The sequence below is a fragment of the Chlorocebus sabaeus genome, chromosome 15, assembly GCF_047675955.1.
Source record: "Chlorocebus sabaeus isolate Y175 chromosome 15, mChlSab1.0.hap1, whole genome shotgun sequence".
Lineage (NCBI taxonomy): Eukaryota > Metazoa > Chordata > Mammalia > Primates > Cercopithecidae > Chlorocebus > Chlorocebus sabaeus.
The window spans coordinates 15405541-16558973 of NC_132918.1; the positions used below are offsets into that span (position 1 = coordinate 15405541).

The 1153433-nt window shown below is 35.6% G+C and overlaps 2 protein-coding genes and 1 pseudogene across 12 annotated transcripts; all 3 read right to left on the bottom strand.

Annotated features, from left to right (window-relative positions):
• Positions 1–13764: 13764 nt before the first annotated feature.
• Positions 13765–14300, bottom strand: LOC103221232 (thioredoxin). The gene has a single exon (XM_007972071.3). It carries the CDS (start codon positions 14226–14228, stop codon positions 13911–13913), a length of 318 nt encoding a protein of 105 aa, XP_007970262.1. The 5' UTR covers positions 14229–14300; the 3' UTR covers positions 13765–13910.
• A 19292-nt stretch (positions 14301–33592) lies between these two features.
• Positions 33593–930222, bottom strand: NLGN1 (neuroligin 1). 11 transcript variants are annotated; one of them, XM_073023455.1, is made up of 9 exons: positions 927611–928347; positions 892707–892775; positions 824938–824976; positions 735066–735878; positions 533592–533651; positions 525665–525817; positions 41214–41426; positions 37018–37807; positions 33593–36201 (listed from the first exon to the last, which is right to left on the bottom strand). In XM_073023455.1, exons 4-9 carry the CDS (start codon positions 735556–735558, stop codon positions 35379–35381), a joined length of 2532 nt encoding a protein of 843 aa, XP_072879556.1. In that variant the 5' UTR covers positions 735559–735878; positions 824938–824976; positions 892707–892775; positions 927611–928347; the 3' UTR covers positions 33593–35378. The 11 variants fall into 11 exon arrangements, with proteins under 11 accessions (XP_072879556.1, XP_037844600.1, XP_037844591.1 ...); XM_037988672.2 differs by lacking the exon at positions 824938–824976 and having other exon boundaries at positions 41241–41426; positions 927611–928348; XM_037988663.2 differs by lacking the exon at positions 824938–824976.
• Positions 930223–1053832: 123610 nt separating this feature from the next.
• On the bottom strand, positions 1053833–1096371 carry LOC140713569 (transcription factor NF-E4-like; annotated as a pseudogene).
• Between the last annotated feature and the right edge of the window lie 57062 nt (positions 1096372–1153433).

Genomic DNA, 1153433 nt, shown 5'->3' on the forward strand with positions numbered 1-1153433 from the left:
TACTGAACAAAGTTAGGAGTTAGAATAAAATTGTCCTGGGCATGAAAATGGAAAAGTACAGGGAAGTTGACTAAATGAGAAGGGGTGGGATGTAGGGACGCTTAGCCTGAGGAGGCAGTCGGAAGCTTGAAGATGATATAAACAGTGTCTAAGCTAGACGTTTGGGAGATGATGTTAAGATATTTAGTAGTAAGTTGTAACTTGTGTCTCTGAGTTTAGTTCAGTCCTATACTAAAACAAAACACATCTTTAATTTCATTTGACTAACTTTCAACCACAACTCCAAATGTAGTATTCTTCATAAAATACAAAGTTTTTTCACTCCTGCTTTCATCTTTATTCCTTATTTATTGCAATGTTGATGGGATAAAGACTTACCTGTAATATCTAGGCTAAAGTTAAGACTGTTAAGAGTTCTCATAATTCTGTTGAACTTAGTTTACGGATACAGATTATTAGCAACAGCTAAAGCCTTGAATTAAATGAATTAGCTGGATATTCAAATAAGATTTATTTTAGGTTGCATTATGGTACAAGCACCGCTCTTGGTTTAAGAAAAACTATCTCGTAGCTTTGTAGTCATGTGTATGTCACTGATATCATCTGCACTTTAGTTAGGGCTCTACTTTGGCCTGAAGCAGGGCATGCCTGAGGAAGCTATTGGAAGTGGTATTATCTCACATTTGGTGAGAGAGTACTAAGTTTCCTTGGTAATTTGATTGGGAGACCTTACAGAAGGCAGGTTAGAGGAGCTGATTAGGAAATGTAAAATTATATTGTGAAAAAAAAAAAAAAGAGGAAAATATATACAGTATAATTGTAATCAAACCGAGGAGTTCAGGTGGAAATCCTCCTAGCTGAAACTGTGCTTCTTTACATTTATCCAGGTGTTAGAAATGTTGCTTCAATTACAACATCTTTACTGAAGCAGCAAAATAATGTGGAAAAATGTATCTGTGCATACTGTTTCTATATGTATGGTGCTTTTTAACAGTGGAAAAACTTCCCTTGGAAATACCTGTTTGGCTTTAGCCCCTGTTTCATATTGGTCAGAGCCATGGTTAGCCAACCAGATATTAATCATAGTCTCTTGAGCAGTTCTTTTATTAAATTTTAAAAATCTTTTTATTTAAATATTTAGTTATTATTTTTTTAACTTTATTTTTAGACTAGGTTTAGTTGTATAGCAAAATTGCAAGTACAGATATTATGTTTTTAAGAAGTATAAAATATACATTCAAAAAGACATAAAACATCAATGTATAGCTTAAGCAACCATTATGAATATAACACCCGTGTAGCCACCTCTCAGTTTAAGAAAAGAGAATGTGGACCTTCCCAGTTATAATTCTGCCTCTCTCTTACAAGTGACTGTGAACCCAGCCTCTGGATTGATTACATCTTTGTTTTGCTTTATAATTTTAATACCAAAACTTGCATTCCTAAACAATAGAATTTAGTTATGCCTGTTTATGAAGACAATATTATTTTGGTTAAAAAAGATGTAGCATATGTAGAAGCAGAAGCCATCGCCACTGAAATTGATCAAGCACACTCAAAATGATCCAAAGATATCCCGAGAGACAAAATGTGTTCCCTCAAACAGCCTAGCTATTTTTTTTTAATTAACAAGACGTTAACTTATTTTAAAATAATATTTTTCCTCCATTCTTAAGTTACTATCCTCTTGGTTTTTCTTTTTCGTCTCTCTGCCTTTTTAAAAATGTCACTGGAAATAAGTGTTAAAACAGATTCATCATAATAATGCCTTTTCTTTTTAAAGTCTTGGACTATTTCTATATTTACAGCTACAGACTATTCCAACTATGATTTTGATTAAACTAACCAACTGCCGTTTGTCTATATAACAGTGTGATTAGCAGAAGCTAGGAGGTATTGATTAGTTCAATTTTACTGATATCTATAAAGACTGTTGAGCTGTTCGAAAGAAAGCTGTGGCTTGGACAGTTCTTAGAACCATTCTGCCATCTCCTGTGTAGACCAGTCTATTGATTTCATAAACCTTATGGATGTACTTCGAATTGTTTTACTTGTACAAACCAATCTAAGGAGAGTTTAGCCCTTTAAAAAGGATCTGCCAGGCATAGAGAGGCTAAGAGTTCAATGCCTCAGAGTATTTGGGGCTGGTAGAAAAAAGTGAAGTTATTTTTCTTCAGATCAAAAAAAGACTAAAGGGACAAAGACTGAAACACATTAATAAATGAGACATGACCCTTTCCACTGATCCCAGATATTAAAGTTGCTTTTCTAAAATAAGAGTTTTATTTTTCAAGGGAGACAGGATCATGTAGAAAAGACAAAGATCAGAAAATGAAAGGTGATGTTATATCAGAGTAGCTATAATTAATAACTGCTATTGGCAACATTGAGAAATGTCATGAAGGTAAAAAAAGTAATTTTAAATGACTATTATAAGTAGAATGTTGATTTCAAAAGAAAAAATACTTTCAAATATAAACTTGTATGTTTATATTATCAGATATACCTCAGACACAATTAGATTAAATATCAGACACATACCGAATGATTTCAGGGCATGTTGGATTAGCTTTCTAAGTTCATCATGTGGAAAAAGATAAGCCACTCTATGACCAATGTCTCTTTCTGATTTTCGGAATATTATGTAACAACATGTTGAAAGACTTTGAAGTATGGGAAACTTAAGTATATATAAAAATAGAATAATATAACGATCCCATGTTTATATCATTCAACTTCAACATTAATGAATTCAAGACCAATGGTACCCTGTGTAGACGCTATACCATTTCATCAGCAAATGAAGTTTTAGCATGTGTCTCCAAATACAGAAATGTTTATGGTTTTTTCTTTTTACTTATCTTTGATATTTTATGTTTGTAAAATTATTTCTTTCAAATAATTATTCCACTTTTTCTTCTCCTTCATAATCGTTCTCAAACATTAGTCTGGGTGAGAATCACCAGGCATCCATCCGGAGTAGGAATCAGGTGTTATAAATACACATAATGGAAATATTGATATTGTTGATCTGTGGTGCACACTTTGAGAAACAGGACTGTAGAAATTCATACCAGAGTTTCAAAGTAATTCAGTAAAGTTAAGGAAATGTGTTTCATGTGAAGTCCAATTTTAAAGTTTTTTTCCATGTCCATAATATGTATTTTGAACTCAGCAATATGACTTAATTTATCATTTTCCCTTATGCGGATTCTACATTTCTTCTGTGTTTAATCATTTTTAAGTTTGATTTATGTGAAATCTAGAATGTTTTATATAACTTGTGGTTTTACCATCTCGTTAAGGAGGTGACAGTTTTAGAAAGCCGTCGTTTTGGATCTTGTGTATAGTAGTTGCTATAGGAATTATTCCATGTACATTAAGTTGGTAAAATGCACAGCTAATGTGCTCTTTGGAAAGGAAAGAGTAAATTTGGGTTTCTCTTGGAAAAAAGTAAGCAGGAGCTAAATATAGAAAGTCATTTCTCTTCTTGATAAAAAACAGTTAGAAAAATCATTCTTCTGGTGGAGAAATGCTTGGGATGCTCTAGTTCCTCTTGCTGCTTATGGAGAGAGAGGTAGGAAAATAAAAGATGACTGGGAAAACTGAAAAGCCAAGCTAACTTTTGGTCAAAATTCTTGGAGTAGAAGGATCATTGTGAAAGAGAGCTAATGACGGCTCCTTTTACAAGTCGTCAGTAAGCTCTTATGGATTCTCCCTTGAGATACAATCAAAAGCTTTCTTTGTTCAAGGAAGGTTAAATAGACATTAAAAACACACTAAGCATGCACTGTTATAAATGACTTGGATTTTTATTGGCCAAATGAAAAGATATATGGTTAACAAACATCCAAAAGGAAAACAAAAATCAAAGATCAACCTTCCTGCCCATAAAATACTCAAGATTTTGCCCTCATCCTGGCTGTCTATGCTAGACTCCAAATGAAAGGGCCTTCTCACCAGAGACCTAATTTTTCAGACTTACTTTACTAAATATCCCAGCAATGCACATTCCATCTCTTGTTCTTCACTTGATCCCTCATCTGGCCTCTGATCAGATCCAGGTAAGTCCTTGCTTCATGCCTTCAACTGAGGATAAACTTGAGGGTCTCAGGAGCATGATTCTATAAGTCTCCTCCCCTGCCTCAAATCCTGAGTAGATGGGGAAAGGAGGATAGAGGAGACATCTGGATTGCCTGCCCTAGGAAACTCAGGATTTTTAGGCTGACTCGTATACTACTTCCCACATCCTTTCCCAAATATGGGGAGATGCTTTAGTCTTCATGGAATGACGACTAAACCAGTCTTCTAAGAGACATTCCAAATTTCACAAAAAGGAGGACTTTTTCTACTGGTCCCTCTACAAGTTTGGATAAAGCACCATTTTCTGTGCAACATATGGTGTTTTCCCATCTTGCATTACTCAAGAGGGCCTCTGGAGTCTGAAGTATAATATATTTATGAATGATGACATGGAGATGCTTGAAGGGAGACAATTAGAATTAGAAAGAAAAAGGTTGATAGCTGCCATTATGCTCAGTTTCTTCTGCTTTTAGCATGAAGGTAAGTGTGGATATCACACAGGAAGGCCCAAAGAATATTTAACAGCCAAGGCTTGGTGCTGCTTAATACAATTCTTGTACACTTGAAAGTATATTTGAGGTCCTTCCAGTTCACTGGTTAAAGAAATCACCTGGAAGTTATTAATAGATGTAAAATATATGTATGTGGCACCAGGGTTGAAGGAAAGCGGTGAAAATGAAGCTCATTATTTCTATAGGAGAGAATATCACAATGGAATGTAAGGAAGTATATTCAAATTCTATGGTATCAAAGTAGATGGGCCAAAAATGAACTATTATGCACTATAGGAATATAGATCCTCTGTGATCAGCAGATACATTCCACTAGGACATTGTTTTATGATTTATGAGTTGGGGCTTATTAATGTAGTCTGTGTCATCAAAAGCCATGAGATATTACAGAGAAGAAATCCCTTATTTTAGTGGATATACACTCAAGCATTTTACTGTAAAATGTCATAATATTTGCAACTTACATCTACAAAGGTCATTGAAAAGAGAAACAAGTGTGACAAAATGTTAACAACTGGTGAATCTCAGGGAAAGATACAATTCTTTCAGTTCTTCTATGGGTTTGAAAATTTTGAAAATAAAAATTGGAGAGTAAAAGAGACAATACAAGCATATTTATAAATATGAAGGTAAACGCCACATAAAATAATAGAAAAGTAGAAATTGATTGTCTCTGGTGATAAAAATCTGATAATAGTGACTGACTACTGTTTATACTTATATGACTTTTAGTACTATGTGAGTCTTTAAAGCTTGTGAATGTATAACTTTGACAAAAACTAGACACTGACTTCAAAAGGAGAAAAAAAGCAAAAAGACTCACTGGGAGATTAGATTGCCAGATGCTTCATGAAGTCGGAAAAGCTCATTGATAACATGCTGGAACAGTTTTATCTACATGCATAAGGGAAAAAAATGTGCATCATCTAGATGAAGAACACAATCACTGCAAGAAAAGAGTGATGTCTATATCAGGGAGCAAGTCAGAAATAAAATACAGGGAATCAAGGGGTCAGGAGAGTAAGCAACCATCTATACAGTCACTGATTTCAGCCTTTCTTAAGAAGTACTACAAGATAATTTATACATGAAGAATTACGTGACCTTGGGCATTTCACAGATCAAATGGCATCATTATATGCTTTTACTGACTTGCCGCATCTTGAAGATTATTGTCTATTCCTTAGTTTCCTGGATAGGCTGTAGGTGCCCTAGCAAACTAGTTTAATAGTTAGTGGTTCTGGTTTAAGGGATTAGAGATCAACAAGATATCTGAGGAAGAATTCCTTACGGATAAAGAGATGCAGGAGCCTACCGTGTTGATAGTGGAAGAGCTCACCATTCTGGTGTTTATATTTTTAACTGTTGTTTGTTTAACAAAAAACATCAGGTGCCCTGAGATGGAGGGAGATCCTCTGATGATGCTTCTTTGTGTCTCAAAGATTCTGTCAATATACTGACCTCGTCCTTCATCTCGAATAAGCAGTAAACTCTCTGGTTAGAACAAGAACTCAGGCATTGATTGACTATGTGATAGTGTTATTCACTATAGGACACAGCTGTTTGATTTTTTTGTCTGAAAACTCTTCCTTGCAGAGAGAGTATATGTCTGGAGACTTGGCACAAATTTAGCAAGTGATATGATTATGGTGATTGGTTGGGCAGGATATCTAGGCAATAATGGTGACAGGTGGCAGAGATGGCACCAGTACGTGCTAGTAAGGCACGTTTCCACCCTATAGGAGCTAGTGTGGTCATAGGTCAGGGCACAGGGCCATTGAGTAGTTGGGGTAGTGGCCAAGTGGCAGGACTAAGTACGGGGTAATCAACAGGCTTAACTGACCAAGGTTTGGACCATGATGCTGCCAGATATTTCCAAATCTTTGGGCCAGTGAATCTGGGTTTCCAGTCCTCTTTCTCTGCTCTTTTATTCCATTCTTGCTTCTGGGTGAGGTGCCAGAACTGCACAGTTTTCTTGATCACTGATCTTGCCTCCTGTCAAAGTTGATAAATGGCCTAAATGACCATTTTATTATAGATTTTTGGGTATAGAGCCAAAACTGGGTAAGACAATAATTGGGGATGAATCTTTAGGTGTAAGAGAAAAGACATTGCTGAGCTACTGCACAGGCCATGTGACCCAAATGGTTTTGCTTCAACGTGGAGGGAAGATCCTGACCCACACTAGACTGTGCAAGTGAGGAATAAGCCTCTATTATGTTAGGCCACTGAGAATCTGGTGTATCTTTATGGTGGCAGCCAGAGATGGTTATCCTGACCAAATGCAATATGATTTGGAGAACTGGAATATCTCCAGGTCCATTGTACAAATACAATGGCATCAGGGACTTCGTATGCATTGGTGGGATACGAGTTCTTGCTAACTTCTAAAGTCAGGGTGTAGACTCCACAACTGTGATTAGATTGTGGTTCCTGGCTGGCAGCATTAGGTGGAGGAACTCTTCAGCAGCTGCCACATGTTAGGCTCTGCAGCAAATCTCAATTGATGTTTGGGGAGAAAAATGTTACTCACTCAAGAAGATATAGATTCATAAAAGCTGTTATTCTAGGGTATTCTTGTGTGTGGGCCTCAGATGTCTTTCTGAAGGACCTGTGGGGGAAGGATGTGAAATAAATGTCTGATCTCTAGTCCTGGGTAAAAACAAGACTAGGTCAGTTATTTAGTGTTTGCTCAGATCCATCTTCACACTTCTGCTCTACCCTCTATCACAAGGAGTTGGCTCTGGTGGTTTCTAATTTATTCAGCCTATGCATGAAATTGGCAGAATAATTGAAGGTAGAGAAGTAAAAAAGCCAGAATTTTCTTTCCCTTCTTGCTCTCTGACTTGGGAGATATTTATGATTGTGCTTCTTTTTGCAGAACCAGCTTACCAATCAGTACTTCTTTCTGTGGTTCAGGTTCTACTGGCCATCCCTGGCTCCTGCATTCTAGTAATTCCACGTTCCTTTTTTTTATTCCTGAAACCCCAGGGGTGGTAGTGACTTTCTGCTGCTGCAAACAGGTATTTTCTCATCACTGCTTCTGGTTTTGCATCTCTTCCAAGAATTTTGTAATTAGTTCTTTGTAATTAAGTCATCTTTTGAACTCCCTTGGGATGGTTAATATTGAGTGTCAATTTGATTGGATTGAAGGACACAAAGTACTGTTTCTGGGTGTGTCTGTGAGGTGTTGAAGATTAACATTCGAGTCAGTGGACTAGGAGAGGCAGACCCACCCTCAATCTGTGTGGGCACTATCAATTCAGCTGCCAGCACGGCTAGAATAAAGCAGGCAGAAGAACATGGAAGTACTTGACTTGCTGAGTCTTCCGGCTCTCATCTTTCTCCTGTGCTGGATGCTTCCAGCCTTTGAACATCAGATTCCAAAGCTGTTCAGCTTTTGGACTTTTGGACTTATACCAGAGGTTTGCCAGGGGCTCTCGGGCCTTTGGCCACAGACTGAAGGCTGCACTGTCGGCTTTCCTGCTTTTGAGATGTTGGCAATCAGACTGATCCACCACTGACTCCCTCGCTCCTCAACTTTGTAGGACTTTACCTTGTGATTGTGTGAGTCAATTCTCCCTGATGAACTCCCTTTCATATATACATATATCCTATTAGTTCTCTCCCTCTAGAAAACCTTGACTAGTACATCCCTGGAGAGAATTCTGTTTTTCTGATTAAATCTGACTTACTTGGGCTGCAGACCTTGCTGAGGTCTCAGGAGCCAGGATTGAGAAAATAATGCATGGGGATGAATCTTAGATGTGGAGATAAGACAGAGGGTGATGCTGTTTGGTTTGTTGAGAGATCTGAAAAAGATTCTTGGAAGAATGGAATGTTGAGAGAGGAAGATATTTTTTACTGGTTGTCCACATTTGAACCATTAGGCAAGGAGTGTGCATATTCTATACTCCATTAATTACATTTTGGCCTCTCAATTTTGAGTAGGCATATTTGGGAAATCCTCAGAGTATCTAACTTTTCTCCACCTGGCTTAGTAGCAGGACCTGAGTATGGGTTGCTCTCCTAATGAACAACATACTCACTCTCCATCCTGGCGTCTAGGAGAAGACCTAGACCTCAGTAACACAGGAAAGTTATTTCTAGGATGTCTAACTTTAAAGGAAAAGCAGGTTTTCTAAGGTCAGCTTTCTTTTCCATCCAGATGGTTTGCTTTTTGCAGATGGTAAGGCCCATATGCAGATTCTGACCCACTTGCTAATAAAGGGATTGGTCTGTGCCAGGGCCTAAAAAACTTGGATTCAGGTTCACAGATGCAATTATTGAGGTGAAAAACAGAGACTTAAAAATAATAGAGCTAGTAAAATTCTCATTATTTTTCTGAACGAGTGAAACATTATTTAAAAGGTAAATGTAAAAAGCACTGCCTATTGATATAATCGACTTAATTTTTGATGAAACATGAAAATGCACTAGGTTCTGCTTGTAGTGTTTAACATAGACTTTTCCAATGTTCATTTATATTTTGGATCCTTTCATTATTGTTCCAGCATGATCTTTAAGCAGTCACTTAGGAACCGATTTACTATTTTTTTTTTATTTAAGTGCACGTATGTATTTGTAAAAAACTAACGATGCAATAACAATATCCTTTTAAAAATTCAAATATAAGTATCCAGAGTTTCTACTCTTAGGAGTTCCACTGTTCACACTGAAATGTGAGAGGTAAAGGAAAGAAAGAGGTGAACTTAAGTGCCATGAACTTAAATTTGTTCTAAGCTTTTGGAGAGAAGATAGAAATTGCTAAGGAGGAACTTTAAAGACCAGACTAAAAAACACTCGATTTCTTTGTAGCATGCTTCATTTCATGCGTTTTTAAACTTAACCAAGGCAATATATACTCATGGTGGCAGAGATGTTCCAGGATTGTTTGCACAATTCCACTCAGGCAAACTGGGTCAGACAAAAAGACATGATTGACATGACAAATCATTTTAGTTCTCTTTCTATTTTCTCTCCTCTCTATCTGGTTATCAGTTATCTATAATTTAAGGTCAACTCAAATCTCCTATGTGCCATTTATGTTCTGGGGAAACTTCTGCCTTTCTAGCCTCCAGTTTTACTGTTGGTACCTGTAATTAGCACATGATACAATGAAAAATTTTTTTCCCATTGCTCAAACTAACACATTGTTTTCCTTCAGATATGACATTATTTAAATTGAAGAAAAATCAGAAGGGCATTAAATGCAGATGGGAAAAAACTCAGTAATACCAAATAGTTATAGTTAAACTGGCAAGTCGTCCCATTTTTTCTTTCCGGGGACTTTTCCTTCCCAGATGTAACCACCGCCACTCCACAGTTTTTCACATGTGCACCTTCAAGCTTCGATGCCTTTACCTGCCATTTTTTTTTTCTCAACCAGGAATACATTCTCACATTCTCTGCCCATCTATTAAGACTCATAAAAGATACATACTCTGTACACTCTTCCTTGATACCCTCTGTCAGAATTCAGGGTTTTGTTCTTTGTATTTCCTCAATATGCTGCTTGTACCAGTATTTAACACCCATTTCATTCTGTCTTGTTTTACAGCAAGGTCTTTACCTATCAACTTCATCAAAATGCACTTTCTTGAGAGAAGGAGCCCATTTTCTTCCTCTTTGCATCTCCAATAAAATCCAAGCCAGTGTTATCACATGTTTAAGTCATTGGATGGAACATACACAATATGGTTTATTCATTTTCTGTTTCATGAAGAGTTGTCACAACCAGACTATGAGCGTCTTTGGGTCATTTACAGAAATCTGTGACTTTTTGATTATGTAATTCCATAAAAATATACATTAATTAAAATATTGCAACCAGTCCTGCTGTGACCTGAATGTCTCCTGAATTCATGCGTTGACACTTAATTCCCATTGTGGCAGTATTAAGAGGTAAATTCTTTTGGAAAGTGATTAACTCATGAAAGCTCAGCCATCATGAATGGACTAAATCCTTATAAAAGGTCTGGAGGGAGTGAGTTTCCTCTCTTCTGCTCTTCCACCATTGGAGAATATGTGTTTGTGCTCCTTTTCCCCCTTCCATCCTTTCTTCCATGTGAGGACACCTAGATAGTGCCATCTGTGAGAAACAGGCCCTCATCAGACACTAATCTGTCAGTGCCTTGATCTTGGACTTCCCATTCCTCCAGAACGATGAGAAATACATTTTTATTCTTTATAAATTACCTAGTCTGTGGTATTTTATCATAACAGCACAAACATAACAATTACTTTTGACTAAGACAAATATTAATGCCAGAGCTGGATGTGGTGGCTCACACCTGTAATCCCAGCACTTCAGGAGGCCAAGGCGGGCAGATGACCTGAGGTCAGGAGTTTGAGACCAGCTTGGTCAATGTGGCAAAACCCTGTCTCTACTGAATATAGAAAATTTAGCCTGGCATGGTGGCATGTGCCTGTAATCCCAGCTACTTGGGAGGCTGAGGCAGGAGAATCACCTGAACCCAGGAGGCAGAGGTTGCAGTAAGCTGAGATCATGCCACTGCACTCTAGCCTGGGCCACAGAGTGAGACTTCTTCTCAAAAGAAGAAGAATAATAATAATAACAGAGAAGAAGGTGTTGCTATAACAAATACCTGAAAATGTGGAAGGACATTTCCAGAGGCTGGAAGAGTTTGGAAGTGCATGCTAGAAAAAGCCTAGATTACTGTAAATGGAGCATTAAGGGTGATTCTGGTGAGGGCTTAGAAGAAGAGGAGAAATATAGAGAAAGTCTAAATCTTCCAAATAATTATCTAAGTAGTTGTAAACAGAATGCTGACAGTAATATGAATAATAAAGGCCATTCTGATGAGGTCTTAGATGGAAATGAGAACTATCTTGGAAACTGGAGGAAAGGTAATTCTTGTTACAAAGTGACAAGAACTTGGCTGAATTTTGTCCATGCCTGTCTTACAGCCTTACGGAAGGCAGAACGTAAAAGTAGTGAACTAGGATACTCGCAGAAGAAATCTGTAAGCAAAGTGTTCAGGGTGCTATGTGGCTTCTTTTTACTGCTTATAGTGAAATGAGAGAGGAGAGAATCAAATTAAAGACATAATTTATAATCAGACAGCTGAATGTAAAGATTTGGAAAATTCTCAGCCTTGACATTTGAAAAATAAAAAAGCTGTTTGGTAGAGAAAGCCAAGGGTGTGGCCAAGCAAGCATTTAATCAATAGATTAGTATGAATAGAGAGAGGTCAGATGCTATTCATCAAGAAAATGAAAAAATGACCCCAAATATTCAGAGATATTTGAGACTTTCACTCCCATCACAGGCCCAGACTGGTAGGGCCTTGAGAGCAGAACAATTTTAAAGGAGGTGTACCTCAGGCTACCTTAAAATCTTAGCACTCACTGCCCTGGGCCATCTCAAGTCTCTTCTCCCTGCATGCCAGAGCAACACTCATTGGCTGCCTCAGCCATGGTTCAAGCAGGCTCAGGTTTGGCTCAGACTGTGTCTCTTGAGGACACATGCTAGAAGTGTTATAACAGCACAAAGAGGCGAAAACAAGTGTTTTGCTTTTATCGACAGTTATTTTACATTCATTTATTCCTTGGAACTTTACAACATTCAGTACGCAGCAGACTGCATTAGTCTGGAGGAAAAACGAGTAAAAGTACTTTGGAGTCAGACAGACCTGACTTTGCATTCTTACTCAACGACTTGCAGGTTATGAGATCTTAGGAAACTTTTTTTAACCTCTATAAGCACCAATTTTCTCATTATTATAAACTAAATGTTAGTCCTATAAAATTGTTGGGAGGAATGTCTGATATAAACATGTAAAGGTATGTATATTAGTTCATTTTCATACTGCTATAAACAACTGCCTGAGACTGGGTAAATTACAAAGGAAAGAAGTTTAATTGACTCACAGTTCAGCATGACTGGGTATGCCTCAGGAAACTTACAATCATGGCAGAAGGCAAAGAGGAAGCAAGGCACCTTCTTCCCAAGGCGGCAGAAAGGAAAAGTGCTGAGCCAAGCGGGGAAGAGCCCTTTATAAAACCATCAGACCTTGTGAGAACTCTCTCACTATCACAAGAACAGCATGGGGGAAACAACCCCCAAGGTTCAGTTACCTGCACCTGGTCTTTCCCTTGACATGTAGGGATTATGGGAATTATAATTCACGGTGAGATTTGGGTAGGGACACAAAGCCTAACCATATCAATATGTGATACATATTAGACATTGAATATAAGTGAAGATTCCCTTCTCACCTAGGAGATAGAGGCTTAGGTAAGCTAAATGATCATCTAAAAACGTGTATGGCAAAGGGTTGCAAATGGTAGTAAAGCCAGGACTGGAAATGAGGTTCCCTAAATATTTCTATATATACACACCTGTTCCCTTGTGCCTAACATCTAGTCTGAGAGTGAATATCCTTGCAGGAAACTGAAAACAACTCATTCCTATTATCGTCCTGCTACCATGCATACTCCATAGCCTAAGATTTTACTGCAAACTGCTGCCTCCTGGCACTATGATGAAACTCAGGTTTGGCGAGGTTAAGTGACTTGGCCAGGTTCAATCAGCAATCTAGAAGCCATGTGCACCTTGTTCCCCTCACTCCTGCCGCAGAAGTGACTGATACATTGTGATTTAAATCTATATTGACCCTGTGTGGAGGAGACAGAGCTGCAGCAGTAGGAAGGTCAGGAGCCTCACAGAGAAAGACAACAACCTGTTGCCTAAGCCAGGTTCAAAGCACTATGAGGGTGAGGGGGAGGAGTATGAAAATGAGGAGGATAGTAAAGAACGGAGGATGAGCACATGCGGGACATAGATGACATAAATGATTTCAATGAGTAACCTGGTAATGGAGAGGTCAATGATGTGGACGTGGGAGGCCACAAACAGGATCAGGACAAGTGAACAATCTAGGTAGACAGGGCGGGATGGTCTCAGGGAGCTTCCATTCCAGCTCCAACTTTCCTACACTCCCTGAAGAGCAAACTGATGGCTTTTTTTTTTTTTTTTTTTTTTTTAAGAAACATCGCTACAGAAGAGATTTCTGCTTCTCTGCTCTACTTGTAAGGAAATACTATACCAAAGTCATCTCTGAGTAAGAAAATTCAGAAAGTAAAATTGAAAGTGATTTATTAAATTGCATAGTTTATCTGTTTTCCATGAATGAATCTCTCTCTCTTTTTTTTTTTAGTGTTAGAATCAATGTTTTATTGTCACGCAGATGGCAACTGGGTTTATGTCTTCATATTTTATATTTTTTTGTAAATTAAAAAAATTACAAGTTTTAAATAGCCAATGACTGGTTATGTTTTCAGAAAACATGATTAGACTAATTCATTAATGGTGGCTTCAAGCTTTTCCTTATTGGCTCCAGAAAATTCACCCACCTTTTGTCCCTTCTTAAAAAACTGGAATGTTGGCATGCATTTGACTTCACACTCTGAAGCAACATCCTGACAGTCATCCACATCTACTTCAAGGAATACCACGTTGGAATACTTTTCAGAGAGGGAATGAAAGAAAGGCTTGATCATTTTGCAAGGCCCACACCACGTGGCTGAGAAGTCAACTACTACAAGTTTATCACCTGCGGTGTTCAAGGCTTCCTGAAAAGCAGCCTTGCTCTCGATCTGCTTCACCATCTTTGCTGCTGGGGTCTGAGGAGCGGCTGTAAGGACCGATGGAAACGGATCCAAAGCACCAGACCGAGCTTCCCATGAATGAATCTCTAGTTAACATAAATTGGTTAAAATCATACACACAGTAATTGAAATTATTACCCATGAGGTGGAACCAGAGAGAAATAGATACTCAGCTGTAACGCATTTCACTCATCCCAACTCATTCTTTCTGTCAACTGTGCACCCTCTGCCTTCCTTTTTAAGATTTGTACAAATTTAAACAAAGTCAAACTAAGCTGGAATAAAGGCAATGTGGCATGTGTATAGTCAAGCAGGAAGTTTGTTTTGTGAGAAGAATAAGCCTTCACATGTATTCAATCACTGTGCTCCAGCATGAGGAGCCTGAAAACCCTTCAGATGATTGGCTATTTAGGATAGTGAAAACTGATCGAAGAGAGAAAATAAACAAGAAATTTGGAGAGGCTTGGAGCTCTTATGATGTCAAAGAAATGTTGGCTGGGAGAGTTTTGAGGAAGTAAAATTAAAGCAATTTCTGAAGTGTTCATAATTCAGATCCAAGCTTCTCAAGTTGCAATGTGCATCTGGGGATCTTGTGAAAATGCAGATTCTGATTTAGCAGGTTCATGGGAGGTCTCTACATTCTTCTTCTCCAACAAGCTTTCAGTTTGCTGACACTGCTGGTCCACAAATCATGCTTTTAGCAATAAGGTTTTAGTTCATATTGGCCATTTCTGGGTTACTGAACTACTGAGATCCCCTAAATAATGGCTAATATTTATATTTTGAAAAAAATACATTACCAGTAATAAACATGTCTAAAATAATAGTGTTCTTACCTGGATTAATGATTTAGAAAACCAAATACTAAGTCAAAAGTGAACCCCAAGATGAGCTTGAAATCAGTGAAATTAGCTGTAGAACCAGTTTTAATCTATATAAAGATCGACCTACATTGTATCTCCTGTCTCTAAGTGTTGAATTATTCACATAAATGCTTCAGAGCAGCCTCCCATAAATCAAAGGGAGAGAATTAAATTGGGAATAGTATGGTGAACAATGGTGAGAAATCTTGAGCTCCTAACCTGATTTACCTGATTATTCTCCCAGTTATCTTTCTCTTGTTCTGACCAAATCATTCCTGGTGATTTGCTGGCCCCTAAATTTAGCCCCAGGGACTCTTTCATCATGGTATGTGATTTTTAAGCTCTGTGATTTTAAAGGCTTTTCAGATTGATATTAGATTCAATATTGAAGTGTCACAAGTTCTTTGTGAGAGAACTTCTGCAGAAGGTTGGCAGTGGTTTATCCAAATGCCTTTTATTGGTTAATAAGTTTGTACAAATGTGGCTCCATCATAACAATGATTATTTCTGATGAAAGTATCTGATCAAACTCAATTTACAGAAATAATGTTTTATTCCATTTAAAAATAATAAAATATTCCTTTTCCCTTCTCAGGACAGTTTGGTTATGTAAGGATTGAATTATTTGTATAAATAAATTCCATTTATTTTCTTCATTTCTCCTGATTTTCTTTTAATAAATGATCCCTGAACACTAGAGGCAAGAAAGTTGACCAAGCATCTTAATACACTGATTCGAACAGTAAAAAGTTAAGTCCATTACAAATTGTATGTAATGCTTTAAATGTAGAGTGAACTAGTCATCAATATGCTACAAGTGGAATTATGATGATACAAAAATAGGCTTTGATAATGCTTTGTCTTACCTGCCTCACGAGATTGCTGTGAGGATCAAATGAGATAGTCTTTGAAAGTAATCACTAAAGCCTAAATGGTATTTCTGGCTTTGTCCTCCTTTTTACCAATCCATTATATTTAAGGTTGCCAGATTAATCTTAAAGCATCAGCTTGATTACATTTTTTCCAGCTCAAATGCCTTCAATTTTCCTCTCAACCACTTTCTGAAGCATTGGGTTTGGTTTCCCTTGGCATTTAAGAAACATCACACTGCCTTTCTAGTCTTATCTCTAGCTATTTTCTATTCTAACCTCATATATCAAGGCTACTGGGTTACATTATATATCCCCTAATTTCCTGAGTCAAAATTTTTATTGTCTCCTACACATTGTCTCTACCCAGTTTTTCCATAGGGACCCTATTATCAAACACGTCCAAAATTAGGAGCATGTAAGTATATTCTTTATATATTTCCTATTATCCATTCCAGAAAAATCCATTCCTATTATCTAAGCCAGAAAATTGGAGTTGCTGTCTTTCTCTTTCTCTCTCTTTCATCTTCTCTATCTGTGTGTGTGTGTGTTTCCTACACATTTTTTTCAGGCCCACCTTCACGTAGGAAATATGTAATTTTTCTTTATCTGTTCTTCTCCCTCAGGATCACCCTCAATAGTTAAATGCAACCATTAATTCTATCAGATATTTTTCAGGCCGAATATCTAATGGTTCTTTAATTGGACAGATATTTATGGAGCACATGCCCTGTGTTGATGGTTGTGTCAGTTTCCTGTTGCTGGTATATTACCACAAGCTTAAAACAACATATTTATTATCTTACACTTCTGGAGGTCAGAAGTCCAAAATGAATCTCACTGGTTAAAATCAAGGTGCTGGCAGAGCTGCTTTCCTTCTGGAGGCTCAAGAGGGAACTCCATTTTCTTGCCTTTTCCACTGTCTAGGTGTTACTCACATTCATTGACTTGTAGCCCTCTTCCATCTTATTTATTTATTTATTTATTTATTTATTTATTTATTTAAAGACAGAATCTTGCCCTGTCACCCAGCCTGGAGTGCAATGGCGCAATCTCGACTCACTGCAACCTCTGTCTCCCGCATTCAAGTGATTCTCCTGCCTCAGCCTCCCGAGTAGTCGGGATTACAGGTGCGCACCACCATGCCCAGCTAATTTTTTGTATCATTAGTAGAAACGGGGTTTCAGCATTGTTAGCCAGGCTAGTCTTGAACTCCTGACCTCATGATCCACCCAATTTGGCCTCCCAAAGTGCTGAGATTATAGGCATGAGCCACTGCGCCCAGTCCCCTTCCATTTTTAAAACTAGCAACACATTCTTCCAACCTGGGCTTCTGTAGTTATATATCCTTCTTCAACTCTAACTCTCTTTCCTCTCTTTCACGTATAAGACTCCTTGTGATTACATTTAGGGCCCATCTGGATAGTCCAGGGTAGTTTCTCCATTTCAGTATTCTTAACAATGACATCTGAAGTCACTTTTTCTATGTTTGATAATATATGCACAGGTTCCAGGGTTTAGAATGTGGACATCTTTGAAGGGCAGTGGTGGAATTATTCTGTCTACTATAGCTGTCTTCCTAAGTAGTGTAAACACAGAAAAATATTATGATGTAGTCCATGCCCTCAAGGAAATCAAAGATAAAGCAGTCAAATGAGTGAGTAGCTACAATATGCTGTAATTATGGCTCTGGAATTATGATGAAAACTATATAAAATCTTGGGGGATCAGGGGAGTCTTTGGGAAGGAGGGTTATCTAAAACATAGAGCCAAAATTCTATTTGAGCCTTTTGTTACATTTTAGGAGGGAGGATAATGGTACTAAAATAAGTTGGTACAATAACCTAGTTTCTAATAGCATCAATCAATCAATCTCATGTTATCACTTTTACAGTGGAACAGACTGGCTTAATATAGATACTAGTTCCACTCCAAAGATATAAATAGGGGTACTACGTGTATATATCATATTCATATACATATTCTCTCTTTTTGCCTTTAGAGACAAGGTCTCATTCTGCTGCCCAAGTTGGCATGCAGTGCCCTGATTATAGCTCACAGTAACATCAGACTCCTGGGTTGAAGCAATCCTGTTGCCTCAAAGAGCTAGGATTGAACTACAGGCGCACATCAGCATACCCAGCTAATTAAAAAAAATTTTGTTTGTAGAAGGGTCTTTCTAGATTACCCAGGCTAGTCTTGAACCCCTGACCTCAAACAATCCTCCCTCCTCAGCCTCCCAAAGCACTGGGGTTACAGACAAGAGCCACAGCACCCAGACAACATATTCTTTATGTATATGTTGTATACCATTTAACATATATGTGAGAGAACACATATGTACATAGAAAAGGATGTACTTTTCTACAGGTAATTTTTCTCAACAAATTTTGCCCTCTGAGAACTTATACTCTAGAAGGGGAATAAGACTTGGGCATAAATGTTTACTGAAATATAAGGCTGAGAGAGTTGACTGTCATAGAGATATAGATATAGTACTAGGTGTATGCAGGGCTGGAAGTGAGTGTTTTCAGCTTAGAGAAAGTAGAGAAGATTTCACAAATAATGTCTTACTTGAGCTAAGGTCTCTAGGGATGGGAGGCTGGGTTTTGGTCATGTTGGTGATGAGAGAAAATCATATAAAAAATGACATATATCTCCACATTGCTATTAGGTAGAGGAGAAAAGAGTTCCTCCTGGAGATCGCTGGGTCTTTGAAACAGCAGTAGAAGAGATGTGAATTCCAATTACAATTTCACCTATACCAAACAGAATTATTCACACATCTCTACTGCTCCCACCACATCTTCAGAAAGATTTCTGCTGCAGTGCTCTAAGGGAAACATGTAGAAATAGATCATATACTTCCTTATTGGAATAGAAAAGATGAAGGGATTCACAAGGGGGAAAATGTGCTGTGATTGAACATTTTCTAGATAAAACACAGAGAAGTTTATGGCTTTGAGAAATTATTTCACAATAATTCATTCAGTATATATTAAGCACCAGCTCTGCAAAACACTGTGATAGATAACATGAGGAATACAAAGATTTTAAAACATCGTTTCTACTTTTCAATCCATCTAGTGTGGGAGTAAAAACAGAGACTGAGCATATTACAAAGCAGTGTGTGATTCATGCTGCATGATTAGGATACAGAAGAGTGGGAATTCAGATCAGTTCTAGTGGGTATCATGAGGGAATTCTCATAGAAGAGACAACACCTGAATCTGGCTGGAAAAATAAGTAGGATTTAATAGACCAACACATGCACATAGGACTGGGGAGAGAATAAATTGGAAAGGATAAAATTTAGGCAAAAAGAATAGTATGAGAAAAATCACGGGGGTAGCAAAGACAAGATATATTTAGAAACTGTACATGCCCCTTTTTTCCCAAATATGAACTGAGCAGTGGGCACAAGGAGAATAACAGCAAGTGAGATAGTTCCTGACTTCAAGGAGTTTGTAGCCTTGAGGGGGTACTGAGAAGCAGATAATTAAAATAAAATGTGATTTATATTGTGGCAGAAAAAAAGAAAGTCAAGATTTTACCTAGCCTAGGAGTCACCAAGCAGAGAAGCCTACCTAAGCAGAGCTGTCATCTTAACCGAGTCCTGTCCTGAGGGGTTACTGTGAGTTGGCCAAGGAAAGAGAGGGAAAATAGAGAAATCCATGCAAAGATTCAGAACAGGAAGATCAAGATCACAATGTGTTTGAGCAACTCTAGGCAGTTTCTTTGTGGTTGGAGTCCAGGCTACATAGGAAGAGAATAAGGAATTGGATGCAAACAGCAGCTGGGTCATACAGGACTTTTTGAGACCTGCTAGGAGGCTATTTTAACATCTAGGTAAGAGTGGATGAGGGTTTCAAAGTATAAAATGGCAGTGACAATTAATGAAGAGAAGAATCCATATGAAATGATACGGGGCACATGGGAAGGAAATTCCTCAAATCTAGTCTCATTGAGAGAGATTTTATCACAAGAAATTTTCGTGAGTGTATTGCTACAGAGAACAGTGATGAAAACACACTCAGGAGTAAAGCTAAAGGCTACACCTTAAGAAAGGCAAGGTGGTAAATGCAAAGACAACGGACAGGAAGTTTGTAAGTAAGAAAAGAAAGGTTGGGGGCTGTGGAGAGCAGAAGTGACAAAGGAAAACAGGAAACACTGGATTTGCAGTGAAATGTTATTTTTGCATAGAGGCTAGTGTAGACAAAACTAGGTGGAAGGTTGCCTTTGTAATCAAGTCACCTTAGTTGGGCAAATGCAACTTGATAGATCTTCTTATCTGATGTACAAAAGTATGATTATTTGATTTGGCCAAGATCTTTAAGGCTGAATTATCATAACAAATTAAAAAATCTCAGGAGCCTCAAATCGCCACTCCACTTTACTGTACTGCTGGTCTACATAGCAAAGAACGAAGTGTATATTTCCTGGTAGGAGAGCAGAGTTACCCACATGCTACATGTATATAAATCTACAGTTTTATATTTCTTGGTTTTTTGGTGAGAAGAAAATGTAGTTTAACATGGGATTCGGACTGTGAAAAATTCCAGAGGACGTTGTCAAGATTTACTTGCTGCCAATATTATCTTCAGGACTCCTTCTTCCCTCCTAAGGTTTTTTTCTGCAAATAATAATTCTTTCAGCTTCAGCCCTAATTACTAGGGCCCTTAATCTTTTCCATGGTTTTATAGTCCTTGAAACAAACATATGTGCTTATTATTGAAGGCAGCTTTTGTTTGCCAGAAGCAAAAATACTTAGAGATCGTCTTCTTTAACACATCTTTTCACGTCTGCTACACGGCTCAGTTCTCTCCTTCTAACTCATCCTTCACCCAACTCCCCCCAAATTTTTTATTGAAAACTGTTCACACATTGCTAAGCTCTTTTGTTTTGTTTCTAAATACACTGTGTAGTATTCGTGTAGAACGGCAACTTAGTATAGACATAAGATATGAACATTTGTTAAATATACTTGACCACCAACTAAAGGGTTTCTTCGTATACACTCTTGCTTACATGGTACCCAATTAACCTTTTATCACTTTTCAAAACATGCATAGCTTTATGGCATAAGCTCATTTATCTTTGCTAAAAGCCTTCATAGGAATCTGAACAAAAATAGTTTCTGTTAAATAGTCAACTCTAATGTGGAGCTTTTTATTGCATTTTTAACATTTTTTTCTTGTTCCTAAGCTCTTTAATGATTAGAGTAAAAATGTAGATAAATAATTCATATAGCAGAGTATAAGATCCAAGAGATAGTCTCAAAAAATGATGACCAGAAAACCACAGATGCAGTAGCAATCTTGGACAATGGATGAAGAAATGATGCAAAAAACTTAAATTAGAACTTTCTAAGCAACCAAAAAAAACCAAAAAAACCAAAAAAAATGATTCAGAGGACTGCTTATTCTATTACTCTACAAGCTGGGAAGAAACCCCAAACCACCAAGTAGGGTATTTTTAAAACGCCAAGACAACTACTGTAGTCTTTAATAGTACGTTACTTGGTGGAAATCACTGGCAATCTTACAGCAGCATCTATGAGACATTTGGTTTAGGTCTGTGACTCCAGGTGCAGGTGAAGGTATACCTCTGTTGTTGCGCATTTCTGACTCCAACCTAGATCAACACACTTACCCATCATAGTTCTTTCATTTCCATTGATTTTCTTTTGATCATAGGGCTGAGAAAATTCTTAAGCTATTTTAGTGTTGAGTTTTTAAAATATGGTCTGTTGATGTAAATGTATGTACAGATTGTTATTGTTTAAGTGAGAGAGCCTTCCTTTCACTGGTTGGGTCAGTTTCCTTTTTGGGATAGTGTTTGAAATTGGGTGTCACATACTAGGAGGGCAGGTCTTAGTTGTAAGCATGTAAGAAGACACTTAGAAGTAGTAATAAACCTTGTGTGGCTTGACTAGCATCTTGCTCTTCTACAGTCTTACAGATTTCAGTAGCTGAAAATAAAAAGCCCTCAACTTTACAATAAAACACAAACCACTTAACTCAGGTCTGAATTGCATTGAAACCTTATCTGGGAAAAAATAAACCTAAATCCCTTTCTTACTGGTTATGTCAATATACATTTTAGATGGATCAAAGATTTAACTATAAACAATGAGGCTGTCCATACAGAAAAAAAAATGAATGAATTAAAATAAACGTTGAAACGGGGAAGGTCTTTGTATGCAAGAAACAAAACTCAGAAAACACAAAACAAACACTGATATATTTCAATAATTGAACACAAGAACAAATTTTCTGCCTAGCACAAAATAACATAAAATTCAAAGAAAAGTTGAGCAAAATTATTTACAACACACATGACCAAAAGTACTGATTTTATTTATCTATAGAGAACTCTTACAATTTCATAAGAAGAGATTAATAAACAAATAGAAAAAATATACAAAGTAAAGGAATACATCTAATATAAAAAAGAAATACAATGACTTATAAGCATAAGAAAAGATGTTTTACCTCAGTTTAAACATGCAAATTAACACAATAATGATATTACATTTATATTGAAAGGGAAAATATAAAAAATTGATAACCACAGTTTTGATTAGAGAGTAGGGAAATAGATACTTTAATATACTGTTTGTGGAATGTAAATTTGAATAACACCTTTTTAAATCAATTAGGAAATCAGTAGAAAAAAAACCTTAAAATATGCTTTTTCCAAACTTTCTGTTTGTAAGAATTATCTGTACTTACATTCGTGTGCACAAATATATATTCAAAGATTACATTCCATTTCTTGTAGTACTTTCTGTTTTTCTCTGCATTAATAATTTTGATGTTGTGGTGTAGTTTCTACATTCTTTCCAAATTTAACAAAAAAAAATGTAAAATCTATACAAATAACACTTTTTTCACACGATGAAACATGTCAGTTTTAATTTTGTTGTATAGATATTCTTTCTACAACTCCCCAGCTTCACAGTCTGAGCTGTTCTCCAGTCTCTTGAGCAGTGATCCTGGTTTTTTATTTCCTCTCTCCCCTGAATGTATGCCTTTGTGGACTGATACAGTGAACTTACATTTTGTTTGAATATAAAATTCTATATGTTGATCATAATTCTTTCTCGAAAATATTATGCAATGTCTTCTAGCTTCCAGAGCCGACATTGAGAATTCCTTTTGTTCCTCTGAGGAAGCTTTGAAATTTTTCCTTTTGTCTGATGCCGTGACATTTTGTGATGGTGTGCTTTCACGGGTGGTTTTTCCATCCATTATACTGGGCAGTTTGTAGGCCCTTTCAATTAGTAAACTCATGTTCTTTAAGTCTGAAACATTTTCATGTATTATTTATTTTATTACAATCCTATTTATTTTATTGTAAAATATAATCCAGGTACAGAAAAACATCATGAAATAAATGTTTGGTTTAAAACATCATTATAAGGAAAATGCTCAGGTAAAAAACACCCAGATTAAGAAATAGCACTTTGCAAGCCACTGCAAAAAAAAATCCCTCCACATGGACCATCTCAATCACAGTTTATTTCCTTTGTTATCAATCAACACTATTTTAGATTACTGCATCTTGCTGTCCTTTATAATTTTATCACGGAGTCGTACTTCCTGAAGCAGAAATTGTTTTAAAAGTATTTGCAAGTTTTTAAAAATCTACGTATTTTCTCTGTATTTTTTTTTTTTTTTTGGCAATTTATTTACTGAGGAAACAAGAAAATTTAATTGGGAAAATTTTAAATAGTGTGAATTTTTCTGATTTTATATCTATGGTATAATTTAGCATGCTTCTTTGATGTACTTCCTGAACCTATATATTTTCTGACAGTTGAATCTAGAGACTTCATCATATACAGGTTTGGTTTTGACTGCAAGCCTTTTCAAAGGTAATCTTGTGTCTATCTATCCAGGAGGCACATGATGACTCATTATTTCTAATTTTGTGATGCTTAATACCTAGATCCACTGATTCATTGGAAGCAATTAAACAAGTGACAACTGAAATTCTAATACAACAATTCCTTCCTTTATTAGTTGAAATACTTTTACGAAGAGTGAATTCTCATCTACCATTTGGCTACCTTGATGTATAGTTGGTGGAGGAATGGCAGGACAAAATATTTAACTGTTCTTTTTACTTATGAGTTTTCAAAACAATGAATTATATTCCAGTTATCTGCCATAGGTGGTAGATGTTTTCTTTTTAATTATTATTCACTTTAGAATTTAAACTCGATTTGTTTTCAATTAATTGAAATTATCCTTATTGATGTTCAAATTGTCTTATCTTTAGATAGTGAGATCATCTTTGTATTGGTTCCGATGTCCGTTAGACATATTCCTAGAAGTCTTTGACAAGATATTCCAGGTTCACCTTCTACAGTTTGTTCCCCAGACCTCTCTTTCTATGTGTGTTTGTGTGCGTGGTGAATTTTTTAAAGTAGGAAATGTTCTTTTAAGAGCACAATCTGGTCCTTAGGGATGCTCATTGCTACTAGCTTGATCATAGTTTGCATAACATTTTTTTAAAGTGTTCATTCTGACAGTTGCACTTTAAAATCGAAACCACAGGTGGGTTTTTGCTTAACCTCTTCTACTGTATTCAGAATATCCTTTCTTCCACATTATGACTGCTGGTTCTCAAAGACAGTGCAGTTGATAGAATATCCGTCTGCTGTATTCTGTTACACAGAAAGCAGTTTCAGAGTAGCAAGAGCACTGCTACCACTGTAAATATGATTATTGAAAATAATGAAGATTTTTACCCATGAGTTTTCTATTATCTTTATATTTCTTATAGCTGTACTGTGTCTTCATTGTCAGAGCATGCAACCAGCTTACCCTGTACTCTCATTGTCAGAGCATGCAACCAGCTTACCCTGTACTCCACCATATAGCCCTCATTTAGTCTTAGCTCTCTGGTATTTAGTGCCCATTATCGGTCCTTATGTCCATGTCACCCTTCTGTTTGTCTACAGGTCTTTTTCTGGTAAACTTCTCAGGAGGTGTTCATGGTAACAGTATTCCCTAAGTTCTTGAATGCCAGTAACAGTTTGTCCATGCCCTTCATACTTGTAGGAAAGTTAGTTTATGACTGAATATAAAAATAACTTGTTTACATTCTAACTTCTTATCTTTCGTATGTTACTTTAATTTTTACTGGTATAAAGCATTGTTTCTGAAGTCTGATGATGATCTAATTATATAACAAAAGAGTCTTCATTTTAAGAGATTTGGTGATTTTAGCTAAATGTGAATGCTTGTATTATTTCTTTGATAGTCAATAATCTTATTAACATATGTCTTGATGTTGGTCATTTTTGATCAGTTATTGCAGATATTCAATGTGCCTTTTGAAAATGTGACATCAAATCTTCTTCTGTTGTATTATAAAAGTGTCTTTGACTATAGCTTTCATTGTATTTGTTGTGTTCTCCTTGTTTTGGTTTTCTTTTTTGAAGGTTTCATATACATGTATATTGAATCTCCTTTTTCTATCTTCATATCACTTATGCTTGATTTTTTCTTATTTCTCCCTTCCTCTCCCTCTCAGCTCACATCCTCCATTCCTTCCTTTTTGAAACTTTTTAGATTTTTTGACTGGTTACTATTTATTCCTATTTCTTTTTGAATATTTTTCTGTCTCTTAAAGCATTCTTTGGTCTGCATTTCTTTTAATTTAGTCTTGATTTTAAAAATTATTTTTTCTTTTATTTATAATTCTTTCTTGAGTTATATTAAAGCATCTCTTAACTTTTCTAATTCTGACTTATGTTGTTATTCCATAGGTTGTATTATATTCTTAATGTTTTCAGTTTATCTAATTTCTATCTCTCAAAAACTTATTAGAATTTCTTACCTGCTATCTCTTTTTCTATTCCTTTTTGTTCTGATAAATTTATATATTTTTTAGTCCTCTCCTTATATTTTGTGAAAATTAGCAACAGGGAAAAAAACACACATGTCTTTTATTCCCAGTATTTAATCAGCTCTATTTTCCCTGTGAATTTGTCCTTTCCTTATTTAAACTACAGGAATTTTCTATCCACTCATATTAATTAATCTTTCATTGCTGATATGTGTTGCAAATACTTACTTTCAATATGTGCTTATCATCAGTTTTTTAAAAATCTTGTTATCTGATGTTTTGACATTTTAATTTTAACTTGTTATTCTTTTTCTTTATTGTTTATGTTGTTTTATGTCTTGTTAATAAATTCTTCCCTACTTCAAGGACATGACAATGTTTTCCTACGCTTTCTGAAACATTTAAAATGTGCTTTTATGTTTATATTTTTAATTTGTCTGGGATTGATTTTTGTGTGTAGTATGACATAGGGATGTTTTCTCTATGGGTAGGGATAGCCATTGTTAGCTGAGTCATCTCTCCTTTCTCTTGATTTGTATTTCCTTTTACATGCCATGTTCCTCTTTCTTCATAGATCTGTTTACGGGTTCACTGTTATCCTACACTGGACTGTCTCTGAACTGATGTAACACTCTTTTGATTACAATAGTTTTATAGTAAATAATGAAATATGGTAGACTAAGTATTTGCTGCTTATTCTTTCGATTCAAAACAATCTTGGCTATTCCTGACCCTTACTCACCTAAAGTGTGTAAACAAACAGTGTTGAAATTTTGATTAGAATAGCCTTGAATGTAAGGAGAAATTTGAAACCTATTTTTATTTTCTTCTGTTTTGTCCTTAGAGCTGACATATAGTGTCCTCACATGGAACATTTCCAGATAAATTTTTAAAAAAGAATGTGTGTGTGTGTGTGTGTGTTTGTGTGTATATATATGTGAATATATGTGTGTGTATATATATGTGAATATATATATAAAATGCCCCCCACATACATACACATAAAATATACCTTTACACGTTTACGCATGAATGACATATTTGTAGAGATTTATATACAAATTGGTGATAGTCAATGTCTTTGGAGAAAAAGACTAAGGGATTAGAATCTGTAGTAAGAGAGATGTCTACTTTTCACTTTAAAATATTTTGTTTTATCTTATGTATGTATTACTTTTTCATACAAGGAATCCCACTTTAAGACCACACTTGACTGGCCTAAATCCACATCTTAATTATGATAGGTGATTGGTGTGAGAATGATTTTTCTACATCTTCTAACATTTAATACAACGCACCAGGAACCCAGAAGTTCCCAAATGGAAAGTTTAGAGTAATTATCCAAGTTTTCTTACTAAAGATGACTAAGATGTCAGGCAAATATTTCACATGGAAAAAAATATATCCTGCAAATGTATCTGATAGCATCTTTTGTGTGTAGAAGAGAGGAAGAGTAATCAGTTGACTGTTAGTAATGTGAGAACAGGGACCACATTTTATTCACTTTTCTATCATTGACAACTAGCTCAGTAATATACATAATAGATGCTTAATAATAATCTTTTAAACAATGAATTAGTGAATAAGCACATCAACAGATATTAAAGATATTTTGAGAGTGGTATGTAGGAGTTTGTTGTGGGGTGCGATACAGAACCTGGAACATAAAAGGGCTTAGTAATTGTCACCTGTTGCTTTTGTCAGTACTTTACACACTATCTCTATTACTATTATTCCAGAGATTTATCCTCAACCTGATTCTGCTGGTATTTTTTTGTTAGTGATTGGTTGAAGATAGAAGTTTATCACCTTTGTTGATTTCATTACTCTGAGGTGGAGAGATAGGTCTCCATAGGCTGTAGTGCTGTACCTAATGAGGTAGAATTTAATAGTGTTTAATATCTTGAACATACAATAAAACTCAAATGATCAAGGGCAGTAGAAAGATCGAATTTGCTTAACAATAGTGCATGTAGAATTTTTAAAGTTTTAGTAGAAAGTACATCTCAATCTGAATTATCAGTATGCTATGGCCAACAAAGAATGTAATAGTATTGCAAGTTAAATTAAAATAAATATAGTTTGTGTAATGAGGAAGTTGATAGTGGAACTCTATTAGGCAGTGATGAACTATACGTAAGTGTTTATTATGGTCAATCCTAGACATTAAACTTTCCAAGAAACTTAGGCTTGGGAGCAAATTTGGAGAACAGTGATTAGAATTGTGAAAAGACTGAACTATTTTGTATTGCAAGTGGGATTTTTTGCTTTGAGGAGAAAATAACTCATGGAAGATATGAAAGCTATCTTTAAATATTTGAGAGCAATTCAGGCGATGAAGACTGTATGATCATAAAAAGAAAACAATGGAGCAATAAATCAATATAAAAAGATATCTCAAATAGTCCAAAATGTAGCCAGCTGTTTTAGAATTCAGACCCATGGCAGTGTTCAATGGCAGACTTCACAATTAAATGTTGAGGTTGTGGCAAAGGGTTAAGGAACCACTTATGGGGCTGGATCAGATGAGATTTATGCTGGAAATTTCATATTCCGTGAAATTTGAATTGGCATACTGTAGCATGACTTCAGATAGGGCTGTATTTATTATTTGGAAAGATGGCTGCCAAATACCTTAACTGGTGAACTGGCTCAATAGAATTCAACTAACATCTTTTTGAACTCAAGAAATGTTGATTTGTGTTTACTGCTTTGAGACATGTAAAATAGACAAAACGAGGAATTGTACAATGATTTACTACAGAGTATAGCATAGAAAGTGGTCTAAAGCAGTCCAAATGTTTGAACCTATTCCAAACTTGACAATAGTTGTATGTTAGTAAGTCATAGAATTGGCCACGTGTTTAATACCCATTATGTTGCCTGACACATAGTAGACACCATTTGTTGAAAGAAGAAATGACTAATTTCTTTCACTGCTTGATTGATGTTGACTAGTTTCTAACCTGCCTGAGGAACAGAGGAAGCCAATTCCCAAGGCTCCAGTTAGTTAGATCCCCTTTTAAGACTTTCAGCACAACTTTACCTCCTTGGAGAAGAGGCCATAACTAGTAATAGGATAGGCCATGGAAATAGGAGCCACAGTAACTGGTAAGAAGATCTCCTGTAGTGCAGAAGAAGGCAGCTCTGAGAACAAAGTTGAGTATTTTCAGGGGAGATAGAAATGTTTTGACTAGATAGTCAATCAACTCTCCAAAATTGAGACAGTACTTCAAATTAGAGCATTCCATTAAAAAATATTGCTTTCACATGAACATTCACAGAGTATATTTGAAACTTTTTTTGAACTCAGAAATAACATCCTGCAAACCATAAGGAAATATAAAACTAATGAAAATGTAATCATATCAAACAACATCAAATTTTACAAAACATCAAAACCTGTTTATGGAAAGTGAAATTGTTAGAATATGTTTTTTAACTGTTTAATTTATGTGGTGCCCATGGCCATATGTGGCCACAGAGACTTGTAAAGCAATGCTAATTCTTTTATTTAGCCATTGGAAACATTTTTCTTTAGGCTATGTATGAGGAAATTCTATGATGTCCTCTTTGCTGTATTCTTAACTTGGGCTATACACAGATGAGAGATGATCTTACTTCACACAGTCTTCCTACCAAGATCATTACTGATTAGATAGTATAGAACCATAAACATTTCAGTATAGGTTTTATTTTTTTTTTGTTTCTAGTGACACGATTTGGTCAAAACTTGGATCAATAATTAAATTTATGATATCTTCCTAGATATTATTAATTTTGTACTCTAAGAATAATAGATTTATGATTTAAAGAGATTTATTTAAATTCCTTTTCTCTTCTTTTTAAAAAACTGTCACACATCTCTATTTAAAACACTGTTTGGATGCAAAAAGTCATTAATTCAAAATTGAGAAGTTTTTCTTCTTTTTTTTCTCTCTCACTTCCTCCTTTTTTCCATTCTTTTCTTTCTCCTTCTCCCAATTTCCCTCTCTCTTTTCTGAAAAATTGTGTCCAAGCTCCCCAAATCTATTCTCTAAATTCTTGCCCTGCATTCACCAAGAGGTGAAAAGATCATAAAATATCATTGTTTCTATCAAGTGAGAACTGTCAGCAGTGTGTAAGCAATATAAATATTTGTGTAAGAAAACACTTATCTTCGCAATGTTTTTCTGTGAGGCAAACAGAGAAGAAATTATTTCTGAGTTTAAAAATAGTCAACACAACTTGGAAAACATGGTAATATTTATTCATGATAATAAACATGTTTTTAATGAAAGCCATAGATGTCCAAACACAAACTGAATCATGATAACCCAATGGTCTTTTTCACAAAAACCATGACATATGTCCCATTAATTTGCTAAATGATATGAATGCAGAGAAAGGATGAATCAAAACCACTAAAATCCTTTTAAACACACCGTCTAGTTTAGATGTCAACTCTGAAAATGGCATTCAAAAATGGTCCCTCTGTTTTACATTTATCCGCTGAGTTTTTGTTACTCTACCCTTACCAATTTCTTAAAAGCTTTAATTGTTATCATTCATTTCAACTTAAAACTGCTAGCAATTTGGTTTGACTTTCCATAGAGGACTAAATTCTGTCACATTAATATATAGGTAGGTAGTTATACAATGTCATTTGTAAGTATATGGGTCTGAAAGGGCCATTATAAATGTTATATAAACCATATAGTATATAGGGTATATATACTATGTGGTGTATGTAATAGCTGACTAGAAAAAATATATACCTACCTACTATATGATTATCTCTAATAGCTTCAGACTTCTTTTAAATTAAACTTAATATCTGGAATATTTTTAAAGTTTGTTAGAGATCTAAATTTTTATTCTTAAGTACCATCAAGCCAGATGCTTATATAATTGTCACTTTCAAAACTTTACCTCAATCTTTCCCAGAAGCCATTTAGATCCATCTGATATTATTTAAAAAATCTAATTAAATGTAAAAATGTCTAAATACACTTGTCTTATTGGTAATTTATAATATAGTCTTCCTATTGTACTCCTTAAATTGAATTATCAGAATCTGAAAATTTAAAAAAAAGCTAAGTTTTATAAATAAAATCTCAGGAGGAAAAGGCACTTAAACCCTGCACGTGGTTATTCCTGTCTGTGTTCTCCACAACCCGTATCAAATGGAATTGATTTCTGGCCTGCATACAAATACAGCAAAGTGCCAGAATAAAGTCAAATCAGAATGCTTATGAAAAAGAATCAAGTTGGTCACCAAATGTTTCACATCAGTAGGAAATTTCTTTAGAGACTTCTGATGGCAATTTGAAGGGTATGTTGCTATCAGATCAAGTGCAGGAGAGGTATAAGGCTACTGGAGAAATTCCCTTAGTTTATTGAGCAGAAAGCTAAAACATTTGTCTCAACAGGAAAGCTTGACAAGATAATTAAATGAATGATAACAAAATCTCAGCAGGGAAGTGCCCATTAATTGAATGTATTTGGAAGCATGTTTTCACAAGTATAACCAAATTATCTAATTTCCACTCACATTAAAAAGTGATAGTCTATACCAACTAATTACTGGAAATGAAGGAAAAGGCCAGTACTTTGAACCAATAACACAGAAGAAAACAAAATTACTAACATCAAAAGGCTGCCATATTTGATAGCTTCTTAAGAATTCAATTCATCATTTCACCCTTTGAAAGTATCTCAGTGAAACTCGCCAAAGAAAAGAATCCCAGTAACTTCTATGTGGTAGTGTCTTTAAAGCTGGAACACATTTCTCACATTCTTTGTATCCTTTTTTGATATTAATATGTGTGTCAGGATGAGTGTGCCAAGAGGTGAAAAAACTGTTGTTATAGATATAACAATTTAGTTTCAGCACTTCACTTCTGTAAGAAAATTAGTGCCATCTGTTTTCCTTTTTAGTGCTACATATAGTTGATAATTTTTTTAAAATGTTGTTGCTGTTTTCATGTACAGATCAGGAAGTCTGAAATAAAGCATCATTTTGGTCAACTTTTATATTTGAAATAAGGAATAAAATAATATATATTCAGATTTTCTGCTTTGAGTTGCCAGCAAGATGTCTCCAAATTGGATATTTTTAATGCTTTAGCAAATTATTTTCCAATTTGCATAAAGTTAGTAATAAACTTTGTTATATATCTGTGGTAGCCAATTAGATTCTGTTCATAGTCAACATGATCAATAAAGATTTAAAACTATAAAATCTGTCACTTTTATTTTTCTAAACCCAAACTCTAAAACATTAATCTGTTGGTAAACATTTGGCAAAAATTTTATATAACAGCAAAACAATGAAATGAAGTTCACTTTAGTGTAATTTTTATAGAAATTATGAGCAGCTTTGCCTAATTTTTAATCGGAGCCAGGAAAATCTGAATTAACAAATAATGACAAAAATATTATTTTACTTTTTTACTTACATTGTTTTTCAAAGAAAATTATTATCTAAATAAACACATTTTCAACATACTTTCTAAAATTTAATAACAGTATTTATTTTCCTTGCATATAAAAATTATGTTTCAGCTTTAAAAACAGTTCTTAATGTTCTGTGTAATTGTGGAACATCCTTTATCATTCAGAAAACTAGAGACTGGAAATTATAAAAGTAGCAACTAACACTCATTCACAATGACTTTATCACGTGACTGGTGAACAGCTATTAAACCTAGGCTGCTTTATCTTCCATAAAGTTATTCTACCCTAATTTAGAGAAAATAATAGGGCTGTATTTTGTTTTCCTAAATCATTTTCCTAAATTAATATAAAGAGGATGACAGTTATGCTACATATAGGTAGATTGATAAATGCAGAGCAATAGATTGGTAGATAGCTATAAATATGGCCATCGTTAAAACACAATATTTAATAGAATGTTTGGTTTTGCCAGATGAAGCAATGCATACAAAAGTATTCATTCATACCTTATTTTGCTGTCATTTCTATTCTGTTCTAGTGTTTTGTTTAATTAATACAGTAAAATACAGTGTTCCAATTGAACAATACTTCAGATGCTAAACAATTGTTTCTATTTGTGTACACTGGCAGTTCACAATTTAAAAGCATAACCACCTCAGTCAAAAACTGCATGTAGATCACTCTGGATTTTGAAGGCTTTTGCTTCTAACAGAGATTTTTTTTTTTAATTATGGAAGAATACATACATTTCATTGATAGATAATAATTGGGAGGGGGATTATAATCAAATAAATTCCTTGAAATAGATTTTTATCTTTTAGTGTCAGTTTAGTATCTTGCTCAGCACGTTTACATTCTCTTAGCATGGCAACTTTCTATTCATTACTTTATGGTAGTTTAATCACCCCCATTTTATGATCCTAGTTATTTGTATTCCATGAAATATTGCAAATTTATTTTCAATAGACCTTTTCCTTGATGACCAGAAGTGGAACTTATGTTTCTAACTGAAAACAATTGACACTTTATTTCTACAACATCTGTACCTGAGAGATATTTAACAACACACAGCTAATCTTTCTTTTTTTCATGAATTTCTGGAGCTTTTAAATTTATAACATTAAAGTTTTATGAGTTTCATCTTAGATGAGACTTGCCTTTAAATACATGTTTGTGTTTTCTGTGGAAGTTACCTATATGTCTTCAAAAACCCGACTGATCTAATCTAGAAAAATTACTCTTTGAGACAGTCATGTTTCTTTGTTTTTCTTTTCCTTTTTTTCTTTTTCTTTTCTTTTTTTTTTTTAGAAAAAAGAAAGACAAAACAGCAATAAACATTTTAGCTCTTTAATGAGCAAAGATCATGTTTCTTAGCATTGGACTAATAGTCATTATCCAGATTATCTTTATTTCACACAATGACCAGTGACATGGCCAAGATGTACAAAGTTGGTTCCATCAAGTAGTATACAATTTTTTTTGTATAATAATCTTTCATTCTTGAAAAAGAGTAACTGAAAAGAAAGGTTTCTGTTACTGCAGTTAGTTTGTCAGAGAAAGTTCTTTGCATTATCTTATAAACTATCAAAATTGCTAGTCATCTGAAAAAATGTAAAAAAAAAATCACATAACTTTAGTCTAATAGAAATATAGTACAGGTAAGAGAGAAAGTATTTATCAGGATGTGCTCTTTAAGTCCATCTCATTTTTTTTTTAAATATAAATGTACATCTGATTACATATACAAACATTTGGAAAGGTCTGTGATATACTGTTACTGGTAAACAACAGGGGGATGAAGAGTTTCCTGTGGTCTGAGAATATTCATTTAAAATCACACATATGTGTAAGACTAAAATCCTCCAGGTGTTGACTCTCCTAGGTTCTGTATCTACGTTGTACTCTACTGAGATTGCGTGAGTAAATTCCAGTGAATGAACCTCAGTGAGAAAGATAAGTGATGTAAAGAGGGACATAACTTTATAATGAATTGTTATTAGTAAACGTTTTGTCATGCAGCATGAGTAAATCAATGAACTCAGAACTATAATCAGAGTGTTAATACTGGGGCATCCTCATATCATGAAAGACTGTTGCAAGTAACTCTTTGGACACACTTCACCTTACCAAAAGGAACAAAATACAGAGTAACAAAAAAACACAGCAACTTATAGATCCTGTACCACATGTCCAATTAGGGTTATAGTTCTATAAATTATCTAGATGAGAATGAAAAGAACATTGAAAACAGGGAATTTTTTTTCTGGGATTCATATCAGCGAGTATTCACCACTATACCTATAGTTTCTTCAAATACCTTTAATAACTAATTCCTTTTATATTGAAACTACTGTGAATTATTTTATTGTAATTACTTTTGCCCCTTAAAATCTTTAGGTTCTGCCAATTGATGGAGGAAGCTTCTATTAAAAACTCCAATGGGATGAGAAGAATTTTAATTACGGCTTAATCAGCAGCACAGCCACCAAGCATATAAATTATCATGCACATCGTGCTAAAAATATCCAGTTTCCTTTATCCCCACAACTTTATACTGACAGCACTTATGTGATAATGTTGTACCTGCCAGTCTTTAAACTTCTTTGTTTTACTGGCAAATTTCAGCATGAGCCTTTGCTAAGGCCATTAACAGCATTGACGCTTTGTGTACTTATCCAAATGTGTAAATATGGTCTACACAATAAAACGGCTCCAAATAAAAACTGGTGAAAATTATCTGACATTCCATTGGTGTGTCCCTTGTGCATATTCATAGTTTTTTTATTTTTATTTTTTATATTTCAGACATAGTTCTTTCCTGTTTGGTGTTCCACATGCCTAATTCCATTATGTAACTTAAATCTTCAAAAAATTAATTCTTGAATGTGAATGAAAAAGTATCATTCGGCACAATTGCTTCAAGCAATTGAAATTTGTTTTTAAAGTTGATTTGTATATACACAATTCATTTTTTTCAAAACCCCCAAAGTTCTTGATATGTATATTCACATAACATTCCTCCTTATTTAAATAGTAAGTCTTGTAGGTTGAAAGCCAAGGAATCTTCAGTAATCGTTTACTGCAATCCACCAAAAAAATAGTTTGTTTCTGTTATCTGGCTATACCCTGGTTGTTGAATGTGAATGGGGGTGGGGATGGGGATGGGGCAGAGTATTGTTCTGTCCTCCAGTAAATGTGTTGAATGTGTGTAAGGGCTGAATCCCTGGTATGGTGTTGGGAATCATTGTAATGGTGTTGGGTGTCATTAAGGGAACATCATCAGGTGACCTCCTCATAGCTAGTGTGTAATCTGGGGGACAGGCGGTCCGAAGAACCACCTCATGTGGATGGATGGACTCACATTCATGATCCAAATCAGTGTGCTTCATTTGGAGGGACATGATTTCTTCTTCTTGTGCATGGGTTAGATCATTGGTAGTAGTGCGCTGAGGGCTGCATCTCCTGTGAACATCATGTCTCCTCTTATCCTTTTTGTAGTACAGGGCTGCAAAGGCCAAGATGTTCAGAAACAGCAGTGATGCTCCAACTGCAATAGTGACACTCAGCTCTGTTGAGTAGTCCCTTTGATCCACTGAAAATGGACTTGGTTGTTGTTTGGGATCATCCTGCTTGGCAGTGGGAAAGGCTGACGTGACAGGTACAGAATTTTTTCTCGTAGGTCTGAAAGTGATGTCAGTTGATGGCACTTTAGTTGTTGTAGAGGTATACTGAGAAATGTCATTGAGATTATGCAGATGAGGTACCAACTCCAACCAGAGGTTCACCTTATTGGCTCTGTAATGCTCTTTAACTCTTGGTTTTAATCCAATATGGAGATAAAGTTGGTCTTTCTGGGAATATCTGGTCCATGCTACTTCTTCAAAACGGTTGGGTTTGGTATGAATGAATTTCGTGTCTTGAGGGACTGGTTGATTTGGGTCACTAAAAAGGAAAAGATAAAGTTATTTTGTTTTTTACTTAAAATCACACTACTTTAACATATAATAATTAAAGAGATGACTCAGCAATGCTTTAGATTTTTTTTTTTAATTAACTTGGGTCAATTTAGAAATATAAATCTCCTACCAGGCAGATTGTTCGATGAGTAATAATGTAAGGCAATAAGTCTCACATTCTTGTTCTCTCTGCCTATCCTGAGATGGGCTACTATCTACCCAAAGATTTTAAAGAATTATTTAAATACTCACATACATATGAGTTGTCTCATAGGCAAACTAGCAGAGATGACATGGAATAGTGGAAAGGATTTTTGATTTTAAATTAGTAGATAAAGGGTTGAGACTAGGTTCTGCTATATACCAGACATGTGACCATCTCTATGACACTCCCAGAACCTCAGGTCTCTTTTTTATAAAGTGGGATTAATAGTACCTGATCTGCCAGATTCAGAAAGGTAGTTGGAAGGATGAAAGAGTGTTGTGAATTACAAAGCACTATAAAATAATATTTTGTACTGCTGAACAATAGTAAATCTTGTATAATTCAAAAACCAAAAGCATATGCAATTAAGTAATGCAATTGAGATATGTACTTTCTTAACAAGCTTCTAAAACACCAGAAATAATAAAGCAATGACTTTAAAAAACACCATAATGTAGAATTAATTTTGAATAAGGGATTGTAATATATTGCAGGCATTAATCCAATATGAGATTATCTGGGCATAAATATCTATTATTTTAAAATGGTTAAAATAACATTTTTATTAAAAATAAACTTCATTCCTTAGGTACATACCCAGTTTTAGCAAAATTTGTCCAGTATGTCATTACAACTGCACTCAGCATCACATCATTTTTGGAGAAATTGCAAGGAAATAACTCTGTAGGACCAATCATGGGGATTCCCAGGACATAGGGAACCTCGTCTCCGTGGGCTGCATCAGCCCAAGCTGGAACCTGATCTGTTTGGCAATGATGGTAAAAGGCATAGAAGTATGTAGGTGAACCAAAGTTTGAGTGAAGATCTGCTGTGGCTACAGCTGGTGCCACCCACTGATGGTCCGTAAACAAAGCCAATAATGTCTTTCTTCTGGTTTCAGGGTTATGACGGTCAGCCCAGTCAGTATACATGAACTTAATGGTTTCTCTCAAAACATCTTTGCCTTCAGGATATCCATATAAATTATCAACAAAATTTGAAACAGCGAAGTCAAAATCACTAGCTGATATACCATCATCGCTATCTACTATATTTTCAACAAATTTTAACCCTTCACCTTGGTTCACTCCTAACATTATATCGTAGTTGAGAAACTCTCCTTGCTCCATCAATATCTGAGGGTCATCTGGTATTACATCACCATCAATCACAGGTCCAAAGGCTATGTGGTATCGAGCTGGTTGAATATCTTGGTCAACAAGTTCTTTGTAAGGCTTCTTCTGTAGGCATTCCACTAACTCTACTGTATCTGAAACATTGCAACCAACTTTTGTGGCCAACATTCTAGCATATTTTGCAGGTTGAAAACTAACAGCCCAGCTGGAAAGGGCTGTTCCACTTTGAGCTATTGCTCGTTGAAAAAGTCCTATGGGAAAATCAACAAAGAATTTTAGATGATCTTTGAGTAATGTTGTGATAAAACAGTAACATCTGATATTTTAGACATGTATATAAAAACCCAGATACAACTCAAGAAACAGGGAGATAGAGACATTTTTGCTTAAGGGAATTACACAAAGCCAACTGCAGGGTATAGTGGATTAGAGAGGTGGATCTAATTCTTCTGCTTTGAGTGGCACCTGCTTTAGGGATCAAGAAGCCTCAAAGAGGTAGCAGGCAAGAAGAAAAGGAGAAGATGTCGTGGTACAAAGTCCCAAATATGTTCTTCAATGAGTGTGTAAATACTTATCATCAACATTAACCAGATGGGGCCAATCTTCTCCTATTCAAGTCCTCAACAGACTCTACATTGTCTGTTTGGAATATTTCCTCTAGCTTGACTGTGTCTATCTTCCTTCAAAATAGTTCTATATATTTGTTTTAACCAGATGTTATTTGAAAAGGAATTCTTGAAGGCTCACACAATGACTGGGGCTGGCTGTTTGTTTATACCCTGGGGTTGGCCCTGAATTCACACAAAACAGAATATTACTTTAGACGTACTCTTTCCAATCTTCATGTCAGACATAGTATGCTGAATATTCATCTTTCAGAAGAAGACATAACATTTGAAGTGTTTTCACTAGGCTAAAGAAAAAACCATCAGCAGACAGATTTAGTGTGGTGTGATTTAACTTTTGCCACTGTTGAATGTACACTACTACTTTTATCATAAAAGATGAAAAGCACATGGTCCACTGCTTTTTACTTAATTGCATTTAAGAATTGTAAATGATGGTTCCATATGCAGTTTGTTAAGTGCTGCATGTCATTAAAATTTACAAACGCACTTTATCTTCTCATTAAGGTATTTTTCTGATAAAATTCCCGTTTTAAAAATATAGTTTATCTATTTGCTTTTAAATATTTAAATTTATTATCAATTTCCAAATACAGTTTTGTGCTTCAGTTATTTAAAAACATGCTTAATTATTCATATGTGTTAATGAGATAAAAACTCTTTTCACAAAGATGTTGAAGCACTGTCTGAATTAGAAGGAAAGTTTTAGATTTTTTTAACCTAATACGCCTATACATTCAACATGTCTGTAACATGTTCCCATATAATTCTAAAGATATTTTAAAAATCTAACAGTATTAATATACATTTATTTTGGTTTTCTGACATCTTTATAAACATTTTTTAGTTTACTAGAACAAAGTATGCTAGAGCAAATGATACAAATGCAGATAATTTTAAAAATTATGTAGCTGTTTATTAACAGTTGCTCAGGAAAATATATTAATAAATAGAAATTATATAACTAAAATAGATCTGGTGATTTCTATAATATTCTTTCCCATTTCAGGGACTCAACATTAACTAAATATACTGAAAGAGATTTGGAAGGAAAGGCACATCATGTTCAATATATCCTAAAATATACCACCTAGATGGTATTGGGAACACCATATGTTTTATCATTAGTGAAAGTGCCTCTTCTGTGGATGCAAGATGGGGTTTACTTACGGTATATCCAGGCCTGAGCATTGGTGCAGCCCTTTGTGGGGTTTATTGCCTTTAAAGTTTACATCTACATTGGAGGCAGAATCAGCTTGATGATTTCAAGAGATTTTTTTTGAGCATCTCCTGATAAAATCAGGCAGCTCAGTCTGGAGATAGGTTTAGGCCAAACCTAAGTTCATGTCTTTTTCCAGAGATAGACAGACTTCCCTGAAGTGTATAATAAAATGTTGTATTTTCAACAGTTTGCATAACCATTTCCCACTGTTCACCACACCATCAGCTGATGACTAGCAGTGTTAGCTGATGAACTAACTGACTCATCTCTTAAACCAATGCTAATTTTATACTAGCTAAAGGTGGCTTTTATGTCAATTTTTGATCAAGTGGCCCTGAGAAACCTATATAGGTGGCTTAGTGTTGCTTTAGTCACATAGTGGCATTACGAAAAATACTGAGATTAGAACAATCTAATCTGTATATAGGTGGCTTAGTGTTGCTCTAGCTACATAGTAGCATTAGGAAAAATACTGAGGTTAGAACAATCTAATCTGTTTAATTAAAAACCACTAAATTTATTATTTCAAAAGAAGCCATTTCTTTACAGATGAAATCTCTCTTGGAAATGTTCATCTGTGTTATTTTGTCATCTTGAATCAGAATTGTACTAATATAAATGAAATCTTATAGAAACTGTGTTAATAAATTGAGTCTATATATGATTCTCCAAATACACAGATTCATTTAAGGACTGGCTATTCTTTTGAAATTCAACACTCATGTGTTTTTGATACCAAAAACAAATATCGTATGTCTGGTGTTCCTATCACAAAACTCAACCTTACAAATTAAGATGCTTCATGAATTATATTTGACAGTATATACTTTCTTCTTGGATATAAAATGACAATAAAAGATCAGAAATTAAAAGATGGTCTGCGTTTTTATATATTCTCTGTCTTCCTCTCTATTATACATAAATAATGCAGAAAAAGTATTTGCTTTGCAAATTTCTCCAGCAATACTCTTCTGTTCTTGTGAAATTTCAAATTAATAATGCAGTCAGAATGGGTGATTCTATGCATGGTAAAATGGAGATGGAATTCATAAAGAACAACATGGTAAGCCTTGGACAGGCACTTTGGAAAAAATATGTCAAAGCCAGAAGATGGAAATGAGAAAAATATTTCATGGATTTCAGCAGCCTCAGTACTCCATGCTGCCTTGCCAAATTTAGGGAGGAAAATAATGCTTTTGGAGTTAAAAATAGAAAAAACACTGAATCAAATGTATTTTTCTTTTTAATCAAAAGCTCTACCAGTGACCTTGATGCTTTGACAATTTTGGATCATGCATGCAAAATAATCAACAGTCCATTCTGTACTCAGACAACAAGCGAAATCACATGTTTTCAGACAAACTAGCTCACGACTGCTTCGTTAGCTTCATACTAATAAAGGGTTTAAAATGTCTATTGTCTTGAAAATAGATGATATACAATCCCTGCATTTAAAAAGTCTCATCTTTGATTTTGATCACTGAATAAACAAAGATGACAGAACTGTAGAATGTCTTTGTCTGATTTTTTCCTCAAATCACCCTTTAAAGGAAAGAAGAGTAACTGTAATGCTAACTATTCTGAAGTGTGCTTGAAAGGGCATCCTTACCAAGCTCCACAGGAGACAAAGAAAAGAGTTTGACGAAAATTTAAACATGCACAGAAAAGCTGAAGAAACAAAGCTTTAAACAGATATTGAGTTCAACCTAACACTCAGTTTGAACAGAGAAATATACAGAGCATCACATACTATTGATGGTGGTGGCATGCAGACACCAAAATTGTCAAAATTTGCAACCTGCATAATACCTTTGGTTGAATTGCTCCAACGGTTACCTTCAGAATAATGGGATAAAGTCAGCAGATTGACACATGAACCCCCAGCACCAGATCCAAAAACAGTGATTCTTAAGGGGTCACCACCAAAGAATCCAATGTTTTCACTAGTCCATCTTAAAGCTTGTATGAGATCAAGGAGTCCATAGTTCCCCTTTGCAGCCTGATCCCCTGTACTCAAGAAACCTGAAAAATATAAATTTGAAAAACACCTTTTGAGCTGACATGAACCAAATAGACATCAAATTTAAATACAAACGAAGCCTATATTAATCAAGGTAAGGACAGTCCAAGTTCATTAGTAAAGATTATTTCCTACCATAATAAAAGAATTTACTTTAGCAAGAATAGCAGTGACTGAAATCTGAAAAATGACATTTATCTTCTCCAAATGCTTCCCAACGTATCCAGGTAACAGATAACAGGGGCAGATAAAGGGAATGCAAACATTCTGAAAACCTGAGGAAAGACATTCCAGGGGCCAAGTTACTCAGTGGAGACATTTGGATAGTATCATGGGGCTTATGTAAATGTGCATTTTGCAGAAAACACCATGTCTGTCCTCAAGTTGCTTGTCATCGAACGTGGTTGAAATGTTAGGCATGTGTGGCAGAGTAGCAGGATGGAAATGTGTAGAGCAGGCGGGTATTTCTCTAAGACTTGTAGAGAAAGGTTTGGTAAACTCCATAAAATTATATAGAACTCTGCATGTATATGACTATGTACATTTTTATCAATGATGATCAATGATTAAGAAAGAATTACTGTGCCAGAGATGACTTGAGGACACGGTTAGGACTACTTTAAATGCCAAACTGAGGGGAGCTACTCAATTAGCAAATGGTGTAGAATAATTGAAGGTTTTTGAAAAGTTCAGACATATATTTCTGGAATGTTCAAAGCTCTGCTTTGTAGTAAATCTGAAAATGAGTGGAAAATGAGGTGAATCTGAAAATGAGCGGGAGAGAAAACGGAGGCAGGGGAGAGAATTTAAGGATCTGAACTGACAGAATGGCAAAGGCAATTGAAAAAAAGAAGACAGATAGAAAAAATATTGTGGCACTAAGATCTGAGTAACTGTTTTACCTATGAAAGTTGTAGAAGGGAGAGTCAAACATATTACTTAACAATATCTTAAACATATTCACTCATTTAGCTGACCTAATAGCTTTTATAGTGTGTTTATTATAACTTGTAAAATAAACATCTATTCTCTAATATATTTCTGCATTTAGTATAAATGAAAATGTAGAAAGTGTTTCATAAAATACTCAATCTTATGTATGTAGAAAATATTTACAGTCCTATTAGATATAAATTGATTATATTCAGGGATATAATTTCCAATCTCAACAAATTTATAGAACCAATTTTTAAAAAATTAATTCTGTTACTGGAGACTTATTATAGAAATTCAATATAATGGGTCAATGTTTGTGATAAAAATTATTTTATTCGATTTGAAATATATCTTTTTGTCAAATAAGCTAAGACATCGATTACATTTATGAAAACAAAACCATGATAACACTACCTATCAGGTTAGCAAATAAATCCATAATCAAACTGAATATATGGATAAGAAATTCTTTAGGATCATTGTAGAAAGGAATAGATGAAGACAAATCCTCCTGAATAATTTTGAAAACTTTGAAGAAATGAAAGAGCTTAGTTATTCTTTTCCTACAAGATCAAAAATTCTAAGAAATAAAACTGCAGTCTCTAACTCATTGTGTATGTATGTGTCTCTGTGTTTGTGGAATCCTGAAAATGCTAACTTTCCTTAAGACTAAAATTGTAAAAAATACAGTTCAAATAAACAAATTTTTCTGGTCATACCCATTCTCTTTTATTGAATTTGCATAATAATTTAAAGAAATTTTTATGATGTCTTCTTAGATAGAAGTATGTGCAAATACTCAATATGCATATAAATTAGAGGACAAGAAAATACAAAAGAGAAGCATGCCAGGGAACTCTTTTAACACTATTTACTATCACATCAACTTTGGTATAAGACAGAATTATTAGTTTACATTTCTGAAAGACACCCTTACAAATGTTTTGGTCTATAAAGACAGACTATTGGCAAGAACTCTGAAAACAATATTATGGAAGGATTACTCTACATTAGATAGAGAAACTCTTGAAGGAAAAAGGATGTGTGTGTGTCAGTGTGTGTGTGTAAGAAAGAGAGAGAGTGAGTGAAAGAATAAGAACATAATACTCTTGTTATTAGGTTGGTGCAAAAATAATTGCAGTTACGTTCAAATTACTCCACTTACTTTCAAATGAATCTTTACATCCATACAGAATTGACTTACTCATAAAATAATCATCATCCAATGTGTAGCATGTAGAGAACCATGGTAATAAGACAATTATTTCTACATTAACTAAATTATATCCCCTCTATAATTCCAGTTATAGATGCACTCTTTAGTCAAATAGCTTTGTGTTTATATAAGTGCTGTAAAAAAAAAAAAAAAGTTCCTCTGAAGAGTAACTTCTACTTGATACATAGTCTAAAGAAGTCTTGTAATATATTCAAGAAAGAGTTTTAAACAAAATAAATTCAGTTCAAAAATGTCATTATTAAACCACAGCATAGAAAATGGAGTAAACCATTGGGTAGAAGTTATTGTGTTGTAGCCTCAAAATGTCCAAGATTACTCAGTCAAGCTCCATTTTTACCCTTCAGTACTGAATTTATCTTACTCCTGATTCTAGTGTATTTCATGTGTATGTCATCTATCTATCTATCTATCTATCTATCTATCTATCTATCTATCTATCTATTTATCCGTCTATCCATTCATCCATCCATATCATCTATCTGAAACTAACTGATCATTAGAGTGAATTTAGAAGACCACGTTGGGTTTTATTTTATGAAAAACTGATAGCAGCTGTCTTTATTAAGGCCGCTGACCAAGCAAATAACATGTCTTCAGACCTGGTAGAGAGATATATACTTGCACAGATTTTTTGATTACTGATGGTATAACATCCTGTGGCTAAGTTAAAGGCACAAAATGAGGAAAGTTAAATTGCTGTCTCAAAAGAGATACAGTTTGCTAATTACCCAAGTGATGTACACTGGCAGCATTCTTTATACCTTGCTATCTAGTGAAGCAGTCATTTAAAGTTCTTTTTAAATTGACTTAGCTGTTATGTCCTTAACAGCATCACTATTTCAGATCACTCTAGCTGAAACTTTACATTGAAGTGCTCAACTATAGTCCAGTCATTGGGGAACTCAATTTTGCAGAGTCCTCACTTCGTGATTACTTTGGAGAAGAAGGCTTTTCCTTTAATGTCACTTAAATAATTCTCAACAGATAGTCACTACTTTATCTCACTTTTCTTGACACTCATTTTAAGTTTCTGGGATGTGTGACTAATTATTGTAGTAACACATTGACATATTATTGTTTTTGTAAAATAGAGTAATAATGACTATAAAACAAACTCTTTTCCTTTTCAGAAAAATGCACAAAATTATCCCCCCCAAAATTCAACTACTTAATTTACTTGACTCAGGAATATAAAACTTTAACAATTAGTAATTTTAAACTTAAGGCTAACTCCCAAATTCATAATTGCAATTATGCTAAAAATTATTTGACTGATTCATATATCTACTACAATTGTCATTCACCTATTTATTCAAACAGAATTTATTTAATACCAGTCTTCCCACCTAAAAACTCAGTGTATCAAAAAACATTTCCATTTGTGGTTCCTACATGAAACTACTAGTTCTACTGAGTTGATTACATCTACTGAGCAGGCTTAGTTTGAGTTTTCTGTTTACCTGATCTGGCAACAAGAGTTAGTTTCAAGTGCTAGAGAGAAACCAGGTAATTGCACATGGGTGCGCAGGCTCTTGTAATGGAAAAATAAGACCAGGCCTGAAATAAATTGGACAAGAGGAAAATAAATAAAAACAGATAATTACTGTGACCAAGGTATTGGCTTAGGTTACTGTTGTCTATGGAACTCAGATAACTTTCTGATAGGCAGACCCTAAGGAGTGTGAAAGGAGCTAATTTAAATTGTCTGGCAGTAGCCCTGCGGTTTATTGGTTGACCCAATTTATACTTAGGTCTTTTACAATACAATCAAACAACCATGTACAAATATCTTTAGAATGCTAAAAGCAAAAAAAAAGAATGCAGACTATTTACATTTGAGATGACAACTAGAATGTCAGAAATGTAAGATGACAGTGATTCTATACTGTAGCCGTGCTTCCTTCTTTTTTAAGGTAGGAACATATTTGAGTGTCTATGTTTATAGTTGTTAATTTCTAGAAACACTGAATAGAATACAGTATTATTTTTAGCCCACATTATGTAGCTCAAGCTATAAGGTAGAAAAGAAATTTGCAGTGTTTATCAATGCTGTTGCCTGGATACAGATGACTGTGGTTTGTTCTTCGAGTCACATTGCTAAGTATTTCAAAATAGAGACCGTACTGAGTATTAAAGACCCAGCCTTGCAGACATGAGACTCTGAATGATAGTGAGATGTCCTTCTAGGGACTTGGGAATACGGATCAAAAAAATAACTCTTTAAGGACTTTGTATCTCAAACATAAAAGGATTTAAAACTGTGGAAACAAAACCTTGAATTCATCCAGCTAAAAATCCAACTAGAAATCCTATGTGCTAACTCTCCTTATCTTTTCAGTTGCCACGTTCAGTCATGTCTTCCTCTGCATTCTGCCTCTGTCTCGTGCTTTAAACTTTATGTCACGGACTTATTCCAGGTCCTCCTCCTTTCTTCTTAGACCCTTGAAATCATTATAACTGGTCAATTAACCTCCAAACTTTCAGCAAGTAAGTATTCCTTCTATCTGTCACTACTCACGTTTGAAAAATATTCTCTTCTAATGGGGTGACATGGCTATATGGAAATAAAATCCTCATGCTAGAATGTGATTAGTTTCCCTTTATTTCTGTTTGAGTCAAAATTGTTTAAAATATAATGTATTAAAATCCCTACAATTAGGCATATATGGCCAAATGATTCTTGACAAAGGTGCCAAGACTATACAATGGCAAAAGAACAGTTTCTTCAACAAATGATACTGGGTAAACTGGATATCCAGATACAGATCAATAAAGTTGGACTCTCAGCATACACCATACAAAAATTAACTCAAAATGAAAAAATCCAAAACTATTGAACTCCTAAAATAAAACATGTATTAAAAATTTCAGGAAATTAGATTAGGCAATGATTTCTTGGATATTAAACCAAAAGCACAAGAAACAAAATAAAAAATAAATAAGACTACACCAAACTTCAAAACATCTGCGCATCAAAAAAACAACAGAATGAAAGGAAACCAACAGAATGGGAAAAAACAATTGCAAATTATGTATCTGATACAGCATTAATATCCAGAAATTTTTACAAGTAAACAACAACAACAAAAAACCCAAATAACCTAATTAAAAAATGGGCAAAGAACTTAAATAGACATTTCTTCAAAGAGATATACAAATGGACAATAAACACATGAAAAGATATTCAACATTACAAGTCATTAAAAAATGCAAATCAAACCCACACTGTAGTATCCGCTCACACCTATAGGATGACTACTATCAAAAACTAGGAAATATTTAGTGTTGGCAAGGATGTAGGAGATTTGCAACCCTTGTTTTGGTAAGAATGTAAAACATGTAGCCTTTATCAAAAATAGTTTGGAGATTACTCAAAAAATTAAGCATAGGATTAATATATGATTCAGCATCTTTCTTCTATGTGTGTGTGTGTATATATATATATACACACACACATATATATGTATATATACAAAAGAATTCAAAGTAGGATTCCAACACGAAATGTGTAAGTCCATGTTCATCTAAGTACTATTTATAATGGCCAAGGGGAAGCAACCCAAGTGTTCATTGACAGATGAACACATAAAGAAAACACAGATAAAGAAGATATACATATGATGCGATATCGTGTAACTTTAAAAAAGAAGCAAATCTTGTTACATGCTACAACATGGATGAGCCTCTAAAGACAATGTGCTATGTGAAATAAGCCAGTCACAAAAAAAGCAAATACTGTCGGATTCTACTCATATGAAATATCTAAGGTAGTCACAATCATAGAAAGAGAAATTAGAAAGGTGGCTACCAAGAGCTGTGGAGAGAGGGGAAGGGGGAATTAGTATTTAATGAGTATAGAGTTTCAGTGCTGTATGAGAAAGTTCTAGAGATCTATTGCTAAACAATGTGAATATACTTAATATATTAATATAGTTATTGCACTGTATATTTACAAATGGTAACAATGATAAACTTAATGTTAATTTTTTTTTTACCATAATAATAAAAAAATTCTCCAAATTGGACAAGTTGGGGTCTGTGTGAGGGAAAAGAACACACACACAGCATTTAATTATTCGCCATATACAGCTAGCTTCCTTGCTATTGTGTTCCCTTGAAGGTTACTGTCTAAATTCTTCTTAGAAAGCAATGAAGGACAAAGTAAAAACAATTTCCATTTTGTGTGTATCTTTTGGAAAAAAAAAAAACCTGGCTCTGAAATGAGGTCAATATCTTAACATCAAACAACTTCGTGGTATTTCCAAAATTTTATGTTTTGGTGAATCTACTTATTAATTTGTTCTAAGATAATCTGCTCTTTAATGACTTGCCTTAGAAATAACACACTGTGTTGCTGCTCATGGCTTCTGATCACTGACAGCTGGACATGGGGGAGTACAGTGGGAAATAAGAAGATGACTGTAAATAGATGCCTGGAAAGAAAATACCTATAGCTATTTCTTTGGTTTTCAGTTTCCAAATTCCAAAGTGTTACCATCTCCAGGGTAAAGAGGTGAGATTATTCCTTCTATATTACACTCAATTTTAACTTCCTGTGACTTCTTCCCCCAAATAAGACCAAAGTATTTATTTTAACCAGATTTCTTCCCAATTTAGGTTGTAATAGTTAGAAAAAAGGGTCCTGATTTACTTAGCTCTGCATCACATACACCATTCGCATTTCAAGAATGTGAAATAGCAAAGACTTGGAATCAACCCAAATGTCCATCAGTGACAGACTGGATGAAGAAAATGTGGCACATATACACCATGGAATACTATGCAGCCATAAAAAAGGATGAGTTTGTGTCGTTTGTAGGGACATGGATACGGCTGGAAACCATCATTCTCAGCAGACTATCACAAGAACAGAAAACCAAACACCGCATGTTCTCACTCATAGGTGGGAACTGAACAATGAGATCACTTGGACTCAGGAAGGGGAACATCACACACGGGGGCCTATGACGGGGAGGGGGGAGGGGGGAGGGATTGCATTGGGAGTTATACCTGATGTAAATGACGAGTTGATGGGTGCTGACGAGTTGATGGGTGCAGCACACCAACATGGCACAAGTATACATATGTAACAAACCTGCACAGTATGCACATGTACCCTAGAACGTAAAGTATAATAATAAAAATAAATAAATAAATAAATAAATAAAAATTAAAAAAAAAAAAAAAGAATGCCCCAAGATACTAGGGAAAATGTAATCCCCAGTTCCAGCTCGCATCACCAAGCCCATATTCTTCGCCACAATTTAAGGCTGTTAGTGTTTTCTGGGTCTGCATCTTAAGGATCCTTTCCTTACTCCTTATACGAAAATTAATTCAAGATGGATTAGAGACTTAAATGTTAGACCTAACACCATAAAAATCCTAGAGGAAAACCTAGGTAGTACCATTCAGGACATAGGCATGGGCAAAGACTTCATGTCTAAAACACCAAAAGCAACGGCAGCAAAAGCCAAAATTGACAAATGGGATCTCATTAAACTAAAGAGCTTCTGCACAGCAAAAGAAACTACCATCAGAGTGAACAGGCAACCTACAGAATGGGAGAAAATGTTTGCAATCTACTCACCTGACAAAGGGCTAATATCCAGAACCTACAAAGAACTCAAACAAATTTACAAGAAAAAAACAAACAACCCCATCAAAAAGTGGGCAAAGGATATGAACAGACATTTCTCAAAAGAAGACATTCATACAGCCAACAGACACATGAAAAAATGCTCATCATCACTGGCCATCAGAGAAATGCAAATCAAAACCACAATGAGATACCATCTCACACCAGTTAGAATGGCGATCATTAAAAAGTCAGGAAACAACAGGTGCTGGAGAGGATGTGGAGAAATAGGAACACTTTTACACTGTTGGTGGGATTGTAAACTAGTTCAACCATTATGGAAAACAGTATGGCGATTCCTCAAGGATCTAGAACTACATGTACCATATGACCCAGCCATCCCATTACTAGGTATATACCCAAAGGATTATAAATTATGCTGCTATAAAGACACATGCACACGTATGTTTATTGCAGCACTATTCACAATAGCAAAGACTTGGAATCAACCCAAATGTCCATCAGTGACAGACTGGATTAAGAAAATGTGGCACATATACACCATGGAATACTATGCAGCCATAAAAAAGGATGAGTTTGTGTCCTTTGTAGGGACATGGATGCAGCTGGAAACCATCATTCTCAGCAAACTATCACAAGAACAGAAAACCAAACACCGCATGTTCTCACTCATAGGTGGGAACTGAACAATGAGATCACTTGGACTCGGGAAGGGGAACATCACACACCGGGGCCTATCATGGGGAGGGGGGAGGGGGGAGGGATTGCATTGGGAGTTATACCTGATGTAAATGACGAGTTGATGGGTGCAGCACACCAACATGGCACAAGTATACATATGTAGCAAACCTGCACGTTGTGCACATGTACCCTACAACTTGAAGTTTAATCATAATAAATAAATTTAAAAAAAAAAAAAAAAGAAAAGCTTATCCAGCACTCCCTTCTTTAGGCTATTGTGTACTTCCTGTCTATGTGTATCTGGACAACAAACCTGGTATCAAAGTTCACAAAGTTCCTGTGCATTTTGAATAACTGCTCTCACAAAGAAGTGAAGAAAGAAGAAATATCCCTTCTAAAAGGACTTTTGAGTCAAAAGAAATCACATTCTTCATTTCTAATCGCTCTGATTGTGTGGGAATATGTCTAGTGATTTAAAGACACAGTGCACTTCAAAGCATGACATTAAAGAAACAACAATGTCTATCATATGAGAAAGGTCCTCAGGAAATATATACTTCAGAATTATACTATGTAGCTTCAGGAACAATAAAAACTAAACCTATTTTGCAATTTTCTAACTGTTCAATATTTATTTTTATCTCTCTTAAGTGTTTCCGTTGTAACCTGTGTGTATGTATGTGTGCTTTGTAATGTAGTATTTATAAGTCATTCATATTCTTTATTTTTTTTCTGGACTACAATTTCTATCCACTGCAATTGTCCCCAAATAGTCATTATATACATGTTTGCTGAATGAAGGACAGTATTAATGTTATAATTTTCTATTAACACATGAAGACTAACAATTAAACTTTCCAAATGAAGTAAGTCTATTATCTTTCTTAGATGGCAGCAGTGAAGTGAGAACTTAAGAAAAATCCCTCTCAGCAGCCAATCTTGAGGGAAAGTACTCTAAGATGCAGTGTGGGTGGCATTAGCTTTGAAGAGAGAAAAATAGGACAATCCTGGATGGGGCTTATCCGAGATGAGATAAGAGGACACGTGGCCCAGTAGGCTATCCCAGAATATTGGTCTAGAATACAGGTCAAGGTCCTAAAGTTTGAGAGACTGTTGAGACTCCTTCAACATTTAGTGTGGCAAAAAGACAGCCAGACTTAGTGGAATAACCAGGATGTTGGTATAGTTTGGATATCCGTCTCCTCCAAATCTCATGTTGAAATTTGATCCCCAGTGTAGGAGGTGGGGCCTATTAGGAGGAGTTTGGGTCATGGGAGCAGATCCTTTATGAATGGCTTGTTCCCCTCCTCATATGACATTACAATATATTTCTTTTTTTTTTTACAAAAAAAAGTGGTTCCTCTTTGCCTCCCGCCCTGAGTGGAAGCCAGAGGCTCTCACCAGAAGTAGATGCTAGTGTGATGTTTCTCGTACAGAACTGCAGAATCATGAGCCAAATAAATCTCTTTTCTTTATAGATTATCCAGCCTTAGGTATTCCTTTATAGCAACACAAACAGACTAACATAGGTTTGTGAGCAAATTACTGTGTCAATTAGCTAGTCCCTCTGAGTTTTGGTTTTCTAATAGACAATATTAATAATAGTATCCATCCCATAAAATTATCATTATTAAAAGAGATAATGTGGCTGGGCATGGTGGGCTCACGCCTGTAATCCCAGCACTTTAGGAGGTGGAGGCGGGTGGATCACGAGGTCAGGAGATCGAGACCATCCTGGCTAACACGGTGAAACCCTGTCTCTACGAAAAATACAAAAAATTAGCCGGGTGTGGTGGCAGGCGCCTATAGTCCCAGCTACTCAGGAGACTGAGGCAGGAGAATGGCGTGAACCTAGAAGGTGGAGCTTGCAGTGAGCCAAGATTGTGCCACTGCACTCCAGCATGAGTGACAGAGACTTTGTCTCAAAAAAAAAATAAATAAATAAAATAAAAGAGAGAATGTTTTTAGTATGCAAGGAGCTTAATATATGTTGTATAAAATACTTTGGCTATAATTAACTAACTGAATTTGACATTTTCTTTATTATCACCTATTTCATTAAATAGAATAAACCACTCATCCATTTGTACTGAAAAAAAATATGAAGTCAAGAAGAATTAAAAGAAAAAAGCTTTTAAGAATTACAAAAAGTTAAATATTTATAATATACAAAATAGGGTAAAATTTACCACATTTTTAAACTATTCCATGGAAAGGAGTTGGCAAGACATCTCAAAATACATATGTTCAAAAAATAATATGCTGGCAAGGTTGTGAAGCACAGGGAATGCTTATACACTCCCGGTAGAAAGTATACTCGTTCAGCTACTGTAGAAAGCAGTTTGGAGATTTCTTGAAGAACTTAAAATAGAAATACTGTTCAACCTAGTAATCGCACTACTAGGTATATACTCAAAGGAATATAAATAGTTTTGCCATAAAGACACATGCACATGTATGTTCATTGCAGCACTATTCAAATAGCAAAGACATGGAATCAACATAGATACCCATCAGTGGTGAATTGAATAAACAAAATGTAGTATATATACACTGTGGAAATATGTGCAGCCATAGAAAAGAACAAAATCATGACTTGACATGCGATTTATCCATGTAACAAATCTGCACATACACCCACTGAACCTAAAATAAAAGTTGGAAAGAAAAAAAAACAATATATATATGTATATATATACACACACACATACACACACACACATGTATGCACTGAGGGCAACATATATATACACACACACACACACATATATTTAACATATATGTATGTTGCCCTCTTAGTTTCAGGTAGAGTAAGAGTATTTTGTTAAACAATAAACAAATTTAAGGAATTCTATTAAGGGTAAGGAACATGTTTGTATTCACTGTAGATAGTTTCTTAGAATTGAAACCAAACATTTAATTGGATTGTATTGTAATAAAAACAGTTTCGTGAACCAGAATACTATGATGATATGAAATAGAGGACATTGTGTCTTGATTTGCTGACAATTCATTACTTTAGGATAGTTTTTTAAAAATTGCTAATACACAAAAATGATGCAATTTTTAGGCTATCGGAAAAAGAGAGTAGAAAAAAAGCCATCTCCTTCAAAAACAGTGTGAGAATGAGGGAGAATGAGGGAGAGAGAGAATGAGAGAGAGAGAGAGAGAGAGAGAGAGAGAGAGAGAAGTGATATGTGAGAAATCTGATCATCGTAAAAGAGGTAGCAAGGGTCAACTGCAAATAGCTGGGTCTGAGTGGGAAAGAGGGATGCTATGGTCTTTAATTTCACACTAGCTGATCCCTGAGACAGACACAAATAATAGAAAGATACAAGATAAGGTCTGGGTAATGTATAAAAATGACAAGATAATTTAGTAAGAATGTTGACTAGACTAGATTATTTTCCATATTTTATTTCTAGTATCTCAAATTTTTTTGAGAGAATAAATATCACCCTAATGAATGACTAGGAAAACCTGGTATTTATTATATGCTGCTAATATTATAGTCTTCTCCATTAAAAGCTATTCTGACAGATTTAGTGATTTTAAAACTTTTGAATACTTTCAGTATTTTGAAACGTAAAACATAGTAGAAAGAACTACTGTCTACACTTCAACCATATCTCCAACATAATACCTTTTACTCTCCCCTCTTTAACCCTCTCCTTCTTTCCCTTTCCTCCCTTCCCTTTCTTTTCTCTCCCTCTCCTATCAAACCTGAACTCACATGTGGAATTTAGTTTTCTCTTTGGTCCCTTTAACTTTGAACAGTTTGTTGGTCTTTATTTTTCTTGACTTTGACATTTTTTGAGGAATGTAGGTTAGTTATTGCATATAATGTCTTTCTATTAGGGTTTATCGGATGTTTCTTCATAATTATATTCAGGTTATGCATTTCTGGTAAAAGATTAGTGAAGGGATGTTGTATCATCTCCATGCACTACAACAGGAGGCACATGATGTTGCTTTGCCCATTGACCATTTGGTTAGGGTGGTGATTTTGCCATTTCTCCATTACAAAGTTACTGTCTTCCCTTTGCAGGGGATAAGTATAAAGTATACAGATATATTGAAACTATAAACATTTTCTTTTACATCACTTTTACATATTAATCTTAACATCTGTTGACGATCCTTATCTAAGAAAATTTAATGTTATCATTTATTTTACTATTAGTTGGAATTGGCTGTTAAAAAAAGCTTTTTCTTCTTTTCAACTTTTATTCACTTATTCATTTGTTTATATCATTATGGATTCAAGGGTTCTTATTTTATTCTAGTGGTTATAATCTTTTACTGCCATATTTTGAGGCTACAATTGTCCCACATATGGCTAGTGGGAGCCCCTCAAAGCTGGTTCCTATGTCATTTTGACAGGTACCTATTACCTTTGAACACATCTTTTCTTTGGCACAATAAATACAGCAATTTTACAAGAAACCTCTAACTAGTAGTTAGGGGACTTTGGCTTTCCTTTATTTGTCTGGTTAAAATTTTTGAATGGTCTTCTCATATATAATTCCTAAATATTTAGTAATTATCAAATTAATTAAATTTACAAAAAAATTAATAAATGAGAATTAATTAAAATTACAAAAGCTAATTATAAAAATTATTACTATTTTTTCCAACTTTTAGTTTAAGTTTGGAGGTACATGTGCAGGATGTGCAGGTTTGTTACATAGGTAAACATGTGCCATGGTGATTTGCTACACAGATCATCCCAGGATCAATACTTTGTACCCTTCAATCCAATCAAGTTGACACCCAGTATTAACCATCACACACGCATTTTGATTTATATATAGCTAATCCCGATGCTCTCCCTTTTCCCACCTCCACTCTCTGACAAGCCCCAGTGTGTGTTGTTCCCCAACATGAGTCCATGTATTCTCATCATTCACCTCCCACATATAAATCAAAACACGTGTGTGATGGTTAATACTGAGTGTCAGCTTGATTGGACTGAAGGATACAAAGTATTGATCCTGGATGTGTCTGTAAGAGTGCTGCCAAAAGAGATTAACATTTGAGCCAGTGGGCTGGGAAAGGCAGACCCACCCTTAATCTGAGTGGGCACAATCTAATCAGTTGCCAGCATGGCTAGAATATAAGCAGGCAGAAAAATGTGAAAAGAGAGACTGGTCTCACCTTCCAGTCTATGTCTTTCTCCCATGCTGGATGCTTCCCGCCATCAAATGTCAGACTCCAAGTTCTTCAGTTTGGGAACTTGGACTGGCTCTCCTTGCTCCTCAGTCTGCAGATGGCCTATAGTGTGACCTTGTGATAGTGTGAGTTAATACTTAATAAAGTCCCCTTTATATAATATATACATATATATCCATGTCCCTGTGCAGGACATACCTCATTCCTTTTATTGGCTGCATAGTATTCAATGGCCTATATGGACCCCATTTTCTTTATCCAGTCTATCATTGATGAGCACTTAGGTTGATTTCATGTTTTTGCTATTTGTGAATAGTGCTGCAATGAACACATGTGTGCATGTATCTTTATAATAGAACAATTAATATTCCTTCGGATATATAGCCAGTAATGGGATTGCTGGGTCACATGGCATTTCTGCCTCTAGGTTTTTGAGAAATTGCCACATTCTCTTTCACAATGATTAAACTAATTTACACTCCCATCAACAGTGTAAAAGCATTCTTTTTTCTTCACAACCTCACCAGCATCTGTTGTTTTTTGAGTTTTTAATAATAGTCATTCTGACTGATGTGAAATGGTATCTCATTGTGATTTTGATTTGCATTTCTCTAATGACCCGTGATGATGAGCTTTTTTATATATGTTTGTTGGCTGCATGTATATTTTCTTTTGAGAAATGTCTGTTCATGTCTTTTGCCTACTTTTTAATGGGGTAGTTTTTTTTTCTTACAAATTGGTTTAAGTTCCTTAGAGATGTTGGATATTAGACCTTTGTCAGATGGATAGATTACAAAAATTTTCTTCCATTTGATAGATTGTCTGACTCTGTTGATAATTTCTTTGCTGTGCAGAAGCTCTTTAGTTTAATTAGATCCCATTTGTCAATTTTTGCTTTTTTAGTAATTGCTTTTGGTGTGTTTGTCATGAAATCTTTGTCTGTGCCTATGTCCTGAATTGTATTGCCTAGGTTTTCTTCTAGGGTTTCTGCAGTTTTGGGTTTTACATTTAAGTCTTTAATCCACCTTGAGTTGATTTTTGCATATGAAAATTACTTAAAAATTCTAGTAATTACAAGGAACAGAAACTGAAGCTTATTCCTAAGTTTTGGAGTATAGTGGTATTTCATTTCCAAAAAAGAGGCATAAAATGGGGTAAAACCACAATCTAGAACAATACTAAATAATCTCACATACATTGCATATAGAAGTACCAACACACCGCCACACACATACAAACACACATGCACACACCAAGTAAAAATTGAAAGCACTAATGTCTATAATTCATCCTAGCTAAAAAAATACTATTAATGGCTTAAATTTCATAGATTATGGAAATAGCATGGTAATATGAGTTATGTAGATTATGTCATTAGAAAAAATAAAGGTAATGAGGAGGGAAAGAAATCAGCTTTCTTTGAACATTTCAAATGTTGTCTGAGAAGTGGGACAGCATTTTGGAGAGATGTAGAGATGATTAAGCAACCAATCTCTGGATTTACCTCCACTGGCACTCTTGACATGTTGTTGTCACTGGCGTATTGGCCTACGTCCCCTGAATAAACACAGTATACCTTTGTGTTCCTGACACCTAGCTTAATTTCCATGGAATAAATATTTCATGAAATAATAAATAAAAAACAAATTAATGAATCTCCTAGTAAGACTTCTATTATTATACTCTCTTGCCTGATGGAGCATGTAGCTTCACGAACTTGGCCTTTGACTTGATTATCATGACACCCTGGGAATGGGAGAACATTAACATACACTATGCTCAATATATTTAAAACTTCCTATATAATTTTTGAATAAAAATTTTCTGTTCAAGAAGGCCAGGAGCAGTGGCTCAAGCCTGTAATCTCAACACTTTGGGAGGCTGAGGTGGGCAGATCACTTGAGCCTAGGAGTCTGAGACCAGCCTGGGTAACATGGCAAAACATCATCTATATAAAAACTGCAAAAATTAGCTGGGCATGGTGGTACATGACTGCAGTTCCAGCTACTTAGAAGGCTGAAATGGGAGGATCGTTTGAACCCAGGAATCAGAGGTTGCAGTAAACTGAGATTACACTATTGCACTCCAGCCTGGGCGACAGAGTGAGACCCTATCTCAAAATAAATAAATAAATAAATAAATAAATAAATAAATAAATAAATAAAATAAAATAAGAAAAGAAAGAAAAAGACTTAGTTCTATAATAACCTAAATATTCTCTCTAAATCTCAAAAGACATCAAAATATTCTAGTCTTTGCAGTGAGAGGGAGTTTGGCTGATTTTATCACTGTCACTCTCATTCACAGATTCCTCTCTGCAAAGTTCCGCTGCTCTTTGACATGTTTCAATGGTCAACTCCTTCTGTCTCTGAGGCTTGGCTTAAATGTTTTTGGAACTACTTTAAACACAGTTTTCCTACTTTCCTCTAAACACCCAGTTTAATCTAGACATTCATTTGTAAGTGTGTACCAACACTGACTTGGAATTATTTGTTTAACACCATCCCCATATCTGGCAAAGTGTCACACATATAGTAGGTGTATCATAAATCTTATGAAGTTAAAGGTGGCTATTTCTAAGCACTTTTGATTCTGGAAAAAAAAGTAATTAAAATATATATAACAAGGGAGAATTAGTTAATGATTTCTTTTTATACATAGCCTAAATACAAATATAGTTACAAAAACGAGAAATGAGTATGTGAGGCCTGTTTTATATATCTTTATTACTTTTTTTGCAGTTAAAAATGCTGATTTTGTTTAGAAATCCTAATATTTCTAAAGGAAAGGAAAAACTGGACACAATATTTTTTTGTATTGGTAGACATAACAGTAGATTGTATCTGCCATTCCCGACATTATGTAGATAAAATCACTAAGGAAAACCTAAATATCTATAAGATTAACTAAGTGAAGGTAATATGTTTATTTTCACCTAACACAACTATTCATGCTTATGGACATAATAATTAGACTAAAATGTGAGAACCAAAATTGGTGTAAGTATTTTACAACACATGATCTAGAAACACATGTAGAGAGAAAAGTCTCAAGTTAGATGTAGTGAAAGCTATAGAGGAAAGAAAATTACATTAAGCTACTTTTCAGTAATCAGGTCTCTGATAGAACTTGAAAGATAATTCAAGTTTCTCACTACCCCAAATTTTAAATTACAAAAAAAAAAAAAATTAAAAATGACTTTTCCTAAGAAATTACAATTAGCAGTTTTTAAGAGACAAGCTTGCGAACCCTAAATTAGGGCCATATGGTATGTATTTTGGTGCATCTGCTAAGTGCACATGAAAGCACTAGAACAAGGAACTGAAATATCCTGAGGCAAACTCCTGATTCCATCAGCCAGTGTAGCAGTATCAGCAGCTAGCTTCAAGGCATCTTGTTTACTAATGCCAAGAGGATATATAATAGTTCTGAGTTAGCTGTTTACAATTAATCCACCTAATATTGAAAACTGGAATAATTTTTGGCTTTTGGATTCCACTCAAGTTTAAGCAACATGGTGATATTGGCTTCCGCAATCCTCTGGAGGTGCTGTCTGAAGCCCCAAATCTATTGCTGTGTTAGCCAGTGAAGGCTCACCAAGGAGAAAATTATTCATGCAACTTGGCCTTCAGTTAGAGAAATTTTTCAAAAGTTTTCCCAGGGTTGGAATTACTACAGTAGCTAATATGGATCTTCAGCTCAGAGGGTCATGGAACGCTGTTCAGCAGAGAAGGAAATATTGAAACAAGTAGAAGGTCAATTTAGAAGAGGCAGTGATCTGAATCTCCCCCAGGGTGCCCTCACATTAAGCTCAGGTTTGTAATTGAAAATAAATCTTTCATGTCCGGGTGACAAGTCTGAGGTCCTGTTCTGGGTGCAGTTTTCACTAAGCATTATATTTTCCTGCTTGAAGTCACTGTCCTTTTCAGCTGATTTGACCTGTAATGCCACAGTTGGATGTTGGCTGCCAAGTGATTAGCTATTCAAGAAAAAAAGTGAAACTAATCTTTGTATTAATATACATGAGGTGAAATGAGAAGGAATCTGAGACTGGAAGGCACGGAGACTGATATTACAAACTATGCAGTGAGGCATACTCCCCCAGACACAGTAGCAGAATCAAACCCGAGAGGAAGGGTAACATTTGACAGAGATGGTGCAAGACACAGCTGCTGTGGGTTGAATTGACGGCTTGATTTTCCAGTACTTTACTGTAAAGAGTGAGTCCTTTTTCAGAATAAAATGAGCATATTGTTATTACACCACTTACCAAAAAGTGTACAAGTACAGAATTCATTTTTTTTCTTTTACATTGAAGATTGGAGGGCAGCTATGTTGAAAAAAAGAAATAAATTTTTAAAACATTTGCTAATTTTACAAAGCACTTCTACATCAATTTGTAGCTACTGAGCAACCTAGACTATTTTCCCTCTATTAGAAATAACTGGTCAGTTGGCTGTATGAATGTCTGGAATACTATGCAGCCATAAAAAAGGATGAGTTTGTGTCCTTTGTAGGGACATGGATGCAGCTGGAAACCATCATTCTTAGCAAACTATCACAAGAACAGAAAACCAAACACCGCATGTTCTCACTCATAGGTGGGAACTGAACAATGAGATCACTTGGACTTGGGAAGGGGAACATCACACACCGGGGCCTATCATGGGGAGGGGGGAGGGGGGAGGGATTGCACTGGGAGTTATACCTGATGTACATGACGAGTTGATGGGTGCTGACGAGTTGATGGGTGCAGCACACCAACATGGCACAAGTATACATATGTAACAAACCTGCACGTTATGCACATGTACCCTAGAACTCAAAGTATAATAAAAAAAAAAAAAAAAAAAAGAAAACAGTTTGGCAGTTCCTCAAACAGTTAAACATAGAGTTACCATATGACCTAACAATTCCACTCCTAAATATATATTCAGGAGAAATGAAAACATATGTCCACATAAATGTTTGTATACAAGTGTTCATAGCAGCATTATTCATAATAGCCAAAATGTGGAAACAACCTAAATGTTAGCCAGAAAATGAAGTGATAAACAAAATGCAGTGTATATATACAGATTGCCTAGGACTGGGGCCAGCAGAGGCAGGGAAATGGAGAGTGACTGCTAATGGCATTGGGTTTCTTTTTGGAGTAATGAAAATGTTCTAAAATGAGATTGTGGTAATGCTTACCCCATTTTGTGTTTGTGTTTTGTTTTTGTTTTAATTTTTGTGGGTACATAGTAGGTGTACGTATTTATGGGGTACATGAGACGCTTTGATACAGGCATGCTGTGTGAAATCAGCACATCATGGAGAATGGGGTATCCACCTTCTCAAGCATTTATTCTTTGAGTTACAAACAATCCAATTACACTATTTTAAAATGTACAATTAAGTTATTGTTAACTATAACCACCCTATTGTGCTATCAAATAGTAGGTCTTATTCTTTCTATTTATTTTGTACCTATTAACTATCCCTCCGTTTTGTGTCTACAATAAAAACCACTGAACTGTAAAAAAAAAAAAAAAAAAAAAAAAGAAAGAAAGAAAGAAAGAAATAACTGGTCAGGCGCGGTGGCTCAAGCCTGTAATCCCAGCACTTTGGGAGGCCGAGACGGGCGGATCACGAGGTCAGGAGATGGAGACCATCCTGGCTAACACGGTGAAACCCCGTCTCTACTAAAAAAATACAAAAAACTAGCCGGGCGAGGTGGTGGGAGCCTGTAGTCCCAGCTACTCGGGAGGCTGAGGCAGGAGAATGGCGTGAACCCGGGAGGCGGAGCTTGCAGTGAGCTGAGATCCGGCCACTGCACTCTAGCCTGGGCAACAGAGCAAGACTCCATCTCAGGAAAAAAAAAGAAATAACCCCTCCTTCTCTTAGAGAATCAGATAATGATGAAAATCAATTAAGTTCATGAACATGAAAGAATCTTTTAATGAAAAATAATTCATTAAGTCAACATTTGTTGGGCATCTATTCTTTGCCAGACACTCTGCTAGTTACTCAGTTTATAGTTTTAATAAGACATGTCTCCTGTTCTCCCTTATTCCTGCGATCTCACCATGGAGACAGTATGTGGAAAATGATGCTTTGGAGCTTATGTACTGAATCAGAGTTTCTGGAGAGGGGCCTAGAATCTCTAGGGTGGAATCTGCCTTCTTATCAAATTCCCAGGTGATTTTGATATCCTAAAATTTGAGAACTCTAATGTCTTAAAGAATGTAAAGAATTCTGACAAAAATATTGGGCTGGAAGAGCCTTTAGTAACTAGTGTGACCATATAATTTTTCAAATGAGAAAACTGAGGATCAGAGAGGGAATGTAAATTGCCTGATTTCACACAGCTGGTTAGGATCCTAGTTTTTCTGTTTTCTAGTCCAATGCTAGTCAAGGAAAAAAAAATAGGTTGTGGATTTCTTTACTCAAACAACTCACTGTATTGTGTATGTTCCCTCTCTTTTTTGCTTTACCAGTAAATTCTTTCTATATAACAATATTTTGTTATATACGAGTTTTACACATTTCCTCTCCTTTTTACTTTACTAATCTACTATTTTTATGTAATGGTGTTTTTTGTTATAGAAACATGATGGCAAAAATCTAGTCATTGAAACTACCTACTCTGTTGACCTTTCCACCAGACTACATGTTATCCACACTTAACTATTCTAGACAAGTAGGGATATTTTTCCATGCAAAAATCCATTTCTCTATGACAAGAAATGAGTATGTGAGGCCTGCTTTATATACTTTTATTATTTTTTCTTGCAGTTAAGAATGTTATTGTATCTAGAAATTATCCTTATATTTCTAAAGGAAAGGAAAAACTGGGTTTTAAAATGGGCCAATAAAATGCTTATTCTTGCCTTTAAAATTCTATCTACCTTGAGAAAAAAAAGTTTTGTTATAAACTAATTTTATTATTCTCTTTGCCAGGAAACTTTTCCCAGAGCTGAAATATCTATGTAGCTTAAGCCAGTTTTCTTTTTTTTTTCTGTACTCAGAAAAGATGGAAAACATCTGGCAGGTTCCTCTGGCAGGATATTCAAAGAAAATACTTTCTTTACTCTTCAGGAAAAGCAATCTAATTCTTTTTTGTCTGTGTTGTATGGAACTAGTCTCCAACTTTTGTATAAGTGTATAAATACATAATGTAGATGGATATTTGTTGATCAGAGCCAAATTATAGTAGCTTAATTTGCAATTTATTGCAATAAAGTTAATTATAACAAAATCAATGTTATAAATTCTACAGAAAATAATGTGCTCTTTAGGGTTTTCACCTGTTATCCATGCCAAAAGAAATATCATCATGCAACGAGCTAACTTTTTTTCAAGCGTATTTTAGAGGAAAGGCTTGCTGGTATATTGCAATGGCCCAGCTTTGCCCAGGTGCCACAAGGTAGCCCATGTAACAGAGCCACCTCCTGGTTGAGGAGATTGTAATGGCACAAGAAAGGCTGTCTCCAGGAGGTATGTTTTTCTAATTTGCACAGAGTTACTGTATGAATTAGTGGCAGCTCACCAAAAGGTCTACAACAAGCTCTGGCCAGGTGTTCAGCATTAGATTTGAATATAAACAGGCTTAGAGTTTTTTCCCTTTATAGTAAGGAAGGTTATCCAACCATTTCTTGCAAAGAATTTTCTTACATCATTACTCATGACATACTGTGAACTGAAAATCTAATATTAAATAATAAATCAACATGATTTGAAAAATGTTCATTTTGTATTAACCATTTCTGTGAATATTTTAGAGTTATAAATATAGCATTTTCCTATTTTTGTACATAGTTTCCTTTTGGTTTTTAAAATTAGAGTTGATGGATATTGCTGTGATGGAAGATGGATTCCACCAGAGCACATGTGATGCACTGACTGATAAAAAATCATCAGCATCACTTACAGGTGCAAGTTTGACAATCAGAGGAAACCTTATTCCCTATTAGGCTAAGCTGGTATACTCATATTGTGCTCAACAGTAAAACAAAACAAAACAAAAAAGCCTTTTCCTTATTGAAAGCAGCATGTCAGATTCTGCCCAGAGAAACCCCACTCAGAGGAACAAGCAAGGTGCTAAGGGTAGAAAGGGTGATCAGTATTTGATTATCTATATATCCTGGGTCACAGCTTCTTCTTTCCCCCGAGATGGGCTGTAGTTTTTAAATTATTTATGATCAGAAGTAAAGAATGTTAACTTCTCAAACTCAGCTTCAAGGTCCAGCACCAACTCCGCTTCAATACTAAGACCTCCTTCTCCCTCCTTTTTTCCTCTGCCTCTTTGACTCAGGCAGTGCAGACTTTTGTTTCTTCCTTTTCCAGACCTCAGGGTCTTCCTCTAGGCTTTCAGTGATGCCAGTGTCCTTCTAGTTGTGTTTCCTTTGCCATCTTAAAGCTCCCCTGCAACAGATCCTCACTCTTCAAGCAATAATTTTGTTTTTTGCAATGCTTTCCCTCGAGACAAATAAACCCCTTAACTGAAATCAAATAAATACAATTCAAATAAAAAACTGATTTGAATACATATATTTATCTGGTCTTTCCAGAATATGAAGTAATTATATTTTAGTAATGCCCATTCTATCATATAGCAATTAATAATAATGGTGACTATTCCTATGTTCTATCACTAGAATTTATTGAGACCATTACTCTGTGCTAGGCACTTGGCTAAGTACTTGCATACCATGTTTCATGTAATTGACACAATAGCCCTGATCAGAAGATAAGAGTTTAGGTTCCCTAATAAGTTAATGACAGAGTAAGACTTAAGGGCTTTGTCCTGAAAAAAAGTGTGCACTTAATATTTTAATAACGAAGTGTGGCTTTATGCATGATCTTTTTTTTTTTTGAACAAAATAGTCCTCTGCTGTAACGACCTAAAAGATTTCCTACTCTTCTCAGTATCTCTCTGCTGAACACTTAACTTTTTCTTCCTTAACGAATCATCCAGCTACAACCTTCTATTCCTTGATAATATAATCTTCTCCTTTCCAGAGGTCACACATTGGAACAAATGCATGACCCATTTGTGACAATGAAACACAGCAGCCTCCTTCTTATAACACAAAGGCACAATCAAAGAAGAGAAAAATAACTAAGCAAAAAAGGAAAGTGAGAGAAAACTCCCCTGGTTTTAAACATAACTCAATAGAAAATTGGTCTTTCATCAAAAGTATTTCCAGGCTAATGACTTGTGGTTTCTTTAGCTTTCATTTAAGTAGAATAGGACTCACTTTTCACAAAGTAGGTAAGTGGATAAAGTACTCATTCAATTTTACATTAATTTTAAAGGGAATGTGAACTAGCTTCAGTTGATATGAGCACTCATCTCAAAGAAAGCGTTCTGTCAGAGCTCCTGGGGACAGAACTGTCTAGCCTTGTTTCAAGGAAGGACCATATTCACTTGTCATGCAATGTGAAGAGACTGACATTGGATCTTCGCCCTGAGAGCTCCATTCTTTACATCTCCTGTTTAGTACTATATGATTCTAAAAGGGAGAAAAAACTATCTTAATTACATTCATAACATATCTTATAGTTCAGTTCAAAAGAAAAGTTATCGGCAGCATGTGACAGGTACCACAGAAGGCACCAAGTGTAGAGAGGCATGGCAAATAAGTAACTTGTGAATTACGGCAATCATGTTAAAATGAAAATAAAGGAATAAAGGCAGTTCTCAACTTATGGCTGCACATAAATGAAGCAGTGACATAATAGAAAACATGGGTGAAGGATAGAACCTATAAAAGGTATGTTTTTAATATCTACAAAATAGGACTTGAGATATGCATCATTGTATTCAGTCTAAGGCTGTACCATCAAGAGACAAATACGTGGTCACTAATGTAATTGTTACATCCCCTTTAGGGTTCCTAGCAAATCTTATCTGAAACTTTTAATTAAATATAGCACCATCACAAATTTCCTGGATGTGGAGAGGCCACAGAGTAGGAAGCAAAGGAGCAGGAGTGGAGAGGATGACAGGATGGAAGTAGTGTAAAAACCTCTAATATGAAAATTGTATATTGGATTATAGTGCCCACTTTTGTTCTGATCTCCTACACTATATAGTCTTTATTTCAAGTTCTTTATTATAGAGCTGTAGCTCCAACATACAGTCTTTTATTTTTATTTTTTTGAGACAGAGTTTCACTCTGTTGCCCAGGCTATAGTGCAGTGGTCCGATCTCAGCCCACTGCAACCTCTGCCTCCCGGGGTCAAGCGATTCTCGTGTCTCAGCCTCATGAGCAGCTGGGACTACAGGCACGTGCCACCACACCCAGCTAATTTTTTATATTTTTAGTAGAGATGGGGTTTCCCTGTTTTGGTCAGTCTGGTCTCGAACTCCCAACCTCAGGTGATCTGCCTGCCTCGGCCTTCCAAAGTGCTGAGATTATAGGTGTGAGCCACTGTGGCCAGCCTATACAGTCTATATTTAGCGCTCTTTATTATGCAATGTGTCCCTAGCACACTTTCTACACATATTACGTGCTCAATAAATGTTTGTTGAATTGGTGACTATGCATATTAATGGTGGATATTCTTTATAAACAACTGTCTATGTGCCTGACCCTGTTCCCTATTACACTATAAACATTTGAGAAGGTTGAGGGGAAAGAAATCATCCTTATATCCCTTACCAATCTCTAGCACACAGCATGCCATATGTACAAATTTATAGAATTTAAAAAAATGTAAATGAATCTATCATTTTTCCCAAGATAAAATGGGGTCTTAGCACTGTAATCCTCTCTACATGTCCCCTTACTTGCCTATCAGCTAGTTGAGTTCCACTTGCAAATCTGAAGTTGGAGCTAGAAATCTGGTGCCTATCAGTGCCAAAGCTAAACTCATTCTGCAGTGATCCATGTCAATTGCTAACATAGCCAATATGAATGAATTAGTCATGTCTGGTCTGCTTATTTTTTGAGTACAGACACCGGCTAAAAACATGTCCTGTGGATTAGTATCTTTTTCAAGAATCTAATTAATATACATCACACATCTGCAAACTTTCAGGCGGATTTATAGACCCTTTCAGTTCTTGTTCAGATGAGGTCAGACATTGGAGCAAAGCAGAGCGGGAACCATCACTGTGGAGCCTGAAAATATCTTGTCTTTCACAGCCAGGGTGGTTTCCAGCTGAGAAGGCTGTTATTGGCTTCCTGGGATAGCTTTAATGGACTGTTGGCTTGGGCTCTTTATCTCATCTCCAGGCTGGGTCCTTTGATGAGTGAATAATGAATGCAGGTTGGTCCAGCTGACAGTTGTCAACTACCAAGAGGCTATAGATAACTGTAAGTAAAGTTAAAGGATTGGAGAGACTTCTGGCTGAACTGATAAAATCATTTAGATGAGAGGTCTGAATACAATGTAGAGAGAGAGTGAGAGACAGCAGGAACGAGAAAGACCTGTTAAAAGGCTCTTTGGAAGAGTTTTGAGAGACAGACTCTTAACAGAAAAATGTAGGTGGGTTTATCTTTCAAAGCCATCCACACTACCTTTAGCCAGATCATAATGAAGAACCTGTGTTAAATGGAAGCTCAATGAGTGGTGAGCCTGTTAAGGTCAGGGACTAGTTTTACAGCTTCCAGATGACATGTATCCTCAGGACCTGACACATAATAATCATTCAATGAATGTACATTGCCTTCAACTGAAAATGGACACAGTTCTGTCAAAACTGGGGAACAACCTTTGATATCGATCTCCAAGTAACACCGACAAACAATAATACCTCAAAAATGTTGTTGGCATTGTGAAGAGGCGTGCATAATCTTTCCTAAGATAGGTTGAAATGAGTCACAGTAATTTAGAGAATGCTTAAGGTGTATCAACCTTAAGATCTGGAAATATTCCAATTATATAGGCTCTATGCTATTGGTTCTTAGGAATTATTTTGCTCTGTATGTCTACATGGACCATAGCATAATGAAGCTAAAGATCAATGAGATCAATGGGTGTTTGGGTTGGATTAGTTTAACTTACTTGTCAAATTCCTAGAGTGGACCAGCTATGCTTTCTTTGGTTTCTGCTGATCCAGTCCATCAATGTGATCATCAGTAGACTATCAAGACCAAGTTTTCCCCAGTGCAAACCATTTAACCATCCATTCATTCATGAGTGTATTTCCTCTAAGCTTCAAAAACATAGCTTTATTAAAAATGCCATTAGGAGCTAAAAACAGTGGCTCACATATGTAATCACAACGCTTTGAGAGGTGGAAGCAGGAGGATCACTTGAGACCAGGAATTTGAGACTAGCCTGGGCAACATTTCTAGAAAAAATTGAAAAACTAATCAGGTGTTGTGGCATATGCTTGCAGTCCTAGCTCCTTGGGAGTCTGAAGCCAAAGGATCACTTAAGCCCAAGAGTTTGAGTTTGCAGTGAGCTGTGATCAGGCCACTGCATTCCAGCCTAAGTGACAGAATGAGAACCTGTCTCTGTTTTTTAAAAAATGGAACTAGGGCCATCCTAGTAAGTTTTTCCTCAAGAAGAATGGCCTTGTCTATTCTTCTCAAAAATCTTGCATGTGTATAGAAAGCTGGTTTTAGAATAATAAACAGTTGGCTTTAAAGATAAGATCATATACAGAGCAACCAATATACTGAAAGATTAATTATTTCATTTTCATTTAATTTGACTGACTCAAAATAGGTAAGTAAAAATGGAGTGGGGATGTTGCCATTTCTAAATTTCTTTCAAGTCTTTCTGCTTTCTTCTAGCCTCAGCAAGTATCCAGTGATGTCTAGAAACAGTACTACAATTCTCATTCCTAGAATATTTGTTTGAGATTAGCTAAATAATCTGTTAAATGAACTTATGCTAAATTATATTGGATGAATAAGGATCATGTAATGTGTCTCCCTAGGGCTTGTCACATAATAGAAACTCAATAAATGTACATGGAATCAAATTGACAATGGGCACAATTCTATCAAAGCTAGAGAAAATCACCTTTGATGTCAGTCTCCAAGTAATGCCAATTAACTTCCACAATATGTTATTAGGTTACCACATTAGGTAACATTTCCATGTAATAGGAGACTTTCAGAGACAACATTCAAGGCTTTTCATACACTTAAGAATGTGTAAGTAAGTGGGCAGAAATATTTGAGGTAAATTGATCAATTTGTTATTATGGAGACCTCATAAAATTTACTTTTGGAAAACACCTCTAGTTATATATAATCTGTGATATCGATAATATTTATTAGTAATGTTGAGAATTGGGAAGTAATTTTATCAGCACATTATAGTCTTTGTAGAGATAATTTACATGTATCTATTTGGTTACTGTGTAATTAGACACTGGGTTTATTTTCTTCATGGTTTTTAATTCCAGGCGAAAACAAACATACCAAGAATATTTACCCAACTGATACTCATTAGGAAAAAACAGAAGAAGATATTTTAATTCAGTTACTTGTTAATGTTAAACAGCTATTGGTAAAATATTTTTCCAATAGTTTTTAGGATTGTTAAAGTAGGATACACAGTAGAGTTCACTCATGTCGCCCTTCCCCACAATCTAGAAAGAAAGCCTAAATAATGTTTTGTATATTAAACAAAAATAGCTATGTAGGAGACTTAGTTTAAAAAATTAATAGGGTAATTGCCTTTTGAACTAAAAATTACAAAGACTGTAAATGCCACTTTAAAAAAAAAATATGAGTGCTATTAATTTCCACTTCCCAAATGGAATCTAGGGAGATTAAGCCTCTGCCAGCAGCACATCTGTTACAAAACAGCAGCGTACAATGGGTATAGATTAAAATAGAAATAGATTGCAGAGATGCTCTTTTGGCTCCAGAACATCCTTATAAAACACCTAGTCACACACAGTCTCCCTCTAATTTCTAGCAACAGTTTAAATAAATACAAGATGTCAGACAATAATCCCAGTTCAGGGAAAAAAGGGCTTCAATTCCTCCCAAGTTAATCGAGGCTAGAATCATTCCTGCGACATCTATGGCAATTTCACATTGGTGCACTTCAATTAAGGAATAATAAGAGTGCAAAGTAATTTATACTCATAGATTAGATGTCGTCCGTGAAAAATTACCGATTAACTCAAAGGCGGCCTCTGGAGTGCTCACCAAGCATTTTAATGGGGGTCTCTCTGTCACCTCTTGTCCTAATATCTGGTCAGAAACTAGCAACACTTTAAATTTGCCTTTTAAAAAACTCAATATACCTATTTTACACATCCATGACTTCCCCTTTTTAAATTTCCGCTAACCACAATTGTTTGTAGTAAGAGTCAATTTTAATCATCTCCTTTAAAAAATTATTTTACCTACACTGTTTCCTTTTATTTTAATTCTTCTCTTATACTTAGTATTAAAGGGCATTTTCTTCAATAAAGTAATAATTAAAAGACATTTATTTGAAAAACACTGTTCTGTATGGTATTTCCATCTCAGTGAGCATATGTAACTCTCAACAATAAGAAAATGCAGTGTTTATAGTAAAGAGAGGAAAGATTCTTAATTACGGTTTTCCCAAATTAAAATTTCATCTTAGTAGATGATAAGCATAATGCAGAAAATTTTGTGCATCATATTTGACCTTTTAAAACTTCCCACAAATTAAACAGGAAGATTATCACTTGATTATCTGTTCTTAAATCAATACTTTCTTCTTTCAGAATCTAGAACATATGACTAAGAACACAAACTTTTTAATAAATAAAAATAGCTTTATTGGAACTATTCTTTTCCCTTCTTTAGCCATTAGCTAAATTAAAAAGCACACTGAAATATAAAGAAATCCACATTTATTTTATTAGGAAAGAAAAGAGTCTACTTTCAGTTATGAGTTATGTATTCTTAGAGATGAAACACAAAAATGAAACAGAAGTAAAGCAAATTCAGCTTTTTTTCTTTCCCTGTAATGAGGGAAGTGTCAGAGGCCCTGGACCTAAAAAAATCAGAAGATCTGAGTCCAAATGAGAGTTCTGTCACCCAAAAGTGGTATGAATTTTGGGTGAGCTCTTTGACTTCTGTGAAACAGTGTTCTCTGTAGAATGAGGCAACATCTCAGTAAGTTGTAAGGACTAAATGTGTTAACATGTGTTGATTGTGTATACTCAGGATAGCTGTCGTTTTTGTAGAGTACTTACTATTCAAATATAATGTCAGAAGAACTACTAAAATGTTTTATCTCTCTGTAGCAAGTATTCTCCAGCCCTTTTCTTAAGAGTAAGGAATTACGTATACTGTAATTGATGAGAAACTGCAATATAACCAACCTCATGGGATTTCCAGAAAAAAAATATTAGAAATGTATAAAAAGAAACTAGAATAGAAACGGAATTACATAGGGGAATTTTTAAGATTTTGTAAGAAAGAGAAAGCCCAAGCATAGAGACCTAGTTAAGTTAATATTAACTAACATTTTCTAAGCTTACAGTCATTAAAATGTGGTTCTGTGTTTGGTTTAAAAGTGTTGCTTTGTGGCAGAAGTTTATTTATATTACTAGCACTGTTTATTTAAACCTGTCATTGCCATAGTGACTAAATCTCCAGCCTGCCCACCCACGAGCCTAACAAGCCACATTAAGTCATTTTGTGAGCCCTGGATCTGGGAAGTTAGACATGTTTGAAAGGAGGAATTTCAATATAATCTCCTTCCTTAGAGCAAAGGGTTATCAAAGCAATAGGCAAAGGGCATAGTTTCTTTTTGGGTATTAGAAATGTCTGTATGTGAACATTTAAATACACCAGTGACTTGGGCCTGCTCAGATAATCTATTCAGTTTTCCAAGACTTGTGATTAAAAATGGTGTCTGACTGAATAACTCCAACATACCATTTCTCATCTTTGCTTCAAATTCAGAAAAAGGACATAGAAAAAATTAAAAGTTTGAAATGACAATGAAAATCAAAGCAGGGAGTTAAGCTATGGCAAAAATCTTTTTTTTTTTTTTTCTAGAAGTCATTATAAAGTTTATCATGCTGGATTTCATTTAATACCTTTAGATCATTTATGGCAGTGGTCACCAACCTTTTTGGCACTGGAGACCAGTTTTGTAGAAGTCAATTTTTCCATGGATGGGGGTGGGAATGGTTTCAGGGTGATTCAAGTGCATTGCATTTATCATGCACTTTATTTCTATTATTACTACATTGTAATACATAATAATTATATAATTCACCATAACATAGAATCAGTGCATCCCTCAACTTGTTTTCTTGCAACTAGGTGGTCCCATCTGGAGAAGATTGGAGACAGTGACAGATTATCAGGCATTAGATTCTCATAAGAAGCACACAACCTAGATCCTTTGCATGCACAGTTCACGATAGGGTTCAGGTTCCTATGAGACTCTAATGCTGTCACTGAATTGACAGGAGATGGAGCGCAGGCAGTAATGTGAGCCCTGGGGGGAAGTTGTAAATACAGATGAAGCTTCACGTGCTTGCCTGCAGCTAACCTCTTGTTATGCCACCTGATTTTTTTTTTTTAATTTTTATTTATTTTTATTTTTTTTGAGACATTGTCTCCCTCTGTCGCCCAGACTGGAGTGCAGTGTCGCAATCTTGGCTCACTGCAACCTCCACCTCCCAGGTTCAAGCGATTCTCCTGTGCCGCCTGATTCTTAACAGGCCATAGACTGGCACGGTCCATGGCCTGGGGGATGGGGACCCCTGATTTATGGTGTACCAAGCAGTCTAATCAATTTACAACTGTTGACTCAGTCAATCCCGATGCACTCTAGTAGGCCAGTATTATCATCACCACATTAAAATCACACTGCTGGTAAGTAGCAGAGTCTTAATTCGAACCCAGATTCTCTGACTACAGAGTCCATACTCAAAATCATTATGCTCCGTTGCTGTGAGAAAATAGGTTAAGAACTGCTTCATGAAACAGAGAGGCAGTGCTCTCTTGGCACACATCCACATTGATGAAGACATGTTGAGGCCAGGCGCAGTGGCTCACGCCTGTAATCCCAGTACTTTGGGAGGCCGAGGCAGGCAGATCACGAGGTCAGGAGATTGAGACCATCCTGGCTAACACGGTGAAACCCCGTCTCTACTAAAAATACAAAAAATTAGCCCGGCATGGTGGTGGCTCCAGTAGTCCCAGCTACTCGGGAGGCTGAGGCAGGAGAATGGTGTGAACCCGGGAGGCGGAGCTTGCGTTGAGCCGAGATCGCACCACTGCACTCCAGCCTGGGCGACAGAGCGAGATTCCATCTCAAAAAAAAAAAAAACAAAAAAACCAAAAACCAAAAAATATATGTTGGGGGTTAGGGGTTTATCAATTCACTATCTGTGTGCCCAAAAGATTGTAATATCCTTGAGAATGAAGACTGTGTTGATTTTATTCTTTTATATATACGGAGTATTAGGAAGGTGCTCTTTTTTTTTTTTTTTTTTTTTTTTTTAATTGGTGGATAAGTGCAGGTCTAAATGATGGCTAGAAAACTCCGCTTTAAGAATCCTGGTTCAAAAGTCCAAAGTCAACACACCTAACTGGGCATCCATATCTCTACTGTGGGAAAGCTATTATTAAAAATTTTAATCAAGTATATTTTTACTATAAAAGCAGTACACTTAATAAAATTTAAAACCTGGAAAAGAAAAGATATATAAAACAGGCAAAAATAAACTACCTGTTTCATATGAGAAAAAAATGACACTGGTTATGAATTAGAAGTTTAAAATGTCATAGAGAGTGATAATAAAATTTCCTAGCAGTTAAAATGAGTATAAAGGGACTTTATCTTCCCTGTTTTTCTAGGAGGGAAATAAATAAAAATGTAGGGTTCAAAGCTGTTTCAAACTCTTGAAACTAAGTTTTGTCATTGTTAGAAGGGGTTGGATGAGGATGACACCTGTTATGTTAAGTAGTCATTAAGTAAATTACCAGAGGCCATCTCAATGGTAAAGTAGAAGACTTGGCACAAGGAACAGATTTTGGAAATTTGTAGAAATGTGGAAGCAGAAAAGAAACAGCAAAGGAATACGGTAGAGCCATGTATATCCCCTGGGTCGCAAAATTCCCCTGACAGGAAGCAGTCCACCTGGATTCCTGAGTTGGAATCAAACAAAGAATGAAAAGACCCACAAATTCTCTTACATATAACCTGTGCTTGAACCACTACTTTGCTTTCAAAATGAATGCAGGGTGGTACATATTCTGAGTCCTTGAATATTCCAGATTAGAAATTTTCTTATGTGTAATATCCATGGGTCATGATGTTTTCTCCCAAAACTCTATAGTTGCTGCTGTATCACACTCTGCAATACAGTGGCAGAGAGACTGGGTGTGTGATTTTTTTGTTACTTTCTAGATATTCTATTGTTGGTATTGTTTTTTTTTAACGGACTTTTTTTCCTGTCCGGCCTGGGTAATGACAGCGTTCTTGGTAATTTAAAAATTTTTCAGAATTTATCTAAATGTAAACTTTTTTTTAATCCTCGCTTATTATAAGGAGGACTCTTTCAATTTGGATATTTGAGCCAATTTTTCAACTCAAGAAAATTCTTCCATATTACATTTCATTATACTTATATTCCAATTTTTATATCTTTCTTTAGAAAATTCTAAAGTTAGATCTCCATATGGTTAATATCATATGTATTATGTTCTTTCTCTTCATTTCAACTTTGTTTTCTTTTTTTCTATATTACAAGTGAACTTTTTAAGTATGACCTGCATGCAATGAATCAGTTTTCTATTGTATTGATTCCACTCTTTATTAGCATCAATTTTTTTGAATTTAAAATCTGTCATTACTGTTTAATTCTCTTGATATCCTTCCTTATTATACACACCCACTGTTGAATATTAGCCTCATGTCTTTTTATTTAAATCTATTTTCTCTGATTTATGCCTCTGTTTCAGAGTTAATGTAGTGTACATTCTATAAAGAGTGTCAATTACTAAAAATTCTATTCTGGGGTTCCTGTATTATTTTCAGAGTTCTGCTTTACTTTTACTATGATAATCCATTTTTTTTTGCTTGATAATATTTTTAAAAGGAAAAATATTATTTTATTTTTAATGTTTTCTTTTTCTTTATTTTCCTTGAGCAAGGTATCCGTCCCTGCAGTTTGTCAAAATATGAGTTTGACTTGTTCTTGGTCCTACTCAGTCAGCTTGTCAACTAGCCAAACCCTCTTCTTAGAGCTAAGGCTGGATGTCTGATCAATGTACACTCTTGCTGACTCAGTTTTTAGCACTTACAATTATATCGACTACCCTTCTTTCTGCCATGCTAAAACACATAAAGAAATAATAACTATTGTTTTATCCAGGATTTAAAAAATTAATACAAAAGGAAACATTAAAAATGAATCAAGCAAAAAAGAGTAACAAAAGAAACTTATTGCATTACATGATGTAATAACTAAAATGCAATCAGGAATAGCTGAATCCAAATGTTTAACCCCTACTAACAGGACCTTCTCTTGCATAAATTCTAGATGAAAAGGGGCCAAGAGAAATACAGTACAAGTATGCTAGATGCATACATGTAACTTCTTAGAACTAGGCAATATAGGCCAGGCTGGGTGGCTTATGTCTGTAATCCTAGCACTTTGGGAGGCCAAGGCAGGCGTGTCATTTGAGGTCAGGAGTTTGAGACCAGCTTGGCCAACATGGTGAAGGTCCACCTCTACTAAAAACACAAAAGTTAGCTGGGTGTGGTGGTACATGCTTGTAATACCAACTACTTGGGATGCTGAGGGAGGAGACTCACTTGAGCCTGGGAGGCGGAGGTTGCAGTGAGCCGATATCTCCACTGCACTCCAGCCTGGGTGACAAGAGTAAAACGCCGTCAAAAAAAGAAAAAAAAAAAAAAAAGGAAAAGAAAGAATGGACTAGACAATATATCATTCTGCATTTTAGCTGTAGGTAAGAAACGGATGCCTAATGAGCTCCCAGTTAGTCAATAATGAAAGTCAAGACATTCCACCAACCCCATTGAGTAGGGAACATATAATCAGTATAGATGACCTTTTATTTAAGTATAGAAAATGAAAGAAAGAGACAGAGAGTTGATATTATCTTATTATCTGTACAAATAAGAGTGAGTTTTTATCTTTAAAACTGATTTACTACAAGGATTGGAAAACAAATAGAGACATACTATTTTGCATCCTCTGTCTATGAAATTGGGTTCAAAGTCATAAGGATAAATTAAAGCCTTAACTGAAAATGGAAACTGTAAGAGGGAGAAAAAAACATAAGAAGTACTTCATAGGCTGGGCGCAGTGTCTCACGCCTTTAATCCCAGCACTTTGGGAGGCCGAGGTGGGCGGATCATAAAGTCAAGAGATTGAGACCATCCTGGCTAACATGGTAAAACCCTGTTTCCACTAAAACTACAAAAATTAGCTGGGCATGGTGGCACACACCTGTAGTCCCAACTACTCAGAAGGCTGAGGCAGGAGAATTGCTTGGACTCGAAGGTGGAGGTTGCAGTGAGCCGAGATCATGCCACTGCATTCCAGCCTGGCAACAGAGGGAGACTCTGTCTCAGAAAAAAGAAAGAAAGAAAAAAAAACGAACTTCATATAGAGAAGAAATGATAAAAAATGTATATATATAAAAAGAAAAAAACAGAAATAACCTTAAGAGTTTAGATACAGATTCCAGAGGAACACATTAGGGCAGCTGCAAAGGAGGCAATTAGCAAGGAAAAAAAGAAAGTACATGGATGACACTTACCTGAGTTTGAAGACAAAACAAAACAAAAACAAATGAGTATAGAGGTGAAAAGAACTGTCCTTATTCCAGTGGCCTAGTATATATAGATACCTACGAGAACAAAATATTTGATTCATGAGGATATTTAGCATATCCTACTGTCAACTATATAGGTAAAAATGTTGTCCACAAAGGAATTAAAAGTCTTACTAGCAACTGACTTCTTTGACACATGGAATATCTGGAGGCAACAGAAAAGGTGCTACAGAGTTTTCAGGGAAGGATATCAACTTACAACCTAAAAATTTTATCCTGGCCAGGCGCCGTGGCTCACAACTGTAATCTCAACACTTTGGGAGGCCGAGGTAGGCAGATCACTTGAGGTCAGGAATTCGAGACCAGCCTGGCCAACATGGTGAAACCCCATCTCTACTAAAAATACAAAAATTAGCCAGACATTGTGGTGGGTGCCTGTAATTCTAGCTACTTGGGAGGCTGAGATAGGAGAATCGCTTGAACTCATACGGCAGAGGTTGCAGTGAGCAGAGATTGTGTTACTACACTCCAGCTGGGTGACAGAGTAAGACTCTGTCTCAAGACGAAAAAGAAGTATCCCAACCAAATGTTTATTTACATATAAAAACAATAGAATACTAACTTCAGATATGCTTGGCTCAGATAGTTATGTTCATTTTGCAAATATTACTTGAAGGTGAATTTCAGCTGACCGAATGATGAATCAAAAGCAAGAATTTTAACATAGGAAAATTATGTCATTAAAGGATTGGTGTGATATAAAATTGTTAAACATAATTAACAGTATCAGTAATTGTAGTTTTGGATAGACAAATGAATAAAACATAATGAAATATTGGAATAGAATCTGTATAAACTATGAATAAATATTAATGTAAGCTTTCAGGTCTAAACATGTAGATTGTATTGACAATAACTTTAAATTGGGATGGCAGGGAATAAAAATGAAGACAAAGAATCTGAAATTCCTTACACTAAACTAGAAAAGCAAAAAAGACTTTATTTAATTTTTGACTTTATCAATAAATTAATTATAAGATAATTATTTCTAATTTCTTTAAAGCAACTCACTAGAACACAAGTTCCATGTGTTGTGTATTTTGTTCACTGATGTATTTCAACTGCCTAGAATATTTTCTAGTACACAATAGGTGCTCAATAAATAGTAGATTAATGAACTGATGAACTTAACTTTAGGCTTAGAAGCAGAGTGTGTATAGATGGACTTACTTTTATAGATTTGAAAATTGTTGTACTAACTGGGTAACTAAAAGTAAGCCCATAGAAACTATATAATAAAAACAAGGAAAATAAAGTTAACTACCAACAATGATAAATAATAAAATAACAAAAGTTAAAATAAGACTAAACACAGTACAGTTATAATAAATGTAACTGTTATAAATTTTAGTGTTAAATGGCGAAGAATTTGTGACTGGTTAAGAAACAAAATCCAAATACATATTGATTGAAAGTAAAATATTAAAGACATGTAAAAATCAATGAATGGACAAAACTTCACAAGTAAACACAGACTTAAAGCCAGTACTAAGAATAGCATTAAATCTAGAAAAAGTAAAATTCAAGAAAGACAATATAAAACAACTTAATTTTTTTAAAAAAGAGGGACTTTTTGGATCAGAGTTACAATCTACAATGAAAATAGTTGTCACCAATCTTTACATGTCTCTGATGTTACATTAAAACACGTAACATAAGACTCTTAGAAATATAGTAACTTTAAATATTAATAAAAGGGAAACATCTGGAAAAACAATTACAGGAATTTCAGCTAATGCTTTGAGCATTTAACAGACTAGGTAGGAAAATAAATATATAGGCATGGAGAATTTGGATTTCATGATTTGAATTACATGTTTGGATAACAGGTTGAAGTAACATACTGGTATTGAACCACATGTATCCTATAGAGAACACAGTTCTTTCCAAGCACCGGAGGTATATTTATCAAAACTGATTGTACGGTAGGCCTCAAATCTTTATAGATCCCAAATAAGCATACTAGTAACATTCATTTGATCATGACTTATTGATATTTATTGAGGACCCACTCCTTGCCAGCACAATCTAAGTATTGAAGAGCAGTGAATAAGAGTCCAACTCCCTGACTACTTGGAATTTACATTTTAGGTGGAGGAAGACAGGAGTAAATAAACAAGCCAGCAAATATATTTTATAGCAGATAGTAGACTATGCTATAGAGATAATAAGGAAGCATAAGGGGAATTGCAGTTGTGGAGTTTTAAAGAGTTAAATTCTATTTCTTGCCTTTTTTAGGTCACATTCCTGAAACTTACTGGGAATTTGGTCTGTTCTTAGTTCTACTCTTTTAGAAGACACTAGTCTACTTATATTTAAGCCTTTTATGATTTTACATAATCTGTAACACAGAAAATATGTTAACAAATCCACAGTTTTAAAAGGAAAGTAGCAACTCTATGTCCCATTTGTAATCATAAAGAACATAAATAGATAAAATAATATCAAGCCAGTTGAGAAGGTTGTTCTATTAAAACAGATCCTCTGTTTTCCTTTTTCTGTATCTTAGGAATTTGAACTTATGATGCATCTGCCCAGGGTATTATAGGGAAATCATTGGATGACATGTTCTAAAAATGGTTTGTTAAATCACTAAGCTAGAATCACATTATCTCACACAGATGTAGAGTAGAACTGGAGTGTGAACAAGTAACTGTATTAAGAATGATATGCTCTCTGTTGTTCCTTTTTCCTCACACCAGGCTTGCTGAAATTAATTATTACTCCCTAGGACTGAGGTCTTAGCCAAGAGGAAAAGTTCAGGAGAAGAGATGGTAAGAGTGGGAGTTACATACTTGGTGTAAATGAAGGAGTTTTTATTTAATCTCCTGTGTAATTGGGTTAAACATTATCAAGAGTAGATTTCTAAATAAATTTGGAAGAGACAACTACAAACTTCCGGACATATGAAATCTGATTTCTCAGCCCAAGTCAGCAGCAAAGTTGAGAGAATGCAGGTCAGATGCTCCACATGTTGGTTTGATGCTGTGGTAACACTAAAAAAAAACTGGCTGTCACTAGAATGGTGAGAGCAATGATTCTCTTATTTTACAGAGCCCAGAAAGATGAAATATATATATAAAAATACATCAAAGGGAATATAAAAAAAAATCAAACTAAAATATTGGAAAAAGAGGATTTTCTTATATATTTTAAAATTGAGCTTATAAACTATATAATTTTGTTTTATATTAATTTGGTGCTAAAAGCATAACTGAATGATTTAGTGTGGAATGACAAAATTTCATATGCTTTTGTTTCAGTAGGTAGCTAGTCAGACATGAACAGAGCAGGAGAGGGCTCCCCCGACTCCCACCAGGAATGTCAGGCAACCATCAGGTGATAGGCAGTTGTTACATTGTTTCTCTAAAATGATTACTTGCAGTCAGCTCCAAGAAAAGACAGTCTCCCAAAAGAAAAAAATCTAAAACTAGTGCTCATCAACTTCATAGTAAGATCTCAGGAGTTTGGAAAGTGGGCTCAAGCACTTGCATTAAGAGGTAAAATCATGGAGTTTAACCGGTACACGACCTTCTTGGAACATCTGGATGGTAAGGAAAGAATGCCTCAAGTGAGCATGCATACAACTCCAGTAAATACACTGCACATGCTTCCCTCCCAGGTGCTAGAAAGATGCTGTGAATGCAGACAGCCCAACCCAAGGGAAGAATCAGGGGAGAAGGGATGTAAGACTCCAAAAGCATGCCAACATGTAAAACCCCAAGTCAAAGGTCAAACAGTGCACTTGATCTCTCAAGTCACCTGCTTGGCCAAGTGTACCCTACTTCCAAGTGTACCCTACTTCCAAGTGTACCCTACTTCCCAGTATATCCTACTTCCAAGTGTACCCTACTTCCACGTATATCCTACTTCCATGTGTACCCTGCTTCCACATATATCCTACTTCCAAGTGTACCCTACTTCCAAGTGTACCCTACTTCCAAGTATATCCTACTTCCAAGTGTACCCTACTTCCAAGCATATCCTACTTCCTTTTGTTCCTCCTCCAAAACTCTTTAATAAACTTTCACTCCTACTCTAAAACTTGCCTCAGTTTCTTACTCTGCCTTATGCCCCTTGGTTGAATTCTTTTTCTGAGGAGGTAAGAATTGAGGTTGCTGCAGACTCAAATGGATTCACTGCCGAAGCACCTCTATTCACATGGAACTTAAAGTAGGTTAATGAAAAGAGCTATAGAAAACTAAAGTTTAAATGCTCATTGAAAGAATAAAAGAAAAAGAAGCTGTATGTCAACATGTAATAGGCACAACAAAAAATAAGTTAGAAATTAGCATGTAATAAATACCGCATTTTTATCACTACTAGAGAATTAAATGGCAACGGTGGTAATATTTTGTGTCAATACCTACATTTGTGGACTTAACAATACTGGTAAATTACATGTCACCTTCAGTGAACTAGTTCTGTTGAAGTTCCCACATCTTTAAGTCAATTCTTTGACCCAAAAAAGATGCTGTGGAGACAAAAGTGACTCCATCTTGGATGCTAATCCACCATGGTGACTTCTGATTAACCTCAGTCCCCAGAATGCCTCCTGATTACAACTTTATGGATGACTGTCCCTAATGTAAGACTATGTCAACCTTGATGTTATCACACAAATTATATATTACACATATAACATTCTTGTCTGTTCAACAGGTTTGCCTTTAACTGTTTATTTATTACTATTATTAGTAGTGTTGTTATTTTGAGACAGAGTTCTGCTCTTGTTGCCCAGGCGGGAGTGCAACGGCATGATCTCAGCTCACTGCAACCTCCCCCTCCTGAGTTCAAGTGATTCTCCTGCCTCAGCCTCCCGAGCAGCTGGGATTAGAGGCATGCGCCACCACTCCCAGCTAATTTTTTAATATTTTTAATAGAGACGAGGTTTACTCCATGTTGGTCAGGCTGGTCTTGAACTCCCAACCTCAGGTCAAACTCCTCCCGCCTCAGCCTCCCAAAGTGCTGGGATACTGGTGTGAGTCACCGCATCCAGCGCCTTGAATTTTTTTACTGGAGCACATAAACCCTTTCCTTAAGGTACATAAGCCCAGAATCTGGGAATAACAGTGCAAAGATCTTCCTATCTTGCTGCCACCCAAGAGCACCCTTCTGTCTGTAAGTCCCCTCAATAAAACATCCTTTACTGAGAAACTGGATTTGTCTGCCTTGTTCTTTGGTTTTGAAGGAAATTAAAGCATTTTATCCCAAAATACATTTCTTTGTCATATTTTGAAATGGCTGCCTCTTGGCCAGCCTGACAGAAGTGGTCTTGCAAAGCTGTCTTAAGTTGGGGAAATTTGCATTTGCAGAGAATCTCCATTAAGGCAGCCTTGTTCCTTTCTCCTTTGAGAGTCTGAACCATTTAAAATCTGAAAGGAAACATTTACGATCTATTCTCCCTGAGGGAAGCTTCATCTACATGACAAGGCCACTTTTTGATAGCCAAAATCGTCTTTTCTCTCTCTCTTAATCTGTCTTGCCATTAAACTTAATTTACCTGTTTCCCGCTTTTCTCTCTCTCTTAACCTGTCTTGATGTTAAACTTGATTTACCTGTTTCCGGCCATGTTCTGTGCCTGCATTATTTACTGTGGCCTTAGGATGGCATATTCATTTCTGTAACTATTTGGGAAGTTGAGTCTTCATTCTGAAGGCTCCTATGTATATATGTTAAATAAATTTGTATGCATTTTCTCCTATTAATCAATCTACTTCATGTCAGTAATTTTTAGCAAACCCAGTTTCTTGGCTTCTTCGATATCTGGGGGCTGCTTTGCATATATAGTCCTTTCACAGAAGAGATGACTATTTAAATGGTTAGCAATCACTATCCCAAAAGTTAAGGGATATGTAACTTCACAGAGAAGAAAACCTAGACTTAGAAAGGTAAAATAATTCCTCTAAACAACCACCCAGAAGAGGAACCTTGCAGAGTAGAGCCAATACGAAAAGGGAAGCAAATGTGAAAGCGTGTCAACACCCGCTAGGCTGGCTTGACTTGGGAGCAACATGCCAGGCTAAGATTCTGGGCTGGGAGAACAGCATGAGAGCCCTGGAAATCAGGAATCATGAGCCCAGAGACATTTAGATTTGGAAAAGGGCTGCTATGCAGAGAATTAGGAATTACCAAATCCTATCCACATTGAAACCGCAAACTAAATAGGGCCTGAGAAGGACTCCATACTTCTATATTTGAGTCCTTGTGGATGAACTGTACTCTAGCTTAATAGTCAGACAAAATTGAAAACCTAGCTTAGTAGCATGCACCTGTAACAACAGCTGAGTGTTGGCCAATCCCAGTGACCATACTTCAACCACTCATAGACTGCTGAATGTTCAAACTGCGTTCAAATAAGTCCAACGGTGAGCTGTAACCAATCTCACTGTTTCTGTACCTCGCTTCCGATTGCTGTATGTCACTTTACCTTTTTTGTGTATAAATGTGTTCTGACCACCAGGCACCCCTGGAGTCTCAGTGAATTTGCTGTGATTCTGGGGCTGTCCGATTCTCAAATCATTCATTACTCACTTAACTTCTTAAATTTAATTCGGTTGAAGTTTTTCTCTTATTACTGACCTTTCAAAAATTTTAACTGAGAAAATTATGACGGTAAAAGAGATCTAACCTAACTGACTCCATCTTACTTGTAACCTCCAAGCTGTCCTTGTTCATTCCTGGATGTAGGCAGAACCCACTTTGGGAGGAATTTAGTTTACAGCTTAACTTTGAAACAAGGACAGTAACAGCCCTTTCTCAAAAAAAATCCCTTCCTGCCTGGGGACTAGGTTGCCTTTGCAGGACTAACAAATTAGTCACAAGATTCAAAATTCAAAATCATTGTTTTGAACAAAACAAGAAAACAATTCCCTACACCATTAAAGCCATTTACAATATACAATATCGTATGTAATGAGAGGATCATATTTTATCTTATAAATGTACTATAACTTGTTAATTTATTTCTCTACTTTTTTAAAAAAAATATTTATCCATTTAGAAAGGAGGATCTTGCTATATTGCTCAGGCTGGTCTCAGACTTCTGGGCACAAACGATCCTCTTGCCTTCCCCTCCACCCCCTCAGTAGCTAGAACTACAGGCTTGTGTCACCATGCCGGGCTAGTTCTCTATTTTTGTGTGTTAGACCAATGCTGATACTTCACTAAAACACATAAGGCCAAGGTGAATAATTTTGTAGATAATTTTTTTTTCTATTCTCATTTTTTAATTGTTGATAATGAAAACACTGAATGAAAATCTATTCATACTTTAAGATAGATAAATATTACAACTTTTTTTCTCAGAAAGTTTACACACCAGTAATAGTGAATGTTAGATATATACCATTGTACTACTCTTGGCACTGGGAATTATGCATTTTGTATTCGTCTTTAATAGTTTCATTGGGGAAAATGACATCTCATTTTAATTTGTATATCTTTGATTTCTTAGTGAAATTACATGTTTTTCACAAATAAGTTTAAGAGTTCATGATTAAAATTTTCCTAGGAAAATATTCATCTCAATTCTCAGTCACCCTTTAAAGTTTCATGTTGTGCTTTTTCAATTTTGTAATTCCTCTCTCGGGTCAGGTCTCATAGGGCACCTGTCTCTGCATATAGTGGGTGCTCAATAAATCAGTGTGAGAGTCTTATTGCACTTCACCAAACGGCCATGTATGGACCTGTGAGACCTTCACTTGTAGGAGATTTCCCTTTAGAAATGTAGCTGAAGACAACAATGAAATGGGGGAAAAAAATAGTTTTGGTTGAGAAGGAATGTAAGGATTTCTCTAAATGTTTAATTAATCATTTTGAGATGAGTGTATTTCCTGTCAGATTAGCAGCACATAAGAACTGGAGGCTTAAGTATATTTCATTCACACAGAAGTGGATAGAGTCCATACACCGTCAATAAAAAGGAAGAGGCTCATGTAAAACAAGGCTAAGAAATTACAGTTACCTTCCCACCAAAAGAAATTATTTCAAAAGCAACATCACATAATCACAATTACACTAAAATGGAATCTTGTTATATTCTCTTGCTTTATTCTGAATTAAAACTTCCTTAAATTAATTCACTGAAATTCCAATCATGTTTTAAGGAAGTTGAGCAAATCCTAGAAATACATTTATCTGCTAGTTTTTTTCTTTTACTTTTTAGTATTCATTAGAAAGAAAATTTTGCCTAAGACAAAGATATGAAAGCAAATGATGTTCAAATTAAGTAAATGAAATTAAGTAAATTAAGTAAATTCAAATTAAGTAAATGAAAACAAATCTAACATTTCACTTTTATTAATTTGGGGAGGGCATAATTTGACATTGGCATAAGCAGTAATATTCGTAAATAGACTTTATGGAGATGGGGAAAGAGAAGAGGATGAATGTGTATTATATAAGTGAGGTTTGATGTGTACCAGTCCTCATTTTTATATGAGGAAACTCAGATTGCACATTTTAGAAAATTTGCACAAGATCACACCACTAGTAAATGACAGATTCATAACCCAAATCTACTTCTGCCTGTCACCAAAGTTCACATTCTTTCTTTTTCACTTTTGGCATACTTGACCTTGTTATAAGTACTTCAGAAATAGTAGTGCATTTAGTTATCTTAATAATTCTATATAACGAAAACTGTAATTACCATTGTTTTACAGTGAAGAAGTTAAAAGACTGAGAGGTGAAAAATTTGTCCAGGTTTACACAGCCAGGAAGTAGCAGAGCTGGAAATTAAACCCAGGCAATTTGAGATGTAAGTGTGTACGTTGAAATACAACACGGTGGCATCTCTTGACGTGCTTTGGAAATAAATGGAATCCATACTGTCTTCAGTGGGAATATGATACTGTAGCCTAGTTTCTACAAGGTAATACTCTCCAGGAAGTAATCAATGTCTATATTATAATAAATATAATAGTCTACTTACATGATCAATATTTGTACTATTTCTTGGTTCCCACAGAAACCTAATAGAATAGAAACACCATTTTCTTTGTCCTGTCACTAGATTTGTATAAAAGGGCTTGTTTGTGGGCAGGGAATACTCTGAAGAAGAGTTGTGAAAAGGAAGGGCACATTTATTGCTGTAGTTTGAAATAAAACTTTTTTTCGCCCAATTTAGATAAAGAGCAAATGGAATTTTATTTGCAGGGGCATATTAACATGGAATTAAAATGACAAGTATATAGTTACCTAGTGCTGAATAGCATCTATATCTAACCTATTTTCTAAAATACATTTTATGACCCTCTACCCTTGTATGCACAATACAGAAAATACATTGATGTCTCTAGTTCTGTTTCTGTAGCCCTACCACTTAGTAGGTATTCTGCAAATACATGCCTTTGGGGATGAAGGAAAATGATTTATGCTAACAGAACTATGATCGAACCCATAATTGAGCCAAATCTCTTTTATGTGAAGTTGCATGCCATTTGATTTGCAAAAGTTGTTCTATCTTACTCTACAGGAAGATCCACTGATGATGTATCATTTTAATTTCTTTCATGAGCAGTCACTGGAAAAAAAGTGGCAAATAACGAGGTTGTTTATTTGTTATAGCAGTGCTCCTCCAAAATCAAATGAACAAAAGGTAATCTTAATTTCATGAATCAATTATCTTAATACATAATTAACTGAAGGATTCTCTTTGGAAGAACCAATTGAGAAACAATTTCAATGTAAAAAAAAAAATGGAGAGAGAAAAACACTATAACCCTGAGCTAATAACAATATGTCTCAGTATCAGATATACAAATTTTTCTAAGAATATGTACAAATATATATTAAAAGTCATTTAAGCATATATAATATACAAATAATATCAGATTTGATTCTATTATTTACGCTCATACAGTGAGCCAAATTTAAAGGCAATTAGCCAAATTACATATTTAACACACTTCATATATTTGCATAAGTTAAATAGATATTAGATGATGCTAACATTAACTTCCTTCTTTCTTGTTTGTACTTGAAATATACATCTACTTGAATTAATTAAGTAATGCTATTTCATAAACATTTTTGAAAGATTGTTGGAAATCTACGTGACACATTTGCCACCAGACATTTATGAATCTTTAGGAAATTTTCTTTGACTCTTTTGGTCACAGTTTTCTCATCTGTAAAATAAAAGGTCTAAAGTAGATAAATTGAGGGCCTTTTTCTGTTATAAAAACTACATTTACCTAAAATTATAGCTTTCCTGATAAATTATGAAATAATTTGAAGTAAAACCAAAATAGTTATATTATGTGACATGACTATTTGGGTACTAAAGAAAAATAAAAAGATATTAATAAATTGAAGAGAATTGTGTTTGAATCCTGCTGTAACTTTTACAACCTCTGTGGCCTTCTCTTTAACCTTTCTGAGTCTCAGATCCCTCATGTGTGAAATGGAAAAGGCAGTAAAATTTTAAATATTTTTTCCCCACTATGTAGCAAGGGTGAATATTCCCTTGGATTGCTTTCTTTTCAGTCTTATATTTCACAGGAATTTGGATTAACTTAATGAATTCATAGTATTTTAAGTTGACTTAGATGTTCAATTAGCTAATTGTACAGGTAATAAACATGGCTTTGTGTTTTACACCTGAAGACTGTGTGAACCTGGCAGGTAAGTACAGTGATTTCTCCATTTATCAATTCATGCAAAGCTTATGCAATTAGTCCTCATTACTCTTAAAAACTCACCTATTATTATAAACCTTACTAGACCAGGCCTAAAATTATTTTTACTATTAGAATCACTAAAAGGCAACAATCTTATGCATTCTTGCTTTCAGTTTTTGTATACCAGGAATAAACAACCAGGTCTTTATATATGACTTCATTAAAACACATGTACTCCTTTGTAGCTGGGGCAAATGGAAAAAGTCATCAACTCCAGAAATGAGTAATTCCCAGAACTGCCAATTTGGATAGAATGGTCATAATAAGGCAGCCCAAGGAATAGGGAGAGTATTCACAAAGGAACACCTCAGCAAGTCATTTTTTAAAAAAGTTTAGTGTTATTTTAAATTTTAGTGGATGGTATATAACCCTTTTTAATTAAGTAACAGACATATAGCACCTGGTTCTTATGTTGTAAAATACTTAAAAAGTAGAGGAAGTAACAATAAAATTCAGTGCATCACGAGTCTTTTAAAAGCTGAGCTTGACAAAAACTAGCCTAAGAGCATCTTATATATAGTCTTTAATAGTTCCCCAACGTTTCAGCAATATGGAAAGGCATATCCAGACTAGAACTTAAAATCATGACTTCTGTGTTATGCTACTTGTACCAGAAAAATGCAATAATGCCACCAAGCAAACAAACAACCCCCAAAACTACTGGAAAAATCCCTCTCAACCTATGACCTGTTTAGCTCACTCTTTATACTGAGCTAGTCCAGTCTTTGGCACTGTGTAAGAAATGGATGGTGAAAGCAAACCTAGATAACCGGGGGTGGTGAGTAAGGGGGTGGGGGGAGTAGATAATTGTCTACCTCTTGTTCCTAGGACTATTATCTGCCTTCAATTAGAAACCATGTACTTTTTTGGCACTCATAATTATTTCATAGCTGTGCTCATAAAGAACTTCCATGCTTTCTTCATAGATGAGGCACTTCCAGCCATATGTTTCCTAATCATCTCTTTGAATACATTTTGATGACCTGAGGCATAACTGAGTCTTGGTGGCCATTAGTGAGTTTCAATTTTGGTTCATAAAGAGAACATCACCTTCAGTACAGAAGGGAAAACTATGGAAATCTGTGATCATGACCACACAACTCCTAATAAAATTAGATATTTCTGCTATTTTACTTGATGTTATACGGGTATTTCTGCTCTAGAATTTTTTCCTTGACTTGTTTAGTAAACCTTGCTACACTAGATTTTAATTGTAATGATGCAAAACCAAAACAAAACCCCCCAAGTACTCCAGAGAGTAAAGGTGCTTCATGGTCTTAATTATAAATCATATTTTTCTTCCCCCTTAGCATTTCTCTGACTTGCAAGAATAATCTAATATTACGGGAATAAAGCCATAGTACAAGACTTGTTATATCACTTTGGATATTCATATTACAGGTTGGCTGGACCAGATACTGGTTGTTGAATTTTCTTTTTTCTTTTTCTACCACACAAAGTAAATGCCCATTAAGCCCTTAGGGCAGAGATTCTTTACATGAGATCCCTGGAAGGGTTTAGTGGGATCTGAGAAACTTTAAGGTTTCAGGTATATTTTTGTCTGAAAAAAGTGGCCATATGTTTTATTGATATTTTAAACAACATTAAAAACTTTGGTATTGGGATTTCTTGAGAATATTACGCTATGACTAATATTTCAGGCCTCATAGGTAGCCCTTCCCAACCAAAGTACAGGATTACTGAGACACTTAAGATACTTGTATTTTTCCATTCTAGTGGTGGGAGGGAAGAGTAGGAGAGAAAGGAAAGAGTGTACATAAAGTCCAAGATAAAAACTTGGACTGTCTCTTGGAAGGTTTGAGTTTTCCTTTTGACTAAACCCCTAACAAGCTTCTAAATTTAGACAGATCAATTGACCTCTTTGGCTTGTTTCTAAACTGAGTGTGTTGGACTACATCAGCATTACACAAAGCTTGTTTATTGAAATCCTTGGGATTCTGGAAAAGTATTTCAGTGACCATCTCAAGATGAAAGCCTAGTGCAAAAAAGTTTGGTTAGCTTGATGCACCTCCTAGCAGGAAAGGTAGATGTGGTGATGGCAGGTGAGTGCATAAATTTCCTCTTTTTTTTTTTTTTTTTTTTGAGACTGAGTCTCACTCTTTCACCCAGGCTAGAGTGCAATGGCATAATCTTGGCTCACTGCAACCTCTGACTCCTGGGTTCAAGTGATTCTCCTGCCTCAGCCTCCCAAGTAGTTGGGATTACAGGTGCCTGCCACTACACCCAGCTAATTTTTGTGTTTTTGGTAGAGATGGGGTTTCACCATGTTGGTCAGGCTGGTCTTGAACTCCTGACCTCAGGTGATCTGCCCGCCTTGGCCTCCCAAAGTTCTGAGATTACAGGCATGGGCCACCACGCTCGGCCAGATTTCCATTTTTAAGTGAGAAAATTAAAGCCATGTTAGGTGCTTCTTTTTGATTCCCATGTCATTCCTTTCTTGAAATGTTGAAATTGCTCAACAATTTGAGAACATTTGACAACTGCACTTGAATATCTTATGCTCAACAAAATAAGAACATTTTCTGTATGATATAGTAATTAGTTTATAATTATGTTTCCTCTACTGGATTGTAAGTAACTCAGAAGAAGCATTCTTTATTGGCCATTTCTAGAACCCTGAAAGTGGTTGCTCTATGGAATGAGAAAGATAAGCAAACAGAAGGTGATGAAAAATAATTTGTATACCAGTATAAAAGATGGACTAAATGTTCACGAGATAGAAAAGAGATAAGCAGAACTATCAGGGTTATCATGCAAAATAGTTCGTGAAGCAGTATGCAAAGTTTCGGTTAAACTAGGAGACATTTAGGAAGCAGAATGTTTAGGACTTTGTGGCTCTTTATGAGAAATACAAGAGGGAGGAGTCTAAAATAACTTTCAGATTCCTACATTGGAGTCTCCTTGGGGAGGAAATGCAGAAGGAGGAGCAATTGGAAGGTAATGATTTGGTAAATTTTGGTCTTGCTACTGTAGGCACCAAGTCATGTGGTGATTTGGGGCCTTTGGGTATACTTGGTGATTTGAGATGCTAATATGCATTTATTTCTGTGAGCACCAGGTGACAAAGCTTGAAAAACATTTGTTAAAAAGGTATATATAAAATATTCAAGTGCAGTTGTCAACAAAGTAGTTGTTCTGGATCTAGGATACATATTTAGAAGTCAGGTAAAGACATTCAGCTGCACACACTGATTTGAGAGCTGCCAGGGGCAGGTGTTAGTTGAAGGCAGGTGAGTGGGTGAGATTAGGTAAAGAAAAAGTGAGAAGGAAAGAAATGCTAGAGGAATACCAATACTAAGCAACAGACAGAGTAAAAGAGGTAGAAAAACAAATGAAAAAGGTGTACTGAAATCCAAAGGAGAAGACCAAGCTTGTCAGAAACTTAATTGTGTTTAGTACTTTGCTTGCTTTCATACCAAAAAAATTATAAAGATTCGAGCTTTCCCTGTAGGGACTTCTTATGCAGGACCAAAAAGACCTGTTTGGTCTCACGAAGGATCAAAAAGACATTAATCAGAGTAAGAATAAACATAAAAAGCAGAATTGGCACGGTAATTGAGCACAAAGAGGTAGTGAGCTGGATAAAGCACATATTTAGGTAAAGAAGGCAAGGACGTGAGGTGAAGTGGGAGGTGCAACAAGGGATAACAAAATGAAGTTGTCAGCTCTCCTCTGATCATTGTGAGAACTCTGCTAGGAGATTAAAGTATCCTCAGTGATTTACAGAAGAAATAAATAAAATCCCTGAAGGAGTTGAGATGATCTGCCCTCCTCTCTGGTGGCACAAAGCATGTAAGCATCCAGGGAAATAAATTAGATAAAGTGAGATGATTGATTTTCAAAATGTTAAAAAAAATATTAGTAGCACACTTTAAAATGTAAAGTACAACCTCAGAAGAGTAGAAGTAGAAAGAAAAAAAAAGTTATATTTTCAAATAAACACTTCCATTTATAACAATTGAACAACTCTATACTGTAAAATAGCAACTGGAGTGGTCTAATCAACACCTGGGAAGAAACGAATGAAATAAATGAGCCAGTGGTGTGCAGAAGGGAGATTACATTTATATGCGCCTTATGAACCTGAAAACTGGAAGAGAATTGCAAATTCAGAGAAAAGAAAACTTTGCTTGCCCAAACAGGAATGTTATTTTGCCAGATATATTGACTGAGCTGAATCTAATGAGTTTTTGTGTTAATGCAAAATAAACCCCAAACCTAACCTAGGAGTCTTTCATTCTAAAAATGATTAGCTCAGAGAACCATGTTGATTGTGAAATAAGAGATTATTTGATTTGTGCGACATATAAAACACCCATTTACTATATAAAATAAAGTGTGCATTGATTTGTGGTGGGGATAAAAGTTTAGAAAACTAATGTTTAGTTCCTAATTTTTCTAACCAAGATTAACATTTGCCTACCAAATATCTATATAAAGTTAAAAAAAAAAAAACTCTTAATTCTAGAATTATTTTGTTAGTTGAAGTATTTGCAAAACAAACTTAGGGAAATAAATATGCAACATGCTTTTACTATAACTAAGAGGTTTCAGGTAACATAAATGCTTGTGGAATAAATTAACATACCATGAAATCACAGACTGCATGAGTGTGTATAACACATACATGTAATAACTCATTAATAGACTCATGATTTAAGTTATTTGAATGCTCACAACTACTTATCTCAAAATACTCAAAGATTTAGGGCTATGTAGGCTATGTGATTTCCCACTGAAGTTGGTTGAATAGAATCCCCCCAAAATTTATATGTGCAAGGAAACTGAGAATGTGAACTTATTTGTAAATAGGATCTTCTCAGACATTAGTGAAATTCAGATGGGATTATACTGGATTAGAAGAGGGCCAAAATCTAAGGATAGATGTCTCCATAAAATGAAAAACGCAACAAAAAACATGAGCAACATTCAGATCCAACACAGAGACACAGAGAAGTCCAGGTTATAATGGAGGAAGAGATTGGAATGACGCAGCTACACATCAAGGAACAGCAGAGATTACTAGAAGCCACTCAAAGCTATGAAGAAGCAAGAAAGGATTCTTTCCGCGAAGCTTAAAAGGGTGCATGGCCCTGCAAGCAACTTCACTTTGGACTTCAGCCTCAGAACTTTGAGAGAATAAATTTCTCTTGTTTAAGCAACCCAATTTGTTATAGCAGCCCTAGGAAACTCATATGCCCCACTTTTTAGAAAAAAAAATTAACGTATGTTTATTTAAGTACCATTTATCTAAGAATCTGGTTTTTAATAAACTTACTGCTCATGATGCCAAAAATTGAGTGCTCAAGGTCATCTGGTAAGTCTGTGTCATAACTGGAATCCAAGACCAAGACCTATTTGGAGTCTTTGCTGTAGTCACTGTCTCCAGATGCCTCTAACTTTATGAGGATAATTCTATAGAAAAATGACTCCATAAATTTTGCTGTCGGTCAGTAGAAGCTGGCAAAGTGCTGGTGCTGATGGTTTTTGTGATTAGAATGCAGGGCAAACAGCCTTACACTCTGGCTTATAAAACAAGCTAAAGTGTCGCCTGCTTCCTCACCTCATCATTTCTAGAATGGTACTTATCTTTCAAGCCACAAAACAGTGCTGTTGCCAAGGCCATAAAAAGTATTATATGGTTCTGCCCGCCATCTTTTCAAGGTGGGCTGGCAAAACAGAGGACCACAGACAGAAAAATGGAGTAATAAAGTTTAAATAGTAGGCAATAATATTAATCTGCTGTGCTGCAGTGCCGATTAAGAGATTGAACCAACTCCCTGCAGTCTTAATTGGATTTTCCTGTGTTTTCTTCAACCCTTAGGGCTTTACCCTGATAAATCCTATTTTTTCTTGCCATTTATTCTCCATGAATGACTCTATGTAATGGAATTATCTGTAAAAACATACAAATGCTTGTATTGCTATAGAATTCCTTTTGTGGCTCTCTTTGCAGATTGCAGACATGTTGCTTTCTAAAAGGCAAGTAATTAATACACTGAATTGCTGGGCTAATTGCTGTCTACATATTTCATATGCATAATAAGATATAAGGCTATAATTCAGGTACAGGGAAAGCACAACCATTTGTTAAGTAATGCCCTAGAAAACTATATTATGTTAGGATTCAAAAAATGGATCTACACACTGTTCAGCATAATGTCTGAGGTAACCAATGTAAAAATGAAAGAAGAATAAAGTTTTATACATGAACACATCAGGTGTATTTCGCAAATATGTAAGGTAATTTTCATATGCTCAATTCACTATTATTTTTGAAATAATGTCACCTTGATCTATATTTGTCTTCAAGTATGTGTGTGTAGCCAAAGTATACCTTTGTTAGGAAATGTTGCACATAAGGATGTAATTGCTGTTTGTTTATGATTCCAATAACAACCATGTTAGCTCTAGTTATAAAATGTTAATTATGTATCTCTAGGCCTATACCAGAGTGTATGAAACAGTCCTAATAGGTTCACTTCTGTAGGAGATCTCCATATTGATTTAGAACCAAAATTTTGATTTTGTTGGTCTACTCAGTTTGTCTGATTTCATCACAGAACTAGTGATTCTGCCACTTTCCTTTGTTATGTTTTAGTTTTGCCTTTGTCTAGTGCCATCCTTGAAACTATCTAGACTTTCCTACGAGAATCTGCTCACACAGTCCCAAACTCATCCAGGTGCTCAAACTTTCTGCTTTGGACTCTCAGGGCAAGGTCTCTGTTTTCCAGTTTTTGTTGTCTTGCTCTTTAGACTTTGTGGACACTTTTGTCCTGATTGCCAGAGCCTTACATCACCTCCCTGCCTAGTCCCTTCCCACTGCAGTGTTCATTATATTGTCTAACTTATTTTTTCTGCTGCCTTCCCAACAGCTTCTCTCTGTCTGACACCTGCTGGTTGCTCTTCTGTACTAATGCTGACATCTGGAAAAACTGAACTGCAGCCAGCAATCTTGCTTATTTTCTGATGGCATATCTCGCTTCTGTTTCCTATTTTACTTGAAGCAAACATTCCCTGACCATTTTGGTCTTTGCTTTCAGCTCTGACTAGTGATTTCTAACCATTCACATCAAAGAACGTTTATGGAACATCTGATTTGTGCCAAGGCATTGGACTATTGGGGATACAACCGTGAATACACACCAACCTGCTTTCAAGGAACTGATTATCTGTCCAGCGATAGATCTATTTTGTTGTACTCCTACTATGTACCAAGCAGTTTACACTTGTTTCATAGCTGCAGTTCTCTAAGCTTAGCAGGTAATCATCTGGAATGTATGCTAATATGTCAGAGGTCTAGGCCTCATTCCAGATTTATCAATCAGATCTTTAGCTCTGGGGTCTAGTAATCTGCCTTAGCAAGCAACCCCTGTGATTATGTCATTGATGGCCTGAGGACCATGCCTTGAAGAATACTGTCTAACAGCAACTCAGTGGAGCAGATTTAATAAACCACAATTTCCAGATTAAGATACTGAGGACTGGAATGTTATATAACTTTCCCCACTGAAGAGTGGAAGAAGCAGGATTCAAACCCAGTCTATGTGGCTTGAAAATCCTTGCCATCCCCACTTTACTGCTTCAGAGAACCTTTTCACTGTATCCATGGGTTCCTGGTTCCCACTCCAGGGTGGTCTCCCAGATAAACTGTACATACTTATGGTACCAGCTGGTGCTATTGACATCATTTGCCAGAATTTCAGAAAACAGGAAACCATTTTTTGGATATCTTGACAAGTTGCCTGAAATATACTTGGATATTTTGTCCTTATTTTAAAATGAGGAAAGATTGAATATGAACAAATATGGTAGAAAGTGATCTAGGTCATAATGAATCACCAGCTGAACAGAAACCAGGACTGTTCTGTCAGAACTAGAGCATCATCCCAATCTCAATAAATGGCAATAACAGCCCTGAGGCAATCCTCCCACTTTAGGAAACTCAAGTAATGCTCCCAAACAATAGAAAATGGGCTACTGTCAGCTGGATCCCGGAACAGAGTGGGAAACATGGAGAATGTCAAGAGCCAAGAAAGCAAAATTATAATGACGCTCATGAAGGGAAAGATAGCTTCACAAATATAGCTTGCTTATCTGATATTAGGCTTAACAAACAAGGCCTCAATTATGCTGTCCTGATGCAATTTTCCAGAGAGGGGTCTCACTTTAAAGGGTCACTTTAGCCCTCATATAAGAGAGTCCCAAAGAAGAGGATTCCTTGTCTTGAAAGGGGTCTGCTGCACGGACCTTAACTATAATACCATTATGAGGTGAGGTTCCTAAGGTTGTAAGAGCTATTTATTGAAAAAGCAACTATCAGTTTGTGCTGAGAAGCAAAGAATAAGAATATTTGTGGAGGGAAGGATTATTGGGTAAATCAAGAAATATTTATGACTGAGTGAAGTAAGGCATCATTTTACTTCAACCCTTTCTGATAATCTCCTTCCAATTCCTTAACCTCACTGAAGAAAAGATGATGCAGCAATACTAGAAAAAAAAACTGTACTGGGAACATTTTATTGTCTGCCTTAAATCCTCCCTACTGCAATTTTACCATATTACTCTTGGGAAGGTAAAGGGTAGTCAATGAATGGTATTAGTCATAGTTTTCTTAGTAAGCTATAATCCCCTGGTGGCAAATTCTATTACCATGAATACTTTCATTTTAACCTTGCTTGATTATTTAAAGGGAACTTAAGTGGTATGGATTCAACTTGTCTAAAGCATTAATTTTTCCCATGAAAAAGCTGGTATAAGCCATAAAAGAGCTGTGACTGGGCCAAAGACAATTTTCCAAGGAAATTATTCATCGACTTAATTTACTTTAAACTGCAAAACTCTACTTCTAAAGTTCATTTATTTTCTGGCTTAAGCAAGCTTATGAATTAGGTGAAGTTTGTCTTCTTTATCCCCCTCACTACTTTTTCTGGCATATTCTTTTGGTGCTTACCTCCAATGCCTAATGTATGTATATAGTCCCCTGTTTGACCAAGGATTATCTGTTTTCACACCTTACTTAAGCCTGCCATATTGACTTCATTCTAGGTGCCTTCACCCTACTCTCTGTCTCTCTCATCCTGCTCCTACACTTCATCAAAACCGTTTCCCTCCAAAAGATAAGTTGAAGTTCTAACATTCACATTAGGGACTGAATTTCATGTCCCCCACAAAGTGGAGCTTTTGGGAGGTAATTATGTCATGAAAGTGGGCCTTCGTGAAGGGGATTAGAGCTCTTATAAAAGGGATCGCACAGAGAGGTCTAATGGGATTTTTCTGCCATGTGAGGATACAATAAGTCAGTAGTCTGCAACCTGATAGAGGGTTCTCACCAGAACCCGATCATGTTGGGTCCCTTATCTTGGACTTTCAGTCTCTAGCACTGTGAGAAATAAATTTCTGTCATTTATGAGCTGCCCAGTCTATGGTATTTTGTTAGGGCAGGCTGGCCGATTAGGACAGTTCATTACTATAGATTATGTTTTCATTTGGAAATACGGTCTTTGCAGATGCAATCAGTTAACATGAGATCAGACTGGATTAGAATGGGCAATAAATGTAGCATGACAATGTAGCATGTGGTCCTTATAAAAAGAGAAGATTTACTGATGCATAAGGGAAGAACCCCATGTGACATCAGAGGCAGAGATTGGAGTTATGCTGTTACAAGCTGAAAAACACCTGCAACTACCAGAACTGGAAAAGGGAAGAAAGAGCCTTATCTAGGGGTTTTGGAAGAAACCTGACCTGCCAACACCTTATTTTTAGATGTCTAACTTCTAGACCTATGATATATGAAATTTTCATTGTTTAGCAAAGTTTGTGGTACTTTGTTGCAGCAGCCCTAGGAAACTAGCACAGAGACTAACTTGTTAAGTGTTATTTCTGAGTAACTTACATATGTCTACTATAATAAGGCCTTCAGTAGACAATGACATGGCAGAAGCAATACCACTAATGATGTGACTCAGGTAATTGACAGGTCAATGAGAAAGGTGTTTTGAGATGGAAAGGGATCTGAGGCAGTCATCTGGGGCAATTTCACATGACAGGTCCTGATTCCAGGGTTTTCTGAGCTGACCTAGCATTACAACCTGACATCTAAACTATCCTGTTTGGAACTTCACTTCCTAAGTAATGCAAACACAGAAAGGAACATGGCAAAGGAGGTAGTTATTGGTTGAGAGTCGAGGGTATCTCTCACTCTGGTAGATACTTGCTCTTGTCCTGCATTTTTGCTCCTCATACAGTCTTTTCTATTTCAGAAAGGGTCATGTCTATCTACTCAGTTGCCCAAGACCAACACAACTGAAAGGTGGGAAGAACTGAGTTTCTTCCCCTTGAATCTTCAGCACCTTGCATAGTTCATAGTACATAGTATGTGTTCAAAAGCTGTTTGAAAGAAAGAGTGAAATAGTAATTGATCCATAAATCCTGAACTGACTTATCCTCATGACAAGAAGTCACCATACATTGTAATTTCATGGGTTCTTTTCTAGGGAGTCCTATGTCCCTCTACTTGTCTCTCTCACCCATTCTGTGAAGTCATCTTTGCTTTTACAATGAAAACCCATTTGTGAGGACAAGATGTACAGAGGGTGATGCTAAAGAGTCAATGGAAGGAGTCCAGACCCTGGCCTCAGGTTAGCTACTAATATGACACCCAAATAATTATTAAAGAACACAGTAATGCAATTGAAAGTGGATTGGAAATCCAGTAAAATTGGATTTCTAATCTCTGTACTGCCAATAACCTACCCCTTGGGTTGTCATGAAGCTCTTTTGGGTCACATTTTCCTCCTCTGAATATTAAGAAGATTTGACTGTTGAAAAGGGAGCAAGTATAAAGCCATTTGGCTCTGTGGGGAGAGGAGGTTTAGGAGGTAAAAGGAATGGAGAGAGGAAGGTTGTCCCACTGGGAGGCTGCTGTAGAAAAGATAAAATCACCATTTTATTTGGAGCCAGTGATGAGTGTAGAAATAGTTTTCTCTTACTGTCCTCAAATATATTCATTGGCAACACACTGCCCTTCTGTTAGATTTCCACAGTTTTCTGCGACCTACATTTGCTGTGATGTTTTACTGACTCGTTCATTTGAATTAGCTGCTTTTTTTTGCATGCTTCCAAATGCCATTATGAATCACTGAAGCTCAAGACCATCTATCACAGTTACAAGGCATATAAAAGATGACAATCATCACTCGAATATCTTCTCTCCGCCTGAAACAAAATTTTCTCAATACGAAATAAATACTTTCCCTCCTGCTGGATTAGTTAAGATTTACACTCCTAATATGCAAATAGTCCCTAAAGTTTCAGAAGAAGGGAAGCATTCAGTGTCTCAGCTCAATAATAGGCAGGAGGGATAATTTTAAATAGATATTTCTGCTTTGAGGCTTACCCACAGGCTTTTGAAAGTGTCACATTTTTGTTAGTGAGACAGCAAGTGGCACTCTGTGTGCTCAAATATTTCTCCAAGAAGTTCTCAATTTATGTCTTGAGCATACCAGAGGCCTATATGATAGTAGTTAAATCTAAACACCATTTGTGTCTTAGATTAAATATAAATTGCAGTATGAGATTATTGAATTTCTGAACTGAATGAAACCCAAGAAATAATTAAGTCAGAGGGGGTGATCTGAAAATCGAAGTTTAGGTAACTCAACCGAGAAAAGCTCCTAGTTAATAGTAGGTGGACTTGATATTCAGAAATTTTGACTTTGACTTCCCTGTCAATTCCCTGACAGTTTCTAATTATTTAAATGATTAAATAAGTGTGGTAGAAACTGTTCATTGTCACTGAATACCCATTTTTCCCCTCTTTTACAGATTTTATTCTGGGTAGCAATAATGTAACTAACCAAACAAATTACATTGTTTCAGATAAATTTTAGACAGTTACCTATAAGTGTAACTTTTTGGTGGAATGTCCTAAGAACCAGCATCTTGGACAATAAGATAGCCTTGAAGAAGGAACTCAGGGTAGGGGTATGGAATGCTGGGTCCCTAATAACCACCAATACTGACCATTTGTGAACTCCTTTTACTTTAGAGACTATGATTAGCTATTTTAAAAGTCACTTTTACTCAGCTTTCTATACTATAATATGGAGAATTTTAACTGCACACAGGTTATTGCCATAGTTAAAAACAAACAAACAAAGCCCAAAAGTCTCACTAAAAACTAAGTAACTGAATATTTTGATACCTACCATCATGGATAACCAAAAAAAGGCCTAAAGGACTTGTGAGTATGGGCCATTCTTAAAGGTATAAGCATTATTTCAGAAGACAACACTAAAATATGTGCCTATAAATAGGTACTTATTAACATATTTAATAGGGAACACTGTTGTTGCATGAGCAAAGAAGTCTAAGAATTCACTAGTAATTGCTTCTATAAGCTAGTTTCACTATAATTTACTAAGCATTTCAGAAAAGCTAATGAAAATCCAGGAAAATGACTGAATAATTCAGAAACTCAATAAACGGCAAATATGATTCTGAAGAAACAATAAAAATAGTGGAAAAATTTAAATTCTGAGAACATAACAGATATTGCTTAATTTCATTTCTGATAATCGCTGATTTCTGTTGCAAAATTGCAACACAATTTATAGTATTGGCTGTAGTTTTGTATCTTTTAAAATTCCAGACATTAAAAAGAAACAAAACTACAGCTAATACCCTCAGAGTAACATTTTAAAAACCCTTGCAGTAAGTCAAAATTCTTTGAGTAACATTATCATAAGTGATTTATTTTTAAAGTACTAAAAAAGCATGTCACATATATTATTATGTTAATATTTGGGAGAAAAAAGCCCTTTAAGACAAACAATTATAAATTAAATATGGTAAAATAGCATCATGAAACCAGTGTTTTATCCCTAATCTTAAATCCAAGGAAGACGAACGCTATGAATCATCATCTACAAGTGTAATGGTTTTCAAAAGTAAATTATAATGTTAAAATAATTCAGTAATTTAAATTTTTCTTTTAATCCAGTAATTCTTTTAGAATTTATTCTAAAATATTAAGAAAAATTATTCAAAACTTGGAAAGCAAGAGAATGAATGCAGTTCTCTTCAATATAATTGTTTTTACAGGTTTTTCTATGGATTAGAAAATTGTCTAAAAGAATGCAAAATGTAGACACTGTAATGTTACATCTTAACTAGTAGATTTCTGCCTGGTAGAAAAGAATAACCCAAAGGTTATTGTTTTATGATTATATGGGATATTAAACAGTTTTGCTTCTTATTACTTATTATTATTACTTATTGCTTACTATTATTATTTCGACATTGGTTGCTTGATTATACATCTCTGTTCCTCATATATTTCTTTGAAGCAGTGTTAGAATCATGGTTTATTTAATAATTAATAAGTTGAATGAAACATTTGACATGTGTTTATCTTAAATTTCAAAGAAAGTCCTATTTTTAATTTTCAGAAAATTACACTCTAACAAAACAATTGACAATGGATATGGACAACTATTATAGCAGAATTTATTAGTACCCAAAATTGCCCACAACTCAAATGGTACCATGTGCTCCAAAATTTAAACCATAGTTATTTTGAAAGAGAGAAACATAGTAATTATTTTCATAATGCTTCTTGTGATAGGCAGAACAAAGGCCTCTGATGATGTCCACATCCTAATCCTCAGATTTTGTGAATATGCTACCATATGTGGCAAAGGGGAATTAAAGTTGCATATAGAATTAAGATGGTTAATTAACTGACTTTTAAATAAGGATATTATCCTGGATTATCCAGGTGGGTCTAATGTAATCGCAGGGGCCTTTTAAGTGTCAAAGAGAAAGGCAGAAGAGAAGGTCAGAGCGGTATGATATGAAAAGGACCGGACCAGCCTTGCGGCATTTAAAGATGGAAGAAGAGGTCATAAACCAAGGATTGTAGGTAGCTCCTAGAAGATGCAGGAGGCAAAGAAATGGATTCCCCTTCAGGAAGGAACACAGCTCTGCTGATGCCTCATTTTAATCTAATGGAACCAGTGTCAGACTTCTGACATGTGCAATTGTAATAAAATAACTTTGTCTTGTTTTAATCCATTATACTTGCAGTAACTTACTGTAGCAGCTATAGAAAACTAATAAACATCTCTGTATGTTGATAATGACAGGGCTACATTCTGAGAGATGCATCCTTAGGTGATTTGATCATTGTGCAAACATCATGGGATACACTTACACAAACCTAAACGATACAGTCTAGCATGTTACTGTACTGAATACTGCAGGCAACTGTAATATACTGGTAAGTATTTGTGTATCTAAACCTCAAAAAAGTACAGTAAAAAGAATGTGTTATAATCTTATGGGACCACCCTCATATACATCCTCTGTCCTGTTGCTCTGGCGTTGATAAAATGTCATTATGTGGCATGTAATTGTATGTTTTTAACTGCTACTTGATATAAAGCTAGGAAGAAAGTACAGTTTAGAGTCCCAAGCACTGAAGTTGAGAGCTGGTAGGGAGAAGAAAAACAGTAGAAAGACTTTGGATCTATCTCTGTTCTGCCAGTTATTAATAAAGAGATAGAAGATCTTGTTTTATTTGGGCCTCAAGCTTTTTGCAGCTTTTAAATTCTGTGACATTCCAGGGCTTCAGAAAATCTAGTCATCATGGAAAATATGCAGTCCTGTTCCACCCCCTGCCACCATTACCAACACCAGTTGCCTCCATTAATCTGGCCTACTATACTCTTTGAAGGGAATATCCATTTATTCAAAAATACTTGTTGTACAAATATTGTGTACCAGATACACCTGAAAGTGCTGGAACTACATCAGAGAATAATATAGTCAACAGCCTTCATCCCATGTATCTTTCGCAATGGGGAGACACAAATACGCTGACAACAAATAAGAAAGTAAATGTGCTAAATTCAGATAGTGATAAGTGATATGAAAACTTTCAAACAAGGGGATGTGACAAATGAAAACTGACGCTCGAGAGTGAGGATGGAGTTGGAGGATATAGATGATGTGAATTTTATGGAAAAGGTATGTGAACTCAGACTTACATGTTAAGGGGAACCTATAATGTGATGATTTGGGGTAAGAACTTTCCAGGAAAGGGCATCAAAACATCTATAAGATAAAAATGATCTTGGTGTGCCTTGAAAGAAAGATAATGCCAAGGTGCTCAGGACATTGTGGTTTGGATGAGGGTGATAGAAGATGCAGGTAGGCAGGTAGATAGACAGCCAGGCATGGTGGCTTATGCCTGTAATTGCAGCACCTTTGGAGGTCGAGGTGGGAGAGTCACAAGGCCAGGAGTTTGAGACCAGCCTAGCCAACACGGCGAAACCAGGTCCCTACCAAAAATACAAAAATTAGCCGGGTGTGGTGGCGGGCACCTGTAACCTCAGGTACTTGGGAGGCTTGCTTGAAAGCAGGAGAATTGCTTGAAACCGGTAGGTGGAGGTTGCAGTGAGCCGAGATCGCACCACTACACCACTCCAACCTGTGTGAGAAGAGCAAGACTCCATCTTAAAAAAAAAGAAAGGTGGATAGACGCAGTGGGCATGTACCAGTGTGGTGAACATCATCCTTTCTCAAGTGACAATATAAGTCTACTCCAATAAATATATATTCTCATCTGACCTAACAACTTTGTTAGGCATTTACTTGCAGGGATTTGTTTGCCACTGTGTGATGGAGATATCCACTGGAAAATATGGGATGAATATTATTTTTATGCTAATGAGTACTGACAAACAACAAACCCTGTGATGCTCTATATACTGATCTAAAGTGTATATAAAGCATAGTGATCAAGTACAATAAGGAAGAAATAGAGTTATGGTGCAGTCAGAAGGAAGGCTGGAGGTATGTTTTAACAAATCAAAACAAAAGTAGCAATACTTAAGTGGAAAACACAGAATTAGGCCAGGCACGGTGGTTCACACTTGTAATCTCAGCACTTTGGGAGGCTGAAGTGGGTGAATTGTTCAAGTTCAGCAGGTTGAGACCAGCTGGGCAACATGGCAAAACTCTGTTTCTATTTAAAAAATACAAAAATTAACTGGGCCCAGTGGCATGTTGCTATAGTCCCAGCTACTCGGGAGGCTGAGGTGGGAGGATGTTGAGCCTGGGAGGCAGAGGTTGCAGTGAGCCTAGACCATGTCACTATACTTCAGCCTGGGCGACAGAGCCAGACCGTGTCTAAAAAAGAAAAACAACAACAAAAAAGGAAAACAAAGAAAATAAAATACAGAATTACCACCTGCCTATATCACCACATTACACACATTGCTCCCTGCAACATATAATACTAAACACCCTCACAAAGGAATAAAAAGATAAACATTCAGTTCTTTCAGATCTGCTGATGATATCCTTTGGACCTTTGCTGATTGAATTGAGGTTCTAGACATTGTGTTTACCTTCTGGGCCTCATGATTGATAAATTATTGTTCTCCTTTCCTCCCCACCCCCATAATGGCGTTATCTTGCAATAATCGTGCCTCTTTGAAGGCAACATATAAGTAGGCTGTCAGATTTATAAATACAAGCTACTTAGGCCAGCTATGTACCAGTAATATTAGACAGCATTAGAAAATTCCAGTGAGAACCTGCCCTATATCTGACCCTAGACTTAGCTTTCTAAAGTAATGGTGATCAGATCTAAATTGGGTGTTTGGAAGGGGGTCATGTCGGCTGCGATAATGGTGAGTCATTTACCTTCACCTACCATTTGAGTGACCACCTGCTGTTTTATCTTCTTATCTGAATAAACTTATTATTAAGTTACAGTAACAAATCAGATTATCCTCACCCCTGCTCTTTGCTTTGCAGATTTGGTATGTCCTTTCTTAAGTGAAATAAAAGTTTGACCTAATCTAATTCAACCATATCTCCCTACCTCCCACAGATGATTCTCTGTTTGAATTGAGAATATAAAGTCAGACTGCTGCTTTCCTTTGGGTGGTCATGCAGGAAGCATAGAATTGGAAATGAATGATATTTTCATGACCTGGAAATAATGGGGAGCAGATGCCTATTGTGTATCATTCACTTATGTCCCCAAAAGGCATTCTTAAGGAGTCTCTGTTAAAATAAATTGATTTGCTTTTTGCTAAAGCTTTGTTTTATAATGTGTCAAGGGGTTTGAAAAATACAGGCAGTAGTCAAAGAAAGCAAACCAAATACATGCAGTGTTTGTATTATTTACCAATTAGAACTTGGCAAGCAGTTCTAGTTTGCATGTATTTCAATTAAGAGAAATTCATTTGTACATCTCTAACAAGAATATTAATTCAAGTTTTACTGAAGGCCTAGAATGTGCAAATCTCTGTGCTTGACACCATGAGGGGTTGAAAGAGGAATAAGAGATTGTTGTTTGTTGAGACAGCAAGACACACAAACAAAAAATTATTAATAGCTATGAAAAGGTACAAGCAAATATCTTTGGGGACAATTGTCTCTGACTGTCTTACTTGAAGAATGAGGTAAGGAAAATATCCTAGAGTACAAAATATTACTATAGTGGAAATGTCTCGTAGCCTGTGGCCTCTGTATATAGAAGCCACATACATTTTGACTATCATAAAGTCCATTCAGTTCACACATTTGGTTTGGCAATATAACATGAATCAATTTCTTTGTAAAGAAAAATATTCATTTTATTTTGAATTGAGCTGAGAATAAATCTGCAATCTGTCTGTATCTTAGTATGGGTGCATTCATCTGGTAGAAATGTATTGAGTGCCTACTTTATGCCAAGTCCTGCGCCTGTGGCTAAAGAACCTGTTAGGGTCTTATTCTGTGCAGGATCTGGGCAGGGCCATTACACCAGAAGATATAATGGGGAGAGAGCGGTACACCAGCCAAGCATGTTATCATTACTCATTTTTGCACTTTTTGTTTCCAATGCTTGCCATTCTTTTTTTCTTTTTTTTTCCATGAATGAGCTAAACAAAAAAACATGGTATAAAACACCTCCAAACGTAAGTACCATTCAGTTTCAAAATCTCACCACTCTGGTAGAAGAAGAACAAGAAAGAGAACTTTGAACATTCTTTCACTTCTCCTACAAGTCAGCTATCAGTCTTTGTGGCTGGGCGGGGTTGTTTTATTCATTGTGGATCTTTGATTGATGTGTGTGTTTCCATGGTAATCCTCAGACCAGTCCAGGGGGAATAAGGCAAGTATGCAGGATATTATACTTCAAACTTGCAGCCAGAAGTACCTACTCTTGAACCCAAGAGGCTCACTCCAGTTGAGAGCCTTGTCTATATTTTGCCTGACCCTGTGCTGGGGTTTTGCTGGGCAAACAAAGGCACACCCTTGCTTCCAAGAGCCTATCAGTTTCACAATGACAGGAACACGTGGTGCTCCCTAGGTAATAATGCTCTTTTCCCCGTTCCACACAGGTCTTCAGAATACCAGTTATGCTGGGAAGCACGGCAAACTGTTCTCATCAGAGAAGAACTTATCATACATTATTTTACTGGTAGCTGAAAAGTAAGCCCAGGGAGACTCCGAGAGGTAACTTCTATAGAGCACTGATAGGTTTGCAAAGCAGTTTAAAATGAACAGCAGTGGGGGCTGAGTGTAAGACACAGGCCCTCGTTCCTTGTCTTGATTGGGGGCCTTGGCGGACAGCAGGGATGAGAGGTCTTGAGCAAATGAGGGGGGAGGCCTATGAACCCACTAGTGTACTATGAGGTAAAAGATAAAAAGGTGCTCTAGCTAAAACAAAATTCAGTTTTGCCAAGGATCGATCTGCTTCCGAGGTGCCTGATGTTGCCTCCTTGACCTTGGTGGCTTGAAGTTGGTGTGATCCTTGAGCCCAGTATCTGATTTCTCCCCTGTCACTGCACGCAGAGGAGATCAAGTGAAGAAAGGAACACAATGCCCCCTCAGGGATTTTGGAGGTACCTGCTTAGGAGATTATCTGTGATTATTTTGAAAATACATGCTGCATTTTGATGATCTAAAATCAGAGTCCATGTTCTTATTTGCTGGTTTGAAACAAATGCTGTCATCTTACCAGGAGATTTTTGCCAGATTCATCTGGACTTTAATATTAATAATTGAAGGATTTTCTCAGTTGCTAAGTTTGATTTTGGGTTCTACAGTGAACAAATTAATCACATCATTTTCATGTCTACTTCATCTATGTTGATTAAAATATTTAATACAAATAATCGTGGCCATTGCCTACTGAGTTCTGGTTGCTGGGCACTGAATTGAAGCACTTAACATGTAGTTATTTCAGTGATACTCATGAGAATCCTATAAGGTTGAACTTAGCAGTTCTGGGACATGTGCTTAAAAATAGGCTTTCTCTAGTATATATTGTGGAAACATATTAAAATAAAAAAGGTATACATTGTCTAATCAGAATGTAAGTGCCACTGCATTTCCTATTTAATATATACAAATCAGTCATCTGTCTAGGTATTTTCTTTTCAAATGCAAAAACACAGAAATTAGATAAGGGACATATTTACAGGTGATTTAGTTCATTTTTACTATTGTAAAGCTTCACTTACAAACGCCTATGTTAACACAATTTAAAAATATATACAAAAGACCAACACATATACAGATACTATGACAGCAACATCATTGGAAAGTCCTGAAGAGTGGAAAACCTTAAAAATTACTACCATAATATGCATATTCTTTTCAGTAATAACAATAATTACTTTATTTTTAAATGTCAACTAAAATTAAAACTTTTATATTACATTTGGAGAGTTTTATGTACTAATTATAAAAGAAGTGCTGAAGTAAGAGTGAGTAATGAAAATCTAAACATCTCCATTTTCTTTTTGAAAATTGCAGTGTTATAATATTTAACTTTAACCTCAAGCAATTGTATTCTAAAAACAGAATATGATATAATCAATGCTAAATCTTCAAGTGTTTTGTTTTGACTATCTTAACTTTCTTAAGAGGAAACTTCAGTGGATTCCCAAGAGTAGAAAAACCACAATGTATTTTCATGTTACTCGAGATATTAGTTGAACATATAAAAATATATATTTTTTAATTTTGAATCATATTCAAATTAATAAAAGTGCCACAATAGTTTGCTAACTATTTTGTGTTCAGTACTGTTACATAATTTCTGGATCAAGAGACTTCATGATCCTGTGATCATGTGACTAGTTTTCTATGTTCTATTTCTGCCAAATCATTGGTGCCTATTACATTTAAATCCTTCTTTAATAAGCCCCTGCAAACTAGGATATGATAACTGGAAATGAGCAATCCAAAAGGATTTTCAGGTGACATCTAAAAAAAAAACCTGTTTGAAGTTTAGTTAATATGCATTTTAATATTTTACTTGCCTAGAAATTCAAAAGTTGAAAAGTTGTGGTAGGTAATATACTAAGCTGTTTTAGAGATGAAAGAGTATCCATGTTAACGATCAAACTTTTCATTTGTAAAGTTTTTCTAGTGCATTAGTCATGGAAAGACCACAATCTTCTATAATTTACCATGCATAGATACAAATCCTGCTAATCAGATTACATTTTTACTTCTTCATGAGCTTATGCTGTCTCAAGACTTTCACCCCAAACTTTATTATCAAAAAACCCCAACCCTATGTTTAGTGGAGCAAATACCAACAGAATCTGACACACTTTACTGAGAACACATAGGACTTCAGTTAACATCCGTGGATGAGTTTATCCTATGCACTAATCCAGGGGCTGATCTGCTGGAACATTCAATGAAGATTTCTTTACATCAGTGGAAGCACAATTAATCCATGCTTTTGCTTAATCACATTTTAGGTTAAATTTTTTTTGATATACAAAGAATATTTCTTCCTCTGGAAACAAGTTTAGAGTGTTGTACAATGTTAAAATCTATTCTGATTAATTGTCCTTAAAGAACAACAAAATTGCTCTGGAATTAGAAGTTATCAAGAAAATACTTGAGGTAATAATAGGTCAATGTTGTAAAATTAAAACAAAACAAAACAAAACAAAAAGCCCTACTGCTCTAAAAGAAACATTAGAGATTTGGAGAAAAACACATATTTCATTAAAAATCACCATCTGATTTAATTTTACTTATGTAGATACAAGTCTATTGTCTCTTATGTTTAATAGAAAGATATAAAATTATATTTTTGGCATGAATTCATTATAAAAGTGTTAATATTAATGCTATGATAAAAATGTCTGTATAATAATTATAATTTTAAAATAATGACTCCAATAGAAGCTCTATATTATCTGAAACAAATTATAGTATCTACCCAGGAAATTTGTTTTGTGTCTGTGTTGCTATGGAAATCTTTTTTTTAATAAAGAACGATTGGATTAAGTTTCTAATAATAACAGAATAGCCACAGCTATATCATTCAAATCTAGAAATTCTGTAGAAATATACCTTATGAAAAATATGTATCTATCCAAAAGATCCTGCTTTATGAGCTACAATTACACAAGTCCCAGTCAATATTCATGTAAGATGGCATCCTGGGTTGGTGATGCTGAAAGAGTGGTGATGGGATGGTGTTCTTTGATCTTTCATCCATTTTATTCTTATATGTGGGTACCCTGGATGTATCAGATCTCTATCTGCCTTCTGCAGCTGTAGCACCATGCTGGATGATGGACTATCACTGCCCTGGGCAGCAGAGGAAAGTCCTGAGACAGAACACCCAGGACAGCATACTTACCACGGCTTCCCTGTCTCACAAGATTCATCCACATCGAACTGCCCAAGAACAAATGTACCACAGGCTAATCTGGAGGGGTGAGTGCTTATATTTCACAGAGGGAATGAATACACTTCCTCTGTTCATGGTGAAGTAGATCTTCCAATAAGGATTTTAAACATCTCTTTTTGAAGGAAATCCTTAGTAGCAATTAGAATTTTTAACCTTTGAGACACTGCACAGGACAGAAAATTATTGCTCTTGTCTAGGTCATTGAAGCATCAGTGAACTTCTGCTGGTGTCAGCAATGTGAGCTGGTGGGTAGAAATAGCCAAGAACTCTCATAATCATAGGAGGAGAGATCTTAAGTTTGGCTTCAGTAAGCAGGCACATTACACAGACTCATCTTTTTGGGTCAGTTACCTTTCAATGACACGCTCTACCCCCAAAATAATCAATCAATCAATCAATCAATCAGTCAATAAAGTGTTTCCCTTTTAAGAAAAATAGTCTACAACCTCTAACAGAAAAATGAGGGCAATTCACTTGACCAACAAGATTCACCACTCACTGAGGACTAACAGCCTGTCCTCAACCACCTGTGTGTATCTCTCATTGATTTGCATGGGTGAGATGGGAGCGTTGACCTTTATTATTATTGCTGCGATATTTCTTCTTGAATAACAGATTTTTTTGTATGAGTCACACACAAGTTCTTCTTTTCTTCCCCACAGTAACAACACCAGAATTATTCATTTGCATCTCTGTTGCCATGGGAAAATGAACATTCTGAAAAGCAGTCAGGATTATGAGTTTAAGGCAAAATCTAATAGTAAGGAACAAAGAAAACTCAGACTGAAAATATACACACAGCACAACTAATATTACAGAAAAATGACAACTTAAAAATAACAAGAAAAAGAAAATAGAATTCCAGTGAATCTTTGACCTTTTGGGTAAAATACTCTGAGTCTCAAAACTATTTTTCAGGGTTTTATTTTATTTTATTTTTCTAGTAGAAAAACACCCTCATGCTTAGGAATAAAGTAGACATGCTATTTTCACCACCTGGTGCATGGCTGGCAGACACAAAGGCCATTGTGTGCCAAATAGCAGATAATTGGATCCTATCGACACTGGGAACCTGCTAGGTCATTAGCAGACTTTTCATTTGGAAATAGACATGGCTATTTAAGAGGAGCAGGGAACAAGAATAAAATACCAACTCCTCTGTGTTTAGCTTAGTTGGGCAAGAGGGTTTGTATTTGGATCCAGGTCATTTTATTCCCAATTCCTCAAGTACCATAGTACTGTGCACAGAAAACACATTTCAAGGGAGAGAGATAAGATGAAACGTAGAGAGACATAAAGACTTAGAGAGATGGGGACATGTTGAGATATAAAGAAGTGAATTGAGAGCATAAAAGGAGATAAAAAGAAAGAAGGAGGAAGAAATGGGAAGAGAGGAAAGCATAAGAAAAAGAAAGAATGATTAAAGAATAAAAAGCACAGAGAGAAATGAATGAAAGAAAATTTGAATGATAAAGAGAACATAAGGGAAAAAAATCTGCCTTCAATAAGAAACTTCATCTAAAAGGTCAGGACAAATTAGGGAAAGGAGAACCATGGTGAGAGGGAAAGAAGTGCTATGGAACACTATCATGGATTCTTAGATTCATTATATTGTCCATATAAATGAGGTTTCCTTACCTAGACACAAGCTTTATTTGGGAGCAGATGGAAATGCTGCTGGGTGACATTTATACGCAAGAAATTTGTTTCAGTATTGCCCTCTCCTTTTACCTTTAAGCTCAATGAACTTGAGGATTTTCTGACATTTTGATCTTTGCTTCTCAGTGGACCTCATTCATTTGAATTTGCAATTTCTAGATCACTAGGCTGTAATTTTTAATTTGCCTGTCCATGGAGTGAGAACATTGTAAGTGACCTGTTATTGCTGAGAGGGGGTGATGCTGTACAGGAAAGAGAAGGCAGAGCTGGAAGGTGGGAGACCCAGAATCAATCCCAGCAGTACCTCTAAGTAAGTAGGACATTAGGAGAGGCCAAGAGCAAACGGGGTCCAATTTCTTTTCTCTTTCTCTCTTTCTCTCTCCTTCCCTCCCTCCCTCCCTCCCACCTTCCTTCCTTCCTTCCTTCCTTCCTTCCTTCCTTCCTTCCTTCCTTCCTTCCTTCCTTCCTTCCTTCCTCCCTCCCTCCCTCCCTCCCTCGTCCCTTCCCTTCCCTTCCATTCCTTCCCTTCCCTTCCCTTCCCTTCCCTTCCCTTCCCTTCCCTTCCCTTCCCTTCCCTTCCCTTCCCTTCCCTTCCCTTTCTGTTCCATTCCTGTTCCTCTTCCTGTTCTTGTTCTTATTCCTGTTCTTTTTGAAATAGGGTTTTACTCTGTAGCTCAGGCTGGAGTGCAGTGGTGCAATCACAGTTCACTGCAGCCTCAGCCTCCCCTCCTGGGCTCATGCTCTCCTTCTACCTCAGCCTCCCCAGTAGCTGGGACTACAGGTGTGTGCCACCATAGCCAGCTACTGTTTTGTAATTTTTGTAGAAAGGAGGTTTCATTATGTTGTCTAGGCTGGTCTCCAACTCCTGGGCCCAAGCAATTCACCTACCTCAGCATTCTAAAGTGCTGGGGTTATGGGGGTGAACCACCATGCCCTGACAGGGTTCAGTTTCTACCCCCAGGCTATACACACTTGTATAGTCTGTGGACACTACTGCTCTAGGGTCAGAGAAAAAGACTAGCAGTGGTTTTTGTTCCATGTAATTAGAATATTTTTGCCTGATGGATAAGGAAAACATATAGTGGAGGAGGAATAACTGGTCTGTTTAGGGTCAAGTAAGATAAAGTTGCCCCGTTCAATAGCTGAGAGGGAGGTTGAAGTGAAATTTTGATCTTAGGTAAAAGTACATATAAAATAAAAAGTTTGTTAATATTATTGCTTTATGATGTTTATTAGTTGAAATTAATATTACTGCAACATATAGCACTTTCCATGAAATCTATCCTATTGAAGCATTTACCACTTTCTACTCTGGGTACTAGTTATTGATGGTCATGCTTAATCTTGTCTTCTAGACTGTAGGGACCTTCAGTGAAGAATCTGTGTCTGATGAATCTTTTGTCTCTCAAAGCGTTTAAAACGAGCTTCATATGCAGTAACAACTCAGTTTGCTTTTGGTGTATAAATGACAGGAACAATGAAGGAAGTCTTTCTAGGTCAGAGTGTGAAGACTCAAGCTTTGGGTTTTTCTCTGTGTTAATATTAAGGTTATAGAGTTGAGAACACAGTGTTCAAGTCTTAGAAGTTGAATAGCTAGTATTCTGAGCCATTATTTATAATGACTGTTAATTATTCATTGCCTATTATGTGCTAGGAACTTTACAGCAGTTACCTTTTCTTCTTGCATGAGCACTGCAAGGTAACAGTCATTACCTGCATTTTACAGATGAGGAAACAGGAAATTAAGTAATTTTTCCAAAGTGATCAAATGAGTAAAGGGCAGAGGCAAAGGAGCTGAAATCAAACTCAGGGTTCCTGGTCCATTATTGTTAGACCCCAGCACCCCACTGTGGATCACACCAGGAGCTATAAAACTTTCCTGTTAAATCTAGTCCCCAAGGAGAGCTCTCCAGGCCTAGATGTCCAGAAAAGGCCATTGGCAGGAAAAAAAATGACAGACTAACTTGACTATAACTGTGGGCTTTGGGTAAATTACTAAGCTCCTATGGTATTTATTTCCTCCTCTGCAAATAATACTGCTCTGTAAATAACATTACTTCTTTCACATCCATTGGGTGTCTTTTTATATAAGGTTAAGATGAGATGTTTGAAAATCTTGTAGAACTGTGCTTACCACATGATAGGCACCTAATAAATGCCATTCCAACCTGAATTTCTGCAAAAGTAAAATGGAATTTATGGCACCAAAATGATAATGAGGAGAAAGTTTCTTTCCAGGAGCCTTTCAGAGCATGTATTTGACTGTTCCTCCGCCTCTGTCCTTACTGCAGGCAAACCTTATCTAATCATTGTATTTATTTACCGATGCAGATATCTCTCCATTGAGAGGATCCTCTTGAAAAGGACCCTCAAAGGTTGTGAGCTCTAGGTCAACTCTTCCACACTGTTCAGACTTACTCCTCTCTGTAAGGCAGTCCACATCCCCAAGAATTAGAAAATAGTGCTTTTTAGAAAAGATCACCTTGGCCACATATCCACCCTCACTCTTACTACTATTACCATTACTACGACTGACAGTAGCTAACATGGACCAAACACTTAAAATGAATTGAACATTGTTTCAAATCCTTTATGTTTTATTAAATCATAACAAACCTATGGGGTATGTGCTATTCTTGTCATTATCATTTTACAAATAAGGAACCTGAGGTTTACATCCTTTGTGAAATCATTGCATACTCTCAGTGTAGCAAGGTTAGATTGACTCCTGGAAAAGCTGCTCGTAAAATGAATATAAGAATATGCAGGACAGGCGCAGTGGCTCACACCTGTAATCCCAGCACTTTGGGAGGCCGAGGTGGGCAGATCACTTGAAGTTGGGAGTTTGAGACCAGCCTGGCCAGCATGAAGAAACCGCATCTCTACAAAAAATACAAAATTAGCCAGGCGTGGTGGCGCATGGCTGTAATTCCAGCTACTCGGGAGGCTGAGGCAGGAGAATTGCTTGAACCGGGGAGGTGGAGGCTGCAGTGAGGTGAGATAGTGCCATTGCACTCCAGCCTAGGAAACAGAGCGAGATTTCATCTCAAAAAAAAAAAAAAAAAAAAGAATATGAAATCCAGTCATGAGGCCAAATCAAAGTAGATTCATGCACATTACCTTCGCCATTAAATAATACCCCAGGGAAGAGAAGTGTGGGCACTCAGATAAATATGGTTCAGTGAATGTCACTTTACCATAGAGGAAAAAGTAATGAATTGAAACATAGTGAGTCTCATTATCAATTGACAAAAAAAGAATAAAAATAAGATCACCTTACTTTTTTTTTTCAAATTTGAAAATTTAAATAATTTTATCCAATGATGGGACTACTATTATGAAATAAGCATCCTCATATTCTGCCAGAAAAAGTAGAAATTTATATATTTGTACAGGCAAAATGTATCAAGGGCTTTGTAAATGTTTAGACTTCGATTCAGCAATCTCCCGTCTTGGAATTTATCTAAAGTAAAGAAGCCCTGCAAATATTTATATGTAAGGATGTACACCACAATATATTTAGTAATAACACAGAGATACAACTACCAAGAACACAGGCTATCCAGAGTATCTGGGCTCAGATCCCAACTGTATAGTCACTAGCTCTTTGACCTTGGGGAAATTTATCTCACTGAACTTTAGTTTCTGCTTTAGTAAAATAAAACTTCATGTAAAGGATGCCACAGAGTATCTGACCCACATATGTACCTGATAAATATTAGCTGTTTTATTTTCTTCTCTGTTACTACTATTATTACTTACCAACCTAAATGTACAACAATGTAGAATGGTTACATATAGATGATTATCTATTTCATGGAATCATGTTCTTAGAGATTAAGAATATAAACATAATAACAATCAACTAAGTGGCAAATGTACAATATAAAATTACAGGAACTATCTCAAATTTTAGTATACAGTGCATAGATATATGTGTATGTATAACTACTTGTAGAAAGAAAAAAAGAAAAACATCAAAATGATAATACTAGACAGTTCTTGGGATTATAAGTGACTTTTTATATTTAGTTTCCAAATGTTCTACAGTGAATATGTGTTACTTTTATAATCAGAAATAAATCTTAACGAAATGATTTTAAAGCAGTTTTTATGACAGATTAACTTACCTACACACACACACCCACAAACACACACACACACCCACACACACACATACACATACACACACACAAGATGGTGGGAATTATTTTGAAAGTCACAACCATGGATGTCTGTGGATTTTTGACTGCCTGTACCTATTTTTACTTCCTAAGAGCAGCCTCGGTTGCATTTAGAAAAGTATTGTCCTCATTGAACATAGACTGACAGGGCTGTGTTCCAATCCCCTCCCTCTCTTAGTCAAGGAAGAGTTATGTTACCCAAGCCAGGTTAATGGGATTCTCCTTTTATAGAGTTTAAGTCTTGAGTAGAGCAGCAAATAGACTGAAAATATTTGGAATTTATTTATCCTAATATGGCTCACTCAATCACTCTGTATCTGATATAAACTATACCTATAGTTATTTTTCCTCTTCCACCAAGATGGCTTGGTTCCTGTTAGTTTTTAAGCTTGGTTCTGTAGGCTTCCTATAATTCTGTGGCTTTCCACTATTGTACTAAAACATTTTCTTTTGCTTAAGGTAGTCAGAGTTGTCTTCTGTTGCTCCTTAGAAGACAACATATACACTACATTGTTGAAATTTACCCTTGTCTTTTTAAATCCTATGTTCTATTTGTTAAAAATAAGCATATAAAACTTTCTGTCCTGTGGGCATGGGCCACCCAACATTTCAGCAAAGGTGATAGCTAAAAGATAAAGATATTTTTGCCATCCATGCATCCCCAGCAACAGGAGATGCTCCAAGTGACTTTGTTATAAATTGACAAAATTAAATATTTATTAAAAGCACAGACTCCAGAGCTTGACCATCTGGGGTTAAGCCCTACTTCTACCACCGCAAGCTGAAAGGTCTTGGGAATGTTACTACTGGGGATAACAATGGTTCTTACAGAGTTGGTGTAAATATGAATAAAGTCAATAAATGTAAAGCACTTCAAATATAATCCTGGCGTATGCAAAGTTCTACTTGTGTAAGCTATTTTTTTCTATACATTGTAGATCATGACAGCATTGATTGTTGGCAATTATTTAAAATGTAACTGATTTTTCAAATAGTTAAGTGCCATATGAGTGCTTGCTATAGAAAATAAATCTAGAAATATTTGTTGGTGCTTTTTGATCTAAGATCACTAAAAATGCTACAGAAACAAGGTTCACTCTGTAAGAATGCACCAAATTTCCAGTGAAATAACATTTTTGTGCATTAAAGTTAAGATTATTAGCCATGGTAGATGGTTATAAAGATTTTCTAAGCATATTCTCATTTTAATTGGTGGCATTACATGCAGAGTGTATACAAGATGAATAAAACTCAAAATGAGAACTTTTGAAAATAGATTTTAACATAAGTTTACAAATGAATGTAATAGAAAATCTAAGTAAGTATAATTTTGCCTGACTTTTGGGAGAGCCTGGGAAATTTGATCTTCAGATTATCAACGCAGCCAAAAAAAAAAAAAAAAGAAACACAGATTTATCAATAACTATTAATTTATGCTAGTTTCTGAGGCTAAAAACTGAGTATGACAAAGTTCTGGATTATGAAGAATTCAGACCCTATTGCCAGGCACATAATAGGCAGTTGTGAATAAAATTATGCTTGTTAAGTGAATGTACTAAACTAATAAAAACATTTCTAAAAATCAAAGTTTAAAGTGTGCCAGATTCTGCCTTCTAAAATATAGTCTATCTGAGAGTATAGGCTTACCTAAGAATCAATTTATAGGCTTAAATCTGTTCCCCTCCTGGTTTATCCTCATCAATCTTGACAGAGCGTTAAGGAACCCAGGGAATCCCGGTGACTGATGCCTAAGAGTTATGTTTACTCTCCAGGTGTGGTATTTGGTGAAACGAGTGATCCTACACCCTAATCCATGTAAATGGTTGACCAATCTATGATAGTACATTTCTGCCTTGACCTCTGATTATACTTAATTTCCCCTGAAAAAGGCATTTTTTCCCCCCAAACTTCACACACTTCTCTAATGGTTTCCAAAAGTCGAATCAGGTTTCCTGTGCCCCTTGCTCTTTAGCAGCATCTCTTTCAACCTAGGTGAAATATGTAGCATCATGATACTGCAATTTAGGCAAGAATATTGTTTGTGCACAGACACTTTGGCTGCATTGGCTGCCATGGATTATGAATTTGGCCCCTAGAGAGATTTCTCTAATCCCTCACTAAGTCCAAGTCCAAGTTCAGAGTGGATTTGGCTTGAGGAGCAATCTCATACACAGATTAACTTCCTAATCTAATTATTTTTCTGATTTATTAGTCTGTTTTTCAGATTGTCTTTTTGAGTGTAGTTAATAAACTCTTCATTCTTCATAAGTCTGCTTACTGGACTTTTTAAATGTAAGTTTTATTAATAATTGATGTTAAGAATAATGCCTCTGAAATATCATCAAACATATTTTTTAAATATTCAATTTTCTAAAAAAGAGAGATCTTAAATTTGTTTGTATAGTCTATTTTGAACATAACTTTTCAAAAATTATTATATATGATGAGAAGGGAACTAGTTTAAAGGTCAAGACTTCCGTGTTTGGATCTAGCTATGACTGTGAATAAAAAACATGATCTTTGGCTGGGCACAGTGGCTCATGCCTGTAATCCCAGCACTTTGGGAGGACGAGGTAGGAGGAATCAACTGAGGTCGGGAGTTTGAGACCAGCCTAGCCAACATGGAGAAACCCCATCTCTACTAAAAATACAAAATTAGCCGGATGTGGTGGTGCATGCCTGTAATCCCAGCTACTCAGGAGGCTGAGACAGGAGAATTGCTTGAACCCAGGAAGTGGAGGTTGTGGTGAGCTGAGATCACGCCATTGCACTCCAGCCTGGGAAACAAGTATGAAACTCTATCTCAAAAAAAAAAAAAAAAAAAGATCTTGAGTTGGGTCACTGAAACTTTCTTCCTGGGTCTCATTTCCTTTCTTTTCTTTTCTTTTTTTTTTTTTTAATAGTGAATAGGCTGTATTTTCTTTATCCCAACATTCCTTATGGGTCTAAAAGATAATGTTGTATCTGTAACTATCGATGTCTATTATACATATATATATACACACACATACACACACAAATATTTATTTACTTCTTAAACATATCCTCATTTTTTGCTAATTTTTTTGAGATAACTATATTTATCAAAACAATATTTTCTCTACAAATAGCCTGATGATTTTTGTACATCTGGGTTTAACTTAGACTGTAATCTAAATATTTTGATTTAGTTAGAAGTGTATATAGGTGGATTATGTCATAAAAGAATGATGGAGATTGTTTCTTTTTTTTTTTTTCTTTAAGATGGAGTCTTGCTTTGTCTCCAGGCTGGAGTGCAGTGGCACGTGATCTCGGCTCACTGCAACCTCCGTTTCCCGGGTTAAGTGATTCTCCTGCCTCAGCCTTCCGAGTAGTTGGAACTACAGGTGCACTACCACGCCCAGCTAATTTTTGTATTCTTAGTAGAAATGGGGTTTCACTATATTGGCCAGGATGGTCTCAATCTCTTGACTTCATTATCCACCTGCCTTGGCCTCCCAAAGTGATGGGATTACAGGTGTGAACAATTGCGCCTGGCCAGAAGACTGTTTCTTAAATTTTGATTAAAATTTTGGTCTTTTGGAAAATATGTGGGAAGTAAATATTATATCAAATATTGCAGTTTCTTTAGTAGTAAAATAACAGAAGTGGAGAAAGATGGTCATCTAGTGAATGAAAACACCATTCAGCAATGGTATGCTATGGTGTTCCCTTGGTAAATGTAGATAAAGAAAAATGATGAAATTTATTCTAAGCTCTTCAGTAACTATTGGTTTTTAAATTAATTTTTAAAAATAAAATTTATAAAACAAATAGAAAATGTTATGATGATGTCAGAGAAGAATTTGTAATGAAAATATTCTAAACCAAGCCTTAAAAATGTAATCTTACACAAAATAGCACAGTGATGCTACTTTTAGGAATGACAGATGGATACTTTAGTTTTCTCTTTATAAAATAATTATTTATTCAGCTTTCCCATGTGGCCATCCACACTACTTTGCCATGGTAGAATGGAATAATCTTACTAATAGCTTATTTCTTATGTAGTAGCAATTCCTCCATCTTTCATGAAAACATCAAGAGGCACAGGACGATCAATGGAGTTGTAAGAAGATTTTGGACTTGTAAGTGTGGCCTCTGACAAAACTATTTCCCTTGTTTCTGTTACTGCTTGAAACCTCACAGTTCAAAACCTACTTTTTTGGTTTAAGGTAATTTATTTCTTGTTTGGATTCAAATACTCCCAGAAAAAGTACCATCACTACACCAATAATCCCTTTCCCAACTTTGGCAGGAGGGTTTTCAGTGAAAAGCTTTTGAGGTAGAGAGTGTATGGAAAAGGTACTCTTGAAAAGTTGAAGGGCAGAGAGTTCAGAGAAAGAGGGATTTAGAAGCAATCGTAAGGTAGAGTTATCCTGCTCAATAGTAAGCAATGACTAATTGTTGGACAAAGCTGTAGCAAACTTTTTTAAACTACTGCATGCCATTTTATTTTGTTCCTTTGTACCAACTTGTATGTCACCTTATAAATGGTCTTACATGGCACTACAGATACAAAGAGGAAAATAAAATCATACCAAACTTTTAGTAGTTTAGTGACAGGAGTTGACAATTAGTTATACACCAATGTAATAAGTACTTTAATAGTGGTACATTTAAAGGAGAACTACTTCTGCTTGGTTTGAAGGAAGAGTTAAGTTTATGGATAAAGGACATTAAAAAACAAAACAAAACACACAGGTGTTTAGTAATAGCAATGGCCCAGATAAATGGAAATGCAAATCACTCCAAGGAATAATGAACAGTTCTGTGTGGACAGAGTGGAAGTTGCTGGGGAGGGAAACTGGGAAAAAAATGAGGGAAGGAAAGTAAGTTATAACAGATGCTTTTCTTAGGCAAATAAAACTATGTATTAATTGAGCTCTTTGTGGGAAGTACTTTGGGGAACTCATGATGCTATACAACTAGTCCCAAGAGCTTATAGGCTGGTAGAAAAGACAAGACAAAAACACACACAAACTAAGCAGCAGTAAATTATGACAGAACCTACATTGTTTTCATTACATATACATTTCTCTAGGAGCCAGTCCAATGATAAGCACAAAGTGGAAACGTACTGAATGAATACTGAATGCAGATTATCTCATTTGGAGATAGATCTTTGAAACTGACAGCAACAACAACAAAAAACCAAAACAAAACAAAACAAAAACCAAAAACCTCAAAATCTGAAGCACATGTTTAAGCCATGAAGCCTGGGATACAGCATCTGGGTATTCTTAATGATCCCAATTCGTGGTGCTTTGTGGAAACTGTGATTTTACAAAGCAGACGACACCTGTTAGCAGCTTCTTCAAAGCTTGAATGAAGTGGCCTGTTCACACAAGCATAGGAACACCATCAAAGAGCATGTGATTTGTAGTTTCATTTTTGGCGAGAGATACTTTTCACAGAATGACAGGTCACAGAGTTGCAAACCAGCTTCATTCTTTGATCTTGGTTAAGAGACAAACTGTGTAGCAAATACAGCTTTGCTCATTTGTCTTTTGCTTATTAGCTGTATAATTTGACTAACAGCTTAAAAGAAAGTTTAGTTGTACCACTCTACTATGTACTAAAAAAAATTATCTACTATACTTTGATTACTGTACTTTGATTCTCTTGCCTGCATAATAGAACAGTAGTTGTGACATTAACTGCTACTTTCTAACAGCAAGTTGAACCTTGATAGAGCAAAAATATGTTAGGGAGATCATTACACAGGTCTGTTATTTGCATATGAAAATCTTGCAATAAACTTGTGGAATCTTGAAAGTAGATTTTGAAGGAAGACTTGATCCTTGAATGGGCCTAACAAGCCTGGGAACTTTGAATGTCTTTTATAATGCTTGTCATTTTTATCATATGGAAAGGCTTCTGCTAACTGAAAAAAATAAATTTAATACATTGGGTGCAAGTAGGAAAATGGAAGTCACACATACACACAAACACACACAAGCTACTGTCATTAGAAAGACGAGACGGGTGGCGTGCCCAAGATGGCCGAATAGGAACAGCTCCAGTCTCCAGCTTCCAGCATGAGTGACACAGAAGATGGGTGATTTCTGCATTTTCAGCTGAGGTACCGGGTTCATGTCACTGGGGCGTGTTGGACAGTTGATGCTGGTCTGCGGGCATAGCGCGACCAGTGACAGCTGAAGCAGGGCAAGGTATTGCCTCACCTGGGAAGTGCAAGGGGGAAGGGAATTCCTTTTCCTAGCCAAAGGAAATTGAGACACACAATACCTGGAAAATCAGGTAACTCCCACCCTAATACTGTGCTTTACCAAGGGCCTTTGCAAACGGCACACCAGGAGATTATATCCCACACCTGGCCCAGAGGGTCCCATGCCCAACGAGCCTCCCTCATTGCTAGCACAGCAGTCTGAGATGTAACTGCAAGTCAGCATCGAGGCTGGGGGAGGGACACCTACCATTGCTGAGGCTTAAGTAGGTAAACAAAGCTGCCGGGAGGCTCGAATTGGATGGAGCCCACCACAGCTCAAGGAGGCGGGCATGCCTCTGTAGATGCCTCCTCCGGGGACAGGGTATAACTAAACAAAAAGCAGCAGAAATCTCGGCAGAGGTAAATGCCCCTGTCTGACAGCTTTGAAGAGAGCAGTGGGTCTCCCAGCACAGAGGCTGAGATCTGAGAGTGGACAGACTGCCTGCTTAAGTGGGTCCCTGACCCCTGAGTAGCCTAACTGGGAGACATCCCCCACTAGGTGCAAACCAACACCTCACACCTCACATGGTGGGGTACACCCCTGAGACGAAGCTTCCAGAGCAAAAATCAGACAGCAACACTCGCTGTCCAGCAATATTCTATCTTCTGCAGCCTCTGCTGCTCATACCCAGGCAAACAGGGACTGGAGTGGACCTCAAGCAATCTCCAACAGACCTACAGCTGAGGGTCCTGACTGTGAGAAGGAAAACTAAAAAACAGAAAGGACATCCACACCAAAACCCCATCAGTACATCACCATCATCAAAGACCAAAGGCAGATAAAACCACAAGGATGGGGAAAAAGCAGTGCAGAAAAGCTGGAAATTCAAAAAATCAGAGTGCATCTCCCCCTCCAAAGGAACGCCGCTCATCGCCAGCAATGGAACAAAGCCAGATGGAGAATGACTTTGATGAGTTGAGAGACGAAGGCTTCAGTTGATCAAACTTCTCAGAGCTAAAGGAGGAACAACGTAACCAGCACAAAGAAACTAAAAACACTGAAAAAAGAATGGATGAATGGATAACTAGAATAATCAATGCAGAGAAAACCTTAAAAGAACTGATAGAGATGAAAATCATAACACGAGAACTACTTGACAAATGCACAAGCTTCAGTAACCAACTGGAAGAAAGAGTATCAGTGATTGAAGATCAAATGAATGAAATGAAGTGAGAAGAGAAGTGTGGAGAAAAAGGAGTAAAAAGAAATGAATGAAGTCTCCAAGAAATATGGGATTATGTGAAAAGACCAAATCTACATCTGATTGGTGTGCCTGAAAATGATGGGGAAAATGGAAGGAAGTGAGAAAACACTCTGCAGGATATCATCCAGGAAACCTTCCCCAACCTAGTAAGCAGGCCAACATTCAAATTCAGGAAATACAGAGAACACCACAAAGATACTCCTCGAAAAGAGCAACTCCAAGACACATAATTTTCAGATTCACCAAAGTTGAAATGAAGGAAAAAATGTTAAGGGCAGCCAGAGAGAAAGATCAGGTCACACACAAAGGGAAGCCCATCAGACTAACAGCAGATCTCTCGGCAGAAACTCTCCAAGCCAGAAGAGCGTGGGGGCCAATATTCAACATTTTTAAAGAAAAGAATTTTCAACCCAGAATTTCATACCCAGCCAAACTAAGTTTCATAAGTGAAGGAGAAATAAAATCCTTTACAGATAAGCAAATGCTTAGAGATTTTGTCACCACCAGGCCTGCCCTACAAGAGGTCCTGAAGGAAGCACTAAACATGGAAAGGAACAGCAGGTACCAGCCATTACAAAAACATGTCAAAATGTAAAGTCCATTGATGCTAGGAAGAAACTGCATCAGCCAGTGAGCAAAATAACCAGCTAATATCATAATGACAGGCTCAAGTTCACACATAATAATATTAACCTTAAGTGTAAATGGACTAAATGGTCCCATTAAAAGACACAGACTGGCAAATTGGATAAAGAGTCAAGACCCATCAGTTTGCTGTATTCAGGAGACCCATCTCACATGCAGAGACACAACATAGGCTCAAAATAAAGGGATGCTGGAAGATCTACCAAACAAATGGAAAACAAAAAAAAGCAGGGGTTGCAATCCTAGTCTTTGATAAAACAGACTTTAAACCATAAAACATCAAAAGAGACAAACAAGGCCATTACATAATGGTAAAGGGATCAATTCATCAGGAAGAGCTAACTATCCTAAATATAAATGCACCCAATACAAGAGCTCCCAGATTCATAAAGCAAGTCCTTAGAGACTTACAAAGAGACTTAGACTCCCATACAATAATAATGGGAGACTTTAACACCCACTGTCAACATTAGACAGATCAACAAGACAGAAAGTTAACAAGGATATCCAGGAATTGAGCTCAACTCTGCACCAAGCGGACCTAATCGACATCTACAGAACTCTCCAACTCAAATCAACAGAATATACATTCTTCTCAGCATCACATAACACTTATTCCAAAATTGACCACATAGTTGGAAGTAAAGCACTCCTCAGCAAATGTAAAAGAACAGATATTACAACAAACTGTCTCTCAGACCACATGGCAAGCAAATTATAACTGAGGACTAAGAAACTCAATCAAAACTGCTCAACTACATGGGAACTGAACAACTGCTCCTGAATGACTACTGGGTACATAATGAAATGAAGGTAGAAATAAAGATGTTCTTTGAAACCATGAGAACAAAGATACAACATACCAAAATCTCTGGGACACATTTAAAGCAATGCCTACAGGGAAATTCATAGCCCACAAGAGAAAGCAGGAAAGATCTAAAATTGACACTTTAACATCACAATTAAAAGAACTAGAGAAGCAAGAGCAAACACAGACAAAAGCTAGCAGAAGGCAAGAAATAACTAAGATCAGAGCAGAACTGAACGAGATAGAGACACAAAAAACCCTCCAAAAAATCAATGAATCCAGGAGCTAGTTTTTTGAAATGATCAAGAAAATTGATAGTCCACTAGCAAGACTAATAAAGGAGAAAAGAGAGAAGAATCAAATAGATGCAATAACAAATGATAAAGGGGATATCACCACCGACCCCACAGAAATACAAACTACCATCAGAGAATACTATAAACACCTCTACGCAAATAAACTAGAAAACCTACAAGAAATGGATAATTTCCTGGACACTTACACTCTCCCAAGACTAAATAAGTAAGAAGTTGAATCCCTGAATAGACCAATAGTAGGCTCTGAAATTTAGGCAATAATTAATAGCCTACCAACAAAAAAAGTCCAGGACCAGAGGATTCACAGCCGAATTCTACCAGAGGTACAAGGAGGAGTTGGTACCATTCCTTCTGAAACTATTCCAATCAACAGGAAAAGAGGGAATCCTCCCTAACTCATTTTATGAGGTCAACATCATCCTGATACCAAAGCCTGGCAGAGATACAACAAAAAAAGAGAATTTTAGACCAATATCCCTGATGAACATCGATGCAAAAATTCTCAATACAATACTGGCAAACAGAATCCAGCAGCACATCAAAAAGCTTATTCCCCATGATCAAGTGGGCTTCATCCCTGGGATGCAAGGCTGGTTCAACATACGCAAATCAATAAACGTAATCCAGCATATAAATAGAACCAAAGACAAAAACCACGTGATTATCTCAATAGATGCAGAAAAGGCCTTTGACAAAATTCAACAGCTCTTCATGCTAAAAACTCTTAATAAATTCAGTACTGATGGAATGTATCTCAAAATAATAAGAGCTATTTATGACAAACCCACAGCCAATATCATACTGAATGGGCAAAAACTGGAAAAATTCCCTTTGAAAACTGGCACAAGACAGGGATGCCCTCTCTCACCACTCCTATTCAACACAGTGTTGGAAGTTCTGGCTAGGGCAATCAGGCAAGAGAAAGAAATCAAGGGTATTCAGTTACGAAAAGAAGAAGTCAAATTTTCCTTGTTTGCAGATGACATGATTGTATATTTAGAAAACCCCATCATCTCAGCCCAAAATCTCCTTAAGCTGACAAGCAACCTCAGCAAAGTCTCAGGATACAAAATCAGTGTGCAAAAATCACAAGCATTCTTATACATCAGTAACAGACAAACAGAGAGCCAAATCATGAATGAACTCCCATTCACAATTGCTTCAAAGAGAATAAAATACCTAGGAATCCATCTTACAAGGAATGTAAAGGACCTCTTCAAGGAGAACTACAAACCACTGCTCAGTGAAATCAAAGAGGACACAAACAAATGGAAGAACATACCATGCTCATGGATAGGAGGAATTAATATTGTGAAAATGGCCATACTGCCCAAGGTAATTTACAGATTCAATGCCATCCCCATCAAGCTACCAATGACTTTCTCCACAGAATTGGAAAAAACTGCTTTAAAGTTCATATGGAACCAAGAAAGAGCCCGCATTGCCAAGACAATCCTAAGCCAAAAGAACAAAGCTGGAGTCATCATGCTACCTGGCTTCAAACTATACTACAAGGCTACAGTAACTAAAACAGCATGGTACTGGTACCGAAACAGAGATATGGACCAATGGACCAGAACAGAGCCCTCAGAAATAATACCACACATCTACAGCCATCTGATCTTTGACAAACCTGACAAAAACAAGAAATGGGGAAAGGATTCCCTATTTAATAAATGGTGCTGGGAAAATTGGCTAGCCATAAGTAGAAAGCTGAAACTGGACTTGGAATCCACCCAAATGTGCATCAGTGACAGACTGGATTAAGAAAATGTGGCACATTTACACCATGGAATACAATGCAGCCGTAAAAAAGGATGAGTTTGTGTCCTTTGTAGGGACATGGATGCAGCTGGAAACCATCATTCTCAGTAAACTATCACAAGAACAGAAAACCAAACACCACATGTTCTCACTCATAGGTGGGAACTGAACAATGAGATCACTTGGACACAGGAAGGGGAACATCACGCACCAGGTCCTATTGTGGGGAGGGGGTGGGGGGAGGCATAGCATTAGGAGATACATCTAATGTAAATGATGAGTTAATGGGTGCAGCACACCAACATGGCACATGTATACATATGTAACAAACCTGCACGTTGTGCACATGTACCCTAGAGCTTAAATTATAATAATAATAATAATAAAAAGACAAGAGAATAGTATAAAATCTCAGCTATAAGAGATCTCTGCCCCCAGTCACATCCTTAATATTTGCCTTTGGAAAGACAGATTTCTTGCAGGGTTTTTGTTGGCTATATGAAGGGTCAAACATGACATTCCTTGATAACAGCATATGGAGAAAAACCCATTTAGAAACAAAAAGTTCTAAAAGTATGTAGGTAATATTAAAGTGACGAGAAGTTATTCAGTTAAGTTATATACAGCTAATAAGTAAATCATGTATAAGTATAAAGCAGCGTGCATGTAAACATAAAGAACTTTCCCTCTTAAATGTATACATACGCATATGTTAATATAGTAATTTTTGAATAAAGTGATTTTGATGAACATAGTTATATAACTAAGTCTAATATTTTTACAATAAGTCTATTAAGTTTAATTTTTTAAATATTTAAAAATATTTTATTTTTAATTTTAAGCAGATTTCATAGATACATCCCAAAGGATAAATGTAATTCTCTGAGTACCTTCAAAAATTGCATGTTTTTTTTTTTTCACCTTTCCTAATACTGTTTTGCGATACAATAGGTGTCAGCTCATCAGCAGGTTCATGTTCTTTGCTTTTCAAATTATCTAAACCGCCAGTAGGTGCTATTTCTACACTTGGTATTTTGCTTTAAAAAAATATGGAGCAAATACTACATTTGAAACCACAAACAAAATAGTCTAAAACTCTTATTCACTACACTACTTAAATACAACTCAACAAGTGATGAAATGCGCTTTCTAAGTCATATAATAATTTCCTTTTAAAAACTGAATTGTAGCACAGTGCTCAAGTGTTGTACCTTTTCCACCTTATGTCCTAAGTGATATCATGTTCTCATTTATTGAATGCCCCTGATATTCAAGTCACTTAGCTGTAAATTGACTTCCCTCCCAGCCTAATAACTTGGAGACTTTTTGTAAAACAATTGTAATATTAAAATTCAGACAAGTGGCCCCAAAATGGCCCTAGAGGGCAGGCCTGCAATTTCCTGATTCTCACTTCCTTTATACCCTCATTTGTTAAGTTTTGCAACATCAATTTTTATACTGTTGCTGTTTTATCCTGACCAAACATTTGTTGAATTTTAATGAACTGTCTCCCTTTGAAAAATGAGTTATTATTTGATATATTACATTAGGGATATAGAAAACAAACTACTTATGGATACTAGATATTTGGATAAAATACATTTACATAATACTAGACTATTAGTGTAATGAGTTCTATTAGTTGCAAAAAATACAATACACTGCAGATTTGGAAACATGCTGAAGAATGATGGACATATACATAATTTAAATCCCAATAGCTCAAGTAAAATGGCAAATATTTTCACATTATATAACTTAAGTTTTTTTCCTCTGTTATGGTGCTAGGGAAATTTTCATGTCCATGAAATAGATTTGAAGGTTGGGGAAAAGTTCTCTGATTACTGACAATTACTCAAATTGGGTGGTGGGTGAATTCATAATGAAATGAAATAGATATTGATGAGTAACTTAAGATGCAGAAAACACTGGAGCTGTGCTCATCTTCTTCCATAATTCTTCTATCCAGTGAAGAAAGATGGGTTTATTTCTCTCATCTGAGGAAATAGGGGTTGGGTTAAGAGTACTCTTTGCTCTGTGTCTTTCATTCAGACCTGATTTCCAGATAATTTAGCTAGAAATTGTTTAGTAAAATAAAACATTAAAAACAAACTCCCACATGTCCAGAAGCTAAATGGTCCAAAGGTTCAAACACCCACACTTTAAAAATATTATTATATGCTAATTATGTGCATGATAATGAGGTACTTCCAGATTCTGAAGTGCCTTTCTAATCATTGTGAAAAGAGGAAATTATATTTGGTGTGACTTTAATGTTAAGTGTAAGTACATTATTTCATTTTAACTATAGTAAGAACTAAATACAATGATTTTTTTTCCTAACCAAAATACTTAATTACCATTGATAGAAGATAGTGATTAAGGACCCTGTTGTCTCTTAAATAAATTTGGGTCCATTCTCTGTTCTACCATGGCTAGTTCTGTAAACATGGGCAAGCAGCCAAGATTCTTTAAGCTTCAGTTTTCTCATCTGGAAAATAGAATATCAAAACCTATATTATTCTAGTATTATTTTGAGGATAAATGATTCACTAAAGGTCTAATACCTGGGGAAAAAAAAAGGATGAGTTCATAAATAGTCTTTGTTGTCATTATTTAGGAGTGGGTAGCAGTTTAGTAGGAGGGTGTGAAGAGCCTGGACTTTGGGAGAAGACAAACTTGGGTTTCAATCCTAGTCTTGCTATTTATTTGCTTTATGATCTTTGTCATTCTTTCTAAGATTTATAACTCTGGGTTTCCTTCACTGTAGCAGGGAACTTGCAGTAGTTCCTGTTAAGTAGGATTGTTGTGAGGATTAAATAAGAGGACACCTGTAAAGCACTGGTAGTGGCTCTGAAACATAGCAACTGCTCAGTGAATGGAAGCTCATGGTTTTGTCATCATTGTTATTATTTTAACTATTATTGGTTATTATTTTACACTTTTTCATTTCTCTAAACATTCTAGGTGAGCAGATTTTACTCAAATTTAAACATATCGCATTTCATAAACGTACAAATTACAAAACATACCACATTTCATAAACATACAAATTACAAAACCAAAAACCAGGAAAATTATCCAAAAGATGTTTTTAGAACGGTATAAAGTGTTATACAGACGTGGTAATATTATCATGAATGTTATTTCATCTTTAAAATCATTCAGCAGTTGTTAATTTTGCCTTTGAAATGTTACACCCTTTGATAAACATCATTTAGGTAATAACACTATAGAACTCAAGTAGCTATTTTTAAGAATTATTATAAAAGTCTTAATTTTCCTACTGAGTAAGCACTAGAACATATTCATGCAAAATATGTTCATTGATTCATTCAATACACACGTAATGAGTACTTACTATGTGCTAAGAGTTGTGCTTAACGTGGAGGCAAAGTTAACTAAAACACAGTCCCTGACATCTAGCAGTCCACCCTCCCAACAAACCCACAGTATTACCTCTACCAATCAGAAAAACATGCTGTAGGTTAAAGATGGCATGAGGGAACCTCTACTAGTTCAAAGACTCCTGTGAGAGTAGAGACCATTTATTTTGTGTCATTCTTCCCTAAGGCACCTAGCCTGGTACTTCGTAAATTTTAGACAATGTTTCGATAAAGATAATTGTGAAGAAAAATAACAATTTCCGATCTCCTGGCCTTGTGAACTATTGTGGATAGTTGATGCCCTTCTTTTCAGATTTTGACTTTGTACTTTCTATGCCTAAATCCAACAATCTTTCAGTTTCAGACAGAATCCACGTCATCCATACAGCAAAAGCATTATCTCTCTAAACTCTGAAAGCATTTTGCTTATAATCAGGCATTGGCTAAGCAATTTTATATGTGTGCCAGGGACAAAACAATATTAAGGTATCAACATGCTTGGTCTCTGTCATCCTCCACCAGGGGATTTGGGTTCATCCAGATTATAAGTCAATAATCCAGAGACAAAACCTGGTATCATTTTGCAAAAGAGGAAAGTAAAGCACAGAAAGGTTCATGTATTTTGTTTAATGTCACATAACTCCTAATATGGGAGTCAAAATACAAATCCAAGGCTGCTCTAAACCATTATGCTCTACAGTAGGCCCCCATGTCTGAGGGTTCTTCATCTGTGAATTCTACCAACCATGATTGAAAATTTCCAAAAAATGAATAAATAAAAAATAATAATACAACAATAAAAAAACACAAATAAAAAATAATGAAGTATAACAATTATTTACATAGTACTCACACTGTATTTGGTAGTATAAATAATCTAGAGACAATGTAAAGTATACAGGATGTGTATAGGGTATATGCAAATAATATGCCATTTTAAAGGGATTTGAACATCATGGCAATGTAGTATCTGGAGGGAGTTCTAGAACTAATCCCACTCAGATATGGAGGGATAATTGTACTTAGCAATTGCTACTTCGTATCTATTACACCGGTATCTTATCTTTCAGTGATGACCATATTCTTGGAGGTCAGGTTCATGCATGATTCATCTCAATTTCCCTTAAAGCACTTAGAACACAGTTTTGCATAGTAAGTATGCAATAAATATCTTTAGAATGACAGCTACAATTTAAGCATCAGCAATCATAAACCTGCTCTTTTATTGATTTCTGAGCTACCTAGTGAAAGGGTAAAAGATATAGATGGTGGCCAAACTTGGCATTTCTTAAGGGAGATATCAAAGAAACCCGTTCTGACTCAGAGTAAAAATTAATGCTCTGAGAAGTGACACTGGCTGACAAATATAAACCAGACTCTGATGTATCAGAATGATAAATCTGATATGCTAATCTACATGGTAGGTCTGAAGCAGAGACATTAGGAAAAACTCTTGCAATTTGTTCTGATTAGTCTGGGGTGACATTTTCATACTTCTATACTGTTAACCTGCTACCACGAGAAAGTAAAGACAACTGTATTCACTCTCTTAAGGTAAAGGAAATACTAAAAGAAAAGAGTCAAAGAGTCAAAGAGGCTGAAACCAAATTTAAAACTAAAAGCAATGGGACTTTATAGAATGGCAGGTAGAAGACAGGGAGAATAAGACAGTCATGATTTTGTTTTAGGAAAAAGTTATTTGAAATAACACAGATTTCTCAAATACAAGGCATAAATGCACACATAAAGTAGATGTTGCAGAATGCTTTATTGTTCACAGTCTTAGGATGTTTTCCAATAGCAATCTTTTCTTTCTGAACATCAACTCTGCTAGTTTTATTAAAATAGTTTATTTCCTGTCTTATTACTCACTTCACTCTCCCAGTAAAATTTACTGGGTATCTATTGTGTTCTAAGCTTATATTTGGAACTGGGTATACAGTGGGAATAAAAGTCCCTGTTTCAAGGAGGTCACAGTCTAGTGTTTGAAGACTTAGATATAATTAAGACAGTATAAAATAATGCAAAAAGGCAGTATAAAACATAAACATACAAAGAAGATAGAGTATCAGCATTTCAACAGGTTTTTTTTTTTTTTTTTTTTTTTTTTTTTTTTTTTTTTTTGGTTAATTTCTATTCTAGGGTACCTTTACTAACATTTTTTAAAAAAGCAAACTACATTCAAGTCACACTATTTCTCTTTCTCATCTTTCAATAATTATCTTTAGGCACCATCAAATTTGTTGCTTTTTCATATGTCTGATCTTTATATTCATTACTTTGTCAACTACATACTATGATTCATTCAGATTTGGCCATTTATTCAACAAAACTTTATTGAGTACATACTATGATTGACTATACTAAAGTATATGGATGATAATACATCACTCTTGCCTTCAGGAAGTTCATAGTATAAAACCATATGTCCAGTACAGTAGCCACTACCCAGATGCTGTTATTTAAATTTTAATTTAAATCTAAAATAAATAAAATTGAATTCCCTGTCACATCAGCCACATTTTAAGTGCTCAGTGGCCACATTTGGCTAGAGGATCTTGTTTAGGACAGTGCAGATATATTTCTATAATCACAGAAAGTTCTGTTGGTCAGTGCTGATTTAGACAATGTGTGGGATGAGGAGGAGTGAACTGATAGGATAAAGATTATATGCAATGATTGATATATAATTATGGAATATGGATACATTGTTAATACATGCAGAATGTGATGGAAGGTTGGGGAAAGGGAAAGGCTTCACAGAGGCAATAACATTTGAGTCTCAAAGGATGGAATCAAGTGGGTTCAAGGAAGCCAAAAACAGCACAACAAGTTGAAAGAGCTGTATAGCAGAGTTTTTGCATACTGTGCAGGTTGTGCAGTTGCAGCTCTACAGGGTCCTATTCCTATATTAGTTGTGTTACCAGGGCCTGGCTGTGCACTATTATTCCTGCCCCTGGATCTGTGGTCATGTTTTTTTCCTGAATCTCAAGACTGCAACATCTCCTCAGATCTGTTCACTCTGGACTTCACTCCATGTCTGTTCCTTTGGAAATCTTTTTAATAATTCCATCTCCAATTCATAAGACCATGTCTGAGTAGAATTTTCTACTCTGAATCCTATACAGCAATTTTATCATGAACTACAGGATAATGACTTATGAACTGGCTTCCACAGCTTCTCACTGATCCCACTGTTAGCATTTAGCATTGTCTCCTGACTACACCTTAATGCCCAGGAAAGAAGACCAACTTCAGGCTCCCTGTTTCTTCTATTTGTCTCAGAGCAGTGCTGAGCATGTAGGCAGATGCTCTGGAAAATATGGCTGACTGATTGATACAGTGGCTGATGATAACTCACTTTTATTCAGCTTCAACACATATTGAACCTACAACCTGGTAAGCACTCACTTTTTATCTGGAGATTAAAAATATGGACACAAAAGATGAGAAGAAAAAAGTATTAAAATTTTGGGAGCATCAAATGACATTTAACACAAATAGCTTTAGAAGAATGACTTGATATAATACTGAAGTTAATCCTTATGTGACATTATTCTTTATGAGTAATTGTTTATTGATATTTCTATTTACATTAATATTTGGCTTAGTGTTTTCTGACACACTGAATAATTTTTAATTATTTTACTCATTGCCAAGTTTCTTTTATATTAAGAGTGTGAGATTTCCGAGTAACAATAATGCTGATAGTCTGATTTTTTTCAGTATAAATGACAGTCTTTTAAATATTTCATTTGTTTTATTGCATATTATTTTGTCTAGTGTTTTTGATTGTTCTATTTTTTTATTGAGCAATGTTCTAAAGAAAATTCTAAAGATATCCTTCTCTTTTACCAATATGACCATTTAGGTGGCTTTCTTACGAGTTGTGTGGCATGATTTATTTACATTCAGTATTATCTTTTACTTGCTCCCTGAAATTCATGGTTGAGTTTTGCTTTCAACTGAAAAATAATAATTCACATACATTATCCATAAGCACAGCCATGCCATCTGTAAATAGGAGGAACATTGACTGCTCTCATCAAGAGACCCTCTTTCAGTTCAGTTCAATCCAATATCTGAGACACAACTTCCAGTATCTAGGTGAATAATGACTGGAAAAGAAGGAGTATTAACACACTTTCCTGTCTTTTCTACTGCTTTCTGGGAATGAGCTAAAATTCGGTTGGACTTTTTAGGGCAGTTTAAATTATGAATGTTGTGTGTGCTCAGAAAAGACTTAACATGTGAGTAGTACATGTCTATTTTCCTCATTGCAGTGTTTCTTAGAATTTTCTTCCTCTGTCTTCTCTTTCTCCTTCCCCTTCAACCTAACATTTACTTCTGTAGTGTACTGAAATCTCATCACAGAACACGTTGATTTTGTTTATTAGCGCCATCATAAATTATTTCTTGGTGAAAAGGGATGTTGAGCAAATAGCTAGTTTTATTTATTTATTTATTCTTTTAACAAACAGTTATTAAAACATCTTTTACATTTTGAATATAGCCTTATGGGTAGGAGATGTGAAGAAAGATGAGATTCAGGTCCTTGCAAAATAGGGGCTCATTTGGGAGTGCTGAAATCAGTAGAGATAAATAGAACTCAATAATGTTTTATATGCTATGGAACTCAAAAGGGCATTCAAATACCTAACTCTGCCTGGCAGGACAAGGCAGGCCCTGTGGAGGAGGGAACTTTGGAGTTTCCAGTAAGAATGGATGCACTTTTTCCTAGTAGACAATGTGTATGGGTGGTCCAGGCACAGGCAATGACCTATGACAAGCAGAGGTAAGAAAGAGTGTGGTGAAGGTTGGCTAATGCAGGTGACATATGGTAGAAGTGGTGGAAATTGAGTCTAGAGTCAGGAACGGGGTTAACCTCTCAAAGGGCTTTCCAGTGTGGAATTTACATGGCAGGTGACAGAAAAGAATTAAAGGACTTTAAGCCTAAGAGTGGCAAAGTCGGACTGGTATTTTAGAAAGATCTTTCTAAATGTATTAATACTTTAGAGCCTGAATAGAAAGGGGTAGAGAGAGAGCAGCAATGTGAGATTGTACCAGCAAGGTGAGATTGCGTCAGAAAGGCTTTAGAGAGAAGATAAGTGAGTCATCTTATAAGCTGACCAGGAACAGGACATGGGCTTGCATTTTCTCAGTGTCCATTCTTCTCTTATCATGGAGAGTTGTCCATTGTATCATTTACTACTTTCATGATGTCTGCCTGCACTTAAAATCTTCACTATGTGGTATGTCATATGGTATTTAATGGATTTTAATATTTTTTTTCACGCAAAGGATGACCTACAGACCAGTGGTACCCGCATCTCCTGGGGATTTGTTAGAAATGCAAAATTCAGGCCTTGCTCAAGACCTACTGAATCAGTATTTTAGTAACATGCCTGGGTGATGCGTATACATGATGTACTTTGAGAAGCACTGTTTCAGTTCTCCCTGCCCACATGATAGTCTTGTGGGGGTAAAGTTGAAGTTTGTGTGCTCTGCTTCTCCTGACTCCCTCATAGCACATAATAAGTTTGGAACATATTGTAGGTGGGCAGCAGGTACTTGCTAGTTGATTTATTTTCAAAATAGAGAGTGTTACTTTAAGCAATTCAACCATTTAAATTTAATAGACATTTATTGTAACTGGGAGACCAGTTAAGAGGTTATTGCAATATTGTCCAAGTGAAAAATGAAGTCCCACATTAAGGCAATGATAGTGGAGATAAAATATAAGTGGAAATAATAAAAAATATTTAGAGAAGAAGATTGGTAGGCTCTGCTAATTAAGGATATGAAACGTGAAGGTGAGAGACAAGTACCGAATATATGGGTTAGGTGTGTACACTCACCTACTCATTTTGTTGAACAATGATAATGATAACCCAAATTTATTTGGAGACATTTATTTTTTATTTTTTATATATTTTTTATTTTTATGAGACAGGGTCTCAATCTGTTGCCCAGACCGGCGTGCAGTGGCGCTACCATGGCTCACTGCAGCCTTGACCTCCCTGGGCTCATGTGACTTTCCCACCTCAGCATCAGCTGGGACTACAGGCACACACCACCATGCTGGGTAAGTTTTGTATGTACATATCTATATGTGTGTGTGTGTATTTTTTTATTTTTTGGAGAGACAGGGTTTCACCATGTTGCCCAGGCTGGTCTTGAAGTCCTGGGCTCAAACCATCTGCCTGCCTTGGCTTCCCAAAGTGCTGGGATTACAGGTTTAAGCCACTGTGCCCAGCTGTCTACAGACATTTTTTCTACATTTTTATATCTGAATGTTTCCCAGTCAGCAAATATTAATTGAACCAGGGTCTTCTGCAGGGCAGGCTCTCTTCCTGGTGTTTAATATTATTGTCTTTGCTATCAGAAGATTCTAGTCTACAGGAGGAGATCTGAAAAACCTGTGGATTGAGATAGCATGAAGTAAGTGCTGTGATAGAGGTAACAGGGATGGGCTCTGTGCCCCTGAGGAGGGGTACTTAATTTAAACTTGAGATGGTAGCACTGGACAGTGCTTCTCAGAAGACAGAACTCCCACAATGAGTCATTAAACTCTAATAAATAGCCAGGTATATGTAGGTACGTTCTGTGGATAAAAAGGCAGGGAGAAAGTAGATTTATAGACATATAAGACACTAGGTAAGTACAGAAGGCCTGAGAGTGTGAACATATATGATTTATTTGATGAGTTTATATTGTTCCATGTGACAGCAGTATGCAGAGCCAGGAGAAGTTTTGATATTCTGAAAAGAATGCAGGACAATACTAAAGTGTCCCGGATCTGGTTATTTCAGATCAAGGTACACAGTATTTTCTGCAACACAGGTCTCTGACATGGAGAACATGGCAATTTAGTGTTACCCCTGCTCTTTGCCTGCAGTGATGTAAATCAAATTTACATCTGATTTCTCTGCACTCCAATCACTTTTTAGAATCTTAATAATCTTTCAAAACTGATTTAAATGCCTCTCTTTTTTCCCCCAAAGAAGCCAGTCCATACCCTTTCTCTCCTGTCTATAGTTCTATATGGTTTTTGTACCTCATTTTTCACGCATTTATCTTTCCTTTTTTAAAGTCTAAGTCTTCTACTTGATTGTGATCTGTGGGAAGCTAAAATGTTTATCTTATTCATTTTTATAAGCATTTCAGTGGCTCATGCTTGGCACAGAGTAGACACACAAGAAAGCATTTATCATCTCCAAAGAATTAACTGAATTCTTAATTATTGAACTAAGTAGATAATTAGTGGTAAAAGTGAGAGTTATTCCCTTTAAAATAATGAAGTTGAAAGTGAATTGTTTCCCCAAACTTGCTTAATATATATAAATCATTAATAACTCAGAACTGGCTTTAAGAGAGAAGATACTAGCAACCTTTGCCCTTCATTAAAGCCATTTGTACCCTTAAAATATTTCTAAATTCCACATTTGCTTTTGCAATAATTACATGACATTTCTCTATAAACAGCTCAGAAACAAAATTGCACTTGTTTATTCGCTTTGTTATCCAAATACAATTATTTAGCTAGGTCAGTCTCACACTAAAATTGGACCACACGTTGTAGCCTACAGGAAAGAGACAGAAAGTGATGAAGCTACAAACCTCCAAATTACTGGCAATTTGTTTTTGTGAGGGAACCATTGAAGGCGATATCTGTGTCCTTGATATTTTACTCCAACGTCCCTAATGCAGGCTAAGAGGCACTCTTGCTTTTGTATTGTTTCATTTTTCTTTCATTTGTAACTCTTCTGTGACTCTTTTGCCTCCCTAGCAAATTGAAGGAAGGGGCTACTACAGAAATAGCAGCTAGGGGCATAAATAGTGCTTGACAGCTCTTTTATTTTATTTAAGAAAAATAGATAGTCTCACTGAATCAGCTTGGGATTATATTGTTATAATTCTATTACTGTTTTGCAAAGCATGTCTCTCGCAATCTGGGGCACCATTAATGATTAACTAGGATCACAGATGGAAACCTGTCACCATATGAGATCTATAGGAAGAGGTCACAGGTTAAAAAGTTTATCAGAGGGTAGTCTTGTGGATGCTGCTTCTTAGAGATGGATTTTAAATTAAAGTTCTATTCTTCAACTATTAAGGGCCTTGTGAGAAAGCTGAGATCACATCTGGATTTCAGTCGTGGGGTTATTACCCCCAGAAATATTCAATTTTTTCTAGAGTTCAAAAATATCCATTTATGTAAAATATATACTACTCTGGTTTTGCAACAGACTACATATTGTACCCCTTCCTCTACAGAGTTTACATGGAATTCTTTAAAAATCTATGAAATGATTTAAGTTAAAAAATACATTTATACCATACTGAAGTTTTTCCCTGCCAATATCTAACAAACAATATTAAGGCAGTGTGATCTCAGTCTGGGAGACAAAAAAATGTCTGCTTGATATTTGACCTCAGCTATGTATACATCAGAAACTGTCTGAATACTGATGTTTTTCATTCTTCTATAGCAATACTGCAATATATTTTCATCCCATTGCGCCCTTCACTTTCTGAAACACACATATTCAACTTTACCTGTCTACTCTTTTCTTCAACTACTTACATTTCTAAATATTTCTACAGGTACACATGGACCTTGGGATTTCTTTTTTAAAAAAAATCAAGATAATCAGCTGCTGTGTGGCCAATAACTCAATTTAATCTTATCTAGGCTTTAACTTAATAGTTTAAAATAGTATTCTATTATGAGGTAAAGAATTCATTTAAAAATAAATACAACATTTCTTACGTAGTAATCTTGGCCCAGGAATTGTTGGATATTTGAGAAATCTACTTACAACCTTTGGCTCCTCACTATGATTATCATAATTTCACTGGTAATAATAACTACTGACTTAAAAAGTAATTTGAAAAAAGGTGATGTGGTAGTTAAAATGAGTTTGAATCATGTATTCTTTTTACTCTTCCCGGAGCTACCACAGAATGATTTCATAACCTTGAGAAAGTCACTGACCTCCTATATGCCTCTATTCTTATCTCTTTAAAGTAAAGCTAATATCTTCACCTTATTATCTACTTCAGTAATGAAGATATAAAGACTAATAACCATAAAAAGCACATCAGGCTTTCTGGAAGTCAGGCTCAGTATAAATATAAAGTATTTATGAAGCAGAGCACAGTATGAATTTATAAATCTAAAGACAAAGTTTTTATAGTGTATCTTGGAAAAAAATACACAGGGCAAATAAATCATCTTCGATATTCATTTTTCTGAAGGTACTCCTGTGTCCACCATATTCCCTGCATTGTTAGTCTGAATGAAAGGCCTGAGGAAATTTTTATGTCGTTGCACTTAGCATTCAGTTATGGCTTCCCATTGCTAGGCAGTGAAATACTCATCTTCTACTTTAAGCACCGGATTTACTGCTCCTAATGGGAGATTTGCATTTGTTCTAAGATTACAAATAACAATAATGCCGAAGCAATTACTCTTAACCTCAATTTGTAGCTCTTGCTTGCAGCAGGGCACTTTCATCTGTTCCATTTATTTTCATTCTCATTTTGGCCTGGAGGTATTTCTAAATAAATCAATCACAGTAGATGTTGGAACAGGTCTATTGAATAACACCTAGGCTGACTACACACACTGTATTGGAAATAGAGAAAATTATGAGTATAACTCAAATGAAAACAGAAGGAATACTTCTGGGGTCAGTTATCTGAATAAATCAAGAGAAAAAGCTTTTGCCCTAGTTCACTAGATAGTATGCATTCCTTCCCACTTATTCTTCTAAATAGTTAACCTTTGTCATGAACTTCCTACTGTGCCAAGCACTATTAAGCCGCTTTACCATTTTTTGTTCCTACTTTACAGATCAAGAAACGGAGGCAAAGAGAGATTAAAGAGCTTGGCCAATTTTATAAAGCTAGTGAATGCGAGAGCTAAGAATTCATCTCACACCTGACCCTGGAACCGATGCTCTTATCACTTCACTCTTCTACCTTCCCATGACAAGGCAAGTACATCTGGGGCAGTATTGCTGTCTAGGTTGTTGTTACATTATGGTGAAAGACTAATTCCAACATGAAGAATAAATAAAAAATTTATTAATTATGACTATGCTTTAATGTCTATTATCAAGACCACTCATATTTCTTAAGGAGAATATGACACAATGAAAGGCCATGAGTAAATAATTATATTTTGACTATATGCATATATAATTGAATATAAGAATCTCATATTTTTCTTTATACTAGGACTTGCTAATCTAGGAACAGTTCTTTAGCTGGCGTCCAAATTATAATTACTTTTAACTGTTAAACTGAAAAGAACTCTATTCCATAAATTTAACTAATGTTCTTCCTTGCTGAAGACACTGACTTATAATTAGTTATTCCTTCACTTTTATTATATGCAATATATACTTAATGTAAAACTAATAATGGAGCTTCTGAACAGAGGAATCAAGCAGAATTTATTGCCAAAAAATATGGTCATCACTTCTAATCAGAATACTAATTAACATTAAACATTTAAGTAAATATTAAAATTTTGATCTCTAGTGATTTTCTGAAGAAGCTTTTCAAAGCTCATGAAATATGTACTTAGCATAGGAAATCGAGAAAAATAAAAATGTAGAAAGAAGAGAAAAAGTACCTCTATAATGCCCTCTGTTAGAGAAAAATAATGGGTTACCATATATCGTTTCAAAACTTTTCAATGAATATTTTAATAAGAAAATGTTTATTGTTGAATTAGAATGTCTATACAGCCCAAATCTCTGAAACAGTTTCCAAATTTTGAGTATTGTGCATAGCTAGGAGCGTATAAATAATATTTGTATATTTTCTCTTTTAAATCATTAACTTAGTTTTTTTATGATAGCCTTATTTAAAATTAAATTTTCAGTTTGTCAGATTGTAAATATCTCCTACACTATGCCGAACCAGATAACTCTTTATTTGACGCGTTCCACACAACTTAGCACAAGTATGTGTAGATTAACTCAGAGGCATCAAAACTAAGGCAGCCCCTACTTGTTCCTTTTAGTTGAGGCAAGTCATACCCATTACCCATATCTAATGAACATAAATTATGACTAAAGATGAAGCCAAATGATATTAACTGTGTAAGTGTTTGCTTAGATGCATTCATGCAGTTGTGTTTAAAGATACATTCTAGATTTTTGAGTTCAATTAAAATGACGTTTCTGGCCCCTGTTCCCTTTGGACAGCAATCTGTATTACAAAGTTACTATTCACTCTTCATTCACTGTTCTTCGTTTGAACAAACAGAACAATTTACATCCTTCTAGAAAAACAAAACAAAACTAAACTAAAGTGTTAAGCTAAAATGGCTCTTTCTTTTCCAAGGAGGCAGTCTGCTTAGTAGAGAAAGGGAGTCTCATCACTGATGGGCTGCAGAAAAACTGTTTACTGTAAATGCAAAGTTCTGTTGCAACATACATCATGGCTGGAACTTTTGAAAATACCACTGATGATTTTTTTACATCTATAAACAACTAGAATTAACCAATGACAGTAAAACTTTAAATACCGTTTGAAGATTTTTATTGTAAAAATCCTAAATATTGGTATAGGTAACAGAATTGGGGAGACTTGTTTGACTACTTTCTACATTTCATTTAAATATATTTCATTAGACCTAAATTAGGTGCTCTAAAGGTAAAAGATTGATGATGGTTTGCACTAAAAATACATATAATTGTAGGGTCCAACTTCCCAACATGACTTGTAAATTACATAGTAAAATATTCAACAAGCCTGATTTCAGGGCCAATAAACCTGACCTGAAAACAGAACTCATGGATGTATATTAAGTACAAAAGTCCTCCCAATTGTGTATGTTTTGAGTTGTTTATGTATAAGTAAGCAGATTTAATATGAAAAACATACACTCATTATGGTGAATGAAGACAAATCTAATATTTGCACCATAAATGTGAAGAGAGAAATATCCTGAAGACATTCTCAATGGAAATCATGCCAGTAATGAGCCTGGAAGAGTTATTAGAAAGGCACTGTGATATCTCTAGGATAAAGACCTCCAGGAATGGTGTAGCTCTTGACTATATGCCAGGATCATGTTACCGTGGGGAAATCTTTTAATCTCTGAGTCTAATTTTCCTCATTCTGAAAATGGTGAAAAAAAATTGTGGTACCTCACAAATCTTTAAAAATAATTACACATTAAGGTACTTTATAAATGCTATAGCACTCAGTGTGTGTGAGATGGAAAGAATCAATAGATATTAGAGGGTTCTAGGAGTAGAATTTGAATGACAATTTTCCATGCAATATTCTTGCCACTAAAATAGGGGTTGGATAATGTAAACGTCAAGAAAACTTCAATAAAGACACATACTGAAAATAAAGGGATTGAAAAAGATATTCCATGCCAATGGAAACCAAGAAAGAACAGAAGTAGTTGTATTTACCTCAGGAAAAAATAGATTTCAAGACAAAAACTACAAAAAGAGACAAAAATGTCACTATACAACGATAAAGGTGCTAATTCAACAAGAGGATATAATGATTGTAAATATATACACACTCAACACTGGAACACTCAGATATATAAAGCAAATATTATTAGAGTTGAAGAGAGAAAGAGACTCCCATAGAATAATAGAGACTCCCCCCCACCTGCATTCATCATTGGACAGATCTTCCAGACAAAAAAATTAGCAAAGAAACATCAGATTTAATCTGCACTATAAAATATATGAACCTAATAGATACTAATTCAAAAGCTGCAGAGTATACTTTCTTCTCCTCAGCACATGGATCATTCTCAAAGATAGATTATGTGTTAAGTCACAAAACAAGTTTCAAAACATTCAAAAAAATTGAAACAATATCAAGCATCTCTCTGACCACAATGAAATAAAACTAGAAATTAATAGTGAGAAGAATTTTATAAACTATACAAACACATGGAAATTAAACAATATGCTCCTGAATGATTGGGAGTCAATTCAGAAATTAAGAAGGAAATTGAAAAATTTCTTGAAACAGATGATGATGGGAACATTCTAAAATCACCTATGGGATACAGCAAAAGCAGTACTAAGGGAGGAGTTTACAGCTGTAAGTGCTTATATATTTTTTAAAAAAGAGAAAACTTTAAATAAACAACCTGATGATGCATCAAAGACTAATATCCAGAGTCTAAAAAGAACTCAAACAAATTAGGAAGAAAAAAACAATCCCATCAAACAGTGGGCTAAGGACATGAATAGACAATTCTCAAAAGAAGATATACAAATGGTCAACAAGCATATGAAAAAATGCTCAACATCACTAATGATCAGGGAAACGCAAATCAAAACCACAATCTGATATCACCTTACTCCTGCAAGAATGACCATAATCAAATAGTAATAATAATAAAAATAGATGTTGGCATGGATGTGGTACACTGCTGATGGGAATGTAAACTGGTACAACTACTATGAAAAAGAGTGTGGAGATTCCTTAAACTAAAAGTAGAACTACCATTTGATCCAGCAATCCCACTACTCTGTTTCTACCCAGAGTAAAAGAAGTCATTATATAAAATGACACTTGAACACACATGTTTTTAGCAGCCCAGTTTACACTTGCAAAAATGTGAAACCAACCCAAATGCCCATCAATGAATGAATGTATAAAGAAACTGTGGTGTATATATAAATGGATTACTACTCAGCCATAAAAAGGAATAAATTAATGGCATTCACAGTGACCTGGATGAGATTGGAGACTATTATTCTAAGTGAAGTAACTCAGGAATGGAATTACAAACATCGTATGTTCTCACTCATATATGGGAGCTAAGTTATGAGAATGCAAAGGCATAAGAAAGACACAGTGGACTTTGGGGACCCAGGGTGAAAGAGTGTGAAGGAGGTGAGGGATGAAAGACCACAAATTGGGTGCAGTGTATACTGCTTGGGTGATCAGTGCACCAAAATCTCACAAATAACCACTAAATAACTTACTCATGTAACCAAACACCATCTGTTCCCCAATAAGTTTTGGAAATTAAAAAGAAAGAAAGAAAAATAATCAGATAAAAGAACATAAAAATGTAGATTTGCTTTGGAAAGAGTGCTAATTAATCTTTCTGATTAAATTAAAGAACTGAGAAACACACACACACACACACACACACACACACACACACACACACAAAAGATCTTCATTATGACCAAGTGGGATTTATGCCAATGATGCAAGGATGGTTCAACATATGTAAATCAATCAATATGATACATCATATCAACAGAATCAAGGACAAAAACCAAATGATCTTTTCAATTGATGCTGAAAAAACATTTCATAAAATTCACATCCCTTCATAATAAAAAATCCTCAAAAATTGGGTACAGAAGGAACATACCCTTCTATAATCCAAATTCGACAGATTTATATGCAACAGACACATAGCTAATATCACACTGAAAGGGGAAAAACTGAAAGCCTTTCCTCTAAGATCTGGAAGATGACAAGGATGCCCGCTTTCACCAGTATTATTTGACACAATACTGAAGTTTTAGCTAGAGCAATCAGATACGAGAAAAAAATAAAGCACATCCAAATTACAAAGGAATAAGTCAAATTATTCTTGTTTGCATATGATATGATTTTATATTTGAAAAAACCTAAGACTCCACCAAAAATCTAGAGCTGATAAACACATTCAGTAAAGTTGCAGGATACAAAATCAACAAGCAAAATTCAGTGGCATTTCTATATGCCAGCAGCCAACAATCTGAAAAAGATATTTTAAAAATCCTATGTACAATATCTATAAGTAAAATTAAATACACAGGAATTACCCCCAAAAGTGAAAGATCTCTACAATAAAAATTTTCAAATATTGTTGCTGCACGAAATTGCAGAGGACACAAAAATATGGAAAGATATTCTATGTTCATGAATTGGAAGAAAAATTATTATCAAAATGTCCATTCTACCCACAGCCATCTATGGATGTAATGCAATCCTTATCACAATACCAATGACATTCTTCACAGAAATAGAAAAAACAGTTATAAAATTTTTATGGAGTCTCAAAAGACCCTGAATAGTCAAAGCTATTCTAAGCAGAAAGAACAAAACTGGAAGAATGACATTCTCTGACTTTAAATTATACTGCAAAGCTATCATAACCAAATTGGCATTGTACTGGCATAAAACAGACACATAGACCCAGTAGAAAATAACAGAGAACCCAGAAATAAATTTATACGTCTACAATGAACTCATTTTTGCCAGTGGTGCCAAGAACATACACTGGGGAAAGGACAGTCTCTTCAACAGATGGTGCTTGGAAAATTGGACACCCATATGCAAAAGAATAAAACTAGACCTCTATCTCTTTCCACATACAAAAATCACATCAAATTGGGTTAAAAACTTAAATGTAAGACCTTAAAATATGAAGTAGAGGGTAGGTATGGTTAATGGGTATAAAAAAAATAGTTAAAAAGAATGAATAAGACCCAGTATTTGCTACTACAACAGGGCAATCACAATAAAAAATAATTTAATTATACATTTAAATATAACTAAAAGAGTGTAATTGGATTGTTGGTAATAGAAAGGATAAGTGCTTGAAGTGATGGATACCCCATTCACCCCAATGTGATTATTATGCATTGCATGCCTATATCAAAATATCTAATATAACTCATATATATGTGATCTATGACATATGACATATGACTGTGATCATATGAAAATTTAAAAACACATACAAATTAAAAAACATTTAAAAGCATCAAGAGAACTTCATAAGAGATACTTAGCAAACTGGAGAAATGGAGAAAACCTTGAACAAAACTCTTAGCATGCAAAGATCCAAAGATTTGAGTCTAAATTCTATCTAAGGATTATATTAGAATTTGGGTCTTAGCAAGTAAATATTGAAATTATTATTATAATAACCAAAATAATAAATAAGCTGTCAGATACATAAAAATCTGAGAGAGGACTAAGAGGATACAGTTATTGTCATCTAAGCTGGTGACCCTGACATGTAGAACCATGAGCTTCTCAAGGTCCCAAACTTGGGGTGAGAGGTGGGAAACTGATGACAAGGAAAAGGTCCTGGGACTGTTAAAGAAGAGTTAAATTGATGGAACTAAATGTTTCACAGACAGAGTGTAATAAAATACCTAAAGATTCAAAATTCCAAACTATCGTATGATCTGTAGTGCTGGTATTATGACAACTCTGTAAAAATGCTTATGAACTCATTTTACCCAATTTTATTAGCAGCCTCAGAAGGAAATTAAACACTTTAATATTTAATTTTTCAACATTAAAGATCTCTTTAAGACACTAAATGAGTTATTAGAAAAGGGTAGAAACTATTTTACAAGCTCATATTCTAGATCATGTTTTTCTTTGCCAATATCATAAAGTGTGCCACTACTTATTTTTAACGAGCAAATATTACATTTGGAAAATGATGCGGAAGGGGCATATTCACAATAATAGAAATAACAGGCTTTGTCCTATAGTTAATTTTGTTCATGGTGCTATTCAATTTCTTTTAATAAAGAAGAGAAATGTAGGCAAATTAAAATAAAAATTCAGTCTTTCAAATCTATGTTTTCCATACAGTTCTCTAATAACAACCAATTAGACACCTGATTTTAAGTTATTTTAGATAGAGTGGCAAAAGAGATATATCTAAGTTGTTTGCAGAAATATTTGATTTATTACTCTCAAAAACATAACATTACTGTACATTTCAAACAGATTTCTTATAAAGAAAAAAGTGAACTTAGAGGTCTATTAATTCATTCGCCAATCTATTCTTTCAACAAACTTACAACCTTACTAAATTTCAAATATTGAGTAAGTTGATAATAGAGTTCATGATTTGTTTCCCTTGATATGAATGTAAATTTTCATTTCACATTTTTCATGTAAAAATATGTAAATGAATACATTCAAGTTCAGTGATAATTCTGTTATCTGACAAGGATATAAAATGTAGTATGTGGTTAAACAAACATTTGGCTTAATAGGGCAATAGCACACATTATTGAAGAACTAAAATGCACATATTATAAAACCCATACTAACACTACTTAAATCTCTTCTTTGATTCAGATGATCTAAAATCTCTTTAGTATTTTATGGAATATTGCATTCATTGTGGTCACTGTTATGCACATTAGCTAGTGTCATATGTTTAAAATGAACAGAAAATTCCATCTTGTGAAGAACATTTTGGTAGCTGCTCTCACGTGTACATAATTCAATACAGATCTGAAAGGTATAGTCAGTTTTTCTACTCATCCATACCCATTCAAAACCATTTTTTTTCTTTCATTAAGACTAAAACAATTTATGAAAGAGGACTGTTTGAAGTACTTTCTTTCCTGTCAGCCCTTGGGCTGATGATGTAATGCAATAATTCATCATGGAGACAGGAGCCCTGATGGTGGATTACAGCGTGGATCATCCATGTGCTGCTGGGCCCTATAACATACCGTTACTGAGACACAAAAGCAAAGCAGCTTTGAAAAAAACTAAAACTTCCTGGAAAAGCGTTGTTTATAATTTTTTGAAAGTGTTATCAAAGACTGTAGGAGGTGGGAAATGTTGATGGATGAATTAAACAAAACTTAAAGGTTTTTTTTTTTTTTTTCAAAGACGACAGATGAGAGGCTTTCAGCATGCCTCAGCCACCTAGCAACAGCAAGATAGTACATAAAGATCAACTCTGTGAGCTTTAATTCCAGAAGGACAACAGGAATCCACTGGAATCTTGAAGGATACCCCAAATCTTGAGAGGAAAACACTGGCAAACAGCCCCCCCATGAAGGTGTCTGGTTGTTCAAAGTGAGTGAAGCCCCAGTATGTGGGAGAGGCAGAGAAGCTCCCTTTGTGACTCACCTTTACGCTGGGAATCCAAGCAACCCAGGCCAAGGGAGAGTACTTTGCCTCTCCCAAGCCCTGGAATTTACTTAGAGAGATGCTTGAAAATGCTGTGAGGGAAAGACACTGGGAAAAGCTGCAGACATTTCCCCAGATGTAGTAGGCACTGGAATTGCGGTCTCCCCCATCGTAAGCCTGGGGCAAGAAGAGAGCTGCTACAGCTACAGTTTCTCCTGAGTGATGAGACTCATAGCCCTGGCCAGCTTAGTGACCTGGAACTGATCTGATGTGCCATTGCTGGGTGCCCCACTCTGTCTCCCTGAGATTGTGGTGAAGTTAGGCCCTTTCTACTCTACTCTCAGGCAGAAATTCAGGCATCTGGAGCACTTGCTTGCCTGCACCAGCAGCCTGAGTAACCCATCCTTCCTAATCCTTCCTACCACATTCATTGTGGTACAGCAAGACTCTCTCTGCTCCATGCCTGGGCATCCATAGAACTGGCTTACTTGTTTCAGCAGCCTGAACCACCTCACCCTTACTGGACACAGATCTTGGTACAGAGGGACTATCTCTGTTCTAAGCCCCAGCAGATCTTCAGGCATTAGGAGCACCCTGATCATGTGGTTCACCAGTCTGGGTTGCCACACCCTTCCTAATCATAAGTGTGGTACATCAAGGCCCTCTCTGATCTACATCCAGGCAGATCCTCTGGCATCACAACACTTGTTTGCCTAATTCAGCAGCCTGAACTTCCCCACTTTTCCTGTGCAGAGATCCTTGTGCAGGGGTACCCTCTTTGCTACACGCTCAGGAATATCTCTCGACATTCAGAGCACTTGCTTGCTTGGTCCAGCAGCCTGAGTCACTCCACCCTTCTTGTACAGAGATCTTGGTGAAGGAGACCCCTCCCTGCCTCATGCCTAGGCAGATCATTAGGCATTCAGAACACCCACTCATCTAGTTCAACAGTCTGAGCTGCCCCACCCTTTCTGGACATAGATTGTAGTACAGTGAGACCCTTTCTGCTCCATGCCCAGGCAGATCTCCAAGCATTCTTCAAGAAAGGTAGGCTCCAAGCCTGGTGAAGCAGACTGAGTCACCCCACCCCTCCTGTGTGGAGATTTTCGTATAGGCAGGCTTTCTCTGTTCCATACTCAGTCAAGTCCACTAGGCATCTGGAGGACTTACTCTCTTGGATTAAGAGCTTAGACCACCTCCTATCCCCATGCAGAGAACTTGGAGGTAAGGAAGTTTCTCCTGAGTGTTTGTCACACCTCTGAGTGTCTTAGGCTACCCACTGGCTTATTTCTTGGCACTAGTACCGTGCTTGCCATCAGGAAACCAGCAGGTGGATATGCCCCAGTTAGCCCCCCCTGTTTTGACTCCCCACCCACATCACCCAGGGCTGAGTAGGGAGCTCAGACGATTGTACAGTCCTCAAATCAGCTGATTGCCTGAGGCAACAGAGAACTTCTGCAAATAACCAAGAATCAAGTATATACCTAGTCACATTGGCTGCAGCCAGCTCTTACCTGTAAGTGACATTTACGGGCTTGTAGGATGAACTGCCTAGCCCAATAGCCAATATAAAGCCTGCTTAAAGACGTGCATAGAGCTATATAAACAATGTCAAATGACCCTTCCCAGCATTCTCTACATTTCCATCCCCTAGGGAGGGGGAAAATAGAAAGGGAAAGAAAAAAAAATAATTAAAAAATAATATTATAGAAAAAGAAAGAAAAAGAAAATCCTACCTGCATAGAAATAATTACAAAAATTAGAAGTGCCAGCATCTCCAGATGAGAAGGGACCAGCATAAGAACTCTGGCACCATGAAAAATCTAAATGTAGTGACACCAACCACCAAAGAATTGTACTAGCTCTCTGGCAAAGATCCCTAACCAAAATAGAAACTCAGAAATGACAGAGGAATTTGAAGAACGGCTGCAAAGAAGCTCAGTGAGATCCAATACACAGTTGAAAATCAACACAGAGAAATCCTCTAAAGCAGTCCAGGAAATCAAAGAAGAGATAAACATCTTAAAAACAAATAACTCAGTTTCTGGAATTGAGAAACTAATTTCTGGAAATAAAAAAATTAAGAAATTTCAAAATATAATTGAAAACTTTATCAATAGACTGGAAAAAAATAGAAAAAATAATTTCAGTGCTTAAAGACAAGTCTGTTAAACTAAGCCAATCTGACAAAAAAATTTTTAAAAACTTTTTACCTGAGGAAAGTGTTTGAGAACTGTGGGATTTTGTAAAGTTACCAAACCTATTAATTATTGGCATTTCTGAGAGAGAAAGAAAAAAGCAAACAACTTGAAAAACGTATTTGAGGGAATAATAAAAGTAATTTCTCTCATCTTGCTAGAGAGCTAGACATTCAGATATAAGAAATGCAAAGAACACTTGTGAGATACTATACAAAATGAATATCACCAAGGCATATAGTCACCAGACTGCCCAAGGTCAATGCTAAAGAAAAAAAAAAAAAATCTTAAGGGCAACTAGAGTTGAAAAAAAAAAGGGCAGATTACATGCAAAGGGAACCCCATTAGGGTAATAGCAAACTTCTCAGCAGAAACCTTATAAGCCAGGAGAGATTGGGAGAGTAGTTTAAGCATTCTTAAAGAAAAGACATTCCAAACAAGAATTTCACATCCCACCAAACTAATTTCACAAATGAAGGAGAAATAAAATATAAACATAGAAACAAATGAATGATACCTGCTACCACCAAAACACACTTAAATGCATAGTTTGCAAACCCTTTAAAGCAAAAATAGAATAAAACACAATAGAAACTACAAAACAACCAGTTAACAACTTCACAATGGGATCAAAATCTCATATATCAATATTAACCTTAAATGTAGATGGTCTAAATGCCCCACTTAAAAGACACAGAGTGACAAGTTGGATAAAATAACAAGACTCATGTTTCTTCTGTCTTCAAGAGACCCATTTCACAAGTAATGACAACCCATGGCCTCAATGTAAAGGGTTGGAGAAAGGTTTATTGTGTAAAAGGAAAACAAAAAAGAGTAAGAGTTGTAATTCTTATATCAGATAAAGCAGACATTAAACCAACAACAGTTAAAAAAAGGACAAAGAAGGGCATTACATAATAACAAAAGGTTATATTCAATGAGAAGATTTAACTATCCAAAATATATACACACCCAACCACGGAGCACCTGTATTCATAAAAAACTACTTATAGATCTACAAAATTACTTAGACAGCAACACGCTAGTAGTGGGGACCTTCAACACCCCACTGACAGCATTAGAAAGACTATTGAGGCAGAAAACAAACAATGAAACTCTGGACTTAAACTTCATATGTGACCAACTAGACATAATAGAAATCTACAGAATGCTTCAACCATAAACCACAGGATATACATTCTCCTCATCTGCACACCAAAAATACTCCAAGATTAATCACATATTTGTCCATAAAACAAGCCTCAATAAATTTAAAGAAATCAAAATCATACCAACTATGCTCTTGGACTACAGTAAAGTAAAAATAGAAATCAATACTAGGAAGATCTCTCAAAACCATACCATCATATGGAAATGAAACAACTTACTTTTTTGGGGTAAACAATAAAATTAAAGCAGAAATCAAAAACTTATTTGAAATAAATAAAAATAGAGACACAACATACCAAAAGGTTTCTGATACAGAAAAAGCAGTGTTAAGAGGAACGTTTAATAGTGCTAAATGCCTATCTCAAAAAGTTAGAAAGACCTCAAATTAATCTTAGCATCACCTAATGGAATTAGAAAAACAAGAACAAACTAACCCTAAAGCTAGCAGAAGAAAAGAAATAACTAAAATCAGAATGGAACGGAATGAAAATGAGACCTCAAAATCTGCACAAATATCAGTGAAACAAAAAGTTCTTTGAAAGGATAAACAAGATTGATAGATTGCTAACTGTATTAAAAAGCAAAAAGAAAAAAAAGAAAGAAGAAGATCCAAACAAGCCCAATCAGAAATGACAAACGTGGCATTATAACCAATCTCCCAGAAATACAAAATATCCATAGAGAGAATATTATGAACACCTCTACACACATAAACTACAAAATCTAGAGGAAATGGATACATTTCTGAAAACACACCATCTCCAAGGATTGAATCAGGAAGGAAACACTGAACAGACCAATACTGAACTCTGAAATAGAATCAGTAATAAAAACCTGCCAACTAAGAAAGCCCCAGACCAGATGGATTCACGGTCAAATCCTACCAGAAATATAAGGAAGAGCTGGTACCGATTCTACTGAAACTATTTCAAAAAATTGAGGAGTAGAGACTTCTCTATAACTCATTATATCAGGCCAGACTCACCATGATACCAAAGCTTGCAAAGACACAGTGGAAAAATAAAACTACAGGCCAATATCCCTGATGAGCATAGACACAAAAATCCTCAACAAAATACTATCAAATTAAATTCAACAGCACATCAAAAAGCTAATTCACCTTGATCAAGTAGGCTTTATTCCTGGGATGCAAGGTTGGTTAAACATATGCAAATCAATAAATGTGATTCACCATGTAAACAGAATTAAAAACAAAAACCATATGATCATCTCAATAGATGCCAAAAAAAAAAAAAAGCTTTAGATAAAATCCAACATCTCTTCATATAAAAACCCTCAAGAAACTAGGCTTCAAAGGAACATACCACAAAATAAGAACCATGTCTATGCCAAATCCAGAGCCAGGATCATACAGAATGGGCAAAAACTGAAAGTATTTTCCTTGAGAGCTGGAACAAGACAAGCATGTCCATTCTCACCATTCCTTTTCAATATAGTACTGGAAATGCTAGCCAGAGGAATCAGACCAGAGAAAGAAAAAACATTCAAATAATAAAATAAAAAGTCAAAAATAAGTAGCATTTCTATAAACCAATAACGTTCAAGCTGTGAGCAAAATCAAGGATGCAATCTCATTTACAATATACACACACACAAAATACCTAGCAATACATCTAACCAAGGAGGCTAAAGATCTCTACAATAAGAATTTTAAAGCACTGCTGTAAGAAATCAGAGACGACACAAACAAAAGGAAAAACATTCTATGCTCATGGATTGGAAGAATCAATATCATCAAAATGTCCATACTTCCCAAAGCAATCTACAGATCCAATGCTATTCCTATCAAACTGCCAATGTCATTTTACACAGCACTGGAAAAAAGCTATTCTAAAATTAATATGGAACCAAAAGGGAACCTGAATCGCCAAAGCAATCACAAGCAAAAGAACAAAGCCAGAGGCATCACACTATATAACTTCAAACTATACTATAAGGCTACAGTAACCAAAACAGCACGGTACTGGTACAAAAACAAGATACTTAGACCAATGGAACAGAATAGAGAACCCAGAAGTAAAAACACACACCTACAACCATCTATGCTTTGACAAAGTTGACAAAAACAAGCAATAAAGAAATGACTCCCTATTTAATAAATAATGCTGGATTAGCTTACAAGCTATATGCACAAGAATAAAACAGCCTGTACCTTTTGCAATACAGAAAAATTCACTCAAGATAGATTAAAGAGTTAAAAGTAAGACCTCAAGCTGTAAAAATAATAGAAGAAAAAGCAAAACAAAGCCAAAAATTGACAAGTGGTACTTAAGTAAACTAGAATTCCTGCACAGGAAAATAAAACTATCAAGAGAGTAAACAGCCTACAGCATGGGAGAAAATATTTGTAAAGCATGCATCTGACAAAGATCTAATAGCCAGGAACTTAAACAACTGAACAAGTAAAAGCTAAGTGATTTCATTAAAAAACAGGCAAAAGACAGGAACAGACACCTCTCAAAAGAAGACATACAAGTAGCCAACAAACATACACAAAATTATCATCATCAAAAATCATCAGAAAAATGCAAATCAAAATGACAATAAGATACTACCTCACACTAGCCAAAATGGCTATTAAAAAGTCAAAAAGAAAAAACAACAGATGCTGATGAGGCCGCAGAGAAAAGGGAATACTTCTACACTGTTGGTGGGAATGTAAATTAGTTCAGCTACTATGGAAAGCAGATTGGAGATTTCTCAAAGAACTTAAAACAGAGGTATCATTTGACCCAGCAATCCCGTTTCTGAGTATATATATATTAAAAAACCCAAATCATTCTACCAAAAAGACACATGCATTTATATGTTAATTGCAGCACTATACCCCATAGCAATGACATGGAATCAGTTTCAGGTGCCCACCAGTGGTGGACTGGATAAAGAAAACGTGGTACATATATACCATGGAATACTATGCGGCCATTAAAAACAACAAAATCATTTCCTTTGCAGCATTGTTGATGCAGCTCAGCTCATTATTCTAAATGAAATAACACAGAAACAAAAAACCAAATACTGTGTGTTCTCAATTAGAAGTGGAAGCAATACATCAGGTACTTGTGGACATAAAGATGGTAACCACAGACACTGGGGTCTGCTAGAAGTGGGGAGGGAAGGAGGAAAGCAAGGGTTGAAAAACTGTTGGGTACTATGCTCAGTACCTGGGTGATGGGATTATTCATACTCTAAACCTAAGCATCACACAATATACCCAGGTAACAAACACGTATACATACCCCTGAGTCTAAAAGTTAGAAAAGAGAAAATAAATGAAACATTACAAACTAAGAAGACCCTTCAAGACATAACAAAACAGAAAACAAAAGTTTTCTAGGTTCTAGAAATGCCACTTATTTTTGACTTTTTATTTTATTATTTGAATGTTTTTTTTTTCTTTTGTCTGATTCCTCTGGCTAGCATTTCCAGTACTATATTGAATAGGAATGGTGAGAATGGACATGCTTATCTTGTTCCAGCTCTCAAGGAAAATGCTTTCAGTTTTTGCCCATTCAGTATGATACTGGCTCTGAATTTTGCATAGACATGGTTCTTATTTTGCAGTATGTTCCTTTGAAGCCATAGAAATTTACTTTGTATGTTTAAGAAACAACAAAAGTTCAATGAGAGAAATTAAGTTTAGAAATATCCATGGGCAGTGCATCTCATGAAAGGAGAAAAAAATTTTAAAGGGGGGAACTTCCTAACCTGAAGAACAAGGTTGATGCTCTTGTTCTTAGAATATTTTGTATTCTACCTAGAAAAAAAGAAATCTAGTCTAGTAGACAGTGGTATCCTGTAGCTAGTGATAACTTTAATATAAATGGTTAATGAAAATTCTTGTTAATGAAAATTCTTGTTAATGAAAATTCTCTTTGTGAGGTTTAATTTCATCTTTTCTCCACTTTAAAATGAAGATCCAGGGAACTTGCTTGTGAACACACAGCTAAAAAATAGTGGCTAAAGATGTGAGTCTAAGTCTCTAGGCTTTAAATCTAGCATGGCAGCATACAAAGGTTGTTTATATCTTCCTCTCAGAGTTAAGCATCAATAAAAACTGATATTTAATTTACCTAATCCTGTGCCTGACAGAGAGTAGCCACAGAATTAAAGCAATGTTTTTCTTTTCTTTTCTTTTCTTTTCTTTTCTTTTCTTTTCTTTTCTTTTCTTTTCTCTCATCCTCATTTAATCAGATGCCTCTTCCTTGAATTATAGGCTATGACAACACACTAGCTTACATGGGAAGCTCACATTTCACAAGATGGTAGAACAGTCATAGGACTGTTTTAAACTTGTCTCATTTCTTAGTGCTAATTCATGGTTAGGATCCACAGTCATTCTCTAATTGAGGGTAACCCAACAGCTTCTTCAGAAAATAAAAAAGTAATTTTAGAATAATGAATATAAAATCTTGATTATATTCAAGAAATCAATTGCACAGTACAGAATTGGACATAATTCACTTGATAGCAGTCGCTCCTAAAAGGCAGAACAAACATAATGATTTTACCAATCATTGTATTAATGAATGAAAAATGTCAAGCAACTGCTCTCAAAGTTGAGCCAATGGCAATAGTTTCTGATTAGCGAGAAGTTACAGTCCCTCCAAAGTCAATCCATAACTGGATTATACAGATTGCTTCTAGATGTTTTATTGACACAAAATAGAGAATGATGTTACTATCTGGAAACCATTTCATATTAGTAAGAGACAGAAGAACTGATTAAACAGAGCCTAGAGAAAGAAGAAAAAACCTAACAACATGAGAGTTCTTAATTCTATTTGTGTGTGAAAGGTATGATATAACCACATTTATATTGCTCAAAAAATCGTATCTAACACACATGAATACAGAATTCTGAGGGGTCAGGTTGTTCCTCAATTTAGAAACTAAAATGCCCAAAACTAGTTTTGGCTGTATTTTTATCTAACTATCCCAGGAGTTAACTGTCATTGCTGAGTTAATGCTGACGATTCCTGTATTAGATGGGATTTGGACCATCCATATGAGCTCTTCCAACCCTAGAATTCCTGCTTTTGTAGAAGCAAGTGGAAAGTGAGGCTCACAATTGAAACCAGTCCAATTGTCCCACAGAACTGGTATTTATGGTTTCCTTTAATACATATAGAAATTGATTCTCCCAGCCTTAAAACTTGAGAAAGTTACATTTGTCTTCTATCAGTCCCATTCTCAGGAAACTTACCACCAGACCCCCCAGATAGTATTAAGGAGCTGAAACTTACCAGATCACCGCAACTGGAAAATGAGACGCTAGTTCTGTCATGATTGTATCACTGGCCGCCTGCTTCCTGTTGACTAGCCTTTCTTCCTTACCCCGCCCATTCTTTCTTTTCCTATATATTGTTAGATTTCTTCCCTACTACGGAAACTACTAATTTTAGTCAGTCAGGGAGATGGATTTGAGAGTGATTTCCCATCTCCTTGGCTGCGACACCTGCTTAAAGCCTTTTTCACTAGCAATACTAGTTGTCTCAGTGATTAGCTTTCTGTGTGGCAAGCAGCAAGACCTAAACTAAACCCCTAGAGTTTCGGTAACACAATCATAGACATCTTGAATCACAATAAAACAAATTTTTACACAAGCACATAGCATGAATTAAATATTTTGCTCCTTCTTTCTGGAGCGCAAATAAAATAATGCTTTCCTTTGGGAGATGTTGTAGTTCTGACATGTGAAATTCTAACTGTGAGTAACAGCTATATGGTGATTTTTTTTTTTTTGTCATTGCATTTCTAGGCTATGATCCATTAGACTAAATATTATTCATAAAGTTTTCCATCACAGATTTAGAGCTGATTTCACAGCACTTCATGCAATTTAGTAGAAAAAAGGAAAAGGTAAAGAAAACACAGTCTACACAGTTAGGTTGTTTAACGTTTGGTCAGTATTTTCTCCGTGAAAAGAAAAATGACTACAGAAAGACAAACATCACATGTTTCTGTGTCCACAATTGGTGGGTTCTTGGTCTCAATGACTTCAAGAATGAAGCCGTCAATCCTCGCGGTGAGTGTTACAGTTCTTAAAAGACGGTGTGTCCGCAGTTTCTTCCTTCTGGTGGGTTTGTGGTCTTGTTGGCTTCATGAGAGAGGCTGCAGAACTCTGCAGTGAGTGTTACAGTTCATAAAGAGGGCATGAACCCAAAGAGCGAGTGGCAGCAAGATTTCTTGCAAAGAGCAAAAGAACAAACCTTTCACAGTGTGGAAAAGAATGCAAGCGGGTTGCTCCTGCAGACTCAGGCAGGTGCTTTTATTCCCTTATCTGACCCCTCCCACATCCTGCTGATTGGTCCATTTTACAGAGAGCTGATTGGTTTATTTTACAGAGAGCTGATTGGTCCATTTTGACAGGGTGCCAACTGGTGCATTTACAATCCCTGAGCTAGACACAGAATGTTAGAAAAGTTCTCCAAGTCCCCACTAGGTTAGCTAGATATAGAGTACTGATTGGTGCATTTACAAACCTTGAGCTACACACAGGGTGCTGATTGGTGCATTTACAAACCCCGAGCTAGACATAGAGTGCTGATTGGCACGTTTACAATCCCTTAGACACAGAGTGCTAGAGAGAAAAGTTCTCCAAGTCCCCACTAGGTTAGTTAGATACAGAGTACTGACTGGTGTATTCACAAACCCTCAGCTAGACAGAGTGCTTATTGGCGCCTTCACAATCCTCCAGCTAGACATAAAGGCTCTCCAAATCCGCACTGGACCCAGGAGCCCAGCTGGTTTCACCTAGTGGATCCCAAACCTTGGCTGCAGGCAGAGCTAGCTGCTTGCCAGTCCCACATGGTGTGCTGGCACTCCTTAGCTGTTGGGCAGTGGATGGGACCAGGCACCGCCCTGCAGGGAGCGGTGCTGGTAGCTTGTCAGGGAGGCGCAGGAGCCCATGGTGTGACGTGGGGGGAGGCTCAGGCATAGCGGGCTGCAGGTCACGAGACCCACCCCATGGGGAGGCAGCTGAGGCCTGGCAAGAATTTGAGGGCAGCGCAGGTGTGCTGACACTGCTGGGGGACCTGGCGCACCCTCTGTAGCTGCCGGCCCAGGTGCTATGCCCCTCACTCCCCAGGCTGCTGAGCTCATGCCCACCCGGAACTCACGCTGGCCTGCGAGTGCCACGCACAGCCTCGGTTCCTGCCCGCGCCTCACCCTCCACACCTCCCCACAAGTAGAGGGAGCCGACTCCAGCCTTAGCCATCCCCGAGAGGGGCTCCCACAATGCCGTGGTGGGCTGAAGGGCTGCACTGCCAGAGTGGATGCTGAGGCTGAGGAGGCACCAAGAGCCAGGGCTGCTAGCATGTTGTCACCTCTCATTTCTACTTACTTACTGGGATCCCAAAATCAATATAATTGAAAACATGGAGATAGAGAGTGAAAGGATGGTTATCAGAGGCTGGGCAGAGTACTAGAGGGGTTGTGGGCAGGAGGTGAATATGGTTCATGGTTACAAAAAAATAGAAAGAATGAATAAGACCTAGTATTTGATAGCACAGCAGAGTGCCTACGGTTAATAATAATATAATTGGACAATTTAAAATAGTTAAAAGAATTGTTTGTAACATAAAGGATAAATGCTTGAGGAGATGAATAACACTATTATATTGACTTGCAGGAAGGAGATATGATAAATAGTGGAAAAAGAAAAGTGTTCACACTCAAAGTTTTATGCTTTGCAGTCATTTCTTACAAAATATTTTATAGAAGTATAAGCATGAATATGAAGACATGAGATGTTAGCAAATGAAGAAAAGCTCTTGTGGAAAGAACAATGCTAAATAAGAAATATTCTTTATTGTAAATAAGAAATGCATTGTTAGAGAATGCCAAATATTTTTAATAATAAGTTTAAGTTATTCATTACCATGGTTATGTAAAAGGATTTCCTATTTTTTTGGCGGGGGGCGGAGAGGAATACTGATGTATTTAGGAGAGAGAAATAAGGATCTACAGGTCTACAACTTCTTCACAAATGGCTGAGAAAAAAACAAACGAGATAGAATGTAAATGTGGCAAAATTTTAACATTTGAAAATCTGGATGAATTTCTTTGTCTAATTTTTAAAATTGTTCTGTAAGTGTGAAACTATTCTAAATACAAACTGAGAGTAAAAAAGTAATGGCTTCTGTTTGTAGAGCATGTGTGTGTGTGTTTGTGTGTCTGTTTATTTTGGGGTTCTAGAGATGAATAAAAGAAAAATAATTCATGCTAAAAATCAGGAATATATTTAAAAACGGAATGTCTTTTGCATAAAAAAGAAAATCTCATAAGAAATTGATTTCATCTGGCTCACTTCAAGTACTCATGAAATGATACTGCTGTGGCTTTAATGCTGCATCTAAGAGAATGAAATCAATCCCCCATGGAGGCTGTCATGGCATCTTGTTAAATGCCTAGCGAAGGTTAAGCATAATAATACTAGCTGAAGAGCAGTGGCTAGTGGATAATTGCTGAAAAGCTCATTGGAATTTCAAAGGTTAGGGATAGCAGGTGATAACTTACTTTGATGACTATAGTACAAATACACTGTGGAATCCAACCAGCCGCCTAACTTGATTAACACATCAGCCTCATAGCCTAGGGAACTTGTCTCTTGCTGCTTGTCTCAATTTTTTCTCTTCTGTGTGATCTTCTCTTTATAAATATTTCTTTGTCTCTCCACCTCTTCTAGAAAATCTCTTACCTTGTTGGGCTTTCTTTCTCTTTTCCATTGCCCACCTGTTCACTAGATCCTGTTTTTCTTTTTTGCCCATTATTGACTGTATAATCACAGCAAACTGTACTTTATAAAATTTAGTTGTTGAGCTTAGTGAATATAATATGACCCTTAAAATATTATAGTCAGAACTGAGTTTTTCAAATGTTTCTCTCAATTAAAAATTGACTACAAATTGGTATTTCCATGGATTTGGCTCTTTACTAATTTGTCTTTGGTTAAGTAACACTTGAAAAATGGACCAAAATTTAATCTTACAGACGTATAGATATTAAGAGTAAAAAAACCTCACAAATATCTTATTTTGTAATTGGCTTTCAAAGTGCCAGGAATTCAGAATAAATTGTCTTACTTCTAAGGTAGTAGCCATTTCTTAGGGAGCTGGTGAAGATATTTTACAACAGATGCAATACTACCCAGGTTATACTGGAAGAATAGCAGCCTGGCTATTCCTGATTTGACTCAGGAGTTACTCAGTAAAGAATTCTTCTGTAATAACCAGAGAAGAATTTTTTGTATCTCTTCATTTTGTACTTCTCGAAGACTGCAAAAACACAATTTTTAAACAAGGAGACTGAAAAAAGTTAGGTGCACCCAATAGTTGTAAGGAGCTTACCATGGCCTGGGTTAAAATAGAAAGTGATGGGGAAGTCCTAAGGAATGCAGACCGTTTGATAATAAGGTGGAGTTCAGGAGCCAGGACATGATAAGCTGCCATCTACACTAAGCCTTGATTGTTTGATTAATGGCTTTTTCAAACTATGGTACATATATCCGGTCTTGCCTCCCCTTATCACCTCCTCCAGTCTCTCACTCTATAAAACACGTTTATACCCACACAAAATAACACTATTCTAATTAAGTGTTTCTCAAACATTAATGTACACACAGACACCTTGAGAATTTTGCAAAAACGCAAATTCTGACGCAGTAGATTTGGAACAGGGTCTGAGATTCTGCATTTATAACAGCACCAAGGTATGCCTGGGGCTTCTGATCCATAGACAACACTGAGTAGCAAGGTTATATATCACAATGACTTTCTAGGGCATTTCAGTGATATTCTATTTTATATTGTCTCTAATGTTTATATGGTTAGAAATATTATCTCTTCTTTCACCCAGCTTTATAAACTTCTGGGATTTAGTTTCTACTTATATTTTATTTCCACATAATATACATTATAGTTTCAGATACATAGTGGGCATTCAAGGAATACATGCTCAAATAAATTCTACATTAAATGTATTACTTTACGAAGTCTTTGAACAAAAATTTTCTTCTTCACATTTGAGAAACTCATGTGTGAAATTTTGTTGGTTAGCCCCTGAAAATAAAAGCAGAGTAAAAACTATAATTGATTTGAGGAGTGAGTGAAAACACACTTAACAAGGTAAGTAAACACAAAGCAAACTGCTGTTCTTTCATCCAATCTTAAAGCCATTTAGACACAGCATTTCATTTGTAACCAATACTTTCTTCTACTTATGACCCTCCAGAAGCCCCATAATAGAAGGGACCTGTGGGCTGGACAATGTACTTTCTATTTAAGGCAGAAGAAAATAAGTAATTTTTGTAAGTGGTATTAGAATCCTGGTTGATGTTTAAGACTAAAAAGTATTAAAGAAAAATAGTGTGGGAGTGAGTGTTCTAAGGGTGGAAAGGAAGAGAACTAAGGAAATATCTTATATACACTTATGATGCTGCTTCTAAAGACTTTTATCACTCTCTGCCTCCAATCTGTTTTCAATCTCCTTGCAGAACTCTTTCCTTGCTTCTTCCCCATGCTTGGAAAAGAGACCACTGAAAATATGATCAAGACAATCAATTTCCAGCAGATGAAGAGGTTTAGGTTGCAAGTAAAAGTTCCCAGCAGCATTAGAGCTTAAAGAGACATTGCAAGTGTCTTGTCCAAACTCTCTTTACTACAAATGTCTAACATTTACTGAAGACCATCATTGTATTAGGCATTTTGTTTCCTTTTAGTCTTTTTGAGTGGAGGACGGTTATGTCAACTATCGTTGGTGGAACAATTCAGAGTACATTTAAAAAAAATGAATATCTGAATTATCTAAACCCATTGATGAGTTTTGTTTTTTTAAAAAAAACCTTTCATCAATCATATTTAATAATAACTTATAATACTTCTTAATAAGCACAAGTGGAGATGTCATATAAAAATATACCACACTGTTTATTTTCCTTAATATGCTAATACGTAATGATGAGAAAGGGGGGAAAAACGTGTTCTAAGGTTACCAGTTATACTGGTTTTTGCGTCTATGTTTTTAGTTAAATAAGCATCTTGTTAAGAAGCATCCTTGAATATAAATGATCTAAAAATCTTGTTCACATCACTTTGGTCAGATTGGCTTTGCACTAAAACATCCGTTTCTTTCTCCAACATAGCCACACATCCTCAGGTCCACCACTCACCAGGTGCCTTTGAAATTCTCGCATTAGTGTAATATGTAATTAAAATACAGGGCTTTTACATTTCACTTAAGGAATATATATATATATATTTCTACATTTATATTACATATATAAATATACATATATTCCTTAAATAAGACTATGTAGAAAGACAAAGTTTAATTTTTAAAATCATGCAATTTAAAATGAATCTATGCAAATGATAGTGGGATATTTATATTTTCTAGAGTAAGTGGTACTATAGTGCAGAAATATAGTAAATGTAGTTTATAATTAGCTTGCCACATAGCTTTGCAATAGTACTATTTTTGGTAATGTTTTGTTTTAAATTTTGACATTAATCACAAATTTTGGGCAAAAGTCAGACTTTGTTAATATTATCAACATCATACTTTTTCAAAATTGCACACTACAAACTGTATTTTACCTCTTAAATATGAAGACCTCCTTAAGTGAGAACCCCCTTATATTTTATATTAGACTATTTTAAAATTAATATCATTCCTAAAACAATTACCTTTGATACACTAAATATGGAATCTTACTCTCAAATCTGTTAATTTTAGAGAAAAATCTCACACTTTTCCCTGACAAATTACTAGTTATACAGAGTCATTGCATGAAAGGGGTTTCTAAGTGTTCCATTCAAATTACATCGTCTGACTTTCATTTACAGAATGGGCAGCATTAAAAGAACAAAACAAAACAAAGCAAAACATTAGGTCAAAAAGAAAACAAAGGCAACAAGGCTGAACATATTTCTGGGAGCCCAGCTGACTATGCCAGAAACATCTCCTAGATGGCTTTCCCAGAGAAATACAATGTTCCAGATATAGCTGTTAGTTAAAAACATTTACTATAGTAGTAAGTCAACTAACTGGCTTAAATGGTATTCCTAAAGTCACTATCCAGCAAATAACAAGTTTCAGCCACCTTTACCCCATATATGCATTAAAGTGGAAAAGAAGCAGGGAATGATGTTATATGTTTAAAAAGGACTTTTCTACCAAGACCTGTACCACTGCTCTTTATACCTTAACTAGTTAAATGTAGTAAATGTTCTTCTCACAGTCTAGGTACTTAAAATAAGCAATATGTGCCTTAAATTTAGCCTCCTGATAGTTTATGTTATTATGTAAAGGTGTTTCAAAGCATTGTAGCTAGATTATAAATGAAGACAGAAACACTTGCAAGGAAACAAATTAAAGGAATAATTTTCTTTCCTTTCTCTAAGGCTTACAAAATAGATTTCACTAAGATTGACTTTCATCTCTGAAAACACCACAAGCCTTTTTTTTTTTTTGATTACAAAAAAATAATGTTAGCACATACACCCTCCAGTTCTTGCTACCCTTATTTCCTTATTCATTTTGATATTTCTTTATTCACTTTGCATGTTCTTGCTTATTTTCATAGCAATTTATGCTATATACTACTTTTGTAATATAAAGCAACTTTAGCCAGGAAGACATTTCTTTTGTCTGAAAATGAGAACCAAATGGGAAAAAAAAAATCCATTATAACTTTAGTAGCTATGTTATTTGATATAGCATTGAAACCTGAAAAACACACAATAAGATTTCCCTATATTGTCTAATGAAAAGTTTGCAAGTATATTTCCACTATTTATTGTTCACGAATGCTTCAGTCTCCCCTGACAAATGGTCTGTAGCTAATCTCTAAATTCTTCTCTTGCAGTACTACAGCTTAAAAGATTCATACCATCAAACACTGCACCTCAAAGACTAATGTCTACTTTCCAAATTTCAAATACTGTAGCCTAATAAAAATTTAAGGAGTCTGAGTTCCTCTCCAGGGAGCAGCTGTCAAGCATCTCTTGAAAGAAAAAAACATAAACAACCTCCACCTAGAGGATCAATGTCTTGTCTTTGAGAAAAGACATAGTAAGGGCAAGTATTTTTAATAAAAAAAATGCAAGTTATGCTATTTGATGTTAAAATGATGGGCTTTTGATCTCTCAATAACTGTGTAACAAAAGCATTCCAAATATTTAAGATGTTTTTATAAAATGAAAATCTTTGTATCTATCTACAATATGTATACTGTATATACACATGAATGTATGAATGTATATACATATATATACATAAAACATATGCACAACCATATACATACACACACACAATCTACTTAGCGGGTATTGTGGGATTTTTCCTATGTAACCGCTTTCATTGTCAGTTTTCTGTGCAAAGTCTGACTTATCTTGCTTATAGCTGTACTTCATTAAGTCATGACTGCCCTGGAGACAAAACAAAGTTCATTTTAGTTCAGCAACATTTCACATTTTGCTCTCATTGGAACACATTTCATCAATGATCCTTCATTTACACTTTCCAGTTCAGTAAAATTCCTTGTAATAATATTCCTTCATAAAAACTTGATGTGAAAAATCTTGTGTAGAAAGGACCAAATCACTTACTTTATGTCACCTACAGAACAATTTATTTGAGGACAGGGAGCCCTTAATTAAGTGGGAAATATTGTCACTCTCTTCCACAGAAATGCAGTCTTATGTTTTCCATTACAGCACTTAAAAGTATATTTATGCTATCATCTTAAACAATAAAATTTATTTTTAAAAATTTGGTATTGAAGTCCTTTATAAAATGAAGCATAAACTCTTTGGTGATTCATTTTCGGTCCAGGATGCCTTCTGCTGACGTCAACTCTGAGAAGAAAAAAATGCCCATCTTAAAGAATGATGATAGTTCTAGATGTCTTCCTGATTCCGTAATAACCCAATATAATTCAGTAAAGATGAGTTATCATCAAAATTTTGCCCTGGGCCATTAACTACATATGGAAATGAATCACAATTACATTTTATTTTGGTTACATTGTGGTTCACTCTTTTGTGAATGCCAAAGACAATAAAATACACAAATAGAGAAATTCACAGCCATTTTGAATTGGCTAGTGTTTGGAAAAATAGCCACTAAGTTAAAGGAGAGAAAGTCAGTTGAATTCACTCAAATCACAGGCATGCATCACCATGTTTGGCTTAAAAAAATTTTGTAGAGACAAGGTCTCATTAGGTTTCCCAGGCTGATCTCAAACTCTTGGGCTCAGGTGCTCCTCCCCCTTTCGCCTCCCAAATTTCTGGGATTATGGATGTGAGCCACTATACCTGGCCAATTTTGGAATCTTCAGGGCTCAATATATAGCTGATTTAAAAAAAAATACTGTAACATATTGTGATTTTAATTATGTGCCAACTTTAACTCAATTTAAATTTAATAGAATCATAAACATTTCAAAGATGTTTCCTGTTTTAAAATCATGAAAACATACGTGTATATATGAATGTGATTATTAAGTTGGAGAGTTGATGTTAGAAACCAAGATAATGCTTAAGACCTCTGGACAGACAATATGATATATTCATTGCAATTTTCTCTGTAAGCAAAATGCTACATCTATGTATACCTATAGGTATTTTAAATGTATGTGGGAAAGTGAATATCATGTCTACCTTCACATTTGTTTCAAACCTAAGGAAAATTGAGTTTAAAATTATCCTTGCAATGTTACCTTGCTTACATTAGTATAATCATCACAATGACCATTGTCCTATGAATGCAACTGTCACAATCTATCAATATTATAAATTGTGGTAAATTCTATGAAGTGTTGAGGAAAAGTCGAATAAGAGAGTGACATATTATAGCTAAGCCTCTTCAAGAAGTGTCATTTTAACTAAGATTTGAAGTCTACGAAATCAGTCAATAAAAGAGCCTGGTTTCCCACGTAGAGGACCTGAGCTGGTATTTATGTCTGCAAAGCGTAGTGATGGAAATGGGAGGCAGGAAGTAGTCAGAAAGGTAGGCAAGGGCTAGATAAGAATTTAGAAGAGACAGGCTTGGCCTGTCTATATAGAATAGACTGTACTTTTTATTCTAAGTGCATGAAAAGATAGTGAAGACTTTTAAGTAGATGAATAAAATTATTTGATAAACTTTAAAAAGTGATCATATTAGATGCTGAACAGATAATAGATGACACAGATGTGGATGGTTCAGCATTATCATGTTATATTAAGTATCTGGTTTTCTTAGTTGAAGATTAAATACAAAATGTTTCCACATAACATTATAGGACTCACCTAATGCTCAATGAATACTATGTGTCAGCCTAAATGATATGTCCTTTAAACCTAATATATTTGATAAACAAAGTACTACTAACTTTTAAATCTTTAAAAATTTCTTTGACATTAAGAACATCTGTTTGCTTTTCCTTGTGAAGAATCCAAAATACACTAAATATGGTTTAGATGATATATTTATATATATAGAAGGACAGACATACAGATATAGACACATACTGTTTTAGTATTTGAATATTATGTGGTACCCTTGAGATAATCCTAGATAAAAAGTTTAGCTCTACTTCTCTTCAAATGTTCTGAAGTTTTAGTTAATGATTTGTATTTCTCACCATTATATTTTGCAATTCAGAAGAAGACAAAAATCAGACTTGTTCTGGATGAATACTTTTGAATGTGATTTGTGATTAAAGCTAATGTTCTGATATTAGAACAGATACGCAAAAGTGCTTTGGTAACTATATTCTTTCTCTAATAGTTATTTTTTTTCTATTCACATTATGAGGTTCAAAAATTGGTATATGGAAGTTCATGGTATATATATTTTTTTCTCAGCAAACTTTTAACTCAGAAATGGAGTTTTAAAATATTTTTTTCTGTCTATCTGTAGTGTGGAAATCAGTCGAAGAGCAAAAGAGGAACTCTTTCAAAGACTTTAGGAATATCTGTGCCTCATTTTTTAATACTCAAATGGTTCAGGCAGCACATTTGTTCTAGATCAGTCACTCAGCGCTTAACGCAGAAAACTTTGTAGAACTAGGTTACACAAAGGAAACCCATCAACATAACACAATGATCTGAGTAAATCTGTATCAAGCTGTGCATGTTTTCAGAAGGCTATGTAAAGACTTACAAAGAACAAACATTCTAGAGATTCATAGAAACTTAATCTGTCTGTGATACGTTTTTATTAGAACTTTATTTAAAAAGATAAATACGTTCTAATTTAGAGGGCTCAGGGCAATTCAACATTTCAGAGAAATGCAAGCCCATACTATGGCAAAGATGTCAGAAGAAATTTTAAACATCATGCACATGATCAGCTATTCAGTATTACAGCAACTGTTTCAAATACTCACTGATGGAATTAGGAGATAATGAAGGTAGAAAGTAAAAATTATGACTATTAACAAATACAGATTGATCCATTCATCAACAGATAGCAACCTTTTTATTAATAAACATCATTTTTTATCAGTTATTATACAAAAACAAGTTATTAAGCTTGTAGAAGTGAGGGTAAGTGAGGAATTAACTAATTTTATATAATCCAATGTTTCAAAGTGAAGGAGGATTTTTTTTTTTGGCTTTCTCTGTATAAAAGACACCGCTCATCAATATATGATATTGCAGCTCAACTCTGTTAGATAGACACACTTACATAGAAGAGAGAAAGGGGATTATGTGAGCTGTAGAGATGTTTCAGACTTGGGGGAAAAAATTGTCTATAAACCAGAGAATTCAAAGGCAGAGGAGAATGTCCACAATGAGAAAAATGCTATTAAGACAAACGGCCTACTAGATTGAGTACTGCTAGTTTGAGTGGACGGTAGTTTATGCAATTATTGTACTACAATGACAAGCATGCTGCAGGACTAATTTTTGTTCAGGAATTTTTATTATCAATAATTTAATCTTTGATTATTTAATGTTTTCCTATGCCACTGTATTCTCCAACATTACGGCTTTCTACTCTCCATCCCTGTACTTCCTGCTCTAAATAGAAGTAGTGATTTATCATTTCTTCCTAATATTTACCTTTTGAATCTCTGCTAGATAATGGCTATGACCTTTAATGATAGCTGCAGCAATGATCACATAAGAGACTTCAGTATTCATATGGTTTCTTATTGGATTATGCTGTGCAACTTTCTTAACTTGGGCTAAACTGCAGCTCCCAATGTAATTCTAGGAAGGTAGGGTTGGCTCTAGAACAGTGGTTCTCAAATAGGGGCAATCTTACTCTATAGGATTCATTTGGCAACGCCTAGGGACATTTCTTGTTTGTTACAACTGAGAAGGTGCAGAGATCAGCAATGCTGTTAAACATCCTACAGTGCACAAGAGAGTCCTCCACAACATATAATTTATTTGTCACAACATGTCAATAATGCTGAAGTTGAGAAATCCTGCACTAGACATATTTATTGTTTTGTAACAACTTTGTTGAAACACATTAACTTTGATACAGAAAAGAGAGGATGCAGAATTAATTATTTTTTGTAGGTGCCAGTATATATTTACACTTAAAATATTAATAATGTCCACTATGTGGTCATATTTCTGATATTTTAGAGAAATAACTAAGTTTCTATTGAATAGCTATGTATTGTCCATGCTACTAGCTGTACAATGAATGGCAACTTCTACAATGGTAACTACATTGTGACCGGTTGGCTAATTTCCAATTATAGAGTAAAAAGACAGGAACAAATAATGTTTTTAAGATTCTTTCAGGGAACAGTAGTAAAAAGTTAGAGATTATGAATCAATAACTGGTGTAATTTATCCATGTATTGAATATACACACCTTGAGTTTCTTTACAGGAAAACATGACTTCTTAAGTCGCACTTGACAGAATGCAACACCTGTTTAATCCAGCTTGTTTTCCTTTTTTCATCTAGTTATTCAAAAGCTCTCAAACCAATTTAATACCCAGCCTCAGTGATGTGCTTATCCAGGTTTTCTATGCTAGCCAATTTTCTTTTCTATAGTCTCTATTCTGTGTTATTATTATCTATCATATCTTGTTCTAGTTTTAACTTGTAAATCACTTCAAATATTTTTAAAGATCTTTGGGTTAACATTTTAGAGTTTTATTAAATTTATCAATATTTCTTTAATGGCTACATTATTTTCATAAAGTGGTGATAGTTTTAAAGGCCATAAATAATAAGAACCTAACTGCCCTTACATTCAAGGATGCTTATAGTTTGATATGAAAATAAAGAAAAGCATGCTAACAACTACTGAATGAAGCAAAAACATTAGAGAAGATAGGGACGGACTAAGTGTAGAGAATGCTGAAGTCACTTTTCTTTGTGAAGTAGAGAAATATTAAAGCTTTGGAATACAGTTGACTGCTGAAATATAGAACTTTAATACATGCAGAAGTCAGAAGAAGAAAGCATTTCAAAGGAATGACATGGAGGGAGGCAGAGCTAAGAAATGGTTAGGTTTGGGTTACAATAAGAATTTTTGGCAGATTGTATTGTTAGCTTACTCCACAGTGCTGGCTAGTTATGACTGTGTGATTCACTTCTGGCCAATGAAACCTTGGGAGACATCCAAGGTGGGTTTAATGCTACTCTGAAAGTTTTTTCTCCTCATTAAATGTAAATATATGACAGCTAAGTGAAGTCATGCCTGTTGAATGAAGTTTTGCCTTAGGAACTTCTTTTTTACCCACTAAGAACTTCCTTGTTCACCATGTTTTGCAAATAAAAGTATTCGAATTGATAATGTAATCAGACGTGACCAGAACATTGGCACACATAAAAGAAGAGTAGGAAATAATGTAAGGAAAAAAGTGTCCTATTGTTAACAGGTTTTGAATGATACACTGCAATACCTTGTACTTCATTTGGTATGCCTGTGGAAGGCCTATAATAGCAGAATAATATAATTGTGGAAATGTGTAGTATAAGTAATAAATGCTTTACTTTACCACTGTATCATGCACATACTAGGGCCAGGGACATAGTAAATGCTAAGTAAATATTTGATGAATAACATGAAGGAAAGAAATCACACAAATAGTTATTATAGAGCCTTAATGGCCAACTATCTTTGATTTCTATTTAATAATTCTACTTAGATTTAGAACAAGTAAAGTTTCTTCTAACCCACGTAAAAGTGTATATGATGCATTTATCAAACAGATTTATATACTTAATTAGGAGGAGACAATTAAGTGCTAGTAAATTGAGTTATGCTGCTGAGTGTTAATTACATGTTACTTAAAACAGATTTAAAGATAGGCAAGAGAGTGGGAAGGAGAAAAAACGCAAGTGTAGCTATAGGGTTATGGCAATTTGGGATGCATTTCTAAATTAGCAAAGGGGAATGCATATTTATATTTATTTAAGCACTTGTAAAATGGAGATGTACTTACCAAATAGTTGTAATTACTTAACACCCTATCGTTTCTTTTAGGAAATGTATGACTTCCATAGGACTGTATTATCTAGGACATACTGTGTCCCCTTTTACATGTAATCTAAGCTACTAAAACTGAACAGAAACCTAACACATTCACAAGTAACACATTTTTCTAAGGACCTCTTTTCTTTTAAACCAGAAAAACAGTGCGATATCTACAAATGGGAAAATACCCATACTCCTTAATCAGATTGAAGAATAACTCATGTTTGCCACTGAGAAAGTTAAAAATTCATTTTTCAATTTAGTAGCTTGAAACTGTGTTATGCCATGTTCTTCACTGAATGACACACATTCTTTAGTAGAAGTGTTCTTCTGCAAAATGCACACCAGAATGTTGGTAATTGGGGCATGCAAATTTGTTCTGCAACTAAGAACAAGAGGAGGATTTAGAAGCTATTTTAATGTGGTAGTTCATCTATGTTTAAAGTATAATAATATTCATGTCATTATCATGTATTATTCATATGCAGTGTTTGAAGTGGAGGTCTTTCCAAATATATTAAGAAACTCTTATTCACAATAATCTAATTAATTCCCGCACCCTTTCTTCCTCTGATTTCAGCAAGTGTGAATCTTTAGGCTGAATTATATCACAGGTTTTAACCTAGCACCTTTTCGGCCAGATCCAGTGAGCAATGTGTTTTGCTTGGCCCACACAGTTTTTAATTTTCAAAAATTATTTTCCAGAATTTAAAACTATGAAAACCTATCTCTACTAAAAATACAAAAAAAATTAGGCGAACGTGGTGGCAGGCGCTTGTAATCCCAGCTACTTGGGAGGCTGAGGCAGGAGAATCATTTGAACCCAGGAGGTGGAGGTTGCAGTGAGTTAAGATCGCTCCACTGCACTCCAGCCTGAGCAAAAAGAGAAACTCTGTTAAAAAAAAAAAAAAAAAAAAAAAAAAAAAAAAAAAAAAAAGGCCGTTACACAAAAATCCAGATTTTCCTTCCCTTTTGGAAGAAAATCAGAACTGGCAACAATGGACCTACATCGCATAGCAACAATTTGCTGTTGCTGGATAGACCTGTAGGTGGGGCCCGTGCGCTCTGACTCCAGGTAACCTCACTTTTCGTTGGTCTCCTGGCGCCGGGACGGGAACTTTCACAGACGCTACTCGTGACATCCTTACACAAACCCTAGTTCACCTGGGTAGTCTAGGCTTAGCTGTGGTTTGGCATGAATAAAAAATATTGGCCGGAACTAGAATGCTTTTTCTATAACTGGTGATGAAGGAGGAGGCCAATCTCAGCTCTCAGGGATTCACTGGGTATCTACATACCGATAAACCATCCTGAACAAAAGTTTCCATTCTGCTTGAAAGGATGTTTTTCATTCTTCTTCAAGCATTATTTTTATGAACGGAATTTTCTTCTCTTAAACCAGTTTTATGTAAACACTACTAAGAAGAATGGTATACTATATATTACAAATATTTTTAAACGTCTACTTTGTAATTAAGATTCATGTCAGCCTGGTGCAGTGGCTCACGCCTGTAATCCCAGCACTTTGGGAGGCAGAGGCGGGTGGATGCCCTGAGGTCAGGAGTTTGAGACCAGCCTGGCCAAGATGGTGAAACCCCGCCTCTACTAAAAATACAAAAATTAGCCTGGCGCAGTGGTGGGTGCCTGTAATCCCAGCTTCTCCAGAGGCTGATGCAGGAGAATCGCATTGACCCCGGAGGCAGAGGTTGCAGTGAGCCAAGATCGCACCACTGCACTCCAGCCTGGGGCAACAAGAGCAAAACTCCGTCAAAAAAAAAAAAAAAAAAAAAAGATTCATGTCAGATATTTTATAAAGAATTTTATTCGAATGATCTTTAAACATTTAAAATAATTTGCTTTTGCTTTCCTTTAAAATTAAAAATACGTTTGCTGATCATTAACATTTATTGAGCAGTTACCAGCAGTTATAAATTGTGCTGATTACTTTATATACTTTATCTTATTTAACCTCACAAAAATCATATTGTGTGTACTATTGCTATTCTCATTTTACACCTAGAGATAAAACAACTTGCCTAACAATGCTTCTTTAAAATCTTAAAATATTTGATAGACAACAATTGTATATACTCAAATTGTACAACGTGATGATTTGCTATACATATGTCTTACATATCCGAGTAGCATTCTTAACCACTTCAGAAGTGTAAAAGAATAAAAGGAAAGAAAGAGGAAGTGAGGGAGGGAAAGGGAAAGAAAGAAGGAAGGAAGGAAGGAAGGAAGGAAGGAAGGAAGGAAGGAAGGAAGGAAGGAAAAAGAGTAGAATAGATTAACAGATTATATTAAGGTACATGCATATATTAATAGTAAATTTTGATTCTTAAACTTTTGATGCAGTTACAAGGTTTGTGCATGCGTGTGAGCAGGCACAAGTGTGTGCACACACACTAGTCATGATGTAAAATATTTTTTTCTAACTGAAATTTGGTCAAAAGAGTTTTAAACTACTGCACTATGGCACATTGCTGCCTCCTATTAGAGTTTGTAATATTTAATAAATTGTTGATATTTTAGGTAAAAGTGAAGTTTAGATTTAAACAACTTTTAAAATGTATGCACCTTTAGCCTTAGAGTGCTTAAAATTATTAAAATGTATTGTAATTTTACTAATCAAGAATGATGGCCATGTCCTAGACTTTTAGAGCATTATCTAGTCTTTTAAAAAGGAAAATTCTATTGGAATACAATCAAATGTGCTGCAAAACACAAGTAGCAATGTCAAAGACAAGAATGATAATTCATTTTTAAAAAGTAGGCATAATGTATATTTTTCAATGTATTTTTGTTTAAATATTTTGTCTATTTTATTTTATTTTTCTTTTTTCCCTTTTTTTTTTTTTTTTTTTGAGACGAAGTCTCACTCTGTCACCAGGCTGGAGTGCAGTGGCGCAATCTTGGCTCACCGGAACCTCCGCCTCCCAGATTCAAGCAATTCTCCTGCCTCAGCCTTCCAAGTAAATGGAACTACAAGTGTGCACCACCAAGTTCAGCTAATTTTTGCATTTTTAATAGAGACGGGATTTCACCATGTTGGCCAGGATGATCTCGATCTCTTGACATCATGATCTGCCTGCCTCTGCCTCCCAAAGTGCTGTAATTACAAGCGAGAGCCTGACTGTCTGTTTTATCTTAAACATCTCATTTCTATAAATACAAAATAGGTGGCCGGGCGCGGTGGCTCAAGCCTGTAATCCCAGCACTTCGGGAGGCCGAGATGGGTGGATCACGAGGTCAGGAAATCGAGACCATCCTGGCTAACACGGTGAAACCCCATCTCTACTAAAAAATACAAAAACAAACAAACAAACAACAACAACAAAAAACTAGCCGGGCGAGATGGCGGGCGCCTATAGTCCCAACTACTCGGGAGGCTGAGGCAGGAGAATGGTGTGAACCCGGGAGGCGGAGCTTGCAGTGAGCCGAGATCGCACCACTGCACTCCAGCCTGGGCCACAGAGCGAGACTCCGTCTCAAAAAAAAAAAAAAAAAAAAAAAAAAAAAAAAAAAAAAAAAAAAATACAAAATAGGTAACAAAAACAAGCAATGGGGAAAGGATTCCCTGTTTAATAAATGGTGTTGGGAAAACTGGCTAGCCATATGCAGAAAACTGGACCTCTTCCTTACACCTTATACAAAAATTAACTCAAAATGAATTAAAGACTTAAATGTAATACCTAAAACCATAAAATCCCTAGAAGAAAACCTAGCCAATACCATTCAGGACATAGGCATGCACAAAGACTTCATAAATAAAACACCAAAAGCAGTGGCAAGAAAAGCCAAAATAGACAAATGGGATCTAATTAAACTAAAGAGCTTCTGCACAGCAAAAGAAACTATCATCAGAGTGAACAGCCACCTACATAATGGGAGAAAATTTTTGCAACCTATCCATCTGACAAGAGACTAATATTCAGAATCTACAAGGAACTTAAACCAATTTACAAGACCCCATCAAAAAATGGGCAAAGGATATGAACAGACACTTCTTAAAAGAAGATATTTATGTGGCCAACAGACATATGGAAAAAAGCTCATCATCACTGGTCATTAGAGAAATGTAAATCAAAACCACAATGAGATACCATCTCACACCAGCTAGAATGGTGATTATTAAAAAGTCAGGAAACAACAGATTCTGGAGAGGATGTGGAGAAATAGGAATGCTTTTACACTGCTGGTGGGAGTGTAAATTAGTTCAACCGTTGTGGAAGATGGTGTGGTGATTCCTCAAGGATCTAGAACCAGAAATACCATTTGACCCAGCAATCCCATTGCTGGGCGTATACCCAAAGGATTATAAATAATTCTACTATAAAGACACATGCACATGTATGCTTATTGCAGCACTATTCACAATAGCAAAGACTTGAAAGCAACCCAAATGCCCATCAATGATAGACTGGATAAAGAAAATGTGGCGTGTATGCACCATGGAATACTACGCAGCCATAAAAAGGATGAGTTCATGTTGTTTGTAGGGACATGGATGAAGCTGGAAACCATCATTCTCAGCAAACTAGCACAGGAACAGAAAACCAAACACTGCATGTTCTCACTCATAAGTGGGAGTTGAACAATGAGAATATATGGACACAGGGAGGGGAACATCACACAGGGAGGGGAACATCACACAGCGTGACCTGTCACGGGGTGGGAGGCTAGGGGAGGGATAGCATTAGGAGAAATACCTAATGTAGATGATGGGTTGATGGGTGCAGCAAACCACCATGGCACGTGTATACCTATGTAACAAACCTGTATGCACATTCTGCACATGTGTCCCAGAGCTTAAAGTATAATAATAATAATAACAACTATCAATTGAAACAAGAATGCAAAAAAGCATCCAAGTCTAAAATTTAAAAAAGTTGGTACACTAATTAATCAAGCAACACTGCATTATTCAGCTTCATAGATGTTGCAATTCAGTAATTAATTTCTGCTATGAATAATTTGTTAACCAATCCTAAACTTGTGTCTGATGGAAGAAAATATACACTTTGAAGGTTGAAATAACTGACCATGATTTTATACATAGATGATTTCTCTGTGGTTTCGCCAAAGAGTGCATTGTGGGGAGATGCTGTACACCCCCGCCAAATCTCCGTCAGCACGTCATAAAGTCAACCTGAAGTAAATATAGAAGGCTAAGTTTTCATTTAAGAGAAGTCTTTTTTGCTGACTGCTTTTTAGCACAAAAACTGTTGTTCAGGCTATACAATCACTGATTCCACTTGGAATACAGAGATTATGAAAGGTGACATCTTGAGGGAAAACAGATATGCCATTTGTTGAGGTAATAATTGTAAACATATGACCAAATAATAATCATAGCATCTTTGGTTTCTGTCATTCTCTTCACTTTGGTTTCATAACTTGAATGAAGTTCCTAAATAAAAATTTTCCAGTGGCTAACAGGGACTTCACTTGTCTTTCTGCTCTATAAAATATGCAGCAGCCCATAAATTCCTTATTAAACAGTATTTATGTACTATTTAATATAAACAATATTATCGATTGATATGGTTTGGATGTCCCCTCCTAATCTCTGGGATTTGATTCCCAGTATTGGAGGTGGGGCCTGGTGGGGGTGATTGGATCAATGGAGTGGATTCCTCATGAATGGTTTAGCACCATCCCTGTGGTGATGAGTGAGTTCTCACTGAATTAGTTCACATGAGATCTTGTTGTTTCAAACAGTCTGAGACCTCCTTGTTCTCTCTCTTACTCCTGCTCTTGCCATGTGACATGTTGGCTTCCTGTTGCCTGCCACCATGATTGTAAGTTTCCTGAGGCCTCACCAGAAGCAGATGCAATCACCAGGCTTCCTGTACAGCCTGCAGAACTGTGAGCCAAATAAACTTCTTTTCTTTATAAATTACCCAGCCTCACATATTTCTTTATGGCAGTGCAAGAACACACATATAATATAAATGCATATATATTTGTACCAAAAATTTAGTGTTGTACATAAAATCTTATGTTCTTCTTACTGATTCCTATTTCAAATGTCCTATTATACCCTGATTTAACCCTTTTTTTTTTTTAGCTTTTAGATGTCTTGCTATGTTTTAGTTCTTTGTCTTTCTTTCTCTTCCTAGAATAAACCAAGCTCATTCTACCTCAGAGCCTGTGCTTGTATTCTCTGTGTAGAACATTCTGCTTCTAAGTTCACATTTCTGCTGTGAATCAGTACTGCTGCTTGAAACAAACCAGAAAATTTATTTAGAAAATTTGTACTAATATACTTTGTAACTCAGAAACTACACCTAGGCACATACCCATTGAGAACCACTTATACATATGTATGAGGTCAAAAGTATGATCAAGAAGGATCAGAGCTGCATTAGCTGTAATGGCAATTAAAGAGAAAAACAATCTGTAAGCAAACCAAATGCCAATCAAGAGTAGAATGGATAAATACACTGTGATGAATTCATATAGTGAATCATTATGCCTAGTATTGAAAAACAAACGAATATGCATCAACATAGATGAGTGTCTAAAACAAAATATAGACCCTCAAAAGAATGTTATTAAAAAAGAGTATGCTTTCATTTACACAATATATTAAATGTACAAAATGATACTATATATTTAGGTACAGGTATATGTGATAAAATAATTAGGGAAACTAGGCAAGTGATAAACACAAAAGTAAAAGTGGTGGCAACTTCTAGAGGTGAGGATGGAGGAAATTTGAGATTAGAAGGGTATGTAGGGGATTTAAATGTTTTATTTCTTCACTAGATTTTAAGAGGCTGTGTGTTTTGGTTTTATATCAGTGATATACACATGAAATAAATAATATAAATGTAGTATTAAATAATAACATTTTTATGTGTTTAACATTTAATTTAAAAACTAAAATATAAACCATTAGTCCTTCTGTACCACATCCTGTTTTATTTTCTCATAAGTTACAATTGCCTGAAATGACCTTATTAATTTAATGCTGATCTATTTATTGTTCATCTCTCCCCACTTCTCTAGCAGACTGCAGGCTTCACAAAGCTAGCACGTGGACTCTGTGGTTGAGAGCTGAGGATAGGAGACACTCTAGCAATTAGTAGGTACTAAACGTATTTGTTGACTTAACAAACCACCGGCAGATATTTATTATAAATATAACTTCAGAGTACAACGAAGAAGACATTTTCAGGTACATATGGATCTTTTCCTTGAGTACCTTAGATTTTAATTAAATTTGTTCAACATTGTATGTTTTCAGTGAATGAAACCATTTTCTTATCGAATCAAATTTCCTATACATGTACCCATTGCTCTTCCTTGCATATTTGGTCATTGATATGTGCGAGTTTTTTCTTCTTCACATGAGACATTTTGGATTTTGGCATTTAAAGGAATCCTAATGTGACAAGATGAAAGATTAGGAAACACTTCAGCAACCCTCCTCTCATTTATTTTATTACTGGATAGGAAAATTACTTATAAATTTCCTGAAGGATATAATCCTGTTCCTGTTAACTGCCTGAAAAATGATTTGCTTGTATTTAAAAAAAAAGAAGCCTTTTTCTTGTTAATTTCTTAATATAAAACAGTGTAAAAATGATTACTTAAATGGCATGGAAAAGCCTGAAGTACTTAATTACTAAAGAAAACCAGAAAAATGTTAAGTGAAGTATAACAATAATTATAAGAGGAGCTAAGAAGCCATTAAACAACATTTAACATATGCATTTTAAAATTTTGCTTTCGCTAAAATTGCACTATTTGGCTTTTAATTATTTTAGAAATAACAAATGATAATACTTTAATATAGAGATTAAAAATAAATTTCTAACATCAATTCCCAAAATTGAGTCATTATCTAATATAATTTTTCCCAATCATAGAGTTATACAAAATTATTCAACTTTTGGCTATAAAATTTGTGAACACTTAATAAAAGAATAGTCTAAATGAAATGATAACTTTCACCCAGCTCTTTCTTCAAAATTTAATCTTTGTAAAAATCACTGATTTTAAAAAAATAATCCATGACATAGAAAACTAAAGAAGATATTGTCAACCAAGAGCAATTCAAGAATTTTAATGTTCCAGAAGGTGGAAGATGACATATAGTAATGTGGAGTAATAGCTAAGCCATTACTTGGATTTGGACACTACTGCTTGGATTTGGACACTATTTCTTCCACTCATGTATGAGTTGTATGACATTCAGAAATTTACTTTCTTTTTGCCTCATTTCCTCATCCATAAAATGGGGATGAAAATAGTATTCCCTGTCTCCTAGGGTTTTGAGGGCTGAATAAAATAATTCATATAAAATACTTAAAATATACCCAGCAAGTAATATATGCTCAATAAATATTACTACCATTTACCCAAACTATGAAAGTTTAAGAATAAAGATTAATTTATCTAACTCAAGTTCTGCATGAAATAAATAATGAATATATTATGAAGTATCTATTAAAACCTAACTCTAGGTAATGAACACATCTAAAAGAAATTTAGAAACTGTACTAGAAATATTCAAGTTAGCATATAAATTTATCTGGCAAAAAAGTCACAGATCAACTCTATATTTAAAACCTTATAGGAAAATTTTGCTTGTCTAATATTACAAATGTTTTTTAAAGATGGATTAAATAAATAATGTATAGCAAATCACCCTAAAAGTACAGCTAATATTTCAACAAAAGAAAAGCATCTGGTAAAGAGAAGACCAAGACAAACCACAGACTGAAAATACTTGCAAATGACACATCTGATAAATAACTGTTATCTAAAATATACAAAGAACTTTTAAAGCTCAACAATAAGAAAATGAGCAACATGATTTTAAAATTAGCAAAAGACTTAAACAGACACCTCACTAAAGAAGATGTTCAAATGGTAAGTAAGTATATGAAAAGATTAGGGAATTGCTAAGTAAAACCACAATAAGATATTTCTACATATCTATTAGAAAGGCCAAAATTCAGAATACTGACAACACCATATGCTGTTGAGGATGTGAAGCAACAGGAACCCTCTTTTATTGCTGGTGGGAATGCAAAATGGTACAGACACTTTGGGAGGCATTTTGGCATTTCTTAACAAACTACACATACTCTTACCATACAATCCAGCACGTTTCCTCTTTTTATTTATCCAAAGGAGTTGGAAACATAGGTCCACACAAAAACCTGCACTGAGATATTTATAGTATCTTTATTCATAATTGTCAAAACTTGGAAGTAAGCAAGATGTCCTTCCATAGAACAATGGATAAATCAACTGCGATGCATCCAGACAACGGAATACTATTCAGTGTTAAAAAAACAAAACAAAAACAAAACAAACAAACAAAAAAGCATAAGCTATCAAGCCATAAAAAGACATGGAGGAAACTTAAATACATATCACTAAGTTAAAGATGCCAGTCAGAAAAAGCTATATACCGTGTGATTCCAACTACGTGTCTTCCTGGAAAAATCCCCAAACTATGGAGACAGCAAAAAGGTCAGTGATTGTCAGGGATTAGGAGGAAGGTAGAAATAAGCAGATATAGCAGATTTTTAGGACAGTGAAACTGTTCTGTATGTTACTACAATGGTGTACATATGTCCATACACATTTATCCAAATCCACAGAATGTACAACACCAAGAATGAACCCTAAGGTATACCATGGACTCTGAGTAATAATGTGTCAATTATCATTACCTGTGCAAGATGTGCAATATACTTAGTTTTAGTACAACACAGATTTTAATTTTACCACAAAATATTTTGTAACTGGGTATTAAAAGTGTGTTTGGCTTCTATATTCTTTAGCCATGATTATAAAACAACCAGATAATTAAGTTTAAATTAAAAAAAAAAAAAAAGCTTTAAGTTTACTGCCTGAACTTAATTAAACCAGATAATTTAATTTTTTACTTTCAGCACCACCTTTTCCCTCTTTTCTTTTTTTTTTCCCCCATTTTGCAAAGAGCCAAAAACGAGGAAGTAAAGATTGGTAAGTAAAGCAATATACTCAGTACAGCTATGCATAAAGAACTAAATCTTAAGAATAGTAGAAGCCCAGCGTGGTGGCTCATGCCTGTAATCCCAGCACGTTGGGAGGCCGAGGCGGGAGGATCACGAGGTCTGGAGATAGAGATCATCCTGGCTAACATGGTGAAACCCCATCTCTACTAAAAATACAAAAAATTAGCCGGGCGTGTTAGCGGGCGCCTGTAGTCCCAGCTACTTGGGAGGCTGAGACAGGAGAACGGTGTGAACCAGGGAGGCGGAGCTTGCAGTGAGCAGAGATGGCGCTGGCGTCACTGCACTCAAGCCTGGGTAACAGAGTGAAACTCCGTCTCAAAAAACAAACAAACAAACAAAAAAATAGTAGAAAGCAGTACTAGTGAATGTAGAATAAATTATAACAAAATAATTCAATTATATTCTAAATTACTACTCAAATGAAGCCTTGAGAGGGTAAAAACAACATTATTGAAAATAATTTGCATACATTGTGGCAACCAGATTTTTTTCTGATAACTTGAATTGACTTACCAAGAGACCCTATACATTGGGGACTAAATTTCTATGCCAAATTTCAAATAACTACTATATATATAGTACATGGGTAAATTCCTTTGAGACCAAACATGCTGTTAAACTATTTATTTACCGCAATGCCAAGTTTTTAACAGTTCATCTAAAACATTATATTAGGGGACTTGCAGCCTCCAAATGTTTGGAATGATGCTTATAGAATAATAAACAGAACTGTTAGAAAATAGTGTCATTTCTAACTTAGAGTCAAACGGATTAGCAGAGCAATTGGAGTGATCAATTTCTTCTATGCTAATGGTGTTAACAAGTAGAGTGACACTTTGCCAAATGTTACCAGATAAATGGTTTCCAGAAGAGTTTAGGCACCATATGTGCAAATAAAGTCTGTTTTTGTTTATTCCCAGAAATCAGGAGCTGGAATAGATAGTAATGCCCCTTTCTACCTAATAAGACCAGAAGTAATGATTTTCCTTTTCAGATTTATGTTTTCCCACATGTAAAATAGATAAAATAATACAGAACTATAGGTATTTTCCCACAAAGACATATCAAAATTAATATGGCTGTCTTGATTCATTATGCATATTTACAGTCTTTTCTTATCCTTAGGCATTAAATGACACATATAATTTCTGGTAGAGCATAAAAATAATCCCTTGATGTGAGAGTTTTTAAAATTGTTTCAATACCATGACCTTATTTGAGATTTCCAACAATTCAGCAAATTTGCCAAAGTAGATTTTAGTACTCTCATATAAAAGATGAAAAACTAAGGTTTGGAAGGTTGACATTAGTTCTCCAAGGTCATGTGGCTAGTTAATTAGGTAGAGTCTAGATTAAAACCTAGATTAGTAACCTCTAAACCAATCTTTACTATAAAATTATGTCATATGCAATCCTAATATTCAAATTTAAGGTTTAAACAGCCTTAGGAAAACATGCAGGGGTTGAAATAAATATTTAGACATTTTGCTTGATGGTATATTCCATTTTCTATTAGATGGAAACACATAGAAACATATTTCAGGAAAAATCCAAGAAAATACAGAGAGTCCTCAATTTAGGATGGTTTTACTTATGATTTTTCAACTTTACAATGGTGCCTTCAACTGTGAATGTTAATGGTGAGTGTCCTTACAACCATTCTGTTTTTCACTTTCAGCACAGTAGTCAATAAATTACATGAGATATTCAATACCATATCATATATATAGACTTCTTGTTAGATAGTTTTGCCTCTGTAGACTAATGTAAGTGTTTTGAACATGCTTAAGATAGTCTAGGCTAAACTATGTTTGGTAGGTTAGATATATTAAATGCATTTTCCATTTATGATATTTTCAACTTACGATAGCATTATTGAAATGCAACCCCATCATTAGTCAAGGAGCATCTGTAACATTTATGGCTGTGTTTCCCAAACTATGTAAATGGGACAAATATTCTGTAAGATAAAAATTAACTGCTTTGGGAAACCTGGCATATTAACACCTTTGAATAGTCAAGGTACCGATAAGTGCTGCAATAATGCTACCTGTTTTTAACATTGTTATGTCTGCAGGCCTACCTGGGCAGACATATTTTCAAATGAAAAAGAACTGGCTTATTCTTGGTAAATAGAGTTGCTTACCTTGAACCTAATGAACACAGTCAAGAAAACAGTATCTCTTCCTTACCTCTAGTAGAATCTCCTCTTCAGCTTCCTCTTGGTAATCAGGTGGTCTGTGCTAGGCATGCATTTCTTTAAAAATTATAAATTGGTAATTTTCACTGTCAAAACAGTGTTGCTCTGCCCACCCAATAAGTGTCAATTTTCTCCTGTATTTTATATAACTTTGTGACCTGACAATACAATGACCTAAGTCCCAACTTAATAATACTGAAACATAACAGTTTAGGGGTAGGGTTATGGAAACAGACTTAAGTATTTATTCAAACTTAGTTATTTCCTACAGTATCTGAAAGTGGGGGTAACAAACACCCAATAGTATGTATTGCTATGTGCCTTTTATTTTCCTGTTCTTAATATTTATGTGAACATTCCACCAATATATCAGAAATGTATTTTTGGAACTTACAAACATCTGTTGTATCCTGTATCTATTGCATCCTGCTGCAGATGTTTGGAAATTGAGGACTGTTCCAATCTTGCAACTTTGAAATTATTTCCAGATGAAGCAAAGATCAAAGCCCTCCACAAGCATGCATGGCTTTAAACATATTAGAAGATATATTAAGCCATGTTCAGGCAGAAAGAAGAAGCAAGAGGTAGAATTTTAAAATTTAATAACAGCGGCCTGCAAATAGTAGTCAGTTTTTACTTTATGGAATCTTAATTTTCAATGATATAGTAATAATAGTTTCCATTTTATTATTTTACTAGATTTGATCTAGGTCTGAATCTTAATGACGGCTTTTCCAAAAGGTACTAGCTTAAATGAATAAGGAATTATTTAGTCAAGATAGTTCTTGATCAGTAAATTTTGTGTTACATACATAGCAGTATATAAAATTCAATTTTTTTTTAATTAAACTAAGAATCAAATGACCACAGTGACGATTCCAGCACTGGGTCCTGTGTTCCCTGGTATTCTATTAGGTCATATTTCAACTTCTGTAAATATGTAAATTCTGTTACACAGAAGATCTGGAAATAACCAAATATTCTTTTAAAAGTCAAAACTGTTAGCACTTCAAACCCATTTACTAAAAACTAGAGTGAATAAAAAAGTTTGCTATTTCAAAGATTTATCTGTGTTATTAATATGAATCATTAACGTCTTTTGAGGGTTAGAAAAATATTTGCTTTAAGCCACATATTCTCTAGACAAGTACTGCTCACTTTCGAGCATATTTAACTGTTTACCTTGAAACATGTTACACCTTTATGTCTTCTGCCTATCATTAGGATATAACCCAAAACAATTTATTATATGTTCTAGCTAACTACTTACAATTTTGTTTGTCAAAAAATAAAAACAAATGTTTTTTACCTTATCAATTTGCTCAGTATATTCAGACATTTACCTAATAAACTATTTAAAATAAAGATTCTGAGAAATATAACCTCCATGAAATTGCCTCAATAGTGGTTAATTTAGGATACCAAATGTCTGATTAAGATGCATTAGAAATCTTAAGAAACAATAATGTTACACGTGGGATGATCAGAATGGTAGGTATTATACTAAAGACATTAGGAAAATGGTTTTAATAATCTCAGAACTTTGGCGGAACACTAAATTGCGGGATTTTTAATTTTTTTCTATGTCAGAAGTACCTACAATTGCTTCTGAAAAGGATGCATAAATATCAGACAGGGTGCCAGCTCCTCCAGGAATACAGTAGAAAGGCACAGCCTTAATCTTTCTTGCATATGCTTCCAAAAATTTGCTGGATATCTGGGAACATGGAATTAGACCTTGGCCTCTGCTTTTACCTGGGCACCCAGTTGTATCTCCAGTGGTCTGGTCGCATTTAAGTGTGTATGAGAAATTGATCCAGTCTTTACTTTCCTGGTGGCATATGAGAGTTTCCTCAGAATTGCCAGGGCCCACACTATCCAGCTTCAAGTCATTTACTTTGAAGTTGCAGGCTTTTCGGGGGCTATGTAGAAATATCAAGATGAATCAAGTTTCTCTCACTACCTCACATGCTTCAGTCTCTTCATGTAACGTCATTTTGGGCACCCACCATGAGACTGGTTTCTCAGTCCTTCAGTATAAAGTCAGGAAGGGGCCAGTATATCTCATTCAGGTTTGTAAAGAAATGTAGATTTTTTTTTTCATCTGTAATGTGTTAAATACAGACATAATGTAAATTATAAAGTTCCCCCAAATGATTTATTTAATGTTTTGGCTAAATAAATTGTTTCATGTACATGAAAGTATTGAATTGATAACCAGACAAGATGGGTCATGCTGCTTTTCCATTTCTCTCTCAGTTTCACCCAAAAACACTGTTGGTTTTTAACCTCACCAATTCTCCAGCAGCCAGTCACTCCTTAATGTTTTGCAAACTGGCTTTCCCATCTGCCATTTTCTAAAATGATCCTTTGGATTATTTTCTTAATGTTTACTTAAGTCAGTCATTCTCCTATTTCTGTCCTTTAATCACAACTGTTTCTTTTGATTTTGTGGCTACAATAAAATATAATGTGTCCTTTTCCTTCACCTTCAAGATTAAAGCTGAAGAAGAGGAAGGCCTTGCCTGAGACCTTGTTAACAGTCTAAAATCTTGTTAGCAGTGGCTTTAAAGCTTTGTCCAGGTATTGGAATAACTTAGAGTTATTTAGATCTGTTTCTAAATCTTAAAAAGGCTCAAGTAAAAAATGTGTGTGTGTGTGTGTGTGTGTGTGTGTGTGTGTGTGTTTTGTGGGGTGTATTGGGGGACAGATAAAGAAAAAGCACATCTTGTTTTGTATGATAAGAAGACATACTCCATTGTGAGAAAGATAATCTTGCTAATTAAGAAGGCAGTTAGGCAAAGGTTTTATCTTATGGGACTGGACAATCTGTCTCCAAAAACTTACTGCTTGTCTTTGAGAAGTGTGCGAGTTTGCTCTTATAGTCAGAGGAATAACTAAGGCCTTCAGCTCATATGGAGAGAAGCCCTTCAAGGAAACTAGACAAGGATTGTCAAAGCCTTTTCCTCATCCTCAACCTCCTTGTCATCATACTGTCCACCCCCTTCCCGACAAAAGCCAAAATTTTATCTGATTTAAAGAACAAAATACCTCCAAAGATTGACTGGTTTGTTACCCAGGCATTAATAAATACTGAATTTCTTAGATTCCAGACTTACTCTTTTGGGAGAAAGAGGAATGGATCCTGAGGGAAAGATTAAATGGGAGGAGTTTTTATCTGAAAGTTGATTGGAGATTCAGACGTCAAAGATTAGAAGATATTTTCCAAGTGAGGCTCAAGGCAAGAAAACAGGTTAGGATCTGGAGACTTCTACAAAGGAATGAATGGCTTGTGAAGGTTTTAACTTCTTGGCTACTTTTTCTTTGGTTTTACATTGCTCCTCTTCCTACACACTGTAATGTTATTGACCAAGTGATCACTCAGAAAAGTCTAATAAGTGCCAAATATTCTTGTGTTTTCACACAAAATTCAAGGAGTGGGGCTAAGTGGACACAGAAGGAACAAGAACCACAAGGCACTATAGACAGATGATCTATAACTGATCATTTTTAATTTACTGGCAGTAGGTTAGAAGAGGCTGAGGTGGAATCAATGACACTCAAGATTTCACAGCAACTTTGGGGAGGGTGTTAAATTTTCCAGGAATCATGGATTAGTGGTTAAGCCTAATTTGTCACTGGCCAAAGGACAGAGTGACCCTAGTAGATCCTTGGGTTACTTACTTGGTAAACATTCTCCATGGTTCTTTTAATTCAGATGGCCTATTTATGCAATCTCTTCCACTCCCTTGGAGAGCACTGAGTCTTATATCTGGGACATACTCAATCATTTGTTGGATTGAATTTCCTTGTTGAGATCATATAAAATAATGTATTACTGGATAAAGAACAGAATCATTTTGCTGACTCCTGAGGTAGTGACTGCGTCTACCTTGAACACTGTTAAGCCCATGGTGACTAGTAGAGTACCTTGAACTCTGGGAAGTGCTTAGTAAATGTTTATTGATGATTAATCCAAAAGGTTTCAGAAGCTTTACAGGAGGTTATAAACAGACTGAAAAAATCCATAAATCCCTTAAGACAGGGCCAGACTTACAAGAGTGTTCAAACTGTTTTTTTTTCTGAAGCAGTCTTAAAAGAAACATGAAGGAAAAATTTTCAATATCCTATTAAAAGAAAAGAAACATGAAAGAAAAAATTTCAATATCCTACCTTTCTGAGATGGGTTTGCAAATGCAATCAGGATGTCAAATATTTATGGAAAGGTTTTGGCTTTTTTATTTAATCTTCTGAGATGACATTACCCTCAACTGTCTAGTTGTTTTATAAATATCTTTAGCCTTTAGTAATCAGAGGCATGTAGAGTTATATACTTCTCCAGGCTGCCAACTATTATGTTATAGTGAAAGCAAGTCTTAGATCAAACTCTTATTTTTATAATGGTTGATTAGTAAGCAGACACAAATATTCTCATACATCCTCTCCTTGTATATTCAAGGGAGCACACACCCGCTGTCCTCGGAACTCTTGAAGAGTAACAACTATGAATGGAAATTCCTTTTCTGTTACATCCCAGGCAGATGCAACAAGGTGAGGCCAGTCACTGTTTGAGCTGCAGGCCGTGAAATGAGACACATGGTACCAAATAGGCATCCAGACTGTGAACACTTTTCTGAAAGTATGAACCTGTTGAGATTTTATATTCTAGTGCCTCATTTAAGAAAGAGCAGTGATATCAATACAACCTTTCTAGCCACTGACAAATTTTAAACACTTGTCATTTTACCATATAGAGTTCTAATATCTCTTGAGCTAATTGACAAGCTTTCTGGCGTAATTTCACTAATAATGTTTGAAGAACTCATGTAGCCACCCTGGAAGGTAGTATCCTGATTTGAGTCCTTCAGTGCTAAAGAATAGATTATCATTTACTTAAGCAGACATACATAATCACACACTACACTGTTTATAGTAAAGTTTTTTAAAGAAGTGTATTATCTTCATATAACATAATGGGTGACTTACTTACATTAATATTATCATTATAAGGCTAATTTTCCAAATGAGAAAACTGAAGTTCAGAGAGTTTAATGTAGAAAAAACTTTACAGCCACCATGTAAATCAGAATTCAGCTCTGGGCTTTTCCTCATCCACAATAAATAGGGAAACACGGTGGTTATGTAGCTTTCTTATGGCTAATAGAAGAACTCAGGGAACTAAGGAATATGTGTGAAAAGGTTTATACAAATCATTTTGTACAATGTTATGGACCATACACTTATTAATAGAGCAGTGCATACATAAAAAGTCTATTATCTTCAGATAAAATAATAGATATGTTACTTATTATTGCTATTAATACTATAATTGTTAATCTCATTTTCCATGTATTTCATACATTAGCTTTGGAGAAAGGCAAGGGCATCATAGTATCTGCATGAGGAATTTAAGTGTGTAATGATGCTTAAGTACTTGCGGGTAACCTGGCTTACTTTAGAGATGAAATTTAATAAATAGATAATGGATATATTCATTACACTATTTTTTCTCTTCTCAGGAAAGGGGTATGATGAGAAGAATCACATGAAGATCTTTCACAGAAAAAAGTCTATATCCCTGTGACAATTGTTTTCATTGTCTCTGTGAGTATTTGGCAGGAACGGAATGGCAGACACTACAGAACATAATTGCTAGCAAGTAGTTTCTGCCATTGACTGAAGAATGATCTACATGCTCTTAACTTTCAGTATAAAAATCAAATTTTAAACTCCACTTTTCATCGTCTTCTCTCATTTCTCTCCCCTTCATACTCTACTCATTTTTCCGTCATGAATGACTGCAACTCTCCTAATGAACAATCCTGTCCCTTTGCTTTTATTCTTGTTGTCTGCGTCACCTGCTACACCTTTGCAATTTTCTCTCCTAGCCATCATCTCCCAAAAAGTTCATTTGCTTTTGTGTCTCCTGCATACCATATTGCCTGATATATCATAGGTCCTTAAAACTTTGTGGAGTGAATAAAGGGATGAATGCCTTTATTCCTATCTTTCATTATATTACACCTGGCCCATTTAGAGGACTTAGAGCTGTCAGGCAAGGAACAAATTTATTTTGGAAACTGGATCAAGGTTTGGAGGCATGGGGTGAGGGTGGTCTACTATACAGTTATTATTTTTTTATTTTCTGAGATGTAATTTCACTCTTGTTCCCCAGGCTGGAGTGCAATGGCACGATCTCGGCTCACTGCAACCTCTGCCTCCCAGGTTCAAGTGACTCTCCTGCCTCAGCCTCCCGAGTAGCTGGGATTATAGGTGTGCACCACCACACCCAACTAATTTTTATATTTTTAGTAGAGATGGGGATTCCATGTTGGCCAGACTGGTCTCGAACTCTTGACCTCAGGTGCTCCACCTGCCTTGGCCTCCCAAAGGGCTGGGATTACAGGCGTGAGCCACCATGCCCAGCCTCCTATACAGTGATTTGATCTCAGGGTAGTGCTATCTGATCCCTGCTCTGAAATTCAGTCTCTTTCCTGGTGTGGTCTGCAGCTGCATTCTGCAAGCTAGCAACAGACAGGCTCTTACAGATGCTAATGGTTACAAGAGAAGTGTGGATTCAACGACCAACATAGTCTTATCAGTAGTAAATATAAAGATATTGTCATTTGAATATTACACATGAACTTTCAGTGACAAATGTGTTAGATCAGAGAGTAAAAAATTATAGTTAGGACCCACTGCAACTTCTTTTACTTACATTTAGGTATCTTATTTTATAAGGCACATTAATTACTTTATCTTTGCATGCTTTAAAAAATATTATTAAATACAAATTTCCCTTCACATATACAATGATAAAGACTTAATTCTCAGCCCTAGGCTTAAAGATAAAGCTATACTGTTTCACTGGCTGGGGTATCCCACTCAGCAGCATAGCTAAAGTCTAGCCAGTACAATTTTGAAAAAGTCAATGCCCTCAAAAAATCTAACAACCCCGTCTTAACCCAAATTTCGTATGTACTTTGACTACTAAATTCACCTTTAGTGAACTTTGAAAAATTCTGAGCTTTTCCTAAAAGTAAATGTATATTGTGATTGTAAATTTTTTCAGCTCCACTTCATATGTTTTTCGTAGATACAGTAGAATGAATGAATGGATGTGTGTGTGTTGTAAAGCGGGGGTGGCGGGAGCGGGGAGATAGAGCAACAGGTGGTAAGTTGAATCACATTGATTCATCTGTGCCAAAGAAAATGAGATTCTTACCTCTTTAAATTATGAGCCAAAAATTGATTGCTTGGGCCTCAACACTTCTAAGTCTTGAATGTAGAGGATAAAAACTTTCCCTAGCCAACTGATATTTCCGAAACCAAATGAAGGTTTGGTAAGGAGTGGCAAGACAATGCTTTTATATGCTACTTATCTGCTTGTGTTAGGGCTCTTATCGCCAGATTTGACAAGCTAACCATATATGTTTGAATATGTGTTAATTGAAGCTTGTTACCTATAATGTCCAGGTAATGACCTGAACAGATGCAACGTTCTGTTCTCCACAGGACAAGGATGCATTCTGACGAGAAATTTCTCTCTCTAATTTCCTTTGTTTCCCATTTCTATTTTGATTTCCTGGGCCTGCTGTATTTGGCAGGCAGACACATTTTCCAGATGAAGCAGTGAGGAGGGTGATAATCAGGACATGCTTTATGATGTTCTTTTCAGGTTGCTTTATGCAGCACCGTATCTAAAGAACTCAGCCTTCCTGAATGTCCAGGCAGGTGGCTCCTTTATGAAGCCCACTGAAATAGCTTGTCCCAAAATGGACAAGTTACAAGCTACCAACTGAGAAGGTAAAAGCACCATCACTATGGGTTGTCTAAGGTCAGACACTTGGACTAAATGTACAAAGATGAGAACTACATGGACTTTGGGGCTGCTTTTAAAATGGCTCAATAAATAATCACCATTCAATCAGAACAGCAGTAAAGAGACTGGATGTATTCAAAGGCAGTAAAATGGAGGCGAAAGCTACTTTCTTTCCATTTAAGTGAGCCATTGTAAGGATCAAGTAAGGATCCAAATGAAGATATTTCAGAAAATGTTAAAATTTAATTCTTATCTATCCCACATATTATCTTTTCTATTATTATTTTACTATCTTTCATGACTCCAGCTGGAGGGAAGCTGGAAGTCAAATTTAAATTATTATACCTTTACAAAGTTATTAGAAATGAATTACCTCTTAAAAATGAATGTAGGATAGGTAGCACTCCTGCTGGCTCTCAGACTAAGCTTACTGTGTCAATCTATTTGGTCAAAAAAGATCTTTTGTTTTAGGGGACTGACTATCAAAATTAAAAATTCAGAGTGTTTCCAATAAAAATTTCATATTCTTCTTATTTATTGGAAAATTAGGAGGTTTGGTAGCAATGGTTTCTCATTTAGCATTAATTCATTCATTCAGTCACTCATTCAACACATTCTCATTGAGAGATGGGCACTTTTATACACATTGAGAAAATGACAGAACAAAGTGGCAAAAATCAGCTAGAACTAGCAGGAGCTGCTTCTGTACACAGCTTTTTCTACTTTAGTTTTATCATAGTCCCCACCACCCCTGTATTATATTCAGATAACCAGGCTCACTATACTCATTTCTTTTAACTGCCTTGTTCCTATAAACATTTGTGTTTGTGATGCCTGGAATATACTTTCAGTGTGCACTCAGATTCTAGAAAGAGACCTTAAGTGGACCCAATTTATTGCATTTCAAATAATACATGAAGGATAAAGTTGGAAAGAAAATAGCCAGCTGTTATTACACTCAACTCAAGCCTCTAATAAGTACCTGCTATGTGTACCTTCTTTGAAGGGTTAGTATTGGAACTGAACCTTGACAGGAGAGGAGTTTCTACAGTAGGACACAAGGGGAGGGTGACATTTCAGGTGAAGGTAGTATGACCGACACATTTAAGAATGTTGAAGAGATGAGTTTGGCAGGAACATGGGAAGAAGGAGGGAGTATTACTATTTCAGAGTCCTACACCTGATGCAAAAAATGCAGGGGCTATTGTTACTATGTCAAAAGAATTAGCTATTACAAGTAAAAAATCTGCCAAAAAATAACAAAAGGATAACATAGAATCAAATGGTTTTAAAATATTATGCCCTTATAATGCCTAAATAATAGAAAATAACCACACACTTGGATCGTGTGGTTCTACTCGTAAAGGTTGAAAGGGGAGGAATACAGATAATTTAGAAGTTTTTAAATGTCTACATTACTTGATCTTATCAAACTCCCACACACTTGGGCATGATTAAACTGTTTAGATAAGATTTTTCACACAGTATTCCAAGATATTAAGCTTGATGAGTGTATGATGGTAAAAATATTTATTAAGCCTCAGCTTCAGTCTAGGAAACATTTTTAGTTTCTTCTGGTCTCAAACATAACTGCTAAAATCATATTGTACCCATGATATTTTCGAAAAGAATGAATATACCCTATTGTGCATGTGTATAAACTGTATCTATCTATCTTACCAATAGAGTTTAGAGCAGTAGTTAAGAAGTTAGCATGCCATGCTAACACATGACATTTTGTAGTTAAGAAAAAAAGCTTCTAATGTCTTTGGGGGCCTAGAAATCTCCTCTTCATTAACATCAAATTTATTTATTTATTTTTAGTAAGTATTGTGTAAATACCATGTGCCTGGTGCTAGATTAGGTACAATGGAAAAGGCAGCTTAGAAAAATCACAGAAGTTGTCCTCCAGGAGTTCATGACTTTCAGGGGTCTCGTTGTCCAATATGGCATTTGCACAGGTTTAAGGAAAGGCAGAATATCTTATTTTATATTATCTTCTCAGTCCCAGGTTAAGGCAAGTTTTCATATGGAGAGTGAATTGACTCCTAACTATATTAACAATTATGATGGGAACAATTAACTGAGGAAGAATTTATTGTCACACACAGTATCCTAAGAATTAAGTTACATAAATATTTAATCTTACTCTCCGCAGTGCATTTGGCTGGAAGGAATATACAGAAATAATAAAAGCCACATTCATTCAACACTTGGCTCATCTGTACCTGTCACTCCTCTAGACACTTCATGGACATTATAATTTTTAAACTATGACCCAGGTCTGTCAGGTTGCAAAGTATATTTTCTTTTCCTCTACACTATGCTCTGGTGCTCATAAAGGCTCTGGCCTCAGTGAACTCATAAATCTAATGGGAGAGACAGGGCTACCACACATAAAGCAATAAGAGAATAAACAGAAACTAGTTCTCTGGCCTTGACTTTAAAGCCCAAAGAAACAAACAAACAAAGAAACAGTGACAATACAGCAAATCCAGTTCAAGAAAGGGAAAGGTGAAGGCTCTAATGGCAGTGATAGAGTAAAAGTCTTCTTTCCAGCATCATGCCTGGGTGAACAGATATTTGCCTCCACTCCTTCTTAATGCGTTACCTTGCACTCATATGCTCATTTCTTCATCTGCAACATGACAATATTACTTATTGGACTGTGAGACTAAAACTTTGATGTAAAAGGTCTTGTATGATGTCTGCCCCAAAGTAGAAGCTGTGTTGTTAAATTTAACAGGTATTTTCTTCTTTTTATGATTTAACCTACACACAGTCATCAAAAAGTCCTTTCAAATCTGAAAATCTACTCAGATCATACCTAAACTTTGAGCCTTTTAATGGCTTTTCATTGCTCTTAGAATACAGATAAAAACCTCAACCTTTGCCTAAAATGCTACCTTATAATCTGGCTCTTAAGTATTCCTCCAACTTCATCTCATGCCATTCTCCACCTACTCTCAATATTCTCCAGCTGGACTAGCCTTTGTTACATTCTTCAAGTATCCCAAGCCCGCACCTGAGTCAGGCTCTTTGAATCTGCTGGCCCTTCTGACATTGCCTGGTCAGTTCCCAGTCAAACTTCAAGTGTTAGCTTAAACTGTCTCAGAAAAGTTTCCAGGAACCTCCATGCTAAACTGGATCCTTTTGTTACATGCTCCCATAAAATTCTGTGTTTCTTCATCCCAGCATTTAGCTCATTCATGATATTCATACATATTTTTTATATGTGTGCAATATATGTATATCCACATATACATATATGTGTATTATAGAATATTTGTTTCATTTTACTCTCTCCCATAGAACAGGGACTATGGTGATTTTATTTATCAGTGCCAAAGTATTCCCATAAATTAGTACAATGCTTGTACAAAACAGGTGCTCAAGAAGTATCTTTCAATGGAGGAATATTCAGTGGATTAATGTTCAATAAACGGTAGCTATTAACAGAGCAGTAACAATTATATCAGTGACAATGTATAGTAGTCAGCTTGAGCTGTCATAACAAACACCATAGACTGGGTAGCTTAAACAACAAAAATTATTTTCACACAGTTCTAGAGGCTGGGAAGTTTAAGATTAAAATGCCAGACAATTTGGTTCCTTGTGAGGTCTCTCTTTATGGCTTATAGATGGCCACATTCTCACAGAAAGGGATCTCTCTTTCTTCCCCTTCTTATAAGACCACCATCCTACTAGAGTAAGGCCCTACCCTTATGACACCATTTAATCTTAATTATCTCCTAAAGACCCTACCTTTAGATACAGTCACACTGGATGTTAGGGCTTCAACAGATATATTTGAGAGAACACAATTCTGATCACAGCACAATGTTTTATGAAGATATACAAGACTTGAAATGCACCAACATATCTGGAGGAACAGGCAGCTGAAGTACATAGGATATATTAACAAGAGGTTCTAAAAGCTGGACAGATACGTTGATTAGTGAAGGAAGTCTTAGAAATAACTGCAGTTTCACAGGACGATTAGTATGGCATCTATGGGCAGAATAGATTAAATGGGTGCCGGCTATGATATTCACCAGTGTATGAGGCATGGAAGCAAGATCTTCAGTAATGGAAATAGAAATACATGAAAAGGAGTCATTCTAAGAGACTTCCATAGAAAGATAATGCACTATGACTGCTTGGAAGAAAAAAATATGTATTTATGACTCTTTGAAACAAGAGGACAAAAAGAACTCTATGAGAATGGGGGACTGTGAAGGGAATGTTTCCAAACCAGGGAAGAAACCCCAAGGCAGAACTGTAAACAAAACAAAAGGTAAACAAAACAACAAAAACAGCCTCTTGACTACAGACTCAACATTGATTAACGCCCAGGCAGAAATCTTTGACAACCACAGACAATGCATGGGCTCTCGGCTGTCTCTTTTGTAATTCACCGGCAACAAATTCCAATGTTCTGCCTACTCTGGTGGCCAATAATTTTTCTGCCTTTGTCACTGGTTTTCATTTCCAAAGCCTGCCTGCAAATGGCTCTCTGCTCTTTGCTTTGGGATTATCAATCATGAATCCTGATGAGTTGGAGTCTATACCAGAAATTTTGTGGTAGGTGAATTTACCTTAAATTAAGCATCCATGGTTTCACATTTCACTTGTCTTCTAGCTAAATGAGTAACTGGTAGCAGTTGGCATCCTCTTCTTGGTGGTTCCAAGATATAGTCATGTATCAGTTGATATTTGCATATACGCTTGCTATCTTTAAAAAAGCTTTCTCCTTATCTCATTTTAAAGAGGAAATTTTTATTTATTTATTTATTATTAAATTTTATTTTTGTTAATAAATAGCATGCTGCTGAAACAAATTGACTTAGTACATCGCTGACAACCAAAAACACCGGCATAGATAGGTATAGCTGATCTAAGAATGAGAAAAAAATCCCTCTTCTGTCTGTTATTTAAAACCCATAAACTAAGCAAGGGTAGGAAACGATTTTCCATGTGAGGGAAAAACCAGAGCAAATGATCTTGGCTTTGGGAGGTCTAGCTCTGGGCTTTGGCTTAAAAACAATGTCATTGTGAAATCTGAAGGGCAAATTTGCCACATGATGATCATGGGGATGCGTAAATTGCATTTTTTCCTTCTCCCTGAAGAGGTTATTACAGAACAAGAATTATTTTGAAAATGTCATCAGAGAGGTAGAAAAAAAATAATCTCCCCCTCTAGGTAGAAGATAATAAAAGACCGAGGGATCCTGGTGGATTTTCAGCTAACAGAGGACATAACCTGTCTTTCAGTTAAAGCAAGAAAGTGTGCAGCAATGTTACATTTCCTTTGTATAACCCTGCTATTTTTATTTTATGGTTATTAAGCCTTTCCTTCATGCTCAGCCTCTTAGAGAACATGCAGAAAACCAGTCTTCCAAATGGGTTAAAACTTTATGTGAAAAAATTTTGATCTCAACGAGGTTACCTGCTAATAAGGGGGAAAATAATTAGATGCAGATGGCATTGAACAACTTACTATGTTTTTACGGAGATTGAAAATGGGCAAAATGACTGCTTGGGAAATACGTTTACTCATTTTTCCTATTATCTATGTTTATAAAAATTCTACAGGCTGTGTTAAGACAGTATAATTGAAAGCCAGTCCAAAGGAGAAGAAATTTCAAAGTGGAGAAAGAGAAGTCTTTACTTAGGAAAGACGGAAAAACTTTCCACATATGTGAAGTAAAGGAATAGATGGAGGAGAGCGTGGGTGTAAATTAGAGGCAGAAAAAGTCTGCTTGATTTACAGAAGAAAATGACAAGTGCAAGAATAGTGAGTTCAGTTTCTCATGTTTATATGCTCATGTAGGCTCAGCTCTACAAAGTAAAGAAATTAGAAACGTACGTTTTGGTAGTATATTCTAGTTTATGATTTTGTCCCCATGAAATCCTATGTAAGTTAAATGATGAACGCTTCAATATATGGGCATATAGTTCTCATTGTGTAAGCTCCTGGAGGTGTAAGAACTTGAAAGTTAAAACTTATTGTTTGTTTTTTGATAAAAAATTCAGTGCTGAGAACTGGATATTTAAGCATCCAGAAGTGAATCTATTCCAAATGAAATTGTATGCCCATAGCTATGGAGCAAATATTATTTTTCTTAGTTTCCTGTGCTGGAAGTCTAGTTTAGAACTAATTTCTAAGGCTACTTGAAGCTCAAGCCACAATTGCTGATTACATTAGCTAATTTCATATACTTGCCAACTTGTCTAGAATATAAATGTGGACCCAGTGTGACAGTGTTGCCCTGTGCTTTATGCACAGCATTTTTACACAAAGCACAGGTCACCCTATTGGGTGGAAATGTGTCTGGTCAGTAATCTCAAAATAAAATGCTGCTGTAGACAATAATATTCCGAGTCACATTCATTCCACTTAGGACCTATGGACAGACTGGAGGTCAAGTAGAGTTGAAAAGGTCAAGTGGCTCTTAGACAGAACTTGCTGCTTTTGTTCTTTCAAATGCTGTCACTAGTCACTGCTCCAAAGCAGCAGAAATAATGAGCATATGTGCTTGGCCTGAACTCTCAATGTATTACCAACTGTAGGGCACACACAAGGCTACCCAGTTGACTCTAAAGGTATTATTCAAGTTGAACTTGAATTTCCCTTGCTCTAAGGTAATTCCTGGTGCATACGTTACAGAACTTTGAAACTACTAGCTTACTGAAGTGAATGGCTAACATAACAAGGCCTGTTGTTCTGCAGATACAGATATATTGAGGGTCAAATAACAGCTGCTGGGCCTCCTTATAGCAAGAGTCAGGAATACAGCCAGTAGAGTCGTGAGCAGTGAAGCCTGGATTCAAAGTCAATTAGGTTTGAGTTTCAACGCTTTCAAGTTGTGACAACTTGGCCAAGAAACTATCTTTTTGAGGTTTAAAACTTTACCTTTTGGGAGCATAACTCTCCTCTGTCAATTAAAGCTCCATACTGCTGAGAGAGACAGGGAGAAAGAGATATGTTTCTGTAACTGAAATATGACCACGTCGTATCTTGTTTTGAGATCTCCAATTGTTTCTTAATGCCATAGGGTTAAATTCAAACACTTTAAGAAGGCAAAGTGGGTCACTGGTAAATATTTTTTAAGAGTCAAATTAGTCAATGAATTAATAAGATGACCAGGTGGAACCAGTAATAAATTAGTACTTTTTATTTTTATTTGTTTTGAAATGGAGTCTTGCTCTGTCACCCAGGCTGGGGTGCAGTGGCATCATCTCCGCTCACTGCAACCTCCGCCAGCCGGGTCCGGGTGATTCTCCTGCCTCAGCCTCCTGAGTAGCTGGAATTACAGGCATGCACCACCACGCCCAGCTAATTTTTTTTTTTTTTTTTTTTTTTTTTATAGTAGAGATGGGGCTTCGCCATGTTGGCCAGGCTGATCTCAAACTCCTGACCTTGTGATCCACCAGCCTCGGCTCTTAAAGTGCTGGGATTACAGGCGTGAGCCACCACACCTGGCCATAAGTCAGTACTTTTGTCAATACTTGCTATGTGCTTGATGAAATGTAAATTGCTTCACATCATCTCATGTAACCCTTAAAATCAACCTTACATTTATTTCTGATTATATTTCAAGCTCTATACTTTTGTGATACTCAGATGTGTGTCAATGCTTGCTATTTTTCATGTCAATGGACATTTTGTGAGGTATTTAAGCATCTATATCAGTGGTTTTCAAACTGTGAATAGCAGTATTTAATAAAATACAGCTATTATTTGAAAAGGAGCTTAGTACTCCTGTTAAATGCTAGGTAAAACAAAGATAAATAAATATCTTTACTACAGGAACTTTCTGGCCTTTAATATAAGTCACTAGACCATGAATATATAAGGGAAAATACGGTAGAATTGTATTATTTGACAAAGGAATTTCTTTGGGTTGAACAACTATTAAGATGTACTAGCATTCCACAAAACACAGTTTGGGAAATTCTGATCTAAGTAAATCTTAAAGTGATGGGTCCCAGGCAAATATTCCTAGAGCACTTTCTAAGTTAAGAAGCTAGTTTAGCTTCTAAGTAAGTTGTATAGTAACACTGTAGCAATTCCAGGAAGAAACTCTTATTTTGAAGCAGTTTTAGAGACTCTAGCAATAGCATGTGTTATAGAATAGACGACCCCAGTGTAAGTCCATAGAATGATTAGGCACATGAAAAAGCTTTCCTATATCCATGTGAAATGAAACTATTTCACCAGTCTAATAGGTTTGCACAAAATTTTAAGACAAGGGGGATTTAAAAATAAATTCTAAAAATTCCAAGCTATGAGATACTTTGAAGTGGTTAAAAGGAGTAAGATAAACCTATGCATAATGTAGCGAATGTTGTCTATATCAAATAATTAAATGAAAGAGAAACAAATTGTAGAAAATACATTATATAAAGATTTTATTTATCATGTTAAGAAACATGTACATTTATAAATGCACAGAAGTGGGTCAGGAAATTCACATACAAAACTCTAATGGTGGCTTCTGAAAAGATGAATCATGGGATGATGCATCGTGGGTAAAAGAAGACATTGAATTTTTACTCTACTAACCTTAGTATTATTTGAGATTTCAATAAAAAAGTATTACTTTTATAATAATTTTATTTAAATTTAACTATACATGTTCTAAGCATGAAGAAAAAAGCATATTCCACTGTTTTTTTTTCTATGTCCTCTGCCTTAACTAGAGATAGAATACCAATTATTATTGCCTTTCTAGAAGATTATAGACAATAATATTGAGATTACATATGGTCATTTACTATATCACATGAAGAATGTCAGGCAATGCTCACCTTCAGTTAGGTAATCTGTACAAGTCAAGGGTGCAATAGGAAAAGCCATATTATGACCTTTAATATGTAATACAAAGCCACCAATTTCCTAATTTGCATTCTTCTTGGACGTAACATCTCCTCTACAGACCATTCCAAATGCTTAGATTTTCTTATATTTCTTTTAGATCATGAAGGTAGGCAAATGCTAGAAACCTCCTTCTTCCTACTCCTCAGATCACCCTATATGTACTTGCTGAATATCTAAGAATCCTTCAAGAATAACTTCAGAATTTTATTCTGAGGTGAAATGTTTCCTCACTAGCTCCCTCTCCACCACAAGTGAATACATTATACTTAAAAACTTTTAAATCTTAACACTTATTGCAACATACTGAAATTGTTGTAGATAGAACCTTAGCTTCTATCACTACATTGTGTACTCACAAAAACATTTCTTCTTCTTCTTCTTTAATTCTCAGAGCCTGCAAGACACAGGCTTTGGAAATTAATCCCAAATTAAGTGTTTCAAAAATGAATGGCTTTGGTCATGGAGTTAGGATGCTATGTGCAAGATATTAGAGTAAGCTCTCTGAGAACTCTGAAGCTGAAGCAGGTATAGATGCTTCCACTAGGTAAACAGGTGAAATAGATACAAATAATACTAAGAAGAAAGTGATTAGGGTCATGAGAAGAATTTAGAGAAAATGTTTGCTGCCTATTCCCCTTAAAAAAAAAAAATCCCTGAGCACTGGTAAGTGGCAGTGGCTCAAACATTTTATGAATTTTGAAAATAAAAAATAAAAATAAAAGAGAGAAAAATGACTGGTTTCTAAAGTACATGAAAAATCAACAACAAATAACTACTAATAACATGGCCCTCATTAACAGAGAGAAAAAACAAAACAAACTCTTGGTGAAGCACATTTATTTCCTGCATATAGAATTTACTCTCTTTGAAGCCAGATTAGTTCAGATCCTGAAACAGAGTATTGGACTTGAGTGTCTGTTAAGATTATATGTTAAATAAAGGACATTTTTTAATGAGTCACCAAACTGAAACCTGCTTTATGAAAATGACAGTAATAGAGTTTCCTTCTAATCTTTGGTTAAATCAGTCATCTTTTCATGGATTTCAGAGCTTTCCAGCTGATAGGCAGCAGCACAATGATGTGTTGCAAAGAGGTTTCAGGCGTGTTATGGACTTCTTGCCACTCTCATGGCCATTCCTCACCAGCCATAAGCAGGCTGGTTCATTTATCGCAGTGATTTTTCTTTGTGTGCTGTGATATATATTATATATATAAAACAACTCAAGAAACATTGATCTACTGTCATTCGATAGCTTCATTTTTTCCCATGAACCAGTTTTTTTTTTAATAGATGCCTATTACAGACATAATGCAATTGAAGGGAATGATAGTAAAACAAAATAAGCTATAAAGTTAAAAATGTTAAATATCATTGAAAATTCAAGATTATCTGTACCCTTGAGGAAGGCATTTAACCTTTTTTACTTTTAGTGTGCCTGTGCATCAAATGAATAAAATAATATCTGTCAAGCCAACTTTTAAATGATTGTTACAAATATAAAATAAAATCATGGATGTAAAATGCTTTGAACCCTGTGTATTATTAAATGATAAGGCTGTCAATTACAGTATATACTTTCCATTCATGGAATAGAAATATTTTTTCATATATCATGTTAAGTCTTCTAAGAAATGAGAAGATAGAATAAGTGAAAGTCATTCAGAACTGAAATGAAATTTAACTGAAATATGGCTCATATGCCTTCTATTTCAATTGCCATTATCTAAGAATATTTAAACTCTCCATTTGCACTGAGTTAATATTGAAGTTCATGATCAACATTCATCTTTGTGGTATGTGAGTATGTATACAGTTTCCAAATGCTATCTTAGTCTGTGAGTTCTAAAAATCTTACATGTTGGCCAGGCGTGGTGACTCATGCCTGTAATCGCAGCACTTTGGGAGGCCGAGGCAGGCAGATCACTTCAGAGCAGAAATTTGAGACTAGCCTGGACAACATAGTGAAACCCTGTCTCTACAAAAAATACAAATATTAGCCAGGCATGGTGGCATATACCTGTAATCCCAGCTACTCAGGAGGCTGAGGTATGAGAATCCCTTGAACCTGCAAGATGGAGGTTGCAGTGAGCTGAAATCATGCCACTGCATTACAGCCTGGGCTATAGAGTGAGATTGTCTCAAAAAAAAAAAAAAAAAAAAAAAAGATCTTACATGTCACAATTCACAATGCAGCATATAGAACTTATGTTCATAAATGTAAGATGATAGTGATGTTGATAATGAGTGGTGTTGATGGTGGTGGTGTACAGCAATGATAATGGTGATAATAATAATATCTTATATTTGACTAAAACATACTTTCCAAAGCCTTTATATTATCTATTTTAGTATTTATAAAATTGTATTATGGCCGGGCATGGTGGCTCATGCCTGTAATCCCAGCACTTTGGGAGGCCGAGGTGGGTGGATCACGAGGTCAGGAGTTCAAGACCAGCCTGACTAACATTATGAAACCCCGTCTCTACTAAAAATACAAAAATTAGCTGGGCATGGTGATGCATGCCTGAAATCCCTGCTACTTGGGAGGCTGAGGCAGGAGAATCAACCTCCTTGAACCTGGGAGACGGAGGTTGCAGTGAGCCGAGATCAGCCCTCTGCACTCCAGCCTGGGTGACAGAACAAGACCCTGTCTCCAAAAAAAAAAAAAAAAAAAAAAAAAAAAGTGTATTAAACAAATTCCATGGAGGCTATGGGATTTGGGAATTGAATGGTTAATAATTTTCTTGTTGTAATGGACTTCCCAGTGTTTTAATATTCTCAGAGTTTTTACTAGGAAATTTTAGATGGTAGGTGGCATATGCACGATTCACTATGGGAACATTTTTAACTGTTAAATGGAATAATTTTGGGATGCCCTCATCTAATATAGAGACATATAGAACCTTAGTGCTTGAGGTGACCACAGTCAAATGTCATGTACTTCAACATCTTCATTGAGCAAATAAAGCATTAAAGCTCAGAGGAGTTAAATGACATTTTTTGAGGCTACCCAGCAAATTAGTGATAGAGGATAAATTATAGTCCAAACTTTTAAACCCTAGAGTGTTGTCTTTTTTATTATGACATCTGAGATGTAAGAGTATCCCCAGGCTCCCTTTATCTCTACATAGTCTTCATAGTCTTTTAGGTAACTAACACGCTCTCCCTTATCACCTCTTCCCAGCCTCATTTGTACCTTTTATTTCTGGGTCAGGATTCCAAAGTTATCCCCAAGACTTCAACATTCTCTAGATGGAAGGACCTCTCCATGAATCAGTTATCTTAATGTGGATTCTATAATGTGGTTTCATATATCTGTGTAACACATGACAAAAATAATATCTAGAGGTAAGATTTGCTTAGGGTAATGAAGCAGTCAGCGATATGGAGAATCAGGGATAGAACCTAAATAATAGCTGAGATCTAATCTTGTTTTCCCATGCTTCAATTTTTACAATAATAAAGACTATTATACATTGTGCTTAAGTATCAGTCATTATGCTTAACTAAGCCCTGCAGTTCTCTCATTTAATCTCATTGGAAAATGAGTAAACTACAGGTGATCAAATCACTTTCCAAGGTCAAGCTGTGCAAAATTTGAACCCAAATCATTGACCATTCTCTACCTACTTTGATTTTTAATTTGAAACTACAAAAATCAAAATACAATTAATTTTGAAAGAGACTGTCCACAATCCCAGGACCATTTTAGATGCCAGTAAAGTCAATAGTCCTTTGTTAACCAGGCAGTAAAGATATGTCTATCAAAGTTTGGAAAATCTAGATTCTGATCCAATTGTAACTCAGTTTACTTGCCTTTAATAGATGCCTGCTATTTTGTAGGACAATATTGAGATTAAGGAATTTGGAAGGTCAGAGATTCCTGATACTTGGAAGAGCCTAGTCACTTTGATGAGACCTAGTATTGTTAGGAACCTTTGAATTGGGGTAAAAATGAACATTATAAAGAAAGATGCATTTTTTGGGTACATATGTGAGGCGGAAAAGTATAACATCTTACAGATAATGTATAATTGCATGTAAACTATGCAGTGTTAAAGTATGACAAATATCACTAGAAGTTATATGAGCAAAATTAGATTTAACAAATTTGTAATTTAAAAAGAAACATACTGAAAAAAGAAAAGATGCCTACGTTTTTGTTGTATTTGAAAGATTAATAATTTTTGTGACTTGATTGGGTTGAGACTTAAATCCTCACGGAGTAAGGCATCAGATAAATTGGTATGAAGCATCAATTTTACAATATTTAGAGCATTTCCGGGAGTTTTGAAATTGTTTATATGCCATTTTAAAATTGAGGATTATCCATAATGAGAGAGATCATTTCTACAACTTCACTCACATTACTGGGGGCTGTAAGTTGATATTCATAGGTTGGTATTTTAACGAATTACATAAAATCTTTCCTCAATGTTTATAAAATATATTTGTTACTGCAATCTGCATTTCTAGAAACTTGCATGTCTAAATACTTCTAGTGTTTCACATGGGTGAAAACAGCCAGCATCACATGGCATAAAAACTAAAGCCTGTGTATGCACGGCACTGAAAAATTAAGGCCAATAATTCAGCCTAGATAAGGATGCAGAAATATATTTCTGTCACACAAGAGGAGTTTTATTTAACATATGTTGGACATTCCTAGCTAATTTTTGTACTACTCAATCTAAAAACAGAAGAGGGGAAAATAAAGTTAGAGAAGAGAGTATCTGGTAAAATAAATTATTTTTATTAGAGTGGTTCCTACTACTGCTGCGGGGTAGTTAAGTTCTATCTGTGCTACTGTTATCAGTCCTGATTTCCAAAGATTTCTGTTGTGACTATAAAAAGAGTTGATAAAAGAGACTCTTTCAATTGTCAGCCTTGAACATTTCAGTTGATTCACCTATGTACAGTTAGTGATAAATAAAACCTTGACAACTAATCAAAATATCAGAAATAATAAAGTGTTATTAATTTTCTAAATATTAGGCATTATCTTAAGACCTATTCAAGAATCATTTTACTAAATCTATACAACAGGCCTATGACATAAGTGTGATTTGTGCCCACATTTTAAATCATTAAATCCAGGCTCAGAAAAATTAAGTGAATATTCTAAAGACAGACAGCTAATGAATGGCAACAACTGTTGCAAAATTCTCATAAAAACAAAGAATTCATTTTAGCTAGGAGATGTAAGAATCATAAGAAAGTTATAGTTCTACAAAGTTTTAAATCAGTTTTTACTGACGTGTTCCCCCAATAAATACTAGAGTAGAATACATTTGAATTGAATGGTGAAGACTATGTCTCATAAAACTTTTTCTTATTTTGGAAATAAATCATATTCTTATTTTTGTTTTGCTTTCATTTTGTCAATCTTCCTTAGAAACATTTAGAGCTCAAAATCACTATAGCTTATTGCTTGATTTCTTGAAGATCAAATTTTTAAAGTATATAAAATTAGCATCTTAACCTACTGGCATGTGAAAATGTATTTTTTAGAGATTATATACTATTGATAAGTAAATGCTCTTAGAAGGAATGAATTCAAGGTAAGAAAAATGTCAAAGTGCTTACCACATAGAACATAAAAAATAAACATTAAAATCTAGTATGTGTGATGGGATTACTTTAAGTAGCCTCTACTTCCTTTCCTTACTAATCCCTCTGTCCTATCTAAAATTAATATTTCTTGAAAATGGGCATAAAGGAATTATAGAAGATACTATATATGTGTTTATATTCATAACCTATTAAAATAGCACATACACATATATTTCTGTTTAAACATAAAGATTTTTTATTTGTATCAACTTGTTTAGAGAGTCAACTAAAGGCCAAGCACAAACTCATGAATTCATTTGTTCACTGACTATTCATTGAGTACTTACTATATACTAATCACTGTGTCAAATTCTTTAATAAACAATGGGTCTAAAATAAAAATATATCATATTTTCATTTTAATCTAACATAGTTTTAGAAACATGATGTTATTGGCTTATAAATAAGGACTTCTAGATCAATTTAATCTGGTCTTCTAATGTATGAATTCATCATTTTAAGTGGAAGTAATGAGTGACATTTTAAAATGACTTTTCAATACAACAGAAGATATAAAATACATTCTGCATCCAACCAAGGCAGTTAATCTGTGTCACGGATCTATTGAACAGTGAGTAGAATAGAATGATATTAGCAAATAACACTGAAATGGCACTGAGTCTAAAAGGGAGAAATAGAAATTGCAGTGATCAGTTCAGAAGAAAAAGAATAGTGGTTTCTCTCACATTTATTTTCTTGATTCTATCCAATAAGTTCAAACTCTATGTTGTCAATTTGTTGTCATATTATTAACAGTAGTCTGATGCATTGAGAAAGTTTTACAAAATATTTATAGATATGGTAATGGAGAAAGAGAAATTTTTAATTGATTTCCATTTATTAATCAATCAACTTATCTATTTCACTATCCAGTGACTTCATTCTTCAACTAGATATTTCAATCTTGCAAAGTTTCATATATAAACTATTCGTACTCAAAGACTCAGTTTTTATATTCAGGCGTCTTTCTAAGCCAGTAGAAGTTTTCCTAATTTATAACCTATAATATAGTGCAAACTGCCACGATATTAATTTGGTAATTATTCAGATATTATTTTGTGACATTTTTTGAGTCATTCTGTTGAACTTTGTCTTATGCATCAACTTCTCACTCACATAATCATCTTGCTGGCTGAGTTTCTGTCTTAGAACAGAAGTTCCAGTAGTCAATATGTTTAGCATGTTTCAATATATTTTTAAATTGGATTTAATATGCATAGAACTTAACCCTTGCTTCGTGGCATACTTTCCTTGCAAGTTCATGTGTTGCTCTCTTTTATTTAGTTTTCATTTAATTGATTATTTTAAATAACATAATAGCACCCAGTAACCCTCCATTCAGACCATAAGGCAAAACCATAGTAATAACTAATACTTCATTCCCTTCCTTCCCCTACCAAGTGTAATTACCATTCTATATCCTTGTGTTCACTACACTATTCCTTTGCTTTCCTTTTTTTAGAGTTTTATTGCATAAATATGTATTAATTAAAAGTAGATTTTATAACTTTTAACTTTACCAAATGTAACAGGCCATTTTTATCCTATGATCATTTAAAAATTTAATATAAATTTAATATATGTTAAAATTAACCTGCATTTAGCATATTCCTGTAGCTTATTTTGATCACAGTGGATTTAAAAGCTTGTGAAATAATTGGCAACTTTTAAAAACTGGAAAAGGAGGGTTCATATAAAAATCCAAAGTTCTGGCTTTTATTAAATTTAAAATCTTAAAATTGTAATATCTGGAGAGTTTCGGTCTCCATTCTTATATACGATCAATTTGAGATAAGAAGTAACGACTGGGGAATGGTCTTTCTGGGCCACACCAGTTTCTACAGTCCCATTCTTAGCCTGCTTCACTAGCTTATGTAGCCATACTGTGGAGTATGAATTGGTACTTCCTCTCTTAGACTGGCAGATTAGTAGTTAGCAAAATGTAAAATCTAATAATTATGAAAACTACAAAATTTTAACTCTTTAAGATACCTTTCTCTTTGGATTAAAATAATTATTTAAATAGAGTGTATTCTGGCCAATCCATGAGAAATTTCTCTTGCTTAATGCTGGACAATGCCCAAGTGTGTATAAGGACTGACAATAAATATTTCTCAACACTTAAACTTTGGGTGTTTCTGACTGTGGCCTTTAAAAGGCAGCAGTAACTATTTACCAAAGTCCATATAGAGAGACTGTTATCTGAAATCACTTATTTCTTATCTAGTGCTTCAAATTGGTTTAACTTATCTACATTTTACCTTGGGTTTCTTTGGATTGAAAGAAAATATTCTAAGATTCTATGTTTACATATACAAAACATAGTTTAAAATGAAGGCATTTATCCAGATAATTTAGGGAAAAAGTCATCATGTTAGAAAAATAATTCCTTGGTCAGAATTATGTATTTTAACAGACTATATGAAGCAAATGTTCTTTAACCTTTTTCATTATTTACTTGTTTGTACACTGGAATATTTTTAACTACCTACTACGCGCTTGGCATTATCCTTGGGGTTAGTGTCATAATAGTTAAATCTTTTAATAATATTCATTAATTTTTACAATGTACTTAAACCCAATGAAAAATGCTTGAAGAGTTAAATAGCAAGGACTAAAATCATTTGTTTCTTATTGGTTTCAGGTTTTATGCTTTTTCTGGATGTCAGATCCAGGCGACAACAGGAATAATATCTAACTTTACCTGAAAAAATAAAATGAACATCCCCTTAAAACAGCCAGATAGAGATAAAAACTAAACACAGTAATAATGCAAGCAACCAAACATAATGTTATGATTAGTTCATTTGAGAGGTAGAGATGTGGAAAACCTGGAAAAGCAAGCACAAATCTACAGGGAAATGTAGCACAGTACCCAGTGGAATAGAGAATTAATTAACTACAAGTCAGGGAAATGTTCACTGAGGAGAAGCCACCCAAGTGAACATCTGTAGTTTCCAGCTTTAACAAGTCTTGGGGTGTACTGGCAGGACGTTCACTTACAAAAAGGACAAATCAAGTGCATACCACTCTAAAAACCTAAAAAAAAAAAAAAAAAAAAGGAAAGAAAGAAAAAATGAATAAAGGAAGAAAGAAAGGAAAGAAAAAAAGTGTGGAACATTCTACAGAATTCAATGAATATGGTGATTTAGGTTTTTGCAGTTCTTTAAAATGTCTTTAACTACCAATGGGGCATTTGCATTGGCTCCTTTTCAGTTGACCACACCAGATATAGTTGAGAAAGATGCGGATGGCTTCTGATTTTGCTTCTGACATAAATGTTATATTATCAGCACACACTGAATCCAAATTTAAATTTCAAAGGATTTGCTCCTTGAAAGCAACATTAAACATAACACTGGAAGGAATCTTTAGATGCCTAAAATATTTTCACATCTTTGCTTATAATAAATATTCCAATAAGGTATAGTACCTTAACAGCCAATACCTTTTTCTATGTTGGATAAAAATTCAACTGAGCCTAAATAAAGAAGGATAAAAGAAAACATTTAATATGTTAATTTATTGATGGGGTTATAAGGTCAGATATAGAGAAAAACATTATTACATGAAAAGAGAAAGGATCCTCTTGACAGTTGTAGATCAAATAAAATGTTCATGAAAATTATGTGGTTCAGTAAAATGCACATGATCAAACATGAGGAGGGAGTCCTTATAAGTGAGGAATAGAGGATAAAAAATTGAGAAGCAAGTCCAAAAGGCAATAATAACTATTGAGCACAGCATAACAGTGACTTTATGTGCAAACTAGAAAGTGGTACACAAAATGTAATGCACAGTCATAGGAGGGTGCAAGTAAGTATGAGGGAAAATATTTTTAAAACTGAAGAAAAAGGAACTTATTATTTTAAAAATTATCTCAAAAAGATACATCACTACAAAAGTATAATAATATTACTTTAAAATAATTAGAAGGCACTTGTTTTAGATTGCATTATGCTATTAATTGTTTTTCATTTTTCTCTTTTTAAATAAACTAGTTTACTCTAAAATTTTAGCAAAGGAAAAAATTTAATAAGACAATTTCTTGTAAAGGTTATTTAAAAGTATTTAGCCTGTATCTTTTCAAATAGTTCTTTAAATTTTATAGGGTACTTTTTGCTGTATAAATATATCTAATATCCACATTTATAAAAAACCTATTATATATGTGTGTATATATGTATACAGACATACACACACACACACACACACACACATATTTCACACACACACATAGAGACAGAGAACAGAGAGACAGAGAGACAGAGACAGAGACTGAAAGATGAAGAGCAAGCAGATCAGCAGACCAGTTAGGAACCTCAGACCCAAGAAATGACATGCTGATGACTATATCTCTTTCCTCTGTTTAGCCAGGCTCCTCTGACCCGTCTGCTCAATTAGGCCTGCCTTGCCAGACCTGCATCACTCAGTTTCAGCAAGAATCCTTGCAAGTTGGTTTAGCCAGAACTCTCCCTTACTCCTGATGTTTCCTCTTAGTAATTTCCATGCACTGACCCCTACCCTGTTCCTTGGCTATTAATCTCCCCTTGTCAATGCTTTATCCAGAATTGAGCTCAGTTCAATACTGAGGTCTCTTTCTTTCCTATTGCAATAGTTCTTGAATAATTTTTTTTCTTCACCTCTTTAAGTACTGTCCAGCTTTGCTTTTACTAACAATGGTGAGTGTGCTGTGTTTTCTCTATGCCTTATATAGTCCAGGCTTGGTACTGAAAAAGAGGTACCCGGAAATACCAGGGAGTGCAGACAAAAAATAGTCCCCAAAATGCCTGCTCTCTTTAGCCAAAGGACCAAGAAAGGGGCAACCAAGCAAGGGACAGAAATCTAAGTTTCACATCTTATACAAAAATCAACTCAAAATTGGTGGCGGACTTAAATGTAAAACTATAACACTTTCATAAAAGAATGCAGGAGAAAATCTTTGGGATATACAGTTAGATAAACAGTTCTTAGACATAATACTAAAAGCACAATGTATGAAAGAAAAAATCAATACAATAGATTTTATCAAAATTTTAAAAAATTGCTCTGGGAAAGATGCAGTTAAAAGGATCAAAAGACAAGCTATAAAAAGAAAATATTTGTAAACTTCATATTTAATGAAATATTACTATTTAAAATGTAAAAATATGGTACAAGGAACTTAAAAACTCAACAGTAAAAGAAGCAAATAATTCAATTTGAAAATGGGCAAAAGACATGAAGAGCCATTTCCATTGACTAGGATATGTTGATAGCAAACACACACATAAAAAGACGTTCTACAGCTTTAGATGTTAGAAAAATGCAAATTAAAGCAATGAGACGTCACTATTCCTGTTGAAATGGCTAAAATAAAAGAGTTAAAACAGCAAATGCTACTGGAGATGCAGAGAAATCAGATCACTCATACATTGCTAGTGGAAATGTAAAATGGCACAGCCTCAGCTGAAAAACAATATGGTACTTTATTTAAAAAATAAAATGCAACTATTGTGTAATCCAGCAATGGAACTTTTGGGAATTTTTTTCTCAGAGAAAAGAAAATTTATGTTCACCTCAAAATGTATTAATGAATGTTTACAGCAACTTAATTTATAGTCAAAAACTGAAAGCTATTTAAATGTCCTTCAATGGGTGAATGGTTAAACAAACTACAGTGCATCATTCTATGGAATCCTACTTAACAAGAAATTGGAAAGATCTATTAATACACACAATCACCTAGATAAATCTCTACAGAAATATACTGAGGGAAAAATGCCAGGCATAAGTCTTACTTTGTCTTACTTACTTTGTGGTTCCATTTATATAACTTTCTTGAAATGACAAAATTATAGAATTGAAGAACAGATTAGTGGTTGTCATAGGTAAAGTTTAGGAGAGGGTGGAGCTGGAGGAAAGTGGCTACAAAAGGGCAACATGAGAGATCCTTATGGTGATGGTAGTGTTCTTCACCTTGACTATATCAATATCAGTGTCCTGGCTGTGATGTTGTACTATAGTTTCACAATACGTTATCACTGTGACGTGGGTAAAGGCAACATAAGATCTTTGATGGTTAACTTTATGTGACAACGGAAGTAGGGGATGCACAGATAGATGGTAAAGCATTATTTCTCTCTCTCTCTCTCTCTCTCTCTCTCTCTCTCTCTCTCTCTCTCTCTCTCTGTGTGTGTGTGTGTGTGTGTGTGTGTGTGATTCTTGAAGAGATTGTCATTTGAATCAGTAGATGGAGCAGAAGATCCACCCTCACTAACGTATGTAGCCATCATGTAACCTACTGAGGGCCTGAATAGAAGAAAAAAATGGGGAAAGGGTGAATTATCTTTATCATTTAAAACTGGGACATGCATCTTCTCCTGCCCTCAGATATCAGAGCTCTTGGTTCTTAGGCCTTCAGAGTTGGGCTGCATTATATCACTGGCTCTCTGGGTTCTCCAGCTTGCAGATGGTGTATGGTGGAATGTCATAGCCTCCATAATCACGTGAGCCAATTCACATTTAAAAATCTCCTCCTATGTATCTCTCTCTGTATCTCATTGGTTCTGTTTCTCTAGAGATTTCTGATTAATACAGGTCCTGTTCCTTGGCTATTAATCTCCCCTTGTCAATGCTTTATCCAGAATTGAGCTCAGTTCAATACTGAGGTCTCTTTCTTTCCTGTTGCAATAGTTCTTGAATAATGTTTTTTCTTCACCTCTTTAAGTACTGTCCAGCTTTGCTTTTTCTAACAATGGTGAGTGTGCTGTGTTTTCTCTATGCCTTATATAGTCCAGGCTTGGTACTGAAAAAGAGGTACCCGGAAATACCAGGGAGTGCAGACAAAAAATAGTCCCCAAAATGCCTGCTCTCTTTAGTCAAAGGACCAAGCAAGGGGCAGGATCTCTCTTTGCCATTTCTTACAATTGCATATAGATTTATAATTATCTAAAAATAAAATGTTTAATGAAAAAATATAGTATATAGAAATTCATGGCTTTTAATTTCTTTGAATAAGTGAACACAATTAATTCTTAAAACCATAAAGACAAGAAGAGAATATTTTGTTGAGGAAGCCTGACCATGGGTGGTTGGAACATCTTTGTATTTTTGCTTCAAGACACAAAAATATTGAGAGAAAAGGCCAGATTTAAAAATCTAGATTTAGTTCATAATAGAAAAGTATAACTGATCCTGATATTTTGAGAAACTATTATATACATACAAGGCATAATGCTACATTCTTGGAGGAACAGCATATATTAAAGAGACCGCTAACCTCAAAAGTTAACAGTGAGTATGTAAACTTTATGCCAGCTCTAGATTCTAACATAAGTTAAAATCTTTCCTGGGTGATTCTAATTGAGGCTTTGATCAAATGATTTAACTTTTTTGAACTTCATTTTACACATCTGTAAAAGAAGGCTTATGGTTCTTACTAATAATTGAATAAGATGTTTTGTGTAAAGGTATTATCACTGGGTCAAGTAAAATATAGATTCTCAATCGATGGTAATTACTGAATTGTTTTCAGGGGCTCCAGCATGTCAGTCAAAAAATGATGCTCTGCTTTATTGAGCAATTAACCAAGGTGACCTCAAATAAATCCCATGGCCATGGGATATTGTAGCCATTCATATAATGGCTCCAAAACCAACATTGCTAACAGTATACATTTCCATGGGTCCTTAAGAGTCTTGTGCACTATTATTTTCTATTGGAAAAGGTAATAGGATTTCATTAGGCAAAAAGTTAAGATGTGGAAATGCTAGAAGAGTCAGAGAAACTTATATATATATAAGGGAGGACATCTCTCAATATGGTGAAGACAATTGTCCTGAATAAACATGATCTGGTGTCACTGATTTAAAAGAAAAATTCTTTGTTTTCTGGTTTTGTTTGCTTGTTTGTTTTGAGAAAGGGTCTCACTTTATTGCCCAAGCTGGAGTGCAGTGGCCTTATCATGGCTCACTGCAACCTTGACCTCCGTGGGCTCAAGTGATCTTCCCATCTCAGTCTCAGCCACCTGAGTAGCTGGGATATGTGTGCGTGCCACCATGCCCGACTAATTTTTGTAGTTTTTGTAGAGACAGGGTTTAACCATGTTGCCCAGGCTAGTGTCAAACTCCTGGGCTAAAGTGATCCACCTGCCTTGGCTCCCAAAGTGCTAGGATTACAGGCATGAGCCACCATGTCAGCAAGCCAAATTCTTTGATCCAAATAATGAAACTCAACTTCAATTCCTCCCCTTCTTACACCTTTCATATCCAGTCGTAACTTAAGTCCCATACATTATGTCTTTCTAGTCTACTTCTTGGTCTCCCCTTTCTTAGCTATACCCTACTTGGCTAAAACACAAGCATATATTATTTTCACTTGTATTTATGCAATAACTTCCTCACTGAACTCTGTGATGACTCGTTGTTTTTCATGCCTGCTTCTGGTTATAATCTGAGAACACATCCTTTTCTACTCTTGCCACTAGCCATATCCTGAAAACTCATAACAAGTCATGTAATTTCCTGATTAGAAGCCATCTTTGGTGGCTTCTTATTGACCCCAGAATAATATCTAAACTCCTCAGCATGACGCTCAATACCTTCTATAACCTCACCCCAAGTTCCTGTTTCCTATCTCAGTGCAACCTACAACCCTGCCAAAGAAAATATTAACCCTAACCCTGCTGACTTGCACACCTACATGATCATGAGCATCTCTCCAATTCTTCTCCACTTAACAAAATCCTGTTTATCTGTAAGACTGAATTCAAATCCTATCTTTTCTCTGAAGCTCTTTTTTGTCTTGAGTTAGAACAATACAACAAAAATTCAACTTTTTCTGTACCACTATAATTCAAGTGTATGTTTTTATATCATTTCTTTTATTCTGATTTAGATTATATTTAATTTTCCTACATGTCTAACTTACATGCTGTATTTTTAAAACAAGTATTACAAGATACTTAAAGGCAGAATCTATGCCTAGTAAGGCAGTCTTTGAATCCCCAGTATGTTTCATGGTGTTGAGCACATGCAAAACACACAGTTCTAAACATTTAATAAATATTTTTGAGTAAAAACATGAATTACTGCACACATCTGAATCATGATATAAATATACCCCAGTGAAATACATCTAACAGGTGCTCAATAAAAGCCATTTGAGTAAAATAGCTTTGAGTGAAATATTATTATAATATCTTAAAGCTCACAAGTCAATTTAAGTGAAATATTACTATAATATTTTTGAAACTCAAATAGCCAAGCCATAGCACATGGATAGAGAGACAAATAACCAAATAACTGCAGAAGAAATAAGGACATAACAAGGGCTTAAAGAAGGATGATTTGAAACCTGAAAGGAGAAATGAGAAGCTACTGCAAAAGACTGGGAAATGAAAAATTGTATTAAATGTATCGGAGTAAATAAAAGATAAAGTAAAATATCATTACACTGTGAGGTGAGAAGAAACAGCCAGGTGTTCTATTTCTCTGCTTTTATACAGAAGATAAACTAGGAATGTTACCAGTAATCTACATAGAAAAAAAATAATAAATAGCAGTAGTGTGAAGTACATAGTGTTAGGTATAACAGAGAAATGAAAAAAGTAAAAAAAAAAAAATGTATATGCTCTAGTTATTTTCCTAAAAAACCTTTAGAGCCTATTTATAGAAATTTAGCAGGTAAATGCATGACTATGCCATACAGTAAAAACTATATTCAAGAATATTGATGGTGAGGAATTTAGGTGTGATTCTAATAGGTAATAATATCTTTATGTTTTGTGCAAAAGTTTACCATACCACTAGTTCACTGCAACATAACAAAAGGCCTCTGATTCAAAGGCACATTTTCTTAAAAATGCAGGTGAGTTATGTTACTTTACTATATTATAATGGCATATTAATACCTGTCACTTCACTAGAACATTTAATTGCCAATTAAAAAAACCCATTCTCCCATCATTATGTTTAAAATAACATCTACTCCCATTCTAAAAATTAAGATGGCAAGATTCTCTGGCTATGTATGATGGTCTTTCTTATTGGATAATTTTTAACGTGAGGAAAAAGAGATATTTGTATAAGCAAAAATAAGCCTTTATGTATACAATTAACAACTTTAAAATATTTTGAAGGATTTCTGAAATACAGCAATTATTACTCTTTAGAATATTTCCTCTTTCCAGTCCAAATTTTTTTGAAGGAAATTGCTTATCTCTAATCGGTTTTATGTTTAATCAAAACCTTTCTTGAAACATTTCAATGAATGTGACACATGGAACTTCTATGTAGAAAAATGCAATGTTACTCACTTTGACTTCTAATGCAAATAAATCCAAATGTCAAAACAGTGTGAAAGTTATAAATACAACTGCAAGCTGAGAAAAAGATTAACAGTTCTTCCCAGTCCTCCATTTATTGTCCAGTTGCCATATGAGGTTTTATTTCTGCATGAAAGCTGCATTGATAAAAAGGTTTAATTGTTTGTCAGTGTGCCTTATGGTAAAGTTGCTTCATTTACTTCCAGTTTGAGTCTCATTACCAGTTCAATTCTCCAGACTCCCCTCCATCTTAAGGTGGTGCTTAATTAGTGTAACCGTAGCAATGACGGCAAATAGGCATGCTTACTCTTTCCCCACTTTTCCTGACGAATCTAGTAGACTATTGATTTTCCATCCTCAAATAGATCAGGCACCATTCAATCATGATATTAACTGTCCATTAACTTGAATTCCCTGGGCTGTCAGAGAATTCACGGGCTGTGTGCACGATCAGGGCCATCCAATCAACCAATCAACAGCCAGGTCACACCTGCAATTGGAGAGCTTTTGAAAACCGTGCCTAAAATTCTGTTCTTCGTTATTTTTTTTATCCAGGAGAGTTTTTATTCCTATCGTCATTTTTCTTATTTAGCATTTGAATAAGGCTCTCATTTCCTAACAATTATGCTTGGAAAGAGGTGTTTGCGTTTGAAAGGTTGATTGTGTTATCTGCCGACAAGCCATAATTTTACTCAAAACTAATTCTACCCCTTTTCCACATCTGTAATATTTTGAAAATAATCTGACACTATAAACAGTTAGAATTTGTCAAAGCAAATAGATCCTTCTAATTTTAGAAAAAAGATCTTTATTAATTTCAACTTTAGTTTTAAGAGATAATTATCATATTAAAAAGCAAAGGAGAAAAGAACGAACATCTTATACCCCCCTATGCACGAACGTGCAAGAGTCAAACCAAGAGAGGGAGAAAAAAAAGCTGGCTATGATTTTTTATACTACGTATCAACTTAAGAGAAATCACACTCAGCAAGCAGTACATTTGTCAGTGAAAAGAATGGCAATCACGAAGGCCACTTTGGAGGGTGGAAAATCTAAACTTTGGCATAAAATTGTCGAAATACTTTTTTTGTTATTTTTAAGTACATATCATTCATTAACATATTTATTGTATGATGAAAATATGGTGATCATGCCCTCTGTCTGAAGTACTATTCCATAACACATCTTTCTTCCTACTGAAGCCCTATTTCAGTGTCATTTGCTCTGTGAATATTCCCTGATGTCCTGATTGGAAATAGGGTAATTTCTTCACTGTTTTCTTTGTCCTTTTGGGGAGCACTTATGACATAGAGCGTGGCTTATATTAAAAGTACCTTTCTTCCTTTGAGGACAGATAATATGTTTTCTTTCACTTTTTAGTCAGTCAGTCATTTTTCTAGTCATTAATCCCTTTGATAACTATTTATTATGAATCTATAGTGTGGGCACTACTGTGTGAGGGCCTGAGGAAAAATACATAAAAGACAAAGACACGTTGTTGACTTTAAGAAGTGTACAGTCCTGTGAAGGAAGCAACATATCATTAGAACACAGTGCTATCATTAAGTTTTTTAAAAGCTGTGATTCATTGAGAGTTGTTTACAAAATTAATTGGGAGGCCATTAGGCTGAGATGACTCCAGCACTTTGGGTTCAGACATAAGCTGATCAACCTAACTCGGTATAAACAGTAAAACAAAACTTCCGCTGAACCAACCAGAAACTGCCAAGTAATCTCTAACTAGAGACCTGAAAGCTACTGTTTCAGTTTAAACAAGCAAATAGTTTCTGTGTATTAATTCCTCAAACACCTCATACAATTGTTCCTCTCATGCTCCTTTGGTGGAGTCCAAACTGCTTATAGTTTGATTTGCCTGATTCTTGAATCCTTGTCTGAAATAGCTCTTTAACATTGTAATGTGCCTATATTTATCTATTAATGGAACCTAAAATGTACCAGGCACTAAGCTATGTACCTTACTCGCATGGTTGAATTTAAAAATCAGAAAGTACCAGAAGTTAAACATCACTGTCAATTTTATAAATAAGAAAATCAATGTCAAAAATTTTCAGCAACTACCTATGTTCAAATCACACAGTTGACAGAGGGAGAAATAGGTTTTGAAAACAGGCCTGGCTGACTCCAAAACAGTTATTGCTCTTGGCCTTGTACTTGCTGGAGAGGGGAATATGGAGCCTCTAGAACTATGATAGCCATGGAGTGTATTATCCAAACCAGGACAACACACCCCATTGTAAGTGAAAGGGAGTGCTAAATAAATGAAATGTTGAGAAAATTGACATAAATTACAACTTTCTCTGTTGAACCAGAAAAAAAAATGGTAACTTTACTTAGAAGGGGCACCTTTCTTACCCCTTATGAAGATCTTAGAAAGCAGGAGGCAGAAGATGACTTCTTAATTGAAATGAAGGGATTTTGAAGAAGAAAAAAACAGGAAAGTGCCTTTTTAGTGATAAACTGCAGCCTATGTGAAGCCTGGTGGCTTAAGAGAAGATGGCACATTGGAGAAACCATTTTAGAATTCAGTGTGGCTGGAAGCCAGCATGTGAAGTGATGGGGTGAGGGGAGAAATTGGGTTATACATCAAGCAGGCAGAGACAGATCCTAAGGGGGCTTGTGGGCCACACTGAAAGGGTTTAACTTTAGGCAAATGCCTTGGGAAAGCAAAGGCATTGCAGGACTTTAAACCAAGAGAGACAAGATTAGCCTTGTACTTTTGGAATATGTTTCTAGCAGTGGGGTAGAGCTCAATAAAATAAGTTGAATTAAATTGATAAAAATAAATGAAAATATACTTTATGGTGAACATTATAGAGTAGCTAAAATTAAAATAAAGTTTTTTTACCATAAGTATTTATCGATACACGCAAAATTTCAAGCCATGTTGAGAGATTCCTTAGTTGTCTATGGTCTCTATAGACAACTAAGGAATCATGTAATGGAAACAAAAATAATAGCACAAGATTACCTTTTGAGTTTTCAAGTCAAACTCTGAAAAATTTAAGGAAATTTTTTTTTCACCGTATTTTGCTTAGTAAGGAGCACAAACCCCATATTTAATTCATGTAAAACCTGAACAAACTAAATTATACTTTCATACATTTCACAGAAAAATCAACAAGCCACCAAGGGTCATGGCAAAGTTCTAAGGCACATCTTTAAAAATGATGCATCAACGGTGACAGTTGCCACAAGAAATCCCTGACTCAGCAAAACACATCAGAACTGCATCCTGTCCATACATGAACGTCGAGAAACACTCTATTGCCTGAGAGAATTAACTCTACAGGTATTTTCACAGTTTATCTCTCTTTGAGATAAAAGTATTGACTAACAATAAGTTTTCTTTTCACAAGAGGGCCTATTTTTATTAGCTCATTCTTTTGAACTTTTTTTTCTGAATTAAGCCTTCCCTTTGAATTACTTTACCATGTCATACTAAATGACTAAAATGATGGCACATAGACCGCCAAGTTAAAATAATCACTGATTTCTATCACTAAATAAGTTTTAATCACTTTCTATAACTGTTTACTCAGATTTGGAATTATATTCTCACCTTTAATCCTCAGAAGTCCAGGGAACGCCTTCAGTAAGAACTAATATTGTTACACATTGCTATAAATTTCAACGAACTCTGTGCATTTAAATCTATTTTTTGCAGTGAAACTGGGGCATTGTTAAAAATGCAATACCAACTAGAATTGACCACACATATCTTAAAACCTGGAGATCATAAACAGCCTTAAACACTGTGAATTAGCATATGCATGGTATCTACAGCAGAAAATAATATTGCAATTCTAAAAAATGTCTTAGGCATAAGTTATAATTCATTCACAATGCTTACAAATGAATTATCATATTCACATCTAACTACATATTTAAGAGATTCGAGCCAGGTGTTTATCATCTTCAATTTATAAATAATGGAAACGGGTTCTATGGCAGAACTGGGACTAAAACGTCTGTTTCATAACTTCTACTGTTTTCCCTTGGACATGGCCATTTTGATTTATACATTTGTTGTTAATGACTGTTTTGATTTTAATAGACATGTCCAGTTTTAATAAAGTGATTTATCTTTAATATGACCGTCAGAATTTCACAGCAGGGAGACCAACTTAGTTGATATCTTAATTTTGTGACATTTTCATCTGTTTCATGAGATCTCATTTAAGTTAACAAAGCTAAAATCTCATTAAATGTATAAACAGTCTCCTATGTAATAAATTTTCTAATGGCTTATGCATTTTTAAGGCATTGCTCACTTTTTGGTGTTTGCTTACAACATGCATTTACTTTATATTCAGTTATTTAAACTGAAAGTGAGTTTATCTATTAGTAGTTTAATAGATTATACTCTTGTTACTCAAGGTGTGATTGATTTGTGGACCAGTGGCCTTTGTGGGATGTGGTTTGAAATGCAGTGACTCAGGCCTAACACTGGACTGATTAAATCAGAATCTGAATTTTAACAAGACCATCAGGTGATTTCAATGCACAAGAAAGTCTGAGAAGCACTATTCTATACTCTAGTGAAATCAGTCCTTAGTAGGACTGCAGAAAGATGAGACAGCCAGATGTCCAATATCTATTTATTTTCTTACTGTCTACTACACTGGAAAAAACATTTGAGGCAGCAGATTTTCTGAATTTGGTAAAAATGTTTCCCACTGACCCTCCTTTTACCTTCACCAATTTGCTAAGTGGGTATAGAGGTAAATGCTCATAGACATATGTATTATAGTAAGAAAAGTGTGCTCATGCACAAGATTACTCTTAATTTTTTTTCCTTTTGTTGTAAGAACACATTTTACAAATTTGCACAAACTGTGAATTACAAAATGTGAAACATAGGTAATGGAATGTAATAAATGCACAGCCACAAACGAAGGAAAAGTGTTCGGGAGGCAAATGAAACTCTCAGTGGAAATAGTCCCAATCCTGGATAATCTCATTAAGAACTTTACTGCAAGTAGCAACAAATTAGTAACATTATGAAAGTGATTTGTATGTAAATTTCCTTTTTATTTTTCCCTTAAATGTGTTTGCTGTGGTCCAACATTTATGGAGAAATGCTTTGATTTTATCAGATGAATGTTAATACCACCTCAGTGATATACTGCAGAGAAGCTACTGCAGGAGGATTAACTGATAAAACAGGCAATCCAGACACATGCTTAGAGCTACATGAGTTAGTTAAATGGTGGGCAGTTACTCTGCTAACTATGCACCACTCACCCACTGACAATGAATCACCACCTTCTTAGGGTGAACTGGTGTTGCAGTGATAATAAGCAGGTATCCTTGTTCATAATTAGAGACTATGCCACACCTCTGACCACTTCCCTTAGGATTTGATCTCTGTCAAACTCCAGGAGCTATTCCAGTAACTCTTTATAACCACTTTCTTTGTAAACTGGATCAGACATTTTTCCATTACATACTATGTTTTTATTCATAGCTGGCTGGATAAACTCACTCCAAAACACTACATAATTGTGCCCTACATTCACATCAATTGAAATAATTTTAGATTTAATGATTGACTATTCAAAAGGTTGAGTGAGTGACTGGCAGAATTATCTGTTTATAACAGACTGGATAGAAACGACTCATGCACATTATATTAATACATAAAAATGATTCTTTGCAGCTCTAAATTCAAATAATTTTAAAGGCTCTCTTTTGGGCCATGAATATTCCCTTTGACAATCTACACTGATCAAATAAATTGAACAACTGCCAAGTTTTCAGTTTTCTGTTTGGTGTGTAGACAGTCCAAAGATATTCATATCCATTCACTAATTTTTGCCCTGAAGAATAAATATGAATGATTTCTAAAGTTATTTGAGTTCTAAGAAGAGCTATACTTAAAATTGTGAATAGTTAGAAAAATGAAATGATTACGTCTTTGAAATTCTTTGCCATGAACAGAAATATCCCATCTGCTGATTAAGAAAACATTCAGAATATTGGATAATTATAATCATTTATATCTAGCTAGCCTCTTTCTACAGTGGCACCCATAGTCCTATTGTCTTCTTAACCCTCAAATCGTTCCCAAAGTGAATAAATGGAAGCCTTTAAAATATTCAGTTGCGGCAAAGCCATTAGTTAAAAAAAAGAAAAAAAAACTTACAGACACACATGATTACACACATACATACATATACAAAAACTTATTTATTGTCTTAAATTTCACTCCCAGATGTTAATTCCAGTAATATGTTACCTTGTCTTCTGAGGTCACTTATGAAAATCTTTGTTTTTAAATACCACTGTCATCATTTCTACATGTTCAATTACATTAGAAAAATTCTAATATTCTTAATTATAAAAAGAAATATTGAGGGTACTCACTATAATAATATATTTCAATATGATTTCTAAAAATGATCACATCGAATAAAAACTTAAATAACATAAAAGAAGCCGGGTGGTTTTTTACTGTTACAAATCATGTTATAATTTGTTTTTTAAATTTATAATGTATTACCAAAAATGTCATCTCATTTAAACATTCACCCTGAAAGGTGTAGGTATTTTAGGGAGAACTTTCCCATGTAAAAGTTATCCATTTTCATACCAACCTTCTATCTACTTTTGTATTCTGATGGTAGAGGTATATTTATAATCTCTTTCAGGGAATTAATGCTCTATAAAATTACATTTCCATGATTATATTGTTTAATTTAAATGCATTTTAGAAAGTTTTACACTATTACAGTATAACTAGGTTATATCTGTACTTAACTAAATCAACTCATGTTCCGTGGGGAACCCTTCATGGGTAACCAAGGGAGATGGGAAAGACAACCAAGTTTCTGTTCCTAGTTCCTCTCAATAATGGTATGTTTATATATTACATATATTTATGTATATTACATACATATATACACATACACACACATATTACATGTTTTATAAATTATATACACACATCACATTAATTCCATTTTCATCTATTATATACATTATGTCCATTAAAAATGTTATATCAAAAGCTATTCTGCAGTTAAACATGTTTGTAAACTCACTCTTTGTAAATAAGGCTTATGATAGTGTTTATAAAATTATTTTAAAATTACATTTTATTTATTTTTTATTTTTGAGATGGAGTCTCGCTCTGTCACCCAGGCTGGAGTGCAGTGGCGTGATCTTGACTCACTGCAACATCTGCCTCCTAGATTCAAGCTATTCTCCTGTCTCAGCCTCCCAAGTAGCCAGGACTACAGGTGCATGCCACCACATCTGGCTAATTTTTGTATTTTTAGTAAAGATAGGGTTTTATCATGTTGGTCAGGCTGGTCTCGAACTCCTGACCTCAGATGATCCACCTGCCACAGCCTCCCAAAGTGCTGGGATTACAGGCATGAGCCACTGTTCCCAGCCTAAAATTATGACTGTAATATATATAGTAAAATGTGTGTGTATATATGTATCTATAAACACACATTTACATATGTATACATACATATACACACACACTTTATACATGTATGCATATATACAAATGCATTTATATATGTACATATACATACATATATACACACATTTTATTATATACATATATTATGGATGTGTGTGTCATATCCATAATTTTACACACACATATGCATACACACACATCAGCTCTTGCACAAGAAAAGTGACTCCCTTATCATGTGTACAATTTAATTTAGCATACTTTTTTACAACTACTAGTGACTTTCTGGAAAGTTAATCTATAAGATATGTGAGGACTGCTCTTAATTTGATTTTCATTGGCTACCTGTTACTAAAATCAGATCAGATTTTTTTTCTTCTTTAGCCAAATTGAGCTCCACACCAATAAAATTTTTTTTCATAAAGCACCTTTACTTTTTTTTTTTTAGTTTTTAAAATTTCTTCCACAGGTGCAAGGTCTATTTGTCTACTTTTTGGACACTACCAAGCAACCTAAAGATTATTTTGCCAGTCATGATGACTATAAAGAAACATCAAGAAACAGGTACCGAGGCAGGAAAGGGCTTATCCAGTCCTTGATCCCTCCCCCCCCTTTTTTTTTTTTTTCCATAAATGCCCCGAAAACGGTGCCACAAACATTCGATACAATGGCGGTATATGATGCCATTCTCTTTGACCTTTCCAGGACAGACAGAAATGGCTGGGTGCTATAGTCCAATCTGTGGTCAGCCTGCTTTCTATGCCTCTTCCTACTTATTAGGTCTGTGAGTTTTCAAATGGAGTGACCTGCTGTTCAAGTCCCAAGGCTGATGGAATGAAATAAGAAACAGTATAGTCTCTGTGTCTGGCTCCCTATGGTTTCCTTTTCCCAGCTGAAATATGCTTGATTCTTTTTTTTTTTTTTTTTTTTTTTTTTTTTGAGTGGAGCCAAGGAATGATGAGCAGGAAAGCAATCTGTTTTTTCTAGAAACACAGAAGAATATTTATCAAGGTTTAATAGGGTATAACATGGAAGTCCTAAAGAATAAATAATAAATACTATTGTTTATGCCCTCAGGGCAGACTGCCTGCAAGAGAGAAAAGAATAGGCTTTGTAGGTTTTGTAATGATAATGTCTGAATGATTACCAAATTAGTGCTAAGTTAGTAGACAAGGGTTTTGAAGATATCTTGTGAAGCAATGTTAAAAATATATCATAATTATTACAAATTATAACTTTGCTCTGCATAGACATTGCAGAAACTAGTGAATCTTAGGAGAAGTCAATAAACACGCAGCCAGAATTGACCATGTGTGTATGTCACCATGTTAAGAACTGTGATAATAAAAAGAATCCCTGCCCTTAGTATGTTTATAAACTAGTAGGGGGTATAAGCATGTAAATAAGAATGGACAAACTCTGGAGAATTGAGATTAATGAGGAGTTCATACAATTCCATTTTCAAATGAATATGAAATAAGAATAAATAAAAGAGACTTTTGGAGGAGAAAACCTATTTGGATGTACGGAGTAAAGAAGATGAAGGACGTAAATTTGATTCCCAAGATTACTCTTAGACTAGGAAGTAGATGGAATCATCAAAGGAGATAGGCAGAGGATTAAAGATAAGCAGGCTTGGTGGAAAATACAGAGTGGAGAAATGATGAGTTGAGCTTAAGACATGTTGAGCTTAAAATGTTAGCAAGAGATCCACAAGAAGTTGTTCAGCCAGCAATTAAAACCACCCAGTGTAATTTTCTGAGATGGCTGCTCTGGACACGTATATTTTATCTGTTGCTTTTACTAATTTATTCATTTATTCAATAGCTATTTATCAAGTGCCTTCTATGTACTAGACAATTTGTTAGGTATACAGAGATGAACAAAACAGACATGATAATCCTCTCTCATGGAGTATATAGTAAACTAGAATAGGCAAACAACAAATTATTAAGTAAAAAGATATATGTACTTACAAAATGAGATAAATGCTATGAAGGGAAAGGAAATAATAAAATAAGTGAGAAGTATTTTGGATTAGGTAGTCAGGAACATTCTCTTGGATCAGGCGACATCTAACCTGAGACTCAAAAGATGAGAAGAGCTGGACATTCCAACATTATTTGGGGCAAAAATAATAGCATATATAAAGATACTGGGGCCCGTAAGAACTTGTTTGTTTTAGGAATTCAAGAACACTGTGGTATGAGGTGAAACTGGCAGACACACTAAGTTTGCCATGCCGCAATTCCATCTGAATGGAGATGTCAATTATGTGTCCAATAAGAAGCCAGTTTTGTCCAATGACTAGAAAGAGGAGGGAAGTTTACTTTGAAAAGATAACTTTGTTCTCTTGATTTCCATTTATATATCATCACTCCTCTACTCATTTTATACTATCTCAGTAAAATGAAGAAGAGCAAGCATTCATTAAAGAAAATGCAGGAGTAAATTCTCCATCAAACAAGTAAGTCTGTGCTATGACACAAGGAAGGTGATATCAACATGAATTTTTGTTGTAGTTGTAAAACTACAGAAGTCTGTGTGTTTAAAAATACTACCTAACAAGGATTGCATATTTTTTAAGATTTGCTGATTCTAATGGGAATGCAGAATTTCAAGTTTGCTATTTAAACACAAAATAAAGCTCACAATGGCATGGCAATTTCCTCAGTGATATTTTGATTAACATGTGTGGCACAGTTTACAATTTACAAACAACTCATTACAGGATCAATTATTTCTTACAACAACCTAGTGAGATAGATCCTGTAATTATTTTATCAAAGAGGAAACTGAGTCTTAGCAAAAAGACAATTGCCTAGGATATTATACTAATCTATGGTTAAAGCCCAGACATTCCTAGAATCCCATATTTATCCCTGAAATAATTATGCCTCACAATGAAAGTTACAGAAGAATCTTTCACAGAGATTTATCATGGTTTAATATAAACTGTAGCCTTCAGACATGAGTCCAACAAAAATGAAACTGAATGGATATAAATTACATCTTAAAGAAAAATGGTGGTAACAATGAACCTCATTTCACATATGGGAAACTAAGGCAAAGTGCTATGAAAGGACTTGAGCCACAGCTATACTTCCTCCTATCAAACTGCAAGATGATAACTTCACTCTGTAGCAGGGGCATCCAATCTTTTGGCTTACCTGGGCCACATTGGAAGAAAAAGAATTGCCTTGGGCCACATGTAAAATACACTAACACTAGGAATAGCTGATGACTAGAAAAAAATTGCAAAAAAACTCAATGTTTTGAGAATGTCGGCTAGGTGTGGTGGCTCATGCCTGTAATCCCAGCACTTTGGAAGGTCCAGGCGGGCGGATCATGTGGTTAGGAGTTCGAGATCAGACTGGCCAACATGGCGAAACTCCGTCTCTACTAAAAATACCCACCCCCCCAAAAAAATTAGCCGGGTGTGGTGGGAGACGCCTGTAATCCCAGCTACTTGGGAGGCAGAAGCAGGAGAATTGCTTGAATCTGGGAGGCGGAGGTTGCAGTGAGCCAAGATCATGTAGCCTGGGTGACAGAACAGGACTCCATCTCAAAAAAAAAAAAAAAGTTTACTAATTTGTGTTGAACCACATTCAAAGCCATTTCAGGTCACATGTGGCCCACCAGCCCATGCGTTGGACAAGCTTGCTCTACAGCTACAAGTCTCTATAGTAGATAATGAGTATTTAAGACACAAATGTTCAAACATATTAAATGAAAAACAAAAGGTACAACTTATTTTTTCACTTATGTGTCTATCCTATGCTACTTTGGGGACATAACTTATAATTTGCTTTTTATATAATCAAATGGTATATCGATAAAATATAAAGTAAATAAACAGTTTAAGAAAATATATAGAACCGGAGGGAGGAGCAAGATGGCGGAATAGGAACAGCTCCAGTCTCCAGCTCCCAGCGCGAGCGACACAGAAGACAGGTGATTTCTGCATTTTCAACCGAGGTACTGGGTTCATCTCACTAGGGAGTGCCAGACAATCGGTGCTGGTCAGCTCCTGCAGCCTGACCAGCAAGAGCTGAAGCAGGGCGAGGCATCACCTCACCTGGCAAGCGCAAAGGGGAAAGAAATCCCTTTTCCTAGCCAGGGGAACTGAGACACACAACACCTGGAAAATCAGGTAACTCCCACCCCAATACTGTGCTTTACCAAGGGTTTTAGCAAACTGGCAACACCATGAGATTATATCCCACACCTGGCCGGGAGGGTCCCATGCCCACGGAGCCTCCCTCATTGCTAGCACAACAATCTGCAATCTAAAGGCAAGGCAGAATCCAGGCTGGGGGAGGGGCGCTCACCTTTGCTGAGGCTTAAGTAGGTAAACAAAGCCTCTGGGAAGCTCGAACTGGGTGGAGCTCACAGCAGCTCAAGGAGGCCTGCCTGTCTCTGTAGACTCCACCTCTGGGGACAGGGCACAGCTAAACAACAACAACAGCAATGACAACAACAAAAAAGCAGCAGAAACCTCTGCAGATGCAAACGACTCTGTCTGACAGCTTTGAAGAGAGCAGTGGATCTCCCAACACGGAGATTGAGATCGCAGAACGGACAGACTGCCTGCTCAAATGGGTCCCTGACACCTGAGTAGCCTAACTGGGAGACATCCCCCACTAGGGGCAGACCGACACCCCACACCTCACACGGTGGAGTACAACCCTGACAGGAAGCTTCCAAAGCAAGAATCAGACAGGTACACTTGCTGTTCAGCAATATTCTATCTTCTGCAGCCTCTGCTGCTGATACCCAGGCAAACAGGGTCTGGAGTGGACCTCAAGCAATCTCCAACAGACCTACAGCTGAGGGTCTTGACTGTTAGAAGGAAAACTAACAAACAGGAAGGACACCCACACCAAAACCCCATCAGTACGTCACCATCATCAACGACCAGAGGCAGATAAAACCACAAAGATAGATGGGGAAAAAGCAGGGCGGAAAAGCTGGAAATTCAAAAAATAAGAGTACATCTCCCACTGTAAAGGAACGCAGCTCATCGCCAGCAACGGATCAAAGCTGGATGGAGAATGACTTTGACAAGATGAGAAAAGAAGGCTTCAGTCCATGAAACTTCTCAGAGCTAAAGGAGGAATTACGTACCCAGTGCAAAGAAACTAAAAATCTTGAAAAAAGAGTGGAAAAACTGATAACTAGAATAATTAATGCAGAGAAGGCCATAAACGAACTGACAGAGATGAAAACCATGACACGAGAAATATGTGACAAATGCACAAGCTTCAGTAACCAACTCGATCAACTGGAAGAAAGAGTATCAGCGATTGAGGATCAAATGAATGAAATGAAGTGAGAAGAGAAATCTAAAGAAAAAAGAAGAAAAAGAAATGAACAAAGCCTGCAAGAAGTATGGGATTATGTAAAAAGACCAAATCTATGTCTGATTGGGGTGCCTGAAAGTGAGGGGGATAATGGAACCAAGTTGGAAAACACTCTTCAGGATATCATCCAAGAGAACTTCCCCAACCTAGTAGGGCAGGCCAACATTCAAATTCAGGAAATACAGAGAATGCCACAAGGATACTAGTCGAGAAGAGCAACTCCAAGACACATAATTGCCAGATTCACCAAAGTTGAAATGAAGGAAAAAATCTTAAGGGCAGCCAGAGAGAAAGGTTGGGTTACCCACAAAGGGAAGCCCATTAGACTAACAGCAGATCTCTCGGCAGAAACGCTCGCTACAAGCCAGAAGAGAGTGGGGGCCAATATTCAACATTCTTAAAGAAAAGAATTTTCAACCCAGAATTTCATATGCAGCCAAACTAAGTTTCATAAGTGAAGGAGAAATAAGCAAATGCTTAGAGATTTTGTCAGCACCAGGCCTGCCTTACAAGAGACCCTGAAGGAAGCACTAAACATGGAAAGGAACAACTGATACCAGCCATTGCAAAAACATGCCAAAATGTAAAGACCATCGAGGCTAGGAAGAAACTGCATCAACTAACGAGCAAAATAACCAGTCAATATCATAATGGCAGGATCAAGTTCACACATAACAATATTAACCTTAAATGTAAATGGACTAAATGGTCCAATTAAAAGACACAGACTGACAAACTGGATAAAGAGTCAAGACCCATCAGTCTGCTGTGTTCAGGAGACCCATCTCACATACAGAGACATACATAGGCTCAAAATAAAGGGATGGAGGAAGATCTACCAAGCAAATGGAGAACAAAAAAAAGCAGGGGTTGTAATCCTAGTCTCTGATAAAACAGACTTTAAACCATCAAAGATCAAAAGAGACAAAGAAGGCCATTACATAATGGTAAAGGGATCAATTCAACAGGAAGAGCTAACTATCCTAAATATATATGCACCCAATACAGGAGCACCCAGATTCATAAAGCAAGTCCTTAGAGACTTACAAAGAGACTTAGACTCCCATACAATAATAATGGGAGACTTCAACACCCCACTGTCAACATTAGACAGATCAATGAGACAGAAAGTTAACAAGGATATCCAGGAATTGAACTCATCTCTGCAGCAAGCAGACCTAATAGACATCTACAGAACTTTCCACCCCAAATCAACAGAATATACATTCTTCTCAACACCACATTACACTTATTCCAAAATTGACCACATAATTGGAAGTAAAGCACTCCTCAGCAAATGTGCAAGAACAGAAATTATAACAAACTCTCTCTCAAACCACAGTGCAATCAAACTAGAACTCAGGACTAAGAAACTCAATCAAAACTGCTCAACTACATGGAAACTGAGTAACCTGCTCCTGAATGACTACTGGGTACATAACAAAATGAAGGCAGAAATAAAGATGTTCTTTGAAACCAATGAGAACAAAGATACAACATACCAGAATCTCTGGGACACATTTTTTTTTTTTTTTTTTTTTTTTTTGAGACGGAGTCTGGCTCTGTCGCCCAGGCTGGAGTGCAGTGGCCGGATCTCAGCTCACTGCAAGCTCCGCCTCCCGAGTTCATGCCATTCTCCTGCCTCAGCCTCCCGAGTAGCTGGGACTACAGGCGCCCGCCACCTCGCCCGGCTAGCTTTTTGTAGTTTTAGTGGAGACGGGGTTTCACCGTGTTAGCCAGGATGGTCTCGATCTTCTGACCTCGTGATCCGCCTGTCTCGGCCTCCCAAAGTGCTGGGATTACAGGCTTGAGCCACCGCGCCCGGCCTCTGGGACACATTTAAAGCAGTGTGTAGATGGAAATTTATAGCACTAAATGCCCACAAGAGAAAGCTGGAAAGATCTACAATTGATACTCTAACATCACAGTTAAAAGAACTAGAGAAGCAAAAGCAAATACATTCAAAAGCTAGCAGAAGGCAAGAAAAAACTAAGATCAGAGCACAACTGAAGGAGATAGAGACACAAAAAACCCTCCAAAAAATCAATGAATCCAGGAGTTGGTTTTTTGAAATGATCAACAAAATTGATAGACCGCTAGCAAGACTAATAAAGAAGAAAAGAGAGAAGAATCCAATAGATGCAATAAAAAATGATAAAGGGGATATCACCACCGACCTCACAGAAATACAAACTACCATCAGAGAATACTATAAACACCTCTACGCAAATAAACTAGAAAACCTACAAGAAATGGATAATTTCCTGGACACTTACACTCTCCCAAGACTAAACCAGGAAGAAGTTGAATCCCTGAATAGACCAAGAGCAGACTCTGAAATTGAGGCAATAATTAATAGCCTACCAACCAAAAAAAGTCCAGGACCAGATGGATTCACAGCTGAATTCTACCAGAGGTACAAGCAGGAGTTGGTACCATTCCTTCTGAAACTATTACAATCAACAGGAAAAGAAATAAATCAATAAATTCGGTATTGATGGAACGTATCTCAAAATAATAAGAGCTATTTATGACAAACCCACAGCCAACATCATACTGAATCAGCAAAAACTGGAAGCATTCCTTTTGAAAACTGGCACAAGACAGGGATTCCCTCTCTCACCACTCCTATTCAACATAGTGTTGGAAGTTCTGGCTAGGGCAATCAGGCAAGAGAAAGAAATCAAGGGTATTCAGATAGGAAAAGAAGAAGTCAAATTGTCCCTCCTTGCAGATGACATGATTGTATATTTAGAAAACCCCATTGTCTCAGCCCAAAATCTCCTTAAGCTGATAAGCAACTTCAGCAAAGTCTCAGGATACAAAATTAATGTGCAAAAATCACAAGCATTCTTATACACCAGTAACAGACAAACAGAGAGCCAAATCATGAATGAACTTCCATTCACAATTGCTTCAAAGAGAATAAAATACCTAGGAATTCAACTTACAAGGGATGTAAAGGACCTCTTCAAGGAGAACTACAAACCACTGCTCAGTGAAATAAAAGAGGACACAAACAAATGGAAGAACATACCATGCTCATGGATAGGAAGAATCAATATTGTGAAAATGGCCATACTGCCCAAGGTTATTTATAGATTCAATACCATCCCCATCAAGCTACCAATGACTCTCTTCACAGAATTGGAAAAAACTGCTTTAAAGTTCATATGGAACCAAAAAAGAGCCTGCATTGCCAAGACAATCCTAAGTCAAAAGAACAAAGCTGGAGGCATCACGCTACCTGACTTCAAACTATACTACAAGGCTACAGTAACCAAAACAGCATGGTACTGGTACCAAAACAGAGATATAGACCAATGGAACAGAACAGAGCCCTCAGAAATAATACCACACATCTACAGCCATCCGATCTTTGACAAACCTGATGAAAACAAGAAATGGGGAAAGGATTCCCTATTTAATAAATGATGCTGGGAAAATTGGCTAGCCATAAGTAGAAAGCTGAAACTGGATCCTTTCCTTACTTCTTATACAAAAATTAATTCAAGATGGATTAGAGACTTAAATGTTAGACCTAATACCATAGAAACCCTAGAAGAAAACTAGGTAATACCATTCAGGACATAGGCATGGGCAAGGACTTCATGTCTAAAACACCAAAAGCAATGGCAACAAAAGCCAAAATGGACAAATGGTATCTAATTAAACTAAAGAGCCTCTGCACAGCAAAAGGAACTACCATCAGAGTTAACAGGCAACCTACAGAATGGGAGAAAATTTTTGCAATCTACTCATCTGACAAAGCGCTAATATCCAGAACCTACAAAGAACTCAAACAAATTTACAAGAAAAAAACAAACAACCCCATCAAAAAGTGGGCAAAGGATATGAACAGACATTTCTCAAAAGAAGACATTCATACAGCCAACAGACACATGAAGAAATGCTCATCATCACTGGCCATCAGAGAAATGCAAATCAAAACCACAATGAGATACCATCTCACACCAGTTAGAATGGCAATCATTAAAAAGTCAGGAAACAACAGGTGCTGGAGAGGATGTGGAGAAATAGGAACACTTTTACACTGTTGGTGGGATTGTAAACTAGTTCAACCATTATGGAAAACAGTATGGCGATTCCTCAAGGATCTAGAACTAGAAGTACCATATGACCCAGCCATCCCATTACTGGGTATATACCCAAAGGATTATAAATCATGCTGCTATAAAGACACATGCACATGTATGTTTATTGCAGCACTATTCACAATAGCAAAGACTTGGAATCAACCCAAATGTCCATCAGTGACAGACTGGATTAAGAAAACGTGGCACATATACACCATGGAATACTATGCAGCCATAAAAAAGGATGAATTTGTGTCCTTTGTAGGGACATGGATACGGCTGGAAACCATCATTCTTAGCAAACTATCACAAGAACAGAAAACCAAACACCACATGTTCTCACTCATAGGTGGGAACTGAACAATGAGATCACTTGGACTCCGGAAGGGGAACATCACACACCAGGAACTATCATGGGGAGGGGGAGGGGGGAAGGACTGCATTGGGAGTTATACCTGATGTACATGACGAGTTGATGGGTGCTGACGAGTTGATGGGTGCAGCACACCAACATGGCACAAGTATACATATGTAACAAACCTGCACATTATGCACATGTACCCTAGAACTTAAAGTATAATAATAATAAAAAAACATATATATATATATACACACAACCATCTTGTTATGAGTAGTTTTTGTTTAGTGTCACTAATTCTTTAAATCTAGTCTATACTATGCAGCACACTAGGGTATACAGATTTTTACTTTTTTGGATTATGTTCAGATTTGTAGATTTATATAATAAAGAAAATTTTCCCCAAATTAATTTCAGTGGAAAACACAATTTCCTCACTTAAATTCCCAAACCGTGATACTAAATTTTTTTCATGAGATATATGAGATTATATGCAAGAAAAACCATTAGAGAGGAAAAAAAAGGAAATGTATAAAACACTTTAGAATGCATATATGTTGGAGGTGAGAGGAGCAAAGAGGCTCAATCTCTCTATTTGTAATAGATAGTGACTATTAACTAAATTATAGTGACATTGGCTAAAAGGATTGCGTGAATATTAAATGTACACCAACTAACAGAAAATAATTATATGTGTGGTGTGAACAATTTAATTATAAGGTCAACCTTGGGAAAGAGGCAATCACACAATGAAACTCACAACTTAAATAAATATTTCCTGTGGTTTCATTTATATCAAATAGGCTAATGTACAGCATTAACCTATTGGTAGGCATTGGCATTATTGATGAGTCTGTGTGTAACTATTAATCAGTTTGCTTCAGAGAGACAAACTACTGTTTTAATTTGTTTTCTAAAATATACTGAGATGAGCCTTTACTTCCATCCTCTAACTCATATCTCATGCACAGCTTTGAAATGTGTTGCAGCTGCTTAGCTGGAAGCTGTGTGCTTCTAAAATACTCTCATCTTCTAACAGCTGTGTAGAATTTTAGTAAAGAAAGCACTATTCTGTAAACAGGTATCTTTATTTCTTGCACTTATTTAGCCATAACAGAATTTTTGTATCTGGTTAAATTTACTTCAGATAGCTATCTTAATTCTTGCTTTTCCTTCTCTCCTGCAAAATTGTGTTTGCTGAAAATAAGGTTCCGTGTTGGCACAATACCTTTCTGGCTAATGCAAATAAATGGATGATTGTATTCCTTTAGATCCCTGATATGCCAGGCAAGGTTAAAGCTTCATTTTCATAAGAAAACTAAGCTTTTTAAAGTCATCCTGGAGTTTGATTTATTCTTTGCATTCACTGTTGTTAGGTATGGCCCATGGGACTGGCTAGCTCAAGGGAATGACAATGAGCTATGGGACTGCTTCTTTCTAAAATCCTGGTGTGGATCCAGTTCATTCTGATAATGGCTTAGAAGATTTAAGGACTTGATGATTTAAACATTGGGGGGAAGGGAGACAGAGAACAGATTTGAAGTTAGAATCCATGGTCCACAGTTGAATTGGCAATTGTCCATAACTTTTGAATAATAATTAAGTTGAATGTTCATATTCTCTTTAGGGACACCTGGAATGGACTAACTATATATCTTCGTGAAGTGGCCAGTATTGTCATGCATCAGAGTGCATATATGGTGCAGATATGGGCCCCAGAGACCCAATTTCCCTGCTGAAGTAAAATAATTATAATAATAATAAGAGAAATGTTATAATGTTATGAATAATGTCACTCTTTGGTTTATCTCAAAAATGGAAAACAGAATTCCATCACTGGTATTACTTTCAGTTTTTTTATAATTGCCAAATGGCAAATTGTTGTGACAAGAGTTTTTAATAGGAAGCAAATATAGCTCTTCAAGCATATATGAAGAAATGAAATCTTTTGTGCCAAAATCCTCATTTCATCTTCCACAAAATTTTCCCTTACATTGTTAAAATGACTCCCAATCTTATGTCTATACCTTTGGTACCTGTTCCCCATTTTTTGGTGAAATTATTCTTTATTTTCTATCATACTTGGATATTTTCCTCTACATGTCTACTTTCCTCTGGTTTAGCTTATGTGTCTCTCCGCAGCTCATAACTTCCTCCTTCCATTCACCAGTTCAGTACCGTCTTACAAGCTCTGAAGAGTCATCTGTTTCTTGTGACTTCTCAGTGCAACTCTATTTTATAGTACATATTTATGGGCTAAGAGGAATGCTTTGCACAAACATATTCCTGTTATTTATCTCTTCATACATATTTATATTCTATGTATTTTTATTTGTAATAGTAATTTGGACATATTTATCTTTATATGTTGAAAGATTTATAAACTGGGAGAGGGTAATAGATTTGTTTTTAAAATTCTTTATCTCCAAAACTTCCTTAGTACAGTACTCTTAGAATAGATTTGATTGATTGCTCTTCCCTTTGGGACTTGGCCGTGCTTGGGGAGGCTTATAATAGTAGTAAAATAATCAAAGCCGACATAGCAGGAAGAGGCAGAGGAACCACTAATTAGTAATTAATGAATTAGAAATTATCTTTTAAACATATCAATGTATTTAACTTGTAACAGGTAGGATTTAAGTTTTATAGTATCTTAAATGCAAAAATGAAATACCCTGAACTTTATATATTACTTTTATAAAACCAGCCACTGTAACAAAAGTATGTATTTGGTTCCTGAGAAGGAAAATAAATGATTCATCAACCTATGTTTAAAAACAATATTTTTGGATTAAAAATCATGGTAGCTGCAGCATGACCTCTTCGTTAGCTTGTTGTGAATGAATAAACAATAGTTCCATATCTATTTTGGAACTAGCATGGTCCCTGACTAAATACTATAGTACATTAGTTAAAGAAAATACTTGTGCCACAGGCAAAGTTTGAAGGCAAGCCTATTATTAGAGTTTTTCTTTTAAGTAACTGAAAGGCATTTGTTTTCATCAGGTGTTAAGTCAGCATAAATCACTTAGAGAAATTTTTAAAAACTCAGAGTAGAATATATTCTATAATTTTGGAATAAATATGGAAACCACCTGATGATTACAAGAGAAAGCTATAAACACAAATAGCTGTTTTAAAAGGTTTCACTAGAGATGACCAACGTTGAAGCCCTTGAATCATTCATTTGACAGATTGATTCGAGATTAACTCAAATTTCATCTTGATTTTACAACTCCAGGTTAATTTCCTTCAGGCACCTGGTCATCTAAAATCAATTACTGCCCTGGGAAGGTCAGAGTTGTCTGAAAAAGAGAAATTCTGCCTCCTGGCTGCAGCACTGTACTTCTTCAGCTGCAAGAGCTGATGGTCTAGCAATGCATCAGTGTCACAAGGTTATTTACAATTGTGAAAATCCAGTGGGCGTGGCAAATATCTTCGAAGGCAAAAATTACTACTCTTAGTTTAGAAGGAATAAGAATGCCGTGGATGCGCCAGAATAAAGCCTGATGCCGGCATTTCCAAGAACCTCCCTGATGATATCTATACTGCTGGTCTGAGAACCACACTTTGAGTAGTAAGGGTCTGAATCATCTGTGGCTTTCTGGAAGATTGCTATAACATTCGGAGGGGGGGAGGGGGGGGAAGAAAAACAAAAACCTTGTTTTCTTAAATTTCACCATATGTCATGTACAAATATTGCCATTTCTCTTGGAGTTTTGATCCTTATGTGTCTCCGTATTCAACCTGAGTTTTACTGGTTGGGTTACAGACAATTCCTTTCAATTTGGTTCTCAAATGACCAACCTTCTCAGTGTATGAACTGGTCCAAGTATTTTTTTCTCCCTTGAAATATCTTTGTGGGTGGGACTTTCTGGAGCAATAAACAATTACTGTCTTAGTCTATTTTTCTTTTTTCTTTTTTTGAGACAGAGTCTCGCTCTGTCCCCCAGGCTGGAATGCAGTGGCGAGATCTCAGCTCACTGCAAACTCCACCTCCCAGGTTCAAGCGACTCTCCTGCCTCAGTCCCGCAAGTATCTGGGATTACAGGCGCCTGCCACCACGCCGGGCTAATTTTTTTGTATTTTTAGTAGAGACGAGGTTTCATCATGTTGGCCAGGCTGGTTTTGAACTCTTGACCTCAAGTGATCTGCCCGCCTCGGCCTTCCAAAGTGCAAGGATTATAGGTGTGAACCACTTCGCCCGGATCTTAGTTTCTTTTTCTTTCGTTTTTCTATTTAAAATTCTAACACAAAATAATTTACATTATGTAAACAGAACACTTTGCTGGTTCACATACACAAAAAGTGAAGGCAGTTCAATAAATAAAGGTTTGCTTTTCATTAAGATACATTTCATTATAGAACTGCCTTTTGGCTGATAAAGAGTTAATGAGTTAAAATAAACTGATGACTCTAGATAAAGTGATTGTACCACCACTAAAACCTAGGTCTGCCAAATAATTTGTTAAAACATAAAAAAAGTCTGTTGATGCAGTCCTCAAGGCAAATATTATAGAGCTTACTTTGCCCTCTGAATGCATTTGTGAATTTGTCATAGAAATTCTGGATGCCCATCAATGAGAGAATTATGTCTTCAACTTAACTGGATTAAGTGGATCTGTAGCACACTCCACATGAATACTGTAAAGCTCTCTCTTGAATGATTTATTGGTGGTTTCACCCTTCATAGTAAGAATAGAAGTCTTGCTGAAGGATCATTTGAATTAATATATATTAACTACTTTAAAATTTTTTAAAGTAGAGGTCCCTTTTACTGCAAGGGCACATAAATACAAAGAGTAAGAAATATTTTCAGGTACTCCGAAAATTCGTTATGCTTCTAAAATTGTGTGTTCCTTTATGCTAAGGAAAGTGTGAATGTAAACTTTTCTTGTATCCTCTCTTATTTTCAAGGAATGCTGCTGTTTTTGTGGACTCTAGGTTTTATGTCCTCAAACCTGAGGCAGAGACTTCAATTTCATGATTTTCTGCTCAAGTTTTAGTAGAAAGAAGGAAAGCAGTAATAAAGAACAGGTTAGCGGAAGAACCACATACTGAGAATGGCTAGATAAGTTTCCAGAGAAAATATTTTAAGCAAATAGTACCCAAGACAGGTTATATGTCTATTTATGGGAAAATCTTCCACGTCTTCTATTATGTTCTGAAGTGAATGAATGCTGATCATGCTCCCGTCCCTAGAACTATATGCATTTAAATTAAAAATATAGAAAGTACAATATACACCGAGGTGGGATCTATTGACTGTGTCAGTAATAGCACTGTTTTCATTTTTCCTTTTGTAATAGAAGCCATTGTGTGTGTTCAGGATGGATTCTTAGTGTTTATTAATCTCAGAAGTGGGAGCATTTAGGATTTTAAAAGCTATTGATTTTTAAAAAGAGATCGGAGTCTTTATATTCTATGATATCCCCAACTTCTATTTCAAATCTGTCATAAAATAGGTACTCTGCAGAGACCAACACTTAGTGTGATGAATTTCAGGCACCTTCTTTAATGTGTCTTGAAATATTTGGATACTTCTTTATTTTTAAGAAATGAAAAATATTCTTTTTTTTTTTTTTTTTTTTTTTTTTTTGAGACTAACTCTCGCATATTGTCCAGGCTAGAGTGCAGTGGTAAGATCTTGGCTCACTGGAAGCTCTGCCTCCGGGGTTCACGCCATTCTCCTGCCTCAGCCTCCTGAGTAGCTGGGACTACCGGCGCCCACCACCACGCCTGGCTAATTTTTGTATTTTTAGTAGAGACGGGGTTTCACCGTGTTAGCCAGGATGGTCGCGATCTCCTGACCTCGTGATCCGCCCGCCTTGGCCTCCGAAAGTGCTGGGATTACAGGCGTAAGTCACCGCGCTCGGCCAAAATAATCTAGTTTTAATTAATGATTTTTAAAAATCCTATTCTGTCTCTTTTCTTTTGACAGTTTGATAACGCTTTCAACTGCGGCAATAAAGGCTGTAAAATGGGAAATCGTAACATGTCCTTCATTTGCATATTCTCCAAAGGCCTCCTGCGTAATCTCTTATTTCCTCTTCTAGTCACCTTTTTATTGTCACTTGCTTCTGAACCTTACTGCCTTCTCTCGTAAAGTATCTGAAACTTTGCTAGCCTCTGATATTAATTGCTTACCTTTTGCAAATTAGTCATTCACTTATGTTATTAATGTGAATACAAAATAAGTTTTGAAGCAAAATGAATTTTTATTATTATTCTATATTACTTTATTTTATACCTTGGCATTTGAACAAGATGTAATATTAGCATATATACGTTATATATATACACACATATATATTAGCATATATACCAGGCAGCAAAACCTATTAACACTTTGCTTGCATTCATGACTTAGAAGTCTCTGCCTTGAGCAGCAAATGATGCCATATTGCAGGAATACAAAGCAAAAGACGAACAATAAAAAATACTTCTTAAAATGGAGAACCCATTTGCTTTCTTTCCCTGATATGTAATTGGGACTAAGAGAAATTAAATACATGACTGACTGCATTTCTTATTCATAATTAATTATTCAAAAAGGAAATTTATTGAGTGATGGATCCTTACGATCCATTATGAAGTGTCAAATAATTATGTGGGCAAATATAAACATACTAAAATTCATTTCGTAGTGGCCACATGTACAGCTTTGGCATAGAACTAAAGGCCAGGATATGCAGTCATGAAAAAATGCAGAGACTGTATGTATGCAAAGATCTGAAACCCAGGTCTGGGTTTGGATTTAGGGGTGAGAGTGCGGGACATATTTCCTAGTTACTTAATACTTTAGAAAATTATGCAGGTATGTGTTTTTCTTTCGTGGTATAATTGTGACTTAAAATAATAAAAGCACTTTTCATCAAACTGTTTTCTGAGATACCAGTAGAATATGCATGCATTGGCAGCTTTGTAATTTTACAGTTAACTGCTCCAGAAAAGTTTATCAGCTTGTTATTACCAGGTTAGATATAAAACAAAATGGCCGTAAGGAAATGAGTGCTTCTGACAAACATCCACATATTTTTTTTTACTTTTATTTAAGGTTCAGGGGTACCAGTGCAGGTTTGTTATATGGATAATCTAAACTCATGTCATGGGGTTTGTTGTATAGATTATTTTGTCACCCAAGTACAACGCCTAGTACCCAATAGTTAGTTTTTCTGATTATCTCCCTCCTCCCACCTCCACCCTCAAGTAGGCTCCAGTGTGTATTGTTCCCCTCTGTGTGTCCACGTGTTCTCAGTGTTTAGCGCCCACTTGCACTTGGGAATGTGCAGTATTTGGTTTTCTGTTCCTGCATTAGTTTGCTAAGGATAATGTCCTCCAGCTCCACGGTTTGTCTATGTAAAGATAATAATATTCCTTCAGGAAATATTTTACACCACATTTCCAGATTAATTACATTTTGGATGCTAAAAGAGTCTGAATCTTGACTTTGGGGATTTATAACAAGAAAAATAGAATAACTGTGCAAAACACAAACAACTTTGTAGAGATTCTGCTGTAAACTTTTCATTTAAAGTAAGAAAAAACCCAAAGGTTATATATTATTTTAGGTTGCATTATTCAAATATTTATTTTAAATATAGTAATATTTTGAATATTTTTGAAAGTTTTGGGATAGTTTTGGGTGAAATGGGTGGAAAAAAATTCCGTAAATTTCACCACAAAGGTACAAAGGCAATTAAAATTTTTTAGTTTCTCTTTCCAATCATCTTAAGTAACTATATGTTTTATATAGTGGCTTATACTGAGTTATAAAATTCATATTCTTTTCTGAAGTTAACATTATGTTATATTCACTTCTACATGTTTCTACTAAGGCTCATTTTAGAGGATGTAGTGAATATTTTTATATATGTGATTTCTTTCCTTAAGACTGGATATTAAAGCTATTAATAATTAATGTCTCAAGATTAGGCAAAAAAATTAAAAAGTATTTGTTTAACAATCATATAATATAATCCAAAAACTGGTCATATGCACTTAAACATATATATATTATAAATGTATATATGTAATATGTAAATGCATATATGTATATATGTAAATGTATATATAAAAACCATTTATAAATGAGTCATCATAGAAAGATAATTCAGTAAATGCAATGAAAGCCTAATAAATGCTATTTTTCTTAATTTGAATAAGGAGTTTTAAACTTCTCTGTTCTAAAAAGCATATTTTTCCCAAGATTTTATCTGGAAAATTTTCAAATATACAGTAAAGAGAATATAATACATATTCATATAACAACTACAGCTAACATTTTGTTACACTTGCTTTATCACATTATCTATCCCTCCCTAAGGAGCAAATTGTAAGAAATACTTTTTACATTTTTATAATTTTAACTTTTGTGAAGTTAAATCTCATTTCACAACCAAAATATATTTTAAATATGGTAATGTTTTCCTTTCAAGAATTTTTACTAATTTGGTAATGATTCTTACAATCAAATATAGTTTGTAATTGAAGAAATATAGTCTTAGTTTTGATAAAACAGAAGAATTATGGTTCAGTCTTCCTACTGAGTTTCACTTTTAGTTTTTAAAGAAAAATATTTCACATTGTTTAAGTATTTGGAATTAACTTTAGCAAGATATCAAAACTGAAGCTCATTATTCCAATATAAAAACATGAATCATGATTGAATTGCAAAAGTGGAGACTTTTATGACATATAAAAGAGTGGAACAAAGATTACAGGAAGAATTTGGAGTATTAAATGTCAGGAACAGTATTTTCTCAAGGAAGTTATTAGGTGGTTGTTATCACTCTACCATTATTTAGGCCAGGATAATCCCTTCTTACCATTTTTTGACTTCTGAATACTGATAAACACAATTATAATCTCTCCCTTATTTTGGTTATCTGGTTTATATTATATTCTGAATTTTTAGAGGACAAAGATTAAATGAATATAATTTGCATCTTCAATTTCTGTTGATTTTTATTCCTCATTTTTCACTTTGTACTGTCTTTTTAGAGAGCAGAAAGGCTTATTTTTTTTTTTCAATGTAAAATCTGGAGAAAATTTCTATGTTAAGATACGTTAATTTTTGCTGCAACGTATTCACTAATGAATTTTCTTCTTCAATAACTGTTGTTAGTTAGATTGACTCAGCTGTAATGTAAGTGCCTGTAGATATTTTTTAAATATTTTGAACAGTAAAGGAGGAAAACTCTTTTTTTAAAAAAAATTGTGATTTAGAATCTCTGTATTGTTACTCAACTATCTGAAATTGTTAAGGAATAAGTTATTTCATGCAATTACTTCTTTCCATAGCCCATCCCACACAAAAGTACTAAAGTTAAAAAAATTCTTTTAAAATGTGTGAAAAAATACTCCTGCTTTCTGAAACCGTGAGTTCTAATCATAACAATAATAAGAATTTAGCAGAAGCATCACCTTTTTCTATTCACTTTACAGCAAAATACAAAATGATATTTTCCATCTAAAGTCTGTTTGTCCCTCTACAGAATGAACAGTTCTTGGTTTTGTTGTGGTTGTGGTTTTGTTTCTTTATAATGTGCAGCTGGTCTGTCTCTGTTCCCACCATGTGGCTATCAGCTCTTTTTTTTCCACTGTTGTCAGAGAGACTGTTTCCAATGGCCACCATCTTTTTACCTGTCGCTTGTTCGCTGTGGTTATAAGGGAAAAAAATTTCTATATTAGCCGGATATTAGCATTGGAGGCAAAAGAAGAAGAAATTCTCTGAGTGAGAGCTTGAGACTATGTGAAGAATGAGTTACATGAGCATCAGTTTATTAACTTTCTGACATTTCTTTTTTAAAAAAATATTCCAATACTTAAAATCTCTGTTGTTTACTTTCTTCCAAATAAAGTTGTTAAGCAAGTAACCTCAATATATGAGATGTTGTTATATATTTTAAATTAAATTCTAGGAATTAATTATGTGTTTTCAAAGAGCACTGAATATTAGATTGTCTGCAATTTTACAGTGTTTTCATTATAGTATCAATTTCATCATAATAGCTAATACATATTTACTACCTACTATGTGCGAGACACTATTTTAGTTCCATTATATATATAAATACATCTATTCCTAACAATATATTTATCTTAATTTATAAATTAAGATTATTTGTGTATACCCGTTTTATAAATGAATAAATGGAGCTACACAGAGTTGAGCTCATTTGCCAAGAGGAATCACCGTCTAAATTCTGCCAGAGTCCAGAATCTACAGGATTATTTCCCTATGCTGTATAGCTTCATATTTACATATGTTCATCTACTATACATGTCATTTTCTAACATATATGTTGTATATCTAATATTTATAACATTTATTAGATGCTAATATGTTAAGAACATAATCTATGTTTATTAAATAAAATGATTGAGAAAAAAGTAGAAAAAAATAAACAGGGCCGGGCACGGTGGCTCATGCCTGTAATCCCAGCACTTTAGGAGGCCAAAATGGGCAGATCTCCTGAGGTTAGGAGTTCAAGACCAGCCTGGCCAACTTGGTGAAACCCTGTCTCTACTAAAAATACAAAAAAAAAAAAAAAAAAAAAAAAAAATTAGCCAAGCATGGTGGCATGCGCCTATAATCCCAGCTACTTGGGAGGCTGAGGCAGGATAATTGCTTGAACCTGGGAGGTGAAGGTTGCAGTGAGCCGAGACTGCACCACTGCACTTCATCCTGGGCAACAAGAATGAAACTCTGTTTCAAAAAAAAGAAAAAAATGAACAGAAATTCTGTCACACACACAAAAATAAATACTACCAATGTGTTTATATATTTTCGTATTAAAAATATATTGCTTTTTAAAACAAAGCTCCAATCTTATTTAGTAGTTATTGTATATATTCTTTTACTATTGTATATACAGTATATACTATTGTATATATTCTATTTACTATTATATCTTAAACTCTGTTATGTAGTGTTGTCATTTTTAATGACTGAATAACATGCCGCCAATTGTTTGCATTTAAAATGGTCTCATTTTAAAGGAAAAGTCATAGAAAAATGATTGCTAACGCTAGTGTTAATAAGCCAAGTAAAATATCTACCCTCCCTATTTAAATTATTATTATTTTTAATTGACTTTTCACTAGCCCAATGATCTAAGTAGGATCTTAAATAAAAGAATATTAGGATTGGCACATAGAAAGTGAGTGCTAGGTAGTCATGTCAAGAAAGTATTGGGAATATATGTATATATCTTATATAAATGTGTGGTTTGCCTCATCAGAGAATTCTCAGATGGAAGGCTCTATTAAAGTTGTTTGATATTTTCTCTTTAAATAGAGAAGCAGTTACAAAAGCTCACTTTGAATAATGAAATCAATTTCTTAGATCTCCATTTTAATGACATCACTAGGAAAGTAATAATTACACTGCAGCCACTGCACATTTTTCAGTATCAGTCTTACAGCCTAAATGGTTCACATTGGAATCATCAACTATTCTCTCATATGGATAAACTGGATAGTAGAAATGTCCCCAAATTCGATTAAAATAATTCAAGGTGGATGGTAATGTCTGAATGTCTGTGTTTCCCACAAATTCATATGTTGAAAACACGGTGGCTCATGCCTATAATCCCAACTTTTTGGGAGGCCAAGGTGGGCAGATCACCTGAGATCAGGAGTTCGAGACCAGCCTGGTCAACCTGGAGAAACCTCGTCTCTACTAAAAATACAAAATTAGCCAGATGTGATGGCACATGCCTGTAATCCCAGCTACTCGGAGGCTGAGGCAGGAGAATCGCCTGAACCCGGGAGGCGGAGGTTGTGATGAGCCAAGATCGTGCCATTGCACTCCAACATAGGCAACAAGAGTGAAACACTGTCTCAAAAAAAAAAAAACAAAAACAAAAAAGAAAAGAAAAGAAAACCTAATCACCAATTTGATGGTATTAGGAAGTGGGACAGGTAAGGGGGGATTAGATCATGTGGGTGGAACCCTTATTGATGGGATTAGTGTCCTTATAAGAAAGGTGCCATAGAGCTGTCTTGCCCTCTTCTGCCATGCTAATTCTCCCTGAAAAGAAACCTTATATGTAACAGGAAGTGGGCCCTCATCAGACACCAAATTTTCGGGTGCCTTGATCTTGAACTTCTCAGCTTCTGGTACTGTTAGAAATAATTTTCTCTTGTTTATAAGCCACCCAGTTTATAGCATTTTGTTATAGCAGCCTAAATGGACTAAGACTGGAAGCTTCTATAATTTAAGTATCCCCATTTCACCAAGTCATAAATAAATATAATATGTGTCTTTCTCTCCCTCCAATGCACACCAACATGGAGCAATCCAGACTTTTTCTTGTCTAAGTTATAAGTCATGGTTAAGTATATTCCATTACTTGTAAACTGGATGAAGGATGCAACTTATCCACTGATGAACATGATTTTTAAGTTCAGCAGCTCACCCAACACAGTAACTAGATTTCTGACATTTAATTTTTACCAGAACTATTACAGTAGGTAGCTAGTCAGGTATGAGCAGGGCAGGAGAGGGCTCCCCCTATCACCACACACACACACACACACACACACACACACACACACATCAATGTCAGGCCACCATCAAATGATAGTTAGGCAGTTGTTAACTGTCTCTCGAAAACAATAATTGGTCTCAGCCCGCACCAAGGAAAGGCAGTCTCCCAATAGAGAAAAAAAAAACAAAAGCAAAAACAAAAAAACAAAGCAAAAACCTGAAACTGATGATCAGCAGCCTCCTGATAAGATCTCAGGAGTTGGGCAAGTGGGTTTAAGCATGCACACTAAGAGGCAAAATGTGTAGTCTAACTTAGATGTTCTCGGAACGACTGATAAGGGAAGAATGCCTCAAGTGAGCGTACCTACGACTCCATTAAACACACTGGCCATTGAACTTGCGGACAGCCCACTGCACATGAGCCAGCCCACCCCAAGGGAAGAATCAGGTGGAAGTAATGCAAGACCTCAAAAGTATGCCAACATATAAAGCCCCAAGGCCAAAGGTCAAATGGCACACTTGATCGCTCAAGTCACCTGCTTGGCCCTCTTCCAAGTGTATTTTACTTCATTTCTTTCCTGCTCTAAACTGTTTTAATAAACTTTCACTCCTGTAAAATTTGTCTCAGTCTCTCCTTCTGCCTTCTGCCTCCTTGGTCAAATTCCTTCTTCTGAGGAAGCAAGAAGTGGTGTTGCTGCAGACCCGTATGAATTTGCTGCCGGTAACAGAACTGTAAGAAAGGGCTAATTTATTCTATGTTATGATTGAGCATTTCCATCCCATTGGGTATATATTTTGGATGTAGGCACTGGTGAAATGTTTGATTGGACAGAAATTATTACAGCAAAGGGTCAAAAGAATCAAATGTAATATATGGAGAGTATGTACAGATTTTTTCATTGTTTATCTTTTAATATTTTTTATTTAACTTTAATTTTAAGTTCAGGGGGACATGTACAGGTTTGTTACATAGGTAAACTTGTGTCAAGACGGTTGTGGTACAGATTATTCCATCACTCAGATATTAAGCCTAGTACCCATTAGTTATTTTTCCGATCCTTTCCCTCCTTCCATCCTCCACTCTTCAATGGGCCCTAGTGTGTGTGGGTCCCTTCTATGCACCCATGTGTTTTCACCATTTAGCTCCCGCTTATAAGTGAGAACATGCAATATTTGGTTTTCTGTTCCTGCTTTAGTTTGCTAAAGATGATGGCCTCCAACTGCATCCATGTTCCTGCAAATGACATAATCTCGTTCTTTTTTATAGCTGCATACTATTCCATGGTGTACATGTCCCACATTTTTTTAAATCCAGACTACCACTGAAGGGCATTTAGGCTGAATTAATGTCTTTGCTATTGTGAATACTGCTGCATATGCATGTCTTTATAATACAATGATTTCTATTCCTTTTGATATACACCCAGTAATGGGATTGCTGGGTCAAATGGTGTTTCTGTTTTTAGGTCTTCAAGGAATCACCACAATGTCTTTGACAATGCTGAACCAATTTACACTTCCACCAATAGTGTATAAGGATCCCTTTTTCTCTGAAACCTCTCCAGCAGCTGTTGTTTTTGACTTTAAATTTCTTTAACCATTCTGACAGGTGTGAGATCGTATCTTATTTTGATTTTGACTGACATTTCTCTAAAGATCAGTAATGTTGAGCTTTTTTTCATATGAGTGCTGGCCGCATGTATATCTCCTTTTGAAATTTTTCTGTTCATGTCCTTTGTCCATTTTTTAATGGGGTAGTTTCTTTGTTTTTTTTTTTCTTGTAAATTTTTTTAAGTGCCTTTTAGATGCTGGAGAGTAGACCTTTATCAAACGTATAATTTACAAACATAATTTCCCATTCTGTGGGTTTTCTGCTTGAGAGTATATACAGTCTGTAGCCAAATGCAGTAACATTGCAATCTGAGACTAAAGGGAAAAATATATCCACATTTACACACACACACACACACACACCCCGTTGTATCATGGTACTTGTTTCACTAAAAAATAAAGGATATATAATCTTCATTTCTAGAAATGCAGCTAGTATTAAGGAATCATTCTTTAGATTTGTTGGTTTGGAAAGGACAGGGTAAATGCAAGATATTTCCAGAGTAGTAAGTTGCAAAACATGACTGAAATAAAGTTTCTCTAAAATTAACAGATCTGATGTTTCTTCTAATGTGAAACAGCAGTAAACCACTGTGGTTGTCAGTCCTTTTCTTTTTCAGAGACTATTTTGCAAAATAGAGGAAGTAATTTCCAACCTTAAGATCACCCTATGAAGAAAGAACCTGCGTCTCAAAAACTAAATAAATAATCCTAATGCGACATAGGTAGGAAGTGGCATCATAAGGAATTAGGAGTTACATTTTGGCCTTTGTGACCCCAAAGAGTAAAAGCCTTCCATTAGGTCATTACCTCTTCTTCTTCTTTTTTTTTTTTTTTAAAACATGTCTATATACTTTTGTGTGAGAAGAAATCTTCTAATCCTATACACGTATAAACAGGAAAACAAAATTAAAACAACATATAATTTCAGAGTTGTAAGATACTTCAGAAACAATCTAGTCTAAATTTCTGCTTAGAACCCTTCCAACGGATAGTTGATCACTATTAATACTTCTAATAATGCTACTGAATTCTTCTTTGTTTCCACACTGTGCAAGCTGTGTGGATTCAGGAAACTACATTGACATAAGGATGAATCTGACACACATACTAGTCATCCTTTTCCAGCATTACATGCTATAAATTAATTAGCAAATAATCTATCTTACCTATGTTTCTCTCCTTGAAAACCTCACTAGTGTTCTTTTTTCTAAAAATACAGTCGAGACATCATATAGTATGTTTTTTGAAATATTCTACTTAAGTTTTAGCAATATTGAGATTTGTTTCCTTCTGCAGACAAAACGCTATGTAGCATATATAGATACATATTTAACTGTTCGGTTTTGTTCATCCATTTTGTTCCCCCACCTCCAATGGATTAACTTCAGGAAACAGTATTTTAACTCATTAGAGAGTAACTGTACATGTGTGAAAATTTCTGGTTTTTATTCCCTGTAAAGATTAAATGTGCCTTCCTTGGCTGGTATAATTAAAAAGACAGAAGATAGGCCAAGCACGGTGACTCATGCCTGTAATCCCAGTTCTCTGGGAGGCCGAGGCCAGCAAATCATGAAGTCAGGAGTTTGAGACCAGCCTGGCCAACATGGTGAAACCCCATCTCTACTAAAAATACAAAAATTAGCTGGGCGTGGTGGCACACGCCTGTAGTCTCAGCTACTCAGGAGGCTGAGGCAGGAGAATCACTTGAATCTGGGAGATGGAGGCTGCAGTGAGTCGAGATCACGCCACTGCACTCCAGCCTGCAGAACAGAGAGAGACTATCTCAAAAAAAAAAAAAAAAAAAAAAAAAAGGAAAGAAAAGAAAGAAGATAAAAGTCTAAATATATATATTTCTTCATGTTGTCCAAATATTTTCTGATCATCATATGCTACTATTTATACAATTAATTTCTCTATTATAACAACTTTAAAAGTAAACTACTTCCTTTAAACAACACAAGTTTTACTTAAAAATCAAGTTAGTGGAGATATTTCACAGATTTCCATGTTCTAGTAGTGCATTAAACTCCTATAAAATTAGTCAGGGTATCTAGGTTGATGCATTTGGATCTTAATGGAGCATTACTTTCTAAGTACTATAATGCTTCATTTCCTCCCACAATGTATTCTACATAATCTCATTTTAAAAGTGGGAATAGATCTTTTTTTCCTGAAAAGAAATATATTTTTATCTGCTATTTGTCACTTGATGTGTCCGTCAGCATATTGATTTAGTACGAAAATATGCATGTAAGATACATAAGGTTAATTTCCTATTGAGAATCAGTTTTAAATGTCCAGTTATTTAAACGAATCAGGATTTATTAATGGCTGTAGAGAATTCTGTATTTGATTGTTTACAAGCTGAACATACTTGGAGCTGCTTTGGATAGGAGAAATTTTGAATTATTTAGGTACCATTGTTAGTGATTTCCAACGGCCACAAACAATTTTAACCAAGTGGTGACATTCTTTAACCCTTTAAAAGTAACAGCTGCATAGATAGAATTCATTAGCTATCTCCTGTGTACAATCTTTGACAAGTGCTGATGGTTTTAGAAACACACATATGTACATACACACATGTGAGGATAAACATATACACGTGCGCATGCGCACACACACACACACACACTCTTTATGGTCCCAGAGGAGAAAGGAACTATTAACACTCTCTAGCAGCTTCAGGAAAGGTTTCATAGGGAATATGATAATTTAATTGGATTCTGAAAGATGTATAGGAATTTATTAGGCAAAGAGAGTATGGAAAAACATTTCCAGTTTAGAAGAAAGCTTTGGTTGAGCACAGAGGAACACTGTCTGGGCCTCTTCAGATGCATCCTGAGTCCCCAGAATGCAGAGCAGATTCAAACAAACTGTAAGTGCTCAGGAAATAGCACTGAGGTTTGAATGGAGTGATGCAAAGAAGGGTAAGGCCTTATTTCCCTATGCTTTTCAAGCGGCTAAACCAACAAAGGAAACTGAGTCTAATGGTTACAGACTTTTTAAAATAAATAAATATCTATATATAACATATGATATTTCATAACATTTCTTTTCATATACACATATATGTAAAGAAACGTTAAATATATTTCAAAAGGTTAGAATTATGTGATTGCCTGTATCACTTCTAAATAAAACAAAATTTATCTGAAAATAAATTATTTTTAAAATGACAAAATGTCTTGCTTTAAAACCACTGGTCAAATTTTGGACACAAAATATCATCTATATTGGACACATAATTAATAAAAATCAGAATTTAATTGCTTTAACAATTGTAAGCTAATTGAATGATACAGTGTGGGCAGACATGTGTAAAATAAAGTGATGTTGCCTAGTTTAATTACTTAGATGTTGTTACACCCACAGTGATTCTTCATATAACAATGTAAAGTGTATACTTTTAGTGTTAAATTAGCTATTTCCATGCATGATTTGATACTGATAAAATTAATGAAAACAACGAAATTTAAATATTAATAGCTTATTTTCAGTTCCACTGAAATTTATATCTAAATACTGACATGCTTAAGAATCAATAATCCACTTATGCATTATTTTATGTCCTTTTCATTTTTCTTTTTAGCTCTAATGATGAAACATACGTATCTGGAAGAAAATTTTATTTTTCCTTAAGACTTTTTTAATATAAAAATGCTTACCAGTCTTACTGTTAAAAACTGAAAAAAGAGTCACATAAATTTGCGGAAATGTCTATGCCTATCTGGCTCCACTCTGCTCTCAATTAGAATGTGCAATTCCTGGGCAAGTCATACCGTCAGGTTGGGCATCAGGAGAAAATTCCGTTCATTTTGTGACATTTTCAATCATGTCTGGCATTTCCTTTAAAGGACTGCTTCATCAAAATTATTTCTAATCTAGGAGCTCTGATTATCATTTAAATAGATTTGCTAATTTTTATTGATTAAGGATCTGAACCAATCAATATTACGTGGTTTAAAATCGTTATCTTCATGTAACAGCTTATCTTGACAATATGCTTTCTTAAAATATGTAATTATTGATTATATCATAAATTTCCCCAGTTCCTATGATATGGAAATGTATTTCTTTACAAATATAATAAAATTGTTTGTATTTATTTTTAGGAGACTTAAAAATCAAGTTAGACTATTATAAGAAAATATTTTAAATGCCACCGGAATTCAGGATGCAAATCTATGGTAGATTTTGTGATCTCCTGTCAAATAACATCTATAGCTCATCCAAGGGTCTGTTAGACACTCCAAGAGATGTTTGGCTTGCTCTGATGCCATAGCACTAGATTCAGGAATGTAGTGAGTCCAAGTAAGACAATCTTGGGAAGACCAAGAGTGGTGGATTAGAAGTTTATTCCAAATTAAGCGTGTTTGTTATACACTAGGAATCACATTGTGCAAGGTAGAATCCTAAGACTGACTAAGAACGCCATGGCTCAGGTGTAGCTGTGGCCAGCATGTATCTGGGCAAGACTGTGTCACAGACTACTTAACTTTTGTCTTTTTAAAGCTAAGCTGAAGGGAGCAATTGAACTTTCAGAAGGTCTCATGTGCCCCTTACTCGCTAAGAATCATCCACAACTACGTTTCCACTAGTGAATTGGCACTGGGAAGCTCAGAAACTTATACTGATGTTTGTGGTAAAATAATGTTGCTGATTTCTCTGCCTTCAAATTTGATTGTACTGGCTTCCCTTTCTATCCTTTAGAAAAGTAAACCTTGTGTAACTTGCCAAAGTAATGTCCGTGTCTGATCCTAAATATTATGACTTGCATTTTAGTCCAGATTTTCAATATGTTTTCAACAAGAAACTAAGTAATCACCCAGAATTTAAACTCACCCTTGTCATTATATAGTTGGTTATTACTATAAAGAACAGTTTGGAATTAAATAATTCCTTTTGTATATTTATGTTTCTACTAAAGTAAACATCATTTAAATTAGTGTGAAATTATAATCACAAACAATACCCAAACCACAGAAGCTTAACCATAAATATTAGCACATTATCATCTTTGCCAATAGGAAACGGGCAATAATTGTGATTTATAAAGTCTATTTGATTCTCTTAATTTTCTTAGGTATTTATATAGAGTTAGTCTTAGACAGAAACACATGAGAGTTATTTACATCATCAATTCTCCATTTGAAATCAAGCCTTTTATTTTGAGATGCTCCCTCTACACTGGATTCCAAACAAGCTTATGTTACAAACATTCCCAAAAGAATCCTATTCCCAGCCTTTTCAGTTTTTAATTTCATGGACACCCTTCCTGCATACTGTAACAGACTGCTTTCTGCTAGTGTATCTGATAAACCAATCTCCATTTTTATATTAGATGAAAGCTAACAATTTGCTTATTACCTTATTCCAGGAAACATTTACATTTAAGTCAAGATATTCTTAGTGCCTTAAATATAGTACTTATCATTTATTTAACTGAAAGGACCCCTTTATCATTCCTCTGTGGATCTTATGTTTTGAAAGATGTTGACTGTCATTTTGCATTTGTGAGGAAATAAGTGATGGATATGGGTACTGTGATCGTCAGACATGTGATTCAGGTAAGTGTGTCTGCTCTATCATCATATTCCAGAAGTTTTGGTGATATCACCAGCAGTTAATCTGAGCTTCTGATTAGTATGAATTTAGAATTGTGATACTTTCAACCAAATGGGAAGAAGTAAATTAAGATTTACATTAGAATTTCCAAAACATTGAAAATAATCTTTCAGGCTTCATTGCTACATATAGACTTTTAGAAGGGAAAGAACTCAGAGAATCAGTGTCTTAATCCAAAAAAGTGACGCCAAGATTTGGAATGTTCTACCAGTGGAGGAAATGATTTTAGTTAAACCTCATTAACTCTGTGTTTAAAAGATGTGCTGCTCAATGTTCATCTTGAAACTATTTACATATGCTAACGTGCCCCCCAAAAAAAAATTTCTGAAATTTTGTTGTTCAAAAGTTATTGAAATATATGCAGCATAACCTCTTAGCTAATTTTAATTAAATATAAACTAAAACTTGTAGAAGTTGTATATAAACTTTGTAATTGAATGGAATAATGTTCTAAAAGAATGCCTTCTCTATCCCTAGTATGATTTAACCCTGTTCCTTCACTTGAAAAAAAACTATGATTTTCTTGAACTCATTATATCTAAAATTTTATTTTTATTGATTCATTATTCTCTTAAAAATATGATTAGATAGTTTTTATATATTTTATATCAATACCATACAAACAAAGTCTAAGGAGTTATTTAGGTAATGAAGCCTTTTGGTATTTATATGGAATTTCACTCAAGAAAATTCCACTCAAGAAGGCATGTTTTACTCAGAGTCATTTAATTTATTAATCTGAAAATATGACACCCTTTACATTGGGAGTGGCAATATATCTTGCTGTCTTCAAGCTGAGTCATTTATGTTTCAAATCCACTTCATAGGTATGGACATATTAATACGGGTAGTGATTCACTCAGCCATTCTCTTTAGCTTCCTCATTGCTACTCTGCTATGAACTCATTTTGAACTCCATGGTCAGTTCCTTCTGGAGGGGCTCCAGAATGAATCTTTGACCTTTTATCTTATGCTAAAGTGGCAAACACCAATACCCTTTTCTCCGTCACTCATTGCGTCTGCTTGGTCTGTTCCTGCTCTGGACTGCAAGCTTTGTGGGAAGTAGTTAGCTTTACAGATGTAGCTGCCCTCACATTCCTGTTGCTCAATTTTAACTCAGACCTCACTATTATACCCAAATCCTATACTTTGCCATCAGTATCCTTGATGTGCTCCCCATTTTCATGGTTTTACTAACATAAGTTAAAACTCCTGAGTCTGTATTTTCCAATCTTATTTTTGTTCTCCTACTGGCACCTGTCAAATACTCATTTCAGCACACACTGTTTGTCCTCATGCCAAAGTTAGTTCTCTGTTGGCTTTCTCCAGTCCCTATCTTACAATGCCATCTTTTAACTCACCCAAGATCAAAACCTTCTCTGCTTCCTTCCCCAAGTACACAGTTTCTCCTTAGGATGGGGAGTTCTTATATCATACTTTCTTGTTAAGTGATTTTAGGCAAACCCATGAATTCTCTGGTTCATTTGTAGAATGAAAAGAGCATGAAATTGCCACTCAGTGTAACTGCGAGGATAAATACAATAATGTGAAAGTAGACTTAGACTTACTTTTCAAAGATTCTCCCCCCTATTTTCCCTTTTCTGCAATCAGGTAACATAATTACTTTTAATTCTCTGTTATCAACTATACATTTTTCCACCCTTTAATTCATTCTGGTCCTTTCCACATGAGGTGCCTTCTACTCTCTGCCTTCTGAAATCTTCTGTTTTGAAGGCATTCTCAAGGTTAACCTCTTCAGAAGGCTTTCCTGATCTTGCGACTAGATCTTACTTGGACATAAGTTTCTTGAGAGCAAACTATTGTCTCTGTATTCTTGGAAATACTTAGCACAGTTTCTCACAGAAAACGTGCAAAATAAATAACTGAATGAACCGAGAATATTTCTTACTCATTTTTCAGATTCATATTTCCAAATGAACACTTGATTTTTTTTTTTTTTTAAGACAGGGTCTCGCAAAGGGTCTCGCTCTGTCACCCAGGCTGGAGTGTAGTGGTGCAATCTTGGCTTACTGCAATCTCCTCCGCCCAGACTCAAGCGATCCTCCCACCTCAGCTTCCCAAGTGCTTGGGCCTACTGGCCCATACCACCATGCCCAGCTAATTGTTTTTTGTTTGTGCTTTTGTATTGTTTTGTTAGAGAAAGGGTTTTGCCATGTTCCTCAGGCTGGTGTTGAACTCCTGGACTCAAGTGATCCACCCACCTCGGTCTCCCAAAGTGCTAGGATTATAGGCATGAGACACCAAACCTGATCCACCCACCTGACATCTTTTTTAGATGGGATAGCCTACTCCTGCCTGAAGTTTCATAAAACAATACTAAGCATTCACCTCCTTTTTCCTAACTGATTCTATTTTCCTAACTAGCTATGCCCTTCAGTATTCTACCAGCATTTCTCTGTCTTCCAGGCTTAAATGCTGCCATCTTAAAAAAAAAAAAATTCTGAATAAATGCTAAGTATCAAAAAACTGAAAGCTGCCTCACTGCCTCACTTCCCTGTTTTTCTTCCCTGTGGTCACCCAAAAATTTAAAAGTCTTCCTATGCAAATTTTCTTTGTTTAAAAATTTTGTATCTTACTCTTGCCCATTACTACTTATTTATTTATTTTGAGATGTGGTCTTATTCCCTCGCCCAGGCTGGAGTGCAGTGGCATGATCATGACTCACTGCAGCCTTGACCTCCTGGGCTCAAGTGATCCTTCCACCTCAGCCTCTGGAGTAGCTAGGACCACATGTGCATCTACCACACCTGGCTAATTTTCAAATTTTTCATAGAGATGGGGATCTCATCACCTTGCCCAGGCCGATCTTGAAGTCCTGCATTCAAATGATCGTCCTACCTTGACCTCCCAAAATGCTAGAATTATAGGCGTGAACCACTGCACCCAGTGCCTATTACTATCAATGAATACACCAACTTCATAGTAATTTATCAGTTTATATATTTAGCCAGCCCTGACATTCTCATAAAAATAGTTTTATAATGTTCTAACATTTAAAATGTGAATTTTTTATTTAAAAATGTCAGAGATAAGACCAGGTGCGGTGACTCATGTCTGTAATCCCAGCACTTTGGGTTGCTGAGGTGGTCAGATCACAAGGTCAGGAGTTTAAGACCAGCCTGGCCAATATGGTGAAGCCCCATCACTACTGAAAATACAAATATTAGCCAGGCATGGTGGCAGGCACCTGTAATCCCAGCTACTCAGGAGGCTGAGGCAGGAGAATCACTTGAACCCAGGAAACAGAGGTTGCAGTGAACCAAGATTGCGCCACTGCACTCCAACCTGGGTGACAGAGTGAGACTCTGTCTCAAAAAAAAAAAAAAAAAAAAAGCCAGAGACAGTGAGGTATATGTTATGAATTATTTTGCAAATAATAACCAAGTATAAGGCATAGTTTCAGGCTTTTATTCTCATTTTAATAGAAAAATATGAGGTAGGAATCTTCTGTCTGGGTTCACTTCAATTTAGCCTCTCATACCTTTAGTTTTTTCTAGAGCTGCAGAAAAATATCAGACTTGCAACACTACTTCAATTCCTTCCAAAGCCATCATCCTGTGTTCTTTTGGCCATTTTATAACATTGTCACCGTAATAACAGCAACAGTTAATATTTATGTACTGGCTAATTACTATACGTCAAACTCTCTCCTAAGTATTGTACATTAGCTATCTCATTTAATCCTTACAATCAAACTATAAAGGTCACTTACTGTTTCTGTTTTACAGATGTGGTTACTGAGATTTAGTGATGCTTAAGTCACTCAACCCAGCTCACATAAGTAGTCAGGTTTACAGCTAAATAGAACTCAAAACCTGGTCTTTCTGACTCCAAGCCTATGCTAATAACCATTTTACCCTACTGATTTTCCAGAAATAATATCAAGATTGAAACTGAATTACTTTCTGGTACTTATCTGACACCCTGAGATGGTTTCCTCATCTTCTTTTTACATTCAGGGCAAATGTTGCCCTAACAGCTGAACAATCAATGAACCCCTTATACTGTACCCTGTGTGGGCAGTTTCACAGCTCATGCCCAGCTGTCCACAACCAAGTGTGCTCTGTTTTTCCTTCATCCAGTCTTAAAGTGTTCATTTGCTTTGAAAAATATATGTTTTGATAACATAGGTTTATATAAACAGGTAGTCTCATTAATTACTTTTGAAAATTGCCCCTAGGGCATTCCTTTCCTTATCATTCTCTCTACGATCATCTGTCCCGTCACTGCAATATCCTTCTAACTGGTCTCCTTCATCTGGCCTCCTCTCTCCTGTCTCATGTGGCCTGGGCACAGCTATCAGAGTTACAGTTCCAAAACACTACTTTGATAATACCACACGCAGATTCACAAACTACAGGAAAAACTTTTTATTATTTAGCCTAGTATCCAAAGCAGTTAAATTCCTCTTATGCGCTTTACCTCAATTCCCATGAGGTTCTGCTATAGATAATGTGTTACTTAATCTATGATTTATAAAAAGTCATGTCTATTCTGGCTTCTAAACCATGGGGCTTCTCCTGGATCTTCAAGAAAAATTAAACCCCATTATTTATATCTCTCCAAAGTCTGTGCAACATTCCTGTCTTCTAATACTACCCCTGCCTTTGAAACTCTGTTATCCTCCTTCATTCCACCACACAGATTGGCACAGAATTAAATACTACTATGTTTAACAATAACTCTTTTCTTCCACCAACTCATTTCTCTCTACATGGCATGTTACAGGTGTTAAATAAATCTCTCGAATTACCCCACACCATTGGCACACACATTAATGTAGAATACACTTGCTATTCAATAAAATGCTTTCTGTTCACATTTTTATATTAAAAATAAAAAATCTATTTGACCTCACCTGTTATCTTAGATAAATATCATTAAAAGTTTTAAAAATGAAGCAGAAGATGATTGAGATTGATTAAAGTGAAATTGTGACTCTAATCATTTTATATCAAATATAACTTCTTTTTGAGGTGCTCAACATTCTCTAAATTCATAATACTTAAAAACAAATTTTGAAAGCCTGCAAATAAAGTCAGTCTAAGGCAAATATTTCTGTTAAGCAAATAATATTTAGCTAATTCTGAGTACAAAATAGACTTAGGTTCAAGTCAAGTACATGGGTGGTTTAGAAAGCGGGTGCCCTTGCCTTAACTACCGGAAATTGGCATTTTAGGCACTGTGAAGATAGCTAAGAGAAAGTATTTCTGAGTAGTAGTAGCCTTTTAGAGCTCCAAGTTCAGCATTCTGAGCTCCAAGTTCAGCTGGCATTCTGTTCAGTTCATGCCAGCTCTGCCTAAGCATTCTGGGGTTCTACTATTGGTTTAGAAAGGAGATGCATAGAGGTCAGAATATCTAGCATACTGGGCTCACGGTTGCAGGCTGGAAAGGAGTGGAACAGACTTGAAGCTTTCCTATGGATACCTATGTATTTTATACAACATTTTTGCTGTGCTACCTAATGTGTCCTCAAGATAGTAGAGGCCCAGAGTGCTTAGGCGGAGCGCGCAGCCAGCTGTATGCTGAACTTGGAGCTCTAAAAGGCTACTGCTACTCAGAAACACTTTCTCTTAGCTATCTTCAGTGCCTAAAATGCCAACTTCCAGTAGTTAAAGCAAGGACATCCATTTAAAATGCAAATGCATATTTATTGCTAGAAGGAATGACACAAGTGGGAAAAAACACTCCAGTCTCACCTACTTCCCAGTTTGCCTCAGGCCAGCCTGCTGAGAGGCAATCTTATATTACTTCAAAGAACTAGGGTGTGCTATTCATAGAACAAATACTAGAAAACTTTTGTGTCCTGATTCTCAAGACAATTCTCTGTACTTGAACATTCCACATTTTACTTTCTTTAATATTTATGTCCTTTTGAATTTTCTCCAGGTGCCCCAAAGTATTTTCTTCAAATAGATGAATTTGATCATTCCATTTTTAAAGGATAGCTAAGTTTAGTCATCAGGGGGCCCTGGCACAGGGTATAACAGATGACTTAAAGTACTAAATAGAACTGATCTGCAAAGATTTGTGAAAACTTCGTCCGATGAAATTCCTCCAGTAGAACATCCTGTGCCCATCAGAATAGAGGAGACCTGAGGACAGGTATTTTCATAGAAATGTACTCAGATCTGCCTACATTAACAGCAATTAAGACTTCATCTGACTCAGTAACCATAGAAGAAGGAAAACACCGACTTTCGAAGCAGGTGTTTAAGCTGCATTTTGTAAACAAATGCCACTGTAAATACCTTCTCTAATTTAACACAGAAGGAAATCAATTCTGGGTATTGAATTTGCAATTATTGATCTACTATTTCTAAATACTTGGTAGAAATAAAAGTTACTACAGTTCAGACTGCTTTTATAATCAGCAAAAATATACCCCCTCAAATATATTCTAGTTTTGCTAAATTCCCATTTGTATTATGATTAATTTAATGGAGCTTTGGAGGTAGAGAGGTGGATTTATCAAATTTATTTCAGTCTCTCAGCAACGGAAGAAAAATGATCAGGATTTGCCAAACCTGACAATTTTCAACATAGTATCATATACCTATAATTCCTTTGTGAATTTGTTTTTAATTTTTTTCTTTATCTGAATGAGTTATTTAAGGTAACTTCTCTCAGTGAAACAGTTAAATATTTATGACATTTATTAAACAACAAACTCAGAAATACAGAGAAGCAAAAGCATTTGAGATTAAGTATGTCAAGTAAGTTATCTTGTGTTAATGTTATTTTTTTTTAATCACCAAGAGCATCACAGGCTGAGAAAAACACTTTAGTTTCATTGAGAATATTTGAAGAACTTACTTACTATTAGATTCCTTTTTTATCAAACACCAGAACAGTCATTTGAACAAACTGTAGTTCTAATCCTTTGTGTATTGGTCATAATTTCCAACATTAACAAGTCATTTAGATTTAAGGTCCTGCCAAATCACACCTTGCCCATAGCAAGGACCCACTTAAGTTTAGCATTTAAAAAGAGTGTCACTGAGACATAATTTTACCTTTACATCATGTAATACATATTTGTTGATAACACACTGGTTTACTTCACTACAGTGGAACTATCTATAACCTAAAAACAACTAAAATTATGAGATACACACACACACACACACACACACACAGAGAGAGAGAGAGAGAGAGAGAGAGAGAGAAAGAGAAATAGATTTAAATAAATCCATTTAAAAACTGTGGCTAGATGAAACTGATATTTGGATCAAAAGTGAAAGGAAAATAAGAGAATAAACTTTTGTAAAACCACACTTAACCTTGGAATAGGTTGACAGTTTACTTAAAAATATTTGAGATAAATACCTTATCTTGATATGACTTCAGTTTTTCCTTTGAGGCAGATAATTTTAGAATCTTTTAAAAAAAAGCTGTCCATAATTTTCAAGTTACTTTAGTTATCAGATTATCTCTTCTAAATGAGGGAAACAAGAAAATAAGGAAAATAAACTTTCTCTGAAAATTTGTATTAGTGAGACCATAAATAATTAGCCTGCAAATTATTTGTATCATGGGAAAGCTGGCATCAAGTCTGTTGTAATGACCCTTTTTTAAGGTCTCAGAAATGTCATTAAGTTATCTAGCTATTTAAATTTGCTTTAAAAAGCAGTCTTACAAATCCAAGTGCATTAATAATGCTGTGTAACAAATTAACCCAAAACTTCAACTATATTTATTACATCATCGTTTCTATGGATAACAAATTTTGGTGCTGCTTAGCTGGATCTTCTGGCTCACTCGTGTGATTGTTGGCAAGATTCAATCCCTTTCATGTTGTGGAGCTGAGGGCCTTGTCTCTTGCCGGCTATTGGTCAGAGACTGCCTTTAGTTCTGTACTTTATAGGCCTCTCCAAAAGGAAGGTTACAACATGGCGGCTGTCTTCCTCACAGCATGCGAGAAGAGCCAAAGAGGGAGAGAGTACGAGGGAAACAGAAATGTCATTTTTTTTATGTAACGTAATCTTAGAAGTAACAATTCATCACTTTTACCATATTCTATTCACTAGAGGCAAGTAAGTAGGAACTTTGTATACATATCAGAAGAAGTGTCTACACACACAAGAACAAGAATATCAGGAGGCAGGAATCGTTGAAACGCATTTTCGAAGCAGGCTATGACACTACACTGAGGAATTCAAATCAATGTCTTAAAATGTTTAAATCATGCTTCAATTATTCTTCCACACCAAGAAAAATTCTCTTTCAGAAGTCAAGGTTTGGTTATGTATTTTGAGAATATTTACCTAATATATTTCAAAAGATATGATCAAATAATTGACAAATAGTGAATGATAAATTTATACATATAAATTATACATACATCCTCTTTCTCCCTTAATCTCTGTCTCTTTCTGTCTCTGTCTCTCTGTTTGCCTCTCTCTCTCTCTCTCAGAAACACGCATTATCATTTTTATTAAGTTCTTTGATAATACATTTTAGGACTTATATAAGAACCTCACAACATAATTTTATTTATTTTCTCATCATTTGTGCAAATGCTGTCATATTTTACATCTACATATGGAAAAATACACAACATATTATTATTATTTTAAAACAGTAGTCTTTCAAAAAATAAGAAAACAAAACGTTTATCTCTTCTGTTTATTTCAAAAAATAATTTTTTTCTTTTTAATTTAAGGTTTATATACTGTACGTATTTATAAAATACGTGACACCTCATTGAATATAGTTTTCTTCAAGATATTTTTAATGTTTTATAAGACAGTATAATAGAAGCTGACATTTATATAGTACTTACTGTGTGACCACCACTGTTAATAAATATTATATATAATACATATCCATATATATCCTCACATTCTTGTTTCTTTTTTACTCTTAATATTTGTCTAATAATTAGTGCTCCAGGAACTGCTATTTCTTTTACTTCTAACCTTTTTATTATTAAAAATTTCAAAACTATTGAGAAGTTGAAAGACTAATGTAATATCTGTAACTGGTTTCCCTAAATTTATACATATATATACATATTCACACATATATCCTATCATACATATACATATTCTCATATATCCTTCTTATTAATATATGTATCATACATTAATATCATAATTAATATTAATGTAATTAATAAGCATTGTAATTCAATTCATTTGAAACTAAGGCATAGAGAGGTTAAGTTATATGTCCAAGATTACACAGCTAGTAAGTAGTAGGGTCAAGATTCAAACCCAAACTATTAATCTAGCTCCAGAATTCCTGCTCTTGACCACTGCATTATATGTTAATGTAGTTATGATGATAGGCTAACATTCCGAATTATTTTCCTTTTTCTACTCTTTCACCTCTCAAGTTTCTGTTCATTAATAATTAATAATTCACCAAAAAATATTTTACACTAAATTCCATCACTATATTAGGTGTTGGGAAAAAAATGTTGTCTTCATGAAGCTTTCTATATGCTTTTCCTAGGATCTTCCCGGTTTTTTTGTTTTTTTTTTTAATTGTTGTTGTTGTTGTTGTTTTGTTGTTGTTTTTTGAGATGGAGTTTCACTCTTGTTGCCCAGGCTGGAGTGCAATGGCGCAATCTTGGCTCAGTGCAACCTCTGCCTCATGGGTTCAAACGATTCTACTGCCTCAGCCTCCTGAGTAGCTGGGATTACAGGTGCCTGTCACCATGACTGCCTAATTTTTGTATTTTTAGTAGGGATGGTGTTTCACCTTGTTGGCCAGGCTGGTCTTGAACTCCTGACCTCAGGTGATACACCCACCTTGGCTTCTCAAAGTGCTGGGATTACAGGCATGAGCCACTGCACCCGGCCCCCTTGTTTTTATTTATTTATTTATTTATTTATTTATTTATTTAATCCTTTAGGATCTGCTTTTCCTTTTACTTCTAACCCTTTTACTATTAAAAATTTCAAAACCATACTAAGGTTAAAAAACTAATGCAATACATGCCTACATATGTTTGTCCTAAATTTATCAACTGTTAAAATTTTAAAACATCCTTTTTCTGACTTAATCTGTCTCTTTCTGTCTCTGTCTCTCTGTTTCCCTCTCTCTCACACATAAGTACACACATTATCATTTTTGCTAAGCTAGTTGATAACAAATTTTAGTACTTTATATAAAATATAAGAACTTCATGACATAATTTCATTTTTTTCTCATCCTTTGTGCAAATGTTGTCATATTTTACATCTATATATGGGAACATTCACAATATTTTGTTATTATTTTAAACAGACATTAGTCTACCTAAAAAAATAAGAAAATAAAAGAAGTTTATCTCTTCTGTTTATCTCAAAATTGATAATTTCCAGTGCTCTTCATTCCTCTCTGCAGATCAGAATTTCTATAGATGTCATTTCTCATAGCATCAAGAACTTCTTTTAGTTTTTCTTGTAAAATGGGTCTTCAGTGATAAATTTTGCCAGTTGTTATTTAGCTAAAAATGTATTTATTTAACCCTTAATTTTGAGAGTTATTTTCCCTGGAAATAAAATTCTGAGTTCAGTTGTTACAGTCTTTCAACATTTTTCAGATGTCATTCCATTGTTGTCCATACCCCATTAATTCTCATGAGAAATCAGCTGTATTCCATATTATTTTTCCTATGTATGCAATGATAGTTTACATCCAACATTATCATGTTAGATTGAAATTGTTTTTCTACATATTTGGTTCTTTGCTAGATAATAGAATTTTCTTTCAGAGGAAACTTTCCGAATCCTGGTATGGAACAATTTCTAAGGGACTGTTTGATGGATGAGTAAATGAATGAATGAGATCGGTACCATTGCCATGAAAAAGGTTCTAGTTGTTATGACCAATATCTAATATAGTGTTATACTGAGGGAAGAACATAATAAATGTGATATTTTTCTACATGACTATTATATTTAAATCACAGTAAAATTAATAATGATAGTATTCTGAGTATGTACATTTTAATAGAAAAAGTAGTTTCTAAAGAAATAAAAGAAATGTATTAATAAATATTGTTTCTTTCATCACAAAGATAGCGATTTCAACAACATTTTCGTTTTAGAGAAAAAAACTAGAAACAATAGTTTCATCCTCTGAATAACTAGGCTATAGAATGAATGATATATATGACATAGACTATTCTGGTTCTAAAGGGCTGTTGTATAACATTCTGGTTCATATAATTATAATTAATTATATAATTATAATTCTTAATTGGCATTTAATCAGAATTTTTTGAAAGCAAAAATTTAAGAGATGTTGAGATTATTATATGTGAACAGCGACAAAAGATTAACTCCACTTGATACATTGGCTATTTAGCCAACATATGGTATTGATGAAGAAAAAAATTAGTTTCTATATAAAACAGGGTGCCACCTATGGAAAAGAGAACTATATGTAGTCCTTCTACCTTAGATTATGTGCCTTAATACTAAAATACTTGATAATACAACATAATAATTAAATAAAAATTGTCAGTAACCTCCCATTGTCCCTCACTCCCAAGCTTCAAAAGCTTTCTTAAAAGTCACTTTTTCTTTTTTAAAACCTTTAAAACACTCAATTAAGACCAGTGGAATTGAATTAAGTTGAAATTCCTAATAATAGTCTTAATTTTATAAGCCATATCTTAATGACTTTTATCCTTCTACAGAAAAAGCCTTCTTACACTTTCTTCCCCCCCCAAGCATTTACATGTATGAATTTAGAAAACACATTAAACTAGTCTTGTGGAATAACTAGGCTTCCGATTTACTTCAAAGTAAAATTCAGAGGGTTGACTTGAGTCAACAGATGGTTTGGGGCTTGTTTAAAGAAGAAATTATCTCACTCCATATGTAAGCTTGTGAGACATGCAATCAACTGCTGCACTTTTACACATAATTTCTAGAATCCCATTTTAAGAAACTGCAAACAGGGAATATTCAATAGAGATCCAGTAGCTGGAGCTTCTGCACCTTATAGAGTAGCCAAGCCCATATTAGCTTACCTTGCTGATCCTTTCTAAATAAATTGACTTGAAGTTGCAGTTATTTTGATGTTATTTTTATGTTGTCATTTTAATTAATTCTGTTGATTTCTATTTTAAACAAGTTAATTAGCTATTCTTGTACCTCTGGGCCATTAAAGTTAAAAAACAGTCCTTTATATCCTTTAAAGAATTGAAATAATTACTTATGCAAAGTTCTTATCAGACAATTATTTTATATGGATTCACAATACTTCTCAGAGTAGCAACCAGGAAGGCTGACATGCTTTATCCCTCTAGCTCTGCTCTTCTTTTGGCTGGTCTATCTACAGTGCATTTACCAATTCTACCGGCTTTCCTCTGAGTGTAATGACTTTCCTTGTACTCTGTTAAAAATATATCCCCACAAATCAAGAAGAAGCAGATTCAGACTAAGTGGCTGAGAAGATTTACATTCTATTGCTAACCCAGTTATTACTCTGCTGAAAACCCCATAGCATCAATATAATGAATCCCTCAACTTCTGCAGCAAGCACAATTTTTCTTCCCAACTTCATTGGCTCCCAACTTTCTGCTTGACCTTTTACAATCTGTGTGCAGCAGAACTTCATTACAACCTTTTAATGATGCACAAATGGCACACAACACCAAGGTCACAGAAGATCCCAAGTGAAAACTTTTCAAACACCACCAGAATAGATATTGAGACCTCATTAAAGAGGCAAAATAACCATATGGAGAAATCATACCTTAGAATTCAGTGTATCTCCCCAGGGCTGATAAGGCAAAATGTTGACAATATGGTAAGCTGAATAACTACCCTCAACAAACCTTTTTTAAGAAGAAAAGAAACTGATTTTCCAACCTGTAAGTGGCAAAGAGATTCTAAATGGCTCCTTAGGTGTCCTAGCTCAGTGCTAGAAGGATAATAGCTTTAGGATTCCAATCCAGACAGGTTTCATTATACAACTCACAACACTGATGTAAGCTCAAGAAGCCAACACTCTTATATATTTTTTTCTTATCAGTTTGAGCCAGCAAAAAGCACCTCGATATCCCATTGTAACATAAGTTGAGGATGTGAAAAGCACAAAATTATAGCATAGCTCTTCACATGATTGATTGACTGGAAGTGGGGGAATCTTGAAGGTGTAAGAGTAAGCAAGTTGAATTGTAGGGCAAGATGGGATGTGGCAAGAGAGAGGTAGGAAGAGCTTGATTCTGATCAGCAATCTCCTTCAAGAAAATGAGTATTTGCTTAGGGAGAGACAAAGTAAAGAGAAAAGTTTTGTTCTACTTGGTTTAAATCCTACTGTTCAAGGAGGGTAAAGGGGGGTACGTGTTCTGGTTCTTCTTTTTGCAGTTTTAAATCAGATCCTGAGTTGTTTCCCATTTTCTCTTTTCCTGTCCTTCTTCTTCCTCTTTCCCTATTCTTCACATTAACTTGAAAAGTCCAAGTTATGCATGGCTGATGCTGCGTGATCTGTTAACATATGAGATGGGGCAGTCTGCTCAGACTTAGTGAGAAAAGAGAAAACATTCCAATTCACTGCCTTCCCCACCATTTTCATCAGCTCAACCCCCAATTTTAAAAAATATATATTTTAAAATATTTTATACTGTGGTGAAATATAACCATAAAATAAGCACCATGTAGAAACACAAAAATTTTTTTTTAAAGTCTCTGAATTTAAGATCAACATTGGTCCAACATTGGTGGTGCCATGATGATTGTCCTCAATGCCCTTAGAAAAGTTAATGACGTTTTTGAGTGCCCCTCTTCCCACTCACAAATTCACCTGCAGCTTTATAAAAAGTGAAGGTAAGAATCCAGAAGCTGCAGAAATTGGTTCCAAACCCATGAGAGCCTTGGGCTCTTAGACGCAGAGTGTGAAATAAAGTAAGAATAACTGTTATGCTGCCAAATGCAGCCAGGTTCAAATCTCTAGCACAGAAACTTGCTAGCCATGTAAATTCAGCACAATTACTTAACTACTCTGAACCTAGGTTCCTTCCTGTCAATTTGTAATAGCATTTAACGTGTAGAGTTAATACAAAAATTAGCTATCATAGGACTTTTTGCACAGAGCTTGCCACATAATGGATTCTCCATAAATGGTAATTGCAGTCATCATAAGACATATGACTTGATTCAAATATTATGAGAAGTCATGGATGTCCATTTTCATCAAGAAAAGCCTTCATATCAGTGAAAAATGTCTATAGGCTTAAAAAGCAAAAGGCCATCTGGTTTAGCTTGGCATACTATTTGATAGGGAATGAAACTGGAAATTGAGGCTGATGGATTTTATATCTCATCCTCTAATTTGATTACTTAACTCCTTTCTTGCCCCACCCAAAACCTTTCATTTACAGTAGTTTCACTTTTAAACCATTTCATCCCATGTGCACTGAAAAACACTGCTAAATGGAGTTCTGATACAATATCCTTTCCATTCGAAGTTGCCTTTCAGGCTGTGACAACCCACGGCTTTATTTCGTAGTCTAAGTCAATGCTGAAGACAAAGTAATCCGTTTACTAGATTAACTAGCTAGACTAGCCCAGGAAGAAGTACTAGATTGCATCATTTACCCTGTCAGGCTCTCTGCCATAGGCTCGGGGACCCAAGCAGTATGATGGCTGGCAGCTTTGGTAGTGAGCGCAGATGGAGAATAATTGAGGTGCCCAGTTAGCACCAAACACATGATGAAAGCTCAGAAAAGTATTAAACAGCAACGGGAAACTGTTCATATTCTGTCTACATACAGCTGTTATACACATTTGTGAATGTATTTGTAGATCAGATTATTCATATTTCATCCTCAAGCCTGCAGAATTGAGTGTAAAATAACTGGCATTTGTTTTGAGTTCTCAAGATCTTGACCAAGGAAATGCTGAACTTTTGGCAACAGAAATTATCTATAGACAAGGAAGTACTGACAAATTTAATGCTTTATGTATTTTCACATACAAATATGCCTCTTAAAAAATCTCAGTTAAATGACATGGATTACTATAAGGAATGATTTTTTTCACAATAACTACACAGGGTACATGTCTACTGCTAAATACCCTTACAGGTTCAGGCAGAAGTAGGTCAGGTAAAATAATAAGAGATTTGTTAATATTTTTATTAATTTTCAAAATGTATATGAAAATTGATTTATGATATAAATTCTTTAAATAGTTTGTAATTAATATTCATCTCTTCACTTATGAACTTTTCAACACATGTATATGAGTATCTACCTATTGTATTTCAGGCAATTTGATAGGCACTAAGAAAGGGTAAGAAAGAAGCAAGATGAAGTACAAAAATCTCTCTGTGTTGTAACATGGCACCCCTTTTGCTCTTTTCTACAATCTGTAAAAGTAAGATTCATCTGCAAGGGGGTGGGAAGTGTGTCCCAGTTCATGCTTTTTTCTAATTTAACTGAATCAGGTACTCTCCAGTATAAATGCTTTACCTTGTCATAAACTTTTGTTACAGAATGTGTCAAAACAATGTACAAGCAAATGGAGTTAAAGAAGTTAAGTTTTCATAATTCTGAAAGTCAACTGTGAAAATAAAAACTGCCTCTCTGGCTAATTCCCCATGCACAAACTGCTTATCCATGAATAATGATATGAAAGGCTTTGAAATCACTCACTTGACAAAAGAAGCACAAAAAATACTGGTGAATATATTCTTACCTGCCTTGTTACCACTTGCCATCTGAATTGTTACTGCATTTCTACAGTCACTTCACTGAAAATGCAAAGAAATCATCTTAGCTACAACTGTCTCTTCCCTCAAAATCACAACCTATGCCAATCTTAAATCTTATACTCTTCCTTCTGTATTTAACTCTGCAAGTATTTCTCTTCAATATCTAAGACTATTTCCCCTCGACTGTAAAAGAGGTAGAGTAACTTAGCAAATTATATAAAATTATCTACTCCCTACAAGCAGACCTAGTTTTGAAATTCTACACATAGAATTCAACAACATGACTAAAGATGATTTCTGCTCTTTATAAGGGCATTCTTTTTGATTGAGGTTCGGGAGAGATGTAGATGGAGAAAGAAAGGAGACCCCACCTAGCAAGTCATGAGCAAAATCAATGGAAAATCAATGGGTGATATATGTGGCAACCAGATTGCCCTTCCATCTATATCCGATCAATGTTACTTTCAGCCAAAGTTGACTCATGGCGGCAACAAAAATACACATGGAAGATTAGAAGACTTATCTTGTGGAGGGAGGTTTCTCAAATTCTGTTAGAAAGCAACTCATTTCTATGCACCATGTCTTGCTGGAAGATTTTGTTTATATATTAAATTATGCTTTCACCTTTCTGTTTAGTCACCCCCAGACCTAAGGTCATACTGCTATTATGGGATTCCCTGGAGGCCCTGCTGCCACATGCAGGCTCATACACATCTCCATAAGGTGCTGGTTTATTTTCCCAGTAAGAACTGCGGTAGCATTCACACGTCTAGTTATCAAGAAGTTTTCCCCTTCCCCATCAAAAACAGTACCGTGTCACATGGATGCCTCTACATTTTGTTGTGACAAAAAGTACTTAAGTTATGACTTACTTCTCTTCTCCTCTAATTACAATTTAAGGGCAATTTAAAACCAATTAAGTTCTTGTTTTTTTTTCCTCCTCAGTCTGCCATTAATAGGCCCTAAATTACATGACTATAAGAAGCTGTGGAACATCAATCTATAGACACAATACTTTCAGTAGAGTTGTCATGAAATTACAGAAGGATAACAAAATGATTGGATGTAATTAGGCGGGAGGAAAATAAGACCGAACTCAAAATGTCAATCAGCAAGTAATTAATCATAATGTAGAAAAATGAAAAAAGTATAGTATACATATGGCTTAAAAGTTAGATTATAAAACTATATTTCCTAGGGGAATGAAAACATCCAAAGATGAATTAGAAAGACTTTATTAATAATTTGATTGAGTTCATGTTTACCATAATAAGTGACAAGGTTTCTCTATTAAAACTGCCTGAAAGGAGAATGATTTCCTTAAGTTTGAAATACAGTGCTTGAGCGTATTTGTAAATGGCATACAGACACTTAATGTTTTATTAAATGGTTCATTATGGGAAAATAAAAACATAAATGGCCTTTATCTTTGAGGAATGACTATAAAAATCCCATTATGTATCCTGGTATTAGAGAACTTCCATGATACAAACTTTGGATTCTTGTTTGCACTGAAAGTAAAACCTGCTCCAATGATAGATTCACACGTTACTCGTTTTTTAGGGAAATTATGTCCCTGAGTTAGGCGAAAAAAGTAACAAATAGGTCTGTTTGTTACAATGACATGAGAATAATCATTTTATATGACATACAATTCAATGAAAAGAAAAAGAAATTACTTATTTCCAGTGGAAAAAAAATATTATTTAAAAAGAAGGTTTTTTTTGGGGAAAAAAAAAAAACAGCCTACATCACACTTTGATAATCTGAAAAAGGAGGAACAATAAAGTATGAAAGAAAGTCAGATATGAGGAATCACCAAACACACTCATTACATCACGGCAAAATATAAAAATTGTATTTCTGGATAAATAGCCATAGAATGTTATAGTTAGGAACTTGCTTTCCGGGGATAGACCTCTGCTCAAATTCCCTTGGACAGGTTACTTAACCCCTCTAAGCTTTAGGTTATACGTCTTTAAAGGGAAGTAATAATAGTATTGGCTCATGGAGCTATGAGAACTAAATAATAGAGGTAACACATGTAAAGCCCAGAGCACAATACTTAGCATATAATCTGCTCTCTTATTCGATAAAACAATTTATTTTCAGATTCTACTAGGACAGAGACAATGGGCTATAACCTACTTGTAAAAATAGCAAAAAAAAAAAAAAAAAAAAAAATCAACATCCACTTTTATTGGATAGGCATACCTGACATTAAGAATGTTGTAAACTTGTAAGATTAAAGAATAACAAGTCAGGTATGATAATGATTATTCCTGACAATTATTGAGGGCTTGTAATATGCCAAGCATTGTTTTAAGTGTTGTACACATTTAATTCTCACCAAAAGTCTTGAGAATGGTTTCATGTTGCGTGTGTGTCTACTCCACTAGCTGTTTGAAGATGGGGATTACGCTTTAGTAGCAGGACCAAACATAGTATATGGCATTCAGTTGTTGCTTAGGAGCTGTGGACTGAACACAGGAATGAATTTTCCTAGAGTGCCTAAAATCTTTAATGATTTCACACATCCCACAAGTTAAATCTAAATGCCTCCCTCTCCAGATTTTTCTTCAGTCTTATCTGCCAGAGACTCAACATTCTAGTCACATAAGACAAGTCATCGTTGCTTGATCAGATCATAATTCAATGCCCTTTTTGCCTCTTTGCCTTTTCTGCAGCCTAAAATATGTTGTTCCTTCCTATGCCTGCCAACTTTCTCTTCTTTCAAGCGTTAGTTCAAAATGTTTTTTCAGCGACAACTTTCCCAGTTCCCTCAACCAGAATCAATATCTCCCTATTTTGTGGTTTCAGACATGTCTTTTGGTTCATTTGATTATTAATTTATTCAATAATTAGATATTAAATGTAAATGATGACCACAAGTCATTTTAGGCACTGGACAGAAAAAAAAAGCAAGCTCCTTTAAGGAGTCGATATTCAGAAAATTGAGCACACATGTTCAGATCCAGGCACTACGTGCTGTGATATATGCAGAGGATAAGCACAGTAATGGAGTTTTGGATCAGTCTTGGAAGGCTTTCTGGAGGAGGTGACTCTAGTGCTAAGTCTCAACAGACTAGTAGAGGATTAGTTGGGAGCAGAAATAAGGGTCATTACAGGAAGGAGAAACCAAAAGCAAAATGGCAGGGGGCATCAACTGGCTTGCAAACTGCAAGTAATTTAAGAAGGCATTGATTGGTGGAGAGTGATCCACTAATTCACTGTCAGACTATGCATAGATATAAGATCGGACATTGCAAATAAGTGCTTAGAAACTTTTATGAAAAGTTGACACTGTTATAACATCAACATGTCAGTGAACTCATCATCATGGCCTTGAATATGGTCTGGACCAGTTCTCGTATTGTCATGTGAAATGAGCAGTGTACTAGTCACATGCATGAAGCAGTACCCATGCACATGTCCACAGTGGATTAGAAATGAAATAGTCAAACAATCAAAAGCAAATCGTTCTTCCACACAATTTGAAAAGCACCAGTTCAGAACCCCTAAAGCATAGGGAGGAAGGATGGCAAGAAACTGAAATAGAGAAGAAAGAGAGGATCAGATTATGAAGGGTTATTTAAGTCAACATAACAATTTCTTATTATAGAACTCATTGAATTATTCTTTCAAGATTGTAAACTCTTTGTTAATGATTGATTTTATTTTAGATATCACTGTATTTCTCACAACTGCCAAGGTCTTTACTGTCTAATAATTCTTGAATAAAATTACTTGCATGTGTGTGTAATTTGCTGCATAGCAAGAGTCTAGTCTGTCTCCATGTAGCAATTGGGACTACACCAAGTCTATTTACCATTTTGTTTTAGTTACTCAGAGCTCCAAGCTAGCGACTAAGTATTTAGCCATAAATTAGACCAAATCCTTGCTCTCTAGTTGCTCATCATGCAGTCAGTGGAAACACTTGAAGCCATACCTATAGTTCACAAGGAAGCTATATTTCGAGCAAATTTACTGTTTTATAGAAGTCTGGCAAACTGTTGTTATGTCCCTAAAAGTTCCAGTGATTTTTTTCCCAAGACTACTTAACTTTTAGGAACTTGCTCAGATTTGTATTTGATAATAATAAAAAAAAAATTCAAGAAGCTTGGCATAAATAAATTCCTTATATTGAAAATTTCAGAATTTTCAACATAGGGAATATATTGAATATAAGTAAAGAAAAACAAATTTCTAAAGTAATCAGTGTGTAATGTAATGCCATGAATGTTTTTTCCTAATAACTAGACACCCAAGGGAAAGGTAGCAAATGAAATGGATGAATTGAAGAGTAAAAGAAGGAAAAGGGCAAGGATTAGGGAATAGGAAAAAAAAGAATAGAGACAAGATGGCTTGAGTAAGAAAGCAGGGAACGGAAGAGTCAAAGCCAAAAAGGGACGCAACTGTTAAATGCTAGCACCTAGAGGACAGGGATCATTTAGTTTTACCCATTACTTACTGCTCTTTTCCCAAACACCAGCCCATCAAAACAATAATTTTAAAAATATACAAATGTTTATTTGTAACAGTTTCAAAGTAACTGAAGCTTGGGTAAACCTACTGAAAAAAAATATAATAAATGAAATGGGATGTCAAAACTGTATAGATAGTTCATTTCAAATGGTACATTTGTAGTTAATAAAATTGTGTTTACAAGACCACCAGAAGCATACATTTTAAAAATATAATTATGGCCATTGGTCTCTTGTCCTAAAGTTCACAGAATACTTTTCATTGTAATTTTTAATTATCATAACAGTCCTGAGAACTCAGTGGAGCAAAATATTTTACTATTATTTTGTTGAGAAGCACACTAAAGCTCAGGGATATTTAGAGATTGGCCCTGAATCACCTGGTAGTAAGTTTTAAAGGCAATAAACTTACTCAATGTATTTATTTCATTTTGCGGGGACTTTCTTCAACACACCACTATCCCCCTAAAAAGATAATACTGCTCTGACAATATAATAACTCTAAGAAGTCCTACACATGTGCTTTGGGATAGTATAAGAATGGAGTGCAAATAACATCATTCCATAACAGCCTTCATGGGAACAGGTGGCAATTAGCTAATTGTAAAACATTTACTGCTGCATCTATTTTGTAGGAGCATTTTTGATAGAAAGAACATTGTTGCTACTTGCACAAAGCAGTTGGCTTTGTAAAATAATAATATCCACTGATTAAGCCAAACTGTGAATCCTCTTGGAAATCTACTGACAGTGAATTTTGTTGTCTAATTTCCAGTACTGAAAATCACACAGATCCCTGCCATTAGTGTCAGTGACACAGACACAAGCACTGTACACTCTCAAATAGAAGCACCTAATTACATCACTTTGTCCTATTAAATAGACTAGTAAGATAAGATTTAAATAAATGATACAGTAAAATATTAGCCTCAAGGGTCCTATCACATAAATTTGGTTGGTTCCAGTTGATTTTTATTGCCACATTTAAATATACCAGTATATCACTATTTAGTGCATTGAAATATAATGTTATGGTAAGAAATATGAAATGTATTCAAGTTAAAAATTGAATAGGTCAGAATGAACTTTGCTTGTTGTCTTTATAAGGTGTTTTGATGCTTATTTATTATGAATTACGCATTCTCAAGTATATTTCTTGCTTAATTTGAAAAAAAAGTCAATAATCTTGTTAACTCTTCAATGAAATCTCAAGGGAAAATAAAATAATATCCTTCTTAAAAAAGTAGATCATGCTATCATAGGGGTCCCAAATCATCTGAATTTGTCTTACATATGCATTACAGACTACTGCATTGAGTAGTTTTCCCCTATACAACACATGCCCTGCCTTTCACCCCAGATTGAAATGATGACCTCATTTTACATTTCTCACTTGGCACATTCAGTAAAATGGTTCATGGAGAAAAAAAGCCCAGTGACATCTCAATATGGGTGTGAGGCTGCAAGTAAAACAGGAAATTAACATTTTACTGAAGAATCACTTAGATTTTGTGAGCCTTGAGCTAAGTGTTAAACAGATGATGCCACATGAATAACTATTTTTTTTTCACAGAGAGGAGAGGGGGTTCCTTGTTGGTACTGGAAAGACAGAGAACCCAGGGCTAGAACTATTACTGTCCAGCACTGAATCCACGTCCTTTTTCAATTGTATTGTGCTGCATCTTTATTCAGACAAATAGAAAATTAGAGCAAAAGCATATGAGACCCGTTTGCCTGTGAGGGATATGCTTTTCTCTTTGATTGGAAGAGGTAAGGATTTTGATGGCACAGAACGTAATTCCACAGTCTTTTTGGAATCCTCACACAAGCTAATGTCACTTGCTCTCAAGAAATATTTTATTAGTTTGATCCCATTAGTTCTTCCCATAGCCCTAGGTACCATAATTACTCTCTAATTTCAGTTTTTGTGACATGCCCTCATTTATGAGCTTTTTAGTCCCATTTATGTCCTCCAATCCCTAAAGCATCCCCTAGGCATCCATGTAGACTTGATTGTCATACATAAGGGTAAGAGCAAAGAGCCATGCCAAACTGATTGTAAGAAATCTACCTTGTAGCCAGTTAGCACTGCTACAGCAAAGCCAGTTCACACAAAGCAAATGGGAGCTTTCCTTGGTTTAGGTGGCAGCTGATCAGCACACATAGGTGAGAATGGAACCGTCTCATCAGTGAAATCTAGGGCTTGGCAACCTTTCCTGCATGGTATACCAAATCCTCACTTAGCCTCTCTCTTAAATTGAGGCTATGAAATTGAAACTACTTGAGAGTCTCTTCACAAATCAACATGGTAACATGGTGGGTGGCACCCTGAAATTGGAGACAAGGGGAAACTTAGGTGAGTCACTAAGTTACTTTATCTCCCTGAATTCCAGTTACTTTATCTAAGAAAATACTTTTTAAGAGTTAAATTAGAATCCTTAATGTAATAGCATCTGGGATCTCATTGCCTAAAACAAATTAAAGCAGAGCTGGTACAGTAGAACCAGAATTAGGGAGCTGGAGGCCCTCTTGTTTGGTCTCTTAGAAGTACTGGCAAGGACATCCCTTCGCTGATTGTATAATTCCAAAGTTAACCAAACCTTATTCCAACAGCTAACCTCTCAGCCCAGCACTCTCTTCTCTCATGGCTGGAATCATCATGCTCAACTGGCCAGACAAATAGACACGAGTGATACTTCTTGCCCTCAGAGCAATACCTCTAGTCCTCTTGTCACCATTAGAGCTTTGAATTCTAGAATGTTCTTCAACACTCATATGTTCACTTTAATCTTAAAACTATCAGCTGATAGGAGGAAAAGCTTTAAAGACATTCTAAGTGGGAAGGAGACCAAGCAGCTAGTGTGGTAAGGTTTCAATAAAGGTGGAGGGAAGGGGCCTAAAAGACCAATTTAAATTTATTTCTTATCCTAATCCAAAGCAGAGAGTCCTCTCAGCATCAGGCCATGGCATTAGTTGTCAAACTGTGACATAACTTAGTTTATGCTAAGTGATGTACTATTTTCTTTTTCAATTATTATTTTTTTCAGTAGCGTGAGAAAACAAGAAAGTGATACACTATTTTCTAATAATTTACCATAGACTTTTCGTCTATGTTAAATGCTAGGTCTATCTGGTCCATAATCCTGGACTGAAAACAGAAAAAAAAAAAATGTTTCAAAGTCCAAATTTTACTGTCAGAATTCTTTCTTTTCATGGCTACTGTTATAGGTAACAAGTAAAAACATGATCCTAAAGTGATCTCTGTGTACTCCAGAGAAATTGACACCTTAATGTCAATGCCATAGTAGCCTACAATGGTGCCCACCCTTTTGAATCCTAGTCACCTGACTTGAATCACTTGAACTCTACAATTCCAGTGACTTGTCTTTGAAATCAAATGTTATTCTGTAATGCATGTGTGTATGTGTTGATCACTTTTGATGCAAAATTCAGAATGTACATCGACATACATAACTGTTCTTACAACTTTTTAATAAATGCTACAAATGACCTCTAATTTTCATTTTAAACTTTTTTTCTTATTACTTTATAATACTGAACATTGAACCTAAAATACTCACCTTTTCTTTTGAAATTATTTAGTGTAACATAGCCCGCTTTTATCAGTCTTAACTCCCAAATGCATTATCCTCACCTATTTCCCTTCCACTCAGAATCCTTCTATCAATGTCTTTAGCTCTCTACATTAAAACACGATATTGATTACTTAGCTTATTTCCCTCTCAATATTCTTAAACAGTTCTCTCACGTTGGCTAGGCACATCCATCATTCTGTATTCCTCTTTTACACGTAATGAATAATCGTATTTACATAGTGTCCAGTTCCAAAGAATTAAAGCACTTTAGATTACTTTGGACAAATATGTATAATCAATTCTGACAGCATCACTGAGATAGGTAGAAGCAAAACACCATAATCCATTTTTACTAAGTAAGAAAGATGGCAGGGAGATAGGGAATTAGCCTTAGGGCCCAATGTCATTTGCCAGTAGTTACACACTGACATTCAGTTTCCGCCCAAGTTTGCTAGCCCTCTGGATCTTTTCATTTCTACTGTGACTTCTCCAGTTCAGGCCACCTACACTATTGCCATGGTGTAATGAGAACTCCCATCCCAGCTTATCCCTGCTCAATCCTTTTCTCCTTTGTCCTATCCATAACTGTCACATGCATCTTGCTAAGGGACTGCCCTGATCAGGCCACTTACTGGCTCAAAAATCTTGAATAGCTTTTCATCATCCAACATATTAAGTATAACTTTTCTTACTCTGGAATTAGAGGGTCTCAACTTTTTCAAAAATATCAATAGCTACTGCGTTACATATACTCTATGTGAACTACATAGTTACTAGCTGTTTTCTGAAAATCCCAGACTTTCCTATGTCTAAGCCTTTGTCCAAGCTTTTTCTGACATTCAAAAATACTTTACTCCTCCTCCCTTCTTTATTCTTGTCTCTTTGTCTTGTAGGGGTAATTTTTAATTTTTTTCCTTAATTGAACCCACCATGGACTGTTGGCTGAATGTAACCCATCTTTATCAAAAGATGCAGAAATTTTTGTTTATCTTTGGGTATTTGTGATACTCTAGCTTATGATCTGATTATTTTTTACTTACTGCACTTTGTTCCTATAACATATTTTTGAGAGCCACAACTCTATCTTAGAAAAAAATATTCTGTGGTACCTAGCATCTATAGTTACTAATATAATTTTCTTTATGTGTTTAATTTGAATATATCAATTGTATTTCAACACATCTATTATTATATTTTATCTTCAAGTATTATCATTGATGATAATTCATACAATTATCATTTATCATTATATCCTTTTTAAATGCTTGATTTCTGTATTTCTCTGTCACCTTGTTGGCTCCTCTTTCATTTCATGACTCTTCTGTCATTCTTTATGGATTAGATATTGTCTTTTATCTACAGATTTCCCCCAGGAGAAATTTTTTTTTTCATATCTTTAATCTTTGATATGTAGCACTGACCTACATTTTTTTTTTCAGCTTCAGTAATTATCTGAGGCCTTGTTTCCAACTGTCTCCTTGAAGTTTCTGCAAAACTGTCAACTTGTTCGTGACCAAACTCAATACCTCTTTTTCCTATCCTTCTTTGCCATCATTGACACCAATGATTTCACCTCTCACGGGCACTTAAACTATAATTTCTTCTCTAAATCATCCAATCAGTCTAATTCCCTCATTGTGCAAATGAGGAAACTAAACTTAGAAACTAAACTAAAGCTTATAAAGGGCAAGTGACTGGTCCAAAATTACACATCACAACTATCTCCAGATCAAATTAACATTAAACCAGCAGCCCATCTGGAGGGATGTCATCAAAATAATCCCATGAAATCTGTTATGTTTATAGCAATGATGTGTTGAGAATGTTGAGTCTATCCCACAATGTTCTCTTTTTGAGGTTAGATAGAAAACAATTCTCTCCTTGCTGAGTATAGAGGACAGATAAGTCCCTCCTGTGCAACTGCTCTATATAGACTTTTAAAATGACATACCTAATCAGATCTCCCTTTAATTGCTTTCTAGAAAGTTCATACCTAACAATTTTGCCTACATCTACGAAGTGCTTAAGATTGCAGAACATCCATTTTGAACTCTACTGTCCCTTTGTTTTTAAATTACTTTTTCCTAGCAAAGATTTTTCTTCACACATATTTCATCTATTATCTTTGTCTTAAAAAGCAAATTATATCTTTTTTTTTTACTATCTCAAATATTTAGAGAGAATAAAACAGGATAAGAATATTTAAGCAAATAAAATAATGATAGGAATATGAAAAGATACAAAGTCTCTAGACTTCTAACACATCATGTCTTTTCTGGCTGTTTTTGCATTTACTTAACACATATTATTATGTGTATCTGTGTGTAGAGTGTGTGTGTGCCTGCCCATGTGCATCTGTGCATGTGTGTTTAAGATTTTTTCATTTATCTTATCTCTCCTATGAGATTGCAAAATCCCCAAGGACAGTAATTATGTCAAAATATTTTTTCGAATTTCTCTAGCAAAAACAATAGTATGTGCATATGGTGGCAACTCAATAATGGACTTGGATGTTTCCAAATTTGTCGCTAAACTCTAATTCCTAACTCAATTCTCAGTCACAATCTCAATTACATATAGAACTGTCTATTGGACCTTGGCTAGAATTGAAATCTCTTACTTGATAGAATAGATATGTAATCCTAGGGTTTACTGTACAATAAATTTCTGTTAGTGGAATCTTGTCTTTCCACTAACTTGTGGAAAATGGAAAAATGTACACTTTATGAAAATATACTATTAATGCAACCAATATTTAAAATTATGGTGAATTATGGTAAATTCATGGTGAATTATGATAAAATTATAGCCTTCAAATAAATATTAACATTTAAGATATCAGCAATATTGTTTTGTGCTTAAGTTAAATATAATAAACATAGTAACTTAAGGCACAGAAAAATGCAACAATCTCTGACCTAATGAACATCTATTTTATACTCTCTTAAAACTTTAGAAATCTTACCTTTTCATCGTTGATAACTTTCCTTAACAATTTAATTTACATTCAATGTAGATTTATTTTTAATACTTCCAAACCTTTTATAAATTTTCTTAACTATACTATACAGCTTTCATACACATTCACTTTTCACTCCTGTAAAATTTGTTGGATGAATGGCATAACACTAAATAAAATTAAGGAATAAGAAAGCAAATCCTTGTTTAGTAATAGAATCTGCCCGTTCATACTTCACAAATATACATTACTTAGCTATTTCATTTGATCCTCTTCTTAATTTTATAAATAAGCAGGGTCTAGGAAGCCCCATTATGAGATAGAACTATAAATCTATTCTTCTACACTTCTAAGGTATAATCCTTAGGAAACAGTCACAAAGTTGCATGAGATTGTTATCTTAATTCCTTCTAAGCACAGTAAACCATGTGTTTGTTGAACCTAGCAATGTGTGTTCAAACACAGATACAAGTGGTAATTGGAGTTCAACAAATGTCACACTGAGGGAGGGGATTGTGCTTGCAAGATCAAGAGCAAATCCCAGAAGTTCTTCACAGCTCCATTTTCTTTGTACTAATGTAGAACTACAAGAGGCAAAAGTGAACAAACAAAGTAATACAGTAAAATAAAAAGTTGCCTGCTTCTATTAAATGCAGCCATGACTGCTCTTAATAAAGCAGGAAGGAGTATCTTATTGTACCAATTTTCAATTTTCCATTATTATTTAAGAACAAAACCCTTGTATTCAAATCCATTTGAGGAAATACTATTGTCATCTTTTTGTATATGAAAGCAATTTCAAATTACTACTGAATTACATTTAAGAAAATATAGTATGGAGCTTCAGTTTTTTACATGCTCTTGCAAAATAGTTGGTACAATTCTCCTTACGAATGTATTTACAATAAATCTCACATATATTAAGATAGCACCTTTGTCTTTAGGTCATTATTGAAACACTAGGAGTATAATGACCAAATATTTTCTGAACAAATAGGCATGTAGCTTTTGCCCTAGTATGACTTTAAATCACAATGCTTTTCCTCAGATTTCTTGAAACTAAGAAAATCTCATCTGAGATTGGAGCTCTTGTTATAGAAATTATTTCAGAGGACTGAAAAGCCTGTTTTGTTTCAACTGATAAGGAAGAAGAATTTTAAAATCTCAGCTTTCCATACTTACTCTTGGCTACTCTTATATTACATTTGCAAGCAGATTTATTCAAATACTGTCAGTAAAATATAGAGTAAAGAATAAAAACATAAGTCATTAAGAAACTGAGTTACCATTTTGAGGAATACTGGTCTGAAATTCCAGTTTCCTCAGCGTAGTACATAGAATCAAATATGCTTATTTTCTATGTAGTAGAAGCAGTCTTAGCTAATGTCTCAGTTACTTCCCACAAAGTAAAATGTATGATTGGCACACTGATTTTCATTAAGGGACATAATATAGTCTGGCTCTGTATCTCCACCCAAATCTCATCTTGGATTGTAATCTGAATTATAATCCCCATGTGTTGTGGGAGAGGCCTCCTGGGAGGTGATGAGATCATGGGGGCAGTCCTTCCATGCTGTTCTCATGATAGAAGTGAGTTCTCACAAGATCTGATGGTTTTATAAGGTGTTTTTCCCCTCTTCACTCATTGTTCTCCTTCCTGCTGTCATGTAAAGAAGGACATGTTTGCTTCCCCTTCCACCGTGATTGTAAGTTTCCTGAGGCCTATTTCTTCCTTCCAGCCCTGTAGAACTGTGAGTCAATTAAACCTCTTTTCTTTACAAATTACCTAGTCTTGGATATGTCTTTATTAGTAGCATGAAAATGGATTAACACAGTCAATTGTAACTGGGTAGTAGGGCATTGCTGTAAGGATACTTAAAAATGTGGAAGCAACTTTGGAACTGGGTAACAGGCAGAGGTTGGAACAGTTCAGATGGTGTATTAATCCATTCTCATGCTGCTATAAAGGACTGCCCAAGAATGGGTAATTTATTGACTCACAGTTCTGCCTGGCTGGGGAGACCTCAGGAAACTTATAATCATGGTGGAAGGAGAATCAAACACGTCCTTCTTCACATGATGGCAGGAAGAAGTGCCAAGCAAAAGGGGAGAAACCTCTTATAAGATCATTGGATCTCATGAGAATTCACTATCATGAGAACAGCAGCATGGGGGTAACCACCCCCATCACTCAATTACTTCCCACCAGGTCCCTCCCATGACATGTGGGGATTATGGGAACTACAAATCCGTATGAGATTTGGATGGGGACACAGTCAAAGCATATCAGAGTTCTCAGAAGAAGACAGGATGATATGGGAAAGTTTGAAACTTCCTAGAGACTTGTTGAATGGCTTTGACCAAAATGCTGATAGCGATATGGAAAATGAAGTCCAGGCTGAGAGGCTGAGGTGGTCGCAGTTGGAGATGAGGAACTTATTGAGAACTGGAATAAAGGTGGTTCTTGCTATGCTTTAGCAAAGAGACTGGTGGTATTTTGCCCCTGCCCTAGAGATCTGCTGAACTTGCAACCTGAGAGGGATGATTTAGGGTATCTGGTAGAAGAAATTTCTAACTGGTAAAGAATTCAAGAGGAAGCAGAGCATAAAAGTTTGGAAGCTTTGTAGACTGGTCATGTGATAGAAAAGAAAAATCAATTTTGTGGGGAGAAATTCAAGCCGGCTGGAGAAATTTGCAAAAGTAATGAGGAGCCAAACGTTAATTACCAAGACTGTGGGGAAAATGTCTCCAGGACATGTCAGAGACCTTCACAGCAGCCCTTACCATCACAAGCCCAGAGACCAAGGAGGAAACAATGGTGTGGGCCAGGCCCAGGGCTCCCCAGGTGAGTGTAGTCTCAGGACTTGATGCCCTGCATCCCAGCTGCTTCAGCCATAGCTAAAGGGTGCCAAGATACAGCTTGGGCCATGGCTTCAGAGGGTGCAAGCCCTAAGCCTTGGCACCTTCCTCATGGTGTGAAGTTTGCAGGTGCACAGAATTGAGGTTTGGGAACCTTTGCCTAGGTTTCACAGGATGTATGGAAATACTTGGATGTCTAGGTAGAAATGTGCTGCAGGCTGCAGGGGCAGAGACCTTATGGAGAACCTCTGCCAGGACAGTGCATAAGGGAAATGGGGGTGTCAAAGACCCCACACAGCATTCCCACTGGGGACACAGTCTACTGCAGCTGTGAGAAGAGGGCCACCATCCTCCAGATTCCAGAATGGTGGATCCACCAACAGCTTGCACTGTGTGCCTGGAAAAGCTACAGACACTCAACACCAACCTGTGAAAGCAGCTGGGAGGGGTGCTGTACCCTGCAAAGTCACAGGGGCAGAGCTAGTTAAGTCCATGGGAGCCCACCTCTTGCATCAGCATAATCTGGATGTGAGACATGGAGTCAAAGGAGATCACTGTGGAACCTTAAGGTTTAATGAATGCTCTATTGGATTTTGGGCTTGCATGGGGCCTGTAGCTCCTTTGTTTTGGCTAATTTCTCCCATTTGGAATGGATGTATTTACCTATGCCTGTACCCCTATTGTATCTAGGAAGTAGCTAACTTGATTTTGATTTTGCAGGCTCATCGGGGAAAAAGACTTGCCTTGTCTCAGATGAGACTTTGGACTTGGACTTTTGAGTTAGTGCTAGAACGAATTAAGACTTCAAGGGACTGTTGGAAGTGCATGATTGTGTTTTAAAGTGTGAGGACATACATGAGATCTTGAAGGGGCCAGGGGCTGAATGATATGGTTTGGCTGTGTCCCCACGCAAATCTTGTCTTGAATTGTAGTTTCCATAATCTCCATGTGTCGTGGGGGGGGATCAAGAGGAGGTAACTGAGTCATGGGAAAAGCTTCCCTTACACTATTCTCATGATAGTGAGTGAGTTCTCACAAGATCTGGTGGTTTTATAAATATCTGCCATTTCTCCTGCTGGCACTCATTTTTCTGTCCTGCCATCCTGTGACGAGGTGCTTTCCACCATGATTATAAGTTTCCTGAGGCCTCCCCAGCTATGCAGAACTGTGAGTCAATTAAACCTCTTTTCTTTATAAATTACCCAATCTTGGGTATTCATTCATAGCAGCGTGAGAAGGAACTAATATATCATAGCACACTGGTTGGGAGAGCCATTTTTGGATTCAGACAGGCCTCAGGTCAAGTTTTGGTTTTGTTGCTTATGAGTTGTGTGGCCTTGACACGTTCTACCACTCTGAGCCCTAGTTTCCTTATGTCTAAGTGGACATCATAAAAATGTTTATTTTTAAAAAAGTTTACTTAATAGAGTTTTACAAATGAAATAAAATAATCTATGCTAAGACAATTATCACAGTGACTAGTAAGTGTTGGTAATTGATAGTATTATTTTTCGTTACGTAAAATTTGGAAAAGAACCCAAATGGCCTTATCAATCAAACATAAGTTAGGACTCATGTCCCTTGATCCACTAACTGAAATCTTGGACAACTTATGTAAAAGTCTCAAAGAAAAGGCAAAGCAATGCAATAGAGAAAGAAAAGTGTTTTCACAAAGGGTAGTCTAATAATTAGATATCATACGGTAAAAAATAAATCTCAACATCTACCTCATGCCACACACAAAAATTAATTTGAAGATTGACCCAATTGTAAAATATGAAATAGTAAATATTTTAGAGAAAAATGCAGGGGGATGTCTGTATGACTTGGAGCTAGACAAAGCTTTCTTAAACAGATCATATAAAAGAATAATTATAAAAGAAAAAAATTAAAACATCAAAATTTAAAACCTCTTTGCATCAAAAGACACCAGTGAGAAAATGAATAGGCAAGCCGCAGTGTAGAGGGAATACCTGTGAAACATATATCTGATAATGAACAGGTGTCTAGGATATGAGTAATTTTAAAATTTAATAATAAAAAGTCCAATAACCTAATTTTTTTTTAGACAGAATCTTGCTCTGTCACCCAGACTGGAATGCAGGGGCACAATCTCGGCTCACTGCAACCTCTACCTCCTGGGTTGAAGTGATTCTCCTGCTTCAGCCTCCCAAATAGCTGGAATTACAGGCATCTGCCACCACACCCAGCTAATTTTTGTATTTGTAGTAGAGACAGAGTTTCACTATGTTGGCCAGGCTGGTCTCAAACTCCTGACCTCAAGTGATCCGCCCACCTAGGACTCCCAATAATTCAATATTTTAAATGGGCAAAATATTTGAACAAACTTTTGCAAAATAATATATGGCCAATATATTAATACAAATGGCCATTAAACACACGAAAAAGTGCATGCAATCAGTAATCATTAGAGAAAGGAAAATTAAAGGCACAATGAGATACCACTCCAAACCCCACCAGAAAAACAAATATTAAAAGACTGACCACACCAAATTTTGGTAAGGATGTGAAGTAATTGCAACTCACATCTATTTTTTTGTAAAAATGCAAAATGATACTGTCACATTGGAGAAATATCTCACAGCAATTCCATTCCTAGGTGTTCACATAAGGAATTTAAAAATATGTATTCACAAAAATATTTGTACAATAACACTCACAGAAGTTTTATTTATAATAGCCTCAAACTGCCTTCAGCCTAAGTATCTATTAATAATAGAATCAATAAGCTCACTGTGGTGTAATCACACAGCGGAATATTAGTAAACACTGAAAAGAAAAAATACTAACATAATGACAACATAGATAGATCTCAAAATAATCGTGCCGAGTAGAAGAAGCCTTACAGGAAAAAGTGCACACTATTTAATTTCATTAACAAGAACTTCTAAACAGGCAATATTAAACAATTGTTTTAAAAAAATCCACACAGTAGTTAAAACTTTGGAGACAGGTGTCAATGGCTGGAATGGAGCATGATGGTGATGACAATGGTCTGCATCTTGAGAGAATCTTGGCTTACACAGGTATGTTTGTATTTTTCAACACTGAGTGAATAAACCTGAGATTTGTGAATTTCATTGCGTACACGTATATGTGTGTGTATATTTTATATCAAAAGAAAAAGATACATAAAAATATTGAATTATAGTTAATGACATACATGTTGAGGTATGTGGGGAGAACTGTACTGTTATCTGCAATTTACTTTGAACTATATATTAAAAATAAAACAGATTGGTGAATAAATTTGTAGTAAAACAAGAATGATAAAATGTTAATGACAGAATCTAGGCAATAGATATATGAACATTTACTGTAAAATTCTTTTGACTTTATTAATGTTTGAGAATTTTGATTAAAAAATTTCTGAAATTCAAAACCTCTTACTTTCTAAAAGAGGAAAACTATAATTCCTAACACTCCAGAATTTTCTGAAGTAAAATGAGACAATGAGGTCTCAAATACATGTTTTGCAAATATTTCTTTTTATTCTCTCTGTGGATTGCCTATTCATTTTCTCAGTGGTGTCCTCTGATGAGCAGAAACTTCTAAATTTTTTGTTGTTTATCAATTTTTCTCTTGTGTAATGTATAAAATGAGGTGTCCTACACAAATGTGGTATTTAATGAGTGGCAGTTATTTTTTCCTTTATTTTGTCTACATTCCCCTTCAAAGTCAAAGATAGCTCCTTTCAGAAGTTTCGAGAATTCATTTAGATTGTCCACTTAACTTTCATTCTTCATCCATTCTGTACATAGTTGCCAAGCAGTCACTTGCTCGGAGTTTCTTCTGAAGGATGTCCTTGACCTCACCTAGTAACAGACTTTGCTCTCTCTGTCATTCCCCTTAAGTAACACACAGAGCTAATCAGAAGACACATGGTGGGCATTTAGCCTTCTTTAGCCCCCAGTCCCATTTCTCTGAAAAGAGGGGAATAGGGCAAAACAGAAAAAAAAAAAAAAAAAAAAAAAAAGACAACAGAGGAATGGGCATCCTGTATGTCAAATTGGAGATTACCATGAATAGTGGGGAGCTGAACGCTATGGAAAGTCAAAGATAATTAGGACAGAGTAATGTCTTTGAATTGCGAGAATTTTGAATATTGGCCTCACACAGATCATTTTCAAGGAGGTGGTTGGGGCATCAGAGGGTTGGCCTTATTTCCATTCTGGGCTTATCAGTAGCTCAACTTCAGTAAGCTTTCCAGCTACCACTGATGCAACACGAAAGTCCTACTTATTTTGCTGTCACTTCTCACATTCTTAGGCAGAAAATTGTTACCTCTCAGCGTTTCTTATCTTCCTAAACACAGGCAGTCACAGGCCTACAAAGGCACCATAAACACAAATGATTCCAAACACATCTTCCATCTCACCCATGCTGCCAGAAGCCTTGACTGCATTGGCCCTGGAAATCACTCTATTGCTATTTTCACTTTTCAGGTGTATATATTTTGTCCTTTGCAATGAGTGAGCTCCAATAACTTCACTAATTTACTGAGTCTTATCTCCCTTACCTGATGCCTTTGAATGCTTCATCTTCAAAAGATTAAAAAAAAAAAAAAAAATCATGGAGAGCCAATGAAAACATTTTGGAAATACAAGAATTAACCTAGACATCTTGGATAGTTCTTCCCATAGAGGACTTAGAACACGTGGACACAGGCAGGGGAACTTCACACACTGGGGCTTGTCAGGGGGTTGGGGGCAAGGGGAGACAGAGCATTAGGACAAACACCTAATGCATGTGGGGCTTAAAACCTAGATGATGGACTGAGAGGTGCAGCAAACCACCATGACGCATGTATACCTATGTAACAAACCAGCACGTTCTGGACACGTATCCTGGAACTTAAAGTAAAATTTAAAAAATTAAAGCGATATATAGTATATCTATATCTATATCTATATCTATATCTATATCTCTATCTATATCTATATCTATATCTAATCTATAACGTTCTGTGTCTGAAGATAAAATGTGTGAGGTAACTAGTATATGGGACTGAATGCCTCCTTCCTAAATAACTGACTCCTAAGGAAATCTCTCTTGTTTTCTCAAGCCCGGGGAGTGTCACGCTATGGGAAACAACTTCCAGTGAAATTAGAGCTCACTAAGCAAATTGCTTTTATATTCAATGAGCAATTTTTGATGCTCAAGTCTATGGTAGATCTTGTGGAAAATACCGCATGTTCTTTCCCTGAGAGTTATGTACATGAAACAATTCAAACCCCAAAATAGCTAAGCATCACTGGTTACTGTGGGTATGGAAGGAGAGATATTAAGAGGGCTACGGTACATTTTCTTAGTTCTTCAAGCTTCCCAGAAAAGAAGAAGGAAGCCACTTTGAAGAGTATGAAGGGTATGTGAACGGCCACCTGGACAGTCAGGAAGTAAAACTTAAGGCAATTAGAACTTCTGAATACCCAGAACAAAATATTTCTCTAAATCATAAATTTAACTCATTGTAGTAGCTGACTTTGCTTATTTGGAAGGAAGGCATTTTCTTAAGTTAACCAGTTAGGGACTCAGGGGGGTAACTTTAGAGTGAATATTCCATAAGATATAGCATATGGAGGAACATTCTGAACAATTCTTAAAGAAGAAAGATGTGGAAAGGTTAGCATTAAACTTTGTTTTTAGTATGCACTTAGATGATGTAAGGACCATCATTAGGGTAAGTTATTATAGAAGTGGCTTGCCGCTGAGAATCTTTTTCTGAAAAGGAGTTTCCGGTAGAGATCATGTCCCACGTCACAAGAAGGGCAAATGATGTAGACTCCTTGTCAATCTGGTGCATGAACTGAGAGCCAAGTGAGAGATGGAATGACTGACACCTCATAAAATCAGCCCAGTACACTTGATTAAACAGGCTGTCTGTTGGCTGCAGAGCAACTAGCCATGGCATTAAAAAAAATTTCAGTTTTGACCAAAATCTAGCAATTCAATGAGGCAATGAAGTTCCGTAACTTGCTCATAGCAGCTGAGTGAGATTTACAGAATTAAAAGTAAAAACCTGACAAGAATTATACTGCCTGGATTCACAGCGACTGCCACATTCTCTCTTTATTACCTTATTTTAGGTCATATTCTTCAGCAGGCTTCATGCCTCATAACATTCTCTGAGTAAGAAACATAATTTTCCATATTTGTGAATGTATTTGTATCATAAAATTCATTCAATATATTTTTAATCATTACTGGAGGCATTAATATCAGGAACCATCTCTGCCCTTTTTGCCTCAACACTTTCTCCTGCACCCTATTAAACCATAGTCCTCATAATATCCTGCTTCAATAGTTTCACCACACCGTCAATTGTAATTTTTTATTGTTTAAATTACCACCCAACTAATATGCTCAAAGCCACTGCCTTAGCCTTCATCAAAGGCTATTTAATTTCTCTTTTCATGTGTTTACTTCAGAAAAAGCAAAAGGTGCTACAACATGCAAAATAGCATTAGTGATATATTTATTCTTTTAAAATTAAGTATCCTAAATTAACATGTAACAAAATCTGTCCTTAACTATCAGCCTCAGCTAGTATCTAAATAGTTTTCTTTCCTATTTCCTCACCTGTGTTTGTTGGTAAGTAATACTTTGTGTGATGGCACTATGTAAATATACTTGCTCCACAGAGCTTATGTTCTTAACCATTTTGCTTTGAGGGCTATTATATTGCTAGCGCTTTCACCAACATCATGCTGTCTAACATCAAAAGATAGTTTTATCCAGTATAGTCACGCTAGTAGAGAGAAGCCCCTTTGACAGTAAGGTGGTTCACTTGTTCCTGGGGCATATCAAGAAATTATCACTGACGATTATTTAGTTTTTAGATACAAACAAAGGCAAATGAAAGTACACCTATACAATGTGAGTTATAGGTTAAAACCCCTTTCCTTAAAAAGTCAAAAAATAACAGATGCTGATGAGGTTGCAGAGGAAAAGGAACACTTATACATTGTTGGTGAGAGTGTAAATTGGTTCAACCATCGTGGAAGACACAGTGGTGATTCCTCAAAGACCTAAAAACAGAAATAACTCTCAAATCAACAATCCCGTTATGGGGTACATACCCAAAGGAATACAAATTATTCTATTATAAAGAGACATGCACACGTATGTTCACTGCAGCACTACTTACGATAGCAAAGACATGGAATTGACCTAATGTCCATCAGTGGTAGACTGGATGAAGAAAATATGGTACATATACACCTTAGAATACTATGCAGGTATAAGAAAGGATGTCATCAAGTCCTTTGCAGGAACATGGATAAAGCTTGAGGCCACTGTCTTTAGCAAACTAACACAGGAACAGAAAACCAAATACTGCAAGTTCTAACTTATAAGCAGGCTAAATGACGAGAACACATGGACACATAGAGGGGAACCACACACACTGGGGCCTATTGGAGGATACAGGGTGGGCAGAGGGAGAGGATCAGAAAAAATAATTAATGGGGACTAGGTTGAATACATGGGTGATGCAATAACCTGTACAATGAACTCCCACGACACAAGTTCACCTGTGTAACAAGCCTGCACATGTACCCTTGAAGTTAAAATACATGTTAAATTTGAAAAACAAAAACAAAAACAAAACTATTTCCAAAATACCAGGAGTCACTAGATAAAATGTGTTTGGGTTTTTCCCTACTATCTCTTCCAAGGAATTCGTGACCTCCAAGTTTGTAGCTTAAATGTTCTCATGTGTAATAGAGTTAGAATTACACTATTGATCTTTATTTGCATAGAAACAGTCAACTGAAAAGTAAGAGAATAAGGTTCATATAATAGGAGGTATCCAAGAGCTTTACTTTTCCCACTAAGTCAGTGGTTCCACCTCCACAAGAATCGCCTGAAGAACTTGCTAAATCACATAATCAGTACTACATAAGAGTGTGTTAAATAAAACTAAAGTGTATAAAATACACTTCAAAAGCCAGGAAGTGTGAGGACTATGACACTGATCTTGATATTAAACTATTTGCTAGTTTGTTTTATTTTGTTTTTAATCTGATCTAGATTTTACTCGTAAAGTCCTTAGTTGAAGAATAATATTTATAATGCAGCATTAATATTTTTCTGCATAAGTTAATAAATTGTCATGTACCTTTACAAATGAAGATACCATCTATCTCTTTATTGTAAAAGTATAATAACTCATGTCATTTCTCACATCAGACCAAGTAATACATTGTCTATTTTGTAAATGCAGAATGTGTAAGGTTGGTGGTGCAGAAGGTCATGTAACTTGGAATGAGGTTAGTGGACTTAAACACTAATGTACAGGGCAGTAATAACAGGATCTAGACTTGCCAGCACTTGGATTTCTTCAGGCAGTTTCACCAGCAATACTATAAGCTCTTTTTAATTATGAAATGGAATTGCAGATCACTGACTACAAGAACCTGGACTCCAGCCAGCTCAGCAACACGAAGTCATGCTCCCTCTAGCTCTGCTCTGCAGGACGAGGTGTTTGCAGATGATAAACGGTAGCAGGACACCAAGGCAGGAGCTTCATTATGTGGAGTAAACCCCAACTTGACAGGCAGATAAAATGTGCTAAGCACATACCAAACACATCAACCCATGTGGTAAAGCTGCGAGACAATAAAAAGCAGTAGAAACTGCCACCAGGATTACATGTGAGATCACATGGCATCAGCAGCCTGTGAGACAAGATAGCCACAAACCACACATGACAACAGGCTGGTATAGAAGGTTCTACTGATATGCCTCTTCCTGAGTCTCTTGCCTACCTGAGCAGCAACAGTGTCAGCAGTTTTGAATAGGTTCATATGACAATAATCAATGAAATATACAAGTAACCAGTGAAATGGTGTATTGAGTTCCTGTTGGCACCTTTCAAATGCTGATTTTTGTTTGCTGTTGCAATGTAATATAGTTAATAAAAGGAGACCAATTCATAATGCCATTATTCACATTTTATTAATTTTTAAATCTTTAAACATAGAGTAAATACCACTCACCAATTGTATTTTCAAGAGGAATAAATTAAATAATGTAAATTTAAAAAATTTGTCATGGTGTTAGACACAGAGCAGGTGCTTTATATGAAATATCCCTCTTAACCCCTGAAAATTGTTCCTTGTCCTGATGTTGACTTCCTCTGAAATTAATATAGCTACTCCACTTTTCCTTTGATTAGGGTTAGCATGGCATATCTTTCTCCATCCCTCAACTTTTAACATGAGTCTATAAACACGTGAGTCTTATCTTTTTTAATCCACCCTCACAATCAGTCTTTTAATTGGTCTGTGTAAACTATTCACAAAACGATTATTGATATCATTGAGTTAATATCTACCTAATTTGTAACTTAGATTCCATTTTTTACATTTGCTGTTTGTTTCCCACTTCCTCAAGTTTTTTCTGCCTTGTCTGGTTTTAAACAAGCATTTTACATGATTCCGTTTTATCTCCTCTTTTAGTTTATCGACTGTATGTCTTTAAAAAATTAGTGTTTAGCTTAGAGTTTACAATATGCATTTTAAACTAATCTAAGTCTACCTTCAAATAACACTATACCACTTCACATGTAGTACAGGTGATTTATAATAGCATATTCCCAATTCCTCCTTCTCAACCCTTGTGACATTGCTGGCATTTTTCTTATCCATGTCCTATAATCACCTAAAATATTATTACTATTATTTTTAATAGTTATATTTTAGGTCAATTAAGTATAGGAAAAATAAAAGGTTATATTTTCCCTTCATTGTCTTTCCTTCTCTAATGCTCTTTTTAAATGTAGATCCAAGTTTCTGACATATATGAATTTCCTCCTGCCCAAACAATTTTTTTTAACATTTTTTATGTAACATTCTTATGTCTGCTGAAAATGGATTCATTCAGTTTTTGTTTGTTTGAGAAAGACTTTAATTCTCTTTCATGTTTGAAGAATAATTTTGCTAGATATATAATTCTAGATTTATGAGGCTTTTCTCTCTTTTTCAGTACTAAATGTTTCACTCCACTTTCTTCTTCTTTGCATGGCTTCAGATGGGAAGGCTCATGTAATTCTTATTCTTGTTCTTCTATATATAAAGTGTTTCTGTCTGGTTTCTTTCTAGATTTTGTCTTTATCTTTGGTTTTCTGCAGTTTGAATATGACACGCTTAGTTTATTTATTTAGTTAGTTATTTGTACCTATCTTGCTTGGTGTTTGCTAAATTCCCTCATTCTGTGTTTTGCTGTCTGTCACTAATTTTGTAAAGTTCCTGATCATTATTACTTTCAGGATATCTTTTGCTCCATTCTCTCTTTCTTCCCTTTCCAGTATTACAATTATACATGTTTTACACCTTTAAAAATTGTCATATGATTTTTTAGAATATTCTGTTTTGCTTTTTAAATTCTCCTCTTTTTGCATTTCAGTTTGGGAAGTTTCTGTTGTCCTATCTTCATGCTCATTGATTCTTTCCTCCACTGAGTCAAGTCTACTCATGAGTCCATCAAAGATATTCTTCAACTTCTCTTAAATTGTTTTTCATTTCTAGCATTTCTTCTTTATTTTTTCTTAGAGATTTAACTTCTCTGCCTATGTTTCCTGTTTTTCATGTTGTCTAATTTTTCCATTAGAGCAACGAACACATGAATCACAGTTATTTTAAATTCCCCATTTGATATTTCCAACATCTGTGTTACATCTGAATCTTGTTCTGATGATTGTTTAATCCTTCTTCTCTTGGTTTAGGTATACATTGTAAGTTTTCCTTGAAAGCCAAATACATATCAGGTACTAGAAACTGAATAAATAAATCCTTAGTGTCAGGATTTATGTTAATTTGGTTAGGAGTTGGGTGTTTTAAACATTTGTGTTTTTGTTCAATGTTTGCAGTAGTTATAGTGCCAGAGGTCTTCAGTTCCTTTGTCCTTGTTTTTGTCTTCACTCTTAACTTTAGACTTCCCTAATTAATCCTCAAAGACAGTCTGTGTGTTGCATCTTTTTACCTGTAATCGTTGTTCTACTAGAGCCCTGTGGTGTGGTGGTACAGTGTGGGGGAGAAGAAGTGTTTTATAATCTTATGATTTAATCTCAGTTCTTTGGTGGGCTGTCTTGAGGCTGTGACCTTCACAAGTGATTCTCTAGTAATATATCTTTTTGCTTCTGTCCCCTACTGTTTTCTCTGGCTGCAGCATTCCAAATCTATTTCCTTGAATCTCTGATCCCTGTTGGGGTCAGAAAATGGGAAGGTTAGGGAAAGCTAGCCTGGCTTAGAGTAGAAATAATGCCCTTCCTCCACTGGGATAAGCCTTTGTCAGTCTTTTCCCCTGGAGAGCTGGCCCTCGTTGTGGAGAAGGCACTGGTGTTTTTACAATGATTATTCTTCCTTTCCCCTGCTGGAGGCACAAGGACATCATCTTTCTTGGATTTTCACCATAAGATCTTAGTGGAGTTACTGGAGGTAAAGCCCATGAGAGTATGGATCTTTCCCTTAAGACTGAATCAACCCAAATGTCCATCAGTGACAGACTGGATTAAGAAAACGTGGCACATATACACCAGGGAATACTATGCAGCCATAAAAAAGGATGAGTTCGTGTCCTTTGTAGGGACATGGATGCAGCTGGAAACCATCATTCTTAGCAAACTATCACAAGAACAGAAAACCAAACACCGCATGTTCTCACTCATAGGTGGGAACTGAACAATGAGATCACTTGGACTCGGGAAGGGGAACATCACACACCGGGGCCTATCATGGGGAGGGGGGAGGGGGGAGGGATTGCACTGGGAGTTATACCTGATGTAAATGACGAGTTGATGGGTGCTGACGAGTTGATGGGTGCAGCACAGCAACATGGCACAAGTATACATATGTAACAAACCTGCACGTTATGCACATGTACCCTAGAACTCAAAGTATAATAATAATAAAAATAAATAAATAAATAAATAAATAAATAAATAAATAAATAAAAGACTGCAGCCCCTAGAATTTTCTCACTCTCACAGTAGTCCACACTCAGCCTCCAGCAAGTCTTTAAAACATATTTCCATGTCCCTACGATTCCTGAGATACTTCATTTCTAACAAGTTCCCCAGTGATGCCAATGCTACTGCTCCAAGGAGCACACTTTGTACAACAAGCCTCTACATCAATGGTTATCAAACTTACCTATGCATTGATACCACCTAAAGAGCTTTAAAAAATCTGATGCCTGGGGCCCATCACCAGATTTTCTGATTTAATTGGTTCAGTGTGTGGTCTAGCTAGTATTTTTCAGTGTAATACTTTAAGATCCTGTTAAAGCATTTCCTTCACAGATTTCCCTTCACATTAAACTGGAAATTCCCTTTATTCCTCTCTATTGCTGAATTCTTTGTTACTGAATCCTAGGTCTTCATATTTTTTGGCTTACGTTCTTGTTTTGGTAGAGCACATACTCCAGTGGCTTCTTGTGAAAGTACGTGTGAGTTACATATTTTGAGGTTTTGTACATCTAATTACTCTTTACTCTTATCTTTCAACTTATTAACACCATGCCTAGTTATAGGACTCTTCCTTAGAAATCGTTTCTTTCTTAGAATTTCTTGTTTTTTTAACTTTGAATTTTGTTTTTTAACTTTCTTATGATGCTAAGAAAATATATAATAACTATTAAGTTTTTTTTGTTATTAAATCTGTTTCTTTTCTGAAGTTTTTATAAGTTTTTATTTCTCTTCTAGTCTTCTAAAATTACACAATGTAGGCCTTGTGTAGACCTACTTTCGTCCAGGATACAAGGAACTAAATTGCCTTCTAAAATCTGAAAATTCCTATCCTTAAATTCTGGCAAATTTTCTTAAGTTAATTATTTGATATTTCCTCCTCTATATTTTCTCAATTCTCTCTTTCTAGGACTATCATTATTACTGTTCTTTCTGAGATATTTCTTAAATTCTGTATTCTAAACCTTCCATTAAAATTTTTATTGATTGATTTTTTAAAATTTTAAGAGGTTTTAATCTGTGAATATTCCTTTTTTATGCCATACAGCTTTTTCTTGTTTTGGAAACATTATAATCTTTTGCATCTCTGAAGATATCAACTATGACTTGTTGTAGTTTTCTCCTGAAGAGTCTCCTTCAATTTGCCTCTTTCTTATTGATTTTTTTAAATCACAACCTTTTTCTCAAATATCTTTTGATCATTGGCATTTGTACACTTACAAACTAAAGGTGATGAAAAGCTCAGTGGATGAGGCTTGCCAACTCTGGACTTCTCTTTAGGATGGACCATTTCAATGAAGAACCTCCCTCTCTGAATCTATTGGGGTCAGGAAATGGGAAGGCTAGTGAAAGTCAGCCAGGCTAGGGGTAGAAATAATGCCCTTCCTCCACTGGGATAAGCCTCTGGCAGTCTTTTCCCCTGGAGAGTTGGCCCTGGTTGTGGAGAAGGCATTGATGTGGAGACGCTTTCTAGGACTGCTTAGATTCTCCCAAAGAAGGATTTCTCACCCATCTTTCTGGAGGGTACAAACTTGACTGCCAGTATTGGGCACTGAAAGCAAATGAATGTAAAAGGTTTTACTCTTCCATATGTAAGCCTTCCCTTAAATTTCTTCACCTTCTAACCAGTTTTATACCATAGGCCGGGGGAGAGTGGTGTTCAGGTACTTTAGATGTATGGCAAAAAGAAAGGTTTAACATACATCTAAAGAGTTTTGACCAATATTTCCTTTTTTCATCCCAATTTTGTCCTCACTTCTAGAGATGACTAATTTGGTAATGTCCTGAGTCTTTGGGGAATTTTGCAATGTAAATTGGGTTACTTATTGACTTAGAACTTAGTTTCCCTGGTATTATTTAGTCATTAAGTAGATTTGCCCATCTGCTTTCTAGTTCCCAAAATTTTGTTGTTATTTTACCTCTACCACACTGCGACCACCTGTGGATTAAGCATTTTTAAATATCCCATTACTGCTATTTTACATTTCAGGAAGGAGAATAGGTAAAAATACAAGTTCAATCTGTCATCTTTAACCAGAGGCTAATTCCCTGAGATTAAGAGTCACAATATGATTAAAAGCATATTTCAGAATCAGACACAGTTTACATGGAAATTTAACTTGCTCACAAACTACACAAATGTTTTTGGGCAAGATACTGAGTCTGAATGCCCTCTTCTATGGAATGTATTAAGAATAGTTGGCTGGGTGTGGTGGCTCATGCCTGTAATCCCAGCACTTTGGGAGGCTGAGGCAGGTGGGTCACAAGGTCAGGAGTTTGAGACCAGCCTGGCCAACATGGTGAAACGCCACCTCTACTAAAAATACAAAAATTAACCAGGCATGGTGGCACACACCTGTAATCCCAGCTACTTGGGAGGCTGAGGCCAGAGAATCACTTAACCTTGGGAGGCAGAGGTGGCAGTGAGCTGAGCCATTACACTCCAGCCTGGGCAACAAGAGCAAAACTCTGTCTCAAAAAAAAAAAAAAAGAAAAGAAAAGAAAAAAAAAAAGAATAGCTAACTTAAAGAGTGGTCATAAGGATTAAATGAAATAACCCATGTGTTATCCAGTGCCATAAAATTGTATTGATATTGATTATAGCCAACACTTATTATGTATTTACCATGAGTTATTGTATTAGTCTGTTCTCCCACTGCTAATAAAGACATAGCTGAGACGGGGTAATTTATAAAGGAAAGAGGTTTAATTGACTCACAGTTCACATGGCAGGAAAGGCCTAACAATCATTGTGGAAGGCAAATGAGGAGTAAAGTCACATCTTACATGTTGGTAGGCAAGATAGCTTGTGCAGGGGAACTCCCATTTATAAAACCATCAGATCTCATGAGACTTATTCACTACTATGAGAAGAGCATGGGGGAAATCATCCCCATGATTCAATTATCTCCACCTAGCCCCACCCTTGACACGTGGGGATTATTATAATTCAAGGTGAGATTTGGGTGGGGACTCAGAGTCAAACCATATCATTCCACCCCTGATCTCTCCAAAATCTCATATCCTCACATTTCAAAAGCAATTATGCCTTCCCAACAGTCCCCCAAGCTCCTAACTCATTCTAGCATTAACTCAGAAGTTCAAGTCAAAAGTCCTTTCCACCTGTGAACCTGTAAAATCAAAAGCAAGTTAGTTACTTCCTAGATACAATGGGGGTACAGGCATTGGATAAATACACCCATTCCAAATGGGAGAAATTGGCCAAAACAAAGGGGCTACAGGCCCCATGCAAGTCCAAAATCCAATAGGGTAGTCATTAAACCTTAAGGTTCCAAAATGATCTCTTTTGACTTCATGTCTTTCATCTAGGTTATACTGATGCAAGAGATGAGTTTCCATGGTCTTGGCCAGCTCTGTCCTTGTGATTTTGCAGGGTACAGCTGCCCTCCCAGCTGCTTTCACAGGCTGATGTTGAGTGTCTGCAGCTTTTCCAGGCACACAGTGCAAGCTGTCAGTGGATCTACCATTCTCGGTTCTGGAGGATGGCACCCTTTTCTCACAGCTTCAGTAGGCAGTGCCCCAGTGAGGACTCTGTATGGGGGCTCCAACCCCACATATTTTCCTTCTGCACTGCCCTAGCAGAGGTTCTCCATGAGGACTCCACCCCTGTAGCAGACTTCTGCCTGGATATCCAGGCATTTCCATACATCCTCTGATAGCCTGAACTCTATGTTGGCCCCTTTTAGCCATGGCTGGGATGCAGGGCACCAAGTCTTGAGACTGCACAAAGCAGCAAGGCCCTGAGCCTGGCCCACGAAACCATTTTTCCCTCCTAAGCCTTTGGGTCTGTGATGAGAGGGGCTGCCATGAAGACCTCTGACATGCCCTGGAGACATTTTCCCCATTGCCTTGGTGATTAACATTTGACTCCTCATGATTTATGCAAATTTTTTGCAGCTGGCTCGAATTTCTTCTCAGAAAATGGGTTTTTCTTTTCTATCACAATATTAGGCTGCAAATTTTCCCAACTTTTATACTCTGCTTCCATTTTAAACATAAATTCCAATACCAAGCCATATCTCTGTGAATACTTAAAACTGAATGCTGTTAACAGCACTCGAGTCACCTCTTGTACACTTTGTTGCTTAAAAATTTCTTCTGCTAGATGCGCTAAATCATCTCTCTCAAGTTCAAAGTTCCACAGCTCTCTAAGGGGAGGGGCAAAATGCCACCAATCTGTTTGCTAAAACACAGCAAGAGTCACCTTTGCCCCAGTTCCTAGCAAGTTCCTCATGACCATCTGAAGCCTGGACTTCGTCACTCATATCACTATCTGTATTTTTGTCAAAGCCATTCAAGAAGTCTCAACTTTGGGGAAATTTCAAACTTTCCCTCGTCTTCCTGTCTTCTTTTGAGCCCTCCAAACTGTTTCAACCTCTGCCTGTTACCTAATTCCAAAGTCACTTCCACATTTTTGGATATTTTTACAGCAACACCCCACTCAACCAGTACCAATTTACTGTATTACTCTGTACTCTTTTTAAAGAAAAGAAGTTTAATTGACTCACAGTTAAACATGGCTGGGGAGACCTCACAACCATGACAGAAGATGAATGAGGAGCAAAGTCACATCTTACATGGTGGCAGGAAAGATAGCTTATGCAGGGAAATTCCCATTTATAAAACCATCAGATCTCATGACACTTATTCACTAACATGAGAACAGTATGGAGGAAAACATCCCCCATGATTCAATTATCTCCATCTGGCCCCACCTTTGACACATGGAGATGATTACAATTCAAGGTGAGACTTGGGTGGGGACAGAGCCAAACCATATCAGCTAAGCACTGATCTATGAGTTTTATGCAAATCAGCTCATATGATCCTTGAGTATTGATGTACAGGACACCATGCCCTCATCTTCAATTTCATAATTTATAAAGCTATAAAAATTGAGCTTTTAAAAATTCATTAGACAGCAAAACTTGAGCCATCCTGAATACATTTGGGGGTAAAACGTGCCCTGAACTGATGTGTCTCTGCCTTATATAGTGTGACTATACATCTTGTTGCAGTAATAATAATGTATCATTACTACATCAGTGCTTCCCAGTCCCCTTCGTGGTGTTTATTATGCACCAAATTTCTTCCTAAAACCTGAAAAATTTGGAATTCTGAAATACATCTGGCACCAAAGAGATTGTGGACCTGTGTATGTATGTATAGTCTTTCCCCTGAACCTACTTGCCAGTCTTTTATTTGGTGATTAGTAGTGGTTAGAGTTCCAGAGCTCAAAATGATAAACAGAAATAGCTACATTAGGAAGAAAAACTAAACAAATTCAAAAGCTGGAGAACAGGGTATAAGAGAGAAGGGTTGGAGCTTCAGAGAGAGTCCAAGATGATGAATTTTGAAGAGAGCAGTTTGCCAGAATGATAGAACTTTGGGTAGACAGCTGGATAAAGAACATTTTTAGGAATTCCTTCTGTGAGTATGCGAGAACCTCGGTATAAATTTATATTGCTTTAAAGGCTTGGTGAAGATGGATTTCTGTTTTTAGTGCTTTTTTTTTTTCATATTTCTTTTTCTTTCTTTAAAATAATCGAACTAGACCAAACTTAGTCAAGCTTTATTTGGCTCATACGTCTAGCTGTGTTGTCCTTGAACATCTAAGACAATCAATCTTTTACATATAATTGCTGCTTAATAAACGTATTTGAATTGAATTATAATATCCTCATTGCATGAATACATTATGTAAATATTTAGTACAAAAGCAGTATGCAATATAAAAAGAATAAAATTAGGAACAGAAATTCTTGCAACTTTGCTTCAAGTTCTGCCTTTGCTGCTAACAAGCTGTGTAAAAGAAGTGGTTTTGTTTGCTTGTTGGCCCTCAAGTGCAGAGAATTGGGCTAACCATTTCTGATAGTGCATGGGACATAGTCATGATAAGTATTCTAAAATCCTGCTCAAGCTTTATTGTTTTCTTCTTTTGTTCCTGACCACCTGTTTTACTCAACCTCTCCCCCACCTCATACTCTATTAAGCTTGATATATGTTCTGAGTTATGCTTATAAAATATACAGTAATGTTGTGTGTTCATCTGCTTTTATTTACATGAGTTGTGGTTGTGCTGTATTTCTCATTTGAGCAAATTTTTTTTACTTAGCATTTTTAAGATTATCCATATGACTCTATGTATACGCAAGATATTAGGATTTTAAAAAAATCATCTAGGCCAGGTGTGGTGGCTCATGACTGTAAGCCCAAAACTTTGGGAGGCCAAAGTGGGCAGATTGTTTGAACCCAGGAGTTTGAGATTAGCATGGGCAACAAAGTGAGACCCTGTCTCACAAAAAATACAAAAATTAGCTGGCATGGTGGCACATATCTATAGTCCCAGCTACTCGTGGGGCTGAGGGAGAAGGATTGCTTGAGTCCATGAGATCAAGGCTGCAGTGAGCAGTGATCGTGCCACTGTGCTCCAGCCTGGGTGACAGTGAGACCTGGTCTCAAAAATAAAAGTAAAAATAAAAATAAATAATCTACATTAACTTTTTAAATTCCCTTATTCATACACAGCTATTTATTAGTATCAAATACATTCAATGTACAATAATGAACATAGTCTTTGGCCTCTGGAAATATAAGCCTAAATAACTATATCTGAAAAAAAAAAAAAAACCCTAATTTTAATTTTTAGTTAAGAGTTTGAAACTACAGATAAAATGGCTTCCTTTCCCTCTTATAAGTATTTCCACAAAATACAAATTCCTTCTCTTTGTGAATATAAGAATTTTACATAGCTAAATTCTACCATGTAGCCAATGTCATAAAGCTGCCATATAAATTCATCTCTACAGTGACAATCATTTCCAAAACAGCTAATCCAGTTTACTTTCTTATCAACAGTGCATAGTGTTTCCAGCTTCCTACATACTTAGCAGTCCTGATAATTATACATCTTTCTAATTTTTGTCCATCTGATTGATAAAAAATATATTGCATTGTTATAGTTTGTCTTTTTTCCTATTTACTAGCAAGCTTAAATATCTTATTACATGCTTGTTATCCATTTGGGCTTAACTTTCTGCATCCTTAATTTCATTCTTTGTCCATTTTGTCTTGGAGTCCCTGAAAATGATTGTTGATTCGTTGATTTGAATGCATTCTCTGTCTATTCGATATAATATTTCCTTTATCAACTCTAGATGCTGAATATATCTTCTCTTAAACTGTTAGCTTTGTATGCAATTTCCTTAATTGAACAGAATATTTTAATATCCTTATAGTCATACTCTTAATTTATTTATGTTTTGACAATTTGTGCACAATTGGTTTGTGCTTTTGAAGTCATGTTTAAGTCATACTTTTAAAAGCAACCCAAGGTTAAAAAGATTACAGGCTAGATACTTAACCATTCTCAGCCTTAGTACCCTCATTTGGAAAAACAGATTTGGCCTAGGTACTTGTGAATTTGTCTTTTAATGCTAAATTTAGAAAAAATTCTACATAAATTTGTGATTAACCAGAAACGAAAAATGCAGTTAAATGAAATAAACATTGGTAAAGTATTTTTAATTCTTGGCCCACAGCAAGCATATACTAAATGGCAGTTATTGCTATTACCATTAGAAACAATTAGCCAAAAAGAACTAACAAAGAACAGCCTAGGCTCATGAAAAATGAGTGTGATTTAGAGGTGAACATTTAATTTTTATATCTTGAGCTTGTACAATTAAATGCTGATGAAACTGAATATGTTTACTTTATATTTTAAAGATTTAAAGTGGAAGATGCCACAAATCCCAAATGGCATCACTATTAGATCCAAATATTTAATGACAGATTGACAGAGCAGTGGCAATTTTATGTTGTCAATGAGCAGATAAAATAATTCAAGAGTCACTGATGTTTATGAAAGACTGAGTCATGGTGGCCCTTCAGGTAATCTGACTTTTTACCTGCATATTCAATGCTTTGGATAGAGGACTTCAGAGCCTTCCATAGCTCTGAATGATGACTATTTTTTATTTATTTTATTTGTTTTTCAGAAATGCCTTGGATGAGTTCTATAGAGGGCCACATACAAATGACACTCCTGGGTACAAAGAGAACATTTTTCTTAGTGGGATATAGAAAATTTAACTCTGTGCATTGTTGTACATAGACCATAAATCTAAAGTGTCCCCAATCCTAGCTTTTTTCTTATTCCTTACAATATAATTGATTCTACATAGCAGATAACCTGTTCTTCTGAGGAGGGATGCACTCCTATTGTCCTCATTGCCTGCATTACTCATTTGGCATGCTAACACTTACGGGACAAAGTTCTTAGTTGTCTTTTCTTGACAAGTGTAATCTCCTTAACTCGTCTGCAAACTCCTATTGATAGGAATCACGAAATCCCTTTGTTCTCCCCTAAATATTACCTAATTGATGGATGATCTATGCTCTGCTGTGGCAGTTTAACTATGGTTCAGTCCATGTTTTTTTTTTATTTTTAATTTTATTTTTTTTCTAATAGGACTCTAGGAATACCAGGGAACCGTGGACTGGAGATAGTGGACAAAGCCCTCTTATTCTGTTTGGATTCTTGCAATGAAAACTAGATTTCGCTTCTCTCTACACCAGCATCCATATGTACTTACTTGCACCCTGTGATGTTACAAGTGTGTTTTATTTCTTAAGCTTCTGCATGCAATCAGAGGTATACAAGGAGTAGGGAGATGCACTGAACAAACCTCCCCGCAAGGTGTTATTGGCAGTCAGCTCTTCCCATTTTCCAGATCAGTCTGCCCTGCACATAAAACTCACAGCTGCTGACTGCAGGGCCTGTCACTGTTACCAGTTCTGCCTCTTCATCACACAGTCAGCATGACTTTTTTGCTCAATCAAACTTACTCCGACTTGGATTGTTCCATTGGAGTGGTCTGGCTGCTGCTACTGCTATTTCCCAGCTATTAACATAGACATTACAGCGCTCCAACCACTCAAAGACTGCAGCAACACAGTCATCCTGGATGGCAGCCACTTCAGGGAGTTCTCAGACAGATGGCTGTTTGCAGAGGGCAGAGAATTTAACAGCAGTGCCTCTCCACACTAAGATGATGGATTTCCACCTCAAAGGAAGGAATGGGCATTAATCCCCTTGAGATTTTCCAATACTCATTCTATGCCTTTCTACCCATATCCCATTCTTCACCCTTGCAAACAGCAAGCAGATGCCAGCATTTTTGGAGGCCTGAATAAAGGGAGTTCCTATGACTACCAAAAAGCATTACACATATCCTAGGAGAAGCCTGCCTCCAGGCAGACCCCCAACTCCTGCAGATCCTAGGTTTGTGAGCCTAGAATCATATAACTTGGCTGAACTCTTAGTTTCTCATGTGTAAAATGGAAATGATACTATTAAACTCACGAGCTAAGTGAGACGTTACATGTAGGGCACAGAGAATAGTCCTGGCATTCAATAGGTACACAATCAATGTGAGTTGCAGCAGGGACATGCGAGGTAGCAATGGCATATTGTCTATCTTGCCTCATTTTCCTTTCTGCCTTTTCTTCTTTGTCTCATTGAATCCCTCCTCCAATAATTTATGGATGCTATTGCCTCTGCTAATTTTTTAAATCAATAAAGCTACTTTCTAGGTATTTTTTCTGTTTAAGTAAAATCGTATTGAAGTATAACATAATTCAGAGAAAAGCACTCAAATCCTAAATCTACAGCGTGATGAACTTTTACAAAGTGAATAAACTTTTGTAATCTACACCCAGCTCTAAAAGAGACCATTACCAGCACCTCCAGAAGCCCCTTTGTGTCCCCTTTTGGTCCTGCAAGGTTTGGAAGGACAATGGTAAGTCAGTAAGTGCAGATTCAAAGGCTCTTAGGAAACTTTGTACCAAGGACAAAAGATATCCCCTGCATCAAATGAAAATTCTTCCAGAAAGAAAATCTAGACCCATGATTTCCCCAGTGGCTATTTCCTCAAAATAGCCATTCCAACTGGTGTGAAATGGTATCTCGATATGGTTTTGATTTGCTTTTCTCTCACGATTAGTGATGTTGAACATTTTTTCATATGCTTGTTGGTATATGTGTCTTGTTCTATCTACCACAGTACTTGTCAACAGGATTGTTTCAACAACTGACTCCAGGACATCTACTTCCAAGATTTCTTTTCTGCCTTTCCTGAGTCACTATTATTGACTGTGTTTAAAAGATGACTCTCTCTTTCATCTTCCACAAGCTATTCCATAAATGGTGTCTTGGCAATGGGAACTTCGTTACCAAGAGGCAAGATAACCCATCACTGGCCAAGACTGTTGGCCTTGTGGCTGTCATTAGACATGGATTCTGATGTAAGGCTGTTAAGTAATTCAGAAAAGTTTAAAAGTCTCTAACCATCAGGTTTTTATCTGTAAAGACAATCTTAAGATTTTTATGATGCATGCACTCAGATGTGTTAGTACAACTTTAATTATTCAGTTCAATTTGAGGTGTAATCGATGAGAATGACTGAAAGTTTAACTTTTAATTATTACTACAGTGCATGTATGATTACCAGTTTGCTGTAAGATATTTCACAGAACAGGTGTAAATTAAGTTTAGTGCCCTAAAATAATCAGCATATCAATAGTCGGTATGCACATGCAGGTTTATTATATACATATAATAGCAGACCTTTGTTGGATGCATATATATATAATATATATATTCTATATTCTATATATATATCACATCCAACTTTTATTGTAGATTCAGGTGGCACATGTGCAGGTTTGTTACATGAGTAAATTGCTTATCACTGGGGTTTGGTGCACAAATGATTTTATCACCCAGGTAGTGAGCATAGTAATGAGCATTGTGCTCAATAGGTACTTTCCCCCACCTCACTATACTCCCACCATCCTTCCTCAAGTGGGCCTGCTATCTATTATTCCCTTCTTTGTGCCCATGTATACTCAATGTTTAGTTCCCACTTACAAGTAACAACAGGCAGTATTTGGTTTTCTGTTCCTGTGTTAATTCATTTAGGATAATGACCTCCAGCTGCATCCATGTTGTTGCAAAAGACATTATTTTCATTTTTTTTTCTTTATGGTTGGATAGTATTCCATGGTATATATGTACCACATTTTCTTTATCTAGTCCACCATTGATAGGCACCTAGGCTGATTCCGTTAATTTGCTATTGTGGATAGTGCTGCAATTAACAGATGAGTGCATGTGTCTTTGGTAGATCAATTTATATTTATTTGCGTATATACACAATAATGGGATTGCTGGGTCGAATGGTCATTCTGTTTTAAGTTCTTTGAGAAATCTCCAAACTGCTTTCCATAGTGGCTGAATTAATTTACATTCCTACCAGCAGGGTATAAGTGTTCTGTTTTCTTTGCAACCTCACCAACATCTGTATTTTTTTTACTTTAAAAAAATAGCCATTCCCACTGGTGTGAGATGGTATCTTGATGTGGTTTAGCTTTGCATTTCTCTCACAATTAGTAATGCTGAACATTTTTTCATATGCTTGTTGGCCACATGTATGTCTTCTTTTAAAAAGTGTCCGTTCTTGTCCTTTGCCCATTTTTCAACAGAGTGGTTATTTTTTGCTTGTTAATTTTTTAAGTTCCTTATAGATTCTGGATAGTAGACCTTTGTTGGATGCATAGTTTGCAAATGTTTTCTCCCATTCTGTAGGTTGTCTGTTTACTCTATTGGTGATTTCTTTTCCTGTGCAGAAACACCTTAGTTTAATTGGGTACCACTTGTCAATTTTCGTTTTTGTTGCAATTGATTTTGGAGTCCTTGTCATGAAATCTTTGCCAGAACCTATGTCCAGAATGGTATTTCCTAGATTTTCTACTTGGGTTTTTGTAGTTTCAGGTTATACGTTTAAGTCTTTAATCCATCTTGAGTTTATTTTTGCATATGGTGCAAAGGAAGGGATCCAGTTTCAATCTTCTGCATGTGACTAGGCACTTATTGCAGCCCTGTTTATTGAATAGGGAGTCCTTTCCCCATTGCTTGCTATTATTGACATTGTCAAAGATTAGATGGTTGTAGGTGTGCAGCCTTATGTCTGAGTTCTCTAACCTGTTTCATTGGTCTATGTATTAGTTTTTGGACAAGTATCATGCTGTTTTAGTTACTGTAACCTTGTAGTACAGTTTGAAGTAAAGTATTGTGATGCCTTTGGCTTAGTTCTTTTTGCTTAGGATTGCTTTGGCTATTTGGACTTTTTCTTTTTGGTTCAATGCAAATTTCAGAATAGTCTTTTTTAAATTGTGTAAAAAGTGTCATCAGTAGTTTGATAGGAACAGCAATGAATCTGTAACTTGCTTTGGGAAGTATGGCCATTTTAAAAATATTGGTTCTTCCTATCCATTAGCATAGAATGTTTTTCCATGTGATTGCATCAGTTCTAATTTATTTTAGCAGTGTCTTGTAATTATAATTGTAGAGATCTTTCACCTCCCTGGTTAGCAGTATTCATAGATATTTTGTTCTTTTTGTGGCTATTGTGAATTGAACTGCATTCTTGATTTGGTTCTCACGGTTCATGTTATCGGTATATAGAAAGGCTACTGATTTCTATTTATTCATTTTGTATCCTGAAATGTTACTGAAGTTGTTTATCAGTTCTAGAAGACTTTGGGCAGAGAATATGGGGCTTTCTGGGTATCCAATTATATCACCTGTGAAGAGGGAGAGTTTGACTTCCTCTCTCCCTATTTGGATGCCTTTTATCTTTTATTTCTTTCTCTTGCCTGATGGCTCTGCAGATGCAGATTTAAAGTGCTCCAAAACTTTGATAGCACCTTAATAATCACACTTATTCATTTTCTCTGTAAAAAAATTTTCCCTTTATGAGAGTGAAGATACATAAATTATCTTACTACACAATGTGTATTACTTGAATTTGAATTTTTAAAGATTTATAATTTAATTGACCTTAAAATAATAGAAATATGGGAACTATATGTCATTTGAAGAAAAAGAGGAAAGGCAGAAAAATGGAAATAAATACTAGATATATTTTAATAAGCAGTTATCAGGATATGTAAATAATATGTTAAAATCATAAAGACCCTTGGTCTCCTCATTTCTGTACTTACAGTTTTTGAAAAATTAAATGCTTATGTATTTCTTTTCATTTTGCAGTTCTGGGATTTTCTGGAGTGTTTATGCCATGGTAACAAACATGCTAAATTTCAACTCAGTTCCAGAGCAAACTCTGTAAGGCAAACTGAATAAGCAGAAGAAGCAGCTGTATTCAGACTAAAGACAGACCAAAGGGTTGCCCACTGACTGCTAGGGAGTGCTGGAAATTAAAAGGATATTTATTCTTAGTGGGAGTCAACCAAGCGCGAATCAAGAAACTCAGGGAGATAATGGAACAACGGAAATTTGGTAAAGTAGCACAGATCTCCACCAACTAGAGGTCATCGGCAGAATACCAAGGCAACACAGCCTGGAGCGGGGAGAAGAAAGCACAACTGAACCCTATTCTCAGATTTCTGCCACTTTAACTCGGGTCAACAATCTCACTTCTGTATCTCACTGCAGACCTTGCTCTTGAAAGAAAATGTTCAAGGATCCTTCACAGAGAGCTGGAGATTGCCCTTTCCAGAAACTCCTTCATCTGGATGCTTTCATTTGTAAGTGACAGAAATCCAACAGAAACTATCTCATGTAAAAAAGGAATGTATTATTTCCTATAAGTAAAATCAAAAGAAGATAACAAAAATGGAAACCTGATGACTTCTGTCTCTCTGTCTCTTTTCTGATTCTCAGCATGCAGCTTTAATTTTCTCAGATGTGCTTATACATAAGGCTAGAACCGTGTGACTGGCAGTTCCCAGATGTGCTTCTTCACTTGAATACACAGAGGCACTGCCTTTCTTCTCTTCGTTTCTATTACACTACTTCCAAGATTATTGTGTTTCATGGAATCATAAGATTAAAACGTAAAAACATATATTTGGGAAGCCAAATTGTAATTTTTGTCTTATTGTTTTCCCTGGAAGATAAATAAAAACCAAAACGAGCTACCTTTCTTCTAGTAACACCATCATTTCGTTACACAAAAGGATATTTTTAACTAAGAAAAGAGGAAATTTTATAATCTTAGAAGAAAATAAAGTTCTTTAAATAAAATATAGTTTGCTTTATGAAAACTTCATTACATTGCCCTTACTTTTTTCCTTTCACCAATGAATGTATCATCACTGGCCAGCACCAGTCCTTGTATATTATTGTTTAAAGATACCAAAAGATGGAAGCCAGCTGTTGTGGGTACCTGGAGTACTAATATATTTCTCTCTCCACACAATCTTGTTTTAAGTTTCTTGTCTTTACCACTAGCCACCCTCCTCAACCATTAGTTTACCAGAAACCAAGGTCAACATAGATTCATTAACAGCAAGAAATCAAGCGGAAAAAGCAAGAGAGGAGCAATAACTGAGTAAAGGGATATCCTCAGTGGCACAGTTACTTATGAGAAAGGAATGAAGTTCCTTGTCCTTTTTGAATTATATCAATTTAAATTTTTTCCTGTCTTTGAATTTCTACACAATATGAAAACACAGAACACATTTCTAAATGCTTTTAGCACCAATTAGAGGGTACAAAATTACTTTGGATTCCAGACATTTATGTAAGACTATACATACTAACTTGCTAGTATTGTTTTCTAATTGCATTTTACCCATCTCTCCCATGTATTCATAAACATAATGAAGTCTTTAAACTGAAGATTTCTCTTCACCACTAAAGAACATAACACAAACTACTACACTGAAATACATTCAGTCATTCAACCACAAGTCAAGCTTTCAAATTACCATTTGCATTAGTGAATGACTCCAATATAACATAAACTTAATCATTTATAAATTTATACAGGCGTCCTCAACCTGTTACTAAAATAGATTTCTTTAAGAAAGCACATTTATTACATCTTTTTAAGGAGAGTAGCACATCAGGACCTAGACATCAATGTTTTTTAAATTAGGTAGCATTTTCAGTGAGAAAAAAATATAAAGTAAGAAGTAAAACAATATTACTATTATCAATATAATTTTCAGTCTTCATAAACACCTGATACAAGTTTTCCATCAATCACTTGGGGACAATTTTTAGAAGGAAAAAAAACTTGTCTTTCCAAACTTGTTGCTCAAGTCTCCACCTAAAATTTTCCTCTTTGAGAAAGAATTATGTCATATTCATTTCACTTCCTCAAACATTTATTACAGAAGGAATCAATTAACAGTAAAGTTAATTGCAAACTATAAAGTTGCTAATTGAGACAAATCACACATGATGGTTCTGTAATTTGGGTAAATGAAAGGTTCAGATGGATGTGTGACCTACAAATGTGTGTGATACAAGTTATTTATCTTTTTAAAAAATTTTCAAAAGAAATGTGCATTAAAATACAAGAGGAGCAGAATCTATTATAATACAATGTAATAGAGCACAAAGTTAATGCATGAAGCCTCTAACCTAGAGGCTTTTTTACTTTAAGTTTTAGGAGCAAGTCATTGAACGCTGTTAAATTAATCATACAATCTTGTGACATAGACCTGAGGGCCAGATTTTAGTGAGAGTCAAGGTATACTGTTTAAATGGTTTCTATAATGCTTGCTATTTTTATATTACTATTTCAGTTGCAGTCAATCATTTGTTCTAGTGCATAACTATGCAAACCAAATGCTAAGAGAAAATAAAGCTGTTTATGAAAACTGACCTTTCCCATTCTTCTTAGTAGCAAAATAATGCATATTATTTGTAGAAAATCCAAATGAATGAGAAGAAACAACAATTACTGATAACATACTATGCAGAGATACTGTTAAGATGTTGGTGTCTTTCTCTCTACCTGTCTCTAATTATATTTTCATATTTAAAAATATTTACTTGGAACGAAATATGATATCATACTTGTCTTAGTCTGTTTTCTGTTGCTATAACAGAATAGCACTGGGTAATTTATCAAGAAAAGAAATTGATTTCTTACAGTTCTGGAGGTGGGCCAACCTTGAGGGGCCACATCTGGTGAGGGCCTTCTTACTGCTATAACATGGTGGGAGGTATCAGATGGCAAGAGGGCAAGAGTGAGCCAGCTCAGGTCTCTCTCCCTCTTCTTATAAAGCCACCAGTCCTATCATGGGCAGCCCCATTTTGATGACCATATTTCATATTAATTATTCTCAAAGGCCCCATCTCCAAATACCATCAACATATGAATTTAGGGATTGAGTTTCCAATACATGAAATTTGAGGGCCACATTCAAACCATAGCAATACTATAAACATAATTTTGTAAGCCACTATGTAGTATATCAATATACTAGGAATATACATGCTTGCCTAAATTCAACAACACATATATGTTTTACTGCTGCTTGTATTTGGTGGTATTGAATACCTAATTTATTAATACTCCATTTTGTGACAGTTGGAAGTTTTTATTTTTGATACGATGAACATTGTTGTGATCATCACCTTATTAGCTATATTTGTTTATATTTGGGGCTATTTTTCAGTTTTTCTTCCTTATATTCCAAAATAAATACATTTGCATTTTTATTGGTTTGATTCTAGTTTTAAAAAAATACAGTATTAGGTTTCACACACACACACATAATCCACATTATAGTGATCTAAATGATGCACAGAAATATTAGGATACTTTAATCAAAGGCAGTATAAACTCCTGAACTTTCTGGGTTGCAAATGAGGTTGCAGAGGAAAAGGAAAAGTGGGGAAATCAATGAGCACCACTGGATATTTCAGTGACCTGTAGGAAGCACCCTTGTGTATGATGTCTTCTAAAGGGAATTTTAATTTTGTTTTAAGAATGTTTCTAGATGTACCTGTAGAATCTTATTGTTCAAAAAGTCATGTAGAACCTCAATAAACTCATCCTAAAATGACCACAAACTACCAATTCCTATGATTCCACTAAAATGACAAATGATATGAATGGTTCCGGATTCATTAGAAAACACTGATAGGCTGTCAAGGAAATTATTTACTATACACATCTCAGCAATTAAGGTATATGTGTCTGCTTCATACACTTGGCTTTGAATAAAATGTTCAAAAAGCAACCACAGAGCAGAGAATCTTTCCCTTCTCTGCTCATTCCTCAACCCAATCCAATGTTTCTGGCAAAATAAACCTCCAGTGATAATTCTTTCTGGGCTGGGAGTTTCTAAGTTTCTACTGTCCCTCGTGAGGAAGTCTTCTTGGCTGCTATGTGGCTTCAGGTATTTACTCCTGTCTTGCTAAGGCCTGCAATTAAGATATTCTTTATATTACTTTTAATACAAAAAAAAGAAAATATTCCTTACTATTACTTTTAATGGTAAAAACTGCAATTCCTTTTCACCAATTTGATAGTTTCTCATGCCAAAAACAGCAACCCAATTATAAGCATCTACAGAGAGTGCGGTCATTTCTTCTGGCATCACCCCTGTCTCCCGATGCTCCTATATTGAGGGTGTTACTCCCTATGCCAAGAAAATCGGCTCCAGCGATGGTTGCTGGTCTCAATCTGCTGATGTCTTGTGCACTCAGTGTCCTGTGGTTATTATAATAAAGCAGCTCTTTCCGAGATGTACTTATTCTTTCATTGCAATGCTGTATAAATCAGCCATGACTCCATAGGGACTAGTCATAAGACAGTCTGAGTAATGATTGCTGTCCTGTATTTGTACTTGTACTTTCAGACTCTGGCCCATATACATCCAGTCTCTTTTGCTTTAGAAGAAGTCATAACCCAAAAGTTTCTCTGGTGCTCACTCTAAAAGTCTTCTGGCAAACTGACATTTCTAGGCTTCCAATTACTTTGGAATCTTAGATTAAGCACAGTTTAGACTCAAAATGGAGCATCTGTTACTATAGAGTTGTTAGTTATTAATCAGAATACTTGGAGACTCCATTTTTGTGAGTCACATTCTTAGAACCCAACACTATCTACTCTAATTTCTGGGATGTTAGAAATGTTGCTATTTTATATAGAATTCTGCCTTGTCTGCCATCCGTTCAGTGCTGCTTTTGTCTTCCAGATACTGTTCTCTTCCGTTTTCCAATCTCTTGCCACCGCTTTGATGATCATTTTCAGTCCCCCTTTTATTTTATTATTTTCTAAAACGTTCTGTTCTATTTTCTTTACTCTCACTCTGCATGAGCATTTTTAGTGGTTTGTGCCCATGTGTCACCTTATCTGCCACTTATATGTTGAAAATACTAGTTAAAAAATCAAAGAATCTAATTCTACTTTCATTTTGTCTGTTAATTGGTGTAATAACCTTGGACAGGCCATCTAACCCCTCCTGTTTTCTGTTTTCTCCATTGTAAAAAATGGGGAAATTTGGCTAAATGTAACTAAGTCTCTTTAAAATCTATGGTTTTGCTGAGTCTATGATTAAATATACAAATCTTTTTATACACGGTGCAATGAACTGAATTATGTTCCCCCAACATTCATATGTTGAAGTCATAACCCCCAAAGTGATTGTATTTGGAGATGGGGACTTTGGGAGTTAATTAGGTTTACATAAGTCCCTAAAAATGGGGCCCTCGTGAGAGGATTAGTGCCCCTATAGAAGAGACACCAGAGAGCTTAAGTTTTCTCTCTAACTCTCTGTCATGAGGGGGACACAGCTAGAAGGCAGACGTCTGTAAGCGGCCAGAAAGAGAGACCTCACCAGAACCCAACCATTCTGACTCTCTGACCTCAGAGTTCAAGTCTCCAGAACTTTGAGAAACAAATTTCTGTTGTTTATACCACTTATTCTGTGGTATTTTGTTATGGCAGCCCAAACTGACCAAGGAACATAGCACCCAACTTGATAATAGCTTCTGTAAGAATACGGAGTGCTACTTCTTAACTGATAACCATAAAATTAAAATAATGACCTAATGTATTTTATCATAAATTCTATAAAAATAAATATAGCAAAATAGAATTATAAAGATAAAACCACCACTTTGGGACATAAGATAAATAAGACTATGCTTTTCTCCACATGAAAATCACCTACGTTTGTGTTGGTAGAGGCTTCCTACAGCTGGTCAGTTTGTCCCCTAGCCCTGTCCCTACTGCTCATGGCCACTCAGGTGGACTTGAAAATAAATGACTTTTCTTCTCATACCCCTTCCTTCAAGAGTCCTGATTATCATTCATGAAGCCGCTACTTGGGGTCAGGAACTGAGCCAAGTGCTTTATATGATCCCTCGCTTGATTCTCACAACAAGCTTGAGAGGAAGGTTACTATCTTCCTTTCACAGATAAGCAAACAGAAGGTCAGAGAGATTGAATAACTTGTTCTGGAACATAATGCTTCTGAACTAGGATTCAAAATCCTACCTTGTTTGTCTAACTCCAAAATGTCTGTATTTTATGACATGCTATTGAGATTAAGGAAAGGGACGAGGCGTGTCTTTTTCTCCTGGAAACGAACAATTTAATGAATGAGATGCATGCAAAGAGCGCAATATAACCTCATATGGGGAGATGGTAAGAAGTATTTCATAGAAGAATGTGGCACAAGTAGCCATTGAGGGTGAGTGATTCTTTCTTCCTAAAGTGGTAACATTTAAATAGTGCCTTGCAGTATAAGTAGAATGTTGAAAGATGGTGAAGAACAGGAACAAACAATTATCAGATGTGGCAAAAGTCTAAGCAAAATAAGGTCAAATCTGAAAAGCCAGGTAGGCATGATAAAGTAAAAAGATTAAAATGGTGTATTAAGAAGGCTGAAGTTTATTGTGTAAGAAAAAAAAGGGCTAAATCAGATGTTTGCTTATTAACACAACAATGTATTTTACATATCGTAAGATATTTGGAGGCCATTAGACTATTTTTTCTTTTTACATGTTTCATGGGACTTGGGTTATTTTCAATTTTGAGAACTTCTGTTAACTGATATTGTTAACTCTTCAACACTTACAAAATCTTGGGTAAAGTTTCCATTTACCTAAGACATGGCAGTATCAACCATACCTTCGTACTATTGGCAGTATCTTTAGAAAATGCTAGATTCAGCCGGGTGCAGTGGCTCACGCCTATAATCCTAGCACTTTGGGAGGCTGAAGAGACAGGACCACTTGAGCCCAGGCAACATAGTAAGACACTAACCCAGCCTAGGCAACATAGTAAGACACTGTCTCTAAAAATAATTTTAAAAATTGGCCTGGCCTGGTGGCACTTGCCTGTGGTCCCAACTACATGGGAGGCTGAAGTAGGAGTGAGTGAGCCCAGCAGGTTGCGGCTGCAGCAGTGAGCCATGATCTCACTTCATCTCACTCCAGCCTGGGTGACAGAGTTAGAGCTTGTCTCAAACAAACAAACAAACAAACAAATAAAAAACTCAAAGAAAAGAAAACACTAGACTCAAGATGAGAAAAGTAGAGATTTATTTTTGTCTGGTTTAACAAAAATGTATGTGAGGCATCACATATGCTTGGATTCTGTTGACTAGTCTGGAATTATAAGTTCTATTCAATCACCAATAATTTTAAACAATAGCTAATCTGAAGTTGACCCATTATATTATTGAATTTGATCCTTCTGAAGATAAGCTCTCACTCACTTACATAACTGCCTTTGAGTAATTAAAATACTATCATTTTGCAGAAATATTACTTTATGTTTTACTTTGTTCATTTTTCATTTCAGCCAGTTTTGAGGATATTGGTCTTAAATCCAATTTGTGTTATTTTGAGGGGGAGTAACAGTCAATTGCAAATCATATAACATTAGAACCTTTCAAAATCTTTATGACAAAATATTACCAGTATGAGGATGGTAGAGTAAGGACTTTTTCAAGAACACTCAGAATCCCACGTATCTATTATCATCTCAAAGAAAATACCCGTAACCAAAAATTGGACTCAATCAGGATTCACTGTTTTGTGCAAAATCTGGAGGAGCTATTTGGAAGACTTCACCCATTATGTACATTACAGTTTAAAGTCACTCTCATTTCTGAATTTCTTATTCTCTCTCATTTTTGCAAAAGCTGCTTTACGTGTTTGAAGATGACAGTTTTGATGATGTTATTGTCCACGTGTAAATATCAATACAGCACCTGCTTTCCCTCCTCACTATCTGATTCAATTTTGTTGCTTTAAGCTCTATGCTCTGCTTCGGCAACTTAATATCAGATCAAAACCCTCAAAGAAATTGAAGCTCTTGGTTAACTGTTATATCCAAATTTAACATCTCTAGTACATCACTTGAAACTGGTATCTACAATCTCAAACCTATTATATATATGACAAGGAGAATGTGGTCCTTTTTGGAGCTAGATCAGTAAAAGAGAGTAGACCATCTGCTGTTATGTTTTTAGGGCTCAGCTGTGACCAATATTTGACCCCAATGTCTTTGAAACTATGATGGTGAGGATAGAATGCAAATCTTCAAGTAGTTGGTTTCTAAAGTTAAGGCAAAAGGCAAAGACTGCAGGAATAACTTGTAGAATTCCTCTACTAGAAAATAAACAGTAAAGAGGATGTGGACTGGGCAATAGGTACCCTTCAGATAGTGTTAGTCAAGAATGAATGATTGAGGATGCTTTGTTATATTCTACTAATTATTCTCTCAGAAACTGCAGGTAAGGACTTGTGCCTTTTGAGTGGGAAATGGCATTTCCTCTGAAATCAGTGAGATTTCACACAATCACTCATACTTAAAAATAAGATCAACCTAAGGGACAGAAAATACGAATTAAAGAAATAGATCTCTTCAAGAACGGAGTAGGGCATAAATTCTTCTTCTGTCTAGAGCAATATCTAGGCAATATGCAGGGCCAGGTGAGCTTAGCATTTCCTGAGACTGGGGTGTAAGTGTGGGAGATGGGTGGTAAGGGACACCTTGGGGGCCTGTGCAGGGCCATTCCAAGTACAAGTGCAGTGGCACAAATTTAGCAGCACAAACTCATTGTCATGGTGGTCTGAGGAGGGCGAGAAAAGGAGAGAACTTGAGCCATTTCTCTGAGCTTACATTAGACTGCTCCTTGGGAGTTCTGAGAGTACTGAAGAAAGCTTTGAGGAGACGTTGTGGTCTTGCATCTATCAAAATTTGCTATTTGAAAGAATTGTCATTTCATTTTGTTGCTATAGGCTGAAACTATCTGGGAATAATGAGCACCTCCTCTATACCATAAAATCGCATTTTGTTTTCTTGTATGAGAATAAATTCCAGGAGAGAAGGTTTTTTCCTAGATTTTGTTCTCTGATGTAATTCGTGCCTAGACCAGTGTCTGGAACAATATGAATTTCTATAAATATTATTGAATATAAAATTTTTTTCACCTTTACAATAACTCTGAAGGTAGGTGGTAGTATCTCCATTTTACAGATGAATAAATAAGATTTGGAGAAATTAAGAGAACTCCTAGGGCCCCACGGTTTCAGAGAGAGAGAAGCAGAGTTTACACTTGAACCCAGGTTTCTTCAATGCAATTACATACTTACAACCATTTTAGTATAGTTATGGATGCAAGAAACAGAAACTAAAACTTTGATGATTAAATGTAAGCTTTAAACCTCAAAGCTTGTTTGCATTTTGCATTTATATTCACTGTTCTAAATTGAAACTGTGAATATAGATACTTTTCTTTTTCTCTTAGGGTACCAAGTAAATGAAAATAAATGGGCCACATTCACTAATGTGAAATTAGAACCACCTTCCCTCCAGTCAGTTAAAAAAATGAAGGCACATTATAAAACTCAGGAAAGCAGAATGGCTGAAAGAAGGGAAAAGCCAACAAACACTAAAGCCAATTTATTACTCCAATAAATGTCAGGGCAGTAATTGTGTGGGACATAGATTAATACTGAAAAAGAATAGATTTGTGCCATTCTTGAAATATAAAGATGAATGCATTTGACCACAGAGTTAATAAAAGTATGTTGTCCACAGTGACTGGTAATTGATATGAAATGGTTACCTTTACTTTACCCTGCAAATGGAAGAAACAAAGCTTCCATTGAGGGGGCTATTCATACGTAAATTGTATTTAATGGTTTCCTGTTAATGTGTTCTATTTCTATAATGAAAGTCTAGCCAAATTATAGGAGAGATGCTCTTAACTCCTTTACTGCTATCAAACTGAGCAGTAATTGAATCGAGCAAGAAATCCCTCTTTGACCTTGAAAGCTGAGATTTAGATTTTACCTTCTCATCCCATCATCAAATTTGAGAGACATGATATTAATTTTTCTAGCCTTTCATATTTTTTATGGTAACCTAGTGGCACTAAATATAATGCTTCTAAATGCAAAATGCAATGAATCATCAACAAGCTCATCAATTTTCATGCAGGGACAAGAAATTTTGATGCAGCCCAACTTTAATTCACCAATTCAAGTTTTTCATTCATCATTTTACCTGTTATAAAATATTTAATGATAAGCAATTCAGATGTTACGTAAAATCTTCCATAAGAAGAATTGTGACTATATGTAGAACATATTAACAATCAAATCAGAAAGAAATGTTGTGTATGGAATATGTAATATTAAGTATAGCTGCCTTAACAAAATTATTCCTGAAGGATTTTGATAATATTTAATTCAACTGGAAAGAGTTTTATGCCTCTGTACTATTTTGTAGTATATCTTGAAAATAAACAGCAGTTTTTTTGGGGGAAAAAAAGTGTCAGTATTTGGGATTAACATGTTGAAAGGACTGTCCCTTTACATAACTTAAGTGATTTTCAAGTAAAAATAATTTACATGCAATTGGCAAATTACAAACTACATTAGACAGATCTACTCTCATTTTAAGGGAGCAAACGGCTAATTGCATTTATGCTCATTTGAGCTTCAGAGACTGAGTTGGCCTGAAGCATTATAGAGTTTGTCTTCAGAGGTATTATGTTTTGATTTGAATTTTTTTTTTTTGAATACTTGTTTTAAAGCCATTTTTAAAGCTCTCATTTCACATTCTCAAGAATACCCACTTAAAAGTTGATATTGATTTAGAAGGGAAGTAGTTCTGTGTTGACTTCCAAAATAGTTCAAATTTGCTAATATAATGATTAAAGTTTTTTTGTGATCCCAATCTTCTCTCTAACCTTACTAGGTTAGAGAGATGCTCTTCACGTAGCATCACCCAGATCCGTGCCCTGTCCCCTATGCATGGCAGCATTTCTCTGACTTTGCTTAAGCTATAAATACTCTCTGCCTATTGAAATCCCACTTACCCTTTTTGCCCAGCTGAGTCATTGTCCTCTAAAAGAAGGTTTCCCATGTTTCCCTTCTGTTGCCTATTGGAATTAATCACCGCTACTTTTCTCTTTTCTCCTGTGGAACTTCGATTATAAGTACATTACTTTGTTTCTACATTTTATTTAATGGAGATACTTAGAAATTCTACTGCCACTCATCGGCCAATTAGATAATAAGGTTCTTGAGGGAATATATCACTGTGTTTACTGTGTGGTTAAGAATGTGAGCTCTGGCCGGGCGCGGTGGCTCACGCCTGTGATCCCAGCACTTTGGGAGGCCGAGGCGGGCGGATCACGAGGTCAGGAGATCGAGACCATCCTGGCTAACACGGTGAAACCCCGTCTCTACTAAAAGTACAAAAAATTAGCCGGGCGCAGTGGCGGGCGCCTGTAGTCTCAGCTACTCGGGAGGCTGAGGCAGGAGAATGGCGTGAACCCGGGAGGCAGAGCTTGCAGTGAGCTGAGATCCGGCCACTGCACTCCAGCCTGGGCGACAGAGCGAGACTCCGTCTCAAAAAAAAAAAAAAAAAAAAAAAAAAAAAGAATGTGAGCTCTGAAGTCAAAGAGACCAGGATTCATGTACTCACTCCACTGATTTCTGGCTAAGTGAATGTGGCACAGGAATGTAGTCTCTCTAAGCCTTTTTTCTTTTACTATAAAATGGTAATAACTATCCCTTAGGATTTTGTAAAGATGAAAGGAAATACTGCATCTTGTAATGCATTTATCGTAGTGACTGACATATAATAAACACTCAATCGCTGTTAGATATTTTCATTAATACTTGCTATGACCTGAATGTCTATTCCCCAACCCTAACCCCTCACGTCTTCCCACCAAATTCATATGTTAAAACCCTACTCCCTAATGGAATGGTATTAGGAGGTAAAGTTCTGGGGAGGTAATTAGAATATTAGATGATGTAGTGAGGGAGCCCTCATGAATGGGATTAATGCCCTCATGAGAATCTTAAGAGAGCTTGCTCCTTCTCTCTGCCATGTGAAGACACAGTGATGAGATCTCCAACTATGAACCAGGAAGCAGGTCCTCACCAGACACCATGTTTGCCATTGCCTTGATCTTGGACTCCCAATCTCCAGAACTATGAGAAATAATGTTCATTGCTAAGTCACCCAGCGTATGGTATTTTGTTGTAGCAGCCTGAGCTGACAAAGACATTAGTAATTTAGTATCTTTCATGTCAAACACAGAATATAGTACAGGGCAGGTGCTCAGTACTATTAAATGAATGTTTGAATAAATGAATGAAATCAAACCAAAAAAAAAAGTAAAGGCTTTAATTTGAGAAGATATTTTTTTAATCTCTTTCCAAGAAACACTATCTATACATGCAAGATTGTGAAAGGACCTTACATTTTGTGAAGACATTTGCTTACTCATTGTGCAGGCAATTATCTGGGGCCCTGTGTTCCTGATCTTCCTGGCAAACATTAACGTGCACTTCTCCCTAAATCCACAAAGCACAGTCTGAGCTGTAGAGTGAGGATCAGTATTTTGAACACATTCAGGGCATGTTCTCCTCTTTCAGCAAGGGGTTTACTATACAAGCAAAACTGAGTACCTGTCTGAAGAGTCAAGAGTGAGGTACTCTTGCTTTGTGTTTTAGGCAAGGACACAGGTGAGGAACAAACAGAAGAGAACACAGGGAGGAAATGATGCTCTGAGAAGCAATGGGAACTTAGGAGTTTTCTTTAGCTGCCTTAATGTTCATGCATTTTCCTCAAAATTAAGTGCCTGTTGATAAAGAGCTCCTCCGTGCGGGGAGGGAGGGATATTATTCCCATCTCAATGACAGCAGGTTTGCCTATGTAACATTCTTTGGCTAGTGGGATGTGAGCAGTAGTGACATATGCCACACTTGAGCAGAAGCTTTAAGAGATATTGTGAGATCTTTCTATTAATCTTTTCCCTCTACCTGGCATTTGCCTGGCAGAAATGAAGAAGAAATGGAACAGAGGCACAGCTAAACCACAAACTTTGCTGTTGCAAGAATATAGATTTTGGAGGTTATTACTACAGTATAAGCCAGCAGAAGCTAATGGATACTGAACTCTTCTAAGAGTTCATTCTTAGGGCAAATACCTCTTTCTGCAAAACGCCACAGTAGCTTCTCCCCATCCTCACTTACAACACACACACACACACACACACACTCTTAGACTGGTCTGGGTCAGCCAATGTACTCACTTTGGAGAACTCAGCAATTAACAATTGCTACACATCTATCCAGCCTCATTATGTTTGTGCAAGTTCACAAGTCAATGTGTGTGTGTGAATGTGTGTGTGTGTACAATGTATAATTCTAACTGCATATTCAGATATGCACTGTGATAAAACACGATTCCTGCTTTCTAGGGTTTACAATATTAGTGGGATTACATATGTAAACCTTGAGAACATAAAAAAGTAGTTATCATTTCACTATGTTGAGCATACTTCATCCAGTGCAGCCTGCTAAATATGCATGTCTTGTTAGATCTGGTTTCTGTTATCAAGAAAATTATCTCCTAGCTGGGGATATAAGTTTGCACATCACTGGATATAACCTATCTTAAGGATATAAACGAAATATTTCCATAAAGGAGGGTGCAACAGAGTACTGTGGGAAGTCACAGGCAGGAGAGATTCAGGCAATGTGGTTTTGAGAAGACTGTTTATTGATAGGACAGTTGCAGCATTTGAGAATGAGAAAAAGGCATGATTGAAAGCACAGAATGCAAAATAATCACGTTTTGCTTAAAGCGTGGGACCATAAAGGACAGAAGTGTGTATGAGTTTGTTAGGGCTTTCATAAAAACATACTACAGGACAGACTGGATGGCTTAAGCAACAAAAAATTTATTTTCTCACTGTTCAGGAGGCCAGAAATCCTAGATTAAGTTGTTGATAGGTTTGGTTTCTCTTGAGGCCTCTCTCTTTGGCTTGCAGATGGGCACTGTCTTACTGTGCTCCACATGGTCTTTCCTCTGTGTGCATGCATCCCTAGTGTCTCTCTGTGTGTCTGAATCTTGTCTTTTTTTTTTGTTTTTGAAATGAAGTCTTGCTCTGTCACCCTGGCTGCAGTGCGATGGTGCAATCTCGGCTCACTGCAATATCTGCTGTCTGGGTTCAAGCAATTCTCCTGCCTCAGCCTCCCAAGTAGCTGGGATTACAGGAACCTGCTACCACCCTCAGCTAATTTTTATATTTTTAGTAGAGACAAGGTTTCACCATGTTGCCAGGTTAGTTTTGAACCCCTGACCCCAATTGATCCACCCACCTCGGCCTCCCAGAATGCTGGGGTTACAAGCATGTGACCCCATGCCTGGCCTTGATTTCCTCTTCTTATAAGGATAAAGTCAGATTGGATTAGGGCACACCCTAACAGTCTCATTTTAACTTAATTACTTCTTCAAAGGCCCCTGCTCCAAATACATTCTGAAGTATTCTGAACCGGGGGTTAGGGCTTCAACATACGAATTTTGTCCACAATTGAGGTCTATAACTAGGTGAATAGATAGAATAAACTATAGGCTGGTTGGCAACTAAAATAAACTGAAAAATTGTAAGTAGGAGAGAGGGACACACAATTTGAGCTCTGATTTAGAAAGATCATGTCTCTGTGTCAAGTGTATAGGACTGAGGAAGAGATTGGATAGATCTTTTCAAATGCACACAGCAGGTGACCCAGTTAAAAAGAATGTCAGTACAGACAGAAAGACAGGGATACATGTGGAAGCCAATGTGACACATAATGAATAATTCCTGAATGAGGGACAGAAAAACAGTAAGACGAAAACATAAATTATTCATTCTTGTGATCAATGACTATATACTGATGGCCACAAAAGGGTGAGATTTCTTTGGAAAAGAGTACAAATAGGAGTCTGGAAAATAGAAACAGAGTCTAGAGAAGTAGAAACGTCCTGGAGTGAGCCAAGAAATTGGAGAAGGAAGTTTTTGCAGTCAGTAATAGGGTCTTTATAACTATTTATAGGGCAAAGAGATTGAGAAGAGTCAACTCTGAGAAAGACCATTATATTAGGCAACGAGGGGATGAATGTGTAACCTTATCAAATAGTCCTCTTAGGTTTGGAGGGGGTGAAGGCAGAGGCAGGAGAGGGCAGTTTGATCGTGTAGTAGTAGAGAGAAGTATAGTACATAAACAAGGTCTTAAATATAGTAGAAAATGTAAGAATAAAGATAACTTTGTTAACTATTTGATGAGTCAATCTTTACAAATCTAATGAAGTAGATACTATCATAATCCCCATCATACAGATGGGAAAAATGGGCCACAGATAGATGACATATTTTATCTACTGTTACATAAAATAAAAGAGATCCCGGGCACCTCACTCAGGAATACATATATTAAGTGCTATTCTTTTATTTCTCTATGTAAATTTAGTTTGGTGGTTAAAAAAAAAAGTTCAATTAAGGTGACAAGAAAAACCTGAGCAATTGCATGCATGAACACAGTATTGTGTCTGCTTGTAAGGGGTTAAGGGATTGTGTAAACTGAGATCAGCACAGATACAGCAGAGGGCTTTTGCTGAGTACTCATCACAAGAAATAAGATAGGAACAAGTTGACAGAGTAAGTATAGTTCATGTATTTGAACTTAACAATAGCAGGCATTTCCTACATGACAATCATATATATTACATTTCGTTGATACATTCATTTAATGAATATTTATTGAACACCTACTACATGCCAGGCACTTACATTAGAATCTAGGGATACAATGGGAAGCAACACACACAAGGTCCCAGAAATTATGGATTTTCCAAATAGTAACACTTAAAGGGATCATCAGCAACTTTATAAGCAACGGAACTAAACATTTGATATTAAAGGCCTTAGATTATAATAAAACTACCGTCATAATTAATGGGACATACAATGCAGGGAAAATCATTACACCTCTGGTATCCCAGTTTGTCCATCAATGAAATAGAGATCAAATTACAACAGGCTATTATATCCTTGGATAAAAGGTACATTGAAGAGGCAAAGTCATATTAATAAATGAAGATAGCATATAATACTATTTAATAAGAAGAAATCTTCATTTTATTTTCATTAGGAAAATATTAATTACTGGATTTGACCCAGACAGACTTGTTATCTTAAATATATCAAATAATCTTTAGAGGCTTTTATCATTTCCTGCAGAAGTAATAAAGATACAACTTGTAAAATCAGAAGTTAATTAAATAAAATATATTTTATAGTAAAACGATGTTATGATTGAGATTTAACATGAACATAATTTAAGACATTGTTATGACTCCCACAGTAACCGTACCTGGCCACACTTAATCCTCTCTCTGCATATAACATTTTGCTCTGTTTAAACAATAGATGCTAATCTGATGCTTTTACATTTTGATAATTTCCATGCCATTTTAAAGTTTAAGTAGAAATATTGCTTTTCCTATTGCTTATCAAATTATCATCTTTGAATTCAGAAAATGACCAACTACAAAGAAGCCAACATAGATCCACAGAGATTCTTCTTCCAAATTTATCTAATTTTGTTAAATAGAATTACTATATTAGTAAATGAGAGTCCAAGAATGTTTTTATTTTAGCAGAGCACTCCCTTGTGTTTAACCACTTGGGTCAGTTATTTAAATAAGAATAAAAAAAGATATATAAAATTTGAAGATACTACAAAACATGAAATGATAGCTGTTGCAAGAAGTGACCAAATCAAGATTCAAAATTATCTTGACAGATGCTAACAAGCTACTCTAAATCTACACGATGGATAACTTGACAAATAGGCTTTTACTTTCAAAATACCAATTGTGTAAGCCTAGTTTTGTAGATAATCCTATTAGTAAGAATTCATGGGAAATTATCTGATAGTTTGTACTAATAATATATTTTTAAATGATTCTAACTAATGTTAATAAAGATGCAGTAATAACAAAGCTGACAGGAATCCTTAGGCTACACAAATTGAAGTTCAGATTCCAGATTATTGGAAGTGATCACTGCTTGTGGATCTGATGCTTGATTCAATTCAGAGAACCATATTTTAAGTGACACTGAAAAACAAAACCCAATCTACAGACATGGACAAATAAATTGCAGAATTGGATGTATATTGTTTTAACTCACTTATAAAGTTTATTCCAGCATTAAGATTATGTGATTTCATGCAAAATATATACTACTATAGAGTATGCTTTCATCAAACAAATCCGATTAAATGCATCACATATAATCTTTGATTATATACTATAGTACTTCTGAAATCTGAGTTTTGCATTGAAAATTATTATTATTTTGATACATTCAATTGCAGAAAAATACCAGTCCTTATCATATTAATCCAGGAGAAGGCATCTAATCATTCAAGATTTGCAGATAAAATAGATAAATGTCCTTTCCTTAAGAGTCAAATTTCCCATATTTTTTAAAAATAAAAACAAGTCTTATTTTTATACTGAAATATACACAGAGAGATATGTTAGAGTTTTTAAAAATTCTTTCTATTCTTGTAGAAAAATGTATCTATTGAATTAAAGTCTTTTAAAATTGTTTTCAGCCTAAGCAGGATTTAGAATATGAAATAAAAAGTTTCCACAGATCATTTGGTTTGAATGCATATCTTGACTCCATAATTTACAGAAGTGCTTCTCAAATTTTAATGTGTGTACAATACATTTACATATTTAAAGTGGGCCTCACATTATGTATTTCCGGCAATCTCCCAGGTGATACTAGTGCCACTGGTCCATGGACCACTCATTAACTGGCAAAGATTTAAGAACTCTGCTTCGGTGAAGCTATCAATTAAATTCAAATAATGCCTGCTAAATATATCAGGTAAAGTGAAATAAGTTATTTTCATGAAAAGAAAATAACCTTTGCAATAGTCACTTTCTTGCAAGTCCATAGTCCTTCTGATATTATTCTTCTGAGTAATGTCACTATTATTTCTTTGAAATACTATTATTTCCTCTTCTTTTCTAGCTCCTTCACCTAAAAGTGGGAGGTTCTCTCTGAGCAAACTTGAGCTTGTTCCTTGTTAACCCATTGCCACCCAGCCTCACTCATCCTCAGCTTTCTGCTGTGTTCCTTCGGTATGATTCTCGACTCTTTTCTGCATGCCTTTGAAGTCATCTATATACTTATCTAATTTCTCTCTGCCAAAGCATTGACAGTTGATGGATAAATGGACTACTCAAGATTTTATCCTGACCTAGCTTAAAATCTTTACTTACAAGTATAAACCAATTTCTATTTGCAATGAATAGCTTGCAGCTGCCTGACCTGAACGAAGTCACGAATGAGAGAAACTGGAGCAGCACCAGTCTGTTTTACTACCTACCTCCACTTTTCCGTCCTTTTTTTTTTTTTCCCAAGGGATGCCATAGAATGACTTCTTCGCAAGGCAAAAAATTTCACTAGAAATTCACTGTGGTCTTTAACATTTGTCAGTTTCTAAGAGATACAAACTAAAGGTCAATTTCATACATTGTTCTACCTATTAGTTATTTCATGAGGGGTAGCAGTTCTCAACTTGTGGTACCACTAGAATAATCTGAGAAGTTTAAAAAAAAAAAAAGACTGATTCCTGGAAGTGTTAAAAAATACGGATTACAGTAATCACTGATTACAAGTCATAAAGTAAAAATGATTCACTTAACATTTTAAGTGTTAAAAAATACTGATTTTCATCCGAGCATAGTGGCTTACACCTAGAATCCCAGCACTTTGGGAGGCCAAGGAGGGTGGATCATTTGGGTTCAGGAGTTAGAGACCAGTCTGGCCAACATGGTGAAACCCCATCTCTACTAAAAATACAAAAATTAGCCAGGCGTGGTGGCGGGCGCCTGTAATCACAGCTACTCGGGAGGCTGAGGCAGGAGAAATGCTTGAACTCGGGAGGCGGAGGCTGCATTGAGCTGAGATCATGCCATTGCACTCCAGCCTGGGCAATAGAGCAAGAATCCATCTCAAAAAATAAATAAATAAATAAATACTGATTTCAACCTCCTTCCCCATAAAAGTCTCAGGCCTTTGAGTAGGGCCCTAATCTTGGTATTAAAAACAAAAAAAGTCTGTCTAGGTGATTCTGTTATCCTAACTTAGCCTAATTTCATCCAGGACTCCCATATTTCTATGGCATCTTTTTATCCATGTCATAGCATTTCTTTCTACATCAGGGTTTCTGAAGTGCAGCTCTATGGTCATTTGGGACTGGAAAATTGTTTGGAGATTATTCTGTACATTATAAGATGTTTTTACATGAACTGTCTCCAGAAATTGGCAAATGTCCCCTAACAAGCAAAATCACATTGAGGACCACTGCTGTACATCATCATCATCATCATCATCCCATTTCCTTGTCACCACCACCATCGCCATATTAACCAATGCTTTCCATATGCCAGGTATTCAGCTAACTGTTGTACACGGATTATCTGTTTTATTTAATCCTCAAAGTATAGTAACGAGGTACATATACACACTATTGATAAGGAAACAAGGTCAGAGATGCACGGGTGTAGAATATAGACCAACATCCATCTGCTTTTGTCTCAGGGGACTATCCTGTTAACCCCTACAATACGTTTTTCACTGTAGACTTTTCATTACTGATCTCTTCTCAAGACTACAAGCATTCTGGAAGTTTATCACATAATGACTTAACCTCAATTCCTGACACAGAGTAGGTGTTGAATTAATATTGACCAAATTAAATGGATCTAAAGGTGAGTTTATGTTTCTTATCCAACACTCACTTCTATTCCCAATTTTCTGATTTTTTCTTCAAAGAAAAAAAATCTGTTTCTAACTCTGGTACTGAGTCATCATTTAACCTCCCTCTCACTGATCCTCTCAGTGTTCAGTCTGTCTTGCCAGTCCAACATTTTTCTGGTCACCTCAGACCTTTGAAATTAAACCAGAAAATGTTAGCTTGGCAATTGAAAAGCCCATTTCAATTTTGCTCTCATCTGTTCTTCCCTTTCTCTTCCCTGAGAAATTTTGTAGAGTGTTTTTTCCAAAGTCTTTTGCTGATACATTCTCTGTACAATTCAATCTTTCGTCTGAGCCCAACATGCAAAGTATAATTGAATTGTCCGTGGAGGTGGGTGGGGAGCAGGTAGTGTGCATTCATCTGGAGGACCACACCATAGACAATACACGTGGAGTCCTTGACTGAACTCCCAGGATATCCTGGGGTTCAGAAAAAGTCAGGAGAAGACCAGTGTCCGCCCAAGTGTCCACTCAGCAGAATTTTTCTGGCGCACTGCTGGTCTGACACATGTCTGGATATGGACATGTTGCCACAATGAACAGGTCAGGTCTTACCTTTTCTCTCTTCATCTCATGTGTATATTTAAGTCTATCCATTATTTAAGTTCAGCTAACCTCATGAATTCATCTTTACTATCCTCCAACAAACGGATCTTTCCTTTGCCTTCTTGCCCTCATTGTGTGACTTTCACATTTGGTGCTTCATACATTTCACATTACACAAGATGTAAAGATAATTTCTTAATTAATATACTAACATTTTATTAACTAACCTTGATGTACTCAACTGCCTGCATTAACTATGGCTCTCTGTCACTCTGTAAAACCTACTGACTGCTTTTCAATACCAACAGAATCCAAAAGGAGGTAGGATTCGTTCGGATTCATCAACTCATCTTTGCCTCCATATCTGGAGTTGTCTGTTTGCCAAAACGATTTCTGACATTGTTTATGCCAGTTGAATTTGTTACATATATAAATTAATTATTTCTTACAAAGAAGAAAATGAATGTGAATAGAGCAGTTGTTATGAAAACTAAGTTAAATGTTTTGCAAAAATTCAAGTTGCTGTAAATTGGATGTGAAAGTGCAAAAAATATAAGTAGAAATTCTTGATGATAAATTTTCTTTAAGGTTTTACTCTAAAAAAATAGAATCTGGAAATGTGCAGTCACGGTATTATAGATGAGAAACAATGAGAGGAACCATCATCAGTGGACCAAATCACAGATGAAAATACTCAGTCCTGCATCAAAGATTGGTACAATAATATGTACTTACATGTTTCGAAATAATAAAATGTTTAAGATATCTACCATGTAACCCTTTATTATGATTCTCTGCTTTGATGGGCTTGCAAGATCCAGTTATATCAGAAAAAAAATCTGTTTGTTATTTCTTCAAATTAATGACTCTAGAAATTCAGGCAGTTACGACATTGTTTAAGGCAAATTTTTACTCTTCTTTTGGAAATGCTGTTGTACTTTGAAATGTTTTGCAGAGTTTACTTATTAGTAACATGTTTTCACTCTTTAAAGGTGGATTCAGGTCTTTGGAATCTTTCAATTGAAAGGTCAATTGAAGCTACTTTCGGGAATAAAATAGTGGTCATGCTGGGTAATACCAGCTTTGGGCAAAATGAGGTATAACTAGAAAGGAAATTGATGTCTTTGTCTTACAAATTGGTCCTGCAGGCAAATGAAGAGGTAGCTTCCCAAAATGTTATTAGGATTTTGTTAAAAATGAAGTGGTGTTTGGAGAATAAAGGTCAGTATTTTTTTCCAAACATATTCTATGAAACTTCCCTTACTTGTATCATCTAAGTCTCAGCAATTTTCCCATTATTATAAGATATACAGTTGAAATTATATTTCTGGTTTTTTACAACATATATTTAGAGGTATCAAAGGTAAAATCATCTCCTAGAACTCCTCTAATGTTATTTATGACCAAGTACTTCAGATGAAATTCAGTCCTAGAATTTTTAAAGCCTTGCTGAGTAAAGTTGGAAAAAAAAAAAAATATCATCTCAAAGCTTTCTTGAAAACTCCTTGAAATCATTTTGGGGCAAATTGTTCTTGTGTTCCAGGAAAACCACCAAGAAGACCTTTTATTATGAGAATATAAGCAGTCATCTTCTTTGGAAATGGATGAGACTTTTATTCAATTATAGCTCTAAGGAGCTCATCTGTTCTGTCAGGTAACAAAGAGGTTATTTTATGGAGCATCTAGAGTTTCACTGTCCTTCTAGAGATACTAACTCCCTTAGAGAGAAGTTTCTAAGTTGGAGAAAACATGCTCTATGCCTGAAGATTATTGCTGATCCTTATAGAAGTAAGTGTGTTTCCTTTGTTGGTGTGTGCAACTACGGCTAAGAGTTTAGAAGCTGAAGATCAACAGGTGAAGGAACTATTTGAAAAGGATGTTTATTAGACTATAATGGGTAATAACACTTTCAGAACCAAGTGATGGCATTCAGCATGAAGTTGGAGGGTGCATGTAAGTGAATAATGTGCAGAGCTCAGAATCACACCAATATTTCAGGGGTTGATAGCTTTGAGAGAATTGGAATCAGCATGACCACTGGTATCCTGAAAGGAGCAGTCATAGAACAGAGTGACTCTCTCATGAGAATAAAACAGTGCAAGTAGACTTATAAGAATAAAGTCTTATACGTTTTATTGCCTCATGAGAAGAAAACAGTGTAAGCAGACTTAATTCTTAACACTTGGCAATGTTTTGAAGACTATGAAACAACTGAATTCTAGGAAATTAAATTCTTAGTGGGCAAGGAAGGATGAAAATATCATAATTTGGGCTTTAATAAAAGTGATGTCTTTTATTTGATACACATAATCAAGTGAAGCCTCACATTGAAGTTACATTTTATTGTTTCTTCTTAATTTATTTGAGCCACATGCTGAAGGGAATCAGAGCATTACGAAGTACTTCCTCTACTTAAACACTCAAAGAAAATGCAAGTTTCCTCCTAAAGTTGTAACAGTGTGTTGTAAGCTTGGATAAATTCCAAGCTTGGATAAATGCAAAAGCTTCCTTTGAAGTAGGATGTTCTGATTCCCAAAGTAATGTGGCAATGGGGAACCTGGCCAACGAAATAGCAGTGGATGAGGTGAACAGAATAACTGCTTTGAAAGCAGGCTGTCTAGGATGGAAAGGCTGCCTGTGACCCTAACAGGTAACACAGGAAGAGCTATGTATCCTTGTTGGGATTTACTTTTCTCCTTCATGAAACAGTAAGAACAAGAGTGCCTGTCAGGAGGTTTTATAGATTGTGAAAGTTAGCCATAGACAACTACTTGGCTAATCTCAAGTATTGCTCAGTCCATAGAGAAACTTGTATTGATGTTACCCAGTGTACTGACAATGGGCAAGATCTTGGTCAAATGCTTGTTGAATGGGAATAATATTAAACAAACTGAGGGATCGCAATTCTAGCCCTAAATCTACTACATCTATGGAGTCTGGTTCTAATATTTTACTTCAGTAAGCTATAAAAACCTTTATAATTAAGTGGCTAGAATAAATAAGGATATTTCTTAAGTGGGTGTGTTTTGAGCTCTGTGGTGGTTTTGCTATGAGAATTAGAGTATAATGGTTAGAACACAATCTGGAACCGTAGCAATTTACTTAAACTCACTATGCCTTTGTTTCCTCAACTGAAAAATGGGGTGATAATACTACCATCCTTACAGGATGATTATGAATATTGCCAGGAACATAGTCAGAGCTCAGTAAATACCATCAACAAGACTTAGAATCAATTTGATAAAGAGCTTTAATTCAAACAGGACTAGGGACTATGAGCCCTGGAAATCTCAATAAAACTCTTAGAATTCTGTAAACGTATTTTAAAAGTCACCATAAAAAATGATTCTGGATGTTCCCTCCAGCTAAAAAATGCAATGAGTTTTGAAATATTTGAAAGATGCAGAATCCTAATCAATTAATATGGATCAATTAATATAGATGTCTGGTGCCTCCTCTGTTTGACAAATTATCCATAGCCTGGCTGTAGAATGGGTATGGTGGGAATAGTGTTCCTCCATCATCATCATTTTGCACAAAAGTGTACTAAGGTCCCATTCCAAGATTAATTATGTTTTTAAAATAATTAATAATTATTATCTCATCCACTTCAAAAAGTTATTGAATGTAGTTTACTGTAAATTTTTATGACCACGACTTATATTGTACAACATGTTTCACACTATAATAATTGACCTAAGTATAAGATTTATTCTGCTATTTTCCATTCTATTCAATATTAAAAAAATAGACATAACCCACTAAATATATTTACTCACTCACTAATATGTCACAAACCACTATTTAAAAGACTTTGTCTTGTATAGATGTGGGACTTATATTATGCCCTGTTAAAGTGGTTTTGCCAAGGAAATTCCTGGTGTCCTCCACATAAAGTCTCACTGATAGTCACTTTTCACTGACTCAAAGAAGTCACCTCTTACAGTGGTCCCCAACCACCTCCCCTGCCAGAAAATAAAACATAACACAAAGTTTGCAATTCAGATTACTTTGTTGCATATTCTCTTCTTTATAATTTTCCCTTGATTCAGAGTGATCCCTTGGTTACACAGTCTGAAGTAGTCCAAATCGTAGTTCTAGGAACGAAGGTAAAAATTATGAATTGATTTGAAATGTTCAAGCGTACCTGGTGAGGCCAGTGTTGTGGAGAGTGTAGGTGTTAGTGTGTAAAACAGTCTCTCCAGGGAAGATCAACTTCAGGAGGGCCGTGGTGAGAACTAAGACTTTAACCTGGAAAGCCTTATTTCACTGGCCCGCTTTGGAGAAGTTGAACTTAATTTTATTTAAGGCAATTATATCTCAAATTGTGGTCCAGGACTAACATTCTCTAACATTCTCTACCACTAAGTTACAAATGGTAACTTACTGGTAAAGGTGCATTCTTGGGGCTCCACTCCAGACTAATTGGTTCAGAAACTCTGGGTGTGAGTCAGCAATCTGTGCTTTAACAAATTCTCCAGGTGAATCTGAGGCACCAGACAGTTTGGGAAGCACTGATTCAGGAAAACAGCATGTCCTTGCACTATATATACAGCAAGGATCTTAAAATAGAAGTAATTTTAAACATGTGGACTAACAAGAAACCATTATGTAAATTATAGATGCTGAGTTACCACCACGGAATAGAAGCAGGAATTAAGAGTTTTCTATCTGGCACCATTCATAATTTTGAAGCTTACTTTTAAATTTGAAAAACGTCAACGAAGACATACATTAATGCTTAGACTGATACTCTGCTCTTTGTGAGCTTTCAGTAAATATTTGTTGATATTTTAAAACAAATTAAAGTGATTGTTGTGGTTAAAAACAAAACACGAGGGCTGGGTGCAGTGTGGCTCACACCTGCAATCCCAGCACTTTTGGAGGAAGAGGCAGAAGTATAGCTTAAAGCCAGGAGTTTGAGAGTAGCCTAGGCAACATAGTGAGACACTGTCTCTACAAAAAAATTAAAAATTAGCTGAGTATGGTGGTGTGCACCTGGAGTCCCAGCTACTTGGGAAACTGAGGCAAGAGGATCACTTGAGCCCAGGAGCTCAAGGCTATAGTAAGCCAAGATGGAGCCACTGTACTCCAGCCTGGGCAATAGAGTGAGACCCTGTCTCTAAAAAAATATTAATAAAAATAAAAGGAAAGAAAAAAAAAAGAAAGAAAAAGAAAAACATCAAAAATAGACTAACACTAATTGGGGCATTTTGGAGTGACTGATCAATTCACAATACTCTTTCCCTAATTCCGTCTTCACTCGGGGCAGAAAGCTTTCTGCAGCCATTTTGTACAGTGGGATACCATCTTGACATATTTGATTGAACTAGGAAGAGCGCTTGACCTATTTCAGCTCAGTCTCCTTTTTAAAATTTTGGGATTAGGATTCATAAAGATTCATTGTACTCCCCCTTTATGTAGCTGTATTTGCAACATATAACTCAAGAACTGAGGAGTGGCCATGTTTTCTTCCATGTCTGTGTGAAGGAAAGAAAGCCAGTCTACAGAGAGGAGAATGAGGCCGGTGAACAGAGAGAAGCAGGCAGCAGAGATGGCAAAGAGTTCACTAGGCTTGAGGCCCCTGACTCTAGTTTCTTCCTTTGGAACAACTGAATTCTGGCTCTTAGGTTTCAAGACACGTGAATAACCTTTGGATAAAATGTTTCTTGGCTTAACCAGCTTTAGTTTATTTCTTTCATATGCAAGCAAACATTGCAAACCTCGGGCTAGCAGGCTGGATAATTTTTAAGAAACTAGCGGCAGGAAAAATGAAATGAATTCTTTGGTCCAAGAAAATCCACAAAATTAGGTGTGTAAATAATGGGAGACAAATATAAACAGAAACTTATACTGACAACCATTTTATATATATATACTAGTTTTTGAGGGTTTGGTGCCTAACTCCATTAACTTTCATCTTTCTCCTTACGTGTCCTCTTTGCAAAGGTAAAGTTTCAAACATTTCTTCTGGAAAGCTGTTGGTGTTGGTCTTGCCTTATGCTTGGTAGTACTGTAATTATTTGACATTTGTAAAATGCTCATGGTGTTCCAAAATCTGTTCAGAATTTTAAAAACAAAAATATCAATAGCCTTCAGGCAAAGCACATGTGCCCAAATCTAACCTAAAGCCAAAAAATTAGACGCTAGTAGAGAGAAATAAAAGATTAATGCTGTCACCTAATTTTGCCTGGATCTTTGCTAAACAAAATGTTTCAAAGTAAGAGAGACATGAATCACGCATGAGCTTAAAATTTTGCCATCAGATGTAAGATAAAGAGCTAAATTTTAATAGGTTTTAAAATAGAGCTAATGCATTACTAATTAGGCTCTCTTTTGCTCTCTCTCTCTCTTTTTTTTTTTTTTTTTTTTTTTGCTTTTTCAAGGTTAAATTAAAAATTTTCATACAAAAGAAAATCTCACTGAGAATTATCTACCAATACATGCTGGGCACAGTGGCTCACGCCTGTTATCCCAGCACTTTGAGAAGCCGAGGCAGGCAGATAGCCTGAGCTGAGGAGTTTGAGACCAGCCTGGGCAACATGGCAGAACCCCCCAAAATACAAAAATTAGCCAGGCGTGGTGGTGCACTCTTGTAGTCTCAGCTATTCAGGAGGCAGAGGCAGTAGGATCACTTGAGCCTGGGAGGTCAAGGCTGCGGTGAGTTGTGATCATGCCACTGCACTCCAACCTGGGTGATAGAGTGAGATCTTGTCTCAACAAACAAACAAACAAAAAAAAGAATTATCTACCAATACATTCTCTGTGTATTTCACAATTTTTAAGTGAAACATTAAACTTTATATTTTTCAAATTTAGGTTAGTTTTCCATAAAAGTTAAACATTCAAAATCCTTTTGGCAATCTACTTATATTGATTGATCTGGAATATTTACTTGCGATAATATGAGACGATAAAGAATTTGCCTTAAATTGGGTTCCTAGTTACTATATATACACATACACATATATGTATATGTGTATGTGAGTGTGTGTGTGTATATATATAATATATATAGTATATATATACACACCAAAATGCATGGATGTATACATTTTGTTTTTGTGCAGGGTAAAGGAAAATATTATATATATACAATACTATATATATATGCCATTTATATATATACTTTATATATGTACTTCATTATTAAATTAATGAATGGAAAAACTGAAATACTGTTAGTTGGCTCCTGAACTATACATCTATCTATTCATCTATCTATTATCTATCTATCTATCTATCTATCTATCTATCTATCTATCTTTCTATCTATATTCTGTTTTGAATAAGGCCACAGTATCCAAAAGAAAATAAACATGTCTGGGACCTGCAACTCCATCTACTGACCAAAAGTTACCATAGCATTGTTAGGGACACAAAGAAACACACACATCATTCTTAACATCTGACCTACCCACTAGTAGCTCTATTTACTTCATGCTATGATAATTTGTATCTGCTCTGGAACAAAGAGAGTGAATCATATCTCCAAATTCAACCTGACATTGTGCCACAAATACAGCTAGCACAAAATGCACCATTTAGTGGACACATGGCATGTCTTTTACCAACTGCAAATGGCAACATGAACAACTATACTGGTGATTTGCTTTGGCCACATACAAATAAACCCATGAGGCATTGATCTTTAAGATGGTTTACATGCTTCCACAACACATTTAAGACATTTCTATGAAGCTGCTATATCACTGAATACAGAATTCCAAATGTGTCTACGCCATTCATAATGACAGTATTAAACTGTGTCCCAATGACATCAAAAAATAATGAAAATGCCTGTAAGCTGTCCCTCTTCTATTTATTTACATATTTTAACAAGAAACAGGAGGATAATAAATGATAATGAAGAACATTTATCCCCCAGGGATTAAATCGCCTCTTGTACTATTACTCCACACAATCATTAATTTTAATTGCTTCAGATTTGTAACCCACATGGATAACATTAAGATCCGTTCCAACAGGAGAAAAAAAAAATAGACTAAGATTGCTGTAAATGGAAATCTCTTCCAGGTTATTTTTAAACAAGCACATATATTGCTGTATTATTTGGCATAAGGGTCTGTAATAAGTATTTAGGTTCATACAAAGAACAGATGTATAGACTATATGTGTGCTCTCAATATCTTCTTGTTTTTTCTGGGTCTATAAAAATGAAAGAATACATTAAAAACTAACATTACATACCCTAAGAGTGCCTTGAAACTACTCACTTACTGTTCAGCATGAAAAGTCACCACAATATCTATTTTTGGACAAAATCAACATCATACTTTAAAAAGATAAGCTTATTTAACTTATAAAAATAACTCTTTCATGGGACATTTGTGTTTGATTTTTATGGCAGTTACATCATAAATATGTGGTTTATTCTTGAATCATTTAAAAGAAAAAAAGAGCCACTGGTACATTTGTTGAATCAGACATTTCTTAGGCATGGGAGAAGGGTGGAGCAAAAAAGCCTTTCTCAAGTTGTTCTTTCTGTATCTCTGCCCTAGAGTCTTGTGTGCAGCCTCAGGGCCTGAATTATGGCTATTCAGCACAATGTTTTTTTGATTCGAGTCCTGACACATTTTATTGGATCACTACCAGATTCTGAAAAATTAAATAAAGTAAAATGTAATTTAAAGGATGAGAGTTCACATAAAAATATATGTATACTTATGAATAATACACATATATTGTGTGTGTGTGCGGGTAACAATAAATCTGTTTCTTACTATGAATTGTGAGCAAAAAGGCAAATATGTTTGAAAGTTGTTATTCTAGTGAGAGTGTCTGCTGCTGATAGTCCCTATGGACAGGCAGGGAGGAGTATATAGGCACACCCTAGAAAAGAGTTTCACAGAGTGTGGTTCTGAGAACCAGTATCAAAATCACATGATCTTAGGCTTTACCCAAAGTCTATTGATCAAGCATTCTGGTGCTGAGGATCTTCATTTAAACCAATTCTCCTTTGGTTTTACATGAACATCAATATATTTTGATTAAGCATCTCTGGTGTTGAGGATCTTCATGTAAAACCAATTCTCCTTTGGGAGGTTGAGGCAGGTGGATCAGCTGAGGTCAGGAGTTTGAGACCAGGTAGACTGACATAATGAAACCCCGTCTCTACTAAAAATACAAAAAATAGCCGGACGTGGTGGCTGGCACCTGTAATCCCAGCTACTCAGGAGGCTGAGGCAGGAGAATTGCTAGAACCGGAATCGCTAGAATCCAAGAGGCAGAGTTTGCAGTGAGCCAAGATTGCACCATTGTACTCCAGTCTGGGGGACAGAGGGAGGCTCCAAAAAACAAAAACAAAAAACAAACAAACAACAACAACAACAAAAAAAAAACACCAATTCTCCAGATAATTCTTCTGTGTCCTGATGTTTGCAGACCATTTTATTAAAGAACATCTCCATATCCTGAGAAGGGGCATCCGGAGCCTTCAATGAGGTATGAAAGAAGAAGTATTCTTTCTCCTACTTTATACTTCCTTCTAAATCTGTGATAGCCAATGTAGTAGAACAAGTCAGATATGACTCTTTAAATTTAAATTAATTAAAACTTGATAAAATTGAGAAATCTATTCCCTGGTTACACGAACCACATATCAAGTTCTCAATAGACATGTGTGGCTAGTAACATTGTATTCAACAGGGAAGATATAGAACATTTCTTTTATCACAGAAAATTTAATTTGACAGCCCCGCTCTAGAGGTTTTCAATGAATTACAAAATTTGTCACACAATGTTTTGTCATTGAATATATTCATATTAAGTGAAGAATACTAAATCACATAAAATTTCTAAAAGGTATAAAAGTCATATAGAAAATATGTTTTTATTGATGGTAAAGGTATTTTCTATTAAATTATATCAATTATTAAGGTTTTTTAACATTTTAAAAATCAATCTATGGGCAGAAGGAAGGGGTAAACAGGTGGCACACATAGGATTTTTATGGCAGTGAGGCTACTCCATATGATATTAGGAGGCTGGATATATGTCATACATTTGTTGAAACTCATGGAATGTACAACACCAAAAGTGAGCCCTAATGTAAACTATGGACTTTGTGGGATAATAATGTGTCAATATCGGTTCACCAATTGTAATAAAGGTACAACTCTGTGGGAAATGTTGATAATTGGAGAAGCTCTGCATGTATGGAGGTATATGGGAAATCTCTGTTCCTTCTGTTAAATTTTGATGTGAGTTTAAAACTTCCATAAAGTTTATTAAAATATGTTTAGAAAAAATGTTTTAATGAGAAAATGAAACACAGCCTTAAAAAGTATTTTTATATTCTAATAACCATTACAATTGTTTCTTTTAAAATATGGAATTAATATCTTTTATTAAGATAAAATATTTATGAATATGAATATTCATAACTACGCATGCACATTTCATACCAAAACAGCTGTGGGTTGTTTACTAATTTTCTCTTTAAATTATAATGACATTATCTGAAGAAGGCACATACTGCTTGAACTGCCATTATAATTATGGAATAATCAAGTTGCCAATAAACGGTTTTCAGTATACTGGCTGCATCAAATGATATTTAAAATAGATTAAGACCCTTTGAAAAATTAAACTTTAAAAAGATAGATGATTGTTAACTGGAATTGTTTTGCAAGTGATAGAGTAATATAAAATTTGCACGCTCATTTGCAAAAAATTTCAAATAAGTTGCAATCTTAAGTATGTTTGCACCAAACAAAATGTATTTCTCTATGAGGTACTATTGGTTTACCCTTTTGTGAATGTCTTCACTCAAGATTAGGAGAATAAAGAAAATGGTCAGCAAACAAAGAATTTGTAGAGAACTTTTTGATCGAGAAAGGTACTGTAAGCAGTACATGGGGAAAATGGTGAGTTTGCCTAGCACCCTAAGTACTTGCAAATATAGAAAGTCATATAGATAATACGTTTTTATTGATTGACTATCAATAAGACTTGTCACCATGTTGGTCAAGCTGGTCTCAAACTCCTGACCTCAGGTGATCCACCTGCCTCGGCCTCCCAAAGGATAATTGGTTTTACACGAAGATCTCTGGTGTTGAGGATCTTCATGTAAAACCAATTCTCCTTGGTTTTACATGAAGATCCTCAACACCAGAGATGCTTGATCAATAGATTTTGGGTAAAGCCTAAGACTATCATAATCACCCAACAGAGTATGATGTGATAATCTCTGTTGATTGTCTATTTAACAGCCATTCCCACTTCTTGCTTACTAGGGAAACAACATCCTCCATCCCCACCCAAGACAATGTGTCTAGCTGCTGAGGATGGATCATGATTATTCTGAGCCAATATGCCAATCTTATTCTTCTCGGCCAGTAATTTTTCCATAAGTGAGCTGGTGATCCAGGTATACCCAAAGAGAAGTAAACTGCAAGGAAGAGCTTGGGCAAGGTAGAGTGCAAAAATGGCTCTGATAAGAGAGTGCTCCGAGATGAGAGAGGCTTTTTATCCCTTCCCTCCCTTCTTGGTTTGTGTGTTGTTTTCTGAGGACATGAAGCTATGACAGTCATGAACTCCGAAGCCAAAATGCTGAGCATGGGGAAAAGGAAGGGTGGGAGGAGAAGGTCTTTGATTACATAATTAAGCTACTTGCTGCACCTGCCGTAAGACTGCAAACCATGGGTCTTCTTTGTAAATGTACTTTTATTTTAAGCTACTGTGAATAAGATTTTCTATTATTTTTAGTTGAACACCATCGAACTATTATAGTGAGTGAAATCAGAGATTTACAAAGTCATATTAACATTACAGGAGACTCCTAGATTGGACTATACCTTGATTCATTGCACCATCAGAATTTTTTTAAATATGTTAATCCTAAAGGAGGCTTCTCAGACATGGAAGTATAGAAAAAGAAACATCAGAAAGAAAAATAAACCCTGACTTTCCACATTCAAGTGCTGCCCACGGGAGAGGAAATTTTGGCCAAAGATTTGAAGTATTATTATTCTGTGGTCAAAGCTATCTTTATAGTGGACAAGAGTTTTTCAAGGTCTCTTAGCTGAGGATTACTTCTTTTTAAAAAACTGACTTAGATTGTTCTGAGTACAAGCATGCGATTTCCCATGTAGATTTGCCCAATGGTAAGGAATGTGTAAGTCACGCTGATGCTGTTTTATCAGTTGATGTGACCGTTAAATTTCTCATTCAGAGATAACAACTGCCTTATCCCTTGAGCTCTATGGGTTTAGTTATTGAGTAACAACCTTGAGAGATGTGACAGAATGAAATTAGCTGAGGCAAAGTCTGGTGAATTTACCAAATTAAGTGCCAACTCATCAAAATTATTCTCAATCTGCTAGCTGTTCTCTCCCACCTTGTCTTTCCTTCAGCCTCCTAAGTGTGTAAAACAAAAGTGGATCGGGCAACAGAGAAAGAGAGAACAAGGTTGAGAGGGGATTAAATAATATCACAATGATGGTAAGTAGAGATGGCAGGGAGGTTGATAAGGTGTTTAGGAGAGAGTAGTGGTATTAAAGGCAAGAAGAATAAGAGGTGTACATTTAATAAGAAACTTAAAGTAGGATCAATCAGTTCAACTGAAGAAAGTACTAGATAAAAATTATTTGGAGATTAAAAACATAACTATTTGTGTATGGAATTCTGGGAAGTTAAACATGGAGCAAAAAAAGTAGAAGAGAAAAGGTTAATTTCTGCCTGCATAGCTACTCTTCCAGGAGGCATTATTAATAATTCTTGGGACAAATAGTATACCTTAGAAGTCATGATAGGCAGCCTTGTGCTTAAAAAGTAAGGCCTTGCCACCCTAGTTACTCCTGTTAAGGTCTGAGCAACCTGCTATTTTCCTTCATTCATCCTGAAATGGACTAAAAGTAGTGGCTATAGGAAACTCTTAAAAGAATCCGATTATTAATAAAGGATTGGTGATGACATAAACATAGTAGAAGAAAGAATGAAAAACTTTGTACCTTCATCTATTTTGATAGAATGAACTTGTATCTAACACACACAAAACCTGGATCTATACAAAGAAAAAGCATTTAAACAAGGGTCTGTTTTTGGTTGTAACTTTTCTTATATAGAGACAAGTAAAATGACTTTAGGCCCAGATTCTAGTCCCCTGACTAGGGCTATTAGATTATAGACAGATTCATGGACTTGTTCTTGTTTACTCTGGCCTTTGTGTCCCCAGATACATTATACATTTGAAAACTAAATAAGAAATGCACTCCTGTATGAGAAGCTACATTTTAAAAGTGGGCATATTCCATAATTGAGAATCTTTTTATTTTGGGTGATAGAAAAAGGGTGAGTTTTCCCAAAATGTAGCTATGCATCTTTATATTGTTCAAATAATATGATCAGAGTACCAAACTACTGGCTTTGATAAAATGAGAATACACTTTAACATATTACCATTGATAAGGAAAGGCATTTGGAATATTTGACAGTAAAGACATGACTACAATTGACAATTTCATTAGTTGTCAATACAAGTGAGAATTCAGAATTAAGACCTCCCTTACTGAAAAATGCCAAAAAGAATTAAGTCATTTGCCAAGTCCAACTGAACCACAGTATGGCATATTCTCAATACAACTAAAAGTAACTACAGGGTAGAACTGGGTTTAGGCATTGCCTTTGCACAGTTTCAGAAGGGTACCGAGTGACTTTTATTGGTGAAAATGAAGTTAATCATGATAATTGTGGTGTGTAGATGATGATATTATTATTCTATGGTAAACTGGATTGAAAGAGATAGAAAGAAACTATAAACAGAGAAAACAAAAAAGTGGCTCTAATTTTCACAAAGTTTTGGATTCAAGCCTTGTTATTTTTCATATTATAATTATTTTCAGATTTTTTCAACCCTCTTATATTGAGATTAGTGCTAAAGAGAAGTTAAACATGGGCAATGAATTCCTTTTCTAGCTGCAAAACATAAATGGTGACCTAATTTTCCCTGTTCGTAACATTCTCACAGTTGATTTCCTCAGATCTGGATTTCTTGAGTCAATAACAGAGCCAAAGTGAATTTGAAATAACATCTGAACTAATTAGTGACAAGAACAATTTGGCTCTTCTCTTTGTTACAAGTGCCATTTTAAAGCTCTGACCTCTTAGTGTTAGGCTGAAGAGGTATAAATTGCATTAGACTGGTCCTCAAAGAACAGTGGTAATGGTAGCAGTAATTTCAGGGAAGATTCACTTCAATTTTTCTATATTACCTGCTTCTAACATCCACTTTAAAAATCTAGGCAGTTTTGCCCAAAATGTTGTCTGGTCAACCTTACAGGGCTGTACAAAGTGGGTTTCAAAGTAATTTATTGCCTTTTATCTTTCCAAATATTTGTAATTTCTTCCAATCTCTGCTTAGTATGACTGAAACAAAATACACTAGAACAGTAAAGGAAGATTCACCAAAATGATATTAAGAAATCTGCTCCAAGACTTGAGCTAAACCAGCTACTCTAGGGCACGAGAACTAAATAAAGTGGTCTGAGGAAGATTGTTCACTGTCCTGCTCTGTCGTGTCCCAAGACTACTCAAACATTTGGTAGTCTGGAAGGAGGAATTTAGCTGGCAATTGGCTAGATTTCTATATAGGTCCCAAAGACTTGATTCCAGCATCTAGACTGTATTCATTTGCTAGGGCTGCTGAAACAAAGCACCTGAAGTGGGCAGCCTAAAGAACAGAAATTCATTATCTCACATTTGTGGAAGTTAGAAGTGTGAAATTACGGTGTTGGTAAGTAAAGTTGATTCCTTCTTGGTCATCTTCTTCCTGTATATCTTTATATTATCTTCCCTTGGTGCATGTCTGTCTTGGTGTCCAAATTTCCCCCACCCTTTTTATTTATTATTTATTTATTATTTTTTTGAGATGGAGTATTGCTCTGTTGCCCAGGTTGGAGTGCAGTGGCCTAATCTTGGCTCACTGCAGCCTCTGCCTCCCGGGTTCAAGCAGTTCTCCTCCCTCTCAGCCTCCTGAGTAGCTGGGATTACAGGCACGCACCACCATGCCCATGTAATTTTTGTATTTTTGGTAGAGACAAGGTTTCACCATGTTGGTCAGCCTTGTCTCAAACTCCTGACCTCGTGATCTGCCCACCTCGACCTCCTAAAGTGTTGGCATTACAGGCATGAGCCACCGTGTCCAGCCCAAATTTCCCCCTTTTTATATGAACACCAGTCATATTGGATTATGGATCCACTCTATTCCAGTATGACTTCATCTCGACTTAACTAATTACATCTGGAATGACTCTATTTCCAAATAAAGTCACACGTTGAAGTACTGGGGATTAGGATTACAATATGTGAGTCTTAAGGGAACCATAATTCAAACCACAGCAGCCCTTAATAGTTTCTTTCCCCCTCTCCTCTCCTCTCCTCTCCTCTCCTCTCCTCTCCTCTCCTCTCCTTTCCTTTCCTTTCTTTCTTTTTCATTGTTTTTGTTTTTGAGATGGAGTCTCTCTCTGTTGCCCAGGCTGGAGTTCAGTGGTACCATCTCAGCTCACTGCAACCTCTACCTTCCAGGTTCAAGCGATTCTCCTGCCTCAGCCTCCAGAGTACCTACTATTACAGGCACGAACCACCAAGCCCAGCTAATTTTTATATTTTTAGTAGAGGCGGGTTTCGCCATGTTGGCCATGCAGTTCTTGAACTCCTGACCTCAAGTGATTCACCCACCTGGGCCTCCCAATGTGCTGGGATTACAGGCATGAACCACCACACCCACACAATAGTTTCTTTTTAAAAAATACTTTATTACAAAATGTATGACTTCAGGGGTACATGAACTTTCTGGTGCAGAGTTATTTAAATCACCTCATGTATGACAATATTGTGCCAGTGATAGTCAAAGAAAAGCTTTTAAAATTCCTTGCATTGTTTACTCAATGCATATTTTCTATAGACAAAAACCAAAATGCTTTCTGTTAGTCTATCTCCTGGCACTAGATTGGGTTCCTGCTACCAAGATAAAAGTTCTCTTGGCCTGAATCCCTTAGTCTTTGCATAGCTTTTTAGATGTAGGACTTGCCTGGATGGAGTGAGAAGGTGGTAGGTACAGGTTCTAATGAAAAGGGGTTGATCTCACACAGAATGACTCCAAGCCTAGGGAATGCTGACCAGTGATTTCAGCATTGAAAGCAAAAAGGTTCAAATTGTCATAAGTCTCTATTTCACAAATAGAGCAGTGAATAAGACAGAGAAATGTTATTGTGCTAGTGGAGTTTCAAATCGCCATAATTCTCTATTTTGCAGATGTGAAGCCAGCCCCATGGGGATTACAGAGCTTCTAGAGTAGAATAGATAGCAAACATCCTTGAAATTTGGGACCAGGCAATTTTTTTTTTTTTTTTTTTTTTTTTTTTGAGACAGTCTCCCTCTATTGCTCAGGCTGGAATGCAGTGGTGCTATCTCAGCTCACTGCAACCTCCACCTCCTGGGTTCTAGTGATGCTCTTGCCTCAGCCTCCCGAGTAGCTGGGACTACAGGCACATGCCACCATGCCTGGCTAGTATTTGTATTTTTAATAGAGACAGGGTTTCACCATATTGGCCAGGCTGGTCTCGAACTCCTGACGTTGTGACCAACCTGCCTCAGCCTCCCAAAGTGCTGGGATTATGGGTGTGAGCCACCACCCCCAGCTGGCATCAGGCAATTTTTAACCCTAAGAACCACAAGATATAGTATTGGGATAATCTAGTTCAGCACTTCTCATGCTGAATTTTGTGGAATGCTACTGCATAGTTCGTACAGGGTAAAACAAATGCTGTGATTAGATAAGTTTGATAAATGTTGGGTTAAATAAGTGTGAACAAATTTATTTCCTGGAGGATTGTTAGTATTTTAGCACTGCAAATATGTATTGTGAATCTCCAAGTGAGAAAGAGACATAGTAATTTGAATCTCCAAGAGAGAAAGAGACATAATAATTTGAATTTTTTGACCATATGAGCTTTTGAAATATCTTGCATTATTTCTAGGGAGTCAATATTTAGGTCTCAATGAATTAGCATTTTGTAGAACCTAGTATGGGAAATATTAATCTAGTCTCGTTCTCTTATTTTAGATATGCAAATATGTAGGCCCCTAGAAGTAAAGCATCTCAACAAAACCCTGAAGTCCATAATCTTTGATTGTTTGGCCTAACGAAAATACATAGTAAGACGCAGAAGCAGGAGCCAAAGCTATAGTCCCCATCCCAGCTCAGCAAACTTTCACACTGCCACAGAGTTTCTTGATGTAACTAAGTACTCTTGGAGGTTTAGGTGAGATTCATTTGCCTCGGAGAAGAGCCACTTAACCAGATAATTAAAATCACCTGGGGCATCACATTGTTTTGTTTTTAATTGAGAAACATATGCTAGTCATCCTGAGACATCCTCTAGTCCTGTGGTGCCAAATTTGAGGGCATGTGACAGCCACCTGAATTTTTGTTTAAAAATTCAGTTAGTTAATCCACAAGTATGTATTGGAGTACCTTCTGCAAACACAGCAGTGAATAAGACAGAGAAAAGTAATTGTGCTAGTGGAGTTTCAATTTTAGTAAAAAGTGACAGACACTAAACGTTAAAAATAAAACATATTGATGTGATAGAAAATGTTATGGTGAGGATGGGGGTTGCATTAGCTTGGAGAGTCAACGACTTCTGGTCTGTGGAGGTGGCACTTGAACTGAGGCCCGAATGAGGGGAACCATTCATGAGAAAGTTGGAAAATAAGAGATCCAGGCAAAGGAAGAGAGAGTGCATGGCTTTCTAATGGAGACATACTTGGCACGAGTCAGAGACTAAAAGAGGCTGGAGCATAAGGATCAAGGAGTAGGTAGAGAGACAAGCACTGAGGTTAGGTTCCTGGAATCCAGCCCCAGAGACTGTGATTCAGTAGGTCTGGGATGGACTCAGGAATCTGCCCTTCAGACAAGGATCCACGTGTTTCTGATTCAGGATGGAAAAAGTTTAAGGAAATTCTGCACTAATCCTTTGAGTGCCTGCCGGACTCAACCAGAAGCATTTCCTGAGCACAGTGGGATCAGTACTCCTTCACTTACAGCCCATATATCCAACTCAATAACTGACTTGGGAAAATTAAAGAAAAGGAGTATCCTGGAGTTATGCTATCTGCAAATAATTACAAGTTACTTCTAGCTTATGGCATTTGACATTTGGCATTGACTAGTACATGGCAATTGACAATGCCCAACTAAAACTAAGTAATGTGCTGCCCTTCAAATACGAAGGTGAACTAAAAGAAAATTAACAATATTTATGAGAAACATGATAACTTACCCAAAATAGTGAGAAAAAAAACAGAAGAACTTGAAAACTTGTATGTTAAAACTTAATTATTCCATATTAGCAATTTTTCCTTGAGAGAAAAAGAATAAAATAGAATAAAAATGTTTTTATAAGAAAAAATGTGGAACTCTATCATACTAATTCTGTCTATGATCTTTAGATGACTATCCACATTCTATCCATTTGTCTAATGACTGATACCTTTTCTAAGATAGGGACCTGGGTATGGAGATGCATCATGTTGGCACACAACAAAGAAAACTTTTTTAACCACAAGGGAATGTAACACAAGACCCTAAATTTGGGCCTTATATGTTTTATGGTAAACTGCAATCAAAAAGCACTTAAATGTTTCTGGTACATGTCTGCACTGTCTTCACTGAAACTCACAGCAGCAGCAATAGAAAGGAAAACTGGATCAACCTAACCAATATGACAAGAAGTTTGACTCAGAAATTGATACAGAGTGTATCTAGCTGTGACCATCAATGCATTCACTGCTTTTCATTCTTAAACTTTTATATTCTCCAGAATGATCAATAATCCTTTACCTTATAGAGTTAACTGCCCTTATTCTAAATTTACTATGTCCATGATATACTCTGGCTCCTTATCTAGGAGGTCTATATTTCTATGGACCAAGCATTTAATAATACATGGTAGAGTTAGAATGCTAGAGAAGCTAAGAGAATTTCGTTATTTTCTCCTGTGTTTTGATCAGCCTTATTCTTTCTCTTTGTCTCAAGAAAAAGCAAATATGTAATAATTAAATATTAAAATATAAATTATCCAATTACTTTTTTATCTGTTATTTTAGATAAAGCTTCCTGGTATGTTTCTCAACAGAATTAAATATTTTCCTTTTATCCTCAGAAACAAAAGTGCCTCTGTCCTGGAGTTAATATATACACCAAACCAAAGAAAGGCACATATTAATGGTTAGAATAAAGCTGATGGTTAGAGACCTAAGTTCTAGCCGTAGTCATTTCATCTTCTATTCATAAGACCATACAAAATATCAATTAATGCTGTGGCATCTTAGTTTCCTTACTCATAAATTAAGGATACTAATAGGTTTTCTATTCCTCAAATGTTTGAGTTGAATATCAAAACAGATTTTTTTCCAACGTGACAGCTAGGGTACTTCAAAAATCATGAATATAATATAAAAATATCAGCTGTTAAAATCATTTCACTTGAAGAAAAAATAAAGCAGCTTGGAAGTTGATTGCTAGATTATGACACTCATATGCATATTACTTAAGTTAGGCAGCGTGTATTAAAGAGACAATGAAAATTAGTAAAATGAATTTTTAAATGGTAAAGTATAAATATGTGTGTTATTGTTAGAATATGATTATATGTAAGAAAATATACTTGGTATGATGATGAATATGAAGAATTGTACTACACAGAGAGGAAACACTATTATATAGGTATAAGGCATTTCTCTATACACTTATATAAAAATACAGCCCCAGCAAAGTTAAACAGCATATCACAACATGGCCTTACATAGCAGTATAAGAAACAGAAGACATATTCAGCCAAAACTATTAAACAAAAATGTAATGTACCAGATAAAATGAGATCCCTGCTTTAATGTAAGATAGAAATAGTTGGAGTTATGTGTTACACCAGTGATACCTGTGAGCCATGACCTCAACTCTTCCAGCACTTTGAGCTAAACCAACTTCATACGGAAATTTATTTGGTCAATATTCTTACTAAGGATTTTACCATTCTATGTTTTATTTCTGCTGTGAAACCACCCAAATATTATCAATTCCAAAATTTGGTGAATCTACAGGCAGATGAGAAAAATCAAATAAAACCAATATCCTGGGTTGGCTGATAATCTAAATCAACAAATAGCCGAATATTGTTAAGCACAATGTTTAAATACTTTATATGTAGTCCTCACACAACTGTCATGCTGTTGTTATTCTTATTCCCACATGAGGAAGCTCAGAGGATTATGTCACCAGGAGGACAATTAGAGAGGCAGAGTTGGTTTTCAAATCAAGTTTCTCGTGACTCCAGTGCCCACAGCTTCAGCTACTAATTTATTCTGAAATATAGCTGTAATTAGGATTTGGTATAAACTTATGTAAGAAAATATTTTATGTAGAATTGTATATAATAAAAATAACTGAACTAAAATAATTGGGAAAGTCTGGACTGAAAAAATAAGGATCAAAGGATCAAATTACAAAGTATTAATTTCTCCAAAAGATAAGTCAAATGGATAAGATATAGCTAATATTCCTCAAAATCTAAATGGGTCAATCAAAGTACTCAAATTTTGGAGGATTAGTCACATGAGTTTGAAATAATTCCCACCCTTGCCATTCCATATATATTAAATTAAAAATTTTTATACCTGATGCTGACAAAGATAAGTTTGAAGCACTGATATTGTGTCATTATACAATCTTTTTTGAAAGCATATCAACTTTCATGTGAATGTCTTTTATCTTTTGATTGGTAATCCCAACCATAGGTATGTATCCTAAGGAAACAATCCAACAAGAAATAACTATATTCCCAAAGATGTTCATTAAACTATTATAATGAGGAAAAAATAGAAATAAACTAAATGTCAAACAAAAGGGGAATAGCTGTGTACATTATCATGCATCAACCCAGTGACATTTTGTGCAGTCATTAAAAATGATAGATATAAAAGACTATATAGCAACGTGGAATAATTTTACAATTTAATGAAGAGTGAAATAAGCTGTAATATTTTATATATACTATGATTAAATGATAGAAAATATGAATGAAAGCTGAAAATAACATGAAGTAAACTTAAAAAGAACATACATTAAGATAATGTTAGTTTTGTTCAGTGTATACATTTTTTACTTTCTATTTAATACCTAATATTTTTAATGAGGAGTTTATATGTTAATGCTTTAGAATAATTTTTCAAATTTATTTTTCAGTGATTTAAATTTATCCAAGAGGCATAACTGCCTGGTACAACCCAGTGTATTTGTATTGAGTAAGTTGATGTAAACAAGGGGCAACACCTTGCTACTTCTAAAACTTCAGGTCCTTAATACGTCATGCTTCAATCCAGAAGATGAGATGTAAGCAAATGCGTGCTACTGCTACCACTTGGGAGCTGAAGATTAATCACAGAGATATAAATACAGTTATTGATAAGGTGCCAAATGGAAAACTTTACCTCAATCCATTGAACATGTTGAGTATTCTTATATTTAAAACACTTTGGTAGGCTCAAAGAGATGCTCTAGGGGCTCATAACCTACTCATCTAGACAGATGCACGAGCAGTCAGTAACAGGATATGGTGATAGAACCAGAATAGTGACACAAAAGTACTATGGATGTATAGGAAAATAATGTGTCCCTCCAGTAGCAACCTTCAGAATACTCCCAGTTCCATGGTAATCTCAAAAAATTCTGCAATGTGTACCAGGCTTAGCATATGCTATTAATGTTATAACAGATCATACTTTACATACTGGTGCTCGATTACACTAACCATAGCTGTTGTTAATCTCATCGGTGTCTTCACATTGTCACTTCTTTTTACCTCTTACCCATTTGCCATTCTTATCCTCACACCTTTTCTCTTCAATCTAGAGTCTGTCAGCCATTATTTTAACAAACTCTTGGGCTTAATAATCCTCTTTACTTGCACCTTGTGCCCACCTTGTAAAACATGTACTCTAAATTTCATTCTTTCCCATTTATTAATACTTCTTTTATTTTATGTATCTTTAATATTTACCTATTTCTTGGATTATTCCTGTCATTCTTTAACATGCCTGGTGTTTCTCATCAAACAAAGTCACCTCTTGCTACCCCACTTTTTCCTTTAGCTATTGCTCTATCTATTTCTCTTTATAATCTGTTCTTCTGGGAGAGTTATCTACATTGCTAACCAAGCCCTCCACAGTTCTTGTTTCACCATTCACTCCTCAATATACTTTAATCTGACTTAATCCCCCTTCCCATTACTTGTCTCCTTTGTCCTTAGTATATCAATGAAACAGTTCCAGACAAGATCACCAATGTCCTCAGTTGCTCATTAATATAGATATTTTATTCATTCTTGATTCATTTTTTCTTTTTTGAGACAGAATCTTACTCTGTCACCCAGGCTGGAGTGTGGTGGCATGATATTGGCTCGCTGCAACCTCTGTCTCCAGGGTTCAAGTGATTCTTGTGCCTCTGCCTCCCAAGTAGGTGGGATTACAGATGTCTGCCACCACAAGTGACTAATGATTATTTTTTTTTAATTAGAGATGTGGTTTCACCATATTGACCAGGCTGCTCTCGAACTTCTGACCTCAAGTGGTTCACCTGCCTGTGCCTCTCAAAGTGCTGGGATTACAGGCATGAGTCACCATGCCTGGCCTCATTTTACTCAATTCTCAGGAATATTTGACAAAGGTTGACCACTGCTTTCTTGAATGCTTTTCTTCCCTTGGCTTTAATGACATCACATTCTTTTGATTTTTCTTCTTCCTGACTGCTACTTTTGGTCCTTATTAATTGATTGTTCCATGTGAACCCGCTCCTTAAATACTGAAGTCTCTCAATTCTAGATGGTAAGCCCCCTTAACTTTCTTTGTATGTTTTTATAGGTACTTCCATGAACATTCATGACTTCATTTGCCAGTTTCTTTAATTTTATCTATGTACTCAACATCTGCACTTGGATCTTCACATATCTTGCAAACTTAGCATGCCCATGACTAAACTAAAAATGTCCCTCCTAAACTGCTCTTTCTCTGTATTATTCACCCAGTGATTACACCAATATATAATTATATAATCACTTATCTCCCATCCAATCTATCACAAGTAAAGACAGAGCCAATGCCAAAGGAGGCAGAAGAGAAGAGACATTTGGTCCTTAGTGGCATTGTCTGATGAAGGCTTAAATGAAGTCAGACTGATGCTAGACATTACTATTCCCTGAATCAATAAAAACCATTTATTTGTTCCTTGTAAAACAATGTAGTCATGACCTATTATCTTTTCCTTATCTCTCATAAACATTGACATAATTGGTATTTTCTCTTCCCTTGGCTTCAAGGCAATTCTCTCCTGGTTTTCCTGTTGTTACCTTGCCTCTCCCTACTACTCTATTGCCATTCCCATTCCCCTTCAAGCCACAGAATGTTGACATTCCTCTAAGGTTGCTACTCAGCATTCTCTCCTTTTCTCATTTGATGTTTTCTCCCAAAGTGATCTCATCCATGCTCACAGATTCAATTATCATCTTGTCACAACTGATTCATACAGTTATATCTCTAGGCCATAATACTCTTTTGAGTTCCAAAGTTGTTTAACCAACTGCCTACTTTACATCTCATCTTAGGTATCTTACATGCACCTCCAACTTAACATGGTCCAATCTGAATGCATGATTTTCCTTCCCTTGCTCTCCCAGAGTTTGGGCTTTGTCCATAATTTTTTTTCTACGTCAATAAATAGCACCACTAGACTTCCAGGAACACAAACCAGCTTGTTGAAGTCATCCTTGGAACCTCTATCTTCTAATATAAAGATTGTTAATTCCTCCTTAAAATCTTCAGTGATGGCCGGGCGCGGTGGCTCAAGCCTGTAATCCCAGCACTTTGGGAGGCCGAGACGGGTGGATCACGAGGTCAGGAGATCGAGACCATCCTGGCTAACACGGTGAAACCCCGTCTCTACTAAAAAGTACAAAAAACTAGCCGGGCGAGGTGGTGGGCGCCTGTAGGCTCAGCTACTCGGGAGGCTGAGGCAGGACAATGGCGTAAACCTGGGAGGCGGAGCTTGCAGTGAGCTGAGATCCGGCCACTGCACTCCAGCCTGGGCGACAGAGAGAGACTCCGTCTCACAAAAAAAAAAAAAAATCTTCAGTGACTACCAATTTCTTCGGGGCTTAAGAAACTTCTTAATGTATTATACATGATCCTGCAGATTCCAATTTCTACCTGTTTTGTCAACTCAGATAAAGCTCCCCTTCACTTTTTGTACTCTACCTACCGTTACACTTGTCTTTTGTCTACCCTTCACCATGATCCTTCACATATTACAGAGTTTATGCACGTGCCCTTCCCCCATCTCCACTCTCATTTAAGACATGCTTCCCCCTCCTATTTGCTTAACTGCCATCTGGTCATATTACAGATTTCAACTGAAATGTTACTTTCTCAGAGAAACCTTTTCTGACCTACTTGGCAATGCCAAATATTCCTATCATAGGTTCACATAGGATGAATATCTTTCTATTGTAGCATTTGTCACAGTTGCAATAGTGTGTGTGTGTGTATGTGTGTTTGTGTGTGTATTGTTTTTCCTCCACTTCAGTAGTCTGTAAACTCTTTTATAAAGGAAGTACTTTGACCATTTGCTCACAATTCTGTCTGCCATACTTAGCATTGTGTCTGGCACATGGTAGGCATTCATATTTGTAAAATGAAATAATGCATGAAAAATGAATGAGTAAATTTTTTTTCTGTAGTGCTTAAAAGGTTGAGTTTGAACCTAGATACAAGTCAGTGAAGTGAAAATATGCACACTGAGTAAATTGGCAAGTGGCTAAAAATATCAAATTATTAAGAGGTTAGAAAAGTATCTATGAGGAAAGATGGATAGACCTGCCAATGTTTGCTTGAGGAAATGACAGCTAAGAAACATGAAAGGTTATAGACTCCTTAAGGGCAAATACCAGGGAAACAATCATTGGCTTGTAGAATCATGCTCTTCAATACAGCTGAGAAAAACAAAATGAAATAAAGAAATCAGAGAAATAAGCTCATGGTAAGACACATTTATTCATGGTAGTTAATCAGCAAAAATAATAACTAGAACTTGTAAACACTTAGGGGAAAATTGCTGATTGAGAACCAGAAAATCTGGGTTTCAGTTCCAGCTCTACTATTACCTCCAGCTTGATTGGTCAAATCACTAAAATATGCTGACCCACATCTTCATCAGTACATTGTCTGTAATAGCTCCAAAATTCTGATCCTGGTACTCCAAAAGAGTTTTACATGCAATTAGGCTATTAGCTACCCAAAACTAGGGACCATAGTACATTCATTGTTGTGCTCCCCAGGGTCTAGAATGGAATTTTGTGGAATCTCATACTTAGCTAGTCTGTGTTGTTAAGCCTGTAGAATAATTTATCCTATAGCCAATACTTAAGAATACCTTGGGTCAATAAATATCTTATAAGAGTATATGCAAAATTTTGTGGTGTAGTTTAAATGGGCATTTTTCAGGAAAGGAGGAGAGCAATACATTTTGCAATATAGTTGAATAACACAATAAAAACCCGAATGTAGAGTTGTGGAATATTTATGTTATCTTCACAACTCCAATTGTACAGAGCGCATATCACTCAGCTGGAATTATTCTGATTTATAACCACCTAGCCCACTTTGTATAGTAAATAAATAGTCAGTTAGTAAATGTATATTGCAGATCTACCAACGCTGTATTAGGTGCTGAGGATACAGCAATGGTAATCAGATTTAGAAACATTAGTGAACAAGATATATGACTGCCCTCAAGAAACTTCATTTCTAGTGGAAAGAAACTAAATAATCTCACACATGAGAAAATCAATCCTACAATAACATGAACAAAAAATGCCACCAAAAATATGATAAAGGACGATGAATGGAGCAAGAAAATGATAGTGTGGGAGGGAGTTGGTAGGGTGCTCAGTGAAGACCTGGGCATTCTTGGTCTGAGTAAAAAATGCACTACAAGAGGAATTGGAAAGTATTATCTCAAGATAATATCTTACATAGACCATGCAATCTTGGGTAATGTCACATGCCCTGTCTGAATCTCAATTTTCTCATCTTTTAAAAGAGATTCTATACTCATCTTTATATACTTCAAAGAACTATTACACTTTGAAGTTTTAGTATTAAGGTATTCACTTTCCTTGAAAATCAATTGCATTTTTGTTCTGTGATCAATATTATCTTTTGGTTTGCACAGCACCAAACTGTCAACTTTTTCTGATATAATAATTCTTGTCTTGTCATTCTCTCCTTCCCAGAGCTCCCTTCCCCAATCAACCACTCTTCATTGATCGGAAAGGGAGGTGGAAGATAGGAGTGAAGGGCAATGAGGAGAGATCTGGAAGAGATCCCCAGTGTTGAGACTACCCAAAAACACCCAGGTAAACTCACTCCCTATTTTCCCTGAACCCCCAAATTGGTGATACATAAACTAGATTGCCTTTAGCCCAAGGCATCCAAGAAGAGACAATTAATTTACCTAAAGACAGCTGTAAGCGTAAATGTGCACATCTTACTATAGTGGTTCCAATCCATTTCCATGATGCTGACACCGCCACAGACCCCAGCCCTAGAAACATGTGAACACAATTAAGCCAATTTTCTCTCTGTCTCTAGACTGGTGGGTCCTTGGGTCATTACTATATTTTGAACTCATTGAACCTAGTAATAAATATTTAGGGTGGCATGTGAGAAAAGGTTATTGGCTCTTGAATCAAAGTAAGACTTGAAAGCCTAATATTTATGATTTATGACTCATGGCTTTACTTCTAGTTTCATCCATCTAGGAAATAAGACAATAAGACTATAAAATCAAATATATGCTTTCAATTATAAAGACGATATGCTGGGACTGACAAAACAGAAAATAGGGCTCACTGTAAGGAGTATTGTAAAGCAAAACATTCCTATCTTTGCCAACATATGTAACAAATTCTTCAAACTTAAAAGACTCATGAAGGAATCTTAAAGCTTTCTTTGAAGCCCCCCCCCGAAAGTAATCACTTCTTCCTTTTAATCATTCAAATATTTTATTCATATGTTTCTAAAAAGCTTTTCTACCTCTTCCCACCTCAAATCACAAATTTTTAAAAAACATATTTTAGTTCTCTACTAGACTAAAATACTAAAGGTCAGCATTTGTGACTGTTTTACCTTTACTTTTATTTCTCTTTGGAGACTTGTATATAGTAAGTGCTTAATAATTGTTTGTCAGATGAATGAATGAGTCGAAGTTCAAGGACTTATTTAAGTAAATGTGTGTTATAAAAATACCAATGTAGTATGAAGAGTCCTAAAATAAATGTTTCTTAAGCAATGTTGAAAAAACACGTATGAGAATTTCCTTTTTCAAAAATTCAATTACTACTCCAGAATACCAAAACCTTTTTTTTTTTTTTTTTTTTTTTTTAGGAATGAAGTAAATCTTTCATCAAATACCCTCCTAAGACTTTACAGTTTTATCTTTCAGCCTTTCTTAATCCTAAATGCACAATAAGACTTTTATTAACTCTAATTGCTCTTTGATCAGACTTTTGATTATTTATCCTGAGGCTACATTGTAGATTTCAAGTTGTTCTGCAGAGTTGTAATTACCATATGTTTTCATTAATCTAATTCTGTTAGCTGGCTGTTTACTGAGCGGTCTTAGTGTCAATCAATTATCCTGCTAGCCCATGCATCAAAGCAATTACAACAGGGTTTAGTTCTCAAGGTGTAGTCATTAGGGTATTTTATTACATATTTTCAGCCTATTAGGGTGTAATCAGAAAAACAAAAATAGCATACTTTTGAATGTGGTTTTATCAGTAATAATAAGCAAAAAACTACTGGGGACTCATCTATGTAGCCAACATTATTACTATCAAATTATTTGGGTCTTGGAAAATATCATTAAATACTTTAAAAATGAAACCATATAGATCTAAGTAAATGAAAATATAATCAATTTAATTAGACATTTCTTTCAAATGCACTGGAAACCAGATTCTCTAGATACCACAGAATTTGTCTTTTACCAGGCTACTATATTTGATGTGGCTTCTTAGCATTATTTCTCAAAGAAACATTTAAAGTGTTTCCAAAAAAAAAAAAAAAAAAAATTTTATTCCTCAAAAATTTGTTATCATATATTTATTTGAAACTCCTACAGTACTTAACTAATTCAATATGCATTTCCCTGCACACATTACTTTGCTTCTTGGTTTATTCTTCCTCCTTTCCTCCATTTCTTTCATCAAAGTAGCCTTATGCTGCTGAAGATGGTGCAGAAAAAGGAAAAGACAACAGGACTCCTGGATGGGCAGGCTTGTGGCAAGGGACTAAAACAAAGAGTCTTGGCCATTAAGGGGTAAATTGTCACAAAGTACATACAGACTAATCAGAACTACCATTGTCTTATATGTATACTTAGAAATTTATTCCATTTTTCCACAATGATAATACACATTTGTTAATTATTATTTCAATATGCTAGAGATTGTTCTAAAGACTTCCAGCACATTGAGTCATATAGACTTTACAAAAATACTATGAGTATGTTATTGCTAGGCATCCTCATTTTACAGATGAAGAAATGAGACAAGGAGAGGTTAAATATTAGTAATTTGCAAAAGACCATAGTGGCAGTGCTGTGATTTAAACACAGAACGTGTGCTTTAAATCACTAAACTCTTACAGTGGTTCTTAGACTCTACAGTGTGCAGGAGAATCATTAGGAGGGCTTGTTAAAATACAGATTGTTGGGCTCCACCCCTAGAGTTTCTGATTCGGGAAGTCTGGTTGAGACTTAAGGAGTTGGATTTATAACAATTTCGCAGGGGATGTCTGAGGACCACACTTTGAGCACCACTACTCTGTTTCATTCTAAACCTCTCTCAATTTTTAATCTTCCAATCTAATCACTGCCTCACCAGGACTGTTAACTCACAGAAGGGAAGCTCATCAATTCCCAGAAAAAATAAGGCTCATCAAGTCAAATTTCTCCTCATTTATTTCTGTTCTTTTAGGCTCTTTGCTCCAACGAAATTTTATCATTATCTTTTCTCATTTTTATCGCTTTCTCTTCTACATTTGTGAAAGTTTGCTATTCAAGGTCAGTTTTCCTAAATGTGGATTCTATCCACTCACACTTCTTTGGGACCTTACTGAACCAAATGTACCAGAATGCCAAATAAGTGTGATTTGTATATTATTAAAATTTAACTGTATTTCTATGTTCTTCTGCACCTTTGCATTTATTCTGCCACCACTGTAGACCTCTAAGCAGTCTCGTGACTTTTCTCGTCATTTGCAGGTAGTAGAAAAACTGAATCACTTTAAATTACATATAATAAATCATAAAGTAGTAAGCCAGTCCTAAAGAATAATCAAAACTCTAAACTTTTCTCCAAGCTGAAGCTTCTGCTGCAAGCAAGCAGGTTTCCTGCCTTCAGGAAGGGGAATGTGGTAGTCTCACTTTTTTACTCTCTGCTCTCCCATTAGGAAAAGAAAGGTGGGATACTCTTACTTTGTTAATGTTCTTTTTAAGAGGCTTGATGCCCCGTAGTCCTGTTATATGCTTAAAACTGGCTCTTTCTTGGTGGCGCCTTCTGTGGGCTCTTCAGAAGCTGCTCCTCAGCTGGGTACTTTCCATTGAACTCCCATGCTGTGAACTGCACCTGTGTACTCCTGGTTTCCTGGAGTCCACTCCCCATAGTCTTCTTTTTCTCATTACTGTCCTAAGCAGTCCACTTGCACAAGAGTCAGAATGACTGTATAACAGTTTTCAGTTGTAGTCCCTATCTGGTTCAAAGGTAATCCTTACATATCCTTGGCCCTGACACATTCTGGAAAGTTTCACTTACTTTTTATATGTGCACAAGTCTTGGCTTTTTGGTATGAGTTAGGCACCAGCCCCTTATGGCTTGTGACTGCAAGGAACCCATGTCATGGTCCCAAGGAAGCCCAAGAAACTTAAATCAACAATTCAGTCATCGCAGGAGTTTGATGCCTTACTTTAGCATTTCATATATACTGTTTCTCAGTGTTTGGGGGAAATTTTTTAACTAAAATTTCTATTACAAAATTATTCCCCATTTTCTTGTGTACATATTCTCCTTAATCAGCTCTTTTCCTGCATGTAATGTGATAATATGCTCAAATTAAAACTAAAAAGTCCTTAAGCTCTCCTCTCAGTATCATCATCATCATCATCATCCTCTCTCCTTTTCAGACAAATCTCTAGACTCTCCATTTCTTCTTGTCTCAATCACTTCCTATTCCACTGAAACTCGATTTTCCCTTTTCCTCTCTGAACACTGACAGTGACTTCCAGTGACTCCTTCTTGTGAATATTTTCTAGCATTATCACAACTGACATCTCATTGGCAATCAGTATTATAAACAATTTATTTCCTGGAAATCTTTCTTTGACTTTTGTAACACCATTTTCTCTTATATCCCTTTATGATTTCCTCTCATTCAGGCATTTTATTTTTCCACATCATTTTCAAATAATAGTGAATGCACGTAGTTTTTCACCTTTGACATCTTCTTGTCTATCTCCTCTATGTAGGCAGTTTCATCATTCACTCATGGTTTCGTCTGATACCTCATTTGCTGATAGCTCACAAACTAGTATGGATTCCATTGGATTTGCACTTTGGGTTTCAAATTTAACATGTCTAAAATACCAAAATCCAAACCCATTCTTCTTCCTACATTTCTAGTGAGTTCTCCAGTAGCACTCTACTCCTCCATTACTGCCAGTATTCAGTCTTCAAGTCCACTTTTTAAGAAGTGGAAGTAGCAGCCAGAATCAGCAGCAACAGCTACTCTTTACTTCACAGTAATGACGTACCAGGCAGGTATTTTGCAGATAAGAACACTCAGGTTTAGAGGTTAAATAACATGCTCAAGTCACATAACTCTTAGTAGACAAGGCCTAGATTTAAACCCAGGTTTAGGCAGGTCCTTTTAGCTGCTATGCTATACTATGTTCTTCTAATAGCTCTGGAATCTACCCCCTCTATAAATCCTCAAGCTTTAATTAACGCCTTAACACTTTGGATAAAATCCAACTTTTTTTTTATTGTAAGCAAAGTCCTTCATTATCTGGCTTCCACATCCTTTCCTACTTAATCTCCTCCTACCTGCCCATAAAACATCTGGACTGCAGCCACACTGAACTTCTTGCATTTGGATTCAATACTCCTTAAATTGCCATTCCTTCTAGTTAAAATGCCCTTCACCTGATTAACAACTAAATGGCCTTCGGGACTCAGGCCAACAAGGTGATTGTCCTCTGTTTTCACAACGCACCCTGTACATGTTCTCTCACTGCATTTATCACAAAATATTTCTAGTCTTTACTAATGTTTACCTGTTTCACTCTCCACTAAACAAATGCTTTGTTAGTCTTTAGCAACAAGGACTGTGGTTATCACATCATAGGTGCACAATAGACTAAAGGACTTGTTTAAATAGTTTTGTATTGGGAAAATAGCAACCTTAATTTTACTCTTTTAGATGTTAAAATATATGAAAGTAGTTAAAAAAGAAACGGTAACTATCAGAAATGCAACACTTGATATGCACATACTTAATGCATATCAAGTGCATATAAGTGAACTAGTATACAGTTCACTTAAAAATATTACAGTTATATAGTAAAAATAGGCAATTAAAGGTTTTATTTTGTGATTAGATCTTTGTTTTTTTTTGTTTTGTTTTGTTTTTTTTAAGCCCAAATATCTTCTCCATACAGAACTCTGAGATTTCAAATAAATTAGTGGGCAATTAATTGGAATGGGTCAAAACTCTTTTTCTGTAGCAATTTTGATTCTACGCAGAGGCACCTTTCTATATGAAAGTAGTGACAATAAAAATCAAGTTGCCAGATTTTCATAATAAATGTAAGTTCTGCCATAGATTTATATTAGATTTAAAGAATATGGATCGCTTTCAACAGCATGGAATATTGGCATTCCAGATAGTCATCACAGAATCTAGCCCTGAACTGACTATAACTTAATCCTGAAACAAGCTCACGTAAGTCAAGGATATTTGAGATAGACTTCTCAATGGGCAGGCTAAACCTTGCTCTAGTTTTATATATGTTGTCAATGTATTAATTTAGCATCTAAATTACCTAAATTCTGGATAGTGCCCACTATATTTGCTAGTGATATTTAATTTGTAGTGTTTATGGATGGGTAAATATAGGAATATTAAAATAATTTTTATTTTTCCTATAAAATACCTAGCTAATTATGTTACTTTAAAACCCTTTGTCGAAATTTATATGAGAGATTTTATTTAGAATTTAGTACTAGGGGCCGGGCGCGGTGGCTCAAGCCTGTAATCCCAGCACTTTGGGAGGCCGAGACGGGCGGATCACGAGTTCAGGATACTGAGACCATCCTGGCTAACACAGTGAAACCCCGTCTCTACTAAAAAATACAAAAAACTAGCCGGGCGGGGTGGCGGGCGCCTGTAGTCCCAGCTACTCGGGAGGCTGAGGCAGGAGAATGGCGCAAACCCGGGAGGCGGAGCTTGCAGTGAGCTGAGATCTGGCCACTGCACTCCAGCCTGGGCGACAGAGCGAGACCCCGTCTCAAAAAAATAAATAAATAAATAAATAAATAAATAAATAAATAGAATTTAGTACTAGGAAAAAGCTGTTTCTCCAAATGAACTGGCATGCATTCCTTTATCAAATAATTAAAATCATATCATGTGGCATATTGTCCTTATGGCCCTGACTGAAGGAAAATCAAAATATCTTATAATTTATTTCTGGTTCCTTTTTTTGGGTCACATTTTGATGTTGAACTCATCCTTAAATCTTTTTTTAGACAATAAGTAAAATATAAAAATAAGCAAAATAAAATAATTTTATCAACAAATTAAAAGTAACAAAAAATATTTTTAAATCTTCTTGCATATTCTTTTCTCATCTAAATAACAGTCTGGTAATGTTAAAGATGATTTTTAGGCCAGGCACGGTGGCTCATCCCTGTAATCTCAGCACTTTGGGAGGCTGAGGTGGGCGGATCATTTGAGGTCAGGAGTTTGAGACCAGTCTGGCCAACATGGTAAAACCCCGTCTCTAGTAAAACTACAAAAGTTAGCTAGGCATGGTGGCATGCATCTGTAATCTCAACTACTCAGGAATCTGAGACAGAAGAATTACATTAACCTGGGAGGTGGAGGTTGCAGTGAGCTGAGATTGCACCATTGCACTCCAGCCTGGGTGACAGAGGAAGATTCCATCTCAAAAAATATATATACATGATTTTCAGTAATTGTGGGGTGTTAGAGAATATGAACACATCAAACTTTATTCTGTGATAATTTTCCAGAAGTCTTAGGACTCAATAAAGCATTCATTGTATATATTCTTGCTATAAAGTTTTTTTTTTTTTTTCTGATTAACACACTTAATTATAAGCCTCATCCAGTATTTCTGTCAAAAAAGCAAAAATTGTCATTGACTCATTTTTTAGAACTGCTAAATGTTCTATAGGACTATAATTGGTTGAGGGATAGATATAGATATAGAAATAAATATAGATACAGATATATCCCATAATCAGTTGTTTTTAAAATTAGGTTGAATTATTTCTGAAAAGCAAAACTCCAGTAATCAAATAGCTTGTATGGAAGATAAAATAATAGTTCAAAATTAAGTCATTATTTAAAATATTCCTTTTCTATAGGGTGAAAAGATGTTCTTCATAGTAACTAAACAAGATCAGGTGTCATGGACTTGAGAAATATGTAATTCATAAGATCTATTCTAAATCTCTACAATTGAAAAACTCCACGATGTTTTCAAGGATTGTAGAGTTCTTAAAATGAAATTTTATACCTTATTGTAACTTGGAAAAGAAAAACACACAAGTCTGAACCACACAACCTTTCAGGGATAAAGTTCAAAACTACAGCAAACTCTAGACAGTAGCATTTGAATTATATGTTACTGGAACATGCATCAGCTACCATCAAAGCTCAAAGGCCCTGAATCCAGTTTGCTTAATGGGATAAAATTAAACTTGAATATGTTCTAATCAACTTTACTGGTTTGGGAAGCCTTCATGCTAGGGCTAAGCTTTATGTCAAATTTCTAAAAAAGACAAATGAAATATATAAAGAAATGGCAATGAGGATAAATCACATAACATGTGTTCACTGGATCTCTTATTTGTTTCTTAGCTCCTGTGAAAGTAAAGGCTCATTGAACTGGTAAGTTCGTAGACAGAATAAAGCAAAAGGAAACAGGATGAAATGCATTTCAGAAGCATTGAGAATCACAGTAAACCTTGAAAATAAGAAGTTAGCATTACAGAGAGCATGCCAAAGAAAACAGAAACTAAATTAACATTTCTGAGAAGCTAAATTATATAGCAATGTGAAAATGTAAAGAGAGGTTACAGGATAGTTTGGGGTAACTTGGGAGTGAAAAATCACTTGTGAGGGCCCTAAGGGACAGATTTTGACAAGAATTCTTTTGTAGTAGAAATATTAGTTGTGTTCAAATCAATGCAATAAAGACCTAGCTACATCTATTTCAAAAGGAAAGCATGCCATTATACATCTCTATACAGCTACCTTATTATAGTTCAAGCAAAAGTCCTAGAGTTTGCATAGCACAGTCACTAGAAGGGAGCCACACAAGTTCTGATTGCTGTGCACCAGCATGGTCTGTGTGCTGCTATCACTGTCCACCAGTCGGAAGTTATGCCACATTGCTTAAAGGCCTTAGAGTACTTCTTTTCCCTACTGTGCTTACAGTCACTCCATTTCAGCGAGTCTATCAGCTGCTTCGCCACCCTGCTGATATTCATCTTCCACACACGTCCAAGCCCAGTAAATCTGAATTTCAGTGAGCTTGACTTCCATGCTGATGTCCTGGGATCCTGCTGTTGTTGACCTTGTCTTACCGTTAGATGTTAAGTATGACTCATAGGCAAAGTTGGTGAAACTGTATCAGAAACTATATGAATTTTTTTCAGATTTTAGTCTCCAATTCATCTACTAAAGATATTTGAACATTGTCATCATTTATAGACCTTTCTTTCTGAATAAACATAAAAACTTGGTTCATGTCATAGGGTGTACACTGACCTTGCAAAATACATCCTGGTTCAGCAAACTGCTTTCAGTTTGGGGATTTTACCAAGGTCTGTTACGAAGAGTGCAATGCACTACAATGATGCTATTTTAAGAAAAAAAAAATTGCCTATTTTTATATAATGCTTTATTTACTTTGGTATTTCTAAATATATCAAATTATCAAGGTTGATACTGCTGATTAAGCAAGCATCACAACTTATCAAGTTCACTTATCACTAAGTCTGGCAATGCATGGCAGATGGAGTCAGTGTAAGAAATGTATAGGTGCTTTCAATGACTAGCTGGGGCATCTGAATATTCTTAGACTGATATCTACAGTTTTCCATATTGTTTTATGCCATTAAAAATAGATGGCAGAAATAATTCATGCACTTTCTTAGTTTATTGTTCAATTATCTTTATGTCCTTTGTTAGATGACACAGTAACATGTTTCAAATGCTAGCCCCTTCAAGATGGACTTTCTACTTCACAATAGTATTTCAAATCAAAACAAAAGCAAATCTCTCTTGGCATCTTTAGATTAGTCACATGTTAGGTTCTTTTGGGGCTTAGGAAAACATGTCACCATTTGTAAGAGGAGTAAGAGGAGTGTGCTGAAGTAAGCTTTGAAAGGCAGAGCTGTGGACTTTTACTGGGCCAAATATTTAATATTAAACATGGAAAAGAGAGATTTTAGGCAACTGGTCATTGGCTCTATTGTTACAGAAAGGACAATAAACCAAATTATTATGGAAATAATACTTATTTTGAATATCAGTTGGTGCTAACCAAGGTTAAAATCTTTCATTATTATAAAGAAGGCAAGGTAAATATCAATGAGCTATACAAAATTTAGACATTCCCAAAATACGAACAAGCCTAATTAAAAAATAGATATTTGTACTGATAACACCTGCCCCACAAAATGTACACACAAAATGTATACACACAGAAAATGTACACATAATGTATATTATGCATATAATATAAAATATATATATTTATATACTGAAAAATTATGTTTTACAATGTTAGTATTGATAGAATGTAAACGTACTATAGCAAAGCATGCCCTTTTTTCTCTTTAGCTGTTTAGCTCTTAGCTCCTTTAGTGTGGCAAATGCACGTTTATTTCAGAGAAAGATAAGTATTTGTGTTCAACAGATGTCTTAAAAATTTGGATACTGAATAAAAGATCCTGAAAAAGAGAAAATCCAGTCTAGAAAATTCTCCGCCAATTGTGGAACACTTTTACTCTTGAGATGATAATAAATGTTTTAGGAATGGACCAGCGCGTTGGGTGGTTCACGTCTGTAATCCTATCACTTTGGGAAGCCGAGGCGGGTGGATCAGGGAGGTCACGAGTTCAAGACCATTCTGGCCAGCATGGTGAAACCCTGTCTCTACTAAAAAGAAAACAAACAAAAAAACCCGGGTCTGGTGGCACACATCCGTAATCCCAGCTACTAGGGAGACTGAAGCATGAGAATCTCTTGAACCCGGGAGGCAGAGCCTGCAGTGAGTCAAGATCACACTACTGCACTCCAGCCTGGGTGATGAAGTCAGAATCTGTCTCAAATAATAATACTAATATTACTAATATTAATAAGAAATATTCTAAGGGAAAAAAAGAAAGACAAAACAAAACCCTGCTTTGTGGTTAAACAAGTTTGGAAAACATGGATTCAACAAGATAATTGGAATTCTTAGATTTCTTTAGGTCTTCTACTCTGTAGGATTATTTAGATCTTTAACTTTGCATTGTAATTTTCAAGTAGGGGTAGGAGAGGATACAGTGAAAGTATGGCAAAATTTGACCACAGACTTCTTTATTCAAAAAATACCTATAAGCAACTTGGGAATCAAAATTTGGAAAGCGATGACTCGAATATAAACCAAATTTCAGAATACCACTATTCAGAATTGTGCTGCATAGCTACTTATGACTGTGAATATTTTTACTCAAAACAGCCTTGAAGGTCTCATATTTGAACAGCTACCACAAACTTCCAAATTTCCTTACTTATCCATGTGATTTCCAATCCCATCTTCATGTACTCATACCTGAAAATGTTTATTTTCCATGCTTGTTTTTCAAGAATATTGGCATACAGTTTCAAAAATATGATAGTTATTTAGATTTGAGAACATATACATATAAAACTATCATGCAAAATCAAACTGCCGTACATCTACCATTTTTAATCCACTTTGGAAGAACCATTATTAAAAATTAAAAGTCAAAATTACAGTTGATTCATACAGATTTCAGGAGTAGGGCAAGTTTAGAAAGCAAGAAAAATTAGTTTTTCTAGTCCTCACCTCAATAAAAGGTGAATTCAATACTCAGGATGCTGTTAAGAAATGCTTTGATATTCTACCACCAGAAAGTATAAGCTTGAGTCTGTGTTTCCTGGTGTACCAGAAAGAACATTGAATTACAAATCAGAACAAAATTCCGGTCTTGCTTCTGTCCCTATGTAGTTATCTGACCCTAAGCAAGTCCTTCACTTTCCTGAATATGCACAAATATAACAGCTGCATGTTGCAGTAGATAACCCTAAGGACTTTTCTATCACGGACATGGTGTAATTTCAGTATGGTAACAAGACTTTGTGTTGTCCCTCACCCCTCCACTCAGTGCCCTGCAGATGATAATTTGTGGCAGCCCTGCCAGGACAACTTGAGATTTATGCACTGGACTTCCTTCAAGCATCACTCTCCTATCATCTGTCTGCCCTATGTCTCAATCTTCTCTCTCTCTCCACACATAGATGTGTTTAAGTTTCTTTAATAAAAGTCTTCTCTCGATTCTAGCTACTGACCTTTTAATCTCTGCACACCCTGGCTTTTATACTTTCCATTCACTTCCTCACCTACCCATCTACCATTCACTCCTGTGCAGAGATAAATGTGTTGTAGTCTCTCTAATAAAACTATTTTCTTGATTTCTAGCTACCGACCTCTTAATCTCTGCACACCCTTGCTTTATAGAATTTCCATTCACTTCCTCACCTACCCACCTACCATTCACTCCTGAATACACCAGAAAACTGAATTCCAAGTGTGCCCACCTCTGTTCACCAGGAATGGGTGTCTGTAGCTGACTAATTGGTGAGCCAATTAGATACCTTTCAAGCTTCGTCTTGTTTGACAACATAATTCAACATTTTCAGCTATTCTCTATCTCATATAATCTTTATTAGTTTTGATCATAACACCCTGTCCTAATTATACCATTATTTATCATTTTAATTGCTTTTTGAATATCCAAATTCCACAATCATACCCTTTGTCCTTTTTTCTTCTCAGTTCACAAAGCTCTTTTAAAATGTCTTATCCATACCTGAGACTTCAACTTATATCATATACTGATAATTTCCAAAGCTATAACTCAGTCAGACCTCTCTCCTGAATTCCAGATCCCTACATAGAAGGGGTAGGCAGTTTCTGGAAATTTCCCACTCATGTAAAATGTAACCTGTGAAGTGGAGTTTATGATTTTTATTTTCTTATGTGTTGTGCTTCGTCTTTCCATATCATCTAAGGCACATGTCTACTACTAAGGCAATTTTAAAAACCTAAAACAAATGTTATTACAATATCTTAAAAGCTTTTTAATGAATCCTGTTTTCTGATGCACCTTCCATCCAATCACTCAACCCCCTGGCGCCCATTGCTTTGTTATTGAAAACCATCCTATTTTCTCACCTCAGCTGCTTTAACTATAGAATTGATGTGATAATTCCCTCTTTCAGTTGTAGCACAAGTCAGATGAGATAATGCATTTTAAAGGCCTAGAACACAGCAAGAGCGAGTGTGTAATAAATGGTAGAATATTATTATTGTTGGAATTATTATTTTTATTACCAGTAAGATTATGAGGTTCCATAAATTGCAACGCGACCATAACTACCACTAACTTTATTTGCTATAGTAATAATAGTTTAGGATTGAACTTGATCTGATTTACTAAATTAGCATTTCTTCAACTGCTACATAGCAGTGAAAGAAGAGATTATAGACTAACTCAATATAAGAGATCCCAGCTTAATTTAGAATTGCAGACAGATATGGTAACTGAGCATCAACTTTCAAAATTTTAATTAGAAAGCACCTTTAGGTTATTCTGTATCAGAAGGATAACTTTGTAGTTATTGAGTCAAATCCAAGAATGTATTTGTTAGTTAATGGAAATAACATGCCTTTATATTAATAGAGAATTTTCTAGCTTATTACATTGTAAATTCTTTATTCTTTCAGAACTTTAATTTGGGAACTAAATCTCCCATTCAAAATAATAAATGACAAATTTAGGAAATATTGGACTCAATGTAACATTTGTTTTAGAATTCACAACTATGTTCAAGAGTTTTTAGGTAAAATTAAGAAATACAATGTTCATGTTGAAAGCTTTGAATAAAATATGACAGTCCATGGTAGAGTATTTACCAAACACACATTTGGGGTAACTAAGCCCAGCTTGAAAAAGATGTTTGACCTAATACATTATATTATAAAAGAAAGAGTGAAATTCTCTCTTAATGGGGCTTTCAACTTAAGGTAATGTTTGTCAAAGACACTTCTTATTTAACTTCTTCCTAATATGACTTTCAAAATGTGTCTGAAAACACAGAAAATAATAAAACTCACCTAATATGTAGGCTAAGCTTAATTCACAAATTGCCAGACTGTGGAAGGAAATCCTGCCAACTTTTGATGAAGGCAGACTAAGAAACATATATATTTCAAATTTCACTTTGTTGTGTACTCTTTGTCTTGTGTTTGATTTTCAAAGACCAAATTAATTTTTTTAACTCTCTTCTCAGTAACAAAGGTCCATGAACTAAAAATAAGACTTTTCAAAACTGGACTTTTTTTTTTCATCTCCTTAGCACTTTCTACTTAGAGACCAGAACAAAGTTAAGAAGCAGGAAGCAGAAAAGACAGCTTGAGGAAGAAGATATCCATGGGGGACAAATTAGCCCAGAGTTACTTTTGCGGGGAGAGCTGAGTAAGCAGGAGAGACCTCCCTGTTAAAGTTTAAGGTAGAACTTTAAAGCTTCTCTAACTTAGGGTAGCCTATGTGAGGTTATGTTATTAATTGATTATAATAAGAAAAAAGAGGAAGAATCATTAGAAGCTTGAATCCTAATATCTGACATTCAAGGTCTAACCTTCCTCATTTGCATAAGGGCACCCGTCCACATTTTTGATGTACTCTGAGTCTTCTACCTTGTCATATGGTTCTTCTTTAAGACTACACAGAGTTATATCCACTTTATACTTAACACCTATATCTAATGTCCTTCACTAATTTCATCTTAAGTAGTTTACAAAAATGAACTAGTTACATATGCATATATTCCAATGAATATATGACTTCTTTATAATCTTTTCAAAAAATAATCCATATGCATAAACAGTATTTTCACAGCACTCTTAAATCAGCCCAGAGATGAAAGAAGAATCAAATTATAATACATTGTAATTAGTAAAGTTGTAAGTAAATTCAACATGTCCCCAAAACCAAGCTCTGCTAGATGTCCTCAGCGTATGTTCTGGGCACTGATTTTTTTAAGGACCTCCTACAATTGTTTCTACCATTTTATTTTTCTACCTTCATACAGAGCCAATAGGTCTAAAAGGAGAATAAAGCAAGAAGGAATGGGGCAGAAGGTCAAGAGATTGGCTGGAAAAAACATATACTGTATACTTTATATTCTATATTTCATGTTTCTGAGGAAAGTTAATTATAAATAGGAAATAGCAAAAAAAAAAAAAAAACACAAAAAATTGGAAAGTAGATTATCACATTGGTTTACAAAACCAAATCTAAATGCTATTCATAAAACCACACCTAAAGAATGACTCACAAGAAAATTAAATGTAAAAAGACTGATAAAGACATATTACTCAAATTCAATGTGAAAACAGGGATCTCAAAAGTATAAATTTAAGTAGTATTTCAGACGTTAATGTTGCATCATTGATAATCTGTGAAGTATATATTAAAGATAGATCAGACATAAACACTTGCAAAATGAATAATCTTGCATTTAAATATATAAAGATAAACCCTTTAGAACTTTCAGTGTAGATGGACAGAAATATTAGAGGACTGGAAAAAAAAAACAACTTGTCTTCCTATCTATTTTAACTTAAATATGTAACAGACATTGTTACATAATTGTAACCCTCTACAAATATCTAAAACTTAAAAGAAAAAGAACTCCCCAAAGTTACACTGGAGTAAAGGAGAAACAAAAATTCCACTTAGATATTAGTAGAAAAATGACAATGGGAATACTATATATCAAAAATTTTTAGAATGATCAAAGGTTTCATCAGAAATCAAAATTTTTATCTGCAAATGTTTTTCTTGTTAAGCAAAAAAACCTACAATATAAGTGAACTAACCAATCAATTCAAGAAAAGAAAAACACAAAACAAGAAAAACAAAAAGAGAGCCTGTATTGCAGGAAGTAAGTGAATACATTGTAAAGAAGAAAAGTCAGTGGAGATTATTTGACAAAGACAATTAAATAGATAAACTTCAGTCTTATGTAATGCCGAGGAAACAGTAATGTGTAAAACTGAAGAGCACTATACTACGAATGAGAAAGAAGATCCAAAATCTGAGAAAATGTTTTTGAATGTCATATACAAATCTGTGTAATCTGATATACAAATCTCAGTATAATATGATTTTCTAAAAACATACGGTTGATTAAAATTGATCAAAAAAAAAAGGAAGCCTAGGAATATCAATAATTATGTAAGAATGGAAAAGTGGGTGAAAATATTTAGGCCATACTGATTTAAAAGCAATTTCCTTAAAGTTTTCCAAAGACCAATATTTACCTGACATATAAATTATGTAGGGGCATAGAAAATATGGAAGATTCTGAAAATTATTTTATAAATCTAGCACAACTATAATATCAAAACAATTAAAAAATAAAAATTTCAGACTAATAGCACTTTTGTATATTGATGTAAATAGCTTAAATAAAATAGAAACAAACTGAATCTATTGCAAAGTTGACCAAGTAGAGTTTTTATCAAGAATGCAAAAATATTCATTCTTTGATTATTTTATTCAATGTTTATGTAATTCCTCATATTATTAGATAATGGGGGAAAACCATATGGTCATCTTGATAAATAACAAAATTTGAAAGTTAGGGTACAAGAAGCAAGTTTTCTTTCTTTCTCATGTATCAACATAAGCATTGTCAGTCCAGGATTCCTATGGTGACTCCAGGCATGGAAGACCTAAGACTCCTTTTCTCTTTTTACTCTGCCATCTCTAGGTGTTTCCTGCTTCTAGTTTGATAAATATGTCTCATTACTGATGGCAGCAGCAGCCCATCTGGATCAGCCACTGCAAAAACACTGGCTGCAGTGGGAAGGAGCAGCTGGGGCTGTGGGCTCCACAAAGCAGGTAGGAGCCCTGCCCTCCCAGGTGCAACTGCAACCACCAAAGCTGTGACTGTGGACCTGAGCATCCCTGTGCTCTTGGAGGCTGGAAGTAGGCAGGTGTCCTGCCCTCCCAGGCATAGCTGCAGCCACCCAAACCACAGCTGCAGATCCAGGCATCTCTGCACTCTCAGGGGCCTGGGAAGTCACCCCCTTCCCTCATAGGCTCAGAAGTGCCTGCTTCTACTGCCTGGCCTCTCCCTGCTCCTGGCACTTGCTCTGATCTTGGAGCAAAGTTGAGACTGAGCTAGGGCACTGTCACAACCTGGCCAGGTGTGTGCATGCCCAGGGCAGTACTGACATGAAAACCCCCGGCTGCCTAGGCCCCCTCCAGACATTGGGCACCAATGAGCATGGGAGAGAGGCCAAGGGGGTGCTGAGGACAACTCAGCACTGGCCTGCAGGCATCTCTCAGCATGAGCAGCCTGGGTGCTATGAACAGTGGTAGGAGGCAAACAGGCACCAGGGCAGGAAGGGGAGAGTCCCAGTGAAGCCCTACCTTCAAGCTGGGGAAGGCCTGAATCTTGGGGGACAGGCTGCCAGTCTCACAGACCAGAGTGGGAACTTATGGTGCTCTTTCCAAGCCTACCCATGGCTGCCCTTGGACCAACTGGCTCATACTTCCTCCCCTCAGAAGCCCATAAAAACCCCAGACTCAGTGAGATTCAAGGAGAAAATGGGATGACCTCCCTGCAGAGAGGAGCTACCCATGCCAGGATCTCCTCTCTGCTGAGAGCTGAGTAAATGAACTGACAACCAGCCACGGAGAGGAGCTACCCACTCCAGGGTCTCCTCTCTGTTGAGAGCTGAACACTCATCAGGATGCCCTGCCAGTGGAGAGGAGCTATCCACTGTGAGTCTCCTTCCTGAGCTGTTCTGTCATTCAATAAAACTCCTCTTCACCTTGCTCAACCTCCACCTGTCCATGTACTTCATTTTTCCTGGATGTCAGACAAGAACTTGGAACCTGTCAAACGGCGGGGCTAAAAGAGCTATAACTAACAGGGCTGAAACATGCCCCTTGCTTGCCATGTTGAGGGTGACAAGAAGGAGAGAAGGAGAGAAGAGCTACAGCCCCTATAAGGATCCCAGATCTAGGAGCTCTCCAAGCCAGAGCTGTTACACCTTGTCTGGGGCTCTGAAGTTCTTGGTGTCTCCAAGCTTCTGGTGCCAACCATGGAAGCTGCTTGTGGTATGCCTGGTCCAGCTGCAGCCTCACAGGGAGCCAGCACCTGGTGTGCCTGGCTGTGTGCAGTGGCTGGACCCAAAGCTCACTCACTCACACACCCCTTGCTGTTTTACACTTGACTTTCCTTGGCAGGTGTGGGATCCAGGCCAGTAGCAAGCCAAGCACAACCTGCCAGGCTGAGTGGACAGAATGAGCCCAGCAGGCCCAAGCAAAACTGAGGCACAGGTGCCACTGGCTACAGAGGTTTCCGGCTGGTGAAGCAACACCCCAAGAATCTCATGACAATACCAAATCTACATTCAGGCCCACAGGAGGGAGCAGAAACTATAAGTAAGATTTATTCTTTCTCTTAAGAGTCCAACCTGTAAGGAGCACATAGCATTTTCTGCTGTGACCCAGTAGGTCAAAATAATGCAGATGTCTCTTGAAATGATTGTTTAGCTGCCTAAAAATTATTGTTTACGAGTCTAAATAATATAGCTGTTACTCTGGGCTAAAAGTCTCAGGTTCTCCAAGAAGGGGAGAATGGATATTGGGGGAAAACTAGTTTTAAATCATGTTTCTTTTACATGTCAGTATTTAGTTGTAACTCATGAGAGAAAAATAGGCAGAGCAAAATAATAATTTTCAAAAGTGTGTAATAGACTCCAGCTATCTAAAATATAATGAGCTATGCTATTTATATCTGCATTATGATGTGCAGAGTTTGAGCAGCTGTTTGGGGAAGAAAATGTTCATAATATTGCCCTTTTTGCTGTAATATAGATAATAATTAATAAATGTTGATTAATATTTGTCTGGATAAACAATTTATCCGGTCAAATAAATACATTTGATTTTCTCAGAAAGACATATACTTTTACCACTAAGATATTTAAAATTTATCTTAAATAGTATTTAATTCTCATTAAATCACTTTACTCTCCAAATATTTTTGCTATATTGTAATATGCATCATAATTCTGGAGATATATCTCTATTTTTGTTATTGATAGCTTTTCATACATGCCTAAAATCACCATTTTATAATGTTCACCATATTATTAACTCATTTAAAAAAAAATCCAACTCAGTAGGAAACCGAGTTCTCTGAAGAAAAGAAAAACCTCCTTATGTTCTGATCAGTGGGAAAAATAAATTTTCCCAACTCCATAGAGGTCTGTGAGCTGTTTACTATGTAGGATTTTACTAATCTTTCTTAGGAATCATGAGTGGGAAGATTATATTTAATGTTATTTATCAATAAAATGTTTCAATCGTGACTGGTATCACTATGCTTTCTTCTATTTAGAATGTTTACACTGACAACTCTTTAAAGAAAACTATCATATCCATACATAAAAGCCACAATTTTAAGTGCATTTAATACATCAGAAATATTCAACCATACAGTTCGTACTACCATCATGTCAGAGTTAATGTTTCATAAAATATAATTAAATTGAGAACACATAAAATTTTATTTTTCATGTTAGCAATAACCCAAATCATATTTATTTTTTCCCAGAATAACATTTAACTAGCTTATGAAGGAAGAAGACATAAGGGAACAAGGAGGAAGAGGAAGGGAAAGAGGAGGAAGGAGATTACAACAATAAAGAAAAACCTTTTGGTCAATTTCAAACATTCTTATTTCCTCAGATCACAAGCTAGATTTCTCTTGCTTCCTTTGGTTATAGAATATTGTAATAGAAAAAGGCTGTATTCTTGTCTTGATTCACTGCTAATTTGCTGTGTAACCTTAAATAAGTCCCTTTGCATCTCTCTGCTTGATTTATTTATGTTAAAATGACAGGCTTGGACAAACCACATGATGAAATGAAACATTTAAACTCTGCCTTATCAAATTTGGATACTTTAATATTAACATCTCTGAAGATCTATATAAGCTCTACGAAAGCTTATGGTATGAAGTTTTGTATTTTAAAATATTTATTCCACTAGTAGGAATATAACATTAATTATATTTTTTTGCTAATAATTGGTATCAGATTATAATTTATTCTTTCATACATTAAACTATATTTATTCTTATGTATTCTGAATGACCTCTAATTGTATCAAAAATACTTATATTTGTAATAGTGATCTATTTAAAATGACCCATTTGACTAAACAATGAATTAAATAATAATAGAAATTTCCAAGGTTCGTTCTCTCATCATTAGATTACATCTTGACAGTTACAGAAGAAACAATTTTTAGATAATTTCTAATACATTCATGTTAGTAATATTAGTCTTCTTCAACAATTTTTATCTGAAGTTTAAGTCAAGCAATTATTCTCCAGTTTCTTGTTAATATTCCATATTCCAGCCTATCAGTCAAAACTGATTATGCCTGAACATAATGTCACACCTATCTATAGTATTATTTGATTGGCAAGGAAGCTGGCTATACATGAAAATGACATCATATCTCTGTATAACAAAGCATTGTTCTGGAGGTGTATTTATCATGGACTCTGTATGTAAAATTAGAAACTGTTGTTTCCATAGCACTTTCCTAGCACTGTAATAATCTGTATTTTCTAAGGGGAAAAATGCAGCACCTCATTTTAACAACATTACATGCATCTTAAAGCATATTTGGGAACCTTTGCTAAATGCCACACACAATTCTTTATTTTTTTCTCCCTGAGAGAGAACAGTATTAATGCTCTATGAGCAGCATCAGCAAAGGATGGTTCACATACCAAATTTTGCCCATTGACTTATTTTTCCATGGCCTATGAGCTAAGGATGAATGATTTTTATATTTTAAGTGGTTGAAACATTTCAAAAAAAGCATTTGATTTCATGACTTATGATAATTCTATGAATATCACATTTCTGTGTTCATGAATAAAGGTTTTTATGGAAACACAGCCACACTCGTTTGTTAGTGTTTTGTCTGGGGCTGCTTTTGTGCCACAATGGTGGAGTCAAATAGTTGTAGCCAAAATCATATGGTCCACAAAGCCTAAAACTTTTACTACCTGGCCTTAGACTGAAAATAATTGCCAATTCCCTCTCTACGACCTTTTCGTACCTAATGGAGATTTTATGGATTTTACAAGTACTCAGTATTATTTCCAGATTCAATGACTAATTCTTGTATTTGTGAGCTAGCCCTATCCCTGTATGTGTGCATATATATGTATGTTTATGTTGCTATTTAAAATACTCTACATAAAATGATGGAAATAAACTAAAAAGGAGTCTGGAAAGAGCAACCTTGGCTTCAGTTTGTCCTCTGTGTCTGAACCTTAGTTTAGTGACCATATGAGCAATAGTCAGTTCTACCTAATCAGTGATTATTTCTCTTATTGCCTCAGAAGTACATTGGTTCTACTGAAAGAACATACACGAAGAAAGTGGGACGTGGGAAGAAGCAACTCAAGAAGTGACATTTGAAATGGTTGGCAGACATTGTGAAATGCTGATTCCACTTCAACTGAACAGTTTATTCAGGAAGCTAGAACTGAAATTTATCTTGCAAAGCAAATTTCCTACAAATTTCAAATGCAGGTTTCCCTATGACAGCAGTTACACTTCTATGCACTTCAATGATAATGATAAGAACAATAATAAGCTTTTACACTTCTCTCAAGATTTAAAATTTAGAAAGATTTTCTTAGTGGTGACTACTGATGTAGATGATTGCACCTGTGCTTCACCTGGCACCGAGTTTTGCTATAGAATGCATAGATATACAGAAGCCATGTGCTATCCCTGGGTCAGGCTTGATTGCTATTTCTGAAGAATAGTTCATTGAGGGTTAGTGGTGCAGCTAAATTCAGCAAATAAGCACATAGTTTTCTTTCATTTTTTCTTGTCAATAAGTTACAGTAGCCTGATGATGATAATATTTTACATTTTTGTTGATTTTACAAATTCTTTCCATATTTACCATTGGTAGTTGTAAAATGTCTGTCAGACACCTCATTTATTTTCAAAGTGTTACAAGTTCATCACTATATCATTTTCCTTTATCATTTAACTTTGGAACATCTTTGGTGGCCATACCTGGGATGAACACATAATTTTTCTCATAACTGGAATACTTTTGATAGCAAAATGGGGGACCATTAGCAATTACATCAGGAAAGCAAATATAAATAGAGATGAGTTAGGTACAGTGGCTCAAGCCTGTAACCCCAGCACCTGGGAGGCCAATGTGGGAGGATATCTTGAGTCCAGGAGTTCAAGACCAGCCTGGACAACATATGGAGAACTTTTATCTATAAAATATTAGCCAGACATGGTGGTGCATGCCTATAGTCTCAGCTACCTGGGAAGCTGAGGTGGGAGGATCACTTAAGCCCAGGAAGTTGAGGCTGCAGCGAGCCATGATAGTGCCACTACACTCTAGCCTGGGTGACAAAGTGAGATTCTGGTCTCAATAAATAAATAAGTAAATAAGTAAGTAAGTAAGTAAATAAATAAATAAATAAAATGGTCCCAGGCAGTCCAGGACAGTCTACCATTAATCAAGATAATGTTCACCTTAGTTTAGTGCCCAATTGGATAACAAGCAGCTCTAAAATTGAACAGAGCTTAATTCAGAAACATAACAAATAACTTTTTTTCTTTTTCATGAAGTTTTTTCTGCAAGAAAATCAATAAGTATTATTTTTTGTTTACACAAAATTCATCTTTTTGAAAAACAACTTAGGTAATGATAACAAGATTTGGTAAGCATCATGTAAGAGGACCTAGTATTATAACCTGTTTTATAAATGTGAATTGTTTTCTCTGACAGTCACTTATATGTGTAAATACAATAAGTTGCCTTTTATTAGTAATTTTTAAATAGATAATTCTAAGCCACTCTGAAAGCTGATAAACAGCAGAGTAATCATGGAAAGATATAGAGGTTAAAAGTAAATTTTAGGGCCGAGCACAGTGGCTCACACCTGTAATCTCAGCACCTTGGGAGGCCAAGGTGGGTAGATCACTTGAGGTCAGGAGTTCGAGACCAGCCTGGCCAGCATGGTGAAACCTCATCTCTACTAAAGATACAAAAATTAGCCCAGTGTGGTGGTGTGCACTTGTAATCCCAGCTACTCAGGAGGCTGAGGCAGGAGAATCATTTGAACTTGGGAGGTGGAGGTTGCAGTGAGTTGAGATCACACCATTGTACTCCACCCTGGGTGATAAGAGCAAAAACTCCGTCTCAAAATAAAGTAAATTTTAACCACTTAAAAAAACTAGCAGTAAGATAAAATATAAAATGAAGGAAAATAATAAACATTTTCAGTTTATCCTGATGTAATAAACACATGGGATCTCTGTAATTAAGTTCATGCTGTTATACATATAGACTGATTTCTGAAAGGGAAATCATGCAATAGCTATCTATTCCAGTCCCTTGCTTTGTAGAGGAAATAACCACAGTACAGATGACTCTATTAATCAGGCTTCTTTAAGTTGCAAGGGTTATAAATACAATTCAAACAAGCTTAAGGAAAAATAAGGCCATTTGTTAGCTTCTATAACTGAAAAATCCAGGATAGCACTAGATTAAAACCTGACAAGATTCAGGGGTAAAAAAAATGTCACAAAGACCATTCCTTGTCTCACCTCTTGTGTACATTCTTAGGCAACAGCTCTCTTCTGGAGGGCAGCATGACTGCTAGCAGCTCCAGGCACACATTCTTCATCTCAGTGACTCTGGAGAGAGTGAAGTCTGGGATTCCAGGCTTGTTGCCTCTTACTGGGAAATGTGCCCACCTTTAAACCTATCTTTGTGGGACTGGCTGGACTGACTGAACAGACCCATGCCACGTGCCCATCTACAGACCTGGAGGAAGTTTGCTATGCTGGAAGTACACAGACTGATAAATGGAACAGTGTTTTTCCTACCTGCATCCCACCCCTCACATAAAAATATTGTCCTTATGAAAAGAAAGGGAAATAATGCTGGCTATAATATCAGGTGCAATATTAAATGTTCTCAACAGTATGCCTTTGTTCACAGACACGTACTTGTATTGCACTACGTGTAAGTTATGCTGTGAAAAATCTAACCAAAATGGTTTAACATTAAGTCACAATAAAATTATGTGAAAATGCAAGGCACACATTAAAATTTGCAAGAATGGTATGGGATATATATACATGAAATGTCGATTTTACTATTTAGAGGACACTAAGATATATGATATAGGATACAGAGATAAGAATGATACCTGGTCTTGGCCTGGTGCGGTGGCTCATGGCAGTAATCTCAGCACTTTGGGAGGCCGAGGCAGGCAGATCACGAGGTCAGGAGTTCGAGACCAGCCTGATCAACATAGTGAAACTCCATCTCTACTAAAAATGCAAAAAATAGCCAGGAATGGTGATGTGTGCCTGAAATCCCAGCTATCAGGAGGCTGAGGCAGGAGAATCACTTGAACCTGGGAGGCGGAGGTTGTGGTGAGCCAAGATTGTACCACTGCACTCCAGCCTGGGTGACAAGGCAAGACTACATCTCAAAACAAAGAAAAAAAAAAAAAAAAAGAATGATACCTGCTCTTAGAAAGTTTACATCTAATAGGAAAAAGAAGACATAAGGTAGACGATGTTGTGGCTTCAGAATTATTAATATACTAATCAAAATTGCTAAAAAGTTTGAACACAAGTCTTAACCAGAGTCTGATTTTATCAGATGACATATACATGTATTAGACAAATTTTAACAAATTGAAAGACTACCATATAATTTTCCAAAGAAAATTTTCTTCATTTTCATTTTTTTCCTGTCAGGTAGACAAAGAATTGTGCTGAAACTCTATTTGTATAATTAATAACAGGCCAGGCATGGTGGCTCAGGGCTGTAATCCCAGCACTTTGGGAAACCGAGCTGGGTGGATCATCTAAGGTCAGGAGTTGGAGACCTCCCTGGCCAACACGGTGAAAACCCATCTCTGCTAAAAATACTAAAATTAGTCAGGCATAGTGGCTCACTCCTGTAGTCTCACCTACTCGAGAGGCTGAGCCGGAGAATCTCTGCTAAAAATACTAAAATTAGCCGGGCATAGTGGCTCACTCTTGTAGCCCCACCTATTCGAGGGGCTGAGCCGGAGAATCGCTTGAACCCTGGAGACGGAGGTTGCAGTGAGCCAAGATCACGCCACTGCACACTAGCCTGGGCGACAGAGCAAGACTCCATCTCAAATAAATAAATCAATAAAATAAATAACATATTTATTTTGTATTGTCTAGGACCTTTTTAGAATAAGTTTGAACCTCAGTATATTTTCTTAAACTCTCCTTTGCATATAAACATATGTATTTGTTAGTTCAGTGCTTGCCATTGAAAGTAATGGCAAAACTGCAATGACTTTTGCACCAACCTAATGATAAGACTGAAGTTCCAGCATACACATAAGCATTCTGATACCATATTTTTGTAAATGTGAAAACAAATGTTATAGTTCCCAGTAAATATATTTTTATGTCAGCAAATGCTTACATAATATTTATATGTGAGCTAAAACAAACTTGGCTGAATTAAAGTTTTACATTCACAGAAACAAAATTCCAAGGTGTTTGCCAACAGTTCCATTTGTTCAATAGTTAAACGTTTTAGTATACATTACTCTATTAACTACTCTTTGAAGCATTTATAGATAACAAAGAAAAACAATAATTTTACCAAATTTTTTATTTTTGTTAACTACAAAAGGATACTAAATCTCATTATAAAATGATCATGTGGTCCCAATGTTTGTCTATGTCACAGTAACCACAGAACTGTATCTATCTTTCAGTTGCTAACAGTTAATAAGTACTCAGTTGAAGCATTTTCCAGGTATATAAATGGAAATCTCTCCAGAGCAGATGGTTAAACATCCATCAAAATCAGAAGACGAAATTTATTAGAGGCCACAAAGGTAATTGATCCAGCAATGCCAGACATAATGATTTCCTCCTCTGACATCTTAAACTCTAGCAACACTGGTAAACTCACTGTAATAAATTTGTATAAATTCTAGTTCTATTAAATTTTCATTTTAGAATTATGACAATGTCATGCTTCACTTTCTGACATAATATTATACAGATATTTTTTAGTATTTTCAAACTGAATGTTTATAGGATGTCTTCATTTTTTAAGACTTGGTTTTACCAGCTGAAGATTATTTAACAATTCATCACATTCAGTCTGAAAGTAGTAAAGACAAGGTCTCAAAAGCACAATCCAGATGCCTCTTTTACCCCAGAGTCTATAAATTGACATTTATGCATTGGCTATTAGGGGAATTTTTCTGAAAATATAAATAAGCAGAGGAAGAACTTTAAAAATGCCCCAAATCATATAAGAAGATACATCTTTCTAATTATGTCTTATTTACAGTTTTGCTCCTTTCCACTCTGTAGATTAAGAAGTTTTCTCTTTCTTAAATATATCACTTCTGCTAGAAGAGAAAAATGACTAAAGGCTGAATCACACATAAAGCCCCTTTTTGCAACCAATTATTGAACTATTAAGGAATATATTCAGAAAAACATATTTACACCTTGAGATTTGCAAGTATAGTAAAAGGCATCTAAAACATGCTATTTTTATATAAAGAGAACTGTGTGTTCAGAAAGACTGTGCTGAGAGCTTTTTATCTAAATTCTCATTTATACTGATTATCTTGTTTAGCTGTTTCAATTTATGAGTTAATATATTTTTACATAGGTTGACCATAGTTAAAAAAAAAAAAATGGAGTGAAGAGAGGTGTCTGCATATAGGGCAAACTTTTTTGGAGATATAAAACATTATTTTTTAAAATTTACTAAATTGTATCTTCTGCTTGTTAAAAAAATTCTTTAAAATATATTATTATGATTTTCCCCAATTCTCTTTATTTCATCTAAAGTCTGTCTGGGTTGCCACAAAATTTGAGTTTATCATAATCAAGTATAATGTCCAATCATGGAATCATTCAAAAATAAAACTTTAAGAATAACCAGGCAGGAAAGCATTAATGTTTAACACTCATAAGCACAGGTACTGGAGTTTCAGAACAGTTTGAGACAAACATGTAAATATTCATGCATCTATCTGTACCCATCTTGGTCTATCTTTCTGTTACTATGGCATAGATGTCCTTCTCCCTGTTTATGGAATGTGTCCTCTTCCTTTGTCCTCGACTCTATTGTCTCTCACCTTTTCAGGGGCAATCTTTCTCCTAAAACTTCTATCCCTGTCCATTTACTCACCCTTCTACAGAGGACAAATTATTTCTCAAACTCTGGTCTTTCCTCTGAGTTTCAGACTAAAAAACCTATGTGTCTTTTGGCCGTCTCAACTATTTTGTCCTGCAGATACTTCAAAGTCAGGTCTTGCACATCAATAAAACACGTGTTGAATAATCTGGCATTGTCTCTGCTGTAATGATAAAATCAACAGCTAACAGCTTAGTTACATGTTCTTGGCCCTATGCTATGTGCTTGACATTTCTTATTTCATTTAATTCTCCCATTAGCCTCTGAGGTAAATACTCCCATTATATAAATAAAGAAATTAAAATTTGGAGAATTTAACTAACATTCCCAGTGTCAACCAACTCTAAAAAGGAAACCTGTGGTTTGAAGATAGGTTTTCTAACAATAAAATATGTGTTCATACCTACAGCTCTGTGCTATATAACATTGTATCATAGAGTCCTGTGTGTTGATGCTAACCTTAGGAAACAGAGACTCACCTCACTTGAAGCCAAATGTCAGGCCATGAAGAAGTAAATGAACATGGTTAGCTATTTTACCATTCAGTTGCTTGACCTCATATAGCAGCAGGTACAACCATACTACCACTCAGTGAGATGAAGAAATCATTCATTTTTTGATTATCAAATAAAGTCCCTCTATTACTCCAATTGATTAGATATTTACTTAACTCTATACTTAATTTGTATATCCCAAGTATGGCTAAGAGGGATATTGGCATTTGATAGTTCAATAATCATTATATTACTTAAAAACCTATTTTTGAGCATCTTATAATCTTATAATTTCATCTTACATTAAGCTAAAAATAAATTCTAAGTGAATGTTCATGGTACTTACTCAATGCCTGTATTGTATATTTTAAAGGAATTTAATGTTGATGATTTGAAGATGTTTTGATAAAATTAATTTTCATCCATAAAATTAATCCATGTGCACTTTTGGCAGCACATGTTATCAGAAAAGTTTAATTATTTAAAAAATAACAGTTAACATGTATTGAGAGTTTACTACCTGACAAGCATTGTGCTAAGAACTTTATATATAGCTTCATAATACAGTAAAAGAGTTAAAATATACAAAGGGCTAAGGACAGTACCTGGAATACAGTAAGTAATATGGAGATGTTCAGGCCATTATTATTTTTCTTATCACTATTGTATGTTAAGACTTGATTAATCCTAACAACTGAGCCAGGTGTGGTGGCTCACACCTGTAATCCTAGCACTTTGGGAGGCTGAAGCGGGCAGATCACCGGAGGTCAGGAGTTCCAGACCAGCCTGACCAACATGGAGAAACCCTGTCTCTACTAAAAATACAAAATTAGCCAGGTGTGGTAGTGCACGCCTGTAATCCCAGCTGCTCGGGGGGCTGAGGCAGGAGAATCGCTTGAACCCGGGAGGCAGAGGTTTCGGTGAGCTGCGATCATGCCACTGCACTCCAGCCTGGGTGACAAGAGCAAAACCCTGTCTCAAAAACAAAAACAAAAAGAAAACAAAAAAACCTAACAACTGTTAGATAGTTAATCATAACAATCTGTGATTTCATTTCCATTACCGACTACATTATATAGACAAGTGAAGACAATTCCCAGTCCACATGAATTGGGTGAAGTGTTGTGGAGGACCAGGTTTTCTGATGCCCTAGAGCCCTCACTTAAACATGATACTATGATGCTTCTGAAGTTGCATTTTCTTGTTTGAATGAAGTGACCATTAAATATATGATAAGCATTTGTTCTTGCCGGTGTAAAGAAACAAGATTCCATATTTCAATGGACATATTGGCAGTGATTAAAGATAATGAGAGACCCATTGAGTAGAGGACAGTGCATAGGAAGAAACTTCATTCTTTGCTGGTGGAAGTACAAGATTAGTTAATCTTTCGGTAGGTCAATTTGCGATTGCTATAAAAGATCCAACATGTACATAGCGTTAGATCCAACATGTACATAGCGTTTGATCCAACAACATCATGGCTGGGAATCTATACTAAATACATAACGTGAACTGCACAGAGATAATTTATGAATATCAAAAACTGAAAAATAACGTAAACATCCATTAATAGAGGATTAAGTAAATTATTTTATTGTCTTATGCTAGAGTGGTATTAAAAATAGTGCTGTAAACAATACTATTGACAAAGGAAATATTCATAAACTATTGCTAAATAAAAATACATGCTATGAAAATAATATGTAAAATGCAACCTTCCTATGAAGAAAATAACAAATATCTATACACACACACACACACACACAACCAAACACAAATCATTATATAAATGTCCAAAGAAATGCATTAAAATATTAAGCTGGTCATCTCTGCATGATTGATTAAGAGGTGATTTTGGTTTATTGAGTAAAGTTTTGTGAATTACTTACATCCTTACATTGAACGTGTATTACTTCTTTTATTAGAAAAAAAATAATTTGCATTTCTAAATTCTAATTTAATGAAACGAAAAATATTAGGTGAACCTTTTTCTGTTGTGTTAAGGTGAGTCTGTGTGGAAAAAGCTGATGACATCTCTAAGGAAAAGGGCAGATGGCACAGACACATAAATATGTGCTCAACATCAGTTTATGGCACCAGGCAAAAATCATATTGTATTTGACTCAAAGTTGTAAGGCTAAGACCTACCCTGACAGCCCGGATATACCTGCCTTAAGAAGCACAGTCTGTTTTCACAGGGAGATTGCAACTCATCCTTGTCCTTTCTTTACAAATGCAACATATAGAGTGGAGGATTGACAGCTTGTTAAAAGCTAATTAGGAAGAGTAGGAAAGAAGCAAACCTTGTGCAACCAAGTAGGTACATTTTCTTCCTTCAATTATGCTGACGACTAAACCTCTCATAAATGCGAGTGGGGAAAAAAAAAGTACATTTTACATACTGAACATACAATGTTAATATTTGTTAAGAGTAGACATTCTGGTTTCAGAAAAATAATATATGTATAAAATAAACAACTTTTCACTGGCATTGAAAATATGTGCGTATTTCTTACAGCGGAAAATGGCATTCCAGCTCATTAAATTATGTCAAAAATCATAGCTAAAACTCAACACAGACTGTCACCAAGCATCACACAAATAATATGGCATGGGTTGGCAGCTGAATACTACAGACTGCAAATAATGACAAGAAAAGCCTTTATTCCCAAACCACTTAGAGCACATTCCAGCCAGCTCTGCACACTCCAGAGGCACTAGCATTATGCACAGGAAAATTAGGTTTACACCCACATCAAAAAATGTATTTGTTAGGATAGAGGTGTAGGAGGAAACACTGATAGCTGCACAGATGTAACCAACATCACCAGAGAGCAGAGTTTTTGGTTCCTGTCCCCACCACCCCCTCTAAAGGGAGCCCAGGCATGATGGAAAACACCCACCTTTTTCCAATTTTCCAAAGACTTTTGAAATCAAGCAGATGAGGCATAAATTAAAGTCCTTCTATCAAACCATGTTATTGACTTTCAAATCAGATCAAATGAAGCCCAGATTGGATGAAAGCAATCCAATCAAATTTCCATTTAAGTCCAGGTAAAGGGGGCTTAAGGGTCCAAATTATTCAGTAAGTGGCCTCCATCTCATTTTCTCTTCACCATCAAAGTTTGTCAAATATAAAGTTACCCAAAGAATGCTAGCCAGACAGAACAAATAAAATTTTTGGTTAAAACTCTTCTTTATTACACATCCATTTATACAAATCATGATCACTGAATACCAACTCTCTACACCCCATGTGAATTTGGTATGACCATTTCCTTCAAGGAGCTAACAGTCTACAAATTACACAGTTAACATACCCAGCATTAAATTTTCAGACTAGAAAGGAGCAAAGATGTACTCAAAAAGCCGGGCGTGATGGGAAAAAGTAAAAGACAGCCTTAGAGAGGAGTTTCACACTTTCCAGTTGAACCTGAGTTGATGATAGGAAAAGTTATTAAGAGACTTGATTGGAATCATCCTTTTTTCTAGCTCGAATCGTATCTCCATTCCTTCTTAGCCTTGCCAGTCAGACTATAACCTTGATAGCAAACGTCCTAGGTTTAGGAGAGGGATAACTGACTGGTAACATTTCATCCAGTGAACTTTTCCAGGGCCAGAGAAGGTTGCCCCTCCCAGTTTCTCTCTTCAGTTCTAACATAGAGCACCAAGTAGAGCACCAGCTCTAACATAGAGCTGCAGAGATGGTTTCTATTGACCTCACGGTGCCTATATAAACAAAGCTTCAGAGAGAAATTCAATTTCTCTCCTTTTTTAATATGGCATTTTTCTCCACATGTTCATTTGTGATTCATTTTAAATAGGCTCAATTGGGAATTACCGTAAAATAAAATACGAGCATACATTATATTATAAAAAGGAGGAAGGTGACACAATGCTTCCTTTCTGGAAGGTTTCTAATCCTCCTTGCATAGGGATAAAACACACACACACACACACACACACACACACTCATACTATTAACTGGACACTTAAAATGACATTTATAAAACATTATACAATGTTTGAGTTCATTGTTTTGTATTTTTCTTTATCTAATATTGGCTGGCACATTTGTACATGTCTGTCAAATAGTCACTCATTATCTGCGTTTCTTGTGACTTCTTTAGAAAATATAAGCAAACATATTTATTACTAATGATGTTGGGAAAGGATTGTTTTTTCTCTGTTTTACTACTTTGTAAATAATTCTTTAGCAGCTGCAAAACATTAAATGTTAAGTAGAAATAAGACGTTGCTTTCTGAAGTGATTCTAGAATAACAAAATGTCACAGCTTCACACTTGGGAAGCTTTGTTAGGCTTCCTAAATGCTGTTCTCACGTTTCAGCAATAATGCTAAGAGATGTGCAAAATAAAATGGCAGAGAAGAAAATCTGCCTGTAAAACACAAAAGCACAGACCTACCCCTCCTCCCACAAACCAAGAAGCCGAATTCCTCCAAAAGCTTCAATCATTGATTCATTATCAATTCTTAGAGCACTCTAACAAAATAGATGACACGATATGTTACCCAATTCAAGGGGAGCAGACTCGCCATTACCTAACAAAGAGGAAACAGCTCAAACATAATTCATTCTGAATGTGCTTTCACTGAAGTTGAGTTATAGACTTAGGTGCTTTCCTGGGCTCGCTTGTTTTCCAGATGAGAGTTGTAGGGGCAGAACTGAAGCTTTAAGAGCTGTTTGTTTCTGAAATCCAAAGAAAGAATACTTGCCCCCACAAGGACAGTGTTGGAGTTGCAAAAATTAGATAAATTTATAATGACCCATTTAAAAAGTAATTAATATAAAAATGCTCACAAAGGAAAAATATATTTTTATATCCTTCATTACTTTTTTTTTTTTTTTTTGAGACAGGTTCTTCTGTCCCCCAGACTGGAGTACAGTGGTGCCATTACAGTTCACTACAGCCTCTACCTCCCAGGGCTCAGATGGCCCTCCAACCTCAGCCTTCTGAGTAGCTGGGATCACACGCATGCGCCACCATGCCCAACTAATATTTGTATTTTTTGTAAAGATGGGATTTTGCCATGTTTCTCAGGAGGGTCTCAGACTCCTACTCTCAAGCAATACACCTATCTCAGCCTCCCAAAGTGCTGGGATTACAGGTGTGAACCACCACATCTGATCTGTCCTTCATTACTTTTAGGTCTACCAATATGTTACACTGTCGGTCCAAAAAGAGAATAACGAGTAAATAAATTGTATGTTTAATTAAATTAATATGTGAAAATGTAGTTTTACCATTAACTTACGGGTCTGTATCTTTCACTTCCCTGGTTTTCATAAATATTATTATTTCAGTAGAAGATTTAGTCAGTCATGGAAGGTAATATTTGAGGCTGTCATTAACTAGGAAAAAAGGGATAACAAATACAACTTTGTTCTCACAGGCATCAGAAAGTTGCACATATCTTTTGACTGTATTTTGTTCTTTTTTGGCTGCATTTTGCGCTTAAGGAATAAAAACTGTTTTTTTTTTCCTCCAAAGCGAAAAGAAAATGTTGAAACTAAACCTTGAACTATGAAGTTGATGCCACATTTTCAACTCTTGTTGGCGCTATTCTGAGCTCAGGATATGCTGGTAAAATCTGAACCATGTCATAATGATCTGAACTAGTCTGAGGTACCTGATTTTCATCCTATAATGGCTACTAGGTCGGTCTTCACTAAATGATACACTGCAAGTTTACACTGATGATCTTGCTTCAAGCCAACACTATTAGAATGGGGTGCTTTTCTGAAGTTACTTTTATAAATGAACTAAGTAGATGTGACCTAAACCTGACCTACCACAGATAGTGCTTGGTTCTCAAACAGTACAACAATCATTATAAGATGACAAAAATACAGGCAGTGCTTCACTATGTATGTATATATGCATCTCTGTGTGTGTGTGTGTATATATATACACATATTTTATATATATATACACATACACATACATACACACACATACACACACATATATATCCCCACCAACAGCCAATATTCCTGACCATGATGTTTTCCTGGAAATATATTCCAAACACAAGAACACACTTACTAGTAAATAAAGAGGGAACATCAATAGTGGACATCTCTCAGTGTCAGCATCGTAGCTAGGAGTAAACAGCCAGTGCCCCATAGCATCTGTGGATGTCACTTGTTCATAAGCAATATGTTTTTAAGATGGATAATGGGCATGTATTCATGGTTTGGTGTTAATTAGAAGCTCATGATGGCATGTGATGAATAGGGAAATGGCCAAAATGGGAAAGGCTAAAATCTAAGTAATTCATCAAATGCATAGTTAGTTCCTGAATAATTGCAGAAGGACAGTTAGTTGTAACTTTAGTTTGTTTCCTATAACACAGTTTTTCTACAAATGTATGGTATTTATATATATACTATATATATACATATTTTAATTGATCTATTATCTATCTGTCTCCATCCATCTAAATAAGCCCTCAAAATCTTTCGTTTGTGTTTATTTGAACATCCAGCACAATAATGTGTTTTGAGGTGGTTAATGTAATGCATGGAAATGAAAGTCAAATCCAGTCAACCTTTTGAGTCGATTGCCTTGTTTAGGCCTCCAACCATTGGAAGGCCGGGGGTCCAATAGGATGATCTGAACAGTCACTCTAAAACATTTAGTGATGCCTGATTCTAATTAAGCATATCAGCTCTGATGCCTGACTTCAGTAACACAAAGGGTGCCATCAATTTGATAAGACTCTGCTAAGCAAGGTTTAAAATTAATTCATAATTTCCTTTATGTTTGTCATGTGTTGTGAAAATGAACTGCCATTCAATTTTTATAAGCCATGCACAAGCAGAAGATTTAATTTCAGGCGGTGTTCTGGAAGGCCTGAATGGTTTGAAGAGCAAATTATGATTCTGTACTATGATCTTTGGATAATTGGAGCAGCAAGCAAAAACTATCTGGCATGTAGATATTGACATTCACTCTCAAAGTATTTACACATTTACACAGTTAGAGAACTCTCACATGTTTTCTCTTCATAATTAATGTATGAAAGCTACACAAAAGCCTCTTTATCAAACTGTACCAAGTGTAACATTGAAAACTTTTCTTTCTATAATTATGGAAAATGGGGTAAGAATCATGAAGTTTCAGAAGTGGGGAAAGTAAATGGTGACCATTAAGCAATGCATAGTTAGTGTTTATAAAATATAATAAAAGTATTTACTAGTATGAAATTTATAACAAGCAGTTGGCTAGTTCTAAGAATACGTCATAGACAAAGGCACATAGATATTCAGTCATCTTAAACTACGTATGAGAAATATAAAACTATCAAATATCACTGGGGGAGAAATTGTAAGACAAATTTATGAAATCAGGAAATTACAGGATATGATTATTGGAAGATCTCAAGGAAATTTTGATATTCTGTCCCCCTATGTGCAAACGTTCTCAGACGGATCAGACTCCTTCATTCTTGTTTTTGGCACTTGGAAGGAAAGATCTATTTCTAAATTGAATTTTTTCAGGACAGTTTTTCTGAATGACACATACAAATCTGTAGTTTTATATAAATATTAAATGTTTTGAAACAAAATGCGGAAAGATAAACTGGTATTGATTGAGTTAATGAGTTCCATTATTTCCTCAAATGAGAACTAGGTATACACTGTAGACCAGGAACCTAGAAGATATAACTATTTGAGGCCGGGCATGGTGGCTCACGCCTGTAATCCCAGCACTTTGGGAGGCCGAGGCAGGCAGATCAACTGAGGTCAGGGGTTCGAGACCAGCCTAACCAACATGGAGAAACCCTGCCTCTACTAAAAAATACAAAAATTAGCTGGGCATGGTGGTGCATGCTTGCAATCCCAGCAACTCGGGAGGCTGAGGCAGGATAATCGCTTGAACCTGGGAGCCGAAGGTTGCAGTGAGCAGAGATCGCACCACTGCACTCCAGCCCGGGCAACAAGAGCGAGACTCCGTTTGAAAAACACAAACAAACAAACAAAAAGATATAACTATTTGAGTGTAAAATTTATAAAGAATAGTTTTAATTTCATTGAAGGTTTTAGTTTCTGTTTTTAGTCCAATGCCTGAAACATAACTTTCAATATTTTTAGTGGATTATACACAATGTCCTTTGTGTTTAAGACTGACAAATCATTTTTGAATTAAAAGTGCATTAAATCGATTTTAAGAATCTTAAACTAATGTTGTTCAACCTCTTTTGGATAACAAAAATGGACTCTTGATTAGATATTTTAGGCATTAGTGAGGCAAAACAAAAACAAAAACAAAACCCAGTAATATTCCAAAGGAGACAAAAGGCATGTTTCATTATTATTTGGGGAGAAAAGCAAAACAAGCATTGAATTCTCTATTAAAAGAAATTTTGAAATGCTTTTTTTTCATTTTTAATATTATTATAGTGAGACAAGAAAAGTGGATATGAAAACCAAATGTTAAAAACATTTTCCTGCCAGCTGGAAACCCTTCTGTCTGTTTTGACAATCCTATCACACATATACAGACTGTCACAAAGGGAAAATCTTTCAATTTCCTCTCAGGAAGATCGTTATGTGCCTTTTTTATTGATTGTTTCCTGTGGTATATATAATCCTCCTTGTGGTTTTGTGCTGTCCAGGGAACCTGTTGTGTGTAAACAACCACAGGTGATTAGCGATCAATGAATGATTTTAACCCACGAGATAAATGCAACAGGACATGGACCTTCATGTAAAGAGCTGTTTAGTTTTCATTCCCTACAGATTTAACTTGATTCTTTCCAGTTGAAGGGATAAGAACATGGAAAATCAATGTTGCTGGTTGAGTCCAGCACAGTTGAGCTCTTTTCAGGAGAACTCTGTTAGATAAACATTTCTAGCTGAAATTTTAGGGCTATACATATATATACACACATTACATATTTCTGGAAGCATGCAAAAACTATGTACATTAACTGGTTTTTGGAGTAAGTCTTACAGTTTAGGTAAAGAAAGAGATGTATGCTTTATATTGTGTAACCTTTTGCTATGGCTTGCATTTTTTCTCATGTGTTCAGTAATACTTTAAAATATTTTTTTCAATTTTTTAAAAGAGATTCCTCTGGTCATTGTGTTGACAAGTTCGGTTTGGAAAACATTGATTTACTTATTTCACCCCAAATTATATCTCTGATTCAGTTAGGTTGTAGAATGTTGTGTGGGCTATAGATCACCATCCCTAAATCCTGCTCTTGCCACTAAGGACGTCTGTCATAAATCACTGATGCTGGGAGCCGCTGAGTTGGTGCCTGTTCTCAGTACTTCATTCTGTAGAAGCTGATCAGATAAGAAGCAGAGCAGAAAATAGGGTGCGCTAAGGGCTTCCTCTAATCTGGAGGGTGTGTGTTCTAGTCTTCTTGTCAAGCTATAGCATTAGAGAAGCCAAATTAATGATTAATTACTCATTTGATCCTATCTATTACAAGCTTGAGCAGTATGCTCACAAGTTTTTCCTTTGTACCTCCTTGACATTTTGTAAGTGATAGCAGTATATGTCAGCACGGGCTAAGTCACATTGCAGTAGCAAAGAACTCCAAAATCTCAGTGGTTTAACACAACAAACATACATTTATTGGTCATTATGCATGTTCACTGGAGATCACTAAAAGGCCTCTGCTCATTCTAGTAACTCAGCCACCAAGACCATGTTTCCATGGCAAATAAGTGCTTCAGTACTCAGGAGTAAGGGGAAAAAGAAACAAGCTGAGTCATGCTCTGGCTCTTACATTTTCTGCTATGGAGGGGCACTTCCTCACGTTTTATCAACTAAAACAATTCGAATGGCCATACCTAACTTTGAGGCACTGGGAAGTATAATTCTACTCTAAGCCTGAAAAGAGGGGAACTGCAGTTCTTGTGAATAGCATTAGTGACTACTCAACCATACTCAAAATATGATGCAATTTCTGTTTTCCCTGCTAGAAAGTGAGCTCCTTGAAGAAAAGCACCCTCTTTTAATCATCTTTGTATTCCCAGTGTCTGACAATTAATAGGTGCTCAATAAGTATTCGGTAACATAATGGCCTATTTATGTTTATTGTTATAAGTTTTATATGTACTTAATATAAACCCAGATGGATTTTTTTAACATCAGAACAACTACATTATTGGGTCACATTTACAAATATTACATTTTAAATTTTGAAATATTAATGGAGCATCTAGGGTTAATGTTGAAAATGTAAACACTAATGTATATCTTCTTACATAATTGACCAGAGAAATTGCCTTGCATTTTTTGATGAAAGACATTTCCTTCTACTATCTTATTTTGCATTAATCACATTTTGACAAAACCCCAACATTTTAGAGATATAATGCAAAGATGTTACAGATGATATGAATAAAATCACTTGTCAAGTGATTAGTAGCTATTAGTAATTTATCTGTAACAATCGCTTACTAAGGGATATGGCATAGATAAGCTGCAGATTATATGTTTTCTCTTGCATACAAGTCCTATCTAATTTTTTCCATTGTAATTAATTTTAAAAATTCACAGAGTTCAGATTTTTAATTCTCAGTAGTAATAAATAACTTGCAATATAAAAATTTGATCAAGTTATACCTGTTGTTTGAAGTATCATCATTTTCTGAACTCAATGATAAATCTCATCTCCCAATTTGAGCCACTAGTAACATTCATGAAGTGTATTAATTTGTTCTCTGAACTATAATCTTCACTCTATTTGTACATATCTCAACACCTCCCATTGATGGGTGAATTATTTCATAAGCTCAGTAATCTGAAATCCAGTTTATAATTAAGAAAAAAAGTACCTATGATGCTAATATCATCACAGAGTTCATTAGCTGAAGTTTATGTACACATAATTAATAGCTCATGTTCTTACTCAGAGTCAGTGAATCCTAATTTTGGTCACATTTCTAAAAATATTTTTGGTCTGGTTGCTCACCGAATGGTCTGAGACCTATAGTTTGGGATCAGAGGAAGCTGAGGGGGATGGAAGAAGGAAAGTTATTAGTTCCACAATTTGAAATTTTAGTTAATTTAGAAAACTTTCATTGTGTTTCTGTGTATACATATGTCCCTGTGTTCAAATGAGTTTTATTTTATATGGTCTTTACATGCTACTTTAGTTAGGGAAGAAACCTGATTATTTTCTTGCATTTCTAAATAGTGAAAATAAAAATATTAATCCAATACAGATACAATAAAACCATTGTCAATTCAAAATTCTCTAATTTTTAAATATACTTACTGCCTAGCACATAATGATGAACGCTGAAGCAAAAGCACCAATTTTCAAGAGAAAAACTGATGCCAGGAAGTCTGCCTTTTCAGGTTATCATGTTATAACAGTGTATTACAACTAAATAAGACATATACCTTGAGGACCTAAAAAATGATAGAATCAATACAGTAATTAATGAATGCTTATGAAAGTTATTTCATTCTGAAGGTCCTAACTTTAATCTTGTGTCACCCTTTCAGTTGAGAATTTTAATGTAAAAACTTGTGAAAATGCTACAGTAAACTGCGGTTATAACGTCCAAGGGTTGCCATCTGCCATTGTAATCCTAGCCATCCAAGCAAATTCACAGTGGTGTCACACTGCTTAGATGTAATTACCCTTATAATGCTAGAATAAATGAGAGAAATACTTCTTATAGTGTTTACTGACCTGAAATTTCTAAACCCGTGGTGTAGGGATCTAGAACAATGCAAATTAAACACAGTAATAAACATAATATGCATGGTACTTATGAGGAAGTATAGGAGGTAGGCATCTACATGGCCATGCTTAAGATGAAAAATGGTGCCCTTAAGGAGAAAGCAGACGTAGAGACTGAATTTATAAACTATAAAACTAGAATAAATGTTTGAAACATATAAACACAATACAGAAACCAACTACTTATTTTAAGTCAATTTCGTGAGAACCTTTACATAAGATCCATGAAAAAAAAAAAAGACTTAATGTGGAAATCCAAAGGTCTTTATAAAAAAATGATAACTTTGCACAACAGAATCCATGCCTATGAAAAGTTTTGGTAACTAATTCAATATTCTCCATGAGGTATTATCCTTGAAAATATGCTTAAGAACTTTTAACTTGCTCAGAACAGCTTTTGCTGTAGGCTTCACACTGTCCAAGGGGATTAGTAGGTCTTAGCGTCTCAAAATCTGTATTAGCTATCAACTTGCCTCATGATATAATTCAATATTTTCTCTTAGTTTACAAATTCTAGTGATTTTTAATCATTGGTTGCTAAACATTGTTTCTTTCACTAACAATTGGTTTAAAATATTCAAAAATACATACATACAAAATAAAACCAAAACACACTAGTCTATCCAAAATCTAATTTCTGGTTTTAATGGATTTTTATTGGTCTGAATCAATTTAACAGTGAGAGAGAGAGAGAGAGAGAGAGAGAGTGTGTTTGTGTGTGTGCGTTTAGACTATATTCTCATGACAAATGAAACCTGCCACTTTGAACTTCAAGATTCTAGAATTGGCCAACTTTGTGGAAGAGTGTCATTATTGGATTTTTTGTTTCTCTTGGGCTCCAATAAAACTAGTATCTACTGACATGCAGGGCACGTTAAAAAAAAAAATCCATATTTTCATGCTGGACTACATAAAAGGAAAGTTTTAGATTCGACTTTAACTATTAATTCTCATTACAAGATTTTAACCAAGAATTGTACCTTTCATTCACGAAGCTGCAGCTAAACTTCATCTCTGATATTTTTAGCTGTATGACCTTAGGCAGGTCCCTTATGCTTTACAACCCCCAGATAGTTTAACTGTAAATTAACTGACATGGGCAAGATTGTGATAGGCTTTGCTTGCTAAAAAACTAGGTTGGATTTGATGCAAAATGATGAGGGCCTGAACTAAGGCAGTGGGAATAATAACGAAGAGAAAAACTCCAGAACTCCCAGAAGATGGGAACATAGCACAGAATTTAAAGAGCAATGATTAGTCTGAAAAAGCAGCTTTGCTTGCAAATAATGGCGTGGTCTGGGACAGACAATGTAATCATTAAGCCTTACTTTCCTCATCTGTATAATGGAAATAATAATACCTACCTCACAAAGTTGCAATAAAATTTTGAAACAGAATACTAGGATAGAGACTCTTTTATTAAGAAATTTGCCACAGGCATACATAATATCTTATGTCTTTATTGGTTTCTAATCAGCCTTATCAAATATTTAAATAGTGACATGTGAGTGACAAAGGTATGGCCTCAACTTGCCTTGTGATTTAATTCTTACCTAAAGGCTAATTTTGTGATGAAGATGGATTCATTACGAGGTTTTCTGAGAAAATACTTTGAGAATGCTCATAAAAGAAAACAACAAAGAAACTGCTTCTTATTTACAGAATCTGGTTTTTCAGGGTGTTCAGGGGAAGATAAAGTGTGAAATTTGACTTCTGTTTTGAGAAAAGGCCAGAAAGCTAAGAAGCCCAGTGATAAGTGGATAGTTACACAAAGTAACAATTCTTATCCTCCATACAAAAAGTCACTATTTGAGTTTTATCATAATATTAATGTAAAATGTGGTTTGCACGCAGTCAATAAAATATTTGCTTATAATTCAAATGCAAATTTTTACTATTTGCATCACTATTCACTTTTTCTTGCAACCTCTTCATAAAACAACAAAGTGAAATAAGTTACATATCAATTATTGTATTATTATATAACATAATGGTTTATTATTAAATCATATTAGTATATTAATACTAACACTAATATTAACACTATATAATATTGTACACTATAATAGTACAGTATTATTAGTATTATAACTTAGATATTAGTGTTTTTTTACCTGCCACAGAATGCAAAACATCCCATATTTTTTAATGATTCTGGAAAATTGTCAGATGTTATTTGAAGTTATTCATTTACATATGGTTATTTTATTGCACATATGGTTTTTCTCTAATGATATTATACAGTTTTGCAAAGCAATGCAGTGTCCTTTGTACATCTCCTAATACTAAGAATAGCATTATGCATTATTTAGGTGTTAAACATTTCTCCTTCAATGAGAGGAATAGTTCTTTATTATATTATTATTTAATAAAAGATCCTTATTCACTTATAATATATATTAATAAAAAGAAGTGTGATCTGACAAATATCTTAAGAAAAATTTACCCAAACCAAACTGAACCTTTCAGGTTGAGAGATACATGTGAGATTAACATTTATGAAGTACATTGAGAATTTGCTTGATATTATTCAGAACAAAGAAATAACCTAGTCACTGCCTAATGGGATTTGTTTCTAAATCAGGGGAAAGTAAATAAAATATCAGAAGAAAGCTCTGTTGATTTATCTGATAGTCATTATCATTTCATCATATGTTTCTGAAAGAGGAAATAGAAAAGACCAGAAGGAAGAACTATGTCAAATCTGACTCCTCTCAAAATCCTTGGGGTCTTCCCAAGCACCATGGATCTGAAGCACTTGCCATTTGTGGCAAGCTAGATAAACTGTCTCAGATACCTGCTGTCTTTAATTGTCAACCAATTAAAATGACCCTCTGGTCATTTTTCTAACATTTTATTACACTCTAGAATCCCCATCTGTACTCATCAAACTCCCTTAATCCACAGATCCTTTGAAGTTCTGGCCTTAACTGATACGGGGCTGATTGAAAAGTCTCCCACTAGTGGAGGCCCATATTTACCTTTCGAAGATCTAGTGGTGGGAATCAGCCCTTCTTCTCTCCACAATGAGGCTTTCTAATCATTACTCTTCTACCTCCTCTCTCCTGCTACTCTCTGAACTTCTAGTGCTTCACCAGAGGTGCCCTTCTGAATAGTTAATTTGTTTGTCTGCTTTCTTATCTCTTTCATATTGACACCTATTTTCCCCATTCAATTACTTAATGACTCTCAAGATAACATTTTTCACACTTCACTGAGGCCCCTCCTATTTTCTCTAAAGGTTTTCTGAGCCTTTCTGTTGCCTCAGAGTTTGTTTGTTTAGGATTTCTTGTGATTCTTTGAGTATCTTCCAATACATCCCATCCTTATCCACCACCCCTGTTACCTTTATACATAAATTAATATTTTCTAATTTCAGATGGCTAATGCCAAAAGAACTGTGGCAGCTATTCTTAAACTTACACATGAGCTAAGCTATAATACAGCACCTCCCTGGGGCAGCCAGTGTCTGCCATGAGTCACATCTATCTGACTCTTCATATATGCAAATCAGCTATTCCCTGGCACTCAGCAAGTCACCTGGCCAAAAAGCCTTCAAGAGTGCCAACAGTTTAATTCTCTTTAGCCTCTAAGAAATTTGATGAAACCATCGCTCTCATCAAGATTAGCAAAGAAAGAACATTTTAGTCATCCCACAAAGAATCTGGTCACACATCCTACCTTCTCAGTCCCCATTGGTGCTGTTACTATCTGGACAATTCTCCTGAGCAATAGTATTAAAGCTAATTTCTTTCTTTCTGTTCTTCTCCAGATTGAATTTGTAGACAAATCCTACCACATCCTTTTTTTTTTTTTTTTTTTTTTTTTTTTTTTTTATAAAAATAATGTGCATTTCCTTTCTCTCTCATAGACAGATGTCCTAGTTAAGTACTGGTTTGCCTTCTGCTTACACACAACCCATTGCTCTTCAGCATTCTTGAATTAATCATATCAGAAAATTTCCCTATGTAACTCTAACTTAGTGTTAAATAACATGATATGAAAGAGGAGTTATAGATCAATTTATTTCTTCAGAAGCAACTTAAAGAAAAAACTGAAAACTGAACTATTGCCACAATGACATAAGACAATTTGAAACAGTACCATTTTTACCTTGATCACAGTAGAAACAGGACAACTGATTACAAATAACTGAAAAAAAATAATCAAATAGCTCATCTAAGATTGATCCTGTGTACCCACATGCTCACCTAGACACAAATGCATTGAAAGAAGAAAACAAAACAAATAAAATAACTCTCCTCTTTCAGTAACGGAAATGCAATCCTTCTATTTGCTCTGGAAAACAAAACAGAACAGGAAAAAATATTAAAAAAAAAAAAAAAACACAGAAAAACACCTTAAAGTCATCTTAATTCTGCTTTTGTCTGACACATCAAACTGTGAATAGATTATTTTGGCTGTACCTTCCAAGACAATTTATATTCTCAGTGCTTCTTACTACTCTTAATGCTACTACCCCTTCCCAATTCACCATTTTCTCTCACTTGGACTATTACAATAGTCTCTTAACTGGTCACTTAATTCCATACAGAAGCCAGAATGATACGGTTAAATGTAGGTCAAATCTTTTCACATTTCCTCTCAAAACTCTTTAGTGATTTCCTTCCTTCTACCCAGGCAAAGTAAAATTCTTCGATGATCTAAAAGTTCTTATGCAATGTGGCTTCCTACTCTCTGACTCTATTTCTACTCACTCTTTCTCTCATTCAGTTTTCAATCCCTCAGTTACTGCTGTTCCTTCAATATCCAGGACACACTCCTGCCACAGGGTCTTTGCAATTGTGATTTCTTCCGCCTGGAATGCTGTTCCCTAGATAGCCACAAGACTTAACTTCCTAGCTTCCTTCAAAGCCTGTCTTTAAATGATCTTCCCTCATTGAAGCCTTCCATGACCAGTCTATTTGAGAATACTGACCCAAGCCCCTCCACCCCTGTAACCCTCCATGTTCCTTATGCTGCTATGCCACTTCCACACTTTTTTTTTTTTCAAAGCACTTCTCACCTACTAACATTTTAATTTTTATGTATTTATGATGTTAGCTTCTTATTGACTTCCCCTGAATAGGACATAGTTCCATTAAGGTGGAGACTCTCATTTTGTTTTGTTTATTGGTTTATCTAGAACCCCTAGAATGATGCTTGGAAAAATCATAGGTTTTCATTCAAAATTTATTGACTGAGTTTCAAAATTCGTGTATTAATTCATTCTTTACAAAAAGGAAAATAGAAGCAATGAATATAAAAATGTCAATATAACTAAGCAATCATAGAGATTGAGATTAGGCTCCATAAATGCACTGAAATGAATACTAGCAAATTACAATAATGGATAGTTTCATGGTGCTTTATAGTTTACAAAATACTTCTAAATATACACACACTCTGTCTTCTTAACAAGACTATGTGAGTGAGGAGGTTGTACTATTTTCTCTTTCTAGGTAAGAAACAACGTCAGAGAGCTTAGTGACTTACTGGGGGCCACACAGATTTTAAGCAGGCCACCTTGACTTCTTGAACAATGCTATGTCCTGGAGACTGTATTTCGTTATCTACTCCGAGAGAACTCTCTAAACCTTCAAATCTCCTCCCAAATTCACATAATTATAGGGTGTTTAAAATACACTGTGTTCTCTTTTATTGTGAAGATTGGACTTCTGAAGCACCAGGATGAATATGACAATTGAATTAACACTTCATTTTCTTAATTCGTATTTTGGGGTACAAAAGACATCCTCTAAACTCTATCCTTCTTTCTTAGATTATCTCAGTCTATCCTGGTTTCTTAGCTAGGGTGAAATAGCTTTTCACTACTTGTATTACACTACCTCAAGTACTTAAATTTCATTTTCAATGAAACCCTGTTTAATGAATATTTATGAGTATGTCCCTGCAGTGTTCATTCAATGTGTAGACTTCCCTTCACAGCAGGTTGCAGTTTTACATTTTGCTTTTTATTGCTGAAATGTTAGTCATACAAATTGATGTTGCTTAGGAAATATGAAAATAACAGTTCCTCCTCTAACTTGAACATTTTTTGCCAGAGTTACCTGGTGCAGCACTGATGGTGCTAAAAAATAATAAATAACAATAATTAGAATAATCAGCCCCAACCTGGAATAATATGCAATTTACATTTTTAATAAATGATATTAAAGTATAACTCTCCCAGTAGGTACGGAGTTTCCAAGCTAAAACATTCATCATTTATAAAAGCATCAAGTGGAGATGCTGAGATAAATATTCTCTTCTCACCGTGACTAGCACCTACTAGTTTTTTGTTTTGTTTTGTGTTTTGTTTTTTTTTTTGCCATCAGACATCATCAGAAAAAACCATTGTAGGAAGGAATTTATTTGAAAAAGCTTGGCCGCGCGGTGGCTTATGCCTGTAATCCCAGCACTTGGGAGGCCGAGGCAAGTGGATCACCTGAGGTCGGGAGTTCAAGACTAGCCTGACCAACATGAAGAAACCCTATTTCTACTAAAAATACAAAATTAGCCCGGTGTGGTGGCACATGCCTGTAATCCCAGCTACTTGGGAGGCTGAGGCAGGAGAATCGCTTGAACCCGGGAGGCAGAAGTTGCTTGAACCCGGGAGGCAGAAGATTGTGCCATTGCACTCCAGCCTGGGCAACAAGAGTGAAACTCTGGCAGAAAGAAAGAGAGAAAGAGAGAAAGAGAGAGAGAGAAAGAGAGAGAAGAAAGAAAGAAAGAAAAGAAAGAAAGAAAGAAAGAAAGAAAGAAAGAAAGAAAGAAAGAAAGAAAGAAAGAAAGAAAGAAAGAGAAAAGAGAGAAAGAGAGAGAGAGAGAGAGGGAGGGAGGGAGGGAGGGAGGGAGGAAGGAAGGAAGGAAGGAAGGAAAGGAAGGAAGGAAGGAAGGAAGGAAGGAAGGAAGGAAGGAAGGAGAGAGAGAAAGAAAGGGAGGGAGGGAGGGAGGGAGGGAGGGAGGGAGGAAGGAAGGGGAGAGAGAGAGAAAGAAAGAGCGAGCTTATTGGGTAGACATACACTTTAATAAGGAGATTCGTTCCTCTCAGAAAATATTTGGGAAATTTTAAGTTGTTTTCTTTCCTTCTTCCTTTTTTTTTTTTTTTTTTTGTAAATGACAGTGATCATTTATAAAATATTCCATTGTAACTACGGAATCTAAAGTCACATAATACCTATCCACTCAGCAAAAGGTAACTCCAATTAAATCTCTCTGTGGGTGGTTTGACTTCAGATATTGTGTGGGCAAATCTGACAACCTGCCATATCCTTTGAATTTCTTTAAGGTGAACATACAACTTAGCTGGTAATTTTCAAGAAAGAAAGAATGTGCAAGAATGCAAAATAAATGACACCAACCATATGGTGCTCAGATTGTAAACCCCTGATGATAAGAAGATAACTGATCATCCTGCAACTGTTACAAGTTTTTCTTCCATCTGAAGCCATCCTGAGCTATTGAATTATGCAAGGAGCACTTTGCTCCTTTCAAATCAGGGAAAAGTAAGAACTTCATGTAAGTTTTGTATATTAAACACATATTAAATGGAATATATCTAATTTTCCCAGTTGATATAAGATGTTTGGATTGGATACATAGAACCTATTTCACTAAAAAATTTAGAAGTTCTTTAATACAGAATTCTACAAGAATAGGATTTACAATAATCGACCTTTCCTTTTTAAATTTTCATCCTCTCAAAAATTAACTATGTCAGGCCAGGTATGGTGGCTCATGCAGGTAATCCAGCACTTTGGAAGGCCTAGGCGGGTGAATCACTTGAGGTCAGGAGTTCAAGATCAGCCTGGTCAACACGGTGAAACCCCATCTCTACTAAAAATACAAAAAATTAGCCAGGCATGGTAGTGCACACCTGTAATCCCAGCTACTCGGGAGGCTGAGGCAGGAGAATCTCTTGAACCCAGGAGGCAGAGGTTGCAGCTAGCTGAGATCATGCCACTGTACTCCAGCCTGGGCAACAAAGAGACTCTATCTCAAAAAAATAAAAAAAAATAAAAAATAAACTATGTCTAATCTATTGTGAGCATACCTCTAAATATTATTTAATTGAAGGGAGACAGAGAGACCTCACACCAAATACAAAGTTGAAAATTAAAGCAAAGACGTTTTATTTAAATCTGTGAGACTTAATTCAATTCAATGAATATTAAGTGCCTTTTATGTGTCATGCACTATGCGACATAGTTCCTATCTTCAGGTATTATAGACCTCAGTTATCCCAATAAATCTTTGAGGCAAGTATTTTTAAGATTCTTTTGTTTTAAGAGATAAGATAATTGAGACTCGAAAAGTTGACGTGCTTTGTCATGATCACAGAGGATAATGTACCACACAGTTGAGGCTCAGGTCACTCGTGAGGCAAAAAGGAAAGTTACCAGAGAGGCTGTGTGGTGATCCCCAAGAACAGAGCATCAGAAGACTCTGTCACTTAAAAGTGTGTGACCCTGGACAAATTAATTTTCCAAGTCTGGGTTTCCATATATAAATAACACTAGCCAATTTATAAGATTAACAATAGGTAGCTCACAACTTAAAGTTGTCAAATTGGAAGTTTATATTAAAGTTGTTAAGAATAATCACAATAACTCTTTTTGGTCATGGTAATACAAACAAATAAAGGAGACTTTGCTACACTTGTATTTCAGAAAAGGTGTGCGTAACTCTGAATGTTAGGGAATTTCAACTATTCAGAGGGGTGTTCTACAATTCCTACATAAAAAGCACTTTGCCAGACACAACCAGATCTTCAGAGAAGTCAGGACTCTTGGAGCCCCTCTCCCTATCACTGAAGAAGCATGCTACAGGGATCACAGGGCCCTCTCTGCAGCTGCTCTCGGGTTCAAAAAGAAGAAAGCCTGTTTCTGTGACACACGAGAATACCTGTTTATGAATGTACATGTATGTATGTATGTGTGTACCTGTATCTGTGTGTGTGTGTGTGTGTGTGTGTGTGTGTGTGTGTGTTTTCCGGAGCAGCAGTTGAGAGTGGGAGAACAAGGTCCCCATTGTCTCCTCCAATCCTAAAATGATGCCACTTTGGAAAATGGCAAATGCTAACTTCCAAGGGAAGTCTTTCTAACTTTACTCCCCATCTTCTTCCTACACTTTGGAAAGAGCCGGAAGCAGCCTGGGCAGTGAATGGGAAGAAGTGTATAGCAGCCAGGAAGAGCAGGAGGAGAAGCTAATTGTGCCCCCATCCCTCCCTTGAGTTTCTGAGCCTACGTCACAACTGAGTTAGAAGGGGAGGATTCACACTAGATGAGAGATTTTGGCTTAGATATTAAGCTAAACTCTACACTTTTAAATACTAAAAAATGAGGCAATTCAGCCAGGCGCAGTGGCTCATGCCTGTAATCCCAGCATTTTGGGAGGCCGAGGTGGTCAGATCACAAGGTCAGGAGTTTGAGACCAGCCTGACCAACATGGTGAAACCCCATCTCTACTGAAAATACAAAAATTAGCCGGGCATGGTGGCATGTGCCTGTAATTCCAGCTACTCAGGAGGCTGAGGCAAGAGAATCCCTTGAACCTGGGAGGTGCAGGTTGCAGTGAACCAAGATCATGCCACTGCACTGCCTGGGTAACAAGAGTGAAACTCTTGTCGAAGGAAGGAAGGAAGGAAGGAAGGAAGGAAGGAAGGAAGGAAGGAAGGAAGGAAGGAAGGAAGGAAGGAAGGAAGGAAGGAAGGAAGGCAGGCAATTCATAATTCAGAATGTGTCCAGAAAAGCAATGCAAAGTTTGTTGATCATGGGGAGAAAAAAATCATTTGCCACATCTGGATAAAAGAGAAAGTGGTAAGAAAGACTCAATTGGCTTTCCAGTTACACTCTACCAAGATAATTCCAGGTAATAAAGCAGTTAATAGTCCTATAACTTTGAAGGTGGTACTGAATTGCCTAAGGGTATGGTTAACAGTGGGTGGGTTAAGGTTTATATTAACATTGGGACTGATAATATTTCCTGCACTTTCCCCACCCAGTCCCAAACACAGTTTCTAAAAGTTTCTAACTTGGATGGATGCATATCCTGCCTTCATGGAGCACGATGCCACATAAACATGGAACAGTACAAGGTGAGATAAAAGATAGCTGCAGGTAATGAAAATCTTGTGAGGTAAAAGAAATGAGATTCACTGTGCTCTAGCCTAGATAAAGAACTCTGTAAAAGTGGGTAGAATGTGAATAAATAGTAGAGAATGATAAATATATGGATGTATACACTGGTAGGTTTGTTGGAAGCAGACTATTCTTAGAATTTAGTGGTAAATAAGGTTGGGATCAGACCATGCAATTCAGCAAACCACTCAGGTGAACCTGATTCTCTGTGGCAAGCTATGAGTTATGCTTCAGTTTTGTGGTTAGGGAAAATGATGAAATAAAACAGTATTATTTAGAGAAACTAAAGTTGGAGACTTAGACTTTTTTGAGATTTCATTGTATACTTAAATCATAATTAGTAAAATTATCTTTTCCAGAATAGAGATAGTTCTTTTAATAGTTCTTGAGACTTATTTTAAGTTGTTAAGAGTGGTAGTCTTTTTTGACACAGTTATCTTTTTCCTTAGATAACATGAGAGCAGAAAAAAAAATACTATTTAAAGTTAAAAAAAATTATTTTTTAAAAAATCTTTAGACCTGAAAATCTAAATGTATTTCATTTTTTAGTCACTAAATTTTTTAAAAAATAGAATTAGATTATAGTAAGATCTTAGAGTTTTTAGTATACCAGGATTCTAATGAAAATGACAGCACTAAAAATAAGAATGAATGACAGCTAAAGAAGTTTTGAATGACATGTATGCTTTTTGAAAATCTTTACTTTCTAATTGGAGTGAGAGAAATCGGAACAATGACATAGATTTTATTTTTAAAATAATCAACTTTTTAAAGGTAGTGTAATGTTCTATTTCTTAATCTGGGTGCTGATGCATTATTATTCTTTCAGCTATGAATATATATATTTATATTTTTATATCTCTGGTCTACTTTTAAATAATTAATCTCTTAGAATACATTTACATATATGTTTGTCAACAGATTCACTTTTTGGGAAAAGATATCCAACCTTATCTTCCCCTATTCTGCAGACAGGGTCCCCGGCCTTTGCTCTGGGAGCAGGCTCTTCCTTCCTGTCCTGGTTCCACACCCAACAATTGGACTGTAATTCTTCCAGCTCCCAGGTCAGCAGAAAGTGGCACAATGGTTCCATGAGGGAGGCAGGTAAACAAAACATCTGGGCAATAGTAACTGTTACTACGCTACACTGGGTCCAGGTGGATGCCATTCTAATTATTCTGAATTGGTGAAATTAAAAAAAGCAGCTGCGGTGGTATTTTCTTCCCTTATTTCTCCCATGGATTGGTCTCATTTGTCAGAAGGTTGCTACTCTCTGCATTCTTTAAATGAACTCTTTTTATTTCTTCAAAATGTTATTAGTCCAAAACTTGCATCAAAATACCAACATCCCCAAAAGATCCTCAGTGGCTTGTTTTCATTATCCAGGTACAGTTTTCTAAAATGTCACATTTTAATTAAGTACTTAAAAATGGATAACATTATTAACATCTACAAATGTGAATTTCTAGTACACTAAGTGGTGCTTTAATTAATATTCCTGCATTTTCTCTTCCCCCACCAAAAGAAAAAAATAGGTTTGATACATTTTGTGTTTCAATGTTTGCGTGTTCTTATTTCTTTTATTAACTTTTAGAAAGAATATCAAGACGCCAAAGAAAATATCCACAGGCAAAATTAAAAAAAAAAAAACTCAAAATTGGTTTTTAAAGATCATACTCTAAATATTTCTAAGGAATTCTAGAGAGAAATTTAAGTAAAATGTTAATAAATACATCAAGCAAGTATTTCATTTTCAAAATATTCATGCAATCTTAGAACCAGATGATCTTTGAAAGGGTTCAAGTTAGTGGTTTTTACGTATTTTAACCCATATACCTTCTAAAAGAATATTTTAAGAACTATACAACTTAAATGTCTTCTCATAAGTTTAACATTTAAAAATATATAATTCCCAACATACAGTAAATATTGGCATGTTATAAAAATTGTTTTGACTCTTTTATTTGTACCTAATTGAATTTTTTTTTTTTTTTTTTTTTTTTTGAGACAGGGTTATACTCTGTTGCCTAGGCTGAACCGCAGTGGTGTGACTATGGCTCACCGCAGCCTTGACATCCTGGACTTAAGGGATGCTCATACTTTGGCCTCTGAAGTGCTGGATTACAGACATACCTAATTGACTCTGAAGGTCACATCAATTTAAGACCTACTAGCTTAGCATACATTACAAAATTGAATGCATCAAAAAGCCCTGCACAGTTTAAATAGTTTGCATTGTTTCTTTCTCTCTTTGGACTTTTATTTCACCTTTCCCATAACATTATATTTTAGTGAAATACACTTTTCACGTTTGAAAGACCTTTATAAGGTCTTAAAATTTTGTGCAATGAAAACATGTATATAAATAGAAATTTAAATTTAAAAAATTCCTGTGATGACAATCTAAGTGTTAGTATATAATCTAAGTGTTAGTATATTTCTTTCAGATTTTTTGCATAATTATTATTGATATGCACTTGATCCAAATAAAGAAATACATTTGATAATTCCTAAACAATTTTTTAAAATGTATTAGGAATTGAGTCCTTAATGAGATGGATGACCTCTGCTCCTCCAATCAGTTTTTGTAGTCAGGGCTGAATTTGTTTGCATTGCTATAAGGTAATATTAAACATAGGTTTATGCTTACTTTTTATTTTTATAGATGTCAATTTTGAGAAAATGAATTCACATAAAGTAAATGAGAATGGAAGAAGTTTTATTCTAAAAAATGCCATTCAATTATTTGAACTGTTTCCAAGTTACATGCCAAAAATCACATAGAGATCTATGATAAAAATTACTGTTAATGATCTCTCAGCTGACAACTCAATTATCATCACCTTCAATTTTGTTGAAAAGAAATAAATGAAGATTAACTGACTTGTCAAAGGATTTTTTACTCAACCATTCTTTTTCTAAATACAATCACCAATATTTTAAATTTTTTCTTTACTTAATGATCTAAGGATTTTTTGTTTCAATTTATTTATCAGATTTATACTGAAAATTTAATGAGATATGAGAGGGAGATTGTGTCATACATCATTCAGATAAGTCTAAGAATATTTCCTCAAGATTACTTCGTCTTGGAAGATGTTTAACCCACACCAGCAATTTTTAAATCACAGAATCAGTAAACTTTAGGAAGAGAGAGATGTACACCATTCTTTATGAAGTGCCCTTCTAAAGAGGGAAGAAGAAAAGGAATACAGTGTAATAGTTCTCTGTGGCAGGCACATTCTCTAGCCAGTTCATTTTAGGGTGGGGTATGTATGACCATTCAAGATGCAGATCTCAATTCCTTTAGAAATGCTCATTCCGAAACTTTTGGAAAGTCCTTTTGAAGTTCCAGAAGTTTAAGAAGAAAACAATTGCCACAAAACAGACCCCTCTACTAAGGCTCCTATCTCTGCTACCTTTCCCACAGCCCATAGCAACCATGGTAGTAAAGTGACTTTTTTCCACCTCTTAGCTTCCTATTTCCTCTTCACTTTTAAGACTCACAGACTTAAAAATAGAAAATATAGTCAAATAAATTTTGAAACTATTAGATTAGGTATCTTAACTTTCGGCTTTGTAGGTAAGATTGCTGAAAAAATGTTGATGAAATGTGATACGAAGTTACAATGACAATGATGATGATAATAATTATATTGTACATATGTGCCAGTCATCATTACAGAAGCTTTTCATACATTAACTTATCCAAATCTCAGAACAGCCTTATGAAGTGGACTCAATTTCTCTTCCCATTTTCAGGTGAAGAAACTGAAGAATAAAGAGTTTAATGGAATTGCTCATGAAATTTAACCCCAAGCAGTCTATCTGCTATGTCAGTTCACCTAACAAACACTATTCCATTAAAATATTATTCTATCAGTTGGGGAAATTGCTTTCCAGAGAAGATACATGGCACTAGAAAAGAAGCCAAAGTAGTTAACTGTTTCTAATAAAGAGCTTCAAGCTTCCTTTTATCAATAATCCTTACCAAAAATCTTCCATCTCCTCTATTCTGAGAAGATAAATATGCAGTTCTTGAAGTGTGTAAAATTAATATAAATAACCAGCTTTAAAAAATGTACCCAAAACTCACTTGGGATGAAATTTTAAATAATTTTATGAAAGTATAATAGTCTTCCAACACATAATATTTAATATTTTTATTTCCTAGGAAAAACAGAATGTGAACAAATATGTTCAGATGCATGATGAGAAATGGCTTTTTAAAAATTTGAGCTGTGGGGCCGGGCGCGGTGGCTCAAGCCTGTAATCCCAGCACCTTGGGAGGCCGAGACGGGCGGATCACGAGGTCAGGAGATGGAGACCAGCCTGGCTAACCCGGTGAAACCCCGTCTCTACTAAAAAATACAAAAAAAACTAGCTGGGCGAGGTGGCGGGCGCCTGTAGTCCCAGCTACTCGGGAGGCTGAGGCAGGAGAATGGTGTGAACCCGGGAGGCGGAGCTTGCAGTGAGCTGAGATCCGGCCACTGCACTCCAGCCTGGGCGACAGAGCGAGACTCCGTCTCAAAAAAAAAAAAAAAAAAAGACTTCATGTCTAAAACACCAAAAGCAACAGCAGCAAAAGCCAAAATTGACAAATGGGATCTCATTAAACTAAAGAGCTTCTGCACAGCAAAAGAAACTACCATCAGAGTGAACAGGCAACCTACAGAATGGGAGAAAATTTTTGCAATCTACTCATCTGACAAAGGGCTAATATCCAGAACCTACAAAGAACTCAAACAAATTTACAAGAAAAAAACAAACAACCCCATCAAAAAGTGGGCAAAGGATATGAACAGACATTTCTCAAAAGAAGACATTCATACAGCCAACAGACACATGAAAAAATGCTCATCATCACTGGCCATCAGAGAAATGCAAATCAAAACCACAATGAGATACCATCTCACACCAGTTAGAATGGCGATCATTCAAAAGTCAGGAAACAACAGGTGCTGGAGAGGATGTGGAGAAATAGGAACACTTTTACACTGTTGGTGGGATTGTAAACTAGTTCAACCATTATGGAAAACAGTATGGCGATTCCTCAAGGATCTAGAACTAGATGTACCATATGACCCAGCCATCCCATTACTGGGTATATACCCAAAGGATTATAAATTATGCTGCTATAAAGACACATGCACACGTATGTTTATTATAGCACTTTTCACAATAGCAAAGACTTGGAATCAACCCAAATGTCCATCAGTGACAGATTGGATTAAGAAAATGTGGCACATATACACCATGGAATACTATGCAGCCATAAAAAAGGATGAGTTTGTGTCCTTTGTAGGGACATGGATGCAGCTGGAAACCATCATTCTTAGCAAACTATCACAAGAACAGAAAACCAAACACCGCATGTTCTCACTCATAGGTGGGAACTGAACAATGAGATCACTTGGACTCGGGAAGGGGAACATCACACACCGGGGCCTATCATGGGGAGGGGGGAGGGGGGAGGGATTGCACTGGGAGTTATACCTGATGTAAATGACGAGTTGATGGGTGCAGCACACCAACATGGCACAAGTATACATATGTAACAAACCTGCACGTTATGCACATGTACCCTACAACTTAAAGTATAATAATAATAAATAAATTAAAAAAAAATTGAGCTGTATTTCCTAGCAAAGGTAACATTATATATAAAAAGTTGTTGAGAAATAATTAGCCATAGCCACTAAGTTGTGACTGATTGGTTTTAAAGTGAATTATGTGATATCTGTAAGACATTCAGTTTTCTTATCAATTTTAATTAGAGCACATTTTCTCTCTTAATATTCATGTGGGAATTATAATTAGTTAAAAGCTGTAAAAGGAAAGTATTTTAAGTTCATAGTTGTTAAATGGTCAAAGAAATATATGCAGCTCCTTGGTATTTATACAGCATTTTTATTTTGAAGGTTCTATGAAATACATAAAGAAAACTATAGTGAATACAATTGCTTATGTAATTATGATATGAAATCTTTATATATCACTGTTAGAACTTAAAAAGAGTATTTTTAACATAGTAATACTAGCTTTCATATATTCAAATTTTTTTGGATTTTGGTTGTATGATGTTGAATTATCCTGTCATGTCAAAAAGCTCTGACAATCTGCAGAATATGGTTTATAAGATGTTTATTGGTCAGAAATTTAAAATTTCTAATCTGCTCCTTTTACTGTTGTTATGGGTTAATATTAATAAACAGGACCAGCCATAATTAAAATAACTAAAGATCTATGTCATCATAATAAAGTATAGTACATAAAATTAAGTATGAATGAGCCCTTGTTAGAAAATATAGCTTTGAATTCTTCATGTTTTGTCAAAATAAATCATACATATTTTTTACTGTACTAAATCCATAGTTTATCTTAAAAGGCATACAATGAGAAAAAAGGTAATGACATACTTTATCTTAAAAGGCATACAATGAGAAATAAAGGTAGAGAAATAAAGGCAGAAAATCAAATTTGAAAATATATAAAAGTTTTGAATACTACACGTATGTTTATACAATAATTATAAAATCTATGTTCGCATCATTTAAAAAAAATTCCTTTATGCTGGTAACAGGCAAAGGTCTCAAGCCCAAATATTTACAGTGGCTAGGAGGGTAATAAATATACAGAGTGTGGGGAATGGAGTTTTCATGCCCTATCTAAAAGAGTCAGCTATTACTCAGCTACAGGGAAGGGTGGCCAGAGCTTCCACTGATCAATGGAAAACAGAAATGCAGAATTTTAAAAATGTAAAATCTTCCAGTTTTTCAATATTGACCATTAACTCCATTTCTTTTTAAGCCATAATGTTAGCTTACCTCCATGATGGCCACCATCAACTCTTTATGCCTTATATGCACATGCCTTTCCCTCATGAAAAGTTGCCACAGGTGACTCTGTGTCTTACACACACACACACACACACACACACACACATTATGTACATATATATGATGTACAAATTATGATAAATATATTATATATATATTTGTCAACAGATCCATTTTGGGAAAGAAATATCCAACCTTATCTTCCCTATCTTGCTCTATCTAAAAGAGTCAACTGTTACTGAGCTACAGGTAAGGGTGACCAGAGCTTCCCTAGTAGATATGTCTCTAAGTAGCTACAAGGCCAGTTTCAAGGGCATGTAACCTGCACAGTTACACAGGACCCAATGCTTAGAAGGGCCTCAAGCTTGGTGTAATGTTCTGTTCTCACTGTTTTGAAGTTTATAATTATTGTGGAACATGGGGCCCATATTTTTATTTTGCACTAGGCTCCACAGATTACATGGTGGCCCTTAATAGGACAGTAATTTCTGCTTCCTGGCTCATATTAAGACACCTTGGCTTAACCTGCCGCAAAACACACTTCATAAAGGAACACAGAGGTATCTAGTATATGAGTAAAGAAGCCATTTTCGTCTTTAAACCCAGTAAAGTTTTCACATGACTTGAAGCACAGACACCATCTGACTGAAAACCCATGAGGCTAAAGCGAGGACTACCCAGTTGAGAACAGTCAACCACAGAACCAGAACACAACTCAAAAGTAAATTGTTGTAAGACACGACATTTTGGGTTGACTTGTGATGTAGCAATTGATAGGCAGAACAGATAATATGCTGGCTATACAAACGTGTCTTTGGGCCTCAAGCTTGTGACCTCTGGTTCGCTGTCCTTTGGCCACCAGGGTGATTTGCAACCCAGAAATTCAAAATATATTCATAATATATAATTATATGCATAATTATATTCAAAATAAAATCTAGAAATATATTTAAAACATAATTTTATTTGAGTGTTTTAAACAGTTTTATTAGTTTGATTATCTTGATTGAAGGAAGAGTTCAGACAATAGATTTTATTTTTCTCAACAGAGCTGTTTGGTATCAGACAAAAAATTTAAATATGATGTAAATTACTCAAAAAAGTTGCTATAATTTGCCAATTACTTGATATACATCTAATTAGCATATATTGCCAATTCAAAGTCTTTTTGTTGCTGTTTTTATCTGAAGATAACAACCTTAATTGAAGAAATTGCCTCATTACTGAGTCACTCCAGATACCTTTCACAGACATATGCCTAGCAAACCATCAAATCCTCCCTTGAGTTCCCAGTTCCTAAATGTACCTAGTATTATTGCATTCTTCCATAAGGCAATTCCTCCACACCTTTAGGCCATGTACCTTAAGGTACATGAAAACAAAAGACTAAATAATTCTCTTCAAAGTTTTATAGTATACATGTAGCTACAGGTATACTGTCTAAACTATATTTGTCCCTTTTTCTTCTACAGTGCTTGGCAAATAACATATATTAGCCTGATTCTGTCTACTTAAAGTTCAGGAAACATTTATTAATAAAAATCGATCGAACATATAAAAACATAAATATTTAGTTCTTTATACAAATTTTAAAATTCCAAGTCATAAAAAATATAGATTTCTATATTATTCCCTTAATATGTGTAGTTGTATTAACCTGGATCAATGAGCCTGTTTACTTAAAACATTATTTAGAAACGGATTAAATTGCCCAATAACCAAGAAACACCGCCACCCCTAAAAGATATTAGGTAAAGTTTAGGAATTATGTAGCACGACCCTGGGTTGCTAAGACCCTGAATTGGGCTCTGCTGTAGCTGTTGGTATAATGTATTGAGAGTGGCACAAAGAAAAACCTTCTGCTTAGAAAATGAGTGGCAAGTTAGAATAAGCACGCCCTAAGGGTCTGTTTCAGTCAGCCAGTGATTCAAATAGCCCCAACTACTACATAGCAATGATAAACACCACTTAATTCTTCATGATGTCAATTTCTGATGACTGTATTTTCAAAGGTTATATACACAGAAGAAGGAACAACCTGATAAGAATGCATACTAGTTGCTAGGAGGGTTCAGCTCATTTCAAGTTTTAACACTCATTAGCTGTATGACTTGGGACAAGTCAAAGAACTCATACACATGCTAATTGTTTCCTTCAATGAGGGTAATATAATCTTGTTGGAAAAATATCTTGATAATCTCTTAACTAAAATAAAAATTTAAATTAATAAATTTAATTAAATTTGAGTTGCTGAGAAATAATATTTTCCTAGGGTAAAATAAATGAGATTTGATCACAATCAAAACAGTATAAATGAAGCCTTTAGAGAAAGGAAAGAAAACCTTTTTTTTAATGTCTAGATGCATTCCTTGTAGGAACTGAACTTGAACACAGAAAAAATAAATTACTACAACTGAAACAATATATTACTAAAGTCAACTGAATTATTTTCTACTATATATAATATATAGTAGAACTATATACTATATATTATATATGCTATATATAACATACTATATATACTTAATATATGTATATATACTATATATTATATATAATATTAATTATATGTAGCATATATAATATACGCTATATACTATATTTATATATAATAGATAGTATATACTATATATAATATATAAATATTATATATAAATATATAATGTATACTATATATAATTATATATATTAAAGACCAAATTCTAGTGAAAACTATTGCTATGAACTTCATGTAAATTCCAATTGCTTTGGAGGATTTTTGAGGTTTAACTCATTTAAACCCCCAAAACATAAAGCCATCTTAAAAAGTAAGTTGGATAAGTAAGTCAACAAAAGATGTTGAAATTGAAACACATATGCTGAATTCCAATTCATTGTTTATATTGTGTTCCTTGAATTTGTGATTCAAAATTTGAAACTATAAGCTTCTCATTTTAAACATATGTATACATTTGTCAGCCAGCCACAAGGTTCTAGAACAGTGATTTTCAAACATTTCTCTCTCTCTTTCTCTCTCTTTCTCTCTCTCTCTGTCCCTCTCTCTCTATCTACTTAAACAAGCTAAGAACTGGAAAGTTCTGACTGACAGAGGTTGAAACACCTGAAGCACTTAAGTCTTCTATTATTCACCTATCTTTTCTCCTTCAGCAGGTGACTCCAATATTTAAAACCTAGAGGTTGAACCAGGGGTTGTGAATGTTTAATAGAGTGTGATGAGCTACTGACTCTTAAACTCTGAGTTTCAGAGGAAGTTAACAGCAAATGTGATGGCTCATATGCACTCTCACATGTTTGAAGGTGGCTGAAGATGAAAATAACCAAACTAGCAGGTTGGTAGGTGTTATGGTAGCATCTGTCCCTTCAACCAAGAACAATCTGCACCTGTGACATTTGAGTAAACTTTGTGCTAGCCTGTGTCTTCTATTTTTCTTATATGATGTGACACAACATATGGCCCAAATCTGAAAAAAAACAAATTATATTACACTTTTCATTATTTTATGAGCACAGTTAATGGCAGTATAACATTTACATTTGCACTTTCTTTCTAACACACCTACTTTAGGAGTCCATGAATCATTCAATCCAACGAGCCATTTATTTGGTACTTCATATGCAGTAATCTAGTCTAGCAGTAGGGTAGAACACTTGATAACCATAAGAGATAATCCAAGCCTTTTTTATTTCTATCTCACATAAGTGGTCTCAGAGTATCTGTATTTAGTCTCTCCTTTCAGCCTGAAGATTAATATTAGAATTTTCAATTTCATAAGATATTAGGTTTGCTCCTTTTTTCTCAGTGTCTCTCTCAACCCTGCTCTGGGCAGTTTGCAATCTAAAGTCCTAAGACTAAAATTAAAAAAAAAAAAAAAAAAAGGCATCCCAGCATTCTCCTTTGATTAAATTAAGTACAAAGCTCTTCAGCATCCATGTTAATATTTTAAACATCGATTGCATATATTTTAAGATTTATAAAATTTTTAGAAAAATATATATTATCTATTAAGAAAGAAAAATGAGTCCTCTATAGCAAAACTGTGCATATTTAATAGCTGTATATATGTACTAGAACATTTCTGTTTGCATATTTTTCATTATTAGTTCAATAGAAGATAAAATCATGGGTAAAATGTACAATCAGCCATTTAATGTGACGTAGAAATTCTTAAATATTTTATTCATATTTTAGGAATTCTTTTAAACTGTTCTAGCTAAGATACAATGAGTTACAGACAGAGCATGACCTACTTAAGAGTGTGGATTTTTGAATTGGCCAGGCTTATTTCAAATCCTTAATTCTATGATTAACTGGATGATTTTTGACAAATTTTCCTAGGAGTCCTGTTTTCTCTTCTGTGAAATGTGGCTAATTAAGTGAGTGTGGCTTAGACAATTTAATGAAATTGTGTAAATTATCTCGCATGGATTCTGTCATATGGTAAAAACCCAAGAAAATGTTTTTTTCTGCCCTATCCCCTTTGAAATATGCTTGTAAAGTAAAATATGACCAACATTAAACTTGAATCTTTTCCTTAATTTGTCCTTTATGTCCTCAAGGTGATAAACAGCTTTTTCCTTCATCTTCTCTGTAGCAGATAGAAAATGGCCTCCCAAAGATGCCTGAGTCTTAATCTCCAGAATCTTGAATACGTTACTTTACAAATACATTTGTCAGGAGATTTTGCAGATGTGATTAAGTTAAGGATCTTGAGATACAGAGATTATCCTGTATTATCCAAGTGGACCCAGTATAATCACAGGAGTCCTTGTAAGAAAAGGAGAGAGGTAGGAGAGTGAGAATCAGGATAACAGATGTGGTGACTTAAGCAAAATGAGAGAGAGAAAATGACAATTGAACATGCTGAACTCCTAGTTTATTCAAAACCAGCAGAGGAACTAGCCAAGGAATACAGGTAGCCCCTAGAAGATAGTAAAGGAAAGAAAATAGATTCTCTACTGGAGCTGCCAAATGTAATACAATCCTGTAGACACATTGATTTGAAGACTATAAAATAATACATTTATATTATTTTATAACACTAAATATGTGGTAATTTGTTACAGCAGCAATAGGAAACTGATACACTCAATAAAGGCAACAAATGGACTAGAAGATGCTACCATTCTATATATATACATATATACATACACACACACACACACACACATATATATATATATATTTTTTTTTTGAGATGGAGTCTCACTATCACCCAGGCTAGAGTGCAATGGCATGGTTTCAGCTCACTGCAACTTCCACCTCCCGGGTTCAAGCGATTCTCCTGCCTCCGCCTCTCAAGTAGCTGGGACTACAGGCACATGCCACCACATGGGGCTAATTTTTGTGTTTTAGTACTACTAATTTTAGTAGACGGGGTTTCACTATGTTGGTCAGGTTGGTCTCGAACTCCTGACCTCGTGATCCGCCTGCCTCGGCCTCCCAAAGTGCTGGGATTACAGGCGTGAGCCACCGCACCTGGCCCATTCTATGCATTTTAAAATTCAGGTGTTTGATACGTTTTGTAGATGTGTAGCAAATACAGAGAACTGTAATGATACTTAATAATAGTGAGGTCATTTCATGTTGCAACACTTAACGAAGCATTAAGTAAGCACAGTTAAGACTGCACATAAATACGTTTAAAGAACTACAAATTTCAAACTTTGGAAGATATTAATAAGAAATGAATACATTACTTCTATTAATAAATAATAAGAACAAGTACTATAATTGACTGAATACTTAATAGGTGTCAATATGATAACCATCTTACATACACTATCTCATTTAATTCATAAAACAGCCTTAGAGGTAAGTGTTCTTATAAGCTGCAGTTTTACAGACAAGGGACTGAATTTAAAAGTTTAACTTACCAATGGACAAACTGAAAGGAAGTGAAATGGTTTAAATCATAGCCTGTTGATTTAAAGTCAAGCCATTCATCAACAATAAATCCAGATAAGGGCCAACACACACATTGTGCGCATGCATGCACAATGTTGCTTTGTAAGAATTTCAGAGCGCCCTTCCTAAGTTCAGTTGATAAAATTTCGCCGTGTCATGGATATGAGACTTCTCAATCAGATGGAGGCAGTTATACACTGTGTCTGCTGATGGCCAGTTTCTCCAGAATTTCTGCCTTACTTTTGGCTTAGACATCTTACTGACTAGGAAGTAATTGATGTAACTATCACTAGGGGACTTAGGATGAGCCATTTTAGGTCAGGGCTTAGAAAAATGTAGAAGCAAAGAAGGATATGTTTACTTTTCTCTTGTTTTAGTAAAATCACTTTTGTATTCAATCTAAGTTCTGGTTTTGCTATTTTCTTAAGAAAAGTATCAGTATCTGTATTAAAAATTTAGGCAAAATTAAACTAATATGTAATGAATATTGATTATGTTCCTGGTGTTATGCCAATCACTATTGAAAATTTTATACATATGAATGTTCCCATTTTTACAAAAGAAATAACTAAGACTTACAAGGTTTGTCTAAAATTATAGTCAGTTTAGTTTCATATGTGACTGATTCCAATACCCGTGATAAAGATAAATCCAGAGAAAGTACAAAGTAATCCAAGAGATTATTGTCTCTTTGTAATCTTCCTTTATTATAAAATCCATGAAATCCCTTCTCATATAATGAAGCAAAATCAGATTCTGCAAATTAGATCTTTAAATTTGTCACTAATTTCCATTATATAGTTTATCAGTTTGACTTTGGAGTGCACAGATTCAGGTTTTCTTGCTAGAAGCAGTTTTTAAGCAATGTGTGCCTTCTTTCCTTTCTATGCTATTCTCACTTGATTGAGTAGTAAGCTGGAAACTAGCTTATTCAGCAATTGTAGTCTGAAGTTGGAAAACAAAACAAAACACCCACATTTACATAAAACAAGTCTGCTTTTCTACTTTCTGCTTCCTTTGACAGTTTGGTCCAATCACAGGAAACCATCCAGAAAATTTCATTTGTTCTGATTTTTTTTTAATTGTACTAGTTAAGGCATTTTAGATTTGCTGTCAGTATTCAGCAAGATCCAATGAATCCTTAACTTCAGAATATTAGGGTATCTTTATGGATAAACTGGAACACGCATCCTATATTCCAGTGTGGTCAAATTTAAGCATTTTTATGAAAAGGTGGCCTCATCTGAAATTTTCATGTTGTTTGTGTATGCCTCACTGGAATATGTATTTCTTTAGGTATTATAATAAATAAAAATAGCATTAAAAGAGTCATTCTACTGAAATTGCTCTCTGGGAGGGCACCATATCTAATGCCTTTCATGTAGTCCTAATTATTGTTATGACAACATTTACAAAAAACTTTGACATGTATCTAAATTATTTGATATAAAATATTATAATTAGGCTATATTGCAGTAATATGCCTCTCCTATCTATTTCCTTAAGCTATAGCTTATATTCTTGTTTCCAGTCCTTCCACTTATGGTGATCAATAAATGAATGAGTGAATGAATGAGCAAAATATTTGGAGCATGCCACAGCCAATTGTGTTTTGAGCTCTGTACTCCATTAGAGGTCACTCATTAAACTCAGCAATAGTAGGGTAGCTGAAAGGCAACTGAACTTAAAACTCCTCATTATCTGATGATCATAGTAAGACATCATAATCATACTAACTTTTAGTATGTGCTACATGCTAACACTATGCTAGTTTATATGATATGCTTATCTAATCTCATTCTCACAAGAAACTTAAAATATAGGGGATCAGTACCTACATTTCACAAATGTAAAAACTGAGGCTCGGAGGAGTAAGACATGCTCATGCTAACCCATTGCAGTGAAAGACAAGCCCTGCTTGGAGCTCCACATTAAAGTCCATGACCTAAAAAACCCTGCTACTTTTCTCACACAATCCTGATTCAGCCTAAAATGCTACTATAATCTAAAAAAAAATAAAAATTAGAAAATAATAAGAAAGACTAGTATAGGCTTTGCATACAAGTATTAATATGAAAAAAAGCTACATGATCCTTGAAAATAAAAGAATACAAAAATATAAGTACCATGGTTTTTCAAAAAAAAAAAAAAAAAGAAGACTATTCAATGTCTCAATATGGGACTACCCCATGACAAGAACAGTTATAGAATGTGAGCCTCTAAAACTGTGGGTTCACATGACTATCTCTAGCAAACTTACTTAAACTCACAACAGTATCTGTATAGATTACAGATAAAATCGGCCTTCCTCATGATATTATTTTGAATAGATTGTATCAGCAATGGTGAGAATGATTCTAGAAGTTACCTGGTTAGTTATAAGGCAAAGAATCCTTGATAAGGGATATGTTTTCCTTCTCAAATGCTCTTGGAAAATGTTGAAAAGCTTACTTGGATATTATTCAAGAGCAATACATTTTCCGCCTGCAGATATAGACTTCAGACTACTGATCTGTCAAGAGTAAACAATGTTTTTAATGTAAATTTGTTTTACCCTGACATCCTTGTAGACAGCTCCATTTGAAAATGAATTAATTAATTATGTTTCTTCATATGCAGAGGTGCTGGTTACTCATGAGATATAGGTCATAAAATTTGAGTTTTTTCCAATAGGAAATCGATTTTTATCGATTTGTTCATGTGTTCTTACAAAATACTGCTTGAGACCAGAAGAATGCATTTCAAAACTTGCGGGCTGAGGTTAGAAGTACAATCCATAATCATGAAATAGAGTCAGCATAGCCGGCCCAAGATATTCAATGCCTGTGATCTTGGTCCTGTTAATATGTTGCCCAAATCAGTTAATCTTAAGAGCCCAAGCCTAACTGAAGGTGTAAATGATTAAAAAGAAAATAATGTCATAATTAATGCTGTTTGTAATTGCAGCAATTATTTTAAAAACCACAAGGATTATTTGCCATTCAAAATAAAATCTTGTGCTCCATTCAAGTACAGGCACATCTTCTAAGGAACACCACCACACAAAGTATGGCACTGTTTTAACTTAAAAAAGTCAAAACACAAATCTTGAAACAGTTGATTTAGGAATCAGTGATCTTTAGAGCTGACCTAGTGTGAAGGGCCTATGTCAGGAAACTCAAATGGTTACTCCGCTCAACCTGGTGATTTTGCCTCTATTGATTCATGTTTGTTTTAGTGTCTTCCCGTTTCAGTGTCCCTGTGCCTTTGGGGCTTCACTTTTACATAATAACCCCATCCCCTGCCACCACACACACACAAATTCTCTACCTTGTACTTGGTCCCAGAGCTGCTTGACGATGTAAGTCTTCATCAAATATACGTGTGTGTGTGTGTATGTGTGTGTGTGTATGTATATATGTATGTGTATATATACACACACATATATTCATTAAGGCTTATTGTGTGTGTGTGTGTGTGTGTGTGTGTGTGTGTTTCTATTATCTCCTTTCCCTTTTGCCATTCAAGTAGCCTCCATGCTTCACATTCTTCATTTTCTCCGGGTGAGTATAAGGCTGACCACAAACCAGGCAGAGCCTGTAAGTCTTGCTGGCTTTTGTTTCACAAAAGCCTAAACCCTTTGAAGAAGAGGCAAAGTGAATGTGAGAGGTGGTAGTGGGGCAGAGGCTTCCTTCAGATCCAAGAGTGATTTCTTTAAGGATGTGGGGGAGGGGAGACTTCTGTCACGAAAACAACAATGGGAACTCAGCCACAGGCTAGAGAGTGGTGAGACCTCAAAGAGATACGGCTGTTGGAGTATCTAGGGAGGCAGAACCACAGCCCAAAGATATCAACTGTGTATTGTAAGGAAGCACAGAGCAACCAAATTTCATGTGATCACTTTGACTTTCTAATGAAGACGCCAGTTGCGACCACACTAGACTGGAGTTTAGATGTCATTTCCTTGTTTTGAGTATACCATATAAGTTTCCTGCAGTGCAGTGTGATTTTGACTTAGGTAGGGAACCCTAACAATGACTAACAGAATTTCCATGAAGACCAACAAGATGGATTTTCAGTCTATATTTTTAATCGTTTTAGTATACATTTTTCTGCTTTAAAACAGCAATACTCTTTAACAGAGACTGGTAAATTAAGAAACCTCATAGTCAGGAGCAGAGCAGTTGAGCTAAGAAGAGTGTAATAAAGAATCAAGCACTTTTCTTTGGCTGTTCCTGAGTTCTTCTGCTCGACATACTTTTTGCATGAATTGAAATGTGGCTGTCCTTGCCTGAGTAGATAATAGTTCCTGGACACTAGCCAGTTTAGCTGGGATGTTGAGAGAGGAAAGCATGTCAGCATTCACTGAGAGACCTTCCCAGCTGTCCCTGTCAATGCCTTCTTATCTGCCTTCCTCGCTCCATCCTGGGCTGTCAGCAGTGAACCTGGCCCTCAGTGAACTGCTCAACTGCCACTTAAAAAGACTCAGCTAGAAAATCCTGTGTCTCTTAGTTCTTGTGGCCATTAGTTCCAGGTTATAATGAACTTCCAGTCCTATGGAAAAGACTTATAGCTGCTATTCCCACATGCCAGGGTATCGAACATCTAAATCTTAAATTTGAACACAAATTCATTCCAAAGGTGAACCACATCTTTTAATCAATCTTGCAAATTGCTCTCATTCTCCCACTTTTCTTCCACTTACTCTTTCTTTGTTGGGTAATTTAGAATTCTTTCACACAGAGATTCTTTCTTATAAATAGTTTTCTGTTTTTTCCTTGAGGCAGTACTGGTCAGAGAATATCAAGAACATGCACAAAAGTGTTTGCAGAGCCATATTTAGTTAACTTTGCCTCTGCCTCCCATGGACTTGTGGTGAATAGGTATTCTTAAGTGGAAGATAAAGAAGGATTTTAAAAGCAATCTAGTTGCTGTTGGTGGTGGTGTAAGCCATTGAAGACGTTCCTCTCACCACTCCAACCTCTATACTGTTTTCTTTCCTTATATTTTTAATGGAAAGGACAGTGAAGTGCCTTAAAGGAGGGATCAATATTAACACAGTAATCACTTGTAATCATAATTTCTATAGTATTTTCATTCAGCCAGTTGCCATCTTCAGACATGTGTATTTTATATAGTGATAGAATATTATAAAGTCCATAATTTTACTTGTGCTCTTTGTAATAGTATTATTTTTGTTATATCATAAAATTTCCCCTGTAGTCCTCTTTTTAATCAAAATTTTAAATGATTAGATCACGCTTAATTCTGTTGATACATCACATTTATAAAGTTTACTAAGTCATTTTTCTAATTTTTCTCATTTTTCTAATTCTAGTAATACTGATTGTTTCTCCAGTGTTTTTAGAGATGATACTGCACTTAGAAATACCACATACTGAGAGCTCTGGTAGATACAAGGGGTATATACCAGATACTTAGCACGTATGATTTATAAGGCTCCTGAACACCATTCAGGGTGGATACTCTCAAGTCTGTTTTACAAATGAGAAAACTTGAAGCTCATGGAGGAAAAATACTTCCCCAAGGGCAGTCAGTGAGCGAGTGGCAGAACCAGGATTTGAAATTCATATCTGACTCCAAATCGCATTCTTTCTCCTCTATGGCATAGAGCTATTCCTTTAGTGAGGTTTCCCCAAGATAAAATCACTCTTTGAATCAAAGAGTGTGACTATCTCCGTGGCCCTTGTTACTTGCTCATCAATGAAAATAACAGCGAAAAGGAGACAAGAAGAATAAAGTGAATACTTATTGTCTACCTTCCTTAAAGATCTCATGCTCTCTTCACATCAGAGGGGAACACTGTCAGGCTCCATTTTTTGCATTTGAAAAAATTATATGCAGGAAATTTAGTTACTGGCTTATATTTCATGCAACCAGATGTCTTGTGATCTTATGAAATACACTAGAAAAAGATCTGTAAAAAATTTAGTGCATTGTAAATAAAACATTATTATTATCTTGAAAGATTTAAATGCTTGTTGTTTGCAACTCTATTGGCATAGATAGAATTCTTAGTAAACAGAGGGACATATATTTAATCTGTGAATAAATAAGGGGTCTTTGTGTAACAAAAATTAGAGGGATCCCTTTAGCCAGCTTAAAAATAAACTTCGAGGAAACAAAGGGATGCTTTCAGGGTTTGAGATACACTATTATTATTATGCCTTTTCAACAAGTATCAATGCTCTCTCTTCCTTTTCACTGCAAACAGTGGAACCTTTGCTGAACTGACAGTCAGTTAGAGCCAGTCAACAGAAACTGCTTTGGGTCACATGGCACCAAGAACTGTTGTTGCCATCGCAACTGCACTATGATAAATTAGCCTGTCTCCACTAAGTATTTGGTTTGCCTACATGCCCCAGAAGGTGTCGTTTTGATATTCTCCTTGACAGTTTTGAGCTAATCTCTGATTCAACCTTTCATCAGGCTTGCTAACATTTACATATATTGAAGGAGAGAAAAAGGAAATTAATATTTTTGACTCATTAGACATGTGTGTCAGTGTTTCTGGATGATTACAATATTTAAGGAGTATTTTTGCATTCTCATAAAGTTTGATCATTGTTTTAGAAGCCATTCTATACAAGGTTAACATAGATTTATTTCACCTCTTAGATACTTACATATTACTGTCACTTAATAATTGAGATAAACTACTAAATTTAGCAAAGCTAGAGAAAAGAATATTAGCTATAAAAAGCACTGGAGCTTGCAATAGCTTAAACAACTATTTTTCAAAAATTAGTACATTTTTATTGTTTGGGGGATTGCTTTCTTAACAAATTATCTTTGGATATTGTAACAGTTTGTTTTCTTTCTGGAGATACAGTGAGTTTAGGAGAATTTTCCCAAATGTAGTCTCTTATCCTTACATTTAGTAATATTCATAAATATTGGTGTGTGAAATGCAATAAAACATTGTGATTTCAGGCAAGGTAAATTAAAATGTAATTAATAATTAATAATTAGCAGCTATTTAAAGTGTCTTCAGTTCCCAAAGCATTTCAAATAATTTGTTTTCCTTTTGACTTTCCAACACCCTCTGATATAGTTATTATACCCATTTTACGGATGAGGAAGAACACTTGGAGAAGATAAGAAAATGGCCACAGTGACAATGAGATTAAAACAGCTCCATCTTAAAATCAAGTCTCTCATTCCAAATGGATATTTTTATGCTACATTATTACTGAAATATTTTTGTTTCTCTTTTCCTCAAGGAAGTACACACTTGCTGAGAGCATTATATATTACTTATTAAAATTTAGTGATTTTAGAATCTTAAGAAGTTTAGTAGAATATAGTTGAAAATCTGCATACCTTGTATAGATCTAAATAAAAGGATACTAGAAAATACAAGCTATATAAAGGGATTACTTAATTATTCTTATTTTATCCTATGTGAGATTAGAAAAGAAGAAAATCACTGTAAAGCAAAATAAAATGGTAGCAAAAGTTCAAATTTCAGGCTTAGAATGATCACATGTATTACTGGAATGGGCAATGAACACTGATGTCCAGTCTTGTTTCTTGTAGGAAAAGTGTCATTTTTTTCCTGTCCTTGTCCTTCAAGGTTTAGCTCATTTCCCAAGCTATTCAACAGATACTAGAGATAAATAACACAAGCGGCAGCATCAAAAGGCTTATTATAATTGCAGAATCTGAAGCCCCACCCCAGTTCTGATGAACCAGAATCTGCATTTTTAGCAGGATCCCAGGTGATTTGTGTGCACATTAGTATTGAGAAGCAATTCATCCTCTGAAACTTCCTCTGAAATGATCAGGAAGGAGAAGAAAGAAACTGAGCATGAACCACCCAGTCGTGTCAAGTGCCTGGAATAAAGTCTGAGGAGAGTTTAGGGTTTAATATTAGAGACTCCTGTGTTAGCAAATCTCTCCCCTATTGACCTAACATGTCTTTACCATAAGAAATGTTGTGGAGGCCTGGTGTGGTGGCTCACGCCTGTAATGCCAGCATTTTCGGAGGCCGAGTAGGGCAGATCACCTAAGGTCAGGAGTTAGAGACCAGCCTGACCAACGCAGAGAAACCCATCTCTACTAAAAGTACAAAATTAGCTGGGAGTGGTGGCGCATGCCTGTAATCCCAGCTACTCCGGGGGCTCAGGCAGGAGAATTACTTGAACCCGGGAGGCAGAGGTTGCGGTAGCCGAGATCGTGCCATTGCACTCCAGCCTGGGCAACAAAAGCGAGACTCTGTCTCAAAAAAACAAAACAAACAAACAAACAAAAATGCTGTGGGGAGGGTGGCTGCATCCAAGCTTCCCTTGAGAAGTCCGTACTTAAATGTAACCACGGGAAGGTGAGAAAATAATATAATCTCCCAGCAACCATTAGCTTCTCCAGGCAAACTGGTTGCTCAATAGCGGAAATGGAATAAGTGAGTCTTCATTTCAAATTGTAAGGTCTAGGACACCAGGGACTGTGGCTGTGCCTGGCACAGGATACACACAAATCCCTATTTGAATTACACTGTTTTCAGGGAAGGGCCCGAAGGATGAGATGCTTCTGTTTGGGAAAGTCCTCTGATAAAGGATGATTTGCGGTGTAGGTCCCTGGGGAAAATGTATCGTCAAAAAGATGGCTAAGTCCAGGGTTAAACTGAAGTTCAAGTTGCTTTTCTGTTCTAGGTGCCAAATGCCATTATCTGGGCCTTTTTTTTTTTTTTTTTTTTTTTCCTTTAAGATATCTTAACTGAACTTCCCCCGAAACCAAATATGACTTTCCTTGAATCATTCCGCAAGGACTTCCTGACTTAATGACTAGCTAATAGAATGCAATTCATACGCTAGTTATTTCCTTAAAATGAATAATGTTAATCTTGGGAGACAATGTTCTAATACAAATGTTTGCCAGTAATGGAAAAATGATCCATTTCCCCACCTCACTGGAAGAGAGGGAGCCTTTGTGATAGTAAAAGACTAATGATTCTTACGACACTGGGTTTAGGCTACTTGAGTCTGACCAGTTGATGTTATTACATTTCAATCTTTAGATAAATTAATAAAGCTAAAAACATCTTTAGCCTGCCAATAATTCCTATTAAAAATGTTTTTATGGACATCAAAATTATGTTAACAGAATTCAAAATGAAAGAAAAATAACTTACCCAATGCCATTATCTCAACAAGCCAAATTATTTTCATTTTTCTCTATTTCCTTCAGTTGTTTACAAGCAGTGTCTATTTTTTAACATAATTTCCACAATTACATCAATATTAATTGCCCCTGAGTTTGCCAGTCCCACTAGAGTTATAGACATTGCTACACGTAGGCTGTACCATGCCTGATTTCATAGTCAACTCTGCACTAGAAATACTTTAAAACCAGCATAGGTAGGTGCTGTTGATGGGGATAGAAATTACTACATTGCACATTCAATATTTAGGCTGTTTAAAATTTTAAAAATAATAAACAACTCTGAGCTTTTCTCATGCAGCTTTTTCCTAATTTCCAGTTTTTTAAAGATAGCTTACCACAAGTGAGATTGTGAGGTTTGAAAACACAAACATTTTTGTGTGGCTATTTAAAGATATTATAAAAATTACTTTTAAAAAGCATCCTTTGTGTTACTCCATTACTCGGAATTTGAGGTTGAGGTGGAAGGTTGGTATTGGTAAGTTGCAAAAACTCCCCAGGTGGTTCTAATGCACAATTCTGGGTTAAGAATCACTAGATATGTGTGATGTTTTTACTGCAATCAAACTAGCCTAGGTATTACCATTTAAATATACATATTTTTCCAATTTAGTTGGTATAAACGGTCCCTTATTTGTGTCTTATTTTTAGAGTTTTAACATGCAGTAATTAATATTTCTATAAAAGTTGTCCTGTTTTCTCTTTTAGCTCTATAGTAGATTGAAAGGTAAAAGAGATAAAGCTATCTGACAGGCACGGTGGCTCATGCCTATAATCCCGGCATTTTGGGAGGCCAAGGTGGGTGGATCACCTGAGGTCAGGAGTTCGAGACCAGCCTGGCCAATATGGTGAAACCCCATCTCTACTAAAAATACAAAAATTAGCCGGGCATGGTGGTGCATGCCTGTAATCCCAGCTACTCGGGAGGCTGAGGCAGGAGAATCGCTTGAACCTGGGATGCAGAGTTTGCAGTGAACCGAGATCATGCTACTGCACTACAGACTGTGTGACAGAGCAAGACTCTGTCTAAAAAAAAAAAGAGAGAGAGATAAAGCAATCTAAGTTACAACTTCTCCTGGATCCTCATTTCTTTCATAGTCCCTAAGAACGCTCTACATGTGATAAAAAGAGAGAGGAGGACTCAGCTCTAATACAGAAATGTAGGGAAATGGGGAAGTAGAGTGCTTGTTCTTAACTCTGAAGAAATTCTCTGTAGAATCCTGGACTCTTGGAAATACCACAAATGAAGTATTCTCCACTAACTGGACAAAGCTATAGGTAGGTATTTTAAGTGATGCCTCACAGTAAGAGGAAATCAACTTTACATAACATTGTGATATGAATAACAAGGAATTGCTGGGGAAAATATCCTTACACTTAAATATTCTTTCCAAAAGAAATGTGAGAAGTGCTGGTGGTGGCGTTTCTTTATAATGAAGCAGAGCTTTAGGCTTCCTGACTTTTGACTCTTTCCTGCCTGCTGAGCTTGACCGGGAACAATAAGATGTGGATATTTCATGTCACTAATTATACTTCTTTAAGTTTTAACGACTACTAGGCCTGGGAGATTGGAAAGATCTTCAACTGTTTCTTGCGGGAAAATGCCCAAACCCATAGAAGTAGATAGTTTACAATTTATTTAGTAACTATTTGAGGCTTACAAAGACCTTTTCAAGCATTTATTAATTAAAGAGAGCCTCAGTAACATGGCTGGCTTTCTTTCTTTCTTTCTTTCTTTCTTTCTTTCTTTCTTTCTTTCTCTCTTTCTTTTTTTTTTTTTTTTGGTCTGTTTGTTTGTTTAAAGATGAGGTCTCACTATGTTAGCCATGCTGGAGTGCAGTAGCTAATCATAGGCACGATCATAGCACACTGCAGCCTGGAACTCAGGCTCAAGTGATCCTCCTGTATCAATCTCTTGAGTAGCTGGAATTACAGGTGCACCTATTATGCCTGGCTAACATTTTTAATATTTAATTTAAAAAGGGAGACAGAAGGGAAATAAATACAGTGTTACAGAAAAGTAGATTTGAAATAGCGCAAAGAATCACCCACTGTTTTGCCTCCATCATGGGAAAGATGAAAAAAATGTAGCAATAATTTTATCACAAATTTGTTTACAAAAATGTGACAGGTTGACTAGATAGATGGAAGCACAGGGCTACTCTGGAATTTTTCAGGGCAGGGGTGACATTTCTTTTATATCCTTAGAGACTATCCCAAAGTAGGTACACAATAAAGGTCATAAGGCATTGAGTTTCATCAACTATTAATATAAATCATCAATTAGTTTATCAGAATCTTACTGAGGTCCAAAGTAGAAGAGATCAGATTTCAGTAGAGTGAGATACACACACAGTAAGTGAATGGGATAGGGAGGAGAATGGATGGAAAAAATGCTAATGAAAGAGAACAATGCGATCAAGTGCAAAGGGCACGTAGGTTTAGGCACCAGATAAAGTTGGATTCAAATTCTGATTGTGGCGCTAACTTAGCTGTGTGATGTTAAACACAATACTTAAACTCTCTACAGTTTCCTAATCTATAAAACAATCTACAGGCCGGGCGCGGTGGCTCAAGCCTGTAATCCCAGCACTTTGGGAGGCCGAGACGGGCGGATCACGAGGTCAGGAGATCGAGACTATCTTGGCTAACACGGTGAAACCCCGTCTCTACTAAAAAGTACAAAAAACTAGCCGGGCGAGGTGGCGGGCGCCTGTAGTCCCAGCTACTCCGGAGGCTGAGGCAGGAGAATGGCGTAAACCCGGGAGGCGGAGCTTGCAGTGAGCTGAGATCCGGCCACTGCACTCCAGCCTGGGCGACACAGCCAGACTCCATCTCAAAAAAAAAAAAAAAAAAAAAAAAAAAAAAAAAAAAAAAAAAAATCTACAGTAACTAGTGAACAAATACTGGTTCTCTTTCCCCTTGAAATTAAAGATAATTTATTGGTTAAGGTGCCTTTGTTTCCTCAACTAGAAAACAATTGTATTAAAATCCATCGCCCTTGTGTCTGTTCTCAGTCTGAGTTCTTTAATTCCACATTCTGTTTACATAGTAGAGCTCAATCTCCTAGTATACTACAGGAATACATCCCCTGTGATTAAATTTCAGGGACTACCCGCAAGCTGATGAAAGAGATTTTTATTTCTGTTAGACAAGAATTGTCAGAACCCCACAAATCCTACCATTCAGTGACAGACATTTTGCTTCAAGGAAAGGCTATGCCCTGAGACTTCTTTTGGAGTTATAGAGGTAAACCTCCTAGGGAAAGTGCTGCTGGATCCATGTCTTCTGTTATTTTCACCAAACATTTCTGTGCTTGCTTGAAATGCCCCAAGTGATGTATTTCTTATCACATCCACCCTTTAAGAGAGAAGGGAGGGCCACATAAGAGGTCTCTCTTCTCTCTCAAAGATTTAGGATGGTGCTAGACCAGGAAAGGGAAATGTCAGGAATGCGTGCCATTATTCCCTTCCCTTGTCTGTGGAATACATAATGGACCAGAGCTCTTTCTCAGTGAACCAGTATGAAGCCTTGAAATCTTTCTTAATGTGTTGCTTTAAGTGGGCAGTACAAATTGGGGTTGGAAGCTAATATGGACTCTTTGGCTCTCCTCACTCTAGAGTCTTTTTAACGAATCAGCTGAAGTTGCAAATTTAAACTGTGTACAACAAGAATAAACAAATAACAAGACTTTGCAGTGCCATTCATCTGTAAAAACTAGCAGAAGTTGGCATCTGCGGGACTAGACCTCTGGCAGGCCCAAGGCCTCACGCTGCTATGGGGATAGTCCACATGGGAAAGAGAACCCAGGTAAACAGACAGGGCAATACTGAAATTGTTACCTAATTCTTTGCATCAGGCAGGTAGCCAGAACTTTATTGTCAGGAGGAGCCACGGAGGTTTAAAACCCCATGAAACTAGAAAGAGGAGCTTTTCCAAAATTTTGATAGGCTTCTCACCTCAAGAAGAGAGCAGAAGCAGCAATATCAGGCTCTTTACGGGCCTGGAAAGCCAGGGCAGGTTGGTCCTCTCACTGGAAACACTGCAATATCACCAGTCTTGTGGAATCAGTGTGTGCTATTGTAAGCTTTTCCTTTACCTACCTGAAAATAACTTGCTCTTGTTCTGTATCTGTTGGCATTTTCTGTCAAATCTTATCACCATCACTTCATTGACCAGCAAGCAGAATCATAAATGCAAACATATCTTTGTGTGGTCAGAGCTAGTCTAGGGCATTCCCTCTTAGAAAAAAAAGTGGCCCAGAAAAGAAATATGAGCGTCTCTTCCCCTGAAATTCTGAAGACATTAGGATGGGTATTTCCCTCAAGATATGATTCCATATCCTCCTCCAGCTGCTATACTGAAATGGGAACATTCAATGGGCCTATTTATCACATATTCGTGCCTGTGTACTTGAAACTAAATGAAAAAAAAAAGAACACTTTATTTTCACATATACCCAAAAGTGTACTTCATTTAGGCAGAAAAAAAAAGGAAGAAAAATTAAGCAAAATAGAAAAAGGTGAAAGTTAAGAAGAGAGAAGCCAGGACAAAGAGATTCTAACCCCTTCACCCTAGAGCTATCCTCCTACGTTCTTTGTCTTTCCAGGGCTAGCACAATGCCTTAAATGTAACTAGCCCAAGAGTAATTTTTTGCTAAATTGAAATTGGAAAGGGGAAAGGGAGAGGTAAAAGGAGAGATTAAAAAATAAGAAAGGGAGATATTTACATCATACCTCTTTTATTTTAAAAAGGCCATGCAATAATGAAACAAAAGGAGTCCAAAAGAATTTATATGCAAACCAAGAGCCACTGATACTTTGACTTTCCAAATGATAAAATAAAATTGGCAGCCCACAGTCCTATAAGTTGAATCTATTACGAAGTTCTTAAAGTTTAAATTGTACTGTCATACAGGAGTCCTTCAAAAATTTCTTAGAAAAGTAAACCTTTACTTTAAAAGTAAACTTTGTAGCTGCTTGGAAATGGAAAAAAAAAAAAAAAAAAAAAAAAAAAGAAGAGTCTTCTGAGTCTGTGCTGGGGAAAAAAGACTACAATTATTTTAAAGCCAACTTCTAGAGGGCACATCAGGATTTGAAAGGATGTAATAAAAGATCTCCTTACAGCTCCCTGAAATATATGACAGTATTTCAAGGAATTTGGCTGAGACTGACACCAACTCTCATTTGAGACTTTAAAATAGAAGACTAACTGTCCCAGCTTTCAGCAATCGCTTCATTGTTTCAGGAGGCCCTCCGACGCTCCTTGCCCGCAGGTATACCTTCCTACCTTCTCTTCTATATTCTGTACCTAGAGCACAGCTACCTTGATATGTAGGCCTAGCCTCACCAATAGATAATTCTCACTGTTTAAGCACCTCTTCCCAATCTGCAGCTTCCATCTGTCCCCTCTAGTAACAAATAGGTAAATGCAGTAGTATAGAGCATTACTTGTTAAATAATTGAGAGAAACATGTTTATGTTTTACATAAATGTATTTCAGATCATCAAAGTACAAAGATTAAATTATCTTTACCATACAAAAACTCTTCAACATAGCACATATGACCAAAGTTAAAAGGTTCATCATCTGTCCACACCATTCTTGACCCTGAGTACTCCATTTCCATCACCCCCTTCATTCAGTCAGTAGCCGAGTCTGGTCTGTTCTCTCTCCTGATAATCCTCTCCTCCCCATACTAATCCCTTTTCCTTAGATCCAGTCACCAGTTTTCCTCCTGGATTACTGCCGATCTGATCTAATAAGGCTGTTACCCTCCAAAAAGCCCATCAATGCTCTCCGTTTTTCCCAGGGATAAATTCCTAACAGAACACGCAATGCCTTTTCTGACCTGTCCACTGTTTACTTCACAAGTCTCTTCCTCACGTTAAACTTTTCCAGACCTTTACAGTGCCATTCATCTGCATAGAATGCTGTGACACACCCAAGCCAAGTTGAGTGTTAAACACCCAAATTCCTATAGCATTTTTATTATAGCAGTAAACACACGGTACTTTTATGTGTTTATCTGTTTTACCCCATGAGACCTCTTTAACACAGATACTAAGCCTCCCTTTGATGCTCTGTTTCCAGCATCAAAACAGTGCCTGGTACACAGTAGTTCACAAAACTCATTTTTGCTAAATGAATGCTCCTGGTATCCTCTCTAGACTTAATGCTGTGGGTTCACAGAATAGTTATAGTCTCATATAATTATAATCATGCTCTCTCTTGGCCCGGAAATAAACCAAAAATCACTATTCCATGCCTACTCCATGATTATCTCCAAGTAATAAAAAAGAATAAGACTATAAAGTCTGTTGAAATAACCACAATCAAATATTAACATATAGTTGCCAGAGGCTTGCCAACTTGAACACTGGGTTGAGTAGCCACAGGTTACTCAAAGTTCATGTGTAATAATAAATGTAACCTTAAATTATTCCATATTGTGGAGAGAAAGTCTATGTAAGAATAACTATCATGAAATGTTGTTATGAAATCAGGTTGACCTGTAACTTTGGGATATAACATTTTTACCATTCTTATATAAACTCTCTGAAAAATCATATTTTCAGTGTCAAACATAAGCTATGTCTATGTCAATTCTGAAATCCTCACTAGTTGAGGAAATAAGTAAGACATGGGCCAGTCATGTGTGTATTCCTATGGAAAGGTCAGGACAACAGACAGAAGCTGTGACCTCTAAGTGAACTCACCTCCTTTTAATGGATCCTATTCAGGAGGAGTAGAAAAACTATGAGATTTGCAAAAGTTAAAGAAAAAGTATTCAAGCTCAAAGAAGTTAGGAGTATGGGATATGGCAGAGTGCAGGAAATTAATTTTCTTCAAGGTTTCTTGAAAAAGTGTGAGTACTGATTTGGATAATCAAATAACATTCTGTCAAGGGCTATCTTTGTAGGGAACCAAATTTTGGATGCCAAGCAAAGTACTAATAATAAAATCCACATCAGAAGATCCAATCGTCAGTTTTAATACTAGCTTGCCATTAAAATGACTTAAATGTAAAAGCTGTATTTTAGACAAGCAAAATGTATCTGAAGTCTCAATATATACTGTGTAATGTTGTGAGACAAATGGCTCTGACTCTGACACAGCAACTGCAGTACGTCCTTTCAATTCAGCTCAGATTTCTTGAAGGGCAGTGCAGTGATTCTCAGAGCAAATCAATAAAATTCAACAGCATTTTAAGGCCTATTCTCGAAAAAGAAATTAACTCTTCTGTGTAAATTCAGATCATTTCCCAATAAAGTTTCCAAAATGAAATTATCAAATCAGGATGTCTTGAGTACCACAAAGGGAGATATTACTATTTCATACTTCAGTTTTGCAAAACAGAATCCTTTATCATTTCGTATGGAATCTTAGAAATGAGGATCACACATACCGAAGTCTTACATACAGAATACGCATATCTTGAATAAGCAAAATAAGAAATACTCTTTAGTGGCAGCTAACAAATGGAATAAACTCCAAAATGAGATTGTAAACAGATTTAAGTGTAATTTTATATTATCCAAATCTAATATGCAATAGGGAGAAATGCCAAGTCACTGTTTTTAAACACACACACACAACCAAAAAAATACTAGTTTTTCAAATATTCTGTTTGTGTTTCTATTTTTTTAGTTACTGGTTTCGGAAACATGTCTATGTATTAACTGTACTCCTCATCTCCTTCCTCCAGCTATAGTGGATTACGTAGCACATGCAAATATCAAGGAGTGCATATATATGTGAGCTTCTAATGCTTTCTTAATCTCAATTCCGTGTCAAACACTAGCAAAGGGATTTTTTGGAACGCAAGAAAAAATAAATCTGTATTCTAGATTTTTATAGGCCAAATAACATTAAATAAATATTATTTAAATTAGATGATCAAAAAAGTCTTAAGAGTATTCTTAGGTGCTTTTCTTGAACTCTGTGATGTTTTCTTAAACAGTAGTTCCAAAAGACATGAGTCTGGAGTCAGAGGACCTGGCCTTAAACACGGCTACATTAGTTATCACTTTTGTGACTTTGAAAACGTCATTTCATAACTACTAGTTTTCTTTCCTGCCATGTCAGGAAAGAACATGCTCCCCTATCAGAGGTTCTATCAGGGTAAAATGTTGAACAAATGATAATTGAGCCTCAATTGTTTTACTGACATCCTAGGAGATTACTCTACTGGTGAAAATAAATTTTGCACCATCCCGGTGTTAACAGACCTCTCTCTGGATCTTTGTACTTTGCATGACTGTCTTCTCCTCAAACTCTGAAGAACTCAAAGTCATTTGACTTTTGAACACATAATCTTAAGTAAATCTTGCCTGTTAATAATTGTAAGTTAAATTCCCTTTTTCTCTGCTCCCATACTTATGAAAACCTAAAAAGAACAGAGATGGAGATAGAGTTATTCTAAACCATATTTAATAATACCATATAAGAAAAGTAATTAAAGGGATTCATGGAAAAAAAATCCATGAGTTTTCAAAATCTATTTCTGTCTGTGTTTGGCCAGTCTTAATCTGGAAATAATTACTTTCTTTTCCTCTGGGTTATTACCCGAATTTGCATATCAGCAGGGCAATGATATTAGGGCATATTCACATCTCTACTGTAACAGATGCACCCAAAGTCACGGTCAGGTCCTGAGAAGGTCCAGTTAATTCCAATCATTGGAAGTTCTTGGTATTTAAAAAATGAAGTAGTAACAAAACAGAGTTTACAAAACTTGGGCACATTTTAAAGTATACATTTGACAAATTAATGTTTTTAGCACTCAAAAATAGAACACAGTATAATTATAAGTTCTTTTTATTTTCTCTGTCTTGAGCATTATCTTTGCTAACCTCTTTTTAATAGCTTCTAAGTTTCGCCCTTTTATCCTCTCTGTTCTGGGGAGGAGAAGCAGAAGATTCACCAGCTGCTCAACAGCCTTTGGCTGGAGATGATTGAAAGGAAAAAGGAAAATCTGAACACATTATCTCTTATGAACTCAGTTGATTGCATATGCATCATTTATTTCTTTGTTTACATGTTTCATAATTAACATGTAGCTATTTAATATCCTTAAGAAAACTGTTGATCTCAAATTTGATTCAAGTTAAAGAAAAGGAATTTAAATATCCAATTAAAAATAAGTGTCATTTAGTCCATGGGTAAGCAAACTTACACTGTAAAGTAGCAGATAGCAAATGTTTCAGGCTTTGTAGGCCGTATAATGTTTGATAACTACTCAACACAGCTTTTGTGGCCTGAAAGCAGCACAGATGACATGTAAAGGAATGAGTGAAACTATATTCCAAGAAAACTTTATTAATGGAAATTTGGATTTCCTATAACTTTCACATGACAAAAATACTATTCTTTTCATTTTTTTCTCAACCATTTAAAAATGTATAAAAATCATTCTTAAATCAGGGGCTGTATAAATCAGCTAGGTGGCCAGGTTTGGCCTACTGGTCATAGTTTGCCCAGCCCTGGTTTAATCTAGCTGGACTAATTTAGCTAGAAGTGGTTTAAAAAATTGCCAAGGTTTACTTATGTTCTCAATGAGAAAGTTCCATTAAAAAATGTTCTATGCTTATTCTAAATTGTTCTTAATAACATTGAGTATAATCTACTAATGTAAGTCAGTCCGAAAATTTTTTACTAGTTTGAAAAACTTTCAATGTTTTGATTGCTCTGATTCTATATCAAGTTCAACAAAATTTAAGCTAAGACCCCATTTTAGGTTTTTAAAATGTATTTACCCCAGAACCTCTAAAGCTTCTGCCTTTGCTTAATTAATAGAAACCCACAGTTTGATGGCGGTGGGAATGGTACACTGGAGGAAAAGTTGAAGGAATAAAATTGGGTGCTTGCTTATATTATTTTGCTAAAAGATCCAGAGATGTACATGTTTATCATTCTGTCTCTGACCTGAATTACTTTAACACTTAACATTTTTAAATAATTTTATTATTCTTTGAAACCACTCTAACTCCTTACCCCAGATCAAGTTTCATTTTTATTGTTGCTATTGTTTTGGTGTTCTCTTAAAGCTCTATCTGAATGGTCCATAGAACAATTTCATTTTTTCCTTTAAAGTTTGTGTAAAGTCATTGGGACAGCTTTAATCCAATGTAGTTTATGAGGTCTCTTTGAAAGTGTGTTAATCCTGTGACTGATACTCCATTTACTACAGGGAATATTTGTAGTTGGTACCTTGTCAAAGTAGCATACAACCCTACTACTAAAAAAGGATTCACAGTTAATGGTGACAGTTTTACTACAGAAATGAATAAGTCCCTAGTTAACTGTAAAACATATACACCCAACAACAACAACAACAACAATCAGTCCATTTGACTCCCCAGAGCTAGAAGCTACTACATTGTTATAGAAGTTGTATGTATGTTAACATGCAATACCAGTAGTATGCTGGTTAATACTTAATACCAGGTCTCTGGGATGAAAAGCCCTGAGATTTGGAGCATTTACTGATTTCTGTGGTGTGAATACCTTGCCATGGTCTATTTCTAGCAACCAGAGTGACATCTCTGAATGCACAATGGGAAGAGATGCATACTATTTGCCTTTTAAAGCCAAAATCAGCTGGCTTCAGCACCTCACTGCCTGGTACTAAGAAATGCAGTATTTTTCTCCTGATACCTAAAAGAGAAACTGAACATCAAAACTCTATCCTATGTTTACTTTCTGCAATATTATATATTTCCACAATAAAATGAAATTATCTCAATGATTAAAAGATTACAAAATGTTGGATTTAAAGCACATCTTCAGGATAACTTACAATTAAAGGTCTTAACACGAGTACAATTTAGAATTGTTACAAGTAATAGGGAGATGCCTAGGCAGAGAAATTACCATTTATAAATGTCAGTGAAAGCTAATTTTCAAGGCAGAAACTTTTATTAGGATTTTTTTTTTTTTTTTTTTTTTGGCCATTGAATCATGATAATTCAAGTATAATCTAGAAAAGCATTTCTTTTACATGTGGCTTTCGAATTCTTTAATTTTTCCAGTGTTAACTTTTACAGTACACCATGGCTTTTACAAATGCAAATCTGATTGATTGCAATGATTCATGTTGTCTAAAGGGGGCAAGAACACCATGCAATTCTATTAGCATTGATTTGTAACATGAGTGGTAGATGTTCATGACAAAGAGAGAAGAAATCTACGGCTTAATTGTAGAATTGAGTCCCTAAAGCTTATCTGGTTCAGTGAACAGGACTTTCCTCTTACAAGATATCTGTTGTTTATCTTGCCTTCATTAGTTAGAACAAGAATGCCTTATTTGTTTTACATCCAAATGAGGGTATCAGTATAACATTTTACCTAACCTAGACATAATGAGATCAAAATGTAAATTGTCATTGGATTTTACTCCAAAAGTAAAATTGCTTATATTGGGATAAGCCATGCCTACTGGTGACTGAGACTATAGTCTTAGTAGCTCCACAACTCATTTAACCTCAGCTATTTATATTTGGATCTCAATTTCTGTTTCTACAAAACTGCAGAGGACATCAGTGCAGGTTGTTTGTTGAATGATATATTTACAGGAACTAAACAAGGCAACAGCAATATGCCAATGTCCTCTTCAAGGGAAGATACCAAATTTTACTACCTTAATTTAATGGGATGGATATTTGGGAAGATAGTAGATATTTTATGATTTTATTGCAGAGGCATCAAGATGCTAGTCAGGTGATGATCTCTAGAGGGATTGCCCGGAAAGAAAATCAGTGAAAGTGAATTTTGGGGAATCTTATTGCACAACGAAAGAGTAAAAAATGTGGTGAAGATTTTAATAATATGTAAACAATCATGGGATCAGTGGAATAGAGAGTTTGAAGAAGAAAGTAGCTAAATTTGAAAGGGAAGAAAGATACTTACTTCTGGATGAAAGAACATTGGTTCTGACAAAGAATATCTTTTGGGACCCTGGTAACAGGTTGAATAAGAAACAAGAGTAGTGTGTAGTGAAGGATTGAGGGATGTGTTTAGTAGTAAGGGTGGTAATCAGGGCAGTTTGTGATCACTAATTGACAGTAAAATTCAAGGAAAAGGAACAATGAGTGTGGCAGGGAAGAGACTATTTATTTGAATGAAATGATAATTGAGTGTCCAGGTCTCTAGCTGAGGGAAAGGGGATTGGGTGAGAAGAGTGGATGGGAGTGGCGCTAGATAAGGAGGTGGCATTGAGAGAGCTGGAGATTTCAGGGCTGGCTGGCATCTTATAATGAAGCATGTCAGCATCTATGGTATGAATGAGAACTGTGACCAGAGACTGAGATGAAGAAGAGAATGAAAAAGCATAGGTAATATCAGAGAATATATGCTAATAAAACATACACCAACTTTACTCCAGATGTTCATATTTTGTAGGATAAAACTAACAAATGTCAAATAAGGTCATAAATACTATGAAAGTAAAATGCCTTCTCAGGGCATGAAGAACTCACCCAAGCAATTTTAAAACTGCTACCGTAGAAACGCAAGTCTATTTCTAGCCTTTTCACAGACACTGCACACCAGGGTGCTCAGAGAACTCAATCTGAAAGGAGAGACTCTACTTCCCAGAACCAGAGAAACTTTTATTCTACATTATCAGGATTCTCCCAGCTCACAGAAGGATCAGCTGGACAGTAATTATTTGGTCCTATGTATAATAGACAGAATGGTTCCGCCATGAGGACTTCACAAAGCAGATCTTTTGGGAAACTGGAAACAGATTAAGAAATAAGCACTTATCAAAGGATGTTGCCATTATAAGCATCATTATCATCATCACATAGCTAGTGTATTCCTACTAGAGGCCAAAATCAAGCACACTACCTAGCAGAAATCTGAGTGGAACCAATGGAGCACGGTGACTTACCAAGAGGTAAAAGGAAGGCAACCAAGTTAATTGCCATGCATAGTTCATCTCCAGAGACTCAAGTTGATAGGAAAAGTATAGTCATTGAGGCCAGGTGCGGTGAGGCCAGGTGTGGTGCCTCACGCCTGTAATCCCAGCTCTTTGGGAGGCCGAGGCAGGCAGATCACCTGAGGTCAGAAGTTTGAGACCAGCCTGACCAACACGGCAAAACCTATCTCTACTAAAAATTCAAAAATTAGCCATGTGTGGGGGTGCATGCCCATAATCACAGCTACTTGGGAGGCTGAGGCAGGAGAATCACTTGAACCCAGGAGGCAGAGGTTGCAGTGAGCCGAGATCATGCCATTGCCTGGGCACCAGAGTGAGACTGTCTAAAAAAAAAAAAAAAAAAAAAAAAATTTGGAAGCTGGCAGGTTTTCCTTCTCTGTGAGGTCTTCTTTGGGGAAAATTAATCTATCATTCAAAGAACCAAATGATTACTGGTCTCTGGTCTTTCTGGAAGCTGGGAGGCTCCTGGTAACATGGAATAAAAGTCTCTTTGACACTGGGAAGTTGAGTGTCTCCATTCAGGTTGAATTCTCTGAGTACCCTGTTACATGGTGTCTGCAAGGACACATTTTAAAAATCTTTACCATATTTTGGACTCTTTTTGCCTCACAGTAAGATTACCCAAGTTTCAGTTTCATTGCTTTCCTTTCCGGGCAATCCTGGTAGAGGTCATCACCTGCCAGCATCTTGATGCCTTTGTAATAAAATCATGAAGTAGTCTCCCAAGAACCTGTGACTATCTTACCTTACATAGAAAAAGGGACTTTATGGATGTGATACTCAGATGGATCAAGTCTAATCACATCAGTCCTTAAAAGGACTGTGCTCAGAAAGATGCAAGAGGAAAGAGGAGGCAGGAAGGATACAAAGTGAATGTGGGAGGCCTCTAGAAGCTGGGGACCCTCCTCAATAGTGCAACTACAAGAAACTGAATTAGATCAACAACTCCCCCCAACAAAAAGCAAGGAAACAGATTCTCCCTGGAACCTGTGGTAAGAAATGCAGTCTTTGCGATACACTGATTTTAGCCCAGTGATACCTGTATTAGACTTTTTAACTATTTAATTATAAGAAAATAAATTCATTGGCTGGGTGTGGGGGCTCATGCCTGTAATCCTGGTACTTTGGGAGGCCGAGGCGGGTGGATTACTTGAGGGCAGGAGTTCGAGACCAGCCTGACCAACGTGGTGAAACCCTGTCTCTACTAAAATTACAAAATTAGCCAGGCGTAGTGGCCCACACCTGTAATCGCTGCTAATTGGGAGGCTGAGACAGGAGAATCACTTGAACCCGGGAGGCAGAGGTTGCAGTGAACCAAGAATGTGCCATTGCACTCCAACCTGGGCAAAAAGAGCAAATCTCCACCTCTAAATAAATAAATAAATAAACAAATAAATAAATAAAAGAAAGACAAGAAAAGAAAAGAAATTTGTTATTTTAAACATTTAAAAATGTTTAAGTTTGAGGTAATTGGTATGGAAACAATGGAACACTCATTTACTATATGACTCTGAAGTATCTATGAGACTGTATCTTTAATAAATATCAAAGAAAAGCAAGACTCAATTTATGTAAATCATACAGGAGAATGAATGACTTAGAGACTCCTTTCTCCACCCCAGGAGACTTGCAAGCTTCCAATAATTATTCTTTTACTATCAACTTGAGTCTCTGGAGATGAATTATGCCTGGCAATTAGCTTGGTTGCCTTCCTTTTACCTCTTGGTAAGTCACGGTGCTTCATTGGTACGACCTAGTTTTTTGCTAGGTAGTGTGTTTGATGTTGGCCTCTAGTAGGACTACACTAACTATATGATGATGATGATGATGATAATTGTAACACCCTGTGATGAGTGCTATAATGGAAATCTATACCAAGCCCAACTTGTATAAAAGAGAGAGCAGCCAGCTCACCCCAAGTGATGCAGGAAAGAGGAGGTGAAGGTGCTTCATTGGGTTTGAAATAGTGAGTAAGGTAAAGTGTGAAAGTTGGACAAACTGGCAGGACATTTCAGGTAGAATTACTGTCACAAAAAAGGCATGAATAGGTGAATGGGAATAAAGGATGTGAATAGCAGGAGGCCAAAGATGTTGTAACGTAAGTATTCAGGGTCCACACATGCAAGACTTGTTATGACATAAAAAGGAGGTTGGAATTTATAAATAATAGGCAAGCTACCACAGAATTTTAAGCAGAGGAAAATAAAATTGTATTTATGCTTCTGGGGCAACACAAAAGACAAAGGGAGGTGAGTTAAGTAGGAGGTAAAAAAAAAATAAAAACAGGTTTGGAGCCCATACAATAATAATTATGCAAAAAATTAATTAAGGTCTAAGACAAAGTGATAGACATAAGGTAAAGATCTGAAAGTATTTAGTTAGAATGTGCAGGATTTGATGCCCTTTAGGGTGAAGGATGGTTGAGGAAAAAGTCAAGTATCATCATTAATCATCATGATCATCAGTGTAGCTAATTTTTCCTGTGTCTTAATACCTGCGTGCTATTTTATTAAACATTTTACTTGGATTATATCATATGGCCGGTACAACAGTGCTATGAGAAATGTATGATTGATACAACCATTTTATTGATTAAAAAACTGAGACTTCAAAAGGTAAAGTAACTTTCTCAAAGTCCCAATTTTAGTATCAGAGCTGAAATCTAAACCTTGGTGACTGAACTCAGAATCAACTTACTTCAAAAGCTATGCTGTTAACCACCACATGTCATTGCCTTCCCACAGCTGACATCCAGATTTCTGGCTTGGGTGACTAGACGGATGAATGTCTTTAGTTAGGAAGGTCATAAAAAGAGGGATGAGTAGCTAGAAGTTGGAAACATGTTCAATTTGAGATATGTTGGGTTTGAGGTGCCTATGAGAGGGCCCCTGATTTTCTGGGCCTGATTTCTCAGAAAAGTATGGATAGGAGATACCTGTTTTCTGTCTGAGTCTCTTGCTGGCTCAAATATTAATGTAATTAGCAGGTATACAAGAGGCAAGGGCTCAGAAGATGCATAGTTATAATACAGATTAATTTTAGATATTAAAAAAAGGGGAAAAAGGCTTCCCCAAGTCTCCAAGGTAGTGCAATATTGCCACCTACTGCAATGGCTGTCAAGGACAACATAGCTTCCAAGTCAGGTTAAAACCTAACTGTGGGGTTATGATGGTGCGTCTCTGGCATGCCTTACTTCCTCTTCTCATCTGCCTGCTACAGTCAGCTTCCTCTGTGCCCTCACATTTTCCTGCCCAGTGACTCCTGAATCACAACTTGGATATAGAGCTGGATGGAAGCCCCACAAGTGTCTGGCAATTGGATATCATGGCAGTGTTCCAGTAGGTAGTGTTAAAAATAATGTTAGTTTAATATAATCTCTTATTCCTCATTTCTTAACTGTCTTTTTTTTTTTTTTTTTTAGGTTGCCTTCTCTTCCTGGTTCTGAATATGATGCTGACACATATTAGCCTGCAGGAAGTGATCTACTTTCTGAGACTCAGTTTTCTCGTCTGTAAATTGGGGCTACTCATCCTTACCTAACAGGGCCATTGTGAAAGTTAAAAGGAAAATGATGTATATAAAACATATATAGGAAAATCTGAATAATGTTTTGTTCCTCCCAACCTACATTTAGGAAGGTCCTGAAAAAGAAGTTGCATAAAGTAAAAACAGAGAACAGAGATGCCAGGATCTACTGGAGGATATGACATAGAGACTTATAAAGTAATAAGTTTTCACAGGCCCAAGCAGGACAAAGGATCTAACATAAAAATACATAAAAATAAGGGAAATGCAAAAAAAAAAAAACCACACACACACAAAAAAAAACACAAAAAAAACCCTTAAATATACGTGACAAATTCTTTCTGTTTTAATGACATAATATGTACTTAACAGGAGTAAATGCTTGTAAAGATAGATGATTTCTCTCACGTATCAGGATTCCATGACATACAAAACCATTTCAATGATGTGCTTAAGTAGAACAGTAATTCAGGTGATTGTTATTTTCCTGTGACTCCTGCTTCTAGAAACATAATTGCTGTGACCTTGGCTGTGGAATATACTTTCTGCCATTTAGTGCACTTGCTTCCATATTCATTCATCAAGTATTTATTACTCACCGTAAGGTGCGAGGCAGTGTGTTAGAAGCAATTTTGTCTTTTCTGCATGATGGGCATTATTGTGACTTGATTAGGACAGAGCTGGAGAGTTTCCTGTATAATTAGATTTCTTTTGAGCACAGGGTATGAGAAAGACCCAACCTTTCTAAATTTGATTATGTTGGATTTGAGAAGTGTCCCAAGGATCCCTCAGCGGTGGCCACTCATATCCACTGCCTTGGTAAGTTTTAGAATTCTGCTGGGGAGGTTGGCAAATGGCCCTGGACATTGGCCAGGAGTAAATCATCCTCAATGTTTAAGGTTTGTGGATGGTTCAGCTAGGAAAACATGGGTTTGGAAACTTTAGAAGAAGAAATAAAGGCCAAACTAGGCATAAGGGGAAGGGAGGTAGACTGGGCAAAGGGCAAAACACATATGGAAAAGAGGAACTATTTTAGGATGGCATCTTGCCAGATGCAGTACTGTGAAGAGGTTTTTGCTGCCTAAATATCTAAAATGACTTTCTGACTATGCAGATAGCTTGAAAATCTGACAAAATACCACATTAGGTTAAAGAGAATCTAAGGAGATATTATCATCAGCCCATAATCTTTCCACTTGGGAACTGAGAGATCAGGCTATATATTTGCTATTTTCATAATTTAGGCCATTGCACATGATCAATAATTCAAATAATGAGCAGTGCACAATATTAGCATTGTGTCCAAAGTGCTTTGCTGTCATTACCTGCCAACCTGTATGACATCTCTATGTTGTAGTAGACCATGTGGTTTGTATTATTCTATTTTATCACAGAATTAAATGTGGATAGAGAAGTGCCTTGCTTGAATAAGAGCAAGCTACTTCACCATAAACAATAAACACGGGAGAGGTTATATCTGCTGATCTCCACTTGTCTTCAGTCCATACATTATTCCCTTCAAGATAAACACTCAGTGATGAAGGATTCAATATTTAATTTCCTTCTAGCTTTTTTCCAAGATCACTTAATTGAACTCTCATTACAGGTACAACCAATTCTTTTTCAATTTGTAGCTGAGAATTGCCATGGCACACAGATTCCAACCATATTTTAATGAAGGCTTTTATTAGAGCACTGGCTCCTATTGCCATGTGTGAAGGAGCTCTCGGATTTTGCCATTAGAGACCACGCTTTGGATGGGTTTATAACTAGGAAGTAAACCTTTTCGTCAGGTTGAAGTAGGGCAAAAAAGGTTTTAGCCTTAAGAATACTTTGTTATTTCATAATAATAAATCAATTTTCCTTCAAGATCAGAGTGCAATAACAATTTTCTTTCAATGCTATCTCCTAGTATTTCTCCAGGTTTATATAAATGACCACCTTTCACACATTTATGTCTTCAGAAAACATTCATTTGAGGTCAGGGAAAAGGGTGCAAGAGTAAGGCAGCTGAACATTTTGTGCACGATGCTAATGCAATATCTATAAAGGCCAGTTAGATTTTGCACCAAAGAGAATCTCTGTACCAGAGGCACACACTGCAGTCTCCGGCCCAAGCAGCCTTCTCATAAATGCATTCTGTTGGTCACCCAGGGACTAAACAAGTGTGTGTGGGTGGTTCTGAACAAACCTCTGACCATTAGCTGCAAAACAACTAAAGGGACAGGTCTTAGAAATGAGAGTCAGAATTATTATCTGAACACCTGAAAGACAGTTCTCTGTGTTAATGGTAATACCTTCAGTTTTATAAGGGAATTTCCTCCTGTAACTCAAGTTAATGCATGTAGAATTTTAAAGGGAATGACTTTTGGTTTCAGATTTCTATTCATTGCTCTTAACAGCTAAGTGTGATAACTGAAAATGATTACTGGGTCATCAGAAAATGCTGCAGAGCCTAAATGAACTTATATAATTTTACCTAATTAAACACACACACATGCGTGTGCACACACGTGTACACACACACACACACCCTCATGCATACAGAAAAGAGTAAGCCCTTATGTTTAGCAAAATCTCTACCAATTCCCACAATTTATTGCATTCTTTATTATGTCTGTAATCTTGAAGAATTTAAACGTTTTCTTTGAGTCATTCAATATTGAAGTTCATGGTGGTGTTTTTAAAAGTATAAATGTATGCACCGTATCTCTTTTGAAGGATGCATATTTTTTTTGGATGCATCTGAATTAAACAGCTTTCTCAACCAGTACAACTAGTCCTTATTATTGCTGTTGGCAGGCAAACAGCTATCATGGTCGTTGCCAGACCTTATGTTTGCCGTGTTCTTTTATTCCTTTTCATGTATCATTGTCTTTCAGTCTCAACCTCCATAGGTACTTTCTTTAACATAAATTGGACAGGATTTTAAAACATCATTTAACAACAACAAAAACCCCTTTTTACTTCTTGACAACTGGATTCTTTTAAAAGGAAACAGACTACCTTAAAAACGACATGTCACAGCTAAATGGTCATGCCATTGAGCTATGTAGTAAAAGGTATTAACTCCTTGGAATTCCTACACTTGCCTCTGTTTTGCTCTCTTTGTCACAGTTTCTAGTAAAGCAGTGGAAGGTAGCTGGCTAGAGGCTACAGCTATGCAGAAAGAAAGGTCAGAAAGGCAAGATGTCTGCAAAGGTGGGCAATTCACATACCCTCCTCCCAATAACTGTCTTGTCATACTGTCTACAGGCAAAGCTCCTTTTGCTTATATGCAGCTCTGAAAATTATGCTTATTAATGCCATGATCTCAAAAAGGCAAATTATTATTATTATTCATTCTCATGGCCCACTTTCATGCTGAACAATTATGACTTCAGATGAGAAATAACAGTTTCATGTCAAAATGCTCATACATTTATGGAAATACATAGCTGTCACTCTGCATAAAATTAGAAGCCTTCAATTTTCATTTCAAATTATTCTACATGGAGATAGTGAATACAAACAAAAAACTTGTATAGCTGGTTTGAAATGTAGTATTCTACTCTAATAACAGAAAATCTCCAGCCAAAGTGATTAATTAAGAGCTTAATTATAATAAATCTGTCTTTGTGCATGTCTTGTAAATGGTGAGCTGTCAATAGTCCATATTCAAATGACAATAAAGGTAACAAAACGAAAACCTCCGAGCTTTCATTTTTACTGGGATATTGCAGAGTTTAAATACTCCTAAACATTTTAATGTCTTCTTCGACACTCAAAAAAGATGTAAATACATAATGTTGGAAAAAAATACATCATGATAAACTTTCCCTGGTTTATATATAGAAGTTTTGGGACATCAAATATTCATATTAATAAAATGTGATAAGTTTATTATCTATTCAAAAAATTAGCATGTATTAATATGAACATAACATGAAAAATATGCTCACTGCTATTTAGTTTATGATGTTTTATAAGCACTTCAGAATAGTTGGCCTCTGTATCTGCAAGTTCCATACCCACAGGTTATGCATCGACAATTCAACCAATGGCCAGTCAAATTTATCGGGAACAAAGACCAATAAAAAATAATAATACAACAATAAAAATATTTTTAAAATTATAGTTTAACAACTACTGATATAGCATTTATATTATATTAGGTATTATAAGTAATCTAGGGATGATTTAAAGTATAAGGGAAGATATGCTTAGGTTATATGCAAATACTACAGCATTTTGTATAACGGATTTGAGCATCTGGGGATTTTGGTATCTGTGGGGTCCTGGAACCCATTCCCTGACGGATACTGAGGGATGACTGTATCTCACTGTGCTTTAAGCTATCTATTATTACATCAATTATATTTGGACTAGTAGCTCCAGATATGTCTATAATTGAGAGACTTGGGAATAGAATAAAGGGAACATTGTGATTCACAAAGATTTTATTATGTGCATTACATGGGTAATTCATATAAACCATGTTTCACTGTCACTACAAGCATTTCCTATTGGTGCTAAATATCTGCATTATTTTAAGGAATAGGATATAATTAGAAGATCAGTTAGAAGTAATTTAGAAATTTTCAATTAAAGTTTATAATTTTATTTCTTGAAAAGGATCCATATTTAAGTGATGATAGTAATGGTAGAAGTGGTTTTCTTTTAGTGTTATTTTTGTTGTAGTTAAATTTTCTGAGTGAAAATTTTACTAATATAGGTTGATGGTTTTAAAAAATAGTTGTTAAAATAATGATAATGCTTGAAAAGATCCCTTTTAGAGTTGGTTATTTTTAGAAAGCAAAAACTGTTTTACTAGTATATTTTAAAAATGATTGTATTTTAAAACTAACCATGGAAAATTAGAATTTAAACTATCCTAAATAGCAACATAATATATTGGTTTAAGCATTGGAAATGAATCAAGAGACTTAGGTTTTCTATTGGAACTCTGCCTCTAATTAGCTGTGTCCCTTTAGAACATCACATATAGTTTTCAAAATTTTAGTGAGGTGAAGAGTGAGAATTAGATAATATTTTCCACGACTTCTTGCAATTCTAAAATTTAAATTTTTTTGATGTTTTAGAAAAAAATTTACCAAGCATTTGTTTTCATGATCACTAAAAATAATAGGTTCATATTTCTTTTGGACTGAGTCATTATGATCAAGTGTTTAGCTACAAAAGTGAAAGAAGTTGAAAAAGAAAAGACATGCAATCTAAATTCTGAACTCTTTAGGATTCTAGAATCACTGTGATCCAAGAAATATAGCTAGAATTCCACCAAATAAAAGCAGTTTTTACTGTGATCAAGTACTGAAAATAAGAAAAGTAGGCCGGGCGCGGTGGCTCAAGCCTGTAATCCCAGCACTTTGGGAGGCCGAGACGGGTGGATCACGAGGTCAGGAGATCGAGACCATCCTAGCTAACACGGTGAAACCCCGTCTCTACTAAAAATACAAAAATCTAGCCGGGCAAGGTGGCGGGCGCCTGTAGTCCCAGCTACTCGGGAGGCTGAGGCAGGAGAATGGCGTGAACCCGGGAGGCGGAGCTTGCAGTGGGCTGAGATCTGGCCACTGCACTCCAGCCTGGGTGACAGAGCGAGACTCCGTTTCAAAAAAAAGAAAAAAAAAAGAAAAAAATAAATAAAGAAAGGTAGATATTTTCACTCTGCAGTAGTGTCTACAAGCTTTTCAAATGAATATTGTTTAAGAATCACAGAGGTCAGGTAAGAAATGTACTTTGTTTCCAATGAGAGAAATAAGCTATACCTTACAAGGTAGCTAACGGCAATGATGAATACTACTTAAATTCAGACTTACATGCTGAAAGGTGAATATCTCAAGGCTGATTAGTATGACAAAGAACTGTAGAGATATTTTGTCTCTGGCAAATTATGAAATCTAATCAGAAAAAAAGTCATATTTTTAAAATCCATTTTTTCTTGAACTCTCCTATATTTAGTCTATTTTATAGTGCAAGGAAAATCATAATATGGAGTAATTACAAAGACATGTGGTGGGTTGATGGTTATTTTTATTGGTTTCAACAGTCTCTGGTCATGCACTTATTATACCTCCTATGGAGTCAGGAGGCCACTGTTCTCCCTAGGAATTGCCTGAGTTGAAACACCAAGGTGAAATTTTATGACTGACATATTTCTTTTATTTTGATTTTTACACTCATCCACATTTTATATTTTACTGATAAAATGCATTGTCAGAATTAATTTTCCTTTTAAACTATTTTTGCCTTATATATAAGTGCTCAGTTTATAATTTAAGAGCTGTAGGAATCCTGAGAACCAGACAGATGCTTGCATTTGCCCCCCACTGAATATTATTTGTCTTAATAAAAGAAAAATAATAACTAGTAAAATGGATGAAACTACTGCTGAAAAAATGCAAAATGTATTTTAGAGTATTTCTAGCTAAAGAAGCACATTTTCTTCTTCTTCTTTTTATACCTTAAACTTTTTTTCACATTTGAAAGGCAGTGTTCATGTAACAGTAAATTTGAGGACTAGAAAAATGAGAAAAAAATACTAACAGTCTCTTCTTCATAATGCAAATCACCTTATAATTTTGAAGTAGTTACTTTCGTTGTTTTTTCATGAGTGTTCTACTTTTGCCTTGCTATAATTATACTATTTTCCCTGTTTTAAATGATGACTTTTCATTGAATAGTAAACATGTCGCCACGATCTTACATGGTCCATATTTGTAGTGGTTACATAATAGTCTGTGTGTACCATAATTTACCTGAGTATTTATCTACTGATGGGCCCCCAGGTGTTTGGGATATGACCGTTTTAAATAATGTTGAAACAAACATCCCTATAACTTTCTTCATGTTTTAGATTCATTCTTACTAATAGGTTCTGTAAAGAAAATGTGAAATACAAGAGGAGTGACATAGTTACGTTTTTCATAATTATCACTTCGTGTCTTTGTCCATTTATCTTCTGGGTTTTAACATATTCCAGTATTCATGAATACATTAAGTAATGAAGATTTACACAGTTTTTCGTATTTGCTGAAAAAGATGTCTCAATTTTTTATTTCTTTCTTCCCTGAAGTTTATTTCTTCTTTGCGTTTTCTCTGCTTCCTAAATTTTGACATTCAGCAGTATACAAATATTCAAGTGTTTAACTATTTAGTGAATGGATCATGGTGGCATAAATTTTATTTTTTTGTACACTTATCCCTTAGCCAGTTATTGAATATCCTTTCTTTTTATTATAGATACATAATTCCTATTTATTATATATTAAAATAGCAATATATCAAATTTTTACCTGTAAGTGGATCTATTTCTAGCCTAACTATATGGCACTTCGCTTACTATGTTCAGTATTTTGGTTTTACAAAATGTATTAAAGTGTTTCCCTTGCCTTTACACTTTAATATAGTAGTGAAAATAAATAACTTAAAAGAGATTCTTTTCACTTCTCAACCACCTACTGTATACCAGCACAGCTACTTTGAGTTTCAATTATGTAAGGTGCTTCAAATGAACTAGGCAGAGACAATATATGTTTGAAAAAAATTACAGCACACAGTATATGAATATGTTCTAAATTGTGCAGATTTGATTATAAAAATGCATGAATAAAATTCAGGGTAAAGACAAAGTATACAACATAATTTCTACACGAAATATCAATATTTGCTAGATTGCTCAGTAAAGACCCTCAGATCTATGGAGATAGTGAATTTTCAACTGAATCTTACCATTTTGGTTTCTGTGGTTTGAATGTGTTCTCTAAAATTCATTATATTGAAAAATAATCACCAATTTTATACTATTCAACGGTGGGGCCTTTAGCAGGTGATTAAGTCATAAGAGTGTGCTTGTATGTATGAGATTAGCATCCTACAAAAGGGCTTGAGAGGGTAAGTCCCTTCCTTACGTCTCTGCGGCCATGTGAGGACAATTCTCTTCAGAGGCTACTCAACAAGGGACTATCTTGGAAACAGGGAGCAGCCTTCAAGAGACATGAACCTGCCAGCACCTTAATCTTGGACTTTCCAGCCTTCAGAAACGTGAAAAGTAAATTTCAATTGTGTATCAATTATCCAGTCTGTGTTATTTTGTTATAGCAGTACAAATAGACTAAGAAATTGGTAAATTATATATGTGTTTCCTCCATATACTTTGTAAACTTTGTTTCCTCCATATACTATCAGTATGTGTGGGTGTAAAAATTTCAACTAAACTCAAAGCATGTAGGTTCTTTTTAAGTAATCTAAATCAGTATCTTCCGTCACTCATTGTCAACAATATATTACCAGACACTACAGAAAGTATTATACTTATGCTACTTACTTAAAGATCATTATGAACATATATAGAGCACATCATAAATCAAAAGTCACCTAAATTCTTACTCTGCCTCATTACAAATAGCACATAAGGATAAAATGTTAAGACTAGGACGGGATGTTTGCACATGCCTAGAAATAGAAATTAGGTGCTAGGAAATCAAATCAGAAATTGCAGTTGATCCCTTATCTCTAATATTTCTGGCTTACTTTTCATTTTTTTAAAACATCAATTTATAGTTTTATCTCCCCCAGAGAATTCTTGTCAATTATTGAGCAGAGAATTCCTTCAAAGATGATGTAAGTTAGTAAGGCATTGCAAATAAAAGTTTTGGGTCAGCACTTTAGAGGGCAAACAACATCCTAAGATGATTTAGTTGCTAATGATTCTTTCTATTAAAAAAAAAAAAGTCAACAAGAAATCTTTAGTTTACCCTACCCTAAATGCAAAAGGAAAATATGTATTCAAAGGGGAGGATAATTTATTATGGTTGAATGGTACTATTCAAGGAAAGAGTAAAAATGCTAGAATGACAATTTTTCATGTGAAATATCAATGTGATTGTGTCACCATTTCTATCACCAAGCTGAGAGAATTTTTACCTTTAAAGGTTATGGAATTCTTCTTAAAAAAAAAAAAGGGTTTCCCTTTATTCAAAACTAATAAAACAATTATTTTGAAAATATCATGGCTCATGATACCGCCATGTCAACATGGGTAATTACAAATCAATATATATAGTATAGGGATTTAAATCAGAAACAGGCAATGACATAATGTATATATGTTTCAAACACATTGTGCACCATAAATATACAGGCATCCTTTATTGCACTCTATTGCACTTTGTAGATATTGCAGTTTTATTTTATTTTTTTAATATAAATTGAAGGTTTGTGGCAACACTGCATCAATCAAGTCTATCAGCACTGTTTTTCCAACAACATGTACTCATTTCATGTGTGCTCACCTCTCTGAGTCACATATTGGTAATTAGTGCAATATTTCAAGCTTTTTCAATATTATTATTCGTTATGATGATCTGTGATTTTACTATTGCAATTGTTTTGAGGTGCCAAATTCCACACCCGTATAAGAATGCAAACTATACCAATAAATGTCATGTATGTTCTGATTGTTCCACTGACTGGCCATTCCCTCATCTCTTCCCCTCCTCTTCTGACTTTCCTATTCCCTTAGACACAGCAATGTTAAAATTAGGCCAATTAATAACTCCTCAATGGCTGCTAAGTGTTCAAGTGGAAGGAAGAGTCACACATGTCTCACTTTAATCAAAACCTAGAAATGATTAAACACAGTGAGACAGACAAGTTAAAAGTTAAGATAGGGTGAAAGCTAGATATCTTGCACTAAACAGCCCAGTTGTGAATACAAAGAAAATGTTCTTGAAGGAAACTGAAAGTGCTACTCCAGTGAGCACACAAATAGCAGTAAGTGAAACAGCTATATTGATGATATGGAGAAGGTTTCAACAACAGTCCCTTAAGCCTAAGCCTAATCTATAGTAAGTTCCTAACTCTCTTCAATGCTATGGAGGCTGAGAGAGGAGAGGAAGCTGCAAAAGAAAAGTTGGAAGCTGTCAAAGATTGATTCATGAGGTTGAAAGAAAGAAGTCACCTCCATAACATAAAAGTGCAATGTGAAGCAGGAAATGCTGGTGCAGAGGCTTTAGCAAGTTACACAGAAGATCTAGCTAACATTGTGGATGAGGGTGGCTACACTAAAAAACAGACTTTCAGTGTATATAAAAGAGCCCTATACTAGAAGAAGATGCCATCTAGGATTTCATATCTAAATAGAAGTCAATGACCGGCTTTAAAGTTTCAAAGGATAGGCTGACTCTCATTAAGATCTAATGCAGCTGGTGATTTAAGATGAAGCCAATTCCCACTCCAAAATTTCTAGGGCCCTTAAGAATTATGTTAAATCTACTCTGCCTGTGCTCAAAAAATGGAACAGCAAAGCCTGGATGATAGAACGTCTGTTTAAAGCATAGCTTATTGAATATTTAAAAGCCATTGTTGAGACCTACTACTCAGAAAAAAAAAAATCTTTCAAAATATTATTCTTATTGTCAAAGCATCTGGTCAACTAGGAACCATGATGGAGATGTACAAGGAGATTATTGTTTTTATGTCTGCTAACACAATACTCATTCTGAGGTCCATGGATCAGGAGCAGTTTAGACTTTCAAGTCTTATTATTTAAGAAATACATTTCGAAAGGTTATAGATGTCATAGACAGTGATTCCTCTGATGAATCTGAGCAAAGTAAATTTAAAACCTTCTAGAGAGGATTTACCATTGTATATGCCATTAAAACATCTGTGATTCAGGGTAGGAGGTCATAGCATCAATATTAAGAGAAGTGTAGAAAAAGTTGATTCCAATCCTCACGGATAACTTTGAGAGGTCAAGACTTCAGTGGAAGAAATAACTGCAGATGTGATGGAAATAGAACAAGAACTAGAATTAGAAGTAGAGCCTGGCACTTTGGGAGGCTGAGGTGGGCAGATCACGAGGTCAGGAGATCGAGACCATCCTGGCTAAAATGGTGAAACCCCGTCTCTGCTAAAAAATACAAAAACCTAGCCGGGCGAGGTGGCGGGCGCCTGTAGTCCCAGCTACTCGGGAGGCTGAGGCAGGAGAATGGCGTGAACCCAGGAGGCGGAGCTTGCAGTGAGCTGAGATTGCGCCACTGCACTCCAGCCTGGGCGACAGAGGGAGACTCCATCTCAAAACAAAACAAAAAGAAGTGGAGCCTGGCCAGGTGCAGTGACTCACGCCTATAATCCCAGCAATTTGGGAGGCAGAGGCAGGTGAATCACGAGGTCAGGAGATAGAGAACATCTTAGCCAACATGGCAAACCCTCGTCTTTACTAAAAATACAAAAATTAGCCGGGGGTGGTGGTGTGCGTGCCTGTAGTCCCAGCTACTTTGGAGGCTGAGGCAAGAGAATTGCCTGAATCCAGAAGGCCGAGGTTACAGTGAGCTGAGATCGCACCACTCACTGCACTCCAGCCTGGGTGACAAGAGCCAAGCTCTGTCTCTAAAAAAAAAAAAAAAAAAAAAAAAAAAGTGGAGCCTGAAGATGTGACTACATTGCTGCAATCTCATGATAAAATTTCAAGTGATGAGGAGTTGCCTATTATGAATGAGCAAAGAAAGTGGTTGTTTGAGATGTAGTCCACTCCTGGTATAGATGCTGTGCATATAGTTGAAATGACAACAAAAGATTTAGAATTTTGCATAAACTTAGCCGTGGTACATTTTGAGAGCACTGACTTCAATTAGGAAAGAAGTTCTACTGTGAGTTAAATGCTGTCAAACATTGCTGAATGCTACAGAAAAATGTGTCATGAAAAGAAGAGTTAATTGAAGTGGGAAACTTCCTTGGGGTCTTACTTTAAGAAATTGCAACAGTAACCCAAGATTTGGCAGCCACCACTCTAATCAGTCAGCAGCCATAAACACTGAAGCAAGAGCCTTAGTTTAGGCAAGAACAAAATAGTTTACAAGTTTCTAAAGGTTCAGATGATTGTTAGCGATTTTTAGCAATAAAACATTTTTAAATTAAGGTGTGTATATTTTTAAACATACTTATATTGTACACCTAATGGACAACAGTATAGGGTAAACATAACTTTTAAAAGCACTGGAAAATGAAAACAAAATTTGTGTGAATCACTTGATTGTAATGCTTGCTTTATTGCAGTAGTCTGGAACTGAAACACAATATATCTGAGCTATGCCTGTATACTATTTTTATTTATTAATTAAAATAAATTAGTAAAAAGAAAATGGCAATGGTACAGTTAAGAAAATTGTTAGAAAACATCTACATTCATCACTTTCTGGCCTTTTGGTTAAGATCAAGTCTAGAAAAGGTCTACATTTGATTTTATTTCTTTTTACATTCTATCTTGACAATAACACAATTTACATATGAGCTATATATTTCTTCAGTTATGTATCACTCAGCTAAAGTTATCTAAAAACTTCTGTAGCTCACTTTAAGTTAGGTATTTACCTAAATTTATTTTTTTAAGGTTGATCTACTTTTACAAAGAAGAAAATATTTTTGGATTTTCACACACAATATATTTTTAAGATGAGAAAGAAAAAAACTATGCTTATAGGATACAGCCACAAAGAAATAAAATTTAAACAACGTTTAAAAAACATATATGTCCAAATAATTTTCTGTCTGCAAAATAATACTCTGATGCTCAACATATTTTATTTTATTTTTTATTTATTTTTTATTTTTTTTAATTTATGAAGAAAAGAGGTTTAATATTCTCACAGTTCCACAGGCTTAACAGGAAGCATGACTGGGAGGCCTCAGGGAGCTTATAATCATGGCAGAAAGTGAAGGAGAAGCAAGCACATCTTCACATATTAGAGAAGGAGAGAGAGAGTGAAAGGGGAAGCACCACACACTTTCATACAACCAGATCTCACTGTCACAAGAACTACAAGGGAGAAGTCCGCCCCCGTGGTCCAATCACCTCTCACTGGGCCCCTCCCCTGACATGTGAGATTATAGTTCGGGATGAGATTTGGGTGGGAACACAGAGCCAAACCATATCACCTTCTGTGTCTTAAGTATTTCCCGTAACTTCTCTATTGTACTCCAGTGTTCTCTCCTAGTTGTTCCATCTGAGGCGTGATTATCGATTCATAATTTTGGCTCTTCTTTCTGGAGAGAGTGAGTATGCAGTGTCTCTAGTCAGCTATCTTCAACTGGAATCCCAAGATTTAATATTTTTAAAGCTTGCTTTTTATTATTCTAGTTCATATAACTATCTATTGGAAATAAGCATACTCTATAAGTACTTTGAACTCAGGCAAGAAAACATTTTACTTGTCCTCCTTGCCTTTGTAGGGTTTTCATTACATATCTGAAAGACTATTGGAAATCTCCCTTTTGTTCTTTTCTTTTTGATGGAATGTTTTATTAAAGGATATTATCATAGAGGCATCACCCACTCTATATGCATTGTTTTGTTTCTCCTTTGGAGAAGTAGCTCAGGGTTGAATAGATCTATAAATATATGATCCACGAATATTATTTCTTTTATATTTTGTTTAAATTCTTTCCTTTCTATCTAGCTCTAAGTGTACAATATTTTTTTTTTATTATACTTTAAGTTCTAGGGTACATGTGCATAACATGCAGGTTTGTTACATATGTATACTTGTGCCATGTTGGTGTGCTGCACCCATCAACTCGTCATTTACATCAGGTATAACTCCCAATCCAATCCCTCCCCCCTCCCCACTCCCTGTGATAGGCCCTGGTGTGTGATGTTCCCCTTCCCGAGTCCAGGTGATCTCATTGTTCAGTTCCCACCTATGAGTGAGAACATGCGGTGTTTGGTTTTCTGTTCTTGCAATAGTTTGCTGAGAATGATGGTTTCCAGCTGCATCCATGTTCCTACAAAGGACACAAACTCATCCTTTTTTATGGCTGCATAGTATTCCATGGTGTATATGTGCCACATTTTCTTAATCCAGTCTGTCACTGATGGACATTTGGGTTGATTCCAAGTCTTTGCTATTGTGAATAGTGCCGCAATAAACATACGTGTGCATGTGTCTTTATAGCAGCATGATTTATAATCCTTTGGGTATATACCCAGTAATGGGATGGCTGGGTCATATGGTACTTCTAGTTCTAGATCCTTGAGGAATCGCCATACTGTTTTCCATAATGGTTGAACTAGTTTACAATCCCACCAACAGTGTAAAAGTGTTCCTATTTCTCCACATCCTCTCCAGCACCTGTTGTTTCCTGACTTTTTAAAATGCACTTGAGAAATGCTTTTAAGAATTCATTTACATGAAATTTTATTTCTCATCATGACTAAGTGCCTCCTATTGGAACAACTGTCTCAAAGATGACAACTAGAAATTCTAGAAAACATGCAAAACTATCTGAAGACATTGGACAAAACTACAAATGGGCAGATTCCAGAGGGTTCAAGATTCCACATTTGGAAGAACATAACTAAATCCAGAGTCTCCACAGTGTATCATTCATGATGCCAAGGATATAAGCCAAATTAGATAAAAACAAACAAATAAACAAAAAGAAAGTCATCAATATTCAATAAAAGAGGCAACTGATGAAAATTGATTCTAAAGTGACCCACATGTTGAACTTTTGTAGACAAGTATTTTAAACAGCTATTATAACTGTGCTCAAGGATGTGAGGAAAACCATGCTCAGCATTAACACAGTGATAAGATATTTCAGCTGAGATATAGAAACTATTTTAAAAATGAATCTTTTAGAACTGAAAAATACAATATCTGAATTAAAATTTCAGTGGATGAGATTAACAGCAGATTGAAGCTGGCATTAGACCCAGTGAACTTGAAGACAGATCAATAGAAATTGTTCAGTCTGAAGAACAGAGAGAAAAAGTATTGAGGAATCAGTTTACCTGAATTCAATAAAACGTTACTTTTCCTCCTTCCTTCCTTCCTTCCTTCCTTCCTTCCTTCCTTCCTTCCTTCCTTCCTTCCTTCCTTCCTTCCTTCCTTCCTTTCCTTCCTCCCTCCTTCCCTCCCTCCTTCCCTCCTTCCCTCCTTTCTTTCTTTCTTTCTTCCTTTCTTTCCTTTCTTTCTTTCTTTCAAGACAAGGCTGGTCCTGAACTCCTGACCTCAGGTGATCCACATGCTAAGGCCTCCCAAAGTGCTGGGATTACAGGCGTAAGTAACTGCACCCAGCCTCAATAAAACATTTCTGAGGGAACTGTCAATTTCCACCACTTTCCTTTTTTTTTTTTTGAGACGGAGTCTTGCTCTGTCGCCCAGGCTGGAGTGCAGTGGCAGGATCTCAGCTCACTGCAAGCTCCGCCTCCTGGGTTTACGCCATTCTCCTGCCTCAGCCTCCGGAGTAGCTGGAACTACAGGCGCCCACCACCTCCCCCGGCTAGATGTTTTTTTTTTTTTTTTTTTTTTTTTTTTAGTAGAGACGGGGTTTCACCGTGTCAGTCAGGATGGTCTTGATCTCCTGACCTCGTGATCCGCCCGTCTCGGCCTCCCAACGTGCTGGGATTACAGGCTTGAGCCACCGCGCCCGGCCAATTTCCACCACTTTCTTAGGCAACAATATGCCGAGTGAGTCAAAAGGTGTAAATATTCACATAACTCTTGATTCCACAATTCCATTTCCAGGAATTTATCCTATGAAATATGAGATCCTTGAGTGCAAGGGATGATTGTTTTCTTCTCTGCTATATCCCTAGCACCTACACGGAGCCTGAAGCACAGTAGGTTAAATATATATATACACACTTGTATATGTAAGTATACATACATATATAAGTATATATATTTATGTTCATTTATATGAACTAATAAAAGACCGATAAATGCATGAATGTGAACAGAAAATGATACAATAATTTGTACACAATGATCTTCATAGCAGTATTTTTTCTGAGTAATAGATTCAATTTTTCAAAAAGATACTTGATTATACGAAGTCTTATATATTCAAGCAATTAAATTTTTTCATATTAAAAATAACGCAGAAGATTTTTATAGATACAGAAAGATATTCATGATATAATGTTTAACAAAAAAGCCTGCTGCAAAACAATATTATATGTTATGCATTTTAGCTGGGTGCGGTGGCTCACACCTGTAATCCCAGCACTTTGAGAGGTCGAGGCAGGGAGATTACAAGGTGAGAAGTTCGAGACCAGCCTGACCAACATGGTGAAACCTTGTTTCTACTAAAAATACAAAAATTAGCCAGGCGCGGTGGCATGCACCTGTAGTCCTACCTACTTGGGAGGCTGAGGCAGGAGAATCGCTTAAACCCGGGAGGTGGAGGTTGCAGTGACCTGAGATTGCACCATTGTATCACTCCAACCTGGGTGACAGAATGAGACTCCATCTCAAAAAGATAAAAAAAAAAAAAAATCCCCAAGGTGTTTAAGGTAACATTATTGTGGTAACTGTATTCCTTAGAGGTAGATCAGTTAATTTGAAGACCATATAACAGTAGTTAAGAGTACATATGCCAGAACTAAAATTCCAGGTTGAAGTCCCAGCTGTACTGTAAACTCTCTCTGTTTGCCTCAGTTTTCTCATCTATAAAATAGTGATGTTAATGGCAGCTACTATTGCAGAAATTATATAAATCAATATATGTAAAGCATTTGTAACAATGCCTGGTACATACTACAACATAAATGTTAGCTATTATCTTAAAATTAGATATGTATATTTTGTTATAAGAGATTTTATTTATAAAAATTTTAATGTTGAGATAATTTTAGACTTAATAGAAGAGTGGCAAAAAGTACAGAAAGTTCCCACATGCCCTTCACCCAGGTTCCCTTTATGATAGCATCTTATATAACCATAGCCTATTGATCACAACTAAGAAGTTAGCACTAATACAATACTACTAGTATTAACTAGAGTATAGAACTTACTCAAGTTTCTGCAGGGGTTTTTTTTTTCACATTTTTTTTTTTCTGTTTTAGTATTCAATCTGGGACCCCGCATTGCATTTAGTTGTGATGTCTCCTTTGTCTCTTCCAGTCTCTGACAATTTCTCAATCTTTCATTGTCCTTTATGTCTCTGAAATTTTTGAATAATAATGGCCAGGAATTTCATGGACTGTCCCATAATTTGGTCTGTCAAATGTTTTCTCATGATTAGATTGAGTTTAGTTATTGTTGGCAAGGTTATCAGAGAGGTCCTGTGTCCTTCTCTGTACGTCATACGAGAAGGTACATCATATCAATAGGTAGTACTAGTAATTAAAATTGATCACTCGGTTAATGTAGTGCCTGCCAAAATGCAACATTGTAGGGTTATCTGTTCCTTTGTTATTACCCATTTTGGGAGCGAGATACCTGGGGACTATGCAAATATCCTATTGTTATTTAAACTGTTACTCACCAATTTGAATATCCATCAGTAGATCTTCGCTAAAGCAATTATTACTTTGGTGTCCAAACGCTGATTTTCTATTTCCCTCATTCTTTTTGTATTAATTCTTTGCAATTCCTTGGTAATGAAGAGTTCTCACTTCCATGGCATTTATTCATTTATTCATCTATATATTTTCGTCAAGATGTATTCATAGATACTTATTTTAGTTTTTGAGTTTAATCCAAAATTTTCTATTTGCTTATTTTATGTTTTTGTTTATGCTATTTATAATGTTGTTTAAGTTGTTCCAACTTTGGCCACTGGGAGCTCTTTCCCATTAGCATCTAAGCCTTTTTGGAATGCCCCATTTTTCTCTTCAGCACATTTTTATTTTCTGGCAACAAAAGATGCCCCAGCTCATCTTATGTTTCACTGCCCCAGCTCTGGAATCATAGAATAGCTTTTAAAATCACACTATTTTTAGCAGTGTTCCATATTTTTCACACAGCAATGTAAACCAACAATTTCCCTTTAAAAATCTATAATTATTGTTGAATTTAGTCTCCTCATTAATTATTCTGAACTGCAAGAAGTGTTTCAGTTTGATGAATGCAAACAAACAAAGCCTGAACATTATTTTAATTAATTAGAATTAATTAAATCTTGTTAAATTTTTAAAGTAAAATGAAGCACACCCAAATCTTTTAAACTATGATATATAAATATTCGGTGGTTAAGTTACTAAGGCAAAAACACATTTTGTAAAAGCTAATTGACCTGTTCCAACTCAACCACCCCAAAAGCACTGTCAAAATTATCACTTCCACAGCCATCATAACCTACTGTTCAAAAATTATATATCTTGTTTCCTTTAAGAATCCCTACCAACTTGATATTTCTTAATATGTTACTACCTTCCAGGGGAATCAGTTTGATTTTTCAATTCTTTATCACTATTGCTATACTTAGAATCTTATCACATTCATCAATCATTATCTTCAGTTTTAAAATTTTCTCAGGGATTTTTTTTGAGAGGTTTTTAAGGCATGTGTTAAGCTTTTAAAACTCTCATCTACCCCAGCCTGACCAGCACTAAACTCTTTGTAAGCATCTCCTAACTTCTTTCTGAGTAGCTGTATTTCATCTACAAAGTCGTATCTGAGGTTTTGCTTCCTAATCATGTGAAAATAAAAACTGTTATTAGATTAGATAAAACGTTCAACTGAAGTGCTGAATTCTTGCTGGAACTTCAGAGAGGAAGAAGCTTCCTTATATTGAGGGTCTCTATCCTGTTAATATTATAAGCCTAATTGAAAGCATAACTCTGTTTTAAAAAGCAGGGCATTATGAGGATTCTGTTTTTATTAATAAAAGTTTAAAATCATAATATTTTCTCATTTAAAAATAATGGTACTTTTTTGTTTAAAATTATTTTGAATAAATAAAAAGTCTTGCTACATTAATTTGCAGTTCCTAGTATAATGTTAACTATGTTTACTTTACATGTATTATTGCCTTACATTAGTATTGCACTTCACCACTTACATTTAATGGCTTTTGCATGTGTTTCTACATTTTATGCTTTAAACAAATGTATTTAGAAAGCAGATCAGGTATTTTTATTATACCCATTTTACAAATGAATAAACTAAAGGTAAAAGATATTCAGTTTCCAGTGGCAGAGTCAGGACTTGAGTATAGATCTTACGAATTAAGGCTCCAGGCACAGATTCTACCTGGCAAGTAAAGTTCAGATGGCAGAGGGTCACTGTCACGTGTAGAAATAGTAACTGACATGGCTTCAATTTTTATACTGACCCACCAAAACATGCATTCAATGTCCACAGTGGTCAAACACCCTCTATGCTCTTCCTATCCATGGTATGTCATGAATGGCAAAGTCTGACAGAAAGTGAAGAGGCTTGTGAAAAATTCCTTGCTCTGCTACAGAAGTAACAAAGGGGATGTGATTTATACCCCCAATAGTATATTGCTTTGAAAACCAAAGCCTAAAGACTTTCTAAGGTTACTAAACATAAGTAGTTGCATAGCCTGTAGTCCACATCTTCACCTAAGCACTAGTCATAAACAACAACAGTCCTAGGGCTCAGGTTAGGTTTTCTCTATGTCTAATCTCAGATTACTTCCTTCTTTTCACTTCCTTGCAAATACCTACCACTAGTCACAAAGGTGAATGATTAAGAGATAGAATAGATCTGTGCAAATTTATCACCCAAAATGTACATTCTACTTGGTGGTCTGTAATCCTAAGCTTTTTTCACAGTGGAGATCACGCTGTTATTATTTCTCTAAGACAAGGATTCTTAACTGTGGAACTTGGATGAGGGGGAATATTACTGATTATCATCACTAACCTCTAATTGAAAATTTTCATTTTCTTCCATTTTGAACGTTGGAAATAAACCACAGGAGGATAAATAGTACTTGTGACTTTGTCTTTAATAGAAACCACAGATATTTTCATATTATATTATAATTATAGCCCCAAATACTAAAATTATATTCACTTGCTAGATGTTATTATTCACTGGCTAATAAGAATGCCCATATAACTTCAAATCTTACATGTAAAAAATATCTTGAAAACTGTATTTCCATAAAATTGGTTCCCTTTGTAAGTTTGTGTATTTTATTTTATACATTGAAATATCACTTTGAGAAGGGATCCATAGGATTCATCAGACTGCCTAACAGGTCTGTGGAACAAAAAGCAGTTAGAACCCAGCTTAAGGGGGAATAGCTGGGTTCTAACTATAGCCTAGTCATCCTCCAGGATGAGACTAGAAAGTCTCCTGACTGCCCAATATGAAAAGATAGTCACTGTATTAGTCTGATAGTGCTACCATAACAAAATGACACAGAGTGGGTGGCTTAAACAAGTGAAATTTATTTTCTCACAGTTCTGGAGGCTGGGAAGTCCAAGATCAGGTGTTGGCAGGTTAGATTTCTTCTGGGGCCTCTTTCTTTGGCTTACAGGTGGCCATCATCCCACTGTGTCCTCACATGGCTGCCTGTTGGTCTGTGTGTTGTCTCTATCCTATCTCATTTTCTTATAATGGCACCAGTCATATGGGATTAGAGCCTACACCTATGACCTTATTTTACCTTAATTACCTCTTTAGAGGTCTTATCTCTAAATAGAGTCACATTCTGGGGTACTGGATGTTAGGTACTTAACATATGATTTTTTTGGGAAACAGTTCTGCCCATAACCATCACTGTTCAAGGTCTTTGGTCCAAGAGACAGGATGTGCAGCTGAAGGAATACTATATCTGAAATGAGGTGATGACAATTAAGAGAAGAAACTTGAAGAGATGATCAGGCCATTCTAACTTGATTGAAAGACTACTACAAAAATTTATGCAAAATGCATAAACCATCTTCTATGACTAAAAAAAAAGTAATAAATCCACACTGAAATACAATAAAATTTTTAAATAATTTCTTGTTTTATGTTAACACCCCCCAAAAAATCTACACTTACACATGCTTCTGTCTTTTAAGTACTTTCTATTTATAACTTCATATAGTTATGTTAGTTTTTCTTATACTGACAGGGAATATTTTTCAAAAATCATCTTCTTAGCTTAAAAGTACAATATTTAAAAATTCATCAGGCTGGGTGCAGTGGCTCATGCCTATAATCCCAGCACTTTGGGAGGCTGAGATGGGCAGATCACTTCAGGTCAGGAATTCAAGACCAGTCTGGCCAGCATGGTGAAACCCCACCTCTACTAAAAATACAAAAATTAGCCCGGTGTGGTGGCATGCACCTGCAATCCCAGCTACTCGGGAGGCTGAGGCATGAGAATCACTTCAATCTGGGAGGCAGAGGTTGCAGTCAGCTGAGGTAGCACCACTGCACTCCAGCCTGGACAGCAGAGTGAGATTCGGTCTCAAAAAAGAAAGAAAGAAAGAAAGAAAAAATCCATCATACACGCATCCCTGCGTTTAGCAAGTAGTTATTGAGCTCCTTCATGTGCCAGCCCCAATTGACCTTAGGCACTGGGGACATTTCACAGTAATTACTGTGTATGTGACATTATATCGTCAGACTCTAAGATCATTTCACATCCTTTTTCATCTGCTTGTCCTATATCCCCTGTGTGTCTCCTTATGTAATAAAGAACAAAAAACAAAGCTGAAAAATGGGGGTGGGGAGAAGTTCCAGATATTATTCAAATGAAAGCCCTTTGTGTTGAAAAAATAAACTATGGATACTTAGTGAGATTAAAAGCTTTATAATCCACTTCAAAACTACATTTAGAAAAGCTAGATAGAAATTTGAACAGTAAAATCCTTGAAGCAAGTCAGCAGGACCTCAGTGGGAAAGAAAAGCTGTCATTCTGATAGCCCTGAAGAAACTTTAACTTACTTTAAACACTAAAAAATCTTGTGAAGTGGGGCTTCTGTTTAGCCTGAGGGAACTAAGGTGCTTCAGGGGCATTTGCATGTGTGCAAGACATACAAACTCACACCAAAGTCTTTTCTATAGTAAAAGCAGAAGAATACATTTTCTATTTAAAACGAAACTTTGTTTTGTCAAGATCATTGGAAAAATCCAGTGGTCATTTTTTTTTTTTGTATTTTTCTAGTGCGTGAAGAAAAACAGGGAACATGGCCAAGAAGCTATTTGCCATTCTAGATTTCTTTGACCCATTTTAGTTCAGACTACACTGCAGTCTAAATCACATTTGTTCAATCACTAGCATAGGTCCACACTGGGGATGCATTAGAAAACCTTTTATTGTCCACACGTTCAATTTAGACTAAATAGCTAGTCAGTCAGTCAGTCAGATCAAATTGTCCTCCTGCCTGTTTGGCCTAGACACGTGCCTGCCACTTACCAAGGAATTTCCTTGGCCACCCTGTCCTCTCTCAGTCCACGAGAGGGAGACAACTTCCAATACTCTTCCCCATGAGATGCATGGTTTCCAGTGCATCTTTTGTGACCCACCCACCTTCACTGCAGCTAGCCCTAACTCCCCTCCTCACGTTAGGTCATCCAACCAGTCTTCATTATTTAAGTTATAAACAAAGATGTTATTCTCATGAATTCCAGCTAACTCTTAGGAATGGTTGAAATGGAAAGGTCCTATCATAACAAATATTTCATATTTTCTTGAATGTCACCAAAATCTTAAAAATGTTTGTATCCTAAACAGTGTCCTAAACACTCCTGGCTCAAGACAATGACTGGACATATAACATCTTCACTGAAGTACCCAGGCCTGTTCCTATGGCCTTTGTCTAGACCATTCTACTAGAGGAAAAAGAACCAAAGCACGAATATGCAGGCTCCAGCCAGCTGGGAGTCACTCTTGATGTATCATCAGCACTGTGTTCCAAGCATGGCCTTGTACAGTTTCTGGGTTTCAGGGATTATACATAAATTTAGCCACCAGTAGAGCTATGCTATATTTCAGAGAATTAAAATCAGTGAAATATGTTCAACTTGATTTTTAATTGAGCTTGACATCTTTCTATTCAGGTAACATTTACTGAGATCCTCTTAGGTGCCAGGAATTTTGACGAGCCCTGGGAAAACAAAGATCAAGATCTGTCTATGTCTAGTGGCTCTTCAATGTAAAATCTTCACTGAGTAAACATTTAATTTCATACTTCCTGTTATCATTAAGGGCTAATACAAAAACTGTAAAGATTGTATTTTTCCTTTTTGAAAAAATCATACATTCGCAACTCTATTCCAGCTTGATACATATTTTTTTTTTTCACATCTACTGGTTTATTATAAAGTATATAAGAAAGAATACAGATCAACAGCCAGATAAAGAGGCACATAGGGTGAAGTCTGTGGTAAGGGGTGTGGTGCTTCTAGCCTCTTCAGGGCACATCATCTTCCCTGCCTCATCGCATGTTCAGCAGCCCAGAAACTCTCCGAACCCTGTAGTTTAGGAATTTTTAATAAATGCCTCGTCCTGTAGATATGACCTATTATTAACTCAAGTTCCCCTCCCCTTCCCGGAGAATGGGATAGTGGGGTTGAAAGTTTCAAGCTCTTAATTATGGGTTGGTCTTTCTGGTCACCAGCCTACATCCAGGAGTCTACCAAGAGCTGCCTCATTAGAACAAAGGACCCTCATATCACTTAGGAAATTCTAAGGTATTAGGAGTTCTGTGTCAAGAAATGGGTTCAAAGACCAAACATTGGAATATAAGATGTACTTAGCATCCCCATTGCGCAGTAGCTCTGTGCCAGGAACTGGGGGCAGAGACCAAACAGGTATTTTTCATTTGATAACAGTATCATAACCTGCCTCTCAATTGCCTCAAGTACTTTTTCTGCATGTATTGAACACCACAATGAATGTTATAAGTTTTGCATCAACCATCAAATCAATCACCAAATATAAATTAGGAAACTCAGAAGGAGAATAATAGTCTATTATACTTACTTCTCTTTTTAACCATTCTGTTGACACATTCTTAAATTCAGAACCAGATAAATTTCTCACCCTGGATGCTCCTTTTACTGAACAGTCAAAACCAAAACCAAAACAGTCCCCTTTTTGTTGAAACTGTCAGAAAACTCTGAGATAAATTTGGTGATAAATTTGTTATCTAAAACCAGCTTCCAGGCCCTGTTTGCTTTTCTAGTTCTTTTTAATTTCCCATTCTGCCTCAAACTGAGCAAGTATTTATTCTTTCAACACTTAGTCATTAAGCACCATCTAGGGAAGATGTACTTTATTAGGTTTTTGTGAAGATATAGCACTGAATTTCATGGAATTTATAGTTGTTGGATTTGAAAGCAAGAGGAAATATATGTAAATGAATTTATTTTAAAACTGAGATTTTAAATATATAAATAGAAGGGCAAAATATAAGTATGCAATTTAATAACAGATTAGAAGAGATAACATGTATATTAATTACATGTATAATAATTATATTATTTGACACAAAAGTAAGGATCTCTATTAAAACCTAGGAAGGCTTTCTCTAAATATACTTTCTGATAATCTAGCATCCTTCACACATTGAAATGCATTTGCACTGGTCAGCATTTCCTCTCTTCCAGCCTCTAGATCTATTGCTGAACATCACAGCTAGCAATGAAGTCAGCCGTGTCTAGAATAAAAGACTTTCTTTCAAATGTGTGCTCAATTTATCTGAATCAGATGCCTCTGTCTGCTGGAATTCTTGATACAGTCTGAAACTGTAATTTGTCCTCTGTTGAACATCTGATGTAAACAGCAAAAAAAAAAAAAAAAAAAAAAAAAAAAAATTCAGTCAAGGAGACAATGAATTAAAGCCTCATTTGTGTGACATATATTTTAATTCCAGTAAAAGCCAGTTAAAAAAATCGGGGAGTAGAAGTTGAAGGAAATACTCTCTTTTGTGCTATATGTCTCCCAATACCTGTGACGATTTCTTTTTCTACACCAAGAAGCTTTTGTTTACATTAATGTGCTGAGATTAGGTTACTGAATACCAGCAAACGTGGCTTACTACAGACAGATATTTTCACCCATTTCTTACTTGAAATACAGAAAAGCTGACCTTTTAATAGTAGATTTGGGTTATAGATTTAAAGAGACCTTCGGTTTTTCTTAAAATAAAAGATGACTAGTTCCTGATGTCCGGGGAATAAAACCAAACAACCTTTGCCATAGGCCATTAGATTGCATGCATATGCAATCCAAAATATTATCCTCTCACAAAGCTAAAGATTATCATTTTCATTAAGTTTATGGATTTCTTTACTAATATTTTATATGTAGAACTTGTTTTAAAGGCATATATTAATTTATATGTTAAGAAAATTAGATCATTTTTGTCAAATAGGAACAATTGCTAATTGAAAGGTATTATTTTTATTTCTTTCTAGCAGTGCATGATTATGTCATTTAAACTACAAAGTTAGGATTTAATGCTAATTGCCACTTATCTGCACTTAAAAATTACGATGTAGCTTAATAATATCTTCTGCTGTTGGAATTAACATTTTCTGATTTATTACTATGTTCCTTAAAAGTATGGAATATCATTTAGCAAAATATACTCAAAATATGAAAAATAGCAGTGAAGTAGAGAAGAGACAGGACCTTACACTTTTTGAAAACTTACTGATAACTTTTGTTTTAGCGTCCAATTCAGAGTGTTTGTAAGGTTTTTCTTTTACTTCTCTCTTTGTTCTCTCTCTCTGTGTCTGTCTCTCTCTCTCTCTTGCTCTCTCCCTACTTTTTAAATAGCTCATGTAAATATTGCGGGTTTAAGCTCAACTAGAGACATGAAACATTATCCTTAGCCCACCTGAGATGCTTGCTAACATTTCAGATGTTGTGTCCCACGACCTAGTGAATCAGATTCTTTGGGAATAGGGCCCCAGTAAAGTCTACATTTTTACTAAAGATTAATATGCCCAGTGAAGTTTCGGAGCCACTGGTGTAGACTTTCTTTATCTAGAACTTCTAAGCAGTCAGGCCCTGCCAAATTTCCAGTTGAATCCCTCCTTTCACTATAAGCGGAAGTATTTTGCTCTCACTCCACGGTAGGGAAACCTGGACCAGGAGGAACATCAGAGGTCTAAGAGACAGTTTATTCACCAATGAATGAATAGTAGTCAGTGTAACTTTATTCTGAGACTTACCGTATACTAATTTTTCAAAACAATTATCTACCACACAAACCCTGTTATGTTTCGTATTTGCCAGACTATCTGGTAGCCAAACCACAATATTTTTCAGTCTCTGAATTATATCGATATAGTCACAATTGTTGATTGAACATATATAGATGAAACAATCAAAATAGTACTGCCTTCAATAGCTTCCCTAACATCTTGGTCATCCAATTCCCATGACTTTTCCTGTTCACTTTCTCTCATGCCCGTACCCACTTACTCACCTTGCTTCTCCCTCCACTAAGTAATCAGCCCACCAGGATTCTGTAAATGCTGGAAAGTTCAGAACTCCCGAACAGTTACACTGTTCCTTCATGTGAATGAAAGCCATAGATATAAATTGGATGACATTGACTAATGTAACTGGGAAATATTTAAAAGTTACAGGTTCGTAATATATTTAAAAACGTTAAGATATATAGAAGATCTGGGCTATTTTCTCAGTGGAGATTAAGATTTTCCAGTAAATTATTTTAAAGGCAATAAGCCACATGAGAATATTCTCCTACGGGGCTGTAGCTGTTATATCTAAAGCAAGTCCAATTTTCAATTCAAACCGAAAAAAAAAAGCAATGGCCTATCTCACTTTGAAAATATTTATACATTCATTTACTTTTAATAAGTGGATTTTAAACTTCCCAATCTATCACATGTTCCTCTTACTTTGCCTCTTCAGGTGATTTTTCTAGGGGACAAATGTGACTGTATCATTACAACGAAAGAGCAGTTGAAATGTATCCTTCATCACCACTATCATATAATAATGATAAATCACCTTTTTATTCATTATCAGATATTGTTTGATAATTAATATTAATTAAATAATATTTTAATTTACTAACATGCTGTGAGGTTAGAGAACATACCAACATTATGTTTCTTTAAAAACTGGTATAGTTATTTAACTTATGGAAAACAGATTCTCAATATTTAGATTTGAAAAAGAATTATTCATAAAATAAATACAATAAAGCTCAATTTATCTATCAAAGATAATAAAAGTCAGAACCGTATCATAAGTAACACAAATTGCCAGTTCCAGTAACTCTGTATTTTAACCTTGTGCAAATCATTCTAAAGTAACAGATACAGAAAAATGTACATTTCTCTTTATTTAATATAACGAGTTTATTAGATGTATAAAATCAAGCTATAGGCAAAGATTGTCTCTACTTTCTGTATCAATACAGGAAAGACATTTGTTGCTTGGATGAAACTAAATTTTGGAGAGAAAATTAACTGATTGCTGTGCTGTAATCTGATACCATCTAGGCATATTTTGGTCAGGAGGGGGTTACATTTTAAATTTTATTTGATTGTTTTTATCTAAATCAGTTTTAAGAATGCTTAGTTGATCAGAAAAAATTATCCTTAGTGTGCTGCTAGATCTTTCTAGGAGTACAGACAGACAGACTGTGCTGTTGGAAGATAGTACTATGCCATTTATGGTTGTTTTAAGCCATACACATTCAAAGATACAGATTCACTCTTACAATTCTGAATGGCATAATTCTTACATTTGTAACTCTTTTCCATCTTTGACCCTCCTTCCCCACAAATACATTAGAAACATCATATATCTTTATGGAACGATTTCAACCCTATGACTTCTAATGACAAAAGGATGACCATCCCCAAAAGGCTGCTATATAACTAACCCCACAATTATATAAATCTCCACTGCCAACCTAATGAATATACAAATCAGAAAACATGGCTTTATTGAAAAATTGGTCTCTTCAGTGGCTATGTATTAACAAAGGCACAACATCTTCCATGAGATTCCTTTTTGTCTAAAACCAACAAATCAATTGGATGCCGCTGAGGTTTCAAATTTGATATTGATGTAAACTTAGTAGAAAATATAAAATCAACTGTATATAAGTCAATTGGTAAAAATTCAATTCTAAAATAGTTTTGCTCATAATAGATTATAACAAACATATGTCCAATTTCTCAACAAAATATCACTGTTCTCTCTCATTCGTTTGTTTATTTTTAACTCATGCAGAGAGACATACATTAGTTTCTAACAGGTAAATAATAAATAATGCAGAAAAAGAATCACTGCCTTTTTTTCCTCTTTTTGAGATGGAGTTTCGCTCTTGTTGTCCAGGCTGGAATGCAATGGCACAATCTCAACTCACTGCAACCTCCGCCTCCCAGGTTCAGGCGAGAATCACTACCTATCTAATTACTGTCATTACTGTTTTCAAATGCCTGTTCCTAACATCAGAAATGTTCAAGGTACTGAGCTGCCTTAATTACCTGCTTGCAGTTCACAAATACATTCTTTCAACCACATCTTCCCAAACTACAGAAGTACCCTGATGAAAGAACAGGTCTCAGGCTCAAGGGAAAGAAGCAGATGTGGTCACAGGTGTCTGGTTCCTTTAGGGGGCTGACTCAACTGTGCAGATCTAACCCTGCTGAAGTAGAGTTAGTTAAAGAGGAAGGCTGCTTGCTGCCCTCCACTTCTCAGATTCCAGGCCCATGTGGTTAATAGCAGAATAAAGTGTTTACACATTTTTCTAATGAAAGTTTTGAAGTAAGGGTCTTATGTTTATAAGATTCTAGCATCTCAGTTCTTCATCATATTTCCTCCCCTAAAAATAATCTTTCTTCCAGTGTCAGGTTTATGCACATCAAAGCCTTCTTTCAGACTATTCATTTTGAAGCATAAATAATGTCAAATAACTACATTTAAGATCACTTTTCCAAGAAGCAGCTTTACTTTTAAATATCAAAGCTCTATGATCAAGTTTCAGGGCAATGTCTCTGGAATCAAGTTACCTGGATTTAAACCTCAGTTTGTCTACTTCCAAGCTGGGTTATCTTGATCAAGTTTCTTTCTTTTTTTTTTTTTAAATCTATCAGTGCTGCAAGTTTTTATCTGTAAAATTGTGAATATAATAGTTTTCAAATCATAGGTATTTATTGAGGAATAAATTACTTAGTACACATAAAACACTTCGAATGGTTTCTAGCACATACTATGTCCAATAAATGTTGGTTATTATTATGTACATGTAAGAACTAAGCAAACTACTAGAAATGATTGAGCATTTTGGAGATAAGGATGTATCTTTCCTAAAGATATTAAAATGACAGTACATATGCAATCAAATAATATACCATGATTTTAAGGTCTTAGGAGATTAAAGGGTTGAAGGTAAGTTCAAAATTGAGATTTTTAAAAAAACAAACTCAGTGAAATAAACATAAAACACACAAAGAAAGGATTAATACAACTGTGGTTACATTTACTTCACATTAAACCCCTAAAATAAAGCTAAAGATGCCACGTAACGGGGAGTAGCATTCACTTTGACAAATACGCTGAATTCACAATCGTACCCTGGAATTGGTAGCAGAGGACCACACCATTAAGTTGACAATCCAATCAGAAATATTTAAACAAAGTTTCACTGTTTAAACATGATCTAAATATACTTTTTGTTATATTCCCAGCAGAAATGGATGACAAGGCATCATATATCCCATCAAAACCATCTTTTCTCCTCTAAAAGGCAGTTTAGACTTTCTCATTCTAGGTTTGCCATCTCTCTCCTCCACCACTCCAATTCCCAGAGTACCTCTACAAATATCCCTTCTTACCAGTAGAACTATTTGCTTTAACAATCTTTCTATGGGTAAGGAGATGCAGATGCCAATGTGAAAACTATGGACGGGACTCCTGCCTTCAGTGCTGACTAGAAACATTGAATTACAGCCTGCAGGTAAGTTTCAGTTGCATACATAAACAGAACATAAATTTAATCAAACTTTTCATGGCATGGTTCCAAAATTAATGGTAAAATAATAATAGATTTATGGTAAATAGCAAAATTAAGAATGTTTTTGAGAAGACAAATGTGCAAATATCAGTGACTTAAAATATGTTTTATTATTGTGTTAAAGATGCCAGGTAGTCTGAAAATTCAAAAGCCAAATGATCCCAGTTACGATTTTCCCCTACGATGTGTAATGATTTTGGTAAAAATTGTCTCATGATAAATAAAGATTTTGCTTTAAGGGAAAGAAATTTGTCATCCATGTTGTAAATAGATTACAGACAATGGAAGATCACATTCTAATTAAAAAACTGACAGTAAATGATAATCTACTAAGCAAATTGCCAATATGTACATCTATTAAGTGTCACACCCTTGAACTAGGACAAATCTATAATATGTTACTTATATCTCATTTCTAAAATGGAGACAAAAGGTTATTTTTCCTGTCATATTATGCTTGTGAAACTAAGGGGCATATTATCATATTTCATGAACACTTCACTAAATTCTTGCATTTAAACACGGCATTCAACAGTCCATTATTGGGTTGACAATTTTATTTACAAGAAAGTCAAAATATTTAAATGTTTCCTTTTTGATCATAGCTTTCCCATTTGGGACAGATCACTATTCTTCCAGTTTTCTTCTCACCACCATCATCCAAATATGGAAGGCAGCTCTGTCACGTTGTACTTGGGATCTGAAGGAAGAGTTAATTAACTATGTCTGCTGCAATAGATAGATCACTTTTTCTTCATTAGTACAATATGAAAGCTCAATGATGGCCAATCAAGCTCTCTTCTGCCTGCAGACTTCCAGACCCCACTCTATAGGGTTCTGTATTATGGTCACTATCATTCTGTGGAATGCTAGTCCTGCCAGTAACACCACTGATTTGCATACAGCCACATCAGAGCAAGGGAGAAACTTAAGCCTCTTGAATATTCTTTTGCTTTCAGCTTTAGTCCAAACCCTGAAGGGAAAAAGAAATTCATTGGAAGCCATAACCATCAAGTTAGTCCATGTGCACATCCTCCTTTTTCCTCATTCTGTTTATGACTGAGGCTTATCGTTTATTAAAGATATTCAGAATGACTTCATTGACACAACTTTTAGTGCATTTACAATGAAATTAATTGAGGAAGTAAATGCCATTATATACTCATACTAAAAAAAAATTGTAGTAATAGGACTTACAGAAAAGAAACATTATTCTACATATTAGCATTCAGAAACCTAAAGCAAGCAAAGATTTCTGCTGCTGCTTTACTGATACGAAAGATGATAATGAAGAAGCTTTAGGAAATGTATATCCATTTTAGAGAACTCTGAATTAAGTATATGAACCACAAAGACAGCAGGTATATGTCATGGAGAAAAATATAAAAGTCATAAATGAGAAAGTTCTGGTTAAACCAGAACAATCACATTAATTTTTTATAGCTTTTTAATTTAAAAAAGCAATATATATACAAATAGGTAATTTTTAACATATAATGAAGTTTTTTGTTTTGTGTGTGTGTGTGTTTTTTTTTTAATCAGCCATCACTTACATTGCTATCTCCGAACAATTTTCAAATTTTATTATTCAAAGCTATTAATTCTTACTGGGTCACATAGAATGTTAACAAAACAAAAGCTTTAACATATTTTAGCATACCTACTATATGACACTTATTATATTAAGGTAATTTGTGACATTCATTAACTCACTACAGAAATATTTGCAGAGATTTTTGTAATGGATATAGGTGTTAACCTGGCCTAGAGGCAGAGATTAGAGAAGTGAGCAAGGCACAGATAATTCCCATACTCACATAGCTTCTTACCTGAATATTGGGAGTTCAGAGTAAATTAAATTAAGTAAGATATCTTGCCAACCAAATTATCTAGGATATCAATGGTTTTCACTAATAAAATTTTATTATATTATCAATGCACTGAAGTACTGATTAATTTATATAAACAATACAAATAAATACAAAATAAAATGCTGTCTAAATAGTCACAATTATTCGCTTGGTGTTTCTCTTTCTGGATGTTTTTAGACATTGATTAATACAAACATATATGCATACCCTCTATTTTTACATATTTGGAATCTATAATATACATAATTATAGGTAATATGTTTTCATTTTTTAATTAATATATTGTAGTTCTCTTTCCATATCAGCACATGTAGATGTAGTTAGTTATTGATTTGAACTGCAATCCTTTGTCTGTATATAGATTCATTTAAAAATTATTGTAAGTTATGTGCATGATTTAATATTTTTAACTACCTAGAGTGGTATAAAAGGAAAAATTGACCGGGTGTGGTGGCTCATGCCTGTAATCGCAGCACTTTGGGAGGCCAAGGCAGGCGGATCACCTGAGGTCAGGAGTTCAAGACCAGCCTGGCCAACATGGTGAAACCTCGTCTCTACTGCTAAAAATACACACACACACACACACACACACACACACACACACAAATTAGCTGGGCATGGTGGTGTGCACCTGTAATCCCAGCTACTTGGGAGGCTGAGGCATGAGAATCACTTGAACCCGGGAGGTGGAGCCTGCAGTGAGCCAAGATCACACCACTGCACTCCAGCCAGGGCAACACACCAAGATTCTGTCTCAATAAATAAATAAATAAATAAATAATAAATAAAATGTAAAATTTAGAAACACATACAAACTCACACACATACTATCCCCACAACTTCACACTTCAAAAGTTTCTATTTCAAATTGTTCTACTGCTAACCATTTTCATTTTATTAATATTTGTTAAATATTACACTTGCAATTATATGTACATATACACATATATGTGTATATGTGCATTTATGTATATGTATATGTATGTATATATAGACACACACACACACACGTATATGCCAATTACTGGAATTGGCAATTCTTAACAATATCTATTAACTTACCAGTATGAAAAGTAAGTACTTTGGGAGACTAAACACTGTTTCACCCTTCTTTCCATCTCCCAGTTCTAGATTCTGTTTTGCTCTATTATAATTTTTTTTTTTTAATTTCTAGTGGTTGCCATAAAGATTTTAAGGCTTATACTTTCTTCCATTTTTCTTGGTTTTATTAAAATTACACATTGACTTTACAGTATGAAAGATAAGAGAAAATTAAATACTTTTTTCCAAACTCTCATCTATTTTCTATCATTTAATTTGTTAGCTTTATAATTATTATTGTTTTTATGTCATCAAGTTTTAAAGTGTGTATTTAAATTTCAAAATATGATAAAGTCTTCTTTGAATTTATAACAGGCTAATTTTTGACAAAGTAAAAACAGAACCAGAATTTAGAGTATTAATCATGTACTGTGATACAGAAGGAAAAAGAAACCTATAATATAAAAACTTTTCTCACTCAAAGATTTCTCTTACTCCTTGTTTGTCCATATTTATGTTGACTAGTATAGGCAATTGGCATGAGTTCCTTGACGGTCTCATACGTCTGTCCCCCACAGGCCTATTCCTTGAATGCTCGCTCTGACTGACGTGTGCATACTTTCCCAGGTCACATGAGTAGGTAACCTCCCCTTCATATTTTGATATAGAGGAAGCAGGTAGGCAGTTAGAGGCAGACACTGTGGAAGGTTCTTCTTTAAGAATAAGGTTATAATGAATTAACATTATTTGCATTTCATTCTCTAGAGAGCAGTCCTCAGTTCTCTTTATTAGAGACTAGAGGGTTGGATCCAAACCTCCCTGCCTGCTGGATTCCTTAATGACTTGACCCGATCACACTGTTAACAAGGGCAGTTTCTTCGCTCTTTTAAATGCATTTTAACTAATTTACTGATGATATTCATTTTTCTTCCTATTGTAACATTTACACCTGCATCTTGATTTATTAATCTTAGAAGGTGTTTTTGACTTTCTAGAACAAAATAGGTAATTAGTTAATAGCTAAAATGGGCCGCCAAAGAAAATTTGAACAAAGATAAAATAATTGATAGTCTATAGTCTACGATTAGAAAAAAAATCAATAAAATTAGAAATGTAAAAAATTGGCAACAATGTTCAGAAATTTGGAAACCCCAAAACACACTTTTAAATAACATATGGGTCAAAGAAGACACAATAATTGAAATGTATAAATGCCTAGAACTGAACAACAATCAAATACTACCTATAAAAATATTAGGATACGTCTAAAACAGTATTTTTGTAAAGGTATATGATGTTAATAACTTAATGAAAAAATAAGTTAGAAATAGTGAGTTCAGCGTTCTTAAAATAATTTTCGAATATGACAAAGTAAACCCAAAACAATACAAAGGAAGAAAAAGAAAGATAAAAATGTAAATAATGATAATGACAAGGAAAACAAAGAAACAAAATAGGATTAATAATACCGAAAGTTATTTTTAGAAAGATTTATATAATAGATAAACATCTGGGAGGATTTGATCAAGAAAATAAGAAAGCATACATTTTTTAAAGTTAGAAATAAAATGAATAAAATGAAGGAATGCTAGAACAACAAACACAATGGAGATTTTAAAATTTACTTTATACTCAAACTTTTAAAATTTAGATAAAATGGATGATGTTTAGTTGTGTACTCTTGAACAAGAAAACATCTTGAAAAAAACAACAATCTTGAATAATAATTTCAAATTTATAAAACAAATTGTTTAGACCACCTCTAAAAATTATTTGGTTCCACTCCCCCAATATATAGATGAGAAAGCTGAGGCCTAGAAAGAAAAATTCAATTTTTCAGTGAGAAGAAAACACTGTTTTAATTAACTGATTGCATTGACTGTAACAGTAGTTTCAAAGAACCTTATCAAAATGACTCTTTTGCTGTTATTTATTTAGTTCATATCACACAACAATATAATTTCCTAAAGAGTGAAATAGGGCCCTTATAAATATTTTCCTAGATTCTTACAGGCATCGGGGTTCTCTCTGAGAACTAATATACCAAAACAACTTTGCTAGGTCACATTTATTTATGTCTGAGAGGCAGAAAAAATAATGGTGGGTGGCCCAAATATAACTCCGTGCAAAGGGAGGTCAAATAAAAGTGAAGTTAAGCTATATGGAAGTAGAGTATTAAATGCAGATATTTTAATACAGAGAGAAACATCATTAATTTACATTATGATTTTCTCTAATACAAAAGCTTATAAAGTTTTATTTTAGATAAAAGCTGTACAGGCATTTCAAACTAAGACTGCTGACATTATTAGTGTGGTTTGTATGGTTGTGAAGAGACGAGTAAATGATTTGAAGATCATTTTCAGACCTAGGAGAAGTATTTTGCAGGAATGTGGTGGTAATGAAAAATCCAGTGCTACTTATATAAACTATCTATGCAATTTAGGTCAAAGATGAATAAGGCATCTCATATAAAAATTTCATTTAGGCTCAGTACTTAAAGGTTTAAAACTGACATTCCAAATAAAATGAAATCAAACAATGTATGAATTAGAAATTATCATAGAAACCATCCACACAGACTCCTTTTGATATTACAGTTGTGTGTTTACAATGGGATAAGCAAGGATAGAAATCATGACCCGTTTTAATCAACAACTGTGAGGAACAAGAAAATTCAGAAATTGGAAACCTATCCAAATGGCAAGGCTCCCTAAAATAATTCAAATCTTAGCATTTTACCCAAAACCTACATAGGCTTGATTACTAGATTATAATTTTCAAACAGAAGGTAACTGTTTTTCAGACCTTGAAAAAAGCTGTCTGAAATTAAACATCCTAGAAGAGAAAATGACAAATCAGTCTATCCTTCTGTTTTGTCTGGTGCACGGATTTAGGGAAAATATATGACTCAGTCCAAGGCAGAGAAATCTGACAGAACTCATTTTTCTTCACTCATGCATCTTTTAAAATCAAGCAAAATATTGCCCTCTGAGAATTCAAAATGGAAGAAAAGAGGCTGGAAATCTTTCCAGACTCACTGTGCATGTGAAGATGCTAAGAAAAAAGTAATGGCAAAATGAGGTTCTTGAAATAGTGAGGTTCTTGAAATAGTTCTCTTCTTACAAAGAGAAATGGTTTTGTATAGGACAATACTGAAATTTAAGCATATTTTAAAACATATTCTTTCTAGTAGTAACTTTTAGTAATTGTTGACTTAGTAATCTTTTAAGTGGCCTTGGGATGGGGAATAAAGGGATTCTGGATCTCTTGGATAGTAAAATAAAGAAAGAGTAACAGCCTGAAGATGCTCAATATAGCCCAATAAGTAGCACTGATTTTAGAACCCACCTGCTTCTATCCCTCTTTTCACAATCCAGGAGGCGACATGACTTTCTGCAATTTTTTTATACTAGTGGGTTGATTTTCAAAACTTGTTCAATATTGTTATTATCAATTCAAAACATACTATTTTGTGTCCATTGTGTTGGGTACAGAGGTGGGAGAAGCAGGAAAACAGTTGAACAGTTAAGTAAATTGGAAAATGTATCGGGTTTTGAAAAAAGAAAGTGATAAAATCTCAAAGGTAGACCTGGGAGGGAGTTTTAGGTTGAGAAGGCTCTATGCAAACCATGAAGCTGGGGATATTTACAGCATAGAGGAAATTTCAGGTCGTCTAGTCTTTCAGGGTTTGAACGTAAATGGTATGCAAGTCCCAGCATGTCAGGGGTCACTTATCAGTGGATTCAAATTCTATCGACAGTAACATTTGTGTCCAGATTACTGAATTACTAGCTCTTACCTTCTATCTGTTTGACTTAAGGACATGCTACTCCAATCCCCACCCATTTCAAAGCTTTTGCCAGTTACTCCTTCATGTGTCCAGGTGGTATTCCTCTTGTGCTCAAGAGTGAGTATTGAATAAGATGAGCTACACGATAAATTTTGTTTCTTAATTTTTTTCATACCTTTTTAAATTTTTTTTTTTATTTTTATTTTTTACTAATGCCCTTTGCAAATGCCAAAGGTACCTTTCCAGTTCCTTGGATTCCCTGGTATTCCAGGAGCCAGGGCACTGTTGGGTTCTGTATGGGAGAATGCTGATATTATCCCCTGCAATTTTACTTCCCTGTGAACCTGAAGCCTAAAGTTTATTCTGTACTGAGTCTCATAAAACCTATTACAAAATTTTACCTGTCAACCTCTGGCTTTATGATAATATTTTAAGCCTTGTGCTGTTCATTTTTCTCTCTAGTATTTTAGGCCTCTGTGTAAAACAACTCTCATTTTCTTTAGAAATCTCCTTGGAATATTATCCACGCATTTACATTTACGCAAACGGGCCCTAGGAAAGATCATCAACCTTTCTGTTTTCCCAGATTTGGTTTTGAATGCCAGCTTGGGCCAGGCTGTTACACTACAACATGTTGCTTTTACTGGACAATAGCTCCTAATTAGGAAGGAAGTTCATAATAAAGAACTTTTCAACCTCTGACAAACACAGTTATTAAATATGAAGTTTATGATTTATAGTCAGTTTTTACCTGGGAGAGACCTGCCTTATATTCTCAATTTGACTGTTTCCAAACTTGTGACTTACAGGTTTTTAATGTTCAGTTTACGCCCATTTGCCAAATAAATGTAATACCACCTACAGCGTAGGTTGTTTTAAGGATTACATGAGATAATCTCAGCAAGGTGCACAGCATAGCAGTTAATATACAGTAAACCAGCTACTACTATTTTATTAGCAATATTTCTATTACGACTACTGCAAAAGCCTGAACATGCTACAACAACATTCCCTAGAGGTGAAGTCTCTGCAGCATTCAGAAAGTGGCTTTTGTAATTATCCACGCTTAAAGAAGAAGCTGTACACTTGACGAAGTACCCCAAAAGGAATGCCTCAAGATCCTGATACACAGCTGAGTAACTTAAAACGCTGTTGCTAGAGGCTTCAGAAATAGCTCCTTTGCTTCTTGCTTTTAGGAGAGAAATAAGTCCTGAGGATGAAAATCCAGAAAGAGGGAAGATTCTAAACAGTACCATTCTTTCACCACAAAGTAGCTAGAGTGATGGGTAAACCTGAAACCAAGCGGTTGTTTAAAATTATGGTAGTGATATGGTAGTGTATGATCCCCAACCTGCTACCTGGCCACCATAATATTATAAATTATAAGACTTGGAATATTTATTTATAGAGTTGAATTGTGATATCGCCTTTCCTCTACTGAAGGCAACTGGCAATACTCAGAATTGTTTAGAATTTTATGTCAAAATTAGTTACAGAACTATTTGAAATTCAAATCATGTATTTTGAATAAAAGACGTTTGTTGGAACTGTTAGTATTGGCAACTTTTTGAACCGTTGTGGTCATTCTTTATTTTGTTTATGATATGTCTCTCAGTGTATGACATTTAGCAAAGATTCCAAAGTGTGGCACATCTTGGAAGACTACAAGAATACATTATGTTGCCATAGAGGCATCTAAAATTAATGTTTCAAATATGTAGGGCTTGGTGCAATAAAACTTTTTTGCCAAGTACATCTCAATTTAAAAAAATCAAGATCATTTTGTTATTAGTTGATTTCTAGTTAAGTGAGCAAAATATATAAGAGAATATTTAGAGTCAGTTATTTCTAAAAATTAAAATATTTTTAAGAATATTTTAAAACATAATTTTATTTTATTTTATTTAAGCATACACACTTGAAGGACAACATATAAACATCTAGAAAAAAGCATGAGTGCAGAAAATATTTTTACATTAATTGTAATTATCTTTTAAAAGATTTAACTTCAGTCAGCAACTTAGGATTACATACAGATACGACTAAATTGTAAAATATAAATTCTTAATATCACCACTCTTATGAACACCATCTTCAATTGTTAATGAGAACATACAGACTATGGGACATTTTCTTTTACTCCTTCTTTCTAACAGCTAAAAATGTGGCATCGTACGTTAATAATATAGAAGACCAGGAGAGACACACTGCTCTATAAAAAATAATTCTTTGTGATTTTGAACAAAACATTTACTAGTTTTTGTTCTAATTTTTTTATCTTGCAGTATGATTTTTCAAAAAGCCTGGCAAGGACTGGCACTTTTTGTTCAACTCTTCTACCCACTAGATGTAATGAAAGATGTAAGTTAACCCTGCTAAACATCACCTTGCACAGTGGGAATAATGTCATTCTCCTTGTCTCCTTCTATTTCAATGCTACGTGTTCTATGAGCTCAGTTCAGATATCAATCTGCAATAATGTTTTCCCCAATAAATATGACCTTTAACGGTAATGCACTCCTTGAACTTCAATGTTTATAAAAATCAGTCAACAATTTCAAATTTACCATGCAACTTTTCTCTTTGGCTGCTGTTGTGACCATAAAAAAAATCAATGCAAACATTGATTTAAAAAAAAAAAAAAAAAGGATATTCATTATCTTGTAGATAAGAAGAGAAGTTAGTCATTCCTCCCCTGGTTATGATGCTGTAAATGAGTATTATTGTAGACACAGCCACAGAAAGCTGAGAATAGATTCATAGTTACATAACCCACCCTTTTTCCTGTATAATTTTTATATAGGCTTCAAAGGAAATGATTTTCCTGGGCAAAGTTAAAAAAAATCAGACTTATAGTTGGCATCATTGTACTGTTTTCATTTTAATATATTGAAATGGCAGAGTAGTAACAGGACAACTAATTTAGGTAGCAAATATGATTACTTTCATTAAAATGAGTTCCTAAGTGGCTATTTTAAAAAGCTATACTGAAATACTCTGCAAAGGGAAATGGGTATTTGAATTATGGATACAGTTTTGTTGTTGTTGCCATATTAAAAGTGTACCTTGCTTAAAAAAAAAAACTAACATGAAATTCTATAAGCATGAAACTGATAAAATGAGAGATTGATGTTTGAATTTTAAGAGTTTAGCTACTATTTTTAAGATTTCTTAATGTTTGATCAGAGTGTTATAATTAACATTTCAAAATATGTTAAAGGTACAGTATTTTAACATATAATGTGCAAAAATATTTGGGGGACTATATCAATTGCATAAAATAAGATTGATCACCATCAAATGTATATAAATTTTAATAAATAATTTATAAAATGATTATCATATGATTTTAATTTAAACTCAAAAAAGATACCGTTTTTATTACTGCTGACCATGAGAACCTCTCATCATTGAATTATGTTGGTATTTAAATCATGATATTCCTAAAACCATGAGCAAAATCTTCAGAAAATATGAAGCTTATACATAGTCAATATTTCTAAATAAAGCAAACTTTTATGGTTGTGTTAGTTTGCCAAAAGACATATTACAAAGTCAAATACAGTAAGAAAAATGCACTTAGTAAGCACACATAAGAAATAGTATACCAGTTTAATTCAATCCATTTATGAAGTTCAGTCACCCATAATGCTACATTATAAATATACAATTTCCTTAGTGTTACCAGACACTTTGGGTACTCTGTAATGTATTTGTTATACTTATTTTTATATTGAGTTTAATGCTTTAAATTCATGAATTCTTCATCTGAGAAGATGACTGAATTTGGGAGAAAAACAAATCTGTTATGATAAAATGGAACATTGAATAAAAATCAGGTCTCTGACTTTCAGATGCACTGAAGCTAGTTTAGGATAAGTTCATACTTAATTCTTCTCTTTAATTATGCCCCATAAGCATCAGCAATGGGAACATCACAAATGCATGAAAAATAAAAGTATGTTTTCCATATGCGACAAGTAGTTTGCTATTTGCCAACCTTATAAAAGTAGCATTTGTCATTATCCTATCTGTGCTGGCACCACTATGCTGACAAGACACCTGAAACCTGAGAAGTCTAAAGAGGTGACTAATGAAGCAGGTCACAAGTGATTATGTTGATGTCTTAAAGACAGAGTAGTGTGCAAAGTGAGGGAGACGTGTATAAACATGTGGAGGACTGAGTCCATTTCTTGTAAATCTGTGATAAGCAATCATATTGAAATAGCAAGAACATAGGCAGGTTTGAAGACTACCAATAAACCCACTCGAGAGTACCAGGAAACATCTTTAACTGTGCTCTACCAGTATCAGGCTGATGAGATAAAAGCATGACTTCTTTCAAAGCAAAATGACACTGTATTTATGAACATCTCTTAGTAGACCTAGCTAGATTGTTAGTGATCGTTTTAAGCATATAGAAGACTTTTACAAATTTAAGCAAGAATATTAAAGCTCCACTGGAATATATAAAATGTATAGAAAGAAAAGGAAATTTCTTATTTGCTTTTACAAAACCAACATGTTGGTGGTTTTAAAACTTCATAAATATAATTGGTGAAAAATATGTTATAAAATAATTTAACATTAATAGTGATACAACAAATATAAACATATTACTAACAATTAGGGTTAACCTAGATATTTAATGAATGGTATGCCATGACCAAATGGGATTTGCCTCTGAAATACAAGATTAGTTATATATTAGAAATTTTTTAATTCACCACAAGATGTGAAATTATTCTGAAGCTGATGAACCCTTAGATTCAGAACACTTTACTCCTATTGGGGCATTCCATGGCAGCTTTTATATTCCAATCTAAATAACCACTTACTTTTAGTCTCAACTTTACATTCATAATTTTTTATGACACATTGTTTTGTCAAGGAAGTTCCTCAAATTATGTGTTTTAAGTCCCACATAAACAGGAAACACTCTGATTTGCCGTGCTAATAATGAAAAAGAAAAAAAAAGTGACATAAAGACTGTATTTGACAACATTTTAAATGCTTTATAAGAAGACTCAATATAAGAAATGAATGTATAGTTTCTTAACATTTTAACATGAATACGTTATGACTTTGACTCAAACAGAAAAATTCTTCAAACCTATGAAAGCAGATGCAATAGAAGAGTGCTCCCTCTCTGGTTTAAATCCTAAACCAGTACTACGAGATCAAAATTTTAATATATCCCCAGATACTTATTAAGCATCTTCTAGGTATCTGGCACAAGAAGGTGAAATGGATAATATTAGCAAAAGAAACCTGGGTCTGGTCCTCATAAGTTAACATAAATATAGAAAGAAGGGGATAACATTATTAATAGTTTCAAATGTCTTAGTTGTTTACCTGGAAAATTTAAGGTTTTGAAAGTATAAGATCACTCTTTAAACTGTTTGGCTATGAATGACTTCAGAAAAGTAAACGTTTGTAAAATATAAGTTAAAATTGTGTCAAATGTTCCTTTAAAAAGTATCAAAATCAAGAAATAAACATAATAAAGTAATACGACCTTATTATGTATGTCTATTGAAATATACATCAAAGACTTAAACAATAAAAGAGACTTTATTCATGTAGATGAATGACTTATTATTGAAATAATTGTTTATCTTCATTAATTTAATTTATACTTTCATTACAAAAGAATCCTGTCATGATTCTTAGGAGGTTAGACTTGATGAAATGTTCTAAAATTTGTCAGAAAAATAAACTTGTGCAAATTGCAAGGAAAAAGAATAATAAAAGTAATGGGTATGTGGACAGTGGTCTTGATGAATTGGATATCAAACCATATTATGAAACTAAATAAAACACGATGGTGTAAGAAACATAAAAGTTTGAAAGATATGTAAGTCAGGTGTGTGGCTCATTTCTGTCATTCCAGCAATTTGGGAGGCTGAGGCAGGAGGATTGCTTGAGCTCAGGGGTTTGAGACCAGCCTGGGCAACACGGCAAGACTTCACTTCCACAAAAAGTAAAAAAAAAAAAAAAAAAAAAAGCCAGATGTGGTAGCGTGTCTGTGGTCCCAGCTACTCAGGAGGCTGAGGTAGGAGGATACCTGAGCCCTGGGAAGTTAAGGCTGCAGCAAGTCATGATTGTGCCACTGCACTCTAACCTGGGTGACAGAGTGAGAAAGTGTCTCAAAAAAAAAAAAAAAAAAAGGCAAAACAACATTGAAGGATACGGTAGCAAAAAATAACTCATTCTTTACACTAAATTGCAGATAGAGTAAAAATAAAACGCTACCCTCCCCAAAAGAAAACCACAAGGGAAGTGCCAGAAGAAGCTAAATGTAAACACGTTTCTAATTGTATGATTAGGAAGAGTTAAGCATAACCCAGAAATCGTAACATAGTGATTTTTTAAGAAGAGAGAGAACTTGTGCCCCAGGGACCTATCAGAATCACTATGGGTAGTTATTGTATGTTATTGAATGTCAACATTAATACCTATAGTCATTACCATAAAGAGATGTCCTATTCTGTTAAATCCAACATCTGTATATACACATAATCACACATATATATACACACATACATACTAAGATATATATGAATAAATGGAAGTTCATGTAAAATTTTATGTCACTTAGTAGGTATTAATGAAAGAATTGGTACTTGGAAGGATGTCCACCAAACCATTTCTGATTGCTGCCTATGAATGGTGAGACTTCTTGAGGACGTTTCACACTCTTCTCTATATAGTTTCCTGTATTATTTGAATTTTCTACAGCAAATATTACTTTCATATGAAATCATGTGTATATAAGTAATAAATATAATTAAAGAAAATACATTAATGCAGAGAAAACATTACCTCAAATAAATATATTTTATTACAGTATATTACTATATTACCTTTGAACTCACAAACAGTGATATCAATGAACTATGAATCACACTTATGAAAGAACACATTTATCTATTAAATGGTTAGATTTTTCATAGTCACAGTATCAGAGAATTGCATCACAGGAGGAACATGAAGTCATCTGCTCTGTCATAATTTTATTTATGAAGAGCCTCAGATAGTTTAAATGAGTTACATAAATTTATATGAGAGTCTAAAGCCACAACAGAGTTCCCTGTTTATCACAACACACTGTGTTCCCACCACTATCCAGTAGTCCTTGACCAGGGATAAGTAATTAGCACTGGCATAAGCAGTGCTTTAAGATAGAATGATACTCATACCTAAATGATGCTGAATGATTAACCCTAAAAACTACTTAACATTTTGCACACCACTGATTTTGTATTAGTAAAATATAATAAATTTTCAAACAAGTTTCTAGTAACATGCGACCTCTACTAATGGTTATATTCAGATGTAGGACACACTGTTACTCTGCAGTCTCTTGTTATGCCTAACTGGTCCTATGATTTTTAGATAACTGACAGACACACACGGAGGCCTGGTTTCTCAATGAGTCAATATGGGATTAAATTTGTCAAACATTTTGTCCCAGGATGTGTATAAAGTTCAGAAGAGACAGAAAGGTGACTAACCAATATGAATTAAAATTAGGTGCAAATCTATCTACTACCACATATGGAGTAATACAGAGAGCAATCCAAATAAAACAATGCCTTCATTAATTTAAAAGAAAAGATATAACACTACTCCCACGCAAAAGAAATTTTTTCTTTTTTCATTATATGGTAGTTATCGCAAAGCTTATACAATATATCAAAAAATTATCTATAGTCCAAGGAAAATTGACAATGAGCTGTACATAAAATCGTTAGCTATATCCTACATATCTGGTGCATTTTAGAAGGTTATGGGGTCTCCAGTTGGTTTCTCAGCTGATATGCAACCCTTCACCCTCCACATACCTTATGTCTAGAAAATTGCTTTGTAATTCCTTATGAGTTTTGTTTAAAAAGAAATCTATTGCAGGTAATTATAGTTCATTTTTAACATTGGTATATCCTATTTAATTCTGTAATAGTTAGAAAATAAAATAGTTCACATCTCAAAGCTCAATAGGAGGTAAATCAATTCACATGAAGATTGAGTAAAATATTCATCAAAAATAGAAGAAAAATTAGCTAAGAAAATCAACAAGCATTCCAGATTGGAAGGTGATTGTTCATACTTCAGTAAATGCAGGCGAATATTCCAAAAGGCCTATTACTTACTTCAAATGTTCCCTTTCTTAGTAGTTCAGGGGAAAATGGCATTACATTGTTGTTATTTTTCAATGAAAAAAGCAATGGGGAAGTAAAACATTTTAGCATTCAGAAAGATGATATATGCAGTAGAAAGAAAAAAATAATATTGCTGCATATTATTACTCCTTATGAAAGAAATGACTTGAAGATGTCTCAATGTTAACATTAATTTGAAAACCAGTTTGAAATGAGTGGAAAGGGGAGTCTGTTTATCTGAATTGGGACTGAATCATATCTCTGCTGTCTTTAAGGTGCAATGTTGGGAAAGTGATTTGACTTCTGTAAGGTTCACTGTCTATCAGAGATTATAACACCTACCACATAGATGTGGAATGAGGATTTGGGTTATTAATGGCTACTATTGAGTTCATGCTTACTGTGTGCCAAGTATTCCTCTAGGGTCTTTACCCTTGTTAGTTAACTAAATTGTCATACTACATTAGATACTGTAATTATCACTATTTTTCAGGAAAAGGAAGCAGGGGTTAAGTAACATGCTTCAAGTCTCATAGCTAGTAACTGGAGACTCTACAATCTGAACCCAGGTAATACAGCTGCAGAAATCATGCCCTGTTATTAACAAAATAGGTGGCAATAGTAAATGCTCAGAAGAGGAAAAATGAATGTATTTGCTTGTTACTGATCTCCATTCATTGGACTGTGAGGAAAAGGTGAAAGTAGACGAATTTCAAAATATAGTAACTTTATTTTAATTTAATTTAATCAACTTATTTATTTTTTGAAATGGAGTTTCACTCTGTCGCCCAGGCTGGAGTGTAGTGATGTGACCTGGGTTCACTGCAACCTCTGCCTCCCGGGTTCAAGTGATTCTCCCCAGTCAGCTTCCCACGTAAGTGGGACTACAGGTGCATGCCACCACACCCAGCTAATTTTTGTATTTTTAGTGGAGACAGGGTTTTGCCATGTTGTCCAGGCTGGTCTTGAACTCCTGACCTCAGGTGATCTGCCTGCCTCAGCCTTCCAAAATAATAATATAATACGTTTTAAAATATATTTTTATCTTCTGATAACGAAAGCAACTTTTAAAAGTGCGTAAAATAAGAATACAGCTTTTAAAAAACTTTTCATTGTAATAAGCCAGTCTTTAAAGCTACATTTTTAATATAGCTGGTAGCCATCATTGTTGGAAACATTTATTTGAAGAATTGAGCACTTGATCAAAATGTCTGGTTTCCCTTTGTGTCTAATTTGCATTTGGTAAATAATATAAAAAAAAATACCATCTTTAAGATGTGAGAAAAAGGCATTGAGAGATCTAAGTGACGTATAAACAATCTTTCTGACAAAAAAAAAAAAAAAATAGCAAAACAAAGCTATTCATCAGTTGTCATCTTAGAATACAAGCCCAAAATATCTTTTAAACAAGCTTCTCATTGCAGTATTTTTTAAAGGCAAGAATATATTTAACTGTCTGGAAAGTTCATCATTTCAAACAGTGGTTCTTTAATTGTTTAATCAGATAAAGGAATACATTTAGGAGAGGCATCTTTCATATACTCTTTAAGACAACCACCTTGGACTATTATTAAGCATCATGGGCAATTTAACATTTTATTTTCTTGTGCATTTGCAACACAGTAAAAAAAAGTATTCACTAAAAGAAGGCTTTAAAAATGTTTTAACTATTGATACACCAAGGAGCTATCTACTACCGTGATTCCTTGATTTACTTACATATAAAGACAATGCTTGTCCACTATTTACATGGCAATTAAATGAAACACTTCCATTTAATTTAGTAACGCATCTCTATGTAATACTTTGGTGTGAATTCAGCCATACACAGGGAAGGCAGAGAAGGAGACACATTGGTGTGAATACTGTAAACATGCATGCATAATTCATTTTGCTCTTGAGCAAATGATTTAATCTTTCCATATCTCGATTTTCTCCTCAGTAGAGTAAAATGTCATTATCAGTCTCTTCCTAAAAGGATGACCTGCAGTTCAATTCAAGACATTTGTGGAAATGGGGGTGGGAGAGGGAGCAGATGGCACACCGTGAAATCACATTCCCCATTTCTCCAGGTCAGAGTCCTAGATGTAGCATAATTAAGAAACATGCGGCTTATTTTGGTGGGATTTAAATCTAGTCTTAGGTCCATCCCATACTCCACACATGTTCTCTCACCTCTGCCACTCTGAGTAATCTGAATGTCTTCTGTTAACTTCCATTGTACCCCACATGGGAATATGTCCCTCAGAAATGTCCCAGAAATACTAGGGATAGCTTACCTTATACAAAAGCACTGAGCCCTGGGTCATCCGTTATCTACTGAGACCTTGTAGGCCTGAAAACCTAAAAGAGTAGAAAAGCCTTTTCTCTCCAATAAGTCTTCATTGAGTAACACTGGATGGAATTTTAACTGGAGAATTTAGAAAAGAGGGTTCATTCATTCATTTATATTAATATTTAAAATTAATCTACCATGTTTTAGGAACTATACTTGTACTGGGGACACAAAGAAGCAAAGTGTAGCTCCTTTTTACCATCCTAGCCAGGAGTGGTGGCGCATGCCTACAATCTCAGCTGCTCAGGAGGCTGAGAGGCAGGAGGATTGCTTGAGCCCGGGAGCTGATTAGCCTGGGCAAATAGCAAGACCCCATCTTTAAAAACAAAAAGAAAGAACGGAAATTACCATCCCAGAGATTAGTAATACATAAATAAGTAAACAGGTGGTTATATGACAAGGTACTGAATACTATGATAACAAAAAAATTGTAATTAAAAAAACACTTTAAAAAAACTAAGAACTAAGTATTATTGAAAAAAAAATCTAAGGGTCAAGATAAATGGAATCCAGCTCATTTCTTCTACCAATACCTTGCCTCAGTTTTTCACCTATAAAATGAAGAAACTAGACAGATTTCTGTTTAAGAATCTACCAGCTTTAACATCTTATATTTCCTACTGAGTTACTCCTGGAATAATTCATCTATCTATCTATCTATCTATCTATCTATCTATCTATCCATCCATCCACCCATCTACCTATCTATCTATCTGTATATCCATCTATCTTAAGTAAAAATTATTGAGTCCTAGAGAAATATCTGAAAATAATGAATTATTTATCCACAATAGAAATTTATCATTGCATTAAGATACTTCTGAGTGTGTTTTTCTGTTTGTTTATGTTGTGTCTTTCTTTTTGCTTAAACAGAGGATCATTCACTCAGATGCTCTATAATAGAAAGTAGATGGCATTTGGCTTATTGTCTCCCAGTACATACAAGCCATATATTGATGGTCCAATAAGACAGGCCCTATTATGTATTAATTGTGTAATAAAACTCCAGGATTCAACTACTGAGTTAGACTCATCTTATACATTATGGGACTACCTCATATATATATTTGTTCCACTATAATTAGTTTTATGAGCCTGCTAAGTATTAGAATTTATTCAACAATATCAGCAGAAATGGTGGGAATATAGAAATAACAAGATGAAAAGTGAGATGCTGTTTTATGAAAACCACTACCTTTTAAGGTCATTGATAAAACTTATCACCTAATCCAGTGGTATTCCTCCAAACCCATCAAACCAGTTTCCTCCTTAGAGAGACTGTCTTAAATGCATGGCATTTTATGAGTACAAAGAACTTCCACAGATCATGACATAATGTCTTCATTCGCATGTCAGAATTTTCTTTCTATTATAATGGCTGGTTATTTAAAAATAGAAGACTATGAACTCCTTAAATATAGTGACAACGTGTTTTCTCTCTAGTACAGTGTGTAATCCATACTACAGGCTCAATACAATCTGTCAAATGAATGAGAAAGTCAATGAACGATCATGCAACAAAAGTCTAGAACTATGCTTACTTTGTTCAAGAAATGTCTACAGTGAAACAGTCACAAACATTATTCATTGTCCCTTCCTTTCTTACAATATTCACACCCTAAATCAAGAACTCTAAATGCAGAGGAGATGAAACTAGCTGAATTTTTTTTTCTGCCTCTGCTGTGAAGTCTGAGGAAACGGTCTTCTGATTCCATGCTTAGGTACCTTACCTTCTTCCTTGTGTTTCAGAAACTTGTTCTATTAATTATACATTCCCTTATCAAACTTTCATTCTCAACTGTTTTTGTTTTTATTTCAAAAATTTTCATAAAAACATGCAAGATCAATCCTACAGATAGACCTGACTGTAGAAACAAACCCACACATTTTACCAATAAATAAAAACAAAATAAGTAAGGCACTTTTTCTCAACTCTGTTTCTCCTCAAAACACCCCCTCTGTCTTACTCTACTAGCCAACTTCTTGAAAGAACAATTAACAAGGGCTGTGATGTAGTTTGGCTGTGTCTCCACCCAAATCTCATCTGGAACTGTAACTCCCACAATCGCCCTGTGTTGTGGGAGGAACCCAGTGGGAGGTGATTGAATTATGGGGGCAGGTTTTTCCTGTGCTGTTCTCATGACAGTGAATGAGGCTCATGAGATCTCATGGTTTTAAAAATGTGAGTTTTCTTGCACAAGCTTATCGTTCTTGCCTGCTGTCATCCAGTAAGATGTGACTTGCTTCTCCTTGCCTTCTGCCATGACTGTGAGGCCTCCCCAGTCATGTGGAATTATGAGTCCTATTAAACCTCTTTCTTTTGTAAATTATCCAGTTTCGGGTATGTCTTTATCAGCAGCATGAAAATGGACTAATACAGTAAATTGGTACTTGTAGAGTGGGGTGTTGCTGAAAAGATACCCAAAAATGTGGAAGTGACTTTAGAATTGGGTAACAGGCAGAGGTTGGAACAGTTTGGAGAGCTCAGAAGAAGATAGGAAAATGTGCAAAAGCTTGGAACTTCCTAGAGACTTATTAAATGGCTTTGACCAAAATGCTGATAGTGATATGGACAACAAAATCCAGGCTGAGATGGTCTCAGATGGAAATGAGGAACTTGTTGGGAACTGGAGCAAACGTGACTCTTGTTATGTTTTAGTGAAGAAGCTGGCAGCATTTTGCCCCACCCTAGAGATCTGTGGAACTTTGAACTTGAGAGAGATTATTTAGGGTATCTGGCAGATGAAATTTCTAAGCAGCAAAGCATTCGAGAGATGACTTAGGTGCTGTTAAGGCATTCCGTTTTTTAAGGGAAGCAGAGAATAAAAGTTTGGAAAATTTGCAGACTGACAATGCAACAGAAAAGAAAATCCCATTTTCTGAGGAGAAATTCAAGCCCTCTGCAGAAATTTGCGTAAGTGATGAGGAGCTGAATGCTAATCCCCAAGACAATGGGAAAAATGTCTTCAGAAGGTCTTCATGGCAGCCCCTCCCATCACAGGCCCAGAGGCCTAGGAGGAAAAAGTGCTTTCGTGCACTGGGCCCAAGGTCCCTGTGCTGTGTGCAGCCTAAGGACTTGGTGCTCCGTGTGCCAACCACTCCAGCTGTGTCTGAAAAGGGCCAATGTAGAGTAGAGCTTGGGCCATGGCTTCAGAGAGTGCAAGCCTCAAGCCTTGGCAGCTTCAACATGGTGTTGAGCCTGTGAGTTCACAGAAGTCAAGATTTGGGGTTTGGGAACCTCCACCTAGATTTCAGAAGATGTATGGAAATGCCTGGGTGCCCAGGCAAAAGTTTGCTGCAGGGGCAGGGCTCCCATGGAGAACCTCTGCTAGAGCACTCTGGAAGGGAAATGTGGGGTTGGAACCCCCACACAGAGAAAATACTAGGGTACTGCCTAGTAGAGCTGTGAGAAGGCCACCATCCTCCAGACTCCACAATAGTAGATCCACTGACGGCTTGCACCATGCACCTGGAAAAGCCACAGACACTCAATGTCAGCCTGTGAAAGCAGCTGGGAGGGAGGCTGTACACTGTAAAGCCACAGGGGCGGAGCTGCCTAAGACCATGGGAACCCATCTCTTGCATCAGCATGACCTGGATGTGAGACCTGCAGTCAAACGAGATCAGTTTTGGAGCTTTAAGATTTGACTGCCCTGCTGGATTTCAGACTTGCATGGGGCCTGTAGCTCCTTTGTTTTGGCCAATTTCTCCAATTTGGAATGGCTGTATTTATTGAATACCTGTACCCCCATTGTATCTAGGAAGTAACTAACTTGGTTTTGATTTTACAGGCTCATAGGCAGAAGGGACTTGCCTTGTCTGGGATGAGACTCTGGACTGTGGACTTCTGAATTAATGGTGAAATGAGTTAAGACATTGAGGGACTGTTGGGAAGGTTTTGAAATGGGAGGATGTGAGATTAGGGAGGGGTCAGGGGTGGAATGTTATGAATGTGTCTGTGTCCCCACCAAAATCTCATCTTGAATTGTAACTCCCACAATTCCCACATGTCATGGAAGGAACCTGGTGGGAGGTGATTGAATTATGTGAACTGGTCTTTTCTGCACTGTTCTTGTGATAGTGAATGAGTCTTATGAAATCTGATAGTTTTAAAAATGGGAGTTCCCCTGCACTAGCTCTTCTTTTTGCCTGCTGCCATTCATGTAAGATGTGGCTTGCTCCTCCTTGCTTTCTGCCATGATTGTGAGGCCTCCCCAGCCACGTGGAACTGTGACTCCAATTAAATCACTTTCCTTTGTAAATCCCCCAGTCTTGGGTATGTATTTTTCAGCAGTGTGAAAATGGACTAACACCGGCTGCTTCCCCCCACTCCCATTAAGCATATATTCCTTAATCTTTTGAAATACTGTCCCTACTATTCTATAAAAATGAGGTTCTGAACTGTCACCCATGATTGTCAAAATAACTAGCATTTTTCCATTGCCTCTCTAAGGAACTAACCACTCCTTTTCATCATATTTCATCCTTTGGCTCTCCTGTGCTATTTCTTATAACTCCAGTGTTTCTTATGCTGATCCATTTTCTTTGCCATGACTCCTCTACTTCTACGGTTTTCTCAGTTTCTACCTCTATATGTTTTGTTCTCCAGTCTTCCTTTTTAGCAATTTCATTTGCTACTGAGACTTCAGCTGTGCCCTCCCTCCATGCATGCCATCCAAATGTACCTCTCCAATCAATGGCTTCCTGCAGAACTTCAGAACAGGGTTTGTCCTTGCTCATGGAGGGAATATTACCACCTCACTATCTCACCACAGCCTTAAATGAACGAACTCAAATGGCTGAATTCATCCTTTATTCCCCCTTAACAACCTTCTCCTGTTCCACATATTTTATGAATACCAAGAGTCCTCTCAATTTTGGATTTTACTTCAGGTGCAAGATTCAAGACTTTTCAAAGATGCCTAATAGAGAAATAAATATATTCTCATTCAAGAAAAATGAGACAAAGTTTTACCAGATCATCTGTATTTGGGGAAAATGTATAAATTAGAAGTAACAATCCACTTGTAATATTGCTATGAATAGTTTTACAGACCACCATGAAATTGTCATATTTGACTAGTACATATACACATATATGTAGCTCTAGATATAATAATTTATTTGGTAGAGTTTTGAAGTATTTCTAAGAACGTTAGGATTACTTAGACATTGAGAAAAAGTGAGGAATAATCATGATAAAGTTAGGAGCTTCTATGGTCACAACATGAAATTGTCTATATGTTTGTAATTCCTAAAGTGGGTTGACAGCTTTACATGGATTCTGAAAGAAATGAGGTTGTACAGGTAAGCTGAAGTTAAGTTGTGAGGATGTTAAAATGTGAGTTAGGGTATTTCTTATATTTAATTTCGCCAGCAAATTAAGATTGGAAATCTAGTAAAAGCTTTTGAGGCAAAAAGTTGTAGCTGGACTGTGGTTAAGAAAATAGTGATAGATAATAACTAGGTACATAAAGATGGGAGACTGAAAAGAGGATACACAATATCTGTGACTGCACTAAAAATGTGAGTATGAGAAGAAAGGAATATTTTGTTGTTGTGTGTGACAAAGACATTAAAGCACACCTAATGATTGGATGAAGGAAGGAGTCATCAAAGATGAAAATATGTTATTTGAAGCCTTAGCCCAGGTTTTAATACCCTTACAACTTGACTTCAGCCTACCTGTACCTACTCATTTCTTCTATCATCCCTGTTAAAATGATAGATGTCAACCCACTCTAAGAATTACAAACATACAGACAATTTCACACTGTGAGCATAGAAACTACTAACTTCATAATGATTACTCTCTACTTTTACCTGCTTTTAATCTTGGAAATACTTGAAAACTCCACCAAATTAATTATCTTTATATTTATATCACCAGCTACATCTATATAACCCAAATCAAATACTAGTCAAATATGATAATTTTATGGTAGTCCTTAGAACTACTTGTTGTAAGTTATTATTTCTATTTTATACATTCTCCCCAAATTCAGATGATCTGAGAAGACTCTGTCCCCTTTTTCTTGAATGATAGTACATTTGTCAATTAAGGCAGCTCTGGAGTCTTGAATTTAGCACCTGAGGTAGATGAAATCAGGACTCTGTCCAATAAAATGCAATAATAGTATTTAGAGTCCCATATATTGCCATATGTGTTTCTTGAATATGTTCATGCTGCAATTTGTAAAATAGCACAGTGGTAAAGCTGGAATCTCTGGCTTAAGTTGTCTCTAGGTTTAAATGTCTGCATCCACCACACTAGCCGCATGAATATTTCAAGTTACTTACATATTTCTGTGCCTCGGTTGCTTTGTAAGTTAAGTTGGGAAAATAATAATAGAGCTTTTAGCTATATCTATAATACCACATTTCCTAATGCAATGCACTAATTTTTCCAGATGATTTGAATTCCCTACTCCTTAATTGCTGCTAATGTTTCAGTGCTTTAAGCATTACAAACATAGCCCTTTAATGCAAGTTTAGAGTGCACACTAGCTTTAAATACTTCTCAGCCAGGTGTGGTGGCTCACGCCTGTAATCCTAGCACTTTGGGAGGCCGAGGCAGGTGGATCACGAGGTCAAGAGACTGAGACCATCCTGGTTAACATGGTGAAACCCCATTTCTACTAAAAACACAAAAATTAGCCAGGCGTGATGGTGCGCACCTGTAGCCCCAGTTACTCAGGAGGCTGAGGCAGGAGAATTGCTTGAATCCGGGAAGTGGAGATCACCCCACTGCACTCCATCCTGGCGACAGAGCAACAATTCGTCTCAAAAAAACAAAACAAAAACAAAACAAAACAAAACAAAACTTCTCTGAGGATGTTGAGGATCTTATCTTGCTGAGAATGTGGCCTAATTCATCGCTGTGTGAAAACTCATTGTTTAAGAACCTGATAATTTTATATGCACATAAACATTCTAAATGTTCTCCAAATTAACTTCAAACTAAAAGAAAAAGTAGGAAAATGCTAGAGCAATGAATATTATGACTATTGTCTTACATAAATTTAACAAATTAAGAAAAGGGTGATGGATTTTTGTTTACTATTCACATTAACCAAAGGTGAAGTTACCTGCTTGTTTGAATCCTAATCTGTAAAATAGTCATCCAATTCAAGAAGTTAAAAAAAGAAGAGTGTGAGGGTCTACATTTCCCTTCCAAATTTGCTTTCTGATGATATAAAATTAAGACAAGAAAATGGCTTTCTGAATAAAAAATAATTTATACATTCCAGCATGTTGAACTGGATTAATGTATACCAAAAAAATACACTTCTATATCAGTAAGACTTTTCATGTGAAGCATCAGTCAAACGTAGACTGCTTGCTCATCATATTTTTATTCACACATTCTCAGGATCCAAACATAGAGACAATTTCACTCTATGAGTATAGAATCCATTGCCTCAGCAATCATAAGTCCCATTTTTCTCTTTCTCTAAGCAATTCAGAAGTTCTTGGAAATATTCTGAAACTCTACCAAAATCATTACCCACTTTTTCTCACAAGTTTCATACAAAAGCAGCAGTGATTCATTCATTCATTTGACAATCTTTTTTTTTTTTTTTTTTTTTTCAAAGGCTCTCTTTTGACAGGCAGGAATTTAGAGGCTGGGAGTCCAGCATGGAAGCAGGCAGATAAATTCCCAATTCTTATTAAGTGTATGTTCTAGGAGAATGAATTTAAGACTAGGGTTGGCAAACATTATTTACTGCACTAAAGAAAAAACTTACATTTTTATGGGTACACAAAATTACTAAACAAAGTTTTTCTTGATAAAATGGTAACCTAAATCAGTAACTAAACAAACCATTATGTAGTGGTTAAATGTTAATTTCCAAGATAAATATTTCAATGAACCTGCAGCTGGTCAAATAAAAAGCAACACAAGTAAATGTAAATTATCAAAAATTTGGTTATCATATCTATTTTGTAAGGCTATCCACTTGGCCAAACTTGATGTTAAAATAAAGATAAAATGTTATTCTTATGCAGTAGATTATCAAATCTTTTTTTTTTTTTAATTTTCCTTGGTCAGTGTAGAAAGTTGACCAGGTTACAAACAATTTAGTGTTTACACTAAACAAATGCTCAACTTAATCAGACACTTAAAGGAACAAGCCTTGAGCTGGGAATCAAAAAAATCTCATTCTGCACTCAATCCTGCCCTCACTTAATATCTCTTACCCGTGAAACATTGTTTCCTATTCTACAAAATCGAAATTAGACTAATAAAATATTTTTCAGTTTTAAGTGTGCCGTTTGTAAAATTTCAAAAGTACAAGTTTATATATCAATTTTTGAAGCTATATAAACATTTCAAATCAGTAATACTGATTCTCTAGTACTGCACACAGTCTCCACCCGTCCCACTTCCCTCCGACTGCAACAACATTCCCCATGGCCACATGCAAACATTTTGGCAAGTTATTCTTTTATATTTTCATGCTTTGCCATAGTTAAAAAGAAAAATAAATGTATATGTAAGTATGCTTGGAAAAATCCTCTGCAGCAGAAAGAGTTAATTAGAAATACAATGTATGTATACAAATGTAGACCATCTCATACGGTGGAATTAGTGGAATTAAGATTGGAATGTTCAGTTTGCTGGTTTCATTTTTTCCTGCTAAGATTCAGAAACCAGAGAATCTACTTCAGGTGACAGCCGTTTCTTTTGCTCAACATATTGTACATTAATGAATATCATTATGAAACAAAAGGCTTTTCAGAGTCTTCAGATACTTTTATAATAGACATGCTATTAAAATTCAGATTGCCTCATAAAGAACAAAGCCTTGTCTATGTTTACTGTCCTAAAGCATATTTTCCTTTATTCTATAATAATTATGATGAGTGTATTTAAATATAGATAAACCACTTTTAAATTAATGAAAATGTTACTCTAAAGTATATGTATGATTTTACTTAATTTTATATGTATGAAAAACTTTAAAAACATCTTTTGTCTTTTTTAAAAAATATAGTAGCTGTAGTCTGAGCCAGCAAGGAGATGAATTAAGAATGAAAATTGCATACTCTTAATTTCCTGTTTCTTCTCATTTTTATGTTTAGTTTGGGGAAAAAGAAGAAAATTGTTTCTTCAACCTACAATTTTAGTATTATCAGTCCATTGTGTAAATATGTAAAAGGAATCTGTAAGTTCCAAAAGAGGTATTAACATCTATTATGTAAATATACTTAGATGATTTTCATAACACATATTATAGTGTTTTTCAAAGATGAATATCATGTTACCCAGTAGATCAATATCAGGCCTTTAGATAAATTTAGGAAGCAATTACATATTCAGCATCCCTTTACCCATGTGAGCATTATCATTTTGTTGATGGCTGGCCTTAGAAAAATCCAAACAAGAAATGCTCATTTTAATTTGAAGTTACATGAAATGCCACACTGTGCTAACTTTTGATTCCACTGATAAGATTGTACCAGACTTTGTGAACACAGAAAGATTATGCCACATGGATGGTGATGGGCATCTGAAAAATTTCCTTTCTCAGTAATGGGGGAGATGGAAGTTGAGTTTCAAAAATCAAGGAAGTTTTTCATGAATCATTATACTACATTTAAGTGTGAAACTAACAACATCAACTAAATTCATGTACCCTGGAAGAAACTGTTGAAGAAAATCTGGTAAAACTGTAATTTATTTTCCACAATTATATTGTTTCATTGACAAGAGCGTATTGTGAGGGTTTTATACATTTTTCTCTTAAAAGTAAAGTTACAAAATCCTCTGATTTGCATGTAAATTAAGGTACATAAATCAATAAACTATTAGTAATAGTAGTAGTATGATTATTACTACTATAGAATTAGTTGTAGTAATAATTGCAACAGTAGTTGTGATAATATGGTGCTAACCCCAAGGAAAAATTGTTTTATGAATAAAATCTTAAAACTCCAATCTGTCTTATCATAATGTTATAAGACACCAAAGTCATTGTAGAATTATCATAATGTTTGATATTTGATATACTAGGCATCATAAAGTTAGGGTTGTAATCCAAAATACTCTGAGGTCTTCATATTTCCTATAGTCACGATGGTATTGTTTTATGTTACAGATTCATCTTAACCATTTTGAAGTTATATTTTTAGCCAGAGTGAAGTTACCTGGTTGCAAGTTCCAGTGCTGGCATGCAATAACTACCAGTGGAACTTTCCTTGTAACATCACAGAGTCTCTGACATCCTACATACAAAATGAATTTATTAATACTGTCCTTGTCAACTTTACAGTGCAGTTGTGAGGATCAAGGGAAATAGGAATTGTAAAAATAATTCACAAATGCTAATGTATATGTAAAGATATTATTTTTCAAATTCCCTTGTCTGTTGATTTATGTTTATTGTGATTGTTCTAAATTTCTAATTCTCAAGGTTTAGCCGATGTTCACCTCTTCTTTCACTCTCCGAAGGAAACATTTAGTATTCTTGGATTAAGGAAATATTTATAATCTTTGATGGCAATTCATAACTTTAATTCAATATTTAGAACTTTGAGTTTTATATGTCTGTTGTATCCAAATGTTATTTTAAATCTTCTTGGAGATAAACAAGGGCATAGATGAGAGAAAAACTGTATGTGTATGTGTATGTATTTTTGAACATATTCTTATCCATATATATTACATATACTAATGTGTATTTTCAATATATATGCTTTATCTCTATTAAATATGAAATATTACTTTTCTTAGATGATTGATAATGAAATATGTATCCAAAGAAAACAATTCAGCCTCAAATTCTGTTGTAAATTTCAATGATCACAGCAGGAAAATGCAAGGTAAGTTTTATTCTCTTATCGAGTGCAAAGTAAACTAAAAATATCTTTTATTAAAAAGTCTTTCCTCTTGTTTTGCCTGTCTATGCACTATCAATGCATGATATATGAAAGTCCAGAAAACAATTTCAAGCAATGTTTAAAGCAAAGTAATAAATTTCTGATAAACTATAACGCTCAGAATCAACTGCAAAAATCACTACCAACTTCAAGTGAGATTATGACTTTACAAAGAAACAAAAGAAATAGGGGGGAACTCTACATATTGTTACAAAATATTTTCTCCTGTGATACATTTAGAGGGATTATTAGTTATCAGAAAATTTGGGTAAGAATTCATTGCCAGAATTAGGCAGCACACATAAGTTCATTGTCAACAGAGCAATGGCCTTTATTCTGGTTTGTTGCTGGTGTGATGAAGAGCGTAGAGATTACGCCTCTTCTTAAGTGAAGTTCACAGAATTTCTCCTCTGTTACATCCCTTGTTCAGTTTCGTAAGTGCCCTTTTGCCCTTGATGAATGAAAGTGATTACATAGAGATAAATACAGTGTAGCATAGTGAGGGAGAGCATGATACTTAAATTTGTGTGGGCTTGAGTTTGATAATCTCCTCCTAATTCTATGACCATATGTAAGTTGCTTAACTTTTCTGATGTTCAATTTCTTCATGTATTTGATTGCATGGGGCAAGAGTTAAATGAGATAATATGTGTAAAGCTTGTAGCATAGTGTTTGGCCAAGATGTAATGCTCCCTGAGTGGTAAGCATTGCTATTATTATTATTATTATCATTATCATTATTATTAGTATTACTATTAGAGAACTTAGAAGAATTTTAGGTCACTTGTAAATGGGAAAATTCACTTAACCAATAAACTTTACTTGAATAAATGGAAAACACCTGTTTTCTAAAGAATAATTCATGTTGTGAAAGGTCAGTTCTTCCTAAATATTTAATGGAATTCCAATAAAATATAGTAAAATTTTAAAACTAGAGGAGCTGATTTTAAAATATGTAAAGTAAAAATACCACGTGAAAAAGATCAAGAATTTTCCAAAAAATTAAGAGTAATAAAGGGGAGAGTTTGCCATGCCCACCATCAAAATGTATTGTAATGCCATATTAATTAAATAAGTTTGATAGAAGCAAAGAATATACAGCTAATTTAAAAGATAGAATGTCTGGAATATAAGAGTGTGACTATAATATGAATGTGTAATATGAAAAGTTAACATTTAAAATTAGTGAGAAATGGATGGATTAATGAATGACATTGGGCCTACCAATTAAGAAAAACATGGTGTTGAAAGAAAAAGTTTGATTTTTTTCTTTCATGTACCAAAGTAAATCTTATTTTCTACACACCAAAATAAATCCTAGACAATTTTAAGTTTGAGAAGTAAACCACAAAAAATAAGGGGATTATTAAAAAAAAAAATCTGAATGACTTGAAAACACTCAATAATCTTGGTCTTTTGAAACAAGACATAGAATCTTGAAGCCATATAGGAAAAAAATGTATATTTGACTATACAAAAAAGTTTAAACTCCTATAGGAGAAAACATGTCATGAAAAATTAAAAGATGGCCAGGTGCAGTGGCTCATGCCTGTTATCTCAGCACTTTGGGAGGCTGAGACCCGGAAGTTTTAGAGCAGTCTGGGCAACATGGCAAAACTCCATCTCTACAAAAAAATACAAAATTAGCGGGGCATGGTGGTGCGTGACTGTAGACCCAGTCATTGGGGGGCTGAGGTGGGAGGGTCACTGTGGCCCGGAGGTTGAGGCTGCAGTGAGTGGGGATAGTGCCACTGCACACCAGCCTGGACAAAAAAGTGGGAGATGATCTCCAAAAAAATAAATAGATACAAATAAAAGATAGAGGATAAACTGTGACTACTTGCAGTATGCATAGACAAAGGACCAAAAAAGCTATTTATTTTTAGTATAGATTAAAAAAATATCCAAAATATAATTTTAAAAACTGACAAAAGGTATAAATAAGCAGTCCATGGAAGGAAAAAAGTATATTAAATTCTATACAGATTATTTTCCTCATAATTAAATAAATGCACATCAAATTGACACATATTTTAAACCAAACAAAATGGTGTGGTGCACACAGTTTGAAAATACAAATTAAAAGGGTTTGTGAAGTTACAGACTCGCATATGTTATTGAGAGCAGGTAATCTGGTTCAATCTCTTGCAATGCACTTTGCCAATCTATATGAAAATTTTAAATGCACATATACTGTAACCCAGTAATACCACTTCTCAATTTTTTTTCTATATTCAGCAGTTTGTATAAAATGTAATGTGCAAGATTTTAAATTTATTTTATTGTAATAATATGTAATAGTCTAAATATTTATCACCTGTGAACACATACGGTTTCCTCCACATATGGAATACTCTGCATCCCGCAGTGAAATGGAAAGGTTCTGGGTATACTGACCAGAAAAGATCTCCAATATACATTAATTGAGAAAAATTAACAAGACTTATTTGTGTAAGAAATTTTTGGAGAGAAATAAACAAGCAAACAAAAATTTTTGCCTCTAAAGAAGACCAAACCTAGGTTGAAGAGAAAATTGCTTTTCCTAATATCTCTTTTCTAGGCTTTATATATTTATTTATTTAAACATGCATATGTATTACTTTAAAAATAAAAACTAGTTAAGTATAATGATATGTTTTTAATGTGAGATAGAAGTAACTTTCGTACTTTCCTAAGTTAACAAAATTTGACAACACAAGGAAATAGCTTTAATGAATGGGTTCATCAAAGAAGACTATTCAAGATATAGAATATCTTGAGACTATTCAAGACTATTCTATGTCTTGAATAGTCTTCTTTTTCTTTGAAGGAAGATAAGGATTTCACACATGACTTTTTGTTTTTAATGTTTACGTAAACTTTTCTAGCAAACATCATCCTCCAATTAAGAGATTTCTCTTTGCAAGGGCAGCGGTATAAGACTTCAGATGGCTACAAATTGGCACGAAATTAAAAGAATATTAATCGTGTATTATCCAAAAACAATAAATTCAATAGTCAATATAAGGAAAGTTTTCCAGTGATAATAGAATATTAGATATGCATTGGAAGAAACATGAGAAATTTCGTGATTCACTAGTCGGGGAAATAATTTTCTTTTAAGAATAAAGTAAAGGCCAGGTGCAGTGGATCACACCAGTAGTCACAACATTTTGGGAGGCCAAGGTGGGAGGATTGCTTGAGCCCAGGAGTTCAAGACCAGACTGGGCAACACAGGGAGACCCTGTCTCTACAATTTTTTTTTTTTTTTTAAATTTAGCTGGGCTTGGAGGCGAGCAACTGTGGCCCAGTTACTTGAGAGGCTGAGGTGGGAAGATCGCGTAAGCCTGGGAGGTTGAGGCTGCAGTGAGCCGTAATCGCACCATCACACACCAGCCTGGGTAACAAAGTAAGACTATGTGTCAAAAAGAAAAAGAAAGTGGAATATAGACTTAGATGTATGAAAAATAAGAATTATAAAGATGGCCTGTTTACTCAATCTCTAAAGTGAATAAAGAAAAGAACAAAGAGAAAGAGAATCTAAATATTTCTCTGCCGATTATGTATGTGTGTCTACTGAATTATAATGAATGGCATATGACTGTAACATCCAGTTCTAAATCAAGCATTCTCAATTAAAAAGTTTTTAAAAATTGTGGGTATATTTTTAACTGATATAAATTGGGCCACACAGCCATAAAATGCATGTGATTGTCATGAAAAAAATTTTCCTGTTTTCACATAACAAATTTTTAAAGAAGTTTACAGCACTTTGTAGAAAGTACAAACATTGTACTTTTTTACATGAAATTTAATCAATATGTCTATACTATCTCAGGAAATATCAACATCCAATGGTAATGCCACTGGTGGTAACTAAGCTATCAGTACAATGCACCAGTGTTTGTCATCTCGCCACTGTAGTTGTTGTGTTCATAGTGGTTCTATGCATATGAGGAGGCATTTGTCTACTTCACTATGCCTTGTAGCACAGTCCTCATCCAAAACCTGCACTTTGAAACACACATTTCTTTAAAAGTTATTTTCCTTTTATCTTCTCTTTTACTTTGCAGATAAGAGATGTGGTTGATATATACCTTTTACAAATGTGTGTGCAGGTAGGTAATATGATACTAAACTGGATTTTTTTTTCAGGATAGTTATGAGGGATTAAATTTGGAAGCAACCTAAGTGTCCATCAACAGATGAATGGATAAAGAAAATGTGGTACATATACACAATGGAATACTATTCAGCCATAAAAAAGAATGACATCCTGTCATTTGCAACAACATGGATGGAACTGGAGATCATTATGTTAAGTGAAAATATTCCTTTTAAAGGGGATTGACCAAATTGAGAGCTACAACTGTAGACGAAATCTGAAATGATCTTCCTACTATTTTCAAAGAAGGCTAGAAGTCAAGTGTATTCTTCATAGATGTTATTCTGTGTTAGTCTCCTTAAAAATCCTGAACTTCAATCTCAGGTGGAACTAAGAATTAATAAAAATCTAGATTAGAAGTACAAGGTAAACATGGACTAGTTATTCACATGATTTCTCCAGAACATTTTCTGACTGACTAACCTTTCCAGCTAGCACATATGACAGTTAATTCATCATTAGTATTATTTATGGGTGTAATGCACATAATATATGAATAACACTAGCATATATTATTTTGAATTCTAGAAGATTTCATTTTATTTTTTTCCCGAATTGTGAAAATTCAAATGCCACAAGAGATATTTTTAAAAAATATATTTATGTGTTTCATTTATTGTATGGATTGCATTTCCTCAATATTTCCTGTCTATAAGGTGTCATATTTTAAAAAATAATAAAGCAACCGTGTGTCGCAAATAGATGGATAATGCCAATCTATTTTGTTGGAAAGGACATAGAAATGAGATTCAGACTATACACGCTATATATTTTCAAAAGGCCCATTTCATAAATAATTTGCCTGTTGTGCACTGCAATTGATGCTGTTAGGCATATGAAGCCATAACCTATTGTTTATTATAGACCCATTTTATCATTTTGATGATACACATTCAAGTATGGCAATCTTCTTTCCTCTCTCTGCTTCACTGGCTACATGACTTCCCTTGGCTAAGACCATATCGAAACGTACACTTGAATGTCATAAGTTATGACAGCCTGGGGGTTGAATGGGAATACTATTAACTGACCTATGAAATTAGGGAATTATAAGTCTCGATGAATACATATTGGGCTGTGTGCATAGCTTACTGTATTAAAATGATATCTCTTTCATGTGTTCAGATAAGCTCAGCTAAACACAATTTAAATGGATGAAAACATATTGATAAATCGAGTGGACACAAAGACTTCTTTTTATTCCTCCCCTCCCCCACACACTCTACCCACTGTAATTCTATAACCTACCCAAAGTCACTGAGCAAATATTATGACCACTCAACAGGGCATGTTTGGATCAATTAGTTATTTCCTGTAGGTAAGAAGGAAACATCACAGATGATTACTTAAAACCTTTTAGATATGGCTATGCTCAAGGCCACATATTAAGATGGGCTAAATGTCAACTTTCGGAAGGCAAGAGGGCAGAAGAATCAGCAAAAATGTGAATGAAAGGAAATTGAGAGAACAAATCAGGTAAATCCTACCAGAGCATATATGTTGATCAAATGGTACAAACTTTCAGTTATAAAATGAACTAAGTTCTTGGGATCTAATATATAGTATAGTGACTATAATTAATAATATTATATTGTTTACTGGAAATTTGATAAAAGAGCAGCTTCTTTAAGTGATCTTCACACACACACACACACACACACACACATGCACACACCCCACACACAAAATTTTAATTATGAAGGGTGATACATGAATTAATTAATTTGACTGTGGTAATCAGTACACAATGTATACACATGTCAAATCATCACATTGTACACATTGTATAGAATTTTTATTTGTCAATTAAAGATTTTAAAGGAAAAAAACCTGAAAGTCATGCATATTTGGATTTTGGATTTTTCTCTCTAGCCTGACCTCTCCTCTAACCTCTAAACTTGTGTATCTGATCATTAAATAGATACCTCCAGTTTGATACTTAATAGGCATTTCAAATTTAATCTACCCTAACTGGACGCTGTCTGCCAAAAAGTTGTTCCTCCTGCCATCTTCTCCCACTCAGAATACAAAAGTTCCCTCTTGCAGTGGCTGAGAACATAAAACTACTTCTCACTGCTTCCACACTCACCATCCTGGTCCAAGCCTCCATCATATTGTGCCTGGATTATTGCAGTAGCATCCTATCTGGTCTCCTTGCTTGCATTCTTGCTCTTCTCCAAACTGTTCTCAATACAGAAAGCCAAGGGACTACTGCTAGGAAGTCATTGAGGTCATGCCATTATTGCTTAAAATTCATCAGTGCCTTTCCAGATTAATCCCTCCCCCTGCTCCCACGCAAAGCAACTAATTCCTCCCAATGCCATCTCTACAACATTTGCCACTACCCCACTCTCATGGTCTATCTGACCTCATTTACAGGCCAAGTTCTATTTCACAACCAACCTAGTTCCTATCTCTGTTTAATTTCTTTGCTCTTACTTTTCCCCCTGCCTGAAACTCTTTTCCCTCAGATATCAACATAATATATTTTCTCACATCAATCAAGTCTTTACTCAAAAGCCTTTTCTGGATACCCTACTAAAATTTACCACCACTCTTCCAAATTTCCCAGCCACCTTCCACGATCTATTTTTCTCCTCAGCATCTATCACTATCAAACACACTTTGTATTTTATTTACTTATTTATTACTTGTATCTTCTCACTGGAATATGAGGTAAAAAAGGTAAAAGAGTTTTTTATCTTGTGTTTGTTGCTCTGTCTCCAATACTTAGATCGGTATCTAGCATGGAAGGATATTCTGTGAATATCTGTTGGATGAACACAGAAAAACTCTTACATCCTGGGACAGCTCCCACTCATCTGCCTTTATCATTTAGAAGGGGACCTGTGTTCTTGGACATATACTTTCCAGTGTTTTAGATCTCCTAGTTTGTAACAATGCTACAAAAATGTTTAAGTCATGAAAAAACATTAATGGATTCACACTATAGAAAGAAATCTGCATTGTCAAATTTGATAAATGTTTAAATCAAGTATCCACGTGATGTGGCAGCAACTCAAATTACACTATTATATCCATATATAATCAAGTTTAAATCATAGGAATAAAATAAATAATTTTAGGAAACTCAAAATTATGAACATTGTAAACCATCCTTTAGTTTTATTTAAGCAAGCAGAATATTAATATGGAGTAATGGTTAATTTCATGTGTCAACGTGACTAGGCTAAGGGATGCCCAGGTAGTTGGTCAAACATTATTTCCAGGTGTTGTCTGTGAGGGTGTTTTTGGAAGAGATGAGCACTGAAATCACTATATTGAGTAAGGAAGATCTGCCCTCACCAATGTGAGCAGGTGTCATCCAGTCCTTTGAGGTCTCAGACAGAGTAAAAAGGCCCAGAAAGGCTATTTGAGCAGGAATATCTATTTTCTGCTCTTGGACATCAGTGCTCTTAATTCTTGGCCTTAAGACTCACAATGAACTACATCATCAGCTTCTCTGTCTGGTTCTCCAGCTTGCAGATGGAAAATGGTGGGACTTCTCAGCCTCCATACTTGCATTAGCCAATTTCCATAATAAATGTTATTCATCTCATTCACACACACACACACACATCATAAATATATGATCCCTCATTAAGATGAGGGTCTTAAAGTGCTGTCCCTTTGTTTTCCATGCTTCTAAATTCTAGGCACAGTCAAATATATGCTGATCATTGCTTTCTTATTTTCAGCTCTGCTATTAATGTGATGCTAAATGTTTTCTGCATGTACTGACCCTCAACACTTCTTGGCCAGCTGACTCATCCTCATTTAAAATCCAGCTCAGGCATCCTCTCCCCGAATCAGTTTTCTTCTCTGATCCTCTGCCCAGCCTTAAGATAACAGAACCAATTTTGTTTCCTTAAATATCCTATGTTTATTTATATCTCATCACTATAATCTTTACCTCAACCTACAGACTCTACATAATCTGGATTTTACCTACTTCTTCAAATTCATCCCTTACCACTCTGTTCCTGATATACTATGCTCCAGTGCCACTGGCCTGTCTTCTAAAGTCTAGCTAATTACAAGAGAAGAAACTTGCTGTTTTCTGGTCTTTACTCCTAGAATGCTTTGTCCCCAGACCAGACCTTGGAATGCATGTGCTCAGGTAGCCCATTAGTGATACCATTTTAGAGCATTCTTTCCTAATCACCTAATCAGAGATTTTCCAGCTTCCTCTCTGGGGATCACAATGTTTTATTTTCTTCACAGTACATATTACTTTCTGATGAAATATGTTTCTGTTTTGTTTCTTGGTTTCCTATATACCTCCTCCAACCCCCATCTAAAATATAATCACTACAAACCAGAGACCTTTTTATGCTAAGTCAAGCCCCCATTAAAAGACCTGGCATCCCATAGGCAATGAATAAACACTTGTTCAATAGATAGGAGAATGCATTTACCAGTATAATATATATGTTTACACACCTTTTTTGAAAACTAATCAGTAAACTCCTTCAGGTCAGAAGCACTGCATCTCACTCCTCTTTGTATCCCCAATGTGTAGCCTAGGATAAATTACTTAGTTGTTTTTCAACTGAGTGAATCATCATTAACACCCTCGGCAGAAGCCCTTAGTTTCAGAACACTGCAAACCAACATTTCAAGAAAAACTATTTTTACGGAACTTCAGGATAAATCTCTGAGAAATCAGACATGAAAATTGAAATATTCTGTTTATGATCAAATGAGTAACATCATGGCTGAGGCAGTAATGCTCATAACATGTTCTATGTGTTTCCTTCTATTTCCCAGTCCTGTTGCAGTTAAGTGGAGCTGTATCTGTCATTTTAGCCAATATTATGGGTTCTTTTTGGCTGAGGCAATGAAAGGGCAATGTGGAACCCTGTGACTACTCTTTCTCTACCTCAGGAAATGAGGAAGCCAGGTATTGAGATGGCAGAGATACAAGATTAAGATCAAGGCAGTCTGAGTTACAGAAATGTCACATGGAGGATAGTTGATCAAGAGTTTTCTGTATCTCCAGAGGAAACTGAGTGTGCAAGAAGTAGTTTTTGTCATTTTAAGCCACTAATATCTTGAGTTTGTTATTCCCGCAGTAGAATGTTGCCTATCCTGGCTAACAGAGAAACATCCTCCTACACATACAGACACACACACGTACACACACACACAGCAAATGCACTTTTAGTTGTTAAAAAAAAAATTACATTTGCTAGTTTTTTGCATTGGTATGTCTCATAGGTGCAGGTATAAACTAGAAAATGAGCCACCATTTTAATTGAGTCTTGGGGGTAACTTTGCCTGTTTGCATCTGAGCCATGACTCAGAATGAACTCTACTTTGCTCTACCACAAGACTTATTTAAAAAAACCGAAATCACAGTTAAGGATTAGGCTATCTTAGTGATGTAGAGAACATATCTTACCATTTCTTAGATCTAATCCTCTCAGATCTACTTCTCATTAGTGGAAAGGAGCTTATCAACTACCATGTAAATAAAGATCAGGTTAAATAGAGGTAAGCATCCACTAATTTAGTTGGAAACTACATGAGCTTTGGAGAACACAGTGTAAGCATCAATTATTTTCTAATAATAATTATATACTGTGGGAAAAATAGAATAAAATGAAAAATCTTAACTAACAGAATACATCTTATTAATATTAATCACTACAAAGCCTGAGCAAAGGATATAAAAATCAAAATCAACGTTAAAAATGAACAAAATGGCATATTCTCTTATCATTTTTTCCACTAAGAATTACTAAATATGCAAAAAGATATTTCCAATTGCTCATTATTGCCATGTCATTTGAAAATAAATGGTCCAACTTTAAATTTACTTTTAAAAATAAATGAAAATTAACCATGCTCTCAACATTTCAAAAATAATTTTTGCTGAAAAGCTTTCTCAATCCCTTTCAGCAGAGTGTCATAGTCTAAAATTTAAAAAAGCATAACTTGAATTCTTATAAAGTGAATGGAAATGAGAAATATTTTAAAAATAGAGACCTTAATTTCTTCATTTTTTCACTTGTTCTTTGGCTGGCACAGTTTTCTGTGCTTTTCTCCTGGGCACAATTTGCCAAGGTCTAAGTGGCTATTTGGGCCCACTTTAGGGCTGCCAGATTGTTGGATATGATTTTTACATACTCACAAAACTGAAAGAACCTACATAATGTTTCTAATCTGCTTTAGGAAAATCATGGTGTTCGATGCTAGTCAATGAAAGATATTTCTAGTTACTTCCGCTAGATATATTGAAATGGCTACATATGCTTAATAAGAGGAAAATCTTCACACCATATCAGTACACGTCACCAAATCATATTCCTATTGATAAGGAGCATTTTAACTTAGATTAGTAATATTCACAATGGTTAAGTGCTTCGTCAAGGGAGACACAGCATGATCCATATGAGTGTGGGAGAAAAATATCAAAACCTGTATTTATATGCATCTTTCATAAAAGAAAAAAGAAATCAAACTTTGAAAATATACATACCCTTTCCTGGTTATGTAAGTCAAACATGTCATGTAAGTGCACATGTCAATACATACATGTCATACACAGCACATGCAGTCCCCTGAGGGTGTGGAGATGTCTAGCAGCCCCTTACACCTTTGTTCACTTTTATTGTTTTAAAGCATATTGCTTTATTTAATTTGTTTATTTAATTTTTAAAAAACAACAATAAACAAGGGCATAATTGATTACATAAGCCTAGTTAAGTGAATTTAGTGTTTATGTTATCCAATTTTAATAAAACTGGCATTTGCATGGAGCAAGTGGTTCAAAGGATTTTTGCAAATAAACCAGAGATTGAAGAATGTACAAGTACCAATGAGTCACATAAAATGGCAAAGCTGACATATTTTTCCTTTTTGCTATAAGAATGAGCTTTTAGCCAACCACATTACAAGGTAGAAACCATGACAATTTAATTCTATTTTACAAGTATTCAGCTCTCAGAATTATCTATAAGACTATTATGTGGATTTAAATATACTGTGATTAACAATGAACTGCTCCTTAAATGTGTTATTGTACTTTTGTGTCTTTGTGAATCATCTCTTTCAGCTGTAACAGCCATTAAAACTAAACATTAAACTGATCTTAGAAACACTCTTCCAACCCTCTGGATGACAAAATGTAAAATGAATATCTTAAAAATAACGAAGTGTTTTCCTAACACAGTGCATTAAAACAGATTTGTTTTTTTAATAAAATTAATAAGAAAATAACATTATTTTAAAATACTCATTAATCTTCAAAATTTCTGTCTTCTATTATTTTATAGCATACATAATATATTCATATCATGTACATGTATATAATTTACAAATACTTCCATGAATTGAGGTTTCTTGTTTCAAATATTTCTCCCAACAGCTGTATATAATTCAAAACTTTAGTTACAACAGTGTAGAACTGTGTGTTGTCCAATCTGGTAACCAATAGCCACATGTGACTATTGAGTACTTGAAATGTGGTTCGTGTTACTGTGTTACTGCATTTTTTACTTTATTTAATTTTAGTTTATTTATTTTTTTTAATGAAGCAGTGCCAAACAGTGTTTTCTGTTATGCACAACTGTATTGTTTAGTAGGACTACTACAGATGCTGTTGAAGATTTAGCATGTGAATTGAGATGTTCTGTAAGTACAATATAAAGTACACAGCATATTTCAAAGTATAAAAATTTCAGAGTGTACCAGTAATAATTTTGTGTTGACTCCATTTAGAAATGATAATATTTTGCATATATTAGTCTGAATGAAATATATATTTAAAACTAATTTTATCTATTTCTTCTTACTTTTCTTTAATATGGTTACTATAAAATTTCGAATTATGTATGTATATTGCAGTGTATTTCTGTTGGACAGCACTGGTCCACAAGTAGTAGGTGGTGCATAGAGAGATTTATATAAGAAACATTTAAGAGAACAGATTCATAACTTATGACAGATTCAAGTTTAGACTAATAGACCAATTTTTAACCTATAGAAATTGTATATATATACATTTTAAAATTATATGAGAATATCTTTAATTGGGATTTGCTGATCTTAACGCAACTAAGAATTTCCACTGACATCTACTGTATATCACTTGAGTCATATAGAAAAGTCTTAGAGAATTAACTGACATGATTTTAAATTGCAGTTACTCAATTTTAATTTTATTTCCAAAAAAAGTAGGTTTTTAAAAACTATTATATGAAGACTGTCACAGAAGCATAGAACAAAAAAAGAAAAAGAAAAGGAAAAGAAAGGACAATATAGCAAGTAGATCTTTTTTAAGGGAATAAGAGAAAACAAAAAATTGGCTTTCTTAATTACATGGTACCATTTTTAAAAAGAAAAATAAGTAAAGTATTTCTTTTTCTTAAATATAGCTGATGAACTTGGCAAGCCACGGAGAAGCTCTTTTTTATTCAAACCCACGGATTCAGACTTCCTATATTAATGGATCAGAAAGTGAAATATAGGTTGAGTAACAGTTACCCAAAATGCTTGGGGATCAGAATTGTTTTAAATATCAGATTTCTTTCAATTTTGGAATATTTGCATATGCATAATAAGGATCTAATTCTAAAGACAAAATCTGTTTCATATATACCTTATACACATAGCCAGAAGGTAATTTTAAACATCTGGATTTTTGAGCATTTCAGATATTAGATTTTTGGATTAGAAATGTTCAACCTATAATCAGTAGTTTTCTCATCAAAACAATATTCAATTAGAACATTTACCTATGGAATACACACATACATAGAAATCATTATTATTTATTGATCACCCCTGCTGGGTCTTTTGGCCATTGGAGTCCCTGAGCAGTTCCATTTGGAGGCTGACTAGGTAGAGAAAAGCTAATGCATGGAGTAGATGGTTACAGCTAAACAGAGTACATGGAAGTACGGATCGTAAATAAAATTAAATGACACGGCTTTGGCTTACTTGTATTTAAAAGCATTTTTATCATAGAATTCTGTTTTTGTAATCGTCCCCAACACATAAAGTCCCACAGGAGAAATTTCTTTTGCAGAGCTTAGTGCCTAGAATAACTTTGATTTCTCTGAAGACTTGTCATGTTTCACAACCTTCTGATCTTAAAAAAATGAATAAAACCTGGTAGAGTTTCAATTCATCAACTTGGAAAATATTTTGAGACTTTATTCTTTGCCTTTTCAAGAATTCTGTTTTCCCTAAACCTGATTTATTATGTATATATCAACATAATGTTATAGTATACGCTCTCACAAATACTTTCTAGCACAAGGAAGGGTAAAAATAGGTAAATGAATTATTTATTTAATTACTTTCCTAAATAACAAGATTGTATGAATTATAGTAAAATATCACTAAAGGACTATGTAGATTTTGCTCATATAGATGCAGATCAACCTGGAATTAGGGAAAGAGTTACATATGTCTGATCTGTGGTCTCTGTAAACATGTCCAAAAAATAAACCCAAATATGAATTGTGGACTATAAATTGCTTTAGTAAATAGTACAGATTGATACTAAAACAGAAGAGCCTAATATATTCACTAAAATCCCAATTTCTTGTTACTTAAAGCAGATAAAATTGTGGTATATTTTAAGGAAAAACACTATCTACTGAAGCAATTGTTTTATTTGTATTGAAAAAGAATAATGAGTATTTCTTAAAGCTTATTTTCATACACAGTCAAAAACATAAAGAATTCTAGCGTAATTAAATAACATAAGAATAAACTCATCTCTTATTCCTGTCAGAAAATTGCTCCTAATTATGGTGATATTACCACAAATAATCTTTTTTAATAACTTACTTCTGTTCGAGCATGTTGCATATTCTCTGAGAGAACTGATTTCTCCAGTAAAGATGGCTTTTTTTTCAAAGCTCAGATGCAAGAAGCTAGCAAATACTAGAACAGAAATTAGTATATCTCTTAGATATGTTTCATCTCAGGGATATGCCTCGCCTCTTAAAAAAGCTTGCAAATGGTGAAATTACCAATATATAAATCAGTTGAGAAATGTCATTCGTTCCATATTGGGGAAAAATTTTAAGAATACAATTAAATTTATGGTCCTGACTATACTGTTATAAAAGATGAGTGGGTGTGAGGGTAATCAAGGATTGGTTTAAGATTGCACCCAAATCTCTATTTGTGATAATAGTTGTGCACCTGTAATTCAAGATAGATGAAGTATCAAAAGGTAAAATTAAATAAACTACAATTTCCTTTTATTTCTTATCTTTACAGAAGAACAACATTAAGCTGAGCCTGAAAAAGTTACAGGTTCCAAAGCCTATTATCTATATAAAGCGAATAGTTATCCTTTCTGCAATATCATATGCATAGCAGTCTTCCCTCATTCACAGTTTTACTCTCCAATTACCTCTGGTCAACCACGGTCTGCAAATAGGTAAATATCTTATAGTAGAGTAGGATATTTTCAGACAAAGACTAGATTTACATAACTTTTATTACAGTATATTGTTTTAATTGTTCTGTTTTATTATTCTTTTTGTTAATATAGTACTGTGCCTAATTTATAAATTAAACTTTATCATAGGTACATATGCATAAAGAAGTAGTTTACTTAAGGTTCTATACTATCCGCAGTTAGAGAGTCACTGAGCGTTTTGGAACATATCCCTTGTGAATAAGGGAGTACTATTGAATTTTAATTCAAAAAGTAGCATTTCAACACTATTTTCATGTTTATCTAATGTTTATGAGCACCAACGTTTTCACTTACCACATGCTGAGCAGGAACCAGAAGAATGCAAACATTAAATACATGGGAAATGTAGAAATAGCTGTTCAATTTAAAATAAATTGCAGCTTTCATGCATTATAGTCTCAGAACAAGGAATATTTTTCTAGAAAATCCAGGAGACTGTCTTGCCACTGGTATTGAGATAAAGGATTGCTACTTTTTTTTTTTTTTTGAGACTGAGTCTTGTTCCGTTGCCCAGGCTGGAGTGCAGTGGCGCGATCTCGGCTCACTGCAAGCTCCGCCTCCCAGGTTCAAGCCATTCTCCTCCTGCCTCAGCCTCCTGAGTAGCTGGGACTACAGGCGCCGCCACCACGCCTAGCTAATTTTTTGTATTTTTAGTAGAGACGGGGTTTCACCGTGTAAGCCAGGATAAGTCCTCACCTCATATATTTGGGACTTGAAAGGAAGCTTGTGCAAGCACATGGTTAATACACTTTACTACCCACATTCCATACCACCAGCCATTCTTTTTACCTGCTCTGTATTCCTAGAAATGCATATCCTGAGAAGAGCACACAGTGAATTCATTTATATGTTTATTGATGACTTTTGATTATGTATGCAGAGCAGTCTGTTGTCTTAATAAAACTAGAAAACCAGATAAGATCCAGTGTTTATGTTTTAATTTGGGTGGTGAGTCATCTACCATATTAAGCAGTTAATATATATAACCATAACAAGTAGGATTGCTATTACGCATACCAAAGTAAAGACTAAGCTGCTTATGCCACGGAAGCAGAGAGAAGAGAGGGATCAACGAAGCCCAAATAATTGAAGGGAGAGAGATAATTGGGCTACAACGATTGAGAAAATGGATATTTGTGGCAGGTCAGTTGTTGGAAAGGATTCTCCTAGGCAGTGAGGAGTCTAGTATGGCCTGCCTGAAAAGGATTTCTCAGAAACCAATAGAAGGTAAAATTTGACAAGAAGAAGAGCAAAGTAATTCAGCAGATCTGGAATGACAGGAAAACTGTGGAATGGATCCCAGAGTCAGCGAGAACCGTATAGAGATGTGGAGCAGAGGAAAAGCTAAAGAAAACTGGTGCTCCGGCATTAAAGTAATCTGCCTGGTTGTGGTGTGGGATGAAATTGGCATGTGAATTTAGGTCTGGAGGATGAGGGGTCAGCCGAAAACCCACTTGGTAATCCAAGGCGAGTAGGTTAGTAGCAATGGGAGTAGAAAGAAGAAAACTAACATAAGGTGATTTTAAAAAATGAACTCTGCAAATTAAAACTAAACAGACAAAGAAAAAGAAGCAGTATCCATATATTTATAGAGTAAGTGGTTCAAGGAAAGACTTTAGAAATCCCTTTCTAAAGGATTTCAGAAAGAGAAAGAACAAACAAGATGTCTTCGCATATGAAATTGCACTATATTTTAAAGGCAAATCGGTAAAAGCGGGCAGAACATCAAAGAGCATGACACCAGGTCATGGGAAGGTAAGGGAGTACTGCCTTAGTTCCTTACTGAAAAAAAAAAAAAAAAAAAAAAAAAAGAACTATTCAAAGGCAGAACAAAATTAAAAAGCAAAATCCAAGCCCTCATTGTCTTTCTGTAACAGAGAGAAAAAAACTGACCCTGGCTGAAGAAAAGACCTATATCTTTGTTGTTAAAAAGTCAGTAATGCAGCTAATTTATTATATTTCATGACTTTTCTCAGAGTTATAGGCAGGTGAATAAAACAGAACCTTTTATTTTCTCTGCAAAGTTCCAAGGTTACCCATCCATTCCACAGATCAAATATCTACCTAAGGGCTAGTCACTCTCCTGGGATATTTTCCCTGTATATTTTCTATTTCACAAACCAGTTTTGCTCATTTAATTCAGACAGAGAACTTTGCCTGGTTGGTTGTGGGTGGTCTGTTTGTTTGTCTGAATTTTGCATTTTTCCACAGTTGCTTTTTTAAAATGATTTGTTTTGCTTCGAATTATTTTACAGCTTTAAAACTATTTCAAAATATTTTATCTGTCTTGTAATATTTAATTTTGTAAATGCATGCAGGAAAAACTCATAAAACTGTGCTGAAACTCTCAGTCTACATTTCAAAAAAATTCATTTTTGTAGCACATTGTTCTTTCAGAAATACAACTTATCAAAATTTGTATTAATGTTTTGTTTATTTGCTTAATGTCATTCAATGTTGTGTTTATTTGTTTAAAGTCATTTTTTCTCACTCACTGTGAGTTCCAGAGAGGAAGGATTGAGGTTGACTTTTTTAACATTGTAAACACCAATAATTAGAAGGCTATAGTGGGTGCTTAATAAATGTTTGTGGAATTAATGAAAGAATAAATGAATGAATGAGTTAAAAGGATGACTTCTGCTCTGAAAGAAAGCTAAATATATTTTTGTTTATTGCTTGATTAGTTGTAGTCCTATCAATACCTGGAAATGGTTGTTGAATTCTAGTCCTAGAAGAATGCTTTAACTAGGAATGAGGGAAATTTTGATACTATGTTCTGTAGTCTTATTCCAAATCACTGATCTTAACAACTTGAGAAAATCATAAACCACATATTCTCAAATTCCTCCCAGAATTTGCCCAAAGACTATCAAGACAATAATTAGAAATAATAAGATATCCTTTTTAGGACAACCCAAAACTTAAATGAAGCCATATTAATAACATACAAACATTAAGAAATAAGGTGGCATGAAATAAGTTACTAACTACATTATAATCTCTCATATTTGCCAGTCTCTGAAATGTAGCTGATATTGATTCTCACTCCTTCAAAGCAGGCATTCAGAAGAACTCTTCACAATGCTGGTTTGATTGATTCCATTATCAAGATAAAGGAAGAAAAACTGCCAAAATCTCTGTTGCTTTTTGTGTAAAAAATAGATTCTTATACTTACCTGAGTGAGTCCAGCCTCAGCAGGTCCCTCAATCTTCTATGAGCAAAATATCTGCCTCATCCATTGACTACCAACCGTCCACTTTAATGAGGTATTAGCTGGGCTTTTTGTATCCATAGCAGAATGTCAACTTTGATCAAGGTCTAGGCCTACTAAAACATTTTTAAAATGCAGATCTAATCATGTCACTTACCCGCTCAGTCTCTTATAATTGTTTCTGATTGTTCATAGAAGTCCTAAATCTTTAACAAGGTGCCACACCGCCTGCTACGTATGTTTTTAACCTTATTGAACACTGAGCATTCCAGCTGAGTTTGCTCAGCTCTGTTAACATGCAAAACTGTTTCCTTACTCTGGTTGTCACCCAGACCCTCTTTTCTACCCACAGCTCTGCCTTTTCCACTTTATGACCACGTCGGATCAACACCTATTGACCATTGAGATCCAGTTTAAATTCATTCACAAATATTTTCTGATAAAATATCCTATGCCAGAAACTATTTTGGGCTTTGCAGAGCTAGACAATAACAAAATGAACAATACCAATATAAACAGAAGATAATCAGGGATGATAACTGTGATGCAGACAATTTTTAAAGGGAGATGGCACGAAGTGATGGCTTTTGTTAGACTGGATGAACATGGATGATCTCCCTGAGAAGATGACATTTAAACCACAATCAGAATGATAAAGAACTGGCCCCACAAAGATCTGGGGTAGAGGAAACACCAGACATGTAATACCTAAAATGGGAGAAAGTTTGATGTGTATGAAGAATAAATGACTGCTGGAACAGAGAGGAAGAGTGTTTTGAGATGAACTAAGAAATGCAGGCCAGGACCACTTCATGAGGGCTTTTGCCAGACAAAGCAGGGATGAAGTTTCAATTTTATACTAAATTAATAATGGAAAGCCACTAGAGTGGGTTAAGCAGAGAAGTGAGCTGTTATAATGCATGTTTTTAAAAGATAATTTCACTGATTTAAATCTAGCATTTTAGAAAACATAGAAAAATAAAGAGTTTTTACTTGATCATCCAGATGGATAAGGCCAATGACATCAGTACAGTGTTGTGTTAAGAGAGGTTAGAATCCTGTCTCCACCACTGAATGCTGTTTAGCCTGTGTGACTATAAATACATTAGTTAGCCTCTCTATTCATTTGTTTCTGCATTTATGAAATCTGGAAACTAACCATGCTACCTCATAGAGTTGTGAGAATTTAATAACACAATCCATGTAAACTTCTTAAAACAAATTTTGGAATGTAAGTCTTCAATGAATGTGTCCACTATTGTTGTTGTTGCAATGATTATCAGGTTATTATTGACTTCTACAACTAGGCTATAATCTTATAGTAATTATAATTATAGTATTTGAGAATTATAATTAGATATTATAGATTTAATTATAACTATTGTTAAAATTTTAAATATATAATTATAGTATTTCATTATTGACTATATTTATTATAAATTATAATATTTATAATATTGTAAATATATTTAATTGACCATTATAAATAATTATTATAATATAATTTAAGGATTTTCACAATATCCTTAATAACTAACAGAATGACATAATAATATTATAACCTAGTTGTGGAAGTCATAAGAAAAGGAGGCCTGAAAAATTCAACATATTTCAGCCATGTTAAGTTTGAGATATTCATTACACATCTACATTGGAAGGGTTGGTACACAGAAGTATATGAAAGGCTGGAGTTCTGAGGAAGGGTTAGTCTTGAAGATACAGTTTTGAAAAGTCACTTCCATAGAGATGGCATTTAAAGCAATGCAAATGGTTCCTTAAGGCATATCATGGAAGAGAAGCATAGAGAGCCAAGGATTATGCCTAATTGCACAACATTTAGAGGTCAGGGTAGGAGAGCAGGAGTCAGCAAAGGAGACTGAGACCAAGCAGTCAAGGAGGTAGGAGGAAAATCCTGGGTGATGCCACGAAACAAGCAGGCCAAAAAAGGAATGGTTAACTGTGTCCTGTGCTAGGAAGTGATCATACAAGGTAAAAACAGAGAAGTGACTAATGGAGTTGGCAATCTAGAGGTCTTTGGGAATCTTGACAAGGACTTTCTCAGCAGAGTACAAGAAATGGGGCTGGGTGTAGTGGCTCATGCTTGTAATCCCAGCACTTTGGGAGGCTGAGGCATGCAGATCGTGAGGTCAGGAGATTGAGACCATCCTGGCTAACATGGAGAAACCCCAACTCTACTAAAAATACAAAAAATTAGTGGGGCGTGGTGGCACACACCTGTAGTCCCAGCCACTTAGGAGGCTGAGTCAGGACAATCACTTCAACCTGGGAGGCAGAGGTTGCAGTGAGTCACTGCACTCCAGCCTGGGTATTAGACAGGGAGACTCATGTGGAAAAAAAAAAAAAAAAAGAAAAAGAAGAAGGAAGGAAGGAAGGAAGGAAGGAAGGAAGGAAGGAAGGAAGGAGGAAGGGAGGAAGGGAGGAAGGGAGGAAGGGAGGAAGGAAAGAAAGAAAGAAAATAAATAGAAACTTGAAAGAAAAGAAATGGAAACTTGAATGTTACCTCCTCAGGGAAACTGCTCTGTGTTTCTAAAATAAAGTAGCTCCCTTCTCATTGCACGATTTCTCTAGAATTTATTATATAGGCAATTGTTAAGAAAATTAACTTCTCATTCAATCATTGTCTATGCAAACTATATGATTTGTTTAATTATTTATTTTCTACCTTCCCTAAAGCTAACAATCTACTGATAGCAAGGATCACATATAGCTTATTTTTCACAATATCCTTAATAGCTAAGAGAATGACATACATAATATTGCTCAATTTATAGAGAATAAGGGAATAAATGGTTGAAAGAAAAAATGAATGAATTACCTAAACCACATCATTTTTCTTCTTTTAACTAACATCCACAATAATTGGCATGCTTACTTTCAGATTTTTTCTATGTTTTGGGCATAAATAAATAGTTGCTTTTACTGCAGGCCACCTGATACCATTTTGGAGGGAATAAGGGAATAAAAATAATGAACAGTCAACTTTGCAAAATATCATTACCTATCTAAAGTTGCACCCCGCACCGGCCGCTAAAGGACAAATAGTTTCTCTATTCCAGGAGCTCATTTTAGCACTCAATCTAAAATTGATTACCATCTAGCCCTTATTAAAACCCAGTTGATATAACATATTTGAGAGAAGAAATCTATGGATCAAATAAACCATCCATTGCTCTAAATTGGATTTTAGCTCTATCCTATTATAAGTGAAATCGCCAAATATCTTACCCAGATTGCATTTGGTTAGCTCTTTGCTAAAATGACATTATAGAAGTTATGAGCACTTATGAAGTTATGACGCTATGGGATGCCGCCCGTGGGTGAGACACGTACCCTGGGTGAAAGCCAGGGACCCCATGAACCCCACGGGCCCGGCATAGGGGCTGCTGGGAAGTCAAGGTCATCCATGGGAGGACACAGGCCTAGCTCTTGGCCTCGCCACCTTTTTTCCCCAGCTGCCTTTATTATGTCTTTGGCTTTTACAGAAGGTTACTATAAATAATCATATACTGAGAATATTTTTTGAATCTTATGATGACACAAAGATCATCACACAATTCCTATATTGTCACTTGTTTCAAATAGAAGCAATACAACCCATATGATAAATTCTTCTGTAGTACAATGTAAGAAAAACTATTATTTGTGTATTTTTTTCTAGTTAATATGTTTGTTTCCTTTTGGGGGTTATGATAATTATGAAATTTAATCCATTATATTTTACTATGCTTCTAGAAAGCTAGGAAATGCATCTATGTACAACTGTTGTACATATTCATGACCTAACTTTCTGTGTCCTTTTCTCTATAAGTATTACTATTCAACTATGATTTTACCAATCTATTTATTTGTGTGCATTGTCACAAATTACTTCCACTTTTTCAAATTAGTATGAATAAATGAAAATAAAAATGAAGATTGTCTTTCTCCCTTTACTTCAGTTAATACCAAGGATAATCCACTCCTCGTGGCCTTCCTCAGGTACAACCATTTCCTTGAAAACAGTCTGGACTCTATAGACAAACCGACTCCTTCTCTTTCTGTCTCCCAAGAACACATTTGAATGTGTTGTAGAATATTAGTTTGTTTAGGAGTTTGGGACTTTTGTTTGTTGTGGTTTCTTTTAAAGAGTCAGATAGAAACAAAAACAATGCAATAAACAGGAGTAACAATGACAAAGCATTGTACCACTTGAGGAATTAATACGCTTCTCTCTTTAAATCATGATCAATGCACAGGCTTTAGCAAATTTCCTTGATCCTTGGCCAATCAGATTCAAATATAAATATCAATTACTATATCCTTACTAATCCATCAGATATCCTACCCTTCCTTCCTTCCTTTTCTCTCATTGTTTTCCTTTATATATCAAGTGAATCTATTCACATAGATCAATTAATAAACCAATATATTATAAATATAAAGTAGAATATCAATTATTATTCTCTACTGTTTCTCTCCTCAACTATATTGAAAGCTCTTTAAAGATAAAAACTATACTGTCCTCACTTTTATCCCTCAGAAAAGGTGTATAATGCTGAAAAAAAGTTATTGATTTGATGACTGACCACACTAAAGTTATATATATATACATATATATATATATATGTACATATATGTTGTGTGTGTGTGTGTGTGTATATACACACATACCCTTTTTAAGACAAGATCTCACTCTGTCACCCAGGCTGGAGTGCAGTTGTGGGATCACAGCCTCAACTGATCCTTCCGCCTCAGTCTCCTGAGTAGCCCGGAATACAAGCACATGCCACCACATCTGGCTAAGTTTTTGAAAATTTTTTGTAGAGACACAATCTCGCAATTTTGCCCAGACCTGTCTTGAACTCCTGGGCTCAAGCGATCCTATTGCCTCAGCCTCCCAAAGTGCTAAGACTACAGGCGTGCACCACCATGCTTGGCCTAAAGTTATACTTATTGTTGCCATTTATCTAATAATACTTGAAGCATTATTATTGCATAGTCTAAAATTTCATTAACCATATCTAATAGAATAAAAATAAATTAAAGTGTTCATTAAATGTATATGTAGTAAAGTTAACAAAAGCTTGTTTTAAACAATTTAGCCCCACATAGAATTATAAAGTAAACTAAATGTAATTGTTTAAATATAAGTAGGTGAGCTAGCACTTTAATATTCAATTACTAAGTAAAATATTTAATTAGATCCTTTTCCAAAAATGTGCCAATTTCCAGATAGATATCAGTACTTCTAAAATATTTAACACTTTTTTTCTAAAATAAATCACATGGGCTAGAATTATGAATTACATAATTGCCTCCAAGATATTTATGTCAAGATAAAAGTAACTGATTAAATTTCTACCAGATTAAAATCTTGTTTGCCCAAGCAAGATCCTCACAGGGGTATTAAAATTTTTCTTTTACTCCATAAGTAATTTATAGATTTATTCTAAATTTAAATAAGTAGTTGAAACATTTTAATGATAAATTACTTAACATATTTTTTCATTTTTGAGATTTGTCAATATTATCATTTAAATAATTTCTATTTAAAAAAAGTTTAGTGTACAACATCTCATCTAATAGTAACTTATTTTATATTCTCTTTCAATTCTTATCTTATATATTCTATAATTCTTGTTCATAAGAACATGTTTACCCTCGTTAGAATCAGAAAATTTAATTTTGATTATTTCCCCCTTTAAGAACACATCAATATTTCTCCCTGCATTTTTCTCTTTTCTTTCTTCCTTCCTTCCTTCTTTTCTTTCTTTCCTTTCTTTCTCTTTCTTTCTTTCTTTCCTTTCTTTCTTTCCTTCCTTCCTTTCTTTCTTTTTCTTTCTTTCTCTTTCTTTCTTTTTTTCTCTCTCTTTTCTTTCTTTTCTCTTTCTTTCTTTCTTTCTTTCTTTCTTTCTTTCTTTCTTCTTCTTTCGTTCCCTCCCTCTCTCTCTCTCTCTCCTTCCTTCCTTCCTTCTCTCTCTCTTTCCTTCCTTCCTTCCTTCCCTCCCTCCCTCCCTCCCTCCCTCCCTCTCTCTCTCTCTCTCTCTTTCTTTCTTTCTTTCTTTCTTTCTTTCTTTCTTTCTTTCTTTCTTTCTTTCTTTCTTTCTTTCTTTCTTTCTTTCTCTCTCTCTTTCTTTCTTTCTCTCTCTTTCTCTTTCTTTCTTTCTTTCTTTCTTTCTTTCTTTCTTTCTTTCTTTCTTTCTTTCCCTCCCACCCCTCCTTCCTCCCTTCCTCCCCTCCTCCCTTCCTCCCTTCCTCCTTTCCTCCCTTCCTCCCTCCCTCCCTTCCTCCCTTCCTCTCTTCCTCTCTCTCTCTCTCTCTCTCTCTCTCTTTCTTTGACCGAGTTTCGCTCTTCTCGCCCAGGCTGGAGTGTAATGGCGCAATCTCAGCTCACAGCAACCTCCACCTCCCAGGTTCAAGTGATGCTTCTCCTGCCTCAGCCTGCCTGCGATTACAGGCACCCACCACTGCACCAAGCTGATTTTTTGCATTTTTGCTAGAGACGAGGTTTCACCGTGTTGGCCAGGCTGGTCTCGAGCTCCTGGCCTCAGGCCATCCACCCACCTTGGCCTCCCAAAGTGCTGGGATTACAGGCGTGAGCCACCGCACCTGGCCATTTCTCCCTACATTTCTAAGATGATGATAAGTCATATACTGGAATGTTAAAAAAATACCCTACTAACAATAATTTTAAACATATTTAAGGACTATGTAACAATGTATCAAATAAGAGATGCTGAAGAAAGCAAATATGGAAAGTTTATGTCCAAACTGACTGAGGACAAAGAATGTGTATAGCCAAAAGTGAAAGAAAAGTTAAATATTCAGTGGATAAGAAGTATGAGGCTAAATAGTAGGAGGTCTCCGGGAGCTCTACCATGAAACTGGGGAATGAGGTTAGCAGGCAGAATCCTGCAGTCCCTTCCCTCTTTGTCAATCTTATTGGCAGTTTTTCCTATCATTTTGAATAGCATTTCCAGGGTGGGTGAAAATCATACACAACACAGTAAGAGTGATATTCTGTGTTACCACTCCAAAGGAAACCACTAAAGGGTGTTGGTAGAAGAACTAATTCTGACCTGTTACTACCTTCTTCTGAGGAACAGTGGAGGTATATTTTTTTCTTCTATTCTATTCCTACTTTGTAATAAACAACTTTTTAACAAGAAATCTTTAAACTGAAAAATTGGCAGCTACATAGCTGTATGAATTTTCTAACTGAAACATTAGCACATCTCTACTCATCACTAAAAACAAAGCGAAAAACAAAACTTGTAAGATTCCCCACCACCTCCACATGGTAAGTTCAAATCGACACAAATTGCACTACCTGTTGCAGACATCCTGATTGTTCCAGCCAGTCACCTCGAATCAATGATCTTATAATTACCCATTTTGTCCATTGGACCCCCAAATCTATTTCTTTCACACCAAAATACCCCAGTGAAAACACAGCTCAGGATTTCCTCCGATGTGGGATCATATCTTATTTCCTACTTAATCACTCAAGTGCAAATTAGACAGCCATAGTCTTGGATCCCACACCCAAGAAACCTTGGCTTACCTTTTTACTGTTAGACAAATTATTCACAACACCACACTCAAAAGTCTACAGTCTTTATTGTTGCAGTTCTGTCAGATGAGTTGTTGATCTTGCTGTGGTGCAGCACTCATGCAAAATATGCTGAAACACATGTTCTGATAATTTCTCTTTTATGAATTAATTTATTTAAATACATGTTCACAATACCCAACACATATTTTTCAAAAAAAGTGACCAGAATACATCTGTTAGAGAGCTAATGTCTTGAAGTCTATCTAAACAATGTTTCACAGAGTTTATGCTTTGTCACATTGAAAGGAGGTCTATCAAGGACAGCCTCTGGCTTGTTATCAGTGTATAATGTGTTTAAGAGAAATAAAGGAGAAAAGAAAACTAAATGTTACATTCTAGGGTACAGTAGAGCCAGAACAAATATTTAACACTGGGAAATCATACTTCAATAACATCAACACTGTCTGCTGTCTGCTACTATCTAAACCAAGTGATTGAGTTCTTTATATTTTGGGGAGTTAATCCATTACCTTGCAATCTAATCCTCACAGTGTGGCATTTAAAATGGGGTATGGGCATGAATATAGGATTATAATCAGGTCAAAGTCAAGTCCTCATCAGTTCTGAATACATAAAAAGAAAAAGAATGGGTAAAGTTTATATTAACATAACAACAAAGTTTATTTTATGAAATCTTGCTTTATATAATCGAAACCAGTAACAGAAAGAGGCAAAAAAAAAAAAAAAAAAAAGTTGTGACCAAAGCATTTCTTAAATAAAATAAATATATATGACTAACTGGATGTTCAAGTCCTTAAAAACACTGTTACCATAATTTAGCATTTCAATTTAAAGTTTCATCCAGCAAACTGGTCACTGCACAGGATTTTTCACTTGAAAAATTAGAAAAATAGAAGAATAATAATCAACAAAAACGACTGAGCTCTCAACAATACTACAATTAAAATTCAATGCATTAAAATATTAAAAACCCTCCTTCCAATTAAAATGTTCCACAGGAAACAAATGACAACATTAAGATTTAAGAATTCAAGATTTAAGATTCAAGAATTATTATGAGCAATCATTTGTACATCTTCTAATACACAGAATTTTCATTGGTGGAAAGACACTTATCCCAGCTCACAGAAATCGTGTGAATGTTTGATGCAATGGATGATTAGACACTATGGAGGAACTCATGTGTATTTGATCAATGCTACAGAAATATTTTATACCTATACTGATGCAGCACATCTATGGTCATTCACCACACTCCAAATTTCAAAAAAGCAAACTAGAAAATGATTGAGACTTAACCTTCACATTGGTAAAATATCTCCTTCCTCCAGACTATAAACTTGATTCACAAAAATTATTCCACCTTTTAAAACTATTCTACCTTTGTGATAAGCTTAAACACAGAATTATGACTGCATAGGAGTTAGGATAACACTGAAGAAGAAAAAATTCTGATTCTCAACATGGATAAAAGATATTCTACCAATTATTATAAACAGGAATATAATTCAAAATCCTTTTCCAGAATATTTTAGATAATAAAATGAAAGAGTGAGGTGCTTCTTTGTGTAGAAACAAAATTATAATTTATACTTCTTCAAGTGTATAGTATGAGATAAGACTTGGAGAACAATCAAGAATAAAAATTTAAATATTTTGTGGATGCATTATGCTCTTTTAGCAAATTCTGTTAAGTACATCACAGATAAAGATGTTTTACTAAATCATACAGTAATTTTACTCCTCAAATTGTGGCAACATTAAAACAAATAAACATATACTAGAATAGCAAGTTTATCTTTTAAAAACTGGTTATTGCGTAAGATAACATGCCTATCTCAGACTACTTAAGTTATTTTATAAATAATATTTCTCTCATCACAGCTAAAACTTTGTGTTTATTTTATCATTCTTTTGGCAAGAGTATACATCATTGAACTGAATTCTTTGTTACTTTATAAAATCCATGTATACTTTTTTCAAATTAAATAATTCAATCAGAATACATTCAGAAAAGTATTACTAATTATTATGGAACCAAAATAACAACAACAAACCAAAGAAACCTCCATCACAATGGCAAACAATCATTCCCAAAAGCGAATCCATATACATACTCCAGAAGAGAATGTAAACTTACATCTTAGCTCACACCAAACCTCAGGCAATCTTACAGTATTGTAAATAGAAAAGCAGAAGAAGGAAACATTTGTTTAAAGACGAACTCTTCTTCAATAAGGCCCTACTATTTTGCCTTTCAGAGTTTTATAAACCAGGAAGTATATTCCATGACAACATAAATAATTTCATCACCTTTTAGTTTCACATCATAAAGCCAACCTATAGAGTTCATTGAAACTACAAAAAATTTGGGTTCAAGAACGTCAACAAGCATAAAAACATGGGTGAAACAAAGCAAAGCAGAACAAAACAAATCAAAACAAAACCATCATATACTTCATGGATTCGTCGTGAAAATGATAAAGAGATTCTTCTTACCGAGTACCCCAAGTCGATAGTTGACTGTAATGACAATCACATTGCCATAACTTGCCAAGACACTTCCATCATATAAATTTCCAGTACCTTCCATATATGAGCCACCATGGATATACACCATCACTGGTTTGGGACCCCCACTGTCCCGAATATCTGGAAAACAAATGGTTGACAATCGTTCTTATCCTCAAAAATAGCACGCAGTGAAACAGAGAATACATTTTCCATCTTAGAGAAAAGAGGGCATAATTTCAATACAGTTCTTAAACTGCTGTTTTTATTAAAGTGTTTCTTAAGCAACTCAGATAAATGGCTCTTGTGGAAATAGCAATAGGCATCCATTATTTTCTATCAAAATTTTGTTTACAAGTTGCAAACTGAGTTATAAAACTTAGACAAATTAAAATTAGATATGAATTTTAGTGCATTTTTATTAATTCCTCAAGTGATAGTAAAAGCAAAAGAAATAGAATGGTGATGATTCTTAGGACTACTTTTTAAAACTATTATAGACTTCACATGACATTTATGAGCCATAAACTAAAGACAATGGTATTATTGCTATTGTGAATAAAACAATCTGTTTATCCTTTCTTATGTACTGTAAAGCTTTGTGTCAAATGCAACATGATTACATCAACTCATTTATGCTCCAATGTGTGAACATAATTACAGTATTGTGTTATGCAAGATGTTTCAGTTTACTATCTAAGGAATTTCAGATGAATGTTTAGGCAGTAAAGTCATGTACATCTGTGCTTCTCTTGTTGCATTTAGGGGAATGTCATTAGAATGACATTTTTTGGGAAATTCAGGACATCCACTCTATCCAGCTCCCCTTACCCTTTGGAAGAAGAGAACAGACAAATATTTTTTTACTGTCTTTGTGTAGCTAATATACTCTTCTTCTTCACACTTTGGCTCTGTGTTTTATCCTGTAGACATGGGATGGGATAGAGCTAAGTGCAAATGTAAAGTGTAAAAATTTAGGGTTAAAGTGATTTCTACAGCTCTGAATTTTATTAAATATATTTGCTTTTTTTCATACTTTTCCTCAATTATGTAATTTTCAATAAGGATCTAGAAATAATATATAAATAAAATAAGATAATTTTAATCAATATGAAAAATGCACTGATTTCTGTAGATAAGTCTAACTGTATATCAGCAAATATAGTTTTATCTATGAATTATACAGATTGAAATATTTGAAATATTATATGTATGCATATATATGGCTCTGAATATATACATAAATAAAATATTACTATTATATAATAGCCTATGATCTCTTATACCCACAATTGAAACAAATTACATCAAATGTATTATCTTTTTTATGCCAATATTAAAAAGTATAATTTAATAGTATGTTTTTGTTCCTTTGTTTTTGAAATTTTTTATCAAATTTAACTCTCCAACATCCTTATAATCGAGGTGCCAATTTTCAGAATGGACTAATAGAATACAAATTTATTGAAAGAACTAGTGATTACTTAGAGATTGCTTTGCAATTTTTTTGTAAAAAATAGATTGTGTAACATAAATGCCTTGATTTCTCTAGTGTAATAATAAAGTGATTTCTTTAAATGAAGAATCATTTTAGGTTCAAGAATTGCAGTTCAGCTTGGTTAACCAGATTTTCGAGTTGCGGAAATGGCTCATTGCAGAACTTACAACCTTTTTTAAAAGACTATTTAAATTTGACTTAATACCAGTGTATAAAGTTACTCATACCCCTCTAATACCCCAAAGGTATATTTGAGAAGAATGTCTTGTTTTTAAGTAGTGAGGGAAGGACACTTTGACATAGGAACCATTCACTAAACACAGACACATTTAAGAGGAAAATCTAAATTTATTTTCTCCTTGAAACCTTGGGAGAAAAAAATAGTACTCATTCATTTATAAGGATTTGGGGCTTGTGGAGATATTAGGCTGACTTACACAGAGAAAGTAATCCTTTTGAGATTGTTAAACCATGCACCTTAAATGCCTGTTTGCTACATGCAGTTTCAGTTTCTTATTTTTCTAGTGTGGCTGGCACTGAAGAAGCAATAATAAATTATTAAACTGAAATCATTAACTGACTGTTCACAGCAGACACTGTACTCTGCTAATTGTATGCTTGGAGGTAGCACAGAGGGAGGCTGTTTCAGAATTCTTCTTTAATTAAAATTACACAGAATTACAAAGCACCAACTGTGAAAAGTAATGAAATCTTGGTAGAACCATTCTGTTCACCTGGAAAACAATACAGGCACACATTGAGAAGAACTGCCACGTTTTATATTTAATAACAAAATTAAGTGGACATTATCAGAAAACACTGAAAATATGACAATAGATTCTAGGAGCTATTTTGAGTAGTATCTTTTTATTTTTCTTTGAACATTTGACTTGAAAGAATTACTGATAGTTTGGGTTAATCTTAATCTGAATTTGCCTTTCAAACTTTTCAAATTTCAGCCTTGTCTAATAACTTAAGATATTGAGCAGTTCTTTTAAATACAGTTCTCTGGGATTCTTATGCTGTGTTCCAAAACATATTTTTCATTTGAAGTAACCCTGAGATTTATGTTATAAAAAGTATTATTAGGTTGGTGCAAAAGTAATTATGGTACTTACTAAAATAGGTAAAATTCTTGGACATAACAAACCTTAATATTGCTAACAAAGTTTGAGAAACCATAGAAACTTTGGACATTTTCTGTTACAGGAAAAATTAGAAGCCTTTAATAGTGCATTGTCAGAGTGGTCCATCTTAGACTTTATTTTAATTTTGTTTTTATTTTTGGGATGGAGTTTTGCTCTTGTCACCCAAGCTGGAGTACAGTGGTATGACCTTAGCTCACTGCAACCTCCACCTCCAGTGTTCAAACTATTCTCCTGTCTCATCCTCCTGAGTAGCTGGGATTATAGGTGCCCGCCAACACGCCAGGCTAATTTTGCATTTTTAATAGAGATGGGGGTTTCACCATGTTGGCCAGGCTGGTTTTGAATTCCTGACCTCAGGTGATCCACACTCCTAGGCCTCCCAATGTGTATTGGGATTACAAGTGTGAGCCACCACGCCTGGCCAGGTTTTACTTTGTATAATGTTTTCTTACAAATTTCTATCTTAGGCTTAACTTTTATGCTTAGTTTATAGGGTTTTTTTTTTAATGTAAATAGTAAATATAAAGAGTTTCAATTGTAACTATTTATTTGTTTTTAGAACCAGACTCTTTATAAATAAAACTAATATATCAGACAGACTACCATTGAATACCATTTTCTAATTCCATCATTTTAATAATAATGTTGAGGGGGGCATTTATCTTCTGTGCAAATATATCAAATGCAGCTTATTAATTTATAATTAATTTTTTAGAACCAAGTTGTCTCTTTAAACCTTGTTACATATTTAACAACCTATAAATATGGTAGAATTTGTGAACTATGAATTTTCACTTAAAATTTTTTACTTTGCTTAAACAGCATCTATTGACTTTACTAAAATTTCTAAGAACCCTCTCAGAAATTTTAAAATACTAACTCAGTTCCAGTAAAAGTACAAATGTTTGCCAGGCATGTTTATAATTTCTGTTATTTGCAATGGTTTTAAGCCTTGCTAAACACAAACAGTTTAAAAAAAAATTGGAGTCTGAGTAAACACCTTGATTTAAAATTTTAGTACCTATTTTATCTTTCTTATAGACCCAAATTTTAAGCCAATGTAGCAAGTATCAATAGATCTAGAGCAGTTAATGGGGATTTATTTGTGCCTGGCAACAAGGGTTTGAAATCACAATTTCCATTAATGATCCTAGTGTATAATTATTAGTTATATAATCATTAAATATGTTTACTGGGTTTTTATTTTCCATCTTAAAGGACTTATGAAGTATTTAATTGCCCATATTTTAGAGGTTTTAGGATTAACAGTTTTAAAATTGTGAAGTATTGCCTCAATTATATATTTCTCTATTATAAAAAAAAATTTCAAGGCAGACTTTTGTGCCTCCAGTCATTTTTATGAATCTCAGGTTACCATTCAGAAGCACTGAATGAACATGGAAGCGTTGACTGAATTTCTCCTTGTTAAACCGGACATAACAGAATTAAACACACCTTTTTAGTTTAAAAAATTCAAAATCTACAAAAAATTGTCTCAAAAGGAACTATACAGGATATAAAATTGCATTCATTTTATTATTATTTTTTTTTGACGGACTCTCGCTCTATGGCCCAGGCTGGAGTGCAGTGGTGCAATCTGGGCTCATTGCAATCTCCACCTCCCAGGTTCAAGTGATTCTCCTGCCTCAGCCTCCTGAGTAGCTGGGATTATAGGTGCTCACCACCATGCTGGGCTATTTTTTTTTATTTTTAATAGAGATGGGGTTTCACCATGTTGGACAGGCTTGTCTTGTACTCCTGACCTCAAGTGATCTGCCCACCTTGGCCTCCCAAAGTGCTGGCATTACAGGTGTGAGCCACCACACTCAGGCTAAATATTGAAATGTTAATATGAAGATATTATTAGCACCATTAATTTTTTAAAAAAGAAATACTTCTTGAATTTTTAAAATAAGTTGATAGAAATCTGGGATGTTACTTTGAAGCATTTTTGTCAATTCAGAGTAGTCTTGTTTTTAACTATGGAATTGTCTTAAAGATACACAATTCTGGCCTGGCGCGGTGGCTCAAGCCTGTAATCCCAGCACTTTGGGAGGCCGAGACCGGCAGATCACGAGGTCAGGAAATCGAAACCATCCTGGCTAACCCGGTGAAACCCCGTCTCTACTAAAAAATACAAAAAACTAGCCGGGCGAGGTGGCGGGCCCCTGTAGTCCCAGCTACTCGGGAGGCTGAGGCCGGAGAATGGTGTAAACCCGGGAGGCGGAGCTTGCAGTGAGCTGAGATCCAGCCACTGCACTCCAGCCTGGACGACACAGGGAGACTCCGTTTCAAAAAAAAAAAAAAATACAATTCTGCCAGGCGTGGTGGCTCACGCCTGTAATCCCTGCACTTTGGGAGGCTGAGGTGGGTGGATCAACTGAAGTCAGGAGTTCGAGACCAGCCTGGCCAACATGATGAAACCACGTCTCTATTAAAAATACAAAAATTAGCCAGGCACGGTGGCAGGCGCCTATAATCCCAGCTACGCGGGAGGCTGAGGCAGGAGAATTGCTTGAACCAGGGGGCGGTGGTTGCAGAGAGCCAAGGTCATGCAACTGCCCTCCAGTCTGGGTGACAGAAGGAAACTTCGTCAAGAAAACAAACAAAAAAACAAAACAAAAAAAAGATATACCATTCTTTTAGTTGTTATAAAACTTAAATGAAAAATGATATAATTGTGTTTGACAAAATGTGGCAAAAGAGTGATAGCAGGGACACAAGAATTAGAAGTAAAAAATAATGCTCCATAAAGAAGCCTTCCATCAGGGTAAGTGAATGAGCAGCAAGCCCCAGCAATATGCTTGGTGGCCTCACTATTCAGTGACTGAGATTGGGACCTGAAATCAAGCATAGGTAGAGGGGAACTGGGAAGTAATGGGGAATTTTACGTAAGTCATCTGATGACCTGACTTCTGACTGATGTAAATGAAGTTACTTATCAAGTCTTTCATATTTGTTGCTTTATGTCCAGTGATGTCGAGTCAACATTTGGAACAAATTCAATGTAGATATTGAGCACAGTTTTTATTCACAGCCACATCTACAAAATAATAATAAGAAGAATTGAGTTAAAAATGCTCAGACATTTCTATAAAAGGTTTCTTTTCCCCTGTAGGATATCTGAATTCATCTTTTTTGTTTCAAAACAATTATCCAAAACAACACAGAGGAAGAAACTGAACTGGAATTGACTGCTTTGACATTCTACGCTTTTGATTACTTAAAAATATTTATTGATTCGATAACTCTTGTGACTGAATGGCTTAGTACTTAACCTGAATACTACCTGACATTTTAATAGGGTTTGAGAATATTTTAAATGGCTATTTAAAAATGTTAAATGTGCTTCAAAACATATCTATAAAATAGGTTCAGGTTTACATGGCCTAGCTATGATCGCTCAGACTTATCTACTCTAAATAGGTAAATTCCTCACTTGATGCTGTTTTAACAAAAAGAAAAAAAAAATCATATTAAATAGGCAATCAAAATATTTTTAAAATAGGAAAATAATGTATTTTAACCCTTTGCCTAAATTGGGAAAATTTGGCCTTTACAAAGATACACACGAAGGAGTCCCGTATGCTTTCAGTATTATTCAGATAACAAATTCTAGGAGTTAAGGGTTTTCAAGGGGTTCAAAAAGTCCCAAAGCCTGAAAGTTGAAATAGTCTTCTTATAGCTTTGGAGACAGTGATTAATGTTCTACAATGTCAAAAAATATCCTAAATGTTTGAATGCATCAAATTTCAAATAGTGTTTAAAGAAATCAGAATTTGCATCTTCAGACTATAAGTTTATTTTTTGCTATTTAACATTCAGAATAATAACTCTTGGACAGTGATAATGATTTATTTCAAATATTAATGAGTGCTTTGTGTTTAATCTTTAATCCACTGCTGGTGTTTGTGGTAAATAAATATTTAATCAAATGTCATACGTTTCATTTAATCAAAATAATTCTTACATATTTTAAAAATATTAACACCAAATATAATTTTTAAGTTCTCAATACTCCACCTCTATAATTTAATTATCTGTTGTGAATGACTTTATTAAATGTATATATGTCAATGAAAACAATGCAAATATTTTAGTAAAAATTTATTTACCCATAGTTCCCTTGTAACTCATGGAACCAACACTTCTGCTGGCCTGGTTGTAGATTATTTTATTTTGGAAAAATTTTCTTACCACATTATTATTTTTGTTATGAGATTTAATTTCTAGATTTCTGGCAATTACTTTGAAACCTGGGATTACAAAACATAACAAAGTAAACAAACAAAAAACATAATCTTTAATCCTGATTGGAACCAAAAAAGATGAGCTAACTTTAATAACATGTAAAGGTACAGTGAAATCAGAAATGTCAAGCCAATCTAGGTAGTGAGTTCTTAGGTTTATAGAGTAAATCAGAATTGTATATCAAATGAAAGTTATAAGGAGAAACAATTTTGATATTAACGAAGTAGAAAATATTGTATTGCTTATAGTTGCAATGTTTGAAAATCAGAATATTTTATTTGACAATCTGGAAATTAGGTCTCTTTGAAATTAAAGAATACTCATTGAATCTTGTCTAAGAAAATAGCTACAAACTCTATCAAAAGTACTATAAGAGTCCAAAATACTTAAATGGCTATACAATGTTTACTACGATTTTCCAAATAGTTGTAATGCCTGTTCTTATGTATACAATTTAATTGTATTTATGCGACATTTAAGCAAATCAACAGAAAACAGTATTTTTTCATCTAAAATATATTGCTCAAGAAACACTTTACATTAGCTTTCAGCTTGTTCTTCAGTTTATTGAGTGTCTGTGTGTTTTTAAAACAAATATCGAATGTAAAAATGAAACACATTTTAATATTCAGGAAAATATTTACATAGATTAGAAAACATGCAAAATGGGCACAGAGAGACTACAAGGGAGAGATTGTTAGTTCAAAGAAGGTGGACAAAATTCAGTCAAAATGTGGGATGAAACATATCAAAAGTCAGTTCAAGAAAACAAAAAAAAAATGCCCCTCTTTTTAAAACATTTCAATGGTTGGTATCAAAATGTAAAACTTAACATTCAGTTTTTTAAAAAAATTAATACTCTATATTTGTATGTAACAACAAGCAAGAAGACAAAACACATCAAAAATGGGAATTAAAAACAACTCTTCAAAAAAAGACAAGAAGTAAAAAAATAGAAAAGGGTGGAAAAAGTGATTGAGGCCCTTGTCATGCAAATAGATTTGGTGAAAAAAAATACCTTCATCTTCAGCACCGTCATTATCACCTAAATCATCTGTCTGTTTCTTTGTAAGGGGACCTAGGATTGAGAACGGAGAAATGGAGGGAAAAAAAAAAGACAATTCAAGAATAAACAAGACTGAGGGGAAAAAATAAATATAAATACTAAAATTCTCAAGGATATTTCCAAAAAGAGTGGGGAAGTGGTCACATCATAATTGATTACCTACTTTCATTTATGAAAAAAAAAATCCCTTTCCCCAAAATATCTCATAGAAGATTTGGGTTGTAAATATATCCAGTATAAAAAATACATTATGGCTTGAAACTCAAGTCATGAGCAAAGAAAATGTTTTTATTAAAAAAAATAATCATGGCCTACAAAAAAGTAAACAGTTTTATTAGCCGAAAAAACTTAATTTATTCAGTGTCTTTTCTAATTTAAATTGGTGGCAACATTAAAAAAGTAGGTCAAATTCATTCTTAAATTTGAGACAATATAATAACCTTAGAGAAGACAGAGATATGAATATTTTAAGTTGTTATTTTTCTATTTTCTTCTTTTTTTTTAAGAACATTAACATTTGGTTTTTACATATTTTTAATCCATAATTTTTCAAAACTGTGACTTTTTAAAATTACTTGTCATTACACAAATATTTCCCCATGTGTTTTCATTTAAATATTACTTGTGGATTTAAGACATTTGCAAGCTGCACAAATGTATCACTAGATAGTCTCATCACTTGGCAGAGCAAAGGTTCAATCAGTAGAAGTCGGTGTTTAGCTATTAAGCTAGTTACCGAGTCACGGCTTATATTTCATAATCAATTTAGCAATATAATGGAATTATGCCTTAGTGCAGTTTCATGCTCAGTATAGTTATTTATAATAGGATCATGTTTGAGGAGAATAATTGTATTAAAACACTGTGAATGTTTAATAAGTGTTTTATTATACTTAACAATGCTAATTTGCAAGAATAAAGGAGCATACCAAAGGGGACGTCAAAGGGCATATGAAAGTAATTTTAAGTGTCACATAATTGACATACTCAGCACACAAAAAAGCAAGTGAAGTTCCACATTCTTTTTTTGGTTCCACAACCATTTAATTTGTATGACATTTAATAATCCTCATGCAAAAAGCAGTCACTACAAACACAGGACACTCAAGTTAAAAGACAGCCAATCACATAGCAGTAAGCAAGAGAATTTTGTCATGCATAAAATAACAGTCATAGAAAAAAGAGGGAAAAGGGGACTGAAAGTCATGTACTGATTTCAATAACATAAATAGCAAAGAAGCAGGCATAAGCCTAAGCACACTTCATAGGGAAGGACTGTTAAACATTTTTAGAAAAATTTCTAAGTCTTTTCCGAGATCATTATTCATTATATTTGTAATTCCAAAACTAAATTTACTATATAACTCCCAAAGAATGAAAAACACAATCCCAGAAAACAGAAGGGAAAAAATAAGATATAATACAGTTATGTTTCATCAGCTCAGGGAGACAGCCTTGAAAAATAGTAATAACTGGTCAAAGATCAGAAGATTGGAAAGGCAGAAATGGATGAAGTAATTGAAGGGAAGTGGTACATTGACTACTCTATGGAAAGGTCGTGGTTTCAAGGTCATTTCAAACATAGACAGGGAAACGGTAAACAATAAATTAAGTGATATACTTTTATAAACACACCTGCAAGCAATTATTCCATTAACAGAAAACCTAGATAAAGCAATAATTTACATTAATTGACACTTGGTTGCAAGTTCACAGAAATCTACATTTCTTTAACATGACCCTGTTTAAATGCAAAAGGCACTCTTAGGATTATTTGACATTCATGCAACAACATAGTTATATTTCTGAAAACTATACATCTTTTAATTTAAATTTTAAAATTGCCGAATCAGAATATTATATTTAAAATATTTCCAATTTCAAAGCATCCCTCAAAATATTAGACTTAAAAAATTATATTTTCAAGCTTTTAATTTTTCTGTAATTTCCTAAAGACTGCAAAAATATATATATTTTTCACATTTCTATTTTCTAGGCTGCTGTGTAGAAATTATGATTTTATTTACTGGTTAGCAACACAATTTAAATGCAGTGGCATTTATTGCTGCCAAAACCACTATCTACTTTCCAATTTTAGTTAAATTACTTAATTTGCTTAATTTTGGGCTATATTAAGAAATCATTAATGTGGGCTCAAAATTTTTTTCCTGAATCATTAGTTTGCTAATATTTGGAGGCATGTGTAAAACCTATCACAATTAAATCACTTCATTTTTTTTTTTTAATCATGCATTTCAACTTTATTGGTTTAATGTTACATGTATGATCTTTACTTTTTTTTAATTAATTTATTATTATTATACTTTAAGTTGTAGGGTACATGTGCATAACGTGCAGGTTTGTTACATATGTATACTTGAAATCACTTCATTTTGTTCGGGACTCTATAAGATCTCTCTCTTGAATACGTCAGGTGGAATTGTCTTTCTTTCCCCTCCTAGGGTACCCGAGTCAATTTACATGATTTCTATGGGGAATCATCCAGCTTATATAGCCATCGAGCCAGTGCCTTCCATATACTTTACATGCATTTAGAAATGGCTAGCTCTTGGGCCTACATGAGTTGCAACAGTAAGAGAATTGTTGTCAAAATATCATCTTCCACTTCTTTGCATGTGGGGCAAGGTTCTCAGTTGCTATTTGAGGGCATATGTAGAGAAGTCATGGACAGTATATACAGAGAGAGTTTTTCCGTGGATGCATGGTTGATGGATCAGGTTTTTTGTTTGTTAGTTTCATTTTGTTTGTTTGCTACATTAGTTATTTTTACCTTCCTTACTTAGGAAACTGTGTGTCTCTTACCTGATGTGAGATAATGATTGCATGTATACTTTGTATAGGACATCTTTTATTGTAATAAATCTGAAGAATTCGAAACAAATACAAATATTGCTTCAGCATCATGGGGAATTAAGTCCAGTTCTCATAATACATTTCATTTATTGATACTAAATAAAACGTTATTATTAGATGATTGTAAGTTTTCCTAAAGTACGAATTACATCAGTATTTTAGTGATTTCAGTATATCTGGGTGTTCTTTACCTCAATAATTTTTTACATATCTTATTTCAGAAGGTGCCCTAGGAAGAAGAGGGTTGGTAACAGTTTTGGGCAAAACTGATTATAAGAAGAAAGAAAACAGATTTCCTTTATCTATATGCCTAAAGGCACTGAGAATAAATATCTACAGTTCAGGGCTGCAAACGGAGAAACTCCATACTGGCTTCTCAAGCCTCAGTGGGGTAAACATATGCTTGTGGATTACCAACAGATCCCTACATGATCTCAAGATTCCCTCTTCTCGTGCTGGAAACAAAACACCGCCTCTGCCTAGAGCTCCCTTCTTGCCTAGGGCATCCGGCTGTCTGGCTCATTTTCCCTTTGTTCTAAACTGTTACAACTGATATAATTACTGATGTTAAAACATTTTAAATAGAAAGAAAATATTGTAAAAGGTAATTGGCATTACTTTTTTATGAAAAGTAGGCAGTCACATTTTACACATTTCCTATGTGTATTCCTGTAAATTGAGCAACATCATTTCCTCAAAGGGTAACATACATTCATCCTCCAAATAGAAATAACAGTTATTAACAACATTCTAACCACAGCTTATGTTTCTTTTAAACAACAAATACTGCATTTTCAATACAAGCAGTTTAAATGGATATCTCAAAGCACCAAAATATAAAGCAAATGAGACCACTAAAACCAGTGTGTAGAAGTGATTTATTCTACCTTGAAACTCTATTGGGTCTGTCCTCCCTGAGGAACACACACATAACTCTCATTAGAGTTAATAGGAAAGTAGACCTCCTGTCATTTTGAAAGGGAGTGAGAGTAATTACTATACTTTATATCTCCTATGGGCAATAAATAAATTCAGTGGTGAAACAACAGGACTAAGCAAGGTAAAGGGAACTCCTAACCATGAACTTTGAACTCATTTAATTCGAAAATAGTTCCTTTTCGATTAACATGAGCATAATTCAAAGCACGGGTTCTTGTAAAGGACGTGCAATGCATTCTTACATTTCAGAATCCGACCAGAGCTTTTTATTTTTTAAAAAAGGAGTAAAAATATCAGCATTTCTCTGTAGTTAACAGGAGAATAATTATGAGCTCTGAAATAATTACTATCCAACCATATTAATGCTGCTTTTTATCATTCCCTTTGATGAAAGGCTAATATACTTTGGGTCTCAAAATACATTAGAAGTGATTATAAATTCCTTCATTACGGGTTCAATTCAGCAGAAATTATCCATACTTTGTGTCACACATATCTGCAAAAGGCAAGTAGGTTGTGGGTATTATTAGCTCCTGACTTAGAAAAGCTGGCCATAAGAAATGTGTCCTTCTCAAGGGAACAAGTCTCTGAATTCTTAAGGATTATTTAGAGCTTCTGGCTCCAGTGGTCCCACCATGATAGATGGAAAGCCCTGGCTAGTGATCTTGTTCTTTTCCCCTGTCCTCTTGACCCAGCAGTCTTTGAAGTAAACTGATTGTAAAGCATCCCTAAGGCCATTTCTACACAATGAGAGAATTTAAGATACTGCCATTGTTGTTCTGGAGCAATTGGAAGCAGGCTAAATATTCTCAAGGTGTATTCTCTTGGGGTAAAATTTAGTTTATAAAACTTGAATAGAGGATATGAAAAAATCTGTGTATTCTATATGGAGAACAATGCCAGAATTCAATGCATTTTAAGTAACAATAGGACTATATTATTATATTTGAATTTTTCAAACTGACAAACATTAAAAAAATGGTTTTAAGAAATTAGATATCATGACAGTTGTTGTCATTGCAAAGTTACTGAATTTTACCCATTGAAATTTAGTTAATTTTATATAACTAAAATGAGTACATACCTTTTGAGAATACAGAAATGAGTAAAAATGACTGATTTGGAATCATTCTCGCTAACTTGATACTACTATATTTATTCCACAAAAAGTTATCACACTTTTAAAACTATTGATTATATGACTAGATATAAAGAAATCATAGCCAAAAAATAATTTTCTTTCTGGAAAATGTTTCAGTTAAAGGGGAATTACATTTTTGAGAATGTCATACATTTGTATTATTCTCAACTGAAAATACAATGCAAGCCACTCCAATGAGATATTGGAAGTTAACTTTGGAACACTTGATTATTTAAAAAAGAATCCATATCAGTGCAAATCTTGGTGGTGGTACTCTGTCATTCATGACAATGAGTGTCATTTAGGTGAGCTGTCTGTTTAGGCTAATGGCTCCTATGTGAACATGTTTTGGAAGGAAACAATTTCCAAGGGTCTGTAAGCAACAAACATACCCTCTGTTTATTTTTGTGTTGGAAGAAGACACGTAAACACAAAATATATTCCTTCAGACAGTTTTTCAGAGGCAAGAGCACAACTTAAAACATAAAAAGAAGGAGAATCTTATGTTAAAGTCAGGAAAGGGGAAAAGAGAATTTTTCTCTAGTCTAGTACATTGAGAAGAGCTCATTTGTATTTATTTAAAAAATAGTTTTTCTCCATAAATTACCTTGATTACATAACACTTTGATGCCAAAAGCAATTCCATCTAGAATAACAATGATAGCATCTGGGGAAGAAAGAATTTAAGTGGATAAAAAGTAAATAAAATAGGCTAACCCGTAACATGAGCATCAGCAAATTTACAAAGCTCATTATTTTTAACACTATATTTGTTTGATTTTTTTTTTTAAGTGCAGATGCAGTATTTCTACAGCCTGAAGAATCTCAAACTGATGTTCCTTTTATTCTGGAGAAATGCTTCTGGATACTCTATAAACCCTTTCCCACTTTGTGAAGACACACTCTCCATTGCCCTGACTTTCCAAGTATTATCCAAAGTTGCACCTAGAGCAGGAGTCTTGTGAGGACGCAAGTGCCACTAGACATCCAGAGCTATTTCAATGAAGATGGGATTGGGATGGCATCAATAATCCAACCTCCCTGCCATGGTTTCAATATTCTGTCATCCAGCTGTTTAACAAATATACGGTACATTAGACAAAAAGGATAAATGGAGGAGCAAAACAGGCAAGACAACTACATTCATGAAAATTAGACCTCAGCAAAGAGACATGAAGCAAATATACATGCACATATACTTATAAATTGTGATGAGTGTCAAGGAAAAAGTCTTGGTGCTATGACATGTTATACAAGGTGACCTGGCTGAGTCTGGGAAATCTTCAGTGACTAGGTGCAATGTGGCCTGAGGGCTGAAAGATGAGTAGACACCAGGCAGACAAAGGGCTGGGTACGAGGAGGTAGGGGGGAAAGAAGATTTCAGGCCAAGAGAACAGCACATAGAAAGGCCCCCAAAGAGAGGAAGCCTGGAGGTCAGTGTGGCTGGCATACAAGGAGTAGAAAAGAGAGTGGTGGGTGATGAGAACGAAGAGCCAGATAAGACTCAACTGGAACATGCAGCCCCTTCAGCTGGAGGATTTTTGTCTTAAAGCAATGGAAGCCATTTGCAGGGTTTAAGCACACACTGATAAACTCTGCCCTGAGTCTTAAACACAAGAATCAAAAAGAGGCAAAATCATTCTCAGAAATATGACAGGGAATATTTTATACAGAAGCCTGCATTATGTTCTCATCAGACAAGAATAGCTTTATGGAAGTGAAATTAGATGATAAAAAAGGAGCCTCTGAGGTCTTATTCCATTTGTGTTTGCAAGTAAAACTAATGTCACCAAAAAGTAAAATTCAAGACTCTAGCACTTCTGAAATTTTATAAATATTTCTAAAGTTTTGATTAAATATGTATTTAAAGTTAAATTCACTTTGCCTGATAAACATATTTTAATTAATGTTATATTCATACAAAGATACATTATTCTGCAACAATTTCTACTTGGATATTTCACCAACATCTCAGTACAACAAGGATGACCATCGTCTCCACCTTCAAAGCCCATTTTCCTTCCAACATAGGTCTTGCTTCAGAGGTGTAACCCTTCCCTCTGTCTCTAAACTCTAAATTTAGAAATAATATGTAACTATTCCCTCTTTCTTCCTTTGCTCTCATCATATTTCATCAGATTTCCCAGGGAAATCTCATTCCTGTCATTAAACACTCCCTACTGTTAGCCTAGTCAGTGGCCACCATTACCACACGATTGAATTATTGTAGAAAGCTCTTGGTAGCTTCCACCATCATGCAGACTCTAGACTCTCTCCCAATCCATTTTGTATTCCATAGGTTTTTTGAAGTTGTAGTTATTAATAGTGGCAAACCCAAAGCGAAAAATGATTTAATCATTGTAAATTAACATCAGCTAAAATGTGCACACATTCAACTCCTTCTGAGACTAAAATTGCAAGCACTCTAAGGGAACTAACAGGAACTTAAAAACCTAAAGTCTTACTTAGACATAGTGAATCTTGTACTGTGAATTTTAAAATAGCTAAAACAAGACAGATGAAAACTAAATATGGTTTAACACTAGTTTTGATGTTTTCAAAATTCATGAGCAAAAATAAGATATTTTCTATTCCAAATGGAAGCTAGTCATGTAAAATACATTTTTAAAAACGCAGTGCAGATTAATGTAATTTAAACATGACTTTCATTGTTTCAGTACTCTCCTTAAAAGTCTTTACTATTTCTTTATTCTTATTGTCATATACTAAATGCTCCAATCCAGCCCATAAGACCCTCTTACTATTTGCACATTTTATCTCTAAGTTCCATTGCTTTCCAAAATACATCTTTTTTTTTTTTTTTTTATTGTGAATCTTGTGCTGTTGAACAAAACAGTGACTTCATCCTTAGACCTTGTGTGTTTTATTCCATATGTTTGATTCCTTCAAGTTCTCATTATAATCAACTCACCTCAGAGAGGAGGAAAGGTGTTAGTGCAAACATGGAGAGTCTCCTCTAGAATAATGTGTAAGAGCATTTATCATTGAAAAGAAAGAAGGATTACTTTGTATTTTGGCCCAAAATGCTGTCTTCAGGATATGAATGAGAGAGAGAGTTCTCTACAGACCAACAAGACCTGACTATAAAAATACCTTAATTTTTTGGCATTACTAAATTTTATCTTCATAAGCGAGACAAAAAGATTGAAGCAGTAATTATGAAGATCCTATTTTCTCAGTGGGTCTCACTGGAAATAAGCCAGTGAAGGATGAGCTCTCTGACAGTGAGCGTCTATTCCCCTGAAATGACTTCTTAACAGTTTCTGGTCTCACACATGCCTCTCCTTGCTAAACATCTTTGATTCTCAGGGAAGCACAATTTCACTCTTTTCATACTTTCTGTGCTATTCCACATGAGTTGATCCTCTTTTACCATACAGGATGGAGTATTTCGGGTACACAATCTCTGCCCCTTTCTCTCTCTGCCTCTGTCTATCTCACATGATGCAATAAATGTTAAGCATATACTACATACTATAGAAACACTTGGAATCCAGTGGTCATGTGCCCAGATTCATAGAACACTAGAGCTAGAAATGACCCTACTGAGTAACTATGGAACTCCTCATTTCCCAGGTGGAGAAACAAAAGTAGAGTGTGTAACAGATTTTGCCCAGGACTCACAGCTAGTCAGAAGCAGAGCTAGGTCTAGATCTCAGTTTTCCTCTCACCCAGTCTGGTTAGCTCCTATACAATAAGTCACATAGCAGTAAAGACAAGCAGAGAAAAGGAAAAATTGGGTGTGGGTATAGCATAGTCCTGTTTTAAGCAAACTATAAATCAACTGATTTTTTATAATCATATTACAACTGGAAAGCCTTTAGCAATACCCTAAGCAACACTTTATCTAGATGCAATTGAAATTGAAATTTAAAAAAAGAAAAATATTTATTGAAGTGCCTTTAAAAGAAAAAAAAAACAAAAAACAGAAGAAACTTATAAACAAGTCAATGGATTTGAAAGGACAAAAGATCCTAGAGTTCAAACTAAATAAGTAATATCAGTTAAATCGGATAATTTTTCAGTAGTGGATATTATTAAATTGAGTGGTATGTGGAATAAATATTAAAGCTTGGAAAAATTAAATAATTAACCAGATGTAAAATAAGGGCAAGAGTAGCTAGGACTAATGGATGGTCATACAGGCCAATGAGAGAGTGAAATGCTTGTACAGGTTGGTGAAAAACGACTGCCCAGAACTGTCAGAGTCTTTCTACTCAAGCACCCAATTTGCTTTGTCTGGGCCCATTTCCCAGGGTACCCTTACTGTAGCATGATTAGGAAACTAAAGAGTTGATGTTTGACATCGGTGGGGCTACCACACCCAGTCACAGCACGCTATGCTGTATCCTTTTTAACTACTGTAGACAACTTATATTTTTGTTATCACCTCTGAATTATTCTCAAAGATATTTCCAAATCTAGAAGTCTAAGACTGTAAAAGATATTTCCTAAATTATACGTTAATACTAATTGATAATTTTTCTGTGTCACAAAGGGCTTAGAGACAGATATATACATAGGTTTGGATCTGGGGCTCTTTCATATGCTAGTTGTGTAAACTTTGACATGTTTTCTAATCTCACAGCATCTCAGAAGACAATGCCATGCTCTTTAAAAAATATTGTGATAATAATTAAAAGTGCCTCCTACAAGGATTAGCATAGATAAGTTTAGTTAAATATTTGTTTTACCCTTCACCTCTCTTCTATCCATTACCTCAAAGCAAATCCTTAATACACACACACGTTCACACACAACCATACTCACACATGTACCTTCTGGTATGATATGCACTTAAAAAAGAAAAACTTTATAATTATGTTGTCGCCACTAAATTACCTGCCAGCTATATGACCTTGGTAGTTTTCTAATCCTCTCTGTTACTAGTTTCTTTAAATGTAAATCAGAATAATACTTGCATAATAACATTTTCATAGCAATTCAATATTCTGAACGTGAAATACCTAGTATAATGTCTGATCTGTAAAGAGAATACAGTGAGAGTCATGATAATTATCACTGAATTGTGGGTGGTTGAGAAGGAATCTAGGGCTTAGAAAGATGACAAATTTGTCCAATATCCTCTATCTAATACATGGGAAGTCAGGATATGGACTCAGCTCTGTATTACTTTAGAATTCACACCATTCACACTATTCCGTGCAACCACATTAGGGAGAATAATAGAATAGCAGTTTAAATCCAAGAGGAGTGCTTCACTGGGATACATACATACACACACATACATGCATACATACATATATTTACACACATACACACATATACATGCACACACACATACACAGACATATATATATTTCAAACTCTCTAACCACTCAGGGTAAATCTGTTGCTCATTTATTGCATGGCATAAGGTACATTGAAATGATGAAGAAAAAAATAAAAGAAACAATTATAAATGTGGGTGGAAGGTAGAGAGCAAGATGTGCCTTCTATGGTATGAGGAAAGAAAGGCATGGTTATGACAACAAAGGATTAAAAAAAGACATGGGTAGGGACTGTGCTCTGCAGAAGGAATGAAGCTCACAGGTGCCGTCCCCAAAAGAGATGCTGAGAAAGCAGAACTAAATTAGCTGCACGGAGGTGAGACAGTTGGGAAAAACATAGAAAATGTGTTCTATTCAAATACAAAAGCTTGAAGGTGAACTTTAGTTTATTGCTTAATCCCAGGAAGGATGGGTGGAGTGTGGACCACTGTACACTATGCCCAGACTGTGAAGTTGTGAGTCAGTTGCTCCCACAGTATACAGAGGGCTCACCAGCATGAGAGGGTTCATCCCTAAATTACAGATGCTAAATTCTGTAGTCAAAGAGCCCAAGTTATTAACAGAAGCCTTGGGGTCTAGTTTGAACTCTGCCTCTTACATCTTAGGTGATAATCCATATGACATTGTTCAAGTCATTTTCTATCTCTGAGCCTTCATTTCTTTGGCTATAAAAAGGAAGAGACAATGTGTTCTATCCACCCTGGGAGATTGTGGTAGGATCAAATATGATGGTGTTTGTGAAAGCTCTGCAAAGCCTTTTCACGTGTAATGTGGAAGTTTAATGTCATACGTATTAAGTGAGCTGGAAATAGTGGGGACTACTAAAGAAAAGAAGCGTGGTCACAACACAAAGGACTGGCTGTATTTGTATTTGTATTATTTTCAGGAAAAAAAGTGCATACACACTTCACACTTCTTTTTAATGAAAACTTTCTTTACTTTTTATTTATTTTTTGTCATGGAGTCTTACTCTGTCGCCCAGGCTGGAGTGCAGTGGTGAGATCTCAGCTCACTGCAACCTCTGCCTCCCGGGTTCAAGCAATTCTCTTTCCTCAGCCTCTTGAGTAGCTGGGACTACAGGTATGCACCACCATTCCTGGCTAATTTTCTGTACTTTTTTTTAGTAGAGACAGAGTTTCACCATATTGGCCAAGTTAGTCTCGAACTCCTGACCTCGTGATCCACCCGCCTCGGCCTCCCAAAGTGCTGGGATTACAGGCATGAGCCACCGTGCCCGGCCAAAATTCTTTCTTTCTTATTGGCTATGAAGAACACAGGTTCTGGAATCAGGTCTTTTTTTTTTAGAATGGGGTCTTGCTGTGTAATCCAGGCTGGATTATTGTAGTGGCTATTCACAGGCGTGATCATGGGTCACTACAGCCTCCAACCCCTGGGCTCAAGTGATCCTCCTCCCTCAGCCTCTCAAGCAGCTGGAACTACAAGCTCAAGCCACTGCATTCAGCTGGAGTAAGATTTCTCGATTTTGCTTACTGACTCCACCACTCTACCCGCTGTTAGACTTTTGGCCAGTTACTTAACAACTCTAGTTCTTGATTTTTTTTTCATTAGTTAATTGGGAATAGAAAAAATTTATATCAATTTCATACGGTCATTTATGAGATTAAAGGCCATAATATATGTGTAGCTCTTAGAATAGAGTCTGGTATATGTTGAGGACACAATAAATATTAAAAATGTTTACTACCACACAATAAATTAAAAACTAAAAAAAAGAAAATAGGTTGACAATGGAACAGCTACAGTAGAAAATCAATTGATATTTTGTGTTGCATTTTAAAAAGTGAAGGTTCTAAATGTATTTAATAATTTTTTATCTATTTACTATTTAATATTTAGTCATTATACATTTGAAATTGATTACCAGCAAATGAAGATAAGATAAACTTTTTCTTTTTTTCTTTTTTGCAAAATGTCAAGTCTGGGTTTATAGCATTAGAAAAAAATACAGAAAATTTAAAGGTAAAATGTCACAGAATTCTTTATTTCCATTGTAATAATACTCAGGAGAAAATGGGCAGCTTTGGGACAAAGCTGTATTTCTAAAATTTTATGCAGTTAAAAAGCCGATTTTTTTTTTATGGAAAATAAGAATGAGATTCTGGATGACGCTATATTTTTTAATAATTTGACTATTAAAATATTTTTGCTCATTACTCACCAGCCTCAATGTTCTAGCCCTATTTTCATAATCTGTGATAATGTTTAAAAGGCATTTATGTTCACCAGCACTGCAAGAAGCAACTGCTTGAGCATAATTTCATTTATAAAGCACCTTTGCTGTGATCAGCTCAAAAACCTCGGAAACATTGTCACTGAAAGCCTACCTTCTATCTTGTGTATTAATTGTGTTTGGGAAACCCATGAGCAAATTAAAGTATTTGATCTTCAAAACATAAACACGCCATCTTAAAAGAGTCTTATTGAAGTATTTAATGGTTGCTGGATTACAGGAATCAATATGGGATAAGAGGCCCCATGCTTTATTGATTTCTCCTTCCTTACATTTTCATTCTTCCCTTTAAGCTACTAAAATGTCTCAGATCAAGCTACTTTTTGTAAGAGTCCAGAATAATAACATTTATCAAATATACCATATTTAATACTAGTATTAACTACTGGCAGCCAAGATTTCCTTTGAAGAAAAATATCTTTACCAATATAAATGCTTTTCCATTTAGTCTCCAGTATTTCTACAAAAAAAAAAAAGTATATTTTTAAGACTATGTAGAAATCGGCTGGGCACAGTGGCTCACACCTGTAATCCCAGTACTTTGGGAGGCCGAGGCGGGCAGATCACGAGGTCAGGAGATCGAGACCATCCTGGTTAACCCAGTGAAACCCTGACTCTACTAAAAACACACAAAAAAATTAGCTGGCCGTGGTGGCGGCACCAGTAGTCCCAGCTACTCGGGAAACTGAGGCAGGAGAATGGCATGAACCCGGGAGGCAGAGCTTGCAGTGAGCCGAGATCGCCCCACTGCACTCCAGCCTGGGCGACAGAGCCAGACTCCCTCTCAAAAAAATAAATAAATAAATAAATAAATAAATAAAAAAAATATGTGGAAATCGCATTTGATTTTGTGAAATATTTCACATTTAAATAAACAGCCATATCCTGAATATCACAGACTTTTTATTTTAGTATAGAAAGATAGAAACAGCTGTATTAAAATTTAAAGTAATAAAAATATGCAATTGACTTTAGGCAAGAGATGTTTTTAAAACTTTGCACATGAATTAATGTTTGTAAATTTTAAATACACTAAGAGAAACTGCAATTTTGAGTACTCAATGGTGAATTATTTGGGTAAATAAGTCTTATAAGGGAATAATCACTCCAGCATCTGTTTTCTTTTTTCTTTTCCTTTTTTCTTTCTTTTTTTTTTTGAGACGGAGTTTTGCTCTTGTTGCCCAGGCTGGAGTGACATGGTGCGATGTCGGTTCACTGCAACCTCAGCAGCACCTCTCCTCCACTCCGCCCTCCCGGGGTTCAAGTAATTCTCCTGCCTCAGTCTCCCAAGTAGCTGGGATTACAGGCGTCTGCCACCATGCCCGGCTACTTTTTTGTATTTTTAGTAGAGACGAGGTTTCATTATATTGGCCAGGTGGTCTCCAACTTCAGGCCTCAGGTGATCCACCCTCCTCACCTCCTTGGCCTCCAAAAATGCTGGGATTACAGGCATGAGCCACTGTGCCCTGCCCCATATCTGTTTTCTACGTTACCATTCCTATACATATTTTCTTTGCATATGAATGCATCTGTATTTACTTAGTATTAAAATTCATTTTTTCTGATACAGGTTAAGAAATAGTATCTAATGTTTTAGTTACATATAATTAGGCCAGAATGATTCATATACTATTAAGCACGGCAGTAGTGTTTGATTTATAAATATAAATACTATACATATTTATGTATATGATTGTGTGGGGGTGTGTGTGTGTGTGTATTACACACATATGATACATGGGTTCACTTCTCCTTTGCGAATCACCTAAATATAACTTTCCATTGAGAAAGAATGATTTTCAATACTATTTTGTTGAAATGAAGTAGAAATTTGTTTCTGTTGGCAGCTTAATTATTCTGGACATTTCTTGTTAATCAGAAGGGCAGTAAGAAAACATACGAGAACAAGATCATAGATCAAAATGGTTTGGTACTTAAAAAAAAAGTAGGAAAGAAAACTAAATACATAGGGATATTCAGGGCAATTTTAATGTACAAAATTCACAGCCATAATACTTTCCTACATGGCCCTCCCTCTGCATTGGTACATAGCTTTCAGATTTAATTCCTGTACAAAAATCAATAAAATTCTGTTCTCTAGACAGTGCTTCTCCACATGATGTCCATAACAAATACCTAGGGAGCTTATTAAAAATGACATTTCCTAACCCTCTTATCCCCTGAGGTTGGTCAGAGTAGAGCCTAGAATTCAACAATTTAATGTTGAATGAGGTCTATGTACCACATTTTGAGGAAAACTTGAAGTCCAGACCCTTTTTCTATTTGTAGGATTTGGACCCTTTCCTCTTTTACTTCTCACTGGAGAGTAAAATGAAAAGTTGTACATAAATATATAAAATTGATCACATTGTGTACATGCTTAGCTATGAGGCACAACAGCTGGAAATGTTTGACACTATAAGCTCAACTCAAATGATAACTTCTCTTTGAGAAGACAATGCCGGGAAGAAACAGTACAGTCTACTCCCAAACAAAGCTTTATTTTGTAAGAATACTGCAAATAGATGAGAGATTATACATATACCTTTACAGATAAACACATATATACTTTACATATATATGTATATATATAAACCCAACTATGCATACGTATATGCCTCTGTATGCCATTAAAATATCTATTTACTTAGAAATTTAGTCAATAAATAATCTCTATCTCAAAATATTTTGTACCATGTTGGTTTAAAATTTATTTAATACTGACAATATTCTAGATTCTTTGGGGTCCACATATTACCAAAAAATGCCCACCCTACTATCTTGTACAATATTATATCAGACTTTAGTAAAACTAAGACTGGGAGAAGAAAATCATTTCTATTTTTATTATTATTATTATTATTGAGACGGAGTCTCCCTCTGTCGCCCGGGCTGGAGTGCAGTGGCCGGATCTCAGTTCACTGCAAGCTCTGCCTCCCGGGTTTACGCCATTCTCCTGCCTCAGCCTCCCTAGTAGCTGGGACTACAGGCGCCCGCCACCTCGCCCGGCTAGTTTTTTTTTTTTTTTTTTTTTTTTTTTTTTAGTAGAGACGGGGTTTCACCGTGTTAGCCAGGATGGTCTTGATCTCCTGACCTCGTGATCCGTCCATCTCGGCCTCCCAAAGTGCTGGGATTACAGGCTTGAGCCACCGCGCCCGGCCCAGAAGAAAATCATTTTTAGATAAAACAATGAACCCAACCTGCAGTGATTTAGAACATATTTTTAGAAAAATTAAGGAATGTATTGTAAGGAAGATGTGGAAATTATCAAGATATATTGATGGGGAATAAATGCCAAGGAGTGGGAGAAATAGGCTCACTAGAACATAATGAAATGAACAGAAGTAGAAAGACACAGTAAGAATGAGGCACCATGATCCAAGGGTGATGGAGCCTTCTGTGACCTGGGAAACAAGGAATTCTTGGCCCCCCGCTGAGTGCAGAAGCCAGGGAAGTGGGGAAGCTTTTGAATTATTATTATAGCCAGAAATAAAGTCTGATTCTTATTGTTGTCAGACTATGGGTATCTACGTCTGTCTTGTTATGTGTGTGTATGTCTATGTTTGTGTGCATAAATGTCATTTCTGCCTCTGTCTATATATTTTTTTTGTGTGTTAATGTGTGTTTTCTTTTGTCTAGTTTAACATGTTTCATTCTTCCCATGTGGATGCTCATACCATTCACTTTGTTTTCTGTGCATATGTCTCTGTATGTATAAGACTGCCTAATTGTGTCTTGCTGATGCTTATTTACGTGCCTTGCTCTGCCTTGTTTATCTCTCTGGCCAGATGTGTGCTTCTACAATGTTTTCTATCTGTTGTGTGTATTTACAAATCTTCTTTTATGAGTCTCTCTTCTTCTTCAGAATGTCTTTGACACCATGTGATCCCTCTGTATGCCTGTGTTCCTTTCTGATCATATCACAGTGTCAAAGTCTCTATACTGGCTGTCTCTGACTTTGGGTTTCTGAAGGTGTGTTTCTCTCTTTCTGTTTCTCTCTCCTCTCTCTGTCTCTCACTCTCTTTCTCTGTCTTTCTCTCTGTCTGCCTTCTTTCTGTCTCTGTCTCTGCCTCTAGGTACGGTCTGTGTGTGTGCATCCTTCTTTCTCCTATTTATATAAGAATCATGGGGTAGGTATCTCAGTGCGGCCACTTCCCTCTGTATGTCCCTGTTGAGCGTGCCTGTGGGACAGGAGGCAGATAAAAGAAGCACCCGTGATCTATATCCTCTCTCAGACCCAGTCTGTCAATGAAAATACTCCCGGAAATTACCTAGTCCTTTGTGGTTTCCAGACAGAATACAACTACCATTTTCCATGGAGAGATGTTAATATTCACCTTCCTTATTTTTCAACATATTCTGTTGAAACTCAAGTTTTACACTTAGAATATCTATTCTATAATCTAAGTCTCTAACGCTTATTTCCTCAAGTAAAAATGCAGACAAAAGCAACTTATTGTCAATTGGTGTGAAAATTATAGATGTAAAGTTCTGAGTACATTACCTAGCACATAGTCAGTGCTCCATACATTTTATGACTCCTATCAGTGCATATTTATTAGTGCTAAAATTTTATTGAAAAGTTAAATTCCTCTAGAACGTGCTACATAACCAAACATTTTACACAGATTATTTTAGACAAAGTTTCTACCTTTAAGAAACATTACCAGAACACTATGAAACAGATCTCTTCGAAAAACATTGTAACATGCTTGTAATCCCAGCACTTTGGGAGGCTGAGGTGGGCAGATCACTTGAGGTCAGGAATTCGAGACCAGCCTGGCCAAGATGGTGAAACCCTGTCTCTACTAAAAATACAAAAATTAGCCCGGCAGGGTCGTGGATACCTGTAATCCCAACAACTCAGGAGGCTGAAGCTGGAGAATCGCTGAATCCCGTGAGGCAGAGGTTGCAGTGAGCTAAGATCGCGCCACTGCACTCTAGCCTGGGCGACAGAGCAAGATTCCGTCTCAAAAAACAAACGAAGGAATGAAAAACATTATGACAACTTTTTTTGGATGTAAAATACACTAGAACATGTTTCCATACTTTCAGTGAGTGGCCTATGGCACTAATCCAATAACTCTGGATTATGCACAATCTTAGATCAATTAAAATATAGCTCAGAATGACATCTAGGGCATGAGACAACCAGCTGCAACCTCCCCATCTGGAGCAGGTGAAGACACTGAGGCCAGGGAGAGTGAACGTCTCAGTAACTTGTTCCAAGTTACAGGCAACAGTAGTAAATCTGCTACAAAAACCTCATGCTCCTCGGGTTTATAGCCAATGTTTTCACAGCATTTTACTGCCTCAACTATGGATTTTTCAACGTTTTTCTCAAATGTAATGGTATCTTTTAAATATGTAATTCATTCACAAAGTTGAGAAATCCAAACAATAAAAACCAAAGTATGGTAAAAAAAACATGCTTCTCCCTCATCCACCCTTACCTTCCCTGTCCCTACCTCTCATCCCCAATCCTATGATAGCCACTCTTTGTTTTTTGTGTGTGTCCTTTCCATGTCCTCTATGTAAAATGAAGGATATTATTTCTGTAGACATTAGTGATTATAAATTATATATATATATTTATTTACTCCCTCTCTTTCATAAAAGACAGCTTTCTGTATTCGCTGTTTTGCACATTGGAGATCTCTTTGTATTAGTATATGTATTAGTATACACATTTTTATACCTGTTGGGTGATTTCATATTTCTTTCAAAGAAACTTAATTAGCTGTAAGTACTTAAAGTGGGGGTGGGAGGAATGAAGCACACAAAGTGATAAGATATGAGGACATAGTTTGAAAAATTCTCATACCATTTTTAAATCATGGATGGTAAGAACAATGCCAAATAAAAAGGTAAGCTTTGAGTACACAATAAAATTTGCCTGGCCACACATGTTCCCTTTCCTGTTCTCCTGGGGGCTGCCCAAGGCATGGAGTGAATAGATAAAATATCTACAGTTATTTTACAATTTTCTCCCAAGAGCATAAGTCCGTAAACTACAAACATTCATAAAATTGAGCTTTTATTGAGGAATTGAGCTTTTTGAAAATAGTGCTCAAAACTAGCATATTATCAGTTTACCAAAACATACACACATATATGCACGTGCTTGTTTTTTCTTATAACAACATTTTTATGGTTTTATGGTAAAAGTATCTTGAGGAGAGATTTTTTTCTGTTTTACTATATTTACGTTACCCACTGCCTTTACTGCATTTCCATTAATTTGCTGATCTATGTTTTTTCCAGAAATTAATATCTGAGTGCCTGTGTGCCTATCAGGAATGTTGCGAGGTGTTGTATGTACTTTTCCTGCTTAGCACTTTCAACACCCGATCTTTCCCAAACTGACCATAGCAACATTATTAGATTTCATGTCTAATTTGCCCTGTTCCTCCCCTATCCCCAATATACCCTAGACAAAGAAAACTGAAAAGAGACACTTCCAAAGCTCTCCCAACAGCTTTGGTGAGACCCACAGGGACACGGACACTTTCAGTAAAAGTAACTAAAACGCAAGGAGAAACAAATTGATCTACTCTACCTTGCATGCTCTTCAGTGGGACCTCAACCTTCCCTTAAATCTTAAATCAAATACAACTTAATAAAAAAATTACTGTAAGGTTTTCCATGATTGAGGCATATAACATTGACCAGTTTGACCTAATAGTTTATGACTCTACCAAGAGTACCAGTGCCTCATATACTTTAAGTTTAAAAAATATTTCATCTTTTTCAAAACACGTCAAAATATATTGCTTCAGTGGATTCTCCTGACCACCTCGTATGTCAAGGGCTAATGTGCCTTTTAAAAGATATATTTGTCTTACAAATCCAATTACTGAGACATGGGGAATTAACTCCTCCTATCCGAAGTGATATCACTAACTAGTGGGGGCAACTCCAGTGTCCATGTCTCTATTCAATACGTTTCATGGAGATCAACCAAACCTATCCTCAGATTTCAAATTGAACGACTGGCTTTGACAACAATGTATCCATTAAGTCAAAAATGGGTATGATAAAAGCCAAAATGCTAACTAAAATGCCCATCAAAGTTAATCCATAACAGTGAACAAATTCAATTTTTGTATATTTATTAAAATGAATTAAGTAGATGCATATGTTCTGATATTTAGATATCTGAGATGTAGGATTAAGAGAAAAAGGCAAATTTCAGAATAATCTGAAAAGTATCATCCTATTTGCTTAGAAAAAAGTATTAGCCATATTATGTTTAAATACACATAGATATTTCCTGGAAGGATATCCAATAAACTATTTTAAATGCTTTTTCTCTAGGGTATGAGTACAGTGATATGGAGAAATGGGTTGAACTTTTACTTTTTCACTTACATGTTCTTCAATATTTACATTTTTAAAAACCATGGACCATATATTATTTTTATCATTAAAATATGTGATCAGAATTTTTAACTTGCTGTTTAACATGGAAAAAATCAAGTAAATACTCTGGGCACACCTTTCAATGTCTGCTTCTCTTGGATTGCTGCTTGATCTACAAACAACTTTATTTGTGCACACATCTCTACTGACTTTTAGAATAAATATTTAATTTCTTTAACTCATTATAATACTCTACTGGAACAAATGAATTGGAATTTTACCTCATCAATAAAATAACTGCTCAGAATAACATTATGGTTGGATTAGCAAAATGCATGTTATTATCTTGATTGCTAGTACATGTGGCATTGAAGGTGTAGATGGTCAATTTAAGTGTGTGCATGAAATATTATTTGAAACTTTAAAGTCTTCCAGCTATTTGCACTTGTCGTAGCAATTATTTCAGCTGATAAACTATTGAGTCTTATTTGAGATTCATGTTTTGAACACAACTAACATTTTTAACACATTTATCACCCCACTGAGCATATATATGTACACTGACCATATGCAGGTACATGTATGCATGTAGTTATATATCATACAGACAGAAACATATGCATCATCATTAAATACATGAACCAAGTGACAGCAGTAGCAACTGTAGATTAATACAATCTTTAATTCACATTATTATGTATGGAAGTGAGAAGCATTGCAGCATGAATTAAGGATAAAGTGTCAACTTTAAGTTTAAATATGGACATTTCAAAGAACAAATTATATATTCCATGGGCAGCCATCTAGAAAATGTATAGCTTTTTATGCATGTAATTTGGAAACTTTATTCATGTATTTTAATTCTCTGACTCACAGACCTTGTAGGTAAATGGATAACACTTTCTGGCAAAAGACAACCGACAGAATTGGAAAAAAGGGATAAAGGAAGTTGTAAAATGAAGAGTCAATGTATGAACAGTTTACATAATCTTGCAAAAATAGCAGTTGATGAGGAGAAACTAGTAAAACATTTTTCATTATTTTACACCATATTCTGCCACTCATCCTTAAGGCCTGTTACCCAGTGCATGGAACCTATACTGTCAGATTTGTAGCTGACAACTTTCCTCAAAATCCACTTATCTGAAAAACAGTTTGATTTTCTCATTTTTTGGTAATATCTAGGTTTATCCTGTGTTCCATAGTAGTTAGTTCAAACCATATTAACATTAGGTCTCTGTCCCACTGCTTTCAGTTGGTTTGATGCGTGTCCAGTTTCTACAATAGACTTTAAATATCCTATGGAAAAAGACCAGGCCAACTTTGTCTTTATATCTGAGATCACGGCCCAGGATTTGACATAGTTTAGAACTCAATAAAATTTTGTTAAATAAATAAGGGGAGAATAAAAACTATGAAGAAAAATGACTTGAATAAAAACGTAACCCTCTACTTAATCTCCATGTCTTCTAATGATTCAGCCAAATATCTTCCATCCATATATTCACAGTTATCATCTGATATAAAAAGAATTGATATTCAGAATTTTGGTCCTGAAGGATTTAAGAGGAATAAGAGGAAAATAAATATAAAACAAAAAATGCAGTCTATGTTCAATACTGTGCGCTCACTAAGAAAAATCAAATATTACTTCCTAGAAATAATATTTAAAAGTGTTAAATTAAAATAAAATTTTGAGCTAATATCTAGTTAATCAGATACTCAATCTCAAGGTTGTTTAGCTTATCAAAATGCCAGTTTTTCTGCAATGCAACTATTTACTTCTACAGATTTGTATATAAAATATATTAAGCACAATGAACTCTAATTTTAGGAATGTTCTAATTCTTTAAAGTATTTCATATTTTAATGAACAAAACATTAAATATGATTCTATATCACTTATCTTATTTATTACAACAGGGATACATTACATATCCCAATTAAATTGAGTGACTCCGTACTTACATTTACTCTGTAAGAAAAATTTTACCACTGTAAATTAGTTAAATGATATCACAACCTTCTGTCATATCAATTAATTACTCATATTATTTTTTGTAATATGTCATCAAGAATTCTACGTTTGTTTCTATATTCGAAGAACATGAAATGATTTAATTTTCATACTGAAAAAAATTAACTATCAGTTAAAAATAAATTTTCATGCATTTTTGGAACATTAACTTTATTGTTAAGAAAGAAAAGACTGAGAGCCAAAATCCCCTCAATAACTACATTTTGCTTTCATAGAAATTATGAAGGTTTAATATCATCTTTGTGTAGCAATTTTAAAGTGGAAAAAGAGAAGCAGATATTAGTAGATAATAATGGCAAAAATTCGTTTTTAAGAGCGATATACTAAATTCTTCATTATTTTTTAGGGAAAATCTGGCAAGTTTATTGGCTTTCCTCTGCCCTTATCTTCTGCCAGCAAGAGCCATCTGTAACAAGATGGAAACATTGGCACATGCAAAAAATTCACTTCTATTTCCTAAAACTGTCGCCTAATAAATTCTGCTGTAAATTATTCAAGACTCTTGTCTTTTCCTTTTAAAAAAAAATTAACAATGGTAGAAATACTGAAGTACTTCATTTGGTTAATTTATAAATTTCGACTAAAAAAGAGGTCTCCAAAGCCAGAAAAGATAAAGTAGCTGCCATGAACAAGACATTTATATTTGTCAATGCAAGTATATAATTATACACAATGAAAAAAAGGTATTTTTTAAAAAACAGACACTAAAGAAATTGTGTGTTATCTTAAATTGTACCTTAACAACCCCAGTCAATTTGTCAGGAATGACCTTGCAGGTACCAAGGATGAACTTTAACACTTTAAGTGAAAAGTGAATTTGATGAATGCTTCACTGGGTTGTAGTATTTAAGGAATATACTATAACAAAAGTGAATCACCTTTATATAGTGAAGTACTGATTGCTTAACACAATGATTATTATCATTATCAGTCATAAACGTGCTAGATTGTTTAATGAATGGAATAGATACTTGGGAAATTTGTATGGGCCTTTTCAGACCAGCATGGAGTTTGGAAAAGAATAGAAAACTTTTCAAAAGCAGTCATTTCCTGAAATTGGTATTTCAAGGAGATATCTACACTCCCATGTTTACTCTGGCACTATTCACAACAGGCAAGATATTAAATCAACCTAAGTGACCATCAAGGGATGAATAGATTTCTAAAAATGGGATGGATAGATAGATAGACAGATGATAGATTGATGATAGATAGATAGAATGAATACATTCTGGTCTTCTATTACACAGTAGGATGACTATTGTTAATAATAATGTATTGCATACTTCAAAATAGCTAAAAGGTTTTGAATGTTCTCACTACAAAGAAATGAAAAATATTTGAGGTGATGGATATGCCAATTATCCTGATTTGATCTTTACATAATGTATAAATGTATTGAAATATCACCCTGTAACCCATAAAGATATACAATTACTGTATCTCAATTAAAAATAAGATAAAACTGGCCGGGTGCGGTGGCTGATGCCTGTAATCCCAGCACTTTGGGAGGCCGAGGTGGGTGGATCACGAGGTCAGGAGATCGAGGCCGTCCTGGCTAACATGATGAAACTCCGTCTCTACTAAAAAATACAAAAATTAGTGGGGCGTGGTGGTGGCACCTGTAGTCCCAGCTACTCAGGAGGCTGAGGCAGGAGAATGGTGTGAACCTGGGAGGTGGAGCGGAGCTTGCAGTGAGCCGAGATCGCACCACTGCACTCCAGCCTGGACAACAAAGCGAGACTCCATCTCCAAAAAACAAACAAACAAACAAAACAAGATAAAACAAACAAAAAAGCAGTCATTTCAATGTTCACTTACAGAACCTGCCACTTATTCACAATGAGTCACTCACCGAATCCATATGATTGCTACTTTGGGCATTCAAAGTACTGTTTCATGATTGTAATAAAAACTAGTAAAGCTAACATATATCTATTATATTCCAGGCAGTGAGAGAAAAACCTTACATAAATGGCCTCATTTATTCTTTTCTAAAGTCTATTAGGTAGGTATTGTTCTTATCCTCATTTTATAGATGAAGAGGCCGAAACTTCTAGAAAGATGAACTTGCATAAGCCAAGGAGTGAAGAGTTTGAATTTAAAGCAGTTGTTACATAGCTTGAGCTTTTAATCACTCTTATACCCTTCCCAAGTGATATAGTTATTCTGTTTTGTCTGTGTGATATACAAAGGCTGATTGTTGTCTTGCATGGTAAGATTATGATGGTAATGAGATCAGGTTCACAGGTTTGATTTGTGCGTTCAGTTGACTTTTTCCTATGAAAGATCATTCCACTGCTACTCGAGCATGTTTTTCCAATTTTACAATAAGAATTATTTTTTAGTCAGTCATAACAGAGGATCAGAGAGGTATCACCATCCAATTCAACCAAATCTGTCACCTTTGTCGAATAACTTTAAGGTCAACCAAATTACTTTTATATATGGAGGAAAATAAGCATAAAACAGCCAAGTCATTGATGTCACTTCCATACCTGTCCAATTTACATCAGGAAGTAGACAGGTATGAGGAAATTCCTTTTAATAATTAATTGTTTTTTTCCTCTAACATTAAAGATATGGAAATGTGACATGCAAAGGCAATTACTAAGGGACAGGTAACTAAATCGATCTCCCCACACATATTCCTGAAGTAAGCAGAGCTGTATTAGGTTGTCAACATTACCACAGGTTGACACCATCAATGCCCATTGATTTTATTTATTAACAGTAGGGAAACTAAATCTTAATCAGGTAACTGATAATGTAAAATAATTACAATGAGAAAGGAACAATGCTGCAATAATAATTTTAAACAAGCCATGGTTCATTTAATCTATCTTACCCAACTCTTCAGAGAATCCAGATTAATTAGATTCCATTTATTTTCATATTGTTTACAGTCAGCTTAGGGGCTCTCTAAAGCCAGTTGAACAAAGTTTACAGATGATAGGTGGTATAAAATATTACAATTTCTAATAAAGTATTTTTGTTCATTACCCCAATATTTGGAGAAAGTTGACTTATTTAGAATTGCACCGGTTTGAGACTGATAGCCAAGAAAATAAAACTTCAGTTAAGAAAAATACTAGTCGGGCATTTTTGCCTGGAAGGTTTAGTAAAAAGATGAAGGAAAGAGAATCTATAGCAATAAACAGTTTGTACAGACAAGCTAATGCTGATAGTAGAAAGTGAGTATAATGCACAGTAAAGAACTCCAGTAGAAAATCCGGAATAGACAAAAGTCTATGTTTTCATATCTGGACTGTCTATAATGATTGTTCCTTTTTAGCCTCAGTGCTGTGAAGTTGTATCACATAATTGTTGTTTCTTTTTCTGTATCTTTCACTTTATTTTGTAATGATATAATGGGGATATATTTTTATAATGACCTAAGTTAACAAAATGTCACTCTAGTTGTATTTTCCCCCTTTGTATTTATTAATGCTTTATTGTTTTTAAACTACTTCTATGTCCTTTCTTTCATTTAGTTAACCTAAAAGTATATGCTTCTGAAAAGTTAAAGTTGCCTATCTGTGATTACACAACTAATAAATGATAATTCCAAAATGGAAAGCCAATGTAGAGTCAGTAATGAGACACTGGTAACTAAAGTTTATTGAGAATCAGGCATGGTGAAAGGAGCTTTACGTATGTTATATAACAAATTTGAAGAATCTCATGCAGTAGGCATGGTCCCAATTGTATGGTGGGGGAGAAAAAAGCATCAGAGAGGTTAACACTTTACGCCGGATAACAGAGTAACACTTCATGGTTCAAATTCATGTCTGTTCAACTCCAAAGACCAAAGCCTTAAAGGTGAATGGCACATTCCCATCAAAAGATGAAAGAGCACACAGGGAGATGCATACATTTTAAAACACATATGAGTAATGAAAAACATAAAGTCATAAAATGATTTAAATTTTATAATCTGAATACATAATAAAGGATTGAATTTTTAAAAATTAAGTTCTTGCAATTTTACCTTTTAATTATTAGACATTTAGTGCAGTTTTAGTAAATCCAGTATTTCTTATAAATACTCAGAAAACAGAAGCATATTTGATTGTACTAATTTGCATTTTGATGAGAAAGAAACTAGAAATTTAAGAAATAAAAAACTATTTTATTGACTATAATTGCATAAGCTTGCATAACCTTATAAAGGATTTAAAGAATATTTTCAATACTTGAAGAAGATTCAACTATAATGCATCAAATCTGAAACCTTTTCAAAACTAGTAGACACTGCATTAAAACTATAGTTAAAAGATTTGATTGGGTTTAAATGTGTTGTAATAAGGAAAAGCACTCTATGTTAAATTGACAGAATACAAGCCATACCTAGAATGTGTGTGTGAGGTGGGTGTGGGAGGCTGTATTAGAGGTGCAAATTCTCTCACTCTCCAAATACCTTGAAATTTCAAGAAAAAAATGCAAATGAGAGTACCAAGGTACTCAGAAACAACAAAGAATCCTGGGAAGACAGAGAGCCAATGATCTTAAACTGAACAAAGAAACTTTATCAAAAATACTCACAGAAAATTAACACAAAATCTAGATTCAACACCAAGGAAAGACCAGGCCCATAAGCAACCCATTCTAGAAGAAGTGAGTCCAGAGAACCCACGGCACAGTTATGTGGAGTGTGATAGCAGGGAGTGGTTCTGGAATCCTGTACATATACTCCAATTCACCTCTTGGCCAGACCAATAACAGGAGTCACTATCTCTCAATAAGACATTGAATATAGGAGTTTGTGTGGAAAAGATAGGATGACTGGGTAGTCAAAAACTCAGAGAAATATTAGTGAGTGTCCAGAGCCAGAAGATCAACTACTGAAGCACTTTATCTGGTAGGATACCCTTCTCTTTCCCCACTTACATTTTAAATAAGTTCTTCCCATCTCTACTACTAAGAACCTGTGTGAGCCACTGACATTTCTTGCCCTGGCTCTCTCAGTAGCCTTGTAACTAGGGGGACTATATATCAAAGGCTTGCTTGTGACCACTTCAGTTTACACATACGAAGTCATAAGCATTTCTGCTTAAAATTCTCCACTTTCTTTCAATTGCTTTATAAATAAAAAAACATAGACTCTTTACTGTGGCCCACATGCCCTGCTATCTGAATGCATCTGCCACTGTCTGCATTCCTGGCTGTTCTGGCAACACTGTCCTTTCTGTTTCTTAGAAAGGACACATATTCCCACCTTATGACTTCAGGTGTGCTACTTTGTCTGACTGGGATGTTCTCTTTCCTGCTCCTCACATGACTAACTCCATTTTGAAGTACAGCTTCAACTCCATCCCTTTAGAGAAGTTTTTCCTCCTCCAACATCTAATTTCATACCTCAGTCACTCTGTCACACTACTACATTTTGTTTACTTCATAGCATTTATTGACTTCTGAAATAACTAGTTTCATTTATATATACAATTATATGTGTGCTTTTAAAATGTATGAACCTACCCACCTCCTCCCACTACTGTGTGAGAAGGGAGACCTTTTGTTCCTACCATTATATCCCCAGTGATGTAAAGAATTTCTAGCACAAATAGGCACTTAATTTAATTACTATTCAATAAAAATTGTATTTAGTAACAAAAGTTATCTGCCCAAAATATATAACAAACATCATATCAATGATAACATATTACAAACAGTTAAAATCAGTAATGGCACTACACTTTTTTAAAACAACATATGAATAACATCATGTGTCAAACAAAGCCAAGAACAAAACAATTCCAAGGTGAACTGCTAGATCGTTGGTGTAAATCTTTCAAAGAAGATGACCAATAAGCTGCCTGTGAACTTAGTCCAATGCTCACAATATGAAAATAAAAGATTAATAAAAAAGTGGTTTTTGGGGAGGATTTCTTTGTAGAAAGCTGTATGTTGAAGCACATTCCTTCCCCTCCCCATAGAGGGAGAGAAATAAATGCTTCACCTTACTTCCAGCCCGGTATGAGAAACTTTAAGGAGTTAGCTTGGATAGATTGATATGTGTGCCTTGAAGCTCTTTGAGCACAGTGGGGAAAAGGCAGACAAATATTGACTGAAGTGGGTTACGGCAGTGGGGCTGGGTGTTGTGTTGAAAAAAAAATTACTGCACTTTCACTGATAGAGAACTAAAAGTGAATATGTCTGGAAAGATGCATATGGAATTCATAGTAGGAATGTTGATCTGGAATAATTTGAAAAGAAAATCTAACCCAAGTAGACTTCTGCCAGAGGAAGATTGCTTTTGCAAAAAGAGTTTGGGGTGATGCTTTTGGATGCAAAAGCGAGGTGGAATTATAGCCTGCTGGCTGAAGGAGAGGAAGCTGCAATTAAGAGGAGGAGTCTGGCAGCCTAGGAAAGAACCCAATAATACACTCAGTGAGTACAGAGAAAGGATGGAAGTCACTGAGGAGCAGGAATGCGAAGAGAAGAAGACCACCACATCCCATTCTCTGGTCCAGGCTTCTGTCTAAGCATTAACAAGTTGAAGGAGAAGAAAAGCGTAACTTTAAACAAAATGTGGGGCATATCAAGTTTTTGTTGCTGATGTTTTTATTGTTATCTAAGTGTGACCTGCCAAAGGTTTCATCCAAAACATAAGAGTTAGTCCACCAAGCGGTATAAGATGCACAGAGAGGGAAAAAACTTCATTTATGATTATGACATAAATCACTCATTCGATGGTTTTATTCAATATATTCAATACTGGGGAATTTTATGCCAAAAAATAGGAACCCAGCCAAAAAACGAAAGAAAGAAAGTGTGTATGTGTGTGTGTGTGTGTGTGTGTATTAGGCCATTCTCACACTGCTATGAAGAACTACCTGGGACTGGATAATTTATAAAGAAAAGTAGTTAAATTGACTAACAATTCCACAGGCTGTACAGGAGGCAAGGTTGGGGAGGCCTCAGGAAACTTACAGTCATTATGGAAGAGTGAAGGGGAAGCAACTATGTCTTTACATGGCAGAGTAAAAGAGAGAGAGAAGGGGGATGTGCTACACCCTTTTAAACAACAAGATCTCATGAGAGCTCACTCACTATCATGGGAATTGCAAGGGGGAAATCTGCCCCCATGATCCAATCACCTCCCACCAGGCCCCACCTCCAACACTCAGGACCATAATTCAACATGAGATTTGGGTGGGGACACAGAGCCAAACCGTATCTGTGTGTGTGTAGAGAGAGAGAAAGAAAGAGAGAGAGGGCACATTTTCACTATCTGTAGAAAATATGAGCATTTAAGAAGACTTAATAGAATGAATGTCAAATAATAAGAATGAATTGAACAGGTTTGACATATAAAAAGCAGAAGCTCTCAAATATAACAATAGTGAACAATTAGAAAGCTTTATGAGAAAAATATAGTTACTAAAACTATGAGCTAAACTTAAATCTATTAAAAATTTAAAATGCACTGTAGATAAAATTAACTTACTAAATACAAGACAAAAAATAAAGAAAAAAATTCCAGGACATCTGTATAAAGTATTTTTAAAAATACACATAAAATGCTGTTTCAATGGCTATGTGTAGGAATGTAAATGCATAGGAAGTGATGGCAGCTGCACTGATCACACTGGTTGTTTCTGGGAATCGAAGGGACTGGATAAGACTAAAGGGTGATTCTAACTTTACCTCCAGGATTTGAGTGTTTATAACCATAATATAATATTTTTGTACATATAGTTTTTTAAAGTAAAATAAAATAAGAAGATTCTACAGTTTATAATGCATTAAATTATTAAGAAATAAGTGAATTTAAATATGTAAGAAAATTGTATTTTGTATAAAGTTGAGAAGTACAATGATTATAAATTTATAAATTTGTATTGTTTTTCCATATTTATTTTTACTTTTTTTTTTTTTTTTTTTGAGACATAATCTCACTCTTGTCACCCAGGCTGGAGTGCAATGGTGTGATCTTGGCTCGCTGCAACCTCCATCTCCCAGGTTCAAGTAATTCTTCTGCCTCAGCCTCCCAAGTAGCTGGGATTACGGGCGCCTGACACCATGCCTGCTAATTTTTGTATTTTTAGTAGAGATGGGGTTTCATCATGTTGGCCAGGTTGGTCTGGAACTCCTGACCTCAGGTGATCCTCCTGCCTCGACCTCCCAAAGTGCTGGCATTACAGGCGTGAGCCACCGTGCCCTTCATATTTTATTTTTAAACTGAATAGCTTTTAAAACTTCATGACTCAATATGAGAAAATGTGAACAAATTTGATTTTAACTTCATTATAATAAAAATTGCTCTTTCAAATAAAAAAAACCCTACCATACACTATTAAAAGTAAGAATAAATTAGTCAAAACTTTGATTAACATCCACAAAAGGGAAAGTAAAAATGAACCAATAATCTTTTAAATCTTTTCACTTTTCTCTTTAAATAATTGAAAAACACATTTATGTGACTAATAAAAATATGCCCTGGGTTTTGTTCCTTCTCTGGTCAGTAGTAATGATCAGTACATTCATCAAAGAGAATTATACAATTTTTAAAAATAAAGTTACACGTTGCTGTTTTTTGTTTTTTGGTTAAATTCAAAGTTGAAAAAGACAAGTGAACTACAGCATGTTAAAGTTAGAATGCTCAGCTATCTTGAGGATCTATACATGCATGTATATGTATATTTTTATAATTGTAATTATATTTTAATTTGTTTCTACATTTTCTGTCCAAAAGGCTTCCACACTACAATATGTATGGATGAAATAAATTTGATATATATAAACATTTTTTATTAAAAGTTGGCATAAACATACTAATGAACAAGTCTAATGTTGTTACTATTACAGGTATTAACAATATTGAGAGGTTGTTCTTAGTAATTTGTCAAATTCTAGAGTCCTGATAAAGATTCAATAAACTTTTTTTTTTTTAAAAAAAGAATAGATGAATGAATGAATAAAGCACTAATTTTCTGTGTTTACTAGCCATGATTTTAAAAATATGGTGGTATATACAAACCTCATACAATTTAAGGTGTTAGTTATTTCCTTGAGTACTTGTTCATTCAAGAAGCATTTATTTTGCCCCCTCAATTAAAAATGAGTGAGTTTATCTTGCTCTTCAGTCAATAAAATTACTTCCTCTAAGTTTTTCTTGAATTATAAGATTCCTCAATGTGCTCAAATACCCTAATCATCACATCTGCTTATAGGTTTGATTTTAAATGATGGCATAAGATTGCAAAATTCAGATGAGTCACAAAAATAATGTAGTTCCTTATTTTCTTTTCAGTTTAGTTTGATTTTACAGATGTCATTTGAAAGAACCTACTATGCACAAAAATTGTGCTAACCATTCACCATGTGATCACAGATGTTATCATATATTGGGAAGGCAGACATGCGGCCAATTTTTAAATCAGGGTGATTAAAATAAATGATTTAGAAGTAATAGAAGTAAAATACTATGGGAAGAAAGAGAAAAAGAAAATGAGATTTCTCTGTGAAGTCTCAGTGAAGGCTTCTTTGTGGAAGTGCATTTGAGATGAACCTTGAAAAAAGATAGGGATTTTGAGAGGTGAAAGGTGAAAGAACACTGCGAGCTGAGGAAACAGAGTGAGCGTAGGATTTCTGCTTTATAAGCTGTATAAGCCTTGGGTTCGGTTTTGAAAGGCTATGTTATTGGCAGTATGCTTTTGGATTCACAAGCTCTCCTATAAAGGTTGAAAGGCTCTTCATCGCAAAATAGCAGGATTTTTTTTTTTTCATTCTATTGAGCGCAAATTATATGTTAATTGAATCACATGCAGTATCTTATTCAATCCCCTTCAAGCCTTTTTTGGGATGCACACTACCATTTTCATTTCACAGATGAGGAAACTGAGACTTTGAAAGGTCAATACATTCATCTGAAATTGTATTTTCTGTAAATGAAGGACCAGAGCTGTGAATCAAGTGTCTCTCACTCCAAAATCTATTCACTCTCCCATTCACTCCCTCAAAGGAATTAGGAATCCATGAGGAGAGGCACTGAATTAAAATTTTAGATATATTCCAGTAAATATTTATTTAATATTCTACCATGAGAAAAGTACAATATCAGGGGGTAGCAACAAAGTAATTAAAGTATCCACATGATTCTATAACTTATAAAACTTTTAAAATCTATTAATTTTTTTTTAAATGTCAAGGGCAGAAATTATGACATATCATTTGTACCCTCCTCTTGAGATCAGCCAACGTTATCTGTGCACATAACCTCAGGAAAATCAACTCACCTCTGTAGCCCAAGTTCTTTTTTTTTTTTTTTTTTTTTTTTTTTTTTTGAGACGGAGTCTAGTTCTGTCGCCCAGGCTGGAGTGCAGTGGCGCGATCTCGGCTCACTGCAAGTTCTACCTCCCGGGTTCATGCCATTCTCCTGGCTCAGCCTCCCGAGTAGCTGGGACTACAGGCGCCCACCACTGCGCCCGGCTAATTTTTTGTATTTTTAGTAGAGACGGGGTTTCACTGTGATCTCAATCTCCTGACCTCGTGATCCGCCCGCCTCGGCCTCCCAAAGTGCTGGGATTACAGGCGTGAGCCACCGCGCCCGGCTTGTAGCCCAAGTTCTGTAAATGTTTTACATGTCTAATTGTCTTATTATAGGTCATTATTTCTAACTAGACTATGAATGCCTGAGGAGCAGCCAGTTGACTCATTTTTATTCCGGCACTAGGCATTTTCCTGGCATTTTCCACTACAGAATAAATGAAAAAGCAAAAGTTTCTTTATTTGTAAAGAGTTGCTCTAGATCTCTGAGGTTCCTAATGGCTTGAGAATTATCTTTACTAAGATAGGACATTTTCCAGAGCTCTAGGAAGAGGACCGTTTCCAAACTTTGCTGCATCCTTGGAATATAACAGAAAATTAGGGGCCTCCATTAATTGCCTTGAGCTTTGAAAGTTATAGATTCTGTACGCAGAAAACATAAAGCAGGGACACCTGATATTTTTCTACTATCCTGTAGGGGAAATACTACCTTTTAGATATTTCCCGTGGGATGAGGTAAGGGAAGAATGTAGCAGAAGCTAAGAGACACTAAACTCTTTTTTAGATAACTCAAAATAAGACCCTCCCTGTTCCTTTATTCACTGGCATATGAATTCAGAAAGTTGTTAAGTAGATGCACTCAACTTTATACTCTTTTGTGTTTCCAATCCATGCCTCTATCTCCAGCCTACATTCCATCTCCAATCCTGCCCTCTGTAATTTGTGACAGGCCTTGGATGGATTGGCATACATACAAGATTCTTGAGACATAGACACACCTTTCAAAGAGATAAGCACCTAGAAGGGCAGACAGTTTCATGCATAGCATGTACTATTACTCCAGGCACATGCATGAGTTATCAGGGGACCACATGCTGAAAAGTTCGAAGGAGATTCCTGAGGTAAATGTTGGGCTATGAGAAAGAGTGTGACTGGCAGGAAACACGCGGCCCTCATATGTGTGTTTGGGGGAGTGTGGAATAGAAGGCCAAGTAGTTTACAGTAGTTTGAGCATATAACCCATACAATGGTGGAAGATGAGGGATGGACTGTCCTTGTAAACTATGTTAATTAGCTTGGTCTTTCTCCTGGAAGAAACAGTGAACCACTGAAAAAATTTTGGCAGAGGAGTTTCATTATAAATATAATATTCTGACAGCTGTGGAAAAGATGTGTAAGGGATAGAAGGTGATGTTCACTATTAATGCCTCCAAAACTATGCCTCTTAATTTGGACTTTCTGGGCCCTGAAGATTCTTGAACAGGGTAATGGAGACCAATCTAGGTCAATTAAAATGTTAATTTGAGGCTGGGCCTGTAATCCCAGCAATTTGGGAGGCTGATAGGGTGGATTGCTTGAGTCTAGGATTTCAATACCAGCCTGGGCAACAGGGTGAAACCCTGGCTCTATAAAAAAAAAAAAAAAAAAAAAAAAAATAGCTGGGTGTGGTGGCACATGCCTGCAGTCCCAGCTACTTGGGAAGCTGGGGTGGAATCATAGCTTGACTTGAGCCTGGGAGGCAGAGGTTGCTGTGAATTGAGATCACACCACTGCACTCCAGTCTTGGCAACAGAGCAAGACCCTGTCTCAGCAACAACAACAAAATGTTAGGTTGGTTTTGGGGCTGTTTTGCTTTTGATAATCATTTAGTTGTAACATTAGGTACTTCACACTTCTTTTTGATTGGCTATTATATGTGTTTGATAAGTAAAATGAAACAATTAATTAAAACATAAATGGAGTTTGATAGAAAGGTTATTTTTTAACACAAGTTCCAAGGGGGAAAAATTTAAAAGATGGTCTCAGGAAATATTTGACATATGTGATACATAAGATGTAAACTTATGTATCTTGAAATGGTGACCATTTCAAGAGTTTGGGCATTTATGAAAGGGGTATGCTTGAGACGAAAAATCTCAAGATCCTAAGAGGCAAATCTACACTGGATTATTTACTATGATTGGGGAGAGGGCTATTGATTTATTAATAAGCTACTGAGTGCATGAACTGTCTCACCAGGTTTTCTCTTAGCTCCTGTGGTACCATCTTAAGCAACTGACAACTGAGGAGTAACTCCATTCTTGATTAGCGAAGAAGAGTTTCATGAAGATTGTCTCTGAACTCACATAGCAGGAATTAGGTATTCTCTAAAATTCAATGAATTACTTTTCTTTCAACATTAACAGTAACTTTTTTTTCCCCCAGACTCAGGTATTGGGAAATGAAATTATTTTATTACATATATTGGTTACCTAATTTACATTTTCTAACTTGGATAAATTATCTAAGTATTTCATGAACACATATGTATTTGAGAGAGAATTTTGGGTAGAAAAAAATAGAAATCAATATAAGAAACTTGTTTCTGATTAACAACTTATTTAATGTTAATATAAAATGAGAAATTTAAATTAAATTAATTTTTATATGTTCAAAGGAAATCGTTAAAAAATACAATTCAAATTACAAAAATGTAATTATTCAAAGGCAGAGATTAAAATGATTTGTGCAATTGCATCAAAATACGAAGTTCCTTTTAAATGTTGAATTTTGACAAATGATTTGTCTAGACTCATTTCAAGACCTTAAACTATAATTTATGTTGAAGAAAATTTATAACTTAAATATATAGAATTAGGATAAAAATAAATATGTGTTTTACTAAGATTTCTTCAAATCGAATGAGTCATTGTTTACTCTATGTTCTCTGTACTTATATAGTAAACAATGAACATATTTATAAAACAAATTGCATTATTTAATGAATTGGCTGGACAATTTAAACCACGGAATACATTTGTCGTGAAGAGGTCTTAAAAAGTCAGTATCTTAAACCTTCTGGATAATTCTCTGTTGTTATGATCATTTAGTATTTATTATTTTCTAATATTTATTATTATTATTACTGTCTGGTGAAAATGCATATTCCCCTTTTAAATTTGTACTTTCCAAGATTTTGGCCAATATCCTCTACATATAATAACATATTTTTAATGCTAAGTACAAACCAACTATCAGTATATTTTGTCCATCACTCATCTACCTAACATATGTCAGACACCAATTATGTGTCAAATAGGTGTTAGATTCTTCTTGTTGGAAGAAGCAGTTAATATAATTTGGTCATCAAGTATAAGAAATCCCTTCAGACTTAAAGCATTGTTTTAAGTACCAATTTTACATTTCTGTTTCTGTGTCTATTAGAAAATACTCATTATTGAAGAAAAACACGCCAGTCCCTTCTTTTGTTTTTCCAGATTATTAATTTATATCCACATTATAATTACACATTAAACATTTACAGCTACTTACAGTTGAAGCTTTAAAATACCCTCTCAAGAAAAATTGTAATTACTATTTATGTTATCATTACTGAACTAGAGAATGGCAAATCAGTGAAGGAGATAATTTTAGGGAGAAATACAGCAGATCGTTTTTAATCAAATTTTCAAAATCATTTATCTAGATAAAAAATTGTGTAATAATCATTTTGCACATTAGCTTGTAACTTATTTAATGATACTCTTTGTATAAGATGACAGCCGTAAAGTTCCTTTTATTCCAATCTGGCCTTGATTTAAAAACTTATTCTTATATTATAAAAATGAAAAAGGCAAAACAAGTTTCCCATTTTTTCTTTCAATATTCATTGAGACCAGTTCTCCTAACTTTACAAATTGTGAAATTTCAGATTCAATACTATTCTAACACTTAGGATAATTCAATGCAGGGGTCCTGCTCCTCTAACTGTATGACTTAACCTCTTCCTGTTTCCAATCTTATAAAATAGAGAAATAACATAGTAGAGGCATTTTAGGATTATGTAGAATATATGTAAGATGACAAGCACACAACTAAAATAGTCAGTGTTCAAAGAGTAGAAAATACCACTATCCTACCACTACTAGTATAATAATTAATATTGCTGCTAGTACTACTAATAGGAGAACATGGAGGAGGGAAAATAAGAAAGAATGAGAAAAAGTATGAGGAAAAGAAGATGAGGGTGGGTACGGTGGCTCACACCTGTAATCCCAGCACTTTGGGAGCCCAAGGCAGGTAGATCACTTGAGGTCAGGTGTTTGAGGCCAGCCTGGTCAACATGGAGAAACCTCATCTCTACTCAAAATACAAAAAATTAGCTGGGCGTGGTAACGGGTGTCTGTAATCCCACCTACTCAGGAGGCTGAGGCATGAGAATCGCTTCAACCCAGGAGGCAGAGGTTGCAGTGAGCTGAGATGGCACCACCGGATCCAGCCTGAGTAACAGAGCAAGACTCTGTCTCAGAAAATAAATAAATAAGAAGATGACAAGACAAAACATAATAAGGAAGATTCTAGATGTTTTCATGCATATGTGCATGCATCCGTATAAAAATATGTGTTTAGTAATCTAGAAAATAGAAAAGCTTCTCCTCTACCAAATTTTACTATGCTACTATAACCATGAGCATGACCTACCTTCAAAGAATATAAAAGATAAAGGAGATGGTAGGGAATGAGGGAAAGTAAATGACAGAAGGAGATGATGAAGTATCATCCTGAAGCAGATGAGTATGTATGAGAACAAAATGAGCAGAATGGACATGGCAGTCATTTTGTTTTTCTTTCCTTTTGAAGCCAGCAATAAAAGTGTGAGAAACAATTTCCTTTGGTATTCTTACTGTGTAATATAAGCTTGGGGCTCTGCATGGTGGCAATGGTCATTCCAAAATCCCAGAAATTGAAGTAAATTGGACTAAGTTTATAGAGATAGATCAGAACAATAACAATGGGATGTATGGCTTGAAGAGAGTGTGTAACATTCTCTAAGGGAGGATGCCATACCTCCCAAGGCACTGTCTCAGGTTACTGAGAAAACTATTACTGAGTAAAGAGAAAAAATTGAAATTTCAAAACAGAAAGGCAAGGGAGTCCAGTTATTTTTTCTCCTTCTTGTCCTACTGGCAGATTTCCTTTCGGTTTTTTATTTTGCATATCATTTTACCATTTCTCCAGAGAAAGTATCATTGGTTTCTCTGAATCTGCTTAGACCACAGTGCAGAAAAAGTATCTGGTCAATTACCTTTTATTATCAAGCCAATGAAATTTTCATTCTATATTGTTTTAGATTCTGGCAACACATTGTTCTATCCATTTTTCTTCAGTGAGTTAAAGTTTTTATACTGCACCAGTTTTCTTGCTTTTGTTCTTTTTAGTCCTCATGAACCAGAAAGACTTCTGTAAGCAAGAAGGAATTATCTCCCTGAATAAAAACCTCCTCCATACAAATGTGTTGTGCGCGCGCGCACACACACACACACACCCCCACAGCAATTAGCAACTTCTGGCACATTTATTCACCTATCCATCTTTTCAAAGCCTATCTAAAGATGGACATAAAAATATTTTCTTTCTAAGAAGTTAGACATGGAAATTATCCAACAAGAAATATCAGATGGCATCCTTGCAGCATTATAAAAATAATACAAATGTCTGATGAGTACATTGACAAAGTAATAAGTTATTTATTCTAGAAAAATGATACTAATATGGTTGTTTATAAATATATTTTTGATAGGCTGGAGAGATCTATATTTATGTTTTTTTATTCCTATTCAGAAAATTGTGTTTTTGAGTAGAAAAAGAACTAGAAATCCTTTCATTCAACTACCCATTTGGAAAGTGAATCCTTCAACAAATTCTTACCAGGTAGTTATGCAGATTATGCTAATTGTGACTAATGGAAATTTGGCATTAAAACTTTTGTGGTAGCCCAATCTGTTATTGGCATCTGAGAACGCCATCTCGTCATCTGAAAAATAAGCTGAGATATACTTCTCAGAGTCTTCCTAACTCCTTGGGAATACAGGAGCAAAGATACTTCTTCTACATGGCAGACCTTCAGATAAGTGAAGGCAGCCATTCTGTTCTTTTTCATCCTGCTTTCATCTTGCTTAATGAACAAGTGAACCTTACAAGAAGCAGTGATTCAGTCACACCCCTCTGAACATAGCATTAGTCTGTCCATGGCTCTTCATGGTGAAACCTAAGGTAGATCTGATCAGATAGATTATACTTATCACCTACTTTCTGCACATTATGCTTCCATGTCAGTTAAGATGTCATTAGCTTTCCTGGAGACCACATTCCAGTTTTGACCTATTTTTAAAAACCCTCCCTACCGCAATCTAGTCTTTCCCATCCTGAGCTCTTCTTGAACTTCTCTCCATCATGAAGTGTACAGGGTTTTTTCTATTTGTTCGAAATTCATCGATGAGAATATGAAAATTTTACAGGCAACTTCAAAGAGTGATCATACCCAAAGAAAACAAGTTTTAAAAAACAATAAACGAATAGTATGTTATAACTTCTTCAATGCAATGTTGCAGATATTTGTTAGCTTATTGAGCACAGTACAGATTTTATGGAAAATGTTTGAATATAAAATGATCTTTTATTTCACAGCAAACTGAATGAGTATGCTTGATGTGTGAAAGGGTAAGTGGGTTGTGAGGTTGCTTCCTTCATTAACATTCCTCATATTGTTTCCTCACTTTGAACATGCTTTTCTCTTCTTTTTCTTACTCTTTTTTTCCTCCTCTTCATCTCTCTTCCATTTTTTTGTGTTCCCTTTTCAATATTTTTCTTCCTCATACCTCCCCTTTTTCTTATAGCTCTAGGCAGTAGAAAAGAGGAGTTTGCTCGAGAGTTGAAAGCATAAGGCAGTTCTAGATTCAGTTAATGCATCTCAAACTCTGTTAGTTATACCATATATACAAATTAAATGAGAAGCTTCATGTATCAAAACAAAGTTTTACGGGTCTAGGAAAAATTCAAAATGAATGAGAAATAAAGTAAAATCATAAATGTCTTATCAAACCAAAATTATATTTGTAATACAAAAGTAAACCCAAATCATGAATTTCTACTGTGCTTTCCATTTTATTCAAGAGGGCATGAAATTATATGTCTTTCTTCTCTCAACCACTTACATTTCGTCTGGCACATTGTAGATATGTGAATAAATATTTGTTAAATGAAGAAATAAATTCAATTAGACAAAAGAATATGCATTGATCGATGCTAGTGAGGGTTAGGACAAAAAAGGGGCCAGGTACTTCCTTTACATCATGTGCTAGAATAACGATGTTTATTAAATAATTCACAGTTAATCATCTCTGTCCTTGGTAGTATATGAGATATTGACAAATTTTCTGACCTAATGAATTTAACAGATTGGGAGAAGATGAAGAATGACGCTCTCAAAGCTTTGTCCATTTCTCCAAACATTTAAGTATCAGGAGTTGTAACAAGAAAAAGGGTGCAATCTGTCGGAACATGAAACCATTTGCCTCATGACTGTCAAAGATGTGTGTATGTGTGTGTGTGTGTGTGTGTGTGTGTGTGTGTGTGTGTGTATCAGAGACAAATTTGCACAATCCCATTGCTTGGAGAATTCCACAACAGTTACTGAAATCGATGCCCTAAAATATTATACAATTAGCATTTGGAACTTCTGTTTTAACGAGTTTAACCCTTTCCCCCTCTTTCTCCTTTTATATTTCCTGACATGCTCCAATCTCACCCCAAACTTTATCCTAATCTTGGCAGAATCAACATCGATGAATAAGCAGTCACTTTTCATGTCTAAGTTACTCTCTTATAGTGAGCTAAGCACTTAAAGAGAAACATTAACTTCCAGGCCGCTTGGGTACTATTCAGAGTAATGGTTTATAACAGTTAATAATGTATAACATAACTAGAGAATGCCTTAGGCAGGCTCATTGTGTAGTAAACATAATAAAACAGTCTCTTTTTAGTATCAGTTGGAAGTACATTATTTCCCCCACCATTAAGACATAAGAAAGTGAAGAAAAAAATCACATTATTTGCATACTTTCTATAGCTATAGTGTATTTCATCACATCTAGATTTTAATCACTCAAATGTTTTGTTCTCCATTTCTTTTTATTTATTATCATTTTAAAGGTACAGATATTTCTTTGCATCATCACTTTTATAGCAGATCCCAATTTTAGCAACCTAGTGTTATAGTAAACTGCTTTTCCTTTCATTAAAAAACAACAAAAATGTACTTCATTATTGGAGAAGGCAAGTCACACTCAGTGGTTTGTATATCAGAGAACATGATTCCCTGGAATCTATCATCAGCACTGTCCTTCTGTTATTTGTTTCTCTTCTTATTAAGAGAGTTTCTTCTCTGCCTCTGTTTTCTAAGCTCAGAACCATCTAAGCTACCTTTGGCTTATTCCTGTCCTGGAAGAAATAAATGAAACCATCAGTTTGAATCAGAATAATGCCTTAATATTGCTGAATAGTATTAAAATCACCAGCAGGCTGTAAGATTCTTGCCCCTGAAACATTCTGTAACCCTTCAACTGTGTTCTTGGATTATTTCTTTGCTTTGTATCTCTGAGAACTAGAGTTCTGTTGGTTCATTCCCAAAATGTAACTGAAGCCTCCCAGACTGACGTTCCTTAGCTCCATTTTATTAGCTTTGCCTTATTCACCGATTTTTCCCTGGTAAAAAGTCTGCATTATCTATCTCAATTGAGAAGTTTAAATCAGAGAACAAAGGCTACAAGAACAAAAAGAGCATCCAATGCAAATAATGGTGGCTAAGGTCTTATTTTCTCATTTTACTGATATTTGAAGCTACCAGGCTAGAATAAATGTTTCTGTAGGAAATGCAGGTTATTAAAGAAGTCCATTAAAATGGAGGGCCCCCTAATCTCTGAAATATTATGGTCTATTTAACAAGAAATCTCATAAAATCTGCCCAAAATGAACTAAATAATCATATTTAAAAGGTAGTGATGCTCTATATATCATGCTAATCTACCTGCCTCATCAGAATCTTTCAGCTTTTCCCTCAGTTGAACTGTACTTCGGAATCACACTTGCTTGTGGACACTGGCTCCCCTACCTCTTACCCATCGACTCCATGTCCATCTGTCATAGCCACTAAACGCAGCTTATCTAATCAACCTTTCTTCTGAGTTTGGGACCTCTGCCAACCTCCAGGGAGACAACTTCTTTCTTTCTTTAATAGAAGAGGAAGTAAGAGGTCACTCCAGTGGGCTTTGAACTCTCTACCAGAACAAGCGATTGGGTTGTTTTTGACACAAGAACTGCATCTCAGTGTTCTTTAGCATTATATGGTAATATGAGTATTAAAAGTCATTGCACACTAACTTATATTCAGTTTATATGTTGAGTACAAAGATATTGTAGCAAAAAGGGCAAGACTGGGTCGGCTGTCGACATTTCTCATTGTACTACACAAAACAGCTGGAAATGAAGCAGAATTTCCTCTTTTATTTTACCCAGAGTCTATCACAATCAGTTTCTCTAAAAATTGTTATAGGCCCAGAGTTAAAACTGCATGATTGTAGGTAGCTCTAGGTAAACATCTTCTAATTGCTCTATTGTGCTGACTTAACTGGGATGATTTTTGTGATACTAATATATTAATGAGTTAGAAATTTTAGTTGCTGTGTCCTCTGTTTTATTGTACTACAGCAAAATCTGCATCTTAAAACCTGTGACTGAGGTCAAAATATGAATAAACTGCCTTTTATATGCTTTTCTCTCATTTGATTTAATATTATCAAAGTTTCCCAGCTCTCGCAGATCTATAAACTTATCTATACCATTCATGGCTTTAAGTAGAAAGAGTAAACATAAAACTAAATTAGACTAGCTACTTACTAAATGTTCATACAGTACAATAAACTATGCATAAAAGGGTAGTCTGGATTTATGATTTATGTACTAATGAATAGGACATTGAGAGATTACATAAATATAATTTTTTGGTTTAACTTCATTCATTGTTGCAAGAACTTATAAAGTAAAACGAGAATAAAAACCTGCCACATCTTGAACAGAATCACCCTCACTTCTGACTTCTAAAATGGTATGAAACTATTATGATTCTCATAATATTTATTTATTAGTATATTTATTTAGTGAATAATTACATTTATGTATTCAATAACCATGTCATAAATTTCTAAATTGCTCAAGAAACTGTGAAGCATACAAAGACAAATTCAGTGTGGATTTTTCTTTCAGGGATTAGACAGTGAAATTCAGTAGGCATATAGATAAAAGCAACTATAATTTGAGATAGGACGTGGTCAAAGTAAAAATAAAGTGCTATGGGACCCTAGAGCAAGAAGACAGAATTTCCAACTAGTGAAAGAGGTGATTTTATAGGAATGCAAAAATTAAAAGCCACTTGCAGAGAAGCACACATGGTTCAGAAATAGAGCACAGTATATTTTGGAATGTAATGGATCACTAAGGAGGTCTTTCAATTCGTTTGAAAAGGATGGTCTAATTTAGTAAATGAATGTTACAACTGACTATCCACTAAAAGAAAACGCATTAGATCTTTGTGTCACCCAATTCCAGTTGATTCAAGATGTAATTATAAAACAATAAAGCCCTTAGAGGACAATTTGGGAGATAATAAATAATGAAATAATTTAAAAATAAAAATAATGCAGATAATAAAAATATTTTGTATGATATACAAAAGATTTTAAAATTGATAAAAATGCTGACATCCTAGTAGAAAACTGGGCCAAAGAATAACAATATACGAGCTACTCTACAAATAAAAATGGCAATAGTTACATGGAAGTATGATGAACAACCCCAGAGTGTAAGGGAAATACAAATGAAAGTAATCATGCAATAGGCCTTTTTGCCTCAGTAGATGGCTACACGGTCAATAGCATTGCAATGCCTAACATTCTCCATGTAGTAGAGTACTCTCATACACTGCTCAAAGAAATAGCTGTCACAAACTTTTAAGAAAGCAATGTGAAAACATGTTCAAATTAAAAAAAATACAGAGCAGTGACTCCACTCCCATAGAGATTAAACCACTACTATGTACCAAGACTTTCATTGATGAACCATGTTGGTGGTGAAACTGCATAAGAAAAAGTTGAATGTTTCTCAATAGGAAAATGGTTGAATAAATTATGGTTTATCTTTGCTAATATTATAAAATTATTTAAAAATGTACTTAATATCTGTCAGTTGATGTGCAGGGATTTGCATGATGAGTTGTTAAGTTAGTGAAAGGAAGATGCATAGAAAAATATATAAAATATTTTATTTTTAAATCAAAGACATGAAAATTGGGTGTGTGGGAGTGTGTATTTAATTACATGAAAAAATAAGGAAGAATTCATGTTAGGAAGTTAAAATTGAGATCCTGGGGTACATGTGAAAAAGAAGGTGGTGAGAAAAGGGGAAGAAAATGTGGGATGTAGAAGAAAAATAATGCTTAATATGTATAGACTGAACATCATGCAAGTACCAAAGTGTGAAACTAAGAATTTATCAATAAAGGTAATGAAACTAGGAGATATCTATGCACCAACAAGGCTCTCAGTGTGAGAGCCACAGGAGAGAATCTACAGCTCTCTCTAAAGCAATCCTTTAGCCACACTGATTAAAGGTTTTTTCTAGTTCCTTAGGAAGGAAAATTTGAGAACTGATATCAGAACCTACACTGCATTCACTTATTCAGCTTCATGTAATTGGGTATACTAACTGCTTAGCTATTTTTTTGAAGTCTCAATGTAAAAATTGAGAATCACTTAAAGAATTGCTACAAATATACATAGAGGGGGCATTTTTCGTGACATAAAGTTTATTTTGGTTGAAGAATAAGGATATGTTACAGAAGTCAGAGCAAGACATGTCTGGAAAGATTCATTTGGAGCTTAATTATGGGAAACACTGGCTGGATAAGCAGCTTGGATTTTCTCTTGTAGACTATAAAGTACCATAGATAATATATTAGCAGGAAAGCTACAAGATCAGATGGATTGGGATCTGGGAGTTAAAAGCAGTTAAAAGAGAATTTAAATTCTAATAACATTCTGTTTTATTGACATGGTCAGAAACTTTCAAGAAGATTTTTTAAAATTTTTCAAAATACATAAAATTAGAGATTCAAATATATAAATTTTCATATATCCATTGTCTCAGTTTGCTAAGGCTCCCATAACAAAATACCACAGTCTTGGTAGCTTAAACAGCAGAAATTTATTTCTCACAGTTCTGGAGGCTGGGAAATCCAAGATCAAGATGAAAGCTGATTCCACATCTGATGAGGGCTCTCTTCCTGGCTTGCAGACAGGCATCTTCTTACTGTGTCCTTACACAGCCTTTGTTCATTACGTGCACATGGAGAGAAAGAGTTTTCTCTCTGTCTCTTCCTCTTCTTATAAGGCCAGCAATAGTTTCAGATACGGGTCCTACTCTTATGACCTCATATAATCTTAACTGCCTTCTAAAAGCCCTGTCTCTGAATACAGACACCTTGAGGCTTAGAGCTTCAACATACATGAATTTGGGGAGGGGACACAATTCAGTCGGTAGCATCCATCTTCCCATGTTAGAAAAATATTAAAATGTGGGCACTGTTATATCATGTATTTTATTACTTTGTTTGTTATAAAGTATTTTAAAACGAGTTTCAGATACCATATTATAAACTTCAGTATGTAATTTTGAAGTATGTGGGCTTTTATTTACATAATCACTTGGCCATTTTCACACCTAAGGAAAGTAAGGTAATTGCTTCGTAGAATCTAACAACCAGACTATTTTAAAATTTCTCTGATTATCTCCAAAGTGCCATTATTTTTTTCTGTTGCTTCGTTTGAATCAGGACACAAACGATGTCTACAAATTGCCATTGGTTGTTATGTATCAAGTTTTTAAAATTATAACCCTTTTTTCCCATCCACCTTCTTTGGCTATAATTGCCTTAATTAAGAAACTGAGTCAGATTATTTGTATACTATTCTATGTTTTAAATGTATATATTTTTTACATTTATTATGGTTTAATTTAATTCATTCCACCATCATCTATATTTCTTGTAAACTATCAATTAGCTCTAAAGCCATGATTAGATGGAGGTAAAACTTTTATTTTATTTTTTTACAAGAATATTTCTTAATATTTCTGTGTATTTCATCTTCCAACATATCAGGATAGGATCTGTAGGTCACATAATGCTGAGTTTCCTGCTTTAAGTGATTCTGAGATCAGGCAATGGATCAAGATGGTGATATTTGATTTCCCATTAACCTTTCATCCAATAGTTTCATTCATTAGTGATTTTATCTGTTATAGGTGGTATCATTAGATATTGCAAAAATGCTCATTGTTCTTAGTTACATCATATCCCACAATTTACACACATAATTCTTTTACAAAGAAGATATTATTTTCATCACCTCTAGATAATTATTTTCTTCTAATTGACAATTTTTAGAAAATGGAGTCAGTGCCCTAGTTACCACCGATGCATTGGTATTTGTGTTTGGCTTTTGTTTTGACTTTCTCTGTCTTAGTACCATTATAGACTCTTTGATTTTTATTATTTGAAGTGTGTGTATAAACTACAGTCAATATTCTGTTTGATACACAAAAAGCACTAGTCAAAGGGCTCTTCATGTAAATTTCTGTCTTTTTTTTCTACTGTAGGTTTTTGTTTTATATAGATTTCTATGTTGCTTTTTTTTCCCTTACATTTATCCATTAGTCTTTGTATCTTCTTTGTTTTCTGAACAAAACAAATGTCACTGAATCATTTTGTGCACTTCTTGACACGGATCTGTAATCAGCCATTTTTGTAAGAAGTTCTGTTTCCTATTAATGGGAAATGGTATTTAGAGACACATTGGTATTTATGGTCACTGTTTCTGCTTTGTCACTATTTCTAAGCCTTTTTTAGTACACACAGTTAGAATATATACATTTACACACACACACATATTGCATACATATATCTACGCACATGTACTGAAGAGCTGGGAAATTTTGAATTTTGCAGCTCTCTACACTGAAAAGTTCTAATTTTTTTATACTTTCATATTCTTTCTTTTACACTAAATATTTTGATTCATATCAACATTAACTAATGAATCCATGACTGTTTTTCTCTTCAAAGTTAGGATACATATGTATTTGAAGAGAAAAATAAAATAAATTTATATTGATATTTATAATTAAAATTTAACTTTTAAAATTTTATACTTTGATTTTTATACTTGTATCATTTTTCTCTTATACTAAAATTCATGGGCCCTGCCACTTAAAGTAATTGCTTATTTGGTTTATCTTATTGGATACAAAGAATGTGTAAATGTGATTGTGTAAAATCCCAAAACATTAATGCAGATATCATTAACAACAGAATTACTGAATGAAATTTAAGACTTCTTTGTAGTTCTATTTGTTGAAAATACTTTTGAATAAAAGAAGTATAATTAAAAATAAAAATACCATATATAATGCAAAATGCCTTCATTAGTCATATAACCTATTTTATCAATAATACAATTGACCTCACAGTTGAATCAATATGTAATATCATTAGTTATAGAAGTAGCATTTTAATTTAAGTATATGTCAGTAGAAATATGTAAGGAAAACTGTTAATGCACTTAAATTTGCTAAACACCCCAAAAATGTTTGCTGGGCACAGTTGACTATGCCTTTGATATCAGAGTTCTCGAGTGAGCCTGAGAAGCACAAAATGTGGCAACTTTACATTGCTCTTTATGTTTGTATCTCTTGATTTGTGTCTCCCTCCTTAATTATTAATTAGTCTTGTCATTTTCAATTACCTACTCAGACTGGGGCAATGTATTTGAGTAATGAACTCCAACTTTGCCACTCATCTGTCTATGTGTTTCTGCTTCTGTCTCCAAAGTCAGCTCTAATGTCAGTGCTGTCTTTCCCATCCCAGCATCTATAAGTCACATGGGTCTGCCTTGAAAATTGCTCCCAAAGTACCTACAACATGTCAAATGTCATGTGAAACGGGAAACTATTTTAAACTATATTTCTTTCCTTTAAAAAATATAGATATTGCAAACTGATGTCTCCGAGGTATTTTGTATGTTTTAGCACCATATCTTTCTGTAAACTCATTAATAAGAAAGATCATAATCATAAGAATGATGCAATAACAATTTGTTTTCCTGACCTTAGATTTGGCATTAAATAATATAATGGATACATCAATATTATATCAATATAACATCAGAATATTGGTAAACCTTGATAATACACATAGTACAGTTTTGTTCTAATTTTTGTAAAAAATAGAATATGTACATTGCAAATATTAACTGAACAAAATTGCCAAATGACTACAAATACAGTACCTGAAATTTTTCCTGATTTTTAAAGCTTTTCTAAGGAAAATATGGTCAGGGAATGTTTCAAATGATGTTTTCTCTTACACAATTATCTTCTCTTAAACAAATAAGCACTACCTTGATCTGATAGTTTTATCTTTCAGAAACAGATTTTAAGTCCTATCTTTAACCTTTAGATGGCATTTCATGATAAACTCTGTGATGAGTGATTGAAGGTGACAAATACTGGAATTGTATAAATTAAATAAAGTGTAATGAATGGAGTGTTGACATAAAAAGTGGTAAAATATAGTGACTTTCTGGACATGTAAATGTATGACATGAAAGCAAAGAATGAAGAAGAATGAAAACATTAGTGTAGATACAGAGCTTTAAGAAGATTCAGTACTATCTTAGGTTAAGACTTGGACAATGTATTTGAATATTTATTTTTCTGTATTAGTTGGATTTGTGACAGAACTCTTACTCATTTTCCTACCAATGTATTCATTCATTCATCAAATATTTATGGAATGTTTACTATATGTTAAGTACTATTCTAAGCCCAGGGGATACAGCACAAATAGCCAAAAATCCTTACACTAATAGAACTATTAGTAGAGACATCGATAATACACTAAGTAAATAAGTAAACTAAGTAATATTTTAGATGGTAATAAATACTGCAGAGAAAAATATGATATAGAGAAAGGAGAATAAGGAGTATTGGGTGAAATGTGCATTGCAATTTCATGTAGTACAGTTACAGAAAGAGAGAGAAAGAGAGAGAAAGAAAAGAAAGAAAGAAAGAAAGAAAGAAAGAAAGAAAGAAAGAAAGAAAGAAAGAAAGAAAGAAAGAAAGAAAGAAAGAAAGAAAGAAGAGGGAAGAGGGAAAGAAAATACTTGAAGAAACTGAGAAACTGTATTATGTAGATACTGAAGAAAGGGCATTTTTGGCAGAGAAAGCAGCAATTAAAGATTCTGAGGCTAGAGGGTGCCTTCTTTGAGGTAGAATGAGAACACAGTGACTAATGTGGCTGAAGAAGTGAGAGAGTAGAAAGTAGATGACTCAAAAGCAAAAAGGGCTAGACTTTTTGAGGCATGGTAGGCCACTGTGTAGACTTTGGTTGTTATTCTGGATGAACGCGGAGTGACTGGAAGGTTTTAAGGCAAGAGGCAATATGATACGACTTACTAATGTTTGAATATAATCACTCTGGATATTGAAGTGATAATAGCCCTAGAGGTACAAGAAGAGAAAGAGAAAAAACAGTTTGGGTTGTTGGTTTCATTCAGGTGAGACACAACAATGTTTTGGCCCAGGGTGGATTTAGTAGGAAGACAGCCTATTCCAGATATATTTTGAAGGTATAGCCAACATAACTTGCTGGCAAATTAGATATGGTGTATGAGAGGAAGACGAAAATCATGGATGATTTCAAGTGTTCTGGCTTGAGCCATTGGAAGTTTGGAGTTGCTTTAACCAAGACAGGGAAAACCATGAAACAAATATGGAAGAAAGAAGAGTTTGGGCATGTTGAGTTTGAGATGGCTATTGGATATCCAAGCAGAGTTGGAGAATAGGTGGAAATATTCAGATCTTAATTGAGGTAAATGTCTGAAGCAGAGATGTAAATTTAAGCATTATAAATTCATAGGTAGTATTTAAAGCCAGGAGTCTGGATGAAATGAATAAGGCAATGAGTGTAGTTTAAAAGATAAGTAAAAGGATTGAGACCTGTAGCATGTTCCCATGCTGATGAGAACAACTTAGTAGACAGTGAAAAGTGGATGGTACTGAAAAGAGGGGTGGGTAGAATGTTTTTGAGCAATGCCCGAATTGGCAAAAGAGAATAGTGTCTAATACATAAGTCAAGGGTTTGGCCTTTCTTGGAGTACAAGGGAAGGGATGGGGTAGACGGTAGGTACTGGAGGAGAGTGGACATTCTCCTATAATTGCTTCTATGTTTTCACTGAACTGGGAAGCAAAGTAAACAGCTGAGATTGAGGACTGGGGAAGAACTGTTGAAGATTTGGGAGGGAGAAGTCGACTGGGAAGTAGAAGGAGAATGGACAGGGGAACTGTAATAGAATCGCTGGGCAGTCTGAAAACCACTTAAGTTGGCAGTATATTTAAAGTGGTGACCCATTCAGTGTGGTTTAGTTTTCTTGCCATGTTTAGTGTAGTAAGTGGAGAAGGAGACAATCAAGTTCCAGAAAGAGAGAGGAGCAAGGAAATTAATTCCAGCTATAGGTAAGAAAATAACAAAGATGAACTTTAAACTGTTTGAACAAAGGAAAGAAGTATTAATGCTATGAGAAATAAGGAAGAGTTGGTTGATTCAACAACTACAGTGCTGGGTTGGAGTAAAGAATATGTTAGGCTTGGAGCATTGAGGGTGAACTGGGAAAAAAGCAGCTGGTGGTTAGAGAGTGGAATCCTTGACAGCAAGATCAGGGAGGGATTTCTGCTTATGATGAGGTGTAAGATATCCCAGTGGGTGTAAACGACTGATATAGGGCAGAGGACAAAAAGAAAGAAGGTATGTTCAGGAGGTTAATATTTGGCATATTAAACACTGGGTACATTCTGCATATTATAAGAAGTCAAGAATACAAATCTATATTTTAAAGATACCAGTAAGGTTTTGTTATTTGCCCTTCAGAAGTCTGGCAGAAGAGGTATTTGGCATTACAATAATCCTGGAAATAACTTACATTTGTGAACACAATTTTGAGAATCAGAAAAATACAAATACAGGGCATATGTCCACAGGCCTTTACCTGCAGCCTGGAAAAGAGTTCACAATTCTGCCATGTTTCTCAGAGGCCTCTTCCTCAAGCTGTGCTAAACCACTCATGTTAAGATTATGTTTTAACAAGTACCGGCCTCAGAATCAGAAAAAGATTCAAATCACAGCTCTGTGATTTTCTAGATGTGTCAATTGAGTCAAGCTAATTAACTCCTTAATCCTTAGCATTGTATCTGTAAAATAGGAGAGGTAAACCTAACTTGAGGGATGGTTGTGGGAATAGTGTAAGATAATATAGGTACAGCTCTTAGCACAGTGCCTGGAACAGTGTTTAGTAGCTATTACTATATTTTTTTCCCAAGCCCCCTTAAACCTTCACATTCTATGGTTTTGCTGTGCTGTTATTCTATTTTAAGGATATTCTCATTTTTCCTTGTACACAACAAAATTGTTGATTTGCTTATCTAGACTGTTCATCCTTGCTTGGAAATCTCTGTCTTACTCTGTCTGATTATTAGCATAACACGGCCTCACTTCCAAAGGTAACTTACTTAAGGCCTGTTTGAGTGAGTTAGGTAAATAGATCCACCACACTTATATATTAGGGAGAAATAATAGCTATCCTCACATGTTTTTACTTTTACAACACATGGCAAATAAAGATGGATTCAAGTAAAACTAGTTTGTAAAGTTTCAGAAAATTAATCAATGTTAGATTAAATCAACAAGTTATGGCTATATCTCTTTATATATTAAATAATTGATAAACATATTACATGTTTCTATGATCCTCCATGGCAAGGAACAGGTGGAAATGAAGAATTCTTAGGACATTTGAAATTGGATTATATCAGTTATTTTCTTTTCAAAAAAAGCAAATAGTGTATCTATGCACAAACATTATCTTAACTAGTATAGTCCTATTATAGATGTGCTCCTACTCAGGTGACCCTGGAATCATATTTCAAAACTTGAAACTATACTTCTATTTCTATAGTTTGTGACTAGAATTCACAGTTTCAAAAAACACATCTGTCACACGGCTAAACACCTGACCTTTTATTTGTTTTTAGAAATATTCTCCTGTTAAACCCTGCAGAAATAGGTTAATAGTTTAATGTGAGTTTTTAAATTTTTTGGATACAACTACCTTAGTTAGTGCTTCTAAAGCACTATTCTTACTACCAGCAGTTAAGTTGTGCTGAAATGTTCTAATGATCCCAGGGTCAAGTGCATTACAAAGAACTTTTTTGGCTTTGAATTTTCTTCCACACATCATAACTGAGCTGGAGTTTAGACCTTAATGTACACTGCAGGAAGACAAGCATTTGCATAAAAGGATTATGCATCATCTAAAGAATTAACGACAGAGAAGTTGATTTATCTGCCTTTCTATCAAAATAAACCTCTGCTAACCACTATTTCTGCAGTGTACAACAATAATTAGTGTGCATAATGATTACTTTGAGGCACAGAAATGCATTCTGAATTCTCAATAGACATAAAATTATTTTGATACATATCCACTACTACTTGTACCTGTGTTCATGTTCTTAGAAAACTGGCAAATCCCATTCCATCTGTAAGCTAATGCTTTGTTACATTTTGTTAAGTATCAAATAGAATACTCTGACAATGCCAAGGAAATGAGTTTTCTATCTTAGCTCAGTAACCTCCAATTTGCAAAGGTGATGTAATGCAGTGACATACTCTCACCAGAAACTTCATTACCTGACTTTAAAACAAACACAGGAATCATAAGGGTATGGTGTAAGCCATGAGGAAAGTGTTGCTATGGTAATAAATTATCACTAATATGAAGTAAAATACAGCCACATAGCCGGGACAACATGAAAAAGGCTTCATTAGAAAGTCCAAAATAATGAGCAGGGCTATAAGGGATAGGAGAGCATAGATCTGCCTATATGAAGAGAGACAAGGAGCTGAGGAAGATTGCTTTGGTACAGGGCAAATCAGGGCAGGACAGCATCCACCAGGGAAGGAAGCCTGTGACGGGATAACAGAATTAACTCCATTTAAGTTTGCAGATTTCCAGCTGGACAAATTTCTGACTAGAAGAGGAAAAGCACAGAGGCATGAACAGAGGACAAACTTCATCACACTTTTAATTAGTTTGGGAACTGTTTACCTTTGCGTGAGAGTGAATAAGTGAAAAGTATTCAATAATTACCAGGAATATGTTTACTGCTTAGAGAAATTAACGTGCTTTACGAAGACTGGAGTGTAATATAGTCACCCTGTTACAAAGGGAGTTATTCCCAGAAAATCAGGTACTAGAAGAGCACGTCATTCTGTTTTCAATTAATATGTATTAGTCATCACTAAAGAGTGACAGTAATGTTTAATAGGTTACAATAATTTTTTTGTTAGAAGAGAAATATTTTACAACGTATATGTGTATATGTTAATATTATTTTGTTGTTGTTGTTGTTAGAAGCACTGTTTAAGAAAATGATGTCTTACATGTGGAATAAAGATCTCCGGTATTGTTTCAAACTGGAAAGCTGACCTTTTATTTTGGAAGGGGAGTCTTTCTAGTTAATTAAATTAACAGTTATGGTTTGATTGATTGGCATTCAAGCCATTTGTCTAGATTGATTAAATTTGTCAGCAAAGTGCCAAATGCTCACATTATGTAACCAAATCAAAAATGTTTATTATATTTAGAAGAGTATCTTTGAGATTATTTAGCTAGGACAATCTTCTCATTTTATAAATGAGGAAACTGAGGCCTAGAAAGACAAACTGATCTGCCTGGGGCCAATAGGGCTCCTAACACCTGTTCAGCAGTCCTTTGACTGAACTATTTGATCATAAAAAATGACTTTGGAATCTAGCAGGCTGTAAGTCATTTTGTTATTTTCAACTGTGGCTTTATGCTAAGTTTCCTTTCTAAGTTATAGCAAAAAGGTCTTTAGGTTAAAAAACAGAAAGGGTGAGTGAGATAAACTTTTTTTCAAGACAGTTTGCACGCTTAATCAAATTATAGGGTTCTCTGCACTACAGTTTCACTGTCTTCACCGATATATGATGGCATCAAGCCTACAGAAAATGCAAATGAGACATAAGCATGCATTTGAACAGATCTGCTTTTTTTCCTTCATAATGAATTCAATCATGCCATGTGCATATAATGATTTCACCTACTTTGAAATCATAAGACCACTAACAACCTGAATTCTCTATATCCAGGGTTAGCACCAAGGTGTAGCCATCTTGTTATTTCAATCAGTTTCACCTTGCTGCAACCCAAACTTCTTCAACTAAATAAGCAACCTTACTCAAACAGTAGGTTGATATACAAATGTAGTTTTCAGATGAACTACTGAGATGCTAATCTTCCAAACTGATAAACAAGAAGATATCTACATAGCTGAATACTTCAGATGAAAAGTAAATAGAACAAGACCAAAGACAAGCAGTTTTCAGTAACTTACCGGTGATGTTATGGAGAAACCTTCTGTTTGTTTTTTTACATTACATCTAGATGTTGTGATAATATGTAAATTAGGCAGTTACCATGAGGCCAATTTCTTGCATTCATTCTTTATCATCCTCCCTTATTTAGATACTGAATGGCAAAAAATGTATGTTTATACAGAGATTTTAAAATCCAACCAGTTTCTTCTCACACACATTATGGACAGCTCTAGGGAAGGCCTTTCCCACTACAACATTTTCTTCCCAGAAGCTGTATCAGAAGTCCAGTTGTTCTGCACATACCCAGTAGGTAGTATTTCTCCATTGTAACTTCCTCTGCCCCTATGTGTTCAGATGTAATGTTCTGCCTGTACAGACAAGGAAGTCAGGAGCAAGAGTAAATCAAGGGATCAACTGTTATCTATCTTCTGCACTTGAAACTTTCTTTTACCTGTTTCTTTCTTGATAAAATCTTTCTTGATTCTTACAACAAAAGTAAAACAATGCACTTATTTCTGGATCAGTACTATATCAACAAATAATATTGACTAGATTTTAGGCTCCTAAATAATATGTTTTCAGGCCAGGTATGGTGGCTCACGCCTATAATCCCAGCACTTTGGGAGGCCAAAGTGGGCAGATCACTTAAGGTCAGGAGTTTGAGACTAGCCTGGCCAACACGGTAAAACCCGGTCTCAACCAAAAATGTGGTGGTGGTGCACACCCATAATCCCAGCTACTCAAGAGGCTGAGGCATGAGAATCGCTTAAACCCAGGTGGCAGGGGTTCCAGTGAGCTGAGATCATGCCACTGCACTCCAGACTGAGTGACAGAGTAAGATCCTGTCTCAAAAAGAAAAAAAAAAAAAAAAAGAGAAGAAAGAAGATTTTGTTTTAAAACTCTCACATCATAGTCCAATGGTTGCATATACCTTAGTCCCTAAATGAATAAGACTTTCAATTGTTTTGGAACAAAAAGTATATTATTCCTTTTTGAAAACTCAATCTTAGTCATCAGGTAAAAAGGAAGTGTGTGTCACTGAGTGAAAGGTGCATAAAAAGTATCTCCTAAAGAATGTGGAAAAGATTGTGAAGAAAAAATACACCCTTGAGATTCGAACAGGACTTTTGCTTGCCAATCAACAATGCAGGGACAAACCATTCTAAGAAAGATGCATTCGCTTATGCAGATATTAACCAAATAAGTTTTGATAGTCTAAATATGCGCCAGGATCTGTTTTATGTACTAAATATATTATACATATTTAAATATGTATATACTTAAAGATATATATATTAAATATATATATATAGTGTTTTGAGACTTTGTCTCAAAAAATGACACACATATATACATATATATATGTATATGTGTGTGTTTGTATCTATCTATCTATCTATCTATCTATCTATCTATCTATAATTTTTTCTTTTTGAGGCAGGGTCTTGCTCTGGAGACCCTAAGCTAGAGTGCAACAGCCTCAAACTCTTGGTTCAAGCTACTCTCCTGCATCAGCCTCCCTAGTAGCTGGGACTATAGGTGCAAGGTGAAAGACACCAGGCCCAACTAATTTTTTGTGTATATATACTTTTAGTAGGGACAGGACCTTGTTATGTTACCTAAGCTTGTCTTGAACTCCTGGCCTCAAGTGATCCTCTTGCCTCAGCCTCCCAAAGTGCTGAGATGAGCACCCCCAGCCTGAAGGTGTTATATTGAATAAACAGATGATTACTGTTTCATGGAGATTACTTATCTTCTGGTAACAAGGACAGATCTTGAACAAATAATTACATAAATAACTGATTTTTATATCTGTGATTGTAGAGGACATGTCAGAATGTTCTATAATACCATGTGACAAATCAGACTAATCTAGTGTAGACAGTCAAGAATGGTTTTCCTGAAGGGCTTTAAGACTCAGACTCGAATTCTGACTCATTAGTCAGAATCAGCTAGTGTAGAGGAAACACCATGGAAGTCCTGATAAAAGCTAGAGACAGGGACAAGCCTTGAATGACTGGAGGTCAGTAAGTGGAGGAGAGAGGATTAGGAGATGAGTCAGGAGTGTTGAGAAGCAACGGGCCAAGTGTAAAAGGTCATATAGATTCTAGCTAAGCATTTTAAACTTTATCTTGAGAATAAGAACCGAAAATGAAATATTTTATATGAGGATACTCACAACCTGAGATAAATTTTTTTAACTTTTTTTTTTTCCCCCCCGACAATAGGGTCTCACTAGATTGCTCAGGCTGATCTTGAACTCCTAGGCTCAAGGGCTCCTCCCACCTTAACCTGCCAAATAGTTGGTATTAACAGGTGCATGCCACCAAGCCCAGCCTAAGATTAATAGATGGGTATAAACTTTTCATTCCTTTCTGCTGCCTAGGAACCAGGAAAACAAGCCGTCAATCCCGAGGGAGAAAATCCTTGTAATTACCTTTATAATCTACTGTCCAGTACAATGCCTCACTTAGAGAGGGCATTCAGTGAACACTGAGGTAGTTTTGAGTAAGTCCAGTGTCCTGATTGCAAACTAGTTACACACTCGGATAACTGACTGCAATGATGCGAGCCTCAGTTTCCCTATCTGTGAAGTGAATGTTTCTAACTTACAGTTATCTGAAATTCCTTTTGAACTAATAGTCCATGATTCAATTTATCCTTTGTCAATGGTAAATAAAGACATAGAAATGAGACCTCTTCTTTCTGGAGTACCTGTTTCCTGGAACTAGGTAACTGGGCCACCAATAGCCATGTCATACTGCATCCAAACACCTAGCCTGATGCTGGGAGATTTCCCTAAACACCTGCATTGTGATCTAGGGCAAGTCATATAATCTCATCTATAAACCATGAGGCGTAGGGCTGATGATCCTTAACGTTCCTTTCAGTCCTCAAACAAGATCTCTTATCTTCCTCCCTATTCTCATTACTGATACAACACAGGTATTTCTAAGTTTGCTTGAACTTTTATCTGTTTAAAATAAATAAATAACCAACTCTTTATCATAAAAAAAGCTTTAGATGTACTTATGCAAAAAATGTAAGCTAATTAATTTACTTAATTAAATTAGTATATTGCTTAATACTAATTCAACTAAGCATAAACTATTTAGGATCTCCAAGGATCCTACTTTTAAAAAAATGATGTCTGGTAACTTTTTGGAGGTGAGTTCACGGAGATAAGAAAGGAAAATAATGTTCTTCTGGTGGATGGGGAAAGCTGTCATCTGCTCTCCGTTTCCCTTTTTTCTTCATTCAATCTGTAATGAGGACGTTAGTCACAAGCAAGGCATCTCTGAGCACAGAAAATATGGCAAGAGCTGACATCAAGTCACTAAGTTCTACAGACACTTCACAATAGATGATGAAAACAACTGTCATTGTGCTTGTTCGCCACAGTCTGCTCCATACATAGGGCTCATCAGTTCGGGTTAGGGATGAGCCATTCAGAATGTGTATCACGGATCCAACTGTACCTCCTGGTTTCAATTAAATGCAAGGAGAGATAGGTGGTCTATTAACAATGTTGGGGAAAACTGAAGTTGACAGTGTGGACAAAGAGTGATCGGTGTGACTCTGCTATTGGTATACACAGTAGTAGAAGAAGATATAACAGATCCATCCCAGCAGACCAACAAAGATGTCAAAACAAAATAAATAAATAACAGCTTTTTTAGTATCACTGCCAATCAGTGGCCTTCACAAGAAAGCAAAGGCGAGGTCATAGGGAAAGGCGGAAGGAAAGCTAAGGATGTGATATATAGCAAAATTTAATGATTTACAAAATTTTTGGCAGGTTTTACTTGTCTGAACAATTAAAAGAAGCTTAATGTTCACCCAATCATGCATTCTAACGATGGTGGTAGTAAAGATAATAATGAGGTTGATGACAATGGCTCCTCACTCCCTGCCTTGCCTAGTTAACTCCTGCTTATCTCTCAGATTTCAGCTACATTATTACCTTTTCAAGGAAGTCTTTCCAGATCTTTGTGACAAACTCAAATCCTTCTAAAATATGCTGTTCCCTGTCCCTCCTTTCTGCAGCACCTGCTCCAGTGAGAGTGTGCCACTATTTTCGTGATTGTTTCTTTATCATAGTTTTCCTTATAGGAAATATGCTCCCAGTGAGCAGAGAGTGAATCTGCTTTTGCTTATCACTGCCTCCTTAAATTAAGCATAGTGTCTGGGTACTCAATGAATGCTGTGTAAAGGAAGAGGAAGAAAAGGAACGGAAGAAAAACATTTTTTGAACACCTATTGAGTAGCATCCATTGTCCTGATGTGTTACATATTTCTCATGACAACCCCTCAGGTTGAATCTTCTTATTCCCATTCTATTGAATTTCAGAGACTAAAGTTGATGGTTTTAGGTTTCGTTAACTAAAGTGGATAAAACACAGATAGAAATGTTGATTAGTTTGGCCCCAATCCATGACATTTTTACCCTCCCCTGCCATATCATATCACACATACCTTTATGTCTTTATGTCTGAATTTTGTCTGAATTTCTAACTAGTTATTTTGAATTTATAATGAGCTATTTGTCTGAATTTATAAAGTCATTTAAAATTTTAAAAGTTGTGATGTGTAGTGTTCAGAAATTGGAGTATTGACAACTGCCTTCTCTGACATGTTTTACTGTATAAAATATTAAACTTAGAATAAATGAAATTCAACTGTCTATCTCGGAACATTGAACTCTGTAGGCAGTTAAAGCAATTATATGGACTGGAGTTAACCCTGAGGGAGAGATAGAGAACCCTACCCAGAGTGCCAGAGTCAGTTGAACAATCCCCACTCCCTCCCCATCGAACTGTCCAATGAAAGGCCAGTAGCTTGCTGTTACTGTTATTTCATTCCTGTAACCTCAGAAAGGATGAAACATTTTCCACTTAGACATAGGAAACAGAATGTTAGCAATACCATTTTCAAAGGCTGAAGAAAAAGAGGAAATTCTAAAAAGAAAAAGTCCTGTTTTTCTTTTCTTCTCAAATTCTATGTGAAAGAGGCAAAGATGTGAGCAAATGCTGTGATATATTGGTAGTAGAAAGCACTGACAGTGACACTGAAGTAGTATGAATAATAAGTAGCAGCTGTTCAAAGAAGAAAATATAATATAATAGAGTAAATGGTGTATTTGTCCCTTGAGCTGCTGGTGCTTAGTCACTACGAAATCATTCTCACAGAAAACATAATTTAGACTACACTCCAGGACAAGCTACTCAGAATTCTGTACATGTTACTACTTGTTAGATGCTTGCATGATTTTAAATATTAAAGTCATTATCAAACATTAATGATAAAAATAAATCAAATTTAGAACGTAGAACTCAACTGTTGCCATCCATTGCTAAAGTGTGAATTTATTATGAGTCAACAGTAGAAAACTTCCATCAAGAGAAATGTCTCAATAGCTGTTCCATGCAAGTTTGGGTAGCCTCAGCATATTGAGGAAAGTGAAGAATCCCCTACACTAGTCTTCTGTAGCAACATAGTTGTTATTAAAACATAGGTCTAGCCAGGCAATCTATATTGAAGATTATGGGTGTATGTATTTAAATACAAGTACATGCAAATAATTTTATAGATATAATACAAACAACCCCCTCAAATCTGGAGGAATAACTTAGACAAAATAGCAAGAAAGAAATGTACTTTCTGCTTTTCTTAGGGATAAACAATGGAAACACGTCCCTAAAACCTCAACTAATACAAGAAAACCAGGGCCACTTTCATGGGAAACAAATTACAACTTTTGCTCCCTTGCAAAACTGTCTAGTACAAATCAAAAGTAAAAAAGAAATGTAGGCTGAACTCTCAGGGGAAATTTGTTGCATCAAAATGTCATATAAAAATGAAATATTTGTTTTCTTAAATGACCAAAAACATGTTATGAAGGAAAACATAAAGGCTTAGAATATAGCCATAATATATCTAGGTATAAGAAAGAAATTAAAGAAATCTCTTAATCTTTCTGACACTCAGCTTCTTCATCTATGACATGGTAATATACTAGCTAACTAAAAAGATCATAATAGAGGTTGAGACATTATATATAAAATGTATAGAATGTAGTAGAAGCTTGAAAAATATTTCACTTTTTTTCATCAGGCAAACAAAGTATTTTAGAAAAGGTGTTAATTACATTTAATCAATTGGGGTAACAGAAAATTTACATATTTATTACCTACTACAGTGACATCAGCCTTAATATTAAAAGAGAATCTCAGTTCTCCTAATCACATCCCTCCCTCTTCTTCCCCAATGTCCTTGTTGATAATTGCATGAGTTGTAGCTTCAAAATAAAACTGCCTGCAGCTTTGTAAAGGGAAAAGAGATATACTACACATTCCTAAGAAATTGTAATATAGTTATCCTTGAAGAGAAGGAGAAGAATGGATTCCTGGAAAAGCAGAGGGGAGGAAGAAACAAATCTTATATCAGAAAAAAATAGAGAACATCACAGAATGAACTGACATTTCTGCAACTTGGTTGATGTAAAAATTAGAGTGAGACTGGTTTTGCTTATTCACCAGAGGACCTAGAGGGGGTGGGAAGGCCAGCTTGCAACAAGGGAGCGTAAATTAGAGGGATGCAGTATATGAACACATCCTCAATTTCCTTAGTGATAGAAGTTTTCTTAGTTTTCTCAATCTTTGTAACTTGGACTTTCTTAGCTGGATCATAATTACGTTTTCATGAGTAAGAAAGCTGATATAGAATGGTCGAGCATGGTGACTCACGCCTGTAATCCTAGTACTTTGCGAGGCCAAGGAGGGTGGATCACCTGAGGTCAGGAGTTCAAGATCAGCCTAGCCAACATGGTGAAACCCTGTCTCTATTAAAAATATAAAAATTAGTCGAGTGTGATGCGTGCCTGTAATCCCAGCTACTTAGAAGGCCGAGGTAGGAGAATCACTTGAACCTAGGAGGTGGAGGTTGCAGTGAGCCAAGATCTTGCCACTGCACTCCAACCTGTCTTTGAGACTCTGTCTCAAAAGCAAAAACAAAAACAAACCCAGAAAACTGATATAGAAGACTACAAGTTAGTGGAAAGATGCTAAGGAGCTCAAGTATGTCACTTCAAAGACTATCAGGTCCCTGGAACTTCAGTGTGTCCCTTTTATGTGGCACATAGTAGGTATATAAGAAATATTTCCTGGGCGTTAAATCTATAATATCACTTTTTCTATGATGGCCCTGGGCTAGAAATTATATGTTAACTCAAGAAATGGCTTTTGATTGTCTGCTCTGTGCCAGACACTATGCAAGGCAACAGAATAAAATTGATACCAATTAATGGAATCCCAGTAGCAAGTTAATGGATTATTACTGCATTGATTCTAACAATATTTAAGATGTAATACTTATATACTGGTAACTGTCTTCATTAGGTTCTATTAGTTTATAAAATGTTGACTAAATCAAACTTCTGTGTATTTAGTCATTCTGACAACTAATTGCATACCTATATGCTAAGAGTTTTCATAAACGTTTGCTTTGCTTTGCTAATAATACTTTGCGTGTTTTATAAAGTCAAGGCTATTTTTTCTGTAGGCTTTGAAATTGTCATAGAAGATAATCTGACTCCTTGATTTCACATCTAATCTACTTTCATTTGATCCTTCTTTGTCAGTGCTAGTAAGCCCTTACCTTCTCCACTTTATGCACGGCTTTTCTAGTTTTTGAGAACAATTTATCCTTTCCTTTTATTTTTCAATTCCAACAACTTCCATTATCTAAGAATTAAACATATGATTACTTCCTTGTCTATAAACTATGATGTGAGCAAAAACAAGCACATTTTCGTTTTAGACGTCATTGCCTGTCACCATAACTTTTGTTTTGCATATTCTCAACTTTCTAAACCTCACTGTAATTTTTTTTACTCCTATTCTTAAAATTTTTCTTTCTGTTTGTCTATAATTATTTTCTTCTCTTCTCTTCCTAATCAGTACTTCTTTGGAATAGGGAGAAGGAGGGCATGAGGGAGAATTTTGGCCAAGATACAGGTTTTATATTGGCAGGTCCAGACTTTATCAAAAGAGCCTTATTTTTTCTGTGCAAAATACTGTCCTACAATGTGCCATGTGCAAAATATGGTCCATTCTTTTACTGTTTAACTTGCTTAAACAGGTGATAAATGTAGGAATCCAGTGTTAAATAACAGAGAATTCATAATTTTTCTATTATCCCTAATGTATGATTAGACTTAATATAGCACAAAATCACTGAGTTCCTTCTAACTAACTGTCTAGTTCCATGTATACCAGTAATTTCCATTGTTTGGCTCCTATGGCAGACTCCAGGGATAAGTACTCTGTGCTAATTTACTGTCTTTTATGTTTTATGTGCTTATTGCAATGAGTTGGACCCATCTGGAAGGAATATTTTTGAATCTTAATAGTCTCTTCTGAGGCTACACAATCAAAATTTAAACTAGGGTTTTTTTCCCTCTCCCCTACACTCTTTCTTTTTTAAATAAATAAACTAGGGAAAATGGGAAAACAGTTACAATGATCTCATCCCCAATATATTTTAAACTGTCTGTTAGGAAATGAATCAGTAGTGTAGCAGTCTGTTAAGCTTTTTCTAGTCCATCAACTCAGAATGAAAGAATTCCACCCAGAAATTAGGAATTTCTATGAGCATTACCTTGCCAAGCAAAGTTGAAGTGCATTTACAACCTTTGTTTTGTTAGCAAATGGTCTATTTACTGAGGATGGTTAATTGAAAGTCTAGAGTACTAGGAAGAATGTCAGCCTTCTTTTAAATAAGGCACAAAAATATTTTGACCAAACATTTATATTTTGCCATTTTCCAAGTAGAGTCATTTTTTTTCCTCTGCCCTTGCCATGATGTGACATTTAATTATGCATTCTCCAGAAACCTTTCCCTGAGGTCTTTTACATCAGAAGTACCTTTTCCGGGAGGACTCTAGTGGCGTTTTTCATTATGACAGCAGCTCCCTATGGCTTAGCTTGCTATTAAATCCTGAATTAATATAAGCAAACCCCTTCCGTTGACAAGACAAGCAATGTTTCCTTTTGTTCCAGAAGAGGATCTACTAGGTTAGTTGTCACAGCCTGGACCTTTCGTTGGTAGCCTTTTGTTTGGGTTAAAATATTTACAGATACATGTGCTTTTCATCTAACAGATTTTACAAGCTAGTATTACAGCATATCCTCAATCAAAATATTGTGGAGGTTTAGTAATGCCTACCAAGTAAATGCTAAACCCCTTATGCTGGTTTTTCTGCCCCCCACAATATAGTCTCCTTTATTTGAGCAGAATATTTGACCACTTTCCTTAACATATCCCATTCTCCAGCCAAACTGAACTGTTTGATGCTCCATGAATGTGACTCATGAGTTCCTGCTTGGGGAGCTTTTGTTTGTGCCATCCTGGATATTCTCACCAAGCCCCTCTCTTCCAATACAGCCTGATGAAATCCTAGACAACTCAAGGTTTACATCATACTACTTGAACAGCCTCCTCCATGAATAGTCTTTTTCATTATCCATGTACAAAACCTTCTCCTTTTAACCTACAAGGGGGTTTCATTATACATCTTTTATGTCACTTATATTTATATTATGCTACTTCAAATTATACTTTTCCATGTTCTAATATCAAATGTTTTTGCCTCTTCCGGTAGAATGTGAGTTCCTTCAAGGCAGAAGTTTGTTGTGCTCATATTTGATTTCCATGCAAGACTTAGAAAATGGCATTCTTCAACATATATGCTGTAATTTTGTACTGCTAGGTAGATAGATGATAGATAGATAAATAGATGATAGATAGATAGATAGAGATTTATACCTACATCTGTATATATACCTATATATTGTTTCTTATCTAACAATGGAAGCCGGTACTTCATCTTTCTAGAACATGTAGATTCAGATTTTAAAATATTTTATTCTGTCTACAACCTGATGTTTAGGATTGCCATGATTTTGGTATTTTATGTTTGTCTTTAGCTATGCCTAATGTACCAAGTGCACTAAAAATACGAAATATTTCACATCTTTTTTTTGAGACAGGGTCTCTCTCTGTCACCTAGGCTAGAATGTAGTAGCAGAATCATGACTTACTGCAGCCTGGACTTTCTGAGCTCAATCAATCCTCCCATCTCAGCCTCCCTAACAGCTGGGACAACATGCACAAGCCACCATGCCTGGCTACTTTGTATTTTTTGTAGAGATGACATTTTGCCATTTTGCCCAGACTAGTCTTGAACTCCTGGACTCAAGTTGATCTACCCACTTCAGCCTCCCAAACTGCTGGGATTACAGACTTGAGTCACCATGCCTGGCCTTCACTTTTCTATTTCCTTGTTTTTGCTGCAGATACCAAACATGTTGAATGAAAATAAGACAAGGATAAATGCATAGTCTGTTTTTTAATGATCTGTCAGCACAGTTTTTATAAATGTTTTGCACTGTAAATGTGTGGATGCTCTGACACAAAATTGTATCAAACTTTATCAAGTAACGTATGAAAAGTATTATCCATTGTGTCCAAGTGAAATTTATCTCAAGAATGCAAGGTTGGTTTTACATTCAATTAATGTAAGATATCATATCGATAGAATAAAAGACAAAAACAACATGATTACCTCAGTGTATATGAAGCCTAATATGTGAGTTTAGCAATTTTGCATTGTTGAAGATCAAAATGCAAAAATAACTTGAATTTCTATATGCTAGCAATGAATGATCAGAAAATAAATGTAGGAAAACAATTCCAATTACAAAACATTCCATCCAAAACAAATTTAATTATAAAATATTTAGAAATAAATTTAACAAAAGAAGAGCAAAACGTATACTTTGAGAATACAAAACATCGTTGAAATAAATTAAAGGAGACCTAAATAAAAGGAATCATATTGCATATTCATGGTGAGAATATTTAATATTGTTAAGATGGCAGTACTCTCCAAATTGATCTACAGATTCAACACATTTTAATCAAAATTCCAGATACTCTCTTTGCATAAATTGACAATCTAATCCTAAAATTCATGTGGAAATTCAAGGGACCCAAAATTGCCAAAACAATCTCAAAAATAAACAGAGTTGGAGGAATCATAATTCCCAATTTCAAATCTTACCCCAAAGTTGCAGTAATCATGATTGTGTGGTATTCGAAGAAGTGTCGACATAAAAATCAGTGGAATAGAATCAAGAAACTAGAAATACCTTTTTGCATTTACAGTAAATGATTTTTGTCAAGGGTTCCAAGAAAATTCACTGGGGAAAGAATAGTTGTTTAACAAATGGTCCTGAGTCAACTGGATATCAACATGTAAAAAAATGAATTTGGACTCCTTCCTCACACCATGCACAAAATTAACTCAAAATAGATTATGAACCTAAATGAGAAGACAAAACATATACAATTATTAGAAGAAAATATAGTAAAATGTCACAACCTTGGTCTAGACAAAGCCTTTTTAAACATGATGCCAAAAGCACAAATAACCAGAAAAAAATGATAAACTGGACTTCATAAAAATTTAAAAATTTTATATCACAAAGAATATAATAAAGAAAATGAAAAGACTACACATAAAATGAAAGAAAATATTTGCAAATCACGTATCTCATAAAAGACTTGTATCTAGAATACATAAAGTTCTCTTACAATTCAATAATAAAAATTAAAAAAAAAATTTAAATGGGCAAAGAATCCAAATAGGCTTTGCTCCAAAGAAGATATAGAAAGGGCCAACAAGAACATAAAAGATTCTCAACATCATTAGCCATCAGGGAAATACAAATCAAAACCCAAAGAGATATGATTTCACATTCATTAAGATGCCCATAATGAAAAAGACAGATAAGCAAGTGTTGGTGAGGATGAAGGGAAGTTGGAATCCTCATACCCTGCTGGTGAGAATGGAAAATGGTGCATCCACTTTGGAAAATAGTCTGTTGGTACCTCAAACTGTTAAATATTGGGTTATCATATGATGCAGCACTTTTACTTCTAGGTAGATAATCTGAGAGAAATAAAAAAACATGTCCATGCAAATTCTTGTACATGAATGTTCACAGGAGCATGAGTTGTATTAACCAAAAAGTAGAAAAAACTCAAAGTCCATCAACTGACACTGATAAATAAAATGTACTATATCCATACAATGTAATATTATTGTGCAATAAAAAGGAATTATGTACTGATACATGCTATGATGTGAGTTAATCTTAAAAACATTACACTAACACAATAAGCCAAAAGGTTGCACATCATATGATTCTGTTTACATGAAAAGTCTTGAAGAGGCAATCTATAGAGACACAGATTAGTGGTTGTCTAGAGCTGAGGGGTTGAAAGGAAATGGGTAGTGACTGCTAATAGGTATGGGGTTTCATTTGGGGATAATGAAAATTGTGGTGATGGTTCCAAAATGCATTGCAGTGATGGTTGTACAACTCTGTGAATATAGTAAAAAACACTGAATCATACACCTTAAATAGGTGGATTGTCTGGTAAGCGAATTAAATCTCAATAAAGCTTTTTTTTTTTTTTTTAAATGAGGAGACTTTATATTAGCAATCATACAGGAAGTTGTCATGCATTGTCTAGCGTGGAAACTCAATGGACACATGTTTACTCTATTTCTCTAGGTAGTAAGACCTAAATTCCAAATAAACTACCAGTGGATTTTTGCTTTTGCATTTATCATGTGATCTACTAAGTAAAATGGGTTCTGTTTAGTCATATGACTATAATTAGAAAGATTCTTTGTAAAAATTAACAGCCATTTTAGAGTAGGTGAAATGAAATAATAAATAGATCCTCTCCGATTTACTGCAACCATTAAAATCTCAGACACATTTTGAAACTATCTGCACCAATATTGCTCATAATTAAATAGAGGTATTATGCAAATGTATACAGTTTTAATTTATCAATAGTGATCAATTTTGGCCAATGTTAGTGGCCAGGTATATGAAAAATATAAATATATATTTCTATTTTGAAGTCATAATCATATTGGAGGTGAATTGGGTTGAGATTTTAAGGTTATTTTACACCTTAATGGTTTACTGCACCTTTAATATTTTGTAGGTACTCGAATTTCCAAGACGAAATTAATTTTTTTTTTTAATCTGCAACGGCTCTTTTCTCACACTGCAACCCTCTCCAAGCCTCCCTTCTAAAAAGACGGAGGACTTCATCAGAAGTGACAAAGGAACAATTTTTGTTCAGAAATAAAAAACAAGTCAGAAGGCTGAATCTCATCTAACAACTATGTTCTGGTCCCCTTCTATGTTTATATTTCCCCTCCATTTTTTTTTTTTTTGATATTGATTCTGCATATCCATCTGTAAATCATATTCCCCTGGACTTCATGCTTCCCAGAACATTACATACAAAATGTGCATATGCTTTTCCTAAACTTAGCAATCACATTTGTAGGACTGGTGGAAGGAGAGTGGGGGACGGGAAAAATTTCCTCCTTTCTTAAGCACAGAAATCAATCAGCAATTTCACTTCTGTAAGTTAGAAGTGGAGAAAGGAAGAAAGGAAAAAGAAAAGAAGGTAGGTAGAAAGCATTCTCACTTCTATATACTGTATTAAGTAGCCAACATAAAGCCCAAAACAAATCAAGCTGAATTCATTTTTACTCTATTCTCACAATGCTGTTATCTTGTCTCTAACCTAGGGCATCCACTTCCTTCAGTCTGTGCCTACCTCCCAAACGTGAAGTCTTCCAACTTTTCTGTGCTTCCATCTGCTTGGTGTCTGCCTGAGAAAGAGGTTTCTAAGAGCTACTCCAAAAACCAAAATCACCCTAAAGGAAAGCATGAAGATACAAAGATAAAATATATATTTTTATAACATGTTTGAATAACTCACAACACAAAAAGCATTTCAAAATGCCACCTGTAATTGGAAACATAATATTTATACGCAAAAGGTATTTTTTAAAAAATCATGTGAATGTCACCAGTCCCATGTGCAATATGAGTCAACTTTGGCCCTGAGAGTGACAAGCCTAACCAAATTGTCAATCTTTAATGTTATTTCAAGACCCTAGGCAGAAAATTATTATACTGCCTCCTGTGAAAAAAGAATAACAAAAATAGCAAAAGCAAATTTCATCCCCAAAGGGACTCTGCTCCTCTCCAAACTTATCTCTATGCAGATTTGAGACAGAAGAGTTTGCCTGGTGTGCGAGAAATCAGCCAGCTGACAACAGCTTTCTAAGTTGCAGAAGAATGAGAAGTTAAATGTATTTCATGAACTAGTAAGAAATGTTAGTCTTATAAACTTGTAAGAAGGGTCTTTTGCCTAATCCTTTGAGTTTGATTTGCAGCACTATGAAATGTGAGAAAGAATTGCTTCATTAGTATTTTACATTGTTCTTCTCTTCTCTATAAATTCATGTGACCAAAGATGTACTGGGAAAAAATAAAAGTGTTTCAGTAGTTCTATGTGCAAGGGAGAAAATGAATGAAAATAAACTCCCATGTATTAAAAGAACAAAATATTCACTTTTTGGACTAAATATTGCTAGGACTTTGAATTTTGGTTGTTACTTTTTTCAATAGTAGTTGGAATTTGAATGACTCATCTTTACTTTTTGTATCTTTACTTTTTGTATCTTATGCCCATATATTACTACAGACATGCAAATTAATAGAGCTCATAAGGGCAACTGAAGTTCATTCCCTTCATCATAGTCCTAGTGGACCCTTATTCGCATAGCTGGATTTATAACTGACAAATACTGTATTAAGTTTAATTCTTAAAGGAAAAAGAAAAACCTTTGTAACGAAGAATGTTATGCCACATTAGTCATAAAGATGGAGACCTGTACATAATCTAAGGAAAGGTCCATTATTCCATTCTCTTTATTCTGCCATTGCTAATACCAATTGTCCTGATACTTTGAGTCAGAGTTCAGAAAAAGCAATTACAATAATTTGTTGAAGATACTAACTTTGTCAGGGAAAATTCCTACGGAGGAAAAATAGAAGAAAAAGAGTTTCTTAAGGGGAACAATGTGATTTATTCAGATTGCTTGTTACAAGTGAATTAATAAGGCCAGGTACAGTGACTCATGCCCATAATCCTAGCACTTTGGAAGGCAGAGGCAGGAGGATTTGCTTGAGGCCAGGAGTTCAAGACCAGCCTAGACAACACAGTGATACCTCATCTCTACAAAAAGAAAATTAAAAAATTAGGTGGGTGTGGTGGCACACTCCTGTAGTCCCAGCCACTTGAGAGACTGAGGCAGGAGGATGACTTGAGCCCAGGGGTCTGAGGCTACAATGAGCTATGATTGAGCCGCTGCACTTCAGCCTGGGCCACAGGGTGAGACCCTGTTTCTTTAAAAAAAAAAAAAAAAGTTATCCACAGAATTTAATTATCTGATATAATTCACAGTAGACTGAAAACACAATACACATGTTACTTTAGGAATGTACAGTGGTTATTGTCTTAAACTAAAATGTCACAAATGTGATTGGTCAAATAAATTAGGCTCTAAGGCCTTAAAATGATCATAATTCTAAAGCCATCAATATTACAGAACCAAATGTTATTAACAAAACCAATAAAGGAATTTCCTAAAATGAAAAAATGTAATTATAAGATGCTTTCAGATTATTTCTGCAGGAATAGCAGATATCCAGGACTTTTATTAGCTTTAGTATTTAATAATTAAAATATAACAGTAAAGTCTACTTGATGTGCTCATAGAAAGAACTAACACTAGATAACAGGTAATTTTATATCTTTTGTCATTTAGGTTTTATGCTCATTCACTAGATTTAGTACATCTAAATTGAAAATGCACTATCCATCAAAAAAACAATGCTTTTATTTTCTTGTTGAATTTGGTTGTATGGGCAATGCTTTTCTGAAGTATTTTTTACACAAACAGCGTCAATCCCCTGTGACAAATGTCAAAGGCCATAATTTTATTACCTTTGGGACCATACGTGTTTTTGAAGACTGAAGAAATTAGTCACTATTAAGAGATCTGCATTCTAAAACACAGCAAAAATGGTTTATGTACAGAAGAGTGAACTTGAAAAGTGGTGTCATAAACATGCATCAAAATTTCAAGGTGAAGTTAGGAACCTTCTTGAATCTTACCCAGGAGAGAAAGTGGTACACTTGCAGGCAATATGCCTGAAGCTCTCCTGGATACCTGACTGCAAGAAAAATACATTCCACTTTCACCACCTAGGCCCTCTGTTGTGGAGAAAAGATTGTATCCTTCCTCCCTGACAGTATGGCTGCTGAAAGCTACTGCAGAAAAGGGAACAATGCTTAGAGAAAAGGGAAAGGGAAAGAGAGAAGGAATGAAAGGGCATTAAGCTTATCAGTTCCAATGATAATTCAGAAGCTCTAAATGACATGTTCCTTCTAAAATGTAATTACCCCAATAAAATAGAAAATAAGAACAACCATTCCTGAAAGTTGTGCAAGATTGTCAAAAATCTCTATTCTAAATGCATTTATAACTCAAGCACCACCTGCTGGTTCAAATTGGATCTTCCCACTCACTCAACAACTCCAATCAGCCAAGAAGACAATTCAAGTTTTCATAGGAATGAAGCAAGAAGACTACTGATCTTAAAACCAGATTTAGCTTGTTTTGCTAAACTGTATAACCAAAACCATTAACAATGTACTGTTATAAAAATTGAAAGATAACTTTTAATATAAAAGGTATAATAACCTGTACATATAATATTTTTACATATTTCTGTGGTTCATCACCAATACTCTCATTAACTACTGTTACAAACATAATCTTGCTAATGCTTATTTTTATTATAGTAATAATTTTATAATACATGAAATTTTCAAATATCTTACTAAAAATAAACTGATATGTTTTACCACAGAGACTAAATAAAAATCTACAAATAAAAGTCACTATCAAATGAAGAGGCTTGTAGAAATGACTCACTGTGATTTAGCTAGTTATCTTTTCCAGTTCTTCAACAATGAAAATTTAATTCGTTGAGAATGTGTCTTAGAATTAGGTCACTGAATCAATTTTGCATTTGTTTAAAACACAGTCACTTTTTTCCTCTTTCACAGAAAAACTAACCTAAACTAAAGTAAAAATAACTATTTTCACTGTAACTACTGAAATATACAGCTGGTTATCTCATGAATGAAACTGCAACTACCCACCCGGAACCCAGCCGCAAAGTATCCCTGTTATATAAATGTTTCTACTGTATTAAAAAAGCAGCTATGTGCAGCACTTACAGACATGGCCTCAAAGCCTAACTGGTAGCAGCATCTTAGGGCTACATTAACTGTGTATCCTAGGCAACCAAGTCATGGCTAAAGCACCACAGTGTTTGTTTAAAACGTGATGTGGAAAGCAATCAGAGGAGCTTCAATTCCAGGGAAATTCCTTTTCAATGTAAGACTCACACTGTATTAGAGTGGTGCTGTTTGCACCATTATAATTAAGAATGTGTCACCATATTCATTATTTTCAAGGTTTTGTAACTCAGCTGTAAAAAATTAGTCATAGTAATTAAAAGACGGAAAACATCTAGCTATGCTAAGATGTCCTACTGGGGCATTTAAGGTCCTAGTGAAGGGGGTTTAAGCAATTTAAATGACAGATAATATTTTATCTGAACTACCTTAAAATACTATCCTAACCACTGATATATTAGAGGTGTGTTTGAAATAGCAATTTAGTTTGTACTTTTCTTGATAAAAATATACAACAGCTATTTTAACACCATAATGATTTTTATTATTTTATTGAGTTTATTCCTCAGTGAGTTTATCTTTTCATTACTCTGTTAGCAAAGAGCAGTATTGTTCTCTACAAAAAAAAATCTTTTTAATTTTTTGACCACTTCATGAACTCAGTCATAATACAAGAACCTAAATCCATGTCATTTTGCACACCTTACTTATATATTTATATTTCTATGTAAATTATAAGTGCAGAATATTGCTCTTGGTGAATTATTTTTTAAACAGAATTTGTATTTTTCTTTTTTTTTTTTTGGTTTCCTTAAGCAATAATGAAAAATGTTTCTCATGCTGTTTTTCAGATTGAAGAAGGAACCTGAATTTTTTAAAACAAAAGGAAGCAGTAATTGTGGTAGAGGAGAAAAGATAACTAGACTTCACTAAGAGCCTGCTGTAATAGCTACACAATACTATTTATCACATATTTATTTCATTTAATCCTCTCAATAGTTCTGCAGAATAGGTAGTATTTCCCATTTCATAATGAGGAAACTCACAATATTAGTGGGACCCGGATCCAAAGTCCTAATATTTTATACCATTTGTACATTTCCAAAATAAAAACTTGAAATTGAATATAGTTCATCTTATATTTAAATAATCTTACAAAATATTAGAAACAAAATTATAAAGTAACTCCATCTTTCTTTCCATTCTTCAGATTTTATTGCTATGTTTCATGGTCATGTTTAATTAACAAGTGTATAAAACTTACTGGAACTCAAGAATAAAATGAAACTAAGGGTTTCAAAAACCTATTTCCTTTAAAAATCTGTCTAGTAATAACACAACTTAAATTATGCATAAAATAGTACTAAATTTTTCTCTAGAAAAAGAGAAATTGTCATCTAAAACTCCATGTGAATGATATCGGAATGAAAAGAGTCACAGAGTATACAGTAAAATTATTCTGCAGAGCCGCTCCAAGAGAAAGAATAGCCCCTTGGTGATGGCCAAGGGATTTCTCAAGGCACATATCATGACCTCTCTGAAGCCTTGCCCAAATTGATATGTTTGCTTTCTCTTTAAAATTCTGAAGTTAGAAAATATTATTTCCTCAATTATTTTCAAAGAGAACATATCAGAGATTTTATTATCTTCTACTGGTGCCCAAATCTGATATTCCGTAAGTAAGCTTTAAACATTTTGTTCTATTAAAAAAAAAGACCTTTAAATAAATAGCTATATTTTGTTTTTATATTGGAATAGCTGAGAAAACAATTAGCCTGTTTCCCTATTTTTTTTATTTGTAGCGTGTGAGAAAAAAAGATATGAATTACTTAATACTCCCATTTCAAATGGAAAAGACAAGGCAAACAATCAAGGCATTAGATAAGCGCTGTCCAGTACGGTGACCACTAGCTACCTGAAACAGCTATTGAACAACCTGAAATGTGGTTAGTCTGAAATGAGTGTAAAATATCACTGGAATTTCAATGCTTAGAATGAAAAAAGTGTAAAAACCTCATTTTCACAATGATTGCTTGTTGAAATGATAATATTTTGGAAATAAAATATGGCCATTTATCTATTTTACCTATTTCTTTTCTTTCAGTGTGGCTACTAAAAAATTTTAAAATTACATATATGGCACGAATTTGTAACTTTCGTTCTAATTTTTTTTGGGGGGGAGCGGTGGGGCAGTAGTGTGTTAGATCTCAAAACATGAGGCATGAAAGTTTAGATCTGAAATCATTGATATTATCTACAAGATATTTCATATTACAAATTTGTTTTACTCTTTCTCTTATATCCAGGTATTTCTAATATAATTGATAAATTTATATATACAATGTACATTGATATATAATAATATACAAGCAAATATGCACTGAAACCCTTTCCAACGTTATATTTTCAATATCTAAAATAATGCCTGGTCAATAGTAGGCACACAATAAACATATTTTTTTAACTGTATTTTGAATTAATGTATTTTTCTAGCACTAAACACAAGTCAGAAGCAGAGGGCAAAAAGAGGAAATTCTGCCTCACTGACCTACTCAGAAATTTTTAAGTCCCATAGGTGAAATATCTGAAACAAATAGATATGCAAATATAAAATGGAATTTTTGAAGCATTTGATATAATATGGAAATTGGTTATCAGTAAAAATTTTCTATGATTGGATTACAAAATCACTAATGTATGGGTGGCACCACATACACATTTATATTGTGGGTGACCTGGACATTTAACAATGCATTCACCTTTGCCTTTAATATGTACAAGTATAACAATAAAGCTATTTTTAAGCTTTTATCAATGTTGTCAATATTTCTCCTTAAAAATTAAACTTAGCAATATTCTTATTTTATAAACAGCAGAAATTCCAAGTTGTGGATTTGCATTCCATCAAACGCATTATAATAAATTAAGAAGAATCATTAGAAAAGCTTATAATTTTGCATATTGCTTCACCAAGACTTCAAATCTGTGTAAGTGTGTGTATTTTAAGCCATCCTTGCAACTTATGCCCCCGGGTAAAATAATTTTAGAGATTATAAAAATCTTTAGATACCAAAGCCTAAAGAATTAGGATAGATGGAAACAAAATGAAGTTATTGTAACCCCCAAAGATTCAGAGGCTCACAGAAGACCAAAGAGTCTAAACGTAGGAACAAGAAATATTATCTAGGTTAGGAATTCTTGATCCATTGATGAATCTGAACTCAACAAAGAATGTTTTGTTTTGTTTTACGAGAACTTTAAAGCTAAAAATACATTTCCTGGGAATTGCTCAGCAGTGGATGGAATGACTGAGAGATAACTTGCTTGGTGGCTCTTAAGTACAACTGATATTTTAAGAATCCTGGTTTCACCAGTTACTACCAATATGACCTAGGTTAATAAAACCCCTCAAAGTCTTAGTGTTTTCATTTTAAAAGTATATGACAGTCATCTCAGCAAAATAAGATTCCATCAGGTAATCTGAATAAAGCATTCAGTACAGTGTCTAGCAAACACTGATGGTTCAATAAATGTTAATTATTATTTCCTGTAGTTCAGATATGTTATTAATTTCCTAGGGCTGCAGGAACAAATTACCACAAACTTGGTCGCTTAAAATGAGATAAACGTATTCTCTCATAGTTCTGGATGCCTGAAGTCTGAAATCAACCTGCCGGCAGGGCCATACTCCCTCTGAAGACTCCAGGAAAAAAAAAAATCCTTCTTTGCATCTTCCTAGCTTCTGGGGGCTTCCAGCAATCTTTGGCATTGTTTGACTTATAGCTATCTCATTTAAACGTCTGCTTCTGTTTTTCACATGGTGTTCTTCCCTATACGTATGTCCCCATGTGGTTCTCCTATAGTCTTACAAAGATACCAGTCTTTGGATTTAGGGCCCACTCTAATCAAGCATGACTCGTCTGAACTAAGTACATCTTAAAAGACCCAATTTTCAAATCAGGTCACATTTTGAGGTGCGGGGTTGATATGAATTGTGGGGGGGGGGCACTGTTCAACCCACTATAGATATTTAGCCCATTCTAAAGCTCACGTGGCTTTAACCAAAACAAGGGAATATCAGAACACAATGGAGTATAAAAGAGGTAGTCACCTCTCCTATATATTGTCTTCTCATACATATATGCAAAGTCCACCTAGACTGGTAGTGTGAACATATTATTTTTCCATATGCCAAAATTTGCCTGTAAGATATCTTCTACTAGTTTGTTTTTATTTTATGTTTCTTAGGACTTTCATAGTCTTGTCACGTCTTATTCATTCATCACATCTTGTCACTAAGTCTAGTCGTTTTTCTCTACTACACATCTCTCACATCCATTCTTCTCTCTCACTTCAAATTCTACCCAACCTTAGTGCCTCACACTAACATGAGTATAACCACCTTCAAACTAACCCTTGCCTCAAGACTTTTCAACCATAGGGCAAACTACTGAGAGATTAATTCCCTATATTTCTTTCATATCAATTCGTATTCCCCAAGCCATCAATGATTTACCATTTACTTAGAGTAGAATCTACATTCTTCACATCAGCTGCATAGACTTTTATGATCTGATCCATTCACTTACCCACAAATACTACCTTCTGCAACTCAGTGGAAACATCGCCTCCAGTAATACTGGTTTATTGTCTCCATTGCCTTCCTGTACTTCTTTTTGATTACAAGAGGAAATTCCTTCTTAGTAGCATCAAAAAATAAAGAGAATAATTCTGCCTTCATTTCAAAAGGCACTTTAAACCAAAATTCTGAGCTATAAAGGATTTGTAAATGAGCCAGAATGTTTCCTTCCATGAATAAAGGATAAAGAATTCGTATATATACGCTTGTTGTGAACTGGAACCCTACAGTCCATGCAAGGTGTATGGGTTGGGCAAGAGCTGAAAGGTTAAAAATTGGCTTTTGCTAGAGTGAATTTCAACACAAAGAATCTTCATTTGGAAATGCCCAGCAAATGGTGAGAGCCAAGCCTAGGCTTTGTGCCAGTATTATTTCCAGGAGATAGTTTTAGGTGCTAGAAAGGGATATAACTCTAGCACTAGATAGGTCAGTGGTAGGCATAATGAAAGATATTTGCAAGAATCTATTATTTTAAAAGAGTAGCATTGAAAGATGTGCTGTATAAATGTTTTCCTACTTTTTAATAATTGAAAACTAGACATTGGTCTCCAAAGGAAAATATGTTTCTCTCCTGGGAAGTCAGCTCTGTATGTTATGTAAGATTTCTGGGAATGGTCATTTAAGCTTGCCACTTACTAACTGATCCCATGAAATACGTACACTACTAGACTTTGCTGTGCGTTAGTAAATCTGTTTCCCCCTCTGATGTTTCACTGTTACTTTTTCCTCTCAACAGTGGCAATGAAACTTCTGTTGATAGAGGGACTATCCAAATGAAGCAAATGCCTGACTCTCTTCTCAATTGACAGATGCTGCTTTACATTTAGAAGTTTTCCTTTTTCTTTCTTTCTCTCTCTTTTTCTGTTGCTGTTTTGATTAAATAAACACCAGAAAAGTTCCTGATTTTTTTTTTTCTCCTCCTTCTTTTTTTCGGGGGTGGGGGCGTAAGGAAATGGAAAGTGAATTGCAAGTTGCTTCTGAGGCAAAAAACATAACTTTTATTATCTCTACTTCTTGTTACTATTGACTGTTATTAATTTTAAACTTTTGTTGCATTTTTCAGGTAATAAAAAAGCAATAAAGTAGTCCTTTAATACAAACTGTACAACACTTGTGGTTTGTTTTAAAAATCAAACATACTTCATAAAGAAAGGTAAAACTATTTATGGTTCCCTTGACGAACAAAACTAGATATAAACCAAATGAAGAAAAACATGTGTTATTCCTTCAATAAATATTTGAGAGCTTCCTGCTGACAAGATTTAGAGAAAGGTGACAGGTCACAAGCCATTTACAACATTGCTTTGTCCTTCTAGACAGCTGGTGAAAAGTTAGAGAACCAGAGCATAATGATAATAATAAAGGGTATTATCATGTGTTATGCCACTTTATAGCTAAAAATTCAATTTTTCATAAAATATTTTATATCAGTTTCTTGAGAATCCTGTGAGAAAATATGCTGGAAAGATACTTGTACAGCCATTTTAAAGATGGGAAAACTGAGGCAATGACAGATTAATTACCTTTCTGTATTCCCATGATAAAACAGAAAGTATTAAGAATAGTGCTCGTGACTTCTTACCCCTGTTCTATTATTTATTATTTCATAATCAAGATGAAGACCAAAATTTTACTCCTTCCTACAAGTTCCAGGAAGAATACCTAGGATAAGAAGAAGAACAGGCCCTAAGATGACTCTCAGTAAGTCAGGTCCTTATGTAATCCTTTCCTTCTGAGTATGGTCACAACAAATGACTCACTTCCAATAGAGTATGGAAAAGGTGACTTTACTCCTTTGATTAAGTTATGTTATATGACAAAGGTGGTGGGTTGTCATCCCTATTATAATTTATGTTACATAAGACCCCAGCTGGGCATACTGGACCTTAAGAGATTCTTATGCTGTCCTTGAAGAAGTAGGTGGGCATGCACTGAACTGCCTACAGAGAGGGTCACATGGCAAGGAACAGCAGGCAGCATCTAGGAGGTAAGAGTGACTTCCAGCCAACAGCCAGTAAGATAGTGGAGAACTGAACTCTAAAACTATAAGGAGATGAATGCTGCCAACAACCTGAGGAGGTTTGAAGTGGATCTTTCCCCAATCAAGCCTCTGATGAGTCTGCAGCCCTTGCCAATATCTGGTGGAATCCTGAAAAAGAGAACCCAGCTAAACTATGCCCAGATATCTGACTCACAAAAACTGACATAATAAATGTATGTGGTTTTACGTAGACAAGTTTGTAGTGATTAGTTATACAGCATAGAAAACTAATGCAATACCTGTTTCTTTTTCTGTGTGCTGTAATCTGAGTCCTCCAACTATAAAGTTGATAAAAACAAATCAGTAATATTTTTGGGGGAAGGGAGCCCCCTTTAATAATACAAACTAACATTTATTGAGCATTTAATATGTGATAGGCATTGCTGCAGATATTTGGACATATTGCATGAAGCAGGGCTCAGTTCTTGGAACTAATCTCTTCTCTATTCTCATTCCCATTCTGGTTTAGTGTTTTTAATTTTAGGAATACATAGTAACTTTTGGCTTTTGAACAGAGAAAAGATGAGACAAGAAAAACAAAATGTATCATACCTATAAAGTTACATTAAATAATACATATTTTTTCCAGTTTATGTTTGTGTGATACCTAGTGACATGGTGATATAAAATGTTATTTTAAGTACAAATAGTAGCTGGGCTTGGTGGCTCATGCCTGAATCCTAGCGCTTTTGGATGCTGAAGTGGGTGGATCACCTGTGGTCAGGAGTTCCAGACTAGCCTGGGTAACATGGTGAAACCTCATCTCTACTAAAAATACAAAAATTAGCTGGGCGTGGTGGTGCATGCCTGTAATCTGAGCTACTCAGAAGGATGAGGCAGGAGAATCACTTGAACCCAAGAGGCGGAGGTTGCAGTGAGCCAAGATCGTGCCACTGGACTCCAGTCTGGGCAACGAAGTGAGACTCCGTCTCAAAAACAGTGTGAATAGTAGCTAAAAATGGAGAAACACAATTGTAGATGATGCCATCCTGTTTCATAATATTAAAAAACATCTATACAGGGAAGGAGTCATTTTATGTCAAAGTTTTATCTCCAGATTCTACTTCTGTGAACTCTAGAGTCATTTTCTAGTCACCTACTCCACATTTCCACTTGAATATCTAATAGTGAAATTCACATGTATCATGTCCAATAGCAGATTCCTGACCCCCATGGAGCCCTACCCATCTGTGCGCCCTCTTCCCAGTCTCAAGCTAAAAACTTGAGAGTTATTCTGACTTTTTTCTCCTATCCCCTTCATCCAATTATCAATAATCTTGTCATTTCTATCTTCAAAAGACATCAGAATCTGACCACTTCATGACACCTCTAAGATACCATTCTGAGCCAAACCACTACCATCTATCTGAATCATTATTAATCAAATACATCTCCTGGCCAGCTCTCTGCTTGCACCTTTGTGCATTTCAGTCAGTCTATTCTTTTCATGGCAGCAAAAGCAATTCTTTAAGTGAATCATGACTTCTTCTCTCAACACCTTTTTCTGACTTTCTATCTCATTTACATTCCACATTTAGATGACTATAATACACACTTATTTTTATATAGAAAACTAAAAAGTGTCTTATATTCACTGTCAGCCAGGTGGCAGTTATGACATAGTAATCATTGCTTGTATAGGAACAAACTTGGTCATCACTTCAGTTGAATTATAGGCACTATTGGGACTATACACTTGAATTGAATATCTTCAGTAAGTTTCAACTATGATTCAACATTGAAATGAGAAGTTACTGTGTATATAAAAAGAAAGAGAGGCAGACCAGCACAGCATATAAAATAATTCTTATCTAAATAAGACTAAATAAACTCTTTACATGAATACAAAATAAAAATCTATATGATTAGAAAGTATTGTGCCATCGTTTTCATGGCAGTTTTTGTTCCTTAGTTGTACATAGAATAATGATGAAGCTAACAATGAAAAATGTTTTAAATTCCATAACACAGTAAAAGCCAATCCTTATAATGTTCCACAGGGCCCATATATTCTCTTACCCTCTTGACATCTTTCTAAATTTATTTCTGAAAATTCTAACATAGCTCTAGCCACAGTGGCCTCCGGGCAGCTCTTTGAAAATGCCATGAACCCTTGTGTCGCACAGCCTTTGCCTCTGTAGTTCATTCTATGTGATATGTCCTCATCCCCTCATAGCTTCAGGACTTACTCACTTACTTCATTCAGGTCCCTGTTTAACCTTCACTTTATCAAGGAGATCTTCTCTGCCTATCTTATTAAAATATTCTTGCCCATCTCAAATTAATTTTCCACATGTTTTATATTTTTCGTTATCTTTCAATTATTGTCTTTCTATCTTTCATTGAAATGCATCATAGTGCCTGGCACATAGTAGATGCTCTTAAAATTTTGATGAATGAGTAAATGATAAATGGATCTTCACAACAACCTTATGACATTAACATTATCATTAATGTGGGTAATATTATCATTGCCATTAAACATTGATGAAAAATGTGAGGAAAAGGGAGATTAAGTAATTTTGTCATGGTCATGAAGGTATTATGTGTGATAGACTCCAGATTTGGTTGGTGTGACTGCAGTGCCTGCACAATGAACCTTCCCTTATTGTTTCTCATGTCTTAATAGATGAATGCAGATTTGAGGTCACTTATGAAGATAAAGAAAAAAAAGTTGGCCAGGTGCGGTGGCTCACACCTATAATCCCAGCACTTTGGGAGGCTAAGGCGGGCAGATCACGAGGTCAGGAGTTTGAGACCAACTGGCCAACATGGTGAAACCCCGTCTCTACCAAAAATACAAAAATACAAAAACTAATCGGGCGTGGTGGCACATGCTTGTAATCCCAGCTACTCTGGAGACTGAGAAGGAGAATCCCTTGAACCTGGGAGGCGGAGGTTGCAGTGAGCCAAGATTACGCCATTGCACTCCAGCCTGAGCAACAGAGTAGGACTCTGTTAAGAAGAAAAGAAAAGTATGTTGATAGGAGTTAATGACTTTCACAAGGTTACTGCAGAACTTGTTACTGAGACAGCAAAGGCTATCAACCCATTGTGTGGACACTAACTTTGGAGCTCTTTTATAATTAATTCTGTTATTTTACTAATTCCTCAGAGCTGTTATCACTTAAGGTATTTCTCCATTCTAGGGCACTTACAATTTGTAGCAGACACATGAAATAGAGAAGTACTTGAAAACCCTTATAAATGAATACGTAACTCCGTTCCAATGGGGTCCCTTTTTTTACCAGCAGATATTTATGTTGCCCATCACGTCACACCAGCTTCCTTCTCAGCACCAAAGCATACTTGGTTCTTTATCCTGGCTAAATGGGGGCCACTTTCCTAATTCATTAAAATGATTAAATGGTCCTGCATAGCAAAGAGTAAGTCATGTGCTAGTGGCTGTACTATGCTGCAAAGATGGTAAAAATTATTTTATAACTTTCTAAGCAGCAATAAACAAAATTTCTTTCTTTTAAAATTCCCTACTATCTCCAGTCCTTCTTTAACAATCTCCATAAATAATGACATAAAATGTGTATAGGGTATTTTGTCTTTGAAAAACCCATTGGGTTGTTGTAAAATGAAGTGATAATTCATAAATACCTAGTAGAGAGTAAGCACTCTAAGACATTATTATAATTAGTGTTATTATTATTATAAATTATTGTATATTTACATTTTACCTTAAGAGTGTGGTGACCAAACCTGAGAAATTTGAAAGCAAAAAGCAAAGAAGTGCTATGTGCAACAAAAACTATAGCGTTTACTTAGAAAATATACTTAAATGAGCCTTAGTCAATATACCAAAAAACATGCAGATTGGCCTGGCTATCTTTTTGCATATTAGAAATTACAAGTGATGCCAAATTTTGTGATGTACTTTTTGATTGGACACAAGGTCACCTGGGTGAGGACAGTCAACACCAAGTTCATTTTCACCTGGTGACTGGAGCCATAATGTAAAATGTTAAATTGCTATAATTTTTCTTTCTCCTAAGTAACTTGTAAACATAATAATGGCTTCATTGTTGAGACTTGCAGCTTCTTTCAAAAGGAAAATAATTTTTAAAACAGACTAGGATGATAGTGTTGTGCACATAGGAGCACTCAAAAAGCAGTCTTTAAATAATAAAAAGCAGAGCCTTCATTTGTGCTGCTCTCTCTGCCTAAAAGCTTCCACCTGACTTTTTGCCTGATCAGCTACCTCTTACTCATTCTTCAAGACTACGGTAGTCTTCCTCTCCATACTCTTTACTTCTCCTCATCCTAGCTCTACCTAGATACCTTAAAAATTAATTTTACAAATAAGTTTATTCTTAAAAATTATCAGCAGAACCACAAGAGCAGGTATCACGTTTTTGTTTTATTACTTCATCTCCAGATCTTTGCACTATGCCTTTATAGACATTCAATAATATTGGTCTAAAGAATATATTAAACTCTCGTTTACCTTTGCTAGTAGGGAGATTCAAATGGAGAGGTAAGATCTGGAATATATAAAATGTATTCACATAGCAATACAAATAAATTGTTTAGTTTTGTTATGTTTTCTCCTCAGTGGAATTAACTTACTAATAACGTATGATATAATGAAAGAGATGTTGTTTCTAGAGCTGAAACAGAATTGAAATATCCACTCCCACCTTCTCATTTAATATAGTTTATCCTTCCTAAGCAAATACTGTGTGATATAGTGGAAGCTGCTCTGCCTGTTATGCAGGCAGAGTCTTGACAAGTCTTGAGAAGTAGCCTAGAATTCTCTGTAAGTTCTATTGGTTAAACTTTGTTTTCATGTCACATAGTATCAATAACAATTTGTAATACAGGACAAAAAATAAGTGACCTTCAGGTCACTTGAATAAGGGAAAAATGAAACTTATTTTCAAACAAGTTTCAAAGAGATAAGTTATCATAGACGATTTTCACCACCCCCCCCCCTCAGAAATATTTAAAATTTGTGACTCTCTCAAGAGAGTTTATTTTTTAAAAAAAGATTTTGGTTACCACATTCAGGTATACTGATTTAGTAGACCTGGATCATGACTCAGAAATCAGCATTTTTTAAAAAATTATTTTTTTTTTATTTTTTATTTTTTTAGAGACAGAGTCTTACTCTGTCACCTAGGCTGGAATGCAGTGGCATGATCATAGCTCACTGCAGCCTTGAACTCCTGGGTTCAAGTGATCCTCCCACCTCAACATTCAAAGTAGCTGAGACTATAGATGTGTGCCACCATGCCTGATTAATTTTTAAGTTTCTGTGGAGATGAGGTCCCCCTATTTTGTCTAGGCTGGTCTGAAACTACTGGCCTCAAGCAAACCTTCCACCTCTGGCTCCCCAAGTACTGAGATTACAGGCATGAGCCACTGTGCCTGGCCCAGAAGTCAGCATTTTTAGGCACATCCCCAAATCTACAGCCAGTTTGAGAATACCCCATCCTAGACTGTAGAAAGAAAAAATATATATACTATATACATAAACACTTCGACATTTTCAGGGTTCCTTATTAACTTCTGTCTTTAGCACAGTGTCAGTATTTTCTGAGAAAAGTTCAAACATCAACTACATGAGGTTTTTGTGGGACACTGACAAAATATCTACCATTAGATTTCCCAAATCTTTTTAACAGTGCCCTTAATTCCACTATACAATACAATGCCTCCCAGTAGACTCTGATTGACATGTAAGTCCCCTTGGAAGCAGTTACACTATAAGCCATTAAAGAGATTTCTTCATTCCTTTGCATAGATTACTTTGTGTGTAACTAAATGATGTCTGAGGACCAGATACTGGGATGGTCACTTTTGTTTAAAAAAAAAAAAAAATGACAAGAGGAAGGTCTAGAGCTTAGTGCAGGCAAGAAGGTACTCACAAAAAGGAGTTTAAGGAAAATAAGATATCAGACTATGCACATTTACTGACTAAGGAAATTAAGTCCAAGAAAGACAAAAAGAAAGGAAAATCAGAGATCGAAATAAATTTTTGCCATTTTTCAGTTACCTCGAGCAAGTCTTACTAAAACGAACTGATTGATCCATCCACCCGCTCATTCATATTCATAGAATCAATAATATATCTAACAAGTGCCAAGGGACTGGGCCTGGAATAGTGCTTTGCTTTGAGGAAACAATGGATCAATATGGTTGAACAACATGAATGGTGACTGTCCTCATAAAGCCTCCATGCCAGTCTGGTTTACTTTGGGGGCAAGGAAGATGACAGTGGTATGAAAAGTGGATTTCATTACATTAATTCCTTTCAACTATAGCTCAGCAATATAAGAAATTATTTTATTTAGTGATTCAAGAAACGTTTTTCACATTCAGTTCACCAATCATAAAACCTATACATTATTGTTTAAAAACAGGAAAGTTTCTGGTATGTTTATAAACATTTTTGGTAATTATTTTTAAATGTTCTTTAAAAAGTTATTACATGTTGCCACCTATTTTGAAACAATTTGCGTCAGATAAAGCCATATATTTAAGAGGATCACACCAGTAGATGATGCATCTGTTGGCCTAACTCAGGACATTCATAACCAGAATTTGTCATATGACACTTAAGAATCATAATCTGCTGCATTTTCTAGTCAGAGTCATAGATTTTTATAGTTGAGTGAAACTTTTCGAAATTTATAGTGTGCCTACCTCCCTTCTAAGGATTGTAATTTGTGGTTGCGAGCAGTGTTTTACAAACTGAGACTCATTTATAGATTATAAAATCTATTTACTAATTTGTGACTGGCATTTTTTTCAGCAACATGGATGGAACTGGAGGTCATTATGTTAAGTGAAATAAGCAGAAACAAAACAAAAAATGTTGTATGTTCTCACTCATATTTGGGAGCTAAAAAGGTGGATATTTCATGGAGGTAGGGAGTAGAATGATAGTTACCAGAAGGGTAGATTGGGGGCAGTGGATGAAGAAAGGTTGGTTAATGGGTACAAACATATAGTTGGATAGAAGAAAGAAGTTCTAGTGTTTGATAAAACAATAGAGTCATTATAGTTAACAATAATTTATTGTGTATTTCAAAATAGCTAGAAGAGAAATTGTTATTTCCTTGTTCCCAACACAGGGAAATAACAAATGTTTCAGGTGATGGATATCCTAAATACCCTAATTTGATCACTACACATTGTATGTAAGTATCAGAATATGACATGTGCCTCATATGTATGTATATATGTTTAGTGTCAATAAAAAACACTAAAAAATAGATATAGTGAAGTTCTAACATTCTCAAATGTTTGAAAATGTTCTAATTTGTAAGAAAAACAACACTCTTACCCTCGTACCTACATCATGCACCTTTTATTTTCAGTTTATTTTTAATTTTGGGGGGTACATAGTAGGTTTATATATTTAAGGGGTACATGAGATATTTTGATATCTTTAATTGTTTCCTGAGGGCCAGAGTTTATAAATCACTTTTTAAACCACTTTGTGGCTCCTGATGCTTGCAGAAAGACGAATATAATTGTAAAGTACCACATACAGATTGAAAGCATTACTCACTCGTATCTTGCTAGCACCTAAGATTGTGTGTATTCCATATATAGTAGATATTCAATAAATTGTCATCAATTATAATAAAAAAGAAAATACAATTCATTGCCTTTACTGAGGTTATCACTTTGTGAAATTTTTGCTCTACTTTTAACCTACAAGCACATGTGAAATAGGTTATTAGCTATGGATCATAGCTAAAACAGTTTGACACCCATTGGTGAAGAACTGTTACAAGCAAGCTGGATCAACACCTTTAGTTTCCAACCTCTTACGCACTCCCAATATTAACTGGCTTGATATATATTTCTTTTGTAAAAAATGGACATGTACCATGTCAATGTACTTTCCTTAAGAGATCTAAACAGCTTAAAAATAAAAACTAACTTTTTTTTCAAAAACATTTCAATCATATTAAAATCTGGCAACAGAATAAATAAAACACAACAATTTTAGAACAGATCACATCAACTTTTACTAAAGACAAAAAAAGTTCACTCTCAAACTCCATCAACTTTAAGGATTGCTATGGCATCACCATACCAAATTGACTGAAGCTTCTTTTATTAAATGTTTCCTTAATCAGCTTCTCAGGACAATGCAGTGCAAGAATGGGCTCAAAAGTGGCTAAAAGCCATCTTCTAAAGCTAGAGTCACTTAATAAAAAGTAACTTGTAATGACTGCCGGAGAGGAAATTAAATACTAGACATGAATTCAGGTGCTAGGATCAAAGCTATAGTTTCATTGATTAATGTGTCAGGATAAACGGTATGAGGCAGATCCCATACCCCTTCAGTGCATTCAGTGTGTTGCAGTTGCTATGATATCTTCATAAAGATACATGACAAATATTCACCTTGGAACAGCAGGCAATAAATGAATATCAAAAAGGAAAAAATCGTAATTAAAAGGCCAACATATCAAATAATAATCTGAGTTACATTATGCTTCATCCTGATTGCAGCTTTCTCTTTTAGACTTAAGGATACATTTGGCTCCCAGCAACACTAAAGCTCATTATAATCATCATTAAAATAACACTTTTCTCAAGTCAGCAGGAGTTGGGTGTCTTGCTGAAGCTGTGCATTCAGCCCCCGGGAAGAAGTAATATCAGGCAGTGCATCAACTGACCCCTCAGGATAAACCTGAATGGGCTCTGATGAGCTCCAAAGGGGTGCAATCTGAAGGTCTTTTTGAGGTGAAGACCCTGCTGCCTCTTGCTTCCTGTATATTAGCAGCACTTAGTCTGCTGTAAAAGGGACTGAAGTTTAAGAAAGTTACGTTCTTAAAGATTATATACATGGTGCTTCAAATTGAAATTCTATCTCAATGCATGGATGGTATATTTTGTGTGTGTATACACACACACGCTAACACTACCTTATTGACAAGCACTCACGTGTTTAAGTAAAATGAATATATCTACAAAATCTGTGACCCATCTTTCCAAAAATAGAGAAATAGTTTAAATTCAGAGATTAGAAATGCTTGTAAAGATTAATTCCTTCAAATCCCTTTCCTGAACGTGAAAATTCGCTGTCTCCACCAGCTCTTACCTACAGCCAACTTTGACAGGAAAGCAATAAAGTGGTAGATTTGCTCAATTTTATTTCGTGAAATAATTCAAGGTTTTTTCTATGAATGATAGAATTGTCTTGTGAATATTTCTGGCTATCGTAAGCATATTTATGTATTAGGTATTTTTAATATCATCCAAAAAATTTAAAATACAACTCTTCTATCTTATTTAAATATTTTTGTTCAGCAAGAATTAAAATACATTAATCAAAATCTAAATAATAAAATAATTTTTTTCAAAAGTCTGAAATCCTGTTTTCATAATGCTCTGACATAAAAAACAGTATAAACAGGACAAGGATTTTATTTTTAAATTTTAAACTATCAACTACAGCAGTTTGTGACTAGTTTATACTTGCCCAATTAACAAACTATCTGCAAAACCAGATAGGATGCTGTGTGGAAAATAGCTTAAACATTGATGCTATTTATTTAAGTAAATTAATTTTTCCCAGCAATGTAATATCAGCAAGCATAATAAGAAGTTCTATACACCATTCAATGGAAAGATAATGAGGAGAAAATAAAAGAAAAATGTGCTTGTAATAAAAGGGATACAAAACCTCCCTCCTGATTCATAGAAATAGCTCACTAGTCCCTTTTTGCTACCTTGATTCTGTAATAGTGCAAAACAAGAATCCTAAACATTAAAGCTCTTAATAAGAGAGATGAATCACACCAAGAAAATCATCCATCACTTATGGAACAAGATAAACAGAAGTAGCATATTTATTTTGCTTACTATTCTCTTACTATTGAAGCCACAGACTTAACCATACATTTCAGGTGGAAATATTCCACATGATAATTGTAGAATTGGGCATGAAAGTGTTTATTTAAAGGCCATGGAACATGAGTAGCATATAGTCTTACTGGACAAAAACAAGTCACAGTGTTCAGATCTTTACTCAAGAAAACAAGTGAAATGGCTATGAAATAATCATTTAAGCCAAGACCTGTAATCCCATTTTAAGAAGTGAAAAAACATTGTCTTATTGATTCCATCTAAACATAATAGAGTCCATCTACTTCTCTCTCTCCCCCACTTCATGCCTTTTTTGAGGGGCTACAACCACTTCCTAACAATTTCTGTAAGTGCTTCCAAAGTGGTTGCCTTCCTGGAAACTTTGCCTCCTTCCATCTGCTCTTCATGTTGTATCAAAAGGCAGAGAAGACAACTCTTCTAAATATCTAAGCGCTTCTGTTTATTCTTCTGTGATTATTCTGAAGAATCCCTGCAAGTCTAACCTCCCTAACACTCAGGACAAAACCCTTCTCATTTTACCCTGCTCACTTACCTCCTTTTTTTTTTGTATTTTATTATTATTTATTATTATTATTATACTTTAAGTTCTAGGGTACATGTGCATAACGTGCAGGTTTGTTACATATGTATACTTGTGCCATGTTGGTGTGCTGCACCCATCAACTCGTCATTTACATCAGGTATAACTCCCAATCTAATCCCTCCCCCCTCCCCCCTCCCCATGATAGGCCCCGGTGTGTGAGGTTCCCCTTCCCAAGTCCAAGTGATCTCATTGTTCAGTTCCCGCCTATGAGTGAGAACAAGCGGTGTTTGGTTTTCTGTTTTTGAGATAGTTTGCTGAGAATGATGGTTTCCAGCTGCATTCATGTCCCTACAAAGGACACAAACTCATCCTTTTTTATGGCTGCATAGTATTCCATGGTATATATGTGCCACATGCACACATATGTTTATTGTGACACTATTCACAATAGCAAAGACTTGGAATCAACCCAAATGTCCATCAGTGACCTCCTTTTTTTCTACCAGTTGCTTCAGTCTCTTCATCTGACCCCTACATTTTTCTCCCATAATACAAAAGTACTTGAATTTTCCCAAAACATTCTGGGCACCTGCAGTTCCCTCAAGCTTTGATGAACTCTTCCCCACTCCCTTTTCAAGTTAAATCTCATTCTCCCAGGATCCAGTTTAGAGATCACTTGCTCCAGAAAGACATACTTTATTCCTTAAAACAAATGGGTTCCCCTTAAATTGCTGCTCTAACAGCAACCTGTGTGTACCTCTAGCAGCTTCAGGACAATTTCCAAGCTGTATTATAAGAGCCTGTTCACTCTAACTCTTCTTCAGTTGACTTCTGATCTGCATGAGACCAAGAACAGTGCCTTTTTCATCACCATTTCTCTTACCCTAAGAGTTAATCCAATATAATAATAGTTACACTTAAGGAATGCAAATATGGTGTGAAGCACAGTTCTAAGCCCTTTACCTGCATTATCCCAATTAATCCTCCAAAGACTTTTGCAATAGACATACTAGTGGCCCCAGCTTTAGATGAGAAAATCAAGAAGCAGAGAGGTTAACCAGAATTGCAGCTACCAATGATGGAAATACATTTTGAACACTAAATGTATTTCAGAGCCCATTTCCAATTCCAAGACTTTCTCAGCTGAGTTGGCAATATAACAACAACAACAAAAATGAATGTTTTCAAAAGACACTGTTACATACCATCATTACAACCAAGTTAATGTTATAATTTAAACCTTAAATTCTAGATGCAAATGTATTTCTATTACACTTTGCATTCAAACATTTATTTTTCCTCTTTCTTAATCTAGTTTTCCCTTCATCTTTTTCCTTTTTGTTTGTATCCTTGAGCCATCTCTAATTTGTTAGGATGTAACCAGCCATAAACAGCATAACTCTTTAGTAATAAAGTCATATATCACTTTAAATATCTTTCGGGCATAACAATGCACCCTACAATATAGGGTACATACGTGATTTGTTTTAGAGAAAGTGAGCTAAGGAATGTAGCCATACACATGATAGCTATGCTTATAATTAACATTTATTGAGTACAGATGGGTATAAGGCTCTATTCTAAACATTTTGCAATATTAGCCTACTTAATTCCCACAAGGACCCTGTACTATCATTAATCTCAACTTAAAAATGAAGAGTATAGGAAGGTTAAATAGTTGTCCAAAGTCAATCATATAGTAACAGTGAAATAAGCTAGAAAATATCTCTACCGAACATAGGCTTATTATAATTTAAAAAATGAAAATAATTTACATATATATTTTCAAAAGAATAACAATTATCAATGGCCTAAGCACCAAATTTGAGAACATAAAGTTAGTGTTTGGTGCCATTCTTCTCCTTCTCTTAGCTGTTCTATTCTCACATCACACTAACTCATCAGCACTTCGCTCCCAAAGATAAAGAAAAAAGTGAAGATAATTATAAAGACAAAAAAACTAGTTATGAAGTCATGTATCTTTGTAGTTTGTAAACCCAGATAATACAAATATTTCATTGCATAAAGGAAACACTGATAAAGTACTCATTTATTTTTAGTTTTTGCTCATTTGGGACCTAACTCTTTTTCTTTATTCTCACTTCACATTATCACAGTCAAGTTGACCAATGATACTGTGAGAGCCATTTTTTGGAAAGCAATTTCAGCTTCCATCTGAGTAAATACAAAGAGAGGATATTTTTATGTATGCCCAGAATTATAAAAATGCAATCTTGTTTAAAGTAATAGTGTATTTGAAATCATGAGTTAATTGTATTACTTGATGAATATAATCTCTTAGAATGTCTATTTTCCTCTTTGTCTTTAAGTATATCATTATTTCCAACCTAGCTGCTACTACACAGATCTCTTGTTGTCTTTTCCTCCATGCCTATCCTTCCCCTTATTAATTTTTTCTTGCTCTTTTATATTTATCTACACCCCAACCAACCTGTTCTGAAGTTTTGCAATTAATTTGTTATCTAGCAGATTGCATATTTTTCATCTTTAAAAAATCAAATTTTAATGCCTCAAGTTTTAAGAAAAAACACAACTAGTTGCACTTGTATATAAGGATTTCGTTTAATATTCATTTGCAGAATTGTTGGTTTTCAATAACTAATAATAGTAATGATAAGATAATGACAGCAATAATGTCTCCTAGACACCACTTGTTCTGGGCACTTCCCATGTATTAACTCATTTAATATTAATGAGGCCCCTAGAACTTAAATTCTACTATTATTCTTATTTTACAGTAAGAAACCTAAGGTTGAAAAAAGTAGAATAACTTGTTAGGGAGCACACAGGTAGTCGGTGGCAGAGTCAGAATCTGAGTCCAGGCAGCCTTGGCTAGATCTTAAATGTTAACCACTGAGCTAAATATCTAGACAAGCGTAGTAGTTAAGAATCTTGAGTATCATTTGCTTAACCATAGCTAACAAAGAATGGCTACCTTAGGGTTGGTAGTTAAACAGACATGGATTTAAATCTTCTTTCTATTACTTCATAGCTATATGCTCTTAGGCAAACATATTACCTTCCCAAAGTTTTAGTATGTTTATCTGGAAATCCAAGTACAATATTTACCTCACTGAGTTAGTGTAATAATTAAATGAACTAACTAAAATCAAAACAAAAAAACTGCAAAATAAAAACACTCAACACAGTGGTTAGCACATATTATACACCCCACACATTATTATGAAGCAGTCATAGAAGTATGTCCATGAATTTCCTGATCTGTATTTAGTTTGCTTTTTAAAGCTTACTGCAAACAGGAACCCAATACTCTGTAGATGACAACAAACATCAGGTTCAAAAGTAAAATTACAAATATTGCTCTGTGTCCTCAGTTTCCTAGTGCTGATTCTGACCCACTTAGTGATCAGCGTTGGCCTCTGCCACTCCAGACTTGGAACAGTACTGTCCCTACTCTGGGAAAGCATAAAGAGTTGCTGCTCAGTATGTCAGGAGGCATCCAGACAGCCTTGTTGCCAGTCATGTTCTGGTCTCTAACCTTACCTCCTTCAGTAACTGGGCTGCTATTTCATGGTGACTCATTATCAGCATAGTAGATCAATTCCAGTAACACGCATAAGCAGCATATATGCTTAGTGCATGTCTTACCTCCTAAGAACAGGTAAGAGATAAGAATGATGAGAAGGCTCCCTGGGCAAAAGAAGTCCTTTCAGCTTCTATTTTTCTTTTAACCCCTTGGCTGATCTGAGCCTAGAAATATGAAAATAATGAGCCTTGATGCTTTTATGCATTAACAAAACAATAAAAAATGAGTGTTTTCAAAGGCACTGTTATAAAGCATCATTACAACCAATTTAATGTTATAATTTAAACTCTAAATCCTAGTTGGATTTAAGGAAACACAGGTTTGCAACAGGTGCTAACAGTCTGTGTTTCATTGGTGACTTCTGTTCGTTCATGTTTTGACTTGGGATATTGTCCTGCTTCTCCCTGAAATAAAAACAACTCACACGCTGATTTTTCTCTCATTCTCAGCAGAAACAAATTACCAAGCCCACTGTTCATTTTTAGCCATAAAGCATCTAAATTGAGGTATCTGTGAAATATTATTGTGAATTTTTTTAATCCAAAAGATGATCAAAATGAGGTTAACAAAACTATGTACCCATTACAAAATTAATACTCTTTTTCTATTAAGAATTTTACATCTCTTGATTTTATGTCTTTTTCTGTTTGCATAATTTAGAATATGATGAATTATGGATCTTCTTCCCTGTGTAGACTAATATTGAATAATAAATAAATATGTGTGATAAACAAGAATCTGAGTCCTAGAGTCTCAAACTTATAGACAGCTACTCAAATTTTGCCAATGAGAGTGTTTAGTTTCATTGGAATAATGCTTTAAAATTGTTCTAACTGGAATACCTTTAAGAGGAGCATGCACTCCCAGGTCTTCACAGAAATCTGTTTTCTTATGGACTGCTTCCCTTCTTTCTTACCCAGTTTACTCTTGCATGGTACTTGACTGGGTCTTCTTATGCTTTGAGACTGCTAAGCCTGAATTAGATGCCTCCAAAAGTATGCATTGCCTCCGAAGTGTGCCAGGTAAAAAGGAACTTTATTGTAAAAGATTCTCAGTTAATGAAAAATTTCCAGATGCAATTAAAAATTTAATTATTAAGGTTTCATTAATTTAACAAAACCCATGCTATCAAAGACATTGCACTCCTGTGCTGTGGGGCATTCAGTGGTTGTTGCAGGCATAGACTTACCAAGTATTCATAAACCAAGTCCTAGGAAATTAAATTACTTCTAAACAATATGACTTGCTTTAATAGGTAACAATAGAAAATAATTCTGAAACATTGCATTTAAAACTTATTTTAGATATTTAAATACTGAAAAATTAGGCTATGCAAGACAGCTAAGTTATAAAGAAATGCATAAATCCTGGGAAATCTATGTAGAGATTTTTTTTTTAATGTGAGTGGGAATACAGCTTACATTAGAATACTAAATGAAATGTTAAACACAGCAGTAGTGAATTTCCAGAATCTAAAATGTCCCATAGAATTAAGGAAGAACAAACTGAGTACCTTACTGGTCCTTTTCCATTGTATATAAGTCTAATATCTTCTACTGTATCTTTTGGTGTGCTTATTTTAATTTTCTTACAGTATCTGAATATATAAATATTCACTCATTGAATTTTTAAAAATTCCATAATTGTGTCTACTGAACCATAATAGTGTCTACTGAATCTCAAGTTTAATTAAAGACATCCATCACCATTTTGTCTTGTATGAAAGTACAACTAGTGTTAGATGAACAGTAGGTTTTAATTTTCAATATATGGGTATTGCATTAGTATTTATACCTTTAAAGACTATTTTATAGCCTTAATTTAACAAATATTACAAAAGTACTGAAAAACATACACCAAGTTTTTAAAATGTAGATGTAACCTAGATTCCACCCTTAAGGAAACCGTATTAACAATTTGGCATGTACGGTTCTTGATTTTTGTTTTCCTTTTTCTTTTTATTTCTCTTTTTTCTTTTTTTCTGAGATGGAGTTTCACTCTTGTTGCCTAGGCTGTAATGCAATGGTACAATCTCTACTCGCTGCAACCTCCATCTCCTGGATTCAAGTGATTCTGCTGCCTCAGCCTCCTGAGTAGCTGGGATCACAGGGATTACAGGGGTTTCACCATGTTGGACAGGCCAGTCTCGAACTCCTGACCTCAATTGATCCACCTGTCTCAGCCTCCCAAAGTGCTGGAATTACAGGTGTGAGCCACCGCACCCAGCCGTTTCTTGGTGTTTCTTATGCTTTCCTAGATACATACATGTGTATAATGTACAAGATTAATCATTAGTTTTGACCAACAAATATTTTGGTTCTATCTCCCTCTAGAACACAGGATTGTTATGACTTTTTTGTCAATGAGTTATGGCCAGAGGAGCAAGTATTTCTTCTGGGCTGAGCACATAATGGGTAATGGAAGATTTGCCATTGTTCTCTTTTCCCTCTTTACTACAACTTGTAAGACCAAAAGGGTGACTGCTGGGTCTGGCTGAACTCCAGTGTTAGAAGGACCATGTTGTAGAAAACAGCCATGGGCTGACTCGTGATAGACATAGTGCAAATGAGAAATAAGCCTTGGTATTTTTAAATCACTAAATTAGTGATTGCTGCCATAGCAAAACCTAGACTTTCCGGACTAACACAGACACTCATGGCTATAGTTATGTCTGTGTCTAAATTATTCGGTATGCTTTGTGTCTTTCACATACATAATCTACATTTCTCAATAAAAAAAATCCCTATAAATATGTCAAAAAGGAAATAATACCACACATGGAAATAATGTTTTGAGAACTTCACTTTTGAAACAAATTAATATACTGAATAATGTACTGGTTTAAAATAAAACTTTATTTTTTCCTAAAGCATATATATAATTGAAAATCAATGTATTAAACTTATCAGTATCACTGATATATTTGAGCCATCATTTAATTGACATCTCTGAAATACACTCAAATGCTTAATGTATGATCATTACCACCCCTACATCTAGGCAAGGTGGGCCCCTGAGTCCTGTACTTCAGAAATCGTCATTATAGCTCTCTGCAGTCCTGTATTTCTCCTCAGACAACAAGGATTCTAGGGGGCCCAATGGATGTGTTCACCTGCAGTTTACAATACCTTTTCTAGGCTATTCTCTAGGTATAGAGATTTCTTGCCTTAATGGTCCTGAGTCCAATCCAAGGTCTATACAGGCCTCTCTCCTAGTCTATTCCCCTGAAATCAAATACATTACTAGTGTGTGCATCCCTAGACCAGCATGTTGGCTCAGACACAGACTTTTGGGGCTGAGAGGTGCTGATGACAGGGCTTAGACGTGTGACTCCATAGAGGTGACGCACAGGATTCCCCGTGGTGCAGCAATGAGCTGGGGATGAAAAGGAAACTGATCAGGCAACAAGGGAGGGGCCTGCTGCTCTTCAGCCAAGGTTGGATGCCGGAGTCCAAAGGGTCAGAGGATCCCAAATTCAAACCTGGGCTTCTGGGTTATTATAAAAGTATACTTATTTATCAAGGTAGAAGGACATATTAAGCAGTTTATAGCTATTTTATAATTTTCATATTGGCTCATGCCCCACAAAATGTTAGGGGCAGGATTATATATGATGAGTACTCTTGGCCTCAATGTAAAACTGTGATGATGAAAATATAATTTTTATATAATTGCTAATATAAATTCAATCTGACTGTAAGGAGCTTTACCTGTCACTGTTAATTAAAATTGTGCTTTGTCAACTGTGATGATATATTTATGATAGTAAAAGGCATTAATTCTTGAACCAATAACAAATTACAAAATTTAATTGCAAGGGCTGTTTTATTTCTAAGGATAGGTAGCAAAATTGCCTTAATATTCAACAATGGTGAGGTAATTTTTGAGTGCTACCATATCCCTATCTCACAGTCCATTGGGTTTAGTATTGGCAGCAGGCATGCTGTAATTTTTCAGTTTCTTAATTAGATTTAGCCATTAATTTAACTATTCTATCATACAGGAAAGAGAGTGCAACCCTATTTGTGAGCTTATTTTTCTTTCTGTTTTTACTAAATAATTTCTGATGGATGCATATGGTCACAACATTTACATCCAGAATCTTGTTGTCCATTCGGTCACTTAAGATTCATACCATTGGGCACCTGTTGGGAGAAGCAGACTCAGTCTTCTTATTTACTTTCTACTGACATAAGCATTCAGAAATCTTAGCTGTAATAATATATAATTATTATATTTATGTTTATATAACATTTGCAAAACACTGTCAAGCCAGTATCTTGTTTATTCTTCATTACTACTTTGTGATATGCTTACTACTTTTGAAGTATATTGTTATTCCCTTAATTTCACAGATGAATTAAACTGAGGTTCATAGAAGATGAGGAACATCTTTAAAGCCACACAGAAATTAAGTGGCAAATTCTCTGACTGCATGTCTCATATTCTTTTCCAAAACACTGTATTTCTCAAAATTACTCCTTTTGTGGCAGACAATGGAAATCCATATGTACACAACACTGGCTTAAATACCTACCCCAAATCAATAAATATTGCCAAATCATGAAGTATTTGTGGATTTAAAAAAATAGGTCACACATGGTTCCTGCCACCAAGGACCTTATCTATGAATACTGAAGCTGAGATATGCCTAAGTCAAATTAAAGACACAGCAGGATAAGTGTTATAGGAGAGTGCAAGGCACCATATAAGTTCTATAAAGGAATATGAGATTTCTGACAGGAGCAATAAAAAATGGCTGTGACATGGTAGGGAGAGTGAAATCAGAGCTCAGCTTCTCAGGATACATCAAGTTGAATATCGAAAAATAAAAGTTTCTAGTTTGATGAAACAGCATAAACAACAACTTGCTTATGGGAAAAGATGTGTGTGCGCATGTGTGTGTGCGTGCGTGTGTGTGTGTGTATATGAGTATCTTTATCCAAATCCATATCTACATCTATGTGTATAACCGTGTCTATAACCATATCAATAACTATGTCTATATCTGTATCTATATGATCTATATTCATATCTATAGATTGATATCTATGTGTAGATATCCTCTGCTATAGGCTTGGTAATGCCTGCTCAGTCTGATGGCTGAAAAGACCAACAATATGTTAATAACCAAAGGGAGCAGATTTTAAAACCTATTAGAGTTTTATAATTAGAGAAATATAGAACATAAAAGACGGTTAGGGACAATGCTATTGTGGGATGTGGAAACCAAAAATTTCATGAAGTATACAATATCTACCTAAGCATATTTAAGCCAGCAAATCTAGTTCTAGGAACCCATACTAGTGAGATAATTGAACAAGTATGTAAAGACACATGAATAAGAACATTTGTTACAATCGTGTTTATAATAAAATAATTTGAAAAGTCTACATCTTAGTCATGCGTAATTATTTTTAAAATTACATCTATTTCTAAAAAGTGATAGCTTTAAATGTGTAAATAAGTCCTCCCCATATTGTTAAGTGAAGAGGGGAATGATAGAACAGTAAATACAGCATGTCTACATTTAAATAGATAAAATATACTTACATACACATGAAAAGTATGGAAAGGTATACACCAAATAATAAACAATTTTTGCCTCTAAAAATAGGTCTACAAGGAACTCTCATGGTCTGTTTAACACTAACACTGTTGACTTATTGCAAGGAGCATGAAAATTATTTCTCTTTTACTTATTTGAGTTTGATCATTTGAAGTTTAATTATTATTTAGTTGTCATAAACTCGTAACACGCAATTCTTCCCAAACCTCACTAAATTTAAGGGGAAAATTATTCAAATAATCTCAACCTTATTTAGAATTTTTTCCTTGTTTGTGTTTGATCTTTCAAAGACTACAAGAAGAGTTATTGCTACAACTGATTGCCACAAGGTCTATATACTTTGAATATAAAAAATAAAAATTGTGACCAAAATGTTCAAAGCAGCATAAGCAAATGTAAAGGATCAGGCTCGCCACATATTAGGAAAAAATAAAAAATAAAAAAAAGGATGGGTAGGCTAGGCTTTCTCCATGACGACCGAATAAGTATTCCATTCATTATTATGACAAAAATGTTAAATTATTTAAAACAAAACTTTCTACTTGCTAAGGTTATTATTAGATTTTCTATTTTCCTCATCTCTTTTCCCTAAAAGGGAATATTCTCTCAAATAATCTTTCAACAACATTTTAATTAGCCAATTTCTAATACAACTTCTTAGGATTTCAAAAATCTCAGGTGTGTTTCAAAGTAGCAATGTGCATTTTTACCTGTCTAACATAACAAAAAGGTGTTTTCTTGGCCCTCCCTTATTTAGAGGAGGAATTTAGGAAAATAAAGACAGAAATTCAGAAAATAAACATCTCAGTATCATTGGTTCCTATGAAAACATTTTACAATGACCTATTTCTTTATATCAAAAATGATGTACTACCCACAAGTAAATTTCTCTGTGGAGCCTGCGAGTTCATATGACATTTTTTTCAAACTTATCTTCAAGTTTACCACAGGATGTAGGTCACAAATTCATCTACCTTCTAGTATTTCAGTAAAAAAAAAAAAAAAAAAGTTTCCAAAGGAGACTAGTTGAAAAAAAAATATTGATTTGTACATGCATATATTTAAGGCTGTCAATGCCTTTTTGGGAGTGATACTATTTGACATTGTAGATCTGAATGAATGGCAAAAAGCCTATGCAAAATAATTTTCCACTAAAGAAAATTGTCAAGATTGAAAGTATTTTGTTATTGATTACATAGTAGCAGGAGTATAGCTGCCTCAGAAAATGGTAACTGGCTAACATGTTGATAACACAGAGAGGATAAAACACTGCCAAATTTGTGTCAGACTGAACAGTAGACAAATAGGATTTACTGTAACTTCATGTGAGAATGTTGGAAAAGTGAACACCAACCCCTAACCACAATTTGACAAACAGTTCCAAGGAAATGTAATTTATGAAGGCATTCTACCATATCAATGGCAATTATTTTTATCATTATTAAATGATTAAGAATAAACTCATTGAGTCTTTCTGTGTCATGAATAAGGCAAGTAGGTAGAGTGATCAAAATAATTCAGCCATTTTTTTTTTCTATAACACATAGTTCTCTCAAAATTATATTGAAACTTGCAACATTTTAGACAATACTTCTATCAGATCTCACCAGTTGGATCTCTGACTAATCATACCAATTGAGCTCTTTCAGAAATGAAACGTTGATTTTGATAACTGTTATGAGCACTTTTGAAAAGTGTCTCTATTATTTACCTCACCGAGGAACAATAATTCCCAACTGACTATGGGAAGCAGATAAATTATTCTGGTTGGAAAAAAATCCAATACTTACTGAAAGACTACCACTTGGCCACCAATTTTGACCATCATTTTAAACAATGAAACTACCATGTCACTTTAGAGAATCGTTACAGACTTGCTCTATAATTGAGAACATAATTATTTTGGGGACAATGTCAGACATCAGGACACATTTCTATGCGCCATACTTATAACAACTTTGTCTTCCTAGTTTATGCCTCCCAAACCAAGTAGTTTTTGCACTGGCTAACAATTAGGCTGTGTACTTGTAAGTAACTGAAGCTTCTGCATCTGCTACTGCAGGTAAAAAAAATAAAAGGCCGGCAATAACACAATATGTGTGTGATTTAAGGAACAGTTCCGCCACAGACTCTAATTGCTCTCAGGATCTGAATTGGCAAAACCATAAGACATTCAACGAAAGGCTCCATGCAGGTAGGCCTATAAAACCTAATTATTTCTCACAAAGCAGACTATTCCATTTAAAATAAAAGAAAGCTATGAGCAATAAAGACCATGCCATTAACAATTAGTCTTCTGCACACATGATTAGACTCAGAGAGATAAAGAAGCCTCTAAATTTAATGACGAATCCCGTATTTCTGGCGTGGTTCAATATTCTGTGCTAATTATGTTGAAAGACCTTGTGCTACTTAAAAGCACTTAGACTACAAAGTATGACACTATCTCCATGGATTCATGGTTAACACTTAACATTTAGCTTTAATATTAAAATACACTTGAATGTATGAATTCAGGAGTGACATTTTAATTATTTTTGGTTTCTTAAAATTATTTTTAGAAGCGATTTTAAGCTTTTGCCAACTGTAATATTTATTGATACTTATGTAATCCAGCATTCACAGGACTTAAAAACATAAATGTTAGTAAAACAGGGATTCTTATTTCAAGAAGTTGTTAAAATAAATAAAAAGTTCCCAGCAGTAAATAAAGCCAGTATAAAAAGGAAGTTCAAATCAGGCAATATTATCTGTTGATTACCAATTTTTAAAAATTATTTATAATTAGTGATGCAAAAGAAGACAAAATGAACCCATCAGGATCTAGGAAACAAACACTGATGTAGAATTTCTTTATTAAATTGAATTGCCGTGCCTCTTCTAAGTAGAAAAGATTTGTTCTTTCACATGGCTTTGTACTAATTTGGTTCTATAAAAGGTACCTTCCTGCTAGCATGCAAATGTAACTTCAGTTAATATAAATGGAAGTTATCTACACACCACAGCTGTGTGAAAGACCAAGGTTGAAGTTATTGATAGTATTTAATGTATAAGTTAAAAAAAAAAAAAAACTCTAGTAACATAATACGAATAAAAATTCTAGATTTATAAACCACACAGAGGAAATACTACCTTTGCCATTGGTATGGGATGGCTAGGGAAGATGTCATTTTCTGTTAGACTATATTTAATTCATAAATGTTTTATAGTCTTTGTGAAATAAAAGATAATACTATTGGCATTCAAGTAATATTGCTCAGAAAGAAAACCATTTTAATTTTATTTCTGAATGTGTGGAATAGAAAGATGTAAAAACAGTTTAAAGCTACAGGGAAGCAGAGGAGTCTTTTTTTCCTCCTAACTGCACAATAGTTGGTGTCTCCATAGAAACTGATGGCATTGCAGTGAAGTGTCATCCACAAACCTGGGCTTCTAAAATACACACAAGTATGTTTCCAAAGACATTGAAAAACGCATGTATACATTCTTCCCCATAATAAAAGGTGATTATTATATCTTTACAGAATAAGAGTAACAGCTCAAAATCATATGACGTTCTTTTAATAAAATAAAATTCTTTTAAATCATCATCTTATTCAAAGTCAATATAGATTAAGAGGAAAACTGCTTGCATATGATAAAATCTTCACAGAACTTTGCTCCTTTAAAGTATTCTATTAATTCATTATAATTACATTTGTTTATGTTTGTCTTCCCAACAGGCACCAAGAGGACAAGGGCCATGTCTCATTGATTCACTACAGATTGCCTAATCTGTAACTTAGCAGGACATATATAAATTCTTGTCATGAAGTAACTCTTCCCTTTCTCTATCCCTTCATCCTCACACCCACTTTTATTCCATTTCTTACCACACTTGAAAAATCTTAAACATGACTTTTGTATGCCAATGTTTTATACCATGAAACAAAGGCAGCATGGTAGAAATTAAATATCAGTGGTCTGACAGTCTTGTGTAGCCCAATTCATCTCATCTCTATCACTAACTAGCTGTACTACCTTAAGCAAGTCATTTATCTCCACTGGCACTAGTGGAGTGCCATGGGCTTGTATTAATTTATATTCTAGTGCAATGGGCTTGTATTATTTATATTCTAACTCTGTTATTAGAAAAGGCATAAGCTTAAGGTTGTGTCTGAATCACTGTGTTCTAATTCAAACCTCAGAGTTTTGTATTTAAAATTGAAAAGTCAGATTAATTACTGTGTATTAGTTTCCTGTTAACAAATCACCACAAATTTAGTTGTTGAAAATACCAGAAATGTATTACCATACAGTCCTGGATGTCAGAAGTCCAAAATCAGCTTCACTGGGTTAAAATAAAAGTATTGCAGGGCTACATTATTTCTGGAGGCTCTAGAAGAATGAGTTCCTTATCCTTTGTGGCATCTAGATGCTGCTTACATGCCTTGGCTTGTGGCCTCATTACTCTGAGTTTTGCTTCCCTCATCACATTTCCTTCTGTGATTCTGAACCTCTTGCCTTCCTCTTATAAGGATTCCTGTGACAACACGGAGGCACCCAGATAATCCAGGATAATCTCCCCCATTTCAAGATACATTATCACATTTGCAAAGTTCCCTTTGCAATGTAGGCCAATATGTTCACAGAATACGGACATTTTTGGATGGTGAGGGGAACATTATTCTGCCTATATGCTTCAGAAAAACTAGACCAAATTCAATGGCATTTTTGGCACTTTTATGAGGTCTAGAGCTTAAGATTCCTATTAGCCTCTCTCAAACATACACATTAGCATTGTACTCTGACTTCTACATAATTGTCTTGCCCTACCATATATCAGTTATAACACTGATAGAAGTTGTTTCACATTAAAAAATAAATATGACAGAAATTAGATTCAAGTAATAGCTAGACACCAAAAACACAAATGCAGGTTTCTGCCTAAAGATAATGCATCAGAAAGCAGAAAACAGGCATTTAATTATGTATAGATTCTACGCAGACTCCATGAAAATACAACAGAAGTTCCACATTCAATACAAGGAACTCATTATGAAAACATAAACCACTACTGTTCAGCTTTCTTCATACAGTCTTAATGATTGAATTTATTTGTTTCTGCCTGTAGAGTACAAAGTACATTACAGTAATACAGTAGAGTACAAAGTACATTACAGTAATACAGTATACAGGATCTGAATACATCTTCTCTCACCTTGAGAAAGTTAGTAACCAAAGTTCACATAGATAACAAGGCAGTTTTTGTAAGACTTAATTAAAATGAACTAATCTGGCTCTTTTGATTGCTTTCAAAATTATCTTGTATTTTTCCAAGAAACAGAATGGTATAAAAAGTGAGAAAATAGAGCATTTCTGCAGTAGTGATTAACATGAATGCTTTTACAATAATTTTTGTAGATATGCAATTAACAATAATATTTTAGTATATTCCCCAAGAGCCTGTGGTTTTTGGCATTTGGGGAATAGTTTTCATTCTGCTGATTTACTCCATTGCCCATATCTTACCCAGTTATTTCCCAAAAGATGAATAACTAACTATGTGGAGTTTTGTCCTTGTAATGGGAAGAATGTAAATCTGCTCAGTTTGGTAGGTGAATTAGCTCTTTTTTGTCACAAAGGTCCACTTAATAAACTATGCTCCAGTGCACTAAATAGTACCTCTGTGACCAGAAAAGTTCTTGTTTCTTTTTCTTTTTCTGTCTTCCTCTTACCTTCCACTGGTGGGAAATTTTCTCCCCACTGGTGGGAGGGGAAAGCTCATTATTTGTGAGGTATATCTTACAGTGTCTCTATTCACCATTCCTCAAAAAATTACCTGCTGCTTCTCCTATACCTTTCTACATCCTTCTTCCCCCTAAACCTTAAAACATAAAATACTCTCTGTATTCTATAATTCCCATTTTCAATAGTGAAAACCAAGAAGTCAAGGCCACGAAGGCTACATGGTGGCTCAGTACTGGAGAGAGGGATTTGGATCTGTGACTTTTAAAACTCCCATTCTGTTGCTTAGTTCACTGAGACAGAAAGCTTACATTTTTGTATTCCCTGCAAGAACAACTTATTTTGAACAATCCCTAACAAAGCAGAACAGTTTTCACTGCTGCCCTGGAAAAATCAGGCCATTTGGCTGCCCTCATGACACATTTGAATAAGAATATCAGGTTAGAAATTTAGGTCAAAACAAACCAAGAGAGAAGAGCTTGACATATTTAACGTCAAGAATAGGCTAACATATTTAACGTCCAGTTGATTTTGGATTTGCTCTAAATTGTATGGATGTGCATTGTTAACTTGTATGGGTAACATTTAGTTTGTGTTCTTTTATTTTATGTTCATGCTTGGTAAACCATAATAAAAATTTGGGTTTTGAAATGAGAACTGGTTTTGCCAGGATAAAGGGGGAGATGAGGTCCTAGATTTTTGTTTTTCAAAAATTCCTGGGCCAGGTGCGGTGGCTCATGCTTGTAATCCCAGAATTTTGGGAGGCCTAGACAGGTGGATCACCTGTGGCTGGGAGTTCGAGACCAGCCTGAACAACATGGAGAAACCCCATCTCTACTAAAATTACAAAATTAGCCGGGCATGGTGGCGCATGCATGTAATCCCAGCTACTTGGGAGGCTGAAGCAGGAGAATCACTTGAATACAGGAGGTGGAGGTTGCAGTGAGCGGAGATCATGCCATTGTACTCCAGCCTGGCCAACAAGAGGGAAACTCCATCTCAAAAGCAAAACAAAACAAAACAAAAGCAAACAAACAAAAAACTTCCTGTTTTCTAATTGCACAATACACAACATTTCTCAAAATTTCATCATTGGCATTCTCTTAGCTCCAAATAGGCAGATAATGTCAAAAGAGAACAAAATAAAGACTTTTTGAAATTAATCATTTATTCATTTGGAAAAACTTCTCTTGTGTATGTATGGACAACAGAATTTTAATTGCAGGTATTTTTTTTCCATAAAATAGAAAAAAAAAATGTAGCAAAGATGTTGCTCTTTGAAAACCTATTTCTTTTGTATATTCCACAGGGCATAATATAGAATAAGGTATATATAGATAACTGAACAAACATGATGGTCAATTGATTCTATCATTTTAAAGCATTTTGCCACTAGTGGGTAAAGTCTTATACATCAAAAGGGAATATGGTTGTTTCACTAGTAGAAGGCACATACATGTATCAGATGACCAGAAGCTATTTAATGAAATTGTTTAGGTGGTCTCTTATCTCTCATCAGTGAAAGAATGGGTATTTGAAAGAAGACTATCTGAGTGCTGATTCTGTTTTCACATGGCATTAAAAAACAAACAAACAAACAAAAAAAAAAACTTTCATTTGATAATTCAGTATTGCAACGTGATGCCGTTCTTTCCTAAATTTCTAATTCTTGGAAAAAATACCATAAGCATTATCATCAAATTCTTTTATTGAGTGTCTAATAGTTGCAGAATAAATAAACTACAAACCTTCACAAATCAGTGAACAACATCTTCTGCGACAGAACAGTGATTCTCCTAAGGATTTATGATCCTAATGAACCAGAACATGGGAAAAAGTTTTTAAGCTATCCTGAAATAAAGCATATGTAAATAAGTTTTTCTTTTTCATTTTTTAAGCCTTGTCCTTACGTGTTTAGGCCACTGGTTACCATCCATTGCAATGGAACATATGTTTACAAAATGGCCCCGATAATCTGAAAAAAATAATGTATTACTAAAAAGTGCATCATTTACCTCCTAATCACAGAGAGGATCTGACTTATAAAGGGGAATGGTAATAAAAATAATATTAGATTGAAAATCATTCTCTCAGCCGGATGCGGTGGTTCACGCCTGTAATCCCAGCACTTTGGGAGGCCGAGGTGGATGGATCACCTGAGGTCAGGAGTTCGAGACCAGCCTGACCAACATGGAGACACCCTGTCTCTACTAAAAAAGATACAAAATTAGCCAGGCTTGGTGGTGCATGCCTGTAATACCAGCTACTCGGGAGGCTAAGGCAGGAGAATCGCTTGAACCCAGGAGGCGGAGGTTGCGGTGAGCTGAGATCGCACAATTGTACTCTAGCCTGGGCAATAAGAGCGAAACTCCACCAAAAAAAAAAAAAGAAGAAGAAGAAGAAGAAAAGAAAAACAAAAATCTTTCTCTCTGTCCCTGTTACTCTAGCAAACAATATAGAAATTTGTATGTCCCTCTCTAAATGTTTTTAAAAAACCTTTCATAAAATCAGGCAATGAAAAATAAAACCAGCCACTAATTTGCTTACTGTATCCACTTTATTAACAGATGTAGAAACTGAGACTTAGAAAGGTAGGGAAGATTGCTTAAGGAAACATAGCTTGGAAAATATGTACAACAAAAAAAAACACTTGAGTCCTTCTTTGACACACTCCCAAGCATATCTTTCTGACATGTCATATTAACCCATCAGGTTGTTTTATGAGTATCTATGCAATGTTCCTGTAATTAAAATATGTATCTATATGTTAGTGAATAAAAGGCAGCATAAAAACTGGAAAGAAACATTTACCTTTCACTAGGATCAAAGCTAATGTGGCAATACTACTTCTGATCATATTTTTAAAATGATGAGAAGGATAGCATTGTTAATAATAGGTAATAGCTATTATTACTTTCTGGCTTGCCCTATGGCTCTATCAGACTGCCCATTTTCAGAAGAGTCATAATTTTTTTCTTCATAAAAATCCAAATCTGTTGTAGCAATATATCTCTATGAAACATACTATTCTTGTTTAGGTGTTTAGTCCATAATGTCTGCAGAACACCTTGTAGGTGAATACAAAAAACTGTGATATAATTATGAAAAAGTGTGGTTAGTTCATAGAAATTTACACTTTCTTGTATATGTAGGGCAACATTTTAATGTGGTTAAAACCCATAAGAATCAAACAAACAAAAAATAAGCCCAACTAGTGTTCTTTCAATTGTCAATGACCATATTCTTCTTACAGAAAAGAAAGAAAAGGAAGGTGAAGGAAAGAAAAGAATTAAGAAGTAAACAGAGTTGTTTTCCCAGTGCTCTCTTCCATTTTCTAGAAATTTTAGTCTACTCTCTCCTCAAAGATGCTAACCATATAACTCGTCACTGTTCAGAATGACTTCATAACTGGACCACAGATGATTGGCTCAGCAATGGGTTGGATCTCTTGATTCAACAAAAGGGTCACTCACAGTCCCTTTTCAAGGTTTAAAAAACTGGAGCTGAGAAAAAGAGTCTCTTGGTAGCCATACCTATAAAACATAAAACTAGGGATCTAAAACATAGCCATTTTCCCACTATGCCACAAGGAGAAGTTAGAGTGCTGAGGTAGACATTGGAGTCAAGAAGCCAAGACAAGCAGAAATAAAAATCAAAAGAGAATGTTGTCAGTATTTAAATCTTTGGAGGGCCAAATCCTCCTGTCACACAACAGTTATATTGTTCAATCTTTTCTTGAACTGCATATTCCAATAGATTTCCATTTTTAGCCAACTTAGTTGGAACTTAGTTTCTTCACCGGTACCATAAAGAATTACAAATAAGGCCAGGATCGGTGATTCACACTTGTAATCTTCACACTTTGAGAGTCCAAGGTGGGAGAGTTGCTTGAGATCAGGAGTTCAAGACAAGCCTGGGAAACATGGCGAAACCCTGTCTCTACAAAAAAATACAAAAATTAGCTGGACGTGGTGGTTCACACCTGTAGTCTCAGCTACTCAGGAGGCTGAGGTCGGAGGACCTGCTTAAGCCCAGGAGGTCAAGGCTGCAGTGAGCCATGATAGCACCAATATATGCTGGGCACAGTGCCAGGCACGTCACAAACTTTCTCTAATGCTCACAGACATTCCATGATACGAGTATTATTCTTCACACTTATAGAGAGAAAAACAGAGGGAAAGTCAGAGAGATTAAATTGTGCAAGGTTTTATTTCAAGAAGTGATGGCGATCAGGTTGAGTTATGCTTGTGGATATGCTTCTTACATTACTAGTTTGGCAAAAAGCTGTGGACTACTGCTAAGTATAAGGTTTTTAAAAACAAAACCAAATAGAAACAAAATATTTAATAGTTAGCATGCTAGTATAGTGTAAGTGGCATTGGAAAATAATAAGATTAAAAATTTGAGTCTATGGTCTAGTTTTATAAATAAAATTTAGTAACGACTCAGAATAATAAATGGATGGGAAAAAATCCTCAGTATGAACATATATATCCTTGTGGATGCACTATTCTTTGAGGAGAATCTTGTGGATCAGTCTGGAAAGCCAATTATATTTTCCTACATAAAAACGTATTGTTTTTTATCTTCACGCTACCCAGTAACAAATGGATTTTAGAAGACAACTACTTTGAAACATGGAGACTGACTGTATTGATAATGTTTGGTTTGTTATAATATTTCACAGTACAGAATCATGCCTTCAAAGGACTTCTGGATACTGAAGGTAGATATTCTTCTCTTTTTCTCCTGAAAAAGTTTATTTTTTAAAATGAAGTATTTATTAGCAACTTTATTTAGGCCATAAAATATGGGATTTTTAAAAAATTGACTAATTTTAACATGCAGCTGGAAGTCTTTGACTGTCAGGCTCAATATATATAGCTAAAAGTCTCTGGAAAAGCCTCGCATACTGAACATCTCAATACAATTATTAGAAAAGTCAAAGCAAATAAAGATAAATGCAGAATGTATTAAAGAAATATGAAAGTTTCTGACACCTCAACTATCTGTCCACACTTCAGTGGAGGGCTGGTAGTGGGCCATATTTTTCTTCTCCCTCTTTGGAATTCATTTTCTGTTAATATTGTTTGCAGTGGTTGTACACATGCTACATGTCATGTGTCTTGTCATAGTCAATAAAAGGCAACACAAAATTGCACTTGTGAGTAATATTCCAATCAGGACCATTGCATAGATATGTTGTAAGTCCTAGGTTTATAATCTTATGTTTCAATTTACAATGAAGGCTGGAATCTACCAGGTAAGTAATATTTTCAATGGCACCTATGAAAAAATGACAAGTTTTCACTCTGGATATCAGGAGCTATGCACAAAAACCTGTTTCATTTACCCTACTGTACACTCTGACAAACAAACAAAATCTTATTCAGTTTTGCTTCTTTTTATCACACAAGGCAATATAAGAGAAAAATATGTTCTGTTGAATCAGTTTGTACCTCAATATATTGGAAGTCCTGGATAATGTACACGTCATTATGTCCCAGTGAACCAAACACAATGAAACATTAAATGCGCCTTTATCACCGTTCACAAGCTTTCAGCACCACACTTGGCCCTCAAGTGTCCAAACAATTTTCATTCAGTTTAGCGCCTCTATATTACATAATGTTTTATTTGGTGCTCATCTTGCCATATATTGTTCTAGACTGCTCAGAGCGGATCACTGACTTAAACATACAGAAGAAACATAATTCAAAATTGACCTTATTTATTTCAGAACACAAAGAGAGAGAGAGAAAAAAAAAAAAACAGAGTTTCACAACTTTGACCAGCAACAAGCAATATACATCATACAAAATCACTAATAGAGCCGGTCAGTCTCATTGCTCTCTCTTTGTTGATACTTTGAGATTCAGTTTCCTCTGGGTTCTCATACTTTTTAAGGACTGTTTTCTTCCTATTATTTTCTTACACTTTCCTTTTATTTCTTCGTATTACCAGCAGTATATTGTCCTTAAATGTGTTATTTTATACTTTCCCTAAAATATTAATAATCTATTAAACTAATGAATGAATTAATGCAAGAATTAAACTAATGTATGAATTAAACTAATATCTGTATATTAATAGTTTATAAACACCTTAATCTTATTTTGCAATTCACTATCCTCAACTTTCTCCAAAAATGTTGGTTCTGGATACCTCAGCGACCCAAAATAACACAAAAAACCTATATTGTTATCTTTTAAGGAAAATTAACGTTCCTTTTAATTTTTCATTCTTTTGAACACCATTTCCTGTTTTTTTGTTCATTATTTTTGCATTATTCTCCCAAACATTACTTATTTATTAGCCTGCTAATAAATGAATAAATAAATATATAGCCAATATTAGAAGAAAAACATCTCCAATTCATGCTACTACATTTAGGAGAGTGAATGCTAACATAAGTTAAAATTCGGATGCAACATGAATATAAGCAGGTTGTCAAGTGTGATACTTAGTAAAGAAAATTCTCTTCAATGAGTAGATAATTTCAATTTATAAATACTATATTAATACTTTAAGTAACTTCTTATGTTTGAAGGTATTGGCAAAGTTTTAGCTTTTTCACACATGCTCCATTATTCTCCATTGTTTTCTACTCTCACATGTTACATATTTATGCTACCTCCCTATTCATGAAGGAATTTGCAATAATAGCATTTGGTTTCCATAGTTGGTAAGTAAATTTTATTTCAGTCCCTCCTCTAACTTCACAATTAAAAACATTCTCGTGTTCCGAAGTACGTGAAGGACCAACTTTATAGAAGGTGCACATCGAAACACTTCCTTCAATACCACAAGAACCCCAGCATTTTATTTTATTCTGCTCTGTCAGAATCACTTGCTCTATTATTTTTCCACAAAATTACCTTACAAAGATTCCTTAACCAACTTGTTGTAACTCTAGTTTTTACTTTCACTTGTAGTGTACTCTTGAGGTAATCATGTAACAAATGTCTTTAGGCCACCAATTTGAACCATTCAAAACAGCAAGGATACTTGATTTGATTGAAATGTCTTGCTGGTGGAGAAACGGTTTGTGTGCTCAGCTCTATCTGACATCAGGCGTGTGGTTTTGACTCTACATAGACCCTGTTAATGGGAAAGTGACCCCTCCTTATTTCCATCAGTGTTCTTTCCAGTGCATTTAACCCTGTTCACAGAGACCATTCTCACGATGTATTCTTAGGATTAGAGGTAATGCAGCTAAAGACTTCTAAGTATATTGCAAAAAAGTGAGCTTTTAAGTGTAAAGTATTATCATTTTTGTTCATATTAATTCAAGTAGCTCACCTTTGCCTTCAGGGCTCTGTAGCCTTCTGCGTACTTCCAAATCGTAGCTATCAAACACATTTCTAAAATACTCAATATAAACACTAAAGTAGTATGTTACCAAGGATTTTCATCACCCACTGCAGGTATGAGATAAGTCCAGTCTTACCTCTGTACTTTAGAAAAATGTAGTTGAAAAAGTCATATTTTGCATTTATATAGTATTTTCTAATTTCAAAGACATAACTGATTATTTGCTTTATTATATAGCAGTCATATAACATTTTGGGCTAGAGAGACACTTATCAGTTAATCCTCATGCCACAAATGTGAATAGATCACTGACTTTTTAATTGAGTAAAAACTTCTTCAAAGAGAACAGTGATAACTGCGAAACAAGGTTTAAAGCTTACTCCTTTTATATCTGAAGAGACGGTGACTACATAAGTAAGTGACGTCATAACATCTACCAGCAGAATAATTAATAGCAGAGCAATTTCCTTTTTAAACACTAGTGGGCTTAACAAAATATTGATTTCCAGTTGAGAATGCCTTATGTCTAACAAGTACATGAAAAGATAATTATAAGGATGCTATATTTTGATTTAATTAGTACATTGAATTTTATTTCCTGATAATTGCTAAATGAAAAATAAATCTTCTACTATTTTCTGACCTATTAAATCCATAACATTCAAGATACCATGTGTATCTTAGTGCAATAAAATTAATTTTGTATTCTGTTATAAAAAGATGCATTGTGCAGTCAATTTTTAGCTTTCAAATGACTAAAGTCCTTCCACAGATGGGAATTTAATGTGTATTCTCAGGAACCACCCATAAGCCAATATTTTTTTTCCAAAAATCTTTAGTAGTAAAAACATTTCACTTAAAGAAAATATTTATTGCTGTTGTTTCATTTTGTCTGGTTTTGGAAGCCGTTCGACAGCATTTACAATCAAGTATGGTCAGTATCATATAGGATCCAGCTAGATAACACCACTGACAGGAAAAAAAAATGTGATGCATGCCCTTGGTACTGACTTCATATATGATCTCAACACAAGCTCTGGGGAGGACCTCTTAGGTCTCTCCTAACTCTTAAACGTTATCTCTGAGTTGATAACTTGGGTTATAAGTTCTCCCACTTTAAGACACATATTAAACACACACGAACCTAGATGAATGCAAAATGGAGTACACAAAAACATAATATAAAGCCCCTGGCTTCAAAGATTTTATTTTCCTTATGAAGCAAATAAGAACCTGCAGCTACTGAGCAAAACTGTATTTTAGAAAATCTTTTAAAGTGCCTATTATAAATTAAGAAGAGAATTCAGAATGATATTAATTTTGTAGTAAAAGCAATAAATGCAGAGGATGGAGAAACAGAGAGAGAGAGAGAGAGAGAGAGAAAGAGAGAGAGAACACATTGACTGGAATCATTGGAAAAGCTTCAGAGACAGAGGGATATGAATTAAGCTTTGAAGAAATGGGCTGAAGAGGGGTTTGGAGAAAAGGAAATCTTCCAGATGGGAAAACAGCATGAGCAAAGGACAGGAGTAGGAGTATTCCCTAAATGTTATTTCAAGTTCCCCCTCTTGGAAGCCAACAATGACTACCAATCATTCCTTAAATATAATTCAGACTCCTAATCACAAGTTTCAAAGTTTCCACTCCTCCATCTCCTGGAATCCCCAGTTAATATTTCAGTCAGGTATATCAACTTAATATATTCTACCTAGAACTGTGTTCACCCATCTACAACCTCTGCAATTTTTACAGCTTCTCCTAAGGCACTTTCCCTAAGGCACCACAACCTGTTCAGCCTGTACTTCAAAAATGGTTTAAACTCAAGTCTTTCTGCCTTTGGCTTCTTTCCCTAACCACACTTGGCTCTGATCTCTCCATACACAAACTATAATTAGTCACATATCTATGTATCTTGCACATTTTATCTTTTTAAAAAAACTATGCCTCGTTGTGCTTTTATTCTTATATGCAGACAGTACTGCTGTAAACGGAAGCAGAAACTATGTTCTTCATTAACTTGGTTATAGATTATGAGGTCCATGAACCATTCATCCACTAAGAGCTTCTGTGGAATCTGCCATCATGGACTTTCGTTACATAATTCATGTATTTGTTCACCAAATATTTACTGATAACTGTGAGCAAAGCACTATATACATTTATAGTATATATTATTCTTCTCACAAAAGGATTCCAACTTAGTGAGAAACCAAACAGTAATTCAGGCAGTATGTGAAAAATGCCACAGAAGGTAATAGCAAGAGCTGACAGCTTATTTCTAGATGTGGTCATCATAGTTGGAATCATAAGTAAGGAGGTGTCTAAGCAGGAATAAAAATTATAATGCCTAGATGTGAGAGTAAATGGCATTCTAGGACTGAAAAACAAAAAGTTTAAAGGTATAAAACATGTAAGTCATGATGGTGCGGTCAGCAGTCCAGCTCACTTGAGTAGAGACTTTTAAAAAATGTTTTGGCAAAATATTTAATACAAGCTGTTCTAACCTGAATCCACACCAAGACCATTAGTTCATTTTCTTTTTTAAGTGTTGCCTATAAGATGGGCTCACTCAGTAAGAATTCTGTAGTCCTGCTACCACTTTTGACTGTCAGTAAGTAAATGATTAATATTTGGAAAATTCTAAGTCTCAGTTTCTTCAAATATAAAAAAAGACTAGAACCACTCAATTTCTTCAAACATCCCTATATTTGTTACCTTAATATTATGTTTACTTTTTTCATAACACTAATCCCCCACTTATTTTATTTTTTATTTATCTGTCCCCCATTCCTCATGAATAGAACATGGGCTCCACAGAAGTAAGGGATCATGTCTATCCCCTCCACTATTGCATCCCCTATTTCTAGTTTATTCTGAAAACTACTGAAGTGCTTTCCTTGATTGCATTTCTGAGAACAAGATTTTTAGTGTAGTTCATCCAAGGTACCTAATTGAATGGGGCAAGGTAGAGTGGGAGGATCAGGATTCGTTACAGATAGAATGAAAAATAATTCAAGATAAAATTCAGCTTGTAATACCCAAAATATGATTTTGCAGCACATGGGAGCCTTGCAAACCAAGCCATTATCTTGAGGAATCTTGTTAAAATTCCTTTGGCTCCTTCTTTAGGGTAAAAAAGGTCAGATTTAATAGTGCCTACAGGAAAAGACTGTGGGGTCAAATGCCACTTTCCCTTTCTGATCTCAGAGAATTTTGGGAGGCAGAAAGAAAAGTTGAACAGCCATTTCAGTGAGAGTGTGTTCAGATTTGTCCAGGAGAAGGGAGGGGCATTAGGGAAGTGAGAGGAACTCTACAAGCAGATTGGGGCTGCCTCCTCCATTACCCAAGTCTCTGTAACTCCCCGGGGGAAGTCTCCTTACAAGATACCTCACACTGTCCCGTGGCAAGTGCATTCTCATACCCTAGAAGCAAAAGTAGTCAGAGGGGGTGATGTTGGGTTTGATTTTGCCATGCTGCAAGCACAGTCCCACACGTCCAGGATACTGAGTTGAGAACAAGCAGGCCTGCAGTACAGTCCACCAGCATAATCAGGAGAAATACTTGAGGGGCTGGAGGTGACTCAGGACATAAAGGAAGGTCTGACTTTTATGGAGCCAAGGCAGCCAGTGAGAGAAGATCTAGGTCTACCAGAGTAGGACATAAATGACATTAGCAGCAGAGGATAGCCATAAATTATTCGTACACCCAAATGGAAAGTGACTAAATGTAGACACTAAATGTGACAGCAGGATGCCAAAACAGAAAAACCCAAATTTTCGTCAGTCTCATATGTAACTCCCTTCCCCAATACTCCTTGGCACCATTCTAAAGAAAGAAAATAAAATTGGAGGAGGTTTTTGTTTTAGAAATTAGCAATGCTGTCCATGACATTTTAAGGCTAATTTTGAATGCTGACTACAAGAACTATTTTCCCATATTCTGCCTAAGCTTGAAAACATATTGGATACTCAGTTAATTTTTACCCAATAGGGGAAAGCAAGATTAGTTTTCTTACACATCCAGTTGCAGTTAAGAGACCACATGACTTGCCTGTGGTATCTTTAATAACATAGTGTCTGGCATGTGTTCAGTGTTCGATAAACAGCTTTATTTTAATGACTGAGATGGTAACAGGGCTCTCTCAATGGCTATGATTCTTTGATTCCAGTGTATTGCTATGATTAAAAAGAAAATGTGAATGACCTTTTTAGTCGCTCTCCACTGCCCAAGCACACAGCACTCAGAGTCCTAAGCACAAAGTCCTAAGAAAAACAGCATTGTTTTAGGAGGCCAAAACTCAAAGCCTAATGAATCATTAACTTTGTGTAAGCTTACTTAAACTTACTACCCTTAGGACAGCAAATGAAATAAGAGGATTCCATTGCATCCTCAGGAGCCATTAGCAAATCCTTGTGTCAGTATTTAAGAAAATCTCCATAATAGGATTGATAACACTCATAATTGGCTTAACGGTTTACAAAGCATGTTCACATACACCATGTCATATGACTTACAAGTGGGAGAACATGCAGTAGCATTAAATATTTGAAAAAATGCCTTTGAAAAGGTACATGACCAGTAGTATCTCATCATCAGACATAATCTAGGTCTATAACTCCACTGAATATATACAATTCTGTGTATGAACTGCAGAATGTCCATTATATCAGGCATTTGAAACACTAGTATTATTACTTTAATATTACCTTCTGACCATTCTATTTAATTTTAGACCTTTCTTAGAGAACTAGTGTTTCCTGAAATTAACTGAGATTTTAAAACATGCTATTCTAGTACAGAGCAACAGTTTTTGCCTGCAGTGGCTGTGTTCCTTAGAATGTCTTTTGTTTGCTTTTATATTTGGGAGGCTCTTTCATTGATTGTCTGGAAATACTTGCTAGCTGTTCTGCATTCAAGGAACATTCCTGTAGAGTGAAGAATTATCCTACATCTGACACGACTTTCAAAGACTTGCTGGACATACATACATAAGTGAAATAAATATGTATAGTTATCTGAGCCCACAACATGGACAACTCCTTTTTATATATCAACATTTAAACATTTTATTTTTCTCACTTTTTAGTATAAGTATAAATTATCCCAAAATACAACTGTTTTATAAATCCAGAGACATTTTTATTTTATTTTTCAGAATTATGTCAAGAGTAAGTTACCATTTAGGAAAATCAAGTGACTGACAGCAGGGCTGCTCCTACTATTTGAGTCCCCAACAAAGCACACCTGTATCTGTGTGCATTTTAGCTATTTCATCTTAGTGATTCTATGTATAGGCATAAGCATCTGACTATTTCATCCACCTTCTAGTGAAGCCATACCCACACATTTACATAATAAGGTCTATATCATTTTAAAATTACTTTTAAAAATCACATGTGTGGGTAGAGAATATCATCCATTAGCTTCATTTTAGTAAAATGTGCATTGCAAAAGATTTTACACAAAGGAGTCATTAAGTCTATGTTATTGAGAACCACTGTTACAGGAGAATCCATCACGGCTCTACGAACACAGAGTTAAGTCTAGAATTTAAGGTAAACAACCTGATCGTGGATTCCAATTGGAGTTTCTTTACAACCACAGGAAAACCCAACACACAAGACTACTACTGTCCCAGTGCTACACACTTTCCAACTCACAGTAACCACTCCTCCGATACAAAAACGAGTATCACAGTAATACTCATTACCATACCACACATAATTCAGATTTCATATGAGGTTCATGAATATTTTTTTTTTTTTTTTTTTTGAGATGGAATCTTGCTCTGTCACCCAGGCTGGAGTGTAGTGGAGTGATCTCCACTCACTGCAACCTCTGACTCCCAGGTTCAAGCAATTCTCCTGCCTCAGCCTCCCAAGTAACTGTAATTACAGGTGCCCACCACCACACCCAGCTAATTTTTGTATTTTTAGTAGAGATGGGGTTTCACCACGTTGGCCAGGCTGGTCTTGAACTCCTTACCTCGTGATCTGCCTGACTCGGCCTCCCACAGTGCTAGGACTATAGGCGTGAGCCACTGCACCCGGCCACGAGTGTTTATTATATGCAGGATGTTGGAGTGGGTTATGGATCTTGTCTATACGACTGGGGGAAGCATGGATAAGCAATAGCATGCCTATGATTAGAAGTTGGGAAACATTTACATAGTGATGATAATAAAATTAACCACCCTTAAAAATCTTCAGAGGGCAAACTTTGATTAGATCACTAGGAAATGTCATTTCCCTTACTTTTCATTAGAATCATTCCCAGAATTCAAAAACTTTTATACAGTAATTCTGGTTTAAAGAGAAGTATAATAAAATTAAAATGAAGTTAAAACTCCCTTTTGAAAATGAAAAAAAGAGAGGAAGTAAAAGAAATTTTCGCTCATTAAACAGTTCGGGTAATTTTATTTTGTTTTTCGTTTGATTTTTTTTTCTTTTAGTCAAGTACTTTGCATTTGCTTTCTCATCTTAGTACAGCATTAAGAGAACTATGAATTCAGCAGCTGAAGAATAAGCTAAAATGTCTCCACTTTCACAGTTATCTCAGTATTGCTCCAGAGTTATGCTATGAAAAATCAATTGTGTACTGTGACCAAAAGAACAAGTTCTTGCCTTGGGTTTTAACTCAATGTATTTCCTATAAAATGTTTTAAAATTTAAAAATAGTTGTTAGCCACTTCCCCAGTGAGCATGGTCATGATTGTTAGACTCTGCCATGTCTTTTCTTCTCCCTCTTCCCTTTACTCTTCTTGTAGCTTGATAGAGTCCACGTACTCCCACGTCATAAATTCAGATTTTGATCTTCTCAATCAAGTGAAAGAAGTATTAATTTTATTTTAATTATAAGAGGACCTCTGATGTTGAAGAATAGTAAATGATATCTCCATATTCGCATTCAACCCTCTCATTGTGCTTACCTTTTTGACACAGCACATACAAAAAGCCCCGGTACCTGCTTCAGAGTTACACCGGATCACCCTATCTTGGTACTCTTGGGATCGTTTACCAAACTTCCTGGATTTGAGTCCTTACATGACATAGCTATCTTTCTGCTATATCAACTTAGAGCTCACCATCTTAAATCATTGACTTCTAGCCTATCTCTGATAATTGAACTCTAATAACTCTTTTCCTGGGATTTGATGACTGCCTGGCAGCCCTTGTTTTGTACAGGGGCTGAGGTATACAACAGTGGTAACTTAAGGCCTTGAAAATCACCCAGCAATATTATTTAAGTAGGAATCGTGGGAGCATTTTTATAATAGTGTTTAGGACAGTTCGAATTATTAACGCACTTAAAACACGTTTAGCTGTTAATTTTCATAAGATATTAGTAACCTCAACCCTCATAGCTCATAAAACCTGGGAATATGTCTTAACCCTACATAAAAAATGATTTGAATCTGTTCTTTTCTTGTCCACAGAGCTCCTAATGATTTTGTCTCATAATTACTAATGACCAATAAGTTTCATTTTGTGTCTACTGTAATATTGGGAGCAACTTATTTAAATTGATTTTCAACTGGAGCAACTACCAGGCATCCTGTAATTATTGTTAATGTAACACAAACCATGCATTATTAAATGAGTTTCCATTATTAAAGAGAAAGGCCATTAAATGGTCTAATAATGAGAGCTTAACATAATGGTAAGAATCATCTGGTGCCATACTGTGCATAGAAGATTAAAGTGGTGGCACACATTAAAATCTATCAGTATGAAATAATATATTATGTACGTGCAAAAGAACACTATTAAAAACAACAATAATTTCTGAATTATCAGATGTAGAGCAAGGATTATTTACCTTTAAAGGCCGTTGGAATAACATTCTACTGTTATGTATTAAGTTTTAAAATAGCTTAGTTATAATTTTAACTGCTAAGGTCAGGAAAATATTAAATTGGGATGAATATACAGTTAATTTAACTGAAGTACAACTTTCAAGCTTCAGATATTTTCATCATGAAACACTTACTTCATGTAAATTCTCAATACGTAATTTGAACCCACAAACAAAAAAAGTGAACAATAACCTGATTCAGTGACTGACATTTCCAATATGATGTAAACTGGACATCACATGAGCTCAGAGATTTAGTGGGACCACTTCAACACATTTTAAAAACTGGGTTCTCTGAACATCACAAGCAGGTTTTCCTTTGGTTTGGTTTTTCAAAGCCCAGATACGTGGAAAGCTAATGGCCTATAAGTAAATTAGAGCAATGGACATCTTTTACATCTATTACCTAGGTACACTTCAGTCTTATAGTATCATAAAGATATGCACACTACTTAAGTTCTGACTTTTAAACTCACATTTATCCTTGCCAAATGTGCTTCATCTGTTTATGGAGCTCAAAGTAAAAAGGCACTGTAGAGGCACATCAGTCTGTTTAAAACACATGCTGCTGGAAAGGTATGTAGAAGTGAAGTCTTTAAAAATCAAGTCATATCTTTAATGATACTAGACTTTTTAAAAAAGGGTTCTATTTAAAAAGACTTACTGTTTCTTCAAAAGCAAATGATGTTTTTTGAAAAGTTAATAATCACTTCAAATTATTTTCTGTTTTGGCATGTTTGAATTTCAATATATTAAATAAAATAAGGTACACTTGTTATATACAATGAAGTAATAACAATATACTTTTGTTTACTATGTAAATCATAATCTTAAAATGATATACAATTTGCTTACGGTGATTAAAGAAAAACATTGGCTTTGGAATCAGCTGGATCTGCACTAAAATCAAGTCCAACAGTCATTTCCCAGCATGTGACCTGGCCTTACCCTCTGTTTTTTCATCAGCAAAAAAGGTGATAAAATGCATCTCTTCGGGTTGAAATGATGTTTACATTTGAAAACATATGTAAAGCACGAAGCATTATACCTGACACACCCTTCCACACTTCATAGTTTATCATCTGTTTCATTTACATTATCTTATTTTATCATATCAACTAAGTGAAAGGAATTACTTGTGTTTTAATTATGTGGATGAGTTCTGAAGTAAAGTAAGAATAAATAATTTTCTTACAGTAAATGCTTAACTTGAAATTAAGTAATCAAGTGTTTTTGATTACCATGGGAATAAGGAATGAGAGAAAGAGGGTAAGAAAATCATATTTTGAGTTACTACCTCAAATCTAGTATTTTCTCTAATTTACACATGGCAGCAATAGTTGTGGTTCTGTCACTTGGAGATCCCCCAATATGTAGTCAGTTCCATACCCTCAGTAGTGACAGGCTGAGGAGAGCTTAGTGGGATCTGGGGAAATTTCAACTCTATTTCCCAGAAAGATAATACCGGCACTCACTAAAAGCAGTGTTTTCAAACACAGTGCATGAAGCAGTATTCATGCCATGGGGGGAAGAGGAGGGGGAAGGAAGGAGGATTTGAAATATGTAGGAATGATAGTTTCTTCCACTGAGAACACAAGGGGATAAAAATGAAAGAAAAGCAAATCAAATTAGCTCTCTATTTTATAAGGAGCAAAAAATAGATTCTTATACATCATTTATAAATACGTGCCAGCTGCATTTTAATACTAAATGGGAGAAAGAAACATTTAAATTTATTTTTTAAAACTAACCACAAAAATGCACACTGTATACAGAATGTCCTATGATGAAAAGCACGGTTTTAATATCTGTCAACAGTTGCAAAACCAGCAACTTATATGACAACTTAATAAAAATCTCTACATATTCTCTCATGCTGGAGTAAACCCCTTACATTATAATAGCTTTGGTGGTTTTCTTCAACTAAAGAGATATCTGAATTTGACATGAACCTCAGGTTTCAACATCCATGATTTGCTAGTATATAATTCATTGACACCTCAGGCAGCAATTTAAAAGACTTGACCCCATTTATGCCTGGTGTTCCATTATTGGAACGCGAAGCATGTGGGAGTTATTTATATCCTACTGCTCAAGGTCATCACCAAGGTCTGATTGAAAAAATTCACAAAATTGCAACCTCAGACATAATGGATTAACCCATTTATTTAAGTTCTTAGGTATGGAAAATCATGGCTTATGTAGTAATACCTTTTTTTTTTTTTTTTTTTTTTGAGACAGTGTCTCACTCTGTCACCCAGGCTGGAGTGCAGTGGTGCAATCTCAGCTCACTGCAACCTCCTCCATCTCCTGGGTTCAAGCGATTCTCCTGCCTCAGCCTCCTGAGTAGCTGGGACTACAGACGCGTGCCACCATGCCCGACTAATTTTTTGTATTTTTAGTACAGACGGGGTTCCACTGTGTTAGCCAGGATGGTCTTGATCTCCTGACCTCGTGATTCACCCTCCTCAGACTTCCAAAGTGCTGGAATTACAGTAGTGAGTCACCATGCCTGGCCACCTATTGTCTTTATAGGTGGGCAAAGACAAGTTCATAAAGGCAATATTTGTATGAAAAATTTGAAAAAATAACAACAATAGTTATTATTTACTGAATTTAGCCACTAAATGAAATGTTATGTATAAACTCATCTAATTCTTTCAAAACTTGGAATGATGTGGGTACTGCTATTATTCTCACCTTTTTTTAAAAATGAGAAAAAAGACAAGGGAGTAAAGACAAATTGCCCACAGAAAAACACTAGTAAATGGCATAGTCATGATCGAATCAGGTCTAACAGATTTCACAGCCCATTTTGCTACTAAATAAAGCTTACACTGTCAATTCTTAGTAAGTTAGTTTCACAAATCTCAGAATCCTTTAAAAATATTATGTTCAAGTGTTTTATAAATAAGGAGGTTGACTAGGATAGGTAAATGAATTCCCCAAACCTTCAAAAGAAGTACAATAAGAAGTAATTACTGAGCACTTATTAGCACTGTATTGAAGGCATCACATGCCTACACATTCAATTTGATGATGTTCCTGTGAGGTGGGTTACTGTCTGTTCACTATTCTTGTGGTCAGTGAAGGAACACGGTGCAGAGAGCTTAAATAACCTGCCCAATTTTACACCTAGTAAGTAGTTACTAGCAGTCTGAGTCTGGAGCCTAAGTGCTTAATCAGGGCCAAAAATATGTCTTACTCTGAGAGTTCTCCACAAAAGCAGTAGCAGGAAGATGTGTAGATTTCTCCCTAAGGGGTAGGCAGTACAGAGTTGTAAACCTCAAGCACATCAGCCAGGGAGGTTTGGAGAGGCCAAGGATGGATTCATCATGTAGGCTCCAGAGGACTGACTGTCACAAAAATACCTACTTACAATTACTGATAACAGCTTGAGCCACAGAAATATGTTATTTAGAGTGACAGTAAGGAAGCATCAGTGCAAATTCATCCTTGCCTTTAGAAGAGTGAGAACAGCTAACAGTCAATTATTATCCATCAAAACATCAATCTTCTATTCCTCTTTCACATCCAAACACTGACCATAAAGTCATTTTGTTACCTTAGCTTGGAAAAAACATTTCATGTTTCTATTTCTTCACCATATTAAAAAAAAATAGTACTCTGAATATAAAACAACTTCTGCTTATCTTATCTCACTGGTCAGAAAGTGCTGCATTTCTTTTGAAGGCAGTAAACTCAATCTATAAAAAGTTAACAGTCAGTCCAATCATCATGCATTTGATAGCTTAAAAAATTTCAAATAAAATTATGTAGCTAAAATTCACTGTTAAACATGTTGAAAAACATAGTTTTAACATGAAGCAAATGGGAAATCTTTAAAATTAATTATGATAGGGTTTTTTTTTTTAATGTAGCCTGAAGCAGAAAGAAAATCTGACCCAGTTTCCCATGTCTCAAAATTCCAATTGCAAGGCATCAGATTACTTCAGTTGGAGCCAGAAAGGGTACATTTTCATTAGTTCTTTGTCCAGAACATTCTGTTCTGCACCAAGAACTGAAATAAATAGATATTGTATATACCTCCCAAAGTTACTTCAGTTTCCATCCATGGTCCCTAGTGACAGAGGTCCAACTTAATTGTCAAACAATGTCCTCTCCTTTAACTACATGTCATTAACATATTTCAAAATGTATGCAGAAATATCATCATTGTCATAAAACAGTATTAATGAGCAAACACAAGAATCGTAACCTTGTTCCATCTTGCTACTTGACACCTAGAGAATTAAAATTTAAACTGAATTTAGTTTTTTCAGAATTTTAAAAATTTATCACCTTGATAACAAAGAGAATATTGTTTCGGAAACTGATGACTGGCTACACTTCAAATTAATTCAAAATTGCATTTTTATCTTCCAATCTTTGCTTTTACCTTAGAATTTTCTAGAACTTAGCAGTGGTGATTTATAGGTATATAGATAATTTAAAAGTACATTTCTGATCATTCCAAAATATGGCACCTCCATCTTCAAATTATTACTGTTACCTTTGCACAAATTACATTATCAAGAAAAATAAGTGAAATGCTTAATAAGGCTGCAGTATATTAACATAAATTAGCATAAAGCTCAGCATCTCATACCGAATTCTTCACGAGTTCCACCTAAAATTTCTCCCATTATCCATACCACGACCCCTGCTAAGAAACAAAACAAAATAAACTTTCAAAACCTCATTTTATTTTTTACAAAATAAAATATTTCTACCCTCATTTTCTTTTTCCTTTAGCCTCAACATATTCACTTTTCCGCAACATTTTTCTCCACTCATTTATTTCTTTTTCTCCAGTCAAAATCATATGCACTTTTCAAGTACTGGTCCAATATTTTCTCTTCTGTAGAAGATGTCCTGATTTATTTTCACGGTCATAATTAATTGTTTCCTTGGCATAAAACAAAGAACTTTTATCATAAAACATGCCATATTCTGTAGGACACAGAGGAGGCTTCCATGTCTCATTCATTAATGGCCATTGTCTAGTCATAAGCACATACAGTAGGTTTATCATGGTTAACAATTACTAAAATCAGATGCAGGGATTACTAAGATCAGACTCCAGGTATGTTCCTGGCATCTTACTTCAAAGTTCAAAACAGAATTAACTCACTCTTGAAAAAGTCTTTCCTCTCTGAGACCAACATTATTTTACTGTAACACCGTCTACTCCATCCTTTCATCATTTCTTCAACTGACCTCCAGGTCATTTTACATTTGTAGAGAAAATTAGCTCTTGGCTTATAGTCTGCCTCTCCAACCTAACTCATGAAATGGTATTCAGCAACTGCAACACAGTCGCTGGATTGGATAACCTATCCAATTTTCTAGCTTCTCAGTCTTTTTTATCCCCTCCCCTGCAGAACATTTATCCCCAAATCACTTCAGCAACCCACTCATATAACCCGAATCTATAGAATACCACATGATTCAGAATTAGTGCTGCCTGTAAAATCTTTACACTATTTCAGCTCCTTCATTGCTTTATGTTTTCTGAAATCCTGGAACCTCTAATTTCTTGAGCTGCACATTTTCTGTCCATCTATCAGTTTATTCATCTTTTTTCCTTTTTTTACTAGCCCTGGTGAATCATTTACATTTTTCTTTTACCAAAAATCTCAATCCACTAATCTATTTGCTGTTTATCAACTCTAAATCATTTCTAAAATCTCCCTGTACATTTTTACTTTTTTTTTTTTCCACATCGGGGTTGCAAAATACAGATGAATGAAAAATCTTTACACCGACAGACTGGTTCAGTACTAATTTGTGATTTCCAGAGTGTCCTCAAACTCAGTAACATATCTAAACCAAACTCATCTAATTCCCAACTAAACTCTGCTCCATTTACCATACTTTTTCTCTCGCTTAATGGAACCACCCAATTATTATAGACTCTTCAATTCCAAAAGCTTGTAAAACAAGGAATTCTCCTAAATGTCTATAAAATTGGTCCACCTTTTCAATTTCTATATCACTTACTTAGTGGAAGCTCTCAATGTTTCTAACCTAGATTGGATCTGTGGCCTCTTAACTAGTATTCTGTTTTCAGTTTTTAAAATCTATTTTCCATGTTGTTGGCAGGGTAATCATTTTGAAATTCATACCTGACCACATCACTCTCCCAATTTAAAAATATAGCCTATGAATAGTTTTCTTTACCAAGACAAATGAACTCTAACCCCTAGTGTACAAGGTCCTTTAAAATCAGACCTCAGAGGATCTCTTGTCTTCAGCTGCTTCTTCAACTTCTTTACTCTATAGTCTCCATAGCCATAACGAACCATTTGCAGCACCCTTGCAACCTCTATAATGAGGATCTTTCTGTTTGGAATGAGCCCCATCTTCTTTCCAACTGTTAATTCCTACAATTCCTTCAATACATATTCAAACATCACATCCTTTGTGAAGCCTGCCCTAGTTTTCCTATAGCTTTATGATAACAAGGCAAAATTAAACTCTCCTTTTTTTGTATATCCAATGGCCTTTTCTCTTCCCTCTACTGCGGCATGTCCTTACTCTGTGTAGTAATTATTTCTAACATAGCCCTCTTAACAGTCTGTATGTTTCTTAAAAGCAGGAACCATGCCATATTCATCTTAGTCTTCCTAGTACATAGAACAAATCGCCCTTGTCACATTAAAGGCCTGTAGACACTCAGGTTGACTAGATATATTGTATTTCAATTCAGAGGCATTTCAAAAGTGGATACCATAAATGCTTCCATAAACAGCAGGATAAGGGACAAACTGAGGAAATTGCACACACACAATGCCACACACAGAACTGGACAGGACTGAAGAAAATTGCACCAGAAATTATAGATAACTGAAAATTAAATTATATGACACTACGTCATTTGTTTTGGTCTGAAAATAGCTACTTGGTGTCAAAGAATGAATAGGGCTCTGCTGTTAGCCCCTAAGTTTAATCCCATCTTTAGTATTGCTGTAGGACTTTCAATCAACAATTTAATGTTTCCAAGATTTGATTGCTGTACCTACCTAGTGTAGATATTAATACAGAATTCAGGAAGGACTGTTATGGAAATTATGTGAGTCCTTAACTACGGTGACTAGTTGGTTATAGACAGTTTATTTATGGTAGTTCATTTTGTCCCATGGAGCTGCAGATGTATGTATCTATATCTATCTGCATTTAAAATGTTTTTTAAATGTATGTTTAGAATGCATAAGCCTCATAGATGATAGGTTATACATTTATCAAATCTATATAGTAGTATAGTAGTCTTTGCACAACAATATTTCTGCTCATCTGTGAAGAAACTGCCTTGGTTTAAAGAGATTATTATTAAGGAAATTAAAATCTATTTCTCCTCTCAATAATTTACAGGCAGCCTGAAGGTTTTAAATAACAAACTTATTAAAAATTAAAGTAAATAAAAACCAAGCAATGGAAGCAGACAAAGGAATGATTGATTGATGGAGTTACATGCAAGAAAGGCTAACGTATTGTATGTTTTTCTGTACTAGCCTGGATGTCTGAAAGGTATTCTAGCATATAGTTCCAAGCAGGTGCAAGATGGCACTACCTTTGGGTCTGGTGGGAGACAATATTCATATAATTGGGTTCTGATTTGTATTCCTGGGTGTAAATCTTGGTCTTCAGATCACCCTTCTAGCCAGATAATAGCCAACTTTCACTCTACAGTTGCCAAGGTATCTGTACAGCCTATCTTGGTCCTTGTTGAAGCACTTTTCTGATGGCTACACAAATAGTCTTTCCCTAAGTCTCAGGTCCTTCATTTCTGACTCTATTCTCCTTCTCTGGAAATTTAATATGCTCTGGAAATTTATACACGCTCTATCACCGAACCTATTTTCCTGCAATTCACTTTTAAATTAATTCAACAAATATTAATTAATCATCTACATTTGCAGGGTGCTATGCTAGACATCAGGGCTGGGAGTAAAAGGATGGTAGTCAAAGTAAGAAGAGAGACACAAACAAAATAAGAAGAATTGTTCTACAGTCCAAGGACTCAATGTCTTATCAGAAGAGACATATGAAAACAAATAATTATAAGAAAATATGAAATTTTGCTTTGTTTGAGGTATGCTGAGATGTACAGTGGAAGTTTAGGCATTCTTCAGACTAAAGACAGATATTTACTTAATATTTCCAGTGTGCAGCAACTACATGTTCAAAATAAAAATTTGAATAAAATATATTTAAAATAAATGTAAATGTGAATAAAATCTATTTTCCATTTTATGAATTTATATAAAAAGTACATCAAAGGTATATATATAAAATTATTTTATCCATTTACCATATTACCTTTATAGAAAAAAAAACCAAAAACTTTAAATTATCTGAAACACATAGCATGCGTATTTTTTATATTAGCAATTACTGGATACTAAATAGCCACTGTCAGGGAACCAAAAGGGTAGACTGGCTAAAATTCTTCATATGGTACTTGAACTGCTTTGGAATATAGCAGAGCTCTGGTCCCACTACTAGGGCTTTGTTTGTTCCAATTTCCATCTGGCCCTGTTGACCTCCAGTCCTGTTGATCTGTCTGCTAGACTGCTAAGATTCTACAGTCTGTCAAAGGCATCACCACCTCAGCCCTCTGGCTGTTTAGAAAATAAGGAAGAGCAGCATACCTCAAAGCTCAATGAAGGATTTTCTTTCTGGTTTCCTTTTGCTATATCTTATTATTATTATTACTACTACTATTATTATTAACTCTTTTATTTTGACATTATTTGTATATTCACATGCGGTTGTAGGAAATATTACAGAGAGATCCTTTGCACTCTTTATCCATTTCCTAAATGGTAACATATTGCAAAGCTATAGTAAAATATCATAACCAGCAAATTAACATTGATATAATCCACTAATCCTATTGAGATTTTCCCAGTTTTACTTATACTCTAGTGTGTGTGTGTGTGTGTGTTTGTGTATGTGTGTGTATGAAAGAGAGAGAGACAAAGAGAGAGAGAAAGAGAGAGAGAGAGTAGTTCTATGTACTTTTATCACATGTTCAGGCTCATGTGTCCACCACAAGAGTCAAGATACAAAACAGTTCCATCACTATTGGAAGGATAAAACAAGATCCTTTGTTTTGCATTTCTATAACCACATCCACCTCCTTTCTTCTCAACCTACACCCACTACCCCACACCTCTAGCAACCACAAAATGACCTTACATGGTTTCCTGGCATCGATAACCGATAGTTAATACAATATTATCAGCTACCAAGAACAAAATAATTGGCTAAAATTTTTGAGTGAAGTGCTATCTATTCTCCGTATTAGCAAACACTTTTTCCTTACTTACCTATGGTTTGATAATCAGATGAATTATTTTACATAAAGATTTCTCAAAGTTTTCTTTGTTTGTTCTAATAATTTATTCATTACATCTGCTACGCAAAGCTCCTAGATGCATTAAAATGATCAATTTTGAAGATTGAGCTGACTGGTCAATTGAGAGATATATGTGCAATGAAATGACTATGGGATTCTGGCATTTTGAAAACTACTTTGAAGACCAAAAAGTGGGGGAAAAAGAATATTTTATTGATGTTCATCCATGTTAAATAAAAATATTTCATTAAGAAGATCCACATAGATATGAGTGCAATCACTTCCAAATATTCAATCAACAAATATTTTTTTTCTTTCTGTTGCTTCTCTCTTCCTTTATACTATATCTAATAAAGATTAACAAACACAATTTATTAATAATCAATGTGTTTTATAAATTAAAAGCATACAGCTATCAATCAAAACTTCTGGCCAACATATGAAAAATAATGCTACCACACTGATTGATATAATTTGAGTAAAAAAAAATTAGCCAAAATAATCTCATCATACAAAAACATGAAAAAACATAAATTTTTTTGTAATGATAAAAATATATCCCAAATCCCTATTACTACAGTTACAGAATCCTGAGGGATAGAAAACTTAGCATAGGCTGAATTATTTTCTTCAAGTTGATAAATCCATGTCTCATCCCAAATGATAGCTTAGAGATCTAAGCTCTCTCACCGTGTTTTATTTAACCTAGAATTTGTGGGGGAAAGTAGCTTTAGGAAAGATCTTTCCACGCGAAGTTTTAAAAGCTACCATAATAATTAATAGTCTCCAATCCTTAATATACTATTGCTGTAATTAACTCCTCAGTAATTATTTCTTACACAGATATAAAGAGAAATCTAATTTCTGAAAGGACAGCTTTCTATTCCTTTAACAAATTTTCCTATAACTTTAAATAACATATTCATAACATTACAATTATTTTTTTCTACGGGGCTTTCACTTCAGCCCAAGATATAGCATACTAATTAAGGGCACAGACTTTGAAGCCACCCAGATGTCGGCTAATTTTTTTTTTTTTTGGACAAGCCATTTAAACTCCCTAAGCCTCAGTCTCCTCATCTGTAAAGTTGGGGTAACGACATGAATGCATAGTCCTTTGTACACAATAAGCGCACAATAAATATCCTTGGTACAATGGCTAATGCACATGTAAAATAACTAAATTTTAGACAAGGCCATTTTACTATTGATTGTTCATATATTTACTTTCATGTTTTACATAAATCTACCAAAAGTCTATAATTTTGTGTATTTTTTCATTTACCTTTTATTACTTCAGAAAATGAAACAAAATTTATGTCCTTAACATAGATCTCTAGACATGAGTGATTATTGGATGACTATATGTGAGGCAGGAAAATAGGATCTGGAGGCAGGGAACGCAAGGCCAATTCACCCTTCAGCTATGACAGGAAATATCCTCTCCATAGGGTGTAGGCCAAGTAAATGACTTTGTAACTTTACTTCATCCTCTTAATTGACACAGGGTGTACTCCAAGTAACCAACGGAATCCTCTAAGAGGTATTTAAACTCCCCCCAAATTTGTAATGGGGCCTTTGAGCCCCTATGCTCAGCCCATCTCATGCTGTGAAGTGTACTTTCATTTTCAATAAGTCCCTTCATTCCTTCCTTATTTTGTTTGTGTGTTTTGTCCAATTCTTTGTTCAAGATGCCAAGAACCTGGGCACTCTTCTACCATTAACATATGTACTTAAAAAACAAAAAAAAGTACATGGCTTTGTGGTTAGATGGAGGTTGCATTGTGATGTTTAACTAGTTGTATAACATTAACAACATACTTATCTTCTCTACGCCCCAGTTTCCTCATGCACACAATGGGATAATACCACTGAGCTCACGGCATTATTTTAGGAACTAAACACACCATGCTTGATCCTCCTGCAACATCCCTGCAAAAATAGCATTTTCTATTACTACAAAAATCACGGTAAGCAAACTAGACCTTGCAAACCAGACCAGTGTTTCAAAAACAGTAAAATAGGCCATATTTTAATGCCTCTCCTTTTAATGTATACTCTAATGTTCTGATACTGATTTCAGAATAAATGCACAAGTACTCTGCCATGGCAAATAGAAAGGCATTATTTTCCTCTTTGTGAATGACATAAGAGTTGTATCAGGGATTAACTAGTACTAGTAGCTACTTATTGCTAAATGAACGACTTAACATAAATTATGCTCAAATGATTTTAGTATTTTATATTTTACTATGTTACCCAGGGGTACATTTCAAAGCATCAAGAAAATACCATTCTGATCATATATGGTCATCAAAGATTTTTCCTGAGGGAAAAAAATGGATGCTGATAATGTAAATCTTTGAATTACCAATATAATTTCCTAAAAAGTCTCCATTTAGTATTTAAAAGCATCAACCTTTAATCACAAACCAGTCTTCTTGTCATGCCATTGCAATTATTAAAAATATAACAGTCATTCTAAATCCCTCTAAACTACTCTGAGAGAGCAATTGTTTATTGACAAGGCTTAAACCAGCAAAAACCTACAGTGACTCCTTAAAGGTCTATCTGCTGAAATATTCCCCAATTTTTGAGTAATGTATAACCATTTCTGCTGTTATAAAGTGACACTGACCTCTATTTTTCAGCAAGGGGGAGAAAAGTATAGTTGAAAGAGCTACATTGTAATAGGTACTTCAACTTGAGAATAAAATTACAAAATGCTATACATAATGATAATAAGGCTTGTGTAAGATAACCTAAGCTGAAACAATGAAGAAGCGTCAGACATGGTGGGGAGAGAAGAGAGAAGAAGACTATCTCCTTGAAGGTGTCAGTCTTCTTGTGGGAAATTTACATGGGCTCTCCCATTCAAGTCTTTGTCAACTCTATCCAAGAGGTGTCACCAGCATCCCCATTGTATTGATAAGGCACAAAGCTCTCAGAGGTCTAATAACTTGTCCAAAGCCATTGAGAATACATCCGAGATTTAATCTTCACCTATCCAGGAATTTCTACATCATCAGGTGTCAGAACAGACTCTGTTGTAAACAATAACCTTATGCAAATCTCATAAGCATTTCACCCAGTCTTTATTTGCCCTGATAGCAACCATCCACTATCTCACAGGTACGGATTAATAACAACTGAAAAATGTTCTGTATTCTCTTTGGAAGCAAGATAGCACATAAATCCCAAAGGTTACTCTGCTAAAACCTTGAAGAGAAGTATAGCTTCATGACTACAGGTAAACTATTCCTTTCTTATTTGAATTCTTATGAGCACTAAGTCCTCATTCTGCATTAAAAATAACATTTAAACTACAAAGTTTTGCATTGGAGCACTGATCTCTCGAAAGTCTAAATTGTAGTACCAGGTGTTTTACCTTGTGTTTGCCATTGGATCAGATACTTAAAATAACAGTGTCTCCATTTTCTCACCTGTCAAATGTGATTTCCAACCTAGCTTGTTTGCATAATGGGTGGAGAAAAAGAGTAAAGTTTATGCAAAAGTGTTGGGAGATTGACCAAAGTGCCAAACATAAAGTGGCAGGAGAAGTATTGTTGCAAGTAAAAGTATAGTCAATTGTGAAGTTATTTCATATTGAGATCCTCTGTCTTCCAATGTGGTTAACCATGTTAAGGTAAAATGATTCAACTCTTTTTTTCTTCTTCTTCTTTTTGAGACAGTCTGGAGGGCAGTGGCACAATCACAGTTCACTGCTGCCTCGACTTCCCGGACTCAGGTGATTCTCCCACCTCAGCCTCCCTAGTAGCTGGAACTATAGGCTAATTTTTTATATTTCATGCAGAGGTGGGGTTTCATCATTTTGCCCAGACTCGTCTCAAACTCCTGGGTTCACGCAGTCCACCAGCCTGGGCCTCACAAAGTGCTGGATTACAGGTATGAGCCACCATGCCTGGCCAAGGGATTCAATTCTTGTATTATTTTGTTATAGGTTTATGTTACTTCTTCTAATTGCTCAGAGTTTTGTCAGGGAAGCAAAACTGTATTTGTCCAACATATGATTGGCCACATAAGTATTTAGGAGTGAATAACATATTTGTGAAGAGTGTACTAATAATACACCATTCCTCAATTTAGAGTAATTAAAAGCCAACAGGAATAATTTTTATAAGAATAAAATTAAGACATTCGCCATTACATGGTTAAAAGTTGTTTGTTACCTATGCACTTTTCAGGTAATTTATTTGAGTACTTTTTAAGTGCTTTTTGAGTACTGTGTTTTCCTTTTGTACATCTGGATTTATAGTACAGTAGATGCTTAACTTTTAGCCTTTACTTTTTATGCTAAGAACTTTAAGAACTTCTGACATTTTAAATCTCAACACTAATGATTAACATTGTTGTTTTATGCTGGAAGCTAAAAACTGATAGGCTGCTGAATGCAGTGACACCTTCCAATGGTCACCCACTCTAGCAGTTACTCATTTTTCAACCCAGTACCTGAAGATGACATTTTGATAAATTAGCAAAGAACATTCTCAACTATGCATTAGTTCAATATATGAAAAAGTATACCTTCAGTAATGACATTTTGTTCTCAAAATAGCTTCATGTACTTTGTCTATTTTGAAATTTTTCAATAGAGCTACTTATGGAACTTCTGAAGAAAAAAAAAAAACACCAATAACTTATAAGTAGCAAATGGTACACTTCTATTTCTCATCTCATCATACTCAAAAGCATAGCATTTTTATTTTGAGTCTAAAAATGTTTTTTCAGAACAAAACCTGACATGATACTTCATGATCCTCCTGTAAACAAATGAATGACACATCTTTTTCTATTTTTTTTTGTCCTTACTCTAAGTTAAAAGGTGACTAAGTGAGGTTAAAGTTAACTCTCTTACTTAAATGTTAGATCTAAAACCATAAAAACCCTAGAAGAAAACTTAGGTAATACCATTCAGGACATAGGCATGGGCAAGGACTTCATGTCTAAAACACCAAAAGCAACAGCAACAAAAGCCAAAATTGACAAATGGGATCTAATTAAACTAAAGAGCTTCTGCACAGCAAAAGAAACTACCATCAGAGTGAACAGGCAACCTACGGAATGGGAGAAAATTTTTGCAATCTACTCATCTGACAAAGGACTAATATCTAGAACCTATAAAGAACTCAATCAAATTTACAATAAAAAACAACCCCATCAAAAAGTGGGCAAAGGATATGAACAGACACTTCTCAAAAGAAGACATTCATACAGCCAACAGACACATGAAAAAATGCTCATCATCACTGGCCATCAGAGAAATGCAAATCAAAACCACAATGAGATACCATCTCACACCAGTTAGAATGGCAATCATTAAAAAATCAGGAAACAACAGGTGCTGGAGAGGATGTGGAGAAATAGGAACACTTTTACACTGTTGGTGGGACTGTAAACTAGTTCAACCATAGTGGAAAACAGTGTGGCGATTCCTCAAGGATCTAGAACTAGAAATACCATTTGACCCAGCCATCCCATTACTGGGGATATACCCAAAGGATTATAAGTCATGCTGCTATAAAGACACATGCACACGTATGTTTATTGTAGCACTATTCACAATAGCAAAGACTTGGAATCAACCCAGATGTCCATTAGTGACAGACTGGATTAAGAAAATGCGGCACATATACACCATGGAATAATATGCAGACATAAAAAAGGATGAGTTTGTGTCCTTTGTAGGGACACGGATGAAGCTGGAAACCATCATTCTCAGCAAACTATCGCAAGAACAGAAAACCAAATACCACATGTTCTCACTCATAGGTGGGAATTGAACAATGAGATCACTTGGACACAGGAGGGGAAATATCACACACCGGGTCCTATTGTGGGGAGGGGATGGGGGGAGGGATAGCATTAGGAGATATACCTAATGTAAATGACGAGTTAATGGGTGCAGCACACCAACATGGCACATGTATACATATGTAACAAACCTGCACGTTGTGCACATGTACCCTAGAACTTAAAGTATAATAAAAAAAAATCAATTTTTCAGTCACACTAGCCTCATTCAAGGCACAATAGCCACATGTAACTACTGGGCACCATTTGGATAGTGTAGGTGAAAAAAAAAAAGTTGATTATCTTTAGAAGCACTCTTAACAAGAGTTACACACCCAATTTGAGAAGGATCATCATGATTATGGTTCATTCTGTACTTTTTATGTCCCACCCATATAGTTCTGCTACTCTAAAAATTTGTTAAAAATAAAAAATAAGGAAAAACTAAAAAAAAAAAAAAAAGTTAACTCTCTTGCCATCAAGCAATGGGCCAATAGTTAAAATAAAAATGGAAAGAATGCAATAACAGAGTCCAGTGCTCTGTCCTTTCTTCATGCCACATTTGAGATGTGATATTAATAATCACATCAAGGCACCAGGCACCTATGTTCTCAGAATAATGATGACAATTTTCAAATTGCATGAAAATTAAGATCTAGAATTCAAAGCTTTCAGCTGATCTGCTTTCTCCCTATTTACAGGAAACAATCAGCTTAAAGATAATTTTGAAATCCAAATCTTACCACTATACTAAAAACTAACACTTTTTTTAGTATATTAAATTTCAGACATGCATATTCCTTACATAGTTTTAATTATGCTGTAAACAAGATTTTGTGTTTTTATTTTTTAAAACCTCACATCACATAATAGTTTTAAACTGCTTTATCCAAGAATGTATGCATAAGTAAACAGAAGTTCTATACACCATCCTACATTTGCCCAGTGTTTGAATGTTGGGATTGGTTTTTGATTGGCAGCAATGGTCAGTGGTAGCTAGTTCTATTAAAAAACTTGCATTATTACAAACATGTAGTTTAAAATTTTCTTATCTGTAATCATTACCACAGTGCTAGGGAGCACCCAGAAAGGACCATTTAATGCTGAAGCTAGAAAAAACAATACTGTAAGGTAAATTGTGTCCCCACAAATTCACCTATTGAAGTCCTGATCCCCAGTACCTCAGAATGCAACCTATTTGGAAATAAGGTTGTTGTGGATGTAATTAGTTAAATTAAGATGAGGACTTAGTGAAGTAGGGTAGTCTCTAATCCAATATGACTGATATCCATATAAAAAGAAAGCCAAGTGAAGATGCAGTCACGCACACAGGGAGAATGTTATGTGAGGATTCGAGTTTTGCTGTCACAAACCAAGGATCTACCAGAAGGTAGGGGAGAGACGCGAACAGATATTTTCTTAGAGGGAGCATGGCCCTGCCAAACACCTTAACTTCAGACTTCGGGCCTCAAGAACTGAGGGACAAAATTTTCTGTTGTTTTAAGCCACTTAGTTTGTGGTACTTTGTTACAATAGCCCTGGGAAACTAATATAAACAATATAAAACAAGATTGTATTACATTGCCCTCTACACACCCAATAAATGTAACACCTTCCTAACAAGTCTCACTGTCTTTTCAAGTCATTCTACCTATTGTCGCCACATTGTTTTTTTCTTAAAGTAAGAACATACTCGTAGGCTTAAAACCCTGCAATGACTTCCCAGTGTCTACAGGAAAAAAAATAAACACTGCATGCAAATATAACAATTATAGCTTTACACTTATGATAATCCACTATGGACTATGTATGGGGGTTTGCCATGTCTATTACATCTTAACAGAATCCCCTCAAACTAAGTATTAGTATTCCTATAAAGAAACTGGCCGGGTACAGTGGCTCATGCCTGTAATCCCAGCACTTTGGGAGGCCGAGGCGGGCGGATCACTTGAGGTCAGGAATTCGAGACCAGCCTGGCCAACATGGTGAAACCCCGTCTCTACTAAAAATACAAAAATTAGCCAGGCAAGGTGTCTCATGCCTGTAATCCCAGCTACTCAGGAGGCTGAGGCATTGAGAAACGCTGGAACCCATGAGGCAGAGGTTTCAGTGAGCTGAGATCACACCATTGTACTCCATCTAGCTTGGGTGACAGAATGAGATTCTTTCTCAAAAAAAAAAAAAAAAAAAAAAAAAGAAAAAAGAAAAAAAAAAGAAAAAGGAAACTAAGACTTAGTGAGAAAGTGAATTGTCCATGGCCACAACACTGAAGAATGGCCAAGCCTTTCATACAGGATTGTCTTCCTCAGAGACATACACAGATAGCTATCACATGAAAATAGCAATAATTCCAAATCCCTTCCAGATATGGCTTCTACTTGTGTTTTACTTCAATATCATTTCTTCATTTCGCACCAGCCAGCCTCCACACTGCTATATTACCCTAAAATGCACCCATTTTGGTTTGTGAGCCTTTTAGTTGAGCCTGGTATTTTTCTGCTCATTACTTCTGCTGGCAATATTTTTTCTTCTGCCTTAAAAACCCAACTAAACTGATAACTACTTTCTCATATTTAAGACTTGGCAACTGTCTCTTCTTCTGTGAAGTCTAGTTAGATTCTCCCTAAGGAAATTTTGATCACTGCCTATTTTCTGAATGCATAATAATCTGGACAAATGCCAATTATAGTATTTAGACAATCATATTATTCACAGGTCTGTTTCTTCCTACTAGACTGTAAGCTTCTTAAGGAAATCACATTGTATCCCTTGTGCCTTCAACTGAAGATAAATGTTCACGAATTGCATGCAAGAATGAATGAGACATAATACATTATTAAATTAAGAAGTTATATATATTTCCAGGTTTTGCTATTATAAAAAAATGGGGTCGGGCACAGTGGCTCACGCTTGTATCCCAGCACTTTGGGGGGCCAAGACAAGCCGATTATGAGGTCAGGTGTTCGAGATCAGCCTCCCCAATATGGTGAAACCCTGTCTCTACTAAAAAAACATAAAAATTCGCCAGGTGTGGTGGCGGGCACCTGCAGTCCCAGCTAATCGCAAGGCTGAGGCAGGAGAATCATTTGAACCCAGGAGGTGGAGGTTGCAGTGAGTTGAGATTGCATCACTGCACTCCAGCCTGGGTGACAGAGTGAGACTCAAACTCAAACTCAAAAAAAAAAAAAAAAAAAAGAAAACAAAAAAAGAGAATTTCAGAAACAACAACAAGCAAACAAACTGTGAAAACCTATATAGATTCCTGATACAGAAAAATATGTCACAGAAGAAAACTTGGTGAAATTCAATTAAAGTCTGCAATTTAGATAATAGTATCATACCAATTTAATTATTTGGTTTTATCATTGTAACATGGTTATGCTAGGTGTTACATTCAGGGAATCTGGATGGGGTGTGTAGGGTAAATCTCTGTCTTACTTTTGCCACTTTTCTGCAAGTCCAAAATTAGTTTTTTTAAAAAATGTTTAAGAAAAGAAGTATTATTTACTGTTCTCACAATTTTATCTGTTAAAATGTATCCCAAGGGAATAATCAGAAATACCCACAGAGCTGTATGTGTGTGTGTGTGTTTCATTATGGTAATATTTGAAAAATTAAAATGGAAATAACCTAAATGCCCAACAAATAAATCATGTTACATCACACAAAGCTATATTCAGCCATGAAAATTATTACATTTCTTTAGATTTATTGGCATACACGGGTCATTGTAATCTATTATCATCTTAAAAAGTAGAATGAACTATATGTAAAGTCCAATGTGATTATGTTTATTCTTTTTTACTTTTTGTATCTCATGTCCAAAAAGTTCTTATCTCTGAATATGTGCAAAAGAACTGATCTTGAACAATATACAATGAAGTGCTAACATTTTCTTTTAATGTGAGTTAGCATAATGAGTGTTCTGTTTGTTAATCTGAGTTTTCTATAGTTCTAATAATATAATTAAAAATGATGTTGTTTTTAGAATTTAAGATGTCTTAATGTTGGGTACCATTAAAAAGCTATTATAAATAAAGTTTCTCATCTTTATTGTCGTTTTAGTTAGTATTCATGCAAATGAACTTTTAAAAAACTTCACTGGAGCAGGGTGTTCACCTTCAGGACAGCAATGAATGAAAAACACACCCAACAATAACTGGGATCATTTTCATTTTCAAAGAAAGAGAGCATCACCAAGAGAGTCCCTGTTAGGGAATGATTGATCTGTTAATCATATTTCTAACATCCTTAAACTCTGACATCCTCTGATTAAAACAGGACTGTATCAACACAATTTCTAACAACGCAATTTCCCTTCAAAAACAATAACTTGTTTTAACACCAATACATTAGGCATGTTTTCAACTCCCTTCACAACGTAGCTTTTAACTCTGACTGAAAAAATTGCATATAAAATGACACACATTTTGGAGAAAATATATCTGAGCTTATGGTTTGGTCCAGAATTACATTGATTATATCCTATCAATAGGACACTTCATTCTCTAAAGGAGGATATTTAGGCTTGTATTTATCTACATCAATGGTCAGAGGTGGGAAAAGCTGATAGTGTTGAAGGGATTTTATCAGGAACTAAAAATTATATATATAGATATTTATATCTATCTATATACGTGTGTATGTGTGTGCGTGTATATATATATATACTACAACAGTATGATGTCACTTATCAGGAACTCAAAGTCAATTGACATATAAGAGAAGATGTAAGGCCAGAGCTTTCATGACAGGCATGATGCTTTTTCCAAGTATATCACAATTTATATCCTCAATCACATACAACAGTATGGTAAAGTATGAATTCACCCATTAGATGCCTGCAGGGACACAAGGATGAATAGCCATTTTCTGCCCTTCAGGTGTTCAGGAAAAGAGGTCAGGCATATAAAGAAAATGCATTTGGAAGCACTAAGTTATAATGCCAATGGAAGGCGAAATTAATACCAATTACAAATCCAAAAAACATGAATAATTATGACAAACTTCATATTATGGAAACAATGTACCAAAAGAATTTGGTCACTACTATTTTAGATCTTTAAACAATAGTTTGTTTTTTCTCTCTGCACATTAAGAAGTGCATAAAACCACATAGGTAAAATTTAAATGTTTCCCATTGAAATACATATCTTTTTAACTTTTTTATGTTATCCCAGGCAACTATTTCTGAATACATACCCAACACATTTTTTCTGATAACAAGATTTAAATTAGACAGAAGACTAGCACTGTTTACACATGTGAGATTCTTCAGTGTCAATTATGTAAACCATCATTTCAACAGAAATATAATGATGCATTTATATAACATTTATCTTCAGAACGTCTAAATGGCTTGACAGGTGTGCCATTCTGCCACTGTACTAGTCCATTTTCAAGCTGCTAATAAAGACATACCTGAGACTGGGTAATTTATAAAGGGAAGAAGTTTAATTGACTCACAGTTCGGCATGGCTGGGAGGCCTCAGGAAACTTACAGTCATGAAGGAAGGGGAAGCAAATATGTCCTTCTTCACATGGCAGCAGGAAGGAGAAGTGCAGAGCATAGGGGAGAAAAACCCCTTATACACCATCAGCTCTCATGGGAACTAACTCACTATCACGAGAGCAACATGGGAGAACCACCCTCGTGACCTAATCACTTCCCATGAGGTCCCTCCCCCAACACATGGGGATTATAATTATAATTACAATTCAAGATGAGATTTTGGGTGGGGACACAGAGCCAGACCATATCAACCATCTTTTTTTTGACAAATGAAGCAAGATGTATTTCTTGTATGTTGTCAGTAATGGAATCTATTTAACAAATACTTATAAGGACCAACCATATGCCAGTCACTAATACAGAATATATTATGAGCTCAGAAACATTCAAATCATTACCCCTGACATTGAAGAACTCATCTAGCAGTGGAAATTAAGAGCATTTTGGGGAGTGTTTAAATTCAAACACATATAAAATAATAATAAATAATGCAAGCAGTGTGATTTAGAGAAAAGAGCACTGAACTTGAGGTTTTACATCTGGATTCAAACTCAGAGCTTCTACTCACTAATTGAATGATCTTAACTTTCTGCTACTCAGTAATCTCATCTCTGACATAATACATAATAACACATAACACATAATACAGTTTCCACACCTTGCACGTGGCTCTGAGGATTCCATGAGAACATGTATGGAAGCACCAGAAGAGTACTTTACTCACAGAGGGTGTTCAATGAATGAAAACTTTGTTTCCCTTTGTGGAAGAATCACAGCCGAGGAAATTGCTAACACTGTCCAGTGCTCATTTTTTTTTAACACTTTCAATTGTTCCCTCACTCAAGCTGCCAATTTCTTTATCATAAAGGGATTATATGGCCATATTTATTCTAGAAGCATCTTCATGCACAATAAAGTGATTCTGTATTTCTAAAATTTAGATGCCAGTTCCATTTAGGATTCTTCATTACCAGGAAGAATCATCTCAGTCAAACGATAAGAGACGGTAGATACAATCTGTTCTAAATAAATGTGGTGGACTTTCTGAGAACTATTTGAAATTTTAAAGTTCATTTTAGGTCCAATTGGCAGAATAGCCCTTAAAATGTACTGATAAAGATTTTGAGTATTTTGCTTTTGCAAAAAAGTATGATTTTTATTATTCAGAAAATACCATTCTTTTAGCTAAGATATGTGCATAATTCAATAGGGATCCAGTCCAATCGTTTCACATTTTGGAGAAGTACATTTTTTAACAATTCACATTGTTTTGGCACAGAAATAAATTACAGTGCTGAAAGGCCTAGAATAAATATAATGATAGCATACCTCATGCTGAATACTGCTCCATCTTCCCAACATTTTGCTAAAGGGGAAAAACACCTAAGAAGTACTTCTGTAGCTCTTTCAAACAATGTACTCCTACTCATCAGGCAGGATTCCTTTGGGAAAAAGACTGCTCATAATGAAAAAAAAAGTAGCAGTGATTCACAGATTTTAAACTGATAATCTTCAAGGAACTTGGTTTTCAGATATCTATGAATCCTCTGTCTACACTTGATCATTTTCTATAGTCATTGACCTTACTGGACATATTAGTGCCGAAAAGATGGAATGTTTAGAAATAAAGCATGTTGAAAACTGTTCCCAGTTCAGCTACCAATACATTTCTAGTCATCTCTCAACTGCAGCTTTTTTCTGATTCATTTGTGGGTGGTTTTAATATCTCTAGGAGCTTCTCTTGTTCAACACAGTTCTTTACAATATCTTTCCAATGCTATTTATTATTTTGGCACTAGCTTCTATATATGCAAGAACTTTCTTTTTACAGCATAAAATTTGTTTTTCTTATACTTTTTAAATAAAAAAAGTTTTTGAAAAGTTGTTTTTGTTCTATTTTGTCCTAGTTTCAACAGAAGTTTTTATCAGTATTGCTTTTCTGCTATAAAACCTTAATAAGTTAAACAACTTTGTGCAAAGAAAATTTTGATTAATGGAATTTTTTAAGCAAATCAGCTATCATTGTTAACATAATCATTGTTGTGTGTCTGTTTTAAACAGCTTTTTCTTATAAGCACTCAATGTTCTATTTTAAGTCTTACAACAATGAAAGGAAGATATAATTAAACACTTTTTCAGATGAGAGCACTGAGACTCAAAAATGAGAAATAAGTTGTCTGAAGTCATATAACTATTAAATGATAAAGTCAGGATATGAACCCAGGTTCACCTACTCCAAAGTCCATGCATTTACCATCTAGCCCACTGAATTTTGAAATCGAAAATAATTATTTATAGCTAAGTATCACCTGATGCTTTTAAAATGCATAATAAACTGATTTATAACTTCCCTGCAGTGTGCTTTATATTTGGTATAAAAATAAGACTCCCAGACTAGCTCCTCTCTACTTTAATGTATATAGTTAGTTTAGGCTTTCTCCAAATACCTATGGAAAAGTATACTGTTGACAATTTGGGCAAGAAAATTTTGTGTTGGGGTTATAGAGCTACCTTGTGAATTGTGAGATTTAAAACAGCATTCCTAGTCTTTATGTAATAGGATACCAGTAGCATCTCCCAATTTGTGACAACCAAAAATGTCTTATTTTGAGAATGCCAAATGTCTTAAGTTGAGAACCACTGATATGAGTTAAAGAAAATTAATGAAATCATAGGCTAACGGCTAAGGAAGACTCCACTGAAAACACCTGGAATCCTTCCACAGATTCATAGAAAATCAAACATCTATTATTTCAAAAGGAGTAAGAACAGAAAACAATGTAGCCATCTTGAAACACATAGATACTTCAAATGGATAAATTATGAATCAACTTTAAGCTGCACAAATTATTCCAATAATTTTTAATATACTTTATGAAATTAAACATAGATGAACAGATCTTGAGGTTTCATGACTGATAGACACCTTAAGTTGTACAACCTCCTCACTTCTTATGTGAGAAAACTAAGATAAAGTGATTTGGTCAAGGCTGATTTTTTTTCTAATGTAGCAGAATTGTGTCTAGAAGCAAATTATTTTAGTCTCAGTTCATTATTACTTCCGTATATGTAAGTTTAGGATTCCATAAATAGCTCTCTGTAAGGGCCTATTTGGCAATGGAATTGGGCATTCATACTTTTCTTCTTAAGATAATGTTCTTTGTCATCAATGCCTGTGAGCTGAAAGAGGTACTCAGCAGCCATGGATAAAGGGAAAGATAACTTGCTTATCCTTCTGTGGAAGAGAATTATAAGCCATACATGATGAGTCAAGTGATTAAGGAATTTACTATGTATAAACAGTTGTGAGACTCTTGTCATTTGAGTTCTTTTTTTTTTTTTTTTTTTTTTTGAGACGGAGTCTCGCTCGGTCGCCCAGGCTGGGTGCAGTGGCCGGATCTCAGCTCACTGCAAGCTCCGCCTCCCGGGTTCCCGCCATTCTCCTGCCTTAGCCTCCCGAGTAGCTGGGACTACAGGCGCCCGCCACCTCGCCCGGCTAGTTTTTTGTATTTTTTTAGTAGAGACAGGGTTTCACCGTGTTAGCCGGGATGGTCTCGATCTCCTGACCTCGTGATCCACCCGTCTTGGCCCCCCAAAGTGCTGGGATTACAGGCTTGAGCCACCGCGCCCGGCCGTCATTTGAGTTCTAAGAGAACAGACCAAAGCCTTCAGCAATCAGCCTATTGCAATTTAATGAATAAAGTCCTGCTGTGGTCTGATCCACCAAGGTTCCAAATGCTATTGCATGTACCCTGCTTCCTGCTCTGATTTGCCTGTTACCATGCTCATGGTATAAACAGATGGCTATTTATATTAACAATATGGGTAAACTTCTCTTTTAATTGATGAAATGGTATTCTAATGACTTTCACTAAGTGGCCCCAAATGCCAGATTATGCAATTTACTAATGATTCTATATCATTAGTGTTTATAGCCATGAATTGTTTATATGTTTATAGTCATAAATATGTTTATAGTCATACAAACATACATGTTTATAGTCATGAATTGTAACTTCATTAAGAGATAGCTTAAGATAAGGAATAGTATACATTTCTCTAATCACCACATAAATTTATGTCTGATGAAACAGCTTATCAAGACACAGGCCAAATACCTAATTGAAGAAGAAATTCTTTTTTCAAATGGTGGAAAGTAAATTTAGTAGCCTAAGGGGAATTATTCCTCTCTATAATCTCACTTACCACTATGTGGTGTAATAATAACTAGGTACCTTTACCACAATTTGGGAGGCTTCTTCACCCAATGCTGAGAACTTTGACTTTGAAGTCAGACAGACGTAGAGTCAAATCCAAATGCTCCCAGCTATTAGCAATGGAATGTTAGGAAAGGTACTTATCTTCTTTGACCTCAACTTATCCATCTGAAAAATGTGGATAACATCAGTCACCTTTTATTGAGACACATTGCAGTAAGCCATTAATAAACTTGAAGCATTATAATTATCAGTCATCAAACGAATTTTTTTTCTTAGAATCCTAGAGAAACTATACAAAAATTTTCAGCTTGCTCACTACTCTACTTTGAATTCCTTTGATCCTAATCATCTACACATTTCTTTCATTAGTTCATTTCCCTCCATCTCCGTCACTAACACACAGAATGAAAGGCAGGAACAATCCCAAGTGGATTACTGGCAAACACCCTTAGGTGGACACTACTCATTCACATTTGCTTTTCAGTCTTTTCAAATAATATTTTATGAACGCTCTCACACTCTTTTTGTTTATAGATGAAGAAACTCAGGCCCAGGGAAGTTCATTAACTTGAGACCACATGAAGAGGTAATGTGTGAGTCTGAAATTGAGCCAAACTTCTTTTCAGCACACCATGGTGCATCCAAGTATAATGTGAAGAGGATGGGTTGGGAGCACTTAGATAAAATATGAACCAGTATTTTCTCACCAGTCAAAGGGATTTGATGGTGGAGAATGTGATATATTTTAGTGCTCATTTTTTTCATTTTATACTAGTAGTAGAATTTGAGCATTTTAACAGTGTTTAGATAAGAAGTAATACATTAAAGCAGCTTTTGTCCCATGTAATTGTTTGGTTTTTACCTTCAGGTTGTAAAGCTGAATTAGTATTTAAAGTATTATATTCCAAAGATCACTTAGTATGGTATTCTCCTCTTAATTGACTATAATGCTTTTGATCTTCAGCCATCCAAGCAATTTAATAGTTTCAATAACTTTCTAGAGGTGAAAATAATGCATATATATTCAGAAACTTATAACATAGAATTTGAAAGTTGGGGAACCTGAATTTCAATGCATGAACCTAGAAAATGTAATGAATTGACTTTTAAGTTATGTTATTTATTTGAAAAAAAATAAGGAGATGATTGGTCCAGTGTGGTATTCCGTCTTTCTTTGATAACCAGCTTCCCCCTACCAATAGCTGTGATAACTGAAACAAGTGTTCCTTGGATGTCAATTGACTTTAATGAGTGATTCATTGCACAATGAAAACTACTTTGCATTCCCTCTAGATGTTTTCACTGTGTGGAAAAGATAAAGCTCTATTTAGCTTGGGGCTGACATAGTGGAACATAATTCACCTGCCTCCGCTGTCTCTACAGAATAGCAAGAATAACCACTCATTTTACTAGAACATGTACCACATTTTCTCTCACTATGTCCTCAGAATAGGAGACTTATACAAATCAACAAAGTATAGAAGGAGGAAGCTTGAATATCTGCCAGTTAAGGACAAGTATGTAAATTCAGAACAAAACACCTATGACTTTCAGGAGTCACATTTAGCCTGCAAGATGACTATTAACGTAGTGGACTATTGTGATAAGGAATTTCAACAAAACAGAACCGAAAACATATACCTCCTCGCTAAAACCAAACACAAGAATGCAAATGATGAAAGCAGTGAAGAAACCACCACCCCCTTCTAAACACACATACACACACATACACACACGCACATATGTGCACGTGCCCACAAACACACACACATACAGAGAAGCCCAGAAAATCATAAATAAGCAACCATAAGGTACACACCAAGATTTGAAGCTAGCAGTGCTCTAAATTTGTGAATCAGAGATCAAGGCATCACAATGGTTTTTTATATATACATATATATAATAAACCAAATATGTTAGCTGGCAAAGAAGACTCTGTGGCCCAAGGCTATTTTTTAAACTGCTGCTCTGGAAGTTTCTAAGTGCTAAATGATTCTGGTCATACTTACTTGCCTTTTAAATGACTCCCACATGGCTAATATTTCTGAAATATCCTTGTACACACTAGGTAAATGGTTATATCATGCAACGATTGTCATTTCAGCTGTCACAAAGAGTTGGACACTTCAGCAAATATTGGAGACAGCAAATAAAATGGTCTTAGGCATCACCATTTTGTTCATTTGAAAAAATTACAACAGAAATGCCCTTTCATTATTTAATATGCTTTGTTTTTAATAGCTTACACATCAATACTGAGTATAATATGAGAATGAGAATGCATACCTCTAAATTTGACACCTTCCTAAACTCTAAAATTCTCCTACATTTAGGTTTTATTTTCACTGGATATTTTATCATTACTTACACTGGTTATTTCTCTAAATAATGCTAATGGTAAGACAAGATTTTCTGGTAAAAATGAGTAGTGGCAATAGAAGTTAAGTGACTCATCTGCCTAATGAGATAATGCAAGGCTTCAAGCTTCTGTAGTTACACTTCTCTGTTGAAGAGAAGACCAAAATAATTGTGTGCTTATCTTCCTAGAAGCATCAAATAAGGTTAACTGTACTCTTCGAATACCTTCCTTACTTTTTGAGATAGTTTTACAAACATTTTGAGGATGAACCTCCATTCCATGCATGCGTATAAACCGTACAAATGTAGTGCTGTATGAATAGATTGTAAAGTGCATTATAGAACATGCAAAGATATTTTGGCCCAGTGGATCATTTGGGGCCTCTTCTTAGAGCAGTGCTCTAGCACTAGAATTAAACCATGCCCATATACCCTTGAAAAAGGACCCTGGGAGAGACTAGCAAGGGCAACCCCAAGGAAGTCTTAGTTTAGCAGCACCAAGCTTTGAATGAACCAAAGCAAAGTAGCAAGAAGGCTTTGATGCCTTCACCTTCATACTGAATCATGTTTCCCAGTTCTGTAAGACTCTGCACTACTAAAAATGGACTCATCAGAAGTCATCTGAAGGAGCAGGATATTTCTATGCTATTTCCAAATTAAAGTTACAGTAGTCATAAAGCTTCAGTATAAAGATTAGAAGTAGGACTACCTGAGAATGGAACAAATTTGGATTATTGCTCTTGTATGTCATTAGCCTGGATTCCACTCTGAAGCACAATTGCTGTTCTTAATTCTCTTCAAAACTTGTCTATCCCAAGCTCTTTCTCTCTCCTGTAAAGCGATTAATGGAATTACACCCAACAAAGAATCAACAAAGGAGTAATTTAGGTTATGACAGCTTCCTAATCACATACTGGTAGCAACAGACCTATGGAAAATGAGAAGTAGTTAGGACATCTATCTGCAAAGACCCGATATCTCTTTGATTGCTCATAGTTATATATGGGGTACCTTGGACTTACAATATAAATATGTATAGCCACAGCATCTACTAATAATGTAGACTGTCACCATGCCTGTTAAATTCTCTAACTACCATATAAAAGTTACACCATTTTCAGTTCTTTAATTACCTATGTTTTATTAATAGGGTTCCTAAAACCTATTTTTTCCCAAGTCCCTTTACTGGATATTGCTGAAAGTCACCATGCACTTACAAACTTAAGTTTATCACTCTTCCAGTACAATCAGGCATACACTTGTCACATTCATCAGATTTTATATGAAAAAAGGGGAGTCATAAGAAAATCTAGGAAGTATTAATACATCGCTGACAAGGATCATCACCAATACTTTTCAAAATTAATATCCATTAATTCTGGTTTCCTTCTCACCTTCCTTCCCTCCTTCTTTCTTTCTTCCATCCTGCTGCTGAGAACAAAGTAACCAGATCTGGGGCTTTTGAGTGGGTGGCATGATTCCTCTTTTTTTTAGCTGAAGGCAAAATACATGCACCACATTTTAAAACATCATAAAACAAGAGTGTGAATCAAGTTTGCAACTAATGATTTTAAGGAGAAAGCATTTACATTTTAAAAGAACAAAGCAAAAATATTGGGTTAGCTTTCCCCCTACTGCCCAGTACCCCTTAAAATGACTGCAAATAACTTCTGAAAGAGGAAAAAATCTCACAATAACAAAGCGGGGGGGGGGAGAAATAGCACTATTTTAGAAGCTAGACTGTAGAAAGACAAGAGGCAAATCCTTAGCTAAGAAAGTTGATTCCTAGGTTAGCAGTAAAGAAGGTCAAAAACCAATTCAATTTGCACTATACAACTCCAGATGCCCCACGAATTGGCAGCACATGGAAGTGGAAAGACGGGGAAGGCAAATCTGAAGACAGAAGGAGTTTGAAATTCTATTTAAGAAGCAGAGGATCTCCAGATTCCCTGAGCCCCAGAATTTAAGGCTTTTATTTTAAATACCATAGTGAGTGAAATTCAGGAGTTAAACACCCTACAAGATCCCAAAGTTCTATGCCTAACAACCTCCTTATTAGATTTTAAAAACTACATGTTTTTCTTGATAATAATGAAAACTGGGTCTTCTCTTTTATAAAATGGTTTTCAAAGCATTTTTACATTTATTGTCTAATGTAATCTTTACAACAGTCCTTTCTAGTAGGTAAGACAAAATGATTTCCTCCTCTTTCAGATGAGGAGGAAGCTGAGGTAAAATGACCAACTTGTCAGTTGTAAAATCCTGCAGAGTAGTATGCAAAGTCTTCAAACCTTCACTTTCTTGTAGCTTAGATTGCCCTTTGATCCGTTTCCCACAGGTCTACTTGTCTAAGAAAGTAATTTGCCCTCTTTGCTGTTCATAACAATTCTTTGAGAGGCTTTTAAAAAATAACCCAGTCCCCAAAATTCGGATTGAGTAAGACCGAGCTGAGGACTTGGAATGTACATTTTAACACATTATTCATGTGATTCTAATTCACGTAGTGGTGGGGGTCATCTTCTGAAAACAACTTCCTGAAGAGTTCTAACTGTCACCAGAGGAGAAGGCAACACATCTGGACCATGTCAACTGGGTCTCACCAACGGCAAACCAACAAACAAATGAATAAAACAATCCAAAACCAAACACCAACTTACATTTTCACTAAGCGACATTTGCCTAGTACACCTATGACTTTCATCAAGAGTGGGTGGGATGTGAGGGATGTCTCTGTATCTTCTGCAAAAGCTCTGCAGAGAGTATTATTTCTGTATAGGTAGGAACCGCCCAATGGATGCTTTTCAGAATTCAGGATGAGGAAAAGAAAACGGTTATGAGCTCTAATTAACTTGGAATACTTCTTTTAATCAGTGCTCCTTTTTGCCTTGCCTACCAGCAAGTTCAAACAAAATTTGATATTACAAAGTTTTAGGCATATGTGAAGCAGGAGAATAGGGTCTTGAGGCAGGAAACCTAAGGATTTCCTAAAACGAAATCAAACGGAAACACTTCAGCTATGACAGGAAATATCCTCTCCATTTACATAGGACGAACACCAAGTAAATGACTTTGTAACTTTCCTTCATCTACTTCATTTACAAAGGGTGTACATCAAGTAACGAATGGAAACCTCTTGAGGATATTTAAACCCCGAAAAAATTCTTTAACGGGGCTCTTGAGTCCCTATGGTTGGGTCCCCTGCCACCCTGTGGAGTGTATTTTCATTTTCAATAAATCTCTGCTTTCCTTGCTTCATTCTTTCTTTGCTTAGTTTGTGCATTTTGTCCAATTCTTTGTTCAAGTTGCCAAGAACCTGGACACCATCCACTGGTAACATACGTACTTTTCCATTGAGAACCTCATGCTCTCATACAGTCATATACATGTTAGTGTCAGATTTTTAAAAAATTTTAATTGTCTTATTATACACGAATTTTTAAAAGCTATCTTAAAATCATTTGGGATGTAGGTAGGGTGCAAAGTAAAAATAAATACAACTGAGAAATAAGAAATAAACAAATTCATCCAGAAATAATTTCAACGTGAAGAAAGAACAGAGAACTAGAGGTTTGCGGTGGTAGTTGTTTTTTTTTTTTTTTTAATAAACATCATTCTTTCAGGCACAGTTGGTAAGTACACCTGTCATATATGCTTCCAAAAATGTACCTCAAAATGATAACATACTGAGAGAAAAACAAATCTTGGGAATAGAAAATTCATTTGCTATAACCAGTTTTGCTTACACTCTCTCAAAATAGCCATCTGTACTAAAATGTGTACATAACAGAATGACTTGCTGCAATACAAAAAGGTTCATATATATATTTAGGCTTTGGAACTTTCTAAACGCTCGAAAACTTTTCAGAAGCGCCTTTCATACTTTCTACAGAGATGCTACATATAAATGAATAAGAATTGATGTAAAGAAACAACAGCTGTTTAAATAAATCATGTAACAGTGTTGCCTGTTCTATTTTTTCCTTTCTTTCTTCCTCTAAAATACTTATTTAGCTTTCCACCTTCCGAGGTCCTCCCTGCATTTTAATTTTATTTAACAAACTCCTGCAAGGTGCAAACTATATGCTATTACTTTTCTTTGTGCTTTATGAGTATTAGATTATTGAATACTCATAGAAAACAATAATGGAAGCAAAAATTTTCCAAGGTCACATGCCTACCATGGAAGAACTGAGATCTGAAGCCAAGGAGTCTGGCTTCAGTATCTGTGACCGCACTGTATACACTGCTGACTCTATGCTTATATACATGACTGAAAAAGGCAAGGCCAAGCAGAGAAAAATACATCATCCATCCATTAATTCTTTACTTCCTGTGAAAACTGGATATCTGTCTAACTACATTAGCCATTTCAAACTAATTTCCTGAAGAATCTTCTTGCAGCTCTCAGATAGCTATCTATAGATGCTAATTTTATTTTAGAAAAAAAGGAAAATGCTTCAAGATGTATACATAATTCTTCAATTCTAACATGTGATTTGACTTAGCAATAGCTTTTGGATGGTAGGAGAGTCACTACATTAAACATATATATCAATCACAAGAAGCATCCAAGTTGAGACATATTAAAGTGTTAAAAGGATGAAACTTAGAACCAAGAAAATAATGTAATAATGTACTCCCTACTTTTTATAGGTTTCTCCTTCTATTTAGTTATAACAGGGACCTGATGCATAGATAGATTTTTAACTGCCTTGAACTCTTATTTGAAGTATGTAGGATAAGAGTAACAATTTATTTTAATTACTAGAAACTATTCATTTTACTAAACAAGTATAATGTTATGCTATTCAGGATTAATGTTTTATAAGATATTACTAGTATTATTAAGGTGTTTAAGGTAAAATGCTTATTTAAATAGACTGTATTACAATCCTCTCAACATTATTTTAATAGAATATGGTGTAAAAACAAAGGTATAAAGAGTATATGATGGCAAAGTAGAAAGTTTAAAAATTATCTATCCAGTTTTAATTCTCCTAAGATAATTTTTCTGGCTTAAAACAACAGTAATCTTATTATTATTCAGTTTTAGTCAAACAAATCTGAAATTTGAGTAGGGCTTATTGAGGATGACTCAACTCAGTTCCATATAGCATCAGCCGAATGATTCTATTAGGACTAGAGGATCCACCTCTAAGAAGACTCACTCATGTGACTATCTGGTTGGTAGTGGCTATTGACTCAACCAAGGTTGCTGACAAGGATATTTGGTTCCTATTCATGTGGCTTGTACAAGGAGCTTGGACTTCCTAACAGCATGGTGTCTGGGTCCTAACAGGTTCCTAGAAAGGAACTTAGTTCCTAAAACTGAGGTTCCTAGACTGAGAAAGTGTCTGTGAGGCTTTTTCTGCCCAAGCCTTTAAGTCTCAGAATGTCACTTCTACATTCCAATAGTCAAGCAAACCACAATGGCCAGCTCAGACTCCAGGGAGGGGAAATCAGATTCCACATCTCAATACATAAATAGTAAATAATTTATAGCTATCTTTTAATCAACTATATCAATATAAAAATAGAAAATAATATTTCTAAAAATGCTAAGTTTTCATTTTCTTAAGCCAAAAAGTTAGTACTAACATTTATGTCAATAAATGTAATTCATCATATAAACAAAGTTAAGGACAGAAAGCATATGATATCTCAATAAATTCAGAAAAAGCATTTAATGGAATTCAGCATTCCTTCATGATGAAGACCCAAACAAACTAGGCATAGAAGAAATACACCTCAAAATAATAAAGGCCATAAATGCTAACGCACAGTCAATGTCATACTGAATAAAAATAATTGAAAGCATTCTTTCTAAAACTAGAACAAGACAAGGATTTACACTTTCACTACTCCTATGCAACACAATACTGGAAGTCCTAGCCAGAGCAATCAGGAAAGAGAAAGAAATAAAAGGCATCTAAATTGGGAAAGAGGAAGTTGTATCATCTCTGTTTACTGATTATATGATGTTATATCTATAAAAACCTAAAGACTTTGCAAAAGAACCTCTTAGATTTGATAAATAAATTCAGTGAAGTTTCAGAATACAAAATAGATGTACAAAAATTACTAGCATTTCTATACACTAACAACAATCAAATCGAGAACAAAATCAAGAAGGCAATCCCATTTATAATACCTACCTAAAAATACCTAGCAGCATATTTAAACAAGAGGTGAAAGATCTCTACAAGGGAAGCTACAAAAATCTGAGGAAAGAAATCATACAGGACACCAACAAATGCAAAAATATCCCACACTCATGACTTGAAAGAATCAAGATTGTTAAAATGACTTACATTGAATCTACAGATTCAATACAATTTCCAACCAAAATATCAATGTCATGTTTCAAAGAATTAGAGAAAACATCCTAAAATGTGTATGGAACCAAAAAAGAGCTTGAATAGCCAAAACAACCCTAAGCAAAAAGGACAAAGCTAGAAGCAACACATTACCTGACCTCAAATTATACTATAAGACTATTGTAACTATAACAGCATAGTACGGGTATAAAAACAAACAAATAGATCAACGGAACAGAATTGAGATCCCAGAGCTTAAGCCACATATCTAGAGCCAACAGATTAACGAAAACATACACCAGGGAAAGGACAGCCTTTTCAATAAATGGTACTGGGAATTGCCATATGTAGAATAATGAAACTGGACCCCTCTCTCTCACCCAACACAAAAATCAACTGAAAATGGTACAAAGACCTAAATGTAAGCCCCGAAACTATAAAAATAATAGACGAAAACCTAAGGAAAATTCTTCTGGATATTTTCCCGGGCAAGGTATTAATGACTAAGATCTCAAAAGCACAAGCAACAAAACCAAAAATAAACAAATGGGATTCAGACAAACTAAAAGTTTCTGCACAGCAAAAGAAATAATTAACAGAGTGAGCAGACAGCCTATATAACGGCATAAAGTATTTGCAGACTATGTATCTGACAGGGGACTAATATCCAGAATTTATAAGAAACTCAAACTCAACAATAACAATGAAATAACCGAATTAAAAAGTGGACAAAGGGGCCGGGCACGGTGGCTCACACTTGTAATGCCAACACACTGGGAGGCTGAGGCAGGCAGATCACTTGAGGTCAGGAGTTTGAGACCAGCCTGGCCAACATGGTGAAATCCCAGCTCTACTAAAAAACACAAAAATTAGCTGGGCATGGCGGTGAGTGCCCGTAATCCCAACTACTCAGGAAACTGAGGCAGGAGAATCACTTGGACCCAGAATGTGGAGGTTGCAGTAAGCCGAGACCATGCTACTGCACTCCGGCCTGGACGACAGACAGACTCTGTCTCAAAAAACAAACAAACAAAAAAATGGGCAAAGGACATGAATAGATATTTTTCAAAAGAAGACATTCAGATGTCAACAAACATAAAAAAATGCTCAACATTACTAACCATCAGAGATATGCAAATTAAAATCACAATGAGATATCATCTTATATCAGTCAGAATGGCTGTTATCAAAGTCAAAAAATAACAAATGTTGGTGAGGATGCAGAGAAAAAGAAACACATATACACTGCTGGTAGGAATGTAAATTAGTAAGACTTCTATTGAAAACAGTATGAAGACTTCTCAAAGAACTAAGAATAGAACTACCATTCAAACCAACAATCTCACTACTGGGTATCTACTCAGTGGAAAAGAAATCATTATATCAAAAATATCTGCACTCCTATGTTTATCACAACTCTTTTCAAAATAGCAAAGATATGGAATCAACCAAACTGTCCATCAACAGATGACCAAATAAAAAAGTAATATATATATAACAATTTATTATATATACATATATATAAAACACATATATATGGAATATATATGGAACACATATATACACATATATGGAACACATATAAAACACATATATACGGAATATATATATACACGGAATATATATATTCAGCCCTATAAATAATGAAATCATACACGGACAGAGCTGGAGGTCATTATCTTAAGAGGAAACAACTCAGAAACAGCAAGTCAAACACCACCCATTCCCACCTAGAAGTGGGAGCTAAATAGTGTGTAGACATGGACATACGGAGTGGAATAGTGGATACTGGAGACTTGGAGGGGTAAGAGGGTGGGAGACGGGTGAGGGATGAATAATTACTTAGCGGATACAATGTATATTATTCAAGTGATGGTTACACTAAAAGCCCAGACTTCAACACTACACAATATATCCGTGTAACAAAAATGCATGCACCCCTTAAATTTATACAAATAATAAAAAAGAAAATAAACAGAAAAAGCGTTAGAAAATCCCTCCAAAAATTAACAAGAGGGAGTAACAGTACTGCCAAATATAAAGGCATGCTCTATAACCTCTATAATTAAAACCATATGTTTCTCCAATGAACAAAACAGATTACCAGAAATCCACTTAAGAATGTATGAAAACTTAGTGTATAGTAAAGGTAGCATCTCAATTCACTGGTGAAAACATAAATATTTGCAATAAATTATGTTGAGACAACTGAATACTTATTTTGCAACCTAACATTACTCACCACAATGAGTTTGAAATGAAACAAGAATTTTGGTGAATAAAAAAGTAAACCATATAGACACCACTCATTATCACAAAGATACAAATTTAACGCACAATGTGATACCATTCCTAACCTGTGGGATTTGCAAACTTTTAAGTTTGACAATCCATACATAGGAGGGAGTCAGGTATAGATTCTGGAGCAAGTGTAAACTATACAGTAACCATTGTGGCGAAATCTGTATTATCTACCACAACAGAACCAGTTCCCTTTCTAGGAATTTCCCCTAAAAATAAACTTCCTATATCTATTCTAGATCTATATCTACATTCATATTTATCTATATCTATGCAAAAGTTTATTCATTGTGACATCATTCAGAAAGACAAAATAGTGAAAATTGTCCATAGGATGCCATCCATAGGAAAGGAATTTGAGTGAATAATGATGAGTGGAAAGTATGTAGCTGAAGATGAATGAAGTGGATACTCATGGACTGTATTACATCTAAGATGCATTAAGTCAAAAAAAATCAAACTGTACAAAAGTTGATAAAGATATTGCACAGCATGCCACTATTTGTGTAAGAAATGAGAAATAAGAAATGAGTATGCATATACACACATATATACATATTCAAATATTTAAAAATTTAGTTTTTTTTGGAAAAAGAAATTAAGAATATAGTTTCCTTTCTATGAGGTAAATGGAAATGGAAAGTGAAAAAGATTAATATGGGAGAAACATTTGAGTATACATTTTCATATAGTTTTATTTTGAAAAACTATATTTTTAAAATAAGAACTCAAGTAATTTGAATATAGTTTTCTTATTAAACACCTTCAGTGTACTTTAATGGTTTATATCATATGGACCAAAAGAACTGCGAGAAACCTTTAATTTTTACTTTTAGGATATTCTTTCAGTAATAGTAGTATAGATACAACCCTAAAATCAACTTTCTCTCTCTCTCTAGGTCTGTGTGTGATCATAGTTGCCTGTGTGTTGTGAGAACAGTAAGCACATATTTTAATCTTATCAGGAGCTAGCTTTCACTGTGAGAAAAGGAAAATACAAAGAGGGAATGTGGGAAGTTGAAAAAGAATCTTATGGCATTTCATTTGAATTTAAAATAACAATGTAGACTCAACATTTTTAAACTGCTTTGTTCAGGTATAATTGACATAATAAATTGTGCGTATTTAAAATATGTAATTTGATGTGTTTTGACATATCTATTGACATATGTATGACATGTATATGTAATAGTTACATAGACATGTAACTATTAACTGCAATCAAGATTGTATTCTTATCTATCACTCCCAACGGTGTTCTCATATTCTTTGGAATCCCTCTCTCTCTTCCCCAGTGTCCCATCCCAGCAACCACTCATATTCTTTCTGTTACTATAGTTCGCATTTTCCAAAGTTTTATACTAATGGAATTATCCAGTATATACTCTTGTCAAGGATAGAATCTGTCTTCTTTCATTCAGCATAATTATTTTAAAGTTCGATAGTTAATTCCTTCTTATTACTGAGTTGTATTCCATTTTATGCTTATTCCACAATTTATCTGTTCATCTGCTGATGGATATTTAGATTGTTTTGGGTTTTCTGCCAATAAAAATAAAGGTTCTATGAACATTCATCCACAAATTTTTTAATAGACACATGTTTTCTTTTTTCTTGGTTAAATACTGATGAGTGGGATGGTTGGATCTTATAATAGGGCTGAGCGTGGTGGCTCACGCCTGTAATCCCAACGCCTGTAATCCCAGAATTTTGGGATGCCAAGGTGGGTGGATCACCTGAGGTCAGGAATTTGAGACCAGCCTGACCAACGTGGTGAAACCCCATCTCTACTAAAAATACAAAAATTAGCCGGGTGTGATGGTGCATGCCTGTAAATCTCAGCTACTGAGGAAGCAGAGTTACAAGAATGGCTTGAACCCGAGAGGCAGACGTTGTAGTGAGCTGAGATAGGGCCTCTGCACTACAGCCTGAGCAACAAAGTGAATGAAGTGGATACTCATGGACTGTATTACATCTAAGATGCATTTGTCTGAAACAAAAAAAAAAAAAAAAAAAAAGAGGAAGAATCTACCCATTTGTTTTCCAAAGTGGTTGTACCATTTTACATTCCCATCTGTGCACAAGAGTTCGGAATTCTTCACATTCTCCACTAACTCAGTGTGATCATCTTTGTAACTTATTTATTTTGCTACATGTAAAGTGATATTTCATTTTTGCTGCCGTTTGCATTTCATAGCATGTGCTTATTTCTTATCTCTTATCTTCTTTGGTGAAGCATTGTTTAAATATTTTGACTGGTTTTTATTTTGTGTTTTGGTTTCTTATTGTGTTTAGAGATTTTGTTAAACATTTTGGGTATAAATCCTTTACAGATATATTATTTGAAAATATTTTCTCTCAATTTGTAGCATGTCTGTTCATCCTCTTAATGAGGTCATTTGATTTAAATTTTGGAGATGTCCAGTTTATCAATTTTTTTTTTCTAGAATTCAGGTAGTGTTAATTCTACTTTGTTCTTTTCCAAAGTTGTTTTAAAAATTCTAGGTCCTTTGCATTTCCACATGACTTTGAAACTCAAATTGTCAATTTCTTTTTTTTTTAAGAAAAAAAGGCGGATTATATTTTTATTGGTATAACATTAAATCCATAGATTAATGGGGAGAATTGATATCTTAATAATAGTGCCTCTTATGTTCAAAGACCAAAGTACATCTCCATTTATCCTGGTCTTCTTTGATTTCTCTCAACAATACTTTTCCATTTTCAGAATATAGGTCTTTAATAACTTTTGTCATATTCATCCCTATGTATTTCCTATTTTCATGTTATTGACTTTGGCAGAATTTGCTCCTATTCTTCTATAATAGTTTCATAAAATGAAGCTGATGCCTTTAATTTGAGACCTACCTTCTTTTCTAATATAGGGGTTTAGTATATAAATTTTACCTTATGTCTGCTTAGGGGAAATTCCTAAATTATGATATATTGTATTTTCATTCAGTTTAAAATACTTTCCATTTTTTATTCTGATTTATTTTTGATCCGAGTGTTATTTGGTTTTCAAATATTTGGGAATTTTCCAGAGACTTTCTTTTATTGATTTCCAAATCAATTCCATTAAGATCAGAAAACACACTTCGCATGACTTGGATCCATTTAAATGTATTGCAACTTGTTTTGTGATCCAGAATATCATTTATCTTGGTAAATGTTCTGTGCAGGCTTGAAAAGAAGTAGTATTTTGCTCTGGTTGGGTGGAATGTTTTATATATATGTCAATTAAGTCAAACTGGTTGTTAGCATTGTTCAAAGCTTCTATATTCTTAATGATTTTCTGTTTACTGATTCTGTCAATTACAGAAAAAAGAGTATTTCAACTTCTGACTAAAATTTTTTATTTGTCTGTTTCCCCTTGAAGTTTGTTCAGGTTTTGACTTACGTATTTTGAAGTTCTATTATCAGAAGCATAAGCATTTAGGCTTGTTATGTCTTCTTGATGGATTAACTCCTTTATCATTTTGAAATGAACTTTGTCATATAATTAAAGTAATATTCTTTGTTCTGAAATTGGTATAACTGATATTAACATAGCCATCCTGGCTTTCTTTTGACTAGTGTTAACATGGCATATATTTCCCATTCTTTTACTTTTAACCTGTGTTTTTATATTAAAGTGTGCTTGTTTTAGACAGCAAAAGTGTTTTAATTATGTTTTTAATCCAGTTTTGACAATCTCCGCCTTTTAAATGGAAATGTTTAAAACATTTGCCTTCAATGTGATTATTGATATGGTTAAATTTGACTGTATCTTATTAGGTGTTTTCAATATGTTCCATCTGTTTATTCCCCTTTATCTCTTTTTCTGCCTACCTTTGGATTAGTTGAACATTTTTATAATTCCATTTCATATCCTTTGTTGGCTTACTAGATGTAACACTTTGTTTTGATATTTTAGTCATTGATTTAGAGTTTATAGTGGACATCTTTTTATGGATATGTAATAATTGTACATACTTATGGGACACATGAGATATTTTGACACTTGCACTTAATGTGTATTATACAATCAGGGATATACATCACCTCAAACATTTATTATTTCTTTGTGTTGGGAACACTTCAAATCTTCTCTTCTAGAGTCTGGGAAGAAATTATTCAAAAGAATTAAAGTAAACAGTGTGTGATACACATACAGGACTATAACCAATGCACATTCCTAACCAGAGAAAATTGTGAACTCTTAATTTGTGAGGCATGGGGTAGTGTACTTAGGAAGTTCTTGCTTCAGTAGCAGGAAATGATTAGTCCTACTTTGTACTGGTGATTAATTACTCCAGCCTCCAAAAGGTCTTAATTTCACTGTAGGTATTAAAATATATTTGGTTGGGTATAGAGAATTCCACATTGATAGTTGTTTTTTTTGGGGGGGGCGTGGGGGGAGGTGGGGATTATTGTCATTTAAAAATGATCTATAAGTAGGGAAAGGCTAATTTCTACCTAAGGGTCTGAGTGTGGTCAAGAAGAGACCATATACCATGGGATGGACCACTTTCTAACACACCCCTCTCCTCAGGGAATAGGGGCAGAGCTGAAAGTGGCTAGAGTGAGGATTTCACCTGCCTACTGCCAGCAATGGGACTGTCACAAGGAAAATGGGGAAGGCAGAACCAAGATGACAATGCCCATGAGTGTGACAGGGTTAAGACTGTTTAAGGAGCAAGCTCCAAGAATCTTCCTCCCTGGGAGGGAGCCAGGGAGAGGGGCAACCATGAGAATGCTTTGCCACAGTGCTGGGGGTATGGCAGAGCAAGAACTGATCCTTTCCCACAAAGGGTGCTCCAAAGAGCTTTCCAAGACTGAAGGGCACCTCTTTTTTTCTCCCTCTTTCTCCATGAGCCTCTAATGCTGGATACCTCCTCCTCCATCCCTTGGAATGCTAGATTGATCAATTAGGTTGAAAATAAACCAGTTAGAGTCCAAGTGACTGAGAACTCTGATTCTTCCCCACAGAACTAATTTGCCTCTAGGTTACCACTGTGAATCCACAAGGCCCATCTCAGCCTGACTGTGCATTGAAGGGCATCATTCATTCTCAGCTGGCCCACTGTGGAGAGGAGACACTGCCACAGCCCACTAGACCAAGAGTGGGGAGGCATAACCCAGGAATTCCTCAAGCACCAGGAATAGTAGTGCTAAAAGAGATAAAGTGGGAATAGTGGAGGAAAGCCTGCAAGAGATGGGAGGGCACTGTCATGGGGACTGAAACTCCCAAAAGCCCAAGGTTGGTGGGAATCTGGCACTATGGGGAGCCCCAAAGGCTAAGGGAGCTATGCAGTTCTGTGAGGGAGGGGAGAGGAGCCAAGGGAAGGTCTCCTAGCTTTTGTACGTCAACATTACTGCCAAGCAGCTTCCTGGCTGAGCAGTCTCTCTTACGCTACTGCTCAGCAGGTCCCTGTGGAAGTACTGGTTGCAAGCAAGAACCTGAATATTGCCTAATGGAACCAGCCAAAGCCCGACTAAATCCAGATGAGAGGGAGGGAGGTCAGGCCTTGCCTTCTACCTGTGGCCCCATTCTCAATGTCCCTTAGCTAGGATGGCCTGCTGCTTCCAAAGTCAACCATACAGTCCAATCACCCTTTACCCACAGGCCTTCCACTACCAGCCTCTGAGCTGGGCCAAAATCCATGTACCCTTCCCTATGTTCCTCTACTGCCTTGACACCCTGTCCCCCAACACCTGACCACGCCCCCTCAACACCTGTACACCTTGGAGGGTACGGGGCTGTGTGTGCCCTACAGGGCTGAGGCCTGGCCAGGGCAGGGCTTGTACTGCACAGAACGGGCAATACACCAGCTTGGTCTATTTGTCCATGAATTCCATGAGAGACCCCCAGAACCCCCACTCATCCCCCTCTACTCTCATTCAGTCTTGACATGGATGTTGGCCAGGGCCAGGGGTCTGCTAGGCTTCCCAGGCTGGGTGGCACTGAAGTAGGGGCAGAGTGCCCTGGAGTTGTTCCATGATGAAGGACTCACAGAACCAGGGCACAGCATACTCCAGGGTGACAGGCCCATGAAGTCAAAGTGGAACTCGGAGTAGTTCCAGAAGCAGGTGTTGAACTGGTGCAGGAGGCAGCAGGGAAGGAACTCTCATGAGTAGGCCAGAGCTAAATCATGTAGATGAGGCAGCACAATAGTGGTGGGCAGCTGCCGTGCAGACACAGGTACATGCACACCATGACAAGGATGGAGGTGTTGTGGATGAAGACGGCCCACATGCTTGCCTGGAACTTCCAGTTCAAGTTCACCATGGACTCCCACAGCGAGCATCACCTCGCGGAAGTAAGCAGTCTTACAAGTACCAGTAGGACAGGACCAGGCAGACGCCAAGGTGCTGACTGGGGCTGGCTCCTTGCTTAGCCCTGGGATCTCAGCCCTGGGAAAGCTTGCAGCAGGAAGAACTGGTAGTTCAGTGGACATTGGGCCCTTTCTCTTGTCATACTGTTGAGTGCGCTGCTCAGAACAGACATCAGAATCACTGTCCAAGAGTGTCCCAGATTAACCTTTGTTGGCTGGTCCTTGGTGCCATTCTCAGTAGGTAAGCACCAGCCCCAGGGCTCAGGCGATCTGCAGCTGATGGACTGGCAGCTTCCATGTATGCCTTTTATTTGGGCATCCTGTTTGCTGGTTCCTCTGATGTATGTTTTTATAATTAAAACAGAGAGAAAGGCAGGTGTGGTGGCACACACCTGTACCAGTGCACGTGATGGTGTACGCCCAGTTACTTGGGAAGCTGCGAAGTGGGAGGATCACTTGAGCCCAGGAGTTCAAAACCAGCCTGGGCAGCAAAACCAGATTCTGTCTCTTTCAGTGAGTAAGAGTCTTGTTTCCCCAACTCTGGTAGCCTGCTTACAAACATAAAGAGGTCACTAGGATGTTTTCTCCCCCAGTATGCCCAAATAAAGCTCAGTAACTTTCACAATAACATTCTTATATGTCAATTGAGTGAATGAGGAATGAGCATCTGTTTCCATTGTAGAAATGTGCAAACTGCCGACAGCTTTTTTTTTTTTTTTTTTTTTTTTTGAGACGGAGTCTCGCTCTGCCACCCAGGCTGGAGTGCAGTGGCTAGTTTTTGCTTTTTAAAGTAGTGTACTTTGAAGTACTTTGCTCGCCCTTATTTTCACTTACATTGTTTCTGATTAAAATTCTGCTGTTATTATCTTCTTCTGTATGCCCAGTGTCTTTTCCTTCTCAGATGATTTTCATATTACCATTATTTTCAAGCAATTTCATTACGATGTGCTTGGTGTCATTTATTTTGTGTTTCTCATGATCGGGACTCGCAGAACTTCTGGAATCTATAAATGTACAGTTTTCATCACATTTAGAATTCTCTCAATAATTGGGTCTTCAAATATTTTCTGTAACCCTGTCTCTCTACTCTGCTTTAGAGAATTCAGTTATGCACATATGAGGCCTCTTAAAGTTGTCCCACAGACAGGTCGCCAAAGCTCTCTCTATTTTTCTAAGTTTTCTTTTCTCCATTTCATTTTGAATAGTTTCTATTGCTGTATCTTCAAATTCACTTCTTTTCTTCTGTGATGCTAATCTGCTGTAATCACATTCTATGTATTTTTCATCTTACATATTATAAGTTTCATGTTTAGAAGGTAGATTCAGATGTGTGTATACATATATATACACATTTTATATTTAACTTAAAAACATTTAATACAGTTATGGCTCTTAATGTCTTGTCTGCTAATTCTAATGTATTGGTCAGTTCTAGTGCAGTGTCAATTGACTTAGTATTTTCTTTATTAAGGGTCATATGTAAGTACTTTTTTGCATACTTTGCAACCTTTGATTGGATACCAAATATTTTGAAATTTATCTTATTAGGTGCTGGATATGTCTGCAGCCCTAAAAACATTCTTGAGCTTTGAGCTGAGCCTTTGTTAAGGTATATTAAAACAGTTTGCAAAGCCTTTTGAATCTTGGGTACAGGGCAGCACTAGATCTAGGGTTAATTATTTTCCACCACTAAGGCAAGAACTTCCTGAGTACACTACCCCATGTCTCATGAATTAATTTGTCAGTTTAGCTGGTTAGCAGTGTGCATCAGTTCTAGTCTTGTGTACACATCATACATTGGTCAATGTCATGGTTTTCGAAAATTCTTTCCCTGAACTCTGATGGTTTCTTCACATGCATGTTTTAATCATTGTGCTTAATACTCAAGGGAGTCCCCTGATCCCGCCGCCACCCACCGCTGTACCCATAGCCACTTTGGTTGGCTGGACTCCATCTCCCCAGTCCTGAGAATCGGTTAGATTCCATCTGGGTTTGTCTTTCCTACAGCATAGTCTGAAAACTCTCAAGGCAATAAATTGGGAGAGTTGTATGGCATACCTTGTCTGTTTTTTGTTTGTTTGTTTGTTTCTCAGGATTTGTTCAGTCCACTGAAAGCATCTATATAAAATACTGGCAAACTTCTTTTTCTCTTGTAAAGGGTAAGATAGCATATATTTTAGACTTTGCAGGCATATGGTCTCTGTTGCACATAATCAACTCTGCCATTGTAGTGTGAAAATAGAAATAGATAATATGTAAACAACAGGCATAGCTCTTCCAATAAAATATGATTTACAAAACCAGGCAGTAGACTGGATTTGCTTCACAGGCTGTAGCTTACCCACTTCTAATCTAGGTCAATGCCACCCCAGTAACAAAGCTTAAAACTACTATTAACATCTTGTTTTCAAAATATTATACTCCATTAAAAGAAATGAGGGTTTCTTCGGAAATGCCTTAATTTCAATTTGAGGCAACAAAGTACAAAGTGAGCTTGAGACATCATGTTGCACTGGAAGGTAAGGAGCACCCAGATATGGGCCGGGCACAGTGGCTCACACCTATAATTCCAGCACTTTGGGTGGCTTAGGTGAGTGGATCACCTGAGATCAGGAGACCAGCCTGGCCAACATGGCAAAATCCTGTCTCTACTAAAAACACAAAAATTAGCTGGGTGTGGTGGTGCACGCCTGCAATCCCAGCTAATCAGGAAGCTAAGGCAGGAGAATAGCTTGAATCCGGGAGGCAGAGGTTGCAGTGAGCCAAGATTGTGCCACTGCACTGCAGCCTGGGCAACAGAGGGAGATTTCATCCCAAATAATAATAATAATAAAAAGATGTACTCAGATATTAACGGGATTAAAAGTAGCTAAAGTGAAGGAACTTCAAGGGGCCAACTTTAGATATTAGAGTATAAGAAAGAATAATGAATTAATGTATTATAACAGAGTTAAATGGTTTTTTAGAAAGAATAATAAGTACAAAGGGAATCAAAAATTAAAAATTTGCATCACATCCTCTAGTGCTATGATTTAGTCACTCAATGATTATCAAGGATACTAGGAAACAGAGTAGTCACACTATCTTAAAATATCTCCAGTACTTCAAAATATCATTCCATAGTTTGCTTACTAATCATGAAGAGAAAAATGTACTTTTTAAATGGTAAAATATGATGGACACTGTCTTAATCAAGTATTCAAATATATAGTGACATAAATAATAGAAAGCCCTGATATGATTTGTTTCCTAACAAAAGTAAGCAATAACCCCTAAGTAATAATCTTGCCAAAGTGTTTAATCTGATCTAACTATGACAAGATAATCAAACAAATACAGAACGTGAATTATTGTGAGCAACATTTGGAGTTGGCCATTAAAAGACAACAGTGTCATTAAAAAAACAAAAAATTAGAATGTGTGGCAACTAATTTAAGATACAGTAAATGCACTGTTCATGGATTTTGATTGATTCCTGGATGGAAAATTCAAACACCGAAGCTATAAAAAACACTACTTGGGTCAATTAGGTCAATTTAAAAATGGACTCTATGTTATCAGATTATTGTATTAAATAAATGTTAATTTTCTTAGATATGATAATAGCCTTATGGTGAAAGTCATTATTCATAAGAGATATGCACTGAAGTATTTTGTTGTGAAGTGTCCTGCTATCTGTTAGTTTAAAACGATTCAAAAACATTGTCACTAGATAGATAAAAAGATAAAAATAAATTATATGTATAAAAATACTAACAATGAACTTAGATGAAGAATATAAAGAGTGTTTACGGTATTTTCCTGTAAGAAGAATACACTATGAAAATGCCAAAAATTAAATTTTTGGAGAAATATAGACCTTTCTTCTAAAATGTAAAATTTCCCTCATTAACATACAGGCTTCAGATGACTGACTTTAGAGTCTATCCGATCACCAGATTGTTTCTCTGAATAATTTTACTGAGAAATAGTTTTGGTAATAATTTGCAATTTATCCTTTATACGTAACATATTTGGTACATTATGCATCATTTTATTATGCACCCCATTGTCCTTGAAAGATGACACAGTAAGCATCATGCAGATAGCTGATTAAAAAAGGTTTTTTCATAATGAATTAGAATATTGGAGTTTAGTACTTCAATAAAAGTTAAACATGGAAGGAGTAAAGAAGGGAAAAGAAATGGGAATAAGAAAAGAGACAGAAAGGGAAGGAGACGAAAGAGAGAGCAAGAAAGGAAGAAGAAAGGAGGAAAAAAGAGAAGAAAGAAAGGAAGGAAGAAGACTCCACAAACAAGAAAAGGAAAGAGGCAGACTGGCAATTGCTTAGTGAACGTTATAAAATGTGCAGCGTTCGCTGAGGATAAACCATTTCCTTAACCAGATCCTGGGCTTCCAGTTGTGAACTCATTAAGCCCCATATTTCAGCATCAGTCTTGACTTTTCTCTGGGAGACTTTCAGGACTTCTAGTCTAGTAGTTCAGGAGAATCATTGCTAGGTCAAAACAATTGCTAAGTCTTGTTCTGATCATCTTAAAACATTTCTGCACTTAAGTCTCATTTTCAATAAGCAGATCCTCATAACAGTCCTCCATGTCTAACCATAGCCTGAGAACCTGTCCAGTGCCATTCTCCATGACTGGATGCCAGCCTTACCCCTATCAGTTTTCACAAGACCAGAAGGCTGAAAGGCTACCCAGAAGCTGAGGTCTGGCCCAGTTCTCCTAGTGGTCAGAGATGCCTCAACAACTTGCTTGCTGCCAGACCAAGTTCTGTACCCTTCACTCCACTGATTGACCCAAATTAGCTACCTGTCTCATTAAACCTCCAAGACTGAGACATCCCAAATGACTGCCTCATTCCATTGCTGCTTGGCAGCATTCCCCTAGGATGCAGCCTTAACTGGGCCAGAAAGAACATGCAGGCCAGGCAAATTGTTTATTGCTTAAATATTTTATTCTTAATGGCCTGCTCCATTCACATTTAGGGTTAGAAAGCAAACACAGTGAAATAAAATTCCAACAAGTGAAGCATTTTATATCAAAGATTCAGGCCCAACAGTACAACTTCCTCACCCCTATGCTCACCAGACCTTCAGCATTCCTGTTGAGCACACAAAGCTGGCTAGACATAGTACAAAAGCAGAACAATCACTTCTCTTGGAGTTTCCACTTTTTTTTTTCTATTTCATAAGTACTTCTCCTTTATTTATTCATTGCCTTCCTATACTACATGTTGATATTCTATATCTCAGAAACAATTAATACCTATAATTAGCACATGAAAATTAATACATGAAAAGAATTCTTTCCTCCAAAGTTACTCTGACACATCTCACAATGAACTTGTAGGAAAAAACACTGTGTCACCAGACTATGAATCACGTTTTTTAAATTGATATTTTAATAAAGAGAACTCCCCTCACAGAGATTCCATCTCTGATTAAACTAATCCATTATGTGAAAGGGGCCTTAAAGTTACAATTCTTGTATATTATCTCATCAAATTGGTCATTAATCCTTGTGTGGTATGTACATTTTACAAAAGAGAAATAAAGATACCAGAGAAATTGAGCCACCTGACCTCACATGCTCAGCAGGTGATGAAAGGGAGCTTTTGTTTTTATTTTAAAAATAAAAACAAAATATTGAGAAGAATATGATCTTAAATTTTATTTTAATATTTAAATACATCTTTTAATAAGACTTGCACACCTGTAAATTTATTTTTTTTTCATTTTATAATGATTTTTGCAGAACCTTTTCCCATTAAAGGATAAAATCAACATCTCTCTATTGAAGTTGACTGAACCATCAAACTCATTTTACACCCACTTCATTTCACAGCTACAATTACACTTCCTCAGCCTGGAATATCTAAACAGAGTCACAGCCAAGTTTTTCACCTTTATGGCTACATTAAAAAAAAAAAAATCTAACAAATGCATTCCCCTATTTATTCATTGGTTAAAAAAACAAAACAAAACTATACTGAAAAAAAGCGAACTGGCGTAAAACAGGAGTTTTATCATAGGTGAAAAAATCGTACCTTAACTTCCAGATTTCTGGGAGATGGAGGAAAAGTACATATCTCTATTAAAATCTACTAGCACACCTATCAGTATATATCTTCAATTGCAGTGAAGGGTTTATTATCAAAGTTTTACAATTTTCGACTTCCAAATGTTGAAAGATAAGGGAATGAAACTCCATCTCTGGAGATTTTTATCTGGGTGTATAACACCAAATCCCAAGCACAGATACAAAGAAATGAAAATACTAATTGAAGTTTATATCATATGTAACCTATGGCACACTAGGATGACTGAGGCAAAAAAGGAACCATTTTCATGGTTCTGCATAATAGTATACCTAGCCCATGAAACTTCCCATTGGTCTTTTCACCCAAGGCTCAATTCTATATTATAAAGTATCATAGAAATTTCTCAGAGAACAAACATCTGTGCTATATAGACATGCCTCATAACATCATAGTATCTCAAATCTTAGCTGTAAATAATGCCTGTGGAAGCAATTAAGAGTCATACAAACCAAATTCTCATTATATTGTGGGCCTTAAATAAGCATGCTGTCATTTGACTACTTTATTAAAAGATTATTTTCAGCATTTTACAGTAACTAGAACAAGAGAATATAAAAAGTTTACATGAAAGAAACAGTGGTAAAAATTATTCTCTATATGATTCACACCAATAGGGGTCATTTAGTTTAAATGTTACTCAAATGTAAAGAATGGACCACTCTGTCCATTATTCCTTTTACGTACCATAATAACAGGGACAGATGAAAAAGCAAGGAGAAACAAAATTATTCTCAATATTTTAAACTCTGCATATGTCCAAAGATATTTTCTGATAAACTGTCTTTTAGAAACAGTTACCGACTCATTACATAGTAGGCCTCTTTAATGATTTTCATTGACCCTCGGATTTTGAAGCTAGGTGAGTCCCTATACAACCAAGTGTTTTGTTTGGGAATAAAGAATGTTGCATATCACCCAGTGTTTGCTGTTCAGCCAGAGTAATTTTTTTTTTTATGAATTTATCTTATTCACTATAAGACTAACACAAAGAGACAAAAAGTTCCCAGAATTTATCTTATTTCTATTTGCACTTTGCACAATAAAGTTAACAGCTAAGACTGTATTTATTTTTCACACTAGCTTAAGCATAGCACTGTCTTATGAGGAGATACCCCATTGTCTTTTCTTGACCTCTTTTCACGGCAAAACATTTTCATTCTAATTCTTTACGTTAAATTTCTAATTTTATTCATTATTACAATATTTTACAGTATAGGTGTTAATGACCCCTTTAGCGTCCAAGAGAAATGAGTCATTGTATTATCTACAAGATAATCTATCCTTAATGTTGTTTCAAGTTAAAAATCCCCATACAACTATTTCCCAGGTAGTCCCAAGAGTGGACAAAAAGTTTAAAATAATCATGTTTTGAAATTCCAAACCATGAACTCAATTTTCTTGGCTAGGAAATTTTTAGTTATATCATACCAAAGCATATTCCAGTCTGAAGAGCAAAAAAATGATATGCTAAGAGTAGAATAAGGAGTGATATGGTTAACAAAACAAAACAAATTAAATTAAATTAAATTAAAGGTAAGAAAAGAGAGAGAGAGATGTCATCAACAAACCATGACTTTGAGGAAGATGCCCAGCTTGTGAACCTCGGTTTCCTAATCTGTAAAACAGTTATAATTTCCTTGAAGGAATAGAACCATCTCACTGCTTAATTAGTTATACAGTGAAAAAGACAGTTGACAAAAACATTGCTTTTTCTTTTCCTTTCTTTTTTGGCACTGGTGGACGTACCCGAAAAAAACCAATGTACAAATGGAAAGTTCTGTGCAGGGATGCAGCAGCGGTGGGGTAGGAAGAATCACAGACATTTACATATGGCATGTTTCCTCTTTTGCCAACTAATTACATTCTACTAAACAACAAGTTGATAAATACCATCGTTAAGTTCTTCTCTTACTTTTTATAGAACTGTAAAAACGAGGATAGGCAATTTACCAAAGAACAAATTAAAATAATTTCAAAGCAGGAAATAAAACACTGCCACCCTAGATAGCAAGGCCAATAAATATACTACAGTCTCCTCTGCTGTGGAACTGCACTTAAGGAGCCTGCCGAGTGTTCTTGATTACTATCTTCTTTCACATCTATTTATTAATAGATTCCATAGTAAAGAAAAATTCAATAGAAATGTGAGTCTCATTTTACTGAACATAAAACTCACTCCTTTCAGAAATGTTTTATCCAATTAACTTAAGTCCCCATAGACGTATTTCCTAATCATTTTGAGGAAGAAGGAATGATACTTCAAAGTTTTCATTGATATAAAATATGCTTCTAATTAATAACAGTAATGAGAAAATTAAGATAATAGAAGTAAATCATTTCTAAGTATAGAAAGCACCCAAACAAAGAAAGAATTCAGATTTTTATTAGTTCCGGGTCGGGTGATCATTTATTTCCAAAAACGTGTTTCCTGAAATCATTTTCTTTAGAAAATGTTACCTGTTTCTTCTAGAAATACAGTTAAGACACTACAGATATTTGTGACTGTTTTTCTCTTTTGACAAACAGAAAAAATGAACCTAGACCTTCAATACAAAACAGAGTAGATGAATAATAGTTTTTCAAAAATAGAGGTAGGGCTCTACTGCTATTGCCATTATACATTAATTTGTATTTGTTTGAGAAACAATGAGAATTAATGCAGCAAACAGGAGCTCTCTTGTCCTTATTTGCAGGAATGATATTGTTCCAAAGATAATAATTCCCTATAAACTGAAATTACTTAATATCTCTGAGTCACAGGAGTGAAAATAAAGCAGAAATGATAAACTTGTGTCGTAAGGAACTGTAGGGAGTAGATGATGTGTATATAAGAAACAAACGGGCCGGGCGCGGTGGCTCAAGCCTGTAATCCCAGCACTTTGGGAGGCCAGGACGGGCGGATCACGACGTCAGGAGATGGAGATCATCCTGGCTAATACAGTGAAACACCGCCTCTAGTAAAAATACAAAAAACTAGCTGGACAAGGTGGCACGCGCCTGTAGTCCCAGCTACTCAGGAGGCTGAGGCAGGAGAATGGCGTGAACCCGGGAGGCGGAGCTTGCAGTGAGCTGAGATCGCGCCATTGCACTCCAGACTGGGCGACAGAGCGAGACTCCGTCTCAAAAAAAAAAAAAAAAAAAAAGAAACAAAGGGCAGGTGGAAGGTGGAGAACACACAATACTCTATAGCTATTTTGTTATTATTCATATTATTAATATAACTAATGTTTTTAGACAAAATAAGTGTTCATAGACCTGCAAAACATAAAGCAGTTTTATTATGAATGACTTTTTTTTTTTTAACGTGTGCTACATGTATTATATTTTAGAATAGAATAAAAATTTAGTTAACCTAACCATGTCTTATAATGGTAAAATCCCTGCATTGTGGAGGAGGGCGCTCTCCCCTTGTCTGTTACACACCTACTTAGAGGTCCTATTGCCATCTCAAGGGCTCCTTCCCTGATGGTGCTTTCTGCATCTCTCAGCCTCAGTCCTCCTCCTGTCCTATCCTAGTCCAGCTCGCTCTGTCTCAGATCTAGATCACCCAGGAGAGAAACTATCTTACTCTTCTTCTCAGTTCCAATTCTGCCTTCAAGTAGATGAGCAATCCTCCCAAAATATAGTAAGAACAGTAAATAGACTCAATTATAAATGCAATCAATAAAATAATACTATGCATTTAAAACTACATTTTCAAGGTGGAAATGATTAAATGAATCATGACACTTTCCTCCTACCACATATATATTACAAATTAGTCAAAAAAAGATATGCATTATCTTTTTTTGACTGATGTGGAAAGTGGTCTATAATTTATTGCTAGTTGAAAAGAAGAAATTGCTTAATGGTATGTATTATGCCATCCCATTTTGTAAAAAAAAAAAAAGAAATTATGTCCTAATGCATATAAGTATTTGAAATATGCAAGTAAAAACATATTACATGAGGCACAGCAATATACATATTTGTTCATAGTTATCATATATTTTGGATGAGATTCGGGAACTTGGAGAAGATTTTATTTACTTATTGCTTTTATGGAGGACGAAACACTCATTTTAAATAACTTTCTTTTTTATTTTTAAACCACATTTTATCATATGTACTCTCAAGAAATTGTCTAGTGATTTTGAAGAAGTCAGTGGGAATTTTTTATTTATTTTATCCAATATTGTATTGTTTCCTTTCTTTTTTTTAACGAAGAACATGTATTTCTTTAGAAATAAAAAAAAAAAACTTAAAATCCCATAATGTTTTTAATTAAAAATGTGGATTTAGGCAAGGTTACCTTTATTGGCAGATACAGCCTTCAGTAGATTGCCTTTATTCTAGTAGAGAATTACTTAGGCTAGTTGCAATTTATCACATCATCTCAGAATTCTATTAAAATGGGCAACAGAACAATGCCTTACAGTGTTGGGAGTATAAGCTAATATAAGTGGATTATATGCAAGAGGTTTAACAAGCTATGGGGATCAGAAAGGGTTATGGAACAAAAAATCCAGTTCGATATATTCTCTTTTCCTATAAATACTGTCCTGCTAAATGATAATGAGAAGATAAGGAGAATCGGGGAGTTTTGTTTTTTTTTACTAGTCTTAGAAGTCTAATATTCTTCACCCAACAGACTTCACCAGAAATTGTTTTCTTAGAGAAGCCGTTTCTCAGAAAAGCCCAAAGGGCTGGGCTACCTTCTCAGATGACACTTTCCCTGCCTGTAACTGAAGGTGTCAACTCATTGGGTCATTTTTGAATGCTACGGTAAAATGTTTGAATTAGATATTTCTGAGATTCTTTCCATAGGATGAACTTCTAGGCCACCAAATTCCTCTTTCCAGGAACTTACAAAATCTTCTTTTTCTTAAAGATCAGTTGTAAACACTTACCTTGTAGCTCAATTATATGAATGGCAGCTATATTTGGCTAAGAACACACAATAGGTGAAATTGCCCTAGGGAAATGTCCATTAAAAACACTGAAAGCAAGACAAATGACTGCAGACCAGACATCACGGCCAAGTGTGGACACCAACAATGCTAGAAAAGTTTGCAGAGGCCAAGCCATGGCGGATCTTACATTAAGAGCAATTTAACACCACAGAAGGTTTCAAACTTGTTATGGGGTTCAGAAAAATGGTGAAATAATCTCAATTAGGATGTGCAAATGTCAACATAAGTCAGCTGTGTCAGTGCTTGGCTCAGAACTCTACAGTCTCCTTGTCCCAAACAAAGTAAAAGCTAAAGTACTTCTAGCTCCCTACAAAACGTTCTATGATCTAGGCCCCCATTTATCAGGTTTTAATTCTCACTAATCTTTTTTACACAACAAACATTTCATGGTATCAAAAGAGAAAAATATTTTAAGAGCAAACAACAATCATTTGGCCACCAAGGTAGTTCGCTTGAAGCAATTATATGCATATTGCTCTCAGGAGGCAGGTACTAAAGCAGTCCCATGTCATCCCTTTTTGAGAAGACAACTATTAAAACAAACAAACAAATAAACAAAAAAAAAACACTCAAGGAGGACTTCTATAAAATTCTATCTGTTTATACAATGAATCCATAATATTAGGGAAACATAAAAGTCTGGCTGCTTTCCTTCGCTCTAAATCTCAAAAAGGAAGGATTGAAAGGTGGAAATCCAGTCAGCTACAGGAAATCCTGTCCCTTTGAGATTTTCAAGTGATGCAAATGTTTGAGCGCCCAGCGGGTATTCAAATATCTAACGATGAATTGACTGAATTCTCTGAACTTCTCATGAACATAGGTAGGACAGAGCTAAAAATAAACCAAGGCCATTTGTTTCTGCTGCACTTAATTTATGCTCATTATTTGAGTGTGTTCATGTTGACACAAGCATCCCTTCACATAAAATATACTCCCAGTGACTGCAGGCATCTTCCACAGATTTGGATGCACCAAAATTTGTGAAAGGGAAGACAGATGAACTTCTTTACTTGATTCCCAGAAATTTCTCAGCTACTTTTCCCAGATACTCTGGGGGAAAATGAAGCAGAACAAATGTTTGCACAACCACCATTTGGGAAGCCCCATGTCACAACAAAAATATCTATCAAAATTCAAGAAGCACAAAGTGATATGTACAGCATACTAAACCCATTTCCACTGATGCTGCCCTCAGCAAAATGAATATATTCTTTTTTTTCCTCTAAGAGAGGAAGACACTTCATTCCCTACAATCTGGAATGCTCAAGATAGACACTGCAGATGTATATGAAAACAAACTTCTATGTTGTCAGCAAATCACGAAGATTGAAGGCTGCCTCCTAGTATTGCTAGATTTAAAGTTATGGCAGCATTTCTATTATAAATACAATTTCCCAAGGGTTTATAACCCAGCTGTAAAAAATCTGCTACAGGATCATGTTTTGTAGGCTTAAGAAAAAAGAAAAATATTAAAGTTCATTATGAGAAAAAGAACATTTTAAATTTCATCTTGAAATTGTAGATTATAAATATGATTGAATAATTTTCTCCCAAAACTTAATTTTAATAAGTAAATTTTATTCAGTAAAATAAATAATGCATGAAAAATAATGACCAGAAATTTATGAGATGAAAATCTATTTTAACCTATTCTGAGGGCATGTTGGAAAATAACTTTGAGCAAATAACTATATCATTCTAGAGTAAATTTTACTTTGTTGGACTAGATTTACTCTCGTAACCATGGTTATAGATAATTATGAATATCTATATTTACCAAGTTGCCAAATGATGTTATACTTTAAAAATAACTCCGGGGCAAAAACCTGCTTCATGAAGTACAAAGAGAGAAGTAAAACCCTTACTCCTAGTAGCTTCTGTTTCTTTCTGATATATATACAGAAATTCATACAAAAACTTGCCCTCCCTTCAACATACACAAATTCACATACACACAGATACACACACACCAAGTGCAAAGCTTTTGGTTGTTTTTTTTTGGTTTTTTTGTTTGTTTGTTTGTTTGTTTGCTGTTCAGGAGTAAAAGGCAAGTCAAGTCTCATAATAAATAACAAAGGGAAAAAAAGGAAAGTCAAGCCCTAAAGATATATATAATCTACACTTAGGATGGCCAAATAGTGTTAACAATCTTTTGCAGAACAATACATTTGTATTCTCCACATTGTTAGAATCTTCCCTCTGCCTGCTTAGCAGAATATTCCTTACTCTGCAGTCATTTCATAGAGAGTTGATAATGATAATGAGTGAAACCACAAATTTAATTTAAAATAACCACTTTCAGAGTGAATGTGTTGTTCCTCAAAACATTTAAATCTGAAACTACCTACACAGTTACCAATCAGAAGAGAACACAAAGAAGGCGGCAGTCACAGCAGAGCTTCATGCCCTGAGAAGGCAACTTGCCTTCTGGCTGTCTTCTTGGGACTTTCTTTGAAACTCCCCATTCGGACCAGCTTCCACTAGACCACACCTCTAGATGCTTTTGATTTTGTACTGGTGCTCTCAAATCTCATCTCTCCCAAGAGTCTCTCTCTCACCAAATTTCAATAACTCTAGTATTTGCATACACTGATAATTGGGGTACCAAATCAAGAAGTTTAGGGCATGTAAAAGAAAATTTAAGTAAGGCATGTCAGAAGAATACTGTTCTGTGTTAAGAAAACATGTTAAGGGAAGGACTTTTAAAGAATATTGGTACCTAGTAAGAGATGTCCTTGCAGAGATAATAAATAGGCCTCACAAAGGATTGAGTTTCTCTCTGTGGAAGAGAAGAAATTTTGAAGGATGATACTATTAAATTAGAATGATGTTAAAAATAGATGACTGAAAAAAAAGTGAATCTGATTTTTAAAGGTCAGTAAGATATACCTAGAAAAAAATACTAGACCACTTGATTTTTAGGGAAATGCAGAACACTGCCACCCAGGCATATTTTAATAAAGCTTTTCTTTTTCCTTTTTTTTTTTTTTTAATTCTTAGCTTATACCGAGCTTTATGTTGAAATGTCCTTTGGTTTCTGTCTTCTTAAACGTTGCAGACTTAATCTCAAATTAAAGAAAATCAGGTAAGTATGTGATTATTACAGTTAGGGATTCTAGAACTTAAACATTCATTATATAAATAGAATACTGTTCACTGTTCAGGATGTCAATAGAGGGAAATATTAATTCTGTCCCTTGGAATTCTTCCTTATACCTTGGAAAGAATGTCAAACACTTAAGCTCTTTTCTCCTTGTTGTGTAGACTTGGTAATAACTTCGAAAATAGCTGAGTTTCCCAATTACACTTACTGCCTCTGCTTTCGTTCGTTTTCCCAGACATGTCTCATAACTAACCTAGAAACATAGTTTATTCTAAAGACAAGCATTTTTCCCACTCCTTTCCTTTGTCTGTAAAAGAGAAAATACTTCTCAAATAACTCCTGCCCTCTTTAACCTTCAGCATTTTTTAAGTTCTCCTCTATTTTTGGTGTATATTATTTCTTTAAAAAAGGCTGTATAAAGGGGAATTTATTGAATTTTAAAGGCAGTTTCAATGAAAATTGCACAAGTCTGATAAAGTCTGAAATGGAGATTGATTTTTTCAATGTTTTAACACAGTCGTCGCTCTCTCTTTTTTTTTAAGCAATGAAGAGACATACATTTATAACCAGCAATATTAAACAAGGTGTCAAGGAGCTAGAGATAAAGGCATTAGTTATGCATACATGATTCAAAGGGAGTTGTCTAGTAGAAACTTGATATACAACTTGCTAAAAGCCCTTTGTCTAAGGATTCCCAAGTGTCAAATAACCTTTCACTGGATATTTTATGACCTATTGTTACCTAGCTCTTCATTTAAATATAACTTACAATTTTTCTTTTACTAATAAAACCTAAAGCTAAGTCTCTGAATAAAGAATATGTCTTTTTAATTTAAAAAGTATTGTTAGTTAATAAAGGTAATTGTCTATTGATCATTTGCTATTCTTAATATTTAATTTTTAAGAAATTGGAAGCTGGGCACAGTGGCCCACACCTGCAATCCCAGTACTTTGGGAGGCCAAGAATGGAGGATTGTTTGAGCCCAAGTTTCCAATACCAGCCTGGGCAACATAGCAAGGTCCCCACTCTACTAAATAAATGATAAATTAGAGATGGTGTTTGCCAGACTAATTAAGATTAAATCAACTCCAGTCTGGGAATATGATCTATGCACAAATAAATAATTGGATCCTCTTGTTTAGAAGACTTACCAAAGAAAAAAGTAACAAGATAGTCTAAAACTCAGGCATATCCCTTCGCCATTGTGATTAAATTGAAGAAAAAAGAAAAAAAAAAAAGGAAACTATGATGAGCATCCTAAAATTACTTTTACAGTAATACTATTTATTGGTATAATGCTGCACAATGTAGACAGTACTCTGATCTCACTGAGATGAGTAATAAAAATATTACATTCAGCATATAATCCCAGCACTTTGGGAGGCCAAGGTGGGTAGATCGCTCAAAGTCAGGAGTTCAAGACCAGCCTGCCCAACATGGTGAAACCCTGTCTCTACTAAAAATACAAAAATTAGCTGGGCATGGTTGTGCACACCTCTAATCCCAGCTGCCAGGGAGGCTGAGGCACGAGAATCGCTTGAGCCAGGAGATGGAGGTTGCCGTAAGCCGAGATCACGCCACCACACTCCAGTTGGGGAACAAAGCGAGACTCTGTTTCAAATAATTCTTCTACTAATAATAATATAAATAAAATAAAATATTACATCCAGCTTCCTAGGACAAAATTGTAAAGCTACATCAGACCCCAAGTAAGCTACTCTACTTAACAAAAAGATGGTGTAGCCTAAAGTATCTCTAAAACCACTCCCAGTTTTATTAGACAGTAACTAACAATGTTTAACATACTGATTTAATACATATGTAAAACTTTAATTTGTAGTATTCTCTAACGTCTCTTTTTATGTGCATATTTACATTGACTTCTTTATATTTATTCAGCCACAGTGCAATACCTCTGCACATGTGGCTGCTTATTAATGTCTACTGTAAAAGGCAAAACCTAAGGCATTTCCACATGCATTATAGGCAGAAAAAGTCAGTAGTAAATGAAGAATAAGGCGGGGTTATTTAGCCTCCACCACCCAGTAGCTAAGTGAGCTCAACCTAAAGTTGACGTCAAATGACATTCTTACACCTATAAACAAGAACAGAAAACAGTCTCCAGTAAGAAGAACATGTTACAGAGCAAGGTGATCCTAGGGGTGACGACTCCAAGCCCTTAAGGGTAACCACAAGGCTCCAAGGAGCTTACTTATCCAGGTAGGACAGGCCCCAGTCAGTACGGACTATTTTTCAGGGCTTAAACTCCCAGCTATGCAATGACAGAAGAGGAGAGCAATACCTGAGAGGAAGAGAGCCAAACATTCACACAAAAAATAAAAATACAAAGGAGAGAAGTTCAGTGGACAAATACTGGAATGAGGTACAACATCAACATAAGCCTCATGGGAAGATGGCAAAAGAATTCAGATAATACACACAGATTTTGAGGAATACCTTTTTTTTCTGAACAGCCAACATTTTAAAATGAAAAAGTCTCACCTGAATGAAATACAGTCAGCTGCTTGAATAACTTAAAGCAGAAGTCCTTTTAAGAAAAAAAAAAAAAAAAAAATGCCAAAAAAGGTACTTTGATTTGCTACAAACAAAGAAGCACAGAACTAGGAGAGTTGATGCAAGTAATGAGTAGAATTTGGGTTCTAAGGATAATATACTGGAAAATTACAAATTTCAGATGTTTCCATATAATATGCTCAACTTAAAACTATGGCAGATTCCTCAAAAAATTAAAAATAAAACTACCATATGATCTAGCAATATCACTTCTGGGTAGATATATCCAAGGGAAATAAAATCACTCTCTTAAAGAGAGATCTTCTCTCTCACGTTCATTGCAGCATTATTCGCAACAGTCAAGGGAGGAATTAACCTAAGTATGCATTGAGAAACAAATGGATAAAGAAAATGATGTGTGTGTGTGTGTATGTGTGTGTGCGTGTGTGTAAAATGGAATATCATCAGCTTAAAAAAAGAAGGAAATTCTGTCATTTCCAACAACATACGTGAACCTGGAGTATGTTATATTAAGTTAAATAAGCAAAGCCCAGAAAGACAAATACTGCATGACCTCACTGATATACAGAATTGTAAAAAGTCAAATTTGTAAAGCACGGAGTTGAATGGTGGTTTCCGTGGGCTGAGGAGTGGGAGGAATGGGAAGATGGTCAAAGGATACAAACATTGTACACATTAAATGCATACAAATTTTGTTTGTCAATTATACCTCAATAATACTGGAAAAAAAGCAAAAAACCCACGATAGATCACAGTAAAGAATAAAGGGAAACAAAAATTATATCACTTTTGATGACGTGAGTTTACTTAGGAGCCAGTCTTATGAAAATGTTTTTGTTTCCTAGTCAAAGACTTTCAAGGAACGACTTGAAAGTCACTTTGTTTTTTAAGGAAAATCTACCTTTTCCTCCTGCTAGGATAGTTTTGTCAGTTTTGACAACAGCTCTTTTTCCAAAAAGAGGAACAGATTATGGATCATCAATATAGTCTTTAAGAAATTATTTGAAAAGTCAACAGTTATAATAATCTATTTTAAATCTCCTAAAGAAAAGGTGTGACAAGTTTGTAAACCAAGAGTCATAAAAACAACTAATGAAATATTTCCAAATGTTGACATCATTTTTCAGGGACCAGTTCTAGAAAGCCTAGGTATGTGGCCCACACTGGTCTATACCACTGAGAAAAAATATAGTAAACACTAGTTCCAGAAACAAAAATATAATTCTCACCTACCTTATATTTCTAAAAAATATTAGCAAAAGTGTCTTATATAAAATAGCCCTTGATATAACAGACTATTGTAAAGGAATTTTGCTTTAATTTTGAAGCATTTATGACAAAATTTCAACAAAAACTTCAAAGAAGTAGTTAAAATAAATTTTACATTTTCCTATTTTCAAAATGCCTAAAAGTAAAAATAAACCACATGTGACATATTCTATTTGAACAAGTACCTTTCTTGTGACAGTTTCTAGTTACTATCTTGTAAATTCACAAATATCAAAATGTAAAGACTAAGATTTTACTCATATTTGAAAATCCCAGATCATTTTTCTCTTTCTCCTGGTAATACTAATACTCATTTCCAGCTGCACTGCCCAAAATGGTAGCAATTAATCATAGATAGCTATTTAAATTTTAATTTATATTAATAAAATTAAATCAAATTAGTTTCTCAGTCACATTAGCCATGTTTCAAGCACTTGATAGCCACATGGAGTTAGAGGCTACTGTATTGGTCAGAGAAGATATAGAATATGTCTATGACCACAGAAAGCTCTATTGGATACCACTAATATACAGGTTATAAACAGAGAAGGGACATTATACATTTGAATGTATTATGATATAGCTGCTAATAAAAACTCAATTACCAAAGTGGTATTTAGTTTTACAAGAAAAATTACACTAAATTTCAAAACTGTTTCTATCATGTTTTATAGTGTAACAAAGTCCATACCCCAACAGAAAGTTTATTTCAATTTTATACCGAGCTCTTCAAACTAGAAATACGGTTTTAAATAAAAAGTCAATTGATTTGTATCTATAGACTACATAAAGACTTATTACATTAACATTCCAAGATCTTCTATGCAGATTCACGTGAATAGGTTAGCCAAGTTAACTGAATACTCCTTAACCTCATTATTTTATCAGTTAATTTCTCTTAATATTTCATCAGTAAATAATATATCAATTTATTATTGATCTATAACTAGTACATAAAATGTATTTAATAAACAGTTAATGATTTTTAACTTGAAATGAACAAGCCTCTTCTGTCTTATCAAACAAAAATGGGGAAGACAGAGACTTTCCCCACCTTTCCACACACCTTTGGAAATTATTTGGAAAAAGTTCAAAAGCATGAGTAAATGTACACATGTCACCATTGAAACAAATTTAGTACAATCAACTGGCAAACCTAAATTTCTTTATTCAACTGCAATCTAAGCAGACGTACCAGGGTGGTGTTAGCGGTGGTATGTGTGTTGCGGGGAGGGGACAGGAAATAGTTCTTCCAATGTGTACAATCATAAAATACTTACACACATATATCAAAACACATCTTATGTCTAAAATACACATCATGAAAACTTTCCCTAAATTATAAAATGTCATTCCTTTTCCTTACTTCTTTACCATTCTACTTTATCTGCCCATTTTTCTGTAAAATTAAAAAAACAGTGGGACTTCTGACAGTGGTATCCCCAGTTCCTTGATGACTCAAACTCAGCTAAGTACTGTTTAAATGAATTATAGTAAATCCAGAAACAATTGATGACTAGTGGGCAGAGTTAAGAATATTTGACTCACTCATTCTCTACATTTGTCTGACCAGACTGACATGGATGAAATCGCCATCAACTAAGTTAAAGTTCAAGAAGACTCTTACCATCATCCCAAGTCTTTTATGAACTATCTGAAAGTCTTTTTTAAAAAAATTACAAATAAAGAGAGAGTGGATAAAATTTTAAAAAAATTATAAATCATCATCTTCCTATTTTTAAAAAAATTAAAACCTATGAGCTGGCCGGGCACGGTGGCTCAAGTCTGTAATCCCAGCACTTTGGGAGGCCAAGACGGGTGGATCACGAGGTCAGGAGATGGAGACCATCCTGGCTAACACGATGAAACCCCGTCTCTACTAAAAAATACAAAAAACTAGCCGGGCGTGGTGGCGGCGCCTGTAGTCCCAGCTACTCGGGAGGCTGAGGCAGGAGAATGGCGTGAACCCGGGAGGCGGAGCTTGCAGTGAGCTGAGATCCGGCCACTGCACTCCAGCCTGGGCGACAGAGCGAGACTCCGTCTCAAAAAAAAAAAAAACCTATGAACTATAAATTGAACTATAAATTAGTCCAGGTATACTACCATTGGTTGCCTAATATTGTTTGCATTCTATAAGAATTAAGTAAATTAATGGAGAAACCTTATGCTCATTCTTACTGCATGTGGTAGCTATCTTGCTTTCATGTTGTGAAACTACTACACAGTATAGTTAGCTGATTCAAATTATTGCCTGACAGATAAAACTAAGATATACCACTATCATACCACAGCTAATTTATTTAAATTGGTATTCTAAATCTTCTTAAATATAAAGAAGAAATTGTGTCCTTAATGTATCCTTAATTCATTGTAGGTCGTGGGAGCAGGCATATCTGCAAAAGTTTCCCTTCTTGGAAACAGGGAAAACAGCAGCAGTAGCATGAGAAGAAAACATTAAAGATGGCATTTAAACTGTTGCAATAAATGAAACAAGCTCATGCTACATTAAATCCATGCATGAAGTCTTCAAACTCATCCTCCTTACTAGAATTCTTGACAAGTCAGTGAAATAGGCAGAAATTGCAGACAAATATTAACCCTGTAATCTATTGCGAGTCCCTTTGCTCCTAGAAAGAACCTGAAAATGAGAAATCTTGCAACACTGAAGGTCATGAAGCCCAAACCTTCATCTCAGACAAGTGAAAACTGAGGCTCATAGCGATAAAATGACTTGCTCAAATACACGGCAACAGAATGACAGAGCCAGAACAGGAAGCCATGGGTCAAGCACTCTATCAGCAGCTGATCTGTTGTTAGAGCCAGAGGGCCCTGTCCCTTTCATGGAGAACAACTTCTGAACTTTATACAGGTTCTCCTAGCATTCCTATTTTTATTTGAAAAAAGAAAAAAGGCTAATAAATTTCTTTATTGCCTATCTTTTCAGGTCTTTTAAATAGATGTCAATGGGACGGCAAGAAAATTTAAATATTTAAAAGATTTTTGAAATTACTGATGAACTTCTTGTCAGATGGCACAAATGCAAAAGTCTACTATTTTTCACAAAACCCAGGCTCTTGTATCATCAATCTAACCAAAGACAGCTGCCAAATTAATCTTCCTAAAACAATTTTAATCATGTCACTCTCTTATGCACAAACATCTAGTAGCTCCCCTTAGCCTACCAAATTAAAATCCTCACACTGACATTCAAAGCGCTTCACAATATGTCCCAATCAATCTTTCCCTCCTTGTACTTATTATCTGTTCCCCTGCTCAACTGCAGCCACGTGATGGTTACAACTCTCGTTCTTTCCCAACTCAATGCTTCTCTTTGCCCGTGCTATTCTCTCTTGTTGGCACGCATTCTCTCCTTTCATAGTGACCTGTCAAAAGTCTATATTATTCAAGGCTACCTTAACCCTCATTATTTTCTGATTGTTCACTTTAACCTCATCCGAAACACATTCACAATTAGATATTACCGCTCCTCCCTTTTAACTCTCCAACAATCTGTTTTTCACTTTCACAAAAATAATCACGCTACTCCATTTTTACAGTAAGTATGTACCTGTCCTAACTTCTTTTCCAATCAGACTGAGCTCCTTGACATAGTCAGTGGGCCCACTGCTGCCAGTATCCAACTAGTATTGTTGACTTGCATGCCAAAGGGCTTTATGGACAGAATACACAAGAATGACTTAACCTTCGCTGAGGTTTTTGTAGAGGCCACGTTAGAGGCAGAATGGGGGTTCTAAATAATATATGTTGCTGTTGATTATGGAACAAAACAGGGTGCTGGCTCTTTGTGGTTTCATAGCCTAGTTCTTCATTCAGCTGAAGATCCCTGGGACTCAACACTCCCTTGAGGGTACATAATGCATTTAGAAGCCCTGTTAACGATTTCTGAAGAATTTATTTGCTCAATGATCTGGAAGGTCATGTGCAGCTTCCTCAAGGTCTACATTTGTTATCGAGCAGGAAGTATGGCAACTTGTTGTGTTTACTAATTGGGTCAGTTAGTAATTTTGTTCTTTATTTTTTGGAAATGCCAAACAATAAATAATTATTCTATTGGAATCATATTGTGGAAACTGTTGATTTACTTTCATAGTTTTTGCAACAAAAAAATAGTTCTCAGTAATGCTAAATGCCATGGGTGTAATACTTGCCCTTTAAGCTACCTAAGGTGAAATAAAACCACTTCTCCAATGCAGTCCGGCATCCGCATAATCACCTGACAAGTGGAAACTTCTGTTCATTTTTCTAGAATCTTAAAATAAGTTTTGGGTGGTTTTTTTTCTCTTCTTTTCACTGGGACTATTTTTCTTCTTCTTCCAGCAGGTCAGCATCGGAAAGCAATTTGGGCGTTCTATCATGCTCTGATCTTTCCAGATGTCCTTGCTATTGCTTTCAGATAATTTTCTACTTCATGTCCCATATTCTGTATTCTCAGTCTTTCTCTGAGGTTTATGTGGTTTTGATGATCTAGGTGTATGAGTCTCAGGAAAGAGCCTAACCAGATGGATCTGTACTTCTCACAGCGAGACATGCGGCTTTCACTGCTTTCAAATTCTTTGGGTCCATTCCGCTTCCATGCAAATAAACACAGCACTAGATGGGAACAGTTAAATGCTCAAAAAACAAGCTGAGTCTGTAATTGGCCTTGTACACATTCCTCAATCTTGGCTTGTCATTGAAAATTATACTCAGTCTATGGCAGTGGGTAGCCTTTTTTTTTTTTTTTAAAAAAAAAAAAAAAGGATTATGTACCCTATTCATTTCTCTTTTGGAAATCCAGAGCTATACACAGCCCAGAAATGACAGTAATAGAGAAATTTTAGTGTGTAAGATGTATCATCTTTTCTCCCTGCTTTGGTAAAAAATGAAAGGAAGACTTTTCAGTGCATTTCTTTGAATTGATGAGGTTAATATTTTATTTGAACACACTACAAAGGCATAAATAGCTTTTTTATACCTTTATATTGATAAGAATAAAGGAAAGAATGGTAAATTCATTTCCATGATCAATTTTGCTAAAAATTTCACAAGCTCATCTATCCTCAGAGTAGATTTGGAAACAGGATTTATTAACAGCATCGTCTTCCTCCCAGCTGTTCCATTTCCAATCTGTTGTCAACCTTGCCAAGGCCTCCATGTTCACTGTCCACCCCCATATGCAATCACTTTCCAATTCTACTAATTTCTGCTTTGAAATGTCTCTCAAATTTGTCATCTTTTTATTTCCACTGCCAGTCACTTTTCATACAAATTACAATGCTATTACCCCACAACTAGTCTCCTTTCCTGTAATTAATTCTCTACCCTGCCCATTCCCTGCCCACCCTTCACTGAAACCACTCTTGTTATCACAGCTCCTTGCCCAAAAACCATCAGTGCATACTTGTTGATAGTAAAATGCCTCATCCTGACCCTCCAGGGTTTTGATCTTTTACTACAATCAATATTTTATCAAAATTCAGTATTTTATGTGATCTAATCAACTTCACACTTATTGTCCCCCGACTTTACCAACTGTAATGCCTTTCCCTTTACCAGACAAAAGCCCTGCATCTCTGCCTGTTGAAAGTCTATCCATCACTCAAGGTTGATTTCAAATATTATTCTTCTAGTATACTTTTCTGATTCAACCTCAACTTCATGAGTTCTTACATTTTTATGAAGAGCTATAACATGTCTTCCTCCTTAATGACCTCTCTAGTCTTGTAGTGTACATATTTGATTATTTGTAATCTGCTTTCATATCAGATTTTGAGTACCCAAGTGCAGTACTTTTAGGCTTTTGCGTGTCACTAATTTGTAGACTTGATTTGTCATTCAGTACCTAGCATGAGGCACGCCACACAGTCAATGCTCAGAAATACACGTTGCATTCAATCAATATGCATTTTCTGACTTACCAGTGTTCTGAAAAATTATGTTCATTTGTCTAGTCATTAATACAAATCTACATAGATTATGCACCTGTCTGTTCTTTTCAGCAATTTACACTTCAATTAAATGATTTTGCTTTCTTTCCAGTTGACAGTTTATGATTTCCTGTCTCTGCATGTTTTTCTTCTCATTTTTGAGCTTACCCCAACCGTGGGTAAGCAGCAGAGTTATGACTCTTTCCCAGCCCCATTTCTGTGTTATCTATCTCTGTCTCATTCTGACATACTTATCTCTCTCCCAAATTCTGTTTTTAAAAGATGACTCAATAAAAGAAATCCATATAGATGTTTTATTTTCAAGAACTTACCTTTCATCTGGCATATGTGTGATTAAAAACTTGTTCAGTATTCCATCCTGCCCTTCTGTTTATTTTCTGGTGCCTTTCCCCCTTTTTCTCCTCTTTTCTACCTTTGACACTTTCCCTTTTCCCCAACTTATTTTTTTTTTTTAATTATTCTAACTCACTGTCTTCCCTATTCTGCCTTCTTGAGTTCTGGTGAAGAAACCATGTTAGACAAGGCTGGTTAGGGGAAGTAAGGGCATCAGGTCAAGGAGGAAGGTACTAGACAGTGAGACATCTAAGAGTCATCCTTGTTTCCATTATTTCCCTAGTCTTGCCACCCCACAACAACCAGTTACTCCACAAACCCTATAAAGTTGCCAAACAGATATCTCTTACCCTTCATTTCTTTATTTCTACCTCACAGTTATCGTCTTGGGTAAGGCTTTCATGGTCACTGACACACTAAGTTTGTACTGAACTTCTAGTTATTCCCTATTGTGGTTCATCATCCTCGGATTCCATCATTTATACTGTTGTCAGAAAGAACATTCTGCGGTGCTCATCCGATTATGTCAAGCCTTTACTTAAATCCCTCAATGACATCCTATCATCTAAAGAAAAACTCCAAGCTCCAGAGACATCTGGATCCTGCCTAGAGCTCCAGGCTCCTCTCTCACTGTACTTTCTGATCACAAGCTGTTCTCTACCTAACCAAGCCCTCTCCCACTCATCCCTGCACATCCTGTGCTCAGTGGATGGGCCAATTTCTCTTGTTCTGCAGTCATTTCAAGTATCATTACCATGATAAAGTGTTTTCTCTCCAGCTCCCATCCAAGATAGAGATGTCCATTCCCCGCCTTGGGTAGCATTCTACCGTATGTAAATTTTACTTATTTCCCACAGCATCTCTAATGTTTGTTATAGTGAGTGGCTAAGGGCACAGTCAATGGAGCTAAACCATCTGGCATTGAATCCTGGTTCTGCCACTTTCCAACTGCAGAACCTTGCACAGTAACCCATCTGTGCCTCATATTTCTCCTTAGAAGAATGGAAATATTAATAGTAACTTTTTCATGGGTTTATTGTGAAGATTAAGTAAGGTAATATATAAAGCCATTAAAACAATGCTTGGCCTGTGGCACGCACTGTACAAATTGTAGCTATTATAATAATGACTTTTGTTAGTTTTGCTTGATTGTCCCCTATGACAAGTACCAAGTCTTCCTGCTTTTATCTTTAGGGTCCAGCATAGCCTCTAGGACTCATTAAACACTCAACAACTGTTTGATCAGATACTCAACAAGTGCGTTAAAACAAGAATGATAGACTAATAGAGGAACAGACCTTTTATTTCCCAAAGTTACAACATGTCTTTTTTTCATTTTTCCCCTTAGATGTGAAGGGAACTCTAAGGGTAAAAAATACAAGTGGTCATAGTGTTTTAGTTGAGAGTTTTAATATAATTATTCAGTGTGCACAGAGGGTTTCTATTCTATCATCTCTCATAATTACATGAACATTTACTGATGTGCACCATGGGGAAAATGCCAGCAAAACCGAGAAACAAGACTGGCTAAATAATTTGTAGGATCCAGTGCAAAATGAAAATGCAGGACCCCTTGTTCAAAAAGTATTATGAATTTCAAGATGGTGAATAAAGATTATTTAACCAAGTGTGGGGCCATTCTGAGCTCAGGGATCAGTCAGACTACACAGACTACCAGCCCACGAGGTCACTCCCACCAGAAATCCAACACTCTTTTCTCTATCACTCTGCAATGTGTTCTGAGGCATAGATCTAGATCTAGTTGATCTCACTGCCAGCTTTATTTCTCACTCCTAGATTGAGATGTTATAGGTCAATAACATTCTTAGTATGCCTCTCCACCACCAACTCTCCAAGATTCAGCCTCCACCATCCACTAGAAAAGCCGCTGGCCACTCTTATTTATCTCAATGATCTAACTGGCCATTTTCTGCCATACTCAAACTGCCCCTTCATTTATCAACTGTTTTGGGGACACTAACCATGTTCCCAAAACTCTGCCTATGGTGATAAATATATAATATAGTCTCACTCTCTGGTTTGCTTCATTTGATAAAGTGATTTCTGGCTTGCCCTGGGAAATCTGTGGTTGCTAATATCTAATAAAAGAAGAAAAGACATAGTGGCTCATGCCTGTAATCCCAGCATTTTGTGAGCCCGAGGAAGGAGGATTGCTGGCAATCAGGAGTTAGAGATCAGCTTGGCCAACTTAGGGAGAGCGCATCTGTACAAAAAGGTTTAAAAATAGTCAGGTATGGTTGTGTGTGCCTCTAGTACCAGCTATCCAAGACACTGAGGCAGGAGGATCACTTGAGCCCATGGGCTCAAGGATTAAAGTGAGCTACCATCTTGCAACTGCATTCCAGCCTGGATGATAGAGTGAGATCCTGTCTCTAAAAAAAAAGAAGAAACAAAAAACAATGACAAAAACCCACTGAATTCATGTATATGTTAATGGTGATAACAAATGGAAGGCCAAATCATAAGGAATGAGATCCCCACACAGGCCATTGGTGAAGCTATTTAATGCTATATAATCCCTTAAACAAATACAATTAGACCACTTCTTAGATTATCTGGTATTTAGGCTTTTTGCCTCTTACACAATCTGAAGTAAAATGTCTTACAGAAAATGTTAGCAAGAAGTCTTATTTATAGAAGTAGATGGTAAAACAAGGAAAAAAGAAAATAATTAGAAGATATATTGTCAGGGAAGGGAAACTGGAGTTGAATAAGAAGCAAAAGATTAAAATAGAAGGTAGGAAAAGAAAAATGAAGCTTCTGGCTGGTAAAGAAAAATCATTTTCAGTTTTCCTATTACACAAATGCATTGTCGGCATCCTGTATTAAAATATAAATTCAGTGCACAGGCAATAAGGCTGGCAGTAACGTGCACAGGCAGAAAGCCAAGAGCCCCGGCTGTTGGCAGCCACTTGGCCTCAAGGGCCCCTGCGACAGAGTCCAGGTTATATCTGTCAGACTCGGAGCCACTGAACACTGTTATTTCTTAGTTAAAGACTCTGATGTTGGCTTTGAAATTTACTTCATTTGGGGAGCACTGTGCCATAAACAAATAGTGACTGCATAGCAGAAAGGAACAGAATTTACTACGTCTGGTGAGCAGTGATTGCAGGTGTAGTATTACTCAAATAAATGCAGATGGCGGGAGATGAAGGCTCTCTCCAACAAATTGCATTGTTTCTTTTTTTTTTTTTTTTTTTTTTGAGACGGAGTCTCGCTCTGTCGCCCAGACTGGAGTGCAGTGGCCGGATCTCAGCTCACTGCAAGCTCTGCCTCCCAGGTTCACGCCATTCTCCTGCCTCAGCCTCCCGAGTAGCTGGGACCACAGGCGCCCGCCACCTCGCCCGGCTAGTTTTTTGTATTTTTAGTAGAGACGGGGTTTCACCATGTTAGCCAGGATGGTCTCGATCTCCTGACCTCGTGATCCGCCCGTCTCGGCTGCATTGTTTCTTAAGGCTGTTTATGTTTTCAATGAATATTTATTGAATTCTTTGTGAGTGCTGTAGATATAGTAGTGAGCAAAAGAAATGTTATTCTGGGGCAGTGAGAGAGTAAATATCTAAGCACATAAATAAACACAATAATTTCATATGAAGATACAAATGTAATGAAGAAAATAACCACAAAGATATTAAAGAACAACTGGAGTAAAAGGGTAGGGTTACCTTGATAGGTTGATCAGAAAAGGCTGTTTTGACAAGGTGGCATTTTTCCAAAACTTCAATTACAAAACTTAGTCAGATATGAAAAGAGGTAGAGGTGCACTAAAAGTGAAGGATCCGCATGTGCAAAGGTCCTGAGGTAGGATGGAGGTTGACTATTCCAGTAACAAAAAGAATATCAATAAATCTAGAAAGTAGAGAGAAGGGAGAAATGTACAGAAGGATATTGAAACAGCAGACAAGAGTTACTACGTAGAGTCTTACAGAGTGTTCTAGACGACAGTAGGGAGTTGTACATTTATTTTAAAAGCAATAGAGAATCCTTGAGGGGAATTAAGAAAGAGGTGATATAATTTGATTTCAGACTTTAAAGCAAAGATCACACTGGCTGCTATGTGTAGAAGAGATTGCAGAAGCAGGAATGGGAATAGGAAGAACTGTTAAGAGGCTATTACAGTGGTTGAGGCAAGAAATGACAGAGGCTCTAGATTAGGATGAGAGAAATGGAGAAGGAGGGAGGGCGTGCACCAGGGAAGAAGGATGGTGTCTGCAGGTGTCCTGAATGTCAGGAGTAAGCAATGCCTGTACACAGCCCTAAAAGGTCTCCTCATGTCGGGAGCGTTGGCTTCTATAGATTCCCAATTAGTAAACACCTCACTCATTTGAAGCTTACGTCTTCAGTGGCCTAACAGGCCACTCAGAACATAAAACTGAAAAAATATTACCATCAAACAAAGTCAATATGTTTAAGTTCCCATGGGTTACAGATGGTGAAAACTCTCATTCTGAGTCCAGTTTTTTAACAAACAAGTTTTTCTGTTTGTTTGTGTGTTTCAAGTGTGGGTGCTCTGTTTTACAAACTGTAATCGATCAGACTCAGGACTACGGAAGTGAGCAGGTAGTGTTTCTAAAATCCTGGCAAAGTGAGATTAGGAAGAAGAGACAACTGATATCCATGCGAAAAAAAAAAAAAAAAAAAAGAGAGAGACAGAGAGAAAGAGAGAGAACACACACACATATTTTTAAAAAGCACTCAGAAATATTTTAATCTCTGAAATATGGCCCCATAGACTATATTAGCCTTTGAAGGTATTGAGAGATGACAGTATTTATCTGTGAGTGCTCATGTAAGGAGTAACTTTTTATCTTAAAATATCTGAAACCACAGATACCTCTCCTGTGTGTTCCCTCAATGCCCCTTGCCTCCTTTCCTCAGGGCACTTACTAGATTGTTATTTTCTCTGTCTGTATCTGCCTCCCCCACAAGATAGTGAACTCTTTGAGTGAGCTCTTTAATGCCTTTTTTATCTCAGTATCTCCAGGACCTACCCCAGGGCTCCGCACTGAGAAGACTTCCAACAAAAGTGAGAAAAGAGCCCTAGAGCATCAGCTGTTCATTTTTACTCTTGGAAGCAACAGCCTGTAATCCAGCAGCTGTTGTATCAGTAGCCAAAGCATTCCCCAGCTTTAGAGAGATTTGTATAGGTACACTTTAGGCTTTAAAAAAAAAACCCAGATGGATGGAAAGTTTTAAATCATTGCTTCTTGGCAGAGCTACTAAGGTGGGCTCAGGCAACAGGGTTGATATAATTATAGTTTTGGTTATGCCTGATGTGTTTTATTCTGACGTGCATATTTTGTGCTCTATACACATTTAAAGATTTAATTAAATGTTTTATTATAGGAAACACAGTGCCAAATATCAGCATCATTACCTTTTCTTTTTTTTACAGAAGCAGCTCTTTCCTCATTTTGTTTTTTGGAGATTTTAGTACATATCAAACTTACATTTACTTAGTAATATTGACATGGACATCAACAAAAAAGCCCTATTTCTTGTTACTGAGGTTTTTGTTGCAATGTAAGCCCTCTGAGGGCAAAGAACATTTCTTTCCCAAAGTGCCAGATGGTGCACTTTGTCCACAGTAGACCATGGCTGAGAGAGACAGAAAACAGCCAAACTGGGAAACCTGAAGCAGGCAGGGACTCCAGGACATAGAACACATAGCCAAGCAAAGCAACACCACCAAAAAGAACAACAATCAATCAATCAATCAATTAATTGATAAAAGCACAACTTTCAATAGTCAGTTTCCACCTGACAACAGTCTGAGGCCCCAGTAAATATTATACAAAGTTTTATGTTTTTTTTCCCCTCTACCCCCATAAGAATAACCTTTGCTAAACTGCGGAGGTGGCCAAAGAACTTCATAAAATAAATACAGATTAAAAAAAAAAAAAAACCATCTCTGGCCTTTCAGAGTCAGTTGGAATACAAACTATTTTAAGTGGCCATTTTAGAAAATATTTTCTCCTTGGAATGCAAATTTATAAATATTTCCATTTTCACGGAAATGAAGTTATTCCTTAAATGAATGACCTCCAAACATTTTAATAAGGCAACAGAACCCCCCTTTGCTCTGCAAGAAAGAAATCAAGAAAGGAGAGAAGAAAAGTGAAAAAAGGAAAGAAATCTTTCCATTGTAGGTGGTGTCTCCATATACACATGTGTGAGGGATGAGGGAGCTGTTCAGGTGGGCGGGTGTGGGAGTGTGGGTGTTTGCGTTGGTGGAAAGTTGGGAATAGGTCAAGAGAAGCACTGACAGGTTTCTTGGCTGCCTAGCTTGGAGCAGCTCAAAAACCTCAGGATCTGCCTCCTTGTAAATTACTGTGCCAAAGCAACATATCAGTTCTCTTTGAGGAAAGCTCAGAATTGCAAGCTGAGGCCTGGCCTACTCATTGTCAGGAAAGATGGTGAGCTGAGGAAGATGGTTTGTGGGAACTTAGCAGGGATGGAGAGTTAGAGGATGTTACAGGCATTCTTCTTTTTAGAGATCCTCCACAGAACATACCTGTTTCCAAGAGGTCTAGGAGTCCAAATTAGGAAGCACATACATATTTTTAATAATTTTAACCAGGGATCCCTCTTCCTTTACTGGGAGTAGCTATAGTTACTACTACTTGACAGGGTTACATTACATGTCCTAGTGTCAACCTGTCCTGTTCATACTTATATCCCTGCCCTTGCTCTTCCTTCTTTCATTTTCCAATTAGGGGAACTCAGAAAGAAGACTATAGAAGAGTCAAACCTTTTGGAGAAAGGAAAATGTGAGCACTTTTGTAAGAGGAAAAGGTAGATGTTTTTATATTCTTCTAAGACTAGGAGATGATGTGTATTTTTTGTTTGTTTGTTTGTTTTGTTTGGTTTTATTGGAATAACAACTCCAAAGATCTTTGCCAAAAAAAAAAAAAAAAAAGAAAAAAATAGGAAGAAAAGGACTTGCTTCTTCGCTCCTTCATTCCTGCAATGAGGACCAAAAAATTAGGACCACTGTTGATTAATCAGATTTTTCTACTTTAAAAATTATAATTATGGTTACAATGACTCCAGATCCTTTTATTAGATTAATTTTGTCATTGCTTAAATCTGATTTTTGCAACATTTTACAGGCTTTCATGAAAATTATGAGCTATGCTTAAATTGCTTTAATGTTATCATTTCATAGATACCAAATGAATAGGGTTACAGTAAACAAAGAATTAGGTCTTAAAAATTATTTTAAAAATAACTTTGTTCAATTCCCTAAAGTAACAAATGAAATGGAACTGAAAAGCAATAATATTACAGTTTTAAATTGGTAGGATCTTCATTTTAACTTAAACCATGTTTGCATATAAGCAACCATCTGGATAAAATGTTTAAAATTCAAGAAATACATTAAAAAACTGAATCATTTTGTTGACACAAAGTCAAACACTTGGATATATAAAAGCATATGGACTAATGCATCGTATCCTATCTTGATAGAAAAATACCAAAAAAAAAAAAAAAATTAAAAGAACTTCTCAGGAGGACAGAGAAAATTCATTATCTGTAGGATGGGTCATTGTGGTAAAGGGAGCTATCACATACAATTTGAGATTTGATTTGAACAGGAGTCTCAGTAATTCCAATATTCACGTGAACTTGAGCAACTTATTTAACCCCAGTAAGCTATAGTTTTTCAATATTTAAAATAGACATAACGATAGAAACATTATGAGATCATTCTGGGGATTAGTTTGGAAAAAAGTGGCAATGTCCTTAGTGTGCCTCAAGAACTTATGTCCAGCTGGAACCTTCGGATGCGACAGTTACAGGCTGAAATGTGTCTCCCAAAAATTCTATATGTTAAAGTTCTAACCTGAGTACCTCAAAATGTGGCCTTATTTGGATATGAGATCATTTCAGATATAATTAGTTATGTTGAGGTCATTAGGTTGTGCCACAATCCAATATAATTTGTATCCTTCTAAAATATTGACCATTGGAACACAGACATATACATAGGCAGAAGGCCATGCGAAGAGACACAGGGAGAAGACGGCCATCGATAAGCCATGAAGAGAGGTCCAGAACTATTCTTCCTCATACCCCTCAGAAAGAACCAACCACGCCCATATGCTGATCTCAGACTTGTTAGTCTCCAGAACTGCAAAACAACAACAACAACAGTTCTGTTGTTTAAGCCACCCAGTTTATGGTACTTTGTTACAGCAATCCAGAAAACCAGTACAATGACCTTATTTGGAAATAGGTTTTTGGAAATACAATGAAGATGAGGTCACACTGGATTAGAACGGGCCCTAAGTCTAGGGGCCAACATCTGTGTAAGAAGACTACAGAATGAGAGAAAATTTTTGCAATCTACTCATCTGACAAAGGGCTAATATCCAGAACCTATAAAGAACCCAATCAAATTTACAAGAAAAAAACAAACAATCCCATCAAAAAGTGGGCAAAGGATATGAACAGACACTTCTCAAAAGAAGACATTCATACAGCCAACAGACACATGAAAAAATGCTCATCATCACTCGCCATCAGAGAAATGCAAATCAAAACCACAATGAGATACCATCTCACACCAGTTAGAATGGCAATCATTAAAAAAATCAGGAAACAACAGGTGCTGGAGAGGATGTGGAGAAATAGGAACAGTTTTACACTATTGGTGGGACTGTAAACTAGTTCAACCATTGTGGAAAACAGTGTGGTGATTCCTCAAGGATCTAGAACTAGAAATACTATTTGACCTGTCCATCCCATTACTGGGTATATACCCAAAGGATTATATGTCATGCTGCTATAAAGACACATGCACACATATGTTTATTGCGGCACTATTCACAATAGCAAAGACTTGGAATCAACCCAGATGTCCATCAGTGACAGACTGGATTAAGAAAATGTGGCATATATACACCATGGAATAATATGCAGACATAAAAAAGGATGAGTTTGTGTCCTTTGTAGGGACATGGATACAACTGGAAACCATCATTCTCAGCAAACTATCGCAAGAACAGAAAACCAAATACTGCATGTTCTCACTCATAGGTGAGAATTGAACAATGAGATCACTTGGACACAGGAAGGGGAATATCACACACCGGGTCCTATTGTGGGGAGGGGGTAGGGGGGAGGGATAGCATTAGGAGATACACCTAATGTAAATGATGAGTTAGTGGGTGCAGCACACCAACATGGCACATGTATACATATGTAACAAACCTGCACGTTGTGCACATGTACCCTAGAACTTAAAGTATGATAAAAAATAAAAAATAAAAAAAAAAGAAGAAGAAGAAGACCGCATGAAGATATGGGGATATAGGGAGGCACACAGGAATGAAAGCTATGTGACAACAGAGCTAGAGATTGGCGTGATGCAACTACAAGCCAAGGAACAGCAAGGGCTATTGGCAACCTCCGGAAACTAGAAAAAAGCGGGGAAGTACTCCTGTAGAGCCTCCAGAAGAAGTCAAACCTTTCCACTCCTTGATTTTAAACTTCTTGACTCCAGATTTTGAGAGAATAAATTCCTGTTGTTTTAAATCACACAGTTTGTGGTCATTTGTTACAGCAGCCTAGGCAACTTATACAATATAAGAAGTGCTACATAAAGTGCTCTGTCCAGTTACAAATGGCTGTGTGAAGATTTCTGATTAGAAATTATGCTTCTAAAACTTGTCCAGAGTTTAAGGTGATCAAACCCAGAATGATTCTGTGGAATGGTTACTAGCAAATGTCTATACTGGTGTGACGTTCTAATTCTGCCATGTCTTAAACTACATTAGCATGTACTGCTGGGGAGGAAGAAAGAGAGGATTATTCATAGGAGAAATATTAAAGACCAGAATATTATCTACAAATTGTGTAATGGTAAGTAATACAGAACTCAACTAAACAAAACATTGCATTCTAATTATTATTAAGCTTATCGAATGCTATATATGTGAAAAGAATACATAAGGGAAGACATGACATATGGTAGGAGAAAGGATAGCAGTTTCTACCAAGAATTTATTTTCTAGCATAACTCTTTTTGCTGGTGGCATAAATCTTAAATGTTTTCAACTTCAACCCCAGTTTCTATAAGAAAACAAGTATTTATTCTTTGAAAAAATTGAATTGGACAGCTATAATGGTCTTTTAATCATCTGCTTCAGGAGACTCGCTCTGCCTGTCAGTAAACATTGGAACAATTGATGTTGTTCTTTTAAAACTTTACAACACTTTAGATCTACTTCATTTCAGAGTCCCAACTTACACTGTTTAGCTTTTAGAAGACATAACCACATCTGTCCACAGTTACTAATTCAAATATGAAGCCAAATATCTGGTTCAATAGTTTTACGTTCATCTTCAAACTCTAAGTGAACTAGGCGTTACAAATATTTCAGTGTGTGGTGATTTTTCTACTAGCAAATTGGCCACCAATTTCATTTTCTATTTGTGATCTTAAATCCCATATAAACATGATTCTTATTGTTGCTTTGTGCTGTTTTTGTTGTTCTGTTTTAGTTCCTCCATTCTAAAACAGTCCCTTCAAAGGAAATAGTTGGCCAACAACAAATTAGGAATCTTTGGGCAAGATAATTTAACTTCTTTGTTCCTCTATTTCTACATCTGGAAAGTGAGGGTGGGAGCCTCACAAGGCTGTTGCGATATCAAATAAATTAATATGCCATGATGTCTAGATCATAGCAAGATCTCACTGATGTTAATTCTATCTTCATTTCCCTTAACATTACACATCAAACAATTGAAATAGAATCAGATAAGAGCAGAGAACTCCACTATACTTCTGCCCATGCACTCACACTCATGTACTGTGCATAGCAACATATTGATTTTTCTACCCATATTTCTTTAATTCAAAATCTCCAAATCCCACCTTTCTGACCTAATGAAGGATACTGTTCCAGAATTTCTACCATCTTTTGCCTATATTTAAGATTGCTCATTTCCTGCTGTATTAAAAAAATGCCTTTATTTCTTCTATCTTAACCTACAGTAACAAAAACAACCTCTATTTTCCTCACTCCTCATATTTTTTCTGATCTCTTTTAAAAAAGCAAAACTCTTTAAAATAATTATTTATGTTAAGTCACTCCAAATCTTCACCCATTCTCTCTTAGACACACTCCAGTGTGTAAAACCCACACCACCCCACAAAAGTTAATTTGGCGCAGTTGATCATTATGCTCACTTGGAGACATTTTCTTGACTTAACTTCCAGGGCAACACAAAAATCTTGGTTTACCTACCATCTCATACATAATTCTTTCTCAGTTTCCATTGCTTTCCATCTCTTCTTCCAGACCTCGTAATGTTGGAATGTTCCTATAAATTAAACCTTGGTGTCTTATTTCTTTCGTTATCTTCATTCACTTCCTTTTATTCTCTCTCAAGCTCATGACTTGAAATCTTTACCTTCTATATTAGAGTGACTGCCAAATTTATATCTCTACATAAACCTTTATCTCTACCTTGATTCAAGATGTTGGTTCAAGAAACGGGCTTTTTGATGTCTTTACTTGGATGTCTAAGGGTCACTTCAAATTAAACATGTCCAAAACTAAATTTATTTTTGTACTCTGCTTCTCCCCAAAGCCTTCTATGTTCTTCCTTTCCATCTTAATTAATGGCAAATCTATTCTTCTGGGTATTCAGATCAAAAATATAGTAATCTTCTTTGACTTCTCCTTTTCTTTCACAGCCCACAGCAAATTGATGAAGGAATGTGATCTTTAAAATATATGAAGAATCTATCACTTCCATGGTTACTACCCTGGTTTCAGCCTGGACCCTGACCAAGTCTTATCTGGAGCACTCTCCCCATTTCTCCATGCTCTCCTACAACCTACTCTCAATACATCTGCCAGAGTAACTTTTTTAAAATATCAAGTCAGATTATTCTGAATCTCGTTGTCTCTCTCTCTCTTTTCCCCCTTTCCAGATCTGCTACATTCCTAATTGTTCCTTAAATATCTTTCTCTAGATAATCACCTTATCTCCATCAGATCCTTGCTCGAATGAGGTGGTCCTCATTTTATTTTTAACTATTTTCACTCTCCATACCAGCACTCTTAGTCTTTCATACTCTGTTTCAATTTCTCACCCTCTCACACCTTTTTAATTTAGTTTTTAATGTGTTCATCATTTACAAACTGTCTCTACACACTAGGTTACAAGCTTCACACAAGCAGGCAAGGTTTTTGTCTTCTTTTATTTACTCTACACCTAGAGCGATAGCCAGCACAGAGTAAGTACTCAGTAAATATTTGTCAAATGAATAAGTAAATGAGTGAGAAATGTATAAGCAAGAAGTAAGAACATTCTGGAATATAATCCCCTTTTAAACTCTTAAATACCTTGACAGTACTAGGAGTCATTGTTACACACATTAAATTAGGAAAAAATCAGTCCCTATGTTAGACAACCAAACAAACCAAAAATTTGTGGAAAAGGCTCTTGAAAGAATTCAATATTATCTCAGGTAAAGACTATGAACCAGAGCATGTAAAAGTAAAACACTTTTGAAAATCACGAACAAAATGCTCAAAGAGTAAATGATTGTACCAGAGTCATCTACAAAGATTTTAATCTTCTGCACAATACAAATTGGGGTAAATAAAAAAGCAAGTTAAGTCTCACAAGTGGAGGAATGAAAATGAGTTCTATATCCTTCTTAGGAGAGCCATGCAAATAATAATAAAAGTGCTGGAGAAACACAAGACTACACAACTCTAGAGAATCCATGAGCCAGACAACGTGTTTGTGAATCCTCTCTAGGCCCCTTGTTTCTCCTTCTCATGTTTACGGCCTAATATGTGACCACTTTCTTGTTTGTTAGCAACTCTCACAGGAGAGCAACCTAAAGAAACAGAGGGAAACTTAAGCAAATTAAAGCAACTCCTTAATAGCAGCCAGGAAGAATATGTGGGGATCTTAGTCTGGACAGTAAGAAGCATATGGTATTATTAGATTGGCACAAAAGTAATTGAGGTTTAAAGTATTCACTAAATGATTACTGAATATATTTTTGGAAATTGGCTGCTAACATTAGCTTGATTCAATTCACTTAAGGTGAGCGTTAAGTCTGTCTAAAATATGGTCAACGGATAGGATAAAAAGAACTCATGACATATTTGAATGCATAAAAGAAAGAAGGAAAAAAGAGAAAGAGGAAGGATGAATAGATACAAGTCTCTGCTATGGAAATCATCACAGAAGGTAATTTAACATAACAGAAATCTATCTAACGTAAAAGAGAATTAAGGTCAAACCTGCCTCTGCCACTAACTAGCAGTCAGTGGTAAGGTTGGAAAACCTAACTTTTCAGAGTCTACCTTCCTACTTGTAAAATAGAGATAAAAAATTTAAAATTTAAAAACAGAGAGTAATATACTTTTCTCCTAATGTTGTTATGATGATTAAATGGATACATTATGCAAAACACCTAATATATAAAACCATGTATCTGTTCTCCACAACCAAATTCCAGTGTCTATCATGTTATCTGCCTGTTTGTTCAAGTGTTGACAATCATCTCATTTATGAATTCATTTTTCTTTTCAATTTTGTAAGGATAAAACTCTGAAGAAATATCTAGAGGGTAATTAACATATGGCTAAAACTATCGTGGGAAATATTAAAAAACAGATTAAAAAGTACAATTGGGACCTGTTTTAAAATGAGAGGCAGCCTATTGATAAAAATGAGCTTTTTTCTTAAATTGCAGGAAAATATTGTACATGCTCTATTTAAAAATTATAGAACAACATCTCTTGGAGGAGGGATAAGATTCCTTTCCTTTTATACACACCAAAGTACAGAAAATGCTTTGCTCTTTGTAAAGTTGTTTGATTATAAGTTCTATGGGAAGAGCGTTCTTTGTTTCATTTATTACTGGCTGACTTGAATAGTATGTGGCTTGTAATTGGCAATTAGGAAATAGTTTTGCATGAATACAGTACGCACAGATTATAGAGTACTTGGCTCAGGGATGGGGGTCCATCTGTCTCTGCAGGTGATCCATACACACATAAAAGAATAAATAATAACAAGACAGGATTTGAATGGCATCTAGATAAAAGGCAAAGCAGCTATTCTCACAGTTCCTGAACCATCATTCATAAAGTCCTGGCAAAGCAACTATTCTCACAGTTCCTAAACCATCATTTATATACTCCTGGCATTCTACTGAAAATATCACAGTCTATATGCAGTATATATTAGTATATATATAAACAGATATAAAGTGACTAATAATTTCTTGACTCCCAAAAATATGGTATCTTGAAATAACCAAAATAGCCCCTTCATGGTAGAAAAATAATAAAAAAACAAAAAACAGGTAAAAGTTTGGAAAAATGATTTCTACTCCTCTACTTAACAGCTAAATTCTAAACCTTAGTTTTTGTTTATTTTAAAAATACTGTTTATATAATAAAATTATATTAAAAATTTTTTGTTATTTAGACTTTAGGATGATGTACAAACAGCTAATAAATGAGCACAATGTATTTAATAATAATAATAGGATATATTAAATTCCCAAGCCAAAATGATTTTTAGAATGCATAGTTAATAGTATGAATAAGCACAATATATTTAAGCTGTAAACCATACAGGCTCAAGTGGGCATTGATAGATGTTGTCCTCATTCTAATTATTAATTAGTTCAGAGTTTGTGAAGGTAAATAGCATTGCCTACACATCTCTTTGCCAACTCTCTTACTAAAGCAAATGAAACCAGCAATACAAAGAACAATGAAAAATAATTTTCTATTAAATCTTTTATCCTCTAAAGTTGTATGAGAAGAAAGGTCACTTTCTCACTCACTAGTTTACCTTTTGGTGCTCTTATCTTTTCCTTCATTATACATATTTTTATGTATTATGCTCTATTTATGCATTCTTCAATAGCATCTTTATTTATGACTTTGTGAATCAACATCTCTGTAATAGGAGGCGAAAGTCACTTAGCTAATTACACATGCTTGATAAGCTGCATAATAATAACTACTGCAGTATTGTACATTAGTTGAAGGTATGTAAATTACTGCAGTTATTTTCATTTGCAGAAAAAAAGACTTTTTTTAGTTGTTTAAAACACCCTTGTTGCCTCCATATCCCTCTTCTTAAGTATACTGTGCTTTTAACCCAATTCATAATATCAATAAAGAATGAAGGTTAAATCCCACTCTACCAGTATTACCCAGGAAATAAGAGCAAAGACAAAACAAACAAACAAAAAATCCTCAATGTAATGCAAATACTTCTGAACTGAGTTACGAATTTTGTTATTTATAAAGTGTCTTCCACATAAATGCAATCCCATTAAAACAGAACAGTTTAGACATTCCCTGCCCCACAAGGATGCTATAATGAAATCTGATTTGGTCCAGTCAGGAGATTAGAAGTGCATAGAGAGATAGAATGTGCAGCATTAGAATATTAATGACTTCTGTATGAAGATCGGAAATTCTACAAAGTTATGAATAAGGTCAAAATAACACTTAGATGATTTACTGCCATAGAAAATCATACTCTCCTATGAGTGATTTACTGAATGTTATATAAAAGCGGAGTGTGGACAAGCTACATTCAGATGCAAGCTTGCAGCTGTCAGTGTCTACATTTGCTCAATCTGGCTAGAGGATGATTTGAAGGTTGATTTAATTGTAGCTTCTGAATCATGCACTTCTCTATGTTTTAAATTGTTTAACGTAAATATAAAAATGTTAAAGTAATTTTAAGACTGTAAATATTTAGTATCAAATCTGCAAAATCTCATTCTCCTCTGGAAAAGTGACTGAAAATGAAAAGACTAAGAAAAAAGCACTATTACTTGATAAAAATAATTGCTCAATAATTATGGAAAATTTACACTTAGGATGAGAGAGTCCATAGAGTGTTCAGAAGGAATGCTGAGAATAAACGAAAAACTAGATTTGTGATTGAGTGATCAAATTTTAAGAGGAGCACAAATATGTATCTGTAGAAAAGAGTTCAGAGATCAAAGATCAAAGTTACCAGTTAGTAAGACAGCATTGTTTGGGCTCCTTGCAGGTATCATAATAGCCTAAATAAATATTCCACTACACACAAACTCAAAGCAGAGATTCAACTCTTACTGATGCTACCAGCACCAGAACACAAGACACAACCAATGAACCAATGTAATCTACTCAGCTAGAGCGCTCCTTAACCACCTTTCTATTTTGACAAACTTCATCAGATTTCAAATATCACCTAACCATTTACTTCCCAGCATCAGCAAATCATCCTTAAGGAGAATATCTTGTTCTTCCTCTGCAAGCTTTTTCCCCCATTTTTAATTTCCACTTTTATACATACCTCCTTTTCTACATATTTTCTTGCCGGGCTTTCTGGCACATTCCTTGGATATTCTTTTTACTGAAAAATGAATAGAAGACTAGAAAATAACATGGCGCTCCATCACAGACCGCCGGAACATGCAACACCACTATCTAACTCAATACGCTCCTGCATTTACTGAGTGCGAAAGATCCCCAATTCGTTGAGCCTGCACATGCAATGAGGAAATGTTGATGCATCTTCTCAGAAGTCATTTGGTAGGAAATGGAAATTAGAAACCCATTTCTACCTAAATATACGTGCTGTGGAGGAAAGAAAATGAGTAAGCACAGGAAAAAAATAAGTACAGATACACTGACACACATAAACAAAAAGAGCACCATGCACGCATGTAAAATATGTCTACATGCCAACAGGAAAAGCCATGCATACTACCAGTACACATGAATTAATATTGTTAGAACTTAGAATAGAAAAAAATATAAAAATATATCTCCCTGTTTTTCCTGCAATAAACTCACCATCCTCAGTTGGGACATATATATTTAGATATAGGCAGTCTTCACTCTGGTCTTGTACATATGATGAAACCACATCCAAGTTATTAGTAAACCACACAGGAAGCATGACTTCTGGCAGTCTGCCATCAATGATATTCTGGGGACACACAGGAGCAAATTGAGTGGCATTTCTGATATCTGACCAGGGAGATGGTGGTTCTGGAGGCTGAAAACGACGTTCCCCTGTTGGTGGGGCTGCATATGGAACCCCAAGAAATTGAATAACAGGCCCCAAAATTTCATTATTGAGTTCCTTCTTAATCCCTCTTATCTTTCCAAAGTTGGTAGTCACCAGTGGGTCCACATCATCCAATTTTTGTGATAGCACATGACCAGCCTGAAGCAAACATCCCAACATACAGAGAGTCAATGGGGCACCCAGTCCCCTGTGTATCACGCATGCCATCACTGCTCTCCAAACATAATTTTGCCACGTGCATCTGGGCAGTGCCATGGTCCCACATTAGGTGTCTAGTTGTCTGGTTACAGTGAGGCAAACGTATTTATATCCACTTGAGAAAGACTGTATAATGGTAGAATATACCTCCGATTTCTTAAAGGGGAGCTTGTCGAGAAAAGCTCTGAAAAATCTTCAGACAGCAGGTATCTCCCATTGATTTCACATGTATTGGAGCAGCATCTTCAATCATCACTCTTTATCAGACCATATCCTATTCAACATTCTGTTTTCCATATTAGCAATGTGGCAAGAGTGGGCATTGACTGTAGTTTTCTCTCTTATAAATCAAATCCAGTTAGCTGCGGGTCTATATCCTAGAAAAAATGAAAATAAATCATGAGTTGGAACAAGCTAACATAGACAGTGTGATAACTAGATGTTTTACAATCTACAGAAATACATTAATAATGACTAGCATCAGGGAAGTTAAATGTTACCATAGGAAAATCATGGATTGAAGTGAGATGACAATTACAAGATTATTGAGAAATATGTCTGCTGGCGTCATATACATTTACGTGGAAGCAGGCCTTGTTAAAATACACAGTTTTAGAAACATGTTACAGTAAAGTATTTTAAAATACTGAATGTTAGGTGTGAAATTTATAGTTTATTAATAGTGTTCAATCACTTCAAGCTATAGAAGATTGATTTATTTCCATTTTAAAACCCAATAGCAGAAAATATTTTAAGAAACTGGCAGTAAACTAGCAGAACAGATACAAACTCTGTAAGAATGACTGTGTGCATTGGAAAACACACAAAAAGGTGGTTCCCAACCCTACGCTTATCAAAAAAAGGAAGATAATATCAGGACAAGAAAACTAATATGAGTTCAGCTATGATTATTCAGATGAAACTACCTCACCTCCTTGCTGTATCTCAAAGATCTTCATAAAATTTTGCTTATAAGTTTCCTATTTGAAATTAAGATTCAATAATTTAAAAGAGAAAATGGCATAGGATACAATTTGTAAAAAAGATAGAAGTTTACATCTTTTTTTGCAGACAAGTTATTTTACCATCTTGCTATATATTATAGATATCAATAAATTTGCAATGCAAAAATTAATTTATGAGTCAAAGTCAATATATTTTAATTACAATTTTTTTCCTCACTGTCCGTTAGAGATCAAAGGAAGATTACAAAAAGAGAGCGTAGTGATTAAAAAAAACAATCGTGCCTAATCATGGCATCTTGCATATTAACACTAATCAAACATCTATCACTGTTTACAAAGTTCAACTTAAAATGCATCAGAATAAAATGTAACATTCGGTGCAATGCAATCCTCGGAGTAATCTGACGTTAACTGTCAAATAACGTACAGCTCAAAAAATGTGTCTTTTCTTGTTCAAGCAACCTTTTGAAGTGTTTACTTTGAAAATAAAGTGCTGATTTGTACTAGAGATGGTTCTATCCTGTATATTACGGGAAGATTCCTAAAGAAGTGTTGGTCTGGCAGTGAGACTGCCTTGACTTTCTGTTGTTTAAAAGGAGATTGTAAAAACTATATAGGGCAGCAGGAGATTTGGTTCTGGCCTAGTGTGTCTTTATCTCTGAACAATCCATCACAGAAGGCTATAAGGAGATAAATGTCTTTCTTTGAAAATACTTTAGTCTGTGTTAATTCACATACCTTTGCTGTGAAAGCACATTAACATACAAAAGACAGGCTTAGACCAATCCAATTCCTGTTCCAGAACTCTGGCATTTATCGAAGATTCAGCTACACAAACGCATTTTTGTAAAGTGTATATCATGCTTATTCTTGTGCAGCATCATAGTGGGCCACAGCATGAACAAATCTTTGCAAGTTCCTTTTGGTGTTAAAAATGCACTAGTTTGACGCCTAACCTAGAGAACCTGTGGTGAGGTCTTAAAAGTCTCCATCATTATTTTTTATTCAACCTAATTTTCAATTACTCTACAGCAATTTCCAAAAGTTTTTCTTCGCACAACTGATATCAAATACTTGTTTTGTTATTAATAAAATAACACTCCTTTTTTGGTACTTAAGAATCCCTAACTGTGTTAAGGATAAAGAAGCTCCTGTTTCCCACTGATGTGTTGCTTTAATGCAAATTGCAGAGGATTGGAATTCTGCATGCCATGATGGATTTTCAAATTGGAATGATGTTTAGCTTCTGAGGTTACAAAAATACCCCCTTTTACATGTTGTATGTATAGTACTATAGTATTGACCCCCCATAATTTTCAGAAATTGCTACTATAATAACAGCAGTCATCCAGGTCAAATGTAAAAATATGGCTTATTTAAAGCACTAAAATTTAAAATATATATATACCTAAATAGAAAGTATCAAATTTGCTGACAATTTTCCCCCTGTTTATTGATGCTTCCTTAGTGTATACAAAATCCTCAATTTTCATGCATTTATGTCTCACTGACAACAACCCTATGAAGTAGATTCACAGTTATCACCTTCTTACTCATGAGGAACTCAGACTTGAAGAGGTGAATTTCACCTTGGCCAGGGTCTCTTAGCTAATTGTTAGCAAATCCAGGCACCCACTGCTATCTGATTTAAAGGTCATCCTTATGATCACCACACATGATAAGAGTCTCTCAATTCAAAATTATCACTTTTTAAGAAATTGATCCTAGTGTATTTAAAATTGAATTGTAAAACTATTTTATGTTTCTTCAGAAGATGAAGTCTCAGTAAATATTCTGACAATTTCACAGGACAGAGAAATAAAAAATGGTCTACCCTATTCTTATGGGAAGTTAATATTTCATTTTGCTATATATTTTTATACATATTTTACTAGCTTTACCCTATATTGAATGTGGTGATAGGTTTCTCTTATGTCATTACACAAAATCATGTTAAAACAATGATTTGTGTAATAATTTGGTTATTTATTCGGAACCAAAAAACCCCCAAACTATGACAACCTAATTGTCCAGCAATAGATATTGATAAATTAATTATGATGTATTCACAAATTCAAATTATATACATTAGTGAAAATAAAGGACCTAAACCCAAAATATCAACATATATAAATCTCAAAATTTTTGACAAAACATGTCACAGAAAATTAGGTACAGTAAATACTATTTAAATAAAACTTAAACTATGTAAAAGAATATTATATATTATTCTCAAATACATAAATACATAATAACAGGATAGCTGTCATCTCTAAGTAAAAAGGAAAAGGAAGAAGGCTTATTCTAGCAACTAATAAATTAATTGGGCCAATTATTTAATTGACATCTAAGACAGACAACCTGTGGTAAGACCCTAAAAGGCCAGCAATGAACTACAGCAAGTTTGACAAAACCTTAGTATTTGAATTCTCTGTATTCTTTTGTATGTTTAAAATATCTCAGAATACACTAAAATAATAAGGCCAGAAAACTCTTACTCAGTAGACCAAATCATGTATTACCCGTAGATTAGCCTATCAATCCACATGTGACTAACTTCGTCTGACTTCGAAGTTAATGGGGATACTAGCTCATAAATTTCCTCATTATTCCTCTTTTTGACTTAAAGCATGTATAGTCCCACTAAAAGAATAAAATCAAAATAAATAATATTTAAAAGAGCATCATAAATGGTAATACATTTTTCTCCCTTACATTAATTCATCAAAAGCTGGTCCCTCAACTAGTTTGTTTCTGAGAAACTCAGAAAAAGGAGTAGGGAGAACTGTATGGGATGTTAGATAATTATAGTGGGTGGCCACATTTATCCAATCTTTCATTCACTCAGCAAACATTAGATATTTACAATGTGTAAGCTATTGCACTGAATGTTAAGGAGAATTGAAAGACATGCACAGTCTACTCATTATTCCCAAGTAGCTTACGCCATTGTAAAGGAATAAGTAATCTAAAAAAATTACTCCAATGCTAGATGAAATGTGACATGTGTTCAATAAATACAAGATGAATATGGGAGCAGGACCTAGCAGGGAATATCAAACTTCTAACTTTATGTACATTTTACATATGTTTTTCTAAAAAAAAATAATAATAAACCTTTTTATTCCTACCTTGCTTTGTTTTATTGTTTGCATTTATTTGTTTTCTTGTTGAACTCAACTCCTACCTGTTAAATTTCTTACTTGGGGCAAGATTTTGCATGTGTGTTTTAAAAAAATCTTTATGTTCCTCATAAAATCTATATGAAAATTTGTTACATAGTGCAAGCGTGGTTAAATCTCAGTTGGTCTGGATTGACAGCATGCTTACTGTTAGAGCTCCCTGGCTTGATGGTGACCCTTAACCAATGTTATACAATGGTAGTTATGTTCTATAAAGTCATCATGAACACTAAATTAGGGAACACAGACCTTTTGCTTTTAAAGACATACACATGTATGTGTGTGTGTGTATATATATGTGTGTGTGTGTACACACATGTACATAGATATACCCACATATATAGATATCTAAATCTCACATAGATTATAGGTTAAAATCCTTAATGCTTGTAACTAGTAGATTCTGTTTTATGTTATGAAAGAAGAACTGAGGTTCTAAAGCATTAAGTGCCTGAGGCCGCCTCACTAACAGGTGCTAGAGTTGGGATTAAAATGCCCCCAAATTGGTCCCAAAGATGAAGCATCTTGCACTGCACTGCACAGCCTCTACCACTGCACAGTGTCCATCCTGTGTCCATAAAGCAGAAACAAGAAGGCAGAGAGATGCCTTGTTTGACTTCAGCTGGCAAGATGCTCATAGGGTGACTCAAAGTTTTGCTGCTTTGCTCATGTCTGTGGAATGACTGTAAATGTGCTGTAAGTGCTGATTTTAGGATTACAAATACATTTTAGTGAATAGACAAGTTTACAAATACAGAAACCAGGAATAATGAAGATCAACTGTACTAACTAAAGACAAATAATGTTTTGCACTTATAGATCTGTGAGTTGTTTGAAGTCAGGCCACACTAGCTTGTCAACTCTATATGCTAATAATAAACGGATATAAAAATGAACTTAGTAATACTAATATAACAAATAATGCAATTTAATAATATCTGGTTTCAGCAGAGTGTGGTAAAATTTGATAACCAAGGCTAGCCATATACCTGAAATATATCTACGTGATCAGTTCACTGTAAGAGAACCTGACCACTGACAGATATTGGGTTCCCTGTAGCAAAATGTTTCATATACACACTAGTGGTGGTTAAAGACCTGGAGACAAAAGGATATTCTTTGTGACCCAGGAGTGGGAGAAAAAAAAATCCAGAGTCTGAGATTGTTTTAAATTCATTTTAACGCATATCCTTCTTCTGCTGTTGCCATACTGTATTCTTTGCCTGTAATAAAGCTGTCCAATGAGTATAAACTGGTTGACACCTTTCAGCAAGTGAATACTTACAGTAACTAATGTGTAATTAACTCACATAGTAAGTACTTAAAATGGGATGAATATACAAATGAACACAATTTTACAAAATGATATTAGGCTTCCAAAGAAGAGACAAGTCTACCTCCAGCTAGCAAATTAGAAACGAGTTCATGAATCAAGGGAAATTTGAGATAGACTTAAAAGAGTGGATACGATTCGGATAAACACTGATGGTCACAGAGGGGATCCCACAGTGGAAAAAATGTTCAGTAGACACTGTGCTGCTCACACTTTCTGAGGGCACCTTCACATTTTAATGACTGGTTTCTGCCAGTATACAAAGGCCTGGCCTCCTTTTCTCAATACAGAATAATCAGAGGGGCCACTTCAGCCCCAAAGCTCCCCATGAAAATGGGGAGAGGGAGGAGTTGGTTGAGATTCTCTTACTCCCTTACAGGAATTGTTCCCAATGGCACATCCCAGGAAACTTCTTGTAGACAAACCTTCATCTCAAAGTCTTAATTTTTCCTTTGGAAGCCTGACTTATGACAGAAAGAAAAGTAAAGGTTTTTTTTGAGGAAGGCACAGTCTAGTTTGCCCAGAACGCAGAGTAAATGAGGATGAGTACTGGATAAGATTGAGATGGCAGGCTACAGCCAAATCAAGCAAGCCCTTCATTAAGAGGCTAAATGGTTTGGATTTTATTCTCTAGATGATGAAAAGCCATTACACATTCCTAGCAGAAGGAAAGTATTATCAAATTCATTCACAATAAAATTCAACTGGCAGCATTTTGGGACAGAGATCTCTAAAGCAGTGTGTTCATACCCCACCACAAGATGACTAGATAAGGGAACTAAATGGTTGAACTTCTATTTGCCATTTTTTATATAAAACAAAAAGAGAAAGCAATTAAAGTTTGCTAATATGAATATATGACCTAACACCAGTGTCATCACATGGCTATTGATGCACATAGCACTTACAGTGTTCTTGGGAAGGTAGATTGGTCTGTAGTGCAGCTGGTTAACCACCAGCAGCACTTTGTTATTGTCCATTGTTCAGTTTCAATGTGCAGTGATGCATTAAAGTTTACATCATTGGATAAATAGATTTACACATTTGTGTCAAGTTGTAATTAAAGTAACCCTTAAAAACAAACTACTGGATTAAGTTTTTATCAAATATCAATGAAAGGGAGTACTAGAAATAAAATCATAAATAAAGAACGGTAAAAAGGCAAAATGAAATTTCTACTTTTAGGACAAGCTCTTCTTCAGCTATATCACAAGATTAAAAATAATGGCCACCCAATCAGATATAATAACAAATCAGAAAAATGTTTGAAAACTTCAAGAAGATAACTTGAAGTGTGAATGAATGCCCATTTTATTCGTTGTGAACTGTGCCCTAAAAAATCTCTGTGCTTTAAGATATTAGTGAATAATGCAACGAAGTCATCGGTATTTATAAGACATTTTAAAACACTGTTAATTTTATCTTTCTTATCTTCTTAGTGTCTATTTTTGTGTATGTTTCATAATCTGGTGATAGATATATTTATCAAATATATATATGTATATTCATACATAAATTTTATTAAATATATATGTATATTCCTATATACATTTTTGATAACCAAACCATATTTTTTACTAAAAAATAACATATATGTATATATGTATACACTTTTCACCTTTAGCAAAAATATGGTTTTGTTATCAAACGCACAGACTAGATACAAAGGTGTGGGAATCGTTACCTTTGTGAATGAACTGGTGCAAAAGAAACCTGAGAGAATCTTAATTCCAGGTTCAGTTTGAAATATCAGCTGTTTTCATCCACAATTACGTGAAAATGGCAACAAAAACAACTACTATTGTAGGTCACCCTCTACTTGCCAATCACTGTCCAAAACACTTTACATAGTTCATATCACTTAGCCTTCACAACAGATTTACAAGCCAAGCCCTCTTATTTGAGGTGAGAAAAAGAAGGGTGAAAGTGGTCAGATAACTCTCTGAAGGCCACAATGCCAGGAAAAGGCAGATCCAAGAAACAAACCCAAGACTGCCTAACTCCAAAGAACATGTCCTGAACCTTTGTGACACAGGAGTTTGTGTGCTGCACCTCAGTGAGACCAATTCAATAAAGTCCTATGCTCAGGTTGAGGAACTGAGGAGGGTGAAACACATAGAATATCAACAGAAGCAAAATAAAAAGGCTGCTCATCCGCTTGCTGGGGTTAGTTAATAGTCATAATATGCAGCAGCCCCAAAGAGTGTGGTATTGAAACTTTTTCCCAGGAACATTCCACAGCCTGGGACAGAGAGTAAATGATAGAAGTCAGGGTTGGGGATAAGGAAGGAAAAATGGTAGAACAGCAAAGAGCAAAGGTTACAAGAAATGGTAATCCTAATGTAGAACAGATCAACCAAATCTAAAACAGAGTTAAGCAGTACTAGAAGGACACAAAGGGGAAAAATAAAAGACAATTAAAACAAAGGCCAAAAAGGGTTTACTCTGAGATGAGAATATCAAAGTTCAAGATCTTGATTATGGAGAAGTTCCAAGGGATGCCAGGACCCATATCGTGGCCATATTAACATAAGGCTATTGAGAACTAAAGTGATGACAAGTTTATTCTGCCATGAGCATCATTTAATAATAACTGGATTAATGACAAGCACCAAATGAGTAAGTACTGGGGCTAAACATTGAGCTAACTGCATCATCTCCTTTATTGTCTCTAAGTACCATGAGGTAGAGATCATTATCATCTTCTTGTAACAGATAATTAAATTGAAGTCAGAAACACAAAGCCACAGTAACATCCTTCAATAAAACAAGAGCACATTTTATGGATGCAGCAAGCTTCAAGAAATAGAAAGTGACAAGGCAGAAGAATTAACACTCTCTAAAGACAAATGCTGCCTCCTTCTTAATTTTGCCCAGAACCTCCTTCTGGGAGAAATTGTGGGCAGCCCTCAACAGTTTTCCAGAGTTGTATGAAATTTCCCATTTCTCTGCAGAGTATACAAATGGTTCTATTTGTTCCCTTTCCCCTTGGGCTACTTCCACACTAAATGTACCTCTCCAATAACAATAAAAAAAAGAGAGAGAAAATACAATGTGAATGAGAAAAGGCCAACTAAAATTAATTGGAGAAAAAATTTTACCAATAAAATAGTTTTTTTTTAAATAACAAGGAGTGAAACATGAGCACATGGTAAAGGTTACACCTGGTAGCAAACTAATTTTGCAAATAAACAATACTAATGGAAGGTAACACACGTGATACAGTTTGGCTCTGTGTACCCACCCAAATCTCATATTGAATTGAACTCCCATAATTCCCATGTGTTGTGGGACAGACCCAGTGGGAGATAATTTGAATCATGGGGGTGGTTTCCCAATACTGTTCTCATGGTAGTGAATAAGTCTTATGAGATCTGATGGTCTTATCAGGAGTTTGTGCTTTTGTATCTTCCTCATTTTCTCTTGCCACCACCATGTAAGAAGTGCCTTTTACCTCCTGCAATGGTTCTGAGGATTCCCCATCCATGTGGAACTGTAAGTCCAATTAAACCCCTTTTCTTCCCAGTCTCTGATATGTCTTTATCAGCAGCATGAAAATGAACTAACACAATAAAATGGTACCAGTAGGGTGGGGGCACTGCTGAAAAGATACCCAAAAATGTGGAAGCAGCTTTGGAACTAGGTAACAGGCAGAAGTTGAAACAGTTTGGAGGGCTCAGAAGAAGACACAGAAATGTGGGAAAGTTTGGAACTTCCTAGAGACTTGTTGAATGATTTTTGACAAAAATACTGATAATGATATGGACCATAAAATCTAGTCTGAGGTGGTCTCAGATGGAGATGAGAAACTTGTTGGGAACTGGAGAAAAGTTGACTCTTCTTATGTTTTAGCAAAGATACTGGTGGCATTTTGTTTCTGCCCTGGAGATTTGTGGAACTTTGAACTTGAGAGAGATGATTTAGGGTATCGGACAGAAGAAATTTCTAAGCAGCAAAGCATTCAAGAGGTGACTTGGGTGCTGTTAAAGGCATTCCATTTTTTAAGAGAAGCAGAGCATAAAAGTTCAGAAAATTTGCAGTCTGACAATGCCATAGAAACGAAAAACCCATTTTCTGAAGAGAAATTCAAGCCAGCTGCAAAAATTTGCATAAGTAACAAGGAGCCAAATGTTAATCGACAATGGTTAAAATGTCTCCAGGGCATGTCTAAGGTCGGTCTTCACAGCAGCCCCTCCCATCACAGGCTTGGAGGCCTAGGAGGAAAATACGGTTTTGTGGGCCAGGCTCAGGGTCCCTGTGCTGTGTGCAATCTACAGACTTGGTTCTCTGTGTCCCAGCTACTCTAGCCATGACTAAAAGAGGCCAAGTTACAGTTCAGCCCATGGCTTCAGAGGGTGCAAGCCCCAAGCCTTGGCAGTTTCCACATGGTGTTGAGCCTGTGGTTGCACAGAAGTGAATAATTAAGGTTTGGGAACCTCCACCTAGATTTCAGAAGATGCATGGAAATGCCTGGATGCCCCGGCAGAAGTTTGCTGGAGCAGCAGGGAACTCATGGAGAACCTCTGCTAGGGCAGTGTGGAAGGAAAATGTGGGATCAGAGCCCCCACACAAAGTCCCTACTGGGGCAACATCTAGTGGATCTGTGAGAAGAGGGCCACCTTCCTCCAGACCCCAGAATGGTAGATCCACCAACAGCTTGCACCATTCACCTGAAAAAGCCACAGACACTTAGTGCTAGTCCATGAAAGCAGCTGGGAGGGAGGTTGGACCCCGCAAAGCCACAGGGGTAGAGATGCCCAAGACCATGGGAACCCACCCCTTGCATCAGCGTGACCTGGATGTGAGACCTGGAGTCAAAGGACATTATTTTGGAGGTTTAAGATTTGACTGCCCTGCTGGATTTTGGACTTGTGTGGGGCCTGTAGCCCCTTTGTTTTGGCCAGTTTCTCTCATTTGGAACGGCTGTATCTACCCATTACCTGTACCCACTTTGAATCTAGGAAGTAACTAGCTTACTTTTGATTTTACAGACTCAGTTGGAAGGGGCTTGCCTTTACTCAGATGAGACTTTGGACTATGGACTTTTGGGTTAATTATGGAATGAGTTAAGACTTTTGGGGACTGTTGGGCAGGCATGATTGGTTTTGAAATGTGAGGACATGAGATTTGGAGGGGCCAGGGGCAGAATGATATGGGTTCTATGTCCCCACCCAACTCTCATCTTGAATTGTACTCCCATAATTCCTATGTGTTGTGGGGGGGACCCAGTGGGAGATAATTTGAATCTTGGGGGTGGTTCCCCCACACTATTCTCGTGGTTGTGAATAAGTCTCATGAGATCTGATGGTTTAATCAGGGGTTTCTGCTTTTCCATCTTCCTCATTTTCTCTTGCTGCCACCGTGTAAGAAGTGCCTTTCATCTCCCGCCATGATTCTGAGGCCTCCCCAGCCATGTGAAACTCTAAAGTCCAATTAAATCTCTTTTTCTTCCCAGTCTTGGGTGTGTCTTTATTAGCAGCATGAAAATGGACTAATACAGCACAGCACTGGAAGCAGCGCTCAGTTAATTGGGCCCAACTTGTTCACCAAGATTGTTGGTCCTGGAGAATGCTTTCCCCATCAATTTTCTTCTGGAGGGGCCACAGCTAGTACCTTTCAAGGCCTGGGTCAAAAGTCAGTTAGACTTCCTTCCCTAGTCCTTCAAGTCATAAAAATACTCCCTTGTCTTACCTCTCAAAACATTTATTACATTTTTTTGCAACTAAACACACAGTACTTTTTTCCACAGTAATTTGTAATCTCACTTTCCATTTTCATTCCTATATTTGGCAAATAATTAGTACTAGGCATTGGAGAGGACAACATGAACAGGAGAGGAATAGTGCTAATATTCATGAAGACAAAAAAGTAATTATTGGGTAATAGGCTTAGTACCTGGGTGATGATATAACCTGTACAACAAACCCCCATGACATGACTTTACCTATATAATAAATCTGCACATGTACCTTTGAATCAAAAATAATTGTTTTAAAAAGACAGAAGTTCAATGGGGGAAGATAGACTTTAAGGAAGTCTATCACACAGACAGCTATCTAGTAATAAATAATATACCCAAGAAGGATAATGCCAGGTATTTTGAGGGGAGATTTAAGAATATGGAGTTGGAATGATGATCTTCCTGAAGAATTAATCTGGAAGCTGGGGTCTGAGATTGAGTAGGAGTTGGCAATTGAAAACCAAGGTATAGAATGTGCCAGAAGTAACAGGAAACCCAAATGCTGTGGAGGTTGGGGCTTTCCAAAGAAATCATTGTGAATTGAGAGAAGGGTAGCCCATCAGACTGGAGAGGAGAAAGGATGTGACAACTCAAGAATTTGTTGGCCATTTTAGGAGTGTGAGATCTTAATCAAAGTATGATGAGAATCATTATAATCATACAAATGACTTGATCAGTTTACCCTTACACTTTGAGAGTAGAGGCTGTGTCTTTTGAATTGTTGGTTTTTAACAACAAGCCCCAGAACAATGCATTACATTGTAAGTCCTCAGAAAATATTTCTTGAATGAATGACCCATTAATTCATTATACTATTTTTCATCAATTAACACAACCCTCAGATTTTATTTATCCATCTGTGATGCTTGACCTCTGTGAAGGCATTAGCTTAATTAAACTTGCAGCCAGGGAGAATGAAACATAGAAGAGGTGGAAATAGGTTACAGTACAATGGAAGTTTCTCATCATGTAGGAGTGTGCACAGATATCCATACAGACTGGCAGCTAATTCCATTATTGTGTGGCAAAAAAGAAAATAAAATAAGATTCTAAGATGCCATAATAGCTTTTCTGACAACACAAAGAGGAAAAGATTAAGGTGACAGCACTGTCTTCTGCATTGCACAACTGAGTATTTCTGCTATAACCTTCATTACAACTAATGGCTAAATATTAGACAGATTCTTATTTTGTTATTCTGAAGAGAAGGAGGGCTGAAAAAAGTTAATGTTAACTATGTAAGTTTTACTTTCTATTTATTCTGAAACTATTTTCAGGTGTAATCTCCAAGTATTAATTGTTAAATCTAGAATCTACTTAGGAAGGCTGACTTCCAAATGAACAGGACGACGAAGGGGGCAAGAGGGGCAAAAATCATTGAGACTGAGTATTTTTCAAAGTCGTGGGCAACAGTTTTAATGTATATGTAAAATACCACAGGATACATTTTTAAAACCAATTGATGACCCTGTGATCCCACAGAAGAAAATGAATAATCACTCAAGAGCTCAGAAGAGATAGCCTGGTAGAGCTGATTACTTCCCTTGATACTAAGTTGATGCTTTTGTCTGGAAGGGGCCACCTTTGGGTCACAAGTCATTGCTTCCAGAAGCAACTTAATTATGCCTGCTAGTATCTTTATAGAGAAGTTTATACAACCTAAGAAGACTGCTACATTCTCAACTCACTCTTTAAGCTTACTTTTGTTTGTAGTGAGTTGCTGATGCCTGGGAAGAGTGGAAAATTGCCATTCCTGGTTCCCTGCTTAATTAAAGTCCAGTTTAAAAAATCCCTTGTTGCCAGAGAATAGCTGCGACTTTGGCAGGGCCAGTGCTAAGTTTGAGTATGGCCCTGTGCCAGGGTGTGTCAATCTTGACCCCTTGGAAGATGATCAGCAGAGACAGGGTAGTTAAACCTTTGTGTCCATTCAGTCCCAGGCTTTTGCTGGAATTGGCAAATAGTGTAGTGACTATTGTTTAAGGAGTAGTTGTCTACTAGGAACTGGACTAAGACCACCAACTCCTTTCACATAAGGCACTAAACAGCAATAATGGTTTCCTGTCACTTCTGACCTGGCTTAGAGCTCAATGAATGATTCAAAGGAGAAAGAATATCACACTAGCAATCTTCTTTACATATCTACATCGTTTTCTCCCTTCATATAAAAGTTGCATTAGTACTAATAAAAATAACAAAATTCAAAACAATGCCCTGTTCATGGGCCATTTGTGTAACACAAATAGTATATCAATATATTAATGAATAGAACAGAATATTAACAAGAATTTAATATACACATGGAACATAAGTTGCCAAATAAAGTCACTATTTAAATTCAAATTTTATCGTAGGGAGAATGGGATCATAAAGTTTTACAAATAAAAAAAAATCTTAGGTAATGATGAAAATCCCCAACAGTTATACTTTAAATCTTACTGTCTTATTGTTCATGTTCTACCTGTTTGAAATAACTTTTAGTAATTCCAACATTCCCTGAGATATCACATTTTCTTCATGGAAGAAAATAACTCTAACGTACCTTCAGTAAATTATAACAACATAAATAATCCTAATATATTTGTAAGTCTTGATCAAATAATTTATCAAAGTGAAGTATATAAACTCCGTATGAAATCACTAAAAAGCTTCATTTACTATCTGTCTTTAATTAATATTCAATTTTTGAATAGAATCATTCCTACCTTTGGAATTTTATATGTTATTTAAAAATATTTGTCAATTCAAATAATTATTGGTTATACATTTTTTAAAAAGCAAAAATGAAGATCCCAGGCATTCATTACATACTAGTACAGTATTCCTTCAAAACAAAAAACATTGTCCCTCTTAGATGTTGTTATTAAAGACCACGGCATGAAATATAGGGACTTTTGGCATCAATCTTGTAGTAACATATGTATTAGAGCACTTGGCGCAGTTAAACAGGTAATGAAACTGGCGACTTTTTCTACCCATAAGAAAAAGAATAGATAGTACTGTCACTTGTGTATAAAGTGTTGGACAGTAAGTAATACAGATTTAAATTAGAAATGACAGATGCACTGACTTGAAACATAATGGTTGCTGAAGTGAATTTTTATTTCTTTTAGCTCTATAGTTAACTATTAAATTGCTCAAGTTTTATTTTCAAGGTGTGACTATTGTGACAACCATTGGTCAATGTTCTATGCTGTAATCACTTTTTCTGGTCAGTTCTGTCATGGAAGTGATGGTTGTCATATGGAAAAAACTTATACTAATGATAATCTCAACTTGGATTTTATCAAATCAATATTACTTGATTACACGTTTGAACTTGTTGATCTTCCAAGCATAGAAAGTATTCCATATGACAATATGAGAGTATTCATTGTGACTATTTTTTAGAAAGCACTGACAATGTTCAATTCATTTTCAAACATTACAAGTAACCTCTTTTCTTCTCCTGTAGATCCACGATTCATCGAGTGTGTCAGGGAAGAAAAAAGAATCACTATGGTTACACAAAACTGATGACAAACTTTGGTATAAAAAACAGTATATCAGTTGGATGTTTCGCAATAGACAGTTGTTGAGAACCATATATATACAAAAAGACTTTCATATCATTGCTGATTATTTACTCTTTTTAGAAAGTGTCTGTGTTATTTCAATACAGGCAAAATATAAGAAAATCATATTCTAACAAAATATTTGCCCAATATTCAATCTCCTCCCCAACTTCTGCTTTTGCTCCGCACACACTGCCACCCCCAAATAAATAAATAAATAAAAGTAAGGAAGCAAACACATTAGTCTATTTATTTTCTAAATTATGCAAAACATAAACAGAATTATAGGTAGAGGAAAGTTGATGACTATGCAGTTCTATTAATGAAGCACCAACTATAGCACCTCCAAAGAGATAGCATGGGCCTCAGCAGGTAGCTCTAATTGTAGGCATATGTAGCATTAGAAAAGTAGGCTACAGAAAAAGAAAAAGTTACCGTATGGCCTGTCACAAGTGAACTAATATTATCTACATAAAGTGTGGCTGGATACACAGTGAAAATACTAAAGTAAAATTTCTATACAAACCAGGAGAAAGTAAAAAAAGTACATATTCTTCTGTTTCATAAGTTAAATCAAAGTTTGTCCACTTAAAGCTAAGTCCTAAGATGTCAACTGCATTAGGTAGGTCTAGTCTCAGGCTGGAACTTAATTTCCTGTGATATATCACTGTGGTTTTTGAATTCACATCTGTAGTAGTAACCTAACTTGCATTTGTTCCAAAATGAATTTCATGCTCAACTTGTTTTTCTTAATTAAACTTCCTTTAGCAGTCCCTAATATGTGTATTATTAAAACTCATTAGTCCCACTCACAATTGCCTGTCATTTTTTTGACTACACATTCATATATTGAAGTGCTGTGTTGCTATATATAGGAAGAAAATTAAATAATAAATATGAAGACTTGAACGTTTTATGAGTGTCAGGATGAGAGAGTGCCGGCAAGGCCCATAAGGTTTCACACAAAAGAGGCATTACTGCTAAAGCTAACATGCTGACACATCTCTGATCTATAAAGTCTGCAGTAATGGCAGCAGTAAAGCGTTTTGCCATTGACTAGAATTTCTCTTACATGTAACAGAAATAGGCACAGAAGAGATTATACTGACTGTTATAAAAAGAATTCATATAAAAATGCCCCAAAAGTTTAATGTCTAATAATTTCAAATGCCTGGAATGATTCACTAGTTTTCCCTGACTTCACTTAAGCTTTGAGTTGACAGTCATTCTCTATCACACAGGTTAGCTACCAAATGGCTGTGGGGTTTTTTGTTGGTTTGATTTTACTTTGTTTGGGGGATGACTCCTGAAGGCAGAGATTATTCAGATCATTTTTATACCAACATAGTAATGTTTGAGATTATCAACATTATTTCATTAATAATAGAACAAAAGTGACCAAGCAAATGTGTTACTATTAAGGAATCATTTTTCTTAGAAACAGTTGGGAATGTTGCTATCCCACAGGATTATGTGGTTAGCTACCTCATGATGTTTTAAATTATCTCTTAAAAAGCAATAAAAACCTTAGATTCATCATGAGTGTTCACAAATTCGATATTTTTCAATGGTTGGCAAATTTAATACGTCAAAAACTTGAATTTTAAATTAATTGAAAGTTGATTTTGGTTCTTTTTTATTTCTCAATAAAGCAAAAGAGTTGGAAGATTTGCACTTGGAAGTGTCATGTGTTAAATTTCAACAAGTCATTTAAAAATAATTGCCCTTATCACTTTGTTTCTAATTAAGAGTGTGTTGCTAACTTCTTTGTAATGTAAAATAATATTTAATGTAGTTAATCATCTCAAAATCATAGAAAGAATCTATAGCAAATGTGTTAGCTTTTCCTGAATGGTAGGCCAGTTACAACACATAAAAGGTTTCTGAGGGAGAGGTGCGGCTGTCAAGCAAAACTCCAGTGAAAGAAACATCAGTTTTTCCATAGTGATAAACTTAGGGGAATCCAGTGTTATTTATTTCTTGTCACTTATATCAGAGACTGTGCTTGCAAATTTCCAGGGCTAATTGAGAGCTTCCATCTCTTCACCCCAAACTATCACATTTTGTGTTACTCTGATAAAATATTCACAACTCATCAAGTCTACCATGTTCTTTTTAATAATTATGACCAAAACTATGTATCAGGTAAGATAGAGCTAAATGTAAATAATTTTCTCAGTGAACTCCTCAGGTTTTTCAATAGTTCTTAGAACAATCTACTCTATTAGGGAGAGTATTTATCTAACTGGGTACCTCGCTCTTTGTTTACTGGCCACGACTTTAAAAAAATTTTGGTGTGTAGTTTTGTATATACTTATTTCCATTGTTATTGGCTTTCCAAAGTGGATTTACTACCTACAATGTTTACCAAAGTTTTGTGTATGTACTGCTTGTAGAAACAAAGGATACAGCCCCTCCAAGTAGATTATAACAAAGAGTAGTTCACTTTCTCCCTTTTCATTTTAACTGACAAAAGAGAATATAACAAGGGAGTAGAAAGGATTGTTTATTCTGACAGAAACATATTTTCCAGGCACTACAAAGGCACATTAAGTTAAGTCTTCCATTTTAACACTATGGCACAAGCAATGACTACTGATTTAATGGTTTTGGAATATGCAAATCAACTTTTAAAAGGATCTTCTTTTTCATGTTTCAAAGTATCCATCTATTTTTATATCAACAGCCATATTCTCTATTAGCTTAAAAAGAGAAATTCCAACCCACTTACCACTCACCGTCATTACTTATTTGCTATTACCACTTAAAGTTATTTGCTAGCTGTCTTTTAAAAATCTGTTTAAACTTTGAAAAATATTTTAAAAACTATTAGACAGTGTGACTAGGATCAGTGGCTAGACTGTGCCAATACACAGAACGTCCATTCTTCTGCTTTCAGCCTGCACAAGAACCACGTGACTTAAAGCAGAGTAAAAAGAGACTAACCTAGCTTCTCCGGTATCTCCATAAAACTAACAACTGGGTTTGTAGAAACTATTTATTATTATTTCTATAATCTCTAAATAATCTTACACGATGCCTACTGAAATAGGAAATATCTACCTTTTCTACTTCAGAATTCCTGGGAGACAAAAGTTTTATATTTTGCTATTTCATCTTTAAAAAACAAATCTCACATGCATGCTTCAAAATTAGATTTCAGATGCACACATACACACATAAATCCAGGGAGAAAGTTTGGTGAGACTAATCTTTTAATAGCCAGAATGTCGCATGTAACTGGAATTCCTGAAAAAAGTACTAGAGAATGAGTGTGCTTCAGATGACATTGAAGAGTTGCCTTTTGATGAGTTCACACATAACAGACTCCAGTGGTAAAACCACAAAGGTATCTGCATACACTTCATAATCTGTAAACCAGAAATCCCTGAAAAAAGGTAACACTTTTCTTCTAAAGATTAAATCATACAAAATGTATGTTTTATTTTTTATCTATCTCCACTTTATTACAAGGCATTTGAATGTCTAAAAGTTTAAAATTAAACGAATTGGCGTTAAATTAAAAAAGAAAGCCAACTAAAATTGTGATGTTGAAGTCTCAGATTCGTTAGCCTACTGAACACATTTATATACATCCCTCAAATAAATCAGTTCTTTGTATGCAATTGTTCTGAAGCTACGTGGACTCCAAAATGAGTTCAGAATAATATGCTTTTCTGGGTTCCAAAGCAACTTTTAGTTGCCTGAGTCAGTTCATATTCACTCATTTGAGTGATTAATTATAGCTGCTTAAATTGATTTCCTTCTGCAAATAAAGATGAGTTTTTCTTGGGAGCTACAAAAGTCTTTTTAAAAAGAAAAAAATCCCTGAATTAAGCTGCAAGAAAATGTCTGGGAACGCGCGCGCACCGCTCAGTTGGAAAGAAAAGCCAGTAAGTGGCGAGGCAGGCAGGTCAGGGATGCATCAGAAATGCAGCTCTCTGCCTGGCGCACTCGCTAGCCTGGGCCCTCGGCAAAAAGCCTGCAACGTTTTCCTGGGCTGCTCCAACTCGAAGAAAGTTACCTCGGACTTGTATTGTGGAAAGTCCTGCAAGCGAATTACAAGATAACATGTGTGGCCAGTCACCCACTTCTACTGTCTCTATACGGTGCAGTGACCCCGTAACCCTTTAGTGTCCGGCTGAGAGAAGTGGGAAGCAGGAAGCGGTAGGAAGAGAGGGGTGGGGGAGGAGACAACATGAAAACAGCCAATTCCCGCTCCAAAATATTCCCCTAGAAGCCACGACAGCCGCCGAAACGGCGGCCGAAGCACCAGCGATTTCTACTTGGGCTTTTCCGCTCTACATGCAGGTTGTCCAAGGCACCGCCGCCTCCTCTCCTTAAAGTAGTGCTAGGAGAAAGCACTGGATCTGGGAAGCATCTCCCAACTGAGAGATTTTCAATGCAAAGTTGAGAGCTTGGAGAGCTGCTTGGCTCCTCCACCGACACCACAAAAATAAGATTTTTAGCTCGATCTAGGTAGCTCCCTAGCGATCCTCCCGGGGATGCGCGAGGTGGCTTTACATTCCCCTTTCCCTCTCCGTTTCACAGGCACCGCGTCCGTCCGCATCACCTTCCGCGCAGTAGCACAAAACCCTGTCAGCCCCCTCCCAATAAAAGAGCCACAAACTTACCCTCAGCAAGATAAATCCACAGAGGGAGACCCCTCATCTTTCCCCGGTCCCTTTGCAGTGATTCAAGGAGACCGTTTCTGCAACACTTCGCCGTCAAATTCAAATTCAAGCTGAAATGGTCAAAGTATTTACCAGTTTCTAGACGCTTTTTTGAAATCTCGAGCACCCAGTAATTCTTGTTTCAGGATTCACGACGCTTCCTTTTCTCTCTCTCTCTCTCTTTTTTTTTTTTTTTTTTTTTCCTTTAAGCATCCGCAACCCCAGTTTTGCCCCCCCTCCCTTCTTTTTTATTCACCCACGGACACTTCCAAAACGTGTCGATTGATCCTTTTTTCTCTCCAGATGCAACCACGATCCAGAATCCTGGGGACCCAAAGCCACCTCCATGTAAATCCGACCATCAGGAAAGAAATACAAATGATCAAACAACGTTACTTCTTTCGGCTGCAATCAGATAATCCTACTAATCCAATAGCTTTATCTCGATTGGAAATTGACCTCAAAAATGAATTCCCGGTGCTGATGTCCACAACAACAATTTCATAACCCTGTTCGGATGATTGAAAAAAACTCTGGTTTCTTTCTTTCTTTCTTTTTTAAAAAATCGTTTTTGGATTCTGGGTGCACTCCTTGCAAAAAAAAAAAAAAAAAAAAGACAGAAAAAGAAAAAAAAAAAAAAATGCTGAGGACCCTGGTTTTACCCTAATACAGGTTTCTACTCCAAATCGGTGCAGGATGAAAAATGGTGCAAAGATACCCCTAGTGGCTCCAGGCGATATTGCAGGGATCTCACTTTTTTTCCCATCCCCTCTCCTCACCTTTTTTTTTTTTCCTGCCCCTTCAGATAACTGGCTACTGTAGTAGTTAAAGAAGGTTGAACCGCAATTAACATGAATAGTATATGACTGCTTGAATACAGCATCTGATGTTTCTTTGTTTTATGTTTAAAGACTGAATCTTCTGTGCTTCTGTCTCCTCTGGATTTTTTTTTTTATACAACATTTTCCCCAATGGCAGTTAGTAGCTAAAATGCCAATTTGCGGCAACTCGGTGATTTCAAAGCAACTGTATTTGTTTCCTGAATAACTATCAATCTAGAAGAAGCCTCAATCTTCCTGATATGCTGCTTTTAGAAAAACATTTAAAATTTTATTTCCTTTGAAGGAATATGATTGTGTGTGTGTGTGTGTGTGTGTGTGTATGTGTGTATTCTTAGACAATTTCTTCTTATTTTGGACTTTTAGTGTTCATTCAGCAAAGCAAGTGATAGTTCCTGTACGCCTGTGGTCACAGAGCAAGGCCTAAGAGTCATTACATAGGCCTCAATGTTGCTTACCCGAATGCTTTGAAATTCAATGACCTCAAGATTAACCCTAGCATTTCGGACAGGCTCCAGAGAGAGTCAATGCAAGGAATTTCAGGACTTTCAGGAATTTCAGGAATTTCAGTGTTTTCTCAAGCACTCTAATCACACTTTGAGGACTTGAAACACAAATTGGGCCTAATAAACTAGAGAAGTTGAATCTCTTTCATGGTGAGGGGTTCTTTAGCTGCAAGGAGTCCAAGATATTCTTTAAATGACTAAATAATTAAGCCTTTTTAGTGTACAAGGTGTTAAGGAGTCAAAAGACCTTTCTTCTACCACTGGTGTTGCTATTAATTGGCCATGTGACCTTGGGCCATCACTTTTTGGCCCACAGTTAATTTTTCTATTAACACTAAGGGGTAAACTGACATAAATCAACAAATATACATGTTCCTGGATGGGAGAATCAATATGGTAAATTAACCTATAGAACTAATGCAATTATTAATAAAATCTACTACAACTTTTCTGTGGAACCTGTAAAGTTAATTCTAAAATGTGTTTGCAAGGGCAAAGGGTAAGAAATTATCAATACAATCTGAAGAACAAGGTTCGGGAAGTTCCCATACGAACTATTAAGGCTCAACATAAAATAACAGTAACTGAGGCAGTGCATATTTGGTTCAGGGCTAGAAACTAGTCCAATGGAACAGAATAGAAAGTCCAGAAAAATATTCATGCATTTATGGAAACTTGATAAATAACTGGTGACATTAGAAAGCACTGAGGGAAGATGACATATTCAGACATTGAATTAGCCGTATGAAAAAATGATAATACAAGATTGTAACTTCACATGTATGTATGTTAAGGTGGGTTAAAGAACTAAAGATGCTGAGCAAAATTTTACAACATTTAGAGGGAAATCACTTTGTGATTTTGGATAGATGAGAACAGAAGGGTTTACTAAACAAGATAAAAAAAACCAAAGTCCATAAAGAAGTTATGTTAAATTTGATATATTAAAATAAAACAATTATATATATCCAATTTACACTCCTAAAAGATATTTGCAATGCATATAACCAAAGAAGGATTATAATCCAAAGTACATAAAGGGTCTTATAAAAGATAAAAAATATGATAGGAAAGAATGGGTTAAGGAAATGAATAGTTCATTGACAGAAAAAGATCATCAATGTCCAATAAGCATCTGAAAAAGGTCCTCAGTCTCCCTAGTTATTAGAGAAATGAAATTCAAAATAATGAAATTTTTGTTTCCCAGTCATGAAATTGGCAGAAATTCACAAGTCCAGCAAAACTTAATATTGATGAAAATGAAGAAATTATGGAGAGTATATGATAGTACAAGTTCAGAGAGCAGTTTATCAATAGTTGAACATTCTTATGTCCTATAATCCAGTTTTTCCACTCCTAGAACTATTCATTACAGAATTATTTGAAAGAGAAAAAAACAGTAGGAGGGAGAAATCATCTAAACACCTTTAGATAAATAACTGGACAATTTGAAAGAGAAAAAAACAGTAGGAGGGAGAAATCATCTAAACACCTTTAGATAAATAACTGGACAAAATATTTATAGAATATTCATATACTGCAATAGCAGAAACGGTAACAAGAAAAATGAATGTGACCTTAGCTCCTTGAGTTGATATAAATTAATCTCAAAAAATATAATGTGGAGCAACAACAACAACAACAAAGGATGTTGTGGAAAGATGTTTATAGAATTATGCTATTTGTATATAAAATTCAAAAACATGGAAAATAATTACATCTATTGTATTTGATCACATACACTTATAGAGCAAACTATATCAGCAGGCAGGATGATAAACACAGGTGTCTACAATATTACTATATAAATTGTTTATATGCTTTAAATATTTCATTAAAATTAAAGATTTAGATTACATGATTTCCGTGAATCTTTACCATATTATAAAATTTTCTCATTAAAAATGTCTATGTGAAAAAAATTATGAAATTTCAATATTTCATAATGTGCTTTTTATATGGAGATTTTTTTTAAAAAAACTGTACTGCTGAATATTTCTAAGAAGTGTAAATGGAATGGTGTTTATTTATTTCTATAACTGATAATAGAAATCCTAGCTAGGAAGCAAAAATTACCACCTAAATGGGAAAATGTGGTTGAAATTGAAAAAATATATATATATAATCCTCAGCTAGCTCTTTCTTGTATTTTCCTTTGATCTCACAAATAATAACGGGGCCTTTGAAATTGTGAAACAGTCAATCAACTGATTGATTATGTTCAGTCTGAGCAGTTAACTATAAACTACCAAAGCCAGTGCAGCCATAAGCTGAAATTACAACATGAAAGAAAATTCACCCAGAATATTAAAATATGTATGTGAATTCAAATAAGAAGACTTTGTTGATATGAAATATGAGGGCTGGAAATCTCATTTCACAATCACTAGGCATTATATTTCATAATCCTTCATAATCCATGCAAAAGAGATACCAAATGTTAGAAAAGATTTTTTTTTTTTTTTTTTTTTTGGTGAAATGGAGTCTCGCTCTGTCACCCAGGCTGGAGTGCAGTGGTGGGATCTTGGCTCATTGCAAGCTCCACCTCCCGGATTCATGCCAGTCTCCTGCCTCAGCCTCCTGAGAAGCTGGGACTACAGGCGTCCGCCACCACGCCAGGCTCATTTTTTGTATTTTTAGTAGAGACGGGGTTTCACCGTGTTAGCCAGGATGGTCTCGATCTCCTGACCTTATGATCCGCCTGCTTCGGCTTCCCAAGAAAAGACATTTTTTATAACTGAGTTGAGCAGTTAATACTATTCCATGCACCCTGGACTCAGGAAAAATGCTTGAGTTAATTGTCAAACAATCAACTTTCAACTATTCTGAATAGATTTCCTGGAAATAACCAAAACAGATTTGTGATGAGGAAATAGTGGTATGCCAATTTGGGGAGAAGAAGCAGATGTACCATTATATTTCTGAAATTTGGAGAGGCTGACATTCTTTCAGCAACCACTTGTTGAATACCTCCTGTATACTGGGCATAATCCAAAGTATATCATAGAAGAATTGATTTTAAAACAGCCAACCACCACAAACCCTTAGTTTCCCATTGATGATTGATTTGTTGATTGTAAATGGCTATTACTGTTATAAATTAATATTTCAGCATCCATACTGAACAAGTATTAGATATTAATATAGAACTGAAGGTTCGTTTTTCAGTGTATTTAAGTGTAAACTGGGTTGACAGAGTAAGGTAGTTAATGAAGAAAGAGGAGTAAAAGGAGGAGAAGTGAAAGGAGAAGGAGGGATAGAGGAAAGGTGTTTGAGGATAAAAATGTGAATCGAATTCATTTATCTCCCTGGTGATTTACTGACAGAGAGGATAGAAACATACTTAATATTTGTATCCCTCATGATACAAATTATTAGTAAATGACTGACTTAATAGATCAAACAATAAAACTAGTTGCTATATTCTCTTCTAATGAAGAGATTCTCTTCATTAGATGGGCCTGCTAATTTCTTCAGAAAACGAAATCAATACAAGAGGGAAGTAAGAATTAGTATGAACAATAATAATGGAAATAAAAGTCAAGATTGGCAAACCCGAGCACTCTAGGGCATTCCAATTTAACCATGTTATTAAAATTTCAGCTCTCATAAAAAACATGTTAGAATTACATATCTTATTTTGGTTTCTATACCAAATAGAAAATGATGGATTGATTAATACCAAATGGATCATGTGAGGAAATAGCATGGTTTTCGTAACAAGTAGATGAGCAAGTATTTCATTGTTGCTTTTAGTACAAAAGAGTTATTTTTGGAAAAGGGTTTTTTTGCCGGGCGCGGTGGCTCACGCCTGTAATCCCAGCACTTTGGGAGGCCGAGGCGGGCGGATCACAAGGTCAGGAGATCGAGACCACGGTGAAACCCCGTCTCTACTAAAAAATAGAAAAAAAAAAAAAAATTAGCCGGGCGCAGTGGTGGGCGCCTGTAGTCCCAGCTACTCGGGAGGCTGAGGTAGGAGAATGGCGTGAACCCGGGAGGCGGAGCTTGCAGTGAGCCGAGATTGCGCCACTGCACTCCAGCCTGGGCGACAGAGCGAGACTCCGTCTCAAAAAAAAAAAAAAAAAAAAAAAAAAAAAAAAAAAAAAAAAAGGAAAAGGGTTTTTTTTTTTTGATAAATGATATAAATGCACATCTTTTATGACCAGGTCAAATCAATTCAGTTCTGGCTTTTGATAAATGTTTTAGGATGTTGTGAAAGATTGCAGGTCAGTGTCTGAAAAAGAGGAAATAACCTAAATATTTCATGTACCCCATAAACATATATACCTACTACATACTGACAACAATTTTTTAAAGATAATTTTTAAAATTCTGAAGCTGGAAATAAAATAAAACAGAATTGTAAAGCAAGTCTGGAGGAAAAAAATCCTCTACTCTCTTCAGAACTCCCCTGATGGAACCTCATACTATATGCTCAAGACTTGAATCTAAATGAACGGCAATTGGGAATTATGAAAGAAAAAAAATAAAAAGTGTTGCAACATTGTAAGTTCTAACTACTGCAAAAGTGACTGTTTACAAAGACGTTCTTTCTACTGGGAAGAATCTACTCCCACAATCCTGCTTAATTAGAAGAGATGACTTAAAATGCTTGACTGGTACTGACTATATTTCAGATACGTATTGGGAGAACACATCTACCTGGATGCTGAATATACCAGATGTATCTTTATATTCCATGGATTACAGACTGATAATGGAAGCTAAGAAAGTGATGAGCAAGACTAGACATTTTGTTTGTATATTTATTTAATTATCTTGAGACCTGGTCTCACTGTATTGCCCTGACTGGAGTGCAGAGGCACGATCACGGTTCACTGCGGCCTCAAACTCCCTGGGCTCAGGTGATCCTCCCATGTCAGCCTCCTGAGTAGCTGAGAATACAGGTGCCATGCCATCAAACCAGGCTAATTTTTGTATTTTTTTTCTAGAGACAAGGTTTCGCTATGCTGCCCAGGCTAGCCTTGAACTCCTGAGCTCAAGTAATAAGCCCACATTGGCTGTGCTGGGATTACAGGCATAGCCACTGTGATTAGCCAAGACTAGATATTTTAGCATGAGACTGCCACTTTTGAAATGGGGCTTTTTCATCAATGTTGGTTAGAGATGCTAAAAGATATTTACAGACGGACTCTTAAAAGGGTTTAAATCAGAAATAAATTCAGATTTTTCAAAACAAACAAATAATTTTGACTTGTTAAAAACTTTCAAATAATGGTGCCATTGGATCATTTTTTTTATTATTATACTTAAAGTATAATAATAAAAAAAAAAAAGTAAAAAAAAAAAAGAAAGAAACAATAAGAAAGAGCAGTGACAGGGGATATAATAAATAAAGAGCAGTGACAGGGGATATAGCCTGTGTATTATGAAAACTTACTATGAAGCTATAACGTGGTACAAACATAAGAAGAGGCAAACACATCAGTGAAACAAGTTCAAAAATCAAGAAACAGATCCAAGTGTAAATTATATAATAACATAATCAACTCCAGATGGTTTAAATAAATAAAGGTTAAAAAATTAAAAAAAAATTAAAAAAAAGATTGTTTTCTTTTAGAAAGAGGTCTTTTTTACATCTGTAATTTATACATTTATTTAATTGGTAAAATTGAAAAATATAGAAATTTCCATTTTCAAAGGTTTTATGCAATATTTTGCAGAATATTTTCTTCATATTTGAATGTATATTTGTGAGGTAGTATTCACGCTGATGCTCTAATAACCTCTGAGCAGGTTCTCTTGATATTTTGGTGGCTTTTAATTCCATAGTACCATGATTGATTTTGGCATGGCAATGTAGTTTAGAATGAGTTAAATTGTATAAAATTATCTTAGATATTTAAGTATTGAAAAAACACAATCAGGAAACCATCTTATTAAATATCATCTATTAATGTTTATTGTAAAATATTAGTTTATTTGAGTCTATGTTTCCAATATTAGCACAATATACTATAAAATTTGACCTAATAGGATGGGAAACCACATGAAAATTAATATTCCATAGTTCAAGATGAAAAGATAAATTTTTACTTATATCTCAGTGGCATTGACATCTCATTGACTTCACAAACAAGAGTTGGGTATTCTATTTTTGGATAGGATTTTATGCTAATTACATAATTAAACTTGAACACCAGCCTGAATTTTCATTATTGTTCAATTAGCAACTTAATGAGCATCTTCTACCTGTCCCAAAATATTTAGTTCCATGATTTCCAAAATATTAAATAAAGGAACCCTTAAAATGACCTTCTCCTTCTCCTCCTCCTCCTCCTCCTCCTCCTCTTTCTCCTTCTTTTTTAGAGGGAGTCTCGCTCTGTCACCGAGGCTGGAGTGCAGTGGCCAGATCTTGGCTCACTGCAAGCTCCACCTCCCGGGTTCATGCCATTCTCCAGCCTCAGCCTCCCAAGTAGCTGGGACTACGGGCACCCGCCACCACACTCGGCTACTTTTTTGTATTTTTAGCAGAGGCAGGGTTTCACAGTGTTAGCCAGGATGGTCTTGGTCTCCTGACCTCGTGATCCACCTGCCTCGGCCTCCCAAAGTGCTGGGATTACAGGCATGAACCACCACACCCAGGCTAAAATGATATCTTCTAAAGGAATGGTTATTTCTCTGTCTTCTTGTCTCTCTGTCTCTATCTGTCTGTCTGTCTATCTATCTATCTATCTATCTATCTATCTATCTATCTATACATTAATCTGTTCCTTTAGTTAATCTTTGATTACTTACAAGAAACAGAAAATACATCACAAGTTTTTCAAAAATGATATATTTTTCTAAGATCATTTGTGTTTGGTTTTAGAGTTTGCTTTTGCTTGTATGTGAATAAAATCATTTCTGATGACCTAGAAACAAACAGTAGAATGATTTAATTAAACAGAATGACATAACTATGTTACATTCAATGCATAAGAAATTGTTCAGGCCGGGCGCGGTGGCTCAAGCCTGTAATCCCAGCACTTTGGGAGGCCGAGACGGGTGGATCACGAGGTCAGGAGATCGAGACCATCCTGGCTAACCCGGTGAAACCCCGTCTCTACTAAAAAATACAAAAAACTAGCCGGGCGAGGTGGCGGGCGCCTGTAGTCCCAGCTACTCGGGAGGCTGAGGCAGGAGAATGGCGTAAACCCGGGAGGCGGAGCTTGCAGTGAGCCGAGATTGCGCCACTGCACTCCAGCCTGGGCGACAGAGCGAGACTCCGTCTCAAAAAAAAAAAAAAAAAAAGAAATTGTTCAATCTTCCAACCATCATAAAATTCATGACTCTCTGCCTTTTCTTGTGTCCTCTTCTCTAAAAGTTTCCCAAGCCTTCCCTAGTGATAAACAAGCTAACAAATGGTGGATTTGTTACAAAAAAAAATAATTTTTGACCCTTTATTTATAAATTGTACTAGGAGGAAGGGAGAGAAGGAAAGCAGGACATGGTAATATTTCAGACATAGTTGTTTACATAGATTAAGCAGAAAAGGTAATGTCAAAATAGTTCAAAGCATGATTTGTTATGTCACAAAATAGATAAGACTATGAGGATATATGGTTTATGTGTTAACAGAAAGTATACTCATTATATGATGGAATGAGAATATAATTCTTGGCTTATGTGTAATACATTAAACCAATTCACAATTCACATCCTCATCATTCATAAGTCTGGTGAAGCTACAAGAAATACTTTATAGCTGAAATTCATCTTACAAGGGCTCAAACTAATCATTAAAACAACTAGAGTATATTTGAACAGTGGCCCAAAGAACTGCACTTTTAAAGTTCCTTCATAGACTCACAGACTCCTTTCACTAAACAGAAAAAGTCCAAGAAGATAAGTGACTTAACTAAGATCACATCGAGGTCAGCAGCATCACCCAGATGAGAAGCCATTGTGCCATGCCACACCTGACTTGATGTTTCTTATGATTATTTTTTGGTGTTACAGTTTCGTTGATCTTAAAATACAGGACCACAACCAAAATTTTAAAAAATGAAATTAACAAATCAAGAAAGAATATCATTAAATATACTTAATATGGTAATTGGAATAATACCCTCCACCCCTCCCATAGATGTATTAATTCCTGGAATCTGTGCATATGCCACTTTACATTGCAAAAGGGACTTTGTAAATGTGATTAAATTGAGGATCTTGAGATGGAGAGATTATTCTGGGTTACCTAGATGGGTACTAAATAATCACAAGGGTTTTTATTAGAGGAAGGCAGAGGGGTCAGGGATCAGAATCAGAGTAAGAGATGTGATAACAGGAACAGAGAAGAGAGAGAAAGAGTCAGAGAGATTTGAAGATGGTACACTCTTGGCTTAGAAGACAAAAGAAGGGGCTACAAGCCAGGGTAAGCAGGTAGTCTCTAGGCAAGAAAATGGAATTTTTTCTAGAACCTCCAAAAAGAACACAGCCTTTGACAATCATTTTTTATTTCTGACATCCTAAACTATAAGATAATAAATTTGTGTTGTTTTAAGCCACTAAATTTGAGGGAATTTGTTATAGCTGCAATAGGAAACTAATATACTTAATTACAAATATTAAATTAAAAATATTAAAAATATTCTGGGAATAATCAGTTCTGTCCATAGAAACATAATGTGAACCACATAGGCAATTTTAAATTTCCTAGCATCCATGTGAAAAAAATGAAGAATCAAGTTAAATTAAATTTAATACTTTATTATATTTAGCCCAATATGTCAAAATATTATCATGTCAACATATAATCAATATGAAAGACTATTATTGAGAAATTTAATTGTTTTCATATAAATATATTCAAAATCCAATGTGTATATTATATTTAGAGCACATCTCAACTTGGAATAATTCCTTTTCAATAGCTCAATAGCCACATATGGCTAGTGACTACCATAAAGAATAGATACTGTGGCTTTAGATTATAAGAAACAAGTTAAAAAGAAAATTTTACATATTATTTCATATCATTCTAAACCTGTGTCACAACCTAGATAAACAATCACAAAGGCTTCTATAAATTATCAGGATGGTTTTATAGGCAAGTTTCTGATAACTTTGTATTTGAGAATTATATTTAAAAAGAAAGATCAGAAAAGAAACAAAAGTTAAAAAGAACATGAAAGAAGAGAATGATTACCTAATGATACTCAGTTGACTGGCGTTTGTAAAAATGCCAGCAATAATAGAAAGAAATTTATCTGGTATTTTTAGAAGAAAATGACAGCCAAGGATAGGATAAGAATAACATTGCTTGGGACCAACTACATAATATGAGCAAATGACCAAGAGAAAAGCAAAACTATTAAATCTCAGCTCCAATGTCTTCATAGGGAAGAATGGTGTTTGAACTAGAAAAGAATATGATGGTGAAGAAATAAGAAAACCTGAAGGTAACTTAAATTTGTTTTAAGATTTCAGGTACAAATCTATTACCTAATTTAGAACACCAAAAGTATGTGAAGAAGTGTTCTTGGAACTAATATCTATTATTTTTAAGTCACCACGAAAAAGTGCCATGAAAATTAACTGTCCTAGTCTTCAAACAAGATTCCAGAAACTGAAGTTTACCAATCTTGGCATTAACTAAAATTCTAAACCTGATGCTCATACGTGTTTGCTAAGTGTAAAGTCATCATAACTTTTGTTGTTGTTTGTTTGCTTAGAATTACTGGAGCTGGGTGCAGTGGCTCACACCTGTAATCCTAGGGCTTTGGGAAGCCAAGGCCTTTGAAGCCAGGAATTTGAGACCAGCCTTGGCAATATAGTGAGACTCAAATTTTTTACAAAATAGCCTGACATGGCAGCGTGAGACTGTGGTTCTAGCAACTCGAGAGACTGAGGTGAGAAGTTCACTCAAGTCCAGGAGTTGGAGGCTGTAGTGAGTCATAATTGTGCCACTACACTCTAGCCTAGGTGACAGAGTGAGATCCTGTCTTTGTTTTTTAAATAATTATTGGAGTGGCAGATCAAATGTGTCATTTGCATTGTTTATCTTAACTGCATCCAAGGGCTTTTACAAAAGTCACCCATAATTTTCTTACGGACAAAGCTATGACATATAGGCTAAATGATGGTGTAGTTGAATAAATCCTTTAAATGTTGAACAATCATTCTATTGTAGTATTCAATATATGTTCTCTCATGTTATCGTCTCTATTCCTTTTTTGAGGCATAAAATTCCTAAAGGAATTTGTTTTGTAATTGGGCTTGTCCATTAAGTATGTTAGTTTCATGGTAAAATAGGAATGAGACACTTTAGTCAGCAGCCTGCCTTAGATTACAGACTTTACATAAATTATTTAAAACCATCAACTGCTTTGGAATTAGTATTTTCAATGATGCTTTAAAAATTATTTACTAATAAAGAGTTTAATTTAAATTACTTAAATATTAAATTTTAAATTGAATTTCAATTCAATTTAGTCAAAGTTTAACATCTATTTTCTCTCTGTGTCCTCAGTTGAAATAGAGAAATCAAGATCTTATATTTGGGTTACTCCCTGCTACACAAATATTTCCATTTAATCAATTACATTTTTGTTATCAAAAGGTATTTCTTATTGACAGTATTTAATTGATTTAAAAAGAACTTTACCTTATAAAAAGAGCACATTTAATAAAAACTTCAAAACTTCTTTTTTTCTTTTTCTTTTTTTTTTTTTTTTTGAGATGGAGTCTCGTTCTGTCGCCCAGGCTGGAGTGCAGTGGCCGGATCTCAGCTCACTGCAAGCTCCGCTTCTCCGGCTTCACGCCATTCTCCTGCCTCAGCCTCCCTAGTAGCTGGGACTACAGGCGCCCGCCACCGTGCCCGGAGAATTTTTTGTATTTTTAGTAGAGACGGGGTTTCACCGTGTTAGCCAGGATGGTCTCGATCTCCTGACCTCATGATCCACCCACCTCAGCCTCCCAAAGTGCTGGGATTACAGGCGTGAGCTACTGTGCCCAGGTTTTTCATCTTTTTTGACTCTTAATATGATCAAAAATTTTTTCTCTATCCTTCCTCTTCCCATATTCATTAAGAACTAGACCAGGAAGCAAATATAACAGACAAAAACAATAATAATAATAGCATAAAAATAATAAGATCTCAGGAAAGCCTGTCTTCTTCCTACACTCATTATCCTTTTTACTCTCCCCTACTCCGTTTCTCTTGTTTCAGCATACACATAATATACATAATTATATTATAAATGATTATCTATTAAATATACTGAAATAAATGTATATAATTAATATATATAATATACATATGAAGATACATGTATCCTCATTTAGCCATTACAAAGACTAACATTTTTATCTATGTATTTGCTTTCTCAACTGACTTGAAGGCATGCAAACTTAGTAATCAGTATAGCAAAAATAATATCAACTCTCATTTGTTGAATGCATCTTCTGTACCAATATTGTACTTAGTTCTTCAGCTTATAGGTTTTTTTCAAGTTTGAAGAGTACATACAATTTTTCCTACTTTTACAAGTCAGAAAACTGAAACCTAGTAACACTAAGTGACTTGCGGCTACTAACAACGGAGTAAACTGAGATTATATCCAAGTTTAAACCCAAGCCTCTTGCACTTCCTGTTCATTGTGAAGGGTGGTAACTCAGTGCTGAAGAGAACGGATACTGAGGAAATAGTTTCAGGGTTCAGGAGCTAATATAAATGGAACGGATAGTTGGAAGGTTCTTCTAAAAAAGAGAGCATCACCTTGTAGTGATGGGATGCTCCAAGCACTTCTTGTGAGGCAGAAATAACACCGGGACTTGGGGTAGCTCTAGTTCTCCTGCCTCACATAGGGCACTCAGTTCTCATGGCTCACTCAGAGGATGAAGGTGTCTCCTTGTAGTGAGATACAGTGATTCCTCCCAGGGTGAAGCTGAACTATGTATTAAGGCAAGGGAAGACTAGAGGAGGGCCCTGGTGAGACTGCAACTTGGGAGCTGTAAGCAAAATCCTCCTGAAAGGTCTGATCAGATGAGAGAAAATACCCAGGATGCCCATTCAAAACTGCATGAACAGCAACCTATTTGGTTTCCCTCTTTATCTGGGAAAGGGCACTGGCTCGAAATCACAGCTAGGACAACCAGAGAAAGGTGTAACGAGAAGCACCACGAGAGAATGACCAGTAAATATGAAAGCAGAAAGGTCAACTAAAATCAGGGAAACAGATCGCAGAGGACTTGGTAACAAGATTCTTCACCCAGAAATTGAAAGAAATATTGGGAATTCTTGGCATGGACTCAGATTGGTTCATGGCTGCATGGCTGTGCCAGCCTCACTGGCCTCTGCCCTCCTCATCTAACTTTCATCCAATCTATTTCTCACACTGACACCAAAATAATATTTTTTATACTACAAATCTGAACAAATCATTTATCTGCTTAATTTTTACCAGAATTAGTGGTTCTCACTATGGTTGCACATTAGAGTTCCTTGGATCCCTTGGGAGGAGAGTAAAAATGCCAATGTTGGGTCCCCTCCTTCAAGATCAATTAAATCAGAATCTCTGGAGCTGGGGCTAGGTCACACTTTCAAATCATTACTACATGCAGCCTGGGTTAAGAACAGGGGTCCAGAGACATATTTTAGACTCTGTCAAATGGTAACAAAATCCTCCTTAAATTGGATCCTGATAGCATGTGGAGATGTGCACAGGATTTGCATTCAGAAAAACCTGAGTGATATTTAACTATATTATTCTCTCTGAGTAATAACTTCTTAGAGGGAAAAATTATTCTTTTTCCTCATCTGCAATGTGAAAGTGGCTGCAATATTTGTAGAAAGACAGAATTATCTATTTCCTTCAACCTTAATTTTTTACCCTGTTCACACCGCATAAAGGAAGATCTTTTAACCTAACACATACCTAAGTTTTGCTTTTGAGAATGGGCAGTATGATTAATAGGAGAAAGGGCTGTTGGATTTGAAATGCTCCTTTAAAAGATCACTGCCACCAACAACAACAAAAAACAAACATCTAACCTACCTCTCCTGAGTTTGTAATGAAACTACTATGAAAAGAAGATTCATAATATTCCAGCCTAATGCATGCTCTTAAGCACAGTGAATAACTCAAGGAAGCATCCTGGGATATAAGGTTACCATCACTTTTCAATGAAGTTTAAGTTGATGATTAATATTTATTTTTCTTTTAATAAAACTTATTCTGATAAATCTAGAAAGCTATGGAGAAAATTGTCCAGTACAGAGATTTTTATCTCACTTTTAGGTAGGGGAACTGGAGCCAAGAAAAATGTAACATAAGAAGTGTGACACCTCCATTAAATAACCAGATTCATCACGCCAAGGGCATCTTTTATATATTAGATTCTCATACCTAGAGACAGCTTTCAGCATAGGTAATATTTTCCTTAAGAATAACAGTCATTTAAAAATACCTCACTGTTCACTAAGCACTTTAACATATCTGATTTTATTTCAGTTTTGGAAAAACATTAAGACAAGAAGGGCAGATAATATTTGTTCCTCTTTCATAATTAAAAAAATCGACTAAGAAAAATTGGCTCCCTATGGCCACACAGAGGTCTGCCAACCATAAAAATCCAAGCTTTGAACTCCAGGTCTACTGTTCTTTCTAATAGTACACATTGCTATTTTTCCTTAAGTGGTGTGGTGTACAGAAAGACCTCAGATAACTTAGTCTTGTGGCTTTCAAAATATTTTTTGTGGGGGGGTCAGTTTTCCAAAAACAATAAATAAATAGGCTGGGCATGATGGTTCAGGGTTGTAATCTCAGCACTTTGCGAGGCCAAGATGGGTGGATCATGAGGTCAGGAGTTTGAGACCAGCCTGTCCAACATGGTGAAACCCCATCTCTACTAAAATATAAAAAAAAATAGCTGAGCTTGGTGGCATACACCTGTAATCCCAGCTACTCGGGAGGCCGAGGCACAAGAATTGCTTGAACCTGGGAGGTGGAGGCTGCAGTGAGCCGAGATTGGGTCACTGCACTCCAGCCGGGGCGACAAAGTAAGACTCTCTCTTCAATAAATAAATTCACTTCAATTTGTAAGCAAATAATTCAGGTGAAAACAAAACTGATATACTGTAAGTGAAGGAGGCAGGGGACAAAGAGCTCTGGCCACCAAGTTCCCATCCCCACCTAGCACCCATTGGAGGGCTTCCTGGAGTGCTAGTTAAAAATCACACGCTCCTTTTACAGAGAAGGAAGCAGAGGCCTCAGAAATTAAAGTTATGTGGTCAAGCTCACCCAGTTAAAGATTTCAGGTCTCTGGATTCCTAATGAAATGCCATGTTATAGTGTCTCCCAGATCACTTGGGTGTGAATAGCTCCAGCTACCACCCCCAAGCTGGCCACTTCCTTTCCTGACCAGCAATCTCTCTTCCCACACACTGCCTCTCTAAGCATGCTGCACTACTTGTGGCTTTTCAAATCTACCTTGCTCTTTCTGAAACATTTCACCTTTGCACATGGTTTTCAATCTGCTTGACAGGCTCTCCTTTTGGATGTCCTCTTTCCTAATCAATCTACCTTTCTAATTTCCATAGATCCATCAATTCTTACTTTAGTCAGCACTGCCTCTATTAACCCTTCAGAGATACAATCTATCCTACCTCACTCCTCACTGCCATTCTTGACTCCTTCTGGCCCCCACTCCCAAGTTAGGTTAGGGTTAAGCCTACTTAAACTATGCTTATCCTTATCTTTTATCATACTTCGTTGTATTAATTGTTCTTTGGGAGAGAGAGTTTTATCTACATTCCTACCTTTGAATCTATGAAGCATCACAATCAGAATTTGTTAAAAGAAGAAATGCATGAATGAATGAATGCTGTCTGCTAAGTAATTTCTTAGAGAAAGCATGAATGTAGGCTAGGGTAGTATACATTCCAAAGAAGTGGGTCTCAGTTGAACCTGGTGCCTATGCTATATCATACCGTCAGAAAATGAGTCATGGACCCCAGCAGCTCCCAATCCCCAGCTCTTAAAACTCCCAGGACCATAAGAGAGGTGTCTTGCTAGATACCTACATTAAGCACCCTAATCTTTTATTCATGAATTTGAACAGAAAAAAAGAAACAGCAAGCATTTGGGGGGAAAAAAAAAAAAAGGATTAAAAAGGAAAAACAAATAAATAGGAAAAAAAAAAAAAAAAAAAAAAAAAAAACCATGATGAGAAAACAGATATTTTCGGAAAAAAGAAAAAAAAAATTAAAATTTAAATTTAACCTATTACTCTTAAGGCAATTTGAGGGACTACTATTCTAAGAAAATAAAAAATAGCCTTCTCAGAAAATATGTCTATAATATAGTACAGATTTTTGATAGAACTTGAATATTGAAAGTTAAAAAAATTAATAAAAGCCCTGAGTAACCAAATGCATGTGACTGCAGATTAATTCATAAACCGAAAGATGAAGGGAAAATCTCTCACTTAAAAAGAACTGGTATTATAATAGATTTTGAAGTAATAAGTAAATAAATTAAAGCTCACAATTCCAGGTATCCCTGTTTTATTTTACTTCTGCTGGTTTCAAGAAAAACTAAATATAATAATTTTATTAAAATTATGTCTAATAAAACACATTTTCAAATTGTGCCTAATGTTCTCCTAGAACTGATAGGATAAACTAACTCATTATTAGTGTAAAATCCTTTTGAAGAGTAATTTTACTGTACTTTTTAAGAACCATACATTTCCCTTGTGCTACAGCATTTTTTTCCCCTGGGGAAAAGCACTGAGAAAACAAACACAAGACTGTTGAAGAAAGAAGTCCTAGGTCGGGTGCGGTGGCTCATTGGGAGGCCGAGCCGGGTGGATCACGAGGTCAGGAGTTCGAGGCCACCCTGGCTAACATGGTGAAACCCCGTCTCTACTAAAAATACAAAAAAAATTTAGCTGGTCATGGTGGCGGGCACCTGTAGTCCCAGCTACTTGGAAGGCTGAGGCAGGAGAATGGGATGAACACGGGAGGCGGAGCTTGCAGTGGGCCAAGATCGCGCCACTGCACTCCAGCCTGGGCGACAGAGCAAGACTCCATTAAAAAAAAAAAAAAAAAAGTCCTAGACACTCCCTTCTCTCCTGAAGCTAACTTTATTTTCCTAATTAGTTTTGTCTTTGTTTGTTTCTTAAATACTTTTGTTCACTGTTGCTCAACGAATGTAAAATTTCAATTAGATAGGAGGAATAAGTTAAAGAAATCTATTGAGGTCGGGGGCAGTGGCTCATGCCTGTAATTCTAGCACTTTGGGAGGCCGAGGCGGGTGGTTGACTTGAGGTCAGGAGTTCGAGAGCAGCCTGGACAACATGGCTAAACTCCGTCTCTACTAAAAATACAAAAATTAGCCAGGCCTGGTGGGGGGTGCCTATAATCCCAGGTACTCGAGAGGCTGAGACAGAAGAATTGCCTGAGCCCAGGAGGTGGAGGTTGCAGTGAGCCAAGAAAGTGCCAACCTGGGTGACAGAGTAAGACTCCGTCAAAAAAAAAAAAAAAAAAAAAAAAAAAGAAGGAAGGAAGGAAGGAAATCTATTGTACAAGAGAGTAGATTTTAAGTGCTGTCACTACAGATAGATCATTATTTTTTGAGGTAATGCATATGTTAGCTTGATTTAGTCATTGCACAATGTATACATATTTCGAAACATCATGTGTAACACCATAAATATATACATTTTTATTTGTCAATAAAAAATGAATAAAAATATTTTTCATCATTCATTTATTCAAATTACTGTCAATAGTTTAATATAGCTTCAGTCTTGATGTTAATAAGAGATTTCTTTACTAAAAAGGTAAATATTTTCCCTTTCCTCTATAGGGGTTTGCTGGAGGTAAATCAAATCCAACAGTTTAATTATCCTTCCTCTAGAAATGTAATCCAAAAGAATAATCCCAAAGAAGGAAAACCTGTATGTGGAAATATGCTCCTCACAATAACTTATAGCAGCAAAATTGGGAATAATTAAAACACCCAGAAACAGTGAAATATTTAGGTAAAATATGCTACTACACTTGATAAACATTATTATATAAAAATACAGTAAAATGTTCAGCATACGATGTAAGTGAAGAAAGGGTTCAAAATTAAATTTCTGCTATAATTTCAATTATTTAAAAATATACGCATTTGAATTCCAGAAATTTGAAGGAGCACATAAAAATTAAAATGTTATTTTTTAATGAGTGTATATATTCCTTATTTCTATTTATTTAATAAAGCTAGTATAACAGACTTTTAAAAACGAAAAAACTACAAAATATTTCATTTTCTCCCTCAATATCTCAACTTGATATGAGTTAAGAGTATTATTAACTATTTCCAATTAATGTTAAAATGTATGTATGAGTCATACATTCAATCCTAACTTTAAATGGGGGTTCTTGCACTTGGTGAATCTGCCCTCTCTAATTTATCTTATTTTTTAGAAGGTGATCATGTTAACACAGTAATAGAAACTTACATGCAGGCATTTTACAGTTTTCAGAATTTATACACACATATGTAGAATAATTCACTTCTCTTAACTACCAAGGTTAAAGTCAACAAGAGGAATAGGTATTTTAAGTGGAATAGACACTATTCTTTTCTAATAAATAAGGATAAAGAGGAAAATGAGGTCCCACAAAGGCACAGAATGAAACACATTTCCAATAGTTTACTCGACATTAGTGGCATCTCACGGTACCATTTGATAACAGAATATTTCATTATACATTGAGCTGATAGAGGATAAATCTCCTTTTCTAACGTTTTAAAAATAGAGGAAAATTTCATTTATTTACATTTTCTTTACCCTTTTTTACTCAATACAAATTTGAAGACATACTATGTAAAGGCAGTCTACCAAGTGCTAGAGATAAAGAAGTGCCCAATATACAGGGCATTTTTAAAGGATTTGCAGTCTTAAGAGTGAAAATGTACACAAAAATAAATATGTATGAGTCAACCTGATAAGTGCTGAAGCAAGGATCAATAGCAGATAGTTAAGGAAACATTTAATTGTTTGCAGGGTGAAGGTAGAGAGGGAGTCTGGAAAAGTACTTGAGAAAGACTAAGTGTGGAGGATAAATAAGCCTTAATGAAATAAGATGGGGCAGAGAGTGAGAATATTTTAGAAAGAAAGTATTTTTTTCAAATTTAATAATTTGACAGAATTGTATTAATGGGTATTACTAAATAATCAAATTTTGCAAGCATTATTTAATTCTCAAATCATTGTCTCAATTTGCATAAGATTTGTCCAATTACACATATTTGGGTGACCTACTAGCCCATATAATTAACCAATTTGTCTGAATGCTGTTGAAGTTGAGGTTAAGGAAGGTCAAGAACAATGCCTAACAATTAAAACCTAGAGAAGCAGTTCAGGTATGTAGCTTCAATCTCCACCCTGAAGCTATTTCCTACTGAAACCATGATGCATGAAATGTACGGATTGGTTAACCCATTTACTAACCAGATATAGTTATGAATATGTTCAAGCTCTTTTTTAGGTTAATTTGAAATAATAATGTACTACTGTACAAAAATTACAGGCTTACATCTCACAATACCTCACTCCATATAGGCCAGTCTTTATCTAATCCCATTACACTCATCCCCTCTTCTTTCTTTACAAATAATTTTGCTTACTTTGAGTTTCAAGAGGATGAACATAGTGAGAGATTAAATCTCTATTTACAGTTAATGGAAAAATTGGTTTAATCCTCTGAATTTTCAAATACCAGAACAGCCTTAATTGTTATTGTTTTCTTTCATACAAAGGAAATGCTCTTCAATACATACATCTATGAACTTAATAAAACTTTCATTCTAATATCTGCTTCATCTTCATTCCAATTAATTCTGCTCAACTAAAAAATGTTAAGTCTCAGAACATTTCTGTCTTTCAAAGCATCTTGGGGGTAGCATAAATTGGTTTACCTTTACGTGGTAATACATATAACTAGGAATTTGAAGACCCATGTCTGGAGCTGCTGCTTCTTTCTCTGTGGTGAGAATTATCTTATAGTTTTCCTCTATTTTCCTATGCAATGTAATAAACCTACATCTCTGGGGAACTGCCAATGTTCTTATGCCATCTTTTAATTTCTACCCTCCCCTACGCCCATCATAATTATTAGAAGTAGATATCTAGTTTTCTGAATGCACTCTAGCTCTTTTCCTGGCTTCAGTGGAGTAGACCAAATAGGAATTTAGCACAAGTCTTGGGATTTAGTAAGGTTTGGAAAACATTAGGCTGTTCAACTTCCAAATCCCGGTCACTTTTGTTCTACTCTTCTCAATCTCCCTCTTCTCAATCCCATGCTGCTTCACTGCAAAACATCTGCTTTAGCTTTCACAGTCAACTTCATTCTCCATCTGTAAGGCAGTCTATTTCACTATATTTGGTCTATTCAAGGTGCCTGGAACAGACTACTGTCTTGTATTTTCACCTGGCTGTCCTTCTCATAAGACTTATTTCTAAGGACTGACTTCTGATGTTCCTCTGCTTCTTCCCAACCTTATACTGCATGTAACCCAGACTGACATCTGCTCTAACTTTGCTCTGTACTCCTTGTGTCTCTCATCCTTATCATCCTGGGCAGAGTTTCCCTTTTGGCAGGATGTTAGCCTCATCATTCCCTCTCAACACATTGTGCTCAACACAACCTCAACTTCTAGACTTTAAGCTCCCAGAAGACAGGAGCTTTTGCTTATCACAGCAAATAGAGGTGGTTAATAATCATTCACTGAATGAAATAATATATTTTTCTTATGAATTCCTGTTAGCTTAATGATCTCTTCAGAGGAGATAACCCAGGTACAACATAAGGCAATAATTGAATAGGATATCATTTTAAACAAGTTCACTTAGGCTATAACAACAACTTTAAAATTCCTGTTGTTTGTGGCAACAATGATTGATTTCTTGTGTTTGCAACATGTCCAACATAATTCAGTGGGGTTCTTGGTTCTCACAGTAACTCAAGGGTTCAGAGTAATAAAAGTTAAACCATCTTCTGAGGCTGCCATCTCCTCAGGAGCTCAGAGTTCATAAAGGGGAAAAGAGTATGGAAGATTATACACAGGATCTTACATGCTCAGTCAGAAGATCACTTAATATTGTCTCATACGATCAAGGCAAGTTATGTGGTAGCATTCAAACTTCAAGAGCACATGGCAGTGTAATCCCTGAAGAAAACTGGAAATATTACTGAGGACTCATAATGTTTTACACAGGTAGTAACAAACTCTGATCTACTTAAATATTCATTTCTCAGTAGGATGGTTTTACTTAAAGTCTTCCTAAGGTGGATAAATAAAAATCTGTATTATTTGTTACTGATCCTTTATCTTTGTATCTTCCCTTCATTCAGGTCTATAAAGAGCATGGAGGAAAATATGGAAGCATTTAATGGAAACCTGTGCCTAAAATAGGTGGAAGGTGTGATGAGAAAGCTAACTTCTTTTGAGTAGAAAACATTCCAGGAAGACGGAACAGTGAGTGCAGAGGCCCTATGGCAGGATTGTAACTGGTATGTTCACAGAGCAACAAAGAAACCAATGTGGTTAGAGCAGGGAGAGGAGGGAAGCAAGCCAGGAGATGACACTGACAGGTAGTAACGGCCAGATCAGGTCAGGTCTTGTTTGTCTTTGTAGGGACTGTGGCTATTATCCAGAGAGAAATTGGAACCTCTTGCAGGAATTTGAGCAGAAGAGTGGAAGGAGTAGAGGAATACATTTTATTTTGTAAAAATTCAATTTGGCTACTGTGCAAAAATTGGTTGTAGAGGGACAAAGATGGAAACAGGAAGACGAGCAAGAAGCCTATTGCAGAAATCCAAATGAAAGATGCTGATGGGTTTAACTGGGGTGGATGTAATAGAGGTGGCAAGGAAAGGATGGGATTCTTATGTATTTTAAAGGTAAATCCCAAAAGATTTATAAGAATATACAAGAAAATGAGAGAAAAAAAAGATGGCCCAACAATGACTCTAAGGTCTGTGGCTTTGTTGCAGACTATTAACACATTTTTAAAGATGTCAGTAAAATGTAAGTCTGCATGAGAGAGAACAGATACAAGCAGATCAAAGAGAATCAGGAGTTCTGGTAATGCTAGCAGGTCTGCAATTAAAGTTGTTTCTTTCTTACATTTTCAGCAATAAATTTAACTTTACTACTTCTCTTTATGGAAGATAAACTTAAATCATTCCTTGGCTTTCGGGGCAGATTTACCTATACTTAATTTCCTTTAGCTTTTTCAACAGATACATTGGTTTATTCTGATTTTCTCAGGTGAGAATGGGGCATATCTCAAAGGCCCAGTTGATGTTTATTAACTAACAAGTGCATGCATATTATCAATATTCTTATGTTTGTAAATTTTTATCTAAAAATACTATGAGCAAGCACACTGTGTTCTCTTTATTCAATATTCAATGACTGTAAAGCTACAGGCCAGCTCATGTCCTCAGATGCCCCCAATCAGTAAGCTAACAGGAATCCATGAGGAGAATGTATTATTTCATTCAGTGATTGATTATTAACCACCTCTATTTCCCGGACGCTGAAACATTTTATAGCACAAGCCTGACTAATTCGAACAGTGGAATCCCTATCATCTCAGGTGGAGAAGGCTGCAGGTGGAATAGTTTTTGTGTGCATGTGTGTGGGTAGTGGAGTTGTGGAGAGATAAATAGTTCAGCCTCGGACATGGTAGGTCAATTTTATTAGACATTTTGGTGGAGATAGCCAAAAGAAAGTTATTGTGTCCTTATCTACAAATCTGATTTTTGAAAGAGCTTTCTGGAATACAGACATGACTTTGAAAAACTGTGGCTCACGGGGAGGCTGGATGAAGAAAACCAAAGGAGTGAGTATAAACAGAAAAGATGAGACCCAGTAATTGAACCTCAGATCAGTTGAATGTTGAATCTTAAATGTCTAGATGAAGAATATACAACCAAGAAGACTATAGAATAATCAGTGGAGATCGCTGTTGATAAGATGAGTAAGGTGACATACAAATGTGCTTTGTAAACTTCAAAGTGTTATATAAAGTTACTATTGTCTTTTTTTTTTTTTTTTTTTTTTTTGTTTGTTTGTTTCTTAGACAGTCTTGCTCTGTTACCAGGCTGGAGTGCAGTGGCGAGATCTCACCTCACTGCAATCTCCGCCTCCTGGGTTCAAGCGATTCCCTTGCCTCAGCCTCCCGAGTTGCTGGGACTACAGGTGTGTACCACCATGCCCAGTTAATTTTTTGTATTTTAGTAGAGATGAGGTTTCACCATATTGGCCAGGATGGTCTCAATCTCCTGATCTCGTGATCTGCTCACCTTGGCCTCCCAAAGTGCTGGGATTACAGGCGTGAGCCACAGCGCCCAGTCTACTATTGTCTTTAGTAGCTGGATTAAGGTCACTTGCAGCATTCCTCATGGCCAAGACACATATACATGCACACACATACGCAGTTTGATCCCTGTCTAGGATTAGTTCCAGCTACTCTCTCCTACATTCCCTGGCATCTGGTCAAATGTGCTGCTTTTCATTCCTTGAACCTGCCTTTCAATGGCTCTCCTTTATTTTTTGGCTCACATCATTCTTGCTGTCTAAAATGTCTTCATGCTTCCCTACCCTCTAAGAAAAACAAACAAACAAAAGAAAACAACAAAAACAAAAACAAAAAACTTTAACTGTGCTGATCTTCTATAGCCCTATTTCTCCAATCCTGTATTTTGTTTAATTGTCACACCATTAAACAAAAAATCAAACTATTAGAGCATTTTTTCTGCAATGTTTTCTAGTCTTCAGTATATTATACCTTGCACTATACCTGTTAAAGTGCATGTTTTCTCTCTCCCATTGGATGGTTAAATTCATTACAGACAGGGATAATGTCTTAAATAATCTCTGTATTCTTCGCAGTATCAAATTTAATGCTTGATATGGTATATGGACTCTTATTTAAAAATTTAATGAATCAGTTGATTAGTAAGGTAATAAATATTTATTTGGAGCAATGCTTCACTTCTTTTGCATAGAAAAGTTTTTAACTATTATAGTATTTGGCCTCTAATTTTAATTAATTTTATATTATTACCACAATATTTAATTTTTGCCATTATGTTTTCTAAATTGAAGGGGAAAGTCTCTGTGATGCTTGTGTTTCTCAGGGGATCTTGTTGGGAGAGATATATCTATAGCCATCATGAGCTCCGCTTCATCTCTGCCTGAAGATAATAAGGCTTTGGGATGGGGTTTTGTACTAGGATTTAGGAAGCTATCAGATTTGGAAACAAAAGGCAGAAAAATGTTGAAGGGAGGAGGCAGATGCTAGAAGTCAACATCACAACCACATATGGAACTAAGGCATGCTGTACCAGAGACAAGAGGCTTTGGAAGTAAAGACAATGCTTCCTCAGACACAAGTCATATGATAGTTTTCTTGCTAAAATAGGATCAAATGACAGCTTTTCTAGACAGCAGTATGTATGTAGATCAGAAAGAGAATCATATGCTAAAACAAATGTTTGGGCCCTCAATTCTTACCTACTGAATTTTGTCAAGAAACCAGCAGTGGAAAAAGGGGCTGAAAATTGAGAGAAATCATGGTGTATTACGAGCATCTTTGATTTTGAGGCTTTACTGGAAATGATTCCAAAGATAAACCAAATATCTGAAACTGCAGCCCAATGACTTCCAACTTCCAAAACTAAGATCAAAAAGGTAGAGGCAATATTGATGGTAGTTGGTACCTCTATTCATAGATGAATTCAGTTTAATTAAATGTGAGTGCCATATCAGATCTATTCAACCAAAAAAATTCTGACAGAGGATTGCCACATCTTAACCACCAGGAAAAGAGTTTACCTACTTGGAAAAACAACAACAACAACAACAAAAATCAAATAAAGCCTTTACTAAAATACTCACTTTTGTATTATACATAATACTCAGGATACAAAAGAAAATTATGAGATATATGAAGAAGCAAGAAAATGTGACCGTATCCAATTAAAAGTACAGTGAATTAAAACAGACCCACAAATGGCCCAGGTAACAGAAAAGACATATTCTTCAAAATAACCATTATAACTATGATTTTAAAATATCGACGGGAAATGGATATAATGAATGATTTTCTGTTTCAAAAGAGAAAAAGAAACTCTAAAAAAACTATCTAAAAATAATTCGCTAGATGAACTGAATGGAGTAGGTCTGGTAGAAGAATGAGCAAACTTGAAGACGGGTCAATAAAAATTATTCAGACTGAAGCAAAGAAAAAACATTGCTAAAAAAAATGAAAGTGGCTGTGACATGTTTAGTGCCTGTGACATGATATTAACTACTTTAGCATGTAAGTATTTGGAATCCAGGAGGAGAGGATATATAGGATGGGGATGGGGGGGATGCAAATGAGGAAATAATGACCAAATGTCTTCCAATGAGATGAAAAATATACATTTACAGGAATAAGAAAGTCAATAAACCACAGCAGGATGAATACAAAGAAAATCACACTGAGGGATATAATATTCAAAGTGATGAAAACCAATGGTATATAGAACATCTTAAAAAGCAAGCAGTGAAAAATGATATTTCAATTAGGAAAATAATAATTAGAAAATAACATCTGATATTCTATTAGAAATAATACAAGTAAGAAGACAATGCAACTGTATCTTTAAGGTGGTGAAAGGGGCAAAAAGAATATCTGTTAATCCAAAATTATATAGAGAGCAAAAAAACTTCAAAAAACAAATTTTAAAGATATTTTCACATAAATAAAAGTGAAAAAATTGATGTTACCAAACGTCACTTACAATAAAACTGCCAAAGGAAGCTCTTCAAGAGGAACTGATGCCAGGTAGAAATTTGAATCTACAGAAAATATGTTAACTATATGTGTAAACATAAAATACTTTTTTTCTTTAATTTGTTTAATAGACAACTGAATATTTAAGAAAAAATAATAACAAAGTGTCATGGGATTACTAACATAGGAATAAATGACAGCAACAGCATAAAATGTATGGAAAGGGGTTCTGGTATTACATGTGAAGTGGCAAATATTTATTCAAGGTAGACTATGATGAGTTAAGAATTTATGCTGTAATTTCTATAGCAAGCACCAATAAAGGGATTTAGATAAAAAGTTAATAGAAGATATAAAACAGAGGGCTTAAATACATTCAATTATTTAAAGAGCATAGAAAAACAGAACAGAATCAAGAAAATTAAATAGGGCAAAGACAAACCAATAAAAGAAAGTAGACTTCAATACAATCTTATAATTATATTAAATGTAAATGGATTAAATAATTTAAAGACAAGATTTGAAAATGAGAAAAAAAGAGATAAGTCATATGCTGTGCATAAGAGACATACTTCAAATATAAAGACAGAAATGAATTAAAAATAAAAAGATAGAAACACAGGTGCCATACAAACCCTAATTACAAGAGAACTGATGTGACTGTGATGATAGTAGAAAAACAGGCTTGAAGACAGAGTTTTATGAGAGATAAAAGTAACATTTCATAATTATAAAAGGTCCATTCATCAGGAAGACATGACAACTGAATATCTATATACCTAATAAATAAGCATCAAAATTTATTTCAGGGAGAAGTAAATGCATCCAGAATGACGGTTGGAAAATTTATCACTACTTTCTCAGTGACTGATAGAATGAGTAGACAAAACTTCAGTAGCCTACAGAAAATCTGAATAAACATATCAACCTAATGGATATTTATATTTATATATCCATATAGTCACAAAAATCTATAACTGCACATGGAACATCTATCAAGATATTCTATAATCTGGGGCACAAAACAAGTTTCAATAACTTTAAATATTAGAATAATAAATAATATTTTCTCAGACACAATAGAATAAACTTAGAAATCAACAGCAATTTTTCTTTTTTTTCTTTTTTTGAGATAGGTTCTTGCTCTGTCACACAGGCTGGAGTGCAGTGGTGTAATCACAGTACAAGGCATTCTTGACCTCCTAGGCTTAAGCAATCCTCCTATCTCAGTCTCCCTAGTAGCTAGAACTACAGGCATGTGCACCAGGCTGGACAAATTGTTAAATAGTAAGAAGGGGACTCATATTGCCCAGGCTGGTCTTGAATAGGCTCAGATGATCCTCCTGCTTCAGTCTCCCAAAATTCTGTGATTACAGGCATGAGCCACTGTACCCAGACAAAAAAAAAAAAAAGTGTTTAAACAAAAACACATCCATATATTTGGAAAATAAAAACACCCTCCTAAAAACAAATTAGACAAAAAAGAAGAAATTATAAGGTAATTTTTAAAATATTTTAACTAAATGATAATAAAAGCATACAATATTGAAATCTGTGATTTGCAACTAAAGCACAGATTAGAGAGAAACTGACAGCTAGAATCAATAAGTTAAAAAAAAGAAGAGCAAATATAGCCAATGAATGTGTGTTTTTACACAGCAAAATAATCTTTAAAAACCCAACAAAACCAAAAGTTTCTTTCAAGTAAAGATCAATAGCATCAAAACATACTTAGGAAGACTGATGAAGGAAAAAAAGAAAGAAAGAAAGAAAGAAAAACACAAATTAGACATGTCATGAATGAAAAAGAAAAGATCAACAAAAATTATTTTAGATAATAGAAATAAAATATGTAAATAGTATGGACATCAGGTGAATAAAGTAACAAGTTAGATGAAGCAGACAAACTGTTAATACACAGCTTACCAAAAGTGACTGAGAAAATAAAAAAAAATCTGAACAGCTTCATCTCTATTTTAAAAATCTAATTAATGATTAAAAATCTACCTAAAACATACTTCTTAAAATAGATCCAGAGCCTTCGTTATTGAATTTTCAAACATTCAAGGAATAAATAACGTCAATCTTTTAAAAGCATTTTCAGATAATAGAAGAGTATAGAACACTTCCCAATTCATTTTATGTATAATCCTGATATCAAAATTTGACATGGGGCTGGGAGAATTTCCTCACGCCTATAATCCCAGCACTTTGAGAGGCCAAGGTTGGTAATTGCTTGAGCCCAGGAGTTTGAGACCAGGCTAGGCAATATGGTAAAATCCCATCTCTACAAAAAATATATTGATAAAAATTAGCTATATGTGGTTACTCACACCTGTAGTTCCATCTACTCGGGAGGCTGAGTAGGAAGATTACCTGAGCCTGGGGATTTCGAGTCTATAGTGAGCCGTAATCGTGCCACTGCACTTAGGCTGGGTACAGAGTGAGACCTAGCCTCAAAAACAGAAAACAAACAAACAAACAAAACTTGACAAGGAACATGTAAGAAAAATAGATAAATATAAACTAATAATTCTTCTAAGATTAGACACATCAGTCTTTACTAAAATATTAGAAAATAGATGGAACAACATAAGAAAGATTCCATTGGTAAGGTTTATTCAGTAATTCAAGGGAGGCTTAACATTAAAAAATCATTCAATGTAATTCATCAGTTAAAGGACATTCAATGTAATTCATCAGTTAAAGGTTGTATGATTTGCAATTCATCATACAACCATCTCAACTGATGGAGGAAAAAAGGAATCTTCCCAATGTTACACCCATTTGTGATTTTAAAATATATTTCACCAAGCAACAATAATGAAATTTTTTCTTCATCCGATAAAGAACTTACTTCTATAATATATTAAGAATCAACAATACATAGGTAAACAGCTCAATAAAAATGGGCAAATATTTGAAAAGATAACTTATTAAAGAAGACATATAAATGGTTAATTAGCACACAGAATGGTGTTCAACATCTTTAGTCATTAGAGTAATGCAAGTTAAAAACCACAATGAGATACAATTTCTCATCCCCTAGAAGAGCTAAAACAAAAAAGTCTAAAAATACCAAATATTGGCAAGATAATGGAGAAATTTGAGCTCTCATACATACAGTACTTATGAGAATATATAACTTTTTCATAATAAATGAACCTAAAATTATTATGAAAAAGTTTGAGAGTTTTTTGTAGTTACATATTTACCCTAAGAAACAGAAATTCCACTCCTAGATACACACGAGAAACTAAAAAATTCATATCAGCTTTTTTTCATAGGAACCAAAAACTGATAATAAGCTAAATGTCCATTACCATGGGAACTGATAAATTGTGGAATACTATTCATCAATACAAAGGAAGAAACTGGTGATAAACTCAATCTGGGTGAATCTTTCAAATCCAGAGAAGCTAAACACAATTCATTTCTACTGAAGTTCTAGAACAAGAAAAACTAATTTAAGTCAGAAGAGTAGCTTTCTAGGTTGTGCAGGTGTTAGAAATTGACTGAAAAAAAAACACAATAGGAGGAATTTTGGGGGATGATGATATGTTTCATTTGGGGATGATGGAAATAATCTGCAGTGGGTATTTTTCATTACCATACACTGGATTCTCTCTCTTACCACTGCAGTCCAGAAATGATAGTAACTTAACCTTCACTGTAGATTTAGTCTGAAAATAAACATACTTCTAAACATACAGAACCACATGAAGAAACTTCATACAGGTATGTTTCTCTTCTAAAGTAATTCTAAATCATCTTTAATTTTTAGTTTAGGAAACTGCTAGTACTTTATTAATTATACTGTTTGGAAACTTTATAGAATTATAATTCCCCACATAGACTTTGAAAACAAAGTTGATTCAAATATTAAAAAATAAAAATTATTTGCTGGTGTCACCATACGGTAGCAATTGAATCAACTGCTATTACAAAGATAATCAAAAATAAATGTCCAAGAGTCAAACAAGTTACAGTTCTCATAAGCCATCTTAATTAACTTATCCTTGATATTTCTCACTACTTCTCTTTGATGTACAAATATCACCTATTATTCCGAGGGGGAAAATTTAGTCTCCTTTCCTATCTAAAAATCAGTGCCCTGCATATCAGCCAGCAGAGGGCTCGAGTGACTTTTCAAGTCCTCACAAAATAGCTAAGAGCCCTTCTGTTAGTTGGCTTTTCTAAACATGTAATTTGCCTCTTAAATCTGCACAGGCTGTGTAGCTGATTATTCTTATTAGTTGTTAAACCTAACCACTACTTATGTTCACTCAAACAGTTCTCTTTTCACTTGTCACATATATTCAATTATTCACAGGCATTTGTTATTCCCTGAGTGGGCAAATCCTGGAATTTCAGAAAGTGACCTCTGAGGTCATTCTTCTGTAGTCTTTCTGTTCAAATCTTTTACTTATAAAGTTCTTTCAACAGAGCCCATGACAGATACTGGGTAAACCTCGGTTTGAAGAAAGGAGATAAATAGATGTAATTTGTGAGGAAAAGGATTGCACTTACACATAGTTGAATTATCTGGCACCAAAATCTCTCTTCCCGCGAATTCTATTTGTTGATCCTAGTAATTAATTCTCTCTGGGTCTATAGAGAGTAATTTCCATTCCTATTCTACTGGACCACCCTTCATATATTTAGAACCTCTTCTTGATGTTTCCTTAGGTGTTGGGATCAGGCTTAGTAAATAATATAATTTCCTTTTTGCATCTATCCCCAGGCAATTAGTTATCCTTTTATCTAGATTTATTTCTTAAGGTACTAGTTAACATGGTGATCCCGTAGTTTGGGAATTTAGATTTTCAAAGTGAATCCTCCAGGTATTCACAATTTGGAGGCATAAGGAGCTCCAAAGTCAGGAATAGCTTTGTGATCTAACCCACTGCCCCGTAAATTTTAATGTGCATTGAATTACCTGGGAATTTTACTAAAACATAGTTTTTGATTTAATAGTTCTGAGCCAGGGACAGAGAGAATATATTTTTAGTAAGATTTTATGTCGCCAGTCCATGGATCCTATTTTGAGTAACAGGATCTAAATAGAATTTCTCATACAAATTTCAAGTTTCAAAAATATAGCATGTTTTTCCATACTACTGTGTTATATAAACACATAAGTAGGACAAAACATTAACAGTACCACACATGTATAAACAAATGATGAGGAACACAGCTAGGTGGGAACGGCTCCCTGGCAAAACTGCAACTGGCCTGCGTGCAGGGGTGGGGGAGCCTCAGGAAGTTCATGCTGTTTGCAGCGAGGAGGAGCCTGGCTCCTCCTCTTCCTGTGCGGAACGTGGAATTCAACCTGTGAGGTGTGAAGCCTACACTCGCAGGAACTGTGGCCTTGTGGAGAGTCCATGTTCCCCCTTTTTTCCTGTTTGCCCAATAAGTCCCACTATTCTCACTCTTCAAATCGTCTGCAAGCCTAAAGTTTTGTGGTTGTGGATCAAGGACCCCTTTTTCAGCTGAACTAGGGAAAAGGCCTACAACAATGCCATTTAATGCAACAACCTCAAATTTGTAGGAAAAAATAGAGGCAATCATATTAGCTCTCCACTACTAACAATTGTTATCTGATGCATAGATCCTTTGGGGGGGGGACCCTCTCAAATTATTTTTGCATAGTTAGAAGACAATAATTGCTCAACACTTGTCCTGTAATTGGCCAGGCTCGGTGGCTCACGCCTGTAATCCCAGCACTTTGGGAGGCCGAGGCGGGTGGATCACGAGGTCAGGAGATCAAGACCATCCTGGCTAACACGGTGAAACCCCGTCTCTACTGAAAATGCAAAAAATTAGCCGGGCGCGGTGGCGGGCGCCTGTAGTCCCAGCTACTTGGGAGGCTGAGGCAGGAGAATGGCGGGAACCTGGGAGGCGGAGCTTACAGTGAGCCGAGATCGCGCCACTGCACCCCAGCCTGGGCGACAGAGGGAGACTCCGTCTCAAAAACAAACAAACAAACAAACAAACAAAAACAACAACAACAAAAAAACTTCTCCTGTAATTAAAACCACCATGACTTCTTCTGACCTGCTACTTGTTAATTGAGAGTGATTTCCATAAGCTGACTTTCTCTCCTCCCCAGTGGTCAGCTCTTACTATGGCCGTCAAAAAGATTTCTCCACATTTTCACGACCGTGAAAATAAATTTCTTCTCCAGGGGATTAGGCACACATACTGCAGAAATTTTCTCATGTGTGATAGTATGACCATTCTGCAATAAGTCTATTTCAATATGGAGGAAGTAATTTTCTCTTCTCAAAGGAGGAAATCATCCATTTCTTAACAGTAGTCATCTCCTGAATGGCTTACAAAGAATATTTTCTATCACTTTTGATATATTTGTTTTACTTAGTCTCCTACTATTTACTAATAGGTGCCTAGGAACCATAATAGCAGCCACTACAAGTATTTTTGAGTGTCCACCTCATGTGAATTACTGGTGTCAGCCAGGCTTACAGAATTCTGAAAAAGTAGGTATAATTGTTACCATTATATGAGTGAAAAAAACATAAGTTCAGAGATGTGAAGTAGCTTGTGTGGGGGTCACATAAGTTGTAAATGGGTAAGCTGGAGGTGGAGTAAGCAGATGATTTTGGTACCAAGATCACAATGCAACCCTGCCTGCCTTTGAAAAAAATTTCATATAACTGCATAAAAGGTTTTCTCTTGAAGCAAGTAATTATAATAATCCTTAAAATTGAGGGATTCCATCATAGTAGGTTCAGAGTACATCTAAAAGCCAGAATGATCTTTTTAAATGTGAACTATCCTCTGGGCATAAATATAAGCCTTCTTAGGCTCAGAGATCATTAACAAGAATTTATGTCAAACACAATATTTTAAAAACATGAAACAATTGCTCAGCTTTTAAGCTATTTAAAGCTCACATATTAACTAAGTGGTAAAGAGTATACAACCAATTTAATGAATCCATAATACAGATATTAGGAGAACTAAGAGCTCCTGCCTTTAGCTTACACATTGAGCTGGGTTAGTTTTGCGGTTTGTTTTCTAAAATATGATGATCCTTAATTTCAACTCCTTCCATTTTTGCTTGGTATTTGGAAAAACTTTTGGCAAGATTCTGAAAATTACACTGTTTATCACTAAGATTCCTCTAATTTCTGTGAAAAATCACCTCACCTTATATCCACAAATCCAGTCCAACTTAATCTGTGATGTCTCCACTGTTAAAGTTATCAGTGAAGGTGAGACCAGATTAGAAGTGATTAGAAGAACCAGAATGAGCTTTCTCAAATAAGGTGATAATACAGTAAAGGCAGAAATCTGCTTAGATTTGTAAAAATGTTTGAGATGAGAGGAGACAAGCTGTCATGTGTATAGGGAGAAAAATTGGAAGCTCTCATGTGTATAGGGAGAAAATTCCGAAGAATATTTAAATAAAAATGTATCCTTTATACAATGTAGCCAAAAATGAATAGGTTGTAATGTATATTTTAATGAATCACAGCCACTCAATGTCTAAGATGTTTCTGAATAGTATCCTAGTTTGCATTCTGCTGTTTAAGACACTAGTGTACCATTAACACCTATGTTAGTAAAATTAACTTCAGTAAATAGTTGCCTAATGGTCTCAAAAAGACATTGCAGGTTACAAATGTAGTTTGTAAACATTATGCATTTTTCCGAGTATTTAGCAAATGCTATTTTTTTCAGCACTCTTAGGAAATATACTTATTATCAAGTAGCCACGTCAGAGTTCCTATGTGTTAAAGGGAAATGTAAGATAAATAGCTAACATAATTATTATGATGAATACATGTAGGTTCTTTCTTTACCCTCCTGCTTTTCTTGAACTTGAGTTCTTTGTGCAGATTGATGGAGGATATAACAACAGCAGATGATCCTTCCTTGACAACATGCATGTGTGCCCAAACATGCAATTCATCAAAACATGACATATATTGTATCCCATTATCTAATCAAGAGAAGAGGAGAATATTATGACTGATTTTTGTTCTATCTCTCTGCATATATTTATTAAAAACAAAATTTTATTCATTTTAATTATCTAAATATAATTGGCATTCACATTTCCACTGGAAAAAAATCTTTAAGATTGCTAAAGAAAAATTTACAACAAACTGCCATATTGTATGGCATGTAGGCAGCGTGAAGACTTTCAATTGAGATATTAAAAATCAAGTCTTGACTGAACCAACAGGATTCATGACACTTTTACAACTTTCAGAGTCTAACTCAGTTGACACAGATCCTCATAATCTCCTCATCATCTTCTACATTTTGAAAACTATCATATGTCAGTGACCTGTGGAATTCATCACTGAAGTAGAAGATAAGGTTATGTCACCAATAATGTTCACTGGAAAAGGTTAACTTTTAGGAGAGACTTAGTGACTGACTTCCATAATAGAGTGAGCAATGTTGGATGACTTGTACGCAGAAGAAATCCTAAATAGCTTATACAGGATTGGCTTGTCCTTCAAATCCTAAGGGTTAACGTTGTCAGGTATCTAAATTTTGTTCAGAAATATGCATAGTCATCTTCTGCCAGTAATATAAGCATATAAAAAACTGCTTCAAACAATTTTTACAACAAGTATTGCATGATTTAGCATCCCTTCTGTAAATAAATTAATCTAACAAAGAGTAAGCCTTGTTTTTATTCAGGGAGAAAACAAATTTGGTTATAAAATGAGAGGTATCTATTTTTTTATTAACACAGGAATATGGACCAATAAATGGAAAAATCTGCATGGCAACACTGAAACTATAGTAAAGCAGGCATACAAGTGAAATAAATCTAATCACTTTGTTTAATCAAAATGTGAAATGTTTTCTACATCTCATGTACCCCATACATATATACACCTCTTATGTAGCCACAAAAATGTAAAACTTAAAAAACAAAAAGAATGAAAAATGAATTTTTTGGTTTTTGCTAAAGAATATTTAGAACTTGTAAATATGTTGTAATAACACTCTAGGAAGCTAGCTTTCATTTATTCAGGAAACAGATAAGTATGAGTGAAAAGAAAAATCTTGGTACTCTCAGACATATAATTTATCTGGATTTATTATCTAGTTGTGTGAAAAGGGAATAGTTACAAACTATTTCAGTCCACAGTGATGGTGAACATATTTGTAGTCTTCAGTACTTAAAAAAACCCAATGCTTAAACATGTTTTAACACAAATTTTTTTTGAAATGAAAGCAATTGTGGTAAAAATGACATAATATAGAAATACATATCCACAATTTGTAAGAAGTAACAATAGAATAATGTTTTTCAAACTGCAGTACATGATCCATTAAGCATACATGAAATAGATCTAATGGTATGAGGCCAGATATTTGAGTTATTTTTTAGTGGTAGAGTGTAGAATAAATACTAGAATATGTCAGAGGACATTACACATAGCAAGGTAAGAACCATTTAATAGAATGTCCACTTCAAATTATATTCATATACAAATATATATACTTTCATATATATACACATATATACTTTTATACACACATGTTAGCATGTTTGTGTTCACTAGATTCTAATATTAAATACATATATTTCTTTCTACAGGCCTTGGTCAAAATAGTTCCAAGCTGTTTCAATAATATAAAAATCTAGACTTCATTACCAAACTAAATTCACATACTGTGTTTTCCTTCAGAAAGTTGTCTTAAAACTCACTGATGCCAATTAGCTCTACAGGCAGATCCTACTGCTTCTATAACCACTACAGAAGCATCACGTGATCTACTAAAAAAAAAAAACTGAGGTGCTGGTATCACTCTGGGTTCCAAGCGGAGTTCCCAGTTTACACTAGTTTCCTCATGCTTTCTCCTTCACCTTTTCATTATAGTAAGGCATACACGATTTAAAAGTCTGGCTGATCTATAGGAAGCATTTCAGAATCATTCTACATAGGTTTTTGTATCGTCGTCTGCCTTGGTCAAATGTCGTCAAAGCTTCTTTGATATATTGACCAGAAATTAATTTTAGAGAAGCACAATAGATTTACAGCCTCTGTTTGCAAAGACAATAAACTGTGAGGTCCAGAGAAACAATGATCAACAAGGTGGCTGCATATGGTAAATGAAGGGTCAAAGGTGTTTGGTTTTGGTAGGCACTGACTTGGAACAAGTAAAATAGAGACAATCTCAATGAACTTTTTGAACTTTTGAGTGTTCGAGAAAGAAGTAAATGAGTAAGTAAATTAATGAGTAAGTTATTATAGTGGGAGAAAATGATTGCGGGGAGGGAATGAAATACCTTAGTACTACTCCCGAGATAGTGCTTTGAGGAAAAAAAAATTAAAACATGTTCGGGTTTTGTTCCTATAAGCCAGTAGAAGGAGACATCTGGCCTTCTTACCAAGACTTCCATTCCTGCCCCTTGTAATATAAATCGTACTCCTTCCTGCTGGCCCAGAATTGTAATCAGACCACCTTCATTGTATATAGATCCCAAGAGAGTACTAACAACTTCTGATTGCTGATAGCCTGGGAAGAATTCAAACCACTAATCTACTGTCTAAGTACTTTATTCTCATCCCAATGCCATAAACAATCTAATTCTCTAAAAGCTGACACATAATACCTAGTATGAAGAGAAGAACTTATGTTTAGTAGCAACCTGAGGAAAAATAAGTACATAAAATAACAAAGAAGCATCAGTGTGGTTCATTGGAGATCTGGGACTGCATATCTAGATATAATATGGGATAAATTGAGAAAATTAGGGCAATCATGGATCAAAAGTTATAACACAGCATTTCTGTGCATTGCAGAGACCCTTCAGGGAAACCCAGGCTCTGCAGCACGTTCATTTATCAAAGGGATAATGACCCGAAAACATTCTTCTGGAAACAGTGTGGAAACTATTTCCTTTTTAAAGGAAAGGCACCTGTGGAACTAATTAGGATGAAGTACTTCTTTCAGAGTATGCGCTGTAATCCTGTTGAGTGAATAAAAGATTTACAAGACTGTAGTTCATAACGATAGAGAACTCAAATGACAGTTGATGGTGGTCCGTGGTATGAAAACAAGATTTGGAGAGATTCAGACTAATATTCGCTGAAGTAGTCATGAGGAAAAAAAATAGCAATTGTACCCAAGAATAATTTAAATAATGCAAGTCTTTCTATCCCCAAGTTTAATTAACAAGTAATCCAAAGTAGAGTATCTCCAAAATGAATATCTTACTTACAGAATCATGGGAAGGTTCTGAAAAAATGGGTTCCTCCAGGGAGTAAGCAAGGGACTTATAATAAGAGGGCACGTTATCATTTTATATTGTTTAATTTTGTACTCATTGCTTTTTTACGCATATGCACGTATTACTTTCTAAGTTATAAATAGTATTTGCAAGGAAATAGTATTTCTCATTTATTCAAGAATATAAGATATTTAATCATTTTCTTCTTCATCCAAGATATAGAAGATTGGTGGATACTGCTCAACTTTATGTGTATTACGTGTATAAGTAAAAGTCTGTGTTAAGGAATGATTCTTGACCATTGTTATTATTTCATTATCAGTTGAAAAGTAATGCATGAATTTAATAGCACAGCCCAACTGTCAAGGCTTATCATACCTATGCATAACAGAGAGAGGAAATATAGTGGAATATTAGAACTACAGCCTGGAAAATTCAGAAACCTCAGATCTAGTGGAATCTAATTTATGTGCATTTATCATTTTTGTTACTCGTGTGAGAAAGCCTCAGATTATTTTCATTTAACCAATACATTTTTATTTAACAGCACTTCTCTAATAAAATTTTGTGCACTTAATAAATATATATTGCCCATCTCACACATTCCAGACAGTATTTTAGGGATTGGATGTACATCAGGGACCTCAACAGACAAAACGTGACAATTAAAGTGATTATATAGATGGTTCATGGTATGGGAAAAATATACATACATATCATACGTGATACAAAAAATAGTGCTGATTCAGACAATCCCAAGTGTCAGGGGTTTCACTATTTCACAAAATAGAATGCAGTGGTGTATTTCTAAATATCTGCATAAATCGAATCATAATGATACCTCTACCCTATCAGTGTTACGCTGACATATTTTTTACATTGTACATATTTGAACTCCTTTCCATCATGGCTTCCTGTCTTTGATCAATACCATTTGAATTTTTAAAAAATATACTTTAAGTTCTGGGATACATGTGCAGAAAGTGGAGGTTTCTTACATAGGTATACATGTGCCATGGTGGTTTGCTGCACCCATCAACCCATCATCTACATTAGGTATTTCTCCTAATGCTATCCCTCCCCTAGCCCCCCACCCCCTGACAGGCCCCAGTATGTGATGTTCCCCTCCCTGTGTCCATGTGTTCTCATTGTTCAACTCCCACTTAGGAGTGAAAACATGTGTTGTTTGGTTTTCCATTCCTGTGTTAGTTTGCTGAGAATGGTGGTTTCAAGCTTCATCCATATCTCTGCAAAGAACTTGAACTCATCCTTTTTTATGGCTGCATAGTATTCCATGGTGTATATGTGCCATATTTTCTTTATCCAGTCTATGATTAATGGGCATTTGGGTTGGTTCCCAAGTCTTTGCTATTGTGAACAGTGCTGCAATAAACATACGTGTGCAAGTGTCTTTATAGTAGAATGATTCATAATACTTTGGATATATACCTAGTAATGGGATGGTGGGGCCATTACCCTCAGATTTTTTTAAAAAAAATAATCTGTTTATCAACCTAGCATAATCTACATTCTCTCCTGAAAAAGCTTCAAAGTGTATTTCCACATACTTTGTTAAAGTTGTAAGTTTTCTGAAATGTACATTTGCTTCTATTTCTGCCTTTCTGCTTCAATTCATCTTTGATAATAAAAACTTTGCAGAGGGCCAGGCATGGTGGCTCATGCCTGTAATCCCAGCACTTTGGGAGTTCTAGGTGGGTGGATCATCTGAGATCAGGAGTTTGAGACCAGCCTGACCAACATGGTGAAACTCCATCTCTACTAGAAATACAAAATTAGTCAGGTGTGGTGGCACATGCCTGTAATCTTGCTACTCGGGAGGCTGAGGCAGGAGAATCACTTGAACTTGGGAGGCAAAGGTTGCAGTGAGCCGAGATTGTGCCATTGCACTCCAGCCTCGGTGACAATAGTGAAACTCCATCTCAAAAAAACAGAACAAACAAACAAACAAACAACAACAAAAAACCCCCCACACACACACACAAAACTTTGCAGAGTTATCAATGACCTCCTTATAATTAAATATAATAGACAACTTTTATCTTTTATCATATATTGACCCATGAGTATCATTTCAAATTTTTGGTTATTCACACCCTTCCTCTTGCAACAATTTCTTTTCCTGGTTTTTGTGATACCCCTCCTTCCCGTTCTTTCTCATTATAGGGACTTCCTGGTTTCCCACGTCTTTAATATTGAGGGTCCTTAGTTTTCTCTTCTGGGCCCTTTTCCTTTTCATCTGATAGTCTTCTTCTGGATTATATCATGAACTCTGTGACTTAATTTGCCACCTATGTACTGAAAATTCCAAATCTGTATATCTAGGCCAAATCTTTTTTTAAATTATTATTTTTTTCCTGGTATTTCTTATAATGACTACATATTTCTATTTGGATATCCCGCAGATCATTGAAACTCAATATATCTCAAACTTGTCTCAAGGGACTTTTTTCAAATTAAATCCTTTCCTCGTAGTCCCATTTTCAGGGAATGGAACTGGTAGCCACTATACAGCTACATAGTTGCCCAAGCTAGAATTAGGGTGCTTATTGAGTCCTTTTCCCCATTCATCATAGCCAATCAATTACCAGAACCTACCTATCCTATGACACCTACTTTTCTCTGTCATGATTGCCACATCCTTATGTCTTAAATAAATGCATAGTCTTCTTTCTGCTTTCTCTGCTGCTGTCTGTAAACCATTCTCCACACAGCAGCCACAGTAATTCTCACACACACACACACACACACACACACATACACACACACCAATATAATCTTGGTACTTTACTACTTAAAAATAAATAAGGGCTTCCTTTTTTCTTTCTTTCTTTCTTTTTTTTTTTTTTTTTTTTTTTGGTTTTTGGAAAAAGGTAATGTCTTTATGATGACTTGGCATGCTAATATGCCTTACCACCTTATTTCACTATTACCCGCAATTCAACATAATACTCCAGGAACTCAGAACATTCTGTTCTTCAATTATACCATGGTTCTATCCATACTTCAGAATTTTCCATAGGAGTTTTCTCTGAAACATTTATCTTTAACCTCTTAGATGCCTGGCTTCTATATATCACTTAGATTTCATCTAAGATATTATTCCCACTAAGAAGTCTTCCCTGACTCCTTTCACTGCACTCGAACCTTGGTTTACTGTCATTCATCTATGTTTCATAACAAATATTTTGTTGAGTTTATCCTGTATTACAATTCTCTCTGTATTTGTCTCTAAGCTTCATGAGTGCAAAGACTATGTCTATTTCTATACCATTTTATTTCTATCTTCTCCTACAGTGACTAGCACAGATTTAGAGTTCAATAAGTATTTTAAATTGCACATATAAATAAAAGAATCATTATCAATCCTATAGAAGTTTTATTTTAAAAAATCCAAGGTTCTTTGGTTACTTTTGCAAGAATTTCACTTATAATATCTGGCTTTATTCAATCTCTTTTAGTCATGTTTCAGAACACAATATTAGAATACGCTTGCTGTCTTCTGATAAACTTTTCACTCAGTAGATACTGTCGGAATCACCAAAAATCCTCAAAACAATTACTCAAGAACTGTTTTACCTCAGTGTATATCCTCATAAGTATATATCAGGAGTTTATGTACGGCTTTAAAAAGACAGAATAATGCTGGGAATGAAAGATTGTCTTGAAAAAGCTAAAAGTTCTTTTCTGTTATGTTAGGGAAGCCCAACATTCAAGTGATAGATTCATTAGCCATACATCCATTTTTGCTATTTTTATACAACATTGTTAAGTGCTATGCTAATCTACAAAAGTAGAAAATCAGAACATATGTTGTGAAATTAGCTGGAAGCTATAAAAGCAACATTTCTGTAGGAAGATTTCTCGTTCAAAAACATAGTTTTATTACATTTTAGCATACAGGAAATTTAATAATATGGTCCTAAAATCAAACAGAATTAAGCTACATCATATGCTCATCTGAGTTGTGCAAAGACAGGCTAACAAAAGAGCTAGATAAAATGCTATATTTCTTCAATACATTCTGCTACACCACCAACTGTGAAATAAAAGCTGAAGGCTTGGAACCTGGACATGATGGGGTAGGAAAGTAAGAGGAAATACTCAGAACTCTAGATACCAGTCACATCAGCTACAACTATTTAGATAAAAGGATATGTTCTATAGTTATTGAGAATTGAAAAGACAATAGACTTGTGGCATATATTTTCAATCACTTTAAAGTATAACTGTCAACTATAGCAAAATCTTCTTTAAATATAAAAGACAACTGTATACAAATAATACCAGAGATGGGAGATGAGACAGGAGTTAGAATGAAAGCCTCTAAAGAGAAGTCCTCATACTGTAAAATACCCTGCACACTACTTACACTAGGTTAAAAGAAACAAACAAAAAACAAAACACAAAAAGAAGTTTCTTCCATAAATAAAATAAAAGAAGAAAACTTAAACATCTCACATTTATAGTCCCCCAAAATAAGGGTTAGCTTCTTGCCTGTTTACCATAAAGACACTAATAATCAAATCTGTCTCTATCTATAGTGCTTCTAGGAAATATTTATTTACCTCACTTCTAACCATAAAAGGTGAGCAGTGATTAGTGATTTGAGGAAATCAAGCAATGGGAATGAGGGGGAAGAAGGCTAAACTAAGCAGATAAAAAAGTTAACTTTCAAAGAGATGAAAACACCCTTTAAAGAACAGAATAAAACTTTTTAAAAGTCTCCCCTTGTATATTCAGAGAAGATCTGCAGAGTCTGCATACATAAAACAAAAAGAGGATTCAACAAAAATGGAGCCATACAAGAATAAGACAGGACTTTTAGAAAGGGGAAGTGATTTTTTTCAAAATAAAAATTCAATAGAAGAAATAAAGCTAAAATTTTATAAAATAATTTTAAAATAAACCAATTATATTAAAAACATAAAGTAAGTAAGAGAAAACATTTAATGCAGGGGATCGAACCGAGAGGTCTCAGTAACTAATAAATCACAATTTAAGTATGAGAGAATAAGGGGAGGGATGAATGTAGTAGAAAATTATCAGAGAAATACTAGAAGATAATTTCCCTAAGTAAGGGATTTAACTTTTTGGTTGATAGGGTCTATCAAATGCCCAGCAAAATAATGAACAAAATCCACATGTACATACAACTTGTAAAAGTTAACATCAAGCTCAAAGGTGACATCACAAATATTTTTAAAGAGAGACAAATAGGTCACCAATGAAGTAAACAGGAATCAAACCAGATTCCAGTAACATTAGATGTGTAAAAACAAATAAGACAAAACGTTCGAAGTAATGCACGACAAAAATAATTTCTATGTAAAGTGAAACTATCAATTGAGTATGAGGACTGAATAAAGACATTTTTAGATAGGCAAAGAATCACAAAGTTTACCACTTCTGTTTCCTTTCTCACTAAGTTAATCACCCTGCCTACAAATAATTATATCTCTATCTTCAGTTCATCAACTGATACCTTTACAATTTCAAACAGCATAGCTAAACCTTCATTTTGAATTTCACGAATTACAGACAATATGCACTGAATCCCCATTTTATAGAATAAGAAAAGATGTTAATGTTCCTACCCTCTCTCTTCACCTTCTTTTTTGCACTACTCAAGTCATGAAGCCTTAAATACATCTTTATGTTTACATGGATTAGTTCCAAACTATCAAATCTAATAAACATTATTATTACAATAATGATACAAATATAATTGGCGGCAACCTTGAGTCATACACTAGGATTATATTTCATTCCCCCATGTATTCAGTAGCCCCTATGCCTCTATAAGGAAAATACCTTTAGTGTCAATACTTTTAGTGTCAATTTGCCTTTATAATATTCTCTATTGTGTACAAGCTGTAAAACATTCTTTTTATCTTATAGATTCCCTATATACTGTTTCCTAGAGTGTTCCATTCACTGACCTCTACGTCAGCAGTACAGCTATCATAGTGGGATTGCATGTCACTATACTTATGTATTTATCATCCTTGGTACATCCTGTTTTTTAATCCAAGTACATCTTCAATTAACTTCGTAAGAAAGCGTGATTGTGGGAGAAGGGGTTGGGTGCCAAAAGCAGAGAAAAGGTTGATGGCGTGAATGAACTAAACCCTTCAGTGTTGTAGCAGGAATTGATACATAACATATAAGTTGATTTAGAAAAAAACATGTCAATGTGTCCTATTAAAATATGCACCAGAGGAACTAAACACAGAAGCAGAAGTAGTTGTCACCAGGGAATAGTGTCTAAGAGGAGGGAGGAGTTTAACAACAAGAACACTTGCTTTTCAATAGAACTTGCAGTCATTAGCTCTGTTCACCAAACATTCCCTGTTCTCTGACTCCTGAGAACATGGCAGGACTGCACTTCCTGGCCCTACTTAAGATTTCATAGACCCATGAAAGGAGCCACTGCCAAAGACTTGTTACTGAAAATGACATGTGTCACTTCCAGGTGGAGGGTTTAAGAGGCAATGCATAATGCACTACCTTCTTTTTCTGAAGGCTAAGTTGCTGCATCTGGCCCCTCCCATGACCACAAAAGAGGCAAAACACATAGCGAGCCTTTTTGGATTTTGGAGTCGACATATTCCTCATTTGGATGTGTTACTCTGGCCCATTTACTGAGTGACCTGAAAAGCTGCTGGTTTTAAGTGGGGTCCAGCAAAAGAGAAGGCTCTGTAGCAGATGCAGGCAGCTGTGCAAGCTGCTCTGCCACATGAACCATATGACCTAGCATATCCAACAGTGCTTGAAGTGGCAGTGGCAGACAGGGATGCCACTTGGAGCCTTTGAAAGGTCCTTATAAGGGAATCTGAGCACAGGCCTTTAGGATTTGGGAGTAAAGCGCTGCTATTCTCTGCAGATGACTACCCTTCTTTTGAGAAACAGCTCTTGGCCTGCTGCTGGGCCTTCACAGAAATTGAACACTTAACCAGGAGCTACCACATTACCATGTAGTCTGAGCTGCCCACAATAAACTGGGTCTTATCTAACCGACTAAACCATTATAAAGTTGGCCCCACTCAGCAGCACTCTATCATCAGGTAGAAGTTTATATATATATAAACTATATATAAAGTTTATATATTATATATATATACATAAAAAACATATATATATATATGTATATGATGGAACCCAAACAGATCTTGAAAGCACAAGTGAGTTTCATAAAGAGGTCACCCAAACGTACATATCCCCACTCCTACTACACTGCCTTCTTTCTCCGCACCAGCACCTACGGCCTAATGGGAAGTTTCCTACTATCTGATGACAGAGGAAGAAAAGACCTAGGTATGATTTACAGATGGTCTGCACAATAAGCAGGCACCACCGGAAAGTGAACAAATGTAGCACTACAGGACTTCTGTGGGACGCCCTTGAAAGACAGTGGTGAAGGAAATCCTCCCAGTGGGCAGAACCTCAGATAGCTCATCTGATGTCCACTTTTCTTGTAAGGAGGTATGGTCAGATGTGTGATTATATAGTAATTCAGGGGCTGTGGCTGATGGTTTGTCCAGATGGTTAGGGACTTGGAAGAAACATGATTGGAAAAGTGCTAACAAGGAAATTTGGGGAAGATGTGTATGGATAGGACTTTCTGAATGAGAAAAAAAACAAAAACAAACAAAAAAAACCCATGAAGATATTTGTGCTCCATGTGAATTTTCACCAAAGGGTGACCCTAGCAGAGGAATATTTTAATAATTTGGTGAATAGCATGACCTATTCTGTGGATTCCACACAGCTTCTTTCCATAATTACTAGGGTTGAAGCTTAGGCATGGGCTTCACATATGGACTTCTACTTACCAAGGCCAACTGGCTAGAGCCATTACTGACAGCCTAATCTGCCAGCAGCAGAGACCAACTATGAGTCCCTGACATGACACCGTTTCCTCAAGTGACCAGCCATTTACTTACTGGTAGGTTAAATGTATCACACTGCTTTCATTATGGAAGAGGAAGCATTTGGTCCTTATTGAAATATACATTTATCCTGGATATAGATTTGCCTTCTCTGCGCACATTTCTACCAAAGCTATCATCCAATGACTTACAAAATGCCTTACTCACTGTTATGATAGTCCATCCAGCATTGTTTCTGCCAAGGAACTCACTTCACAGCAAAACAAGTGTAGCAATGAGCCCATGCTCAGGGAATTCATTAGTTTTACATGTTTCCCACAACCCTGAAGCAGCTGGTTTCATAGTATGGTTTCTCTTCTGTTTTATCAAATGACTGCAAATGACTTAATATGTCTCAGACAGTGAGAGCTGACTTGATGACAGTGAATGTTTTCTCAGTTCTATCAAAATTCATCTGTGCATGCCCTTGCCTATATTTAAATCATGTGCCCTATCTTGAAGTAAAAAAAAAAATACTGTGACCATTTGATCTTCGTTTATTCTACTTATTTTGACAACTGAAAACCAAAGGCTTGTAATGGTTACTGAATAAACTAAAATGAAATGTAAGCCAACTATTAAAAATGTATAAATCCATTATTAAAAGTGGGTCTTGTCCATCAAGAGTGAGTCAATATCTAATGGTCACTGTTTACACTAGTTTGATCCTCTCACTCTATATGTGGTGGCTGATAATCTGAGCAGCCTAGATACAATTCTCCTTGCATTTCTTCTTTTATATATATATATATTACGAAGCCTCAGAACACTGTCTATAGCCCTGCCACTTATGACTTGATATCTGAATATAGCAGGAAATAATAAGGGTGTTTGGCTGAGAGACAGAACGCACACCACTTAATAAGTGAGTTCTGTTACACTACTGCATCACAAAGCAAAACTTATCACGTAGCCATGCAAAAAGGAATGTTGTATTTAATGCAGGACGTTTTTCACAACATCAGAAGTGCCCTCATATGTTAACAAATTTCTTCGAGCAAACAGTTTTTTTCTGTATCAGGAACAATATATTTCATAGCTCATTGTCTTTCCACTTTACTTTGATGTAAAGAAGGTCAGCATCAGATTTGAAGTCTGTTTCAACTCACTGTCTTCTGATTTGTATCCTTGTGGACTGACCATATGCCTGAAATATCTGTTTCTTTTTTCTCTTACTTTCCTTTACTCTATATTTTTAATCGATCCATTTTTATTCTGTTAAATTGTATGTGTTTTTGAAACAGGCACTCTCAGCATGCCCTGTGACTGGGGGAGAGTGGTATTATTCTCTGTAAGTTATTAGTGCTTTTGTTCCCTTCAGTGTTTGCAAAGAACATAACAGCTTCTTACTGATAAAAGTAATGATAGTTAAGGAAATTTGAATTCATTTATTAATCAATTAAAAGCATGAATCAAGGCATTATGTTGAATGTTGCAAGGGGTGGAGAGTTCCACCAGCGTTGGGCAGGTGTGAGGAAAGGAAATGTGGAAACTGATTTAAAACTGACATTTTAGGTAGAAGTCAACTTGGATTTGAATCCTGGTTCTGCCACTTCGTATTGGTGTGGCCTTGGGTAATTACTGTCTTAACCTTAATTTCCCACCCCTTTGTGTCCTTTAGACATTTAAACTGAGATAAAGAAATTTAAAAACTTAGTAGGGAATAGGGTTTCCAGGCATTTTAGTTGATTCTTTCTATTACAGCTCCTGCCCTAAAGAGTGTAATATTTAGAGAGCAATAATTCATGTATACAAGAGTATAGTTTAAGGGCATGTGTAATAATTGCCATGAAACTGGCATAAGCAAAGTGCCATGGGGGGAAAGGAGACAGAAATAAATGATCAAAGACAGAGACTCAGCTGCGGCCAGTTTGAAGAAAAGCCCCTAATGATTTGAATGAAGGGCAACCTAATGAATTTGATGATATATAGTAAAGGTACATCAAGAATCTGAGTAGAAGGGCAAATTGAACGTGATTTATAATTTCAAGACAAAGTGAAAACACTATAAAGAAGAAATTAATAATGAGGATACTCTTTGCAAAAGAATCTATCTGAAAAGTAATATGCTGTTTTTGTGACCACCAATTAGGGCATGAAGCTACATCACAGTTCTTTTAAAATAGCTAGCATTTGTTGTGGAATTAATATGTGCCAGAAGACTGTTAGACACGTAACAAACCTACAAGGTAAGCATTATCCCCATTTTCCTGATCAGGAATAAGACTGAATAAGCCTAAGTACTTTGATTAAAGTCACTTAGCAAATGGTGTCACGAAGATGTTTTCTGGTTAAAAAGCCCATGTTCCAAAGCCTTTCTTTTCTTTTTTTGAGTCAGGGTCTCACTGTGTGACCCATGCTGGGGTGCAGTGGTGCGATCACGGCTCACTGCAGCCTCCACCTACTAAGCTCCAGCAATCTTCTCACTTCAGTCTCCCAAGTAGCTGAGACTATAGGCGTGCACCACGAGGTCTGGTTAATTTTTGTATTTTCACTAGAGACAGGGTTTTGCCATGTTGGCCAGGCTGATCTTGAACTTCCGAGCTCAAGAGAGCTGCCTGCCTCAATCTCCCAAAGTGCTAGGATTATAGGCATGTGCCACCGAGCCCAGCCCCAAAACCTTTCTACAGGATCAACCTGACTTCTATATGTAATTGTATCTTAAGGATATTTTTTGACGATTGTGTCAAACATGTCGTCTGGTCATTCATTTTCATGGAGAGTGGGTCTGTCATATAGGATTTCACAACTTTTCTCTGAGAGAGCCATGGAAGAACTTGAATAAATAAGATTACAGGCTTTATTTTCCAGAAGAACCAAGTGATCCTAAGACCTGTCACATCTCAGAGAATGGGGAGTTGCCTGTATACTCATGGGGTAATAAATAACTCAATTATTTTCTGTGTTTTTCCAGTCATTACAGCTTATAACAGTGTTAATTGCTATGAAGTCTCTGTTAAACTGGGCATACATCCCTGTAGAATTCTGAAGAATTACAAATCTTTTAACTTGAGAAAAATTATGAAGAAAACAATCTATAAGGAGATAAGTAAACACCTTCCAATGTTTGCTTTTATAAATTTTCTAATACAGATTTAATTGAAGTATAACAGCTTTGTGTGGGTTATCCAATAATAACTAAGCTCTAATCAGAAATTGAAAATAATGTAAGGTTGTTCTAAAGATTAAATCTAATAATTACCATTATGCTAGAATAAATAATGGTATGATTGCCAAAACAGCATTTCTAAATAACTACAGGAAAGGACCATGGGACTTATTCTGGTCAGTGAATCAAGAATATGCATGCAAAATTAATCAGCTGGAGGCCACAGCATTTCATTTTTAATGCAAGATCCCTAGAGTTCTCTTTCCCTCTATCCCACTGTTGGCAGTCTTTAGAATATGGTTGCTCCATCAACTTGGGTTCAGGAGTAAGGAGATATCGAGCATAACTTTCAGCCAACCTGCAATAAACATGGAGGATCAGGGAGAATAAATATTTGTAGCTGTGAGTCACTAAGGTTTTGTAATTATGACTGTGGCATAACCTATACCCACAACGTCCAATACAAATAAAGTATGAGCCACATATGTAATTTTAAATTTTTGAGTGGCCAACCTTTGAGATAAAAAAGAAACAAATGTAACTGGTTACATTTCAAGTGTTCAGTAGCCACACATTGCTAGTGACTACTCTATCAGCCTTTGCTTACTATGTTGAAACAGACAATTTATAGTATCTCCTTAATCATGAAGATTTCTTCAAGAAACACACATATACAAGTAAGACAAGTGGCTTAGAAACAGGAAGGAGTTGGCAAATTCTGGTTTGCTTTAAGATGACAATGGGTTATCCTAGTGGATATGTTCACTAGGCTATATGAAAATGCAAAATAAAGAAGGCATAGAACATTCGGAATATCATGGTAATTACAATTATCCTTTACTTTTCCAATCCTGGAAAATAGCTGTACCTTGAAATATCCACAATTTGGCCTAAGAGACCAAATAATATATATAGTTTTCTTTAAGAGATGTACCTCAAAGAGATGGCATCAAATATCTACCATTCTCTAGGGTTCTGGAACGGAAAGATATATATATAACAAATGAAGAGAGACTTTTAAACATATCTAAAGTAATCAAGAGTGAAAGAAAGACAAGAAGACAGTAAAAGCTCTGGGATTTTAACAAGAAATGATTATTAGTGACATTTGGAAGTATAGCTTTGGCGAATTCATGAGTTAAGAGGCCAAATTAAAGGAAATTCAAAAGAAATCTAGTGAAGAGGAAATTGAAGCAAAGAGTGAAAGGCAATAGTAATAGTAAGAGTTGAAATGCACTTCTCTAAAATAGAACTCCATTTTGGCTGAAGAGCCCAGGGAAACTTAATAAGAGAAAATAGCCATTTGTGAGTCTGTGTAAAGCTAATAATGAAATGCAGGATTTTACAAGGAGATGAGTGGCACGAGGGCAAAAAAGAGCAGAGGACTTAGAAAAGGATCAAATATCCTTGCTGGAGGCTTAAAAGAATCAAATGTAAGGTAGAGCTTTAAACTGGCTGCCAATCAAAGGTGAAATCTTTGATCTGTTGAGAATACATGTTTAAATAATTGGTTACCTTAACTTTGAATATAAAGCATGAGATTTATAGGTAGTTGAAAGTTTCGCTGGAATAAAGAATATGAGAACTTGACTGACTAACAACATGATTTCCATAGAAATGTGTGTGTGTGTGTGTGTGTGTGTGTGTATAATATATATATATATTTCACACAGGTAAAAATAAATACAATTTTTAAGAAAAGTAAAAGTGAATAAAAATCAAGTTCATCATATGTGCTAGATATAGCTTTAAAAAGGAATAAAAATTTAAATAGAAGTAAAGATTTTTTTCTAAAAATTGAATACCATAAAGGTTTCTTGTACTTTTAAACATCCTAGAGAATAATATAAAATTTAAAAAGAATTGCAATGTCTATCACAGCACCATGTTATTTTGCTTATACACTATTTTTTTACATTTATACCAAACTTTAAAGTTCTTGAAAAATCAAGGTCTCCAAGTGCTATACCTCTGTATATTTTCACCAATTTTCTTGGCATCAAAACATTTGAGGAAATAATAGCAATAAAAGGGAAAATAAAAGTTACCTAGATTTGTATGCTTAAACATAAAATTTATGGAGTGCATGTTAGTTTAAAGAAAAGTAAGTGTCACAATACACAGCCATCTATTTTTTCTAATACAGTAATTGTATATTCTAAAAGTGAAGAGCAGACTAGGTCAAAGACTAGCAAAAATGACAGCAAGAATTTTAGAAGAAAAAAAGATTTTAAAAGGTTCAAAAAAATGGTAGAACTGGAAAATTATGTCAATTAATGCAAAGCCCAAGAAAATCCAAAATACTTTCAAAAACTCATTTTAAAAAATGAGCATCGAACAGTAAAAATAGTTTTAACTAAAACAAAGAGCATTTAAATATAATTATAAACTAAGTAACTGACACAGGAAAAATGATGAAGTATAAAAAGTCTAGAAAGTAATTATTTAAACTCTGTTTTCAGAATTAAAACAAAAGAGCAGGCATTTGCTTAGCATCAAATCAGATTTTTAGTAGAAAGGTGAAAAATTAAAGAACCATCCGATTAACACTTTAAATAACAACACAGTAATGTTTTCTCTGCTGATAGAAGACCAACACCAACAGCTTTCAATAAAAAGTGCTAAATTAAGTAAATACGATGAAAATTTTTATTTCACTCATATGGTTAAATATCTGTAAGTAATTTAACTAAACTCACCTCAGAAAATTACCCTCACAAATAGCTTTTATGTTTGAGGGTGATATCTACTACTTTTCAACAGAAAATATTTCTCCCCTAGGTGAGTTTAACTTCTGTTTCATTCATCCACACCCTGTCTCTTCCAGGATGACAACACATTGCACTCATCAGTGTCCTTTATATTCCTTCCCCTCATTCACCAAATGGGGATCATAATACCTACCTCAGAGTCACAGTGGGAATGAAAACAAGACTGGTGCAACTAAGCACACAGAAAGTCCTCCATAAGGTCAGGCATGGTGGCTTACACCTACAATCCCAGCACTTTGGGAGGCCGAGACAGGAGGATCACTTGAGGTCAGGAGTTCAAGACTAGCCTGGCCAACATGGTGAAACCTCGTCTCTACTAAAAATACAAACATTAGCCGGGCATATTGGTGTGTAACTGTACTAGCTACTCAGGAGACTGAGGCAGGATAATTGCTTGAACCCAGGAGGCAGGCGTTGCAGTAAGCCAGATCGCGCCACTGCACTCCAGCCCGGGTGACAGAGTAAGACTCCATCTGAAAGAAAGAAAAGAAAGAAAGAAAGAAAGAAAGAAAGAAAGAAAGAAAGAAAGAAAGAAAGAAAGAAAGAAAGAAAGAAAGAAAGAAAGAAAGAAAGAAAGGAAGGAAGGAAGGAAGGAAGGAAGGAAGGAAGGAAGGAAGGAAGGAAGGAAGGAAGGAGGAAAGAAGGAAGGAAGGAAGGAAGGAAGGAAGGAAGGAAGGAAGGAAGGAAGGAAGGAAGGAAGGAAGAAAGCAAGCAAGCAAAAAAATAAAATGAAAAGCGTTCCATAAGTTAGGAACACGGGAGTTGGGGAATTACCTAGTCCAGTTCTACACCACTGACACCTGACCACTCCACCCAGGGCTAGAGGCCGTCAACCCAACCAGCCAACTCCACTACAGCTAACACCCAGCTACACGCACATCCTGAAAGGTATCCTCCCCTTCTCTACACAAAGTAGCAACATTACCGCACTGAAGAACAGGTTAGCCACAAAGCTGTCTTTATTGGGTGGAACAAAGAGGTTCCACCCCAAAACCATTCCTACTGAGAGCTGAGGGTCGGACATTTCCCACCGCATTCAGCTGCACCGTGTCCTAGAGATAGATACACAAACAGTGTGGATCTGAACTAAGAGTCACAAGCCCCAGGACAGGGGTGTGATAAACAGATCACGTTCTTGCCTATCTAGGGCATGGGGCTAGTGTAGCCTCTTCAATCCCAGCAAAGATCTCAGTGCATTTAACCAGGAGCCCCCAAGGTCACCCCCTTAAGTCTGGTGCTTGTGCTCTTCATTGAAGTATTCATGGGCAAGCCAGGTGGCCCAGATCTGCCCATCTGTGTCCCCTCTTCACTCCAAACACGGCTGCCCAGCCCATCACATGAAACAACAGAGAGCACCTCACAGTGAACAAGTATATACTCACCTGCTTTTCCGCAGCTGGCTCTTACCCGCAAGTGCCACCTACTGGCCGGTAGGTCAAACTACACAATGCAATATGAAAACTGCCAACAGAAGCGCACAGGACCATAGAAGCAAAGCGAAAGGCCCCTACCTAACGTTCTGTACTGTCACACCCTCAAGGTGGAGTGGGGGAATAAATAAAATAAAGATAGATTTTTAAAGTTCCATCCAAACAAAGGTAACTTCAAAAGCAAGAAGTGTCAGCTTCCCTAGATGAGAAGGATCCAGTGTAAAAATTCTGGTACCATGTAAAATCTGAATGCTGTGAACCCATCAAAGGATCACACTAGCTCTCTAGCAATGGACTCTAACCAAAATGAAAATTCGGAAATTACATAAAAATTCAAAGGATAGATTGTAAGAAAGTTCAATGAGATCAAAGAAAAGGTTGAAAACCAACACACAGAAACCTTAAAAGCAACCCGGGAAATGAAGGAAGAGATAGTTGTCTTAAAAACAAAAACAAACAGAACTTTTGGAAATGAAAAATCTACTTAAATGAGTTCAAAATACAGTTGAAAGCTTTAATAATAGACTATACCAAGCAGAAGAAATCATTTCAGAGCTCGAAGATTGGTCTTTCAAATTAACCCAGTTAGACAAAGTAAAGAGAAAATATTTTTTAAAAAATAAACAAAGCCTTGGAGAAATATGGAATTATGTGAAGTGACCAAACCTATGAATTATAGTTACACTCCTGAGAGAGAAGAAGAAAAAGTAAGAAATTTGGAAAACATATTTGAAGGAATAATGCAGGAAAATTTCCCTAATCTTGCTAGAGATGCAGAAATTCAGACACAATAAATTGAGAAAACAACTGGATGATACTATACAAGATGAATATCATCAAGGCATATAGTTATAAAACTATGCAAGGTCAATGTAAAATAACAAATATGAAAAGCAACTAGAGAGAAACATCAAATCACCTATAAAAGGAATCTCATCAGACTGACTGCAAACATCTCAGTCAGAAGAGACTGAGACCTATTTTTAGCCTCCTTAAAGAAAAAATTTGTCAGTAAAGAGTTTTATATCCTACCAGACTAAGTTTCATAAATGAAAGAGAAATAAAGTCATTTCCAGACAAGGAAATACTAAGAGAATTCATCACCACTACATTGAACCAATAAGATATGTTCAAAGGTGTTCTAAACATGGAAATGAAAGGACAATACTCACCATCATAAAAGGACACGTAAGTACAAAGCTCAGAGAAGACCCTATGGAGCAATTACACAATCGAAACTTCAAAGCAACTAGCTAATAACACTATTATAGGAATAAAACCTCACATATCAATATTAACCTTGAACATAAATGACCTAAATGCTCTACTTGAAAGACAGAGTGGCAAATTGGATTTTAAAAAACTAAAGCAACATCAACAACAACAAAAACAAGACCCAACCATCTGCTGCCTTCAAGAGATTCACCTAATGCCTAAAGAAACCTACAGATTCAAAATGAAGGAAACCACCCATCTAACATAGGATTGATAATGAGAATATATAAGGAGCTCAAACAACTCTATAGGAAAAGAATTCTAATAATATAGTTTAAAAATGGACAAAAATTCTGAATAGATATTTCTCAAAAGAAGACATACAAATGGCAAACAATTATATTTAAAGGTAGTCAACATCACTGATCATCAGAGAAATGCAAATCAAAACTATGATGAGATATTTTTTCACCTCAGAGCAGCTTTTATCCCAAAATCAGGCAATTAGAAATGCTGGCATGGATGTGGAGAAAAGGGAACCCTCATACACTGTTGCTGTGAAGGTTCTTCACTATGGAGAACAGTGTAGAGGTTCCTCAAGAAACTAAAAATAGAACTAGGTATTCACCCAAAGGAAAAAGAATCAGCATATCCAACAGATATCTGCATTCTGATGTTTATTGCAGCACTATTCACAATAGCCAAGATTTAGAAGCAACCTAAGTGTCCACCAGCAGATGAATGGATAAAGAAAGTGTGGTACAGTCAGGCGCGATGGCTCACGTCTGTAATCCCAGCACTTTGGGAGGCCGAAGCAGGCAGATCCCGAGGTCAGGAGATCGAGACCATCCTGGCTAACATGGTGAAACCCCTTCTCTACTAAAAAAAAAAAAAAAAAAAAAAATACAAAAAATTAGTATAAAAGGCCGGGCGCGGTAGCTCAAGCCTGTAATCCCAGCACTTTGGGAGGCCGAGACAGGCGGATCACGAGGTCAGGAGATCGAGACCATCCTGACTAACATGGTGAAACCCCGTCTCTACTAAAAAATACAAAAAAACTAGCCGGGCGAGGCGCCTGTAGTCCCAGCTACTCGGGAGGCTGAGGCAGGAGAATGGCGTGAACCTGGGAGGCGGAGCTTGCAGTGAGCTGAGATCCGGCCACTGCACTCCAGCCTGGGCGACAGAGCGAGATTCCGTCTCAAAAAAAAAAAGAAAGAAAGTGTGGTACATGTACATAATGGAATACAATTCAGCCATAAAAACGAATGAGATCCTGACATTTGCAACAACATAGATGGAAGTGGAAGTCATTATGTTAAGTGAAATAAGTCAGGTACAGAAAAACAAACTTTGCATGTTCTCACTTATTTGTGGGAGCTAAAAATTAAAATAATTGAACTCATGAAGACAGAGAGTAGAAGGATGGTTACCGGAGGCTGGAAAGGGTAGTGGGGCAAGTGGGGATATTTAACAGGTACAAAAAATTGTTAGAAAGAATGAATAAGACCTAGTATTTGCTAACAGCTAACATAGCAGGGTGACTATAGGCAAAAATACATTAATTGTACATTTAAAAATCACTAAAAGAGTATAATTGGATTGTTTGTAACATAAAGGATAAATGCTTGAGGCAACAGACACCCCATTTACTCTGATGTGATTATTCATTGGATGCCTATGTCAAAATATCTCATGAACCCATAAATATATACACCTAATATGTACCCACAAAAAATTAAACACTTTAAAAAATTTAAAGGGACAGAAAAAGATATATCACAGAAATGGAAATTTAAAAATTAAAAAATGAAGAGCAGTAGCCATTCTTTTATATATATACACAGATGTTAATCCAACAACAGTTTAAAAAATAAGACAAAGAAGGGCATTATATAATGATAGAGCATTCAATGCAACAAGATTTAACTATCCTATATATATGCTCCCAACATAGGAGTACTGAGATTTACAAACCAAATACTACTAGACATAAGAAAACAGATTGATAAGAATTCAATAATAGAGAAGTAGGGACTTCAACACCCCACTGACAACAGTACACAGACCCACAGATACTAAATATCTATGAATTTAATAGATATTTACAGAACATTCTCCCCAACAACAGAATATACATTTTGCTCATTTGTGCATGGCACATTTTGCAAAATTGAGCATAGTTTTGGCCATAAAGAAAAGCTCAATAAATTCAAAAAAGTAAAAATAATATCAAGTATCTTCTTGGACCACAGTGGAATAAAATTAGAAATGAATACCAGAAAGGAACTCTGAAAACTACACGAGTATGAGAAAACTAAGCAACCTGCTCCTGAATGACTTTTAGGTAAACAACAAAAGTAAGAAATCAAAAAACATTTTTGGAATGAATGAAAATAGAGACACAACATACCAAAACCTCTGGGATACAGCAAAAGCAGTGATAAGAGAAAAACCTATAGCATTAAATGCCTAAATCAAAAAGATAGATCTCAAATTAAAAACCTAATGTTTCACCTCAAGGAACTAGAAAAACAAGAATAATTCAAACCCAAAGCTAGCAGAAGAAAAAAATAACAAGGATCAGAGCACAATTAAATGAGACTAAAACCTAAAAAAGATATAACAGATCAATGAAACAAAAAGTTTGTTCTTAGAAAGGATAAATTTCTAGGTTAACCAAGAAAAAAACAAGATTCAAATGAATACGTATCAGAAATTATAAAAGTGACATTACAACTCATACCACAGATATACAAAGATCATCAAGGAATACTATGAATACCTCCATGTGCACAAACTAGAAAACCTAGAGGAAGTGGATAAATTCCTGGAAACATAAAACCTCCCAAGATTGAAGAAGAGAAAAAGAGAAATCCTGAATAGATCAATAATGTGTCACAAAATCAAATCAGTAATAAAACATCTTCCAAAAACAACAACAAAAAACCCACCCAGGACCAGACAGATTCACAGACAAATTTAACCAAACATAAAAGGAGCTGGCACCGACTTTACTGAAACTATTTCAAAACCTCAAGAAAGAATAATTCCTCTCTAACTAAAAACTTGAGGAAGAAGTATTCCTCTTATAACTATTCTATAAAACCAGTAACCCTCTGATCAGGTAAGAATACAACAGCAATAAAAAAAAAAAAAAACTGTAGGACAATACCCCTGATGAAAAGAGAAGCAAAATCCTCAACAAAATACTAGCAAACTGAATCCAATAGTACACCAAAAAGATAATTGATCATTATCGGGGGCAGAGGTTTTTATTACAGAAATGCAAGGATGGTTCACATATGCAAATCAACAAATGTGATCCATCACATAAACACAATTAAAAACCAAAACTATATAATCATCTCAATAGATGCAGAAAAAGCATTTAACAAAATCCAGCATCTCTTCATGATAAAAACCCACAACAAACTAGGCACTGAAGAAACATACTTCAAAACAATAAGAACCATATATGAAAAACCCACAGTCAACATTATAATGAATGGGCAAAAACTGAAAGCATTCTTCCTAAGAACTGAAATAAGACAAGAATGTTCACTCTTACCACTATTATTCAACACAGTACTAGGAGTGCTAGTCAGAGCAAACAGGCAAGAGAAAGAAATAAAAGGCATTCTAATTAGAAAAGAGAAGCCAAATAATCTCTATTTGCTGATAACATGATTGTATACTCAGATAACCCAAAAGATTCCTCCATAAAACTCCTCAACTAGATAAATAACTTCATTAAAGATTCAGGGTACAAAATCTGTGTACAAAAATCAGTAGCATTTCTATGCAACAATAATGTCCAGGCTGAGAGTCAAATCAAAAACACAATCCCATTTACAATAGACACAAAGAAAATAAAATATCTAGGAATATAGCTAACCAGAGAGGTGAATCATCTCTTTAAGGAAAACTACAAAACTCTGATGAAAGAAATTATATGAGAAAACATCGCATGCTCATGGGTAGGAAGAATCAATAGTGTTAAAATGACCATACTCTCCAAAGAAATCTACAGATTAAATGCAATTCCTGTCAAATGGCCAATGCCATTTTTCATTTATAAAAAACAATCACAAATTTCATATGGAATCAAAAAAGAGCCTAAAGAGTTAAAGGAATACTAAACAAAAAGAAAAAATCGGGATGCACCACATTACCTGACTTCAAATTACAATATAAGGCTATAGTAACTAAAATAGCATGGTATTGGTACAAAAATTGACACATAGACCAACGGAACAGACTAGAGAATTCAGAAATAAAGCCACATATCTATAACCCAGTAATCTTTGACAACGTTGACAAAAATAAACAATGGGAAAAGGATACCTTACTCAACAAATGGTGATTGGAAAACTGGCTAGCCATATGCAAAAGAATAAGACTGGATCCTCATCTCTCACCATATACAAAAATTAACTCAAGATAGATAAAATATTTAAACATAAGACCTGAAACTATAAAATTTCTAGAAGAAAAACTAGGAAAACTCTTCTGGATGTTGGCCTATGCAAAAAGAGTATGATGAAAATGCCACAAAGGCAAATGCAACAAATACAAAAATAGACAAATGATATTTAATTATACTAAAAAGCTTCTGCACAGAAAAAGAAATAATTGACACAGTGAATAGAAAATGTGCAGAGTGAGAGAAAATATTTGTATATTATGCATTTACAAGGAATTCAAATATCTCAATGATAACAACAACAAAAACAACCTCATTTTTTAGAATGTGGGCAAAGGACATGAAGAGACATTTTTCAGAAGAAGACATACGACTGTCCAACATGCATATAAAAAATGCTTAATATAACTAATCATTAGAGAAATGCAAATTAAAACCACAAGGTGATATCACCCTACACCAGTAAGAATGGCTATTATTACAAAGTCAAAAAACAACAAAGATGTTGGCATGGATGAGGAGAAAACAGAACACTTATATTCTGTTGGTGAGATTGTAAATTAGTACCCTTATGAAAAACCGTAGGGAGATCTCTCAAAGGACTAAAATCAGAACTGCCATTCAACCCAGAAATCCCACTACTGGGTATCTACCCAAAGGAAAAGAAACCATTCTATTTAAAAAACAACAATGGCCGGGCGTGGTGGCTCAAGCCTGTAATCCCAGCACTTTGGGAGGCCAAGGCGGGTGGATCACGAGGTCAGGAGATCAAGACCATCCTGGCTAACCGGGTGAAACCCCGTCTCTACTAAAAAACACAAAAAACTAGCTGGGCGAGGTGGCGGGCGCCTGTAGTCCCAGCTACTCGGGAGGCTGAGGCAGGAGAACGGCGAGAACCCGGGAGGCGGAGCTTGCAGTGAGCTGAGATCCGGCCACTGCACTCCAGCCTGGGCGACAGAGCAAGACTCCGTCTCAAAAAACAAACAAACAAACAAAACAAACAAACAAACAAACAAAAAACATTAAAAGATTTGCCAGGTGTGGTGGCGGGCGCCCGTAGTCCCAGCTACTCAGGAGCTGAGGCAGCAGAATGACGTGAACCCGGGAGGTGGAGCTTGCAGTGAGCAAGATTACGCCACTGCACTCCAGCCTGGGTGACTGAGCAAGACTCCGTCTCAGAACAACAACAACAACACCTGTATGCATATGTTCATTGCAGCACTATTTGCAAGAGTAAAGTGAACCAATCTAAGTGTCCATCAGTGGTGGACTGGATAAAGAAAAATGTGGTATGGATACGCCATGAAATACTGTGTAGCCATGAAAAAGAATGAAACAATGTCATTTGCAGTAACATAAATGGGACCAGAAGCCATTAAGCTCCATGAAATAACTCATAAACAAAAAAATCAATGTTTAACAAATGTTCTCACTTACAAGTAGGAGGTAAACAATGGGTACATATGGACATAAAGATGAAAATAGTAGACACTGGGGACTTCAAAAGATCAGGAGCTTGGAAGGTGTGCCGAGAGTTGAAAATTACCTATCGGACACAATGTTCACCCGTTCTGTGATAGTTACACTATAGTGGTGGGAGTTGGGTTTCTAGCGTAACTAGTAATTACCCGCTACTATGGTTACAACCTGAACATGTAACCCCTGAATATAAAATGTAATTTAATTTAAGAAAATGAGTAGACTGTATTGAAAACCAAGTAGAATTTATTGTGTTCTCCCAAATAATACATGTTTAAAATTTAAAAAATCTGAATCCAAATCCTGCCCTGTCATCAGAAGCTCTGTGACTGTTCTTAATGCTGTAGAATATACCTCATAGTATTAACTGTGAAGATTGAACGAGTATGTAAAGTGTTTAGAACAGTGTCAAGAAAATAATAAATGCTACAGAAGTATTTTCATTATTATTACCACTAGGCTCAGAGCTCCTCATTATCCTGGGAGGTTCTGGAAGTAACAGTGTCAATAAATGAAAGGTCACACTTTCTATGGGAGCAGACATAACCACGAGGATCAGAAAAAGGCTCAGAATTCGTGATCTGAAAAATTAGTGAAAAACAAGGGACCAGGCCATAAGTACAGTGCTGATTCTAGGCTTTACTACTCTTTTTTTGAATCACTGCCTCATTTGGGTGTTCAATACTTTTAGGCATATATTGTCTACAAGGAGAACCCATGGTCTTAATAGGTAAAATTTGTAGGGATAGAAGGTTAGCACCTCTATGGAGATCTTACACACTTTTCTATGTGATCTGTGGCTTCACCAAAGTCTCAAATACCTTCATTCTAATCCTGGCTCTGTCATTCACCAGCTTTTGGCTTCAACAAATTATACAGTGTATCTAACCCTTCACTTATGAAATACCAATGTCTCAGGATTTCTGTGAATCAGAGGATATTATATGTATGGTATCTGCCATGCATTCAGCAGCAGGCTATGAAATACTAGATATACAGTCTCCCTATCTGAATTATTTCTTACATCTTATACCAGCAGAATGTGTTTATTCTTAATGCCTCTCTCTTCACATAGTATAGCCATTTTACTACTGTCTGTGATAAATGCCCATAATGCCCTATAAACTGCTTAGACTCTTGCACACACTGACCACAATCAGGCCTTATTATACCTGCTAACTTCAATTGCCATCTCAGTTTTCACCTCTCATGCCAAAGAAGGATGCTACCAACCAAGGTGGCAACATAAATGAGAGGAGTCCTAAGTTTCTTTTCACCTGTTATATTCAATAATTGTAGTTATAAAAGTAGCTCTCTAAAAATATGTTTTAAATTCAAGTTGGCTCTTCTTTTAATGTCTGGGTTACCTAAAACCATCTCTTCTGTTTGTTTGTTCCTTAACAAACTCCACCCAGTTATTTCTCAAAAACTTATATTAAGTTTTTGGTCTCCAAGCCAGATTATATGTCACTACCTGTTATGCATCCTGCAACTCCTCCCCACATCCTAAGTTATGCTGGTCCCTGAGTTTTAATGGCCCTATTACTATAAAAGCTTTGACCACACTACATTATGACTTGCTGGCCATATTTCTGACCCACTCAGTTGTGTGCTTTTGAAGAAAGAAATAATGCCCTTTCCATATTCTCAGCCCCAGCATTAATTCAGTACTTAGTTTCTAGTGTGGGCTTTACAAATGCTAAGTGACTACATAGATTATTACTGCTTTTATTTCAGTGAAGTGGAAAAGATTATCAATAACAAGTCCCTACACTTGTTCATTCTCATCTCAACAAAATTTTGCATCTACTCCTGTGATATTGGACTAGATAGTACAAATAGAATCCAGCAGCATGTTACAAGACTGTATTAATCCATTCTTGCATTGCTATAAAGAAATACCTGAGAATGGGTAATTTGTAAAGAGGTTTAATTGGCTCACGGATCTGCACGCTGTATAGGAAGCATAGCGGCTTCTGCTTCTGGGGAGGCTTCAGAAACCTTACAATCATGGCAGAAGGCAAAGGGGAAGCAGGCACATTTTACATGGTCAAAGCATGAGAAGAGAGAGATGAGGAAGATGCTACACACTTTTAAACAACCAGTCCTCACAAGAACTCAGTATCACGAGAACAGCACCAAGAGGATGATGCTAAACCATTCATGAGAACTCCGCCCCATGATTCCATCAGGTCCCACCTCCAACACTGCAGACTACAATTTGGCATGAGATTTGGTGGGGATACAGATACAAATCATATCATCCCACCCATGGCCCCTCCAAATATCATGTCCTCACACTGCAAAATACAATCATCCCTTCTCAACAGTTCCCCAAAGTCTTAACTCATTCCAACATTTACTCAAAAGTCTGAAGTCCAAACTCTCATCTGAGATAAAGAAAGTCACTTATAAGGCTGTAAGATAAAAAAAAAAAAAAAAAGAAAAAGAAAAAAGTTGGTTACCTCCAATATACAATGGGGATATAGGCATTCAGTAAATAATCCATCCCAAAAGAGAGAAATTGGCCAAAAGAAAAGGCCTACAGGCCCCACACAAGTTCAAAACCCAGCAGGACAGTCATTAAATATTAAATAGGAAACTCTAAAATAATATTTGTCTGCATGTGCCACATCCAAGGCACATTTGTGCAAGGAGTGTGTTTCCAAAGCCTTGGGCAGCTCTGCCTCTGTGGCTTTCCAGGGTTCAGTCCCCGCAACTGCTCTCAAGGGCTGGTGTTGAGTGCCTGCAGCTTTTCCAGGTTCACGGGGCAAGTTGCTGGTAGATCTACCATTCTAGAGTATGGAGGATAGTAGCCCTCTAATTACAGCTCCACTAGGCAGTGTCCCAGTGGGGACTCTGTGTGGAGTCTCCCACCCCACATTTCCCTACCATGCTGCCCTAGTAGAGGTCCTCCATGAGGGCCCCACCCCTGCAGCAACTTTCTGACTGGACATGCCAGCTCTTCCATACATAGTATAGTAATCTAGGCCGAGGCTTCCAAGACTCAACTCTTGGACTCTGCATACCTGCAGGTTTATCACCACATGAAAGCTGCAAAGACTTACAGTTTTGTACCCTCTGAAGCAGTGACCTGAGCTGTAGCTGGGCCCCTTTCAGTCATGGCTGGAGCTCGAGCTTCTGGGATAAAAGGAGCAACGTTCTGAGGCTGTGCAGGACAATAGGACCCTGGACACAGCCAACAGATCATTATATTCTTCTAGACCTCTGTGGGCCCATAAAGAGGGGCTGCTGTGAAGGTCACTGAAATGCCATCAAGGACTTTCCCCCATTGTGTAAGTATTTGCCTTCCTTTTAGTTATGTGAATTTCTGTAGCCAGCTTGAATTTCTCCCCTGAAAATTGATTTTTCTTTTCTACCATGTGGCTGGGCTGCAAATTTTTCAAAGTTTTATACTCTGCTTGCTCTTTAAATATAAGTTCCAGTTTTATGTTATTTCTTTGCTCACACATATGAGCATAGGTTGTTAGAAGCAGGAGACACAAGATTCTCAAAAGTAGGAGGAAAAACTCCATGAACAAAGTCAGAAAACAAGAGATGAATGAGGGAAATATTTGCAACTCATATCTCACACACACTACACACACACACACACAAGCATGCATGTGCACACACACACATATACATACTCATATATATAATACATGCATACATATATATCTTTATAATATATAAGTATATATAACTATGCACATACTTACATATAATTGTAGTTACAGTAAATGTAATTATATATGTACATATATATAAATATTTATAACTCTGTATAATTTGGAAATAGCTCATCACAAGACCCCTAGCTCACCAGAAAAATAATGAGCAAAGCATGTGAACTGTTTACCAAAAAGAAAAAAAAAATGTCAACATATGGCTCTTAATCTTAGGAAAAAAAGTATCTTTCTTATATTAGCACAAATGCAAATGAAAATGAGATACTTTTTAATCAATTGGTTTGACAAAAATAAATTTGTCTGGTAACACACTGCATTGATGTCATTGCCTAAAGGCAGTTGAAGATCTAGCTGGTAGAAATGTGAGCAGTAGTGTAGTACAGTTTCTGATAAGGGCAACTTAGCAAAACCTTTCAAAATTAAAAATAGATACACCCTTTGATCTAATTTCTCATTTAAAGCCTTTTCTCATGTGTACCAGAAGATGATTGTGTAAGAATATACATTGTAGTGATATCTTTTATTTCACAGGTTTGAACAGTCTAATTGTCCATTAGTGTAGAGCAGATTAAACAAAATATAGCACATCTATATATTGGAACTCCATGAAGGTTTAAAAAATAGGGCATGCTATATTACCACCATGGAGATAGATGTGATAGATAGATAGATAGATAGATAGATAGATAGATAGATAGATAGATAGATAAATTTGCCAAAGCAAAGTGCAGAAAAGTGCATTCTGCTGCTGATTGTATAAAATGTTTTAAAGAATCACATACATATAAACACAGATGTTGAGAATACATGGACTGTATATGGAAGGATGAAAGAAAACTAATCACAGGAATTGTCCCCAGGATGGGGAAAAGGATGACTGGGTGACAGATGACACAAGCAGATTAACTTTTCACTGTATACTCTGTTGTGCTTTTCAATTTTGTAGCATGTGTATATATTAGCTAATGAAAATGAACAAAAACTATTTTAGATATGTGAAGTAAAAACAAGAGACACTCCTTTTCTCCAACTCTTTTCAAACAAGTCAACAAACCAACAAACAAAATCCCTCCAATTATTCATATTGTCTTCTATCTGCTTAGTTTTTATTCCCAAATTAAGAAACTATTTTTAAGTAGCTACTTCATGCCATACATTTTGTTAGACTTCAAGGACACAATAGTGAAAAGGGCCAAGGTCTGTGCTTTCATGGAGCTTGCCGTCTAATGGAGTAGAAAACTAACCTGGCACTAGTGGAACAGTCTGATAAGTTTATTAATACAGAACGCAAAGGACAATAGGGGAACCTTATAAAAAGGGCATCTTACATACATTTTGAATGCTATAAAGTTATCTCCAGAGAAAGTAACTTTTAAGCTAGAAAAGAAGGAATGGATCATGAAAATGAGTTCCATTCAAGGAAAAAATTACTGAAGTGTCAATAAGGGGTTTTAAAGAATTTGATAAGAGACATATATTTGAAAACATACTGGAGAGAGGAAGACCAATTAGGAAATGATGGCAGCAACCCCATAAAAAGAAGATAATGACAGGATTTTTTTTTTTTTTTTTTTTTTTTTTTTTTTTTTTTTTTTTTAGACAGGGCCTGGTGTTCTATTGCCCAGGCTGAATTGCAGTAGCACAATTGTGGCTCACTGGATCCTTGACCTCCCTGGGCTCAGGTAATCCTCCCACCTCAGCCTCCTGAGTTTCTGGGAGTACATGTGCATGCCATCAGGCTGGCTAAATTGCTTGTATTTTTTTATTTTTGAAGAGATGGGTTTTTGCCTTGTTGCTCAGGCTCATCTCAAACTCCTGGGTTCAAGCCATCTGCCCACCTTAGCCTCCCACAGTGCTAGAATTACAGGCATGAGCCACCATTCTTGGCCAATAATAGGAATTTTAAAAGATGGGATAAATTGAATAGACTCAAAACATGTTGAGGAGTTTAGACACACAAGATTTGATAACTGGATTTTGGAGATGAGAAAAACAAAGGAGTTAAGAACTATTCCGAATTTATCTGCTAAAGTAACAATATGATTATATATTCACTGAGATAAGGAACAAAGAAGAAAGACTAGACTTACAGAGAAAATCTTCGAATTCAACATTCTATACATTGAGTTTAGGGTGTCTGAAGGATATCCCAGTGAAAATGTTCCATAAGCACTTGAATATACTAGTCTTCAGTTGCTAGACGTATACATGTGGAAATCATAACTATAAAAGCCAAAATTTAAGTCATGAAAGTAGATGCGATTGCTTCAGCAAAAGTTTACATAGAAAAAGAAGAGAACAAACTTTAAAGAAATGTCATAAAGGGTGGTACAATTGTGGAGTAAGAGTGAAATATACAAAACAAAGAATAGTGGAAATAAAAATTAGAGAATAAGGAAAGCATTAATATCACAGAAGGCAATACACAATACTTATATAAGAAGTATTGTATACATGTTAATTATAGCTAAAAGAAAATATAATAAGCACTAAAAATTAGTCCACTGTATATTTTGAATAAATGATTTTATCAATGAGTAATGGGTGCAGAATTCGCACTGTGTCTGTTTGAGGAGTAAGAGAGAGTATTGAGATTCAGAAGACAGAGTGAGAGATATTTTGCAAGTTTTCTGGGAGTGAAGGAAATGACAAACAACAGTAGCTATGAATAAACTTCCACCGTGAGTGGTCTGTGTTTGCCCTTCTTTTTTCCGCAACTAATTCCTCCATGCGTCTTCTATTCTAACTCTGAATTCCCTTCTCATTACTTCATTTAAGGGCCATGAGAAACTCATACTGGAATAGATAGATAGTGAACACAAGGAATTATAAAACAATGTGCATATATCCCTCTTTGAACAACTTGATGCATGTAAAAAATTAATTAACAGAAACTAGAAGAAGCTTTTATGAGAACATAACAAATGACTGATGAGGATAATTACATTAATAAATTATTAATTGCCTACTAAGTGGCAGATCTAATACTTAAAGATATACGAATAGAATGGTAATAAATTAAGTACATAGTGATGACAGATAGTAAGATAATATGTATATAAATAGAGTCAGTCTTTTGAATCCTTAATATAATTATATGAAGTAGATAAAGCTAATCAATTTGTATTATTCATATTACTACCAAACTATTGAAGTCAGGTTTTATACTCAGTAATTTGTTAGCTCGAAAATCATGGTCTTCTGCTAATACTCTTTTGCTTCCTATGCCCTATTGGTGTCAGAATGATGGGAAGCAACATGTTTTATAGAGAGTACAACGAAAATACTGTATGAAGAACACACATAAAGTTGAACAGCTAGGCAGATTTCTTGAATGTGATGTTGAGAAATCTGGACTTTGTTTTCTAGGCAATGATGAGCCACTGAAGGGTTTTAGAGGGAGAAACAGATATAACAATGTTTACAATATAGAAAGATAATTCTTGGCATCTATGTCAAAGATAGAAGAGACTGGAGGTGGAAGGAAGAGTTGGAAGATGATTTTAACAGTTTGGGTGAGAGTTCAAGAGAAGGGGTGAAATTACCATTAGCTGATACAAAAAGTTCAGGAAGAGGAGTATATTGTAGGAGGAGCATGAATTCTGCTTTTGTCACCTGGAATTTGATAAACCTCTGGCTATCTAGATGGAGATATGAAGACAGTGTATGAAAAGGTGGAGCTAGAACTCAAGAGAGCTGTATGGATTAGACATATTGATTTCAGTGTATTCAATAAAAAGGAATTAGAGAATGCAATACATAATAGTAAGTTAGAATATCCAGGCTCTTACCCTTGTATTATTCCTTCTACTTTAATAATATGTGCTCCATTGAAAAATTTGTCACTATCATCAGGGATGATTTCCTCATCAGCACATTTTTAGAAGTACCCAAGACATTACTTTCCATATATACAAGGTCAGTGACAATCTAAGAAAACTAAATTGAAAGTAGCAGTCAAAAAAATAAATTTGTAAAATTGAGTTCAGAAAGGATAAAAATCACATGGTTTCTCAACAAATGTAGAAAAAAATTGATAAAATTCAAGACCCTTTTATGATAAAAATGAATCTCAAAATAGTGTGTTACTGCATACAGACAGATAATATATAAGAATGGAACAGAATAGTGAGTCCAGAAATAAACCCATGCATATATGGTCAACTGATCTTCAGCAGGAATGCCAATCTAATCTCCAGGAAATGAGGGCTACAAGTATAAAAATAAAATATTAAAATCTAAAAAAAAAAAAGAATACCAAGTTTCACAATGGATAAAGGATAATTTCTTCAACAAATGGTATTGTAAAAATTGAATATTCACATGAAAAAGATGAAATTGGGCCCTTCTATCACACAAAAATCAACTCGAAATATGTTAAACACTTAGATGTAAGATTCGAAACTATAAAACTATTAGAAGAAACACAGGGTAAAATTTCATGACATTGGTCTCAGCAATGATTTTATGAATGTGACACCAAAAGCATGGGCAACCAAAGCAAAAATAGACAAGTGGGACTACAGCAAACTAAAATGTTTCTACAAATCAAAGGAAATTATCAATAGAGTGAAAAAGCAACCTACATGATGAGAGGAAACTTTTGCAAATCATGTATCTGATAAAGGCTTAAACTCCAAAATATATAAGGGACTCAATAATAAAATAAGTAATAACCTGATTTAAAAATGGGCTAAAACCTTGAATACACATTTTTCCAAAAAGACAAATGACTAACAGGTGTGAAAAGATGCTCAATATCACTAATAATTGAGGAAATACAAGTCAAAACCACAGTGAGATATCATGTCGCACCTGTTAGGATGGCTATTATCAAAAAGAGAAAAGGTAAGTGTTGGTGAGGTTGTGGATAAACTGTTGCCCCTGTGCACTGTTGGGAGAGATGTAAACTGGTACAGTCACCGTGGAAAACTGTTTGATGATTCCTCAAAAAATAAAAACAGAACTACCATATAATTCAGCAATCCCATTCTGGGTATTTATCCAAAAAATTAAAATTAGGATTTCTAAGAGACATTTTTTTCCATATTTATTTCAGTACTATTCACAATAGTCAAAATGTAAGACAACCTAGATGTCTATCAACACACAAATGTATAAAAAATTTACTTTGGTATATGCATACAATAAAATCCTATTCAGCCCTAGAAAAGAAGGAAATCCTGCTATATGTGACAACATGGATTAAAGTAAGGACCCTGTACTAAATGAAATAAGCCAATCGCAGAAGGACAAATACCACAACATTCCCCTTACATCAGATACCTAAAATTATCAGATTCAAGGTGGCAAACAATATAATTGTGGTTGCCAGGGCTGAGTGGTATGGGGAAACAAGAAGTTGCCAACCAATGGGCACAAAATTTCAGCTTTCCAAGATGAATAAATTCTTGATTTGTGCTGTAAGACATTGTGCCCATAGATAACAATGTTATATTGTATACTTAAAAATCTGTGAAGAGGGTAAATCTGATGCTAAGTGGTTGTGCCATAATTAAAATTTAAAATAAATAAATAAATTCTCACAAGTGATAGCTAAGCCACCAGAACACAAAGGCCTAAGAATGATATAATGGACTTTGGGAACTTGGGCTGGGGAAAAAGGGGAGATAGTTGTGGGATAAAAGACTACATATCTGGTACAATGTAAACTGCTTGGGTGACAGGTGCACTAAAATTTCAAAAATCACCACAAAAGAATTTATCCACATAACCAAAAACCACCTCTACCCCAAAAAACTATTGAAATAAAATTTTTTTAAAATCTCAAAAAATAGATAAATTTCAGGTAATTATTCTTCAGTATAACCCAGTATGACTTTTAAAAACATACTAATTAAATCTCATATGATTCATTCGGAATACATTAGACTTATATATTGAGCATTGTTTATTTTATGTGTGCAGTCAGTATGTTTTAGAAGGGCAGTACATGATATCATGGTATCATTATACATAGCAATGTTAATGTAACACATTACATTGTTACACAATGTATAACACAACACATTGTTCAGTGTAACCGCTGCCAACTGGGTTCAAATGATTCTCCTGCCTCAACCTCCTGAGTAGCTGGGATTACAGGCGCCCACCACCATTCCCGGCTAATTTTTTTGTATTTTTAGTAGAGAAGGGGTTTCATCATGTTGGCCAGGCTGGTTTTGAACTCCTGACCTCAAGTGATCCTCCTTCCTCGACCTCCCAAAGTGCTGGAATTACAGGTGTGAGCCACCATGCCCAGCCAATACATACATTAATGAAAGTGATGGAAGATTTCACCAAACAGTGAGAACATTTCTATTTTATTTATCAAACAATGAGAACATATTTCATTAAGAAAATTGGAACTTTTGGTTTCTACTTTGGTATGTATGGAGCTGAGAAGTTGCCATTCTGTGCTAATAACAAATGAGAAGCTGAACAAACAGAAAAATCAACAACTTTTCTTAGATTCGTCAGAGAAGTGAGGTTACAGGGCAAAACACTGCTTCAAAAATTAGCGAGAAAGGCAAATATAGAAAATCACAACTTACATGAGCAGAAATCCATGAAAACCTCCACTGGAAGCAGTGCTGGGGAAGGAAAACCTAAGCTGTAATTGACAAATTGCTGAAGGCTCAATCTGAACAAGTCTGAAAGTGAGACTTGTTCCAAAAAAGTCTAGAAAGGATTAGTCATAGAGGTATACGCTTTCTTTTGTGAGTTTTACCTACATGAGCTCTACTACCTCCTCAGAGCAATTATCAAAGGAAAAAAAAATCTCATTTTCATCAAAGGGAGGGGAACTGTAGCCATTTCAAATACATCAGAACATTCTGTAACAAAGTCTGCCCTCAGGAGAAACCATTCTACCAGAACCTAATGTGCCAATGTTTTTATCAGAGCCTAACCCAGTTAGGGAAAGGGAAATATTTAACTCCAGCTTCCTCTAGTTCTCGTAGCCCACTTTGGGAAGTGGGGGACTCGAGAAGTGTTTGAAAGTTCACAGTCCAGGGATAGGGGGTCACCAAAAGACTGAGATCTAATTATAAGACTAAAACATTTCCCTCCTTTCACGTCTTACTTTGCATTACTAAAGATATATTTACTAAAATTTCTTTTACCCATACATCAAGCTCATCTTTCAACATAAAAATTACAAGACATACTAAAGGCAAAAATGAAACAGAACAAACATCATAACAGAGTCAGATGTGATAGAAATGTTGTAACTGACAGTGACAGGTGCAAAGAAACTCTAGGCAGACAGGGATGGGTCCCTGGCAAATCCCCACCTTTGAACCAAAAAGCCTGAAACTCGCAGTCCAAAGTGAGAACTTCCGTCCCTGTGTGTCCACTCTCTCCCAACTGGTTCTTTCTGAATAATGTCTTTTTATCAATCGAATGTTTCCTTTTCCAAAACTACCTATGGCCCACCTTGTCCCCATCCTGCGCCTATAAGACCCCAGACTGAGCCGGTAGAGGTTAGAAACAGCTGGACATCGGGAAGAAGCCCCTGGATGGTGGAGAGACGTAGCTTGTCTTCAGAGACAATGGCTGGACATCAGAGCGAGGCAGCTTGACTTCAGGGGAGAGTGACTTCCATTCCTGTCCCCTTTCCAGCTCCCTTCTCTGCTGAGAGCCACTTTCATCACTCAATAAAATTATCCACATTCACCACCTTCAACTCATCCATGTGATCTCATTCCTCTTGGGCACCAGACAAGAACTCAAGATGCACTGGGTGTGGATACCAAAAGAGACTGTCACACTGACCCTTTGCCCTTGCTGGCAGAAGGCAGCTGCCCCATGCGAGAAGGCAAAGGGCCCACTGAGCTGATAACACACTGCTGTCTGCGGATGGCAGAGCTAAGAGAGCATTGTAACTCAGTCTCTGGGGTCTTGGGGTCGCAGGCACCCTGACCTGGATGCTGCCATTAGCGTGCCTGGAGTTCACTTCTGCCAGCACCAAAGCAGCTGGTTCCTGCCCTTGTTTGTTTGCATGTTCTCACCCATGAGGGGTTGAGTGGGTGGGCTTAGTAAGTGATGCACCCCTGTCATGAGTCTTAGGAAGGGGTCAAGAAAATATCCTGCAATATAATTATGAGGCAAGGAATTTTTTAAGCTATGATTAATATGCAAAAAACTTTAATGAAAAAAGTAGGTAATGTGAAAAATACAGATGGATAATGTAAGCAGAGAGATGAAAATTCTAAGAATTAAGGTAAAAAATGCCTTCAGTAAACTCATAGTGGAGTGGACACAGCTGAGGAAAAAATCTCTGAACTTGAGGATATGACAATAAAAACTTCCAAACCTGAAAAGCAAAGAGAAAAAAAGACTGAAAAAACCCACAACAAAACACAATATTCAAGAATTGTAGAATAACCAAAAAAGATCTAACAAGCATGTCATGGGAATACCAGAAGGAAAAGAAAGAAAGAAACAGAAGCAATATTTGAGGCAATAATGACTGAAAATTTCCCCACATTAATGTCCAAACCTCAGATCGAGGAAGCTCAGGGAACACCAAACTGGATAAAAATCATTATACCTTTGTCTATATCCACAGAATGTATAACACTTAGAATGTACCCTAATGTTAACAATGGACTTTGGCTAATAATGATGTATCAATGTAGGTACCAACTGAGTTCAGGATGTTTGTCAATAATGGGAGAGGTGGTGAGTGTGTGGGGACTGGGGACATATGGGAACCCTTTTTACTTTCTCCTTAGTTTTGCTGTGAACCTAAAATGGGTTATATAAAATAAAGTTTATTAATAACATAAACAACCTGCCATTTGCAAGTTTCAGTGCATTTTATTTAGCAGAAACACTGGACTAAAGGAATAACTGAGCTTTTTCTCTTTAACACAAAACAATATGCCTTCATATCAAATGTGTCCATGAATCCCTGTCACAAACTAATAGAATAATCATAAAATTATTGATATTATCTTAGCTGCATTGAAATTTTAAGCTTTCCTTTTCTTTCTCAACTATGCGCAAAAGAACATTTGTCTGTGCTAGAATTGGTTCCTGGATTTAAGATAAGTTAGTATGAGTAAAAGGAAAGCCTTAATCTTGCAAATTTGTAATAATCTATCATATACCAAGTAGTAACAATGAAAATTGTATGCTTCATCCTGGATTCTTTCCACATTCATTTCCAGACAGGACCCACAGCATACATCCTACATGTGATTTGTGAAAGCAAAAACTCTCTGTGCTCTCTCTAGGGCCTTCTCATCTCCTGTCAGGCTAGTGAACAAGATGAGTTTCTTTTTATAATGACAAGGCACAGAGATAATTTATCAACTGGAGAGCACAAACAATCCTTTATTCAGCAGTATGACAAAAGGTTATTTAGCTTCTGGCATCTACTATCATTCTTGCAAGAACTAGGCCCAAGAGCCAATATGATAATTAATACATTTCCAACATCTGGGCAATAAAACAATTTTTTATGAATGTTAAACAATGCCAATAGCAAATGAAAACCTCCCATTCTCATATTTATCTATCTGAACCTGTCACTGCAGAGCCAAACTCACCTGTGTTCTGGCTATAGAATAGGGATAGTGATGATATACCAGGAAGACACTACACAATTTGGGAAATCCATATTACTAAGTGTCATTTAATCATATGGGCAGTGATGATATCACCTGCTGAGCCTAATGGAGACTAACACTTGCCAAGAGTGCAGTAGCCAGTTAAATGGTCCAGGTGAGTGATATCAATCATCACACTGAATAAGGGAACCAAATTTAAAGAAAGAGTTGAAGTCTCAGTTTCTCTACTTGTCCTCCAGCAGGCTTCTTCTATATTCATAAACAGAAAGAAAAATTGTGTTATGTGGAATTCTAAAATTTGGAAGATATTTAAATCCACCTTACATTCTGATCCTGCAAATGGAGAATTTACCTTGTACATTGCTCCATATGTAGATTCTTGTTACAGCCAAATGTGATTCCTATCAAATCTATTCCTGTGACTAAAACTGCTGTTCTGTGCACTGAAGCATACTCCATGTGCTTATCTCCTTCATATCCATTGAAATTGGATATTTCTCATAGTTTACAAGCAAATTCATTCTCCTGAAATTAACTCAGTGGTGCAAAAGACATCAAAACAATCAATTCACAATTCTATAGAACAAAATATACAATAATACTTTTAAAATTCAAACATGTAGTGTATGGACCTTATAGTTTCACATGGGTATAATTTTTGATGTTCTTAAATTAATCTAAGCATGTTGGCACTATTCTTATATAACTCTGCTATTTAGTTACATATCCTCACTTATTGTTTGCCAGTGAAAAAAAAATCATTTAAAATCCATGAATATAGAAATACTATTTAAAATTTATTCATTTATTTTTTGAGACAGGGTCTCACTCCCTTCACCCTGGCTAGAGTGCAGTGTTTAGTGGCACAACATGACTCACTGCAGCCTCAACTTCCCAAGCTCAGGTGACCCTCCCATCTCAGCCTCCTGAGTAGCTGAGACTATAGGCACACACCACCACACTCGGCTAATTTTTGTATTTTATGCAGAAACGGGGTTTCACTATGTTACCCAGGCTGGTCATGAACTAAATACCTTTTTGATATCAAAATTTGAAAAAATAAAAACGAATCTAGAAAGAGTAATGGGAACTATACATGGAAAAAAAAAAACATCAAATGAGATGCAAATCATTTAAAAATCCTTCAAAATATCTAAATGTTAAAAACATCAAGATGTGTTATACATATACTTACTTTGTAGCAACAAGTTTTGACTTGGAGCTGAATAGGTTATGTTAGAATTTTACTTTAGAGCCTTATTTGTGGCAGTGGGTGGGCGGTGGGGAAGGAGACTTTATAACAATGAGATACTATTTGATGAACTTCAGGTTTCAAAATATTCTTAAATATAGACCCTGTAAGGAAGAAAACTGTATGTATTCCAGAAGTGCCATCTTTCTGATGGACTTGTGATGATGGAACTATGAGGTGAAAATATCAAAAGAACATCAGGACGATGATGGAAACTTTTTGCCTTATCAAAGAGAAGACACCTGATACAAATGGGCTGGTTGAGCTGGAGCAGCAGCGTCAGGGGGTTAGAATGAGCAATCAGACCAGGAAAAGAGTGCAGGCTGGGCTTGACCCCACTAGGAAACAACCTGCCTCCCTCAACTTCACCCTAGGGCTGTTAGCCCTAGAGAGGAGAGTTTGATATGACTGGAGAACTGTATTGCTTGAGAAGCAAACTGAAGAGCTGTGGACTTCTTTTTTGATGAGCAGGACAAAAACTCGAGGTTGCTAACTTGGAAGAAACTGGCAAATGACCCCCAGGACCAGCAGACAAAAAAGTTGCAGAGGGAAGGCAGGAGTAGAGGGCTCCAGAGAAGAACAACTATACAGCAAAAGGCACTTCCACGGGAAGAATCATGTACCTCTACCCCAACCTATTTTCTCCTGGCACTTCTAAGATGTAATCATGTTCCCGTAGATATATAACATGGAGAGCCTCGGGGATAGCGAAGATAACACAGGAAAGCCTCCCTGGCTTACATTTTATTTTCCATGGTAGTTTCATGGTGTTCCAAACAAGACCAAGTGGAAAATAAAAGTCCTCGATGACATAAAATCACCTAAGACACAAAAGGATCTGTCAGAAAAAAATAATTACATGCATCGTAATGTAATATATTAACTCATTGATCAAATAGAAGAGACATGTAGTAATACCTTTGTAACCTTGGCTGTAAAACAAAGGAATTGCTAATCATAACACTAAAACTTACAAGCCAAAATTACAAAGAGAAGAAGGAAAAGCCGAAGCAAAAGTAAGAAAGGAGTTACAGGTTACAAATACTCTTAGCAGTGATATGTTAGCCACTAAAGGTAGACAAAAGAACCCTAAAGTGGATCTTCCTTATAGGAGAAAACACCAAGTATTCAGTTGTCCTTAAGACAGAATTTACAACACACTAATTCTAATCACTACTATTTATTAGGTACCTGATATGTACTTCTCAATTAATGAGGTAGTATGAGGTGGCGTTAACACCCCCTTTTTACAGTTGAGTAAACTGAGCTGTAGCTAAGTAAATTGTCCAGGGTCACAAAACTGCATGTTTAACAGAGGAGCCAGAAGTTAAACCCAGATACGTTGCTTCAAAGCCAATGTCTTCCCTAATACCAATGCCTGTTTGCATTTTTTCATATTCTAACAACTGTCAGGAAAAGTGGGTCATATTTAGAATAATGTAATACCGATAGTCACGATTAAATCATTTTTAGAATGTAGGCAGGAATATATATGTACACACACACACACACACACATACTATTTGGGAAAGTAAGGAAAAATGTACTGCATTTTGAAATAATTTCATCAATACAACATATAAAACATTTCTACATTTACATAAATAACTATTACCTGAAAACAATCACAAAGACAAATGATTAATTACTAATTTGCTGAAGACCATGTACTAAGGTGGACATACTAAGTGAAATCATAATTATTTCAATAGCAATCATAGAATTCAAATACATTCTCTCTTATTGGGCATTAGTAATGACCATAAGAAATGAAAATTTCCATTCAAAAACAAAACAATCCAGTTAAGAAGAGAGAGCTAATTGTGCTATCATTTTTTAAATTTTAATTGGATGGATTTAATTGTCCTTTACAGACCATGAAAAGATTCCTCAACCAATTCCTCCACTCTCAGTGTGACAAAATGTTAAGGGTGGTTCTTGGTTCCACCTTCCATTCAAAAGCATAGATTTGTGTGGTCCAGAATAGAGTAAACCTGAAGTTAATTCTTCCTGATCAGCAGCAAACATGTATTTATTCCCTACAGCAGAAGTGAAAAAATTTAATCCAAAAGAATTATTTTCCTGCAGCGAAGTGTGAAGTAGCAAGTGTTCAGGGACCCAACCCTACTTCAAAATCTCGGTTTCTGCCTGAAGTGAGAAGGGTTTGGGTGCAAAGAAGAATAAGGATGAAAAAGAATACTGCACCTTAAGGCAAGACACCTACACAATCATTTGAAAAACCAAGTGTTACAATTGAGTTTGAATGTACAACTTGTGACATTCTTTTTCATTTTGACCTTTCTTTTAAAAACTAGAGTCTCCTCCTTAAAAAGTTTTTCTGAACACTACACAATGAATGACACAACTGAAAATATAGCATAATGCAATAGTTCTTGATCATTTTGTGATAGGGACCTCCTGGCAATCTGGTGAACCAAGTCCTTGTCCCAGAATATTTTAAAATTCATTAAAAATAAACAAATATAGAATTCTGATGGAACCAATAATATTGTTAACAATATTTTGACTAAATGTAATATGGGTATTTATGTGTCTCTTAGCACATTCTGTAACAAAACATAGAAGCAGGTCTAATAGCTACCATAATTTCAAGGTAGGGATGCATAAAAATAATATTTTAAAATGTCTGTAACAACTGTAAAATGATATGAAATATTTGTGCTTTCTGTAAGTGTTGAAGTCACAATTATAGCTAGTTACTAGTGTGGTGTGTTGTCTAAATTCATAATTAAGGGAAATGTTACATTTCAGCAAAGGACTATGAATTTGCCCAAGAAATTGTCACAGTTAAAAAAACTAAAATAATGTGATGGTAAAATCAGTTAAATCTAAAAGTTGCAGAAAGTTTCATTCAACCTCATTTCATTAAAATCTGAAATATATAGACTCTAACAGGAAGACATTTCCTAGGTATAAAATGGTAACCCTCAGCTTTAGTATGTCGAACTAGAAGCACTCCAACTTCTTTTCTCTGGTAAGTATGTTTTTAAGAGGATAGAAAATTCCTTTTGCCAAAGGAAAAAATAGTACACAACATTTTGAAAATAAAAGGTATAGTTAATAACATGGTCAAAGTTCAAGGTTTATCAGGAACACTAAGCAAAAATGTATATTTTCATTATATTCACTGATTTATTTATAAATATTTACCTAGTGCCCACTTATGCCAGTGGTTTTAGAAATATGTGGTATCAGCTGTTGAAAGTATTACTTGTTCATTTGTTCATTAATTAAACATATATACATACAAATTCTGTAATGGGCAAATTATTATTTTGGGTGTTGTACAGTAATGAGCAATATACATATAGTTCTTTATCCCATAAAGCCTCTATTATAGCAGATGAGAAAGACTTCAAACAGGTAGTTATTTAAGTCATTATTTAATTGTGCTAAATTCAGTGATAGGAATCGACTGCCAATGAGAGTTAGGATAACAAGAAGATCCTGAATGGTCAGGAAGGGCTTCTGAGGAAGTGACATTTTCACCAAGCTTTGAAGAATAGTTTAGGTAATGGGAGATGAGGTAGGGTACAATGGATGCAGAGAACATTCAAGGTGGAGGTAATGGAATGTGTCAAAGCTCTCATATAGAGCTTTGGCACCAAGTATACCAAGGAACAGTATACCAAGGAGCTTGATATACTGAAAGACCCTTAGGAGAAGAGTGGTACAGAGAATCAGAGTTCTCCGGAGAGTAGGCAGATATTAAATACTAAACGGCATCATAGGCTATATTAAACACATGGTCCCTAATTTAAGAATTATAGGAAGCCAATGCAGAATTTTAAGTAAGGCAGTGGCATGATATAGATCTCTGTTCTCAAAAGTTCGCTTTGGCTGCAATGCGGCTGCTGGATTCCATGCAGGGAGCTCCGTTATGATCTGCCAATGCTCTAAGCCAGGTAGGGGTTAAAGTGACTTGAATTCAGGTTACGGCAATGGAAACTGGAACTAGGATAATTCAAGGAGTGTTCATAAATTAAAAGTGATGTCTTAATAAAGAGGATGAAAACGCTGGGCATCCAGAGTAAGTCTCTGTTTCCTGACTCAGGCAATGGTTGAAGAAGGATATCATTTACTGAGACACAGAATGGAAGAGGAAGTTTGGATGTGAAGGAGTCCATGTGTGTCGGGTGGGGGAAGGGCATATTTTGTTCAATTATAGACTTGTTAAACTTGAGGTGTTTATGAGACAGTCAACTGTAGATATCAAACAAGCTCTGAAATCTCTGGATCTGCTCTTTCGATTTGAGGCCTTAATTGTAAATATTTATTTAGGAGTTTTTCGTCTTGAGGAAGTCCAACATGAATAGACTTAAGAAGACAAACCTGCGGGGAATTCTGAAAGAAGAAATGGGAATGGTAGGAAGAAAAGTTAAGGGAAAGAGAAAGTGGTCAATGGAGGTGAAATGTTGCTGAGAGATCGCCAGTGAAGAGGACTGAAAGATGATGAATGGTGACATCAAGTGCTGAAAAAGTCTATTTTCATGGGGAGTTCGTGTGAAACCAGATTGGAATGGGTTGAAGAGTGAAAGAGAAAAGAGGACATGGAAATCTTGGGTATAAACAGGTCTTTCTTAACCTTGGTCTGCGGATGCAGTAGACGGAAAGAGAAAAGAGGACATGGAAATCTTGGGTATAAACAAGTCTTTCTTAACCTTGGTCTGTGACTGCAGTAGACGAGTGTGGATAGCAGATGTGAGGTTAAGAGATTTCAAGGGTCTTCATACTATCAAAATATTTTAACTGAAAGACATGTGCTTAGCAAACTCCATTTTTCCTCTTTTTAGGTTAGATTTTGAATTATTGAAGTTGAAAATGTAAATCTGAAGTAAATTCAATGTAGGGGGGATTAAAAACACTATTTCTGAAAATGCTAAAGCACACATATGAGCTATCAGTTTAGAATCTCAGAATGTATTCCACCACATACATTTCCTCATTAATTCACCAAATGCTGTATACATATGCTGCAGATAGTGTATAAATAAGCAAGTGTGTGGATTACACTCAATAACTAGGACCAGCATTCCTGATAGCCTGCAGATAAAAATTCTGAAGGGGTGTGCCTACAGTGGTTCAATGAAACAGAAACAAAGATAAAAATTGTATGGACCATTGACATTTTTCTAAATCTTCTGAAGAGAGGCATTATTTGTAACTAAAGTTGATTATATTTCTCATCATCAAGATTAATTGGTAGTTTATGACACATATGTGCCATTATAAACCTCCTAATTATCAGATTTCTGATGTTGCTATTTTCCTATCTTTTTACCAATAACTCATGTGTGTTATTTCTTCTCTTCAGCAAGCAAAAGAAGCAAAGTGCTTTAAATAGAAGATAATAATAAAAAAAAAATCCCTGTCAGGGTTCCCTTCTAGTTATGCATACAGAATTTCCCATGAAAGATATTATATATAATGTAAAAATTACCATCGAGTATCAGATTTACAGTGCTACACCCTATAGCACCTTTGGAAATGGAGTTAAGTCTTTCAGGATAATTAGAGACTGGTAAACCAACAAATTAACAAACTATCTTCAGATGATCTCAAAAAGATAATATGATTCCTGCAAAGTGACAAGCATTCCCAGGGAGAACTGCAGGCACTAGGGATGTCTGGTCTATAACAGCTTAGTAGGCCAAATTTATCAACAATCTTTTAAGTGAAAAACAAAAAATTTAATTTAAAAAGTAAAATCTTCTACAAATGATTTTATATAAAACATATTTACAGGAATCTTTCTCATGGACAACTTCATTTTTATAAATTATCAGATGTCAAGAATAAGCCTTTGCACATTATCTCATGCTGTTCAGTGTTTGGCTTGAAGCCCAGAAGAGGGTCATGCCTTTATGATGACGGAAAATGCAACTATAAAACACCCAAGGGATTTAGAACATGCTGCTGAGCCCTGAGAAAATGAGGTTCCCACACTGCTTTGCACACAGTAGGCACTCAGCAAATATTTTCTAGAAGATTTGTTTTGTTTCCATATTGCAGAATTCTTACATATTTACTTAGTAGATGTTAACTAAGAGTCTTAGTCTTCAAGTAATTGGATATGGCACTTAATACTTGTGAGGTCAGGTTAGTCATTCAATGTCCTTAAGTGTCAGTTTCCTTATTTGTAAAATAGAGTTAAATACACACACACACACAACATGCCATATACATACATCTATATGTCATGTTAATTGTGAGGAAAAAAGAAGATACTATGAATAAGGCTTTATAAGTTGCAAAAGGTCTATAAAATTACATATATAATTCATAAACACAATGTGATTCATATATAATTCAACTTTAGTTTATGTAACTACAATGAACAGCAATTCAAATATAAGTCTTTCAAGACTAGGAAGTGCATTTTACCTTCTGCTGCTAGCCTGATCATTGCTTCCTCTGAATATTTTAACATCAAACCCCTTTGTGAAGATTATATAGGAACTTAAAAGTATTGCCAGGGGAGGGGACGTCGATTAAAATTCAGTGATTTGTGCAGTTTGCTATTTCTCTTTCCCAGTTGCTCTACACTTAATATTTATATGCTGAACCAAATTATTAATACATGTCTTGCAGTGCCTAATTTCATATAACAAGTATTCCTACATATACTTTTCAGTATAAAGAATAAGTTTACATGTTAGTTGAAACATACACACATACATGCACACATATAAGTGAACTTGAAACATGTGTGCTCATGAAGAAAACATTAGCTAGAAAACTATATATCCCTTATGTGAAAAATGAAATTCTGGCATCATCATAACTATAGCTCATATTCTCTGGAAGCATTTATTACATACATAACTTGACACAGCACAAACCTCAAATCAACCTAATTTGTATCATCTAAGAGTTCACACACGAATAAAGGTATCACATTTCATTGAAATTACTCCTTTAGACCTGAAGATTTATTTATATACTTTGGAGATTTAGGAACGTAAGATCCTCTCTTACTAAGTCTCTAGGAAAATTGCCAAGAACTAGAATTTGATGTTCATGGCCAAAAAATTAATAATCGCTTCTGAACATTGAAAAATAGAATATCCACTCTTGATAATAGAGTTGATTGTTATCAAAATGAACTATTTACCACTTGAAATGTCTATTCTTGTAAAAATATTTGTGGAAAAAATTATTACCGTGTGACTTAACATACAGAGTCATAAGTGTCTAGCAACCTCAAAGTCTAGGTCATGACAAGCATTATTAAATCAAGCATGAGTGAGCAGATACCATGTAAGGATCTGCCATGTACTTGAAAACTGTAAGTACTCAGACACTGCCTTATTATTATATGACCATGACTGTACCAAGATATGTGGGTGGGCTAGGCAGGCTAACAACTTGGAATCTTTCCAACCAATATTCTTTAAATAATTGTTCAGCATTTATTTAATAAGAAAGGGAAAAACCAATTCCCTTTTGATAAAAATCTTCTATCTATATCTATTCTTTACATTATGAAATGTTTGTGCATTCACTGAACATAAAAATAGAATTTATAGAATTTTATATATAGAAATTCTATATGTAGAGAGTTCTATATTTTATAAATAATTCTAATATATATAATTATAAATTTATTTACATAATTATCTGCTCCTTCACATTTTCCTTCCATCTCTCAAAACTGGACAAAAATCTATTACTCCAAATCACTAACAACAATAGTAACATAAATGGTATGTAGTAAAGAGAACTATTGCATTATGATAAAGGATTTCTAAGTGGGAAGTAGATAAAGTCTCTGGGACTTTAAGTTTTGTTTTCATTTAGATGGTTGCTTATCAAAATTTGCTAGGTTCTTACAAAGTAATTGTTACTGGATGCTGTGAAAGTCTGAGAGATAAGCCTTCAGAGGTCATCCAATTACCCGTTTAAAACTATGAGATACGCTTTTAAGTGGGAGCTGAACAATGAGAACATATGGACACATGAAGGGGAACAACACAAACTGGAACCTGTTGGGGGATTGCTAGAGGAGGGAAAACATCAGGATAAATAGCTAATGCATGCAGGGCTTAGTACCTAGATGATGGGTTGATAGGTGCAGCAAACCACATAGCACTATGTAACAAACCTGCACGTCCTGCATATGTATCCGGAATTTAAAATAAAATAAAAATTAACAAAATAAATAAATAAAACTCTGAGATATCTTGGAAAAAGATAAACAAACCTGGAGGATGTCAATTGGGAAGATACTAACACAGTCATTTGATTACCATAAAAACTCAGTAGTTATTTTTTTTAGTGTCTACCATGTGCAAGCATTGTGTTAGGTGCAGAGTAAATAATACCTGGTTCCTTCACTAATGAAGCTCACAGAATAGCAAAGAATAAAAGCAGTTACTCAAGTAATACCATTATATGTGCTGGGTGTTGTGAAGTATAAGCCCAGGATATCTTGGGAGCTTGTAACAGGGAGACTAAACCCATGCTGAGGAGTTGGATAAGGTCTCTCTGTGAAAATAAGGTATTTGAAAGAATGAACCTACTCAGAGTTTAGAGAAACTGACATTTACCAGCCAAATACTAATTTGAGAGGAAGCATGTTGTTAATGATAGCTAAAACATTATAAAAAGTGCCTATCTTCTGAACAACAAAGGAATTTTTATTATGAAAATTATCGGATACATTCATATATATTAAGATATTTATTGCATTATTGTTTATGTAGACTATTTTTCTAGACACCATAAAACAACTCTCATAGTGAATAAAGATAATTAGATTAAAGCAAACATTAAAAACAGCCTAGGCTACTTGGGCCTTGAATATTGATTTTTTTCCTAACGCAAATGTTCATTTTTATGGCTGAATTTTAATAGAATATCAATTTGTGAATCATCAAATGTTTTGACTAGTTATTTAGCATTTGAGATTTTTTTCAAATGCAAGAATTGATGTGAAGACATTTTTTGTAGCTTACACACTACCTAGTGGTTGTTTAATAATTTTGTTTTTTTTTAAGTGTGCTCTTAAAATTATGCTATGAAATAGACATATGTGTATATGTTTGTAATTTTAATCCCAAAACTTCATAGAAAGAAATGTCTAACTTATCTTGTGAGCTGATAATGCTATTTTACTGGACAGCTATTCAAGTTTAAGAGAAGATATAAATAAGAATTTATGTATGTATGTATGTATGTATTTATTTATTTATTTATTTTGAGACGGAGTTTCGCACTTGTTGCCCAGGCTGGAGTGCAGTGGCAGCCATCTTGGCTTTCCACAATCTCTGCCTCCCAGGTTCAAGCGATTCTCCTGCCTCAGCCTCCGTTTCGAGTAACTGGGATTACAGGAGTGCACCACCATGCCCAGTTAATTTTTGTATTTTTAGTATAGATGGGGTTTTGCCAGGTTGGCCAGGCTAGTCTCTAACTCCTGACCTCAGGTGATCTGCCCACCTCGGCCTCCCAAAGTGCTGAGATTGCAGGTGTGAGCCACCGCATCCAGCCTAAATAAGGATATCTGAAGAAACAATGGCAAAGTAAGTCAGAAAACAAATAGCCTTTGTCTACATAAAATGTAATCATGATGATTCATTGAGAAAGGTGTCCTCACACCACTGCAAAACTTTCTTTTTCTGCTGGTACTCTCTAATAAAAAGATTAAACAATAGAAGGAGAAAAGTAAAAAATCTTCTGGAAGACTATAAGAAGCGCTAAGATTCAAAATCCTAGAGTTGGATTAAAAAGGAATTTAGTAAATATTAATAATAAGATCTCCATTTACAACAGGAAGTCTTATTTCTTTAAATCTTATCCTAATTGTGCATATTCTGTTTAAACACGTGAGTAATATTAATTAGGTAAATCCATCTATTTTTATATATTCTCATTAAGAAAAATCCTTTATTTTGTCTCTCCATCAACCACATTTATATTCATATTCCAACCTCACAACCAAAGCATCTCTGTCAATTGTGATAAGCTAACAGACTAAATCTGAATGTGCTCCTGATTGAAGAATCCATGTAGGTGGTCTCTCCAAGGTTTGTAAATTCAATGTATCTTAGATATTCCCATGTTTTATGAAAACATTTATGAATTGAATAACCATATATATGCATATAAAAATTTAGTTCTGATCATCTGCAGTATAATCTGCTTTCTTGATAAATATAAATTTTAATATTTTGTATGTTTACATGAAATTACACATATTATTTGTATTAGATGAGGAAATATTTAGTAATCTAACCTTCACCTGTCCCCAGTATCACAGAATATTCTAGACGCTATCTATTCAAATGTGATCCTTGAACCAGCAGTATTGGCATCACTTAAGAGCCCATCATGGCAGCCACAACACAGACACCCAATAAAGGACTGACTAAATGAATATAAAGAGTATGAAGACATGGTCTCTGGTCTCAAAGTTGGGTAATGAAGGAGATGGAATCATGTTAAGGAGAAACATAAAAGAAGGCATGGAGACAGGAAAATCCAAGTATAATTGGTAGCACAAAATCTGCAGAAGCTGACAGGAAATGAGAACAAGCATAGATAGAGAAATTAGCCATGTAAAAAGAAGAAACGAAAATTGTCAACTACAGAGACATGCAACTATTTCTCAAAAAACCTTATACTGAATAAAAGAAGCAAGTTACAAAAGTATACAAACTCTATGATTCAAATCATATGAAAATACATGTCTTCTAGGAAACACAAACTTCATGTACAGAGACAGAAGCAGAGACTGGTATGGGGTACAAAAGAAATTTGTGCAGTTGTTTAATATATTGTATCTTGATTATGGTAATACAGTTAAGATGGTGTATTTTGCTGTTTGTAATTTACACCTCAATAGCATTTTTTTTTTTTCCAAAAAGACTCTTAGAAAACCAGGAAAAGAAGAAAATTTCTTCAACCTGATAAAGGTGCTAAAAAATGGTATAGCTAATATCTAACTTAATGGTCAAATATTGAACGTAATTCTCCCCCTGAACTTAAGACAAAGGTAATGGTGTATATTCTCGCAACTCACCCTCTGTTTTACTAGAGGCCATACTCATTGCAATAAGAGAAAGAAATAAAATGTATGAACATCAGAAGGGTAGAAGTAAAACCATCTATATTTCCTAATGATATGAAAATTTACATAGAATATCCAAAGGAATCTACAAAATTGATAGAATAAACAAGTAATTTTAGAAAGCTCAAGTAACACAATATTAATGTATAAAACTGTATATATTTTATATACCACGAGAAACCCACTGAACTATGAAATTTAAAAATCAATTATGTTTGCAATAGCACCAATAACAAATTTAGTCAAGTATGTAAGACCTGTAAGTTGAAAATGATAAAATATTGCTGAGAGAAAACAAAAAATATACAGATAGTTATACTCCTGAACTGAAAGAATTAACACTGTTAATACAGTAACGATCCTCAAATTATAAAAGATTCAACAAAATTTAATAATTCTAGTGACTATTTTATAAAAAATGATAAGTTGTTTGTAAAACTTATATGGAAATGCAAAGCATCTAGAATGTTGAAAGCAATTCAGTAAAAGAACAAAGTTAGAGGATTTACACTACTTGGCTAGCAATTCAGTAAAAGAACAAAGTTAGAGGATTTACACCACTTGGCTTCAAGAGTTAGTATAATTCTCAATAATCATGACTGTATCATACCAGCCAAATAGATCAGTGAAAGAATATCAAGACCAGAAATAAATCCTCAATTATTTATTCACTAGATATTTGACAAATATTAAAAAGTGATCAAATAAGAAAATGTAAGTCTTCTTTAAAAATGATGCTAGAATAACAACATTTGTATGGAAATTAATGAACTCTCAACCACTACCTCACATCATGCATAAAAATAATTCAAACTATATATCTAAACATAAAATCTGAAATAAAAAGCTATTGGAGAAACATAAAATGTATGCATAACTTGATGTTAGTCAAAGTTTCTTAGGCATGTCACAGAATGTAAGCAAAGAGAGAAAAACAAATGATATATTAGACTTCATCGAATCAAAAAGTTTTAATCATTAAAAAACACCATTAAGAAAATAAGTAGGGAAGCAATAACTTGAGATGCTATTTATAAAATACATATATATCTGTCCAAGGGTTAGTATCTAGGATACACTGAGGAAAACTACAACTCAATAATAAAAAGATAACCAATAAAACAAATGGGCAGAAAAACTGAAAACAAACAAACAAACAAACAAACATTGCACTAAAGAAGATACACAAATGCCCAAAAGCAGATGAAAAACTACTCAGTGTTATCAATCAGGAGACAAGTTCAAATTAAAACCACAAGATACCACTATACATCAACCAGAATGGCCAAAACTAAACAAAACAATAGCAACAATAGAACGAAACACAGCCACCGCCGCCCACCGCCCCCACACACAGTCACTCAACGATAACCCTAAATATTGACAAAGATGTGAAGGAATTGGAAAAACAGGGCACAGATGAAAAAGATCAAAGAAACCACAACTAACCAGAGAAGTCTGGATTATACATTTTAGAGAACCATCAACCATTTTTTGGTATGGCAAAATGCAGCAATTGCTGAATCTGAGGATAGCCATGTGGAAATTTAGTATAGTTTTATTTCAACTTTAATAAATTTTTGGAAATTTTCAAAAAACCAAAATAAGGGTAAAAGTTCTGAAGAAATACTATATATACACATATATATTCAATTAAATTATTTACTTTACATGTGCCAAATCTTTTTCTATGTGTATTTGTTTCATAGAATAGTTGTTGACTATCTAAATTCTTGTGCTACACTCCTTAAATTTTATCCAGTTTTCCACTTACTGGTTGTGTGAATGTGGAAAAAGTATTTGGCCTTCTGTGCTTCAATTTTCTCATCTGTAATATATAAGTGATGAGAGTACTATTTCTATGCGTTTGCTGTTAGTATTGAAAGAGTTTATGAATGTACAGGACTTGGAATTTTGCCCAGCACATGGTAAACACTTTAAAATGTTAGCTATTATAATATTATTAAATACATATATTAACTAACATACATCACCCACTCCAAATATATTTACAATAGACAAGAGTGCTTACTAAAGTTGAGTTACTAATCCCCAATTTTATCAGCAGCTTCAAATGATTAACACAAAATTGCAGTTCATTATTGATCACTGAAATTATGCCATTTTCTACTCTTTGGACCAAGGAGCATGTAAAAATGAGTCCTCTCACTAGTAGGCAAAATCTGGCACACATCCAGAAGGCAGGAACTCTGGTTCATACCTCATAAACACGCCTGGATAGAATTCTCAGACAAGCGGCTCAACAGCTGTGTGACTTGGGGCATGATATTTAATGTTGCTGAACTTCAATTTCTTCATTTGTAAAACGAAGTTGATAATACCCAATAGGCATATACTGAAGAATAAATGAAATTTTCCATAGGTAAAACTTTAATCCAAAGTATGATGTATAACGTGAATTCAATAAGTGGAGCTCTCACTTTTTACTACTGGAGAAATATTCATTAACATATAATAATGATATGTTTCAGGGGCCACTGACAATGACCTGGAGCTGGAGGATAGACTCAAATATCCAGAAAATTCCCTCTACCCAGGATTCCTAAGGAGGTGCTAATATTTTTCATGTTAGAACATTGTAACTCCAAATTTTAAGCCTAAAGCATAGGGTTTCTCTAGCATGATTTATTCACACTATCATCTGCTTTAATAATTCAGTGCAAATAATTTAATCAAAGATTATAGATTCCTCTTTCCTTCTTTGGTTTTCTTCTAACCTATTCTACTTTTGTACTGCTACGGTAAACTATTGTTTTTGCAATGGATTCTGATTTAATATATTTAAAAATATCTCCCTTGCCAATTATATTTCTTGTTATGTAATTATGACTAAGTAATTATTGTATTCTAATCTTGTTACAATTTAATTAAATAGAAACATGAGCCACATAAATGCACACTATTTTAGCCTTGCCTAGAAAATATCCAAATATAGAGAAAATTCTATTGTAACAAATATTATTTATAACATTCATTTTGCTCTTCAATCAAATACAGCTTGATTGACCCATAAGAAATATATATATGCAGTATTGTGCATGTACCAATTACTATGCCTAGAACTCTAACCATAAATGAATTAAGCACTATATCTAAGAAGGTACATGTGAAATGCTCAGGCTCATTAAATGATTCTATGTGACAAGTCTACTTTATACAGAGGTATTATTGAATGTAGAGGCAGGGAGAACCATTCCTAATAACAACACAAGTTAACACTCATTGACACCTATTATAAGTCAGATACTGCACTAAACACTTTTCGTGCATTTTTCCTTAAAGTGTTTACATCAACTTTATGATGTAAGTGTTATTATTCCACCATTTTATGTGAAGAACTGAGACTTGGAGAAATTATACATAGAATAAACCCAGAGATGTAAATTCAAATTCACTCTATCTTGCTCCCATACCTCATCCGTTATCCACTATCTTGCTTCCTCGTCAGTGAGGAGGAATTACAGCATTCAAGTGAGAATAATAAGGGTGCCAAGGATCACAGGTGGGTCACATTACATAGTAGAATAAATGGAATTTGGTGAGTGGTGTTATAGCGTAGAATATTAATGGCACAGTTGAGGGGTTAATGGCAACTTAGGATGACTCCTAGAACTGGCTTCAGCATGTGATTCTATAAGGAGCTAAATTAGGAGCAGATTCAGGAAAGGAAATGATGCTCAATTTAGGAGTTTTTGAAGTATCAAGGCAAATACTCTAAGAATCATCCTAGAGATATAGATATGGAAGTCATAAATGCATGGGGGATAATCAAAGCCTAGCACAAACATGACTGCTTGAGACAGTATTAGCAGAAATGAAACCCAGAAAAATATTAATTAAGAAGGAAGCAGAAAAAGAAAAAGGCTGAGAAAGGAGTGAACAGAGGGTAGAAAAGAAAATTTAAAGCTCAGATTAGGTGTAGTTGAGAAGATATTAGTGAAATGAAAGTTTCACTAAAAGGATTTACCCAGAATATAATGCAGAGAAATAGAGATAGAAATTAAAAAAGAAAAAAAAAAAAAAAGAAAGCTGAAGAATCACCTAATAATAAAAGTTTCAGAGGAGAAAAATGGAGAAACTGAAGGAAAAAATTTTGAAAGAAGCAATGACTGAGACTTTTTCATGACAGATACAATATATTAATGATCAGATTCAGAATAAATCCTAAGTAGAATAAATAAAATCAAACCTTAGACCTACAAAAATGATAGTGCAGCACATCAAGAAAAAGGAAAGAAGACAGCCGGGATAAGAAGATTGCTTTTGAATACCAAGAAGGCAACACCAGATTTCTCAACAGCAATGAGAGAGACCAGACTACAATGGAATATATATGCAAGCTGTCCCAGGAAAACTATTGGTTACCCTAAAAGTTTATACTCAACTAAACCGTAATTAAAAACTGAGACTCAAATAAAGATATTTTCAGATAGACATAGGCAAAAGTGTACCACTTACAGAATGTCATTGAAAGAAATGATAAAGAACTCACATCAAGAAAAGAGAATTCAATCCAGGAGGAAAGTGGGGGAAAATAAAAAATAATGGCTGGCAAATACATAGAAAAATACGTGCACATAGAGGAAAAAAAATGGCAAAGAATATGAACAAAGAGTAGGTTTTAGTTTAGGTTGATTTAAACATAAATTGGAACTAAAACAAATGAAAATAGTATGAATATATAAAATGATTAGGTGAGTAGTGATTAGAGTAAAATAATATTCTGAGATTCGTATACTTTAGAAGATATAATTATAGCTTAATGTTAAACATTATTTTGGCAAATAAGAGTGTTAAAAATCTAATGTAACACTAAAAAATAAAAATAAAATGTATAACATACCAAGTAGAACAAAGAAAATGTCATCAAACAGAAGGTAGAAAAGAAGAGTGAAAAAGCAAAAATAAAAAAGCAATAACAAAATAAAACAAAAACTAGTAATTATAAAGCACATAAGGTGAAAAAGAATAAATTCAAATGGATCAGTGGCCAAAATAAACATATATTAAATAAACTTAGGTCAGAGACAGAAACTTAAAATACATTGAAAATAACAGCTGCATACTGTTTAAATAACTATTAAAACATAACAACAGTGAAGGTATTTCAAGAAAGGAATGAAGAAAGAAATTAAGCAAATAGAAAGGAAAACTGGCATAGTTGCATTGATTTCACATAAAAAACACTTCATGGAGAAAAGAAGTATTAGAGATAAAATGTGTAATTCACAGAACAATTCACTAGGGAAACAATATTTCACCTGTATTTCCTTAACAATATTGTTGCAAAATACATAAATAACTTGAAAGAATTATAAAGAGAATTTGACAAAAGCCAATATGGAATTTGACAATTTTAACATAGATATGTTAATATCTAATGTATTAAATGAAAGCAATACTAAGACATGAAATATTTAGAAAAAAATAATATTACTTAATAGATAACTATAAAACCCTAGGCAGAACAGTTAGTGGATCAATATTATTTCAAACACATGGAACATCTACAAGAACTGATCACCAAGTAAGTCTTAATAAATACTGAAGATTTAACAACATAAAAACCACACTGCAACAAAATTAGAAATAATAAAAAAAATTGTCTCCTAATTCCCATACTAACACTTGAAAATTTATAAATACCCCTTTAAAAACTGATGGCTTAATGAAGAAATAACAAATATACAAGTCTGAAATGGCGAGAACGCTATATATGTTTTGTGGGGTATATCTACAGCAGTACTTAGACGAGTACACATGAGCTTAAATGCATATATCAGAAAATAAGAAAAGGTTAAAAAGAATGAACTAAACTTGAAACTTAAGATGTTAGGATTTTTAAATATAATATTAATTTATTAGAAAGAAGCTTCTTCTATTTGACCAGAAATTAAGGAAACATACATATTAGTTACAATAAAGATGATAACAGGCAAAAGTTGAACGGTTTTGTTCAGGTTTGCACTTTGAGCAGGAGACAGTCAGGAGTGTGGGAGGATAAAATAGTAAAGAACAAATCAAATTATGTTCTTGCTTCTTTCCTTCCATTTCCTTGAGCTACATAATGCTTGTTCTAAGAGGTGCAGTGACTCAGAGCTCTAGTTCTGACATCCACAGAACTAAATCAGGGTGGTACAGAGTCCTATGCTTTGTGGAATGATAAAAACTGGAAGGGCAACCAGCAAGCTGTACAAAGTCTTTTATCCACAGTGTTTGCTCCAAATCCCTAGACTGATAATTTCAGTGAAAGGTTCCGAGCGTTTTTTGTGCCATGAACTCCTTTTACAGTCCAGTGAAGCCTGTAACTTCACCTCAAAATAACGGTGAACATTAGAAGCATAACTAGTCTGAGTGCAGTGGTTCAATCCTGTAATCCCAGCATTTTGGGAGACCGAGGCAGACGGATCCCTGGAGGCCAGGAGTTCGAGACCAGCCTAGCCAACATGGCGAAACCTCGTCTCTACTAAAAACTAAAAACTAAGAAAAAAAAAAAAGAAAGAAAAAAAACAAAAAATAAAATAGCCAGGAGTGGTGGTGCGTGCCTGTAATCCCAGCTACTCCGGAGGCTGAGGCAGGAGAGTCGCTTGAACCCAGGAGACAGAGGTTGCAGTGAGCCAAGATCATGCCACTTTACTGCAGCCTGGGCAGCAGAGTGAGACTCCATCTCAAAAATAAAAATAAATATAAAGTTAGAAACTAGAAAAAGGTGCAATCACTAGCACTACTCAACATTACACTGTGAGGCCTTGCCAGATTTCTAAGAGGTTAAAAAACAAACAAAAAACAAAACAAAAAGATAAGACCTCGAAAAAGAAATGTGACATTTCCTGGACTACTTAGCCAAATTAATGTCAGAAAAATATATAAGGAAATATATGAAAAGAAAAAAACTAAATATTGTTATTTTCAGATTATTCGATTACCTGTGTAGGAAAAAGTATCTGCAAAAAAGTATTACAAGATTCTACGTAAATATATAAAAATCGGTTGCATTTTATTAGGAAATATGCATTGTAAAAAAATGTCATTTCTAATAACAATTTTAAAAGATGCCTCAAAGTAAGTCCTTCAAAACCATACAACAATTCTTTGCAGAAAATTATGTAGCTGGCTTGAAGGACATGAAAGATGAACTGAAAATATTAAGAGAGAAACCATGGTCATAAATGGAAAGAATCAATACTTCAAACAGGGCAATTTTTCTTACATTAATCTAAATTTCATACGACTCCCAACAAAATCCTAGCATAATTTTTTATGTGACTTGAAAAATCCTGAAATTCAAATGGAAGAGAAAGTAAACATAAGCACAACAATTTTTGAAGGAGGGAAAAGAGGATTATTAATTAAATTATTATGTGATTTCCTCTAGTTTTTTATAACCTGTGTTACGTGTATATGGCTAAAGTCACTGATATGGTTTGGCTCTGTGTCCCCATTCAAATCTCATTTGTAGCTCCCATAATTCCCACGTGCTGCGGGAGGGACTCAGTGGGAGATGACTGAATCATGGGGGCGGGTCTTTCCCAGGCTGTTCTGGTGATAGTGAATGGGTCTCACGAGATCTGATAGAGTTAAAATACGTAGTTTCTGCACAACCTTCTTTGTTTTTTTTTTTTTTTGCCTGCTGCCATCCAAGTAAGGTGTGACTTGCTCCTCTTTACTTCCCACAATGATTGTGAGGCCTCCCCAAGCGTGTGGAACTGTAAGCCCAATAAACCTCTTTCTTTCAGAAATTGCCCAGTCTTGAGTAAGCATTTATCAGCAAAGTGAAAACAGACTAATACAGTCACTGACTTATAGAGTGGAAGGGGCCCTTGCAGATCATCTAGTTCAGTAGAAAAATACAGAAATTGAGGATGAGACAAGTCATTTGGCCCACACCCCTAAGAAAGAAAAGCATCACATGTCACTCCTCTACCACTATCACTGTTCCTTGGAGCCACATAAATGAACAGATCAAAGGGTAGGTCTATCTTCAGTTTCATTAAACTTTGCCTGAAATGTAAGAACTTATAATATGATCAGTAATACACTTTAAATTTTTACCAAGCTTGATGCTAGTGGAGTTAAATATCTTTTCATAGATATATTGGCCTATGTCTTTTGTTCCAACTTCATTCCCCTTTTAGAGTTTATTTCTTATTGACTTGAAGGAGACTTTTAATATGAATATTTTGCTTATTAAGATTCTAAGAGAAATATGCATTGCATCTACACTCAGTCTGTGAATTCTTTTCCCAGCTTTGCTTGGGAGCATTTAATGAATTTTAATGAATCTTATTTACCAATATTTCTCTTACACATTCCATCTTTTAAATTTTGTTTAACGAAAAGAAAATTTTATAAGAGAATTTATAATAAATCCATCCCTCTCCCCATGATCAAAAAGATATTTTTTCCTAAAATGTTTCAAAGTTAGAATTTCACACACAGATCTTAAATCCATTTGGATGTGATTCTGTCATCCATAAAGCATGTATTTTTCAATATAGGTGGTAAAATATCCCAGCATCATTTGTTCAGTGAGCAATGCTTTCTCCACTGCTTTGTATATTTTCTAAATACACATAGGTTGAAAGTTTTTTCCTGCTTAGTTGGTCTACCATTTACTCTTATGGTGACACTATATTAATTTCCTATAGCCTTTCATAATCTGTGTTATCCGTAGAAACATTTGTAGTTAAACATATATGAAAAGATGTTAAACATCTATGAAAAGATGTTTAACTCTACTAGCATCAAGATTGGTAAAAATTTAAAGTCAGAAATAATTGGGAGAAATGATAACTCTAATGTATTGCTGACTGTATTATAAACTGTTATATTTCAGGCAAAGTTTAATGAAATTAAAGATGGACATACCCTTTGATCTGTTCATTTATGTGGTTCAAAGGAATGATAGTTGTAGAGGAGTGACATGCGATGCTTTTGTTTCTTAGGGTTGTGGGCCAAATGGCTTCTCTTATCCACAGCTTCTGTATCTTCCTAGTGAACTCGATGATCTGCAAGGGCCCTTCCACTCTATAAGTCAGTGGCTTTTGCCATACATGTATCAGCAAATCTTTTTTCTCCAAGTGGAACAACTTCTCAAGACTTACAAAAATAAATTTTAAATAAAGTTGCTCACATTTTAAAAAGTTCAATATCATTAACTTTGTCTTTTTTTTTTTTTTTTTTTTTTTTTTTTTTTTGAGACGGAGTCTCGCGCTCTCGCCCAGGCTGGAGTGCAGTGGCCGGATCTCAGCTCACTACAAGCTCCGCCTCCCGGGTTTACGCCATTCTCCCGCCTCAGCCTCCAGAGTAGCCGGGACTACAGGCGCCCGCCACCACGCCCGGCTAGTTTTTTGTATTTTTTTAGTAGAGACGGGGTTTCATCGTGTTAGCCAGGATGGTCTCGATCTCCTGACCTCGTGATCCGCCCATCTCGGCCTCCCAAAGTGCTGGGATTACAGGCTTGAGCCACCGCGCCCGGCCGTCTTTAACAGTTCATAGACTCTATGTTTTCTCATTTAAAAATTAAATGTATTTATTAAATATAATATCTGTTATGTTTGAATAATAAACTGTTATCTTTTCATTTAAACTTGTGGGACTAGTAGAATAAAATTAATTATATTAATTTGTGTATTTTTGAATTAATGTTAATTTTCTACGCAATCTATAACAATAGCATCATACTGCTTTGACCTTCATGAAATTCTATGCCCTCTTATTGAGTTATAAAAAGTCAGAAAGTCTAATTTATGTGTTTAATGAAAAAGACTGTCATAAAATATAACTATTATAAGTGTGTTAACAACTATATCCTGACATGAAAACTAGAATCTCTTGGTATTTTTAAAATTACATTTTGGAAGTTTAGAATATGTTTTTCGAAAAGCAAAAAGGTAAACAACATCAAAAAGATGTGTTCAATTATTGAGGAGCTTTTTACCAAGAATATCTGTGTGATAGATAATCTATAGTTCCTACAACATGACTACCACAGAATCAACTACTGGAGGTTGGGAGATTTAAAAGACTGGATATAAAACAGGAAGTTAAGTAATTTGTATCTTCTCTAAATTCTACCACTGATTACGTGATCTATAACACATTTAAATTCTAAGCAATTTTATTCCTACTAATGAGAAAGGGTATCAAAGTGACGTTTTTTGTCCTAAGTTTTCCTTCTAATTCTGGGAAACCTAAGATTCTGTCCATGTAATAATAGTTGTCAATAATTAAGGACATTGTCTGCCTATAGTTTTAGGCATTCGGGAAATTAGAGTGCTCTTATCAGGTTTCATGGTCTTTTAAACCCAGCTCTCATTAGACTGCTTTTCCTTCATGTCTGTTAATAATTCTGGTTTTCTCACTCACTTCACTCAGCTCCCTCTGTCCAACTGTCATCGTCTCAGAATGATCTTCCCTCACCACTGTATCTAAAATAGCCTCCAAGAGAAATGTTCAAAAAACTAACAGATCATGTTAAAATATAAAGGGATTTAGCAAATTTTTAAATTGAAATTTCTATGTCATATTTTGAGAAAAATCAAGAAATGTTCCTATAATTTACAAAAGCAGGAAAATCCATCCAGGAAATTTCTGATAGTGTATTGAAAGTGTGGAGATGGGGCTGGGAGTGAAGGCAGGAATTTGAGAGTATCAAAACCTGAAGAGACAGATCCACCTGGAAACAAATTAATGTGTTAAAAAAAATTATATCACATGATAAACTAGTAATTTCAAAAATACTCTGGAAAGAAATGTTGAGGTCCTCCTTTCACACATATATAGGAGAAATGTAGGTGTATTAAAGTGTAATTATAAAAAAATGAAGACATCCAAGCACTAGAAAGGTACACAGATGACTGTAATATAAACATGAGAAAGGCATTTCCATATATGTCATCAAAATGAAAAATAACACATGAAGGACCACTTGACTTGATTACATGCAAGTGAACATCATCAAATATTATCACAAACAAAATTGAATGATAGATGTCAATTTACGGAGAGTGGAGAGGGATTTGAAAAACAAATTCCCTATGTGTAAATAACAAGAAAGATAAATGATAAAAGACCTCAGCAGTTCATAAAAGAAACACAAACGAATAACAAACATAAAATGTGTCATTTTATTAATATCAAAGAAATAAAAGTTAAAGCACCAATAAAATATAATTTTGTCACTTACCAAAGTGTCAAATATTTTTTTAAATGAAAATATTCATGCCAATTAGCATGTGATGAGTTGAATACTGTCACACTCTGCTGGTAAGAATGCAAACTGGAACAATAATATTCCTGGAGAGCAATTTGTGAGTGTTTTTAAAAGAGCCTTAAAAACCATATGATTTAATTGAATAATTTCAACATCTAAGCAGCTACCTTAAAAAATGTTCAAAAGGCATAACAATGACCATAATATTATCTGATATAATAAATTACTTGAATTTTCAAAGTAAACAAAATAAGAGACTTATTTAACATATGATACATTCATATGAAAATATCACATCCAAAACAAATGACTTGAAGAAAAAAGTCATATTGAAGATTATGTAAAGAAATATTATTCTAATAAAATGTTAAGTGAAAGAAACAAAATATACAAGTTTATTTAAAACTTGATCCAAATTTTGTAAAATCAATTAACATATTTACAAGAGGGATGGAAGGAAGCAGATCAAAATGAATAATAGTTATTAGTTCTGCATTGCAGTTTATGTGTAATATTTAGTTTCCTTTCAATCTTTTCCATGATAATTTTATATTAGTCAGAAAACAATTTTTATTTTAAAATAGGAGACACTCCACAATAAATATTTATTTAGTTGTTATAAAACATTACCAAATCCTGTCAATTCTGAAAAATACCTTTAACCCTGTGTAAATAATCTCTCTAAAATAGCATATATTTATAGCATAACTATTGTGTTACTGGGGGCACAGATTCTGGAACCAAACTGCCTCAATTTGAATGCCAGCTTTCTATGCCTCAATTTTCTTATCTGAAAAATCAGAATACCACTAGTCTAATAATAACAATTATATCTATCTAAAGGCATATTTGTGAAGATTAAATGAGTTAATGTATGTGAAGTATTTAGAAGAATACCTGACACATGATGAATGCAATTTAAGGGTTTGTGTAGACACACACACACACACACAAACTCATTGTGCTTATGAAGCACCTATTATTCATACCCAATTGATCTTATTTACTTCTTCTGAGATGAGCAAAGTTAACTAAACTATGTGGATTTTGACTACAGTCTAGATAGTTTCGAAGAACCTATACTTAATAAATTCATGTGACATTTATCCAAAGATCTTAGAGATCTAGATAAGTGATTGACTAATTAAGTGGAATAATTAAAAAGCTAGAGCTATCACGTAGTCAAATTATCTAGAGATTTCTTATTGATGAATTAGAAAATTTACTACATTTAGTACCAATTTAATGAGACTAAATCCTGTTGATGTCCTTGATTGGGTAATTATGTAATGAGATACAGAAAGTAACTGCTATAAATCTGTCTTAGTACTATCCAGACCCCATGAGTAACATCTTGGACCTATTCCTCTTTTTATATTCTCCATTGGTTTATTCAAATCTGAGTGCATATGTGCAAACCATCACCAAAATAGCAGGATCATCTTTAATATATTTTAAAACTAGAGAAGGAAAAGTGAGTTTTGGTTTATTTTACATTTTCTGTTCAGTGGGAGTTGGGTAATTTCAAATAGAAACCCATTCTTCATTTCTTTTCCAGGAGGCAAGTCATACATTTGGCTTCTAGATCACTTTAATGTCATTCATCTGATTCTGAGTCTATGACTCCATAATGCAATATCTCGTTTGTGGCTAGCACTGAGAATCACATGTTTTCACATTTCATTTGTACAAATAAAAAAGGGGAAAAAAGAGGACCGGAGAAGAGATGTTGCCTAAACAGGTACAAACAAAATGTGGTAGCACTAGAATATACTCCAATCCGTCCGAACCAAATCTAGTGTCTTTTCAACTGTCTTATATCATAAATGACCCAAATTGTCCACCTCTTTACATATCCAGGCCAGCTTTCTTTCTGGTTCTCTTCAATGACAGTTGGAAATCATCACCGTCTGCAAGTCCCTAACTTGACTCCGATCCTTTGCACTTTAAAAACTTCTCTTTCTACTTTACAACCCTACAAAAAAAATAAAAATAAAAATAAAGGTGGTTGTGTGTTTACTCTCTCACACATAGGCCCTCTCTCAAATCATATCAATTTTTTTTCTTTATTGTTCATAGCTGCTCTTTTTTCCCTGTTGCTGTCAGTTTTTACTTGTTTTCCCCTCTTATCTCCATTTCCTCTGGTCTTGTCTGGGCTCACTATAATGGTTTTTCACCCTCATCTCTGTGACCTGAGACAGGCACATGGCCAAGAAAGGTTATGCAGAGAACTCCTCTGGGTTGATATACCAACACTGGGAGTAGAAGAGTCTTTTCCTTGAGGCTAAAATGCGAGTAGAATCTGGACATGTGACCATCTGGACAGTGACCATCAAGCTAATGACACAAAGAAAGCCTGTCTACAAAATTAAGCTAGCACCGCCAGATTTCATGATTGTGATAACTAGGCTCCTTTGGATCCAGCTCTATGGAAGCCAGTTCTATTCCTGACCTACCCAATTATGAGAGTCAATACAGTCTCTTGTTTGTTTATACATTCTGGCTTGGGATTCTATAATTTACATCAGTTGTGGCCCTTTTCCTCTCTTCCTCACTCTTTTATTTTCCTCCTTCCTTCATCCTCACTCTTGCCCAACACTACACATATAGCCAACTGTATTCTAGATCTCATGTCTTCCATCTCCTCAGGAACCAAGCCATTCCATCATAGCCCTTATTTTTATGTCTTCAAATGATGCCTTTCTATTTAGTATTTTTCCACTGCGTGCAGACAGGCTTGTTTATTTAACAAACAAACACAGCCATCTTTTTTAGCATATCCTGTTCTACCTATTTCCTTCTCCAAGTAAGACTTTTGAAAGAATAGTCTATACTTATTTCCTCTAGTTCTTCAACGACATCAATCCTGATTATTACATTGAAATACCTCATGCAATAGTCAAATTGAAGTACTATTTTCCACATCCAATTTTCTTTCTTTTTTTTTTTTTTTTTTTTTTGAGACAAGGTCTTGCTCTGTCTCCCAGGCTGGAATGCAGTGGTACAATCTCAATCTCAGCTCACTGTAACCTCTGCCTCACAGGTTCAAGTGATTCTCATGCCTCAGCCCCTGGAGCAGTTGGGATTATTTTTAGTAGAGACAAAGTTTCACCATATTGGCCAGGCTGGTCTCGAACTCCCGGCCTCATGTGATCCGCCCTCCTCAGCCTCCCAAAGTGCTGGGATTACAGATGTGAGCCAACACGCCCAGCCCAATTTTCACATTTTTGTCCTTGTTTCACTTGGCCTATTTCTAATACATGATATTGTTCATTGTAAATTTTTTTTTAATTTTTATTTTTGTTTTAAGTTCCAGCATACATGTGTAGGATGTGCAGGTTTGTTACATAGGTAAACATGTGCCATGGTGGTTTGCTGCACCTATCAATGTATCACCTAGGTATTAAGCCCTGTATGCATTAGCTATTTAACCTGATGCTCTCCCTCCCCACCCCCTACAGGCCCCAGTATGTGTTGTTCCCCTCCTTTTGTCCATGTGTTCTCATTGTTCAGCCCCTACTTATAAGGGAGAATACCCTGTGTTGGGTTTTCTATTCTTGCATTAGTTTGCTGAGGATAATGGCTTCCAGCTCCAACCATGTCCCTGCAAAGGAATGATATCATTCCTTTTGATGCCTGCATACTACTCCATAGTGTATATGTACCACATTTTCTTTATCCAGTCTATCATTTATGGGAATTAGGGTTGATTCCATGTCTTTGCTATTGTGAACAGTGCTACAATGAACATATACATGCACGTATCTTTGCAATAGAATGGTTCATATTCCTTTGGGTATATACCCATTAATAGGATTGCTTGGTCAAATGGTATTTCTAGTTCTCTATCTTTGAGGAATTGCCACACCATCTTCCACAATTGTCGAACTAATTTACATTCACACCAACAGTATAAAAGCCTTCCTATTTCTCCACAACCTTGCCAGCATCTATTTTTTTTCTTGACTTTCTAATAATCACCATTCTGACTGATGAGATGGTATCTCACTTAAACAAATTTATAAGAAAAAAAATCAACAACCCCATTAAAAAGTGGGCAAAGGTCATGAACAGACACTTCTCAAAAGAAGACATTCATGCAGCCAACAAACATGTGAAAAAAAAGTTCAACATCACTTATCATTAGAAAAATGCATGATGAACTTCTTAAAGTTAATCTGCCTCTAGCTTCCATGCTTCAATTTTCTTTAGGTTTTTCTCTTTCATTATTCAGTTGCAGATCCCTTCAGGAGGTTCCTTTCTACCCTTTCTGTGCTTGTCCCTTACAACTCTGTCAATACTAAAGCTTTCATTATTATTTTTTCTTTTTTTGAGACAAGCCCTTGCTCTTTCATGCAGGTTGGAATGCAGTGACAGGATCACAGTTCACTATAGCCTCAAATTTCTGGGCTCAAGTGATAAACTTCGGCCTCCTGAGTAGTTAGGACTACAGATACTGGCCACTATGCTTGTTTTTTGTTTGTTTGTTTGTTTGTTTTTGTTTATGTTTTGTAGAGACAAGGTCTCACTATGTTGCCAAGGTTGGTCTTGAATTCCTGGCCTCAAGGGATCCTCCTGTCTCAACCTACCAAAACGCTGGGATTACAGGCATGAACCACTGCACCTGGTGAGGGTTTCATTCTTGACCTCATCTCACTTTCTATGGCTTTGCCTACCACCTGTATGTAAATAACACCATTTACATTACATTGCATTGATACCCACTTACATTACATTGTTACTAGAAATGACATCCCCATTTCTAGTCCAGATCTCTTCCCTGAACTCTGAGCAATATATCCAACTGGCTGCTGATGCTTATTTCACTAGGACATTACAGATAACCCAACGTCAACAAATCAAAACATGGATTTTTCGTACTCTTCTACAATCCGTTCTTCCTCCTCCCTTCTTTATCTTAGTCAAAGTCGCCATCATCCTATCAATTGCTTCCACAACTACCTTGACTCAGTTAACAACCCTTTCGGTCTCCAACACATAATCAATCTATAATGGAGAATGGTAGATCTTTCTTCCATTCTACATTCAAATAAATACATTTTCTATCTCTTGTAACATACTGAAATGTTCTACTATCTATTATTTAAATGTTCTCTCTATATCTAGTAAAGGCCCACCCACTTACCCTTCATGGAAATGTCTAAATGACAGTTCAAAATGCAACCGTACCTTGTCACATCACTTTAAGGATGGATAAAGCAGATTCCTTAGTGTAGCACAGGAAGACCCTTTATACTCTGGCCTTACTTCTTCAGTCTCATCTCTATCACCTATGACATCTACTCATTACACAGTTCCCCAAATGCTCTATATTCTTCTATGACTCCAGACCTTTACCAATTCTGGTTGTTCATTCTGAAACCTAGATTCCAGTGTTAACTGGGCTCACTTACACCAAAAAAAAGGCCACAATTTTTTGGAGCAGCTTTAAAATAGATGATAAACAGATTTACAATTATGTATGTAGTTATCTTGCCTGCTTGCTTTAACTCCTAAAAGTTACAACATTAAACTTATCCAAATTTTTCTCCCACATACAGGATAACATAAGGAAACTCATTTTTAGGCACCTTATTATAAAATTTTGACTTTTTGTTAATGTTTCCTTCAACATTTATTTTCAGCTCCTAGCATTAGCACCATCTCTAGAGACAGAGTCCCCACTCAGGCTGCACTCCGCTGATCTAAGGAAACCAAACTTGCTTTTGAGTTGAATTATGTCTACCGGCCACATGGGATGTTAGTTGTCTTCTTAGCCTTCTCTTTAGGTAATTCTCCAGCTTGTCTTACTTTACTCTTAAATAATCAATATTTATAAGGCACTGTAGGCAGAGAACTACAGCCATAAAATATCTTAATACAATGTCAACTTCAATAATTTCTTAAAGAAGAAAATGACTTGCTTCCTTCCTTTCATCTCATTAACTGTACTCTCTTAAAATGCAGTGCTTGTTTAGTTAATAAATAGACCCAATTAATAGACCCAATTAACTGATTTTGAACAACATTTAGCAGTTGTTCTCTCTTAGAAACTGTCTCAAATGCAAGGATTTGAGTATTTACATTACATCCAAAAATTTTGTAAATCTTATTAAGAGTAATGTGCTTAGTCCAAAGAGATAAAACATACACTTGAGGAATGATTAGTAGTAATTGCTATGCAATAAGTGATAGTCATTAATTAACTCTTGCTAAAAATCTTGCTAAAAATATTTGTTGAGCTCCTACCATGTATCAATCATCATATAAGGATCTGGGGATTCACTGGCAGACAAGATGTAGTATTTGCTCCCAAAAAGGTTTGTTTTTTGTTAGACTTGTAAGAAAAAATTGTGCAAACCATATAAGATGTTGCACTTTTGGCAAGCTAATTTTAAATCTTATATTTTGTTGAAGATTTGAAAATAAAAACAATAATAAATAACTTTAAATGTTTGAGACAGCATGTTAGAGAGCTGAGTAATCAGATGCTAAATAGTGAATATATAAATGTACACATATATACACAGACTCTATATAGTTATTTTTTATAAAGGATTTTGTTAATTAGAAAACAAAAGAATGATTCATTTAGAAAAAAATTTAAAGCAGACACGAATAACTTGTTATTCATGTATAAATAGCTTTGACTACCCTAACAAGTCATTGAAATAACATTAGTAACATTAGTTTAGAAATTATGTTTTTCACAAACTTTAGTAATTATTGAGGTGATGAGTTAGAAATTAATTAGTAAAACATTTATTTTCTTTTCTATGTTGGAAAATCCATTAGCCAGAGCATAAATTTATATTGGTAATTTTGATGCTGCATCTAAGATAATATAAAAACTATTTTTAGATTGTATATAGTTTCATGGTATCAAAATCATAGTAGCTTGTTATGTATAACTTCTGCCATTTCTTGTTTTTTTTTTTTTTTTCTTGAGTGAGACTCTGTGTTGTCTCCCTCTGTCACCCAGGCTGGAGAGCAGTGGCGTGATCTCCACTCACTGCAACCTCCACCTCCCAGGTTCAATTCTCCTGCCTCAGCCTCCTGAGTAGCTGGTATTACAGGTGTGTGCCACCAAGCCCAGCTAATTTTTGTATTTTTAGTAGAGACGGGGTTTCACCATGTTGGCCAGGCTGGTATCAAACTCCTGACCTCGTGATCCATCCGCTTCAGCCTCCCAAAGTGCTAGGATTACAGGCATGAGCCATCATGCCCAGCCCAACTTCTGCCATTTCTTAAGCATATTTAATAATAACACGTATATTTTATACTGAAACTAACCAAGGAAAACTGTGACAATCAGTACATACATATCGAACTATATGTCAGAATAACCTCATATTAGGCAAGTGATTCTCAGGTTTTCCTGTTCTCATAAATAATTTTGAGCATTTCATTGAAGTGCTGCATATTTGCGTATGAGAATATATAGTTTATACACACACACACACACACACATATAGATATAGATATTCTTAAGAAATTGAAGGTTTTGGGGTTTTATTTTAGGATGGTGCAACACTTCATAGAATAATTGCCACTTTTCCAATCTGTGAATTTAAGTATTGTTTGTTAATTCAGGTTTACTTTATTTGTTCTCAGTTCTTAGAAGGAGAAGTCTTTCATGAAGTACTGAAGACTCTACCGCATGATAGTTGAGAGTAGTCTGAGGACTCTCAAATAAAAACAGACTAGACTTCAGAAAAAGAAGGAGAAGGAGCAAGAGGAGGAAGAGAAAGAAAAAGAGAGGGAAAAGGAAAAGAACGAGGGGGAGGCTGAAGGTGAAGAAGGGGAGGAGGAGCAGGAGGAAGAAAAAAATTACACACAGTATTAGAAAGTTCAACTGAGACCTGGCCTAGGCTAACAATACATTTTCTTTGTAGCTCTGGGTTTGAGGCTAACACTGGCACTCTTTTTATTGCTACTAGAAGAAATTTAATAAAGTAAAAGCATCCCTGTGCCAAATTACTGCAGAGACCAACATTCTTAATTTTCAGAGGTAGGAAATCTGCCGCCTCATTAAGGAGGAACGCTGTGTTATTCGCCCACTAGCATCTAGCAGCTATAGTGCACACAGAAGGCTTGTCCTTCTGACCAGCAAAATGATGCAGAGAAGTTGACTTAAGATTATTTATTTGAGAACTTAGTAGGAAATGCACATTTAAAATACACTAGAAATTAATGCCCAATGAAAAAAATAATGTATTGTTTTATTATACAATATTTTCATTTATAAACAGCCAATTGGGGATAGGGAGAATGACGGGGAAAACAGAAAGAGTTTTCTGAAATAGATCACGCTGCTTCACTGTCTGAGAAGAGTACTACTCAAGGCACATAGTCCTCAAACAGCAACTATTTTAGTGTAAGTTTATAGTTTTGTCTTCCTGGACTTCAAGGTCCATATTTGAAGGTTAAAAAGGGGAAAGCTGAATTCATTCTAAACGTCTTTTCTGCAAGTCAGCATTTCAATGCTCATTTCCCACAGTGGGGAATTAATCTCTACTTTTAACCCAATGGCCAACAATCCAAATGAACAGAGAAAATAATGTCTTCTTTGAAGTTATGTTTCATTACTCTAGAAGGGCCAGGTACTCTTGCTGAGACAGTTCATATTCTTAACTTGCAGTAATTATCAAAACATTTTCTATATTTTTTTGTACTGTGTAATAGCTTGAATTCACAAATTTAGAGACATAACATTTACATTTTTATAGGAAATCTTAATATGAAGGTTTTAAAAGCAGTAATGGACTTTTCCTGGATTTCTGTTGTGGGGTTACTAACATTTTGTCTATTAAGGATTTTGAATTCTCACTGCACAAAAAAAAAAACTTATACCTGAAAGTAAGCTTTATACACAATTGCCGGATTTGATTCCTCAATGTATTTATCTTTTGTGAAATAAATATGAATCTCTGAGATACTGTGCTTCTGATGGAATTTATAGGCCAACACTGTTTAGTTACTCATGATGCAAGATTCATAAAGCCAAGAGACTCCTAAGGGAGCAGATGAAAACGATTCACTTATCCCATTTGGGTCAAATACTCAGGGTTGAGCCAAAATGCCTAACACAGTAGAGACAATTATTTTTCAGGCTGACAATTAAAAAATGCTAAGAAAAAAGATGCTATAGTCACAGTAATTAAATTCTTCAAGAACTTGTATCCTCATGATATTTTTTATGTATTCCGACCCCAGGTTAATAATATTCCTTTATTAGTAATAATAAAAGGGAAAGTATTAATTTCACTCAAAAATATTGAATACAAGATAATTTTAATAAGTCCAAGGGGTTTGGTGATATTAATAAATTCCTTCTACCCAAGGCACAATACTAGATACTGAGAGTTTCTCAAGGTTAACTCAAATACAATTTGATAAGTGAAACTATTCTCCATTTTAATTATTTAATATAATTTCTAACTCTGCAAATTGTACTCCTGAAATATACTTTCTAAGCAAGGAACATCATTTCTTATAAGGCTCACATTTAAACTTTCTATACAAGGCAAGATTTTAGAAGGTAAAACAATGAAATCATTCATAAAGACATTATGACTAAGGACAAAAATAATAGAAAAGGCAGAAGTTTTTCTGCAGGTAAAACTAAAACAAAAACGTGAAGGAAACAGAGAGTAGAATACGTTTGTGGTCAAATTTTAAGCGATATTACCACCGGGCAGGGTAAGAAGCTAGGTATTTTCAAATTTCTTACTTTAATGTAATCAACACCCTATCTCTGTGTTTGAGAACTGAGAATAGCGTGTGCATTACTTTGGATATAATGACTTTTTCTTAAAGGAAGGATTGAATGTTCCCCAAGTCCCTAAATTCTATGATACCTCAACTGTTTGTCTAAATATTTTACTTCTGGTGAGTTTTATATTAACCCCAGCACTTCCACCTTAATGATCAGATTTGAATTTCTAGAATTCATTACCTTCTTTCTTGGAATGTCAACACTGCTAAAATTTGCAAACCTGCCTGCTTCAGCAAAGTTCAGGTTACAATCATAAATCTATCTATTTGGATAGGAATTTCTCTAGTGCACAGGAATATCAAGTATCATAACTCTAAGTTTAGAAACATTCAGTGTTTCCTCTTAACACTTAGGTTCTGGAAAGCAGCATCAAAAACAATTTTCATTAGAAGGACAGTGAAGAACAAAAGCACATCTATTGATATTCAATCCTTAATAAATGTTAAAGGCATTCTCTAAAAGTCTATTGTTATTAGTTGAATTATGTACCTGCCAAAATTCATATCGATGTCCTAACTCCCCAGTATCTCAGAAGATTATTTGGAAATAGGGTCATTACAGATATAATTATTTATTATGAAGTTGGGTTAGACTAGGTTGGGCCCCTAACTCAATATGGCTGACATTCTTATAAACAGGACATTTTGACACAGAGCTACATACACATATAGAACGCCATGTGAACACGAAGGCAGAAAATGGGTTGGTTTATCTACAAGCCAAGGAGTGCCAAAGGTTGCCTGCAAACCACCAGAAGCTGAAAGATAGACAAGAAATAGATTGTTCCTCATAGCTCTTAGAAGGGCCAATCCTACTGATGTCTTGATCTCAGACTTCTAGACTCCAGAACTGTGAAACAAAAAATTTTTGTTGCTTAATCCATCTAATTTGTTGTACTTTGTTACAGTAGCCCTAAAAAACTAATATACTTGTAGATATATCATAGAATTTAGAAGCTTAATGCTGACCTGAGGCAACAGCAGTACTTCAAAGTACAATAAATTCAATAAATTTGCTATAAGGATGCAGGTTTTTATTGTTGTTGTTGTTTTCTGGAGATCAACTAATTCTTTTATTTGATCCATTTCCTAGAAAGATAATTAGAATTTTTGTTTGCTCATTCCAGCACACACAAGCAGTTACAAGCTAAAGATTCCTTAGTGCAGATTCCACCTTTCTTTTAAATTGTGTCACTTTGAAATGTCTCTTGTAATCCACTCTGTCTAAAGAAGGGCATTACCTGTAAGTTAGCAGTATTTATTATTCACAAGGTAGCTCTCCTAACAGCGAGGCTGGAGATATGAAGATGAAGAAACAAAGGTTTTCATCATTAAGAATCCCATAGCCTGCCCTGGGAGATTGATATATAAACAAGTAATCAAAATATACTGAGCTGAGTCTTGCTAAAACTGTAGTTCACATGTTATTGAGTGTTTTCTATCTACCAAAGACTGTTTTAGACACTTGGACGTGTTCTCTCATTTAATTCTATAACAGCTTTAGGAGGTGGGTATTATTATTATTCACACTTTACAGAGGAACAAACAGAAGAAAAGAGAAGGAAATCACTCAAATTCATATGGCTAACAAGTGACAGACCCATGATTTGGCAAGACAAACCCATGCTGTTAGTCCCTCTGCTACAAGTGCTATGTGTGTTTGGGGATAAAGGATAAGGTCAAGGAAGTGAAAACAAAAATATGCATTTAAGTTGGGCCATGGGTGAATTTGACAAGGAGAGAAAGAGAGATGGATATATCTGGAGGAAAAAATCCCCAAAATATGATGGTAGTCACTGGCAATCATAAGCAGTTCAGTGTGGATGAAGTTGACGAAAGATAAAGAAATGAGGACAGCAAAAGTTGCAAGACAGGATGTTAAAAAAACACGGTGTGGGCACACTGAATGCCCTTGCAAAGCAGTTAAGAGATTTCTCTGTTCAAAAAAGAAGTCCCCACTGGGTTTTGAGCATATTAGAAATACAATCATCTCTGTGTTTTAGATGCACCCCTGGCAGCTACTGAAAGAGCACAAGTCAATTCTAAAGTTGAATCTGAGAATATATGCCCAGACCACACAAATGTCTGAGGGTCACCCTCAAATGGTTCAGAAAATAATTATACATATATATAATCATATGTAATTAACATAAAATTATAATTATTATACATTATATGCATATATAATAGAGAAGCAAATGAGGTAAATGTTTACAACAGATGAATTGGAGTAAAGTGTATGTAGGTGTTCTTTGTATTATTTTTATTTTAAAACTTTTCATAAATTTGAAATTACTTCCACATTAAAAAGTTTTGAAAAACACGAAATGCAGATTGGTGCTACCAGGGTCTGGAAGGAAGGGGAAATTAGGATAGACTCCTTGATGGATAAGGGGTTTTACTTTGATGTGTTGAAAGTGTTTTGGAACTACACAGATGTGGCGGTTACACAACATTGTGAATGTATTTTTTTTTTTTTTTTTTTTTTAGTTTTTAAAAGTGCATATGCCAACTTTCTGAGGACTTAACTCTGCTTCCTAGGCATCACCCAAATGTCAGTTAGCAACCAGCTGCCTTAGGAATATTCTCCTGAATCATAAAGATTCTCCTGAATCATAAGCGATACAAGCCAAGGAACATTTTGAAATGACAAAGATTTTAACTGGCCAACTAAATATGCAATGGCCTGTGTAATCAGACTGCTTCCCCAGGAACTATCAGAAAAGAAGAGGGGATCATCAGTGTAACTTGCAGTAGGAGAACTAATTAACAATCCGAGAGGTATTGCTATGTTTGGGAGGCTTACTTAGGGTGAAAGCCTAGTTGGAAATCAACAAAGGTGCCCTCTCTGAAGAGAGATTTTAGAAACCATTTTAAAGGTACATTATCTTTTATAATAAATAATAAATTATTCAAGAAACATTATTGTAATTTGAATAAAATTCATTTTACCAGTAAGAACTGGAAAAAAGTTTAAAAATTAAGGCTTTAGAAGAAGTATCAATAGTGTATTATTTAAAATAAGTAGTGTTGCTCTAAGTATTGATAACATTTTTATTTCTTCTGAATATTTGATCTCAACTAAGCCTAATAAACTTCTGATGGGGACAGAACAGATATTATAAAACTTATTTTTCATATGAAGGCTACATATCTAGCAGTAGTGGAATCTGAAGGAGCTCGTCCTACAATACCCTAGAGTTATACACCAAGTCACATCAGTTCCCCAATTCCAGAATACAGAGTTTTCTATTATGCACTGGCTTTTAATTCCATTGCAGTGGATAACTCTAAGAACAATTATTTTTTATTTTTCAATTGAGTTGATTCAACTCACTTACTATAGATGTAGTAAGTAACTTTTTTAAAAAGTCATTAAATGGACAGAACCTTCTTGATATCCCAGGAACTCTTTGTTTCCTTTTATTCCAAAGAAGACCTGGTCCAGGAAACACAAAACATGGGAAAACGTTGAATTCAAATATGCCAAATACTACTATTGAGGGAAAAGGGTTATTCATCATATGAGGATAATGCACATCCGGGTTTTTTTTTTTTCTTTTTTAGGTAATAGAGTATCTGCCTACATTGATTTGAAAATGTGCCTCACTCATTCAGATTTGTTTATTTGATGGCCTCAGTTCCCCAGAACATAGTAATGGGCCAGACAGTAAGGCAGTGTTGATGTAAATAAATTTTATTAATATTTCTAAGCTTAACTACTTCAAGAGTTATTTTCGGCCCACAGATAGTTAATATTCTATTTTATATATACTATCCCAGAAGTTCCAAGAGGTTTGAAGATTAGGATAACTGGTGGAAGGAGAGGGAGACTCACTGAGAGAACATATGGCCACATGAATGAAACCACAAAAGCAGGCAAAGGAACAAAAAGTACATTTATTAATCCAGTTATTTATTCATTGACCCAATCATTATTTATTGAATATTAATAAGTGCCAGACACCATATCAAGTGTTGAAGAGACTAAGTTGAATCAAGCTCAGCCCACGGCTCTCAAAGTGCTTCTACCCTAGAAGAGTGGCAGACATTCAGTGTGCAATCATGAACCAGTATAATATGTGTTTGCTTGAGACATAAAGGTTATAAAAAGAAGAAAATGCATTACAATGGTGGCAAACAGGTTTACAATCTTTAATAAATCATGGGTGCATCTTTGTATATGAATAAAACAAAAATTTACTTGAATTAACAACTGTGCCTTAGATTGCCTGTGGTCACCACTAAACAGAAGTGAGTTTTGAAGCAAGGATTCTAAGGCCTTAAGTGATAGTGAAGCCAATAGGTGGAAGAAGCCTAGATCTCTAAAGGACTGCATGGAGCAGACTCCTCACTGACTCACACTGAAATGTGAATGAGAGATAAACATTGTGCTAAGCCTCAACTTTGACCTAGTTATTTACTAAATAATGACTATGTGTCATGCAGTACTCTAGGTGTTATCTCATACATTATCTCATTAATCTCACTTATAAACATGATGATGACTGAATCATTATGACATGCAGCACATTGTTTGAAAACAATAATAAAGATGGCAATGTCTGCTGATGGCAAGGAACACAGAGAGATGGGTACTCTCATACATTCTAGTGAAAGTATTAATTGTCATACTTTTTCTGCAGGCAAGGTTTGACCAATTTGCACTAAAATTTGACCAACTTCATTAACTGTCTAAAACAACAACCTTATCTTTTGACCCACTAATTCCATTTTCAGGAATTTATAATTAGAAATGTCCTAAGGTAGAAAGAGATATATGAGGTTGTTCTTTGCAGCATATTATAATTACGAAAAATGGAAGCAATGTAAATTACTATCACTAACAATATGTATATATTTTAAATGATTCTAGTGTGCATATTTGACAAAATAGAACTGCCATTAAAAACATACATTTACAGAATAATGATGTGAGAAATGCTTGCAAATAAATTCATATAACATATATTTGATTTAAAATATTTCAATTACTTAAAAATATACATGTAAGTAAGAAGATGGAATTAAATTAAATCATCTTGAAAACACTGGTTTCCTCTGGATGATGAGATTAGAAATATATTTTTATTTTCTCCTTTATATGTGTTTATTTTCAAATGTTATATAATGATCACATATTATTTTTAAACTCAAAATATGTGTTATAAAAATAAAGAAGGCAACAAATTTTCAAATCCATTTTTGAAAGGTTTCCACATAAACTTGTTAAAATTAAAAAGTGCTAATGTTTGAATCTGTAAGTTTTATTAGGAAAATTCACTTAAATGAAACAGCTCATTCCCTGAAGATGTTAGATAAGTGAGGTGTATTACCACATTTCTAAAGTTGTCTACCATCTGTGAGTTTATTTTTATCTATGTTTTTCCAAATCTAAGTTTAATATTGTTTTCATGTATAAATGTCTAACCATTTCACTTAATAGTGATTAATTTCATAGCTTGCATTTCTCCAGTTTTTGGTTCCGCCAAAAATATTCATCAATAAACAACTTCATAAAAGTTGCAAAATATTTTTCCTATTTTACATATGAATAAAATAAAGGTAGAAGTATGTTAATATCTAGCATACAAAACAAAACATGCCAGTACCAGTGCTCTGTTGCAGCCAGCTCAGGAGCCTATTCTGCACCTCCTTCCCAACTCCACACCAGTGGTATTATCTTGGTAGCTAGAAATTGGCTACAGTATAGGAATATGTACAACTAGGAACTCCTCAAATACTCGATCAAGGTTTTTTATTTTTTAATTTTTTTCCCAGTAAGCCAGATTACCAGCACACCACTGTATATAACACAAGAGCGTGTTTCTTCTAATAGTGCTTAATTAGCCCAGGGCTAGGCGCCTGTTAAATATTCAAAAAAGATCTCAGGATCCACAGCTTAGATATCTTGGTTTTGATTTTTGACTGCTATGTTCAAGCACCTAAAACAGCATCTCTATACCACAATTGCTCAATGAATATGTCTTTCGTGTTTTTACTAGACAATCTGAAGATGATGAAACATTTCCCTCAAGTTATGCATGCATCGTCCTACCTTGAACTTTCAGCTTTCACTCGAACCTGGTCTATTTATCAATTGTTGTCTTTCCATTAGTTCCTTAAGCTATAATCACATTTCTTTCTCATGTTTACTGCCACATAATCTAGCTCATGTATCAACAACTCACAAGTCACCAAGTATCTTCTCATTCACAAGCCAAAATTTTCTTCCTCTTTATTTCACTTTCTCTGGAATATTTCACAATGTCGATGGAATCTTCTTTCCTGAAACTTCTTTCTCACTAGACGTTGGAGGCACTGGCATATTCTAACTGCATGTTCTACCATATTTTTCTTTGCCATTTTTAAGTTTTACTTTTCTTAATCTCTCAGTGTAACAATAAGATTTATGCAAAGTTTAACAGTCATCTCTTTCAGCTTATTGCTTTGTGATTTCCTTTCAAAAAATGGATGACTTCATCTCTCACCTCTAATCTAAAACATTCACTTCTATGAATTTTGTCTTACTATTTTCCGACGTTCACTCTGACATTTCTAACTACCTACTTGGCATTTCCGTTAAAAACGTAGGGCTTTACATCAAATTTGGCTAAAACCAAATTTATTATTTTTCTAACAAATGCCCTTTCTCAGATAACTTTTGTTTCTGTGTGCTAGGGGGGTGGTGTTTCTGCCCTTTGCTGCCACAGTTGCTCTCACCTACCAGAATCCTTTCAGGCACAAGCATTACACATTGCTGCAAGATGAGTCAGTTGTCCTGCAAAGCTCCTTCCTCCAAGAAGTTCTCAGCAACAACTAAAATGGATTACTCATTTGGGTGTTTTTCCTAAGCATTACATCTTCAGTGTTGGCTCTGTCTACAAAAGCCAGAATCCTCTGTGATGCTGTGTCACTTTCCTGAGTTGCAGGACACGGCACCCTGCAAGCATGGCAGCAGGCCAGTTAATTGAACAAGGCTTAATTATGTCCTGATAACTTGGAAAATCTTAATTCCTCTGTGAGAAATGCCTAAGCATATTATCAGGAAGTGGAATTATAAAATGTTTCCAGATCAAATTAAGCATCTACAGGTGAATTAATATAGAATTAAGCTTAGAAAGCTTAACTTAAGTAGAAGTTGAATGAATTGTGTTCATTCTTTGAAACCTATTGATTTGCAGAACCAATATGCCACTGTCTACAGGAGGCAATTCAGACTGAAAATAATTTAGAAAAAAATAGTTCAGAAAAAACAATAGTTCTAGAGATAAATAGGTCATTTGAAGACTAACATCTGCCATTAGGGGTTTCTTAAGATAGGCTGACTCTATCTATTTAATAATTATTTTGTTCATTAACTCCTTGCGTATAGAATTGTAACTGATACCGGCCAGGCACGGTGGCTCATGTCTGTAATCCCAGCACTTTGGGAGGCCAAGGTGGGCGGATCACCTGAGGTCGGGAGTTCGAGAACAGCCTGACCAGCATGGAAAAACCCCGTGTCTACTAAAAATAAAAAATTAGCTGGGCATGGTGGCGCACACCTGTAATCCCAGGTACTGGGGAGGCCAAGGCAGGAGAATTGCTTGAACACGGGAGGCGGAGGTTGCAGTGAGGTAAGATTGCGTCATGGCACTCCAGCCTGGGCAATAAGAGCAAAACTCCATCTCAAAAAAAAAAGAAAACAATTGTTACTGATACCATGGGAGGCGGTTTGATGAATAATGCGGATTTATGCAAGATAGTGGTAAATATTAAGAAATAGCAGGGATTTGGAGTTAAGTAGTAGCCTAACTCCACCAGCATAGTTTCTGGGAAAACTTGAGGGATTCCTTAATTTCTCTAAACGTCAGTTTCTGCGTCTATAAAATTAGAGTAAGAAAGTTAACTTACAGGTTTACTGTGTGGATAGAGATAATGTACATATCACATCATGCTTCTCCATAGTAGAGTTTCAGTAAATACTATTTATTATTATTTATGAAGCTGAAGAGAATGAGCCAGATATATATAGCAACAAAATGCCCTTTATACCTTAATGGTTAAAGCAGTAATTCTCAAACTTTTTGGTCTCTCCATTTCTTTAGACTTTAGAAATGTTTGAGGATTCTAAAGAAGTTTTTTTAAAAAAATATTTAGAATATCTCTATGGATATTTACCATAATATGCTTAAATTTTGAAAACTATATATTATGTATCAATTTATCTTTAAGTAACAACTATAAACCCATTATATATTAATATAAATATATTTTATATAAAATAACAATATTTTCAAAAACAAAATCATTTAGTGAGAAGAGTTGTGCCATTTTACACTTTTGCAAGTGTATTTAATGCTAGGATTAATATAAGACAGCTGCATTGCCATATCTGCTTCTTCATTCAATCTGTCGTGATACGGTGTTTTGCTTAAAGTATTAGAAGACAGTCTGCCCACACACAAATATGTAGTTGAAAGGGTACCAAGAACCCCGAGGCGTCCTCTTATCACACTTTGAAAACTGCTTGCCTTAAGAAGTCAGCCGAGACATCTTCTTGGAAGAAGTGAGCCAATTCAACAATGACAATGGTGATGATAATTACAATAACAGCAATAATAAATGAATGGTAATTGGCAGAGACACGACAAGAGAACATTCTAGGCAGTGCTAACATTTGTGGCTAAGGTTGGAATGTGGAACTGAATGTACCACAAGGTCAGCGGGAGCAACAGATCTCTACAGAAGAGAGCTGAAAAGAAATTGGAGATGGAATTTCAAGTGTGGGGAAAACACAGGGATACAATTAAGAATAAGCACACTTTGATGTATATTTTGTATTGATTTGTTTTCAGTTTGTTTGCAATGAATAATGTTCTCATGTTTCTGAACAAGATGATCCTTTTAAGGGAAAGTATAGTTTCAGTTATTCAGAAGAGTTAATAACACTGATGTTTGGGTAGAGAGTACCTGTAGAGTTATAGACCACTTGCATACATACTAGCATGCCCCAGTGGTCTCTAGCCCATAGTCTGGGAACAAATGATTTCTTCTCAGAGCTAAACTGAGCAAATAAAGTGTCCCAGAGGGATTAGGACAAGGTGGAGATCCTGCCTCTCCTATATAAAGCAATTTAGCATGACCACAGTTACAAACAATCCTCAAGAAAGATGTGAGGAATTAAAAAGTGAGTGACTGAAGGAAGCTAAGAAAAGACAGGCTGAATTTTGAAGAGCACTAAAAAGAGGACTTACTGCTGAAATAAAGTCTCAGCAGAATATAAAACACCTTTTCTTGAATTTGTTTGGTACTATCAGGTTCTCAATTCCTGACAGATTTTTTTTAAGGAAACAAATTAATGACAATTATTTTAAACGTAAGGCATTATCAAAATAGTACATAATAACCACTGCATGCAAAATAAGTTGAAACAGAAATAAATGATGGTAGAGAGAGCAATAGAAGATTGTTGAACTGATATGAAAGCAAGGTAACAAGGCCGAAGGGTAAAATCACCTGGGAGGCAGAGTTGTCTGAATTGGAGACTGGCTACGGTGAGACAGAAATCCAGGGGAGAAGGTTACCACCTTCTCTCAGTCAGGGAGGAGGTGACTTTCTAAAGAAATGAAGAATTCAAGAAAATGCATGCAAAAAGAGGGAGAGCCTTAAGTTCAGGAATTAAACTTTAAGGGACATTCAAAATAAATTAGCAAGAGGAACAAAAGCATTGAGGAGGATAAGGAGTAGTAAAATCTAATGAAGAAAATTTTGTGAAGACAGAGTGATTTGGAGGAGAAAGTTAAAAAGTTAAGAAAGGTAAAAAACTAACAGTGTCATTGGTACCTTGCTTATTTTCAATACAACTGCAAATATTTATTGAGCATATAATATGTAAAGGGCACTCTTTTAGGAGCTTTACATCAGTGTTGCTCAAAATGGGGCCAAGGGACTATTGCCAATGAGCAAACTATTTGCTATCAGTTTGCAATGAGATAAGTAAAGAAATCTGAGCAAACTTTGAAAGACTTTTATAGGAATTCAACACAGCAGCAGTGCTGAACCTAATAATAAAAATTTGTTTCTATTTTTTATTTAATTTATCTTACAATTGATTTTTGATATTTTATCAATCTGCAATTGATAATAACTTATAGAAAATGTTCATTCACCATAGATGGTTTGAGAAGCACAACTTCACATGCTTTATCTGATTTCTTTTTCACAGCTATGTCACGAAATAAATGTTATTCTTATGTGAAATTTACAGGTGAAGAATTGAGGCACTAGGAAAACTGTCACAGCTACTAAGTAGTAAGACATTTAACCTATACAGGTAAGTAAAATTTGAAAAACTAGGTGAGGAGGCAAAAGGAGAAACCAGGGAAGAAGAGAGATTTTTTTTGTAGAATGTTACAATATATTTTCAGGTTACATCATATGAAGAGATAATCTTTCTAGTTTCTTTTGTGAGGAACCAGGACATGATTCAATAATATTTATTTACTAAATCACACGTACTTATAGGACAATGTCAAACGAAGTTGAAAGTTAATGGTATTGATGTTGACTTGAGAATTATTATTATTCTATTTCTCATATATGTGTTGAAGGCCTACTACATGTACAATATCATATTATGCAGAATGGAGGTCACTAGGGTCAGTGATGTTCAAATAGAGTAAAGTTAAGTAAGTTATTAGTCTTTCTAGACCTCAGTATCCAAGTCTATAAAATGGTCATAATAGAATCTTTCCCCCATTTGAGAATTAAATGATGTGGTCCATGCAATATTTAGCACAGTTCATGATTAATGCAAGAGGCAAAAAAAAAAAAAAAAAAAAGGGACTGAGAGAATTAGTACACTCAGGAGCCTACATTTTCCCCAAGAGGATTGGATAAACACATGTTTGGCCAGAGTATAAAATTCCCCTAGTGCTCACTAAAATCACTAACTGAATTTGGTACTTTACCACCCTTTTGATTCAGAATCAAGGATTTCAGCCATGCATAGACAGTTCAGTCTCCTTGATTGATTTCCTTACATCAAGGCTCATATAGGTATTAATTGTTTGGATTTGACTACAAGATATATCTGCCTTGCTTATAATAAACCACCCTGGTGCTCAATAGTTTCTAGAGTAAACTACTGTCTCTCCATACTACTTTCTCTCTGATTCATTCCTGTATGAGATACCATCCAGATGTAATCATGGAAATAGCCTAAGTCTCAGACCCACCCACACAAGATTGCTGAGTGTCAAGGACGGTGCTTTAGGTCTGGCAAGAGAGCATTCCCTAGGCAGCTCTTCATACTGTGAAGACATCAAAGTCAACTGAGGTTGGGACACTGGATCCAATGCTCATACCCCATGATTTATCCCAGAAAACCTCTCTTTTATTTCCATGTAGACATCAAAAAAATGGACTATAAACAAATTAAAATTTCTTTAACATTCGTAGACACAACTTCTTTCTGGGCCGAGAAAATAGAAATTCTGGAATATAGATTGTATCTAACTTTTGGCCACAATATAACTGCAAAGAATCCAAACAATTAGTTGCAGCTTCTAATGACTGGTACTTCTACTTCTACATGTTCCCCAAAATGATAAAAACAAAAACACAAACAAAAATCATGCCTTCAGTTCTTGAGCTCTGTCATAGTATTTGGGTGATAACATTCAACACTTTAATAGTTCAATATTAGCTGGTTGAACTATTATGGGAAGAAGGGATGCCAAGTTTCAAAGAAAGAACAGAGAATAGCAGTTTCTTCTTACTGTCCCAGCTCTTTATCATTTTGTATATGTCTGATCTTCTAAGCTGTAAGCTTCCTGAAGGCTTACCATTTTCTGAGGGTCATGTGGGTGGCATTAGTTATGAAGCATGTTGCCTCCTTTAATTTAATATTATTTATTGGTCTAGCTATAAGTATTTCATAAATACCTACAATACACTATTATGAGGCCAAAGGGTAATTAGAGCACATATAAAAATTCCTACATGATTTATAAAAATACATATTACAACTGAAATTTTCAATTAACTCTTATTAACACAGTGCCAGGCCTACATTAGTAGCTCTCCAAATATGTGTTATTAATATGTTAATTAATATTGATTTTTTAAATTATTGTTTATTGTATCCAAGAATCCCACAGCAAAAAATAATTCTGTATTGTCAATTTTCATTCATATATGCTATAAAAATAATTACTTCTCATAATATTTTTGTTTTAAATAAAAGCTCAAAAATTCCTAACAACCCCTGATAACAGCTTTATAAATAAGGCTCCTAATTATAATTTCCTCTTTAAAAATATGTATTTGATACACAAAAATATGCTATTATAGCACTTAACTGCAAATTATTTAGGACTTGCCTATTACTTAAACATATTATAAGGACTCTCTTGAAATAGGTCTGTGTATGGCTTATCATTATAGCATAAAATTGTAAATATATTGACGGCAATAGTTTTATTTTGCATCTTTAAGTTTAACTAGACATTAATTTCCTTCAGATTATTTCAGAAATTATTTAAAAATGTGAACCCAGAAAATTTTCCCATGGTTTCTCATGATCTTGTTTTCTATAATGAAATAATATCTCATTGACCTGGAAGCCAACTATTTGTCAATCTCTGCTTACCATAACAAACTCAAGAACTAGAAAATTAGCATGTATAGCCTCTGATTAACCAAAGAAATGTCACTGAGTTTATGCATTAGTTAAAAGAAAGTTATCATTGTTTCCAAGCATATTTGCAATTAAATTCACATGTGTATGTGCATGCACACATACACGCACCTGAAAAAACTTGGGGATTTGTTTAATCCCTAACAAAGTGGAAACAGGAAATGAGAATTGTTAGTGTAGCTAATTTTTTTTTAAAGCATTGAAATTTATTTGTGCATTCATTAAATAAATATATTTTAACTGAGTTTAGCAATGGGCTGAGCATTAAGAAAATGATGAACAACAAAACAAATTACTGCTCTAAGATCATGTAATTTAATCTAGAGGAAGAGATGAGCTATGAGCTGAGCATTAAAAATAAAATACCCTCTTATTTCTTATTTCTTGTGTTAACAGAGTGTCTCCCACCACTGAGGCTAAAGATGCTAGATCTTTGCTCTTTCAGACTCTCTGCGGCTGGAGAATGGGTACATGTATTAGCCAGTGAAATCTTAGTGGCGTCTGCTAGTGTCTTCTCAAAGGGTGTTTCTTCCTTAATGTAATGTGAAATAGTGAAAAACAAACATCTCCTAAGTGCAGACACAATACTTAGAAATGCTGCAGCTGCCTTGCAACCATAAGAAAAAAGCCAAGGGGATTGCAGAGCACCAACATCCCTGAATTGCTAAATTAAACAACCCTAAAACTTCCCACGTGCAACCTTCTTCTCAATAGAAAAATAAATCCTCATTTTTTAAGTCACTTGTATCTGGGTATTCAGTAACTTGTTACCAAAAGAATCACAACTCACTTGTAGATTAGAAAGTGGGTAATGAGGAACCGGAAACAGAGGTTAGACTGCTCTTGGATGAGAACGAGCCATTGACGATGGGAGAAGTAGCTGGATCTGGAGTTCGGGGAGGAGTTTGTGGGATTTTTTGTTTGTTTGGGTTTGGTTTGGTTTTTAAGAGAGAAAAGATTTTAGCATATTTAAATAATTATTGGCAGGATCGAGTACAGAGGAGAAGATAAATGATACAGAAAAGAGAAGGATCATCTTTAGGGTGAGATACCTGAGAATGAAAGAAGGTGGTCTGTCCAGCACCATATTGCTCCACAGGACACTAGTGATCCCTCCCTCTTTCTAAAAACACTTTATTCTGATGTCTGACCTTCAGGATCATGTAGAAACAAAACAAAACAGAGCAAAAGAAAAAAAATATTTTCTTCTTTTTGCACTCATGACATAAACACTAATGATTTCCCTCCTCTATCTCTCTCTGTTTCTTCTCACTCTCCAGTGCTTTCTCTACTTTTGCTGAAATTCCTAACACAACACTGAGGTATACCCGGGGCCTCAGTCCTTACTCCTCTTCTACTTTCCATAGTTCTAAATCCCATCAATATCACAATGACATTCAAATGTACATCTCAGGCCTTAATTCACCTCTGTACTCTGGACTGTCTCCTTAATATGTCAGTTTGGATTCTTCAAATCCTGAAATCTCAGAACTCCTGGTTCTGCAACAATTACCTATCACCCATCTCCCTCACTCCTATTACACACACCACACACATGCATGCAAAATACATGCTGCTTCTACTTCCAGGATTTCACTCTTGCATAAATGCCAATCTTGTCCACCTAGTTGCCTAAACCAAAGACCTGGAATTATCCTCAGTTCTTTTCTTTTTCATCATCTCTACCTCCTCTTATATTCAACCCATAAGATACCCTTATTGCTTTATTTCATACATACTGAATCTCAACTTTAGGTCAAGCCACTATTATCTCTCAGCAAGACTACTGTGAAATCATTCCTGTTTCTTCTGCTTTTGCTTGCCTATAAGAATTTAACTTTCGGGTAGCATCTAAAGTTGTCTTTTGTAAATATAGATAAGATCACCTCTCTTCCTTATTTAAAATCCTCAAAGGGCTTCCTATTACATGTAAAATAAAACTCAAATTCTTTAGCATGACCTCTAAAAATCTAAATGATCTGAACTTGTTTATCCTTACAGTTGCATCGCTCCCCCAATTTCCCATATTTGTTTCACTCAAGTCACACTTGTCTTTATGCTTTGTGAACCTAGCCTCTGTGTATATAACTCCCTGCACTTATGTGGTTCAAAATCTGCACAACCACATGTATCAACCCTGATTCAGGGCGTTGAAACTTGTTGTCCTCTGTTCTTGGTACTATTCCCCCTAATTTTGGAATGGCCTGACTTCTCAATACAAATGTCATTTAATAATGATGAAAATTATGATGATAATAATGATAATGATGATGATAATGATAATGAAGCTGAGTGTCTAATGTCCTCCTCAACTCATTCACAACCCTTCTGTGTCTTTCTCTGTGCCTCAGGATTCCTTCACGAACACATCTAGATTCCCTTATGAATTCTGATTGGATGTTCTGACAGTAAGCAATGCTAGAAGATTAAAAAATGGGAAGAGATAGGTTACAGTATCAACCTCCCATGTTTCTTCCCTGCCAAGCAACTCTTCTTTCATGGATGAGCTTCTTTATCACCACAGCTCTTGTCAGGGAATCCATATACAAGAGCAGCTAAATCATACAGAAAATAATCCCCTTTATGGTAAGATTATGGAGACTGAAGGAAGAAGATCATATGCTGAGCTCCAAAATACACCAGTGATCATTTTACACAGCTACTGCTCCCACCAAGCTCTGGTAAATACTTTCATTCTTTCCTTTTGCCTCGTCAGGCTTACAGGTAGTAATGGCTTGGCTTTCTACTGTTACTATTTTACCTGGGTGATTTTCCACATACTGCTGGTTCCATTAGCTAATCCTACACATCTATAAATGGCCCTTTTATTAAACTCTCTTCATTTGAACTCTTGAATGAGTCTATTGGTCTTTGACAGATACTATAGCTATACTTATTGAATGCTTCCTGTAATCCAGATGCTATTCTAAACACATTGCACATATTTAAGTCACATTGACACTAATATGTAAATACTGACAGGGCTCCAATTTTACAAATGAGAAAACTAAGAAACAGAGAGTCTAAGTAACTTGCCTGACGTTACTCAGGCAATAAGTGGTAGAATCTGAACCTCAGTCCATGTTCTCAACATGCTGTATTGCTTCCCAAGAGGTATCATTCCTTGCCACCCTAGTTCATGCTGCCTTCTCCACATCCTCACCTCCTGTCTTGTCACTGCTTCATGTCACCTCTTTACTCTCTTCTTAGAGCTTGTCAGTTTTAAAAATATCATTTATATTTATTTATGATGATGATAAATTATATATGTCACCACCACTGGGCCAAGTGGGCCCAAATATCTGGTTAAACATTATCTCTGGGTGTATCTGTGAGGGTGTTTCTAGAAGAGATTAGCATTTGAATTGATGTCTTACTAAAGCAGATGGCCCTCCCCAGTAAAGCAGATGGTTGTATACCATTCAATCACTTATGGGCTTAAATAGCACAAAAAGGTGGAGGAATGTTGAATTTGCTTTCTGCCTGATAGTATGAGCTAGGCCATCATTCTTTCTGCCCAGTACAGCTAATCCACCTGTACTGGAATCTATACCATTATCTCTGCAGTTCTCAGGCCTTCCAACTACACTGGCTTTTCTGGGTCTCCCGCTTATAGATGACAGATTGTAGAACTTCTCAGCCTCCATAACAGTGTAAGCCAATAACAAAAAATAAATCTTTATAAACATATATATAATATACACACACACACACACACCCATATATACACACAGGCTAACCTTGTTTTATTGTGGTTTCCTTTATTATACTTTCCACATAGTGCATTTTTTATAAATTGAAAGTTTGTGGCAACCACGTATCAACCAAGTCTATCAGCACCATTTTTCCAACAGCATCTGCTCACTTCCTGTCTCTGTGTCACATTTTGATAATTCTCAAAATATTTAAAATGTTTTGATTACTATTGTGTCTGCTAGGGTGATCAGTGATTGATATGGTTTGGATATTTTGTCCCCACTGAATCGCACATTGAAATGTAACCTCAAATTTTGGAGGTAGGCCTATTAGGAGGTGTTTGGGTCATGGGAGTGGATCCCTCACAAATGTATTGGTGTCTCTTCATAATGAATCAGTTCTTGCTCTTTCTTTTTCTTCTTTTTTTTTTTTTTTTTTTTTGAGACGGAGTCTCGCTCTGTCGCCCAAGCTGGAGTTCAGCTCACTGCAAGCTCCTCCTCCCGGGTTTATGCCATTCTCCTGCCTCAGCCACCCGAGTAGCTGGGACTACAGGCGCCCACCAGCTCACCCGGCTAGTTTTTTGTATTTTTTAGTAGAGACGGGGTTTCACTGTTTTAGCCAGGATGGTCTCGATCTCCTAACCTCGTGATCCGCCCATCTCAGCCTCCCAAAGTGCTGGGATTATAGGCTTGAGCCACCGCGCCCGGCCTAGCCCTTGCTCTTTCACATGAGATTTCATGGTTTAAAAGAGTGTGGCGTCTACTCCCCTTGCTCTAGCTCTCACCATGTTAAGCACTGGCTCTCCCTTCACCCTCTGCCATGTTTGTGAGATTCCTGAGGTTCACAGGCCAAAATAAAGCTCCCTTCTTTATAAATTATCCAGCCTCAGGTATTTATTAATCGCAATGTGAATGGGCTGACACTGTGATCTTTGATGTTACTTTTGTAATTGTTTTGGAGTGCTGTGAACTGCAGCCATCTAAGATGGCAAACTTAATTCATAAATGTTGTGTATGTTCTGATTGCTCCATCAACTGGCCATTCTCAAGTCTCTCTCCTTCTGCTCCTGCCTCCCTAGTCCCTGAGACATAACAGTATTAAAGTTAGGCCAGTTAATAACCCTACAATGCGCTCTGACTATTCAAGTGAAAGAATAGTCACACATCTCTCATTTTCAATCAAAAGTTGGAAATAAGCCTAAAAGTGTTACCTACTGAACACACAAATGTTAAAAAAGCAAAATAATGTGTTATTGTTAATACAGAGAAAATTTTAGTAGTCTGGATAAAAGAACAAAACAGCTACAACATTCTCTCAAGCTAAGCCTAATCCAGAGCAAGACCCTAACTGTCTTCAATTCTATGAAGGCTGTTAGAGGTGAGGAAGCCACAGAAAAGAAGTTGGAAGCAAGGTTGATTCATCAGTTGAAGGAAATTGGTTCATCAGTTGAAGGAAAGAAGATGTCTCCATAACATAAAAGTGCATGTAGAAAGTGCTGACGTAGAAGCTGCCACCAACTTATCCGAAAGATCTAGCTAAGATCACTGACGAAGGTGGCTACGGTAAGCCTGGCTTGTAGGCTTTCTTCTAAAGAAACATGATACCAGAAGATGATACCATCTAGGAATTTCATAGCTAGAAAGAACAAGTCAATGTCTGGCTTGCAGGCTTCAAAAGAAAGACTGACTCTCTCGTTAAGGGCTAATGCAACTAGAGACTTAAGTTGAAACCAATGATCATTTATCCTTGTGGAAATCCTAGGACCCTTAAGAATTATGCTAAATCTACTCTGCCCATGCTCTATAAATAGAATATCAAAGCATGGAGGATAGAACACCTACTCACAGCAGGGATTACTGAATATTTTAAGCCCACTGTTAAGACTTACTGTTCTGGAATAAAATGTCTTTCAGAATATTACTGCTTATTGACAATGCACCTAGTTACTCAAGAACTCTGATGGAGATATGCAAGAGATTAATGTTTTCATGACTGCTTACACAACATTCATTCTACAGTCAATGAATCAAGAGGCAATTTCAACTTTCAAGTCTTGTTATTTAAGAAATACATTTCATAAGGCTATAGACAGATTGATAATGATTACTCTGATGGATCTGGGCAGAGTAAATTGAAAACCTTTTGGAAAGGACTCAGCATTATAAATTCCAATAAGAGCATTCATGAGAGGAGATCAAAATATAAACATTAGCAGAAAAAAGTCAATTCTAACCCTCATGGATGACTTTGAGAGGTCAAGTCTTTAGTGGAGGAAGTAACTGCAGATCTGGTAAAAACAGCAAGAGAACTAGAATTAAAAGTAGAGCCTAAAGATATAAATGAATTGCTGCAATCTTGTGAACAAACTTGAATGAATGAGGAGTTCCTTCTTATGGAGAAGCAAAGGAAGTGGTTTTTGGAAATGGAATCTCCCAGAGAAGATGCTATGAACATTGTTCATATGACAACAAATGATATAGAATATACATAAATGTAGGTGATAAAGCAGCAGCATAGTTTAAGAGGATTGATTCCAATTTTGAAAGAAGTTCTACTGTGGGTAAAATCCAATCAAACTGACTTGCACACTATAAAGAAATCTTTCTTGAAAGGAAGGATCAATCAATGTGACTAACTTCATTGTTGTTTTATTTAAAAAAAAAAAAAAAAAAAAAAAACTACCAATCCCAATCCCAGCACTTTGGGAGGCCAACGCAGGAAGATCACTTGAGCCTAGCAGTTCAAGACCAGTTAGGCAACATAGCAAGATCCCATCTCTACAAAACACACACACACACACACACACACACACACAACAGTAGCCAGGTGTGTTGGCATACACCTGTTGTCCCAGTTACTTAGCAAGAACTGCTACAGCCTGGCAGGTGGAGGCTGCAGTGAGCCATGACTGCACCAGTGCACCCCAGCCCATGCAAAAAGAAAATATGAGACCCTTTCTCAAAATAAAATAAAATAAAATAAAATAAAATAAAATAAAATAAAATTAAATTAAATTAAATTAAATTAAATTAAAATAAAATAAAATAAAATAAAATGAAACGAAACGAAATGAAATAAAAATTACCATAGCCACCCTAATCTTCAGCAACTACCACCCTGATCAGTCAGCAGCCATCACCATTAAGACAAGACCTTCCACCAGCAAAAAGATTAAGACTCACTGAAGTCTCCAATGATCGTTAGTACTGTTTAGCAACAAAATATTTTTAATTAAGGTATGTACATTTTTAGACAAAATGTTATACACTTATACAGTGTCATGTAAACACAATTTATATATGCATTGGGAAACCAAAAAATGTCTATTACTCACTTTAGTGTGTTATTTACTTTATTGTGATGGCCTGGAACTGAATATACAGTATTTCTGAGGTATCCCTGAATCTCCTATTGTACTATTAATCATCTATCTATCAAGTAATCTCTCTCTCTCTCTTATGGGCTCTGTTTCTCTGGATAGCATTGACTAACGCATTTAAATGTGAGTTTATGTTCTGTCTCTACTGTGGAATGATAGGTACTAGAGGCCAGGAAAACAGATCTGTTCATATCAGTATCCACCGTGTACAAATGATACATACTGTAAGTATTCAACAAAACATGACTTACATGTCAACATAGCAATAAGAAAATTTGAATGTGAAAGCCGGCATGAAAATTAGGCCAGGCACCGTGGTTCATGCCTGTAATCCCGGCACTTTGGGAGGCCGAGGTGCCTGGATCACGAAGTCAGGAAATCGAGACCATCCTAGCTCACACTATGAAACCCCGTCTCTACCAAAACAATACAAAAAATTAGCCGGGCATGGTGGCGGGCGCCTGTAGTCCCAGCTACTCGGGAGGCTGAGGCAGGAGAATGGCGTGAACCCGGGAGGTGGAGCTTGCAGGGAGCCGAGATCGCACCACTGTACTCCAGCCTGGGCGACAGAGCGAGACTCTGGCTCAAAAAAAAAAAAAAAAAAAAAAAAAAAAAAAAAAAAAAAGAAAGAAAGAAAGAAAGAAAATTAATAGAATTTGCATGTGATAGCTTTTATTTTCTCTGTAAAGCAAAAACGGGTAATCTGCTCACAGTAAGGGCACGGGTGGATAGATCAAATGTCTGTTAGAGGTGGAGAAGTTTTGAAATCCTCATTGCACAAATCGGGAAACTAAAGAAGAGGAATCGAACTGCCAGGTTCTGCTAAGGCTGGTCAGTGTGAACTGAAAGTGTTCCCAAACTTCCCTGTTCTCTGAGGTTCTAAAATAATGCTTGGCTTCCCTGATGCAAGCACAAAGAAAACCCTATGAGGATCAACAAGAATGCAGAATAAGGCTGCTGATATGTGGAAAACACAATGGCTCCAAAGTTTTAGCAATCTGAAGCCATTTAATGTGGAAGAAAACTGTCCAACATATCTCAGTAGGCTATAAAAGCATTACTCTATTAGTGCAGGCGGTACCAGTTGAGCTTACTGTATGGGAAGAGCAAAATGTTCAGGAATTAGAGTCAGTTCAGCCATGCACTAGCTATGAGATCATTGGCAAATTATCTAACCTTTCCAAGTCTCAGGTTTTGCTTCTATAATTGAAACATGTATAAAGAGTTTTGAGCCTGAATACTAATCTTTAATGAACTTAAGCTTTAATTAACCATACCTATGGAACAGGTCATTTTACTATAATACCAAATAAAACAAAAGACACCAATCGACAGGAAACCATAATAGATCTTCACACAAGTACTTGTTTTTTTTTTTTTTTTAATATATGTCCTTGCAAATTGCATTCTTGAAGCAGCAGAAAAAAACACCAAAGAAAATATTTTCTGTAATGTTAAAGGGCTACAAAATGTAATATATGTGTGTGAGTTTGTGTGTATATATACATACATACACAACTATATACTGCAGTGTCTATCACGTGTATATTTATATATACACACATATATACACATGTATATATACACACATATGTATATATGTAGATAGACAGATAGATAAATAGATAGATAGACAGATAGACACTGCAGTATATGGTTGCAAACATCCAGCCCTTGAGGCTAGGAAATATAAAAAATAAACTAACATAGTAAGGGCACTTTCAAGTTTTAACTTTTTTGAGAAATGTTCCATTTTCTTCAAGGAACCAAATTAAATAAAGTAAAATAAAGAATATATATATATTTGAAAGACTAAAATCCACACATTTGTGTTTAAATTAATAGTTGTAATTTTTAGCTTATAAATCAGCTATGCAGAAGTTGCCTTATCGAGACTGGGAGAAAAGATGGTAGAAGGTGGAATAAATGTATACCAGACCTGCCTGAAATCACACCCGTGCTCATTTCATTCAAGCAGAAGTCTAAATTTTATCTTCCATTTTATAGATATTAGAGCCTATTCATTTTGATGAGCAGCACTACCTGCTCTCCTTCTGTTACACAGATATGGAGCCACAGACATCTACCGTTTTATCTAGGCATACAACATAATATCAAATATGAAATTGATCTTATAACAACCTTAGAAGAGCAGCCGTTACATTTTTTAAAAAGATGTTTGTCAGGATTTTATAAACAAGACTATAAGTCTAAATTCCTATAATCTTAGTATTGTATTCCAGTGATACTGCCTTTTTAGAAAGATGCCCAGTATATGTGATATTTTTCAAACTATATTTTTTACAGATCTTGTCAAGTTAAAATTATACACAGATATAACAAAAAAATAGAGTGGAGCAAAAATTATGAGCAAATTAATACCGAAGTATTGATACAATCTTATGTTGCTTATTATCCAAGAATGTATGTTCACTGATCAGTTAAGTGAGCCATTTATACAATGATATGCTGTCAATGAATAAGCATGAGTGGGTGTAAATTATCTATTTCAAAAGTGTATTACCTTGAAAAATACGATCCCTTCAAGTTCTTTACAGCATTACAATTTTCAATATTAATGGTTATGGGTTTAACTAGCACTATAGTCTTTCTACTAAGAAAATACAATGAAATTTTTCTCTAGAAAATAATTCTAGCTTAAGAGTAATGTTTACACGTTTTTCTTACTAAAGCAACAAAAATTCATAAATTGCCAGAAAAAATAAACATTGTTGAAAATTGAAAATTAAATACGAAAAGTCCAAGTCTGAAAGCAAAGTTTTAAAATGTGCTATGCGCATCCTTATTGATACTGCACATACAACATGTATGTTTATTTACTTCTTTTTCCATTCTCATTAAATGCTTTCAAAAATAGAAAATAATTTTCAGTAAAATCTCAAAGCAACAGAAATCATAATTGATAAAGTTATATAAAATGGTACTGGTAGTACAGTTTCAAAAATTAATAATTTAATCACAAAGAGCTTCAATTTATCCTTTTGTGACTATATATAGTCATAGTATGTATATATACACACACACACACACATACACACACACACACACATATATATATAAAAGTAAAAATATAAAAATTGGGCATTCAATTTTTTTAAAAAACTTCTATTTTTTTAGAAACAGGGTCTTGTTCCATCACCCAGGCTAGAGTGCAGTGACATGATCATAGCTCACTGCAGCCTCCAATTCCTGGGTTCAAGTGATCCTCCCACCTCGGTCTTCCTAGTAGATGCGATTATAACCACTAGGCACAATACCTGACTGGCATTTAATTTTAAATCTTGTGTTTCCACTTTAAAATATACAGCCATTTGCCTCCCCTGGAAAGATTGGTGCCATAAGTGTTCTATTATAGACCCCAACTGGCTTCAAACCACTCTGTCATTTCCTCTAAACTGGTTGTATAGCATCATATTATATTTAGTTAGCACTATAGGTTGCTGGCTTACTTAAAAGATACATGTAATATGTGTATGTGTGTATCTTACTTGTTAGACCAAGTCATACTATAATTAATCAGGCAAAAGTATAAATTTTGAAAGATTTATTACTACAACTAACAGCAGGCAAGTTATTAACATCTTTAAATTCAGAAACTCTAGGCTATATTGTTTGCCATGGTGTTTATTATCAAATCCTGCAAACCTCTGATTAATAGAATTAATCAAACACCTTTCAAAAGTTAATTTTTTAATATTTTAATATAATCTTGAAAATAATTTTAGAGTTGTTTCTAGTCTAATATTAAGACTCAATAATTACTGAAAGTATACAAGAAAACTAGTGTAAAATTTAAACCTTTCAATACAAACACCCGCATCCAGTCATTTAAATGCTAACAAAGTGAAGTTACAAAAATTAGCCCATAGGAATCTCTTTTTCCTTGGAGAATATTACACACATTGAATGTTACACATTATTTTTGGCTGGATTCAGGAACGTGATCTGCTTTATTAAAAGGAGAGATGAAACCAATTTAACTGTATAATGAAAAACTTGTTTGATAGAAAATATGATTAGTAATTTTACATGAAAAATAAACATTTGATACATTTTAAATACAATGGAAATAACTCAATACTCTTTATACCCAAAAAATCCCACTTACTTTTTCATAGCATTAAGATTTTCATATTTAGGCTGGGCGCAGTGGCTCACACCTGTAATCTTAGCAGTTTGGGAGGCCGAGGCGGGCGAATCACGAGGTCAGGAGATCGAGACCATCCTGGCTAACACGGTGAAACCCTGTCTCTACTAAAAATACAAAAAATTAGCCAGGCGTGGTGGCGGGTGCCTGTAGTCCCAGCTACTTGGGAGGCTGAGGCAGGAGAATGGTGTGAACCCAGGAGGTGGAGCTTGCAGTGAGCTGAGATCGCACCACTGTACTCTAGCCTGGGAGACAGTGAAACTCCATCTCAAAAAAAAAAAGAAAAAAGAAAAAGAAAAAGAAAAAAGATTTTCATATTTAATGATTTTAAAATAAAAAATAAACAGGTAATGCACTCAATACAAATCATTGCACATTGAAAACTGGGTAACAGATTTAAGATCCCAAATGTTATTGGCATTTTTCCAACTTGCAAAGACACATTCATTACTCCAAATTTAAGTTAATTGCTGTTTATACATATTTTTACATAATTTGAGTGCAAATGTCATGGTTTTGAAGTTAAAAGGGCTAATATGCACCTACAATACAAATTTTTCAGGTTCATTTCAAAATATTAAAATTAGATTAATACAGAAGGCAACCAGGAATTTATACTTCAAATATAGGCATACCTTGTTTTATCACACTTCTTTTTATTGGACTTTGCAGAGAATGTATTTTTCACACATTGGAAGTTTGTGGCAACTCTGCATTCGCCAAATCGATTGGTGTCATTTTCCCAACAGCATGTGCTCGTTTTGTGTGGCACTTCTCATGTATTTCAACTTTTTCATTATGACTACATCTATTACATTGATCTGTGATCAGTGATCTTTGATGTTTCCATTGTGATTGTGCCCGGGTGTTGGAAACTCCATCCACAAAGATGGCAAACTTAACCAACAAATATGTGTGTTCTGACTGCTCCACTAACCATCCATTTCCCCATCTCTCTGTCTCTCCTCCTGCCTCCCTATTATCAGAGACACAACAATACTGAAACTCGGCCAATTAATAACCCTACAATGGCCTTTTACTGTTCAAGCAAAAGAAGAGTCACATATCTCTCACCTTTGATCAAAACTAGAAATACTTAAGTTTCGTGAGGAAGGGACGCCTAAAACCAAAAGAAGCCAAAAGCTAAGGCTCTTGTTTCAAATGGTTAGCTAAGTTGTGAATGCAAAGGAGAAGATCTTGAAGAAAATTAAAAGTGTGACTCCATTGAACACAAAAATGATAAGAAAGCAAAACAATGCATTATCGCTGATATGGAGAAAGTTTTAGTAGTCTGGATAAAAGATCAAACCACTTACAACATTTCATTAAGCCAAAGCATAACCCAGAGCAAGGCCCTAACTCTCTTCAATTCTGTGAAGGCTTAGAGAGGTTATGAGACTACACAAGGAAAGTTGGAAGCCAGCAGAGATTGGTTCATGAGGATGAAGGAAAGAAGACATCTCCATACGTAAAAGTGCAAGGTGAAACAGAAAGTGCTGGTTGGTGTAGAAGCTGCACCAATTTATCCAGAAGATCATTGAGGAGGTGGCTACAGAAAGCAACAGATTTTCAATGTTGGTGAAACAGCCTTCTATTAGAAGAAGATACCATCTAAGACTTTCAGAGCTAGAGAGAAGTCAATGCCTGGCTTGCAGGCTTCAAAAGAAAGACTGCTCTTTTGTTAAGGGCTAATGCAACTAGAGACTTTATGTTGAAACCAGTGGTCATTTATCATTGTGAAAGTCCTAAGATCCTTATGAATTATGCTAAATCTACTCTGCCTGTGCACTATAAATAGAATAATAAAGCCTGGATGACAGCACTTCTGTTTATAGCATGGATTACTGAATATTTTAAGCCTACAGTTCAGACCTATCCTTTCAAAATATTACTGCTCATTGAAAATGCACCCAGTCACTCAAGAGCTCTAACGCAGATGTGCAAAATTAATGTTGTTTTCATGCCTGCTCACACAACATTCATTCTGTAGCCCATAGATTAAGAGGGAATTTCAACTTTCAAGTCTTATTATTTAAGAAATACACTGTAAAGCTACTGCTACCATAGATAGTGATTTATCTAATGGATCTGGGCAAAGTAAATGGAAAACCTTCTCAAAAGGATTTACCATCCTAGGTGCCACTGAGAACATCTGTGATTCATGAGAGGAGATCAAAATATCAACATTAGCAAAAATAAGTTAATTCCAACCCTCATGGATGACTTTGAGTGGTTTAAGTCCTCAGTGGAGGAAGTAACTGCAGATTTGGTTAAAAAAAAAAAAAAAAGCAAAAAAACTAGAATTAAAAGTAGAGCCTAAAGATATGATTGAATTGCTACAATGTCATGAACAAACTTGAATGGATGAGGAGTTGCTTCTTACGGATGTCAAAGACATAAAATCTACATTGTTGAAATGACAAGAAAGGATTTAGTACATCACCTAAACTTACCTGATAAAGCAACTAAGAGAGAGAATTGACTCTAATTTTGAAAGAAATTCTCCTGTGGGAAAAATCCTATCAAACTAACTTGCATGCTACATAGAAATCTTTCCTAAAAGGAAGAATAAACTGATGCAGCAAACTTCATTGCTGCCTTATTTGAAAAAGTTGCCAGAGTCACCCCAATTTTTAGCAACCACCATTCTGATCAATCCGTAGTCATAAACATCAAGGCAAGACCCTCCAGCAATAAAAAGATTAAGACTCACTGAAGGCTCAAATAACCACTAGGATTTTAGCTTTAAGTATTTTTAAATTAAGATACGTATTTTTTTAGATCCAGTGGTATTGCATACTTAATTGACTACAGTATAGTGTAAACACAACTTTTATATGCACCAGAGAAACAAAAAATTTGTCTGACTCATTTTGCTGCAATATTTGCTTTATTTCAGTGATGTGGAACAAAACCTACAATATATCCAAGGTGTTCCTGTACCTTTTTTTTTTTTTTTTTTTTTTTTTTTTTTTTTTTTTTTTTGCAGGTGAATAAGCAATCCTTTTAACAAAAAGAAATAAACTTCAACTTTTTCAAAGATGTGAGATGAGCACATTTTTCCTTGTGTTCTACACCTTGAGACACATTTTATGGGAATAGAAGCATAAAGTATTTACTCAACCTCAAAATAATTCCTCTGTATAGTTTCCTGCATATTTCTTATTTGGCTCCCATTCATCCCTTGGATTAAATTTCACAAGTTTATAACCATTTGTTAATATAATACTAAAACTCAACAATGAGCCTCAACAGGTTTAGAAAATCATTCTCCAGGCTTTAAACCAGTGTCTCTTAACAGGTGTTGAGAGAAAAACTAAAGAATGTGGTATGTGCTATGGGGGAAAAAATTCTTCCCTTGTGCAAATAAACTTGGTTGCCTAAGCATTAAATAGACTCCAACAAGCTCTTTTCTTTCCATAAATTTTTCCTAAATATGCTAATCCAGATTGCTAATATCCAAGAGAGGAATTTAATATAAGATATTTGTCAAGCTGTTTTGACCAAGGAAATCTTAGAAAGTGAGTATCTCTAATAAATTGCGTCTCCACTGAATTGAATTTGGAAAATACTGAAATATTTCCCAGAGAAGTCTATCTTTAAGGAACTTCAGAAGAAATAATCCTAAAAATGTCCACACAGTAACTATCGTTTTTACTTTTCTTGCTAACAGATAACACTGTTCCCTCTTCTTACATTCAAGGGGAAAAAAAAGGAACATCCAGTACCCATTAACTCCCTGAAGGCAATTGTATCTTTATCTTTTCTGTCTACTGAATACTTCTAATTCCTTTAATCTTTCTTTAGAAGTCCCATTTTAAAACATGTGAGTGACTATTAGTGCTCCCTAAATCTTCCAGTTTTTCTGTATTTTCTTAATAATTTCAGCTCTAAACTTTGAAAACAAAAGTGAAAAATTAAATAAAACTTTTTTCTCAGTGATTCATAATTATAACAGTTATCAGTATTAGAATCATATTATTTTTTAAAATAGGAGCACTATATTGCATACTGTTTAGAAAAGACTGCATATTGAATCTGTGAGCCCAGAATGCAGGGAAGAAATTCTGGATCAAGTTGGCATGTCTTTTAACTTAGTTATTTCTTTCATTTCTGTCATTTTTTTCCTTATATAGTCTTAATAGGAAAGACAATATGCATAAGGCTCATTTTTTTCACCTTATTTAAACTCTATTCCTATCTTAACCAGGAAATTGGGTTTCTGGTATAGAAACTTTATAACACAAAATATTTATGCATCTAGGATATAAGATTTTCTCCATCATAAAATGAAAAGGGTTTTGATTTGGAAATACAGTCCAAAGGGGGGAAAAAAACAAAACACCATTAAAGTGAAATTTATCTCAAAATAACCAAACCATCAAAGGCTTATTTCTATTTTCTTAAGAGAAAAATATATTCATGCCTATCTGCTATAAACCCCAAATGAATGAATCCTTCAGGACTAACTTCCCTTGATAATAAATCTGCAATGTTAAAAAAAAATCCAAAATAACAAATTGTATAATCTTTGGGGACTTGGATACTTGAAAACTCAGTCTAAGGGCTGAAATGAAAGAAACAGACCAGTAAATTGCTAGTTTGATGGCAGAGGGGATGGTGGCAGTAGTTAAAGGGTGACTGATAGCAGGGAAGGCAGGATCAGGAAGGCAAAGATAGCAGACTTTTGTCTGTAACACAGCACAGCACGTGTGTGTGTATGCACGAGTGTGTGTGTGTGTGTTTGTGTATGTATGTGTGTGTTTGTGGATGGGGGTGGTGAAAGTAATGGCAGCAGCAGAGGCAAAGCCAAGAGTGATGGCAGGAACAGCAATGAAAGAAACATCACACGATGCACAATACTTGGCATGTTTGTAGTCTGGAGGCAAGATTTAAAGAAAATCAAAAGTTGGTACCCAAATGAGAGGAAATCAAGTCCATTAAGCTGAATGAAGAGGCAAGTCAGACAACCAGCTCCAAGACAAGCACCACAGAATACAACTGGGATTAGACACACTGTCATATCCATCAATGTTCAAGAGCAAGAGGAGCAAGGGGCTGCACACAGGAGTGCTGGATAAATTCCAATGCATGTTTTATTGCAGCTGCAACTGTCTTTTAATATTGTAGCTGAAAAAGCCTCATCTTTCTTCATTCAGTCTTAAAGGGCTTCTGATCACAGTGCGTAATTAGGTCTTTACAGTAGACGACCGAGTCCTCTCAGAAAGCAGTAGTTATGGTCACAATAGACACATGTAGTGTTGGGGGTGATGGATAATACCAACAGCTGAAAATCTACCTGTGATAATTAAGAAACCAGGGGATAAAGAGCAGGAGGAAGCAACAGTCAAATTATTCCAAGTATAGGTACTTTCTAAACAGAGCATGACTTGGGAATTTTCCTCAGGTTTCTCATCTTATTTCTATATCCAAAAATGGAATCTTGACAGTCAAGTATTTTATGTAGTGCTTCTTATTGCTAATGTCTGAGTCAGTCATGCAGGAATCAGAATCTACTTCGAGAAGTTTTAATAAGGATAACTTTAGATCTGGACAGGGTGAAGAAAAATAAAAAGGAACATTGCAGCACCCAGGGAATGGCAACAGAAAGAAGTTACGACTGGTCTAAGGACAAGAGAAAAATAGTGTTACTGAAGTACAATTAGAGCTGGAGGCATAGAAAAGAGGCACCCAACCAGGGTCACAGTGATAAAAAGATGTAGTCACTGCTAGAAATCATGGCTTAGAGCAGGAAAGAATGGCAGGGATGGGGGTATAACCCAAACTCTCTCTCTTACACTCTGTTCTCCTACCATTGTCTTGCATTTGTTGGATTTTTAAAAGAAGCCAACTATCAAGGGGGCCTAGGTGGATGTAGCTTATAGAAGTCAAGGTTAGCTTCTCAAGGCATAGAACAAGACAGAGAAGAGCAGAACATGGATCTGGGTGGGTTGAGTTACAGATAATAACCTGTAGATATTTTATGGAATTAATTGGACACATAGTTAAACCACGCCTAAAATTAATGCTCTTGGTCACAAATATAGTCTTCCCTGTTTGGCTTCCCTAATGTAAGGTCCTCAAATCATAAGAGATGGGTCATGAGTGGTAGGAAATTCAGAGTTATTAAAACATGTTCCAGAACTCATGTGTGTGCCATGTATTATTTGCCAAAGAATGGGAGTCACTAACCAGAATAAACAAAATTGTGTGAGGTACAGCAGTCTTCTGAAATAATTTTAATATTGGGAAATATATTCTAGATGTTTCCTTCTTAGTATATTTGGATGGTGACAATGAAAAATTGTTTTGCTTTTAACGCTGGTCATTTAAAACTGATTTCTTAATTTCTTAGCAAAGGTTAAATAATCATTTCTGTCTCTTCTTCAACAAGTGCTGGGTTCACTCGGTGTTTGATAAGTTCATTTAAAAATGGAGTTATAGACACTCTCTAATAACATGCATCATGTGGTGTTTGATTTTGTTCTTGCGGTTGTCGGTTAATCAGTTTGGTTTGGGATTTAGTTACAAAGAACAGAGCCTCAGTTTGGTATCAGCGGTTCTTTCTGACCCAAAAGTCATTATATCTTCTTTATAATATTCTCTCATTAAAACTGATGTTAGCCTTCCTTGTTGACTAAACGCATGGTATGGACTTTTACTACATTTTTTTCTTTCTTGCTTGCTTTTTTTTTGAGATGGAGTCTTGCTCTGTCACCCAGGCTGGAGTGCAGTGGCACAATCTCAGCTCACTGCAGCCTCTGCCTCCCAGGTTCAAGCAATTCTCCTGCCTCAGCCTCCTGAGTAGCTGGGACTACAGGCATACACTGCCACACCTGGCTAATTTTTGTATTTTTAGTAAAGATAAGGTTTCACTATGTTGGCTAGGATGGTCTTGATCTCCCAACCTTGTGATATGCCCCCACCTCAGCTTTCCAAAGTGCTGAGATTACAGGCGTGTGCCACCGCACCCAGCCTATTACATTTTTTTTTCTAAAAATGACTTTATTGAACTGATTATATCACAAAATAATGCTTCCATGAATGTAAGATTTTCATATGTGTGTGTATGTATATACCATCAAAACAGAATCTAACTTTATAACATAAAAACATTATATATTTAAAGTGAAAATAATAGCTGAAAAGGGTAAAGAAATTTTCAAAAATAAAACCAATTTTTCTATGGCAGGTTATGGGGGTAGAAGGAGAAAAAGTGTGAGAAACAGTAGCCACACTCAAAGCATGGTTAAAGGATTATACTAGCTCATCAAAATTATACTGCATATTATATGGATAAAAGTATTAAAATTGTTCAACAGAAAAATCATCCGAACAAAAGAGGTAAGTCATGACTATGGTGGATGGTCAGGAAACACAACTGCTGTTTTTCCATGGGAGCTTTTGTTGCTACTTTTCTAACACTTCAATGATTGAAAAGAAATCAAACTGCGAGAACTTACTGCCACTCCAGTGAGCCCTGGGGGATTTGTCACAAATTTGGAACTTGAGTGGCCTCAAGCTTCACAGGTCTGCTCCTCAGAAGTGACAGAAAGCAAAGAGAAAGCAGAGCATTAGTTACATGCAACTGAGCACCTACATATTTTCAAATGGTGGGTGAACTTCAGGCCACCTTTTAAGTTTTACATTAGACCAAATGACCAAAAGATTTCCTCTAAAGCATGTGCTATTCTTAGGAGTTTCCAACAACAACCATTATTTTGTAGCTATTCACAGATAATTCTGAACCTACTCTTGCCTAATAGAAAGCTTCTTAAACACTGAAAATTGGATAAATAACTACAATATAGAGTGACTTTACAACTCCTTTTAGACTATTTTATAGGGTGTCATTTTACTAAAAATCTCAGAAAGGATAGGAACATTCAAGGAACTTAGCTCTTGATCCTAGAGAGCTGGTGAACATCAACAGCTGATTCTGATAGTAGATTGTAGAGAGTGCAATTGACTCCAGCTACACGGTGCCCTGTATTCCCTGAATAATGATATAATCACTAGAAAAAAGTGTGTTTACTCTTTGTCTGCACTTTAAACAAAAGTATACCACTTGAAGCATTTATTCAAATATTGTTTCATTCTAAATCAGTGTTTCTTAAGTGAGGCCCATGAATTGTAATCACCTGCAGTGTTTGATCAAAATGTAATTTCCTAGCCCCCATTACCAGGTAATTCATATGCATGTTAACATTTGAAAACCACTACTACAAAGAACTCATGTATTATATTAGCAATAAGAATATGAATGTTAGAATCTACTTTGCTATACTGTTTGATACTCTTAAAGATTTTATGAAAAAAAGGAAAGTTAAGGAGAAAATAGTTTGAGTAATTTGAATATGTCTAAAAATTATCTAATATAAACTATAATACATAGTTTTAAATTTCTAATTCCCCACCTCTCCTGACCCCCACTTTCTAGTTAAGGATTTTGGATTAAAGTTGATTCTAGAATTCTGAATAATCATGTATTTTCTACTTCCACAGTCTAGAAGAAAAGAATCTAAGCTTAAAAAGCAAGCAATATTTTGGCTGATTCTTAAACACTTTTAAAAGAGCCTCACTATTCTATATTTCATCATTTTATGTAGTAAATCATAAATCTTAATACTAATTAATGAATTTTTAGGGACATTTTTATTTAAGCAACTTGTTTCCCATAAATTATATAACCTAAGCCAGGAGCTTCTCAACCACAAAGAAGTATCAGATCAAGAAAACTTCCATTATGCATAAAGTGATAGAACAACTGATGTTTTAGGAAGAGCTCGATTAAATACATATAAGGAGGGAGCAAAATGATCAAGAAATTGGTTGGTTATAAATTAAACACTCAAAGTACAAATCAAAACTTATCTATGTACCAGCAATAAAGGGAGAAAATAGAAAAAAAAGAAAATAAATATGCACCATACAAGCAAAAATATAAAATAGCTAGAAATCTAAGAAAGCTAACAATGAAACTGTAAATTTTACTGAGGGACATGAAAGATCAGGCCCTCTTCTCTTTTCCTTCTTTTTCCTTACTGAACATTATTAAACTAAACTAACTGGGTAAGACAGAGGAAAGTAGGCATCTTAATGGGGGAGGGTTTGCATCCAAGATGGCCCAGAGAAAGGGATCAGAGCCTGAGCATGGTGAGGAGAGGTTTCAGACAGGGAGGTAACACTGTGGGGAGCTAGAGGATTTGGAGAATGAGGAATCATCCAAACAGAGGCAAGTTCAGACATAGACTGTTCAATCCCAAACAGGATGAGGGTGTTCCTGCAGGAGGGCAGCCCAATAAGGAGCATCAGAGCCCAGGTGGGGTGAGGAGGACATCTGTCAGAGGAAGGCACAGTGGCAGCAATGGGAGACTGGTTCAATACAGGGCAATTGGTCAAATAGGTAAATATCTTAAGAATCATAAAAGCCGTGTTTCTCGTTAACATAAAAATGTTGCAAATATGAAAAGGGAGAAAACCCAAATAATTATGTGGTGTTTGATTAGAATTTTAGGTAGTAGTGTGAACTCATTATTTTTAATAGAAAGATATAGAAATATAAAGAGATATAAATTGGATAAATATATATTTCCGAACTCTGTCCACTGAGAGAGCCTGTGAGGAGTGGTTCCCAAATAGTAATGAGGATACCCAGCACCCAAATATTGGCTTCAAATATCACTGTCCTCTAAAAGGAAATGAGACTGCTAAAAGATAACATAGGAAATAAGTCTAGAGGACTTTGGGTTTGGCATTAACTTTTATACACCACTCCAAAGACACAATCCACAAAAGAAATAATTGATAAGCTGTACTTGACTACAATAAAAAAAAAATATGCAAAAGACACTACTAAGAGAATGAGAAGACAAGCCAAAGACTAGATGAAAATGTTTATTAAAGGTGTATCTGATAAAGGATTCATCCAAAATATACAAGGAACTCTTAAAACTCAACAGTAAGAAAATGAATAACCTGATTAAAACATTGGCCAAAGTCCTTAGCAAACACCTCACCAAAGAAGCTATACAGATGTAAATAAGCATAGAAAAAGATGCTCCACATCGTATGTCATTAGAGAAATGCAAATTAAAATACTAATGAGGTACTTCCACACAGCTATTAGAAAGGGCAAAATCCAGAATGCTGACAACACTAAATGCTGGCAAGGAGGTGGAACAAAAGGAACTCTCATTGACTACTAGCGAAAATACAAATGGTATAGCACCTTTGCAAGTCAGTTTTTAAATTTCTTACAAAAGTACTTACACTTGTACTGAATGATCCAGCCATCACATCCCCTGGTATTTCCACAAAGAAGTTGAAAACTTATGCCCATACAGAAACCTGCACACAGGTGTTTATAGCAGTTTTATCTATCATTTCCAAAATTTAAAAGAACCCAAGATGTTCTTCAGTAGGTTAATGGATAAACTATCATGTATCCTGACAAAGGAATATTATTTAGCACTAAAAAGAAATGAGCTATCAAGCCATGAAAAGACATGGAGGAAACTTACATGCTTATTACTAAGTGAAAGAATTCAATATAAAATTGTTACGCACCATATGATTTCAGATAAATGACATTTTTAAAAAGCCAAAACTATGGAAATAGTAAAAAGTTTGGTGGTTGCCAGGGGCTGGTAGGGAGGAAGATATAAATAGGTAGATCATAGAGCCCTAGAAGATTTGTAGAGCAGTGAAACTATTCTGCATGATACTATGATGGTGGGCATATATCATTATACATTTGTGGAATCCACACACTGTATTACACCAACACTGAATTCTAATGAAAATTTGGATTTTGGATGATAATTATGTGTCAGTGTGGATTCACTGTTCATAACAATGTATGACTCTGGTGTAAGATGCTGATAATAGAACAGGATATGCAAGAATGAGGGCAGGGCATATATGGGAAATCTCTGCATCTTCCAATCAATGTTACTACAAATGTGAAATTGCTATAAAAATTAAAGTATATTTTATATATATATATATATATCTAAAAATCATGGCAAAAATTGATTACTGAATTTGAAAAATGCTCACAGATACTGATTTCATCGTATTTCATACAAATAAAAAGTTATATAAGTACAAGAAATATTTTGTATATTGTATATGTGTGCTAGATTTGATAAGAAAAGTACATGAATAAAAAGAAATTATTTGCTCCATATTTGCCCAAAACTACACTTATTCAGAAAGAAACAAACCAAAATGTAGATTAAAAACAAAAAAAAAGGAACACAAGGATCCTTGGAGAAATGGCTGGTTCAACAGCTAGAGAAGGAAAAGCACAAGATGATCCAGGAACATCTTACTGGGCCAGAAGGCAAGAAAGTGCTTTCAGTATTATAGGGTTATGGTAAAAGTTCACGTATTCTACCCTAACATGTTTCTACTAGTGAAATAGGGAAAATTTTAGCATGAAAGAATAAAATGAGAGTAATAAAAACTGTGACCCATTTAATGAAAATAGAATGAATACATACTGATACAGTCAATTAACTAATTAAAAGTTAGCTGGGCATGATATATTACAAAGGGGAAAAGAATACTGTCTTCCTCTGTTTGTATTGCTATCAGAAATATCTGAGGCTAGGTACTTTATAAAGAAAATATATTTGGCTCACAGTTCTCCAGGCTGTGCAAGAAGCATGGTATCAGCATCTGCTTCTGGTGCTGCCAGGAAGTTTCTGCTCATGATGCAAAGCAAAGAGGAGCTGGTATGTAAAGATCACATGGTGGGAAGCAAGAGAGAGGAGAAGGAGATGCCAGACTCGTTTTAACAAGTAGATGGCAAAGGAACTAAGAGTGAGAACTCATTTAATCCCATGAGAATGAGGACATATCCCTCATAACCCAAATACTTTTCACTAGGTCACACCTCCTATATTAGGGATAAAGTTTTAACAAGAGTTTTAGAGCAGACAAATATCTAAATGATATTAGACACCTTTACAGGGGAGAAGGCTGGTAGATACCACCTTAATCAAGAGCCACCTGATAGGATGCAGTAAGATAATAGCTTCACTTCTGTGACATTTTTCCAAAACATGCATCTCATAAAAGTAATCATGAAGAAATATCAGACAATTCCAAACTTAGACACTATAAAACAACAGTTCTATAATCCTTAAAAGTGTCGAGAGAGTGATATTATCAAAAGGGTGGAGTAAGAGCAATTTAGTTTTACTCTCCCTCATAGGAAACCAAAATCAATTATCTAGAGCCAAGATTATCACCAGGGATATCCCAGAACTAAAAACTGAGGCTGTGATGACTCCAGGTATTACAGAGAAGTGAAAAATCACAAGCAGGAGGGAAGAGAAACAAAACTCTCTGGCCACAACACCCTTCCCCTACCCAGGCACTATGCAGAAAGGTTCTACCAGATTCAGATTTTACCCTGGAAAAAGTGAGATCAAGGAAGTCTGACAGTTTCGTCACCAGTTAGGTTTCTTCACAGGAAAAACATTTCTGCTTGAATCCACAGGAAGCATCACAAATGCCTGTAGGGTAAAGGCTTCTAAGGGAAACTAAAGGCATAAAATAGAGGTGTGGCTAGTACCAGCCAGTGCACAAAACTCAGCAGCTATTCTTCAACTGTCAAAGGAGATGCCAAATCACCAAATCTGTTCAGCAGCAACATGCTTTAGGGGAAGTACTTCAGGGGCTCTCTGGGCATAACCCTTAGCCAGCTTTCCCACACAGCGGGGATATACACTTTAGGATTCCCCCATGCCCAATCTGGGACAGGCAGCACTCTCAAGTTATTTGTAAGAATTGTGGCAAATCTGATCAAGGGTGCCATCTAATGCAGAAAAGGAGGCAGTGTTCTTGGGCTGAGGGTACTCAAAAATCAACCTGCACAGGGCTTCTAGTCATACGTAATCTAGAAAGACCAAACCAAGGCAGACAGAAAAGACTGAAATAAATAACTAAACCTTGAATGCAAAGACATAGACAAACATCCATAAGAAACAAAATCAAACAGGTAGCTATGACCTCCACGAAAAGACAAAAAAGGAGCCAATGTCTGACCCTAAGAATATGGTGATTTGTGACCTCTCAGATCAACTACTCAAAACAGTAGTTTTGAGTGAACTCCAAGATAACACAGCAAATCAGTGCAGAAATTTATTCAGATAAATTTAACAAAAATAATAAAATAATAAAAGATAAATCAAACAGAAATCCTGGAGTGGAGAAATCCAATGGCTAGATAGAGAAATACATTAGAGGTTATTGCCAGCAAAACTGATTAAGCAAAAGAATCAGAGAGTATGAAGACAGGCTGTTTGAAAATACACAGTCAGAGGAGAGAAAAAAAGAATGAAAAAGGAAAAAGAATGTCTACATGATCTAGATAGCCTCAACAGAGCAAATCTAATAGCCATTGACCGCCAAGAGGGAGTTGAGAAATGGCAAGGTGTAGATAACTTATTTTAAAAATGATAACATAAAATATTGCAAACTTAGAGAAAGATTATCCAGATACTAAAAGATCAAAGATCACCAACCTGATTTAACCCAAATAAGACTACTCTAAAGCATATAATAATCAAATTTTCAAAGGCCAAAGACAAAAGGAGGATTGTAAAAGCAGCAAAACAAAAGAAACAACATATAAAGGAGCTCTAATTAAAGACATTCCCAAACACACAAAAGCTAAGGAAACTCATGACCACCAGACTGAGCTTATAAGAAATGCTAACGGGAGTTCTTCAGTATGAAAGATAAGAATGTTAATGTGCAAAACGAAAACATCTGAAAGTATAAAACAATGGAAAAGGCAAGTACAAATACAAATGCACAATACTCTAAACTTGTGACGTATCAACCACTCATACCTTTAGTATGAAGACTAAAAGACAAATCTATCAAAAATAATTACATAATTTCTTAAGAGATAGGATATATAAAAATATAAATTGAGACAAAAAAGGTCAAAATGTGGGGAGATGGAGTCATTTTTTTTCTTTTCTTTGAGTCAAAGTTAAGTTGTCATCAGTTTAAGTTGTTATAATCATAAAATATTTTGTAAGCCTTATGGTAATCATAAATCAAAAATAATACAGATATGTTAAAAATGAAAAGAAATTAAAACATACTACCAGAAAAAAATCATGTAGCCAAAAAAAGACAGTAGAAAAGAAAGGAAGAGAGAACTTACAATACAACCAGAAAATCAGAAACAAAACGGTAGTAGTAAGTCCTCACCTATCAATAATAATATTGAATGTAATAAACTAAATTATGCAACTGAAATAATAAGACCCAATTATATGCTGCCTACAGGAAACTCACTTCACCTATAAAGATAAACATAGACTAAAAGTGAAGGAGAAAAAAAAGATTCCATGCAAATGGAAACCACAAAAAAAGCAGTAGCTAAACTTATATCAGATAAAATAGACTTCAAGTCCAAAACTATCAAAAGAGACAAAGAAGGTCATTAAATAATAATAATTGGGTCAGTATAACGGGAGGATATAGCAATTGTAAATATATATGTACTCCAACATTGGAGCACAAAAATATATAAAGCAAATATTAATAAATATAAAGAAAGAGGCTGTAACAGTAATAGTAGGAGACATTAATGCCCCTCTTTAAGCAAGGAACAAGTCCTCCAGACAGAAACTCAACCAAAAAGAAAAGAAAATTAGAGTTTCTAGACCAAATAGACCTAACTGATATTTATAGAATATTTCAGTAAACTGCTGAAGAATACATATTATTTTCCTCAGCATATTGAACTTCTCCAGGATAGACCATATCTTAGGTCATAAAACAAGTCTGAACAAATTCAAAAGAGTAGAAATCATATCAAGTATCTTTTCTGAACACAATGGAATAAAACTAGAATTTAACAACAAAAGGAGACCTTGGAAATTGCACAGATACGTGAAAATTAAACAACATGGCCTTGAACAACCAATGGATCAATTAATACTTTGCAAAGAAAATTTTGAAATTCCTTGAAACAAATTAAAATGGAAACAGTACATACCAAAACCTATGCAGTATAGAAAAAGTAGTACTAAGAAAAAAGTTTACAGCAATAAATATTTACATGGAAAAAGAAAAAAGACTTCCAAAACCCAACCTAACTAAGCACCTAAAGGAATTAGAAAAGCATGAACAAATAAAACTGAAAATTCATACAAGGAAAAAGTAATACTAAAAATCAGAGCAAAAGTAAATGAAATTGAGATGAAAAAGAAAATAGAAAAATAATCAACAAAATAGAAAGCTGTTTTTTTGAGAAGATAAACAAAATGGATAAATCTTACTGTGACTAATTAAGAAAAAACAAAGACCCAAGTAATATCAGAGAAGAAAAATGGAACATTACAACTGATACCACAGAAATATAAAAGATTATTAGAGACTATTGTGAAGAACTATACACCAACAAATTAGAAAATTTAGAAGACATGAATAAATTCTTAGAAGCATACAGTCTTACAAGATTGAATCATGAGGAAATAGAAAAACTGGACAGCCCATTAAGTAATGAGGTTGAATAAGTAATTTTTACAATTTCCACAAAGAAAGTCCATAATCAGATAATTTCATTGCTAAGTTTTACCAAACTTTTAGAGAAAATACAATACTGATTTTCTTCAAACTATTCCAAAAAATTTGAAGACGAAAGAATTCTTTCAAACTCATTCTATGAGTCCAACATTACCCTGAAACCAAAACCAGACAAGGGCACAACAAAAAGGCAAATTACAAGCCAATATCTGTGATGAACATAGATGCAGAAATCCTCAACAAAATTTTAGCAAACTGAATCCAACAGTATATCAAAAAGATTATTCATCATGATCAAGCAAGAATTATCCCAGGGATGCAAGCATGGTTCAATCAATCAATCAATCAATCAATCAATAAATGTGCTATAGCACATGAACAGACTGAAAGACAAAAGCCTATTGTTTCAATGAATGCAGAAAAAGCATTTGATAAAATGTAGCATCTGTTCATAATAAAAACTCTCAACAAATATAGAAAAAAACATACTCCAAAACATTAAAGGCTGTATATGACAAACCCATAGCTAACATCATGCTGAATGGGGAACATTTGAAAAACTTTATTGTAAAATTTGGAAGACGAAAAAGATACCTAGTTTCATGACTTTTATGCAACATCATAGCAGAAGTCTTGGTAGAGCAATTAGGTAAGAGAAAGGAAAAAAAGGCATGCAGATGAAAAAGGAAGAAGTCAAATTGTCCTTGTTTGCAGTTGACATAATCTTATACTTAGAAAAACCTGTTCCGCCAAAACCTGTTAGAACTAGAGTCTGCCAAAAACCTGTTAGAACTAACAAACTAATTCAATGAAGTTGCAAAATATAATACTAAATCATGACACAAAAAACAGTAGTATTTCTATGTTCCAACAGTGAACAATCTGTAAGAAATCAAGAAGGTAATTCCATTTATGATAGTTACAAACAATAAAATACCTAGGAATAAATTTCACCAAGAGGTGAGACATCTCTGCCATAAAAACTATAAAATACTGATAAATGAAATTTAAAATGACACACAAAAAATTAAAAGAGATCTCATGTTCCTGGAGTAGAAGAAATAATATTGTTAAAATGTCCATACTACCCAAAGTGATCTACAATGTCAATGCAATTCCTATCAAAATAACAATGACATTCTTCACAGATTTAGAAAAAAAATTCTTAAAATTTGCAAGAAATTACAAAGGACCCCAAATAGTCAAAGTAATCCTGAGCAAAAAGAACAAAGCTAGAGGCATTATAATACCTGACTTCAGAGTATACTACAAGGCTATAGTAATTAAACAGCATGGTACTGGCATAAAATCACATAAACTAATGAAATAGCACGGAGAACCCAGAAATAAGTCTATGCATTTACAGCCAACTCATTTTCAACCAAGACACCAAGAACATACAAGGACAGTCTCTTCAATAGATAATCCTGGTAAAAGTGGGTATCTGTATGTAGAAGAATGGAAATAGACCCTTGTCTCTCACCATATACAGAAATCACTCAAAATGAATTAAAGACTTAAATATAAGACCTGAAACTATGAATCTATTAGAAAAAACACTGGGAAAACATTTTAGAACATTAATCTGGATAATGATTTTTTGGTAACACAGGTGACAAATGAGATTCTATAAAGATTAAAAGAAAAAAAAAAAAGGCCTCTGCACAGCAAAGAAAAAAACCAACAGAGTGAAGAGGTCATCTACAGAATGATAAACTGATGTGGTTTGGCTCTGTGTCTCCACCCAAATCTCATCTTGAATTTTAATCCCCACATGCTGAAGGAGGGACCTGCTGGTAGGTGACTAGATCATGGGGGCAGTTTTCCCCTTGCTGTTCTCTTGATAGTAAAGGAGTTCTCACAAGATCTCAGGGTTTTTCCTCGCTCTTTATCTCTCTCTCCTGCCACCTTCTGAAGAAGGTATTTGCTTCCTTTTCACCTTCCACCACAATTTTAAGTTTCCTGAGGCCTCCCCAGCCATACGGAACTGTGAGTCAATTAAGCCTCTTTCCTTTACAAGTTACCCAGTCTCAGGTAGTATCTTTATAGAAGTGTGAGAATGGACTAATACAGAAAATTGGTACTGGAAGAGTGGAGTACTGCCACTAAGATAACCTGAAATGGGGAAATGATTTTGGAACTGGGTAACAGGCAGAGGTTGGAACAGTTTGGAGGTCTCAGAAGAAGACAGGAGGATATGGGAAAGTTTGGAACTTCCTCGAGACTTGTTGAATAGTTTTGACTAAAATGCTGATAGTGATATGAACAATGAAGTCTAGACTGAGGTGGTCTCAGAAGGAGATAAGGAACATTTGGGGAACTGGAGTAAAGTTCACTCATGCTATGCTTTAGCAGAGAGACTGGTGGTATTTTGCCCCTGCCCTAGACATCTGTGGAACTTTAAACTTGAGAGAGATGATTTAGAGTATCTGGCAGAAGAAATTTCTCAGCAGCAAAGTGTTCAAGAGATAACCTGACTTATTCTGAAAGCTTTCAGTTATATATGATCACAAAGAGATGGCTTGAAATTAGAACTTATGTTTAAAAGGGAAGCAGAGTATAAAGTTTGGAAATTTTGAAGCTTGACCATGTGGTAGAAAAGAAAAACCCATTTCCTGGGAAGGAATTTGAGGCAAGCTGACTAGAAATTTGCTCAAGTAAGGAGGAACTGAATGTTACTAGCAAAGACAATGGGGAAAATGCCCCCAGGGCCTGTCAGAGACCTTCGGAGCAGCCACTTCCATGACAGTCCCAGAGGCCTGGGAGGGAAAAATGGCTTCATGGACCGGGCCCAGGGCCCAGTGGATCTGTGCAGCTTCAGAACTTGGTGCCCTGCATCTCAGCTGTTCCAGCTCCAGCTGTGGCTAAAAGGGACCAAGGTTACAGCTGAGGCAATTGTTTCAGAGGATGTGAGCCCCAAGCTTGGTGGCTTTCACATGGTGTTCAGCTTGTGGGTGCACACAAGACAAGAGTTGAGCTTCAGGACCCTCTCTGCCTAGATTTCAGAGGATGTATAGAAATGCCTAGATGTCCAGGCAGAAGTCTGCTGCTGTGGAGTCCTCATGGAGAACGTCTGCTAGGGAAGTGCGGAAGGGAAATGTGGGGCTGGAGTCTGAACACAGTCTCCACTGGGGCACTGCTTAGTGAAACTGTGAGAAGAGGGCCACCACCCTCTAGGTCCCAGAAAGGTAGATCTGCTAACAGCTTGCATTGTTTACCTGGAAAAGCTGCAGGCACTCAACACCAGCTGGTGAAAGCAGCCACAGGGGTTGTACTCTGCAGAGTCACAGGAACAGGGCTGACTAAAGCTGTGGGAGCCCACCCCTTGCATTAGTGTGCCCTGGATGTGAGACATGGAGCCAAAGGAGATTTTGGAGGTTTCAGATTTAATGGTTGCCCTGCTGGATTTTGGACTTTCATGGGGCCTATGTCCCCTTTTTTTTTGGTCAATTTCTCCCAGTTTGGAATGGGAACATTTACCCAAAGCCCACACCTCCATTGTATCTTCGAGGTAACTAACTTGCTTTTGACTTTACAGACTCATAGGCAGAAGGGACTTGCCTTGTCACAGATGAGGCTTCAGACTTGGACTTTTGGGTTAAAGCTGGAATGAGTTAAGTCTTTGGGGGACTGTTAGGAAGGCATTATTGATTTTGAAATGTGAAAAGGACATGAGATTTGGGAGGAGCCAAGGGCAGAATGGTACGGTTTGGCTCTGTGTCTCCACCCAAATCTAATCTCAAATTGTAATCCCGATGTGTTAAGGGGAAGGCCTGCTGGGAGGTGATTAGATCACAGGGGCAGTTTCCCACATGCTGTTCTTGTGATAGTGAGGGAGTTTTCATGAGATCTGATGGTTTAAAGTGTGGCACTTCCTCAGTCTCTCTCTCTCTCTCCTGCTGCCTTGTGAAGAAGCTCCTTGCTTCTCCTTCACCTACTACCATTATTGTAAGTTTCCTGAGGCCTCCCCAGCCATGTAGAATTGTGAGTCAGTTAAACCTATTTCCTTTATAAATTACCTAGTCTCAGATAGTATCTTTATAGCAGTGTGAGAATGGACTAATACAGAAACAATACCTGCAGTTTATCCATCTGACAAGGAATTAATAACTTGCATCTATAACAACCTCAAACAACTCAACAGCAAAAATTAAATCTAATGTAAAACAGACAAATGATCTAGATAGATATTTCCAAAAAGAAGACATACAGATGTCAAACAAGTATATAAGAAGTGTTCAACATTACTAATCATCAGAGAAATACAAATCAAAACTACAATGAGATATAATTTCACCCCAGTTAAAATGGTTATAATCAAAAAGACAAAAAAATAACAGAGACTGGCAAGGAGAAACAGGAAGGTTTGTATACTGATGGTGGGAATGTAAATTAGTACAGCCATTATAGAAAAACAGTATAATTGTTCCTCAAGAAAACAACAATAAAAATGCCATATGATCTGGCAATCTTACGACTGGGTATATCCAAAAGGAAATCAAATTGAAGTGATATTTATATTTCTATGTTTATTGTAGTGCTATTCATAGCAGCTAAGGTATGGAATCAGGATTGCTAGATCATATAGTATTTTTATTTTCACAGCCTCTGATAACCACCATTCTTCTCTCTACCTCCTTGAGATAAACTTTTTAGCTCTCACGTATGAGAAAGTACATGTGATATTTGTCTTTCTGTGCCTGGCATATTTCAATTAGCATAATGTCCTCCAAGTTCATTCATATTGCTGCATATGACAAGAATTCCTTCTTTTTATAGCTGAATAGTATTCCATTGTGTGTGTGCACAATATACATATAAATATATATAGTGCACTATATATATATGCACACACAACTATATACACATACATATATCATAAGTGTTTGAGTTTGAGATAATAAATGTTTGAATTTGATGCATAACCAAATTACTCTGATTTGATCATTAAACATTGTATATATGTATCAAAATATTACATGTATCCTATTAATATGTAAAATCATTATGTATCAATTAAAAAGTGTTGAGGCATAAAATCAAAGAATGACTAACACACTGTATCAGACTGAACAAGCCTAAAGAGACATAGCAACTAAAAAGAAAACATAATTCAAAATTGGGCCAGGTGTGGTAGCTCACAACTGTAATCCAAGCACTTTAGGAGACTGAGGCAGGAGGATCGCTTGAGCTCAGGAGTTTAAGACCAGCCTGAGGCAACATGGCAAAACCCTGTCTCTGCAAAAAATACAAAATGCATCTGGGCATGATGGTACACACATGTAGTCCCAGTCTTCTACCTCAGTCTGTAGTCCCAGTCCCAGACTGAGGCAGAAGAATTGCTTGTGCCCAGAAGGCAGAGGTTGCAAAGAGCTGAGATTGTGCCACTGCACTCCGGCCTTGGTGACAGAGACGTTGTCTCATATAATAATAAAAATAATAATTATTATAAGATGGATCCTTTTTCTATAATGGATTTTGTTGGAACACCTGATAAAAACTGAAAAGGGTCTAAGGATTAGATGGGATAACATACCAATGTTAATTCCTAATTTTGATGGCAATTGTAATTAGGAAAGAGAATATCTTTATTTGTAGGAAATGCACACTAATGTATTTGAAGGAAAGATGGGCACTTTACTTTTAAATGGCTTTAAAAATAGACATTTGTACTCTTGCAAATTCTAATTTTAAGATTAGGTCCAAATAAATAACTTTTCTAGACATTAGAGATTATTTAAAAATAAAAAGTATAGGCCGGGCACGGTGGCTCAAGCCTGTAATCCCAGCACTTTGGGAGGCTGAGACGGGCGGATCACGAGGTCAGGAGATCGAGACCATCCTGGCTAACACGGTGAAACCCCGTCTCTACTAAAAAAATACAAAAATTAGCCGGGCGCAGTGGCGGGTGCCTGTAGTCCCAGCTACTCAGGAGGCTGAGGCAGGAGAATGGCGTGAACCCGGGAGGCAGAGCTTGCAGTGAGCTGAGATCCGGCCACTGCACTCCAGCCTGGGGGACAGAGTGAGACTCCGTCTCAAAAAATAAATAAATAAATAAATAAATAAATAAAAAGTATATAATAAAAAATGATTTTTTAAAAACTGAGAAATAGACTAGGTTCCTGATTCTGAAAATCAAGAGTGTGAGGTTATTTAACTTTTCCTTATTAATTTATTATAACAATTATATTACTTTTTACTTGATGAATATTTTACCATACATTTAGAAGAAACAGTAGACAGAATAGTAAGAAAATATCTGGAAAAAAGAGTAATAAATGCATAGGACTTGTACTACCTGATATTATAAAAGTATTAGAAATACATAATAAATTAAAACAATGCAGCATTTTCACCCAATAAGCAGAGCAATGGCAATGAATAGAAAGTCCAGAAGACTCAACTATGTGTAAAAATTTTGCACATGAAAAAGTACACATTTCAAATTAGTGTGTAAAGATAGACTCTTCAATACTACTATTTTTAGGGTGTCCAATCTTTTGGCTTCCCTGGGCCACACCAGAAGAAGAATTGTCTTGGGCCACACATAAAGTATACAAACACTAATGATGGTTGATGAGAAAAAAAAGAAAAAAGAAAAGAAATGAAAAGAAAAAAGAAAAGAAACTGCCAAAAAAAAACTCATAATATTTTAAGGAAGTTTACAAATTTGTGATGGGGTCACATTCAAAGCCATTCTGGACCCCATGTGGCCCAGGGCCTGTGAGTTGAACAAGTGTGGTTTGGATCCTTATATCATACTTCATAACATAACACATTTTGAATGACAAAAATATGTAATTGTAAAAACTCAAGACATAAAACTATCTAAAGAATATATGGGTTAATATGTACATAATTTGGCTTCTCAGAATCTAAACTTGATGTTAAAGAAAGAAACAAAAAATGATCTATAGCTGTGCTTACATAAACAGAATAAATGAACAGTAGATTAGAAAAATTACATGAAATCTCAAAGATGAAATTCATTTGGCAAATACATGTTTTTTATAGTTTTACATCATTAGCTATCAAAGACTTGCCAATTTATGCAATGACAAGAAAGATCATACCTATTGGATTGGAAAATGTCAAAAAGAATATAACATCTGTATTGCACAGGGCACAACGAACTTCTGCCTGAGACATTTCATTGGGCTATGACATTTATGGAAAGCACCTTAGGAACATACATTGAAAGAATTTAAAGTGTGCACATCTTTAACCCCAAGAATTCATGATCAGTAATTTATCCTAAGAAAATAATCAAACAACTGTGCATTGAAATATGCAGTTCATAGTTAACAGAAAAAAGAACTGAGAGCAAAACAAATTCAAACAATAAGTTGTCAAACTATAGTATACAATATTATATTGTATACTAATTATATCTTAAAATTATAATAATTACATATTCTAATTATATTATAATTATAATTATACCTTCTAATATTTCACATATTAATATGTGAAACAAATATATATATAACAGAGCATTAAAATACCATCTTTGTGTTATATGTACTTATATTTTATATTTATGTATATATACTTTCAAATAATATGCACACACACACACACAGAGAAATAAAAAGAAAGAGAATGGATGAATAAAAGGAGCTACCTTGTGATGACAGAATTCTGTTTTTTCTTCCTATTTGCTCAATTGTTTTTTGTCTAATTATTAAGATGAATATTTCTTGTTTAATAAAAATAATAAAAGCCACAAAATTTTATGAGTAAAACTTACTCTGAGAAGAATAGGGAGGCAGAAAGTTTACATAAAAGTTAAGTTTAAGAAGAAATAAAACACCTAAAAAACATAGTTAATTCAATATTTCATATTGTGCATTCCCTTTACACTTTGTATTACAATATCTGTTACACGAGTTACATGTACAAGAACTAGTTATAAGTTACAAAATAACTGTAAACTGATAGAGACCTAAACATAATATCTTTGAAATTGCAAGTTATTGTTGCAAGCAATCTGTTACGAATTATTACATTTCTGTGCAGTGTATAATTAAGCAACTCAAAATAATTCCTATTAGTGTCTGATATGTATTTTCTAAGAGTGTTTAAATCCACGTAATGATAACAAAATATGAATTACTCATTTTATAAAGAAAATTATTGTGTCCATTAAAGTAAAAATGCTTATATGATTCAGATAATTAAGCAAAATAGAAAATCATTATTTTTTGTAGATAGATTACTTAGAGAATTGAGTTCAGGTATCACATATCAAGACATTTTTGAAATAGTTTTGATGTGTGAGCTTTTAAAATGATTATTTAATTCTATAGTCTTAAAACTGAAAAAGACCATTTAAAAAAAATCAGAAACTTTATTTTTATTTTCTACTTCTACGAACTCTCTTGAACTTCTATAGTATATTTAAGTTTAATGGCATGAATAACTAATTACAAATGTAATTTGTGAGACCATAGGTATTACCTTGAGACATGGAAGAATATGTCAAATGTAATACCTAACACAGAAAAGGTAGATCATTTTCTATGAAAAAGTAACATGCAATTTTAATTCCAAGTAATAGATTTCCAAGTTTACCAGTTTGTACTCTCAAGGGGTTTCAATTTTATAGTTATAAGAGCATATATTTCTATTATTGAACATAAGAGTTGAATTCATACAGACAGATGAATATTACAGTTTGATCATGGTATCATAAAGATTTATTTTACATGAACTTTCAAAAACATTATTTGTAGAAGATCTCAGAATAAATACTGAGTTTCTTTATATCTCTCTCAAAATACATTAGACTCACTTTATATATATTAAAGTGATGAAATCTTTGTGCTTGGGCCATAACAGTATCTATTTAATCATATCAAATTCTAAAGAATACAAATATTATTTGCAACTATATGTCTCCCACCTCTTCTTTCGAATCTTAATGCTCACATGCTTTGGAATATCTAAGTAAGAAATAAACACATTGTTTTGTAGGTATATTTTTGCATGTCTTTTATCTGAAAAAGCCTGAGGATTATATGTAGTAGGGGTCAGCTTTGTGATCAAAGGAGTATTTTCTGAACTAACTGAAACATGAAGTCTTTCAGAAAATAGAAAGCAAAAGAAATATAAGTTAGGGAAAACAACTCACACGGTTAAATTCATGAGGAAGAAGCTACTCCTGGTTGCCCTGTTTTCCCTTTGGCCCTTCAAGGCCATCTCTGAAGGCTGAGTTTTCACCAAAAGAACCGAATGAAATCATTCCAATGAGGTGCTGCATATTCTGCATATACTATCTCATTAAACCCTCTCATTCTATGAGGAAGATATTATCTCTATTTTGCAAATGAAGAAATGAGGCTTAGAGGGATAAGGAGCTTGCATAGGATTATGTAGTTTAGAAGTTTGGGGAATGGAATGCATATATTGAGCATCTACCTATGCTCACTCCTTTGGTAGTGTAATCTAATCTCATGGTTTAAATACCATCTATATGTCAACAAGTATAATGCAAGTGATGTAAGTGTTATATAGAAACAAAGTGCTTGAGCTTCAAGGTCCTTCCTTATCTGTGAAGCTCATGAATTTATCATTTCTAAGATAAATAAACTCAGTGGTGTCAACCACAATAATCACACCTGGTAATAGCTAATATTCATTTTATGTATGCACTCTTATTGTGTGTTAGGCTCTATGTCAAGCTCCTTTATCTCTCTCTCTCTCTCTCTCTCTGTGTGTATATATATATATATATATGTATATATATATAACCTTTACTCCATGCAGTGTTCCACAGGTAGTACTCTCCTTATCTCCCTTTATCAATAGAGAAACTGAAGCATAGAGAGACTAAATAACTTAATGGTAGAGGTTCCTGTGATTCTAAGGCCTATGCCTTGAATTCATCCAATTTCTGACTCTACTACAATATACTACCATTTTCTCTGCTATACTCAATAGTATCCCATATTCATATAGAGTTTAATAGTATATAAATGCCTTTTCAGACTTTTACTTACAATCCTTTAATATTACTCTATGAAACAGGCAAGAATATGTTGTCTTTCTTATTTTATAGGGAAAAACACTGAAACTCAGCCAGGTTGAACAGCCTTCAGCAATCATTAGCATACAGCAAAGTCAAAGCTTACCTACGTCAACTTATATCTACATCATCCAACTTCAATCCCAGTGTACTATGCATAGCATCAAGCTTCTTTCCATTCTACTTTTTCTGGGAGAGATTTGTCTTCTTACTGCTAAACTACTTGTTGAGAACTTAAAAAATAAGGATCAGAGAAAGACATAATGCCTGTCAGTTGCTTTAAATTATCCCCCTCCTACTTCCTGCCATCTCAGATTTAAATAGCAATCCCTATATAATAGGAGCTGTAAATTTGCCTATTTTGCACTTGACAAAGGAGATTTTTCCTGAAAGCCTTGCTCAAAGGTCCAGAATTTAACCACATACCATTGAGTTACTACAATTATTTGGAGTAATGTTAAATCTAACTATTTGAAATCACCCTTTAATAACAATTAGCTTGTAAAACAAATGCAGTTTTCAAAACACTGCAAATGTTCTGACTTTGCTTGATCAAAGACCAAGGAGAAGTTTTGCTTAGTTGGCAGTTGCCTCCTTGATTGCCCTCTTGTCTCCATCTGCATCTTATTGTGGGTTCTTGTTTCAATTTATTTGTTTAGGGATTTCAGGTGGATTTCTCTGATGATGTTATTCATATGTGGACATCTTAGGGCCTCTTCCCTGATCTGTCCCAAGATCATTTCTTATCTGTTTCCTATTGTTTGTCATTCTAGGCTGTATACCCTTGGGCCTTCTCAAAACCACCGACTTCACCTTTCGTGGTCCTGCTCCTCCAAATCTGATTTCCAAAGTGAGATGTTGCTCCTCAAATCATCCTGCCTTTCTCTCCCCAAAGACATTAATGTTCAGATCCTTTTCTTTTCAAGGGTTTTATTATTAAACACAAACGGACACATTGCTGTAGATCCCTTCCTCAGTAATGGTCCCTCTTTCTCGACTAAGAAGTTTTTTGTTTATTGGGGTTTTTTTTTACACATGGAGATGTTGCATATCATATAATGTAGTTCTAGTCTCTTAACTAAGGTTCTGAGTTGGAAAACTGAAGCCTCTATGTACACTGCTAAACAAAGCATAGCGGTAATTCTCAGATTAGAAAGAAAGGACCACACTGATCCCTTACTTAAGTCCATTGGTTTCCTAGCTCCCTGAGGATTGCTTCTCCTCCAGTCCAATTCAAAGATAGCCATTTAATCTTCCTAAGCGGAAGACATGCCCTCTACTCACTCTGCTCCCTGCCCTTTCCCAGCTTTTTGTATACTACCAAGGAGAGTACTATATAATAAATATCTCCTTTCTCACACTCAAATCAATATTCAAGCATCATCTCTCTGTTAAGTTAGCAGCACAGCTCCCGATTTACTTGCAGACATAGCTTGAAATAACAAGATGTGAAGATGATCATTTTCGGTACCATACATGCCCCTCTCCCTTCCGGGTCCCACTCCTGTTCCCATATGTTCACATCCTAATACAGCGTAAGTATGAAGATGCTTTGGAGACACTTTGGGGTACTTTCCCGAACCCAGGATCATCTGTGCACAAAGCAGACATGATAATCGCTACAGTGTGGAACCACATGCTGGGGGCACCTTCTCTGGACATACAAAGCTCACATCATCTCTGCAGCCTTCACTAGTCACCTGCTGTACCACAACCACTGCTGCTTCCTTTCTCATTGTTTTTCTAGGGAGAAGGTTCTTGAAACCTTTTGCCCATAGGGTAGCCAGAATCATCTGATATGTTTAGCTCCAGGGCTTCCCATTTGACCTGCTGCTCTGGCCCTGAACTTCTCTAGACATGTGGGGTCAAGGCTCCTGAAGGAAGTGATAACCAATGTCTTCCAGAGTTTTGGAACTTAACAAAATTACTGTAGATCCCTTCCTCAGTAATGGTCCCTCTTTTTAGACTAAGAAGTTTTTTTTTTTTTTCTTTTTTAAATTAATTTATTTTATTTTATGTATTTATTTGAGATGGAGTCTTGCTCTGTCACCTAGGCTGGAGTACAGTGGCATGATGTCAGCTCACTGCAACCTCTGCCTCCTGGGTTCAAGCGATTCTTCTGCCTCAGCCTCCCAAGGAGGTGGGACTACAGGTGCACACCACCAGGCCCGGCTAATTTTTGTATTTTTAGTAGAGATGGGGTTTCCTCATATTGGCCAAGCTGGTCTTGAACTCCTGACCTTGTGATCCGCCCGCCTTGGCCTCCCAAAGTGCTGGTATTACAGGTATGAGTCACAGCACCTGGCTGAGAAATTTCATTTTTAAAATTAAAATTAAATAGGTAGATGGATGGATAGATAAAACAAAAAATATATGAACTTCCTTGTCTCAGAGGCAAATTTGTGTTCTTAAAAGTTCTGCAGGCAGAAGGACACTAGATCACAGTCACAATGCATCCCCAACTTCCTTAGTCCATCACTTCCCCCACAAATGGATTAGGAATGGGCAGCCTGCAATGGCAGCAGGTTGGCTAGGGTGGGCAAGGCAGAAAGAGAAGGAAGGACTCTTAAAAAGAAAGAAGGATAAATATCGCCAGGAAGTCAAGCACAAGCAATGTTTCTTATTCTCTCCTTTCCATCTATAGCACGAACTATAGTTAATCAAATACTTTCTTGAAGATAATTACTGTTACATGGAAAGGGACTTAAGAAAGCATTTGTTGTCAGCATTATGTACTGCAGGCCTTATCAAAATCAGGCCAAAAAAGTACCATTACAGAGCCAAAGGAGATCATCTCATTTCACAGAATCCCTTCTTGTGATTGTATGTTATTGGATATGCCTGATGCTGTCAAAGTGGGGTGGAGGAAGGCTGAGCAGTATTAAGAATACAACTTCTTTTCTTGTTGTTCAAAGAAGAACTATAGCAATTCTTCCTTTCCAAGGCTTTTTTATAATTTGTTTTAGAATCAGCCAAGATAAAACAAGAGAAGGGCTAGAAACCTCCCCTCCAAGAAGTTGGAATCAATATATTTTCTTGAAATATTTTATCAGTGCGGTAATTAAGAGTGTTTCATTCAGAACTTTATGGATTTGGCTATTTCCTCATTAAAAAAAAAAGGTCAGTGTGCTAATAAAGATAAATACATTCTATTTCCTTTCAGTATTTTAATTCCCTCAACCCCGTCATGGTACTCAAGAACAAGCCTAGCTGATGTCCTTACAGTAATCCTGGTTCTAATGCTCTACAACAAAATCACCTGTGCAAATATGTGTGCACACTGTGTGTGTGTGTCAGAATGAGAAAGACAATGTATTGAGCACTGACATGTGTATCTAAAAAGTTTTAGTCTTAATTCCTCATTCTTTATTTTTGGTAGCGTCATCAACATTACAAAAACAGTAAACTGGTATAGGTTTCAAACATGCAACCTTGCTAATAGTATTCTGCAGAGGGACAATGCCAGGATCAGAGAGAATACTTCTTGCTCCAAATACAATTTTACATTTTGAAATATGATTTACTTTCTGGATTGCAGCCAGGCAATTACCATTCACAAATATTTCAAGTGGGAGAAATAAGGTGGTTGCTACTAGTCCCATAATTTGGAATTGCTGTTACCTGAGTTTACATATCATCTACTTTTCTGCCATTCTCTTTCAGAAAATACAATTAAATCTTAATATTTCCGCATTTTAAGTCTTACTGTCAGCTTCGTCACTGCTTAAAAACAAAAGCGTGTAAGTGGCTCCCTCTGGTGCTGCCACTAGTACTAATTTTTCTATTCACAACCACAGATGTAACCCAGATAAGTAGGAAAAAGTAGGTAGAAGCCCTCATAACTGGAAACGTCTCTTGGGATACAATCCCACATGGAATAATATTAGATAAGAGATGAGGGGTTTTTGGAGGGTGGGGTAGGAATCGATGCTTAATATCTTCCTTGGCCTTTTTTCCTCACTTCATACACACCAAAGGTAATTGCAAAAGCTTTAAGAAAAGTCATGTTTACTAAACTCCAGCCAAAATCCCCATTCTTGTTGCTGCATACTAATGACCTAAGAAAGTACTTAAGTACTACTTCTAATGGACCTCAACAGGGCCATCAGTCACCAGCCCAGTACTCCACTTGACCTGCGGCCTACATAGCCATGATTAGAGCAAAAGTGGGATCATAAAAAGTCTCTTCCAAGTGGCAACCGAGGGCTCCAGAACAGCACCCCTGAATGGCAGTGGTGGAGGAAGCTTGCAAAACTTCCTTCTGTGGCTGTGATCCATAGTTCTCTCTGATGACCACTCTTTCAATGTAAGTCCTACTCACAGACAGACAATGTTTGAAACTTAGACTCCGTAAGGGAATGATCTGACTTCTAGGTCAGCCACCACAGTGTACAGTCCCAGTGATTAGTTTATAGCAATCTGCAGGCTCTCCCATGTTGATCTTGTCCTCTTTTCTGCCAAAGAGGCAGCACATCTTCCCTGCTATATTTCTCTAAAGCACAGCATAGCCTCCACCACCAGCCAGAATGTTAATGCATTATCACTCTGTACACTGAGAAAACAAGTGACCATATGTAGCCTATGCCAGCGGAGCTGTAACTGTGAAGAACAATGGCTCTGAGTCAACAACAGAATTAAACTACTCCCTCTTGTGAAGCTCTTCTGAATATTTTAAGTGTTGCCTTGAAAGTGTGGGATTATGTGCAAGCATAAACATTAGCTTAATGCAATTTTTTGGTACAGAATATGCCAGAGTTTAAAAATCAGAATTGAAATGCAGAAAATAACTTTGGGATAAATTTAATTTTTTTATGTGTGATTAAAACATGATTGAAGTGGCATACTTTATGTATAATTAAAGTTGCTTTGTAATTAAGAGATTTAAACATGTATAGAAAATGATACAGCCTAGTTTGGAGATTTTACAAAGGCACCTATTAAATACTCACTCCCTAGCAAGCCTATGACTCAAATGTTTTCACATTCTAATGCTGATAGAGTTCTTGAATTTTCTAAAGCTGCCAATTTCACCATTTCTAAATGCTTTATCCCTCCTTCCATGTGCTAGTGAAATAAAAGCAGCCCGATCTCCCCTGCATTAGCAAAAACATGGATGTAGAACACTATATCTTAATTTCAAAAACTCCAGGTGAAAAAAGGATTGTCACAACTGAGATAGTGTTTGACTCCTCTTTGCCTTCTCCATTGTGCCTAGCACCATGTCCCACCCAGTACTTAGGAAATATGTGATAAACGGCTATTAGTAGGTGAGCAGAGTGTGTCTGTGTTTATGTATAGACGGTTCTCATGATAATGCAAACACTTCTGAACATTTTTTATGTGCCAGGCAAAAGTGCCGTTATTTTGTTTATTCCCATAACAGCCCTATACTCCTTTAGAGTTTTAGAATAGCCTGGTGAAGGAATGACATTCAAAATAGACTAGCAGGACTACTCTCAGTGTATTTTTTACAGACAGAAAAACTAAATCAAAGAGAGGTGAAGTCCACACAGAATCATGAATTTCAGTACTAACTTAGCAGCAGCTAAGTTACCTATTAAGTTACCTATTAAGCTAAAGAATGATGCAGAACGAGTTTTTTTTGTTTGTTTGTTTTCTCTCTTATCTTGCTCATTTGTTCAGCCTCTTTCCCAGACTCAAATTCCTCAATCTCCCATCCTCTCCAGAGATTGCCTCTTGGCCTCCGTACAGGTCCCTAAAACATCCTTCTAGTAAGCACCTGGCATTAACCTAGGCTTGTTCTCACTGGCAATGATCTTGGTTTAAACTGATCTTCCTGGCCTTCCCCACCAATACTTGTCTTTTTTATGTTTCATTCTTTTTAGCCAAGTATCACATGGGGGAGGGAAATATTCAGACAAACTTATTCATATTAGAGTGTTGGTTGCTGATACTTGCATTTAGAAGGCTTTTGCAACATTTCAAAAGCACAATGGAAAATTTTGAATTTGGGTTCTGGATTTAGGTACAGAAAGGATGCCATGTAAAAGACATTGTTGACTGGATACAGGGATCAGGAGACAGGAAATCAGGAGTTGGAAATGGGGGAAAGAAATAATATTCATGAAGACAAGCAAAAATATATATGGACTGATAGATGAATGCTACATTTATTTTCCTGGTGGCCACTGACATGTTTTCTAGTGTTTTCCCACATTCTCATGTACAGTATACATGAAATGTGAACAATTTTTTCCAAGAAAAGTGATTGTTTCTTCTCAGGCTTTCTCATATCAATCATTCAACTTTAATTTTCAATTTAATCAGATATATAGAGAGAGGTAGATACACCTTTACATATTGATATACATGTATACATATGGCAGTTTTGCAAACCTGAGTGTAGCAGGATAAATAAAAGATATTGCAATGTTAAAGACGGCTCTTTATACTCTTTCTAACGCTCTAACAAATTATTCCATTTCCAGTGATTGTACCTTCGTTTCCTCCTATAGTAGCACCACCCCATGCTCTTTGTTTATCCCAGATTTCTATGGTAGAGTGTCCCACGAGAGGCTGTTCTGTGAAATCTCAGGCTTCCTAGGAGTTCTAGAGAAGGCTGGTGAGGAAATGGCATTCAAAATAGAATTTTTTTGAATTTCTTTTTTTTTTTTTTTTTTTTGAGACGGAGTCCAGCTCCATCGGCAGTGGCAGGATCTCGGCTCACTGCAAGCTCCGCCTCCCGGGTTCACGCCATTCTCCTGCTTCAGCCTCCGAAGTAGCTGGGATTACAGGCGCCCGCCACCACGCCCAGCTAATTTTTTTTGTATTTTTAGTAGAGACGGGGCTTCACCGTGTTAGCCAGGATGGTCTCGATCTCCTGACGTCGTGATCTGCCTGCCTCGGCCTCCCAAAGTGCTGGGATTACAGGCGTGAGCCACTGCGCCCGGCCGATGCACCTATTATTGAGAAGTTATAGAGGCCGTGTTTATGGAGTTCTATAGAAAACATGCTTATGCTCTTCTGAATGATTCCCTCCCTAATCTCCAGGTGCGGGTTATTCTAGCCACTGACTCCCAGAATGAGCTGCTGTTTTTATGGAGAGTGACTTCAAGGAGAGTCAGGAGGGATGTATTGATTTTACGTAGAATTTAGTAGAAACAGAAGAATACATCTCTCTTGAAATTGTCCCTTAGACCTTAAAAATGTTAAAAATTTTTAAGTGACGGTGAGTATGTCCAATGAGCATTAAAAGACAGATTAGCACCCACTAGATTCTCTCTCCCTTAAGCAAATAGGAATTTTTGTCTTGCAATCAGCAAATCTGGAGGGACTGCTTGGAATACCATGTTGAAAAGGAGCAAGGAAAAGAAGACATATTGTGTAAGACAGAACATTTCTAGTATTTCCTATGGAAAGAGTGCTCGGGCTAGAGAACCATATGTAGGCAGGCTTGTGATAAGAAGAATCGTCTCATTTGATGACAAGCAATCAAATAATCTCAGCTTGATTTTGTATCAACCAGTGACACGAATAGACAATCTCAGAAAGTCATACTTTCCATTTTAAATAATTTATTTTTAGTGGCAGCAAACTCTTTCTGATCTGAGTAATATGAACCAATTTTTCTGAGGACTATTTATTCAAAATAAATGTATAATTATTATTTCTAAACTGCAGAGGTCCTAAACCAAAATACTAAATGCAAAATAAGATGTATGGTTTCAATAAGCATTTTTCTTTGCTTTCTACAATGGTATTTCTCAATGTGTTTGTATGTGTGTGTTTACTTTTGAAAGAATCTAGAATAGCCAACTGCCTCTGCTGCCTTAGTCTTGATTTTTATTGCTTTTATGCAAGCAATGCTTGCTCCCTCTTCTCTATTTATTCAATTCCTAATCTCCTTTAAATAACACTTCCTCCACTAAATGTTGCTAAAAATATGACTCCCCTTTTTTATCAGTTCTGGCGATTATTACCTATACTTCTAAAATTCTAGTAGTTATGTAATCATGGTAACTTATATACAGAATATCTAGTGCTGATGTATGTATTACTGCTCTTTAAATAAAACTAATGCATGAAGGCATTATGTGAAGATCAGGTGCTTGCTCTACCATTGCGTAAACAAGCAAATCATTTTTTTCCTCTGGACTTCAGTTGTGTCACATGTAAACTAAGGAAGTGGGTCTATGTTATCTAAAACCCACCATGGCCCCTTCATTTTTTCAGCTGGAAAGACCATTGAAAATTTATTAAAGTTTTTAGAAATAAATTATGCCTTTGTACAATATGTTTTACAAACCGCCTTAGGTCAAAAAATGTGATTTTGCCCATTTAGTCATAGAGATGTGATTACAATATGAATATAATCACTGAACCCCATTTAATGGTCTGAGACTCTAAGCCATTAAATAGTACTCTCCATCTTAAAAACTAGTATCTTGAATATTTTTCTTATGGACAAAGTGACAGAACTAGAGGATTAAAATAATTTAATTAATAATTTTATAGAAAACTACTTCAGTAATACTGTATCATATGTTTTTGATATCTTAATTGTATTATGAGAAAACTTCAAGAATATCTAGCCAAAATAAAAAAGAAGGATTTTCTACATGCTCCATAAATCAAATCACTTTTTAAGCAAAGCAGGTAGGTGAAAAGCAACACAGTGTTTTCTCTGTGGTGACTACAGCTACAACGAGAGAGAGTGGCACACCTCTGGAGAGCTTGTTATTCATCAGAAAGTAAGTGCCCAGCTTTCTGACCACTTAAGAGCAGTGGCAATTTTCAAATACAATACAGGGAAGAAACACTGTTGTCTGTGGAATTGCACAGTAGGAACTGTCAAGATGTATCCACAAATAGTAGCATCTGACTAGTCCAACCATAGGCTTCTTCTCTTCCTTTGAGATATATATATATATGAAATATGGTTCAGTAATGATAAAATTAAAAAGGAAAACTTCATTTTTACCTGTCAATTTTCTCTTGCTTCTTGCTGATAACTCTTTTTAAGAACATTTATATATAGTGATAGTTAATTCCTTGCATAAGTTTTCTTTGTTCTTGGTGGAAATGCATTTTCTTCTTGCCTCCTCCCACTTTTACATCCGCTATTTGGCTGTGATTTATTTAGTAATCTTTCTCATCCAGTATATTTGAGAAGAGTTCCTAAGTCCTACTTTTGTTCCGTTGAATCCTCTGCATTGCTTAACAGTTATTTTAAAGAACAAGTAAGATATGTATGGACAAGTCTCCCAAAACATGTAAAATATTAAAGTTATACATGATACAATAAATCTTAAAGTTACATATGTTACATATTTTAAGCTTACCAGCTTAGGGTACATCCCTCCACTATTGTGTATTTATATCTTACTAACTTAACATGTGCAATATATTATTATGGACTTTATTTCTGATTATCTTTATCCAAAACAGATTTTAGAGCCAGGAAACATGTTTAATTTTAATTAGTCCAACCATACACTTGAAACATGAAAACAAAAGCCTAGAGTGACGGGATCAGGAGAAACGACACAGAGAGTTACTAGAAGAGTCTGCTCCCAGAAATCGGTCTTTTTCATTCCTGGTCTAGTTCTCTTCATTTGTTTTCATCCTACTATTATTTATTTTCTTAAGACTAGCTGTATTTTGTATATTACATAATTGGAGGGCAAGTAGAGAAAAAAAGAGAGAGGATTAGATTTTAATCATAGTTTCTAAGAATTATGCAATAATTTATCTAACTACTTGGAGATTATTAGGTTGGTTAATTAGTTATCGTTATTGCATTAGGTTGTTTAAAAAATGAGGATACATGTATATTTAAAGTTGCCATATTTCATTGACTCTGACACCTTTAACATATCTGAAATCAGGGTGCATTTTATAATTCCTTATGGCCAAGCAGTAGTGGAGGCATAGTAGCCATAGACTAAATATGTGAAAATGGTTTGTATTCTTCTTAGCATGACCAGACAACCACCACTCCTGACAGTTCCGGACAATTTAAGGAAGGCATATGAGTTCTGGTTGTTGTCTGAAAACATTCCATTGTCACATTCTAGTAAAATCCACCACACACCAGGATCAAATCATTCAGAAGGTATCAGCTGCTTGGAATTAAATTCTGAAGACAATCGCGAAGGCTTTAAAAAATAGTGCATCACCAACACATACATACTATTTTCTGTGGAAAAACATGGCTATGAATGAGTCAAAAAATGATTCAGAAGAGGTTATGAATAGGATAAATTTTTTTAAATTCTTAAACCAATGCATCTTGCTAATATTATATGTTTTATTCATGTAAAAGATTGATATATGTTAAAAATCTGTATCTATTTGTCTAAAAATTCTCCTTATAGAAATATAAAGTAAAAATTCTAAGTAGTAGGGAAGCATTGTGGAATTAACAAATTGGGGTGTTCTTTCCACAGTGTGAATAAAATGTAGTGTTCTAGAATCAGTGCTCCTTGGTTTTCATAAAATATGGTATATTAAATATAATTAAACATTTAACTCCCTAGCAGAGGTTTCAGGAACTTGCAGTAGCTTAGGCTCATTGCTATGAAACATAATGAATTCACACGGGATTTGTGAAATAAACCTTCTAAGTATCTACCTCTTATCTGATAAGAGGGTTCAGGTAGATGCTTAAAAACATACTTCCATGATGGTCATCACCTGACGTAGGAGTGCCCACCACAATATAGATCTACTTAAACTCTATTTCACTATATTTCCACCTTCAAATCTATCTTCCATTAAAGCAAAAAGGAAAAACATCTGTTCCTGACCCTAAACACAGATGGAGTTACTAATTACCATTTTAAGCTTGATTCAAAAATCAATTCCCCTGGAGGCGAGGAGCCCAGTTCAGAGGTGGTTGCTGTGGTGTAAACAGCTCTAGGCATGGAGCCTGAAAATAGAGCATTGCCAATGGAATGATGAGATGCTCAGAAGGCACATTCTAACATACTGAAGGTAAGCCAAGAAGATCGCCAACATCCATCACAAAAGTTGCTTTGAAACAGAGATATCAAACTCATTCTTTTCCTAGTTTATGTTTCTTTTACATTGCGGCTTTGAGTCCTTTATACTGAAGAAAGAGTTATTGCAATGAGGTTATTAGAATTCTAAAACTGGAGAGAAAAAAAGTTGAGACACAACTGATACCTGTTCATAGAGCAAAATAAATATAATGAATTCAATTCATTTATACTTTATCTCACCTACACTGCCTTAGTTTCCCACCTGTCTGAAAACTACAATATGTATCTCCATAAAAATAACTCAAGCACAACTGCTCTTTTCCCTGAAATCCTATTGCACCATATTGTACCTATTGCTCCTCTCATGCCACAAATTCAGCAGTTTACCGAACGTAGTATCGTCTAATTTCCAAACATATATTCATTCAGGGAAAAAAAAGACATGTATTGAGTGATGTGTGATGGCACTCATTTGTTTGTGCATGTATTCATTACATTCTTTCTCCTTCCAAAAAATAATTTCAAGCAGCTACGATTTAAAAAAACTCCGAAATAATCAAATATTGAAACAAAGTTAAAGTTTAAAAATGAATCCAAATAATAAAGCCAAGTAAAAGAAGATGATTAAGGACATCTTTTTCAATTGAGCACAAAATTGGCTCTGAGCTTCCATGAAGTCAGGCAAAAGAATGAAAATAAAGCTTTCCTTGTTTACAAAAATGAGTCATAATGTTCAATGAGAGAGATGCTCACTGGTATGTGAGCTGAAAATTAGATCCCTCCCTTGAGCCCCTCAAGTAAATAAACCGTTATCAGAAACAAAGAAGTAATTTTTATTTGTGCAAAGCATATATGAAGTCCTTCTTTATGAGAGTAACTGGCCAAAGGGTTCAGTCCTTTCTCTTATTATCTCTGCATTATGATGGTGAAATCATATGACAAACATAGATAAGGATACGTGATCTGTTTGGTAAGGTGGACATCCTCTGATTTAACTATGGTTTACATTACATGATCATATAGATAGGTATATGTTGACAAAGCAAGGTTTATAATTTAAACATGTAATATAGTATAATTTAGTATTTGCAATTTTATGCGGGACACATTCCTACATTTTCCAATTATTCAGTTTCTATTAAAAAAAAAAAAAAAAAAAAAAAAACTCTGTAACATCATGAAAGCATGCATTCTACATCAGAAGCATGCAGCCAGACATATACACCACTTATTCCATGGATTCAAAGACCATGTAATTATTTTTTCATGCATTTAATTTTCACATAGGCATTCCATATTTTAAGAGATTTGAGAAGGATAGGCATTTTGTTTGTGGAACTCCCCATTAGGAGCCCTAGATTGTTATTGCCCCCTTCCTCCCACTTAACAGAGCTCTGATTTTTTGTGTGATGCAGTCAAGTCCACAGGGAAAACAGACCTCTCCCCCAGCCCTCAAGGGACCGACCATGATGATCAAAAACAATTGCACAACACATTGTCTCATTGCCAGTTATAAATTAAGAGTGAAATGTGACATAGTTTTAGTCATTCAGGCATAAAGGGAAGTTTCCTGATATCTTCTGGGAAAAAGTTTCCTTATAGATAAAGAGATATATCCGTGAGATAAAGGCTGCTTTTTCATTTTTGCTTTGAGTGGGGCTATAAGAAGAGGTGATATTTGGCTCTGTGATAACCATATTGTTTATCTTGTTTCCAAGATAAAGACTCAAGAGATTTACAGTGAAGTTGTACCAGAGCCATGACATCCTTGAACTCCTAAGTTAGCCAACCCTGGATCAGCACACCTCCAGAATCCTGGTTCTGTGAGATAATGAATGTCTTTTTTGTTAAAGCCTTTAATTGGATATTCTGTCACTTGCAGGCAAAAGCTTCCTAACAGACACCATCTTTTATATTTCTATATTCTATACAAAGTTAAACAAAAATTTGCATTCAACGAACTTACAGAAAATATAAACAAGGGTAGGAAGAAAAAATATTACAATCAATCAGATAAGATCATTGGTCATCCATAGCAATGTTAATATACCTTTGTAAGGTAGAATTATTTCCTATGATAGAATCCAAGAGTATTTATTGGTAGGTAGATGGTAGGTAGCTAAGCAACCCTACCTAAAGTTTCTACAGTCCATGCTAACACATCTGTAAGCATTTTACCTACTGCCTTCACTAGCATGTGTTATCTTTCTAAATACAAGTGTTAGAAAGAAGTATTAAAACAATAGAGCTGCATTTTTATTTCCTTTGACATCTCTCACATGATTACTAAATAATTGGTACGTATCAATAGCAAACTCTATTGCTTTATTCAATAGACTGGAGGAGAAGGGAAGCTGTCTGCAGAGAAAAATGTTATGAAGCGCTATATGTTTCCATTCTGCCCATTTATTTTCCAAGTAAAATATCATCAAAAGGAAAAATGTTACAGTTTTATCCTAGTTACTTTATTAACATTTAGCATGTGGAAAAATTATATTGACCCTCTTTGATGATGTTTATTTTGTGTTTACTCTTTCTCCTGAAGTATTTAGATGAATTTTATGTATTCATTCACTTGCCATGGCAAACACTAAGTTTTCAAACCCAAATCCATTTCCCCTTCTTTTCTTAAAGATTCTGATTTTGTTGAAGGTAGTAAAACGGCGTCCTAAAATCTATCTTCCAACCTCTCAGTTACCTAGAAGAAGCCAGCTGACACAGTCTGGCAGTGATATGAGAATGGAAGGCTATGGGGAGAAGGTTCACACCATAAAAAAGACACAATGCTCAGAGAAGGCTTGTTTGGCCTCTTCCCCTCCTCTTCCTTCTTCTTATTTGTTTTTTAAATCTCATAATGTGTCCTCTATTATTAAACAAAAATCAAAAAGATCCTCGCCACCACCATAATGCAAGGGGGAACAAAAAAGAAAACAGGGGTAGGGAAGAGTAGGAAACAGAGAATTTCCTTCCTTCTGATCTCATAGCAATACTTCTCAACCTGGGACAATCTGACCTCTCAGAGACATTTGGCAATGAATGGAAATACTTGGGTATAACTCATGATGAGGTGGAAGTGGGGTGTGCTACCAGCATCTGGTGGATAGAGGCCAAGGATGATGCTCCACATCCCTATAATGTACAGTACACACCCCCATAACAAAGACAAATAATTATCAAGCCCACAATGACAACAGTGTCAAAGCTGAAAAATTCTGAGGGAGAATACTGTTATCTTTTTCTCCCCCATTTTGGGCCCCCAAAGCAAGCACGAGTTTGGAGGCACATTAGTGACCTTGTGCCCATGAGAAGAAAGTTTCCAAGATAATAGAAAAAGCGTGATAAAATGCTTAAACAACTAACCTCTCCTGACTTTTTATTATGTGAGATAAATAAAGCTTTATCTGCTTAATCCACTGTTAGCCAAGTTTTCTGTTACTTCATAGCCAAATATATTTATAAATAATACACTTACTATTCATTTATGGTAGACTTTATGTTCAGACATGAAGCTAAGCTATCATTTCTGAATGACATGATAAATCAGGCATGTCTTTTGACCTCTGGCAATTCACCGTGCAGTGAGAAAGCCAACCATCAGAAGTGTGAAAGGTGGGCTACTCCCAGTATAAATACCGTGTTGTGGGAGCTCAGAGTAAGGGTACGGGAAGGAAGCAGCATGATGAAGGAAAGACCACCCAAGGAACTAAAATGTTTTTCTGTCCTATCATTGGTGTGTATTTGGTGAGGTGGGGTAGGTAGGCAGGGAATGGATCAATGAAGAAAGATTAACATAAGCAAACCACAAAATCCTAAAATGGTATGTAGTGTTGGGGAAAATAGTAAGTAAGAGTCTTGTGAATGGACTAAAGAGTAAATTCAGAAGGGGAGCCAAGAGGACAGTGTTTTAATCTACATAAGGAGGTTTAAGAATGAATTGTGAAAAGTATTGAGTGTCATTAGGGTTGTGGACTTTGGCATGTAATAATCCATAAAGGGCCACTGGCCAATGTTAATAAGACCATACCTATATTTCAGAAATAATAATATTAAGTCTAGAAGACTGGACTTTGGTGATTCCATTTACAAAAATTTAAAACATAACTGAAAAATCATATTTTCCTATTGACAATCCAATAAGATGGAAACCGACTGCAAACTTCACTTCAAAAAATAAGCCTTTAAAATGTGGAAAAGGTATATGTTACACAGTTGCAGTTTCTAATATTACTGTTAATTTTAACTGTGTTTTGCTTACACAAACTACAAATTAGTACTTGTTAGGTAATTTGTGAAATAACTCATTTGTGTAAAAATAATAAAGAATTATCGAGATAAACCATTACTATGTTAAAAACTATTTGTTTCAACCCGTGAAAACCCAGAGAGATATGTGTCCCTCATAGCTATATCTGTATTAGTATTGTCTCACAAAAAGTTGTCAATAACATTAAAATTTATGTGAAAAATTTTATAAAACACTTTTATCTTAGATTTATAACTGTATTTTCTAGTTCTAGCTACTTAATCATCCTATAAAGAAAACCCTAAACAGCCAGTTTAATGTAATTTGAAGGGATATGTAGATCCTGCCACTGGATAACCATGTGAAAATAGTAAAAGCGGAATAAAATATAAGAATTTCAGAGTTGGAAGAGACTTCAGAGAGTGATCCAAGAAAGTCATCCAGGGATGCATAGGGTCATCAGGCTTTCCAACACTCTGCAAATGAAACCAACAGAGTTCTCAGCCTACCTTCTGTAAGTGTATATTTCACCTTCAACTTCAAAGCCATTCAAACCTTTACATTTGAAAGTATGTTATTACTAAATGTAAGTGGAAAATTTCACAAAGTAAAACTACACTGAAGGAATAAAGAAAAGATTGACAGCAAGTACTTTGGGGGTGGAAGAAGGGAGACAATGGGAAGGAGGAGAACTAAAGAAGCTTTTCTTACTCCCCACTACTGGAACTCTAGTAGAATCTACTGAAAGATTGACTCCCTCAATTTCTGCTTATGTTAAGAGGATTGGGAAGACTAACTGCAGAATAGCAGGCTTACAGAAAACAGTTACTTCTTTTAATCAAACCATGTAATCAGAAGGCCTGAGTAATGATTAACTTCCACTTTCTCTGTGAATCACTCAATCACTGTGCAATGCAAGTAGACTTAGATTCATTCTCTGCCAAAAGCACAGTAAATTTAATGTTTTTGCATTTAACATTTAACATTTTAAATACATGAATGGCCCTTGCTTCTGAGCTCATTTCAAAAACCTCGTGTTCTGCTAGGTTACAATGGCTGATGGAAATGCTGAGACATTTTATAGGTTTTACACTCAAACATAGGTACACATACCCTTTCTCAGTGACATTTTAATATCTATGATCCTATTAATAATTGAGCACAATTAATTATGAGAAATGCATTAAGACCCTGTAATTTTCATGTACAGCATGACAACTCAATTGATTTAAGCAAAAATAGTCTACCGGAGTTTAAGTATAAAAAGAGGGAAAATGAGTATATTAACTACCTGTAAAAATGCAGAGTAACAGATACTGTGTTAACTATACGAATTCACGTTTCCCAAATCCTACATGTATCACTATGGCCCTGGAAATGCAAAAAGAAACAGTACCTTTGTGGAGGCCAACTGTTCATGATTTAGAATTATCACAAATGAATCAAATATTGAACATGTAATATCCCTCATCTCTATAACACACTAACAACCTCCTCTAGAAGAAATTATTCCCAATGCAAAATCTTAACCTAAATAATTTTAAATTCAGGTGGTTTTTCATTTCTACTCACAAGATATTGTGTTGAGGCGGGCAGGCGTCGATGGAGAACGGTTTAAATGTTTGGAATACCTTCTCTTCCCAGGAGAGCTTATTGCCCAATAATGCATAATATATTAGTTGCTCAACGCGGGGGATCTAGGGAGTGACATCTTGACCGGAACCACACAGATCTGAAAACCACCTCGCAGGAAACGTTGTGGGGAAGAAGAGCAACTTTCTTATCCCTGTCAAACTAACAGGCGGAAGCAACCCCAGAACTAGCCGGAGGGCCTGGGGAGAGCAGAAGGCTGAAAGCAGCACCTCTGCGCTCCGCCGAGGGTTCAGGCAAGGGTTTTCTTCTGGAGGCGGCATTGTTCCTCCATCTGCTCAGCCTCCGTATTTCGCCAGGAAACCCTCCCCGCTTTCTCATAATCTGTTCCTTATTTCTTTTGTACCTCTCAGCCGATTTCCATGCTCTTGGTCTCTGTGGTCCCAGGGCACAGCTCTAGGGTGAAGAGCTGCAGTGACTAGGGCGCCGCTCTAAGGCTTTGGAGGCCACTGCACTCCGCCCGGGCTCTGGCAGCGTGCGCGCCGCACACTCGCTCGCTCCCTTCTCTCCCGTCTCTCCGGCTCGGACGGGCTCTCCCGGCCTCTCATCACCCACTCCGGCTCGCCTTTCCTGCCGTGTCTCCCCACGCCAGCTCCGCACGCTCGGCGCTGGCCGCCCGGGCGCGCTCTCCGCGCCGCCGCCTGATCCTCTGCTCACAGCCGCGGCGCCCGCCCGCCCACCCACAGGCCGGGACTCGGGATTGAAGGGTCAACCCGCCGCGGGGAGGCGGGGAGGAGCGGCGAGAAGAGCTGGGGCAAGTGGGGAGTCGCGGGTGGGAGGACTGAGGGGTAAACGGGAGAGTGAGCCCAAGAAAAAAGAATATGCATCTGCTCCGAAGACGCCAATGAAGAAAGGACAGAGGGGGCAGGAGTGGAGTGGGGGAGAAAACGCCCACCAGGAGGGTGGGCAAAACGGGCAATTTACAAACTGCCAGGGCTAGAGATGCCGCGCGGAGGAGGAAGGAGGTTAGAGGGACATAAGAAGAAATGAGGGGAAGTTCCCACATCTCCCCAAAAGGTCAGGTCTGAAAACCATGTCCCTTGAACGGGAGTTAAGCGACTGGCCATGGTGTAAAAGGTGGATTTAAAAGGAAATTTAGTGGCATGCACTTATTTAGACACGGCTTCGTCTCGCTCAACTCTGGCAAATTACCCTCCAAGTCAAATGTATTGGTTTTATGCAGAAACGGAAGCCGAATCTCCTCCGCTGTGGACTCCTGAGATACTGGTTTGTTTGCTGGTTGTCTTTCTTTTTAAATGAGAAAAAAAAAAAAAAGCGTTTGGGAGCTTCCATGAACCCCAACGCTGAAAAAAAAAAAACAAAAACAAAAACAAAAACCACCCAGTTTATTAAAGTTCATTATTTTTTATTGCTTTTATTTTCATCAGAGGATAGGGTGAGGGACTGGAACCTGCAGATGTTTAGAACACTTATTTAGGTAGCATTATTTTTTATAAAAGGACAAAATTCATTTCCTATAACCACCAGAAAGGCGATTGGAAAACTCAGTTACTCGCCTGGGAAAGAGAGACGCATTTAAACTCTAATAGACGATTACACTTCCAGCACCCCCCACCCCCACCCCAATGGGATTGGAAAAGGGTTGAGTTTACAGAAGAGAGAGAGAGCAGGGAAGGGTGGGTGGAAGGTGGGGAAGGCGAAGGAGAGGCAGGGAGTAGGAAGTTCTCGGCAGTCCCCGGGATTAAGGTTAACGCCGGAGCTCGGCGGACGCAGGAAGCTCCCTTACCTTTCTCTCTAAGCCCCGTTTGCACCTGATCTGCAACCATAAATACTTCGTGGTGTTTAGTGTGCAGCCAAACGATGGCCGAATGTTAAACAATTCTTCACGCTCCCTCCCCCTTTAAAAAACAAGCTCAAAAGAATGTTAATCGTGTTCTTGTTATCCATCGGCTCCAAAACATTCCGCTTCGTAGGGAGGAGAGACGAAAACCAGGCGCTTGGGCACGCGTATATGTATTTATATATTATGCGGTCGGTATATAAACATATATACGTTTTCTGCATGTAAATCCAAAAAGAAAAGCACCACAGATGCTTCTGTAAGCGGGAGGGGACAGCGAGGAGCAAAACTTGGCAAGCCAAATGTATCCAGAGATTTCGTACCAGGAGCCACCTGCTACAACACGCAGAATTTCCGAGAAGATTTAGAGGGAGAAGGAAAAAAATTAAAAATAAAATACCCAAAACACACACTTGAAACTGGAAGACACCTATGAAGCTTGGAAATGGAGAGGATGAGAAGATCTCCCGGGGCTACAGATCCTCAGCTAAGTGAGCAATCGCCTCCGAAAATCATAGGCGGGGAGGTGGCTGCAGATGCGTCCCCTGCTCCGGTCCCCGCCGCCGCTGCCGCCGCCACTGCTACCTGTAGACACGCACACACACACGTACACGCGCGCACACACACTGCCACCTTCTCTCTCTCCCTCTCCCTTCACTCCGTGGCGTTGTCGGGTGCAGGAGTCTGAATCAAGCCAGACCATCCTCCAGACCCAATCCTGCCCCCTCAGAGCCAGGACTCCCTCCCCTGCCTCCCCCTCCCCGCCCGGTTTATTGCACAGCGTCCCCTCCCCTGCGCGCCCCTCCCGCCGGTTGGAGGCGCGATCTTGGTGGGGGGTGGGCTTCGGGGGCGCGGGTCCTGCGGTGGCAGACTTGGTGCTGGTGATGGTCCCTCCCTTTACAAGTTCCGCCCTCCTCCCTCACTCCTCCCGCGGTAGCGAGCGTCCTCCGCCCGCAGCTCCCGCAGCGCCCGCGGCGGCAGGAGGGGTGAAGGGCCCAGGGAGTCACGTGTGGCGTTCGCCAAACCACTCAGAGCGGCGTGTGAGTGAACGGGCACGGCCGTCCAGACGCGAGGCCTCGGACGCTCTGAGTTTCTCTGTTCTCGGCGTCGTTGTGCTTGGGTTCCAGGCGTTTTCGTCTTGGTGACGGAGAGAGCGGAGTTGGAGGCAACAGCCTTCCACTGTGCCTCTTCTTTCCCCCGCCCACCCATCACCCCCTCACCCCCTCACACCCCAGCTTTTTGGTAAATCTCTTGCCACCAAACTCCCCTCTGTTTCCTCTGCTTCCTCCAGCTAGAGGCAGAGTAATCTCTGAATTGAAGCGTTCGTTGGCTGTAGCCTGTTCCGTGCGAGTAGTGTAAACGCAACGCCACTGCCTTTGGCCTCTCCCTCCTGGCTGTGCCCACAGCTTCTGCCGCTGGATAGGTGATTTTTTAAAAATCACAGCTAATCATTGTTGGCTTTTGTGACGGGTGTGACTCACTATAGCACATTGTTTACACCTACCCGCCTCCCACTAGCTTCTCTGTGTGAATTTTTAAATGCAAGTGAGTTGAAGATAGGGCGGTGCCTACAGAACCACTAAGTTAACTGATTGCCACCTGTAATAATCATAACCCCAAAAGGAAAACCTAGCAGTAGAAAATCGCTATAAGTGACACGTGAACTAGAGATATGTTGTTTTCTCACCATTTAAGAGCTTGCTTCATATTTCTCAATCTTACGTATGCTTTAATCTGTACAATTCAAGTAAAAGAAAGGAAGTTTAACATTTAGACTGCAGTGGCCCTTGAATATCACTCATTTATTAATTAATACCGGTAAGTAAGAAACCAAGGTTCTACCATTTCCGCTCTGATTTTTAAAAAACAGTCTTAAATAAGACATGTTCCTTTGGCTTGGAGGAAATTCAGTACCACATTGTCTTGATATCGTTTTAGAATCCAGTCAATCTTGTCATTTTTTTTTCTTTTTTTAAAGTTTAAATTTTAGGCTATATGTTGACAAATCCAGCAGATTTCTGTAATGCTCCCAAGAAAGTGAGGTTTCGTTCTACTGAAACATGCATCTGATTCTTGGTAACAGGTGAACCATGCCCAACTTGCACAAGTTTGTCTCATTTGACAACCTGAACCCTTTGAAATTTGTCTGGAATTTCCTAAGAAAGTTGAGAAGTAAGTATCTATTTCAATATTTGTGAAAGTAGCTAAATGGGTCCTGTTAATTTTCATGAGATTACATAATTAACCTAACGTGATATACGATATGATTTTGACAAGTGAAGAATAAAAAAGGATGATTCTATAAAGTTCTCCATTATAATTTACATAACATAATATTTTATATACTCTCTTGTATCCCAAGGCTGTAGGCACCACTTCCTAACTGTATTTGCTGAGGTTAATATCAGAATCCTAAAGGTAGTAACTAAGCATTTTTCACTTCCAATATTTGGTATTTTTAGTAGGAGATTAATTTTAAATGGTTCTATTGTGGGTTCTTTTTCATTATTTTCATGGCTACACTTTATCAGCTGGCCTTTATTACCTCATTCCTATTGAGTTAGTTTTACAAAAAGCCTAAGCATTTTGACAAAATGAATTGTCACACAAACAGCATTTATCACAATCTGTACATACAGTCGAATGAGCCAAACCTCCTTGCTCATTTTTTTCCCCACTATCCCAATCAAACCCTCTGAAGGAAGTAAACCCATCCCCTACCATTTGATCTCAAAAGCAATTACATAGCAAGAAGTTTTGTTTTTTACTTTATTTTTCTTTTGTTGGTATGTAGTTAAGGGCTGGGACTCTGGAATCAGATTGCCTGAGTTTGAATCGTGGATTGACACTTAATTTGTAATTGCCTGGTCCATGTCACCTAATCTTCTTAAACTTCAAATTTCACCTCTGCAAGATGGAGATAATAATGGTCCCTACCTTGTAGAATTGTTGTAAGGATTATCCAAAATAATGCATGTGAAGCACTTGGCACACAAATTATTAATTCGTAGATGTTTCTATTTTTAGTATCTTCATGGTATGTTTTCTCTTCTGATTCAAACACCAACACACATGCGTGTATGTGTATGGATATTTGAGATTAGTGTTAAAAACTGATAATGACATTTGCTGGCAATATATGGTATCTATAACCAGGAAGTCATTAGTGATTTTAGAGTGATTCCTAGGTCCTTCCTGCCTTTTATTTTTCTTTTCTTTTCTTTTCTTTTCTTTTCTTTTTTTTTTTTTTTAGGCGGAGTTTCACTCGTTGCCCAGGCTGGAGTGCAATGGCACAATCTCGGCTTACCACAACCTCCACCTCCCGGGTTCAGGCGATTCTCCCGCCTCAGCCTCCCAATTAGCTGGGATTACAGGCATGTACCACCATGCCCGGCTAATTTTGTATTTTTAGTAGAGACGGAGTTTCTCCATGTTGGTCAAGCTGGTCTCGAACTCCCTACCTCAGGTGATCTTCCTGCCTCCACCTCTCAAAGTGCTGGGATTAGAGGTGTGAGCCACAGTGCCCGGCCTTGCCTTTTGTTTTTCTTATGGTATATTTGTCTTTTATTAATTAACCTTAATATTAGACTAAACATATTAAATGTGAATGATGACATAAAAAAGAAGACATTAAACATGTGAATAAGTGATGAAGGCATCAGTAAAATATAGAAGACTTGATCCAACTTACATTGAAAATCATGTGGCCTTCTAGGTTGTGACATTAATGGTGCTTGTGTGTACTGCCTTTCACCATGTCAAGAATTGTTTGAAATGAATACTGGAACCCTGGAAAGTCAAACACAAATAAAAACCCTATGAAGCTTGCCTACACATGTCTGCTCCTTTGTAAATTTAGAAGGAGACTTCAATATAGCAAATAGGCAGAGTGTTAGCATTTTCTGAAAATGTTTGCTCAAAAAGAATCTTAGTATGAAAATACATCTATTGAGTGAGAATGGGGGAAAACCACTAGAGAAGTAGAGAAATCAACGTTATAAGCATGTATCTATTACCTAATCATTGTGATGTTAAAATTTGTTTTTCCCAGGAATGAAAATGAAAATATTGAAAAAGAAAGCTAGGCTTGAGTGTAAATAGCATATTGTACCTCGGACACCTCAATAGAGTAGTGTGTAGACTCAGCATGCTTTCAGTCCAGAGATCATCAAGTGGAAAGATGTTTTTCTTTAGTAATTACTTATATAAGGAAAATTAAATAGCATATTCTCTTAAAGAAAAAGCAGGAATATTACTCATTCTTTGGAAAATCCCAAAGACCCACAGCAGGAGATTAGCATGTCGTTTTTCTTTCTCAAGGCATTTAGGAAGAAAAAATATTAATAAAATGTGATGCTTAGATGAAATTATTTTGCAAGTTTCCTTATAAATTATATGTATTTTACTTAAAATTGGTTAAATATAAATAATATACTGAGAAAGAGTTTATAGGGCAATGACGGCTCATATTTCTGTTCTAAAAGAAAAAACAGAGCCAAATAGTCTTTGAGTTGTAGCTTTGCCAAGTGGACCCCCTGCACAGCTTCCTGGTAAGGTTTTATTATAACCTGGACAAAATATATAGATATTATTAATACTAACAAGATGGAACCTGACTTTTAGGGTCACTAACATTATATCCAGTTAACCAGAATCCACGTGGTCTCCAGCTCTAGTCTATTCAGACACCAACCCTCTACCACATATGGTTTATACAGCTTGGCTAAATCCATCCTGTTTTTATCTAGCCCTAAACAAGACAAACTCCATTTCTGAAACCGTTTAATAAACGTGTACTTTCTATCATGTGAAATACAAACTTCTTATCCTAAGAACCAAAGCTCAACAGGCTTTCAATCCCACATATCTCTATTTTGGACTATCCAAATCACCGTCTCTACCTATTGGAAAACTACCAAAAATGTTATCTTAAAGATCCCCTGAGCTGAAATTATTTTCATTTTCCCTTCTTCTGTCACTAATTTGCACCTCCCATAACGCAATAGCACAGCCTATCTTGTGTCATCATCATTTCTGGATCGTTTGTTTCCCTTGTTTACAAGGTATCAAATAATATCTCACTCAGGAACTTGTACATATCTATTCCTTCTTCCCAGACCTCTCTTCCTCCTGATATCTATAGGCTCCATCCCTCATTCGTATAGGTCTCTGCTCAAGTGTTACCTTCAAAGAAATATTGCCGGGCATGGTGGCATACTCCTGTAGTCAGCTATTTAGGAAACTGAGATGGGAGGATGGTTTGAGCCTATGAGTTCAGGACTAGCCTTGAGAACATAGCAAGACCCCATCTCTAAATAAATGATTTTTTAAAATCTCCCCTGACTCTGTTATCTAAAATAGCATTCTCCTCCCCATTCACTCTCTGCCTTCTTAAATTCTTGAATTTGCTTGAACATACTTATGATAATCTGATTATATTTATTTGTTTGCTTGCCAGCTTTTTTCACCCACCAGAAGATAAGTACCATGAGATCAGGGACTTAATTTAATTTGTTTTGTTTACTGCTGTATGCCATATACCTAACAGTATGCCTGACTCATTTTGGTGCTCTAAAAGTAGTTCAATTAATGTGTGAAGCCAAATTGATTCAATAATAAATTTCCAGGACATAATTATAGACTATCTCTAACTTTAGCTAAAAATTGAGCATAAAGGCATAGGAATTTTCTCAGATGTCCTTGGAAAACAATTTTTTTAAATGTATGTCTTACATAAAATACATTAAAGTTATACTTATGGGACATGGACCCCACTTTTTTGAGATAATTTTCAGAATGAGCATATATTAGCCTCAAATGTTTTCATAAAGCAATTGTGCCATATTTTCCAAGATACTTTGCTCATTTAAGAGCCAATGGTACTTTATTATATGACAGTTTGCACATTTGCTCATTTCCGAGAGTTTTAGTTCTTTCAACTGTGTATCTAGAGGTGTGTGTGTGTGTGTGTGTGTGTGTGTGTGTGTTTTAGGTTCTAAAGTATGTTTTTGGTAATTATTTAAGAACTTGAAATGTATAGAAGCATTTAAGCCTAAAATCACATTTACAATGCACTATGTATATAGCTCTTAAGAAAGTTAAGATTGTGTTTTGTGTGTATGTATGCTAGTAAAGTTTATTTACACTACATTCTCTCATGTCAATCACATTTAAGTCCTGGAAGTTTGTATTTCTGTGTTTACATACAGAGTTAAGTACATTCCTGAGAAAATGTAATTCAGTAAATGAGTTTTCACTCATCAATCCTTTGAGTGCCTAACTGTACCTTTTACTGCATTGTTGAAGAATCAAAGGAACTATGAGACATGGTCTCTTCCCACTTGAAGTGTACAATATCTCTGAGGTAGCATCCTACCTAGATCTTATGATACCCTCATTCTTAATACAAAAGGACTTCCTAGGGAAGGATATTCCAAGCAGAAGACTAACATATTTAAAGACATGAGCTCACTAGAGAACAAAATGTGTTCTTAAAGGCAAGCAGCTCAATTTAGCTACAGCAGGGAGAGGTATGTAGTTGAGGGGAAATAAATGAGCTTGTATGTAACCAGGGTCAGATAATGAGAGGACTTGTGTATCAGACAATTAAGTTTGGACCTGACCCTTCAGAGTCAGTGGGGGAGTTTTAAGCAAGGAAATTGTGTGATCATATTTGCTTTCCAGAAAAGTCTGTCTGTAGCAGCATGGGGAGTGGAATACGGAAGGAGAGGCAAAACCAAAGGCAGGGAAGCTAGTTATGAAATTATTGCAACAGTACACAAAAGAGATGAAAGGGTGTCTGAACTATGTAGCAACAACAACAACAAAAAAATCGAATAGTACATTACTACTTTTCTTAAAATATTCAATGATCTTCCATTTCATTGTAAAAAATACAGACATCTTTCAACATCACCCATCCTCTTTATAATGAAAGTAATAGAAACTCAACTCAGGCCCAATTAAGTTAAAAAAAAAAAAAAAAAAAAAAAAAAGCAAACTCCCAAACTCAGTTACCTAACTGAGAAGTTGAGGGTGCATTTAGCTCTCACCTTGATTGTATTCAGACCCTTAACTGAAGTCCTTAAGTTTTTCTCCTTTCCTTTTCTTTATTCCTTGGCTTGCTTTTATTTTCAGGAAGCCTCTCTTCACCTTTGGGGCAGGATGCCTGTCAGCAATTCCAGACCTACTCTTCAGGGCAGCATCCCCAGGGAAAACTACCTTGTTAACCACAGAAAAGAAATCCTATGGAGGACTTAAAATGATTTTGCTTGGGTCACACATTCCTTTCTGTGACTGAAGATGGGGTTAATTTTATTGACCAAGTGCAGGACACATGATGTGCCCTTGTATGAGGTAAAGGAGCCCAACAAGATTTACACATACAGTAAAGGCCGATGTAGGAAAAGCCTAAGGTGTTTACCAAAAGAAGAAAGGTGAAACAATTTGCTGGTCAAACTTTAACTTCAGCCATAATCATAGTTCACCACGTGCTACTCCCAGGTTTTCTCCTTTTAGCCTCTTTCCAGTTCCTTCAGTCTTGCAAAAGTGGATTCTTGAGTCTGCAAAACTACAAATCGTGGCTTCCCACCTCTGAATCTCTGTTCAATTTGTTTATGTTACTTTAATTCCTTCTCTATCCCTGCCTGTTAAGATAGAAATTCTAGAAATTAATGCCTTGTATATATTCTGTGCTTCATTGAAGAGACTTGTCCAAGCAATTCATTAGATATTCAGAAGACATAAAAATACACAAAGCAGAGACACTATCCTCAAAGAGCTTTTAATTAGAAGGTTAAACAAAACACATATACAAATAACCAAAGTAGGACACAAACCACACAAGTGATTTAAAGAGGGCAATGGAAACTTAGTGAAGGAAAGGAGCAAGGACTGACTGAAATTCAGTGCATATTTGTTTTGAAGGAATAAAATGAACAAACGAAGGAAGTGATGTAAATGAGTAAACTGATAAAACATAGAAATTTAAATCATCCAGAAAGATAATAAGATTAGGCTTTTCACCATAAAAGGTAAAATCATCAAGAAAAAAATGATTTTTTGTGCTTTTATTTTATTTTTATTATTATACTTTAAGTTTTGGGATACATGTGCAGAACATGCAAGTTTGTTACATAGGTATACACATGCCAAGGTGGTTTGCTGCATCCATCAACCTGTCATCTACATTAGATATTTCTCCTAATGCTATTCCTCCCCTAGTGCCCCCACCCCCTGAGAGGCCCCAGTGTGTGACATTCCCCTCCCTGTGTCCATGTGTTCTCATTGTTCAACTCCCACTTATGAGTGAGAACATGTGGTGTTTGGTTTTCTGTTCCTGTGTTACTTTACTGAGAATGATGGTTTCCAGCTTCATTCATGTCCCTGAAAAGGACACGAATTCATCCTTTTTATGGCTGCGTAGTATTCCACTGTGTATATGTGCCACATTTTCTTTATCCAGTCTATCATTGATGGGCATTTGAGTTGGTTCCAAGTCTTTGCTACTGTGAACAGCGCTACAGTAAACATACGTCTGTATGTGTCTTTATAGTAGAATGCTTTATAATCCTTTGGGTATATACCCAGTAATTGGATTACTGGGTCAAATGGTATTTCTGGTTCTAGATCCTTGAGGAATCACCACACTGTCTTCCACAATAGTTGAACTAATTTACACTCCCAACATTGTAAAAGTGTTCCTATTTCTCCACATCCTCTTCAGCATCTGTTGTTTCCTGACTTTTTAATGATTGCCATTCTAACTGGCATGAGATGATATCTCGTTGCGGTTTTGATTTGCATTTCTCTAATGACCAGTGATGATTAGCTTTTTATCATATGTTTGTTGGCTGCATAAATGACTTCTTTTGAGAAGTGTCTGTTCATATCCTTTGCCCACTTTTTGATTTTTTTTTCTCTTGTAAATTTGTATAAGTTCTTTGTAGATTCTGTATATTAGCCCTTTATCAGATGGATAGATTGCAAAATTTTTCTCCCATTCTGTAGGTTGCCTGTTCACTCTGATGATAGTTTCTTTTGCTGTGCAAAAGCTCTTTAGTTTAATAAAATCCCATTTGTCAATTTTGGCTTTTGTTGCCATTGCTTTTGGTATTTTAGACATGAAGTCTTTGCCTGTGCCTATGTCCTGAATGGCATTGCCTAGGTTTTCTTCTAGGGTTTTTATGGTTTTAGGTCTTACATTTAAGTCTTTAATCCATCTTGAGTTAGTATTTGTATAAGGCTAAGGAAGGGATCCAGTTTCAGTTTTCTGCATATGGCTAGCCAGTTTTCCCAACACCATTTATTAATAGGGAATCCTTTCCCCATTGCTTATTTTTGTCAGGTTTATCAAAGATCAGATGGTTGTAGATGTGTGGTGTTATTTCTGAGGTCTCTGTTCTGTTCCATTGGTCTGCATATCTGTTTTGGTACCAGTGCCATGCTGTTTTTGTTACTGTAGTCTTATAGTATAGTTTGAAGTCAGGTAGCGTGATGCCTCCAGCTTTGTTCTTTTTACTTCTGATTGTCTTGGCTATATGGGCTCTTTTATGGTTCCATATGACATTTAAAGTAGTTTTTTTCTAATTCTGTGAAAAAGTCAATGGTAGTTGGATGGGGATAGCTTTGAATCTATAAATTACTTTAGGCAGTATGGCCATTTTCACAATATTGATTCTTCCTACCCATGAGCATGGAGTATTTTCCCATTTGTTTGTGTCCTCTTTTATTTTGTTGAGCAGTGGTTTGTAGTTCTCCTTGAAGAGGTCCTTCACATCCCTTGTAAGTTGGATTCCTAGGTATTTTATTCTCTTTGAAGCAATTGTGAATGGGAGTTCACTCATGATTTGGCTCTCTGTTTGTCTGTTATTGGTGTATAGGAATGCTTGTGATTTTTGCACACTGATTTTGTATCCTGAGACTTTGCTGAAGATGCTTATCAGCTTAAGGAGATTTTGAGCTGACATGATGGGGTTTTCTAAGTGTACAATCATGTCATCTGCAAACAGAAACAATATGACTTTCTTTCTTCCTATTAGAATACCCTTTATTTCTTTCTCTTACCTGATTATCCTGGCCAGAACTTCCAATACTATGTTGCATAGGAGTGGTGAGAGAGGGCATCCTTGTCTTGTGCCAGTTTTCAAAGGGAAAGCTTCCAGCTTTTGCCCATTCAGTATGATACTAACTGTGGGTTTGTCATAAATAGTTCTTATTATTTTGAGATACATTCCATCAATAGCTAGTTTATTGAGAGTTTTTAGCATAAAGGGGTGTTGAATTTCATCAAAGGCCTTTTCTGCATCTATGGAGTTAATCATGTGGTTTTTGTCATCGATTCTGTTTATGTGATGGATTACGTTTATTGATTTGCATATGTTGAACCAGCCTTGCATCCCAGGGATGAAGCTGACTTGATTGTGGTGGATAAGCTTTTCGATGTGCTGCTGGATTCAGTTTGCCAATATTTTATTGAGGAATTTTGCATTGATGTTTATCAGGAATATTGGCCTGATTTGTTATTGTTATTGTGTCTCTGCTAGGTTTTTGAATCAGGATAATGCTGGCTTCATAAAATGAGTTACGGAGTAGTCCTTCTTTTACTGTTGTTTGGAATAGCTTCAGAAGGAATGGTACCAGCTCCTCTTTGCATCCTCTTTGCACCTCTGGTAGAATCTGGCTATGATTCTGTCTGGGCCTGTGCTTTTTTTGGTTGGTAGGCTGTTATTTACTGCCCCAATTTCAGAACTTGTTACTGTTCTATTCAGGGACTCTATTTTTTCCTGGTTTAGTCCTGGGAGGGTGTATATGTCCAGGAATTTATCCATTTCTTCTAGATTTTCTAGTTTATTTGCATAAAGGTACTTATGGTATTTTCTGATGGTAGTTTGTATTTTGAGGGGATCAGCGGTGTTATCCCCTTTGTCACTTTTTATTGTGTCCATTTGTTTCTTCTCTTTTTTCCTCTCTGTTAACCTGGCTAGCAGTCTGTCTATTTTGTTAATCTTTCCAAAAAACCAGCTCCTGGATTCATTGATTTTTTTTTTTTGAAGGGTTTGTCATGTCTCTATCTCCTTCAGTTCTGCTCTGATCTTAGTTATTTCTTATCTTCTGCTAGCTTTTGAATTTGCTCTTTCTTTTCTAGTTCTTTTAATTGTGGCAATTTTAGATCTTTCCTGCTTTCTCCTGTGGGCATTTAGTGCTATAAATTTCCCTCTAAACACTGCTTTAGCTGTGTCCCAGAGATTCTGGTACGTTGTGTCTTTGTTCTCACTGGTTTCAAAAAGCTTATTTATTTCTGCCTTAATTTCATTATTTACCCAGTAGTCATTCAGGAGCAGGTTGTTCAGTTTCCATGTAGTTGTGAGGTTTTGAGTGAGTTTTTTAATCCTAAGTTCTAATTTGATTACACCGTGGTCTCAGAGACTGTTTATTATGATTTCTGTTCTTTTGCATTTGCTGAGGAGTGTTTTGCTTCCAATATTGGCCAATTTTAGAATAAGAGCATTGTGGTGCTGAGAAGAATGTATATTCTGTTGATTTGGGGTGGAGAGTTCTGTAGATGTCTATTAGGTCTGCTTGGTCCAGAGCTGAGTTCAAGTCCTGAATATCCTTGTTAATTTTCCATCTTGTTGAGCTGTCTAATATTGACAGCGGGGTGTTAATTTCTCCCACTACTATTTTGTGGGAGTCTAAGTCTCTTTGTAGGTCTCTAAGGATTTGCTTTATGAATCTGGGTGCTGCTGTACTGGGTGCACGTATACTTATGATAACTAGCTCTTCTTCTTGCATTGATTTCTTTACCATTATGTAATGCCTTTCTTTATCTTTTTTGATCTTTGTTGGTTTAAAGTCTGCTTTATCAGAGACTGGGATCGAAATTGCTGCTCCTTTTTTGCTTTCCATTAGCTTGGTACATTTCAATCCCTTTATTTTGAGCCTATGTATGTCTTTGCATGTGAGATGGGTCTCCTGAATATAACACATGTATGGGTCTTGACTCTTTATCCAACTTTTCAGTCTGTGTCTTTTAGTTGGAGCATTTAACCCATTTACATTTACGGTTAAAATTGTTACGTGTGAATTTGATCCTGTCATTATGATGCTAGCTGGTTATTTTGCCCGTTAGTTGATGCAGTTTCTTCGTAGTGTTGATGTTCTTTAAAATTTGGTATGTTTTTGCAGTGGCTGGTACCAGTTTTTCCTTTCCATATTTACTGCTTCCTTCAGGAGCTCTTGTAAGGCAGGCCTGGTGGTGACAAAATCTCTCAGCATTTGTTTGTCTATAAAGGATTTTATTTCTCCTTTGCTTATGAAGCTTAGTTTGGCTGGATATGAAATTCTTGGTTGAAAATTCTTTCCTTTAAGAATGTTGAATATTGACCCCCACTCTCTTCTGGCTTGTTGTGTTTTTATAGAGTGATCCACTGTTAGTCTGATGGGCTCCCATTTTTTGGGTAACCCAACCTTTCTCTTTGACTGCCCTTAACATGTTTTCCTTCATTTCAACCTTGGTGAATCTGACAATTATGTGTCCTGGGGTTGCTCTTCTTGAGGAGTATATTTATGGTATTCTCTGTATTTCCTAAATTTGAATGTTGACCTGCCTTGTTAGGTTGGGGAAGTTCTCCTGGATAACATCCTGAAGAGTGTTTTCTAATTTGGTTCCATTCTCCCCATCACTTTCAGGTACACCAGTCAAATGTAGGTTTAGTCTTTTCACATAGCCCCATATTTCTTGGAGGCTTTATTTCTCTTCATTCCTTTTTCTCTAGTCTTGCCTTCACATTTTATTTCATTAAGCTGATCTTCAGTCTCTTATATCCTTTCTTCTGCTTGATTGATTCAGCTATTGATACTTGTGTATGCTTCATGAAGTTCTCATGGTGTGTTTTTCAGCTCCATCAGGTCATTTATGTTCTTCTCTAAACTGGTTATTCTAGTTAGCAATTTGTCTAACCCTCTTTCAATGTCCTTAGCTTCCTTGTATTGGGTTAGGATATGCTCCTTTAGCTCGGAGGAGTTTGTTATTACCCACTTTCTGACGCATACTTCTGTCAATTCATCAAACTCATTCTCCTTCCAGTTTTGTTCTCTTGCTGGCGAGGAGTTGTGATCCTTTGGAGGAGAAGAAGTTGTGGTGTTTGGTATTTTCAGCCTTCTTGCACTGGTTTTTCCTCATCTTCCTGGATTTATCTACCTTTGGTCTTTGATGTTGGTGATCTTCGGATGGGGTTTTTGTGTGGATGTCCTTTTCGTTGATGTTGATGCTATTCCTTTCTGATTGTTAGTTTTCCTTTTAATAGTCAGACCCCTCTGCTGCAGGTCTGCTGGAGTTTGCTGGAGATCCAATCCAGACCCTGTTTGCCTGGGTTTCACCAGTGGAAACTGCAGAACAGCAAAGATTGTTGCCTCCTCCTTCCTCTGGAAGCTTTGTCCCAGACGGGCATCCACCTGATGCCTGCAGGAGCTCTCCTGTATGAGGTGTCTGCTGACCCCTGCTAGGAGGTGTCTCCCTGTCAGGAGGCACAGGGGTCAGGGACCCACTTGAGGAGGCATCTGTCCCATAGCAGCGCTCAAGTGCTGTGCTGGGAGATCCACTGCTCTCTTCAGAGCCAGCAGGCAGGAACATTTAAGTCTACTGAAGCTGTGCCCACAGTCGCCCCTTCCCCCAGGTACTCTGTCTCAGGGAAATGGGAGTTTTATCTATAAGCCCCTGACTGCGGTTGCTGCCTTTCTTTCAGAGATGCCCTGCCCAGAGAGGAGGAATCTAGAGAGGCAGTCTGGCTACAGATGCTTTGTGGAGTTGTGGTGGGCTCCACCCAGTTTGAACTTCCAGTTGGCTTTGTTTACACTGTGAGGTGAAAATCACCTACCCAAGCCTCAGTAAGGGTGGACTCCCCTCCTTGCATCAAACTCAAGAGTCCCATGTCAATTTCAGACTGCTGTGCTGGCAGCAAGAATTTCAATCCAGTAGATCTTAGCTTGCTGGGCTCCGGGGCAGTGGGAGCCACTGAGCTAGACCACTTGGCTCCCTGACTTCAGCCCCCTTTCTAGGGGATTGAATGGTTCTGTCTCACTGGCATTCCAGGCGCCACTGGGGTATGAAAAAAACTCCTCCACCTAACTCAGTGTCTGCCCAAATGGCCACCCAGTGTTGTGCTTGAAACCCAGGGCCCTGGTGGTGTAGGCAACCGAGGGAATCTCCTGGTCTGCAGGTTGTGAAGACTGTGGGAAAAGTGTAGTATCTGGGCTGTTACTCATGGCACAGTCCCTCAGGGCTTCCCTTGGCTAGGGGAGGGAGTTTCCTGACCCCTTGCGCTTCCGGGTTGATATGACACACCACCCTGCTTCGGCTCACCCTCCATGGACTGCATCCACTGTCTAACCATTCCCAATGAGATAGTCTGTGTACCTCAGTTGAAAATGCAGAAATCACCCACCTTCTGCATTGATCTTACTAGGAGCTACAGACTGAAGTTGTTCCTATTCGGCCATCTTGCCAGCTACCAAAAAAAGAAAGATTTATTTTTAATTTGGAGGAGAACTGAGCATGTTTAATGAAGTAAGATGTATTAAGTTCATTAAGAAAAAAAAGTGGATAAACGTAAGGTTTCTGTCCAGAAAAGGAAAGGAAAATGAGATCCAGAAAATAAATGGAGTTCAAATCTAACTCTAAAAACATATATTTAAATGATTTTTGAAAAGAGCAAGAAAATGTTTTAGGAAAATACCTCTTAAAATGATGATTGGCTTAAACTTAAAATGGCAAGAATTTGGTTCAGAGTAGATTTCCCTGCTTGTAATGAGTAAATTTTTCTTTTGTTTTCATATGCTCAATTATAATTTATGGACTACATTAAAGTAACAAAATACTTTTTTATACAATATCAAGTGCCGATTTCTTAATAATCTAGTTCAGTTCAAAGTATAAAAGTGTTCTTCCAGTCATTTATATATAAATAGAGTTGTTAAGTGTCCCTTACAGTATTAAGAAATCAATATAAATATTTAATGCAAAGGAAACAAGAGATGATTTAAGTATCTTAGGATTCAAGTTGGAGATAATTGCCCTCTCACATTTCTTTCTCATTTTCTCTCTTTCAGAGAAATAAATGTACTATATTTGATGCTTAAAATAATAATTATAATTTTTAAATTCACAAATCAGGTTGCAAGCCTGAAGTAGCAGGTTCACATTTATTCTAGTACTCTCACAATGGAAAATATATTAGAAGTACTCAATATGTGTGATGCTATTATGAAAAGGAGACTTTTAGACTTTACCTCAAACCCATATTATTATATCTAAAATTTTGGTTTATGTAATAGCTGCTTTGAGCTAACTAAATCATTTTGATCACTAGAAGGTGATAGATATTTGCCTATTTGCCCCTACACATATAGAGAGGTAATGTGCAGCCTTGAAGGATTTCCTAACAGAAATTTTCCCTTTTGTAAAGATTGCCTGTGGATGGAGGAGCCAGGTGAAATGTGGCTCTAAAGTGGGTAGGCATGATGAAAATGTGCACATAAGAGCCATTTTTATTTTTCTGAGTCACACCTCATTCCTGAAGAGTTCAACTAGATCTCCTCCCTCTTTCAATTTATTAAGAATTTCAGATATGGCCCTCTCTATTTATTTATTTATTTATATTTATTTTTAGTTGAAGTTTCACTTTTGTTGCCCAGGCTAGAGTGCAATGGTGCAATCTCGGTTCACTGCAACCTCCGCCTCCCAGGTTCAAGCGATTCTCCTGCCTCAGCCTCCCAAGTAGCTGGCATTACAGGTATGCACCACCGCGCCCGGCTAATTTTTGTAATTTTACTAGAGATGAGATTTCACCATGTTGATCTGGCTGGATTATCTTGAACTCCTGACCTTGGGTGATCCACCTGCCTCAGCCTCCCAAAGTGCTGGGATTACAGGCATGAGCCACCTCACCTGGACCTCTATTTTTATATGTTACCAACCAAATGCAATGTACAGAGGGGTGAAGAATGTGGGAATAATGCACCCCCATAAATTATGTTAAGTGTTTACTTCTCAGCCTCATCTTCCAATGAACTCCTTTGAGCACCCAGCCTGGATGCTAGATTTAGTGATGTGCATACACGTTAACCCTACTTGCTTTCCTTCACTCTGGTTTCTTCTCTTTGAGCATTCCTTTTCCAAATACTTTTTTCCCTTTATCTTTTTAACCCAATACTCTCAAGCCAAAAAATGTAGATTTCAGTTCAAATGTCCCCTCTGCCATGAAACCTCCTTCCTTTACCTTCAAGATGGAAGTAGTACTTTTTCTTTTGAACTTCTCTGGCACTTCATCTGTAATACCTTTGTTGCAAGATCACCATTTGATTCCCAGTAATTTTTATTTATGCATTTTCATCTGCCCTGTTTGAGAAGTGGTTCACAGATTTGTTTGTTTATTTTAATTCGTTAGGGTGCCTGGCACATGGTTTATCTTGCACATGTAAATACTTCATAAATATTTTTAATCAATGAATAAATGAATAAAAAAATGTAAGAAAAGAAATTTATTAAAAGTTCATTGCACACATATCTGCAGCCAACTGACCTTTGACAAAATTGCCAAAAATATACGGTTGGGGAAGGACACTGTTTTTAAGAAATAGTGCTGGGGTAATGGGATTGCCATATGCAGAAGAATAAAATTGGACCTATACCTTTCACCATATATGAAAGTTAACTCAAGATGGATTAAAGACTTAAATGTAAGATCCAAAACTATAAAACTACTAGAAGAAAACCTATAGAACTCTTATGGATATTGATCTAGGCAAAAAATTAATAAGTAAGACTTCAAAAGCACAAGCAACAAAGACAAAAATAGACAAATGGGACTCAGTTACACTGAAACTCTTCTGCACAGCAAAAGAAATAATCAACACAGTAAACAGATGACCTTTATAATGGGAGAAAATGTTTGCAAACTAGGTATCTGACAGGAGGCTAATATCCACAATTTACAAGGAAATCAAACAACTCAACAACAACAATAATAACAAAATAACCCCATTAGATGTGGAGCCAGAGGCAGGGGAAAAATAACCCCATTAAAAAGGGGGCAAAAGACATGAATAGGCATTTTTCAAACCTGACATACAAATAGTCAAAAAGCATACAAAAAAAATGCTCAAACATTATTAATCATCAGAGAAATGCAAATTAAAAACACGATGATGTATCATCTTAAACCAGTCAGAATGGAATGTGTGTATGTATACATAATGGAATGTGTCTGTGTGTGTGTATATATACAGATATACATATAATATATACACAGAAAATGGAATGTACACACACACACTATAGAACACTATTCAGCCATAAAAATAATAAAATCACGTCTTTTGCAGCAATATAGATAAAACTGGCGTCCATTACCCTAAGTGAAATAACTCAGAAACAAAAAGTCAGATATCACGTGTTCTCAGTGAGAACTAAATAATGGGAGGTAAATTATTAGTAGGAGCTAAATAATATGTACACATGGATACAGAGTGTGGAATGATAGACATTGGAGACTTGAAGGTTGGGAGGATGGGTGGGGGTAAGAGACATTTACCTACTTAATAGGTAAAATGTACGTTATTCAGGTAATGGTTACACTAAAAGCCTAGACTTTACCACTACTTAATATATCTGTGTAACAAAACTGCACTTGTACCCCTTAAATTTATATAATTTTTTAAAAAAGAGGTTATTGCAGTCCTTCAATGGTGCTCACATTATTCACCCTCGGATGGTGATGGTGTAGATAGAATGGCAGCAGTGGAAATTGATGTAAATGGAAAATTATGAAAGTTATTCGGGGTGTAGAACTGATAGGACATGGAGAGGAAAGTGAGAGAGACAAAACATTGGAGATCATTTCCAGATTTGCTGCCTGAGGAATTGAATAGCTTATTGTACCATTTACTAAAATAACCAATTCTGAAGAAATAGCAGTTTGGGGAATAAAAAATAATTTGCTTTATTGGGATATGTTGAATTTTAGGTACTGGTGGGAAATCCAAGTGGAAAACAGCAGCTAGCTATTGATGATAGATCTGGAGTGAAGGGAAGTACTGTGGACATTGTGGATATTGTGGACATTTGCGAACTGTCCGCACGTGCATGATTGATAAGAGAGATAGTTCATCAGAGTGTATAAACAAGGAAGAGAAAAGGGCCTCTGACACAGCTGGGTGGAATAACAGCATTTTAAGGTGTACATACCAAAGTAATCTTAAAAAGGAGAAAAAAGGAGGTGAAAAGCAGCAAATGCTGGTGAGGGGATAAGAATAAGAATTGTAAAGTGTCCAGTGGGGACATTGGTGGCCTCAGTGAAACAGTTGCTGTGGAAAATTCAGGGCAAAAGGCAAACTAAAGTGTGTTAGCAGTCAGTTAGAGGAGAGGAAATGAAAACAGTCATCATGAACATTCATTCCAGAAGTTTGACTGTAAAGGGAAGGATAGAGATCGATTTGTAGCTGCAAAGAGAAATTGGGTCAGGTATTTTTCTTTTTGATTTTTGTTTTTACTATTGGAGAGATTAACTTTGAATTGTTGATCGAAAGAATCAAGTAGAGAGGGTCAGACTGATAACAGAGAGAAGGGAAGGTTGATAAGGTTCTTGAGAATGTAGAAGGGCCTGAAAACTAAAGTTAAGAGGATGGCAATAAATGCAGACACAAGTAAACTTGCAGAATTTGCAGGGAAGTTGAAGGAACTTCTACCTGATGGTATCTATTTGTTCAATGGCATAAAATTCAAAGTCATCTTTAAATTGTGTATGTGAGTATGTGTGTTTATCTGTGTTTGTGTGTAGTGTAGTGTTGAAAGTTTGGAATGAACGATCAATATTTAAAGCAGCAAATATGTGTGTGTATATATATATGCTTATATATGTGTCTGCATATATATATTATATGTAAGAGTTATTAAAACTAAAAGCTAATTGTAATGTCATATTATGTCATATTTAAAAGACATAATATAGGGCCAGGTGCGGTGGCTCACGCCTGTAATCCCAACACTGTGGGAGGCCGAGATGGGTGGATCACCTGAGGTCAGGAGTTCGAGACCAGACTTCAACATGGTGAAACCCCACCTCTACTAAAAATACAAACATTAGCTGGGCATGGTGGCAGGTGCCTGTAATCCCAGCTACTTGGGAGGCTGAGGCAAGAGGATTGCTTGAACCCAGGAGGCGGAGGTTGCAGTGAGCCAAGATCGGGCCACTGAACTCCAGCCTAGGCAACAAGAGTAAAACTTTATCTCAAAAAAAAAAAAAAAAAGACATGATATGATAAAGAGAATCTTTGTGTGTATGTAAATGTACTTGACCATTATTTTATAGATTTAGGTTTACAAGGCTAGTGGTAAAGAGCCTGGTGCACAATTTTTGCTTCAAGGCAGCTGGTATAAGGAAAATAAACATACAGGGTAAAAAGTACAAGGCTATGACTGCGTAAGTCTAATTCCTATGCTTTCCCCTCGGAATAAGTAACTGAATACAAAGATAGGCATATATTCCATTTAATTTTGCATACATACACAAACACTGGTAATAATAATAGTAGCAGTAATAGACAACAGCTATCAAGAGCTTTCCATGTGTCAGACACCAGTCTAAACTCCTTACATGATCTTCACAATAATCCTATTAAATAGGTACTCTTTACTATCTCCACTGCACAGCTGAGGAAACAGACACTGAGTATAAAAAAATTGACATTATTTGGGAATTCATGAACTATCACATAGCTAGTAATTTCTGGAGCTAGGGTATATAGCAATATATAACAGATATACTCATTACCTTTTTAATAAATTTCTATGCATTATTGTTAACCATACACTATGTACAATTATCCAAGTTTATTACTAAATAAAGCAATACCATTTATTTGTTCTAGATTCCCAATGAAAATGGCAGAGTAAGTTCAATGATTAAGTGCTCTTCTCACACCAAACTTTTATCAATAACTTTTAAAAAATGATATGAAGCAGTGTAGTTGTGATGGTGAACTTTATAAGTCAGTTTGACTGGACCACAGGGCACCCCAGATATTTGGCTAAACATCACACTGGGTGTGCCTCTGAGAGTGTTTATCGGTGAGATCAACATTTGAATCCGTAGAGTAAGTAAAGAACATTGCTCCCCTCAATGTGGGTAGGTCTCATCCAATTCATTAAATACCTAAATGGAACAAAAAGGTGGGAGAAGAGAGCATTCTGTTTCTCTGCCCACTGTCTTTGAGCTGGGACTTTAGTCTTCTCCTGCATTTGAACTTGGATGTGGGGCTTACACCATGAGTTATCCTGGTTCTCAGGCCTTCAGATTTGAATGGGAACTTTACAATTGGTTCTTTTGCGTAGACTTGCCAATTATAGATCTTGGACTTTCAGTCTCCACAACTGCATGACACAATCCCTTACAATAAATATTTTATTAATGCTATTCAATACGCTTTGTTTCTGTCTATCTGAAGAACTGCCATACAGTCATTATGTTCAAGGACAAACATTTTCGTTGGCCCAAAATAGAAGAGAAACACACAGTGGTAAGAAAGGTTAAAGCTACAGGCCTTGCTGGCTTCTAGGTCTGAAAGAATGTAAAAAGCCACAAGGAAGTCAACTGCTGCAAATAAAAGAGATGAAAAGCATCCAACATACAGCAAAGACCAGAATCAGGCTCCACTGTGACATCAGGGACTAGGACGGATGAAAACACTGACTTCTGCCTAGGTCTGCTCTGTGAGCAGGGTAAGAGACCCCTGTACAACCTGGAAATGGGTCAGGCCGCCCACTGGCATGGAGGTGAGATATGCAATGTTGCCACATGTGTGGCAGAGAGATCATGGGTACAGAGAGAGAGAGATAAATTAACTATTCAGAAAAGGCTAGAAAGTAAGCATAAGTGATAAACTATTATTGAGAAAAATCAAATAATAAGTAATATAATCCTAGAGATAAATTCACTCCCAGTGAATTGAAAATAATGGATCTAAAAATTACTTTAACTTAAGTATATTTAATGTTGTCAAAAAGATAGAGGAATAAATGGCACACTTGAAAAATAAAAATTGAGAAACCAAAAAGAACCAAATATAAATTAAGAAAAGAAAAAATACCAAAAATAAGTAATCCTGGAAGCAAGCTATAATTACTAAAAAAAGCACTAAAAAGTTAAAAAATGCAGACTGGATAAAGACAAATATATAACTTCTCTTGAGCCCATTAGAGAGCTAAGTAGCCTGAAATCCAAATCAAGACATGACATAAGCATGCTTCACCTGTGTTAGAGCCTGTAAGGAAAAGATGGATGTCAGGTACACATGAACAAGTAAGAGGAATCCAGCTGAAATGTGAACAAATTTCTAAAGGCTTAGTTTAAGCTTGGGTAAGAAAATAGAATCCCTGAGAGCAACAGAGGTAAGTGGAATCCACACCCACCATTTCTTCTCTACAGGCTTCCTTCCAATGCATACTAATAACAAAGATGGCAGGCATGGAGACTATAGAAAGCTTCTCTCAGTGGTGCAGGCCTGGAGGAAGGAAAAGCTCCTTTCCACAGAAAAACCAGGAAGCCTCAGCTAGACCCTAGCCCTTATAAAACAGAAGTCTTCAGTCCCTGGAGGAGTATGTAGCAAACTATTGCTCCCAGAGCACAGTGGAAGAAGATCTATTACAGCTGAGAAATGGATATAAAAAGGAACCCTCTACCCTACATTGCAGATGATGCCAGATACATCTGACAAAGTGTTGGATTTTTCTTCTCTGATGTCAGATTTTAGATCTTTTGCTTTTTTTAAATAAAGATATAATAATGTATAACATTGAATGACTTCTTGAATGGTTTAACTTAAATTTAGCTATCAAATAAAAGGTTAAAGAGATTTAGCCAACTAGTAGTGTTCTTACTCTTCAGAAAACCACCCTTTTCACTGTTGCTGTATTATTATTTTGGCTTTTACTGCTGTTACTTTAAAAAATTATTATTAATTTAATATCAATGACACAATGCCCATATACCTTCTTATTAGCCTGCATACTTACCCATATTTACATGTTATACTATGACTATAAAAAGGTAATATTCTCCGTCATGTAAGAAACTTCTGTTAGGGTGAGAAAAGTGTATTCCTAAACTATCAAAGTCTTGATCATTCCCTGAAGAGAATGCTGTACTACTGCTGACATGAAAACAGGCTCACTTTTCTCCAAACTCTCCCTAAGTTTGACTTTGAGTATAATTCCAGGCGCAAGTGAATACTTCCCCAGTGACTCTTCCCAGTTGAGAAGAGGTTGGGAATGTTTGCAGGCCTCTCCCACTGAAACTGTTATTTTAGCCTCATTATTAAAACAGCTTGTACTATCTAAGTTGCTAGATTGTTTAGAGGTTAAATGAAATAATGAGGTAAGAATTCAGAATCAAACCAATACCCATTAGGAACTGTAATTAAGGACTATTTTTATCCCAGCAAGTTAAATGCCCTCAATAACTTGTTCTGAGTATTAAGCAACTGGGATTACACCCTGGAGGCTAACCTCAAGAGCCAAATATTTTCCTGCTATTGCCTAGGGAGAATTCACCACTAAAAAATTACCTCAAAGAACCAACCAAAGCAGCAGAAGAATTCAGGAATGTACTCTCTAAATGCTGTCTAATAGTCTCGCCTATATTTCTAAGATGGTAGCCTCAAAAAATATCAGTTTAACTATGGCCCATACCCATTTCATTCTTGGTCACTGGACAAATGTAAGATGGCTCTAGTGAGCTACTTGCTCAATCCTAGTATTCACACACAACCATGTGATTTCTTCATTTGCCTTTTTTTTTTTTTTCCAAATTGATGTTCCTTTCAATCCAACCTTAATTTCTCTAGAATCCTAGTTTGTGGTAAATATATTTATCTACATATGATTTACTTCATGTTTTTTCAAACTCCCTACATCAACTAAAACCAAGTTGGAACATAGGTTCCCCCTGAAGACAAGTCAAGTGGTGACTGTTCATATTCCTACACCCTGATTCTGTTACCTCAGAGTGCAGAAAGGACAAAATCTCTTAGCTCACCATTGCTGCCTCCAGATACATTATTTTTTCTCTTAAATGTAAAATATTTCCTCACTTGATGCATAATAGTTTGTAACACTCAACATTTGTCACCCATTGACATTCTGTTCACTTCCCCTATTTGTTGAATAATTTGATAAAATAACTTGTGATTTTTCTTTTCATTACAATCCATGCTATCTGTATTAGTCCATTTTCACAGTTTTGTAAATAAATACCCAAGACTGGGTAATTTTTAAAGGAAAGAGGTTTAATGGACTCACAGTTCCACATGGCTGGGGAGGCCTCAGGAAACTTACAATCATGGCAACAGGTGAAGGGGATGCAAGGCCCTTCTTCACATGGTAGCAGCAGGGAGAAGGGCAAAGCAGGAGAAAGGCCAGACGCTTATAAAACCATTCTATTTCGTGAGAACTCACTCACTATCATAAGAACAGCATGGGGGAACCTGGCCCCCTGATCCAATCACCTCCTTCCCTCGACACATGGAAATTACAATTCAAGATTGATTTGCGTGGAGACACAGAGCCAAACCGTATCACCATCATCATAGGAAACCTCAAATTTCTCATGACTAACCATCAACACTTGAAATACTTAAAAATGTGCTTCAAAATGCTTTCCATAATTGAAAATTCTAGGAAAATGATACTTTTTAACAACTACCAGTAAGCTTATAGAATTCTGTAGCAATTATTACATAAAAAGAGAATCCATTTCCCTTTCTGTTTAAATATACCAAAACATTGTAAAACTATTCAGCAGTTGGACCGTGCTTATGTAAAGTGTAGCTCATTCAGCAAGGAATAAGCTGTTTAAAGGTAGTATCATCTATACGTAAATATATGAAGAAGCAAAATAATTAGTATAGGATAACAGAACACATAAACTACAAAAAAGTCACATACAGCACTCAAAAACTATCAGTGTATGAATGCATATCAAAAACTACAAATAATTACCTTGTGTGTGTGTACTCTTCAGGAAACCCTTTTCTAGGGGGCCAAAGGAAATAAGGAAATAGTTCTGTTTCCATCCATCTGGATTCTCCTCCTCATCATCTAGTGCTGCCATCTGCTGATCTCTTCTGCATCCCACACTTTTTGTATCCCACATTGGAGCAGAACTGAGGTTATTAATTTTAATAGTAGAGAATTATTCAACTCCCTGGATAAAGCTTCCTTACAGTCAGACTCCTTGGAGGCTTTATCAGTGGTATTTCTGTGTCCACTGATAGCCACTCCATTGTCTGCACAATTTAAGGTTTGTCCTTCTTCCAAAAACACTGAAAAATGCCAGGCTCAGCCACTTACTACCTGGGAATGGCCTTTCTGCCCTGCATGCTCTCTGCTCTGTGCCTTCTGACTCTTTCTGAGCCCATCTGAACTGTGTTTATTGGAGCTTCCAGGCTGAGTCCTACCTCACAAAGGCTCCCTCTCTACTCAGAAAACATGAACTCCAGATTGCTTGATTGTGACATCTGATAGTGCTCCCAGCTTCAGTTACCTGGAGTTTTACTGCTTAGTTGTTTGTACTTGCTTACTATAGGCTGTAGGCATAAACGACACATGTACAAAAACAAAATATCAAGATTCAGAGAACTTCAATAATTGTTACAGGAAACAAGAAATGATCTGACTACAAAACAAATAATAGAGTTCCTAAGGAGTACTGACGAATCAGTTCAGGATGGACACACATTCTGATCAAAAACAACTAGCTACATGGTTTTCTCAAACAGCATTCATAAGAGCAGAAAAGGAAAGCCATTTAGTTGAGTTCATTCAGGTTTGCAGGTTGGCCAGGTAATTGGCAAGGGGGTTCAGAGTATTGAAAAAAGGGTGATTAAAATTATGGACCATGGACTCTGCTGTCTGAAAATCCTGATGAGGTCAGAAAACTTGAGTGAAAGTAGACAAACAGATAACTTGAAGGTAGAAAGCTGTCATCTGACAGTAAGATATCTGAATTAGTGACATCACAAATGGAGCAGTCCAGGGCAATACAAATCAAGATTATGACCATAGAAATTGAGTGGCTGCTGTGGAGGGGTGAAAAATATCACTGAATGAGTATCTGAAAGTCATGGAGGACAGAATACTGAGCTCCTCTCTCTCTCAACTTGCACAGTGGACCATGTCCTAGCCATTAAAAAATGAGAAGTAATGGTCAGGAGATTGATTAATAATAGCAATGAGGCCAGGCACGGTGGCTCATGCCTGTAATCCCAGTACTTTGGGAGGCGGGCAGATCACAAGGTCAGGAGATCGAGACTATCCTGGCTAACATGGTGAAACCCCATCTCTACTGAAAATACAAATACAAAAAATTAGCTGCATGTGGTGACACGCACCTGTAGTCCCAGATACTCGGGATTTTGGGAGGTTGGGACAGGAGAATTACTTGAGCCAGGGAGGCAGAGTTTGCAGTGAGCTGAGATATACCACTGCACTCTAGCCTGGGTGACAGAGCAAGACTCTGTCTCAAACAAACAAACAAACAAAAGCAAAGAAGTAGAGAGAGAAAGTGAGATAACATAGGAACCAAGAGTTGGGCAGTTGGAGAATGAACAGTGGTCTGGAAGCAGCTCATGGGAGCAAGGAGGACACCTATACCACATGAGGTGAATGGGTTTTGAAAGTATTAGCCTTTTCCAAGTGAGGTGATATGGTTTGACTGTACCCAAATCTCATCTTGAATCGTAGCTCCCAAATCTCCATGTGTCATGGGAGGGACCTGGTGGGAAGTAATGGAATCATAGGCGTGGGTTTTTCCTGTGAAGTTCTCGTGATAGTCAATAAATCTCATGAGATCTGATGACTTTATAAAGGGCAGTTCCCCTGCACGCACTCCCTTGCCTGCCACCATGTAAGATGTGCTTTTGCTTCTCTTTTGCCTTCTGCCATGATTGTGAGGCCTCCCTAGTCATGTGGAACTGTGAGTCAATTAAACCTCTTTTTCTTTATAAATTACCCAGTCTTGGGTATTTCTTCACAGCAGGATGAAAATGGACTAATACATGAGGTTTCTGCAGAGCATATGCTATTCCCAGGGTATAGACAATTTTCAGTTAGGAAAAGAAATTTGGAAGAATATTCTGAGAAAAAATGTTCAGAAAATACAAGTTTTAATCCTGGAGTCCCAGGGGCTCAGGAGAAGCAGGAAATTAAAGAAAAATTATGTCACAGAAGAAGTACACACTTCTGTGTAGTTTTCTGTATGCAAAAAGTAGATGAAAGATGGACTAAAATGGATAGACAAAAATAGCAAAGCTAGGAATGGCGATTTCACTCTCTCAGTCTCTCATACCATTGAGGACACTTCAACCTAAATGAACTCAATTGCAGCCCAAACTGAAAGCCTAAGGCTTGGGGCATAGGTTCAGGTAGTTCATTTCCACATCATCTGTTTTTTTTTTAAACGTATTCAACAAATATTTGTTGAGTGCATACTATGAACCAGGCAATATTCTGGGTGATTGGAATACACCGGTGAACTAAATAAGAAAACAAAAAACAAAAAACAAAAAAAAACCCTGCTTTCGTTGTGTTTCTGTTCAAGAGCGGGAAGACAGAAAACAAATGATAGATAGTTCTACAAAACAAAAAAGGACATCACATAGTATGTTAGAAAGCGATGAGCGAGAAGGAAAGAAAAAATATACAGTAAGGGGTGGTTATGTGTGACAAGAAGAATGAATTAGACTCTTACATAGGGTGATCAAGTTAGGACTCAAGGAGATAATTATATTTGAACAAAACTTGGAGGAGATGATGGAATTAGCCACATGGACAGCCAAGGGAAGAGCATTCTAGGCAGAAGGAATAGCCCTTGCAGATACACTGAAGTGGAAATGTGCCTGGTTATGTTTTAAGAATATATAGAAATAAGTGTGGCTTGAGCAGAGTGAGGAAGAGAGAGGTCAGAAGATTGGTACTTCTCAAACTTCAGTGTGCATACAAATGAGTTGGGGATATTATTAAGATGCAGAATCAAATTTAGTAATTCTGGCATGAGATCTGCATTTCATTCTGCATTTTTGTTCCCAGGTGATGAAGATGCTACAGATCCTATGGCCTGTGTTTTGAGTGTCAAGACTTTTGGAACAGCGAAAGCAATTAAATTAGGGAAGCATTGTCTCATTACAACATGGTATTAAGGACTCACTTGTGGTTTGCAGTTAAGAATGAACACACTGTGGCTATACATTTTTTCCAGCTGTACAGATACAGCCATGGAGTTGGTAAGGAATTGAATTTAAACAGGGTTGTGGTTTTGCCAAGTGTTTATGATGAAGGGAAAGTGTCCAGTGGACTCAAGCATTTATACAAGGAAGAATAATTAACAGCAATATTTAATATGGGTAATGACATGACCTGAGAGAGCTGATGGAAGATAATAAGTCATCATGGGCCTTGTGGCCCATCACAGCTAATAGCACATTGGACTTAAGCCATAGCTACTAAGCATGTTACCTCACCCTTCGTTGGATCAATGGTACATGCAGTAGTTGATTTTAACAAAGTTTAATGGAGAGATACCACTTTGAAAGCAATTTGCATTGAAGTATCAACAGTTTCAGGAAGTTTTCAATGTTGATGCACAGATGCCATTCTCTCTCTCTCTCTCTCTCTCTCTCTCTCTCACACATACACACACACACACACACACAGAGTGATATCCTATACTATTAGGAAATAGAGTCAAGAATGAATTCATTATAGGAAATGAAAACAGTATAGGATATGAATTATTATTCTGATCCTTATTCAAGGCATATCTGGAAGGACAACAAATGAGAGGATACTTGGGTATCAGGGATTTAGGAATTCTACCATCATCATCATTGCATAATGAACACTATGTAGCTAACCATGCCTTTTTATTGCAGTTCACCACTATTTAAGTGTCTGCTGTCCACAGTCTCCAATTGCTTCATTAACATTTAGTCACCACTGTGGCTACAGGTAAACCCAGCACTGACTCTTCAAGCCATAGTTACTTACCATTGAAAAGAGTTCTTGGTGACCCTAAAAACAAGCCCTTAATGCTGCCGAGTTATAAACTATCACTCAGAACTAACTCTTCCCTCTCTTACAGTAGATTTCAGTTGCTTCTATTCCACTTCACTCTGTGGTGAACAATTCACTTCAACATTGCGGTCCAAATTGATTTTGATCCTGGTCTCTGACTCCTTTGAGATTGGGCATTTTTTCTAATCCTCCACTCATCTCCAGCAACTAAATCTTTTCTACTGTAGATTTTCTGGTTTGATTTGCCCCTCCAGTGTTATTATATTGTTTTAAATTAAGATTCTCTGAGTCAATTATTGACCCCTCCTCTCCTTACCCTCATTTTTCAACCTCAGTAAGAGAACCAGATACTATTAATTTCCATTTCTCTCTTCCATCTTTCTGATTTTCTCCCTCCTTGTCTTTTTGTTTCCTGTTACATAATGAATGCTATTCTTTCTTTTTGCCAAAAAAAAAAAAATCTAATTTTATCTAGACTTATTCTTCCTTTCTTCATTTTGGTAGACAAATCAGTTATAATGTGAAACTGTAGCCCTGGGATCTTCATTTCATCTAAGCTGGTTCTGTTGTGTATTTCAAATGGCTACAGGAAACAAGCCTCCAAGACAAAAAGGAAATGGGCAGAGGTGATCCTGTGTATGCATGTTTTCTCCAATTGTCTTCAGATCTGGACGAAAGCCTGGGGTTTTAGGATGCCTGGTCTCCAGATAGCCAAGCTTTACTGTAATAAGCGAATTGTACATAGAGATTAACACTAATAGCTACAATGGGAAATAACATTAACTTTGCAATTAAGACAAAAATGTTATATATGCAAGGAAATGGAAGGGTTTTTTATGGAATCATAACCATTTTTAGAGCTGGGTGACACTGACAGATCCTTCAGATAAATCCTGAGAGGAGAAAAGTTAAATAGGTTCTCTCTCTCTCTCTCTCTCTCTCTATATATATATATATATACACACACACACACACACACACATACACACACACACACACACACACATATATATAATCACCTCCCTCACGTGGAGACATTTTACCACAGGCTACACAGAAACGATAGAGATGAGCTATTCACTAATTAGCACATGTCTGTTGCTATAGCTTTAAAGCATTTACATCTCTCTGTTTTGTTTCTACCACACTTGGTTCACATCTTTATTATTCTGATCCTTTTTCAAGATATATCTGTAAGGGCAAGAAATGACACCCAAGGAAATAAGGCTTGTCTCTGAAAGTTTAGAGTACTTAAATTTACACGTAATTTGGGGAGACAATATCTTCCTGAAACACCTACGTCTAATTTAATCAGGAATAACCTATGTAATAAAAATGTTTCAATTTTTATTTTCTTTGACCAGTTTTACACTTCTTCTAAAGACCCTTTAAGCAAAATAGCACAGAAGTGACAGCTGTCAGCTTTAGAATGAAGCTGCCCTCCAAACCCAGTTCCTCATTTCTGGACTATAGGACTTCAGGAAAGTTGCTTAACCTCTCTATGCATCATTTTCCCTACTTGTAAAATGAGGATACTATTTTCTGCCTCATAAACTTGTATTGAGGATTAAATGAGTAAATATGTAATCATAGTATGCTCTATGAATGAGTAAATATGTAATTCATAGTATACTCTATGGTAATATTTTTGATAATGAGAAAATGAAATGATATGGAAAGGAAATGTGAACGTTCTCATCATAGCAAAAGAATATCTTCAGTGATGTATCCACTAATGTTTAGAATGTAGTTACTGTTGTCTTGTTTGAGAGGTTGATCATCTCCCCTGAGTACACTGATTATCTAATTTCTGGAAATACCAGAGTGACCAACACACTCTGAACTGCATGATGGCCCATGTCATAAAATTCTGTGAGGCTACTTGCCTGCTGACCCTCTCCAACCTAAAGCTCCTCCGCTTAATACACATACATTCACTCTACAGTGTATTTCTTACAGACTTTTCTGCCTCCACATTGGATTCTGTGTTCCATAGGGCAGGGACCAGATTTATTTATGTTGGTGTCACCATTGTGCAGGAGTGCTGTACTTGTATTTAGATAGAACTTGAATGTTGTTCTAGAATATAAATCTCTTGCAGAAATATAAATATATAACATCTCTATATCTTATTTATATTTGCACTGCTAGTTTATGGTGTAAAGCCTTAACTGATAGTGGGCACTCTATGGCTGTTGGTTGAACCCAGCAAATGTTGAAGGTCTTTTATGATGAATCTAGACAAAGGCCCAAGAATCCCAGGTGTAAGTATTAGAGTTTATAGAGTTCAGCTGGTCAGGGCTCATTAGTACAACAGCCCACAGAAGCTACATTAAACCTTTTCTTCTTAAATAGAATTTTTTAGTCACAGATGTGCATTATTTTATTTTTAAAATTAGAAAGGTTGAAATAAAATATGCTTTTTATCATCTTTTTAAAAATTATCATTATTTCCCTTTGTTCTATGATAATAAAATGGCTTCTACTCCTAAATAATTTCCTACCAAAATAAAACTTAGGATTAATTAAATGACAAAAGCTTTAATAAGTGAAGCAAACGTTGGAACTCCAATCAATCTGAAGCAAGCTATCCTTGTTTTATGTTTTCTGTGCATAAATGTTTGCAAAGATTCAAGAAGCACAGGGAGAGGAGACAACTTTTTAAGTTGCACACTATTCCAAACCATAGCTGCTATGACTGTGGTAACTTCTACCCTCAAAATCTTCCAGCCCAAGTTCTGTTTCCTAATGCAGAATTTAGAAACATCATTGAGGATAAAAAAAAAAAAAAAAAACATTAATCTTTTCAAATGCACCATTTGTTGAAGGACTGAAGTCACCTCTGATCAGGAACTGAACAGATGGAAGAATCTCAGTGAATGACCGCTTCAATACAAACCACTGGGATGGATGTGTGGGAGGACCAAAATGACAACTCAAGGGTCACGCTCAGAACAGATGAATTTCATCCTACAGACTTGACTAGACTTTGAAAAGGATGGAGAAAGCAAGACCAAACGTTAGTTTTGCACTTGCCATGTGTCATTCACCAGACTATGTCCACATAATTCCTGAAACACAGGTAATATGAACACATAATTAGGTACCATACCACAGTGCCTCCTCTTTTAATCTAATGTGGTTCTGAAACAGATTTCATTGGTGAATACCAAAAGGACTAAAGGTAGGGGGGAAAAACATAATAATTTACTACATGAAGTGACTTGACTTATTATATTCCTATACTCAGTTACTTTATCCCAAACACTTGAGATAAGAAAAGATGAGAAGAGAAATAATCAGGCAGAACTGGAAGGATTATTTGGGACTGCCTGTAAATGAAGATTGTTGTTTATATGTTGAAAATTGCAAACAGGTTTTTCTTCAAAACCTTGCCATGTCATTTTTAGGGATCATGGTCCCAAGTAGCCCTTCCAAAGATGTTCACATCCTCATCCCCAGAACTTGTGAATATGTCAGCTTATAGGGAAAAGGGACTTGGTAGGTGTGATTAAGTTAAATCTTGAGAGGCAGAGATTATTCTGGATTATCTAAGTGGGCTTAATGTAATTACAAGGGCCCTTATACAGGAAAGAGGAAGTGAGGGGAGTTAGCATCAGAGAAGGAGATATGGCAATGAAAGTAAAAGTAGGAGTGATGTAGGCATGAGCCAAAGAATGTAGGTGGCCTTTCAGAAAAGAAGAGGAGTATGTAGGAGCCATCAGAAAAAAACACAGCTCTCTGACACCTTGATTTTAGCCATGTAACACTCATCTCAGACTTCTGACTCCCAGAGTGTAAGAAAATAAAAGTGTGTTATTTTAAACGACTAAACATGGTGATTTGTTACAGCAGCAAGAGGAAACACACACAGATGTGATAATTAAAGTTCAGCTTTTGGTGAAAATGTAAAACTAGTTTTCTGGGTATTGAGAGGCCCCGGGGGGGGAAAAAAAAAAAAAAAGGAATACTGCATTAATCAAATTGATGGTAATGGGCCATGTAAGGGAATCCTATAATCAAAGTTTACAAGGGACTAGGGAAGATGCCAAGGGCACATGATTCCCTAAAAGTAGTGCAAGGAGCATGTGTGAAAAAAGCAAAGGGAACAATGAGCTTTACGATTCATCCACGTTTACCACTTTTGGCAACAATGCATATATAAATATTTCTGAGAGGCATGGAAATATTACTATTTATCAACTAGCATCTTTGACTTTATAGCATATAATCTCACCCACAAGCACATATTTTATATCTACCATTTGATTACTGTTTATTAATCTCCATTCTTGGTTTGTCTTAAGCTATGAATTACCACTGTATCCTAAAATTACTACTTTCTGATTTGGCACAGGTCCAAAATGAGTACATAAATAGAGTAAAATTGTATATTTGGAATTCAGCGGGTAAAAAATATCAGGGAACACAACACAAAAGATCTAGAATTTTGCTTTCAAATAAACATTTTTAAAAGAAAAATATGTAAATGATTATGGCCAAGTTATAGGCATATTAATTCTGGCCAATATCCTTTGTTGTTGACTTTTCAGATATAAGCATGTTGAGCTTTATTTTGTCTTTACCTTCATAAAATACAATAGTTAAATGCATATCTTGGAGTCCTTCACCCCTGGGTTTATATCCCAACTCTTTCACCTACCAATGCCTTGCTTAGCTGCCCTATGTTACTTAACATCTCTATGCTTTAGTTTTTTCATCTGTAACATGGTGATAGTAATAGTACCTAGCTCATTAAAATAATTAAATGGAAAAAATAGATATCAAACACTTGGTAGAGTTTTACAGGAAACTCAATTAGAGGTAGATAGAACCAGCATTATTATTCACTATTTCATTGACATCAAGACAGCAAAGTTCCTAATAACTATTTACTATATTTAAAAAATAAATTCCTAATCAAGTGTGTCTATAATGCATTTCCTAAAAGGAACTCAAGTTATAAATTGAGTTTTATAATACCGGAGTCTTCCAGACCTTTCTTGCCCTTAATTTAATTAACTGGCCCAGTACAAAACAAAGAAACAAAAAAATAGAGTTGTATCAATGTTTTCCCCTTTGGAAAATTGTGGGGTACTTTTGCAGCTCAAATATGTTTTATTTCTTTCCATTTATCATAGTTATTTGGTGATGTGACAATATGAACCTCATAAGGGATCCTCTACACAAACTTTTTCCTACCTGCCCTGTGTTTTCATAGCCCATATATCATACTTTCAAAGCTATTTGAAATGATAGTATTTATAAGTTGCTGCCTCCAATTAAACTGCTTACTCCTTGAGAAAAAACACTAGTTTTATTTATGGTGAAATGCCACGCATATATCAGGGGCTCCAAAATCTGTGTGTTGATTAAATGAATAGAATTATTAAAAAATTACTTACCATATTCTGAGCCATTTCAATGCCTAATTCCTGAATAGTGAATCTATGATTTGTGCTACTTGACTCTGAGCTAAAACATAACAGATTCTGCATTTTCTGTGAATTTCCCAGTAAAGGCTCTGACAGTGGACGTGATCACAACTTGGAGCTAGATGGTAATATATCATTTGTTGCAAATAATATATAGAAATAATATATGCAAATCCAGGGATTCTAATTTTATTTATTAGCTGATTACATATGTTAAGAATACAGGTAATCAACATGTTCATCATCTCCTCTATAAAAAGTAAATTAATAGGTTTTTCAGCACAGAGTCTATTCCTTCCCTGTTCTCAGTACTTCCCCTTCTCCACTTCCCCTAAATCCTGAAAGCTCAGCCTTGACTGGGCTGGTGTCCATTGGTTTGAATGGTCACACTCTTGCTTGCCAAAGAATAAATCATACCTCAAGCTGATAGACTTTTGATAAGCAAACCAGTGAACAGGAGGACACATTTTCAGTAATTGCACTGTAAAATTGTTGAGCTCTAGTTTTCCAATGACATTATTCATGTAAGTAAATTTATAAGTATTATAAAGAAAATTAACAAAAATATTTGTATCATTTATTGTCCAATGCTTATTAAAACACTTTGTCATAAAAAGACAATGTACACCAGAATATTTTCACATGACTTTGCAAAAAGCACTAGGTTCAATACATTTTCAAATTATCAAATACCAATAAGAGTCTTTTTATTTAGTCATCCTATTTATAATTTGATATTTTAGAGAATCAGCAATCATGCAGTAACTTGCTAAGTAGAGTGAAAACTTGGAAAGTGAAAACCTTCACCTAAATATCTTTATTTTGATGCAGACAAAAAAGAAAATATGGTTGCTAAGGGCAAAATACATAAAATTGCACGTGGTTGAATACATAATAGACCTTAACAATGCTGGCTATTTAAATAACAACTTTAAAAACATTAAAAAGCAGCAGAAATAAAAAACTGTTTTCCTCCTTTGAAAACTACGTAGACCACACTTTTCTTATAAAAACAGTAGAGGATGTGCTACCCACTAACATGAAAGCTTTGTTTCTTCTCTTTCATATATGGGCTCTCAATTTGATAAATAAACTATTTTCTGAAACAAAGTATAAGAGAGTCAAAATTACCAGGTTGATTTTGCTCTCAAAAACACTTTTCTTCTACTTTGTTTTATAGCCTGCCAAGCTTATCATACTTTTGGCAGATATAAGCAACCTCTGTTGAATCAATCTCATGAAGCTAGTTAATGCCACTAGCTGCCACTGTTATCTGGCAATACACATCAGAGATGTTTATTATTGTTATTAATCAGTAAGGTGAACTGACATTTAGAATGCTCTTATAACATACTAAGTGACTCTCCCTATAATCAAAAGATTTTAAAGATAGTCGTAAGATATTTGAGAAGGATCTTGGCTTGTTGAAAGAGGCAAACATTTAGATTCAAAGTATCTTCATTGTTTTCTTTACTAATTTAGAGATTGACAATTTTTTCTGTAAAGATAGAGATAATACACTTTTTTTTGCCTTTGAGGGTTATATATTTTTTCTGCTGCTTCTCCTTCTCCTGCTCATCCTTCTTTTTCTGTATCTTTCCTCTCTCTCTAACTCTTTACAATTTTTTAACTTCTCACTTTGTGAGCTGTGCAAAAACAGCTGTGAGTTAAATCTGGCCCACAGACGTCATTTGCTGACCCCTGAATGAATTTACTCAACAAGTGTTTTTAAGCAATATGGTCACTGTCCTCATATAACTTGAAGTCCACTAACAGAAATAGATGACTATAAAAACAGTTGTACCACAGTATGTCTGGTACCATGATATTGCACGCTTTCCTATGAAGACACCTGACCCCAACGTCATAGATGGGGCAATTTGTGATAAATGATTATAAGAAGGCAACCAACCAAGCAAGGTCATCCCACCTTCTTCTGCTTGCTTTGGTCTAGCCTCACTGGCAGTTGATGGCTGCCCACCCACATTGAGAGTGGGTCTTTCTCTCCCAGTCCACCAAATCAAATGTCAGTCTCCTCTGGCAACACGGTCACAGACATACCCAGAAACAGTACTTTAAGTACTTTACCAACCATCTAGGCATCCTTCAATCCAATCAAGTTGACAGCTAATATTAACCATCACACAATGGGAAGGCATTGAGTCAATTTAAGAAAGGATGTGGAATGAGCAAATCTGGATTTTTAAAATATCTTTTTGGTTGCAGAAGCGAGACTGAATTAGAGAAATTCAAGACAGGAGGGTGGTCACCATTGTGGAAGCGACAGAGAGATATAGAAAAATGGCTAAATTTGAGTAGCTACATATGGAAGGACTAAAGTTGAAATCCCGTTTCTAAAAATCACTTACCTTCACGACATCTAACAAAAACTAAATTAATAATATTTCCTCATCTATTTCTCCCAGGTGGTTTCTGTGAAGCTCAAGTGAGATGAAGTATGTAAAATAACTTAGCAAGCAGGAAGTACTATTCACTTCTTTCTAAAAAGGTAGCAGTTTTCATTATTGTAGTCACTTAAATTCAAATTATTAAACACAATAACCTTAATAAAATCATAGCTTGAATAATATTCAATGAGGCAAGTGGGCATTTGCCAACCCTATTTTATCTTTTTTTCTAAGATCTGGAAGCACATAATTTGCTCCAATATAGTTTCCTGGTAATTTTAGGATCTTTCAGAGGCCAATCTGTATATTGGGTCTTCTTGTGCCCTCCCTAGAGTTACTTTAAAACTGGAAAAATGGCAAATAAATTATTATCTATAAATACACCCCAAGATTTGTAGAGAGAGAAAACTGTCTTTGAGTTAGGAAAAAAATACCATAACTGCCTGGATGGGTCTCAAGGACATTCCAAAGGCTAAAGGCTTCAGAGCAAAGCATGGAGCTGGTCTTTTGGGACAGAGAAAGATATATATTTTTTCCTTTAGAGAGGAAATGGAAGGGGATGAGGAAATAGGGGCTGGTGAAGAAAGGTATCTGGAAAGGACATAAGATGGAATGATACCCTGGGGAAGAGCTAGGAGAGGAACCCAGAGGACTACAGAAAAAAAGGAATGTTTAATTTCAGTCTTAAAAGTGTTTACTGCATGATAAGCAAGGCCTTCTCATCCTTTTTCATTACTCAGGTTCTTCAGTACTTAGGAAATTCTACCTTAGTCATGCCATATTCACAAATGTTTTGGGAGGGATGGATGTTGTTGATGATTGCTGATTGTGGATAGAAATTGCCAAGGAAGTTGGGTTTTGCAAAAGAGTAGCATGTGGAAGCAGGAGGTTAGGTGATAAAGGAGATCATAAGCTTGTGAAGGCTTGCACTTCTGTAGAAAACACGAGAGAGCTCTGGATTCGCATAGACCTTGGAGTTGAGGTCACTTACATAACCTACAGAACGCAGAAAGGGCCTCTCAACTGACATGTGGATTGCTAGTTTATCATGAGTTATCAGGATGGCTCAGAATACCAGACTTATTTCAGTAACCAAGTCTATAACTAAGAAAATTTGAAACCATCTACTGATGTGGGGTGCTTAAAGATAACCAACAAGTAGTTCAACTTAATTCTGAGATTATATATTTTTCATACTTTGCTTATTAGTAGAGAAACGTATTAAATGTCCAGATAAAACTAAAGTTTTCTGTAGTTCATGCCTTGTTTTTTAAAATTATTTGTTTTATCTTTCTTTCTATATAAAAATACAAATTTTTAAAATTTTGTTTTTAAAAATTATTTATCTTTCTATATAAAAATATAAATCATTGGAAATATATGGCATATTTTCTGTATGATTATCTTAAAATTATAAGTATGAAGCAACATTTATATGACTTCTGGGATGAAAACTGTTTATCCACTGTACTGATGGAACAATTAAATGTAGAAAATTTAATAACTGATGAACATAGTAATGTAAAATGTAGTAAAAATGGCTTTTTCTTGCACACTGTATCTACAAACTATCTTTTAGCATGCATAAGTTACAGCACTGAGTTAAACTTCCCATAGTTTACTTAGCAGCTTATGATTTACTTAACAGATCTACCACTAGGTAGCTCGGGGAACTTTAACAAGTCAGTTCACTTCTCCAAGTCTTTGCTTTTTCATCTGAATGAATGAAAAGTTGAAGGTAATGATCTTCAAATATAACAATTCTATAATTTTTAAAAAATGAATTGCAATGAAAGGTCAGAAATATGCTGTGCACTTACATGCTGCTGTCTTACTAACAGTCGAGAATTTCTGTTTGCATCACAAATACATAGTAATGTGGAAAGAATTACTTATTAATCTATATAACTCTTAAGATTATAGAACAATGGAGTTATAAGGGACCTCTGAGTACATTCTATCAAACATCTACTTTGGTACAATATGATCAATATATCCCCAAAGTGATCTTCTATCCGGGACATCTCCCATGACAGAGAATTCATTAATAGGTGATATCTTTATGCCTGTTTGGTGGCATTGGGTCCTATAATGGAGACGTTTATTTTGATGTCAGTTGTAGATGGTGATAACTGTTAGGGACTTACCATAAATGAAAGTTTCCTCTTTTTCCTTCTGCCCTTTGACTACAGATCCAAAAAACGAGGCTGTTCACTCTTTTTACTCCAATTTGTCTTCTATTCTGTTATTTTCCTGCTATTTTTTTCTCTCTCTCTCTCTCTCACACACACACACACAGAGCACTAATTCCTCTCAGTAGTTAGATATAAAATATTGTACACTAGTAAATAGGTCAGCAAGGTCTTCTAATGCTAATATGGACAAAGCTGACTTCTATCCATCTGTACATAACAATGCATTGGCAGTCAGAGCTGGATTCACGCTATTTTTTGTCACTTCTAATGCAGTGTTAGATGAGAAAACAGGTATAAGCACTTCAGTTTTAAGATGAAAAGAATCCTTGAAACATCATATGTGTTAAGGAAGATTTGTAAATAGCATGCTCTTCTTATCTTTACAGAGATGGTACCATTTTGAAATGTCAAGCAACTCTTTTTGAGTACAGTTTTGCAGCCTTTACGCATGAAAATATTTCAGTAGCTGTAACTAAATAAAAGGCTTAAAGCTCCATACTCTCTTTTTCTCTCTCTTTCACTATCAGAGAAATATTGAAAGTGGACTTACCGTTCAATATGAGAGAGGTACCAAATGAGGGAAAGAACCAGTTATGGAAGAAAAGCAGTGGAGTCTGGGCAAGCTGCCTAAAAGAACACTTGAGTTAACCTTCATATTGAAATTGAAAATGTGAATAATTTTTTTTCTGGATCCCAACAATAAAAATTGCCTTTGAACTTGTATTACTGTTTTTTGTTTTTTTACCAAAGCAAAAAGAGGCAACAAGAGAGTGAACTATAGAGGCAGAAAGCTCAATGCTTAAATCCAAGCACTGCTATTTACTTGTTATATAATCTTTGTGAACATACGAAATCAGTTTAATTTTGTTTTCTAATATGTAAATAGGTATTAAAATAACTATTTTATAATGGTACTCTGAGGATTAAACAAGAAAAATATCTGTAAATGATATATTATGTACATTTTATACAGACGTTTCTCAATAAGTTATAGCTATTATTGTTACTCAGATATATTGAATACGTATATTGAACTTCATTGTATATAATGAAGAATCATTATTAATAAAATCAGGAGACTGAACTCTTAACTTTTGGAGTTGTAAAATTTGCCTTCTATTTTAAATAACATGGATGAACAAATAGGCAAAATTGCTCTGACACTACGTATTTTTGCAACTATGAAATTGAGGATGGTTAAGTTTATCATATGTTGCAAAGTCTATAGACGCTTAGAATAGGAAATGAGGCCAAAGGACTCAGTCCAGTTTATTTACAAGAATAAATTCTGAAGAAGCTAAGATGAGAACTTCTTTGGTCAAGTATGCTGGATATTTTCTATTTGCCCCTTCACGTCCTCTCTCTGCCTTTTTCATGCTGCTTTATATCCCAGAAGATCAACCTCAAATGGCTTTAATAATTGGTTGCCTTGTCCAATGACTTTGGCTTGAGCACAAATACATAAAATAGGGATTTCAGTCATTGGCCATCAGGACAGTGATCCCTGAGAGAAGGAAAACAAGCAAAATGAGACCTGAAATTTCCCAGTTTTCAGGTTGCAGTGAGAATGTAGAAGATCCTCCTGTACTGAAAAAATGGTGATGGAATCCAAGAAGGCCAAGCAGCTAGAGAAGAAAGCCTTATAGAAAGAGCTCTGGATATCTAGAGAGTTCCCCTAGAGTCTTTAGCTGAGACATCAGTGAATGTGTTGTATGAAAACTACCTATGGCCTGTGGGGAAAAATAATAGAAAAAATAATAGAAAACTGTAGGTGGAAGAATCTTTGGAGTCCGTGAGTCCACCAGTTCAGTATCCATGGAATTAACCAATCTCAGATAAAAAATATTTGAAAAAAATAATAAAATATAACAATAAAAATAGCAGACCATTTGAAAATACTGTATAACAATCATTTACATAGCATTTACATTGTATTGTTACAAATAAGCTAGAAATAATTTAAAGTACAGGGAAAATGTGCATAGGTTTTATGCAAATACTATGCCATTATATGTAAGGAACCCTAGCATTCATAATTTTAGTATCCATGGGAGTCCTGGAACCAATCTTCTGCAGATAACAAAGGATGACTATATATTTCATATTTTCAAGAATGTAGAGAAGATGGAGCAGTTTAGCTAGAGATGTGGCATGTATATTTATAAATATTTAACAAAATCTTATAGATGAAAAAATGTAATGTCTTAGATGACAACTGTGTGCTGAATAGGATTAAATACAGATTAGATACAAAAGATTAAAACATTAATGAACATGAAGACGCAATAATCGGAAATATCCAAAATAAAACATGCAGAGAAAAAATACTGATAAAACAAAGGAACAAAGTATCTGTGAGCTATAGTACAACTTCAAATGGCTTAATATATTGTAATGAAAGTCACCAAAGTACAGGACTATAAACTTTGAAGATATAATGGTAGAAAATGTTTCATATTTGATGGAACTATAAACCCCCAAATCCAAAAGCATTAACAAACTCCAATCACAAGAAACATGAAAAAAATTATACCAAGGCACATCATAATCTCTGAAAAATAGTAAAGAGAGTATTTTAAAAGTGCCTACAAGAAGACCCACTGTGTTCAAAAGAGTAATAATACTACATGATAAAGCAGTCTTTATCCCAAAATGAAAGACTGGCTTAACCATCAAAACTTGATCAATGTAGTTCATCTCATTAACAGTAGGCTAGAGAAAAATCATAGGATCTCAAACACCAAAAAGCATTTGACAAAATTCAGTTTGCATTCATGAGAAAAACACTCAAAAACTAGAAATGGAAGGGAAATTCCTCAGGCTGGTAAGGTCATCTACAAAAAAAATTTAGCTAAGAAATTTAATGCTGAAAGGTTGTTTCCTTTTAAAACTGTGAGAAAAGAAGAAGGTTCATGCATACACTTTCTATTCAAAATCGATTTAGAAATCCTAGTAATTGAGGTAAAACAAGTAAAAGACATAAGTAATGTAATTATTAGAAAGTCAGAAGTAAGAATATTGTTATTGTACAGAAGTGTCTATATATGGAAAACCCAATGGAATTCTAAAATAAAAAAATAGGACTAAGTAGAATTAGTGAGCAAAATTAGCTATGTTGCTGGATATAAGGTCAACAGGCAAAAGTCAATTTTATTTTTGTAAACTATCAGTAAATTTTTGAGAAATGCCTTTTTTAAATACCATCTATAATAGAATAAGGAGTCCAGGAAATACATAGGGAATCTACATACTTATATGGCAAGTTGAACTTTTCCAAAGTATAAAGTTAGCTCAATTGGGAAAGGAGTGTTCTGTTTTTGTTTTGCTTTAACAAATAGGGCTTAAGCAATCAACTATTTCTATGAAAAACAAAATGAACATTAACTTCTACCTCACTCTACAAACAAAAATTATTTTGAGCTGGATCACATACCTAATGTAAAAACTGGAATAATAAAGCATCTACTAGAAATTATAGGAGAATATTCTCATGACTTTGGAATAGGCAAAGATTTCTTAAATAGATGTTTTGAGTCTCCCCAGCTAAACTGGGTTCTGGTACCAGAGCAGCTAGCAACCCTACCCTAGTAGGAAATGAAGGGGAGTTGGACATGGGTGTTTACAGTGTTTCTTACTTTTTTTTTTTACCTGGCAGGTAGTCTAATGCCTACTTGTCCAACCAATGACCAAGGGGCTCTTCACAAAGGAAACTTGTTTATAATGGCAGACACCCTTCTGGTTCTCATCTGCCCCATGTTCTGTTCAGGTCTGCCTGACCATCACTCTGGCACTAGGAACATAACTTTGTGTCCTCCCATCTCACCCCCATGTCCTAAGGCAGGTTTGGCCTGAGGTGGGACCTGGTTTGAAATACGGAAGGCACAAATTCAACACATCATCATAATAGAAAGCGAGTTAAAATACTTCTACTTTCAGATCCTGGGCAGGGATGTTGCAATGAGTTAAGAGGGCAGTCCTCCACCCTTGGGTCATGTGACGCAGAAATAAAGAATCAGGCAGAGAGAGAGAGGAAACTAGCAATATGTATAAGGAAATAGCATGTGGGATATGGGTTATTTTAAGTTCACAGGCAAATGCGTGAATGGTCTGTTTACGAAAAGCCACGGGAAAGCAGGGAACCTAGTCTGCTAAGGGGGAGAGATGCTCCTATACCTCTGCTCACCAGCTTGAGCCATTCAGGAGTGCTGCTCTACTTCTAATGCCTGAGCAGCAACCTTTAATTTATTTATAAATATATATTTTATATATTTATATATTTTAATTATAAAAGGAAAAAGATTCATGATTTTTAGTTCATTCAAAAAATTTTTGAACAACAAAAGTAACATTAAGAATGTAGTCAATCTGCAAATGAGGAAAAATATTTGCAAAACATATATCAGAAAAATAACTCATATTTAGAAAAATATAAAAAATTACAAGTCAATAGTAAAAACATATTCAACTGACAAAAAATGAACAAATAACTTTAACAGTTATTTCACAAAAGAAATCGTGTACTAGAATGGTCAATAAGCACACAAAAATGGTGTTTTACAACATGAATATTCAGGAAAACACAGATTATAATCACAATAAAACATCATTTTACACCCAGTAGAATCACTAACATTAAAAAAAAAAAAAAAAAAAAAAAGACAGAATATTTAAGTTGGCAAGTTTGTGGAGCAACTGGATCTCTCGTTCTTTAATGGTATGAATGCAAAGTGGTACGACTGCTTTAGAGAACTGACTGAAATTTTCTCATGGTATTAAAACAAATACACCCTATGATACAGCAATTCTATGACTAGATATTTACCCCAAAAAGTACACATAAATATTTACACAAAACTTATACAGTAATATTGATAACAGTTTTAACCATAATTGTTAAAACTAGAACCAACCAAATGTCCATCAAGAGGTAAATGAATAAAATTGTGATATAGTCATAAAATGGAATACTCCTCAGAAATGAATATGAATGAACTACTGACAATTCCCCAAAAATTAAATCTTAGAAATATTGTATTTAGTGAACGAATCCAAACACAGGAGAGTACATACTATTTGATTCTATTTATATGAAAGCTAAGAACAGGCATAGCTAATTTATGTATTAGAATAGTGGTTACCCACTTGAATGTAGTAAGCTGGATCGGAAATGACCCAAAGGAAGTTTTGGGGAGTACAATGATCTCTGTTTCAATTGGAGTTGGAGTTGCACAATTTATAAACTTATCAAAACTCAAGAAACTGGGCATTATATTTTACAATCTAGGTATTATGTTTTGTCTCAAAAATGACAAATTATTGAATATAGGTAAGTTTGAGGAAAAGCAAGATGATACTAGAAATCAGGGAGAGAGAAGAAATGTGAAGGTGTGCAATCATGGACAAGATGAAATGGTTGTGTCAGAGAAGAGAGAGAGGAAAAAAGGGCAAAGAACAGGATAGCTCACAAATATAAAGTGCCCATAATATTACAAATAATACCTGGAAAGGTAAAAAAATTTTGTTATTAAGTACAATAGATAAAAATCAGGAGAAACGAAGTAAAGGGTAGATAATGAACAGGCTCTAACAAACTTGAAGACTATATGTGTGCATATATATATATAGTCCTTTATATACACATACCTAAAATTTTATTTTAATGAAATAAAAATTATCCATCTTTTTTTTAAATTTATTTATTATTATTAAACTTCAAGTTGTAGGGTACATGTGCACAACGTGCAGGTTTGCTACATATGTATACTTGTGCCATGTTGGTGTGCTGCACCCATCAACTCGTCATTTACATCAGGTATAACTCCCAATGCAATCCCTCCCCCCTCCCCCCTCCCCATGATAGGCCCCGGTGTGTGATGTTCCCCTTCCCGAGTCCAAGTGATCTCATTGTTCAGTTCCCACCTACGAGTGAGAACATGCGGTGTTTGGTTTTCTGTTCTTGTGATAGTTTGCTAAGAATGATGGTTTCCAGCTGCATCAATTATCCATCTTTTTTATTTTATAATTTATCCTTTTTGTGTTATGTTGTAATAAGAATGATGCAATGAATGTTGCTACCTAGGCATTAGAAGTAGAGCAACAATCCCAAATGGCTCAAGCTGGTGGCCAGATATAGCAGTTTGGAGGCATCTCTCCCACTTAGCTGACTGGGCTCCCTCCTGCTTTCCTGTGGCCTTTAAACCACAGGAAGAGAAAGAGAAAAACATCTTTACATTTGATTAAACACACCTTGTGTGACTTAAGAGAAACTTTTAAGTGTATTCATTATGATATTATTTTCTAGAAGTTCTGCTGACCCTGACTTCTCACATTAAAAAAATTGAAAAGAACTTTAGCAGCTGGCAAGTAGAACAGCTTTATGTTATTGCCATAATGTGTGTTTAGGTCAATTGACGGGTTTTTTTTTTTTAATCCATCTAACTGAAAGATTTTTCTTCATTAAAAGTGTATTTGTTTTTTTTGGTTTGGTTTTTCTTTTAATCATTTAGACTATGCCTTGCCTGTCATGGCATCACTGGACTGACTCAACACGAGCCAACAAAAACCATTTATAACATTCACACATACATATTCTTTAAATAACCAAACTATTTGCATTAGCAATTATTTTTGCACTGCTTTGTGACATTTCTTGAATTACTCCTTAGCATATTATTTGATTTTTTTATTCTTTCATGCTCAAGAAAACAGTTTCTGGAGATGAGGCCACCAAGATGGGAGAGTAGGGGATACCAGCCTTTATCCCACCACAAAAATATATATGCAGCTATCCACAAATCAAAATAGGCTAATGAGGGCTCAAAGACCTATTAAAGAATCTGCAGCAACATAGGAGAGCAAAAAGACACAATATCCACAAAGAAAGGATCATTGGTGAGATTGACATACCTGAGATGCCAGTAGATGACCAGGAACAAATGAGAAAGTCACAGGCTGTTGATATCCGTCATGTGACAGGAACCACTGTAGTCTCCAGCGGCCTGCTCCAGAGAGGACACTGGCATCTCTTGCCACCGAGGTTATAATTTCTACCAGGGAACCTCCAGGAAGGAGACATGGCTATACACCCATCTTCTACCAAAGAAGCAACCACTCTTGAGCTGCTTCAGGAAAGGAACCGCCATCTCTCACGACCACAGCTGCCCTAAGTGTCCCAGCAATCTAGACCCAAACTCCATGGGTGGATTGGGTCTGACTATATCTCAAACACTGAAGCCATAGCCATAATGAGCTAGTTCACACTCTGAGTCCTGAAGCCAAGTTTTCATGGCACATGCCCATCCAGGCTACACCCTAACTTCAGACACACTCAACTTGCACAAGCCTGTGTGCCTCTTAGCTCCCTGGCTGTTCCACAAGCACCCGCGACTCATAAACTATTAATAACATAGTGGTAAAGGTGCCTGCATTTCAGGGACTAGAGCAATTACTTTGCCGATCCCGGAGCCATACTGCCCACACATGTGGCCATTGCCACCAAAGACCTCTACAATCTTCATTACCACTGCAAATATCCAGTCTTGCTGCAAAGAATTCCTGCAATGTTTGTCAACACAAACCTCAGATCATAGAGCTGCACAAAGACTACACAGCAGTGCTGTCACTGGGGCCAGCACCTTTTCACCTCACCCAGAAAGTACCGTCACAACCTCCCTCATTTGGGAAAGGTCTTTTTACAGAGAAACAAGTTCATAAAGTTTAGAAGAGGTGACTTCTACATCAAACGTGCAGACATCAATGTAAAAGGCAACCAGATACATGAAAAACCAAAAAGACAAAACATCACCAAAAGAACACAGTAATTTTCCAGTAGTTAATTCCAAGTAAATAAGGATATACAAACTGCCTAAAAATAATTTAAAAATAATTGTTTTAAGAAAGCTTAGCAAACTTCAAGAAATACAGAAATAATTCAACAAAATCAAGAAAGTAAGTAAATGTCCAAAACAAGAAATTTATCAGAAAAGTTGAAATTATATGCATTAAAAAAAAAAACATAAAATCTGAAGCTGAAAAATATGGTGAAATGAAAAATGTAATAGAGAATGTCAACAGCAGAATTTATCATGCAGAAGAAAGAATCTGTGAACTTAAAGACAGGCTATTTGAAAATATACAGTTAGAGGAAAAGAAAGAAAAAAATAAGAAGACATGAAGAAACCTGACAGGATTTACGGAACAGCATCAAAAGAGCAAAGTTCAAACTATAGAGGGTAAAGAAGATTAAGAGAGAGACAAAAGAGAAGAAAGCTTACTTAAAGAAATGATAGCAAACAACTTTCCAAATCTAGGGGAAAATATAAATATTCACTCACAGAAAAGTAAGAAGTCTCCAATCAGATTAAACCCAAACAAGACTGCACCAAGACATATTATAACTAAATTGTCAAAAATCAAAGGCAATGAGAGAATCTGGAAAGCAGCAAAAGAAGCAAATCACATGTAAAGGAGCTCTATTAAGGTTAGCAGTAGATTTCTCAGTGGAAACCATACAGAGCAGGAAAGAATGAGATTACATATACAAAATGCTGAAGGGAAAAAAACAGCCAACTAAGAATATATAGCAAAGCTGTGTTTCAGAAATAAAGGAGAGATAAAGACTTTCACAGACAAAACCTGAGAGACTTGATTGCCATTCAATCTGTCTTATAAGAAATGCTAAAGGTAGTTCTTCAAGTTGGAAAAAAATTAGTAACACAAAAGCATATGAAAGTATAAAACTCACTGTAAAATTACGTACACAGTCAAATTAAGAATACCTTAATACTGTAATGTTGTATGTTGTTTAGTATAAAGGTTAAAAGACAAAAACATTAAAGATAATAAAAGCTACAATAATCTGTTAAGGGATATACAATATAAAGTGATTAAAATTGTGATATCAAAAAAATGAGAAGGAGATGAACTAAAATTGGATCATTTTTATGTCATCGAAGTAATATTTCTATAAAAAATAGCCTGTGATTATTATAAGATATTTTGTTAAGCTTCATGGTTACTGCAAGGCAAAAATCTATAGTAAATATACAAAAGCTTAAAAAGTAAGGAATAAAATCATACCACTGGAGAAAATTATTTAGTCACAAAGAATTCCAGCAAGAGAGTACGAAAGAAACAAAGGATCAACAAAACAAAACAAAACAAAACAAAATTAACAAAATGGCAGTAGTCAATTCTTACCTATCAGTAAATACTGCAAATGTAAATAAATTAAATTTTCCAGTCAAAAGACATAGACTGGCTGAATGGATAATAGGAGAGCAAACTATACACAAGTAACTTACTTCACGTTTAAGGACACCCTTGAAAGTGAAAGAATGGAAAAAGGTATTCCATGCAAACGAAAACCAAGAGTGAGAAAACAAATAAAAACCAAAACAGAGAAGGGGTAACTATACTTATAATTCATAAAATACAATTTAAGGCCAGGTGCAGTGGTTCATGCCTGTAATCCCAGCACTTAGGAAGGCCAGGGTGGGCAGATCATCTGAGGTCAGGAGTTCAAGACCAACCTGGCCAATATAGTGAAACCCTGTCTCTACTAAAGATACAAAAAATTAGCCGGGCGTGGTGGCAGCCGCCTGTAATCCCAACTACTCGGGAGGTTGAGGCAGGAGAATCACTTGAACCTGTGAGGCAGAGATCGCAGTGAGCTGAGATCGCGCCATTGCACTCCAGCCTGGGTGACAGTGAGAACCTCCATCTCAAAAAGAAAAAGTACAAAACTGTAATTCAAGAAAAAGAAGGCTATTATATACAGTGGACCTCTGAACAACAAGGGTTTGAATTGCACAGGTTCACTTATACATAGATTTTCTTCTGCCTCTGCCACTGCTGAGACAGCAAGACCAGTTCTTCATCTTCTTTCTCCTCAGCCTACTCACACTGCAAAGGCCACATGAAGACCTTCATGATGATCCACTTCCACTTAATGAATAGTAAATATATTTTCTGTCTTACGCTAATCTCAATAGCATTTTCTTTTCTCTGGCTTACTTTATTGTAAGAATATAGCACATTACACATATAGCATACAAAATATGTAATAATAAAGTGTTTATATTGTTGGTAAGGTTTCCTGTTAAGAGTAGGACATTAGTAGTTAAGATCTGGGGTAGTCAAAAGCTATAGACAGATTTTTGACTGCATAGGAAGTTGATGCCCTCAACCCCCATGTTGTTCAAGGGCCAACTGTAGTCATAAAGAGATAAATTCATTAAGAAGATATAATTGTAAGTCTATAGATGCACAGTATCGCAGCAGCTAAGTGCAGAAAATAAATATTAATAAATAAATATTAATAAAGAGAGAGAGACTATAATTGGGGAACTTCAATCTTCCATTGTTAACAATTGACAGATCATCCAGACAGAAAACCAGTAAGGAAACATAGAATGAGTGCTACACTTCTAACAGACAAATACAGAACATTTCATTTAACAGCAGCAAAATACACATTCTTGTCAAGCCCTCACAGAATGTTCTCTGAGACAGATTACACGTCGGGCACAAAAGAAGCCAACAAATTAAAACTGAAACCTCATCAAGTAAAATAGAGAAAGTATTAGTGCCTATTATATCAGGTTATATAGCAGCTGGTACATAAAAGTCCTAGATAAGTGTTAAGGATCATTTTATTATGATGATGATTGTCATTAATATCAGCAGCATCATCAAGGGATCCTACCATTACAGCCCTTTTGGTACAAACAAATCCATTAGTAGGAGATGAGAATTTTTATCCCGTCCACAATATTGGGCCCCATAGTTCAAGATACAAGATTAGGTATAGTCATTGTTGCAAATATGGATTTGTAATGGATATAAATATTAATTTGGGTAGGACTGGCTTATGAAACATGAAAAGATATATTTCTGAAACTAAACCACTGAGAATCAGTGCCTAAATTATAGTAAATTCACCAAGACAATATTACCACTTGGGGACCTATTCTGTAAGTGAAACTTTCTATATCTTATTTTCTCCTTCCCTTTAATTGTAATTATGTTGAAGTTAGGTAACAGTAATAAAATTAGGATATTATCGTAAAGAATAGGGAAAGACTGTAACCCTTAACCCTGATTATGAAAAGCAAACCTGGGGTGAGAAAATTGAAAAAGCGGACAAGTCTATATTTTGTATTTTAAAAGTTAAATAGTTCCAATTGGTAACAACTTAATAGTGGAAACTAATATCATTAATTACAATTTAGTATGATGATTGCCATTGTATTATACAATGTGCAATGAGAAAGGAGAAGAAACCTGAGGCAGTCAGGCTCTAGGTATACACAAAAGTGACCCTTAGGGAAGAAAGTCATCAGCTTTGAGATGATTAAGAATCTGTAGAGTCAAGGCACTAGAAGCTACACCATTATTAATATTGAACTTATTGAAGGGAGATCAGAGTAAAAACCATTTCAATTTATTTTTCAAATTGACAAATAAAAATTGCCTATATTTATGGTGTACAACATGAAGTTTTGATATATGTATACATTGTGAAATGGCCAAATCAAGCTATTTAACTTAAGCACTACTTCACATGCTTATCTTTTTTGTGTGGTGAAAATATTTAATATCTACTCTATTAGCAATTTTCAAGTACATAATGTCATTATTAATAGTCACCATAATATGCAATAGGCCTCTTAAACTTATTTCTATTGTTTAACTGAAATTTTGAGTCTTTTGACGAAAATCTCCCCAATCTCCCCATCCCCCAACCTCTGCTAACCATAATTATACTATCCATTTATGCACCTGACTTTTTCCACTCACAACTGACATCATAAATATTCTTCAGCACTTGGCTTATTTCAGTTATCATAGTGTCCTCCAGGTTCATCCATACTACAAGAAATATTTAGGTAGTCTTTAGATAAAAGTAAAATAAAAGTCAGAAATCTGGGTCTACACAAATAAATGAGAAGCACTGAGCATGGTGACTACATAGATAAATAAATAATTATATATTGTTTTATGTAACTATCTTTAAAATAAAATCATTTAAACAAAATAATGTATTAGTATGTGGTTCAGAACATATGTAAAGCTAAAGGTAGGAAAACAATAGCATAAATATCAGGAGAGAAGAAGTGGAAGTGTACCATTACAAGGTTTTAATATTATACATTAAGTGGTATAATATTACTTAAAAGTAGACTGAAAAGTTAAAGTTATATACTATGAATGTTAATATCACTTAATATTTTTAAAAACCACAAAGAATTATATAGTTAATCTTTCAACAAATGAGATAGAAAAGAATCATAGGGATATGCAATTAATCTCTAAAACTGTGGATAAAGGGAGCAAAGAACTGATGAGACAAATAGAAAACAAAGAGCAAATGATAGATTTAAGCCTAACAGCATCAGTAATTACATTTAAAGCAAGTGGTCTAAATGCCCCAAATAAAAAGGAAATATTTCTAGTTTAAATATGAAGTAAATCCTCAATATATGTTGCCTACAAAAAGCATTCTTTATATATCATTTTTAACATTTAGTTTAGATTCAGGGTACATGTGCAGGTTTTTTTTATATAGGTAAATTGTGTGTTGTCTGTGTCTGATGTACAGATTATTTTGTCACCCAGGTAATAAGCCTAGTACCTGATAGGTATGTTTTCAATCCTTACCCTCCTCCCAACCTTTACCTTCAAGTAGGCCCTGGTGTCTGTTTCTCCCTTCTTTGTATCCATATGTACTCAAAGTTTAGCTCCCATTCATAAGTGAGAACATATAGTATCTGATTTTCTGTTCCTGGGTTATTTTGCATAAGATCATGACCTCTAACTCCATCCATGTTGTTGCAAAGGACATGATCTCATTCCTTTTTATGGCTGCATAGTATTCCATTATGTATATGTACTACATTTTAAAAATCCAGTCTACCATTGATAGGCATTTAGGTTGATTCCATGTCTTTGCAACTGTGAATAGTGCTGCAATGAGCATACACATGCATGTGTCTTTATGCTAGAATAATTTGTATTCCTTTGGATATATAACCAATAATGGATTACTGGGTCAAATGGTAATTCTGAAAAAAAAAAAAAAAAGACACTTTAAATATAAGAGAAATGGGTTAAAATTAGAGAGGAAAAAAATATACCATGATAACACTAACCAAAAGAAGTCTGCAGTAGTTATACTAATATTAAAGTATATCGAAAAGCAAAGAATGGCAGCAGTAAATGAGGTCATTTCATAATAATAAAGGGTTCCATTACTCAAGAGGACTTAATAATTCTGAATTTTTATGCACTTAACAAGAAAGCCTCAAAATTCCCAAGGCAAAAAGTGAGAAAATTGCAAAGAGAAGTAGAAGAATCCACAATTATAGTTGGAGATTTCAATAATCTCATCATAATGAATAGGATTAATTGATAGAATAAGTAGACATGAAATTAGTAGAAAAGGAAGGATATAGAAAACTTGAATAACATTATTAACTATCTTTACCTAATGGGTATTTATGGAAAACTTCACACAAATATAAAAGAATACACATTCTTTTCAAATGCATATGGATCATTTAACAAGATATACCATATTCTGAGCAATAAAACAGTATAAACATATTTAAAGGATTCATATTACATAAAGCATGTTCTCTAACTAAAGTCAAGCTATTTTCATAATAATATGCAGGCATTATTAGTCTATTTTCACTTTCATTCTCTCACAAGTTTACAATGAAGTTTTCAAGAATCTACGTGATGTGCAATATTGCAACAAATTGAATACAGAAGTAGCTTTAAGATTCCAATTGTCTTTTGTTAAGCCAGACACTATTATTTTCAAAAAAATTTAAACAATAATGCTCTTCTCATTAATATGTTTTGGAGAATGTGGTAATATGCCCTAAAATTTATTGATTGTGATGATATACAAGGCTTTTTAATTATTTTAGATTACTTAATACAAATTTTTTAAAATTCTCGGTTTTAATTTCTAACACTATAAATATTGATAAATAGAGCCCATAAAAAGAAAGTTTCCTGCTGGATATTTTAGCAATTTTTAAGTGGACAAAGGAGTCCTAAGTTCAAAAAGTTCGAGAACCATTGCTTTACAGCACAATTCAAATGTTGTCACTTTTTGATTCATGGAAACAGTGCTAGCTTTGCAGCTGAATACTTCCATCTTGGTGTCTCATTTGGAACTGAATTTTGACTGTTCAGGCCTGAACTCATCCTCTGCTCCCACCAAATCAATTCCTCCTATTGACATGTCTGTTTTTGTTAATGCTTAATTCTTTGAGTCACAGGTAGTTGAAAATTTGAAGCAAATATAATTTATTCTTGTCATGTCCTTTTTGATTGTATCTCTGTTAAGTGTTTGTATTCTGTTAGTTTGTTTGACACATCTACTTACTAGATTGAAAGTGCCCTCAGGCTGTAGAACATATATTAATCATACTTTTTAAAAAATCTCCTTTAACATAATACTGGGACCACACTCGATAAACCAGATGTATTTTTAGAATGATTCACAACTCAATGTTTGATTAAAATGACATCAAGTCGGTATTGATAATTACTTTAATATTGCAGACACAATGTTACTTGTATAACTTGGGACATTTATATTATTTGTTGGAGCTAATTCATTATCCAGTACAAAATTATAAGCCAGTTCATGAGCCTCTGGTCATAATTAAGCACACCAATGTGATTTTAACTATCTTTAAATTTAACATCATCATAAAATACCAATATGTTAGGTATTGATAAAATATTAATACATCATGATATGGGGACCTCAGGATCTGTTAAAAGCTTTATGTAGCCTACACTAGGTAGAAGGGGCTACAATAATGCTAGATAGTTTAAATTTTGCATTAAGCTTTTTGCACTTATGTTTGTGCCTCTGGTTAAAATAGCTATGAATGCTAAAGTCTGAGAAATGTATTAACAAAGGCACTAGTGCCAGGCTGAACTTAGTTCAAAGTAGAGCCGTTTCTACCGCATATTAATGATATTTCAGGAGGCTGGATCATAACTAGGGTCATGATAGCATGACAGGGAGTGGTTGGGGAAACAGCATGACAATATGGCTGCTGACTGGCACACACGCTTATGTGGGGGAAGTTCTTTGCCCAGGGGTGAAGGAGCAGCCAAATGCAAAGTATTTCAGGATGCAATAATGTGTGAGGATATAGGTAAGGGCACTGTGTTGATGGTTGAGAAGTGATAGGATCTTGATGGCAAAATATCTCCTATGGGAGTAGTTGAGTTACATGCAGGATTCTGTCTTTGTTTTGGCTGAATTGAAGGCACTATCTAAATTGCAGATGCCTCCTTTAGACTTATCTTTAAGGAAAACAATTTTATTGAGATTCTGAAACGATTGTATCAACTTGTTACACTGCTCTGAGGTCATAGAAAGCTATATTTACCAGAAGTTATCTTGATATCTAACATAATAAGAGGTTCACTATTTCTTCATCATCTAAATAGATAGGTAGATTAATATTCCATGAATTGCAATACTTTTAAAAACAAACTAATGCCTTTCCCATTTTTGCTCTAAATCATTTATGAATTTGAGTTTAGCCCTTAAAAATATTGCAGTTTTGCCTACGGTTACAATCAACTGTACTATTTTGACTATATATATATACACACACACATATACACACACACATATATATATATAATATTGTGTTAAGTAAGGCCGTGTATAAATTTGCTTTTGGCTACTCAGTTTAATCAAAATGAATTTTAGAAGTACTTAGAAATTATAAAAGTGCAAAAATAAGATTTTTTAAAATTTTATTTAATTTAGAAAACCTAATCAAGAGGGAAAACACTTATTTAAATTTAGTAATCTTTTGGCAATCTCATTAGTAATAGTTTTTCACTTGTAGTTCTGAAAATTTAGAAAATGTGTTTAACAAATGAATTTGTCATTCCTTCAAAGAATGCAATTATTGAGCATCAAATACATGCCAGGGACTGACAAAGAAAATAACTACATAAAATATCATACTTAACATCAATAGAATGGGGTACAAGTTACTTCTAGAAAAAAACAAATGGTCACCATTCTAGAGTATAGGAAAGAACTTGGACCCAACTGTATTCATTTGTTTTCATTGCAAGTAGAAATGTTATTGGCAGGATCCTTAAAAACAAACACTCATTTTAGTTCTTAAACAAAGACTTAGACAAAAATAAATGGTTTGAGAATTCCTTAGTAACTGAACTATGGAGGAATTACAACCAAATTAAATGTACTCAACATCATTCTTAATGTAGACAGGACAATTGTACAACATTGAGTTCATTATAACCATCATTCCTTCTACCCTAGAGAGATTGAAAGAGTTTTGTTTGGGGTATGAAGACCAGATCTTTGTCTCAGTCTATCCTTTCACTTCTTGATCCATCTTCCTCACATTAAGCCTAATATTGTCATTGACCTTGCTAACTCCTCCTAAGATATTTCACATCTCCTCTTACATCATTACCTTTACAGCAAATCGTGCTGTTCCTCTGCAAGTTACATAGCTTTAGGTAAACAAGAATGTCTAATGTGTACAATTTCTTATTAGATTTATTTCTCTTTTTACTTTTTTTCTTTTTCTGTTTCTTTGCTGGTGACTCTTCCTCTATCTAATTACTCTGAACTTTCTGTGTTCATGCTACCATTGCTTCCCTTAATGCCATTGTTTACCCATATTGCTGTTGACATGTCTCTAAAGACAAGCCCCAGAACTTCCATCGGGAATCTTTCTCTCTATGGTTTGTTTTTGTATTAATAATTTGAAAGACTAAAAGGGCTATTTATCTGCCATTTAGAAAATTCCATCATTGTGATTTGAAGTGACAAGTTTCTAGGCTGTATCATCAGAAAGGTACTAGTTACAGGTGAGAAAATACACCATTTCTGTAATATGCCTGTTAGCCTTCATGATAAAGCGCCTGCCACTTTTCAACTCCCATTGAAATCAGGCACCCTGCAAACTCTATAACTATACTTTTAGTTCTTCAAACATGCTGGATAAATAAACATGCTTCATGTCACAAATAGATTTTTGAGAAACACTGAAGAATTTCTAAGGAAAGATTCTTTTCCTTCTATTTTTAACTCTCCATGAATAGATGAGTGTAGTCCAAAAAGTTCTGAGCATTTTTTAAAAGTATAACTGGGCCAGCATTTCCTGGAATTCATCTTGATTAGAGGCATCTGGCTTATAATCTCAGTATTGCAGAGAGGCTCTGAGACTCCAACTTGAGCTGGCAAATGAATTTCAGTCATGTCTGGAAAAGCCTCTCCTGTTGAGCCAGCAAATTCTACAAGTTCTTTTGAAATTGAGTTGCTTTGTGAAAGTGGAGACTGACAGGCTTAGGGTTTCTTGGACCTCAAAATTCTAAGAACATGAGGGGCGATCTATAATAATTTTCTCTCTAGACTCAGAAAATTGATGAGAGTCACTGTAAAATTCAAACGTTTTCTACAATAATTAATAGATCTTGGGTCATCATGGTATCCTATCTTACTAAAGAATGGCCTAATTAATCACTCTCATAAAATTGACAAGTAGTGTTTATTCCAAGGAAAGTATGTTCTGCTCATTTCACATATATTTCTCATTGTCCAAATAAGTCCTATTCCTAGGATTGATGGGCTTCAAGCAGTAGTGGCACATGTTCTACTTGATCCCTTATGTTGTTTTCAAGATATTTTTTCATTTTTCAGAAGTCTGCTATACACATTTTTCAGAAGTCTGCTATATCAAACAGAAAATAATTGAAGTTGCTTAAAATGAAGAAAAGGAGATTTGTCTTGGGCCCCATCCACTCATCCTCCCTTCATTCCTTGCCCCAACCCTAGAGGCACCTCATTAGAACTCCCAGTACCTTATAACATTCAAATTGAAAATGTCTAAGGCAAAGCAACAAGTTTCACACAGAGCCTTGGGCACAAATTCCATTTTCAGTCTGTTGTGAATGTATAATTGTAGCCACACTACTTCATAACTTCAGCATTTGAGGATTATTCATAATGCAGGAACATTTATATTTTTACAAAGTATTTTTACACAGTCTACATGCTTTCTAGTATTTTTCACTTTTTAAATAAGTTTTTATATCACAGAAGTAATACATAATAATGTAGAAAAATCAGAAATTAAAGAATAGCACCTACAGACAGAAAAATAAAGACCTATATTTTCAGAACCCTTTGTAGATGCTGTCAAGCCTTATTCTAAATATATGTGCATATAGTAAGTTTTATGAAGTTGTTATTATTCTTCCTGTTTTATAGATGAGAGACTAAAGAAGGGATGGGGCAAATAACTTGCTCAGTATTGTATACCGAAAATATTATTGGTGTCTGAATTTTTGTGTATGTGCATAGATAGCCTCATAATATATTGCTCTTCTCACTTAATGACATATTTCTGTGTTAATAAATATATGATAAATAGTGATTCCATATATACACAGACAAGACTGATATAAATTTGAGTCATTCAAAGAAGAATCACACACATCCTCATTCTCTTTACCCTCTCCAATTCTATCTGCATCTCTATCTCCATTTCTGTCTCTACTTCTCTCTCTTCCTTTCTGTGGACTCCCTTTAGAGTTAGCTAAGGTTGAAAAAAAGCAACCAACCCTGTTTAAGCCACACAATATAAATTTTATGTATTTCAAATATTGGGGTTCCATGTAAAAATGCATTCAAAGAAAGCATTTTACAGATTAAAACAAAAGTTGAAAAGTTTAGTTTTATTCAATAGAGAAAATATAAGCAGCTTATCAAATTGCTTCTCAGCATTAATGAATGAACACAATTTTATAGCCAAATATTGTCAGATGCCAAAAGAATATTATCTCAACCACAAGCACTATATTTCAATTCGTGTGGTTGATTAAGTCTTGCTGATAAGGCAACAATGAGTAATCAACAAAAAGTAGCATCGGTCTAATATGTTAGAAGATTCAGTAAAACTGGTGATTATTATTAACTTAACCTAGAGCCAAGCAGTTTCACTGCTGAGGGGAAAATTTAATGTAAGACACTGAAAAGGGAAAACCAAGGATAGGAGCGTATGCTACCTAGAAATATCTATGAGAACAATTCCGTAAAAGTGAAAAAGTAGCAACGAATCCGATTGGTGCTGAAACAAGATTCTTACATTGAGACATTAGAAAAGAAACAAAATGCGCCTATAAATACTTAAGTAGTTAGATCAGTGTAAAAGGATAACTTGATCTCATAAAGCAAAAAATCAAATTCCTGACTGAACTAAAAAACAAAATGCATAGTAAAAAAGATATGTCTAGGAAAAGAAATCAATCCGAATTAATACAAAAAATTTCATTTCAGAAATTCTAGTAAAAACGCTTTCTCAACAAGATTTAAATTAAAATTCTTTTGTGTTACTAAGTAGAGTACATAATATTTATCTAAAACTGATGATATTTAATTAATATATGTCTAGAAACTGAAGACCATTAAGAAAGAAATGAAGTGACATAGACAAATTTACATTCACTAAAATGCATTAAGTGCAATGACTAAATGTATTAAGTTTCATGTATTTACCACAGGGAACTGTTTCTTGAAATTTCATGGATGTGAAAAATTATGACTAAAATATAGTGATTTAAAAATGTTTGTGATACAACACAACCTTTGAGTGATTTTAAGAAGTCACTTTACTTTCAGCTAATGGGTACATTATTAAATATTTCTATATCCTCTGCTAATAATATTCCATTGTCAATTCACTTAGAGCTCTTGTGTAACTCATTTTCTATAATTTTTGATCACTCAATGAACTTGTTGTTGGAAGTCACCCAAGACTTATAACGTGAATTATAAATGTTCCTATCATAGTCTTTGTCTTGAGACATCTAGAAGTATAAAGCAAAGAGAGGATGAAATTATAACTTTAAATATTTTGTTGTTGTTTGGTAAACAAATTATCTTGAATTGACATCCATAAGTATGGAAATAAAATTTGCAGATATGTTGTGCATTCAATATATGAGGTTATTTAGTGATTTGACTTGTATATCATGTTAAAAATTAAAATTAATGACACTGGATGAGAAGGTATATGTGGCTTTTAAAAAGTCTGTGCACCAGTATGTTTTAGAAATCCTTCAAACTGCAGATTCTTCTCATTGGGTAAAGTATAGTTCTGTTTTTATAGATGAATGTTTAGGAAGATAAGTTTTGGAAAATTTTATCAACAGTAAGTCAAAGGGTTCAAAGTGAATTTAAGACTATTTTTAGAAAAGTGTATAATGCAATAGCATATGATGTGTTACCATACAATAAATAAAGTGGTATACAATGAGGAGAATTTCAAGGAAATTTGAATAATTCTTGAGAGTTTTTTTAAATTTTAATGATTTGAAATGTTAATCTGCATACTAAAAGACTAGGATCAAATCCCAAAGAGGACCAGTATTTCAAAATAGATGTAAAAGAGTCTTTTTAGCAATAGGCGTTTTCTCTATAGTTTGCTGAATACCTATCACTTCCTGGATTTCTAATTTCTAAATATTATAGCAATATTTATACCATACCCTATGCATTGGCAAATTTCATATCAGCTAAAAATAATAAAGCAGCTTAAAGAATTAGAAATATACATTATAATATGCAAAGAGATGAGAGACAAAGGAAGAAATCTAGCATTGTATCCCTTGTCGACTTATATTTTTTGAACTGCTGTAAATTTAAGAAACATTAAAGAAAGAATCCATGAAATGTGATTATGATAAATGGAAATGTATACTTTAACATAAACAATTGAAAATTGGTGATCATTTATGTAATATAATTAGTAACGAAAGAAAGCAGTTTCGAAAATTTTTGCTTCTAGTTTTTAATATCTGTGTCAATGGATGCCTGATGCAGACATGGATCTTTATTAAATTGTATTAAGAGTATTTGAATAACTAGACTAATTTGTTTAGTTTAATATATAGTCATACATGAAAGAATACAGTATATATAACTCAGTATCATGCTGAGCATATTTTATTTAGCCAGATAAAAACATCATAGTCCTTGATTTTCATCTATTTCTTTTTCTTTTTTAAGAGAGAGAATCTTGCTCTGTAACCCAAGCTGTGGCATCATCATAGCTCAAAGCGGCCTTGAACTCCTGGGCTCAAGCAATACTCTTGCCTTAGCCTCTCTAGTAGCTAGGATGACTGGCTAATTTATTTTATTTTTTGTAGAGACAAGGTCTCACTATGTTTCCCAGGTTAGTCTCAAACTTCTGGCTTCAAGTGATCCTCCCACCTCAGACTCCTAAAGCGCTGGGATTACAGGCAAGAGACACCATTTCTCAAAGATCCTTAATCTGTTTCTAAAACAAAATCAATACCACCATTATAACTGTATTTGCCACTAAAACAAAATCAATACCACCATTATAACTATATTTGCCACAACAATTGCAAATAAAGATGTGAGTACAGAAAGATATATCAATAATTGAAACAGATATATTACAGAAATAGAAATACATACCAAAGTTACATTCATGGGAAGTTTCAGTGCATGAATTGGCAATAGTGGTAAAAGTTAAAGAAAAGTTATAAATTATGAAGATGAAAGTCAATAACAGAGACGTGAACAACTAGACTTATGTCCATTATACTATTGCATCATCAATGAAGTCCTCCAACTTTGAGGTGAAAGAAAAGAGTTCCAGATAAAAATTTATCATCTTATTGGTAGTCAAGAGCAGCTCTAAAGGGTATCTAAAGAGTAATTCAAACTCTTACTGGTTGTGGAAAGGAAGCCATAGACATAGATGAAGAATGAATGATTTTTAAAAGTTAATCAGGCCGGTCGCAGTGCCTCACGCTTGTAATCCCAGCACTTTGGGAAGCCAAGGCAAGTGGATCACCTGAGGTCAGGAGTTCGCAACCAGCCTGGCCAACATGGTGAAATCCCATTTCTACTCAAAATATAAAAAATTAGCTGGGCGTGGTGGCGGGCGCCTGTAATCCCAGCTACTTGGGAGGCTGAGGCACGAGAATCGCTTGAACCCGGGAAGCGGAGGTTGCAGTGAGCCGAGATGGCACCATTGCATTCCAGCCTGGGCAACAAGAGCAAAACTCCATCTCAAAAAAAAAAAAAAAGGGTTATTCAAAGATGCAAAGATGGATACTAAAAGGATATACATACGGTTGAAGTGGAAATTTAAAAATCATATTCACAATATTTTGCAGTTAAATTGGCTTACAACTAAATGACTTATAATGGTATTCATGAACTTAATGTCTTAGAGAGAAGATAGTATTCAAAAATTAGTTCTGGTATTCAAAATGAATGTTTTTCCCAATACAGATTATCTAAGGTTAAATGATTGATTTTGCTATACTTTCTAGAGGTTTCTTATCTGTGAAATTGAGACAAAATAATAACATCTACTTTACTGGGTAGTTATGAAGAGTAAATGGTTTTATAAATGTAAAGCACCTAGAACAGGACTCATCATCCCCTCACCTATTTCTATGATACAAGCTATAATTTTCTCCTGAGACCATTGCAAAACTGCCTGCCTGTTCTCCTGATTTCTTCCACTCTCCTCATGGCCTAGTCCCTCTAACCTAGGCTCATTGTCTTTTTCTTTTCTTTTCTTTTCTTTTTTATTTTTCTTTGAGACAGAATCTCGCTCTGTCGCCCAGGCTGGAGTGCAGCGGTGCGATCTCGGCTCACTGCAAGCTCTGCCTCCCGGGTTCACGCCATTCTCCTGCCTCAGCCTCCCGAGTAGCTGGAACTACAGGCGCCCGCCACCACACTCGGCTAATTTTTTTTTTTTTAAATTTTTAGTTGAGACGGAGTTTCAACGTGTTAGCCAGGATGGTCTCGACCTCCTGACCTCGTGATCCGCCCGCCTAGGCCTCCCAAAGTGCTGGAATTATTACAGGCATGGGCCACTATGCCCGGCCCCTGGCCTCAGTTTCTGCCACTTTAGCCCCGACACACTCTGTTCCAGTCACATTGTGTTCTTCATCAACCTTTTCTCTTATTCTCTCATCTGGAAATGCTCTTGCTCAGATATACACACGACTTTCTCTCTCTTCCCATTTAGCTCTTAGGAGGGACCACTTTATTTGAAGGCCCTTCTAAAACCAAGAGAGTGCCATTCCTATTCCTTAATCTTTTCTAGCTTCTTAATCTAGTTTATTTTTCTTCTATAACATTTGTCACTATTTTGCAGACCATGTACTGACTTACCTTTTTTGTTTATTGTCTATCTTCTTTGTTAGATAGCTTCTGTTTGGCTTTCCAGAAAAACCTCCACTCTTCTGTAGCCTGATTTTTGCCCAGGACACTTATCTGTATTGACAGTATGAAGAAATTCTCTTCTTTTCTGGCACCTTGTTAGGTTTGACTAATGGAGCACCCCAGCAGCATAAAGGAGGAAGGAGAAGAGTGAAGTAAGGTTATGTATCTTACTTGGATCATTTTAATAACTGATTCACTTCAGGCTGGTTGTTTTCTTTTAGCAAAGATCATTTCTCTTCTTAAGAACGATTTCTTCTGCATCTGTGCTACTTAAACCATGATCCAAGGAACTTCAGCATTGGCATCGTCTGGGAGCTGAGTAGATAAATAGACTCTTAGGCCCCAACTCAGATTTACTGATTCAAAAGTCTACAGTTCAACATGAGCTCCACGTGATTCATAGGCATGGTAAAGTTTGAGAATCACTGCTTTTCTGGGTTCCAGTAGTTTCTTCATTGCATTGACAGGCATTTTCAAAGGCCAATTTGTTGTACTATATCTTGTGCTTTCCCTATACTTTGCCAAAAACTTTGCAAATAGCTTATTTTTAATCATCTTTTTCAAATTATCCCAATTGTCTAGCTATTTGTGAGAATCCTAGCACGATAGATCCATTAGACTATGTACTCCATGAGGACAGAGACTTTGTCTGTTTAGTTTACAGCTTTATTGGCAGTTTTTGGCCTATAATGAGACTCTCAATATGTTTTGATAAACTGAACAATGCCGGGCAGTAAATGTTAGTTTGTATTAGCATTATTATTATTATTTAATATTATTGTTGTGTTACCTCTAGCTTTGATGTTATCCTAAGACACAACGAATACTGATATAGTCAAAACCAGGATTACCAAAATTGATCATCTCTTCTTCCTTTTGCAACAGTGTAATAGTTTTTGGAACAAATGGAGAGGTCTGTTTAAGAAAGTCACATCCTAAAAATCAATTAGGAGTTGGACAGTATAAATAGGAGTGTTTTCCTGGCAGAGTAAACACTTAACCTGGAAGTAGTTAGAGAGCTGATTTTCTTAGAACCTATAGTTCACTTAAAGGATTTTGCATTTTGTTTTAAATAAAGGAATTCAGTGAGGAATTTCATGCGGAGAAGTGATATTTATGCTTTTAAAATATGAATATCACTGTTGATTAGAAGATTATTGCAGAGGAAGCAGGAATGAAATCAAGAAAACCAATGAAAGAGATCTTTCAGTGGTCAAAGCAAGAGAAGATAGAGACCTGCATTACATTGGTGAAAGATATAAAAAAGAGAGTTTGAATAAATGTGAATGTATATTTAACCGAATTTGGTGATGGGAAAGATGAGGAAGGTGAGGGCAAACTGAGAATGACTCTAAAATTTCTGACACAGGCAACTGAATGGTAGATGTGTCATTTGCTGTAGTACAGAGAATTGTTAGAGTAATAGTTGTAGAGAAGAAGCTCGAGAGTTCTGTGTTTGACATGTTAACACTGAAGTGGCTGCATACATTCAAGTGGAAATGGGAAAAATAAGAGTGTAATAAAATACCAGTTGGTGAGTTAAATAATATTTAAATACCTGGGAATGGTAACATTTCTTAAGGAGAGACTATAATCAGGTTATATCCCTGAATAACTCTAATACTGAAAGATCAGCTACCAGTGACTACAGCAGGGTATAAACAGAGATAGGAGGGAAATAAGGAAAGTGTGAGGTTATAGAATCCAAGACAGAAAAGAGAAATAATCTACATTAGAGTTACCATACACCTTCTCTACCAATAATAGAATCCAAAAGAGAGTGGAATCATATCTTTAAAGGTTGAGAGAAAATAAACATAAACTTAGAATTCTATATCTGTAAAACTATGACTCAATATTAAGAGGAAAATAAGAACAGTTTTAGATAAAAGCTGAAAATGAGAGTTTATTATTAATAAATCCTCTCTATGCTTTACAAAATGTCAAAAGCTATGGTGAGCAAGCTTTTGGGCAAAACTAAATAAATGTGAAATGTAACGATAATAAAACAGTTATAATGACATTTTAAAGAGGTTGAAAAAGTAAAGTGAGTGGAGTTAACTAGTAGACAACAATGCATATTAAATGGAACATGAAGGGCAAAAATAAGACATTCAAACATTCGTATATTGTTTTAGTGTAGAGTAAATATGTTGTTTATTTTCAGAGAATATTAAGACAAATATGTACGCTAAAAATGCAAAGGCCAACAGTAATAAAATAGGATTATAATATAACACTTTCAAACAATTAAGACAAGGAGGGAAATAATAGCAATTAAATAAATCAAAGAGAAAGCAAATAGGGGAAACATCATGAGTAGAAAGTACAAGTTAAATTGCTTCAAATAAATTCATCAGAAATATTAATAATTGTAAAATGAGCTAATTCATCTTTTAAAATAGATTACGTTTGATTGTTTATATATACATTAGATTTATATGTTTAATGCAAATATCACACACATATGGCTAGTATAAGTATAAATAGTATTTATGGAGGCAAGTCTAAAATTTAATAAATAAATGTTAAAATGAAAATAAGGTTTTATCTCAGGAGAACTGCAAATGGCACCATGGGCAATACTTGAAGCCTCTGACATTTGGGCAATATAGAAGATTAAAGATAAATGAATGAATGAATGAACAAAATAAATGATGTTTAACATAAAATATCTAAAAGTCTTGGGTTCAACAAAGTGAATGTTCTTTAAATAATTGTTTCAGCTGAAGAAAAAAAAAATAGGAAATCTCCAGTGGCTAAAAGCAAAGAAGGTTCAGGAAGCCAATGCTGTGAGTTGTCGCTGAATTTGTGGCTGATTTTGATAATACAGAACCTTGATTCAGTTGCATGAGGAATAAGAGATTCAGTTGGGCATCGCAGTTTTAAAATCTATGCCTTTGGAATATAAAAAGCATGGATTTTAAAACTGGGATGCCCAACTGATTCTATGACGTTCAAAATGTGTTACCTCAATGAAAGAGAAAAGAAAGAATACAAGTACCTGCTTACCTGGGATAGGTATCAGATTCTATATAAACCAGGGAGAAGACATTCAGCTAAAATTTTAAATAAATGGCCCAAACCTAAATTTGGGCCAGTTTAAGAGCTTATCACCACTAGGAGCCACATACACCAAAGACATTTGTGCCCACTGCAAGCTTTTCATCGGACTCTTCCTGGGCATTCAGAAGAAAGACTGAGAATATGGTGAGAAACCTGAGAATGCATCCATCCATCATCGTGCTGGCTTTGGGAAGGGGAACATCAGTCACTACAGAAATGGCAGAAAGGCTGTTATAGACTGCATGTTTGTGCCTCCACCTTCCCATATGATGTTATTAGGAGGTAGAGTCTTTGGGAGGCAATTAGGTCATGATGACAGAGACTTGATGATAAGATTAGTGCCCTTAAAGAAAGAGATTGTAAAGGGCTTGCTTCCTCTCTCTTCGCTGTGAGAGAATAAAAGGTAGACACCTGCAAACCAGGAAGAATGTTCTTACCAAACACCAGACCTGCTGGCACTTTGATCTTGGACTTCCCAGCCTCCGGAACTGTGAGAAATAAATGCTTGTTGCTTAAGCCACCCAATCTATAGTATTCTATTATAGCAGCTTAAACTGATTAAGACAAAGACCCACCCAGGTTCTTTTCTCCCATCTCTCCTATGGTGCAAAAGCTTTAAGACTCTGAGAGGGGAGCAGATACTTTGTCACTCCAAGCAACAGGGGAAGATTCTTTACAATTGGATGAAAGAAATAGAATAAATATCCCTCTATCCCAAAGAAAGAAGCAAGAAAACACCCTGGCCCAGATATTTAGAGAGCCTCTGCCACTGAGAAAGGGGCAGGATCACTGAGAAGACCCTTAATCTGGGGACAGATCATCTACCCAATACTAAGGCTGAACTAGAACAACAGAAGACACCCCTACTCTCCGTCACGAGGCTAACAAGTGTAGAGTAAATAAGTAAAAGCAATCTACTGCTGGGAGAGAGAGGCAAGTACATAGATAAAGACTCTCTGAGTGCAGGTAGAAAGAAAAAACTTTAAGTTGAAGATAGAATCATAAATTGAGGAAAGTCTTCTGATAAAGCATTCTAGAACTGAGACAATGGTGCACTGACAATAACCACAGCAATAGGAAAATCCAAACCTAGTTTAAGTTATAACTATATTGATTGAACCTCTCACACTGGAAGCATAGCAAAAATAAATAAATAAATAAATAAACGTAAGTAAATAAAGGCATGTCTACTTCTAGGCATAAAATAAATGATTTATTTTTTATTATAATAAGAATGATAATATATAATACTATATATTAGTATACCATATATACTTATATACTGTAATATTTACTATTTATCTCAGTTTCTACAGTTCTACTAAAGATAACAGACTTTCAAACAAAAATTACATGATACATACACATACACACAAAAGGAAAAACAGTACACTGTAAAGACAAAATTATTGACAGAACCAAATTCAGATATAAATCAGAAACTTTAAAATTACAATAATAATATCAAAGTTTCCATCATATGAAATTAGAAGAAGGAGCAAATTAAGTCTAAGTAAAGTGGAAGAAATAATATAATAAACATAATAGTAGAAATCAATGAAATTGAGAACAGAAAACAATGCAGGAAAATCGATAACACCAAACGTTGGTTCTTTTGTAAAGATTAGCTAAATTAACAATCTTTGGCCCAACTGACCAACTTCAAGTTCACTAATCAAGAAAAGAGAAAAGAGTCAAATAAGAAATATCAGAAATTAAAGAAGTAACATCAGGACAAATATTACAAGCACCAGAAAGATAGTAAAGAAATACTAAGAACAATTATATGCCCATAAATTGAACAAGTTGGATTAACAGATGAACAGATTCCTTACAAAGCTCAAATGGTGAAAACTCAGCCAAAACAACGAGATAACTAGAATTACTCTATAGCTATTAAAGAAATCTATTTTGCTATGAAAAACTTTCCAACAAACAAAACTCCAGGCCTAGATGGCTTTACTGGTAGATTCTACCAAATATTTAAAGAAGAAATAACATCAATAATATCAAACTTTTCCAGAATGTAAAACAAGAAAGAATATTTTCCATTTTTTTTCTTCACAGCAGAATTACCTTGATGTGAAAAAAGACACAGTAAGTCTCAACAATAAACCAGATGCAATCCAGCTCTATGTAAATATAAATATATATAAAGCATAATACATTTTGACCAGTTGAAGTTTATTCCTTAGATACAAAGATAGTTCAACATACAAAATCAGTTCATGTAGCCAGGTACAACAGTGCCTATAGTCTCAGCTACTTAGGAGGCTGAAATGGGAGGGTCATTTGAGCCCAGGAGTCCAGCCTGGGCAACATAACATGACCCTGTCTCTGAAAAAAATTTTAAAAATTTGTCAATGCATAACATTCATATATGAAAAACCGAAAAACATGCTCCCTGGAGAAAGACTGAAAGCTGTTCCTCTCAGATCAGAAACAAGTAAAGGATACCTCTTTTTACCACTTTTATTCAACATAGTACTAGAAGACCTAGCCAGAGTAATTAGGCAAGAAAAAGGAATAAAAGGCATCCAAATTGGAAAGGAACAAGTAAAATTATCTCTATTTGAGATGATATGATCTTTTATGTAGAAAACCCTAAATATTTCACACACAAACATCTGTTAGAACTAATAAAGTTGACAAGGTAGCAGAATACAAAGTCAACACGCAAAAATTGGTTGCATTTCCATAAACTATTAATGAACAATTCAGAAAAAAAATTAAGAAAACAACTACATATATAACAGCATCAAAGAGAATAAATACTTAAGAATTAACCAAAGAGATAAAGGTCTTGTGTACTATAAACAACAATAGCAAAAAGAATTGCTGCAGGAAATTAAAGAAAACATAAATAAGTGGAAAAACACCCAGTGTTCAAGTATTGGAAAACTTGAAATTGTTAAGATGTAAATACTACCTAAAGCAATGTATAGAATTACTGCAATCCCCATCAAAATCCCAATGACATGTTTTTTCACAAATAGAAAAACCCATCCTAAAATTCGGATGGAATCTCAAGGGACTCACTAATCAAAACAGTTCTGAGAAAGAAGAACAAAACTGGAGGCATCACATTTCCAGATTTAAAAACTTGCTACAAAGTTACAGTAATCAAAACCATGGTTCTGGCATAAAGACAGACATATGGAACAGTGGAATAGCACAGAGTCCAGACATAAACCTTCACACATATGATCAGATTATTTTTGACAAAAATACCAAAATCATTCAATGGGGGAAAAGACAATCTGTTCAACAATTGATGCTGGGTAAACTGGATGTCCACATAAAAATGAAATTAGACGTTTATCTAACACCATGTAAAAAATAACTCAAAATAAATTTGTGCCCTAAGTGCATGACCCAAAACTATAAAATTGTTGGAAGGAAATATAGGGCAAAAACTTCACAGCATTGAATTTGGGAATGATTTCTGGGATATGACATCAAAGCACAAGTCATAACAACTAAAAAGACAAATTACTCTTCAGGAAAATTTAAAAATTGTGTGCATCAAAAGACAGTATGAACAGAGTAAAAAATCAAACCACAGAATTTGGGAAAATATTTGGAAATCATGTATTTGACAAACTATTGTTATCTAGAATATAAAGAACTTCTAAAATTCAACAACTCAAACCAAACAACTTGATTAAAAATGGGCAAAGGACTTGAATGGACATTTCTCCAAATAAGATATACAAATGGCCAATAAGTATATTTAAAAAATGCCCAACATCACTGATCACTAGGGAAATACAAATCAAAACTATAATGATAGCCCCTCACACCCATTAGGATGGTTAGTATTAGAAAAACAAAATGACAACAAGAACAATAAAAAAAAAAAAAAAAAAAAAAAAAAAAAAAAAACAGGAAACAAGTCTTGTCTATGATGCAGAGAAATTGGATCCCTTGTGCACCATTGGTGCAAGTGTAAAATGGTACAGCCACTGTGAAAAATAGTACAGCTTTTCCTGAAAAACTTTAAAATAAAATGAATAAGACATAGTATTTGATAGCACGACAGGGTGACTATAGTCAATAGTAATTTAATTGCACATTTTAAAATAACTAAAAGAGTGTAATAGCACAAAGGATATATGATTGAGGGGATGAATACCCTATTTTCCATAATGTGATTATTGCTTATTACATGCCTGTATCAAAGTATCAAATATATCACATAAATACCTACACCTACTATGTACCCACAAAAAAAATTTTTAAGAAAATAAAAAAATTAAATACAATTACCATATGATCCAACAATTCCACCTGTGAGTGGAACCTGAAAGAATTAACAGCAGGGTCTTGAGACATTTGTATGACCATGACCACAGAAGCATTATTCCCAGAACTAAAATGTGGATGTAATCCGACTGTCTATTGATGGAAGAATGAAGAAGCAAAATGTGGTATATACATATAATGGAATATTATTCAGCCTTAAAAAGTAAAGAAATTCTGACATAATGCTACAACATGGATAAACCTGGAGGACATTAGGTTAAGCGAAATAAGACAGTCACAAGGAAAAAAAAATACTACATAATTCCTCTTATATGGGGGTATTTAGAGCAGTCAAAATTACAGAAACAGAAAGGTGAATGGTGGTTGCTAGGGTCTGAGGCAAGGCAGGATTAGGGGAGAAGGTAAGGAGTTACTGTTTAATAGACTAGAATTTCAATGTTGCAAGATGAAGTTTCGCAGATGGATGGTAGTAATCATTGTGCAACAATGTGAATGTACTTAATTCTACTGAATAGTACACTTAAAATGGTTAGTCAATTTCGTCTTGTGCATATGGTACCACGATAAAAAAAAAATGGGGAAAAAAACCAATCAATGCAATTCACCTATCAATAACTTGAAGAAAAAAAAAATATGATCATCTCAAATATGGAACAAGTATTTGACAAAATTCAACATAAATTTCCGATAAACACTCTCAGCAAACTGGGAATAGAAGGAGCTTCCCAGACTTGGTTAAAGGGTATCTACCAATAATCCTATAGCTAACACCATTTGTAATAGTGAAAATTGAATGTTTTCTCCCTAAGATTGTGAAAAATGCAAGGATGTCTGCTATTGCCATTCGTATTCAACTTTATAGTGGAGGCCACAGGCAGTGCACCTCTCTTGGATAACAATCAAAAGAATAATATATTATTAAAAATTAACAGAGAAAAATAATTATTAATAAAAATTACCAATCTCAAAAACAGAATGAGAAGAGTTTATCTCTAGATGGGAGTGGAGACAGTGGTGGGCAGGAGGCAGAAAATTATGAATAAATGTGTTGTTTGTTCTTCTTTTGTTTTAAAATGAAAAAACACTAAAGCTTGTTTTCATACTGGGGGTAAAAATCTAGTATGAAAAAAGGAGTCAATGTAATGAGGAGAGAGAACCGAAGTAAAATTCCTGGAGCTGGTGAGAGGAAATGCAATCCAGGGTACAGAGAGGGATAATATTGGACAGTGAGAAAGGCTCTTCCTCAGAGTCTACTTACCCATTAGGCTCAGTAGGAACAGTTTTAAGGCCTCCAGATGCTTTTAGGGCCCATGAAAATGTTTTCATCAATTTTAAAATCAGAAGTCATAATGTCGTGCTCTTCTCTGTGGAATCCCAGCAACACTAGTATGTCAGTAGAAACAGGTTAGTTGGTAGATTTAGTGGTGGGAATAGGAGAGTATTCCCATCTAACTACTTTTATACTCTCTATAAAATATGAGCTGATCTTGGTGCACTAATGGCTTAGTACCTCGGCAGAAACTGAAATAATTAGAAAAGTAAAAAATATACACAGAATATCTGAGAATAGAGTAGTGAGCATGAAAGAGAAACATAGAATGCTAAGTTGAGTTAGCTGTTCATTTGAGATCAGAGATCAAATATAGATACAGCAATATCTTTCTGCTGGGCTGCGTGATTTACTCCATAAAAAATAAGTTTGGTTTACATAGCATCTGAGTTGTGCTAGTCAATTGCTACCCAAGGAAAGAAGAGAAAGAACAAAAGTAAATCTCTCGCTCTCTCTCCTTGGCCTTAGTATCTCTTTTTCTCTCATACATAAATATATCCTAAATGAAAGCAATTTTTACTTTAAGCTTTAGGATTGTTTGAAACTTTTATAATGAGTATTTCTCAAATGAAGGAAATGCAGCTCTATAGTTGGTTTACAGAATTATAAAGCGTATGGGTTTGAAAAGATATAGACAGGACAAAAATCCTAACTACTCTACTTACCAGCTGTGCAACCTTAGACTTAGAGATACTTAACCTCTCTGACTCTTTAGTATTCTTTTCTGCAGAAAGAAAAAAATAATAACATCTAATGTATAATAATTTTGATAAATATTTGTTTAAATGATGTACAAAGAAAAATTTAGTGCATATATAGTATATACAGTATATATACACTAAATATATACTAGATATGCATTAAATTATTCTATGTACACACATATGTAGTATATATATATTTAATCTAATATATAAATTAATATACAAAATTATTCTATATGTTTTATATTTTATATATAGATATATAATATATAAAAATAAAATATAAGTATAAAAGTATATATATTTTTATGGTTCCTGAATATAACTGTTGCCATTATTAATTGATGGAAAAACTCTTGTCAACAAAAGTAATTAACAAAAATTAAGCCAAAATCAAATCTTTTTTTTTTCTCATGAGGCCAGGAAAGGTACAGAAATAAATCTTTAAAAATGTTTTATGTGGTCCTAAAAGTAACCATGAAGAAAGGCATTCAGCTCTTTTTTAAAATGCACCAATAAAATTATGTTCTTAGAAAACTATACACTTATTCTTTCATTCGATTGTTCATTTATTTAACACAAAAGTATTTATCTAACACATGCTCTATGCTCAGCATTTAACTAAACACTGGGATAAAGTGGCAAATCCTGTAGTCTTCTGAAGCTCTTCATGTCCTTCTGCCATTTTTTGACTTTCCATTGAGTTTAACTCTACATGACTCTTAAAAGTTTCAGAAGCAAAGAACAAGTTATCAACCCATCTTCAGTTCTCAACCCTGCCCTTCCTTTACGATACTATCTTACTTATTTTAAGAACAGGTAACTGCTAACTGACATTGACTTTTCTGCATGACTTATTTTCTTCTGTTATAAAATATGACATTTGCCTGATATTTCTTCATAATTAAGCCCTGACTTCTGAATTTCTGTGCCCCACCCCACCCAGGGTGGGTATATGACAAATACATTCCTTAACCAAGTTTATCAGAGATAGCAACATATCAGAGCTATCTCAGCCTAGCTGTCTATAGAAATGCCTGCACTAAGTTATGATTCAGTGTTATGAACTGGGTTGCTATCAAAGGCTGATATAAGAAATGGCCATTTAAAAAATGTTACTCTATTTTCTGTAAAATGTGAGTTGAAGACATTATCCATTATTGTTACTCAACAGCCACACCATAAATTTCCTCTAGAATTTAGGGACAGGAAAGTATTTGTCTCACTAGATAAACTTTTATGTTTTCTCTAATCTGACAAAAGTAGTATATAGCACACTAGTTAAGATGATGGCTTTGGAGTCAGATAGATTTGGGTTTGAGGCCTAGTCCTAACTTTTTCTGACTAGGGAAATCATGTAGTTTTTTTAAGTCTTCTTTTTCATTTGTAAAAAGGAGACCCTGTTTTCATTTATGTTGTTTTTTGGTGGTAGGGGGAATTCAATGAGAGTAGACATGAAATACATTTTATAATATCTTGTATACAGTGAATTCAATTTATATTATCTTTTATGTTTACTATCAGTATATAACTCCATACATTTTTCCTCCTGCCTTAATTTTCACATCTAAGTTTTCTGCTGAATTACACTTATAATCTTGCCCAAAATTTTGGGTACAATAATTTTTTTTCATTTCTTCTTCTAAATATTTTAAATGATTTCTTATTTATATATATCTTTCTAAAAATATTCAGTATTAAAGATGACAAGTATTTTTTATGTTTATGGGTATAAAAATATCTAAAGAATAGAAAATCCTCAAAGATATCCTATTTTGTATAAAAATTAAGATGTAATTTTACATGTCATTTCAAACAAATGAAAACTATATTTAATAAATAACTAAAAAATGTTAGATTCCTGTTTTGAATGTTATGTGTATGTATATGTGTGCTTGTGTATTATGTTTATATGTGCATATATGTGTGTGTATATATATAATTTTAAGCTCTCCCCCAAATATAGAATAAGTCTTAGTTGAATACCTAAAAATCTCAAAATAAATTTTTTTTTCTAAAAGAACAATATAAAAAAGGGTCAATGTCACATAGGTTTAAAAATCTGCAGTTTACCAGCCAAATTTTCTAAAAGCAAATATTAAAATGTAAAACACACACTAAAAAAAGATTTACAATAAGTAAGACAAGTGTATACGTATAATAGTTACTACAAAATATTTTTTAAAAATAAATAAAAGGTATCTTTCCAATAAAAAATGGGACTCTTCATATGAAAAGGGTACAAATAATGAGAAACAGACAACTTACATAAGAAATAAAGCAAATAGGCAAAATGTAAACAATGTCAACTTTGACAGCAGTAAAATATGCAAATCACTAGAAATTTTTAGAACACCAAATTGGCAAAGTTTTAAAAATTATTGCACCTGTTATGTATACTGAAATAGTTATTTTCACATACTGTTGCTAAGGGTTTAAATTACTGAAAGTTATCTGAAAAGAAATGTAGTACTAAGTATCAAAAACTTCACAAGTATTTCTATCTTTAATCCAGTAGCTCCTAAGTGGCTTTTAATTCAATAATTAATTTCACATTTAAGATTTCACTCTAAGAATATTATCAGAATTTGATGTGAAAATACATTAATGTGAAATTATGAGCAATGTAAATTTAGAGACAATCAAATTATCTAATGATAAATGCAAAAATGGTAAAATATAGCATGTGCGTTCATCAGTTTTCATATTATTTGGTCATTCAAATTATAGATATTTAAATAGTTGATAATATGAAAAATATTCATGACATATTAAATGAGAAATAGAATAAAACATTGAAATTTATACTATGACACCACTTACATATATAAATATGTAGTATATTTACACTTCATTATAATATGTACACATAATATACATATTTTAAATTACATATAATTATTTAATATATATTTTATATACTAAAAGTACATAAATATATACAAATATATAGCTGATATATATATGCCCATATGTATATATCAGAGGATTTTTGATAAAACTCATTCAGAACTGATAATCAAGTAATCAAGAATGTTAATTCAAATGACAACTCAAAAAAAAAAAAATGATAGGGATTCTGCTTCTTGCCAAGATGGCCAGTTAGCCAGGATGATGGTTCTCTTCCCAGATCACCTGGAGACAACCTATAAAAGAGTAAGGGGACTGGGCGCGGTGGCTCACGCCTGCAACCCCAGCAGTTTGGGAGGCCGAGGCGGGTGGATCACGAGGTCAAGAGTTCAAAGTCCCCCGGCCAACATGGCGAAATCCAGTCCCTACTAAAAGTACAAAAATTAGCCGAGCATGGTGGCATGCGCCTGTAATCCCAGCTACTCGGGAGGCTGAGGCAGGAGAATCTCTTGAACCTGGGAGGTTGCAGTGAGCCCAGACTCCATCTCAAAAACAAAAAGTTTAAGGGAAAAGTGCACTTTATAGTTATTAAAAATATAAGGTACATCTGGGGAAACCAAAGTTATCATGAATTGTGTGACACTGTTTGTGATGGTAGCCTGGTGTGGGGGCAGCCAGAGTTGGCTTTTCTCATTTGTACTGTAAAAATAATTCATACACAGAAGAATGAATAAAGCCAACAGCTTAAATTAGTGAAAAGAGAATATCAAATAAACACCACCCAGGTCAAAAAATAGAAGTCCTGCAGTATGCTAGAAGCCTGAACACACCTTTTTCCAATCAAAGGTTTTCTCTTCTGCTCATTTCACCCATACAATCTAACCACCATTGTTTAACTTTCAGTTATCAACCTTTGCTATTCTGAATAGTATTATGAACTCTATGCCCCCAAAACACTAAATTTTTTAATTAAATTTTGAATATATTGTTAAATAATGAGTTTGCTCTGGTCCTTTTTATGCTTAGAAATTGCTTTCCATTGATTGGGCACGGTGGCTCACACCTGTAATCCCAGCACTTTGGGAGGCTGAGGTAGGTGAATCACCTGAGCGCTGGAGTTGAAGACCAGTTGACCAACATGGTGAAACCTTATGTCTACTGAAAATACAAAAAATTAGCTGACCGTGGTGGTACATGCCTATAATCCCATCTACTTGGGAGGCTGAGATAGGAGAATCGCTTGAACCCAGCAGGTGGAGGTTGCAGTGAGTGGAGATCCTGACATTGCACTCCAGCCTGGGCAAAAAGAGCAAAACTCCCTGTGGAAAAATATTTTTAAAAAATAAAAAAAAGAAAGAAAGAGAAAGAAAAGGGAAGAAGTTGTTTTCAGTTATACACCCTCAAAAATTTTACTGCTTCAGGTTTTTTATTCACTCCTATAATCATTCATTCATTTTTAATGGACTTATATAACTATGGTTAAATGCAATAAAATAAATCACTTTTAAATGTACATGTGGAAGGTATATACTCATGCAATTACCTCCAAAATCAAGATGTTAGAACATTTCCATTACCTTGTAAAAGTTTCTTTGTGCGTTTTTCAGTCAATTTCCTCACTACTCTAATTCATGGACCAAAGAAACTACTAATTTTCTTTCTGTCACAATATAGTGTATTTGATGTTTTTAGAGTTTTATATAGATAGAATTATACCATGTCGACTTTTTTTGTATCTGATTTTTTTTTTTTTTTTTTTTTTTTTTTGAGACTGAGTCTTGCTGTGTTGCCCAGGCTGGAGTGCAGTGATGTGATCTCGGCTCACTGCAAGCTCCGCCTCCCGGATTCATGCCATTCTCCTGCCTCAGTCTCCTAAGTAGCTGGGACTACAGGCGCCCGCCACAAAGTCTGGCTACTTTTTTGTATTTTTAGTAGAGACCAGGTTTCACCGTGTTACCCAGGATGGTTTTTGATCTCCTGACCTCGTGATCCACCAGTCTCGGCCTCCCAAAGTGCTGGAATTACAGGCGTGAGCCACCGCGCCCGGCCGTATCTGTCATTTTTATCTAAGTATATTTATGAGATGCATACATGTTTTTGCCAACATCAATAACTTGTTACTTTTTATTGTATTGATACATTGTATAGGTATACCAAAATTTTTCATCCATTTCACTGTTGATGAACATTTATGATATTTGCAGTTTTCAGTTATTATAAATAATTCTGCTATGAACATTTATGTTCCCTCTTTATCCTTAACAACATATTTTGTTTTGAAGTCAGCTTTGTGATGTCAACATAACCAATCTATCTTTTCGTATGCTTGATATTTTCATAGTATATATTGTTACATCATTTTCCTTTGAATATATTTCCTTCTTTATGTATGAAATTAATTTATCATAGACTACAAATATTTGGTTTGTGTTCTTAGCCAGTCTGATAATCTGTCTTTTAATTGGTGTGTTAAGACTGTTTACACTTAATGTCATCATTGACATGGTTAAGTTTAAATCTACTATTTTGACACTTGTTTTCTATTTGTTCCATATGTTCTCTAATCCTCTCTCTCTTTTTTTCTTTTTTTCCTCCTTTTGGATAGAATATTTTTCAACATCCCATTTTATCTCTACTATTGGCTATTTGGCCAAGACTCCTTTTATTATTCTCTTAAGGTTTCTTGAGGGCTTGTAATATGTATCTTTAGCTTAGCCAAACCTACCTTCAAATAATATCATAGCATTTCACATGTAATATAATATATTTTACTTCTACATATGTTAGACCACAATATTATTCATGTTTTTGCTTTAGCCAATTAGATTTTATGGAAATTTTAAAATGCAAAAAGTTTTCCTTCATTCCTGTATGTACATCCAAGTTTCCTTCTGGTATTATGAAGAACTCTTTTGACATTTCTTGTAGTGAGGTCATATTGCAGTAAATTCTCACATAGTGTTTTTCACTCTTTTTTGTTTGTTTGTTTTTTGTTTTTTGTTTTTTCGAGATGGAGTCTCACTCTGTCTCCCAGGCTGGAGTGCAGTGGCGCGATCCCCCTCCCAGGTTCACGCCATTCTGCAAGCTCCCCCTCCCAGGTTCACGCCATTCTGCAAGCTCCCCCTCCCAGGTTCACGCCATTCTGCAAGCTCCCCCTCCCAGGTTCACGCCATTCTCCTGCCTCAGCCTCCTGAGTAACTGGGACTACAGGCGCCCGCCACCACGCCCGGCTAATTTTTTTGTATTTTTAGTAGAGACAGGGTTTCACCGTGTTAGCCAGGATGGTCTTGATCTCCTGACCTCGTGATCCGCCCGCCTCGGACTCCCAAAGTGCTGGAATTACAGGCATGAGCTACCGCGCCCAGCCTCACTCTTGTTTTTGAAATACATTTTCTCTAGTAAAAATTCTAAGTATTTCTCCACCTTTTAGCACTTTAAATATGTTATTCCTTTGTTTCTTGATTTGCATAGTTTCTGAAGAGAAATCTACAGTCATTCTCATTTTTGGTCCTTTGCCTGTAGTGTGCCTTTTCTTGTCTTGGTCCTTTGCGTGTAGTGTGCCTTTTCTCGTCTAGTTGCTATAAGTAATTTTCTTTATTACTAGTAGTCATCCATTTGATTATGATCTATTCTGATATGGATTTTGTGAGTGTGGATTCACGGGTATATTTTGTTCTCATCTTTTTTCCAGATCTAACTTTTTCAAATTTTTTTTCCTTTCCCACAATTTTTCCTCTGTTCTAGAATTTCAGTTACATGTCTATCACTTTGTTTCTTCACTGATTACTCAGATTCCAATCAGTCTTTTGCAGTCTCTGTTTTTTTCTTCTTCGTTTTGTATTGATTGTATTACTATATCTTCAAGTCAGTATCTTCTTCTGTAGCATCTAATCTGCTCCCAATTATATCCAAAAACATTGATATCTTTACTGTGCTGTGTCTCCTAACCCATGAAAATTATGTCTCCTCATTTATTTAGATATTTTATTTCTGTCCTCAGCATTTTATAATTTTCAGCATACAAATCCTCTAGATGTTGACTGTATACTTACCTAAAGTTATACTTTTGAGGGGAGCTATTGAAAATTATGTTTTATTATTTATTTATAAATTTTATTTATTTATTTATTTATTTATTTATTTATTTATTTATTTATTTTGAGGCAGAGTCTCATTCTGTCTCCTAAGCTGGAATACAGTGGCGTGATCTCAGCTTGCTGTAACCTCCACCTCCCAGGTTCAAGTGATTCTTCTGCCTCAGTCACCAGAGTAGCTGGGATTACAGGCATGTGCCACCATGCCCAGCTAATTTTTGTATTTGTAGTAGAGACAGGTTTCATCATGTTGGCTAGGCTAGTCTCGAACTCTCCCGATTTGGCCTTCTGAAGTGCTGGGATTACAAATGTGAGCCACCACGCCCAGCCTAAACATTTGTTTTCTGTTGCCCATTGCTAGAAAGAATTATAACATGCAGATTTTTCATGGCACCCACAGATTGTCAGGTGTATACCCCAAAGGAAATAAATTATTCTACCAAAAAGACACAGAGACACAGGCACTCTCATGTGCATTGCAGCACTATTCACAATAGCAAAGTCATGTAATCAACCTGGGCGACCATCCATGGGGAAGTAGATAAAGAATATGTGGTACAGAATCAATTTATTCCCGTGGATTTCAGCTATTTGTATGGTACATATACACAAATACATATACACCAATACTACACATCCATAAAAAAGAATGAAATTTGGTCCTTTGCAGCAACAAGGATGCAGCTGGAAGCCAAGTCATTATCCTCAGTGAATTAATTCAGAAACTGAAAACCAAATACTGCATGTTCTCACTTACAAGTGTGAACTAAATGTTGGGTACACATGGACACAATGATGGGAACAATTGGCACTGGGAACTATTACAGAAGGAAGGGAGAGAGCAGGTTTAAGAGTTGAGAAACTACGTATTGGGTACTGAGCTCAGTGCCTAGGTGATGGGGTCAATCACACTCCAGACCTCAGCATTATACAATATACCAGCTTAACAAACCTGCACGTGTGCCCCTAAATCTAACATAAAAGCTGGAAAAAGAAGAATTATAATTTCATGCGTTTATTCTGTATCTTGTGACATTAAAAACTCACTTATTAGTAGTGGGAGTTTTGTTTTGCAGTCTCCTTGGAATTCTATAAATGTACAATCTTCTTGTTTGTGAATAGAGAGACTTTTATTTATTTTTTTCCAATACATATGCTATTTCTTTCTTTCTTTTTCCTTATTGCACTGGCTGGACAGGAGCAGAGATAATGGATGTCCTTGTCTTCTTCTGTAAGCAAACTAGCACTAAGTGATCTGAGGGGAAAAGAGTTCAGTGTTTCACCATTAGGTATTGTGTTAGCTTTAGGGTGTTTTGTACATGCCCTTTACAATGCTTAGAAAGTATCTTTCCAGTCTAGGTTTTCAAAGATTGTAATTATGAGGGGATGTTGGAATTTGTCAAATGAATTTTGTTTATCAATTAATATGATCATGTTTTCTCAAGATAGTGAGTTATCTTGATTGATTTTCAAAAACTGAATTGTCCTTACATTCATGGGATAAAACCCATTGAGCGTAGTGTGATTTCTCCAGAGAGAATTTGTTATATTCTGCGCAGTTTTTCAGAATGCCGTAAGTATGGCATTGTTTCCTGTTAATTTCTCAGTCGGGAATTTTCTGGGTCCGAAAATGTAGGATGTAGATAATATAATGTTGAATCTCAAACCTGTGTGTGAGTTGAAATCTGGCTTGTGGTTAACATTTCTCAAGACAATTTTTTTTTTTACGTAGACCTCAAGGAAAGATAGAAAATTTTTTTGTCTTCTTTGTTGGTGGGTTCGATTTTGCTATTCGACCCTTTCACTGAGGTTGAAATGTATCAAAATTCCACTTTATACAGATAAGTTAACTTCAACTGTCACTTTACTTAAAACCAAAGACTTGTGTCCTATTCTGCCTAGTTCATAAAATGAAAACCTCTTGCTTTAGAGATTACAAAATGCTCTCAAGAGTTTTGCCACTCCAGAATGAATTTATTCCTCTGGATTTCGGCTGTTCAATTATTATGTGGTACATATACACAAATACATATACACAAAGTCAGGTCTGTGTGTGTGCGCACGCGCACTTTGTTTTGTTTTCTTTTGTTGTTCCATAATTTATTGAGCCCTTAGGTATTTTATGGCTTTATTTTATTTTATTTGTTCGGGGGAGCTTTTCAGAATATTTAATGAAATATATGACAAAAATGGGAGTCTCTATTACTTTCATATTCATTTTAAAAACAATAACATTGATTTATTTTCCATTTATCTTAAGGTTCCATAAATTGCTGTGTTATTACCATCTTGCCTGCAGTTTTTAGGTTTTTTTGTTTTAGTAAAGAGTCAATGGAAATTTGTAGATATGTGTGGAAAAAGCAGGTTCCCGTAGCAGTGCTAGGATAAAATGTCAATTATTTGAGATTATGGCTTACCAAAGTACAGGCAAAACAAGGTTGCATCCAGTGTAGTGGTTCTCGTCTTAGAGTTCTAGTTATTAAAAGGAACAAAACAAAACAAAAACACACAAAAATGGAAAACAAAGCAAAGTAAAAGTTCCCACCAAAATAATATGGTGAAGAGTTTATGAGAAACCACCAGAGATTCCTGAAACCCTGTGATGTTTCTTTTGTGTCCAGAAATGCCCACGGGAGCCTGGCAACTCTCATGAGTCTGACCATTCTCTACATCTTCATTTTTCAAATATACACTTGTTTTCTATTTCATGTCATTTCCTCAGGGTTCTGCTGTGTCTTAATGAGTTTTAATAAGATGGAAAAATACATGCTATTGTGTTTGGGTAGCAAATGGTTTACCCTGGAAATATAATGTCTTCAATTAATTAAAATGCATGTCTCCACAAAGCCCTGAAGGAACAGCGTTAATGGTGGAAATTTCATACATTGTGTCAGCCTCATGGAGATCTATTTTTCATCGTGAGGGAATTTAACATCCTTCAAATTTTGCTGGCACAGAATGGAAGATAAAGGCATGTTTCTACTCTGTAGCCTGAGTACCCAGTTGATTTATAAGATAATATTTTTCTAAAAGTGGAGAAAATTTATCGTACACAATGGAATTTAATTGTTTTTAATTTGGGAACATGCTGAAGATAATATAGACTACATGAGAGTGAGAATAATTAAAAATAAAGCTCAGTGCAGGGAGAAGTTTTTGTTAAAACTTCATTTAATATTTATATTTTCTTAAAACTGCGTTATACATTAAGTCCTTAATTTTGAAAATATCTTTTTATTTATTTTTGTATTTTTAAATTATTGATTAAAATGTTTTTGAATAAGTAATACATTTGCATGGTTCAAATTCAAGGCTATATGAGAGACAGAGTTAAGAATTAACATATTCTGCAATCAGATATTCTAACCACGAGAATAACAGTGTTTATCCAGTACTTTAGAGGGCACATTAAGTTAAAAACAAAACGCCTTCTTTAATACAGAAATATTCAGAATAACAGAAACAAAATTATCTCTGCATTAAATTTTTAGCACTGAATAATGTTGGACTGAGTAGCTAAAAATTTTTTGTATTTAGGATTAAATTGTTCTACAATTACATAGATATTCAACTTTCACTTGCACAAGGATACTTTGGGAAGAAATAGAAAGTTATTACTAGAAACTGAACTGCTCACAAAGAGAAAACTGTCCAAGAGAGAAATACACCTGGGCTGTTTCAGAAGAAACATTTCTCCTGTTCTCTTATGGCTAAGGAGTTTTGCCAGTTCTTCCTCATCGAGGAGGAATTAGAAATTTTAATCTACGTATCATCAAACAACATACACACCCATCATCTCACCAACCCACCCCGCCCCCACACGCACACATATTGGAAGTTGAGAAAAAAATACCTGGACATGTGGTTCTACCTGACTACTGCAAGTTCAAAACAGGCTTTTCAGTTAAGGGGCACCCTTTCCAGAAGGTTCTCCATTATAACTAATTTCTTACAGTATATAGCATGTTACTAAGCATAAGCTGTTACATTATCTGCAGCATGACATTGATGCTTGTACAATTTACTATAATATAAAGAATTCATTGACAGTTTATATATCCATATAAGCAGTATCATAGAGAAGATAATAGAATCTTGAAACATTAGAGCAGGAAGAAACCTTAGAGATAATTGCAAAAACTGCTAAACTCAAGTAACACTTACTATGTGACAGACATTGTTCTATGTTCTTTAATTATATTAATTTAATTGATCTCAACAACAAAACAACTGGCAGATATTGTTATTTCCATTGTATAGAGATTAAAATTGAGGCACAGAAAGTTTAAGTGATTTGCCCTAGGTTACACAGCTTAATGATTTTTGAGTTGGGGTTTGAAACTGGCTCCAGAATCTGTGTTCTTAACCAAAATAAGTCCGAGGATCATTCCCAAGCAAATAAAGGTAGAAAGTATCACAATAAAGGTAAAAATACTGGATTGCAATCACATACAAAATTTTTGACTATTGGAAGGAATTTGCCATCCATAGTCTTAGTTTTTGGTTATTACAATGTGACTGCACTTAAGATAAATAGATTTGACTGTCCCTCTTGATTAGTCTAAGCAATTATATACTTTATCTTAGAAACAACTATAAAAGTCATTTAACTCAATATAGAATAATGGGATTCATTTTTTTAAGGAAAGATAAAGGCTTGAGCCTGCCACTCTTAAACCTCAATGAATATTTAAAACTTAAAACTATTTTCACTTAATACAAAATGATTTTATTAGAAATAATTGAGGTAATTACTCCCAAATTAATCTACGCTTCCTACTGCTTCATATTTCTAACTTTTTTCTTTTGAGCTTTTATGTTTCAAGTGTAAAGTGCTTTGAGACTTTTTTTGTAAAAGATGCTTTTAAAAATTCACACTGTCAAAGTGTTACTGTAAAACTCAGTTATATCAGGGCACAGTACATACTAAAACATTGATGTGACTCATCTTGGATTCCCTATGTTGCTTATATGACCCAAATCACAGATATAAATGACTTTAAACTAGATAACAAGAGATTGCCACTCTCTCGGTAAAATGACTTTGGATGAATAAATAAGTTTCCAGATTTTTATTTATTCCTAACTTGAAGAAAATCTCTCTTTCTCCACTTAAGATTGATAGCATGCATGGTGCTCTGGGTAACTAAGTGATGCTAAAATCTGAAAGAATGTCCTCAACCACCAGAATGCAGATGCTACCTAGAATTCTCGAAACAAAACAGGAATCATAAATCAGTTTCTGGTCTTAAACAAATGGAAGTGTCTGTTTCTAAATATGATTATTTTTTCCTCAAGCATTTCATTAAAGTGCTTAGTAAATTTTAACTGGCTTCTGACCATTTTTTGAAAGAGAGAAGGTTTGCAATGTTTGAGGAAAAAATGTATTGTTTTATAATTTACTATATATATAAAAACATGTAATTTTCTTATATTAGTGCATATGTATGAATCACAGGAGTCATATGTATCCTTGTCACTTCCCAATATCCATTTCATATCTCCATCCATATTAACAGAATATTTAGCTAGGCACACGGCTACTTCGTATAAAACTACATTTCTCAGCCTCCATTGCAATTAGCTGGGGTGCTGTGACTATATTTGGCTAATAGGAGGAGAAGAGATGTGATGCGATGAGAATGTGAGAAAATGTATCTTTTAAGAGTTTTTGGGGATATTCCTTAAGAGACAATGCAATTGGACCATGTGCCTCCCCTTACTTTTCTTTCTACCCATTGAGTGGAGCAGATGCTGGTACCTTGAAGCATGAGGTTAAGGCCACACATGGTAAAGCCACTCAGCTAATTCTGAGTTCTCAACACCATAAAGTGCCACAGTAGTTACCGGGTAATAGACATATTTGAAGTGAAAATAAAGTAGTTTTTCAAGCTAAGTCCCCCTGTATTCATGCCCGGGACTAGCTCTTTCCTCATTGACTCTAGGCCTACCTATGTATGCTGCTTTGGCCAGTGGGACAATTAGCAAACATAATATAATCAGACATGAAAAGTGCTTGCATAATAGGCTGCTCTTCTCCTGCTGCACTTGGAAACCTGACATAGGAATAAGCTCAAGGAAGCCTACTGGAGGATGACAGACATGTCAGCCAATCACCCACATGATCATTGTACTAGTCAACAGTCAGCCCATCACCAGACCATCTGGTTTTGGTTAGATCATATGGGATCATCCAGTTTCCAGTCCAGCCTGCTAACTGCAGGCACATGGGTAAACTCAAATGAAATTAGCCAAGCCCAGATCACACTACAAGAACTTGAGCAAGGCCGCACACAGTATATCATGCCTGTAATCCCAGCACTTTGGGAGGTCGAGGCAGGCGGATCACCTGAGGTCAGGAGTTTGAGACCAGCCTGGCCAAGATGGTGAAACCCCCTCTCTTCTGAAAATACAAAAATTAGCCAGATGCAGTAGTGTGGGCCTATAATCCCAGCTACTCGGGAGGCTGAGGCACGAGAATCGCTTGAACCCGGGAGGCAGAGGTTGCAGTGAGCTGAGATCATGCCACTGCACTCCAGCCTGGGTGACAGAGCGAAACTCTGTCTGAAAAAAAAAAAAAAAGAACTTGAACAAAATTCTAAAATAAACAAATACATGTTGTGAAGCCACTAAGTTTTGGGTGGTTTGCAATACTAATAGATAATGATGCAGTTTCTAAAGTGTTATAATTATTTGATTATACATTATAAAATTACAAAAGCATAGTCTTTGCAGGCAGAGAACCTATTCACCTTTTTCAATTTGTACAAACTTTTGAGCTTAGCTTCCTACCCTCACATACATAGACTGACTCTCAATCCTGGTTGGCCTGGGATGGTCTTTGTTTTTCCTCGTTGTCCTAATATAATTTCTAATAACACCCACTTTTTCTCTCAAAAGTTTTTCAGTTGGGTCAATAAATTATATAGTGACATTAAAATATATTTCATAACATTGGAGTCAGGAAAAATGAGATAAAAAATAGTGTTGATTACAGTCATCAGTTATTTATAAGCAACCCATGTCCCCACTGAGCACAAAATATGCAAAGCCCCACTGTAGGAGTTATGTGGATGCAAAGATCAAGAAATCATGGTCCATTTTTATTTTTATGTATACCTGTACATGTGAACCTATTGAACCAAGTTGTTTATGGCCAACTTTCACATGAGCGCTGTGACCTATACATCTTCTATACATCAGATTTTTCATCTTGAAAACAAGATGATAGTAATAATACTTAAATCTGAAACAACATTTAGCACACAGTGCTATGTAAGTATGAGATAATCTTATAGGGAAAATGGAAGTGCTCTACTGCCTTACTTCTTGCTTATAACAACATAAAACAAAAAACATATTAACAGGCTTTTGAAAACTATGTACTCATATACGGCAACACTTAAATATGACCTATCTTTGAGCTACAATGGAGTGAAACCTCAGAGCTTACTTTCACTGAGTGAAATGTTAAGTCTTGCCACGATTTAAATCTCCCTCCCTCTCCTTTTCTGGTCACTATAGTAGATCTTGTCAAAATTTAATGCATGTAGGATGCCTTATACCTTTGCGAAATACCTGTGTTGTCAAAACAAAGCAATATTTTACTCAAAAGATGAGTGCCGTCATTAATTTCTATTAAATAATAAGAATAGTATACATTGAGGTTAAAATGCTGATATGTTGTGATTATATTTACTCTTTTGTTTTCAAAACTAATTTAGATGTCTTTTGAGTTGCCAAAAGTACACATTTTGTGCTGAAACAATTCTTATTGGTTAGAAGAATAAATACTTAGTTTAAGAGAAAATGTGTTAGTATGGCACATAATAATTGGGTATCTCAGAGATGTCCACTAGGCATATTATATACAGAGATATAAAAGTGTACTTCAGGATTATTAATGATTACTTAATTTATTACTTAAATGTGACTTTAAGGAATGGCATGTATATATTACATGTAATAGAAAACTTCTCTTACAGCTGGCTATTATTTTTACTTTTTAACTTGGTCTTCATAAATACATGCTCTTTACCTAGGTTTTCTTTCAGCCGTGCCCTTCACAGTAATAATTAATATGCACTATATTTGTTGCCAGCTACTGTTGATTCCAGTGGACCAGAGCAGTCACTATGTGATTTGAATTGTGCTTTATGTTGAATGGTTCTTGTATTTCTGAGTCAATACAGGCAATGTTTTACATAAGTTCAGATACTAAAACTACCTCCAAAATTAAAATTTTGGAAGGATGGAACCACCTAAAGTGATTCCTATCACTTGATTGTCCCAATTACTTTTAAAATATTAATTAATTTTATTTTGATTATACATATAAAGACCAAATCAGCATACATGAACATGAAAATTATCCTTAGTTTGCAGCTTAGCCAATGAATAGAACAAATAAAAGAGAAAGTTAAAAGGATTTGATTGAGAGCTCTTTAATTATAAAAAGAGCAGAAATAAACAGATTTTTAAAAAACCACAGACTTTCAGTCAGTTAGAACCCAGAATGAGAGAGAAGTGGTACTAAACTAGTGCTAGTACTAGTACTAAAACCTCAAAAGTTGCATTTGCCCTATGACAGTCACTATTTTTAAGGCCGTCTTTGCCTGAATCTTCAAGTAAAGACAAAGTAAAAGAAGTAACAGTTCCTCAAAACTGGTACCTGATAGAAATGTCAAAGAAGCTATAATTTTAGTCCAGACAAGACGTATATACCTTGTTAAAGGTGCTCTTTCAAATGAATGGTGTATTTTATTTCTATTTCAAATAATCCTTTTGGCTTTTCTTTAATGTTTTCTAGCCCACCACAGAAAACCAAAATCTGAGAAATAAAAATCAAAAGAGCAACAAATTAAAAATCAAATATTTTTTCTGAGCTTTCGGTCTTAAACATGAACACATTGGCTTGTAAGAGAAAATACACAAAATTAAGGGGGAAAAAGATTGTTTGGTAGCCACAAATTGCCTATTGTATAGCAATTTGTGGCAGAGTTTTGCTTAAATACCTCACAAGCAGAGGTTGAGAGCTGTGACTTTAGAACAGTAATATAAAGGCCGGGGGTGAGTTGCAGGGTGGTTAGCAAATAATAAGCTTGATATATGGCAGCAATAAATATGCCCATCAAAAGTCTTATAGTATACCAAGCTATACTAATAGAACCAGATAAGTGGCAGTTTCTTTATGTTTGCTCTGGATAAAATACTCCTGAACAATGGTGATCAGATATAGATGCCACACTTGACATAATATATTTATCAATAAGCATGATCACAGGAGAGCAACCAAGATGATAAAGGAATTCAAAATAATATTCAGTGGAATGACCTGTAGATGCTAGAAAGAGACAGAGAAGAAAAGATTCAACAGGCAAGTGAAAGATTGTGACGGGAAAGTGCAAACAATTGAAGAGAAGGAAAAAGAAACCGCACTTGCTTTATGGCTCCCTTTTTATTTTTTTACAGAGAGATTTTGGCAATAATAAAAACTTTCTGAAAGGTCAGACTCTTCAAAGAAAGAATAAACCACCTCAAAAGGTAATATGTTCCCATTCACTGAAATATTGATTCAGACAACACAGCTATCAAGCAGAAAAGCCACAGATTTAGTAATACAAGAGTAATTGAGTTATATAATGTTTAATGTTCCTTCCAAGTCTGACGGACCTCGATTCTACGATGTTCAAGTGTACATTTAGCTAAGAGAAAGTAAAGCTATTTGTTTTCATAATAAGGAATGTGAGTAACCGTGAAAAAGGTTCAATTTAACACATAACTCCAAAAATCTCAATATGATAAATTTTGTAGGGAAATTATTTTCCAAATCAAAAGAGGGCCAAAAGATAGGTTGAAGTGTACCGGAAAAAAAAAATCATTGTTTTCTGATCTGTGATTTTTTTTACAAAGGAACTCAGAGACTTAAATTTGAAGAAAGAAAAAGTAACAACAACAACAAAAATTTTAAAATTTAAAGTGATCATTTCAGGTAGAATTTCCGAAAGTATATAGATTTGTTTTTAATGTGCAACTCATGTAGGAGGAGAAGAAAAAAGAAATATATGCTTTTTTTGTAAGGGAAAGCAGAATGCTCCCAGAAGAATGCTATGTTCTCGGTATTTTAAAATGTCCAATATGTGCCTAGGATCTCACAAACTGCTTCTTTTCTCATGGTTTCCCAACTCAAACTGGCTTGTCACAGCATATTTTCAAACCCACCTTCAGTATGTAGCCATCGTTTGCTTTTGTCTCCTGAAGTGAAAGTAGACTCAATCTCTGACCTACAGACTCTTAGGCTACATGGTCTCTTTAACTTTCACTCACTATTGCTTTATAGAAGCTCATTGTAGATTCCAAAGAGATGGGAATTGTGACCCTTCTTATCTATACAATTGCTGTATGTAATTTGAAAATATTCAAGAGGGATGTAACTCAATAAAAATTTATTTCCAATCTTATTCTCATAGATGTCCATGTTACAGCGCAGAAAATCAATTTTGAATACTTTTGGTTGCTTTGTGAAAACTTCTTAGAAACTCTCCAAAAATGGTTCACATTTACTAGACCCTAAAGGCCATCCCCTTACTGTTCATAAAGTGCATACAAAAATCCCATTGCCTTGAATAAGAATACAAGATAGGCCTTAAAATATTTACTGATTATTAATTTTCTTATGCTAAGAATTCATTCTTTTTCACATTTAGTAATCATCCCAACACCCTTTCACTCAAATGTTTAAATATGCCACTGGATCAAATGCTTAAATACGCCACTGGAAAGACTCATTTTATGTTTTGTTGGATTCATACATGTGAATGGAGATCAGAACAGTATTAATACTATTATGCGGCACTTAAGTAACTAACCTTTAATCATGTTCAGAAATGGCACAGAAACAGGCATGAATTTAAGCCTCTCTGAGACTCAACATGTATAATCTGAGACCCAGCATTAAAATCACTTCTACAATTTTCCTCATTGAGAGTGGTCTCGGCTACATTTGAATGAGTCTCTTCAGTTTGCCATGGAAAATTTATTTATATCTATCTTGGGGTGTGTATTTTGGTGCAGTCTCATGCTCACATTCATCAGGAGCAGTTATACTTCACTTTAAAGTATGATGGAGACAACAGTTTGCTTCTTTCAAAGATGAAGGAGCCAATGAGAATTAGCCATTAACAACATTTCTTGGTTAGAATCATCTATTTCATTCTTTTTAGCACATAACCCTGGAGTTTTGATCACACAGTTGGCAAACAGCTTCTGTATTAAAAACAAACAAACAAACAAACAAAAACAGAAAAGAAAACAGCAGCAAAAAAAAAAAAAAAACTTTTTGAGGAAAGACTTACCCTGACTATATCTGTAGCAACCTATTAATTAAGTATAAAACAGGAATATTTCTTCAATAATATAAACCATAAACCATTGGCAAATTAGATGTCAGAAAATGCTAATGTAAATTAAGGCTACTAAAACTGTGGCTACAACAAATTAAATTTAAGAGGGTGTAGTCAATGAAAACATTAAGAACACATATTTCTTTATTTTATTATTATATTAATTTAGATGTTCAGAAAGAAATGTCCCTAGGATACATTTATTTAACTCTCTAAATAAAAAAACCTTCAATTAATTGCTTATGTGTTATGTGCAGAGTTTTAAACAAAGTTTAAGGATTTACCACATGAAATGCTTTTATTTATCTCCTGCAGGTGACATGCAAAATTGCCTATTATAATACCAGATAAATGGTAAGTCTTGATAACAGTAAATAAAATTGAGAGGAATTATACTTGTATCATATTGTTAACTAATACTTAACACCAAGAAAACTAAATCCTCCAAAGTTTTACAGGAATTTCTTTCAGGGCAGTTGTTCATATCTACTACAGGTACAATAAATCCTTTTTGTTTAAATTCATTACTCTCCTTGATTCTGTTTTAAATATTATTCCATGTGTTTTGGTGAAATATTCTAGTCTTCTGGAATAATTTTAAGTCTTAATCCTGAAACACTGAAATTTACTACACTTCTCAGTATCATGAAAATTTAATAAGCAATCCTTTTATATAAACATTGCTGACAATAGTGACTTGCATAGGGCCAAGGACAGAACACTATGGTGCTCAATAGATACCTCTTCAAGGACAAAGATTTGTTCTTTAGGGGGGTTGACAGCACAGCGAATTAATTCAATTCATTCTTAGTGCAAATGTGGCCAATCAGCATAATTTCTTAATTATGATCAAGGTGAAAAAGTAAAAGAAATTATTTCAGACCAAAGTAAAGGCATATAGAATGAAGATACTGTGTGATGTACTCTATGTCCATGAGAGATTTGAACCTCTTATATTAATCACATCTAATTCTTTGAACATCTCACCAACATCATTTAAAGTCATAATTAGCACTAAATAGCAAGCGAGGATCACCAACTCAGAGGTCATGGAATGAAGCCAGAGTATTGACATTGGAGACTACTCATGTTATTTGCTTCAACAAACTCCACTAGGTTTGATGTGTGCAGACAATGGACATTTGGGCAGTAGCTGTACAATGAGATGAAGTGGAACCAATGTGCAGTAGAAACATTTAAAATATACAGGCTGCTTGGAATATGGCCAGTACAAGTAAAATGGTACATTTTGATTCAAATGTTGAAGCTATGAGGGAAGAAATAGAATGGCAATCTGCAAAGGTTTTTGTGACTAGTGACTCCAGTTGTAAACCAATACACAGTTTCAGTGCATAGCAGATGCCTTTGCTCATATCTTTAAAGTAGAGGAAGAGGTGCCAAAGACACAGAAGTAGCATTTGTATTTGTAATATTTAAATCAAAATTATGACCATTATGAAAAACACCAAGAACAAATTGAACAACACTGTTTCTGTGTCTTCGTCTAGAGAACCACATCCCTATGCATGAACTGATATGGAGAAAAGACTGTGTAACATTTTAAATTATATTTTATATTGAATATGTTTTCATTACGAAAGTCAATGGAAAACAATCAGAAACCAATCACACTAAATTAACATGGCTAAACCCAGTCACAGTGAGCTCCCTCTAGGTGTCAGAGAGACAGGTTAAGCCACACAGCATGAAAAAGAGTCACTAGGTGGCATGGTGCTGTGTGAGATGCTCGGCAGAGTGAAAGATGCCAGGCTTTGGACTCAGAAAAGACCTAGTTTGGATCCCTGCACCACCCCTCACTAGCTATTCTACTTTGGGCAGTCACTCAACCCCTCTGAGACAGTTTCCTTACACTTCAAATGAGGATAGTAATACCTGAAATTCTTGTGAAAGTACTGAGAAAATGTAATATACACTAAGAGTAGTGGCAACTGCAATAATCATTTCCCTAGATTCCCATTCCAACTGTTTTGGAAAAGAAAAAACACCAAAATTAAGAGGCAACAATTATTGATTTGGAGCTACACAAACTAGATTACATAATTTCTTTCTTTTTCTATAAGACTATCATTTGGTCTGAAATAATTGGTTGCAAAGAATTAGGTCTGAAACAATTGAGAATTTGCCTATGATTTCAGGTTTGAGCAGATATATGCTAAATCAGAAAAGCCCATGTAGATAACAAACCTCCTGGAATAATAATAACCTGGAGGTTAGTTAAAATGAAGGTGGAACCAGGAATCGTGGCTCATACCAGTAATCCCATTCTTTAGGGAGGACAACACAGAAGGACCATTTGAGCCCAGGGGTTTAAGAACAGCCCGGGCAACATAGTGAGAACCCAGTCTCTTAAATAAATATATGCAATATTTTTTTTAATTAGGGTGGAGCACAACCACTTTGGAAAGTGGTTTGGTAGTATCTGTTGTACTAAAGCTGAAGGTATGTCCTATGACCCAGTTATTTCACTTTGAGGTATAGGAAAAAAAATGCATACCCATGTTCACCAAAAGATGTGTACTAGAATGTTCACAGCAGAACGATTCAAAACAGCTTCAAACTGGAAACTACACAAAAGATCATCAATAGTTGACTAGATAAAATATAGTATATTCACACAAAAGAATTTAACAATAATGATGAATGGCCTAGAATTAAATTAAATAATATGGATGACACTCACTCACATCATGTTAAGCAAAATAAAACAAACACAAAAGACCACATATTGTGGAATTCTATTTCTATAAGATATATAAAAAGGAAAAACAAAACCAAGAAAGGTAAACCATGTCATTAGAAGTCAGGATAGGGGTTACCCTTGAGAGTTGGGACATAGGGACTGGAGGCAAGAATGGGATTTTTATGATGCAGGTAATTTTCTATTGTTTGACCTGTGTACAGTTGTACAGGTTTATTAAATTTGCAAAAATTCACTAAGCCCTATATTTATATTTGCACCTTCCTCTATGTTTATTATACTCAATTTTAAAAATTAAGAAATTACAGTGGGCTAATATTCAGTGTTTGACTTTAGCATATTATTTGGTCCTTTATCACATGCACTTCAGAAGCCATCAGTACACCAGGCAAGAGAGTCCTCAAAAAGGTTTAGACCAGAACAAGTTTTGGTGTATATTACTCAGTTTCTGAATAAATGCCAGAAAACACATTGTTTGGAGACATTATTAAAATTCATACAATTTAAATGTTAATGTTTTAAGCATAACCTTATGCTAGGAGAGAATGCTCTATTTGCTATTTGCTTACAATATATAAATGTGTAATTTACATAGCGATATTCTAATATTTTGCTTATAAAAAGTTGAATTAGTAAAGTATTTTTTATCTCCATTGCATACATGTATATATATAATGTACATTTATATGTAATGTTTTCATGTGCCCCCTCAACTCATTTCTGGACATAGTAAACAAATGCATTGCCACCGACTGGTGACCCACTGTAGGTATATGGTATGTAAAACTTTAGGAAGAGAAATATTGCAACATATATCACTTTATAGTTTATATACCTTGACTTGTGAAATCACATTTACATTTTAATAAGTGTTTTAAATTTTTCTTTAAATAAAATGCTCCTTTATATAATCAAATTCTACTATATGTATTTGAAACATTACTTTATATATTTGGTTTACAATTTATTGAGATGACTTATCCTCATTTCAAAAGCATATTGTTCTGCTATCCATGTCTGCTTCACTAAAAATTATAGCCATTTAAAAAGGTTTAGTGAAACTTGGTTGTATGTGATCCTTTTTTGATGGGATAATGGCCTGGTCTTGTTCAGACATTTTCTTTCTACTTTTGGGGGAGCCAAATATTCTTATTAAATTCTTGTACTCAGTTTTCTTTGAGAAAAGACAACCTTACAATGCTCATGAACATCATGTCTTTATAACTTCCTTCTGTTGGTATTTAGACCTTAGTGCGCAAAAAGAGTGCACTAATTGCCATAATGAATTAATTTCCCTGAGTAATGAACATGTCAAATGTACTTTTAGTTCTATCAATTTCCTCTAAAGCCAGAACTCAAAAGAGATGGTATTTTGTTCTCAAAACAGCACACCTCAGTTATAGGGTTCCCTGGAGCTTTCAACTTCTTTGTCTGCTGTTCCCTACGTCTTGTGGAGCAAACGTCGTGGCTGTGACAAAGCCTCCTTCCCGGTGAAGAATCTTGGAAACAGTCTCTCAAAGGGAGGAAACCTTCCTATTCTATTTTTTTTCCATCATCATCTTGTTTCATACAATCAAATATTTTTTACAGTTCATTAGTTTTGGATTCTCCTTCCTTCCTTTGTCTTTACCAATTTCCTACTCTAGATCATGTCCTTCAGGGCAGTGGTGTGTGTATCTACCTCCCTCTTTCTCCTCTCTATGCAAGTCCCTTTTAAATGCCAGTGACAGGGACAGGAAATAAAGGCGATCAAGATGTAGTTTCTACCCTGGAAGAACTTACAAGTCTACGGTCAGAACCTGCTTTGTGGGTGATCTAGAGAATTAATTACAAAAGGCTACAACAACTGATCAAATATATTTTCCCGTATAATTGAAAAGGATTAATTATAAGACCTAATAATTTTTGCTACAAACAGGGCTCAAATGTACGGTTGTTCTATTTTCCAAATTTCACATTTGCACATAACTTGTTATTGAAAAATTAAGCCTCTAAGCCCTCTTTATAATGGGTGTTTAGAGTGCAATCCTTAAATCTAATAACATCTTACAGGATAAGAAAATCAGAAGAGTCAGAGAACAAGTGAGAACTATATTTGAGCGGGCAGAGGGCTCTTTGAATGTTCCCAAAATCACCCCAATAGGCAGCTGGTGTCAGTCAGAATAGTTTATAGCTAGAAATAATATTAATAGTATAAAATGATTTTCCTGAACATTAGAATCTACATTTGCATTAATGCAAAATACATATGTAGAAATGCTATTACTTCAACCGCAAATTAGTTTGTAAGAGTGGTGCAGAATGTTAAATAACTTTACAGAAGAAAAGCATACACTTTTCCTATTCTCTGCAGGAGTATTTTACATCTGTAGTCAGGTTGCTGTTGGTGAGATGTCTCGGCTTCCTGGTGATTTATAAAGGCAGAAAAAAAAACCGTGAGATTATTTGGTATTGCATGCATGGTGTCTCAAGATATTTGCACATGCTGTTTGAGCCAATGTTCCTGAAATTCAGCCCTGTTAGGCTAGAATTTCTCTAGCCATAATTATTTAAGGGTAATAACTATAATTAGTGCAGTGTTGCACAAAATTGGATAACTTTATAAAGTTATAAATGTGTATGTCCACCAATTCCGTAGGAAAATAGCTTGTATAAAGTTATCAAAATGTGTGTATTATACGGAAAATATACGTTTAACTTAGGCAGCAACAATGTATTTATCATCTACTATTTTAGATTTTTGGAATAAAATCCGAAATGCCCCTTTAAAGGACATAGTCTCAAAAGGAAGACAGATGCATGCACAAGAAAACACAGTGATAAGGGTGGAGTAGAATTTGCTGCCTCTCTGCTCAGTCTCTGTTGACTCCTCATCCTCTCCTTAAAATTGGTGTTCTTTGGCATTCTTTTCTCCTCTTCTCACTACGCATTATCCCTGGGCAATTTCTTTCTCTATAATTGGCTTCAATTATCCGTTCTATTCTTGTAAGTCCTAGATATTTCTTTTCAGTCCAGATGGCTCTTTCAATTATCTCCCCAGAGTCTACTAAACACCACTACCTAGATACCCCATGCCCCAGGCCTCAAAAGCAACTTAGCAGGAACAGAATTTATCATCTTTCTTTCCCTTCCTCCTCTATTTACCTATCTTAAATGTATATATAAAATCATACTGTCCTGTGACCCTGGCCAGAAACCTAGGGGTTACCCGGATCCCTCCCATGTCTTTCTTTCACTATCCAGTCTGTGTGCCCCTGTAGCCTGCCTCTTTGCTGTACTTTGCAGCCTTGTATCTGAATATATTGCTTTCTCATTGCCTCAATTCAGGCTTTCATTTGCCCACCTATTCGTTCGTTTATTTGGCAAATGTTTCTGAAGAGGCTTTTCCATTTCAGGCTTTCATTATCTTGTTGCAATGTGTTTTGTGCCTTTAGTATCATTTCTGTAAAACATAGAAACCTTCCTCAATTCTGCCAGAATAATGATTCTAAAATACAAATCTGGTCCTGTTTCTTCTCTACTGAAAGTCTGTCTTTGATTTTTCATGGTCATAAAATGTGGTGTTCACATATTAAGGGAAAAGGGAAAGAAGGTGTCAGGAAACTATTAAAATATTAATAATCTTTTAGGGCCTAATTCTAAAGTAGAATTGGTATAAAATCAGACATAAATGTCAGATCTGCTACTCTTCTTCCATGCTACCAAAGTCTAAATAGCTTGGAATGGCCAGATAACAGCAAAAATCAGTTTCTTCCTTTGTTCCTTTCCTCCCATACTAATTAAGGAAAGATGAGGACATATATTCATATATCTGGTACACATATTTAAGTTGTTTCTAAAAATTACCAAGGGACAATGAAGAGTTTGAAAACAACATATTTGGAATATCAAATCTCTCAGGACAAAAAGTAAAGGTGGCTGAATCAGCAGAATATTCCCACTATCGTACTCTCGTAAGATTCTGTCCACCACCTAAGTGATATCTCTCCTTTTATTTTGATGCAAGTGACTGAAATAGTGTGGTAAGAGGAAAATGGAATTCACATAAAATAATGTTATAGTGTAACACTTTCAAAATGTTTGTTAAAAACTCTCTTCATTTCAGATTTAGCCCTGCGACAACATGGCACAGGGAATATAATCTGTTCTATAATAAATTCTAAGAAACCTAAAACCAAATACTGTCTGTCTCAATTATCCTAAGAGCTTAGAGGTCATGGGGGTATGGATTCTGGAGCATGTTGATCTAAAACCATTCTTAAAATATAACTTCAATATGCCACATAGATAAGTTTGGAGTTACTCCTGTTGAAGCTGGATAAGGCATTGGAGCCTTGCTTACCCCTCTGCCTGTGCTCATCTCCACTGATCTCCTGAGGCCTCTCCAGCTGCAGTTTTCTTCTAGAAAATCCTGATCATAAACACATTAGCCTGTGGAACAATGTCTGTACCTTTTAATATGGCATACCAAGGCCTCCAGAGTCCCGTTTCTAATTTTCTATTTTCATCAATTCCTTTGTACCACCCTCCCAGCCACCAGTTTAACCTGCCTCCACTTTTACACATTCTTACACCCCAATACAATCAGTGAACCAGCCCACTGCTTGCACATGAGGTTACTTCAAGAGAATGTCTTTCACTCACAGGTTTCTTTCTCTATTCTCCATGCCCTTTTACCTCCACCCACCCATCACCTCTCATGTTGCAAGGTTTAGCTAAGAGATCACCATCTATTGGAAGTGTTTCCTGGCCCCTCAATTAGAATTGTGCAGTGCTGAGGTTTCAGGGATCATGGCGGACGGGATGCAGGAATAGATTGCATCTCCCACTTAGGTGGACAGAGCAGCATGTGGAGGCTCGTATCTTGAATTTTTGCTCCAGAGCAACTGCAGGAATAAATCAGAAAAGCTGAGAAGGCTCACAGACTCCCTGAAGGAAGGCTATTGCTACTGCAGGACCCAGGAGACACCCCAAATACTGTGAGTACCCATACTGTGGAAGTGGGAAAGGGAGATCATCCATTGCTGAACTCATACACCCACTGGGAAAACTGAAGGCCTAGATTACAGGAGAAAATTTTGACCTTACCTGGAGCTGAGTCCATTTAGAGAGCTGAGAGAAATACAGGGGTTAGAGGAAGGGCAGGAAAAGTCCTGGGAGCTTTCTGTGTTCCCTATCAAGCGGGTTTTGCCTGACCTCACAGGGGTCTTTTGAGAGGGCGGCCAGAGGGTCTGAGAAAAGGCCAAAGGGCAAAGGCAGTTTCCTGGTGAACTTTGTAACAATTTGAACTGACTGAGAAGTCTCCTGGCCAGAACTTGGGGGAGGGTGTGAATCCAGTGTGCAGACTCCACAGGTGGGGGAAAAAGGAAAGCCATATTTGCTTTTGCAGCTGGAAGGCAGGTAGCCTGGGGCAAATTGTCAGCCCTGCTCACCCACTACCTGGAAATAGATTTGATGCTGTTGGGGGTGACATGGTGAGAGTGAGACTGACCCTTTGGATTGCATGGGAGCTGGGTGAGGCCTGTGACTGCCAGCTTTCCCCCTGACAACCTGCATGACACAGTAAAGACAGTCATAATCTTCCTAGGAACATAACTCCATTGACCTGGGAACCTCACCTCCATCTCCCACAACAGTCTCAGTAAGACCTACCCACGGAGAGTCTGAGCTTAGCCATGCCTAGCTCTGCCCTCACCCAGTGATCTTTCCCCACCCAGCCTGGTAACTGAAGACAAAGGGCACATACTCTTGGGAGTTCTAGGGACCTGCCCACTGCCTGTTCCTCCCCATACTACCATAGCTGATGTTCTCTGGAAAGTGCCACCTCCAGGCAGGAGGCCAACCAACACAAAAATAGGGCATTAAACCATGAAAGCTAAGAACCCTCACAGAGTTCATTTCACCCCTCTGCCACCTCCACCAGAACAGGTGCTGGTATCCATGGCTGAGAGATGCACAGACAGTTCACATCACAGGACTCTATGCAGACAACCTCCAGTACCAGCCCGGAGCTGGATAGACTTGCTGGGTGGCTAGATCCAGTATGGAGATAGCAAGCACTACAGCTCAGCTCTCAGGAAGCCACAACCATAGGAAAATGGGGAGAGTATGACATCAAGGGAACATCCCATGGGACAAAAGAATCTGAACAACCTGCAGCCCTAGACCTTCCCTCTGACAGAGCCTACCCAAATGAGGAGGAAACAGAAATTCAACTCTGGTAATGTGACAAAACAATGTTATCTAGCACCTCCAAAAAAATCATACCAGCTCACCAGCAATGAACCCAAACCAAGAAGAAATCCCTGATTTACCTGAAAAATAATTCGGGAGGTTAGGTATTAAGCTAATCACAGAGGCACAAGAGAAAGGCAAAGCCTAATGTAAGAAAATCCAAAAAATGATACAAGAAGTGAAGGCAGAACTATTCAAGGAAATAGATAGCATAAATAAAAAACAATCAAAATTTCAGGAAACAATGGACACATTTATAGAAATGCAAAATGCCCTGCAAAGTCTCAGCAATAGAATTAAACAAATGGAAGAAAGAAATTCAGAGGTTGAAGACAAAGTCTTCAAATTAACCCAGTCCAACAAAGACAAAGAAAAAAGAATAAGAAAATATGAACAAAGCCTCCAAGAATTCTAGGATTATGCTAAATGACCAAACCTAAAAATGTTTGGTATTACTGAGAAAGGAGAGAAATCTGTAAGTTTAGAAAATACATTTGGGGGAATAATCGAGGAAAACTTCCCTGGCCTTGCTAGAGACCTAGACATCCAAATACAAGAAGCACAAAGAACACCTGGGAAATTCATCACAAAAAGATCATAGCCTCAGGACACTATCATCAGGTTATCTAAAGTTAAGAGAAAGGAAAGAATCTTAAGAGCTGTGGGACAAAAGCACCAGGTAACCTATAAAAGAAAACCTATCAGATTAACAGCAGATTTCTCAGCAGAAACCCTACAAGCTAGAAGGGATTGGGGTCCTATCTTCACCCTCCTCAAACAAAACAATTATCAACCAATAATTTTGTATCCAGTGAAACTAAGCTTCATATATAAATAAAAAATGCAGTCTTTTTCAGACAAACAAATGCTGAGAGAATCCGCCACTACCAAGCCACCACTACAAGAACTGCTAAAAGGAGCTCTAAATCTTGAAACAAATCGTGCCAATACATTAAAACGAACCTCTTTAAAGCATAAATGTCACCGGAGCTATAAAACAATTTAAATACAATTTAAATTGTTTTTAAATACAATTTAAAAAAAGGAAAACAAAAAACCAAGGTATACAGGCAACAAATAGTAGGATGAATTGAATGGTACCTCAACTGTCAATACTAACATTGAATTCCAGAGACTCACCTAAAACATAAGGACTCACACAAACTTAAGATAAAGGAGTGGAAAACATATTTCAGGTAAATGGACACCAAAAGTGAGCAGGAGTAGCTATTTTTATATCAGACAAAACAAGCTTTAAAGCAATAGCAGTAAACAAAAAAATAAAGAAGGACATTATATAATGATAAAAGCTTGTCCAACAGGAAAACATCACAATGCTAAATATATATGCACCTAACACTGGAATTTCCAAATGTATAAAATAATTACTAATAGACCTAAGATATGAGACAGACAGCAACACAATAATAGTGGGGGACTTTAATACTCCACTGATAGCACTAGACTGGTCATCAACACAGAAAGTCAACAAACAAACAATAAATTTAAACTGTGCCCAGGAACAAATGGAGTTAACAGATATATACAGAACTTTCTATCCAACAACCACAGAATATACATTCTATTCAACAGCACATGGAGCTTTCTGCAAGATAGACCATATGATAGGCCACAGGATGAGCCTCAAAAAATTCAAGAAAATTGATATTTTATCAAGCACTCTCTCAGACCACAGTGGAATAAAACTGGAAATTCCAACTCCATAAGGAACCTATAAAACCAGGCAAATACACGGAAATTAAATAACCTGCTCATGAATGATCATTGGGTCAAAAATGAAAGCAAGATGGAAATTAAAAAATTATTTGAACTGAATGGCAGTAAGTAACACAACCTATCAAAACCTCTGGGTGCTAAGAGGAAAGTTCATAGCCCTGAATGCCTACATCATCAAAAAGTCTGAGAGAGCACAAACAATCTAAGATCACACCTCAAGGAACTAGAGAAACAAGAATAAACCAAACCCAAACCCAGCAGAAGAAAGGAAATAACCAAGATTAGAGAAGAACTAAATGAAATTGAAACAAAAGATACAAAAGATGAATAAAACAAAAAGCTGGTCCTTTCACAAGATAAATACAACTGACAGACCATTAACAAGATTAACCAAGAAAAGAAGAGAGAAAATCCAAATAAGTTCAATAAGAAATGAAACAGAAGATATTACAACTGACACCATAGAAATACAAAAGATCATTCAAGGCTACCATGACACCTTTACACTTATAAACTAGAAAATCTAGAAGAGATGAATAAATTCCTGGAAAGCTACAATCCTCCTAGCTTAAATCAGGAAGAATTAGTTACCCTGAACAGACTAATAACGGTCAGTGAGGTTGTATGATAATTAAAAAATTACCTACAACAAAAAGTTCAGGACCAAATGGATTCACAGCAGAATTCTACCAGACAATCAAAGAGAATTGGTACCAATCCTATTGGTACTATTCCACAAGATAGATAAAGAGTGAACTCTCCCTAAATTGTTCTACAAAGCCAGTGTCACCCTAATACCCAAACCGGGAAAGGACATAACCAAAAAGGAAAACTACAGACTAATATCGCTGATGAACATAGATGCTAAAATCCTTAACAAAATACTAGCGAATCCAATCCAACAACATATAAAAAGATAATTCACCATGATCAAGTGGGCTTCATTATGCAGGATGCAGGGATGGTTTAACATATGCAAGTGAATAAATGTGATACACCACATAAAAAGAATTAAAAACAAAAATCACATGATCATCTCAATAGATGCAGAAAAAGCATTGACAGAACCCATTATCCCTTTATAATTAAAACTCTCAGCAAAATTGGCATATACCTCAACACAATAAAAGCCATCTATTACAAACCCACAGCCAATATAATACTGAATGGAGAAAAGTTGAGAGCATTCCCTCTCAGAACTGGAGCAAGACAAGGATGCCCACTGTCACCACCCCTGACTGGAAGTCCTAACCAGAGCAATCAGACAAGAGAAAGAAAGAACATCCAAATTGGTAAATAGAAAGTCAAACTGTCACTGTTTGCTGATGATATGATCATTTACCTAGAAAACCCTAAAGACTCTTCCAGAAAGCTCCTAGGACTGATAAAAGAATTCAGCAAAGTTTCCAGATATAAAATTAATGTACACAAATCAGTAGTCCTTCTATATGCCAACAGCAACTGAACTGAGAATCAAATAGAAAACTCAAGCCCTTTTACAATAGCTGCAAAAAATAAAATAAAATACTTAGGAATATATATAACCAACGAGGTGAAAGATCTCTACAAGGAAAACCACAAAACACTACTGAAAGAAATCATAAAAGATACAAACAAATGGAAACACATCCCATGCTCACGGATGGGTAGAATCAACATTGTGAAAATAAACACACTACCAAAAGCAATCTACAAATTCAATGCAATTCTCATCAAAATACCACTATCATTCTTCAAGGAATTGGAAAAAAAGAATTCTAAAATTCATATGGAGCGGGGAAAAAAAACAAAAAACAAAAAAGCACGGCTAACCAAGAAGAACAAATCTGGAGGCATCACATTACTTGATTTCAAACTATACTGTAAGGCCATAGTCACCCAAACAGCATGGCAAATGTATAAAAATAGGTGCAGAGACCAATGGAACAGAATAGACAACCCAGAAATAAACCCAAATATCTACATCCAACTGATCTTTGACAAAGCAAACAAAAATTTAAAATGGGAAAGACATCCTATTCAACAAATGGTGCTGGAATAATTGGCTAGCCAGACATAGAAGAATGAAACTGGATCCTCATCTCTCACATTATACAAAAATTAACTCAAGATGGATTAAGAACTTTAAGACATGAAACTATAAAAATTCTAGGAAATAACATTGGAAAAACCCTTCTAGACATTGACTTAAGAAAGGATTTCATGACCGAGAACCCAAAAGCAAATGCCTTCAAAATGAGGATAAAGTGCTGGGACTTAATTAAACTAAGGCATTTTTGCATGGCAAAAGGAACATTCAGCAGAGTAAACAGGCAACCCACAGAGTGGAAACTTATCTTCACAATCTCTACATATGACAAAGGACTAATATCCAGAATCTACAATGAACTCAAACAAATCAATCAGAAAAAAAAAACAAACAGTTCCATCAAAAAGGGGTCTAAGGTCATGAATAGACAGTTCTCAAAAGAAGATATACAAATGGTCGACAAACATATGAAAAAATGCTCAACATCACTAATGATCAGGGAAATGCAAATCAAAACCACAATGCGATACTAGCCTACACCTGGTAGAATGGCCATAATCAAAAAATAGTAGATGTTGGTGTGGATGCAGTGAACAGGAAACACTTCTACACTGCTGATGGGAATGAACATAAACTAGGACAACCACTATAGGAAACAGTGTAGTGATTCCTTAAAGAACTAGAAGTAGAATTACCATTTGATCCAGCAATCCCACTACTGGATAGATACCCAGAGGAAAAGTATGAAAAAGATACTTGCACACATGTTTATAGCAGTATTATTCATAATTACACACATGTGGAACCAACCCATATGCTCATCAATCAACAAGTGGATAAAGAAATCGTGGTGTGTGTGTGTGTTTACATATATATATATATGTATATGCATATGATGGAATACTACTCAGTCATAAAAAGGAGTAAATTAATGGCATTCACAGTAACCTGGATGTGAGATTAGAAACTATTATTCTAAGTGAAGGAACTCAGGAGTAGAAAATCAAACATTGTATGTTCTCACTCATAAGTGGGAGCTAAGCTATGAGAATGCAAAGGCATAAGAATGACACAATGGATTTTGGGGACTCGGGGGACAGGAAAGAAAGGGGGTGAGGGATGAAAAACTACAAATAGAGTGCAGTGCATACTGCTCAGGTGATGGGTACACCAAAATCTCACACATCACCACTAAAGAGCTTACTCATATAACCAAACACATAAAGTAACACATAACCAAACAATAACATAGGTTATCGTTCTCCAATAACCTATGAAGGAGGAAAAAAAAAGAATTGTGCAGTAACTTATCACACCGTACTAGACACTACACATCCTTCCAAGGCAATGTCTGTAAAATTGTATTGTATTATGTATTTATTAATAACTAGTTTATTTAAAATATGATAAATTTTAACAACACAGAATAATATAAAGAAGCAAATAACAAGCATCTATTTTCCTTTCATCCACAATTCATCACATTTGAATTTTTAATTTATTTGTTTTAATCTTTTTGTTTTTAATCTTTTTTAAAGAAAATTGCTTTTGTGTAAAAATAAATTCTGCTTATTGTAAATATTTCAAATAGTGCTGAACATCATGGAGATGAATGTTTTAAAAAATTCAAAATTTTATTACATGGAAATGAGCCCTATCCTACAAAGTATATATCTAGATAGGATGAGGAAGCTAAGTAGGCTGACATTTTGTTAAAATGGGATCATATTTTACATATTATTTACGTGATTTTAACAGAAGAAAAGAAACTAAAGAACACCTGAAGGAACTACTTAACTTCCAGTAAGTTGTTCCTCAAGGTGAGAATAATTTCATTTAAAAGACTTCTACATTTACAAAACAAGTTTACAAAAAGCATTAAGACACTGGACTCCGACTGGTTCTTTCACAAGTACATTTAAATTTTAAACGGCTTTATCTTCCTGCTATGGAATATGAAGACCTCAATATCTTTATACTTCAATCTATTATTCCACTCTACCTTTCTTTTTCTATTTTTTGTAGGGATGGGGTCTCACTATGTTGCCTAGGCTGGTCTCAGACTCCTGGCCTCAAGTCATCCTCTCACTACAGCCTCTCAAAGTACTGGGATCAATGTGTAAGCCACCACACTCGACCTACCTATCTATTTTTTAAATTATATTATTAATTTAATATTGTCCAAGTTTTAATATTTACTTTTCTTTTTTAACTTTTATTTTGATATAATTTCAGACCTACAAAGAAGTACCAGGAATTCCAATTTACCCTATTATATAGATTCTTCAAATGTCACATTTTACTATACTGTTTTAAAAATAATTTTCTCTCTCTAGTTTTTTTCTGAAATACGTGAGAGTAAGCCCTCATGCAAACATAAGTTCCCTTTACTTCTAAATTTTTCAGTGTATACATCTGAAAAGCAGAGATGCTTTCTTATGTAAGCACAGTGCAATTATCAAAATGAGAAAATTAACATTGATGCAATAGTTAAGACTTCATTCAGATTTCATCAATTATCTCACCAATGTCTTTTTCTGTTCCAGGGCAATCTAGGATCCTTCATTTAATTCGGTTGTTATGGAATTGTATTCTTCTTTAAATGTTAACAGATTCTTAGTCTTTGTCTTTCATAACCATTATCTTTTGGAAGCTCACAGGTCAGTAATTTTGTGGCCTGTCCCAGCAGTAGTTCTGTATGTTAATGGGTGCACAGAAGATTTTCCAAATTTTTGCCTCTCTATTATCTTTCTTTTGATTCAGGAATGGATAAGTTTCCTTGAGTTTTCTCATTTGTGAGATTAATACCTTGGCTGTGGTTGGGTTCAGTAGGGTGGCGTGGGGGGCGGTTACATTTTCTTTTCCTGAGACCAGTAATTCTCAATCTGTTGTGTATCAACTTGTTGGTATCAACTAGGTAGCTTTCTCGACTGGATGGTTCTTGTTCCATCTAAAATTTTGCAGTCTGAGGGGAGAAGAGAATAAAGGTCAGTTGAGGTAACTTTGTACTCTTGGTCGGAATGCTTGGACTTTATCTTCTCTCAGATTTTGTTAAATACCCTATACTAGAACTCACTCCATCTACTCAGGTCAGAGAGTATCCTGTACTTTGGATTATTCCTCCAACTGGTTATGCAGCTGTGGAGCCTTCTTTTTCTTAAGAAATATCCAGTCAAGCCCAGTCTCTCAATTTTACTTATTTCTTTCCAACTGTTGTTTTTATGTAAGTATGTTGTTTTTTGTTTGTATGTTTATTTCCAGTAAGAAGAATAAAAAGATGCAGATATCCACTTATTTGCTTTTTCCCAACTTTGGGGGCATTAGTGAAAATCCACAATATAGCACTTTGTTGGTTTATCTATATTACTTAAGGCTATATTAAGTCTTCCTGTTCCACTCCAGAATCTTCTTTTCTTTCATCAGGGCCAGTTTTCAGTTATTGCACTAGTTTATGCTAATTTCCTTATTTGGTTTCTGTTGATTATTTTTGTTGTTGTTGTTGCAGTTTATATGTTCCATATTGTGAGGTGTAGAGGAAGGGGAAAAATTCTAGGGTGGAATTTCAACACATTTTAACCTGAAACAGCAGTTATTCATTTATACATCTGTCTTTTTCTAACTGATTATAAACCCCAGAAAGGCAGGTTATTATTTTAGTTGACTTAGGCACTGGCAGAGTGTCTGGCACATGATAAACACTCAGTAAATGCTTTTTAGAGTGGTTGTTTTAGGTATAATGAGAAAACAGATGGGGGAACACCAAAAAGTTATTAATTTAATCAAAATCTAGACTCCTCACCCATGGTATGTACTACCTTATGCTTAAACGTCAGGTAAACAGTTCATAATTTCATGCATTATCCAATTATTTCTGATATCATTTCAACATTTGCTGAACTAAAATCTTGCATTTTCCCAGGCTTTTTCCAAACTGTTCATTTCTCGGCCCAATGGATATAAAGTAGTGTTCAAAGGCTTACTAATTTATCAGGTATCCTTCCACTTGCTTGGTAATTATAGTCACATCCTTTTATTCTTCTCAGAAAGATCTCTAAAATTCACACCATCACCACCTCCCAAAACAAATCAAAATACCTTCAGCAGCTGAACATTGTAAGAACAGCCAATTCCTTTATTTTTGTAAAAATTTCTTCCTTGACAAGACAATAAACAAGATCCTGCTCCTAATCTGTACCACAGTGTCTCTTTATGAAGCATTAATTGTTATCATAGGATGATCCACTGTAAAGTAACAAAACTACTTGTTCTTTTTCTGTGTAGCTTTTTGGGAATTTAAAGAAGATCTTAAAGTTTCACTAATGGACATATAAATGACATGAACCTAGAGTCACACTCACCCCTGATATGAGCACCAACACAATGCCTCTGCCATTTGTTATTCAACCCAGATTTGTTATGCCACAGCCTCAAACCATTCTGTCATTTTGGAAATGTATTTGTTGACATCTTTTAAAACCTACTTTTTATTTAGCTCTGAAGTGTATGTTACGTTTTCTCTCTGGCAGCTTTTAAAGACATTGCTTTCTTATATGCATTTAAAAGCAATATATTAACTAAGAAGTCTTAATAAAATTAACTAAATGTATAAACATAAAGTCTCTAGAAAAGAAGAGATGAGCCAGGGGCAGTGCCTGCGCCTATAATCCCAGCTACTTGGGAGGCTGAGACAGGGGAATGTCTAGAGTCCAGGAGTTTGAGACCAGCCTGAGCAACATAGAGAGACCTATCTCTACAAATAATAATAATATTTGTTTAGGTGGGAACAGTGGCTATTGCCTGTTGTCCCAGCTACTGAGGAGGCTCAGGCAAGAGGAGTTCTTGAGACTAGGAGTTCAAGGCTTCAGTAAGCTATGACTGTAACATTGCACTCCAGCCTGGAGAACAGAGGGAGGCCCCATATCTTAAAACAAAAGAAGAGAGAGTGAAAGAGATGAATGCAAAACAACTAAAGATAAGTGTTTTATACTGTTTTTAAAATTATAAAGAGGCAATTAATCCAACTCTTGGCTGTAGAAAATGGTTTCAAGGATGACAAGACAGTAAAGTGGACAACACCCAGTAAACTTACCAGACCATAATAATTATGCACAAATAGATGGACTGCTTTAACTAATTAATTTACATTTCAAAAATATTGTTTTTATGTTACTTAAAATAGTACTATTCAACAGATGAAAATGAAGGATTGGATAAAATGAAGGTAGCATATAATAAAATACAAAAAATAGTTAGCATTTGTTGTGGTAGACAAAATAATGATCTGGCAAAGGTGTCAACATTCTAATCTCTAGAGCCTATGAATGTGTTACTTTATATGGCAGAATAAATTTTGTTGATGTGATTAAATTAAGGATCTTGAGATGAGGAGATTATTCTGGATTATCTTAGTGTGCTCAACATAATCACAAGGGTCCATATAGCAGGAAGGCAGGAGGCTCCAAGTGAGAAAAGTCAATGATGGAAGCAGAGGTTGGAGTAACGTAGCCATGAATCAAAGAATACTGGTAGCCTGTAAAAGCTGGAAGAAGCAAAGAACGACTTTTCCTCAACACCTCTGGAAAAAAACCAGACCTGCCAACCAGTCCTGCCCAAGTCAGTCTGATTTGAAACTTTGATCCCTAAATCTCTAAGATAATATGTTTGTGTTGTTTTAAGTCACCAAATGTGTGGTAATTTGTTATCACAGCAATAAAAAACTAATGCAGGGTTTAAAATGCATTCCATAAGGGCTTATACAGTATCTAGTAAAAAGCTCTAAAGGCTGGATTACAAAGGCAAAGGTGGAATGCTTCTTTTGTTGGATTTCTTAAAGTATGTGACAAAACTAGTTCTTACTATCATTTTGTAAGGTTTGGATAGTATCCAACATTTAGAATGGTTTCTTACTACTGTTTAAAGTTCTGTATGTGGATACACACAAATGTGAAATTCCCCATAGCCCTCTGAAGCAAAAATTAATTTTGTTAGTATTTTTAAAAATAATACCTATAATGTAATTACATCCTATTGGCTTTATAAAATAAGGCCCCATGATTGTGAAAGCAGGGATGTTATTTGAAATGTTAGTCTCTGTGATCAAGATATTTGCTACATCAAGAAAAACCACCAATTCCCAGAGGGTTTTCACACCTGAAAATTAACCCATTATTTTGTAAATCTGTGTTATGCAAATTAAAAAATCAATCACTTAGAGGTCTTTTAACAAAGGATTTTCCAAAAGGAATAAAAATTCCCTACACAAGACAGTTCTTTAATTGTCCCTCAATACAAATGCATACATTTAATAGTCTGTTGTGAGACTAGTAACTTAACAAATGCCACACTATAGAATAAATGTTGAATTATTTGCCTGATATGGTAGAATATTCTGCAAAATATGTTATAACAGAATTGTCTTTTATTTTTTCTTAAAGAGTATAGATTTTGTGTTTGTAGAGTTCTTTGGGTGAATGTCATGGTTAACTGTACAGACTCAAGTCAGACTGCTGGATTGAATCCCAGGTCTGCCACTTGTGACCTGAGGTTAATTACATAATCTCTCTCTGCTTCATTAGGAAAATGAAGAAAATGATAACACCTAGTTTGTTTGATTGTTTTGAAGGTTAAATACGTCAAAGCATGTAAAGCACTTATAGATAGAATGAGGCCTTGTACAAACAAGCCCTCATTAAAGTCAGGAAAGTAAAATAATAGTCAATCAATCTCATAAATACATATGTAGCTCCCATTATGTAGTCAGCAAATATTTATTAGGGTCTCCTAAGTTGTAGGCAGCATCATTCCTCATGAAATGAATCTCCCTCTTAAGCCTAGTTGATAGCTTATGGGGAGCTCTCAAAGACCTCTCCAGAGCTGAACATATTTTAAGTATATGCAACATTAGAGTCATCAGAGTTTAACACTAAGAGGTTCAGGGTTAATGGCTGAGAAGAGTATATCATGATCCAAAAACAGCAAAGTTAATCTTAATTCTAATTGTGAGCTCACAAGCCTTAGGATCACAAAATCTTTCTTAGAGAACACATGGGGAAAATTTTTAAAAAGAGGAAAAATGGTGAAAAGCTTGATAAAAAAAAATTGAGGAGAGTATAGAAAAAGAGATAGAATTATAACATTATATTCTTAATTTTCAGTGTAGGGGTAGTTGATGATTGAGTAGAATTTTAAGCAGTCGCAGCAAAAGAAAAGAAAAAGCCAAAAGTCAACTTTTCAGCCCTATTCACTTGTATGGGGTACAGCATATTTGACAAAAACATTATGACCAAATGCAAACATATGCTTAATTAATAACCACCCAGAGGTACCTTGACCATTGTAGTGGGTATTAATTTACAACTAAGTTTCAAGGAAAAGTCTAGAAATTTTATAATTGTTAATTTAAAAAATTAACCTAAATTTGATTAGATCACTCCCAGCTGGGTTTCAGTAGCAGTCATTTTAAGGTATTTATTCCCATCGAGCCCTCCATACTTTACTCCATAGTGTTTGCTGTTAAATGCTCACCGTCAAAGCCAGAACAGTCCATTGATGTCTTCTGGCTCTGCTACTCCCTTGCCATGCTTAGGGTTCAGGAACCTCCCTGTGGGAACTGGAGGGTCAGGCATTCTGCAACCTGTCTGAATAGGGGCAGCCATTCCTTTCTGAGATCTTGCACTTCTATTCCTACTGCAATCAGGTGGAGAAAAACTCAAGAATCAGGTGGGGACTGTGGCAGAGACTTCTGTCTCCTGATAGAAATTCTCTCCTTCTTCCTTTTAGTGATGTAGAAATTCCCATATTTATCTGACATGCAAGCACCTTACTAGAGAATATGTGTCCCAGCTTCTTTAGAGTTAGATGTCACCATGTTCAGGGATGTTAGAATTTATATATATATGTATATATATAACTTTTAGGTATTATCTTTAACAAAAGGAGTTGGTTAGCTAAGCTAATTTTGTGGAGATCATTTAATAAATGTGACTTGAAAGGCTTAAAAATCTGTCTAGATTGAATCTTTGGTTTGGGTCACTAATATGAAATTTACTAGAAGCAAAGAGGTTCTGAAGGGATTACACTTTCAAAAGAAGCACAGCCTGGCCTACCAAAACCTGTGTGTGTGTGTGTGTGTGTGTGTGTGTGTGTGTTTTACCTTTAAATAAGCCCTAAAGCAAATCCCTAGTCTCCAAAATCTTACCAGCAGAAAATGGCCGTTCCAAAACCCTAGAGAACCGTCGAACAAGAAGAAAAAGAGAACCTGGGTCCCTGGATGACATGGAGAGAAAATGCTTACATGTTCTGCTGGCAAATAAGAGAGAAATAAATTTCAAATTGTGTATGACTCACTGCATTGGTTTCTTTTTTTTTTTTTTTTTTTTTTTTTGAGACGGAATCTCACTATGTCACCCAGGCTGGAGTGCAGTGGTACAATCTGGGCTCACTGCAAGTTCTGCCCCCCAGGTTCACGCCATTCTCCTGCCTCAGTCCCCCAAGTAGCTGTGACTACAGGTGCCTGCCACCATACCTGACAAATTTTTTTTGTATTTTTAATAGAGTCAGGGTTTCACCGTGTTAGCCAGGATGATCTCAATCTCCTGACCTTGTGATCCTCCTGCCTTGGCCTCCCAAAGTGCTGGGATTACAGGTGTGAGCCATCGTGCCCTGCCTATTATTTTTTATTGTTTTATTTTATTTTATTTTATTTTATTTTATTTTATTTTATTGTGGAGACTGGGTCTCATGATATTGCTGAAAGTGGTCTTGAACTCCTGGGATCAAGTGATTCTCCAGCCTTGACCTCCCAAAGTGCTGATATTGCAGGTGTGAGCCACTGCAACTGGCCATCTACCTCTTTTATTTCTGATGCTGTCATTTGTATCTTCCTCTTTTTTATTATTCTGCAGTCTTGATGAAGTTGTATCAATTTTACTGACTTTCCAATGACTATATTTTAACTTTCTATATTTTTACTGTTTTAAATTTTATTTCTATTCTTTATTATCTCTTTCCTTTTGCTAAACTGGTTTTATTTTGTTGTTGTTGTTTGTCTTCAGTTTCTTAATGTGGAAATCTATAGGATTGATTTGAGATTTTGTTTTAGGATTAAGTACTGAATGCTATAAATTTCCCCCTAAACACTGATTTGGCTGCATCCAACAAGTTTTAATATATTGTATTTTCATTTTCACTTAGTCCAAATTTTTTTCTTATTTTTCTTGAGACTTTTTTGACCTTGAATTAATTAGAAATATAGATAATATTTATTAATCTATCTTCAAATTCACTAGCCTCACTGTTATTTCCATTCTATTGTTGTTTTTATTTTCATTTATTATATATTTTAGATCTAAATTTTTCATTGAGTTTTTCTTTATATTTTCTATTTATCTGTTGAGATTTTCTACCTATCCACTTATTTCAAGAGTGCTCACAATTACTTGGTGCAGCATTCATTTTGATAATAGGTCCTTTACATTTTTTGTCAAATAATTTCAAAATCTGTTTTGTGTTAGAGTTGGCATCAGCCTTTTTCATTGTGAGCTAAAATATTCCTGATTCTTCAAATGAGGAGTAACTTTGTACTCTATCTTAGACATTTTCAATATTTTGTTTGAGCCCTTGTGTCTTGTTTATATCTTGTTAAACAGGAGAAATGTTGACATTTTCGATTGGGTTGGCAATTAATAAGATTATGTTCAGATCCTTCATGTGTGTGCTGTGATTTTAATATCAGTTCAGGTTTAACGTCATTGCAATGCTATTAAGAACTATCCTATGTGAATACCACTCAGTTGCCTGTCTGGGACTAACAATACTCTCTCCAAAAGATCAGTTCTCAAAGTCTTTGACATACTTTTGAGCCCAGGGGATCATAAACAAATTCGTAAAGTTACTTTCCCCACCTCCTTCTACTCCATTATCTCTGCTGCACTTTCCAGTTTCCTGAAGCTCCCCTTTTTTGTGCTTTTTCCTCAAAGCTGGATGTTCAATTGGCTGAAGAAATTCTAAGCCAGGGTGCAGAGGCATAAAAGACACAGGTTACCAAAAAAATTCTCAAGAAATTAATACTTTTAGTATCTGAAAGTTTTCATAATAAGAAAACCCTTTTACTATTCACTTGAATGGCAAACGTTTCATAATGAGAATACCAGGTTATGGACATATATACAATTGTATGCTAGCCTTTGTAATTTGCAGTTTTCACATATTAGGAAAAATCTAAAATTTGTAAATGAGATGATTGACCTTAAATAAAATTTGGGTATATTTTACATTTGGTGGCTCTAACATTCTTTTCTCCTGTCCATTGTTCTCACCTTCTACCTCTAACATCTATTCTGTGCTTCTCTTCTTCTCTCACCTGCAGTTAACTAATTGCTTAAAAAATCAGCAGATTACATTTTAAGATGTTATTTCTCCCAGGAATATTTGCATTTCAATAAGTTTCCCTTGTAGTTTTAATCTTCAAGACCCAAAGGAATAAGTCTTTAATGATGAAAATGGCAGGCCAAGGGGTGAAGCATTTAGTTGTATAAGCCCTTTATGTTCTCCTGTATACCTGCTCTTTTCAGGGAAATCCTTTCATTCATCTCACATGGGAATGAAATTAAAGAGACAAATAAGGAAAAACACAAATGCAAGTACAAGTTACATGCGGTGTTTCTAGATATCTTTCCTAAAAGTTATTACTCAAGCAATTTTTTTCATATAAGCAGGTGAAAAGGTGAATAAATTTTCATATCATTTTATTACTTCATTAACTATAACTGCAACAGTGTGAACTGTAAAGTAAATGTGAGCATTCTGGAAAAATACTTAAAGTATAACACAATGCATCTACATGTTTCTATCTACATTTGTGATTATTTAATATAATCAATGAATTCTGTTTAATATGAATATATTATATAATTTTCCTATATACAAATTGGCAGATCAAATTTAAGGCTATTTATTGAAAAAAATACAGTACCTTGTAAAACAAGGACCAAAATTTAATGTATACATTTGCCAGTGTGCAATCCACTTTTTAAAACTCTCATACGAAGATGGCCAAATAGGAAAAGCTCCAGCCTCCAGGTCCCGGCGTGAATGACACAGAAGATGGGTGATTTCTGCATTTTCAACTGAGGTGCAGACTGACACCTCACACCTCACACGGCTGGGTACACCTCTGAGACGAAGATTCCAGAGCAAGAATCAGACAGCAATACTCGCTGTTCAGCAATATTCTATCTTCTGCAGGCTCTGCTGCTGATACCCAGGCAAATGATCTGGAGTGGACCTCAAACAAACTCCAACAGACCTGCAGCTGAGGGTCCTGACTGTTAGAAGGAAAACTAACAAACAGAAAGGAGACCTACACCAAAACCCCATCAGTATGTCACCATCATCAAAGACCAAAGGCAGATAAAACCACAAAGATGGGGAAAAGGCAGTACAGAAAAGCTGGAAATTCAAAAACTCAGAGCGCATCTCCCCCTCCAGAGGAACACAGCTCATCACCAGCAATGGAACAAAGCTGGATGGAGAATGACTTTGACAAGTTGAGAGAAGAAGCCTTCAGTTGATCAAACTTCTCAGAGCTAAAGGAGGAACTACATACCCAGCACAAAGAAACTAAAAACTTTGTTGATGAACAGCAATAAAGAGATCAGTGACTGAAGAACAAATGAATGAAATGAAGTGAGAAGAGAAGTGTACAGAAAAAGGAGGAAAAAGAAATGAACAAAGCCTCCAAGAAATACAGGATTATGTGAAAAGACCAAATCTACGTCTGATTGGTGTGCTTGAAAGCGACAGGGAAAATGGAACCAAGGTGGAAAACATTCTGCAGGATATCATCGAGGAGAACTTCCCCAACCTAGTAAGGCAGGCCAACATTCAATTCAGGAAATACAGAGAATGCCACAAAGATACTCCTCGAGAAGAGCAACTGCAAGACACATAATTGTCAGATTCACCAAAGTCAAAATGAAGGAAAAAATGTTAAGGGCAGCCAGAAAGAAAGGTCAGGTTACCCATAAAGGGAAGCCCATTAGACTAACAGCAGATCTCTCAGCAGAAATTCTACAAGCCAGAAGAGAGTGGGGGTCAATATTCAACATTCTTAAAGAAAAGAATTTTCAACCAGAATTTCATATCCAGCCAAACTAAGTTTCATACGTGAAGGAGAAATAAAATCCTTTACAGACAAGCAAATGCTTAGAGATTTTGTCACCACAAGGCCTGCCCTACAAGAGATCCTGAAGGAAGCACTAACTATGGAAAGGAACAAATGGTACCAGCCATTGCAAAAACATGCCAAAATGTAAAGACCATTGATGCTAGGAAAAAACTGCATCAACTAGCAAGCAAAATAACCAGCTGATATAATGACAGGATCAAGTTCACACATACCAATATTAACTTGAAATGTAAATGGACTAAATGGTCCAACTAAAAGACACAGACTGGCAAATTGGATAAAGAGTCAAGACCCATCAGTTTGCTGTATTCAGGAGACCCATCTCACATGCACAGACACACATAGGCTCAAAATAAAGGGATGGAGGAAGATCTACCAAGCAAATGGAAAAAAAAAAAAAAAAAAAAAAAAAGCAGGGTTTGCAATCCTAGTCTCTGATAAAACAGACTTTAAACCATCAAAGATCAAAAGAGACAAAGAAGACCATTACATGATGGTAAAGGGATCAATTCATCAGAAAGAGCTAACTATCCTAAATATATATGCACCCAATACAGGGCACGCGGATTCATAAAGCAAGCCCTTAGAGACTTACAAAGAGACTTAGACACCCATACAATAATAATGGGAGACTCCAATTTCAACATTAGACATATCAGCGAGGCAGAAAGTTAACAAGGATATCCAGGAATTGAGCTCAACTCTGCACCAAGCAGACATAATAGACATCTACAGAACTCTCCACCCCAAATCAACAGAATACACATTCTTCTCAGCACCACATCATACTTATTCCAAAATTGACCACATAGTTGGAAATAAAGCACTCAGTAAATATAAAAGAACAGAAATTATAACAAACTGTCTCTCAGACCACAGTGCAATCAAACTAGAACTCAGGACTAAGAAAATCAAAACTGTTCAACTACATGGAAACTGAACAACCTGCTCCTGAATGACTACTGGGTACATAATGAAATGAAGGCAGAAATAAAGATGTTCTTTGAAACCAATGAGAACAAAGATACAACATACCAGAATCTCTAGGACACATTTAAAGCAGTGTGTAGAGGGAAATTTATAGCACTAAATGCCCACAAGAGAAAGCAGGAAAGATCTAAAATTGACACCCTAACATCACAATTAAAAGAACTAGAGAAGCAATAGCAAACATATTCAAAAGCTAGCAGAAGGCAAGAAATAACTAAGATCAGAGCAAAACTGAAGGAGATAGAGACACAAAAAACCCTCCAAAAAGTCAATGAATCCAGGAGTTGGTTTTTTGAAAAGATCAACAAAATTGATAGACCGCTAGCAAGACTAATAAAGAAGCAAACAGAGAAGAATCGAAGAGATGCAATAAAACATGATAAAGGGGATATCACCACCGACCCCACAGAAATACAAACTACCATCAGAGAATACTATAAACACCTCTATGCAAATAAACTAGAAAACCTAGAAGAAATGGATAATTTCCTGGACACTTACACTCTCCCAAGACTAAACCAGGAAGAAGTTGAATCCCTGAATAGACCAATAGCAGGCTCTGAAATTGAGGCAATACTTAATAGCTTACACACCAAAAAAACTCCAGGGCCAGACGGGTTCACAGCAGAATTCTACCAGAGGTACAAGGAGCAGCTGGTACCATTCTTTCTGAAACTATTCCAATCAATAGAAAAAGAGGGAATCCTCCCTAACTCATTTTATGAGGCCAATATCATCCTGATACCAAAGCCTGGCAGAGACACAACCAAAAAAGAGAATTTTAGACCAATATCCCTGATGAACATCGATGCAAAAATCCTCAATAAAATACTGGCAAACTGAATCCAGCAACACATCAAAAAGCTTATCCACAATGATCAAGTGGGCTTCAAACCTGGGATGCAAGGCTAGTTCAACATACAGAAATCAACAAACATAATCCAGCATGTAAACAGAACCAAAGACAAAAACCACATGATTATCTCAATAGATGCAGAAAAGGCCTTTGACAAAATTCAACAGCCCTTCATGCCAGAAACTCTTAATAAATTCAGTATTAATGGGATCTATCTCAAAATAGTGAGAGCTATTTATGACAAACCCACAGCCAATATCATACTGAATGGGCAAAAACTGGAAGCATTCCCTTTGAAAACTGGCACAAGACAGGGATGCCCTCTCTCACCACTCATATTCAACATAGTGTTGGAAGTTCTGACTTGGGGAATCAGGCAAGAGAAAGAAAAAAAGGGTATTCAGTTAGGAAAAGAAGAAGTAAAATTGCCCCTGTTTTCAGATGACATGACTGTATATTTAGAAAACCCCATCATCTCAGCCCAAAATCTGCTTAAACTGATAAGCAACTTCAGCAAAGTCTCAGGATACAAAATCAATGTGCAAAAATCACAAGCATGCTTATACACCAGCAACAGACAAACAGAGAGCCAAATCCTGAGTGAACTCCCATTCACAATAACTTCAAAGAGAATAAAATACCTAGGAATCCAACTTACAAGGGATGTAAAGGACCTCTTCAAGGATAACTACAAACCACTTCTCAGTGAAATAAAAGAGGACACAAACAAGTGGAAGAACATACCATGCTCATGGATAGGAAGAATCAATATCATGAAAATGGCCATACTCCCCAAGGTAATTTATAGATTCAATGCCATCCCCATTAAGCTACCAATGAGTTTCTTTACAGAATTGGAAAAAACTGCTTTAAAGTTCATATGGAACCAAAAAAGACCCCGTATTGCCAAGACAATCCTAAGCCAAAAGAGCAAAGCTGGAGGCATCATGCTACCTGACTTCAAACTATACTACAAGGCTACAGTAACCAAAAGGGCATGTTTTGTACCAAAACAGAGATATAGACAAAAGGAACAGAACAGAGTCCTCAGAAATAATACCACACATTTAAAAACATCTGATCTTTGACAAACCTGACAAAAACAAGAAATGGGGAAAGGATTACCTCTTTAATAAATGGTGCTGGGAAAATTGGCTGGCCATAAGTAGAATGCTGAAACTGGATCCTTTCCTTACTTCTTATGCGAAAATTAATTCAAGATGGATTGGAGACTTAAATATTAGACCTAAAACCATAAAAACCCCAGAAGAAAACCTGGGTAATACCATTCAGGACATAGGCATGGGCAAGGACTTCATATCTAAAACACCAAAAGCAATGGTAACAAAAGCCAAAATTGACAAATGGGATCTAATTAAACTAAAGAGCCTCTGCACATCAAAAGAAACTACTATCAGAGTGAACAGGCAACCTACAGAATGGGAGAACATTTTTGCAATCTGCTCATCTGACAAAAGGCTAATATCCAGAACCTACAAAGAACTCAAACAAATTTACAAGAAAAAAACAAACAACCCCATCTAAAAGTGGGCAAAGGATATGAACAGACACTTCTCAAAAGAAGACATTCATACAGCCAACAGACACATGAAAAAATGCTTATCATCACTCGTCATCAGAGAAATGCAAATCAAAACCACAATGAGATACCATCTCACACCAGTTAGAATGGCAATCATTAAAAAGTCAGGAAACAACAGGTGCTGGAGAGGATGTGGAGAAATAGGAACACTTTTACACTGTTGATGGGACTATAAACTAGTTCAACCATCGTGGAAAATAGTGTGGCGATTCCTCAAGGATCTAGAACTAGAAATGCCATTTTACCCAGCCATTCCATTACTGGGTATATACCCAAAGGATTATAAATCATGCTACTATAAAGACACATGCACACGTATGTTTATTGCAGCACTATTCACAATAGCAAAGACTGGGAATCAACCCAAATGTCCATCCGTGACAGATTGGATTAAGAAAATGTGGCACCTATACACCATGGAATGCTATGCAGCCATAAAAAAGGATGAGTTTGTGTCCTTTGTAGGGACATGGATGCAGCTGGAAACCATCATTCTCAGCAAACTATTGCAAGAACAGAAACACTGCATGTTCTCACTCATAGGTGGGAATTGAACAATGAGATCACTTGGACACAGGAAGGGGAACATCACACACCGGGGCCTATTGTGGGGAGGCGGAAGCGGGGAGGGTGGAGGGATAGCATTAGGAGATATACTTAATGTAAATGACGAGTCAATGAGTGCAGCACACCAACATGGCACATACATATGTAGCAAACCTGCACGTTGTGCACATGCACCCTAGAACTTAAAGTATAACAACAAAAAATAAATAAACAAATAAAACCAGGAAAGGGTATTACATTATCTCTTCATGGTACCATGGGGTGAAGAAAAAGTAAAAATAAAAAATAACACCATCTCACACACACACACACAAAAACTCTCATACCACTTTAAATCCCACATAAGTATGTATATGTGTATATGTACATATTTCAATATATAGTTTATTTTATATAAAATGTAAAGGATTATACAAAAACACCGCAGCATCTCCATTAAAATTAAGATTTTTATTATATTTTCAGCATATAGAGTTGACAAAGTCATAAACATTCACAAAGCAAAAATTTAGAAAAACTCAACCATAGGGTGAACTTGGGATTTTACTATATCTGAAAACTGGCATGAGCCTTCTAAGTAATTTGACCTGCACACCTATCCAACATCTCCAACATATAATCATTAAATCATTTCTATCAATAATCCTCACTTTTGCATCATTAGATTTTGTTTTGTTGTTATCCTCATACCCGTGTTCTAATTATACTCATACAGACCTAGTTTCATTGGAGTGGTAACCTTAGCTGCTTGCTACCTGTTGACATAAAGGAAAAAACTGAAACAAACTTAAAAAATTAGAGAATTTATTCGGGTTGGAGTGGTATCCTTAGCTGCTTGCTACCTGTTGACCTAAAGGAAAAAACTGAAGCAAACTTAAAAAATTAGAATTTATTTGGGTAATGTTTGAGATTTACAACCAAGCAGCAAAGACTCAAGTTGTCTGATAAGCAGAAGTTATAAGTAAATTGTTATCATTTTGTATTTGTTTTTCTGTTTTAAAATTTTCATTGATGGTTACCAATACATTTATTTTATTTTATATTTTTATATATTTAGGGAGTACAAGTGCAAGTTTCCTACATGCACATACTGCCTAGTGGTGAAGTCTGGGCTTTTAGTGTGCCCATCAACCAAAAAGTGAACATTGTACCCCATAAGAAGCTTTCCAACTCTCACTCCCATCCCACCCTATCTGTAATTTCCAGTGTCTAGTACTTCACTCTGCATGTGCATGCCTACCCATTGTTTAGTTCCCACTTATAAGTAAGAACATAAGGTATTTGACTTTCTCTTTCTGGGTTATTTCACTTAGGATAATGGCCTGCATTTCCTCCATGTAGCTGCAAAATACATGATTTCATTCTTTTCTATGGCTGAGCAGTATAAATGGTATAAATATGTATTACATTTTCTTCACCCAGTCCTTGATTGATAGACAACTAGGTTGATTCCGCATCTTTGCTATTGTGAATAGTGCTGTGATAAATACATGACTGCAGGTATGTTTTTGGTATAATGATTTCTTTCTCTTTGAATATATACCCAGTAGTGAGATTGCTGAATTGATTATTAATTCTATTTTTCATTTATTAGAGAAATCTCCATAGTATTTGTAAGGTTCTTGTATAGGTTCAAACCCCTAGAGTGTGCCAACAGGAAACATGAGGCAGTGTGGAGCAACATGCTGTTTTAATGAGCGCCTGGGTGCAGATGGGCTGAGGCCTAAAATGACATCAGCACCAACTGAGGACAGGGCAGGGGTTTTATGGTCTCCTGTAAACAGGAAGTGTCCCAGTCTGACATGACTGCTAAACAGTACCCAGACAGCCTCTTTCTCAACCTTCAGGGGTGTCTTCCGGCAAGAGTAGGTGTCTTCCGGCCGGCTCTCTTCCTGCCTCTGCTGTCTTTCTGGCACACGCTGCTAGCACAAGTAGCCTTGCACCTTGGGACTGAGTCTGAGAAGGGAGGAGTTACTCATCCCTTCAAGCTTTCAGCCCTGGGGAGAATCTTCCATTTGGTTATAGAAAAAAGGGAAAAGGGGCGACTTTCTTAATAACTACTTCGAACGTGACATAGGGGTGGTGTGGGCACCTTGGAAAAAGAAAACTTTAATTTTTGGGGGTATTCTTGAGAGATGGGTTGGAATTCATTGTGTCATTGTAGTAGGAGCATTGTCTGGATTGTCTGGCAGTTAACCATAGTTTCAACAAGAGTTTTAATGACTTTTATTATTAGTGGAATAATACAGGGGAGAAATAGGAGGAACCCAATGATGAAAATTACCATCCTTAGCAGGGTTTTAAATTCTCCTAAATTAAAGAACCCCCATCCTAGAAGGTTTGTTGGGTCCCATCCCTTCCAGATTTGGACTGGTATATGGGCTACTTTTCTGATGTTTGAAGCGATTTCTAGTACTGCTTCTCTGTTATTATCTATGTTAAAACAATAATTGGAGATACTAAACTTGACACAGGCCCCACCCTCTTCCGCTAATAAGCAGTCTAGTGCTAGCCTGTTTTGATAAAATTGCTGCGAGCATTTGGTTTTGTTGTTGTGTGAGCATTTCCAGGGCTAAGGTGATTTGGTTAGTGATTATCTCTAGAACAGCCTGTAGTCTAATTATTCTATTTAGCATATATATAGGAAGGTGATAACCCCATGAACCATCCTCAGCCCAAGAGATAGGACCATAATATTCAATGATCCATTGCAGAGGCCATTTGTCCTCTTGCCATCTTTGGCTCCCTCCTACCTTTAAGGATCATTTTTCTTTGTTTAGGTTATTATATGCAGGGACTCCGAGGGTGTTGCCTGCTGTTAATGTTTTGGACGGAGTAGTAGCCTTGGGGGTGAGCTTGACTCTGGTGCAATGGACCCAGTTGGGGAGTCCATAGACTCTCACTGCAGTTGGCGTGCTGAGTATCACAGTATAGGGACCTGTCCACTTTGGTTGTAGTTTTTGGTGAGGGTCGGGTTGGCAGATAAACAAGTCTGTGCCTGCAAGACAGTTATGTTGAGAGGACAAGGGGGTGTCAACAGGGAGAGGCATGGCCTCATTTGCTGCTTCACAAATGAAAGACCGTGTCTGGATTAAGGAGGGGAGGTAATCAACGAGTGGCTCGGAGTCTGGTAAGGGTGGAGGCCCTAAGACAAAAGTTCAGCCATACGTGATTTTAAAGGGACTATAAAAAGAGAGTGCTTTTGGTGTTGCACGGAGTCTTATGAGGGTGAAAAGGAGACGTTTTGTCCATAACTGACGGGTTTCTAGAGCCAGCCAGCTTGGTGAGTTGTGCTTTAAAGAGAGAGTTAATTTTTTCAACTTTGCCTGAAGACTGAGGTCTCTAGAGTGTGTGGAAAACCCATTTTATTCCTAAGGATGTAGAGACGCCTTGGGTAATTTGGCTGATAAAGGTGGGCCTTTATTGGACATGATGGATGCTGGGAGTCCAAAACGGGGAATTATATGCATGATGAGAGTTTGTGTGAGGATATTTGCACCTTCTGAAGTTGTTGGGAATGCTTCTACCGACCCGAAGAAAGTACAGACAAAGACTAGAAGACAGCGGAGCTGTTTATCAGGCAGCATGGGAGTGAAACCTACTTGCCAATCTTGCACAGGTACCTGGCCTTGGGCTTGGTGGGTAGGAAAAGGCTGAAGCTGGAGGAAGCCCTGGGGTGACACTGAGTGGCAGATAGAGCAGGACTGGGTAATTTCTCGAACATGGCTGGAAACGTGAGGACAAGTGAGAATAGGGCAGAGAAGTTGCAGGAGAGATTTGTAACTGACATGGAAAGAGTTGTGAAGGCTTTGGAGGATAGAAATTGTTTGAGAGTGAGGAAGAATGGAGCACCATTCCTTGACATAACATGGTCCCTGCCTTTGAAGGTTTTGGGCTCGTAAGTCCTCCTTTTCTTCTGAGAAGTAAAGCAGAGAGAACAAGGACAGAGACAGAAACTGGCCTTGCATGGGTTGTAGGGCTACTTGTTTGGCTACCTGATCTGCTAGTGCATTTCCAGCCAATATAGAATGCTCTGGGGTTTGGTGGTCCCTGCAATGAATGATGGCAACTTTCTGTGGGAGCCTGGCAGTTTGAAGGAGCTTGCTAATGAGAGAGCCATTTATGACACGAGTGTCTTTTGCAGTTAGGAAACCCCGTTCTTTCAGGATGGATGAGTGTGAGTGCACTACATGGAATGCATAATGAGAATTTGAATATATGTTGATCTGTTGTCTGACTGCTAAAGTGAGAGCTCAAGTGAGGGCAGTGAGTTCAGCTTTTTTGGAGGTGGTGCCTAGGAGGAGCAGATTGGCTTCAATAGTGTGGGGGGGTGACACTATAGCATAGCCAGCATGTCAGTGTCCTTGATGTAGGATGGAACTGCCATCTACAAACCAAGTAAAGGAGACATCTGGAAGGTTAGGTTTGGAAAATGTATAAGAAAGGTTTGAACAGTGTTCACACAGAAGTGTGTAGGGTCTTGGGTGGTTGTAGCTTCAGGTAAGAGCAAGGCTGGGTTTAGACAGGAACTGGTTAGCATGGTGGTGTGGGGCATTTCTATGAATAGAGCGTACAGCTGGAGGAACCATGGAGCAGAGATGAGACTTAGTACACTGTGGTGAGCTAGCATGTCTTTGATGTTATGGGTTGAATAAACTGCTAGATTGTCATGGAGAGATAGTTTTAGGCTTTCAAGGGTAAGGACAGCAGCTGCTGCCAATGCTCAGAGCCTGGTAGGACATCCAAGAACTGTGGCTTCCAGCTCTTTAGCGAAGTAGGCAACAACCTGGAGGATGGGTCCCTTACACTGGGTTAGAACACCTAGTGCCACTCCATGCCATTTGTAGGTATATAGAGAGAAAGGTTTGGTGAAGTCTGGGAGAGTGAGGAGGGGGGCTGAGATGAGAGCCTTTTGGAGTAGATAGAAAAGTTGGGTAATGGGCTGTGCAGGTTTTAAAGGCTCACAGAGAGGGCCTTTAGCAGCTTCGTATAATGGTTTGGCAAGTAGAGCGAAGGCGGAACTCAGAGCTTAAAAAGAGAGAATTTCTTGTTTAGTTTGAAGAGGCAGGAGGGACTGGAGGAGGGACATGTGGTTGGTTGTGAGCCCTTGGGTTTGCGGGGTAAGAGCTAGGCCTAGATAGGTGACTGAGGTGACTGAGGGAGTGAATATTTGTGCTTTCTTAGGGGAGACCCAATACCCCCATTCTGCCAAGAAGTTTAAAAGAGAGATAGTATGGGTGTTGCAGTCTCTTTGAGAGGGGCTACACAGGAGCAAATCATCAACATATTGAAGGAAAGTGGACAGTTTTAGGGATAAGTTACAGAGGTCATGAGCAAGGGCCTTCCCAAAAGGGTGGGAGCTGTCTCTGAAACCTTGAGGTAGTACACACCAGGTGAGCTAACGTGAACGGTGGGTATCAGGGGTTTCCCATGTAAAGACAAGGAGGTCTTTGGAATCAGGGTGTAAAGGAATTGTGAAAAAAAAATGCATCCTTTAGGTTTAGAATAGAATAATGGGTGGTACTGGACGGAATTGTGGAAAGGAAAGTATATGGGTTAGGAACCACTGACATACTGGGACTATAGTTTGGTTAATGAGCCTGAGGTCCTGGACTAAGTAAGTTCCATCTGGCTTTTTAACATGTAGAACCGGTATGTTAAAAGGGGAGTTTGTTGGGCAGAGTAGGTTACTGGCAAGGAGGCGAAAAATGATAGGCTTTAGGTCTGTGAGAGCAGCTTGGGGGATGGGATACTGCTTCTGTGATAGGAACTGGGTGGACTCTTTAAGGTTAATGCAGATGGGGGTGTGGTGTTCTGTGACTGAGGGTGTGAAAATATCCTAAACAGTGGGGTTAACTATGGATAGGGGATAAGGAAAAGTTGCATGTTTTAAGGTGGGAGGTTGAAGGAGTAGAAGAAAGTTAGATGCCCTGGAGGGTTCTGGGTTAATGCATAGGGTACTATGGGGAACATGGAAGTGGAGAATAGTTTGGAGTTTTGAAAGGATGTCTCTGCCTAGGAGTGGAGTTGGTAATGAGGGCAGGACTAAGAAAGAGTGAGTGAAGGAAAAGGTATGAAGGGAGCAGAAAAGTGGAGGGGTGGCTCGGGGTTTGGAGACTTGTCCATCAATTCCCACAACAGACACTTAGGAGGACGGGATGGGTCCCGAAAAATTAGGTAAAGTAGAGTAGTTTTCCCTGGTATTAATTAAAAAATATACTGGCCTACCTACCACCATCAGAGTTACCCTTGGCTCGGATGAAGAGATGGTGGTTGCTGGGGCATCCCTTCCAGGGCACCATCAGTCTTCAGCAGCAAGTCCGATGAGATCCAAGTAGGAGGTTATGGCCAGCTCAGGAAGGGATGGGGGCAGTCCTTGAGGGCGCCACTCACAGTCTAACTTCCAGTGGGGTTCTCTGCAGAGGGGGGCATGGCCTGATGGGCTTACCTTGGTTTAGTCATTGTCCGGACCAGTGGCCTACATTGCCACACTTGAAACAGGTGCCCGGTGGGGGTGGATTGCTAGCAGGCTTCTGTGTGGAGCTGCGGCCCCATGGGCCTGCAGGGCCCCTGATGGTGGAGGCAAGCATTTGAAACTCTGCCTGTTTTTGCCTTTTACTTTCATCATCATGATTGTTAAAGACTTTGAAGGCTAAATTAAGAAGGTCTCGTTGTGGGGTTTGAGGGCTGTTGTCAAGCCTCTGAAGCTTGCGCCAGATATCGGGGCGTGAGTTGGGAGATGAACCAACGGTTTAAGATAGTGGTTCCTTCTGAGCAGGCTGGGTCTAAGTTGTTATACTTTATTATGACTTCAGTTAAATGAGAGAGAAAAAGGGCTGGGTTTTTGTCAGGACCTTGGATGATTTCTGAAAGTTTTTCATAGTTTACTGCTTTATGGGCACTCTTTTTGAGTCCTGCAAGGAGATACACAATCAAGTGGTCTCAAGGTAGCATCCAGAGGCCCTGTCTTGATAATCCCAGTGGCAGTCCTGGTTGGGGACAGCCTCTGTGCCCGCAGGCTGGGCAGGAGTTTGGTGATGAATTTTATCAGCATGTGCCTGAGCTAGAATCCAGATACAATCCTGGTCTTCTGGGATGAGGGTGGAAGACAGGATAGCATAGAGGTCATGCCAGGTTAGTTCATAAGACTGGGTAAGGTACTGAAACTCCCTAATATAAGAGGTAGGGTCTTCTGGATATGAACTGAATCTTTTGTTAATTTGAGAGAGGTAAATGAGGGAGAAGGGAATATGAACTCTAACAATACCTTCAACTCCTGCGATTTCCTGAAGGGGGCACTCTAGCACGGGCACTGAAAGTAAGGGTGGGACATGGGCCAAAGATGGCGCATGAGAGAGTATGGGTGGGAGAGAAGGAAGAAGCCAGAAGTGGTTGCTGCTGAGGGTTTGATGGGGGAAGAGGGGTTAACAAGCAGTGGAGGATAGATAGGGGTGTAAGGTGGTGGGATGGGTTTACAAGCCTCCGGAGAGGGTGGTGGGGGAGGAGAATGGGTACAGACAATACTAGAATTGTCCTGAGGAGAGGACAGTGTAGGAAAAGAGATGGATACTGCTGACTGGGAAGATGGCGGCTGGAAAGATGGCAACTGAGAAGATAGCAACTGGGAAGACGGCTGAGAAGATGGCAGCTGAGAAGATAAAGAGGAGGCTTGGGGGGTTAAGGAAGACAGTTGAGAGGGAGATGTTGGGGCTGGGAGGGCTGGACAGCAGTCTACTGGATTCAAGGAGGAAAAAAAGGTACCGTTGGGAGGAGAAAGGCGATCAGGGCGGCGAGAATGCAGGGGAATGATTAGAACAGGTGAGCAAGAATTGCAGAGGTTGGGCTGTTATCTGACTGCAGAAAGCCTGGACATAAGGAGTTTCTTCCCATTTCTCCATTCATCAGCAATAATTGCTTAAGTCCGTTAAAATTGTAAAGTCAAATGTTCCATTTGCGGGCCATTTGGACCCATTATCCAATTTGTATTGTGGCCAGACTGAATTGCAAAAACAGACAAAGCGCTTAGGGTGGATATCTTGCCTGAAGCCTAAGGTTTGCAGGTTTGCAGGTTTTTATGAGGCAGCCTAGAAGGCTGTCCTTTGGAATGGAAGACTGGGAATTTCCCATAATGGAGGGTAGACTCAGGATAATAGGGAAACCGAGACCATCCTGGACGCTGGAGGGAGACGATAAAAGGAGTGATTGTCATTGCTGTCTCTTTCGTTCCTGGAATGGGATCAATGGCTTAGAGGCGTCCCCCTAAGACCAGATGATTAGCAAGTGCCTGGCACATGCTGGAGCCTTCTTGAACCAACGTTGGATTTTCAGACGAGAAACCAAAAGAGGCCATGTGGATTTTTCCCTGTTAACGGGGTTCCTGGGAAACTTACCAGTAGGCGAGATCAGTGACCCATGTGCATGCACAGAAAGGCGACTGGAGGCTGAGGAGCTTCCATTGTCTGGCTCCTGTGGCCTGCTCTCCAAGATGGAGGGGTAGGTCCACAGGGGGTGCAGACCTGAGCCCCTCCTGGGTTTCTGCACCAGATGTAAGGTTGTCTTATCGGTTCAAACCCCACGAGTGTGCAAACAGACAACATGAGGCAGTGTGGAGCAACATTTTTTTTTTTGGAGTGGGGGACAGAGTCTCAGAGTCATGAGTGCAGTGGCATGATCTCAACTCACTGCAACCTCCGCCTCCATGGTTCAGGTGATTCTCCTGCCTCAGCCTCCTGAGTAGCTGGGATTACAAGTGTGTGCCACCATGCCTGGCTATTTTTTGTATTTTTAGTAGAGATGATGTTTCACTGTGTTAGCCAGGATGGTCTCAATCTCCTGACCTCATGCTCCTCCCGCCTTGGCCTCCCAAAGTGCTGAGATTACAGGCGTGAGCCAACACCCCCAGCCCAGCAACACGTAGTTTTAATGAGCACCTGGGTGCAGGTGGGCTGAGGCCTAAAATGGCGCCAGCACCAAATAAGGAGGGAGTAGGGGTTTTAGGGTGGTCTCCTGTAAACAGGAAGTGTCCCAGTCTGACGTGACTGCTACTTAGTACCCAGAAGGCCTCTTTCTCAATCTTCAGGGGTACATGTCTTCCGGCAAGAGTAGGTGTCTTCTGGCCAGCTCACTTCCTGCTTCTGCTATCTTGCTGGCACATGCTGCTGGCACAAGTAGCCTTGCACCTTGGGACTGGGCCTAAGAATGGAGGAATTACTCATCCCTTCAAGCTTTCAGGCCCTGGGGAGAATCTTTCAGTATTCTCCATAAATGTTGTACTAATTTACATTCCCATCAACACTGTATAAGTATTCCCTTTTCTGCACATCCTTACCAACATATGTTAATTTTAGACTTTTTAATGATAGCCATTCTGACTGGTGTAAGATGGCTCAAATTTTGGTTTTAATTTGCATTTCTCTGATGTTTATTGATGTTAAGCACTTTTCATGCGTTTGTTGGCCAATTGTAAGTCTCCTTCTGAAAAATGTCTGTTTATGTTCTTTGCTTGTTTTTAATGGGGTTATTTGTTCTTTTCCTGTTAAGTTGTTTGACTTCCTTGTGAATTCTGTATATTAGCCCTTGCTGGATGCATCAATTGCAAACACTTTTTCCCCTTCTGTAGACTGTCTGTTTGCTCTGTTGATTATTTCTTATGCCGTGCAGAAGGTTTTCATTTAATTAAGTCTCATTTGTCTATTTTTGTTGTTTTTACTTTTGAGAATGCAAAAATCCTCAACAAAATATTAGCAAATATAATTCAATAGAACATCAAAAAGATAACACACTATGATCAGGTGGGATTTATCCCAGGTATACAAGGATGGTTCAACATACACAAATCAATAAACATGACATATAACGTAAACAGAATCAAGCATAAAAACCATATGATCTTCTCAACAGATGCAGAAAAAGCATTCAATAAAATTCAGCATTTCTTCATGATAAAAATCCTCAGGAAACTAGGCATAGAAGGAACATGCCTCAACATAATAAACACCATGTATGACAAACCCACAGCCAACATTATGCTTAATGGAAAAAGCTGAAAACGTTCCCCCTAAGAATTGGAACAAGACAAGGATGCCTATTTTCTCCACTCTTGTTCAGAGTCCTGACCAGAGAAATCAAGCAAAAGAAAAAAAGAAACATCCAAATTGGAAAAAGAAAGTCAAATTTTCTCTGTTCACTGACAATATGATCCCATATCTAGAAAACCCTAAAGACTCCACCAAAAAACTCTCAGATTTGATAAATGAATTCAGTAAAGTTTCATGATATAAAATTAACATCAGAAATCAGTAGCATTTTTATACAGCAATAATAATCTAGCTGAGGACCAAATCAAGAAGGCAATTTACAAAGCTACCAAAAAAGTAAAATGCCTAGGAATATATTTAACCAAGAAGGTGAAAGGTCTCTATAAGACCTATAAAACACTGAATAAAGAAATCATAAATGACACAAATAAAAAAAAAGAATCCCATGTTCATGATTGGAAGAATCAGTATCACTAAAATGACCATATTGCCCAAAGCAATCTAAGATTCAATGCAATCTCTGTCAAATTACCAATGTCATTTTTTTACAGAATTAGAAAAAGCATTTCTAAAATTCATATAGAACCAAAAAGAGCCTAAATAGCCAAAGCAGTTCTCAGCAAAAAGAACAAAGCTGGAGGTATCACATTACCTGACTTCAAATTACAAGGCTACAGTAACCCAAACCAGATGATACTAATATAAAAGTAGACACATAGATGAACAGAACAGAATAGAGAACCCAGACATAAAGTCGCATACCTACAACCAACTGATTTTTAACAAAGTCAATAAAAATATACACTGGGGAAGTGGCACCCTATTCAATAAATGGTGCTGGGAAAATTGGCTAGCCACATGCAGAAGAATGAAACGGAACCCACACCTCTCACGATACATAAAAATTAACTTAAAAACTAACTTGAGATGAATTAAAGACCTAAATGTAAAACCTGAAACTATGAAAATCCTAGAAGAAAACCTGAGAAAAACTCTTTTGGACCCTGGCCTAGACAAGTGGATTTTTAAAGGAAAAGAAGAGGCAGTTCCTACATTGTTTACTAAGAATTTACATTAAAACAACAAGCTATTGATTGGCTATACATTATTCTTTGTAGCACAAATTCTGGAAATATAAAGATAATGGCTGAGGCAACTAGTCAGGAATGAAATGTTTTTAAACAATTGTCCCCAGGCATGAGTGTAGAGGGCATAACTAAAGTCCCATACTCATGTTTCTCTGGGTCTGATAAATTTTGGATATCTCACATAACTCTCAGATTGTTCTGAGCTAGTTTTCTTTTTCATGACCCTGTGTTGGTTAAAAAATCTTCCCATAGAAGCATTGATGATCACCCTCTGCTGAGATTAGAGTAATAGATACTTTTCATCCTGCAGTTCTGGGGAGGCTCATTCCTCAATAGTCCACAGTCACTGAATTTTTTAACAGTTATCATTTTTTAATCATCTCTAGTCTACAAAATTTCACAATTTTTGTTTTCTTGGAAGAAATAAAACAATGACAGATAAAAACCTATTCCTTTGAGAAGTCAACTAAAAACTATAATTACACTGAGGCCCTTCTTTATAGACTTGCTATGGCAGGAAATAATTCAGGATTCAGTCCAAATTGTAAGAAAATAATGAAAACTCAAAAACAATGGTCAGGGCTACGATTTAACAACAGGTGTAGTATAGTTGTCTTCTGAAACCTACTTTTCTTCTGTCTCACATGTCCCTTTTTTACCAAAAGAGAAATCAGAGTAAGACCAATTTATTGGTGAAATTGAAAGGACACAAAAACACAAAGACTTACCTACCCCCTTGCTCCCTATGGTTACACCCTTTGTTCTGCTTCTGCTTTCTTATCTCTGCACATACCAGAGGTTTCGAAAGTTCTGTAAGTACCTGTTTTCTTCCCGGGGGGTTAAGTCACAAGACATGTTTAAGTAAGATAAACCCCTGCTGCCATAAACTGGTTGTGCAACCTGACGCAATATGATTAACTGCCTTTGTGTAGAAACTGCTCTTCCGTCTCAAATGTTGAACTGAAATACCCAAAATGGCGGGAACCAATCATAACTAGCCAAATCGCCTTGTTTAAATACCAGCCAATCATACATCTGATCTGTATAGTGATTCAATGACCACTTTTCTTAGACTATATAATACTGTGTAAAACTCTGGGAGGGAACTCTCTCTCTCTCTCTGGACCCTCTCATGCCGAGAGTGAGTGGGAGTTCTGGGTTCGAACCTGTAATAAAGATCCTTGCTGCTTAGCTTTGACTCTGGACTCTGGTGGTCTTCTTCGGGGAATAAACGGTCTGGGCATAACAAAATAAGTTCTAGACTTATGATACTTAGTCTGATTATTTGCATGAAGTTCAGCGAAAATAGTGATTGCCCTTATGGGCTCTTTTTAAATTGGCTTTGCTAGAACCTTTTCATAAGGAATCTCAGATTAGATTTTTTAAGCCTTTTGAAACTAATAAGCCAAGGCAACAATTCACCAGACTGTGCCTGTAATAGCTGTACAGAAGTAGAAGAGGATATTAAGGCTTCTGTTGGATTTATTTACAATTCTGATTCTGAATCTCTTTATACAAGCACACTCATTTGAAGAGAAAATAATTTGATTCTGTGTCACTTTGCAACTAGAACCTAAGTCCTTAATTGGCTGAAACTGTTGCATATACTGGGGTAGAAAAATGGGCTTGTGAGCATGTAAGTCCAGTGCATAATATTGAACCCCAACAAACTCGAATGATTTAGGTATTTTAACACTTATTTGGAGATAATGCTGAGCACAATGAGAGAAAGGGATATAGAAGAAAGAGCACTTTCTTAGTGTTACCAGGAAGTGAAGGATCCTTGCTTCTTGTCTTCTTGAAGGAAATAATTCAGTCAAGAGACTAGTAAAGGAGCCAAAAAGGTTTATTAAGGAAATAAAGGTACACTCCAAGAGAGGATCAGGCTCACATGGCTAGGAACAGCCCTGAGAATTCTGTGTTGAAGTTTTTATTATGTGAGACTTTTTCTTTAAGTTCCCACCTCTATCTTAAGTCTCTGCCTTTTTCTTGTTTCCTGCTTCTGTCTTAAGTTTCTGCCTTTGTTATCCTCTAGTTCCTGCCCAGGTTTGTTGGATTCTCCCTTGCTGTCAGTAGATGTGCCTGTGTGGGGACTGATAATCAATATGAATCATACTTAATGGTAGTGTCGCTAATTACTGCCACCCCAGGAAGGTCATATAGTGGTCAAATCTGTACTTATTGTGCCTGTACATATTTCAGGAATTTTCCTTTTGTCCCTTGTCCCTTCTTATCAGCATATAGCTAGCTATATTCTGACAGCTCAATCACAGAATAATTACTGGGTGTCTTACGGAGTGTTCTGTTCTGCATAGGTATTTCCCTTCCTCTCTGCTCAGTTAGCATGCATGTTCGGGGTGGTCTCTGGGATGCAAGACTTTCTAGAGCCTCATTCCCTGGGAGCTCCCTTTCCTGCTCATGTCTGTCTGCCTACTCTAACAGTAATGCTTAGTTTGCCTTCTATTTCCCTGAAAAATACAGCTTTGGTGAAAAAATCATCATTCATTAAAGAAAATAAAACCTCTTTGGCTAACCAGGCCCACTTTCCTTAGAGGCAGTGTAGGGATTATCTATTGCTATCACGCCCATCTCTTGCAATCTCACCTTCAGCTCCAAGTGGCTCATCAAAATATTTTCATATGTTTGTATTCTACCTGTACCAGATCACAAATATACTTTTGCTCATTTTATAATATTATAATATTTCTAGTGCTTTAAAAGTGTTTCCTTCCTTGCTGCATCTCTGGAAGTTGCCCAGCAACATTTGTTATAGTGTCTATTCAGACTGATACTTCTCCTGCCTTCTCTGTTGAAGTCCCTGTGTTGTATTATTTGGGGAATACAGCTTCAACCATCCCCTTCCACATACATGTATATGAAACATACATAGTAATCTACAAAGTATTAATTTAATCTATGAAATACAGTTTTCTATTTAGCATCTATTATTCAGGTCTGTGACTTAGGAGGCACAAAATAAACATGAAGACTGATTATTGTCTTTACTACACAGTCCATTATGCACTCTTCTAAAAGGTACTTATATTGGGAAAATTTAATTTTTAAAAGTAACAATGAATATGTTTTAAATCCACCATGTGCTAAAATATGTTTTAAACTTCTGTGTCTTATTAGAACTGTGAGTTTTATTCCTAGCTGTACATCGACAGAGAAGATGAGGGGTAATGAAATGGCCTACATATGTCACAAAAAACTACATAAGCAACGTTTTTTGTTAGTCCATCTTTGGCATATTTATGTAAGGAGAAAAAAACAAAACAAAATAAAAACATTTGAAATAGCACAAAGGACCTTGTCTTACTAGCTTTCCAGAAGCTTGTTTTTATAGATGTCATGGTGCTCTGTTTGGAATACAGCCCCAAACCATCACATTCCATTATAATTAACTGGGTAGCATGTGACTGTTCTACTGATGGGCTGATTTTGAGATGGAAATTTTGGAGGAATCCCATCAAATGCTGGAGAATGCACACACATTTGGTATAAAGGAATTATAATTAAACTTCAGTCATCCTCTCCTACAGAGAACATTGAATTCGAGTCAAAATTGGCTTCTATTATGTTTAAGTCTATCACAGGCACTGGGGGAAGATCATTAAGACACTAGAGCAACGTGAAATCTGTGGGCAAATGTTCTACTTATTATAACGTGTGGGTGAATTCAAAGCTGTCCCCAGAGTGAATGCAAATATAGTCTCTTGTGATTCTCACCAGTATAACCGTGCCACTAGAGTAAGGCCTCAGGTCATGTAAAAAAAACTCCACAGAGTGCCCAGCTCTCTCTCTAGAAGTGCCTACAGAAACTCAAGAAAAATAAGGAGTCATTTTGGATACGAACTTAACCTTCCTCTACTTTTCTCCCTTCCCCACACTTAGAATCAGATTCATTTATCAAAGTTTCCCCATATCCATATAAAAAGCCACTCCCTTCCTGTCTTCTTTGAAACAAAATCGCTTGTGGAAAAGGAAGAAGCCACCTTTCTGTTGATGGCTTAGGAAGAATGAGCCTACCTTGCTGTTACTATGATTCATTCTTGTCAAGCACCATTAGAAGAGCAAAAGGATAAGTTTGACTCTTCCCCTTTCCACAAATAACATTTTTGTGACTTTTATTTTACTCCAAGGATTATAATTGTTGTTGCTCAGAAAAATTGAAGAAGCCTCAAGGTCCCCTTGACATGTTCCTACTGTTCCTACTGTTTCTCTCAAAGCATAGGGTAAGGTTGTTGTCTGAAGTTCCGCTATCTGCCTTAAGTCTCTGCCCACCAAGGAGAACAATCTTTTTTCCTCCTCCCTGTAATCTCATTATCTATGGCAGAGGCAAGACAAAGAATGTAATCATACCTGACCAAACTCTTACAACATAATGTCTCACAAGCTTATTCAATTTCCAAAGAGAACTGTTTATCATTTAACCTCTGTTCTCTATCCATTCATTCTTTCTAGTCATCATTTATTGTCCCTCAAGAGAATACCTCTTCTCCCACTTCCCATAACCGGTTTTGTGAAAATCCAAGCCCCTATTCTTTCTGTGACCTCGAGATGGCATATAGCTTCTGTATCTCCTTGGGAAGTTGAGTCTTCATTCTGAAGCCTCCTGTGTGTACACAGTAAGTAAGTTTTTATGCCTTTTCTTTAATTAATCAGTCTTTGGTTAATTGATTTTTCAGGGAAACTTCACAGGGCCAAAGGCCTTGGTTCCTACAAAATATCTATTTTAGCATGACATATTCTGTATACACCTATTAAACTAGCTTAGAAGTACTATAAAGAATTGATACAGTTTTCCGTATCAATGAGATAGGGCAAACACCCCTCTTAGGGGCCTGCTGGGACCTCTCCGCAAGCATAAAATCTAAATAATATGTATTTCAAGTCCCTTAAAAAAAATTCTAGGCACCTAGTTAGCAAAAATAAATGAACAACCTGATAACCAAGAAGATGCAATAACTTCAACAATAGCCTCCCAAGCAAGTCAGAGTCACATGGTGTTTTGGTTGCCCCTGAAAACTAAAAGATTACATCCAAACATATGGACTTGAGTTGTTTTTCGGAAACCTGGACTCCCCAAATGACAAATGCCAAACAGTCTGGCATGGTGGCTCACGCCTGTAATCCCAGCACTTTGGGAGGCTGAGGCAGGCAGATCACAAGGTCAGGAGTTTGAGACCAGCCTGACCAACATGGTGAAACCCCATCTCTACTAAAAATACAAAAAGTAGCTGGGCATGGTGCCAGGTGCCTGTAATCCCAGCTACTGAGGAGGCTGAGGCAGGAGAATCGCTTGAATCTGGGAGGCAGAGGTTGCAGTGAGCTGAGATCATGCCACTGCACTCCAGCCTGGGTGACAGAGTGAGACTTCATCTCAGAAAAAAAAAGAAGAAGAAGAAAGAAAAATGCCAAACATTGTCGCACAGACCTCAGATAAGAGAAAACTAAGAGCTAGTATCTGATCACCTTTCTTTGCCCTAAATTTCTTCCTGGGGGTCCTGGGGAGCATCTTGCCCACAGGCTAAACCTTAACTTTCGTTTCTGTTGAACCCCAAGCTTTTAAACAAAGCATTACTTCTTTAGCCTATTGCAAATTAAAAACACATCTCTAAATTCGCCTATGACTTGTGAGTCCCTACTTCAAGACATCCCACCTTTTTGGGCCAAGCAAATATATATACTCTTTATGTTGATTTATGATTTTGCCTGTAACTTTTGCTCTCTTAAAATGTACTCTTGTCTTAAGAACCATTGCTTGAAAGTCATTGGGGAGTTCAGATCTTCAGCATTAGTTGCCCATCTTCTTTGCTTGGTGACCTACAATAAATGACTCACTTTCTTTTGCTGAATATCCTGGTGTGTTTGCCTTTTTTTGTGTGTACCAGGCACACAGATCCAAGCCTTGTTTGGTAACATCAATAATGAAACAGTAGTCTTTGTCTTTACACACATGTTTGCACACATACACACACACACACACCCCTTACTCCACAAACAAAAATTAATAGATTCTGGTTCTTTCCATCTAAAGAATCCCTAGATTTTTAAACACATGCTGCTGAATAATTTCAATTTCCCAGTCACCATTAATTTTTGTTCTTTCATTCAACAGGCAATTTTTAACATATTGTATATAAAACACTGTGCAAAAAGACCATGAATAAATAATGTTCTTTTTCATAAAGGAGTATACAGTGAATAGGAGGACAAGTGTTCACAGTGTGATAATGGCTATGATAAAGACATACAGAAAACAATGGTAGCACAGACAAGGGGTACTTCACCCAGGCTGGCAGAGGTGGTAGTGACAGGAAAGGGGAAGAAACTGTCATGAGCGACCCTTGAAGGACAAACAGAACAAACAGGAGATAAACAGGTAAAAAACAGGGTGTTAAGAGAAGGGACATGTTAGCTTTTATAAGTAACTTCAATTTTGGGACCCCAGTTTTTTTATCTATAAAAATTGGATGATAACTATCTAGAACACACCAACATGTCTAAATGTGTGTGTTTGTATGTGTTTATGTGTGTGTGTGTGTGTGTGCATGCGAGTGTGCACCCATTTTGGTTGGTACCTTCTCTGATTCCTCAGCTAACCTCATTACATCAGTAAGAAGATAAATTAGGAGAGTGTATGTGAACATACAAAGTAATCTATACAATATAAATTTAATTAATTAAAATCTACCAGGATGACTTTGTTGCTTGAATCACATGTTGACTTAGAAAGATGCTGAAGGTAAAAAGTGGAAGAAGAAAGAAGAAATCTAACTGATATAGAATTGCTATTAAGCACAACATGAACAAGGTATTTAGATATACACTCCTTTTTTATAGTTCCCAAAAACCAATAGATAGAAATATGCAATTGAAGGAGACCAGGGAACCTCACTCCTAAATCATGGCACCGTAGTATGATGATTGTTTTAAATTAAAGACCCTTAAAGGTCAGAAGATGCTGGAACAGACTCTACTCTGATATTCCCCTATCTACCTTAAGACTGCACCTGCCAAAGAGAACACAATTGCCTTCTACTTCCTTCCTGAAATCTCATTATCTGTCACAGAAAAGAAGATTGAAGAATGTAACCACACCTGGACAGACTTTTTCACAAGATAATATCTAGTTCATTCAAATTCCAAAGGGAATCATTTACAAGTTAATTTTTGCCTCTTGGATCTATTTTTTCTCCCTAATAATCATTACCCCTCAAAAAAGTCACCTACATTTTCCATCTCCCCCTGTAAAGAAGGGTATATCAGCATCTGGGCTTCATTGGGTTATTGGATAACCATACTTCTGTGATTTTCTCCCATGCACATTCAATAAATTTTGTACACCTTTCTCATATTAAGCTGCCTTTTGTCAGTTCATTTTCAGTGAACCTTCAGTAGGAAGAAAAGATAATCTCCCTCCACCTCTACACTATCATTATTTTCCAAAGGAGAAAACTCATAAAAGTTAAATATTTTTCCCATGGTAAAACAGCTAGTAAGTGGAATACTCAGAATTTTATGTCAGTTGTTCTAAGTTCTGTTTTCATATTCCTATGTGGCAAAGAACAAATGTTGTGAGAGTACTTCATCCTCATATCATAATCACACCTTAATTTCTTTGACTCCCTCCAAAAATTACACCTGTACTTGGTCTGGTTCCAAAACAATCAGTGATGCCAAGAACAAGATCAGAGGCCTTTGGACTTTATCAAAATCAAGGGGTATTGCTGGATCTCCTTGGAACAGTGCTTCCTTTGCTTAAGAAAAACTAAGGCTAATGTCCTATTCTCCTCCCCACTCCAAAGCAAGAAAAGAAACAAAGGAAAAAGCCAAGTTACTGGGTTTAGAGAAAAATCATGTGAAGACTCATGCCTTAGTTCATCTTCTGCAGTCAACACTATGCACTAAGAGCTGACTGTGTGTTTAGCACTAGAGAAATGCCAGTTGGCATCAGAACTGTACCTCAAAGGATGAGTGAGATTCCAGGCTGAGAGAAAATATAACTGTCAAGGCACAGAGGTGGGAACACCTAGGTGATGTCTGGGAAGTACCAATAAGTTCAAGTTAGTTAGAAAATAGATCATGAGAAGAATAGAGATATCAGTCTATCTCCCAAATATCTCACAATTCTGTCCCTCTCTCCACCTCTAATTCCATGGTCTTGGTTCAATATCAGTCTATCTCCCAAATATCTCACAATTCTGTCCCTTCTTTCCACCTCTACTTCTGTGATCTTTGTTAAATATCGGGACTCTTAATAACAGCTTGTCATTATTCTCAGTATGAAAAGACACTGTAGCCTGAAACTATCTTACTTTTCTAAATTTTACAAAAATACATTTGACCATTTAATACTTAACTAGGACTCCCCCAGGACCTTAGACAGTGCCTGAGAAGTGAGAGGCCCTGATGCTTGTTTCGTTATCTTTATGTTAATCTGCATCTGGGGAGTAAAGGATGCAGTTGATAAGGAAGGAATAAGAAAATAGAAGATAAATTATATCATCAGCACATGTCAAGAGAAAAGTAACCATAGGACAAACATCCTTCCCCAAATAACAAGAAATAAATATCATTGAATATTTATGTAAAAAGGCTGATTTTTTTCTAGAAATGATGATAATGCCCTAAATCAGCAAAATTAAATGTTCCACCATCAGTAAAACTGCTTGCTCAAATATTAAGCCAAGTTTAAACTTGTATCTTCCCAGTCACCATTAATTTTTGTTCTTTCATTCAACAGGCAATTTTTAACATATTGTATATAAAACACTGTGCAAAAAGTTTAAAACTTATATCTTCACTCATAATAAAAGGTAAACATATGGGGTCAACCTTGGAAAGCTGGATAAACATTTATTCCTGTGAAACAGAAAGAATAGCATTAACAAATTTAAGAAAAAAAAGGAGAGAGGACTTTTCATACAATAAAAGAAGATATCTGAAAATAATAGAAAATATTTGCATTAATCCAAAAGTTCTTTGCTTGCCCTTAGAATATCTTCCAATAAATTGAATTATTGAAGGAAATGTTATTACATATCAAGGGAAATAACAATATTATTTACACATAGCTTGATTTCTTATATCTAAAAAATTGTGAATTTAGTACTTACAAATAAATATGAGAGACATACTGACTAAAGCCAGCAATAAAAATAAAAAATATTATGTCACTGTCATCACATCACATTATAAATATCCTTAAAATTATCCCCTTGTGTCACTATCCACATATGAATACTTCTTATGATAGCACACAATTTTATTTACTTTCCACTATCTGGAAAAGTTATTAACATTTTAGACATGAGCTTGTCAAATTAAAAAATCTCACAGCAACTGTTTCACATTAATTGCAAAAGTCATCACTTGGCCAATATTTAAAACTAGTTGTCAAAATAAAGATAAAAACTTAATAAAGAATGATATACTGCCAATATCATGACATGCATAAGAGTGCATAATTTTAGCTGTCTTTGATGGACACAAGAAAAAGCTTTTGAATAAAATAAAATAGTAAAATATATTGCAGAGACAATTAGCTTCATCATTAGGAGCATTTGCCATGATGTGCCTGTGGTTCTAAATTTTTGAATTCATATTAAAACTGATAAAACGAAGAGTGTTTTTCTCACTAATGCCACAACTTAGGACTAATTCATAGAAGAAACTACCTATAAAAGGCTTTTGTTATGGTAGTTGCCATTATGTCAGCAAATAAATGCACTTGAATTGCATCCAAGACCGACTACCCAGTCTTCACCACTTTGCAAAACAAGTTTTCTTTATGAAACAAAAATGTCGAGGCAATTTCTAACTTGCAGTGAGTTGTATTCTAAAATATATTTTGCAGGTGGCTGTTTGTCAGACTCACAATGATTTCCATGGTGCCATACTCGGGGGTCAACTAGAGAAATAAATTTAACCCATAATATACCAATATTATAGAATAAATTATAAGAAGTATGTACTGTGTATAACAAGAATTCTCTGGAAACAACAGTTACTGATTTTTCTAAAAATGCCAGGAACACATCCCATGTTTGCTGCAGCTGAATAAGAAATTTCCATTCCAACTCTATCTCTGCTGAATAGGCAGTTAGAACAAAGAGTTTATCAGCTTTAAGTTAATGCAGAAGTTGTGAGAGTTAGAGTTGAGGAAGAAAAGTTGAAAGGCATGATTGCTACAAACTGAGGGCGTCTGGTATAATAGGGCCTTAAAAACACATCAGTAGCCATTTGCCACATATCCCTTTTGTTTCTTCTTGTCAACCCAAGGATATGTTAGAATGTAAGATTTCTGATAGCATTATCTTTGAATTATGATCTGGGTTTGTTCCCTCTCAAGTCTAATTAGAAACAGTTTCTTTTTTCCTATTTCACTTTTTCTAAAATAAACCAAAAAGGACTATCTGAGGTGTTTTGCTTTCTTTGAGTTTTATCTGCTTAAATCAATTTTTACTGCAACTTACAATGAGGAAACAAACAGAATTTCTTATGAGCCTCTCAAATTCTTCCTTCTCATATAAAATCAGTTATCTTCATATTAGTAATACAGTAAGCTTGTTTGTCAGAACCAGCTATGAGAGATACAGCAACTACTTTTGATTAATGATAGTTTAATTATCAACGTTTTAATGTAATGTTTAAAAAATAACTTATAATGGATTTAAGGTTAGTTCTATAATAAATGACCTCTTTCTTGCAGTCTGATGTGTTTTTGAAAAGTGAGAGAGAAAGTGCTGGAATTTTTTATATGTAAATTGGGAATTCGACAGTGCCTACAGGCCTACTTTATCAATGCAAACATGATCATATGTCTTGAGTGACAATGTATAAAAAATGTAGAGAAACACCCCTGTAGAGAAAGATGGAATCTTTGTAGACGGAAAGAACTGGAAAAAGAAAAAACCTTTTCTGAGTTTAATAGAAATGTCAGGATCTTGTTTACCTGGGCGTTTTATTAGAGGCCTTTGGGTAGAGTCTAAGGGAATGCACTAATTAGCATGTGCTCAGTCTCAGCATTGGGATGGCAATGAAGGACAGATGGGAAAGCATATCTTAGTCTTTTACCATTTCATTTTAAAGTTCTGCCTCATAGGACCCTATCTTAGATAATATCAGAAGCAAAAGAGGAAGTTGGATCCATCAAACTATTTCCAAATATTAGTTAAGAAGGAGGTTAGCGCACAAAGTAGAGAAAGTGAGAAGAAAACATAAAATTGAAGGATTTTCCATTGTTTCCACTAAAATAGGAGGGATATAAAAACTACCTTTGCAAAGATTATGACAGTGAGAGAAATCTAACATGGCTGATTCCATCTTGTTCTAGCCTCACAGTCTGACCGTCTTTGCTCATTTCTGGGAATAGGCCCAGCTAAACATGGGAGGAATTCAGTTTTTAGTTTAACCTGGAAGCAAAGATGGTAATAATCCCCCCCGAAAGCTACCCCCGTTCTTGTTAAAGGGTTGAAAACTAATAAAAGGCCATGAGATTAGGATTATGGGATGGGCCTGAACTCTGCTAAAATGTAGGCATAGTTTCTACAATCCCTAACTGATAGGAGACATGTGGCCAAAGATCATATGATTTGTGACTTCCCCAGTTTTTCCTATATATAACATGACCACTGTAGAACCTAAGATTGATATTTCAAGATGCTTTTCAAATGTTTGCATTCTGGCAATTGACTGATCCCATCTGGACTATGATTCATGACTCAATTCTTCTGTGGTCCCCACCCAAAGGTGGACTCAGCCCATGAGGACTGTTCTACATCCATGTGATTGCATCCCCAACTAATCAGTAGTGCTCATTCCCTACTACCCTACTCATCACACCATCCTTCAAAAACCCAAACCTCCAAGCCTTCAAAGAGACTGATGTAATAACTCTTTCTTCTGCATGGCTAATCTAGCATTAATTAATTCTTTCTTTATTGCAATACCACAGTCTCAGTGAATTGGTTTTATTTGTACAGCAGGCAAGAAACCATCAGGTGATCACAATATACAATTAGAGCCTACCTTTTTATTATGTCCTGTATTCAGAATTGAGAGTCTGGGGCATATAGTACAATGCATGGGTCAGCCACCTTTTTTAGTAAAGATCCAGACCGTAAATATTTTAAGCTTTACTGTTCATATGACCCTTAACTCTGCTATTGTTGCAAAAAAGGCAGTCTTACAATATGTAAATGAATGATTGTGACTGTGTTCCAGTAAACATTTATTTTTTCTAAATAATAGGCAGTGGACAAGATTTGGCCTGAGGGCCATACTGTGTCCACTCCTGCTATAATGGAGTAAACACTAGAATTAGTTTAGCTGTTAAGTAATGCATTTTATAATCTGAGTGAGTTTGCTTAACTCTTCAAGGTCTCTTTTTCTTCAGGTTTCTCATGTGTAAAACGAGTGCTAAACTAGCTCTGTAATAATGTATGCAGATATATTACACTTATATATTTACAGAGTTTATTTGGTAAATTTATATTACATTCATCAGAGTAAATATTGCAACTGTTGTAGCAGACAAACTTTAGAATCTCAGTTGCATAACAAAATGAAAGTGTATTTCTCATTTACGTGAAGTCCAAAGCGGATGTTCCTGGTGGGTTGTTCTCCAGAGCATCTTGTTCTCAGGCTGTGATTCAGGAACCCCGTATTATATTGTTTGGCTCGAGCAAAGACACATCAGTGTTATCCAACCAGCAGTCCTGAGGGAAGAGAACACTGAGGATTACATATCGCAAGCTTACCTTCTCCTAGAGGTAATGTAGACATCCATTGGTCACAAGGTCTACCTGGTTGCAATATGGAGAGGCTGGGAAATAATAGTCCTTAAGGCGGTAGCCATTGTCCAGCAACAACTTCACACTATGGAAGGGATGAAGAAATTTTCTGTGGTCAGCTGGTAGTATGTGCCACAGTTGTAAATACAAAATGTGAAAAAAGTCTCCAGTGTGTATGTATGTGTTCTACAAAAATATTTATTGTGTGTATTTGGAGATGGTTTTCAGAAATATTAAGTAAGGCCCCTGTGGAAACTGGGTAAGAATAAATGAGGCCAGGTGCAGTGGCTCATGCCTGTAATCCCAAAACTTTGGGAAGCCGAGGCAGGTGGATCACCTGAGGTCGGGAGTTCGAGACTAGCCTGACCAACATGGTGAAACCCCATCTCTGCTAAAAATATAAAAATTAGCCTGGCATGGTGGTGCATGCCTGTAATCTGAGCTACTTGGGAGGCTGAGGTAGGAGAATCACTTGAACCTGGGAGGCAGAGGTTGCGGTGAGCCAAGATTGTGCCACTGCACTCCAGCCTGGGCAACGAGAGCAAAACTCCATTTCAAAAAAAAAAAGAAAGAATAAGTGAATATGTTTAGTTTATTAATGAAGTAATGGACACATCAAAATTTTGGCCAATTGTATAATATTTCCACAATAAATCAATAGTACAGTTGAGTTTCAACTGTAAGGACTAAAGCCATACATTCCAAGTTTTGCTTATTCTTTTATAAAATTAAATGTATAATGAATTGGAATTTCCACAAGCAGCTGGTGCTCACACCTACAAATGTATAACAATAACTGTTTCCTCCCAAAGTCCAAATGCAATTCTAGTTAGGCAAAGAAAGTTACAGAGTTTGGAGATGAGCCAAAGCAAAAGAATTAAGCATAGTTAAGCAGACTTTCAGACATAGAAAGCAGCTGAATTTCTTCTTAGGGATTCATAATTATAAGAAGGTCATGAGAAGAAGATTTAAAACAGTATTGCTGGCTTGCCTTTAATGCTACAAATTCATCTCTCTTTGTTGCTTATGGTGCCCCTTATGCTCAGTCACTGCAAGGTTTTAAGTATTATTACAAACTAGGGGAAGTTGTTTATTCAATTGCTTACTCAAATCTTTCTGAATGCTAAACACGGCACACACTCCCATTTTAACAAATTAATTATTTAAAAGCTTATTAACTGAGTTTATAATCAGGGAAGCCAATGAAATAAATAAAACAACTCTTTGAAGAGGATTCATTTATTATATCTATATCTGTATATGTGTGTGTGTGTGTGTGTGTGTATGTGTATGTATATTTACTGAGTACTTCTATACCCCAAGGGTAATATTGAGAAAGTGCATGCAAATAACCATAAGCCTTGCCCTCATAGAACTTAGAGTCTTATAGGGAAGTAGAAAATAAATAAGAGACACATATATAATCCCAACCTACTAAGCATAAGGAGGAAATAGATAGAGAATACCACATAAGGGGATGATCCACTTAAAAAGGATGTACAGGGACAACCTAAAAGACATTTAACTCAAGACTTGAGGAAGATAAAGAATCAGCTAAGTAAAACCTCAGAGGAAGAGAATTCCAGGGGGAAAAAAAAAAAACAGTAAGTGGAAAAGATCTAAAGCAGGAAAAAGCCTGGCATGTATGAAAAACAAAACAGAAGCTATTGTGACTCCACTTGTGAGCTAGAGGAGACTCAGTGGAGATAAGAAGAAGCCCAACCATGGAAGAGCTTCAAGTGGAATATTATTCTGATCTGCACAGGAAACTCATGGAAAGTTTTAAAGCAGAGCCAAGATTTTTATCTGATTTCATAAAAGATCACTCTGACAGTTGAATGGAGAATCCATTAGGGTCTGAGTCAAAGGGGAGGAAGAAAATAAAAGAGAGACCCAGGGGCGGAAGTTAATAAAACAAAAATCAGAATTATCTTAAAGTTTGTTGTCTCAATTGAACATGGAGAAATCTTTCCTTTTTATTTTTCACTTTTTATTGATATATAATAATTGTATATATTTATAAAGAACATTTGATATATTGATACATGCATAAAGGGTGTAATGATTAAATGAGGATATTTAGGATATTCATCACCTTGAACATTTATCATTTCTTTGTATTGGGAACATTTGAAATCTCTTTTAGCTATTTGGAAATACATAATACATTACTGTAATTTATTGTAGTCTCTCTATTATGTAGTAACTGTAGTCTCTCTATTATGCTACCAAACACTGGATCTTGCTCCTTCTGTCTAACTCTATTTTTGTGCCCACTAACTATCCCCTCTTTATCCCCTACTCCCCACTACCCTTTTTAGCCTCTAGCAACCATCATTCTGCTCTCTATCTCCATGAGATTAAATTGTTTAGCTCCCATGTATGAGTGAGAATATGCAATATTTGTCTTTCTGTGGCTTCCTTATTCCATTTAACATAATGGCCTCCAGTTCCATCAATGTTACTGCAAATGACAAGATTTCGTTCTTTTTTTATGTTCAAATAGTACTCCATTATTATATAGATCATATTTTGTTTCTCCTTTCATCACTTCATGGACACTTAGGTTGATTCCATATCTTAGCTATTGTGAATAGTGTTACAATAAACACAGGGGTGCATATATCCCTCAGATATATATTTTTTCTGTCCTTTGAAACAAATACTCAATAGTGAAATTGCTAGATTGTATGACAGTTCTATTTTTAATTTTTAAAGAAAACTATATACTGTTTTCCACAATGGCTGTAGTAATTTACATTTCCACTAACATTGTAAAAGAGATTTCTTTTCTCCACCACCAGCATTTGTTATGTTTTTTTTTTTATAATAAGAAAATGAGAAAATCCTATTATTCCTGATATGAGACTATAAAGTTATTTCAGTAAAAACAAATCAGTTAAGTCAGAAATCTGAGGAAAATATTTATACAAAATATAGTTTACATAACATTTTATTTGAGGGTGTTGGTCTAACTCTGAAAGAATATTTTTACATTTATACAAGCTATAAGCTTTAGATGTCTTACATCCCTATGGTACAAACACAATGTATATATACACACACACACACACGTACATACACACATACACATACAATTTTTTAAGTGTACAATGTATACAAAAATATCTCTTTAGAATGCTATTTCCCAAAATTTGGAAACAGGAACGATATTGGCATTAGAAAGGGCTTTAGGTAACATTGGACATGATATTTGATAACAGGATGTATTGGTGCATTCTCATACTGCTGTAAAGAAATACCTGAGATTGGGTAATTTATAAAGAAAAGAGGTTTAATTGTTTCATGGTTCTGCAGGCTTTACAGAAAGCATAGTAGCATCTGCTCAGTTTCTGGGGGGTGCCTCAGGAAACTTTCAAGCAAGGCAGAAGGCAAAGCGGGAGTTAAACACTTTACATGACTAGCGCAGGAGGAAGAGAGATGGGGGAGGTACTACACTCTTTTAAACAGCCAGATCTCACAATCACTCACTCACTCACTCACTCACTCACTCACTCACTATCTTGAAAATATCACCTAGGGGATGGTGCTTAATCATTCATGAGAAACTGCCCCCATGATTCAATCACCTCTGACCAGGTCCCCCCTCCAACACTGGGGATTGCAATTAAACATGAGATTTGGGTGGGTTCACAGATCCAAACCATATCAAAGGACATGGTAAAAAATAACATTAATTTGATAGTGAGAACTTTCTTTTCTTTTCTTTCAAGCCCAATAATGTCAAAGAGGAAGTTTCAATTTAAAGCTAAATATTATTTAACATTTGTCTAACATGAGCTAATCTTTATTTTTTAATTAGATCTCAAGCTCCTATATGTTAGCAGTAAACAATACTGATATAGTTTGGATGTGTTTCCCTGCCCTAATCTTATGTTGAAATGTAATCCGCAATGTTGAAGGTAGGGCCTGGTGGGAGGTAATTGAATCATGTGGGCAGATTTCAACAAATGGTTTAACATCATCCCCTGATGCTGTCCTCATGATAGCGAGTGAGTTATTGTGAGAGCTGGTTGTTTAAAAGTGTGTGGCAACTCCCCACTCTCTCTCTTGCTCCTCCTTTTGTCATGTAATGTGCCTGCTCCCACTTTGCCTTCCGCCATGATTGGAAGCTTCCTGACGCCTTGCCAGAAGCAGATGTTGCTGTTTGCTGTATAGCCTGTGAAACCATGAGTCAATTTAACCTCTTTACAATTTATTCAGTCTCACATATTTTATTTTAGCAATGCAAGAATGAACTAATACGGAAAATGAGTACTGAGGATTGTGGAATCACTATAAAGATTCCTGAAAATGTGGAAGTGACTTTAGAACTGGGTAATGGGCAGAGGTTGGAAGAGTTTGGAGGTCTCAGAAGAAAACCAAGAAGATTAGGAAAGTTTGGAATTTCTTTGAGACTGGTTGAATGGTTCTGACCAAATGCTGATAGTGATATGGACAGTGAAGGCAACGCTGATGGTGTCTCAGATAGAAATGAGGAATGTATTGGAAACTAGAGCAAAGGCCACTTCTGTTATGCATTAGAAAAGAACTTGACTACATTGTGTCCATGCCCCAGGAATCTGTGGAAGTTTGAACTTGAGAGTGATGACCTAAGGTATCCGGCAGAAGAAATTTCTAAGTAGCAAAGTGTTCAAGATGGGTCTGGATGCTTCTAACATCCTACACTCATATGCAGGAGCAAATAAATTACTTAAAGGTGGAACTTATATTTAAAAGGGTTGTAGAGCACAAAGGTTCAGAAAATTTGCAACCTGGCCATGTGGCAGAGAAAAAAAAAAGGTTTTTGGGAGGGGAATTCAAGTAGGCTGGGGAGCAACCACTTGCTAGAGATATTTGCATAACTAAAAAGAAGCCAAGTACTGATAGCTAAGACACTAGGAGAAGCAGGGAAGGCTTTAAAGGCATTTTGGAGAACTTCGAGGCAGCTCCTCCCATTACAGACCCAGGGCCCTAAGAGGAAAAGATGGTTTCATGAGCCAGGCCCAGGGATCTGCTGCCCCACACAGCCTTGGGACACTTCTCCACATATCCTGGTCACTCTAGCTCTGGTCACTGCTTAAAAGGGCTCATGTACAGTTTGGACAGCTGCTTCAGAGGGTACAAGCTGTAAGCCTTCGTGGTTTCCTCATGGTGTTAAGTCTGTGAGTGCACAGAGTATAGGAGTTGAGGCTTGGGAGCCTCTGCCTAGATTTCAGAGGATGTATAGAAAAGCCTGGATGTCCAGGCAGAAGCCTGCTGCAGGGTCAGAGCCCTCATGGAGAACCTCTACTAGGGCAGTGTGGACAGGAGAAATGTGGGGTTGGAAGTCCCACACAAAGTCCCCAGTGCATTACTTCCTAGTGGAGTTGTGACAAGAGGGCCACCATCCACAAGACCCCAGAATGGTGGCTCCACCAGCAGCTTGTACTCTGTTCCTGGAAAAGCTGCAGGCACTCAATGCCAGTTCATGAGAGCAGTTGCAGGGATTGAACCCTGCAACACCACAGGAGCAGAGATGCCCAAGGCCTTGGGAGCCCACCCCTTGCATCAGAGTGGCCTGGATGTGGGACATGGAGTCAAATGGGATTGTTTGGGGGCCTTAAGATTTAATGACTGCCTTGCTGGGTTTTGAACTTGCATGGGTCCTGTAGCCCTTTTTTTGCCCAATTTCTTCCTTTTGGAATGGGAATGTTTACCTGTTTGTACTCCTGTTGTATCTTAGAAGTAACTAACTTGTTTTTTTTATTTTACAGGCTCATGGGAAGAAGGAATTGACCTTGTCTTGGCTAAGACTGGGCTTTGGATTTTTGAGTTAACACTGGAATGAATTAAGATTTGGGGGAATTACTAGAAAGCATGATTGTATTTTGAAGCATGAGAAGAACATTAGGTTTGGGAGGGGCCAGAGATGGAATTATATGTTTAGATGTGTATTCCCACCCAAATCTCATGTTGAAATGTAATCCCTAATGTTTGAGGTGGGGCCAGGTGGGTGATGATTGGCTCATGGGGATGGAGTTATCTTGAATGGTTTAACACCATCCCTTGGTGCTGTCCTTATAATAGTGAGTGGCTTATCTTGAGATCTGGTGGTATAAAACTGTGTCACACTGTCCCCCACTCTTTGCTCCTGCTTTTGCCAGGTAACATGCTTGCTCCCCTGTTGCTTTCTGCCATGATTAGAAGCTTCCTGAGGTCTCCCTAGAAGCAGATGCTGCTGTGCTTCCTGTACAACCTGCAGAACCATTAGCCAATTAAAGCTCTTTCCTTTGTAAATTACCCAGTCTCAGGTATTTCTTTTTAGCAATGCAAGAATGTACTAATACAAATACCTAGTTATGGTTTAATGATTTTTTTTTTTGCTTATATTGAATTTGTGATTACAGTCTGTTTATGAAAGAAGATATCTATAAAAAAAGAATGTTTTCACATTTTGGTAATAAGAAACATATTTCTTAAATAATATTTAAGTAAAAATGTGAATTGGGTTTAAAAAAATAAAGACATGATGGTCTTCAGAATTTTGCAAAACCATGAAGATAATTCATAAACTACTGAAGTTTGTGAAACACCACTTTAGAATAAAATTTATTTCAAAGGCAAGGAATTACTCAAAAAATAATAAAAATTATGAAATCAGTTACACAAAAGATTTATAAATATTTCCAGAACTTTAGTGATATCCTAGTGGGTCTTGTAATTGTTAACAAGTCCAGAGAGGACCAGATTAAATTGGCCATTGTCCAGAGGCCATTCCTGCCAACATCCAGCCTCCTCTCTCAGGTTTAGAGATATTAAAATAATGAAGAAGATAACTATCTTATTCAGTTTGCTCTGGCATTTGTAGAAAGAATAAAAAATAAATAAGCAATGTATATAATAGAATTTATAAATGGGCAATTGCTTTGCACATTATTACAATCAAGGGGGAAAAAGTGATTTCAAAAACACCAACTAAATTTAATAGCCCCTTGGAGGTGTAGGTGATTAAATCTTTATATGATTTCAGATGTTTGATTGACTTGGGAATAAAAAGTACATGTATTTCCAAAGAAGTAGTTAAAAATTGTCAATATTTTTTACATACGAATCTGATTTGGACTCTTCTGCAAGGTTTTTCTATTTAATAAACATAGTTATCCCACAAGAAAATTCAATCCGATGTGAAATAAAACATAACAAACTTCATATTGCATAAAATAAATAATTATTTTGGCCTACTATTATTCTCATTTAGATAATTATTTTTCTGAAAGTACCAGGTCATTTCCCTGGAGACTGTCTAGTTCTGTTAATCAGTTTATCAGTCCATTCACTAATTGATTCTTTCCATATTTATTAAGTGTTAATTTTATAACCATGGCAGTACTTTCTGCTGGAGACAAATGGTAAGTAAAACATAGTCTCTCCCCTCAAAGAGCTTGGAGTCAAATAGAGGGAAACCGTCACGTGAGCTATATGATGAAGTATCAGAAAGGTTACAAAATGGGTTGAAAGATTCTCGTTTATGATTTCTGTCTACTTAGAGCATGTCCAATAATTGCCTCAAATGCAGCAATAGAAGACCATGGATGAATAGACCTGGAGACTGCCCAAACTAGCTGACCCAGTAATGCAATCCTCTCCCAGGGCAGTGATTCCTTGTGATTCCTTCGTAGAAGAACACTACATATCATATAACCCTGTAATAATCCCTATATTTTGTCTTCCAGTCCCAATTTTATTGCATTAGTCATGTTCTTTTTTCTTAATTTTATATTGTTTGGAGAATGGATACATATATCAATTATCCATACATAGAAAACTAGGAGGATCTAAAATTGGAATTGACTAAGAAGACTTACACATCATCCACAGATCTTGACTTTACCATTAACTAAGAGTTTACTTGTCTCCCTTTTTGGACAGAGTTGAGACATCTAATATAGACATAAACATTTGTGACATAGATTAAGAGAAATAGATGTATAGTAGATGTGGAGCAGTCAATTGGTCAGGTAGTGATATTTGCCTCTGTGTCCCCACCCAAATCTCATCTCAAACTGTAATTCCCATGTGTTGAGGGAGGGAGGGCGTGGGAGGGGATTGGATCTTGGGGGTGGTTTTCCCCATGCTCTTCCAGTGATAGTGAGGGACGTCTCATGAGATCTCATGGTTTTAAAAGTGGCAGTTTCCCCTGCATGCCCTCATTCTGTTGCTGCCTTGTGAAGAAACTTGCTTCTCCTCCACCTTCTATCATGATTGTAAGTTTTCAGAGGCCTCCCCAGCCATTCAGAACTGTGAGCCAATTAAACATCTTTTTTTTTTTTTTTTTTAATAAATTACCCAGTTTGGAGACTGATTTAAGTAATAATAAAACTCAAGTCTTCCTCACACATGAGAGATAGAGAATTACTCTTTCTCTTTCACAGTTACTATTTCTCTATTGCAATTCCTCTGTCTTGATAAACTGGCTCTGTCCAGGCAGTAGGGAAGATGAACCCATTGGGTGGTTACAAATTTGGGGGCTCATCTGGGATTGCCCCTGTGGCTACCTGCCTATGATTTAGTAGCTCCCCTCCAGCAATGGATCCAGAGGCCAGCCCAAGTGGCCACATAGTTCTCTTGGACTGGAGGCTGACTCTGGTACTGTCTCTACTGGTGGGGTGCTGCCAACCCAATGTGCATGAATTTAATTGCAATAGAGAAAGAGTCCTGGGGAGACATCCCATAACTAGCCCTGTCATAGGGTGCTGTAACTGTAGCCCTAAAATAGGGTGTCTGTCTGTATCCCAGTCATGCAGTGTCTGTAGGTATAGCCCCATTATGAGGTGTCTAGTTTGGTGAGTATCCTAGGTGCTGCCAATGCCTCCTTTCTGCTCCCAATTGGTTTGACTCCTTCAGGGGTCTCAGTTTTTCTGTAGTCCCATGGTGGGGTGCCTGTCTGTAGCCTCTCTGCAGGGTCTCTGTCTTGGTTCATCTCCTTTGGGAGTTTTGATTGACTCTCCCTAATTAGTAGAAAGAATCTTGGTTTGGGAGACTTGTCCCCAATCAGTATGATTTTGGGGAGATTTCTTAGATAGAGAATAGGAAGATAGTTTGGAAGGGTACTTTTGGAGTTCTTGGTTAGGGATCTTGATTTGGAAGGCTTTCTGTCCATCTTGTCTTTGCGTGTGTCAGAAGGAATTGCTGATGGAAGTCTAGCAGGCCTAACTCAGAGAACCCTCCTTATTTTTCTGGTCACATTTGGTGACCCCTGAAGAAAGCTCAACAGGGCTGATTTGGGGTACCTATTCACTCTTCATCCTGCCCAGAGACCACCCATTGAATTACCGGTTGGAGGTCATCCCTCCCTACTTGGAATGGATCAAAGACAACAGGGACCAATAGAAGAAAGTTTGAGCCTTGCTGGATCAGTATTGGTTGCTGAATGAGGTGATTAATGTCTGTTTTATTATGTGTATTTTGCTTTGGCTGGGATGGAAAATGTTAATTTGGTTCCCCATGCAGCCTGCTGAGAGCATCTTGCAAAATTGAAATATTTTGCCTATAGTTCCATAAAACAGATAAGGGTGATTTTTTTTGGTAAAGTGGCTTGACCCCACAGCTATGGCGCAGCAAGCAATGTCATCAAAAGCCACTCCATTCTTCTGGAAGCTGCAGAAAAAGGGAACCTGGAAACCATGTATGTTAGCAAAAAGGGTAAAAAATTCTTACCAACCAAGTTTCTGGTGTCTCACACTCTCTGTTTGTGTACACATGTGTAAATGGCAAACATCACTATTTGTCTCCTTTGCAAGCATTTGATTAATAGAAGAAAGGATTTGTGAGACTGGTCTTAAGCTGTAGCAAATCTGGTGTGATTTGTACTAAGAATTTGTCTTTTTGTGTCATTCTGTAATGGAGAGAGGAGTGTCACAGGATAGAATGTGGATTTAGAATCCCTATAAGCCTGCTGAATCCAGCTCAGCAGGCTGGTCAGTTACAAACTTTGCTACGGGTCCCTGAAACCAATACCGGATGAAATTCTGTCTTGTTTTGTGTCCTTAAGAACTTAAGCTTGTGGACATGTGGGGATATTTTCCCTTGGTTTCTGTCATCCAAAGGACAGAAATTTGGGGGTTCATGTTATAGTTATCCCTAAAAATTATCTTGAGCTTTTAAGAGCCTTTGCAAGCTCGAAATTGGCTTCTAGGCTACTTCTCAGAAGAGCAATAGAAACTGCTCAATGCTGTAACTTAGTAGCTAAGACTTTGTCTTTTGACAATGGTAGCCTAGGTTCAATTCTTGGCTTAGGGAGTGAGTACTTTCTAGTTTGCTATTTGAGTAATTTTTTGTCATGTATTGATTCTTTTCCCTCATTGTCCACTTCTGATTTCCTGTCTTTATTTTCCTTTCTCCTTCCTCTTTCTAACCTTTGAAAAGATTCTAATTCTTGTTAAAAAAAAAAAAAGAAGAAGAAGAAGAGGAAGAAGAAGAAAAGAAAGAAAGAAAAGATAAAGAAGAAAGAAACTACTTAACAACTCTTTGAGACACCTTAGCATCCATGGTTAAGTTATAACCTTAGTTAAAACTTATTAATTTTATGTGGAGGGTTTTCTGTGGCAGAATTCAAAAGCCAGAAATATTGGCTGTTCTGGCTAGTGTCTGGCAATAAGAAATTTTTAAGAAAAAAAAGCACTGTGGTTAAAATCAGCTTAATTAAAATAAGATATCCAAGCTGTATATATATTTAAAAGACCTTTATGTTTTTTCTCTTCTTGGATCTTATTTTTCTGAAGGAAAGAAAAGATTTTTTTTTTCAGTTGACTGAATTGTTTTTCTCCATTTAGTCTTCTTGCCACTCTTCATGTCAACATGAGAGAACTTAAGATAAACTCTAACAGCCTGGGACTCCTGGGGAAAAGCAGAGAAGGTGTCATAAACCCCATTTCAGGAAAAAAAAAACCTCTGTTTTCCTCATGGAACTCCAGGAATTGAGAGAAAATAAATCCCTCTAAAATCTAAGGCTTTGTTCTATTTCACATTGTGTTAGCTGACTTCTTTAACTTTTGGGGGATATCAGAAATAATTTTGCATTATGGGGGAACTTTTAGCCTTGGCGTGTAACAACTAGGTAGGAAATAGGAAATACACTTTAAGGGATGGCTAATGGCAGTTATGGAGGAATACTTGGCTCTTTGCTTGGTTGGATTAGAGAAGTATGCTCTTGGTCACCCGGAAGACATGGAAACATCCCCACCACCCATTGAGAGGTGAGACCCCCATGGGAGATTGGCTGATTACAAAATGGGCTGATTGGCTTTGGGATACCTTGCAATGAAATGCACCGTAGAAGCATTACACTATCTTCTCCCATAATATTCCTCCTGTTTTGCAAGATCCAGGAGTCATCATTAAATGACACCCTTAATTTGGGGGATCTGTTTTTGCCTTCCAGCTGTGCCTGCTTATTAGGTCCTAGAAACTGCAAGCTTTCCTGGCCCTGTTCCTCCAAGGGCTCCACCCTGAAGCCAGTAATGCAATTAAGAAACATTCAAATGAAAAATCTTACAACTACTGGATCTTCTGTCTGTCTGTGTATTTATACGTATTGTCTGTGTGGTGTTTATATATAAAAGAGCTCTGATTAATTGTCTTGGAAAGATAAGCACTTAAATCATATTTCAGCAGAAAAATAGAAACTTCAATGCCTGTTTGTTCACATGACTTTAGTAATCTTTTGGGAATAAAGACAGTTTTAAAGCCTATTGGTAAAACAAAAGCATCTTCAAAATTTAGACATTTGGTCTGAATTAAGGCCAGATATCAGATTTCTATGTGCTTTAAGGTCATAAACTGTTTCTTTGACTTTTGAAAATTGTTTAATTTACCTACATTGTAGCATTAGATTCTAGATAAGGCTTGGGGATATGTGGAGTTAGCCATGATCCCTGGTTATGCTGGAAAAAGTCAGACCTTATCTGCACTTCTGTCTGATGTCCTAGGCTCCAAACCTAGTACATAATTAAAATTGCCAACTTATCAGGCTTTTCACCAAAATAAAAGTTGCTAAGAGTGACCATATTAACATGTAATTGAGACTAGCAGAGAAACAGTTTTACATGCAAGGTTGCAAGGTATAGAAGGAAAGTAGAATATGGTTTTGGTAGGTGATTGTAAGAAGGCATGGGAATATGGTTTTTGTTAAAGGGAATGTAATTTTGCCTAATTCAGAGGGTTTTAAAGATTGTCTTAACCTGAAAGAGTAATGGGACAAAACTGAAAGTTTAAGCAAGTTGAAAAGTGTTTTGACGGTTTGATCTTGTAAAAAAATAAAGTCTGTGGGTATAAGCAAGTTGGCTAAGATTGGAAGGGGATTATTTAGTTTCTTTTTTCTGTAGGTTAAACATTTAAATAAAAGCACACTGATGCGGGACCAGAATCTGGGCCCACGTGTCTGAATAACAGAGTTTTCTTAGAAAACTCATCTGCTGTTTAACAGAAAATTGTAAAGGGTTCTAAAAGGTTTATGAAAATCTTACATTATGATCAAATGAATTAAAATTGGACAGATTTCTAAAATTTTATGAAAATGAGTGTTATTATTAAAGATGCACTAATGCAAACACGAAATTTGGTTTTCCCTTTTGAAAAAGATTTTTATGTAACATTGACACAATGAAAGATTTTTGTTTGCCTTTCAAGTAAACTACAAAAAAGTGGGGAGAGGGGAGAGGAGAGAGAAGATGCATATTCAGTTGGCCTCATGCTGTCTTCATTGAGTCTTGTTGCTTGAAATGCTGAGTATCCTATCAGAGTCTACAAATAACTCAAACAAATCACCAAGAAGAAAAAAAACAGTACCATCAAAAAGTAGGCTAAGGACATGAATAGACAATTCTCAAAAGAAGATATACAAATGACCAACAAACACATGAAAAAATATTCAACATCACTAATTATTAGGTAAATATATATATCAAAACCACAATGCAATACCACCTCACTCCTGCAAGAATGGCTATAATTAAAAAAAATCAAAAAATAAAAGATGTTGGCATTGATACAGTGAAAAGGGAACACTTTTACACTATTGGTGGAATGTAAACTAGTACAACCACAATGGAAAACAGTGTGGAAATTCCTTAAATAACTAAAAGTGGATCTACCATTTAGTCCAACAACCCCACTCCTTGGTAGCCACCCAAAGGAAAATAAGTCATTATACAAAAAATATACTTGCACACACATGTTTATAGTAGCACAATTCACAAATGCAAAAATATAGAACCAGCCCAAATGCCCATCAATTGAGTGGATAAAGAAAATGTGTTACACACACACACACACACACACACGCACACACACCATGGAATACTACTCAGCCATAAAAAGGAACAACATAATGGCATTTGCAGCAACCCGGATGGAATTGGAAACCATTATTCTAAGTGAAGTAACTCAAGAATGGCAAACCAAACATCATATGTTCTCACTCAAAATTGGGGGCTAAGCTATGAGGAGGCAAGAGCATAAGAATGATACAATGGACTTTGGGGACTTGGGGGAAAGGGTGGTAGGTGGGTGAGGGATAAAAGATTACACATTAGGTACAGTGTACACCGCTTGGATGATCGGGGCACCAAAGTCTAAGAAATTACTAGTAAAGAACTTATTCACGTAACCAAATGCCACTCCTTCCCCCTAAACCATTGAAATACAAAAGGAAAAAGGATCAGACTGAGCTATAGCAGAGATTTTGGAATTATTAGACCAAGAATTTTTTTTATTATACTTTAAGTTATAGGGTACATGTGCACAATGTGCAGGTGTGTTACATATGTATACATATGCCATGTTGGTGCACTGCACCCATTAACTCATCATTTACATTAGGTATATCTCCTAATGCTATCCCTCCTTCTTCCCCCCACCCCACAACAGGCCCCAGTGTGTGATGTTCCCCTTCCTGTGACCAAGTGTTCTCATTGTTCAATTCCCACCTATGATTGAGAACATGCAGTGTTTGTTTTTGTATTTCTAGTTCTAGATCCTTGAGGAATCGCCACACTGTTTTCCACGATGGTTAAACTAGTTTACAGTCCCACCAACAGTGTAAAAGTGTTCCCATTTCTCCACATCCTCTCCAGCACCTGTTGTTTCCTGACATTTTAATGATTGCCATTCTAACTGGTGTGAAATGGTATCTCATCGTGGTTTTGATTTGCATTTCTCTGATGGCGAGTGATGATGAGCATTTTTTCATGTGTCTGTTGGCTGTATGAATGTCTTCTTTTGCGAAGTGTCTGTTCATATCCTTTGCCCACTTTTGGATGGGATTGTTTGTTTTTTTCTTGTAAATTTGTTTGAGTTCTTTGTAGATTCTGGATATTAGTCCTTTGTCGGATGAGTAGATTGCAAATTTTTTTTCCCTTTCTGTAGGTTGCCTGTTCACTCTGATGGTAGTTTCTTTTGCTGTGCAGAAGCTCTTTAGTTTAATTAGATCTCATTTGTCAATTTTGGCTTTTGTTACCATTGCTTTTGGTGTTTTAGACATGAAGTCCTTGCCCAAGCATATGTCCTGAATGGTATTACGTAGGTTTTCTTCTGGGGTTTTCATGGTGTTAGGTCTAACATTTAATTAAGTCTTTAATCCACCTTGAATTAATTTTTGTATAAGGTGTAAGGAAGGGATCCAGTTTCAGCTTTCTACATATGGCTAGCCAGTTTTCCCAGCACCATTTATTAAGGAGGTAATCCTTTCCCCATTTCTTGTTTTTGTCAGGTTTGTCAAAGATCAGATGGTTTTAGATGTGTGGTATTATTTCTGAGGGCTCTGTTCTGTTCCATTGGTCTATATCTCTGTTTTGGTACCAGTACCATGCTCTTTTGGTTACTGTAGCCTTGTAGTATAGTTTGAAGTCAGGTAGCATGATGCCTCCAGGTTTGTTCTTTCAGCGTAGGCTTGTCTTAGCAATGCAGGCTCTTTTTTGGTTCCACATGAACTTTAAAGTAGTTTTTTCCAATTCTGTGAAGAAACTCATTGGTAGCTTGATGGGGATGGCATTGAATCTATAAATTACCTTGGGTAGTATGTCCATTTTCACAATATTGATTCTTCATATCCATGAGCATGGTATGTTCTTCCATTTGTTTGTGTCCTCCTTTATTTCATTGAGCAGTGGTTTGTAGTTCTCCTTGAAGAGGTCCTTCATATCCCTTGTAAGTTGAATTCCTAGGTATTTTATTCTCTTTGAAGCAATTGTGAATGGGAGTTCACTCAGGATTTGGCTCTCTGTTTGTCTGTTATAAGAATGTATAAGAATGCTTGGGATTTTTGCACATTGATTTTGTATTCTGAGACTTTGCTGAAGTTTCTTATCAGCTTAAGCAGATTTTGGACCGAGACAATGGTGTTTTCTAAATATACAGTCATGTCATCTGCAAACAGGGACAATTTGACTTCTTCTTTTCCTAACTGAATACCCTTTATTTCTTTCTCTTGCCTGATTGCCCTAGCCAGAACTTCCAACACTATGTTGAATATGAGTGGTGAGAGACGGCATCCCTGTCTTGTGCCAGTTTTCAAAGGAAATGCTTCCAGTTTTTGCCATTCAGTATAATATTGGCTGTGGGTTTGTCATAAACAGTTCTTATTATTTTAAGATACGTTCCATTAATACCGAATTTATTGAGAGTTTCTGGCATGAAGGGCTGTTGAATTTTGTCAAAGGCCTTTTCTGCATCTATTGAGATAATCATGTGGTTTTTTGTCTTTGGTTGTGTTTATATGATGGATTATGTTTATTGATTTGCATATGTTGAACCAGGCTTGTATCCTATGGATGAAGTCCACTTGATCATGTTGGATAAGCTTTTTAATGTGCTGGTGGATTCGGTTTGCCAGTATTTTACTGAGGATTTTGCATCAATGTTCTTCAGGGATATTGGTCTAAAATTCTCTTTTTTGGTTGTGTCTCTGCCAGGCTTTGGTATCAGGATGATGTTGGCCTCATAAAATGAGTTAGAGAGGACTCCCTCTTTTTCTATTGATTGGAATAGTTTCAGAAGGAATGGTACCAGCTCCTCCTTGTATCTCTGATAGAATTCAGCTGTGAATCCGTCTGATCTTTTTTTGATTGGTAAGCTATTAATTATTGCCTCAATTTCAGAGCCTGTCATTGGTCTATTCAGAGATTCAACTTTTTCCTGGTTTAGTCTTGGGAGGGTGTATGTGTCCAGGAATTTATCCATTTCTTCCAGATTTTCTAGTTTATTTGTGTAGAGGTGCTTATAGTATTCTCTGATGGTAGTCTGTATTTCTGTGGGATCGGTGGTTATATCCACTTTATCATATTTTATTGCAACTGTTTGATTATTCTCTGTTTGCTTCTTTATTAGTCTTGCTATTGTGTATCAATTTTGTTGATTTTTTTCAAAAAACCAGCTCCTGGATTCATTGATTTTTTGAAGGTTTTTTTGTGTCTCTATCTCCTTCAGTTCTGTTCTGATCTTAGTTATCTCTTGCCTTCTGCTAGCTTTTGAATGTGTTTGCTCTTGCTTCTCTAGTTCTTCTAATTGTGATATTTGGGTGTCAATTTTAGATCTTTCCTGCTTTCTCTTGTGGGCATTTAGTGCTATAAATTTCCCTCTACATACTGCTTTAAATGTGTCCCAGAGATTCTGGTATGTTGTATCTTTGTTCTCATTGGTTTCAAAGAACATCTTTATTTCTGCCTTCATTTCGTTATGTACCCAGTCGTCATTCAGGAGCAGGTTGTTCTTCTTAGCACCACATCACACTTACTCTAAAATTGACCACGTAGTTTGAAGTAAAGCATTACTCAGCAAATGTAAAAGAACAGAAATGATAACAAACTGCCTCTCAGACCACAGTGAAATCAAACTAGAACTCAGGATTAAGAAACTCACTCAAAACCACTCAACTGCATAGAAACTAGACCAGGAATTTTTTAAAAAAACATAAGCAAAAATAAAAATTTCTCTAAGATAGGAGTTATAACCTTTGAGAAAATGTACTATTTTTCCATATAGTCAGGTATAGCAGAATGATATAAGGAAATTAAATTTCTTCAAAAGTTAAAATAAATAAATTACCCAGTTTCAGGTAGTATCTTTATAGCAGTGTAAAAACAGAGTAACACAGGTAGTAATAGAAAAATGTTGTTTCCAGATACCAAAATCTTTCTACATTTTCATCTCTATCACTCAATTTATGTTCTCCTGTAAGAGTCAATTCTGTCTCCATCCTTGGACTAGAGCACATGACTTAGTACTAATCCAATCAGGGTATCATGTTTGCTTAATTCTTATGATTGAGTGAGAATGTGACCTAAGTTAAGCCAACTAGAAATAATCTCAAGATTTTATAAAAGCTACTGCAAGAGATTTGCATTTTTTACCATTTGGCCTGAAGTTATGAAAAATGTAAGTAATGGCAGCATTGCAGCCATTTTGTGGTGAAGATGAAACAGCATGCCACAGAATTAAGTCAAAAGTAGCATAATAACAGAGCTAAGTAGTACCAATAAATGGAGAGAACTTGGCCCCAGTGACACTGTGTGAACCCAATATTTCAAGCCAGATCTAAGTGTGGTTTAGTTACATTAGACAATACATTCCCTTTTGGCTTAATCAACTTTTTCTTCTCTCTTGCCAACAAAAGAATCCTACCTGATTATGGAGGTTCAATGATAGCTCTGTTGATTCTTCCTATTCAGTTTTCTAACTCAGTATAGAAAGTGTGGTATACCCTGAACTGGAATAAAAATAAGTATTTTTTTCAAAGTAAGGATAAAAATAAGAATTATTCATTCAAAACAATCTTCATGAGAAATCTATGAAGACAGAAGATATTCTATATGATGTTTAAGATGGTTTTTCTACAGTAGAGTTCTCCTGGAGCAAAATAAAATAATTTATTTTGTGGTAATAAATTAACATTGTGATTTTGCAAAGTCTGTTTGATTCTAATAGTCATGTTCTTTCAATTGCACCACTTGGTTCATGACCAATGAATGGTTTACACCTTGTATGTTTTATGAATAAAATCCCCAAACTAATTCAAAACAATATGCAGAACCTTCTCTGCCTTTTCCCAAATCATTAATCTATTATAGTCATAATATCCAGAGACTTATTATGACCATGTCACTGTCAACTCTCCTCCTTTCAGCTTCACTGAAAAAAAATCTCTTGCTGGTGTCCATCTTAAAAGTAAGATCCTCCAGTTCTGAAAGCTCTGTAACAGAGAGATTCACTTATTCTTCCATTCAAGAAACACTTATTCAGTGCTTATTATGTTCCAGTATTTTGCCGGGTACATAATAACAAAGGTGAATTTAAAGAAGAAGAAAAGACATGCCTTCTGCCAGATGAAGCTAGCAGTCTAACGCAGAGAAAACAAAGTTCTCATTTAAGAAATTTCTCAGCTAGAAAATTTAGACAAAGACTGATTTTCATAACTGAGTAAGAGTAACTCTTAATAATTGAACAGAGGGTAGAGGAGCTGAAGGGACGCCCCATCGTTTTTAGAATACTTAAATAGCAGAGTGAACCCAATATTTCAAGTCAGATCTAAGTGTCAGATCTATTTTAAAATAAAATAGCAGAGTGGCTTAAAAAACATAATGAACTAAGTAACCTGAAAAACTTCTAATATAAAAATCTAGATATGTTGGATCTAATATAACAACCATCCTTTAAATTTATAACTGAGCACATAATAAATCAATGCAATTCAAGTAGGAGGAAAAAATAACAAAAACAAACAAACAAAATGCTAGGGGTAAGGGGATAAGGGAGTAAGGAAGATTCTAAAGGTAGCAACCAGAATGGAAGCTAAATTAGCTGATTTCACTAACCAGTAGGCTTAGGTTTAATTGACTTAACAGAGATAGGAGAAAAAGATTATTTCCTTTTACACAGACATGAATTTGAGTCACATGATCCAGATAACCTCAAAACATAAAGAAATCCCATGTTGGTAAAAATTAATTCCGCCTTTAAAAATATATTTCCAAAAAGAGAGAAAACATCAGAGGATTCTCATAGATAACGTCTCACCAAAAATAAACTCACCTTCAAAATTACATAACTCATGAGGACATAGGCCATTATAAATGAGAACCTACAGAGCCAACAAATAGCCGACATAGGCCTCTAAAAATATATAATAAAATTATCAGTTTTATAATAAATAAATATATTTAAGATGTATAAAGAATTTAAAATATTTTATTTTTAATATTTTAAATTATTTTTAATGTATTATTTTAAATTCTTTATTATTGTAAATTATTACCATTGGTAATAGCTTACCATTAAATAATATGTGGCAGAATTGAAGGAAAACAACACAATAGAAATTTCAGAAATCAAATTACCATCCAACTTAAAAATTCAATCAATAGATTAAGCAGAAGAGTAGATGTAGGTAAATAGATAAATAAGCTGGAATGTAGATCTGAAAAGTTTAACTGGAATAAAGAATACAAAATAAAGAGATGGAAAATATAAACAAAAGTGAGAGATCAGGAAAATAGAGTAAGACCCAACGTATATCTAAGTGATGTTAAAGTAAGAGTAAATACAAAGAATGGGTAAGAGGCAAAATTAGAAGTGATAATGAGTTAGAACTTTTTCCTAGAAATGATAAGTTATGAATCACCTGTTCAGAAAACACATGACTGGAATAAGCAAAAATAAATAAAAACCTGGACATAGTATGATATACTTGAATATACCAAAGAAAAACAGCAAATCCTAGTAGTGCTAAGTGAAAGACAGATAACCTACAAAAAAAAAAAAAAAAAAAAAAAGACAGGTAAGCCAAAGGCAAACTTCACAAGATGCAAGAAAAAGAGAAGACCTGAATGATATCTGAAGGTATTGAGTGAAAATAACAATCAACCTAGAGTTTTATATCTGGTGGAATATCTAAAGAAAATATTTCACAATGATAGAAACTGAATTAGGGCTGAAATTACAAATATAAAGGTGAGAAAAATGTGGCAATGGTGCACATATACAACAATAAATTGAATGAAAAAGTAATAAAAACATTACTTACTCTAAGACTTACAAAGTTAGATGGAATTAAAAGCTGACACCGGTAACATATAAGACGGGAAGAAACTAGAAATGAAGTGTTCTATGTTTTTGGTGTGCTATTAGATGCCCTTAAATATGCTGATTAATTTTAGAGTTTGTTAAGTGTCATATGCATACATGTTAAAATTTTAAGGATAGTCATTAAAAATTATAAAGAAAGTATATAAATTTGAAAACCTGTAAGGTAGGAAAATGAAATGAAAACAAAATAAAACTTGAAATATCAAAAGATAGAATAGAAAAACAACTCATAGAAAGAGTAGGACAAATAGAAGACTCACAATGTATCAGGGTTGACAGTATGTACAGAAACTGCAATAAAGGATTTTTAAAATAAAATTGCCTACAAGATGTACACACAAAATTGTAAAATTCAATGGAAGGTAGAGTGCGATTAAGATGTTGAATATCGCAGATTGGATTAAGAAAATGTGGCACATATACACCATGGAATACTATGCAGCCATAAAAAAGGATGAGTTTGTGTCCTTTGTAGGGACATGGATGCAGCTGGAAACCATCATTCTCAGCAAACTATCACAAGAACAGAAAACCAAACACCGCATGTTCTCACTCATAGGCGGGAACTGAACAATGAGATCACTTGGACTCGGGAAGGGGAACATCACACACCGGGGCCTATCATGGGGAGGGGGGAGGGGGGAGGGATTGCATTGGGAGTTATACCTGATGTAAATGACGAGTTGATGGGTGCAGCACACCAACATGGCACAAGTATATATATGTAGCAAACCTGCACGTTGTGCACATGTGCCCTACAACTTGAAGTTTAATAATAATAAATAAATTAAAAAAAAAAAAAGATGTTGAATATCATATACAAGAAAATTACTGGAAAAAGTAAGCTGGTGTGACTTTAAAGATGTCTTACAAAATGGATTATGAGGTCAAAAGCATTTGCATAAAGATATTTACTTCATAATCTTAAAAGGTGCATTTCCTCAAGAATCTATTACAATTCTAAATATATATGTACTTGATAGTATCTCTCACAACTATTAATGCAAAACTTGATCAAATTTTACAGAAGCCAAATCCACAAATAATTTGTGAAAGTTCAATACACATTTTTTTTGTTGTTAACTGAGAGCTCAGCTATTTTATGAATATATATAAAATCAATAAAGATTTGAACAAATTAACAAGCTTGCTCTATTAATCTGTTCAGGCTGCTATAACATAATACCACAGACTAGGTGGCTTAAAAAACAGAAATTTCTTTCTCAAAAAACTGCAGACTGAGAAGTCCAAGATCAAAGTGTCAGAAAGATAAGTTTTATTCTGAGACCTCCTCTTGACTTTTAGGCTGCTGCCACCTTGCTGTGCTCACATGACTTTTTTTTGTTTTAAAATAACATGTTTTAACATTACTCATCATTCAAAAGGAAATTAGGAAAGATTGGAACTTGAAAGAGAATGAAAATATGGGCCTTCTGTGTAATATGATATGGATATCTCCTACGAAACCTTGATTCTGCAAAACTCCCCACTGAAAATAAGAGGGTATATTGGAAGGATAGGTCTGGAGTACAACACCTAAAATCTACACAACTTTGTAACTAGAGCACTACTAAAAATAATAACAATCCCAGTAAAACAATAGCATAATTAAAAATACATATTTACTCTTTAATAAATTAATACTATAGTAAAAATAAAACTTTATTTTCTAAAATCTCCCCGAACATAAGGTTAGGTTAGAAAGCTTAGAGCGTGCTGAATTACAGGAAGGGTGAAATGCACAAAAATAAGGGGAAAAAAATACCACAATAGCAATTTCATGAGAAGGCACATGACCAAATTAAGCCAAAGAGAAGGCCACGGAATGAATAAATATCATTTACAGCACAGTGTTCACCCACAGCTGGCAGTATCCAGCATTATTAGTCCACATTCTATTCTAGTGCACTTTCCATTTTACTGCTATTACTTTTGGTAAGATGTAATATTAACATGTTGGTTTTCTTAAAAAATGTATGAACCAAAACAATATAGGCATTATGTAATCATTATTCTCTTATTGACCAATCTTGTATGAGCTAATTCTTGTTACAGAACACTAACATTAGCAGAAGTCTTACCATATATAAGAATTTACTACTAGACAGGAATTAATAGCCTTAAATGTTTTTATTAGAAAACACACTGAAACTTAGTTGGTATTTATATAGGCTGAATCTAATCAGGAGAAAGAAATCAGGGGAAGCTTGCAATCATTTTGATATAAAGAATTATTGATTATGATAGAAGAGTTGCCATAATGATAGACAGAGAACTCTAATGGAAATTGATCCAAGACCTGAGAGAGAGTGTCCAAGGAAAGATAAATTTGAAAAGATCGTTCAAACCTTGTAGAGGAAAATATGGTTGTGGTTCAGTTAGTTAAGGAAAGAGTTTGCTGGATTGCTAAACCAAAGCTGGTCCTCAGTGGCTAGACAAGCAGGAACAACTCTCTGGAGTGCAGAGAAGTTAAAGCTGTGGACAGATATCAGATAGAATTGAGGCATCACCGGGAATACGAAGAATAGTGCTGTGTTTGTATCAGGATAAAAATAAACCTTCAAGACACAAACAAGCTAGAATGACGAATAGGCACTGAGAAGCATTAGGGAAGAGTGGGGTTTTGGGCAGTACTGAAGTGAAGAGTGAGTGAGTAGGGAGACTAGAGAGTGGAGGGAAGGAGGAAGTCACTGCAATGGTTGCTAGTGAAACCAGGAGCTGGAGAAGCCTTCCTCTACAGGAACCTAGCATTCTTCTTTTGTACAGTATGGGCCGAGTGATTCTGGGACAGCTTCTAGGAATGAAGATTGGGAAGCAATCCCATTAAATGGCCAATCCACTGGGGCCCCAAGCTTGGTGCATGTGAGACTGAGGGGAGGATGCAGGGAGTAGGGATCTTGACCAAAGCTCTAGCCCATGCTATGTAAGACTTTGGACTGTGTCGCTGCTGCTTAAGTCAATGGCTGCAAAAAGCACACAGTAGCCAAACACTGTATAAAGCTGATCCCTATTAGCACCTAGCACTGAAGATTCTGTGCAGGCCACGTAGTGGATAAAAAGGCATATTCTATAGGAGTCGACGAGCAACCCTCTCCAGAAGCAGGAAGAAAAATCTTTCTCCTTCAATGTCCCTAAAGATGTCTCAGTAGGCAAAAAAGAAATACTTATAAGGCCAACTCCTTTTCTCTTTTTTTAAAGTGTGAATTTGGAGCTTAGAGGCAATAAATCGAAGACCGTCACAGTATTCATCTTGGGAAGCTAGAAAAAGATAAATAAATCCAAAGAACATTGAAAGAAGACAATAATGAAGAAAAAAGGCAAATTCAAAGAAATGAAAAAAACAAGAAAAGAATCAATAAACCTAAAACACTGGTTTTTGAAAAAACAACTAAAAGGAGCAAAGTTATTTTAGGATTGATCAAGAAAAATGTAATAAAAACCCATAATAAATTTAAGAACTATAAAGGTAGAATTATAGCGAAGACATACAAATAAAATAACACTATAAAATACATTTAGGCCACAACATTTGAAAACTTAAAGAAATAAATGATTTTTTAGAAAAATATAACTTACCAAAAGTAACTTAAGAAGAAAGAGAAAATTCCTAAAACCAACTATGATCATTAAAGAGATTATTCAGTAAATAAAAAATCTACTTTCCAACCCACAAAAACAGAAAGAAAAGTAACAAAAAGACAAACCCACATAGTTTTACTGGCAACTTATTCCAAATTTCAAAAAAAAAAAGTAAAAGAAAGAAAAAATCTCAAGTAATTGTATAAGATTAATATAAGTTTAAGTCAAAGTCAGAGAATGACAGTATAAGAAACAATTATGTTAATTTCACTTTGATACAGAGTAAGGCCAGACTAGAAAAGTTTGATCTAAATTCAAATGCTGCCAAGAATGATGACTGAAATCGAATTCATGGTGACCTTCATTTCAAATTTATGTTAAAGCAGTAAACAACTAAAACACAAAAAATATAAAAACTGAGACAGTGGATACAGCTTTGTACTTCCTGCTTAGTTCCTCAGAGAGGTGCTTGTTAAGCTTGGTTTTCAACGCAGAGAGGGCAGAGTAAGAAACTCACCACATCAGAGGAGCCCAAGCCACAGGCATACTTCTATTTCTGCATTAGGAAAAAAGAGGAGTCACATTAGCCTTTAAAGGTCTATCTATAATTGTATAATGCAATTCTTTTCTATAGTACAATGACGCAATTTTGTGCCATTACTGCATTGTGTTTCTTAAAGAATTTTTGCACCCACAGTAGGCATGAACACAGCCTACTACAAATCGACAAAGTCTAAAGATGCATATCCACAAATTGAAATCTGCAATGTATTTAATAAGTAAATCATGACCAGATTTGATATATTGTAGGAGTGTAGGGATGATGCAATATAAAAAGCTCTAATACTGTAAAACATTACATTAATAGTGTAAAGAAGAAAGAGCATAATTTCGGTACATGCAGAAATAACCACATCTATACAATCAACTCCAATTTAAGAGTCATAAAAGATTCCTTAGCAAACTAGAAATAGGAGAGATTTTTCTTAACTCAAACATAATGAATTATGGAGGCTTTATGGTTTGGTAAATCTAACACTCATTTCCAATCCCTTTCCCAATACTTTTTTTCATTATGTAGTTGAAAAGCTTATGGCTTACTTTCCCAACTTTTCTTGTAGAGTACTGCTCTGGGTAGCGGGATCTCCAGCAGCCATTTGGGGAACATTAAGAAAGGCCTATATATAGACTTATTTCACATGAGAAAAGTAAGCTTCTATGTGTTTGAGACACTAGACTCTTGTCACACTTTCCATTACCTGCAACTAAACACATTAATAAAAAACAAAGATTATCTGACAAAGACATATAATGATTTCCTTAATTAATGTTGAATTTCTAGCAACATTGCCTTTAAAAATTAAGACATGGATGTCTATCATTAATGCTTTTATTTGTCATTATCTGACTTGTCTTGTCAGTCTAGGATGACAAGAACAAGAACTAAAGTCTATGAGATTTTGAAAGGAAAAATTTGAACTGTAATTTTCACAGAAAAATTGCAGTATTCATAAAATATTGAATAGATGTACAGGCAAATTATTATAATCGATAAAAGGAATTCAGTAACACTATTGGATAGAAGATAAATATTAAAAACTCAATTGTATTTTTATATTCCCACAGCTGTAAAACATGAGTTTTAAAAAGTAACAGTAAGACCTCTGCTTCCAACTATGATGAAGTAACAATGTCTAAAATAACTTCTTACTGTAAACAACTAGAAAATTGAAAAAATAGATCAAACACCTGTTTTCAGATATTGCAAATTATACAGTATTAAGCTGTGATCCCCATAAGAGAAAATGAAGGAAATGAGCCTTACAAACACCATAGCTTTCCTCCAGAAGGCGCAGTCTGGACTATGGTGGAATGAGAAGGATCACAAACAGAGCATGACGGTCTCACTGATCAAAGAGAAAAATATTTGAGTTTAGGGAGTCTAAGGTAGATAGAAGTTGCAAGGCAAAGTTCCAGAGATGGAGAAAAAATTCCAAAAAGAGCTCCAAAAATCTGCATATGAATCCCTTGAATCTGTTGCTAAATACTAAACTGTACATGTATACAGTAAAACTGCATGAGGCTAAGAGTGACCAGGATTATATGTATAACTGCATAATTCCAAGCAGTCACACCGGGAAGGGAGCCATTTGAACTTCTGACCAACTGAAGCGGATGGTTGTTGATGATCACCAAGGCAGTCCTAGAGACTCAGAGAGCCACACATTAGTACAGGAACTAAATTAGCCCTAAAAACTAGTCAATATCTACCCTATTGATGTTTAAAGATAAGCCTTGAAAAGATCACATTAATCTACAATAATTAAACTGTCTTTCAGAAAATGTCTAACAATCTTTAAAGAAAGATTACAAAATCCAAGTACTCCACAGCATAAAATCGCAATTACTAGCAACCAATAAAAAAAAAACAAGAAAGCCAAGAAGCAAGAAATTATGACTCACAAGTAAAACAGTAAGTTCCATAAAATCTCATCAAACTATGATTAAAAGTAATTTCATCAACCTGATAATGAACATCTGTTAAATACTGCAACTAACATATAGTTCAGGTTGAAAAATACATATGCTTCCTTCAATCTGCAGAACAAGAAAAGGATCTCAGTTCTCCTTGCTTTGTTCAAAAGTTAATGAAAAGGTACACATCCTGAAGGGAAAAAATAAATTTGTTTTTACTTATAGTATTAATGTATGTAGTAAATTCTAATGGAACTTTTAAAAACTATGGAAAATTATAAGTGGCTTTAACAAATAGACAAATATCAGTTGTTCTACATTCTAGCACAAACAATTGGAACTTGACTTTTAAAACATATTATTTATAATACCATGCCAACCAGAAAACATTTAGGGTTATATTTAGCAAGACATTTGCAAGAAATTTATGAGGGAAAGGAAAACTAAATAAATTGGAAAATGTAATGTATTTCATGAATTAGAAGTCCCAAAAATGTCAGTATTTCAATTCTCTTCCAGCTGATCTACAGATTCAAAGCATTACCAATCAAAATCCCACCAAGTTTTTTTAATTGACAACCTGATCCTAATTTTTGAAAAATACCAATGACATCAAAAAGCCCAAACAATTTTGAAAAAGAAAAACAAAGCTGGAGAATTGTATATTACTTGTATTTAAAATTAACTATAATGGTACAATAATCAAGATAATGTAAAACTGGCGTTTTGATTGAGATAGAATTATAGAAAAGAATAGAAAGTTCAGAAATAAATCCAAATATACATGCTCAATCAATTTTTGACAAAGGTGTCAAAATAATTTGACAGTCATTTCAACAACTGGATTAAAACAAATTGGATATCTATATGGAAAATAATGAACACTAACCCTTATCTCATACCATGCACAAAAATTAACTTGAATGATTAATAGACTTAAATATCAAATTTAACACCACAAGACTTCTAGAAAATTATAAAAAATACAAATAGCATTTTTTTCTAAATGAAAACAGTAAAATATTTACGACTTTGGGATAGGCAAATATATCTTAGCTAGGACACAAAAATCAGAAAATGTAAGTTTAAAAAGTTTATTGGAGTTTATTAAAATTTTAAAAATCTATGTTTTAAAAGGTGCTTAAGAATACCTAAAGATAGACTACTGACTTGAAAAAAATATTTGTGATTTACATGTCTAACAAGAGACTTTTATCCAGAATATATCAAGGGCTTGTAGATCTGAACTATAAGAGACACACAACCCAATTTTTTAAGCAAAAACAAGTTTTTTAAGAATTTCATAGGACAACATACACACAGAGGCAATAAGCACGTGGAAAGATGCTTTACATCACTAGAAATACAAAAATGGACATTAAAACCACATTTTGATATCAACAAATACATATAAAAACGACTAAAATTCAAAACACTAACAACTTTACACATTGTTGAAGTTATAGAGCAAAAACCCTCATCTTTTGCTGGTGGAAATGAAAAATTGTACAGCCACTTTGAAAAACAGTTCTGGAGTTTCTTAAAACGCTAAACATACATTTCACATGTCACATTACTATTCCACTACTATATATGTACCCCAAAAAGATGAAAATGTAGTTAATCTAAAGACTTGTGCATAAGTGTTTACAGCATTTTAAAAGATAATAGCCTAAACCTGGAAATAACCTAAGTTTTCATGAGCAGTTGAATAGACAAATAATTTGGAAAGAACTAGAATCAAATTATTGATATATACAAAATCATGATTAAATCTCACAAAACATTATGCTGTGTGACAGAAGTGAGACATAAACAATGTATACCATGTGATTCTGTTTGTATAAAACATTGGAAAAAAATTTGATCTATTCTTACAGAAGACATATCATTGATTACCCATGGGCAGAAGAGATGATTGGGTGGACTGAGAAAGAGAACAAGGGATTGTTTTTAATAATAAAAATTATTGGCCAGGTGCGGTGGCTCATGCCTGTAATCCCAGCACTTTGGGAGGCTGAGGCAGGTGGATCACAAGGTCAGGAGATCAAGACCATTCTGGCTACGGTGAAACCCCATCTCTACTGAAAATACAAAAAAGTAGCCGGGCGTGGTGGCAGGTGCCTGTGGTCCCAGCTACTCGGGAGGCTGAGGCAGGAGAATGGCGTGAACCTGGGAGGCAGAGCTTGCAGTGAGCTGAGATCAGGCCACTGCACTCCAGCCTGGGCGACAGAGCGAGACTCCACCTCAAATAATAATAATAATAATAATAATAATAATAATAATAATTCTTTATCTTGACTGTGGTGGTGATTATGTGAGTGATACTTTTTCAAAACTCATCAAATTACACACGTGACAGGTTCTGGCTATATTATATTAATTTATATTATTAAAGCTGACTTCAGAGAAAGTAATTACAGTTGCCACAAAAATGTAGGGTACCTACCAATAACATTAACAAAACATATGCAAGAACTTGGTAAAAAAAAAAAAAAATCAAAATTTTGAAGTTATTTTAAAAGACCCACATAAATAGATGTATATACTATGTTTATTAATAGAAAGGCAGACTATAGTGAAGATGCAATTTCTCCTCAATTAAACTATAAATTAAGTGCAATTTCAGTCAAACCTAACAGTTTTATTTTTTGTAACTTAAGCTTATTTCAAAATGTACATAAAAGTATTAAGGTCCAGGATACTAAAAACAAACAGAAGTCAGAATAAGTAAAAAGTAGTGTTAGAGAGAAGTTTCCTAACAGATATTTTAAAACTAATATTTAAACAGATATTTAAAAACAGATTATTTTAAAGCTAAAATTAACATTGTATTTGGTCTTGGCACAAGAATAGGCCAATAAACTAGTGGAACTAAAGAAGCTCAAAGAAAACCCCAGTATACTTAAAAACGCCACAAAGTGCCATTGCAAGACAATGAAGAATGAATGAATTACATCATTAATAGTCCTAGGGAAATTGATTAGTCAACTAGGAAAAAAAAATGGGCTCCACTTCATACCATATGCATTACACATTCCTGTTGCATCAAAGACCAAAATGTGAAAGGTAAAAATTTAAAACACTTATTAGAATATCCTAATGATCTTTGAGTTGGGAAGTTTTTGTACACAAGACAAAAACTACAAGCTATAGGGAAAAATAAATTGATCCATATGACAACATTAAAATTAAAGAAAAATCTGTCCATCAAGATATGTTTTTAATTGATGTTTCAGGTGTTGATTCCTATGTTTAAAAAATACTCCAAAATTTAGGAGCTAGCTTAAAAACAGCAATCATTTTATTTGCTCAGGAATATGCAATGTGAGCTGGGCTCAGCTGAACCTTTTGCTGGTATTGTCAGTCGTCATTCATGTGGCTGCAATCTTCTGCTGGGTTAACGAGGGCTGGATCAGTTAGGGTGCTGACATAGCTGTCCTGCTGTACCTCTTTAAGTGATTCTGGGTGTCAGCCCACTATGTGACTTCTTTACATGGTCTGTCTAGCAGTGGTTTCTTCCATGGTGGCTCAGGACTCTCCAGTACAAAAGTCAAATGTGCCAGGTCTTCTTAAGACAGAACTTGGCACAAAACTTGCACAACTTCTTCTCTCTTGGATTCTACCAGGTAAAGCCACTCATAACTGATACAGCATTTCAGACCCTCAAGACTGACAAAAAGTAAAAAAGTCTTACCAAGAGTTGATGATAGTGTGGAGACTGCTGGTGGAAGTGTAAATTGTTACATGAGATTTTAGAGGTTGATCAGCCAACATTTTATAAAATTTTAAAACCCCATAGTTCCAAAACTAACAATTTCACTGTTATGTTATATATGACCTAGAAAAGTCTTACGTTTTCTAGGGGACAAATACAAAATATAAGGGGACAAATACAAAAATATTCAGAGTAGCTTTGTTTGCAATAGAAAAACTAGAAAACTAAGTCTATTGATGTGAGAATGGACAAACTGTGGTAAAGTCATGCAATGGAATATTATACAGCAATGAAAATAAAGTAGAACTGCATTTATCAATATGGGAAAAATAATCAAAAACACAATGTTAGGTAAAAAAAAAAAAGTAAGTTGCCAGGATATATATACACACATACAGACATATGTATATATAGTATATTACTAAAATATGCAAAATGATATTATATGTTATTTAGCAATACACATTTAAGTGGGAAAAGTATGAAAATATATAGGAGGTTAAACAACAAATTAAAAATAGTAGTTACTTTGAGGCACGACCTAATGCAATGAAATTATTGTACCATGCATGAAAGAGCTTCATCTGTATTTTTAATGCTTTCTTTGTTAGACTGCATAGTGATGCAGAAAAGAAGTCTTTAAAAAAGTATTTGTGTAAGTGTGAAGTGTATCATAATATAAATAAGCAATAAATAAAACACCATGAAGAAAAGTATTGAACATTATAGCCTAAGGTGATCACGTTGGCTTACTTAGAGCTTAGAAAGATAGATCTTAGAAGAATCAATAGAAAGTCTTTCTGGAATAAATGGGAGAAAGTGTAGTCACTAGTCATAGATCTTTGCCTATATCTACTAACCAGTCAGAGGCCCTTCTCAAAGAAGACAATCATACAGCTCACTAAAGGGGTCTTTTCCTCTAGGATTATGTACCATCTTTATTAAAACAATCTCTTAAGGTACTTTCTTCTATATGTGATGAAATTAAATTAATATCCAAAGTTAGGTCTTGCCTATTCCATCTAAAACCAATCTGGTTTATAGCAACATGAATATTTATAAAATATGTTTCCCATTATCAGACAAAAAGATATGTGTGCAAAGATATCAATTACCTTCTCTCCAAAACTGTAGAACAGAAATGTTTCCAAGCTAGAATATAAAGTTATTTCTCCCCTAGAAAATACCCTGTGGAGCACGCAAGCATTCATTTTCTTCATTCCACTTTAGGGATGTTTGATACAATGAAGAATCTGCCATATAATGAGATAATGTGTTCAAAATAAATACAGATACAGCCAGTAGAATTGTCTGTTTCTTGATCATGTTTAAGAGCATGTGTTCTTTGTGTTTAGAGACAATGTGTGATGAGAAATATGTAATTATGCTCTAGGGCCAGGGCATGGTGACTCACACCTGTAATTCCTGCACTTTGGGAAGCAAGGAAGGAGTACTGCTTGAAGCCAGAAGTGCAATAATAGTCTGGGAAACACAGTGAGACCTCATCTCTTCCAAAAAAGAAAAACTAGTCCAGCATGGTGGCACACACATGTAATCCCACCTATTTGGAAAGCTGAGGAAGGAGGATTTTTGTGCCCAGGAGTTCAAGTTTACAGTGAGCCATGATTGCACCACTAAACTCCAGCCTGGTCCACAGAGCAAGATCTGGTCTCAAAATAAATAAGTAAATATATATATATATATATATAAAAGATATATAAGACATATATATATATATGAAAGAAAAAACATATGATTACGCTTTAGAAAGTAAATTGTATTTTTTCATTTTTTGTTTTTCATTTTTGAGATGGAGTATTGCTCTGTCGCCAGGCTGCAGTGCAGAGGTTTGATCTAGGCTCACTGCAACCTCCGCCTCCCAGGGTCAAGCAATTCTCCTGCTTCAGTCTCCCGAGTAGCTGGGACTACAGGTGCCTGCCACCACGCCCAGCTAATTTTTGTATTTTTAGTAGAGACGGATTTTCACCATGTTGGCCAGGGTGGTCTTGATCTCTTGACCTCATGATCCTCCTGCCTCGACCTCTGAATCCGCCCGCCTCTGCCTCCCAAAGTGTTGGGATTACAGGCGTGAGCCACCGCGAACGACCTAGAAGGTAAATTTTATTTACCTTGAAGTGATGATCTAATATATAATCCCTTCCATCTATTCTCACACATACATACACATCAATATAGTTTTACCAATAAATCTGATGGTAAAGCCACACATTTAAAAAAACAAACCTGTGAGTGTGAATGCATGTATATTCGATGGAAAGAGGAGAAATATGAACTGTCTTCTTTGATTAAACCTACAGAATTGTGTGTGACAAGATAATTTCAAAATATCATTCTTCTTAAAACTACTTAGGAGATAAGCAATTCAAAAACAACGTAAACAATTAACTCCTACTCATTCTTCAAAATGGAATGCTGGTAAAACCTCCTTGGAAAGCTTTCCCCGGAACCTCCTTTCTAGCAGCTGCATTAGGCACGTCTCTCAGCGGCCCCCAGGATCTCTTCCGCTACGGCACTGACCCTAGTCCTCCGTAACAGTCCTTGCTGTGTCTCTCTCCTCATTAAAAGATGAGCACCTGGAGTCTGATCTTTTTCAGAGTCCTCAACCTGTCATCATGTCAAGCACCTCATATTCACTCAACAAATATTCGGTAATCTAAATTTTTTCTGACATATATTCTGGATCTGCATCCCTACAAATATGAATCTAAGGCTCTATTCTAATCCAGGCAGAAAGTTTTTCAGGCAAGCTGTGAGGAAAAAAAAAAAAAAAAATGCTGCTTTTTCAGCAACATGCTACCACTTTATGTTTTTATTTTCCTCTCTTTCTGCAGTAGAGCATAACCAGAGACAAGTCCTCTAATAGAAATAGCAGTTACTTTCCTACTTTCCAGAACATTGTGTTTAAAATATACTTTAAATGAAGTTCGTGAAAGATGCCAATGATATAAGCTTACTTTAATGCATATCTTAGCAACAAAGATAGCACTTCATTCAACTTGCATTAAAATTTTATCTTGGCTAATATTTAATATGTTTTCATAATATGCCTGGGTTCTTGTCACAGTATGTATAGATATATGCAAGAGCTCCCCCTCTCAAAAACTGGAATAATGGATTGAATTATGTATTGGACAAAAAGAAGTGACAGATGGTATTATAGATCACGCTGAAACACTGGTATTTATACAATAAGCATTAAATACATTTCTCTAGATAAATGAGGTTATTTGCAGGTATGACGCACCTAACCCTGAAATAATGGTTTATTTTAGGTTTGAGTGCATCACACAGCTTATTTTAGAGACTGCATCTGTCAGAATAAAACTGATGTGATCCAGAAATTAAAAAGATATCAGAAAAGAACTCCAAACATACCTAGAAATGTGTGACTATAAAGAGAACATAAAACTGAAGGTTAGAATTCCTTGATGGTGGAAGGGGAATAAAATTAATAATTGAGCTTCAAAAGGAACTGAGGAAAAAGAAGTTAAGATCATGATGACTGTAACTTAAAAAACATCCCATGGATAAAGAACTGCAGCCAAGTACACAAAGTCTAAATGACAGTTGAGAACTTACAGCAATCCATGCAATCAATATGATTTCCTTAATTATTAGAGACCAAAATAAATATTTTGAGTCTGTAAAACATGGATTCTACAAACAAAATTCAAAATCACTTCTATTTTCAGTTTGTATTTTGAAAACTCATCCTTAAGAAAAGCTGAGGGAAATGAAAGTAATCTTTTCATTATAAATTTTATTATCCAACTTATTTCTCACATCTGCTTTTAATTATTTCTCTTCATGGAGAAAGTAAATTATTTTTTCAAAACATTGATTTTATTCAGCACCTAGCAGTGATGTCCCTCAATTTAAACCAATGGCCAGTCCACTTTTTTTTCTGAAATCACCAATATTTTACTTGAAAATTTATTGTTTATGCACCTTAACAGAAAAATACTACATTATAAAGAAATACAACACTTCGGTCATTGACACTCCACATATACAACAGTGGTCTCATAAGATTATAATTGCTTCTTGACGTCTTGATCTGATTCTGTATAGGCCTAGGCTAATGTATGCCTCTGTGCCTTACTTTGTAACAAAAATGTTTAAACAGTAAAATACAATAGAAAATAAAAATGTTTTAAATAGAGCTTATAGAGTAAGGATATCAAGAAAGAACACACTTTTGTTGTATAGTTGTACAATGTGTTTGTTTTAAGTGCTATTATGAGTCAAAAACTTTAAGATAATCTAAAAGTTTATAGAATAAGAGGGTTATAGCAAATTAAGCTTTATTTATTATTAAATAAAAATATTTTCTATAAATTTAGTGTCACCTAAGTGTACATGTTTATAAAGGCTATATTAGTGTACAGTTAGGTTTGAGGCCTTCACACTCACTTACCATCCGCTCACTGACTCACCCAGAGCAACTTGTGGTCCTGTATGCTCCATTCACAGTAAGTGCCCTATGCAGGTATACCATTTTTAATCTTTTATACCGTATTTTACTGTACATGTTCTATGTTTAAATACACATATACTTACCATTGTCTTACAACTGCCTACAGTGTTGAGTATAGTAACATGCTGTACAGGTTTAGAGTCTAGGAGCAATAGGCTGTGCCATCCAGCCCAGGTATGCAGGAGGCTATACCACCTAGATTTGTGTAAGAAAATGTGTAATATTTGCACAATAATGAAATCACCTAATGACACATTTCTCAGGATGTATCCCTATTGTTAAGTGACATACAACTATAATATTTTCTATCATATTTGCTAAGATTTCTGGATTGTAGGAACAATTTCTTCAACATAATGCTCATTTTGGAGGCTGATCTGTGGCCTCCCCTGACTCCCCTGTGCAGCTATGCCCTTGACCCTATTTCCAAGTATAGAGTGGGACATTCTGTCATTTATCAATCACTTACTGGTACATAGCATTACTCACTCTTTTTTAAAAAGTAAAAGTAAAATACTAAATTGAAATCAAAGTGCTTACTTACATTTGAGAAAAATTTTGGTAACACAATATACAAGTCCCACTATTTCCTTTTAAATATTCATGTAAGCATGAATATGAAATATGTTTACATATGCATTGATGATAATCTCTTTAGAACAAAAATGATTATATAAAAATCAAGTTACATGTTGCCAAAGAACAAAAAGTCTTTCTATGTTTTCTCCCTGGTTATCCTATCTAAATACAAGAATACCTCATTTTTTTTGCGTTCTGCTTTATTGCACTTTGCAGATACTGCATGTTTTACAAATGGAAGGTCTGTGGCAACCCTGCATTCAGCAAGTCTACTGGGGACATTTTCTCAATACCATGTATTCACTTTGTGTTTCTTTATCCCATTTTGGTAATTCTTGCAATATTTCCAACTTTTTGAAATGATTATATCTGTTATGGTAGTCTATAATCAGTGGTCTATGAGGATTGATTTCTGGTGTTACTATTGTGTTTTGGAACTGCACAAACTGTACCATTATGAGACAGTAAACTTAACTGATGAAAGTTGTGTGTGTTCTGATTCCTCCACTGATCATTCCCTTCCTCTCTTCCTCTTTCAGGCCTCCCTATTCCATGAGATATAACAATATTGAAATTAGCTTCATTAATAACCCTACAATGATCTCTAAGTGTTCAAGTGAAAAAAAAAAAAAGAGTCACATGTCTCTTACTTTAAATCAAAAGCTAGAAATGATTAAGCTTAATGAAGAAGTCAAGTTGAAAGCTGAGACAGTCCAAAAGCTAGTCCTCTTGTGCCAGTTAACTAAGTTGTGAATACAAAGGAAAAGTTCTTAAAGGAAATTTAGTGTTAGGCCAGTGAATACACAAATTATTTAAAAAAAAAAAAAAAAAAAAGGAAAACAACTTTATTTCTGATATGGAGAAAGTTTTAATGGTATGAAGAGAAGATCAAACCTGCCACAACATTCCCTTAAGCCAAAGCCTAATCCAGAGCAAGGTCCTAGCTCTCTTCAATCCCATGCAGGCTGAGGCAGACGGGGAAGCTGCAGAAGAAAAATTGGAAACTAGTAGAGGCTGGTTCATGAGGCTAAAAAAAGAAACAATCTCTTTAACATAAAAGTGCAAGGTGAAGCAGCAAGCAGTGATGTAAAAGCTGCAGCAAGTTACCCAGAAGATCTAGCTAAGATCATGAATAAAGGTGGCTACACTAAATAACAGACTTTCAACATATATGAAACTGACTTCTATTGGAAAAAGATGCCATCTAGGACTTTCATAGCTAGAGAGGAGAAGTCAATGCTTGGCTTCAAAGCTTCAAAGGATAGATGGAGTCTCTTGCTAGAGGCTAATGCAGCTGGTGACTTTAAGTCAAACCCAATGCTCAGTTAACTTCCAAAAAGCCTAGGGCCTTTAAGAATTATGCTGAATCTACTCTATTTGTGCTCTATAAATGGAATAAAAAAACCTGAATGACAACACGTTTGTTGACAGCATGGTTTACAGAATATGTTAAGCCTACTACTAATACCTAACTCTCAGACAAAAATTCCTTCAAAATATTGTTGTTAATTGACAATGCCCTAGACACTTAAGAGCTCTGATGTGGATGCACAAGGTTAACGTTTCCATGTCTGCTTGCACAATATTCATTTTGCAGCCCATGGATCACGAACTAATTTCACCTTTCAAGTCTTACTATTTGTTGCATTTTATTATTTTTGTGTAGACAGGGTCTCACTATGTTGCCCAGGATGTTCTCTAATTCCTTGGCTTAAGTGATCCTCCTACCTTGGCCTCCAAAGTATAGGGATTACAGGCATAAGCCACTGCCCCTGGCCAAGTCTCATTATTTAAAAAGTATAATTCATAAGGCTATGGGGGTGTCATAGATAGTGATTTGTCTGATGGATCTGGAAAAAGTAAATTGAAAACCTTCTGGAAAGAATTCATCATTCTGGATGCCAATAAGAACATTTGTGATTCATGGGAGGGGGGCTAAAATATCAACATTAACAAGAGTTTGGAAAAAGTTGATTCAAACCCTCATGGATAATTTTCAGAAGTTCAAGACTTTCAAGGAGGAAGTAACTGCAAATCTGGTAAAAATAGCAAGAGAACTAGAATTGAAAGTGGAGCCCAAAGATGTGAATGAATTGCTGCAATCTCATGATAAAACTTGGATAAGTGAGGAGCTGCTTCTTATAGATGAGCAAAGAAAGTGGATTTTTGAAATGGAATCTACTCCTAGTAAAGATGCTTTGAATAATGTTGAAATGACAACAAAGGAATTAGAATATTCCATAAACATGGAATTTTGAAAGAAGTTCCACTGTGGGTAAAATGCTGTCAAATAGCATCACATGCTACAGAGAAATCTTTTCTGAAAAGAAGAGTCAATCAATACAGCAAACTTCTCTGTTATTTTAAGAAATTGCCATAGCCACCCCAAGTTTAGCAACCACCACCCTGATCCATCAGCAGTCATCAACACCATCAACATTGAGGCAAGACCCTCCACCATCAAAAAGATTAGGACCCCCTGAAGGCTCAGATGATCAGTAGCAATTTTTATCTATAAAGTATTTTAATTTAGGTATGCACATTTTTCAGAAATAGTGCTATTGCATGCTTAATAGACTATAGTATAGTGTAAATATAACTTATATGCACTGGGATATCAAAAATCTGTAATTTGCTTTATTGTGATTTTGATTTATTTTGTTGGTCTGGAATAAAACCCATAATATATCTAAAGAATCCCTACGCCGGGCGCGGTGGCTCAAGCCTGTAATCCCAGCACTTTGGGAGGCCGAGACGGGCGGATCACGAGGTCAGGAGATAGAGGCCATCCTGGCTAACACGGTGAAACCCCGTCTCTACTAAAAAAAAAATACAAAAAACTAGCCCCCCCGGCGAGGTGGCGGGCGCCTGTAGTCCCAGCTACTTGGGAGGCTGAGGCAGGAGAATGGCGTGAACCCGGGAGGCGGAGCTTGCAGTGAGCTGAGATCCGGCCACTGCACTCTAGCCTGGGTTACAGAGCAAGACTCCGTCTCAAAAAAGAAAAAAAAAAAAAAGAATCCCTACATATGATGGTAAAAGCTATTCCTGGATGCCAGGAACAACAAGCCTACAATAAACACATGGAAAAATAATGACCATACAATTAAATCTATTCATATTCAACTTCAAAAAGATTATTATCCAGATATGGCAGCACATACCTACAGTTCCAGCTATTCGGGGGGCTGAGGTGGAGGAATCACTTGAGCCCAGAAGTTAAAGGCCAGCCTGGGAAACATAGTGAGATCCCCATCTCTAAAAAAAAAAATTAATGCATTGATCAACCTTGCTTATTTTAACATGCTTGTATTCTTGCTCATGATCTCCTACATAAATAACTGAAAATCATAGCTATATGCACATAGAATTATTTTCCACTTCTAATATATAACATTTTTCTAGTCTGAATAAAAATGAAGAAGCATTAATTCCATTGAGCAAACATCGACATCAAAAGAATTTCTTCTCTATTGAAATCTATTATATGTTCCATTCTAAAAAGGAAGAAAAAAGCACATTATATGAAAACAGTGCATGGTTCAAAGCAGGTGAAATTCTGTTGGAAGTCTACTAGAATAATTGAAGTGGGACCAATTACACATGATATTGATGATTATAAAACAGTCAGTGATTAAATATGAAGCAGATAATAGTTCTGGAAAACTTCAATAGTAACGGAAACAGAGGCAGAGGTAAGTGGGAAGGGAAATTACAAACCACAAAACATCCATCCCTAAATTTTTAAGGGATATACACACATCTGATATTGCTGTCAGATATGATTAATTTAGATTACCTAACATTTTTAGTAAGTGGATATTTTACTTTCTGATTGCTCTTTAAATATCAGTACTGGGCCTACATCCTTATAGTAGCGATTCTCAAAATGTAGCCCCTGGACCAGCAGCATCAACTTCAACTGGGAACTTGTTAGAAATGGAGAATATCTGACCTCTTCCCAGATCTACTGAGGCAAAAATGCTGGTGGTGGGGCAAAGCAATCTGCAAAGCAATCTGTATTTTAAAAAGTTTGCTAGATTGTTTGGATGCATGTAAAGCTTGAGAACTATTGATCTATGGCAGCAAAAAGGCAGGGTTGTGTTTTGTTTAAAAAAAGTTGAGTTTTGTTCTTTTTGCTTAGTATTGTCTTGGCTATACAGGTTCTTTCTTGGTTCCACATGAAATATTTTTGTATTTATTTCTCCAAAGTATTTTATTTTATTTATTTCTCTCAAGTATTTATTTCTCTAAAATGTTGAGGTGATGGTATAGACTTTCTTCTTTAGTCTGTTAATGGCGGAAACCATTGTGATATTGTGATTTACAATAGCATATTTATATTTGTTCTTAATCCCTATTTCCTGGCACACAACTTCTAAAAGACAGCATTCCCAACATGATTATTGTCTTTTTTGCATGCTGATGAGATGACTGGTGGCTAGGGGCTCCTGGATAGACTCAGGATGGGGGCTGGTTGCCAGGAGAACCAACTACCTTATTAGAAGGTTGTAACTTTCAACCCTACTCACTTGCAAGGTTGAGCTGATCACCAATGGCCAATGATGTAATCAATCATGCCTATGTAATGAAACTTCCCTAAAAACTCAGAATAGGATTTAGAGAGTTTCTGGATTGCTGAACACATGAGGTGCCTGGATGGTGGAGTGCCTAGAGAGGGTATGGAAGCTCTGTTCCTTTCCCACATGCCTTGTTTTTTGCCTTTCCTCCTCTGTCTGTTCATCTGTGTCCTTTACTAGCAAATTATTAAACTTAAGTAAAGTGTTTCCCTGAATCCAGTGAGCTGCTGTAGCAATAATCAAACCCAAAGAGTGGATTGTGAAAACACCAACTTAGAGTGGTTGGTCAGAAATTTTACGGTTGATAGCTAGTCAGACATGAGCAGAGCAGGAAAGGAGTCCCCCACAAACCCACACACACACCAGGAATGTCAGGCAACCATCAGATTATGGTCAGGTAATTATTAAACCGACTCTCTAAAATAATAATGGGTTGCAGTCAGAGCCAAGGAAAGGCAGTTTTCAATAGAAAACCCTGAAGCTGGTGATCAGAAGCTTCCTGATAAGATCTCAAGAGTTGGGCAAATGGGTTCAAGCATGTTCACTAAGAGACAAAATGATGAAGTCTGTGTATGACCTTCCAGAAGCATTCGGCTGGTAAGGGAAGAATGCTTCACGTGAGCATGTGTACAACTTCAGTAATCACACTGCATATGCTTCCCGTCCCAAGCACTGACTAGTGACTGTGCATGTGGACGGTCTACCCCCAGGGCAAGAATGCTACACCCTGGAAATATGCCAACATAAAATCCCAAGTTAAAAGGTGAAGCCATGCACTGGATCTCTCAAGTCACCTGCTTAGGCCTCTTCCAAGTGTACTTTATTTCCTTTCGTGCCTGCTCTAAAACTTTTTAATAAACTTTCACTCCTGCTCTAAAACTTGCCTCAGTCTCTCCTTCTGCTTTATGCTCCCCAGTCAAATTCTTTCATCTGAGGAGGCAAGAATTGAGGTTGCTGCAGACTCGTACACGTAACAGAAGCATGGGTCGCAATGTGAGGCTTGTGATTGGCATCCGAAGTGTGGCAAAGTCTTTTGAGACTGAGCACTTAGTCTGTGGGATCTGACATTATTTCCAGGCAGATAGTGTCAGAATTGAATCGAATTATAGGGCACCCAGCTGGTATCTGTTGGAGACTTGCTTGGTGTGTGGAGAAAATCTTCCACACATCTGGCCACAGAAATGTTCTGTGCTGTATCGAGTAAGCACAAGAGAGTAGGAAAGAAATCTTTTTTTGTATCTCTCAGAATCATTTTATTGCATTCTACAATTAGACTATCTTCTCATACCTACTTGATAATTTGAATGATTTTCTGGTTTGGTTTGCTAATATTTGATTTAGAATTTGCCATGTATGTTATTAAGTGAATTATCCTACAATTTTTCTTTCTTTTCTGGTTTTATTATCGAGGTTATATATTAGGAAACTTTTCCATTATTTCTCTTCCCTAAAATAATTTTTATAAGATAGGGATCACCAGCTGGGCTCTGTGATTCACGCCTGCAATCTCAGAACTTTGGGAGGCTGAGGCAGGCAGATTACTTGAGATCAGGAGTTTAAGACCAACCTGGCCAACATGGTGGAACGAACGAACGAACGAACGAACGAACGAACGAACGAAGGAAGGAAGGAAGGAAGGAAGGAGAAAAGAAAAAGAAAGAAAAGAAAGGAAAGAAAGGGAGAAAGAAAAGGAGAGAGAGAAAGAGAAAGAAAAGAAAAAGAAAGAGAGAAAGAAAGAAAAGAAAGAAAAAAAGAAAGAAAAAGAAAAGAAAGGAAAGAAAGGGAGAAAGAAAAAGACAGAAAAAGAAAGAGAAAGAAAAAGAAAGAAAGAAAGGAAAGAAAGAAAGAAAGAAAGAAAGAAAGAAAGAAAGAAAGAAAGAAAGAAAGAAAAGAAAAGAAAGCAAGCTAGCTCACAAATTTTTAAAAATTATAAAAGCTTCCTATGGTTAGAAATTAAGCTATGTAATTATTTGGATATATAATTTAATTTTTTATTACTGTATTCTGTATCTGTGAATTTGCTTACTCACTAAAACTTGTTTATAATCCCCAAATCAATACTCAGTGTTTTTGCTGTATTCAAAAAAATATGCAGAGCAGTGAAAAATGTGAGTACCCCAACACACATGGTCCCATCTGAGGTCAAAGAGTAAATCTCTGCCTTCATGTTTTAGCTGTCACACTGTAAACAAGTGTCCTTTTTATAGTCTATTTAGTGCCACATTTTTCTCATTTTGTGCTTTTAGTTGATGATTTTGGTACTTAAAATGACCCCTAAGTGTGGTACTGAAGTTCTGTCTAGTGTTCCCAAGCATGAGAAGGCTGTGATGTGCTTAATGGAGAAAACATATTCAGTCCAGACATGTTACAGTGTTGCTGGCTCTGAGTTCGATTCTAATTAATCACAATATGTGTTAAATAACAGTGCATTTAAACAGAAATACATGTTAAACAAGATATACATTGATCAGGTGGTAAAAATGTGACTAGAGGCTCACCAAAACTTATCCTTTTATTTCCACTATAACAATGGTTTGTATTTGCTAATTCAATGTTTGTGGTGACTTACTAGACCATAGCTACTATAAATAATGACACTTAACTGCATGTTAAACTACTGATTCAATTTACTTAATGATTATAGGTCCAGTAGGTTTTTTGTTTCTTTGTAAATCACTGTTCTTAATTTAAATTTATTTTGAAAATTGTTCATTTCATAAATGTTTTTGTCACTGTAGAGATTTTTTTAAATTTCTACAATATCTGTGTTCATGTCCTCTTTTCCCTTCCTAAAATTGTCCACTTTTGCTCTTTCTCTTTTTTCACTGATAAACCTTACCAGGTTATTTGCCTATACTGTTTTAAATCTTTTGATTGGTTTTGTAAAACCTTTCAATTTTCCTTTTCTTTCACATTTTATTAACATCTCTTTTACCTTATTCCTTCTACTTATTTAACTCCTCATCATTTTTAATTTTCCAAGCTTGTAGGTTAAATATTGTGTCTCTTTATTTGTGTTTTCTAATATATAAATTTAAATATAAAAACAGTCATGTTTTTATTTCACAAATATTTTATTTCCCATGTCATTTAATTCTAATGATGGGCTCAGAACATGCTAATCTAGATATGGCACTTTGGGATATTATTTTAAGCTAAAACTTTTTGAGAAAACTGCAGAAGTAAAAGGGTCTCTCTGACCTTCTCCTACCCTTCTCCCCTGAAGCAGATTGAAAGACCTAGAAAGAATTTTCTAAGCTTTCCCTGAAGCAGGGCATAAGACCTTCACATGATATCTTACCAGAGGTAAAGGAACATCTTTATTTCTAAAGACAATGGAGCACAGAAAATAATCTGAACAAATAGGCATTACTAAGTTCCCTTCATTTATTGCCATCGGATCACAACCTATTTGTTCAACCATATTTTTCCATGACTGCTCACTCTTCATCAAACTTAAGCATAAAAATACACAGATTTCTACTTCTTTGGGTCTTCATTTTCTTATGAAGCTTCCTGTATCACATAAAATTTACATTCAATAAATTTGTATATAACTTTGTAATTAAATATATTTGTATGTATGCCTTGTTAATCTGTCTTTTGTTATATGTGCCTTCACTGTAAACCTTCTAATAAGTGACAAAAAAAAAAAACCTTCTTTCCCTACAATAATTATTTATAATTCACAGTATAATTTTTTTGGTTTAGGAATTTTTACCAAAGTGTTGAGTTTTTGTTTGCTTTATATTCCAAAAATATAGGCATTGCAATTTTCTTCTTTCTCCAATTTCCAAATTTACTACATTGAGGTTATAAAACAAAGAATGAAAAATTATAATTTTGCAAATACTTATTTGGGATTCTATTATGTGGACATCTTGATAAATGCTCTATGTTTGCTGGAAATGAGTGAACATTTTCTATGAATGTTGGGTTCTATATATTCATCAAATCCAACTTATTAATTATATTCTTTAAATTTTTATTATTCCCAATTGTTTTTGTCTGTTTTGTCATTCGTTGTCAAAAAGAAGTATTTTAAAACCGCCCATTAAGATGTATAATTTATTCATGATCTTCCTATTTCTGTTCATTATATATCTTTTACCCTGAGGTTAGGTTTTAAAGTACATAAGTTTTCAGGATCTTTATATCTTTGTGATGCATTGTTCCTGTTTATTAATAAGAAATTATCTTTTTTGTTCCTAGTGATGCTTTAAAAAGAAATCTTACCATTAATACTCCTTCTGCCTTTGGTTAGCTTTTGTCTAAAGTAGGTGCTACCTTCAAGTTCTAAAACGGCAGTATGGGAGCAAGCTGGCTTTACTACCCTTCATAGAAAACTGAAAAGAATTATACAGTGCTAAGATTATCACCAACAATATACCAGAACTCAAATATGAAGATAAGACAGTTCCTGAGACCACAGAGAAGTGGAAAAACTGTAAGCCAACAGAAAGAGACTTAGACTTCCATATTCACAGCAATCTTCCTGCAATCCACCTGACACTAAGTGCAAAGACAATTCCCTTTCAATTCATAGTTTCTACACTGGAAAAAGTGAGATCGAGGTGGACAAGCAGCATTTTGGCTTCCCTGGCAGAAGATACGTTCATGCCTCAACCCACAGGAAACACTGGCAGTGTCTAGAGGGAAGAATATCGTTGAAGATAGCCAGGGACACAGGGTGGGACTATCATTCCTAGCTCCAGAAATAGTGTGCTGTAATTCAGTCAAAGATGATGCCAAAACAGAGTGGCTGTTCAGCAGCACCATATAGTAGGAGGTTTGTTACACAGGTCCCAGGGCATGGACCCCTAGTCAGCCTACTCACACTTCTGGGATATCTCCTTTGGAACTTCCCCAGTTTGGGATGGGTGGCACTTTCACTATTTGCTAGAACAAAATCAAGCCTGGGCTTAAGGCACCATCTAGTGCCAAAAAGTAGGCAGCCACCTAGTGTGGGAAATAAAAGAAAAAAGAATATCAACAGGTAAAGTGTGAAGAATCTTTAAGCAAATATATCCTCCCAAAATCAAAACAAGTCAGACAGAGAAGACTGGAATCAATAATCCTTCAATCCAAAGACATAGTTGTACTTCCACAAAAAACAACAGCAAACAAGGAACCATGACCTCCTCAAATGGACAAAACAAGGAACTAGTGACTGACACTAACAAAGCTGTCACATGTGGACTCTCTTATCAAGAATTCAAAACAGCAGTTTTAAAGAAACTCAGTGATCTCTAACATAACACAGAAAAGCAATTCAAAACATATCAAGAAATGAAATACATATGCTAAACTTAAGAACTCATTAGAGGCTCTCAATAGCAGAATGTATCAAACAGAAGAAAGAATCAGTGAGATAAAAGAAAGGTTATTTCAAAATACTCAGCAGAGAGAAAAACAATGAAAAAAATGAAGATTGTCTAAGAGATATAGAAAGTTACCTCAAAAGGCCAAATCTAAGAATTATTTGTGTTCAAGATAGAGTTGAGCAAAAGGAAAGAGTACAAAACTTGTTCAAAGAAGTAATAACCAAAAAATGTTTCAAAACTTGGGAAAGAAATAACCAAAAAATGTTTCAAAACATGGGAAAGAGTTAAATATCCAGGTACAGGAAGGTCAGAAAACAACAAAGAGATTTAATCCAAATAAGACTACCCCAAGGTATTTAATAGTCAAATACTCAAAGGTAAGGACAAAGAGAGGATTCTAAAAGCAGCAAGTGAAACGAAGCAAATAACACATAAAGGAGCGCCAATTCATCTGGCCACAAACACAATAAAAATCATACAGCCCATGAGGGAATGGGACAATATTTTCAAAATGCTGAAAGGAAAACAAACAAAAAAAACCCCTGCCATCCAAGAATACAGTCTCCAGCAAAGCTATTCTTCAAAAAAGGAGAGATAAAATCTTTCTCAGAAAAACAAAAGCCAAGAGAATTTACCACTACCAGATTCATTTTACAATAAATGATAAAGGGAGTTCTTCACTCTGAAAGTAAAAAAGTGCTAACTTGCAAAGTAAAACATTCAAAGATATAAAACCCATTGGCAAAATTAAGTACACAGATAAAACCAAAATACTCTAATGTTGTAATTGTGGTGTTCAATCCAGTCATAATTCTAGTATGAAGCCCAAAAAACAAATCTATCAAAAACAATCATACCTACACCCACCTGTTAAGAGATAGGCAAAATTAAAATGTGTAAATTAAAACAACATAAAGTCAAAATGAGGAAGGGATGCAGTTAAAGTTTTAAAAGTTTTCCTTTTTTTTTCTTTGTTTCCATTTTTTTCTTTGTTAGCTAAGTTGTTATCTACTTAAGATAACTTGTTATATCTGTATGATGTTTTTTGTAATCCTCATGGTAACCACAATGCAAAAACCTACAATGGATTCATTAAAATTGAAAAGCAATGAATTAAAACATACTGTCAGAGAAAAATCACTTAACCACAAAATAAGAAAGTAAGAAAGGAAGTGAGAAGAAATAACCCAGAAAACAAACAACAAAGTGGCAGTAGTAATTTCTTACTTATCATAATGGCAATGAAAGTAAATGATTTATTCTCCAATTAAAAGGCATAGAGTGGCTGAATGGATTAAAACAAACAAATAAGACCTAACTATGTGCTGCCTACAAGAAAGCAACGTTGCTTATATGGATACACATAGACTGAAACTAAAGAGGTGGAAAAAGATATTCCATGCAAAAGGAAACCCAAAAAAGCAGGACTAATTATACTTATATCAAATAACGAGACTACAAATCAGAACTGCAAAAATGAGCCCAAGAAGGTCACTATTTAATGACAAACAAATGAATTCAGGAGGATGATGTAACAATTATAACTGTCTATGCATACAATACCAAGTATATAAAGCAAATATTAGTAAACTTAAAGGGAGAGATAGGCTGCAATCCAATAATAGTAAGGAATTTCAACACCCCACTCTCCCTAATAGATAGATCATCCAGACAGATAATGAACAAAGAAACATTGGCATTGAATTACACACTAGACCTAATAGGCTGAACTGACATTTACAGAACATTTCACTCAGCTGCTGCAGAATACACATTCTGTTCATCACCACATGGAGCATTCTTCAGAATAGATCATGTTTTAATCCACAAAACGAGTCTCAACAGATTTTAAAAAATAAATATCATATACAGTGTCTTTTCTGACCACAGGGAAATAAAACTAGAAATCAATAACCAGTAAAACTTCAGAAACCACACAAACACATGGAAATTTAACAATATGCTCCTGAATAGCAATGGGCAAATGAAATTAAGAAGAAAATTTTAAAATTTCTTAACATGAATGAAAATAGAAACACAACATACTGAAATCTATGGGATACATCAAAGGCAATATGAAAAGGCAAGTTTATAGCAATAAACACTTATATGAAAACAGTAAAAAGACCTGGAATAAGCAACCTACTGAAACACCTCAGGGAACTAGAAAAGCAAGAACAAACCAAACACAAAATTAGTAGAAGGATAAAATAGTAATAAATATTAAAGCAGAAATAAAATTGTAATAAAAATATAGATTAAATGAAAAGTCGGTTTTCTGAAAAGTTAAACAAAATCAATAAATCTTCAGCTAGATTAAGAAAAAAAGAGAAAATATACAAATAAATAAAATCAGAAATGAAAATGCAGACCTAACAACTGAGAACACAGAAATATAAAGACTCATTAGAGCCTATTACCATAAACTCAAACAAATTGGAGAATTTAGAAAAAAATTGATAAATTCCTAGATGAATACAATTTCCCAAGATTGAACCATGAAGAAATACAAAACTTCAACAAACCAATACTGAGTAATGAGATCAAAGTTGTAATAAAAAAAAATTCCCATCAAAGAAAAGCCCAGAACCTGGTGGCTTCACTGCTGCATTCTACCAAACATTTTGCAGTTGGGCAATAAAAAGAAAAAAAGGCATCCAAATTCGAAAGAAAGAAGTCAAATTAGCCTTTTTCACAGATGACATAATCTCATATTTAGAAAAAACTAAAGACTCCACCAAGAAACTCTTTGAACTGACAAATTCACTAAGTTGCAAGATGCAAAATCAACTTATAAAAATCAGTGGCATTTATATAAGCTAACAATGAAATATCTGAAAAGGATGTCATGAGAGCAATCCTATTTACAAAAGTTATAAAGAATATAAACTACCTAGGAATCGATTTAACCAAAGTAGTGACAGACTTGAGAAGGAAAATTATTATAAAACACTGGTAAGATAAATTGAAGAAGAAGGAGGCAGAACAAGATGTCCAAAAAGAAGCCACCACTGAACGTCTTCCCCAGAAGAACACCAAGTTAACAACTATCTTCACAAAAAAGTCTTCTTCTAAACCAAAAATCAGGTGAATGATAACAGTATCTGGTTTTAACTTCGTTCACTGAAAGAATGAAGGAGAGAAGAGACAGTCTTAAATTTCTGATGCCACCCTCCCCATCACCCTGCAGCAGCCATGTGGCGCAGAGTATCTGTGCACTAGAGGGAGGGAAGTGAAGTGATTGTGGAACTTCACATTGGAACTCAATGCTCCCCTGTCGCAGCAAAAATAACACTGGGTAGAACTTAATAAACACCCACAAAAGGAACAGTTAGGCCAGCCCTAGCCAGAGGGGGATCATCCATCCTAGCTCTCCGAATTTGAGTTCCAGCAAGCCTCACTACCTTGGGCTAAACTGTTCTGGGATCCTAAATAAACTAGAAAGTCAGTCTAGGCTACAAGAACTACAACTGCTAGACAAGTTTTAATGCTGTGCTGGGTTGAGAGCCAGTGGACTTGAGGGGCACATGGCCTAGTGAGATACCAGCTGGAGTGGCCAAGGGAGTGCTTGTACCAACCTTCCCCCAACCCCAGGCAGCACAGCTTACGGCTCTGAAAGAGAATCCTTCTTTCCACTGGGAGAGAAGAGAGGCAAGAGTAAAGAGAAGTTTGACTTGCAACTTGGATACCATCTCAGCCATGGTAAAATAGGAACCAGACAGTCATGAGACCGCATTTCAGGCCCTAGATCTGGATGAAATTCCTAACACACCCTGGGCCAGGAGAGAACTCACTACCCTAAAGAAAAGGATCCAGTCCTGGTAGGAGTAGTTACCTACTGGCTAAAAAGTCCCTGGTCCTTGAATTATCAGTAGCAGTAACCAGGTAGGACAGGCCATGGGTCGTGAACAAGAATCTGAAACATGCTATCTACAAGGAAGGAGTGACCCATCGTATTTCCACATGTAGTGGCTACAGTGAGACTCTTTCTGCATAAGTAAAAAGGACTTTTGTCTTCTACCTTAGGTACCAGCTCTGACAGAGTGGGGTAGAACATAAAGTGGGCTTGTGCAGTCTCTAATTTAAGGACTTGGCTCTTGGATGACATTTTTGGACCTGACCTGGACAGAAGAGAGCCCAGTTCCCTGAAGCGTAAGTCCCTGGCCTGGCAGCATTCACCACAAGCTGACTAAAATACCCATGGCCTTTGAGCGAACATCAGTGGTGGCCTGGCAGTAGCCCCCATGATCCTATGGTGGTGTGGCCATGGAGAGAAACTCCTCTGCCTGTGGAAAGAGCAAGGAAGAGTAGGAAGAACTTTGTTTTGTGGTTTGAGTGCCAGCTCATCTGCAGTAGAATAGAGCACCAGGTAGATTCCAGGTCCTGGCTCCTGGCAGGCATTTCTGGGCCTTTGTACTACCCAGGAGAACTTGTCACCCTGAAGGGAAGGACACAAGACTGACTGACTTTGTCACCTGATAATTGTAGAGCCCTAGATCCTTGAGCAAATATGGGCAGTAGTCAGATAGTGGTTACAGCAGGACTTAGTCAAGATCCAGTGTTATGCTGGCTTCAGGCCTGACTCAGCACAGTCCCAGTGGCAGTGGCCACTTGGGTGCTTGTGCCACCCTTCCCCCAGCATCAGATAGTTCAGTACCGAAAGAGAGAGAGAGACTCCCTTTGTCTTGGAGAAAGTAAGGGAATAGAACAAGATTCTCTTTTTGGTAATCCAGATAATTCTTTATGATCTTATTCAAGACCACAAAGGTGATACCTCTATAGGTCTGAAACAGCCATATCATTACTGGTCTTGGGGTGCTCCCTAATGCAGATATGGCCACATTGACCAAAAACTGCAGTGATCACAACATCTAAGTCCCTATGAGTACCTGGAAAGACTTCCGAAGAAGGATGGGTACAAACAAGCCAAGACTGTGAAGACTACAATAAATACCTAACTCTTCAATGCCCTGACACCAGAAACCATCTGCAAGCATCAAGACCATCCAGAAAAACAAGACTTCACCAAATGGACTGAGTAAGGCACCAGGGACCAACCCAGAGAGACAGAGATATGTGACCTTTCAGACAGAGAACTCAGAATAGCTGTTTTGAGAAAACTCAGTGAAACTCAAAACAACACAGATAATGAATTCAAAATTCTATCAGACACATTTAACAAAGAGATTGAATTAAAAATCAAGCAGAAAGTCTAGAATTCAAAAGTGCAATCAACATACTGAAGGATGCATCAGAGTCTCTTAACAGTGGAATTGATCAAGCAGGAGAAATAATTATTGAGCTTGAAGACAGGCTATTTGAAAATGCACTGCCAGAGGAGACAAAAGAAAAAAGAATGAAAAAAAAAAATTAAGCAATGTTGAGACTTGGGAACATGGTAGATAGAGGCAGGGCTGACATGCAACTTCCATTAGGATGGATGGAACAGTGTGTGGAGTCCTCGGCTGTGCACTTTTGCTCCAGGAACAAATGCAGGAGCATACCAGGAAAACTGTAAGAATTCACAGATTCTTTAAGTAAAAACAGCAAGCCACTGCAAATTCCATGAGACAGGCAAAAAACTGTGAGTTCCCAAGGTGTGAGAGGGGGAAAACCTGCCTGTGAACACATGTCCCCACTGGGAAACCCAAAAATCCAGATTACAAGAGAAGGATTTAACATTACCTAGAGCTGAAATGAATTTAGAATAAAATATAAAACTAGAAGCAGCAGTGGAAGAAGCCGGAAGCACAGCCATTCTCCAGCTCAAGCCCAGGGAAGCCATCCCTGACTATATCTCATGGGGGCACTGGGGAAAGGCAGCTGGTGGAATTTGGGAGGGGTTACAAGGTGAAAGAAACTTCCAACTGAACTTTGTAATAATTTTGACTGTGTAAAAACTCTTTTGAGCATAATTTGGGGGTGAATGGGAACTGCTCCAGAAAGAAGAGCAAGAGTAGTGGCAGACAGTGTGGGCAGACAGGAAGGGGCATGGCCTGAAAGCCATGTTTGCTTTCTCAGCAGGAAAATTTATAGCCTGGGGCTAGGTCTTAGTCAACACACAGGCTGCCTGGATATAAACTCGGCTCTGTTAGTGGGGCATGGCAGGAGCAAGACCAGCCTTACCAACTGCATGGGAGCTGGGTGAGGCCCATTGCTACTGGCTTTTCCCCAATTCCCTGGGGACAGAGGCAGCCATAATCCCCTCTGGAACCTCATTGGCTTAAGAACTATGCCTCCATGCCACACAGTGGCCACAGAAAGGTCTACCCAAGGAGTGTCTGAGTTCAGACCTACCGAACCCTGCCCCTACCCCTGATGGTATTTCTCTACCTGCCCTGGTAGCCAATCACAAAAGACATAAACTCTTGGGAGCTTTATGACCCCACACATTGCCTGAGAAACCCAGATACTTATCCTGGCCAACTTAGTGCAGCTTATGTCCGCCTTCCACCATTAGAGCTAGTGCTCCCTTAAAAGTGCCACCTTGGCCAGGCATGTTGGCTCATGCCTGTAATCCCAGCACTTTGGGAAGCCAAGGTGGGGTGGATCACAAGGTCAAGAGATTGAGACCATCCTGGCCAACATGGTGAAATCCTGTCTCTACTAAAAATACAAAAATTAGCTGAGCGTGGTGGCGTGCACCTGTAGTCCCACCTACTCGGGATGCTGAGGTTGGAGAATCACTTAAACCCAAGAGGCAGAGGTTGCAGTGAGCCGAAATGGCACCACTGCACTCCAGCCCGGCAAGAGAGAGACTCCGTCTCAAAAAAAAAAAAACAAAAAAGTGCCACCTCCTGGCTGGAGGCCAACCAACTCAGGATATGACAGCAACTCATGACAGAATAACCCTGCTCCAAGGAAGGAGAAAAACAACAGCTAATTCCACTGCCTGCAACATCCTGGCTAACTGGTGGCCCTGAATCTGTCTACATGAAAACTTCACTGCTAACATAATCAGCATTCAAGAAAGCTGGCACACTAAACATATCTACAATCAAGGACTCTCAGAGAGTTCAGTTCACTCCCCTGCCACCTCCACCAGAGCAGGTGCTAGTATCCATGGCTGGGAGACCTGAAGATGGATTGAATTACATAGCCTTTAGCAGACATTCCCCAGCACCAGCTCAGAGCCTGATAACCCTGTTAGGTGGCTAGATCCAGAAGAACAACCACCACCACTGCAATCTGGCTCACAGGAAGCCCTGTTCCTAGGAGAAAGAGTGCACCACATCAAGAGACCACCCATGGGACAAAAGAATCTGAACAGCAGCCCTTGAGTTATAGATTTTCCACTGACATAGTCTACCTAAATGAGAAGGAATCAGAAAAGTAATTTTGTTAAAATGACAGAAGAAGGTTCTATAAAGACCCCCTAAAGACCACTGTAGCTTCCCAACAATGGATCAAACTAAGAAGAAATATCTGAATTGCCAGATAAATAACTCAAAAGGTTGATTATTAAGCTACTCAAGGAGATAGCAGAGAAAGGTGAAAAGTAACTTTAAAAAATAAAAAAAAAATGAATACATGATATGGATGAAAACTGCTCCAGAGAAATAGAGATCATAAAGGGGAAAAAAATCACAACTTCTGGAAATGAAAGACACCCTTGAAGAAATACAAATGCACTGGAAAGTTTCTACAATAGATTTCAAACAAGTAGACAAAAGAACTTCAGAGTTCTCAAAAACAAGGCTTTTGAGTTAACCCAATCATACAAAGGCAAAGACAAAAGAATCTTAAAAAAAAAAAAAAAAAAAGTCTCCAAAAAATTGGGGATTATGTTAAATGGTCAAATCTCAGAATAACTGGTGTTCTTGAGGAAGAAGAGAAATCTAAAGGTTTGGAAAACATATTTGAGGGAATAAAGAATATTCCCCTAGCCTTGCTAAAGACCTAGATATCAAAATACAGGAAGCTCAAAGAACACCTGGGAAATTCATTGCTAAAAGAGCACCACCCAGACACATAGTCATCAGGTTATCTACAGTCAAGATGAAGGAAAAAAATCTCAAGAGCTGTGAGACAAAATCACTCGATAACCTATAAAGGAAAACCTATTAGATTAACAGCAAATTTCTCAGCAGAAACCCGACAAGCCAGAAGGAATTGGGGTCCTATCTTTAACCTCCTCAAACAATAAATTATCAGCCAAGAATTTTGTATCCAGTGTAACTAGGCTTCATAAATGAAGGATAAATAAAGTCTTTCAGACAGACAAATTCTCAGAGAATTTGTCACTACCAAGCCAGCACTATGAGAACTGGTAAAAGTTCTAAGTCTTGAAACAAAACCTTGAAATACAACAAAATATAACCTTCTTAAAGCATAAATCTCACAGGGCCTAGAGAGCAATAATACAAAGAAAAAATTAAAAACAAGGTATTCAGGCAACAACTAGCACAATGAATAAAACAGCACCTCACATCTCAATACTAACTTTGAATGTAAATGGCCTAAATCCTCCACTTGGATACGGAATGGCAGCATGGATACAAGTCTACCAACCAAGTATCTGTTGTCTTCAGGAAAAAAGTGGGTCATGGACAAAGGCTGCAGTGTCAGAACCTGAAAAGCCAGCACACACCTGAACATGGATATTGAGAATGATGTATATTGAGATATACTAATTAGGATATTGAAAGTGGTGGCAGAGATTGATTATTGTCCCTGAATTTCCATTTTCTCCTTCTTCCTTCATGAATTAGAACTACCCTTACCACAAATGGCCATAAAGCTGGAAATTACTCACACTCTTTGACAACTAGGTCTGACCAATGGGGCGTGCTTGGAAGTGAAGTGTGCAACTTCTGAGGCACGACAAGAGAAAAAAGTTGCTTCACTTCCTCCTTTCTCCTTTCTGTAAACTGGAAATAGGCATGTGGCTAGCTTTGAGCTTACTCCAACCATATGTACATGGACATTTCCCTAGGATTATCTGAAGAACAAACAGGACAAACTCAGACTTCCACTAGAGATGAAAAAAAGAAAACTTCTATCCTTTCTAAGCCAGTTATTTTGTATTACCGAGGCATCCATATCACTATGCTTTTCTTTTTCGCCAATTTTTGAATAGGCTTGGAAGTTGGGAGAGAGGTGATGCAGAAGAAAAAAGTCTGGTATGAAAAAAATAATATGCAAAACCGGTAAATTAAACCAGGTATCCAGGAATTGGACCTGAGATCCTGCACACCAGAGATCACAAAGAGACTGGGACAAGCTTTCAAGAACATTAGCAGAAAAAAAAAAATTTTCGTGAGAACAAAAGAAAGAATAAGAGAAAGGTGGGAAAGAGTGAAAACCATCAATAATATTAGAGTGCAAAGGGCTCATTTTAATCAATAATCAGTCACAAGGTATGTTGAGTTGGCCTGAGTTAAAAGCAGAGCAGACACCAAACATTTTTAATCTCATTATCTCCCTTATAAATGTCTTAAACCTTTAAACAGAAATTAATTTTCATTTCTGGTGCTATTTTGATTAACTTGCTCATAGAAAAGCAAAAAGAACAATGATGATTTTATATAATTTTTAGGAATTACTTATTAGTTTAATAAATCTTAAAAAGCTGCAGTTGTTTCTTTAAAATACTGTATAAGTAGCCCTTGCTTCACACAGTCATGTGGCATCATAAAAATGATCATGCAAGCTGAAACTGTGCAAACCATCTTAACAATCAATGAGAAAAATTGCAACTCTCTGTGGCCTTTTAAAATCTTTATCAAAACATTGAAAACTCTTTTCTTATTAGTTATGAATGAATAGGGAAATACAAAATAGTGAACCCAATATGTATTTAATACAGAGTAACTTAAAACATGAGAAATGTGATTTCTTTTTTTGTAAAAATTTACTGAGAATCGTGCAAAACAGTGCTTGCCTTCCTCTCATTTCATAATTCTTCATATGAATCAATCATCCTTGTTATGCCTTGGCAAATTGTCATATTCCTTTCCAACTTTGGATCGGCTTCCAAAATTTTATGCTTTGTGCTTTCCATGTCATGAAACATCTCTAAGGGTGGCTTTAATGTGAAGTTGTTTTTGCCAGTGTCAATTCTTCTGGAACATATTTATCCTTTAATCATGGCCACTTTCCCCATTATGTTGGTAAGTTCACCTCTTGCTTTGCTCAAGCTCTATATCTAGTGTCTCAAATGATGGCCTTATCAACATTTTCACATCAGCTATTTCTTCTATAACTCCGTTTACATTATCCTCACATTTCAATATTTTCACTTTTGTTTCTCTGGTGCACATTCATCTTTGTTAGCCAATTTCCTCTTTATCCATTCTTATAAAATGCCACATGATTTCATTAACTAGAGACAAATACAACAAAACACTTTGCTGTTTGTGAGTAAACCAAATAACAGTAGTGCAGTAACTATTAATCACCCAATTTTGGAAGAAGTGATGTGGTTGGTCATATATCATGTTGAATATCATCTTTTATTTGCATTTTGATTTGTGAACTGAAGAGCTAGCAGCCAAGTTTGTACCTTATGCGATTACTTGCAGTTAATATACATTGACAATTGAAATTTTAACCATGTTTTTGAGGGACAGACACTATTTAACTAACTGGTAACTGTGATTTATGTATGTCTGAGCAACGCAAAGTGCTACCTGTATCTGTTGTTCTCATTATACAATATATGCATGCTACAAAATTTAGGGAATACAAAATGTGTATAATAAAAAGTAACTTTCCTTCTACCTCAGTCTCTCCGCCCCTCACCACTCAAATAATTCCTCCAAGTACATTTTTCTAGAAGCATCCATCACATAGGCAAACATACATATCTCTGTGTATATAATAGCATAATATATACACATAATAGCATTTTTCTTGTTCTAAACCTACCTTTGAGAGAATTCCACTTAAGTACTTATCTTATTCTTATCTTTCATATAGTTGCATGTAATAAATAGTTTATATATTATCTTGAGAAAAATTATAATTTGACCAATTGCTTAATGATAAATATTTATATATTCTCCATTTTAAAATCAAAATTTAACAATAATAGGCCAGGTATGGTGGTTCATGCCAGTAATTCCAGCACCTTGAGAGGCCAAGGCAGGAGGATCTCATGAGGCCAGAAGATCAAGCCCAGAATGGGCAACATAGTGAGATCCTGACTCTACAAAAAATTTTTTAAATTACCTGGGTGTGGTAGTCTTAGCTACTCAGGAGGCTGAGGCAGAAGGATCCTAACCAATAGGATTAGATAGGAAACCAAGGAATTATTTATTGGTAATAATCCACATTCAATATTCAATATTGAACATAAATACATTTGATTAATATCTTAGTCTGAAATAGATAGATACATAGACATAGATAGATAGATGACAGACAGACAGATATTCAGATTAGCCCATAAATTATGACAGTTGTCTTCCTTGCTAGTTTTCTTACACTCACATCATTGATGTTCTTTGCTGTTATTTCTCTGTAGTGAGCTTTCATGCTTGATGTTAAATCCTCCTTGACTTTTGGGAATGGGAAGTTACCACCCTTGGTCAGCTGCCTGACACCTTTCTCTGATTGCAACATTATATGAGATCTTCCTCACCTTAGACAGTTTGGCTGATACCCTCCTTTTCTTCAATGCCAGTCTCTCCCCATAAATCAACAAGCAGCAGAAATGTGTGTGACAAAAAAATTATGTTTTCCCTAAAGCCCAACTGAACCAAATTTCTGTTGCATTTAATTGTCACTGTATTTTTTAAATCCAGAATCTCTTGTCTGTTTCAATCAGCTATGCCATCAAGCTGCCTGTCAACCTATCTTCAGTGGGATATTTACATTATTTCTCTTGAAGATTTCTTTACATAAATATTTTCTTTCCTAATTTTGCTACACATTTTTCTCCTTACTTCTTTTTTAAACTCTGTTTCTTAAACTGAAAATCTCATTCTACTTTGGCACATTAAAAACAATTCAACAGATGTTGCACCCATTCATGTATGTTTTCTCTTTTTATATGAGAATAGAGAATTGGCGGAGGAAGTGAATCTCTGTGGATCTGCACTTGGTGCTGGTATCATCAATGCCTTCCTCAGAGTGCACCTTCCCATCTGCAAGTCTCACTGTAGGCCAGCTGTAGGGAAGATACTAAATTATTTTATTGCATGTCACTTTTACGCCCATTCTTTATCTGGTGAAACTGTACAATGGCTGTTCTGTTCTTTATCAGTGTAAGTGTCTAAAAATATTGTCACTGGATTTATTGATACTGTGGAGTTTTTGTTGTTGTTGTTTTGTTTGTCTTCTATATTCTGCAGTGATTTCCCATCATGTCTGGGTATTTGATTTTCCTGAAAGAGAAAACAATCCCTGGAGAAAAATAATTCCTAGTTCAGAATTTTCCCACATTAAACTTTGCAAAAACTTGATAAGAGTTATGTATAATTTGGTCTATACTTAGTGTTTATGTGATTATAGTAAAGACTTTTCCAACTTAAGAGTATGTATAAAGAGCAACTAAATATCTGCATAAACAAAAATTCAACTTAACAGATGCTTCATCAGCTTGTCACTAAACATACACATGATTACATGAATTATTTTACATCACTCAACACATTTATTCAGTTTCCACTCCTTGACTAACACTTCAGTTAGGCATTTCAGGAATACAGAAGAACTGTAAGATTCCTTTTTTTCAAGTGTGGAGCTTCTTAGTCAGTGTGACATAAATGAATATACTGTAACCAACTAGAGAATAGCATTTATTTTTGGAAATCTATATAAGGAGGATTTTCATTATAAGGTAGCAAAAATTGTAATTCAGTTGCCCAAAGCCTGTCATTTACCAATTTTAGGACTAATGTGTCTTCCAATATGAAAACATGAAATGTAGTATAAAGAGCCAGTCTTCTTTGTCATTTTACTACAATACTTTCACATAACTAGTACTCTGTAAACACTGAATAAATGAAAAACTAATTGAATATATTTATGATTTAGATGTCATTGTACTAATGTTCTATAAGAATTTACATAACTGTCATTCACAAAATCTGTTTTAAACATATGAATTAAAGTTTTACTTTTATCTTTGTTTTGAGTCATTCAATTAAGAACAGTAAAATAGATCCCTAATTTAAATATTTTTTAGAATTAGTAGCATCATAATAAAAAGAGTGGCCTTATCTTATACTTAACTCAGTGACTTCCACTTAATAAAATGTCTTAAACTAGTCCTGAAAGTTCGATAAAAGTTATTCTTAGACAGAAATACAAGGAAAGAGATATTCTGGAGCTCTTATGAACCCTCATTATTTACATGTGTAAATGAATGAAAACTCCAATCCTTGAAGAATTTATCTATCCTAGCTAAAGCTAAGAATGTTGAGAGAAAAACGAAGGTATATTCTTTAAACATTCAAACTATGAAATGTAATTCATTTGTATCCTTAGAAGTCATTCATTCATTTGTGGGCCTTAAGTCACTTCAGAACTTACGATACTAGTAATAATTATAAGAATGCAAAACCAAACTCTTTCTAGCAAAATACAGATAAATATTGAAAAGTGGACAAGATTTTATTTCTGTTCTGAGAAAAAGTAAGGCTAAGTGTGGCTTAGACTGCAAGGGAGAATTTCCAGGTTTCAGAGCTTCATAGAAATGAACCTTAAACACAAAAAGTCCTGGTTTTAGTGGAAGAAATTGTGCTATGTTATTGCCATAGTGCCCGCATGGAGCTATTGAACAGAAACACTTTTTTTCATTCAAACAATGACTTCTAATAAAACCTAATAAAATGTAAAGCAGAACCTGAAATATTTTCAAGCTGTGACTGGATGATTAACTTCAGGGATGATGTTAAGAAGATTCCTAGATGGGTCAGACATTACACTTCTGGGATGATTTCCAAGGACCTGTGGTAATTTGGTAGACTCCTCCCTCTTTTCATTAAAGTAATATTTTTATAACTTGAAACTATTTTAATTTGGACAATATCACTTAGTTTTTCAATGAATGGTCTGATCCAGTCAGAAAAGTCAGGTACCTTCATACTTGGAAAATATGTTCTTGGTTACAAATTGTATCCTTCATTCAGAAAACAGCCTTCAAATGTGTTCAGTTAAGATACATCCGCAAACACCTGTCCACATTATTGAAAAGAAAATCCAAAGCACATGTTGCATCAGCAGTGGCCTATTCACATATCAGACAGTTCATTCATAATTTGGGAAATATCTATTTAAAAACTAGACCCTAGGAGTGGGGAGGGATTGCACTGGGAGTTATACCTGATGTAAATGACGAGTTGATGGGTGCTGATGAGTTGATGGGTGCAGCACACCAACATGGCACAAGTATACATATGTTTAAAACCTGCACGTTGTGCACATGTACCTTAGAACTTAAAGTATAATAATAAATAAATAAATAAATAATAAAATAATAAAATAAATAAATAAATAATAAAAACTAGACCCCAAATTTTCAGCCCTCTGAGAATTTTTATTCTAGTTAGTATTGAAAGTTTAAAAAGTTTTTAAAAACAGGTAGATAAATAATACACAGCATGTTAAAACATGGCAGTGCTGTGGGAAACAACAATAGAGCTTGTTAAGAGGGCCAATGAGTTGTGGGGAATGAGTTGCAATTCTAAATGGGAGATCAAAATAAATTTCACTGAAAGTATAACATTTAAATAAATACTCGTAGAGGAAAGAGTAAGCCATGCAAATGTATTGGAGAGTATGTTCCAAACAGAAGGAAGACCCAACGCAAAGGACCTGAGGCAGAAGCCCACCTGGTGTGTTCAAAGACTACAAGAAGGCCAGTGTTACTGGAACAAAGGGAGAAAAATAAATTATTAATCCTGAAATGTGGTGAATTCAGAGATGCAGCAAGAAACCAGGCTGTGTGAAGTCTTGTAAGCCACTGAACTACCCGAGGTAATTTACAGATTCAATGCCATCCCCATCAAGCTACCAATGACTTTCTTCACAGAATTGGAAAACTACTTTAAAGTTCATATGGAACCAAAAAAGAGCCTTCATTGACAAGACAATCCTAAGCCAAAAGAACAAACCTGGAGGCATCACACTACTGGACTTCAAACTATACTACAAGGCTACAGTAACCAAAACAACATGATACTGGTACCAAAACAGAGATAAGACCAATGTAACAGAACAGAGCCCTCAGAAATAATACCACACATCTAAAACCATCTGATCTTTGACAAACCTGACAAAAGCAGGAAATGGGGAAAGGATTCCCTATTTAATAAATGGCGCTGGGAAAACTGGCTAGCCATATGTAGAAAGCTGAAACTGGATCCTTTCCTTACATCTTATACAAAAGTTAATTCAAGATGGATTAAAGACTTAATTAAATGTTAGACCTAAAACCATAAAAGCCCTAGAAGAAAACCTAGGCCATACCGTTCAGGACATAGGCATGGGCAAGGACTTCTTGTCTAAAACACCAAAAGCAACGGCAACAAAAGCCAAATTGACAAATGGGATCTAATTAAACTAAAAAGCTTCTGCACGGCAAAAGAAACTACCATCAAAGTGAACAGGCAACCTACAGAATGGGAGAAATTTTTTGCAATCTACTCATCTGACAAAGAGCTAATATCCAGAATCTACCAAGAACTCAAACAAACTTACAAGAAAAAAAAAACCCCATCAAAAAGTGAGTGAAGGATATGAACAGACACTTCTCAAAAGAAGACGTCGGTGCAGCCAACAGACACATAAAAAATGCTCATCATCACTGGCCATCAGAGAAATGCAAATCAAAACCACAATGAGATACCATCTCATACTAGTTAGAATGGCGATCATTAAAAAGTCAGGAAACAACAGGTGTTGGAGAGGATATGGAGAAACAGGAACACTTTTACACTGTTGGTGGGACTGTAAACTAGTTCAACCATTGTGGAAGACAGTGTGGCAGTTCCTCAAGGATCTAGAACTAGAAATACCATTTGACCCAGCCATCCCATTACTGGGTATATACCCAAAGGATTATAAATCATGCTATATAAAGACACATGCACACGTATGTTTATTGTGGCACTATTCATAATAGCAAAGACTTGGAACCAACTCAAATGTCCATCAATGATAGACTGAATTAAGAAAACATGGCACATATACACCATGGAATACCATGCAGCCATAAAAAAAAGGATGAGTTAATGTCCTTCGTAGGAACATGGATAAAGCTGGAAACCATAATTCTCAGCACACTATCGCAAGGACAAAAAAACAAACACTGCATGTTCTCACTCATAGGTGGGAATTGAACAATGAGAACACTTGGTCACAGGAAGGGGAACATCACACACCAGGGCCTGTCGTGGGGGTGGGGGAAGAAGGAGGGTAGCATTAGAAGATATACCTAATGTTAATGACGAGTTAATGGGTGTGGCACACCAACATGGCACATGTATACATATGTAACAACCCTGCAAGTTGTGCACATGTACCCTATAACTTCAAGTATAATAAAATATAATAAATAAATAAATAAATAAATAAATAAATAAATAATAAAAATAAAGTTCTGCCTGGGCAGTATAAAAAAATATATTTTGCTTTATTTTTATACTGAAATTACTAAAAAAAAAAAAGAAAAAGAAAAAAAACAGAAAAGAAAAGAAAACTCAGGGATGTGCACATGAGGACAGAGAGAAGGCAGCCATCCACGATACAGAGCAACCTCAGCAGAAACTAATCCTGCCAACACCTTGATCATGGACTTTCAGCTTCCAGAACTCTGAGGAAAAATATCATGGACTTTCAGCTTCCAGAACTCTGAGGAAAAATAAAGTTTCTGTTGTTTACACCAAAAAAAAAAAAAAAGGTACCCTTGGTTTTACTCTAAGAGTAAAATGAAGCCATTACAAGATTTTGAGAAAGGGGATGATTTGATCTAACTTACTTTTTAATAGGTCTGGCTGGCCACTGTGTGTCGAACCAGTTCATTAAAATACCAATTCGTGGACATCAGTAATCATTAAATTCAAAGGCTGATACCAAGGCCTAATTCTACTTGATCTCTTTACATAACTAACCACATTTGAACGTTGTCTGGGGACTGGAAAGGCCCATGTGGCAAACTCAAACAGCACAGGCAATTGATGGGCATGCATTAAAGGAACTATTTACAAAGATATGGACAAGGTTAAATGAAACTAAGAGTCAATCATGAAATCATCCAGTTAGAAATAGCAGGGAGCTGTTACAACCCCTGGGTCAGAAGGGCAAGGTGAATGAATTGTTATTGTCATAACTTAGGAGTAATTTCTGTAACTGTAGGAGAGGATACTACAAGAGTCCTGTCTCTAAGTAGGGTGCTGGAACAGTGAGCATCAAATCTCTGAAGTGCAGATTTGCTCCAATGCTGTTGATATGTTACAGAATAATTTGAGTATAACCAAATCTGATGTTTTCTTATGCACAAATTCATATGTAGGAAATACTAGATGAACAGACAAAATTGCAGAATTGAACCACACTGGGTAAAACACACACATGCATTCACCTCAAATATCTCCCAGCTACCTCAGTTCATTGTGTGTGTTATGATTCACATCTATTCACATCTGGTGTTACAAATTTTCTTCCGATTTCAGATGACATTTTTTCTACCACTTCATAGTACTTCACAATCTGCAACCTTTCTAACACCCACAAGCACACTTCAAGTGCTCTTTAAGGTAAAATATCATATTTATTGTCATATTTATGAGTATTTCTTAAACATTTAACAAGTACAAAACTGTTCTGCAGCTTTTATTAGGTTCCCATCTTTGTGCGTATGTGTGTCACTAAGTTTTTGAATGTTGTGCCCCAATACCATTTTTTTCGTAACTCTGTGGTTTTTACACACTGTGGTGATTTTTAGGAATTCATATGTCTTGGTAGAGCAAAACTAACTGTAAATACCATGTCCTCAATCACGCTTCTCTTTCCAGTTTCTGCTGATGCCTCTTATGTAATGCCCAAAACCAACAGAAAGCCAGAGAAAAGAATCCCAGTGTTGTACTCCATAAAGGACAACCTCCTGGACATATTGCAAGGTGGAAAAGGGTGGAGAGTGGGTGTGAAAATGCAATGTGAAAGAATGCAGCACAGAAACCTTTTTTAGTTTAAAATCTTCTCCTTTGATTGTTAGCACCTTGCTACTCAAAATGTGGTCCAAGGATCAACAGCGTTAGTATCTCCCGAGAGCATGTTTGAATAGCAGACTGTTGGGCCTTTCCACAGAACTACTGAATCAAAGTTTGCCTTGCAAAAAAATTCCTCAGGTGATTCATATGCACATTAAAGTTTAAGAAGCACTGTTCTCAAATCTTATTGTGTTGTCTCTTCTCCTATCTCTTACCTCCTTGGCAACTGTCTTGCTGTGTCTTTTCCTAATGCCTCTTTCTCTTCTTCCTCTACAAAAGTTTCAAAGTTGTGATAGACCACAACTGGCCTGTAACCTGAAGAAATTTCAATGGTGGGTGAACTTTGGCTTCAGAAGGTCATTCTCATCTTGGTAGCTAGCTCCAAGGATACTACACAGAAGTAAAATAGCATCTATTCCCAAGAAACCAGGTCAAAATCATTAGAGTAAAGCTTAACTAATTCATGCAGACTCAAACAGAAAATACTGTGTCAATTTGCACAAAAATAAAATAAAATGCTTAAGCCAATCATAATAACAAATTGACACTTGTTAATAAATATAAATTTATTTCACTTTTATAAAATAGTGATGCCTAAGAACCTTAGTTGACTACAAATTCTAGATTAGTTAAATTTAGTAAATAACTTAATCTTTATGCTTTACTTTCCATACCTGCCAACTGAAAAAACTGTAATCTTCACACTCCCTGTCCCCCATCAGCTCTCCCAGAACATTCTCCCCGTTACTATTCTCAAGTCCTTATAATTGTCTTTGACTCAATTCATTTTATTGATCTCACTTTTGGAAGCCAAATAATCACTGAATTTTAACAACCCTTTTTTTTCTCAATGCCCCATATCTTTTCCATTTTTTCCATTTTCATATAAATTTCTGGGTAATATCCTTATCACCAATTACCCTGGGATACACAGACAACCTCCTATGTCATTTCTAAATTTATTGTTTTCTTACATCAGTTAGTTCTACCCCAACTTCCAGGAGATCATTGTTGCCTCCAGAGTAAATTAAAATTTATGACTGTCCCCAGGCTAAAATTTACATTTCCTGAAAATTTGGCCCCAAACTAGCATTCCAAATTTATATTGGAATCTGCATGATAGCCTTAGCAGCTCCATCTCCAACCACAGATGAGGTGACGGTCTCTATAGCTGCAGTCCTTACTATATATATAAACACACTGGAGAATCTCTAACTTCTACCTATTGCATGCCTATCTAAATCCTGCTCTCCAAAGAGACCAGCCCAGAAAACCATGTCCAAAGTACATGGTTGGTCACTTCTGGGCTGGTCGCTTTGACTTTCATTCATGTTTTGTTCTTGGTGCTATTTTCTGAGACATCCCTTGATGCTGTCTTTCATATTCACAGGTCAAAATCTTTCTTCCTTCAGGGCTCAATTCGGGAAAACCTCAGCTCACGTCAGTGTACCTGGACCATTTTTTGGTTGAGAGAGAGTTGCACAAATCTTATTTCTAGTTCATTCTAATTCTCTAATTCTCTAACCAAAATAGCATCTCGAATGTTTTATCCCCCCGTAAAGTAAATATGCTCTCCTTTTCTCTCCAAATGTACAAATTGTATCCATTCTTCAAGAACCAGTTGGAATCCACTTTCTGCATAGGTATTCAATTCCACACCACTTCTGCGACACCAGTCAACCCTCATTTTTTCACTTCCAGGTATTTTTGTTTTCTGTATTAGTCTTTATTTTCAGTTAAGACTCCTATGGTTTAATGACATTGGGCACACTTTTTCTGATTGCTTAACTCATGTTTATGCCTTACCTCCCTAACACTGCCAGAGACAAAGTCTAATTTTTTTTACATGCCTTAGAAGTTTTTCTTGTACTCTATAATATTTGTTGATTGAAGCCATAACAAGTACTCTCATTTTTTTAATGGAAGAAGAGGTTTTTCTTAATGGAAAACATTTGGTAAGTTCTAGACACTGTGAAGGTGCATGCAAATACTACAAATGCTATCCACATGCTGACAGATTAACAATGATTTTAAAAGTCACCATTAAGGATCCAATTCAAGTCTACCCACCATTAAGTTTCAATCACACAGCAGTTTCCTTTTCCAGTGTCCATTCTGTTCTCAGTTATGTTGTCTCTGTAATACTATTTAACTTTAACCATTAGAGAACAGGTTAAAATGATCCATATTTAAACTGATCTCAAAAAGCTGTTAGTGCTGATTTTTATTACAATGCTTTCTATGTTAATATATATTCAATGTGTTCATCGCTTGTCTGAAACATTATTCCACCGTATTAAACATACATGTCAGACACATGTATATCTTACATAAATATTTAATTTTATATACATGTGTAAATAGAAAGCTATTTGCTTCTAATATGTTGTGGTGAGTTTTAATATAAGAAATGTTACAAAAGAGATTCCAATATTAATAAACTTAGAATGGTCAGTAAATTTAAGTGAATGGTCAAATATAGGATAGCAAGGGAAAGCCTTTGCTGTACTCTCAAGTACTCACAGTTTAGAAGGCTGGATATGTAGAGAGACTATATTGTATGGCACCTCCCTACTCCCTCTCTTTCTTGCTCCCATTTTCACCATGTGACAAACCTCCTCACCTTCACCTTCTTCCATGATTGTAAGCTTCCTGAGGCCTCCCTAGAAGTTAAGCAAATGTCAACACCCTGCATCCTGTAAAGCCTGCAGACCTGTGAGGCAATTAAACTTCTTTTCTATATAAACTACCCAGTCTCATATATTTCTTCACAGCAATGGAAGAATGGCAGAAGTTTGGTACTGAGGAAGGCATTGCTATAAAGATACCCGAGAATGTGAAAGCAGCTTTGGAACTGGTTAATGGACAGAGCATGGAAGAGTTCAGAGGGCTCAGAAGAAGACAGGAAAGTTTGGAACTTCTTAGAGACTTGTTAAATAGTTGTGACCGAAATGCTGAGAGTGATATGAATGGTGAAGTCCAGGCTGCCAAGGTCTCAGATGGAAACGAGGAACTTACTGGAAACCGAAGCAAAGGTCACCCGTGGTGTGCATTAGTAAAGCATTTGGTTGCATTTTTTTTTCCCTGGGGATCTGTGGAAGTTTTTGACCTTCAAAGTGATGATTTAGAGTACGTGGCAAAAAAAATTTCTCAGCAGCAAAGTGTTCAAGATGTGGCTTGGCTGCTTCTCACCATCTATGCTCACATGTGGGAATAGAGAAATGACCTAAAATTGGAACTTATTTTTAAGAGAAGCAGAGCATAAAAATTTGGAGAATCTGCAGCAAAAATTTGCAAAATTGTTGGGAGAGGAATTAAGTAGGCATCAAAACAACCTATAGCTAGAGAAATTGGCATAATTGAAAAAGAGCCAAGCGCTCTAATCCAAGACAATAGGGAAAAGGCCTCAAAGGCATTTCAGAGACCTTCCCATCAGCCACTCACATCACAGGCCCAGAAGCCTAGTAAGAAAGAATGGCTTTGTAGAGCAGGCCTAAGGCCTCACTGCCCTGTGCAGTCTGGGACATTGCTTCCCATACCCTGGCTGCTCCAACTCCAGTGAGTGCTCAAATGGGCCCAGGAACAGCTTGAACTGCTACTTTGGAGAATGCAAGACATAAACGTTGGTAGCTTTTACATGGTGTTAAGCCTGCAGCTGCATAGAATGCAAGTATTAAGGAGGGTTAGCCTCCACTTAGATTTCAGAGGATGTATGTGAAAGCCTGGGTGTCCAGGTAGAAGCCTGTTACAGGGACAAAGCCCTCACAGAGAACCTCTACTGGGGCAGTGAGGAGGGGAAATGTGGGGTCAGAGCCCCCACACAGAGTTCTCACTATGGTACTGCCTAGCGGAGCTGTGGAAAGGGGGCTGCCCCTCCATATCCCAGAATAGTAGATCTACCAGCAGCTTGCACCCCATACCTGGAAAAGCCACAGGTACTGAACAAACTGTGAGAGTAGCCATAGGCTGAACCCTGCAAAGCCACAGGGGCAGAGATGTCTAAAGCCTTGGGAGCCCTCCCCTTGCATTAATGTGCCCTGGATATGGAACTCAGAATCAAAGGAAATTATTTTGGAGCTTTCAGATTTAATGATTCCCCTGTTGGGTTTAAAACTTACACGGAGCCTGTAGACCTTCTCTTTTGTGTGATTTCTCCCTTTTGGAATGGAAATGTTTATCCAGTGCACGTGCCCCCATTGTATCTTGGAAGTAATTGACTTGTTTATTTCATAGGGTTATAAGTAGAAGGGACTTAACTTGTCTCCAGATAAGACTTTGGACTTTGGACTTCTGAGTTAATGCTAAAATGAGTTAAGACTTTGAGGGGGCTATTGAGAAGAGATGATCGTATTTTGCAATGTGAGAAAGACATGAGATTTAGAGGATCCAGAGTTTGAATGATACAGTGTGGATATTCATCCCTAGCCAATCTCACATTGAATTGTAATCCCCAGTGCTGAAAGTGGGGCCTAGTGGGAAGTGTTTGGGTTATGGGAGTGGATCCCTCATGGCATGGTGATGCCTTCACAATGGTGAGTAATTTCTTATGAGATTTGGTCATTTACAAAGTGTGTAGCATCTCCCCCCTCACTCAGCCTTGCTCACATTTTCACCACGTGACGTGTCTGTTCCCCCTTTACCTTCTAGAAGCCAAGCAGATGCCAGCACCATGCTTCTTGTAAAGCCTGTAGAACTGTGAGCCAATTAAGTATATTTTCTTTATAAATTACCCAGTCTCATATATTTCTTGATAGCAATATATGATACATAGACCTGAAAAAAATCACTAAGAAAAACTTATTTTCCACATGGCTAACTAAACCTCAGCAAAAAATATTTAACATTTCTGATAATGAAAGCGAGAAAGAAAGAAGGAAAGAAAAGAAAGAAAGAAAGAAAGAAAGAAAGAAAGAAAGAAAGAAAGAAAGAAAGAAAGAAAGAAAGAGAAGAAAGAAAGAAAGAGAAAGAAAGGAGGGAAGGAGGGAAGGAAGGAGAAAGAGGAAAGAAGGAAGGAAGGAGGGAAGGAAGGAAGGAAGGAAGGAAGGAAGGAAGGAAGGAAGGAAGGAAGGAAGGAAGGAAAGAAGGGAGGGAGGGAGAGAGAGAGAGAGAGAGAGAGAGAAAGAAAGAAAGAAAGAAAGAAAGAAAGAAAGAAAGAAAGAAAGAAAGAAAGAAAGAAAGAAAGAAAGAGAAAGAAAGAAAGAAAGAAAGAAAACTGAAGGACTTGAGAAGAATTTTTTTGTAATTATTAAATCAGAAAAAAAATGAAATATGGTAATATTCAGTACTGGTGAGACACATATGCCCCATAGAGTGAGAAAGACTTTCTCCTTGATTAAACTTTAGTCAGGCTTCTCTAAACCATCTCTAGACTAAGACTGGATCTGCAACTTCCCAAGCCCCATCGCACTCCTGTGCATGTCAACCTGCATTGCCTAGTTTCAGCAAGAATCCTGCTCTCACTCAGAATCCCAAGTAAGCAGCTTTGAAGTCTTTCTCTTTACTTCTCCTGACTGGTTGATCAGGACTCCATTGGCGGCTCTATCTCCTAAATCAGCGCTCCAAAGGACAGTCCATTTAAGCACAGTAAGGACAGGTTTTGATTCTTAAGATTCTCAGTATGCCCTCTGAAGATATATGAGAGTCCCAGGCTTAAAATTACCTGTTTGAGTAATAATATTCTGGATGGAAGTTTTCTCCCCTTCTTGTTTCTGGAGATGAACTTCCAGACTCCTGGCCTGGAATTTTCTCCTGGATCTTCATGAGTCCTTTCTGTTAGAAGCTGAATTAGAGTTCCAAGCAAACAAAACTGAGTTAGAGTCCTCAGCCTCTGTTTGCAAGGTACTATTAGTGGAGAACATGGGAGCTTTTAAGTCAGACTTCTCTCCCTTCTTGAACTCCTGCTAACTATATGCTCCCCGACTATGATACTAGCTCTTTCCTTTCTTGTTGGCATGATTTTATTAAGGATAATTTGAAACTTTAGTGATCTCTTTTGGAAATATAAGATCTCTCCAAACTGGCATCTCTAAGACCACTTCCTTCCTGTTACCTCTGTTCCTCTTTCTTCCTTTCACTATTTTTGATTTTCCCTGAATCCTTTAATATGTCTCTCTTCAATCCCCCACCTCCTCTATCCCTCTGTCTGTCTCTGCCAGACTTTTCCCTGTCTACATCAGCCCCTCAACTCCCTATAATCACTGTAACTTTAGCCCTCTACCCTCATCAGGTGTTTCAAAAGATTCAGGAATACCCAAAAGTGCCCACCTGAGGCTGAAAAGGGAACAAAAAGTGTGATAGAAAACAGATTGGATATTTTATCCCCTCGGATGGGATGCAGATACATCCACACAGTTATTTAATGTCCATGAGTCACTTATCTAAAATTCAGTACACAAATCTATAAGATTACATATCAGGGTAAAATGAAAAGTCTTAAAAGTCACCTGCACAAATATTGGTAAGTTAGCCTGGCCAGGCGCAGTGGCTCCAGCCTGTAATCCCAGCACTTTGGGAGGCCGAGACGGGTGGATCACGAGGTCAGGAGATCGAGACCATCCTGGCTAACATGGTGAAACCCCCTCTCTACTAAAAAATACAAAAAACTAGCTGGGCGAGGTGGTGGGCGCCTCTAGTCCCAGCTACTCTGGAGGCTGAGGGAGGAGAATGGCGTAAATCCGGGAGGCGGAGCTTGCTATGAGCTGAGATTCGGCCACTGCACTCCAGCCCGGGCGACAGAGCGAGACTCCATCTCAAAAAAAAAAAAAAATTGTGTTAGCCTTCATATTGAGTAGGTAAATTTATTTCATCTGCCAGAAACACAATTGAGATTAAAAAATAATAATAAAGTGTAGATAAACCTGTGATATGTTTTGAATGCTTTATGCCCTCCAAATCGCATGTTAAAATGTGACCTCCAATGTTGGTGGTGGGCCTAATGGGAGGTGCTTGGGTCATGGGGTTGGACCCCTTATGAATGGCTTGGTGTTGTCTTCACAGTAATGAGTAAGTTTTCTATGGGTTCACACAAGAACTGGTTGTTTAAAGGAGTCTGAAACTTCCTTCTTTCTCTCTTTCTCCCTCTCTTGCCATGTGATATGCCAGCTCCCACTTCATTTTCTGCCATTATTGTAACCTTCCTGACTTCCTGAGGCCTCACCAGAAGCAGGTGCTGGTGCCATACTTGTATAGCCTACAGAACTGTGAACCAAAATAAACTTCTCTAGAAATTATCCAGTCTCAGGTATTCCTTTATAGCAATAGAAATGGACTAACACAGAAAAATGGTACTAAGGAATAGGGCATTACTATAAAAATACCTGAAAATGGGGAAGCAGCTTTGGAACTGGGTAATGGGCAGAGGTTGGAAGAGTTGGGAGGGCTCAGAAGAAGATAGGAAGATAGGGGAAAGTTTGGAACTTCTTAGAGATTTGTTAAATGTTTGTGACCAAAAAGAAGGCTTGGAAGCTTCACCCAAGATTTCAGAAGATATTTGGGAAAGCCCAGGTGTCCAGGCAGAAGCCTTCTGTAGGGGAAGAACCTCTACTAGGGCAGTACAAAGAGCTCCCTAATGGGACACTGCCAAAGGTATCTGTGGGAAGGTGGCCACCACCTTCCAAACCCCAGAATGGTAGACCCACCAGCAGCTTGTGCCCTGTGTCTTGAAAAAATGGAAGCGCTCAACTCCAACCCATGAGACCTGCTGTGGGGACTGCACCCTGAAAACAAAAACAAAAACAAAAACAAAAACAAACAAAAAACAAAAAAACACCACACACACAACAAGTGTGTTTTTTGCTGTTTTTTACCTGCTTTAGTGTTCTATTTTCTGGATTTAAGTTCTGCAAAGTGGCAGAACTGTCCAAAGCCTTGGGAGCCCACCCTTTGCACCAATATGCCTTGGAAGTGGGACATGGAGACAAAGGAGATTATTTTGGAGCTTTAAGATTAAATAACTGCCCTGCTGGGTTTCAGAATTGTGTAGGGCCTGTTGCCTCTTTCTTTTGGCTGATTTCTCCCTTTTGGAATGGAAATGTTTACCTAATGCTTGTATCACCATTGCATCTTGGAAGTCAACTTAGATTGTTTTTGATTTAGCTCAAAATAGCTCAGAAGTGGGAGGAACTTGCCTTGAGTCTCAGATGAGACTCTGAACTTTGGAATTTGGAGTGATGCTGGAATGATTGAAGACTTTTGGAGACTATTGGAAAGAGATTATTATATTTTGAAATGATATGGTTTGGATGTTTTATCCCCTCCAAATCTCATGTTGAAATGTGACCACCAATATTGAAGGTGGGCCTAGTGGGAGGTGTCTGGGTTATGGGGACAGATCCCCCATGAATGGTTTGATGTCATCTTCATTGTAATGAGTAAATTCTCAGTCTATGAGTTCATATGAGATCTAGTTGTTTAAGAGAGCCTGAAACTTCCTTCTCTCTCTTGTTCCCTCTCTTGCTGTGTAGTATGCTGGCTTCCCTTTTAATTTCTGCCATGGTTGTAACCTTCCTGAGGCCTCACCAGAAGCAGGTACTGGTGCCATGTTTGTATATCCTGCAGAACTGTGAGCCAAATAAACTACTTTTCATTATAAATTACTCAGTTTCAGATATTCCGTTATAGCAATGCAAATGGACTGACAGAAAACTGGTACCGAGAAGTTGCTACAAAGATACCTGAAAATATGGAAGCAGCTTTGAAACTGGGTAACAGATAGAGGTTGGAAGAGTTTGAATTACACAATATTAAGTATTCCCTGATAGCAACACATAATGAACTAACACAACCAGTGAGTTTGTATTGCTGTTTTTACCTACTTTAGTGTTCTATTTTCTGGATTTAAGGATCTCTTCTCCCCTTTCTCTTAAGTTATCTATAATTCATAACAATGTAGTAGATTATACTTTTGTACACAGAAATGAACCACTTACTTTTTCTCCCTTTTTGACCCCTCTAGAATTCAGAAACTCTTATTTAACTTTTGCAAATAACTATATTCTTATTTTCATGGCAACTAGTGGTCTATCAATTTTGTTGATCTTTTCAAAAAACCACCTCCTGTATTCTTGATTTTTTGAATGGTTTTTTGTGTCTCTATCTCTTTCAGTTCTGCTCTGATCTTAGTTATTTCTTGCCTTCTGCTAGCTTTTGAATGTGTTTGCTCTTGCTTCCCTGGTTCTTTAATTGTGACGTTAGAATGTCAATTTTAGTTCTTTCCTTCTTTCTCTTGTGGACATTTAGTGCTATAAATTTCCCTCTGCATGCTGCTTTAAATATGTCCCAGAGATTCTGGTTCGTTGTGTATTTGTTCTCGTTGGTTTCAAAGAACATCTTTATTTCTGCCTTCATTTCGTTATGTACCCAGTAGTCAATCAGGAGCAGGTAGTTCAGTTTCCATGTAGTTGAGCAGTCTTGAGTTAGTTTCTTAATCCTGAGTTCTAGTTTGATTGCACTGTGGTCTGAGAGACAGTTTGTTATAAATTCTGTTCTTGTACATTTGCTGAGGAGTGCGTTACTTCCAACTATGTGGTCAATTTTGGAATAAGTGTGATGTGGTGCTGAGAAAAATGTATGTTTTCTTACTCAAATTTTTATTTCATTTGGAGCTTCAATAGATTATATGAGGCCCAGTCTCACTGGGGTTATTGCCACTGGGTAGGGAAATCTGCTTTACTCAATCTAAAAGTCTAAGTGTTAATATCATCCATAAATACCCTCACAGGCACACACAAATATAATGTTTAACCAAACATATGACTTGCATTATGAATATGGGTGCTCCTGTATTGGGTGCATATATATTTAGGATAGTTAGCTCTTCTTGTTGAATTGATCCCTTTACCATTATGTAATGGCCTTCTTTGTCTCATTTGATCTTTGTTCATTTAAAGTCTGTTTTATCAGAGGCTAGGATTGCAACTCTTGCTTTTTTCGTTTTCCATTTGCTTGGTAGATCTTCCTCCATCCCTTTGTTCTGAGCCTATGTGTGTCTCTGCACATGACATGGGTCTCCTGAATGCAGCATACTGATGGGTCTTGGCTGTTTATCCAATTTGCCAGTCTGTGTATTTTAATTGGAGCATTTAGCCCATTTACATTTAAGGTTAATATTGTTGTGTGAATTTGATCCTGTCATTATGATGTTAGCTGGTTATTTTCCTCGTCAGTTGATACAGTTTCTTCCTAGCATCAATGGTCTTTACAATTTGTCATGTTTTTGCAGTGACTGGTACCGGTTGTCCCATTCTATGTTTAGTGCTTACTTCAGTAGCTCTTGTAAGGCAGGTCTGGTGGTGACAAAATCTCTCAGCACTTGCTTGTCTGTAAATGATTTTATTTCTCCTTCATTTATGAAGTTTTGTTTGGCTGGATATGAAATTCTGGGTTTAAAATTCTTTTCTTTAAGAATGTTGAATATTGGTCCCCACTCTCTTCTGGCTTGTGGAGTTTCTGCCAAGAAACTCCTCCAATTAATTTAAAGTTTCATATTTATTAATGTGATAACATTTATAATTATAAAATCAAATTGCATAAATGTTTTAAATATTTAGATTTAAATAGCCCTCTACCCCAAACTTTCATTCTCATCCACACGATGCAGCCATTTTGAAATCATTTGAACTGTTTCCACTGGTATTTACTTCATTTAAAAATAACCTAATAATCTTTCTTTCTTTCCTTTTTTAGATATTATTTATAGATTTATTATAATAAATAAGGTGTCGCTATACTAATGGATATGTTTGAGGACTGGCAAGCTTCATTCTAAGATCATATAGAACTCAGTCATTTTATTGGTAGGCCACTATAAATAGCATTTATAATGTTTTCACTTTTTAATTGTGTTTAAGGAAAATTCTCTAATCTCTTGTGGAGGCGGGGGAAGTTGGAAGTGGAATGAAAAAAAATTGAAGGAGCAAGTCACATCTTACATGGATGGCAGCAGGCAAAAAGAGAGAGCTTGTGCAGGGAAACTCCTATTTTTAAAATCATAAGATCTGGTGAGACTCATCCACCGTCATAAGAACAGCATAGGAAAGACCTGTGCCCATGACTCAATTACCTCCTACCAAGTTCCTCCCACAACACATGGGGATTTAAGATGAGATGTGGAGGGGACACAGCCAAACCATATCATTCTGCCCCTGGCCCCTCCCAAATCCCATGTCCTCACATTTCAAAACCAATCCTGCCATCCCAACAATCCCCCAAAGTCTTAACTCATTTCAGCATTAACTCAAAAGTTCATAGTCCAAAGTTTCATCCGAGACAAGGCAAGTCCCTTCCATCTAAAAGCCTGAAAAATCAAAACCAAGTTACTTCCTAGATACAATGTGAGTTACAGGTATTGGGTAAATACAGCCTTTCCAAATGGGAGAAATTGGCCAAAACAAAGAGGCTACAGGCCTCATTCAAGTCCCAAATCCAGCAGAGTCATCAAATCTTAAAGCTCCAAAATTATCTCCTTTGACTCCATGTCTCACATCCAGGTTATGTTGATGCAAAAGGTGGGTTCCCATAGTCTTGGGCAGTTCCATCCCTGTGGCTTTGCAGGTACAACCTCCCTTTCAGTTGCCTTCATGGGCTGGCATTGAGTGTCTGGCTTTTCCAGGTGCACAGTGCAAGTCGTCGATGGATCTACAATTCTGGGGTCTGGAGAATGGTTGCCCTATTCTCACAGCTCCATTAGGCAGTGCCCCAGTAAGGACTCTGTGGGGGCTCCAAGTCCACACTGCCCTTCTGCACTGCCCTAGCAGAAGTTTTCCATGAGGGCCGTGAACCCATAGCAAACTTCTGCCTGGGTATACAGGCATTTCCACACATCTTCTGAAATCTAGGTGGTGGCTCCCAAACCCCATTTCTTGACTTTTGTGCACTCACAAGCTCAACGCCACATGAAGGCTGCCAAGGCTTGGGATTTGCACACTCTGAAGTCATGGCCTGAGCTCTGCATTGGCTCCTTTCAGCCACAGATGAAGTGGCTGGGACACAGGGCACCAAGTCCCTAGGCTGCACACAGTTTAGGGAACTTGGACCCATCCCATGAAACCACTTTTTCCTCCTAGGCCTCCGGACCTGTGATGGGAGGGGCTGCTGTGAAGACCTCTGACATGCTCTGGAGACATTTTCCCTGTTGTCTTGGGGATTAATATTTGTCTCCTCATTACTTATGCAAATAATTTCCCCTCAGAAAATGGGATTTTCTTTTCTATCGCACTGTCAGACTGCAAATTTTCCAAACATTTATACTCTGCTTCCCTTATAAAATGGAATACCTTTAACAGCACCCAAGTCACTTGTTGAAAGCTTTACTGCTTAGAAATTCACTTTTGCTCCAGTTCCCAACAAGTTCCTCATCTCCATCTGAGACCGTCTCAGCCTGGATTTCATTGTCCATATCATTATCAACATTTTGGTCAAAGTCATTCAACAAGTCTGTAGGGAGTTCCAAACTTTCCCACATTTTTCTGTCTTCTGAGCCTTCCAAACTGTTGCAACGTTGGCCTGTTACCCAGTTCCAAAGTTGCTTCTACATTTTCGGGTATCTTTTCAGTAGCACCCCACTCCTGGTGCCAGTTTACTCTATTAGTCAGTCTGATAAAGACATACCCAAGACTAGACAATTCACAAAAGAAAGAGGTTGAATGGACTTACAGTTTCCCATGGCTGGGGAGGCCTCACAATCATGGTGGAAGGCAAGGAGAAACAATTCACATCTTACATGAATGGTAGCAGGCCAAAAAAAAAAAAAAAAAAAAAGAGAGAGCTTGTGCAGGGAAACTCTCATTTTCAAAACCATCAGATCTCATGTGACTCATCCACCATCACAAGAACAGCACGGGAAAGACCTGCCCCCATGATTCAACCATTTCCCACCAGGTCCCTCCCATAACACATGGGAATTCAAGACGAGATTTGGATGGGGACAAACCATATCAGCTGAGAACATACATGTTTTGGGAAATTAAAAAAAATAAATAAATAAGGATTAATCTATCACTTTGAAATAAAATCCAAACTTCTCCTTGTCAGGGTGGTTTTCTAATGACTCAATCTATAGTAAATCTGAATCTATTATAGCTCTTATCATTTCCTCTCTCCTTTCTTCCCTCTTCCTTCTCTTTCTTTCACCCTCCCTTCCTTCCTTAGTTGCCCTCCCTATTAGGATGTAAACTTGTGGTGACCTTATAAATCACTGTATCTATAGTACCTACAAGAATATTTGGTGCATATTTGCCGCTCAACACTTTTTTTAAAAAACAGACCACTTTGCATTAAATCAATAACATTTTTTGATGCTTGTTGGTAAAAGAAAGCTCACAATTGAACTCAAACTTCTTTTACCAATGCTTTGTAGAGAATCATCATCCTTTACTGTGGAAATTAGCACATTTAATTGGTGATAGTAGGATATTTAGAACGAAGGTTTCTAGCTACAACCCAGATTCATGATTTATTGTCATGTGAATCCCTTATCTATAACATAAGGATGATGACAATAATATCATCCTCACTTGGTTATCAGAGGATTAAGCAGCTGACATTTAAAATGCATTTCATAAATGATGCATAAGGACACTGATGTCCCTCCCTATACCCCTTGAGTAGGAAAAAATTAACTTCCACTTTCTAATCCTGTGTATGTGCAAAATATGAGTGTTCTGTCTTTTCCTTTGTTTGCCAAACAGGGTCCTGAGTTTACCCGCTCATTCTTGGATCTTCCCAGCTGTCTAAGAACTTTTCTGCAATTACCAGGTTCATTTTTTTTTATTTCACATGGTAGAATTGGAAGAAAATATTAAGACATGGTAAGGTGATAGCTTTGCTGGTAGATTGTATAAGAAAATACTATGGGAGTATACAGGAACAATATTCTTCAATGAGCAGTGATAGTGAGTAGGGAGGATGAGGACAAACTGGCTTAAGCATAATTAAGTTGGAGGGGCATTTTGTATTTAGGGACAGGGAAGGAGAGAAATGGAGGACACAGAAAGTCATGGATGAGGGAAAGAATTGTCTAAGCTAACACCAAACATAGCTGATATTTATTAGGTGCTTACCATGAGCCAGCTCAATCAATCTTACTTATTCCTCATAATAGTTCTGTAAGTGTCTTAAAGATTTAAGGTTTTAGGGAATGGGAGACAACCTAAAACTTGCATAAGCTTTCTGTAAAATATGACTCCATTTCTTATATTTTTGTAAAGAAATAAAGAAACAATGAAACCTTTGTTTAGATTAGCATCTCTGAAAGAAAAATAACTGAGATTGACCCACATGGGTCACAGCTTCAGAAGATGACACATGTAATCAATGCTGCATAGGTTTCTATTCCTTAGTATTAGCTATAAATACAACAGGCCTTCTCTTTGCTATTTAATGTTGAAAATTTCTTTACTCTATCAGAGTGAAAAGTCTAATTATAAAAACCTCTGAAGACAAAAGCATCCACAAGACTGCAACGTGTAAATTCTAAGAATTAAAGCTTGGTCATTCTCTGTGATGGGTACAAAGATTAAAGCAAACAGAAAAAAAAAGAAAGGTCGATTTTCTTCTCAGTAACTTGGAAATATAATTATTAAACCTAATGGAAAGACCCTACATTTTAAGAGGAAAAAACTCACAACATTATAATTCAAATTTTATTTCAAATTATTAGTTTTTAAAAATCTGCCATTGGAATTAGTTTTTACTCTATTTCTTTTTTTTTATATTTTCTTTGATTCTAAAGAAGACTAACTATTAATTGTAATTATTTTCCTTTAGGAGTCCTGTGTCTTGACAATAGTATGGGTAAGTTGGTTTGTAATTCTGTAAACAAACTGATTTATACTCATTTCTGAGACTCAAAAGAATATACTCTTAAAAATTTCCTTGTAAATTGTCTAGTGAGAGATTCATTTCTGCTTTGACTATCCACAGGTTGCCTTGTTTACAAGCTTTATTTTCATTCTTTTCTTTAATTGTAAGAGTAAAAAACCCTAGGAATTTTCAGAGGACAGCTAAACTTCAGCCCCATATGTTATCTTATTATGCTTGACTTTTAAGTGTGTTTAATTTTCATTTTCATTGCAAAGGCAAACTTCTATCTCTTTTGATCTTTAAAACCATATTTCTGGATAATTTTAATTCACATAAGCATAAAAACACCCTTTTATTGCACCATTTTCAGGTTATTGAGTATCTTTCTACCAGTTGTCTTCAAAATAATAACAAAAACAAAAGCACAGATTTGCATAACTGTTTCAAATCAGTTTCACACACCTTGTCGAATTTTCTTCTTCCAAAGCTTTATGAGGTATGGAAGCTGATATTATTTTCCACACTGTATAGATAATGAAATTGAGGTACAGAGTTTAACATACTTGCCCAAGGGCATAGATCTAATAAATGATAAACTAGAAGTACAATCCAGGACTTCTCTTTTCTGGTCCACAAAATAATGAATCGTGTGTGGTTTTTTAAGACCTAATTTCTATTCTAAGCTTTTACTATTAGATTGGACCAAATATTTATCCCTTGTTATTATGACTAACAGTATATTTTTGTGATGAGTCAAACTATGCCTCAATTTTCTTATTTGTAAAAAGCAGATAATAACAGACTCTAATTCATTCAGTTGTTGTAAGAATGAAATGAGTTAATGCAAGTAATGGAGCTCTCTATGTGAACCAACCTTCATTAAAATCCTGACTCTGCCATACTAACTATGCAAGCCTGGGTGATTTCACTTTCCAGTTTATAAAATAAGAATAAACTAGCTCACATATTCTTGGTAGGATTAACTGAGATAATATATGCAAAGCTCCAGTACAGTTTAAGCATTAGATAAATGGTAACTACTATTGCTGCTCTTGTTTTCCTAAGTATGAGTCATTGTCAAAACCACCACTTGTTTTATTTTACTTTGCTTGTTAGTAAATCTCATGATTCAGAATTTCAGTCCATCAATCACTTCATTGATCAACATACTTTGGTCACTTTGAGTATAGCTGTGCACTAGATAGAAAAGCACTTTACTTCTTTCACCCACTTTTCCCCATCTTGCTCATTGGACATGATAAGAGATTTTTCAGAGGGCGTAATAAAAATAAACCAATTCAGCCTGTAATCCCAACACTTTGGGAGGCCGAGGAGGGTGGATCATGGATCACGAGGTCAGGAGATCAAGACCATCCTGGCTAACACGGTGAAACCCTGTCTCCACTAAAAATACAAAAAAATTAGCCGAGTGTGGTGGCAGGTGCCTGTAGTCCCAGCTGCTTAGGAGGCTGAGGCAAGAAAATGGCGTGAAACCAGGAGGTGGAGCTTGCAGTGAGCTGAGATCCCGCCACTGCACTCCAGCCGGGGCGGCAGAGTGAGACTCCATCTGAAATAATAATAGTAATAATAATAATAATAAATAAACCAATTTATTTGCCTTATTCATTGGATTCCCACAGCACTTAGTTTGTGCCTCTGTAACAGGATTTACTCATGTTGAGTTTCTGCTTTTACTTCTATATTACTTCTCAATATCAGATGAGAGGAAGCTGAGTAGCACTGTGGATCCAGCCAGCAGTGTCCCATGGAAAAGGGTTTTGCCCAGAATTTCATGACCTTGTGCCCATGCTAGCAGCTCAGAGAACCAAGGGTCAGTGACCAGAGGCAGCCTCTTACATGGCTACACAGCCTACTGTCTGAAGATGGTAACCTAACACAAATAACATAAAGTGAAATGGCAAAGTTCAAGATGTTAATCTAAGTAGTTCAAGAACTGATGAATCAGGAGTTGATGAAATGTGCACTGATGAATGAGAAAATGCAAAGTTTGTGAAAGAAAAGTAAAACTGGAAAGACTCTAAGCTGGAATTCAGGCTGTATCTGATTAGATGTTTTGTGTATCTGCTGAAGGCAGTTATGAGAAATGACGTAAAAGAAGAGAATAGCTCCATATCCCACTCAGACTCGTTATCCTTCTGCCAGACATGAAATGAAAAGCCTCACAGCCATGTCAGGCCCACCTGCAGCTACTTTTTAGCCCATCACAGAAGAGTTGTCATGGAAAGTCTCTTCTTTCCAGGATATTAACAAAATTTTTGCCATCTGGTGAAGCCTTGAGTCTCCCTTTGTGTATTAATGAGAAAAGGACACAGATTCTTCAGTCTCCACATACTCCAATGAGAAAATCCTACAACTAGGCTAAAATTCACATGGTGGATAAGTTTCCTGCTTGTGCATTCTATTGTTGTTACTGTTTTCTTTTTTTACTTTTTACTTTGAGTTACTAACTTCATTCGCAAACTCTTGTCAATGATTTCTTCTGCTACCGTGCCTACGTGGCTTACATCTGCCAACCTATCTAGGAACAATTCATTTTTTCAATGGAAGAACATTTACCAAAGATTTCCTTTTGCCTTTTCCTTTAGCATGGAAATGAACTTGCACTTGCAGAATACCTAGCCAATGATCATCCAAAGCAAAAATACATGCGTAACACATAAACTATACATCACAGGAACAGATGCCATCATGCTCAAATTTAATGGCTCTCAGGAGTAATTCTTCAGCTCCCGTGATATATTTCTCCCAATAAATTGCTGTGGGAATTGCCTCTTTGCAGCTCCTATTCCCAGAGGGGAAAGTCACTTATTACTTACTTAAGACCTATCTTCTCCTACTTGTTAACCTGCAAACCTGCTATAGAAGGTCTGCTTTAAACAAGATTTCAACCCTGTCTCTATTAGCTCACCCTCAGAATATATACAATGGAACCTTAACAATAGAATTCATCCTCTCTCATGGGCATTTGGTCTGCACAGTAACATATTTTTGTGCTTTGGTAGCTTTTCCTGCTTCTCCTATGTCATGTGGAACTTGAGACTGGAAGAAACTGTCAGCATAAGAATAAATAGGCTAGAGTTTTCTTGGGAAATTGCAAAGGAGAAATAGATATGATAAAAGAACCTTATTTGTGTTAGAATATAAAGTAGAAAGAATGGTACTGAAAGTAACTGCAAGGTTTTAAGTCAGAGAGATCAAGAACACACAGCCCACATAATATTAAGACTTTAGACTATGCTGAACATATTTGAATATTATTCTAGTCATCACAAAACTCTGAAACCCCTAGCACTAGCTGACAAGTACAGTGTTGTATGTAAGAATATCCAGAAGTCTCACCCAGTGGACATTCAAAATGAGCGATCTAGCCCACTGTAATTTTTCTAAGAGAATTTTAATTACTTTTTTTGTGCATTTAATATTACATCATGCAACCAAAAGAATCATGAGAGCTACCAACTTATCAGTTGATCTGTTAATTAATTTATATAAAATCTACAATCTCTGACTCTCAGTGGTACCATGAAGGAAATTTCCAGACCACGGGCAGATAAATCATCACTGTTCATTTTCACAATTATCTTCTAATTCCCCCTGACCTTCAGCTTTCTCCTTTGTGTTTTGTGTATCATCCATTTCTATATCAAATGCTAAAAACGACTCACATTGTATAGTTTGAAGACTTTTATTATTTTAAAAATTAGAACATGTCCCCTTATTGTTTGACATTTTAAAGTAAAAAGGACCAGCATTTTATTTATATTTTCTCTTATCCTTATCTCTTCTTCTTTTTTCTCTTTCTCTTCCCATCTATCTTGGTCAGTTCTCTGCTGCTATAACAGAATAAGTAATTTAAAAAAAGGAAACAGAAGTTTATTTAGTTCATTGTTCTGGAGGCTGGGAAGTCCAAGAGCATAGCACCAGCATCTGGTAAGGGTCATCCTGTGGCAGAACAGTGCAAGGGAGAAGTGAACAAGTGAGACAGAGAGAAATATGAGGCCAAACTTATCCTTTACCAAGAGCCTACGCTCACATCAACTATCCCATAACAGCATTAATTCTAATGCAAA

Bases quoted from the DNA above. Each gene is read 5' to 3' on its own strand.
- LOC103221232 (XM_007972071.3), bottom strand. From the start codon at position 14,228: ATGGTGAAGCAGATCGAGAGCAAGGCTGCTTTTCAGGAAGCCTTGAAC.
- NLGN1 (XM_073023458.1), bottom strand. From the start codon at position 735,558: ATGGCACTGCCCAGATGCACGTGGCAAAATTATGTTTGGAGAGCAGTG. The intron at 41,427-525,664 runs GTAAGAAGAATC...TATATTTTTCAG, and splicing joins CTATCGACTTGGGGTACTCG to GTTTCTTGAGTACAGGGGAT. The intron at 36,202-37,017 runs GTATGTACCTAA...TTTCCTTTTTAG, and splicing joins ACAAATTTTGCTAAAACTGG to TGACCCAAATCAACCAGTCC.